The following is a 983862-nucleotide window of genomic DNA, read 5'->3' as shown; positions in this document are numbered from 1 at the left end:
GCAATATGTATTCTGAAGAACATGAAGTTTGAAATTCAAATGCCGGTCAATTCTACTGCGGGACAGAACAAAACAATTTTCAGCAGAGACGAGGGATTAATACTGCAGACACGCTGTGTAAAATGGCAGGGCATCAGAGCAAATCCACACAAACACAGGCAGGAGATGCAGACTCCACACAGAAGCCACCCCAACCAAGAATCAAACCAGAAAACCTATAGCTGTGAGGCAACAATACTACCACTGCACCATCAAATCTGCAAGGAATTAAACATTCAGAAACCTGAAGGCTGAAATTCAAATGCCTGTCAATTTTACTTCGGACAGAACAAAACCAATGTTCAGCAGAGATTCAGGGATTAATACTGCAGACACGCCTTTGTAAAATGGCAGGGCACCAGAGCAAATCCACACAAATACAGGGAGGAGATGCAGACAGAAGCCACCCCAACCAAGAATCAAACCAGAAAACCTATAGTTGTGAGGTAACAATACTATCACTGCACCATCAAATCTGCAAGGAATTAAACATTCAGAAACCTGAAGTCTGAAATTCAAATGCCTGTCAATTTTACTGCGGACAGAACAAAAACAATTTTCAGCAGGGATTAAAACTGCAGACACGTCTTTGTAAAATGGCAGGGCACCAGAGCAAATCCACACAAACACATGGAGGAGATGCAGACTCCACACAGAAGCCACCCCAACCAAGAATCAAACCAGAAAAACCTATAGCTGTGAGGCAACAATACTACCACTGCACCATCAAATCTGCAAGGAATTAAACATTCAGAAACCTGAAGGCTGAAATTCAAATGCCTGTCAATTTTACTGCGGACAGAACAAAAACAATTTTCAGCAGAGATGCAGGGATTAATACTGCAGACACGTCTTTGTAAAATGGCAGGGCACCAGAGCAAATCCACACAAATACAGGGAGGAGATGCAGACAGAAGCCACCCCAACCAAGAATCAAACCAGAAAACCTATAGTTGTGAGGTAACAATACTATCACTGCACCATCAAATCTGCAAGGAATTAAACATTCAGAAACCTGAAGTCTGAAATTCAAATGCCTGTCAATTTTACTGCGGACAGAACAAAACAATTTTCAGCAGGGATTAAAACTGCAGACACGTCTTTGTAAAATGGCAGGGCACCAGAGCAAATCCACACAAACACATGGAGGAGATGCAGACTCCACACAGAAGCCACCCCAACCAAGAATCAAACCAGAAAACCTATAGCTGTGAGGCAACAATACTACCACTGCACCATCAAATCTGCAAGGAATTAAACATTCAGAAACCTGAAGGCTGAAATTCAAATGCCTGTCAATTTTACTGCGGACAGAACAAAACAATTTTCAGCAGAGATGCAGGGATTAATACTGCAGACACGTCTTTGTAAAATGGCAGGGCACCAGAGCAAATCCACACAAATACAGGGAGGAGATGCAGACAGAAGCCACCCCAACCAAGAATCAAACCAGAAAACCTATAGTTGTGAGGTAACAATACTATCACTGCACCATCAATTATACAAGGAGTTAAACATTCAGAAACCTGAAGTCTGAAATTCAAATGCCTGTCAATTTTACTGCGGACAGAACAAAAACAATTTTCAGCAGAGGCAGGGATTAAAACTGCAGACACATCTTTGTAAAATGGCAGGGCACCAGAGCAAATCCACACAAACACAGGCAGGAGATGCAGACTCCAAACAGAAGCCACCCCAACCAAGAATCAAACCAGAAAACCTATAGCTGTGAGGCAACAATACTACCACCGCACCATCAATTATGCAAGGAATTAAACATTCAGAAACCTGAAGTCTGAAATTCAAATGCCTGCCAATTTTACTGCGGACAGAACAAAACCAATTTTCAGCAGGGATTACAACTGCAGACACGTCTTTGTAAAATGGCAGGGCACCAGAGCAAATCCACACAAACACATGGAGGAGATGCAGACTCCACACAGAAGCCACCCCAACCAAGAATCAAACCAGAAAACCTATAGCTGTGAGGCAACAATACGACCACTGCACCATCAAATACGCAAGGAATTAAACATTCAGAAACCCTTAAGTCTGAAATTCAAATGCCTATCAATTTTATTTAACATTTTTAATCAGGACAGTCTGACTTGGAACAAATAAACAAATTTTCAGCAGAGGCCCAGGAAGAAATAATGCAGACATGTCTTTGTAACATGGGAGGGCACAAAGCAAACCCACACAAACACAGGGAGAAGATACAGACCCCACAAAGAAGGAACCCCAGCCAAGAATCAAACCCAAGAACCTGCAGCTGTGAGGCAACAATGCTACTACTACACCATCAAATATCAAGCATTGCAACATTTACAAACCACAGATATTATGAGGAACAGATCAGATCGAATATGAGGTAAAAATCTGAAATTTTTACAAATGGTGGTGGGTAGGAACTCAAGTCTTTAACACCTGCATACAGGGTACAGGGTTCAAGCCTGAGGCATTCCCTACCACACCACCATAAGCACCTGGGCCATTTTCACACACACACACACACACACACACACACCTCCCCAGTAAAGCACAAACTCCAGTAAAGCACAAGCACCATACACAAACTCCAGTAAAGCACAAGCACCATACACAAACTCCAGTAAAGCACAAGCACCATACACATACACAAACTCCAGTAAAGCACAAGCACCATACACAAACTCAAGAAAAATAAACATTGTAAATTAAAAGGCACCTTACCTGAATGAATACATCCAGAGTTAACGTCCGTACATACATCCTTCCCGCGCAATACTGAAGACCCGCGAGATCCACATGCTCCTTCCCGACGAGATCCCTGAGGCTCTGTCCCGAGTCCCTGCTGCTCCTCTTGCAGTCCGGACGCGTCCCATAATCCTGGCGGGTCTGTGCACTGTAAAAGTGCACAGACGCTCCTTGTGTCCCCCTATGGGGACGGCCGGGCTGCCTTGAGCATGCGCATAGACCGATAAGCCGGGACTCGGTCTATGCGCATGCGCGAAGTCCGCGAATTTTAAAAAAATGTTTTTTTTTATTTTTCATTTTGTTTTCTTTCTTTTTCTTTCTTTTTTTATGTTTGAGGGGGCTGCAGTCCGGCAGCCCTATGCCACGAGCCGCCCCTGCTTAGTGCTAAAGATGATCTTCACTGGCCTCTGCTCTAAACTGCTTCAGCCCATTTGGGCAGCCTAGTCAAAATTATGAATAATTAAGTACATGCATATGTAAATTAAATGAATCTGCTGAGAAACAAAAGTAAAATCTTTTATACTCATAAATTAAATGAATCTGCTGAGAAACAAAAGTAAAATCTTTTATACTCGTAAATTAAATGAATCTGCTGAGAAACAAAAGTAAAATCTTTTATACTCGTAAATTAAATGAATCTGCTGAGAAACAAAAGTAAAATCTTTTATACTCTGCCAACAAGTATAATTTCAGCTTTGCACTAAACAAGCCTCTTAGCAGATTACTGTAATGTTTTTGCAGGTAACAGTTGCAGATCATAGGGGCAGATAATATAGAAGCTTGTTTGTCACTAGGCAAAGATTTTATTACAGGTAACTCCATCAGGAATGAATCCAGTGATCTTGTTTCATATGAAAGGATATAACTAGATCTGTTCCCCACAAGATACCAGCAGTGCTCCTTGTGGATTTTTGCATTTGCAGACAATGTCTTTTGTATTGATGACTGTGCCATTTCAGAACATAAAAGCAGTGCCATGTGGAGCACTGCTCGGTGGTACACCCAAGTACCGTCTGTCTGGTCGTCTCATTTCCATACTCACAGACAATGTCTACAGAAGGAAGGTGGGTTCTGCTCCACCATGCATTAATGACATAATAGAGTACCTATGATAACCTGCACTCTTGTCTCATACATGGCTGCTTATGATTGTATGCAGTAAGCCATACTTTTTACTTTTGTACATTTTCCTTGTGGGCTTAACATATGATAGTAGTTCATTTGCTGTTTAAGAAGGAAGCAAAGTATTAAAATGAAAGAGTACTTCAAAGTGTTCCTTTGAAGGAGTGTATATCCTCATGTGCAGTCCTTTTGTTTCCAGAATATTATACCATTTTAGTTTTAGATATGTTACATCAGCTTATTCTTTATTAACCACATCTCAGACTTGGTGAAACAAATTAAAAAAACCCTCTTGTCTTTTAGCAAATGACTGTACAAAACATAGCACAGCTTATGTAGTGGTGAATAAATATGGTAGTACCATGGTTTTCCACATGCTGTTTATAAAATGAATACATAAAAGTTGGATTAATTTGTATCCAGTACTCCCATTCAATATAGATCCCTCAAATAAGTTCAGTAACAAAGTGAGGACACAGCTACCAGAACATTGCTTAGAAAGCCTGAAGAATAAAAGGGACATATTCCCAGTGTTAAATGGCTTTCATATCTCCATATAGAACTTGTTAGGTCTTCTGAGTGACTACAGGGAATAAGCAAAACTGGTGACAAATGTTACGGTTATGGAGATGGAGGTTAAGGGTCATCTTGAAAGGTGGAAGAAGGAAACAGAGAATAGAAAGAATAAAACTAATAAAACATACTTATCAGTAACAAGAAAAGGAGATGTAATCAAAGGGTAGTTAATTTCTCACCATAAGCATCACATATATAACCCGTGGTAGTGGTGCTGCGGTAGCATTGTCGCCTCGCAGCAAGTCCCATTCGATTCTCAGCTAGAGCGTCTTCTGTGTGGAGGCATGCGTGAATGGCCGTACCTTCGTTGAAGGTTGTGCGTCAGGGCTGGTAACTCAGCATGTAAAAATCCACTACCAAACATTAGTGGACCGGAGTTCCACTGTGGCGACCCCTAACCGGGATAAGCCGAAAGACACAACAAAAAAGCATCACATATAGGAGCAATGACTCATGAAGAAGTATTAAAAAGTTAGTAACTTTGTAAAAATTTGCAAGAGAGTGCCAGAGATGTTCTTCATTAGCTTCCCAATTAGGAGGTTAAGGGACAACTTTGAAAGTGGTGTGCTGTTACAATTTCCTTGCCGACAATTTCAGAAAGTGTGAGTTCACTACTTGGTCCCTAGAGCACCTTCTGTAACAAATTCTAACCCTGCTTTAGATAATACCACTTATCAATTACATTAACCTGAAAAAAGGTTGGACTCCTACATAGTCAGTCAGACCTTGTGTGATCCATTGTTGGATGTGACTTTTGAACCTATATATTTTGAATTGGATATATTTGTAACAGAGAAGTATACATATGTTGGTGGCAAAGGAGATAATTGTTGAATTACAACAGCAGTAAGTATAGGGTCCATCATTTGACAGCTTAACAAATGAAAGATTATGTCAAAGTTGAGTGAGAAAATACAGGAATATAAAATGTATTTTGGAGGTCACAATTTTTAGAATATATAATGGTAATAAAAATGATCATGTCTAGGAAAGTACATAATGTGGAAGTAAGAGTAAATAAAGTGGAAGAGTTTGCATTTGGCTGATTGAAAATGAAGATGCATGGTTTATGTAAGTTGGTGGTGGCTAGGTGATTCCGCCATGTGAAAAGTATGCCTAAAAAGATACCTGTAAAACCTACTGGTGTGCTGCAGAACAACAAGCTGTAATGTCTGTTGGAGTTGAGTGGAAAGTCAAGTAGAAGTTATACGGGAAATTAACAACTGATACTGTAAGAATGTCTAGCATCTATTCCACCTCTTAGACTATTTGTATTTAATAAAGTTATGAAGAACAAAACAAAATGGCACACAAACTTTTGCAATCTCAATGTTTTACAATTGGTTTACCTTCATGTATAAAGAAATCCTTCTGTGCTTGCTTGAAATGATGTGCATTTTTGAACTTTGTGGCATCATCATCATTAGATCTGGGAAAAAGGACATAAATTGTAATTACAAAATAAGTGGTCAAATCACAAAAATGACACACCATTAAAGATCTAGAGAAAGTGATTACAGACAATTTAAACATTTACCAGTGTGTCAGTCATGCCAGTCAGATAATAATATATTGCAGCTCATATAATTCTAAAAAAGTATATCTATTCCCTGCATGAAGATCATTGTACCACTTTATTTCTCACTGATTTGACCAATTAGGAGGTTTAGGAATAACTGTGATAATAAAAGATAGTAAGCATTTTAATTGCTGTATTATTTTGATTTACTTTCTGTTGCATTTTTTATTTTTATTTTTTGCTGAATGCAAGCTAATTTAAAATAGTCCTACAACAAAATCATTTGTCTAAATACATTTAAGTATTCATCACGTGACCCCCAAAAGCAAAATAAACAAAAAAAACAAATATACTTATTTTCTATGCACTGGCTTTTTAAATGAACTTTGCTCTTTAAATGAATTTGTTTTTTTAGTCATGCAATGAATATTTATACCTATAGTTTTATTGAGAGTTTATTCTGATAAAGTCCTGCGTTTATTTCGGATGAAAGCACTAAATACAAAATTTAGACTTCATTGCTGCTTGTATGTGGTATTTATATATATTTTTATTTTGTGGTCATTTGGTTTATACTTAGCCTGGGATACAATTTGCTATTAGTTAATTTGGAATAGTGCTGATAAAAAGGGGGGAAAACTTTCATTTCTTTTTCTTCTGTATTTTCAGGAATTTCTGGATGGTTTCCACCATTTGTGCAACGCCAGAAAACTAATTTAGAGAGCAAGTCAAAATGGTCATCTGGTTCCCATTTCCCTACATCTCACCATGCTGATGCAACTGCAAGAGTCAGGACAGGAGGTGGTGGTGGAGGAAGTGGCAGATCCAGTTTTATGGGACAAGTCATTCCGATATATGGTTTTGGAATTTTTCTTTACATCCTCTACATTCTGTTTAAGGTAGGTTTCACAGTTTTTTTTTTTATTTTTTTAGTTACTTCAAAGAAAATATGGCATTTTTGATCCAGTTAAAAATTAAGGCCACAGTGGCCTTGGAATTCCATCATAATAAATGGTAGATACATGAAGAAGAGCTGAATAATTCAGTTCTTTTAAACAGACGTCCCTCTTGTTTTTCATCTTTAAGGTAACTGCCATACAATACATTACACTGGAATTTTCAGAAATAACACAATTTAGCTTCTTAGGTACAGCCATGGGCTCCTTTGACAGAATCACAGGCATGCATCTTGTATTAGGAAAGTTAAATTACAAATTTTCACTTTATAATGTACTTATTCAGAAGTAGATTAAAGAAAACCTCTACCATACTAGAAATAAATTTTAGATGGTTTGAGTAACTCATATTAATTACATAAGTAATACTGCTAATTCACTTCCTTTTTCGTTATTTATCTCAAATAGTATGTGATTCCTATTACTTATCAGTGCAGTAGTGAATTTCTTTATAAATACTACTGCAGTGTCTCAGTTTTAGCCACATATCTATTTGCACAAAGAATATAACTAAAATGCTTAGCTATTCTTGAGGATGCTGTTCCAAAGACACCCATACTTTCATTGCCAGCGATTAATGGCTTAAGTGACAGAGAGAGTTAATCTGTAAGGCCAAAAACACTGCATCGATGATCCCTAATAACATCCTGGATGCTTACTAAGTAGCATGAAACATGACCTCTCTGGTCCACTTGGATCACTTTTCAACTGGAGCCTATAGTCAGGTATTGTGCCCAAGGTGAAGAAGGTGGCTACACTCATTCACCTCCACAAAGGAGGCCCAACCACCTATCCAGTTAACTACAGACCCATAAGTCTGACCAGCCTCACATGTAAGACCATGGAAAGAATCATCATGGACATGATAAATGAGTACATAGGAATTGGGAGTGGAGTGAAACATGTAATAGCTGCCTTACCAGTGACAGCCAATCAGTCTGAACATGTATAGAATCAGTGCTTGAAAAAACTCAAGCTTGCTACAAAGGAATCCTCTGAGCTGTGTTGGTCATTCTTCCTGGGTGCCCTTTCGTTAGTTTTTACATAGGCAACCTGCAAACACTGGACCCATCACAGTTTGGATTTGTTAAAGGAAGGTCATGCATATTAAATCTGGTTGATGACTTTGAGAGGGTCACAGAAGCAATGGATGAGGGCGAGAATGTGCACACAGCTTACCTTGACCTGGCTAAGGGTTTTGATACAATGCCTCACTCAGGCAATATAGCCAAGCTAGTAAACAAAAAGGCACTAAGGTAATATAACAGGTAACCTCACAAAACCTTTATTAATCCACAATTTGATGAATGAAGAAATAAAAAAAAAAAAACAGCAACTTGAACTGACTAAGTGCTTTCACCCTCATGGGCATCTTCAGAGTCAGTTAACTTCAGTAAAAACAACCTTTAAATACAGCTATTAATTAGTGCTTGATTAATCAATGATGAAAAAGCAGGAGGGTAGTTAAATTAAACAATTATCCCCTAAAGTTCATGTTCACCAAATCTTAAAGTCCTGCTCAACAATACCTTGTTTGCTAGAATCTCAAGTAAGTAATAGCTACCCAGAATAAATAAATAAACCAAAATAAAACATCATAAAAAGCAGTGTGTGCAGTAATAAACATTCCATATAAAACAAAAAACATATCTGTTAAAATATTTAAATTTACATAGTTTTATATTATATACAAGCTGCCTTGTATCTTAAAATACATGCTAGGGATAGTGCATCATTGATACCAGGAGCATTGCTGGCATCAAGTCTCAGTTGCCAAAGACATTCCCTTATTTCCAACATGGTTTTAAAGTCCCCCCCAAAATCCTTTGTATATAGCCTGTCAATAACAAAAAAAAATAAACTTTTTAAAGTTTGAACAATGATTTGTGTGTACATACAATGAATTAGTGGTTTTCTTGTTTTTTATGTCCCTGTAATGTTCTAATATTCTTTGTCTCAACTTCCTGGTAGTCATACCTATATAGAACGCTGGGCAAGATAAACAAGTGGCAGCATAAATGACCATACTTGTGTTACAGTTGCAGTAACCAGGGCTCTTCAAAGTTCTCTTAAAATTACCTAGACAAACATAGGGACCATCATTAATAAATTTACAGGCCTTGCAATTGCCACATTTGGCCATAGTAGCTGGTCTTTGTCCAAAGGATCTAGGGGTCTTCTCTAGTAGGTCTTTTAAATTTGAACCTCTACTATTAATAAACGTGGGACATTTACCAAGTATGTTGTGAAAGTCTGCAGGGATGAGGCTTTCCCAAGCACCGTAAATAACATCTTTAACTTCAGGTGCTAACCTATTGTGTTGTAATACCATTCCTGTTGGCGTGTTGTTTCTATCAAGCACATCTTTATGGTTGGTGACTTTGTCACATAACCTGTGTGTGTCATAGGTTCATAGGTTCATAGGTTCATACTTACAAGCCTAGCCCATCGCTTTGTGGCTACGCCACCCCTTTAGTATGGGTGGTCATGCAAAATTGGAACAAAGTCAGTAGAACACCTTCTAAATATTTCGTGTTGAAGCGAAAAAAGTATATCAATGGGATAACCTCTTTGGACAAATAAGTCCTTCAATATGTCCAGTTCAATTTTAAAGACATCATCCTCACTAATAATACTTGACAACCTGATCATTTGGCCCTTAACAACATTTATCTTAACATAGGCAGGGTGACAACTACTATAATGTAGAAATGAATTGCTGTAAGTTTTCTTTCTGTATAATCTTGATTCTATTTTACCATTTTTAGTATATAATTGTAAGTCCAGATAATCAATACTCATCTTGCCAACCTTGTGTGTAAATTTTAAGAATGTTGTCGTGTTGTTCAAATATAAAATAAATTCTTCCAGTTTGTCAAGTGTGCCCTTCCAAAAAAGCAAAATATCATCCAAAAATCTAAAATAGATAGGCATCTTAGCCTTATAATCAGATGTCAACACAAACTGGTCTTCCCATTCTGCTAAAACAAGGTTGGCATAAATGGGTGCACATTTAGCACCCATAGCCACCCCTGTGGACTGTCTGTAATACTCATCCTCAAAACCTACAAAATTGTTCTCCAGTACCATTTGCAACAGATCCACCAATAGGTCCTTCTTGGTTCGGTGCAAGTTGGTATGTTTGTCCAAGCTCTTCCTAAACCAGTCGAGCCCACAATCATGGGGGATCACTGAAAATAAATTGATAACATCAATAGTGACCAACAAAAAATCCCCCAGATCATCATGAGACAAAGTTCTGAGGCAGTCCAAACAGTGCCACAAATCTTTTAAGATATATGGCAACCTTTCCAGGATGTCCTTGGTCATAATGTCTATGTAGGAATCTAGAGGTTCAGTTTTTGATCGTCTGGCTGCAACTATGGGTCTAAAAGGTGGGTTAACTAAATATGCCAAAAATGGTGGGCATGACCGGGTGTTCTACCATTAAATATTTATATTCCTCAGCATCTATTATACCTTCACATAGCAACTCATAAAGCATCCAGTCTATTTTGGTGTACGCCTTCTGGACATCAAATTTAGAAGCCAACTCATATGTGTCGGAGTCGTTTAGAATGTTCTGCATCTGCGTTAAATAATCAGTGTAGGTCATAACAAATCACCTTTGTCCGGTTTCATAACCCTATAGTCCTTGTTAACAGAAAGTTCCTTTAAGCAAAATAATTCTGCAGATGTTATGTTGTTGTCACATGTTATCTGTCTATTGTCAAGAAGTCGCCTAATTTGTGTTGTACATAAACGTTCAAAAGCCAACACAGCAGGATGGTGTGGGGGTATAAATGTGCTACTTCTTCTAATTGTAAATAATTGAGTTTCACTGTCAACCCTGTGTTTAGTACTAAAAAATACTTTTAAATTCAGTTTTCTTGTAAAGAGCTTTAAATTAATAAGAATCTTACTGATGTCATATTTGAAATCAGGGACAAAAGAAAAACTTTTTTTCAATAAGCTAAGATGACTGTCTAAAATCTTCAAACTAGAAAAATTGTAAACAAAAAAGGAGTTGTCACCTAAAATAGTAGGACCCTCCTTAGTAATGTTAGCCAAAGGAGAATTTAACATACTGGTGGGAGAATGCTGACATAAATCAGTAGATGAATCAAAACAAGATACAGGAGAATCAGTAGGTAAGAAACTACTGGGAGTGTTATCAGTGTTGTCGTTCATCTGTTGCGCCAGTTGTTGGTGTTGTGGAAGGTGGGGTTCAAGTTCGAGTTGTTCCTCCTCTGTCGCCCATCCCTCCAATTGTTCCCTGTGTACCATCCTGGTCCCTGAGGTGGTCTCTGAACCTCCTGATCTCGTGGGTTGTCTCGGTTCCTCAATCTGTCTGACCATCTTAACGGAGGTTGATTTTCTAAAAAAAACTCCTCTTCCTCCTCTATCCCAAAATGTATCTCATTATAGCCAAGCTCACTAAATTAGGTATAAACCCTTTTATCAACCATTGAGTAGCCAGCTGACTCACTGATAGGGCCCAGGAGGTCAAAATAGGTGAGGCCAGCTCCAACAAGAGGCCACTCACTAGCGGAGTCCCTCCTTTCGGTATGTACATGACCAGACATATGAAGCAACCAGAATGACTTCAGAGGTTCCTTACAAAAAGAATGCAAGGCATAACAAACCTGCCTTATGCAGAGCACCTTAAAGCCCTTACTCTCTTCTCAGTCTTTTATAGATTGCTGATGGATGATCTATACATGACTTACAAGGCATCCACAAGCCCCACACTTATGAGAATCTCCTCCATATTTGAAAGTCAAATAATACCAGAAATACAAAGTTTAAGGACCTGAATTTTGTCTATGACTTAAACAGAACATGCTGGAGATACAGTATGTGTCCTAGAGACTGTCCCTCCTATGGAAAGGGGTTCCCATACATATAAAGCTGAGTTCTTCTCTTACTCAGTTTAGGTGCAACCTAGATCAGTGGATGGGGAATGGGAAATTTACACCAGACCTGGCATCTGTATCTCTTATGGACAGAGGTAGCTTATAAATATCTGGCTCTCAATGTCTGGTTTGGATAGAGGACAAAAAAAGCCCACCTGGGTTGTTAGCCTATTATTAATCTATGAATAAATGTAGGATACATTGTAGGGAGAGATTTGGTACACCTGTACCAAATACTGAGATTACTGCAAGGGGGAGGAGGGTATGCAAATGGGCCTTGTGAGGCAGGCTATTGAAATGATAACATATATCCTTTGGATGTGCAAATAAACATAACTGGTTTGTATTACAAAAACTGAGATGAAAAAACTTAGCGCTATTATTAAATACATGCGTGTAAGGCAAGCAGGAATACAATTTGGCACAAGACTGTATTTACTTTTTCATGGTATAGGGTTGAACATAGAAAATAAGAAATCTGAGGACACTACTCCATATTAATCAAATGCCTGATTTATATTATACTGTTGTATCTGTGTGTCTGTCACCTGAAACAATACATTTTCTCAGTCCTTGGATTCCTCTCACCCAGCATGTAATGAGATGTACTAAAATTTAACTTAAAGATAATTAACATATATATATATATATATATATATATATATATATATATATATATATATATATATATATATATATATATATATTCGAATAATGTAATATCGAACCAGGAAGTTCGAAACCCAAAAAGTACGAAAACACAGAACAGCGATTTTTTTCCCAGGGAAAAAATTGGTGTTCCGTGGCTTCGCTATTTTTGCATTTTGAACATATGGGTTCGATATTACAACGTTCGGACTCCCGTGAGTTCGATGTTGTAATATAAACTCTCTATATATATATATATATATATATATATATATATATATATATATATATATATATATATATATATATATATATATATATATATATATATATATATATTTTTTTTTTAGTTATAAATTCTGTTAAATGCCTCCTCTTTTCAGAATGTCTGTCGTGGAAGCTAGAAGCCTTAATTTTGGATTTGGGTGGTAGGAGATGGGGTAGATATAGTGAAAGGGTACTTGTTGCTAGAGGATATCACATGTACCATTGTGGAATTGGATTATTCAGGAAGGAATAGGAATTAGCTTCTCATGCTAGTGCCTTTGTCAGTATTTCAAAAGGTAGCACACTTACTTTTAATGCTAGAAGATCAGAAGGCTGCATGTTCTGTTCCCACAACAGGCACTTTTTTCTCCAATACTGACACTGCAGTGTAGCATAAAGGGAATGCTACACACCTGAATGTGCCATCCTTCGGATGGGATGTTAAACTTAGGTCCCATCCAACTAACTTGTTGGTAGTTCAGGTGAATGTCTTATGACACTTATTCAAAAAGAGTAGGGCAAGTTATCTTGTGACCTGGCCAAATTTCCCCCAGTCAGAATGAATACCACTTTGGATCTCCTATGAAAAGAAGCAGCTAGCCTATAGAGGCTGATAGTAACCTGACATAAAGAATGGAACCAGAAAGGCAAAGGCCCCCTCATGGTAAGGAAATAGTAAACCAGTGGCTGTTCTGATTTTGGTAACAAAAGGACTAAACATACTTGACAATGGAATATCATTTCCAGAAGGCTTGAGTTGCTTACTTTACTATGGAGAGGGATAGGCAAATAATAGTTTGCCAATATCTTCATGGATGAAGACTGTCTGCATTCTCATTAGAAACATATCTTGATATTCTTCAGGATTATTGTGTATTTCTGAGTATCCTCTGATGCACAGCATTCCATCTCACTAAATTGTGTGGCCTCACCCTCAGCTTCTCTTGAAAATGCAAATCTAGTTGGGCTTAGGCAAACATGACAATAGTTTTGCATGGGTAAATAAGTGGACCAGGGTAGTTAAGGTTCAACAGATATTCAGCCAAAGGGTTTGATAAAGCACATATCTAATATACTGTGTAGATATTTTACTCGTTTACACTTTTGAAGCATTATCAAAGATTTGTGTTCTCTTGGTGAATCATTACATGTTTATATACATTCTTAGTGCACTATCAAAGCTAATAAAGTTAACCTAAACCTGTGATATTTAAGACACTCATGTACACACACAAAAAAGAAAGAAAACAGAGTAAAAGTTCTTACCCTACACATCCAAAACATAGACATGCATGGGACGTCATGCGGACATAAGTAGTTTCGGCGAACGCGAAAAGAGTGAGTGCTGTTTATCAAAACTGTTTTCGCCAACCATGGAGTTTGCAACTTCAGAGTTGATATATATACAACTCCAGGGGGTGTGGGGAGAGCCCTCCCACATGGGGACTGCAGGAGACTTGCCCCACTGCAAAAAAAAATAAAACAATGTCATGTTAACCAAATGTAGTTTCAGCGAATGATTTTCAGTTTGTTTCCATTCACCGAAATTTCCTTTGGTGACTTGACATGAATCCACATACACACCAAAAATCATCTTACCTCACCTAAAACTACTTACAAAATCCAAAATTCTATACTTATAGTAAAAAATAAATAAGTACATAAAACATAGTTTGTATTTTTCATTCACATGAATTTAAAAGATGTTTGTCTTTCGGCTTTTCCCGGTTGGGGGTCGCCACAGCGGAACTCTGGTCCGCTAATAATTGGCAGTTGTTTTTTTTTATGGTGTTGAGTTGCCAGCCCGAAGCCCAACCTTCAACGAAGGCACGCCCATTCAACACATGTCTTTCGAACGCCCAATTTAAAAGATGTACTTTTCTGTATTTCACACAATATATATGATTCTGCTATGAAATGCCAAACAACAAAACCCCACACAACAGAAATACTAAAAAGATAATGCCCAAAACCCAAAAGGGCAAACAAGTATAAGTATTATTTGCATGGTGGAGCAAGACTGCTGCACTGTGCAGTTATAGCTGACTTGGTTGCCACACAATTGTATGATACAAGTGAATAGCCATAAGAAGTAAGCAAAAGACTGCTGGTTAGAATGATAACTGAGCATTCCAGTTGGTCAACAAAGATAAGCGGTGAGGCAAGGAGCTTGTTTGAGATTGTGTGTTTTAGGGGTAGGGTAGTAAAGGTAACTGGATAGGTTTAGTGTGAGTGTGTGTGTTTTAGGGTTAGGGTAAGAGTTAGGTAATGTGATAGAGTGCTAGGGGTTAGATGTAGTGTAATTGTGTGTGTGGTAAGTGTCCAAGTTGTCTTGTGTAGTGATAGTATTATGGAAAGGGCTTTTTTAAGGTAAACTGCACATCAGGGTTAGGGTTAGCACATATTACTAATACTTCACCCCCCCAACCCACCTTAGTAATAGGTGCTAACGTTAACCTTCCCATGTCCTTAACCCTGATGTGCATCTTACCTTATAAATAGCCCTTTCCATAACACTATTACTATTCAAACAAATTTGAGCTGAATTTGTGGTAGGGTTATGAGTGGTGTATTGGAAAATTTTTTTCTTCCTTTTTCTATGTACAGTGTGTCGTTCTGGTGTGTTTTTGCTATAATGAATGACCAATGTGTTTTGATCGATGTTTTTCTGTCAGTCATGAAACAGTTTGACCATTCATTATATAATCATATATATGTGTGTGTGTGTGTGTGTGTGTGTGTGTTATATAAAATATATATATATATATATATATATATATATATATATATATACATGTGTGTGTGTGTGTATGTGTGTGTGTGCACAATTATATATAAACCCCATTCTAAGTAACTAAACTAACTAAAATTAAACTGTTTTGAACACAAGTAAACTTTAAAATGAACAAATCAAACCACACCTCTCACTAAACTGCTCCATCAAAATGTGAACTGACACTCCAAAAAAGGTTAACATTTGTATTAAGAGCCAGACTAACAAACAACCATGGAACACTCTGTTCAGCAAAACTTAGACGGACTACTTAGATCCAAGTTTAGACAATTAATGCTGGCCACTATACATCTAGGGACTGAGTTCTGTGATGAGCAGCAAAGCCATGAGTCGAGAAAGTTCTCTAGTATTAGGTACAAGATATTTTAAGTATCGTGTATCATGTTCAAATAAATATTAGTAGAAAAAGAAATAATACTCAATTAGAAATCAAAACTGAAGTGCTTGATTACAAATTAAGGAAGAAATAGGGCAGAACTTTGATGGCAAATCAAGTTAAAATGTGTCATTACCCATAACTCTTTATTCTTACTTTGAAGCCAAAATATGAATTATGCTTAATTGGGTTAAAAATCATCATGTGTCATCTCTAATAGTGTTAAGTTATCAAAACTTAACAGACATATTTAATCTCACACAGAAAAACAATCAGTTAAATAAACACAAAAAGAAAAATCAAGCAAAGCTAGACTTTCCACTGTATAGTACCTTAAACCTGCATATGTCCCATGTCGCTTCTAATTCAAGAGGTTTAGAGTATCACACAGTGGAAAGTCTAGCTTTGCTAGATTTTTCTTTTTGTGTTTTTTAACCAATTGGTTTTTCTGTGTGAACTTTTTACTCGTTGTTTTAGTTTGTTAATTGGGATATTTTGCAGACACCCTAATGTTCATGGATATCAATTGGGTACAACAACCCTGTGTTTCCAAATGTTAGCCAAACATTCCACTTATGCTATGTTGATGATGCCATAAGAAGGCAGAGACATGCATGTCCACAGTTAGTGGAGTTTGGCTTTATTGGCCTGAAATTGTTTATAAATAGACTTAAAAGAAAAAGTCATGGACATTCAGAATTGCATTTTAGCTGAAACACCTAATATCCTTAACAGGTCTCCTTCTTATTCTTCTTCTTTTGGCTTTTCCCGGTTAGGTTTCGCCACAGCGGATCACCTGTCTGCTCATGATTGGCAGTGGAGTTTTACAGTGTTGAGTTACCAGCCCGGCGCCCAACCTTCCACAGAAAGCACACACGCATACACTAACACCTAAGGCCAATTTAGAGTGTCCAATCCACCTACAGCATGTCTTTGGGATGTGGGAGGAAACCGGAGCACCCAGAGGAAACCCACATGACCACAGGGAGGATATGCAGACTCTGCACAGAAGGCACCCCATCCAAGGATCGAACCGGAGAACCTATTGCTGTGAAGCGCGATATTGCATATATCCCATGTCACCTCTAATTCAAGAGGTTTAAGGTATCACACAGTGGAAAGTCTAGCTTTGGTAAATTTTTCTTTGTGTTTTTTAGACATATTTAATATGTTAACAAAGGAGGTAAAATATTTGTTTCAATAGAGGACATTGCTGATCGGTTTGCGCAAACATGTAAAAATATCTACAGTATCCTGTGCCATGATTGAAGAACATGATATTAATTGGATAAGTGGATGAGTAACCAACATATTACACTAAGTAATGATTTCAGAAATGTATTAGGTTGGCCAGTTAGGAAAGATGAGGTGCAAAAGGCCACCAGTTATCTGAAGGCATGCAAGTCACTGGGACATGAGAAATACACTACTTCTTTCCATAAAATCCATACCAAAATTAGTATGATTCTTGCGGAAGTATTTAACTATATTATGGTTCATGGATTTACAGATTCATACATGTGTATACGTGCAGAAGGTGGCTCTTTTGCTTCCCTGTTCCTCAGTCTATGGTCTCTCTGCAGAATTATACTTCACCTTTGTGGAGGGAGCTCTGAAGAACTACCAATCATCCCATACAATAACTCCCTTATATTAGCCCTAGATCTGGCCTTCTCAATCTGCCATTTGAACTCCATCCTCCCTGTCCAGTCCCCATATGTCACATCTTTATTGTAAGAGTTTGTGGGCTCATATCACATACCTTAGTATTTGTAACTGTTCTGTCTTCTAGGCTGTACATATCTAGGGCTGACATTTGGCCTTGTTCTTCTGTTCTCCATGTCCATGATCGCTTTGCTATGATTTTTTGAAGTCTTCAGCAGACTGATGCTTGTAAAGCTCTGAAAGACGCATGTAATAAAACACTTCAAGTGATATCATCATCATTGCACAGTATAACAGAATAACATTCTTATGTTCATCATAGTCTATAGCAAGAACTTACACAGCTCAAAAGGAAACTTAATTCAGAAGCAAAACACAAATGCCAGGAAAGGCACTCACTTGATGGTTTGTAGAAATTAAAGTAATTCAATACCTTTTGTCAAAATGAATTTCACAGGCTTGTTTCTTTTTGATTCATAAAAAGCTTTTCCCAACATAAAAACATATCCAAGTAGGCTTTACACATAAATGCCCTGCTTGCATATGTCACAGGCTTGCTAAAATGAGTGCAATGATGGACTAATTGATGTGGTGACTATTCCTAGTCCTTTTCCTCCTCCAGCCTTCCCAAAACCTGAAAGAAACTAATCCAGCTTCTATCTGTACTGCCCTTTATTTTTAGAACTGAACCATAACTGCCACCTGTCTGACAATAACCTAAGCCTAGGCCAGTCCTTGTTAACCTTAGATTCTCACATGGTATAATTTCCTACACATTCATACCAACCTTGAAATGGCTTACACCATAACCAGAAGATTCCTGGTGATAGATGTAAAAGCCCTAAGCAGAGCAGTGTCTGGTGTTCTACCCTGCCGATATCTGCTGTTTACAGTATATTCATTGCATGCAACACCCTTCTTTCATTACTCTTTCTGTTCCTTGCCTTTTAGCCAGTTGTACTTTGGCTTCTGATCTATAATTAAAGCTACACAATAAAAGAGATATTCTCTGGTATGTTATTTTTGTTAATGGGTTATGTAGTTGCCCAGATACTGTGAAACATCCTTCATGGTGCCAGAAATAGGTGCAGGCACCTGTGTTCCTGTGTATGAGTTGCAGAACAATATTATATGTATTCTATAGGTTTGTAGGTTCATAAATTAGTACTAGGCTAACTACCATCGGGGCCATTTTAAGTCTAGCCAATTACTCCATGTGAGAATCAAACCCTGCACATTGTGTATGTAAAGTAAACACCCTAACCATTATGCCAACCTCCCACCCATAACATAAACTGCTCTTTAACAAATACATTACTACTGATCCTTGTATTCTTCATAACAACATTCATTCATGCATTTGTATATTGTCATTACCGGTTTAATCCATTTGTGGTGTGCAAGGACTCATAGCCCACATCAGAACACAATAAACATTTGGCAGATAATCATTTCTGGTGGGATCCTAGTTCATTACAGCTGTATTAATTTATTACATGGTTTATGTTTTCCCTGGGGTTTTGGAGTAAAAGCAGATTAAGAAAGAAAGTGCAGTATCCTTCTGGATGAAATGTTACTGATTTTATTTACTGCCATTATTTATTCTATTTTGCAGCTTTCAACAAAAGGCAAAACATGCAAACCAGACAAGCTGAATGCAAGAAATGACAATACAAAGAAGAAAATTAGTAAGTGCTGTCAGCACTTTTTTCCCCATGTTCATAATATGAAACAGCTTTTTGAATAAGTTAACTTGCTGTTCAATTTTTCATGTAAATGGTTAATCTGCTAAGACAATAAACAAAAGTGTAGTGACTCTGGCTTATACAAATAATTGTAATAAATATAATGCATACTTCTTCAGACTATGCATGTTGGGTGTATGAAGGTTGAAGATAAATCTACATCCTTTCAATTCTCTGTATAAGAAAATGACATGAAACAAAAGTGAGAACAGAAGTCACAAGGTTGTCCCATTAAAATGGCTATCATTATCATGATTAATATCATTATGGGCTGAAACAAGAGAATAATTAAGAGTGGCAATATTTCTTTAAACAATATTTTTTGGCTTTGGAACTCTGTGGTCATCTTTCCAATATTTATTTATGTATGAATACTTTAGAAAAAGATTTCTTATAAGAAGTAGCATAGACTACAATATGTGTGACTAGCCTGCCAGTTTGTATTATCCATGGAAGGGTAGCAAAACTACAAAATGACCAAAACAGAAGAGGTAAACTCCTGTTTAGCATAATCTGGGGAAAGGCTTTTTTCTAACATAGCATTCTCCCCTGCTTCATATGGACAGCTTTCCCAGTGCCCCACACCCATTACCAGGTCTATTGGTCACTTCAGTTTCACCCTCAAACTATATCCCAAATCACAACTAGGACTGATGCAGAACTTAAGGAAGTCTTGGCGGCACAGTGCTGTCTAACTTCTGCTGGTGGGTTGTCTCTTAAAGGCCTACCCTGGCATGCCCTCCTTCCCTTAAGGTGTGTGGAGATGTCATGAGATGTGGGCATGCAATGAGAATGTATGACATCTTACACTACCTCCACAGAAGCTCAGCCATGTTCCCACCCTATTCTCTCTTGTATACTACACCCTTCCTTGCACTGTCCCCAGCCTCCACCGTTTGTCATGGGACGTGCCTATGCACCTGCCCACCCTCCCTGGGATGAGCACACCTTCCATCACTCTCAGCTGCTCCAGCAGTTGCTTGAGCCACTAATCAAATTCAGGCCAGCTGGGCTGTAGTCATAGCTTAATCCTCAATGCCACTAGAGTGGCTAATCTGGTGGGTGATTTTGATGTTTCTACATTTTCTTTGGTTTCTTCCAGCAAAGATATGGAGGCGGGTCCCTATTACTTTGACGAAACTTTAGCTTGTCTAACTACAAAAGATCGATAGCTAAAGATTGAAAGAGCCAAACCATGAATGGCCAGCTAAGTGAATTTTTTTCTCAGGGAAAGAATTTGCTTGGCCGTTAAAGGGAATTTGCCCTTTCCCCGATGTGGAGTGATCTCAGAGTTACTATATTTAGTTAGGGGGGTGGGGGGGGTGGCACAGGTTGAAAGGTTTTTGTTTTGTGTAACAGCCAAGTAAATTCTTTCCATGGGGAAAAAAATTTGCTTAGCTGATCGTTCGCGGTTTGGACATTTCGATCTTTAGCTGTTGATCTTTTGTAGTTCAACAAGCTAAAGTTTCATAAAATTAATATGGATCCATGGAGGATTCTGTTAAAACTAATGGTGTAGCTGCTTCACTATTGTCATTGCTGAAGTAGTAAGCTGTAGAGCAGGTGGAACAATGCCATTTCATTCACCTTTGAGACAATGAAGCAGAACATACAAAGGTGAACAGAGAAAAAATGTAATCTGTTTCAAGTATTTTAAATCTGTCTCATTTTTAGATTCCTGCAGATATTGCATCTATTATCAAAAGGAATGACATGCTTTCCAGCATAACCTATTAATGTTTATAGCTTAGAACTTACTTATTTAAATTATTTGGAAAGCTTTATTTTAGTTTTCAGTGCAAATGACTTTTACTCTTTTTACAGGGGCTCACTCAGATTTCTCTGTAATCACAACCAATTTGTGAAATCATTAACGACTGTAGATTTTGGTGATTCAGTGTTGCATTTATCTATATAGGATGTTTTCAATGATTCACACGATCCTGTGAGGAATGATGTCTCATTTTTTTTAACAGTTAAGTGCCAACTCTTATTTTATGTCCCCCTTTATAAATTCCACAGCATTTAGTTTTGTCATAATTATAAGGTTAGAAAAAATGTGTTTGTTTCTATTAGATTTGTCTGGCAGTACATTCCTGATGTAAAGCCATACTATGTTAGGTCCAGAGGTCCATTATCCCCTGTCGCCTACATAAGCTAAAATGGTGTCCTTCAAGCAGTAACTCCATGATTATTACCTAAAACTAAAGTCATACAAATAGGTCAGTAGTTTTCATCCTGTTTTTTTTTGTTCCTTCTTTATGTTTTAGCAAGTAATTGCAATATCATGCATCAAAGGAACAACCTGATTATGAGGAAACAGTGTAAGACTAGGACATATAGACTTAAATAATTGAACTGTATATTAGTAATATGCACACTTCATAGGATCATAGAATCATACAATCATTAGGTGTTACAAGGCAATGAAGCTGCAAAGCCATTTCTGCCTTGCCAATCACCACCCTTAGGTCTTGCCTCTCTTATCAAGAAGGAGTAGGCCAGTCATATCAGAGGTAAATTTGTGAATACCTATCCAGTTCTCCAGCTCTTTTTTTAAAGGCATACAGTGTATCACACTGCATAATTTGGAGAAGAAGTTTGTTCCAAAGAAGGGGTAGGTGCTGTTTGACAAATCTATCCTTCCTAATCTTAGTTATTTGTTAGAATACATTCAGATGTATGGCCTTAATGTTAGCTGGACTCTTTGATCTATGGAGGTATAAGAGTTCTTGGACTACTGGATCCCTCATAAAGCAAGACAGAAGTTTTTCCCAAGTATCCTAAATGAAACTGAGTACAGGGACAAAACCTCCAGTCTTTCCTGGTAGCTAATGTCTTTTAAGCCCCTTACCTTTTTAGTTATAAACCTCTGGGTTCTTCAGCTGCTTGGTATGGTTAGTAAGGTACACCCCAAAGTGGGTGTAGTACTCAATGATGGGTTTAATCAGTGTGTAGTACCAGGTGGTGAGAACTTCTTTAGATCTGGAAGATACGCCTTTAGCTATTATCTGTGCAAGGTAACAGGATTTCCTAAACACTGTTGCAACATGCTGGCCAAATATTAGAGAGCTGTCCACCCATATAACCAGGACTCTTACAGCATTTTTACTTAAAACTGGTGTGTTATGTATGCTGTAAGCTTACCAAATACTAGTGTGGCACTTTTTGGCATTAAGCTTGTGTTCATTTTTAATACAGCAGTTATTGACAAGTATAAGCTCCTGCTGGAGTGCATGTATGTCAGAAGGGGACTTGACAACAATTCCCAGCTCACAATTATCCACAAACTTAGTTAACCATAGATCCTTATTTGATAATTGGCGATCAGAAGTGGAACTAGTGATCCACGTGTTACTCCACTGATCACATTCGTGTTATTAGAGGATGCCCCCCCCCCCCCACACTCTTACAATGTAAGTCCTATCTCTAAGCCAGCTGGCTATCCATCTTACTGCATACAGAACAATTTGGAATTTATTCAATCTGATAGATTTGCATGTGGTAATGGTATTGAATGCCTTGATGAGGTCAAGATACACAATGTCGACATCTTGTCCACAGTCAACCTAAGTAACTCCCTCAAAGAAGTTTACAAGATTCTTTAGACAAGCTCTACCCTTGACAAAGCTACACTACTGTGGGGGTGGGGGGTTGAATCTATACTGATATGTTCCATGGCATTGCATATAAGACTTGGTAGGCTGATGGGTCTGTAATTCCTAGGGTCTGAGACTGGGTTACCCTTGTGGACTGGCATTAAAACAGCTGTGCACCATTCTTGTGGGAAAAAACTCAAACAGAAACATTTAAGGAGTAGGACTAAGTATGCTTTCTTAGTGCTGTTAAATAGACAGTCTGCTATGTTGTCAGGCCCCATGGAGAGTACCATTAGAGTACATCCTATCTTGTGATGAATGGTGGCATGATTCCATCAGGGATAGGTGGGTTTAGAATAGTTGTCTCGGGGTGAATTTGGCAATAAATTAGCAAGTATGTTAGCAATATCCACTGGATCTGACAATTTGGCACCATTGTGAATAAGCTTGAAGCAAGGTTAAGTGTTATTTCTTATTTTTTATGGGATAACATAAGAAGGATTTATGGTTATCTTTGGTTATCTTTGGCTTCTTTAGCAAGACTGAGGTTTTGAGACGCTTTTGTTTGTCTTTTCTTATGTAGATGTTTAACATTCTCCTTAGTTTGGGGTCATTATATGCTGTACTCTTTATTCCTTTCTTAACAGCAACTTCTCTTCCAGATTCTACTAAAACCTGTACTAGTGCTGGTCTTTCATTTAGGACCCCCATATTTCTTTGTCTTTGCCTATACTCTGATGTCAATCCTTGATAGGGAGGGCATTCTGTAACCTGCAGTCCAAATAAATTCTTGGCTTCTTCCCATTCTATTACCTTTCCCTCTCTAGTTATTTGCTGCCGGCACCTTGGTTCCTTTGCCAGTTTTGTCTAGTAAATTTCAGCCCCCTCTTGCCTATTGTCTGTATCCCTAATTGCAGTCATCCCTATCGGCAGAATCTCTTTTCTCCATTCCCGTGTTGGCTTAGTTCATAGTATATTTTCTGCTACTTTATGTATATAATATTCTGCATGATTACTGTTATTCTCCTTAAAAGTCTGCATGCAAAATCCCAGTCTGTCCTTGTTTTTTGAGCTTCCCTCCTGTTTTATCATCATCTATTTTCACTTTGAATTATAGTTTTCTGCTTGTGCTATGTATAGGAGCCTTAACTGTATTACTCTGAAATGCTTCTTCAAATCTGGTAATCCCAATTTGCCCTGTTCTATTGGAAGGATAAGGTTATCTCACTTGACTCTTGCCATCTTCCCCTCCCAGATAAAATCCTTCAGCTCTTTTTTAATTGCTATCCACAGCTTCTCCTCTGGTTGATAAAAATATGCATGACGTATGTATAAGATTAAAGGGACTAGAAACATGTTAACTGCTTGTATCTTACAATCAATATCCATATAGCAGAGCTTCCATTTTCTAAGATTTTGTATTATCTTTTGTTTAGCCTCTTCTCACATATCCTTAGCTGCCACACTGGAATCATTGTTAATCCATGCTCCTAAATGCTTCATTTTATCATGTCCCTTTCAGTATAGATATTGCTGAACCAATTCATATGTGGGTACATAGTTTACAGCTATTGCCTTTGTTTTAGCTTCATTAATTTTGTATCTCAAAAAGATGTGAAACTGTCTCAGTATGTTACACAGCACTGTAATGCCCCTTTCTGGTTTTGTTAGGTATAAAATAATGTCATCTGCAAATAGAGCCAGCTTTTCTTGACTACCATACCAATTATATCCTTGAATTTCTAAGTCCCTTAATTTCTTTGCCAGTGGTTCTAAATGTAATGCAAATAACAAAGGGGAGAGATGACACCCCTGCCTGGTTCCTTTGCTCAAGCAGAGATCATCAGGCAGGACCCCACCCAAGTTGCCCACTTTAATGTTCATCTCCGATCCTTCATATGTCCTACTAATCAACCTTAAAATATTATCATGGAATGCAAATGCTTCCATTACTCTGCTCATAAAGTCCCAGCTTACTCTGTGAAATGCTTTCTCTTTATCAAGACCCAACAACAAAAATGGTATCTTCTTGTTTTCTGCTTCCCTCTGGATCATCAGTGTTCTGTTAATGTTGTCAAATGTTTGCCTCCCCTCCACAAAACCACATTGATCCATATCTATCAATTTTGGCATCACTTTTGACATTCTTTTAGCCATTATAGACATAAAAACTTTATAATCATGGTTTAGTATTGAAATGGAACTGTATGAAGCAGGATCTGATGGATCTTTATCCTCTTTAGGTATTACAGCTACCACCACTCTCTTTCAAGATGTTGGCACTTCTCCTCCTCTTACAATACTGTTTAACAAAACCTTCCAGATCTTTATCAGTTTTTAACCTTCTATCTTCTAGACTTCCACAAGAATACCATCTATTCCTGGGGACTTTCATGTAGATTGGTTACATATCACCATTTTTATCTGATTTCCTCTACCTCTAACCTTGGCATATTTCATTTCCATTTGCATGTTTTCTTGATTTCCATGTTTCTCTGCTTTATAGAGTTTCATAGAATTTCTGAAATATGTCTAATACCTCTACAGGATCTCTTGTTAGCTTCCTTGTTATAGTCTCCCCAAGCTTGGTGGCAGCCCTTTCTACTTTCTGTTGTCTGAGTTGTTGTGCTAAATGTTTTTGTGCTGTAGAGTTATTATCAAAAATCAGATGCTTAACAGGAATCTTTCTAAACTCATCCATATTATCAAGGTTATCCCTTATTTTCTGTTTAGCATTCTGCAGTTGCCCCTCTTCTTGTTCTGAGATTCACTGATTTTGCAATAATTTAACAATTGTCAGATCCCTTTAAATAATTTGTGCTACTTCTTAACCATGTCCCTTTCTTTTATTTCCACCCTATTTTAAAACTCCACTTTAATTTTATCCCACTCCCTAGCTGCATTTTCAAAATAATTTTCTATCTTTTCTAATAGATCCTGAATAATTTCCACTAGGCACTCCTTAATTCCTCTCTTTTCAACAAATAGATGGGAAAGCACCAGTGTCTCATTTTTATTTCATTACCCTGCATTTTTATTTAAGTTAATACTGGCACATGATCTGAAATTGTTATTGGCTGTATATCAAGCCCTTCATTTAAATGCCCTCTTGCCCTTAATTAGATCTTGACCTGATTTCATTCCATTGCCTGTTATCTCCAACTTTTTTTCCTTTTCTCTTAGATGCTTCTCCACCACTCATCTCTTCACTTACAGCAACTTACCTGATTGTTTCTGGCACCTTTCTCTATCCAGGCTCTCTTACAATCAGTTCATCTTAAATCCAAAAAAAGCTAAACTTTTATTATTTTTCCCCAACCCCTCACACATCATAAATCTACCTTTGTCATTACATCCCTTGACTTGGCTATCATTATAGCTGACTCCCATACTAAATTTTTAGGTACCATTATTGATGATGAAATGAAATTTAACCTGCACGTCCAACATTGTATTAAAAAAAAATTCCAAAAACTAGGACCATTATACAGAAGTAGAAAATTTCCTTACCCCTGACACGAAACTCTCACTGGTTCAAGCACTCCTTCTCCCCTCCCTTCTCTGTGCAGCCCCAATCCTTACTAATATCCAGCCCACACTTTTAAATAAATGAGAACAAACATATAACAAAATAGCTCATTTTGCTACCAACTTACCATATAACCCGCACCACTGCCTTTCTCTCAACAAGCTCCAATGGCTAGAATTTCCCCAAAAACTCCAACTAACTCAATTTAGAATGCTTCACACCATTGTGAACAAACCTACAGCCTGTCCCTGTCTGTCCTCCCTCACTACATATTACGCTGCCATTCGTTCTCTCTCTACATCCAGTCAACAATTCCTGGCCATCTATAAACCCAACAAAAACATAGGAAAACGTCTCTACAAACACGCTCTAGCCCAGGCCTAGAACAAACTCCCCTCACACATTAGAACCATCCCACATCTCACACACTTCAAAAAAGAACTAAAATAATTTCTGCTTGACTCCCGGTCCTGTCAATGTTATGACCCTACTTACTTACTAACTACCTACCACTGTCATGCCCCTATTTAATTTACTAACACTTTCTACTCAACCAACTCTACCTTCTTACATCTCACCTACTCCTATGCTGTATTTTACTGCCATCCTCTTGTCTTTTTCTCCCTATTCCACATATCAGACTACAATAATCCTCATATTTATTGTTTATACTTGCCTCACCTAACACAGTCTCCTTACCATTTGGTCTGAGGATGTCTGCTATTGTGGAGTGTGTTCAATTTGTGTTGTGGTTCCAGTGGTCGTTTTTCATTTATTTGGAGTTGTTTCTTGTGTTGGATTTCCTTACCGTACTAAACCTCTCTTTACAATCCTCCTGTTCTCATACCTTCTCCTTCATCTCTCTCCTACCTTTCATAATAAAAACAAGGATTAAACCCTACTATTGTTAGCTTATAATATTTTTCTGCCTTCATATACCATTGCAATTTCCTTTGGCTTCTTTTGTATCTTCATCTGTTTCATGTATTTTTATATGTATATTTTTACCATCATGATATTGTTTAGTATTTTTAGTATTTTCATGTTCTGTAAATAATTATGTAATTTGTACTGTCTGTAAATAATTATGTCACTATACTGGAGCTTTTCTCCTCGGGTCTCCACCGAAAATGGGCTTTTTTTATCTCACTTGGACTAGCCCGGTTAACAAATGTCAAATAAATAAATAAATAAAAATCACATGTTACTGTGAAATGTAAATTATGTCTAGCCTAGCCCAGTGTTTGTATCTTGTGGAATAATATGTAAATTCACTCCAAACTCCTAATACTGAATTCACATCTTCAGTGCCAAATATTTTGATAAATTTCTTTAAAAAGCTATCCTCCTTTGTTATAGTTTTCCTTCTGCCCCCCCTTCACATCTTTACTATTGCAAATCAAATTCCAGTCCCCACCTATAAGTAATATTCCTTGCTGAAAGCTGATTATTTCTCCCACAATTTTCTTAAACTCCATTTTAGCAGTTTTCAGTGGAATATAAATACATGCTGGTGTAATCCTCCACCCTAGCCAGTAGCCCCTTAGTAATATAAGTCTACCATTATTGTCTTTTTATCCTCTTCTATTACTATTGGTGCTCCTCTTACAATTAATATAAGTACTCCCCTCTTCCTTTGCCCAAGGTAGTCTGCTCAATAGCCATCCTGAAAACCTTTCTTTATCAAATTTACATGTTCAGTTCTTTCCAAGTGTGTCTCCTATAACATAACTATTTGCACTCCACATTTTACTGCAGTTCACTACTCCTTGTTTTTTGTGTTTTTCTGTCAGACCATTCAAGTTTAAAGACATTACAGAAAGTATCATATTCTTGGGATATTATTATTCCCACCTTTTATGTATAACAACTTTTGTGTTAACTGTCTAGTTTCAACTTTTGTGTTACATACATGTACTGTTTGGCACACTAATCTTTTATATAGATGTTTCTTGTCATCTTCATTTGAGCCTATGTCACATCTTACAGACATTTTTGTTTTATTGAAAACCCTGAAACAAAAATACACACACACACACACACACACACACACACACACACACACACACACACACACACACACACACACACACACACACACACACACACATAATACCATCATAAAACCAATTGACTTAATAATCCACAAAACTATGTACATCTACAAATATTGAAGTTTTACCCTCCTAATAGGAACAAGTGTTCCAAACTAACAGCCACACAAACAGACTACAGCTAACCTAAAAGAAAGGTTATCCATGCTAAGATGCATGGTATAGCCTGTAGTTCTATCATGTACTGTTTGGTTTTGTCTTATTTTTATAGCTCTCTGAACTGAGAAAACACACAAATGCTTTCAGAAAACATTTTCTCCAAGTCATTTCTCATTATCAGATTGTGTGTTAGAGAAATGAGAACCAGACACAAAACTGTTTATTAGAAAAATTCCTTATAGTATTCAATATTCTTTTTTCATTTACTTGCTTTTTCATAAAACTTGTTACTAGATTAAGCTAATGGCCTTAACCCAGTCATTCCCCTATGCAATAATGAGAAAAAGCACACTGATTTTCATTTGTCATGCTCTTTTAATCAGATTTTTTACACTGCAGGACTTACACTCTTAAAACTGAAGAAGGAGAAAGAGAGACAAAAGGAGAAGGAAATAAAAACTAAAAAAAACAGAAGCACCTATTTGCATTAGTATCCCAATTACACTTAAAAATAATGAAAAATATTTTCTAACATACAAATAAAATCATGCACCATTTAAATAGTACTGTTAATAAAAAAATGTTTTACTTACAGATAACTTTCACCCTCCTCCCCTCTTATGAATATTTTTCCAAACATTAATGAGTTGAAGTAGGGTAAATGCTTTAGAGTCCCCTACATGTTTAACAAAGTCCAAAAAAGTCCAATAGTTCCAGATTTTTGTGTTCTGTCATGTTTCACAAATATAATTATTGCTTTGTAATCCCATATTTGTCAGTTTCCAAGTTACTGATTTTATTCTCCAAACATTAACGACATGAAGTAGGGCATATGCTTTAGAGTCCCCTATAAGTTTAACAAAGTTCAAGAAAGTCCAAGATTTTAGATTTTCTTTTTTTATTTCTGTTCATCTCCTTCTCTCAAACATTGTCTCTGCTTCATTTTCAATGCACTCTCAATTCTTCTAGTCAACTCTTGTGTTTTTCCCCCCTCTCAAGCATTTTCCATTGAAACACTGGAAAATGTTTCACTAGGACAGTCTCTCTTTGGTCTTTATTACCAGAAGAACAAAAGCAGAATCTCCTTATGTTTAACACCTCACTTTGTTGGACAAACTTTTGTATTTCTTCCTTAGCATGTACTTCATAAAAAATGATTTGTTCCTCTAGGGAAAAATATTTTGAAGATAGCTGGGTATAGCAGTTTGAATCTCATGCCTGCTTATCGACATTTTCTCAATAATGGAATAAATTTACTCCTCCTCTGCCTGGTGTACAATGAGTAGTCATTCCCTACAAACACTCAGATGTCAACTTTTAGCATTTTCTCCTTCTGCCACAGTTTTATCAGAATCAATTCCTTCTGCTGGTAAGACTGCATCTGTACTAGTAAAGGTCTAGGTTGTTTTCTCATAGCCAGGTTTGGAGCATACACATGATGTGCCCTTTCAATTAACAATTCCTGTTGTGAAATACCAGTCCAGTTGCTTACTTGTGCTTTCATAAAATTACTACAGTCTGTTCCTTCCATCTTCTCTGGTACAGCAGAAAATCTCAGGTTTTCCCTACATGCTCTGTTCTCTAATTCTATTATTTTTTTAAACATCTCTTCTTGTGCAGTCTCATATTCTGCCAGTCTTTTCTTCCTTTTGACCTCTGAGTTTTGCAGATTTATTACCTTATCTGAATATCTGTTTAAAGCTTCTTCCAGTTTTTCCAGCCTTTCATTGTCTGAGTTGGTATAATCCACCAATGTTTTATTTATTTTAATCAGGTCTGTGTGCAGTTTCCTTATGCTTTCCTCTAGGTTACTGGAAGTCATTTCGGGAGCTTGCACTGTTTTTTACTGAACAGCTACAGTACTTTTCCCAGTCATCATTTTTTTTTTTGTTACATTTTGTAGCTGATTTTCCTTCGGGTCCTCTGTATTTCTTTTTTCCTGGCATCCAGGCAGTGCACTTACTAACCAGTTAGTGAAATGTACCCATAAATCTAGGTTCACTGGCTTCCTATGCTAAGTTTATGTTTTCACACTGTGAGAGCTACAATTAAGCTGTTACTCAATGTGCAGAGATCTTGGAAGCCTCAGGGAATAACTGTTCTTGATGACAGGAAAGAGTTAGATAAATCAAAAATTAGATGTAGGTGTCCTGCAAGTATGTAAGCCCCCCAAACGTATGTCATATGAAGTAATATTTCTGATTTCTGTTTGATTTGTGGATTGTTAAACAAAAGCTGCTGGAACAGCCATATTGTCTTTAATTGTTTTGCTTTATTTGTTCCACTAAAGAATGAATTAATTCTTTGATAGACATAGATTGTCTAAAACAATGTAAATATATTGCATTTTAGTAGCATGTTTTGCATTACATTCTTTATAGCCTGTAGCAACTGTGAAGTGGTTGGTATTTGTCAGGTCAGTATAGTATGCATTATTTGAAGAGATGTTCAGTACTGCATGAGTTTCAGTATTTAATATGCAGTCATTGTGGAATATTGGTGTTGAACAGTCTCCTGTTGTTGTTGTTTGTCTTTTCAACTTTTTCCCGGTAAGGGGTCGCCACAGCAGAACTCCGGTCCGCTAGTGATTGGCAGTAGATTTTTACGAAATGCCGAGGTGCCAGCTCAACGCCCAACCTTTAACGAAGGCACGCCCATTTACACATGCATGTCTTTCGAACACTACCCAACCGCGGGGAGGACATGCAGACTCCACACAGAAGGCACTCCCAAGCCACACCGAGAATCGAATGGGAGAACCTCTTGCTGTGAGGTAACAATGCTACCGCGTACCACCGCGGCATGTTGAACAGTCTCCTGTATGATATCAAATTGTAAAGGATTTCTGTATTTAGTTAATAGTTGGTGGTTCTGTTTTTTGGCAGCTAATCCCATGGCTAGTTGATCTAGTTCTGGAAGTGTTATGACAACATCATCAGCACCAATTTTTAATGCAACATAGGCCATTATGTTACTTTGCTAATTATTGTTGTTAAATTTTGACATAGTCATCTGAAAAGGGTACAGTCAAAAATGTGGCTATAATTGCTGGTTTTGGGGGATGTCTATGGAAAAAGATGGCTGACCATGCTGAGCTGATAAAGTTAAACAGTCATTAGTCTGTGTTTTCAAGATTAGTATATATTTGTGTAAAGCAAATATGAATACTTTACTATGGACATTTTTATCACAATAGGACATATGATGAGTACACGGACAAAAAATGTAGCCAAATATGATGAGTATGGAAAGTATGTTATAATGGCAACAGTATGAGTGATCTTTTATGATTGAAATGTCCTGAAACGGGTAATCTTGTCATTTGTGGTTACTTAATTGTTTCACTTCTTGCTAGAAAAAATGTTCAGAACTATAAATGTAAAACATGCCCTGGATTCATTAATGCCCCTACCAAGTGTACACTAGTTGTACACAGTTCTGAGCAAACAGAAAACACAAGTATAACTCACACCTTCTTCTTCCTAATTTTAGTTTTCCTACTGATTTTCTTTTAGACTTAAATATTAAGGGGGATTCATAAAGATTACAAGGTATAGACTACATGTACACTTAGTGTAATCTTTCTGAGTGACTAGAAAGCAAAAAAATGTGGTATACATGTTTTCAAATACAGATCGTTTACACTGAGTGTAGGTGTTATTGAATCTGGCCCAAACTCTAACAATGCTTTTTTATTCAACAAAAAACATAATTTAAAACACTATGATAAGTAAGTATGCATTGAAAACAATCAAGAAGGTGAATCCCAAAGAATACATGCATTTATGCATGATCTTAAAATGTGTGTGTGGGGAGCATGGTTTAAAAGCAGCCCAGGGCCCAAGGTACACTTAATCCAATGCTGTGTGGCCAGCATATAAAAACCATCCAGCACCACTCACTTAATTTTCTGTGGCACCTGTGTTTATGCTTTGCCACTCCATCCTTCTATATCAGTAGTCTTTGTGTCACCCCTCATACAGTATGTTACATGACAATGTGATATTTCCACTATATTTTTGTTTTCCCATCCCTCCAAGACCATCTGATGTTATCTCTGCTGTACAAGTGTGAGGAGCCATTTAATGTAAAGAAGTTATATTCTGAAGCTGTCAAAACTGGCCTAGTGATGTGGGAACAAGGGATACATTGGGGACAGGTAGTGGCCTAGGTACTACAAAGCTAGCTGAAGGTACAGACTCAATAAGTGACCACCTCCCTGTCTTGATACTAAGTCTACCTTTCCAGACCCCTAAAACCCATCCTATAAACAGTGCCATAACCTGTCCAAATTCTGTGCAGAAACTTTTAACTACCAGCTCTCCATGATCAACTGGTCTTACCTGTATAACCTTCCTCTAAATGATGCCGTTCTTGAATTTAACAACATTTTCCTAAACATACCAAATGCCCTACCTCCCATTAAGAAAATTATGATCAAACCAAATCCCTCCCCCTGGTTCTCCAAAGATACCCTTTCCACCATGAAACTTAGAGACAATACCTGGAAACAGTGGTTTAAGTCAAAATCTCCTTCTCTCCTCCTTAAATATAAAGAACTCAGAAACATCACTAAAAAACGTATTATTCAGGACAAAACAAAATTCTATCAAGAAGCCCAATCCACCCAGTTTTCTAATCCAAAAAAATTCTGGCACACTATGAACAGTATATTATACCCTGGTAAACCCTCTACCCCCAACCCATTCTCTGACAAAACCTATCTTGAAACTGCCACTCTTCTAAATAACTACTTTATAGAATCTATCAGAAAACTAACCTCCCCAGACTACAGTCAAAAACTACATTTAACCCCCCTCAACCACCCAGCCACAGTCAGCCTTCTCCCTGAATCCTGTCGCCACTGCCTATATTAAATACCTTCTGCTAAAACTGAAACCTTGCTCACCCTCTTTTGACAACCTACCCCCACAATTTCTTAAACTTGCTGCCGACTCTATAGCATATCCCATCTCAATTCTTATTAACCATTCTATCAAAGAATCCTCAGTCCATGAGATCTGGAAATCCTTTTATAATATTCCACTTCACAAGGGAGGTAACTCCACCGAACCTACCAATTATCGACCAATAGCCATCCTTTCCCCTCTCTCAAAAATTCTCGAGAAATGCATTCATAGGCAACTTATGTCCTATTTACTTTATGAAAACCTCCTTACTCCCTCTCAGCACAGATTTAGACCTCACCACAGCCCATCCACAGCCCTTCTATCTTTTACCTAGATGTTAGCAGAAGCAAGGGACAACAATAAACTCATGTCATGTGTGTTCTCACCTCTCTAAAGCTTTCAACACCATCTCCCACCATAAACTCCTCTCTAAACTATATGAACTTAACCTTTCCACCTCCACTATCCTCTGGTTCTCCAGCTATCTCAACAACTGATGTCAGTCTGTTAAATGGCAGACTTCCTACTCACCCTTCTTACCTATCCAAACTGGTGCCGCCCAAGGATCCATCCTTTTCTCCCTTCTCTTTAATATTTTCACTAACAGTCTTTGCTCTGTACCTCATCTTCACTAATCCAATGCACTGATGATTCTACCCTTATCACCCTCTCTGACAACCCCACTGACCTACACACTCTCACACAGATTTCCTTTAATAGCATCAAACACTGGCTAACTGACAACCAACTAATCCTTAACCCAAAGAAAACAAAACTCCTTCTTTTCCTCCCAAAGTCTTTATCCCATCTTAAAACATCTTTCAGTCTCTCTTCTCTTGACAACACCAATATCTATGCAGACTCCAATACAAAACTTAATGGCTGTTCCATCTGTCAATATGTAGTAAGCTCTTTTCCCTATATTAATGGCATCAAGTTTACAGCTAGGCATGAATACATTTGTAACACAGAGGGGTTAGTGTATGTGCTGAGATGTGGATGTAAGAAGTTTTACATAGGGGAAACTTATAGGAGTTTTAGGGTCCAGTTGCAGGAACATATCAGGGGCATAAAAAATAAAAAATTAGAGAGTCCCCTTGGGAGTCATTTTTTGATAGCACACAACTCTAACCCTGATTCTCTTAGGGGTTGTGTCTTGGAAAAATTGCAAGTTGTCATAGGTGAATGTGTGTCTTTAAAAAATAAACTCAAAAAAAGAAACCCTGCTGATTTTAAAGTATGGTACTTTGGAGCCTCAGGGACTCAACATAGAATGTAATTGGAAGTATGTGATTTGAATTGCATGATTAATTGATTGTTTTGTGCAATATGCTGTATATAAGCAAACATTATTTTGTAGTGTTTTTACTCTTGGAAGGCTGTGTAAGCCGAGGCACTAAGTGTTTCATTAAATTCGCTTACTTCTTGGATTGGTGGTCTTGGTGGTATTTTATCATTTTATTTTTTTGTTTTTTTAAGTTGTATTTCCAATACAAAACTTCTAGGAATCACTATTGACGACAAACTGAAATTTGAGCATCACATCCTACAGTTCATCAAAAAGACCAATCAAAAACTAGGTTTGCTGTATAGACACAAAAAATTCTTAACTAACACTGCTAGGACCTCACTTGCACAAGCCTATATTATCCCTTGCCTACTCTACGCTTCCCCTATATTCACACACACATCCAAGCAAATTTCCTAACCAAACTAGAACAAACTTACAACCAGATAGTCAGATTTGCCTGTAATCTCCCCTACAAATCCCATCACTGCCTCACACTTAAAGATTTCAGTGGCTTGAATTCCCACAACTACTTCAACTTTCACAGCTACAAATTGCACATTCTCTTTTCTACAAACCTGAAAACTGTCCCTCCCTGTCCACCCTCTTATCCCTGTACAAACCTGCAAGATCTCTCCATAGCACTGACCAAGCACTATTGAACACCTACAAGTCCAACAAAACTATTGGCAGGTTACTTTATAAATGTTCCATATCTCAAACCTGGAACAAACTTCCATCTAAAATATGACATATCCAATCTTCGCTCCTGTTCAAAAAAGTACTGAAAGAAATACCTAGCCAACTCTCCCTACTGCAACTGCCACCACCCCACCTAATCTGCCACTAAAATACCAGAACTATTCCCTTCATACATTATATATACTTACAATCCTGTGAATCCATAGCTATACCACTGAGCACTCTTAAAAACTAAACTCGCCCCCCCTATTTTACTTCTTATATCCCTGGCCACGCCAACTATTTCTTCGTCATTTCCTTCTCTCCACTCTACCCAGTATAACTGACACAACTGCCACTCTGCTATTTTCTGTCTCTTCAATTATTCTTCACTCTTCACTCCACTCCACTTACTATTCCTCTATTTTGTTCTTTCCTTCTCATGTCCTTCTCTCCACTCTGTCTTTACCATCTCTCCTTCCACTCCACCCACTATAACTGACACAACTGCCATTCTTTGCTGTTTTCTGTCTCTTCAATTATTTTTCATTCTTCTCCACACTCCACTTACTATTCTTCTATTTTTTTCCACCAACTCTACCTCTATCATTATGTTGTTGTATATGCACAAAATGCATACTTTTAATGATTTCTACAAGGCATTAATGTTGTTACGCACATGTCTCTTTATCGTGCCCTTTTTAATGTTCCTAAACTTGCAATGTAACTTGGTATGGTTATGAAATATGTGTATTATTTTTGGCATCATCTTTTTTATCATGTGTTTGTGGAACTTGGTCGATACTTTTAATGATTATCTACAAGGCATTAATATTGTTACTTGCATGTCTTTTTAACTTGCCCTTTTTTATGTTTTTAAACCTGCAATGTAACTTGGTTTTGTTATGATATATGTATATTATTGTTTGGCATCATCATTTTTATCTTGTATTTGTGGAGCTTTTCTCCTTGGGCCTCCACTGAAAATGGGCCCCAGCCCAGTGGACTAACCCAGTTAACAAAGGACAAATAAAATAAAAAAAATAAATAATAAATGGTTGTAGAAGATTTTCTTTTCCAGGTAGAGGGATAGGAGGTTGATAAATTGCAATCACAGTGGCCACTACAGAAGCCTGAAGGTTCTAAAGATAAATGCTATACTTAAGAAGTGCCTCCAAGTCAGTGTATCATCACAGAGGAATGGAAACATATACATCTATGAATTAGTGGTAAAGTGTGAGCACACGTGGGAGAGAATGGGTGGGCAAGGCAAAGAAAAATACCCCCCACCTACAGTTCAGTGATGCTGATTATTTCCTAGAAAGACAAGCAGGTGCCTAAGATCAGACTGAGGAGGATACTCTTTTTTAAGTGTAAAGTGAATGTTCTAATTGGTCAACATACATGCTTTTCTAAATATCAAGAACCACATATTTACAATACCTCACATAAGACTGTAGTAACAACTAAAACATAATCACTTCAACAAGATATATGTACTAGTAAAGCCTCATTAGATTCCCTGTATCCTGTTGAAGTATTACTGGAGATAAGAGACTCCTGAACTATAGCATATTACTTGCTGCTTTCTAGTATCTACATATGAAGCCTTGTGTGTGTCTGAGACCACCCAGTAGATTCAAACATTAAAGAAATTGGATGGGGCACCAGTGACACATGTACCCAACATAATTCTGGATGCAGTGCATTGTACTAAAAGTAACATCACACAGCCATCCTGCATTACAGGCGCAAATTCTTGTTGTCCTGGCACTTCAGACCCCCCTGGGAACCAGTATGTGCACCTGAGTTATTATTCTTTGCACAAAATGAGAAAAAGAATAGCTTCCGTAAACCACTGAGGTTAACAGCTCCTGAGGCCTTCCTGTTAATGAATTATCTTTTGTAAGTTTGTCTGCAAAGGAATACTGAGCTCCATTTGAGATGGTGCACCCAGAATGTAACATTGCAGAAAAAGGCCATGTTATAGCAACATGTGATATATATTTCTGTTCTTTTACAGGTGATTATGAACTCAGTCAACTTGAAGCAAAGTTAAAGGACACTGAAGAAGCTTTGGAAAAGATTGTTTGTAGAGAGGCATCTGGTCCTGGAAAGTAAGGCATAATTTGTGCTATTTCACATATTCTATACCAGAAAGCAAACAGGTTTTCAAGGCCAGGTAGGATTCAGATTGTAAACTACTGCTTTATGCTACAGAAAGGCAACATCTGTGGTCAACTGTCATGGCTACCAAATGTTCATAAAGCTTTTAGATGTTCTAAAAAAGAGGAATTTAAGGAATGGGTAGTGGAAATTATCTGGAGGTTATTAGGGAAGATAGAAAGTACTGCAGAAGTTATAGCTATTGAGTGGGATAAAATGAAAGTGGAGTTTAAAATTGGGTAGAAATAAAAGAAAAAAGATCTACTTAAGAAGTAATAAGAATTATTTAGAGGGGCTGACAAAGGTTAAAATATTACAAATAAGGTGAATCTCACAGAACAAGGAGAGATGCAGTTGCAGAGTACTAAAGATAAAATAAGGGAGTACCTACATAATATGCCTGAGTTTAGAAAGATTGCTGTTAAGCAACTGTTTTTCGATAATAACTCCAGAGCACCAAAAGTTTTGGCACAGTGACTTAGGTAACAGAAAGTAGAAAAGGTTGTTGCTAAACTTAGGGAGCCTATAACAAGGACAATAACCAGACATCTTGCAGAGGTGTTAGAGATATTTCATAAATTTTATGAAAATTTGTATAAAGCAGAGAAATGGGAAAAATCAAGAAAAAGCACAAATGGACATATTTATGAAGACAAATATGCCAAGGTTAAAGGCAGATGAGGCTCAACAACTAAAGATAGGAGGATAGGAGATAAAAATGGTGATATATAACTAAGCTACAGTTATAAAGATCTGGAAGGTTTTGTTATCAATATTTTGAAACATTCACCAAAGGCACCAACATCCTGGAAAAAGCTGTGGTGGCTGTAATACCTAAAGATGCCAAAGACCCATCTGATCCAGGCCCATTTCAATTGTAAACCATGATTATTAAGTGTTTATGTCTATCATGGCTAAAAGAATGGCAAAAACAATTCAAAAATTGATAGATATGGACCAATGTGTTTTGTGGAGGTGAGGCAAACATTTAACAACATTAACGGCCTCAAACAGTTGCCCTATGCAGCACGATTGAAAAAGCTAAGACTGTTCTCTGTTGCATACCGCTTTCTCAGAGGCAATCTCTGTCTAACGTACAGAGCCATGTCCAACCCAGAATTGTTGAACATGCTCCATCTTAGCAAAACCAAATCTACTCGAGCTACATGCTCTAGGGATATAAACCTCAACACAACAATGAATAGAACATGCTGGAGGGATAGATTCCCTTTGCAGAGACTTCCCTTACTATGGAACAGGGCCCCAATCTACATAAGACAGAGCCCCTCACTATCACTCTTCAAGAGGAACCTTGATGAGTGGATGGGTAACAGAAAGTTCACACCGGGGATCACACCAACAGCACTACTAGATAGGGGCCAAGGGTACTAGCTGCTAGTACAAGGGTCTAGGAAACTACTAAAGGGGCGGTGAATACAGCACAACGTGGCTGGGCTAATATATGCCTTCGGGCAGATAGCCCAGTACCAACCTATGAACCTATAATAGAATAATGATGATCCATAGGGAAGCAGGATGTAAGAAAATATCACTGTTATTGGTGGGTCTTGATGCAGAGAAAGCATTCGACAGAGTAAGCTTTGATTTTGAGTATAACAATGGAAACATTTGCATTTCCAGATTTATTTATTTTTTATTTATTTACATTTGTTTACCGGGAATTTTTGACTGGACGCAGGTCCTTTTTCAGCAGATGCCCGGGGAGAAAAGCTCCACATCATGTAGAGATACAAAGTTGCAGAAATAGTAAACAACATTAGAGGTTGTTGGCTTTAATACAATAACAAGATATTGATTATCAACAGTATATACAGTAAATGTTGCAAGTTAAGATAGTTTCTTGTCATTTATAATATTAGTAACAAAGTTGTCAGACAAGATGTTAAAGTATGTAAAGACAACTAGCTATTTTTGACTGTGGTTAGTACTGGCAGTAGTATAGTTGGGCTAAGAGTCTAGGTGGGGGGGGGTAAGGTTGAGGGTGTTAGTCTGGATTAGAACAAGGACAAAGCCAGTGCAAATTTAAGTGGAATTTGAGCACAGTCTTGATACAATATTAAGGTTAATTAGAGGGATAAATGAGGGATTGGAGGCAAAAATCAAAGTGGGAGGGTTCCTCTCTGATAAGTTGTGTCTCTTTAAATGCAATCTGAATGACTGGATGAGTAACCGTAAATTCACCCTGGGGATTCCACCTGTGTCTCTCTTGGACAGGGGTGATAGGTGCTGATTGTGGAAATAAGGGTAAAACTTGACTAGGTTTGTATGGGTCCTAGGGTCATTAGCCTAGTAACCTCCTATGATCCGGTGAACAGAGGAACTAGGCAGGGGTGTCCTCTTTCCCTTTTGTTATTTGCATTATATTTAAAACCACTGGCAAAGACAGTAAGGGACTCAGAAAATCAAGGTATGGTGTTCAAAAAAAGTTGGCTTTACTTGAAGATGATATTATTTTGTACCTGATGGAACCAGAAAGGACATCTCAGTGTAGTAGAATATTCTGTGATAGTTCTGTTTTTTTCAGAATGTAAAATTAATGAAGATAAAGGCTCCATCTTTGGGCCCCTACTATTCTCTCTCTTTACCAACCATCTCCACACCTTCATACTTCAATTCTCAGTGGTACAATATGTAGATGACTCCACTCTAATATTTACTGCCCCCTCCCTACAACATCTCCAAACCATAACACAGGATTCCTTTCTATCCATGGAAAGATGGCTCACTGACTCCCAACTCATTCTAAATCCCAACAAGAGAAAGCTCATCTTCTACCAAATGCATGCCCCCTAGAATGCCCTGCTTTTTAATGTCCTATCCAGAAATAAAACTATTACCCCAACAACTCACACTAAACTGCTAGGAGTAGAAATCAACAATAACTTAAAGTTCAATTTCCACATAGCTCAAATCATTAAGAAACTCCACAAGAAACTAGGTGTTCTATATAGAAACAAAGAATTCCTAACAACAAATACAAAAGCCACCATTGCTCGCACACACCTATTGTCCACCCTCCTATATGCCTCCCTATTCTAACCAACCTCCGTAAAACTTATCTAAATAAAATGGAAACTTGTTACGATAAAATTGCCAAGTTTGCCACTGATGCCTCATACAGGACACATCATTGTACATCTTTAGACAGCTAAACCGGCTTGAACTTCCTCAGTTACTACACTTTAACCGATTAATCTTTGCCCACGAAATACTACACCAATCTGATAAAAATTCCTGCTCTCCATAAACTTATATAACCATACATCTCTTCTAGATCCCTCCGTTCCAACAACAAACTCCTCTTAGACATTTCCAAAGCTAACAACTCAGCAGGGGAATCACTTTTCTCATACTCTATTCCTAAAATATGGAATAAACTACCAACCCCAATAACCTCTAACTGCTCCATAATACAGTTTAAAAGGTTCCTTAAATCACACCTAATAAACACTTGGCTGTGTTTTTGCAACTGTCCAGGATAGGCCTGGCCTCATTCTCTTTCACCACAAAATGTTCAGTATGGGTTGTCTTACAGCAAGAATGTACCTCAGCTGTATGGAAATTAGAATCTTTCTCCTAATGAAAATGTTTGTACTCAAGTACGATCCATGATGTAAACATTTGAATACTATGTTTTATTTCTGTCATATTGTAAATATTCTTGTAGGATGTGTGATGCATTGTTACCTCTATAAAATTGTATTGTTTATCATCATGTTGTATGCATAATGTACTGTTACTTCTGTGGAATTGCATTGTTCATCATTATATAACCACTGCTTGTGAATTTAATTCACAATTATAATTCATGTAATTGGCTAGGCTTAAAAAATGGCCCATAGGGGCAGTTAGCCTAGTACTAATCTATGACTCTGTATCGCAATACTTTCTCATATTTTGTATTTCTTCTATAAATGTATTCTTATAACGGGAGCTTTTCTTCCCGGGCCTCTGCTGAAAAAGGACCTGTGCCCATTCGGACTTTCCTGGTAAATGAATGTAAAATAAATAAATAAAACAAAGGCTATAGCTATAAACAATGTGCCCACACATGAAATGGTCCAGCAATACCCATTTTTATGGGGACATGACAAAATGAAGTATCTAGGAATATGGATTAAATAGGATTTGGTTATAGCGGCTAAGGATATGTGGGAATAGGCTAAACAAAATATAATACAAAAGCTGAGAAACTGGAAGCTCTTGCCTATGGCTATGGATAACAAGATACAAGCAGTACAAATGTTTTTAGTCCTTTTAGTTTTGTACACAAGTCAGGCATATTTTTATCAATTAGAGGTGAAGTTGTGGACAGTAACTAATAAAGAGTTGAAGGATTTTATTTGGGAGGGGAAGAGGGCAAGAATCAAGTGAGATAAGTTAATCCTCCCAACAGAACCAGGAGGTTTAGGATTACCTGATTTGAAGGGATATTTTAAAGCTGCACAATTAATACTCTTATACATAACACAAGCAGAAAGCTACAAGGGATGATGATGTAGGGTTGGAGAGGTAATTCAAGAAATAAGGAAAGAATGGTATTTTGGATGCAAAATCCTTAAGTAAAATAATAACAGTCATACAGAATACTATACTCATAAAGTAGCAGAAAGTATACTAAGAACTAAGTTAACATGAGAATGAAGAAAGGAGATTCTGCCAATAGGGATGACTGCAAATGGGGGAAAAGAGAACAGAAAAGAGGGGGATAGAATTTACTGGAGGAAGCTCGCAAAGGAACAAAGGTGCTGGGAACAATTAATTACAGAAGGAAATGTAATAGTATTGGAAGAGGCCAAGAAGACATTTGGACTGTTGGCTAGTGATCGCCTTACCTATCTAGGATTCATATAGGAGTATAGACAGAGAAAGAGATAAGGGAATCCTAAATGAAAGACCCAAACTTGTTGAATTTTTAACTGAAACTAGAACAGAAGCTGATATTAAAAATGGATAATAAGTAGGGTATATAAAATATTACATGATAACTATGGGAATCAATCAGAAGAGTTCAGAAAAAGATTGGGAAGTGAGATTAGATATGTATTTCACAAAGAAGCAGTAGCAGGGGATACGTCCCCACATATGTAACAAAGTCTAGAAGATTTAGGAGTTTTGCCTAGAAGTGTTTGCATAAATACTTTTATACCTCAAGTAGACTCCAAAGAACATATGTTTTGGGATTGTAATGAATTGGAAGACTTTAAAAACTCCCCTGCAGAATACTGTCAGGAATACTGAGTGAGCATATGAGTGTAACTAAGGAAATTATTTTTCTGAGCTGGGATATAGGATCTGAATTGCCTAGACATAGTAAGGTCTTGCTGAGTTTAATTCTGGTGGCTGCCAAAAAAGCAATTACTAGAAAATGGAAATCAGAATTTAAACCAATATGCTTGAAGTAATGAATATTGTAACAGAGATAAAAGAACAGGAAGTGGGATCTTTAGAAAAGAGGAGGAAATTGCATAAAAAAATTAAACTGCGATAAGAGTATATGCAGAAAAATGTTTTGGAGTAGGAATGAGGTTTAAGAGAAGACAGGACATGAATAATTTATGTAATGTTCTATAGAATATGATATATATAAATGTATGTAATATTCAAAGTTTGTAAATGGGACCTTTTTAATATGGTTTGATTCTTTTATATAAATATGTTTGCATATGTCACAAGTGATAATTCAATACAGGTGTTTAAAAAGAAGTTTTTAGAATATCTTTAAGATATACAAAGCTGCAGCTAAACATGATGTAAAGGCTAGATCTCACTTTTGTACTGGAAATCCAGGTTTAGCAGCTTGTCTTTGGGTGCACATATTCATGGGAATTCATAGGTTTGTTCTGCTACATGTGCAATACACAAGACAGATTCCATCTGGCACATGATACTCGTGTGCATGTGATTCATAAGCAGAACTATGTATATTACAGTATGTGCCTGTACACGTCAGCTGAGTGTATAATTTAGTGAACATCCTTACTACACTATACAGTCCTACAATGTACAGAGTGCTATCAGATGTAATATGCAGGTGACATGAGAAAGGCACACAACATGGCAGCCACTGTGCCCAGTATACTATGTGGGGGATGTCTGAAAAATAAGCATTCATGAGGGCTAGAAACTAGGCATCAATGGGGTGGAGTAGAAACATAAGCATCCAGAACTGTTTGATAACTATGAAAGGGGTGTCTGAAAAATAAAATCATCATGAGCCAAAATACACATAAACATGCACACTTTTTGTGAGTGAGTGAATGAGAGTGAGTGAATGAGAGTGTGTGTGTGTGTGTGTGTGTGTGTGTGTGTGTGTGTGTGTGTGTGTGTGTGTGTGTGTGTGTGTGTGTGTGTCTGTGTGTGTGTGTGTGTGTGTGTGTGTGTGTGTATGGAATGGCAAGAACAATATTTTGGGGAATGAACAAATATTGCTGCTGTACACAGTATAGCAAACAAAAGAAACAGAAATCTGAACCACCTTTAAGAAACAAACAAATTATGGTGGAAATATAGATTTGTCACATAGCAAATACCCATTCTCTGGAATAAACTTTATTTCCACATCAAGCAATGTGACACACTATCTTTCTTTACGAATAAATTAGATAATAGGAAGGGTATGCATAAATTTACCCTACATATCACCAGCCTAGCACTCAAGGGCCTAACACTCCTCGAAAAAGGAGGTAAAGTCCTAAGGGGTGGGTAGCAGCAAAGCTTAAATTGCCTCATGGTCCAGTTACCTTGTGCAGTCTATGATACTATGATTCTATACTCACCTGTATTACTGCAGAAGAATTACAGAATGAAATATATTACCATGGTAACTTATGCTTCCAGGCACCCTTAAGCAGTACCTTCAAAAGAGGATGTTTGGGGGAAACATAAATACATTCATTGTAGGAAACCATGCACACAGGCAAGCATGCATACAGAAGTGTGTGTGTGTGTGTGTGTGTGTGTGTGTGTGTGTGTGTGTGTGTGTGTGTGTGTGTGTGTGTGTGTGTGTGTCTGTGTGTGCTAATATATGGAATACGTATACAGGATCTATAATTGATCAATTCCCTTAAACCTCACTACTCCTCCAAAACATTATCCTGCATATATTGTTGCCATAATTTCAATAGATTTCAATATTGTTCTATGTAATTTGCTTTTACACTTTTCTAAAGATCCCACTTCCTTCTTTTATTTGTGTTACAATATTCCATACTTCTAATACAGTTGGTTTAGACTTAGATTTCCATTTTCTAGTAATTGATTTTTTGGCAGTCACCAGAATTAAACTTAACAAGATCTTAGTATGTGTAGGCAATTCATAAACTGTATCCCAGCTCAAAAAATAGTAATAATAATAATAATTTCCTTAGTTACACTTATCTGCTCTCCCAATATTTTTTTTAAGAAATGTTTATTAATTTAACATATTTATAATATATACACACAATGGAAGAAATTCAACTTCACATATTGTTATACAATGAAAGGAATACATTGAATCAAGGTAATTTATTTATTTCAAAAAAACACCAAGATAAGAAAATAGAAAAAACACAATTTCACCAGCACTTAACCAGCACTACTTTATTCAAGCGATCTGGAACCTCGGCAATTCGCCTTCATGGATCACAGTGCGTTCTATTTTCAAACAGATATATATACATACATCCATCACATCATACAGCTGTCAATAATTCAATCAGCTAATTAATTATCTATTAAACATTTAAAGTAACAACATTAATATGATTAAATAACAGTAATAAATAAATATAATGAATAAATACACTAGTGAATACTAAATGCAAACATAAATAATAAATGTAAAATATTAAATAATGAAATATTAAATACCCAATTCCTGATTCAAACCAAAGGGCTTTAAAGTCTTAAACTTTAAAATCATCTTAGTTTCTAACTCTTGCAGTTTAGCCACAGAATCATCTCCTCTAGACAAAAAAGGCCTACCAAGCACACAAAATTTCAAACTACTAGGGGAATCACCATGTTTATCATGGAAATGTTTTGCAACAGGGCTCACTTCATTATTATTCCTAATATCTTTAAGATGTTCTAGGACCCGAATCCTAACCATACACTTGGTTTGTCCTATGTACCAAACATCAGTACAAGAACAGTCCAGGATATATACCACCCCTGTCGATCTGCAGTTGAAAAAGAACCTAGGAACAAATGTCTTGCCATTAATAGTATTTAAATTCATAGCTCTATCACAGATGCTGCAATGACCACATGGAAAAGTGCCAAAAGGCTTCTGTGGCTTAACTGCTAGAGTTACTTTAAATGTTTAATAGATAATTAATTAGTGCGGGTGAAATTGTGTTTTTTCACTTTATTTATTTATTTACTTATTTAACATTTGTTTACTGGGAAAGTCTGACTTGGAACTAAGACAATTTTCAGCGGAGGCCCAGAGCAAATTGCTCCAGATGCATGTCTTTGTAATGTGGGAGGAAACCAGAGTACCGGAAGGAAACCCACATGAATGCAGGAAGGACATGCAGACTCCATGCAGAAGGCATCCCAGCCAAGAATTGAACCGGAGAACATCTTGCTGTGAGGCTGCACCACAGCACCGTAAAATATTGTACAATTAACACATTAAGAATCTTGGCATTTTAATAGGAATATGTCAAGGTTATCCCAACCTCTAAATGTCTTAGTATGATTAATAGATCGTATTCTGATCACTTCTTTTTCACTTTTACATAGTATTGCTGTTAAATTTTTAAAATCTTTGAATGCAGGACCTGAGTTTGATTTCCAAGTTTTTGTAATAATTTTTCTAGCAACTGCTAAGAGAGCCCAAAACAATTTTTTGCTCTTTGGCTTTTACAGATACAGGAAGTAGAACATTCATTAGAAAACTAATCTAGTTAAAGAACAATTATCAGGCCATAAACCCTTAAAAACATTCTTATCTCATCAATATATATTTAAATTTTCACAATTCATACATATATGTACACAATCAGCTTTTGGCTATTTATTACATCTCCAACAAACTGAAGCCCATTATCATTCACATTGCTGTCATATGCAGGTATGTGTAATAGATATCTTTCTTAAAAGCACTTTGTTATTTAAATATATTTTTTGGTCTTATTTTCCCACTAGTATTCTACTTTATTTTATATATCTTGTATTTCTAAAATCTCCCATCAAAGAGCTATTTAAACATCAGCTCTCTATTAAAGATTAAAGTATGTGTATGTATTTCTTAATTTTCTGATGCTGCTCTTTTATTAATCTTACATAGTAGATATTGTATTCCTTGTGCATATCCGTATTATTCATAAGATGTTTAGTCTTATTAATTCTAGCATTATAAGCAGTCTTGACAGGGGCTTTGGGTGCTGATTTGTCTAAACATGGACTAAACTCTTGGCTAGGTTTATAAGGGCCTTGGGGCCAATAGCCTAGTAACTTCCTATGAGCCTGTATATAAAAGAATTCCTGATATTTTAATTTGAATGTATGTTTTTAGCCATTGTGAATTGCTGTTCTGATCTAAGCTTTACATGCTGACATCAGAACTTGACTACAGCATGTAAAAATAACTCACAGCACATAGCAGCTGCTAGTTTCCTCTGTAAGTTTCTCATTCTTAGTTCTTTTAAGCTGTTCTAATTAATCACTCACAAACATCTAAATTTACTTCTTTCAATTAATATGTACAGTTAATATGTATAGTTAGAGTCAATAACACTACAACATAAGCTATTAACATGTAAAATAAAAGCAAATTATATGCTACGAGTCAATAACACTACAACATAAGCTATTAACATGTAAAATAAAAGCAAATTATATGCTACAACATCTCAGTATTAAACATTACTATAGGTTTTATCTTACCAATTCTTTACTTCTAAATAAAAGAAAAGCATTGTTATTTTGAGTAGATTTCTCACATATATACTTGAGAAAAAAATAAAAAGTTATTTTCTTCTTTCACAGACATCAGTGATCAACTCTGACTTAGATTTTTTCTGGACAGCTCAAGGCTGGAAGAACCCAACATTCTGAAGAAATGGAACATTCTTTTGTTCTCAAGCTTTCTCTCTCAGAATCAGATGTTTCATAAATGACCCATGAAAGGAATGTGTTACACAGGAACATAGAAAAAATCTCCAGCACTTTAACACTTCTAATTATTATATTACTTAGACCTGACATTCAGTTAACCCAGCAATGCACATACTAAGCAAAGTTGAACAAATAAAATAAAATTCTTAACGTATATAGCTTTAAAGTTAGTAATTATATTGCTTATAATATAATTAAATTCTCTTACAGGAAGTATTTGTTTAATGTTTAGAAACATACTTATATGTTTAGTTAAATGAAATACAGTACGTCTTTCACTGTAAATATAGTAAAACAGTAAAACTAACCCTTTATATTCCTCATTACTGCAATGTTTGGCTTAAAATATAAGTACATGCTTAATATATGTTTTGAAGCTTAAAGTCCAGTACAAACCTTTTATTTAAAGGGCAAATCTGTTGTTTCAGAAAATAATAGTCATGTAATCAGAGAATGTGATTAACTTTTTTAGGCTTTTTAGTTTTAGAAGCAGTTTTCCAAAAATTCAGCTAACTCTCTCTCTTTAGGGATATACTGTTTCACTCCATTTCTTCAGTATTATTAAGGATTTTATTGCTGTTAAGAAAGGTGGATGCCTCCTCCAATGTGTTAAATATTCTTCAGAAAGGAATAATTTGATCTTTTCAGGAAACAACAATGTGGCTTTAATATTGTTCTTTTTAAGTTCCTTGATCAGTGCTAAACAGGATTTTCTTTTACTCATTACTTCAGTGGAATAATCATTGTCAAATATGACAACATATTCACATATTTTAATAGGTGGGCTGGACCATGCTCCTTTTAATATTTGATATTTTTCTAATGTAGGCATGAACTTAACCTTAACTGACCATGGTGGTGATTTTTCCTTCTTAGAAGGTGCTGTCAGGGATCTGTGTACTCTTTCAATTCCAAAAGATAAAGTTTCAGGTGGATTTAATGTTTTATGTATCCAGTTAGTTAAGAAGTTTATTATTATGTCTCCCTCATACTTTTCAGGTATACCATAAATTTTGATGTTATTTCAACTCAGTCTCTTTTCTAAATCATCAAGTTTTTCTGTGAGCCAATTATTTTGTTTTAAAGGAAATTCAGTTTGAGACTCATCTTCAGTTATTTTCTTCTGTCATGATCATTCAAAGTCTCTTCCATACTTCTGATTTGTGCACCTTGTTGTTTCATAAGAATTTCAAAATGTTCATTCTTCTTTCTGGTCTTTTTTGAAACTTTCTAGTTTGGTATCCAGTTTGTCTATTTTAAGTAGTGCATCCTACATACTAGATAGGATTGACTTGATGTATTTTTTTAACACAAGAATCCCGAGTACCGTTTCTTGATTGACTTATGTTGAAGTCTCCTCTCTCCTAACCATGCAGTTGAAAATCTGATAGAAAAGTTACAACTTTTGAAGAACTTGACACTACAAATCTTTTCTCTGACTGTTAGTGAATAAAATTAACTAACAAGTGTCTCTAAATTTTAATTTTTTAATTGTATTTTCTGTCAGAGAAATGTTTTCAGTCACAGATCTTTCACCAGTTGCTGCTCTCAGTTACCTATCTTGACCACATCTTCATGGAATATTTCATCACTTGCTCACTGAATATTTCTGATATAGTACATTGTAGGAATTTTTTAATTATGCCAACTCATTATACTCCCAAATCCTATGTTCCCAGTTATCACTTTCTTTCCCATCATACCACCGTTTGCCATCTACCTGAGGACAAATTCTTTGGAGTCTACTTAGAGTATAAAAATACCTGTGCAAACACTTCCAAGCAAAAATCCTAAATCTTCTAGACTTTGTTGCATATTTGGGAGCCATACATATTTCCTCCCACTGTTTTCTTGTCAATTGTTTATTATTCTCAATCATTTATAACCTCCTCTGATTGACTCCTATGGTTTTCATGCTGCATTTTATATGCCATACTAATTATCCCTTTTAACAGCAGCTTCTGTTCTAGATTCAGTTAAAAATTCTACCACAGTAGGTCTTTCATTTAGGATTCCCCTATCCCTTTCTTTTTGCCTGTACTCAGATATCAGTTTCTGATAGGGAAGGCCGTCTCCAGCCTGCAGCCCAGATAACTTTTTGACTTCTTCCCATCCTATTACCTTCCCTCTCTAGAAATTAGTTCCCAATACCTTAGTTCACTTTCTAGTTTTTGCCACTAAAATCCAGCCCCCTCTTGCCTGGTCTCTGTAGCCCTAATTGTAATCATCCTTATCAGCAAAATCTTGTTTCCCTATTCTCGTGTTGGCTTCATTGTTAGAATACTCTCTGCTACTTTATAAATATAATATTATGTATCACTGTTGTTATTTTACTTAAAGATCTGCATCCAAAATCCCACTCTCTCTGTATTTCTTGAATTTCCCCCATGCTTCATCTTCATTCCTTTCCACTTTGAACTATATCCTTAAATTTCTAAACCCCCTATTTTCTTTGTCAGTGGCTCTAAATATAAAGCAAATAACAAAGAGGAAAGAGGATAATCCTGTCTGGTTCTTCTGTTCAGACAGGAACCTTACCACTTTAATGTTTGCCTCCACTCCCTCATAAATCCTCCTAATTAACTTTATTATTGTATCAGTGAATGCAAATGCTTCCATTGCTCTACTTATAAAATCCAAACTTACTCTGTTGAATGCTTTATCTGCCTCAAAAGCCACCAACAACAGTGTTATTTTCTAAAACTCTGCCTTCCTCTGGTCAGCATTCTTCTGTTAATGTTGTCAAATGTTTGCCTCCCCTCCACAAAAATGCATTGATCCATATCTATCAGTTTTGACAACACCTTTGCCATTCATTCAGATATTATAGATATAAACACTTTGTAATCATGGTTTAAGCCGAAATAGGACTAAATGAACCTGGTCTTAGGGGTCTTTACTGTCTTTAGGTATTACAGCCACCACAGCTTCCTTCAATGATACTGGCCCTTTAACTCCTTTTAAAATACTGTTAAATAAAACTTTCCAGTTCTTTAGTACTTTCTTCCCTCCCAACTTCCAAACTTCCACAGGAATACCATCTATTCCTGGAGACTTTCTTGCAGATTGATTGTACGCCATGATTTTATCTCATCTCCTCCTATCTTAACTGTTAATTGTTGAGCCTCATCTACCTCTAACCTTGACATACTTCTATCTTCCATAAATAATTTCATTTATGCTTTTTCTTGATTTCCATATTTCTCTGCTTTATATAAATGTTCAAAAAACTTCCAAAATATCTCTAATATCTCTACAGCATCTCTGGTTATTTTTCTTATTATACACTTCCTAAGTTAGGCAACAACCTTTTCCACTTTCTGTTGCCTAACTCATTGTGTTAAATGCTTTTGTGCTTTTGAGTTATTATCAAAGAAAAAGGTGCTTAGCGATCTTCCTAAATTCATGCATATTATCAAGGTACTCCCTTATTTCCTCTTTAGCACTTTGCAGTGCCTCTTCTTGTTCTGTGACATTCTCCTCATTCTGCAATACTTTAACTTTTGTCAGACCCGCTAAATAATTTCAGTTGCTTCTTTACCATATCTTTTTTCTTTCATTTCTACTGTATTCTTAAAGTTCACGTTCATTTTATCCCACTCATTAGCTATAATATCTGAAGAAATCTTTTGTAATAACTCTCAAATAATTTCCACTATTCATTCCTTAAATTATTTTCTTTGTAACAAGTAGGTGGGGAAGCATCAGTGTCTCATTTTTACTTCATTACCCTGCATTTTTATCTTAGTTATTGGTACGTGATCTGAAATAGTTTTGGATGTGTACTGAAGCTTTCAATAAAATGCACATCTTCCTGTGAAATATAAATTTTCTCTAGTATAGCCCAGTTATTGTGCCTTTGGGAATAATATGTAAATTCTGAGTTCCTACCACTGAATTCACTTCTTCCATACCAAATATTTTCATAATTCCTTTGGAAATCTACCCTTGTTTGTTGTGTGTTCCCTTCTAGGTCCCCCAGATATATCTTCACTGTTGGAAATCAAATTCTAGTCCTCACCTATAAATAATATTCCCTGCTGAAACTGATTATTTCTCCCAAAATTTTCTTAAGCTCCGTAATAAGTTTTAGATGGAATATAAATACATGCCAGCATAATCATCCTGTCTTTCTAGTAACCCCTTTCTACCAGAAGTCTACCATCATTATCTTTTGCCTCCTACTATCACTGCTGGAGCTCCTTTAGCAATTAGTATAAGTGCTCTCCTTTTCCTTTGTCCTTGACACTCTGCTGAATATCCCTCCTGAAATTCTTTCTTTATCAAATTAACATGCTCATTTATTTCCAAGTGTGTCTGCTGTAGCATTGCTGTTAACAGTCTACATTTCTTAATATAATTCAGCACTCTTTCCTTTCTGCCTTTACCTGTGAGGCCATTCACTTTCCGAAATAATAAGTTTAGTGTAGCCATAATGATAAGAAGTTATTATTCCCACCTATTATATATAACAACTTTTTAAAATGTCTATTTCCAGCTTTTGTATTACATGCACACACTAATGTTTGTCAGGTTGAGCTTTTATACAGTTGTTTCTTGTCATCTTCATTTGTACTTGTGTCATGTTTTACTTTTTGTTTTAATGAAAACTCTCAAACAACAAACAAACACACACACACCCAGAACACCCCCGTAACCTATTAACTTAAAACAAACACACAGCTATGTACATCTAAAAACAGTGAAGCTTACCTTCCTGATTGGAACAGTTGTCCCAAATTGGCACCTGCACATCCATGCTAAGAAGAATACTACAGTCTGTGCTCCTACTTACACTAATTGCTGTCTTATCTTTATTCTCCTCATGGATGTGAAAAACAGCTTGTTTATTATCTGAAAACATTATTTTTTTATCCTTAAAAAGTGCTCTGTTTTCATTGCATACCAGTCAGGTCGTCTCCTTGGAAACCTAAGAATAAAATGTATATCTTCCCTCGGCTACAGACTTCTCAAGCTAAACATTTATTTGCTTAAGGAAAAATAATTCATTACATTCAGTGTTCTGTTATTTACTGTGGACACAAAACACTTGCTATTAGATTATTAGATATTACAAGGCTTATATCAACAAAGTTAAGTACAATACCATTTTCAAAGCTACTAAAAACACAGTAATATAGAAGACAGAATAATATTTGAGCAAGGTGTTGTAACAAAGTATTGAATTAAATTAAAACAAGTATTTTGGAGTACATAAGTATAATGTGGAGTGCAGGCACTTATGCACTCAAAGTTTCACGAGGTGAGAGGGACGAAGAATTAGAGCAAGAGAGTAGGACAGAGAAAGGTGTATAGGATGAGCTATGAGAAAGGAAAAAAGGGAGAGGGAGTAGAAATGAAATGAAGGGGGGTCACTAGGTTGAGTTATGAGAAAGGAAAAAAGGGAGAGGGAGTGGAAATGAAATGAAGGGAGTCACTAGGGTGAGTTCTGAGAAAGGAAAAAAGGGAGAGGGAGTGGAAATGAAATGAAGGAAAAAAGGGAGGAGGGAGTGGAAATGAAATGAAGGAAAAAGGGGAGAGGGAGTGGAAATGAAATGAAGGAAAAAAGGGAGAGGGAGTGGAAATGAAAAAAGGGAAAGGGAGTAGAAATGAAATGAAGGAAAAAAGGGAGAGTGAGTAGAAATGAAATGAAGGAAAAAAGGGAGAGGGAGTGGAAAAGAAATGAAGGAAAAAAGGGAGACGGTGTGGAAATGAAGGAAAAAAGGAAAGGGAGTGGAAATGAAATGAAGGAAAAAAGGGAGAGGGAGTGGAAATGAAATGAAGGAAAAAAGGGAGAGGGAGTGGAAATGAAATGAAGGAAAAAAGGGAGAGGGAGTGGAATTGAAATGAAGGAATAAAGGTAGAGTTAGTGGAAATGAAATGAAGGTGGTCACTAGGTTGAGTTTTGAGAAAGGAGAAAAAATTATATAGAGGGAGTCAGGTGGGGTGAGAGCATTAGCATTCCCAGTGAGAACAGAGATGGGAATGGAGCATGGTCTTGAAGGTGGAGTGGTTTTGGGTAATTCAAATGTGGGGGGGAAGTGAATTCCATAGGCAGGCAAGGGACAAAGACAGGAGAAATTGCCCAGGGGCACGTAAGGGTTTGTATACTTTGAGGATGTTCTGGTTACTGGACCTGAGTAGTCTGTCAGGATGATGCAAGCTGAGTATGGAGGAGAGAGAAGGGCAGTTAGAGGGTTTGAAAATGAGTTTGTGAGCAGTTAGCAGTTGAATGTAAGAGAGATAGTTGGGGAGTTCCAGCCAGTTCAAGGAATGGAGTGCATCCAATGCCAAGTCCCACAGGTGTCCCACAGGGCTCAGTACTATTATTATTCTTTTCATATATTATATTAATGATCTTCCTTGGGAAATGCCCACCTTAAATATCCTTTATGCAGATGAACGTTGTCATAAGATTCTTCTTCACAGACTGAGCTAAATGATTTGTTGCAAATTTATTTTTCATTAATCTGGAACTGGATGCAGATTAATAAACTAACTTTAAATACTAAAAACTATGAAAAGATGCTTTATAAAATTAAAAGAAAGTTGACATCATATTCCCCAATTCATATTTTTAACCCATCACAGCAAATAATTCTTTTCATGACACAGCAGTAATATTTATGCCTTTCTGTAGGTCAGACTCTGCCATTTATAATGTAGAACTCCAACCACAAAGAGTGCTCACTCAACTTAAAGTGACCTACATAAGATTACACCTCCTAACTCTAGAAGCCAGAAGAGCCATTACAGTAAGTATCCTAATGCCTCAAATGGACTGCTCACTTCCTTTTGTAGACTTACTTTCAGGTGCAAATGTGCATGTCTTCCAATAAAATTCTAAATCTGAAGTTGTCAATCTTCATTTTATCTTTCACCAATGGGTTTGGTTCCATCGGAACTGTCTCTGCCATTTCTACAGCTTGTGCAGGCCAAAAACTCTCAAGCTTCAACCCTACCCACTATGCATCTATCCCAGTTACCTCAGATCTCATTTGCCACTTTCCTGGGCATACATGTCCGTCTTCTCTCTCAAGCTAAGTCAATTTATTTACTGTTAGTTACTTATTTTTTCAACTAAGTCTAGTTTACTTCATCTGTTTTTCTCCTACCCTTTTTACTTGTGTAAATTGTTATCACCATTGTTGGTATTTTCTCTTCCTGTCTGTACACTTTGTGTATTTCTTTCTACCATTGTTGGCAGATTTCTTCCCCTTACATACATTTTGGTGTACTCTCCCCACTTTCTCTATACCTTAAAAAATATATCTTGTGTTAGTTTGCCTTTGAATCTTTGTGAGTGACTGGCCGTGCTCTAACCTTTTGTTGTGAGTGTATGTGGAGAGAGTGCTTTTTCTTGTTAGCATGGCTGACAAACCTAAGGGCCCCTCTGGTTTTAAAAAATGTCAACAGTGTGGCCACAAAATTCCTTCATCAGACACACACACACTTTGTGTGTCTACTGTTTGGGACCACATTACCTGCAGGAAGATTGCAATATTTGTCATGGCTTCAGCCACCAAGCCTTAGCTGAGAGAAAGAATAAGCTTATATTAAAAGGTTTAATTCCTACTGCCTTTGATGTGGCCAAATCTGTAGAAAAAATATTTTGTCATCTTACTCCTCTACTCCTTCCTCTGGGAAGGTCAAGAAAAGAAGTGTGCCTATGCTATCTTCTCCAGTGGCAACTGTTAAAAAAGTGGAATCGTCGGTGCAGAAAACGGCATCAGCTCCAATTAATATTGATACTGCAGTGTCTGCTCCAACACTTTCCTTAGCATCTAATCTTCAACAATGAGCATTTCGGAGCAGATACAAACTGATGGCTCGGTTCCACAGACCCAGGCTCTGAGCACTTTTTCACTGCCGAGTGGTTCGACACCTAGTATATCTACTTGGCAGACACCTAGGTGTCAATATTCCCCATCTATTGATGCCTTTGCTGGTGAATTACCGGAGGTCTTTTTACATAGACCTAAGTCTTCTTCTGTGTCCTCCATCCATTCCACCAAAAGCCTCACAGAGACTGACGTGGAGAGACTGGTAGACAAAATTTTATGGGTGAGAGGAATTTCAGGTGCTCCCTCAGCTGCGATCTCTTTGACTTCTGAACACTCTTTCACCCCGTTGACTACTCCTCCTCTAACTTCCTCTGAGGCCTTGGAGATTTCAGCTTCGAGATGTCCTGTGTCAGCTGCATTGGTATAGAAAGTCCCTGTTACTTTGGCACCAATTCAAGCTCTGAGTTCTTCAGCTCTGTCGGATACGGAGACCTCCCTGGGCCATAGCAGTCTTGTCGGCCCTGAGGGGCAGGAGTCAACTCCTCTTTTTTCAGAGACATCCCTGCATCTTGGCACTTTGGCTGGGGTTAGCTCTGCACTGACCTGTCTCAGGGGCTACCTCATTGAGGCGGGAAATGACCATGATTCAGGGGCAGTCAATCTCGGGTCTGGGCTCCTTTCCATCTTCAGCGGGGTCAGCCTTCGAGACTATGGAGAGGGCCTTGGCTGCCTCAGCCACTCAGTTGACCTCTTCTTCTTTGAAGCATGTTCCTTCCTCTAGTCTAGTTCTCCAGTCACCTCCTCCACTGGGACAGCTAGTGCTAAAACCTCAGGACCCTCAGATTCGGATTCTGTCTTCTTCAGATACATCTCCACACAATCCTCCTGAGGTGGTCCCTCAGAAGAAAAAGTGTAAGAGGAAGCACTTAGATTTCCCACAGGAATCCATCATGGAAGATACTGATTTTGATGATGAGGATGGGACCCCCAGATCACCTCCTGATGATGTGTACTGTGGAGATATCCTGACAATTTTGAAATAGAGGTGATTAGAACTCCCAAAACCCTACCCCTGATGAATCTGTATACCTGCAGGCTTTTCGCACTCTGCCCATCTACCTCTTGGGTGACTCCACCCACTGATGAACCCTATCCAGTTGATTCCTCAATGGGCGTGGAAGGCATGTGACTCCATTGAGCCTATTCCCAGGAGGCCAGATAAAATTGTATCTCCTCCAGAAGATAAACAATTTTGGGCAAAGGATCTAGCAGTAGATGCCATGGTCATAGTAGTGGCCATGAAAAAGGAACTAGCTGAGGAAAGTTCCTCTGTCCATCCACCCAACAGAATGTTCCAGATGATGGATAGGTTTGGCAAGCAGATTTATGCTTCATTGACCTTTGCATTATGGTCTTTGTATTTTTTGGCACATTTCACTACACTTCAAAGGGATCTGATCAAGGAGCTCTCAGATACATAGGCAGGAGCTGTTTCTGATGAGGTACAAGACAAAGTTGCCTCTCAGTTAGCTACCATGGGGTCTGTGTCTAATTTGTCCATGAGGCTCAATGCACATGCAGCTGAAGGGACTACCAGTGCAGCAAGTTCAAGCATAGCCATAAGGAGACACACTTGGATGCAACTTTGTGACTTTGCAGAGCCATTTAAGTCTTCATTCATCAATGCACCCTTTGACGGATCGTCCTTATTTGGCCCAAAGGTTAGAGAAACATTATCTAGGTGTGAGAAAAATGGAAAGACCCTTTCTGCTGTGGGCATATGTTCTTCCGCTCCTCAAAGACCTTTTTCCAGGAATCAAGAGAGTGGATGGAAAAATGTGGTTCGAAAAATCCAGAGGGCTTTTTCAAGACATACATGGTAAAAGTACCCCCAGGGGCAGATGACTCCCACGTGGCAGAGGTGGCCTGCAAAACCAGGGTTTCAGAGATTCCTTTTCTGGAAACCCTATCAGTGTTCCTGAATGGAGGCATGATTGCCTTCCTCTGGATTCAGTCAGCAGACACTTAACTATGCACCTGAACACCTGGCTAGAAATCACATCAGATACCTGGGTGTAGAGGATTGTATCCAGAGGTTATGTCATACCTTTTTTCTTTCGCCTCCCTTTATCAGAAGACTCCCTGATGTTCCACCCAGTCAGAGGGAGCCAGAAGTACTAGCAATCCAAAGACTGCTAGAAAAAAAGAATCATCCAAGAAGTCCCACCAGAACAGTTAGAGTCAGGAACTTACTCAAGATTCTTTTTAATGCCAAAGAAGACAGGAGACTGGAGACCAATTTTAGATGTCAATTTATTGAACAAGTCCATTCAACAAATAAAATTCTGGATGGTCATGGTACAGTCCATTCTTCCCTTTCTGAAAAAGGATGACTGGATGTGCTCAATAGACCTTCAGGATGCATATTATCACATAAAATTGGGCAAACACTCCAGGAGGTTCCTCCACTTCAGGCTGGGAGCCAGTCACTATCAGTTTAGTGTTCTGCCCTTTGGTCTCACCTCAGCTCCCAGTATGGTCACCAAATGCATGGCAGTAGTAGCAGCTCACTCAAGACTGCAAGGATATGGATGTTTCCATACTTAGACAATTGGCTCATTACTGCTCCAACCTGGCATCTGTCAATTATAGTGAGAGACTATGTCCTACAGACTTGTTTTAATCTAGGAATCACAGTGAATTATGAAAAAAATCTCAGTTGACTCCAACTCAGAGCTTAGAGTTCATAGCAGCAAAACTAAATACAAAAAAGTTCATAGCCTCCCTTCCGCCAGTGAGACAACAAAAAATCAGGCAACAAGTTCAAAAGATACAGCACAACAAGGAGGTACCAGCCCATCTAATTTTACATGCCATAGATTCTATGGGAGCAACAATAACTGTAGTTCCCTTGGCAAGATTTCATACACAAATTATTCAATGGCTGCTTGCAACTCAGTGGTCTATACTCCACCAGCCTATGTCGGATCAGATTTTAGTTACCAGTCTTTGCAAAAAAGCTTTATCCTGGTGGATGCACTCGGAGGACACGGAGGACATTCTTCTAGGTCACCCTTTTATTTCACAACAGCCCAAAGCCATAGTAATCAAAGACACCTCCCAGATGGGCTGGGGGTGGCATTATCTGGGCAGGACTATTCAGGGTACTTGGTTTCCACTGAGGCCAGTTTGCATATCAACATTTTAGAAATGAGAGCAGTGCTTTTAGCATTGCAAGCCTTTCAAACTGTTCTCCTTAGTAGGGACTATTGTGATCCTAACAGACAACATGTCTGTAGTTCGGTACATCAACAAACAAGGGGGAACCAAATCTTATCCTCATGTCGAGATGCACTCAAAGTGTGGCAGTGGGTGATTTCTTCCAACCAGCTTCTAATAGCAATGCATATTCTGGGGAGATCCAATGTGATAGTAGAAAAACCGAGCAGGTCTATTCTTCTACCTCATGAGTGGTCCCTCAATCCAAAAGTGGCGGAAATGATTTTCCACCAATGGGGCCAGCCTTGCTGTGACCGCTTTGCCTCACCCATGAACAACATGTGCAGCAACTACTTTGCCGTAATTCCTCACTGGTGGAGTCATCCAGGGACACTCTTTTACACACTTGGCTTCCCGGATTTCTTTATGCATTTTCCTCACTTCCCTAAATTGCGAAGTTCCTTCAGAAATCCCTAAGGTTGAAAAGCAGAGTAATCCTAATTTCCCCTTATTGGCCACGACAAATATGGTTTCCCTTTCTCTGACCTTACCTGATAAAACACCTTGGACTCTGGATCCAACTCTGGGCCTCCTGTCTCATCCTGAAAATCTCATTCACCCAAACCTTCAGAACCTCAAGCTAACAGCATGGTTCTTCAGTTGCATTAATTGCCAGGCAAGTTAACCATCCCTCTCCAGTACACAGAATTTTACTGGCCTCTCATAAACCATCCACCCATAAACTCTGTTTGAGTAAATGGAAGAGATTTATCTTTTGGTCCAGTGAAAGGAATATTGACCCCCCCCCCCTTTCAGCTTCCATCGAAAAGATTTTAGAATTCTTATCCTCTCTTTTTGATGCAGGAGCCTCTCCTTCTACTATTAAAATTCAGCTGGCAGCAATTTCAAACTTTTATAATAGTCATAGGGATAATTCCCTAGCTTCTCATAAGTTGCAACTTGGCTCGGAAAGGATGGGCTGCACCTCTCACTCCACAGCTTCTGTGTACTGACTAAAGCCTATGTTGCTACCATAGTAGCTTTTTTTTAGGCAGAGTCCAACTGCTGGACATCCAAACATAACAGAGAGAAATACATCTAAGCTGAACTTCAAATCTGACTATATCAGGGTAGCTCTTGTCAATGCCATGAGTTTTAATAACAACTTGCTAGATCTTGAGGCTCTTCTGCAACTTGAATGCATCCATATATGTGCTGTAAATTAAACTTGATTTCACTGTTAAAGTAGCACTCCATCCACACTTGGGTTTTGCATGTACCACACACTCAGGCCTGATGGAAGCTGCAGTAATGTTTCTATATTTGTTATAGATCACATCACCTGTAGGAACATACCCAGAGACTAAAAAACTGAATGTATTGAGCTCCAGCTTGCACCAAACAAAGAATTTTTAATTTGCAGCCTATTATATGACACCCTCTATGTCCCCAAAAGTCCATGGAAGATTCCTTAATCTACTTACTAAACAACTCAATGAAAAATGCCTTAATGTTTGCAAGTTTCAACTATCCTTTAGTAAGCTAGTGCACCTGCACCTCTAAAAGCAGATTTGCCCAGAGATTCCTAGACCTGATAAAACAAATAGTAAATCAGCCAGCTATCATGAAAAAAACATTCTAGACCTGGTTCTAACCAACATCCCCAAAACGCACCACTCCTTTAGTAATCACATCCTTGGTTAAATTTGAAAACAAACTTGTCAAGTTTTAGCCACCCCTTGAAATCAACACATCTAAATTTAAGGATCTCAAATGTACAGACCTATTCAAATATGATGAACTCACTAGTGTATTTGTAATATCACCAGTCCTGGTGCAATCCCAGCTGATACTTATGCAACAGAGTTTAATTCTCACCTAACTAAATGTTTTGATTTTGCTGTCCCTACTAGAACCAAATATAATCAGAAATTTATGAACAAACCACCCTAGTGGTCCAACAGTATAAGTAAGCTCTATAAAACAAGAGGAAACATCTTCTAAAGTGCTGTAACAAATCCAAATCATCCCATATCAAAAACTGTATTAGAATGATTAGTGAGGAACTAAATGGTATCATCAGGAAGATTAAAGCCAAACACGAATTAAAACTAACATTGGAAACAAAAGACGACTACTAATCCTTTAGTTACATCAGGAAATTAAGAAATGTCCAGCAGTGTATTGAACTCTTCCAAAATGGCCCCACCCACTCTGACTCAAAAGACATCGCAAATATACTAGCAGACAGACTCGGTATCAACTTCACCGTGGTAACAGATTGAAAGTACAAATCTCTGAATACCCCCCCCCCCAAAAAAAAAATCATAAAGGCCCATATCCTAACTGTACATTTTAAAACCAACCATACTACTTTCACAGGTCTAGATAATTTACCCAGATGTCTAATAACTAGCAGCAATCTATGTTTACTCTCATGGTATACCCCAGAAGCATCCCCATGCTAATATAAATAAGCTAAGAGCCCTAAATGCTGACCCTTATGTTGTAAGGTGGATAGCAAAGTGGGTGAAAGACAAAAAACATATTGTTAAGGAGGCAGGCAGAAAGTAAAAGCTTAACTAGTGGTGTACATCAGGTCTCTGTGCTGGGACCTTACTTTTTGGTATATACCTCTCCAGTATCCATACTGTAGAACCAAACCTATGGTTAACTAAGTCTGCTGATGACTGTGAGCTGGGTGCTAAACAACCCTCTGATATCAATTCATTACAGCTAGAGCTGACCCACAATATCCACTGATGTACAGAAATGGTTTAAAATTAAACACATGCTTTGCTAAACAGTGCAGTGTTGTCACATTTAAAAAACAGAATTCTCCCACAATGTATGGTATAGCCAGTATCCCACTCTAAACTGACAAGGTAATCCAGGATCTTGGTACCTGGGTCGATAATGCTCTCTCCTTCGACTACCATATAGCATCAGTAGTCAGAAAAATCCTTCCAGCCCAAAAGAAGCTATAATCCTCTTTACATATTTCTGATTAGGCCAGTTATAGCGTACAATGCCATTTTTTATTTTTTTATTGATTTAACCTATATACAATGCCATTTTTGACACGTATCAATCCAAACACATTAGGCAACTTGAAACGCCATCTATTTCATTAGGGTAGTTTCCTACTTGAGTGAAGAAATAAATGATCTTATAGGAAACCTTCCTTGTTAGTCCAGTGGCAGTGACAATTGCATGAAATGCAGGGGAACCAGTGTTCAATACCTAGACAAGGGTTAATGTTTTCCTTTCTCTTTGAGTTGTATGTTATAAAAGGAAAAACATTTGTCCCAAGAAGTAAACTAAATGCCTCACAGTCCAGCAGTGACTTTAAAAAGTTAAACAAAGAACCTAGGGACAAAATTAAATCTGAAATCTTGCACGGATAAGTATGAAGTGAAAATTGTCACCACTGTGTAGACCAGGCATAGAGCCTTTTTAACCTCAAGAACAATGTCCAACACTGTATCAATCTGATGCATAATGAGACCCACTCAGATCCTGAGGACACAGCAAAAACACTAAAAGATAAATTTAGCACAGTCTTTAACTCCAGCACCCCAAGACTTCCCTCTACATTCCACCATATCTACAACCACCTCCACAGATAACCTCAGGTCAGATCCTAAGGGCACTGTCCAAAACCAAGAACACTAATTCTGTGGATCTGGACAATGTACTTTGCTGCCTTCCTGTCAGTATTAAGCACACAATTACTAACTCAGTACTAAATCTGTTCGACCTCAGCTTTGAAATCATCTTTGTGCTAGAAATGTGGAGAACAGCTGTGGTCATCCTACTCTACTAGGGTGGACTCACCACTGATCCCAACAACTGCTGACAAGTAAGCCTTATTTGTAAACTAACGGAGTGCATCATTATGGAACTCATAAAAAAAGATATTGGCAGTTTAGAACCCCTGGACCCAAACCAGTTTGGCCTTGTAAAAGGATACTCATGCATGTTAAACTTAGAAGACTTCTTTGAAAAAGTCACTGAAATATTGAATGGTACAAATCAGCACAAACAGCTTAATGGGAGACAGAAAGTTTACCTCGGGGATCACTTCAGTGGCTCTGCTGGACAGAGGCACAGGGAACTGATCTAAGGGGGTGGCAAAAGCCAACACATTCTGGCTAGGCTTATAAATGCCTTCGGGCAGATAGCCTAGTACCCACCTATGAACCTTGATTTGACAAAAGCCTTTGATACCACTTCACATTCTGGCATTATTGACAAATTAATAAAACTAAATGCAAACCTTTATGTAACCCTGTGGGAATCAGACTGCCTCAATTAAAGAACACAGTCAATCAGGACCATGGGAACACTGTCCTCTAAAAGGTTCATTACTATTGGGGTCGCCAGGGATCAGTGCTGGGACTGCTTTGATTTGGCATTTACTTCTCTGGGGTTAAAGCTGATGTTATGGGTCTGCTGACCAAATCTGCAGATGATTCCAAACTTGGAGCTATCATCAGCTCTCCACAGGACTCTCAGATCCTCCAAGAGGGCCTAACATATGCAAACATATAGTTCCATGATTATGACCTAAAGCTAAATGCTAAAAAAGTTTAGTACTTTATCCTTTAGGAAACATGAGCAACCATACACATACTTCATAAATGGCACCACCCAAAACTGGCATGTCACTTAGGAACTTCAGTGTACCACCGTCAAGTAATGGGATAGTGGAGCACTTTAATAAAACTCTGAAGTTTATGCTAAAGAAGATCCTAGAAGAAAATTATAAGAAATGGGATTAGTAGCCTTCCCACCTCCTGTAAGGGAGGTACCCCAACCTTCAGGACGATTTACCTCACTTGAGTTACTATTTGGTAGACATCCCTTGGGTTTGCTGCACATAATAAAGGAGACCACAAAAGAACAGAAAACCCCAATTAAAAGTATAATAACATACTTTACAGACATGCAAGTTAGGTTAAAGATTCTTAGTGAAGGAACACATGCAAAGGACGCAAGAAATGCAATGGAAGGTGTATAACATGAATACCAGACTTGACCAGCAAGAAGGCTGCAAATTGAATAACAACTTAATTCTAGTTCTCCCAGTGTGAAAACAGAAACTCAGCAGAGAAAGCCAATGGACCTGGATTTCTGGATAAATTTCAATAACTGGCTAGTAAGTGTACTGCCTGGATGCCAGGAAAAAAGAAATAATGAGGACCTGAAGGAAAGTCAGCTATAAAAGGCGACAACACTGACTGAGAAGAATACTGCAGCTGTTCAGTAAAAAGCAGTGCAAGCTCCAAACATGACTTCCAGTAACCTAGAAGAAAGTATAAAACAAATGCATACAGACCTGATTAAAATAAATGAAACTCTGATGGAGTATATAAACTCAAACAATAAAAGGCTGGAAAAATGGAAGAAGCTTTAAACAGATATTCAAACAAGGTGATAAAACTGCAAAACTCAGAAGCCATAATGAAGAAAAGGCTGGCTCAATATGAGACTGCACAAGACATGTTTCAAAAAGTAATACAATTAGAGGACAGCGCACGTAGGGAAGACTTGAGAATTTCTGCTGTACCCGAGACGCTGGAAGGAACAGACTGTATTAATTTTATGAAAGTACAAATAAGCAACTGGACTAGTATTCCACAACAGAAATTGTTAATTGAAAGGGCATATTGTGTGTATGCTCCAAACCTGGCTATGAGAAAACAACCTAGACCTTTAATAGTATGCAATCTTACCAGCAGAAGAAGTTGATTCTGACAAAACTGTGGCAGAAGGCCAAAATACTAAAAGCGGGAGACAGCAGAGTGTTTGCGGAGAATGACTACTCATGGTACACCAGGCAGAAGAGGAGTACATTTATTCTACTACTCAGGGAATGTCAAGGACAAGGCATGAGATTAAAACTGCTGTACCCAGCTATCTTCAAAATATATTTCCCTGGATGAACAAAATAATTTTTTGATGAAGTACATGCTAAGGAAGAAATACAAATGTTTCTCCACCATAAAGCAAGTTGTGATACAAGAGATTCTGCTTCTTGTTCTTCTGGTAATAAAGAACACAGAGAGACTATACCAGTGAAACCTTTTCCAGTGTGTCAATGGAAAATGCTTGATAGAGGGAACAGAGCACAAGAGTTGACTAGAAGAATCAAGAGTACGTTGGAAATGAAGCAGAGACAGAGTTTGGGAGATGGAGATGAATAGGAACAGAACAAGAGAATCTGGAACTGTTGGACTTTCTTGCACTTTGTTAAACATATAGGGGACTCTAAAGCTTATGCCCTACTTCATGTCAAATATGTTTGGAGAATACAGTCAGTAGCTTGGAAATTGACAAATGTGGGATTACAAAGTTATAATTATATTTGTGAAACATGACAGAACAAGCAAATCTGGAAATATTGGACTTTTTTGGACTTTGGTAAACTTGTAGGAGACTCTAAAGCATATGCTATACTTCATGTCATTAATGTTCAGAAAAATAGTCAGGAGAGGGGAAAAGGAAGGTGAAAGCTGACTGTAAGTAAAACAATTATTTTCTTAATAGTAATATTTTGATGCTGCATGGTTTTCTTTGCATGTTATAAAGTTTTTTTCAGTTATTTTTTATGTGTAATGGGGATACAAGTGGTAAATAGGGACTCTTGCTTTTTCTTTCTCCCTTCTTCTCTCTTTTGCCTTGTTCAGTTTTAAGAAATCCAGACAGCACTAAATAAAACAGAACTACAGGCTGTACGATGCGTCTTAGCATGGATGACTTTTCTATTAGGTTATCTCGAGGCTGTATGTGTGGCTGTCAGTTTGGAACATTTTTATTCCTTGTATGATAGTTTTGTGTGTTATTATTACGTTAATAGGTTTTAGGGGGTATTGGGGGTGTGTTTGTATTTTTGTTTGAGGATTTTCATTAAAACAAATGTTCTGTAAGGTGTGACATAGGCTCACATGGAGATAAAAACAACTATATAAAAGATAAACCTGCCAAACAGTATATGCATATAACACAAAAGCTGGAATTAGACATTTAACAAAAAACTATTATAAATAAAAGGCGGGACTAATAATTTTTCAAGAATATGATGCTTTCTGTAATGTCTATAAACATGAATGATCTCACAGATAAATACAAAAAGATAGATTAGTGAACAATATCAAAAAATGTAGAGTGCAAATAGCTATGCTACAGGAAACACACTTGGAAAGCCCTGAACATGTGAATTTGATAAAGAAAGGTTTTCAGGATTGTTATTCAGCGGAACACCCTGGGAAAAGGAAGACAAGATTACTTATATTAATTGCAAGAGGAACTCTAATAGTGATAGAAGAGGATAAAAAAGACAATAATGATAGATTTGTAGTATTAATGAGCTACTGGCAAGGGAAGAGGATTACACCAGCATGTATTTATATTCCACTGAAAACTAATGGAGCTTAAGGAAATTCTGGGAGAAATAATCAGTTTAAGCAGGGAATATTACTTATAGGCGGGGACTGGAATTTGATTTGCAACAGTGAGGGTGTGCGGAGGGGCAGAAGGGAAAATATAACAAAGGAGGGTAGATTTCTAAAGAAATGTATAAAAATAGTTGGCATGGAAGATGTACCAGGAGTTTGGACTGAATTTATTTTGATATGCACCCAATAACTACTTCAGATCATGCACACCAATAATAACTAAAATAAAAACACATATAGTGAAATAAAAATGAGACAATGGCGCTTAACTACCTATCTGTTGAAAAGAGAGGAATTTAAGGAATGGGTAGTGGAGATTATTCAGGAGCTATTCTAGAGGATCAAAACTACTTCTGGAAATATAGCTATGGAGTGGGATAAAATTAAGGTAGAGTTTAAAAATGGTGTGGAAATAAAAGAAAGGGAAATATGATTAAGAAGTAACAAGAATAATTTAGAGGTACTGACAAATGCTAAAGTATTGCAGAATAGGAGGAATTTCACAGAAGAAGAAGAGCAACTACAGAACACTAAAACAAAAATAAAGGATTACCTCGATAATATGCCTGAGTTTAGAAAGATTGCTGTTAAGCAACTGCTTTTTGATAATAACTCTAGAGCACAAAAACTTTTAGCTCAATACTCAGGCAACATAAAGTTGAAAGGGCTGTTACCAAGCTTAGGGAGTCTATAACATGGAAGATAACAAGTGATCCTGTAGAAGTATTAGAAACATTTCAGAAATTCTATGAATGTCTGTATAAAGCAGAGAAATATGGAAGTCAAGAAAAAGTACAAATGGAAATGCTTATGGAGGAATTAAATATGCCAAGGTTGGTGGTAGAGAAGGCTCAATTACTAACAGTTAGGATAGGAGATGAGATAAAATTGTGATGTATAACCAATCTACAGGAACATCCACAGGAATAGATGATGTTGCTGTGAAAACTAGGAGGGAAACTGATAAAGATCTTGGAAGGATTTGTTTAACAGTATTTTAAGAGGAGGCGAAGTACCAATATCCTGGAAGAAAGTGGTAGCGATAACACCTAAAGAGGGTAAAGATCCATCAGATCCTGCTTCATACAGGCCCATTTCAATACTAAATCATGACTGTAAAGTGTTTGCCTACAATGGCTAAAAGAAAGGCAAAACTGATGCCAATATTGACAGATATGGATCAGTGTGGTTTTGTGGAGGGGAGGCAAACATTGACAACGTAAAATGAACAGTGATGATCCAGAGGGAAGCAGAAAGTAAGAAAATACCACTGCTGCTGGTGGGTCTTGATGAGAAAACATTTGATAAAGTAAGCTGGGATTTTATGAGAAGAGCAATGGAAGCATTTGCATTCCCTGATAAAATTATTATGTTGATTGGGAGGATATATGAGGGATTGGATGTGAAAATTAAAGTGGGTGGGCTCCTCTATGATAATTTCTTCTTGAGCAGAGGAACCAGGCAGGGGTGTCCTCTCTCCCCTTTATTATTTGCATTATATTTAGAACCATTTGCAAAGAAAATAAGGGACTCAGAAATTCCAGGATATAATTGGTATGGTAGTCAAAAAAGCTGTCTCTATTTGCAGATGATATTATTTTATACCTGACAAAACCAGAAAGCTACATAACAGTGTTGTGAAACATTTTGGGACAGTTTCAGATCTTTTCAGGATACAACATTAATGAAGCTAAAACAAGGGCAATAGTGGTAAATTATTTACCCACACATGAATTGGTTCAGCAATATCCATATTTATTGAGACATGATAAAATTAAGTAATGTTATGTAGTCCTATCTCGCTGTAATTCTTGCTAGATGGGTTCGGAGCCGATCCTTGGCTCCGACTCGGCTGATAGTAAAGCTCTAGAGCTTTTACTGGCTCGAGGCTATCCCCTATCCCATGGTGCCTCACAGCAATTCCCCAGATCTCGTTTGCCGCGAAAGCTTCGAGGTTGTCTCCTTACTGGCTCATTGGCTAAGTAGAATTGTTTGATAATTTTCAATATTTTTGACTGTATTTCTTCACTTTTTTCTATTTAAATAGTTTTCACCTATTATCTGAGTGATTGTAGTGAGTGCTTGCTCCTCTGTCCCCCTTTCTTAAGGATTGTACAGCCCATTTTAGTTAAAGGGCTATAGTTGCCCTTTTAAATTATAGGGTCTTTCCTCTCTGAGTGCTAGTCCTTCAATTTCTCTTTCTTAAAAAAAAAAAAAGTATATATACATATGTTTCTCCTTATAGTTCTTCTGTTGCCTTTTGTTGTTGTATTGTTATTTCTGCCCAATAGACATATGTCTAAAGATAAAGACAGAGACCAAAAAGAGCACCACCCTTCTGGCTTTAATAAATGCGACAAACGCTCTCAAAAAAATGTCATTGACTGACAGTCACACCAGCTGTGTGTACTGTCTTGGAGAGGCTCATTTACAAGAACCCTGTACTTTCTGTCATGCTTTCAGTACTAGGGTTCTTAATGAAAGGAAAAGGAAACTAATAGATAGGGGTCTTATGGCTAGTTCCTTCCAAGAACAGCTGGAACAAGGTTAGACAGTCCCCAAGACTCATAAAAGGAAATCTCCATCAGTTCTGGCTTCAGAACCATCTAAGAAATCTAAAGCAACGGCGCCAATTCTGCTTCTTCAGTCTCGGTGCCATCTGTTTCTTCGGTGCCGAGACAACTTTCTATGTCGACACATTCACCTGTTTTGGAACTGGTTTCACCAACTTCAAGATCTCCTATTTTGGAAAGGAGGAGATCTCCATCTATCTCCATCCATTCCTCCAGAACACTTTCTGATGAGGATGTCGAGTGGGTGGTGAAGAGGCTGCTCTATGACCCAGCGCTGGCAAAAATTTTAGCTTCTCCGGACCCAAAGGCTTTGGAGCCATCTCATCTTCAGGCTACTGCTCCTCCTCCGACTCCTTCACTCTTGGAGTCTAATGCTTTGGGTCCTTTAGTGCTGGAACCTTTGGTTCTGAGAATTCTTCCTGCTTCCTTGGAACTGATAACTCTATCCTCATCAGCTCAGTCTGGAGCCGAGGGGTCTGGGGGCCAATGCTCTCGGGTCAACTCTGAGAGGGATAGTCACCCCGTTTTTTTCTTTGGAACCGACCCTCCCTCCCTCTTGATACATCGGCTCGTGTGAGCTCGGCTCCCACGTCCACTTCAGAACCTCTCCCTCCTGCTAGGAGTCGACCTTCCATTTCCTCAGAGCGAAGGTCTTCTTCGTAGTGGGGTGGTAAGGCTTTTGAAACCGTAGAGAAAGCTTTGTCTAGTGCCAAAGCCCTGCCTTTGGACCCGATCTCCCTCCAGCATCCGGTAGCAACCTCTTCTCCCCCACCTGCCCCTAAGCTTAGGGAACTAGAGCCCCAAGGAGCCCCCATTGGAGGTGTCCCCTCTTCCAAGACCTCCCCAGATTATCCCACTGGAGAGGTCCCTTGGAAGAGACTTTGTAAGAGGAAGCACATTGACTCACCTGAGTCTGTCACTTCAGACACTGATTTGGATGAATCAGATGGGTCCTCAAGATCCTCCTCTGAGGATGTCTCCTTTGCTGACATCCTCGAAATCCTTAGACAGAGAGGTGATTGGAAGACCTCTAACCCTACTGAGGCTGAATCAGTGTACCTTGAGACTTTTGGTTCCCAACCTTCCACCTCTTGGGTGACACTGCCATATGACCAACTTTTAGGGGTCATATCCCAGAAAACTTGGACCTCCCTGGACACAGTGGAGCCTGTCCTGAGGAGGCCAAACAAATTTATGACTGCCCCGTAAGACAAATCTTTTCTGTCTTAGGGAGTTCCTGTGGATGCTATAGTAGTAGCAGCGGCCACGAAGAAGGAGTTGTCAGAGACATCCTCAAATATCCATCCTCCTAATAAAGAGTCCAGGATGATGGATAGGTATGGAAAGCATACCTTTTCTTCAGCGGCATTTACCTCACGATCACTGAATTATCTGTCCCATTTTACTATACTTCAAAGGGATCTCCTGAAGGAGTTGGGAGATGCCCTTCAGGGTTCAGTAGCTTCAGGATCCACTGACACGGTATCTGCGCAGCTCTCCACCCTTACCTCTATTGCTAACTCCTCCATGAGGCTGATTTCCTATGCAGCTGATGGAGCGAGCAGGGCAGCCACAGCAGGGATCTCTCTTAGGAGCCATTCCTGGATGCGTCTATGCAATTTTATGGAATCCTTTATGTCTTCCTTTACCAACGTCCCCTTTGATGGTTCAACTCTTTTTGGACCTCAGGTAAAAGAGACTTTGACCAGGTGTGAGCAGGAAGTGAAAACCTTATCTGCTGTCGTAGTCCGTTTCTCCCTCCCTTCTAGACCCTATCCCAAGGGTCAAACAGGAGGGAAAATGTGGTTCCATAAATCCCAAAAAGGTTTCCCTCAGGCACAAGGTCAGCCCTGCCCTAGAGGCAGAGGGGGAGGATATAATGGAAGACGCCATGCTTGTGGCAGAGGGGATCTGCAACACCAGGATGATAGAGATGCTTTCTCTGATCGTCCCTTTCATCCCCCCTGAGGGGTTGCCCGACTGTCCATCTCTAGAGGCAGTCGGGGGTTGTCTCTCACTGTACCCAAGCATCTGGCTACAAATTTCCCAAGCTCGATGGGTACAAAATACAATTTCCAGAGGTTACCTCATTCCCTTTGTTTCCGATCCCCCTGTAAATCAGTCTTTACCAGATGTGCCACCCATTCAGTTAGACCATGCAACATCAGAGGTCATCTCGTTACTTCAAAAAAGAGTCATCCAAGAAGTCCTCGCAGAGCAAATAGGATCCGGAATTTACTCACGATTCTTTTTAGTTCCAAAAAAGACTGGGGACTGGAGATCAATTCTAAATCTCAGCAAGCTAAACAAGTCTGTAAAAAAATCAAAGTTCTGTATGATCACTCTGCAGTCAATTTTTCCGTTTATCGAAAAAGACAATTGGATGTGCTCCATAGATCTTCAGGAAGTGTACCACCATATCAAAATGGACAGGTGCTCCAGAAGATATCTACATTTTTGGCTGGGAGCCAGTCATTTTCAATTTTGAACACTGCCCTTTGGCCTCACTACAGCTCCCAGAGTATTCACCAAATGTATGGCAGTGGTCACGGCTCACCGGAAATATCAGGAATTCCAGGTATTTCCGTACTTAGATGACTGGCTCCTCACTGCTACCACAAAGCACCAACTAGTCTGAGCCAGGGGTGAGACTCTATCCTTGTGCGCCAGATTAGGGATTACAATAAATCTAAAAAAATCCACCTTATCTCCATCGCAGTGCATCATCTTCTTAGGCTCAGACATAGACTCAGCCACCATGACAGCAAAACTGACACCAGAAAGGACAGAATCGTTGCACAACCAAGTCAGATTTTTGCTGAAAAAAGACAAAGTACAGGCCAGAATAGTTTTTCAACTTCTAGGAACTATGGCATCCACCATTCTTTTAGTTCTCCTAGCCCATCTACACATGAGAGTACTTCACTGGCTACTATTTGCCCAGTGGTCAATGCAGGATCTATCCTTGTCCCACCAAATACTCATGACAAACTCCTGCAAGAGGCATCTAACATGGTGGTTACATACAGATCAGCTTCATCTAGGTCATCCCGTTGCTCTCCCTCAACAAAATGCAGTCTTGACCATGGAGGGTGGGGGGGGGGGGGCATTATCTGGGAATGACGGCCCAAGGTATCTGGCAGGATCACGAGAACCACTTGCATATAAATGTTCTGGAGAGGAGAGGAGAGCAGTGCTATATGCCTTGCAAGCACTTCACAGTTCTCTTCCCACCGGGACAATTGCAATTCGATCAGACAACATGTCTGTAGTGTGGTACATAAACAAGCAAGGGGGAACCAAGTCTTACCCACTTTGTCGAGAGGCACTAAAAGTATGAAATGGGCGATGGACACTCAATGCTTTCTTGTAGCAACGCACATTCCGGGGAAGTCCAATGTGATAGCAGACAAACTGAGCTGAGCAATTCTGATGCCTCATTAGTGGTCCCTGAACACAGAAGTTGCAGAAGAGATTTTCCGCAAATGGGGCCAACCTTGCTGCGACCTATTCGCTACATACATGAACATCAAATGCAGCAACTACTTTGCCCTCATTCCCCATCTGGGGATGTCACCCAGGGATTCTCTGGTCCACAATTGGCCTCCGAGACTTCTTTATACTTTTCCACCCTTTCCTCTCATACCAAAATTGATTCAGAAAGCAAAACTGTTGGAGAGTACCCTGATCCTCTTTGCTTCTTACTGGCCTCACCAAGTCTGGTTCCCCTTCCTGTGACCCTATCTCTTGGAGGAACCATGAATTCTGATACCATCTCCAGACCTTCTGATTCATCAGTCAGGACAGTTCCATCCTACCATCCAAACCCTGAAATTGACAGCATCACTGTTCATAGGTTCATTGGTAGGTACTAGGCTATCGGCCCAAGGGCCTACGTAAGCCTAGCCAATAAGGTTCTCTGACTTACGCCACCCAAGAAAGTTATTTTCCTATGCCACTGTCGAGCAGAGACACAGAAGTGATCCCCTGGGTGTATTTCCTATTTCCCATCCACTCATCAAGATTTTTCCTGAAGAGTGCTAATGAAGAACTTTGCTTGACATAGATGGGTAGCCTGTTCCAGAGTATGGGTCCAAGAATAGCCAGGTGTATTTCCTTTTCTCCTACCATTAAACACATTCTCATTTCCTCGCAAAAACCTTCCACTAGGAAATTATAGAAAAGGTTTTCCATTTGGGCAGCTAAGCAAGGCATAGATCCATACATAGCTCCCATAGGGTCTATCCTGTCCTTCTTTGCATCTGTTTTTCAAGAAGGAGCTGCAGCTGCTACCATTAGAGTCCAATTAGCTGCCATCTCTAATTATCATTTTGGGAACATGGGAAATCCAATTATGTCCCACTCTTTATGCAAAACCTTTTTGAAAGGAGTTCTCCTCCTCAGACCTCCATTCAGGCAACCTCTGGAGCCCTGGGACTTGAATTTAGTTCTGACCTCATTTATTTCTCCACCTTTTGAACCATCTTCTTCATCTGACTTGAAATTGTTGTCTTGGAAGACATTGTTCTTAGTTGCTATAACATCAGCTAGGAGGGTTTCAGAATTGCAAGCCCTGACCATTCGTCCTCCTGATATTATATTCCACAAGGATAGAGTCTCCCTAAGAACTAATCCTTTCTTTCTCCCTAAGGTATGTTCGGAACATAATCTAAACACAACTATTAAATTACCAGTATTCTTCCCAAATTACAGTAATAAATCAGAATACAGACTACACCAGTTAGATGTCCACAGAATTATCCGATTTTACCTGCACAGGACTAAAGATTTTCAGAAAATGGATCAATTGTTTGTTTCCTTCTCAGACAAAAACAAAGGCTTGCCTATCTCCAAGGTCACTCTGTCTAAAAGGCTTTCAGTCTGCATCTCATTTGCTTACAAAAATGCTGGGAAACAACTACCTGCCAAAGTAAAAGACTATAGCAGTATCAGCTTCATATGCCTTCAGATCAAAACTCCCAGTTGATACCATTTGTGCAGCAGCTACTTGGGCAAGACCTCATAACTTTGTCACTCATTACAAATTGGATTTGGCCTCCCGGGACAGGTCATCCTTTGGGTCCACTGTGCTGAAGAGTCTCTTTGCTTGAGCCACCTGAGATAAAGGTGCTGGGGACGCTGTCCCATCCAGCAAGAATTACGGCAAGATAGGACTACATAACATAAAGAAGTTATGTACTTACAATAACGTTCCATGTTTGTAGTCCATCTCGTTTATATTCTTGCGTCCCACCCTCCTTCCCCCCTTCCTGTATCCTGGAGGAACTGGTGGACTATCCATTATGCTGTCTGATCTTGTTGTAGTGGTCTATCCACATGGCATAGATAGTATATCAAAGTTCCTTTGTTTGTATGTACATAGTTATTGATAGTATAATTACTATTATGTATGTAGTTACTTTCTTGCAAACAAGATCTGGGGAATTGCCATGAAGCACCATGGGATAAGGGATAGCCACAAGCCAGTAAAAGCTCTCAAGCTTTAGTATCGGCCGAGTCGGAGCCGAGGATTTGCTCTGAACCCATCCAGTAAGAATGTAGGCGAGATGGACTACAAACATGGAATGTTATGGTACGTACATAACTTTTAGGAGTATGGTTTAAAAATTATTCTGGCATGGCAGCTAAGGATATGTGGGAAGAGGCTAAACCAAAAATAATACAAAAACTAAGAAAATGGAAGCTCTGTTATATGGATATGGATAGTAAGATACAGGCAGTTAAAATGTTTTTTTGTCCCTTTAGTCTTATACACAGGTCAGGCATACTTTTATCAACCAGAGGAGATGTGGATAGTAATTAATAAAAAGCTGAAGGAATATATCTGGGAGGGGAAGATGGTAAGAGTCAAGTGGAATAAGCTTATTCTTCCACTAGAACAAGGTTGACTGGGATTACCCAATTTGAATAGGTATTTCAGACCAACACAGTTAAGGCTGTTATACATAGCAGAAAACTATCATTCAAAGTGGAAAGAGATGATGAAACGGGGAAGCTCAAGAAACAGAGAGAGACTGGGATTTTGGATGCAGACTTTTAAGGAGAATAACAGTAATCATACAGAATATTATATTCATAAAGTAGCAGAAAGTATTGCAAGAATTAAGCCAGCACGGGAATGGAGAAAGAAGATTCTGCTGTTAGGGATGACTGCAATTAGGGATGCAGACAATAGGCAAGATGAGGCTGGAATTTATTGGAGAAAACTGGCAAAGGATCCAAGGTATTGGGAGCAAATAATTAGAGAGGGAAAGGTAATAGAATGGAAAGATGCCAAGAATTTGTTTGGACTGCAGGTTAGCAATTGCCTTCCCTATTGAGAATTGATGTCAGTGTATAGGAAAAGAGAAAGAAATAGGGGTGTCCTAAACAAAAGACCAGCACTGGTAGAGTTTTTAGTGGCCTCTAGAACAGAAGCTGCCATTAAAAACAGAATAATTAGTAGCCCATATAAAATACTGCATGACAATTGTAAGAATCAATCAGAGGAGGTTAGAAAGGATTTGGAAGAGAGAGTGGATAGGCAATTCACAAAGAAACAATGTGGGGATATATGTATGTCTTCCAAGTATGCAACAAAGTCTAGAAGATTTAGGATCTTTGCTTGAAAGTATTTACATCTGTATTTTTATACCCCAAGTAGACTCCAAAGAATCTTTCCGCAGGTAGACAGCAAATGTTGAAGGTGTGATGGAGAAGAAACAGGAAGCTGGAAACATATTTTCTGGGAGTCTATTGATTTGGCAGACTTTAAAGATTCACTGCAGACTGCTTGGTTGGAGATACTGGTTGAGAAAATTGGTGTAACTAAGGAAATTATTTTTTTGAGCTGTGATACAGAATTGGAATTGCCTAGACATAGTAAGACCTTGAGTCTAATTATGGTGGCTACCAAAAAAGCAATTACTAGAAAGTGGAAATCAAAGTCTAAGCCAATTTTACTAGAAGTAGCGAACATAGTAACAGAGATAAAACAACTGGAATCGGGATCTTTAGAAAAGGGTAGGAGCAAATCACATAGGAAAAAATAGGAATTGTGGGATCAATACATGCAGAGGAGGAACAAGGTTTAAAAGAAGGCAGGATCTGAATAAGTTATTTAATGTTTGACTGACAGTGACTGGATATATTATAAGTGATGTATAATGTTTTCAGCTACAGTTGTGTGGCATGGTTTGCAATGTGTAATGTTTGCAACTTCGGTTGTATCGGTATGGTTTATTTTCATTTATATAAATGTAAGATTGCACATGTCATACCTGATAATTTAATAAAGATGTTTCTTGTTCAAAAAACATGAATGCCAGACTTAGGCAGTTTAAAAGAGGACAAGTGCTGAGAATAAATTCCTAACAAGGTGGCAAGGGATTTTTTGAGGTGACAGAGAAAATAAAGTGAACTAAAAATAAGAGAAACTAGAAGAAGATTAGAACAGCTATATCATGTAAATGTGTTAAAATCATGGAGGGAAACTGAAGCTTCTATAGTCAGCCTAGAAGTTGAGACAGATATCAATAGTATGGTACCAGAAAATTATATTTGTTTTTGAACTAAATAAAACTTTAAAACACAGAAACATGAAAAGAGAGAGAGAATTATTACTAAGAAAGGATTTCTTTTACTGAGCTACTTGATATCACAAATTTAATTCAGCATTATATTGAAGCTGCACTATGAGAGGAGGTAGACCTAAAACCATATAGGTCACCAGTGTTCAAAGACAACCAGTAAGTGAAGAACTCATAAAGCCACTTTAACTGGGAGATAGTGAGGAGTCTTAAAGTGAATATAATCATCCCATTGTGTTGGTCTCCAAAGCTAGGTGGCTTTGTAAGACTTTGTAATAATTTGCAGAAAATAACTGAAGTATCCACATTTAACACTTGTTCAGTGTGCAGGGTATATGCACGCTCATAGACAAACTAGACAAAGCAATGTTTCCTGACCTTTCTAGACTTGACCAAGAGCTAGTTGGAACATGTAACATGAATACCACTGTGGATGTCTTATCCAGGTCCCTTGAACCATTCTAAACAAAGTAAAACTGGGAGTTTAGTGCAGGGACATGAAGGTCATTATGGCATAATGAAAATGTTATTTTATTGTAAAAGTGCTATATTACTGTCAGAGTACCAGTTTTCTTTAATTTAATTTGAGCTGCTATGTATACAGCAGATAAAGTGTGCAACAGTAGAGAACATGCAGCAGTCTGAACTGATTTGAGACACAAGTAAAACATCAGTGAAAAGAAAGGCCTCCAGCACAACACAGAAAAGATGTTTGCTTCTTAGAGGTGAATGAGTAACTTTTACTAAGTATAGGAACTCTTGGTGGTTGCCATCCAGAGAGTACTTTAGATGTTTGCCTCTCATGGGAGAGGGAGAATTTCATCAAGAATAAAAACTCGCAGACGTTGCCAGCTGTAAGATTTACTGAAAACAATGTAACATGGTCAGGAAAGATATCTGAGGATTTAAGTGGGGGAGGACTTAATTTTTGCCAGAGGCTCTCTGAAATATTTGCTGAATGTAGGAACCTGAACTGTAAGATTTTGTGTTTGTTTTTATTTTATCTTTTGCCATGGCAAATAATGTGCATTGAGATAAACGCTGGGATTCAGAAAGGGCTATCTCTAGTGGTAAGCCCTAACATGGGTGGGCAGCCACTGCAGGACACCCTTTCTGATTCAGGGACAGGCCTACTGCAGTGATTCTACATAGTTGGCAGAATCACTGCAGTGGGTTATTTCCACAGCCATGCTAAATGCTAATGAGGCATCCTGGAGGAGTAGCTTATGCTAATTAGCCATGTGCTGACCCCAGGAAATGCCTATGGGAAGGGAGTTATACAGCCAAACAATTCAGAGAATGGCTCAGCTGCATATATTAGTATGGCAAGCCAAAAATGCAATTCCCCCAATTATAGTTGTGTCCATAGGGGTATGAGTGGCCCTGGATGATTGTACGTGAGTATGTTTGTGTGTGTGTGTGTGTGTGTGTGTGTGTGTGTGTGTGTGTGTGTGTGTGTGTGTGTGTCTGTGTGTGTGTGTGTGTGTGTGTGTATTTGAATGTCTGCATATGGGTGGGAAAGTGAATGAAGAGGGTACCTGCGTCAACATGATAACACCAGTAGTAATTATGTGCTGTTTAGCACTGGCAGTAATTACACCCAATTCAGAGACATGCAAATTAACTGATAATAAGGCCTTCCTTGTTGTGGCAAATCTTGTATCTGAATCGCATTTTACATGATTGCATAAACTGCAGCTTTTGACTACTGCAGTTTATGTGAACACATATATTCTTTTCTGAATCCCAGCAAAAAAATTCTGTCTCTAGTGTGTTTTGAATGTGCATTGTTTTTCACTACCTGTAAACTCTCAGTATACAATTTTTTGTAGTATGTGACAATTTATGACTTTCCTTCATAATTTACCATCATAACTATTACCTTGAAAAAGACTGCACACTACCTGAAAATGTACTATAAATCAAAATGGCACTATAAAATAAATAATTCTGAATGTCTTTTTTATAGACTTTGACTTCTAGAGTCCTTTTATGTGCTATTTTTTCTCACAGCCAGCATCTAGTCCACCATCTTCATTGGTATAATGTTTATCCTCGCCTATTGTACAGTGTTTTGTCCTTTTTTCAGCTTAATTTTGCTATTTTCATAAACAGAGATGGCTACTGCATACAAGAGATAGCACTGTCACTATTTCTTATGCATTTTTGCTTAGACAACACAGTTGCATAAATATTAGTTGCTAATATGTTCCAGATATGTGCTTCAGTGGGATATAGTCTATTTTATCAGGAGCTGACTCGTAAAAGTACTGATTTTTCAAGTTTGCTACCATAAAGTGGTATTTCCAGGAGTTTTGTAGAGGAGTGTTGCCCCCTTCCACCAGTTTGAGGCAATGCTCCCCCATATTTAAATAACATACCACTTCTATGAATGAGAGCAAACTCATCAAAATGGTGTTTTGGCAAGTTGCTCCCACCACCTAAAAACAAAAAACAAAAAAACAGCATAATCCTAGGTTTGTGCTGCTTTGCCTGCTAGTTAGTTCATAGATTGCTGCACCCAGTCTGTACATGTATCAATCTTTTTCATGCACATAACAGTTTGGTAGGTAGCAGCAATCCTGGAGTTGAGATAAGCGAATCTTGGTCTTATACAAGGTTATTCTAACTTTAAGATAAAACACATAACTCAGAATAACTTTGCAGTCCATTATTTGTAAACAATCAGCAACTCTCATTTTTGGTGACCTAGGCTACTGTTTGCTGCTAAAACTGTTTTTATTTATGCTTTGTATTATTTCTGTATCAAATGTTTTACATTTTTGTTTCTCTCTTTTTGAAACACAGAGTTACAAGTGTTACCTCAGACCAGGAGGAGAAGTTACTCAGTCAGCTGAAAGAAATAACCCGAGTTATGAAAGAGGGGAACTTGATTGATGATGTATCACCTGAGATAGAAGCAGAGGAAGCCTCTTACCTGGAGGACTGGGAAGGTAAATGTTTTCATCTCACTTACAATCATGCTACAGGACCACCTCCATGAGTGAGAACACCCACTCTGCTACTTGAATCTATCAAGATACATCCTAACACTCTGGTTTTGGATGACTTTAACTACCCATCCATTGACTGGGTAAATTACTTGTGCTCAAACTCACTTGCCCAAAGGTTCCTCAACTTCATTAACTCCAATGCCCTGGACCAGCTGGTTGACACCCCCCACAAGGGGTGCTAACATCCTGGATCTGGTGCTTACCAATATGTGGGACTACTGTAGTACCCTCCACTATGAGGTCTTCCCTAGTGAGATCTGACCAGAAATCAGTCTCATTCGAAGTAACTGTCACACCTGCCCCCCAAGCACCAACTAAACTAAAAAACGTCTCCAAACCAGATTATATAGCTTTACTACACCTTCCCCCTCAGATGGAACTGGCAACTATGCTGAGTTCTACACCAGTGCTTTATACAAACACCTGTATAACTGCATTGACTTGGCCGTACCTGATAGGACCAAAACAAGCTCCTCGAGGAAGAGCAAACCTGCCTGGTGGGCAACTGCCATTGACAGGCTTTAAAATAAGAGGAAGAAATTAGTGTCTAAGAGTAACGGAGCGAACTCTAAATTGGAAAGACTCCCTTCTCAGTTTAAATAAGCAAATAAAGACTTATTGTGAAGGCCTCCAAAGCAAACTACAAATCCAAATTAAATTCCTCAGTTAAGGACAACCATAAGGCATTGTTTAGTTACATCGGTAACCTAAAAGGAAAGGCCCAGATTCGTGCCGAACTGGTAGTTGATGATACAATATTTACTGAGCATGTGGACATGGCTAAAATGTTAGCTGACAGGTTCTGTGAAAACTTCACTTCCCTGTCCCCACCACACATACCCCATGATATCCCTACCACCTGTCCTCTACCTTGTAACTCTAAAGATGTCATAAATGCCCTCTCTAAGGCCAAAAATACAGCATCAATGGGACCTGATAACATCCCAGGTTGTGTCCTACATGGGCTCAAACAAGAATTAGCAACACCACTGGGTACTCTTTTCAGTTATAGTCTAAGCTCCAATTTCATCCCAGCTGAATAGAAAATGGCCACCATTATCCCTTTGCACAAAGGTGGTGCTTCCACTGACCCCGGGAGCTATAGACCTATTACTCTGATTAGCCTTATCTACAAGGCCATGGAGCAAATCATCAAACAAAGATATAGGTAATCTCCAAACACTTGACCCTGTTCAGTTTGGATTTGTCAAAGGGTGATCATGCCTGTTAAACCTGGTGGACTTCTTTGAGACAGTCACAAAGGCACTGGATGAGGCAAAATCTGTGCATACTACCTAGCTAGAATTAGCCAAGGCTTTTAACACTATCCCCCACTCAGTCATCATTGACAAACTCGCCCATTTAGGTATCAACCCTTATATTGTTAGATGGGTCACTAACTGGCTCACTGATATAACCCATATAGTCAAAATAGGGGAATCCACCTCCAACAGCAGACCTGTAACCAGTGGTGTTCCACAGGGATCGGTCCTGGGACCTCTACTGTTTGGAAACTGTTTCTCCGAAGTACAAGCTAAAACTTAAGGTCTGTGGCTGACAAATTTTGCTGATAGTTGCAAACTGGGAGCAGTCATAGAATCTCCAAACAATGTCAACATCCTACAAGAGGGTCTTAAACAAACAAATGATTGGTGCCAAAGTCATGGCCTTAAACCCAATGCAAAAAAAATGTCTTATCATCCCTTTTGGTAAGAGTGATGTTCCTGCTAACTATCACATCAATAATAACACCCTAAGTACATACTCAGTGGTGAGAGACCTGGACGCACCGGTTGACAGTAACCTTACCTTTGATCACCATGTCTCCACAGTGGTAAGAAGGGCATTCTATATTGCTCATCTCATAATTAAGGGCATTGCATCCAATAAAAAAATAAGTTATAACCTCTCTGTACTCTTCCCTCATCAGGCCAATAATTGAGTACAATACCCCTTTTGGTATGTACTTTTCCAAACACCTGCAGCAATTGAAGAGACCACAGAGGTTCCTCACAAGCAAAATTCAAGGTCTTCAGCATATGTCCTATGTAGATCATCTGAAATCACTCTCACTTTATTCTGTTTCATACAGACTACTCAGAGTTGATCTATCCCTTGCATATAAGACAGTCTTTTACTTTATTGGAAATGCTGCATATCCGCAAATCAAATGGTATATGCGTTATTCACTCTAAAGATGTTTAACCTGGCATGTGACACTAATAGAACCTGCTGGAGGGACAGAGTTGTCTCCCAGAGGTTACCACACCTTTGGAATGGACTCCCACTTCATGTCAAACAGAGCACCTCATTGGCCCTCTTCAAACACAGTCTGGACGATTGGATAGCTAACCGTAAGTTCATCCTTGGGGTTCCACCTGTGTCCCTTTTGGACAGGGACAATTGGTGTTGATCATGGAAATAAGGGTAGAAGTTGGCTAGGCATGTGTAAAGGCCCTATAGCCATTAGCCTAGTAACTTCCTATGATCCTCTGCATGATATGCTAAATATCTACAGCCAGCTGCAGTTTCAGAAGAATTAGAGATCCTGATTAAATGATGGAAGAGGAAGGACTGGTCATGAACATGCCTCATTTGGGGAAAATGAAAAGGGGGCTCAAGGTTGAAAATGGTGTTACAAATGAAGGTTTCTTCCCATTTCAACCTTCACCTTCCTCAGACATCCTGCCTTAAGTTTTCTGATACCAGTTCTTGTAGCAGCCATAGAAATTACAATTAATTTAATGTTATTATTTCCCTTAAAATTTAAATAAAGACAATTATACAACTGTTTTAAAATACAGTGTTCTAAGCTTTCTGATCTTGCATATGGTAACATGAGATAATAGCAGTACATTCTCTCTCTCTCTGCAAAATCATTACTGTTTCTCTTTTTTAAACAAGAAATATCTTTTTTTAAATTATCATTTCTTTTATTTAAAGAAAAAACGTCTTTATTAAATTATCACGTATGACATAGTCAATCATACATTTATATAAATGAAAGCAAACCACATTGACGAATCTTAGTTGCAAGCATTATACATCAGAAACCATATTGACATAATTTTAATTGAAAACATTATACATCACTTGTAATCTATCCAGTCATTGTCAATCAGGCATTACATATCTCATTCAAATCCTGCCTTCTTTTAAAACTCATTCCTTTCCTCTATGTATTGTTCCCACAGTTCCCATTTTTTTTCTAAGTAATTTGCTCCTACCCTTTTCAAAAGATCCTAATTCCAGTGCTATGTACAGGAGCCTTAACTGTGCAATTCTGAAATATCCCTTCAAATCAGGTAAAACCAATCTGCCTTCTTCTGTTGGAAAAATAAGCTTATTACACTTGACTCTTACCATCTTCCCCCCCAGATAAAATCCTTCAGCTCTTTATTAATTGCTATACACAACTTCTCCTCTGGTTGATAAAAATATACCTGACCTGTGTGTATAAGACTAAAGGGACTAAAAGCATTTAAATGCTTGTATCTTACTATCCATATAACAGAGCTCCAGTTTCTTATTTTTGGTATTATTATTGTTGGCATTATCTTTTGTTTAGTCTCTTACCACATATCTTTAGCTGCCACACCAGAATAATTTTTAGTCTGTACTCCTAACTTCTTCATTTTATCATATCCCATAAATATGGATACTGCTGAACCATTTCAAGTAAGGGTAAATTATTTACAGCTATTGCCTTTGTTTTCATTTCATTAATTTTGTATCCCAAAAAGATATGAAACTATCTCAAAATGTTCCACAACACTGAACTGTCCTTTTCTGGTTTTGTCATGTATAAAATAATATCAGCTGTAAATAAAGCCAGCTTTTCTGAACTACCATACCAATTACAGCCCTGAATTTCTGAGTCTCTTATTTTCTGTGCCAGTATTTCTCAATATAATGTAAATAACAAAGGGTAAATAGGGCACCCTTGCCTGGCTCCTCTGCTCAAGCAGAAATTATCAGAAAGGAACCCGTCCACTTTAATTTTCACTTCCAATCCCTCATATATCCTCCCAATCAACATTAACTATTAGCTTCATATTCTGATTCTGAGGCAGTTCTTCTTCAAAAGAGGTCTCCTTCTATCTTTAATGAGGAGTGGAAAAAAGGGTGAAGAAAATTGTGGGGACTGTAAAGCCAATAGGGTTTTAAAATGCCCTTGGGAGAAATTAAACTACTCCTGCTCTGGGTCCCTAGGAGCAGTTGTAGTTGAAAGAGAAACACGCTTGGTCTTCTGTTTCCTTTTCTTAGGGACATCTAAGGAAACAGTATGAGGAGGAGCAGACCCTAATGTACCTCCATCAGCAGTTCTCTGATATCCTCTCAATCACAAATTTGAAAAATGTCCTCAGTATGCTCAGAAAGGATCAGTCCTGGCTCTCCTTTCATGGTGAAGTTGATCATCCAGTCATTTGGTACAGACATGCTGCATGATTGCACCATGTTGGCCTCCTGAGGGGTCCTGATAGTGGAAACAGGTACTGTAGTTGGACAGCCCTAAGGTTGAGCAAGTGCCTCAGTGGAGTTGTCCTACTGTGACTGACTAAAAGAAGGAGATTTCACAGATTTTGTATTTTCTTTCAGATTTTTAGTTTTCTTCCTAGGCTGATGGGAGCTATCCAAGGTAGATGACTCATAAGACATCCTAGCACATGCCAAGGCTTTAAGACATTTGTTTTCAATGTAAGGTCTGAGGGAAGTGAAATGACTGCAGTTTGTCTTAGGAACAAAATAGACTGATAGGTGGAACATTCTTTGTAGTTATGTTAAGAGCTTAGACAAAAAAGACACTTTGAATGCTTAGCATTATAAGGGATCTTTTGACTGCAGTCACATTTCCCCTTCTTAGATAACATGAAAAGTACAATTTTCTGTAGAGAAATATAAGGAAAAGAAGAAGGTTCTCCAGCGGGGTACTTAGAAAGCATCAGTGACTGTAGTCAGAACAGGCCATATGACTGACAGACGGCTACACAGATAAACTCTTCCTTCATGGACTGGTGGCAAGAAAGTTCTGAGGATTTTTATGCCTGTATGTCCCTTAAGTACCAGCATGTAGCTTCATGCATAGGTCATAGATTAGACGTAGGGTGCAACAGGAAGGTGCAAAGTTTTTGTAGACTGGCTGGACTTACAGTGCCCTTAGCAGGATATTTCCCATAAGTCAGCAACAATGCAACAGTGATTTAATGATAACATCTGAGCAAATTACCAATGCATGTTATTTTCTTTTGTGTAACTCTTCCTGGCAGGGGCATTGCATAGGTTTGTGCTTTTTTGCCTACTTCTTTTGTATTATGGTACAAACACCAGTGGTTGGTACACTGTCTACTTAAGAGATTTCTTATTTTATATTTTTGTACATCAACATAATTTATCACATATTAAAATCTTATGAAGTGTGTTATCAGCAAAAGATTTTTTTAGAAAAACTTTCAGGAAGCAAACCTTTTCCTGGCTTAGAAGACATCAGGAACAAAGGTATTAAATAGCTTTCTGCTGCTCAGGACTGAAGTAGTTAATTAACATTACTACCAGATTCCACAAAACACTAGCAGACAGTCCATACTGACCTAAATTCTAACAAATAAACCCGATAAGATAGTATCTTCTAAATGCTTGCCAAAATATCAGTGACCACCTCTACCTATGCAATAAAACACATGGTATCTCCCCCAAATAAGTAGTTTAAAATCATGTATGCAGCCTAACCAGATTTGATAAGGACATCTTCATTTCAACCCAATCCTCTACAAATATAACACATTAAGAACCATACCCTTAAATGACACAGTCCATCACTTTAATCACACATTTCTGAAAATCTTAAATGAGTTAGCGACTATTTGGACAAAAAGGATAAATTCATACACAGTCCCAAGGCTGCGTAAGGGGAACAAACAACCTATGCTACAATGAGACAAAGCCTGGAAAGAATGACATAACAATAAAATGCAAAATAACTCAATAATTTAGACATCTGAGGGACCTTAACAAACTACAAATAAAAACAGATATGCAATCTCACTACAACACACTACAAATTAAAACATCAAAATAATCCAAAACAATTCTGGAAAACACTAAACAAACCACTACACCCTGGCCAAAATACAATTGCATGCTCCAACTCCAACAATAATAATGATTCAATTATCATGCAGTTCAACTCCTACTTTAGCCATTCAGTACGATCTGTGATTGATAATCATCCAACTCCCTCCTTTCATCTCCCACTGCTTTACAAAACCTCACCGTCATTGAACTTTCATACTGTCTCAGCGTCATCTATTAAGAAGTTATTAGCTTAACTTAAACCAATAAACTTGGCTACTAACAAGCCTGCAACAGAATTCCTAAAAATTGCCACCATTGCAATAGCTTTTTTAGTCTGTGTCTTGATTAAGAGATCCATAACCAAAATCTATGGTCTCTCTACCTGGAAAAAATCTATCATAATCTCTCCCATCCTCCACATGGGTGGCATGTTAACTGAATTCATTAACTATGGATATATTGCAGTATTTTCCACTCTCTGTAAAAATCTCAAGAAATGTATCCATATTTAGCAAATGTAATATGTGAATAAAATAGTCTTCTCTCAAAAGCTCACCATGGCTTCAAACTTAACCAAAGTACAACAGCAGCTCTCCTACATTTTACTAACACGGTCAAACAAAACTGGAATGAAGGCAACTTAGTATCAGCACTTTTCCTAGCTCTGTCCAAGGCCTTTAACACAGTGTCACAACATAAATGTATATCAGGACTAGCAATTTGTTCCTTCCCTCTCTTGGTTTCACAGTTGCCTGACCAATCAGCAATAGGCAGTCAAATGGCAGCAGGATCTCTCACCATTTCAACCAGTCTGTTGATGCCTAGCAAGGCTCAATACTTAAACTACTTATGTTTAACATTTTCATAAACAAACTTCATACTACTATTAAACTTGATCCTCTTATCCAATAGGTCAATGACTTAACACAGAACTGCACTGTCCAATCCATCAAAACACTGCAAGAAGTTACATAACACTCCTTTACTGCTATAGAGGCATGGGTGAAAAAATCACAAATTCTGTCTGCCTTTTTCTCAACCCCCCCCCCCCCCAAACAAAATAAAAAAGACAAATGTTCTTCACCCTTAAAAGTATATTTAACTGAAGCACTCATTTCATATCACCTCAAGTAACAATATAATAAAAGAAACAGTAACTCAGCCCAAACTACTGAGAGTTATTATTCAATTACTTCAAGTCTGAAAAGCATATGCTATTTTCTATCAAAAAACTCACCAAAAATTTTGCTCCCTCTATAGTGTCAAACAGTTTCTGACAGACACAGCAAGGTTTACCATTGCGTCAACCTACTTTCTGCCATGTCTACTGTATGCTTCCCTCATATTCACAAACATTAACACTACCTGTATAGACAAATTTGGCTTTTGCTACAATAAACTAGCAAAATTTGCTACAATAAGGTAGCAAAATTTGCTACCAACCTTCCACACAGAACACACCACTCCTTACTAAAGCAACCTGCAAAGACAAACCTGCCTATTGCTACAACAAAGTAGCAAAATTTGTTACCAACCTTCCACAGAGAACACACTACTGCTTCTTACTAAAGCAACTAATTTGGCTAGAACTTCCAAACCAGCCAACCTGCACATAACTAATCACAGCACATAAGTTACAATACTCTCCTGATGAATGAAAAGCACTACAGAACACCCTTCTGTACTAGTTTCCAGCCAGAGACCTTCGCTCCAGTAATGTCCTTACTCATCATCAGTAAATCAAATAATTCTGCTGGAATGGCTCTCTAGTCATACTGTCTCAAAACTTTGGAACAAAATGCAAAGACAAATAATAGTATTGCTTTGTATGTGTATTTGTTTTATTGTGTAACAATTATTGCTATTATTTTGGGGTTTTTTGCATTTTTGAGGGTGGGTATTTTTTTTCCTTTTTTCAAATTGTACTCCCTCTTCTTTATTTGAAGAAACTCAGAAGAAAACTGTTAAAACAACTTCAAGAATGGGCAAAGCATACATATTCACCCTGATTGGAAAACATTCTCCAACAAGGTGTTAATGTACAGCTTCTTCTTTCGGCTTTTCCCGGTTAAGGGTCACCACAGCGGATCACCTGTCCGCTCATGATTGGCAGTAGAGTTTTTACAGTGTCGAGTTGCCAGCCTGGCACCCAACCTTCCACAGAAGGCACACACACACACACACACACACACACACACACACACACACACACACACACACACACACACACACACACACACACACACCTAGGACCAATTTAGAGTGTCCAATCCACCTACAGCATGTCTTTGGGATGTGGGAGGAAACCGGAGCACCCGGAGGAAACCCACGCGACCACAGGAAGGACATGCAGACTCCGCACAGAAGGCACCCCAGCCGAGGATCGAACCGGAGAACCTCTTGCTGTGAGGTGACAATGCTAACAGCTGCACCACCGTGGCCGTAATGTAGAGCTAATGCTCATTAAAAAAAGTTTCAAAACAGCATATTAAGGTTCCAAGAACCTCAGACAAATGAACATGTTTTTTCTGTTTAGAAGTGCAAAATTAAAGAAAAGTAAATAAAGAAAAAAAGTAGTGTGTGTGTGTGTGTGTGTGTGTGTGTGTGTGTGTGTGTGTGTGTGTGTGTGTGTGTGTGTGTGTGTGTGTGTGTGTGCGTCTACCTTAGATCACTGAAATCCCATTTCACTGACTTTCATTTCACTGAGACCAAATCACCTAAATTTCACAACACTGACAATTCATTTCACTGAATCTCATTTCACTGACGGCTTACAATGCTAAATTACAAAAGACGAAATGAGAAACCATAGACAAACACACTCAGAAAACTGACTACCTCTTTCCACAACTTAAAAACTACTTACTTATCCTCTTAACACAAACCAGACAATATAAAACCAAACTAAGTGGGGGGCTATGCCCCCCACACACATCCCTAACTATATATACTAACTCCAGGATCACGCTACAGTGGGGAAAAAGGCATATACCTTTTACTTGCCTCACAGTACTCTACATGCTGCCACTACTGCTGGGAAGTCTATAGCTTACAATTCAGTGAAATGAATTTTCAGTATTTTGAAAATTAGGTGATTTGGTCTCAGTGAAATGAATTTCAATGAAATGGGATTTCAGTGATTTAAAGTAGACCCGTGTGCGTGTATATGTGCATGAGTGCCATGACTGTATATATGCTCACGTGAAAGGGAGAAAGATAAACAGAAAGACAGAGAGCATATGAGAGAGAGAGAGAGAGAGATGATGTTTATCAACTTATTTCAAATGCAACAGGCAGTCCATCCGCATGTATTGCTTACACAGTAAGAAGCATGAAACTATAATGTCTGGCATTATTGACTGGCACTAATCCTCAGTGGTTTACCAGCACATCAAACATTCTGCAAGATACAGAGCAGAACTATGCTGCAAAATCAGGGGCAGTTAAGAGGCATGGAGGTTGCAATGCCTTGCATTCTATGATTTTATTTTTCATTCATTTGATCACAATTAGAAATTTGAGTCGTACTCACTCAGCAAACTGGCTGCAACTGCTGTCTGTCTGTGTGTGTGTGTGTGTGTGTGTGTGTGTGTGTGTGTGTGTGTGTGTGTGTGTGTGTGTGTGTGTGTGTGTGTGTGTGTGTGTGTGTGTGTGTGTGTGTGTGTGTGTGTGTTAAATACTTACATAGCTTATATTTTGGATGTATTGTACTTTGTCCAACAGCAACTATATATGTTATGGCAAGTTTGAACTATTAAGTGAAGAAACTATTTCTCCCTCAAAAATATTACAAAATATATATAATAATGCAAATAAAATACAAAACAATGTTTCATAGTTTCATAGTATATTACTAGGCTATCTGCCCTGGGGCATTTGTAAGCCTAGCCATAGTGATGTGGCTTTTGCCACCCCATGAAATGGTACAACAAAATGTACAGAATAAATTCAGAATACTGTGCCTCTGTCTAGTAGTGACACAATGAAGGTCCCCTTATATAATAGAATTAGTTTACTGTGCCCCTGTCTAGCAGTGACACAGATGTGACCCCTTGGGTAAACGTATGATCTCCCATCCACTCATCAAGATTTCTCTTGAAGAGAGTCAGTGAGGGGCTCTACCTAATACGAACTGGGATCCTGTTCCAAAGCATGGGAAGCCTCTGGGTTATGAATCTATCCCTCCAGTATGTCCTATTCATACTTGTGCCTAGGTTTAAGTCCTTAGCTCTCGTGGTCCTGATGGATTTGGATTTTTTGAGGTGGAGCATGTCCATCAGATCCTGATTGGACATGGCCTTGTACATCAGGCAGAGATCACCTCTGAGCAGGCAGTATGCTACTGAATAGAGCTGAAGTTTCTTTAGTCTGGCAGAATAAGACATATGTACTGACAAAAAAACAAAACTAGTGAAAACAAAAAAAGAGAGCGGATTTATCTTGTATGTTTTTTGATGGTATGAAGAAGTTGGCTTACCTTTTGCCAACGAAAGCGTTTAGAATAAGACATATGTTGGAGACCCTTGATCCTCTTGGTGAGGTACTTTTGTGGTCTCTCCAGCTGTTGCAAATGCCGGGTGAGGTACATACCAAATGGGGCATTGTACTCAATCATGAGTCTGATGAGGGAGGAGTATAGGGGTACAATGACATCCTTGGATCTGGATGTGAATCCCTTCATGATGAGGTGTGCAAGGTAGAATGTTTTTCTGACCACTTTGGCAATGTGGGTGTCAAATGAGAGGTCGCTGTCAATTTGGGTCCCTAGGTCTCTGATTACTTTTTCCATACTCAGTGGGTTGCTGTCTATGTGATAATTTGTGGGTACTTTGTTTTTCCCAAAGGGGACGACTATACATTTTTTGCCATTTAGTTTAAGGCCGTGACTCCGGCACCAGTTGTCCGTTTCTGTGAGGCTTTTTTGTAGGATGTATGTGTCCGCTGGTGTATCGACTATGGCGCCTAGTTTGCAGTCATCTGCGAACTTTGTCAGCCACAGCCCTCCCATGTTTGCTTTAACATCTGAGAAATAAATGCCGAATAAGAGGGGTCCCAGGACAGATCCCTGTGGGACACCACTTGTGACTGGCTTTGAGTCTGACATTGCTGCAGCGATTTTAACTTTATGGGTTCTGTCCTTTAGCCAGTTTGCAACCCATCTAGTGACATAAGGGTTTACGTTTAAGCTGTTGAGCTTATCTATGATGCCTGAGTGGGGTATTGTGTCGAAGGCCTTAGCCAAGTCCAGGTAGGCTGTATGGACTGCTTTGCCCTCATCAATGGCTCTAGTGACTGTTTCGAAAAAGTCAACCAGGTTCAAAAGGCAGGATCTGCCCTTTACAAAGCCAAACTGGGTGGGGTCAAGTGTCTGTAGGTCCCCTGTGTCTCTGTTTATGAGTTCTATAATGATTCTTTCCATAGCTTTGCAGACCAGGCTGGTTAAGCTTATGGGGCGGTAGTTTCCAGGGTCTGTAGAGGCACCCCCTTTGTGGAGTGGGACCACTGTTGCTGTACGCCAGTGTTCAGGTACATATCCCGAAGTAAGGCTAAGGTTAAATAGCATTTTTATGTGTGGGTTTAGCTCCTCTTGGAGTTCACGTAACACGCAACCCGGGATACCATCAGGCCCCATTGATGCTGTGTTTCTAGCTTTGTTTAGGGTGGTTCTCACTTGGACATCTGAGATGACAGGGAGATTACATTCAGCTGGGATAAGTATTTCTTCTTTTGGGGGTGAGGGAGGGGAGAAATTTGCACTGAACCTGTCAGCCAGAATGTTGGCAATATCTGTGGGTTCAGTGTATTTTTTGTTGTTGTGAACCAACTCTGAGCATATCTGAGGGTTTCTGCCCAGGTTTCTAACATAGCTGAAGAAGGCTTTGTGGTTATCTTTAGTGTCCTTAGCGATTTTTCTCTCAAAGTTGGCCTTGGATGTTTTTATGAGAGAACGTAGTTTTCTGCTAATGTTGATCAGAGATGTCTTCCCTTCATGGGATTTTGCTCTGACGTGCAGTAGCTTCCTTCTTTTGTTATACAATTTGTTAATGGCTGAGGTCCACCAGACAGGACGCTTGCCTTTGGTGGAGAGGGACTTGGATTTATTTGGGATTGCATGATCCATGCATTCTTGGAGATGTCCATAGAAAGCATTTGTGAAGGATCCGGCATTGTGGGATGTGGTATCCACTGGCACAGTGGGCTTAAAGGATACCATCTCAGTCTTAAGAAGAGTGAAGTCTGCTTTTGAGAAGTTTTTCACTGTGGTCTTTTGTGCTGGGGGTGGAGGTGGGATATGTATATCCAGGGTGATTAGTTTCTGGTCAGATCTCACTAGTGAGGGGTATGCTTCTGGTGTGGAGCATTTTGTCCCCATGTTTGTGATGATCAGGTCTAGTATATTATCTCCCCTAGTGGGAGAGGTGACTAGTTGTTCCAGTGCATTTGAATTTATGAATTCCAGGAACCTTTGGGCTAGGGTATTAGGGATAGAATAATGTACCCAATCTATGTTTGGGTAGTTGAAGTCTCCCAGTTTGATTGTATTTTGTGATACATTCATATCCTCCAATGTCTTCAGGAAGGCTGAGTGGGGTTCTTGAGATTGGGAGGGTGGTCTGTAACATGCTACCAGTTGTATAGCAGTTTTGCCTATGGTTAGTTGCACCTGTATGGTCTCTGATGCTTCATGTGTTGCTACTAACCTGGAGGTGTGGGTGTCCTTGATGAATATGGACACTCCCCCTCGCTTTGTGGTTCGGCCCGGGTTTTGGGGCCGAAAAGCATGATACGAGGTATAGCCTGGTAGCGCTGGGGTGCTCTCAGGAGCCTTGAACCAGGTAATAGATAGCCTGCTCTCCAAGCACAATAATGCCCCCCAGGGTGTGTGTTATCAGGAAATTAATGCCCTTCCAGGGAGTGTAAGGCTGTTTGTCTGCAGTATCAGGCCTTACAACACCCCAAGGTTATGGATTAGTTCCCTAATAATGCCCAGATTGTCAGGTATTAATACTTGCTTAAATGGATAAAATACTTCTCTTAATAATACATAGCCTTTCAGTCAGATGTATACCCTCGTATTGATCCAAAGGACTTTAAAGAAGGACTATTACAAAATTGAACAAAGCCATTCCCAGGCAATCCTGTTCACTTTTTTTTGGGGGGGGGGGGTGTCAGCAGAAATTCTAAAAGGCAAATGTGCTATATTGTGTGCGTGTGTGTGTGTGTGTGTGTGTGTGTGTGTGTGTGTGTGTGTGTGTGTGTGTGTGTGTGTGTGTGTGTGTGTGTGTGTGTGTGTATGTGTGTGTTTAACCTCAAGGGCATATCCGCTGGGGAATTACGTAGGCTACTGGATTACATGGCTTCCTGTGTTTTAATGGGTCTCCTGGACAGACTACAAGTGAGGAAGCTCAAATGGTACCTAAGGAACTGGTAGTGTCAGCTTTACCACTTCCTACAAACAGACACCTGTTTATAGGACAATTGCCTACTTTGTGTTAGTGTAAAATCAGGTTTCATTTAAATGTATTCTCTTTGCACAAGTCTAGAAATGTAGCTATATTAAAGCAGGCATTCACAGTATGCATATAGTTTCAGTGAATGCACTTTCAATCAATGAAAATAACCTTCAGTCAAGAATAGTGATAACAGAATGTCCAGCACATTGAGTACAAACACATTTTGTTTGTATGGTATAAGGCTTGGGAACCAAGGTTAAAGAGGCTTGCAAAAACCTACAGGGTTTTGGTGTAATTAAAAACTACTTCAGACACAGTTAAGTTAGTTAATTTGGACTGACATTCAAAAAGTCATTGCAGTACAGACACTTGAGTATGAGTGCAGAAGTCAGGTCACATATGGAGCATTCCAGAATATTAATGATATTATTCAGGAGGATCAGAATATGAGTGCTGAAACTACAGACATAATTATTAACGCTGTTACTGGAGATGGTATATTTCTGATTACAGAATTTATGAACAGTGTAATGAGTGCAGAAGCTACAGGCATTAAAATTTGATTCAGGTATCGTTGATGTCTACTTCCACTGTACATAATAAAGCATTCTTAACCGAACTACAGTGCATGCGCAGACTTTATTCTGAAAGGTACAAGAAGATTTGGCCCATAAAAGAGAGACTGGAACCTCTTTAGCATAAGTTCAGGTAATTAACAAATTTGTTACAAATACCCATAAAACAGCCCTAAAACAATACCAAATAACAGGGCTGAAGTCAGTCTAGAGCTCTGATAGTCAAAAAGAATTTAATAGCACAAAGCATAAAATGAGTTCAATGCTTTCGTCCTTGCCAGTAAGAACTTCATCAGAACTGACCATACCATACAAATGTTAATTTAAATACAAAATAAATTAACAATACAACCAACGAACATTGAACAAATTAAAACTAGTTAAAAAAAGCATTTTTCCTTTCTTAAAAGCACATACCGTAATTAAGCATACATTGACATGGATGCAAGAAATATATAAATTACTCTTAATTCTTTCTAAAACAACATAAATAAATATTAAATATTGAAACTGTGTGAGTAATTTATTAGTGCTAAAAACAGCACTCAATAACCTTATGAGGTAGCCATTCAACTCTGGGTTACAATTTAGTTGCCCTTAAGTTTAATAAACAGGTTATAGAGGTGGCATCATTTAAACTTGTTTTTTCACTTGCATTCAAGCAAACCTGCCATAACAATTCTCTATACCCTAATATTTGTTCCCAAGGACCACATCTGGGATTTTTTACTGCATGTTCTAAAATATAAAAGAATAGCTCTTGTTTTCTTTGCATACCATGCTGTGCCTATACAAGGCATTTGTTTTTTTTTTTTCTTTTTTATGTCATTCCTATGTTCATAAATCCTTTTGTGCAGTGGGTGTTCAGTTTTACCAACATAAAATGAAAAACATGAGTCACAAAATGCTAAATATATAACTCCTATACTTTTACAGTTGAACCTCTGTCTGAATCTGAATGTGTGATTAAAACTTGGTAAAAGTATATTATCCCCCTCAAAAATACCCTCCCATTGTATATACATTCTGTGCTTGTACATACCTTTCCTTGTGTTGATTGTATTAGTCTGGGGTATTCATACCTGCTCTTTCAATTTTTTTTACGCTTTTATACCTTTTAAAGGTAAATATAGGTTGCCTTCCCACTTTCTTTATTAAATCAGCATTACTCTGTAGCACTTTCCAGTTGTTCTTAATAACACTTTGGATGGCCTTAATCTCTAGGCCATACCTAAGCACCAAGCTGTTCTCAAAGGGCACCACTTAGCACTGGCTCTGTCCTTGCCATCATTTTCCACCCTGTCTTCATTGCAGGGAATAGGGAGTCCCTTACCTAACAGGGGGTAGAATCTAGAATTTCTCCCTTGCTGGACTTCCCTATGGATAGAATCCATCAACTCCTCTAAGTACCCCCTTTCACAAAGCATGTGCCTTAGGAAAATTATTTCCTTCTCAAAATCCATGTCATCCGATATAATCTCAGCTAAACGTACCATCTGCTCTTTCACCAGGCTTTTCTTTTGTTTGAATGGATGGCAGCTGCCAAAGTGTAAGTAATTATTAGAGAAGGTGGGCTTCCTGGGTGTGTATGTATGTATATATATATATATATATATATATATATATATATATATATATATATATATCTATATATATCTATATATATAATTTAAAAATCCCCAAATCAAAATATTTACTTAGTCACATTTAAAAAATGAAAGTGTGCTACAGAAAAAACGTGTGTGAATTTCAAAAAAGTGGCGGAACTATTAATATAGTCACTAAATTGACTAAGGGAGTGTTCATCTCCCTTCCAAACCAGGAAGATATTGTCCAAAAACCTTAAATTAGTGACAGAATAAAACATTCTAAACCAAACTGCAGTGTGTGCAGACTTTAGATATTCTAAAAGGTGCAAAAAAGCTGTCCCATAATGAAAAGACTGGGACCTATTCAGCACAAGTTTGGATAATTAACATACAAACATTCATTCCAGTCATAATCCAGTTTCTTTCAGTTATTTGTAGCTCATGCAAATAGTCTACAGTCCTGTCAATTCTAACAGTTAGATTACAAACCATATCATTAAGAGTGAAAACCAAAAGGGCAGTTTGTGGGAAATCCTTGACTGATTAACGCAGCATTACTGCAGCCCAGGTTAAAGCTGCATTGTCCAAGGCCAAGAATACAGCTTCCATGGGACCCGGTAATATCCCTGGCTGTGTCCTACATGAACTTCAAAGCGAACTGGCAGCACATCTGTGTGCCCTGTTCAGTCTTAGCCTTACCTCAGGCTTTGTCTCTACCAAATGGCGCACTGCTACAGTCATCCCTCTCCATAAAGGGGAGAGACTACAGACCCTGGGAATTATCACCCAATTAGCCTGACGAGTCTAATATGTAAAGCTATGGAGCACATCATGGACCTAATTAACAAAGATATAGGAAATCCAAAACTCTGAACCCCACACAGTTTGGCTTTGTGAAAGGGAGAGCATGCCTGCTCAACCTGGTTGACTTCTTTGAGAAAGTCACCAGGGCTGTGGATGAAGGTAAAGCAGTGCATAAAGCCTACCTCGATCTGGCCAAGGCCTCTGATACCATTCCTCACTTGGGAATTATTGATAAACTGACCAAACTGGGCATCAACCCCTATATCACTAGGTGGCTTGCAAACTGGCTTACAGATAGAACACACAGTGTGAAGGTAGCAAACTCCAAGTCAGACTACTTACCAGTCGCGGGTGGAGTCCCACAGGGATTGGTCCTAGGTCCTGTCCTGTTCGGCATGTGCTTCTCAGAAGTCCAGACCAACACAAAGGGATGCTGGCTGATCAAGTCCACAGGTGACTGCAAGCTGGGACCTATTATTAACTCCCCAAGTGATGCAGACATCCTACAGAAAGGCCTCGCTGAGACCAATGACTGGTGTCGAAACCATGGCCTTAAGCTTAACACCAAAAAATGCATTGTCACCCCCTTTGGTAAAAACTCAGTTCCCACTAACTCTACCACATCGATGGGGGCCCACTGAACACTGAAGGCATTATAAGAGATCTGGGGGCGCAGGTTGACAGTAACCTCTCCTTCAACCACCACATTGCCACTGTGGTCAGAAAGTCCTTCTGTGTGGCACATCTCATTACCAAGGGTTTTCCATCCAGGAAGAAAGAGGTCATTGTCTCTCTCTACTCTTCTCTCATTAGACCAATCATCGAGTATAATGCCCCATTTGGCATGTACCTCACTAGACACCTGCAACAGCTGGAGAGGCCACAGAAGTACCTTATGAAGAGGATCCTAGGTCTTAAACACATGTCCTACATGGACAGACTCAAAAAACTCCAGCTATTCTCTGTCTCATATAGCCTACTTAGATGCGATCTCTGCTTGACTTACAAAGCCATGTCTGACCCAGCTCTGTTAGAAATGCTACATCTAAAGAAATCCCAATCCCTCCACACCACAAGCTCCAGAGACCTCAACCTCATTACCACAATCAATAGAACACGCTGGAGATAAAGGTTCATATCCCAGAGACTGCCCATGCTCTGGAATAGACTTCCCATACATGTCAAGCAGAGCACCTCGCTCTCCCTCTTCAAGAGAAATCTTGATTAGTGGATGGGTAATAGAAAGTTCATCCCATGATCACTCCAGTGGCTCCACTTGATAGAGGCACTGGGAACTAACGTCTGGTGGCACGATGCTAGGGCAGTTCTATGGGCTAGGCTTGTAAAGGCTCCAGGGCTATTAGCCTAGTACACACCTATGAACCTATGAGTACGAATACAGACTGCTTTATACCTGTTTGATATGTAGTAATGGTTTTCTTTGAATTAGACTGATGCAGCATTGAGCTGTAAAATTAATGTAAGTGATGTTATAGTAATTTAGGGATAAATGCCCTTGATGGCCATTGTATTCACAAGATGAGGGCTATATAGACATAACTGCCCTATAACTCTGAATTTCAGATTTTATATACTGCACTGCATATTGTCAGGTACAATTAACACAACACAGCTTGCTGAATTGTATTTCATAGAAAACAGATCACTGAATTCACATTGTATCATATAGTAACCTGGTTACAGTGCACAATATGTACCCCCCCCCCCAGTTATCATCTTGATGGCTGTATCACACACTACAACTGAATATCATAGTTTATCCAGCTCACAAAATAAACATTTCCCTTTCACTGAGATTTGTCAGTCCCCCTTTCAGTGAACTATAACTCAGTAACCTGCTAACAAAAATACTTTGAAAAATTGTGTTTCTTTACAATGTAACTAAGACAAGCTACTGTTCCTGCAAAACCTAATCTACCTCTTCACTGGAGAACTTTTACCAAAGAGTAAAACATGCTGCAAAATTAAGCCTTAATGATAATACCGAAGCAACTGACAGTGGTTAAATCTGATGTTACAACTGAGTCATTATCATATAAAGTTTGGCTTCAGTGCAGTACCGTCTGTTGTTATAATACCATAAATACAACACATAGATAAACCAGATCTGCTTACCAGACTGTTTAAAAGAGGAATGTACTTGGTCTTTAAACAATGTCTTGAAAACTCCAGCGTGAAGCATACACTGATCCTTGAATGCTAAATAACTGTCTATAGTTAGCTTTAGTTACCCAGACTGCTTTTTTCCTAACCTCGGTGTGCTAATTCATTGAGCACTGCTGCTTCCGGATCATTTATAAGTGTTCACATTTTTGTTCAAGATGTTTGCAATCATGGTTCTCAGACAAAATGTTACTTGGTAGAAAGGTTTGGTCTTTTGCCATCAGGTACAAGTATTTTACCAATTAACTTATTTGTATTTTTTGAAATTACCAAATATTTACTAGACGTTCAAGGCATTGATACCAAGGCCTAACTTACAAAGCACACTGAATGGCTTGTCTGCAGAGAGTATGAGCAAAGCCAATCATAACAACCCAGCAGGTTAAAAGTAGTGACAAAGTCCTTTTAATTTATGTTTCTTAGCTATCATGATTAGATACTTGGAGAGGAAAAAAATGGGATCCACTATGAATCCTCAAACTAGGATGACCCTGGTGGGAAATTGGACAAGTCAAACTCATTAAACATACACCTTTGAAAACGTCAGATGGCATATCAGTTCAGCATTTCGATAGGAGAGCAAGCCTTCCTACAACCCCCATCTGAAAGGCTTCACCACCACCACCACCAGCCCCCCAACTCCCCAATAATTATGTTTACTAACTGCCTGGTAACACAACCAAGGGAAAAGAAAAACTTGAACCCACTAAAAGTGAACAATTGCTTTCAAATGTAAAACCATTCCAGGAGTTGTGATTTTGCAGAGTTTGGAAAGAGGAGTTAGCACTTCTGGAGTTACCATTCACCGAATGGTATAGCTGTTTAATCAATTATGCCGTATCAGCAGTGATGTTCATCCCTTCATCAAAAGCATGTAGTTGATAAAGTGTATTAACTTTTGAGGTAGTAAGGAATATGTCTCAGCAAAACTTTGTTACTGTTAGACTGTACTTTGAACATTGAGCATGCATTTTTCATTAAAGTATTCGAATGTGTCTTAATAAAGTAATGACGCTATCAAATATTTAAAAGCAATTTATCTATCACATTTAAAATTTAGTTCATTGTAAAATCCATGTGCAGGATATGTTAACATTAGATAATAATGATGTATATTTTTCAGGTTATCCAGAAGAAACCTTTCCTCTCTACTGTGATTTAAATTGCCACAGACACAGGTGTGGCACTGTCTTTGTAGATCACCCTTATTTTAGTCACCTCTCTGCTGAGCAAATTGCTGAAGAGCTTGAAGAGGAATTAGAAGAAGCAGAAGATGCAATGGAGAACCAGGGCTATTTCTGTGGTAGAACATTAGAACAGGATGTAGCAAGACACAAAGAAGTCCATCCTGTGCCAGTAGGACCAACGGATGGTTTGGAGACCCAGTTAAATAAGAAGGGGAATGAGTCTCTTCTCAGAGATAAAGACCAGAAGTTTTGCAGCTATGACAATAGTGAGGAAGAGGAGGAGAACCCAGCTGTCATAGCAGAGAATATTGGGTTCACTTGTGAAAGCAGTGAAGATGAAGAGAAGCTCACGGAAGAAAATAGCACTGATATAAATGATACTGAAGATAAAATGAAATGTGATATAGCTCACAAAAGTTTAGACAAACTGTTAAGAAAACGCAATGCAATTGGACTAGAATAAACTTGAATTGCACAGGAGCTATGCTGCTTCTGTTCAGCTGTACAACTTCCTTTACAAGAATCTGTGGCCTCTTGCTAAAATAACTGTATAGGAGATAACAGTAAATTGAAATCTCACTGCTTAATCCATTAGATGCAGGTGTGCACCTTTCCAAGCATACTGATGACTTGTGTTAATGAAAACAATGTGAGCACTTAAATGAGCCCCACATGAACACTCACAGTTCTAATATAATTCTGTCTGTATTCAAAATGCTGTTTACTATGAGTAGTAATCTGCATGCAAACAGAGTAGTTAGTGTCAGATAAAAAAAAATCACATAGACTGAATTCAAAATGTAATAAATAAATTGATACATATTCATTTTTTTCTGTCCTTTCACCCATGTCTGCTGACCATGGAGAACTATCCAATCATACCTGAGCCACACTTTCATGAACTGTCCAGAAGGCTGTCATTCAGACAACCATGAGATTGTTTGTACCCCTTTCTAGGTTTGTTCCTCTTTTGGACCTGACACTGTTGCCAGGTGTCATCGGCCACTTATCCAAGGGACTCTTGCTTATCTCCCAGACCAGGACCAATAGGTTGCTACTCTTCTTCCTCGGACCCAGAACAACATAGCATCATTTACCAGAAATAGCTCACATCATGTAGATCAGAGACGATGGCAATTTTCTTAAGACACTCCTCCTCCCTCTGGTGACTGAAGTGGGAATTCACATTACAATGAGAGCTTCCTATGCCTTCCCTCCACTTGTGTGAGCTCTCACTCTTATGCAGTTGAGGGCTACCATCTATGGCTTGGGAGCACTAAGCCTATGTCCCTTGCTCTACTGGCTGTTCTTATCATGGAGGGCTCCTACATGGATGGGAGTAAAGTGACTGATCAGGACCCCCCATTCTCCCTCCATCCCAGGACGGTAAAACATACACATGCCATTGAATTAACATTTCCCCATCCCAGCTCTTCCAACACCAAGGCTGTCATCTGTGCCATAGTCATGGATTCTTTTTCCCCCTGTATTACACACAGTTGGGTTTAAAATCACATTCTGGCATATTTTGTGCACATATTTCAAAACTCTTAATTCCACATTATTCATTTCTGATCATTCAGTGTTATTCCTTACTTTTGATGTGGAAATCAACATCTATTTTACCAGAATAATGTACAGTCCTACAATTTTCTTTTGTTTTTCTTTAATGAGCTGTGATATACCAAAATAACTTAAGCTAGTAGTATGTTGCTAAGTAATGAAATGTAACCTCCAGTATTAAAGCTGTTATTTGGACTTCAGAGTAATTTTACTTCTCTGTCACTCTTCCTGTACAACCAAATTCATTGAGCTACTACTAGTTATTACTTAGTGTGGTATTCAACAGACACTGACAAAATATCCATCATTATTAATAGGAAGGCCTTGTACAGGCATTGCATTGATATTTTTGAATAAAACACCATGACCTAAAATCTTCGGTGTACATTTTGTCTTCTTCTTGTTCAGTACGGAGTCTGTTAACACCATACAAATAATTTTTTATTGCTTTGTCTCCTGTTATAGCTACCCATTTTTTTCATTTTGGTAATAAATCACCTTAATAACTTACATGCCTTTTATAATTCAGATTGACATGCACTAAGTCATTTCACCATCTCATAGACTTCATGTTTCTTGTAATATCACAATTCACTTTCATTTGAGTCTGTTATTTGTGCCTCCCTTCTAGCATGTGTGCTTTACTTAATATCGTGTTTTCTATATATATGTATGTGTACATGTATATGTATATATATGTATATATATATATATATATATATATATATATATATATATATATATATATATATATATATATTACTTAACTGTCATACAGCTCCATTAATATAAAGGGACAGAGCCCTGACTATGACCCAAGTGAACAAAGTTTGGCTAGTTCCCTAGGCACCTGCTGGAGCTGGCTGAGGAGGAAAATGAGTGAGGAGGCTGAGCTAATCCCCTGTCTGGGGACTGATTTCCCCACTGGAGACAAGAAAAACATTTATGATGTACTTGTTCAAGGAGATGGGATCATTTGTAGACTTAAGTCACTCATAGAAGTGAGTGAGAGCTCTTCTCTGTCCATTGTATAATCTTGTGGTAAGAATGCTAACTAGGCATGCATAGAAGTGTTAGAGCCATAAAGAAAAACCCTAACCCCCGCATGACTGAAAGTACCACTACTACTTCTCTTGCCCCCACCTGCAGTTCAATGATTTGACTATAACAACAAAGTTCGCAGATGACTGCAAACTGGGAGCCATTATTGAATCCCCAAATGATGTGGATACTCTACAAAACGGCCTTACAGAAACAGATGCTTGTTTCCAAAGCCATGGGCTCAAGCTCAATGCCAAAAAATGTATAGTTATCCCCTTTGGGAAAAAACATGTACCCATGAATTACCACATAGGTGGCAATACACTAAACACCGAAAGTGTGATAAGAGACGTAGGGACACAGGTGGACAGTGGTCTCACCTTCGATAACCACATTGCCACAACAGTCTGGAAATCCTTCTATGTGGAACACCTCATCACTAAGGGCTTTTCATCCAGAAAAAAGGTGGTCATTGTCCCACTGTACTCTTCCCTCATTAGACCCATTATAGAATACAACGCCCCGTTTGGTATGCACCTCTCAAGACATCTACAACAACTAGAAAGGCCGCAGAAATACCTCACTAAAAGGATCACAGGCCTAAAGCAGATGCCCTATGCTGACCACCTTAAAAAACTCCAGCTATACTCTGTCACATATCGTCTACTCAGAGGCGATCTCTGCTTAACATACAAGGCCATGTCAAACCCAGAGATGTTAGACATGCTACACCTAAAGAAATCCCAATCCCTCAGAGCCACACGCTCCAGGGATCTAAACCTTGCCATCTCAATAAACAAAACATGCTGGAGGGATACGTTCCTGACCCAGAGACTCCCCAGTCAAGCAGACCGCCTCTTTGGCCCTCTCCAAAAGGAACCTTGACGATTGGATTGGAGAAAGAAAATTCACCCCAGGGATCACGTCAGTTGCCCTGCTAGACAGGGGACCAGGGAAGTAACTAGTGTGGGAAGAAATAGCCAGGGAATTGTTATGGCTAGGCTTGTACAGGCTCTAGGACCGATATCCTAGTACTAACCTATGTACCTATAAGGCTGTCAACCAAAGGGAAATAAATGGACCAAATGGGTATTTGGAGGAAGAATCAATGGTCAGAGGGAGACCAGAGGAGAAAAATTACTTTCATGGAGCTTTTATATATGTGACCCACTCCAAGCTATTTTTTGTTTCTTTGGGTCTCAGCCTTTCCACATAAGTTGATTTTCCCAGTATTTACATATGGCTGAAACCTTCTGCAAAACCTATTATATCACAACTGTAAACTTTTAGTACATTTCTCTCCTTCTTTAATTGGTGTTATCATACTTCTCTGAGCAATATTTATTTTAGTTTTATTTATGTTGACTGGAATTGTCTCACTGGGCTGTTGGCCTCTTAGCTATCATGATTTAGATGCTTAGAGAAAAAGAAACACGGGATCCACTGGGAGTCCTCAAACCAGGACCACCCTGGCAGCAAATTGTAAAAGATAATCTCATTAAAACACACTTTCAGAAACTTCAGAAGACATATCAGTTCAACATTTCTGTAGAAGAGAAGTCTACCCATATCTTTTTCCAGTACAGAGTTCAAACTTTCTACTATATCTGCAATGCAGTCTGTCCATATAGAAGCTTGTGAATTTATATGTAATAATGGTATACCTTCATGTGGGCGTTTTGCACACAGGGGAACAGCAGATGTGCGAAAAGACATTTGCAAAGTTTGCAAACTTCGAATGCAAAAAGGTTCGAATGTGCAATGAGCGAATGCACAGTGACATTCGCTTATTGCAGATTCGACATTTTGGGGTGGATTGCACTAGAGTGGGGATCGGAAAATGGTCCCTTTCCCCACTGTAGTGCAATCTCGGAGCGAGAATATAAAAGTGGGGGGTGTGGGGGGCTCAGTCCCCCACATGGGGGGTTCAGGGGGCTTGCCCCCTGCTTCACACTTCATTACATTTTTTTCGACATTTATGTTCGAAAATCAGCGAATCTGCTTTTCAATTTGCTGATTTCTGAACATTGAAGACTGTCGCGGTTTTGTTTTTCGAAGTTACGATTCGCTCATATGAGCAATCGCATGAGTGTGTTTCGCCTTTGTAAAGGTAAGCTGTTATAATCAGTTGATTTTTTTTTTTTTTTGTGCATGTTTAGTGTTGTGCATCTCATATATAACTTATCTCTCACAAATGTCATTTGAGGTTGGGTGTTTGCTTTCAGGATTTCCACAGTGCTTCTATACCTTGTTGCTTAAGTACTGTGTACTTTTCAGCACTATTCACTGTTACATAAGTTCTTTCTTACTTAACTCAACTACAGAAAGGTTGTATTTGTTGTAGATCTCCCACCTTGGCACCAACTCATAATGACATAGCATTTTATTCACATTCCTAAGTTAAATTAATGTTATAAAATTAAATTGTTTATTCATAGATTCAGAGGTAGTTACTAGGCAATCGGCCCTACGGCCTATACAAGCCCAGCCAAAAAGGTTCCCTGGCTTTCACCACCCAAGAAAATGAGTTTCCTGTGCCCCTGTTGAGCAGAGCCACAGAGGTGATCCGCGGGGTGAATTTCCTATTTCCCATCCAAGCATCAAGATTTTTCATGAAGAGTGCTAATGAGGAGCTTTGTTTGATATAGATAGGTAGTTTGTTCCAGAGTATGGGAAGTCTCTGGGACAGGAATCTATCCCTCCAGCATGTTATGTTTTTTGTGGTGACAAGGTTTAGGTCCCTAGAGCGTGTATCTCGGAAGGATTGGGATTTCTTTAAGGGGAGCATGTCCAACAGCTCTGGGTTTGACATAGCTTTGTATGTTAGGCAGAGATTGCCTCTGAGTAGGCGATATGCGACGGATGTAAAGCCAGAGTTTTTTGAGACGGTCTGCTTAGGGCATCTGATTGAGGCTGGTAATCCTCTTTGTGAGGTATTTCTGTGGCCTTTCCAGTTGTTGTAGATGTCTTGTGAGGTACATACCAAAAGGGGAGTTTTACTCTATAATGGATCTAATGAGTGATGAGTAGAGGGGAACAATGACCTCTTTTTTTTCCTGGATGAGAAACTTTTGTGATGGTGTACCACGTAGAAGGATTTCTTGACTACTGTGGCAATGTGATTATCAAAGGAGAGACTACTGTCCACCTGTGTCCCAATGTCTCATCACACTTTTGGTGTTAAGTAGACTACCACCTATGTGGTAGCTCATGGGTACAGAGTTTTTACCAAAAAGGATGACAATGCACTTTTTGGCATTGAGCTTGAGGCCATGGCTTTGACACCAAACATCTGTCTCAGTGAGGCCCTTTTGTAGGATGTCCACATCGTTAGGAGTTTCAGTTATGACTCCTAGTTTGCAGTCATCTGCGAACTTCATTAGCCAAAGACCTTCTGTGTTAGCCTGTACTTTAGAAAAGTAGATACCAAACAGGAGTGGACCCAGGACTGAACCCTGTGGTACTCCACTTGTCACTGGTCTGAAGTCGGATTTGGAATCTGATACTTTCACAGTGTGGGTTCTGTCAGGGATTTATGCCTACTCATAATGACATAGCATTTCATTCACATTCCTAAGTGAGTTTATCTATAATTCCATTGTGGGGAGTGGTGTCAAAAGCCTTGCTGAGATCTAGATAGGCTGTGTGAACCACCTTAACCTCATCTACGGCTTTGGTGACTGCTTCAAAGAAGTCAGTCAGGTTTAGGAGACATGATCTGCCTTTTACAAACCTGAACTGGGTGGGGTCCAGAGTTTGGAGATTACCAATGTCTTTGTTTATAAGTTCAGTGATGATACATTCCATGGCCTTGCAGACCAGGCTCATTAGGCTAATGGAACAGTAGATGTTCTTCAATCCTGCTTATTGCATTTGTCCTTGGCTTTTTAGTCTTTCGTCGGTAAAGTTTCGGGCGGTTCAAAGAGTAAGGCTGCTGTTTTTCAGGGCGCATTTGACTGATATCAGTACGTCAGGGTATAACAAGCAGGCCCGCGGCATAATTTCAGTCGCTTTTGCTCGCATGCTGTAGATTAATCAGAAGCAGTAAGAGCTTGCCACATGCCTAGATTTTTCAGTTGATAGAAGTTTCAGACCGAAGTTAAAAGTTGGATAAGTACTGCTGGAGTATCTTGTTGTTTTTCTTTGCCCCAGTTTAATACCGACGTCAGCTGTCCGGCCAGCCTATTGGAAACAGATACCGAAAAACCAAGGACTATTAAACTGGGAAACCTAAACCCTCTTCTCTGTACCAGGGCTGTTGCTCCTGTGCTAGACTTGGGCAAGATAAAGAGGTATGCGGATGTTGCCAGGTTGGTCTGTGACCTTGTTGCCACTATAGGAATGCTGTCGGATGCAGGGACCTTCGCTTTTCATGCTGCTCTCCCCTCCCGGCAGTGTTTAGGTTTGGCCCTCTACCTGTACCAGACAGTTCTTAGCTGGGTGAGGCCCAAGGCCACCCACCTGGAGGTTTCTTTAAGCTCTTCAGGTACTGTGCCCAAGAAGCATATGTGGCACCATGGCAGGGAAGTCAGGCACTTTGATTAGGGTTTACTATACTCCCTCCTTCCTTGAAGGTGGTATAGGCCCTCCTTCTCTTTCCATGGCTTCAGGCAGAGCAGGTTTCCAGGGTTTGAGCAGTCTTCTCTTGTTTTCATAGGTACTTCACTCAATGAGTAGAATTTCTGCCTTAAATGATTCTGATTTTGATTATTCTCTGATTCATTCCATATGAAACTCTCTTTTTAGAGTGGGAGGATGGATGAGCCCTTGCTGGGTTTTGACTTAGTTTTAGATGTTTCCAGAGCCTCGGCTCTGCTTGGCTAGGAGTACTTTTTGCCCTGATTCTCCTGCGGGATGATTCTACCTATTGGGTAGTGGATGGATTTTTCTTTTTCTGATCTTCTAATATCTATTACACAAGGTTTATGGGAAGGGTAGACTAGGTATTCCAGAAAAAATAAAGCTCCCATTTCTGTTGTTCCGGCAGATAGGCAGGCAGAGCTCTGGGCTTGACTGGTAGTGGAAGCCTGCAGACAGCTTACTTTATCCCAGGATTCTTGAGGAGCAGCCTGTTGGCTGTGATAGGCATTACAGGGAAGCTCAGTTCATAAGTATCTTTAAGAGTCCTAGGTAGACCCAGAAGTTGTTACAGTTGTTCTCAAAGGTGCTAAGGCTCTGCTGTTAAGAACTAAAGCAACAGGTGCAATTTGTATGGTTTTCATGTAAATGAAGACTTTTTAAAATGTGGTTTTGAGGTTCTACAGGCCCCTGGCCCCGTGGGTTCAGGCCTTGTCTGGGTCAGTTCTTAGCAGGCTCTTCTGGCATGAGGATCAGAACTTGTTCAACACAAGTAAACAAGGTTTTTACATGTTAAAACGAAATCTGACGGTTTTTTGGTCCTCCTGTTTTGTTGGTTTTAAAGAAAATGGAAGAGTTAAAGCTAAGTATGAGCAGACTTAAATCTTTTTTGCAAGCAAGTCTTCTCCAAAGTTTGGAACCTCCAGCCCAAGCTAAAAGGACGTGGCCTCTTAAGTGATCCCAGTTCCTGCTCTTCCAGACGTGGTGTAAGGGCAGTAGGCACAGTCTTTCAGGCCCAGAACAGGTTCTCCCGCATGCCTCTGGGTGATGAGGCAGGGGTCAGTCCTTCCCGTAGCTGCCAATGACTAATGACCTACCTTTTCAGCTGCAAACCTGCAAGGCAGCACCTTTGGGGGATTTGCCATTGGTTTCGGTTTTCATTGGAGTTTAATTATTGGAGGACAGATGGTTTACAGATATCATAATCATTTCATACAGTTTTATTTCCATTTTTGCAGACTTTCACATAGTTGCAGACGCTCCCTCCTCAACAGCTCACAGAGGCTCACAAGCAGAGCAGGTGTTTGGGTTCTCTAGCTACAGGGCCTGGGCCCCAAGTCAAGTGGGCCTAGGTTTTAGCCTCGCCCTGTTCCTAGTACCCAAAGGGGGGACACGTGGGGAGACCATGGATGACGATTCATCCTCTTATCTTCAACACCCATCTGTTGTTCAAAATGTTGACGGCAGCTTTTTTAATCGCTGGGCAAAGATCAGCTGGATGCAACTTTGGATCTCAAGGGAGCTTATATAACATGTTTCCTAGAAGTGGCAGTTGCAGAAGCTTTCAAGCGCACTGCTTTTTCTCACTATTCTTCTCTTTTCGTATTCTCTTTGCTGCCTCTATCATGCCCAGACCGTAAATTCTGGCTCCAGTCCAGTGATTGCTTTCTTAAAAAAAAAAAGGAATACATATCTATATGGATTTGGACGACTGCCTAATGCCTAAAAAGAGGAAGAGCTCCTTCATCATTCATGAATATGTGATAGCAGTGCTAAGGTGCCTAGGTATTCTTGAAAGCGAAATAAGTCAGTCTAGTAGCCCTCTCTCAAGACATGCTTTCATGTGGTGTGAGATGAATACAGCATCAGATAGCCTTTTTAACCCGGACAGCAAGTGGCCTGTCAGACTAACACAACTACATATCAATGAAGGGAAGGGTTTTAGCAGTCCAGTTTGCATTAATTGCTTTCAAGGAATTACTCTTCTCAGGGCAGGTGTGTTGATAACAATGACAACACAACTGTCATGTGGTACATCAAAAAGCAAGGGAACGATTCTTATCCTGCAGGCAGGCAAGCATTTGATTTTGTGAGCTCTGCCAGTTTACAGCTCAATCTTCAGGCAAGTTTCTGCCAGGAGCACAAGACTCCTTAGCAGATGTGTTGAGCAGGCAATCCCCAGTTCTCTTCTTTTGGGGTCTTCTGACATCTGGGGCAAGAAAAAGACCTTTCCCTGGGTCCATGGTGGCTCCCCCTTTGTGGAGTGGGATAACCGTCACTGTGCATCATTCAGTGGGCACAAAGCCTGAGGTGAGGCTATGATTGAACATGGTACTTAAGTGGGGTGCCAGTTCATTCTGTAGTTCATGTAGAACGCAGCATGGGATGTTGTCAGGTCCTATGGATGCTGTGTTCTTGGCTTTGGGGAGTGTGGTTTTTACCTGTGCAGCCATGATTACAGGAACTTTGCATTCTTCCGGTATAGAGATGGGCCCGTTAGGGGGGGGGGGGGTAAAGTTAGCACTGAACCTATCTGCCAGGATGTTGGCAATATCAGTTGGTTCTGTATATTTAGTGCCATTGTGCTGTAACTCAGAGCAGATCTGAGTGTTGCCATTGAGATTCTTGACATAGCTATAGAATGCTTTGTGGTTGTCTTTAGAATCAGTGGCGATTTTGTTTTCATAACTAGCTTTGGAGGATTTTATAAGGGATCTCAGCTTCTTACTGAGGCTGACCAGGGAGTTCTTCCAGTCATGGGATTTTACTAATTTTTGCAACAGTTTCTTTCTTCTGTTGTAGAGTTTGTTTATGGCAGGGGACCACCAGATTGGCTTACATTTTTTGGAGGATAGCATCTTGGTTCTGTTAGGGATAGCATGATCTATGCACTCGTGTAAGTGTTTATAAAGTGCATTTGTGTGGGATTCAGCAGTCGTACCTCTATTGTCTGTCTGGATGGTTATCATAAAGTTTGCTGCTTCTGTCTTAAGAAGCGTGAAGTTGGCTTTGGAGAAATTTTTTATGATAGTTTCCCCTAATGGGGGGTGGGGCAGGATGTGGATGTCTAGGCTGATTAGCTGGTGGTCAGATCTGACCAACGAGGAATTGACCTCTGGTGTGGAACACCGATCACCCATGTTGGTAATGACCAGGTCTAGGATATTGCTGCCCCTGGTGCGGGTGTGGATAAGTTGATCCAAGGCACTGGAATTTATGAATTCCAGAAAACATTGAGCAAAAGAGTTGGTACATGAGTAGTTTTCCCAGTTAATGGTGGGGAAGTTGAAATCGCCCATTAGGGTGTTGGGTTGTACCCTAATATTTTCCAGTGTATCAAGAAATGAGGATTGGGAATCCTGGGGCATGGTGGGGGATCTGTAGCATGTTACAATTTGGATTGCGGTCTTGCCCAGAGTTAGTTGCACTTGGATAATCTCGGATGCATTATGCTGAGCAACTAGCCTGGAGGTGTTTATATCCTTAATGAATATGGACATGCTTCCACCTTTAGTGTTTCAGTCCAGGTTAGGTGGTCGAAAGGTGTGGTATGAATTATAGAGTGGTAATGAAGGGGTGCTCTCTGGAGCCTTGAACCAGGTTTCTATCACTGCACAGATGTCGATGTTCTCCATTTTAAGGAGTGCCTCGAGTGAATGCATTTTGAGGTTTAGACTTCTAGCATTGAGTAGCATTACCCTCAGATTGTGCTTGCTTGTACCTGTTGTGGTGGTGAATTTGCCATTTGAACCTTGCCTAAAAAAGGCACTATAGGGGTGGAAAAAGCCTTAGCCAGTATTCGGAATACCAAGGGCGACAGGTGCAGGCCATCTCTGGCAAAGCATTGTGGTCTGTTGATCATGTCATCCCAGGCAGACAGATACTGGATCCCCTTAGAATGACACCAGAAGCTTAGCTAATTGCTGAAGTCAATCATTTTTTGTCCTTGTAATGTGGTATCATTCTGGGTGATGGCAGGATGCTACTCAGGGCTAGGGTCATACCTGCCTGGGCTACAAGATCAGACAGCTCCTCCATGTCTGTTTTCATGTAGTCCAGGGAGGTACGTCTCAGGTCATTCACACCAATATGGACAATAACATAGTCATATTTTACTTGTTGTGGAGTGACCTGAGTGTGTGGGTTATGTGGTAGATCCTGGCACCTGACAGGCAGCTGATAGTAACTTTCTCCTTGTTTAGTCTGGTGAGTGGAACATCAGTGTGCCTGACTATAGAGTCACCTATGACTAGATTGTTGGGTACATTGTTATGCCTTATGGGCAGCGGTTGAGTGGCACTCTGAATTTGTGGGCTATGTGTCATTTAGGTTGTGTTGGGAGGTGGAGGTTGCATGCATTTCATGTGTTTCTGCTTTGGAGGTCTTTGTTGCTTGAGCAGATTTCTATTGAGAGCCTCCGCAAATGTAGGTGTGTGTTTGTGTTGCTATGTGTGTGTTTTGGTGGTGTAGGTTTTGAGGGACTATGTGATGAGTGTGGTGTGATGCAAGTGTTTACCTTCTGCACTTGACTGTCTAGTCCAATCTTGGGTGAAGAGAGCTTTGCTTCCAGTTTGGCTGTATAAGTGCATCTCTCACAGGTTGTAGTGTTGGGTGGTAGGAGGAGAGGGTTGTCTTTGTACATGAGGCAATTGCTGCATTGCTCCAAGATGCCCAGATTCATCAGGTAGACAGGAGAAAACACCGGGAGCTGACCCTTAGACATGCCTAGATAAGTGCTTATTTATTAAGTACTAAAACCTGTTTTCCTCTAGACAAGTGAGGAAAGTTGAATGCTGTAGTGATTTTTATTTTCTAATTATTATTTCTTTCTGTTTCTATTATGCTTATAGTGTCTGCAAGCTTAACAAATATTACATAACTAACTTTCATAAATATATTCAAGACAGATAATATTCCTAAGTTAAATTAATGTTATAGAATTAAATTGTTTATTATGGTTATAGTGTCTGAAAGCTTAAAAAAATGAGATAATTCTTTTTTTATTCTTGTACATGTACAAGTACAAAAATAGATCCAGCAGCAGGATGAGGTTTTATGCAAATTCAATAAAAGATCTAAATGATGTGCTGCTCAGATAAGGAAGGTAGAAAACAGTTTAAATTAGGTGGCTGAAGCAATACCACATCAGTCAGTACAGTAGATTTGCAAATATCCATTACAAGTAGACTAGCAAAGAGCAAAATGTATGGACCAAATTTTCAAAAATATGTAAACACAGAGTTGACTGATTGATAACTCAATCATCGAGTGCCAATCAATCAAAAAAGGTTTGAAACAACTTTCAGCAAATTTTGGAGAATATAATTTCAGGAATATTTTTTCAGGAGGCCAATTCCCCTGCATCCTCATGTGGGGGACACCCCTGTACCCCCAAGCTTAATGTATACCCACTTTGAGGTTGCACAACAGTTGACCAAAAAGAGAACTCCACTGTTGGTAAAAGTTGTTTTGTCAAAATATCTTTGATTGCTTGGCACTCACTGAAGGTGCTGTCACTCAACAGACACATTCCCCATACTGGGCCTGATTCTAAATGGCTTTCTGTGAGTGTAAGTGACATACTCTGTTGTAAATCTGCTTTATAGATAGGCCTTACTCCAGAGTAAGTCACTTAACACTGACAATCAGTCTTCTGGAATTGAGCCCCTTTTCTGCTCTATATAAAACACTTAAAAACATGTTCCCATATAGCTGAACAATTACCTAACTGACAGCAAGTTACTCTCCACAGGACACCATGAATTTAGGCAAGGCCATAGCACAGAAACGGCATTAATAACTCATAAATATATTTATGACAGATGATATTAAGGTGAATTGTTGCATTCCTGTTTTTAGAGCTGACCAAAGCATTTGATACAGTTTCACGTGAAATACAATTATTTAAACTCTAGGAACTTCATAAACAATATAATCAGTCTGTTTAATAGTTACCTCAGCTACTGAACACATGTAAGCTGGGCTGATAAGCTGACAGCTTTACAACAAATTACATTTGGAGTGCTACAAGGTTCAGTATTAGACCTTTAGTCTTTATTATATTTATAAATACAATTCTAGCAAATCTAATCCAACATACAAATGACTCAGCATCAATATGTGTCACCTGCTTATTCAAACAGCTCCAAGATGAACTGCTGCATTTCTTTGTAAAAACTTAAATCTGGCTAGAGCAACCTGAACTACTCCAACATCAAAATAAAAGTTAACTAATGATATTTTCACCTCCAACCCAACAATCAAACTATTGCGACATAATAATGTTATCAGTCAGTAATACTAGAAATTAGTTAGTATGAAATACAAAAGTACTGAGAATAATAGACTGATTGAGATTATTCTAAGTATGCTGGTAGCTATACTCTAGTTTACATGCTAAAAGTCCAGTAAAATGTCAGTTGGCTCCATTTTGCATCAGAAAATCTGGAAAGTACACTTATTCTGCTGCATACAGTGGCCTTACTATTTAAACTAGTTTGACATGTTTTTGCAGACATCCAAGCTAGTCTCCCAGAAGTGTGGTTGAGTAAGATTGATGAGGATTGCAACCTGAGTACTGTTATCTATTCATCCACTGACACTAAACAGCATAGCTCTCAACCTTCCATCTCCAAAATGAGGAACACTCGCCTTCATAATGTGGAACAAATGGACAATATGTGGAACACATACTAATGGCTTACTAACAAATTCAACTAGGAAGGTCATATGATGGTTAAAATATGCTGGTTTTACTTATAAAGAAGATCCTTTAATGAATTAATATGATTAATTTCTATTTACCATGGATTTCACTTAAAAAAATTCCTAACACTGAATGTGTGACAGACTCTTTCAATGTGGAACTTTGAGGAACATAAACTTTTGAAGACCCCAAATGAGGTACGTTCCTCGTAATGAGGTAAATTTGAGAGGTATGCTAAACAGCTCTAACAAGGGCTGGAATGTGCACATACCTGATGTACGATAAACAGTCTAACGTTAAATGCATAAAAACTGCAGCATAGTAGCATTTGATGAAAAAGCTGCTCCCATCTCAAATGTTATAAATGATACTCCTCTTCAGACAGAGAAGGTTGTAAAAAACTTGAGTACTTTTGTGGATAACTCACCCTCATTCAATCATGTTTCCAGGACTGTCAGGAAATTCTTCCATCTGGCCCAATTAATTACCAAGGGAACATCTTCAAGAGTTAAAGAAGTCATCCTACCCCTGTATTCATTCCTTGCCAGGCACAACATTGAATACAGTGCTCCCTTTGGTATGTATAAATTCAAGGATATCATTCGGCTGGAAAGGCCCTAACCTTGAAGGTTTTTAACCAAAATTAAATAAATAAAGGTACTAAATCCTTCAACTATCCTGAAAGATTAGCATGTCTCTTCTTATATTCAGTAGCCTCCCAGGTGCTCTGATGTTGCATATGTCTAGCTTTTTGACCCATGAAAGACCAATCCTAGGTGAATTCCTATTTCTTCACAAAATGGATAGCTCTACAAGCACCCACACTAGAGGCATAAACCTACACCAAAACATAAACAAGACTAGTTGGATGAATAGGTTTCTAACATAGTGTATTTCCAGTCTAAGTTGTCACAACAGGTCAAACAGAATATTACAATGGCTACCTTTAACTCATCAAAGCTGAAAGTGCCTTTTGTGTAGACTTCCAGTTAACACATACAGCTCCTTATGGTATCCAGACTTTTTTACGTCTGATTTATTTAACTAAGTGACTTACCAGCTGCTAAGAGGCAGTATTCGAAAGGGCAAGGAGTTATTAACAAAATAACACTAAGACTGTCTAGGATGTCCTGCAGTAGAGAAATGAATCACTGTTCAGTAGAGAAATGAATCACTGTTTGCCACTTATTATTCATATTTTCATAACTGGGAGACATGGTTGCTATTGAGGGGCATAGTGTGAAATGCCATAGTGGGGTAAAGGAAAATTTGCTGTCATTGTCCATTTATTTAGCACTATACTGGAGATATTGCTAGTTGTCTGTTAGTAATTATTTCCAAATATACCTACTTCAAAAACCATGTAACTCACAAACAATTGCATGGCGTCAGATGTAACCTTAGATGTAGTTGAAGAAAACTGTCTTTGACATTTCACTGAAAGCTGCATATCTTGAGATATATTCAGTGTTAGTTTTATTGCTAATTATACAATTAAGCAAATGTTTTCATATTTTGTAAATATTGCAATAAACATGTCATGCACTCCTATAGAATTTATTGCTACCATGAGAAAACTTATAGCAGGTTAACAAATGTGTTCTAACAATATGTGTCTAGGTTGGACAGTTTCAAAATGTAACAGTTTGTTTGTGAAAGTTTAGCAAAAATATAATTCTCGGTTTGTATGCTTTATAATGTAGTATTCATGGAAAGACAATGACTGCACTAATCATTATCACTGTAATAATTTTTATTGATTAAATTGCTATATGTACAGTTTTAATAGCTTACTGTTCACAAAATATCTAATGTTTTTTAAGTTGATTTTTCAGAAAAAACTTCTGGAATGCAAGGATGTGTGTAGGCTGCTAGAGGTATCGCATTCCAAACAAAGTAGGTGTTAATGATGCTGAATGGGCAGATATATTTTTACCCCAGGCTTCTCATGGAAGGGCCCTACTTGATTTGGGAGTTAAGCAGTATGAGGTGCTTGACAAGGGTGGCCAAGAACTTTTAATATTATCTGCTTAAAGGTGTATATGCATAGGCATATTATGGACCAGTGATCACTTGCTTCATATTCCTGTGTTCCTAGTTTCTAACCACACCAGAAGACAAAATGTTATTGGCTCAATATTTACCAATATAGTTTTTGCATGCACAGATCCCTTTGTAGCTCCCTGCTGATGAAATCAGGCCGTACACTAGTAACCTTCTCCCTCAAACTGTCTATACTCATGGAAACCATTATATCAAGAGTTCAAAGGCACACATCTCATCAAATTCTATGATGAAGTCTCAGAATTCACCTATGGCAATGTCATCCACCGCATCAGTAAAAACAGGTTTGCAGAGGAGTTTTGTGCTCACTTAGAAAATTGTGTACAACTGTCAGTCCCATATACGTCCAGATATAGTGGGACATTTAAAAGCAAACTAGCCTGGTTGCTGACTGATGTAAAGAATATATAAAATAAAAGGAAAAATATTAAAGTGTACAGCAGATCTAAAGAACTCCAAGTTACGGAAATATCAGAAAGTTAACTAAAACTTTGAAGAGGGCTATTAAGCTACTGAAGTATTCCATAAATTTAAGTTAGCACCTGATGCCAAGGAAAGCTTTAAATCCTTCTTTAGTTATGTTAGGAAACTAAAAGGCAACACCTAGCATCACACAGAACTCATATAAATTAACATAACTTACCCAGATCCTGTGGATACTGCCAATACAGTAGAAAATAAATTCAGTGTAATTTTTACTCCTTTGTTGTAGGCAATGTTGTCATGTTCTGAACAAGGAGGGACTTCTCTTAGAGAGTAGAAACAAATGGATATATAGCCCAGATTATTTCAACTGTGAGTCCACGGGTATAATATACCTAGCTGTTTGTGAAGCTTGTAATTCCTTCTATATAGGGAAGACGGAGAGAGCTCTCCAGAGAAGGATTTACGAACATATGTACGATATATTGACTGGTAAAGAAAGCAATGCACTTTACAAACACAGCAAAATATGTAGGGAATATAAATATAAATTTTTAATAATTGAACAAGTTAAAAAAGATATCAGGGGTGGTCCCTGGGAAGACAGAGTGGAATATAGAGAGCTGTGGTGGCAGTTGTCCTTGCACTCAGATAAATTTCCAGGATTAAATGATAAAATATCTATACTGCCACTTCTTAGGTTAAGAGCAGCTAAATTATAGGCAATGTTGTAATAAAGTCATTTCACCACTAGATGTCACTACATATGTTCATTTTTATATATGGTTCCTTTTATATATAATTCATTTTTTTATTTCTGTTAATATTGCAATGAGATTATGCTTCATTCATTTATTTGGTTTTTAATCAATTCATCAATGTTTTTAAAACAGAGTTTTTATAAATTAATCATGGAAAATTAATTAACATAACATTGTATTTAAGGAAAGATTTTTAACATAGACAGGTAATAGGATGAAATAAATAAATATGTACTAGGTATAAAATTTTAAAATTTAATATATATGTTTTTTTAAAGTGTTTTACATTTTATACACATTTCCTAGCTTCCTGGAACAAGTCTTAATGTATAGTTAAGAAAAGGAATTGGTGTTTAATTATTTTATTTAATTGATTAAATGAGTTAATAGATGGTATTATAAAAAGGAGAGTTGGAAGTGTACTGGTCATCTGATGAAGTCGATTAACTTGACGAAAACGCTGTGTTTAATGATTTTTGTAAAAGGCGTTAATGGTGGTTTTATTTCCCGTTCATCATCTTTGGTTTGAATAAACTTTTCACTTTGAGGAGCTGAGTCCTGCGATCTCGCTTATTGGTTTTGGTTCTGAATCTAGCCTGGTTGCTGACTGATGTAAAGAATATATAAAATAAAAGGAAAAATATTAAAGTGTACAGCAGATCTAAAGAACTCCAAGTTACGGAAATATCAGAAAGTTAACGAAAACTTTGAAGAGGGCTATTAAGCTACTGAAGTATTCCATAAATTTAAGTTAGCACCTGATGCCAAGGAAAGCTTTAAATCCTTCTTTAGTTATGTTAGGAAACTAAAAGGCAACACCTAGCATCACACAGAACTCATATAAATTAACATAACTTACCCAGGTCCTGTGGATACTGCCAATACAGTAGAAAATAAATTCAGTGTAATTTTTACTCCTGAGATGACTATGCAAAGTCTTTCTACCACAATATCTTTCAAACTCCTATTATCACAAAATCACAAAAGAACATATACTGAAAGAGCTGTCCAAGATCCAAAACACCTCCTCCTCGGGAACAGATAATATACTATGCTTATTTATAAACAGTACCAAACATGCCCAGGTGGAACCACTCCATAAACTATTTAATACTGAGTCTAACAGGCTTTGTCCCAGAAGTATGGCATATAGCACTGTTGATGCCTGTCAGTAAGGGTGGCCTCACTATGGACCCCAGGAATTATATGCTCATTAGTCCAATGAGTCTCATTTCCAAGGCCATGAAACATATTACAGCTGATCTGATTAAGCTTGGCATTAAAAATATCATGAACCTTGATATTACATATTTCATCAGACTAGACCCACAACAATTTAGCTTTGTAAAAAGTAGGCCCTGTCATGTGAATCTGGTGAACATTTTCAAAATGGTAGCACAGGATGTGAGCAGCTGTCACACTGTCCACATGGTTTACTTTGGTTTAGCCAATGTGCTTTACACCATTCCCCATACCAGCATAATTAATAAATTAAATACATTACAAATAGATCTCTGTGTGGTAAGATGGATAGCTGATTGTTTAAAATACACAACCCACATGGTTCAGATAGCAGGCGCAGCAGCAGAGAGCATGAAGGTAATCAATGATGCTCCACAGGACTCACTGATGGGACAACTTCTATTTGATACTTACTTTTTAGACCACCAGATTAAGAATGAAGACCTCTGGCTTGCTAAATTTGCTGATTATTGCAATCCCCATCTGATGCCCAAGCTTGCCAGCAAGAACTTATAAATACTTGTTGTACAGAAAATAGGCTTAATTTGAATGGTATAAAGTGCACCATTGTCTCATTTGGTTTACAACTCCTTTCACCAGGAAAAGAAAATATTAGAAACACTGTTCTTTTTTTTTTACCTCCCTCATAGTGCCTCTTTTTAGGCAATGTCAAAACAACAACATTTCTGATGTAACAAAATCCACTTGAGATAAACTAAAGGTTCTGCTGCTTAATGCTAGCAGTCTAAACATGAAATTGCACTCCCTGGTAGCACTCCTCACCTTGGAAGATGCTGACATCTGTGCAGTCAATGAAACAAGGTTCAAGGCCATGGAAAGTACCCTGGCTGTGCAAGGCTACAATGCCTTCCACGTGTTCAGGTGTAAAAATGACAGTGAAAGAACCAAAGGTGGAGGTGTATCCTTCTTCATTAAAGGCAAGTACACCTCAAGACTGGTCAAACAGTATAGCTCTCTTGAACTACATCATATAGGGAAAATACTCTACCACATCATTGCTAGCTGTAGGTCCACTACCATGAACCGAGAGAAGCACACCGCCTAGCTGGACTTACTGGAGTCACTTGCCTTACAGCCCACCACCTTAGTCATGGGAGATTTCAACTATCCTTCCATCAACTGGGTTACATACATGAGCATTAACATGCTTACACAGAATTTCCTGGACTTTGTCATGCAAATGCTTTGGAACAGATAGTGTGCACCCCCACGAGAGACTCAAATGTCCCAGACATAGTACTTATCAACATGGGGCGTTACTGCACTCTCCCCCCTGTATGATGCCCTCCCTGGTAAGGTCAGACCATAAATCAGTCTCATTTAAAGTAACAACAGCCTACTAAGTGATGTTATAAAAAGTTTTATACCCCTCACAATCACAGACAACAAATACTTCTATGCAGAGGTGTACACAAATGCTCTGTATAAACAAGCCACCCTGGTGGACATCAAGTATAAACAGATTATATAACAAAAGGAAAAAACTGATGTCTAAGAACAATAGGGAGCTGATTCAGAAGAGGAAGAATTAACTCCACAGCTTGAACAAGCAAATCAGAAATCTTGTTAAGTCCTCTAAAGCTAATTACAAAGGTAAAATAGCATTCTTAGCTAAGGATCATAAAGCAATTTTTTACTACATCCAAAATCTAAAAGGGAATGCAGCTATGTGCTGAGTTCATGGTAGTAGATGGTACCACTCATACTGTATTGGAGGAAACTGCCAACCTGCTAGCTGACAGATTTGGCACAAACTTCACTTCACCTTTCCCCACCAGCCATACTTCAAAGCATAACTGACACCAGTCCTCTGCCTAGTATATCTAGCGATCAGGTCATATCTCTGCTCACCAAGGCCAAAAACACAGCTTCAATGGGACCAGATAGCATTCCAGATTGCTTGTTAAGCAATCTAAAACAGGACTTAGTGGACCCACTTGGTGTTCTCCTTAACCATATCCTGAGAACTGGCATTGCTCCAGCAGAGTAGAGAACAGCAACAGTAATCTCCTTGCACAAAGTGGGCCATCAACTGACCCTGGGAACTATAGACTGATAAGTATAACCAGCCTCTTCTGCAAGGCCATAGAAAGAATTGTCATGGACCTTATCAACAAGGACATAGATGACCTTCAGACTCTAGACCCAAGACCCAGCCCAGCTTAGCTTTGTTAAGGGGAGATCCTGCTTATTAATAGTCACCAAAGTCATGGATGAAGGTAAGACAGTGCATACTGCCTGTCTTGACCTAGCCAAGGCTTTTGACACAATCATCCACTCAGGTATATTTGAGAAACTCTCCCAGCTGGGGATTAACCCTTACATCACTAGATGGGTATCCAATTGGCTCACCAACAGAACGCATACTGTCAAAGTAGGTGACTCCACCTGTACCAATAGACCTGTCACCACTGGTATACCACAAAGATCTGTACTCGGCCCTTTACTCTTTGGAATCTATTTCTTAGAAGTCTAGGCTTAAGTAGATGGACTTTGGTTTACTAAGTTCGCTGATGATTGCAAATTGGGTGCAATCATTGAGTCTCTCAATAATGTCAACATATTAGAGGAGGGGCTAACACAAATGACTGGTGCCAAATCCACGGTCTAAAACTAAATGTAAAAAGTGTATTATTATCCCCTTCAGCAAAGTGGAATTCCCTGATAATTACAATATTAACAGCACCCCCTTAGTTCAAACCCAGTGGTATGAGATGTGGGAACAGAGGTGGATGGCAATCTAAACTTCTCGACCACCAAGTTTCCACAGTGGTAAGGAAAGCCTTCTACATTGTGCATCTCATAAGTAAGGGCATTGCATCCAGGTCTAAGGATGCTATAACGCCACTGTACTCTTCTCTCATCAGACCATTAATAAAGTACAATGCTCCCTTCTGCATGTACCTCACCAGACACCTGCAGCAGCTTGAGAGACCACAGAGGTTTCTCACCATGAAAATACAGGGCCTCCAAACCATGACTTACATGGATAGACTAAAAGCTCTGTCATTGTACTCTGTATCATATAGGCTGCTGAGAGGTGAATTGTGCCTGGCCTTCAGGGCAGTCTCTGTCCCTGTCCTGATGAATATGCTGCTCATCCACAAGTCAAGTGGCACAAGATTCACTCACTCTAGGGAACTTAACCTAGCCTGTAACATTAACATAACATGCTGAAGAGACAGATATATCTCCCAGAGATTGCTGCTACTCTGGAATAAGCTTCCAATTCATATGAAGCAGAGCTCTTCACTGACTCTATACAAGTGCAACCTGGACAAATGGATGGGAGACCGCAAATTCACCCCAGGGGTGGCACCCATGTCCCTCATGAACAGGGGTAGTCAGTGTTTATCATACACATGCTCTGCAAATTATGTCCATCTAACCAAGGACAATTGAGGCAACTTGGGATTAACATGGCTAGGCTTGTAAGGGCTCTAGGGGCGCTATCCTAGTAACCTTCTATGAGCCTATAAATCTATGAACCTATATAGACTCCTCAAAGGAGACATATGTCTCATCTTCCATGCAGTCAGGGACCCAGTGGTCCGGGATCTCTTGTACTTTTACAAGTCAACTAGTCCCACAGTAACTAGCACTACAAATCTAAATCTGTTTCAGCAAACTAATAAAGCAAGGTGGAGAGACAGATTCATTACTCAGCATCTCTCCACCTCTGGAACTGACTACAACTGTTGATCAAGTCATGTGATACACTATCTTCCTTCAAACAGGACTTGGATAATTGAGTGGGTATTCATAAACACACCACAGATTTGACTGGCTTAACCCCCCTTGAGAGGGGAGGTAGATTCTAGGTTGTGAACTAGCAAGGCATAATGGTTGCAGGAGGACGTAGTTATCATGAACACCATATGATCCTATGATGCTATTATCAGCATGATCAACATACAGTTCAAGAAACTAATTACAAATCAGCAATTCTTTATAAACCGAAACCATTCCTAACAGAATATACATGTAAGACTATAGCTCAGACCTATCTACTTCCTAGTCTCCTGCATGCCTCATCAATTTTCACTAACCTAGAGTGTTCTCAGCTAGCTAAACTGTAGCAATCTTATAATATGATTGCAAAGCAATTAGCCATTTTAACTGAACTAAGTGGCACTTCATTATTTTAACTGGCTGTAGCTATCTAATGTAAATGATCTAATCTAATACATTTTACTTGTAATAAGACTGCCCACAATATTCTCCTTATTCCTGAAAGATGCTCTGCTATCACTAAGTTATTTTGCTGGTACATCCCTCATTGAACTGCACCAACTAAAATAACACCTAGTACTCATTCCAAAACCTAAAAATCAGAATGCTGTCTGTACTTCGTATATATTGCTAAACTGTGCAACTTAATCCTAGCAGATATCAAAATAATTCATCTTATCTACAAATTAAAATTTTATTTATTTACTGTGAAAGTCTGACTGAGACAGAGACCATTTTCAGTGGAGGTCTGGGGAGAAATGCTCCAGACGCATATCTTTGGAATGTGGGAGGAAACCGGAGCACCTGGAGGAAACGCACATAAATGCAGGGAGGACATGCAGACTCTGCACAGAAGGCACCACAGCCAAGAATCAAACTGGAGAACCCTTGCTGCATGGCAACAATGTTAACCGCTGCACCATTGAGCCATCAAAATTTCTTTGAAGATGTACCTTTCATGCAAGTGGTCCTCCACTTGTAACACCTGCATTACCAATACCTCTTCTTATTCTAAATCTTACCCTGTCTATAATTTGCACTTCTAATGAAATCATTCATATCAATATAACAAAAAGTACCCTTGTATCAACCTCATTACTTCATGCAGTCAAATCAAAAAAATATCACACAATTCTCACATTTTTACTATGGTAATCTCTTGGTTACAGGTCTCAAGTGAATGTAACTGTTTGTATAAAATATTAATATGCCTTATCAGCTACCTATGTACTAGTATTACATTGGGAGTGTGTACTGACATTGTGAAATAATGCTGAGTGCTCTAATGATGTGTGGAAGTTTTACATACTATATATACTATGATGTTCATCATGTTACCCTGCTGCAGTCATCACACTTGGGTTGTCCTGTCGTCAGGCGGTCCCGCAGTCAGACGGAATTCCAAAGTCTTGGTCCGGCGTCGGTTGCTGTCGCCTCTTCCCTGATGTCAGTGCGCCAGGGGTATATATAATGCAACCGACGCCATTTTCTTCAGTCTTTCTTGCTGCGCGGTGCCCGAAGCAGAAGCAGTTCGCAAGTGCAGGTTGGCCAACTCCTGAGATTTTCGAATTCGTATTTCAGACCGAAGTCTTCTATAAAGCTAAGTACCCCATTGGGGAAACTTTTCTTGCCTCAGACCGATGTCAGGAAAAGTTAACAATTGTATTTCTTGTGGGAAGCAAATACCTCATAAGGATTTTCATTCTTATTGCATACCTTGCCTAGGCCCAGACCATGACGTCACTACTTGTCGGTTTTGTGTTAGGTTTAATAAGCGTACTATTAAAAGATGCTTTGATTTCGCACGACACTGTGTCTGAGATTAACGTGTTGTAAAAACAATATAGTATATTGATCATGGTGATAACCTGTTAAGTTATCTAATCTTTAATGTTATAGCATATTTCTACTGTTAGTTCATTCAAATGTATGTAATGTGGAGCTTTTCTCCTGGGGCCTCTGCAGAAAAGGGGCTTTACCCAGTCAGACATTCCCAGTAAGCAAAGGCAAATAAACATTAAATAGTAAATAAAGCAGTTTTAGACACTATCCATGCACTTAAGTCATCCTCCAAGCTCTGATGAAAGGAGGCTTTCTTCAGTCAGACTTTCCCAGAAAACAAAAATAAATAATAAAAAAGCAGTGTTAGACACTGTCCATCTACTTACAGTAAGTCATCCACCATTCAGTTTCCCTTTCCCGAGGCCATAAGTACAGTGCACTGAATCTTTTCAGTAAGTGATGCTTGTTACTGATAACTTGATTGACTAACTTTTACAGGTAAGAAGGAATGTGAAACAAAAATATCCATTAATAATACAATTTATAGATGTAGAACATAAGTAAATGTATCATTGACTATTTATTTCTCCTGAGTAATTAATAATTCCAGATAGATAGTAAAGACAGGTAAATTAAGGCATCATTCTAATTCATAGGTAATCTATTATTGAAATCATGGCATTACTTAATGATCCCATTAATGCTTAGTGCATTTATAATTGATACCTGTTTAAAACCCTCCAATTCAAAATGAACACTACAAAAAATACGTACTACATGACACAAATTGCTGTAGCTACTTTATTAACATTAAAACCGCATACCTAAATAGTAAATCCTCACTCTTTTAATTATAAAACATCTATTTTTATATCTATGAAGCAGCATGCATTACATTAATTATTTAAATTAAACTTTATTCTAAGCATATTGTGAGCTTCTTGTATCAAAACCAACTTGTGTGCATATTCATAACGTTTTAATAAAGCAAAAAAGTCAGTCTTTATTATCATTTTTAAGTTCTGTCGATTTCTTTATTTGTATTCTTTATCTATAGTATTGCAGAGGGCTGTTTATATTGGACATCTGAGTGCCTATATGTGATAGTTCCTGCTGCACTACAGCTTTATTTTGATATCCAGCTTCAGTAGTCTCTCCAGCTGTTGACTATCAAAGTTCTCACAATTTCTATTTTCTTGTGAAAGGACTGGTTGTGACAGTTTTTCTAACTCATGTTCCTGAAACTTCAGCTTTGACGTCTTTGTCCTGTATAATTTGGATTTTCTCCTATGCATCTTTCTAACTTTTCTTCATACAGCAAAAGTTCTCAGTTCAGTTCCTTTACCAACAACTTCACGCTCAGACTGTAGACTTCCCCGTGGCTTTTCTATTATTTCTTTGTCTCAAATATGTAACTCTGTTAGACCCCTCAGTTTCTATCATATCATATTAGTATTTTTGTCTCTACTGACTCTTAGGGGTGTGCTGTCAATAAGATAGTTACCAGATGATACTGTTATGCATTTTTTAGTATTTACTTTTAGTCCACAGCTCTGACACAAATTATTTGTGCCTGGCAACCTTTTTCTGGAGAACATTAGTGTCAGTGGGGGATTCTATGACTGCTCTTAACTTGCAATCATTTAAGAATTTGGTCAGCCAGAGGCCCTTGTCATTGGCCTTGAATTCAGAGAAGTAAATGCCAAAACGAAGTGGTCTCCAGACCAATCTCTAAGGGATTCCACTTGTGACTGGCCACTTTGTAGAGTTGGCCTCCCCAGTACTAATTTCTTGAATCCTGTCTGTGAGCCAGCTGGCTAAATGCTGGGTGACAAAAAAAGTTTCCACCTAACCTTTTGAGTTTGGCAACAATGCCTGAGTAAGATATTGTGTCAAATGCCTTGGCCAGATCAAGGTAGGCAGTGTGAACCACTTTGCCCTTTTCCAATGTTTGGTGACCTTCTCAAAGAAATCCACCAGGCTGAGTAGGCATGGCCTACCCCTGACAAAACCAAACTGGGTTGGGTTCAGTGTCTGGAAGGTTCCTATGTCATTATTAATAATTTCCATGATAATTCTTTCCATCATTTTACATATTAGACTAGTGAGACTTAAGGGTCTGTAGTTTCTAGGATATGAAGATGGCCTACCTTTGTGCAGAGGAATGACTGATGCTGTTTTCCAGTCAACAGGCATGAAGCCTGTTTGGAGGTTACAGTTAAATAGTGATTCCAGGTGTCCTAATAGGTCATGCTCCATGCTGTTTAGAAGGCAGCATGAGATATTGTCTGGGCCCACTGATGTAGTGTTCTTGGCCTTAGAGAGAGCATTGAGGACCCATTCCATAGTGATAATAAGGTGAGTTGTATGTGATGGTATTTCCTGGGGAAAGGCTGAGGGGGAGAGACGGGTAAAGTTAGAGCTGAATTTGTCTGCAAGTAGGTTTGCTATACCTTCTGTCTCAGTCTAGGTGGTTCCATTAACAATGACCTCTGCACACAATTGTGTATTGCCTTTGAGGTTGTGGATATTGCTAAAGAATGCCTTTTGGTTGTCTTTGGCCTGGGAGGCCAAATTAACCTCAAATCTGGCTTTAGTAGACGTTATTTGTCCTTTGAATTGTTTGCTTATTTTGATGAGAGTGCTTTTATCCTGCTGAGTGCTACGTCTCCTAATTTTTGCCATGAGTTTCTTCCTTCCATTATATAGAATGTTGATTTTGTGATGTCTTCAGGGTGGCTTGTTTTTTTTGAGTTTGTTCAGTACGTATTCCTAGTAGGTACAGCTGCCTTTGTGCAGCTATTAGCATGCTTGTATAGCGTTTCAGTGAACAGTTCCATGTACACAGCAGTGCTCTTAGGATTTAGTAGAGCCCGAAATTATGCCAAGTTATCACAATAGTAGGAACTTAGCCTTAGGGTAGTTCCTGAACATTCCAATGTTGGCTAGCTGCAGTTCTGGGTTTTATTTTTACTTCAAAGGTGATCATTTTGTGGTCTGATTTTACTAGACAAGACATTATACTGGGGGTGGGGAGCAGTGCTCTTTCACATTAGTGAGGACCAGAACCAGTATGTTTGCGACCCTGGTTGGTGTATCAACAATCGGGTTCACTATAGAATCCCGAAATACTGAAATCCCAAATTTCAGTATTTCAAAATTCTATAGCCGAAAGCTTGAAATCCTGAAACACCAGAAGCACGAAATTCAAAATACCAAAGTTCAGAGCTTCTGGTGTTGCAATGTGTGAATGGATAGGTGCACGTTCAGGTAAGTGCTTATGAGTGTATTGGTTAGGGGCTTTAGTGTATGTTAGTGTGCATTTTGGCTGTGATGTGTGTGTGCAAGGGGCTGTGAAATGTGTGTGTGTGATTGTGCGATCTTGGAGTTAGTATATATAAGTAGTGTGTGTGTGTGTGCGTGATTGTGCGATCTTGGAGTTAGTATATATAAGTAGTGTGTGTGTGTGGGGGGGGGGGTGCAGCCAATCACATGGGGGTGCAGGGGGACTTGCCCCCCTGCTCATCTGTAGTGTAGGCTTGTATGTTTGATTGTGGGGGGAGATTGTGTGTATGTGTGTGGTGTATTTGTAGTGTAGGTTCGCGATTTTAAATTTCGCGGTTATGGGGTTTCGGGATTTCAGGCTTTCGGCTATAGAATTTCGAAATACTGAAATTCGGGATTTCAATATTTTGGGATTCTATAGTAAACCCAACAATCTGGTATTGGGATTTTGTGTTTACTAAATCCAGGAATCTCTGTGCCTGCACTTTTGGTGTCATATATGATTCCCAGTTAATTGTGGAGTAATTAAATTCACCCATGAATACGGAATTGTTTTGGATGGTGAGTGCTTCCAGTAAGCTTAAATACATGTTATGGTTACTGAGGTGGTTTGAAGTCCCAGAAACATTGTAGAATTAGTGCAGGCTATGTACAAGGACCCATTGACTCAAGTACTAACAGTGTTCGGCCTCACAGAGGGGTTCCCAGTGGGTGTGGGTGTACATCAGGGTTCAGCTCTGAGCCCAGTGCTGTTCATACTGGTGATGGACTACATTAGCAAACAGGTTGGAGGTGATGGATCAACAAAGTTGCTGTATGCAGATGATGTGGCAGTACAGGGAGACTCTGAGCTAGAACTTCAGCAAAGGATAGGAGAATGGAATGCAAATCTGAAGGTGCATGGTATGAAACTAAGCACAGATAAGACAGTGGTAATGGCAGCAAATTGGGAAATCAGAAGAAGCTGAGAATAGAGATAGAAGAGGAGATAGCGTAACAGGTAAACAGCTTCATGTATCTGGGAGGAGTAGTTGAGGAGAAGGGTAGTCTGAATGAAGAGGTCAAAGCTAGAATCAGAGGGGCTGCAGCTAACTGGCATAGAGTATCAGGTGTAGTCTATGACAGAAGAATGTCAAAGAAGCAGAAAAGTAAGGTATACAAGGCAGTGGTGTGACCAGTATTACTGTATGGTACAGAAACCTGTGCAGTAAAGACAGAACAGTTGAATAATCTAGAGGTGATGGAAATGAAGTGCCTGAGAAAGGTGATGGGATGTACACTGTGGGACAGATGAAGAAATGAGGACATAAGAGCAGAAGCCAAAGTAGCTCCAATTGCAGAAAAGATCAAAGAGAATAGATTACAGTGGTTTGGGCACATGTGTAGAAAAGCAGAAGACAATCTGGTGAGGAAGACTTGGGACAGACAGGAAGAAGGTAAGAGGAAGCGAGGATGTCCAGCAAAGAGGTGGATGGATTGTGTGAAAGAAGATCTGCGACAGTCAGGCATGAGTGTGGCACTGAATCGAGAGACTTGGCAGCAGTTAACACGATACCCCGACCCCATGTAGAAAAATGGGAAAAGGGTGGCTGATGATGATGATGATGGTTCCTGGATTATACAGAGGGTCCTATAGCTTGCAAGGAAGTGGTATGATTATTCTGCCACTAATAAAGAAGAATGCCTAGTGTGAAGTAGCTCTTAAGCCACCATTCACAACCATAATCCTTTTGGCTACAATTAAATATCTACATCCCCTGTCCAGACATTTTTTCTGCCCCATAAAATCTTCCCAGGTCTCCCCCAAAAGTACACATGTAGAACTGTAGCATTTGCAACTTTATAATAATAGAATCATATCAGTTCCCCTATAGTTCCTATCCCCAAATGATATACATGGTCACAATATATATCCATCTAGAAATTTCACACATCCCACCATGTACCTTAAAATGTACCACTTATCAGTTGTTATCCAATAATACTTCTACCTTCAATGTCTCAATAGGATAAACAGTATTTAACATTCAGAATTTTCAGCAGTCTCATAGGCTAAGCAGACATCTTCCAGTATCCCTGATCTGCCTCCTTACCCATGGACTTTAATGTTCACTGGCAGCAGAAAGGTAAAAGTAACATACCTTTGTGCCAGGATGTTTAGCAAAGCTGTTCCACCTGTGATAGCATCTGTTGTTTCACATAAACATGCCTTTCCACCATTTTCACACAGCACAGTGCAGATCAGTGAGCAGCAGTAATGGAAACTCCCTCCATTATAGGCACATACCTTTTCCTACCCTACCTTCATAGACATCTGTTTGGTCTACTCCATCTGCGAAAACAGTGAAGGGCTATGTAACAAATAATCCAAGAACGAATGGCCACTGAACTATATCCATTTATTAACTGAAACCAAACCAACGTATTGTGAGCACTTTCATATAATCAAATGTTGTACTTCATCAGACAAAGTTACAAACACAATCTATTCAATTTAAACTAAAAACAGTTAGTGTCATGATGATGTCATTTCCTTTCTTAATTAATATATTTCAAATCAAGCAGTACTTAGTGCATTCACAGTGTTCCCTAACCTCTATATACATATCTATGCCCTCTACAGCCTATCTATCATAAACATTCTTCTATGCTTATAATATTCTTAAAATACATTTATAAAGTACATATAATGATAAATTAAATATAATAATATAATACCAATTAAATAGTTATAAATAAATACCAAATCTCTATATGACTATACATATCTAAAAATCTAAAATAAGCATTTTACAAATATGCTTTCGTATATAATCTTACACCTTCATGTTAATACAATACCTATAAGAAATGTGTTAAATAAATAGCACATCTATGATTTATAAACATTTATTATATATCCAATTCATTAGCAGATTTTATTTCTTTTAAGCGCCTTTAATTTTAACACTATAGAGCTACGCTCGTTAATGCCTGGCCAAGTATCTGCTTGCAGTCTTATTTGCCATTCTAGTATCTTTAGCTCTAAAAATACATTCCATGCTGTTTTATCATCTATTATAACTTGGTCTATAATGATGTAAGTAAATGAGTGGTCTGGATGACTGTTAACATGTTTGGCTAGAGCATTATTCATGTTTGACTTCTTTATTGCGTATTCATGCTCATATATACGCTGAGACAATTTTCTTTCCGTTTTCCCTATATAGTAGGCTAAGCACAGTTTACATTTGCTTAAATAAACCACAGCTTTTGAATCACAGTTATATTTACCTTGTATTTGGTATGTTTTATCCCTTGCTACGAAATCTGTACCCACTTCTATTTTGTGGCACCATCTACAAAAACCACATTTTTTCATACCTAGTACTTTGTTGATGTTATGTTCCTCTTTATATTTTAATAACTCTTTCAAGTTTCTCCCTTTTCTGTACACAATGAGTGGCTTGTCTACTATAATAATATTCAATTCTTCATCTTGATTCAATACACACCAATTCTTCTCAAAAATCCATTTTACAATGTTAGCTTCTTTACTATATGTGATTACTAATGCTTCTGAGAATTTGTTACTCTTATTTTGATTTTGGTTATTGTTTTCAGTTATTTGAGATGCAACACTATGTCCTTCTACATTCTCATTTACAATATCCATACTAGAGTTTTTATTATCTAGGATAGGTTTAAAAAAACTCTCTTTCTTTTGTTTATAACTTCTTCAATGATGTCACTTAAAAAAGTAATGGGATATGATCTAGCGGAAAACATAGATTTTAAATTGGAACATTCTTCCAAAAAATGGTCTTCTCTAGTAATCATATGCGCAGCTCTAACTACTTGCCCTTTGACAACAGATTTTTTATGATGTTGAGGATGTGAGCTGCTATAATGCAAAAAAAATGCAATTGGTCTACTCCATCTCTCATGTCAAGTCACATCTGGTCCAGCTCAGGACTTCCGCTAGTTCTCATTCTTCAGTCTATGCTTTTTTACTACCTGGCTGTGGCACCCTCATTTTCATGTTGAAGCCACCATTTTGTATCATAGTTCCAGCATTCATCTGCAAAGCAATTCAAGGAATGTAAGTCCGACCACATTTTTCCTTTGAGTACTGTGTGTCACAATAAAATTGTTCCTAATAACTTCTCTCTCTCCTTGCTACTTTCAGTAATCTTAGGGTTGCATCACCAATCTGTAATTCCTCTTTTGACCCAAGCTGTCCCTTCTTTTGGTACCCATTTCCACTACTCCACAGCATACTCAGCCTAACCATGGCCTAATATGCTGTTTCTGCCTCCATGCTGCCCACCTTTGTTGGCATCTTTCCTTCACTCTTCAGCTCTCACTCAGAAAGAATTAGACTCTCTGCATGTCTTAACTGATTAACTCTTACCTCTTCAAGTTGCCACCAAGATGCCTGGGTAAATTAAATGGTTGCTGCTTTTTCCCTTCATCCTCCACATTATGGAGTTGTACTGCTGTTGTCTGTACAGGTAATATAAGCAATCATTCACACATTTTAATATTTTCCCTAACCATAAACCCCATCAACTCAGGCATTTACACATTAGCTAGTGCTTGATAACATGGCTATGCATTTGAAAAAGTAAGTGCCTGTGCTGGCCTAGATCCTGGATCATCTATCCTAATTTATATGCTCAATCAGCCTGCAGATCTGCATGGACCAGCCTTCCCAGTATTATTCTGAAATGGCTTTCAAAAAACTTTCACCCATTCCTGTTTTCTCTTTCCCCTGGAAGGCCTACTAAAATCATATTTTCACACACAGACCAGTTCTTCTTCCATTTAATTTTGTCCTCAACGTCCTCATCTCTTTCTGTAGCTTCATTATTAATGTACCTTATTCCACTGTTTATACTGCCTGTGCCCTTACCTAGTCATTAGTTTCATGGGCTACAGCCTCAAGGGCCTCCACATCTTGCTTTCTTATTCTCAACCCCCCAGGAATGCAAGCCAAGCTGCTGCTAATTTCTGATAACAGAAATGCATTCATCTTGTTGTAATTTTTATCATTCATTTTGTTCACTGCCATACTTTACAGAACAATCAGGCACTTATTCCTCACACAGACTTCAGTGATCACCTCCACCTGTGGTTGTTTCTTCTTTATCTTAGGTCATAGGTAGAACAGTCTGGCAGATTAAGCTATCATCTTTCAAGGTCCAGCCTGCTTTCATAACTTAATAATCATTTCCTTTGAGGACACACCATCTCCCAATGAAAGAGGCACTTCAGAGAATAATGTAAGAACAGCAGTTGTCATAACCTTTAGTTCCATTCCAGGCACCAATACGTACCTCCTTACTTGCACCAGTGTTCCATGCAGTGTTGTTGATGAGTAGCACATCTACCAGTGGAAGAAATATGCTTGTACAAAGCAGTGCACGCTCACACATTCAGTGACTGGCTACGAAAGTGAGCAAGTATCCATGTCAGCTGTCAACTTGAATTTCAAGTTCTTTTCCACACATGCCGCATTCTAGATACGGGAGTCAGTTTGATATATTTGGTTTTAAACAAACGCATTTAGATTTGTTTTATATCAGTTCATTTTAATGATAATGACATAAAGGTACACAAATATGTTTGCCTGTTTCCAAACAGGGAAGCTGAAAACAAAATACAAGATAAGAAAAGGAATTAAGAAAAAACATTGAGTACAACTTCCTGGAAGATGGAGATCATCTTACCTACTCACTGTGTCAATTTTTTTCTGCAAATATTATTTCATTTTGTTTTTTGATCTTCAAATTTGTCACTCATTTACTAATACATAATTAACTGATTAATCCTCAACTTATTTTCTGTTTTCCCTTCCTCCTTTTCTGCCATCTGCCAACTCCCAGTCCTCAGTCACTGAAACAAAGATGGGGGGGGGGGGTTGTAGAAAGGGCAACCTAATATAGAGTCATCTTGATCAATAGAGAGGTTTTTCACTGACTTACCCCCACACGGCACATACCCACATGCACATACACCCTCACACACATACTGAGCAACAAGGATAATGCATTTGTGCAAGTATGCTTCCATGGATGCACCATATACTACAAATAATAATAATAATAATGCATGCAGCATATACTGCAAATAATAATGCATGCAGCATATACTGCAAATAGTAATAATAATAACATTTGTTAACCAGATTGGCCCACTGAACATGTAATCCCTTTTCAGGGGCAACCCGGGAACAATATCTGGTTAAGTGACTTGCTCAATTTCATAGTAGGTGAGTGAGGGTGGAGGGACTCAAACCCTGTGTGATAGAACTATAGTTTACAGACTTAACCCTCTGTGCCAACTGTCAGACTGTTTAAAACAATAAATTTAAAACATGGTCTAACAAGTGTGCTGGATTATACAAGGAATATAATTTAATATAATTAGGAAAGGTGAATCAAAGAACATATGTATGTTTGCATGGTCCTTAAAATGTGTGCAAGGGGCCTATGATTTGAAAACAGCCCAAAGGTCAACTTTATCCGCCATTGGCCAGATGCATTTTCTTTGAATATGGGTCTCTATGCTGTTTCAATGAATGTGAGTTTCAAGGGCAGAGAACTTTTAATGCTAAGTCTATTTTCATTGTGAGACTATATTGCTTTGTTTAGCAGTTTTCTATCAGTGTTTGTGCTATAAATTTTAAAATAAAAGTTTTAAATTAAATCTAATTAATTATTGTAGAAGTAAAGCATAAAACAGTATGCCCATTACAGTGTTTATGATAAATGGGGAAAAATAGCCAAATAATGGACACTGGAATGGCTGGGGGGGGGGGCACTGTGTATGGGATGGCCCTATTTGATCATGATTTTGTGAGAGGTGGGGCAGCAAATTCAAAGATATCCGTGGGCTGCACAAACTCTAGCTACACCACTGGTAAGATCTAAAATATAAATAGCTATGTGTATGAAAAAATACATGTATGAAGAACGGTTTACTATCAAAAACAGTGACATTCACAGTGGAAAGTGTTTGCATTACCGACTCACAATGCCAAAGTGCTGCATAATACTTAGGTGAAAATAACGAAAACAAATGTCCGACAATATCAAATTCTGTATTTTCAGTATCATCATTACTTTTACCTGCTACCACTTACACCTACCTGCTTTCCAACAGTACGAATACCTGACATACACATTTATGCAGAGGAGGGGTGCACCCCCCCACACCCCCTGCAACTTATATATTCCAACTCTGAGATCACACTACAGTGACGAAAAGGGTAAATTTCCCCATCTACATTGTACTGAGATCTCTAGTCTTAATGGCAACCACATGTGCATTCGCTGCACAGAACACTCATAGAATTGTAGTTCGGCAATACAGGAATCGATCAATGCACGTTTGATATTCCCGTATTCGCCGAATCTCAATTCTACAGTTTGATGGTAAACCATGGAGAACTCTCATATGTGACTCTGGTAAGCTGAGTTTGACTACTGAGTTTGGATGTACCTGGTTGTTGGAGGACTGGCAAGGTATGGAAAACTCTCCTTTCCTCAGAAGGTACAGATTTCTTTCTCCTGGTTAATAAACCCTGTTGGCAACCATGACTATCACAGGCATACATCTCTGTAATGCAGAATTATTCGGATGTTTTGAATTGTGCAGTTTTAGCAGAATACTGATACAATTTGCTAAACAAAAGTTGCACGTTGTAAACAGACTTGGCATAATCAGCACTAAACTTCTCTTCCCCATGAAACTCTCAGCTCCTTGTAAAATGCACTTGACACTCAACTATATCTCTTAACTTTGCAGCACAAGAAATCTGGAAAAAGCCAAACTTTATGGGGGGGCAGCAAAGGCCCAAAACCAGGGACACATTTTAAACATTGCTTGTATAATCTTAGAAAGTTGCTGAATAAAATATTTTGTGTTACCCATGCATTTCCAGAAAGATAGGATGAATAAAACTTAAATGGCTGTCATTATTTAGTGAATTCAGTCCTCACTGATATGCCAAAAAAACACAATTTTTAAGAGGAAAAGACCAAAAGTATAAGCCAAACAATCCAGACATTCTGTGAAAATCTGGACAGTTGAGAGCTGGCTTAACTCCTTGAATCACAAGTGGTGGTATGGGTAGAGAATTCAGGCTCTTGCTTCTTGTACCTAAGGTACAGGGTTTGAGCCTGAGTAACAATAACCACCAGGTATCCCTAACTGGGGCATTACACACACACACACACACACACACACACACACACACACACACACACACACACCACTCTTACTTGTTCAGCAGCTTGATCGATGCAAAATTCTGTGAATAGAACATTTGTTGGCAGCAAACTGCATTTAAAATTGCATGTGGATGGAAAGTAAGATCAGGATGTACGTCTGTGCGACAACGCATATACAGATGTGATGCAACATGACTGGACTGTTCTTTAAGAAGAACGCCCTTAAAAAGTGCCTGAGGTGGACTGCCCCTCTCGCCCCCCCAGCTACGCCACTGGATCTTACTATTGCTGCATTTCCCAACAATTTGTTCATATATTTTCCTCACAATTAATGTTAGTCCTGTGTGCCTTTAATGATAAAACTCCATATGAAATAAACTGCCACAGCAGTCTACTGCTGTTGTCAAACAATATTCGTATGATAAGACCAATCCGACCTATATGTCTTTTACCGTCTCTATTCTGTATGTTAACTCCATACAATCTGACTTTCATGTTATTTTATCTTATAAGGTAAGATTAATTGATTCCACTATATTTTATTTAGCCAAAGTGGGCTGAAGCATCAACCAATTAAAATAAATCAGTTAAAGTTTCAACCCAGTGCAAAAAGCACATAAGCGGTAGTCTACTTAACACCGAAAGTGTGATAAGAGAACTTGGGACACAGGTGGACAGTAGTCTTTCCTTTGATAATCACATCACCACAGTAGTCAGGAAATCCTTCTATGTGGCACACCTCATCACAAAAGGTTTCTCATCCAGGAAAAAAGAGGTCATTGTTCCCCTCTACTCATCACTCATTAGACCCATTATAGAGTACAATGCCCCTTTTGGTATGTACCTCCCAAGACATCTACAACAACTGGGAAGGCCACAGAAATACCTCACAAAGAGGATTACCGGCCTCAAAGAGATGCCCTACGCAGACCGTCTAAAAAAACTCCAGCTTTACTCTGTCGCATATCGCCTACTCAGAGGCAATCTCTGCCTAACATACAAAGCTATGTCAAACCCAGAGCTGTTGGACATGCTCCACATAAAGAAATCCAAATCCCTCCGAGCTACATGCTCTAGGGACCTAAACCTTGTCACCATAATAAACAGAACATGCTGGAGGGATAGATTCCTATCTCAGAGACTTCTCATACTCTGGAACAAACTACCTATCTATATCAAACAAAGCTCCTCATTAGCACTCTTCAAGAAAAATCCTGATGATTGGATGGGAGATAGGAAATTCACCCCGGGGATCACTTCTGTGTCTCTGCTTGACAGGGGCACAGGAAAATAATTTTCTTGGGTGGCAAAAGCCAGGGTACTGTTTGGCTAGGCTTATATAGGCCCTAGGGCCAATAGCCTAATACCTACCTATGAACCTATTTATTGCATGTGGACAAGCCCCCATAGACTTTGCTCCCATACCCCCCAACTTGAATATACATACTCTGTTGTTGCACAGCTGTGGGGAAGTGATCAAAGCCCACATTCAGCGAAACATTGCTGGTGAGCAAATAAAAAATACTCCATTAGTGATTTTCTCTGTAAAACAGTGATGGAAAAGTTTAGTATCTGTGAATTGAAATTAACAAGTCAAAACCTTGTCCACTGGAAAGTAAAAAAAATAAAGTTGTGCAAGTTCATGTACCATAGCAGAAGATGTTTGATTAGATCACTGTCACAATAGCCAGAAGTATATGGGACATATCCTGCCAAGGATACCGGACATGCGGCCAGTCTATAAAGCTTCAGGCTCTTTCCTTATGCAATGTACATCTTCCCTTAGCACAGGAATATGCGATGGTATAAGAGGGCCATACAGCCATACCAAAGTCAGAACTTTCTTGCCCCAAATTGGGAGACTGAACTTAAAGTACTGAAGAAGTTGTCATGTCAGGAGAGCAAAAGGAAAACAAGATATCCCATCCTGGCTGATGAAGGTGCGGGCAAAAGGATGAAGGATGGAGGGCACTAATACTGCAACAGTGATCTATTCAAACATCTACTGTTAAGATAAGTTAACTTACACAACTGTATTATGTTCTTCATTAGATCACTGTTGCATGATGATTGCCAAAATTCAGGCAGAAAGGGTGTAAGGAATAAGGCCAAAAGTCTAGAATTCCCTGGAGAATAGCTCTAGTAAAACCTTCTCTCACTCTGAAACTAAGTGATGCTTCTAATGTTTATACAAAATGTGCACTAAGGACCAAATAGCAGCTTCTAGAATAGGTCCAGACCCCACCCTTTTCCAAAAAGCCACAAATGTGGCCACAACTCTGGCAGAATGAGCTTTGGCATTCTGAATAGGACTTTTGTCATGGTTTGAGTAACAAAACTGAATAGCCTGTGACAGCCAACTAGAAATTGTTTAGATATTGGCTGTCCCTTTATTGTCATCACAGGAAACAAAAAGTTGTCTAAATTTTCTAAAATCTGTAGTTTTGTTCAAGTAAAATTTTAGCTGTCTGTGGACATCCAAAGTATGGAAAGTTCTTTCTCCACTGGTTCATGATAAAACACAGGAAGCTGAATAGCCTGATTTAGTATAAATTCAGAAATAACCCTGGGCACAAAGAAAGCATTGTTCCTAAGACTCACTCTGTCCTTATGGAAGATCAAAAAAGGTTGAATAGACATAAGAGCCTGTATGTCAGATACCCATCTAGTAGAAATCATAGCAATGAGCAAAGCAGTTTTCAAAGTTAGATATTTATTATTTATTTATTTCACATTTGTTAACCAGGTTAGTCCAACTGAGTTTGCAAACAAACCCATTTTCAGTGGAGACCTCAGGGGAAAAGCCCTAGCAAACATAAGTAAAGATAAAGTGACAATATACAAATATTAAATAATAATCACAATACAAACAAAATTGTAAAAATGTAAAGGTTATTAACTATTTGCATTGCATTGATAGTAAGCAACCCATTTTCAGTGGAGACCCAAGGACCCAGCAAATATAAGCAAAGATAAACATACAGGACAAAAAATATTAAAAATAACAATGCAAATATGAAATTAATTATAAAGAGAAAAACAAAAGAAAAATTATGAACGTTAAGGGTTGCACTGATAGCAGTGGTCTAAATATACTACATATAAGAGTAAAAACAAAACGATAATCGTTCACAAGAAGGAAAATGTACAGACATTGATAGGAAGTGGGGAGAAAAGATAAATAGTGTGGAGAATGGGAGGGGGGAGAGAAAGGAGGGGGGCTATAGTAGTAGAGCTGAGGGTTTAGGGGGTTAATTTAAGTAGAAGTCACTAACAGAGAAAGAAAGTTAGGAGATGCAAACAGGTTATACAGTAGGACAGACTAAGACTACATGTGGTCAAGGAAATGGCATAATTTCAAGCTTAGTAGGTGGGATTTAAGCTCCTTTTTAGAACAGGGAAAGGAAAGGTTGGATCTAATATGGAGAGGGAGCTTGTTCCAGTTTAGTGAGACAGAGTGTTTGTAAAGTAGTTTGCCAATACTCCTTTGGGGTTTAAGAACTGAGAGAAGATGCTGATCAGCACTCCAGAGAGGCCGGGGGGTGGGGAGTAGGGAGTAACATAGAAGGTGAGAGCAGGGCAGGCAGAGGGGTTGTTGAGTATGGAAAAGGTAGTGTGGAGTTGCGATTGTAGGAGAAAGTGAGGAAATTCCAGCCACTGAAGTTTGATTAGTGAGAGGCAGTGATGTGGTGAGAGTGGTTGATTTAGAATAAATCTGGCAATTTTGTTGTATGTTTGTTCCAGTTTCTGCATTGAGGTAGTTTGGATATTGGTAAGGATGTGGGAAGCATATAGAAGACTAGGTAAGAGAAATGCCTGAACAAGAATGCATTTAGTGGCAGTAGTGAGGATTTTTTGCTCCTATAAAGTAGTCCCAAGTTTTGGTGGGTTTTTTTGATGGCCTGTTGTATGTGCAAGTCAAATTTTAGTCAGTCATCAATTATTACCCCATGGAGTTTGGTGTGTGAGACAGGGGAGATAGTGTTGCCATCTAGGAAGGAAAGAGAAAAGTTGGATTTAAGGTTAGAGAGTGTCTGAGGTAGGAAGATAAGGAGTTGAGTTTTCTTTGGGTTAAGGATTAGTTGATTATTTCTGAGCCATTTTTCAACAGAAATAAAGGAATTCTGTGTTAGTGTGAGTAGTTCAGAGATAGTATTGGAGATAGATAAGAGAGTAGAGTCGTCTGCTTATTGTATTACAGATGAGAGACTGCAGGATGAATGTAGGTTGTTGGTAAAAATGTTGAAAAGGAGCAGTCCAAGTACGAAGCCTTGGGGTACTCCTGCTTGAACAGCAAGGAAGGGTGAGAAAGCCTGCTGCCATCTAACAGCTTGTTTTCTGCCAGTAAGGTAGGATTGGAACCAGCCAAGAGTAGAAGGAGAGAGGTTTAGGTCTGAGAGTTTGTTGAGATGGATGGGATGAGACACAATGTTGAAGGCTTTAGAGAGATCAAGGAATAGACAGGAGACGAGGAGGTTGTTGTCCCTAGCTTCTGCAACTTTTTGAATAAAGGATAGTAAGGCAATCGAGGTACTGTGTTTAGGGCAGAAACCATGTTGCAAGGGGGTGAGGAGATTTTCGTGAATGATATAGGACAGTAATTGAGATGTATACATTTTTCAAGGATCTTAGAGAGCAGTGAGAGAATAGCAATTGGTCTATAGTTAGAGGGTTCAACAGAGTTGCCACCTTTGTGCAGAGGAGTGGTATAGAAGGATTTCCATATTTCTGGTACAGTAGATTGCTGAATGGAGCGGTTGATTAAGATAGATAGAGGATATGTAGTAGAATCAACTGTGATTTTCAGAAACTGGGGGAGTTTATCAGTGGATGGAGAGCATGGTTTTAGTTTAAGAAGCAGGGATTTGATGTATTTAGTAGAAACAGGTTGTAAAATAAAAGGCTGAGAGACAGAGGAGCATAGAGGTTTGGGGGGGGGGGTGACACAGAAGAGTTGGGATGAGCAGAGTTACCAGAGGGTAGGAGTTTGGATGCTGTCTATGATGTGTTTCTTGAGTAAGTCTGCAGTTTCAGAGGGAGAGTGATAGGGGAAAGGGTTGATAGGAGAAACAGTGTGGACCAGGGAGTTGGTATTACTCCAGAATTTTTGGGGGCATTTAAGTGAGAGCTTTGAAATTTAGTGAAATATTGGTGTTTATCCAAAATAATACATTTTTTACATGATTTCTGAGTTTCTTATAACCTTGGAGAAGGTGGGAGTTTTAGTGGTTTGCCATTTTTTCATTAGAGCATCTCTTTCATGCATCAAAGTATGAGTAGCTTTGGAGAACCAGGGTGCAAAATTAGATTTGATTCTGATTTTGCAAGTTGAGTCAAGAGAGTTTAGGACATCAAGGGAAATGTTGTTGAATTTAGTAACAGCATCAGTGAGTGGGAGAGTTTTTAGGAAAGACCAGTTGATGGCAGACAGTCTATAGTTAAAGGTTTTAGGGAAAATATAGTCAGTTTCCTACAATCTCTGTAGAGATGGGGCTTAGAGAGATGAATAGAGTGCCTTAAGACAGAGATGGGAGAATGGTCACTAATAGAGTCAGGGAAGGTAGAAGGGTTACAGTAGTTGTTAGGAGAGTTGGTTAAGATCCAGTCAATTGTGGAACCAGTAGCGTTTTTAATGTAGTGGGTAGGGGTAGTGATCAGTTGTGAGAATTCATACAGGTTTATGAAATGTTGGGGTGAGTCACCAATAAGTGAGTTCCAGTCTATATTAACATCTCCAAGAATGGTGGTTTCATAGGGGATGGAGGTTTTTATCCAGGAGAGTATATGTTCAAGGATAGGGATGTTTTTACCTGGGGGATATAGATAGAGGCAATAGCAAACTTCCTATAGTTATTGATGTGGCAGTCTAGCAGCAGTAGTTGAGCAGGGGAGAAACTAGGCAGGGTAATGTCTCTATTTACTCAGGGTTAATTTCTCCAGAACAAAAATGAGATCCCAGAAAGGTGCCCCTTGTTTTCTAGATGGCCTAATATGAGCTACTTCTTTCAAGAATTGTTTGATTGAGAATAAAGAAGGGGAGCTCCATCGGCAGACAAGCAGAAGTAGCCAAATGGTGTACCTTTATAGAAGTGTACACTAGGCCTAAATTCATCAAGTCACATCTGCTAAAGCAGAGTGCACAAACGAGAATTGTCTTCCAGGAGAATGACATTGCATTTGTTTTTAAGGCCTTTTTGTAAGATGTTCAACAACAGAACTGGTTTAGTTGTCTGCTGTGACAGGAAGGAAACAGCTCTACTTGGGGAGATCCCTACAGGTGTGGTCTATCCTGAATCTACTCAGAGAGTCTGCTACTATGTTCTGCTATCATGGCTTGTATATTTCTTGTAGAATGCACTGAATTGCCAGACTCCAGGCAATTCTGGCTATTCTGCAAAGGGGATATGATCTGCCCAATTATTTACATACTACATCATCACGGTGTTATGTCTTATTGCTAACAGTGGTCCTAGTGTCCACAATTTATTTGGAGTTTTGAGAGCTTTTATTATAACCATAATCTCCTTGAGATTTATGTGATTGTGTCTGAAATGAGGCTCCCAAATGCCCTGGAACTTGAACTGAGATACTGCCCTTCCCCCAATGCCAAGTAAGAGGTGCCTGTGGTGACTAACTAAGAGGGATTAGGAGGAGAAATGGAAAGAGGAAGACATGGGTTTACAAGGACTTGACTGGCCAACTCATGGAGTTCTTTCTTTATGAAACTGAGAACAAAAATTGGAAGGGTTAGGGGATGCAGATGTTAAACCCATATGGACTGGAGGAGCCACAGAATTGTTTCCATGTGGAGAAAAGAGGTAAACACCTGGAATTCATCACTTACCCGTTCATTTGACTTCCTTTTCTTTTTGGGCTGACAGAAGAAGTCCATTGATGGGTAATCAGACAACATGGTCACCTGCACCAAATCTCTGAGGCATTTGTTCTCACCAGAGGTTTTAGGAGAGTTGAAACTACTACTCCCAGTTGTTGGTATAGAATACCGACAGTTTGACATAACTTGATACTGTGTACTGTTCTTATAAGTAATTCCCTACCACAATAACATTTGCCTATCCTGACAGACATATAAAAATGTACAAAGATTTCTATAAGGAAAAAGGAAGGTTCCCCAACATGAGTAGTTATCTGCCCCAAACTGTAGCTGAAGCCAGCCATTGGTGCTAATACCACTAAGCTTGCATAGACATATACTGCCACAACATCTTCAGATGTTTCATTTTCATTATGCTTAAGAAGTACAATAATATATTCAAAGGAATCTTGGCATGCAGGTATGAACCAAAAACCTTTTGTAAAACATCGCATACTGTTCTAATGTCTTGGCTAAAGCCTTTTAGCGGAATCTTAATGTCATTACACCACATATCTGTCATTCTGCCAGTTAGTAGTCAGATATTCCTGTGATAAAATTTCTTATTACCACTGGGGAAATAGAACCCTGTCATTTAAAATGTGGATTCATTCAAATGTCAAAAAGGTTTCACTCCTTGCATCTGTGGCATACAGGGATGAAGCCCTGACTACAACTCAGATTATCCAATTTTGACTAGTGTCTTGGGTGCTGAAAGCTGTGCAGAAGTGAGTGTGAATGAGGGGCTAATGCCTACTTACCCATCCTAGGGGAGAGACAAGGTGATTCCCACAGGCCAAACTGCACCCATGCTTGTGAAGGCTTGCATGAGAACAATGGCCATAGGACCAGGTGACACAGGCATGACATTCCAACTGGTGTAGAGAACCATCTAAACATATGTTTTGGGATCAGTCATATTCTGGGAACAGGCATAGAATACCCTGTAGTGATGCAGGTGCTCATGCCAGTCATGAGGAGTGGGATTAGGGACCTAAACACAAAAGCCTTGATGGCTCCTGAGGTTGGAGGCTGATATTTGGCAGACAATGGGGAAATTAAAATATGTATATATCTCCTTCAGATACAAGTTGAAGAAAGAAAGAAAAAAAAAAAAAGCTGACCTTGCAGTATATAAGAATTGTTTAGGCAATGTGATTTGGGGATTTAATAAATCCACATAAACGTTTATTACGAAAACAAAAGTTATATACCTACCATAATGATAGATCTAAATTGGTATTGTCAGGACTAAGACTCGCAGGACATAGTCCAGTTGTGAGAATTTTCCCAGACTATTGAAGCCCATCCCTTAACCCATGATTCTCTAGCATTATGTACCCCTTGTGTAGATCTCAGAGCTCACAAAGTTAAGAGCTCTAGTTAACAGCAAGCAACAAACACTAAAAAACACTAAAACAGGAAAAGTCCATCAGGTCCACACAGGTGGATGGTGATAGTGGAATGGTGATGATGCTGGAGGTACCAATCCAAATCTATTTTAAGATAAGTATGTAACTTTTGTATCTGGAATTGTAAGTTCTATCATCATCACCTTGAAGTCCTTCAAGTCCCAAGCTATCTATCCTCTTGAAAAATACAGTGAGTTATAGTGGCTTAAGAGGATGAACTGGATCTACATGTTCAACTTATGGTAACTTAAGTACTCAGTGATGATGGCCACATTACCACACAAATATCATCAAAGGATTCATTCCTAAAGAAAGTGCAATGGCCCTGACAAGCTATACTCAGCAAACCTCTTACATACTTGTTAAATCTGATTCTCACCACTAAAACCTTACCTTTCCTTTTTAAATGTGCACTATTCTTACCTCTAACCAAAGTGTCTACTCCTGCTACAGCAAATGACCTTTGACCTATTGCTAACCTTTGTCCTCTTACAAAAATTCTTGACAAGATAATTTTTTTAGCAAATACCAGAAATACATTAATAAATACAATATTCTCACCAATAGACAGCATGCTTTCCACTCCAGCTGAAGTACTAACTGCACTGTTATGGAACACATTAACTCTAGCACAAAACAAAGCTTACTCCAGTATGGAACAAAGTAAGCTAACTGGTGTATTATTTCTTGATTAAAAAATTGATACTGTAAACCAATCCTTCCAACTTTTTCTCTGTTTAATTTCTCCAAGTCTTTTGGTTTCTAATACCACAATGGAAATGGGCCCCATTCCTAAGTCAGGGTATAATTAAAGTTCATGAAATTAGTATTGATTCAATCTCTGATGTTAGCCAAAAGAGCTATTTGCAACACCCGCAACTTTCCCAAAAATAATTCCTCCTGCAAGTCATATGTAGTTACATGTTGTTATTTGTCTTTCGGCTTTTCCCGGTTAGGGGTCGCCACAGCGGAACTCTGGTCCGCTAATGATTGGCAGTAGATTTTCACGAATGCCATGGTGCCAGCTCGACTTTCAACCTTCAATGAAGGCACGCCCATTTAAGCATGTCTTTCGAACCCCACCCAACCGCAGGGAGGACATGCAGAATCCACACAGAAGGCACTTCCTGCACTCCAGCCAAGAATCGAATGGGAGAACCTCTTGCTGTGAGGCAACAACATTACCGCTGCACCACCACAGATGTCATATGGAGTTACATGTATTGGTAGCATATGTAAATATGACTGTAGATTCTTTTTAATTAGACCCATTGTTCATACTGCTATTGGAACTGTCTGTATATCTTTCTTTCACATTATTCTCCTTTCTGCCTGCAAAGCCTGATATCTTATGACTTTGTGTCTCTCTGTATGTGTGACACACATTATTACATGTAGCAATTTCAAAGATTAATGCTACTTTTGTCTTTTATTTCATGGACTTCTGTATCTGTGTTTCTCACATTTTTTGCATTGTGGGGGATCCCATGTGATGTACACTTCATCATTCTCTATAATGCTTTGTGGTTCATATTTCCAATGCTTCAGCTACTTCTATATTGCAATGTTTGCACAATCCCCAGTGTAAAATGCTTTCCACATTATTGTGCCTTTTAGTGCACAGGCCCTCTTCCATGAGTGTATCACAGCCAGTGACAATGTGTGCGACTGTTTCCAATTCTTTTTTACATAACCCACATTTGTCTGTTTCTCCCGCTTGTTCAATGGACGTTGTAAACCATCATGAACATAGTCCACTATCCTGGGTGGCCATTATCAGCCTTTCATCCTTTGGTTTCATCTCACCTCTCCTTAACCATTCTTGCATCAAATCCTGATCTACATGAGGTTGTTCCAGGAGATCTCTATACTTGCCACTATATTTATGGCTTTTCAACAGTTCTTTCCTTCTTATACGATCCTTCTCCTTGTAGTCTTTCTTTTGTTTTTTGGTACATTCAGTTGTTGACTAATGTTTGTCTACTTCTGGTTTGATTTCCATTCTCACTTACCTAAGCAGCGAGGTCATCTTAGACTTCATCTCCTCATGTTGTAAATCTTTCATTATCTTTGGATCTGATGAGGTCAGCAGATATGTATGCAGTCCCATGACTACATATTTATATATATATATATATATATATATATATATATATATATATATATATATATATATTCAATGTCAAGAAGGCCCATACCTCCTTCAGAGGGTGGTATATATAATATATATATATATATATATATATATATATATATATATATATATATATATATATATATATATATATATATCAGGATATATATCCCAGAGCAGGCTAAACCAAATGCAAGTGTTTTTGCAGGGGCAAGCCTACTTACTCCCTTTACACCCGCTGCTAATTAAATATACTAATTCTGAGATTCCACATTCCCCAAGGAAAGAGAATATTACCCTATCCTGGGCAATGTCGATCTCACACACCTGTTGACCATCTAAGTCATTTGACTTTTCTATTCATTTGCTTTTACTGTATTTGTGTTTCCTCCTACTTTATTTTGCTTTTCTTAAAAGTACTCAATTTTATTTATTCTGCTGCATTTATTACTGTTTAGTCATAGCCTGATTAAATTGTAACTGTTATTCTAAGTCTTTTGGTTTAAGCACTTGGGCTTCATACAGGCTGTTTTACATTAAGAAGGTTTGTGGTCTGCACTGTTGTGGCAGGACAGGTAGCTTACATCTTTCTAAGCTGGGAATTGCTGATTGAAGGCCCAGTGTCTGCTATTCTAAAAGTGTATTAGTTCTGACTTAAGCACTTGGGCTTCAGGACAGTTATTCTACATTAAGAAGGTTTGTGATCTGCACTCTTGTGGGAGGAGAGGCTGGATTCTGCCCTTCTGAGTTGGGAATTTCTGGTCACAGGCTTATTGTGACTGCTTATTTGAACTGTTTCTTTCTAAAATTGGTGCGCTTTGTTGCTGTATGCTGTGGCATAGACCAGATTCAGGCCTGCTGAATCTAGCTTTGTTTGTATAACTTGAGCACTGATCCAGGCCATCTTTTTTTGGAGAAGGTTCCCCTGCACCCTAGTAAGCAGGGGTGTGCAGTTAAAACTTGTCTGACTGAAGACTGCTGGAACAGGGCTGAGTTTTGAGCTTTTTTCTGGTTAATTGGGTAACTTGTTTAAGTCAGTTTGTACGTTTTCTATTGTTTTTATATATATATATATATATATATATATATATATGTATGTATATATATATATATATATATATATATATATATATATATATAAAAAAATTGCGCTTTATTCATCTGCTTTTACTGTATTTATTTTTCTTCCTACTTTATTACTGGGGACATTGACTACAACTCTGATCTGCGATATATAACAATAAGTATCCTTTTCTGTGCTTTTAAACTTTTTTTTTATGAGTATATCTGCTTTATTTTCTGGAAAAAAAAAAAATATATATATATATATATATATATATATATATATATATATATATATATATATATATATATATATATATATGTATATATATATATATATATATATATATATATATATATGTATATATGTATATATATATATATATATATATATATATATATGTATATATATATATATATATATATAAATATATAAATATATATATATATATATATATATATATATATATATATATATATGTATATATATATATACTTGCTTCCCACCTTTCTAAGCTAGTATAGTCCAGTTTTCAGGTTAGTGCTGAATTCAGGGCTGTGTTACAAATCTCTGTGTTTGCCCATACCTTACTTGGATATAAGGAAGTTTCTCTGTTCACCTGTGAGAGAGGGGAGCTTTGAGCAGCCTATCTGTCCCTGGAGAAGTGGTTTCAGCCCAGAAATTAGTAGTTTATTGGCCATTTTGGGCAAAATTCGATCTCTTTCATCTCCCTGCTATAAATACCATATTTTCCCGGTTTTGCGCACCGGGCAGCGCCGGTTAGCTAGGGTAAAACTATTTCCGGCTCCACAAAGTTTCCTCTTCAATTTTTCCCTTGGAACTAGACAAACTTTCAACTTAAGCACTCAAGCCATTCATTTCTCAGCCCGGCACTTGCTCAAAACTTATAGCAAGCACTTATAAACCCTAGAACTAGACCCTCCTGTACTGTACAGAAGGACAAGGCTCTCTATTTGACCTTACCAGCCATCCAGTAAAACAGTTCACTGTACCTGTCCAGGCATGTCCAAAGGGCAGTTTCAGGTGTACTCTCCAGTCCAACTGGTGAATCTGGGCATTTTGAGGCAATGTTACAACTGCCTGATGTACACAGACAACCCCATCCTCCTACCACCAAACACTAATACATGCGAGAGATGCAGTTATACAGCCAAACTAGAGGCTAAGCTCTCTCTCAACCCAAGACTGGATCAGACAGTCAAGAGGAGAAGGGAAATATTTGCATCACACCACCAGTCTCACATAGACCCATTAAACCAGCACCGGCAAAAAACACACATAAATACATGAAAACATACTCGGAGGCTCTAAATAAAAATCTGCAAAACCAACAGAGACCTCCAAAGCAAACATCCAAGCAACCTCCATCCTCCCAACACAAACCATGAAACACATACTTCACAAAACCAGTGTGCCATGCAATCACAGCCCTTAAGTCAAAATAACATATCCAGCATACTAGTAATAAGTGACTCTATAATCAGGCACACTGACGTCCCACTCACTAGGCTGAATAAGGAGAAGGTTACTGTTAGCTGCCTGTTGGGTGCCAGGATCCGCCACATAACACAAGCACTCAGGTCACTCCAGAACAAGTACAAATATGACACTGTCATTGTCCATGTTGGTGTGAATGACCTGAGCCGTACCTCTCTGGACTACATGAAGAGACACATGGAAGAGCTCTCTGATCACGTAGCCCTGGCCGGTATGACCCTGACCCTGAGTAGCATCCTGCCCTCACCAAGAATGATACCACAGTATAAAGAAAACATTCTCGATTTCGACAATTGGCTAAGTTTCTGGTGTCATTCAAAGGGGATCCAATGTCTGTCTGCCTGGGATGACATGCTCGACAAGCCACGGTGCTTCGCTAGAGATGACTTGCACCTATCACCCTTAGGCTTTTGAATACTGGCCAAGGCTCTTGCCACCCCCATAGTGCCTTTTTTAGGCAAGGCTCAAAAGACAAACCCACCATGATAAATAGCACAAGTAACAAAAAACTGAGGGTAATGCTACTCAATGCCAGAAGTCTAAGCCTCAAAATGCACGCACTCAAGGTACTCCTCAGTATGGTGAAAATCGATATATGTGCAGTAACAGAAACCTGATTTAAGGCTTCGGAGAGCACCCCAGCACTACCAGATTATAACTCATACCATACATTTTGGCCACAGAACCCAAACCGAAATACAAAAGGCGGGAGCGTATCTATATTCATCAAGGATACCCACACCTCCAGGTTAGAGGAACAGCACGATGCTTCATAGAGCATCCACGTGCAACTAACAATGGGCAAAACTGCAATTCAAATTGTAGCTTGCTACAGATCACCCACCATGTCCCAGGACCCCCATTCCACATTTCTGGAAACACTGGGAAACATAAAGGTCCTACCAAACACCCTAATATTGGGTGATTTAAATTACCCAAACATTAACTGGGAGAACTACTCAAGTACTAACTCCCTTATCCAACTTTTCCTAGAATTTATAAACTCAAATGCCCTGGTTCAACTGGTCAGCATTCCCACCAGAGGTGACAACATATTGGACCTGGTCATCACCAACATGGGCAACCGGTATTCCACACCAGAGGTCAACCACTCACTGGTTAGATCTGATCATAAACAAATCACTTTGGATATCCATATTCCGCCCCCACCCCCGGACAAGAAAACCACCGTGAAAAACTTTTCAAAAGCAAACTTCACGTTAATTAAGACCGAGGTGGAAAGTTTCAAAGCCCCCATGCTGAAGGATAACACTGTCCAAGCTGCAAAATCCTTTACTAATGCATTCTATGGGCAGCTACAAGAATGCATAGATCGTGCCATCCCAAGCAAAACCAAGATTCACTCCTCCAATTAAAGGAAACCAGTCTGGTGGACTCCTGCCATAAACAAGCTATACAATAGAAGGAGGAAATTAGTACAGAAAAGAGTAAAATCCCAAGAAGCAAGACATCCCTGATCAGTATCAGCAAGAAACTATGATTCCTCATAAAATCATCTAAGGCGAGCTTTGAAAGAAAAATTGCCAAGGACTCCAAAGATAACAACAAGGCATTATTTAGCTATGTCAAGAATCTAAGTGGCAATGCTCAGATCTGCTCGGAGTTAGTGCAGAATGGCACAAAATACACTGAACCGACCAATATCACCAACATCCTGGCAGACAGGTTCAGCACAAACTTCACCCCCCTCTAACCCCCAAAAGGGCCCATAACCATACCAGAAGAATGTAGAGTCCCTAAAATCACAGACACTCAGGTTAAAACAGCCCTCTCCAAAGCCAAAAACACAGCATCAATGGGACCGGACATTGTCCCAGACTGCGTCCTACATAAGCTCAAAGATGAACTAACCCCTCACCTAAACACACTGTTCAAACTTAGCCTCTCCACAGGCTACATACTCATAGAGTGGCACACAGCAACGGTTATTCTGCTCTACAAAGGTGGAGCCACAACAGACCCCAGGAACTATCGCCCTATAAGCCTGACTAGCTTGGTCTGCAAGGCTATGGAGTGCATCATCATGGAACTCATTAACAGAGACATTGGGAACCTCCACACACTGGACCCTACCCAGTTTGGCTTTGTTAAGGGCAGATCATGTCTCCTAAACCTGGTGGACTTCTTTGAGACAGTTACCAAGGCTATAGATGAGGGAAAGGTGGTAGACACAGCCTACCTAGACCTCTCTAAGGCCTTCAACACCATTCCCCATTCTGGTATTATAGACAAGCTCACCAGCCTGAACATAAACCCCTACCTCACAAGATGGGTTGCCAACTGGCTCATGGACAGAACCCACATGGTGAGAGTTGTGGGAACTAGGTCCAACTCTAAACCGGTTACAAGTGGCGTTCCCCAGGGCTCAGTCCTAGGACCCCTCCTGCTCAGCATATACTTCTCAGAGGTACAGGCAAGCACAAGAGGACTATGGCTGACCATGTTCACAGACGACTGCAAACTAGGGGCTATAATTGACTCTCCAGCTGACACAGACATCCTCCAAAAGGGTCTCACTGAGACGGATACCTGGTGTCAGAATCATGGCCTCAAGCTAAATGCCAAAAAGTGCATAGTCATCCCCTTTCGAAAAAACAAAGTACCCACAAACTACCACATAGGTGGTAGTCCCCTAAATACGGAAGACGTGATAAGGGATCTGGGGATCCAAGTAGATAGTAATCTCACCTTTGATAATCACATTGCCAAAGTGGTTAGAAAATCCTTCTATGTGGCCCACCTAATCACAAAAGGGTTCACATCCAGATCAAAAGAGGTCATTGTGCCCCTCTACTCATCACTCATCAGACCCATCATAGAGTACAATGCCCCATTTGGGATGTACCTTACAAGACACCTGCAATAGCTGGAAAGACCACAAAAGTACACTCAGCAAGAGGATCATTGGTCTCAAACAGATGGCCTATGCAGCTCGACTGAAGAAACTCCAGTTGTACTCGGTTGCATACCGCCTACTCAGAGGTGATCTCTGCTTGACATACAAGGCCATGTCCAACCCAGAATTGATGGACATGCTCTACTTAAAAAAAACCTTATCCCCTCGAGCAACACGGTCTAGGGATCTAAACCTCACCACAACAATAAATAGGACATGCTGGAGGGATAGATTCTTGTCCCCAAAGACTTCCCATGCTTTGGAACAAGATCCCAATCTACATTAGGCAGAGCTCCTCGCTAACACTCTTCAAAAGAAACCTTGACGAGTGGATGGGAAACAGAAAGTTTACCTCGGGGATCACTTCAGTGGCTCTGCTGGACAGAGGCACAGGGAACTAATTTAAGGGGGCGGCGAAAGCCAACACATTCTGGCTAGGCTTATAAATGCCTTCGGGCAGATAGCCTATTACCAACCTTATGAACCTATGAACTAAATGGTGTAGAACACATAGACTTAGACATAGCTGATCATTTGAGCAGCTGCCCTAAACATATAGAGAATAGCGAAAACCGACAACCCACTTCATAGACAGACTGAATGAACAAAATCCTTCCAGGCTAAGTTACCTGTTGGCCGTGAAGATGAACTTTACCCTTTCCCTAACTGTAATGCAATCTCAGAGTTGGTATATTTAATAGGGGGTGGAGGGGGCATAGCCTCCCACCTGGCTGGGTTTTGAGTGTACCGGTGTTGGTTTTGTGTGTGTTTGGGTGACTTAATATTTACCCTGAGAATGATTTTGTTTATCTGGCCTGTCAATGAAGTGGGTTTTCATGGATGTCATCTCGATGAATCCGTCTTCAACTATGTCAGCTTTCAATGTTATCAGGTAGACCCATATATATATATATATATATATATATATATATATATATATATATATATATATATATATATATAGAGATAGATATAAAATATATATGGATAGATAACTATAGATAAATATGTAGATATATTTATCTATCATTTATCTATCTATAGCTATATTTATGTCTGCATATAGATATAGATATCTACCCCCCCTTTGCACACACATACATATATATATATATATATATATATATATATATATATATGTGTGTGTGTGTGTGTGTGTGTGTGTGTGTGTGTATGTATATGTATATGTATTCTAATGAAGTTTGAAAGTCATTTAAAGAAAGTTAGCTTTGATGCTTTGGATTCCAAATTATTGGCTGAATATGACTTAGGCTGCTGAGAGTCTTTTCTAATAATCTCTGGTCCAGACATACAAAATCTGAGCTGCCTATGAACAACCATACAGTGTAATATATTATCTCCCTTGTTAATATAAATTTGGAAAGGATACTGACAGACTAATTGTCTGATTCAGTTTTTATTTTCTCCAATGCAACTTTTGGTTCAAAGGATGGAGTGTCCCCATAGACACTCTGCTTTTATGTAAGACAAGATATGGGGGATATGCCAACACATTTATAGTTTAGAAATTTTTGTGGTAGAAGTGACAGCTACCAGGAAGACAGTCCCCCAGTGCTTTGACTTTAGCAGTTGGCTCAAATGGAGGTTGAGTCAGATTTTTATAACACAAAATATAACTCCCGCTAAGGAATAGGATCCTTAACTGGTAGCCAGAGAAGAAAGGCACATATGGAAAAGTTTTACAGACCATTAGAGGTACCAGAGACAAAGAGGTACATCCTTGATGGATATTGGAAACAGATGAGAGATAGACTTTGACTGAAATGTAGCTCAATCTATAATCAAAAATTTGGGATAAGTAATCTAAAACTGAAAGAACCAAAGTTGTTAAAGTATGTAAACACTAGGCCAAAGCATAAATGGAAAACTCAGTACATATATTCTTTTGTTTTCCTTGTGTTTGGTCACTGAGTAGAAGTGAACATCTGGACCACCGCATCCAGATATTAAAGGTCCCTGACCATCTCTGTAATTAGAATAACCACGGATTTTGGTGAAGGGAGTAAAGTTCCAGATGGGACTTGCTGGCTAGCCTCAAAAGGAAATGCCTATCCTGAAGGTGAGGCTACAGTAGGGTTAAACATACATGCTAAAACCAAAATGGAGCTATAGGAATGACCTTGGCCTTGTGCATCATGGCCTTCTCCAGAAACATTGGACTAGGAGGAAAAGGAAAAAAGCATAAAGCAGACCTTTGGAACACTTTTTTTCTAATGCATATCTAAGATGTCATCCCAAGGGAGGTATAAGGGAAAATAATTCAGTGCATTTGGTACTGGTTGGGAATGCAGGCAGATCAAATGAAGGCTTTCTCCAGTGCTGAAACAGAAGTCTGGCTACAAATGCCTGAGAGTCCAATCAGGAGACATTAACAAGCAACAACTGAGCATGTTTGCTCATCGGTTGGCTTGTCCTATGATGTGGAAAGTAACTGTATGCAAAGCCCTATTCCCAACCTTTCATGACATTCCCCCACAAAGGGGCAGAAATGAGTATCCCCTAGCTTGCTCAAGTACCAAACATCAACCATGTTATTGGAGTGGATGGCAACAGCATCTGAATAGACACACTCTTGGAATGCCTGCATTTCTAGAATAGGGATGTGCAGGGTAGCTTCTGTTTCCATCTATGCTCCTTGGATCCTAGGATCATAGGGTCATAGCAGGTTAATAGGCTAATAATCCTAGGGACCTTACAAGGCTAGCCAACTTTTACCCTTATTTCCACGATCAGCACCTATCACCCCTGTCCAAGAAGGACATCACGTTTGAAGAGGGCCAATGAGGTGCTCTGCTTGACATGAAGCGGTAGTCTGTTCCAAAGGTGTGGTAACCTCTGGTAGACAAATCTGTCCCAACAGCAGGTTCTATTAATGTGGTAACCCAAAGAAACGCTTGCTCCAAAACACCAAAAAAAATCACAAAACTGTCGTACAGAGCTCCAATAAAGGCTGTCCCTCCGCAACAAACAACTGCATGATGGTTTCAGCAAAAAGACCTAATTCACATGAAATAAACATTGAAGTTTAATTCCTCCAGCATGTAGACACCAAAGTAAGGCAAACAAAATTAAAACATACGAACAGTTCTAGTATTAAAACAATAGATTAAGTGCTTTCATCTTCTTACAGAAGACTTCAGCAGAATTCATGTTTTTACTTCATGTGAATTGGGTCTTTTTGCTGAAACCATCGTCCAGTTGTTTGTTGAGGATGGACAGCCTTTATTGGAGCTTTGTGTGACTGTTTTGTGATTTTTAGGTTCTATTTATGTCACATACCAGGTTAAGGCCATTAGAGCAAGTAACCCATGTACCATTTGACTTAGGGATATGTAGCATTTTCAATAAAGCAGGGTCAAAGATTGCCTTATATGCAAGGCGTAGATCACCTCTGAGTAGTTTTTATGAAACAGAATGAAGTGACAGTGATTTCAGATGATCCTCATAGGACAGATGCTGAAGAACTTGAATTTTCTTTGTGAGGAACCTTTGTGGTCTCTCAAATTGCTGAAGATGCTTGGAAAGTCACATACCAAAAGGGACATTGTAATCAATTATTGGCCTGATGAGAGAAGAGTACAGGGAGGTAATAACTTCTTTTTTTTCTGGAGGCAATGCCCTTACTTATGAGATAAGCAATATAGAGTGCCCTTCTTACAACTGTGTAGACATGGTGGTCGAATGTAAGGTTGCTGTCAACCTGTGTGCCCAGGTCTCTAATCACTGACTGTGCACTTAGGGTGTTGTTATTGATGTGGTAGTTAGCAGGAACATCACTCTTACTGAAAGAGATGATAATACATTATTTTGCATTGAGTTTAAGGCCATGACATTGGCACCAATCATTTGTTTGTGTAAGACCCTCTTATAGGATGTTGACATGTTTGGAGATTCTATGACCAATCCCAGTTTGCAGTCATTAGCAAACTTTGTCAGCCACAGAGCTTTAGTTTTAGCTTACACTTCTTAGAAATGGTTTCCAAACAGCAGAGGTCCCAGGACTGATGCATGTGGAGCACCACTGGTTGCAGGCCTGCTGCTTGAGGTGGATTCCCCTATTTTGACTATTTGGGTTCTATCACTGAGCCAATTAGCGACCCATCTAATGATATATGGGTTCATACCTAACTGGATGAGTTTGTCAATTATGCCTGAGTAGGGGATAGTGTCAAAGGCCTTGGAAAAGTCTAGGTAGGCTGTATGCACAGATTTCCCTCATCAAGGGCCTTGGTAACGGTCTTGAAGAAGTCCATCAGGTTTAACAGGCATGATCTCTCTTTGACAAATCCAAATTGAGTAAGGTCAAGTGTTTGGAGGTTACCAATATCTTTGCTGATAAGGTCCATGATGATTGTCTCCATGACCTTACAGATAAGGCTAGTCAGGCTAATAGGTCTATAGTTACAGGGGTCATTGGAAGCACCACCTTTGTGCAAGGGGATAATGGTGGCCTTTTTCCATTCACCTGGGTTGAAGCCGGTGCTTAGACTATGCTTGAAAAGAGTACCCAATGACATTGCTAAGTCTTGATTGAGCCCATGTAGGACCCATCCTGAAATGTTATCAGGTCCCATGGATGCTGTGTTTTTTACCTTAGAGAGGGTGTTCACGACCTGCTCTTTAGAGATACAAGGTAGAGGAGAGGTGGTAGGGATGTCTTGGGGTAAGTGTGGCCGGGACAGGGCAGTGAAGTTTTGAAAGAACCTGTTGACTAACAGGTTAGCATTTCCCACAGGCTCAGTATATGTGGTATCATTAATCACCAGTTTGGTACAAATCTGGGCCTTTCCATTTAGTTATGAATGTAACTAAAGAACACCTTATAGTTGTCCTTAGTTGAGGAAGCTAATTTGGATTTGTAGTTAGCTTTGGAGGACTTCACAAGAAGTCTTATTTGCTTGTTTAAGCTGAGAAAGAAGTGTTTCCAGTTTAGGAATTGCACCCTCTTACTCTTTGACAGCAATTACTTCCCCTTACTGTAAAGCTTGTTAATGACAATTGTCCACCAGACAGGTTTGATCTTCCTTGATGAGCTTGTTTTGGTCCTATCAGGTACGGCCAAGTCAATGCAGTTGTTCAGGTGTTTGTATAAAGAATTTATGTAGAACTCTGCATAAGTTGCCAGTTCCATTTGAGGGGGGGAGGTGCTGTGAAGCTATTTATTCCATCCTGTAAGAGGTTATAATCTGCTTTGGAGAAGTATTTTAGTTTAGTTGATGCTAGGGGTGGTTCAGGTGTGATAGTAACTTCGAACAAGAAAGTCTGCTGTTGGCAATGCCTCTCACCCTAAAGCAGAAGAATTCCTGGTGACTGTCACACCTGAGGTAGGGGGCCAGAAGTCCCTGCCCAGGGATTGGTTGAATTTGTAAATCCACCACATAAGGTAATTCTTGCCCTTCTTGAATATCTTTACAGGGAAGTTTAGCAGATCCAAAAAAACGATTCCACTGTATCCTAACTGTCCACTCTAATACTGTCATGTGAAGGTCCCACTAGCTACCTGAAGGTCAATCCTGGAGTTGGGAGGGCTCAACCCCCAGATATAATGACTACAGACTCTGACATTAAGGATCTCAAGGCAGGAAAGCTCAGTGCTGATGGCAGTGTTGACAGCTACATTGTTGAGTTCAAGGGACAGTAGTCCCAAACTTCATACCTCTGTTGACCTCATACTATCCATTGACATTCACCAAGACACTAAGAGGTCAACCATCAGTTGAATCAGAGCAGAGATCTAGCGAGACCTGGTGAGGAAATAGAAGGGGCAGGGTGGCAAATCTGTCAATAAAGAAACTCAGTTTACTCCATTGTTTATACGGACACCTGTGGCTACATGTACTTTCTTTTCTACATTGAAATGAAACATTGTCAAATCTTAAAGTAATCCAGCTCACTTCAATGAGAATGCCTGGACCCGACAAACCTTGTCCAGTGTGGTCAAGGAGTTCTGAGTTCAGATTCAGAAGAAGCTGAGGCTATACAGCTAGGTACTGACCCGGGAAAATAGCTTTTCTTAGATAAAATAAGTAGTGGGGGGGGGGGTAGAGATCCCTGGGTAAGTTGTCTTGGATGAACAAGCTGGGATGAGTGAACAAGAGCTGGCATTTGGTGGAGTCAAATGCAGCAAAACAACAAGGGAAGTGGAATCCTTGAATGGCTGAGGGGAAAGATTTGACATCACCTTCTTTAATTTCAGATGGTTCCTCCTATCTTTAAGAGTCAGTGGCTTAAAGGAGACACACACAGAGGACTGCTCAGAAAAATTAGCTTCTTTCGGACACTTAAAGAACTTACAATGGTGATCATTTAAGGAAATTTTCATCCCACACTTGAATTCCTTGGATTCTCTAGAGTGTTTTTTTGTCCAAGTAAACCAAATGCAATGACACTTGCAATACAAAACAGAAACCACTGGCAAGCAAAAATGAAATAACAAGAAGGCAACGAGCATAGCTGTTAAAACTGTCACTATTACTCTATAAGTGCAAAATGGCTAAAGAGCAAATAGCAAAGGACACTGTACAAGGAATAGCCATAGGAATTAGAGCAAATGGTAAAAATGGTGCCTAGATGGCAATGGGGGAGGGGGACTGCAGCTAACAGTACAAACTCTTCTCTATGAAGCAAGAAAAGGAATGAAATTATCTCATCCACTATACGCAGACACACACACACACACACACACACACACACACACACACACACACACACACACACACACACACACACACACACACACACACACGTATGGGCAATTTGAAGAAAATCTATTTACTTTCTGCTTTTCTTTGGGAGGTGGGAGGAAACTGAGCACCCAAAAAAACCCCACATGGACAGTTTTAGGACATAAAGACTGCACAGAATGTAAACCGGCCAAGAAATGAATGGTTCTTATTGCTGTGAAGTTGCCGTGTTGCATTCTGCACCACCTATGATATGATACCTGTTACTGGAATTAAAGAAATAACTAAAATATGTTTATGCCACCAAAGTACAAGGCATGATTTAACAAATGTCTAAAAAGTAACTTCCATATAATAAAGCAAACTTTACTGTTTATTACACTTATTTCTGATGATATACTGATATATCATAAGGAATGACAGGAAGCAAAGTGGCTACCAGGATGAAACATTAATAAGTGTTGTAGCCCCCTATTGAAATGTTGGCACTCGAAATGCCAAAAAACAAACAAAAGAAAACACAAAAAACCTGGAGAAGAGCGAATCTCAAAAATCATTATTTTCCTTAAAACTTATTTTTGTGGGGGTGTTGGGGTTTAAGTCCTCCCTGCACCCCATGTAGGGGGCAAGCCCCCCCACCCCATAACTTATAAACACCAACTCCAAGATCACCATAACTCAGAGTAAATGGAATAGTCCAAGAAATGGCATCTTGGACTTGGTATATACAAGTCCAATCTTTCAGTCATTCAGTCTCTGTGTTTTGGAACTCACTCTAGCAGGTCCAGACATTTCAAATGGTTACCTAATGTGCTATGCCTTTATGGAGGTACTGGATGGTGAGGTGGTGGGGAGAAGGTTATTGAATATTCTCATATAAACTTAAAATGTTGATAGCACAGAAGTGATCCAGTTTGCTGTATAAAATATCACACATTTCAGTGAAGATCTTTATTTGTCTGCTCCTGGCATAGTTTTCAAATTAAAGATCTTAAGACCACAAATATTGTAAGGGACAGACCAAAAATGTTGTTTCTTTCGGCTTATCCCGGTTAGGGGTTGCCACAGTGGAACTCCGGTCCGCTAATGTTTGGTAGTGGATTTTTACATGCCGAGTTACCAGCCCTGATGCACAACCTTCACGGAAGGTACGCCCATTCATGCATGCCTCCACACAGAAGACGCTCTAGCTGAGAATCGAACGCGACAACGTCTTGCTGTGAGGTGACAATGCTACCACAACACCACTACCAAGAAACAGACCAAAAATATGATGTAAAAATCTGGACATTCTGCGAAAATCTGGACAGTTGAGAGGTATGCCTTTGGCTGATACAAGAAGAATGACTAAGACTAAGTTCATTTGGCAATAAAAAAATATATATAAATATATACATATACATTTTGCATGTAAAAATCTGTTTCTATTTTCATAACCTATTGTTAATGAAGATTGCTTTCGTCCTTCTAGACTTCTTCAGGTCTGTGTACAAGAACCCTAAAAACAATCTATAAAATATATATAGTTGTATAATTAGTTAGTATTATTACACATCATTTTGAATAAAGTGGAAAAAAGAAGAACCAAAAAAAAAAATAAGAAAACATGTATGTATGATGAAGATCATCATACATACATGTTTTCTTATTTTTATTTATTTATTTATTTATTTATTTATTTTGGTTCTTCTTTTTTCCACTTTATTCAAAATGATGTGTAATAACAATACTAACTAATTATACAATTATATATATTTTTTACAGATTGTTTTTAGGGTTCTTGTACACAGACCTGAAGAAGTCTAGATGGACGAAAGCGATCTTAGTTAACAATAGGTTATAAAAATAGAAAATGATTTTTACATGCAAAATGTATATGTATATATTTATATATATTTTTTGATTGCCAAATGAACTAAGGTTGATATATTTCCAGCCATGTAGTATATTGTCTTGGATAAAATCACAGACTTAATAATCTACTTAATAATTTTGTTACATAAGAGGTACCACATCATTATATAATTTTATTTAAAGTACATAAGGGTTATATATTATTATGACAGCTACTAAGTAGGGCAGGACCAGCTCGAATGTCACACTGATGGGGAAGGGATGTGAATTTAACATGTGTACCAACAACACTTTGTTTTACAGCACAATAAACCACTCCCATGCCTGATAAAAAGTATATATATATTTAGAAAGCTTGTGAGGAAATTATTACTCTATTTTTGTTTTACTTGGATCACTTGTCTGTGTACTTAATAAAGGATTTTCGACTGGAAACAGACTGCCTGCCTTACTTGGATTACTTTTAAATACTTAGTAATGCTGTACAATTATATATTTTCTATTATTATTTTTTGTTTTGTTTTGACTTAAGACGAGTTTAAGTTTGCTACTTCTACTACTGTTGTCTGATCTGATTAATATACAGTGATTAACTAGAAATATATGGACTGAAAATCTTCCACACAGAGAAGTTTCTTACACTGTTTTGTTTTTGGACCCACTACACTTGTTTAGTAGGTTGTTTTGAGACTTCGGGGATACCACCAAGATTACTTGTTTAGAGTTTATTTATTGCAGATGTCCACTAGACAGGTTTACTCTTCCTTGAGGAGGAGGATTTTGTTCTGTGTGGTATTCCTTTATTCCATGCAGCTATGTAAATGCTCGTATAGTACTTTGTTGTAGGTTTGGACATATGTGCCAGCTCCTATGGAGGGGAAGGGGCTGTGAAGCTGTTTATACCTTCCCTCAGGAGACTGTAATCAGCTTTGGAGAAGTGTTTTTGTTTGACCATTTCAGCGGGGGTCGGGGGAGATAGTGACTTCGAAAGTGACCACTTTGTGGCCAGATCTTACCAGGGAGGATGACACTGTAGGGATGCTGCAGTGGTTACTCATGTTGGTTAATACCAAGATATCACCTCTTGTGGGAGTGTCGACCAGCTGGTCCAAAGCATTTGCATTGACGAAATCAAGGAATCTCTGGGCATTTGTGTTTTAGGATGAGTAGTTCTTCCAGTATATGGTTGGGTAGTTAAAGTTGCCCAGGATCAGGATAGAGTGTTGAATTTTGATAGATTTGAAGAGGTCCAGATAGGTGGAGTGGGCATCTTGAGTCAAAGTTGGGGGCCTCTAGCTAGCTATGATTTGAAAAGGGTTCTTGTCAACCGTTAACTGCACCTGGAGTGTCTCCTGTGCATTGTACTGTTTGACCAGCCTGGAGGTGTGTATGTCTTTAATATATATTGCAACCCCACCTCATTTTGCTTTGTTGCCCACTGTTTGGGGTCTGAATGTATGATAGGATGAGTAACCTGGTATGGCTGGGATGCTATCTGCAGCTTTGAACCAGGTTTCTGTGACTGCACAAATGTCCTAGTGTTTAGCAGCATGACCTTTAATTGTCCCATTACATGTACAAAAAAATAAAGACTGAAAATCATGTACCTCTATTTCTGATAGCTTCTAAATTCTAAATACACCTTGTGTGGTGATCAACTTAGCTGTGGACAGAAGAGCATGATAAGTACAATATTTAAAGATGCAAATGTTTAAATGCCTTAAAGAATGAGGTGAGATTGATTTTTCTCAGGAATTATGAAGATAACTTCTCATGCATGACTAAGACAGGATGCATACATTCCATTCAGTCAATGGGAAATCCTGGCACATTCACAATGGTGCCAGTCTCATTTTAATACTGAGTGAAACTGATCCTACATCAAGTGAAAGACATCTATTTGTTCATCAAGTGCTCTTCTCACATCTGTAGTACTTACATCACAAGTCAATGAAACTTGCAGATTTACATTTGCTAACAAGTCAAGCCCAATGCATCCTCAGAATAACATAAGGACTTCTGACTGTTATTTAATTCACTGATCCTACTGTTTCCCCAAGATAATACAATTGCTACCTAAACTACCATTCTCAGATTGTGGTCTCTAGAGTAAACATTACAAAAACTACAATACTTGAATACTATAATAATATTAACATAATCATATCTGTACCTTATACCCGTCTCTTCCCAGAGTGCAAGGGACATCCTGATGTCATCCCCACCGGCAGTGCAGCAATTTCCACCTTCGATATTACTTTTGGCTGCCAATGCCAGATGCCATAAAATGAGTAGTATTGTAGTATCTTAGCAGATAACAACCCTAAAGGGCCTTTCTAAGCCTAGCCATGCTACCCAATAATATTAGATAGGTTTTGTGAGGGGTATTTATGATTTAGGCGGTCAAGCATTTACAAGCTTCCTCTCACTCTAACACATAGCTATCAGACCAGGGGTATATTTACTGTTCCCCATCCACTGATGTAAGTGTTCCTTAATAAGTGCAGGGAAGAACTCTGCTTCATGTGGATATAAAGCCTGTCTCAGAGAAGGGGCAGCCTCTGAGACATAAATCTGTCCCTCCAGCACATCTTATTTATGTTGCAGATAAGGTTTAGGTCCTGGGATGGAGTGTTTCTTTGATGCTTTGTAGGCCAGGCATAGTTCGCCTCACAGCTGTTGGAAAGATACTGTGCATAATGGTAAGGCTTTGAGGTAGTCCACATAGAACTTGTTTTCCGCATCATGTATTCTTTTTCTGAAGAACCTCTGTGGATGCTCCACATGTTGCATATGTCTGGTTAGGCACTTACTGAAGGGGGCACTGCACTCAGTGATTGGTTTTATGAGGGCAAAGTAATGGAACGATGACATCTTTGGCCCTAGATGACATATCATTACTTAAAGGTTGCACAACATAGAATGATTTCCTCACTACAGTAGACACATAATTGTCAAAGGCCAAGTTGATGTCTATATGCATTCCCAAATCTCTTACTGGGTCTACTGTTAGGAGTGTTTTACCAGTGTAGTAATTTGCAGGGGTGGGCATCTTTCAGAAAGCTGCCATTACTTACTTCTTGGCATTGAGTTTTAGACCGTGAATTTGGCACCAGTTATATCTGTGAGCCAGCTGGCTATCCAGCGGGTGATTTATTGGTTTATACCTAATCTAGTGAGCTTGTCTGCAATGTCTTTATAGGGTATTGTATTAAAACCATTGGCCAGGTTGAAGAAGGTAGTATGCACCTTTTTGCAATTGTCTACTGCTTTGGTTACGTTCTTAATGTCCATCAGGTTCAGTAGGCATGATCTGCTCTCGACAAACTGGAACTGAGTTGGATACAAAGTCTGAAGGTTTCATACATCTTCATTTAATATATCCATGATTATTCTTTCCATAGCTTTACATATTAGTCTAACAAGGCTTATGGGTTAATAGTTCCCTGGGTCCATGGATGGCCCATTCTTGTGCAGCATGATAACCCATGAAGCTTGTTTGGAGGCTGTGGTTAAATAGTTATTCTAGTGGGCCCAATAGTTTATGTTTCATGCTATTAAAGAGGCAGTCTGGGATATTACTGGGGCCAACTTATGCAGTGATCTTCGTCTTGGAGAGTGCCTTGAAGACCTGTTCCCTAGTGATTGTTGGGGGAGTTATGGTTTTGGACATTTCTTGAGGGGTATCTTGGAGGAGAGGGGCAAAATTAGAGCTTGTACTGTGCACGTGCTGTGTAATGACTATGCATAACACAACACAGGACTATGTTCTTGGTTCCCCTATGATTGGATCCAAACTGACAAATGTAAAGCACTCATCATAAATTAATCAAAACCTGCCTCCCTTAACCACCAAACCACAAACAAATACCCATATTTTGCAGGCTTCACCCTCAAACACCTTAAAGTAAATATACAATCTTCTAAGATCCACCACTATGGAAAAAGGAGAAACATCCTGCAAGTATTAACACACTCATAGGAACTGTGATCTCACACACTGATATCATACACAGGGAAAGGTAACACTGACAAAACTGGATTGGAAGGTTAGATCTCAATAGAAAAAGCATCAGTTACATGTAGAAGAAAAGTTTTGTTTGTTTTTTAGCACACTGAGCTCCATCCTGTCTGGGGTTATCTGGTATGTGAATTAATGTGTGCAGGTGAATGCAAAAAGGGATTCTGGACAGGCAGCCAAATAAAGTAAATGCTTTTGCCACTTGCCAACAAGTTAACTACTAAGCACAGCTGGGGTCTGTAAAATACTTCCCTTAACACCTTTTTAGACTGCACACTGTTGGCCTTAGACTGTCGAATATGGGATGTAGAAGGATGCCCTTGAGCTGGGACAGAAGTATGCAGTGAGTGGGAAGGAGGAAGGGCTCATCTTTTTTTTTTCAGATGCAGCAATGGAGAAACATGAAAGGTGGTGTAAGAACTAAAGCTGCCAGTTCTTTCCTGGCTTTCTCTTGGACCTTAGAAATCAGTTTGATGGAGGAAAGCATACAGAAGTCTCTTCCCAAAGGTACTGATCATCCACACGTGCTTGAAAAGAAATGTCAAACAGCACCTCCTGACTTGTTAGTTTTGAGAAGAGGCAATGTAGTCCAAGAAAAGAAACCTAGCACTGCTAAGTAAGGGATATTAAAGCCCCTGAATTCAGTGTCTATTCATGGGGCTCACAGAGGAAGTTCTTCACTCATGTGCTAGAATATTCTGCTTTGAGGGAATAATGACCACCCAAAGGAGGAGATTCTGTAGAAAATCTGTATCCAAGGCTAGCACTGCCAGTTTGTATTACTGATTGGAGTGGGTGCCTTTTTTTTTTTGTTAATCTGCTACATAACTATGGTGTTGTCCATCACTACAGTGAGAATACCAGCACCACTGAGATGTTGAAATGTTAGTTTTGGGTACTGGAATCATAGTTCCTCTTAACTTTGAATCACCCAGTGTGGATCTCCCAAGCTAGAATTAATGCAGTCATGGTCACAGCCTGTTTGCTCTGAACAGAAGTAAAAGGCATTCTCAGGTTTTTGGCTCAGCTGCAGGACCCAAAAGTGAAATTATCTGCAATGATTCCAAAGAACTTCCTGTGACTGGTATATGGACATAACATCCTTCATGTCCGAGTTTACCATCAAGGCTTGAGACATCAGCAAGGGTACCAGCACTTGGAGAGCCAGAATTTTCAACATTTTGACCCTTAAAATTTGTTTAGAGCAATTCCAAAATGCACATGTAATGGCCACCCTTTTTGGTACTAAAATAAGTAGGAATAAATGACTGTTCTCTCTCTCTTCCTGGGGGAAATCTTTTTAAGCTTGCACAGGCTAGCAGCTGCTATATAACTGGTTCTGTATGGTGCATATGGTCTTGATGTATTTGAGGAATACCCAACAAAAGAGAAGATTTCTGATTTTTTTTTTTTTTGCATCCATAACTTGTCAATGAAAAAAATATGTCTTCTGCTTATTAGGTATGGTACAGGGAGGTAAATACAATTGAAGGGGAAAGGACAGTCAGTAAAACAGACAAAATTGCTACTGGTGGTCCACTGCCTTTACTTCAAACCTGCCCTGGTCCCTTCTTCCTCTGCAGTTCCCCTTTTTGGAAAGCTTTACTCTGTATGAAATGTTGAATTCTAGCTTCCACTAAAAAAAAACTATGGCTTTATCTATAGATAACAAAGTGATACATTTGTTCCTTTGTCTGAATAGTATATTCAAGTGTTTTAAAATCTTTTGGAGATGAGGACCTGAAATGCCAGTATTTATCTGGGGACATTAAGGATCTGGCCTCTAATATCCACAAGCAGGGGATGAATCCTAGGCCACACATGCTTCTAAATACAGATCCTGAAGCTTCAGCCCTGGCGGATGTATCAGTCTCATCATATCCATGTTTAAGAACATACTACCCATTTTGTGTGAGATGTGGATGAGACTGATGTTAACTATGGGGTATATGTGCTACATGTAATTAAATGTTAGTGAGCTAACTTCAGTATGAGCATGTCACATTGTACATAGAAGTTTCACAGAATTTGTTTTTCAGCATAAATCTCACATAGAGTTTAGATAAGCCTCGTAGAGTTAAGGCATCTTCTCTCTTCGTGATGTTTAATACGTCTGTTGAGAAACATCCATAAGAACTATAGAAATATATTTGCTGTCAAACGACTGTGTTTGGAGATATAGATATATAATTCATAATGGAAACATGACTTGTACTTAAAGAAAGAAATCTGGATGAAAACTGAAAAAATTCTGGATTTAGAAATGAGATGCATTCTTTAGTGCAAGAGGATAGCTGATGAGGTGTAATATGCTACATCGTTGCATGTTGTTGGAGAAGAAGCAATAAATGTAGTATATATTTTCAGTTTTCTTGATGAGGAGAAAAGCAGAATAGCAATACTTAGAGAAAAATTTGATAACTAGCATCAGCCCCAGAAGAATCTGCCTTTTATTGAACATTTGTTGCCTATAAGATCATAAGACAATTACTGACCTGAAAATGCAGTGATGATTTGCATAATTCTTTAAGGTGAGAATGATTTGTGGCAAGGAAGTACTTAACCAAGGGTCAGGCTTTTAAAAAAAAGCAGCTCTATCAGAAGTGTAGATATGTGCAGAGTATGTGAAATTACTGGTGTAAAGAAAACAGAAATAAATAGAAACGGAATGCGTGCAAGACAAAGTGCGAGTCAGGCAAGAAGATAAAATGACCAATAAGAACCCATCTCCTCCTAATCCATCCCCTAACAACTCTCCACTCGAAATTGCCACTCTTCTGAACTCTTTCTTCTTAGACTCCATACAAAAAATAATTAAACCAGACAAGGATACCTGCATTGACACCCCTCTTCCCCCTCCCACAAAACTCCTTTCTCAGTCAAGCCTGTACCCGCATACAGCATCAGATCTCTACTCTATAAACTAAAACCCTGCTCTCCTTCTGCTGACAACCTGCCTCCTCTATACCTTAAACTCGCAGCCCCCTCTATTGCCTATCCAGTTTCCATACTTACAAATAGGTCAATGCAGGAAAAGTTTGTCCCTAACATCTCAAAAAAGTCCTATATTATACCCTTACATTAAGGAGGTAACTTCACTGACCCCTCCAATTTCAGGCCTATTGCTATTCCATCCCCTCTTTCTAAAATTCTGGGAAAATGTGTACACAAGCAACTCATCTTATATCTCATTCAGGAAAATCTCTTCATGCCAACACAACACAGCTTCTGACCACATAATAGCACTACTACAGTCTACTATCCTTCACTCACGCTATCACTACAACTCTTAACAATAACAAACTAGTGTCATACCTCTTCCTTGACCTCGCTAACGCTTTTGACACCGTGTCCCACAACCTCCTTCTCTCCAAACTTTCTTCTTTAATCTCTCTGCTGCTACTCTCTCCTGGTTCTCTTCATACCTATCAAATAGAGCTCAATCAGTCAAATGGCTCTCTGCAACGTCACCTTTCCTCCCCATTCAAAGTGGTGTGCCCCAAGGCTCCATCCTGGGCCCACTACTATTTAACATCTTTACTAATAATCTCTACCAATCCTGCCACCACTCCACACTCATACAATATGCTGACAACTCCACCATCATCACGACCTCTGACAGTCTACCCCATCTAATCTCCCTCACTCAAGACACCGTCCACTCAGTTGAAAGATGGCTCACAGCTAACCAACTCATACTTAACCCCAATAAAACAAAACTACTTCTCTTCCTTCCCAAATCCCTCCAACACCTTAAAGCCTCCTTCTTGGTTTCTTCTCTAAACAACACTACTATTAAAGATGAATCTCACACTAAACTTCTCAGGGTCTTTATAGATGATAAACTTAAATTTGACATCCACATCAATAACTGCATCAAGAAGACACACCAAAAACTAGGATTGCTATACAAAAATAAAAAATTCTTAACACAAGAATCTAAACTGCCCCTAGCCCAAGCCTACCTACTACCTACCCTACTATACGCCGCCCTAATCTTCACTTACCTTCAAAAAAAATCTGTCAACCAAACCCAAACTTACATACAACAAAATTGCTAGATTTGCCACTAATCTCCCCTATCGCTCACATCACTGCCTCTCCTTAAAACTCCACTGGTTAGAACTCCATAATCAGCTTCTTCTGCCTCAGTTCCTTCTCACACATATCCTTCATCGACCTGCAACCTGTCCATCACTAGCAACCATCATCTCACCTTATGTCCCCAACTAGGAACTTCGTAGCTCCGACCAACACTTCCTCCAAATCACTAAACTGAATAAATCTATAGGTAAAATGCTATATAGCTACTCAGTCATTTCCTCATGGAACCACCTTCCTCTTCATATTAGAACATATTAGAACTATCCAAAACTCTGGCAACTTCAAACTTACTATTAAGGAATATCTACTTAACTCCAGAACCTGCCCCAGTAATGATCCTACTTGAACTCTGCCTCCTCTGCCCCATTCCCCCCATCTATCCCTATTTCTTACACACAGGTATTTCTACTTGTATTTTATATTCCCTTCTCTTTAACTTTGCCCTCCTACTTTACTCCTCTTGTCATTATATACTTCAACCTCCGATCTCTCCCTCCTTTTACATTCTATACCCCTCCTTTTTATTTTTCCTTGTGCCAGCATATTCCATTCTGGCACTGCATCCCTCACTACTCTTATACTTAGGTTAGCAATTTCACATTCAAATAATGATTATGATGAATCTGTGATTGTATGACACATAGCTTATATTTATGTTCATTTTTTCTTTCTTTTCAAACATTGCATAAAATTAATCTATTTTTGTTGAATGTATCTCCTCATGATTGTATGCTTAATTACTTAATTATTTGTAAAATATTTTGCTGCTGTCATGGAGCTTTTCTCCTCAGGTCCCTGCTGAAAAAGGACATCTGCCCAGCCAGACCAACCCGGTTAACAAATGGCAAATAACTAAATAAATAAATAAGTTAAGAAGTGCTGTTAAAAATGCATATGATATGAAAGAGAAAGCCACAAGGAAGGTACTGCAACAAAGAAGACTTCCAAAAACAAACATGTATTGTTGAAATCCAGGTTTGCAACAAGTGTGGCTATAATCAAAACAGAAAACCTTGTCCAACTCTTAGTTGAGAATGTAGAACCTTTGCCAGAAAAGGACATTTTCCAAAGAGACACAAAACAGAAAAAAAAATGTTTCAAAAGAATTTGCATGTAGCTGAACAGAAACATGAAAACAAACTTTTTGTGGGTACTGTGAAAATCAAAAGACTCGATACAGTGAAATTTAAAAATGTTTCCAAAGAAGGACATAGGAATACAAAGCTGACTGTTGGAAAGTAATGCTAGTAATTAATTGTCAAGATGTGGAATTTAAAATGAACACTGGTGCAGAAAGCAATAGTAAAACCCGGGGTCTGTGGTACTCAAAAGAAAATTGTGTGTATACTGTTAATCTACTGTGGGCAATCTGCAGCACATTAGGTCAGAAACTGCTGACATGTCTGAACACTAAACGTTCACTCTTTTTCAAGTAATTGAGTTGTGTGGTTTGTGGGAAGCTAGGAATCATAAAATTAATTCACAGTTTGAAAGCAAGTCCCACCTGTCTTTGAAATTATTCCCACTGTCACAAAGAAAGAATAGTTGTGTAAAAGTATTCATAACCTGAGGAATCTCCCACCAGAAAATGACCTGAAGTTGGCCAGTATACAAAAGTCTTATACTACTCAAAGATGCACATAGGTGAGAGTCAGATATAGGCCATAAAAGAGACATGAACATATATGGTTTTCCGAATTGAATGCCCTAGGAGCAATGCCAGACTAAGGATTTGTATGGTCAGTACATCCAAGCAAAACAACAGACCAGGGGGGAAGGAGGGAGGGATAGAATACTATAGCAATGAACAGAAAGGCATCTTTGGTTATCGTAAGATTTTTCACAACTATTCTATGTCCTTCTATTCACTTGCTGCAGTATTCATAACCTGAGGGAGAGTGCCAAAGCTCAAGAAAGAAGGGAGGAGGCAGGAGCAGAGGAGCTCTCAATGAAGCCACATAAAATGGCTTTAGCAAATCTGGCTCTCTGTATCTGGAGATGCCATCCAGTTTGTAGTATTTAGCAAAGATATGAATAGAAGACCAGGTGGCTGCTTCAGGGATGGAATTGTTATCTAAGCCCTTGAAGAATGCCTTAGAGGAAGCCACAGCTCTGGTAGAACAGGCCTTCAGAGATGAAGGGACGCTCTTTCCAATGACCGTGCAACAAAGGGAAATAGTCTTAGAATTCCAAGAAGAAATAGTCTGCTTGGAAATGGGTTAACCCAGAGCCCTGGGATGAAAGTTCACAAATAGCTGATCAGAATTCCTGATAGCTTTAGTCTTGTCCAGATAAAACATAAGTTATATATGTAAATCTAAGGAGTGCAGTACCTTCTCACTGTGGTGTTGGGAAGAAGTAAAGAAGGTGGGTAATTAAATGGACTGGCTAAGGGATAACTCATAAACCACTTTTGGCATAAAAGAAGGATTTGTTCTCAAGGATACCCTGTCCTTATTAACGACCAAGAAGGGGGTGAAGTCATAAGAGCTTACAGCTCTAACACCCTTCTAGCTGAAGTCAAGGCCACTAATAAAACACTTTTCCAAGAACAATGTTTTAGGGAGGCCAAAGATGAGGACTCAAAAGGTGCCAGGGTGAATTTTTCTAAAACAAAATTAAGGTCCCAAGGTGGGGGATAGGTTTCCTGGGAGGCCTAATGTGAAGGACCGCCTTAAAAAATTGTTTCACCTCAAATCTGGATGCTAGAAGGGGAGAAAGAGGCAGATAAGAAGAAATAGATGACATCTGTACTTTGGCAGAAGAATAAGCCAAGCCAGCAGAGAGCAATTCACACAAATAAGACAGAACCACTGGAATTCCCACTGTTGTAGGGTCTTGGTTCTGTTAAGGCTAGTAAATAAATAACATTAAGAATTTACCCTAGTTGCCTTCAGTAAAGAATAACACTTCAGGATGTGCAAACAGAAATTTTATTTACAGCGCAGGGAGACTATCTTCATATAAATTGGTAAACCAGTCTCAATGAACAAAGGAAATCACATCTTTTATACATTTGCTTATCGTTCAACCATGCAAGATTTTGATGTTACAGTACTTCTGGCAAATCAATGACTTTAGAAATGTTCTCATTCTTTGTGATTTTTGCCTTGGATTTCAATTGAACACCTTCTTTTATCTGACCCACCTGCTCCAATTATCTTGTTTTCTGACCTTGGACATTTTGCTTATCAGCAAACTTACCCTGGCAACAACTCACTCCCAGCCTGGAGGAATCAGGCTAACAAATTCCTTTTACACTAGCAACATGCCTCTTTCCTTCAACACTTACTTTTTCCCTGTTAAACATTAAAATAATGCAGTTGAAACACAATAGTAACTTTAGCTTATGAATCTGTATTTTTCCACAGTCCTGCATATAATTTATATTTGCTTTTAACAATAATATTACAGAATCATTAATGAAACTGGAAATTAATATACATTTTTAATAAGACTGATCTTGTCCCATAACAGTTCTTAGAGAGTGAAAATCTTTTCCATTTGGAAATGTAAGACTTTCTAGTAGTGGGTTTTCTGGCCTCCTGCAAAACTCTGAGCACGTACTCAGAGAATAGGTGTCTGAAAGGAATTAGAATCCTATCACCCACAGTGTCAGCTATAGCACTAACAGGTGTGGATGTATCAGGAATCCTTTGTTTTGTGCGAGAAGGTTCAGTCTGTGGGGTAACTTATAGTGATGGCCCTTGGCTAATTGCAGAAGAAGAGAGAACCAGTGCTGTCTTGGCCAAAGGGAGTCACTAGCAAGATTTCTGGTTGTTTCTGTCAAATCCTGAACAGGACCTTTGTGATTAGAGGAAGGGGAGGGAATGCATACAGAAACAACCCCTTCCAAGAAAAGTAGAGGGTGTATACTTTCCAAACCAGAGGACTTGGGAGTTGTCTGTTCTGGGGGAGGCAAATAAATCTATTTGAGGAATACCCCATTGGTGGGCTATGTTCAGGAACACATCCTTGTGAAGCATCCATTCATGGGACTGAGTCAAGGACCAGCTCAGGGAGTCTGCCACGAGATTCTAGTTGGAGGGAATGTACACTGCTTGAATAGTGATGTGGTATTGGGCAAGAAATTCCCATACCAGAAGAAGCAACCTGCAAAGGTGATCTGATCCTCTCCTGTTTGTTCACATACTAGAGGACTGTCATGTTGTTTGTGAGCAGTTTGAGAGGGCCTGGGCAAAGAAGAAGGTGAAATGCTTGTAGAGCTAGGAACAATGCTCGCATTTCTGTGATGCTGATGTGTTCTGTTTTCTGGGAAGGAGACCAAACTCCCTGAACTGTAAATCTGCCCAAGGCCGCTCCCAGCTCACATCTAATGCATCTGTGTAGAGTTCTAGGACTGGGGGGAAAGGGTGCAGAGGTAGTTCTGGATTTAGGGCTATCTGTTGGATCCACCAGAGCAGTTCCCTCTTTAGACAAGGAATGAGGGGGACTTTGTACTCTAGTGGGTGAGACTGCTGGTTCCACACAGATATGAGGAACTACTGGAATTTCCTCATGTAGAGTCTTGCCATTGGCACCATGGGAATGGTTGATACTGTGAATCCAAGCACCCTGAGTCACTCCCTGGATGTGATGTGAATCATGGGGAGAAAGGAGTGAAAGAAGGACTGAAGGTCCTGCACCTTCTGAGATGGAAGTGACACTCTCATTATGTCTGTCTGGATTTGACAACCCAGGAAAATGTGGTCCTGTGAACTGGTGAGGACTGACTTCCTGAAGTTGATAGTGAATCCCAGTTTTCCAAGGCCAGAAATGGCAGTCTTCAGATTTTGGAATATAGTGTGAAGAGTTGGAGCCAGTAAGAGCAGGTTGCCAGGTATGGAAAAATTTGGATACCCAAAAGCCTGCAATGTGCAATCATTGGAGCCAGATATTTTGTGAACACCCTCACAACTGTAGAAAGACCAAAGGGCAAGGCAGAGAATTGAAAATGCCAGGAACCCACAGAAAAACCTAAGAATTTTCTGAACATGGGGTGAATGGGGTTGTGAAGGTAAGCATCATTTATATCTAGAGATGCTATGTATACCTCTGGAAGAATAAGAGGAAATAGAGTTTGGAGTGTCAACATTTTGAAGGAAGGAACATTTAAGAAAGTGTTGAAGTGGGATAAATCCAGGACTGGTCTCCAGGGGTCATCCTTTCTGGGCACTAAGAAAATTTTTGAATAAAAGCTTTTCCCTCTTGTGGTTTGAGGAACCCTTTGAATATAGATCTGTTGCCAAAACTCCCAAAGGAGCCTTGGAAAGTGGAGCAGCTGCTTCGGGGGGGGGGGGGTTCAGGGATGCCCATGGGGGGGGGGTGTAGTGCCAAACCATGAAGTATCCTTTTTTGATTATGGAAAGTACCCATGTGTTTTGGATGATGCTTTTCCAGACCCTATGAGCATTTGAAAGTCAAAAGAAAGAGGGGAAATAGAGACATCTGCAGGTTAGTCACAGACTCCTTGCTTTGTCAGGAAAGGACTGTCTTTGTTGTCAGGGTGCCTGAGAACCCCTAAGCTTCTGTTGTCTCTTCCCCCCTCTGAAAGTCTCACTGGAGGAATGCTGAGTGTGGCTGTGGATGAAGACAGGTTTAGATGGGAAATTCCTATGAAATCTGGGCACAGGAGAAATCAAGATGTGTTTCAACTCATTGAGTCCCTTAGTTTTTAACTGTAGGGACTTAAAGAGAGAAGCTACTGCCATATCAAGTAAGGCTGAATTATCTAATGGTGCATCCATTAGTTTAGATTTGAAGTCATCCTGGAGGGGCTGTAACCTAAGCCAGGAAAATCTTCTGAGAACTGAACCAATAGCAGCTGCCCTGGCACAAGCCTCCGCAGCATCAACGCTGCATTCAGTGGAGTGCCTTGTCACCTGGGAGGAGGTTCCCAAGATAGAGAAGGCCAAGGCTTTTCCTTCTGAAACTGGAAGATCTGAAATGGCGCTTGATGCCTGAGACAACGGCACTAAGGAGTACTTGGTCATATGTGTCTGATAATTGATGGCCCTGAAAGCCAAAGTGGCTGAAGTACAGGCCTTTTTTCCCAGTGTCTCAGGGGTGCTACTCTCAAAAATGACTGCTGGGTCAGCAGCAGGACATAAAAAGAGGAACTTACAATCCTCAAGGACCTGGGACCTGGGAGTCAGAGATTTGGGAAGCATTAAGAAAGGCATCCAGAAATGCAGGATGCACTGGTGGAACTGCAGAGGGGCTAGGGAGATCATCTTATAGAAGTTGATAGTATCTTTTTTGGACATCAGAAATTTGGGAGGTGACACACTTAAAGTAGTCTACTATTTTCAGAAGAGTTTCACCAAATTAAATCTCTTCCATTGGGGAATCAGCACCAACTGAATCCTCCTCGAGGAAACATATTCCTGAGGAAAGGGAATTTGTGTTGAGTAATCCAAGGATTTTTCTTCATCAGAGGAAAAAGCATCAGAGGAATCATTATCCCTAATCCTTTCCTGAGAAGGAAGGGGAGCAGGAGTAGGACCAGGCAGAGAAGAAGGCAGCTTGAGTGCCATGAAAGCCTGAAACAAGCTTTGGGAAAAGGCCTTGCCAATCTGTTTGGACCTCTTTAGCAGGGGACAAATGCTTGTTTTATTCTTGGCAGGGTAAACAATTTTATGCAACATCAGAGGACCAGACGAAGTTCTGTCTTCAAAAGTGCCTGACTCAATTTCTTCTCTTGCTAGAATTTATGGTACCCCCCTAGGGCCCTCTGTAATAGTGAGCCTAAGTTCCCCCGTGACATCCTGAATAGACATCTGTTCTACCTCTAAAGATGTGCTTGCGGCAGAAGTCAAGGCGGGTTCAGAACTGGGCTCAGTCTGTGAATCAGTGCCTGAAACTGGATGTGCCTTTGGGTTAACTAAAACCTTGGGAGATATGTCTGATGGTTGAGGTGCAGCGGAAGCAGCAGGCCTAGGTTTCTTGGCCTTGTGCTTCACCGTCTTGGGGTCAGACCCCGAGGTACCTTCCATATCCTTAGCTAACAAGTTAACCATTGGTTCTCTAAATAGATAGCCAAGAAAAGAGAACTTACTTCTAAGGGTTTTGGGTACAAAGGACTGGCAAATGTTACAGGACTTATGGCCGTGGCTAGACTCTAAGCAAAAGAGACACTGTACATGACTGTCCTTATGTGGAGTTTGTCTTTCACACTGGGACTTGCCCTTCTTGGATGACATAACCAAAACAGTAGTAAAAAGAAAATTTTCCCCAAAGCGGCACTTATCTGAAAAAAGCTGAAGTTGCAATCATTGAAATGATCATACCAATGGTCAGAATGGCATTCTGACTGGTGGCAGAAAAGGTCTGTGGATGGTATGTGCATATGTAATTTTTATGGCCTACGTCTGACTGCAGTCTACATGCGATGAGCCACTTACCCTTGAGCAGTATAAGACTTTGGTATACTGGCCGACATTTGGTTGCCTTCTGACTGGAGATCCCTCAAGCTATGAATACTGCACCAAGTAAATAGAAGGACATATCAGATACTGTGCAAAGTTGTAACAGAGAAGTCTTGCATGACTATGCTAATTTTTGTACAGGCTTATGAAGCTTGGCAGGACAATATCATGTGCAAATATGACTTAATGATTTGCCAGAGCTACATGCTTCTAGAAAAATATATAATACTCAAGTAAAGATGAAAAGGAACTGAAGAGTACAGTATGATTAAAATGCAATTAAAACCCACAAAGTGGGTTAATGAAATGGTCACTGTAGTAAAGAAATATATGTCTCTCAGTTCTATTGATTTACAATATATGAACCTGCTTAATTCAGAGCTTTACCCATTTCTTACAGATGAAGTGGTCTCAAGAATACAAAATGCTAATTTTTTTATCAATACCAAATGCAAATCATGGTTTCTGTCAGATAAAGCTGTGTTTGATCCTGATACTACACATGATCTTGGCCAAAAGGCAAGCTAGATAAAGAAAACTTAAAACTGTGTGCATTTAATACAGCTGGGAAAAGTAAATTCCCATTTGATGCTTCATTGGTACAGGAGATGCATCAGAGACCTGTTAAGCAGGTAATTGATAGCTTGGAAGATGTTGCATATTAACGTTAAGTGATGATCTGTTATAGTAGGCTTAGACACAAGAGCAGTGTGACAACAGTCTGATGTAACTGCTAAACACATTAAGGTAACATAATTTCAAGCTAAATAAGAGCAAATGTAAAAATCAAACCAAGTCTGAAATACAAGTCACATTCCAGAGTTGAAGGGTGTCAAAGGAAAAGTATACTTTAAAAATGATCAAAACATGGTAGGTTCAGGTTAAGGCACTTTAATCTTGCAGCAAGTAGACAAAAACGTGCTATTACAGAGTTTGTCTAACTAGAAACAGGAAATACTTTCATTTTTATACATTCTCTAACTAGACATGGCCTACCAAGCTGACGTAACAGATTACCACCTTTTTCATCATCATCTGTAGACCATCATTCCCATGAATTTCTGCTGATTTATCAATTTTTGTGAGAAACTTCCTGAGGAAAACAACATAGCCTTGATTACTACCAGTTACATACATGTTATGTTACCATTCAAGGTACTAGAGCTAATTCAAGCACAATGGTAACAGTTCATTTCTCTAATAATCCTTTGTCTACTTTATCTCTAAGCTACTGCAGCTGCACATGTTCTCATGCTTTGAACAGAGCTGATTGTCTAAAATCATTACATTTACAGAATATAGTATTGTTCATTCATTCATTCCTGACCTAGCAGATAAGCACCTGCTTTCTCAAGTACATTTCCAAAAGGCATAAACATGAATATTGCTGTGCTAGCAGTTACTAGGTCAGAGGGCATCTTGCAAGTTTCAGAAAGCATACTGCAGTTTTCAAAAAGCATCTTTTTCAGTCTCATATGAAAATTCAATTTATATATAACACAGTGCATGTAAAATAGAATGAAAAGCGTATTAATTCTTTTGATTATTAATTGGCATTAAGTATACACACATTAACACATATTTTTCTAACATTTCCCTCCTGTTAATACTTTTTAATTCTATTTTCAAAAAAGAATAAAACAGTTTGCTTCTTTTCCTAACCTCTTCCAATAAGGATTTGCAGTTAAGAAGGTCATTCAGTTTAAACTTTTATGAAAGTGTTTCGCATTCTAGCAGCTCTTCAAATTCAGTACTTTGATACATAGTCTCAAATACTGATATATCTATGAATTCTTTGATTAATTTCTTCATGCAGGGGATTCCACAACAAACACAAACTCCTATTAGGTGTAATCCTACCCCAATGGCAATCAATATGTTCATTAGGATGGAACCCCACCCCCCAAATACATTCTGGAAAAAGTCTGTCAGAGGGTTTGGGCCTGGTTTGGTCATGGCCGACACTTGCTGAATCACCTCAAGATGATCGTTAATCTCATGCTGATGATCAGGAATAAACGCACAGCATTCTTCTTTGATTACAGCGCATGTCCCCCCCCTCGCCGCTAGGGTGAAGTCAAGAGCCATTTGGTTTTGGAGCACTACAGTTCTCATGGCATTCAGTTCATCAGTTATCAGTTTGAGAGCAGAGAAAGTTGCATTACTCATTACTTCGAGAAGTTTAGACAGTTTTCGCAGCTCCCAAATCAATTTAACTGCACCATATGCAGGTAATATACCTGCCCATGATATGACAGCATCACTCAAGTCCATGTGCGCAAGTTTGGTTCCCACATTACGATGTTCTTTCAGCCTGCTTCGATCTGTCCCACAGGATTCTCAGGTTTCTTAACAGTCTTTTTGGTTACATCTCGGGTATTTTGAATACTTCCCTGAGGCAAAACTGCAGTGTGTCGTATGGCCGGGACCAGGTATCCCAAAAAACAACTGCCAGACCAATTCTCAGGTAACCATTTATATGCTTTTTTACCACACACAAAATAACAGTCCTCTACCTTAGTTGTTACTTTGTTACGAAATGACTGCCCTGCATGAAACATTTTCCTGTCTGTTACAGATAACTGTTTAAAAAGTACAGGATTACGTTGTACCTGATCAAGAGTCTTATGCATAGATTTAAGAAATGAGTTATAATCTGTACTACAAGATCCACCTAAATCATTTGCTTTTGTTTAACATTTATATTGTACCGTGACATTACACTTGCTCCATCCCACTTGGATGGTATCATTTTTGGAAAAACATACAATTCCTTTTTGTGTTACAGGCAAAGACAGTGCTACCTTATCATGTGCTTTAATAGCAACTGTGTCAAAAAACAGATTTTCCCAGGTCTCGTTGACCCCTAGTGGGATAGCTGCCATCAATAAACTCCCGTATGCTGTTGGTATGGCCGTGCAAACCCTGCAGTTCGAAACATTAAAAGTCTCAGCATACACACGTGTAATTGCCTGATAAGTGTTAAAGTTCAGATGCCAGTCTATGTTTGGCTCATTACGTTTAATCAGTTCAACTTTTGTGGCAGGAAAAAGGAGTGGCCACAACAAAAAGAACAATGTGATTAGCATAGCTATCAAAATGATCATGCAAAGTTTCTGAGGTTGCTCAATGTCTCTATTCACTCTGTACCTGGCCATTATGTTCTCGTTGTACAACAGTAACAAAGTTTTTGTCCAATTCAAAGTTTTTAACCAGTTTACAGTGCGTCAAATGAATCCAGGAAGCTCGCTCCGCAGTGGGTGTCGACAGTAGCACCTGGTACGGTCCTTCCCACTTCAGAGAACTCCAGTTCTTTCTCTTCACAATCTTCACCCAGACCCAGGTGCCTGGGGCTACTGGTGCTTACGATTTTGGTTGCTCTTTATCTGAAACAGAATTTAACTGCAAAAGTTTGTTATTCAAAAATCGTCTCATATACCCTGTAAGTGAATTGTCAGCCTCTTGCTCTGCAGACATGAGAGGTTTCCACTGAGGTGTATAATATGCCCTCCCAAACAAAGTTTCAAAAGGAGTTAATCCCTTTGCATTTGGAACAGTTCTCATGCTCAACAGTGCTAGAGGCAAACAGTGCACCCAGTTCTTTTGTGTCTCACTCATCAACTTCCTAAGCTTATTCTTCAACACCCCATTATGCCTCTCAACTAATCCTGCAGATTGGGGGTGGTAGGCGCAGTGATTTTTTAATGATATTCCGAAATAATGACTAAGTTGTTGCACTGTTTGATTCACGAAATGTGTACCATTATCACTATAAATCTTTTCCGGTATGCCAAATCTGGGTATAATTTCTTTAACAAGGACCTTTGCAACAGTAGCTGCATCTGGATTTTTAGTTGGAAAAGCTTCCACCCATTTGGAAAACATATCTATAATGATAAGGCAATACTTTTTATTCTCACATTTATTCAGTTCTATGAAATCCATACAAATAGTATGAAACGGATACGGTGGTGTAGGGAAACTCCCTTGCTTAGGCTTCAATGCCCCTTGTGCATGATGCTTGTTACAAACATGGCATGCTGCACAAAAATTTTTTGTGTAGTTTGTAAATCCATACGTTGTAAACACTCGATTCACTAACTGTACCATCCCCCCTGTTGAGACTTGGCTCTGCCCATGGCTCAACAAAGCTGCATATCTAAACAAGTTAGATGGCAGAATTGGTTTCTTTTCTTTGGAGATGTACAGTCCCTTTTCAAGGATTGCTCCTCATTTTATCCACTTCTGTTTTTCTACATTTGTAGTAAGTGCATTGTTTTCAACATTTCTAAATCTAAAATCTCAGAGGGTTGTAATTCCTCACTCAAAAGAAAAGCTTCTGAGGCTGAAGCTGCCTGTTTCGCAGCTGTATCAGCCCATGCATTACCTTTTGAAATTCTATCCTGTTGCTTGGTATGAACTACGCATTTGCAACTAGCTACTTTTTGAGGTATCTAAATAGAGTCTAATAAATCTAAAATGAATTGCGGATGATTGATTGGTTTACCAGTAGATGTTATCATTCCTCTATTTTTCCACTGCTGCGCAAAAACATGTACAGTAGAAAAAGCATACTGGCTGTCAGTATAAATATTCACTTTCTTACCTTTTGCTAAGGTACATGCCCTTGTCAAGGCAATCAACTCTGCTGCTTGTGCAGATAAAATGTGTGGTAAAGATTTTGCTTCTAAAGTTTCAGTATCAAAAACAACTGCATACCCCACTAGGATCTGTCCTGTAGGACCCCCCCCTGCATGAGCCGTCCACATAGTATATCACCACGGCATCATCCAAGGGAACATCTGTAAGGTCTTGTCTTGGTAATGTCTTTTGCTCAATCTCCTGCAGGCAGCAGTGCGGTTTGCCATCTGCAGGGGTTGGGAGCAAGGTTGACGGATTCAAAGTTGTGCATCGTTCAATTGTCATATGAGGTTGACTCAACAGTATAGTCATACAGGGAAGATGTCTAGCAGGAGAGAGATATGCTATTTTTTCTTGCAATAGAATAATTGCGACTGCATGTGGCACTCTCAATGTGAGAGGGTGGAATAACACTACTGAGGCCGAAGCCTGCACTGCCATTGCAGCTGCAACTACCACTTGTACACAGTGGGGCAGGGATTGCGCCACTGGGTCTAACTGTGATGAATAGTATGCTATGGGGCATTGCTTGTCCCCATGTTGCTGTGTCAATACTGATGTCATATAACCTTGCTTACAATCTACGGTCTGAAAAAAATGCTTATGATAGTTCGGTAATCCTAAAACTAAGGATGATGCTATCAGTTGTTTCAGCTTGCAGAAAGCTGCTTCTGCTTCTGGTGTCCATTGTAATAAATCCTGTGCTGCCATCAGCCTTTTGAATATTAAATTAGTCAATGGAGCAGATTCCAAAGCATAATTTGGTATCCAACTCCGACAAAAGTTAGTAGTTCCCAGGAAGGACATCATTTCCTTCTTGGTAGTTGGTCTAGGTGCTTGTAATATTGCTGTTTTTCTATCTTCATCTAATATTCTACCTTCTTTGGATATTACATATCCCAAGTACTTAACTTGTTTTCTTCAAAGTTGTAGTTTTTTTTTTTTACTTTGTGTCCTTGAGTAGCTAAAAACTGTAATAATGCTATGGTGTCCTCTCTACATTCTTGCTGGGTGGGGGCTGCCAGCGGAATGTCGTCTACATAAAGTAAAATCTGACTACCTCTCAGTGGGATAAATCCCGCCAGGTTGCTTGCCATTTCTTGTGCAAATATTGTTGGACTTTCACAATATCCCTGTGGTAATCTCGTATATGTATACCGTTTCCCCTGAAATGTAAATGCAAACCAATGTTGGCTGTCGGGGTGTATCAGTATTGAGAAAAATGCATTACTAATATCTACCACAGAAAAATACTTTTGCTGAGGTTTTAAATCATTCAGTAAGGTGTGCGGATCTGGCACCGTTGGTGCCCTGGGTATAACTGCATTATTTACAGCTTGTAAATCTTGGATCATACGCCATTCCCCATTCGCTTTCCTGACAGGAAATAAGGGTGTATTACATGGTGAATCGGGAGATTCTATTAAGACTCCTTCCTTAAGTAAGGTTGCTATTATAGGTTTGATCCCTATCTCTGCATCCTTTCTCAAGGGATACTGTCTTTTCTGAGGTCTAAATGCTGACTTTGGCGTAATAGTTACTGGTCCTGCTGTTCGTATAAGTCCTACATCTGATTTCCCTGTTGACCAGAGAGTCTCTGGTATGTTTCGCAAGGCTTTTTCCTCTTCTTCCAATAAGAGTAATACTCAGCTATTCTCACTAGCCTGTGAGTGCACAGCTGAGTGTGTCTGTGTTATCCAATTCAATTTCTGTTTCTGTACTCCTTGTTCGGAGAGTTCTAATTCTGTCTGTTTCTCCCACCTTGTGACCTTTTCTCCCAAGTCTGCCCATTTCAAATTTCTATTCTTAGTTAAGCTAACATGTGGTAATCGATTAGATTTGTAAAGTGCTAAAAATTCCTGGGGCAATGAACAGCTTACTACACTGTTTCCTTCTGTGTCCCAGTACAAGTTTCGTAACACTAGTCTGTTTGCGTGGTTCTGAAACAATTCCTGCTCATATTCTTTATCAGGTCCTGGTCTATTACAGTAAGATAGTGTACAATGCAGCAAATGCTGTTTGTCAATGTCGATTGAGGGGGATTTACTGATGGCTACATTCATCAGTTCTTCGGTTACTGCCCCTGGACCAGTCGTAACCAAGTCCTGGCTGTACCAATAATATGTCTCACCCTCCGGTCGCACTACAAAAGTATCCATTTGTCGCTGTGCTTCCATACCCTGCATGGTTGGAACTACGGCTATGCCAAATATCTGCATTAAGTCTCTACCCAAAAGGTTTACTGGGCATTTTTCAGAAACTACAATTTTACTTTTCTGGGTCATTCCTGAAACGGGGTCTGTTATTGCTATGTCATGGGAGAGTGGCTCCAGATACAGCTGTCCATTAGCTGCTTTTACTAGTATATAATCTGGTGATTCTGAATCTTCCGGTAATTTGGAAGGATGTATCAGGGTCCGTGAAGCCCCTGAGTCACACAAAAATTTGACTTCCCTCCCCTCTACCAGAAGCGTCACTTCCGGTTTTGTGTCTGCCAAGTAAAGCTCTAGGCTCAGTAAGGCTAGGTCCAAAATTTCATTTTCCTCAACGTCTACAAATTCATGTACATCCTCTACCCTTGCTATCACATTTGCACTTGTCTTTTCCTGTTTATTTTCATTCAGTGATTCCTGACTATCATATAGTCATTCCTCATCCTCCTTATTTTCTGTAGTCACCTTTTTATTTAGCCTGCAATCCCTTGCTAAGTGTCCTTTTTTCCCGCATTTAAAACATTCACCTCTTTTCTTCCTTTCTTCAAAATCTTCTGATCGCTTGTCAGATTGTTTATTTCCCTGGGTATTTTTCTTACCCTTTCTCCCAGTTTGTACTACAAATACTTCTGACCCATCTTCTGCTGAAAATACTTGAGTTTTCTTTTTCTTTTTACTATTAAAATGTCTTTCTGCATGTCTTGCATATTCAAGTAATGGCTGCAATCTACTCGTACGATGATCTACCATGTGCTTCGTAATAAAGCTGCTAATGGGAGTTATACTACCTTTCAAGAATGCATTCTTTAGCTGTTGTTCATATGAGGAATCTTGTGTCTGGTTTTCTGGTATCTGCATTCCGCAGTGGTTATTAAAACACTCTAATGATCTAGCATAATATCTATCAACTGTTTCACCTTCTTGTTGAATGCACTGATTAATGCAAGTCCAATCAGCCCTAGGCTTCCACTTTTCAGAGATTCGGTCTGTCAGACCTTTCACTCTGCCATCCAATTCTGCATTAGTATGTGGGAGTGGTCTAAGCTGTGCATCACAAGGATTCCAGTTGCCACAGATCATGTGCCAATCTGGACCTACAATTTGTCTAACTACTTTTTCTACTTCTTCTCCATTTAAATGGTAACTTAATCTCATACCCTGCAAGTCTTCTAAAAATTTTCGAAAATTCACATTCGGATGGGGAACTCCCTCCGTGGCTTTCCGGATATCTTCCTGTGTCCACGGTCTATAAACTAAAAGAGTCAGATCCTGTCCTGCCTGAGGATTTGGTACTTCTATGAGTGGACATATTTCTTCCTCACTCATAGCTTGTGATTTTCTATTTATTTCACATAGTTCAATCTCCCTTCTCAAGTCGCGTGTTCGAGACCTTGTCTTGATAGGATCCCTGACAAATAGTTTTGATGCTGTAGAAACAGCTGGGTATAGCGGAGGTGGATCAACTTGTCCACTCGCTTCATATTCTGGTAAGGGAAGTGGAGGGGGTGAAGGAGGGGCAGTTGCTATTACCAAGTTATTATCTTCTTTGTCTAAGAACATTGTTTTTGAATTTTTAATTTTTTGTTCCCTGCGATTTGCTTCCTCTAGCCACCTATGCGCCTGAGGGACTCCTAATTGTCGTTGCTTTTTTAATTGACCTTTTGCGTCTGTTTTAAGTTGCCTGACAAGTTTAATAAGTGCAAGTTTATCTAAATTACCATCGAATTTATACTTATCAACCCACTTTGTATAATACTTAATATTGTCGGCACGCTGTAATTGCATATATTTCGCGTCTTCAGTTAGGAGCGGGTCTCGGGAACTTTTCGTGCACTGATTTCCCATTGTTGCCTTAGCTAAGCTGTAAATTGTTACGTAACCCTTCTTATCATGTGGTACCACGGTTCTACACCTTTTCACAGTTTATCTAGAATAACTGCCTACCTATTCTGTTTCCCTGATCTATGACAAAACAGTAACCCTTTTTTGTCCCTGATCTGCACATGCAAATCTTCCTGACAAAAACAGTTCTGCAACTAGTCCCTGATCTTAATACAGAAATAAGGTAATTCCTCCTTACCTGACCCTCCATGAGTTGATCCACCGGATCGTTGACTCGTCCTCCAATCCCAGATCAGAAACAGTGGCTGGCCTCTTTCGAAGGACAATTCAGTTGGAGGTCTTTCAAAACAGAAGAGCCGATTTGGCCTCTTCTCCGTATGGATGCATGCCACCGGGCCCAATTCTGACCTAGGCCTAGAGAGAGAGGTACTTTCCGGCTCGAAGGACCAAACTGTCAAAGGAAAAGTATACTTTAAAAATGATCAAAACACGGTAGGTTCAGGTTAAGGCACTTTAATATTGCAGCAAGGAGACAAAAACGTGCTATTACAGAGTTTGTCTAACTAGAAACAGGAAATACTTTCATTTTTATACATTCTCTAACTAGACATGGCCTACCAAGCTGACGTAACAGATTACCACCTTTTTCATCATCATCTGTTGACCATCATTCCCATGAATTTCTGCTGATTTATCAATTTTTGTGAGAAACTTCCTGAGGAAAACAACATAGCCTTGATTACTACCAGTTACATACATGTTATGTTACCATTCAAGGTACTATAGCTAATTCAAGCACAATGCTAACAGTTCATTTCTCTAATAATCCTTTGTCTACTTTATCTCTAAGCTACTGCAGCTGCACATGTTCTCATGCTTCTAACAGAGATGATTGCCTAAAATCATTACATTTACAGAATATAGTATTGTTCATTCATTCGTTCCTGACCTAGCAGATAAGCACCTGCTTTCTCAAGTACATTTCCAAAAGGCATAAACATGAATATTGCTGTGCTAGCAGTTACTAGGTCAGAGGGCATCTTGCAAGTTTCAGAAAGCATACTGCAGTTTTCAAAAAGCATCTTTTTCAGTCTCATATGAAAATTCAATTTATATATATCACAGTGCATGTAAAATAGAATGAAAAGCATATTAATTCTTTTGATTATTAATTGGCATTAAGCATACACACATTAACACATATTTTTCTAACAAAGGGCATGAAACCTGATCTAGAAGAAGATTAAACAACTGTACAAATTCCAAGCCCAGAAGATAAAAATGCATTATACAACTTTCAAGGAATGGAGCAGTATTTCATCGCAACCCAGCTCGCTCACTTCTTAGCTCTGACCAGAACCTTCTAGACATCTACAAAGAAAACAAAAATATTGGCAAACTCCTTTACAGAAATTCTGTGTCCCAAGCTTGGAATAGGCTGTCTTCTAACATTCGTAACATTAAAAGTACCATCACCACTTCATCTTCTTCCTCCTCACTTCTACTTTTCAGAACTTGCTGTTTCAGTCTGTCAAAAATCTAATATTTAGTATTATGCTTCCATGTAAAGAATATGCTCATATTGTTTCTGTTTTCTCACATTATACATTTTACTTTTATGTCTTTGAAAATGTTATTTGTATGAGTTGTAAACTTTGCTTGCATTTCCTTCATCTTGCATTTTCTACTTTGGCTTTCAGCCACTCATTTCTTTACTGGATGTATATCTTATGTTTGTTATCTCGATTTTTTTTTTTTTTTTTTTACATTGCATTGTTAATTTCTTATGTTTTCTAGTATTGTAATACTTATGTTAATTCTGTATCCTGGAGCTTTTCTTCTCGGGTCTCCACTGAAAACAGGCTACATGGCTCAGTTTGACTAACCCAGTTAACAAATGGCAAATAAATAAACACACAATTTCACAAAGTATTTACATAATATGTCCAAGATAACTACGCTTTCATGAAATCTACTTAAGCAGGTGGTAGCCTGGGAAAGGAGCTATAAACAAGCTAAGAGCTTTTGAGATACTCAAGGAACTAGTAACAGATACTCCAATATTAAAATACTACTATATGAGTAAGCTAGAAGTGCTGCAAGTAGATGCTATATATAAAGACAGTACTGTCAATAACATCTGAAAATTTGCAAAAGAGATATGTCAAGGAAATGAACTGTTAGCAATGTTGTTTAAATGAAAAAAATATGATGACCATGTCTGTTGTAATATTCAGTCGGAAGCAGATCAAAAACCCTTGCAAAACATATTCAAAAAGTTCTTGTACAAGGCATCTTCAACACTGCAAATAACAGTACCTAATCTACAGAAGTATTATTTGAAATTGATATCATATGAAAAAAACAGAATCTTGAAATAATATATCAGACACATCTGGGAACAGCAAAGTGCAAAGAAGGACCAAGAGATATAATGTTTTGGCCTGGAATGTCAACTCAGACAGAACAAGTACTGCACAATGCTGCAATATGCACTGCATACAATAACAATTCAAATGAAGGGACCCTGTCATATCCAATTCCAGACCATCAATGCAGTTAAGTGTATACAGATTAATTCCAGTTCAAAGAAGACCTGTGTCTTATGTGTGGATTATTATTCGAAGTTCCTTAAAATAATTAAGCTGACAGACACAATACGTACATGTGTGATAGTGCATTAAAGTCCATATTCTTGACAAAGAAGAAAATTATGTAATTACCACAGGGTTACATCTGGGTGAGTATGTCCATTCTCACCAACTGACAGAACTAAGGGGTGTCAAGGCTTAGGCAGACTAGGTTCTACAAACCTTTCCCAGGCTACTGGCGTCTCCCACCTACTCATCGTGTTCTATGAACAAGGTCCATCCCTGGAGCTTTGGTAGACTGTTCTAAGGTGGAGCATGAAACAATTATACAGGACAAGGCATAATATTACAAAGTAGTCTTCCATGTTTTGCCTAGAATAAGGCAGGGGAAGGACCGTGGGTTTGTAGAAAAGCCTGGACCTGCTCACCCAGTGCCATTATTACAGTAAGATTTGTAACTTTCACATCCGAGATGGAGATCCATTCTCAACTAACAGGACAGAGTCTTAGACTAAGCCTGCTCAGTGGCATTTATGAGAACACACTCCTAATAAATGTGGCCCTGAAGGAAGATCTAGATATGCAGATCACATCCGGATTACAGTGTCTTGTAAAAGTAGGCGATGAAGTCCAAATAACTGCTGCATGAATATCATCTAAAGATGCATTCTTTAAAAATGCCTGAGAAGTATCTGCTGCCATACCTAAGTTAACTCTTGACTCAGAAGACAAAGGATTATTAAACTCTGAGAAATAAAACATATAATCAAACAACCACCTTGACAAAGTGTATTTAGGCACTTTGAAGCCCTCTAACAGAGCTGACCCAGATTTGATTAGCCACTTGGGCATCTGTTGAAGCTGGCTTGGGGTGGATGTGCAGGCCTAATCTGAGGGAAGGGAAGGCCCAGGGATTGTCAATACCACAATCCCTTGGTGGAGAGCTGGCCATACAAGGAACAATCCTGGAGTTGGCATTTGGCTACCAAGCTTCATATATATTAGCCTACAAAGCAGCTGCATATCAGAGTGCCCTTACATGGTGAAAACAATGTGGTCCCTGTAGTGGCACATGTTGCTTATACCCTGCCCGAGACAGAGGCTATGCTTTTAGCCTTCACCTTCATAATTTCATAAATAATAGCCCCTCCTGATGGCTGTTACCTCCATGCTAGGGATACTCAGTACAGTGGAACAAATGGGCTCAGTTCTGATTGGGAGAGGCTTGATGGTTGAGAGGCATGGGGGAAAAATATATTTTTTGAAAACAAAACAAATAACAGAGATTTTTTTCTGAAGATTATTAAAGTCCAAGTAAAATTTGAGTAAACATCCATACAGTACAGCAAGTATTCTCCACTGTTGAAATAATTCAGGAGGAAACAGGGAGCTTTACGGAATGGCTTAGGTGAGGTTCAGTATCCACTCTGGGCAAAAAAGGTGGATTAGATTGCAAGGACACTCCATCCTTATAAAAGAAAGTATTTAGTTCAGATATCCTTCTGATAAAAATAATAGCTATCAGACAAAGAGTCTCCCAAGATACATACTTTAAATCTCCTATACCAGTTGGCTCAAGCACAGGAACAGACATTTTTTCCAGTGCAAAATATAATTTCCAGGAAGGGAAGAATCCTTAATTAGAGGGTATATAAAAAGTACCTCTAAAGAGGGACTTGTAAACCTTCAAGTACTTTCAGGATGAAGACTCAGCTCTTTAATGAAAATCTAAATTAATTGCCAATGGATCTTAAATGGAAGAATGTCTCAAAAATATAATCAAAAATCTGTGACAAATTATCCAAAATAGCTGGTGCAGGAGCATTTAAGGGGTTTAATCCTTTAGCAATAGAGCATGCAGAAAAACTGTCACCATTTACTTTTATATGTTTTTCTGGTAGTCAGTAACTGGGCAGAGGCTTTTAAGAATCTGGACCTACCTTGTCAGGGTAAGAAATATTCCTGGACATCACTGGATGTGGAATAACTATGCAACTAGATGAAGGAAGTGAAGGTCCAGGTGAGGCCTGCCATAATGATGAATCAATAGGGTTCTAAAAGGCCACATGCCCAGAGGCTTCTCCAGAGGCTGAGGCCACAGTGCAGGGCTCCACATTTATTAAGGTCACTACAAGTCTACTAGAGTGATTTTGGACTTGCTCAGCATGGCCTCATGAATAAGCTTGGGATTCAGGTTAAACTGATGAGTGTAAAGAAGCCTTGGGCCATTTCTGCATGAGTACATCTCTGGGACATCTTCCTAAGGGAGGAATAAGGTAACAGAAATGTCTTCATTTGCCAAATGTTGGAAATGCATAGAAGCTGCAGCAAGGCCTCCTCAGTGACAGGCAATCCTTTGAGCTACAGACTGCTAGACAGACCACTCAAGAGGCAATGGCTGAGCCTGTCTACTAAAGAAATGGCTTCTCCTGGGATATGGTTGGCTATCAGAAAGTGACTTGTGGACACAGAACATTCCCAAACTCTCACAGCAAAGGAGGAAAGGACTGAGTCATTCACGCTTTTTGACATACCATACCACAGCCATGTTGTCAATGTGGAAGCAATTACACCCTAATGGAAGGAATCCTGAAATGGTTGCAGTGTGAGAAGGACCATAATCATCTCTAGAACACTGATGTGTAGACTGGCTTCTATCTGTGACCAAATGCCTTGGAATGTCTGCCCATGATAATGTCTCCCCACCCTAGGCCTGAGGGATTCATGATGACAGCTACAGTTAGGTTGGAAGATAGAAAAGATCAAATGAATCCTACAAGATTTGGTAAATGCACGAGATCCATCAGCTAACAACATTATATTTTCAGAGTCCACTATAACACTATCATATGATATCTGGCACTGAAAGTCACAAAACCAATCACCAGCAGGAGTCAAAACTTCTTGAGGCAGAGAAACAGGATCTGTTTGTATTTGTAAGGATTGATTCGTCACATCTGAACAGGAAAGATCTAGTTTAAAGGAAGAAAAACCCTGATGAATACACTATTCAGTATGCATCTGATGAATGTGAGCTTTAATGTAGAATTTGTTAGGGAATTTGTGGTTTATTACTATACACAAGGACTGGAACAGACTCTTGCTCAGATTAGACTATTCTTTGTTGAAACAGCAGGGAGCTAGTCAGCTACATAAGGGAAATCTTTGAAATCTTGCAACCTGTAGTTAACTGCAATGATGGACATTCACTTGGTGAATACCATGGGACCTGAGGTAAGATTAAATTTGAGCATCTGGAAACAGTAATGGCTGGCTCCCATCCAGAATAAAACACCCTTCCTGGATTCCTTGGTGAGTTTGATGTGGAGGTGGGGGTCCTGGAGATCCAACAAACATTCAGTCTCCTTCTGACAGACAGGTAGGAATGAACTGCACCCTGATCATAAGAAATAATTATTTTGGTATGAAAAATTTTAGACTGCTCAGACTGTGCATGTGCCTAAGGTCCTACATCTTTTGGGGAACTAAAAAGAAACCAAGAGTTCTGCATCCTTTCTGATCTGGTGAAACATCTTGAATGGCTCTTTTTGAGAGAGGTATAATATCTCACTTCTTGTTGCACTTTTCTAATGGTGGATGTCTGGCAAAGGAAGACAGTGGGGCTGAGGAGGGGTGTGGAAGGGAATCATGTAGTCACTGGACAATATTGCCCTGATCAACTTGAACTACATCATGGACAGTTATGTGTACAAGTGGAAATGAAAACAACTCCTGACTGTCGCCAGAGTTAGGTAGTCAGGCAAGGCCTCAGAGTTTAGTTAGCTGGGCCTTGACAGGGGTCACAATATCCCGCCCGTTGCTGAGAGTCATCACTGCCTTCGAGCTGACAACCATTCTAGTTGTTATGGCTTTGTTAACACCTCCCAGAATCTCAACTATTTTCTTGCCACTGTCTATGCTGATTCCTAAACTAGTGCAGGCTTTGCTACATTCTAGAGAACAAGCATGGGGGGTTTGCAATTGATACCAACAGCAGGGCAGTTTTATTTTCCTGTTCCATCTTCTCCAGCTCAGCTTTGACTACATGTTCAAAGAAAACATTATCACTGTAAACAGGCATTTATAAGAGTTGCCTTGGCATCAGTGTTGAAATCAGTAAGATGCAGCCAGATATGATGGCACATTGCTAAGCTGCCACTTGCTGTTCTAGCCACACCATCTGTTTGTTCAATTTCTCCAAGTGTTCAGGTTTTTAATATCCTGACAGAAGTGGACCCTGTCCCTATATCTGGGCAAAATTAACGTTCCCAAAATCAGTTTTGCTTCAATCTTTGATGCTTGCCAAGAGAGCTTGTCTCAGTATCTCAGAATTATATTTAGATGTATAGTAAGGTTAATGATCAGAGGCATGGTTGACAACTGGGACTGCAATTTAAATTTCAAGTCCTAATCTGGCAAACCTTCCAGTATACTGACTCATTCTACCTTCCAGAAAGTTCTGAAAATGTAGCATATTAGGTAGTTTACAGCCCTCAATGAGAAGGTGGAAAATGAATAAACCTGCTTCACAAGTCTGGCTGTCACATTAATGTCTCTTTTTGGTGGACAGACAGATGGGCTCTGGGGTGTAAGAGCATTTTTGAGGATAACTGTTGTAACAGTGGTATCTGCATGATGTTACTGAACCCAGCATATCAATCCTTTGGAGGCTGGGGGTTTTCTTGGTCTTTGCAACATTCAGCAGAAAATCAGGGTTTTCCCATGCTGTTCCAGTCGCTAGTCATATCATCCTAACTGGGGAAACCACTGTGGAGGAATTTCTGGCAGCAGAGAAATGAAGGCTTCTGCAAGATGCACTAAGGTTAGAAAGCAGGGTTACTGAACCATCCCTCCCTTTGCCACCTCAACATTTCCAAAATTTCCCCAAATTTGTAATCTTTATCACGGAGATGGTGAATATCTATATCTAGAGTGAGGAAATCCTGTAGAGAGTCTATGTGCTTTCTCTTGCACATGTGCTTCACATTCTTTCCTGGAGATAATGGGTCCAAGAAGACATAAGAGGGACCATGTCTGGAGACAGTCAGGGTATCCCAATGTAACAATGTCAATCACTCTGGTCTGTCCAGATAGATGGTGCCAAATAGAGACATGTCTTGTTAAGCTCAATGTGAGAATAGGCATTGAGGAAGGCTGAAACCCACTAAGGTTAACATATGGATTGAGAAGACTGGCTTCAAGCCTAACTCCAGGAGACCAACCCCTCCAGTGAGGTTGACTCTGAGGTCAGCACTGAGGGCCTCAGCACCAATAGCTAGAAGACCATCTCCAGAGATAGTAGCAAATCTGAAACTGCACTCACTGGAAGCATTCCTCACCTTGCGAAATGCTGATCTTGGTACAATCACAGTAGTCTGGTTCAAGGCCATGGAGAGCACACCAGTCATACCACAAAATGAATGTTTAAAAACTAAAGGAGGAGGAATATCAATATTTATCAAGGACATATACACCTCTAGATTAGTTAAACAGAATGACTCCCTAGAGTTTCTCCAAGTGCAAATAACTGTAAGAACCCCCCCCCCCCCATTATCGTCAGCTATAGGTCACCCTCCATGAACCATGAGAGCCGCGCTGCCTACTTGGATATTCTTGAGTCATTCAAAATGAAACCAAACACTCTGGTTATGGATGACTTTAACTACATGTCCATAGACTGGGTAAATTGTATGTGTACTAACACACTTGTCCTAAGGTTCTTGGCATCCAACAAGGGACCCCAAACATTTTTGATCTGGTGCTCACCAACATGGGTGATCGTTGCACCACCACAAGTGTACGGCCCTCCCTGGTGAAGTCTGATCATAAATTAGTTTCATTAACAGTAATGATAACATCAGACACCCCTCAGGACAAACTGGGCTAAAAAAATTCTCCAAAACCAACTACAGCCTCTTATGAGATGGCATTAATAGCTTCAAAGCACTTGCTCCCACTGACAACAAGGACACCTATATTGAGATATACACCAATGTGTCATATAAACATCTATACAATTGTATTGACTCAGCCATACCTGATAGGACCAAAGCAAGACCCTCAAGAAAGAATAAGCCTGCCTGCTGGACATCCGCCATCAACAAGTTATACAATAAGAGGAAGAAATTGCTGTCTAAAAGGAAGAAGGAATGGTCTCAGATATGGAAGCAGACCCTTCTCAGCTTGAACTAGCAAGTAAGACATCTTGACAAGTCCTCTGAAGCTATGTTCAAATCTAAATTAGCATCCCTAGCTAAGGATAACCATAAGGCATTCTTTAGCTACAGCAATAACCTGAAAGGAAAAGCCTAGGTGTGTGCTGAACTTGTAGTGAATGGTGCCACATATACTGAACCTGTAGATATAGCCAACCTGTTAGTGGACAGGTTCAGTGAAAACTTCTCCTCCTGACCCCACCACATATACCCTAAACCATTCCTACCACCTGTTCTCTACCTAGTATCTGTTAAGAGCAGGTCTTAATCGCACCCTCCAAGGCCAAAAACACAGCCTTTATGGGACTTGATAACATCACAGGCTGCATTCTAAATGGTTTAAAACAGGAGTTAGCTACACCATTGGGTACTCTTTTCAACCACACCTTAAGCACTGGTTTTGTCCCTGCTGAATGGAAAACAACTACCGTCATCTCCTTGCACAAAGGAGGTGCATCCACCAACCCAAGTAACTATAGGCCCATTAGCCTAACCAGCCTTATCTGCAAGGCCATGGAGAGAATCAGTATGGACCTTATCAACAAATATATAGGAGACTGTCAAACACTTGACCAGACCCAGTTTGGTTTTGTTAAGCAGAGATTGTGTCTGTTAAACTTGGTGAACTTCTTTGAGACTGTCGACAAGGCCTTGGACGAAGGCAGATTTGAGCATATGGCCTACCTGGACTTAACCAAAGCCTTTAACACAATTCCCCACTCAGGCATCATTGAAAAACTCACCCAACTGGGGATCAACCCACTTATTGTTAGGTGGGTTGCTAATTGGCTCACTGACAGAACACACACACAGTGAAAATAGGGGATCCCATCTTCACCAGCAGACCTGTTACCAGTGGTTCCACAAGGATCAGTGTTGGGGCCCTTACTGTTTGGAATCTACTTCTCAGAAGTACAGGCAAAAACAAAAGGTCTGTGGCTGACAAATTTCATAGGATCATAGGATGTTACTAGGCTATCCTGGAGGGACCGGAGGTCATTTCAAGCCTAGTCATTTCATCCCAATGTAATACCACAGATACTCTAGTCAATACTCAGGACTATATTTAGTAATGACTACCCATGTCCAGGAGGTTTGTGGGTGTTATCCCTGGTAAGAATTTACTATGGCACATCCACTCGTCCAGGTTCCTTTTGAAAAGTATCATACAGTTGCTCTGCTTTACATGAATTGGCAGCCTAGCCCAAAGATGTGACAGTCACTGGGAGACAAATCTCTTCCTCCAGCATGTCCCATTCAAGTCGCAGGCCATATTTAGGTCCCTGGAATGGGTTGCTCTAGTCCTGTTTGATTTACAGATGCACAGCAAATTCATTAGGTTTGGGTTGGAGATTGCTCTGTAAGCCAGGCGTAAATCACTCCTAAGAAGTCTATACAATACCAAGTGTAGTGACAGGGACTTTAGTTGGTCTGTGTAAGGCATGTGATGGAGTCCCTTGATCTTCTTAGTTAGAAACCTCTGAGGTATCTCCAGTTGCTGCAGGTCCTTTGTAAGGTACATGCTGAAAGGGGGGGCTTATACTCAATTATGTGCCTGATTAGTGATGAGTATAAAGGGGTTATAACCTCCTTCGCTCTTGAGGTGATTCCTTTACTAATCAAGTGTGCTAAATAGAAAGCATTTCTTACTACAGTAGACACATGGTGGTCAAAGTTAAGGTCGCAGTCTGCTTGTGATCCCAGATCTCATCACTTTGTAGGTAAATAGGATATTGTTGTTAATTTCATAGTGTGAAGGAACATTGTTTTTACTGAAGGGACTGATAATGCATTTCATTGCATTCAGTTTGAGACCATGACTAAAACACCAGTTGTTGGTCTGCATAAGACCCTCCTGAAGTATATTGACATAATTTGCGGATTCAATAACTGCACCTAGTTTTCAGTCATCTGCAAACTTGGTCAGCCACAGCCCCTTAGTTTTGGCCTGAACGTCTGAAAGTATATACCAAACAGTAGGGGGCTCAGCACTGACCCTTGTGGCACCCTGCTGGTTACAGTTCTGGTGGTTGATGTGTGACTTTGGTAGTGTGTGACCGGTTTGTGCGCCAGTTGACAACCCATCTTGCAACAAAGGGGTTTACATTCAGTTTGCTAAGTTTAGTGGCAATGCTTGAGTGTGGGATTGTGTCAAAAGCCTTTACCAAGTCAAGGTATGCTGTGTGTACAGATTCCCCTCATCAATGGCCCTGGTCACATTTTCAAAGGAATCCACCAGTTTTAACAGGCAGGATCTGCCCTTGACAAAGCTGAATTGGGTCAGATCCAGGGTTTGGAGGTCAACTATGTCTTTATTTATGAGGTCCATGATGACATGTTCCATGGCTTTACATATGAGGCTGGTCAGACTTATGGATCTATAATTCCCCAGGTCTGTTGCTAAGCCACCTTTGTGGAGGGGAATAACTGTTGCTGTTCTCCATTCTGCAGGAACAAAGCCAGTGGTTAAGCTGTGATTGAATAGGATACTTAATGGTGATGCTAGTTCATGTTATAGTTTGTTTAGAAGACAGCCTAGGATGTCGGCTGTGTTTTTTGCCTTAGACAAGGCTTTATCAACCTGCTCTTCGGATATGTAGGATGGGGGGGGGGGTTGAGGGCAAGGTTTGTGATAAGTTTGGAGGGGATAAGGGAGTGATATTTTCACCAAATCATGTTTGCTATCTCTGCAGTATCAGTGTGTGTGATACCGTTAGTCACTAGTTTGGCACATGCTTGGTTACTACTTTTAGGCTATGTACGTAGCTGTAAAAGGCCTTATGATTATCCTTGGCTGTGACTGCTAAGTTTTTCTTAAAGTTACCCTTAGAGGATTTGACATGTTGTCTTATTTGCCTGTTGTGGCTGAGGAAGGTGCTTTTCCATTGTTGGGGCTCAACTTAGTTTTCTTAGACAGCAACTTTTTGCATTTGTTTTAAAGTTTGTTGATACTGGATGTCTACCAGGCTGCTGTTTTTTACTGGAGGGTCTGGCTCTGATTTATTCTCGAGCAGCTGAGTCTATACACTTATACAAGTGATTGTACAGGGCTTTAGTGTAAGCTTTGGTGTTGTTACTACTTCCAGCTGGAGGTGGGGCTTGGAATGCTTTTGTACATTTTCCTTGGAGGGTATAGTTTGCTTTGGTGAAGTTTTTTAGTCTGACTATGCCCTTTCTGAGTTCTGGTGTTACTGCCACTTCTAGGGTGACTGATTTGTGGTCATATTTAACTGAGGATCCGACGTTAGTGATGACCAGATCTAGTATGTTTGTCCCTCTTGTTGGGTTTGAGCAATTTGTTACAGGGCATTTGAGTCAACAAAATCAAGGAACTTTTGCACTAGTAAGTTAGGGCTAGAGTAGGTTTCCTATTTGATGGTGGAATAATTGAAATCCCCCATGACCAGAGTGTTTGGCAAAAGTTGGATTGACACCAGTTTGGTCAAGTAGGCCTCATGTGCATCATGATCCATGAAAGGGGGTCTATAACTACCTATGACTTGAATGGGGGTCTTACCCACAGTAATCTGTACTTGGAGTAACTCCATGGAGTTCTCTAGGCTAACTAGTTGTGAGATGAATTTATCTGTAATATAGACAGAAATACTGCCTCCTTTGGTTCTCACACATTTGTTTTGTGGTCTGAAGGTGTGGAAGGCATTGTAGCCTTTCAAGGCCGGGATACTCTCTGATGTCTTGAACAAGATTTCTGTGACTGAACAGACATCTACATCCTCCAGTGATAGAAGTGCTTCAAGGGTGTACAGTTTTTAGTTTAAGTTCCTAGCGTTTTGCAGCATAGCCCTTATTTTGTTATGGCTGGCAATTTTCACATCAGCAATTTTGTTTTTGAGACTTTGCCTAAAAAAAGACACTATGGGGGAGGCAAGAGCCTTTGCCAGCAGTCAAAAGCTTTGTGGTGACAGGTGCAAACCGTCTCTGGCAAAGCAGCGAGGTTTGTCAACCATGTCACCCCAGGCTGACAGAAACTGGATCCCCTTTGAATGACACCAAAAACTAAGCCAATTATTGAAATTGATTATTTTTTGTTTATACTGTTGGATCATTCTAGATGAGGGTAATATGCTGCTCAAGGCTAGGGTCATACCTGCTTGGGGACACATACTTGGACAGCTTAATCATGTCTCTCTCTCTTCATAAAGTCCAGTAAGGTAGATCTCAGGTCATTCACTCCAACATGAACTATGATAGAGTCATAATGGTACTTGCGACCTAGAGACCTGAGTGCATGCATGATCTGATGAATCCTGACACCGGACAGGCAGCTGACTATGACTTTCTCCTTATCTAACCTGATGAGTGGGACATCCGGGTGTATCACTATGGAGTCTCCAGTGACAAGAAAACTTGTTTTATGCCTTAAGGGCGCACCGTATTGCCTCCATTGTATGGAAAGCTTTCTACATGGCCCACCTCATTAGTAAGGGTAACCCATCCAGGGACAAGGTGGTCATAACATCCCTGTATTCTTCCCTTGTAAGAACCATTATTGAGTACAATTCCCCTTTTGGCATGTACCTCACAACACACATGCAGCAGCTGGTGAGACCCCAGAGGTTCCTCACCAGGAGAATCCAGGGCCTCAAACATCTACCCTATACAGATAGTCTAAAGGCCCTGTCCCTCTACTCAGTCTCATACTGACTCCCCGCCTTGATGGGACTGCTGCATATCCGCAAGTCAAGCTCCACTCAAGTAACCCACACGTGCAACGTCAACCTGGACTGTGACATCAATAGGACTTGTTGGTGGGACAGATTTGTGTCCCAGAGACTCTCCATTATGTGGAACAGATTCCCTCTCCATGTCAAGCAGAGTACCTCATTATAACTAATGGATGGGGAACAGAAAATACACCTCTGGGATTCCACCTTTGTCCCTGCTGGGCAGGGGCATTGGGTGTTGACTTGTTGGAACATGGGCTAAATTCTTGACTAGGTTTGTAAGGGCCTCAGGGCCAATAGCATAGTAACTTTCTATGATCCTATGATCCTAAGGGCTTGGTAGGTGAGACACTGGTGTTGCTATGTGTTTTGGGTGCTGTGGGAACTGTGTTAGTTGTAGCAGTCTTTTGTTTTGCAGGTCTCTGGTGGTTCTCTATGTTTTTTGAGAGAGAACGTCTGTGTGGTTCTGTATGTTTTTTGAGAAAGAATGTCTGTGTATGTTGATTTATGTGTTGGATGCATACTGTGTGTATGAGTAGTGGTACTATGTGCATGAACAGTGGTGGGTGAGTTGACAACCTCTTCAGTGTTACTCTTTTGAGTGCGAGAGAGCAGGGATTAAAGATTCTTGGTGTAGATACATCTGTCACACTTTGTACTAGAGTGAGTTATTAGTAGAGGGCTGTCAGTGTACATGAAGCAGTTGCTACACTGTCTCAGGAGACCCAAGTCAACAAGGCTGGCAGCAGAAACAAGGGTAGTCCAACTGTCCATAATGCTAGGGTTGTAAAACTGTTATCACTAAGGGGATGCCTTCAGGACTGATCTAGGAGGTGCTCTGTAGATGGGTATTTCTGATGGGGGTTTTTGGCTGGTGGTTTAATAGGTCACAGCTCACTAGCAATACTTCTTAGACTGGAGATGTACTATACCTGTATCTAAGGGAAAAATTGTCAAAATTATCTGTCCAGCCATGGAGCACAATTGCACAGCAGTGAGCGGTGCTGCGTGATGCACAAACAAGCAGAAACCTGCTCAAACGCGGGGCTTAAATACCAGAAGCTAAAAACTTAAAAACTTTTAAAAAACTCAAAAGAACCAATAAGGGTGCTTACTCCAAGCCCTAGACCAATAACCCTTCACCAAAAAGATTCCAATCAGCATTCTTCTCTCATAAACATTTGACTTATTTTTTTCTTTTAGATTACTGGAAGCCATGTCTTGCACCAAAGCTGGAGCTTGAACTGCTTTCTGCTGAACAGCTGCAGTATTCTTCCAAGTCGATGTTTTCTCCTCACATTTTCTACTTGATTTTCTTTCAGGCTCACTTAGTTTCTTCTTTGCAGGCATCCAGGCAGTATATTTACTGGCCAGTAACTGAATTTTACTCAAGCCGACAATATCACTATCTATTGTCTCTCAGTTTCTGTTTTCACGGTGGGAGAGCTAAAGTTAAGCTGCTGACCAGTATGTAGCAATCTTGGAAGTCCCATTAAGGCTAATCTTGATGACTGGATGGGTAGGTAGACACAAATTTACATGAGGATTATCCTGTATGGCCCTACTCGATTTTGGACATGAGGACTATTAAGTGGTTCAAAGGGTGACAAGATCTTTTAAGTTTGTCTGCTTAAATGTGTATATGTTTAGGCATCTTATGGTTCCCATTATTGTTTGCCTAGTATGTTCTTATGATGTTCTTTCTTAATAACTGTTGCAGTATTCCTTACAATAGGAATATCCTGCCGAGGATCACCATACATTTGGTCAGCGTAGCAAAGCCTTCATTCCTTCCAGGTGCTTTATGTCAGGCATATGTCCTATATCTGCGGCATAATGTACAAAAGTGACATACAAGGACCAAATCCTCAGAACTTCTTTGTTGCCAGTCCAAACACTGTGTTTTGAATTTGTCCTGAAAATTGTTCCGCACACACTAGCTTTTGAGCTTAGTCCAGATAAGTACCCCACTGAGGACTCTTCCTTTTTCTCACTGTTGGGTTTATTGAAGGTACATGTAGGAAATGTGAATGTGATAGGCAGATTCCTCATATTGATAAACAGGAGAAGCACCTTTTTTGTTTGGGTGCAAACCACGACCATTAACAGTGTAATATTAGCAGGACTTTTGTTGCTAAGACCCTGCACAGCCATCTGTCTATTAAGAACGTCAGCCCTCAAAGTTATTCACTCAGGGGACCATGGCTTCTGAATTCTTCTGCCCAGACATCTAGCCACCTTCAGAAAAGAATTCAGAAAAGCTATGATTGGAGACCTCTGCTGTCCAACCTCTACCAGAACTTTTCTAAGGTCAGATAAATAGCCTGACACCTACTCCCCTCTGTTGTGACAATGTTGGAGGCCAACATGGGACATGTCATTCAGATGCCCTTTGAGGCTGAACCAATGTCTATTTTGGACAAGATGGAGGAACTGTGGCTGGTCATTTCTAAATGGCCTAGCTGAGCTTACAAAAGTACTTATAAGGGAGGAAATACCTGGCTCCCTTATAGAGGTAGGACAAGGTTCAGAACCTCCTAAGTTTGATAGGACTGAGGTTCCTGTTAAAAAGAAAAAAAACATAGGCATGTGGCTCCTGTTTGCGGACGACTGCAAACCGGGTGCAGTCATTGAGTCCACAAATGATGTTAGCATTCTACAAGAAGGACTTACACTAACCAATGATTGCTGCCAAGTTGTGGACTTAAGCTCAATGCAAAAAATGCATGGTCATCGCCTTCAGCAAGGGCAATATCCCTGCAGATTACCATATTAATAACAGCACCCTAAGTTCCAAATCAGTGATGAGAGATCTGGGTACACAGGTCAACAGCAACTTTACATTTAATCACCATGTCTCCACAGTGGTAAGGAAAGCCTTCTATGTTGCTCATCTCATAAGTAAGGGCATAGCTTCCAAATCAAAAGAGGTTATAACCCCCCTGTACTCTTCCCTCATCAGGCCAATAATAGAGTCCAATGCATCCTTTGGTATGTATCTTTCTAGGCGCTTGCAACAACTGGAGAGACCCCAAAGGTTTCTCAGAAAGAAAATTCAGGGTCTTCAGCATGTCTTATGTGGACAGACTGAAATCTCTGTCAGTATACTCTACATCATATACACTACTCAGAGGTGACCTGTGCCTTGCATAAAGAACAAAATACAGTTGTGTACACTTACCATAAATGTAGATGTTCGAGTGCATTCACTGTTGCAGTCATCAGCTGTGAGGTTATCCCTGGTGTGGTAGCCTTCATTCGGCCCGAATACCAGAGTCAATGTTTTTGTGTGCCGGCTGCCATCACCTGTAGTCTGACGTCAGGTCATCAGTGCTATAAAGCAAGGCAGCCAATGTTATTACATCAGTTTTTCTTGCCCTAACCCATCAGAAGCACAAGGGAAAAGACAGCGAAGTGGTCCTGGTGGCTAATGGCCACCTTGGAAAGCTTGTGTCCCCCCTAGGGGAAGATGTTAAGTGGGGGATGGAGGGAGGGAAACAAAGACTGTAACAGTGAATACACTCGAACATCTACATTTATGGTAAGTGTACACAACTGTACTATGTTCTTCGTGTTTCACTGTTGCAGTGATCACCTGTGGGAGGATTCCCAAAGCCGAGGAAAAGGGTGGAAGGATAGGTAGAGTACTAGGTATGGCACAGGAGGCCCTGCAGAATTGTAGAGGCAAACCCTGCCCTAGACTTAGAAAAGAGGGTTAGGTGGTAATGCTTTGTAAAGGTATGGACAAAGGTTCAGGTGGCCGCTTCCAATATGTCCCTGGTAGCTACTCCTCTGTGGAAGGCAGTGGCAAGTACAGTTGTGTACACTTACCATATTTGTAGATGTTCGAGTGTATTCACTGTTGCAGTCCTCACATATGGGTTATCCAGCTCCCGGCTAGCCCTCAGTTGGCCCAAATACCAGAGTCCTTGGTATATGACGTCGTCTGCCGTCAGTTGTAAAACTGATGTCAGAACGTCAGGTATAAAGGGAGGCAGCCAACGCCATTTCCTCAGTTTTTCTTGCCTTACCTGTCAGGAGCCCCCAAAATAAGGCTAAGCTAGGAAGGAAACACCCTGGACACATGTCATACAAAAAATAAAACTAAGTAGTTTGTGCCTTAGGAAAACAGGGAGAATGGAGAGTGGGAAACCAGGACTGCAACAGTGAATACACTCAAACATCTATATTTATGGTAAGTGTACATAACTGTACTATGTTCTTCATGTTTCACTGTTGCAGTCCTCACATATGGGTTGATTCCCAAAGCCCAGGAAAAAGACAAAGAGGGGAGGCAGGATCATAGATTAAGGGTTGGTTAAGAAGGTCCTGCAAAACTGCAGAGGCAAAACCAGCACTGGATTTAGAAAACAAAGGTAGATTGTAATGCTTTGTGAAAGTATGGACAGAAGACCAAGTAGCTGCTTCTAGAATGTCCTTAGTAGGCACACCTCTCAGAAAAGCTGTGGAGGTAGAGGCTGCCATAGTAGAATGGATCCTAATACCCTGAGGGGGAACCTTCCCATGCTGCAGGTAACAAAAGTGAATACAATGAGCAATCCATTTGGAGATGGTTTGTTTTGAAATAGCTTTACCCTGAGCCCCAGGAGCAAAACTAACCAACAACTGTTCAAATTTTCAAAAGGATTTAGTCCTATCTAAGTAAAATCTCAGCTGTCTATGCACATCAAGAGAGTGCAGAATCCTTTCCTCTTTATTCTGAGGATTGTTGAAAAAAGTAGGCAGGTGAATAGACTGGTTAAGGGTTAAACTGGAAAATACCTTAGACATAAAAGAGGGATTAGATCTCAGAGAAACTCAATATGAATTAAAAATAATGAAAGGTTCTACTGTCATTAAGGCTTGCAGCTCCGATACCCATCTGGCTGAAGTAATAGCCAGAAGAAAAGCAGTCTTACAGGACAGAAACTTCAAATCTGCAGAGGCAGCTGGTTCAAAGGGAGGCAGAGTACATTTTCAAGGACAAAATTAAGATCCCAAGCAGGAGTAGGAGGTCTTCTGGGAAGTCTAAGATAACTAGCTCCCCTCATGAACTGTTTCATCAAGGGGTGAGAAAAAATTAGTTGCTCAAAAGAACAATGAGCAGAAATTGCTGAAGCATGAATTTTGATTGAAGAAAAAGAAAGTCCACCATAAAGCAATCCTGATAGGTAGTCAAGAATGAGGGAAAGAGAAGGATGAGAAGAGTCTTCTACTTTAGCCAGCATCCAAGAGCAAAATCTCCTCCATTTATCCGCATAGGAATTTCTGGTGCTAGGCCTCATGGAGAACTTCAACCACCTGTTGGGAACGACTTAAAGTATTAGCCAGGCAGTTAAATGCAGAGTTTGAAGATGAGAATGAAGGAACATTCCCCCTTCCTGAACCAACAGATCTGGTACCAGGGGAAGATGCCAAGGTTGAGCCTGGGAAAGACTGCAAAGAAGGGGATACCAATGCTGCCTGGGCCAAACTGGAGCTATCAGAATAGCTTTTGGTTTTTCATCCCTTATCTTTAGCAGCACTCTAGGAAGAAGAGGCAGTGAAGGGAATGCATAACCTGAGACATGTGTCCGTGGGAAGGACAAAGCATCCATCCTCCAAGCTTTGTTGTGAAACTCCCTGGTGCAGAAGGTTGGAAGGAGATGACTGGTGTGAGAAGAGAAAAGATCTATTGTGGGGTGCCTCAATGCTGAGTGATGCAATGGAAAATGAACTTGTTCAGTTGCCACTCGTAAGGATCCAGAACGTCTACTCAAATGATCCGCCAAGGAGTTTAGCCTCCCTGGAAGATACTGGGCTATTAGATGTATGCCCATGGATGCTGCTATGGACCATAGTTTCATGCTTTGTCTGCACAAGGGGCAAGAGTGAGTCCCCCCTGCTTGTTGATGTACCACATGACTGTGGTATTGTCTGTCCTGATCAGCAGAGTCCCAGGGTAGAGAAGGTCCTTGAAAGCCAGCAGGACCTGCTGCACTGCCATCAATTCTTTTAAGTTTATGTGCAGATGAATCTGCTGAGAACTCCAAGTTCCCTGTATGCCTCTGCCTTCCAGATGAGCCCCCCATGCAACATCTGAGGCATCTGTGGTGAGAGTCTGGCTGGCAGGTGGTGGGCAGAAAGGCAGACCCTTATTCTGAGTACAGGCTGTCACCCACCAGAGGAACTCCATTTGTAGACAGGGAATTAGGGGAAGAATCAAGTCTAAGTTTTGTGTGTGTTGACACCAAAGATTCTTGAGGTACCATTGAAGTTTTCTCATATGTAGCCTTGCATATGGGATCATCAGAATACTTGAAGCCATGAACCCCAGTGCTTGCAGGAATTGCCTTGCAGAGAGCTGGGTCATGCTTGCCAAGTTCATGAACTAAGCCGAAAGATCTTCTTGCTTCTGTTGAGGGAGGAATACCATCTGGGTGGCTGTATTCAGACTCACTCCCAGGAAAACAATCTCCCTTGTAGGAACCAACTTTGACTTATTTTCGTTGAGAGTTTAACCAAAAGAGGTGAGAATATTCTTCATGTAGTCCAAATCCTTTTCTAGTTGTTCTGAGGAGTTTGCTTGAATGAGACAGTCATCCAGGTTAGGATAAATGTGAATGTTTCTCTGCCTGCAAAAAGCAATGGCTGGAGCCAGGCACTTTGTAAAAACTCTGGGAGCAGTAGATAAGCCAAAGGGCAATGCAGAGAATTGAAAGTGCTGCTCCCCAGCCCTGAAGCGAAGGAACTGCCTGCAACTTTCCCTTATAGGGATGTGCAGATAAGCCTCCTTGAGATCCAAAGTTACCAGCCAAGAATCCTTGCCCAGCATTGGTAGTAATTGTTGAAGGGTGAGCATCCTAAATTTGGGAATCACCAGAAAAGTGTTTAGAATAGATAGATCCAGAATAGGGCACCAGGTACCCCCTTTTTTGGGTACCAGAAAAAGTCTTGAATAAAAACCTAGGCCTGCCTGATTTGCAGGAACTGCCTCTATAGCTCCCATAGTCAGTAGAGAAGAAATTTGAATTTCTACCTCTGCCCTGAGAGTTCTGGGTATGTCTGGGTACCCTTGCAGAACAGGGAAGATGTTAAAATAAAACTTGTAACCTTGGTTTACTATATTGAGCACCCATTTGTCATCTGCGATGGTAGATCATACCTCTGCGAACCTGGCTAACCTTCCCCCCAAAGGAAACCCAGGGCCCACAGAGGTAGGCACAAGAAGGCCAGAGTCATTGAGAATGTTTGCTTTGGGAAGCTGGCTTAGAACTTCCCAATTTAGCAGAATAAGAATGCCATTGTTTAGCCCTTTGAGGGACAGAAGCCTGTCCTCTGGAAGATCTGAAACCCCTAGGCCTAGAGCGACCCTGCTTGCCAGGATCAGGGAAAGACCAATTCTTGGAAGGATAATGCCTACTAAACCGAGGAGGGTGAACCTGAAGGAAATCTTTTACAGCTTGCATAGATTTTGCCTTATCCTCCAACTTCTTGAGTACATCCTCAGCCTTATTACCAAAAAGATTGTCTTTGGGCAAAGGAACATCCAGCAATTTAGATTTAACAGGTTCAGAAAGAGGCTGCTCCCTGAGCCAAGCATGCCTTCTAATAACAGAACCAGTGGCTGCTGCTCTGCAGGAAGCCTCCAAAGTGTCAAAACCACAATGAAGAGAATGCTTATTAATCAAAGTGGCAGAATTCAGTAAGTCTTGCAAATCTTTGTTCTCTGACATGGAAGGAATATCCCCAAGTTTAGCCTTAATAGCCTCCAAAGTATGCTGCTGATACTTAAGCATGTGGAAAAGACAATTCACGGATCTAATGGCAAGAGTTGCAGAAGTATAGACTTTTTTACTCCACCTGTCCAGGGCCCTAGACTCCTTATCAGAAGGCACAAGGTTTTTAGCAATAGTAGCCTTAACACCCTTGAGGCCTTGAGAAATAATCTCAGGATCAGCAGCAGTAGGGTTTTTTGAAAAGGAATTGATGAGAATCAGGAACCTTATAATAACTATCAGGTTTTCTGGGGGCAGGAGGAACAGAATTAAGAGTTAAAGAATCTTCCATAAAGACATCATCCACAACTTCCAAAACTGGAGGTATAGCCAGAGGCTCATGCTGTGGCAAATCCAAGAATTCCCTGATTCTTTTCTTAGACTGTGGAAAATCCTGACATTCCCATTTAAAGTGCTCCCTAAGAGTATTCAAAGTATCCCCAAAGGAAAAATCTTCTGGAGGGGAGGCAGAAGGGATAGAGTCCTCAGCATCAGAATCCTCAAAGCCAGAAAAAAGTTGAGAATTTCCTTCCTCACCAGCAGACATACTGGAAATCTCAGAATCTGAGACAGACAAAACATCATGGGGTAATTGACTAGGCCTAAAATGGCCCACAAGGGCAATTAGCCTAGTACTAACCTATGAACCTATGAACATCAGGCGATAAATCCCTAGCCCTCTTGGAAGATGGGGGGTGAGAGCCCCTAATCAGGGAAAGAAGATCACCAGTCATGTTTACCAACTGGGACTGAGGCACAGGAGGGGAGGCCAATGCCTGCTTGTGAGTACGTTTGTGGCTGGAAGGCTTACTAACAATCCGGAAGGACTCAGGAGGCCTAACAACTGCAGAAGTCTGAGCTAAGGTAGTCGGTCTGGTTCTGGTCTTATGTCAAAAGGAAGAAGCGTCAGAAGCTGGTGCCTGCATAGTGGCTCTGGACCCATCTGAGGCGGTGACAGGCGGAGGGTCTGAAGACGAAATAGCAGCCTGCATCATGGAGGAATCTGTAAAGGTCTCGGCAGAGACCTGCAACTGAAAATCTGTGGACTACAGGGGGTGCAAAAGTGCCTCACTGACTACTGCTGTGCTGACGACCAATTTCATTGGTGCATCATCAGCGGATTTAACCCTAGGCCTGTCGCGGTCCTTGTCTTTGCATTTCCTAGGTATATCCGAAGTCAGGAGACCAGAAGACACCATACCAATGAAATTAGGCCATACTCCTAAATGCTTATACAAAATCTTAGCTCTACGGCATATGGTACGCGGGTTAAAGGAAGCACAGAGATCGCAGTTAGGGATGTCGTGCTCAATGCCCAAACAAATCATACAATAGGAATGGAAATCATGGTGCGGAATCTGTTTTCCACAAGCAAGACAGTTATTAACTTTATCTGACATTCGTTAAAGCAAGAAAAGAGGATCCCCAATGGGGTACTTATCTGAAGGTGTTTTCAACTTGGTAGTCGGAAACCAAAAAGAAGGTAAACAGCTGGCTGGCACTAGTGCGAATTGCATCTGCTTCAGGCTCCATGGCAAGAAAGACTGAGGAAATGGCGTCAGCTGCCTCCCTTTATACCTGACGTTCTGACATCAGTTTTACAACCGACAGCAGCCAACGCCATATACCAAGGACTCTGGTATTTCGGCCAACTGAGGGTTACCCGAGAGCCAGATAACCCATATGTGAGGACTGCAACAGTGAAACACGAAGAACATGTGGAGTTTGCCCTAGTGGAGTGGGTACATATAGACTTAGGAATGGGTTTCCCATGTAGTCTGTAGCAAAATTGGATACAGTGTGAAATCCATTTGGAAATGGTTTGTTTAGAGATGGGCTTCCCCTCTGCCCCTGGGGCAAAGCTTACAAGAAGCTGGTCTGTTTTTCTGAGTGGCTTAGTACGGTCCATATAGCATCTGAATTGTCTGTGCACGTCTAGTGAGTGTAGAATTCTTTCCCCCTTGTTTTGAGGGTTGGGAAAGAAGGTGGGAAGGTGTATGGCCTGGTTAAGGGTCACATCAGATACCACCTTGGGTATAAAGGAGGGGTTAGCCCTCAGGGAGACTCTGCATGGAAAATTATGAAAGGCTCGACAGCCATAAGAGCTTGAAGTTTCGAAACCCTTCTGGCTGAGGAAATAGCTAGTAGGAAGACAGTCTTCCAAGAGAGGTATTTCAATTCTCCTGAAGTGGCAGGTTCAAAAGGAGGCAAGATTAGTTTTTCTAACACATAATTCAGGTCCCAGCATGGTGTCAGAGGCCTTCTGGGAGGCCTGATATGAGAAGCCCCTCTGAGGAATTGCTTAATCAAAGGATGAGAGAAGAGGAGTGGGTCTGAATCATAATGGGCAGAGATGGCCGAGGCATGGATTTTAATAAAGGAGAAAGAGAGGCCACTATTGAGCAACTCTGGTAGGTAATCCAGAATGAGAGGGATGGAAAGTTGGGAGGCACTGCCCTCTTTTGATTGTTTCCAGGAACAGAATCTTTTCCATTTTCCTGCATAGGATTTTCTTGTGCTGGGCCTTCTGGCCTCTGTGATGATGTCCAGGACCTGTTTGCTTAACAGGGACTCCTTGTTAGTTTTTATTGTATAAGCCATGCTGAGAGTTTGAGAGTCTGTAGGTCTGGGTGCAGTACCTTCCCCCTCTCCTGGGTCAAGAGGTCTGACATCAGGGGAAGCAGCTTTGGGGGCTGTAAGGTCAGACTGCATAATAAGGGATACCAATGCCGTCTGGGCCAATCTGGAGAAATGAGGATGGCCTTTGGTCTTTCCTATCTTATTTTGATCAGAACCTTGGGAATAAGGGGCAGAGGAGGGAATGCATACACAAACAGGGAGCTCCAGGGGAAGGTAAAGGCATCCACCTTGGAGTGAAACTCCCTGGTACAGAACTTGTGCAGCTGGTGGTTGAGGTATGTGGCAAAGAGGTCCACTTCTGGGATCCCTCACTCCTGGGTGATTTGCAGAAAGTCTTCTCTGTGGAGCTGTCATTCATGGGGATCCAGTAAGTTTCTGCTTAGGTGGTCCGCCAGTGTGTTGTTGATCCCTGGTAAGTATTGGGCAATTAGGTGTAGCCCCATGGAGGTGGCTGTAAGCCAGAGACTAATGGCTAACCTGCACAGGGGCTAAGATTGGGTGCCCCCTGCTTGTTGATGTACCACATAACTGTGGTGTTGTCTGTTTTTATAAGAAGGACCCCTGGCCTGAGATGGGGTTAGAAGAAGGTCAGTGCCTTTTGCACTGCCATCATTTCTTTCTGGTTGATGTGCAAGTGAAGCTGCTGGGCATTCTAAAGGCCTTGGGTACACCTGCCTGTTAGGTGAGCACCCCAAGCAATGTCTGAGGCATCGGTGGTGATGGTCTGGCCGAAAGGATGAAGGGAAGACCCTTGTTCATGCACAAGCCCCTGCCCACCAGAGAAATTCAGCCCTTATACAAGGGATCAGAGGGAGAGTGGTCTCTAGGGACTGACAGTGCTGACACCAAAGGTTCTTTAAGTACCACTGAAGTTTTCTCATGTGAAGCCTGGCGAGACAGATGAGAAGGATGCAAGATGCCATGTATCCCAGGGCTTGCAGGAACTTCCTCGCAGTGAGGTGGCTTCTGGAAGCCAGCTGGTTGCAGTACAGAGGCAGGAAGCTCTGCTTTTCTGGGGATAGGAAGGCCATTTGGGTTGCTGTGTCTAGCACAACTCCCAGGGAAACAATTTTTCTGGTGGAGTTTTGCTTTGAGTTTTTTCTCATTGATGGTGAACCCTAGGGAAGTTAGGAGTGATTTCAAAAAGAGAAGTTCCTGGAGCAACATTTCTTTGCACTCTGCCTGAATGAGGCAGTCATCCAGATAAGGGTAAATCTGTATATTTCTTTGTCTGTAGAATGCTATAGCCAGGTCTAAGCATTTGGTGAATACTCTGGGAGTAGTAGATAAGCCAAAGGGCAGTGCAGAGAACTGAAAGTGTTGATAGCCTGCTCTGAAGCACACTAATTTTCTGCATGATTCCATGATGGGGATGTGGAGGTAGGCATCTTTTAGGTCTAGTGTCACAAGCCAGGCATTTTGTGTGAACATAGGCAGGAGCTGCTGCAAGGTTAGCATTTTGAATCTGGGGACCAGAAAGGAGGTGTTCAGTTTGGATAGATCCAAGATAGGGCACCAAGTGCCCCCTTTTCTTGGAACAAGGAATAGTCTGGACTAAAAACCTTTTCCTGTTTGATCTGGAGGGACAGGTTCCACTGCCCCCTGAAATATTAGAGTTTGGACCTGATTCAATGCCTCTGCCCACTGGTTTGGTGGAAGATCTGGGTACCCTCTTAGAATAGGGAGTTCACTAAAGGAGAATCTGTATCCCTGAGAAATGATTTTTAAGACCCATTGGTCCTTGGTTACAGAGACCCAATTGTCCTTGAAGAGGGTGAGCCTTTCTCCTAGTTTTTGATGAGTGAAAGGAGGGCAGAGGGGGAGGGAGAGTTATTGTGAGTGCTTGCCATAAAAGGTTGGCTTAGAACTCCCAGACTTAGAGACGGAAGTGGTCCATTGTTTGCTTCCTTGCTGGCCCTGGGATAGGGGCCGGGATGGCCTGTCCCTGCAGGGCTTTCCTTGGCCTTGTCTGCTACATACAAGGAAGGCCTAGTGCTTAGAGGGAAAGTTCCTGCTGAATCTGGGAGGTTGAACTTGAAAGAAATCTTTTACTGTTTGCATAGATTTTGCTTTGTCTTCCATCTTTTTAAGTACCACTTCTGCTTTTTCCCCAAACAGACATTCCTTATATAGGGGTACATCAATAAGTTTAGACTTGACATGATCAGGGAGAGGTTGTTCCTTCAGCCATGCATGTCTTCTAATAACAGATCCTGTCACTGCTGCCCTGCTAGAGGCTTCTAGGGCATCATATACATATTATAATGAGTGCCTGGCCACTTGACAAGCAGAGTGTAGTAATTCTACCAGCTCTTTTGAGTTGACACCATCAGGAGAGGTAGCAATCTTATGTTTTGATTGTTCCAAAATGTGTTGTTGATATTTTAACATACAGAACTGACAATTGAGTGCTCTGATAGCTAAGGTTCCAGAGGTGTATACTTTCTTACCCCATCTGTCCAGAGCTCTGGAGTCTTTGTCCGAAGGAAGAGGATTCTTGGCAGAACAAGTCTTAGCTCCTTTGTGTCCCTGTGTAATGACCTTAGGGTCTGCAGCAGGATTCCTGTACAGGTATTTGTGAGAATCTGGTACTCTGTAGTACCTGTCAGGTTTAGTTGGGGCAGGAGGCAGGGCATCAGGGGGTAAGTTGAATTTATGTAAAACATCATCCACCACTTCCAGATTAGGTGGGATGGCCAGGGATCTGTGCTGGGGCAGGTCCAGAAACTCTCTAAGTCATTTATTTGACTGTGTGAAGTCCTGAGATTCCCATTGAAAATGTTCCCTGAGAGAGTGAAAGGCTTCCCCAAAGGAGAGGTCCTCTGGAGGGGAGGCAGAAGGGATGGATTCCTCTGCATCTGAATCCTCATAAACAGTTAAAGGATGTTGTTCCTCTTCAAAAGCAGAATAATCAGATTCCTCAGATTCTTGGTCTGTCATAATTTCTGGAGAAGGATGCCTTTTCCTTTTAGGAGTGGGGGCCTGAGAACCTTGGATAAGGGAGATGAGATCCTCCTCCATTTTAAGCATTTGAGCTTGGGGTGGGGAAGCAGTAGCAAAATGGTGGCTAGAAGCAGATTTCCTAGGAGTGGCCTGGCTTCTAGGCCTGAGAGAATCCATTGGTCACTGAGAAGTGGTAGTTGGATGAGAAGACATCAGTTTTTGTCTGGAATCAGTAGGGTGAAAGGCCTCCTCGGAAGCCGGTGCTGGCGGTGCAGCTCCGGACAAAACTGAGGCAGAGACAGCCAAAGGCTTGGAAGACAACGAGGATTTCTGAGGCACACCAGACTCTGAAAGGGTCTTGACAGAGGCCTGCGTAGAAAGTGAGTTGGGCATCAGGGGCTGCGAAAGCACCTCACTGAATTCCGGAGAACTAATGACTTGCTTAGCGGAAGCATCATCAGAAGGCGTAGCCTTGTGTGGCCTGTCTCTATCTTTATCTCTACGTTTTTTTGGAATGTCAACAGATTGTTGGCTGATGGATGCCATATCGGAATTTGAAGACGGAAGACAAAAATAATTGTCTACAAAAAGAGTTCTGCGGTGAATGGTTCTCACATTAAAGACGGCACAGAACCGGCAACTAGGGACATCGTGGTCTGGGCCTAAACAAGTGATCCAGTAAGAATTGAAGTTTCAGTGTGGGATCTGCTTTCCACAGGTGAGACAATTGTTAACTTTTTCAGACATCGGTTAGAGCAAGAAAAAAGGGTCCCCAACAAGGTACTTAGCTTTAGACGTTTTCAGCTGAAATTCAACTTCTGATAGCGACTGACCAGCACTCGTATGAACTGCTTCAGCTATGGGCTCCACTGCAAGAAAGACTGATGTAATGACATCAGCTGCCTTGCTCTATAGCACTGATGACCTGACATCAGACTATAGACGACGGCAGCCGGCGCAAAAAAACAGTGACTCTGGTATTCGGGCTGATGGAGGGCTACCACAGCAGGGATAATCCCACAGGTGATGACTGCAACAGTGAAACACAAAGAACATCCTCTGTATCCTGCCTTAATGGAAATGCTGCACATTTGTAAGTCAAATGTTACACAATTCACATGCTCTATGGACTTTAACCTAGCATGTGACATCAGCAGGACTTGCTAGAGAGACAGACAGGTTACCACTCCTCTGGAACAAACTTCCAATTCAAGTTAAACAGAGCCCCTCAATGACCCTATTTAAGTGTAACTTGGAGGACTGGATGGAAACCACAAATTCACCCCAGGGGTATCACCTGTGTACTTCTTGGATAGGAGCAGTTGGTGCTAATTTAGATCAGCTTTTAACATAGACCATATGTACAGGCTTGTTAGGGAACAAGAGTTGAACTTGGCTTGGCTTGTCAGCGCCCTAGGGCCATTAGCCTAGTAACCTCTTATAATCCTATGATAAATGCCTCTGAAAGAGCCAGGACCATCAATGGTTTCAAAGAATCGAGCCTGAGCCCAGGAATTGAAGGGTCCCCCAATACTGATGGCATTGGTTTCAGGAACAACACTACCAATGGCAAGGCTATGAGTGGAATCGTCAATATCAAGGTCTGCTACCTGAGGTCGGGACCATAGCTGACATTGAAACTCCCATCAACATCCACACTGACACTGGCAGACTAACAGTAACCTCACATGGACCAGTGTCTGTAAAAGACCTGTTGGGGCGTGCTGAGACGGTGATACAGAAATTTGGCAAAAATGATGGCTTTCTGACTTCCTGCTAATGGGGAGAAAGGCTTGAAACACTTATTGCTGGATCTCAAAAATGCTTGCTCCACCTTTCGGACTCAAGCTCAACAGAAATACTGTTGTGAGACATGCAGGACCTAGCAGAAAAAGGCCCAGAACACATGCATTTTTTATGACTTCTAGATCAGGCAGTCATGATACAGTAATATGTCTGGTATAGCTGACCGAAGAACTCACCAAAACCACAATGACAATATAACATATGGAACACTATCACAAAATAAGAAGCTGGTGGACCATCCTCTGACCCAGGCTTCTTCAAAACAACAGAGTAAAGCTTAGATCGATTTTGTGCTTTTTGTTTTCCTTTATCCACACCTTGGTTTGTCAGCTACAGGCCGAAGCCTTAGACCCAAAGGGATCAACCTTGATAAGGAGATACAAATTAAAACCTATTCAGGGATGGGTGCAGAGACAAATTTAGGTTTTAGTACCCAATTTATTTATTTTTTCTTTCCCTAAAGACAGAAGAAGGATTTACAAATTTCACAATCCTCTTTAAAACAAGTATTACCCAAATGACAGACACATACAACATAAGTTCATAGGTTCACAGAATGTTACTAGGCTAATGGCCATAGAGCCCTTATAAGACTAGCCATATTTATCCCGAGTTGCACCAGTTGTAAGTGGTTAGATGAGTGAAGTTCACAGAAGTAAGGGTCTATGGTACTAAATACTGACTTCCTCCAAGAGGATGACACAGCAGGCAGAGGGCCTCTACACCCCTGGAAGGGCATTAATTACACATTAACACACACCCTTCTTCTTTCGGCTTTTCCCGGTTAGGGGTCACCACAGTGGATCACCTTGTCCACTCATGATTGGCAGTGGAGTTTTACGGTGTCGAGTTGCCAGCCCAGAGCCCAACCTTCCACAGAAGGCACACACATGCACACACTCACACCTAGGACCAATTTAAAGTGTCCAATCCACCTGCAGCATGTCTTTGGGATGTGGGAGGAAACCAGAGCACCCAGAGGAAACCCATGCAACCACAAGGAGGACATGCAGACTCCACACAGAAGGCACCCCAGCCGAGGATTGAACCGGAGAACCTCTTGTTGTGAGGCGGCAATGCTAACCACTGCACCACCGTGGCCGTCCTACATTAACACACATCCTGGAGGGCATTATTTCACTTAGACAATGAGCTCTCTGGAAAAATTGCAGTGTTTTACTTACTTATGTATTTTTTATGTGCTATTTTATTTTTTTAATATATTTTTGATGTAAAATAGTTCCTCTGCCTAATGTTTCATACTTGTAGTATATGTTAATGGTGTTGGAAGAAGAATTTTACATCAAACATATATAAAAATAATAATAGTGCTTAAAAAAATAATAAGCACGTGTAACACAACAATTTTACATACAGCCCAATCTCTTTCCCATACACACACACACACACACACACACACACACACACACACACACACACACACACACACACACACACACACACACACACACACACACACACACACACACACACACAGTCTCTTCTTTCATACACACATTCACTCACACAAGATCGGTCTCACTCTATCTCATCTCTCTCACACACAGTCTCCTTTGCTTACATACATGCATTCAGTCACACATCACTCTTGCTTTCTCTCTCAATCTCTGGATCACACGCATACACACACACACACACACACACACACACACACACACACACACACACACACACACACACACCTGTCCAGATTTTCGCAGAACGTCCAGATTTTTGCCTTAAAATTTTGGTCTGTACTCACTTAATAAAGGATTTTCGACTGGAAACAGACTGCCTGCCTTGCTTGGATTACTTTCGAATACTTAGTAATACTGTAGAATTATATATTTTCTATTATTACTTTTTGACTTGACGAGTTTACGTTCGCTACTTCTACTACTATTGTCTGATCTGATTAATATACAGTGATTAACTAGAAATATATGGACTGAAAATCTTCCACACAGAGAAGTTTCTTACATTGTTTTCTATATAGAAAATAAAGATAGAAATTCAACCATTTATTGTATGGTTAGGGAAAATATCTAGAGACACATATACTAAGAGAAGGGGGAAGATGCAAGAAAACTGGTTATACTACATTTCATTTCTTATTAAAAGGTTAGCTTTCCATGTCAATTTGTGGGTGAATTTTATTTGTCAAGAATTATATCTAGTAAGTAACCCCAATATTTTTGGTAATAGCATTTGTTTTTTGTTTTTGAATAAACTAATTTGTGAGATGAGATATATTTGATAGCAAGATTGCTAAAATATTCCCATGTAATTGGTGACATGAACTTCCAGTTCTTTGTAATAAAGGATTTAATAAGGGCACACATCGTAATAAAGACATGTTTAATATTTTTGGAAGTTGATTGATGTTAATGTGCAATATAGCTGTCTCCCATGTAAGGGCTGATTTTTCAAATCCCATCTTCTCTAATCTTACTGTCAAGGAACACCATAAGTTGTATATCTTAGTACAGTTCCACATGACACGCAAAATATCAGACAATGGGGACATACAGGCGAAAAGTTAGGATTGAATTTATTTAATTTAGATAAGGTATAATATAGATTGTTATTTACCATCATTTGTGTATATAACAGCTTCTTGAAAGTAATGAATTTGATTGTATTTTCAATGGCTAGTTTCTTATTTTCTTCAGTCAGTGATTGATTTTTCGTTTGCCAATAGTTTGAAAATAATAAAGAATTCTGATGTTTTGCGCTCATTACAATTTTATAAGTCCTAGAAATTGTTTTCCCTTTAATCACAAGATTTTCAAGTATTAATTTAACTAAATTTATGTTCTGTAAGTCAGTGTGTATTTGTGAGAATTTAGCATTTATAAGATGGTGAAGTTGGTTAAGGATAATACTATATTTCTTAGGAAGTTTGAGATCAAGTCTCATTTGCCCCGTGTTAGAGTCTTTCCATTGGTATATATCCCATATTGTGTAGTCTTTTATCAAGGGGTAGTTTGTTAGATTTACGGGTTTATTATTTATTAGTAGATTAGGATTTAAGTGTAATGGTTGTATAAGGGCAAAAGCATCAGCTAATTGCAATTATTTAAATAGTTTCCGTGTTGTAAGAATCATGTTTTTAATTAGTGGGTGTAGACTCTTCATGTATATGCTAGTCTGGTTTAAATTCAAGAATGGTAGGGATTTGATATTATAGCCAAGGGATTTCAACTGTTCATACCAGATTTTGGTCCACTGGAGTGACCAAGTATTTATATATGAGTCATAGTTTATTATTTGTATTAGTCTGTAGACAGTAATTATACTATAGTAAAGCTTAAAATCAGGCAACCCCAATCCCACCTTATCTTTGGCGAGTACATGTTTTCCATATTTAAATCTGGTAGATTTGGGATACCATAAGAATTTTGATATAGCTTTTTCCATGGCAAGCAAGAAGTTTTGGGGAATATTTGAAAAAGTAGCATTTAATTGAAAGAGTATTCTTGGTAGAAAATTCATCTTGACAACACTAGCTTTTGACAGTAGAGAAATATTGATGCTCTTCCATCTATCAATATCGTTTTGAATACTAGTCCATGTACTTAGTAGGTTATTGTTTATAATATCTTTGAAGTCCGAAGTAAATAGTATTCCTAAATATTTTATCTGATAGTTTATTTTGATCTCACTCATGGGAAAGTACAATTCTTTATGACCTATAGGATTGAGGGGAAATATGTGTGACTTGTTTAAATTTAAGTTATAGTTTAAAACTAGTGAGAATTCATCAATAGCTTTAAGTATTTTTGTGAGGTCAATAGTGGGGAGTTGGAAGTATATATTTAAGTCATCGGCAAAGGCCGAGTATATAAATAAGATTTGTATTGTGGATTCTGGGAATATGATGAAACTTTTTTTGTGAAATAAACAGAAGGAGGGGTTCTAGATAAAGATTAAATAGGTATGGCAAAAGAGGACATCCTTGCCTTGTACCATTGGATAAGAGTATAAGGTTAGTTATATGTTTGTTTACCTGTATAGTTGTAGAAGTTTTCTGATACAGAACCTGGATCATTTTAATGAATTCTTGAGGAAAACCATATAAATACAGTATATTAAAGAGAAAGTGTAAGTTTACTCTATCAAAAGCTTTGGTTGCATCTACTGTAAGGGCATGTCTGGGGCATTTATCACTATTAAGTAGTCTTACAATGGTATCTAAGAGGAGGGTGTTGTCACTTGTTTGTCTGTTTGTCATAAAGCCCATTTGTTGTTGGGAAATAATAGAGGGGAGTATATTCTTAAGTCTATTTGCTATAACATGGGCTAATATCTTAAGATCAATGTTTATGAGGGCTATTGGTCTATAATTTGCTGGATCTGTTGGGTCAGAATGCAGTTTAGGAATCAACATAGTCTTGGAGTTATTTAAGTATTTGTCTGTTACACCATATTTTATTACATAGTTGAAAACTTTTAATAAAACTTTGGAGTTAGGTTCCAGGAATAGCTTATAAAAATCAGATGTGTATCCATCAGACCCAGGGGATTTACCTAGTTTTAGTTTGTTTATTGCAGCTTTTATCTCTTTTAACTGTAACAGTGATTTTAAGAGTTTACTTTGATCTTGTGTAATTTGTGGAAAGTGTATATTATGTATAAAATCCTCAAATCTGTCTGTAGATGGTGATTAGGGTATATTGTATAATTTCTTATAAATATCTTCAAAATCGTCCACTATATCTTGGTCTTTATATTTCACCTGTCCTTCATATTTTATTTCTTTGATCCTAGGAGGTCCACATTTTATGTTAATTAGTCTACCTAGGACTTTTAATGGTGTTTGAGCCCATTCTGAGTATTGATATATTGACCTTAATTCTAAGAAGGAGATGTTTTCTTGATAGTCTTTGTGTACTTGTTTTTGACAATCAATTATTTTCTCCTCAAGTTCTTTAGAATATTTTTCCTGAAGTTCTAATTCAGCAGTGTTTATTTGATACTCTAGTTCATTCTTAAGATTGTTATATTTTTTTTAAGCCATGCAGATTTTTGAATAATAATACCCCTGATGACCACCTTGGTAGCCGCCCATTGTATGTCATATGGAATTTGAGTGGCTATAAAATCATTTTGGAGTTGGGCTAGGGCATTCTGAATTTCTTGTGTTGTTTCTTGGTTTTGTATAATTTTAGGATTTAACATCCAGGTATTGAGATAGGAAATATTTTCTTTATGGTCTTGAAAGTTTATTAAAAGTATAATTTTGGAATGATCTGAAAGTGTTCTAGGTGATACAGCATAATTTAATTTGTTAGAAAGGAAAGCAAGGGAAATTAATAAAACATCTATCCTGGACCAAGTTTTATGAGTGGCTGAAAAGAAAGCGAGTCTTGATATTGTTTTATCATATTGAAATTTAACATAAGGGTCAACTAGTTTAAATGTATTTTGTAATTCTTCAAGTGCTGTAGTGGTAGACTGTGACTGTCTGTTTTTATTATGCGATCTATCCTTATCTATATTTAATAAAACATTCCAGTCTCCACCTACAATAAACAGATAATTTGGGTATTTGGCTTATATATTAAAGATTTCATAAATGAAGAGCTGTTGATTTGGGCAGGGGCTATATATATTAAGAAAGAGTAATGGTTTGTTCAAAGTATGATATTCAGTAGTAAATAATACCCATCTTCCCTTTGAGTCAGCTTCATAGGAAGTAATCTCTCCTTGGAAGGATTTATTTACTATAATGGCCAGTCCCCTGGACAAAGAACTATAATTTGCAGCAACTATTGTTTTAACCCATTTTCTTTTCCTTTCCCTAACCCAAAGTTGGTCATCTAAGTGAGTTTCTTGCAAGAAAGTTATATCAGCCTTAGTTTGGTATGTGAGGTGCATGATTAAATTTCTTTTCTTTTTATCTACCATCCCTTTAACATTCCAAGAGTCTATAGTTATCATTTTTTATTAATATTGTTGAAGTTTCTCATTAGTTGATACTCAAAAATACAGTTATAAACTTTGTCTGTTAGTGTATTTATCTTAAGAATAAATGTTGTGACTTCTATACTCCTAAACTCTAAATAGGTGCCTAACCATCCATCCCTCTGCATTAGTAAATGTGCATGAGTTAAGAAACTAAAATAAACTATTATTTTTAGCAACAAGGAGTAAATATTTATCAGAGGGCTGTCAATAATACCCATACTGTTTCAAATGCGAACAGTCATCAGTTAACAGACTGTGCCCATCCCACTCCTTTTGTTATTTATGTACTGCATATTCACTTTCAGACTTCTTAAAATAGTATGTTAATTGTACCCTTAGATATATAGAGAGAAGAGAAAAGTAGCTTTTATAAAAAGTTTTGTAGTAACAGCAACATATTATAATTCTTAACATTTCAAGAGTTATTAAAGAGCTTACAAAACAATATTTTCAAAAAACAAGTACAATATATGAACATTTAAATAAGGCAGCACTTTAAAATTCAACATTTGCATTATTCTTGCTAACAGCAACTAACTGTGTTTCTTTAAAATGTATTGGAAACTTTGTTTAACACTGCACACACAAGCCATACAAGCAGATCATTGTGACCTCACAAATTATTAATTAACCAGTGCCATCTACTGGACAAACGGGAAAAAAAGAGAAAAATGTTTTTGTACCTTGCTCATAGACACATTTAAAAGTAACTCAATGGTTATGCCAGTAGAATAATGATTATTCATTTTAAACATTTAAAGAATGCAGCACTTTAAAATTTAACAACATTTGCCTTATTCTTGCTAACAGCAACTAACTGTGGTTCTTTAAAATGTATTGAAAACTTCATTTAACCCTGCACTGGCAAAAGCCATATAAGCACATCCTTGCGAACTCATATATTAATAATTAACCAGTGCCATCTACTGAACAAACAGAGAGAAAATAAAGAGAAATGTTTTTGTACCTTGCTCATAGACACATTTAAAAGTAACTCAATGGTTATGCCAGAAGAATAATGATTATACATTTTAAACATTTAAAGAAGGCAGCACTTTAAAGTTCAACAACATTTGCATTATTTTTGATAACAACAACTAACTGTGATTCTTTAAAATGTATTGGAAACTTAATTTAACACTGCACTAGCAAAAGCCATACCAGCGCATCATTGTGAACTCATATTATTAATTAATCAGTGCCATCTACTGAACAGAGAGAGTAAAAAAAGGAGAAATGTTTTTGTACCTTGCTCATAGACACACTTAAAAGCAACTCAATGATTATGCCAGTAGAATAATGATTATACATTTTAAGTGAAACTACTAATGTCTAGTACTTACACTACTTAAACTATAATATCAAAGGTTATATCCCATTTTTTAAATGTAGTTTAACACTCCTTTTTTTGTAAGCTGTAAATGCACTTTAAAGTCATTTCTCTTTGCAGTCAGTGTTAGGTAGCTTTCCAGCCTTTAAATGCAGAAGGCAGTTATTAAAAGACAGTACCTTAAGTATTACAGTGTAGCAAAAACGTTTTCTTTACAGGCAGGTAAGCAGAGTTATTTAAAACACATTCCACATCCTTTTGCTTGAAGTTTCCCATAAGAGTGGTATATTCTTCTGTCCTGTAGTTCTTTGGAGCTGTAGCACTTGTTTAGCCTTCCAAATGTTTTTGGATCAAAAGATATGAAAAGAGTTGTTTCAGGCAGGATTTACTTTGAAGAGATGCAGAAAGGTGGATTTTGCCTGGTCAGGTGTTTCCAGGGATATTTTTTCTTCTTTGTAATAAAATGTTAAAGTTGCAGGATATTTCATTTGGAAACTAATCTTATTTTCAATGATGTAAGTGCAGTATTTACGAAGTTTATGTCGATTTTGTTTAATTTCTAAAGAAAGATCTTACATAACCGTAATTTTATGTGCTCTCCATGTAACATTCTTTTTAACTTTATAAGCTGACAGTATCTGTTGAACGTGTGTTGAATTAAGCAGTCTGATGTAGATTTGTCTTGGAAGATCACTTGTTTGTGTATGCTTTATAGCTTTGTGGGCTCTTTCAATCACTATCTCATCCAGGAGATCTTTATTAGTCAGAAGAGAGTTAAGTATTTCTTTTATTATTGGAATAAGTTGTGGATTATCAAAGCTCTCTGGAATACCTCTTATGATAAAATTATTTTTCTGACTTCTAGCTTCCAAGTCTAGCATTTTTTGCTGTAATTCTTTAATTATGGTGTCATTGGTTTGTGCTTTTTGTTGCAGTTCATTTATTTTTAGCTCATTGTCCATAACTTTAGCTTCATTCTGTTCTAGCCTAAGCACAATTTGGTCCAGAGTAGAGCCAAATGTAGTTAGCTTATGAGAGAAACCTTGCACTTCAGTTAGTAAAGGTTTTAAAGCAGTTTTCAAATCCTCCAGTGTTAAAGGTTGTTCCTGTTTTAATCTTTGACACATTTTACCAGCTTCTTGTTGTTGCTTGTTAATTTTTTGCCTTTTAGCAGTGGTTTCTTTCTCAGGAGTAGTAATTGCAGACAGTTTATTTTTTGTGATTACAGTTTCCATCCGATCTGGCTGATTCTCCATTAATCTTGTATAAAAGTGTAACAAAGGATTAGGGCGAAACACAGCTCTAAAAGGTAATAAAATAAAATATCACTTATAAATCTCATCAACCTCCAGTCAGCACAGCTAGTCCAAAAAAGAGATTCGTCCAAGTTAAAAATCCGTTTCTTTTATTACAGCGGGTACCAGGTTAAGCGCTCACCATGCGGTTTCATCAGACTCACTACAATTTTAAAATCAATGAGTCTTGATACTAAAAAGGCGGGAAAAAACAATCAATTAAACTTGTTAACCTTAAGTTCATTCCTTAGCAACCAACTCAATCAATAAAATCTACTACATACATATTTGCATAAATATTTACTTTAATAGGTTAAAAACATACTAAATCAAACTTCATATTTATATAATTCTAACTAATATCATAAAAACACCCAAGTATAAACTTTATTTAGCTTTCAATCTCCTCATCATAAAGGTCTGAAGACCTTAGCATTTAACCAGGGACGTGTCTGACCTCAGCTTCAAAATCAGAAAGCATTCTCTCTACTCTCAGTAATGGCCCAGATATCCCACCACCTCTATAGTAACATTTATCTTTTCTACAATCCTAAAACTAGATGTATATGTGTGCAATGGGGTGTCCATAACATGTAGCTAATGCATTGGTGCAATTCTTAATCCTAATATTGTACTGATGTTCCATTTCCGATCTCTCAAACATCTATTATTCGCCCCACCAAGTATGCTTGACGAGCAAATAAGGCAGACAACTAAATAGAGCAAGGTCTCTGGACATGCAATCACCTCTAACCTTAAAAAGTGTATGGGTGTCGTGCTTGGATGTATGAACACTGAATCCTCACAAATAAACTCACAAAAATTGCATTTACCACACTTCATAGTACCATAAGTATGGTTTCAGGACTATTGGTCACTATCACATAGCAGCCTTTTGATATTTTTTTCTTGTTCTTATACCTAAAGCAGGGGACTATCACCAACTATATCTCTGATGTGTGGGTCCACCATTAATATGTCCCAATGCTTCCTTACCACATCCTTGATACCGCCCACATCTTTGGTATAAAACAAAGAAAAAGCAGTGGAACAACCTTTAGTAATGTCGTTAGTATGTACCATTATCCATACCGCGGCCCATTTCAGAAAATAAGGGGCGGCTGCTCCGGGCCTCAACTCAAGTATATTATCATGTCCTTTCATATATTCATCTTATAACCCGAGATACCAACCTCCTATCAGATCTAGTAAATCCTGATGAAACCCTTGCTCTATAGGGTTATATCTAGAATCCTCCTTTGTCCCCTAACAATATTGTGGAAGATATGGCGGGATGCATACTGTGTCTGTGTAAAATAGAATTCTTATGACATGGCTTCCTATACCCCAGTGTTGATAATACCATTAGGAAGGCGCTCTACAAAAACTTATCCAAAAAGGAGCTAGTATAAGAAAACTCATAGCTAAATTTAAGATACTCCAGTACAGAAACATTTAGATCGATGATATAAGATTCAATTGTTCAACTGACCTTCCATAACAGGAAGAGGTCGTCACAACGCCTATAGAAGCACTGGGCTAAAAGCTGGGATGTGAGTCATAATTCTACCTCCCATTCAGCCATGAACAGGTTAAGCGTAGCTATTGGCACCTGAAGTGCCCATAGCCTACGCCATCCAACTGTGAAGAACTCCTGCTCAAAGCCAAACACATTGGTATGTAAACAACATCCAGAAAAGTTAACAAAATACCAATCTTATCAACACTGTATTCTGAGTGGCTACTAGATGTCGCTAATGTAATCCAACCTATTAGGTTAGGAATAACAGTAAATAAAGGAATTCACATCAAGGTAACAAACAAATAGTCCTGATAATCTGAATCATTCCTCAGATGTTCATATAGATCAACTAGAAACACAACGGTATCCCTCAAAATGAGCAGGTGAGCATCAACAACAGATCTCAGAAACTTCTCTAAATACAGGGAAAAACTAGGTCAACCACCCACCTCCTAGCACAATGGGTCGAAGTGGTGGATGACCGAACTTTTATTAGGCAACCCCTTAATAAAGGGGACCAGGGGATAACACCTCCAAAAAGAGTATAAGGGTCATCTATCAGACCCTTATTCAACAAATCCTCAAGACACAATAGATCTTCATGCTGTAGTTAGCTAAGAATCATAGGAAACACGTTCATAAAACTACGGTCATCCAACATAATCCTAACAGCATCTAAATATTTTACATGTGTCCATCACCACAATTCCTCCTCCCTTGTCAACTGGCCTCAATGTAATAGAGTAGTCATTCATTAATGTTCTAAATTGCTGCCTTTCAGCATGTGTTAAATTGTCCTTCCTCACTTTGTTCCACATTACATCCTGTAAAAATCATCTCGACCATTTGCTGAATGCTCCCAACAATGGATGCATAGGGGGATAAAGATACTAGGTTCTTAAAACCACTATGAGTATGTCACAATCATTATTACTATTGAACATCAACTTCAATGATAAATTCTAACAAATAATTTAAAGTCACGTAAGGACTCTTCAATAGTACTATAAGTGGTAGGGATGAAGGATAACCTTTAGCTAAAACAGATTCCTCAGCACCGGAAAAGAACCTAGAATGTTAAACACTAAGAGTCCCCTCACTTACCACATTTTCTTCAAATTCATGTTCATTGGGGCTTGACCAGGCAGCAACTTCCTCTTTGCCTCCCCTGCTCTGAGACCTCACCCTTCCTTCCTCTGATCTATTCTTATGGGAAAAGGTGGGACTTATCAAAGCGAAAGATGGCTCCAATACCACAAGAAGTGGCAATGGCAGGGGCCTCAGATACAACACCGGTCTCCTCATCTTACTCCAGCACCACTGGGTCTACAGTGGATGTGACACCTGACAGTAACTGGTGCCACCGATGGATGCATTAAGTAACATTGCCTTCATTCCTTTAGAAACAGTCTATCAACACTATCAATATGATTCGCAATACTCAGGTCTAACACAATTATTAACAACATTTGGGTTCAAGTCATCAATAACAATATACTTCTATCAGTCCCAATGTTAATATCAGGAACAACCATCATGGGTTCCCTTGTCACTCGTCAGTTCGCATGTTTGATTGTACATTATTAGAGCTGTACGATCAATAGTAGCATTAATCCTTGTCCCTGGTTAAACGAGGCCAAGTGAAGATGTTTTCCATACGTCTCGAAAATCGACAATGTCTCTATGTAGTTTCTGCCTTTTCTGTTCTTGCTTGGCTAATGCATTGGTGCAATTCTTAATCCTAATATTGTGCAGTGTTTCCGATACCGATCTCTCAAACATCTATATGCGTGCTTGGATGTATGAACACTGAATCCTCACAAATAAACTCACAAAAATTGCATTTACCACACTTCATATGATGATGACGCTGGGTCGATAGACCATGAGGGACTTCGCGTCAGCTTGGAAGCGTTGGAATCGGATTTTATTAAGTTAAAAAAGATGCAGATGCAGAGGCTGCATTTTGATGTATACGCCTGTGGCGCGTATACCAAGGGCTGCGAGTCCTGAAGATGCGACTACTGGAGCCAGCCACCCCGGAGTTGTTGGCCCCGGTGGCAACAACTAAATATTGAGGTAAGCCTCAATTACATCGTCTTTAAATGACTATTATGCTCCGTTAGAGGATGAACTTAGGCGCAGCATTCAAACTAAACATGAGCAGCTAGTGTCAAGTTTTTCTTTACCAGTCATTGACTGTTATTTGTGTCAAATGTTAGATTCTGTTGGTCAGTTTGAGCGGAGACTTTTGGAACAGAAAAGGCAGAAACTACATAGAGACATTTTCGACGTGGCAACATCTTCACTTGGCCTCGGTTTAACCAGGAACAAGTGATTAATGCTACTATTGATCGTGATACATACCAATGTGTTTGGCTTTGAGCAGGAGTTCTTTCTACAGTTGGATGGCATAGCTATGGGCACTTCATGTGCCAATAGCTACGCTAACCTGTTCATGTGGCTGTGGGAAGGCCATTATGACCTCACATCTAACTTTACAACCCATCATCCTTATGGCGCTGGTGGACGACCTCTTCCTGTTGTGGAAGAGTCAGTGAGCTGGTGAATCTTATCGCTCGATCTAAACGTATCTGGCCATATCTTCCACAATATTGTTGGGGACAAAGTAGCAGGGGACTTCTAGATATAACCCTACAGGCAAAGGGTTTCATCAGGATTTACTGGTCTGGATGAGGAGGTTTGGCGTCTGCCAGGAGAGACCAAGTGGGCGATATGAGGACATGATGTTGAGACCAGGAATAAACAGCTACCAGAAATGAGTCGTGTGTGGACCTGAGGCCCTCGCGACATTACTAAAGGTTCCACTGCTTTTCTTTTGTTTTATACCAGACAGTATCAGGGCAATGAGGCGTGGGTTTGCTGTGGACCCCATCAGAGATACTCGGATATGAATCCCCGTTTTCAAATGTAAGAGCTGAAAAATATCAAAAACTTTATGAATAGGAATAACCAGGCAGTCTGAAGACTCATGCTGGGTGGTTTATGAGGTGTTGGTGGTCTGATTTTGATGATTTATTGTGATTCGTTCGTCAGGCAATCCCAGCTGGGACCAGAGGTGCATCCGGGACGGTCTGTTTAATTGTGCTGTTTGGGTGGTTATTGGATGAATGGACGTTGAGATGTGCCGGGTGTCGGTGCAATGGTCAGGACAGAATTGCGCAATGCGTGTGAGCGTGTGGACGCAGATGCACATTCGATTTTGGGGTGTGAAAAGATATAGTGCACTGTGGAGGTGAGGCCAGTCTGGGGCGTGCTGGTGGAGAATCGCGTTTGAAACTGAGGTGGAGTTAATGGGTCTCTCAGACGCTGGGATGAGGAAGATTGGCAAATAGGATTTATGTAATGTTTATGATATTGAGAATTATATCAAATGTGGTTTGTTCTGGTATGTTTTGTGTGTAATGTTATGCAAATATGTGTGGTGGTGCAGTGATTGATTGCTGAGAATGAACTGCTGTGGCAGTGCTGTGTTGGAACTCATTGATTTGTGCTGTGGTGGAGTCTGTGAGGCCGCGGGTGGCGTAACGTGCCTGCTGTAAAAACAGATTTTGGCGGGCGTCATCCGCAGACTGGCTGTGCTGACGGAAGGATGATAGACCTGCGTGATATTTTGTTGTACGCACAGGCTGTTTCGCCCTAATCACTGTTACTGATATGTTGTGCTGCTTGGACTGGGCATTTACCTTGTTCCATATCTTCTTCTATCATTAATCTTGTATAGTTAGATTCCTAGTAGAAGTGCAGAATTTTAAATGATAAGTCTTGTTATGAAAGTTGTTTTTCCTCTTACTTTCCTCTTATTAGGCCTGTTGGTCTTGAAGAATCCATACCATGCGGTTCAGGGCTCTGTTTCCAACAAGTAATTATTTTTGCTTCAGAATGAGAGAATTTTTGAAAAATAAAGATGAAACAAGTAAGTACACATATTTCTGCTTTAATCCATTGATGTTTGGTATAGTTTTCCCAAGCGATGCGCTGGTTTGAAGTCAGATTATAGAATAGGAATGCAGGAGCTGCACTGTCAGTGTGCTTACAGGCTGTCCACCATTTTGGAATGATGTTGTTTTATCAACTTTCTAAGTCTATAAGAACAATATTTAAAAAGTGCCCCATTATTTGTGACTTTGTCCAGATTTTTTGTTCGAAGAGGTTAAGAGTTATGCTCACACACACACAAACACACACACACACACACACACACACACACACACACACACACACACACACACACACACAGTCTCTCTGCTTTCATATACACATTCAGTCACACAAGATTGGTCATCATTCTCTCTTGTTCTCTCTCTCACACAGTCTCCTCTGTTTACATACATGCATTTAGTCACACATCACTCTCGCTTTCTCTCTCTCACTCTCTGTCTCACACACACACACACACACACACACACACACACACACACACACACACACACACACACACACACACACACACACACACACACACAGAGTCTCTCTGCTTTCATGCCCACATTCAGGCACACATGCAGACAAACATAAACATGCTTTATTTTATTTATTTTTTTATTTAACACTCACTAAACAGCAAACGCACTGCTTAGCGAGTGTAAAATAACGTCTCGCTCACTCTCACTTTCACTGACATGCACACATATACACAAACACAGACATAAACACACACACACACACACACACACACACACACACACACACACACACACACACACACACACACACACACACACACACACACCTACCTTTTTTAGTTATCTTCTTTTTTTATATTTTACACTCACTAAGCATAGCTTAGTGAGCATAAAATAATGGCGGCGATTCCGTTTTCTCAGTCCAATCTCCATGGTGGCTTGATATGCTGCCGTGAAGTGGCAGACTCGTTCTTCTCTGCAGGCATTACATGTACATTAATACCCTGCTAAAGAATGCTCATTCTCCAATTAGGGTACTGATGTATGGTTTGCCCATTGTCTAAAAGGAAGTAGTACAGGCCAGTAGCCTGGGAATATTTTAGATACTGGGCTGCATAAGCCCTGCCAATCTTAATTTTGTATTTTGACAAGAATGGAGGCTGTCAACCAAGATCTGAGTTCTCATATCTGACAAAGTCTGCAATACACATGTGAGGAATTCAGAAGATTTGTGTGTTAAGGGGAATTCAAGTATATAACATCTAGGACTAGACGTGTTCCGATGAACAAGAGTAGTGAACTATCTAAGCAGTGAAGAATTACACAAGACAGCTACTGCAAATGATGCAAAGGATGAGGTTTGTTACCTTACGTTTCTAGAACACATGAATACTTGATTCTTCTCATCAGCTCAGTTTGTGTTCCAGCATTCGTCTTGGAATCCTGAAGCAGAATTTTGCCAGCTGATTGTTCAGAGAGGAGACAAAAAGGTGTGCTTGTGGAACTCCCCACAGATGGATCAAATCCTGGAGGATACCCCCTAGTCTAGTTTCTATTCATGATGGTCTGCCTTTGTCCTGCTCAGCTTGTTTGCCACAGTTTTGCTCTGATGGAATGTAAGAAGGCTGTAGAGTGAGATTATGCTGTAAAGTTATATTCCATGCAAACATGGCTAGTCTGCACAGGAGGTGAGACCTGGATCTCCCTTGCTTGTTCATGTACCACACCACTGTGGTAGTTTCAGTAATAACATAGTCTTGGGGACCAAAGGTGATTTACAGACTTGAGTGGTTTGATAAGGGGAAGCATCTCTTTTATATTTATGTGCTTGTATCTGTCTTTGTTGTCCCAGATACCTTGTACTTTTATCCTCATTGACTCTGCTCTCCAAGCAAAGTCTGAGGAGTCTGTGGTGACTGACTGCTTTGAAGCAGGACAGGAGAAGGGGAGACCTGGACTCAGGGATAGTTGATGTCACCACCAAGTGATTTCTCTTCTCACAATTCACAGAACTGGAATCTAAAAAGATAATGAGTGTAGCTGCTGGGATCAAAGAAACCTCGGATAACACTATCTTTCTCATGTAGAGTCTTGCCAGAGGTACCATGAGAATCATAGATGCCATGTGACCAAGAGTCCTTTGATATTCCCTCACAGTGACTGAAGTCTACATGAAAAACACCTGGAAAAGATCTAAATATATATATCTATTTTTCCCTGTGGAAGAAAAGTTCTTAGTACTAAAGTGTCTAGCAAACATCCCAGGAACACAATCCTGTGCGATGGAGTCAAAAAAATTTTACAATGTTCTCTCGGAATTTCAGACTATATAGGAGACATCTCACCCAAGTGTGAGATTCCTGACATTTTGAAAAAGACTGTAAAGATGAACGAGTCTAACTATGGAAAACGTGGATACCCTGGAACCTGCAATGGGCTATAACTGGAGCAAAACAAGTTGTGAACAGTCTTGGAGCAGTGAATAGCCTAAAAGGTAAGGCAAATAACTGATAATGTGATCCAGACAGACAAAACCTTAAGAAATGTCTGAAGTCTGGATGAATAGGACAGTGATTATAAGCATCATTTATATCTAAGGTTACCAAAAAAAAACTCAAATGAGGAAGGAGGAGCAAGAGGTTGTGTAGTGAACACATTCTGAACTTAGGCACCATCACAAACTGTTTTAGGAAAGAAATATCCAGAAATGGTCTTCAGACATTGTCTTTCTTTGGGAACAGAAACACTGTTGAATAAAAAACATTTCCCAACTGGGAAGGAGGAACTGTTTTTTTACCCCAGAGAAAGAATGTGCTGTAGTATAGGAGGGAACAGAGGGGTTTGGTCAGGTGGGTGTGAACAAATTCCCTAGAAAGGAAGTATTTCTTCCCACTGCCATCTGTAACCCTGTTGAATCACTCTCAGAAGCCACGTGTCTGAAACAAGCTTGCCATAGAGAAAACTGGAGTTTCAGACTTTCTGGACTAGATAAGGAACTGCCACAGTAGGAGTGGAGTTCTAGGTCTCTTGCATAATTATTATTTATATACAATATTTTATTTTAAATAGTTATTCTAGTTGTAATATAAATTTATATATATATATATATATATATATATATATATATATATACAAACTATTTTATATATTATATTTATACTAATATTTACAACATTTCCTTTTTCCCAAATTTTGGGGGCGGGTGGGCTTTCCCAGACAAAAAAAGGTTTTCCTAAAAGAAACCTTCTTTTTAAACAGGGAAAAGAAACAGGTCCAACCCGCCACCTCCTGACACAATGGGTCAAAGTGGTGGTCCAGGCCCAGAGGCATGAATCTTAGAGCAGCCCCTTAAGGGACCGGGGATATTGACACCTCAAAAGAGTATAAAAGAGTCATCCTATCAGACCCTTCATTACACGAGCTTGGCAATCCTCAGACACAATGGAATCCTTCATGCTGTAGTTAGCTAAAGAGAATCACCGGGGAAACACACGTTCATAAACTTACGGTCATCAACATAATCCTAACAGCATCTAAATATTTACATGTGTCCATCCTGCCTGATTTTACTCCTCCTTGTCAGCTGGCCTCAATGTAATAGAGTAGTCATTCATTGTGTTCTAAGTTGCTGCCCTTTCAGCGTATGTTAAAATTGTCCTTCCTCCTTTTGTTTCACATTACACATCCTGTAAAATCATCCGACCATTTGCTGAATGCTCCAACAATGGATGCATAGGGGGATAAAGATACACCGGTTTCTTAAAATACTATGAGTATGTCCACAATCATTACATACTATTTGAACATCAACTTCAATGATAAATTCTAACCAAAATAATTTAAGTCAAAAAATGGAACTCTTCAATGATACTATAAGTGGTAGGGATTGAAGGATAGTATTGGCCCTTTAGCTAAAACAGATTCCTCAGCACGGAAAGAACCCTAGGAAATGTTAAACACTAAAGTCCCCTCCCTTGCCACATTTCTTCAAATTCATGTTCATTGCCCCAAGGCCGACGGGCAACTTCCTCTTTTGCCTCCCCACTGCTCTGGAAGACCTCGCCCCTTCCTTCCCTCCCCGATCTATTCTTATGGGAAAGATTGGGACTTATCAAAAAGCGAAAAGATGGCTCAATACCACAAGGAAGTGGCAATGGCAGGGGCCTCCAGATACAACACCCCGGTCTCCCTCATCTTACTCACCACTGGGTCTACAGTGGCGGATTCAGCGACACCTGCAGTAACTGAGTTGCTACCGATGGATGCATTAGTAACATTGCCTTCATTCACTTTAGAAACAGTCCTATCAACACTATCAATATAGTTACTTTACAATACTTTTTCAAGGTCTAGCCTGTTAATTATTAACAACATTTGGAGTTCAAGTGCATCAATAACAGTAGCCACTTCTATCAGTCCCAATGTTAATATCAGAACAACCACATCACCATGGAGTTCCCCGCATTACATACGTCCAGGAAGTTCGCATGTTTGATTGTACATTATTAAGGCTATCCGCAGTCAACCGTAGCATTAATCCCTTGTCCCTAGTTAGAAGCGAGGCCAAAGTGAAGATATTTACCAAATTCGAAAATGAACAATGTCTCTATGTAGTTCTGCCTTTTTCTGTTCTTGCTTAGCTTCTAATGCATTGGTGCAGATTCTTAAATCTAATATTGTACTGATGTTCCCATTACGGTCTATAAACATCTATATCGTGCTTGGATGTATGAACACTGAATCCTCACAAATAAACTCAAAATTGCATTTACCACACTGCTTCACATGATGAGGGAAGTGGCGCTGGGTGATAGACCACATGAGGGACTTAACGTCGAAAGCTTGGGCGTTGGAATGGATTTTAATGAGATTTAAGGGAATGCAGATGTCACAGAGCTGCATTTTGATGTATGCATACAGCGGTATACCAAGGGCTTCGCGAGGTCCTAAAAAGTACCGACTACTGGAACCGCCCACCGGAGTTGTTATTTGGTGGCAACAACTAAATAATGAGGTAAGCCTCAATTACATGCGTCTTTTTAAACTGACTGTATACTCCGTTAGAGGATGAACTTGGTGCATAGCATTCAAACTAAACATGAGCAACTAGTGTCAAGTTTTTCTTTTACACCAGTCGTGAAGCTGTGTACATCAAATGTTAGATTCTGTTGGTCGGGAGTTTTGGCGAGGAACTTTTGGAACGAAAAGGCAAACTACACAGAGACATTTTTAGAGCGGTGGCTTTAACATCTTCGCCTTTCGGTTTAACCAGGAACAAGTGGGGTGCAGCTACTACAATGATGGGTGAAGTTCACATACCAATGTGTTTGGCTTTTGAACAGGAGTTCTTTCTACAGTTGGATGGCATAGCTATAGGCACTTCATGTACCAATAGCTAAACTAACATATTCATGTAGCTGAATGGGAGGTAGAATTTATGACCTCACATCCAGCTTTTTATTATATTTCCTTCTATAGGCTTTGTGGATGACCTCTTCCTGTGCATGGAAGGGTCAGGTTATTCAATGGAATATTATATCATCGATCTAAATGTTTGTATACATCCTGGCCATATCTTCCCTGTATTGTTGGGGACAAAGTATAGGACTTCTAGATATAACCCTACAGAGCAAGGAGGTTTCATCAGGATTTACTAGATCTGGATAGGAGGTTTGGCATCTAAAATTTATAAGATGGGCGATGTCTCGAGGACATGATAATATACTTGGAAGGAGTTGAGGTCACTGGAGCGGCACCCTTATTTTTTCTGAAATGGGTCATGGTATGGATACAGTACATACTAACGACTTATTTACTAAAGGTTCCTACTTTTTCTTTGTTTATACAAAGATGGCAAAAGGCGGTGTTATCAGGATAGTAGTAAGGGAAACATTGGGACATATTAATGGTGGACCCACATCAGAATATAGGTTGGTGATAGTCCCGGGTTTTAGGTACTTGCAGAACAAGAAAATATCAAAGGCTACTATGTGATAGGGTGACCAACAGTCCTGAAACCATACTTCATTATGGTACTATGAAGTGTGGTAAATGCAATTTTTGTGAGTTTATTTGTGAGGATTCAGTGTTTCATACATCCAAACACTTTGCTTTATCCCATACACTTTTAAGGTTAGAGGTGATTGCATGTCAGAGACCTTGTCTATTTAGCTGTCTGTACTTGTTTGCTTTCGTCGTTTATTGGTAAAAAGATGAATAGATGTTTGAGAGATGGGTAATGCGGGAACATCAGTACAATATTAGGATTAAGAAATTACCAATGCAGAGTAGCCAAGCATGTTATGGACACCGCCGATTGCACTTTTGCCATTCAGTTTTGGGATTGTAGAAAAGGGTAAATGTTACTAGTAGAGGTGGTGATATCACAGATTGCATTACTGAAATTAGAGAATACTTGGATTTGAAGCTGGGGTCAGACCGCGGTCCCTGGGTTAAATCACGAAGGATCTCTCTCTCAGACCTTTTTAAGGATGAGGAGATTGAAGTAAATAAAGGATTTATGCCAATGTTTTTATGATATTAGTTAAATTAACTCTCAAATATGTAGTTTGATTTTAGTATGTTTTTTAACCTATTGTGCCATGCAAATATTTAATACAAATATGTATGTAGTAGATTTTATTGATTGAGTTGTGGTTGCTAAGGGAATATGAACTTGCTGTTAGCTTGAAACGAACTGATTGTTTTTTCCCTTGCTTTTTGGTATTTAAGACTCATTGATTTTGCGTACTGTAATTGAGTCTAATGAAACCGCGAATTGAAAGCAGCTCTAACTCACAATTTTATACTGTAATAAAAGAGCAGATTTTAACTTACGGGCGTAAAAATCTATTTTTGAGGACTGGCTGTGCTGACTGGAGGTTGATGAAGTTATAAGTGATATTTTTATTTTTACGTACACCTTTAGAGCTGTGTTTACCTAATCCTTTGTTACACTTTTATTATATTTATTGCTGCTTGGACTGGGCATTTACCTTGTTCCATATCTTCTTCTATCATTAATCTTGTATAGTTAGATTCACAAGTAGAGTAAGAATTTTAAATGATAAGTCTTGTTATGAAAGTTGTTTTCCTGCCACCCTCTTAAATGAGCCTATTTGGTCTTGAAGAATCCACCATGCGGTTCAGGAGCTCTGTTTCCAACAAGTAGTATTTTTGCTTCAGAATGAAGGTACTTTGAAAATAAAAGATGAAACAAGTAAGTACACATATTTCTGCTTTGAAATCCATTGATGTTTGGTATAGTTTTCCCAAAGCGATAAGCTGGTCTGAAGTCAGATTATAGTATAGGAATGCAGGGCACTGCACACTGTCAGTGTCTAACACAAGGCTGTCCACCGACTTTTTTTGGAATGATATTGTTGTTTTTATCAACTTTCTAAGTCTAAATTAATATTTAAAAATTTCTTACATTATTTGTGACTTTGTCCAGATTTTTTGTTGAAGAGGTTGAGATATGCTCCCGCACACACACACACACACACACACACACACACACACACACACACACACACACACACACACAGTCTCTCTGCTTTCATATACATTCACACTGACACAAGATTGAGGGTCATCATTCTCTCTTGTTCTCTCTCTCACACAGTCTCCTCTGTTTACATACATGCATTTAGTCACACATCACTCTACGCGCTCTCACCCTGTCTCTCACCACACACACACACACACACACACACACACTTACACACACACCACACACACACACACACACACACACACACACACACACACACACACACACACACACAGAGGTCTCTCTGCTTTCATACTTATTCAGAGCACACATACGAACAAACATAAACATACTTTATTTATTTTTGTGCTTACTTTAAACAGCTCCAGGCGCACTGCTTAGCGAGTGTAAAATAGCATCTAGCTCCTCTCACTTTCGCAACTTGTACACACACTTACACAAACACGGAGCATAAACCGCACACACTTTTTTACACACACACACACACACACACACACACACACACACACTTTTACACACACACACACACACACACACACACACACACCTTTTTAGTTATCTTCGCACCTGTACACACTCACTAAGCAACGCAACAGCGAGCATAGGCATAAGCGGCCATTCGTTTTCTCAGTCCAATCTCCATGGTAGCTTGATATACTGCCGTGAAGTGGCTCGTTCTCTGCAGGCATTACATGTACATTAATACCCTACTGAAGAATGCACTCCATTCTCCAATCTGGGGTACTGATGTAGCCAGTTGCGCCACTGTCTACAAAGAGTAGTACAGGCCAGTAGCCTACCAGAATATTTTAGATACTAGGCTGCATAAGCCTGCCAATCTAATTTGTACGGCAAGAATGGAGGCTGTCAGCAAGATCTGAGTTCTCATATCTGACTAAAGTCTGCAATACACGTAAGGGAATTCAGAAGATTTGTGTGTTAAAGGAATTCAAGTATATAACATCTAGGACTAGTGTTTCAGCATACAGATGAACAAGAGTAGTGAACTATCTAAGCAGTGAAGGTACGCAAGACAGCCTGCTACTGGAAATGATGCAAAAGGATGAGGTTTGTTACCTTCACGTTTCTAGAACACATGAATACTTGAAGTTCTTCTCCTGCTTGTCAGTTTGTGTTCCAGCATTAGGTCTTGCTTAGGGAATCCTGAGCAAGAGAATTTTTATGTGATTGTTCAGAGACAAAAGGCGCTTGTGGAACTCCCCACACACACAGATGGATCAAATCCTGGAGGATACCTAGTCTAGTTTCTATTCATGTGATTCTTGCCTTTGTCCCTGCTCAACATTTTACCCACAGTTTTGCTCTGATGGAATGCTTGAGAAGGCTGTAGAGTGAGATTATGCTGTAAAGTTATATTCCACAGGGGAAACATGGCTACAGTCTGCCTGGGGAGGGTGAGACCTGGATCTCCTGCTTGTTCATGTACCACACCACTGTGGTAGTTTCAATATGTACTTAGTCTTAGGACCAAGGTGATTTACAGACTTGGTGGTTTGATAGGGAAGCATCTCTTTTATATTTATGTGCTTTGTACATCTGTCTTTTGTTGTCCCAGATACCTTGTACTTTATCCTCGTGCACAGGCTGCCACTCTCCAAGCAAAGTCTAGGGAATCTAATGGTATTGCTTTGAAACAGGACGGGAGAAGGGAGACCTGGACTCAGGGGATAGTTGATGTCACCACCAAGTGTTCTCTTCTCTGGGCTGCAGAACTGGAATCTAAAAGATAATGAGTGCTTTAAAAGCTGCTGGGATCAAAGAGAAGGAAAACCTGGGGGTTGACACACTATCTTTCTCAATGGCAGAGTCTTGGAGGTACCATGAGAATCATAGATACCATGTGACCAAGAGTCTGATATTCCCCTCACAGTACGACTGAAGTCTACATGAAAAACACCTGGAAAGATCTGAGCTATACTTATATCTATTTTTCCCTGTGGAGAAAAGTTCTTAGTACTAAAGTGTCTATAAACATCCACAGGAACACAATCCTGCAATGTGATGGAGTCAAAAAAATTTTACAATGTTCTACCGAATTTCAGACTATATGAGACATCTCACCCAAGTGTGAGATTCCTGACATTGTTATTGAAAAAGACTGTAAAGATGAGAGCAGTCTAACTATGGAAAGCATTGGATACCACCTGGAACCTGCAATGCTAAGATTGACTGGCAGTTATATGAGTTACTGATGGACAGTGACATTTTACAATCTGAGTATGAATATATGTTAGTTGATTTTCCTGTTACACCAAGCATATTTGGAATACCTAAAATACACAAGAGTGTCACTAACCCTCCCTTTAGACCGATTGTTGCAGCAAAACGTTCCAAATTAGAAGCTATTGCACATTACATTGACATAACTTGTAATAAGGTGACAAATAATATTGAACACATTCTTAAAGATTCATGGCACTGTTTGGCAATTCTTAAAGAGTATAATACAGTTAATCTAAATGAGGTTTACTTAATAACTATTGATGTTGTCAATTTATTTTCGATTATTCCCTTAAAAGAAGGACTTGAATTGTTTGAAAGGAGTTTGGTTTATTATGGGGGGATGAACACGTCCAAGGTTAAGACCTTAGCCAAGTTAATGGAAATGGTGCTGGAAAATAATTTTTTTAAACATGGTGGTGAGCATTATAAACAATGCTCTGGAGTAGCTATGGGGGCAAGATGTGCCCCCATATATGCTAACTTAGTTTTAGCAATGCGGGAAAAAGAGCACGTTTTCATAAGCAAATATTGGTCAAGCATTGATCTATATTTAAGGTTCTTGGACGACATCCTGCTTTTTTGGAAAGGTAGTATTAATGAATTTAATGAATTTATGGGATATTTGAACAGTACAACATCCTTTCTTAAATTCACTTTTCAAATTAATACAGATTCATGTGAATATTTGGATATAAAATTATATAAGCAAGATGACCGATTGGAGTCAAATATTTACAGAAAATCGACATTTTCAAACTCATACTTGCATTACAAAAGTTGTCATCCTTCTTTCCAAAAAAGAAATCTAGTTAAGGGACAAATGGTTAGACTCTTGAGAATGATAAATGATGATGAGAAGTTTAACAAGGAAATAGATAATTTGCACAACATGTTTGTTGACAGAGATTATCCTAATGAATTGTTGTTGAACATCAGAAAAGAGATAACCATTAAGAGGTATTTGGATTACAAGCCTATTTTAAAATATGGCTTAGGTAATCAAAGCATTAAAGGTAGTGACAACACTAACACATCAAAAGCAATGATATTGCCATACAGTAATTATACACCTATTTTTGCAAGTAGTATTAGATATGTATGGGATAAGGTGTTTGTGAATCAAACCGAGATTTTACAGGATTTAGGTTGTTCTCCTACCATAGTTTTTAGTAGAGGTAAAAACTTAAAAAATTATTTCGAAAGTGAAGTCTCGTTTAGAGAGTCAAAAATGAAAAAGTGCGGATTCTGTAGATGGTGTAGGTATATTATGGATGGTACATATGTAGCAATAAAAGGATACAAAAGAACTATTAGATGCCCAGGACATGTAAATTGTAACACCAAGTTAGTTATTTATGTGGCAACCTGTTTATCCTGTCAAGCTTTTTATATTGGAAAGACCATAAGAAAATTAAAGGAAAGGATAGGTGAGCACATCAGAGATATTAGAAACAAGAAAGAAACTAACTCTCTGTATATGCATAGTATAGATTGTCAGGATTTAAAAAAAATTTTGTTCTTTGTCATAGACAGGATTCCTCAAAACATGGATAAAGAAGGTGATGTTAATGCCTTACTTGAGTATAAAGAGTGTCTATGGCAACTTAGATTAAATGCGTGTAGTAAGCCAGGTATTAACGAAAATATTTTGATAGCAAGTTATTTAAAAATGAATTCATACAGCATTTAATAAGAAATTAGTTAAAAAGAAATCATACATTATTTATATACAATATTTTATTTTAAATAGTTATTCTAGTTGTAATATAAATTTATATATATATATACAAACTATTTTATATATTATATTTATACTAATATTTACAACAAATATACTATTTGAATTCATTATAATTGATTACAAAAACTATTTTTAGGTATCTTTAATAAGAATTTTTAATAATATGAACTGCATAATAGTTACTTTTAGTGTGTATATAGGTAGTTATATATAGTATTGTATTGTTTATTATTTTTGTGTTATATGTTTTTTATAATTGTCTTTGGTATTACTATTGACTTTTTGTATAATTAGATTAATTGGAGTTTTAAATTAATTGGCTGCTTTGATTTGAATTGAATGTAATTTAATTGACAAGAGTATAAAAATCAGCTGTTTTTTTAATTGACTAAACTGATGAAACCCGTATTTGGACAGGTGAAAGCGCTAAGTCTGTGGATGTCCATTAAACCTTTTTGGTGTATTTGTGGCGAGTCGTTATTTATTATTTTTTACCAGTTTTCAGTTTTTCATTTTGCTGAGACTGCTTGTTTTGTTTCTTGCCAAAATTGGATGAGGGAGCAAAAAAAAAAACTCTTGGAAAATTTAAAGGATTGTTGAAAAAATCTGACAGATTCCCTGGATCAGTTTATCCCTCTCATTACATTTTTGATCACCTCCACAACACAGGGTCCAAAATCTAAATCTCTATCCAAAGGTGAATTTAAAATCTCATTATTATATCCTTTAGGATGTTCTGAGAATGCAGCCAGGAAAACTTCTTCAATACAGTATCAGTAGCAACAGTCTTGGAGGTAGTACCTGCAGAGTCACAAGCAAACTTTAAACAATGAGTAGCAACCTGAGAAAAAGAAGAAACTAAACCACAAATAGCAGATTTTTCATCAGAGGAAGGAACTGCAAATAAAACATTCATTATATTTTCACAATTAGTCATAATAAACTTTAACATGAGCTTGACAATTAAAAAATCTAAAAATTAAAATTGCAGAAGCAAGCACCTTTCCCCACAAAGTTATCGATTGTTTTACAATTCTTAGAATTGATGCTCCAGAGAAGGCGTCAGCAGACAGTATCCAAAAGGCTCGGACAGCAGCAGTATTAAATAATCCACCGTTTTATTATTAAAATCACAAACATCAAGTTGTAGCAACACTAGGTTAAGCGCTTTCGTCTGACCTACGTCAGACTTCCTCAGAACCATGATTTAAAATCTTACTAGTATATTTAAATACATTTTGGCACCAACAACCTACAAGACAGTTACATCTTAAAAGGGCAACGCTTCTTTAGTGTTACATATTGTTGAACTTCCTTTACGTGTTTGAATATATATGTGGTGTGTAATGTATAATGACATATAATAGTACACCTAATTCTGAAGAATATGTATAATACAACTATTTGCACATCCATAACAATGCTCTTAGACCCTATACTTATAACAAAAACTAGTCTAATCCCTCCAATACCACTAAAAAGTTCATCTAAAACTAATGATGTATAAAAACAATTATTGGTATAAATAGTAACATATACTAAAACAGTTAATAGTGTACATGATACAAAAATAGACTGAATGTTATATAATGATTGTGATATAATGAAACAGTACAAACAAGTGTTGCAAAAAAGTGATGCAAAAAACTTACTGAGACAAGGTGATCAACTAAAAAATAGGAAATCTATAAAGGGTACTGCTCAAATTACTGATGTTGTAATACTAAATACCTAAATGATTATATCTACATAGTAAGGAAATCCTCGTACAAGGGGGGTGCTTCTAACTGTTTATAAAAATTTTTTGTGTGAATGTACTAAAATCGTTCCCACAAATACTTTCAAAAATATTCCCAAAAAATACTATCTCTGGAGCATCAATTCTTGGTATTTTGTGCATTTTCAGTTTCTGTGTTTTACAATTCTTGTCAGAAAGGGAAGGATTAGAATTAACAAAATGCTTGGCAGCAGTTGGATTGACTAAAGCTATAGCTGGTAGGTCAGGTCTGGGATGAGTGTACAGTACTTTGAAAAAATCCACTCTCAACAGGGATTCCTATACAGCAGCAAACATACAGGCACAGAGATTCCTGGATTTTGTAAACACAAACTCCCTGGACAAGACTGTCAATACACCAACCAGGGGTGCATCCATACCGGATCTGGTCCTCACTAATATGGGAGAGTGCTGCACACCCCTATGCAAAATGGTCTCCTTTGAACTAAAAATAAAACCTGGACCCCAGCTAACCCTGGAATATTCAGGAACTAGTCTTAAGGCTAACTACCTGCTATTAAGTGACAACTTGGCAAAATTTGAAGCCCCCATAAACCATAAGAACACTGCTGCCTATACAAGCATATTAATAGCTGCATAGTGGCAGCTGTACCCACCAGAAAGAAGTACATAACTAACTTAAAAACAAGCCACCCTAGTGGAATCACAAAATCAATATTTATTTATTTTATTTTATTTTACATTTGTTAACCGGGGGTATCTGACTGAGCCGAAAAGGCCCTTTTTCAGCAGAGGCCCGGGGAGAAAAGCTCCACATAGAAAAATTACAGATGCATTTAGTTATTTAGACATGATCAGTATACACACGAATTACAAAAGACATGTTTTTACAGTGGTATGCAGCACATCAACAGTTACAGTGGAGAGAATAAACAAAAAAATATTAATTTAAAAACAAAGGTAATTAATAAATTTGCGGTGTACAGCTGAAATTTGGAACATAGGTAGAATACATACATAGTACACAGGTACAGTACATACATTGTAGATTAGCCAGTGTTTGTAAGACTGAAAACTATTATCAAGTACTCTAGGTTTAGTATGTGTACCTTATCCACTTTCAATAGGCTGTATAACAGAGGGAAAAAAATCTGACAAAAATTAGGAGGTGCAGCACCCAGCAGGATAAAAGCACTCTCATCAAACTAAACAAACTCAGAGGACAAATAAAGATAAAGTCTACTAAAGCCAAATTTGAGATAAAATTTGGCCTCCCAGTCCAAAGAAGACAACAAGGTATTCTTTAGTTATGTCTGCAACCTCAAAGACAATACACAAATGTGTGCAGAGCTTATTGTAATTGGAGCCACCTATACTGAGCCAGAAGATATAGCAAACCTACTGGCTAACAAATTCAGCTACAACTTTACCCCCCTCTTTCTCCCTCAACCTTCCCACAGGAAATACCATAAAATATAGCTCCCTCTGCTATCACTAGGGAGCAGGTCCTTAATGCTCTCTCTAAAGCCAAATCACTGCATCAATGGGCCCAGAAAATATCCCAGGATGTCTTCTAAATAGCATGAAACATGACCAATCAGACCATTTGGAATTGCTACTTAACTGTAGCCTCCAAACAGGCTTCGTGCCTCACGAATGGAGAGCAGCAACAGTCATCCCTCACAAAGGTGGGCCATCTACAGACCCTGGAAACTACAGACCCATAAGTCTCACTAGTCTTATAAGCAAAGCCATGGAAAGAATTATCATGGAAATGACCAATAATGATATAGTAAACCTTCAGACACTGGACCTGACCCAGTTTGGTTTCGTCAAGGGCAGGTCATGCCTAGTCAACCTGGTGGACTTCTTTGAGAAGGTCACCAAAGCAATGAATGAGGGCAAAATGGTTCACACTGCCTACCTTGACCTAGCCAAGGGATTTGACACAATATTCCACTCAGGCATTGTTGATATACTCAGAAGGTTAGGTACAAACCCGTATGTCACCCAGTGGATAGCCAACGGGCTCACAGACAGGACCCAGGAAGTTAAAATTTAGGGAGTCCACCTCTACAAAGTCAGTCAGTCACAAGTGGAGTCCCTCAGGGATTAGTCCTTGGACTACTCTTTTTTGGCATTTACTTCTCTGAAGTTAAGACCAATGTCAATAGTCTCTGGCTGACTACATTTGCAGATAATTATCTAGCCTTTGACCATCACATGTCTACAGTAGTGAGGAAATCATTCTACATTGCGTAACTTGTAAACAAAGGTATGGCATCTACATCCAAGGAAGTCATTGTTCCACTGTATTTGGCATTCATCAGACCTATTACTGAGTACAATGCCCCATTTGGCATGTACTTAACTAGGCATATCCAACAAATGGAATGTTCACAGAGGTTCTTCACTAAAAGAATACAGGGTGTAAGTAAAATGTCCTATGCAGACCGCCTCAAGGCCTTATCCCTGTATTCTGTCTCCAACAGGCTGTTGAGGGGAGATCTATGCCTGACATACAAAGCATTGTCAGAACCCATTCTGATGGGCCTCCTGATATCAGCAAAACAAACAGCACTAGAATTACCCATTCTAAAGACTTAAACCTTGCCTGTGATATAAATAGGATCTGTCGGCGAGACCAGTATGTATCCCAGAGACTACCCCATCTATGGAACAGGCTCCCCATCCATATGAAGCAGAGTTCCTCCCTAACCCAACTCAAGTGCAACTTGGACAACTGGATGGGAAACCGGAAATTCATCCCTAGTTTGGCACCTATGTCTCTAATGGACACAGGTAACCTATAAGTGGTTCATCTCCCAGGCCCATGCTTAGACTTATCAAGGGTATCAGAACTTGTCAGAGATTTGGGATGCATTGCTAGGCTTAAAAAGGTCCTTGTGGTCGTTAGCCTAGTAAACATCTATGAACTTTGAACATTCTATCGGCTTTCTTAGGAGCAGGCTGGCTGTCAAGGAAACCCCACAAGCTGTGACAAACACACTCCAAAGCTGGTTCTGGGGATTTCAGTTGTAACATATCACAGTATTCAGTATTCTTCCACTGAAAACACTGACATTAGTCTGAGAGAAAGAATCCTTGACAGGGAGATTCCAATAGCATGTTATCCTCTGAGCCTGAATCAGAATTCTGAGGAGAAACATATGCATCTGTCCTATCACATTCCTCTCCAGATTCAGTTTCTTGAAACTCTTCAGGAAAACACAAATCTTTTTTTTCTCATGCAAGAAACCACCTGATAAGAAGGGTCAATAGCCAGTACAAGACCCTGAGCCAGACATAACGAACTGTCCAGTGAAACTGGAGCAGGAGAATATATATATTCAGTTTCTATTTCTTTTTAATATGAAATTTAGGATAAACAGCATTTTTAATGACAGCAACAACTTCCCCTCAAGGATGGGCATAACATTCTGGCTATGCAAAGGTATGAGGATATGTATTGGCTTAGCTTAGACGTAAAAATCTTTATACTAATACTAAACATAATGTAGGTATGCCAGCATTGTTACAATGTCTGGGAGATAGTCTCATTTTTTGATAGATCTTGTACTGTTCTGTCTTAAGAATATTTTTTTTTACATTTAATGGGGAGGTTTTTCATCAACTTCAAGTTACTGCCATGGGGGCTGCTTTTGCCCCCATGTATGCCAATCTGGTTATGGCTAGGTTTGAGGAAAATTTCATTTACCCCACTACTTTTTTTCGAACTAAAGTAGTATTTTACTGTAGATACATAGATGACTTGATTTTTTTTGTGTAGGGTAGTGAAATTGATGCACAAACATTTGTGAATGAAAGACAATCCAAAAACATGGGCTTATAATTTGATGGTGTCCAGTTAGAAACAGCGGTGAACTTTTTAGATATTCTTCTTTATGGCTTGGGTACAATGATACATAGGAAGTTTGACCAAAGAAATTTATTTTTGTATGGCAGTAGTTGCCATCCACAACATTTGATGTCAGTGTTACCCTACAATGAATTCTTGAGGATTAATAAATTATGCAGTACAGACTCTGTCTTTAACAGAGAAGTGGTGGAAACATAAAATATGTTTATTAAGAGAAGTTATAATATGGACAATGTTATGGAGGCTAAATTGAGTTTTACAAATGAGATATGGTAGGCAGTATGTTGGTCATAAGGGTAATAAAAGATATAATAGTAATTTAGGTATATCAGATGAAAGTGAAAGAAGAAAAAAATTATTTGTCACTACTTATAATGTAATGACTCAAGATTTGGTAAAAAAAAAAAAAAGTTCGCAAATTTTGGCCTATGTTATTTAAAGATAAGGGGCTACAGCATATTTTACCTAACCAGATTGACATTTCTTACAAAAGAGCCAGGAATTTGGCAGATATGGTAGTACACAATTATTTTTCCCCACCAGATGTAACTATTGGGAATTATGTTATTAAATCAGAGGTGGGTACTAGACCATGTTCTAAATGTTCTGTTTGTAAATATGTGGCTAGGTAATTTTCATTTATAAATAATTGTAGATTCATACCGAACAGTAAATTTACATGTCACACTGAGGGTATTTGTATATGCATTAAGATGTAGTTGCAACTTGTTTCACATAGGGGAGACATTGATAAGTTTTAAGGTGCGTATGTAAGAACATATTAGAGATATTACAAATAAAAAGTTAGACAATCCGCTTGGGGAATATTTTCTGCTATGTCACAATTCTAATCCAGCTGAATTGCAGGGTTGCATTTTCGAATATATTGAAGTGGGTTTAGGTAAGTGTGTAAGTTTAAAATATAAACTTTTAAGAAAAGAAACTGTTTTTATTTTGAAATATGGTACTTTGGAGCCCCATAGACTCAACAAAGAATGCAATTGGAAGTACGTGATTTGTTAATAATTTTTATTGAATAATTGTTTAATTGACTAATCAACTTTAGTGAATTTATTGTATTTAAGGTTGTTGACGAGTGTGTGTTTTTTACTCTTGGAAGGCTTACGGGCCGAGGCGCTAAGGATTCCTTGAAGCCTTTGGATCTGTGCTTTTTGTGTTTTTTTTTTATTTTGAAGATATATATTTCGTTTCTGTTTCTTTTTAACAGGAAATTTAGGATAACATCATTTTTAATGACAGCAACAACTTCCTCAAGGATAGGCACAACATTCTGGCTATGCAAAAGTACCCCCCTTCACCTCCTCCCAACACCAAAAAAATTGTTCCTCCCTTACCCACTGAGAGGACCCTAGCAGCCACAGAGAATATGACAACCCCCTGGTCCATAGTGGCTGTATGACCAACACCAAAAGGATACAGAGAAAAAGTTGAGTGGTCTGAGGAACCAGCTTTGGTCACAGGAGAGTAAACCACCTGCAGCTGAGGCAAATTGCTAGCCTGCTGTGTTGGCAAAGGCTGTGTAATTAACTTTTTCTTTTTTTTTTTTGTGAGAAGAAGGATTGATCATGGGACTGTTATTTTTCTCCATGGTTAAAATGAAAATGGTGCCTCTTTCCCATTAAGCAAGATGAATTTCTGAATATATCTTATGACAAGTGAAAGACTAGAGGGATGGCAGTAGGTACAGGTCTAGGCTTATCTAAGCCTTGCAGCTGTAAGTAACTCTTTTTGAATCCCACTTAAAAGGTTCCTGTAGCAGGTTCAAGGTCTGTACAAATGAGGCATCCTCTGGCAAGGACCCAGGTGACAGTGGTTCTTTGTATCCAGTGCTGTACCCCAAGGGGCAATACTTGTTAACCATAGGCCAGCTCCTGATCCTCATCCTCACTGATGTCTCAATCAGATGACACCATGTAAGAAAAATCACTTCCTAGTAGCTAGGACAGAGGTATCCAAGTAACTGGGCTCTAATACTGCAAGTGGAGATACTTCAGCTCTCCGCCTCTCTGCCATATGGCAACATACTCTTTGGATAATTTTTTATTGTTAAATAAGAATAGACAGATGCATGAGGAACTTTCACTGCAGTGCCAAATGATCAATCTCAGTGTCTGAGGAGGCACAGAGTCAGTTAATAACAGAAGACAGGCAACTGTCCTGTCATCTGGTCTAGAAAAATATCAGGCCTTTCCCATAGGCCTGCGCCATGTGCTAGCCAACAGCAGAAGCCTGGTGATTTTTAAAACTGGCTGTGATGCAGCTACATTAAGACCTGATCACTAAGAGAAAGCTAGAGGACTACTTTGCTGTCGGCATCCAACAGTGGCAGATGTGTGCAAAAGACACTGGGGTCAGAAGAGGTATACCAAATGGCAACTCCACAAGACCTCTGGTCTATATGGATCTGAAAGGGGTTCTCTGCACTTTGATATCTTGCCTATCCTGCCTGATTCCCTATGTACATTTTCTTTGGCTTTTCCTTTCTTGGTGGTGCTTATCCTTTTATGTTCTAGGCCCTATTAAGAAGGAAGTTTCTGCAGATGAATTTGAGGGGACATCAGTACTGTGGTTTAAGAACAGGAACTTCTGGTGATCACTAACATTGCTCTATTTTTCAATACTCCTTTTAAAAGTAAAAGTATTCCTTACAGATTTCTTTTGGGTGATCCTCTTCAAAACCCACGCCAAATTATGTGCAAATTAAAAATAAAGAAAACAAAAAGGGCAGTGAATGTGAAAATCATTCAGCGGACTCCTACTACCACAGAAACACTTGCTGGTAACATTTCTTAAGGACATCAGCCTTAGAAATCATGACAAAAATACACTCTAAACATCTTTATAAGAAATAAATCTAGCAGCAAGCTCAATAATAAATTAAATTAAAAAGACAAGAAATATGATGAAAGGGATACTTACTGCTCTGAAAGTTGCCTTGATGAGACTGACAGAAGAGACTAATGAACATCTTGATCGGTGCAAAAAGAACTGAAGATGGCACAGACTACTTCTTTTTTACCAAAGAACAGCCTGGCATGGGGAGGAGATACATTCATGAAGGAAACATAGAAATCTCTGGAAGTCGGGCACGACAGATGAATTTCTATCTGTGGCAGAACTGTCCTTCTTGATGAATGTTACTACAGCAGTGATCTTTACGATGATTTTGCATTGTACGTGTAAAGAAAAATGTTGCCACGGTATGTAAATTACAGAAAAACAAAGCAATAAAACACTGACCATGCATTGTGTTTGGATATAAATATAACATCTGCATGTATGCATAAAGGAAAGTATTTTTTACCCTTAGCATAGCCATAAACACAAAGGAATACTCCATGCCTACATGGCAGCAATATGTGAATGATATCACCTTAGCTGTTACCTCCTTCCGGGTATGAGCAGAAAATGTATCATACCACATGCATTACACAGTCAGCATTTGTTCTGTAAAGTCATGCAACAGTAGTTGAAAGGATGAACTTTAAAAATTATAAGTTAGTATTTGTGCTATCAGTTGTGTTTTAGTGCTATAAATCTGTACAAAGGGAACATACACAAATGCAACTGGTAGCAAATAAAATAAAACACTCAGCTTAGAAAAGCCAAACTTCATAGAAAAGACAGCTGCTCTAGCTCAGAGAGTTAAGGCTATGAGTTGTTAATGACCTTCATCTTATAGTCCTATGATTAAGTCCCTCAGTTTCCCCTCGCAAATTGTGTGATACTAAGTCATGCATCCAAACAGTGGTCCCAGGTCATCTCTGAAAAGGAATCCTTGTACCCAGTAGTCTTATGTGGTTAACAAATAAATAAACGCCCCTTTGCCTTAAAATTTTCCTTCCCTTGATTTCTCAATGAGTGCTGTTATTACCTGAGACAGTCATTCTTTCCTCCATATTTTCTGTGTTAGTACTTACAGTTCTACATTAGAAGTAAAACATTTAATTATTGCCTAGTTTAGAGCCACATTAGTGTCAGCATGAATTACCAAAGCACGTTCGCTATTTGTAACATTCGACTTTATAGCTTCGAGATACTGAAATTCGACATTTCAGTATTTCGATGTTATAAAGTGAACCCATATATATATATATATATATATATGTATATATATATATATATATATATATATATATATATATATATATGTATATACATATATATATATATATATATATATATATGTATGTGTGTGTATATATATATATATATATATATATATATATATATATAGATAGGTATAGATATACACACACACACACACACACACACATATATATATATATATATATATATATATATATATATATATATATATATATATATATATATAAATACCTATCATGATGTGTAACCATCACTGGGGTAGGAATCATAAAATGACTAAGTAACCATCACTGGGGTAGGAATCATAAAATGACTAAGTGGACTTAAGTTTTTATAGCACTGTACCTCTAAAAAGCTATGAGTCACAACAAATGTATTAATGAACTGAAGACACTAGGTCAAAACGTAGTAAATGCATAATTTTCCTAAGCGCCACTGGGATGTTTAACCTTATATTAAAGTTATCCATGAGCAGTTTTACTTTATTTCCAGAGACCAGCCCAATCCATATTCCACTTTTAGGCCACTGTAAGCAATTCTGATCATCTCAGTGATGAAATATTTCTAACCGTACAGTTTGAGTCCTTGATGAGAGGAGGGCCATAACATTCTTTCTTTCTTTAATTCATGCCTGTATCCTGAATACACTGCACAGCAGCTGTGTCAGCAAATATGCAATAATTTGTCCTGAAGTTGTTCCATACTCCCAGCTAGTGGTAATGTTGCTAATGATATTGTATCCATAAACAATTGGGTGTTTTCAGTGTTGCATTGTTTTTGCTAACAAGACCTGATACATTCAATTTCAAACAACATCATGATGAAGGGGAGAAAAGTATTACTTTAATTCACTGTTCCCCTCTAGTTTGTAGAACTTATCTTGGCCTTTTCCCCTATTTTATTTTTTTCTATTTTTACCTTGCTGCAATAATAGATATGCACTTATGATTTAATTTGTAGTTACCCAATAGCATCACAGTCTAGTAGATTGTTTATGCCTTACTTATTTGCTAGGCCTGTTTTCCTCTAGCACTTTATAGAATCACTTCCTAATCCTTTTTTATTACTCGAGTATTTGCATTCCAAAGGAGAGTGAGTTTGCATCTGTGACAGAAAAATTCACGTGACTGCTGCCTGCAAAGAAAAATTCCAACAGTCTTTCAGGGGAGTAAATGTTGAGCTTTTTACCAAATATCAGATACTTATTTTTTGAGTTTTTTAATTTCTCATTGTTTTGCACTGTAGCTTGTAGATCAATACTTCACAAGCTTAAGGAAAGATAAGTCACATTGGGTAAAATACTTTTATTGCTGTCTGCTGTGCAGCAGTAGGTCGCCAGTTGTGTTTGGTTTGTATATGATCATTTATTTCTGATGCTCCATTTCTAGTAGTCATTTACAGCATCTCCACAACATTGGACAGGCTTATGTATTCTAACAGTGTTTCATATGAAGGGCATCAGTAATTGCAAAACTAAGAAACTGAGTAGAAAATGATTATTGCACTCTGCTGACAATATGGAAATGAATTGGGAAAGACAGACTTTTGGGAACACTTTTTTCTGTGAATTATAAGTTGCTGAAACATATTTTACATGAACTGCATTTAACAGCCATGTTTTTACTTCAGGAAATAGGATAGAATTTAAAAATAACAACTGCAAACAGAAAAATGTTGTTTTTCTTTCAGCTTTTCCCGGTTAGGGGTTGCCACAGAGGAACTCCGGTCCGCTAATGATTGGCAGTAGATTTTTACGGTGCCAAGGTGCCAGCTCGACACCCAACCTTCAATGAAGGCACGGCCATTCACGCATGTCTTTCGAACGCTACTCGACCACGGGGAGGGCATGCAGACTCCATAGAGAAGGCGCTCCAGCCGAGAATCGAACGGGAGAACCTCTTGCTACGAGGCAACAATGCTACCGCTGCACAACCGTGGCTAATAATTCAAATTTGAAACCGAATCCTGTCACCCTACTACGTGTGCAAGTGTGTGTCTATCTGTCTATAAAAATTACAAAACGAAATGGCCTTAGAAATCCAGGAGGAGATGGTTTGCTTAGAAACCACCAAACCCAAAGTCTTGGTATGAAAAGAAATGAAAAGATGCTCAGATGTTCACATAGCTTTTGTCTTATCCAAATAATACCTCTGCTGTCTATGAAAATCCAAGGTGTGAAGAACCTTCTCTCTAGCAGATTGCACAAAAGGAAAAAAGAAAGGAAGCTGGACAGACTGATCAAGAGACAACTCATTGACCACCTTGGGCATAAGGATTAGTAGGTAGAGACACCCTATCCCTATGAAAAAGTATGAAGGGAAAAATTGTCAACAGAGCCTGAAGTTGAGACTCTCTTGGCTGAAGTAAGAGCAACCAGCAAAACAGTCCTGCATGCACAGTGTTGCAAACAGGAAGAAGAAGGCTCAAAAGGTGCCCGAGTCATTTTTTTCAAGGACAAAATTAAGGTCCAAATAGAGAGAGGAATCGTTTTTCTTGGAGTCCTGAAATGAAAGATGCCTTTAATAATTGATCTCAAAATGAGAGGCCAATGATGGGTTCAAGGACAGACAAGCAGTGATAGCTGAAAAGTGAGCTTTAACAGAATGCAATAGGCCAGCATGGAGCGATTCACACAAGTAAGAAAGGACCGAAGGGACCCCCACAGAGAAGGGATCCTGGTGATGCTCAAGACACCAAACTGAAAATCTTTTTAATTTTACCACATAGGACTTTCTGGTACTGGGTTTCTTGGCCTCCTGTAGAACACTAAGCATATCTCAGAAAAGTGGTGTCTAAAAGGGTTCAAATCCCTATCACCCAAAGTGTCACTTAAAGAGTGGACAAGTGAGGGTGAATAACATACCCCTTGTCTTGTGCAAGAAGATCCATCCAGCGGGGTAACTTGTGATGACTTCCCCTGTCCAGGTGAAAGAAAAGGGGGAACCAGCACTGTCTGGACCAAAAAGGAGTCACTAGCAAGATTCTGGCGCAGTCCTTCATGATCTTGTGCAGGACCACGGAAAGTAGAGGAAAAGGAGGGTAAGCATATAGGAACATTCTCTTCCAAAGAAATGACATAGCATCCACCTTCCAAGGAACAGCACTTGGGACTCCGGAACAGAAGTGAGGACATTACCTGTTCAGAGGAGAGGCAAAAAGATCCAGTTGACAAATACACCACCAATGTACTATGTCCTGAAACACCTCACTGTGAAGCATCCATTCTTGAGATTGTGTCCTGGACCTGCCCAAGAAGTCTGTCACAATGTTGTTTTCTGAAGGAATGCAAACCATCCTGAAGGGTTAACCGATGGTGGATAGCCAATTCCTAGGTCTGAGGGGCTAGTGTGCAAAGAAGATGTGCCCCCTTGTTTGTTTATGTACCTCAACAGTGGTGTTGTCTGTAAAGACCTTTAAAGGGCCTGTAAACCAAATAGAGTAGAAGGCCTGAAGAGCAAGAATGACAGCCCTCACCTCTACTATGTTGATGTAGTCTGACCTTTGATAAGGGGGCCATCGACCCTGAACCTTCAGATTGTTGAAAGAAGCTCCCTGTTCCAGATTTGAAGCATCTATGAAGATCTCTTGAGTAGGGGTAAGAGTCTGAAAAGGCAGGCCTGGATTGAGGGAAATCTGCTGAATCCACCAGTAAAACTCAAGTTTTAGGCAAGGTAGTAAGGGAACCTAAAACTCTAGTTGGTGACACTGCCTATCTGGACTTGGCCAAAGCATTTGACACAATACCCCAGTCAGGCATTTTTGACAAACTCAAAAGGTTAGCTATAAACCCTTAAGTCACCCAGTGGATAGCCAGCAGGCTCACAGACAGGGCACAGGAAGTTAGAATTAAGGAGTCCACCTCTACAAAGAGGCCAGACACAAGTGTAGTAATTCAAGGATTTGTCCTGGAACCACTCCTTTTAGGCATTTACTTCTCTGAAGTCAAGGCCAATGTTAATGACCTCTGGCTGACTAAATTTGTAGATGATTGCAAATTAGGAGCAGTTGTAGAATCTCCCACTGGCACAAATGTTCTCCAGGAAGGGCTGACAAAGACAAATAACTGATGTCAGAGCTATGGACTAAAACTAAATGCCAAGAAATGCATAATAGTATCCTTTGGTAAGCCATCCACCCTGGTAACTACCATACTGACAATACACCCCTAAGAGCTGACCCAGTAGTCATGGACTTGGAGACACACATAGACAGTAATTGAGCCTTTGACCATCACATGTCTACTGCAGTGAAGAAATCATTCCATGTTGTGCAACTTATAAATAAAGGTTTGGCAACTGGGTCCAAGGAAGTAATTGTTCCACTGTATTCAGCATTCAACAGAACTTTCATTGAGTGCAAATCCCCCTTAGGTATGTACCTAATCAGGCCAAACAACTGGAGCATTCACAGAGGTTCCTCACTAAAAGAATACAGGGCATAAGTTACATGTCCTACACAGACTGCCTCAAGGCTCCATCCCTATATTATGTCTCCTACAGGCTATTAAGGGGAGATCTATGCCTGGCATACAAGGCATTGTCATATCCGCAAAACAAATAACACAAGAATTACCCATTCTAAAGACATAAACCTCATTGGAAACCAGCTCAGCAAAAGTCCTTCAAACTGATGTTTAACTGTGGCATTTGGACTGGTGGCAAATAAGTTCTGAGTATGAAATCTGCATACATCAAGTTAATGTCCTACAACTCCAAGGGGATAACACACCTGATGTGCAACACTGGAGAGATGTAAAAGCTTTGGTATACTGCCCACACATTGGGCTATCCTTGGCAGGAGCGCCAACATGTGTTGAATATTCCAACAGTGATAAGGAAGGACATTTCAGTTTTTTGTTAGATCATGGTCATTTACACAATAAGTGCTGGATTTCATTTATAGACCAATAATGAATGTAATCTTGGATAGCACTAAATCTGTCATGCTGACTGATGTGGTGCTGCTTTAGCTAGCAACTTGTAAATGCCAACTCATCAGAGCATTCCTATTTGCAATTCTGCAGCACCAAAGTGTTCTGCTTGTGCAAAAATGGAAGAATTGTCTGGTATATTTATTTTTATCTTTTAACAATAAAAGCATGACTGGTTGTAGCCTATTTTTATCAGAGACCTGAGGAAAAAGCTACAAGTTCAAACTTATACAGACATGATTGATAAAATATAATATATGTAGTAAATGACTGGGGCCTGGCATAATGGTTAAAGTGTTGGACTCACTGACACAAGGTACAGTGTTTAAGTCTCACTTTGGGGAAGGAAATTGGCTAGACTTAGAAAGCTGGCCTAGTAATTAGCTATGAACTTATCTGTACTGTATCTGTGCTTCTTCCTACTTTATTTTGCTTTTTGCTGCTTGCTCTTAAACTGCTCAGTCGCATTTGTTCTGCTGCATTTACTACTGCTTGTTAGTAGTCTGATTACATTGTAACTGTTATTCTAAGCCTCTTAGTTTTGATTTGAAACACTTGGGCTTCAAACTAGTTATCTCCCGTAAGGAGGTTTTGTAGTCTGCACTCTTGTGGCAGGAGAGGTAGCGTACATTCTTCTATGTTGGGAATTGCTGGTTGAAGGTTCATTGTGTTTGTTATTCTAAAAGTGTCTTATTTCTGGTATACGTGCTTGGGCTTCAGGCCAGTTATTTTACATTAGGAAGGTTTGTGGTTTACTCAGTTTACTGGAGCTGCTCAGAATTTGGTGTTCTTAGCCAGAGGTCTGGCTTGCATCTGAACAGAAATCCAAGGCCCTTTGTATTGCACTTTAGAACATTATTTTATTGAACTGCTGCTTCATTTTTACTGTTTTTTATTGCAGTGACTGCTTCACTCAGCACTTTGTATCATTGCTACTTCTGCCTTAAATATCATAGGCTAGATTCAGACTGAATCTTGATTGTTTGGTATCATTTGAGGACTAAAACCAGCCATCTTACATTAAGAAGGCCTCCCTGCACCCTTGTGGCAGAAGTGTGTGGCTCAGGACCCATGTGAGCTGGGGATTGCTGGAATAAGGCTCTGTGTGGGGCTTTCCTATTGGTAGTTTATGTTAAAACAGTTTAAATTCACTTGTATTTATGTTTCACGTAGCTGTGCAATGAGCGACTAAGGATAGAAGTACCCTGTATAGACACAAACTCCTAGACACAACTTTTCCCTGAAGAACAGTGAAACCCTCCAAGGCTTCCCTTCTCTACTGCGGGCAACTCAGCTGCACACTGCTGCACCGCGGGCAACTCAGCTGAGCACTGCCACACTTTATAATCCCTAATACTAAACAGAATAAGTCCCATTGCCTACCCTACAACAAAAGCTGATCTAACTTGCCCACCCCCTAAAAGTACTTACAGTTTAACCTGCTACAATGGACAGTCAGTTTCCCAAAATTTCTCCAACCAACCTGATTGACATGGGCATCCTGAGGCAATGTATCAATTGCCTCATGTATACTGACAACTATTTGCTCCTACAGCAAACAAATACAGCATGTGAGAGATGTTACTATGCTATGAAACTTGAATCAATCCTCTCATGTAACAAACTAGACATCAGACAGGTTGTCAGCACACACACCTCTCCTCTCACACAAGATAAAGTCATGACACATAAACCCACATATGCAGAGGTGCTCACTAAGAGCCTACCAAAGGTCAGAGACCCCCCCTCTTAACAACTCACACATACTACAGTATGACCAAAATGTACCACACATAACAACGCACATATCAGTGTCACAGCAAATAAGCCCCTAAAGCAGAACACCTCAAAACCAAATGTTCTTGTCATAGGAGATTCCATAGTGAGACACACAGATGCCCCCCTCACCAAGCTGGACATGGAGAAGGTCACTGTGAGCTGCCTGTCAGATGCCAGGATCTGTCAAATCACACACGCACACACTCAAGTCACTCAACAACAATTACCATTATGACTCTGTCATAGTACATGTTGGGGGTGAATTACTTGAGGTATACCTCCCTGGACTACATGAAGAGAGACACGACTAAACTCTCAGATTATGTGTCTCAGGCAGGTATGTCCCTAGCCCTAAACAGCATTCTACCTTCACCCAGGATGATGTCATAATATAAACAAAAAATGATTGACTTGAACAATTGGCTTAGCTTCTGGTGTCAATCCAGGGGGATCTAGTGTCTATCAGCCTGGGAAGACATGGCCGAGAGACTATGCTGCTTTACCAGAGATGGTCTTCCACTGCCTCCTCTAGGCTTTCAAATACTGGCAAAGATGCTTGCCTCCCCCATAGTGCCTTTTTAGGCAATACCAAAACAAAACTTCTAACATAACAATATCCACTACAGACAAGCTCAAAGTTATGCTGCTTAATACTAGGAGTCTAAACAGTAAACTGCACTCCCTGGAAGCTCTCCTCACCTTGGAAGATGCTGATGTCTGTACAGTCAGTGACTTGGTTCAAGGCTGAAGACAGCACCCCAGCTGTACAAGGCTACAATGCCTTCCACATGTCCAGATCTCAAAATGAGCATGAAAGAACCAAAGGCAGAGGTGTATTCACCTTCATTAAATCCAGATACAAACAGACAAACAGTACGACTCTCTTGAGGTACTCCAGGTCCAAATAAATACAGGTAAAGCACCCTACCACATCATTGCTAGCTACAGCTTCCCCACCATGACCCATAAGAAGCATACTGCCTACCTGGACTTGCCTGAGTCACTCACTATACAGCCAAACACCTTGGTCATGGGAGATTTCAACTATCCTTCTATCGATGTACATGAGCACAAGTTCAATTGCCCTGAGGTTCCTGGACTTTGGTAAATCCTCTGGAACAGTTAGTCTGCACACCCACAAGGTGCTCAAATATTCTGGACTCAGTACTCACCAATATGGGGGGGGTCACTGCACTATCCCCTCCCTAGTAAGGTCAGACTATAAATCTGTCTCGTTCGAAGTAACAATCAGACCTGACACAATAAAAATGAGTAACTTCTCCAAAACAAATTATAGCCTACTAAGCAATGATTTAAAAAGTTTCAACCCCCCTGCTAACCTAGCCAACAATGAATCCTATGCAGAGGAGTACAAAAACATGCTGTATAACCACTTAAACAACTGTATTTACTCTGCTGTACCTGACAAGATTAAAGCCATGTCCTCCCGTAAAAACAAGCCACCAAGGTGGACCTCGAGTATAAATAGGTTATATAACAAAAGGAAGAAACTGATATCTAAGAACAAGGAACTTAGGCAGCAGAGAAAGAATACCCTCTACAGCTTGAACAAGCAAATCAGACATCTAGTAAAATCCCCTTAACCTAGTTATGAGGCTGAATTAGCTTCCCTAGATAAAAACAATTGTAAGGCATTCTTTAGCTATGTCCAAAATCTAAAAGGAAATACCCATCTATGTGCTGAACTCACAGTGGACAGTACCACTCAGACTAACCCTGAGGAAATTGCCAACCTGTTAGTTGATAGACTTGGCACAGACTTTACCCACCTTGTCCCCATCAGCCATACCCCAAACCATACCTGACACCTGTCCTCTCCCCAGTATCTCCAATGAGTAGGTCATATCCACGCTCTCCAAGGCCAAAAACACAGCCTCTATAGGACCATTTAACATCCCAGGATGCTTACTAAACAACCTAAAACATGACCTAGGGGATCCAGTTTGCACTCTCTATAACCATAGCCTCAGCACCGGGATTGTTCCAGCTGAGTAGAGAACAGCAACTGTAATCCCCATGCACAAAGGGAGTCCACCAACAAACTATGGGAACTATAGACTCATAAGCCTAACCAGCCTTATCTGCAAGGCTATGGAAAGAATCATCATGAGCCTTATCAACAAGGACACAGGCAACCTTCACACTCTTGACCTGACTCAGTTTAGCTTTCTTAAGGGTACATCATGCTTACTAAACCTGGTGGACTTCTTTGAGAATGTCACCAAAGCCCCCGATGAAGACAAAGCAGTTCATACCACCTAACATGACTTAGCAAAGGCTTTCAACAAAATACCCCACTTGGGTATTATTGAGGAACTGTCCCAGCTGGGGATCAATCCATATGTTGCTAGATGGGTAGCCAACTGGCTCACTGAGAGAACTCATACTGTCAAAGTTGGGAATTCCACCTCCACCAGTAAAACAGTTACCAGTGGGGTACCACAAGGTTCTGCGCTGGGCTCTCTACTGTTTGGAATCTATTTCTTGGAGGTCCAGGCAAAAGTAGACAGCCTATGGCTTACTAAGTCCGCAGACGACTGCAAACTAGGAGCAATCATTGAGTCCCCTAAAGACATTAGCATATTACAGGAGGGGTTAAGAGAGACAAACAACTGGTGCCAAAGTCACAGTCTGAAACATGCAAAAAAACTGCATCATTGTCCCCTTTGTCAAAGAGGTAGCCCCTGCAAATTATAATATAAGCAGCACTCCCCTAAGTTCAAACCCAGTGGTGCTAACTTGGGAACACAAGTTGACAGCAGTCTAAACTTTGATCACCATGTATCCACAGTAATAAGGAAAACCCTTTTATGTTGCACACCTCATAAGTAAGGGCATCGCAGCTCCTCTATACTCCACCCTCATCAGACCACTAATAGAGTAAAATACTCCCTTTTGGATGTACCTAACCAGACACCTGCAACAGCTGGAGAGACCACAGAGGTTCCTGACCAACAGAATTCATGGACTCCAAAACATGACCTACATGGAAAGACTGAAAGCCCTGGCACTGTACTCTGTGTCCTACAGGCTGCTAAGAGGTGACCTGTACTTGGCCTACAGAGCAGTCTCTGACCCTGCCTGAATGGAAATGCTGCACATATGCAAATCAAATGGTACAATAGTCACTCACTCCAGAGATCTCATCCTAGCCTGTGACTTAAACAAAACATGCTGGAGACACAGATATGTCTCCCAGAGACTGCTGTTACTCTGGAATAAACTCCCAATTCACTGTAAGCAGAGCTCTTCAGTGACCCTATTTAACCACAACCTGAACAACTGGATGGGAGACCATAAATTCACCCCTGGGGTAGCACCTATGTCCTTCATGGGCAGGGGCAGCAAGTATTGATCATAGATTCACTCTGCAAACAATCAAACCACCTAACAATGCTCAATTAGAGAACACGGGTATTACATGGCTAGACTTGTAAAGGCTCTAGGGTCATTAGCCTGGTAACCTCCTATGAACCTATAAACTGATGAAAATAAACAAAAGTAGGCATCAGGTAACAGCCGAATAACCACTTCAATTAGTAGTTTGCACTATACAAACATTAAGTACACATATCTGTTTTTTTCTATGGTCTTGGTATAGTATAATCACCAATGAAAGCACCATGAGCAAAATCATTTTAAACATGGAAGGGAACTTCAGTATATAAAAATATGTAATTTATACAATTCAGGGAAGCAATGGTAACAGCAGTGGGTAAACATTTTGTTGTATTGAAGCAGAAGAGAAGAATCATACCGACAGCTGTTAAGTACACAACGGATATTTTGGCACAATTCAGCAAACAAGCTGTTATGAGCTCACAATGAAGTTATCCTTCAATGAGATAATCTGAAAGACATAACAAGGGGAAACAGGAGTAAGTGAGACAACGTATATTGACAAAAGGTTGAGTAAAGTGAAGAAAATACAAAAAGAGGATAAGGGTAGTAGTGTGCACTGATAAAGAAATACTTATAGTAAAAATTAGATGTGACATTAGAAGTTTAGATTCACATCAGAATTCAGCCAAACCGACCTGATATTTGCAGTGAGACAAATGATTGAGAAGAAGCCAAAGATGAGGAAATAGTCCAACTGAACATTCTTATACTTGGAGAAAGTATATATGACAAGGTCCCAAGAAAGATGATTTGGGTAGTCCATTGATGTTTTGAAGTCCAAGAAACATTGATAAAATTAGTGCAAGGACCCATTTACACAAGTATGAACAGCGTCCAACTCACAAGTGGGTTTCCAATGAGACTGAGTACTGTGAGCCCACTGCTGTTCATACTGGTAGACTATATTAGCAAACAGGTTAGAGGGGACAGACCAACAAAGTTGCTGCATACAGACAATGGGGCATTACAAGCAGAGTGAACAGTAACTTCAGCAAATGATAGAGGAATGGAATGCAAAGCTGAAGGCAAATGGGATAAAACTGAGTACAGGCAAGATAATTGTCATGGTAGCAAATAGGGGAAAGTCAGAAGAAGCTGAAAGTTGAGATAAAGGGGAAAACAGTGGAGGTGAATAGCTTTAAATATTGGGGGTGGTTGAGGAGAACAGATCTCTGAATAAGGAGGTAAAAGCTAGAATCACAGGCCTCAGACAACTGTCACAGAAGCTTAGGAGTAATGTATGATGGAAAAATGCCAAAGAGGATGACATATAGGGTGTACAAAACATTAGTGTGACCAGTACCACTGTATGATGTAGAAATCTAGGAAGTGAAGGCACAGCAGTTGAGGAAGAGCATGGAGATGAAGTCTCTGAGACGTGGTAGAATACATACTGTGGGACATGTGTAGAAAACAGGACATCAGAGTAGAAGCCAAAGTAGCTCCAATTGTAGAGGCGGTCAAACAGAACAGATTACAGGGCACATGTGCAGGAAAGCAGATTTAGATTTAGTGAAAAAGATTTGGAGAAAACAGGAAGAAGGCACAAAGAAAAAAAGTGTCTCAGAAAGAGAGAGATGGACTATGAGAAGACCTGAAACAGTAAGGCATGTGGTCCTCAACAAAAACATAGCCAAACAAAGGAGATCTCTGAGGCAAAAACACACGCAATCTCCACAGCCCTCCACAACACATACCACACATAGTTCACACACCTGTGTCTCAAAACCACTAAGGTTTAACCATAAACCCAACATATTAGTCATAAGCGACTCCATTGCGAGACACACAGATGTGCATCTGACCAGGCTGGATAAGGAGAAAGTCACGGTTAGTTGTCTGTCAGTGGCCAGAATCCGCCATATCACATACGCACTCAAGTCTCTCAACAACAGGTAATTTTATGATTCTGTCATAGTCCATGTTGGTGTGAATGACTTGAGACGTATCTCCATGGACTATATGAAGAGAAACATGATTGAACTCGTTGAATATGTATCCCAGACAGGTATGTCCCTAGCCTTAAGCAGCATTCTACCATCACCCAGAATGATGCTTGAATACAAACAGAAAATGATTGACTTTAACATTGACTTAGTTTCTGATGTCATTCCAGGGGGATCCAGTACCTGACAGCCTGGGAAGATATGATTGACAAAATACGATGCTTTGCCAGAGATGGCCTGCATCTGTCTCACCTGAGCTTCAGGATTCTGGCAAAGGCTCTTGCATCCCCTGTAGTGCCTTTCTTAGGAAAAGTGATGAGGTTAAAACTACCAACATACAAATTTCAACAAAACACAAATTAAAGGTCATGCTGCTAAACGCTAGGAGTCTAAACATGAAACTGCACTCATTGCAAGTATTCCTAATCCTGGAAAATGCTGACATCTGTGCAGTCACAGAAACCTGGTTCAAAGCTGCGGAGAGCACCCCAGCCTTACCTGGTTACTTATCCTATCATACATTCAGACGCCAAACTGTGGGTAGTAAAGCCAAAGGAGGTGGAGTTTCTATATATATTAAAGACATACACACCTCCAGGCTGGTCAAACAGTATGACGCACAGGAGACACTCCAGGTGCAGTTAACTATTGACAAGACCCATACTCAAATCATAGCTAGCTAGCTACTGGCCCCCAAATCTGACCCAAGATGCCCAAACTGCCTATCTAGACCTCTTCAAATCTATCAAGATTCAACTCTTTACCCTGATCCTGGGTGACTTTAACTACTCAAACATAGATTGGAAGAACTACTCTTGCCAGAACACAAATGCCCAGAGATTTCTAGATTTTGTCAATGCAAATGCTTTGGAACAGCAAGTTGATAATATTTTGGACTTGGTATTAACCAACATGAGTAACCACTGCAGCATCCCTGCAGTATCATCCTCCCTTGTAAGATCTGACCATAAAGTGGTCACGTTCGAAGTCACCATCTCCACCGACCCCCCCTCTAGCTAGAGTCAATCAAACAAACTCTCCAAAGCTGATTACAGCCTCCTGAGGGATGGTATAAACAGTTTCACAGCCCCCTCCCCCTCTCTAGGAACTGGCACCAGTATCCAAAACTATACCAAATTACTATACGAACATTTATACAGATGCATGGAATCAGGAATACCCGACAGGACTAAATCATCCTCCGCAAGGTAGAGTAAACCTGTCTAGTGGACATCTGCAATAAATAAACTCTATAACAAAAGAAAAAAATTGCTGTTCAGGAACAAAAAGGAGCAGGCGCCCAATTGGAACAATCTCTCCTTAGCCTAAACAACCAAATAAGAGCACTAGTGAAATACTCCAAAGCAAACTTCGAGTCCAAATTGTCCATATCTACTAGAGACAATCATAAGGCCTTCTTCACCTATGTCCATAATCTCAACGGTAGCCCCAGATCTGTTCAGAACTGGTGGTCAAGGACACCACATATACAAATGCAGTAGATATAGCAAACTTGCTGGCTGACAGATTCAGTGAAAATTTCACCCCTCTGTCCCCGTCCCCCCTATCAATAAATCAGGACATTCCCAGTACCTGTCCCCTTCCCCTTATATCTAGGGATTAGGTCATCACTGCTCTCTCAAAGGCAAAAAATACAGCCTCCATGGGACCTGATAACATCCCAGGCTGCATCCTACATGAACTCAGGCAGGAACTTGCAGCACCATTAGGTTCCCTATTCAGCCAAAGCCTGAGTACCAGTTTTGTCCCAGCTGAGTGGATGACAGCCACTGTCATCCCTTTACATAAAGGTGGAGCATCCACTGATCCAAGAAATTATAGACCCATCAGCCTAACTAGCCTGATCTGCAAGGCCATGGAATGGATTATCACGGGCCTCATTAACAAGGACATTGGCAACCTCCAAACACTCAATACCACACAGTTTGGCTTCATCAGGGGGAGGTCAAGTGTGTTAAATTTGATCGACTTTTTTGAGACAGTCACCAAAGGCATGGATGAGGGGAAGACAGTGAATACCGCCTACCTTGACCTGGCCAAAGCCTTCGACAATATTCCCCACTCGGGCATAATAGATAAACTCTCTCAACTAGGCATCAATCCATATGTTACCAGATGGGTAGCCAACTGGCTCACTGATAGAACCCACCTAGCCAAAATAGGTGAAGCTACCTCAAGCAGTAGACCCATATCGAGTGGTGTACCCCAGGGTTCGGTCTTGGGGCCTCTGTTATTTGGGATATACTTTTCTGAGGTACAGGCCAAAACCAGTGGGCTATGGCTGACCAAGTTTGCAGATGACTGCAAGTTGGGAGCTGTCATCAATTCTCCTAGTGACATGGACATCCTCCAAGAGGGTCTCACCCAAATAAATGACTAGTGCTAGAAACATGGCCTCAAGCTGAATAAAAAAATGCATCATCATCCCCTTTGGGGAGAGAGATGTCCCCACAAATTATCACATTAATAACATTCTAAGCATGCGGTCAGTTGTGAGGGATTTGGGCACCCAGATTGATAGCAGCCTATCTTTTGACCACCATGTTGCTTCCATTGTACAGAAAGCTTTCTACATGGCCCACCTAATAAGTAAAGGTATCTCATCCATGGAAAGGAGGTCATAACATCCCCGTATTCTTCTTTTATAAGGCCCATTATTGAGTACAACGTCCCATTCAGCATGTACCTCGCAAAGCACATGCAGCAGCTAGACAAACCACAGGGGTTCCTCACCAGGAGAATCCAGGGCTTCAAAAATCTACCATACACAGATAGGCTAAAAGCCCTAGCCCTCTATTCTGTTTCATACAGACTCCTCAGCGGTGACCTCTGTCTGGCATACAAGGCGATCTTGGACCCCACCTTGATGGGACTGCTGCATATCCGCAAGTGAAGCTCCACTCAAGTAACCTGCACATGCAGCCTCAACCTGGTCTGTGACATCAATAGGACTTGCTGGCAGGACAGATATGTGTTCCAGAGACTCCCCCATCTATGGAATAGACTCCCTGTCCACACCAAGTGGAGTACCTCTTTACCCCTTTCTAAGCGCAATTTGGATAACTGCATAGAAAATATAAAATACATCCCTACGTTTCCACCTGTGTCCCTGCTGGACAGGAACATTGGGTGTTGATTTGTCTATGCATGGGCTAAACTCTTGGCTAGGCTTATAAGGGCCTCAGGGCCAATAGCCTAGTAACTTCCTATGATCCTATGAGCCTATGACTGTCAAAAAAATGTAGGAAAGTGGCACAGAATCAAGGAAGGCCAAGGGTTGATTTGACACCCCAACCCATGTAGAAAAATGGGAAAAAGGGTTGACAATAGCAGAGGCATATCCAGCACTGAGCGACCTAGGCAGTCGCCTAGGGCCCATTAGCTGGGAAGGGGCCCCCGCTGGCTGGGGTGGATGCCACAACATTTAATTGTTAATTAAAATAACAAATTTCTTTTTAAGGGCATTCATTCTTCTTTAAGAGAACAAAAACATTTGGCTTTTGCATCTGTGCATCCCTGCAGGTGTTGAAAGACACACATCTTTTCTGTGTCTGTGTGCACAAAATTTAAACATAACGAATGTTCCTGCCTACTAGTACAAACAACTGAATCTCTCCTTTCCACATCTGTGCATGCAAAATTTAAACATAACAAAAGTTTCTGCCTGCTAGTATGAACGACTAAATCTCTCTGTCTACCACTTAAGGTATGTACAACTGACTAACTGAATCTCTGCCTGTCACTTACTTAAGGTACAATCAACTGACTGAATCTCTCAGTGTGCCAGTGTGTGTGTGTGTGTGTGTGTGTGTGAAATGTCCTAGTTAGGGATGGCAGGTTAGTTAATTTTCTCAGGCTCAAAACTTGAACCTTCATTACAGGGGACAAGAGCCTGAATCCTCTACACCACCTATAAGAGCATTCAAAGTGCATTTTCAAGGAATTGTGAGCTTTAAGAGAAGAGAAGTTTCTGTCTCTCATTCTAAGTCTGTTTTCAATGTGCAGTTGTTTTGTTTAGCTTATGGTCACTACTGTTTGCACTACAGAATTTGAAAACTGTTAGTAGCAGAAGTAGCATACTTGTTTTGGATGCAGAAGGTTATGGATTCTACTCCCACACCATGAAGATGGATTGCTAATACTGTGTTGCACTTTATGGGAGGTGGGAGTGCTAAGTGTGTCCTCTTCTGGAGGAAATACCTAGTAAGTTTGAACCTGTTGTTGGTTTTCTATTCAACCCCTATTGCAGTATTATCAGCTTACCATTTTTTAATGTAAGCTAGACAATTTATTCTTCAAGGGCAAAAGGCACTGAATTTGTAGATGAAACACTGAAATATTAAGTTGTTTGCTATCAGCAACCTCTTCATTAGTTGCAGATTTCTTTAATGTGGAATTATTCAGGTGACTTTTACTTCTTCAGAGATTGTGCATATTGACCGATATTGAGTGGTCTATTATGGTTGAAATGTTCTGAAATGGGCGGTTTTGTCATTATTGATTCATATATTTTGGTTTATTACTCACCTAAAAATGTTAAAAAAATACAGTTGTGTACACTTACCATAAATGTAGATGTTCGAGTGTATTCACTGTTGCAGTCATTACATTTGGGTAATCTGCTGGCAGGTTGCCCTCAGTCGGCCTGATTAACAAAGTCTTGGGTCCTGCGTCAGTTGCTGTCCCTTCTTCCATGACATCAGGTCATCAGGGGTATAAAACTTGCAGCCGATGCCATTACATCAGTTTCTCTTGCCCCAGATGTCAGGTGCCCCCCTAATGGGGAGCAAATAAACATAAAAAAACACAAAGGTATACCTCCAACAAAAAGCAAATACACCAAAAAGGCTTTTAAGCATAGTAAAAGAAGGTAGAGGTATAGCCAGAAAAGGTTAGGGGGGTGGAGGGAGAGTAACCAGGACTGCAACAGTGAATACACTCGAATATCTACATTTATGGTAAGTGTACACAACTGTACTATGTTCTTCGTGTTTCACTGTTGCAGTCATTACATTTGGGTAGATTCCCAAAGCTATGGTTGGGAGGAGGAGTTTATACAGCATTAGGGCCAGCTATAAGGCCCTGCAGGACAGCAGTGGCAAAGCCAGCTCTGGATTTAGAGAAAACTGGTAAATGATAATGCTTGGTGAAAGTATGTACAGAGCTCCAGGTAGCAGCTTCTAGGATGTCCCTGGTACGAACACCTCTGAGAAAGGCTGCAGAAGTAGAGGCAGCCCTGGTGGAGTGAGATCTGATCCCCTGGGGGATAGGTTTTCCATGGTGCTTATAGCAGAAATTAATGCAATGGCTTATCCATTTAGAAATGGTTTGTTTTGAAACAGCCTTCCGCTCTGCCCCTGCAGCAAATGCTACCAGCAGTTGTTCAGATTTTCTTCGAGGTTTAGTCCTGTCCAAGTAGAATTTAAGTTGTCTGTGCACATCCAAGGAATGCAGAATCCATTCCCCTTTGTTCTGTGGATTGGGAAAGAAGGTTGGCAAATGAATGGACTGATTAAGAGCCACACTGGAAACCACCTTGGGCATGAAGGATGGATTGGTCCTGAGAGATACCCTGTCCGCATGAAAGATGATGAAAGGCTCCACTGCCATAAGGGCCTGTAATTCAGAAATCCTTCTAGCTGAAGTGATTGCTAAAAGGAAAGCTGTTTTCCAAGAAAGAAATTTTAAGTCTGCAGTAGCAGCTGGCTCAAAAGGAGGTAGAGTGAGTTTCTCCAAAACAAAGTTAAGGTCCCAGGCAGGGGTTGGAGCTCTCCTGGGTGGTCTCAAGTTTTTTGCCCCACTGAGATACTGCTTGAGAAGAGGATGAGAGAAGAGGGGAGGTTCTGTGTTATAATGGGCTGAAATAGCTGAGGCGTGGATTTTAATGGAGGAAAAAGACAGGCTCTTGTGAAGCATCTCAGTTAAGTATTTCAAAATCTGAGGTAAATTGGGCCCTGCTGTGCTCATCCCTAAAGATTGGTTCCAGGCACAGAATCTTTTCCATTTGTCAGCATAAGATTTTCTAGTACTAGGTCTCCTTGCCTCCAAGATGACATCCATCACAGGTTTGCTGAAGGATGATAAGGGTGAATTTAAGTGATTAGCCAGGTTGCAAGATTCAATGTTGGAAACTGACGGGCAGAATTTGGTTCTCCTGCTGAGACAGCAGGGAAGGGGTCTGAGGCAGGTGCCATGGAGATAACTGCGACACTCTGCGCAGGAGGGGGTACCAGTGTTGGAGTGGCCAGTCTGGAGCAATCAAGATCATCCTTGGTTTGTCCTGTTTGACATTTAGTAGAACTTTGGAGAGTAGAGGCAGTGGGGGAAAGGTGTAGACTGATAGGTTTTTCTAGCTGAAGGACAGAGCATCCACTTTCCAGGCTTGTTTGTGGAGAGTCCTTGTGCAAAACCTGTCCAACTGGTAGTTCTGGGGGGAGGCAAATAGATCTATGTCTGGGCTCCCCCATTTGCTTGTCAACATGTTGAAAATCCTTGGTTCCAGTTTCCACTCGTGTGGGTCCATGAGGTTTCTGCTTAGCCCATCTGCCAGTGTATTCAATTTTCCTGGCAGGAATTGAGCTTGTAGGTGCACTTGGTAGCTCAAGGCTGTGTTCCACAATGCCATGGCTAGTCTGCATAGGGGGTAGGAATGTGTAGCCCCCTGCTTATGTGCCACATAACCGTGGTGTTGTCCATCTTTATCAGTAGTTGTCTTGGAAGAATGTAATCCTTGAAGGCTGTCAGAGCATTCTGTACAGCTAACATTTCTTTTTGATTGATATGTAGGTGCATTTGGTTTGGGTTCCATTTGCCCTGAATGCACTTCCCTGCCAGGTGAGCCCCCCCATGCATAGTCTGATGCATCTGTAGTCAGGGTTTGGGCGGCAGTGGGTAGTGTGAATGGTAGTCCCTTGTTTTGGTGGCAGGCCTCTGCCCACCATAGGTACTCCGGGCATAGGCAAGGTATGATAGGAATCATTGTTTCCAGGCTGTGAGAATGTTGACTCCACAAACTTTTTAGATACCACTGTAGTTTCCTCATATGCAGTCTTGCATATGGAATTAGAAGAATGCAGGAAGCCATGAACCCCAAGCTTGCAGTATTTGTCTTGCAGATAGCAAGGTTTTTGTGGCCACTTGTTTGAAGTAAGTTGCCAAATGAATTTGCTTTTCTGGCGTGAGGAAAGCCATCTGGGCAGTTGTATTCAAGCTTGCACCCAGGAATGTAATTTGTTGACAGGGTACCAGTTGTGATTTCTTTTCATTTATGGTGTACCCCAGACAAGTTAGAATCCTTTTTTACAAATACCAGATGATTAAAAAGTATGCCCTGGTTTTCTGCCTGAATTAGGCAATCGTCCAGGTATGGATATATTTGAATATTTCTTTGTCTGCAAAATGCAATAACTGGAGCAAGGCACTTTGTGAATACCCTGGGCGCAGTAGACAAGCCAAAGGGCTGTGCAGAGAATTGATAATGCAAGTAGTCTGCTTTGAAGCTTAGGTATCTTCTGCAAGATTCCCTGATTGGGATGTGCAGGTATGCTTCTTTTAAATCTAGAGTTGCAAACCATGCGTCTTTGCCTAGTATAGGAAGTAAATGGTGAAGAGTCAGCATTTTGAATTTTGGAATCTCCAGAAAGGTGTTTAGAGTAGACAGGTCCAGGATTGGATGCCATGACTTATCTTTTCTGGGTACCAGAAAAAGCCTGGAGTATAATCCTTGTCCCTTTTCCTCTTCTGGTACCAGTTGAATAGCCCCATGCTTAAAAGGGAAAGTACTTGTTTTTGAGCCTCTGCCCACTGATTTGGGGGCAGGTCTGGTCACCCATTTGGTGTTGGCAATGTGTGGAAATGAAATCTGTATCCCTGGGACACTATATTTAAAACCCATTTGTCCTGGGTTATGAGTTCCCAGTTCTTTGCATGAAGAGCAATCTTTTCCCCCCAAAGGGGCGGTCAAAAGATAAGTGCTTGGTAATTTTAAAAGGAAGTCATTGAGACTGTTTACCATAGGGGGGTGTCTTGTTATTTCCAGATTTGGAAGTGAAGGCCCCCCCACTGCTTAGTTCTGAGTGCCCTGGGACTGAAACCTGGGGTTTTTGCTGTATTTGGGTTTGGCTTGAGAGGACCTGGAAGGGACTGGAAAGGACCAATTCTTCGTAGGCCAGTGGCTACTGAACCTTGGAGGTTGCACTTGTAAAAAAGCTTTAACAGTTTGCATAGATTTAGCTTTATCTTCCATCTTTTTAAGAACTTCTTCAGCCTTGTTGCCAAACAGGCGTCCCTGATTTAAAGGAGCATCCAACAATTTAGCTTTAACATGATCAGGCAAAGATTGCCCCTTAAGCCAAGCATGCCTTCTAAGCACTGACCCAATAACAGCAGCCCTGCAAGAGGCCTCTAAAGAATCAAAACCACATTGCAAAGTATGTTTTCCAACTTGTTCAGCAGAATGCATTAAATCCTGTAAATCTTTATTTTCCACACAGTCAGGAATCAACATAATTTTCTGTTTAAGCAGTCCAATAATATGCTGTTGATATTTTAACATACGAAATAGGCAGTTTAAAGCTCTGATTGCCAAGATTGCAGAAGTATAAACCTTTTTTACCCCATCTATCCAGCGCCCTGGAGTCTCTATCAGAAGGGGTAGGATTTTTTACAGTAGAAGCCTTAATGCCCTTGGGCCCCTGAGAAATAGTCTCGGGAACTCCAACATGATTTTTGAAAAGAAACTTGTGGGACTCAGGAACCCTGTAGTATCTGTCAGGTTTACTAGAAGCCGGAGGCAGGGAATCAGGGGCCAAACTGGATTCCGAGAACACATCATCAACAATGTCTAATACAGGAGGTATAGCCAAAGGCCTATGCTGAGGTAGAAGAAGGAAATCCCTAAGCCTCTTTTCTAAATCAGAAAATTCCTGGCTTTCCCATTGGAAATGCTCCCTTAAAGTATGTAAGTTTCCCCAAAAGAAAAATCCTCAAGTGGGGAAGCAGAAGGAATGGAATCCTCTGCATCACAATCCTCATAAGTAGGCATGGACAAATCCAGGTCATCAGAAGAGTCAGAAGAAACAGAATCCTGATCAGAAGATTCATAATCAAGCTCAGCCCTAGACATCTTAGAGGAGGAGGGGGTTTGACTACCCCTGATTAGAGTAATTAGATTTTCAGCCATTTTTATCATTTGTTTTATGGGCATAGGGGCCTGAGCATGTGGCCTGGGCGTCATTTTTTTTAGACACGGATTGAGATTTAGGCCTTAGTAATGAAGGCAGTGTCAATTTAATAGGCAAGTCGGTAGGCCTGAATACACCCTCAGAAGCCAGTGCCTGCACAGCAGCTCCGGACCCATCCAGGTTAGAGACATCCATGGGTTCCATAGTTGAAGTATCTCGCGGCATACTGGACTCCGAATGGGTCTCAGTAGAGGCCTGCGAATCAGAAGTAGCGGGTATCGGGCTGTGAAAGCGCCTCACTGAGTACCGGTGAACTGGCGACTGGCTTAGGAGAAGCGTCGTCGGCAGTTTTGGACCTCGGCGACCTCTGTCTGTTTTTATCTTTGCATTTTTTTGGAATCCCGGTAGTCGGATGGCTAACTGATGACATTTCTGGATAATTAAACTGAGAACCGAAAAATTTAGAGGCAAAAATATACTGACGGATAGTGCGCTGATTAAATAAAGCACAAAACCAACAGCAAGGTACGTCGTGGTCAGGGCCTAGGCAAGGAATACAGTGCGAATGAAAATCTTTATGAGGTATTTGCTTTCCACAAGTAATGAAATTATTAACTTTTACTGACATTGGTAAGGAGCAAGAAAAAGTTTCCCCAATGGGGTACTTAGCTTTAAGTCGAAGACTTTGGTTCTGAAATTCAAAAACAAAAATTTCAGGAGTTGTCCGACTGGCACTTGTGAACTGCTTTGGCTTTGAGCACCGCACGGCATGAAAGACTGATGTAATGGCGTCGGCTGCATGTTTTATACCCCCTGATGACCTGACGTCATGGAAGAAGGGACAGCAATCGATGCAGGACCCAAGACTTTGTTAATCAGGCCGACTGAGGGTAACCTGCCAGCAGATTATCCGAATGTAATGACTGCAACAATGAAACATGAAGAACATCTACAAATTTAAAACATGCTCTAACAAGTGGTGCTGTATTACACAAGAAATATAATTGAATGCAATCAGGAATGTGAATCAAAGAACACATGCATGTCTGCATGGTCATAAAAATGTGTGCAAGGGGCCTATGGTTTGAAAACATCTCAAAAGTAAACTTTATCTTCGACTGGCCAGATGCATTTTCTTTGAATGTGGGTTTCAATGACTTTGAGTTTCGAGGGCAGAGAAGTTTACTGTTAATGCCAAGTCTGTTTTCATTGCGAGACTGTATTGTTTTGTTTAGCAAATGTCTATGAGTGTTTCTGCTATAAAATTTGAAATAAAAGTTTTAAATTAAATTTAAATATCTGTAATTATTGGAGCCGTAAAGAAGAAAATAGTATGTGCACTGACGGGTTTGAAGCCGGGGGGGGGGGGGTGATCCATTACCCTGCCTAGGTCCCCATTTAACAAAGATCTGGCTCTGGATGATGGGTTAGTAGTAAGATGAGGTAATGCCACAGAAGAGGTACATTTCCAGTCATTACTTAGGTAGTTTTGGTTATTTTCTTAAAAGCAGAACTCATTGGGACATGGTGATCAACAAATGGAAGGCTACTCCATAAATAAGATTTTATTTTATTTTTATTTATTTTACATTTGTTGACCGGGCTAGTCCAACTGGATTTATGTCCATTTTCAGTGGAGGCCCGGGGAGAAAAACTCCAGAGGTAAAAACAATTTTACAAATACAAATAATACATAGTACAAGTGTGTTATGCAATGGGAAGAATAAAATGTAATCACATATATTATAGATATTAACAAACTAAAAAAAGCTAACTTAGAAAATGAGGCCTGCGGAGAAAAGCTCCAGAGGTAAAAACAATTTTACAATTACAAATATTGCATAGTACTAATGTGTTATGCAATGGGAAAAATAATATGTAATCACCTATATTATAGATCTTAACTAACTAGAAAAAGCTAAATTAGAAAGAGATTAAGTTAGAGGTTAACTATTAGCAATACAAAAAGGAAGGTAGGAAATATTAAAGTGAATAAAGTAATATTTACAAAGAAAAGGGATATTTTGTCAATTGAAGAGTTGAGGTAGATGGGAGGGTCCAAGTGGTTAAGGAAGGTTTATGATAGAGTAAGGTGCAAACAGGTTAGTCTGGGTTGGTACAAGAGCAAAGCCAGAATTTATTAAGATGTCTTAATAGTTGTTTCTTAAAGAGTGGACAAAGAGGAGATGTCAGATGAAAGATTATTCCATATTTTACCTACTGAGTTAGAGAAAAGGCAGTTGCCTGCAGAATTAATAGTTTTGGTAATATTAACAAGTAGTTTATCAGAGGAAAGTAGTTGTTTCAGGTTAATATAGGGAGTCAAGAGGTTATTAAGAGCTGGTGTTTTAGAAGGTTGGTATAGAATTTTGTGTGCTGTTAAAAGTTGTTGAAAAATGAGCTTGTTAGAGAGTTCCAGCCAGTGTAGTTGTTTTAGGTTTAGACAGTGGTGGGTTCTAAATTGGGATGAGGTGGCAAATCTGGCAATATTATGGTAAGATGTAGTAAGTTTCTTAAGGTTACTTTTAGATAGATTAGTGTAAATAGGGGAGGCATACAGAAGGGTAGAGATAAGGTGTGTTTGGGCTAAGGTTGTCCTAGCTTCAGGTGTGAGGAAGGGCTTTATCTTGTACAGGGATCCTATTTTCTTATTAACTGCTTTTATTGTATTGTTGATTTGACAATCATAGTTAAGATTGTTATCGATAATAACACTGAGAAGTTTAGTTGTGGAATCAGGAGAAATAATGGTGTTGTCAGTTGCTGTAATACAGAAGTTTAACAAAGTCGATTTACGCGTAGGTGAAAAGAGTAATAATTTAGTTTTCTTAGGGTTAAGGAGTAGACAGCGATTGGAGAACCACTGTTCAACAGTTGAGAAGGCTGATTGAGTTTGAGTCTGGAGTTCGGTTTGAGAAGAAGCAGTGCAAATAATGGTGGAATCATCTGCATATTGTATGCAGGTAGTGTTAGGGATAGATGATTGGAGGTCGTTGATAAAGATGGAAAATAGAAGTGGGCCTAGGATAGACCCTTGAGGTACTCCTAAAGAAATAGGGAGGAGAGCAGATAGTGAGTTTTTCCAGAGTACGGCTTGCTGACGGTTTTCTAGATAGGAAGAAAACCAGGTTATGGAAGAGGGATCCAGGGCCAGAGATTTTAGTGTATGCAGAAGTGTATGATTCACCATATCAAAGGCTTGTGACAGGTCTAAGAAAAGAGAAGATGTAAGTTTGTTGTTGTTATGTTGAAGTTTATGGTATTGGTAAAGGAGAGTAAAGCTGTGGTGGTACTGTGAGCAGGTCTGAAACCATGTTGAGTGTCAGCTAGAAGGTTGTTATGGAGGAGATGGTTGAGTAGTTGTTTATGTATACATTTCTCCATGATTTTAGCTAAGGGGGATAGAGGTGCTATGGGATGATAATTGGAGAAATCATAAGATTTGCCTCCTTTATGTAGGGGTATTATATGTGATATCTTCCAGACTGTTGGAAAAATACCTTCTTTTATTGATCTGTTTATTAGGATAGAGACAGGGTAAGCAATGGCTTTTGCTGCTAGTTGCAGGAATTCAGCAGGAAGCTTGTCTGTGGAAGGGGTGGTAGGTTTTAGTTTATGGAGAAGAGATTGTATATAGGAGGTAGATACAGGTTGTAGGTGAAGGGGAGGGATAGTGTTTATTAAGGTATATGGAGGTAGTTGAGAAGTATCTGGAGATAGTTGGTTGGCTAGAGTTTGTATAGAATTGGTGAAGAAGGAATTAAAGTTATTGGCTGTTAGTGTGGGGTTATCAGGGTCAGAATCCTGAGGGTTGGGTGTAATTATTTTGCCTGGAGTCAGCAGATTATTAATACTTGACCAGAATGTTTTTGGTTCATTTTTGGTAGTTTTTTGAAGTTGAACGTAATAGTTCTTTTTGTCTGATAGAATGGCTTTTTAGTACTGTTTCTAAGTTCTCTAAAGTTTTGGTGGTCAGTCGGACTTTTGGTGGTACGCATTTATGCCAAGATTTGTTTCTTAGGGCTATTTTATGCTTAGTATTTGTGGTTAGCCAGGGAGCAGTTTTAGTTTTGGTTCTAATGGTGCGACTTGGGGCGTGCTGATTAAGTATAGCTAGGAATGTAGAATTGAAGTGTTCTACTGCTTTGTTGAGTGGGAGATATTTTAGTGGGGCCCAATGACATTGTGAAAGTTCAGCTTGAAAGTGATCAGGGTTAAATTGCTTTTTTGAGTGTAGAGTTCGGAAAGTGGTGGGTAGGGTTAGGTTGGTTTTGCATCTAATGATATAGGTTAGTGCGTGGTCACTAAGGTCATCTGGAAGGATATGTGTTTGGTAGGTTTGCAAGGGGGTATTAGTAAGAATCCAGTCTAGGGTGGTACCCTTATTGTTTGTTTTATTAATTCTAGTGGGACTATCGATAAGTTGTTTGAAGCCATAGAGGTTGATGTGGGAAGTAGGGTTAGCATTGTTACAGGAATTCCAATCTATGTTGAAGTCCCCTAGGACTAGTGTTTCTTGTGGGAGTTTGATAGAAAGTTGGTAGAGTATATCTTCAAGGGTATTGATGTTATTTCCAGGGGGGAGATAAGCAAAAATGATGTTTATTGCTTTAGTGTTATTGATTTGTACTTTGGAGCTAATTACTTCTGCATTTGTGTTTTGGGTAAGAGTCAGATCTAGAGGATTAAGTTTAAGTTTTGCTTTGTACAGAATGGCTACCCCACCTCCTTTCTTGGTAGTGCGATCAAGTCTAATAATGTTATAACCAGGTGGGGTAATTTCGATGTCTCTAATGGAAGGTTTTAACCAAGTTTCTGATAGGCATAAAATGTCAAACTGTTGAGTTTCAAGGAGGGCATGGAGTTGACTAATTTTGTTGCAGATACTACATATATTAAGATGGGCAATGGAAAGGGAATTTGAAGGTTTAGAGTATAAGAGAGATAATGGTTTAGTTTGGTTTTGTTCTATGTTGGTTGTAATAAGATGTGGGCCAGGATTGGGGTGAATATCACCATCTTGTAGTAAGTGGAGAAGAGTAAGATATATTTGTTGTTTAAGATTATAGTGAGAAAGATATGTCTTTTTGGTTAGAGTTTTTATAAACTTGCAATGTACTAGTCTGTGATATTTGGCTAGAAGGTATATAGACTGAGAGGGTGAGAGTATATAGGATGCAGATAAAGGTATTGCATGTGTAGAGGTGCTTTTAGAGGGCAGTGAAGGAGAGATATTCTTGGAGAATTCGTAAGAAGTTATGATGTAAGTAGTTATAAGAGATGATAATAATAGTATAGAGATAAGTAATCTCAGTAAAGCATGGATGGATAATATGGGCATTGTGAACTAAGTGGAGGTTTGCAGTGATGTAGGATATAGTGTGATGAAGTAATGTTAGATGATAGTAATTAGATAGGGTGGGGCAGGAGGTAGGGATGTAATGAGATAGGTATAGTGTTTCAGAAAGGGGAGGGTGTGTATGTGTGATAGTGGTAACTGTGATGGATTTAGGGAGTAGTGTAGGGCTGTGATTGGAGAGGAGGTAAACAGGGGTGTGTCCCTATTTGAGATAAATGTAGGACCCCTGGGGGTGGGTGGGAATTGGGGGTAGGGAGGGGAGCGGAGTGAGCCCGCAGGGCGAACGGAGCGGGAAGAGCCAAAGGAGAAGAGGTCCAGGAGAAAAACTATCAGTGAAGTACTCAGAATGAAGGTAAGTAAGGCAATGGGATATAAGTATAGTAAGGCAAAGGGATATAAGTATATTTGTTGTCAAGAGGTAGGAGAGAGTAGAAGCTCAAAGCAACAGAGAAGGGTAGAGAGAGGTAGTGGAGCAGAAAGGGGCTAACAGTAAGATAGGGTAAGATAAAGAGAGTTTGTTAGGTATGAGCAGTTTACAAAGGAAAAAAGAAAAGAAAACCTCTAGTAGATGGGGGCCACCTAATAGCCACAGCAGGTACTTCTATCAATGCTGTATACAGGGCCTGAGGGTTCAAGCGTGAGGCAAGCTGCTAGGGATATTACGGGGAATATGTGATCAGTTGGTTGAGAGGAGGAGGGCTGCTGACTGAGCTGACTTTGGAGTTTACAATTTCACTGGGAAAGAAGCAAACAAATAAGTATTTAAAACCAGCATGCAGAGGCAGTCAAGATGTAGCTTTGACAACAATTGTGAAAAATGGATTTTGTGGCGTGGCCAAATTAGCTGATTTGAGATTATGAATGGCATCATACTATTCTATGAGGGGCTTTAAGGGAGATGTTTGTCGGGGGGGTAGTAAAATACCATGCCATTTTCAAGTATGCCATACCTAAGTGTCAGTCAGTCTCTAACCAGTGACTTCACTGATACAATGATTGATATACACACACACACACACACACACAATTCTGGCAGAAAATGATATGATTTTGATATACAGCATCATAAAAAATACAAGGCGAGTGAGTCTTATGGCTATTTGGCCGTTGCCAGTACTCACCCTTAGACAGTACCTCCTTTTTAAGGAGGGTAGGACTAGTCAAGTTGGGATGAATTTATGAATACCCATCCAATCAATCAGTTCTCATTTGAAAGAAGATAATGTATTACAGTGCTTGATTTGCAGTGGGAGCCAACGCCAGAGGTGTGGAGTGCTCTGTGTAACAAAATATATGTCTTCACTATATTTTATTTATTTACTGATGAGGAGAAGTACCAACATCATAGAAGTAAGCAGTGGTAGCTGTAATACTTAAAGAGGGTAAAGACCCATCAGATTCAGATTCATACAGGCCCATTTCAATACTAAACCATGATTATAAAGTGTTTATGTCTATAATGGCTAAAAGAATGGCAAAAGTGATGCTAAAATTGACAGATATGGATCAATGTGGTTTTGTGGAGGGGAGGCAAATATTTGACAACATTAACAGAATACTGATGATCGAGAGGGAAGCAGGATGTAAGAAAATACCACTGTTGTTTGTGGGTCTTGATGCAGAGAAAGCATTTGATAGAGTAAGCTGGGACTTTATGAGCAGGGCAATTGGAAGCATTTGCATTCCCTGATAGGTTCATAGGTTGGTACTAGGCTATCGGCCTACAAGCCTAGCCATAATAATTCCCTGGATATTTCTTCCCACAACATTTACTTCCCTGGACCCCTGTCTAGCAGGGCAACTGACATGATCCCCAGGGTAAATTTCCTATCTCCATCCAATTGTCAAGGTTCCTTTTGAAGAGGGCCAAGGAGGTGCTCTGCTTGACATGTATGGGCAGTCTATTCCAGAGTATGGGGAGTCTCTGGGTCAGGAACCTATCCCTCCAGCATGTTTTGTTCATTGTGATGACAAGGTTTAGATCCCTGAAGCGTGTGGCTCTGAGGGATTAACAAAATTATAAGATTGATTAGGAGGATATATTAGGGATTGGTGGTTTAAATTAAAGTGGGTGGGTTCCTCTCTGATAATTTCTGCTTGAGCAGAGGAACCAGGCGGAGTGTCCTCTCTCCCCTTTGTTATTTGCATTATATTTAGAACCACTGGCAAAGAAAATAAGGGACTCAGAAATTAAAGAACTGGTTCAGCAATATCCATATTTATGGGAACATGATAAAATGAAGTACTTAGACGTACGGATTAAAAATGATTCCAGTGTTGTTTCAAAGGATATGTGGGAAGAGACTAAACAAAAGATAATACAAAAATTGAGAAACTGGAAGCTCCGTTATATGGATATGAATAGTAAGATACAATCAGTTAAAATGTTTTTGGTCCCTTTAGTCTTATACACAAGTCAAGCATATTTTTATCATCCAGAGGAGAAGTTGTGGATAGCAATTAATAAACAGCTGAAGGATTTTATCAGGGGGGGATGGCAAGAGTCAAGTAGGATAAGCTGATTCTTCCAATAGAACAAGGCAGATTGGGATTGCCTGATTTGAAGGGGCATTTCAGAGCTACACAATTAAGGCTCATATACATTGCACAAGCAAAAACCTATCATTCAATATGGAAAGGGATGATGATGAAACAGGAATGAAGCTCAAGAAACAAGGAGCGACTGGGATTTTGGATGCAGATCTTTAAGGGGAATAACAATAATCATACATAATATTATATTCATAAAGTAGCAGAAAGTATTCTAAGAACTAAGCAAACATGGGACTGGAGAAAGGAGATTCTGCCAATAGGGATGACTGCAGTTAGGGATACAAACAATAAGCAAGGGGGGGCTGGAATTTATTGGAGAAAACTGGCAAAGGAACCAAGGTATTGTGAGCAAATAACTACAGACTGAAAGGTAATAGAATGGGAAGACGCCAAGAATTTATTTGGACTACAGGTTAGAGACTGCCCTATCAAGGATTGATATTAGAGTATAGGCAAAGAAATAGAGCATCCTAAATGAAAGACCAGCACTGACAGGGTTTTTAGTAGAATCTAGAACAGAAGTTGCTGTTAAGAACAGAATAACTAGTAGAGCATATAAAATATTGCATGATAATTATAAGAATCAATTAGAGGTTAGAAACGATTGGGAATAGAGATTGGATAAGGAATTCACAAAGAAACAATGGAGGCATATGTCTGCCTCCAAAATATGCAACAGAATCTAGAAGATTTAGAATTTTTGCTTGGAAATATTTACATAGTTATTTTTATACCCAAAGTACACTCCAGAGAATTTTTCCAAAGATAGACAGCAAGCATTGGAGGTATGATGGGGTGGAAATAGATAATTGGGAGTGTAATGAGTTGGCAGACTTTAAAAATCCCCTGCAGAATACTCTCTCAGAGATACTGGGTAAGCAAATCGTTGTATCTAGGGAAATTATTTTTCTGAGCTATGATACAGAATCGGAATTGCTTAGACATAGTAAGGCCTTGCTGACTCTAATTATGGTGACTGCCAAAAAAGTAATTACTTGAAAATGGAAATCAAAGTGTAAACCACCTGTACTAAAAGTAGACAGGGATAAAACAACTGGAAGTGGGATCTTTCGAAAAGGGTAGGAACAAATTACAAAGAAAAATGGGAATTATGGGAATAATACATACAGGGGAGGAAGGATATGAATGAGCTGTGTAATGTTTGACTGACAATGATTGGGTAGATTATAAGTGATGTATAATGTTTACAACAAAAATTATGTCAATATGGTTTGTGATGTATAATGCTTACAACTAAGATCATGTCAACATGGTTTGCTTTCATTTATATAAATGTATGACTGCCTATGTCATAAGTGATAATTTAATACAGATGCTTCTTTAAAAAGGTTAGATCCCAGTTTCTGGTGTTTGTGGGATTATTTGTTTTGTGGATAAACAAGAGCTCCAGAACCCCTATGTCCTTGATGGCATGGAAAGCAAGAGACACACCTCCCCTCAGAGGTCTATAAGGTACTGAATAAAGAGAGACTGTTTCCACTTTTTTTCTGGTAGCCTATGGATTTTTAAGCCAGTGATCTTCTTAATCAGGAATCTCTAGAGTCTCTCTAGTTCTTTGACAGGTCTAGTGAGGCACTTCCCAAAGGGAACACTGTATGCAATAATTGGAGTAATCAATGTTGAATATTAGGGGACAATGACCTCTTTAGATCTGGATGATATTCCTTTGGCAGTTAACTGCACTAAGCAGAAGGACGTTCTGAGTACTGGTATTAAATGATTATAAACGTAGAGGGTATTCTTAACCCAAAGTCCAAGATCTTTAGTAACATTCTCATTTTGGAGTTGGGTTTTGTTTATGTTGTAATCTGGGAGGATGGGTTGTTTACCAAATGTTATAATATTACACATTTTAACATTTAATCTGGGCCTGGGTTAGTACACCAGGTACTTACTAGAGCCAGTTTTTGGTGAAGAACTTTGGCACTAGGGGACTTGATAATGACTCCCAGTTTACAGTCATCTGCAAACTTGGTTAGCCAGAAGTCCTGTTTCATGGTCTAGAGAAAAGTAAATGTCACACAAAAAAGATCCAAACACTGAGCCCTATGGGCCACCACTGGTCACCTGCATACTCTCTGATGAGGCACCTGCTAACTGTACCACAGGGATTTTGTCTTTGAACCAATTTGCTATCAATCTTACTGCTTAGGGATATATTTGTAATGCATTAAACTTACTAATTATGCTAGCATGAGGAATGGCATTAAATGCCTTGTTTATCTCAAGGTCTGCTGTGTACTCAGTTTGACCACTGCCAGTAGCCATTGTTACCCTTTTGAAAAATGTAACCAGATTCACTATACAGGATTTACCCTTAAAAAAGCAAAACTATTGTGGGTCTAGCCTGACGAGATTTTAATATCATAGTCTATCAGTTCAGATATAATACGTTGTTCCATGGCTTTCCAAATAAGACTTGTCAAGGTGATAGGCCTACAATTCCTGGGGTCAGTGGTAGGGCCACCCATTGTGGAATGACACTGCTACTGCTGTGCGCCAAACCTCACGGACAGAGTCAGAGGTTAAACTCAGCCTAAATAAGGCTTGTTTAGTACAATTTACTACACAGCAAGGTATACAGCCAGGTCCCATGGAGGAAGCATTTTTAATCTGGGAGAGCACCTTCTGTACATGCTCTTTAGTGATGATGGAGGGTTTGAGAGATTCAGGGCAAGTAGGCTTTGGATAGTCATCTCCACTGTAAAATTTGCACTGAATTTGTTTGCTGCTTGATTGGAGAACTATTGGTTATTAATTCTTAGTTTCCTAATGTAGCTAAAGACGGATATGTAATTGTCTTTAGCTTCAGATGCTAACCTAAGTTTATGGGCTGCTTCAGAAAACTTAATAACATTTTGATCTGCTGTATACTTTAAGGATTTTTTTTAATTGTAAACTTTATTTATGTTGGTGGACTACCAGTGTTGCTTGTTTTTAAACTTCCCATTATATTTATTTCTGGCTGGGACTACCAGTTCTATGTATTTGTTTAAGTGGGCAAAGAATTATTTTGTGAGGCTATCTGCTTTGGCAACATCTGGGCTGATGTCGCTATATGTGAATTTGGAAATTTCATCATAGAATCAGTACATTTGAATCTTTGAATTCTGGGTTATAGGTTTCAGAAGGTTTAGCAATTTGGAAGGTGAAGGTAGTTAGTTTATGATCTGACGTAACTGGGGAGAGAGATATCAGGGGAGTAGTACATGAAGAAGCTATATTTATAAGGTCTAGGTAATGAATATTGTGTCCTCTCATGGATTTTGGCTCAGGGAGTTTTTGTTTATTAAATTTACGAACTTCTGGGCATATCTTACACTGTATGCTTGTTGTAATTTGATGGCATCGCTTGAACTGAAATTGGTTAGGATAGCTACGGTGTGCAAGAGAAGAGGAAGAAGGTAAGCACTGGCAGTAACATGCAAGCAAAGTCCTGAATAGCTTTCCACAATACGAACATGGTATACTGAGTTTCTGATGGATGCAGAGGAAGATGGACTTGACATGATAGTCAAGCTTCAGTCCACAGTCTACCATGACCCCCAAATGTTTTATGAAATTAACTAACTCAATAAGCATCTATTATGAGAGAAAATTTCTGTCTTAGATAGTTCCAGAACAAACAAAGCAGTGCAGACCAAACTGTAATAGACAGAGTTTGACAATGGAGATGTTTTGGAGTCAGAGCATAATGTTTCCTTGGAGCACCTCTCCTCAAGCCACCATTGAAAAAGTGCACCTGTGCCTAACTGGACTTTCCCATTAAACAAATGTCACTACATAAATAAACAGATGTTACAAAGTCTAGTGGAAGAGAAGATTACTGCTGAGTCCTTGGCATTTTGGAAGGGCTTAGAAGGAATATAGATCATACTACCAACAAAGACAGTGAAGAGGAGGCCCGAAGACAGAGCCTTGGGAAACATCTGATGGAACTTTAAGAGACAGCAAGAAGTCCCCTCAATGTCTGGACTGAGTTCTGCCTTCTAGAAAACCAAAGACCCTATTTTCTAGTAGATGAAAGAGACCATATACATTGAGGTGTTGAAGAAGAAGAGTCTGGCTGACTGTACTGATGACTTTGGAAAGTTCAAGAAAATCAGCACTGGCAGGGTAACTTAGGTTGAGATGTATTCTCAGGTATTAAGTGAAATCTAAGACAGTGGTTCAGACCTGTGGCCCAGACTGAAGTAACGTTGAAAGTTCTACAGGATGTTATATTCATTCAGATATTGTAGACCTGGGTATGAATATTTTCCAATATTACAGACAGTGGGGATGGTGCAGCGGTAGCACTGTTGCCTCACAGCAAGAGGTTCTCCCGTTCGATTCTTGGCTGGAGTGCGAGGAGTGCCTTCTGTGTGGAGTCTGCATGTCCTTCCAGCGGTCAAGTGGCGTTCCGAAAGACATGCGTGAATGGGCGTGCCTTCGTTGAAGGTTGGGCATCGAGCTGGCAACTCGGCACCGTAAAAATCTACTGCCAATCATTAGCGGACCGGAGTTCCACTGTGGCGACCCCTAACTGGGAAAAGCCGAAAGACAAACAACAACAACAACAGACAGCGGGGATAAGATCTTTAAATGCCAGAAACTGATCTCAATTTGGACAAAACCTATGGAACTTACTATGTGTACTGTTTCTGTAAATTACATTTCATCTGTAGTATTAACACTGATATTCCTTTACTGTAGTAATGATGACACAAATGCAGAACAAAATTAATAATGTATAATACTTTGTTATAGCGGGGAAGTTGTCAGAGAAGGAAAAGGTTTCATGGGTTCTCATTCATCAAGCAAAATCCATACAGCTAAAACAGCAAACAGATAATGCTGTGGTTCATTGCCAATATTACTAGTTGGTAGATTTAATTACACAGTACTTGTGGCCTTCCTGCATCGCTGGTCCACATGATTTTATATGAAGAATACCGTATGCTTGTCTCTTCTGGGAAAAGCCCATAAACATTCTGTTGCTAATGGGCCTCTGATCAATCTTCCTTTGGGACTTTTGGGTGCCAATATAATCTTCTAGAATAATTTTCACTTGAACGGATTTCCGAACTGCATGTTATTACAACTCAGTAGTATGTTATAACAATCATTAAGGTGCCTGCTTTGTAGAATGAGTATGGTGCAGCAGAAATAACTGATGCTAATGAGTAAATACATTAAGAAGTAAATAATGCATGCAGAATTCTTCCAAAACATTCAGAGCTTTATAATTTTGAGCTCCTCATAGACAGGAGTTGTAACTTAAACTAGCAGCCAAAGTTTCACTGGCAATTACATTTGTGAGTATGAAACATGAACTGGAGACTTAGAAATGAAATGCTGTTTTTTGGTGTGTGTGTGTGTGTGTGTGTGCGTGGTACGCGAGCGCATGCATGCATGGCAACTATTACAAACTGTTTTATCTTATATCCACCAATGATTCTGCAAGCTGATTGTTATGTCATACAGTAATTTATTTTACACACACGTGTGTACGTATATGCATATGGCTATGAATATTCTGAAAGTGAATGAAAAAAAAACAGTATTTATTTTTCCAGAGGCATGTTCCATGAAATGCATCCATTGTGTAGAGAAATCTTTAAATGGTTGCATAAATCGAGAACCTCAGAACAACTTGTCCCAGCCCAAAGCTGAGTGCAAATAAGTGGAAAAGCTATTTGGAAAAAAGTAAAATTCAATTCCTCTTTACAGAAGTGGAAGACTATAGCAGGTTGCAACTCCAGTACACTATATTTAACAGTGGGGATGATGCTGAAATTAAAACTGCAGGAAAATCTGTATACTGTTCTGAATCTACCGACATACAGGACAAAAGGCAATGCAGTCATGTGAGCAGACCATTTGGAAAAGCACAACAAATATTTTCATTTGGGCAAATGGAAAATACTAGCAGGAGAAAATGATACCCCTTTCAGGGGACTTTAATAATACTACAGGCAGAAATGTAAACAAAGTTGGTGCTTAGAAATCAAGCTGAAACTGCTAAAACTAGGTAAGAACTAAGCCCTTTGAAGCATATCAGAGGATGGTGACAAAACACATTCTAAGACACTGAAGGCCACTATGGTACCAACAGATTCAAATGTGGGACTGACCCATAAATTAAAGCAAGTCACAACTGCATACTGATGAGGGAAACAGAAAAAATTCAATTCAGTTTGACCCTTTATTTATTTTTGCCTTTCAGTAACATGTTACAGGTCAAAAAAGTCAATGGGAGGTGGTGTATAAATATCTGTAGTCAAAAGGATGTCTGTCCTCTGAGCTTTATGCAATATTTCTTGTAATGCAGCATTAGCCACAGCCATCTTTTCCTGATTAATAGAACCTTCTAAGAGATTAGTTGATGAAGGTGGCCATGGAAGATTTTCTTCGTAGCAGTCAACAGGTAATGGATATATAATCAGCTTTAAATCCAGAAGAGTTACAAGGTTCTGAAGCAGCACTTTCAGACCTGCTGTAGACAGAGGATTACAGAAAAATCCAAGATATCGAAGATGCAAGCACTGCCGCAGACCAGGAAGAAGAGACTGAATGTGACTGTCTGTTAACCTGCACTCCATTATGTCCAGGTGGACCAGTGATCTGGAAATTTCAAACAGGAGTTTCTGGAATGGTGAGAAAAGGTGTTCTGACAAGTTGTTCCCACTAAGGTCCAACTTCTTTAAAGATGATGCATGTGGACTTTGAGTCAAATAGCAGACATCGGTTGGAAGGAGGTAGCAGTAGGACAGCTCCAGGCTTTCTAAAGAACTTTGCAAACCACTGTAAAAATAAAACAAACAGAGTGAGAAAAATTTGATTTAACACCACCTTCTAAATTCAGATAAAAAATCACCCCAGCAACTACTACAGTACTGCATTATGTGGCTCACGTGTTCTTCTACCTAGAACTGCTGCTAACCTAATACTCTGTGTTACCCCCTCCTCCAGTTACTGCTTAAGTTTTCAATCATTTGGTCTCACTTCTCTTTTCTGTATTTTCGGTTTCAAATGCCTCATGCTAAGTTTTAGTGATTTTCTGAAATATGTACGACTGAAGGATGATGACTTTAAGTACAGTTAACTTACTTTCTCTGAAGCCCTCCTACTAATATTGCATTTTAATTATTAAACCAGAAAAATGAAACATTGTAAACAGTATATCAAAACCATTAATCAGCCCTTGAAACAACTGGTCACAGTTAAAGACAAAGACTACTGAACAGTCAGTGATGATGTAAACTGAGAATTACATGACTGAACACAAGTTCCATAGAAATCACAGAGTGTAAAATGTTGTGTAAAGTCAAAAATGTGTTACCTTTAACATGTCTAGTATATTTTTATAAGAGGGAAGGGACTCTTTGGATCTCTTCTAGGGTGCATTTTAGGTGACCATACCTATGAAATTAATCATGACAGCGATCACTGCTCTCAGACTACACTGTAGGCCATTCACAGCACAAAATGAATTAGAAACACTTGCCCAGAATTTATTTTTTAAAATATATTTTATTTAACTTTTTTATCTAAAAACGAACATATACAAGTTATGAAAATATAGAAACAGCAAGTAACAGTATAGAAATCTTGGACAATACTGTTGTACAAGGAGGTAGTACATTTGTAACTATTACAAGAGATAATCTGATTAAATATCTTAGGTAGTAGCACATGCAACAAAAAAAGCATGAAAACCTAACTATATACAGCATGAATAAACAAAAAGTAAAAGTTCTGATACATACATGTAAAAAAAAAAATCATAACCTAATAGACTATTAAGCACATTATGTGGTAGTAAGATTTTAAGTAGTTTCAATTAAAAGGAAAAAGAAAAAAGCTCATTATATAAATTTGTAACAGGCATTTCTATAAACTGATTGTCTTCACATCACAAAGGCAAAATTCAGGACAATGGATGTCAAGAGGATAATATACAGTATTGTTCCCAAAGTTTCATTATTTTGATGCTTGGATAATTTTGTTTCTGTTCTATTTTAAGTGATCTAATATAATTCCTTGCTAGTTCTATGAAGTTCTTCCAAAATGTTTTGGACATGTCCATCCAGTTTTGTGTTAGGCAGTGCTTCATCAGCCTAAAGTTATCAAGGATGATCAGGGGCGGCTCGTGGCATCGGGCTGCCGGACTGCAGCCCCCTCAAAATAAAAAAATAGAAAGAAAAATAAAAAAAAAATTATTTTTTGAAATTTCGCGGACTTCGCACATGCGCAGTAGTCCCGACTACTGTCGGTCTATGCGCATGCTCAAGGCAGTCTGGCAGTCCCCATAGGGGGACACAAGGAGACGTCTGTGTACTTTTAAAGTGCACAGACTCGCTGGGATTATGGGTCGCATCCGGACTGCAAGAGCAGCAGTCAGGACAGTCTCGTCATCGGGAAGGAGCATTGGGATCTCGTATGGCTTTCCTTGGGATCTCGCGGGTCTTTGGAGTATTGCGCGGGAAGGATGTACGTTAGCTGGATATATTCAGGTAAGTGTATGGTGCTTTTTACCTTTATTTTACAATGTTTATACTGGATTGTGTGTGTATGGTGCTTATGCTTTACTGGAGTGAGTTTGTGTATGGTGCTTATGCTTTACTGGAGTGTGTGTGTGTGTGTGTGTGTGTGTGAAAATGCCCCAGGTGCTTATGGTGGTGTGGTAGGGAATACCTCAGGCTTGAACCCTGTACCCTGTATACAGGTGTTAAAGACTTGAGTTCCTTACCCACCACCATTTGTAAAAAAATTGCAGATTTTTGCCTCATATTTGATCTGATCTGTTCCTCATAATATCTGTGGTTTGTAAATGTTGCAATGCTTGATATTTGATGGTGTAGTAGTAGCATTGTTGCCTCACAGCTTTGGTTTGATTCTTGGCTGGGGTTCCTTCTTTGTGGGGTCTGTATCTTCTCCCTGTGTTTGTGGGGGTTTGCTTTTGTGTCCTCCCATGTTACAAAGACATGTCTGCATTATTTCTTCCTGGGCCTCTGCTGAAAATTGTTTATTTGTTCCAAGTCAGACTGTCCTGATTAAAAAATGTTAAATAAAATTGACAGGCATTTGAATTTCAGACTTAAGGGTTTCTGAATGTTTAATTCCTTGCATATTTGATGGTGCAGTGGTAGTACTGTTGTCTCACAGCTATAGGTTTTCTGGTTTGATTCTTGGTTGGGGTGGCTTCTGTGTGGAGTCTGCATCTCCTCCATGTGTTTGTGTGGATTTGCTCTGGTGCCCTGCCATTTTACAAAGACGTGTCTGCAGTTTTAATCCCTGCGTCTCTGCTGAAAATTGTTTTTGTTCTGTCCGCAGTAAAATTGACAGGCATTTGAATTTCAGACTTCAGGTTTCTGAATGTTTAATTCCTTGCATAATTGATGGTGCAGTGGTAGTATTGTTGCCTCACAGCTATAGGTTTTCTGGTTTGATTCTTGGTTGGGGTGGCTTCTGTGTGGAGTCTGCATCTCCTCCCTGTGTTTGTGTGGATTTGCTCTGGTGCCCTGCCATTTTACAAAGACGTGTCTGCAGTTTTAATCCCGTCTCTGCTGAAAATTGTTTTGTTCTGTCAGTAAAATTGACAGGCATTTGAATTTCAGACTTCAGGTTTCTGAATGTTTAATTCCTCGCATAATTGATGGTGCAGTGGTAGTATTGTTGCCTCACGGCTATAGGTTTTCTGGTTTGATTCTTGGTTGGGGTGGCTTCTGTGTGGAGTCTGCATCTCCTGCCTGTGTTTGTGTGGATTTGCTCTGGTGCCCTGCCATTTTACAAAGATGTGTCTGCAGTTTTAATCCCTGCGTCTCTGCTGAAAATTGTTTTTGTTCTGTCCGCAGTAAAATTGACAGGCATTTGAATTTCAGACTTCAGGTTTCTGAATGTTTAATTCCTTGCATAATTGATGGTGCAGTGGTAGTATTGTTGCCTCACAGCTATAGGTTTTCTGGTTTGATTTTTGGTTGGGGTGGCTTCTGTCTGCATCTCCTCCCTGTATTTGTGTGGATTTGCCCTGGTGCCCTGCCATTTTACAAAGACGTGTCTGCAGTATTAATCCCTTCGTCTCTGCTGAAAATTGTTTTTGTTCTGTCTGCAGTAAAATTGACCGGCATTTGAATTTCCAACTTCATGTTCTTCAGAATACATAGTAGCACAACCTTTTTTTTTAGCAATTTTCTAAGTTTATAAGATGAATATTTTAAATTTGTCCCTATTTTTGGGACTGTATTCCCCCATCATTGGCTTTGTCCAGGTTTTTGTGCTAAGGTTGACAGCTATGGCAAGAACTGAATTCACTGAATATGTTTGAGGGCTGTATTCCCTCATTACTGGGTTTGTCCAGGTGTTTTGTACTAAGAGGTTGACAGCTATGGTGAGTACTGAATTCACTAAATGATAGCCATTTAAGTTTCAGTCTTCCTCTCTTTTACAAAGCAGCTGATGTGGCGTAGTGGTATGTTACTCTGACTGCTTTTTGCTCAGGGACCTTGGCAGTAAAATATATGGTGGCAACACAACATTTTATTCTAGCAACTTTCCAAGATTATACAAGCAATGTTTAATGTGTCCCTGTTTTGGGCTTTTGACCCCCAATACATTTTGGCTTTTTCCAGTTTTCTTGAGCTGCGAAGCTGAGATGCAGTTGAGTATTGAGTAGATTTTACAAGGAACTGAGAGCTGCAGGGGAATAGAAGTTTAGTGCTTTGCCAAGTTAATACTATAGCACAACAGGTTGTGTACTTGCTTTTGATGCAGAAGGCAGTGGGTTCTACTCCCACAAGGGGTGGATGCTGCCGTACTGAGAATGTTCTCCTTGGTGAAGATACTAACTATGAGTTCGTTATCAGTTTGCCATCCATTTCCTCTTGCAATATTATTACTAGCTTATCATTTGTTTAATGTAATATAGGCAATTTATTCCTGAGGGGCAACAGACACTTTATTTTTCGATGAAACCATGAAATATAAAGGTGATTGCTAGCAGCAACCGCTTCATTAGTTGCAGATTTCTTTAATGTGGAATTATTTAGATGACTGACTTCAGAGATTGTGCATATTTACTGATAATGGACTGTAGAATTGTGCATATTTACTGATAAAGGTGGACTGTAGAATTGTGCATATTTACTGATAATGGTGGACTATAGAATTGTGCATATTTACTAATAATGGTGGACTGTGGAATTGTGCATATTTACTAATAATGGTGGACTGTAGAATTGTGTATATTTACTAATAATGGTGGACTGTGGAAGTCTGAGTAGACTTTTTATGATAAATGTTCTCAACTGGGCAGTTTTGCCATTATGGGTGCATATGGTTTGTTTCATTGCTTACTGGAAAAAATGTTCAAAACAAATTTAAAACACCCTCTAACAAGTGTACTGTATTGTACAAGGAATATAATTTTAGTACAATGAGGAAGGTGTATCAAAGAGCACATGTATGTTTCATATGCAAGGAGCCTATGATTCCAAAACAGCCCAAAATTAATCTTTATCTGCCACTGGCAAAATGTATTTTCTTTGAATGTGGGTTTCAATGCTGTTTCAATGAATGTGAGTTTCAAGGGCAGAGAAGTTTTAATGCTAAGTTTTCATTGTGAGACTGCATTGCTTTGTTTAACAGATGACTTAGTGTTTGTGCTGTAAAATACAAAATAAAACTTTCAAATGAAGTCCAACTCATCATAGAAATAAAGCAGTATGCACATTAGTGTTTATGGTAAATGGAGTGAAATAGCCAAGTGTAATGGTTCATTGGAATGGCTGCAGAGGCTCCATTCAACCGTTATTTTGTCAGGGGGGGAAGGGCAGCAAACTCAGACAGGCCCAGCTGAACTATACCTCCCAACTGTCCAGATTTTCAAAGAATGAATAGATTTTTGCTTCTTATTTTTGGTTTGTTGTTCATAAAATTTGTAGTTTTAATTCCTAAATGATTTGCCAGAAGTCACTCAATAATAAGTTTCAGACTTCATAACCTTCAGAAAAATGCATGTTAAAGTAAGAGCTGTTCTATCAACTGTCTCAATTTATACAAGAGCAATTTTAGTACTGTTTATATGTGCCCCAATATATTTGGCCTTGTTCAGATTTACTGCATTAACAGGTTGAGAGGTACATGCAAATAAATTGCTTTATAGAATTAGGCATAGCCAACCTCTCAACTGTCCCCAATTTTTGGCTCAAAATGTTGCTCTTCCCCCTTATAATCCTTCCGCAAAATAGCAATTTTGGAAGAAAACATGGAGGGTTTACAATTAAGAAATAACTGTAATAATCAAAGTTATAGATTACTTGAAATGCATGTAGATTCTTTTATATTTTGTCAGCTGTTCAAGGTAGCAGTACTAATATTAAAGTGTCCATTCTTTGACAGGTAGCAGCTGTATTGTGTGTCTATTTTATATTTTTGCATCACGTTTTTGGTCCATTTTTCATAAAATTGTGTTTTTTGGCAAATTAGTGACAAATCACTAAAGACTGAAGTTAGAAAATGACAGACATTTGAGTTTCAGATTTTATACCCTTCAGAAAATTCATACTAATGCAAGACCTATTCTATTATCTTTCTAAGTTTATTAGAGCAATATTTAAAAATTGTCCTTATTGTTGGGCCTTTGTCCCACTTCTGTGTATGGCTTTGTCCAGATTTCTTGCTCTTGAGGTTGAGAGGTATGACAAATGTGTCAGGGCCATCACAGTCAGCCAGAGAGCTTTCAAATTGTGACATGCTTGTTGCACCCCACTCCCCCATGTAGTGACTCTGGATGTGTCCAAGCAAGGCAAGGAGTAGTTGTATCTACCTTGGATGGGGAGGACACACTGCATAAGTACTACAGTGGCTTTTCATCTGTCCTTGATTTTGTAGAATGGTCTGGTTTCTGTCATATTTTTGTACTGTTGATTTATGCTTATTACTCAGATTTATGCTTATTACTCAAAGTGCCTGTTGCTCTGTGTTTTTAAGTAGCAATGCTTTAATGATTATAAGGTAAGCTTGTCTGAGATCGTAAGATGCAAGTAAGCTTTAATAAGCATACTGTTAAAGAATTGCCAACATTGAAAGCCTTTCTGTTGTTGCCATGCAGAGAATACTTGACTAGATAATGTATAAGCCTTGGGTATTAAAGGACAGGATTCCATTATTTTAAAAAGCTCATTACACTTGTTGGAGACTTCCAGTCATCTCTACAGACTTTACCCGTAAACTAAACAGAATGCCAATCATGTGTGGTCCATAACCTGTACAGTAATCCTTTAAGCAATGTATCTTGAGCTTGTTTCTTGTTTGCTTTTCATTTTTTACTTTTATCATGTTTTCCCCATGAAACAATTTGTCAGGCAGCAGGTCTTTTTTGGATAAGAAACATTTTTACAAGTGGGGGCATCACATAGATTTCTACTTTCAGCATGTTACTTAGTACTTTAATAAAGCTGAATATATTATAATTAGGACTGCAGTGCAAGGAGAAGTGGTTTGAGTTGAGTGCTTCTGGTTTTTCTTATACTTGATTTTGACTGGCATTCCAGTAATGTATTTAAAAAGTAATTTATTTTTTCATGCCTCACAACCTTTTGTTTCCATCTAGATATTAAGTAAGCTGTCATGCAGCCAATGCATTGAAATATTTTTATTCTTCTACACTTATTTTTGTCTTGATTGGACTTTCATAACGATGGTTTGCCACCCAGGGCTGCGTATTTAATTAAAGTTAGTTGTTTGTGGTTTTGTGCATAGCTCCTCCCCTTTCTGGTTGACCACACCCCCACCCCTTGACCCCACCCATTCAGCTGTCTCCTGCAGCCCCCCTGTGATTTGAAGTCACCAGCCGCCACTGAAGATGATTTTAAAACCTGTGTTGATTAACTCATGTTGAAACAGATCCCACATTTCTGGGGTATATGAGCATAACCGAAGAACATGCTGTAAGTCTGCATTGTTATCAAAAAAGGAGTTTTAGTTTGCTATTTTACAGGGGTTAAGTATGCATTATAACTAATCATTAATTGTGTATAAAATAATTTTTTTAATGGTATAAATTTAATGGGTCTATATCATATTATCGAATGGTCAGTTCCACAAAGAAAACGAGTCTAAACCTTTGGATGATTCCCAAATATAAAATATTCTCCATTTGCTGCAGCACACCTTGGTGGTGGCATGTTTCTGAGAAGCTGATATGAGCTGAACAATGAACAAGGAAACTCTAGAAAGGAAGCATCCACTGTCATGACTGGTCATCCATTTGTCAAGAAAGGAGATGTTATCTACAAACATTTGTGCCATCTGCAGATATGAGTTAGTTATTTTGGGGTGGAGTGGATGGACTCTTTGAGACCACAGTACTACTAAAGTTCATTGGAGAACCCTCACATAATGTCTGGCAAGCAGGGTCATGAGGATTTTGGATACCATATGACCCAATAAGTGAAGGATTAACCTTGTTGGAGGACAGAGGTAGTGAAGAACTTGTGTGGCAGTGACATGAAGACAAACAACAGTGGACATTGTGTGGCAGTGACATGAAAAGAAACAACAGTGTGAAACAACAGTGGCCATTGGAAGACAGAAAATCTGTCAAGCTGTGTCCAGATGGCATCCAATAAATTCTATCTGTTGAAAAGGTGTAAGTTGGCTATTGGAAATGTTGCAGAGATCTCTAACTCCTGCAGCAGTTGGAGCAATAGGTCATGGTGACGCAATAAGAGACTGTTGATTGTAGCAGTGAGGAGCCAATCATTGAGGTACGGGAAAATGTAGATCGCAAGTAGGTGTAAGTGCACTGCCATGACTTTTGCTAATACCCAGGGGGCTGTGATCAGTCCAAAAGGCATAGCTCTAAAGTAATAATAACTGGCTCCCAGAAGAAAATGCAGAAACCTCCTAGAATGCTTCTTTAGCTTCACATGATAATATGCCTGCTTGAGGTCTACTGAGCACATCCAATCATCCTGTTTCAGTAGAGGCAAAATGGACTGCAGTGCGACCATTTGGAATTTTGTCTGCTTGACATACTGATTCAAATTACTCAGGTCAAGAATGGGCCCAAGGTCCCCTGTTTTCTTGGATACTAAAAGGAACCATGAGTAGACTCTTGGGACTGGTTGGATGACTCTTTTTTTAGCAGCTTGGGAATCTCTGCTGCCACAAGTTCACATTGATTGGATGGGACGTCAGGAGATCCTTTTCATTCATTTTCAAAAGGGTAACAATCCTTTTCATTTGACAGGTGAAAGGAACATGGTATACAATAACCTCTGGAGATTAACACCCATGAATCTGTAATTATGCTTTCTCATGCTTGTAAGTGCAAAGATAAACATCTACCTACTGCGTCCAAAGTGCAGCAGTTGGGCAACCCTTCGGGGAAACTGAAAAGGCTTTTAAGGGAATGGTGCATAAAAGCCCTGATTCTGCAGTCCACCCCTGCACCTGGGGCAAACTTCATTATTGCCTCCTCCTCTGCCATGAGGGGGGTCTATCTTCAGCAATCTCCTGATACGGGCTTTGTGATTTCCTGAACATCCTCTTTTCAGCTTGCTGATTCCTAGAATAGGATATAAGGGGTATATAGAAGACACTGCCTAGTGCAGAGTGAGTCTTACCATCCTGCGGACTTCTGGTGAGGATTCCTTTAACTTTAGGTACAAACAGAGTGGACCTATCAAAGGGAATCATAGGAAGTGGCTAGGCTATTGGCCCTGAGGCCCTTACAACCCTAGCCAAGAATTTAGCCCATGTTCCGACAAGTCAGCACCAAATGTCCTTGTCCAGCAGGGACACAGGTGGAATACCAAGGGTGTATTTTCTGTTCCCCATCCAGTTATCCAGGCTGCACTTAAAAAGGGTTAATGAGGTATTCTGCTTGACATGGAGAAGGAGTCTATTCCACAGAGGGGGGAGCCTCTGGGACACAAATCTGTCCCACCAAGTCCTATTGATGTCACAGACCAGGTTAAGGTTTTGCATGCAAGTTATTCAAATGGAGCTAGACTTATGGATATGCAGCAGTCCCATCAAGGCAGAGTCTGAGATTGCTTTCTATGTCAAACAGAGGTCGCCTCTGAAGAATCTGTATGAGACTGGGTAGAATGACAGGGCCTTTAGCCTACCTGTGTAGGGTAGATGTTTGAGGCCCTGGATTCTCCTGGTGAGGAACCTCTGTGGTCTCTCTATCTGCTGCATTTGCTTTGTGAGATACATGCCGAAAGGGGCACAGTACTCAATAATGGGTCTTATAAGGGAAGAATATAGGGGTGTTATGACCTCCTTGTCCCTGGATAAGATACCCTTACTAAAGAAGTAGGCCATGTAGAAAACTCTCCATATTATGTAGGCAATATGGTGCTCAAAAGTCAGTTTGCTATCAACCTGGGTGCCCAGGTCCCTCACAACTGATTGCATGTTTAGGACCTTGTTATTAATGTTATAATTTATGGGGACTGCACTCTCCCCAAAGGGGAAGATGATGCATTTTTTGGCATTCAGTTTGAGGCCATGTTTCTGGTACCAGTCATTTGTTTGAGTGAGACCCTCTTGGAGGATGGCCATATCAGGAACTGATGACAGCACCTACCTTGCAGTCATCGGCAAACTTAGTCAGCCATAGCCCACTGGTTTTGACCTGCACCTCAGAAAAGTGTATCCCAAACAACAGATGTCCCAAGACCGATCCCTGGGGTACACTGCTTGTTACAGGTCTACTGCTTGAGGTGGCTTCCCCTATTTTAAGTAGGTGGGTTCTAACAGTGAGCCAGTTTGCTACCCATCTGGTAACATATGAATTGATGCCTAGTTGAGAGAGTTTATCTATTATACCCGAGTGGGGAATAGTACCGAAGGCTTTGGCAAGGTCAAAGTAGGCAGTGTGCACCATCTTCCCCTCGTCCATGGCTTTTGTGACTGTCTCAAGAAAGTCAACCAAATTTAACAGGCATGACTTCCCCTTGACGAAACCAAACTCTGTGGGATCAAATGTTTGGAGCTTGCCAATATCTTTGTCAATGAGGTCCATGATAATCCGTTCCATGGCCTTGCAGATCAGGCTAGTTAGGCTGATGGGTCTATAATTTCCTGGATTTGTGGGCACTCCACCTTTGTGCAAAGGGATGACAGTGGCTATCCTCCACTCAGCTGGGATGAAGCTGATACTCAGGCTTTGGTTGAACAGGGTGCCTAATGGTGCTGCAATTTCCTGCCTGAGTTCATGTAGGATGCAGCATGAGTTCATGTAGAATGCAGCCTGGGATGCTATCAGGTCCCATGGAGGCTGTACTTTTCGCCTTTGAAAGAGCACTGAAGACAAAAACTGTTCGGAACCACCACGAATAAAATACAAATCTTGTTTTATTTAGTAATTCATCAGGTTACTTTGAAAGAGCAGTGATGACTTGCTCAATAGAGATAAGGGCAGGTGGCAGGTTGTTGGGGATGTCCTGATTTATTTATGGGGGGACACAGGGATGAAGTTTTCATTGAACCTGTCTGCCAGCAGATTGGCTATATCTACAGAGTTTGTGTAAATGGTGTCCTTGACTATCAGTTCTGAGCAGATCTGAGTGCTTCCTTTGAGACTGTGGACATATGTGAAGGCCTTATGATTGCCTTTAGTAGATATGGTCAGTTTGGACTCAAAGTTTGCTTTGGAGGATTTCACTAGTGCTCTTATTTCTTTGTTCAGGCTAAGGAGAGATTGCTTCCATTTAGGCACCTGCTCATTTTTGGTCCTGGACAGCAATTTTTTCCTTTTATTATAGAGTTTACTTATTGCAGATGTCCACCAGACAGGTTTACTCTTCCTTGAGTAGGATAATTTTGTTCTGTCTGGAATTCATGATTCCATGCAGCTATATAAATGCTCATATAGCACTTTGGTGTAGGTTTGGACATATGTGCCAATTCTTATGGAGGGGGAGGGGGCTGTGAAGCTATTTATACCTTCCCTCGGGAGGTTGTAATCAGACTTGGAGAACTTTTTTTGTTTGACCCTAGCTTCGAGGGTGGCGACTTCAAAAAAGTGACCGCTTTGTGGTCAGATCGTACCAAGGAGGATGAAACTGTAGGGATGATGCAGTGGTCGCTCATGTTGGTCAATACCAAGTCCAAGATAGTATCACCTCTTGTGGGGGTGTTGACCAGCTGGTCCAAGGCATCTGCATTGACAAAATCAAGGAATTTCTGGGCATTTGTTTTTTGGGATAAGTTGTTCTTCCAATCTATGGTTGGATAGTTAAAGTCACCCAGGATCAGGGTAAAGGGTTGAATCTTGACAGATTTAAAGAGGTCCAGATAGGTGGAGTGGGCATCTTGAGTCAGAGTTGGGGGCCTGTAGCTACCTATGATTTGAAATGGGGTCTTGTCAATGATTAACTGCACCTGGACTGTCTCCTGTGCATCATACTGTTTACCAGTCTGGTGGTGTGTAAGTCTCTAATACATATTGCAACTCCACCTCCTTTTGCTTTGCTACCCACGGTTTGGGGTCTGAATATATGATAGGATGAGTAACCTGGTATGAATGGGGTGCTCTCTACAGCTTTGAAACAGGTTTCTGTGACTGCACAAATGTCAGCATCTTACAGGGTTAAGAATGCTTGCAATGAGTGCAGTTTCATGTTTAGACTCCTAACATTTAGCAGCATAACCTTTAATTTGCGTTTTGATGAAATTTTCATGTTGGTAGTTTTGACCTCAAGGCATTGCCTAAAAAATGCACTATGGGGGAGGCAAGTGCCTTTTCCAGAATCCTGAAGCCCAAGTGAGACAGAATCTCTTGCAAAGCATTATGCTCTGTCGATCATGTCTTCCCAGGCTGTAGGTACTGGATCCCCCTGGATGACATTAGAAACTAAGACAATTGTTAAAGTCAATCATTTTCTGGTTGTAGTGAGGCATTATTCTGGGTGACGGTAAAATGCTGCTTAAGGCTAGGAACATACCTACCTGGGACACACATTCACCAAGTTTGATCAGGTCTCCATATAGTCCAGGAGTTATGTCTCAAGTCATTCATGCCAACATGGACTAAGACAAAATCATAACAGTACCTGTTGTTGAGAGACTTGAGCGCATGGGTGATATGGCAGATTCTGGCACCTAACAACTAACCGTGACTTTCTCCTTATCCATCTGTGTGTCTCACAATGGAGTCTCCTAAGACTAATATGTTAGGTTTATGTTTAGGCCTTAGTGGCTGTGATACATAGGTGTGTGGACTGATGGGCAGTGGAGTTCGCATGTGTTTTTGCAAAGGTGTCTTTTGTTTGAGTATGTTTTTGTTGAGGACCTCTGCATATGTGGGTGTATGTTGTGTAGGTGTGGCTCATGTTTGAGGTGTGGTGTTTGTATTGACAGCCTTCTCAGTGTCATATATACTGACTTGTGAGGGAGACAGCATAGACTTTAGGTTCTTAATGTAATTGCATCTCTCACAAATTGTGTTCCTAGGTGGTAGCAGTAGAGGGTTGTCCATGTACATGAGGCAGTTGCTACACTGTCTCAAGGTGCCCATATCAACTGGACTGGCAGGAGAAACCATAGGAAACTGTCCATCCATATTTGTCAGAATCTGAGGGAGAGAGGCCAGAGAGAAAGTACAGTTTTGTACCTACCATAAATGTAGATGTTCGAGTGCTCATACAGCTGCAGTCATTACAGATGGGTTATCCTGCCGTCAGGCGGGTCCTCGGTCGGCCGAATTCCAAAGTCTAGGTCTGGCGTCGGTTGTCGTCGCTTCTTCCCTGACATCAGTGCGGCAGTGGTATAAAAGAGGCAGCCGACGCCATTTTCTTCAGTTTTTCTTGCCCCAGATGTCAGGTGCCCCCAGAAGGAAGGCAAAACATAATGTTATGCAAACATGCAATATAGATAAATCAAAAACAGTAGTTGCAAGCAAATACACCATAAAAGAATACCCCAAATAGGTTGTATGATAAAGGTGTTTGTCATAAGGCCTGTCCTAAGAGGGGACGGAGGGGGGGGTAACCTGGACTGCAGCTGTATGAGCACTCGAACATCTACATTTATGGTAGGTACAAAACTGTACTATGTTCATCATGCATACAGCTGCAGTCATTACAGATGGGTAGAATCCCAAAGCTAAGTAAGGGTGTTAGGCACTAAGTGGAACTAGGAGGAGCGAGGATGCCCTGCAGGACTGCTGTGGCAAAGCCCGCTTTAGATTTTGAGTATACTGGAAGGTGGTAGTGCTTGGAGAAAGTGTGCACTGAACTCCAAGTAGCTGCTTCCAAAATGTCCTTGGTAGGGACCCCCCTGAGGAAAGCTGCAGAGGTAGCTGTGGCCCTGGTGGAGTGGGATCTGATGTATGCAGGCACAGATTTTCCATGAAATGAATAACAAAAGCATATGCAGTGGGCTATCCATTTTGAAATTGTCTGTTTGGAAATAGCCTTTCCTTGAGCACCTGTGGCATAGGACACAAAGAGCTGCTCAGATTTCCTGAATGACTTTGTTCTGTCCAAGTAATAACGAAGTTGTCTGTGAATGTCCAAGGAATGTAGTAGTCTCTCCCCTTTGTTCTGTGGATTTGGATAAAAGGTAGGTAAGTGGATAGTCTGATTCAAAGCTACACTGGAAACTACCTTTGGCATGAAGGTAGGGTTGGTTCGTAAGGAAACTCTGTCCTGATGGAAAATGATGAATGGTTGCACAGCCATGAGGGCCTGTAGTTCCGAAACCCTGCATGCTGAGGTGATAGCCAGAAGGAAGGCTGTTTTCCATGACAAGTATTGTAGCTCTGTTGAAGAAGCTGGCTCAAAGGGAGGCAGGGTCAGCTTTTCCAATCTAAGTTGAGGTCCCAAGCTGGAACTGGTGGTTTCCTTGGGGTTTTATATTTTTTGCCCCTCTGAGGAACTGCCTTAATAGAGGATGTGAGAATAAAGGAGGGTCTGTGTTGTATTGTGCAGAAATGGCTGAAGCGTGGATCTTGATGTAGGAGAAGGAAAGGCCACTGTTTAACATCTCAGCTAGGTACTGTAAAATTTAAGGTATATTTATTACCCAAGAATTCTGGCCCTTTTCTTGATTCCAGGAACAAAATCGTTTCCATTTGGCGGAGTAGGCTTTTCTAGTAGAAGGTCTTCTGGCCTCCAAGATGACATCCTGCACCTCCTTGGAGAGGAGAGTCTGTTGGGAAATTAAGGTATTCTCCATGCAGCTAGATTTAGGGTTTTGAGCTGGCTGTGAAGGGTTTTGTAGTTGTGCTGGGACAACAGAAGAGGGACTAGAGGTAGGATCCATGGTGGGGAGTGTGTCAGGCTCTTTAGGAGCGGATACCAGTGTTGTTGTGGCCAGTCTGGAGAATGAGAATCATTTGTGGCCTCTCTGCTCTGGCTTTTAATAGAACTTTGGTCAGTAGAGGAAGAGGCGGGAAGGCATAGACTGTCAATGTTGTCCAATTGAAGGAGAGTGCGTCCACTTTCCAGGCCTGTGGATGATAAGTCCTTGAACAAAATTTTTTCAACTGGTAATTTCTGTGGGTAGCAAATAGATCTATGTCTGGCTGTCCCCATGCCTGAGTTATCTTTGAGAAAACTTGAGGATGCAACTTCCATTCGTGTGGATCTGTCATATTTCTGCTTAGGTTGTCTACCAGTGTGTTTTCCTTCCCTGGCAGGAATTGTGCCTGTAGTTGAATTTGCAATTCCAGTGCTGTGTTCCATAGGGTCATGGCTTGCCTGCCCAGGGGGTATGAATGAGTTCCCCCCTGTTTGTTTATGTACCACATGACTGTGGTGTTGTCTGTCCTTATCAATAACTGGCCTGGATGCAGTAGGTCTTTGAAGGTCATAAGAGCATTTTGCACGGCTAGCATCTCCTTTTGGTTGATGTGTAGGTGCTTCTCTTTTTGGGACCATTTTCCTTGAATGCACTGATCTGCCATGTGTGCTTCCCAGGCGTAGTCTGAGGCGTCCATTGTGATGATTTGAGTTGCTTGAGGTACACAGAAAGGGAGACCTGTGTTTCTTTGGCATGCTTGAGCCCACCACAAAAATTCCTTTTGAAGGCATGGAATGAGTGGTATAATTGTTTCCAAGCTGTGGCTGTGTTGAGACCATAAGTTTTTTAGGTACCATTGTAGTTTCCTCATATGCAGCTTTGCACATGGGATTAGTAGGATGCAAGATGCCATGAATCCCAGAGCCTGCAGGACTTTCCTTGCAGTTAGTCTGGTGAAAGTTGCCATTTTGTTGAAGTATTGAGACAGTTGCCCTTGTTTGTCTGGCGTGAGGTAGGCCATCTGGGTGGTTGTATTTAAGCTGGCACCCAGGAAAATTATCTGTTGAGAAGGTATTAGTTTTGATTTCTTTTTGTTCACTGTGTATCCAAGGAAGTTTAACAGTTTTATTACAAACGCCAGATGCTGCAATAGAATGTCCTTGCTGTCCGCTTGGATCAGGCAGTCGTCCAGATATGAGTAGATTTGTATTCCTTGTTGTCTGCAGAAGGCAATCACTGATGCCAGGCATTTCGTAAACACTCTGGGCGCAGTAGATAAGCCAAAGGGCAATGCAGAGAATTGGTAATGGGTTGAACCTGCAAGAAATCTGAGGTATCTTCTGCAATCTTGTCTGACAGGGACATGCAGGTATGCCTCCTTGAGGTCCAATGTTACCAGCCAAGACTCCTTGCCCAGCATGGGAAGAAGCTGCTGTAATGTGAGCATCTTGAATTTTGGCACCTGTAGATATGTGTTGAGGATGGATAGGTCTAAGATAGGTCTCCAATCTTTGTCTTTCCTTGGTACCAGGAATAGTCTGGAATAAAAACCTTGGCCTTGTTCTTTTGCAGGTACCTCTTGAATCACTTTCATATCCATGAGAGCGGAAATTTGTCTTTGTGCCTCTGCCCTTTGATTTTGTGGCAGGTTTGGCATGCCTCTCATTTTTGGAAGGGTGTGAAAGTGGAACCTGTAGCCTCTGTCTATAATGTCCAGAATCCATTTGTCTTTTGTAACAATATGCCAGTTTTTTGAAAATAATGCCAGTTTTCCACCCAAAGGTGCTGCCATTAAAGCTTTGCTTGGCAGGCATAGGGGGAAGTCATTGTGTCTGTTTTCTAAATGACTGTGATCTATCTTCTCCACCTCTTGGGGTTGGTGCTTGCCACTGTCTTGCTCTGTAAGATCCTTGAGGTTGTCCTCTACCCCTTGGGCATCTGTATCTGCCCCTTTGAGGTCTATCCGTGGCTGGAAAGGACCAATTTTTTGAAGGCCAGTTTCTGCTGAAGCGTGGAGGTTGTACCTGCAGGAAATCTTTCACTGTTTGCATAGATTTCGCTTTTTCCTCCATTTTCTTTAGTACCTCCTCAGCTTTAACACCAAACAATACATCTTTTTGAAGTGGTGCATCTAATAACTTTGCTTTGACATGATCTGGTAAGGTTTGCTCTTTGAGCCAAGCATGTCTCACGTATAACAGACCCCGTGACAGCAGCTCTACATGAGGCCTCTAAAGCATCAAAACCACACTGCAAGGTATGTTTACCCACTTGCTCTGCTCCATGCAACAAATCCTGCAACTCTTTCAAATCTGGTTGTTCTGTTTGTGTCATTTTGCTTTTCAACTGAGATAACAAAAACTGTTGGTACTTTAACATATGAAATTAACAGTTTAGTGCCCTCATGGTTAAAGTGGCAGATGTATACACCTTTTCCCCCACCTTTCTAATGCTCTGGAATCTCTCTCTGAAGGTAAAGGGTTTTTAGCAGTAGAGGCCTTTATTCCCTTGGGACCCTGTGAAATAGTTTCTGGGTCAGCAGTATGGCTTTTATAAAGGAACTGGTGAGAATCAGGAACCCGGTAATACCTGTCTGGTTTAACAGGGGCTGGAGGTAAAGAATCTGGATTAAGGCTGGCTTCTGCATACACATCATCCAAAATATCTAAAACAGGAGGGATAGCCAGGGGCCTATGCTGGGGGAGCAGTAGAAATTCCCTGAGCCTTTTCTTGGAATCTGAGTAATCTTGGCCTTCCCAGTGAAAGTGTTCCCTCAATGTATGCAGGGTTTCCCCAAAAGTGTAGTCCTCGGGGGGGGGGGGACCGAGGGAATAGATTCCTCAGCATCAGAGTCTTCGAAAGGGGAATAGGCATAATCCTGGTCCTCAGAATGGTCTGAGGTAATAGAAGCCTGGTCTGAGGAAGGGTAGTCTTCCTCCAATCTGGGTCTTTTGTCAGAGGGGGGTTGAGAACCCCTGATGAGAGTTATCAAATTCTCAGCCATTTTAAGCATCTGCTTTTTAGGCATGGGGCCTTGAGATGAGGTCTGAGGACCTTGTTTTTTAGTTTTCATGGCAGCTTTAGATTTAGTGAAGGATTTAATAGAGAAGGTGGAAGGCCTAAAGACGCCTTCAGAAATGGCAGGCCTGACTAAATTTTGAGTTTCCCCTCCAAGAGTGGCGTCGGTATCTGCAGTAGGAATGGAGACCGAGGAGCCTGCGACCTCGGGTACTGAAGTCACTGGTAAAATAGTTTCATCGGTATTCAGGGGCTGCGTAGGTGCCTCGCTGAGAACCGGTAGTTGGCCTAAGCATGGTCTCAGTACTCGGTGCAGACCTCGGATGTCGGTCCTTATCTTTGCGTCTTTTGCTTAAAACTGGTGTTGATGTATCCGACGACATGATATAATTAAATTTTTTGCCAAAATAATGAAGGGAGAACTCCGCCCGGCGCTTAATAGTGCGTTTGTTGAACCTAGCACAAAAACGGCAGGCTGAGACGTCGTGGTCTGGGCCTAAGAAAGGTATACAGAAAGAGTGGAAATCTTTATGCGGTATTTGCTTTCCACAAGAAATGCAATTATTAACTTTGTCTGACATCGGTCTGAGGCAAGAAAAGTTTCCCCAACGGGGTACTTAGCTTTAAAGAAGACTTCGGCTGAAATACTTTCGTAAATCTCAGGAGCTGGCCGACTGACACTTGCGAACTGCTTCTGCTTCGGGCACCGCGCTGCAAGAAAGACTGAAGAAAATGGTGTCGGCTGCCTCTTTTATACCCCTGCCGCACTGACGTCAGGGAAGAAGCGACGACAACCGACGCCGGACCTATAGTTTGGAATTCGGCCGACTGAGGACCCGCCTGACGGCAGGATAACCCATCTGTAATGACTGCAGCTGTATGCATGATGAACATCTAAGGGGGTAAAGGGTGGAAGGTCTAAGAGGAATACTACTAGGTGATCACACAAGTGCTACGAAGGAACTGAACAGTCTAAAAAGGAGCTTTCTCAGTGTTAATATAACAACCAGAACCAAAAACAAAACGCTGAACCCCTGTGTCTTGAAACGCTCAACAAACAAGGCAAGGAAGCGAAATATAAAACTTTTATTCCAGTGTAATCCAAAGTTAAGCGCTTTCACTCGCTCAATGCGAGCTTCATCAGAACTTTGTTTGCTAAGTTCGTACACCGATCACTGATGACGATTTATGCAGATAGTGCCTGCGTGAAGTAATTCACAAAGAAGAGGCAGTGTGTGTTACGCATATTGAATGGAAGTATATATAGCATATATGTTGAGGAAGCTATATGTACTTCTATATGTACCTGACATTTAAGCCACACACCCAAATTCACCACTGTGAGATTTGAATCTCCTACCTATCTAGTTACACAATCTACAGAAAGTACAGTGTGTAAAGTCTTACCATAACGGTAGATGTCCTTATGTTCATTGCTGCAGTATTCATAACATTAAGGGACACCCTGCCAAGGCTGGCCTGATGTCAGGTCAGTATACCAAAGCTTTTAGGTTGCTTTAAGGTGACACAAGTATGCTCCTTGTGTGGCGAGGGCATACAGGGTAACGCCCAGATGTACCATCCCCAGAACTGAGCCCAGTAGGAATTGTTACACTGTTGCAGTATTCATAACATTAAGTGCCAAAGAAACTTGGAAGGAAAAACAGCTCTAGCTCTGGAATTTCATTCAACTTGTAGTGCTTAGGAAATGGATGCAGCTGTGGTAGCTGCCTCAATAATACAGTTAGTATCTAAACTGAAAAAAAGCAACAGAAGAAAAACCAGCCCTAGTAGAATGAGCCTTAACAGAATAAAGAAGGTTCTTACCAAGTAACATTAAAGAAAATAGCTTTGAGATCCAAGAATCCTATTAGTCTCAGTCTTTATCCAAATAAAATCTGAGTTGTCTATGCACATCCAATGTGTGCAGCACCTTCTCAGTGGAAGATTGCGGAGATGAACTGTCCTTATGAAACACGAGGACAAGTCAAGAAGTAGGCTAACAAAAGTATAGTCTTCCAACAGCAGACAAACAGATAATGCAGCAAACCTTGTATCCAGACTATGCTACTCAATTTAGGGGTAAGAACACAGTAAAACTCACAAAAAATGGATGTTAATGAAGGACATCCTGAAGCTTTCCGCAAAGTCACAGAGGTGGCACCTAGGCATACTGGTGAATGCTGGTGCCTGCAGCCCTAGCTGTACCATCAGTTGCATTTGAGAGCAGTCACATGGCTACATTGGATGAAGACTGGAGGTTGGATTGCTGGCAATCCACTTCTTCTGGACATCTGCTGGTAGTACCACTGAGACACACTTGGAAATTTATTTTGTAAAGTGTAATACAAATATAGCTAAATTGGCTTTTGACTATGTGTAGGCTAATTTTCTATTGACTATGTGTAGGCCTGATCACTGACACTCAGCTATTAAAGGGTTAATATTCAGCTTAACATTTTAGTTTTCTACTCTTTTCTATGTGTTTAGGGAGGAGGCCAGGCTAAGCTTGGCAATACAAGTTGTTATGATGACTTAACTTGATATCTTGCCTTCACACCTTTTGCTAGTTTGATAGAACATTCTGTTGTTTACATATTTTAGAGTTCTTTATATCTTTGCTAGTTTGACAGAATATTCTGTTGTTGACATATTTTAGAGTTGTTTACATATTTTAGGGAGTATGATCACTGGAACTTGGCAGGCTTACTGAAGCATCTCTGGGTGACTGGCCACCACCCCTGTTTGCTGTCACGTAGTCTGTACTTTTCCTGTGAGAAGGGGACATTCTAGTTATAGGACATGTTTGACTTTTGAGTAAACAAGCAGCCTATATAAGCTGGGGTCTCACAGGGGCCTGGTTTGGAGTTCTCCCTGGAATGGATGCATTGCCCAGGCCTGTTCCCGGTTGGAATCTCCAGCCAGATACCAGACTGTTTTGGGCTACCCGGTCGACGAGGCAGCTGCAATGAAGTGCCAACCAGTGATGTATTAACTTTTTTCCCCTTTATTGCATTGCTTTGCTTTGAAGAATTGTTGAATTGCATGGCTAAAGTTCTGTCTTAAACTATTAATTCAACTTAGTTATTGCTTTATGCCACTAGGTTTGTTAGCTGAAATACACTATTAAAGTAGACTTTCTGTTTAAAAGTAGAAAGTAGAAATAAAGTTTGTTAATAAATAATTTCAGTAGTGTGCAGTGAAATATTTTGAATCCTGCTCCTTAGGCAAGACATCAAGTCTCCATGAAATCTGGTGCCATGAGCTAGATAATTCAGAGTTCTGACAGCAATGATCGCCGAACTGTAAGTCCATTTCCCAAAGTGGTCCATCACCCTAGACTCTCTATTAGGGGGATGGACTGAGGAACTCTCTTTGGACAGTTGCTTCTTTGTTGCCACTGCTACAACCATCACATCTACTGGAGGACACTTGCTCCAGAGTTTCCTGTCTATGGGACAGACAGAATTTTGTCTGGATTTTTGGGGATAGGCTCCATCACATCAGGGCCCTTCCATGCCTGTTGAGCCATCAAATCAATGAGTGGGTCAATGGGAGGTACCACCCAGGAGGAAGATGAGCTGGACCCAAAGGCTTCCAGGACCACAGACTTGTCAGGAGAAGGGTTAACTGTGGACCACCCCCCCTCTCTGTTTCATCAACTGCAGAATATCACCAAATGTGACATCCTCAGAGAGAGATCTTGGGGAGCCTTCACCCTCATCCAAGTCCATGTCGTCAGTGAGAGACTCAGGTGAAGAGTCTAAGTACTTCTATTTATACATCTGCTTCCTATGAACCATCTGTTGGGGAATATCACAGGGTTCAGAATCAGACTGGGAGCTAATACAGCATGAAACCTGGGAAGCCTGTGGTACCAACTGTCCCAGTCTGAAAGAAGGATCAGAAACAGAAGCTGATCTAAGCTGGGGTTGAAACAGCACTGACCTTGAAGACAGCACCTTTTCTCTCGACATCAACAGTACCCAGTGGAAAGCCTCAAAGGCTGAAGAAACCACCGACTTCATAATACAATGGAAACTTCAGAACAGATGGGTCTCAACCTTGAGACTGATCTCAGCACTGAGCTATCTAGGGGAAGAGATGGCTCCAACAGTTCTGGAGTTGAACCCTCCCACGAGCCTTGACACCAAAGCTTTGGCTCTAAGACTCTTCCAGATCTGAACACATCAGATCCGAAAGAAGAACGGAACCAGCCAGAATCAAAGTTACTTGAACTACTGGCTTTGACAAAGGTGCTCCAGGGCAGATCTGGCCCAAAGCTACTAGTGCCGAAGGGTGAACCAGTACTGGAAAAGAGAACAAAGGACGGCTAGATGGACCATCACTCAGTACATTCCCAGAGGAAAGTACCAAGAGAACCAAAGCTGTATCTGCATCCTAATAATTTTTCTTATCACTCTGTTAACTTCCTCTTTAGTCAAACACCTCGAAGACCGGGATTACGATGCCACAGATGGTGGTCTGGAGTATCGCTTCTCCTGAAGTATCAGAAATTGAAGTCTGGGGCTGACTGGTTCCAGTGAGAACCAGGCTGAGTTGGAGATATATGGTGTCGAGAGACTGTCAGCTCTGATAGCCTTGGTACTTTTGGATCCAATTCTGAATACAGGGAAGGATCCAGACACCTATTATGGAAATTTGCGGCGTATCTTTTTTCCTTAGACTTCCTTATCTTTGTCCGCATCCACTTTCTCCCTAGATATCTTTTTCAATAAACATCATTATTAAATTAGACAATATTACATTTATATTACATTTATATAAATGAAAAACAAAACATTGGCACCATTTTAATTGCAAACATTATAAATCACAGACACCATTGAAACAACTGTAGTTGCAAACATTATACATCACTTATAATCTGTCCAATCATTGTCAGGTAAGCATTATATGGCTCATTCAAATCCTGCTTCTTAAACCTTGTCCTTCCCTACATAGCTCCCTAGATTTCTTGTCCTTAGCTTTGGGAGAAGAAATGGATGAAGAAAATGTGGGGGTGGTAGACCCTGTCTGGGGAGGAAGGAGGCCTTTGGCAATAAGTTTTTTTGTGCCTGGTTTGTAATACTCTAGCACTAAAAGAAGCACAGGCTTGACAAGAAGTATTTAAATGTATGACCCCTAACCAATATACGCAAAGGGAGTGACCATCTTGGGGGGGCACCATATGCCCACACTCCATGCACACTTTAAAAGCTTGACTATCAGCCATGGTAGATACAGTAAAACACATGCAGACGCACACAGAATAATACTGACTGACTGAAATATCCTAACTTGCCTACATACTAACTATAACAATTTAAAGGCAAAATACTTAACAATTCTATGAACTACTTAGAAAAATTCTGACTACTACTACTACTACACTAGCAATCTTAAATTCCTATGCTAAACACCTACAGAAACTACACAAGCCATATCTAAACTAAGTATTTTTTAAAACAAAGATATATGTATTAAAGTAGAGACAGTACAACTCTCTCAGTAAGGGAGGAATTAACAAATTTACAGCAAAGGATACAAATTATTGGAGCCTTCATAAGTGAAACAAGATCTGAGTCAGTAAGGTGGAGGTCAGGGACTTGTGGGCAGAGGAGGAGTCAGAGCCCTGGAACTACAAAGCTTTAAGATCAGTGACAAGGTCGGATCTGACAACCCAAAGATGAATCACATGAAAACTGACAAATATTGCATCACAGTATTAACTGCATGCATCACAGGAGGAGTTTGTCTTTTACAGTAAGAGAGTGCACTTATGAAAGGAAGACCTCATCAGTGTATTGCTGAAAAGATGCTTGCAATAAAAGTGAGCTAAGGTAATGGGGGAGTTCTCACCCAGTTTAAATACTTCTGAATGGAAGTATATATAGCATATATGTTGAGGAAGCTATATGTACTTCTATATGTACCTGACATTTAAGCCACACACACACAAATTCACCACTGTGAGATTTGAATCTCCTACCTATCTAGTTACACAATCTACAGAAAGTACAGTGTGTAAAATCTTACCATAACGGTAGATGTCCTTCTGTTCATTGCTGCAGTATTCATAACATTAGGGACCCCCTGCCAAGGCTGGCCTGATGTCAGGTCAGTATACCAAAGCCTTTAGGTTGCTTTAAGGTACGACGTACGTCACAAGTATGCTCCTTGTGTAGCGTAAGACATACAGGTAACGTCCAGATGTACCATCCCCAGAACTGACAGCCCCAGTAGGAATGCCAGTCCAAGGAAAAGAAAAAGGTAACCAGTATATCCAGAAGGCAAATGGACCACGAGGAATAGGGAGGGAGAGAATACTGCAACAGTGAAGAGAAGAACATCTACCATTATTGTAAGATGTTACACAACTGTACTATGTCTTTCCATTTCACTGTTGCAGTATTCATAACATTAGGGAGAGTGCCAAAGCTCCGGAAGAAACTTGGAAGGAGGAAGGACAAGCAGATCCCTCTAGGAAGCCATAAAGTATGGCCCTAGCAAAAACAGCTCTAGCTCTGGAGATTTCATTCAACTTGTAGTGCTTAGGAAATGGATGCAGAGAAGTCCAGGTAGCTGCCTCAAGAATACAGTTAGTATCCAAACCCTTGAAAAAAGCAACAGAAGAAAAAACAGCCCTAGTAGAATGAGCCTTAACAGAATAAAGAAGGCTCTTACCAAGAAAAGAATTTAAAAAAAAAAATAGCTTTTGAGATCCAAGAATAAATATATTGCTTGGATACAGCTAATCCTAAGGACCTAGGATGAAAGGAAACAAAGAGATGATAAGATTTCCTATTAGTCTCAGTCTTTATCCAAATAAAATCTGAGTTGTCTATGCACATCCAATGTGTGCAGCACCTTCTCAGTGGAAGATTGCGGAGATGAAAAAAGTGGGCAAATGAATACACTGATTAAGAGACAAGTCATTCACCAACTTGGGCATAAAAGAAGGATTAGTACGCAAGGACAACCTGTCCTTATGAAACACCAAAAAAGGAGGACAAGTCATAAGAGCTTGAAGCTCAGACACCCGTCTGGCAGAAGTAGGGGCTAACAAAAGTATAGTCTTCCAACAGCAATGTTGCAAGGAAGCTGAAGTTGCAAGCTCAAAAGGAGTTTGAGTCAATTTTTCCAAAACAAAATTAAGATCCCAGGGAGGAAGAACAGGCTTCCTGGAAGGCTGAATATGAAGGATGTCTTTTAGGAATTGTTTAGCCTTAAACTTAGAAGCTTAAGGAGGAGATAAAGGCAGACAAGCAGATAAAGCTGACAAGTGGGCCTTAGCAGAAGAATAAGCCAACTCAGCATTGAGCAATTCACACAGATAAGACAGAACCAAAGGAACAGCCACAGAAAGTGGATCCAGGTTACAAGAAAGTCACCAAACAGAAAACCTCTTCCATTTGGATAAGTAAAATTTCCTAGTATTGGGTTTCCTGGCCTCCTGCAGGACCTTAAGTATGTCCTCAAAAAAACGTTATGTATGTGGAATTAAAATCTTATCACAGTGTCAGCTGAACAGTGGACAGGTGGGGATGGATGAGAGATTCCTTGTCCTGTGTGAGTAGGTCCACCCTGTGAGTAACTTGTGATGACTGTCCTTGGCTAAATGCAGAAGAAGAAGGACTGAACTAATGCTGTCTCGGTGAAAAGGGAGTAATCAACAAGATTATGGGAGCATCGTGTTGAATTTTAAATAAAACTTTTGGCATGAGGGGAGGGGGAGGAAAAGCATAAAGAAACACCCCCTTCCAAGAAAAAGACAGGACATCCACCTTCCAAACCAGAGGACCTGGGACTCTGGCACAAAAAAGAGGAAGTTTTCTTTCCAGACGGGAAACAAATAGATCCCTGTGAAGTATCCATTTGTGGGATTGAGTTAAGGACCTGCCCAGAGTGTCTGGCACAATGTTTTAACCTGAGGGAATGTAAACTGCCTAAAGAGTCACTTGATACTAGACAGCAAGATCCCAAACTAGGAGTGCCAACTGGCAAAGAAGATAAGATCATGCCCCCCCCCCCGTTTGTTTACATACCACATCACTGTGGTTTTGTTTTTTCTTTCGGCTTTTCCCAGTTAGGGGTCGCCACAGCGGAACTCCAGTCCGCTAATGATTGGCAGTAGATTTTTATGGTGCCAAGGTGCCAGCCCGACGCCCAACCTTCAACGAAGGCACGCCCATTCACACATGTCTTTTGAACACCACTGGTCCGTGGGGAGAACATGCAGACTCCACACAGAAGGCACTCCAGCCAAGAAGTGAACGGGAGAACCTATTGCTGTGATATTATCTGTAAATACCTTGAGAGGTCCTGGGGAGAAAAGGAGGATGAAAAGCCTGAAATGCCAGCGAAGAGCTATCATCTCTTTGATATCCATGTGCTCTTTCTGTTGAAGAGGTGACCACACCCTCTGAACTTTTAGGGAGTGAAAAGCTGCTCCCCATCCCATGTCTGAAGCATCTATGAACAGCTCCTGAGAAGAAAGAGGGGGATAAAAAGGGAGCCCTTTATTTAGAGACAACTGCTGGATCCACCAGTGAAATTCTTTCTTGAGACAAGGCAGAAGAGGAACTACAAAGACTAGGGGATGCACATGTCGAAGCCAAACTGACTTCAGAAACCACTGAAACTTTCTCATGTGGAGTTTGGCCAGAGGGAGCATAGGGATGGTGGATGCCATTAATCCCAGAGTTAGCAGAAACACCCTAGCTGTAATAGATGCCATAGGAAGAAGGGTTTGAAAGTAGGAAATGAGTATCAAGGCCTTGGGAGGAGGTAGGGATGCCAGCACAGGCAATGTCTGGATCCTGCACCCTAGAAAAACATGGTCTTGAGAAGGAGCTAAAAAAGACTTTTTGAAGTTTATTCTGAACCACAAGCTTTGCAGAAAGGAAATGGTAAAATGAAGATTTTGCAACAGGATCTCTGGAGAGGATGCCTGAAAAAGGAGGTTGTCAAGTAAGGAAATACATGACTCCTCTATATCGTGCAAAAAGCAATCACATGTACTAGGCATTTGCTGAATACCCTTGGGGCAGTAGAAAGGCCAGAGAGCAAAGCACAGAACTAAAAATGCCAGGAAGCAACAGAGAAATGTAAAAACTTCCTGAAAAGGAGATGGATCGGGATATGGAGATAAGCATCCTTGAGATCCAGAACACCATATAAGCCTGAGGAAGCAAGAGAGGGAATAAAGTCTGAAGGGACATCATTCGAAAGGCACCTTCAGAAAAGTGTTTAGATGTGACAGGTCTAGAACTGGTCTCCAAGTACTCTCTTTTCTGGGTACTAGAAACATCCTGGAGTAAAACCCCCTCCCCCTTTGGGACACAGGCACCTCCCGAAAAGTACCCTGAGTCAAAAGGTCCCAAAGTTCCTCTGAAAAGAAAGAGAGTTGTTCTTGGGAGGCTGAGGAACACCCATAAAAGGTGGAAGGGATTTCCAAACCATGAAATACCCCTGGCAAATAATGGAAAGGACCCAGGAATCCCGAGTAATCTGTAGCCAAACAGGAAGAGAGAGAGAGAGAGGTGAAGAGAAAGAGGAAAGTGGCTGGGAAGAATAGGATAATCAGATAGCACCTGGTTTACATGGAAAAGGAGACTTCTGAGGTACTGAAGTCTGAATAGCCTTAGCAGGAGGAGCCTGCTTGCCATCCTTTTTACTCTTAGGAAGAGGGGGGATTACCTGCGAACAAAGGTTGGCTTATTAGGGTAGTTTCTCTGAAATTTAGGCAGAGGAGAAACAAACACATGTTTAAGCTCCTATAAAGCCTTGCCCTTATCCTGAAAGGATTTAAACATAGCATCAGCAGCTTCACCAAACAAGTGTTTATTATCAAGAGAGCATCCATTAATATCAGGCAAAGGTTGAAGCCAAAGCCAAGAATACCTCCTCATCACTGACCCAAAAGCAGCAGCCCTAGAGGAAGCATCTGCCGAATCATAACTACACTTGATGGAATGATGGGCCTCCTGGGAGGAAGTCCCTAACAGGAAAGGAGCAGAAGTTTTACCCTCAGAAATAACCTGACAAACTTGGGATAGGAGAGCCAACCAATACCTGGATATATGGGTCTGATAATTAACAGCCCTAAAAGCTATAGTAGTATAGGTGAAAACCTTCTTGCCTAGCCTTTCCATGGTCCTGCTATCTTTATCAGAGGGCAGTAACTTTGGAGAAGGAAGCAATTGATAGGGCTTGTCAGAAGTTACAGACACCACAGACGAGTTAGCAGAAGGACATTTGTACAAAATTTTGCAGTCCTCAGGCACCCTACGGAATCTCTAGCAAAATGTAAAAAGAACGGTCCAGGCTCCTCCAGGTTCACACTCTTTTATTATAAAACTGAAAATTAAGTGCTTTCGTCTCTTTACAGCAGAGACTTCATCAGTATCAGGATTCTGAAGAAGTCTCTGCTGTTAAGGGAAGAAAGCGCTTAATTTTCAGTTTTATAATAAAAAGAGTGTGAACCTGGAGGAGCCCAGACTGTTCTTTCTACATTTTGCTGGTGATTTTTTGGTGTTGTATTTTGGATTTACTCTATGTAATCTATCAGGTTTCTTGGGAGGAGGGGCCTGAGAGTCTGGAGCCTTAGAAGCATTAGAAAATGCATCCAATAAGGCAGCTAAAACAGGAGGAACAGGAGAGGGTTTAGGAGAATTAATCTGCAGCACCTCATAGTATATTTTGTGTACCTCAGAAACCTGAGCACATTCCAATTTAAAGAACTCCATCATCCTGGAGGTTGTGTCCCCAAAAGAAATCTCTTCAAAGAAGTATCAGGACTGGTAGATTCCTCTTCTCCTGATCCACAGTTCAAAGAAGAGGGAATCTGAGAAGAGTAAGCATGGGATTCCTTATCCAAATCCAGCTCCTCCACAGAGAAATCCTGATCTCTGGCTCTTTTTAGAGGAGTAGAGGACCAAGGTAGGGGCTGTAACAGAAACTCCCTGAGGAGGTTTCAATGCCATCAAAGCACTAAACAAACCCTCAGTGAAGGACTTTCATTCATTTTGCAGATCCTTAGAAGCAGGAGTGATATGTTTACTCTTTTGCTTTTTCTTAAATGGGACGTCAACCTTATAAAATTTGGAAGGCTCTGACCCAGGCCGGTATTCAATGATGATAGTAGGAACTTCTTCTCTGACTAAAAGTTGAGGAACACCCCTAGGCCCCTCAGAGATAATCAGCCGTGGTTCCCCCTGAATGTCCGAAATGGACTTCTGCAATGCCTCCTTGGACATGCTTAAAGATTAATCCCCACTGACCTTTAACCTGGTCGCAGCAGAGGAATCCAACAATAAAGCCGATTGAACCTATGGGCATTCACTCACCCCGGGAGAGATGTCTGGTGGAGGCTGAACAGCAGAAGATTCCAGCCTAGGTTTCTTGGCCTTCTTCTTCACTGAAATTTGTCCCTCGGAGCGGGAAGTTCCCTCCATCGTATCTTTTGCAAGAAGCTTAAGATGCTGGTTTGCAAGAAAGAGCACCAACGAAAAGAGTCTACTATGAAGGGTTTTAGGTACAAAGGCCTGACAGATGGAACAGGATGTATGGCTGTGCGATGCACCAAGGCAAAACAGCCAGTGGTCATGGAGTCCATTATGGGAAATCTGTCTCCCACACTGGCATTTACACTTCATGGATGACATGAAACCCCACAAAAAACAATAAAAAAGATAAGCGCCTTATTGGGGTTCTTTTGTACTTATCTGCAACAACTTGGAGAACCAGTAACGGAACTGGCATTCAAACCAACGTTCAAATGATGGCATTTGAACTGGCAACAAAGAAGTTCTGGGGATAATACATCCGGATGTCACCTTTATTCCCTACGCTATGCAAGGAGCATACGTGTGATGTACGATGCACCTTAAACAACCTAAAGGCTTTGGTATACTGGCCGGATGTTGGGCGCCCTTGTCAGGGGATCCCTAATGTTACGAATAATGCAACAGTGAAATGAAAGTATATCAAAGTATTAACCACAAGTGCCACAGGAGAAGTCTGAGTTTTTAATGGGAAAATGTGCAGTTTTGAAAGGATGACCTCATTAGTGTGTTCCAGAGGTGATGTTTGTTTCAGACACGGGATAAAGTGCAGATCGAGCTGTTTCCAAAGTTAAAAGCTTTCCCCTGAATGGAAGTAGACACAGCACATCTGTTTTGGAAGCTTTACTTACCTGACATTGGAACGACACACACAAGTTCACCACTGTCAGATTCGAACCACCTAGCTAACTAGTTAAACAATCTAGAGTACACAGTATAAAATGAAAGCACCACAAGAGGAGTCTAACTCTTAAGGGGAGAGAATGCACTTTTGAAAGAATGACCTCATCAGTGTGTTACAGAGAAGATGTTTGTGTTAAAAGTGGAAGGAAGTGCAAAGGGAGCTGTGTCCAAAGTTAAAGTTTTTCCTGAGTAGAAGTGGACACATTACATCAGTTGATGAAGATTTACCTACCTGACACTAGAACCACACATACAAACACAAGTTCACCACTGTCAGATTTGAACCACCAACCTAACTATTTTGAAAACAATGTATGAATTGCAAGTGCCACAGGAGAAGTCTGACTTTAAAGATGTGAAAATGCATATCTGTAAGTATTAAAACTTCACTGTTTTGAAGATCAGCTACTGTGCATCACAGGTTTTGGGACAAATACAATGTGATTGAACAGGTCAATGTAACAGCAATATGCTTGCCCTATGTAATAGATTCATAGATTGTTACTAGATTAATGACCTGTGGGGACCTTTCTAAGCCTAACCAGGTTTTCCTGAAAGCATAATGATGTCCCGTATCCAACCAGGACATTGAGGGTCGGGCATTTAAAAGCTATCTCTGTCCAAATGGTTGCCAAGCATGGTGTAAATTTCTTATTCCCCAACTACTGGTCTAGGTTGTGCTTAAACTGGGTAACAGACAAACTGAGATTCACATGGATGGGAAGCCTGTACTATAGGAGGGGCAGTTTCTGGGACACATATCTGTCTCTCCAGCATGTTCTGTCTAAGTCACAGACAAAATTCAGGTCCCTAGACCTTGTATTTCTGGTACTCTTTGACTTACGAATATGTAGGAGATTCATGAGTGTGGAGTTTGAGGATGATTTGTAAGCCAAGCATAGACCACCCCTCAACAATCTGTAGGAGACTGAATAGAGGGAATGGGCTTTAAGGCACTCTGCATAAGGTAGGTTTGTTACACCTTGTATTCTTTCTGTAAGGAACATCTGAGGTTGTTCTAGTTGTTGCATATGCCTGGTCAGGTACACATCACACATCAAAGGGTGCGTTTTACTCTTTGACTGGTCTGATAAGGGCAGAATACAGTGGGATAATGACCTCTTTGGACCTAGATGCCATGCCCTTACTTATAACTTATACAGCATAAAAGGATTTCCTCATCACTGTGGCCACATGCTGGTCAAAGGTAAGGCTACAGTCTGTGTGTGTACCCAGTTATCCCTGACAACTGTGTTGATTCTTTGGGGCATATTACCAACATGGTTGTTAGCTGGGATGGTTGACATCCCAAAGGGTAAAATTATGCATTTCTTAGCACTGAGTTTAAGACCAAGGCTTTGACGCCATTTGATAGTCAGAGATAGACCCTCTTGAAGAATGCTAGTGTCTGCAGGGGAGTCTATGATAACCCCAGCTGTCAATCATCTGCAAACTTAGTTAGCCATAAACCTTCAGCATTTGCTTCCATTTCAGAAAAATAGATGCCAAAAAGAAGCTAGTCCAGTACCAAACCTTGGGAGACTCCAATAGTGACTAGTTTCTTGATGGAGGTGGCCTCACCTATTTTGACCTCCTGGGTCCTATCAGTGAACCAAATGGCTATCTAGCAGGTGATAAAAGGGTGACAATGACATACTTCTCTGATAACACCTACATACTATCATGTATGTACATTGCATTACTGTGAGTGATACCTACCTACCTGTTTCACAGATTAGGGTGTCAGTGAAAATCACACTGTAAAACAGTGCATTGTCAAGCAGGCATTCTTGACAGTTCATAATGGGATGATTGCATGCAAACAGTAACCATTTATTGTGTAACTACCAGAAGAATTGGGTCATGCTTGCACAATGTGCACTGGCAATAAAAACAGACACTTCCTAAATATGATGGTGTACTTCTAAATAACACTAATGGATTATGTGAGAAAAGGTTACACATCATTGTAGCAAAGTTGCAGGTGTAACCTTTGAAGAACAGACATACATTAATAGACTGAATTAACTGAGGCAATATCACCGTGAAATCCAGATACCTTGGTTTCAAAATTCCATTAACACATAGAGAAGTTGTACATCCTATTCATATAATTCTTTGTTGAAATTTTTTTAACTCTTTCCCTGAAGCGAATTGCTATCAAACTCATTTGTGCAGTTGATGGCAAAGATTAGCACATGCATAATCATATCTTGAGGTGTGGAAGTTAGAATGGGAATCAGCAGCACTCTATGGTGCTCTGTGCCAGCATTCGTGCAAATAAACAGTATGCACATAACCATGTCTGAATATAATGAAATACAGAACAGATATATGTTATGGTCATATATCATGTGTCATGATTTACACATTTGTCACAACAACTGCAATTCTTCACCGCTACATTTATTTGACATTTGTTAACCGGGATAGTCCAAATGAACTAGTGCCCTTTTTCAGTGGAGGCCTGGGGAGAAAAGCTCCACAAAAAGTAAGACAATATAAATACATAAAGAAATATATACTACAAGCTATACATACAAAAAGAACAGGACTTGCAAAATTACAATATAGAACAAATAAGAGAAATGAGGATAGAAACAAAATAACAGGTAGAAAAAGGAAAAAAAAGAATAAAAGGGATTATAAAAAGTTGTTGTTGTCTTTCGGCTTTTCCCGGATAGGGGTCGCCACAGCGGAACTCTGGTCCGCTAATGATTGGCAGTAGATTTTCAAGAACGCCGAGGTGGCAGCTCAACATTCAACCTTCAACTAAGGCACGCCCATTTACGCATGTCTTTCGAATGCCCACCCAACCGCGGGGAGGACATGCAGACTCCACACAGAAGGCACTCCCCGCACTCCAGCCGAGAATTGAACGGGAGAACCTCTTGCTGTGAGGCAACAACGCTACCGCTGCACCACCGGAAGGGATTATAAAATAAAATAAAATGAAAGGGATATATGAATTATACAATTTAATTATGAAACACATGAGGGAACAAGCATGTTATTGCTGGTGGAAACATGGCTTATGAAAACAGTAATAAATTAAGAAGGTTTAGACTGCGGTGGTGGTGCTGCTGTAGCGTTGTCGTCTCACAGTAAGACTTTGTCCTGTTCGATTCTCAGCTAAAGTGTCTTCTGTGTGGAGGTATGCGTCAGTGGGCGTGCCTTCGTTGAAGGTTGTACGTCAGGGCTGGCAACTCGGTACATAAATATCTACTGCCAAACATTAGCGGACCGGAGTTCCGCTGTGGTGACCCCTAACCAGGAAAAGCCGAAAGATACAACAACAATGAATTAAGAAGGTTTATTTGATGACACAGGAGGGTTGGGAAGGGGGGTATTTGGAGACAGGGATATCCATACAGACAAACTAACAGATTAGTTTATGATTCATTTCTGCACATATTTGTGTTTTGCTACTCTTCGGTTTGTCATCATAATTATTTGGTCATGATATGTAAGACAGTGTTCCCAACAGGAAGTATGCAGAGTAACACAGCAGCAGAACAATAATGGTATTTTAAGACAATGTGTAGCAAACACTTACACACAAAGGAATCATACAAAACACTGAAAAACATTCTGGCATCTATCTGGTACAGATATTATGGGATATAATTTTTTTTTTTGTAGGGCAGGTGCTCATTTTTTTGAGAGAGAGAAGTGTTGGTGAAGGTGCTTAGGGTGACATGGTCAGGTAGGAAAAGTAGGTTAGGTAGTAGGAGCAGGCATATAGGGGCACACAGTACAGACAGGGCTGGTGATGGACAAAAACATTGGTGGGCACTAGGATAGGTAGGGGACACTGCAGGCATACCCAAGTACAGTTTGAGAAGAGTGAGAATCTAGTTCTCGCCCTCAAAACTGTCATCACTGTCTCCTGTGTCACTTGACTGGGTCAGTGCCAGAAGTGGCATCGATTTGGCAATACAACACAGAATCTTTTCAACCCTGCCAATTCAGGCACAGAGGTCCCTCTCCATTAAATCACCACTTCCACTAATACTGCTCTGAGAGGGTACTACTGCACCAGTAGCTGGGGCAAGAGCTACCTGATGCAGATGGAGCAGGTAAGGCAGAGGTTGTGGAGGCAACACTGACAAGTTGTGACCCAGATGTGCTGGGTGTCTGTGCTGGCTTTGATGGTGTCATTGAGGATGATTTGTAAGCCAAGCATAGACCACCCCTCAACAATCAATAGGAGACTGAATAGAGGGAATGGGCTTTAAGGCACTCTGCATAAGGTAGGTTTGTTACACCGTGTATTCTTTTTGTAAGGAACTTCTGAGGTTGCTCTAGTTGTTGCATATGCCTGGTCAGGCACACATCACACAACAAAGGGTGCGTTGTACTTTTTGACTGGTCTGATAAGGGCAGAATACAGTGGGATAATGACCTCTTTGGACCTAGATGCCATGCCCTTACTTATAAGTTATACAACATAAAATGATTTCCTCATCACTGTGGCCACATGCTGGTCAAAGGTAAGGCTACAGTCTGTGTGTGTACCCAGTTATCCCTGACAACTGTGTTGATTCTTTGGGGCATATTACCAACATGGTTGTTAGCTGGGATGGTTGACGTCCCAAAGGGTAAAATTATGCATTTCTTAGCACTGAGTTTAAGACCAAGGCTTTGACGCCATTTGATAGTCAGAGATAGACCCTCTTGAAGAATGCTAGTGTCTGCAGGGGAGTCGATGATAACCACAGCTGTCAATCATCTGCAGACGTAGTTAGCCATAAACATTCAGCATTTGCTTCCATTTTGGAAAAATAGATGCCAAAAAGGAGCTGGTCCAGTACCAAACCTTGGGAGACTCCACTAGTGACTAGTTTCTTGATGGAGGTGGCCTCACCTATTTTGACCTCCTGAGTCCTATCAGTGAACCAAATGGCTATCTACCACGTGATAAAAGCGTGACAATGACATACTTCTCTGATAACATACATACTATCATGTATGTACATTGCATTACTGTGAGTGACACCTACCTGCCTGTTTCACAGTATAGGGTGTCAGTGAACATCACAACTGTAAAACAGTGCATTGTCAAGCAGGCATTCTTGACAGTTCATAATGGGATGAATGCATGCAAACAGTAGGAGTTGTGGAGGCAACACTGAGAAGTTGTGATCCAGATGTGCTGGGTGTCTGTGCTGGCATCGATGGTGTCACCTCAGCCACCTATGAAGCTATAATGGGCCAAAATGCAATGGTCAGTCTACCTCCCTGTGCTGCAGGTCACTTTTTTCAATAGCAATATATTACAAAAAAATTAACATATATTAAAAAAACAGAAAACAAATGGATAAGGTGGGGGCAAGATTAAATTAGATCAATGGCATGTCACATCATTTTATTATTGCAACTTAATAACAAATAAGATAAATAAATATGTACACCTTTGCCTCATCCAGATACAATGAGAAGACAGCAGCATCATAAAATCAATCACAATGGTATGATATGACAAATAGAGGCATTTATTTGACAATGCCTCATCAGATATATGTTTTCAAAGTTAATAACTGCACTTGCAAAAATTTATTGTTAATATTATGCAGTATTGCAGTTAATATTTTATGACTTATGCTCTTTAAAAAAAATCTAATGTCTGTTTCTAGGTATTAAATCCACACACAATTACGTGGGTGTACTCACTGTCTAATGCAATCAATAAGAGTGACTTGAGCAGGCATGTATGCCCAATACAAAAGTTTAGGTATGCCTACTCAAGACGATACACAGTGATGGACTAAAAATACTTTTCTGCTTTGAATTCAGACCTGATGAACAATTACTCAGTGCCTCTCTGAGGAGAGTTAGTCCCCTCCTGATGCACCTCACAGTTTTCTTTTGCAACTGTACAGCAAAAAAAAGAGAAAAAGATAAGAAAGCATAATGACTAACTGTCTTGGCTAGCTAAACAATGCTGTACCATAGGCTGTTGATGGGTCACTACACTTACACAACTGAGGGGCATTTGCAGACTTAAATTCATCCTCCCATCAGCTCAGGAAGACTTGCTTTCACCTCTTCATGTCAGTGTAATGGTGACGGCATTGCTCCCTAATGCGTGGAATGTTGCACTGGAGACAGACTTAGCAAGCTATTCCAAGACTCAGCCTTATACTGAAACTCAGAATAACCCCCTCCCCCCTGCAACAACCTCCATCTGAAATGCTTGATGAGAAATGCCACAAAACTCCTGGACAACTCAACACCCCACCTTTAAGCTCTAAATGGAACATGATCCCTACTTTTGCCAGCTATGTCTGCACAAGTCGAGCTACAAATATGTGTTTGAACTGACGCCCAATTCAAATGTGTAACAGCTTGTGCACAAAGACGCACGGTCTTGTTAGCTGCATTTCTGCAATTCAAAGCACAGCAATTGCTTGGCATACACATTTGCAGTGATTACATCAAAAAGCAAGGAAGGTGTGAAATATGGCAGTGAGATTTGGCCATGTGTGATTCTCAACCCACTGACACGCTTTATGGTGTCTGTTATAATCATTGTTGGTTGGAGGAAAAATGGTATGACTTCTGACATATCAGGCTGTTGACTTACACACTAGTAAGATTGAGTACTACCACCTGGGAATCGAGTTCATGAGAAAAAAAAAGAATAAAATGTTAAATGTTGCTTATTAACTGTCAGTGCCACTGGAGAACTTACTTTTTAACATGGAAATTAGAGGTACACTAATTTAAAAATGATCCGCGGTGGTGCAGCGGTAGCATTATTGCCTCACAGCAAGAGGTTCTCCCGTTCGATTCTCAGCTGGAGTGCAGGGAGTGCCTTCTGTGTGGAGTCTGCATGTCCTCAACGCGGTTGGGTGGGTGTTCAAAAAACATGCGTAAATGCCTTAGTTGAAGGTTGAACGTCGAGCTGGCACCTCGGCGTTTGTGAAAATCTACTGCCAATCATTAGTGGACCGGAGTTCTGCTGTGGCGACCCCTAACCGTGAAAAGCCGAAAGACAAACAACAACAACAACAACTAATTTAAAAATGAATGGAGATATAAATAAGAGATGCCTGTATGTGTGTGACTTTATTCATGGAACTGCACTTCTATGTAAAAGGCAGTATTTCGTGTTGTAAATAGATCTCAGCTGCATGGAGTTGCATGACTTGAGTACTACATGTTGCATAGATACTTCACAAGACACACTGTCCTAAACACATACTTATCAGATATGATGAGTCATAACAATTTTAACAAAATTACTGTGCACATCATACCTAAGCAAGTGCATTTTAAATTAGATATCATCCTTGTCATGTTTAACATACTTTACACACATTATAATGGGCTTATACAGCAAGCATTAATTATATATTTGTTGCAATAAACATAGTTATGATACCCAATACTCATTTGTATTTAGTGTTAAATTATTGATTAAAATGTTGTGACAAATGACATTCTGAACCCCTCCGTCAAAGTATCTGTGAAACTGATTTGATCTCTACATTACCTGTCCTCTTTCTCTAAGCTCACCGCACTTACACCTTGTGTCACAGAATCAGGGACCTAACAGCAGCATTTTCCTTCAATCAATACTATGCAGAGTGCTGACAGCCGTATCAGTGCCAGGCTAGTTTGCACTACAAAAGTTAGGTCAAATTAAATTTTTCACTCTTTTCCTTTGGCAGTGAACCATGTTTGTGCACCGCCAAGTGGAGCGCAAATTCAAAAGGCATTATAAACAAACAAAAACAAATGAAAGAAAAAGGAAAAGTAAAACAATCAAAGGGTATATGTGACACATTCATCCTTCTCCCATCTCCTCGCCACATCAGAACTTTACATTCTGGCACACATCATCAGGACTTTAAGTAATGTCAAGTAATGTGAAAAGGCACAGACAAAAGCTTGCATGTTGTTAGGAATACTGAGACTAGTTGACCTTTCAACAACAATACATTCAGAAACCAAAATGTGCATCTATATTTATTCAGACCCCCCTGGTAAACTGGATTTGAACCCTGCATTACCTGTCTTCTTTCTCTAAATTCACTGCACTTGCACCTTGTACCACAGGGAAAGTTAGCTGAAAGGTGCATTTTCTTCACTCAGTACTATCCAGAGAACTGAAAGCCACGGCAGTTGAAATTAAGTTTTTTAATGTTTTTCTATCAGCCATGAACAGTGTTTGTGAGCTGCTGAGCAGCACACAAATGGAAAAGGCATTACAGAAAATGACCTTGTATGGTAGAGTAACACATTTAATGGATACATCCTGCAAGGGACACAGCAGTTACATCATTAACATGACACACTCATCATTTTCACATGTGCTTGCCACATCACAAGTAACATTTATGTTACAGATCATTAGATAATTGTTCTGAAAGGGGACACACAGAATGACAGGAGGTTATTTTTGCCACAGTACATACAATTACTCATGACATATAAGTTTACAATATAACGTATTGACTGTCATGATGAACAGTTGTGAGATATGGATAAGTTTCCAGCATATATGACACATATGTCCACATTATTCATGTTACTGCTTTTGTATTATCACACTTTACAACATGCCATATGTTGCAACATCTATATGAGAAGAGGTGAGTTTATACCACCATCACCTTTTTAACATCAATTCACACGGAGTACATGTAAGAGTTTTAGCATTTATCACAGACTTTAGCTTTTTCATTTCATATACATCGTGTGTCAATAATTATTCTAAATCCAGTCATACAAAATATCTGTAAACTGGATTTGAATCTTGCATTATGTGGCCTCTTTCTCTAAGCACACTCCACTTACACCCTTTGCCACAGAGATAGTTAGCTGACAGGTTGAATTTCTTCACTCAGTACTGTCCAGAGTGCTTACAAAAGTGCATCGGTGCAAGTCTCAGTTGTGCTACTGATAGCATTCCAAACTTAAATTTGTCATTTTTTACCTTAAGTGAATATTTGTTCACTGCAGTGCTAGGGACCACTGCCAGTCAAGAATGTGCAATGCTAAATGCAGCGCAAACGATGAAGAGAGAAAAAAATGAACTAAAAGAAGAAAATTATGAAACAAGTAGCTAAAATGTACATTTGTAATGTTTCCTCAACTTTTTTGTCTTACAACATGAATACATGCTTCTTAAACATCACTATGTTCACAGAACCATCACCCTTTCTAGATTTGAACCATCACACCAGGGTATTAACAACACAACACAAACATGAGATTATTATCACTATTTGCCACAGGCAGAGACATATACTAGGAAGAAGAAAAAGTAGATGTGACTGAATCAATTCACATTAAAGTTCAAAAGAAGCAAGTTTTGAAAGTTGTCCTTCGTAATTTGCCATTACATGTGTGGATGAATGGGATATTGGCAACAATTAAGCTAATCTTTCCTCACACATTGTAAAATAAATATTTGCAACACTGCAGCTCATTTTTTCCTCTTTATTTTATGAGCATCATTCTCTTATCTATGTTTCTAACAACACAACACTGCAATGTTTTTTGCATTGCTTTTGGTATCAATGTCAATGAGTTGTTGTCTTTCGGCTTTTCCCGGTTAGGGGCCGCCACAGCGGAACGCCGGTCCGCTAATGATTGGCAGTAGATTTTCACGGTGCCAAGTTGCCAGCTCAACGCCCAACCTTCAACGAAGGCACGCCCATTCACGCATGTCTTTCAGAACGCCACTTGACCCACGGGGAGGACATGCAGACTCCACACAGAAGGCACTCCCCACACACTAGCTGAGAATCGAACGGGAGAACCTCTTGCTGTGAGGCAACAATGCTACCGCTGCACCACCACGGATTTGTTTTCAATGTCAATGAGTAATGTACTATATACGTCCTTAGAACTGCAAACAAATTTTTCTCAGCGGCATAAAGTATAATCATAGACAATTCACACAAATGTTAGGAATGTTGTTGCCCTGAGTCAGTGAATGCGCTCACAGACTTTCTTGTAGGCCTCTTCTCCCTGATCCTCAGTAAGTGTACATCAATGAGGACTGACTGTGAAACACTGTTTGTTCTTGCAGTCAGATTAATCACTCACACTTGTAAGCCTTTAGCATGTAATACTTCTCACTGCTAATCCTTGCAGTGCTAAGGCATATGCATGCAATCATATAGCTTCATATGCCATGGTTACCTGCCCTGCACTTAGTGCAGATTGTGGAATTCATGAGTGCTGAGTTCACACCTAATTTGCATAATCACAATGCTCAGAGGCTGAATTTGCACTATATAAAGATAATTGTGTAGGTAAGGAACTTGTACCGTAGTAGGGTAGACTGCTTGGATCCAGAAAGCTTGATACTAGTATTTGCTTTCAAAACTTGTCTGCAGTTTAACAACTGAATTGTTGGAAAGGTATGTTGCTGTTTTTGTTTTGTTTTTTTACAAATTGCTTTATTGCTTTATTTTAACCTTACTAATGCAGATCACAATACATCCATTCATTTACTGTCAGCATTGTATCCCTTGCTGTTGAAATAGCCATATATAAGTTATTTCTTGTCCATTAAAAATGTCTGCAAAGAATGCTACCTAACATTATTAAAACTTTTACCTGGAATGATGACCAGTTATTTCAGAAGGATGTTGTATAACTTATTAGCAAGGTGGGGGGGGGGGGTTGCATTATTAGCCCATAAAATGACTCCTACCCAAGAAGACTGAATGCTGCAATTAATTCAAAAGGTGCTTCAACAAAGTATTAGTTTAAGGGTATGCACAATTATGCAACGAGCTTATTGTACGTTTTTTATTTTTTTATATTTTTTCCACTAACAGATTTGTTTGTTTTTCAACTGAATTCTACAGGTTATAAGTCACATTAAAGGTGGGAAAAGTTTTGAAATGATTTATTGTGGTCTCATTTTTTATATCACAAAAAGCTGGCATTTTAACAGGGGTGTGTACACTTTTTATATCCACTGTATTTGGGAAACATAGATAAGTCCTCCTATTGTTTCTTTGTGAACAGCTATCTAATCTCTCTTCCCAATCTTTTTTGAACTCTTCTGATTGATTCCTATTGTAATTGTGCAATATTTTATATTCCCTACTAATTATCCCTTTTTCAAAAGCAGCTTCTGTTCTAGATTCAAATATAAACTCAATCAGTGCAGGTCTTTCATTTAGGATACCCCAATCTCTTTACCTTGTCTATACTCGGATATCAATCCCTGAAAAGGGAGGCAATCTTTAGCCTGCAATCCAAATGTTTTCTTGGTTTCTTCCCATTATATTAACCTTTCCCTTTCTTAATATTTGTTCCTAATACACTGGTTCCTTTTGCCAACTTCCTCCAGTAAATTCCACCTCCCTCCTGCCTATTCTCTGTACCCTTGATTGTAGTCATCCCTACTGACAGAATCTTCTTTGTTCAGTTCCACGTTGGCTTAGCTCTTAATATACCTTCAGCAATTTTATGAATATAATATTCTGCATGACTGTTGCTATTATCCTTAAGTATCTGCTTCCAAAATCCCATTCTTTTATTATTTCTTGAATTACCTCCCCACCCTACTATCACTTCATCATCATCATCCATTTCAACTTTGAACCACAGCTTTTTTGCTTTTGTTATATAAAATAGCATTAACTGTGTAACTCTAAAATATCCTTTCAAATCAGGTAATCCTCTTTGTTCTACTGGATGGATCAACTTATCACACTTCATTCTTGCCCTCTTCCCCTCCCAAATAAAATATTTCATTGCTTTATTAATTACTATCGTGGTGGTGGTGCTCCGGTAGCATTGTCGCCTCACAGTAAGATGCTGTCCGGTTCAATTCTCAGCTAGAGCGTCTTCTATGTGGAGACATGCGTGAATGGGAGTACCTTTGTTGAAGGTTGTGCGTCAGGGCTGGTAACTCAGCATGTAAAAATCAACTACCAATCATTAGCGGACCAGAGTTCCGCTGTGGCGACCCCTAACCGGGAAAAGCCGAATGACACAAACAATTAATTACTATCCACAGTTTCTCCTCTGGTTGATAAAATATGCCTGACCAGTGTTTAAAGCTAAAGGGACTAAAAACTTTTTATTGCTTGTATTTTGTTATTCATATCCATAGGCAAGAGCTTCCAGTTTCTCAGTTTTAGTATTATATTTTATTTAGTCTCTTCCCATACATTCTTAGCTGCCATACCAGAATCCTTTTTAATCCATACTCCTAAATACTTCATTTTACCATGTCCCCATAAATATGGGTATTACTGAACCAGTTCATGTGTGGGTACATAGTTTATAGCTATAGCCTTTGTTTTGTCTTCATTAATTTTATATCCAAATAAAAAAAAACAGAACTGTCTCAGAATGTTCTGTAACAATGAACTATTTCTGGTTCCATCAGGTACAAAACATTATCATCTGCAAATAAAACTAAGTTTTCTTGAACACCATACCAAGTAAATCCTTGAATTTCTGACTCCCTTATTTTCTTTGCCAATGGTTCTAAATATAGCACAAATAATAAAAGGGTAAGAGGAGACCCCTACCTGGTTCTTTGTTCAGACACAACCTAGAGAGGAATCCTTCCACTTTGATTTTTGCCTCCAATCCCTCAGATATCCTTCTAATTAACCTTATTACTGTATCAGAAAATGCAAATGCTTCCATTGCTCTACTCACAAAATCACAGCATACTCTTTTGAATGCTTTCTCTGCATCAAGACCCACCAATAACAGCAGTATTTTCTTATATTCTGCTTCCCTCTGATTTATGATTGTTCTATTAATGTTGTCAAATGCCCCCAACACACACACACACATAAAACAACACTGATCTATATTTATCAATTTTGGAATCACCTTTGCCATTCTTTTAGCCATTTTAAACTCTTTATGATCATGGTTTAAAATTATATGAAGCTGGATTAGATGGGTTTTTACCATCTTTAGATATTAAAGCCACCACAGCTTTTATCCAGGGTGTTGGTGCCTCCCCTCCTTTTAAAATAATGTTAAATTAAACCTCCCAAGCCTTTATCACTTTCTTCCCTTCTAGTTTCCAAACTTCCACTGGAATACCATCTGTTCCCAGAGACTTTCCTGTAGATTGGTTGTACATCACCATTTTTATTTCAACTCCTCCTATCTTAACTGTTAGTTGTTGAGCTTCATCTACCACTAACCTCGGCATATGTAAGTCTTCATTAAATATTTACATTTGTGCTTTTTCCTGATTTCTCTACTTCTCTGCTTTATACAAAATTTAATTCTTCTTCTTTTGGCTTTTCCTGGTTAGGGGTCGCCACAGCGGATCATCTGTCCGCTCATGACTGGCAATGGAGTTTTACGGGGTCGAGTTGCCAGCCCGGCGCCCAACCTTCTACAGAAGGCACACACTCACACCTAGGGCCAATTTAGAGTGTCCAGTTCACCTACTGCATGTCTTTAGGGTGTGGGATAAATTTCAAAAATATCTCTAACAGATCTACAGGATCTCTAGTTATTTTTTCTTGTTATATGCTCTCTAAGTTTGGCAAGAACTCTTTCTACTTTCTGCTGCCTAAGTCATTCTGCCAAAAGTTTTTGTGCTCTGGAGTTATTATCAAAAACAGTTAATTAACAGCAATCTTTCTAAACTCATGCATACTATCCAGGTACTCCTTATTTTCTCTTTAGCACTCTGCAATTGTAACTCTTCTTGTTATGTATGATTCCCCTTATTTTGTAATACTTTTACCTTTGTCAGCTCCTCTAAGTGACTCATTACTTCTAAACCAGATCTTTTTCTTTTAGTTCTACTCTATTTTTAAACTCCACTTTTATTTCATCCACTTACTAGCTATAACTTCTGGAGTTCTTTCTATCTTCACTAATAACTCCCAGATAATTTCTACCACCCAATTCTTAAATTCTTCTCTTTTTAACAAGTCAGTGAGGAAGTGCCAGTGTCTCATCTTTACTTCACTACCCTGCATTTTAACCAAATAATTATTGGCACATGATCTGAAACAGTGATTGGATGTGTGTCAAAGTTCTAAATTAAATGCACACATTCCAGTGAAATGTAATTTTGTCTAGTCATCTTGGTGAATAATATGTCAGTTTCTCAGAGTCCCTACAATTCATGTCTTTCATACCAAATATTTCACAAATATCTTCAGAAAATCTACCATTTTTGTTACATTCCACTTACCATCCCCCAGATACAACCTCATTGATGCAAATCAAATTCTAGCCCATACATACCCATAACTAAACTCTGTTAAAAACTGATTTATTACTCCCCAAATTGTTTTAGGCTTGATAATCCTAGTTTTAGGTGGAATATAAATACATGCCAGTATAATCCCCATCCCTTGCCAGTAGCCCATAATTACCACAAATCTGCCATTATTATCTTTTCATTCTTATTGACTCTTGGTCGATTTAAAAGAGTATGCTCATCCATAGCAGTCCCTAATCTTAACAGGCAAAGGTGACAGAACATAATCTGATTTTTTGATACCTTTAATCCTTAAGATGTATGACCAAAGTTGTCTGCTGAGACCTGTGAAATGCAAAATTTTCTCCCTTGAATTCTAAGGATGCATACAAAATAAAATACAGCACCCCTAATTCATTACAGCTCTAGAAAACTATGTTGCTGGCTGCCAAACTGTTTTACTCTAATCTAGTCAGGTGCTTATGGTGAGCAAGAGCTACTCACATTCAAGTGAAGTTTCATTACAGCTTTTAAAACAACAGAGAAGTTAAATTGTGAGCTGTGGCAGCACTGTTACTTCCATCTGTCACACCTCCCCACACCATACCTCTCAACCTCGAAGTGCAAGAAATCTTGATAAAGCGAAAAATAATGGGAGGGCAAAGATCCAAAATTAAGAACGCATTTTAAATATTACTCTCATAAATTTGAAAACTTGCCAGAATAACAGGATTTATGTTAGCATGCATTTTCTTAAAGATAAGAAGTCTGAAACTTAAATGTATGTCATTATTTGGTGACTTCAATACTCAATGATTGGCCTGAAGAAAACACATTTTATGAGGAACAGACAAAAAAAATACGAGGCAAAGGTCTGGACAGTTGAGAGGTATGACGCATACACACAAGGATTTTGCCTATGCCCCCAACACATGCTTTACAATGTGATAGAACAGTATATACAGAGTTGTGGGCAAAGGGATTAACTAGCTAGAGCTACAGAACTGGTAAAAGAGCTTGACAAAAGGACACAGATGTTAACAGTAAATGGAGTCCACTCAGAAGAAAACATGGTTACCAGTTTAGCAACCTTGGTGACTGGATCCAGTCCTTTTCAATGCAAGCAAATGACACTTCTGGCTGTCAATTAACCCATATGATTAAGGTTGTGAACTGTTAATAAGCAGTTTCCTGCAGTCTATTGCTTTATTCCTTCAGTCTCCATTTGTCTGCTATGTGTGTCTGGCAAGCCACTTAACCACCCAATGCTTACAGAATGAGTCTGAAAAAGGTTAATGTGGGTTAGTGTTCTATAACGGTTAACAATTGCAAATAAATAATGCATGCTTAACAAGTGGGTGTTACTGGCACTAGCACTCTGACGTGTGGCATTCTCAGGCTCAACTTCAGAGATGAAGGGCATCACTGCTTCTGGAATGTCTGGTACTGTCCAGTACTACCCATCCTGAAACTTATTATTAGCCTAAGAAAATGGTCTACCTTTATTTATATATGTTTTAATTCTGATGTAGTTCCTCGGCCACATATTTTGGTAGGCTGTGGAATATCTGTGGCATGTTTCTCCAAATCAATGTGTGGTGTATCTCTGAACAAGTTTAACATTAGAGCAGAGAAAGATCTTACATAATCCACAGAAAACACTCTATGATATCGTTTATTCACTCAACTACAATACATGATCCCCTCCCTCACAAACTAGAAGTGAAGTGGAAAATGTGCTGGCTAATAGTTCGAAGGTGAAAATTTAAGCCAGTTGGCACCTATAGTAGTTTCTTCTCCAAAGATTTCAATTGCTTTCTCTCTTTGATGGATATGGTCTTGAAAGAAATTGCTTGGTGTGAGCATGAATGCTATGTACTTACCATAATGATAGATTTGGTTTGGCAGTTTTATTTCTGTCACCAACAGGGCTATGATTGGCATGGTTTAATCAATCTGGTAGTTAAAACTTTCTCAGGCTACCTTAGTCTCTCTCCTCTACCCATAATGCTCAGGGTCTAAAGACTCTTTTCCAGATCTTTGACAGCCTATGAAAGACAGGCTGCAAAAGCAGAAAATAATTCTTTCTCATCATCTTCCAACAATACAGATGCCATTAGGAGTAGGTGAGGAAAGGAAGGCAGAGATATCAAAAAAGAGGAAATTACCAATGTATATCTATCATAATGGTAAGTATGTAATTTTCATATCTGTCATTGAAAGCATCATCTCCATCTACAACAGGACATTATTCTATACTAGACCTCTGGGTGGTTCTCATGAAAGAACGCATCAAATAATGGTGGCCCCGAAGGAAAACCCAGACCTGGAAATCACATCCACTTTGTAGTACCTTCTGCAGTGATGCCTGTGTGGCAGTTGCACTAACGTTATCCATGGAAGCATCCCTGACGAAGGTCTGTTTACTGCTCTAGCCGAATGTGGATGTGTAGAGTCAGGTGAAAGTTTGCCATATTTTTGATAATAAAACTTTATACAATGTGAAAGCCAGAGAGAAAGAACTGATATGGAAACTTTGGAACCCAATTTCTTGGTGGAAAATGAATTGAAAAGCTGCGAGTCCTTCCTTTTATATATTGTTCTATCCAAATAAAATTCAAGTTGTCTTTGCACATCCATGCAATGAAGCAGGTATTGTCTACAGTTAGCATAGTTAAGAAAAAAGAGTGGAAAGTTAATTTGTTGAGTTAACTCATCCACTGCAGTACACCTCTTTTGAGTATGTACCTTTAATTCCCAGTAGGTGTGGCTTGAGCCTTTAGAAAAATAAAGTTGCCATCTTACAGTTCTAAGAAATACTCATTGACAGAGGTCAAATATCAATACAATTGTGTTTGTGATCATGTATGCTTCAAAATAAACTATTCTGATATCTTGTATGTAGCATGGTTTTGGAATTATTAATGCAAATATGCACAAATAATATTTGATGCCTAGAGGCATAGTAGGAGGTAATTGCAGAAATGCCTGGAGGTGCACACAGCTGTAATGAGTAGCTTCTATGGCCACTTTTGGCATAAAGAAAGTATCAGATCTCATGAATATGCTAGATTTGTTGAAAATGAGATACACAGGACTGGCACACATGGCTTGAACTGCTCATAAATCCTTCTAGATAAGGAACAGAGTTTTCCACTGAATATATTTCAAGTCCACACAGAAAGCAGCTTCAAAAGCAGACAGAGTAAGCCTCTCAAGAAAAAGTACACATCCCAAGGAGGAGCTAAAAGTTTGAATGGGGGCTTAAAAAGGGAGGGGCTCCTCATTGCACACATTAAATGAAGCTACTTAGACAGAGTTGGCAACTTGATGGTAATAAGATATACTTATCAAGTGAACATTAATAGAAGAAAAACGAAGTCCAAAATCGAAATTCGACAACATGCACTCCAGGATGTTAGGAATAGGAGTTGTAAACAGACCCAATCACCTGGCAGTGTACCACTAAGAACAATGAGCATACTTGCTACAGCAAATTTTCCTTATGCAAGGCCTCAGTGTAGATGAAAGAATATGGAGCACCTTCTTAGGGTACAAAGGGTCTTGATCATGGAAACTGGAAAAACTGAGTGGTTAACTAATGGTTAATCTGAGGAAGTGGTGTGTGAGGAGGAACCACACCTTCAGGGGCCAAAGGGGGGCTTTAGCATCACTTTGCAAGACTTCACCTTCACTAGAAACTTGGAAATAAAAGTAAATTGGGGAAATGCATAAAGAAGTCCGGGGGCCACTTCTGGATGACTGCATCAATGAGGAATCATCCTGAGGAAGAAATAAGTGAAATAATTTGCTGTATTTGTAGCTGGTTGAGAAGAGGTCACATCAATACTTCCCCAGTGAAGGAACACTGTTTGCACTACTGAATAATTGAGAGACCATTCATGTGGTTTCTGCAGATAGTGGCTATGCCAGTGCACTTAGGAGCTTGCTTGTCCTGGGACAGGACAGACAAAAAGATAGTGATTGAAAGGAAAAGCCCATTCCCATACTAACATGGCACCACAATACAAAGGAAAGGAATTGATTCCCATGGCAACTGCACCAGAGGGAAAGGTGTCCTGGTACCCCTGCAAGGTGAGAAGGGTGGCTTTCATTTCCAAAATGTTGATGTGTAGATTGGCCTCATGTCCAACCATGTGCCCTGGACTGTATGTTACAAATTATACCCTACCACTCCAGAGCAAAGGCATCTGTGGTCAAAGTTGCCAGAGGAATGAGGGCTTGGGAGGGTCTGCTTAAAGAAAGATTGGATTCCTGAATCCACCATACAAAAATGCGTTTTGCACTTAAGCATCCAGTGGAACTGAAAGCTGGATTTTGAAACTTTCACATAAAGGATATGAGATGACAGATCTAACACAGATCTCCAAGTGTGTTGCTTCTTTGGAATCAAAAATATCCTGGAATAAAAACCTTTACCCATGTGATTTGCATGCACTGGTTCTGTGACCTCTGCTTCTAACATACACTGTAGCATTGGCTGAAACAGGTGTGTCTAGTCTGGTAGAAGTGAGGGAATTCTCCTAAAAGGAGGAAGAAAGTCCACCCACTGCTAAGTGAGTAATTCCTAAATCACCTTCAACATCCATCTGCCTAAAACCATATCCATCCAAACAGCTTTTTCCCATTTTTGCACAAGGGGTCAGGGTGTTATTCAAACAATGACCCCAAACTAGCAGGATGAGGGTGAGTTGGTGTGACAAGAGGTACGGAAACTGGAAAAGGAAGGGTGGGTAAGGTGGTCAGATTCCTAGCATAGTCATTCATTAGCTGGGAACTGACTGCTTTTGGGAAAGCTACTTCTTTTATTTGGTTTGTTAGAGTTATCCTCCAGCCATTTTCTTACGGGGGCCTGCTTGTTATTAGGCTGTTTTTTCTGCTTGTTCTGCCCTCCAAATGATTGAGAAGTAGCCTTGTTAGGGTAGTACCTGGATACCAGAAAAATCATAGATGCTCTATGCATTAATTTAACTCATTAATCCCATTGTTTTAGAATCTGTGTAGCTGCAGGCCTAAATACCAGATCTGGGCTAAGTGGAGAATTAAGAATTTCAGACTTCAATTTATCATCAGAAAATAAATCTGATTCTGCAGCCAAACAAATCTTCTCAACACCACAGAAGCTCTAGACAGTGCCAGCACAATCACACACACACACACACTTCCTAGAGCGTGTTTGAAAACCCGAGTGAAGTTAGAAACAATCTGATTAAAATTTGATCTGCCTTCTGGAGATAATGAAGCAACAGATTCTACCAAACTGTGATCACATTTTAACAAAAACTTTCACATATAGCCTTGATAATTCAAGATCCTAAAGGCTAACATAGTGGAAACAAGTATTCTCTTACTTTGCTTGTCTGACCATTGCTGTCCTTATCAGAGGGTACTAGGTCAGAGGAAGCCAAATATTTCTTGCTAGCTGTTGCTGCTAGAATTACTTCAGCAGGGTCAGCTGACAGTTGAGAATAAAGACATTTATAATCTGAAGAGAACCTGTACTGCTTATCAGCTTTTCTTTGTAACTGCAGCCAGTGAGTCAGGAGTCTTGCAGGCAGTTTAAAAGTATCTTCAAGAGCTGGCAAAATGGGAGGAATAGGTGCAGACCTAGGACCCTCATTCTCTAGCAGATCATAACAGCTGCCCAGTTCTGAGGGAGCCTCTGTTTGCTCTAAAGCAAAAACATTCCTGAGTCTAGCAACAGTCTCAACAAATTAAAACTCTTACAGGAAAATAAACCACTCGCTCGCAGGTTCCTGTGTCCATAAAAATACTGTAACAAGATATCCAAAAACAAAAAGTGGGTACAGGCTAGGCTCCAGGTTAAAAAAAAAACTAGTGCTATATTAATTCTTTTTTAACCTGAAGCCTAGCCTGTGCCCACTTTTTGTTTTTAAATGAAAACACTTGTCTGATTAACTTCAGGTTCACTCTCTGAAGTGTCAGTGTTCTAGGTGAAGGATTCTTGAGGAGAATCACCCCTGTCTCTGTCAGAATCCTCATCCTCTGAAAATGCATACTGTTCTCTGGTAATACCTACAGTAGAACTGTGGAAAGGCAAACATCCCCAGAAATGACCGACTGCAAAACACTCTTAACCAAAGAAATAACATCTGACATATACAAGAACAACCAGATTATCTGCTCTGTAACTAAGTTTTTGTTTCTTTTTTCTAGGGATATCCCTACTTGAAAAATGGTCAGGGGACAGCCTACTGTCCCAGGCAGGAGGTCTCTTTCCCCGAACTACTCATATACCTAAAGTGTTTGGTTCTCCTATACCTGTAGCAGGTACTGGAACAGCTCCTGAAACAGTGAAAGGCCCATGAATCACTGCATTTAGTACTTTATGTATAAAACGCAATAACAATCCACATTTGAAAAGTAATAACATTTTCAGTGAATTATAACAGGACACACAAGTATATAAAGTGCATTTAAGACTGTAACTGTATTTTCAAGGATTTAAATGCAAGTCAAAAGTGAATAAGACCCTATTTTCTTAGCTTATCAGACCATGGATTTTGAGCAATGACATGTAACAAATTAAAATAAAAAATCTTTCTTTTTTGGAGAAATATACATGAAATTTTACTTCTGATTTAATGGAAACAAAATAAATATACATGTTATGCATGGTTGCATTCCACCACTCGGAGAAGTCATGTATTCATACTCTCTCTCTCTCTCTCTCTCTATATATATATATATATATATATATACCGTATTTCCCCGAAAATAAGACCAAGTGTTATATTCTTTCTCCCAGCTAAATGCACATTAGGGTTTATTATCAGGGGATGCCTTATTTACCCATACCATATAACAATCTACCTTTATTCAGTTATTTTTGTTCAAAAATTGACAATTAATGAACACAAATCAACATTTCTTTATGTACAAAAATCGACATTTATTCATGTACACAAATTTACATTTATTTTGTACTTTCCTATTACTGGACAAGTTCAACAGTTCTAATAATGGGTTGACAGTTGTGTGAGAATTCTACATAAACAGTGCAACAAACATTTCAACTCCAGAATATCTGCACCTTGGCTTTCACAGTTATTCAAATACAGTCATGTCATCTTCTTCTGGGACATTGTCATAAGTATCTAACCCCTGAATTTCGGCATGAATTTCTTGTGACTCCATTTCCTGAGCACCACTGGCTCCAGTCTGTCATGCCTAGCAATTGAGCTCTCCTTAAATGAGCACTGTTTGTCCAAGTAGCCTGCTTGTAGTGCATTGGCAGCACAGCTGTCAGTGATTTTATCCTATGAATTTTTCACCCAAGTCATGACCTCTTGCAGGCTAGGCTTCACAAAGTTTCCATGCTGATGTCTCTCCACTCTATTTTCAATGTAGTCATTGAGTTCCATGCGCAAATGGTCCTTGAATGGCTTGCTTACTGCAATATCAAGAGTCTGGAGATAGGTAGTCATTCCTGCGGGAATCATTATTTGATCTATTCTCCTCTGTGCTAGGAATTTCTTCGTTTCTTTAGCGTGGTGAGTGTTGGCTGAATCCCAGACTAGCAGACCTCTTTCGCCACCTCGCAAAACAAGTGGCAGCATTACATCGACCCACTTCCTTATAACTGCTTGTGTGCACCAGGCTTTTTCGGTTCCAAGAATGTAAATGCCTGAAACACATTCAATCTTATCTTTCTTGCCCATACTAATGATTAGAGGTGGGGTTTTCTTTCCATCTAGACAAATTACCAAAATACAGGTAACATGTGCACTCTCGTAACCAGTGGAGGGAATGTAGATTGATGAGGCTCCCCTCTGATCAACTGTTGTTTGAGATCCTTGGCCCATAAACACTGCAGTTTCATCCATAGCAATCATGTTTGAGAGCTGGTATTTAGAAAATTCAATGCCATTAACAAAGGACTTGAACACAAGTGCATGTTTAATAACTTCAGTATCTTCCAGCTTGAACAGTGTTGTTGATCTTCTTAGAGACAGTTCATATCGCTGAAGGAAGCCATCCAGCCAATATTGTGATGCTTTGAAATTTTCTGTGGATATTTCTAACTGTGGTGCTATTGCAAGGGCAAATGCTTGAATATTAGCCCTGCGCACAACCAAAGCCTTTGCTCTCCTGTTAGCAATCCACTCACAGATGATGTCTTCAAGCTCAGGAAATAATGGTTGCTGACCTAATCCACACTTACACCTCTTAGCATTTCCCTCATCGCCTGTTGACTGAGGTTAATGCACGCTGCTTGCCATTTTCGGACCATTTGGAGATCTAACTTCTCTTTACAGGAAGCCGTCAGGTTCTTTCCACGGGAGTCCTCCATGATTCCTTTCTTGTACTTCATGGAATAGCTCTTTCTTTTTGCACTCATTTTGTCTGGGGGGGGGTTAATTGAAGACTTACACAACCGGAGTGGCAACACAAAATGGCGCCGGTTATGAAGAGAAGACACTACCACAGCTGCTCGTTACCATAAGCATGCGCTTCCTACGCGTTGTCTGTACTTTGACCGATCAAAGTACACCTGTGTGGGTTTATGGGTCAAGGATCTCAAACGTCAAGTGTGAGTGATGATTAGGTTATAGTAAGAATTGGAACTGGGATTTATTTTTGGTGTAGGGCTTATATCATGAACACTCTGGAAAAACCATGCTAGGTCTTACTCTCTGGTTAGGTCTTATTTAGAAAGAAATATGGTATATATTTACAAACACACACATTTTATGCATACCTGTATCACATATTATGCCTGTGGTACTATCATATGATTGAAGACCACAACATTAGCTTCCACTATCCAGAAATAAATGCACTAAAATTCTACAATACAGATATCTACAGGGACAAAAAAACAGAATATCCCAACTCTCTACTACTGCTGCAGATCCAGAACGAGTGTTAACATGGTTTCTGCAACAGGAGGGAAGTCCAGGAGAGTCATATTATGGGTTCTGACACTTTAGACTGTCAGTATGTTGGTCTTGAGATTATGGGAGTTGAAATGGAGGTCCTTTATAATTAACATATGGCTCTTTTGAAGTTAATTGAAAGTTCAGAAGATTGACAACCTAAATGTCAATAAAAAAGTTACTTAACAGCACGCTCTGGGACATAATATCACAGCATGCATAACGCAAACAATGGTTTTGCATAGGGCAAGTCCATCTGCATCCCATATGGGACAGCTGCACCCCCACACCCCCTGCAACTTATATATATCAACTCGGAGATTGCAAACTACAGGGAAAGGATATATTCCCCAAACTCAGTATTACAGCAATCTCACACCAATGTCAACAGCTTTTCTGTCAAACAAATACAACAGGCAAGAAAGCTGTTGACATTAGCACCAGTCATCCAATTTTTCTGGACCCGTTTATCAATTTGTAAGGGTGCCACAGGTTAGTTGCTGCACGCAGTTATCATGTGCCACTGCTTTGGATAGCTTTTGTCAAATTATAACAGTAACAGTTCAGTTATAACAAACCCCGAAGGACATCTACTTTCTCTGTACACCTACAAAAGCTGATTGTGATGAATATGAAAAAATAATGGCCATAATAATATTCATAGGTTGGTACTAGGCTATCAGCCCTAGGGTCTATACAAGCCTAGCCATAACAATTCCCTGGATATTTCTTCCCACAATATTTACTTCCCTGGACCCCTGTCTAGCAGGGCAACTGACATGATCCCCGGGGTGAATTTCCTGTCTCCCATCCAATCATCAAGGTTTCTTTTGAAGAGGGCCAAGGAGGCGCTCTGCTTGACATGTACGGGCAGTCTATTCCAGAGTATGGGGAGTATCTTGGTCAGGAACCTAGCCCTCCAGCATGTTTTGTTCATTGTGATGACAAGGTTTAGATCTCTGGAATGTGTGGCTCTGAAGGATTGGGATTTCTTTAAGTGGAGCATGTCCAACAGCTCGGGGTTTGACATGGCTTTGTATGTTAAGCAGAGATCGCCACTGAGTAGATGATATGCCACAGAGTATAGCTGGAGTTTTTTTAGACGGTCAGCATATGGCATCTGCTTTAGGCCTGTGATTCTTTTAGTGAGGTATTTCTGCGGCCTTTCCAGCTGTTGCAGATGTCTTGTGAGGTACATACCAAACGGGGTGTTATACTCTATAATGGGTCTAATGAGGGATGAGTACAGTGGGACAACTACCTCCTTTTTTCTGGATGAAAAGCCCTTAGTGATGAAGTGTGCCACATAGAAGGATTTCCTGACTGTTGTGGAGATGTGGTTATCGAAGGTGAGACCACTGTCCACCTGTGTCCCTAAGTCTCTCATCACACTTTTGGTGTTTAGTGCACTGCCACCTATGTGGTAATTTATGGGTACATGTTTTTTACCCAAAGGGGATAACTATACATTTCTTGGCATTAAGCTTGAGTCCATGGCTCTGGCACCAAGCATCTGTTTCTGTAAGTCCCTTTTGTAGAATATCCACATCATTTGGGGATTGAATAATGGCTCCCAGTTTGCAGTCATCTGCGAACTTTGTTAGCCAGAGTCCCTTAGTGTTGGCCTGTACTTCAGAGAAGTAGATGCCAAACAAGAGCAGTCCCAAGACTGAACCCTGAGGTACTCCACTTGTCACTTGTCTGGAGCTGGATTTGGAGTCAGCTACTTTTACAGTCTGGGTTCTGTTAGTATGCCAGCTGGCAACCCATCGAGTGACGTAGGGATTTATGCCCAGCTTAGTAAGTTTATCTATGATTCCAGAGTGGGGGAAGGTGTTGAAGGCCTTGGCTAGGTCCAGATAGGTTGTGTGGACCGCCTTACCCTCGTCCAGAGCTCTGGAGACGGATTCGAAGAAGTCAATCAGGTTCAGGAGACAAGATCGGTCCTTCACGAACCCAAACTGGGTGGGGTCAAGTGTTTGAGGGTTGCCAATGCCTTTGTTTATAAGTTCCACGATAATGTGTTCCATGCCCTTGCAGATCAGGCTCATCAGGCTGATGGGACGGTAGTTCCTGGGATCCAAGGTGGATCCCCCCTTGTGGAGTGGGATAACTGTAGCTGTGTGCCACTCAGTGGGCACGAAGCCTGAGGTGAGGCTATGATTAAACATGACACTTAGGTGAGGTGCCAGTTCATTTTGTAGTTCAAGTAGTACACAGCCCGGGATGTCATCTGGTCCCATGGATCCTGTATTCTTAGCTTTGGAGAGTGCGGGTTCTACCTGTGTGGCCGTGATTACTGGAATTTGGCAATCTATTAGTATTGAGATGGGGTCCTTTAGGGAGTGAGAGGGGGGTGAAGCTGGCACTAAATCAATCTGCCAGGATATTGGCAATATCCTTGTGATCAGTATATTTATTGCCATTCTGTTGTAGCTCAGAGAAGATCTGAGCATTGCCATTTAGATTCTTGACATAACTATAGAATGCCTTGTGGTTGTCTTTGGAATCTTTGGCAATTTTATTTTCGAAACTAGCTTTTGAGGATTTTATGAGGGATCTCAGCTTCTTACTGAGGCTGGTAAGGGAGTTTTTTGCATCCTGGGATTTTCCTCTTTTCTGCAACAGTTTTTCCTTCTGTTGTATACTTTGTTTATGGCAGGGGACCGCCAGATTGGCTTCCTATTTTTGGAGGAGAGCATCTTGGTTCTATTTGGTTCTGTTAGACACACATAATGTTGTCCCTCAACAAGATATAAGCATTGCCTGCCTCCCAAGAAGATAGGCCTTTTCTTTGTACACCTCTCATATCAGATTGTGAAGAAAGTGACAGACATAATGTTCACAGTAATGCATTTCAAGATGATGCACTCGTACATTTCCCCCCGCCATTAGTCATTTCAATGGCTGTTAATGATTTATCTTGACTTACTCAACATCATCTTCCACAGTCCTGAGACAATTACACAGAAACTCTAAAATTCAGAGGCCCATAGGGATGAAAAAAACAGATTATCCAACCTCCCTACCACTGGTGACTCAGAAATTAATGTTATCATGGGTCCTGCAGCAGGAGGCATGTCCAAGAGATCAATATTGTGGGTCCTGGAATTTTAGACTGTGGGTACAAATGTCTTGAGATTATGGGAGTGGATACTATGGTCCTTTATAATATGACAGTAAATACATGCATTTGTGCGTGTGTACATACACACACACACACACATACATATATATATATATATATATATATATATACATATATATATATATATATATATATATATATATATATATATACACACACACACACACACACACACACACACACACACATAAACATACATATATACATATATAAAGACATAGGGGTCTACTTCTGTAGACCGAATTTACACTTTGCCGAAACTGAAATCAACAACTCCACTCTGCCAAAACTACACTTACATGAAACTACAACCTGCTGAACCACAGAAAACCGAACAAGGATGTATGCTAACATTTCCGGATCCTACCTCTTCCACACTGTAGTGCAATCTCAGAGTTGGTATATAAAATCTGCAGGGGTGTGTGGGGGGGAGGGGTGCTTGCCCCCTGCAAAGACGTCAATAAAAAAGAAGTTATGTACTTACCATAACATTCCATGTGAGTTGTTTATCTCTCCTTTTATTCTCACTGATGGGTTCAGAGACGATCTGCGAGTATATATACCCTTTTATTTATTTCTACAAGGAAGCACTTCCCGAAGGGGAAGAAGAAGTATTGAATAACCAGGATGGTACTAGCCTCTAAGTCAACTGTCAGCCAGGAGGGGGAAGGAGGGAGGGGCATGAGAATAAAAGGTGAGATAAACAACTCACATGGAACGGTATGGTAAGTACATAACTTCTTTATGTGAAGTTGTTAAATCTCGCCGTTTATTCTCACTGATGGGTAGCGTCCCTAGCACCCTCACTCTTGGGTGGCTCATGGAAGTACATTTTTCAGTACCGTGGAACCAAAGGAAGACCTGTCCCTGGAAGCCTTATCTACTTTGTAATGTGTGATAAAGGTATGGGGCTTAGACCAAGTGGCTGCAGCACAAATATTGTCAAGGGGCAATTTAGCTTGAAAGGCAGAAGACGTAGAAATGGCTCTGGTAGAATGAGCCTTAAGTTTGTGTGTCAATGGCATGCTATCATTCGCATAAACAAAGGATATACAATCTGATAACCATTTAGATAAAGTAGTTTTAGCCACTGGATTACTTTTTCTGGCTTCCGAAAAGGATACAAAAAGTTGATCTGATTTTCTAATATCCTTAGTTCTGTCTAGATAAAATCTGAGCTGTCTGTGTACATCAAGTTTGTGCAGCATGTATTCCAATTGGTTAGAGTGGTTGGGATAAAAGACTGGCAGCTCAATGACCTGATTGATATTGGATTCAGAACAGACTTTAGATCAAAAGGAGGGGTTTGTTCTGAGAGATACTCTATCAGCATGGAAAATCATGTAAGGAGGCCTAACAGATAATGCTTGAAGTTCTGACACTCTGCGGGCAGAAGTAATGGCTACCAGAAATATAGTCTTCCAGGACAAACATTCGAGATCACAAGAAGATGCTGGTTTGAAAGGGGGGAGAGTAATTTGAGACAGCACAAAATTAAAATTCCAGGGAGAATAAGGAATTTTGACAGGAGGTCTCATGTGAAAGGCACCTTTAAGAAAAGCCTTAGATAACATTCAACCCATCGAATCCAAGGTGGAAATTTGATATGGCGGCTAACTGGACTCGAACTGTGGCAGCTGCTGCTCCTTCTTTAAAAATCTTTGTCAAAAATTCTAAAATGGAAGATAGAGGAGCTTGGAAAGGGTCGATTTTCTGTATATTGGCCCAAATTAAGAACCTGTTCCACTTACTGCGGTACAGTTTCATGGTGGATGGCTTTTGAGAAGACAAAAGGATTTGTCTTATATCATCTGAGAGCGAATGAAGCCTGGCAATTAAGGGAAGTGGATTAGCCAAGCAGTTAGTTTTAGGGACTGCAGTGAAGGATGAAGGTCCCCTGATGGGTGTGTCAGAAGGTCCGAAACTGGGTCCAGGATCCATGGATCCTCCAGTAGATGATGGTGAAGGAAGGGGAACCAAATCTGTTGGGGCCAGTAGGGAGCTATGAGGATTATTGTCCTTCCCAGCGACTTTGCTTTCTGTAAAACCTTGGGTATTAATAGAATAGGTGGGAATGCATATAGGAGACCCTGAGGCCAATCATGTACGAGTGCGTCTCTCGGGGAATGTCCGGGAGGTGGTATTAGGGCAAAGTAGCTTCTGCATTTGGTACTGATTTGACTGGCAAAGAGGTCGCAGCAAGGCTGGCCTCATTTGTGGAAAATCAGATCTGCAACTCATTGGTTGAGAGACCACTCATGAGGCAACAGTATTGCCCTGCTTAGCTTGTCCGCTATCACACTGAATTTCCCCGGGATGTGCGTTGCTATCAGAAAATGGTGGGACAACACATCCCATTGCCATACCCTGAGTGCTTCTCGACAAAGGGGGTAAGACTTGGTTCCGCCTTGTTTGTTCAAGTACCAGACCACTGACATGTTGTCCATCTGAATTGCAATTGTCCCTAGAGGAAGAGAGTCCTGAAAGTACTGCAACGCCAGAAGTACCGCTCTCAACTCCAGAACATTGATATGCAGATGTGACTCTTGATCTGTCCATGTGCCTTGCCTTAGGTAGTCTTTCCCTGAAACAAGTAGTCCCCCCCCCATCAGGGAAGCATCCGTGGTCACAGTGGCTACTGGGGGGGGGGGCAAAGGGTCTTCTGATTGTAACATGAAGAGACGTCAAACACCACCGAAGGTCTCTCTTGCAAGAATCTGTGATGAGAAGCATGTAGTGCATTGGTAGCTTTTGGTAGGACCACTGAGCGAAGAGGAGCCATTGAAGGATTCGCATATGCATCCTTGTGAGTGGTACAGCCAGGATTACTGCCGCCATCAACCCTAGTACCTTCAAGACCTCTGCTGCTGTAGCTTTGTTCTTTGACACCAGTGAGATGAAGTGCTGGTGAAGAAGTGAGACTCTTTCGAGTAGAAGACGTAGAATGGTGGTTGAGGTATCTAACTCTGCTCCTATAAAATTGGTATGCTGCGATGGCAATAAGGCAGACTTTTTGAAGTTGATTGTAATGCCTAATTGATGGCAGAGTGTCAGAGTATATTGTGTTGCCTGAGTCAATTGATGCCTGGTGGTAGCAGTGAGGAGCCAATTGTCTAGGTATGGAAACACCTGGAATCCTAGATGCCTCAGGTGAGCCGTGACCACTGCCATGCATTTGGTGAACACCCTGGGGGCTGTAGTGAGACCAAAGGGCAAGGCTCAAAACTGGCAATGATTGGCTCCCAGCCAGAAACGCAGGTGACCCCTGGAGCATCTGCTCATCTTTATGTGATAGTATGCGTCCTTGAGATCTATGGAGCACATCCAATCGCCTTGGGAAGGGAAGAATGGACTGAAGCGTGACCATTCGGAACTTCTCTTTCTTTACAAATTGGTTGAGTCTGCTGAGGTCCAAGATAGGTCTCCAGTCCCCTGTTTTCTTTGGTACCAAAAAGAATCTTGAGTAAGTTCCGAATCCAACTTGGTCTGCTGGGACTGGTTGGATGATTATTTTTTATAGCAATTTTTGGACCTCTATGATTGCTTGTTCCCTGAGATTGGGTGGAACATCTGGGATTCTGCTTACAGGAGTAGGTGGGGAAGAGAACGGTATGAAATATCCTCTGGAAATGATGCTTTGTACCCATGTATCTGATGTTATGTTTAGCCAGGCTTCTTGGTACAAAGACAAGTGACCCCCGACTGCCTCCAGAGCCGAACAGCCAGGCCCCCTTTCAGGAGCACTGGTAGGGCTGACCAGAGAACTGGCCCCTGTCACCCTGTTGCTGTGGACTCCCTCTGCCGTGCGGGTGGCGTCTTCTGTTATAACCCCCTCCTCTGCCTCTAGAGGGGGTTTCTCCACGTGTGTCCTGAAAGGCTCCCTGTGCTTTTTGGAACCACATTTTCCCTCCCCTAGGGCCCTTGGGGTAGGGGTAGAAAAACGGACTCCAATGGCAGATAGGGTCTTGCCTTCCTGCTCACACCTGGTTAAAGTTTCCTTTACTTTAGGCCCAAACAGTGATGAGTCATCAAATGGGGTGTTGATAAAGGAAGACTTAAAGGGTTCCACAAAGGAACAGAGAGGCATCCAGGCTTGTCTCCGCACAGCAATGTCTGAACTAGCAGCTCTACTCGTACTATCAGCTGCATAAGATATGAGACGCATGGACTTGTTTACAACCGTGTTTAGGGTAGCGAGCTGTGTGTTGACTTTGTTGGCAACCCCTGCAGCTACCGTACCCTGGAGAGTATCTCCTAGCTCTTTCAGGAAATCTCTTTGCAGTCTCATAAAATGGGTTAAATAGTTCAGCGATCGCAGAGAAAAAGTCGCTGAAATAAACATGCGTTTCCCATATCTATCCATGATCCTAGAATCTGTTAGGAGGATGGATAGATGCGGATGTTTCAGACACTTCCTTTTTGGTGGCTGCAGCTACCACCATGGCATCAACAGGCACTCCTTTGGTCAAAAAGGCTTTGTCCACCAGGGCAGAGATGAACTTAATCGACTTCCGAGGGACAGGTTCCATGGCCTCCGGTGACTCCCACGCCTTATGAGAGATCAGCTTCATGAGCTCACCATAAGGCGGAGATACCAAAGAAGTGGAAGGTTGAGACCCAAAAGCCTTCAAGGTCACTGACTTAGTCCTCAGTAGGGGGTTTTGGACTGCCAATTGCCCCTCTGACTAAGGATCTCTAATATCTCCGCAAAGGAGATATCCTCAGAGGGGGATCAAGGGGACCCTTCTGACTCATCCAAGTCTGTGTCGGATGTCAAAGACTCCTGTGGGGAGTCTAAGTGCCTCCTCTTGCACAGTCTCTTCCTGGGTATCTCCTCAGTGGGGAGATCTGGGGAGGTCTCGGAAGAGCAGGGGATGCCCTGTGGGGCCACTTGAGGCTCGGGGTCTCTACGCTTAGGGGGACCGGTAGACGTAGAAGCGGACACAGGAGCTTGAGGGGAGAAGGAAGCCCGAACTGGTGCCGATGATGTCTTAGGAGACAGGACTCTCCTCATGGCATTGAAAGCACCATGGCTCTGACAAGAAGGGCTAGACAGATCCGGAGGGACCGTCCAACCCTCCCGCACCAAAACCATGGGCTCCGAGCCCGAGGTAGGAGCCGAGCTCATGTGAGCCGAAGCCCCGAGAGGAAGAGTCAGCACTGACATATCGGTCCAACTATCCTCCCCGGACCCGACAGGAGAGTGTCGGCCCCTAGCGTCCTTGGTCAGTGCTGAGGACGTCCGAGTAGATGGAACCGATAACACCGGTGCGGGTCTCGGTTCCAAAGGTTCGACAAGCATCAGTTCGGGCTCCTTCAGCTCCGAGAGTCCAGTACGGCTCGGAGGAGGAGGAGTCAAATCCGGCTCCATGGTCTTTGGCTCCGACGAAGTGGTTGGGGCCGACAACAATTTAGCAAGTCCTGGTGCCCTTAGAAGCTTCTGCACTAGCCGATCCATGTCCATATCAGAGGCTGACCGAAGACTTCGAGGAATGCACCAAAGGTGCTGACTGGAGCAGAGGAGATGAGGAAACATCAGAGACCAGCTCCAAGACTTGGAGCTGGCTCCAAACCAAAGGGACACTCGGTTCTGAGGACTGTGGAACCAATGACCCTGTACACTCTGATGTCTTTGCATTCTTGGATTGTTTAGAATCAGAAGATTTTGAAGATTTAGAAGAAGTGCTGGCACTTTCCTGGCTACCCAATGCCTCAGAAAAAGTATGCTGCAGCAACCCCCTATCTATGAGTTTTCTCCTTCTCTCTAAGAGAACCCTAGATGAAAAAGAGTGGCAAATACTGCAAGAGTCTTGGAGGTGTTTATAGCCCCCAGACAGTAAACACATTGGACATGTCCGTCCATGACAGACATTTTCTGTCTACAATCTGGACATTTCTTAAACCCCGATTTGGGGTAAGACTTTTCTCTCTCATCCGACATTTTATAAGAGACACACCACAAAATTAACCTGTCAAGGTTAAATACAGGGCTAACTAAGCCCACACTAAACAGTAGTAAGAACAAGTACAAATTGTTAAACTAAATAGGGCTAAGAAAGGGTTACAAGTAACACACACACACACACACACACACACACACACGCACACGCACACACACACACACACACACACACACACACACACACACACACACACACACACACACACACACACACACACACACACTAAATATGAATAATAAAATGTTTGAAGATAGGTTCAATTTGACTGAATAAAGTATGGAACACCAAGCTTAGCGCTTTCATTCACCTTATTTGATGTGAAGTTCACGTCAAATAAAGTGAATGAAAGCGCTAAGCTTGGTGTTCTATACTTTATTCAGTCAAATTGAACCTATCTTCAAACATTTTGTTTATTAGTTTCATTGGTGGAGTTATTTCGTTTTCGTAAATATGAATAATCTCTCAAAAAGAGAAGAAAAAAGTTTTTTTTTTAAAACTTGTGATTTATCAAAATGGTCCGAGCTAACTGGATCACCGAGATCTCTCTTGCCCCGGCAAACTAGATCTGGGGTAATTCCAGCAGTGCATTGGGGGATAAGGGGCTTGGTCTTGAGCTACTGGCAAATCTTGAGCTTTGCTATCGGCTGCATTGCAGCCGAGTATCGGCTCCAAACCCATCAGTGAGAATAAAAGGAGAGATTTAACAACTTCACATGATAAGTTTTTTAGTTTAAATGTTAAAATATGTAGAGTTTTCGTAGGATGTGTAATATTTGCCGTTTGGTTTTCCATGGTTCGGCATCTGAAGTTTCGTGTAAGTGCAGTTTTGGAGTCGTTGATTTCAGTTTCGGCAAAGTGTAAATTCGGTCTACAGAAGTAGACCCTGATATATATATATATATATATATATATATATATATATATATATATATATATATATATATATATATATATATATATATATATATACAGATAGCGATATAGATATATCTATAGAGATATATATATATGGATCTATGTTATTTTCATGAATGTGCACCAGACTGAAACTGTACCTAGATGATTCAATAAGCTGAGAATTCAGAATGTTGAAAAGTCAGCAACAGAAAATTCATATGATCAACCACCCTATGCTAAACGTAGCTCTCACTTTGTTACATAAATGTGAAAGTACAATGTGTGGTAAGTGTATCACAATCCAGGCCAATGTCATGAGACAAATGATATTTAAATCTGCTTGTAGGTGTTACCAACATCTTTTGCATGGTAGCTATACTACTGTATATGGTATCCAATGTGAACACATATCTCTCACCAAAAGTAATGGGGGATGAACTGCTGAATCATAAAAGGGCAAACCAATGTTAAGTATTGATGGGCATTTGTACATACAAAAAAAGGCTTGCAAATGAAAAGAACTACGGGCTTGTAGGTAAAAGTGCTCAAAGAAAAACTCTTCCAGTTGAATATCAACCCTTATGTTGTCAGGTGGGCTGCTAACTGATTCACCAACAGATCACACTCAGTCAAAGTTGGGGGCTTTATCTCAACCAGCAGACTTGTCACCAATGGGGTTCCACAAGGGTCAGTGCTGGGCCCCCTACTGTTTGGAATACACTTCTCAGAAGTTCAGGCCAAAACAGAGGGGCTGTGGCTGATTATGTTTGCTGACGACTGCAAATTAGGTGCGATCACTGAATCCCCAAACAATGTCAATATATTCAAGAGGAACTTACACAAACCAATGACTAAAAAGTAACCCCCATCATCATCATTTACTGGATAAAATGTATGTGGAGATATACAAGAAATCCACTAATTTAAGAGTCACATCTGCCTTGTCCAGGGAATCCTCATGTATTGTAGGGGATGGCATCACGGTAGCCACACCTGCGGATGCCACAGCAGCCTTCCCTATCATGAAAGGCAATGGTACAGCACATCAATATGATTAGAAGAAATGTTTTAATATAGAAAGATCAGGAAACACTGACACTGGAAAATATGACAGCGTCTGAATGAAACGTGAGTGTCTGGAATTTATTTTTAAGAAATTTAGTGATGCCGCATCTGGATTGTTACTGTATTCAGTATGGAGAAGAATCTCAGGGATCTATAATCTGGTACAGTACGGTTAATGTTTCTGTGTAAAGGAAACATATGCAGACAATTATACTGCATTCAAGGATTTTTAACATCTAGTGAACTAAGCCACAATGTCCCTCTTGTCTTTGCACTAGTGAGTAATAAGTCCTACACAGGCTATAATCACTTTTGGAAATGTCTTTTCAACTTGATGCACTCTCTACATTTATAATCAGTTTGCAATGTGTGATTTTGTCCCTACTACATTAAAAAGTCTATCATTCAACACTGTCAGAGCTGTGAATAATGGATTTTTTTTTCACTTTTCTAAAAATATATGGCATAAGGTGCAATCTCTAGTTTTATCCAGTTTGTATAGCTCCTTTACTCAGTTTTAGCTTTTTCTGAAAAAGGTTTTAGCATTAGCATTCCTTCCAGTGTATGAAGTGCTGGCAGTCTCTAATGATCTAAAGTCTGAGTGCCCTATGGAAGCTTTAGCCTTTGTATAATACTTCCAGGAGGTTTAGTTCAGTGGTAAACCATGGAAATGTATTACTAGGAGTCTGTGCCTAGTTGTTTTTCTCCTATATTTCCCATATCAGTGTGGAATATTTTCACTTTGAATCACTTGTACCTTTCTCAATAAATAAATAAATTCAGTAGAGGCATGACACAGCAGCATCTGATGTTTACTCTGGAGAAGACTGGCTGATTTACATGCCATTATGGACATGCTCTTTAGAGAGCAGGGCAGAAAAAACAAGATACACACAAAGCTTTTGGCAGGACTACTGTCCTCATCAAGGAAATCTAAGCTACAGCATCAGAGGATCAATTTCTCTACATGTTTGATGATAGGCTGATGTACACAAGGATGGATTTCTTGAATCTTAAAAATGTAAAACTACTTTACAACTGATCCCCTTATCTGACATCTAAAAGTTCATAAGTTCATACTAGGCTATCTGCCCTAGGGCATTTATAAGCCTAGCCAGAGTGTGTTTGGCTTTCGCCACCCATTTTAAATTAATTTTGCTATGCCCTTTTTCGAGGTTAGTATACTGTGCCTCTGTCTAACAGTGACAAAGAAGTGATACCCGAGGTAAACCTACGATCTCCCATCCACTCATCAAGATTCCTCTTGAAGAGAGTCAATGAGGGACTCTGCCTAACCTGGACTGGGATTTTATTCCGGAGTGAAGGGAGCCTCTGGGTTATGAATCTGTCCCTCCAGCATGTTCTATTTATTTCAGTGCTGAGGTTCAAGTCTCTCGAGCGCGTAGCTCGATGGGATTGAATTTTCTGAGGTGCAGCTTGTCCATTAATTCCGGGCTGGACATGGCTTTATACGTCAGGCACAGATCGCCTCTGAGCAGGTGGTGTGACACTGAGTAGAGCTGGAGTTTCTTTAACCGGGCAGCATATGGCATCTGTTTGAGCCCTTTGATCCTCTTGGTGAGGTACTTTTGGGGTCTTTCCAGTTGCTGCAGGTGTCTGGTAAGGTACATCCCAAAAGGGGCATTGTACTCAATTATGGGCCTGATGAGGGATGAGTAAAGAGGCACGATGACCTCCCCTGATCTAGATGTGAATCCCTTCATGATTAGGTGGGCTATATAAAATGTTTTTCTAACCACTTTGGCCACATGGTTGTCAAATGAGAGATTGCTATCAACTTGGGTCCCCATGTCCCTAATTACTTCTTCTGTACTTAATGGATTACCACCTATGTGGTAATTTGTGGGCACTTTGTTTTTGCCAAAGGGGATGACTATACACTTTTTGGCATTTAGCTTGAGGCCATGGCTCTGGCACCAGTTGTCTGTTTCTATGAGGCCCTTTTGGAGGATGCTTGTGTCGGCTGCAGAGTCGATTATGGCGCCCAGTTTGCAGTCATCTGTGAACTTGGTCAGCCACAGTCCTTCTGTGTTGGCCTGTACCTCCGAGAAATATATACCAAAGAAGAGAGGTCCCAGGACTGAGCCTTGTGGGATGCCACTTGCAACTGGTTTGGAGTCTGACATGGCTCCAGCAATTCTAATCATGTGGGTTCTGTCCTTGAGCCAGTTTGCAATCCATCTAGTGACATAGGGGTTTATATTTAAGCTGGTGAGCTTATCTATAATGCCTGAGTGGGGTACTGTATCGAAGGCTTTTGCGAGGTCCAGGTAGGCTGTGTGGACCACCTTCCCCTCGTCAATGGCCTTGGTAACTGTTTCAAAGAAATTAACCAGGTTTAAGAGGCAGGATCTGCCCTTAACAAAGCCAAACTGGGTAGGATCCAGTGTCTGTAGGTCCCCAATATCTTTATTTATGAGGTCCATGATGATCCTTTCCATAGCTTTGCAGACCAAGCTAGTCAGGCTTATGGGGGGATAGTTTCCAGGATCCGTTGAGGCAACACCTTTGTGGAGAGGGACCACTGTTGCTGTACGCCACTCTTTGGGTACATATCCTGTAGTAAGGCTGAGACTGAACAGTAGTTCTATGTTTGGGTTTAGCTCTTCTTGGAGTTCATGTAGGACGCAGCCCGGGACACCGCCTGGTCCCATTGATGCTGTGTTTTTTGCTTTGGAGAGGGCAGCTCTTACCTGAGCATCTGAGATGTCAGGGGGGCAGCACTCTGCTGGGATAGATATTTGCCCTTTTTGTGGGGGGGGAGGGGGTTGCGCTGAACCTGTCAGCTAGGATGTTGGCAATGTCTGTGGGTTCGGTGTATTTTTTGTCATTTTGGACTAATTCTGAGCATATCTGGGAATTCCCACCCAGGTTCCTAACATAACTAAAGAAAGCCTTGTGATTATCCTTAGTGTCCTGTGCAATTTTTCTCTCAAAGCTGGCCTTAGACGATTTTATGAGTGCCCGTAGTTTTTGCTAATACTGATCAGAGATGCCTTCCCTTTTGGGATTTTGCTCTGTCATGTAGTAGCTTCCTCCTTCTATTGTATAGTTTGTTTATGGCTGGGGTCCACCAGACAGGACGCCTGCCTTTGGAGGATTGGGTCTTGGTTTTATTTGGGATTGCATGATCCATGCATTCCTGAAGGTGTTCATAGAATGCATTTATAAAGGATTCTGCGGTCTGGGCCGTATTTTCCACAGGCCCGGGGGCTTTGAAGGATTCCACCTTGGTTTTGAGGAGTGTGAAATTTGCTTTAGAGAAGTTTTTCACTGTGGTTTTCAGGGCAGGGGTTGGAGTCGGGATGTGAATATCCAGTGAGATTAGTTTATGGTCTGATCTTTCCAGTGAGGGATACCTTTCTGGTCTGGAGCATAGAGTCCCCATGTTGGTGATGATCAGGGTCCAGTATGTTTCCCCTCTTGTGGGAGTGGTAACAAGTTGTTCCATAGCATTTGAGTTTATAAATTCTAGGAACCTTTGGGCTAGGGTGTTGGAGCTAGAGTAATGCTCCCAGTCTATGTTTGGGTAGTTGAAGTCACCCAATATAATGGTGTTTGGAGAGACCTTCATATTTTCCAGTGTTCTCAGGAAGGCCAAGTGGGGTTCCTGGGTTTGAGAGGGTGGTCTGTAGCAGGCTATAAACTGGAAGGCAGGTTTACCCACTGTTAGTTGCACATGGATAGTCTCTGATGCTTCGTGCTGTGCCACCAACCTGGAAGTGTGGGTATCTTTGACGAATATTGATACTCCCCCTCCTTTTGTGGTTTGGTCCAAGTTTTGGGGCCGAAAAGCATGGTATGAGGTATAACCTGGTAGTGCTGGGGTGCTCTCGGGAGCCTTGAACCAGGTTTCTGTTACTGCACAGATATCGATATTCTCCATGCTAAGGAGAGTTTCGAAAAGTGCATCTTGAGGTTTAGACTTCTGGCATTGAGTAGCATTACTCTTAGTTTCTTATCCCTTGTGATACCTATGGAGGTGGGTTTGTCTTTTGAGCCTTGCCTAAAAAAGGCACTATGGGGTAGCAAGAGTCTTTGCCAATATCCGAAAGCCCAGGGGTGACAGGTGCAAGCCGTCCCTAGCAAAGCATCGTGGCTTGTCGAGCATGTCATCCCAGGCTGACAGGCTTTGGATCCCCTTTGAATGACACCAATACTTAAGCCAATTGTTGAAATTGATCATCTTGTCTTCATATTGTGGCATCATTCTTGGTGAGGATAAGATGGTACTCAAGGTCAGGGTCATACTGGCCTGGGCTACATGCTCAGAGAGCTCCTCTATGTCTCTTTTCATGTAGTCCAGGGAGATACATCTCAGGTCATTCACACCAGCATGGACAATGACTGAGTCATATTTGTACTTGCCTTGGAGTGACCTGAGTGCTTGTGTTATGTGGCGGATCCTAGCGCCCGACAGGCAGCTCACCGTGACCTTCTCCTTGTTCAGCCTGGTGAGCAGGACGTCAGTGTGCCTGACGATAAAGTCACCTATTACAAGTGTATCAGGTGTGTTGTTTAGCCTTAAGGGCTGTGACTGTTCGGCACACTGGCTTTGTGAGCTATGTGTTGCACGTGTTTTGTTTTGGGGTAGCGGTTGCTTGGGTGTCTGCTTTGGAGGTCTCTGCTGCTTAGGCAGATTTTTATTTAGAGCCTCTGAGTATGTTTTTGTGTGTTTATGTGTTTGGTTTGCTGTCGTGGTAGGTCTATGTGAGACTGGAATTGTAGTGAGTGTGGTTTCCTTCTCCTCCTGACTGGTTTCGCCAGTACTGAGTTGAGAGAGCTTAGCCTCCAGTATGGCTAAATGGTTGCATCTCTCACATGTGTTGGAATTTGTTGGGAGGAGGAGAGGGTTGTCTGTGTACATGAGGCAGTTGTAACATTGCCTCAAGATTCCCAGATTCACCAGCTGGACTGGAGAGGAGATTGACAACTGACCATTGGACATGCTAGAATAGTATTGGGAATTCCTTTATAATTGAAAAAAGGGCCAATGGGGAACAAGGTACTCAAGGGGAGTTTGTGAGGGTGTAGTGCTTTTAATTTTTTAGTGCTGACTTATATAATTGCTTTAGTGAGCAAGTGCCAGGTAACTTAAATGCAATGTGTTACAGGTAACTTAAATGCAAAAACGACAAACAGTAACTTTCTTGCAAGTGAAACAAGGAAATAAGTACAGTAAGCAATGCAGATATCACTAGGGATCCACAGAAGCACTGAAAAGCCGTGTTTTAGGTGGAATTAGCGTTTCAGGGAAATAACAAGCAAACAAGCATACAAACAAAGCTAGATTCAGCAGGCCTGGATCTAGTCTATGTTACAGCAAACAAGGTGTACCAATTTCAGTAAGAAACAGTTCAAATATGCAGGCACTTTAAGCCTTTAACCAGAAATTCCCAGCTCAGAAGGGCAGAGTCCAGCCTCTCCTCCCACAAGAGTGCAGACCACGAACCCTTTTAATGTAAAATAACTGGCCTGAAGCCCAAGTGCTTAAACCAGAATTAATACACTTTTAGAATAACAGACACTGAGCCCTCAATCAGCAGTTCCCAACTTAGAAGGATGTAAGCTACCTGTCCTGCCACCACAGTGCAGGCCACAAACCTTCCTAATGTAAAACAACTGGTCTGAAGCCCAAGTGCTTAATCCAAAAGACTTAGAATGATAGCTACACTTTAATCAAGTTACTACCAAGCAGTAATAAATACAATTTAATACTTTAAAGAATGCCTGGATTAGTGCTCAAGTTATACAAACAAAGCTAGATTCAGCAGGCCTGGATCTAGTCTATGCTACAGCAAACAAGGTGTACCAATTTCAGTAAGAAGCAGTTCAAATATGCAGGCACTATAAGCCTTTAACCAGAAATTCCCAGCTCAGAAGGGCAGAGTCCAGCCTCTCCTCCCACAAGAGTGCAGACCACGAACCCTTTTAATGTAAAATAACTGGCCTGAAGCCCAAGTGCTTAAACCAGAATTAATACACTTTTAGAATAACAGACACTGAGCCCTCAATCAGCAGTTCCCAACTTAGAAGGAGGTAAGCTACCTGTTCTGCCACTACAGTGCAGACCACAAACCTTCTTAATGTAAAACAACTGGCCTGAAGCCCAAGTGCTTAAACTAAAAGGCTTAGAATGAGTTACACCAAGCAGTAATAAATACAACTGAGTACTTTTAAGATGACGCAAAAGCAAAATAAATTAGGAAGAAACACAAATACAGTAAAAGCAGATAATTTTTTTTTTTTTTTTTTTTTGAGTGAGCAAATGAGATGGGCCCAGGAGTTACAGGACAGAAACAAGTGCAAATGCAGGCCTTCAAATCAGAAAGTTGAGAGAGATGGAAGACCGCCCAAACGGCCAATAACTACAAATTCTGGGCCAGAACCACTACTTATGTGGTAGACAGGTTACCTAGTGCTTACCACTCCCACTGATAAGCTAGAAGGCTTCCCTCCAACACAGAAAGGCTTGGGCTCAGAAGCTTACAAATAGTCCTGGATACAGCAAATCTGTATCTGGAACACTAATTACAGGAAAGGTAGGAAACAGGCTTACCATTTTTGTTTTCAGAAAAGTAGCAAAAACAGTAGTAAAAACAATTCACATGCAGTGCAAGCTGGCACACTTGAGTATGTAGCAATATTAGTCCACACACAGTTTGAAAAAATGTAATTAAATTAAAAAAGGACTAAAAGCAAGTGCAGAAAGGGTTTATTAGGGAGAATGCGGTAAAGAGATGGGACTGCGGGAGTGTCCTAGATCAAATCTACAGTGGGGCGGGCACTGCAAAAGCCACCAAATTTAAACTACAGCCAAGAACAGGGAGGGAGGGAGGGAGGGGGGGGGTTTCAACAGAGATGTGAGGAATCAGAGTGCAAATTATAAAACCAAAAAATATATACTGATCTCTGTATATTTGCAGAACAGTAAGACAAGAGATATCTAAGCAACAATTTAGCTCTATAATACAGAAAAATATACTCAGCTCTATATATTTGCAGATAGTCTTGTAAGGCCGTCTCTCAACACACAGGTTCCACTTTAAATGCAGGCTGCTGCTATTAAGTCAAATTAAGGGAACCTTGAGTTAACAACACACAAGCTATAGAAACCAAAATGAGGGTGGTGGGGAAGACAGTTTCAACAGAGATGTGAGGAATCAGAGTGCAAATTATAAAACCAAAAAAATATATACTGATCTCTGTATATTTGCAGAAAAGTAAGACAACAGATATCTAAGCAACAATTTAGCTCTATAATACAGAATAATACAGAAAAATATACTCAGCTCTATATATTTGCAGATAGTCTTGTAAGGCTGTCTCTCAACACACAGGTTCCACTTTAAATGTTGTTTAGCATTGCGGCTGTCATGCACAATTATACATTTATTTTTCATGATTTATGTGTTTTCATTACATATTTGTACTCATAGATATGTTTGCTGGAAGTGTCTTGCTGTATGGTCACTGCAGGTTAGATTGGCATGCACCTGCGGAGGATAATTTATGTTACTTGATATATGCATTCTGGACATTGTATGGAATAATGTTTTGGGACACTGAACAGTTATAATTGTGGATAGGTTCACAGGAGTATACTAAGTCACTGACCACTAGATCCCTTATAAGCCTAGCCGTGCAACCCAAATGTGAACCACAAATTTGATTTATACAGATGGTGACTTACTGACTGCCACTGTCTATCAAAGACATAAGAGTCAGACCAGGGTGAATTTTTGATTACCCATTCATTGGTCCAAATTACACTTAAAAAGGGATAGAGAAGAACTCTGCTTCAAATTCATGGGCAGTCTACTCCAGAGAATGCAAATTCTCTGAGAAACATATCTGTCTCTCCAGCATGTCCTGCTTATGTCGCAAGCAAAATTCAGGTCTTTAAATTTAATAGTTCTGATGCGGTTTGTTTTGCAAATGTGTAAAATGTTCATCAAAACAGGGTCCAGGGATGTCCTGTATACCAGGCAAAGATCAACTCTCAGAAGTCTGTATGATCCCGACTAATGAGACAGGGCTTTGAGGTGATCAATATAGGACATTATGTTTACTCCCTGTATTACTTTTATGCTCTATCAATTGTCTGATGAGGGCCAAGTACAGTGGTATGATGACCTCTCTGGACCTAGATGTCATGCCCTTGCTTATAGGTTTAGCAACATAGAAGAATTTTCTTACTACCTTGGACACATGTTGGTTGATGACTAGGTTACTATCCAAATGTGTTCCCAGATCCCAGACTACTGAATCAACTTTTAAGGGTGTTTTATTGATGACTTAATTACCTGGGGTGGTAGACTTTCCTAAAGGTACTATAAAGCATTTTTTGGTATTGAGTTTTAAGACATGGCTTTAGCACCAACCTTTTGTCTATATTAGACCTTCCTGGAGGGTGTTCTCATCTTGGTGAAATTCAATGACTGCTTCCAGTTTGCAATCATCTCCGAACTTGGTCAGCCAAAGGCCTCTGACATTGGCTTTCACATTTGAGAAGTAGATGCCCAAGCGGATTGTGCCCAGCACAGAGCCCTGGGGGACTCCACTGATGACTGGCCTCTTTGTGGAGGTGGCCTCACTGATTCTAACATCTTGGGTCCTATCAGTGAGCCAGCTAGCTATCCAGCGTGTTATAAAGGGGTTTATACCTAGTTCCATAAATCTGTTGAAAACGCTCAAGGAGGGTATTGTATTAAATGCTTTAACAAGATCTAGGTAAGCAGTATGCACTGCTTTCCCCTCATCCATTGCCTTAGTGACCTTGTCAAAGAAGTCCACCTGATTAAGTAAGCATGACCTTCCTCTGACATACCCAAACTGGGATGGATCCAATAACTAGATCTCCTGTGTCCGTGTTGATAATTTTCATGACATTTGCAAATGGAAATGGAAAGAATTAAGACTAGTCAGACTAATGCATCTGTAATTTCCATAATCTGTTGAAAGCTTTCCCTTATGAAGGGGTTGACCATTGCAGCCCTCCATTCATGTGGCACAAAGCCTATTTTAAAACTATAGTTAAATACTGACTCCAGGGTCATGATAAGTCATATTTTAGACTATTCAGGAGGCATCCTGAAATGTTATTTGGCTCCACTGAGGTCAGGTTCTTGGGTTTAGTGAGTGCAGCTAGTGTCTGCTCCCAAGTTACACTTAAAGGGGTTATGTTTGCGGGTATTTTTGAGGGAATGGTTGGGGATGAGAAGGGAGTAAAGTTGTAACTGAATTTGCCTGCTAACAGGTTTGTTGTATCACCACGCTCAGTTAATGTGGCACCATTAACCACCAGTTCAGCACATTGCTTTGTGCTGCCATTGAGGTTTCTGACATAGCTGTAGAAGACTTTATGGTTATCGTTCACCTAGGAGGCTATCTTAACCTCAAAGCTGACTTTGCTTGACCTAATCAGCCTTCTTAGTTGCCTATTTACTTGGATAAGACAGTTTCTATTTTTATGGGGATTACCCTCCCTGATTTTTGCCATATTTTTTCCTTTTCTTCTGTATTCTGTTTAATTTGGGATGCCAGCACGAAGTTTTGTTTCTAGGGCTAGCCCTGAGCTTACTTCTGGTAGGTACGGCAACCTCTATGCAGCCATTGACATGACTGTACAGAGTTTCTGAGAGCAATTCAGCATAGGCTGCTGTGTTCTCTGCATTTGGTTGGACACTGAATTTTGACAATCCATAACTTAATAAAAAGTAATTTGCCTTGGAATAGTTTCTAACTGCTACTGGTTTTAACAGGATTATAGAGATTATTTTGTTTTCAAAGGAGACATCTTTATGGTTGGACTTTACTAGGTAGAATGAGACATTGTGGGGGGGGGGGGGGGTGCAGCATTCTCCCTTATTTGTAAGCATGACATCCAGGATGTTGAAGCCTCTAGTGGGTTTATTCACTATTTGTTCAAGGGTGTTTGTATTTACAAAGTCGAGGAATCTCTGTGTCTGTAGATTTGAGGATGTATAGGATTCCCAGTCTATAGTAGGATAATTAATGTCTCCCATGAGTAGAGTGTTAGGTTGTATTGTAATGGGATTATGTCTATGGTGGTCTGCATATGGAGGAACTTCAGCTCATCTTGTTTGACCACCCTAGAGGTATGCTTGTTACTGATGTATATTGAGACATCTGCTCCTTTAGCCCTCTTCTGTGTCTAAAAATTTGGAAGGCACTGAAATCTTGCACTGCCAGGGTACTCTCTACCACTTTAAACCATGTCTTGATAACTGCAAAGATGTGTATACTCCCAAGTGTGAGGAGGGCTTGGAGGGACTGTAGTTTTTTGTTTAGACTCCTGGCATTGAGCAGTAACAACTTTAGGCTCAGGTGAGCTGATTCTGCTACGTCATTATGTTTGTCAATTTGGTATTGCCTAAAAAAGGCACTATGGGGTGGATAAAGTTTTAGCCAGTATTCAAAAGCCTAGAGGGAGAGGGGCAGACCATCACAAGTGCACATTTGCTTTCTTGTGGTACGTGGTGTATACATACATAGTTACTACACATTACTCTGTATTTGATCATGTGAAGTTTGAGTTATAGAATATTCGATTATCTCAGAATTCGAAAAGTCAGTTTTGACATTCCCAGAATCACACAAATGCACATTCCTGCAGGTAACATTGGTCTATATATAGTATGCACATCTGTGTGACTTTATGGATTACTTATTTATTCCCTGTGAGAAAAAGTGTAAATGTGCAAATTTGGTGAAATGGAATATAAATATGTTTACATTAGGAGGATGTGAAGTAATAAAGATAAATTAAGTTAAAACTTGAAAAAGAAAACATAGCTTGTGTCTTCATTCCGTTTCTGAAGTAAAAAAATGCTAAGTTATGATCCATTCATACACACACACATACAATATCACAGTAGAATGCACTCCCACTGATATTTACATTTTGAGTGTAAAGAATCCACGTGAACTGACCTTAAAGAAAGGATGTGGCCATTTTTTTCTTTTCACAAACTGATATGATGTACCACATACTTCTCCTGACAAATCAGATCAATTACTCTAACTCTGATCAAGTGACAGTAGTGGTCAGTCACTTTCTCACATGATTAGAATATACATCCCTAAAGGACAACCACATTCTCTATACACCACTCATAACATATTGTGATGGAAGTGAAAAAATAATGGCTGCAGTAACATTTCATCTTTTTCTCTCACACACATCTACTCTTGTCCTTTGACAAGGCATATAAATAATCACTTAACAATGACCACACAACTGTCCTTACTTTCAAACACAGTTTTCCTCCTAAAACGGATATTTTCTGTGTACATCTCTAACATCTGATTGTGAAGAAAATTATAACCATAATGCCCATAATAATGCATTTTGGGTTGCTGCACGCATGCACTGCCCCAATGAGCCATTTAAATGATTAATGATTTGACTTGCTCAACATTGTCTTCCACAGTCCTGAGACAACTGCACCAAAAGTTTAAAATGCAGAGCCCAACAGGAACAAAAAACACAAAATACTGAAAATACCAACTACTGTGACTTAGAAATGAACATTAACATGGATACTGTGGGGGGTAGTGGTCAATATTGTGGGTCATGGACTACTATTTCTTAAATGTGCCAGCTCAAGGTGTTAGTGGTTTGCTATTGCTCAACAAGGATTTAGTCTCAAAATGTCCGTTATTACATTGGGTCAGATTCAGAAAAGATTTGCTCAAATTGTAAGTGATTTACTCCTGTGTAAAGCCTATATATAAAGCAAGCTTAGAGCAGGGATCAGATTCTAAAACATTTGCATTTCATTTAAGTGGCTTATTCCGAAGTAAGTGACTTACACTGAAAGAAAGTCTTTTGGAATTGGGCCCGTTATATCAAAGGCTGAAGGGTATAGGAGAAAGTGATAATTTTTTTTTCATTTTTATGAATGAGCTTTTTTTTCCTCTCTGAAGTTACCTCAAACTGAGAATATGTAAGTAAGGGGTATGTATGGTACAAGAGAATTTTTCTCCAGTGAAAAAAAGTATTTATTTAAAATTTTTGCTACTTGCACAGATGCCAGTTTTCCTCAAATATATATGTTTAGAGCTTATATTTATTCAGGTTGATGGCTGTGTTTAAAAATATATGGGCCATCATGTTTATAGCTTATGCATTTTGATTGAACACAGTAGTCCCTTTCTTAATAGTAATAATGCAACTGCTCTTTGCTTTCAGACATATACTAACATAAAATAAGAGATAGCCACATTCTGTGTACACATCTGATGTCTGATTGCGAAGAAAATGAAAGACGCAGTGGCTATTGTAACCCATTTTAACTTGCTACTTTCAAACCCATATACTGCCCCACCCATCAACATATACAATGGTAACTCCTTTGCTTGCTCACACAGCCTGCTTTCTCCCACAAGAGGTTCAACTTCAGTGTACACCTATGATGTTTACATATGATGAAAGTGAAGGAAATAATGGCGTCAGCAGGGAAAGTCAGTACCAAACACCAGTGCTGAAGAGTGACAATTCAGCAGATTTGCTTGCCATTCTGTTGGAGGGTAGCAGAAGCGACTATTTTGTTCACTGACATTGCATACATTTTTTTTACTTTTCTTAAAGAATGTCTTACAAGTTGGAACACATCTACCAAAAGTAATTCAAGATTAACCCAGAAAATAGTCTTTCTAAACAATGCATCCAGAACAGATGAAATGAGAAAAAACAGTGGTCTGATGAAGAGTGCATATGCCTGAATAGAAAAAAAAAAACAGACATAAGCAAGAAAATCTTAAATTAATTTGTGAAATAACTCACAAACCTTTCATGCCCCCATCCTGAATTAACCATATTTACTAGGTTACTTTAAGTTTTTTTTTTGTTTGTTTTTGCAGCTGGGGAAAGTTTTGAGAATTTCATTAAAGTGAACACCTGGGGAGTCTTGAGAATTTCACTAAAATGAATGAAAGAAGAAAAATAGGTAACCTGATAAAAAGGAAGCCTCAAATAGAGTGGAAGCAAACAGACATGATGGAACAATATTTGCTTGATAATAACAAAACGGACATGCAAAAAGGCACAAGTAGATTCAAAGCTGAGATGTCTGTAACAGAATTGTTTTTGGCATTACTGGTGAGGTTTTTGTGATTGGCTCGGTTGCACTGTCGATTTATATGGTTATTGGTTATTTTTTCTAAATCAGTAAGAAACTGATTTTAAGTATAAAAAAAAAGAAATTTCATCATTGTGACACTTACAGGCTAATATGTTAATTATTTCACCTGTACATTAACTGTATTAGTGAAGCAATAACCCTGCAGTTTTCCATTAAAAAATTTGAAAAACTGGATACAGAAAAAAAAAGGAAATGTCACACTGTTCTTCAGCAATTCTTTCTTCCACTTTTTCAACGCAGTAAAAGAATACAGTTATCTAATCCATGTCCTGTCATAAAACAAGCTAAGCATTTGACATTAGTTGTTTAGGACAACCAATCTCAAAGATTACAAGCTGCTATCTTGTCATTTGGGAGAAGCAGATGCTCCAGTCTTACAGGATTTTTTTTCTTTTGCAAGCACATTTTTCTTACAGTTACTGTCAGGAAATCAGATATATACATGGGTAGGATAAGAGTACATGCTACCTATTTATTTAGTTATTTGCTTACTAATTTACTATGATGATTCAGGTGGGTAGCTATGAATGACAAGTAAACAATACATTAATGTGATCATTATGTCTTTGACTTTCTCAGTGATCACATAGCTTAGAAGTGGCTATCTCTTTGGGGGGGTCATTCTGTGTATAAAAGCAAATGGGAGTTCCATAAACACAGTGAATTTATCACTGAACTAGCTTCTTGGGTTTGTTAAGAGGAACCTGAAGTAAATTTATGCGGCCATTTATTTCAAGTTCATCACAACTGAACATTACAGGAAAACACAAAAGATGGACATATTTTGCAGGGGGTAAGGAGTCAATTATATAATAAATGTTGAATGATCACTAATGTGTCTTCTTGAAGGGGCAATTTAAGTGTCTAAGCACAGTAAGATGAAGCAAATTATTGAGACCATTACATCTTTTGCCTTTCTTCTAATCAGACATCAGAAATGTACTCAAAAATAACTCTCTCTCTTTTCTGGAGTTTAGGCTGTGATGGAAAACAATTAAATAAGAGCCTAATATGTTTGACCAAAATGCTCAAGCTCTAAACATGAGAGCTTAAAACATTTCTGTACACAGCCCAGCATCTTTAATGCATAAAAGCTCTAAACATATGCGCTCAACAGGTGTGCATTTGTGAACATAAGCCAACATTTAAATGTGAAATCAACAGAAGGTCATCACATGTGTCTATGAGAAGCAAGTTGAAATACATTACTGAGTCCAGTATATCTTTTATACTCTCACAATTCAACATCAGAAGTGTGTACTGAAAGGGTCTGTCTATGCATGAATGGAAAAGGTAACCCCATGTTCACTGTGAAACAATTACTGGTATAGCTTGCTGGGGGGGTTCAGTGTATATGTGTCTAACAGAACAGGCTGAAATACATTAATAATTTCTTTTATGTTCATCACAACCAGACATCAGAGGTATACACAGAAAATAGTTACATTTTGAGGGTACAGGTGAGGAAGCACAGGGCAATTACATTATTCCTGATCACTGATTTTGCTGGAACAGTGTATATGGAAGGGCTGCTCACTTAACTCATTAAGGCCTAGTCATAGCTCCAGATGTTTCTGCAGTTACATCTAGGAGTCAAATACTGCTTGCAAATATTTGCATTAATAATTCCAAAATCAAGCTACGTATAAAGAAAGAAAATTTCATCTTAGGGCTTACACAAATTCAGATACAAATGTATTGATATTTAACCTCTGTCTAGTGCAGATCAAGAGATACTGAATATTACTTGTACCCTATTTATATGTATTGTAATAATTTTTACATTTCTCTGAATATATCAAGAATCAAGTCACAGAGACAGAACTGTTTAGCCTCATATGAAAGCTCACAGCTCTATGAAGAAATTTCTACTAGCAATGTGTGTGTTGCTTGAAGGGTTACTTAATATCATATGCAACTTATACAACATTAATTAATATTTACTGTTGTGACTGTGGCTTATATAAATCCAGTTTAAGGCCTAGAAGTAAATGAAAACAACCAGTGTAAAGGTTACTTTGTGCTGAATAGTTTGCCATTTACATTTTTCTACTAAGGTTCTAGAGATATGAATGTTCGTTTGAACTGTGAGGCAATAACTTAATTTTTTAAAGGCCTGTGCTATGCCTTCTGGTAGTGAGAGTACAAACTCTAAAGAACTCCATCAGAGGGAATGTGTTAAAAGTGTAAAAACAGTAACTACAATCCATAAAACAGTGAAAACTTTATTCTGAGACAGCAATAACTCAGAGTATTCTCTTCCAAAGTACAATAATGTCAGAGTCAGAATAAGTAAGTAGCAGAGGTGTGTAGGTGCAGCACAACACTCACAAGTGTAACAGTAAGTTTTGGAATTTACTGTTTTTTATGAGGCATATACTTTAAATTTCAAAGTGATGGGACTCACAATACTGCGTCTTGCACTTCTAATAGAAGTCTTCTGAACAAGCTGAAATACATTACTGTGGCAAATATGCCTTTCATTTTCCTCTTAATAAGACGTCAGGCGTGTATACAGAAACTTTCTATATTTTTCTGAATGGCACATTATATGTGAAAGAAAAGGACAGTTACTACACTACTGGCATGGCTTCTGGGAAGCAGTGTATGTCTCTTATACAAGATGAAATGCATTACTATGAGCATAAGATTTAAATGAATTCTTCATAGTGAAGATGTACTCTCTTAGATGGGACACAATCCATTGGGACAATATGTTTGCTAAAGAAAATGAAGCAGCGTTTGCTCTGTTTTAAAAACACAATAAAGACACAACCCATGTTTTGTTTTTAAGCTCTTACTATGCTACTGCAGTGTTACAGCCTCCCTGGTACAAATGGCCTTAGATTCAGTTCACAGCAAATATGCACAGTTTCTTCTTTCACAGGAAGCAAATATGTAATTCATAAAATTATAAATATGTTTAGGTTTACAAAATAAAAATTGAAAAAACACTACTTAATTATCACTGAAAGTGACATGTTCAAACATTTGCAATGTTATTACAAAAAACAAGAAAGAATTACATCTAACCATGAAGTGGCATTCAGAAATGCGATGTGCAACTATACCTCACACTTCAAAGCATGGTTCAGCTACAGTTCATAACTGAACTTGCATATTTGTTTCAGTTTTTTACTACAAAATGTTTACATGTGAAATGCAGCCCTGTACTGATAGTCTCAATCAACAGGCTCACTACAACTTGTCATGCTGCCAATTGGCATTACAGTCAGAGTGTACAGCATCTGCTTACAGTGATGGAATGCAACCCATATCCAGAATATGTCTTCACTGTGTTGTCAGCACAACAAAAGTAAAAGAAAATATTTGCCAGACAATACAATGTTTTTATTACTGTCATACAGTGTGAGGCTTACATGTTATGTACTGACAAAGGCAATGTGCTGCTGAGCAAGTTAAGATTGAGATGATGTAAAATCCTTGGGGGTAGAACTGCAGTCCTGAGTAAGTTTTGTACTTGGACATCCTATTATTGTTCTCTAACCTTTTTATTGTGAACTTTTCCTGAGTGAACTGACATAAGGCCTCATGCACAAGTACCAAATGCAGTATTTAAGAGGACTTTTGGTGTTACAGTATATATCTGGTTTCCATGGGGGTTCTCAGCTGAAAAAAGCAAAGTCCAATTATTGTCCAGAATATATGTGCAAAAATATTTCACCAGATAAAGCAATATTTTCATTAGTGCATATAGGATGCAGCCTAAACTCAATGTACCGACAGAGGCAATGTACTTCTGTGTACATCAGGGCTGAGATGCATTCAAATCCTTGACTGGAGAGACAGTATTCAGTGCACTTTGTACTAGGGCATTCTATTACAATTACATCATTTGATTACAATGAACAGTACAGGGGAAGAGATATATGGTCTCATAAACAGGTACCACGTTCGGTGTTTCAGTGGCTTTTTCGTGCCTCCACTAAGGAGGCAGGCTGAAACTAAAATCGAGTTCATGTTAACTAAGTTATCATTACATATGGAGTAATTATTTGTGTGTGTGGACAGATGCAGATATACTTCAAACACAGGTATGCATCACAAAGAATACCCTCTTCTATGGAACCGTTGTCCATTCCACATAAAGTAAGTATCTATATAAGCAGCTAAAGTGGTGAGAACAAATTAAGTATTGAACTGCAATGAAGTAAGCAAAAGCCTTAAGATACATTCTATAACTGAATACACTGTTCTTACTACATGAAAGTTTCAGAATGAAATTTCAGAGGGCAACTGATGTACACAAGTACCAACCTCAGGGGATCAGGCACCTTTATTGTCATAGTCTGATATTTTGCATTGTACTTGCCTTCAACTGAAGTTGTTATTTAACTTCATCTCAGAATGCAGAAAACTGCAGTGGTCTAGAATATGTCTTTACTGAGCTATCACTACATTAGAAGTAAAAAAAATGTACCTAATTTTACAGAAAAAAACTTTTTTTTAGTGGTAATATATCATGGCTGAAATGTCATGCTCTGAAATGGATAAAGTGGTGAAACCCATAAGAATACAAAAGAATACTATCTAAAAGAATGCTCTGTAATGTTTAAATGTTTCATAATTTAATACAGAAATGAGATACAGACTTCAATATACAGGTACCAAAATCCAGGGGTTCTGAGGCCTTCACTTCTACTGTCTGACATTTTGCATCACACTCAGTACCTACTGAGGTCATGTACATGACTTCTCTTTGGAACACATTATATAGTAAAGAGCTAGAACATATTTTTGCGAAGTTGTCATTTTATCACAATTAAAAGAAATGAAAACAAAATGCATTTCTTTACAATTTTTTTTAAAAACCAGAGCGGCAAAAAAACAAAACAAAAAAAAAAACATACAAGAAAATAAAACGACCAGGTAACATTTGAAACAGAAGTTTAATCCAAGTCCAAAAACTCATACACAGTTAAGCGCTTTCATCAGATAAGACATCATCAAAACATAAATACATAATGCTGCTGTGAATTCAGGCTCTGGCATACATATTTGTGTAAAAAATAATCTCTTCTGTTCTTTTTACATGGTGAGGCATAACAATTTACAGAAACCTTGACTTTTTATTGGAATTCAAGCTGCAGCGCCTCCTTTGACTTTGATGGTAAGAGGTCAGTCTAAGAGTGTTTTATATATAATTATGTCAGTAAAGTACAGTTATGTACACTTACCATAAATGTAGATGTTCAAGTGTATTCATTGTTGCAGTCATTACATTTGGGTAATCTGCTGGCAGGTTGCCCTCAGTCGGCCTGAATAACAAAGTCTTGGGTCCTGCGTCGGTTGCTGTCCCTTCTTCCATGATGTCAAGTCGTCAGGGGTATAAAACATGCAGCCAATGCCATTTTCATCAGTTTTTCTTGCCCCAGATGTCAGGTGCCCCTCAAATGGGGAGCAAAATATATATATATATATATATATATATATATATATATATATATATATATATATACACATGTAAATTTAGAACACAAAAAATATATCTCCAAATAAAAGCAAATACAACAAAAAGGCTTTTGAGCATAGTAACAGAAAAAATAGGTATAAAAAGAGAAAAGTAGGGGGCTGGCGGGTGGGTAACCAGGACTACAACAGTGAATACACTCGAACATCTACATTTATGGTAAGTGTACACAACTGTACTATGTTCTTCGTGTTTCACTGTTGCAGTCATTACATTTGGGTAGAATCCCAAAGCTATGGTTGGGAGGATGGAATTATACAGCATTAGGAGCAGCTATAAGGCCCTGCAGGACAATAGTAGCAAAGCCTGCTCTGGATTTAGAGAAGAGAGGTAAATGGTAATGTTTGGTGAACGTATGAACTGAGCTCCAGGTAGCAGCTTCTAGAACATCTCTGGTAGGAACCCCTCTGAGAAAGGCTGCAGAAGTAGATGCAGCCCTGGTGGAATCGGATCTGATCCCCTTTGGGACAGGTTTACCATGATGCATGTAGCAGAAACAAATACAATGGCTTATCCATTTTGAAATTGTCTGCTTTGAGATAGCCTTTCCCTCTGCCCCTGCAGCAAATGTCACCAGTAGTTGCTCAGATTTTTTTAGAGATTTTCTCCTGTTCAAGTAGAATCTTAGTTTTCTGTGTGCATCCAATGAATGTAGAATCCGCTCCCCGTTGTTCTCTGTATTTGGGAAAAAAGTTGGCAGATGAATGGACTGATTAAGAGCCACACTGGATACCACCTTAGGCATAAAGGATGGGTTGGTCCTGAAGGCCACCCTGTCCGGATAATAAATAATGAAAGGCTCCACTGCCATGAGAGCCTGTAGTTCTGAAATCCTTCTAGCTGAAGTGACTGCTAAAAGAAAAGCTGTATTCCAAGAGAGAAATTTTATGTCTGCAGTAGCAGCTGGTTCAAAAGGAGGTAGTGTGAGTTTTTCCAGCAAAATTGAGGTCCCATGCAGGAGTTGGTGCTCTCCTGGGAGGTCTCAAATTTTTGGCCCTTCTGAGGTACGGCTTTAGCAAGGGATGAAAAAAAAGAGGAGGCTCTGTGTTGTAATGAGCCGAAATGGCAGAGGCATGGATTTTTATAGAAGAAAAAGATAGGCCCTTATGAAGCATCTCAGTTAAATATTGCAGAATCTGAGGAATATTGGGCATTGCTGTGTGTATTCCTTGTGCTTGGTTCCAGGCACAGAATCTTTTCCATTTATCAGCATAAGATTTTCTAGTACTAGGCCTTCTAGCCTCCAAAATTACATCCATCACAGGTTTACTGAGAGATGTAACTGGTGAAATTAATTGATTAGCCATGCTGAAGATTCAGAGTTTGGAGCTGGGTGCGCAGAATTTGATAGTTCTGCTGAGACAGTAGATAAGGTGTCTGAGTCAGGTACCATGGAGGAAGGTGTGACATATTGTGTAGGAGCGGGTACCAGTGTTGGCGAGGCCAGTCTGGAGCAATCAGAATCATTTTTGGTTTTTCCTGTCTGACTTATAGTAAAACCTTGGAGAGCAGAGGCAGAGGGGGAAAGGCATAGACTGATAGGTTTTTCCAGCTGAAGGATAGAGCATCCACTTTCCAAGCTTTCTTGTGATGAATTCTTGTGCAGAATTTGTCCAACTGATAGTTTTGGGGAGAGGCAAAAAGATCTATGTCTGGGCTCCTCCATTTTCGTGTCAACATGCTGAAGATTTGTGGATCCAGTTTCCATTCGTGTGGGTCCATAACATTTCTGCTTAGTTTGTCTGCCAGAGTATTTTGCTTTCCTGGCAGGAATTGAGCTTGTAGATGTATTTGGTAAGTCCAGGCTGTGTCCCACAAAGCCATGGCTAGTCTGCAAAGGGGGTAGGAATGGGTACCCCCCCTGCTTGTTTATGTACCACATAACTGTGGTGTTGTCTGTCTGCATCAGTAGTTGTCCTGGATGAAGAAATTCCTTGAAGGCTGTCAGAGCATTCTGTACAGCAAGCATTTCTTTCTGGTTGATATGAAGGTGCATTTGATTTTGGCTCCATTCGCCCCGAATGCATCTCCCTGCCAGATGGGCCCCCCAAGCATAATCTGATGTGTCTGTAGTCAAGATTTGGGTGGCAGGGGGTGGAATGAATGACAGTCCCTTGTTTTGGTGATAGGCCTCTGCCCACCACAGGAACTCCTGTTGCAGGCAAGGAATGATAGGAATCATTGTTTCCAGGCTGTGACAATGTTGACTCCATAAGTTTTTTAGGTACCATTGAAGTTTCCTCATATGCAGTCTTGCATATGGAATTAGTAGAATGCAGGAAGCTATGAACCCCAAGGCCTGCAGAACTTGTCTTGCAGATAGCTGGGTTTTTGTGGCCACTTGTTTGAAGTATGTCATCAATTGAATTTGTTTGACTGGCGTGAGGTAAGCCATCTGGGCAGTTGTATTCAAGCTTGCACCCAGGAATGTAATTATTTGAGAGGGCACCAGTTGTGATTTCTTTTCGTTTATGTGGGTGTTTTAAGGAAATAACAGGCCTTCCAGGGGTGGTGAGCCTAGGCAAGTTAGAAGCGTTTTTACAAACGCCAGATGCTGTAGAAGAGTGTCCTTGTTTTCTGCCTGAATTAGACAATTGTCCAGATAAGGATAAATTTGAATGCTTCTTTGTCTGCAGAATGTAATTACTGGTGCCAGGCACTTTGTAAAGACCCTGGGCGCAGTAGATAAGCCAAAGGGCAGTGCAGAGAACTGGTAATGCAAAAAGCCTGCTTAGAAACGGGGGTATCTTCTGCAAGATTCCCTGATAGGGATATGCAGGTAAGCCTCTTTTAAGTCTAGAGTTACCAACCAGGCATCCTTGCCTAGCATAGGTAGTAACTGTTGTAGAGTCAGCATCTTGAATTTTAGAATGTCCAGGAAAGTATTTAGAATGGATAAGTCCAGAATTGGACACCATGATTTATCTTTTCTGAGTAACAGGAAAAGTCTTGAATAAAAACCTTGTCCTTTTTCCTTCTCTGGTACTGGTTGAATAGCCCCTATATCCATGAGGGACATAACTTGTTTTTGGGCCTCTGCCCACTGATTTGGAGGCAGATCTGGCCATCCTTTTGGAATTGGCAACATGTGGAAATTAAATCTGTATCCCTGGGATACTATACTTAAAACCCACTTGTCCTGGGTAATTAGATGCCAATTTTGTACAGGAAGTGCTAGTTTTCCCCCAAAGGGGCTGCCAAAAGATAAGTGCTTGGAAATGGCAGAGGAAAGCCATTGAGACTGTTTACCGTAGGGGCGTGCCTTGCTATTTCCAGATTTGGAGGGGGAGGCACCCCATTGTTTTGTTCAGTAAGTTCCGTGTGACTGAAACCTGGAGCCTTTGGAGTGTCTGGGTTTGACCTGAGTGGCTCTGGCGGGTACTGGAAAGGACCATTTCTTAGTAGGCCAGTGCTTACTGAACCTGGGTGGCTGCACTTGTAGGAAATCTTTTACAGTTTGCATAGATTTAGCTTTGTCTTCCATCTTTTTCAAAACCTTTTCTGCCTTATTACCAAATACACTGTCCTGTTGTAAAGGAGCATCCAACAATTTTTCTTTAACATGATCAGGCAGATTTTGCTCCTTGAGCCAAGCATGCCTTCTTATCAGAGATCCAGTTACAGCGGCCCTGCAATAGGCCTTCAAGGAATCAAAACCACATTGCAAAGTATGCTTTCCAACTTGTTCAGCTGAATGCAATAAATCCTGTAACTCTTTATTTTCCACACAGTCAGAAATCAACATCATTTTCTGTTTAAGTAAGCCCATGACATGCTGCTGATATTTAAGCATATGAAATTGAAAGCTTAAAGCCCTGATTGCCAGGGATGCAGATGTGTAAACCTTCTTACCCCATCTATCCAGCGCCCTGGAGTCTCTATCAGAAGGGGTAGGATTTTTAGCAGTAGAAGCCTTAACACCCTTGGGACCCTGAGAAATTGTTTCAGGGTCAGCAGTAGGGTTTTTAAAAAGAAATTTGTGGGAGTCAGGAACCCTGTAATATCTGTCTTGCTTACTAGGAGCCGGAGGCAGGGAATCAGGAGCCATGCTGTATTCCGAGAAAACATCATCAACAATGTCTAGAACTGGAGGTATAGCCAAAGGCCTATGCTGACGAAGAAGAAGGAAATCCCTAAGCCTCTTTTTGGATTCTGAAAAATCCTGACTCTCCCAATGAAAATGTTCCCTTAAGGTATGCAAAGTTTCTGCAAAAGAAAAATCCTCAGGAGGAGAAGCAGAAGGGATGGATTCTTCTGCATCAGAGTCCTCATAACGTGCAATAGATAATTCCTGATCAGAAGAGGAATCAGAAGAAATGGAAACCTGATCTGAAGATTCATAGTTAGTGTCTTACCTAGGCCTCTTATCAGGAGGAGGTTGGTACCCCCTGATCAAGGTAATTAAATCCTCAGCCATTTTGATCATTTGTTTTTCAGGCATAGGGGCCTGAGCACGTGGCCCATGCATCGTTTTTTTAGGCATAGAAGTTGGTTTTGGTCTTGTTTTTGAGGATGGCGTCGGTTTAATATACAAATCTTTATGCCTGAAAACACCCTCAGAAGCTGGTGCCTGCTCAGCGGCTCTGGACCCGTCTAAGGGAGAGACATCCACGGGTTAAATACTTGAAGTGTCTCAAGGCATACCGGACTCCGAATGTGTCTCAGTAGAGGCCTGCGAATCAAACGTAGCGGATATCAGGGGCTGCAAAAGCACCTCACTGAGAACCGGCAAACCGGCGATTGGCTTAATAGAAGCTTTGTCATCGGTTTTGGACCTCGACGGTCTGTCTCTGTCTTTTTCTTTGTATTTTTTTGTGAATTCCAGTAGTCGGATTGCTAACCAACGACATTTCTGGATAGTTAAATCTTGAGCCAAAATATTTTGATGCAAAAATATACCAATGCTTAATAGTGCGTTGGTTAAATTTAGCAGAAAACCGACAGCAAGGCACGTTGTGGTCACGGCCTAGGCAAGGAATACACTACAAATGAAAATCCTTATGAGGTATTTGCTTCCCACAAGTAATACAATTATTAACTTTTACTGACATCGGTAAGGAGCAAGAAAAAGTTTCCCCAACGGGGCACTTAGCTTTAGGTTGAAGACTTCGGTGTCGGCTGACCGGCACTTGCAAACTACTTCTGCTTCAGGTACCACGTGGCAAGAAAGATTGATGAAAATGGCGTCGGCTGCATGTTTTATACCCCTGACAACCTGACGTCATGGAAGAAGGGACAGCAACTGACTCAGGACCCAAGACTTTGTTATTCAGGCAGACTGAGGGCAACTTGCCAGCAGATTACCCAAATGTAATGACTGCAACAGTGAAACATGAAGAATATCATTACCTTGACATTTCAGGAAAAAAAAGTTGTCATTTAGTAGATACAGGTATGTATACAGTAGCAGGAGAAATAGTCAAAACTGTAATCTGTTTGGGGACAGTTTTCTGGTAAATGGCTTACTGTAAATAGGTGAAGTCCGGCAGAGTAGAGTGGTGATAATGATAAGGAAGAGAATGCTGACAGTGTAAAGGATTTCATAGTTAAAAATGGACTTGAAAATGGTACTACTCAAAATTATGGTAAATCCTTGGAGATCCAAAAGAACCATCACCTTGCACCTTTTCCTTAAAAATACATTTTGATCACTTTTGTAATGTTAAGGCGTTAAAAATTACTGTTATCAAAACATTTCCCTCAAATCACTTTCTGACAGACCAAGAATGAAGAGATATCCACAAGATTTATGACTGTTACTCCAATTTTTTTTTTTTATTGTCGAACCACACCTGATAACAAAAACATCCGTAGCTGGTGAGAAAGGCGGTCCATACATCATCCTTAATTCTGTGTGTGGACAGCACATGCCTACTAATTGCATGATGTCTCAGTCCATGCAGTAGCAGTCAACGATGTACTGGTGAGGTGATAGTATGTAGGTCATTGTTAGACCCACCAGCTATATGGAGGGCTAAGGAGTGCAACATCAAAGCACTGGTTATGGCAATGGCCATTAAAATGTTCTGTTAAGCTGAAGTTGATGTTACTGCTTGCAAACATAGCATCAGTGAAGTTCCTGCACATGGAGAAATCCTGGTGGTCAAAAGCACTGTGGCTCTTAGTGCTGAATTTGTATATTTATGAATCACTCCCCCATGTGTGATTTCATCATTTGTATACAAGATGAGTTTCAAAAGCAGTGAAGTATTCATTTGCATTCCCTTATGTAACTTTTTTTTACATGCCAATTACTGTTGTTAAAGTAAAGATGTGGTGAGAAAGCTACACCAAAGTACAGATTTAATTAATGCTTCTATGTGCTTGCATTGTTTGCAGTTCACCTTTTATTAGTCTTTGTGTGTGGACATTGGGACTATAAATTGCCTCTAGGTAAGAATGTGTGTGTGTGTGTGTGATACAGAAGAAAGACCTGGCAACCTACTTCTGTTCCCTTTCTTTGTCTTGTAAACTCCACAGATAGCAATGGTTGTCTGCAGGGTCACTCTAGTTGTTATCAGTAACTCCTAAGACAGCGATCAAGCAATGTTTGTACTTGCATGTATATTGGTCAGCATTTGAAGTAAATGGCCAAAAAAAACTCACAACCTGCATTCACAAATCAAACAGTGACCTCTTTTTCAAAGAAAAACAACAGATGTAAATATCCTGCAAAAATTAATAAAAAATAAATACTAAAAAAGTCAAGAAAACACAATTATAAGGCCTTTTTCCATGTGGGTGTTTTAAGGAAATAACAGGCCTTCCAGGGGTGGTGAGCCTCTCCACCTACAGCATAGGCTTCACAACACCCCTGGATAATCTATTATTTCTCTATAGTGCCTGTCAGATGTTATACATTAAATACACTGACTAAGTAAGTAGTGTGTGTGTGTGTGTGTATATATATATATATATATATATATATATATATATATATATATATATATATATATATAGATATTTGCACTACTCCTCACCCCCAAAAGTCTGCTAATCTGCAACTCTGAACGTTGGCTCAAGGATAATGCTTTCATGGGAAGCAGTGTGAACCCTGAACAACTGACATCCAGTTTAAATTAACAGGAAGTTTTGCACTTTCTCCGCTGCTGTGCAACTGTGAAGTTGGTATATATAACTTGATGGGGTGGGGCATCTCCCTCCACATAGAGGCGCAGGGGGATCATACCCCCTTGCAGAAAAACTTGAAACCATATTCTTTGAAAGTGATTTTTCAGCTAATCATGTCTGTGCATTTGTCCGTCAAAGAATAATCCTTCAGTGGATACTCATGAATCCATCAACCCATCAAACTGTCACTTAAACAGAGTAGAAATCATGTTTGAGCCTCTGTTCAAAAAAGGTTGCCAATCCAGCTCCTTTAATACCACATGCTTTCAAAATAAAACAACAGTTCTGACATACAGCACGTCCAAACTTTGCTGTTGCACTTTTGAGACATTTCAACTATCTACAAAGGAAATTCACCCACTGCACCCTCACCCCTGCTACATGTATACCTAGCTTTGAGATTACTGTGTCTATCAGAGTAAGAAATACTGAACATAGCTCTCAAACATTTACCTCTGGAATTAGGAACAAAGCACACAAAAAAAAAGTTTGGGATACTTACAGTCACTGGTGCTATTAATTTAGAATTGAGGAACAGAACAGAATTTTGATCCAAAAGAAGGGCCATCCCTACAAATTAGCAACAGTTGAAAGGTATTTTTTCCTCTGTTTATTTTAAAATTCTCACTGTTCTAAGAATTTGCAACTGTGGTCCTCAGATATTCAATGGGCATTAGAGTCCTGAGAGTTTCACTGAGCATCCTGCCTACACTTGGACCACAGCAATGTACTTCAGTGTGCTGCTCTTACAATATATATATATATATATATATATATATATATATATATTGATGATTAATATTTATATATACACAGATTATCCCCCAAAAGACAAGCAATTTCTGCACACACCTATCTGGTTGTCAAGGAAAAGAAAGACTAATGGACATTTCTCCGTAGAATAAGATGTAAATGCAGTGAGTTTGGAAAAAGATCAGAGGTAATGGGTTTAAATCCAGACTAGTGATACTTTTCACAAGGTACAGGATTTGATTTTCACCTCTGAGGGAAACTGGCTAGGCTTAAAATGATCCACAAGGGCAGCTAGCCTAGTATGAACCTATAGGGATGTATTTCATGTTAATACTTTCATTCACAGCACTCCCAAATCCAACCACCATAACATAGATAAATACATAATTTAATGCTGCCATATGCAGTATGCACTGTTACTACTGCCCAAAGATACAGCTGGTGTCCTGACAATGTTTATAATAATTACTATAACTTGCACAAGAAGACTTTATCTGAAGATAAAAGATTCTGCTCTAAATGATACTCATAATAAAATGACTAGAGACTGCCAGCTAAAAACTGACAATAGTTGCTCTGAGCAAGTGCTTAACTCGCATAGCAGCAGGATATAGACTGTAGTAGCTACCATGTTCTGTTACTATGAGGGGGGAGTGGAAATGTATGCTAATGAAAAGCATGATGTCTCACTTCTTTGTTCTAGTTCACATTAGTTTTAATGAGAAGTTGTGTGGTAATTATTTAATTAGTACAATTAATGTAGTAATGAAACAATTACACTGACAGTCCATCCATCCATCCACAACCTATTTTCCCTTTTTTCTATATGAGAGTGGGGTGTCACTTCAACAGTGACAAAGATCTAGAGCTTAGGTCCGCATCACTGGGTGGCTAGCCCTGCTGCACCTACAGTATTCATTTTTAATTTATTCTTTGTTGACCAAGGTAATCCAGCTATGTTAGTGGCCTCTTTTCAGGGGAAACACAAGGTAGTATTTATGCCACAAGGGTTAATTTGGTCAGGGCACCAGTGAACATCCCCTACTCTTTTCAGTAAGTGTCATGGGATTGTCTACATTCACCTACAATACCACCAACTTAAACAAATCGGACATCAGCATAATGTCTTAGCTAAAGGACATTCTTGAGGGTGATGAAAGTAATTTTTTAAAATGTTCATACTAATTTAAAAAATATGCAAAACCTCAGTTATCTTAGTACCCACTGTCCAGGACACTGCCTACAGTTTTGAGAAAAAGCATAACCCACAGTTAGGGATCAATATCCTGTACAAAAGGAAGAATGTCTGATGTTGTTAGATGTGATGTTGTCAGTCTTGCCTTTATTTTCACATATGGGTCAAATCCGATCCCTCGGATCCGTCTCGACCTAATACAAAAGCTTGTGGCCTTCAATTAAGCTTTCAGGCACCCTTCACTTCCCAGAATGCACATCTCCATTTCCTCAGATCTTGTTTGCTGCTTGGCTGCTTCGCAAAAGACGTGAGCTCCAGGCTAGTTTGAATTTTGTACATTTCTTTCTTATATATTACCTTTATTATTGTTTTTTTTTTTTTATAGATCTTTTTGTGTTTATTATCATACTTATTTTCTGGCTCTCTCTGCTGAATTTTTATTAGTAAGCAGACAGAACTCTGTCCCCTTCCTCCTGTTAGTCTGTGATTTTAAATAAGACCTTCTTTCATTCTTCTTTAACAACAAAAAAAAAAAGAGAGAGTTTATAGAATCAATATATTTCTGGTTATATTTGCTAGCTTTCTAAGTGTTGTTTCTGTTAACTTCTGGTGTTTTTTTTTTTTTGCTTATTTTGTATTGTTTGTGTAGCTATTAAAAATGTCTCAGGAACCTGACAAACCCTTGGGGTTTAAAAAGTGTGAAGAGTGTGGTAAGAAAATGCCCCTGAGTGAGACACTCTTTGTGTCTATTGCTTGGGCCCTTTACACCTGCAAGAGCCTTGCAGTATTTGCCATGGCTTTAACCAGCGTACTTTGCTAGAGAGGAAAAATAAGTTGATGCTGAAAGGATTAATGAAAAGCCCTTTTTCTGAAGCTTTTTCAGGTCATGACTCTGCTAAATCTCCATCAGCTTCATCAACTTTGATAAACCAAGTAAGATTCCTCCATTGTCTCAGAAGGTTTCATTAAAGCCGGCTCAGAAAAAGCCTAAACTCTCTGCTCCACTAAGTACTTTGCAGCAGAAGAGTAATGGATTCTAAGGTTCATCGGAGTATTTATTAGCCTCTGCTCTGACACTGACTCGGATCCGGGAACAGTCTCCTTCCACTGAAAAAGTTTCTTCCAGATTGCCTTCTGCCATTTTTGCCAGATCCAGGTCTCCAACCCTATCTTCCCATTCTACTAGCAGCTTATTGGATGATGATGTGGATAGGGTAATACAGAGGTTACTCAAGACTCCGGCGCTGGCCAAGTTGTTGTTGAATCTAAGCCCTACAGCTTTGGATCCATCTAAACCCACCCTGGTAGCTTCTCTTCCTCCTCTGACTTAAACGTTGAGTTTGGAGCCGTAAGATTCTGATGTCTGGATTGTGTCTGTGTCAGATCAGAGACCTCCACTGCCATCTGCTCCGACTTCTGCTCTGAGTTCCTCCACTTTGTCAGAGCAGGAGGACTCTAGGAGCTGTAGTTCTCTGGTCAGCCCCGAGGATAAGGATCTGGCCACTTTTTCTTTGGATTCGACCCTTCTGCTCACAGCATCGGCTCAGATGAGCTCAGATCCTACTTCAACCTTGGACTTCTTGTCTTTGGGTCCAGAGGGACCTCCGGCTATGATTACTATTTTGTCAGTGCCAGAGAGCCCCTCAGATCAGGGGAAGTGAGCCTTTGAGGTCATAAGGACAGCTCTGACTGCCTCTCAGTCTCAGACTCAATCCTCTCAGGATCTTCCTCCCCCTTCTCTGCTGGTACCTTTGTCTTCTATTTTACCCCATCCACACTGACAGTGGGGCCCCAAGCCTCAGAACATTCTGCAGGGAACTCCCCCCTCTTCCGAAACTTCTCCAGATTATCCCACTGAGGAAGTCCCTCGGAAGAGGAAACATTTAGACTCCACGGAGAAGTCAGTCACCTCCTGAAGATGTCTCCTTTTGAGACATCTTGGAAATGCTTAAATAGAGAGGTGATTGGCAGTTCAGTTCCCCTTCAGTGGAAGAACTGGTATACCTGAAGGCTTTTGAGTCCCACCCTTCCACCTCCTGGGTGACCCCACCTTCCGATGAGCTTACTGATTTAATCTCTCGTAAGGCTTGGGAGATCACAGATACCATAGATCCTGTTCCTAGGAGGGCAAATAAATATATCACATTGCCATCGGACAAGAATTTTCTTTCCAAAGGAGCTGCTGTGGATGCCATGGTCATGGTGACTGCCACCAAAAAGGAACTTTCCGACACCAGTTCCATGATCCACCCTCCTAATAAAGATTCTAGGATAGTGGATAGATATGGGAAGCTTGTCTTCTCTTCAGCGGGTTTTACTATTCACTTGCTGAATTACCTTACCCCTTTTACGAGACTTCAGAGGGATCTGCTAAAGGAATTTCTGACTAACATCCCTTGCAGGGGAGGTAACTTTTTCATTAGTCTAGGGAATGTAGGACTGTTCATGAAGCCTGGAGGAAAGACTGATGACCACCTGATCAGTTTGATGTTAAATCCTGTTCATCTGGGGAATGGCGTAACTTGTAAGCAAAGTATCTAGCTAATCCAAGAGCTCCATTAAAGGTTGGACAGAATTCAGTTAAAAGGCCCAACAGAAATTTCCATGGAAAAGAGAAATTAAGTGGATAGCGACAACCAGAAAATAGCAGACTTATGAAAAAAATAGAAGGCATGGGGGAAAATATTGGTAAAATAATCCACATGCTATCCAGGACTGTATTAGACCTAAAACTTCTGAAGTCAGCAATGACAGGACAATGTACTAGGTTTGCAAAGCTGCATGAGGAAAGTAGTCAGTCAGTGAAGAATCAGGTAAGCAGAGTTTCCCCTTGAACAATGCATGGACAAATGAGTTAAATGGATGCCAAGATCACCAAAGGCTATCAAGATGAACAAGAAAACCAATCCAGAACACAAAAGATAAGGATGAGTGAGTTTTATGAAAATGAAATCATTAAAGAGTGTCTCGAATATTACTTTAAAATACAGTGTGGTTATATATAGACTTTATAGTGGATAAGATCCACCAAGTCAGAACAGAAGCCATGACTAGTGGAACACCCAGGCGCATACTTTGCAAACTCCATTTCTACAGAGCCAAAGACATGACATTTATGGCAGCAAAAAGACATAGATATTGCAATGAGGAATTCCAATCAAGGTGGTGGTACAGGATTCCAGTCAAGGTAGTTGTACACTACTTGGTGACTTTACATCATAAAAAGTATATACTTGGGCCAGGGACGATCTACACAGCTTGCAATATAACACATCATTAAAATACACCAACCATCCATTTTTAATAGAGTATGGGAAGAGAATGACATTACAGTACCTAAAAGAAGTATGAGTTCATAGAGAGGGACAGACAGCTACACAGAATGGGGCAGCTGTATACAAGAAGCCCACAAATAAGACAAATGGATATGGACTGACACAATAATAGGCATGAAGTTACAAAAGCTTCAACAATATGCTTCCTAAAATGGATACAACAAAGAAAGACACCACCACATAAAGGAGTCAAAGGAATTAAGGAATCCTGGAATACAAGGAAACAACAAAAGGGGAAGGAAGATAATGAGATTACTGGTGCAGTTTCACAAAGGTAGAGAACTACTATTCATTAAGGAAAGTAGACTGCATAGATCCACAGGAGGCAAAGAAATGGAGTCTTTGAGAAGCAAAAAAATGTCTGAGAGAGCTCTGGAGTGGAATGGGGTGAAGGAAACAAAGTGGCAGGAGCAGACAACAGAAGAAAGACAGTGGATTGAAACAGTTGGTCAGGCTAGTTTGGAAAACAGCAGGAAAGCATACTGGTCAAGCTGATCTGCAGAACAGACAGAATACAGTGCACAAGTAGGACCATGATAGTAACATGAAAGAGAATAGGTTCACAACTCAAGTGAAAGGAAACAAATGGGAAGACAAACTCACTGGGAGCACTGGGTATACAAGTTACAGCAAAGCAGATGGTGAGTAAACCCGCAAATTCTTCTTTTTTCAATTGCTTAGTTTACCTAGTAATATAACCAAAGCAGATACTATTCAAAGGAAAACAGACGTAAATAACACTATGTGGAAGTACTGTGTCTAACAGTATAAAGTGTAAGCAGTGACTGCAGGATGGGAGAGGAGTGATTCAAGCTCTGCTAAATCTCATTCTTCCTTCAAAACATTTTTCTGTATGTATTGTTCCCGTAATTTCCATTTTTTCTATGTAATTTACTCCTAACCTTTTCTAAAGATCTCACTTCCTATTCTTTTATCTCTGTTATAATTTTTCACTACCTCAGGTATCGTTGGTTTAGACTTTCATTTCCATTTTCTAGTAAATGTATTTTTGGCAGCCACCAGAATTAAACTTAACAAGGCCTTACTATGTCTGGGCAACTCAGATTCTATATCTCAGGTTAAAAAAATAATATTTTTCTTAGTTACACCCATTTGCTCACCCAGTATTTCTAACAGAGTACTATACAGAATTTTTAAAGTCTGCCAACTGATTACACTCCAAAAACATATGCTCAAAGGTACTATTTCTCCCCATTACACCTCCAATATTTGCCACCCACCTGAGGAAAACATTTTTGGAGTCTGCCTGGGTCATAAAAGTGCCTATGCAAACACTTCCAAGCAAAAATCCTAACTCTTCTAGACTTTGTTGCATATTTGGGACCCATACAAATGTCCCACTGTTTCTTAGTGAACTGCTTATCTAATCTCTCTTCCCAATTTTTTCCTGACCTCCTCTGATTGATTCCTATATTTACTGTGCAATATTTCATATTTCTACTAATCATCCCTTTTTTAAGAGCAGTTTCAGCTTCTATTTTAGACTCAACTAAAAACTCAACCAGTGCAGGTCGTTCACTTAGTGACCCCCCCCCCATCTTTTTCTCTTTCCTGTACTCTGCTATTAATTCCCAATATGAAGGCAATCTCTAGCCTGCAGTCCAAATTACTTCTTGTCTTCTTCCCATTCTATAACATTTTCCTCTCTCTTTTTTTTTGTTCCCAATACCTTGGTAGCTTTGCCAGCTTCCTACAGTAAATTCCAGCCCACTCTTGCCTATTCAATGTACTCTTAAATGCAGTAATCCATATTGGCAGGATCTCCTTTCTCCATTCCCGTGTTTTGCTACTTTATGAATATAATATTATGTAAGACTATTGTTATTCTCCTACAGGGTCTGCATCCAAAATCCCATTATTTCCTTACTTCCTGAATTGTAGCTTTCTGCTTGTTTTTTTTTCTCAAAATTAATTTTTATTGTTTTTAATATTCTGTATTTACAATAGAACAATGCAAAAGAAGTAATATACAGATTACTACAAACAAAAAAACAAGAGCCCTCCATACAGAAAACATTTAAAAAGAAATTCACAATCTTATTATGTTAAGGTGGGGTAATACCCCTAATTAAGAAAATAAATATACTTCCGAAAACAGATTATTGTACAGCATCCGTTTTGTATATGAATTGGTATGGAAAACAAAATTGTTGAGTGTCGAGAAGGGTTGGTGAGACTTGTGAACTATGTACAATTTACATTATCTACAGTGTTGGATGCCATAGAGTAGGTGCGAACTGTAACTACTCATAATGACTTAACCGAGTTATTTATGTGATTAGATTGTAAAGGTTAATATGGTCTAATGATATTTGATTTTTATCTAGGGGTTTTGTTTATTTGCTAGAACTGTGTCCAGTAGGGAGTTCCAATATACTTGAAAATAAGTTATTTTTTAAATCCTTTTAGTAGCTATTTTGTGAGAGTTAATATACTTGACTGCCAAGTTTTCCCATGAGATTGTGGTGTTGTTTACCCAATTTTCAATTATGTAGAATTTCAGTAGGGCACATATTGTAATTAAAATATGTTTACAGATTCCTTTGATTGACCTTGGGATTATGTATAAAACAGTAGTCTCCCAGGAAAAGGTGTTTTTTTCGTACCTTATTTTTTCAAGTTGTGCTCTTAAAGAGCACCAAAGCTTAAAAATATTTTTGTAACTCCAAAAGATATAGAAAATGTTAACATTTGCTTGGGAGCACAAAGGACAGAGTGATTCCTTTTTATAGACAAATTCTTTCAGGACAGCTGCAGTGTAATAGGCATTATTGTTAATCATAATTTGAGAGTATATTAGATTTTTAAAAGGGGTTAGTTTTAAAGTATTGATTATGGGTTCTTATTTTTGTTCTGTTGAGATATTTTTATTTATGTCTTCCCAATATTTTGAGTGTAATAATGTAGACTGGTGTTTAATTCCACTTATTAATTTGTAAGATTGTGAGATAATTTTCTATATTGCAGATAATGGTTTGATTATACTTTGGGTTGTTTCTATTTTTTGCATAGCTATTTTATAGTTGGGATATTTCATTTTAATTAAGGATATAATCTGTCTACGTATAAGGTCGTAACTACATGGCACTTTTAGTTGGGATCTTAAGTTTGCAAACAAAAATTCATTATATTGTAAGATATGCCATACAGATATATCTTTGATTAGTGGGAATAATTTAAGGTCAATCATTTTATTATTGAGTTTTATATTCAGGTTTATATGGATGGGTTGCAGCAAAGTTAGTGTATTTTGTAGATTGAGGGATGCAAATAAAGATTGGAAAGCTATTATTCTGTTTTTAATAACTGGGTGTTTTTTGCTGAATAGTTTGTGACTGGAATTGAGAAAGGGAATAGCTTTGGGGTTTATGTTCAAAGAATATAATTGGTTGTACTATATTTTAACCCAGGTTTAACCCATATGTTTTTGGCACCATCATATTCTGATATCTGAAATAGCCGGTTTGCTTTTATTATGTGATAATGCAAATTGAAATCTGGAAGACTCAAACCTCCTTTTTCTTTTGGAAGTGTGAGTTTTTGGTAACACATTCTTGTTGTTTTTGGGAACCATATCAATTTAGAGAGGGCGTTTTCCATTGATGTGAAGAATTATTTTTGAATTTTTAAAATGATAGAGTTTAGTTGGAATATAATTTTAGAAAGGATGTTTTGATGATGGCCGATTTGGACAGGATAGATAGGTTTATGTTTTCCCATCTTGAAAGGTTCATAGGTTGGTACTAGGCTATCAGCCCTAGGGCCTATACAAGCCTAGCCATAACAATTCCCTGGCTATTTCTTCCCACACTATTTACTTCCCTGGACCCCTGTCCAGCAGGGCGACTGATGTGATCCCCGGGGTGAATTTCCTTTCTCCCATCCAATCGTCAAGGTTCCTTCTGAAGAGGACCAAAGAGGCACACTGCTTGACATGTATGGGCAATCTATTCCAGAGCCTGGGGAGTCTCTGGGACAGGAACCTATCCCTCCAGCATGTTTTGTTTATTGTGATGACAAGGTTTAGATCCCTGGAGCGTGTGGCTCTGAGGGATTGGGATTTCTTTAAGTGTAGCATGTCCAACAGCTCTGGTTTTGTTTGATTTTTTTCCCGTGTTTTTTGAAGGTTTGTTTTGAGCAGTTCCTCGTAAGTATGGGAAAAATTTATGCTGATATATTTTAATGTATAATTGAAAGGTATGCCAGCTGAGGGGTAATAGGGTGCTTTGTGGTTACATGGGTTTAGAGGAAAAATAGAGGATTTTTGGGGGTTCATTTTGTAATTTGCTGTTTTAGAGAAGTGTTCAGTTGAGGTTATTTTATGCAGATCCGTGTTAGGGAGCTAAGATAAGTAGATATTCAGATCATCGGCGAAAGCCACATATTTCACAATTGCATTAAAGATAATGGGGGTGTGGTGATAAGTTTTTTGGGTAATATGAAGCAATAGTGGCTCTAAGTATAAGTTAAACAAGAATGGTGAGAGGGAACAACCTTGTTGGTTTCCATTTGTTATCTTAATGGTTTGGGAGTGTGTTCTATTCATGAAAAGTGTGGTAGTGGCATTGTTCTACAGCATTTTTATGATCTTTATAAAAGATTGAGGAAAATTAAAATGTGACACAGTTAGGAATAGAAAGTCTAGGTCTACATTTTCGAAAGCCATAGAGGCATCAATTGTAAGGGCATATCTTGGGTGCTTGTCTTTTGCTAAGAGAGTTATTATGGTATCTAAAATAAGAGCATTATCACATAGTTGTCTTTGTTTCATAAATCCTAATTGTTCTGGGGAGATGATTTTATCAAGGGTTCTTTGTAGTCTATTTGCCAATATTAAAGTCAAAATTTTGATATTGAGGTTAATGAGGGCTATAGGTCTGTGGTTGAGAGGGTTGAGTTTGTCAGAGTTAGGTTTTAGTATCAAAATTGTCTGAGTTATTTAAGTATTTGTCAGACATACCATGTTTTATGATGTAATTATATAATCTTAATAAGACTGGTGCTAGTATGTGGCTGAACCTTTTGTAGAACACTGCAGTAAACCCATCCGGGCCTGGAAATTTATTTCTCTTTAGATTTTTATTGCTATTTTAATTTCGTTAGCTGATAGGGGACTTGCCAATAAGTTATAAGTTATTTAAGACATTTTCTTGTTTGTTAGATACATGGTGTTGTTTTGCGGGGTTGTATATGTTATTGTAGATATCCCAGAAGAAGTTGATTATATCTGAGTTATTGTAGATAATTTTCTCCTTGTAATGTATTCCCGGTATATTTTGAAGGTTATTTTTTTTTATATTTATCATGTTGGCTAGAGCTTTGGAAGGGGTTTGGGCCCATTCAGAGTATTTATAAAGGAGTTTTAATTCACTTAGTGATTGTTTCTGTAGTTGTAATGAATAAAGTTTTTTTTTATTTCGTACAGATACCCCTCTAGTTCTTGTGAGTGTTGGGATTGGAGGAGTTGTTTGATGTTTTTGTATTGAGTTTCAAGTGAGCAAGTTTGTTTTTGTTCTTGTTTTTTGTACAGGGATGCTTTCTAGATTAAGATACCTCTTATTACAGTCTTAGTGGCTGCTCATTGTATATCTAATGGGATTTGGGCCTGAAATATGTCTCGTTCTAGTTTGGTTATTATTTTCCCAATCTCCTCCACTACCTCCTTTTGGTTTAGAAGATTATTATTAAGGTACCAATTATTAGAACCACAATACGGAGAAATTTGGTAAGTTGGGTTAATTGTTAGTGTGATTCTAGAATGGTCTGAAATTACTCTTGTGTTAAGCTCATAATTTAGGATTTGTTTGGAGAAAAGTGGAGGAAACTAGGAAAAAGTCTATTCTAGACCAGACTTTGTGTGGTGCTGAGAAGAAAGTGTATTTGTTAACTGATCTGTCATGGTCAACAGTTAAGTAGGGGTCAATAAGATTAAAGTTTTGTGAAAGGTCATTTAAGGCTGAGGTGATTTGAGACAGTTGTCTTTTGTTTTTGTTAGAGCTATCTCTTAGCGGGTCAGTTAGACAATTCCAATCATCCCCAATAATAATAGAATAATTGGAAAAATTTATGAGTAAGTTGTATATTTCAGAGATACAAAGTTGATGGTTGGAGCAGGGACAATAAACATTCAAAAAGAGAATATTATTTTTTTGTTGTGGGTGTGAGCTACTGAAAAGGCACCATCTAGGTCTATATTATGCGACTGAAGATACAGAGATACAAAGTTGATGGTTGGAGCAGGGACAATAAACATTCAAAAAGAGAATATTATTTTTTTGTTGTGGGTGTGAGCTACTGAAAAGGCACCATCTAGGTCTATATTATGCGACTGAAGATACTTTTCTTTGAATGCGTAATATTCGAACCCAAAACTTCAAAAGCACTAAACCTCGAATGGCCACGTTTGCGAATTTCTTCCTAGGGAAAAAATTCACGAGGCCACAAACAATACAAACTTCACAATCCTAATCAAATGGGGGGGGGGCTTCGCTCCCCACACCCCCTAACTAAATATACCAACTCCGAGATCACTCAACATTGGGGAAAAGGGCAAACCATGAGTACGGCCAACTGAATTTTTTCCCTAGGAAAAAATTCACAGACATGGCCATTCGTGGTTTTAGTGTTTTCAATGTTTTGGGTTTGAGTATTATGCATTTGAAGAAAAGTGTCTTTGATCATGTTATAGGGAACCCACCATCTACCATTTATGTCATACTTACTGTTGGTTATAGCTCAGAGGAAGGATTTTTTTTAACTATAATGACTGTGCCTTTTGAGGTGGAACTGTCCCCTACTGAAATAATCTGGTAATCCAGTTTCTTGATCTTACTTTCCTGTAAGAATATAACATTAGATTTGCTTTGGTACAGTAAATGTAAGACTAAGTTAAGCTTTGCTTTTTCACGTAGACCATTCACATTCCATGAATCAATTATAAACATAGTTTCCTTGTGTTGGGTGTAATTTATGTATGTGTAACATTAACTTACAATTATATTTATGTGTAGTTATAAAACAGTAAAAGTTAAAGTGAGAGTTTGTTAGTAAGGTAAATTTGTTTAAGGTGGCATCCAACGCTTTGTCTCCTACCATAGTGCCTAATCACTTATCTCCCTTTCTTGGTGTGTTTGTATATTGTGTACTGAGTTTGTGGCATCTACATGAAATGAAATAATTCAGATGTAGGGAGATAACTAATAAATCAGTCATACCATTACAAGTATCGCATTCCTCGCTCCCATGTTAAGTTATTCCCTCTGGAGCGTGTAGCTGGATAATGCTTAGTTGTTTAGCAATAAGTGTGAGCATTGTTTAGAGTTGTATTGTGTTGTGGACTAAAATAGGGTTTCTTGGATTTTGTTCCTTTAAGATAGTATGTTTACTAGCAATTAAAGCGGTTTATTATCATTTGTTGTAGCAGTTTGACGTTTTTCAGCCTTCTGGTCAAGAACAAAAGCAGTTTATACCTATGAAAAGGTGCATGTTTGTTTTAAAGTAGCTTAACATTTTCTTTTTTGTAATCAAGTCAAGTTAATTTTACTTCTTTAAAGTTTTTGTACTTCTGCAATATAACACAGTTCTGGAACCTATGTTATTACTTATAACCAACATGTTGACTATTCTTTTCTCTTACACGTGTTAAATAGAGCCCATATAGAACAACAGTCTATGATTGTTGCTTGTAGATAGATATTTTCTTTAGGTGGACTTCGTACACGTCAAGCTTGGTAGAAGTTTCTTTTAACTGATAAAGAACAATCTGTAGGTACAGTCTGATTAAATTACTTCTATCCTAACTTTAAATAGTTAGGTTGATTTCAGAGTCTAACAGTACATTTTTTGTCATTTTCACAATATATTGTTGTGCCTTACTTGTTAGCGTATGAGTATTTGATTATTTATTTCTTTTCTCAATGATCTTTTACTATTTTCAGTGCAGGTTTCCTGGATCCGAACTTGGTATATTGTCTTTTATTGAATGAATTGCCTTCGCAATGTCCCAGTAATGATTTGCGGGTCGAGAGCTGTGGAAGACTTCTCTTTGACCTTCAACCTCTGATGAGGTTACGTGAGACGATGCTTCCTGGCTTCCGAATGTCGAGACGATGGTTAGCCCATGTATAAAAAGTTTTAGATATATTTGTCGATCTAACCTCTCTTTAGGGTAAAAATTGATGTAGTATTCTTGCAGAGTCATTTTTGTTTTATTATCTGATTTTAGTTTTCTTTATAGATCCTTATATTCTGCGAGTGTATTTTCAAGTGCTTCAGAATTTTTTTTTAATTGGGTGCGTTGCTTCAGAGTTGTTTTAGGGGTTCTGCTTTAGGGAAGAGGTTTCTTTATAAAGGGCTTGGTTGTATTAGGCATTAAAATATATACAGTTCTTTGAAGGATCGTCTTGAAGAATTTTCATGTTTTTGTGCTGAGATGTTTGTCGTCCATTCATGCAGTGTTAGACGTATTAGAAGTATTGTGTGGGAACCATTGGAGCTTTTGGTTAATGTAATTGCTCGTTAACAAGAGCTTTATTTATTAAAGATTGTTTTTTATATTAGAGATTGTTTTTGTAGCATTACATTTCTAATTATGCCTTGTTTATCTCACTTCAGGCAGTTTACTAAACACTTTTATATAGTTTTTGCTTCAGCAATGCTCTATCTGACATTTCTGGTCCTTGTAGCTGAAGAGATGTTTTGCAGGGTAACGCATTTTGAAGCGTATTTTCTTGTTTATTAGATATGAGCAAAAAGGAGATAGAGCGTAATGTTCTTGTTTTATGGGAAGAGGGAGATCTTGTGAGATATGTATTTTATGGCCCCTCCAAGTTATGTTTCTTTTCTGTTTAGCAGACATTAGGATTGCGGAGGTGTGTGCAGCATTCAGTAGTTTTGCATATATTTGTCTGGGTTACAGTTTCATCTTGGGCTTTTCGGAGTGATCTATGTGCACGTTCAATAATATTTTCATTGGCTATACTTTTATTGTTCACTATTGTTTCCATGATCTGTTTTATTATTAAATTAAGTTGGGTTTGGTCAAAAGTTTAGGTACTCCTCTAATGATTATGTTGTTTCTGCAGCTCCGTGCTTCGAGATCAGTTATTTTTAGCTGTAGTTCATTTATTGTTCATTCATTCTCCTTTATTTTTGTTTTTAAAGCATTAATTTCTGTTGAGTTTTCTTCCGTTTTGGCTTTGTTGATGCTTAATCTCACCGCAATTTGTTCAATGTTTGATCCGACAGTATTTAGTTTTTCTGAAAAAGCTCAGATGTAATTTTGTAATGGTTGCAGGGCAGTTTTGATGTCAATGACTGAGTTTGTAGTTTTATTTTTAGATCTTAAAGATAATTTAGTAGGTTCTTGCTGGACCTTGGCAGTTTTTTTGCTCTTGCTAACAGTATCTTTTTCTGGAGCTGCGATTGTAGATAGTTTCATTTTAACAGTTTGTGTCTCCATTTGTTCTTTACCTTGATCTTGTGTATTAGACATTTTGGTTTATTGTAGTTCTTTTCAGGCCACGGTTATTTTGAGAGGGGCCCAGCCATTCGGTTACTGTCTCAGGTCTCAGTGCTGATGTAGAAGGTAAGTTGAGAATTCTTTATTTTTCAGCTTTGGAATAAAAATATAGACTTTTCCTTTATTTATTAGATGAGGCAGATTCGGGGATGTCCAGATTCACCATTTTTAACGTTTGATAATGTGATGGGGATGCAGATTTCTTTTGTAGATTATCGGCGCATCAGTTAGTGCATGTCTAGTTATCAGCGACCATCTTGGAAATGTAGCTTTCTGCTTGTGTTATGTATAACAGCCTTAACTGTGTAGCTCTAAAATATCCCTTCAAATCAGGTAACCCAAAACCTCCTTGTTCTACTGGAAGAATCAGCTTATCCCACTTGTCTCTTGCCCTCTTCCCCTCCCAGATAAAATCCTTCAACTCTTTTTGAATTGCTATCCACAGCTTCTCCTCTGGTTGATAAAAATATGGCTGGTATACGCATAAAACTAAAGGGACTAAAAACATTTTACTGCTTGTATCTTGCCATCCATATCCATAGGCAAGAGCTTCCTGTTTCTCAGTTTTTGTATTATCTTTTGTTTGGTCTCTTCCCACATATTTTTACAGTTTGTATCTTGCTATCCATATCCATAGGCAAAATCTTCCTGTTTCTCAGTTTTTGTATTAACTTTTGCTTGGTTTCTTCCCACATATCTTTTAACAGTGTCCTTTTAACCCATACTCCCAAATACTTCATTTATCATGTCCCCATAAATACGGGCATTGCAACACCAATTCATGTGTGGGTACATAGTTTATGGCTAAAGCCTTTGTTTTACCTTCTTTAATTTTTTATCCTGAAAAAAAAAAAAAGAAATGGAACAGTCTCAGAATGTTCCACAATGGTTTAGTCACTTGCCTGAACATTACTTAACTAAAAAGTCAAATGTTTGAAAGAATTTGACTGAAATCCCACTTGTCTGTAAACCTACCATCCCACAGAACACCAAAGGCAGATGGCAGGAGTACTTCCAGCAGCTTCTGAATGAAGAAAACCCCAGAGAAAATGTACTGTCCTACACACAGCCTACAATGAAAGAAGAGAAAAAAAGGAGCCCATCACTGGCGTAAGAACAGTACTAAGGAAAATGAAGTAAGGGAAAGCAGCAGGCTAAGATGAGGTCACAGCAGATATGGTAAAAATACTGGGTGAGATGGGGGAGAAATAACTCCTGAGGGTACTCAACCGTATGGAGAGAAAGGTGTATCCCAAATGACTAGAGAATACGCAAACTACTATCGGTGTTCAAGTACAAAGAGGACATCCACAACTGTGAGAAGTACAGAGGTATGAAACTCCTGTCACATTACATGAAAGTTTTGAAGTGACTGACAAACTTACACAGAGAGTAGTAGAAAGTAACATGGGGGGTGAGCAGTTTGGATTCAGATCAGGATTCAGCACACCTGACCCAATGTTTACAGTGGGACAGATACTTGAGAAGAAGCAAAAATGAGGAAAAAGTCCAACTGGGCATTTATAGACTTGGAGACAGCATATGATAAGGTCCCAAGAAAGCTGATCTGGTCAGTCCTGCAGTGGTTCAAAGTCTCAGAAACACTGGTAGAATTAGGGCAAACTTTGTACAAGGACACAATGACTCAAGTAGGCACAGTGCTCAGTCTCACAGAGGGGTTCCCAGTTAGAGTGGGTGTGCATCAGGGTTCAGCTCCATGTCCACTGCTGTTTATACTGGTGATGGACTACATTAGCAAATAAGTAGCTTCCCCTTGATGAATGAAGGGGTACTGTGCATAGGTTTCACATTTTTTCATTTTTCTTGATTGCTGCTTGTGCCTATAAGATACACTGTCAAAGTAATTCTTGAAAATGTTTCCCCTTTTCTACACTATTTTTGGATGTGCACCTAATATTTTGTAGGTGTCTTTGTTATTTCTGATAAGCTGCCAGTTTTTAGCCCAGATGCTGACAATTTGTCAACTATCAGCATTGAAGGTAGTTACAAAGGGGTGTGCAGATTCATTGCTTGATTGCTCATCCGTCCTGGTATTATTAGTAACTGGTGTTGCCCTTGGACTATCTATTTGAGATTGACTGATAGTAGTCGGTGGTGCTACAACTCCTTGTACTAAGAAGAGGAATATAAATACTAGATTTTCATTTATTTATGACTTCTTGTTTGATAGATTCTACTAATTTGCCTGGGTATCCGCTGTTCTTGAACATTTCACTCAGTAAGTTGCAAACTGTATGATACTCCTGTCACATTACATGAAAGTTTTGAAGAGGATGACTGATAAATGTACACAAAGAGTAGTAGAAAGTAACACGGGGGATGAGCAGTTTGGATTCAGATCAGGATTCAGTACAACTGACCCAATGTTTACAGTGGGGCAGATACTTGAGAAGAAGCAAGAAATGAGGAGACAGTCAACTGTGCATTTCTAGACTCGGAGAAAGCATAAGACAAGGTCCCAAGAAAGCGGATTTGGTCAGTCCTGCAGTGGTTCAAAGTCTCAGAAACACTGGTAGAAATAGGGCACACTTTGTACAAGGACACAATGACTCAAGTAGGCACAGTGATCAGTCTCACACAGGGGTTCCCAGTTAGAGTGGGTGCGCATCAGGGTTCACCTCCAAGTCCACTGCTGTTTATACTGGTGATGGACTACATTAGCAAATAAGTCAGGGGGACAGAACAACAAAGTTGCTGTATGTAGACGGTGTAGTATTACTGGTAGACTCTGACCAAGAACTTCATCAAAGAATAGAGGCAAGGAATGCAAAACTAGAGGCATACGGGATGAAACTAAGTACAAATAAGTCATTGTAATGGCAGCAAATGGGGGAGTCAGAAGAAGCTGAGAAATGAGATAGAAGGGAAAATGGTAGAACAGGTTAGTAGCTTCAAGTAATTGGTTGCGGTGGCTGAGGGGGAAAGAAGTTTGAATGAAGAGGTCAATCAGATAAGCTGCAGCCAACTGGCAAAGAATGTCAGGTGTAGTGTATGACAGAAAAATGCCAAAGAAACTGAAAAGTAAGGTGCACAAAATTATTAGTCGTGCTTACCATAACATGGTATCTGTGTCGTCTTCTTTCCTTCCTACTCACGAATGGCTTATGGATCCATGCTCAGATCCAACACGGCCACGTTTTTTCAGTGTAGGATCCAAGTATTGAGCTCCTCCCGCTACCCGCAATGTCCTGCACTAACCAACCTCTTCAGATGGAGTTTGCTGCCCATAGAAAATAGAGAGAGAAGGATAGACAGATTTTAAAATATACAGTTATATATGTATAAATATATGTGCCTCCATAACCAGAGGCTCAAAAACCAGGAACAACAGTGCCCAAAGATGGTTCTCTCTAGGTCTTCTAGAGTATGAGGAATGTGGATTTTGGGTGGGAATGTGAGGAGGAATAAAAGAAGACAACACAGATACCAAGTTATGGTAAGTACATAACTAATAAATCTGATGTTCTCTCTTTCATTCCTCCTCAAGAATGGGTAGAGTCCCCAGCTATACAACTCCTGGGTGGCCTCAAGGAAGGATATGCTGGAGCACAGCCAAACTGAATGAAACCCTGCTCTGGGAAACAAGTTCAAATTATAATGTGATACAAACATATGAGTCTTAGACCAAGTGGCTGCAGCACACATATCATCTAACGAGACCCTGGAAGAGAAGGCAGATGAGGTGGACATATACCTGGTGGAATGGGCCTTAGGAGGATGAGGTAGTTGCAAACCATTTTTGTCATAAATAAAGGAGATACAGTCTGTACTCCACTTGGCGGTAAGAACTTTTGTAACTGCCTGACCTAGACGGCTAGCAGAGAAGGAAACAAATAACTGATCTGATTTTTGAAAGGGCTTGGTCCTGTGCAAGTAAAAATGTAACTGTCTGTGAACATGCTTAATGTTCTGCTATGTTCAGAGGAATGTATCTCTTTCTCACCCTGATTAAACATCTGTATTAACTGTTTTTTTTTCTAAGTATATTTATTAACTGTAGCAGCATTTTAAAGATAAATTTTGTGTAGCATTGCATTTGTACTACTATGCTAGAGTGAATGCAGATGTGGTAGTCTTAACAGTTTGTGTTTACATTGTTTGAGTTTCTCTTTCTGTCCTCTCTAAAATACCTCCATCTATCTTTTGTGTGCTAAACCCCATATTTGGTAACAATTTTTATTATTTTTTCTCTCCTCAGCTATCAGTCAAGTTTGCCTTTTTCATCTCCATACTGACAGCGTACTGTTAAAAGTCCTGCATGCTGCATTAAACGGTTGCAACGAAACTCGCTCATCACACAGCTCTGTTCTCTTACCTTGCAGTATCTCCTTATCTGCAAAGTATGTTGGCTTAGTTTTTACATTTTACAATAAACGTATTTAAGGCATTATCTACTGTACTCTATAGCAAGTTGGTATGCTGTGGAGTAGCTTGGCAGCAAGAAATCCCCCCCCATTTCTTAATGGCCTGCCTGTTAGTTACATGCAGGACTCTAGCCTGTGTTAAGATATTTCCCTGTATCCATACATACCAAAGCTTAGGAAATACTTGGAGTCAGTGTTAGCCCTGCTCCACTCGCCCTTGCTACACTCGGGCTCACTCCGTTCCCCTCCCTGTTTCCAATTCCCACCTACCTCCACTACTGCTAAATTTAAACTAAACTGACCACTCCCCTCTAGCTAAGAACCAATCAGAGCCTTGTACATCTCTGAACAGCCCTCCCCCCTTGACCCATTTCCTCTATCCCATACTTCCACACTCTGTAAGGCAATCAACTATCAAAATTATCCCATCCCCCTAACATAATGCAGACAAGAAAAAAATACTAATTACCCTACTGCCTTTATTATTTCTATTTTACCATCTTACTGCTTACGAACAAGAACTTGAACATAGTATTCACTATCCAAATGGTCAAACAACACCTTCACACATAAAACCAATCACTTTACCATCCCCAACACACCAAATCTACCACCATCAACAAAATATCACCCCTGTAGAGCCACAAAACTTAAACCTAAAGACAAAGACTATATAAAACTTAGAAATAAACTCCTAAAGCTAAGAGTATCCTGTCACTGTAATCTTATAAGCATTTATATCACGTTATCGAAAGATGAAAATAGCGAACGCTATTTTATTGGCCCCAAAACATCTAAACATGAAAATATCAAACATTCAGAACAGCAAATTTTTTCCCATGGAAAAAATTTGCTGCTCCGAAACATATACACAACACAAGCACATCAAACAAACAGCAACCACACACATACACCTAAATTCCTACATCTAATGCTACACTAAACTAAACATACACCACTATCTACCCACTTACCTTAACCCAAACCCTAACCCTAAGGTCCGTCACTATCGCACACTCACCTAGCCCGCGCCCTAACCCTAACTCACTTAAACCGCCCCTAACCCTAATGTCTGTCACTATTGCACACACGCCTAACCCGTGCCCTAACTCACTTAACCCACCCTTAACCCTAACGTACAAACAATCGCACACTTAACTGAACCCAACCCGTAACTTTCCACCACAGCACTAAGAATAGTGAAGCTACAGAAATGGCCAATCAAATTCTTTCCCAAGGAAAGAATTCACTGTTCTGCAGCTTCGCTATTCTTAGCGTTCGCTGAATAGTGTTCGATTTTAGAACATTTGAAGTTTTAATACTTCGATGTTCTGATATAGACCCTCTTATATTACATGGAGAAATTCATCCCAACCCCGGCCCATCCATCCTGGCCCATCCTGGCCCATCCACACCCAATAACCCTCACTCCCCTACCACAACCCCACAGTCATGCTACCACTTTCTACTTCCATTAGTTCCCTCCTAGCATTTCACCTGAATATTAGAAGTATTAACAATAAGATTCACAACCTACATGCCCTCCTAGCAACACACTCCCCAGACATTATGTGTCTTACGGAAACCTGGCTAAAACCTAATACTACTGACAATGAGATATTACCTCCTGGATACAATTTTCACTGGTTAGACCGCACTACAAAGAAAGGAGGTGGGATAGCAGTCCTATACAAAAATACTCTAACTGTTAATAGAGAAACTATTCAACCACCCCAATTCAATAATACAGAACTCCTCATAACCAAACTACAGATCAATCATAACAAAATGCTTGAAAATCGTCTGTGCATATATTCCGCCAGGCAACAACTTAAATACTATGGAGGATATCCTTCACTTGTTATCCACTACTTATCCCCAAGAAACAATAGTTCTTGGTGACTTCAACACTGACTGGTACCCCTGCTCCTCCAACCCCCCCACACCCCAATAAATGTATCTGGGTTTAAACAGACTATAACCTCTCTCACAAGGATAAACAAACCAACCAACAGGGAAAGCATCCTAGACTGGATCCTAGTTAATAACCAACCCCAACAATACACAGCTGGCACTCTCTCTGATGACCTTAGTGACCATCTACTAACCTACATCATAAAACATAAGGCAGGAAACCCCACCAGACCAAATATAAAACACTTAGAAATAGGAAAAATGTTAATGCTCCTATTTTCCGAAATGAACTAAAAGCAGTTGACTGGTCAAAACTAAAAAATCTACCACTAGAAGAGGCTATAGCTTACTTCAACACTAAATTCCTAAGCATCCTTGATTCCCATGCTCCAGCACGTATGATAAAATCTAGTATCAAATATAGCCCCATGGCTCACAAAAGATACTAAATCTAAAATCAAAATTAGGAACAAAGCCTGGGCCAACTGGAGATCAACTAAAGACCCACTTGACCATTTAAAATATCGTCAACTCAGGAACGATACTAAAAAATCTGTTTTACTAGACAAAAAAAGCTTTTACCAAATTCTCTTATAAAAACACCAAAACCACCCTCAAAAGTTCTGGGCAGGCCTAAATCAACTTCTACATCCAGGTCATTCTGCCACCCTAACCCCAGCTAACCATACCCATAGCTCCCCTGAGACCACAGCCACTGCTTATAATAACTTTTTCACTGAAACAATACAATCCCTAGCAAATCAATTAACCCCCACAAAACTAAACCACTCCCCTTACCAACTAACCAATCACCCCCAATTTAGCTTCCAACCAGTATCCACTAGTTTTATCAAAACACTTATAAAAAAACTAAAACCTACCACCCTTGCTGCTGACCTCCTCCCTGCAGAATACCTACAAATAGCGGCAGATGCCACTGTATATCCCATATCTATCCTAGTCAACAGAAACTTATCCGAAAGTGCTATTCCCACCCTCTGGAAAATATCCCACGTCATCCCACTCCACAAAGGTAGAAGTTCTACAGACATATCCAACTATAGACCCATTGCCATTCTTTCCCCACTAGACAAAATAATGGAGAAATGTGTACACAGGCAACTAATGCAATACCTTACACAGAATAACTTACTAACTCCCAGCATGGCTTCAGGCCAAACCATAGCACAACCTCAGCCCTCCTTTCCTTTACTAACACCATAAACCAAAATAGGAATAACAATAGGCTATCCTCCGCCCTCTTTCTTGACCTATCAAAAGCTTTCGACATGGTCAACCATGCACGCAATCCAGTGGTTCCAGTCCTACCTGACTGGTAGACAACAGGCAGTATTATGACAGGGCAAACTCTCCAGCCAGCTACCTCTCACACTTGGTGTCCCTCAAGGCTCCATACTGGGTCCACTACTCTTCTCTATTTTTATCAACAACCTCCATACTGCAATCCCTAAAGCTACCTGCATTCAATATGCAGATGATTCCACTCTGATCTGCTCAGCTACCTCCATTTCTGAACTGCAATCCCTAACCCAAAATACATTCAACACTATTGAGAACTGGCTCACCAACCAACGCCTACTGCTGAACTCCAATAAAACTAAACTTCTACTCTTTACCCCCACCAGCAAATCTGCCACACTTTCTTTCTCTATCACGTCAAACAATGGTACCACTATCTCCCCAGATCAACGCAGTAAACTTCTAGGGTTTATCATAGACAATAATCTTAAATTTGACCTACAGGTCAACAAAACCATACAGACCATCAATAAAAACTTGGGTCACTGTATAGAAACAAAACATTTTTAACCCCACTGGCTAGGAGTGCAATCGCCCGGTCACACCTACTATCTACTCTACTATATGCCTTGCTGGTACTCTCAAACCTCAACAAATCGGAATTAGGTAAGCTCTCCCATAGCTACAACCATATTGCCAGATTCGCCACTGGCTCCACTTATAGACCCCACCACTGCCAGAACCTGAAACAACTAGAGTGGCTAAAACTGCCCAGTCTAATTCAATTCAATCAACTCCAAATAGCACACAAAATTTTGTACCACCCTGAGGATACCCCCTCAATCATAAATATCATTAAGCTCTACAGCAACTTGAGATCCCTGCGATCAGCCAACAAACTACTCGTCCAAACCCACAAAGCTGACAATGCTGCTGGTGAATCCCTATTTGCCAACTTTGTTGGCAAAACCTGGAATTCGTTGCCAAACCATATAATCCTACAATCCTCCATAGGTCTATTCAAAAATAACCTCAAACGGTATCTCAAAATGAACTGGCTCTGCCCGTGTACCAATCCTGATTAAGTTAAATACTGAAAGGAGAATCTCTAAATATCAAACAGGTAACTATTTCACCAGGCTCTGTATGCCATCTAATGTCTCCTGCCTTTAACTGTGTCTGACCATGTGAATTATGTATCCCTATTAGGGAACTCCACGAACCATTGTACATACTCTGTTTTTTACTCTTTGTTGTAAATGTTGTTTTTATACTTTTTTATATTTTATACTTTATATTTTTTAAATGTTATCTTTGTAATTTGTCTAATTGGAGCTTTTCTCCCTGGGCCTCCGCTGAAAATGGACATATATCCAGTTGGACTATCCCAGTAAACAAATGTAAAATAAATATATAAATAAACATCCAATGAATGTAACAATTGTTCTCCATCATTGGAGAAATTAGGGAAAAAGACTGGTAGTTGGATAGTCTGGTTAAGATTGGTTTCTGTAGCTACCTTGGGCATAACAGAAGATTATGTATGAAGGGAGACTCTATTCTTGCGGAAAATTATGTAAGGCGGCTTACAGGATAAGGCCTGAATTTCCAATATTCTCTTAGCTGAGGCGATGGCAATGAGGAGAACTGTTTTCCATGAAAGAAACTTTAAGTCACAGTCACCCACTGATTCAAAGGGTTTCTGAATTAAGCTCTGCAAAATCACAGTGAGATCCCATGGTGGAGAAGGATCCTTTACGGGAGGCCTGAGGAGAAAGATCCCTTTCAAAAAGGTCTTGAATAGTTTGGAAGCTGAAGGGCAGTTGAGAATGTTACCAGAATGAAAATTAGAGATAGTCGCTAACTGAAGTTTGATGGTGGAAGAAACTAGCTCTGTCTTTGAAAAGAGATGCAAGAAAACACAGAACATCAGAAATACGAACCAAAAAATATCAATGTTTTCTTTGGAAGCCCATAATACAAACCTCTTCCATTTCTTACCATAAATTTTCTTAGCTGTTTTTTGAGGAGTCAAAATAATGTCTCGGATTGGGGAAGCAAGTCTGGTCCTTCAAATAATCACTGGGAGTAGAGAAACCAGGTGGTTAATTTGAGGGACATCAGACTAGAGTAATAACCCTCTATGGGGTGAGAAAGGCAATCCTGTTTGGGTTCCAGAATCCATGGAGGATACTTCAGGTGAGACCAGAGGAAGGGGAACCAATTCTGACGAGGCCAGAAGCGGGCAATGAGGACTACTGAGGACTTCAGATGCTATGGTTCTGGAGAAACTTTGAAATCAGAGGCAGTGGGGGATAAGCATAGAGGAGACCTGGGGGCCAATTGTGAACTGGAGCATCCCTCGAGGACTCACCCGGAGGGGGGATCAGAGAGAAATAATTGCTGCATTTGTTGTTCTGGGGGGATGCAAATAGGCCGCAGCAAGGTTGGCTCCAGTGGCTGAAGATCAAGTCCACTACTGACTGATTGAGGGACCACTCGTAAGGGGTCAGAATGGATCTGCTGAGCTTATCTGCCAAGACGTTGGATTTCCCCAGAATATGTGATGCAAGCAGAAAATGGTCCAAAGACATTGCTCATTCCCAAACACTCATGGCCTCTCAGCACAGTGGGCAAGAGCGGGTTCCTCCTTGTTTGTTGATGTACCACATGACTGGCATGTTGTCTGTGTGGATCGCAATTGTTCCTAGAGGGAGAACATCCTCAATGGCCTGCATCAAGAGGAGGACAGCTCTCATCTCCAGAACAATGATATGCAATCTGGTCTCTGTGGGTGTCCATGTGCCTTGGACCATCTTCCCCTTGTAATGCCCCCCACCCCAACTGGGAAGCATCCGTGGTCACTGTGGCGGAAGGGGGTGGGAGAAGGAAAGGTCTGCCTAATGTCAGGTCGTCCGACAGAAGCCACCAATGAAGATGCTTTCTGCAAACAGAAGTCAGCTTGATAGGAACAGGCAGAGTCGAGTAGAGTACAGACCACTGAGCAGCCAGAGTCCACTGAAGGACTCGCATAAAATATCTTGCAAGAGGAACTGGTGGAATGGCAGCCACCACAGAACCTACAGCTTGGAGAATTAGCCTTGCCAGGGGAGAATTTAGACTCAATACTGTTTGTATCTGATCTCTCAAGGTTAGTACGCGATGAGGGGTTAAGAGTGGCAATCTGACTGACTGTGTCCAAGGTAGCTCCAATGAACTCTAAAGTCTGCACAGGGGAAAGATGGACTTTGCCAGATTTATAGTAATCCCTCATATAGTTGGCAAGGTTGAAAAAGTAATCTCTGGCCTGTATTAGCTGATGCTTGGTTGGGGCAGTAAAGAGCCAGTCGTCCTGGTAAAGGAACAACCGGAATCCCTGCAGTCTGAGGTGAGCTACAACTATTGTCATACATTTGGTAAACACCCTGGAGAATGTGGTGAGTCCAAAGGCCAGAGCCCTGAAATGAAAATGACTGGCTCCCAGCTTGAAGCACAGATGACTCCTGAAATGCCTGTCTACTGTGATGTGATAGTATGCATCCTTTAAGTCCAGAGAGCACATCCAATTGTCCTTCTGCCACAGTGGAAGAATGGATTGAATTGTTACCATCCGGAACTTTGCTTTCTTTATGAGCAAGTTTAACTTGCTTAGATCCAGTATGGATTGCAGGTCTCCAGTTTTCTATGGCACTAAAAAGAAGCAACTGTAAGTTACAAATCTTCTTTGTGTAAGTGGGACCTCTTGGATGACTCTTTTTTTGCAGTAGACTTAGAATTTCTGCTACTGCATGGGTGGAACACTTGGGAGTCTCTTTGACATCTCCGGAGGAGGACTTTGGAAAGGAAGAGTGTGGCCTCTGGATATAATCTCTAACACCCACTTGTTTTGAGTTACATCAGTCCAGGCAGTAGGGTGTAGACAGAACTGACCCTCGACTGCTTCCAGTGATGAGCAGTTGGGCAGTGCTTCAGGTTCCATGAAGGCCTGATTCTGCAGACCCCCTCAGCCTCTGGGGCGGCATCTCCCATTGAAACTTCCTCTTCTGCCCCCTTGAGGAAGAATCCCCACACTGATCTTGGGAAGACCTTTGGGATTTATGGAACCAGGTTTTCCTTCCACTGCACTAATTTCTAGAAAAGTACACTGCTGAGTGGAAAACTTGACCCCAATAGCAGACAAAGTCTTCCCCTCTTCTTTGCTGTGGGTTAGGGTCTCTTTGACCAAAGACTGAGGATCCATCAAAGGTGGCGTTAACAAAGGATGCCTTAAAGGGCTCCATGAAATCACAAAGCCCCATCCAGGCATGCCTCTGAATAGCAATGCCTGAGCCGGCTGCCCAAGAGGCGCCCCCCGTGGAATGGGAAATTAGCCTCATGGATGAGTTGGACAAGGACGAAAGAGTAGCCAGCCAGGTGGAGACTTTCTTGAAGTCTTCCAGCAACATGATCTCTGCCACAGAGTCTGAAAGCTCTTTCACCAGGTTCCTCTGTAAGTGGGTAAAATATTCCAGATAGTTCAATGCCCTCAGCAAGAAGGTGGCAGAGGTGTAAACATGCTTCGCAAACCTGTCCATTGCTTGAACTCCCTGTTCTGCAGATAGACAGTGGAGCTGTGCTCTGCTATCTCCATTTTGGTGGCTGCTGCTATAACCATGGCATGCACTGGAATACCTTTACTCCAATAAGGCCTGTCTTTGGGGGAGGGCAAAAATTTGTTGGGTTGCTTGGGGATCATTTCAACCGAGTCCGGCTCCTTCCAGGACCAGCTGGACACCAAATCCACTAACTAGTCTAGCAGGGGAACCACCCAGGATGTAGATGGGCTTGTCCTGGAGGCCTCCAAAAATATGGACTCCTCAGAGGAGGGAGGTTGGGCTGACCAACCACCTCTCTGTTGCAAAATCTCTAAACTATCTCCGAAGGAGATGGCCTTCGGTGGTGATCTGGGAGATCCCTCCCTTTCAAAGTTTGTATCAATGTGCCTCCGTTTGCACATCATCTTACGAGGGATCTCCTCTGTAGGGTGTTCAGGGGTGGTTTTGGAAGAGGAGGGGGCTCCCTCTGGGGAAATTGTTTGGAGAAAAGTCTGGACAGGCTGACTTGGGACAGGAATGACAGGCTCAAGTTTCTGATCCAAAGGAAGTTGGCAGGACAGATCATGGCTCAAAGGGACCAGATCCTTGTGGGTAGAGAAAGCCTTTTCTACCACTAGGAATGCCGAAGGACCCAAAGACTCCATCCCCAACTCCAACGGAGTCGAGGCTACAGAAGAAGAAAGGGCCAGAATCCCTATGCCCTGGGTCCCAGGCAGAAATCAGACCCAAACTGTCCAGTGCCAAAGCACCGAGTGGAAGAGATGGCTCTGACAATGTAGGAGCCTGTCCCCCCCAAGATCCAACAGGGACCTCTCAGATCTGAGACTTGCTATGATCCGACCATAATGGAACCAAGGAAGTCAAGGCAACGGGTGGAGTGGAGGAATCCCTCGATCAGCCATTACCCTGTGACTCCTAAGCCAAAGGACAGATCAGAGAAGGAGACTGGACTTGCAAGGACAAACTTGCAGAATCCATGGGGATGGAGCCGAGAAGACCTCCAGCTGGATCTGAGTCTTGAGGATCTTCTTGATCATCGTGTCTATGTCAGCCTTTGAAAGACTCCTGGAAGACCTGGAGGAAGCCACTGAAGGAGGTCTGGAGTGCCTGGAGGGAGTCTGCTGCAGACCAAGGAGCGGAGCTGACTCAAACCCCAGCACCAGTGTATGGCCCCTCACTGTAGAATTTGAAGTCTTAGGATCCAAAGAGGAGGCGGCAGCAGTATCAGGTGAGCTGGTGATCACCACGGCTCTAGATGGATCTTAAGAGAGCTTCAGATCTGCTGCAGCTGAAGTAGGCCTATGATCCGAGGAAGTCGGATACGAGAAACTCCCAACTTTAGTAGGCAACTCCGAAGTTGCCTTGAAGACTTGTGAGGGAGCTTATTGGAGTCAGAGGCTCCTGCATGGCTCTTGAAGGTGATTTGAACCCCTGGAGAGGAAGCAGTCAAAAGGTCCTTCAAGATCAACTTGTTTCTGTGGTTGGCTATAGCTGTAGGGTTAAAGCTTTCACGAACAGAGTAGGCCAACTGCATATGCTCTGCACCCATGCAGTAAACACACAACGAGTCTGCATCACAATGCGGAAACGTACGTTCACATTCTGAGCACCACTTAAATCCTGATGGTTTGTTAGCCATCATACAAGAAACAAATTTTACATACTCACACAAAACAGGGAAATCCCCAGAAGAAACCCAATAGAAAAACATTAAAAGGAAGGAGATTTTCTTTTTGTGTGCAGAGATAGAGAAAGAGAAATTGACAAAGGGAGCCTTACAGAAGAAATGGCTGCCCAGGACGTGGGAAAAACACTTCAGATAAAAGAAGGATGATAGAGAAAAACCCACGCACAATCTAAAAGGACAGGGGAGGAAGTTAACAAGCAAGTAAAGAAATAACATGTATCTGAAAAGAAGATACCTAAAACTGCCAAGAATGCTCGAGACTCAGGTGACCACATCCGATTCTCCTGGCAGCAAACGAGATCTGAGGGAGTTAGCTAGAGTGTAGGGCATTGTGGGTAGTGGGTGGAGCTCGAGACTTGGATCCTAGTCTGAAAAAATGTGGTTGAATTGGATCCAAGCACAGATCTGTAACCCATTTGTGAGGAGGAATGAAAGAGACAACATCAGATCAGTGGTTCAACCAGTACTACTGTATGGTACAGAAACCTGAGTAGTAAAGGCAGAGCAGTTGAGGAAGCTAGAGGTGATGGAGATGAAGTGCCTGAGATAGATGGTAGGATGCACACTATGAGACAGATGCAGAAATGAGGACATAATAGCAGAAGCCAAAGTAGCTCCAAATGCAGAAAAGGTCAAAGCAAATAGATTACGGTGGTTTGGGCACTTGTGCAAAAAAGATAGTCTGGTGAAGATGATTTGGGACATGTAGGAAGAAGGCAAGAGGAAACAAGGGCATCCAGCAAAGAAGCGGATGGACTATGTGAGAAAAGACCTGTGACAGTCAGGCATGAATGTTGAAGAAGGTAGGAGAGTGGCACTGAATTGAGAGAAATGGAGACAGTTGACATGGCACCCTGATCTTACATACAAAATGGGAAAAAGGGGGTTGATGATGTGCACAGTAACATGGACTACAGGGACACAGAGCTGATGTTCCTGCTGAGGTCACTGGTGACAAATATGGCTTCCATGGGTGCTTCGATGAGACACATGGCAGCTTTCCTCTGGGTTTGATACTGCAAAGCCATGCATTGCACAACAGTAGGGAGGTCAAGATGCTAGGTATGTGCCACCCCACACCAAACATTAATGACACCACTTTAGACCACTTTCCTGTTAGCTATGGTGATGCAGCCTGCCACACCTGGCTACCAAAGGTATCAGGATTACGGATGGTGACATTTCTTAAGGCCAACATCAGGGATCGCTCACCAGCATGTTTGTAAAAGTTCCTGTAGTTTTATAACTTATCACCCATGGATACACAGAGTGTCACATTAGCACACAGGTGTTATCTGGATCGCAGATAACATAGGTCTGTAGGCTTCTGACATGAGGCCCCACATAAGGGTGCACTCACTTGATCACAAAGTTGTACACCTTCCATGCTGTAAAAAACATGAAGCCCTGACATTACAGGCCACCTGAGTGTTCATCACAAGTGGCCATGACACAGGAGCTCAAACTCACTGCTGCAGGATGTAATTCCTGACACCCCACAACTTGCTAGCAGAATAAGTGGCTAGTGAATTCACATCTCATGACCCTACCCCATATTGAAGTGTTGGGGGTCAGCTGTCAATGTGTCTCCAACCAAATATGTAAGAGGTGATGACTGTGTCCTACCCACTTCCTAACCTTTGTGGGTATGGTTATGTCTAATGCACAATGTGACCAGTCTATGCACTGGCTTGCACAACCCGGACAAGATAAATGCATACGCCATTTTATTCTGTGCTGTCTTTGTCATCACCCATAGTTGTGGACCAGATGCCACTTCTAAGACAGTGTCATGATGTACTGCACTCGCCTCCACATTGCATTTGGTGCCACTGTTGTCTCTTCTTCCTCAGACTCTAAAACCTGTTCTTCCACTCTTGGTCCTGTTAGCATGTTGGGTTGTGGTGTGATGTTTTGCTACTGCTGTAGCTGTTTACGCAGTGCCATATTATGTAACATGGCCCAACTTACAAAGGTTTTGCTGTAGATGTCTGGCATATACTGCAGTACTCCAAGTGATGTGTCAAGGCAACTGATCCTTCATCAGCCCAAACACAAGCTCAATGATATTATACATGTCTGCATAGGTGGTGTATGACATCTTTGCCTTGATTTGGGGCCTGCTGATAAGGTTATCATCCATGGCTCCAAAGAATATCTGGCAAAGCCTGTAACACACCAGTGACAGTATTACACGTGGTCTACTCCCACATGCATAGCAAATATGAATAGTGATTTGTGCAACCCATCTATCTATGTGTGCACCTAATGACTACATGAGCCTGTGAACCTGTGGTATAGGTTGGACATGTGCTATATTTGTGAATCAATGGAACTGCCAGGGCAGAACATAGACACATTGTGTCTTGGGCACTGTGCATCACCTGGAAACTGAAGAAGTAGAAGCTCTTCATATTAATGTATCTCAGTCCATACAGACCACAAGGAAGTTTGATGGCAATGTGTACGCACGTTATGGTTCCAAGTCCTCAGGGAAATGGGCTATGCTTCAACATTCCCAGATTGTGGTGGCTTCCACTATTGCAGTCCTTGGAAACCAGGCATGTTCCTTAACATGTTGTGGCATGACATTGAATAACTGATGTAGGATACACGAGGGTAACACCTGAGATGCATCTAATATTTTCCCTGTAGGTCATGGAAAGGTCCCTGGAGTCAATATTATTAACACTACACAAACCTTTGGTGGTTCTGGTAGGAAAAAAATGAAAAAGGATGTACAGAGTCAAAGTCCACAAAATCACAAATCCAAATGTCAAAAAAAAGAGAGTCAAAGGGTGAGCAAGAATTTCCGAGTAGCAATGTCAAAAAAAGGAAGACTATGTAACTTTACTGAACTTCTTTATTAGATAAAACATTCGGATAAAAATCTTTCCTTAGTATCATTGAACAAAGTGCAACAAGCTACATTAAATAGTATGTACACAGCCCGTCCAATCAAAGTGCACCTTTTGAATGATTTTATATGGTGATATTAATTAATTATTTTCAAAGAAGAGTTTTTAGGGACTTGTACTTTTTTTTTTATACAAATGTTTTTTATGCATATGTTTTAAAGCAATTTTTCTTTAAGTTTCAACTGATTTCAATTAATAATGCACTTTGATTGGTGTACTTCATACTATTTAAGCATCTACATTGAATAATTGAACTTTCCAAAGTTTGACCGTCATATGGTCGACAACATATGATCGAATTTTTGAAAGTTTGAACATTTTAATGGAGATCTTCATACAGTGCGGAATGGGAAGATTTACCTTTTATGCACTGTAGTGCGATCTTGGAGTTGGTACATTTAAAGAGCGGGGGGGGTGCAGGGGGGCTTGCCCCACTGATTAAAATGTTCAGGTAGGTTATTTGTATAGTTTATTTTTTTTTATTAGATTTTCGAACTTTTAAAAGTTCGATCATATGGTGTTGACCATAAGACATTCGAACTTTTTAAAGTTCGATTATCTAATATAGACCCACTATTTAATGTAGCTTGTTGCGCTTTGTTCAATAACACTGAGGAAATATTTTTTTATCCAAAAGCTTTATCTAATAAAGGTGTTCGGTTAAGTTACAGTCTTGCTTTTTTTTTTTGACATTTGGATTTGTGCCACTGGCACAGGCATCTCCCTCCATTCCATTTGAATAGGAATCAGTTCAACTAACTCTCGGATGGTCTCCCCATCTACCTAATATCAGTCTACTGTCTGATGGTCTGGGAGGTGACGGAATGTAAAATGCTGATGGTACCTTCTGTGATGGGGCACTAATGGTGGCTACTAACACATGTTCTTTGGCAAAAGGTGCTTTTACTTCTAGCCAAATGACATAGCCCTGCAAATGAAAAATCCCAATGTTCAGAACAGGTTTGACTGCATCACAGGGTAACTGTTTTATATATTTCTGAATCACACCACCATGTTTGATGTCAACATTTGCATAATTTGTGTGCCTCCTCTGAAAGGGATTCCACATTTCCATATCATTATGCAGTGATTTGCATGAGCTGCATACCACTAACTTTTTTCACGCTGCATGGTTGTGTATTTGAATCACCCACATCCTGCATGCACTAATTTGTACAGCAGATTTTGATACACATCTGCATCCTGCCTAACATTCCAGTCAAGGGAAAGAGGCTGGAGAGGGGAAAAAGGGGAGCACAGTCAGATTCATTGTCCTGGAGAATGAGACAGGTTTAATCAAAGCATGATGTAAAAGCTAGCTGACAGAAACACTAGGTACACCAACAGAGCTCATCATACAAGTAATTCTCACGCTACATGAAGCTCACTTACGATGATGATTACATTATAGACTGCATCTGTTAGCAAGAAGTAGAACATTTGTTGGAATGCATGTGAACATTAATATGTGATCAAAACTCAGGAAAATACATATGAAATGAAAATAATACATTTTAAAATAAATAAATGTCAGTTAGCTACAAACTAACTAATGACCCTTATGAACAACACCTGGTACCAGTTGAGACTTAGTTGATTGTGAATCAAGGTTTAAATTGTCAAATTAAACACAGCTCCATGACAAATACAACACACATTATGTTTGCTTGATGACAGAAGGAAGTGGACTTTTAAGTAAATTTTAAATTCTACCTCCCTTTCTTCTCTCCCAAATTAGTGAATGGCAGCTACATGGTAGACAAAACAAAACAGTTTCATTTAGCTTTCAATAAATAAACACAATTTTTTTCCTTCTATGAATGTCATACTTCTCAACTGCCCAGCTTTTCACAGAATGTCCAGATTTTTGTCTCACATTTTTGGTCTGCTTCTCATAACTGTGTGGTTTTCTGGCAAATCTTTGTGATGACCTGAGGAATGAAAGCCCTAAATAATGACATACATTTGAGTTTCAGACTTCACATCATTCAGAAAACGCATGTTAACACAATACCTTTTATTGTAACAACTTTCTAAGTTTATAAGAGCAATATTTAAAATGTGTCCCTATTTTTGGGTCTTTGTCCCATTATGTCAGGCTTTGCCCAGATTTCTTGCACAAAGAGGCCGAAAGGTATGACTCAGGCAGCTTCATCTCCTGTACCATCAGAACTAACAAAGACCCTGGGACAAGGACAAAGTACTCAGTATAGCAACATGAACACACAATTGTGCAATTCAACTAAGTGTGCATTACTTCACACCTGGACATAACATGGCCACCCAGGGATCTACTTTGAAATGTTTAAAGGCCAGATAACTAAACTGCATTTTCGTGAGACGAAAATCGTGAAACATTACATACCCAAGCAATGATTTTTTGCCAGGGCAAGTAAACAGTTGCCCAAACAATGAAACGCATACTGGAGTAAATAAAACCCACATCACCAACTCTATATGCCAACTCTGGGATCGCACTACAGTGGAGAAAAGGGCATTTTGGGCAAATGTAAACTTGCCCTGGGAAAAATTCCCTGTTCGGGTATGTAATGTTTCTCAATTTTTGTTTTGCAAAAATGCAGTTCAGTTATTTGGGCTTTTGACATTTCAAAGGGGATCCACACCCAAAACCAGGGAAATAACTTTGTCCCTTGATATGATATTGACGAACAGTGATGTTACATGCTTTTATTTACTTGTATTTGCTGACTAGGATAGTCTCTCTCTGGTCATAACTCTTTTTCTGAAGAGGCCTGTAGAGAAGGGTCTCCATAACAAAAAGGTATAATCAGATATGGATACATGTTCTAATTATTACCAAAACATGATATAACTAAGTGATGAAATGACTTATACAGTGGTAGCTAAATATCTGGTGTATATATGTACATAGAATTCATATTTTTATATATGATTTGTTAATGACAAGGTTGATTGATTCTGATCTATATAATTACTTTATTGTTGAAAATCCAGTGATTCCTGTGATTTATGGACTCCCCAAAATTCATAAAGATCCTGTTATACCTCCAATGATACCCACAGTGTCCAGTAAGGGATGGGCTATGGAACCTCTCTCCATCTATGTGGAGAAACACTCAAACCCATTCTCGATAGTACAAATGCACTTGTAAAAGATAGTAAAGATTTTCTGGAACAATTATGTAGATGGGTAGAACATTTTGATAGTACTAAGGACTTTATGCTTGTCACAATAGATGTGACGTCTTTATTTACTGTAATCCCCAATTAATTGAGTATAGAGAGTATCAGGGGTTTCCTTAGCAGTAGAGCAGGTTTTAAAGCCAATAAAGCTGAACTGATTTGTACTCTTTTAGAACTAATCTTGGAAAAAAAGAAGTTATGTACTCACCATAACGTTCTATCTCAGTAGTTGGACTTCATTGTCATCAACCTGTGGGATGTCGGATCCGAGACGGCAGGTTCACCAGCATCTGATCAGAGCTGCAAGCTCCTCCCCTTACCATTAATACCCCTCCATCTCCTTCCTTCCCCCAGATCGAGTTTGGTATACCCCTCACAGGAACACGATCAAAAAAACCTTCACTAACAAAGATAAACAAGAGAGCTGTAAGGTGCTCTCTCCTGCCTGCCAATGCAGAAAACATCATAAGAAGGTCAGGAGGAAGGAGGGGGGGGGGAAGGTTGATGACAAATGAAGTCCAACTACTCAGATGAAACGTTATGGTGAGTACATAACTACTTTATCTGAAGTAGTTGACTTCATCTGATCATCAACCTGTGGGACAGAGTCCCCAGCTACCAAAACCTTGGGTGGCCCTCATGGAAGGATATTTCGGAGCACTGCAGAGCAAAGGATGCTGTCCCCCTGGAAATCATGTCCAATTTATAATGAGAAATGAAGGTTTGCCCAGAAAAGGTGTAGCAAAGGATACAAACAACTGATCAGACTTGTGAAAGGCTTTAGTCCTGTGTAAGGAGAAATGTAGTTGTCTATGCATGTCTAACAAATGTAATTTATATTCACCCTTGTTCTGAAAATTTGGAAAGAAAACAGGTAAATTGATTGATTGGCTGATATTTGTTTCAGATGCCATTTTAGGCAGAAAATAGGGATTAGTACGAAGTGAAACCCTATCTTTATGAAAAATCATACATGGAGGTCTGACAGAAAATATGTCTTCCAAGATAAAAATTTCAAATCCACAGAAGCAGCAGGCTCAAAGGGTGGAGCAAACAAAGCTTATAAAACTAGGGTAAGGTTCCAAGGAGGGGTAGGATCTTTAACTGGGGGGGTCTTAAAAGAAAGGTACCTTTAATAAAGGTTTTGCAAAGTCTGGAGGAAGCTAAAGAAGCACTGTTCTCACCTACATGGAAATTAGAAATGGCACCCAGTTGAACTTTTACTGTAGATGAGCTGGCACCCTGCTGGAAATTTTTTTCCCAAGAACTCAAGAACCGCTGGAACAGGAGCTGTGAAAGGGTCCAAATCCCTCTGAGAAGCCCAGATATAAAAACACTTCCATTTGCTACGGTATATTTTCCTTGTAAACAATTTATGAGCTGTCACCAGAATAGTCTTACCCGGGAAGACAGAGTGGGAGTCCTAGCAATCAAGGGAACTGGAGCAGCCAAGCAGAGAGCTTCAGACTGCCCAGGTCTGGATGAGGGACCCTCGAGGGGTGCGAAATGTGATCCTGTATCGGATCCAAGATCCAAGGAGGAACTATCAGATGAGACCAAAGAAAGGGAAACCAGACTTGGTGAGGTCAGAATGGGGCAATGAGGATGACTCTGCTCCCCACCCGGCGAGCCTTCTGGAGAAATTTTGTCATGAGATGTAAAGGGGGATAAGCATAAAGAAGACCGGGAGGCCAAGCATGGACCACAATGTCCCTGGGGAACTCCTCCTGTGGTTGGATCAGAGTGAAGAACTCGCTACACTTCATGCTGGAAGGAGATGTAAAGCGACTGCAGCTAGGCCACCCCACTCAAAGAAGATCTGCTCCACTACAAAAGGATTCAGAGACCACTCGTAAGGCATCAGGATAGTTCTGCTCAGTGCATCTGCCAGTATGTTGGATCGACTCGGAATGTGCATTGCTACCAGAAAATGGATGGTGGAAATCACCCATTCCGACACTCTCATGGCCTCACGACAAAGGGGTAAAGATCTGGTTCCTCCCTGCTTGTTGATGTACCAGACCACTGACATATTGTCTATCTGAATTGCAATTGTTCCCAAAGGATGAAAGGCATGAAGGGCCTGCAACGTTAAAAAGACCACCCTCATCTCTAGAACGCTGATATGCAACTTGGTCTCAGTCAGGGACCACGTTCCTTGGACTGTCCAGCCCGAGCAATGTCCCCCCATCCGTGGTCACCGTGGCTTGGGGAGGGGCTAACATAAAAATTTGTCCCTCGATTAGATCCGAGAGGTGTATCCACCAGAGGAGGGACTGCCTGCAAGCTTTGCTTATATGAATCGGATGCATCAACAGTAGAGCTAGTTGTGACCACTGAACCGTTAGTGTCCACTGTAGTACCCGCACATGCAGATGAGCACAGGGGAGAAGAGTAATGGTGGCTGCCATGGAACCTAGGGCTCGTAAAAATGCCTTGGCTGGAGAAAAATGAGACTGAAGGATCACTGACACATGAAGTCGTAAGTTTCGAGCTCTCTCTGGAGTTAGAAAGACCTTGGTTTGCAACATACCTATTCTAGCTCCTATGTAGTCTAAGACCTGAACAGGGTCTAGAGAAGACTTGGATATGTTGATTGTAATGTCCAGCAAGTCTGACAATTTCAGGAAATAGTCTCTGGCCTTACAAAGTAGACGCCTGGTGGGAGCGGCAAGGAGCCAATCATCCAGGTACGGGTAGACCTGTATCCCCTGAAGCCTCAGGTGAGCCACTACTACTGCCATGACCTTGGTGAACACCCTGAGGGCTGTGGTGAGACCAAAGGGTAGGGCTCAGAATTGAGAGTGATTGGCCCCTAGCCGAAAGGGGAGGAAATTCCTGGAGCGCCTGTGCTTTTTTATATGGTAGCACGCGTCCTGGAGATCTATTAAGCACATAAGGTCGTTCTCCTGCAGGTAAGGCAGGATGGATTGTAGAGTGACCATCCGGAACTTCTCTTTGGCAACTGACAGGTTCAGGGTGGAAAGGTCCAGAATAGGCCTTAGGTCCCCCATCAATTTTGGCACTATAAAGAACCTGGAATAGATGCCTGATCCAGGCTGATCTTGGGGGAAGGGCTGGATGACTTTGTATGTGAAATTATTAATAAGCACTGGCCTGTACATTGAGCAGATTCTCCAGTTTAAAAAAGTAGTGGACAATACACCTAGGTTTAGTTTTAAGAATAGCTTGTCTTTAAAAAGACAGTTATGCTATAAAAGTATGTATGAATCTCATTACATGTGCTCTGATTGGAAAGGTTCTTTCAGATGTAATTCCTGTTCTGCATGTAATTATATTTTATACGCACTTCTTACATTCATAAATGTACTGGGACTGTAACAGTCTTGGATTTTTTTTGCCTATTGTAGAATGAAAATATAGTGTATTATGCTGGGTGCACGATGTGTGAAGCATTCTATATTGGCAAGACTAATCATCCCTTTAAAGACAGGACACTTGAACATCATAGCAATATCCTGAAAACAAAAGACAGTAGCGCTTTATCTAGGCATGTACATGACCAGGGTACACAACATACTTTTAAATTTTTTGTATTAGAGTGTATAAATCAGATAATCAGGCAGGGAGATATCAAAAAAGCACAGTTGTGTACCTACCATAAATGTAGATGTTCGAGTGTATTCACTGTTGCAGTCATTACACTTGGGTTATCCTGCTGGCAGGCTACCCGCAGTCGGCCTGAATTCCAAAGTCCTAGTCCGGAATTGGTTGCTGTCGCCTCTTCCCTGACGTCAGTGCACCAGGGGTATAAATGATGCAGCTGACGCCATTTTCTTCAGTTTTTCTTGCCCCAGATGTCAGGTGCCCCCAAAAAGGAAGGCTAAAATTTCTGCTTATAAAAAAGCATGCAATAACATAATCATTACCTTCATCTACAAGCAAATACACCACATAGGTTGTATAGAATACAGAAGTATAGATAAGTCCCAGCAAAGAAAAGGGGGATGGAGGGAGGGTAACCTGGACTGCAACAGTGAATACACTCGAACATCTACATTTATGGTAGGTACACAACTGTACTATGTTCATCATGTTTCACTGTTGCAGTCATTACACTTGGGTTGAATCCCAAAGCTGAGGTTGGGAGGCTGAACCTAAATAGAATTAGGAGTGGCTATGAGGCCCTGCAGAACTGCAGTGGCAAAGCCTGCTCTGGATTTAGAGTAAAGAGGTAAGTGGTAGTGCTTTGTAAAAGTGTGCACTGAAGTCCAAGTTGCAGCCTCCAAAATATCCTTGGTTGGTACTCCTCTGAGGAAGGCTGCTGAAGCAGCTGCTGCTCTGGTTGAATGTGGCCTAATGCCCTTAGGCACTGATTTACCATGTTGTGAATAGCAGAAACGAATGCAGTGGCCTATCCATTTTGAAATAGTCTGCTTTGAAATAGCCTTTCCTTGTGATCCTGCAGCATATGCCACTAAAAGTTGCTCAGTCTTTCTGAAAGCTTTAGTTTTGTCCATGTAGAAGCGTAATTGTCTGTGTTTGTCCAAAGAATGCAGAAATCTCTCCCCTTTGTTCTGTGGGTTTGGATAAAAGGTAGGCAAATGAATGGTTTGGTTAAGAGCCACACTGGACACTACCTTAGGCATAAATGTTCGGTTTGTCCTTAGAGAAACCCTGTCCAGATGGAAAATAATAAAAGGTTCCACAGACATTAATGCCTGTAACTCTGAGACTCGTCTTGCTGAAGTTATTGCTACGAGTAGAGCTGTTTTCCATGATAAGAATTTTATCTCAGCTGTATTGGCTGGCTCAAACGGAGGCAGTGTGAGCTTTTCCAAGACAAAATTGAGGTCCCATGCAGGTATTGGTGCTCTCCTTGGAGGTCTTATGTTTTTGGCCCCTCTGAGGTACTGCCTTAGCAATGGATGTGAAAAAATAGGTGGGTCCATATTGTAATGAGTTGAAATGGCAGAGGCATGGATCTTAACTGATGAGAAGGATAGGCCTTTGTCCAGCATCTCAGTTAGGTATTGTAAAATCTGAGGAATATTTGGTACAAGAGTGTCAATTCCTTGTGCCTGGTTCCAAGCACAGAATATTTTCCATTTTTCTGCATAAGATTTTCTGGTGCTGGGCCTCCTGGCCTCCCAAATAACATTCATAAACGCTTTAGAGAGAGGTGTGTTCTGAATTGTTACCTTATCCGCCATGCAGCCAAATTTAGGGTTCTGAGTTGGCTGTGCAGGATCTGATTGTTTTGTTGGGTCAGTAAGTGAGGAATTTGAGGTAATGTCCAGGCTGGGCCTTGAGACAAGCTCTTTAGGATTGGGTACCAGTGCTGGTGTGGCCAATCCGGGGCAATCAGTATAATTTTTGGCTTCTCTTGTCTGACCTTTAGGAGTAGCTTGGGGAGTAGAGGCAGTGGAGGAAAGGCATATACTGTAAGGGTTTTCCAGCTGAATGACAGCGCATCCACTTTTCATGCTTGTTTGTGATATGTCCTTGTGCAGAATCTCTGTAGCTGGCAGTTGTGAGGGGAAGCAAATAAATATATGTCTGGGCATCCCCATTTCCCTGTTATCATGCTGACGATTTGTGGATCTAGTTTCCACTCGTGAGGATCCATGAGGTTTCTGCTTAGTTCGTCTGCCGGAGCATTTGTCTTTCCTGGCAGGAATTGTGCTTGTAGGTGTACTTGATAAGTCAAAGCTGTGCTCCACAAAATCATGGCTTGTCTGCAGAGGGGGTAAGAATGTGTGCCTCCCTGCTTGTTTATGTACCACATGGCTGTAGTATTGTCTGTCTTTATCAGCAGTTGTCCCGGATGAAGTAGATCCTTGAAGGCTGTCAGGGCATTCTGTACAGCTAGCATCTCTTTTTGATTGATATGAAGGTGCCTTTGGCTTGCGGGCCATGTGCCCTGAATACATTTTCCTGCCATGTGGGCCCCCCAGGCATAATCTGATGCATCTGTTGTTAGTGTCTGCCTGGCTGTGGGTAAAGTGAATGGTTGTCCCTTGTTGTGGTGACAGGCCTGTGCCCACCATCGAAACTCCTGTTGCAGGCAGAGAATGAGAGTAATTAATGTTTCCAGGCTGTGGCAATGTTGAGTCCAAACACTTTTTAGATACTATTGTAGCTTCCTCATATGCAGTCTTGCATATGGAATTAGCAGAATGCCGGATGCCATGAAGCCCAAAGCCTGCAGAATTTTTCTTGCAGATAACTGGGTCTTTGTTGCCATGCTTTCAAAGTAAGAAGTCAGTTGCCTTTGTTTGTCTGGCGTGAGATAAGCCATCTGGGCAGTTGTATTTAAGCTTGCACCCAAGAATATTATCTCTTGAGAGAGTACTAGTTTTGATTTATTTTTGTTTACTGTGTACCCTAAGCAAATTAGTAATCTTTTTACAAACGCCATATGCTTTAGTAGAATGTCTTTGTTCTCTGCTTGAATAAGGCAGTCATCCAAGTAGGGATATATTTGAATTCCTCTTTGCCTGCAAAATGCAATTACTGGTGCCAGGCATTTTGTGAAGACCCTGGGTGCAGTAGATAAGCCAAAGGGCAGTGCAGAGAATTGGTAGTGCATTGAACCAGCTATGAATCTGAGGTATATTCTGCAAGATTGTCTGACTGGGACATGCAGGTATGCCTCTTTGAGGTCCAACGTTACAAGCCACGCCTTCTTGCCCAGCATGGGCAGAAGCTGCTGCAGAGTCAACATTTTGAATTTTGTAACGTCCAGAAAAGTGTTTAGAATAGACAGGTCCAGAATTGGTCTCCAGGCTTTGTCCTTTCTGGGTACTAAGAAAAGTCTTGAGTAAAATCCTTGTCCCTGCTCTTGCTGTGGTACTGGCTGAATAGCCCTCATGTCCCTGAGAGATGAAACCTGTTTTTGTGCCTCTGCCCATTGATTGTGTGGCAGGTCTGGCATACCTTTTGCCTTTGGAAGGGTGTAAAAGTGGAACCTGCAGCCCTGAAAGACTATATTTAAGACCCATTTGTTCTGGGTGATCATGTGCCAATTTTGTGAAAAAAAGTGCTAGCTTTCCCCTTAAGGGTGCTGCCAAAAGATAAGTGCTTGGCATTGGCAGAGGAAAGTATTTGGGACTGTTTCCTATATGGCTGTGATTTGTCTTCTCCGCTTTTGGAGGTAGTAGCACCCCATTGTTTGGGCCTCTATGAGCCCTGGGGTCGTTGTCTGCCTCTAGGGCATCTGTATCTGCCTCTTTGTGGCCTGTCTGACACTGGAAAGGACCAATTCTTAGAAGGCCAGTTCCTGCTAAATCTGGGAGGTTGTACTTGTAAGAAATCCTTTACTGCCTGCATAGATTTTGCTTTATCCTCCATTTTCTTCAACACCTCTTCTGCCTTAACACCAAACAAAGCGTCATGCTGTAATGGAGCATCCAATAATTTTGCTTTACCGTGATCAGGCAGATTCTGTTCCTTTAACCAAGCAAGTCCTCTAATAACAGAACCTGTAACAGCGGCCCTACAAGAGGCCTCCAGTGAATCAAAACCACATTGCAAAGTATACTTTCCCACTTGTTCAGCTGCATGCAATAAATCCTGCATTTCCTTGTTTTCATCAGAATTTGTCAACATTTTCTGTTTTAGCAGTGACATTAAGTATTGCTGATATTTAAGCATATGAAACTGACAATTTAAAGCCCTTACAGCCAAGGTAGTAGAAGTGTAAACTTTTTTCCCCCATCTGTCCAGTGCCCTAGAATCCCAATCCAAGGGAACAGGGATTTTAGCAGTAGAGGCCTTGAAACCTTTGGGACCCTGAGATATTGTTTCTGGGTCAGCAGCAGGGTTTTTATAAAGAAATTTATGAGAGTCTGGAACCCTGTAGTATCTGTCTGGCTTAACAGGTGCAGGAGGCAAAGAGTCAGAAGACAGGCCGGACTCTGAAAATACATCATCTACAATGTCTAGAACAGGTGGAATAGCAAGAGATCTATGCTGGGGTAGTAGGAGAAAGTCTCTGAGCCTTTTCTTTGATTCTGAGTAATCTTGGCTCTCCCAGTGGAAATGCTCCCTCATGGTATGCAGGGTTTCCCCAAAAGAATAATCCTCAGGAGGAGAAGCTGAAGGAATAGATTCTTCAGCATCAGAATCCTCATAGGGAGGCAAAGAGTACCCCTGTTCTGAAGAGGAGTCAGAGGAAATGGAAACCTGGTCAGAGGAATCATATTCTGTGTCTTGCTTAGGCCTCTTATCAGGAGGGGGATGGGAACCCCTGATCAAAGTAATTAGGTCTTCGGCCATTTTAAACATCTGTTTTAGTCTTTGCCTTGGAAGCTGAGGTTGGCTTAACATATAACTGTGTAGGTCTGAAAACACCCTCAGAAGCCGATGCCTGCTCAGTGGCTCCGGACCCATCTGAGGGAATAGTTTCCGAGTGTACAATACCTTGAGTATCCAGAAGCCTAGCTGTCTCCACGTGGGAGTCGGTAGCGGCCTGTGGCTCTGAGGTAGTGGGCGTCAGGGGCTGTGAAAGCTCCTCACTGAGAACCGGCGACTGGCCTAGCAGAGGCCTCGTCATCGGTTTTGGACCTCGGATGCCTGTCCTTTTCCTTGCGCTTTTTATAAACTCCGGTCATCGGCTGTTCCAACGGCATTATATAATTAAACCTTCGGCCAAAGTAATGAAAAGCAAAATCGTATGGACGCTTAATAGTGCATTGGTTAAATCTAGCACAAAACCGACAGCTAGCAACGTCGTGGTCAGGGCCTAGGCAAGGAATACAGTAAGAATGAAAATCCTTATGAGGTATTTGCTTCCCACAAGAAATGCAATTGTTAACTTTTTCTGACATCGGTCTGGAGCAAGAAAAAAGTTTCCCCAATGGGGTACTTAGCTTTATTGAAGACTTCGGATCTGAAATTCGATTTCGAAAATCTTAGGGGTCGGCCGACCGGCACTTGCGAACTGCTTTTGCTTCCGGCACCGAGTGGCAAGAAAGACTGAAGAAAATGGTGTCGGCTGCATCTTTTATACCCTTGGTGCACTGACGTCAGGGAAGAGGCGACAGCAACTGATGCCGGACCAGGACTTTGGAATTCAGGCCGACTGCGGGTAGCCTGTCAGCAGGATAACCCAAGTGTAATGACTGCAACAGTGAAACACGATGAACATCAAGACTGAAAGTGATGGAGAGAAGTGGATTTTACTTCTGAAACCAATTTTAGTACCAGGTTTGAATGAAAGTGTCTCTCAGACCTGTTCTGAAATCACGCCCACTGAAACACTAGTAGGGGCTTAGTATATGGAAATAATTTGATTGGCAGGATCAAGAAACCTTTTTGTAATGTCCATTATGACATCAAGTTAGGGGCTTGGATTTTTTGACTGATTTGATTGGTTTGGTTTGATTGGCTCATTGGAATTGATGTCATTCCTTTTGGGGGCTTAAATAGTGCGGAATTTAAATATTTAGTATCTGATGAAGTTCCTGGTTAAATAGATTTGGGATGAAAGCACATCACTTTTGGAATAAAGCTGTGGATTCTACCTTTTGACGTGCTTTTCTTTTGGATGAGTCTATTCAGCTTTATTTGGTTTGTGGTTTTATCTACGTGAATGGAGGTAGAGCAGCACAGTACAACACTACTGAATTCTACACAGTCAAATGCAAACAGACATCATAATGATTTTTTGGGCAATTTAACTGTGTTATTACAACAGTTAATGCAGCGTATGGAGCGACTTGAACAAGTCTCCTTATCACAATTCGCTTTACATCCTACACCTGGTGTGTCAACTCAGAATTCGAATGCGGAACTGTGTACTGATGCTAATGCCAGACATTGGACTTATCTGGCAGAACATTTGGCTTCCAGATCAGTGGTTAGAACTAACAAGGAAATTTCTAGTGGTGCTGGATTAAATGAGCAAACTGTGAGTAATCATAATACACCCGAAATAACTAATTGGTTAAGAAATGAATTTGGTTTCTTACAAAGACCAGGAACTAATAACAATTCGAATGATAGATTAAGTGAACTTGACTGCTTCCTACTGAAAATTAAAAAACTGCTGATGGACAATTCATATTTTACTGAGTGTTTGAAACAAAAAATTGTACCAAAGGGGCTACGTATGTGATGACACCCAACAGGGCTTGTTGCAGGCTCAATGTTTCATAAAGAACTTCTACAATTCTTTGATAAAGTTGGGTTTGATTATATGCATATGGTAATTCGCCATAATGAGAAACAAATAGAGGACCTCAATAAAGAGATATTGGCTTTGGAGAGACTCATTACTCAAGAACTTGCATTTAATAATAACAGATTTGACTATTGTTGTATCTTTAGAACAACTGATGAGCAAATGCAGGAAATAAAAAATAGAAAAATAAAAAAAACTTTTGAGAGATGAAAAAGAATATAATAATAATATAGCATAACCTACTCCACCATCTTCTCAGGAATGGCATCCTAATAGACTTAGAACTGAGCATAACACTGATTTAAATAATGGTTATGACAATGACAACATTAATTATGAATTATTGGATGACCATTTTTTAGAAGAGGAGTATCGACCCCTCAGATGCTCCGAGCAGATAATGAACCAGCGTGGGAGAAGACACTCCAATCAAATCAATGGGGGATGGGTTGTATCAGCAGAGGGAACAACAGGAATACCTGGAGGGGAAACCGACGGAGATAATAGTTCCTGGTTTTGAGACAACAGAGACTGGTTCTAGTGAACAGATTTTCCTTTTTGCCCCAACTGAATATTGAAATGAACACTTCAAGGGACTTTAAAGTCTATAATTACTCTGATTCAACTATAAATGTCAATACTCGTGATCTTCTTGATAAAGGTTTTTACTTTTGTACCTAGTCAGCCTATTAATATGGTGCATACTATACTGGATTTAAAACAGTATGTGAGGAAATTAAACTTAATGTTTCATAAAGTAGAACAAGTTAGTGACCCCTTTAAGATTTCAAGCACTTATAATACCCCCATTCACCCCACTTGAGCAACATTTGAGAAAGCCTGTGAATTAGATCTCCAGGCACTTACTCACAATAAAAGTTTTTTCAATGGTAATAGTAATAATTTGAACTGCATTGAGAAGTTTGAATTAGAACTTTTGAGACAAAATAAAAGTATTAGAATAATGAAACCTGATAAGTGGGGTGGGGTTATTATAATCAATAAAACAGACTACATTGATAAAATGACAGATCTTGGAAACAGATACCTACAGTAAGAGTTCTTTGAATGAATTAAATAGCACATACAGAAGAATCAAAGGATTTATACAAGACATGCTCATTGATGGGTTAATTTCTATCAATGAACTACACTACCTTTCAGTGGATTTTCCAACAATCCTTATGATTTTTGGAGTGCCAAAAATTCACAAGAATTTAAACCAACCCCCAATGAGGCCAATTGTGGATGCCAGTGGATCAATAACTTATCTCTTGGCAAACTTCTTGGATAAGGAATTGAATAAATATATACAACAGGAGCATTTTGTCTGCACTGATTCATGGGACTTTCTCAAGAAGATTAATTCCACAGTGTTTAACAATAATTTTGTATTTATTACAGTGGATGTAGTTAATTTGTGTAGTGTGATTCCACATGATTTGGACATTCTATGGTTTTGTGACTACTTACATTCTAAGCACATTCCCCAAGATAGAATAAACATGTATGAAAAAGAAGTTATGTCTTATCATAACGTTCCATCTGTATTGCTGATCCTCGTTCAGTTATTACGCCTGGGTTATCGGTTTCGACCTCGGAATCGAGCCGGCCATCTTCCAAGCTCGCAACAGCCACAAACTCTCGAGCTAAACTCTTACCCACAATTCCCCTCTCCCTGTTACCTCAGATTGAGTTTGCAAGTCAAAGGAAGTAGAGGTTACCTCTGGTCAAAGGACCTAATGGAACCGGATGATGAGATCCACTATAAGCCTCTGGAGGGGGAAGGAGGGAGGGTCGTAATGACTGAACGAGGATCAACAATACAGATGGAACGTTATGGTAAGACATAACTTCTTTATCTGATATTGTTAATCCTCGTTCATTCCTTACGCCTGGGACAGTCTCCAGCTACCTTTATTCCTGGGAGGCTCTCATGGAAGGACATTCCTGAGCACCATTGAACCAAAGGACGCTCTTCCTCTGGAGGCCAAATCCAATTTGTAATGGCTGATGAAGGTATGAGGTCTAGCCCAAGTTGCAGCTGCACAAATGTCAGGTAAAGAAGCTCTAGCATGGAAGGCAGCAGAAGTTGCGACCGACCTAGTGAAATGAGCCCTAATGGCTGTAGTCAGAGGGATATCGTGAGTTTTGTAAATAAATGTTACACAGTCTTTTAACCATTTAGCCAATGTGACCTTAGAAACAGCACATCCAAGTCTAGGACCAGAATAGGCCAGGAATAGCTGATATGATTTGCGAGAAGCCTTAGTTCTGTCCAGATAGAAACAAATTTGCCTGTGAATGTCAAGGGTATGTAGACAATACTCTCCTCTGTTAGAATGATTGGGAAAGAAAACTGGCAATTCAATGGATTGGTTAATGGACATTTCAGAGATCACTTTTGGCAGGAAGAAAGGATTAGTTCTCAATGACACTCTATCTTTATGAAAGATTAAGTAAGGCCGTTTGATGCATTGAGCTTGAAGTTCAGAGATACATCTGGCAGAAGTAATGGCGACCAAGAACAAAGTTTTCCAAGAAAGAAACTTGAGGTCGCATGAAAAAGCTGGTTCAAAAGGAGACATAGTCAAAGCTTGCAAGACTAAAGACAGATCCCATGGCTGGCTAGGTTCTCTAAAAGGGGGTTTCAAATGATTTACGCCTTTGTGAAAGGTCTTATATAATTTGTGTGACATAACAGAAGAGTCATGGACACCATTGTGAAAATTAGATATTGTGGCCAAATGAACTCGAATGGTAGAAGCAGATAGGCCATATTGGAATAAACTGGACAGGTACTCCAGTACTACTGGCAGTGGTGCTGAAAAAGGGTCTATCCATTTTTCCTTCAGCCAAATGGTAAACCTTTTCCACTTGCTGAGATAAGTAATTCTAGTGGAAGACTTATGAGATGCAATAAGAATGTCACGTACTGGGGAAGAAAGAGCAGTCTGCCTGGCAAACACTGGACATGGAGGAGTCAAGCTTTGAGCTTCAGGCTGTTCAGGTTGGGGTGAATTTGGTTCTGCGGATGGGAGATCAAATCCGGAGTTGGATAGAAAATCCATGGTTGATCTAGCAGGTGAGGCCATAAGAAGGGGAACCAAATTTGCCAAGGCCAATACGGAGCTATGAGGATTATCTTGCTCTTCAACAGGCGGACTTTCTTCAGGAACTGGGGAATGAGAGGGAGAGGGGGGAAAAGGCATAAAGCAGACCAGAGGGCCAATCCTGGACTAGAGCGTCCCTGAGTGACTGTCCCCGAGGGGGAATCAGGGCGAAGTAATTGCTGCATTTGTAGTTGGTTGGGGATGCAAAAAGGTCGCAGCAAGGGAGACCCCAGCGGTTGAAAATCTCTGCCAATATAAGAGGATTCAGAGACCACTCGTGTGGTTGTAGAATGCACCTGTTCAATCTGTCTGCTATCACGTTGGAACTCCCGGGAATGTGCGTTGCTAAAAGAAAGCAGTTGGTAGCCATCACCCATTGATATATCCTCATGGCCTGTCGACAAAGTGGGTAGGATTTGGTTCCGCCTTGTTTGTTGATGTATCAGACTACAGCCATGTTGTCCGATTGTATAGCAATAGTCCCTGATGGAAGGAGGGGATGAAATGCTTGCAATGCTAGAAGCACCACCCTCAGTTCTAGGACATTTATATGCAGATGAGCCTCTAGGTCCGACCACGTGCCTTGGACTGTCTTCCCCTGAAAAAGCCCCCCCCCATCAGGGAGGCGTCCGTGGTCACTGTGGCTTTGGGCTGTTGGGGTGTGAAGGGGTGAGACCATTGTGACGGATTCTGCGACATCCACCAAATCAAGTCTTGTTTGCATCTCTGAGTCACCCGAATCTGGGATGAGAGAGGAAAGTGAAAAGGGTACCACTGGGTGAGTAGTAACCATTGTAAAAACCTCATGTGGAACCTCGTGAGGGGGACAATGGTGATAGAAGCTGCCATGGAACCAAACAGCTGAAGAACAGAATGTGCAGTCGATCTTTCCCTTGAGAGGATGGGTATGAGTTGTTTTTTCCTTAAGATTCTGTGCTCTGAAATCGATGCCATACAGTTCTTTGTATCCAACAGGACCCCAATGAATTCTATGGATTGGGATGGGGATAGGTTGGATTTTTGCCAGTTTATAGTTATACCAAGCCTTTCTGTGGTGTGAAGAGAGTATGCCAAAGCTTTTTCCAATAGATGTGTGGTGGAAGTGGTGATGAGCCAGTCGTCTAGGTAAGGAAATACCCGGAATCCTTGCAGTTGCAGGTGAGCTGGGACAACTGCCATGCACTTGGTGAACACTCTGGGGGCTATAGAGAGTCCGAAGGGCAGTACTCAGAACTGGTAATGACTAGCTCCTGCATGGAAGCGAAGGAATCTTCTTGATGGTCTGTCCACCTTTATGTGGTAGTACACATCTTGAAGATCTATACAGCACATCCAATCGCCTGCCTCCAAGAGTGGGAGGATAGACTGTATTGTGACCATCTGGAATTTCTGTACTTCTACGAATTTGTTTAGCACACTGAGATCCAAAATCGGTCTCCAGTACCTGTTCTTTTTTGGCACTAAAAATAATCTTGAGTAGAATCCAGATCCTATTTGGTCTGGCGGGACTATTTGAATGACTCTTTTTCTTAGCAGCTTTGAAATCTCTAATGCTGCTTCTACCCTTTGAATGGGTGGGACGTCGGGTAAGCTCCTTAGAAGGGTGGGACAAAGATCAAAGGGAATATGATAACCTCTGGTTATTATCTCTAGCACCCAGGAATCGGTGGTAATGGTTAGCCAGGCAGAAGGGTACAAAGAGAAATGACCCCCAACCCCTTCCAGAAGAAAGCAGTTGGGCCGCTCTTCAGGAGCACTGGTAGGACTGGCCAGAGAAAGAATCTCTGGAACCCTGGTTACACGGACCTCCTCTGCCCCGAAAGGGGTGTGTTCCATATGAGTTTCGCCCTCTGCCTATAGGGGAAAACTTGGCTCATGTGTCATGGAAAGAACCCTGAGACTTTTTGTGCCACATCTTCCCACTCTTCTGGTTTCTGGAGAAAGCCCGTTGACGGGAAGAATAGCGGACACCCACAGCAGAAGGGGTCTTACCATCCTGTTCACACCTAGCCAGTGTGTCTTTAACCTTGGGTCCAAATAATGAACAGGCTTCAATGGGAGCGTTCAGAAAGGAAGCCTTGAAAGGTTCCAAGAAATCACACAAGCGCATCCAGGCATGCGGTCTCATGACTATGCCTGCACCCGCTGCTCTAGCTGCTCCTTCTGATGCGTGAGAAACCAGGCGCATGGAGGAGTTAGAAATTGATTCAAGGGTGGCTAACTGTGAAGCCACTTTGTCCCGGGCCTCATCAGACACAGCTCCGGCCAAAGTTTCAGAGAGCTCAGAAAGTCTCTTTGAAGCCTGGTAAAATGCGCCATATAATTCAGGGACCTGACTGCAAAGGTACGCTTCCCTAATCTGTCCAGCGCCTGGGACTCTTTGTTGGGCGGGCGGACAGTCTGGCTTTCTTCCACCAGATCCTTATTTGTTGCAGCCGCCACCACCAAGGCATCTAGAGGAAGACCTTTGGACCAGTGAGGCTCACTACCTGGAGGGGACAAGATTTTATCTGGTCTGTGGGGAATGGCATCAACGGCATCAGGAGCCTTCCTTGCATGCTGCAGGACGAGCCGGACAAGGTCGTCAGCAGGTGGAGTAACCCAAGAGGTAGGGGGCTGGGCACAAAAGGCCTGCAGGAACACAGACTTTTCAGAGGTCGAGTTAGAAGGCTGCCAATCACTTCTCTGCTTAAGTATTTCAAGGATATCTCCAAAGGATACCTCAGAGGGTGACCGAGGGGATCCTTCCCCATCATCAAAGTCTGTGTCTTCCATGAGGGACTCTTCTGGGGAGTCCACGTGCTTCCTCTTACACAAACTCTTGCAATGAAATTCCTCAGGGGGAGAATCTGGGGAAGACAGCACAAAAGGGGCCTCCAGTGGGAGTGTGTCCTAAGGCCCTTATACCCGGTGTCTGCCAGGGATGTCCTGTGTAAATTGTGGTCCAGAGGAGGATGGGGGCACTGACAGCACAGGATTGCCAACCGATGCAAGAGCCTTCTCCATGAGTTGGAAGGCTGGTCCACCCGAGGAAGTCACACCTCGCTCAAGCAAATCAGCCCGCCGACTCGGAGTCCTTGGATGGCTGTGAAAAACAGGAGTACGTATGTCACAGCTAGCATCCAGAGCAGTGACTGGAGTGACAAGTATTTCCTGCCACAAAGGCAACTGCGACTCCTTAGTGAGGTCCATGAAAGGAGCCGAAGTAAGGGAAGTCTGTGCTACAGCAGGGGGCTTCAAAGGCAATGAAGGAGGAGAATAAGTAGGAGTCTTTGGAGAAGGGTGTTCACCTCTAAAGGAAGAGTAGTTCCTGGAGGGTTGGATACCTCTGGCCAAAAGCAAATGATCCACAAGACACACCACATCATGCTCCGAGAGGCTTCTAGTGGATCTCATAGACATAGCTGAAGGGGAGTCAAGTCTATCCAAGGATGCAGGAAACTCAGTGCCCACAAAGGGGTCTTTGGACGGTGCTAAGATAGGCCTCTGCACTGAAAACAATGGAGCCGTTAAGGCTTGTACTACTGGTGTCTGGACTGAAGAGATCATCGGTGCCGAAGGTAAGGTCTGCACCGATGAGGTTGGTGCCGAAGTGGTAGTTGGCACTATGGTAGGTGCCGAAAGAGTCTGCATGGAAAACAAGTGGGTCGGTACAGAGAGAATAGTCGGTGCCATGAAAATTGTCGGAGTCGAAGCAGGAGCGGGCTTCGGAACAGTCATCGACGCCGGAATGGTTTGCATTGAAGAAAACGTCGGTGCCGGTAAGGAAATCTGAAATGAGGGGCCCCTTGGTTCTGATAAGGTGTAGGGCACAAATCTCGGTGCCAAAGTAATGGATGGTGCTGAAGGCTTCGGTGCCGAAGATCTAGGCACCGAAAGCCTTGGGGCTGCGGAAGTCAAATCCGAACTAGAAAGTTTGGCCTTCTTAGGTCTTGGTTCCTGGTTGTCCCCAGCAGGAAACGACGGGACAGACTTGGCATTCACGTGTTCATCTCTTTTCTTATGGGAACTAGGAGGGGTTGAAGCCTCCAACACAGAAATAGCCTCTGAAAAGGAAGATTTAAGTAGTCTCTTTAAAATCAGTTTATTTTTCCTTTCCACCAAAGTCAACAGTCAAGTGAGGCACACCCAAACAGTAAACACATAACGCATGTGCATCTGAAATAGGCAATTTATGCCCACAATCCACACATCTTTTAAATCCCGGACCACCTTTTTTCTCTGCCATGATAAGAGGAAGAAGGAAAGGAAGGAAGAAGGAACCAACAATGGTACAAGAAATACCCGAAGGTAAAGCAGGAAAGATTTTACCAATGATGGTAAAGGAGTTATCTCACGGTAAGAAGAAAGAAGAGCTAGGAAAAAAAAAACAAATTAGAGCTGCTAGAGGTGATAGGGTAAGAGATAACCATTTAACAAAATTAGAACTGAGAATAACTGCAATCCGATAATGTATTATCAAAGTTTTACTCAGCTCAAGAGAAGTGGCTTGACACGACTGAATGGTGGTGCGGCAAACAAAATCTGGGGTAACAGGGAGAGGGGAATTGTGGATAAGAGTTTAGCTTGAGAGTTTGTGCCTGTCGCAAGCTTGGAAGATGGCTGGCTCGGTTCTGAGGTTGGAACCGATAACCCAGGCGTAAGGAATGAACGAGGATTAAAAATATCACATCAAGTATTAGAGATATTACTGAGAAAAAATTTTATCCTATTTGAAAGGGAGTATTATTTGCAAAACCAAGGGGTGGCGATGGGCTCCTGTTGTGGGGGCCTTTATGCCAACATTGTGATGATGGAATAGGAAAAACATTTTTTAAGAACATCACCTTTTTTTCTGTCATTGTAATACTAACATTTGTTATTCGGATACTATATTTATTTTATGGGATGGACGTAGAGAATAGCCCCATTCTTAGAATATATAATAACAGGCTCACTTCTTGAAATTTACCCATACAACTAGAAATAATGACATTTCATACTTACATGTGTTACTGAAGAAGAACAAACGGAATGGGAGATTCCTATCTGAAATCTTCTGTACAGGAAGATATTCTAATAGTTTCCTACATTTCAGTAGTTGTCACCCTTTCACACAGAAGTGAGCTGTCCTAAAAGGGCAATTCGTACAAGCAGCACAAATGGTTTCTCTATGGGACAGCTTCATTAGGGAATGTCAAATTTTGAAGGACATGTTCCTGAAGAGAGGGTATCCAGTAACTTTCATTGATAAAATTATGGAAGAGGTGAAATTAAAAAGGATTGGACACTTTAAACCTATTTTGGATTCAATATCATCTAACATATTTGTAAATGGTATCTCTAGGATAGGTAAGGGGGGTGATGTGGATGTAAATCTTTCTCCTGATCTAACTCAGAATATTGTGTTAAATAATAACCCTTACCTACCTAACAGAGAAATGACCCTTTATAAATCTAGTTTTTAACCGCATTTTCTAGGGATGTGTCCCTAGTTAAAAATATTCTAATAAAAAAATTGGAACTTTTTAAGTGGTGAGAAAGAAGTAAGAGAAGTAGTGGGGGAAAAAAAACATTTGTGTTTTTAAGAAGGGGTTGAATTTAAAAAATTAGTTTGAACAAAAAGGCACAAGTATACTAATGGGTATATGTATAAATGTGGGACATGTAAGTTTTGCCCCAATATATTAGAAACAAGAAAAGTAGAAATAAATGGGGCACATACTACCATAAAATGCAAATACTGCTGTAGTAGTGAATGGGTAGTTAATTGCGCAATATGTGTGGACTGCCCTTGGTTTTACATCGGCAACACCGAATGTAAATTAAAACATAGAATTAGTGAACATCTAAGGAATATTAGAGATGGTAGTGAATGTAATGTATTAGCAAAACATATTTTATCATATCCTACACATCACTTTAAGTTTATTATCCTGGACTCATTGGTTATACCTGAAAGGGGTGGTGCCTGGCCTTATTTGAGAAATTGGAACTTACTTGGCAATTACACCTTAATTCTATAAACTGGCCAGGGTTGAATGAAAGTATGTCTATCAGCAGTTTATGAAAATTAAAAGCTCTTATGAGACGAAGGTAATCTCATAGGATAAAGTTAATTGAGACTAATACATACAATGATATGAACAACTTGTTTGAAAGTAAGCAGTGTTAGTGTTGTTAATAATTCATTAGTATTACCAGTATTAATATTTTTTAACTTATTTGCTCATTTTAAGTGTCTTCATTTAGAGATATATGGAATAATTATATAGATATTCTTACACGAGTGGATAGGGTTGATGTTTGTGGTTTTCTATATTTTATCACCTTAACACCGTTTCACATTTTAAATATATAGTAATGCATGATGTAGTGTTAACAAATATGTAATATAAATTTATTGTTATAGGTGTAGATGTATTACTGCTTTTATATAAGTAGAAATGTTTATCGATGGTAGTATTTTTATTTTTAATTTGGGATATTTAAATGTAAAGGAAATTATGTCATTCCTTTTTGGGGCTTAAATATCATGGGATTTAAATATTTAGTATCTGATGAAGTTCCTGGTTAAACAGATTTGGAACGAAAGCGCATATCACTTTTGGAATAAAGCTGTGGATTCTACCTTTTGACGTGCTTTCTTTTTGGATTTGTGTCTATTCAGCTTCGTTTGGTTTATATTGCAAAACACCCAGACTGTGGTGGCTTCCTCTACTGCAGTCACTGGAAACCAGGCATGCTCCTTACCATGTTGTGGCATGATATTGAATAACTGATGTAAGATACATGAGGGTGACACCTGAGATGCATCTAATATTTCCCTGTAGGTCACAGAAAGGTCCCTGGAGTCAAGATTGTTAACACTACACAAATCTTTGGTGGCTCTGGTAGAAAAAAAATGGAAAAGGATGTACAGAATCACAGTCCACAAAATCACAAATCAAAATGTCAAAAAAAAAAAAAGAGAGTCAAAGGGTGAGCGAGAATTTTCAAGTAGCAATGTTAAAAAAAGGAAGACTGTGTAACTTTATCAAACTTCTTTATTAGATAAAACATTCAGATAAAAATCCTTCCTCAGTATCATTGAACAAAGTGCAACAAGCTACATTAAATAGTATGAAGTACACAGCCTGACCAATCAAAGTGCACTTTTTGAATGATTTTATATGGTGATATTAATTATTTTTGAAGAAGTGTTTTTAGGGATTTGTATATTTTTTATGCATATGTTTTAAAGCAATTTTTCTTTAAGTATTAATTGATTTCAATTAATAATGCACTTTGATTGGTGTACTTCACACTATCTAAGCGTCTATATTGAATGACTGAACTTTCAAAAGTTCGGCTGTCATTTGGTCGACATCATATGATCGAATTTTTGAAAGTTTGAACATTTTAACGGAGATCTCCGTACAGCACGGAATGGGAAGATTTCCCTTTTCTGCACTGCAGTGGAATCTCGGAGTTGGTATATTTAAAGAGTGGGGTGTGTTCAGGTAGGTTATTTGTGTAGTTTTTTTTTATTATTAGATTTTCGAACTTTTAAAAGTTCGATCATATAGTACTGACCATATGACACTCGAACTTTTGAAAGTTTGATTATCTAATATAGACCCACTATTTAATGTAGCTTGTTGCACTTTGTTCAATAACACTGAGGAAGGATTTTTATCCAAAAGCTTTATCTAATAAAGGAGTTTGGTAAAGTTACTGTCTTCCTTTTTTTTGACATTTGGATTTGTGCCACTGGTACAGGCATCTCCCTCCATTCCATTTGTATAGGAATCAGTTCAACTAGCTCTCGGATAGTCTCCCTATCTACCAAGTATCAGTCAACTGTCTGATGGTCTGGGAGGTGATGGAATGTAAGATGCTGATGATACCCTCTGTGATAGGGCACCAATTTTGGCCACTAACATATGTTCTTTGGCTAAAGGTGTTTGTACTTCTAGCCAAATGACATAGACCTGTACATGAAAAATCCCAGTGTTCAGAACAGGTTTGACTGCATCACAGGGTAACTGTTTTATATGTTTCTGAATCACACCACTATGTTTGATGTCATCATTTGCATATTTTGTGTGCCTCTTCTGAAGGGGATTCCACATTTCCATATCATTATGAGGTCATTTGCATGAGCTGCATACCACTAACTTTTTTCACGCTGCATGGTTGTGTATTTGAATCTCCCACATCCTGCATGCTGCTGTTGCTGCATGCACTAATTTGTACAGCAGATTTTGATGCACATCTGCATCCTGCCTAACATTCCAGTCAAGGGAAAGAGGCTGAAGAGGGGAGCACAGTCAGATTCATTGTCATGGAGAATGTGACAGATTTAATCAAAGCATGATGTAAAAGCTAGCTGACAGAAACACTAGGTATACCAACAGAGCTCACCAAACAAGTAATTCTCAAGCTACTTGAAGCTCACTTACGATGACTATATTATAGACTGCATCTGTTAGCAAGAAGAACATTTGTTGGAATGTATGTGAACATTAATATGTGATCAAAACTCAGGAAAATACATATGAAATGAAAATAATACATTTTAAAATAAATAAATGTCAGTCAGCTACAAACTAATGACCCTTATGAACAACAACTGGTACCAGTTGAGACTTAGTAGATTTTGAATTAAGGTATAAATTGTCAAATTAAACACCGCTCCATGACAAATACAACACACATTATGTTTGCTTGATGATAGAAAGAAGAGGCCTTTTAAGTAAATTTAAAATTCTACCTCCCTTTCTTCTCTCCCAAATTAGTGAATAGCAGCTACGTTAGACAAAACAAAACAGTTTCATCTAGCTTTCAATAAATGAACACAATTTTTTTCCTTCTATGAATGTCATACTTCTCAACTATCCAGATTTTCACAGAATTCCCAGATTTTTGCCTCATATTTTTGGTCTGCTTCTCAAAAAATTTGGTTTTCTGGCAAATCTTTGTGATGATCCGAGGAATGAAGGCCCTAAATAATGACATACATTTGAGTTACAGACTTCACATAATTCAGAAAACGCATGTTAACACAATACCTTTTATTCTAACAACTTTCTAAGTTTATAAGAGCAATATTTAAAATCTGTCACTATTTTTGGGACTTTGTCCCCCATTATGTCAGGCTTTGTCCAGATTTCTTGCACAAAGAGGCTAAAAGGTATGACGCAGGCAGCTTCATCTCCTGTACCATCAGAACTAACAAAGACCTTTTGACAAAGTGCTCAGTATAGCAACATGAACAGACAATTCTGCAATTCAACTAAGTGTGCATTACTTCACACCTGAATATAACATGGCCACCCAGGGATCTACTTTGAAATGTTGAAAGGCCAGATAAATGAACTGCATTTTTGTGAGATGAAAATCGTGAAACATTACATACCGGAATGATGATTTTTTTTTCCCTGGGCAAGTAAACATTTGTCCAAACTTCAACGAAACAAACAATGGAGTAAACAAAACCCACCCAGGTGGGGGAGCTACGGCCCCACACCTCCAACTCTATATACCAACTCTGGGATCGCATTACAGTGGAGGAAAGGGCATTTTGGACAAATGTTCACTTGCCCTGGGAAAAATTCTCTGTTAGGGTATGTAATGTTTCGCAATTTTTGTCTCGCGAAAATGCAGTTCAGTTATCTGGGCTTTCGACATTTCAAAGGGGATCCCCACCCAGAACCAGGGAAAGAACTTTGTCTCTTGATATGATATTGACGAACATGATGTTACATGCTTGTATTTATGTGTATTTGCTGACTAGGACAGTCTCTCTCTCTGGTCATAACTCTTTTTCTGAAGAGGCCTGTAGAGAAGGGTCTCCATAACAAAAAAGTATAATCAGATATGGGTACATGCTCTAATTATTATCAAAACATGATACAACTAAGTGATAAAATGACTTATACAGTTGTAGATAAATATCTGATATATATATATATATATATATATATATATATATATATATATATATATACATATGTATGTACATAGAATTCATATTTTTATATATGTTTTGTTAATGACAGAGTTGATTGATTCTGATCTATATAATTATTTTATTGTTGAAAATTCAGTGATTCCTGTGATTTATAGACTCCCAAAATTCATAAAAATTCTGTTACACCTCCAATGATACCCACAGTGTCCAATAAGGGATGGGCTATAGTACCTCTTCATCTATGTGGAGAAACACTCGAACCCATCCTCAACAGTAGAAATACAGTTGTAAAAGATACTAAAGATTTTCTGGAACAATTATACAGATGGTAGAACATTTTGATAGTACTAAGGACTTTATGTTTGTCACACTAGATGTGACGTCTTTATTTACTGTAATCCCCAATTAATTGGGTATACAGTATCAGGGGTTTCCTTAACAGTAGAGCAGGTTTTAAAGCCAATAAGACTGAATTGATCTGTACTCTTTTAGAACTAATCTTGGAAAGTAATCTGTTTATCTTTGATGGCAAGTATTATATACAGAAAATGGGTGTAGTTATGGGCACAGCATTTGCCAATAGCTATGCCAGTCTTGTAATGGCTCTAGGGGAGATTGAAAATGTGTTGAGGAAGAATGTGTATCAACGATTAATTTATTTTATTATAAGGGCTTTGTTGTTGATATGTTTTTAGTTTGGGGAACTACTGAAGAACAGTTAATTGATTTTATTAATAAATTACAAATGCAATCACTAGTTATATGAGGTTTACTTATAAAGCATTCTGTGATACAACAGATTTCCTAGATTTCAAAATACATAGGAGAGATTCAGGTCTGCTAGGTACAAAGATCCATAGGAAGAAATTTAAGAAAAATACCATTTTGTATAATTCCAGTATGCATCATGGACATGTTAGGTAAGAGAAGGGTCTCCATAACAAAAAAAAGAACAATCAGATATGGATACATGTTCTAATTATTACCAAAATGTGATACAACTAAAAATCCAGCAGAGTATGCTAGGTGTTTTCTATATTCTAACAACGTAGTAGCTAGGTATGTCCCAGCTGTAAAACATATAGTATAAATAACAATTAGACTGTCAACATAAGCAAATGATACTCACAGGTTTTAAAATCAGGAATTTCAGTGCAGAAGTACAAGCAATCAGTAACTCTGCAAGAAGACAGGGCAGTGCATTGTTAACCAATAGTGAAGAAATTCTAAGTTTCTGAACTGTAAGAACAGCACAAACTGATTGGACATTAAGGAGGAAAGTCTGTGACAGATGGATCATCAATATCATCCTGTGTATGATAATTATAGATTTTTTAAGGCAAATGAGTTCTGAAAATCATTCGTCAGAATTGCAGATGGAAGTAAGAGGAAATTCTTTCTTTCCCTGGGATTATTCCTCATCCTGCAGATCAGACTGTTTTGTTTCCACCTGTTTTTCATCACATGCTGTCCAAAGGCGTGATAGAACCAGTTCCTCTTTCCAAGATGGGGTAGGGGTTTTATTCAGGGATGTTCCTAGTCCCAAAGAAAGAAAATGCTTGGAGAACAGTTTTGGATCTTTCTTTCCTAAACCTGTCTGTGACTGTGCCCAAATGCAGAATGATGCCACTCCACAACCTGTTACCTCTTCTTCCTCTTTCAAGTTTCCTGGTAACACTAGACTTAAAAGATGCTTATCATCACATTCCTAGTCATCTACACTTCAGTTGTACATTAAGATTGTGTGTGTCTGGATCACATTATTAGTTCTCTGCCTTATCCTTTGGACTATCCACTACACCAAGAGTATTCACAAAGTGTCTAATACCAGTTATAGCTCACTACAGGCTACAGGGTATCCACATTTTCCATATTCAGAGAACTTGCTTATCTTAGTAGAGTCTTTTTCAAAATTTCAGGAATCTCTCACTTGGGATCTCTTGCACAAGCTGGGATTCCAAATAAACATTCAGAAGTCTTTCTTGATTCCCTTACACAGGATTGTGTTCCTGGGATGTCACGTAGACACCTCGGTTCATAAAGCTTTTCTTATACAAGATTTTCCACTCAGACTTCGGTCACTATGAGGGAGTACCTCAGAATTTTAGGTCTCATGGCATCAATGATTCTCATGATACCCATGGCAAGACTCCACATGAGAAAGACACAGTGGTATCTGAAATCTCTTGGTTCCCAGCATCAACACCCTTTATCATTTCAGATCCCAGTAGTGGGATTTGTCAGAAGATAACTCATTTGGTGGAGAAACAGATATCCGTAAATCAAGGTCTCCCCTTCTCCCACTCTGCTCCAAAGCAGTCAGTCACCATAAATACTTCAGACTTTGTTTGAGGAACAGCTTCAGGAGAGATAAAAGTGCAAGGGGTGTGGAACACCAATAATAGATGCAAGCACAAAAATATCAAGAAGATGCTTGCCCTGATTAAGATACTCAATTTTCTGAATCATTTTAGGCCCTCGGGACCCCTTCAAATGGTTACAGATGATACCACAGTGACATGGTGCATGAACAAGCAAGGGGGAATCAGGTCATACCCCCTTTACAGACTTGCCATGTTAGCTTGGGATATAGCTTCATAGCACACAGTCACTCTGCAGGTACCCTACACTCTATCAGAGCAAAACCGTGGGGTAGACATGCTGAGCAGAACCAGAGCAGATCCTGACAAATGCAAACTAGATCTGGGGGCTTTCCAAGATTTGATCCATCTGTGGGGAGTTCCTCAAGTAGAGCTCTTTGCCTCCTTTCTGAACAATCAACTGGCAAAATTCTGTTCCAGCAGTCCATCAAAGAAAGCCTAGAAGACAGATTAATTTTCATTTCTTTGGACAGGAATGTTCCTGTATGCCTTTCCATCCTTTGCACTGCTATCCAGGGTACTTCTCAAGATTCAGAAGGAATCCTCCAAGATCATTGTGGAGACTCCCTGCTGGACCAGGCAACCATGGTTCTCCCTTCTTTTGGAAGTGGCCAGAGGCAATTACCACAAGCTTCCTCAAAGAATGGATTGACTCACACAAGAAAAGTGGTGTATGATACACCCCAACATCAATCATCTTCAATTGACTGCCTGGATGATAGGGATTAAATTTCTTTTATGCACCTTTTTTCTGAGGACATGCAGTAGATGCTAATGGAGGCAAGAAAGGCTGCTACTAGAAAATCATATATTAGTAAACGGAAAAGATTTTCTAGTTTGTGCCAATAACATAACCAGCACCCATTCAGGGCTAGTTGTTCTCTGGTTTTAAAATATTTGTGTGCATTACTAAACCGATGGCCTTTCTTATTCCTCTATTAAGGTTCATTTACTGTCCATTTCAGCATGTCTGTCCATGGATCCTCCTCTTTCAAGGCAGTCATATGTCATAATTTATTATTTATTTACTGACATTTGTTTACCGGGAAAGTACACTGGGCTAAAATGAGCCCATTTTCAGTGGAAGCCTGGGGAGAAAAGCTCCAATGCATAATAACAACAAGGAAGTTACAATGTTTACAAAAAATCAATATGATACTAAACAAAAATAGTCAATACAGAAAATGACAAAATAAGCAGATTCAAACAATAATAAAAATATCAGGAAAATTAGGTTGAAATAAGCAGGGTTGACAAGTTAGAAAATGGTACAGTTGAGGGTTCTGTAACAAATATTGAGTAGAGAGGAAATATAAGAAGGGGAGAAGAAAAAAATACAAATATACAGAAGTGTCATAAGGTTAAAATTACTAGGTTGTATGCTTAAAGTAAAGTATAAATGATCTGGTGAAGATTGACATAATGTAAGGGATAATTCTGGTGGAAGTATGTGGAGTTATGAAGGTTAGATAGTTGAGAAAAGGCAATACTAGGTTTGGGGAAAGGGAGATAAGTGATAATCTGGGTACAGCAGTTGCAGATCCAACTGGGGAGCAGGTGCCTGTGTAGGGCAGTTTTAAAGTTGACGGGATGTTGTTCAGAATGGACATGTGAGGAGAGACTGTTCCAGGATCAGGAGATGATTCAGGAGTATAAGAGTTTACCTGCAGATAGGTTAGGTTTGTGAATTTGTAGTAGGTTTTGATTTTCTGAACGTAATGGCCTAATTGGGGAGTAAGGGGAAAATAAGGAGCTGAGTGCAGGTCAATCTTGTGGTTTAGAAATCAGTTTGTGAGAGGTAGTAAGTTGTAGGAGTAGTAGGTAATGTGGGAATTTGAGCCATTGGAGATTTCTTAAGGCTATATAGTGATGGGTTGAATAACGGCAGTTTGAAGTAAATTTGGCAATCTTGTTGTAGCAAGACTCTAGTTTTTGTTTCACAGAGGACTGCAGGTTAATTAATAAGGGTGTACCGTAGGTTAAGGAGGGAAGTAGATAATAAAGGGCTAAGATTTGTTTTGTTGGTGGGTAGGGAAATTTATTGTGCCTATAAATAAGCCCTAGTTTTTTTGTGGGTTTTTGAGATGTTGGATTGGATGCGTAAATCAAATTTTAGACTGTTGTGTATTTGACTCCTAAAAGTTTGGTACTATTTTTATTGAATTCGGTGAGAGAATGTTAAAGTTGTGTCTATTGATAGTAGTGTTATTCTTAGGGGGTAAACAGCATACGTTTAGTTATTCTGGTGTTTAAGGAGAGATGATTATTGTGGAGCCAGGATTCAACAGTATAGAAAGCTGTTTTGGTCATTTGTAGGATACTGGGATTAGGTGCACAGCAGATTATAGTTGAGTCATCTGCGTACTGGACTAGGGAGGTATGACGTATGGCTTGTTGTAGGTTGTTTATGAATATGTTGAATAGAAGGGGACCTAGGATTGAACCTTGCGGGATGCCTGTAAGGTTATGGAGGAGGAAGAGATAGTGTTGCAATTTGATGGCATGTTGTCTACCTGAGAGACAGCTTCTAAACTAGTTAAGAGACTGAGAAGAAAGACCTATGGAAGAGAGTTGAGAGAGGAGGATAGTGTGAGATATGGTGTCAAATGCTTTAGATAGATCTAGAAAGGGAGCAGATGCTATAGATCCAGAGTCACATTTTATTACTGGTGTCTAAGAAGGATATTAGTGCAGTAGAAGTACTGTGCTTGGGACGGAATCCATGTTGGGTTGGGGAGAGGATGTAGTTTTGCAGGTAGTAGACTAGTTGTTTTTGGACACATTTTTCCAGAATTTTAGATGAGGGGATAGAAGAGCAATGGGTCGGAAGTTTGAGGTATTAGGGGAAGGGCCACCTTTATGGAGAAGTAGGATAATGTTTTTTTCCAAAGAGAAGGGACATATGATTCTTGGACAGATCTATTGATTAGGATGCTGATAGGATAGGCTACAGCATCAGCAGCGATCTTAAGGAATTTGGTAGGCATATTGTCTGCTGAATTTGAGGAGGGTTTTAAGTGTAGCAAGAGTTTTTTTTTTTTTATAGAGGAAGTGGGGATAAGGAAGAGATTAAATGCAAGTTGGGGGAGTTTGCTACAGTTTTGCAAGGATGTTTCTAGAATCGAGAAATTGTTAGGTGGATGAGAAGATGGGGAGGACATTGGGTGATGATTACTTGATAGAGGGGAGGAGAAGGTGGCTGTAAGATTAGCTATAGTGTCAATAAAATATGAATTAAATCTGGAGGCAATAAGGTCAGGTGGCATATTAAAGTAAGGACAGGGATTAGATTTTGTGCTTGGGTTAAGGAGATTGTTGATGGAAGACCAGAAGAGTTTAGGGTTACTCTTCCTATTTAGTTGTCGGTTCCAGTACTGTTCTTTGTCTTTGCGAATAAGTTTTTTAGCAAGGTTGCAAAATTTTTTGTATTGGGTAAGGATGGAAGGATTGTCAGAGCTGAGCCAATGCTTCCAGGCTTTGTCTCTAGCTTTCATGGTTTCTTTGGTAGATTTAGATAGTCAAGGAGCATGGTTGAATTTAATTCTAATGGATCTAGTAGGTGCCATGCTATGGAGAATGTTTAGAAAGGTGTTACTGAAGTAAAGGAGGGCATCAACTAGTGGCAGGGTTTTAAGACAGTTCCAGTTGTAATTACTTAGGATAGTATTGAATTTATGAGGGCAGAATTTCTATAAGTTTTGTGTAACTCTAATATTATGGGCTTTTCAAAGAGATGTGCAGTTGCGAATGGTATAGACTGGGAGATGATCACTAAAGGAATTAGCTAAGGTGCTGGCAGCTGGATATCTGGAGGGATCTGAGACCAGGATCCAGTCTAGAATTGAGCCTTTGTTGGTTTTGAAGTTATAGATAGTAGTAGAATTATTTAGTTGAGTGGAAAAGATTTATGCTAATGGAAGAGTGGATGGAGGAAACAGCCACCCAGTCAATAGTCATATCACCTAATATGACAGTTTCGTTTTTTATGGTGTAGGTAATTCAGGAAAGAATGTCTTCTAAAACTGGAATGTTATTCCCCGGTGGAATATAACTAACTATAATACAGAGTTATTTCAAATTGCTAATGTTGAGGAATGAGATTCAAATCTCGGCAGTGTGGAATGGAATTAGGAAAGCAGGATATGATAAGGGTGTTTGGATAAATAAGGCAAAACTATCTCCTTTTTTGTGTTGTCTGTCTGACCTGATAATACTGTAGTTAGGGGGGAGGAATTCAGAGTCTTGGATGTGTGGTTTCAGCCAAATCTTTATAGCAGCTATGATTTGAGTTCTAGTTTGGGTTAGCCAGGCATGAAATTCAGAGGTTTTGTTACAGATGCTTTGAAAAAAGAGGATGGACCTGGGTTGGGGTGGATGTCACCTGAATGTATAAGGGAGGAGAAAAACAGAATAAATTTGTGGAAGGTGTTTTTTAGCTCGGAGAAAAAGAATGGAGGATAAGGGGTTTGCTGCAAAGATGAGGAGATAAGGAAAGGCTGGGAGTGACGTAAGAGTAGGAGTGTTCATTGGAAAGATTATGGGGGCGTTAGTTTGAGAATAAAAGTTAAGGAGTATGGGCTTAGTGCTGTGAGATTACTAAAGAATAGCAGAGCTGTGGTACAAGGGAGTAGGTATTTCAGGGATGAGGTGAAGGAAGACATTGTGGGGTGAAAAACCAAGTAGGGATGGGAATATGAATATATTTGAGAGAGAAGGAAAAAGTAAACTAGAAGATAAGTGGTTGTGAAAGTGGGTACTAGTGGTCAATGACTAATTAGGTGGGTAAGGGAGGAAGTGGGAGTGGCAAGGAGAGTATAAATGTAATGAAAGAGGGGTGTGTGGGAATGGGGTAGGGTAGGAGAGTGGAGTGAGCACAGAACAAAGAGGAGGGTGAACGGAGTGGGTTTACCTCTGATTCCAAGCTCTCAGGCAAAAGAAAGACAATGTGTGGGAAGCTCGGGTAAAATCTATGTCTCTAAGTTACCACTAAATGACAGGATTCAGACAGTATATGGCTAACCTAACTATATGGGAAAGAGTAAGGATAAAAATAAGTAAGGAGCTATAAGGAAATTACTTCTATGGGGATGGGTAGCTCAGAATTTAGATAATGTATTGCATATAGATGAACAAACTGGACGGGGAATGAACAGGCAGCCCCGGTGATGCACGGCTCAAGAATTACAGGGAATGGATGGATAGATAAAACTTTTAGAGGCACTAGCATTTAGAAGCTAAACCACATACATTTGTGTCCGTAATGAGAACCGGCAGATCGGTCTTGCTTTGTTTGCTCAGCAGAAGCACCACAGGATTAAGGAGACAAGCCAAGCGTGCTGGTGTTAAGAGTATACAAAAATCCAGGGAGAAGGCAGGGGTTTAGAACCTAAAACAAAGAAAGAGTTAAAAAAAAGTCAGTAAGGTCTGTAAACAGACAATGTAATAGCTACAGGCACACTAAGGGTTTAAAAAGCAATCAGGTATAGCCACAAATCAAAGGGTTTTTGCATAAAAGGCCTCCAAGTAAACTGGTGGCCCCTCCTTGGGATCTTAATTTTGCATTACAGTGACTAACAATTGCTCCATTTGAAGCAGCTAATCTGGCTGACTTAAGTTTCTTAACATGAAGAATAGTTTTATTGATTGCTCAGACCTCTGCAAGAAGAGTATCTGAGTTGCATGCTCTTATGGGGAGTCGACCTCACCACATCCACAAGGACAGGGTTTCTTTGAGAACAAATTCTTCTTTTATGCCTAAAGTGGTATCCAAGTTTACCTTAAGCCAAACTAGCCATCTCCCTGTTTTCTTTTCTGAACCTAACAATGAAGAAAAAGGATACTCCATACCTTCGAAGTCTACAGAGAACTCAGATACTATTTTGACAAAACTGTATCTTTCAGATCATCAGATGAAGTGTTCATTTCTTGTGAAGGTAAGAAGAAGAGGCAGCAGGTGTCAAAACAGACTATTTCCAAATGGTTGCCTAAGGCTATTACCTTTTGTTATACTTACCATGACAAATCTATTCCAGACAAGGTCAAGGCCCACTCTACAGGGACATTGCCTCTTGTATGACTTTTTAAAAAGGGTTGGACTCGAAGTATTCCAGAAATTGCAACTTGATTTTCTGTACTTACTTTTCCAAAGCACTATACGCTTGATTCCTTTTCTACGACCAGATCAGATTTTGCTAGGACCATTCTCTTTCTTACCCCCAAAATTAGTTAGCTATGGTAATCTACCCATATAGCTAATGTTTCTGCAGCAGTGATCAATAGGAAGAACATAGGAGAGTTGTGTAAGTAAAGTTATCATAGCAGTACATGTTCAAATGATCACTGCTGCAGTAGCTGCTCCCTCTTTCCATTCCCCTTGTTTTTGGTGCATTTTTTTATGCCAGGTTGTGGACATTTATTTTTTGTTATTCTTAGCCTTGTTCCTTTGGGGCTCAGCCTCCTGTCTCTGCTGGCAGGAAAGCTCTGATGTGTTTTGCACCCAAACTTGTCTTTTAGTGAACGCAGCTTGAGCTGCTTGACAGTTTGGACATGTAGAAGATGCCCTGAAACTTTGAATTCTGCCTGGCTGCTCTATCCTTGGCTTACAGGCTGTAACATAATCTGCTTAATTAGTTTGGACTATCAACAGAGCTGCATATCCAGTCTGTACAGTAGTTGAGTTTTTAAACCTTTATTTTAACCAAAATGTGAGAGAAATGTCTCTAATACCCAAGAAAGTATTTTCTATAGTTCAAATATGTCATATGAAATATACAGAATGAAGACCCAAGGGGCATATGTTGAACTCACTTCAACAACTTTACTGAAGGACCTGAAAGAATTACAGTCTTGTTGCATGCTTTTCCTTACAATCACACACATTACTGAGATGTAACAATACCCATCATCAAATTTCTTAAAAAGGTACATTAAAAATATTATTTTGCAATTTAAAATATTACACAATCCATTTCAACATCTACACTTTGGTTATTCTAGCATGCCATATACTCAATATGCACAAAAAATGCAAAACAAAAAACTTCCAATGTGACAGAAGAAATTATTTAATGCTTCAGCTGAAACATTCTCCATCCTTTATTTTTTTAATAGTTTCCTTTTTACATTATCTAAAAGTCTAAACATCTCTGAAACTTCTTGATAAGTCTTCACAACTCTGAGTATTGCTGATGTTCACCATTACAATTAAGAGGATTCTCTGGGTCTGAATCTTTCTGACAAAATAATTGTGCTAACAGTGTTCATTCTTTTGAGTTGGAACATTAATGTCTGTATCTTTCTGACTCTTCCTGTTCATAAGTATATGTGTATAACTTAAGTTAAAGGCATCTCAGTAAAACTATTAAATGTCAGAAATAAAAGCTTGACTATTCATTTTCTGAAAAGGCAATACAACCTGAACTTGCTTGAAACTTTCTATTTCCTTTTGAAATATATTAAACAAAACTTGCTGGAGGGATAGGTTCCTAACTCCTCCAAAGACTGTAAATATGTTGAAGTTACCACTAAAGTTACACAAAGCATTACTTTGGGTACCTTTAAGGCTAGTACTGATGACTGGATGGATACACACACATTTACACCACTGTTATCATGGACGGCCATAACAGAGGTCACCTCCCAATTTGTGTAAGTGTTTAAACATGGTGGCAATAAATTTTAAGAATGCCTACTTAAAGACGTATATAGCTAAACATCTTATTTTTGTGTGATCACTTACCTAGTATTGTTTCTATGTAGGGTAACTTCCTTACGGTTTTCACTTTTTATATTGTAAAGATGAAAGTAATTCCTTTTACATACTTAGGAATATGAATCCTTAAAACAGTCTCACGTACACTGCTTTACCAAACACTGCTTCTCATACCTAACCATTCTACAAAGTTTCAGAACCTGAGTCCTTACCCTGTCACCTTCCCACAAAGTAGAAATAATCTTTGTACATGTATCATAACAGAATTTCTGTCCTCTCTGACTTTTGCTCCCTGGAGAGGTGCATGCAGAGACTCTAAAACTGTTATGCAGTAACTTAGAGGTATAATGTCACAGTGTTTAATCAGATTTTTAATTGCCTGCATAAATCTTTTCCACCTGTCCTCTACCCCAAAATGTAATGAAGGTTAGATAAGGAATGCTTAAATTCCCACTTCTTTGAAAAACAAGTCTGCATTCCTAATAGGTATACTGATGTCCACAGTCTGAAGCAACGTCCTCGTGTATGCTATACCTTGAACATATGCTCCTGAGAACATTTATCACAATGGCGCAATTTATCTTTCAACTATGCAACCTCTATGACCTTGAAATCCTATAATAAACACTCTTTAGATAATGATTTGTAGTACTGAAACAAATGTCCTCATCCTTTTTTCCAGGGAAGGCCAAGTTTTAATCATAACAAGTTTACTCAGATAACATTTAATGGTCTTATTTTTTTAACAATAACTCAAGAGATTATGACCAGGTTTCTGATCATAACCAGTTTGTTATACATTCAAGAAATGGATAGCAATAAATTCAACTTGAGATCGAAGCTCAAGAGGTGAATTTTGAAATCAATGTTGAGAATATCTAACAATCTGGGTGATGATCAGAGAAACCTGACCATAATTCTTTGTAGTACATGGAGCGTAACGATCTAATTTACTACAAAAGCTGAAATGATTTTAAAAAAAGGTATAGTATCACTAGTGTTTTACAGCTCTGAAAACTGTAACTCACTTACTGCTTATATACAAACATAGGCCACCAAAGAAATGTCAGGAAGCCATTAAGCACTTTGGACACTTCAAAAGAAAAAAAAGATGAATGAAGTCTTTAACAGCTTCCTGCTGCTCTTCTGTGGTGGCTACTAGCCACTATTAAGTTTTAGTCTCATACAACAGCATTAACAATAGAGAGGGGTGCTTAACAAAAGCTTGTTAAGCAACTTTTAGATATAGAAAGTTGCATAATAGCCTATCTTTTCACCAGTTTCTGAATATAACTATGGCGCTCCATTCAAAGCAAGTTTTTTCAGATAAAATTTAATGGTGATAAACATTACAATATATTTCACAAACATGACAGTTTGCAGATCATGCCTTTGAACTTAAACAGTCACCAAGGCCATTGATGAGGAAAGGCAGTCCATACAGCCTACCTTGACGACAAAGTTTGCAAAACAGATAGCTGGTGCCAGAGCATCACAGAAGAGGTTATCAGGGACCTGGGGACCCAGGTTGACAGTGGCCTTTAAAGTGGTTAGAAAGACCTTCTGCATTACCCACCTGATCATGAAGGATTCACATCCAGATCTAGTGAGGTCATTGTTCTGTACTCTTCACTTATCAGACCAATGATCAAGTAATGCCCCCCATTCGATGATGTATCTCCCCGACATCTGCAGCATTTGAGAGACCCCAAAAGTTCCTCACCAAAAGGATAACCATGTGCTCAGAGGTGACATGTATGTGAGGCAGAGCACTCTGTTCAAGAGAAATCTTGACCTGTGGATGGAATCATCTCTGTGTCACTGCTGGACAGAGGCACAACAAACTAATGGGCACAGTATTTTTCCTTTGGGCTAGGCTTATAAATGCCTTAGGGCAGATAGCCTAGTATAAACCTATGAACCTATGGAAATGAACAAGAAAAGAACATTTATAAATTAAGCAGTAACGTACAATAACTATGTTAAAATTATTTAAGAGTTTCACTGAGAAGCCTTATCATACATTATATAAATTCCATAGTTTTAGTAAGAAGCCTTTAACATAGGTTATACACATATTTATGAACAATTTACAAGTTTTTACACTTAAATAGTTTAGTAGTATGTAATAATTATGCTTTATCAGTACATCATCTACATTTGATCTGAAAATTCTTTGTCATAGTTACAATAAATTTGTTTTGAACTATTTTGCAATTGTGAGAATTTAGACCAAATAGATGGCAAGCCCTGTTCACGCATTGACCATTTCAAACATATGTTAATCATGGATGCTTCAGCTTACCAACATAGAGGAGGTGTGGTTTATTCCAATATTTCTCCATTGAGTGCTTCAAGACAAATTGTATCACAAGCAATACCTTTTTTGAAAGTAGTGAAATCTCAGTCCTAATAACCAGAATTCCGAATTTGTTTGCACGGGACACACAAAAATAGCTCAATTAAACAGTGCCTGCTACAGGTTGTGAATCTGAAGGTGCATCTAAATCTTATTAAAGAAGGGTACAGTCAGTATCTAATTCATTGAAAGAACATTACTTAAAGAAGCTAATCATCTCCTCCTTAGTTTTACTGATGTCTAGTAGGCATTGTATAAAAATGTGACACACAAATAATGACAAGGAACAGATACAATATATTTATACAAGGGTATATTCTTGTAAATGTACCTAAGTCAACACTATTCCAAACTTTACCCACAGCCACTCCTTATTCGAGTACTTCATAAATATGTAATGCTTTAATATCATCCACATAAGAATTCTTAAAATGTTTAACACTCTTGATTACATTCAAAAAAACAGTTACAAGTGACCTTTAAATGAGTAGTTCACCATTATAATACCATCTTGTGGATTATATTCAACACAAGAGAAACACTAAGGTTTAAAAGAAGGCATAATCAATTATAAATAGCATTTCTCATCCAAAGACATTTCAAAGCATCTTCTTGTAGAATGTCACATAATGTTTGTAAATCAGTAGAAGAAGAAACAATCTTCTAATTCTGCACTTCCCTAAAGGTATTTATTCCTTCTATCAAGTTGGGAAGAGTATTTTTACTTTTTTATTAATATAGCTCAATTACAACATATAAAAGTGCCAGGCCCTAGTGGGAAAGCATTATGTAAAAACTTTGCAGCAGTTACTCAAGAAGAATAAGACAACATTATACTTGACAACCTCTACCTGTGAGTTATGCATTTTTCTATTATTGTCTCCCTCACCTGAAGTTGCCACTTTATCCAATTTAAACATCAAGCCTTACATGGCAAAAAAAAAAAATTCAATCTTCTGTGAGTAATATGCCTGAATGCATGTGCACTACTGGCTTCTGCTCAGGCCAAACAGTTAATCTAACTTCTTTTAATAACTTAATTTTTTTCTACTACTGATTTGGGACTTGGGCTTTCCTTCTGGTGTTAAGAGTGAGAAAAGGTGGCCAAACTCTAGACTCCCAGTTTGTCTGACAGCCAATTCCCATACTGATTACATCATCCAACCCCACCCATGGCACCCCCCCCCCATGAGATTGGTTAACTGCCCTCCCACCTGGTCTCTCCGAGTTTCCAGCTTTTTATCTGGACAAGCACAGAGCTTTCTAGCCCTCTTTTACACTAACTTTACCACCTGGAACCTGAAGAGAGGAAGAATCCAAACTGAAGAGCACTGACTTCACCACCTTGAACCTGGAGAGAGGAAAAATCTCAACAGATGAGCCCTCAGTAACTCCTAGACTCAGGAAGAAGCTCAACGACTAATACCCCAAACTGGAGTATCATAAAATCATGCTCTGGGACCAAGAACATTCCACCTCTCACTGCAGATACCCCACAGCAAAAAGGTGCAGACACTGTAGTCATCGGGCCTGTATTTAACAAAATTTCTATAATCTGCAGCACAATGAAAATTGCTGTTCCAGGGCATCACTCCACACTGCTATATTCTGTACATCATAGGCACAATTTGTCTATGCTCAAAGATTAGAGATTCTTATGTTTATTAAAAGTTGTTGTAAACTCTGCAGTTCACCACTTGGTGGTTTTTTATTCCATGGTCACAGAAAGCCTACACAAAAGGTTTTGAGATCTCAAACTTTACTTTTTTTGTCCTACTTGTGCACATCCATGAGCTCTGTTAAAAATTACCAATGTGACTTGTTTTCCACTGTATGCTATTTCTCTGGATACATGTATTGTTCAAAAATGTGAACCACCTAGTGTAGCTTTAAGTGACTACCTCCCCTTTATATAAAAATGTCTGTCTTCATCAATAGGAAGAAAAAAGTGGACTGGCCACATTAATCATGTATATGAGCCCTTATAAACAGGCACTGTTAAACATTTTTGTTATACAGAGAATATTAGCTTTTCATATTATATGTCAGGGTTAATTAGCCCCATAAAAGTGGGCACAGACTCACATATTAGATGTGATAGACTGGAAAAAGTTCTGTAATAAAGCTTTCATACTTGGCTCCAAGGAATATGAGCCCCACTGATACACACGGAGCCTCTCCTTTTACTGTGTTGCAAAACAGACTAATAAAGTCTGGTGATAGCCTCGTAAAAGCAGGCATTTTCAATGATCAAGGTGCAAACCACTCTATTACATGGACTTGATGAAGCTCAGGCAAAACTGTTTTCCTAAATATAGTTCTACAGTTGTACCTCAAAGTGTGTTGTCATATTTTATTTATTAGAAGTTAAAAATAAAAATAGAACCTTTTAACTAAGAAAGAAGTTCCAGAGGCTGCTGAGATGGTTAACCATCATGTTTTTTTTCAGGAATATTCAAATAAGGGACTAACCTCTAAGCTTTAGCATTGGGTCCTTGTTTTCCATCTTCCAGATTTTCCTCCAATCGGCTCCCATGGACCCTCCCACCATTGTCCATAACAGCCTTTAAATAACTGACCTTTTGAATATAATGCATTAGAACAAGAACAATCATCCATCTGACCTGCTTAACTGAATAAACTACTCAAAACTTCAACAAAGTATCTTTGTTCCTTTCACAGGGAGGGTATCAGAGAAAGTGACTCTCCTAGCTCTGCTAGCCAGAATAATTTTATCTGGACTAATCCTTTATACTTTAGATATTGGAGGTATGGGGCAATAGAATTGTACATTCTAGTCTTGCCCAATGATACAGGCTTTTTGGTAAGATACAGAAAAGGTACTTCAGGGAATCATGGGGAATTACTTCCACTTGCTACAGTTGATTATTCCAGAAAGAGTTAATATACTAGCTGTGGCATCAAGCTACAAGAGAGTCAGGCTGAATTGTTTGATTCAAAGCAGCAGTCAAATGCCCATTTGTGGATGCCTTCTTGTTCTTTGCAGGGGACTCAGTAGAGGGATAATTTGAAAGCTGTAAGTCAAGGGAAGCAGCAAATTGCTACACTGAGGTTGACAGTACATCATGCTCAGAGTTTGGTACAATGTCAAATTGACTGTAGATTCTATGACTGCTGATTGTGCTATGTGGAAGGGGTGCAGAGTTAGAGCTTTGAAGGTGTGTCTTGTCGTCCCTGTCTGGGTGGCAGATATTTTCATTGTTGTCAATGTAGTTGTCATTAGTTCGATATTGTTTAGTTTTGTACAGAGAGAGATCCAGCAGGCTTCCTTATTTTTCTGTCTGGATTATGCTACTGTGTTTTTGATTCCATACTTGGGCATTGTAGGCAGTTTGGTGGGTTGTTTGTTGCTCTTTTTTTTTTGTGTTCTTTATATTCTACTGTCTTCTGCATTTTACTGAGGTGTCAGTTTGTATTTGTGATTAGGAAGCTTTCTCCTAGTAAAGATAGTTCTTCATTTGATGCATTTTATGTAAGAAGCAAGTAGGGAGCCATTGCCTGTTATTTTACTGCTTGTCTTACTTACTGGATTGGCGTTATTTTGGCATCTTGGGAGTTTTTGTTTCAATCTGGATGCAATGCTTTTGACATCTAACATAACAGTGCTTCATCCCTGCACAAAAGTCAACAACGGACTGACCGCGAGAAAATCCAAGCAGCAGCCAATCATTATAAATAAACATATTAAAAAGGGCAGCACTCATAACAGGTAGTGAGTGGAGGGAAGACAGTGGACATGCATGTGATGCAGCACACTCCTGGATGTGAGCTGGCATGCTGATTTGACACTTTGTCAAAGAACTGAGAAAGTCAGGACGCATGTGCAACACAGAAGAAGCTTTCAGAGACATCTATTTGTTGTTAAAGCTGTGTATGGAGATTAATACTAACATTATATATATATATATATATATATATATATATATTTTTTTTTTTAATCAGTTGCCATACAGCACTATAAGGTGGATGTAAATTGAATAATGAAGCCTTCTGGGGGAAAAAAAATGAATCCTTGGTTAAGACAAATATAGTGAATAGCACTGACAGTTAATACTTCTGTGACTGAACAAACAAACACCTTAACAATTGAAGTCATGCCATTAAAGTAACTGATGTTGGGGTTGGTAGAGATGTGCAATGTTTGTTATCACAAGTGCAAATGCAAATATCTAAAAGTAAACGTGTTAACAGGTTTATGGATATTAAGAGATGTTGCAACCTCTTATAATATTCCTGTCAATCAAAACAATTACCTTGATATGAATTTGTTTGCTAAGAAATTACATTTTATCTGCAGCAAGTTAGACAGCTTATAGGTAGCTGTTAATAATACACACTTAATGCAAGAAGAAATTGAAGAAAAATAAAGCACACAAACAGCTCATCTAATGACATTGAAAACAAGACTGTGTCTTCAGATTTTGAAAATGATACATTGAAAAGCAAAACTGATTTGACAGAGAAGGGGCAATCCTCTCTACAGAATAAATTACCTGATTTAGAAACTAGAAGTTGAAAGAAAAACGTGGACATTTTTTGTTGTACCAGATAGTGGAATCAACATCAGGAGTTAGATAAAACCCTATAAACTACATTTCATGCTGTTAGATGATGAAACTGTAACTGGGATGTTGCATGATAAATGTCACAAGAACTGCCCTCTATCATATTCAGAAAAACACTCCACTCCTTGCCCTATCATAGTGAAGTTCATGAAAATGTTGCTGACGAACGAATGCTCTCTGCTTCTATTAGAAAGACTATTGCAACAGAAGGTGCCACTGTTACTATCTTTACTGATTTACATTTTGAGATCACTAAATCACACACAGCCTTTGCTGACACAAGGCAGAAGACATAGCAGAAGCAGATTAAGTCCATGTTCATCTATTCTGTTAAATTAAAACTAATTTGTAAATCTGTTCGCCTAATTTTTACATCAGAAGCTGGAGGGAAACACAAGCTTTCAGTATTGAGTATACTATAGCTCTCTTTTTCAGACTAATCCACTGACTTTACTTGTTCCAGCGGATCGCTTATGGACTTGGACATTTTGTCTTCCCATTTTCCTTTCACACTTCTTCTAGTCATTTCTTTCTTCACAACTGTACTGATGAGTTTTAGTTATTTTCTTTCTTGAGTGCTTGAAGGTAAAGGTATGGAAAAATTGATTCCTTCTTTAATATAAAATGCAAGATAGAATATTATCAATTAACGTTAAGGGGGCACTGGAATGTCATCCTGGACCCTGTTTCGGATCATTCTTACCCCCCCCCGGAGAAATTTGTATCAAATAAGTAATGAAAATGTGTTGCAATCTTTTTGGGTTCAGAAAAAGCTTTTTGACAGCTGGAAAAAAAACTAGGTAACAGAATTTGCCCATAATTATCATGCTGCTAAATTAAGTTCCCAGATGCACTTTTTTATATCATCTGATATTATTTCCATTTGTAATTTTAACAATTATGTTATTTTCCTTTTTTCAGACCAGTTAGCTGTTAATTTAGATATTTCAGTGCCACAAAAAGTATATTTACAAAAGGAGGATGTTTGCTGATTGGTTCAAATCTTTCGAGTTCTGTACATTTATTAGAGGTAAAATTATTACTGGCTACTTGTTTTAGTAATATATAGGATGCTTTTAGAGCTATTTACAGTGTTAGTAATAAAAAGGATGCTTTTAGAGCTATTCACAGTGACACTATGACACGGCAAATTAATACAAATGTTGTTAAAAGATATTAGTCAGATGATCATCTGCTAATTTTAAAGAAACAGATGGCTGTAAATTTAAGTGAAGAAAGGGAAGAAAAAATATTAAGGAAAAATCAGAAAATGAAAAGGACTTTGGGCATTAGTGAACACTTTAACAAAGTTATTTATCAAATTATAAGATAGGCAAGAACTTGTCAGCTTAATAACATTTTTATAAGAATAATTTTTACAGTAACAAAAACATAGACTGGTGATTACTACTCAAGAAGATACAGAAATACTACCTTAATATTTCATAAAGTTATACAATCCCTCATGTCTTATTAATAAACAAATAGATGACTGGATTTTTGAGACTTTAGACATTAAAATCCTTTCAAGAACTTGAAATGACATTGGATCATAGTGTAGAAACTAATTTATCATTAAAAAGCGATAAAGGACCTGGTTTATTCAGGTTTTGTTGCTGAATTGTATCTGGTATTTAGAGACATCTTAGTGCTTTACTTGTTTCAACAAATTAATTATCTAACCATTTCTGATTGGTTAACTTCTGCACAGCAAGACGTTGATTATACTAATAAGAAAAGATGGTTCCTACCTGAAAACTATAGTCCTATTTCTATTCCGAATATTGATTAAGGCTCTAACAATAATATGCTAAAAAACAAAACACTTCTCAACTTAATGCCATAAGGATACATTTGAGTTTGGATTTTGTTCCGATACAGCAATATGGCAGGGTAATCATGTTTGTTAAAATGCACCTGTTAGAGCCAATAAATTTAAAAGTGAATATCTAATACGGGTAATCATGTTTGTTAAAATGCACCTGTTAGAGCCAATAAATTTAAAAGTGAATATCTAATAAAGTTAGATGTGACAATCTGAACAGCACATATATTTGGCAAGTATAAAAATAGTAGAATCTGCCTGATAACATTGATATGATCATTAAAAATGTATACAACAAAACCTTTATAATAATAAAAAAAGAAAAAAATATATATATATATATATATATATATATATATATATATGAAACAAATTTACAATACTCTAAAAATATGAATTAACAAAATTAGTGAGGCAGAGATACCTCTTTTTCAACATAATTATTTGTATTGGCTAGTAATACTTTATTATTTAAAATTCATACCTTGATACATGGATTTACCATTCATGAAATTTCTCTTATCTATATGGCTTATGTGGGTGATGCAGTAATCATTAGTAAACATTATGAGGAAGACATTCATGAGATTAAAAATTTATTTCAACAGCTAAGGCTATTGTAGGTTACAGAATTAACTATGAAAAATCTGAAAGATTAATGTTATATAATAAAACACCTTTACAAATTTTAAATACAGTTGATCTGGTACACAGTGTACAAAAGTATATGAGTTACTGTTAATAAAATACATAATGATTATTATTATTCTTAAAATGGCAATTTTTCCGAATTTTTCTTTGCTCCAGAATTTTAGTAACACCTAATATATTATAGCACAACAAGATAAAAAGAACCTTTACCAAATTCCTATAGTGAGGTGGATCTCGTTGAATACCTTGGTGTGTATTTTGTGCTCCAATAGACCGAGGTGGTCTAGACATACTTCATATATAATGTGCATTTATTCATTTAATTTCCTTTATTCTGGTAAAGTACAGCCATGTAAGAACTTATAATAGTAGATTCATACTGATTATTAATGCAGTATTTCAAACAGATGGGTTTTCACTGCAGATGTCCATCTGGGTTACCAAAGCTTAATCTTCCTTCAACTGTACATCATACGTACAACCTCAGCTAGTTGGACATATGAGCATAAATCCACAGACTACCTCCAAGCCAGCAGACCACTGAGAAAAACTGGTCAGCTAGGAGGGCTAAACAAAGAGTGAGAGGGGCCTCCTTGGTTCTAGAGTTCTGCAGATAAGCCAATAAGGGAGGTATAGATGGTATCCAAATCCCCTTTGTAGAAGTCCCCTAAAGGATACCACTGACCTGATACAGTGAGCTCGAGGGTAGGTGGGCAAGGATTTGCCATGGTGTGAGTAACAAAAGGAAATGGACTTGGAGATCCAGCTTGCAATGGTTTGTTTAGAAACTGGCTGGCCCAGTATGGAGTCCGCGAATGAGATAAACAGTTAGTCTGACTTACAAATATATTTAATTTTAGCCAAATAGAATCTCAGCTGTCTATTTACATCTAGGTAGTGCAGACTCTCTTACAGAAGTGAAAGCCAAAAGCAAGATCGTTTTCCTGGTGCAAAATTTGAGATTTACTGAAACAGCTGGTTCAGATGGTGGCAGAATGAGCTTTTCAGGTTGATATGCTTCTTCTTAGTTTGGGCTGCCACCTGCCTGGACTCAGTGGATACCTGTCCAGGCCTCCCAAACCTTGTCTGAAGCATTTGTGTGCATCTCTTGGGCAGGAGTTTGTGTTTTGAAGGGAAGCCCTTAACTGAGATTCACCTGGGCCACCCACCATGAGATCTCCTTTTTGAGTCAAAGTATGAGGAGGGCCTTTGTGTCTAGAAGGTGAGAGGGTTGGGACCATACTCTTTTCAGGTACCACTGAATTTTTCTCATATGCAACCTGGCTAAAGGAAGCAATGGAATGGCTGCTGCCATGAAACCCAGGGCTATTAGAAGCTCCCTTGCTGAGTATGTGCTGAGGGAGGACATGGAGTAGAAGTAAGCTATAAGGCTTTGCACCTTCTCCTGAAGACCTGCATGTTCTTGGTGCCCAATCTGCAGCCTAGGAACACTAGGTCCTTTGTGAGTTGAAGGGAGGGTTTTTTGTAGCTCACGGTGAACCCCCAGTATGGTCTGTGATGAGGTAGCTTGGATCAGTAGATCATCTGCGTAATGGAAAATCTAAATTTCCCTGGGTTTGGCAAAAGCCTATCACTGGTGCTAGACATTTTCTGAATACACTTGCAGCTGTGGAAAGCCGAAAAGTCAAACCAATAAACTGAACATGAGATAAGCCAGTACAGAACCTGAGGGATTTTCTGCAGGAGGGACAGATCGGAATGTTTAGACAGGCATCCTTTAGACCCAGTGAGACTAGGTAAGCCTGAGGAAGAATAAAACGCAAAACAGTCTGTAGTGAGAGCATTCTAAAAGTTGGCACTTTCAAGAAAGTGTTTAGTAAAGAAAGCTTGCCCTCCTTTTCTAGGAAGAAGAAACAGTCTGGAGTAAAACCCCCTTCCTTCAAATCTGTTCCTGGAAGATAGATGGAAGTAGCTGCAGTTAGTTGTGGGGAGAAGGGGATACTATTCAAGGGCAGGAGTTCCTTCCAAGACATGGTACAATTCTTTTTTATGACAGAAAGTACCCACTAGTCCAAGGTAATCTTTTCCCAGTTTTAAATGGACTGAGTTAGTCTTTTGGAAAGGGGCAGAATAGGATGGGGGTGTTGAACCTGGAGATAGTAAAGTCACTGTGAGTGACTGAGAAGGGAAGTCTCCCAGACATGGGGTCACTCTGATGTTTCTCTAGAAATCTCTTCCTGGGCATCTTCCTGTGTTTCTGGGGTGGTCTGGATTCCCTTCTACAAAAGAAAAAATGCTTGACTGGGTAGCTCTTCTGGTATCTAAGTACAGAGATAAACAGAACTTATCTGCAGTACGTCACAGTTTTGTCTTGTTCTTGTAAGGTTTTAAAATAAGATGGCTGCCTATGGGCCAAACAAAAAATTATTGTCCAAGGATGAATCAAGAGCTTGGCTATGAAATCCTCTGGCATTGGTTGACTGCACAAGCACACATACCTACAGATGACAGTACCAATAGCAGCTGCTCTAGAAGAGGCCTCCACAGCATCATAACTACATTTTATACTGTGTCTGTCCACCTGAGTGGCCTGAGTAACCACAGACAAAACTTGTTTGGAATCAGATCCCTGCAAATCCACCACTATCCTGTTCAAACTATCAACAGGAAGTCAATAGCCCTCAAGGCCAAAGTAGACAAAGTGTAAACCTTCTTTCTCCAACTACCCATGGTTCTATTGTTTTTATTTTTTTAATAAACATGAATCACCTTTATTAAATTATCACTTATGACACATGTAATCACAAATTTATATAAATGAAAGCAAACCCTATTGACATAATCTTAGTTGCAAGCATTATACATCAAACACAATATTGACATAATTTTATTTGCAAACATTATACATCACTTATAATCTACCCAGTCATTGTCAGTCAAACATTACTTTTAAATCCTACCGTCCTTTAAACCTCATTCCTCCCCTGCACATATTTTCCCACAATTCCCACCATAATTTTTACTATTTAATTTCCTCCTACCCTTTGTTAAAGTTCCCGATTCCAGTTATTTTATCTCTGTTATTATATTCACTACTTATAGTATAGCTGGTTTAAACTTTGATCGACATTTTCTAGTAATTGCTTTTTTGGCAGCCACCATTATTAGAGCCAGCAAGGCCTTACTATGTCTAAGCAATTCCAATTCTGTATCACAGCTCAGAAAAATAATTTCCCTAGATACACCAATTTGCTCACCCAGTATCTCTGACAGAGTAGTCTTCAGAGAATCCTTAAAGTCTGCCAACTCATTTTACTCCCATAAAATATATTCCCAATTACCTCTTTCTTCCCCATCACACCAAAAACATTTGCAGTCTACCTGAGGAAAAATTCTCTGGAGTCTACTTGGAGTACAAAAATACCTATGTAAACATTTCCAAGCAAAACTCCTAAATTTTCTGGATTTTGTTGCATATTTGGGAGACATACATATGTCCCCAATGTTTCTTTGTGAATTGCTTATCCAACCACTCTTCCCAATCCTTTCTAACCTCCTCTGATTGATTCTTATTGTTACCATGCATATTTTGTATGCTCTACTAACTATTCCTTTTTTAACAGCAGCTTCTGTTTTAGGTTCTACTAAAAACTCTACCAGTGCTGGTCTTTCATTTAGAACCCCCTATTTCTTTCTCTTTGCCTATACTCTGATATCAATCCTTGATAGGGAAGGTAACTCTAACTTGCAGTCCAAATAAATTCTTGGTGTCTTCACATTCTATTACCTTTCACTCTCTAGTTATTTATTCCCAATAGCTTGGCTCCTTTGTCAGTTTTCTGCAATAAATTCCAGCCCCCCTCTTGCCTTTTGTCTGTATCCCTAATTGCAGTTATCCCTATCAGCAGAATCTCTTTTCCCCATGTTAGCTTAGTTCTTAGAATACTTTCTGCTACTTTATGAATATATTATGCATGATTATTGTTATTCTCCTTAAATATTTACATCCAAAATTCCAGTGTCTCCTTGTTTCTTGAACTCCCCCCATTTCATCATCATCCCTTTACACTTTGAATTTTAGGCTTCATAACAGCCTTAACTGTGCAGCTCTGAAATGCCCCTTCAAATAGAGTAATTTCAATTTGCCTTGTTCTATTGGAAGAATCAGCTTATCCCACTGGACTCTTGCCGTCATCTTCCTGTCCCATATAAATGACTTCACCTCTTTATATTAATTGCTATCCATAAATTCTCCTCTTGTTAATAAAAGTATGCCTGACCTGTGTATAAGACTAAGGGGACTAAAAACATTTTAACAGCTTATATCTTACTATCCATATAGCAGAGCTTCCAATTTCTCAGTGTTTGTATTATCTTTTGTTTAGTCTCTTCCCACATATCCTTAGCTGCCGCATCAGAATAATTTTTTAATCCATACTCCTAAATACTTAACTTTACCATGTCCCCATAAATATGGATATTGCTGAACCAATTGTGTGTGGGCACATAATTTACCACTATTGCCTTTGTTTTATCTTCACTAATTTTGTATCCCAAAAAGATATGAAACAGTCTCAAAATGTTTCACAACACTGAAATGTATTTTTCTGTTTTTAAAAAGTATAAAATTACATAATCTGCAAGCAGAATCAACGTTTCATGACTACCATTCCAATTATATCCTTGCATTTCTGAGTCCTTTATTTTCTTTGCCAATAGTTCTAAACATAATGCAAATAACAAAGGGGAAAGAGGACACCCCTGCCTAATTCCTCTGCTCAAGTAGAAATTACCAGAGAGAAACCCACCCACTTTAATTTTCACCTCCAATATCTCATACAACCTCCTTATCAACCTTATCATTTTATCAGGGAATGCAAATGTTTCCATTGTTTGGCTCATAAAGTCCCAGCTTACTCTGTCAAATGCTTCCAATGCATCAAGACCCACCAACAATGGTATTTTCTTACATTCTGCTTCCCTGTGGATCATCAGTGTTGTGTGATTGTTGACAACTATTTGCCTCTCTTTCACAAAACCACACTGATGCGATCTATCAATTTTAGCATCAGTTTTGCCATTATTTTAGCCATTACAGACATAAACACTTTATAATCATGGTTTAGGATTGAAATGGGCCTGTAGGATGCTGGATCTGAAAGTTATTTACCCTCTTCAGGTACTACAGCTACCACCATTTTTTTCCAAGATGTTGGCACTTCTCTTAAAATAATGTTAAACAAAACCTTCCAGATCTTTATCAGATTTTTCCCTCCTAGCTTCCAAACTTCCACAAAAATACAATCTATTCATGGGGCTTTCCTGTGGATTGGTTAACCATTACCATTTTTATCTCATCTTCTCTTATCCTTATTGTTAATAATTAAGCCACATCTACCTCTAACATATTTAATTCTTCCATAAACATTTACATTTGTACATTTTTCTTATTTTCATATTTCTTTGCTTTATACAGATGTTCATAGAATTTCTGAAATATTTCTAGTACCTCTACAGGATCTCTTTTTATCTTCTTTGTTACAGGCTTCCTAAGCTTGGTGATGGCCCCTTCTACTTTCTGTTGTCTGAGTTGTCGTGCTAAAAGTTTTTGTGCTCTGGAATTACTATCAAAAAACAGTTGCTCAACAGCATCTTTCTAAACTCATGCAAATTATTGAGGCAATCCCTTACTTTCTGTTTAGCATTCTGCAGTTGCTCTTCTTCTTGTTCTGTGAAATTCCCCCATTCTCTAATATTTTAACACTTGTCAGTCCCTCTAAATAATTACTATTATTCTTAACCACATATCTATTTCTTTTATTTCCACTCTCTTTTTAAACTCCACTGCAATTTTATCCCACTCCCTAGCTATATTTTCAGATGAAGTTTCTATCTTCTCTAATAGCACCTAAATAATTTACGCTACCCATTCCTTAAATTCCTCTGTTTTCAACAAATAGGTGGGAAAGGCCAAGTGCCTCATTTTTATTTCATTACCCTGTGTTTTTTAATTTAGTTATTACAGGAGCATGATCTGAAGTAGTTATTGGGTGCTTATCAAGACTTTCATTAAAATACACGTTCCAGAGAAATGTAAAGTCTGTCTACCCTAGCCCTGTTTTTGTATCTTGGGGAATACACTTTTGGAAACTCCTGGGTTCTGGCTGATGTGATTCTCAAACAATCTGGAAATATATCACTGATTGAAGTATATTTCTTGGAATTTTAACTTTTCAGAGTTCTGCATTGTCATAATTTTGCCCGACTGAATTATTTTATATATTTTTATGTTTCTCATCTGTCCTGAAACAGTTTTTCCCTCTCCCTCCCACCCTATTCTTGTAGAGTCATTATAGTTGGTGGCTTTGCAGTTGTCCGCCCCTACTGTAAATCTGATCTGGGACACCCCTCCCAGCCTGGTGTTCACTCTACTTAATACAGAGAGAACATTTGAAAAGGTCAACCCACTTAGATTCTTAACCTCTGCTCATCATTCCTCTCTCCTTGCACTTTACAAAAAAAAAAATTGCACTTTATTTTGCTTTTGCCTCTTCTTAAAAATACTCAATTGTATTTATTCTGCTGCATTTATTACTGCTTGGTAGCAGCCTGATTAAACTGTAACTGTTATTCTATGCCTTTTGGATTAAGCACTTGGGCTTCAGACCAGTTGTTTTACATTAAGAAGGTTTGTGGTCTGCACTGTTGTGGCAGGACAGGTAGCTTACATCCTTCTAAATTGTGAATTGCTGATTGAAGGCTCAGTGTCTGTTATTCTAAAGGTGTATTAGCTCTGGTTTAAGCACTTGGACTTCAGGCTAGTTATTTTATATTAAGAAGGTTTGTGGTCTGCACTCTTGTGGGAGGAGAAGTTAGATTCTGCCCTTCTGAGCTGGGAATTTCTGGTTAAAGGATTAATGTGCCTGCTTATCTGAACTGTTTCTTTCTGAAATTGGTGTGCCTTGTTTGCTATAGCATAGACCAGATTCAGGCATGCTGAATTTAGCTTTGTTTGTATAACTTGAGCACTAATCCAGGCCATCTTTTTTGGAGAAGGTTCCCCTGCACCCTAGTGGCAGGATTGTGCAGTTAGAACTTGTCTGATTGAAGACTGTTGGAACAGGGCTCAATTTTGAGCTTTTTTACTGGTTAATTGGGTAATTTGTTTAAATCAGTTTGCTCGTTTTCTATTGTTATATAAAAAAAGTGCACTTTATTCATCTGCTTTTACTGCATTTGTTTTTCTTTCTACTTTATTGCATTTATTACTGCTTGTTAGTAGCCTGATTAAATTGTAACTGTTTTTCTAAGTCTTTGGTTGAAGCACTTGGGCTGCAGACCAGTTGTTTTACATTAAGAAAGTTTGTGGTCTGCACTGTTGTGGCAGGACAGGTAGCTTACATCCTTCTAAGTTGGGAGTTGCTGACTGAAGGCTTAGTGTCTGTTATTCTAAGAGTGCATTAGTTCTGGTTTAAGCACTTGGGCTTTGGGCCAGCTATTTTACATTAAGAATGTGTGGTCTGCACTCTTGTGGGAGGAGAGGGTAGATTCTGTCCTTCTGAGCTGGGAGTTTCTGTTAAAGGCTTATTGTGCCTGCTTATCTGAACTGTTTCTTTCTGAAACTGGTACGCCTTGTTTGCTGTAGCATAAACTAAATTCAGACCTGCTGAATCTAGCTTTGTTTGTATAACTTGAGCACTAATCTAGACCATCTTTTTTTGGAGAAAGTTCCCTTGCACCCTAGTGGCAGGAGTGTGCAGTTAGAACTTGTCTGATCGAAGACTGCTGGAACGGGGCTCAGTTCTTAACTTTTTATTGGTTAATTTGTATAAATCAGTTTACTCATTTGCTACTGTTATATTAAAAAAAAATACACTTTATGCATCACCGCTTAGCTAGGGTTAAACTGTTCCTGGCGCCATAAAGTCTGTTCTTCAAATTTTCCCTTAGAACTAGCCAATTTTTTAGTTTTAGTACTCAAATCTGTTTCTTTGAGCTCAGCACTTGTCAGAACTCATTGTAAGCACTAAATAAGCTACAAATTACTACAGCACTCAACTTTCCTCACTTGTCTGGGGAGGGGTGGCATAATAGTTAAGGTGTTTACCTTATAAGGACAAGGTGCAGGGTTTGATTCTCACACGGGGGAAATAGCTAGCCTTCAAATGGCTCACAATGGCAGTTAGCCTAGTACTAATCTATGAACCTATGAAAACACTTTTTAGTACTTAATAAATAAGCACCTATCCAGGCATGTCTAAGGGTCAGCTCCTGGTGTTTTCTCCTGTCTACCTGATGAATCTGGGCATCTTGGGTAAATGCAGCAACTGCCTCATGTACAACCCTCTCCTCCTACCACCCACCACTACTACCTGTGAGAGATGCAAATATATAGCCAAACTGGAAGCACAGCTCTCTTCACTCAAGACTGAACTAGACAGTCAAGAGGAGAAGGTAAACACTTGCACCACACCACACTCATCACATAGTCCCTCAAAATCTACACTACCAAAACACACACATAGCAACATAAAACACACACCTATATTCGCGGAGACTCTCCATAAAAAATCTGCTCAAGCAACAGAGACTGCCAAATAAGAAATGCATGCAAACTCCATCCCCAACACAACCCAAATGGCACACAGCCCACAAACTCAGTGTGCCACTCAACCACAGCCCATAAGGCATAACAACGTACCCAACACTCTAGTCATAGGTGACTCTATAGTCAGGCACACTAATGTTCCACTCACCAGGCTAAACAAGGAGAAAGTACTGTCAGCTGCCTGTCGGGTACCAGGATCCACTACATAACACATGAACTCAGGTCACTCCACAGCAAGTACAAATATGACTCTGTCATTGTCCATGTTGGAGTGAATGACCTGAGATGTACCTCCCTAGACTACATGAAGAGTGACATGGGGGAGCTCTTCGATCTTGCAGCCAAGGCAGGAATGACCCTAGCCCTGAGTAGCATCATGCCATCACCCATAATGATACCACAGTATAAGGACAAAATGAATGACTTCAACAATTGGCTAAGCTTCTGGTGTCATTCTAAAGGGATCCAGTATCTGTCAGCCTGGGATGACATGACCGACAGACCACGATGCTTTGCCAGAGATGGCATGCACCTGTTGCCCTTGGGATTTGGATACTGGCTAAGGTTCTTGCCACCCCTATAGTGCCTTTTTTTAGACAAGGTTCAAATGACATAATCACCACCATAACAGGTACAAGCAAGCAAAATCTGAGGGTAATGCTACTCAATGCTAGAAGGCTAAACCTCAAAATGCATTCACTCAAGGCACTCTTTAAAATGGAAAACATCGACATCTGTGCAGTGACAGAGACCTGGTTCAAGGCTCCAGAGAGCACCCCTGCATTACCAGGGTAAAATTCATACCACACCTTTTGGCCACATAACCTGGCCCGATACCCTAAAGGTGGAGGTGTGTCCATACTCAGTAAGGATATCCACACCTCCAGGCTAGTTGCTCAGCATAATGCATCTGCGATTATCCAAATGCAACTAATTCTGGGCAAGACTACATTCCAAACTGTAACTTGCTACAGATTCCCCACCATGCCCCAGGATTTTCACTCCTCATTTCTTGATACACTGGAAAATATTAGGGTACAACCCAACACCCTAATAATGGGTGATTTCAACTACCCCACCATTAACTGGGAAAACTACTCATGTACCAACTCTTTTGCGCAACGTTTTCCGGAATTCATAAATTCCAATGCCTTGGATCAACTTAACCACACCCCCACCAGGGGCAGCAATATCCTAGACCTGGTCATTACCAACATGGGCGACCGGTGTTCCACACCAGAGGTCAATTCCTCATTGGTCAGATCCGACCACAAGCTGATCAGCCTAGACATCCACATCCCACCCCAACTATCCATTAAGGAAACCACCATAAAAAATTTCTTCAAAGCCAACTTCACTCTTTTTAAGGCAGAAGTGGCAAACTTATTTATTTTATTTTACATTTGTTGACCGGGCTAGTCCAACTGGATAATTTCCATTTTCAGTGGAGGCCCGGGGAGAAAAGCTCCAAGATTAAAACAAGGTTATATTACCTGTGTTACAGACATTGAGCAACAATGCTTACATCTTAGTCTAGGTCAAGTAATAAATATCCACATATTGAGAGAGACAGTAATTCTTTACAGTACAATTCTGTGAGGATGGGATATTACATATTTTAAAATGTATATACATAGTTGTAAAGGACATTTGTTGTTTTTTTTTTTTTTTTTTAGCAGTACAGTCATTGGGTCCTTTGATAAAGAAAGATTGCAGTTTAGAATTCTGGGAATGTGATAGTGGAAAAAAAAAGTGTTCAGATGTAAAAAAGTTGTTTTTGAAAAGATGAAAGGAGGCTAGAGATTATTATCGGATCAGGAGGTTATTAAGAGCAGGTGTCTTTAATGGTTGATATAGAATGCTATGTGTTATTAAGAGTTGTTGATATATAAGCTTGTTAGGAAGTTCTAACCAGTGTAAGTGTTTTAAGTTAAGACAGTGGTGAGTTCTATACTGGGATGCTGTGGCAAAGATATTGTGGTAGGATGTAGTCAGTTTCTTTAGGTTGCTTTTAGAGAGATTAGTAAATAGAAGAAGCATACAGTAGTATAAGATGTGATTGTGCTAAGGTGGTCCGTGGTGTAAGGAAGGGTTTAATTCTGTACAGTGAACCAATCTTTTTATTAACTGCTTTTATGGTGTTATTGATGTGGTAATCATAGTTAAGATTATTATCAATAGTAACACCTAGCAGATTGGTAGTAGAATCGGGGGAGATGACGGAGTTGTCACTTGCAGTAACAGTGAAGTTAAGTTGAGAAGATTTGTGGGTAGGTGTGAATAGTAACAGTTTTGTTTTCTTGGGGTTGAGGAGAAGACATCTTTTTGAGAACCACTGTTCGACTGTTGAAAAGGTAGATTGTGTCAGTGACTGGAGTTCGGATTGAGTGGAAGCTGTGCATATAATGGTAGAATCATCTGCATATTGTATGCAGGTTGTGTTTTGGATAGATGACTGGAGATCATTAATAAAAATAGAGAATAGGAGTGGGCCTAGTATAGATCCTTGAGGTACTCCTAAAGAGATAGGCAGTAGAGTAGATAGAGAATTTTTCCAGAGTACTGCTTGTTGTCGGTTTTCAAGATAGGATGAGAACCAGGATAAGGAAGAGGAAACCAAGGCAAGAGATTTTAATATGTGTAGAAGAAGTGTATGGTTGACCATGTCGAAGGCTTTTGACAGGTCTAGGAAAAGAGCAGAGGTTAGTTTGTTGTTGTTTACAGTTGATGGTGTTGGTAAATGAAAGTAGTGCAGTGGTAGTACTATGTGAAGGTCTAAATCCATGCTGAGTGTTAGCTAGTAGGTTGTTATGAAGGAGATGGTTAAGTAGTTGTTTGTGTATACATTTTTCCATGATTTTAGCTAGAGGAGATAATAGTGCTATAGGGCGATAGTTAGAGAGGTCAGTGGATTTACCTCCTTTGTGTAAGGGTATAATGTGTGATATCTTCCAGATTGCTGGAAAAGTACTTTCATTTATAGATCGGTTTATTAGGATAGAAACAGGGTAGGCAATAGCTTTAGCTGCTACTTGAAGGAATTCAGCAGGGAGCTTGTCTGCTGAGGGGGTAGTTGGTTTAAGTTTTGTAAGAGAGATTGTATGTAGGAGGTGGGTATGGGTTGAAATTGAAGCTGAAGAAGGGAGTTGTTGATGTTACTTAAGAGGAGTTGGGATGTATCAGGAGATAAGTGGTTAGCTAGACTTTGTATGGAGGTAGTAAAGAAGGTATTGAAGTTATTGGCAATTAAAGAGGGATTATCAGGGTCTAAATTCTGTGGGTGTGGTGTAACTACTTTGCCTGGGGTGAGTAGATTATTGATGGTAGACCAGAACTTTTTTGGTTCTTTTTTGGTGGTTTGCTGAAGTTCAAAGTAGTAATTTTCCTTATCTGAAAGGATGGCTTTTTTGGTATTGTTTCTGAGCTCTCTAAAGGTTTGATGATCTGTTGGGTTTCTAGAGGAGTGCCATCTTTTCCAAGCTTTATTTCTGAGTTTAATTTTTTGTTTAGTATTAGAGGTTAGCCAAGGTGCTGTTTTGGTCTTTGTTCTAATGGTACGACTTGGGGCATGTTGATTTAAGATTGCAAGGAATGCTGAGTTGAAATGTTCAACAGCATTGTTCAGTGAGAGGTGTTTAAGAGGGGTCCAGTTATATAGTGACAGTTCAGTTTGAAACTGTTCAGGATTAAATTGTTTTTTTGAATATAGTGTTCTGTGAGAGGTAGGTAAGTTTACATTAGTTTTAGATCTAATGACATAGGTGAGTGAGTGATCGCTGAGGTCATCAGGAAGGATGCCAGTTTGGTAGGTTTGTAGGGGCGAGTTTGTAAGAATCCAGTCTACGGTGGTTTCTTTTTTACTCTTATTGTTTATTCTAGTGGGACTATCAATTAGTTGTTTGAAACCATAAAGGTTTATATGGGAAGTAGGGTTAACATTGTTACAAGATTTCCAATCAATGTTAAAGTCCCCAAGGAACAGTGTTTCTTGAGGGAGGTTATTGGAGAGTTGTTCAAGAAGTTGCTCTAAAGTGGGGATGTTTTTTCCAGGGGGGAGATATGCACAGATTATATTTATAGCTTTAGTAGTGTTAAGTTGAATTTTGGAGCAGATTATTTCAGCATTATTGTTTTGAGTGAAGGTAAGGTCAAGAAGAGTAAGCTTCAGGTTTGTTTTATATAGAATAGCTACTCCACCTCCCTTCCTGGAGGTACGATCAAACTTCACGACACCCATGCAGACGGACAATAGAGGTACAACTGCTGAATCCTACACAAATGCACTTTATAAGCACTTACACAAGTGCATGGATCGTGCAATCCCTAAAAGAACCAAGATGCTATCCTCCAAAAAAAGAAGCCAATCTGGTGGTCCCCTGCCATAAAACAAACTCTACAACAGAAGAAAGAAACTGTTGCAAAAAAAGAGTAAAATCCCATGACTGGAAGAACTCCCTGGTCGGCCTCAGTAAGAAGCTGAGATCCCTCATAAAATCCTCCAAAGCTAGTTATGAAAACAAAATCACCACTGATTCTAAAGACAACCACAAAGCATTCTATAGCTATGTCAAGAATCTCAATGGCAACACTCAGATCTGCTCTGAGTTACAGCACAATGGCACTAAATATACAGAACCAACTGATATTGCCAACATCCTGGCAGACAGGTTCAGTGCTAACTTTACCCCCCTCACCCCCTAAAGGGCTCATCTCTATACCAGAAGAATGCAAAGTTCCTGTAATCACGGCTGCACAGGTAAAAAACACACTCTCTAAAGCCAAGAACACAGCATCCATGGGACCTGACAACATCCCAGACTACGTTCTACATGAACTACAGAATGAACTGGCACCCCACCCAAGCACCATGTTCAATCACAGCCTCACCTCAGGCTTTGTGCCCACTGAATGGGGCACAGCAACGGTTATCCCACTCCACAAAGGGGGAGCCACCACGGACCCTGGAAACTACCGCACCATTAGCCTAATGAGCCTGGTCTGCAAGGCCATGGAATGTATCATCATGGAACTTATAAACAAAGACAATGGTAATCTCCAAACTCTGGACCCCACCTAGTTTGGGTTTGTAAAAGGCAGATCATGTCTCCTAAACCCGAATGACTTCTTTGAAGCAGTCACCAAAGCCATAGACGACAGTAAGGTGGTTCACACAGCCTATCTAGATCTCGCCAAGGCTTTGACACCATCCCCCACTCTGGAATTATAGATAAACTCACTAAACTAGGTTTAATCCCTGTGTCACAAGATTTGCCAACTGGCTCACTGACAGAACCCACACTGTGAAAGTAGCAGACTACAAATCCAACTTCAGACCAGTGACAAGTGGAGTACCGCAGGGTTCAGTAATGGGTCCTCTCCTGTTTGGTATCTACTTTTCAGAAGTACAGGGTAACATAGAAGGTCTTTGGATAACGAAGTTCGCAGATGACTGCAAACTAAGAGCCATAACTGACACTCCTAACGATGTGGACATCCTACAAAAGGGCCTCACTGGGACAGATGCCTGGTGTCAAAGCCATGGCCTCAAGCTCAATGCCAAAAAGTGCACTGCCATCCTCTTTGGTAAAAACTCTGTACCCATGAGCTACCACACAGGTGGTAGTCTACCTAACACCAAAAGTGTGATGAGAGACCTTAGGACACAGGTGGGCAGTACTCTCTCCTTTGATAATCACATCGCCACAGTAGTCAGGAAATCCTTCTACGTGGCACACCTCATCACAAAAGGTTTCTCATCCAGGAAAAAATAGGTCATTGTTCCCCTCTTCTCGTCACTCATTAGACCCATTATAGAGTACAACGCCCCTTTTGGTATGTACCTCACAAGACATCTACAACAACTGGAAAGGCCACAGAAATACCTCACAAAGAGGATTACTGGCCTCAAACAGATGCCCTACGCAGACCACTTCAAAAAACTCCAGCTTTACTCCGTCACGTATTGCCTACTCAGAAGTGATCTCTGCCTAACATACAAAGCTATGTCAAACCCAGAGCTGTTGGACATGCTCCAGTTAAAGAAATCCCAATCCCTCCATGCTACACACTCTAGGGACCTAAACCTTGTCACCACAATAAACAGAACATGCTGGAGGGATAGATTCCTGTCCCACAGACTTCCCATACTCTGGAAGAAACTACCTATCTATATCAAACAAAGCTCCTCATTAGCACTCTTCAAGAAAAATCTTGATGGTTGGATAGGAAATACGAAATTGACCCCGGGGATCACCTCTATGGCTCTGCTCGACAGGGTCACAGGAAAATAATTTTCTTGGGTGGCAAAAGCCAGGGGACCTTTTTGGCTAGGCTTGTATAGGCCCTAGGGATGATAGCCTAGTACCTACCTATGAACCTATAATATGCAAATTCACACCAAACTCCTAATACTGAATTCACATTGTCCATGCCTAATATTTTCATAAATGTCTTCAAACGTCTACCCTTCTTTGTTATATTTTCCCTTTTGGGTTTTGGGTCCCTCAGCCACATCTTCATTGCTGAAAATCAAATTCCATTCCCCACCTATAAGTAATATTCCTTGCTGAAAGCTGATTACTTCTTCCAGAATTTTCTTCAGCTTCATTACAGCAATTTTAGGTGGAATATAAATACATGCCAGTGTAATTCTCCTCCCTTGCCAGTAACCACTTAGTACTACAAATCTACTATTATCTTTCTCTTAAAACTCAAGCTAAAGGCCTTAATCCAGTGATTTACCTATGCAAGAATGAGAAAAAGTACAACAATGACCAGATGTTTCTTCTTTTTATACACTGCGCTGCCTACATTTCTTTAAACTGAATAAGGAGAAAAAGAGAAAAGTGAAAAAAAATAACAAGAGCACCTGTTTACATTAGTATGCCCATTACACTTAAAAAACACTGAAAAAATTTACTTATAGCATGCAAAGAAAATCATGCATTATAAACATATTACTATTAAGACAAAATATGTTTCACTTACAATTAACTTTCTCACTCCTCTTCCCCTCTCCTAAGTGTTTTGATAAACATTAATGACATGAAGTAGTGCATGTGCTAAGTCAAAAAAGTCCAATATTTCCAGATTTTCTTGTTCGGTCATGTTTCACAAATATATAATTGCTTTGCAATCCCACATATATCAATTTCAAAGTTACTGATTTTATTCCTGTTCATCTCCATCTCCCAAATCCTGTCTCTGCTTCATTTCCAACATAGTCTTGATTCTTCTAGTCAACTCTTGTGCTTTTTTCCTTCTCGCAAGCATTTTCCATTGAAACATTTGAAAAGGTGTCACTGGCACAGTCTCTATGTGCTCTTGATTATGAGAAGAAAAAGAAGAAGAAACTCCTTGTGTTTTACAGATCACTTTTTGGTGGACAGACTTTTGTAATTCCTCCTTAGCATGTACGGCAAAGAAAAAAAAAATTATTTTGTCCCATCAAGAAAGAATATTTTGAAGATAGCTGGGTACAGCAGTTTAAACCTCATGCCCGTTTCTTGACATTCCCTGAATAGTGGAATAAATTTACTCCTCTTCTGTCTGATGTACAGTGAGTAATCATTCTCCACAAATACTCTGCTGTCTCCCACTTTTAGTACTTTGCCCTTCTGCCACAGTTTTGTCAGAATCAACTACTCCTGCTGGTAGGATTGCTTTTTTACTATTAAAGGTCTAGGTTGCTTTCTCACAGCCAGGTTTGGAGCAAGCACACAATATGCCCTTTCGATTAACAACTGCTGCTGTGGAATACCAGTCCAGTTGTTTATACGTGCTTTCATAAAAGTGATACAGTCTGTTTCTTCCAGGTTCTGTGGTACAGCAGAAAATCTAATTTTTTCCTATGTGCTCTAATTCTATTTTTAAAACATCTCTTTTTGAGCAGTCTCATATTCAGTCAGCCTTTTCTTCACTTCGACCTCTGATTTTTGCAGTTTTATCACCTCATCTGAATATCCGTTTAAAGCTTTTTCCATTTTTTCCAGCCTTTTGTTATTTCAGTTGATATACTCAATCAGTGTTTTGTTTAGATTAATCAGGTCTGTGTGTGGTTGTTTTATATTTCTAGGTTACTGGAAGTCATGTCTGGATCTTGCACTGCTTTTTGCTGAACAGCTGCAGTACTCTTCCCAGTCAGTGTTTTTTCTTCACCTTTTGTAGCGGATTTTCTTTCAGGTCGTCTGTATTTATTTTTTCCTTTCATCCAGGCAGTGCACTTACTAGCCAGTTACTGAAATTTACCCAGAAATAGAAGTCCACTGGTTTTCTCTGCTGAGTTTTTGTTTTCACATTGAGAGAACAAGAATTAAGCTGTAACTCAATGTGCAGCCATCTTGAAAGTCCACGGACCTATTGTCCTTATCTGAAGGGAGGGCATTGGTGTTGGGGAGTAACTTAGAAGGCTTGTTAGAACAGAGAGACACTGCAGATGTGTTTGCCACAGGATTCTTATATAGGAATCCAAGTTCAACTGGAATTTTGTAGACCCTGCCTAGCCTTTTGGGAGCAGAGGGCTGTGAATCACGAGCTGTTGAGGTACGACTGGAAAGCATCCTAACTGAGTGGTGCACAGCTACAGTTATCCCACTCCACAAGGGGGGATCCACCTTGGATCCCAGGAACTTCTGCCCCATCAGTCTGATGAGCCTGTTCTGCAAGGCCATGGAATGTATTATCATGGAACTTATAAACAAAGACATTGGCAACCTTCAAACACTGGACTCCACACAGTTTGGGTTCGTGAAAGGCTGATATTGTCTCCGGAACCTGACTGACTTCTTCTAAATCAGTCTCCAGAGCCGTCACCAAGGGTAAGGTGGTCCTCACAGCCTATCTAGACATCGCCAAGGCCTTCAACACTATCCCCCATTCTGGAATCATAGATAAACTTACTAAGCTGGGCATTAATCCCTATGTCACTCGATGGGTTGCCAACTGGCTTACTGACAGAACCCACACTATAAAAGTAGCTGACTCCAAATCCAGCTCCAGACATGTGACAAGTAGAGTACCTCAAGGTTCAGTCCTAGGACCGCTCTTGTTTGGCATCTACTTCTCTGAAGTACAGGCCAACACTAAGGGACTCTGGCTAACAAAGTTCGCAGATGACTGCAAACTGGGAGCCATTATCAAATCCGCAAATGCTGTGGATATTCTACAAAAAAGCCTTAAAGAAACAGATGCTTGGTGCCAGAGCCATGGGCTCAAGCTCAATACCAAGAAATGTATAGTTATCCCCTTTGGGAAAAAACATGTACCCGTGAATTACCACATAGGTGGCAGCACATTAAACACCAAAAGTGTGATAAGAAACTTAAGAATACAGGTGGACAGTGGTCTCACCTTTGATAACCACATCCCCACAACAGTCAGGAAATCCTTCTATGTGGTACACTTCATCACTAAGGACTTTACATCCAGAAAAAAGGAGGTCATTGCCCCACCCTCATTAGACCCATTATAGAATAAAATGCCCCATTTGGTATGTACCGCTCAAGACATCTGCAACAACTGGAAAGGCCACAGAAATACCTCACTAAAAGAATCACAGGCCTAAAGCAGATGCCCCATGCTGACCATCTAAAAACAACTCCACCTATACTCCTGATTTTCTTCTTGGTTTGGGTGTGTTCGTATTTATACTTGGATCTATTTGTGTCAAAGCTCTGGTGGTGGTTATTTGGATTCTGACTGACCTAATTTTTTACCTTGTTCTATGGAAGCAACAGAGATGAGCATGTCAGGGGCTCAAGGAGTAGACTTAGACTCACGACTGCGAGGTGCTCTGTTGGAAGCACCAAATCCATTGTTACACACTGATCTTGTGAGACTTCAACATGATGAAACTGCCAACATTAATGATGATATACAGGTACATGCTTTAAAAAGAGACTTGGAAAATTACTTCTTTACATTTAAATGCTTACAATGTCAAAGATACCATCCAGAAGCTTGCCTAAAGCTTAATGTAATACAGAGAGGACTAAGAGTAATGACTATGCCTGCTTATGGCAATTCTTACCCTGAACTCCTAGCTAAATGGCAACAAATTAATTTAAATGCATGCAAAGCTTATATGCAATTGATAACTGATTTTTTCATGCCGACAGAAACTACACTTTCTACAAGCATAATGCAACATCAACATGATCTTTCAGCTGTTTATGGCATGATTTAACTGAATTGTTCGTAAATGAGGTCATAGATAAAGTCTCAAGATATGAGGTTAAGTTGTTGGATCAAAGAAAGAAGAAATTATCTAGAGACTTGTTTGATTTTGAACACCAACTGGTCTTTGCTTGGCCGAAACCTTCTTATAATAATAATAATAATAATAATAATAGTAATAGTGCATCTAATGTACGCACCAACTATCATCACAAACACTGTGCAGAATCAAGAACCGTCAAGGGATGTTTCACAACCTGGTTTTATTAGACAAAAAGAGAGGTCCTTGCACCCAAGAGGTTTATCCTCTCCCCATGCTGCATTAACTGAATTGGGAGAGATGGACATTTTGCCTAATGAAAGTGCCCTGTTATTGGATCAGCAAGTAGACAAGGAAATGCCTTCACCTGCGAATATGAAGTCCGTCTACTCCACACCTTTGGAAGTTCCCAATGGTGATGCCTCTAATCTAGTGACACTTGAAGGATCCTCGACGGACTGCTCAGTACGATGCAGGATCTACAATGAAGTTAAAGAAAATAATTCTATGCAGGGTTTTCCCGTTTTACCACTTCCGATCCATTTAGAATGGAAGGGCTTGATAGAAAAAGAGACTTACAGGGGGCAGAAGCGAAAAGAAGTGCCGAATCAACAGCAACACACACAAACTTTGAAGAAGATGTGGGGCAAGGAGATTTAATAAGGAATATCTCCCAGTATCAGCTCTCTGCTCATGAGGCATCTTTATTAAATAAAGGTTTAACCTTTATACATACGTCTTTCATTGACGTTAGTGAAGCGGTAATTGCTATTCATATGTTTGCTAGGAGTTTAACTTTAAAAACTATATATAATGATGCAGTGAGGAATGAGGCTGGTGAAATTAATACTTTCAAAAAGAAAAGTTTATATGTTCCGCCTATGCCTTATAATATTGAGGCTTTCTTACAAGCATGTGAAAACAATATTTATAATGATAATAGAGTTTTTCAATTTAATGACTATGTGCACAATCTTACTAAACATGAAAAAATTGCACTTCACAAGCTTAGGGATAACCATGAAATTGTTATTAGACCGTCAGATAAAGGGGGTCCTATTGTTGTCATGGATGCTAAGTACTATTTTACTACTATTGTAAATATGTTACAAAAGGACAGCACTTATCAAGAAATCTCAACAGATATAGTATATGATATGCAACACAGAATTTTTTGTACACTGGAAGAATGTTTACATATAGGTTCATAGGTAGGTACTAGGCTATTGGCCCTAGGGCCTATATAAGCCTAGCCAAAGGTACCCTGGCTTTCGCCATCCAAGAAAATTATTTTCCTGTGCCACTGTCGAGCAGAGCCACAGAAGTGATCCCCGGGGTGAATTTCCTATCTCCCATCCAATCATCAAGATTTTTCTTGAACAGTGCTAATGAGGAGCTTTGTTTGATATAGATAGGTAGTTTGTTCCAGAGTATGGGAAGTCTCTGGGACAGGAATCTATCCCTCCAGCATGTTCTGTTTATTGTGGTGACGAGGTTTAGGTCCCTAGAGCGTGTAGCTCATAGGGATTGGGATTTCTTTAAGTGGAGCATATCTAAAAGCTCTGGGTTTGACATAGCTTTGTGTGTTAGGCAGAGATCGCCTCTGAGTAGGTGATATGCAATGGAGTAAAGCTGCAGTTTTTTGAGACGGTCTGCATAGGGCATCTCTTTGAGGCCGGTAATCCTCTTTGTGAGGTATTTCTGTGGCCTTTCCAGTTGTTGTAGATGTCTTGTGAGGTACATACCAAAAGGGGCATTGTACTCTATAATGGGTCTAATGAGTGATGAGTAGAGGGGAACAATGACCTCTTTTTTCCTGGATGAGAAACCTTTTGTGATGAGGTGTGCCACATAGAAGGATTTCCTGACTACTGTGGCGATGTGATTATCAAAGGAGAGACTACTGTCCACCTGTGTCCCAAGGTCTCTTATCACACTTTTGGTGTTGAGTAGACTACCACCTATGTGGTAGTTCATGGGTACTGAGTTTTTACCAAAAGGAATGACGATGCACTTTTTGGCATTGAGCTTGTCCACATCTTTTGGAGTTTTGATTATGGCTCCTAGTTTGCAGTCATCTGCGAACTTTGTTAGCCAAAGACCTTCTGTGTTGGCCTCTACTTCAGAGAAGTAGATATCAAACAGGAGGGGACTCAGGACTGAACCCTGTGGTACTCCACTTGTCACTGGTCTGAAGGTGGATTTGGAGTCTGCTACTTTCACAGTGTGGGTTCCGTCAGTGAGCCAGTTGGCAACCCATCTTGTGACATAGGGATTTATACCTAGTTTAGTGAGTTTATCTATAATTACAGAGTGGGGGATGGTGTCAAAAGCCTTGGCGAGATCTAGATAGGCTGTGTGAACCACCTTACCCTCATCTATGGCTTTGGTGACTGCTTCAAAGAAGTTTATCAGGTTTAGGAGACATGATCTGCCTTTTACAAACCCGAACTGGGTGGGGTCCTGAGTTTGGAGATTACCAGTGTCATTGTTTAAAAGTTCCATGATGATATGCTCCATAGCCTTGCAGACCAGGCTCATTAGGCTAATGGGGCAGTAGTTTCCGGGGTCTGTGGTGGCTCCCCCTTTGTGGAGTGGGATAACTGTCGCTGTGCGCCATTCAGTGGGCACATAGCCTGAGGTGAGGCTATGATTGAACATGGTACTTAGGTGGGGTGCCAGTTCATTCTGTAGTTCATGTAGAACACAGCCTGGGATGTTGTCAGGTCCCATGGATGCTGTGTTCTTGGCTTTGGATAGTGTGTTTTTTACCTGTGCAGCTGTGATTACAGGAACTTTGCATTCTTCTGGTATAGAGATGGGCCCTTTAGGGGATGACAGAGGGGTAAAGTTAGCACTGAACCTGTCTGCCAGGATGTTGGCAATATCTGTTGGTTCTGTATATTTAGTGCCATTGTGCTGTAACTCAGAGCAGATCTGAGTGTTGCCACTGAGATTCTTGACATAGCTATAGAATGCTTTGTGGCTGTCTTTAGAGTCAGTGGCGATTTTGTTTTCATAACTAGCTTTGGAGGATTTTATGAGGGATCTCAGCTTCTTACTGAAGCTGACCAGGGAGTTTCTCCAGTCATGGGATTTTACTCTTTTTTTGCAACAGTTTCTTTCTTCTGTTGTAGAGTTTGTTTATGGCAGGAGACCACCAGATTGGCTTCCTTTTTTTGGAGGATAGAATCTTGGTTCTGTTAGGGATTGCACGATCCATGCACTCATGTAAGTGCTTATAAAGTGCATTTGTCTAGGATTCAGCAGTCATACCTCTATTGTCTGTCAGCATGGGTGTCGTGAAGTTTGCCACTTCTGTCTTAAGAAGCGTGAAGTTGGCTTTGGAGAAATTTTTTACTGTGGTTTCCCTAATGGGGGGTGGGGGAGGGATGTGGATGTCTAGGGTGATTAGCTTATGGTAGGATCTGACCAACGAGGAACTGACCTCTAGTGTGGAGCACCGGTTGCCCATGTTGGTAATAACCAGGTCTAGGATATTGCTGCCCCTGGTGTGGGTGTGGATAAGTTGATCCATGGCATTGGAATTTATGAATTCCAGAAAACGTTGAGCACAAGAGTTGGTACATGAGTAGTTTTCCCAGTTAATGGTAGGGTAGTTGAAATTGCCCATTATTAGGGTGTTAGGTTGTACCCTAATATCTTCCAGTGTATTAAGAAATGAGGAGTGGGAATCCTGGGGCATGGTGGGGATCTCTAGCAAGCTACAATTTGGATTGTGGTCTTGCCCAGAGTTAGTTGCACTTGGATAATCTCGGATGCATTATGCTGAGCAACTAGCCTGGAGGTGTGGATATCCTTAAAGAATATGGACACGCCTCCGCCTTTAGTGTTTCGGTCCAGGTTAGGTGGCCAAAAGGTGTGGTATGAATTATAGCCTGGTAATGCAGGGGTAATCTCTGGAGCCTTGAATCAGGTCTCTGTCACTGCACAGATGTCGGTGTTCTCCATTTTAAGGAGTGCCTCGAGAGAGTGCATTTTGAGGTTTAGACTTCTAGCATTGAGTAGCAATACCCTCAGATTCTTCTTGCCTGTACCTGTTAGGGTGGTGAATTTGTCATTTGAACCTTGCCTAAAAAAGGCACTATAGGGGTGGCTAGAGACTTAGCCAGTATCCGGAATCCCAGGGGTGACAGGTTCAGGCCATCTCTGGCAAAGCATCGTGGCTTGTCGATCATGTCATCACAGGCAGACGGATACTGGATCCCCTTAGAATGACACCAGAAGCTTAGCCAATTGTTGAAGTCAATTATTTTGTCCTTGTACTGTGGTATCATTCTGGGTGATGGCAGGATGCTACTCAGAGCTAGGGTCATACCTGCCTGGGCTACAAGATCGGACAGCTCCTCCATGTCCCTTTTCATGTAGTCCAAGGAGGTACATCTCAGGTCATTCACACCAACATGGACAATGACAGAGTCATATTTGTACTTGTTGTGGAGTGACCTGAGTGCATGCGTTATGTGGCAGATCCTGGCACCCGACAGGCAGCTGACAGTAACTTTCTCCTTGTTTAGCCTGGTGAGTGGAACATCAGTGTGCCTGACTATAGAGTCACCTATGACTAGAGTGTTGGGTACATTGTTATACCTTATGGGTTGTGGTTGAGTGGCACACTGAGTTTGTGGGCTATGTTTGGGTTGTGTTGGGGGGTGGAGGTTGCTTGTGTTTCTGCTTTGGAGGTCCCTGTTGCTTGGGCAGGTTTTTACTGAGAGCCTCCGCGAATGTGGGTGCGTGTTTTGTGTTTCTATGTGTGTGTTTTGGTGGTGTAGATTTTGTGGGACTATGTGCTGAGTGTGGTTTGGTGCAAGTGTTTACCTTCTCCTCTTGACTGTCTAGTCCAGTCTTGGGTGAAGAGAGCTTTGCTTCCAGTTTGGCTATATAAGTGCATCTCTCACAGGTTGTAGTGTTGGGTGGTAGGAGGAGAGGGTTGTCTTGTGTACATGAGGCAATTACTGCATTGCCCCAAGATGCCCAGATTCATCAGGTAGACAGGAGAAAACACCGGGGACTGACCCTTAGACATGCCTGGATAGGTGCTTATTTGTTAAGTACTAGAAACTGTTTTCCTCTAGACAGTGAGGAAAGTTGAGTGATATAGTAATTTGTAGCTTATTTAGTTCTTACAATAAGTTCTGAACAAATGCTGAAACAAAAAACTGGCTAGTTCTAAGAAACAAAATTAAGCTAGAAGGCTTCCCTCCAGCACAGAAAGGCTTGGGCCCCTAGAAGCCTACAAATAGTCCTGGACACAGCAAATCTACATCCAGGCTAGACTACCCACAGGAAAGGCAGCAAACAAGCTTAGAAAAAGGTTTTTTTTTTTAGTGGAAAGAGAGAAAGGAGTAGCAGAAACTAAGCTGATTGGCCTTCTCAAATGTTCTCCCTGTATTGGGAAGAATTAGGGAATGACACTAGACTGGGAGGAGGGTCCCAGATCAAATTTACACTAGGGGCGGGCAACTGCAAAGCCACCAACTATAAAAACACTATACCAACAGGGAGGAAGGGTGGGAAACAAACTGCAGAAATGTTTCTCACAGCTGAAAAGCAGCAGTGAGCCTTTAAATGAAAGTTGTAAACAGCTAAAGGAGCCTCTAGAAAAAAGAGTTTAACTGCAACAAGTTATCAGAAACAAACAACCCAACAGATGCTTAATAAAAGTGGACAATTTCCAGTTAATACCTCACACACAGTGAAGCTAGCTAGAAAAATACACAGTACACAAAGTGGGCTTAATAACTAAGGAATTTTTTAATTATTGCATTGTTGAATGTCCACTTATACCTAAGTTGCAAGGGCTTCCAAAAATTCATAGAAATGCCCTAATTCCACCATTTAGACCCATAGTTGCTGGATCTAACTGGCTAACTGAGCCTATATCGATTTATTTAGACGTAGAGCTAAAGAAAGTGCTATCTAATTTTGATTATGTATTAAGAGATACTGAACAGCTTTTAACTAGCCTCTATGACATCACAATTGGGATAGATAATTTTAGTAATATTATTTTGGTTACCTTTGATGTGGTTGCTTTATTTACGTCCATTCCAAATAATAAGGGATTAGAGATGGTTAAAACTTTAATGATAGAACAAAAATTGGTGAATAAAAATAAAGCAGATTTGTTATGCATGCTGTTAGAAATAGTTCTTGATAATATTTTTCTATTTCAAAATATTTGCTACAAACAGACAACAGGCATAGTAATGGGTACTAGCTGCACCAATACTTATGCTAATTTGGTAATGGTAGCCTGGGAGTTAGAACACCTGTTATCAACACCTCAAATAATATAAAAGGTTTGTGGATGACCTTTTTATTCTTTGGCAAGGTGATGAAATGTCTTTATTTCGATTTTATGAGAGAATCAATAATAGTATTGATTTTTTAAAATTCACCATGAAACACTCCCGGGAAAGTATAGATTACCGGGATGTTACTGTCCATGTTAAACAAGGGATTTGTAGCGCTACAGTATACAGAAAACCCTGTTATAAACCATCTTATTTACACAGGGACAGCATGCATAATCCTAGAGTTTTCCACAATATTGTGAAAGGGCAAGCGATGCGTACTTCGAGACTATGCTGCAACCAGGATATATATAATAATGAACTAACTAAAATGAAAACAAATTTTGTTAAAAGAGGTTATGATGAACTTGAAATCAACAAAATTTATAAGCAAGTGGACTTGCAAAGAGGAGGTCAAGCGAAACCCTATTTTTCACATAGACCAAGAGATCCTCAGAACATAAGTTCCAAAACAGCACCTACTAAATTACCCATTATCTTACCTTATGCTACAAATGTGAATAGACTAGAACAGATCATAGCTCAAAATTGGCACATTTTGTTAATAGATGATCTTACTGCAAGCATAGTGGGTGGACAACCGACTTATGTATATAAGAATAAAAAATGTCTAAAACATCAATTATGTTACCCCACCACTTTGACTGAGAATAGAGAGGTGATGTGGCTAGGCACAAGAAGATGTGGTAAATGTGCACAATGCCAATTACATTGATGAATCGCGATTTTTTAGGCACTCTGACACTGGTTATTTGAAATTCTAGTACTTGCATATCTAAAAATCTAGTGTATATAGCTACCTTCATGGAATGTTATTCATTCTATGTACGTAAAACTAATCGCTCCCTTCGTGAACGAATTAGGGACCATATGTACTGCACATCTAAGGGGTTTATATATAGTGCTCTAGCCAAACATACTTTACAACTAGGAGAGAAGCATCAGTTTTGGTTCCAAGTATTACAGCTACAAGAAATAAGTGTAAGAATGGGTGATCTAGTTAATAATACAGAAACTTTAGAGAGTAAATGGATTTTAAGGCTAGGTGCACATAGGGGGCATGGTCTTAATGACACAGTCCCTTTAAAACCCATACTACAAAATAGAAGGGTAAAATGAAATGCATTATTATTTTAGATGTTTATACTCATATTTACATTAATATTTACTTATCCATATATATATATATATATATATATATATATATATATATATATATATATATATTTCTGCTGTTAAGGCATTTCACTATTCAACATTTATTGTATTCTGTCCTCACTGTTACGTTTTAATAGCATTTGTATTTCATTGCATTGCATGCATTTTACTGAGCACTTGGTGCTTAAAGTTTAGCTTAGCTGTTGAAAATTCCTTTCCAGTGAACTAATTGTTTTGTTTAATTGATTGATTGCTTCAGTTTAGCTATAGGTTACTTTTTAATTGTTCTAGTGTTTTAGCTATTTAAATCAAAGAATAATGGATTTTTGAATATACGTCTGATGAAGAAGATTCTTATTGCCGTGAAAGCGCTTACGTTTCCTTTGGCCTAATAAATACTTGGATTTTTACATCAATTTTACCCTGTTGCCTTCCTGATTTTCTTCTTGGTTTGGGTGTGTTCGTATTTCCACCTATACTCTGTCGCATATCATCTACTCAGAGGCAATCTCTGCTTAACATATAAGGCCATGTCAAACCCAGAGCTGTTGGACATGCTGCACTTAAAGAAATCCCAATCCCTCAGAGAGAGATGCTCCAGGGATCTAAACCTTGTCATCACAATGAACAAAAAGTACAGTTTTGTACCTACCATAAATGTAGATGTTCGAGTGTATACACTGCTGCAGTCATTACACTTGGGTTATCCTGCCGTCAGGCGGTTCCCCAGACGGCCTGAGTTCCAAAGTCTTGGTCCGGCGTTGGTTGCTGTCGCCTCCTCCCTGACGTCAGTGCGACAGGGGTATATAAGATGCAGCCAACGCCATTTTCTTCCGTTTTTCTTGCCCCAGATGTCAGGTGCCTCTAAATAGGTAGGCAATTCCAATTGCCAATAAAACATACATAAGAAAAGCAAAAAACACCTTACAGCTACCAGCAAATACTCCCCATAGATAGTAAGGGTAGAAGACATAGGTACGTACCAGCCAGTAAGAGGGGAAGGAGGGAGGGTAATCTGGACTGCAGCAGTGTATACACTCAAACATCTACATTTATGGTAGGTACAAAACTGTACTATGTTCATCATGTTACACTGCTGCAGTCATTACACTTGGGTAGAATCCCAAAGCTGAGGTAGGGTGGCTGGTTCTATAAGGCATTAGGGGTGGCTATAAGGCCCTGCAGCACTGCAGTGGCGAAGCCAGCTCTGGATTTAGAGTATAGCGGCAGATGGTAATGCTTGGTGAAGGTATGTACAGAACTCCCAAGTTGCTGCTTCCAAAATATCCTTGTTAGGTACTCCCCTGAGGCAGGCAGTTAAAGTGGCTGTTGCCCTGGTGGAGTGAGATCGAATGCTGCTAGGTACAGGTTTTCCATGGTATGTGTAGCAGAAACGTTTACAATGTCCTATCCATTTTGAAATAGTCTGTTTTGAAATGGCTTTTCCCTGTGCTCCTGCCGCATATGCTACCAATAATTACTCAGATTTTCTGAAAGCTTTGGTTTTGTCCAAGTAGAAGCGTAACTGCCTGTGAATGTCCAAAGAGTGCAGTAGTCTATCCCCTTTATTCTGTGGTTTAGGATAAAAAGTCGGTAGGTGAATAGTTTGGTTTAGAGCCACACTGGATACCACCTTTGGCATAAACGTAGGGTTAGTTCTTAAAGACACCCTGTCCTGGTGGAAAATGAGGAAAGGTTCCACTGCCATTAGTACCTGTAATTCTGAAACTCTTCGTGCTGATGTTATTGCCAGGAGCAGAGCAGTTTTCCAAGAGATATATTTTAATTCTGCTGTGTTAGCTGGCTCAAAAGGAGGTAAAGTTAGTTTTTCCAAAACAAAGTTGAGGTCCCAAGTTGGAGTAGGTGCTCTACGGGGCAGTCTTATGTTTTTAGCCCCACCGAGGTACTGCTTTAACAGAGGATTAGAGAAAATTGGTGGATCCGTGTTGTAATGAGCAGAGATGGCAGAGGCGTGGATCTTGATGGATGAGAAGGACAAGCCTTTGTCCAGCATCTCAGTTAAGTATTGTAGTATCTGAGGAATGTTTGGGACAAGAGGGTCGAGGCTGTGAGCTTGGCTCCAGGCACAGAATCTCTTCCATTTATCCGAATAGGCTTTCCTGGTACTAGGCCTTCTGGCCTCCAGAATGACATCCATAACAGCTTTGGAGAGAGGCATTGCTTGCTTGACTAAGGAATCTTCCATGCAGCTAGGTTTAAGGTCTTTAGCTGGCTGTGTAGTATTTGATTGTTGTGCTGAGTCAGTAGATGTGGGATTTGAGGCAAAATCTAGGGTGGTTCGTGTGCTAAGCTCCTTAAGATTAGGTACCAGTGCTGGCATGGCCAGTCTGGTGCAATCAGGATCATCTTTGGCTCTTCTTGCCTGGCTTAACATTGGCAGAGTGTGAAAGTAGAAGCTGTAACCTTGAAATACAATGTTGAGAACCCATTTGTCTTTGGTGATCATTTGCCAATTGTGGTAGAAGAGTGCCAGTTTTCCTCCCAAGGGGGTTGCCAAGAGGGATTTGTTTGGCAGCTGTAGTGGGAAGTCATTATATACGGTTGGGGCCTGTCTTCCCCTTCTTTCTGGCCTGAGGACCTTGTGTTTGACCTCTACCTCTTGGGACGTCTGTATCTTCCCCTTTGAGGTCTGTCTGTAATTGGAAAGGACCAATTCTTAGTTGGCCAGTTTCTGCTAAATCTAGGAGGCTGAACCTGCAAGAAATCCTTCACCATTTGCATAGATTTTGCCTTATCCTCCATCTTCTTTAATACCTCTTCTGCCTTAACTCCAAATAACACATCCTGCTGCAAAGGTGCATCCAATAATTTTGCTTTAACATGATCTGGTAAAGTATGTTCTTTTAACCAAGCATGTCTTGTAATGACAGACCCTGTAACTGCTGCTCTGCAGGAGGCCTCTAGAGAATCAAAACCACATTGCAAAGTATGCTTTCCCACTTGTTCAGCTGCATGCAATAAATCCTGCATTTCTTTAAAATTAGGAGGATCTGATTCTGGAAGCATTTTTTGTTTTAACTGAGACAGTAAAAATTGCTGATATTTTAGCATGTGAAACTGGCAATTTAAGGCTCTCATTGCTGAAGTTGCAGACGTATATACTTTCTTTCCCCATCTGTCTAATGCTCTGGAATCTCTGTCAGAGGGGACTGGATTCTTGGCTGATGAGGCGTTAACTCCTTTGGGTCCCTGAGAAATAGTTTCAGGGTCAGCTACAGGGCTTTTATACAGAAATTTATGTGAGTCAGGGACTCTGTAGTATCTGTCAGGTTTAACAGGGGCTGGAGGTAAGGAATCAGGATTTAAGCTGGATTCAGTATACACATCATCCACAATATCTAACACTGGTGGAATAGCAAGGGGTCTGTGTTGAGGTAATAAAAGGAAGTTTTCTTGGATTCTGAGTAATCCTGGCCTTCCCAGTGGAAATGCTCCCTCACGGTATGTAGGGTTTCCCCAAAGGAGTAGTCCTCAGGTGGTGAGGCTGATGGAATTGATTCCTCAGCATCAGAATCCTCATAAGGGGGTAAAGAGTATCCTAGGTCTGAGGATGAATCAGAAGAGATGGACACCTGGTCGGATGAGTCATAGTCTGCATCCTGTCTAGGCCTTTTATCGGGACGGGGATGCGACCCCCTGATCAGAGTGATTAGGTCTTCGGCCATTTTGAGCATTTGTTTCTTAGGCATGGAGGCCTGTCCTGGAGAATGCTGTATTTGTTTCTTTGATTTTAAAGGAAGCTTGGACTTAGCTGAGGGCTTAATGCTTAACTGAGTAGGTCTGAAGACACCCTCTGAAGCTGTGGGTTGCTCAGCTACTCTGGATCCCTCTGAAAGGTTAGTCTCGGTAGGCTGAATAACTTGTGCGACCGAAGGCCCAGCTATCTCAACGTGGGAGTCAGTGGCAGCCTGTGGTTCTACAGGAGCGGTCGTCAGGGGCTGCGAAGGTGCCTCGCTGAAAACCGGAGAACTGGCGACTGGCCTAGAAAAGGCTTCGTCAGTTTTTGGCCTCGGATGCCTATCTTTGTCTTTGCTCTTTTTGTGTATTCCGGTCGTCGGAAGTTCCGACGGCATGGTATAATTGAATTTTCTACCAAAATAATGTCGGGCAAAATCAAACCGACGTTTAATAGTGCGCTTGTTAAACCTAACACAAAACTGACAACCAGTGATGTCGTGGTCTGGGCCTAGGCATGGAATACAATAGGAATGGAAATCCTTATGAGGTATTTGCTTCCCACAAGAAATACAGTTATTAACTTTTACTGACATCGGTCTGAGGCAAGAAAAAGTTCCCCCAACAGGGTATTTAGCTTTGTAGAAGACTTCGGTTCTGGATTCGGAATGAAAATCTCAGGAGACGGCCGACCGGCACTTGCAAACTGCTTTTGCTTTGGGCACCGCGTGGCAAGAAAGACTGAAGAAAATGGCATCGGCTGCATCTTATATACCCCTGTCGCACTGATGTCAGGTAGGAGGTGACAGCAACCGACACCGGACCAAGATTTTGGAACTCAGGCCGACTGGGGAACCGCCTGATGGCAGGATAACCCAAGTGTAATGACTGCAGCAGTGTAACATGATGAACATCAAGCTGGAGGGATAGGTCCCTGACCCAGAGACTCCCCAGACTATGGAATAGACTGCCCATGCATGTCAAGCAGAGCGTCTCTTTGGCCCTCTTCAAAAGGAACCTTGATGATTGGATGGGAGATAGGAAATTCACCCCGGGGATCACGTCAGTCGCCCTGTTAGACAGTGGTCCAGGGAAGCAAATAGTGTGGGAAGAAATAGCCAGGAATTGTTACAGCTAGGCTTGTATAGGCCCTAGGGCTGATAGCCTAGTACCAACCTAGGAACCTAAAAATAGGAGAAGGGGCAAGTTTCTACTTTAAATACATTTTGATACCTGTGCTGGACCTCTGAAAGTTGTCTAGACTCCCACTCAAAATGATTAATCATGCATAAAATAAAGCTTATCAAAAAAAAAAAAGCCTCTTTCCACAGGGGAGTCAGGAGAAATGCAGTCTTCATCATCTAAAGTGACTTGATTACAGGAGTGAATTGGCAAGGAGTATGCCAAATAATGGTCAGAGTCAAAGGCATCCCTCTCTTCAGAGGAAGACGAATCAACAGTAATTTCCAAACAGATAGGAGGGGCTGTGGGGGCAGACAAAGAAGATGGTTTCAGGGTCATAACAGCATTGAGCAGACCTTGAGAAAAGTCCATCTGCTACTCCTCTCAAGACAGAGGAAGATAAGGAACATGCTTAGTCTTTTGTCGCTTTTTCTTTGGCACAACGTCTGATTAACCTAAGTGTACCTCAGTTAACTAAATCTCTTCCCTAACTAAAATCTGCAGGACACCTCCTGGTCCCTTTGAAATTATGAGTCTTGGCTCCCCCTTCTCAGCAGAAGTTGTTTCCTCACTTGTATAACTCTTCTTTGCCATACCCGCCTCTGTCAGGGTCACTGTAGGTAGAGTCAGACATAGAGCACGTTCTATAACCTCAGTGGGTGCACGGGCATCAGACTGGGCAGACAAAGTGTCATATCTAGCCCTCCTGAGATTTTTCTTGAGCTGAAGGTACATCCAAAAGCACAAAACTTGAGGTATTCACCGCAGCGTTTTAATGGTCAAATAAAATACAGCAAGGCTTTTGAGTAGAACTCTTTCTCAATGCATAAAATCATCAGCATAAATTGCTTCTTTAAAAAAACAGTTCAACCAATCCGCTCAGATAATCAATCTACTTAACTAAAGTGCCCTATCTCTTAGACATATAACACATACAGTATTCATGGATAAATACATATATAAACATAACTATAAAAATAGTACTATAAGAATAATATACACAATAGCTAAAAAGCTCAGATTAATTCATCTCTCTGTTTTAAAACAGGTTTGATACTGATAGCAGAAGTTAAACCTGGAAGGTGGTCTGCTCGGAAAAAATGAATCCATTTATATTCAATTAACTCAGTTTTATTCACTAGGTCATCACTCTTAGGATTCTGATGAATTGCTTGCAAAATTCTGAATTTAAATCTGTGTGTAGATTCATTATGTACATGTTTGGCAAGGGCATTTGTTGCAATATTCCTCCATATATCTGAAAGATCTGAGCTAATTCTGTCCTTTAATTTTTGATTGGTCTTACCTATATAAAAACAACTGCATTGTATGCAGTTTGCAAAATAGACAACATTAGCTGTATTACATGTCCCTTTTGCTCTAAACTCAAATGATTTATTACCACTTAAAGGATGTATAAAAAATTGTTCTGTATTAATATCATTACAATGTACACAATTCAGACAAGGCACAGTCCCTAGTCTTCCTGTTGGTGTCTTAGCACCACTTTTCGTACTAACATCTTTATAACATAATAATTGCTTAAGATTGTTCTCTCTCTTGTATGTAAAGCTTGGGCTAGTGCCTATCAATTCATACACTTCCTGATTAGATGTTAAAATAGTCCAATTTTTCCTTATAATTCTCTGTATGGTGTCTGTATGTCTATTGTATTTCATTACATAATTAATTTTGTTATAGTTCATTTTGCAAGTAGTAAAGTCATAATTCTATCTTAAATATATATGGTTTAGCCACAGTTCCCCTCATAGATGTAACTTCTTTCTTAGTTTGTTCAATAACATTTAAATGATAGCCTCCACTAGCAAAATCTTTTCCCATCTCATACATTTCCTTAGTAAACATATCATCCTTTTCACTAAGCCTGCTGGCTCTCATAAACTGACTTTTCACTACCCCTTTAAATGTATGCCTAGGATGCATGCTTGCAGAATGAACATATTTAGGTACCTGTACATTTTTCCTATATATAGCTGTAACCAGTGTATTGTTATCTTTTAATATAGTAATGTCAAGAAAACATATAGATTCAGATGAATACTTCAATTCAAATGAAAGAAAATCAGTAGTGGATTCTAGGTGGTCTTTATAAGCAATAAGATGGTCATCACTATTATTCCATAAAAGGAAAATATCATCCACAAAACGTTTATACAACACTAAATTAGTGTTCCTAAAATTCACTGAAGTATCTAGATAAATGTTTTTCTTCCCATCTGGTTAATACCATATTCGCATATGTATTAGCAACAGGAGTCCCCATCGCAACCCCTTGTTTTTGATGGTAGTAATTATCTCCAAAACTGAATATATTGTTTTCTAACACACACACTAACATATGGCACATTAATTGGATCTTAGATAAAGAAAACCCACTATGTGTACTAAGAAATTCTCTAACTGCTTCAATACCATAAGAATTTGGGATCACAGTAAAAAGTGATCTCACATCCATAGTTGCAAGGCAAACATTACTAGCTTTATTATTCATACACCATTCCCTTAAATAGAGCAAAAAGTCACCTGTGTCTTTAATAAAACTGTGACTAAACTGAAGAAGGGGAGCTAACTGTTTATCTAAATATTTAGAGATGGCTACAGTAATCCATTTACTGCCAGAAACTATAGGTCTCATAGGCGGTGTAATTATGGACTTGTGGATTTGCAGTTGTTTTTATATAGGTAAGACCAATCAAAAATTAAAGGACAGAATTAGCTCACATCTTTCAGATATACGGAGGAATATTGCAACAAATGCCCTTGCCAAACATGTACATAATAATGACTCTACACATAGATTTTAACTCAGAATTTTGTAAGCAATTCATTAGAATCCTAAGGGTGGTGACCTAGTGAATAAAACTGAGTTAATTGAACATAACTGGATTAATTTTTTCCGAGCAGACCACCTTCCAGGTTTAAATTCTGCTGTCAGTATCAAACCCATTCTAAAACAGAGACATGAATTAATCTGAGCTTTTTAGCTATTGTGTATATTATTCTTATAGTACTATTTTTATAGTTATATTTATTTACTTATATATATATATATATATATGTATTTATTCATGAATACTATATCTATTATATGTCTAAGCCACTTTAATTTAGTTAAGTAGAGTAACTGATTATGTGAGTGGATTGAACTGTTTTTTTTAAAAAAGCAATTTATGCTGCTGATTTTATGCATTGAGAGAGTTCTACTCGAAAGCTTTGCTGTATTTTATCTGACGCTGTGGTGAATACCTCATTTTTTGTGCTTTTGTTTTACGTTTCTACTTGGGATTCTTTGGCCTTAAGGTGCATTTGTGTTTTTATTGCTGAAGGCACATCCAGACAGGGTCTATATTAGAAAATCAAAGTTTCAAAACTTCGAATATTCTAATATCGACCCCCTATTCAGCGAAAGCTGAAAACATCGAACATACAGAACAATTAATTTTTTCCTAGGGAAAAAAATTGCTGTTCCACAACACACACACAACACAAGCACACCAAACAAACAGCAATCACACACACACCTAAAATCTTACACCTAACCCTACATTAAACTATACACACACCACTAACTATCCACTTACCTTAACCCAAACCCTAAAGTCCGTCACTATCGCACACTCACCTCACCCGACCCCTAACCCTAACTCACCTACCCCGCCCTAACCCTCACGTCCACACAATCGCACACATACCTAACCCGTGCCCTAACCCTAACTCACCTAACCCTCACGTCCACACAATCACACACATACCTAACCCGTGCCCTAACTCACCTAACCTGCCCTAACCCTCACGTTCACAGACACTCACCTAACCTGCCCTAACCCTCACGTTCACACACACACATACCTAACCCGCACCCCAACTAACCTAACCCATACTCAATCGCACACTTACCTGAACCAGACCTGTAACTTTCCACCACAGTATTGAAAATACCGAAGCAACAGAAACGGACAACCAAATTCTTTCCCTAGGAAACAAAATCAGTTTTCTGTTGCTTCGATATTTTCAGCTTTCGCTGAATAGGGGGTCGATATAGAACATTCAAAGTTTTGAAACTTCGATGTTCTAATATAGACCCTCCAGACACATGGAATCCATCATCTTGGAGTGGGCCAAATGCTTCAGACAAGGAGTCTTTAAAAATGTGCTGAGCAAAGATAAATGAGACTGCAAAATCTTGGGCGCAAAAGATTGGCAAATAGAGCAGGCCTTGTAGTCGTTTTCCATTAAAAGGTGGAAGATACACTGGGTATGGAGGTCTTTTAGGGATCTGCCTACCGCACTCAAACTTACCCCTCCTAGCTGACATCTAACATAGATAAGCAAACCAATTTATATAAGTAAAGGAAGGTTTGCCATTGGTGCACTTATCTGTCTTTTAGTAGCTCTGGTACAAACGACAATGTGAAGATCAGTCAGATGGGTACAAGACTTGCATTTGGGCTGACAGTTTGAGGATTTATACTAATACGTCTGCCTATACACCTCTACACTTGCAAGACAAGGTCATATGTCAGACGTACAATCCAGGGAAGGTTAAGCTTTGGTACCCCAGCCAGATGTCAGTGGTTGAAACTCATCTGTTTGGAGTACTGCAAAAATGATCTCAGTCAGGACATTTACTGTATTATTAACAGTTTCAACAGATTAGATATTTACTATGATTATGTAATGATTTTGTACTGGATTTTATTACATTTTGAACCATACAAGCTAAATATTACTTATGGTACAAAAATTTAATTTTCCATGGAAGAAGAAGAAAATTATTGACTTTATCCATATACTGGCTTTTTTATTAATAACATTAGTTTTATTACCCAGTGTGATTACGTCAACAGGATGAGAAATGTCTGCAGTAATTTGTACATTGTATAAAAAGATTTATTTTGTTTTTAATAAAAAGATGAAAATTGTGATGTTTTGTGAAAAAGAAAACTTTCTTTTGTGAGTAACATCATTATGAATGATAAGCACAATAATGTTTTTCCATAGAAATTAAAGTGAGAACAAGCCACCCAAAGTATTACAATTTCACGCGGCTGGAAAAGTAATATAGAAAAGATAATGAACCATCATGTTTCAGATGTAAATGTTTCAATTAGATAATCTATGGTATTCACTATGTACCAAATTGTTTATGAAATTTATCAGTGCATTCATATTTTTAGTATTGCAAAAATCTGTTGAAAATGACGATGCATTTCTGGCGACTGTCTACCAAAACTACAATGTTTGGATTACAACACAAAAATGGACTGAATTATTAACTGAAGTTAAGGTTCTGTTTAAAAAAAATGTATTATGTTGGACAGATTTTCAAGAGATCAACAGATTAAGATTATTCTGGATACTATGGTTACTAAACTGCAGATTTTAGAACATTGGAAATCTGCATCATTTTTTTGAATTGTTATTGAATGAATGATTTTCTTTGTATAAAGCTATATCACCATTCAGGGACTGATGTTAACTTAAACATGTTTATCCTTTTGGGACTTTGTGGGTTCTACTTCCTTTTTTTTCTTCTCTATCAATTTTTTCTTTGTCTTTGAATTTTTAGGTTGCTTGTAATTAAGTTATTATTTTATTGCACTAGATTCTTATCTACTGATTGGATTTAAGTTGTTGGAAAGATGTTCAGATTTTCTTTGAGTATGGATTTTCTATGCATAGATTATAAGGGCAACAGTCATACTAAAACAGTCACCCGTGAGTAGTATTCCTGGTGTCTTCCTTAAACCTGCACTGTCACCAGATTAAAAAAAAAAACAAAAAAACATATATGTATATATATATATATATATATATATATATATATATATATATATATATATATATATATATCTTTACACACACAAATAGGCTTCCATATATGGGACCTCTATCCCCATGCCTGTTACACTACGAAGAGAGAAAAGATCTAGACAATTAATGATAAAAATGAAAACTATGACATTGTTTAAATTAACCCATAAAGTGCTGCCCAAGCAATATCAGTCACAAAGCAGCTGTACCCCACCAATGTCTCCTCAATTCAGTACTTCAAAAAGTGAGGCTCTGAGGTGCAAGAGATAAGAAAAGACTGACTGCCCACCAGTCTGAGAAATACTTACACTACTGTGGTCCACCAAGCTCCCTGAAAAGCATTTTTGCCAACTGGTACCTAGTAGGATGATCAGGAAACCAGGTGCTCTCCAGAGTACTCTAGCCTCAAATGATCCAAGTATAAAGTTACAGCATCCCCAGTTCGACAACCTTGAGGCAAGTCCCATCAACATTCATAAAATCACATCTGCCATTCACTGTACACAGCCAGAGAATGTTAGGATAGTAGAAAACACTTAATCCCTGCATCTTTCAAAGAGTGCAATGAGCAAAAACTCAATTATTTCACTAGGAGGGAATAGTCATTTTATTTATTTTTTTATATTATATATTTTTTTCAAACATCTTTATTGAATTATCACTTGTGACATAGGCAAATAGATTTACATTCATATAAAAGTAATCAAACTATATTAACATAAACATTATACTCCACATATATTGCTATACATCATATAACCTAAACAATATTACATAAATTATTCAAGTCCTGCTTTTTTTCAGAGAAGAAACATCTTCATTAAACCATCACTTACTACACAAGCAGTCATACATTTATATAAATGAAAACAAACCACACCAACACAATCCTAGTCGTAAGCATTTTATATACTTATTCCTTGTTGACCAGGTTAGTCCAACTAGGCTAGAAGCCTCTTTTCAGCAGAGAACCGAGGTGGTATTTATCCTATTAGGGAAAATTTGACAAGGGCACTGGGGCACTTCCCCTACTCTTTTCAATGGGATCTTTTACATCCACATGAGCTACCATCAATTCAAGCAGAAGTGGCCTCAATGAAACATCTTATCCAAAGCAAGACACTCTCAAGAATGCTGCACTACAGTGCCAGCAATCAATCTACCTGTTGTGGGAATAGAACCCACAGTCTTTTGTACTAAAGTTGAGTGTGTTACCTGTTGAGACACTGGCATTACTGCTAGTGTACAAGAAACACGTTGCACACCATTAACAAAAGAAGTTGTATATACATCCACCAAAACTGGTGTCTTAACCAGGCCATTCTTAAAATTTCCTATTTGAGAATGCATAACAAAAAGACAAATAATAACAAGCCATAGGCAAGATGAAAGCAACTGTTGTTTTTGCACCAAAAAATAAGTATTTTTTAGTGCGAAAGCAACTGTTGTTTTTGCACCAAAAAATAAGTCTATTTTTTAGTGGAACAAAATCCCCAAGCAAGAGATTAGGAAGCAAGCCACGTAGCAATTTGTTAAGGTCATGACACTAGAGTAATTCAAGTACCTTAAAAAAGTGAATATTGCTGCTCCAGGTCCTACTTGTTGAGGTCATCTAGCTTAGCAACTAGGCCTTCATTTTGTTTCAATATCAACATTCAGATGTAGTTCTGCAAGGATTCGTACTACTTTCTATGCTTTGTACTTCACTCGGGTTAAGGCATTTCTACTGCATTGTTTTTCCATCTTTAGACAGTAATATACAACATATCTTTGCAAAATCATTCTTGCCATCACAAAGTTTAGAAATTTGATTAAATTTGCATCTTTTATTCTCATTTATACACATACGGCAGACCACCAAAAGAGCTGCCCTGATTCTGAAAGACTTGCTCTCAATAAGTGGCTTACTTCGGTGTAAGGCCTATCTACAAGGAGGCTTACACTGGGGGACAGATTCCAAAAGACCTGTTCTCAGTATAAGTGGTCACTTATACTGACAGCAGGTCTTTTGGAATTGGTATCCACAGAATACATTTTACTTCTAACTGCATAACTGCTTACTGGTGCCATCTTGGATGACTCATAGCTTTCTATTTAATACTTTTTTGGTCTTTTGTCTGTACTTCATTTACACACTTCCAGTTCCTCAATTCCTTTTAAATACATACCTACAATTTCATATATTCTACACACATCCAGTGCTTTCTGTAATGTCAGTTATTATTCTAGCAACCGTCTTCCTTTTAATTATTCTTTTTGTAATGCCACAAACAGCTCTATTCTTGCAAGCAAATCATTTAGTTCATCAAACTCACAGTCTTGTGCTCTTTTTTAAACACGGTTACATAAGCACATGCAGTTTCCTAAACCACTTTACTCCTTGTAAAGAACAAATGGCTTACAATGAAAAACTTCTGTTAGGCTCACCATGTGCTTGAATTTTTTTTCTTAGTACTAACCTGTCATTCTCCTCAATAAGGCTAAAAGTGCTAAATGCCTTTATAGCTCCCTCATCTATAATACAAACAAATGCTGACCACTGCACTTTTGCTGTCTTTTCTTCAGTTCCACTCACATTATGATACAGTTCAAATTTCTAGATCCAAACATCTAATTTTCAACAGGTTACTATACAGCGATGGAGACTGCAGTGAAACAAATATTAGAAAAATATGAGTGGCAGACATGGAAAACCTGACAGATTTGGATGCTTCAGTGTTTTCTCATGAATGGCTTTTTAAAGTGCGATCACTGTCTGAAAGCATTACAGCGTGACACTTTAATTCTAAAGGCAGAAGTCACATTAGCTTTTATACTGTCAAAAAACAAGGCAGTCTAGATTTACTTTATTCAGATATGTTGAACACAATGGTTTCTGAGCATCTTCTTTTGGCCACTACTCAATTAACATATCCCACAATGGAAATCTTACTATTCTGTTCTCTTCACCTGTAAAAGTCACAGAGTGGATGTTCAGCAGGAACTTAATTCCTAGTAACTGTTAAATAATTTCTTGAAGGACATAAGAGGTATGAGTTGCACTCACTTCAACATCTTTACTGAAAGAGCCTGTAGGACTATCAATCTTGATTCACATACCCTTATGGCAAAATACCCATTCTTAAGGACAGCAGCACATCATCCTATAGGTGCAATATGAAGAAACACAAACTTGAGGCAGCAAGCTAGTGCATTCCATTAAATGTGTCATGCAATCAGGTATACCAGCAAGCATATTCTATGCATGCTGTAGTGTACATATGTTCATTGGGGGGGGGGGAGGGGGGGCATAACCATATAAGGCAATTTAGAAACCACATTGTAAATAGAGAAAAAAAATGTTGCTGTATTTTTAAATCCTCTCTCCATCCCAACACTGGAATGCTGACCACTGGTTGAGTTGCTCAAAAGTTACTTGCAGCCTTGATTGCAAATAACATTTATTTTCAAAATTCTTTTGTCGAATTAAAAAAAAACTCTGCTCATCTGCATGCCAGTTAATATGGAAGAGTGCAAAGTTGCTGGCCTATCTTTGCTGTAAGGTGGGGTAGGGAAGTAGCAACAGGTAAAGCGTACTGAGGAACTGGAACTGCCAGGAGGCTAGGGAAAATGACTATGTGATGGGGGGTATGACTGAATGTTGAAGCAATTAATTATTGGCTGCAACATATTGGAAGGATATTTAATCCCCCATAAATACAGCTGCAGCCAATACATCAGTCCCTTTGCTTTTCTGGTTAAGCATGATCTTGCTGTTGTTGGAATTTGCTGTGGCAGACTGTTTCAACTACAGATGCATCGCTGTTCTTCTGGGAAATGCTGGTGGTTGTCTCATTTCTGTCACTATGGACTCTGTCTAATTGTGTTTTTGCAAAACAAAGTGTCTGTATTTGCTTGAAACTCCTGGTTTTGCTGCTACACCTACAGCTGCTTGGGTTGCATCCTGATTTCTTTTCCTTTGCAAGGAGAAACATACAAGGATAGTTACTTCTGAGGTACTGAACTGCTTCCACATTACAAATCCATGATTTATAACAGCCCAGTACACTTCTTTTTACCACAATACAGCAGCATGCATGTTTAAGGCATGCAATTTAAGTTGTGTGTGACATGTGCTGCAGTTTATTGACTTCAGTCGATACTTTATTATTTATTTTATTATTTTACATTTGTTGACCGGGAGAGTCCAACTGGATTACAAGTCCATTTTCAATGGAGGCCCGGGGAGAAAAGCTCCAAGAGAACATTTTTACAAAACAGTTTTAAGGACATATTATTAACATACAATTTTCACAGAAGAGATTTTAACATACACATTAACTAGCAGACAGGATACATTCATTCTCTAACAAATTGATTTACTAAATGTTTTCTCCTGGTTTTAGTTGAGAAGGATGACAAATTGATTTACAGTATGTCTTCTCCTGGTTTTAGTTGCTTATGGACAGCAGAACAGTGCTGGGGTAGTTTTCCCTAACTCCTTGAGAGATGGGATGAGCAGTAGATTAACAGTCCTAAGTTGATGCAGTAATATGAGTGGTTATCTTAGCAGGGTTACTTAGGTTTGGTGAGGTGTTATAATGAGACATTAGCCGGGGGGGGGGGGGGGGGTACTTGACTTATTTTGATGTAATAAGCTTGTTGTATGGGATAACAGGACAACATGAAGCACTGTGTAGCAAGTTTTTAGCATCATGAAATCAGCTTTGAAAGCAAAACTGATTACTTTGGAAGGCGGGTTCGTAATGCCAATTTATTTATTATGTGAGTGCCTATGTCTCTATCATGTGTTCTGGCGCATTTACATAATCATAAAATTCTGGTTACTTGACTAATCAGAAAAGCATTCAAAAGCTGGATTTCCACAGGTGGGTTATTTAACCTTTGAGCAAAAGGTGTGATAACAAATGTATAGAATATGTGTGCCAAGTTCTTGTTCTGTTATAGTAAAACCCCTAGGTACTTTATGACAAAAATATGTTTTCACTTGTAATATGCTGTACCTACAATGCCAACCTTTCAAGCTGCTAAAGCTATGGTGTTATATTCAGAGGTATACTGCACTGGAAGTTCTGAACTTAGAATTGCAGTTCTAGGTGCATTTTGTAGCAGAATACACTGTTGCTATTGCACGAAAGTCTTGCAATTAACTTTCAAAGTAACACAGATATACAGCATTTTAAAGACTGACCCCAGTATATTTAATTCATGTACCTTCACTGCCATAGTCTGACATTCAGCGTTACAGCTGGTCTACATTTTAAGTACTGCTGAAAGGTTCCGTTCAGAATGCTGTGCCCAGTAATGGAGGAAAATATTCCACTTTTGAGTTGTCAGTACAAACAGAAATGAAAAACCTCTTTACTTCACCACACACAAACAATTGCTCATTTGGAACATGCAGTGGCAACAACAGATGGTATGCTTTTGTAGTAGTGAAATGCAGAGGTTTGCTGCAGTGGAAGCTTTGAAGATAGAATTGCATAGGCTTGTTTTGTAGTTGATTACCCTGTTTACATGAAAGCTTTGTAATGACATACCAAAGGGATATACATTTTACCGTTCAGAATGACTCCAGCAGCTTTAGTCCATGCCCAGTACTACTCGCTGAAAATAATTATTGAGCTGTGAATACATCAGAAGAGGAATCCTCTACATTTAACCACAAAAAAAGTATTTTTCAGCAGTTACATGTTATGGTTTAAAGTGACAAACTGCGGTGGCAAATTCAGAAGGGTGCTGCAATTGAAGCTGCTAGGATAAAGTTGCAGTCTTAGGTTTGCTTAGTATCATTCTGTTACCTAAAAGAATTATAACAACATGCCACAGGGAAACAGAAATAAAGCCTTTTGAAAACCCGACTCCAGTGGCTTTACTTCATGTGTGTCTACTGCTGGCATTCTGCATTATACTTTGCCTTTATTTTGAGTGCTGTGGTGAAGTGCTGCTCAGCATGCTGCATGCAATACTAGCCAAAAATAATTCTTCACTGAGTTATTCATCAGAAGAAAAACATTCTTCCATACATTTTTTTTTTCAGTTATAACTCGCGGTGGCTACATTACCATGCTTTAAAGTTGTGGCACAAAATTCAGACGTGCAGGGGAAGAGCTGAGGATAGAATAACAGCATTAGATTTGTTTTGTAGCGGTATTCCCTGTTGTTGTTACTTGAAAGTCTTTTTGTAATGACATTCCAAAGGGAAAGGAAAGGCAGAGTGGTGCATTGGACAGTGTTGTTGCCATACAGCACAAGGTTCTCTGGTTCACTTCTCAGCTGTGGTACCTTCTGTGCAAAGTCTACATGTCCTCCCTATGTTAGTGTGTGTTTCCTCTGGGTGCTACAGTTTCCCCCCTATTCAAAAGACATATTGTATACGGACTGGACACTATAAACTGGCCAGAGATGTGAGTGTGCATGCTAGTGTGTGGTATGGAAGAACAAACACAGTAGAGCTAGCCATCTGGCACTGTGAAACTTGGCTCTAAATGAATGTCACTGCTGAAATGACATCCTAACCCAAGTGAAAAAATGGGAAAAGGGGTGGTGGACAGATGGATGGATCCCAAAGGGAAACTGTTTTTCATAGACTGTCCACAGTGGCATTAGTTAATGTGAGTTTACTGGCACAGTGACAGTTTCAGTAATAACTGGTCTTTACTTTTGGGTAATGAACTATAAGCTGACTGCAGAGTTTTCTACTGCATAACAAGCTTAGGTGTAACAGGAAAAAATGTCTGCTGCTGAGGTTTTAAAGGCTGTGATGGAGAAAGGATCTATGACTGGTGGGCTCCACTAGCCTTCTCCAGGTGTGGAATAATTCATGTACTAGTAGCCGGGAGTCTGGTCATCCTTCTTTGCTCCTGGTTAATAAATAAATAAATAAATATTTAAAAAAAAAAAAAAAACACCCTTTCAAAATGCAGTACTCAAGTTACTGCATTTTAATGTTATGATACATATTAAGCATTCCAGTGAGCTATTTTAGCAAGAAACATTCTTGTTTCTTACTTTCACTGCTTAGTTAGGATAACATTCAGTCTGAAACAGGCATCAAATTGTGATTTCTATGCCTCCATTTTCACCACTGCATGACTATGAAGTGCACATAATGGTTGAAGGTATGTACTGAAATGAAGCTGTGGCAAGAAATGACCACTGAGAGTCAGTTACACACTGGTAAAATGCTGGATGAAAAAATTTAAGTTTTCATTTTATTACACTGACATTTTTCTAGACGGCAAAAATATGCACTTACTAATTGTGCGAATCTGCATCTTACAGGGATGCAGTATGCAGTCAACATTAAAATGTAAATGGATATCAGGTACACTGCAGAGAAAAGCAAAGCATGCTCAGCCGTCAGTGGCAGTGAGTTGTCAGTAAATTTGGCCACTTTCCTGATTCAGTATGCTCAAATAATTCTTCTTGCATAATAACCACTAAAGAGTACATCAAAGTGACAAAATACAGTTCTTCGAAGTAAGATTGTTAAGCACTTTAATCTGTGACCTAGCTTTGGCAGGTAACACTAGGTACTTACAGCAACATCACACTTAGTACGTAATGACCTATCTTCACGCAGGAAAAGTTAAATGGAGTATAATGCACGTACAAGAGATTATGTGTAAAGATTTTTGAAACCACTTATGACCAGCTATGCAATAAAGTTCCAATTTCTTGTATGCCCTTTGTTATTGCCCTTGTTTTCTGTTTACAAGCACTGGCTTTCTTGGGAGAAAACAGTGCACTGATGCTCACATTCTGAGTGAGTATGACAACATCAAGCTAGCAACATATGCATACTTATCTTGCTAATAGTAAACACGTGATTTGCTTTTTCAGGATACACAACAAATATAGCGTTTCATTCTAGTAGGTACTCTAAGAAGTCTCTGAGCCTCGTTTCCCCACTCATAATTAGAGAAGAACCACCTGGTACTTAGTAAGTCATTTTTTTAAATCATGAAACAAGGATGCAGCAGAAGTCCTTTTATATTAAGTGCTGTACTGCAAAGTAATATTTTCATTGTTATTGAACCACCAGTGCCCATGGCAGCAGCACAGCTGGGTGAAGGACACTTGCAAGAAGGTAAGATATTCTACTGAGAATGATAGGTAATGCAGTAACATGCACATTAGAAAATACCAAATGCATAATTAAGTCCTTTCTGCAATGGTGAACTTCCATTTACAGCATCTGTATATACAACAAGAATGTAAATGTTTAATAAAAGGGCTTTGAGTAAAGTAACAAAACTGATAGGGCAATGGCTGCTCCCTTTTCTTTTCAGGCATGATGATACAGTGGAATTACCAATGAGTGGAGATGGACAAGCAGGTCTTCTTGGAGAAGCAGCTTCAAGTCTTCAAAGTACGACCAAATTCTTTCCAGCTGAACATGGTTCCAAGTGGAAGTTCTGCTGAATGTGAGAAATCCAGTATTTCATAAAGCAGCATATTACAACACTGACCTGATGAAGGTGGATTCCATGATGGGATTCAGAAAAGGATGCATGATATCCTCCAGGAAAGTGACGGCTTTTAATCAAGTACATTGACAGACATGGACCACAGCAGTACACAGAGAACTTTGTAAACATTCTACTATGCATGCAGCATGAATAATGTCATATGAAAAGATGATGGTGACATTGTCCTGTACAAACACAGCAACCCTACAAAAGTGAAAAAAAGAATATCTTGGCCTGACACTGGCAACCACCTAAAGGTTTTGAGTTCCCTAACCACTCATACGATATGGTCAAAGCCAACAAAACAGAAAATTCAGTCCATCTTCTGCATTAATTCAAGTTTGTATACTATTCACATACTTTGGATAGAGTCTTCTATGGTTCATGCCTTGTGTTCAACATAGCAAGAGCATCTGCTGGTCTCTATGCCAACAACAGATTGATCTAATACAAAGAAAATTCTAGCATGACACAGCAAGTCGAAGAACCATGGAAATGGGTTTGCAAAGTCAAGAGACATTTCTTGAAATATACACTGGTTAACTGCAAACAGCTTTGCAGGGTATTGTATAAAAGAAAACAAGTTACATGAGTGCATATTACATGCCTTGAGATATATTGTGCGGGTAATTCTTATCTGGAAGACAGTGACACTGAGGCCTATAAAGCATTCCTGAAATGCAGCTACAGATGAAGTGGACATATTAAACCAAGCACTAACTCTACTGTCACCAAAGCTACAATTAAATTAAACTTGATGATAGAGTGCAGATATCTTTTGGCATCTTTACCATACTTCACATTGTCATCTGAAGAAGTGGTTAGGATGACTTTTATTTTTCCTTGACACTTGGCAATCAGCCTGGCTCATCCATAGGGTGTTAACTCAGTATTCACCAATCATTTATAGTAAGCTCTGCGAAACGCACTCTAAACTCAAGTGAAAATTCAGAATGTAATCGTTAACAGCACTGGTTTCCAGACTCAGAGGAAAATTATAAACAGAGTTAACTCATTCAAGCCTACAGCTCCTTTTTTATATACTTACAGTTCACACCTTGTGGTATCCAGAACCTTTTAGGGTCTGCTTCATTTACTAAGTGACTTACCAGCTAATAACAGGCAATATTACAAAGTGCAAGGACTTATTAAAAAATGTCACTAAGACTGTTAATCTAGGATACATTGCAGTAGATAAATTAATCACTGTTCATCACTTGTTATTCATATTTTCATATTTAGGTTCATATTTTAGTAACTTAAAGCCCTATGTCATTGAGAGTTATGGTGTGATATGCCATGCTAGGAGACAGAAAACAACATTGTCAATGTCCTTTTATATCACACTATACCTAATATATTGCTACTTGTTTGTCAGTAATTATGAAAATAAACAATATTACCATATGTACTTAATATTTCATAAAAAACAAGTGACTTACAAACTACTGCATGACATCAGGTGAAACCTTAGATGTCGAAGAAAACTCTCTTTCAAATTTGCAATGTTAAGTTGCACATCTTGAGAAATATAAAGTTATCTACTCTGTTAATTATACAATCTGTAAATATCTCAATAAACATTCACTCACAGTATTACTTCACGATGGCTGCACACTGAGTAACAAATTAATTTCAGCTCTCCTAGTGAGAAAACAGAAACTCAGAAAAGACAGCCAGCAAATTTGTCTTTTTGGGTAAATTTAAATTACTGGTTAATAACTGCACTGGCTGGATGCCAGCAAAGTAGTAGTTCAGACAACCTGAAAGCCAATCAACTACAGAAGGAGAGGAGAAAATACTAGTTTGGAATACTCTTACAGCAAAAAGCAGTTCAAGCTCCAGCTTTGGTGCAAGACATGACTTTCAGTAATCTAGAGGAAAATATAAATCAAATGTGTTCACAGATGATTAAAACAAATGAAACACTAAAAGAGTATATCAATTCAAATAAAAGGCTGGGAAAAATGGAAGGAGCTTTAAATAGATCTTCACATGAGCTGATAAAGCTGCAAAAATCAGAGGTCAAAATAAAGAAAAGGCTGGCTGAGTATGCGACTGCTCAAGAAGAGGCATTTTAAGAAATCATAGAATTACGACAGAGCTTGTAGGGAAAACCTCAGACATTATGCTGTACAAGAGAAACTGGAAGGAACAGACTAACTTTATGAAAGCAAAAATAAGCAACTGGACTGGTATTGCAAAGCAGTATTTGTTAATTGAAAGGGCACATTGTGTGTATGCTAAACCTGACTATAAGAAAGCAGAGACCACCTCTAATAGTTAAAGATGCAATCCTACCAGTAGAAAGAGTTGATTCTGACAAAACTGTGGCAGAAGGACAAAGTACTAAAAGTTGGAGAAAGTACACTGTTTGTGGAAATGATTACTCACTGTACACCAGGTAAAACAGGAGTAAATGTATTCCAGCAATCAGGGAATGTTGAGAGGCACATGTGAGTGTCAAGCTGCTGTATCCAGCTATTTTTAGAATATTTTTTTCCTGGAGGATCAAAGTCATTTTTTGAGGCAGAACATGCCAAGAAGGAAATAAAAGTTTGTCCAAAAAAAAGTGAACTATAAACAGAATGTGACCGTTGCTTCATATTCTTCTGATAATAAAGCTCATACAGAGACTATGCCACTGAAACTTTTACCAATGTTCAAAACCAAAATGCTTGAGAGGCAGAGAAAAGCACAACAGTTGATTAGAAGAACCACAAGTATGTTGGAAACAAACCAGAGACATGACATGGAAGATGTAGATCAATGGGAACAGAACCTGTAACTTGGAAATTAAGTAATAAATTTGGGATTACAAAGCATCAGTCATATTTGTGAAATACGGAGGAACAAGAAAAATAAAAGTTATATACTCACCATTACTATGTATTTATGTTGCACATTTTCATTTTTCCTAAAAGACTGGATTTGGATCTGACCCTCAGATCTGACTTGGCCACTTTCGTTAGGCTCTAGGATCCGACTCTCGATCTCCTCCCTTACCCATAATGCCCTGACTACTGTGTTACCTCAGATTGAGTTTGCTGCTATTATACACTATTAATATTAAGGTGTTATAAGCTAAACATGACAGAAAGGTGATAGCAGAAAGATCAGGAGCTCAAACAGGAGCTACGGTTCCCATCAATGATTCTGTTAGGCCACTCCCAAAGACATGGATAGGGAGAAGGTGGGAGGGAATTTAAAGAAAAATGACAATGGACAACAAAGATGCATGGCTATGGTGAGCACATTACTATTATATCTGATGTTGTCATTTTCATTTATCCCTCAATGAATGGGACAGAGTCCCCAGCTATGTTAACCTTGGGTGGTCCGGAGAACCGCAGAACCAAATGCAGCTCTGTTTCTGCAAACGTATTCCAATTTGCAATAAAATAAATCAAAGCATGAGCATTAGACCATGTAGCAGATACACAAATACAATCAATGGAGGCTCTAGCCCCAAAAGCAGCAGATGTAGTCATTGGGTTGCCTTGACAAGGTTAAACCTCTCAAGGAATACACATCTGGAAAAATACAATCTTTATTCATTTGGCTAGAGTAGTTTTTGAAACTGGTCTTCCCATCTTAGCACTAGAAAAGGAGACAAAACTAGATCAATTTTCCTAAATTCCTTAGTCCTGTGAAGGTAAAAGTGAAGTTGCTTATGTACACATAAAAGATGAAGGGTATACTCTCCATTTTTGTCAAATTTGGGAAAGAAAACTAGTAAATTGATCACTTGACTGATGTTTGTTTCACAGACAATTTTTGGTAGAAAGGAAGGATTAGTGCACAGAGTAACTCTTTGTGGAAAATCAAATGTGGTGGTTTCAAAGAGAGTCTTGCTGAAGCTATGGCCACCAAAAAGACTGTTTTCCAAGACAGAAACTTAAGGTCTACTTTAGCTGGGGGTTCAAAAGGTTAATGCACCAAAGTCCGTAATATCAAAGCCAGGTCCCAAGTTGGAGTGGGTTATCTAACTGGAAGTAAAAAGGTACCTTTAAGAAAGGCCTTACATAACTTAGATTAAGCCAAAGGACTAGCATTATCACCAATGTGGTAATTGGAGATGGTTGCTAACTAAACTTTGATGGTGGAAAAACCTGCCCTGGTTTGAAAAATGGAGGCAAGGAAATCTAAAACAGCAGGGAGCAGAGCAGTGAAAGGATCCAACTCTCTCTACTGAGCCCAAAAGGAAAACCTCTTCAATTTACTGTTATAAATCTTCCTAGTTGAATGTTTGTGAGATGAAAAAAAGAGTTGGCAAACTGGACAGGAAAGCCTAGAATGTCTAGCCATTAATGGAATTGGAGAAACCATGTGGTCAACTTGAGGCCTGCAATGTCCGGAAATCATCCTGGATGGATGTACCAGGAGGTGTGGACTGGGATCCAGTGTCCATGGAGGGCATATTAGTTGAGACAATAGGAAGGGAAACCACACTTGCCAAGGCCAGAAGGGGGCGATGAGGTTTACTCTACTCCTCAACCAGACTGCTTTCTGAAGAAACTTGGAGATTAGAGGCAGGGGAGGGTAAACACAAAAAAGACCAGAGAGCCAAACATGAACTACAGCATTGCTTGGTGACTGTCTCTGAGGAGGGAGTAGGGCAAAGAACCTGTTGCATTTGTTGTTGAGGGGAGAAGTGAATAGACTGAAGCACAGTTGACCCCATTTGTGGAAGATCATATCTGCCACTGACTGATTGGGAGACCACTCATGAGGCATCAAAATGGTCTTGCTGAGCTTATCCACTAAGATGCTGGATTTCCCTGGTATGTGCATCGCTACAAGAAAGTGGTAGGAGGTGATCGCCCAATGCCAAACCACCACTGCTTCTTGGCACAGGGGACAGGACCTGGTTTCCCCCTGTTTGTTGATGTATCAGACTACTGACATGTTGTCCATCTGAATAGCAATATTCCTAGTGGAAGAAAGCTTTGAAGGGCCTACAACGTTACAAGCACCACTCTCATCTCCAAGATATTTATATGCAAATTGGTCTCTTCTGGGGACCATGTGCCTTGAACAGTCCATCCCAAGTAATGCCCCCACCCTCGAAGTGGGATGCATTCATGGCAATGTGGTGTTCGGGGGAAGAAGAATAATGGATGCCCTTGACAAATATTTTTGCAGTGTATCCACCACAGCAGGGATTTTCTGCAAACCTGAGATAATTTTATCAGATGTCATAAGGGATGTCAAAGAAAAGACCATTGCACTAATAGAGTCCATTGAAGAATTCCTATATGAAGATGAGCAGTGGTATTAAAGTTACTGCAGCAATCATCGATCCTAGGGCTTTAAATATCATTTTTGATGGGGGACAGGGGTGAGAAAGAACCTGTAAGACATGCGATTTCAAAGTAAGAACTCTGTTTTAAGGCATAAGAGCGAGACAACTGACCATTTTCAGACAGTTCCCATAATCTCCAAGACCCAAACTGGTTGAAGTTGTGACTTGGCCAGATTGATCATAATTCCCAGAGTGGGATAACTGGAGTAAGTAATCCCTGTCTCTTTCCAGAAGATGCGTGGTCAGTGTGGTAAGGAGCCAGTCATCTAAGTAAGGAAACACACTGAATCTGAGCAGTCTTAGATGAGCTGCTACCACTGCCATGCACTGAACACCCTGGGGGCTGTGGTAAGACCGAAGGGCTGGGATCTGAACTGATAATGACTGGCTCCCAGATAGAAGTGTGGGTATCTAAGTACACTTGTTCATTTTGATGTGATAGTACATATCTTGAAGATTGATACAGCACATCCCATCCAGTCATCTTTCTGCAACAGAGGCAGAATGGACTGAACTGTGACCATCTGGAATTTGGAATTCTATACAAACTGGTTCAGGTAACTAAGATCCAAAATAAGTCTCAGGTCTCCTGTTTTCTTCGGCACTAAAATGAACCTTGAGTAAATTCTGGATCCTCTTTGGTCTGGGGGACCTCCTGGATGACTCTCTTGTTCAGCAGCTTTTGAATTTCTAGAACTGATAACTCTCTCTGACTGGGTGGAACATCGGGAAGACATTTTCTTTTCTTTTGGGGAAGCTGGAAAAAGAGAATGAAGTATCCTCTGGATAGGATCCTTTGCAGCCAATAATCTTCTGTGACGGTTATCCAGGTGTTCAGGTGCAAGGACAAGAATCCATCCGGCTGCCTCCAGACAGGGATAGTTGGGTAACCTTTAAGGAGTGCTGAAAGGATCTTTTCAAGAAGGAATCTTGAGAACCTTGATTCTGCGGACTCCCCTCTGCCCTGTGGGCATCATCATCTTTTGTAGTTAATCCCCCTCTGCCTCTGGGGGAAACGTCTCTGCATGACTATTGGAAAGCCCTTGAGATTTATGAAACCATAACTTTTTACCAACACACTGATTCCTAGAAAAGGGTCTCTGTGCGGTAGATAAGTAGATTCCCATGGCAGACAAAGTCTTTCCAGTCTTCTCATTGTGGGAGTGTCTCTCTAACTACTAGGTCCAAACAAAGAAGACCCATGAAAAGGAGTGTTGATGAATGATGCCTGGAAGGGCTCCAGAAAATCACACAACCACATCGAAGAATATCTCCTAATGGCTATGCCTTAATCAGCCACTATCGAGGAACCTTCAGTTGCATGTGAGATTAACCTCATGGATGTATTAGTAATGGATGGCAGGGTGGCCAGTCATATGGAAAAGCACTTCTGTTCCTCTGTGGACATGGACCCAGGGGTAGAGCTAGAGAGTTCCTTGACCAGGCCCCTCTTTAACCTACTGAAATGTGACAGATAACTCAGTGACCATAAGGCAAAGGTCACTGACGCATACACTTGCCTACCAAACCTAACTCCCTAGACTCCCTATTAGGGGGATGGACAGTGGAGCTATGCTCAGCCAGCTCCTTTTTAGTGACTGCCACAACAACCATGGCATCTACAGGGACTCCCTTGGTCCAGTGTTGTCTGTCAGAGGGGGCACTCAAAATCTTGTTCGGGCATTTGGGGACTGACTCCATGGAGTCTGGTTGCTTCCCTGCCCTGCTGGAGACATATTCCATAAGCTCATCTGCAAGTGAGGTAGATGGTCCAGATCGACGGCTTCCAAGAACACAGATTCCTCCTGGCAAGGGTTTTTGGGAAGACCAACCACCTTTCTGGTAAAGGATCTCTTAAGATGTCTCCAAATGAGGCATCCTCAGGTGGAGATCTAGGGGACCCCTCCCCTTCACCAAAATCGATGTCCTCTGTGAGGGATTCCTGCAGGGAATTCAAGTGCCTCCTCTTGCACAAACTCTTCCAAGGAAACTCTTCAATGAGGTGCTCTGGAGAGGTGCTGGAGGAAGCAGGGAGTTCCCTGGTGGGAACTGCATGGAAGCTCTTTAGGGCAGCTGTTTCTGAGGTGTAGGATGAGTAGACTCACACACTGGATCCGAAGAGGGAACAGGGAATGGATCCAAAGCTGCAAGAGTTACAACTGCTCTGGGGTGAGAGAAAACCCACAGTACAGTTTGACCACAGCCGAAACTCTTGGAACATATGATCCAAGGCCATCCCTGTCTCTCCTCTCTGATGGAGGAGTTGGAGCCAAGATGTCCAACGCTAAAGCCCTGAGGGGAAATGATGGCTCTGAAAACTTCGGAGTCAAACCCTCTGATCTGACTCTGATGCTTCGGCTCCGAGAACCTTCATGCTCCAAGGGAGTAGGAGCAGATCGGATTAGGGAATTTGCCAGAGTACAAGAAAGAAGACCCCCATTCTGGATCTGTGTTCTGAGAAATTTTCTCATCATCTTATCCACCTTCGACTCAGAAAGACTTCGGAAGAAGAAGTGGATGATGGCCTGGAAGATAAAATGGTGGCCTCGAGGACATTTTATTTACCTCCTGAAGAAAAGGAGACCTCAACCTCAGGGATACTGGCTCTGGGGAAAACCTTGGAGTAAGGAGCTGAGGAGACTTTGCAACAGTAGACATCAGATCTGAAGACTTTGGTTCCGAACTTTTCTTAGGAGGTTCAAATATAGGTGCTGACTGAGAAGACTGTGCGGGGAGAGTGTTTTCGGCACTCCCTGGACACCTCTGATTTTTGAGAGGGAGTTTGAGCCCCTGATGAAGAAATACCAGCAGAAGCTGGAAGGAGGTCTTTTAATGTATGCTTGTTTCTCCTGTAGCCAATGTCCCTGGCATTAAATGACACACAAACAGAGCAGAAGGTGCCCAAGTGTGCTGGGCCCAAACAATAAATGCACTCCCTGTGGTCATCAGAGTTGCGGATCTTATGCCCACAGGAAGTGTACTTTTTGAACCCAGTAGGCTTATCATCCATACTATAAAGTCGCAAATTAAGTGTTTTTTTTTTTAGCTTTAACAGTTATGAGGTAGAAAGAAGAAAAGGAAAGTTGTAATACCAACTATGATATGAAAATAGACTACCTCAAAGTGAGGGAACAGAAGGAGAAAGGTTACCACCAATGGTAGCAAAGACTGCCAACAAAAAGAACCTTAATTCTTGATAGTAGAAAAGTTTATTAAGGAAGTAAGGGAGATATTATTAATGCTAATAAGGATGTAAAAGTTAAGAAGAAGAAATACACATTTATGCACTCACTAAACACACTAAAACCTTGAGAAATCACAATCCCATCCAATCTTGAAGAGTGGCAAACAAGATCTGAGGTAACACAGTAGTCAGGGGCATTATGAGGAGGGAGGAGCTCGAGAGTCAGATCCTAGCATCTATAGAAATTGGCCAAGTTGGATAAAAAGGTTGGAACCAAGCCCATTCATTGAAGAATGAATGAAAATTACATCAGACCCTGGAAATATTGGACTTTAACATTGTTACACTTGAAGGGGCTTCCAAAGCATATGCCCTACTTCATGTTATCAATGTTTGGAAGAACATTTAGGAAAGGAGAACAGGAAGGAAAGAGGTAAGTGTAAGTAAAACAATGTTTGTTCTTAACAGTATTTTTTTTATAAAACACGACATACATTGGATGTTATACAGTAAAGCATTTTCAGTTTTTTTGTATGTGCATTATAGGGATACTGAAGTAAACAGGAGTCCTTTTTTCCTTTGTTCTCATTTAGTTTTAAGACATGTAGGCTCTGCAATGTAAAAAGATAACAAAGCCTGCACAAAAGCAGGTTTAAGATAATAGGCTATAATCTTAGGTTGTTAAGGGCACGGACATGCTGTAAAAGTATGCAGAGCATGATATAAGTAAAACTGGTATGCATTTTCTTAATGTTGCATAGGAGAATGACTGGATTAAGGCCCTTGGCTTGATCTAATAAGTTTTAAGAGAAAGCAAGTAAATTAAAGAACACTGAATGCAATGAAAAGTTTTACTTTAGCAAATAAATGTTCACAGTGTAATAATAAGCTTGTATAGCTAAAGGCAAATGTGTATCTGGCTTTTATGTTTCCATGCAGACATGCTGATAAGCGGAAATAAAAACAGACTATTTTTCAATGGCTAAAAGATAATGTTTTCTGAAAGCACTGAAGTTGTTTTCTACATCTAGGAGAAATAAAGATAAGACAAAACAGACAGCACTTAGTGTAAATAGAAGCACAGGTTGTGCCATGCATCTTAGCATGGATAACCTTTCATTATAGGGTTATTAAAGCTTGTGAGTGTAGCTGTTAATCTGAGACAATTGTCACGATTAGGAAGGTCAAACTTCATTAATTTAAGATGTGCATAGTTTTGTTTGCTTGTATTAAGTTAATAGGATATGGGGGTGTGTTTGTTTTCTTGTTTGAGGGTTTTCATTAAAACAAAATGTCTTCTAAGAGGTGACACACGTTCAAATGGATATGAAAGAAACAAATGTATAAAAGATCAACCTGGCAAACATTAGTGTATGCATATAACACAAACACGGATACTAGACATTTAAAAAAGCTGTTATATGTAACAGGCGGAAATAACAAAGTACAGTTGTGTACACTTACCATAAATGTAGATGTTAGAGTGTATTCACTGTTGCAGTCATCACACTTGGGTTATCTACCTGCAGGTAGCCCTCAGTTGGACCAAATACCAGAGACGTAGTATTTCTCCATTGGATGCTGTTGCTCCAGGACTGACGTCAGGTCATCAGGGGTATAAAAACAGGCAGCCGATGCCATTACATCAGTTTTTCTTGCCCCAAATAGGGAGCTAAGTTATGGAGGGGGAAAACACCACCAGTAAAAAGTAAATACCAATACCAATACCCCTGAAAGGGTTGAGTAACAGCCATAGAGAGGAGAAAGAGAGAGAAAAACCAGGGGTCTGGAGGGAGGGAAACCAGGACTGCAACAGTGAATACACTTGAACATCTGCATTTATGGTAAGTGTACACAACTGTACTATGTTCTTCGTGTTTCAATGTTGCAGTCACCACACTTGGGTGGATCCCCAAAGCTGAAGAAGGGTGGAAGCAGTCAAGAAGAGTTCAGGCTGGCTAGCATGCCTTACAGGACTGCTGTTGCAAAACCTGCCCTGGATTTGGAAAAGATAGGCAGGTGGTAATGCTTGCTGAATGTGTGTACTGAATTCAAGGTAGCAGCTTCCAGGGTGTCCCTGGTAGGGAGTCCCCTGAGAAATGCTGTAGAGGTAGATGTTGCCCTAGTGGAATTTGTTCTGACCCCCTGAGGGGTTGGTTTTCCATGGTGCTTGTAGCAGAAATGGATGCATTCTGTTATCCATTTGGAAATTGTTTGTTTTGAAATGGCCTTGCCCTCTGCCCCTGTTGCAAAGCTGACTAGTAACTGGTCGATTTTCTGAAGGGCTTAGTCTTATCAAGGTAGAATCTGAGCTGTCTGTGCACTTCCAAGGAGTGCAAGATCCTTTCCCCTTTATTTTGAGGATTAGGGAAGAAAGTGGGCAAATGGATGGATTGGTTGAGAGCTACACTGGACACCACTTGAGGCATAAAGGAAGGGGTTAGTCCTCAGGGAAACCCTGTCAGCATGGAAAATAATGAAGGGTTCCACAGCCATAACTGCTTGTAGCTCAGACACTCTTCTAGCTGAAGTGATGGCCAGAAGCAAGGCTGTTTTCCAAGAAAGGAATTTTAACTCTGCTGACGCAGCAGGTTCAAAGGGGGGGGGGGCGTGAGCTTTTCCAGTACAAAGTTAAGGTCCCAAGCAGGGGTGGGTGCTCTCCTTGGTGGCCTTAAGTTGTTTGCCCATCTCAGGAATTGTTTGATAAGAAGGTGCGAGAAGAGATGTGTCTCAGTGTTGTAATGAGCCAAAATGGCTGAGGCATGTATCTTAATGGAGGAGAAGACAGGCCTTTGTGGAGCAGATCTGCTAAGTAATCCAGGATAAGAGGCAGGGAGGGCAGAGTAGTGTCCTCCCCTTTAGACAGAATCCAGGAGCAGAACCTTTTCTACTTAACAGCATACGATTTTCTTGTACTGGGTCTTCTGGCTTCAAGAGTGACGTCCAGCACCTGCTTGCTTAGGGTTGCTGGGGGAGAATTCAAGGAATAAACCAGGCTGCAAGATTTAGGGTTTGCAGTTGTGGATGCAAAATCTGTCCCTCCTGCTGAGAGACCAGGGTTGGGTTTTGGTGTAGGTGCCAGGGTGGCACCAGTGACAGTCTGCACAGGAGTGGGTACCAGTGCTGGCATGGTCAGTCTGGGGCAGTCAGAATTGTCCTTGGTCTGTCCTGTCTTATCTTGAGTAATACTCTTGAGAGAAAGGGCAGAGGGGGGAAAGGCATAGATTGAGAGATTTACCCACTCTAAAGATAGGGCATCCACTTTCCAGGCCCTGCTGTGAGGATTCCTGGTGCAGAATTTGCTGAGCTGGTTGTTGTAGGGGGAGGCAAAGAGATCCACCTCTGGGATCCCCCATTTCTGAATCAGATGGTTGAAGGTGCTGGACTACAATTGCCACTCGTTTGGATCTAGGAGATTTCTGCTTAAGTCGTCTGCCAGTGAGTTTTGTTTGCCTGGCAGGAACTAAGCTTGCAGATGGACTTGCATGTCCAAGGCCGTGTGCCACAGGGCCATGGCTAACCTGCAGAGTGGGTAGGAGTGTGTTCCCCCCTGCTTGTTGATGTACCACATAACTGTGGTGTTGTCTGTTTTTATTAGCAGCTGTTCTGGAAAGAGTAGGGATCTAAAAGCTGTCAGGGAGTTCTGCACAGCTAGCATCTCTTTTTGGTTGATGTGCAGATGAATTTGACTTGGACTCCCATTGGCCCTGAATGCATCTGCCGTCCATGTGTGCTCCCCAGGCATAGTCTGATGCATCTGTGGTTAGGGTCTGGGCAGCGTGGGGTGAGAAAAAAACAGTCCCTTGTTGTGGTAGCATGCTTCTGCCCACCAAAGGAACTCCATCCTTACATAGGGTATGATAGGAATGACTGTTTCCAGGTCCTGAGAATGTTGGTACCAAAGACTTTTTAAGTACCACTGAAGTTTCCTCATATGCAGTCTTGCATATGGAATTAGCAGTACACATGAGGCCATGAACCCTAGGGCCTGTAATATTTTTCTTGCGGATAGTTGGGTTCTGGTGGCCATTTGTTTGAAGTAGGCTGTCAGACAGACTTGTTTTTCTGAAGTGAGGAATGCCATCTGGGATGGTGTGTCCAAACTTGCTCCCAGGAATACAATCTTTTGACTGGGTACCAGTTTTGACTTATTTTCGTTGACGGTGTACCCCAAGGAAGTGAGAAGGTGTTTCACAAATGTCAGGTGCTGCAACAGCAATTCCTGACTGTCCGCCTGAATCAGGCAGTTGTCCAAGTACGGGAAAATTTGGATATTTCTCTGCCTGCAGTATGCAATGGCTGGAGCCAAGCATTTTGTGAAAACTCTGGGAGCAGTACATAAGCCAAAGGAAAGTGCAAAGAACTGATAATGCATAGATCCTGCCCTGAAACGTAGATACTTCATGCATGACTCCCTTATGGGGATGTGCAGATAAGCTTCTTTTAAGTCTAGGGTGACTAACCAGGCATACATGGCTAGCATAGGATGAAGCTGTTGCATGGTAAGCATTCTGAATTTTGGTACCGCCAGGAAGGTGTTGAGAATTGAAAGATCCAGGATTGGGTGCCAAGAGCCCTCTTTCCTGGGTACCAGGAAGAGTCTGGAGTAGAATCCTTGACCCCTCTGTTCTACTGGAACCGGCTGAATAGCTCTGATATTGAGCAGGGAAGCTACTTGGCTTTGAGCCTCTGCCCACTGGTTTGGGGGAGGGTCTGGAAACCCACTTGGGGTTGGCAGTGAACGGAAATAAAATTTGTACCCCCTGGGATACAATGTTGAGGACTCACTGGTCCTGTGTGATGGATATCCAATTTTCTGCATGAAGGGCAAGTTTTCCTCCTAGGGGCACAAGCAATTGGGCACAGCTAGGGAGTGGAGTAAAGAAATCATTGTGAGTTTTTTCTGTAAGGAGGTGGCTTACCACTCCCTGCTTTAGGGGTGGGGGCACTCCATTGCTTAGATCTCTGCATAGCCTGAGACTGTAGTCTGGGTGATGTGTTTCCCCTGGGTCTGGTTTGAGAAGGCTTTGAGGGGGCTGGAAAGGACCAGTGTTTGGAAGGGCAATGCCTACTGAATCCAGGGGGTTGCACTTGTCAGAATTCTTTAACAGTCTGCATAGACCTAGCTTTTTTCTTCCATCTTTTTAAGAACCTCTTCTGCTTTGGTGCCAAACAAACTGTTCTTGTTCAAAGGAGGGTCTAGTAACTTTGATTTGACATGGTCTGGCAAGGTCTGCTCCTTGAGCCAAGCATGTCTTCTCAGAACAGATCCAGTGACTGCTACCTGGCAAGATGCTTCTAGGGCGTCAAAGCCACACTGCAAATTATGCTTGCTGACTTGGCTTGCAGAGTGCATAAGCTCCTGCAATTCTTTATTTTCTGCACAGTCTGTAAAGGTTGCCACTTTTTGTTTAATAAGTTCCATAATATGCTTCTGGTACTTCAGCATGTGAAACTAAAAATTCCATGCCCTAATAGCAAGAGTTGCAAAGGTACATACCTTCTTACCCCATCTGTCCAAAGCTCTGGAATCTCTGTCCGAAGGTGTGGGATTCTTGGCTGTAGTACCCTTGATACCTTTAGGCCCCCTGGGAAATTATCTCTGCGTCAGCAGTAGGATTCTTGAAAATAAATTTGTGTCAGGTACTCTGTAGTACCTGTCTGGTTTCCTATGGGCAAGAGGTGAAGTTTCAGGAGTAAAACTGGATTCCATAAAAACAATCAACAACATCCGGGACAGGGGGTATTGCTAAAGGCCTGTGCTGAGGCAACTCTAGGAATTCTCTGAGTCTCTTTATGGAGTGAGGATAGTCTTGGCATTCCCAGTGGAAATGCTCTCTTAAGGTATGCAAGGTTTCACCAAAAGAAAAATCTTCTGGAGGGGAGGCAGAGGGAATGGATTTCTCTGCATCTGAATCCTCATAAGCAGATAAGGGCATGTCTTCATAACCAGAAATCTCAGAGTCTTCGGACTCCTGGTCTGTAGAAGCTGTAGGGGACTGGTCTCTTTTTCTCTTAGCAGGAGAAGGCTGACTTCCCCTAATCAGTGTAATAAGGTCTTCTGCCATTCTAAGCATTTGTTTTTGTGGCATGGGAGCAGGTGCATGCACTTTGGTCGTCGGTTTCCTAGGCGTAGTGCGTACTCTGTGCCTAAGAAACTCGGTAGTTCTGGTTAAAAAAGAAGTCGTCGGTTTGATTCGAACACCAGTTGAGCAAAGAACTGCCTCAGAAGCTGGTGCCTGCACAGCGGCTCCGGACCCATCCAAGGTAGAGACATCTGTTGGTTCCATAGTCAAAGAAGAGTCTCTTGGCATTCTGGACTCCAAATGGGTCTCGGTAGAGGCCTGTGAATCCATTGAAGCAGGCATCAGGGGCTGTGAAAGCACATCACTGAGTACCAGCAGACTGGCGACTAGCTTAACAGAAGCGTCGTCGGCAGCTTTGGACCTATGCGGTCTGTCTCTGTCTTTATCCTTATATTTTTCAGAATATCGTTAGTCAGATGGCATACTGAAGCCATTTTAGAATACGGAGATCGAGAGTGGAAGAATTTAGTGACAGAGAGAGCCCGACGATGAATGGTTCAGGTGTTAAACAAGGCACAAAACCGACAGTGAGGTACGTTGTGGTCTGGGCCTAAACAGGTGACGCAGTAAGAATGAAAATCTCTGCAAAGTATTTGCTTTCCACAGACAAGACAATTGTTAACTTTTTCTGACATCGATTAGAGCAAGAAAAAAGTATCCCAACGGGGTACTTAGCTTTAGGAGACTTCAGGATTATTCAATTCATAAACGAAAATTCAGGTAGCGGCCGACCAGCATTTGCGAACTGCTTCTGCTTCGGGCTCCCCGGCAAGAAAGAATGATGTAATGGCGTTGGCTGCTGTTTTTATACCCCTGACAACCTGACGTCAGTCCTCGAGCGACAGTATCCGATGCAGAAATACTAAGTCTCTGGTATTCGGGCCGACTGAGGGCTACCGGCAGGCAGATAATCCAAATGTGATGACTGCAACAGTGAAAAACGAAGAACATCTTCTTAACACAATGTTAACACTTTCCATGTTATCTCTGAGTATGAACGGTCTCCCAGGTATATACAAAAAAGAAAGAGAAATAAACTATATTATCAAATGTACAGTACAAATAGCTGTACTACAGGAGACACATTTGGAAAGAACTGAGCATGTGAATTTGATAAAGAAAGGATTTCAGGAAGGTTATTCTGGAAAATATAGTAAAAAATGGTAGGTTCTGAAGAAATTTATAAAAATATTTGGTATGAAAGACATGAATTCAGCAGTAAGTGCTATTAAAGAATTTATATATTATCCCCCAAGGTACAAAAACTGGGCTAGGCTAGATAGAAATTAAATTTCACAGGAAAATATGCATTTAATTGAAAGTTTGAAATGAATCCAATAACTATTTCACACTGCGTAATAATAACTAAAATAAAATGAAGGGTAATGAAATAAAAATGAGACACTGGTGCTTCCCCAGATACCTGTTACACAGAGAGGAATTTAAAGAATTGGTAGTGGAAATTATTCAGGAGTTATTAGGGAAGGTAGAAATTTCTTCAGAAAATACACCTAGGAAGTGGGATAAAATAAAAGTGGAGTTTAAAAATAGAGTAGAAATAAAAGAAAGAGAGATATGGTTAAGTAACAAGAATTATTTAGATGGACTGACAAAGGTTCAAGTATTGCAGAATGAAGGGAGCTACTGCAAAGTGCTAAAGAGAAAAAAAGGGTCTACCTGGATAATATACCTGAGTTTAAAAATATTGCTGTTAAGGAACTGTTTTTTTTTTTTTTTTTTGATATGTCTAGAGCACAAAAGCTTTTAGAACATCATCCCAGGCAACAGAAAGTAGAATAAGTTGTTGCCAAGCTTAGGAAGCCTAAAAGGAAAATAACCACAGATCATGTAGAGCTGTTAGAAATATTTTGGAAATTTTGTGAAAATGTATATAAAGTAGAAATGTGGAAATGAAGAAAAAGTAAAAATGGAAATGTTGATGGAAGAATTAAATATGCCAAGGTTAGATGTAGAATGGGCTCAATTAAAAGTTAAGAAAGCAGGAGATGAGCTAAAACTGGTGATGTATAGGCAATTTACAGGAAAGTCTCCAGGAATAGATGGTACTTTTGTGGAAGTTTGGAAGGTATGATAGATGAAAGTGATAAAGATCTGGAAGGTTTTCTTTAATAGTATTTTAAAAGGAGAAGCACCACCACCATCTTGGAAGAAAGCTGTGGTGGCTGTAATATCTAAATATGGTAAAGTACTCATCAGATTCAGCTTCATAAAGGCCCACTTCAATTCTAAACCACAATTATAAAGTGATTATGTCTATAATGGCTAAAAGACTAGAAAAGATACTGCCAAAATTAATAGATATGGATCAATGTAGTTTTGTGGAGAGGAGGCAAACGTTTGACAATACTAACAGAACAACAATGATCCTCAGGAAAGCAGAAAGTATGAAAATACCACTGTTGCTGGTGGGTCTTGTTGCAGAGAAAGAATTTGACAGAATAAGATGTTTTTTACGAGTAGGGCAACTGAAGCACTTGCATTCCCTTACACAATAACAAGATTAATTAGGAGGCTATAAGACGGATCAAAGGTAAAAATTAAAGTGGGGGTTTCCTCTCTGATAACTTATTTTGAACAGAGGAATCAGGCAGGGATGCCCTCTTTCCCCTTTGTTACTTGTGTTATATTTAGAGCCATTAACAAAGAAAACAAGAAACTCAGAAATTCAAGGATATAGTTGGTATGTTCATCAGGAAAAGTTGCCTTTATTTGTAGATGATACTCTGTACCTGACAAAACCAGAAAAGGACATTTCAGTGTTGTAGAACATTCTAAGAAAGTTTCAAACATTTTTCTGGATACTAATGCAGATAAAACAAAGGCAATAGCTGTAAACTAGGTACCCACGCACAAATTGTTTCAGCAGTACCCATATTTATGGGGAAATGACAAAGTAAACTACTTAGGAGTACAGGTTAAAAGGGATTCTGTTATGGCAGCTAAGGATATGTGGGAAGAAACTGAACAAAAGATAATACAAAAACTGAAAAACTGAGAAACTGGAAGCTGTGTTTTATGGATATGGACAGCAAGATACAAGCAGTGAAAATGTTTTCAGCCCCTTTAGTTTTATACACAGGCCAGCCATATTTTTATCAACCAGACGAGAATTTGTGGATAGCAATTAATAAAGAGTTGAAGGATTTTACCTGGGAGGGCAAGAGTCAAATGGAAAAAGTTGGTCCTCCTAACAGAACAAGGTGTTTTGAGATTACATGATTTGAAGGGATATTTCAGAGCTACGCAGTTAAAGCTTCCATACATAGCACAAGCAGAAAGCTATAATTCAAAGTGAAAAGGGATGATGATGAAACACTGGGGAAGCTCAAAAAACAAGGACAGACTGGGATTTTGGGTGCAAATTAAGGAAAATAACTGCCATACAGAACACTATATTCATAAAATTGCAGAAAATATTCTAAGAACTAAGCCAACATGGGAATGGAGAAAGGAGATTCTGATGATAAGGATGGCTACAATTAGGGGTACAGAAAATAGGCAAGAGGAGGCTGGAATTTGCTGGAGAAAACGGGCAAAGGAACAAAGGTGCTGGGAGTAAATAATCATAGAGGGAAAGGTAATAGAATGGGAAAAGGCCAAGAATACATATGGACTGCAGGCTAGAGAGATTGCCTTCCCTATCAGGGACTGATATCAAAGTATAGGTAAAGAGAAAGGAATAGAAGATCCTAAATTAAAGACTAGCATTGGTAGAGTTTTTAGCAGAATCTAGAAAAGAAGCTGCTGTTAAAAAGGGATAATTAATGGAACATATAAAATATTGCATGATAACTAAAGGACACAATCAGAGGTGGTTAGAAAGGATTGAAAAGAGAGACTGGATAAACAATTCACAAAGAAACAATGGCAGGATATATGCACAGATCCAAAATATGCAACAAATACTAGAAGATTTAGGATTTTTGCCCAGAAGTGCTTGCACAGGTATTTTATACTCCAATCAGATTTCAAAGAATTTTTCCTCAGGTAGACTGCAAATGTTGGAGGTGTAATGGGAAACAAAAAGGCAATTGGGAACATATTTTTTGGGAGTGTAATGAGTTGGTTGACTTCAAAAATTCCCTACAACCTACTCTGTCAGAAATACCAGGTGAGCAAATTGGTGTAACTAAGGAAATTATTTTTTGAGCTAGGAAATGCCTAAACATAGTAAGGTCTTGCTGGGTTTAATTCTGGTGGCTGCCAAAAAAGCAGCTACAAGGAAATGGAAATCAAAGTGTAAACCGACCATACCAGAAATAATGAATATAACAGAGATAAAAAAAAATGGAAGTGGGATCTTCAGAAAAGTGTAGGCACAAATTACATAGAAAAAATGGGAATTGTGGGAACAATACATGCAGAATAATGTTTTGGAAGAGTAATGTGGTTGAAGTGAAGGGATGTAGTTTCTGTATAGAGGCTGATATACAATATATAATGCTCGCAACTGAAAATATATCGATATGGATTGTTTTCATTTATATAAATGTATGATTGCCTATGTCATCAGTGATGATTCATTAGATGTTTCTCATTTAAAAACAGAGTAATTTATTGTCATGTGGAAGCTTATGTCTGGTTAAAAACAAAAGTTCCAACAATGTAAGTCTAGGTTATACAATTTCCAAGTTATGATAAAACTGTTTGTGAAAGTTTAGCAAAAAATATAATTTTGGGTTTGTGTGCTTTATAATATATTAGTATTTATGGAATGTCCATGAATGCACGGATTATCACTGCAAAGAATACATCTTAACAATAACATTGCAATTTGTACAGTTTCGATAGTTTTTACTGTTCACAAAATATTTACTTTTGTTTATCTTACCCTTTTTAAATGTATTCTTCAGAAAATGATCGGGAAGGCACTATTATTCTTTTTTGTCTTTCTTTTCTTAAATCAGCACACACACAAGTAAATGCTCAGGATGAAGGTCCGTAAAAAGGCAACGACTTCAGAAGGAAGACCCACACAAAATCAGATCACAATTTAGCGCTGAAAAAGAACCACCACACTAATGCCACATGCCAACTCTAATCTTCCACACATAAATTTCCCAACATCCTATCACACGAAAACCTAAATCAGAGAAAACCTGCCATAAACTCACAAGGAAAACATTACACCACAGTGAAACACTACAGGAGAGAATCTGTTCAACATTAGGCTGACAACCACAAAGCACTGGAAGCTACCCATGAAGGCAACCAGGTTGGACAGAAAACAACACCCGCTGAACAAGGAACAAGGACCGGACAACCAGACAAACTCTGAGGAAGCAAGAGAGCAATGGTGACGTCCTCTTAAAGGGACAAATATATAAAAAACTGCCAGTATCACAAAAGAAAGAATAACATAAGACTACAGCTCTAAAGAAGCTACCAAAAACAAAACACGGTTCACAGGAAAAGAAAAGAATGTATAGAGTGGAAAAATGGCGCCAACAGCCCCTGAAGTAATGAAAGAAGAAGAAGAACAGCTCTAACCTGCAAAGAAGTTTACTTACAAGAGGGAGGTTAAGTTAAGCAGACAGTAAAGAAACAATCATTAAAACATCAGAGGATGTAAGAAAGGGCTGAATAAACTGCTGCAGCTCGAGAACTAGGAAGTCTGCATCTGGACCCTGAAGCGGCAAATGAAATCTGAGAAGTCAGAGGGAGGTTGTTGCATTGTGGGAAGAGGGAGAAACTCGAGTTTAGGATCTGAAGTCTGGAAAATGCGGACGAGTCAGATCCGAGGATCAAATCCATAACTCATCAGTGAGGAAGAATGTGAAGGACATTATATTGAAGAGTTGCCTGTTGTTCTCAAAGCCCACAATACATTTTCAGTTGTTAGAGATAGTTAAGTTTTTCTCATAGTCCACAAGACAGCTTAGCACTTCTTGAAAAGCAGCTTCTAAGTTGCACTAACACAGTGTTTTGCGAGTCCTTTAAAAATTATACTGTTTCTTTTGCTCCTACATTCCAAACTGAGTGATTTCTCTTGAACAAAAACTAGCATTTTTGTAAGCATCTTTCAGTGTACTCATTTATTCTGAAACATTTATTGTCTTGTCAGTATCTAATGTTAGAGCTTAATTTGTGAAAACTCTGTGAGCAATTCTGTTAGATACCGCAAAAAGGAGCTAGTACTTTAATCACTAGTATCAAAGCATTTTTATGACTTGTATCAAATCCATTTTGTATGATTCTATTCTTTCTTTACTGTTTTGATAGCCAGCTTGCGCTGATTTAGTTTTTTGCTTTGGAATCGCTGGGAGAGAGGTTTGAATTTTTGCAATCTGTAAGTCAATTTCTTATGCATTCCTCCGGCAGGAAAAAGAAGTTATGTCTTACTATAATGCTCCATATGCGTTGTTGATCTTCATTTATTCTAGACTAATAGGTTACTGTTCCAATCCTCGGAACTGATCTGGCCGTTATATAGCTCACGCCAGCCAAAAAACTCTTGAGCTAATAGTCTGTCCATAATGCGCCTCTCTACATTACCTCAGATTGAGTTTGCAAAATTATAGAACAGTGGAAGGAAACTAATTCCAAATGAGGAAGCCATGTCCAAGGAGTGTCCTAGCACAAGGCCCAGGACAACAGTTCGCCCCACCAGGAATCCACAGGAAGGGGAAGGAGGTTGAGTCTCCATCTACTTTAGATCCCGGGTGGCCCTATGGAAGGATATTCCTGAGAACCATAGAACCAAAGGCGGCTCTTCCCCTGGAGACCAGATCCAATTTGTAATGAGTAATAAAGGTATGCAGAGTAGCCCATGGTGCTGCTGTGCATAATTCAGTCATGGAAGTTTTAGAATGGAAGGCAGCTGAGGTGATCTGGTGGAATTTGCCTTCACCGACATTGGAGGCTTTAGGTTCTTTTAGTTATAAATGAAAAAAAAATACAATCTCTTAACCATTTTGACAAGGTAACCTTAGAGACAGACTTCTCTAAGGTTTATTCAGAGGAGACAAATAATTGTTCTGATCTCCTAAATTCTTTAGTTCTACTGAGAGAGAAATGTAATTGTCTGTGAACATCAGGTGTAAACAATATTCGCCTTTATTAGAAAAATTCTGAAAGGAGACAGGCAAGTATATAGTTTGATTACTGATGGACTCTGAAACCACCTTCGGAAGAAAGGATGGATTTGTCCTGAGTGTAACTCTATCCTTATTTGAACATAAGGCTTGTAATTCAGAAACTCATCTTGCGGAGGTGACAGCTACAAGTAAAAGCATTTTCCAAGAGAGGAACTTCAAGTCACAAGTAGCTGCTTGTTCAAAGGGGGGGGGGCTACTAGTGACTGTAAAACAATAGTTAGGTCCCATGGTGGTAGAGGATCTTTAAATGGATAGTTCCCTTGAGGAAGACCTTAGAAAGTCTGTGAGAAATTAAGGGTAGGTCTCCAAAGCAATTATGAAAGATAGAGATGGCTGCTAGAATGAGTAACAGCAGAAGTGGAAGCACCCCTACCAAAAAGAATGGCCAAAAACTCAAACTTTTTCCACTGGGGCTGAAAAGGTATCAAGGCCACTGTCGCAAGCCCAGATTGAAAATCTCTTCCATTTACTGAGGTAGAAATTCGTGGTGGATGGTTTATGGGATGCCAGCAAAATTTTTCGTACTGGGGATGGAATATCATTATGCCTGGTGATTAATGGAAGTGGAGGGACCAAACAGTTAGCTTGAGACTCTGAAGACTGGGATGCACCAATCCCTAAGGATGAGACAGAAGGTCCAGAACTGGGTCCAAGAGTCCATAGACGGTGAAACAGTTGAGGCCATAGGAAGGGAAACCAAATTTGTCTAGGCCAGAAGGGTGCAATGAGGATTACTTTGCTTCTCAACCTGACTGCTTTCTTGAGGAAAAGAGGAATCAGAGGGAATGGGGAAAGACATATAGGAGACCAATCGAGGAGAAGAGCGTCTCTCAGGGACTCCCCCTGAGTGGGGATTAGGGGAAAATTGTGTCTGCACTTGTTGTTTTGGGTGAAGCAAAAAGGTCACAGAAAGGCTGGCCCCAGCGATGAAAAATCTTCTTTGCTACCTCGGGATTGAGAGACCACTTGGGTGTGGCATCAGAATGCATCTTCTCAGTTTGTCCCCTATCATGTTTGAACTCCCCAGGATGTGCATTGCTACCAGAAAGCGGTTGAAGGCAATCGCCCATTGCCGCATTCGGAGGGCTTCTTGACACAGTGGATAGGATTTGGTTACCTCTTGTTTTTGCTGTACCAGACTATGGACAAGTCTGATTGAATTGCAATCATTACTTGAGGTAGGGCAGAGTGAAATGGTTGCAATGCTAGTAGCACCACCCTCAGCTCCAGAACGCTGATATGAAGATTGGCCTCTATCAGGGACCAAGTGCCTTGGACTGTGTTTTCCAGATAATGCCCCCCCCCACCTGATCTGGGAGGCATCCGTGGTCACTATGGCTTTGCGTTAAGGGACAAAGGGGCAACCCAAAAGAATTTGTTCGGATTCCATCCACCAGGATAGGTCCTTTTTGCAGCAACTTGTGATGAATACGGGGTGGTTCATTGGGTGGGTTAGAATGGAACATTGAATCGCAAGAAGGCATTGCAGTACATGTGAAATCTTGCTAATGGGGAACAGATCGCCGCTTCCATGAACCCTAATGCTTGAAGCACTAGCAGGGCTGGTACTTATGAACTTGAGATCTTATTTTCTGTAGCCTGTGGGAAGGTAGAGGCCACACAAGAGAGAGTGTCGAGATGAGTTCTGATAAATTCCATATCCTAACAGGGGGTTAAGCTGAGACTTTATAAAGTTGATTGTGATGCCTAGCTGCAGGAACAACTGCAGGGTGAATTCTGTCCCCTGAAGCAGTAGATGCCTGGTGGAAGCGGTGATGAGTCAGTCGTCTTGATATGGAAACACCTGGAATCCATGCAGTCTCAAGTCAGTTGATATGGTGCCATACATTTGGTGAACACCCTGGGGGCTGTGGAGAGACCAAAGGGCAGCACCCTGAAATGACAGTGACTGACTCCTAGCCAGAAGCAGAGGAACCTTCTTGAGCATTTGTCCATTTTTATGTGGTAATACATGTCTTGAAGGTCTACAGAGCACTTCAATCATTTTCCTCTAGAAAGGAAAGTATTGACTGAACCGTGACCATCCAGAATTTGGACTGTTGAACAAATTTGCTTAGAATACTGAGATCCAGAATCGGTCTCCAGTCTCCTGTCTTTTTTGGCACTAAAAAGAACCTTGAGTAAAATCCGGATCCCATTTGGTTTGGTGAGACTTCTTAGATGACTCTCTTTTTCTAGCAACATTTGTACTTCTAAGGCTGCTTCGTCCCTCTGACTGGGTGGAACATCAGCAAGTCTTGTTTGAGATCTTGGATAAAGTAACCTCTGGAAATAATTCTTAGCACCCAGACATCTGTGGTTACTTGTCACCAGGCTGTTGGCTGCAAAGAAAATCTTCCCTCGACAGCCTCCACAGGCATGCAATCAGGCCTCCTTTCAGGAGCGCTGATAGGGTTGGCCAGAGAAGGATTCCCTAGAACCTTGGCTCTGCGGGTCACCTCTGCCTCTAGGATGGCGTCTTCCATTGGAACTCCCCCCTCTGCCCCCAGGGGAGTCTGTACCATGTGTGTGTCCTGGAAAGGCCTCTGGGACTTTTTGAACCAAATCTTCCCACTCCTCTTCTTGGAATAGGCTAATTGGGGAGCAGAAAAACATGGCCACTGCAGACATGGTCTTTTCATCTTTCTCACACCTGGATAGAGTTTCCTTAACTTTGGGGGCCAAACAAGGAGGATCCATCAAAGGAAGCATTGATGGAGGAAGACTTGAATGGCTCCACAAACTCACACAGGTGCATCGAAGCATGTCGCTGAATTGCAATGCCTGAACTTGCTGACCTAGTCACCCCTTCAGCTGCATGTGCAATTTGCCTCATGGACAAATTAGAGACAGACTCCAGGGTAGCTAACTGGGAGGCCACTTTTCCTTGGATGCCCTCAGCTCCTGCTCCTGCTAGGGTATCCGGAAGCTCCTTGACCAGATCCCTCTGGAGCCTAGTAAAATGTGCCAAAAAGTTCAAGGACCTAATGGTAAAGGTCAATGATGCGTAAACCCGCTTCCCAAATCTGTTCATCACCCTCGATTCCCAGTTAGGGTGATGAGCAGTGGAACATTCCTCAGCCAATTCCTTTTTGGTGGCAGCCACTACCACCATGGCATCTACTGCTAATCCTTTCACCCAGTACTGATGATCCTCAGCAACAAAGTATTTTATGTGGTCTCCGGGGAATCAGTTCTATCGAGTCAGGGGCCCTTCCAAGCCTGCTGAGCGATCAATTTAATGAGATCGTCAGAAGGAAGGGTCACCCAGGAAGCAGATGGGTGAGCTCCAAAGGCCTGCAAGTACACAGATTCATCAGAAGTAGGGTCTTTGGGCTTCTAGTCACGATCTCCAGAATGTCTCCGCAGATGACATCTTCTGGGGTGACATGGGGGAACCCTCTCCCCCTCGTCGAAATCGGTGTCCTCGGTGAGACTCTTCAAGGGAGTCTAGGTGTTTCCTCTTACACAATTTCTTCCCAGGGGTCTCTTCAGTGGGCATATCTGAAGAGGACTTGAAGGGGGGCGGTGTTCCTTGATCAGCAAGCCTTACATCCTTGGAGCTCACCGTCCAGATACGGAGGTTGGTGGTAGCTCTGGGTAAGCAGGGGTCAAGGGGTGAGACTCCGGTAACATGGGAGCCACCTGGGAAGAAGCGGTGGCCAAAGCCCTCTCCATAGATTGAAAGGCAGGCCTCCTGAGGAGGGATGGGAGCCAGGAACTGAGATAGACAAACTCGGAACCGGGGTCACACCCCACCCTGAGACACCCACCTACAAAGCTGAGTCCCAGGAAGGGCCCACAGCTGGCATAGTCCGAAGCAGTAAGGTTGGCTCCTAATAAAAAACAGGAGTCGACTCAAACCCTCTGGACCTGACAGTGGAGGCCTAATCCCAGGGACCTGTCTGTTCTGAGGACACAGAGAGTCACAGCCATGCCTGAAACCGAAGACAAGGAAGTTATTGGTGCCGAGGCCATAGGAGTCTGTGTGGATGGAGTCAACAGCTCTAAAGCCTGTGAAGAGGTTAATGAAGGAGTACATGTGGGGGTACTGGGAGAGAATTCACCTGCACCAAAACGGAGAGGGGGCTGACAAGATGGGGGAAGACCCCTAGCTGTCAGAAGCTGGTCTGCCAACCTCACTATATCAATTTCATAAATACTCCTAGTGGAGTGAACGGACAACCCCGAGGGAGATTCAAGTCTCTCTATAGAGGGGGTAGGAAGCTGACCCATAAAGGGGTCAATCACTGAAGGAATATGTAGTCCTGGGTGTAAGGAAAGATTTGGTCTTTGGCACAGAAAAAGAAGGTAAGAGCTGCAGTAGATGACAGTACCAATGTGGTGACTAAAATATTCAGTGCCGACATAGGAGTCATTACTGGAGTCGGTGCTGTGGTTGTGTCGATGGCACCGAGGTAGAGGATGGTGCTGAGGACTCAGTGCATTCTGAAATTTTTGGAACCTTAGATTTCGGTTCCAAAGAGGAACCAGCTGAAGGGTGTTTATGTTTTTTAGATGTCGGTGCCGATTGGGACGTCAGCACTGAATGAGCAGATTTTACGCCAGAGGCCTGAGGAGACTGGTTGGCCTTGGACAACGCTTCCTTAAAAGGGGTCTTAAGAAGCCCTTTATGGATTAATTTATTTCTACATTCTACCAAGGCTCTATTACTGAACCCCTGGCAGACAGAGCACTCTAGGTCAAGATGAGACACAACCAAACAATATACACACTTATAATGACCATCCGAATTTTGCATTTTTCTGCCGCAGTCTTGGCACTGCTTAAAACTAGTGGTCAAATTTGATTTATCTGACATTATAGCAAAAAAAGGATAAAAGATCAAGATGACAAGTTTGGAAAACATGATCACTCAATCAAAAAAACAGGGAAGAATCCTACCAACGATGATAGGAAACATTACCCAATGGTAAGGGAAGGAGAAGAGAGGGGAAGCTACCAACTATGGTAGGTAAGAAGTATCCAAGGGTACAGGTTAAAGAAAATGCACACTCTCATGAAGAGAACAGGGTAGACAAGGTTCAGATATTACTGAACAGATTAAGGAAGACAAAAAGCTAGAAAAATTGAAATAAAACTGTAAAATGTACTTAGCTGCGGGAGAGAGCTGGCTGACGCATCCTTTCTATAAGAGAGGCAAATGAGATCTGAAGTAATGTAGAGAGGGGGATTGTGGGTAGACTATTGGCTCCAGAGTTTTTTGGCTGGCAGGAGCGAGCTACACAATAGCCAGATCAGTTCCAAGGATCAGAACTGTAGCCCATTAGTCAAGAACTGATGAAGACTGACAACAGCAGATCAATGGTTCTATTAATAGCCAAAAGACCACAATTTAAATAAGGCTCTGTCAAAGCAAATTCAGGAACAAAAAAAAGTCTTATTTGAAACCGACACAAACAGATTAGCTTCAGCTGTTTCATTTTAATTTATTTTTTTCAGAGTTTTAAAGCAAAAATAAGGTATGGAGGCAAGCACTAAAACATTTTCCTAGAACTTGGCAACCATCTTGAAAAAATGACTTCAGGGTCTACAATTCTCACTTGTGAGCACAGCAATTCAGTTTCTGTAGGAACAATATTCAACTTCACTTTCCTCAACCCCAAGAAGATAAGCAAGTGTAAGCAGTGGTTTAAGCAGAGTATCCTGGTTCAAACTGCAGACTAGAAAGTAACAATTTTTAACAACTAATTATGATGCTGTGGTAGGAATGGCCCCATTCCAAAAGCAATCTACCCAGAACTGCCTTTTTCTGCAGTTCTTATGGAGTTATTTGTAATAGTGACATGCTTAAGTAGGTTTGAAAATTTGCTTTATCAGTCCACTTACATTGACTACTACTGAACTCTCTGGATATCCTTGCTCTGTGTTCATAGGTAGATACTTGATAGTCTACAGATAATTACAAGCCTAGTCAATAAACCATATTCAAAAGTTTACTCCAGCCTCAAGGAGCGTAACATAAAATAGACCTGAGGAGAATCTGAGGTGACCCATCCAATTACCTAGGTTTACCTGGATAATGGCAATGGTGGTACTACTCTGCTTGACACACAGTGGAAGTTTTTTTTCCAAAGGTGAGAGACACATTAGGATATGAATAAATCATGCTATGCCTTATTTATCTGTTGAAGGAAGGTTTAGTTTCCTTAACTGGGTATTTGTGGAACCATTTGTTCAAGACCATCATTTAAGTTATAAATCTATGAGGTCTCTCATGTTGAGTGATATGCTTAGAAAAAATACATACCAAAAGGCGCTTCATATCCAATAATGGGTTTAATGAAACATAAGTAAAGGGGAATTAAGACACGTTTGATCTTGAAGAAATGTCTTCTGAAATTAAATGAGCCAGTTAAAATGCTCTATGGAGCATTGCAGAGTCATGCTGGTCCAAAGATATGAAATTATCAACAACAGTTCCTAGATCCCTTACAGCAGTGTCTGATGGGAGAAGTGTGTCATCTAGGTAGTATGTTGTTGAAATGTTTTGATTGTCAAAATGAAATATACTAGAGTTTGTCATATTTAATTTCAGATCTTTGTCCTTGTACCAACTGTTAACATGGTCTAACCCACAAAAGAACAGTTGTGAGTTAGAAGACAGACCACCATCACTCAATTTGTTGTCATCTGCAAACTTGGATAACCACAGGTTTGGAGTGTTGGTCTAAAAGTCTGAGAAACAGATGCTACATATGTGGGCGTCCAATAGTGAGCCCATGTGGTACATCACTAGTTCATAGCTTAGTACTAGGTTAGCTGCCCTTGCAGGCCATTTTAAGTGTAGTCAAGTTCCCTCAAAGGTGAGAATCAACCCTGTACTTTGGGTTTGTGAGGTAAACACCTTAACCATTATGCCAATCCCCAACCCCCCAAAGTAATTCTTCTACTTTCAAAAGTGGCACCTGGTACTATAAACACATGAATTCTGTCAGTCGGCTATCTACCACTCATTATAAAGAAAGGCCTTAGCCAGGTCTAGATGTGCTGTGGGCAATGAGTAACCACTATTCACTGCTTCAGTGACTTTTTCAAAGAAATTACTAAGAATAAAAAGACTGGATTTGCCTTTAACAATGATAAATTTATGAGGGTCCAGGGTTAAGAGATTTTCAATGTCCAGATTAATGAGGTCTGAGATAATATATTCTGTAGCTTTGCATACAAGGCTAGTGAGACTAACGGATCTACAGATACCAGGCTCCATGGCTGGACCACCTTTCTGCTAACAGCATTACAATGTATGTTTCCCAAGTTTCAGGAATTTAACCAATGCAAAGGCTAAGATTAAAAAGGTTAAGTAGAGGTTCAGACAACTCATACTTGATACTGATAATCAGCCATCAAGACACATGGATGAAGTGCTGTTAGTTTTTGAGAGGACTTGTTCTACAGTAATTAAAGAGGGTGGCTAGAACTGCAGAATCCGTCTAATAGCTGTAATTGAAAATGGAGCAAAACATGCACTAAATTTGTCAGTTCTGTTAGCTATTTTGTTTGTCTAAGGCTGGGCAGTATTACTGTAGACTGGTTCTAAACATTGTTGGATGTTAATTCTTAACTTTGACAGTGTTATTTTTTGTTTCAGTGGCTATTTTATGTTCATATTCCATTTTGAGCTTCCTAATGGTTCCCTTAAGTTTTACTAGTTAGCTTAAGTGAGCTCTTAAGTTAGGTAAAATAAGACCCATTATAAGCATTAAGGAATGTCTTCCCATGAATCCTTAATTCCCCTTAGGGAAGCCTCCAGGACTGTGTCACAGCAATGTGCATGAACTCCTTAGGAGTCTAGCTCTAGTTTGAATGGGAGGCTAGGTTGTGATTCACCTTTTGCATCCGCTTGAGAGCTCTTTCTTCATATAGTCTTCATATAGACAGGGGGAATACAGCATTGCAGGGAGGCATGGTTTAAAGCTCTGGAGAGTACACCGATGATGCAAGGTTATTTTGCCTTCCACACATTTAGACCAGCTACTACACAGACAGAAGGACTAAAGATAAAGGTTTCTCGATTTACATAAAAAATAAATATACTTCAAGGTTGGTCACACAAGACAATTGACTTGAGCTTCTCCACATTCAAATCACCCTAGGCAAAATCTAGTACCACTTCCTTGCAAGGTCCATCTCTATGATTCAGGAGCTCTTCAGCAATTACATTCTGCTAACTGTTTGATACACATTGGATCCTTTGAACCAAGTTTCTTCACCCGTGGAGTTTCATTTTGCTCTGGATTTTGTATTAGTGTGGACTTTTGTTTATGATCCAGGAAACCCATACCATGTATTTAAACTCACTGGGAACACTCACCATCCAACCCAACAACATATTGATGGGCATCTTTAATTAACCCACTATTAACTGAAAATCATATATGACACCAAACTTACAGGCATAGAGATTCCTGGATTTTGTAAACACAAACTCTCTGGACCAGACTGACAATACACCAGCAAGGGGTGCAACCATACTGGATCTGGTCCTTACTGATATGGCAGAGTGCTGTACACCACCTAGTGTAATGTCTTCTCTGGCAAGGTCAGACCACAAAATGGTCTCCTTTGTAGTAAAAATAAAACCTGGAACCCCAGTTAGCTCTGGAATAATCAGGAAATACTCTATGGCTAACTTCCTATTATTAAGTGATAACCTGGCAAAATGTCAAGCCCCCATAAACCCCGAGAACACTGCTGCCTACACAGAACTGTTCACAGAAACTCTATACAAGCATGTTAATAGATGCAGAGAGACAGCTGTACCCATCAGGAAGTAGTACAGAACTAACGCAAAACACAAGCTACCTTGGTGGAATCACAACATCAATAGGCTGTATAACAGAAGGAAGAAAATAATGGCATAAATTAAAAGGTGCAGCATCCACCAGGATAAAAGCATTCTCATCAAAATAAACAAACTCAGAGGACAAATAAAGTCTACCACAGCCAACTTTGAGGTAAAGTTCACCTTCCAGGCCAAGGACAACCACAAGGCATTCTTTAGCTATGTCCACAACCTCAAATGCAATACACAATTGTGTCCAGTGCTCATTATAATTGGAGCCACCTACACTAAGCCAGAAGATATACCAAAACCCTCTCTCCCCATCAACCTTCCTTCAGGAAATACCATCAAATATAACTCCCCCTGCTCTCACTAGGGAACAATTCCTGAATGCTCTCTCTAAGGCCAAGAACACTGCATTAATGGGCTCAGTCAATATTCCAGGATGCCTTCCAAGTAGTATGAAACATTATCTATCAGGCCCTCTGAAGATTGCTATTTAACTGTAGTCTACAAAAAGGCTTTGTTCCTCATGAATCGAGAACAGCAACAGTCATCCCTCTGCACAAAGGTGGGCCATCTACAGAGCCATAAGTCTCTCTAATTTCATATGCAAAGTCAAGGAAAGGAATTATCATGGAAATGATCAATAATGACATAAAAAACCTCCAGACACTGGACCCAATCCAATTTGGTTTCATCAAGGGCAGGTCATGGCTACTTAACCTGGTGGATTTCTTTGAGAAAGTCACCAAAGCAATGGAGGAGGGAAAAATGGTTCACACTGCCTATCTTAACCTGGACAAGGGATGTGACATAACCCTCCACTCGGGCACTGTTGACAAACCTAAGAGATTAGGTACAAACCCTTGTGTCAACTGGCGGATAGCTAGCTGGTTCACAGGACCCAGGAAGTTAGAATTGTGGAGTCTACATTTATAAAGAGGCTAGTCACAAGTGTAGTCCCTCAGGCATCGGTCTCGGGACTGCTCCTTTTTGGCATTTACTCTGGATGACCAAGACTGCAGATTAGGAGCGGTCAGTGAATCATCCACTGAGACAAATTTTCTCCAGGAAGGGTTGACACAGACAAACAACTGGTGCCACAGCCATGGACTAAAACTAAATGCCAAGAAATGCATAATAGTATTAGTCAGGAAGTCATCCACTCTTGGTAATTATCATATTGACAACACATCCCTAACAGCTGACCCAGCAGTCAGGGCCTTAGAGACACACACAGACAGTAATCTAGCCTTTGACCATCCCGTAGTGAGGAAATCATTCTATGCTGCACAACTTGAAAACAAAGGTATGGCCATCTAGTTCGAAGGAAGTCATTGATTCACTGTATTTGGCATTCATCAGACCTATCACTGAGTACAATGTCCCCTTTGGTATGTACCTAACCAGTCATATCCAACAACTGAAATGTCCACAGAAGTTCCTCACTAAAAGAATAGACAGAGTAACATGCCCTAGGCAGACCACCTCAAGGCCCTATCCCTGTACTCTCTCTCTCCAACAGGCTGTTGAAGAGAGATCAATGACCCACTCTGATGGGCCCCCTGCATATCCACAAAGCAACCACCACCAGAATTACCCATTCTAAACACTTAAACCTGGTCTGTGATATAAACAGGACCTGCTGGAGAGACAGGTATGTATCCCAGACACTACCTATTTTCTGGAAAAGGCTCCCTTATCCATGTGAAGCAGAGTTCCTCCCTAACCCAATTTAAATGTAACTTGGACAACTGGATGGGGAACAGGAAATTCATTCCTGGTTTGGCACCTATGTCTCTAATGGACACAGGCAGTCTGTAAATAGTGTATCTCCCAGGCTCCTGATTGTAAATGTTTCACCTCCCAAGCCCCTGCTTACACTTACTAAGGGTACAAAAACTTGTCAGAGACTTGGGGTGCATGGCTACATTTAAAAAGGCCCTTGTGGTTGTTGGCCTAGTAAACACCTATGAATCTATCAGTGTGCTCACTGGCATCATTTGTTTTAAGGTTCCACAGGAGTTTCCTCATGTGAAACCTTGTAACGGAGACCATAAGGACTGAGGAAGCCATGTAATTTAGTGTCTTCAGATACTAGCCCGATTTTGTTGTGTGCTATGGAACTGAAACATTAGGTGACAAGCAGCACCTTCTTCAAGGACAGAAATGCCCTGTGGTTCACAGTACCTAGTAGGACTTCCAGGAACAAGGACTATATTATGGTTAGTAGCTAGGTTTTTGGTAGGTTTAGAATATGTCCCAGATTTTGGAAGCAGGTAATGTTAAACTGTACAACCATCTGTGTCTCCTCTAGGGTTGGAACCTAAATCAGGCAGTCATCTACACAGGCATAGATGTGAACAGTTCTGCAGATGGCAATCACAGAGCTAGACGCCTTGTGAACACCCTAAGTGCAGCAGATAATTCAAAGGTCAGTTAAATCAATAGAGTGAATCTGAGTTACTGTCTATTTGTTCTGGGTATAGGTATGTGGAGGTAGACAAGTTTCAGATCAAATGTAATTGTGAAGACTTAAGCAAAGAAGTGAGGCAAAAGGATTTGCAATGTTAAGACACTGTTTTTTTAAACACCTTTATTAAATTATCACTTAAGAAAATGCACACATAAGAAAACAAACCATATTTTTTTCATTTAAATGCATTAAAGAACATTGCATATATGTAATCAACTGTCATTCAGTCCATTGCATAAATTTCTCATTTCCGGTCTTCCCTTAAAACTCACTCCTCCTCAGTGTCTTGTTCTCACAAATTCCATTTATTTCTAAGTAATTTGCTCCTTAACTTTTCTAAAAATTGCACTTCCAGTTCTTTTATCTTGTTGACAATATCCAATACTTTAAAATACAGCAGATTTAGATTTCCATTTTTTTGTAGCCAACAGAATTAAACTTATCTATAGATAAGATACTATATCGAGGCAGTTCAGATTCTGTGCCTCAGCCCACTCTGTTACTGCTCCATCTCTAGTTATTTGTTTCTAATATCTTGGCTCCTTTTCCAGTTTTCTTCAATAAATTCCAGTGCCCTTTTGCCTTTATTTCTCTACCCCTACTTGCAGTCTTCCCTACTGGCAAAATCTCCTTTTACCATATGTGTGTTGGCTTAGTTCTCCGAATACTTTCTGCAATTTTATGAATATAAAATTCTATATGGTTATTATTCCCATTAAGTATCTACATCCAACTTATTTCTTGAACTCCTCCCTGCTTCATCATTATCCCTTTCCACTTTGAATTATAACCTTCTGTCTGTGTTATGTAAATGAGCCTTAATTGTGAATCTCTAAACTATCCTTTCAAATCAGCCTAAACTATCTTGTTCAATTGGAAGGATTAAATTATCACACTTAGAATTTATCTAAAAGGGGAAGAGGGTAAAAGTCATTAGCTTTTTATTATTGTCCACGAATTCTCATCTTTTTGCTAAAGATATGCCTGACCTGTTTATAAAAACTAAAGGGACAAAAAAAAACATGTTTATTGCTTGTATCTTACTATCCATAACCATAAGCAAGTGCTTCCAGTTTCTCAGTTTTTGCATTATGTCTGTTCCTACATACCCTTAGCTGCCATAACACAAGCATTGCTGAACCAGTTAGTGCATGGATACATAATTTATAACTTTAGCCTTTGTTTTGCCTTCACTCATTTTATATCTGAAAAGATATGAAGCTGTCTCAAAATGTTCCACAACACTGATAGGCCCTTTTCTGGATTTATTAAGTATAAAATGATATCATTTGCAAATAAAGCCAACTTTCATAATTACCATACCAATTATATCCTCGAATTTCTGAGTCCCTTATTTTCTTTGCTAATAGCTCTAAATATAAAGCAAACAGCAAAGTAAAATGAGGACACCCTTGCCTGGTTCCTCTGTTCAAAAATAACTTTTCAGAGAGGAACCTTCACACACTAACTTTTGCCTCTGATCTCTCATATATTCTCCTAATTAACCTTATCATTGCATCTGGGAATGCAAATGTGTCCACTGTCTGTACCTCTCAACCTCTTAGAGCAAGAAATCTGGACAAAGCTGCAAATAATGGGGGGACAAAGGCTTTTTAAATATTTCTGTTATAAACTCAGAAAGTTGATAGACAAACAGGTTTTGCATTAGGATGAATTTTTGAAGGATATGAAGTCTGAAACTCAAATGTCTGTCATTATTTTATGATTTAAGTCCCCAATTATTTGCCAGTGATTTACCAGAAAACCACAATTTTATAAGAAAGACGCCAAAAATATGAGGCAAAAATCTGAACATTCCGTGAAAATCAGGACAGTTGAGAGGTATGCCATTGTACTCATAAAATCCAAGCTTACACTGTCAAATGTTTTCTCTGCATTAAGACCCACTAACAACAGCTGTACTTTTTTTTACACTCCCCTCTGGATCTTCTCTGTTATATCTAAAATAAAAATAAAAAAAAATGGAGGTGCCCTGTGTGGCAGCAACTCCTTTGTATCCCTACAGAAAAATGCGCTATTTGTCTTGTTTTTCGTCAAAAACAACAGAAAAAAAACAGATTTAAGTGGCTCTACTTGATAGAGTTACTGGGAACTAATGTCAGGCGGCATGATGCCAGGACACTTCTATGGGCTAGGATTGTAAAGGCTCCAGGGCCATTAGCCTAGTACACACCTATGAACCTAAGAAATGAAGGCATGATCAACTACAATGCTGAGTATCTTCTGGAAATCTGATCTCATATCTTCGCTATGCTGCAAGCTTGATGAACTGCTAGCAGAGGCCTGTAAACTCAAACACACTCCAGGAATTCCTGCAGCTTGGAATCTTACTGGAACATGGTAACAACTGCAAAAACCTGTCAAACCCGTCTAACCAGTTGACAATTGGACATGGGAAGGATATTAAAAGGAAAAGATTTGAAAGACCAAGAAAGAGGGGCTCTAGAGCAGGAATTAAGACCACACTGAAAAGAAATCCACACAGGCCTGCACTTCATTCCATGCTGCTGGCAAATGTACACTCACTGGAGAGCAAGATGGACTATTTAAGGATGGATCTTTCCACACAATCTAAGGTGAGAAATAGTTGTTTACTTGTGTTCACTGAAACTTGGCTGAACTCAGTATAAATGATAGTACAATATATGTGGAGGGGATGTCGTCATTTTGTACTAACAGAAATTTGTCTCTCTGTGGCAAATCTTATGGAGGGGGTGTTTGCGTGTTAACAACAACTGGTGTACAAACTGTGAAATAATCACCTCTCTCTGCTTGGAGAACAATGAGTTCATGTCTCTAAAACGCAGTCGGTTCTACTTGTCTAGAGAATTCAGTGGCGTGAGCGTTAACAGCTGTTTATATCCCCCTATTGCTAATACCAACGCTGCACTTAACATTTTGCATCTGTCAATAAATTACCTCCAGAATAAGAACCCTGAGTTTGCATATATAATTGCAGGTGATTTCAATCAAGCTGACTTGGAATCCATTACTAACTCATTACCATCAACATGTGAACTTTGCAACAAGAGGGGAGAACACTCTGGATAAGGTGTACACAAATGTAAAACTGGCCTACAAAGCAGTACCTTATCCACATCTGGGCAACTCAGACCATCTGGCCATCATGCTGCTTCCTGCATACTCACCACTGTTGAAAAGTGGCAAACCTACAACCAAACAAGTAAGGATATGGCCGGACAGAGCAGTCTTGGCACTACAGGACTGCTTCGATTGTACAAACTGGTCAGTGTTTAGAGATGCAGCTGTAAAGAACCACCATACTGACCTGGAGGAGTATACGGAATCTGTAATGGCCTATATTTCAAAATGTGTTGATGATGTAACAGTCATCAAATGTATCACCATGTGCACTAATCAGAAACCCTGGCTATCTGGTGAAGTACATGAGCTCCTAAAGGTATGAAATGCTGCAATTAAATCAAAAGACAAGGATGTGCTATGAGAAGCCAGAGCAAATCTAAGTAGAGGTATAAAGGAAGTTAAGAGGACCTACAGACGTAAAATTCAGGGACTACAGATGTTTCTGGCAAGGCATTCAAGCCACAATGGACTACATGCCTACATCCTTCCCACGTGACAACAATACAGAATTTCGATACAAACTAAACACCTACTTCAGCAGATCTGATATGTGCCAAATAAGCTCCCAGTCAAACAGGGTGAGGAAGTGCCATGTCTAAGAACATCTGGTGTTCTGAAGACCCTGAGCCGAGTAAAGCCAAGGAAAGCAGCTGGTCCTGATAATATAACGGGAAGGGTTCTAAGAGAATGTGCTACCCAACTGTCCATTGTACTAACAGATATATTCAACACATCCCTGCAACTAGCCATTGTACCCAGTTGCTTCAAAAATACATCAATCATTCCCTTACCCAAAAAGTCCCAACCAACAAGCCTAAATGATTACCGGCCAGTTGCTCTTACATAAACAGTAATGAAGTGTTTTGAGCAGTTGATCAAGAACCATATCTCTTCAAGCCTACACTGGCTACATTACAATTTGCTTATAGATCTAACCGCTGCATGGCTGATGCAATAACTACAGCACTTCATGAATCCTTGGCACATCTAGAGAACAAGAATTGCTATGTCAAAATGCTGTTCATCGATTTTAGTTCTGCCTTTAACACTGTCACCCCCCAGAATCTGATATCGAAGCTGATCCAAGCTGGGCATCAACACCCCTCTGTGTAACTGGATACTGGACTTTCTCATCAACAGACTCCAAAAAGTATGTGTTGGAAATAACAGTTCAATCAGTACTACATTGAGCATGGCTGCGTCCTGAGTCCTCTGCTGTTCACCTTGCTGATGCATGACTGCATGGCCAAGCATGAATCCAACAAAATCATCAAATCTGCAGATGATACCACTGTCATAGGTCTCATCAGAAATTATGAGGAAACAGGATCATCTGATAGGCTGCTGCAACAGCAATAATCTGACCTTAAATGTAAGCAAGACCAAAGAATTAATAGTGGACTTCAGGAGGACTCAGGAGATAGGAGATGCAGCAACCTCAGGAAATTAAAGAGGTGGCAGTGGAAAGAGTCAAAAACACCAAGTTCCTGGGGGTGCACATCTCAGATGACCTATGCTGATCGACTCACATCAGCCACACAGTGAAGAAGGCACAATATCTGCACTTCCTACAGAAACTGAGGAAGGCAAATCTGTCTTGGTCCATCCTCAAAGCCTTCTACTGGGGGGCCATTGAGAGCATCCTCTCAAATAACATCATAGTTTGGTATGGTAACTGCAAAGCATCTGGCCGCAAAGCTCTCCTGAGGGTAGTGAGGCCAATGGAAAAAGTCACTGGTTCCTCGCTCCAATCCATGGATGATCTGCACGAGACTCAGTGTGTAGGAAGGGCTAGGAAGATAATCAGCGATCCCACTCATCCGGCCCATGGCATGTACTTGTGCCTTTCCTCAGGCAGGTGGTATAGCAGCTTACACTGTAAAACATCTAGATTGAAACAGGAGCTTCTTCCCTCTATCCATAAGGCTGCTGAACTTGAATTTCAGGCATGACAGCGAATAATTAAATCAATATACCACTTGCTATGAAGTATCAGCTATAGTAATCACTCTGACAAATTGCTTCAATAACTGGTACAGTTAGCCTGACCTCTTATGTTATTACTTCCTGAATGTGAAATATTCAATTCTGAGTCATCACTCCATACATGTGCAATATGAACATCAGAATATATCATACTACAACTGATGAAGTGCAATATTCTAAGCAATCACAATGTGAAGTCATAATCTTGCAATACCTACTAGTATAATATTATCTAATGTCTTCCTGCCCAATTGTGGAAATTTATTGTGTTAATGTTAATTGCTACTGTATGTGCATTAGTCTTCCTGTCATTCAAACTATCTGGTCATTGCTATGTCTTGCACAGGGACCAAAGCAACATAATTTCATTCAGCTTGCACTCCTGTGTATATCTGGTCAACAAAGTTTACTTTGACTACATTAATGTTGTCAAATGTTTGCCACCCCTCCACAAAAAAATCACATTTATCTATATCTATCAATTTTTGCAGTACTTTTGCCATTATTTTTACTGTTATAGACAAACACTTTATAATCATGGTTTAAAACTGAAATGGGCCTATATGAAGCTGGGTCCGATGGGGCTTCATCATCTTTAGTTATTACAGCCACCACAACTTAGGATACTGGTGCGTCCACTAATTTTAGAATACTGTTAAATAAAATCTTCCAGATCTTTATCAGTTTCTTCCCTTCTAGCTTCCAAACATCCACACCGATACCATCTATTCCTGGTCCTGTAGATTGCTTGCACACCACCATTTTTATCTCATCTCTTCCTATCTTAACTATTAAGTACTGAGCTTTATCTGCCTATAACATTGGCATACCTAAGCCATTTGTGCTCTTTACTTCCACATTATTCTGCTTTACACAAATTTTCATAACATTTCCAAAATTATTTTGCTTGTTACAAGCTCCCTAAGTTTGGCAACAACTCTTTCTACTTTATGTTGCCTTAGTCGTCATGCTAATTTTTTTTGTGCCCTGGAGTTATTAAAAACAGTCGTTTAACACTCCTGCCTGGTTCCTCTGTTGAAACACAACTTATAAGAGAGAAATCCCGCACTTTAGTTCTCCCCTCTGACAATAAGGTTACTTAGGAGGATATACACTATCAGGCAATGCAAATGCTTCCATTTCCCTACTCATAAATTCCCAAGTTACTCTGTTGAATGACCAATTTCTCAAGACCCACCAATGGTATTATTTTCTTCTATTCTGCTTCCCCTATGGATCAGCATTGTTCTAATAATGTTGTCAACTATTTACCTATTCTCCACAAAACCACACTGACCCATATCTATCATCTATGGCAACGCTTTCAGCTAGCATGGAAATATACACTTCATAACCATGGTTTAAAACTGAGATAGATCCTACATGAAGCTAGGTCTGTCAGGTCTTCACACTCTGAGCAATAGCCTCCACAGTTTTCTTCAAAGACAGTAGTGCTTCCCCTCTTTTTAGGAGACTATAAAACAAAATCATCCAGATCTGTTATCACTCTTCCCATTTAACATCCAAACGTTCACAGGAATACAATCTGTTCCTGGAGACTTCCCTGCAGACTGATTGTACATCATTGTCTGTATTAAGACTCTGAATTTCAGAAAACTTTCACAAACTTGCTTATCCTTTAAAATTCTACGGCTGGCCTCATAGGACCACTTTTTCTTGGAATTAGAAATAGTCTTGAGTAAAAATCCAGTACCCTCTTTCTATTTTATATTCTATTGCTTTCTTCTACAGGCGATCATGGATCAAGTGTTAGCCAGAGTCCCTTTGTTCTCTGTCTACCAGTGTAAAGGTTGAGAAGCTTTGCATTTTGAAAACTGGGGTGTGTATCCTTGTGCCAATACTCTAAGGTCCTAACTGTCCTGATTGACTTTTTCAGATTCTTTTACAAATAAGCCTAGGCAACCCCCTATATTTGGATGGACATGGGTTGTGGAGATGGGTTTGTGAAAAACTGCCAACTCATAGCTGTTCCTTTTGTGGGCTCTTGGCCTTGATGGCCTACAGGCTTCCTCTTGGGTTTGCCTGTCATTTTCTCTTGAACTTGCTATTTCCCCTTCTGGCTGTTTAGCTCTGTCTTGCTTTCACTGGAGGGCTAAGTCTTGGTAGGATAATTTCAAATGTATTTTGGAAAGGGAGTGAAACAGCTGTTTCATAGACAGCATGGCCTTCCCATTTTCTTTCAACTTCTTTTAATACCTGTTCTACTGAGATTCAAAAAAACAGCATTTGGGAATTGTACTTTTACATGATAACACTGGCTGGGCCCTCATCCAGGCATGCTTCCTAATTACTGATTTGTTGCTGCCACCATACATGATGTATCCACCACATCATAGCCACACTTTCTAGAAAGCAGGCCAACCTGGGAGATGAGGTTGCATGACTAACATTATATCTCAGGGCCCTGACCCTGTCCTCCATCTCCTCTGCCTTTCCTTCAGTTGGGACATGAGTGCCACCTGCCACTTTTACATATGAAATTAACAATTAAGGGCATGAAAAAGCCAGCGGCAGTAGACTTGGGGGACATTCTGTCCAACGTGGTCAAGTATCTTACTTTTTTCACTATTATGAAGTGGGTTCTTGGCTGCATCCCTAGTAAACCTGTTTAATGACATTCATGAACACCACAACTGGCTCGGCAGCAGGGTTCCCCCTTTCCCTTTTATGAGTAGGGACCCCTGGCACTGATGCTTGATCTGAGGATTGGAGGATGACTGCATGTTCTCAAGGAACAACACACTGCCATGAACTAGTCTCATCAGGTCTTGACGGGAGTGGTAGGAGGAGGACTCACCATCATGCGGAGAAAAAAATGGCAGAAGTATGAAACTTACACATCTTAGTCTTGCTTCTGGAGGTAGTGATCACCTTGGAGATTTCTGGTCATAATCAGGCCCCGAAGACTTTCACTTCAGGCCTGCAGACACCCTCAAAAACAAGGATTGTGGGAATAAGTTCATACATAGGTACTAGACAAGTTGCCATTGTAGACCATTTTAAGCCAGGCAGTTTCCATTACTGAGAATGAAACCCTGTACCTCTTGTCTGTGAGGTAAACGTCTTACCAATTACTTCAACCCTCAGATGTGAAAAAGTGGGAATCAGATCCAGAGGCCAGTGAAAGGTATCCAAATTACCAATGGTTAAAGGGCTTTAGCTCAGAAGGACATGTTATCATCCAAGTGCATGGCAACCTTTTGAGGGTCGTTGCTGGAGGCCCTGGTCTAAGTAGGCATCATATTCAGAAGCCAAAAAAAAGCCTCACAGGACAAGACAACCTCATGTCTAAAGTGGTGCTCAGAATCTTGATGTATGTTCATCAGCATCAAGGGATTTTTTTCTCTTAGGAGTGCTTCTTACATTTTTGAGCAGGGCATCTAAATATGGCCTGCATCAAATGATGGTAATCCTCGGCAAGGAGTGTAGCCTATTCTGGTTCCAATAGTCAAGGAGAGACTTGGATATCTGCTTCAGGGTCTTTTGATTGCACCTAGCACAATGGGGAAAGGCAGTGGCACTGCACTTCATCGCAAGCAAAAGACACACTCATTATGGAAATCTCTGCAGGGAATCTGCTTCCTGCATGCAATACAATTACTGACTTGATATTCTGACATCTACAGTCTTAGACCCTCCTCAACTATTTAAATATTTAAGAAATGCAGACAAGATTTTCCCCCAACAGGGTAATTATCTGTCTTATGCAAGCCAGGCCAAATTGATAGACTGACAATGCTATAGTAACTTGTATCAATTTCTCATGTACTATGCCATAATTATTCTTGCCACAACACAAAATATTAATGCAGAAATTTAAGTCAAGGATATACTGTCATAATTTGTATGTTGCAGATCTTTCCAAAATCATTTGAGAAAATTAAGGACAGACTTGCCGTTAGTTTACAAAAGACATTTAAAAAATGAATGGAACTCAGGAATACTGGAAGCGAGATCCCCTCAATGAACCATGGGAACAAGATTACATTACACACCAACATAGAAAAACTAACCTAATTTGGAAAAAGAAAAGATGCCCTTTCCTCCACACCAAACCAATTCTAGAAAGAATTAATACAACTAAAAGGACAAATCACGAATTCCTCTTACTCAAATTTAATTAATTTATTTATTTTACATTTGTTGACTGGGATAGTCCAGCTGGATGTATGTCCATTTTCAGCGGAGGCCCGGGAAGAAAAGCTCCACATTAAGACAATTTACAAGACAGAAATCTTGACCATATACAACACAGATAATGTCAGACAGGTAAAACATTTCAAATACAGGAACATTTATATAGTACTGTTACAGTAACACACCTGACTAAATAAGTTAAAAATTTTGAGTAAAAGGATTAATAAAACATTTTCTGACAGAAAGTGTCACTCAGGATTTGTGTATGGGCAAAGCCATTGGGCTTTAAGGAAGATTCTTAATTGCTTCTTGAAAAGTGGGGTAGAAGAAAGGGCTGTTAGTTCAGTTGGAAGAGTGTTCCAAGAGTTACCAATAGAGTTTGAGAACAAGCAATCTCCAGATTTGTTGTTGGACTTTAGGGTAGCTACTAGTACCTTATTAGCTGATCGAAAGGTTGTTAGATTTTTATATGGGCAGATAAGGGTGGAGAGTACGGGTGTATCTGTGGGATGGTATAAGATCTTGTGTATAGTAGTAAGTTGCTGGAAAAGAATCTGGCTTTGCAATTCCAGCCATCCTAGCAATTTATGATTTTGGCAGTGGTGGGTTCGAAAAGGGGCACCAGTGGCAATTCTAACTATGCTATTATAGGATGTTTCCAACTTATGAAGATTATTTTTGGATAAGTTGGTATAGATTGGGGATGCATAGAGAAGGGTGAAGATTAAGTGAGTTTGGGCAACAGCAGTCCTAGCTAGAGGTGTGAGAGAGGGTTTAAGTCTGTAGAGGAAACCAAGTTTTTTATTAACTGATTTAATGGTTAGGTTGATATGTGTGTCGAAGTTTAGATTATGATCAATTATTACACCTAAAAGTTTGGTGGTTGTGTCCAGAGTTATTACAGTACCATTATTAGATGTAACTGTGAAGTTGATAGCAGGAGACTTCTGAGTGGGAGAGAATAGTACCAATTTAGTTTTTTTGGGGGTTAAGGAAGAGACAGGGTTGATGGAACCAGTTTTCAACTAAGATAAATACTGCTTGGGTACTCGAATGAAGTCCAGCAGGCGACGAGGCTGAACATATTAATGTTGAGTCGTCGGCATATTAGGACTGCTTGTTGTCTATTTCCTAGATAGGACTTGAACCAATTAATTGTCTGGGTATCCAGTGAAAGTGATTTGAGCGAGTTTAACAGTAATTGATGATTAACCATATCAAATGCTTTTGAGAGGTCAATAATGAGGACTGAGAACAGTAAGCTGCTGCTACTATTTTTATTAATGCAGTCAGGAAAGGATAGTAGAGCAGTTGTAGTACTATGGAAAGGCCTAAAACCATGCTGGCAGTCAACTAGCAGGTGGTTTTGGAGGAGATGATCAAGTAGCTGATGGTGAATACATCTCTCCATAACTTTTGCTAAGGGGAAAAGTAGGGCTATGGGGCGGACGTTTGAGAGTTCATTTGAGTTCCCACCCTTATGCAGTGGGATAATATATGAGACTTTCCATCTTAATTAACAGAACCATTACAGAAAGTTCCATCCCATCCCTCTGGAAACAGGGTAGGCAAGAACTCCAGCTGCCATTTGAAGGCATTCAGCTGGGAGGAGGTCAGCTGATGGAGTGCATGGTTTAAGCTTAAGAAGTAGGGAGTGTATGGGAGATGTTGGGACAGGCTGCAGTTGTAATACTTGGGGTAGGGTGGTTGGCAAGGATGAGTCAGTGGTGGTAACAGGTGGCAAGGTATTTGCTAAAGATTGAACAGTTTCTGAAAACAATTTGTTAAAAATAACAGCAATTTGGTTGGGAGAATTATGAGTCAAGTGAGGAGGGGGTAGGTGTTTTGGCTTGTCTAGGATGGAGTAATTTATTTAATCCTGACCAGAATTTTTGTGGGTTTAGATATTGGGTTTGTTGGAATTTAAGGTAATAGTTTTTTTATCAAGGAATATTGATTTTTTAGTGGCATTCCTGAGCTGTCTAAAGTTTAAATGATCAATAGGGTCTTTGGTACTTCTCCATATATTCCAAATTTTATTTCTCAGTCTCAGTTTTTGCCTTGTCTCATTTGAGAGCCAGGGAGCAGGTTTGTTCCTAATTTTAATAGTACGAGGGGGGGCATGGTGCTAAAGGATTGTCCGCAGTAGTGGTGCTGCGGTAGCATTGTCCCGTTCGATTCTCAGCTAGAGCGTCTTCTGTGTGGAGGCATGCGTGAATGGGCATGCCTTCGTTGTTGTGCATCAGGGCTGGTAACTCGGCACGTAAAAATCCACTACCAAACATTAGCGGACCGGAGTTCCGCTGTGGCGACCCCTAACCGGGATAAGCCGAAAGACACAACAACAAAGTGTTAAAAAAAAGAGACTGCTTCATTGAGAGGTAGATATTTTAGGGGTGACCAATTGCAGGCTTTTAGCTCTGCTTGAAAGTTACCTAGGTTCAGGTTCTTTTTGTTCTGGGTGGTTCTAAAGTTTAGTTGAGTGGGAATGATGATCTTTTGTCTAGTTATAAAGGTAAGAGTGTGGTCACTAATATCATCAGGAAGTATGCCTATTTTGTTAGATTGGGGGTTATTGTTGACTAGTATCCAGTCTAAGGTAGTTTGTTTGTTGCTGGGTTTATGGGTTCTGGTAGGGTCGGTGATAGTTTGATAGAAGCCATAGAGATTAATGTGAGATGTAGGCTTGTCAGAAGTACAACAGTTCCAGTCAATATTAAAGTCTCCAAGGAGAATGGTTTCTTGTGGGAATGATGTGGAAAGCCAGTTAAGGATATTTTCAAGAGTACTTATGTTGTTGTCTGGGGGGATGTAAGAGCAAATGATGTATATAGATTTATTAGCATTAACTTGAGGCTTAGATATTAAGATTTCAGCATTGCTAGGTGAGTGAGGTTGAGTGTTTAGTGAGGTTACCTGTAGTTCAGATTTAAACAATATCGCTACCCCCCCCCACACCCTTTTTGTTAGGACGGTCAATTCTAAGGATGTTACAACCTGGAGGGATGATATCATTGTCTTTAGTAACTGGTTTGAGCCAGGTTTCTGTGAGACATAGGATGTCAAAGGAATGTAAGTCTAGTAGGGCATGAAGTTGGGTAATTTTGTTATTTAAACTACGAATATTGAGGTGGGCAATGAGAAGAGAGTTCGAGAAAGAAGAGGGGGGTATGGGAATAGAGGTGAAGGAAGAATGGTAGTCAGGGAAGGTATTACCAGGCCCTGGGTTTAGGTGAATGTCACCGTGTTGTAGTAGGTACTGAGGATTGTGTGGAAGTTTTGCTAGTTTACATAAAATAGGGTCTATTTTTTCTGGTTTGGAAATACTTAATATGGTTTAATCTAGGAAACTGTGGGAGAAGGTAGGCTGATGAGGATGCAATGTTACTGTGGTTTTGTGAGGCTGATAGATAGAAAGGGGAAGTTTGTTTAAAGGAGTGTTGAAATTGAAAGGAGCCTAGGAATTCATAGCCTGTGAGGCTATGAGATAGAAGTAGAGTGGAAAGAATTATGAGCAAGAGGAGGAAATTAGAGAGTTTTAGTAAGCCGGGGGTTGACATAATGAGGGAATGTATGTAATGAGAAAATGGGGTTATAGAAGGGCAAATATGAGGTGGGTTTGCTTAATGAGGAAAGTATAGATAGTGGAAGGTGTGAGTAAATTAGTAATAGATGGTTGAATATGAAACGTGATATGTCGAGCTATTGGTTGATGTGGGGTGGGGGGTGGCTTCTAGCAGTATAAGGATAGGTGCCCTGGGGGTGGGAAATGGGGGTAGGCTAGGGGAGTGTAGTGAGCCCTCAGGGCGAACGGAGCAGGCAAAAGCAGTAAGGTAAGTTCAGCCAAAAGACAATCAGCTATCTTTCGTGTTTGGCATAATACAGACGTAACTAAAGTGAAAACTGGGGAGCAGAGTATAAAAGCTTATCAGATATGTGTAGATGACTTAGTAAAGCGAGAGTGAGGTTCTCATGTGCAGAGAGGGGGATTAGAATTGTACTGAAATGCCAAAGAATGGGTGTAGGACCTGAGGGATAGTTAGTTTTAATGCTAGAATATAGTGTAGGTAAAGACTGCCACCTAGTGGTCAGGGGAGTAATAGCAGCTGGGGGAGGTAGGCAAGAAGCTATTCCAAAGGGTTAAGATATAGGATGAGGGGAACAAAAGGGTGGAGGGAGGAAGTGGCTTTGGGTCTGCGGTAGGTTACTAAATCTCACACTGGACGGCAGTTACAGGCACTACAGAAAGGTAGTAAAAAGGTATTTTGCAACATACAAGTACAAAAACTTTAGGAGTACAAGCTTTATGAAGCCAGGCAAGCAGTCAGCTTCAGGGGCGTCTTCAGGTTAGCAGGAGGTTATGTGTACATTTTTCCAGTTAACTAACGCATACTCACCATTGTGATCTGTCAAAGGTTTAATCTGGCTACCTGTACCTAGCAGGGATACCCTACTACTAACCACAATGTTAAAATAATCAAAAATGGGCACTGCCTGTCCCTAAAAAAAACTACCTACAGGAAAAGAAGAAGCATATTCACTTAGAAATAAGTTAAAATGAAGTAATGTTTCATGACATCAACACATGAAGGACGGCTGTCTAAGATGGGGCAGCAACATGGAATCACCTTCCAAGAGAAGTAAAGGTGCAACAAACACTGATGACTTCAAAGTTAAACTGAAAAAAGGTTCTTCATAAAGATGGTATCTGCATATGTTTTCACAATACTGGTACTCAATTTACATATTACTACATCTATAGGTACACAGCAGCCTGTGTGCTTCTTTATGTTTCTTCCTGAGGAGTTATATTTTGAATCTGTATACTTCTTTTGTATTATGACTTTGTATAATTTGTTTTTCATTGTTCCTTGAAGACCAGGTCGTGGAAGAAAAGGATCATCTGACTAGACAACTTACCATTTACCAAATAGCAACTCAATCAATCAATAAACAACAACAGAAAAAAAAATGGCTCAGGCAGATGTCCCTCTTATACCACAGACTTGTTGCCATCCAGGAATGAGGGCATCTGCCTGACCGTGTAAGGCTAGCTACAAACCTCTGGAGGTCAGGTAAGATCAGGCCTTCTGCAGAAGACGTTTTAAGCATTATCACTATTCCAAAAGATAAAATTATGATGAACACCCTACAATTATCTGCATCTCCCACTTTATCTAAAAATCCTGTGAGCCAAAGCATTGAGAGTTACCACCTTAGAATGATATTATTAGTGCACATCTCTCATTAGCCATTTATGTATTAAATCTTGATTAACATGTGGTCATTAGAGGAATTCTTTGCACTTACCATTATAACTGGTGTCTTTGCAGTTTTTCTTTCTTCCTGTCATGATCTTTAAATTTTTCCTTTCATTTTAGCACTTTCTGTTGCAATCTACTTTTGGCTGTAAACTACTTTGTTCTCCAATGCTTCTGTCAATCTGAGCAAGGATGTTACCTTAAACTTTCTTTTTAACACATTGTTTTCAACTTGGACTATATTTGGGTCTGATGATACCAACAATTATGTATGTGGTTTCCTAGCTGCAGATCCACTTGGAATATCTCAGGGTTCTTTTCTCCACTCCTAACAACCACTAACACGTATGCAGTAAAGATGCATGATTTATATGGATGCATCTGAACAGTTTACTGACATGGCAAAGAACTGCTTTAAGATGGAAGATCATGTAACATACTGCATACATTAGCAGAATGACATTTAACTCTTTCAAGCTTATAGTGCTGTTTTTGTATATTTCCAGTTAACTCCCATAGCTCCATAAGGCATCTAGAAACTTAATACCTAATAGTATGCATTATACAATGACTGGCCATTAACATTCAAAAACGAGCATGCTGATTGGTCAGCCCAACCAGCATGCCCACTGTAAATCGAACAAATACCAATGGAAAAAGTCCGGTCACCCGGACTTTTTTCCATTACTATATGCTATAACTCTTTTAAGTTTTCTTCACCATAAGAAAAAATAAATAAAATTAGAAATCCAGACAGTCCAGAGGTAAGAGAGGGACAGCACAGAGAAAATACTAGGATAATCAGGTATGTTATTAAAAACTAAAGAAACATATTTGATTTTCTTTGTATTTTCTCCATCCTGTCTCTCTCATACCTCTAAAGTGCCCAAATTTCTACCTTATTTAAATAAATAAATAAAGGAGGAACGGAGATCTTCCTTTCCAAAGCACTGATGTACTACGTAAGCCTGGGAACATAAGTCCCATATGTAATACATCAAAAAAAGCAGCAGAATATACACTGAAAGAGGAAAAATACCACGGAGCCTTCATAAAAAGTCATTATTTAAGAAAAGTTAAGCAATTTTTTTCGCAAATTATGTCACTGAATAATAACCAACTCCGTGGTGTGGTATATGAAAGACTTACCCATGGTTGGCTTTAATTACTCAGGCTTCGTCCTCATGACCCTCACGATTAAACCACACCAACCGTGGGTAAAGCTTCAATATACCACACCTATGTCATTTGGTTTTTGCTATAACATTAAAATGGCAAGGACTTACTAACAAAATGACACCAAGATTGTTAATCTACGATGCCCTGCAATAGAGAAATTAATCACTGTTTGACACTTATTTATATTTTCATATTTTTGCTCATATTTGTATAAATGAGACAAATTCTGTTGAGGGGTATGGTGTGAAATGCCATGGTGAGAGAGAGGAAAATTCATTATCAATGTCAAATTTTATAACCCTATACTGGAGACTTTGCAAGTTGGTTGTTTGTAATGATAAAAATAAATATTACAATATGGACTTGCTATTTCAAACAAAGTGACTTAGAAACTATTTCATGGCATCAGGTGAAACCTTGCATATTGTCAAATAAATCTGTCATTGATATTTTCACTGCAATTTGCACATCTTAAGAGATATTTAGTTATTTTATTGTGGTAATTATACAATTAAGCATATGTTTTCATATTTCTATAAATACCTGAATAAAAAGCACTCAAAAAGGAATTTCTTTATTGCTATGCCTGATTAATACAAGTGTTCTAACAATATGTGTCTTAAATTATATAGTTTCAAGCTATGATAAATTAACATTCAAAAAAATATATAATTCTGGGTTTTGTGCATACTATATTACAGTACTTATGCAGACTATGAATAATCTGAGTAGTATCACTAAAGAATACGTCTTACTCATAACATTGCTATCTGCACAGTTTTAATATATTTTATTGTTCATAAAAATATTTACATGTTTTTCTTGTGAAAGTTAATTTTTCAGAAAATGTTCTGGAATACAAGGATGTATGTAGGCTGCAAGAGATCTGACATTCCACACCTAACAGGTATTAATGAAAATACTACCTATAATCACATCCCTCTTTTATATTTAATGTTACAATTTTACTAGATTATGCAAGTCACAGACAGGCACTATAACTGCAACCCAAAGTATTACGAAATAAGCAACAGCATTATACTATTTAAACAGATACAATACCAGGTAAGTGATCACAAGAAGCAAAAGGTGTATAATGGCTAGGCATCTTTAAGTAGACATTTAAAAGTTTGTCTATTTTCAAGCATTTAATAGTGTTCACCTCCATGCATTAGCTGTACTAATCAGTCTTTGCTACCATGAGGATTGTCATAGCATGTCTTAAAATCACACCACCTTTCTGGAGTCCTTTACTAGTCTCTCACATCTTATTACTCTAGTATCATTCCTTGTTGATAAAAACATAAGTCGAATTGCAATAGCACATAATGCAATCTGCAGGTTTGGAAAGAAACTATCCAGCAAGGTGCCACACTCCTTATCTGACACTTGCTTGTGTCATCTCCTAGAATTGTTCTATCACATTTGGTAATCTAAACTAGCACTGCTCTGGAATGAAGTCAGTCATATTTTGTGACATTCAGTGGTTCCAGTCCTACTTGACTGGTAGACAGCAGGCAGTACTATGGCAGGGCAAATGCTCCAGCCAGTTACCTCTCACACCTGGTGTCCCTCAAGGTCCACTACTCTTCTCTATTTTTATCAACAACCTCCACACTGCTATCCCTAAAGTCACCTGCATTCAATACGCAGATGATTTCACTCTCATCTGCTCAGCCACCTCCCCATCCGACTTGCAAATCTTAACCCAAAACACATTTAACACTATCGAGAATTGGCTCACCAACCAACGCCTACTTCTGAACCCCAATAAAACTAAACTTCTACTCTTCTCTCCCACTAGTAGATCCACCACACTTTCATTCTCTGTCAAATCTAACAATGGTACCACTATTTCCCCAGATAATCACACCAAACTGCTAGGGGTTATCATAGACAATAATCTCAAATTTGACCTACAGGTCAACAAAACCATAAAGACCATCAATAAGAAGCTTGGATCACTGTATAGAAACAAGACATTTTACCCTAGTGGCTAGGACAGCAATCGCCCGATCACACCTACTCTCTACTCCTTTATATGCCTCGCCTGTACTCTCAAACCTCAACAAATCCAAACAGGGTAAGCTGTCCCATAGCTACAATCATATTGCCAGATTCGCCACTGGCTCCACCTACAGAACCCACCACTGCCAGAACCTACAACAACTAGAGTGGCTAGAACTGCCCAGCTTAATTCAATTCAATCAACTCTTATTAGCGCACAAAATTTTGTACCACCCTGAGGATACCCCCCCTCACTTAAAAATATTATTAAGCCATATAGTAACCTAAGATCCCTACGGTCAGCCGATAAACTACTGGTCCAAACCCACAAATCTAATAACTCTGCTGGTGAATCCCTGTTTGCCAACTTCATTGGCAAAACCTGGAATTCGTTGCCAAACTATATAACCCTACAATCCATCAAAAGTCTTTAAAAAAAAACCTCAAACAGTATCTCAAAGTGAATTGGCTATGCCCATGTACCAACCCTGACTAAGTTATAAACTAAAAGCATATTCTGCAATTATCATAACTTGTAACTACATCACCAAGCTCTGCTTCCAGTCTGATGTCTCTTACTTTTGTCTGTCCATGAGAACTGAGAGTCCCTACTAGGGAACACTACTAACCCATTGTATATAATCACTTTGCTTTTATAATTGTTTGCTAACTTCTGTGTAATCTATGTAAGTTTGTCTATATGGAGCTTTTCTCCCCGGGCCGCCGCTGAAAATGGACATGTATCTAGTCAGACTATCCCGGTAAACAAATGTAAAATAAAATAAATAAATAATAAATAAATATTTTGCATAAACGGCTTCTGTTTATTCTAAGTAGATGACCCTTTGTTTTTGACAATGTAGTATCTAAGAGTATCAGACATGTTCACTTTTACTGCTTCTTGTCACACTGAATACTTATCAACTGGATTTTGCAGTGTCACTATCCTTCCGGGATGTAAAGCAGATAACACTTTCACTATTTTGATACAGCAGATCTGTTTTTGTTGAGCTTCTAGCCAAACTTGCTTCACACCTGGTACAGCCTCAGAATGAAACACTGATGCCACTTCGAGTTTTGTCTTTATAGTTTTTCACCCATCAATAACTGTACTGCAGATAGCCCAACAGGTTTCATCAGTTTGAATATTCCAGTAAAGCAAGATAAAGGCCTTAATTTGCACTAGCAGTATACTACCTCACAATGATTTAAAAGACTGGATTGCTTTCTTCGACTTCACCACTTAACTCGGATGTTGCTAGGTCAGTTAGAACCCTTGGGCCCCCATCTGTTGCTTGCACCTCAACCAATTAAAAAAATGTCCTCCAGAGTTGAGGAGCAATCATCACGGTGCAAGTCTGCAAGCAGTACTCCAGATCTGCAAGTCAAGAACAGATTAGCAACTTAAACTGTTTCATCCTGAGGCTATACCGGGATCTCTATCATGGGTGCTTAAATGATAGTATGCCGTGTTTGCAGAGTCTGACTGTTACCACCTAACTGCAGGCATCCTGGGCAGCTGACCCCTTCAGACAACTCTTACTACTACACATCTCAGTCTGGTATATGTCCAAACCTCATTATTGTGCAAATTTGTGATCTGCCTGACTTTGCAAACTCCACTGTGCAAGATAAGGACATCTGAAATCCAACATCTACAGAACACTGCCATGAGTATTATATCAGAATAGATAAGATTCCTTTCATTTTTAACAAACTGGATACTCTGAATAGTAATCCACACAAATCGCGTAATGACAGTCTTGAAATTAAGTCAGTCAATGGCAAATATGCTTCATGGTTCTTCTGGAATTGCATGTGAAATGATTTCTTTTTTTGCATTACTTCTGTACTTCCATTTGATCTGATGAGACATATTTGAGAAAATCATAATTCAGACTTTTACTTTACAATTTACAGTTTCAAGATGTGCTTCATGTATTCTTGTTAACATTTTGTCTCTGAGATGAAGCATTATTCTATTACATTTTAACAAAAGATTTAGCACAAAACTGATGTCATAATATCTATAATACATTAATACAGAAATTGGGATTTACAGTTTTGTTCCCAACTTACCATAACTGTAGATGCTTGAGTGTGGCCATTCTTGCAACCGTCACATTATGGATCTCTGATGACAGCCAAGGTCTGATGCTTGGCCAGACCTTAAGGGCTGAGCATCCTTCCCCCTTGGTGGGGCTGATGTCACTTTCTCATCGGATGTCCTCATTTATTCAGTATAAAGATGTCTGCCCATATCATTTTAGTTCTTTCTTGCTTCCTTCTGACAATGAGGCAGAAAGCTTGCAATTTACCTGTGAGGCAAAGTCTCCTGCTACTTAAATTGAGAGGGCCTGGCTGTGGCCCAAGTATCCTACTTTTCCTCAGGAACCTTAGCAACAAAAGAATAACTGGGAAGTCAAGGATGTGGTTTGGAACTGGGTTCAGTAAACACAGGGAAAGATAATGGGTACCCTTCCTTAGCTCCTAGTTGCCCAGAAAGTAGAGAGGTAGAGGCAGATACTTCAAGATTGCAATAGTGACCACATTCTAGCAACTGCAATTATGGCAAGTTGGTATCACAACTGTACCATGTTCTTGGAGTGGGTCACTGTTGCCATCATCAGACTGGAGAAGATTCTCAAAGCTGACCCAAAACAACTGGGAAGTGGCTAGAGAGCGCAGAGGAGGGTAGGATATATTTAAGAATGGCTGAAGCAAACCCTGCTCACCCTAAGGAAATACAGTCTAACTTGCAATGTTCAGAAAATGTAAGGAGAGGACTAGGTGGTTGCATCCAATATATCCTGAACATTAACCTCTTTTAGAAAAGCTGAAGTAGTAACTGTGGTCTGGATGGTGTGCACCCTCACTCTATTTTGTATTGGTTTACCACTTTTTATTTCCTGTGGCAGAAAATAATGCAATCAGCTATCCACATGGATTTAGTTTGTTCTATGAAAAACAACTTATTTTCAGCAAATAAGAAATAATTACTTAAAAACAATTTTTAAGACAATTCACACCTCTGAAAATTGATTCCATAGTCGAGGTTCTGGGAACCAATGTCAACAACAAACTGACTTCAATCACTAAGTATCTCATATTGAAAGGTAGTACTTTTTCATTGCACACCTTTTATCTAAACATATGGTATACAGGTCCAGGGATGTAATCATTTCACTGTGCTCATTTGACCAGTCATTGAGTATAATTTCCCTTTCGGTACATACTTGACCAAACACTTGTCACAACTGAAACCACCACAACTTTTGCTAAGAAAACCAAGCGCTTAAATCATAAAAACTATGTGGACTGTCTCACAGCCTTGTTCTCTTTTCAGTACCACACAGTTTACTACAAGGCAGCCTCTCCATTGCATATACAGCCTCAACAGACTCTACACTCTCAGACCTATTAAACACTCATTAAGTCCTATAGTGAAATAAACATCTGGTCAAGGGATCTCAATCTCTTCTGCAACATAAACAGAACATGTTGGAGTGATCAGTAATCATCACAGAATCCCACTTCTATGGAACTGTCTTTCACTTTACAAAAAGCAAAGTACTTCTCCTATCCTATTCAAACGGAATTTGGGTGAATGGATGAGTAACTGCAAGTTTACAAGCAGTTTAGCACCCTTGTCTGTCATGGATAGGGGCAATATGTAAACCACACAACATATCCTTTCTCTACCTATCTCTGTGTTATCTGTGCTCCAGATGTATATGGACTGGAAGGCTAGGCTTCTCAAGATCCTCACAAAACAAAGTACCTGTGAACCTATAAAAGCCAAAAACAGCTGATTTGATTTTCTAAAGTCCATAGTCCTCTCCAAGTAATACCAAAGTCATGTGATTATAAATGGAAAGCAAGATCTGTTCTTCTTTACTCTGAGGATATGGAAAAAGGATATGTAGTTGGTGAAATAAGTTCAGGGCCTTTATGACTTTGGGTGTGAAAGAATGGGTTAGTGCACATGATTACTCCACCCTTACTGAAAAGGTAAGGAAATGATGTTTGCACACTGAGGCCTGGAGTTTAGATACTCTCCTGGCTGAAATGACTGAAAAAAATAAACGTTTTATCAAGACACAAAATTTAAGGATTTTATCAGTGCTGGCTCAAAAGGTGGTAGGGTGATTTTTCCAACATGAAGATGAAAGTTCAGGCTGGTACCACTACCTCCCCTAAGGGGGTATAGGATGCTCATCAGAAACTGCGTGATTGGCGGAATGGGGAAGGCTGGAATACCACAACAGCTATACCCTGTTGGGATGGAGATCCAAGAGAACCTCTCTGCCTCCTTCTGTCAATCCTCCTCCAACCTTCGCTTTTGACAGGCCTCTTACCTTTGGCTTATTTACTCGTCTGCCTCTGGAAAAATGGCCCTTGCTTACATGTGTAATACCAAGGGTATTTGACATTGAACATCTACCTGGCAGTTTCCAAAACCCTTCCTTTATCCTTCAGTTTATTTTGAACACACTGCATGCTTTGGGTCCAGAACAGCAGCTCTCCTATAATGGAGCCTTAAGGAGTTGTACATGTACATCCTCAGACAGGACCAAGTCCTCAGTCAGGAGTGCCTATTTAAGACTGACCCTTTTAGCTGCAGCCACAATATTATATCAACATTTCAGGCATGCTATGACAGCTGGATGGTGAATTTTGAAGACTTAGGCCATCTTACTAGCTTCATCCTTCACTCTCCCACAACCCTCCAACAGTTAACTGAGGACATACCCCTTAAATTTTAAAAATGTGGGTCTAGCACTTCTGTGCCGTACATGCCAGCACTGCAGTCATGTAAGATCTTACCATAACAGTAGACTACCTTCTTCCCAAATCTGTTTAGTAATTTACACTGCCTATCAATAGGGACAGTGCTGCACCTTACTGCCTTTCTAATAAATATATCAGGGAGACTCACAGTGACACTGTACCTGGGGCTGTGTGTGTGTGTGGGGGGGGGGGTGTATGAATCAATTTAAGAGTTCTGTAGCCTTGCAAAACTGATTAGACCTCTTAGGAGTGGGGGTTGAGAACCTGTCCCCATGGAGGAATCAAACACATCCAGGAGACCCTCCTGGACTGAAGGAACACCTCCCTGCCTAAGAGGCTTCAGTACCAGAAGTCATGTTGCCTTTTTAGGGGAATCAAAGGCCTCCTGGTTTTATGATTTTAAATGTTCTCTCATAGATAAATGAGTATTTCTAAATGACAGGTCTGCTAGTGATGAAGGAGAAACCACAGTGTCTTCACTGCCTATGTCATAGGATAAAAGTCAGGACATCCAAGATCTACGGCTCATGTCTCCCCTCCTCCCTCTGAGAAGTCTCTCACAAGTCTTTTTAGATTTCAGACTCCAGACACAGAAGGCCGTGCTGGGACAGGTTGAAAACTGTAAGAAAGTACACTTGTGTAAGACTTTACTGTAACAGCAGATGTCCTACTTCTCACTGCTGAAAATATTCTTTACTCTTGGAATACCAGCATACCAAGGCCTTTAGACCTTTCAGGCATGGCATCATACATCAGATGATTGCCCTAGTTGCAAGGCATAAGGTACATATGTGGCATACAGACACATATTCCTTAGAACCGGAGCAATCCCAGAGAAAGCAATAACATGCATATCTAGAAAGGGAATAAAAAAGGAGACAAAGCTGAAAGATAGAACCCTTGGCCAGAAGTAGGGCAACAGAAAATAACAGGGGGCAGGAGGGAGGGACAGAATACTGCAACATTGAGACATAGGAAATCTACTTTTATGGTAAGATCTTGTGAGTCTGATAACTAATGGCCCTAAAAGCAAAAGAAACAGAAGAATACACTTTTTTTCCCATACCTCTCCACAACATGACTTTCCTTATCATGAGTTTAAAGCCTGTTAGAGGAAAGCAGTTTGGATGGCTTACCTGTGGACAATGAAACAACAGCAGAATCAGTTGAAGGACTTTTTATAAAAGTATTCATGATCCTCAGGAACTTTATAAAATCTGTCTGGCTTCTTAGGGGCTGCAGGTTGAGAGTCAGGAGCCTGTGAAGCTGCTGAAAATGTATCAAAAAGGGCAGCTAAACAGAAGGGACTGAAGATGGTATGGGTGAGTCCATTTACAAGACTTCATAATATCTCTTTTGAATCTCAGAAACCTGGGAACAGTCCCAGTTAAAGTGTGCCATCATACGGACCACTGTATCCCCAAAGGAGAATTCTTCAAAAGGAGAGTCAAGGGACAAAGAATCTTATTCATTAGACCTCTGGGCCAAAGAAGAGTGGAACTGGGAGGAGTAAGTCAGATTCTTCACCAGAATGCAACTCTTCATCAGAAGAATCAGAATCCCTAGGTCTTCCACCATGTAGCAGAGGCAGGGATGGGCAAACCTTGTGGGGGGTTCAGGACCATAAGGGCATTAAACAACCCCTGAGTAAAGTTCTGCCACTTTTTGTTAGGATCCTTAGCCACAGAAGCCACATATTGTTTTTTTTAAAGGAACATCTGCTTTAAAATATCCAGGAATTTCAGACCACTGCCTATATTCGATGAGCGTATTAGGCACCTTTTCCCCTAACTAAAATTTGGGTAATCCTTCTAGCACCATCAGATATAATCAGTTGCAGTTCCCCCTCTTCATCTGTACCTGACGAATACACAACTTTGGTGGATGCAAGAGTGGACAGCTCTATGTTGGCCTCCAAATGGGTCATGGCAGAGGGAACTGGCATCAGCACGGAAAAGTCCTTTGGTTCTTCATCCAACCTAAGGGAGGTATCCAGTGGAGGCTGAACAGCAGCAGGTTTAGTACATGCTTTAAGCTTTTTTCTTAAGTGGCAGATGAACTGTGATGCGAGTGGATTTGGCCATGGTACCCAGAGTCAAAAGCTTCAAATGCTGGTTTTCCAAATAAAATGAAACGGACAACAGATGGCTGAAGAGTGTCTCAGGGACAAACGCCTGACAAATATCACACTGAGTCTAGTCGTGGACAACTCCCAAACAAAAAAATACTTTTGACATCAATCTTTATGGGGAATCTGTCTCCGCACTCACATTTTCCCTTCCTGGGTGACATAGAAACAAATCATAAGGAGGAGGAAAAAATATAGGAAGAAAACACAATGTGGCACTTGTATGTAGAAGGCTTAGTAGATGAACCAGCTTGGTGAATGGCATACAGGCCAAACTCAGAGACTGTGTTCCGACTGGTGGCAAAGAAGTTCTGAGGATTAGGCATCTATATGTCATATATGTAACTTACATCCGGCCCATAGGACCCATGTCTGATGTATGAAGCCTGGAAGGTGTAAAGGCTTTGGAATACAGGCCAGACATTAAACTACCGTCAGCAAGATATACCAAGAGCAAAGATCACTGCAACAGTGATAAGGATGGACATCTGCAGATGTTCAAATAATGACTGCTACAGTAGCCTTAGCTGTATGGATTATATCCAGCCAAGTATATAACAGCTGGTCAGTTTCCAAAGCTTTAGGGGACCTTGCATGTGCCCAGTCTGGCAGCTTGAGCTGAGCGGACTAAAAGATAAGTTTGGATGCCAAGCCCTTCATAGCTTTCCTGCCAACAGAAAGAGGGAGGCTGAAACTTAAAATGATGATGCTAAGAACAAACCACCACCATATCCTGGCATAACCAACCCACCAAAAGACAAGGTGGATGGAGGAAGGGAGTGGCTACTGCAGCAGGGATCATTTGAACATCTACTCTTATGGCAAGTTTACATACACAACTGTACTAATTTCATCATATTAGTCACTGCTGTAGTAGCCTTAGCTATATGGATAGATTAACATAGCTTACTACCTTTGGGAGGTGGAAGGAGAAGAGTCCAAGGAGCCCCTGGTGAATGACCCCTGCAAAGTCTGATCTAGACCTAGAGACTGAATCAAGTTTACAGCACTCTGTAAATTTATGCAGAGATGACCAAGATGCAGCTTTTAGAATAGTTCTAGAATCCAAAGCTTCCCAAAAAGCTATAGATGAAGCCAATGCCCTGGTAGAAAAAAGGCCTTGGCCTTGCCTGAAAAATCTTGTGGTGAGTACCACAAAAGCTAACAGCCTTAGACAACCATCTGGAAATAGTCTGTTTCGAGACAGGTTGTCCCTTCTTTTTGCCTTCACATGAAATGAACAACTGATCTGAAGCTCTGAAAGATTTAGTTCTGTCAAGACAGTACCAGAGTTGTCTGTGGACATCGAAGGTATGGAGTATCTTTTCTCCTTCATTTCCAGATTCAGGAAAGAAAATCGGTACATGAATAGTAAGTAAATTCAGATACTATTTTATGTATAAAAGAAGGATTAGTTGTCAAAGAAACCCTGTACTTGTGGAAAATGAGACAGGGCTAACTCACCATAAGATCTTGCAACTCAAGAGACCCCTCTTGCAAAGATCAGAGCAATCAATAAAACAGTTTCCCATGTTAAGAACCTCAAGTCAACCAGGTTAGCTGGTTTAAAGGGAGCAAGTGTTAGCTTCTCGGACACAAAATTAAGATTCCAAGGAGATTTCACTGGTTTTATTGGAAGTCTCTTATGAAAAAACCCGTTCAAAAACATTTTGACATGACAATGCATTGAAAGAGGAGGATCCATGGGAGACCTACTGAAATGGCTAATAAATGTACCTTGACAGAGGAGTAAGAAAAGCCATAGGATAGCAACTTACACAAATATTGTAAAATCAGAGAAAAACTAGCCCTGAATTGGAGCTGGTTATGTTGGCACCAATGAAAAAACCTTTTCCATTTGCTAATACATGATTTTCTAGTAGCAGGCTTTCCTGCCTCCATTAGTATCTGCTGCATGTCCTCAGTAAACAGGTATCTAAAGGTAACCAAGATCCTATCATCCAAGCAGTGAAATAAAGTTGCTAGGTGTCAGGATGTATCAAGCACCCATGTTCTCGGGTGAGTAGATCTAGTCTATAGGGAAGGTTCTGATAATTGCCTCTGGTCATTTGCAAAAGATGGGAGAGCCACAGTTGTCTGGGCCAGAAGGTAGTCACCACAATGATCCTGGTGGATTCCTTCTGAAGTATCCTAGATACTAGTGGAAATGGTGAAAAAAGCATACAGAACCATTCCTGTTGGAAGAAAATGAAAAGGCATCCAAGCATTCCTGCATGGAGTCCTGAAACAGAATCTTGCTAGCTGATTGTTCAAAGAGGATGCAAAGAGGTCTATCTGAGGAACTCTCCACAGATGTGTCAAATCGTGGAAGACCCTTGTCCTGTTCTGCTAGTCTGCCACACAGTTTTGCTCTGGCAGAATGTAGGATGCCTGTAAAGTGATATTGTGCTGCAAAGCTATAGCCCAAGCTAACATGGTTAGTCTGCAAAGGCTGTATGACTTGGCTCCCACTTGTTTCTTGATATATCACATGACTATGGCATTGTCCATAGTAACTGGAAGAGGTCCCAGGGACCAAAGATGACTCTGGGTTGAGTGCCTTGATCAGGACAAGCATCTCCTTTATATTTATGTGCTTGTGTCTGTCCTTGGTGTCCCACACACACACCTTGCATTTTTGTCCTTTCTGAAACTGTTCCCCAAGCAAAGTCTGAGGTGTCTGTGGTGACTGATTGCTTTGGAACAGGGATGAATAAATGGAGAGTTGGAGTTAGTGATATGTATGGTTTCCACCAAGTGAGTTGCATTCCATTCTGACAAACCATAGCACTGGAATCTGAAAAGATAAGGGGTGTTGGTGCTGGGACCCAAGTAACTTCAGATACCACTGAATTTTTTTAATGTAGAGTCTTGCCAATGGTATCATGAGAATCATAAAAGTCATAAGACCCAAAATTCTGAGATACCCTTTGCAGTGACCAAAGTCTAAGTGGAAAATCCCAGAAACAGATCTAGATATAGATGTATTTTTTCCTTGGGAGAAAAGCTCTTTGAACTGTGGTGGTTAGTTGACACTCAAGAAACACAATCCTGTGAGGAGGAGTCAAGAAATACTTTAGAATTTTCTCTTGGAATTCCAGCTTGTGTAAGAGATCGCTTCTCATCAAAGACAGAGATTCCTGACACTGAGAAAGACTTTACAAAGATATCCAAGTCATCTAAATATGAAAACGTTTGGATACACTGTAGTCTGCAATCAGCTACAACTGGAGCTCAACACTTTGTACTATCCACTACACCAAATGTTTTCGCAAAGGTTAAGGCAGACAACCGATAATGTGATCCAGATACACAAAACTTTAAAAACTGCCAGAAGTCTGGATAAAAAGAAATGTGATAAGCAAATTTTAAATATAACTTTACAAAGAAATTTGAATCAGGAAGAAGAGGTAAACAGGTTGGGAATGGACATTTCAAATTTGTGCACCATCACAAACAGGTTTAGGAAAGAAAAATCCAGAACTGGTCTCCAAACATTGTCTTTCTTGGGCACTAAAACATTCTCGATTAAAACCACTTTCTTACCTGGGAAGGGAACAGGTTCTGTCACTCCTTGAGACAGCATGTGATGAAGGACAGGAGGAAACAAGTCTGATCTGGAGGATGAGGACTTACACCCTAGAAAAGAGGAGTCATCTCCAACTGCCATCTGTAATCTTCATGATCTTCAGAACCCATTTATCTGAAACTAGCTGTTGTCAAAGAGAAAAAAAAGAAGTTATGTCCTTACCATAACATTCCATGTGAGTTGTTCATCTCGCCTTTTTGTTCTTACACGTGGGTTCGGAGCCGATCCCTCGGCTCCGAGTCGGCCGCTTTTCAAGCTCAAACTCTCAGAGAAGAGACCTAGTGTATATCCCATGATGCTCTACTGTAAACCCCCAGATCTAGTACGCTGCACCCAAATACAGCCTAAAGGAAGAAAAAAGAACTACAGTACCTACCTATCTAGGTAGCTATAGGTTTGCAGAAGGAAAAACAGTCTGTCCAAAGAAGACAGGCTGACAAAAACTGACCAATCCACCAAGGCAACCATCTTTCTCAACAGGAGGGGGAAGGTGGGAGGGAATGTAAGAACAAAAAGGCGAGATGAACAACTCACATGGAACATTATGGTAAGGATATAACTTCTTTATGTGAAGTTGTTCTATCTCGCCGTTTTGTTCTTACACATGGGTAGCGTCCCAAGCACCCTAATCCTGGGTGGCTCAAGGGAGAACATTCCTGAGCACAGTGGAACCAAAGGAAGCCCTGTCCCTGGAGGTCCTATCCACTTTGTAATGAGTGATAAACGTGTGAGGTTTTGACCACGTGGCAGCTGCACAGATGGTATCCAAGGGCAAACGAGCTGCATGAGCTAATGACGTAGAAACAGCCCGGGTAGAATGGGCTTTGACATTAGTCGGTAAAGGCTGGTTAGTGGAGGAATAAATGAATTTAATGCAGTCAGAAAGCCACTTAGATAATGTGATTTTTGATACCGCAGAACCTTTCTTATTCTCTGCGTAAGAGACAGAGTTTATCCGATTGTCTGAAGTCTTTCGTTCTGTCCAAGTAGAATCTCAATTGTCTGTGAACATCAAGCTTGTGTAACATATATTCCAGTCTGTTGGTATGGTGTCTAAAGAAGGTTGGGAGCTCAATGGACTGATTTAAGTTAGTTTCTGAACAGACCTTGGGAAGAAAGGTATGGTTTGTCCTGAGAGACACCCCCTATCAGGGTGGAATATCAAATATGGTGGCTTGGAGGATAAGGCTTGAAGTTCGGAGACCCTACGTGCAGATGTAATGGCTACCAGAAATATAGTTTTCCAAGACAGAAACTTCAAGTGACAGGATGACGCGGGTTCGAAGGGGTGAGCATCAGTTGGGATAAAACAAGATTCAAATTCCAGGGAGAGACAGGGTGTCTGATAGGTTGTCTGAGATGGTGGGTCTTTTTCAAAAGGGCCTTACATAGTCTGTGGGACATGATGTTAGACCCGTTAAACCCTACATGAAAACTGGAAATAGCAGCCAATTGAACTCTTATGGTGGCAGCAGCTGCGCCATCATGGAACAAAGAAGACAAGAACTCTAAGATGGTATGAAGAGGTGCCACATGAGGGTCAATGTCATGATGAGAAGCCCAGTGAACAAATAGTTTCCATTTGCTGTTATATAGCTTCCTGGTAGACAGGTTATGAGAGGAAACTATAATATGTTGGACCACGGGAGAGAAATCTTGAGACCTGGCTAATATGGGAATTGGAGCAGCCAAGCTGTCAGTTTTAGGGAGATGAGGGAGGGATGAAGAACTCCCGACGAATGAGTCAGAAGATCTGGCACTGGGTCCAGAATCCATGGTCCTTCCACTCGATACTTCTGTAGGAAGGGGAACCAAATCTGATGAGGCCAAGACGGGGCTATCAAAATCACAGTCCTTCCCAGACTTTTGGCTTCTGTATAAATTTGGGAATTGGCGGTAAGGCATATAGGAGGCCTGAGGGCCAATCTTGTACGAGCGCGTCCCTCGGGTTGCTCCCCGGTTGGGGATAAAGGGCAAAGTAGCTGCTGCATTTGGCATTCATCGGAGATGCAAATAGATCGCAGCAAGGCTGGCCCCATCTGCAGAAAATCTTGTCTGCCACCTGTTGTTTGAGGGACCACTCGTGAGGCAACAGGATGGCCCTGCTCAGTTTTGTCCGCTATCACGTTGGATGACCCCGGGATGTGCATTGCTATTAGAAAGTGTCTGGTGGATACAGCCCATTGCCAAATTCTTAGGGCCTCTCGGCATAAGGGATATGATCTGGTTCCCCCTTGCTTGTTGATGTACCAGACTACTGACATGTTGTCCGTCTGAATTGCAATTGTCCCTGGATGAAGACAGTCGTGAAAGTGTTGCAACACCAGGAACACCGCTCTCAGCTCCAGGACATTTATATGTAAATGTGATTCCATGCTTGACCAAGTACCTTGGACAGTCTTTCCCTGAAATAGCCCCCCCCCCACCCTATCAGGGAAGCATCCGTGGTCACTGCGGCTGTGGGTTGGGGAAGAACAATGGGACGTCCGACTACTAATTGGTCGCTGTTCAGCCACCAATTGAGATCCTTCTTGCAAAGATTTGTTAATAGAATCTCGTGTGACATGGGCAGTTGTTGGTAAGACCATTGTGCGAAGAGTAGCCACTGGAGTATCCGCATGTGCATGCGCCCTAATGGGACTGTTATCAGTGTGGCTGCCATTGTGCCTAATAGCTTCAGTATCTGGGACACAGGAGCTTTGTTCTGGGTCAACAGACTGGACAATTTACTTTTTAGATATACTATTCTTGCTTGAGGCAACCTGATCCTTGAATTGACGGTGTCTAGCTCTGATCTTATAAAGGTGACACTGAGAAAGACTTTACAAAGATATAAGTCATGCCTAAATATGAAAAAGTTTGATAGTGTAGTCTCTTGCTCAACTGGATCATTTGATGCCTACCAAAAGGGTGAGAAAAATCCAGAACTGGTCTCCAAACGTCTTCGTGACCACTAAAACATTCCACTCTGGGCTGTGAGACGCATGTGATGAAGGACAGGAGCAAGAGTCTGAATTGGAATGACTGGCTCACAGCCAGAAACGAGGAGTGATCTCTGGATGAACTGGCCATTTTGGTGGTAATCATCCTGATCTTCAGAACCCATTTATCTGAAACTAGCTGTTTCTAAGAAAAGAAGTTATACCATAACATTCCATGTGAGTTGTTCATCTCGCCTTTTTGTTCTTACGTGGGTTGAGCCGATCCCTGAGGTCCAGAGTCGGCCGCCAAGCTCAAACTCTCAAAGAAGGGCCTAGTCCGAACTAAAAAGAACCTTGAGTAAGTTCCGGATCCTATCTGGTCTGCAGGGACTGGCTGGATGACTCTTTTGTCTAGCAGGTTTTGAATTTCTATGGCTGCTAGCTTTCTCAGACTTGGTGGGATGTCTGGAATGCTTGTACATGTGGGGGGGAGTTTTGTAAAGGGAATGTAGTAACCTCTGGCAATGATGCTTTTTAACCAAGAATCCATTGTAATGTTTAGCCAGGCATTTGGGTATAAAGCCAAGTGACCCCCAACTGCCGCCAGAGAAGGACAGCTGGGCTTCCTTTCAGGAACGCTGATGGGACTTACCAGAGAACTGCTCCCTGTTGCCCTGGTTTTGTGGACCCCCTCTGCTGTTTGGATGGCGTCTTCTGTTTTTACCCCCTCCTCTGCCCCTAGAGGGGGTATTCGTAGGTGTGTTTTGGAAAGCTCCTTGGGGTTTTCGGAACCACATTTTCCCACTTCGTTGCCCTTTGGGGTACTGTCTAGTTGGAGTGGAAAAACAGACTCCTACAGCAGACAGTCTTTCCTTCTTGTTCACACCTAGTAAGCGTCTCCTTAACTTTAGGCCCAAACAAGGCGGAACCATCGAATAGGGTATTGATGAAGGAAGATTTGAAGGCTTCCGCAAAGGAGCAAAGGCACATCCAGGACTGTCTTCGAAGAGCTATCGCTGAGCCTGCCGCCCTACTCGATCCATCGGCAGCATAAGAAATGTCGCATGGATGAGTTGACTATAGAATTGAGGGTGTTGAGTTGTGCAGTCACCTTCTCAGAAAGTGCATCAGCTGTGTTACCCTGTACAGTATCTCCCAGTTCTTTAAGGAGATCTCGTTGAAGGCGGGTAAAATGGGTCAGGTATTTGAGCGATCTCTTGGAAAATGCCACAGAACTAAATATGTGTTTCCCATACCTGTCCATCGTCCTAGTATCCCTATTAGGAGGATGGACAGAAGAAGAGGTTTCCGACATGTCTTTCTTGGCGGCTGCCACCACCATGGCATCAACCGGGACTCCCTTGGTAAGAAAGGCCTTGTCAGCAGGGGAAGTAATGAACTTGTTGGGCCTCCGAGGGACCAGTTCCACTGAATCAGGGGACTCCCACGCCCTTCGAGCAACCAGATCCATCAGTTCATCAAAGGGCGGGGTAACCCAGGAGGTGGATGGTTGAGACCCAAAGGCCTTCAGGAGTACCGACTCGTCCTCAGTAGGGGCAAGGGACTGCCAATCACCCCTCTGTCTTAAGATCTCCAATATGTCTGCAAATGAGACATCCTCTGAGGGGGATCGTGGGGACCCTTCTGATTCCTCCAAGTCGGTATCCAATGTCAGGGATTCCTGTGGGGAATCCAAGTGCCTCCTCTTGCACAGTCTCTTCCTAGGTACTTCATCGGTGGGAGCATCCGGTGAAGTCCCTGTAGAGGAGGGGCCACCCAATGGGGATACCTGAAGCCCTGGGTCTCGATGCTTGGTAGGGACCTGTGGGGAAGAGGCAGAACGAGGCCCTTTAGGGGGAGGGGAAGAAAGATCCAAGGAGGTAATGGTCTTAGCAGACATGACCTTCCTCATGGCATCAAAAGCACCAGAATCCCGGTCCGAGAAGTCTGTCAGCTCCGAAGAGGCCGGCAGCCCTCCCCGAGCCGAGACCCCCCGCTCCAATCCAGAGGACGGAGCTGAAGCCAACTGTGCCGAAGCCCCGAGGGGAAGGGTCGGAACCGAAGTAGCAGTCCGACTCTCCACCCCGGAGCCAGCGAGGGACTGTCGGCCCCGAGACTCCCCGGTCGGAACAGAGGAGATCAAGGTCGATGGAGCCGAGGGAAGTGGATCAAACCTCGGCTCTGAGGGCTCTACCAACATCGGCTCTGTCTGCCCCGGCTCCGAGAGTTCGATTGGCTTCGGAGGAGGAGAAGAAAGTAGGGCTGGAATTTCAGGCTTTGAAGCCGAGTGGCTCGAAGCGGAAAGCATTTTGGCCAGGGCCGGGTTCTCTAGCAACCTCTTAACCACTCGGTCCAGGTCCACATCAGATAGCCTCGAAGAATGGGTCGAGGGATGGGTTGAAGGAGCCGAAGACGGTACCGACTGAAGAATTGGAGACTGAGGAGTCTCCAATACTGGATCCACAACTGGGCTCCGAGGTAAAGGATTGATACACGGCTCCAAGGGCTGTGGAGCCGATGAACGAACCATACCAGAGGAGCTCGGAGCCGATAACTTGAGCTCCGAGGACCCCTTGGATGACTTCAACCCCTTCGAAGCCTTGGAAGAAAGATCGGTCTTGTCCAACTTAGCCTGAAATTCAAGCTTCAGGAGTCCCCTAGCCACCAGCTTCCTGTGCCTTTCCAAAAGAACCCTGGCACTAAAGGAGTGGCAGATAGAGCACACGTCCTGCAAAAGAACAGAACCCAAACAGTACACGCAGGTGGAGTGGTTGTCTGTAACAGACATTTTTTGACCACACTCGCACCTTTTAAATCCAGACTTTTGCTTTTCTGACATATTGTACAATATAAATTCAGATCCCTGAATCTCAATATTAAGCCAAAAATATAACTACACACTAAGTTATCTAAGTATCTTAACTATTAATTATAGGCTGTTAACTATTAACTATGCACTCTACAGGATATATATTTCTAAGTTATTTTAAAGTGACACAAGAAAGAAGCGCACACACACACAAGAGCTGACAGAGCCCTATCACACCCAAACAGGTAAGAAAGGACTACAAAACCTTTAAGAGAAAAACACTTCAAATATTTACTAAATCTACACGAACTAACTAAACACTAATTCTATAGTAAATCCACATCTATTTTAACAATATAAAGATAGAAAGTTTCCTAAATATTCTCTACAAATATAGAGAATTTAGTCACTGGCCCAAGCTTCCTCCGACGAGCTGTAGATCCGTTGCAGCGGCAAACTAGATCTGGGGGTTTACAGTAGAGCATCATGGGATATACACTAGGTCTCCAGCTTCTCTGAGAGAGCTTGAAAAGTGGCCGAATCAGAGCCGAGGGATCGGCTCCGAACCCACGTGTAAGAACAAAACAGCGAGATAGAACAACTTCACATCCAAAGAATCAGAAAAAAGGGTCTGCCAGGGTGGGAAGGGGGAACAAAGTTTCTTAAATAGTCATTCTGACCTACTGGACTGTCCTTGGTTTTGGGAGTTTCCAGAATTCTTCTTGGAACTCACTTGCCATTTCTTCTTAAATATCTGTTTACCTGCATTTTGTTGACACTATTTATTTTGTTTTATTACCAAAATTGTATGAGAAGTGACAGAATCCCTTGGAAAAATTGGAAAAGGAGGGCTGAAAAATCTCAGCGTCCCTCTATCCCTTTCATCACACATTTTGATCACCTCTGCAGCAGAGGGGGCAAAAACTAAATCTCTATCCAAAGGAGAATTTTAAAATCTAATTTTTAACATCATCTGGGAGGTTCTGATAACACAGTAAAGCAAACTTCCTCAAAACCCTATTGGTGGCCATAGCCATTGAAGAAGTATCAACAGAGTCATCCAAACTGTAAACAAAGTAGTGACTTGAACAGAATAAATTAAATTAAAGCAGATTTTTCATCACAAGAAAAAACTGCAGATCAAGCATTCTATACACTTTCATTGACAGATCAAACCTTAGCATATGCGCTTAACAATTCAAAATTCTGAAAATGTAAGTTGCAGAAGCATACACTTTTTGCCCATTCTTAGCAATACTCTTCCCATCCTTACCAGCAAGAGTAGGATTGGAATTAACTAAATGTTTAGCAGCAAAATGATTAACTAAAGCTATGGCTGCTGGGGGGGGCAAAATTAAGATGAAGAACAGAGAAATGTAATATTACCTAAAGACCCCATGCTATCCAAACTTTGTAGTCAATATATTATTAGAATTTATTTCTCATATTTATCATTTGTATTTTACATTATTCATGATCTTATGTTTATGTATTGGTTTATAGGAACATATCATGGTTCCTATTGGTGGTGGTTGTATTTAAATAGTGATGCTTCACAGGCTTTTGTATGTTTATTTTTTCCCACACTGAAGGCGGCACTGGTGTGCCGAAACCGGTCTGTGTACATTAAAGTTTCTTTTTACACTCGGTATGGGTGTCTTTTACTCCTTTTTTTAATATTCTGAGTCATTTCACTGCTGGCCAACTGTGTTTAATATGTGAGTTCTCCCGGCCGTGCAGAACCCACGTGCATAGCAGTTTTGTTTGACTTCGTTCACTAAGCTATGCTGTAGGACTTGATTCGGAACTGCTGTCGTCAGAGGAAGGCGAATCCTCTCCTGATGTGATTCATCAATTTTTTCGCTTGGTTTTCATTTCTTGGTTGAATGGACATACTTTTTCTGACTGGGATTGCATCAAGATTTTGGGTTATTTATTTTCCAACAGAGTGTATGCCAAAGGCGAACATAGCGTTTTTCTAAACGTCCCGCTGGATTTGGGCCTATTTACTCTATGCAACCGATGCAGGCTTCGCGCTTTGTGGGACACTAAATGTCAGGCTTTTGTAATACCTGTATTTAGTAAGAACAGTGGCTAATATCTATCGTTCCATTAGGTGGACGCTTTTTTGGACATTTTACTTTGGTCGTTTGCCATTTGGACCTTGGTTGGCATAATTCAATATAGTAAATCCATTTGGTGTTTCTTCAGGGACATTGAAGATTTCATTGGAATTCTATCTATAACGGATTATGCCTTTAACATCATCATTACAGATGGTGTGGTTATAATCAATCCAGGGTTGGTGGTGAAGGCCAAAGCAGCGTTTCCAGTGGGTTTATTCACTTTATGGAACTGTTGCAGACATCGCGTATTGTGGGACATTTATTGTAGTTTTTTGCATTAGAACAGTGACTATTATTTATCGTTCTAACAGGTGGATGTTTTGATGGACATTTTATACCTTTTTGTTTGCCATTTGGAACTTGGTTGGCATAAATTAGTATAATAAATTTTGTCTGGTTATTTTGTGGGATATTCGCCATTTTGTTGGAACCAAACGTAACATCATAACGCATCATGCTTGCGATTTTATATATAGTGTGGTTGTAATTGGTCCAAGTTGTACATACATATGTATTGTTTACTATAACAAACAGTTGCTATATACAGAGACATTTAGTTTTGTTGTTTCCTTTCTCTGGGACATTATTTATGCTTTGTTTTTACATGCATACATAGTGTTGTTTTGCAACTTTATTATTGTATAACCGAAATGAACAATTCTTGCAGTACCAGCTTTCAGTTGGGGGTTTCACGTGAATTATCATAAGCCTATACATATTGTGGGGCAACTAGGCCACGGAGCTTATATATATTATTTCAAAAGCATTGGTGGTATTCTAATCATTAGGATACTAGGTGCCTAATTTCTTTTGTGAGACATAATGTTTTGTCCTTCTGAGGTCAACCCATCATTAGATAGATGGCTCTAGGTTAAACAATATGTACATTACTGACAGTTGATAGGTTATAGATTTTTGTTATGTACACTAATGGACCTATACTTATTTGATTTCACCTTGGCCATATAGTGATCCCATTTTTACATATATCTTTATCAAGCATATAATTTGGTCACTGTTCTAGTTATTTTACAATTTATGGGTCCACAGTATATGATCCATCTGAGTTTGTAATATGTGTTTTTCAACACATACCCATGAGTGTTTAGCTTTACTATTTTGTTATATTGTGGACAATTGTGTTTTACAGGCCCTAGGGTTTTTTTTTCTGTTGGGGTTATATAACTTAGACATTTGCATATAACCATTTACACATTCTTAGGTTGTATGCATGGTTGGACGTTCCTTGCATCAGTCTATCATTGTTTCTTATTATTTTTGTCCTAGGTTATGACATTTTTGATTTACAATAGGTGGTTATTTTACAAGTCAATGCGGTATTGAACATACTCTCTCTTTTTTAAGTGTGGATTATTATTTGATGAGGATTTTTGAAATCCCTGGCATTCATTCATTTGTTTTGCTGGATATTTCTGTTGGTTATTAGCTATCTGCTTAACTAAATATAGGTCACAATACATTTCAAAGCATGCATCTGCATTGGACTCGCTAATCTGAATATTGCCCTAGCATTGCCCAGGATTCTGCGGCAAAAACACAGGCTTTCATTATTGAATGGAAGGAAGCCTTACAGACAGGATCCATTATATTTGAATGCATGTTAATACAACATTATGAGAGAATTGGTAGACCACCAATATACAGGAGGTTAAAACATTATGTTTAGACTGTAAGAAATTTGAGTCACATCCCAAATTTCAGGACCACGTAAAAAAAGAAAAGAGAGAGGTCAAATAAGACTGCGCCAGGAAGGATTCCTCTTACTGAGAATGAAAGAGAACTGACTGATCAGCAGGGATAGACAGAAAGAAAAAAAATAAGAATATCCCCTTAGAATGGTCCCAGGCGCCGTGGTGGACGGCATAGGAAATAGACACAAAAGACACAATTCTGGAGAGGATTAATACAGGGAAACTCAAAGATCTAATGAATTTCGATTTTACAAATCGGATTTTCAGCCCCCATGAATAAACATGTTTCGATATTTATGCAATCAGTACTTAGAGATTCACATTTTCAACATACAGATTATATTATGTTGGGGCATAACCTTTCTTCACAAGAAACTATGGCCCTAGAACAATTACGTAACAATCATGATATTACGATTTTACCCGCTGATAAGGGTGGAGCTGTGCTAGTTTTGAACATGACTCAATATCTTAATGAAGGTCAGTCTCAGTTGTCAGACACCAAATGTTACATGTACATGGCCATTGATCCCACTCCACACTTTTAAGAAGGAAATTGATTCTTTTTTGCATCTAGCTTCGGAGGAAGGGATTATTACTATGAACTGTGTTTTACAACTTACAGTTAAGGACCCTCGTAAACAAATCTTATATTTGTTGCCAAAAATCCACAAATCTCTACATAACCCTCCTGGCAGGCCAACAGTATCTGGAATAGGTTCGTTAACGGAACCTTTATCTGCATTTTTGACTCAATACTTCAAACCACTTCTGACATTTGTCAGGGCAAGACTACAAGACACCACACAATTCCTCAATATTATTCAAGACACTCAACTGGAGCCTGGCTGGTTTATGTGTTCCCCTGGATGTCAAAGCATTGTATACTAGCATCCCGCATTGGGCGGGATTACAAGCACTACAGTATTGGCTTGATAGAGCAGATTTATATTTGCCAGGATTCAATACGTTGCTTATTTGTATGACGGAGCATGTTTTGACAAAGAATGTTTTTTATTTCCGGGGACAATGTTACTGGCAGCTGCAGGGTATGGCCATGGGTGCATCCTTTGCTCCCATTTATGCCAATTTATTCATGGCATATTTTGAGGAATATATGACTTATGACCAGTCACATAACATTTACTTAACTGAGATTGACGTATGGTGCAGATACTTAGATGATTGTTGGATGGTGTGGCGTGCAGATGCTGGATACCTACAGGAGTTTGTAGATTATCTTAATCATAACATTTGGGGTATTCAGTTTACAGTAACTTTTGATTTAGAATCTATTAATTTTTTGGATGTTACTGTTTTGAGAAACAGGGATCACACCCTAAGTACCAGGGTCTTTCGCAAATATCCCCAATACAATACTTTACTACACGCTTCCAGTATGCATCCAAGCCACACCATCAAAAATATTCCTAAGTCCCAATTCATGCGTATCAAACGCCTCAGTTCTACCCAACCGGATTATGACAGGGCTGGTTCAGATTTATTTCAGAGATTTGTACAGAGAGGTTACATACAGCAGGATACTTCAAGGGCATGGAACTGGTCCAACAACATGGACAGGAATTACTTTATTACAATATAGGACACGAGTTGGGGATGGTTCTGCGCAAGTGATTAGAGTGATTAGGTTTGTCACCTCTTACGGGAGGAACTTTAATGCCATTAGGGGTATCATAAATAGACATTGGAACATCCTCTTGGCCAATGATTATTTAAGAACCATCTTGGGTCCAGCCTGTCAGTTCTCCTATCATAGAGGTAAAACCCTTGGGTCATTGTTCTCTCATTTCAAACATATTGAAAGTGGGGGAGCAATCTATAAACAGTTAACTATTTCATGGGATGAATTATTGGGTACGTTTCCCTGTGGCCATTGTGGTTCATGTAAACAGATTAACAAATCGAAACAATTTTCCAGTCGTAACACTAGTAAAGTATTTGACTGTAAAATCTTTGGCAATTGTAGCAGTAACTGGGTGGTTTATTTGGCTAGTTGTCATTGTTCAGCTTTTTATGTAGGCCAAACTTCGAGACCACTCAGAACTCGGATTAATGAACATCGAAGTGACATTAAAAATAGAAAAGAAACTAATGCTCTTTATCGTCATGTACTCAAACATCAGCAGGCAGTGTTTTCATTTATGGTCATTGACAGGATAATTGGAGATAGAAGCCATTCCCAAGGATGGCATACCATATTAAATCATAAGGAGAAGTATTGGATCATTACGTTGGGTGCGTTATTCCCACCGGGTCTGAATGACCATTTATGAATATAAATGCACCTTTTGTAAAATGGGCATGTTATGATGCTCCCAAAGGTCTATTTCTGCCTTATGACTTTTGAATTTGATTCCTAATTGTGTTTTTGTATGTATAAATAACTATTCACTATAACATATATGAGAATACTATTTTTATATATTCAGTTTTCTGGGACCTATGGGGTTAATTCAATCTTTTGGGTTTTATTTCTATAATTTGTCCATATCAAAGTTTGGATAGCATAGGGTCTTTAGGTAATATTACATTTCTCTGTTCTTCATCTTAATTTGTAGTCAATATATTATTAGAATTTACTTCTCATATTTATCATTTGTATTTTACATTATTCATGATCTTATGTTTATGTATTGGTTTATAGGAACATATCATGGTTCCTATTGGTGGTGGTTGTTAAATAGTGATGCTTCACAGGCTTTTGTATGTTTATTTTTCTCCCACACTGAAGAAGGCACTGGTGTGCCGAAACCAGTCTGTGTACATTAAAGTTTCTTTTTACACTCGGTATGGGTGTCTTTTACTCCTTTTTTTAATATTCGGAGTCATTTCACTGCTGGCCAACTGTGTTTAATATGTATCCCGTCCCGGCCGAACAGAACACGTGCAGTAGTTTTTTTTTGACTTCGTTCACTAAGCTATGCTGTAGGACTTGATTCGGAACTGCTGTCGTCATTCTATTAATAGTCTCAAAGAAACAGAACCCCATAGGGAAAGATAGTAAGAAACTGAGCTCTCCTCAAAGTCCGAATGAAAAATTTTAGCAGAAAAGCCTGCGTCTGTCCCTTTATTCTCCAGTCCATATTCAAAATCTTGAGTTTCTTCAGGAAAGGAGGTATCCCTCTTTCTTTGGGTCTATACTACGATATTGCACACTCAGAAGAGCGAACGACACATAATCAACCCCATGTAAGTGAAAGCTTACAACGCTGAAACCTCAGAATAGTGATTTTTTTTCCAAGGGAAAAAAATCGTTGTTCTGAGGAAAAAAAAAAACTATAAAACATTACATAATGTGGGAGTCTTCGTGCCCCACACTCCTCCTACTTAAATATACCAACTCTGAGATCGCACTACAGTGCCGAAAAGACAAAGTAGCGAAAGCGGCCAGGGAAAGAATTTGCTGAAAAACCGCTTTGCTATTTTGCCTTTTCCCGCTTTTCAGTTTGACAAAGATGCATTCGACAACCTGCTTCTGCAACAGCATAATACGGAGCCCTTTCTTTTACTAGAAAAGTACAGTTTTGTACCTACCATAAATGTAGATGTTCGAGTGCTAATACAGCTGCAGTCATAACAGATGGGTTCTCCTGCCGTCAGGCGGGTCCTCGGTCGGCCGAATTCCAAAGTCTAGGTCCGGCGTCGGTTGTCGTCGCTTTCTTTCCTGACGTCAGTGCAACAGGGGTATATAAGAGACAGCCGACGCCATTTTCTTCAGTCTTTCTTGCCCCAGATGTCAGGTGCCCCCAGAAGGAAGGCAATATATATAAAAATATATATATATATATATATAATATATAATCATGCATTGCAATATAATTAAAAAACAGTAGTTGCAAGCAAATACATCATAGAAGGATAACCCAATCAAGTTGTAAGATGAGGAGTTAGCCACTAGGTCTGTACCCAGAGGGGAAGGAGGGAGGGAAACCTGGACTGCAGCTGTATTAGCACTCAAACATCTACATTTATGGTAGGTACAAAACTGTACTTATGTTCATCGTGCATACAGCTGCAGTCATATCAGATGGGTAGAATCCCAAAGCTACACACAGGGTGGTAGGCACTAGGTGGAACTGGGAGGAGCCAGAATGCCCTGCAACATAGCAGTGGCAAAGCCTGCTCTAGTTTTGGAGTATAAAGGTAGGTGGTAGTGTTTAGTGAAGGTATGCACAGAACTCCAAGTGGCTGCCTCCAAAATATCTTTGGTAGGGACTCCTCTGAGGAAGGCTGCAGAGGTAGCTGTGGCCCTTGTGGAGTGGGATCTGATGCCTGCAGGTACAGATTTACCATGAAAGGAGTAACAAAACCGTATGCAGTGGCCTATCCATTTTGAAATTGTTTGGGAATTGGCTTCCCTTGAGCTCCTACAGCATAGGACACAAAGAGTTGTTCTGATTTCCTGAAAGGCTTTGTTCTGTCCAAATAGTAACATAGCTGTCTATGGATGTCTAAGGAATGTAGCAGCCTTTCCCCTTTGTTTTGAGGATTGGGGTAAAAGGTAGGTAAGTGTATGGCCTGATTTAAAGCTACCCTGGATACTACCTTAGGCACTGAGGCAGAGGATAAAAACAAAGTTCCTCATAAAAGGGTAAAAAAATCAAAAATATGCTGCCCTATGCAGTCTCATACCGCTTTCAGCTCTATTCAGTCTCATACCGCTGCTCAGGAGGCCATTGGAAATATAAGGCCATGTCATGCTCTTCACAGATGAAATGCACTTCACCTCAAAAATCTAGATCCCTTGAACCACAAGGGCGGGAGACTTAGAATTTGACACGGTTATAAATAGAACGTTTAGAGAGGGATTCAATCATCAGCAGAGACTCATTTTATGTGAAAAAAGGCCGGCATGTGAGGCAGAGTTAGGAATCTTGACCAATGGATCTGAATCTTGACCAAATGCCCCAGAGACGAGAGATAACCAGGGATTACTTCAGTGTCACTGCTTGACAGAGGCACAGCAAAATGATAGGCATAGTTTTGCGTGAGCTAAAGGGGTAACTATGGGGGCCTAACTGCTAGGCTTATATCTGCTGGCAGACAGCCTAGTATGAACCTATGAACCTAAGGCATAAATGACGGGTTGGTTCATAGGGAAACCCTGTCCTGATGGAAGATGAGAAAGGGCTGCACAGCCATGAGGGCTTGTAGTTCCGAAACCCTACGAGCTGAGGTAATGGCCAGAAGGAAAGCTGTTTTCCAGGACAAATATTGCAAATTTGTTGAGGCAGCTGGTTCAAAGGGAGGCAATGTTAATTTTTCTAGAATGTAATTAAGATCCCAGGCTGGTATTGGTTGTTGCCTTGGAGGTCTTATATTCTTAGCCCCTCTGAGGAACTGTCTTAAGAGTGGATGAGAGAATAAGGGTGGATCAGTGTTGTATTCTGCAGAAATGGCGGCGGTATGGATTTTGATGGAGGAAAATGAAAGTCCACTGTTCAACAGCTCAGCTAGATACTGTAATATCTGAGGCAAACTCAGTTTTCTAGGATCCTGGCCTTTTATCATTCCAAGCGCAAAACCGTTTCCATTTTGCGGAGTAAGCCTTTCTAGTAGATGGCCTTCTGGCCTCCAAAATGACATCCTGCACCTCCTTGGAGAGTAGGGTCTGTTGTGGTGTTAAGGAATTTTCCATGCAGCCAGACTGAGTGTTTTCAGCTGACTGTGAAGAGTTTTGTAGCTGTGCTGAGTCAGTAGAAGAGGCATTAGAGGTGGGGTCCAGGGAGGAGAATGTGTTAGGCTCCTCAGGAGTGGGTACCAGTGTTGTCTTGGCCAGTCTGGAGCAATCAGTATCATCTTCGGTCTGTCTGCTCTTGCTTTCAAGAGCACCTTGGGCAGAAGAGGCAAAGGTGGGAAGGCGTAAACTGTCCGTGCTGCCCAACTGAAAGAAAGGGCGTCCACTCTCCAGGCCTTTGGATGGAATGTCCTTGAGCAGAATTTTGTCAATTGATGATTCCTGTGGGAGGCAAAGAGATCTATGTCTGGTCTTCCCCATGCTTGGATTATATTTGTAAACACTTGAGGATGCACCTTCCATTCATGCGGGTCTGTCATATTTCTGCTTAGATTGTCTGCCAGCGACTTTTCCAAACCTGGCAGGTACTGTGCTTGAAGTTCGATTTGCCTTTCCAGAGCCAAGTTCCAAAGTGACATGGCAAGTCTGCACAGCGGGTATGAATGTGTTCCTCCTTGTTTGTTTATGTACCACATTACTGTGGTGTTGTCTGTTCTTATCAATAATTGCCCTGGATGCAGGAGGTCCTTGAAAGCTGTAATTGCATTTATCACTGCTAGCATTTCCTTTTGATTGATGTGAAGGTGCTTTTCCTTTTGGGACCATTTGCCCTGAATGCACCTGTCTGTCATGTGTGCCCCCCAGGCGTAGTCTGAGGCGTCTGTTGTGATGACTTGATTTGCTTGAGGCTTGCAGAATGGTATACCTGTGTTTGTTTGGCATGCTTGGGCCCACCATAGAAATTCCTTTTGCAAACATGGGATTAGTGGTATTATTGTTTCCAAACTGTGGCTGTGTTGAGACCATAGGTTGTTTAGGTACCATTGAAGTTTCCTCATATGCAACTTTGCACATGGGATTAGAAGAATGCAAGATGCCATGAAGCCCAGAGCCTGCAGGATTTTCCTTGCAGTTAGCCTGGTACAATTTGCTAGTATTTTGAAGTACTGAGTTAGTTGCCCCTGTTTTTCTGGCGTAAGATAGGCCATCTGGGTGTTTGTGTCCAAGTTGGCACCCAGGAAAACTATTTTCTGAGATGGTGTTAGCCTGGATTTCTCTTTGTTGACTGTGTATCCCAGAGAATTCAATAACCGTGTTACATAAGCCAGATGTTCCAGAAGTATGTGTTTGCTGTCCACTTGGATCAGGCAGTCATCCAAATAAGGGTAAATTTGTATCCCTTGAAGTCTGCAGTAGGCAATTACTGATGCCAGGCATTTCGTGAATACTCTGGGCGCAGTAGATAAGCCAAAGGGCAATGCAGAGAATTGATAGTGGATTGAACCTGCAAGAAATCTGAGGTATCTTCTCCAGCTTTATCTGATTGGGACATGCAGGTATGCCTCCTTGAGGTCCAATGTTACCAGCCAAGACTCCTTGCCCAGCATGGGAAGAAGCTGCTGTAAGGTGAGCATCTTGAATTTTGGTACGAGTAGAAATGTGTTTAGGATGGATAAGTCCAAAATGGGTCTCCAATCGGTTCCCTTCCTTGGTACCAGGAATAGTCTGGAATAAAAACCTTGACCTTGTTCGTGAGTAGGTACCTCTTGAATAGCTTTCATGTCCATGAGCTTTGAAATTTGTATTTGAGCCTCTGCCCTTTGATTGTGTGGCAGGTTCGGCATGCCTCTCATTTTTGGGAGAGTGTGAAAATGAAATCTGTAGCCTCTGTTTATAATGTCCAGGATCCATTTGTCTGTTGTGATAATATGCCAATTTTTTGAAAATAATGCCAGCTTTCCTCCCAAGGGTGCTGCCAGCTGAGACTTGCTTGGCATGCAAAGGGGAAAGTCATTGGATTTGTTTCCTGTATTGTTGTGCACCGTCTTCGCCACCTCTTGGTGCTGGAGTTTGCCATTGTCTGCCTCTATATGATCCTTGAGATTGTCCTCTGCCCCTTGTGCCTGTATCTACCTCTTTGGGGCTTGTCCGTGGCTGGAAAGGACCAGTTTTTTGAAGGCCAATTTCTGCTAAAACGTGGTGGTTGTACCTGTAGAAAAGCTTTGACAGTTTGCATAGATTTAGCTTTTTCTTCCATTTTCCGTAGTATCTCCTCAGCATTAGTACCAGATAATACATCCTTTTGTAAAGGAGCATCTAGTAGTTTAGCTTTAACATGATCAGGCAAGGTTTGTTCCCTAAGCCAGGCATGTCTACGAATGACTGATCCTGTAACAGCAGCTCTACTTGAGGCCTCTAGAGCATCACAGCCACATTGTAAGGTGTGTTTACCCACTTGTTCTGCACTATGCATCATACCCTGCAACTCCTTCAAATCTGGTTGTTCAGGTTGTGACATTTTATTCCTTAATTGTGAGAACAGAAACTGCTGATATTTAAGCATATGGAACTGACAATTTAAGGCCCTCATGGCTAGGGTAGCCGAGGTATATACCTGTTTCCCCCCACCTTTCTAAGGATCTAGACTCTCTTTCGGAAGGTAATGGATTCTTAGCAGTAGAGGCCTTCATTCCCTTGGGGCCTTGAGAAATGGTTTCAGGGTCAGCATTATGGCTTTTGTAAAGAAATTGGTGTGAGTTAGGAACTCTGTAGTACCTATCAGGCTTGACTGGGGCAGGAGGCAGGGAATCTGGATTAAGGCAAGCCTCCGAGTAAACATCATCAAGTATGTCCAAGACAGGAGGAATCGCCAGAGGTCTGTGCTGAGGTAGCAAAAGAAATTCCCTAAGTCTTTTCTTGGAATCTGAAAAATCTTGGCCTTCCCAATGGAAGTGTTTCCTCAAGGTATGCAAGGTTTCCCCGAAAGAAAAATCCTCTGGGGGAGATACAGAAGGAATGGACTGCTCTGCATCAGAATCTTCAAAAGGGGAGTACGAAAGTGTTCCTCTTCATCAGAATGTTCTGAAATAATGGAGCCCTGGTCAGAAGAGGGAGAATCTTCCTCCACTCTGGGTCTCTTGTCCGGAGGGGGTTGGGAACCCCTGATAAGAGTAATTAAATCCTCAGCCATTTTGAGCATCTGCTTTTTAGGCATGGGACCTGGAGATGGGCCCTGTGCAACAGGCCTCTTGGGATGCATGGCTGGTTTGGACTTAGTAAAGGCCTTTATGGAAAAGGAAGATGAGGGTCTGAAGACACCATGGGTGGAAGTGGACCTGTCCACATTAAGAGGCTCAACACTCACAGTGGCTTCGGTAGCTGTAGTCAGGGTATGGGCAGAGGCACCTGCGGTCTCGGTTACAGAAGACACCGCCAGAGAAGTGTCGTCGGTAGTCAGGGGCTGCGTAGGCGCCTCGCTGAGAACCGGACCACGTGTAGTCGGTGGAGACCGCGGACCTCGCGTGTCGGTCTTTGTCCTTGCGTTTTTTGGACAAAACGGTAGTCGGAGTTTCCGACGGCATTTTATAATCAAAAGCTTTACCAAAAAAGTGCTGGGTGAACACCGCCAGACGCTTAATAGTACATTTATTGAAAGTAGCACAAAAGCGACAGCCCGAGACGTCGTGGTCTGGACCTAAACAAGGTATACAGAGGGAATGGAAATCCTTATGTGGTATTTGCTTCCCACAAGAAATACAATTGTTAACTTTGTCTGACATCGGTCTGAGGCAAGAAAAGTTTCCCCAACGGGGTACTTAGCTTTAAAGAAGACTTCGGTTTCCAAATTTTCATAATTTCAGGAGCTGGCTGACCGGCACTTGCGAACTGCTTCTGCTTCGTGCACCGCGCGGCAAAAAAGACTGAAGAAAATGGCGTCGGCTGTGTCTTATATACCCCTGTCGCACTGACGTCAGGAAAGAAAGCGACGACAACCGACACCGGACCTAGACTTTGGAATTCGGCCGACCGAGGACCCGCCTGACGGCAGGAGAACCCATCTGTTATGACTGCAGCTGTATGCACGATGAACATCTACTTTACATGAAGGATCAGTAGCCTGAATTAAACCATGAGCCAGATACAGTAAACTACTCCTGTCTAAGGAAATTTGAAGAGGAGTAGATACATGCTTAGATTTCCGTTTCTTTTTGACAGGAAAAATGGGACAAACAGTGTTATTGATGGCAGCAGCAGCAGGTTCCCCAGGGATGAACACAACATTCTCAGAAAACAGGGAAGCCTTCCAGGACCAACAAGGGGGGCTCTCCCTTGTGTACTGAGGGGGACCCTACAGCCTCAGAGAACGTGGCTGATCCTGGGTTCATAATGGCTTTAAGTGTTACACCAGAGGGATCACTGGCAAAAGAGGAGTGGTCTGAGGTACAACTTATGGCCACAGCAGAGTAACCCAGCTGCTGCCAAGGCAAACTGCTAGCCTGCCATGATGGCAATGGCTATTTACTCAACTTTCTCTTTTTGTGGTTGGAAGAAGGACCAACAGATTGTTCCACTGTCAAGCTGAAAACGGTGCCTTTTTCTCAGGAAAAACAAGCAGCAAATGCCAGTAATAACCAAGTCTTTAAAAGTCACTTGTTTCACAGAAAAATGCACTTTAAAACACTTTGCCGGCCCCACAAAGTAAAATAAACACAATTTTTACATAGAAAAAATGGTTTTCAGTTACTTTAAACAACTTATAAACTGATAGGAAAAAAAGAGCACTCCTGTTTAAAAAGTACTGTTCAGTCTCATGACAGTTCATTAAAACAAGGTAGGGAGGTAGCCCACCCAGTGACCATGTGGGCCTGGGAGAGGCCTGGACTCAAGAATGTGCCCCGGGATTAGCAGTATACACAGGGGCCTATCCCTGAGCTTAATAATTTTAGCATAGTGAACATCCTCCTTAAATAACAATCATGGGAATTAATAACCCAGTGGCAGGTAGAAAGTACAGTTGTCTACACTTACCATAAATATAGATGTTCGAGTGCATTCACTGTTGCAGTCATTACATTTGTGTAATCTGCTTGCAGATTGCCCTCAGTCAGCCTGATTAACAAAGTCTTGGGTACTGCATTGGTTGCGGTCCCTTCTTCCATGACGTCAGGTCGTCAGGGGTATAAAACATGCAGCCGATGTCATTACATCAGTTTTTCTTGCCCCAGATGTCAGGTGCCCCCCCCCCCCCAATGGGGAGCAAATAAACATAAAAATACAAAGGTATACCTCCAACAAAAAGCAAATACACCACAAAGGCTTTTAAGCATAGTAATGGAAAGTAGAGGTATAGCCAGAAGTAGTTAGGGGGCTGGAGGGAGGGTAACCAGGACTGCAACAGTGAATACACTCGAACATCTACATTTATGGTAAGTGTACATAACTGTAAATGTTCTTCATGTTTCACTGTTGCAGTCATTACATTTGGGTAGATTCCCAAAGCTATGGTTGGGAGGAGGAGTTTATATAGCATTAGGGCCAGGAATAAGGCCCTGCAAGACAACAATGGCAAAGCCAGCTCTGGATTTAGAGAAAATTAGCAAATTATAATGCTTGGTGAAAGTATGTACAGAACTCCAAGTAGCAGCTTCTAGGATGCCCCTGGTAGGAACACCTCTGAGAAAGGCTGCAGAAGTAGATGTAGCCCTGGTGGAGTGCGATCTGATCCCCTGAGGGATAGGTTTTCCATGGTGCTTATAGCAATAATTAATGCAATGGCTTATCCATTTAGAAATGGTTTGTTTTGATATAGCTCTCTGCCTCTGCAGCAAATGCTACCAGCAGTTGTTCAGATTTCCTTAGAGGTTTAGTCCTGTCCAAGTAGAATCTAAGTAGTCTGTGCACGTCCATGGAATGCAGAATCCGTTCCCCTTTGTTCCGTGGAATGGGAAAGAAGGTTGGCAAATGAATGGACTGATTAAGAGCCACACTGGATACCACCTTGGGCATGAAGGATGGATTGGTCCTGAGTGACACCCTGTCCGCATGAAAGATGATGAAAGGCTCCACTGCTATAAGAGCCTGTAATTCAAATATCCTTCTAGCTGAAGTGGTTGCTAAAAGGAAAGCTGTTTTCCAAGAAAGAAATTTTAAGTCTGCAGTAGCAGCTGGCTCGAAAAGAGGTAAAGTGAGTTTGTCCAATACAAAGTTAAGGTCCCAGGCAGGGGTTGGAGCTCTCCTGGGTGGTCTCATTTTTTTGGCCCCTCTGAAGTACTGCTTGAGCACAGGATGAGAGAAGAGGGGACGTTCTGTGTTATAATGAGCTGAAATGGCTGAGGAGAGGATTTTAATAGAAGAAAAGGACAGGCCCTTGTGAAGCATCTCAGTTAAGTATTGCAAAATCTGAGGTAAATTGGGCGCTGCTGTGCTCATCCCTTGAGATTGGTACCAGGCACAGAATTTTTTCCATTTTTCAGCATAAGATTTTCTAGTACTAGGTCTCCTTGCTTCTAAGATGACATCCATCACAGGTTTGCTGAGGGATAATCAGGGTGAATGTAAGTGATTAGCCAGGCTGCAAGGTTCAAAGTTGCAAGCTGAGGGTGCAGAATTTGGTTATCCTGCTGAGACAGCAGGGAAGGGGTCTGAGACAGGTGCCATGGAGATAACTGCGACACACTGAGCAGGAGTACACCAGTGTTGGTGCAGCCAGTCTGGAACAATCAAGATCATCCTTGGTTTGTCCTGTTTGACTTTTAGTAGAACTTTGGAGAGCAGAGGCAGCGGGGGGAAGGCATAGACGGATACGTTTTTCCAGTTGAAGGACAGAGCATCCACTTTCTAGGCTTGTTTGTGGGGAGTCCTTGTGTAAAACTTGTCCAACTGGTAGTTCTGGGGGGAGGCAAATAGATCTATGTCTAGGCTCCCCCATTCGCTTGTCAACATGTTGAAAATCCTTGGTTCCAGTTTCCACTCGTGTGGGTCCAGGAGGTTTCTGCTTAGTCCATCTGCCAGTGTATTAAATTTTCCTGGCAGTAATTGAGCTTGTAGGTGCACTTGGCAGCTCAAGGCTGTGTTCCACAATGCCATGGCTAGTCTGCAGAGGGGGTAGGAATGTGTACCCCCTGCTTGTTTACGTACCACATAACTGTGGTGTTGTCCGTCTTTACCATTTGTTGTCCTGGAAGAATGTAGTCCTTGAAGGCTGTCAGAGCATTCTGTACAGCTAACATTTCTTTTCGATTGATATGTAGGTGCATTTGACTTGGGTTCCATTTGCCCTGAATGCACTTCCCTGCCAGGTGAGCCCTCCATGCATAGTCTGATGCAACTGTAATTAGGGTTTGGGTGGCAGGGGGGTAGTGTGAATGGTAGCCCCTTGTTTTGGTGGCAGGCCTCTGCCTACCAGAGGAACTCCAGGTGTAGGAAAACACAACACCTCCACTCCTTCAAAGCACCAAAATCACTAGATATACAAAACAGGAACACCTCCACTGTAGTTTGAAATTTCTTTTAATTCTGGTACCTCGACGCCTTTCTCCTAAATACATTTTACTACATCAAACACCACCCTTTTTATGTCATACTTAATTGAATTATTAATGCACATTAATCCATCAATTCTAATTAGCTTGCCTTCATTATTGCTGCAACAGTATAACCTGCATCTTGGAACAATTTCTTTTGAAATAAAACCAAACAGTTTGAAATTTCATATAAATACATTTGTAGAATATCTTTACATACATTAATCTATTTTAAGTAAACATGTATACAAAAACACTTTTATATATCATCCATTTTATAAATATTTAAACTTTATAAATTTATTTTTAATTCATTTTTGAATCAACATCTATGCTCTGAGAAATATGTGGAAACGATGTGTTTAAATTTCCATATTTAACCCATGAGGAAACAAAGTTTTGTAATTGAGAATAAACCTAGTTTCCATTTGCAATAATTTTAGTATATTGGTCTACAGGTCACACAAATAAAAACCTCTGGAACCCCCCCCATACCTCACAAAATGTTTCCCTACTGGGCTTTCCAACCTTTGTGTTTTATGTCACCTAAATGCTCAAGTATCCTGAGCTTCACCTTCCTGGTTGTTTGTCCTATGTACCATTTCTGTTGCAAACATCCACATCCTATGATATACACCACCCCTGTGGAATTGCAGTCGTAAAATTCAAAAGCCCTATATGTGACATCATTGATTTTAATGCCATCCAAATTTTGTCTTACATTTTCCACATCTGAATGTTCCCTTTCTAGTATCTCTTCTGGATGTGCTTTTCTCCAGGTGTAGGCAAGGTATGATAGGAATCATTGTTTCCAGGCTGTCAGAATGTTGACTCTATAGACTTTTTAGATACCACTGTAGTTTCCTCATATGCAGTCTTGCATATAGAATTAGAAGAATGCAGGAGGCCATGAACCCCAAGGCTTGCAGTATTTGTTTTACAGATAGGGTTTTTGTGGCCACTTGTTTGAAATAGGTTACCAAATGAATTTGCTTTTCTGGTGTGAGGTAAGCCATCTGGGCAGTTGTATTCAAGCTTGCTCCCAGGAATGTAATTTGTTGACAGGGTACCAGTTGTGATTTATTTTCATTTATGGTGTACCCCAGACAATTTAGAACCATTTTTACAAATGCCAGATGATTCAAAAGTATGCCCTGGCTTTCTGCCTGAATTAGATAATCGTCCAGGTATGGGAATATTTGAATACTTCTTTGCCTGCAAAATGCAATAACTGGAGCCAGGCATTTTGTGAATACCCTGGGCGCAGTAGACAAGCCAAAGGGCAGTGCAGAGAACTGATCATGCGTGTAGCCTGCTCTGAAGCATAGGTATCTTCTGCAAGATTCCCTAATTGGGATGTGCAGGTATGCTTCTTTAAGTGTTGCCAACCAGGCGTCTTTGCCTAGCACAGGAAGTAATTGGTGAAGAGTCAGCATCTTGAATTTTGGAATCTCCAGAAAGGTGTTTAGAGTAGACAGGTCCATAATTGGACGCCATGATTTGTCTTTTCTGGGTACCAGAAAAAGTCTGGAGTAGAAACCTTGTCCCTTTTCCTCTTCTGGTACCAGTTGAATAGCCCCCATGCTTAAGAGGGAAAGTACTTGTTTTTGAGCCTCTGGCCACCCATTTGGTGTTGGCAACGTGTGAAAATGAAATCTGTATCCCTGGGACACTATATTTAAAAAACATTTGTCCTGGGTTATGAGTTCCCAGTTCTTTGCATGAAGAGCAATCTTTCCCCCCAAAGGGGCGGTCAAAAGATAAGTGCTTGGGAATTTTAAAAGGAAGTCATTGAGACTGTTTACCATAGTGGGTGTCTTGTTATTTCCAGATTTGGAAGTGGAGGCCTCCCACTGCTTAGTTCTGAGAGTCCCCTGGGACTGAAACATGGGGTTTTTGCTTTGTCTGGGTTTGGCCTGAGAGGACCTGGAAGGGACTGGAAGGGACTGGAAAGGACCAATTCTTAGTAGGCCAGTGCCCACTAAATCTCGGAGGTTGCACTTGTAAAAAATCTTTAACAGTTTGCATAGATTTAGCTTCATCTTCCATCTTTTTAAGAACTTCTTCAGCCTTGTTGCCAAACAAGCGGTCCTGATTTAAAGGAGCATCCAACACTTTAGCTTTAACATGATCAGGCAAAGACTGCTCCTTAAGCCAAGCATGCCTTCTAAGCTCAGACCCAGTAACAGCAGCCCTGCAAGAGGCATCTAAAGAATCAAAACCACATTGCAAAGTATGTTTTCCAACTTGTTCAGCAGAATGCATTAAGTCCTGTAAATCTTTATTTTCCACACAGTCAGGAATCAACATCATTTCTGTTTAAGCAGTCTAATAATATGTTGCTGATATTTTAACATATGAAATTGGCAGTTTAAAGCTCTGATTGCCAAGTCTGCAGAAGTATAAACCTTTTTACCCCATCTATCCAGCACCCTGGAGTCTCTATCAGAAGGGGTAGGATTTTTAGCAGCAGATGCCTTAATGCCCTTGGGCCCCTGAGAAATGGTCTCTGGATCTGCAACAGGATTTTTGAAAAGGAACTTGTGGGACTCAGGAACCCTGTAGAATCTGTCAGGTTTACTAGGAGCAGGAGGCAGGGAATCAGGGGCCAAACTGGATTCCAAGAACACATCATCAACAATGTCTAGTACAGGAGGTATAGCCAAGGGCCTATGCTGAGGTAGAAGAAGAAAATCCCTAAGCCTCTTTTCTGAATCAGAAAATTCCTGGCTTTCCCAGTGGAAATGCTCCCTTAAAGTATGTAAAGCTTCCCTAAAAGAAAAATCCTCAGGAGAGGAAGCAGAGGGAATAGAATCCTCTGCATCAGAATCCTCATAAGTAGGTATGGACAAATCCAGGTCATCAGAAGAGTCAGAAGAAACAGAATCCTGATCAGAAGATTCATAATCAAGCTCAGCCCTAGGCCTCTTAGAGGGTGGGGAATGACTACCCCTGATTAGAGTTATTAGATCTTCAGCCATTTTCATCATTTGTTTTTTAGGCATAGGGGCCTGAGCATGTGGCCTGGGCATCGTTTTTTTTAAACATGGATTGAGATTTAGGCCTTAGTAATGAAGGAGATGTCGATTTAATATGCAAGTCTGTAGGCTTGAATACACCCTCAGAAGCCGGTGCCTGCACAGCGGCTCCAGACCCATCCAAGGTAGAGACATCTGCGGGTTCCATAGTTGAAGTATCTCGCGGCATACCGGACTCCGAATGGGTCTCAGTAGAGGCCTGCAAATCAGAAGTAGCGGGTATCAGGGGCTTTGAAAGCACCTCACTGAGTACCGGCGGAAATGGTGACTGGCTTACGAGAAGCGTTGTCAGCAGTTTTGGACCTCAGCGGCCTCTCTCTGTCTTTATCTTTGCGTTTTTTCAGAATCCCGGTAGTTGGGTGGCTAACCGACGACATTTCTGGATAATTAAACCGAGAAACAAAATATTTAGAGGCAAAAATATACAGACGACAGATAGTGTGCTGATTAAATAAAGAACAAAACTGACAGCATGGTACGCCGTGGTCAGGGCCTAGGCAAGGAATACAGTACAAATTAAAATCTTTTTGAGGTATTTGCTTTCCACAAGTAATGAAATTATTAACTTTTACTGACATCGGTAAGTATCAAGAAAAAGTTTCCCCAATGGGGTACTTAGCTTTAAGTTGAAGACTTCAGTTCTGAAACTCAAAAACGAAAATTTCAGGAGTCGGCCGACCGGCACTTGCAAACTGCTTCTGCTTCGGGTACCGCATGGCAAGAAAGACTGATGTAATGACGTCGGCTACATGTTTTATACCCCTGATGATCTGATGTCATGGAAGAAGGGACAGCAACCGACGCAGGACCCAAAACTTTGTTAATCAGACTGACTGAGGGCAACCTGCAAGCAGATTACCCAAATGTAATGACTGCAACAGTGAAACACTAAGAACATCAAGGATATGTAGGGACGTTTACTTGTTGCCCTTATCCATAAGTGACCTTGGTGTGAAAGCAGGAATTAATTTGTGGTTTCCCATCCATTCATCCAAATTATGTCGGAATAGACTAAGAGAAGTACCTCACTTTAAAACATATAAGCAACACCTTGAGCTTGAACTACCAACCCTTCTATTAACAGATGAATGTGCTAACCAGCTGAGTCCATAGAAATGTTTAACAATACAGTGAATCTCCTGAACAGATGTCTAATCACCATCCATTGCAGTCACTGTCTTGAGGTCTCCTTGACTTACGGAACACATTGAGAATCAAAGGGTACGCTGTCAGAAGTCTCAAACATAACAGATGTCTTGACATGTGGCTGGTCGAGTGCCTCTAAACGACTGATGTATGTGGACTGTGGGTACCTACTTGAGTTGTCGTCTGACTTGGAGGGATCCTTGTACTTCCCTGGCAATAAGGATGGCAACAACAAAAAGTTCACTTGACATCAATCTGTTCTCAAACTCCCATGGCTTCCCAGGAAAATGGTAGGACAGAGACCCCGCTTGATTACTGATAAATCATCTGGCAGTCAAGCTATCATCTACATGGCTAGAACTCCCACCTCAAGGGAGGCACTGAATATCAATGGGAATGCTCTCAAGCTTCATTATGTTGATGTGAAGGCAAAGATTTGAAGATGTCCAGACACCCTGAACTGTCTACCCACACTGACTGCTGCCATGGAAGAGGGAGGCGGAAGGGACTGCTGAGAGGCTGCGTCCAGCCACAGTGACATGATTACTTGCAGGTGGGACTTACTACTCCACAATATCTACATTCTAAGATCACCACACCCAAACAGTCCACTAGGAAACTGTCATAGAGAACCCTGCATAAGGAAATACAGGTATTGCTCCTGCAATGAGACTCAGTACCTCACAAAACAAGAAAAAAGTACAGTTGTGTACCTACCATAAATGTAGATGTTCGAAGTAAATGTTTATTTTACTGCATGCATAATTATTGGCATAATATTTTTAGCCTATTTTGTGGGCACCTGACATCTAGGGCAAGAAAAACTGAAGAAAATGGCGTCAGCTGCTTCTTTTATACCCCTGGCACACTGACATCAGGGAAGAGACGACAGCAACTGACACCGGACCTTGACTTTGGAATTCTGGCCGACCGCGGGTCGCCTGCCAGCAGCATAACCCTACAGTAATGACTGCAACAGTGAAACATGATGAACATCAATGGTTGTGCAAGTCTTTAAAAGAACAAAAGCCTTTTATGAAGGCTGGAGCTCTGTCCATTCTAAAGAATCTTGTTTTATACAGATGGGTACCCAGACTACAGCCTAAGAATGTTAGTGGCTGATTGGATTGCAAATGAGATTTCACTGGGTTTAGGGCTATTCCCAGGGACTGGAAAAAGCCAGAGAATCTCTCAATGACGTTAAGAGAGTTAATGGATGGGGCAGTTAGAAGCTGGTCATACACATACAGTAACACTTTGGCATCACAGTAGAAATAAGTGCAGAGCAATTATAGGCATCCATTTGGTGAATAGCCTGAGAGCAGAAGTAAGGCCAAATGAAAGAGTCCGGAACTGAAAGCAACTGCTTCCAACTAGAAAGTGCAGAAACCTCTTGGATTCTTTGTCAATTTGTATGTGACAATATGCATCTTGGAGGTCCAAAGATCAAACCAGACCTCCTTCTGCAAGAATTTCCTAGACATATTAACTCCTAAGTTTAATGTTTTTGTCTGTCAAAAAAAAAAATACTACAAATGGAAACCAAACCTAAACCAATAACTGAAGTGCATAATATTGTAAAAGAGAGAAAAGAACTGGAGGTGTGACATTTAGAAAAAAAGGAGTAGCAAATTACACAGAAATAAGTGGAAGTTGTGGAAACAATACACTCAGAATAATGGTTAGGAGGAGTGATGTTTAAGGACAAGCAGGAATTGGGCAAGTTATGCAATGTTGAGTGAAAAATAATTGTTAAAAGCAAAACATTTATGTAAACTGCATGAAAAATGTTACAATGATTTATTTTGTACTAATGTGTGTGTGCACCTATTCCACTGTTTAAACTGGGATTTAATAAAGATGTTTAAAAAAAATCAAAATCAGATGAGTCACAAGGTTTGAATAAAGGAAGAGACAACTTCTCAGGCATAAGTAACATGCTCCAGGGAGGAACTGGATCTATGATGCAAGAAGGTTGAAGGTTCCTCAAAGAAAACACCTTGCATAACTTCAAAGATGTTACACTGAGGGAATCTTATCCTAAAATGCAAGATAGAAATGGTCACCAAGTGACTTTGGCAGTAGAATACCTCAGCCTATAAACAAAAAGTTTTGGGAGCTACCTGAGATGTTTGGAGGAGAAACAGTAAATGGGCCAAGATTGTTTTGGCTGCCCATATGGGGGAAAACAAAATAAGAGTCCATTTCTCCTGGTAGGCCTTTTGAGTAGAAGGTAAATGGTCTAAGGTGAAGTCAGAGACCACACTATCTGAAAAAAAGGCCCTTGGCTATCACTGCAACTGAACTGGCCAAGCTGTCATGTCTCTAGGCATGAAAACTAGGTAAAGTCTTGTCTAACTGGTCAGACAATATTGTCTTGAAAGGATGAAGCTTCAAAGAGAAACTAAGGTTGATGAAGAGGGAACCATGTGCGTCTGGATCACAAGGGGATATTTTGTGCTACATAACCAGTCTTTCTAGAAAAAGAAAAGAAGGCAACATAAAGAAAGCCATTTAGCCAAGGCTGAGATAAAGCATCCTTTTCTCAACCTTCGAGAAGGAGACCAGTGAAAAGAAATTGTGGCACACAAAATTTGAATACAGAGACAAAGATGTCATGTACAAGGGTTCCACGACGGTGAATATTATTTGTGGCAGAAACATAACTGAGAAACCATCTATGGCGTATTAATAGTTGTCTGCTACAGAGTTTTCTTCACCTGGAATGTCCATTACCAGCAGAAAACAATGGGAATGGATGACCCACTGTCCCATCCTCATATCCTGTCAGCACAATGGCTAGGGTAAAGCACACTTGTGCGAGTATACTCACCATAAAAAGAAGTTATGTACTCACCATAACGTTCCATCTGAGTAGTTATACTTCATTTTTCTGCAACCTGTGGGTATACGGATCTGTATCGGATCCGAGCCGGCAACTTTTTTTTTAGCATCTGCTCCAAGCTCCTCCCCTTACCCATAATGCCTTGCCATCTCCTATCTTCCCTCAGATCGAGTTTGCTGCAACTAAAAACATAAGCAACTCAGCCCAATGAACCAAACCTGAAAAGACAGTGCAAGGTCCAGGGGACGGAGGGAGGGAATGTTGCAGAAAAATGAAGTATAACTACTCAGATGGAACATTATATGGTGAGTACTGAAGTAGTTAACTTCATTTTATCTGCAACCTGTGGGACAGAGTCCCCAGCTACTCCAATCCTAGGAGGCCCTTATGGAAGGATATTCCTGAGCACCGCAGAGCCAAAGGATGTTCTACCCCTAGAAATCAGATCTAATTTGTAATGGGAAATGAAGGTAAGTGAATTGGCCCAGGTCGCTGCTGCACAAATGTCGTCTAAAGGCACCCTAGACCAAAAGGCAGCAGAAGTCGCCATGGACCTGGTAGAGTGAGCCTTAATAACAGGAGGAGATAAACCTTTTGCTTTGTAGGCATGTGAAATACAATCAGTGATCCATCTGGCCAAAGAAACCTTAGAAATAGCTTTTCCCATAAATGCTTTGGAAAAGGAAACAAATGGTCAGTCTTGCGGAAAGACTTCATTCTATGAAGATAAAAACAAAGCTGTCTATGAACATCTAACAAATGAAGTTTGTATTCACCTTTATTTTGGAAGTTAGGGAAAAAAAAACGAGCAGATTAATGGACTGGTTTATGTTTGCTTCAGATGCCACTTTGGGTAAGAAGGAAGGATTAGTACGGAGAGGGACCCTATCCTTGTGGAAGACCAAATACGTAGGCACGGCAGAGAGAGCTTGAAGTTCAGAAACTCTCCTAGCAGATGTAATGGCGACTAGAAAAGCGGTCTTCCAAGGCAGAAATTTCAAATCCACCGAAGCTGCAGGTTCGAAAGGAGGAGCCACCAATGCCTGTAAAACAAAGGTAAGGTCCCAAGGAGGAACTGAATCCATGACAGGTGGACGTAACAGAAAAGTACCTTTAAGAAAGGCCTTACACAGGGGATGAAAGACCGGGAGTTCTGGCAATCAACGGAACTGGAGCAACCAGGCTGTCAGCTTGAGGCTGCCCAGATCCGGCGGACGGGCCCCTGACAGATGGGAGATTAGATCCGGGCAGAGATCCAGAACCCACGGGGGGGCTAAGAGATGAGATCAAAGGAATGGGAACCAAACTGGACGAGGCCAGAACGGGACAATGAGGATCACTTTGCACTGCAGTTGGCAAAATTTCTGAAGAAACTTCGGAATGAGTAACTAAGCATACAGAAGCCCGGGGGGCCAAGCATGGGCTAGAGCGTCTCTGGGGACTTCCCCTGGAGAGGGAATCAGAGCGAAGAACTCGCTGCACTTCGCATTGGAAGGAGATGCGAAGAGATCGCAGCAAGGCTGACCCCATGCAAGGACTGACTGTTTCAGAGACCACTCGTACAGCATCAGAATAGCCCGACTCAATCTGTCCTCTAAAATGTTGGAGCACCCTGGGATGTGCGTTGCTATCAGAAACCGACCGGTGGAGAGCACCCATTCCCACACTCTCATGACCTTGCGACATAGGGGGTAGGATCTGGTTCCCCCCTGCTTGTTGATATACCAGACAACCAACATGTTGTCTGACTGAACTGCAATCAATCCGAGAGGAAGGACAGTGTGAAAGACTTCCAATGCTAAAAGCACTGCCCTCATTTCTAGAACATTTATGTGCAACTTGGTCTCTGACTGGGACCACATGCCTTGGACTGTCCTTCCCAAATAGTGTCTCCCCCACCCCAGCTGGGAGGAGTCCGTGGTCACTGTGGCTTGGACTGGAGATGGCACGAAGGGACGTCCTTTTGATATCTCCAGTGAACTTAACCAGCAAAGAAGAGACTTCCTGCAGACGTGACTGATCTTGATCGGAAATTCCATGGGCAGGTCTAGCCAAGACCACTGAACAGCCAGAGTCCATTGAAGAACCCGCATGTGAAGGCGCGCACAAGGGAGAATCAATATGGTGGCAGCCATGGAGCCCAGAGCCCGGAGAGCCTCGCTCGCCTTTGGAGACTTGGAGTTCACTATCTGAGCTATGTCGCACCTGAGGTGTAAGATCCTGTCTGGAGTTAAGAATACCTTCATCTGCAAAGTGTCTAGCCATGCCCCAATGAAGTCTAGAACTTGTACTGGTTGTAAATGGGATTTCTGAACACTGACTGTAATTCTCAGTAGATCTCACAACTGAATGACGTAATCTTGGGCCAGACACAGGTGATGCTTTTTGGGTGCAGCGAAGAGCCAGTTGTCCAGGTATGGAAACACCTGAATACCCTGAAACCTCAGGTGAGCCGTTACAACTGCCATTACCTTGGTGAACACACTGGGGGCTGTGGTGAGACCAAAGGGTAGGGCTCTAAACTGAAAATGACTGTATCACAGCCGGAAGCGCAGAAACCTCCTGGAGCTTCTGTGTAATTTGATGTGGTAGTAAGCATCCTGGAGGTCTAATAAGCACATCCAGTCGCACTCTCGGAGATAAGGTAGAATGAATTGTAGGGTGACCATCCGGAATTTCTGTTTGGCTACAGACAGGTTTAACGTTGACAGGTCTAGAATGCGCCTGAGGTCTCCTGTCTTTTTTGGCAACAAAAAGAGCCTTGAGTAGATGCCTGATTCGGACTGATTGGGGGAGGGACTGTTCAATGGCTCATTTGAGAAGCAGCTTTGAAACCTCTAGAGTTGCGGCCTCCCTGTGAGCAGGTGGAACATCTGGGAGGTGTTTTGGAATATTTGTAGGGGCAACAAATGGGATAGTGTAACCTTTGGATATTATCTGTAACACCCAGCTATCTGGCGTAATGGACTCCCATGCCGCTGGGTGTAAGGATACTCTTCCCCCGACTGCCTCCAGAGTAGGACAGTCGGGCAACCCCTCAGGGCTGCTAACCAGGTCTATCAGAAAAGGGTTCCCTGGACCCAAAATTCCTGGGACCCCCTCTACCTCTGGGTTGGCATCGATCCTGTCCCCCTCTGCCTCTGGGGGAATAGTTGTCCTGAGAATCCCGGGAAAACTGTGATTTTCAGAACCACATCTTCTTCTGCCCTCTTTGATTCCTAGAGAAGGACCGCTGAGGGTTAGAGAAGCGGATCTCGATGGCAGACAAAGTCTTCCCATCCTTTTCGCTCTGGACAAGTGTGTCATGTACTGTCTTCCCAAAAAGGGAAGAACTGTTGTAGGGAGCATTGATAAATGATGCATTGAAAGCGTCCAGGAATTGACACAATCTGAGCTAGACATGATGCCTCATGGCTATGCCTGTCCCAGCCGTCCTAGCTGCTCCTTCCATGGCATGGGAAAGGAGTCGCATCGATGTGTTTGAGACTGACTTCAGAGTAGACATTTTCGCAGAGAACAACTGTCTGCCCTGCAGTGATAAAGACTCTGGGGGTGACTCAGCGAATTCTGAAGCAAGGTCTCGCTGAAACCGGATCACATGTGCCAAGTTATTCAGCGCATGGATTGAAAAGGTGTCTGAGGAATAGACGAGCTTCCCAAACCTATCCACCGACCTGGACTCCTTGTCTGGAGGGTGGACTGAGGAACTCTCCTGTGCTAGTTCCTTCTTTGTGGCTGCTGCAACCAACATAGTGTCAACTGGGGCTCTTTTTGACCAAGGTCATCTGTTGGAAGGTGGAGATAAAATTTTGTCAGGGTATTTGGGGATGGGCTCTACGGTGTCAGGCTCCTTCCATGCCTGCGTGGTGATAAGGTCCACAAAGGGGTCCGCCGGCGGGGATACCCAGGAAGTAGATTGGCCCATGCCAAAGGCCTCCAAGAACACTGACTCATCCTCAGAAGGTTTTGGGGCTGACCAACCTCCCCACTGGCGGAGGATCTCCATGATTTCTCCAAAGGAGACGTCTTCGGGAGGTGACCTGGGGGAACCTTCTCCTTTAAGTCAGTGTCCATACTGAGAGACTCAGGGGAGTCCAAGTGCCACCTTTTGCACTTGCTCTTACTGTGACCCTCCTCAGTGGGACTCTAAGAAGGGGATTCGTGAGCTGCAGGGGTTTCCTCGGGGAAATTAACCTGGGGATCCACTGGCATGGGCTGTCCCTGAGACAGGATGAAGGGTGTCGTCGCCAAATCCAGGGGGACCTGGGTGGTATCCGAGGGGATGGGCTGGGGTCTCAATCCCTGGGAGAGAACCCTCTCCACCACTTCGAAGGCCGAGGGAGAGCGGACCTCCTTAGCACCCAGTAAGGAAGACGCCCTCCCCGGATCCAAAGAGGGGACCGGAGCCGAAGCCAGGGTAGCCTGAGGTCCGAGGGAACGGGTCGGATCCGAAAAGGTCAGAGCCGAAGAATCCATTCCCTCGGGTTCGACTCCCTGTCGGCAGCTCCGAGAGCTGCTTGGATCCCAACAAGTCAGATCCGAGGAACTCAAGGTAACAGCCGGAGTCGAGGTTAGAGGAACCGTCGGCGCCGAGCTACCAGCTCCAAAAATCCTCAGATCCAAGAGCCCCGAAGCCAAAGCACGGCTCGGGGAAGGAGAGATGGAGCAGATAAAAGGCATGGAGGTCCCCCCTCCAGAGGGAGAGGGGCCTGGCAAGACTCCCATCTGTATTTGAGTCTGAATGAATCTCCGCATCATCCTGTCCATATCCATGTCCGATAAACTCAGAGTCAACCTCGAAGAGTCCACTGACTCAGATCTGGCTGGTCTGCGCAATGGGGAGGAAGGCCTCAGGTCCGAATATTCCAATGGCTCCGGTGAGAAACGAGGAGATCGGAGCCATGGAGAAACAGGCCTCATGGCCTTAGAAGGGGGACTAAGAAAGAGCTTCCTGTCCGGGGATCTCTTGCGATGTCTGTCCTTTCTCTTCTCCCTATCCTCTCTGCTCCTTTCTTTGTCGTTTTCTTTTTCCTTGTCAGCCACGCTGACTGTAGAGTTGTCTTTATTAGACCCATCACCAGAAAAAGAAGAGGGAGGTTGAGTCCCTGTCTGGGTGGGAGGTTGAACACTAGAAACTGAGACCATGGCAGATTCCAGCATGGCAGCGGGGAGAAGGCCTTTAGCTAACTCTTCCTTCCGATCCCTAAGGGCCCTCGGATTGAACCTGGTGCAGACAGCACATTGAGTGGACAAATGTGCCACTCCCAAGCAAATCACACACAGAGTGTGACCATCAGTCAGGGAGAGCTTATGGCCACACTCTGTACATTTCTTGAAAACAGATTTTGGTCCTGCACCCAAAAGGAAAAATATTAGCTACCAGAAAAAAAAACACACACAAACACAGGTAGGGGAAAGGCAGGCCTAACAACTACTCTACCAAGTTAGCAAAACTTTTTTTTTTTTTTAAACTGACGAACAAGCGATACACTAAATAAGGGGAGGAAGGGAAAAAAATCACCCAGACACACACTAGATTTAAGTAAAAATACCACTTACTATCCCTGAGCTCAGAGCAAAGGAGACCACGATGCACACTACTGGCGAGGCAAATGAGATCCGAGAAAAGACAGGAGATGGCAGGGCATTATGGGTAAGGGGAGGAGCTCAGAGCAGACTCTAGAAAAAAAGTTGCCGGCTCGGATCCGATACGGATCCGTTTACCCACAGGTTGCAGATAAAATGAAGTTAACTACTTCAGATCAGTAGATGTCCCAGTAACACCACGGTTACAGAAATATTAACTACAATTGGGAATTAGCAGCAAACAGACATATGAGCAATCTAGTAGCGCACATATTTCTATCCAGCCAGCCTGACTCCCACAGCTCTACAGACATCTCAATGTAGGCTGGCTCCTCCCTGACACAGTGAGACATACATATGTCCTGGACAAACAGGCACGCAACTCGTGCATCTTCAATTCTTTTTGGGTAGTAAATATCAACTGACGAGATAAGCCCCCACCATCTTTGTTCAATTTCTTAATGAGATGGCAAAAGTAGCTGTAATAAAACCATGCACAGAACAATTCCAACTTTAGGTGCTGTAACGTTCATAACCTGGGTTTTGTGATGGATGGAGTATGCCTTGGCACTGGACAGTTTTCAATCCATCTGCCTAACACACTTTTTATTTGAGACTGTACATAAACACATTCTTCTGTATTCACCTCCATGACATTTTTAAATCTGCACTAATATGCTTGATTTGATTGTTTTAAATTTCTTTTTTCTTCAGTTCGCATTTCAGCAAATCAGTCATTTCTCAGAATCCTCACATCACTTCAGAGAATTTTCATCATACCCTCCTTCAATTGACTTTCATTAGTTCCTGCATTAGTTCTAAAAATGTGTCCTTAAGTTATTTTCTTGTTCTCTTCCATAAGCTCCCCGATGTGTACTTTCATTACTACAGCTCTCCAGTGTAATGTGTCTTTCCTGAGCAGTGATGGCCTACTCTTATACAGTCCTCTTACAATACTGGGTTGGCCTAATGGTTAAGGTGTTTGCCTTACAAACACAAGGTGCAGGGTTTGAGTCTCACAAGGGATGATTGACTAGGCTTAAAATGGTTCGTAAGGGCAGTTAGCTTAGTACTAATCTATGAAACTATGAGCTATTATATTATTTGGGTATTTACTGCATTCGAGACATGAACACAAACATTCACAATTTTAGTTTTTTGTTTTTTATACTAGTACCTCTCTCTGTCTGTATGTATCACTATAACGTTCCATCTGAGTAGTTGCACTTCATTTGTCTTCAACCTGTAGGTTACAGATCCATATCGGAACCGACACAGCCACATATCCAGCATCTGATCTGAGCTCCAAGCTCCTCCCCTTACCCATAATGCTCCCTGTCTCCTTCCTCTATTCAAATCGAGTTTTCCTGTCCAACACATAACACACACCCAACCTAACAAGACCTTACCACTACTGGCAACCCAAAATTCCTGAGCTAAGCATGGCACAGGACATTCCTGAGACGTTCATCTTCCATATATATAGCCAGGACAACAGTGACAAGGTCGGGGAAGGAGAGGGGGATGGCTGAAGACAAATAAAGTGCAACTACTCAGATGGAACATTATGGTGAGTACATAACTTCTTTATCTGAAGTAGTTGACTTCATTTGATCTTCAACCTGTGGGACAGAGTCCCTAGCTACTATACAGCTGGGAGGCCCTCATGGAAGGATATTCCGGAGCACGGCAGTGCCAAAAGATGTCCTGTTCCTGGATACAATGTCCAATTTATAATGAGAAATGAAGGTATGAGATGAGGACCAAGTAGCTGCAGAACAGATATCATCCAGTGACACCCTGGACCAAAAAGCTGCTGAAGTAGCCATAGATCTGGTAGAATGTGCTTTTATCCGACCTGGTGGGGAAATTCCCCTGTCCGAGCTACACGCTATAGGGACCTAAACCTTGTCACCACAATAAACAGGACATGCTGGATAGATTCCTGTCCCAGAGACTTCCCATACTCTGGAACAGGCTACTCATCTATGTCAAGCAAAGTTCTTCATTAGCACTCTTCAAGAAAAATCTTGATGAGTGGATGGGAAATAGGAAATACACCCCGGGGATCACTTCTGTGTCTCTGCTCGACAGTAGCACAGGAAAATAACTTTGTTGGGTGGCGTAAGCCAGGGAACCTTGATGGCTAGGCTTACATAGGCCCTTGGGCAGATAGCCTAGCACCTACCTATGAACCTATGAGTACGCCAGAATAATGCATTGGGAAATCCAATGTGCAATTGTAACCTTAGAGATTGGTTTCCCTAAAAAGGGTTCTGAGTAAGAAACGAACAGCTAGTCAGATTTATGAAAAGCTTTTGTCCTGTGCAAGTAGAACTGTAATTATCTATGCACATCGAGCAAATGTAATTTATATTCTCCCTTATTTTGAAAATTTGGAAAAAAGACTTGAAGACTGATTGTTTGATTAATACTGGTTTCTGATGCTACCTTGGAAAGAATGGACGGGTTAGTATGCAAAGACACTCTATCCTTATGAAAAATCATAAAAGGAACCTTGATCGATAGTGCCTGAAGTTATGACACTCTCCTAGCAGAAGTAATGGCAAGTAAAAAGGCAGTTTTCCAAGAGAGAGACTGCAAATCTACCAAAGCTGCAGGTTCAAAAGGGGGTGAGACTAAAGACAGAAGCACTAATGTAAGGTTCCACGGGGGCGTAGGATCCTTCACTGAGGTTCTCAGAAGAAAGGTGCCCTTAAGGAAGGTCTTGCAAAGTTTAGAAGAGACCAATGAAATCATGTTTTCCCCCACATGAAAATTGGAAACTGTGGCTAGTTGGACTTTTGACAGTGGAGGAACTGGCACCTTGATGGAAAATCCCCATCAAGAATTCCAATACCGCAGACACAGGAGCAGTAGAGGGATCCAATGCATGTTGCGAGGCCCATATGGTAAAACATTTCCACTTGCTATGGTATACCTTTCTAGTGGAAGACTTGTGAGCCGCCACCAAAATGTTTTTAATGGGAGAAGATGAAGCAGGAGTCCTAATAACTATGGGAACTGGAGCTGCCAAGCTGTGAGCTTCAGACTGTCCAGTTCTGGGTGAGGAATCCCTGAGGGATGAGAAATGAGATCCTGAACTGGATCCAACGTCCATGGTGGAACTACTAGATGAGATCATTGAGAGGGAAACAAACTTGGTGAGGCCAGAATGGAGCAATGAGGATTACAAAGCTCCCCAGTCTGCGAGCTTCTGAAAAAACTTTGATATGAAGGGCAGAGGAGGATAGGCATAAAGAAGACTGGGAGGCCAAGCATTAATCAGAGCGTCTCTGGGGGCTTCCCCCTGAGGAGGGTTCAGAGCAGACAGCTATTTGCATCTCCTTCCAACGTGAAATGCAACGAGATCGCAGCAAGGACGACCTAACTTTAGAAAGATCTGCTCCACCACTGAAGGATTCAGAGACCACTCGTAAGGCATCAGGATAGATCTGCTGAGCTTGTCCCTAGAATGCTGGACCATTCTGGAATGTGCATTGCCACCAGAAAATAGCCGGTGGAGATCGCTGATTCCCACACACTCATTGTTTCACAACAAAGGGGGTAAGATCTGGTTCCCCCCTGTTTGTTGATGTACCAGATCACCAACATATTGTCGGTCTGGATAGCAACCATCCCTAGAGGAAGATGGGCATGAAGAGCCTGCAACGCAAGAAGCACCACCCTCATCTCCAGGGCGCTGAAATACAAACTGGTCTCAGAAGGGGACCATGTGCCTTGAGCTGTCCTTCCTGAGCAGTGCCTTTCCACCCTAGCTGGGAGGTGTCCGTGGTCACCGTGGTCTTGGAAAACGATGGGAGAAAGGGGCATCCCCTGACTAGATCCAGGGAATAAATCCACCGCTGAAGAGAGTCCCTGCACACTCGGGAGATTTGAACATGATGAGACAATGGCAGATCTAATAAGGACCACTGAATGGCACGGGTCTACTGAAGAATCTGCACGTGAAGGTGCGCTAAGGGTAGCAGGTTAATCATGGCCACCAAAGACCCCAATGCCCCCAGTACCGCTTCTGCTGTCAGAGAGTGGGCTTGAAGGATGTAAAGAATGTGTTTCTTTAGGCTGTGAATCCTGTCTGGGGTAAGGAAAACCTTTGTCTAGATAGTGTCTAACGAAGCACCAATGAAGTCTAAGATCTGAACAGGGGCCAGTGATGACTTGTTGAGATTGATGGTGATGCCCAGCCTCTGTGCTAGTGAGAGGAAATAATCCCTGGCTTGACAAAGCTGATGCTTGGAAGGGGCAGCGAGGAGCCAATCGTTCAGGTAAGGGAAGACCTGAATACCCTGAAGCATCAGGTGAGCTGCTACTACAGCCATCACCTTGGTGATCACCCTGGGGGCTGTGGTGAGACAAAAGGAGAGGGTTCTTAAAATGCCTGTCCATCTTGATATTGTAGTACGCGTCCTGAAGGTCGATTGAGCACATCCAGTCATTTTCTGCATGTAGGGAAGGATGGACTGAAGTGTGACCATCTGGAATTTCACCTTAGCCATTGACAGGTTCAAGGTGGATAGATCCAAAATGGGTCTTAGGTCCCCCATTTTCTTTGACACTAAAAAGAACCTGGAATGAATGCCTGATTCGGATTGGTTGCGAGAGACAGGTTGGATGACTCATTTTACTAGCAGCTTTTCTATTTCTAATGCTGCTTCCTCCCTTTGCGAGGGTGGGATGTCCGGGAGGTGTTTGGGTGGATGGGGTGGTTCGAAGTACAGGACTGAATAGCCTCTGGATAAGATCTGCAACACCCAGCAATCTGTTGTTATGGACTCCCATTCCACTGGGTGTAGAGATAACTGGCCCCCGACTACCTCCAGAGAAGAGCAGCTGGCCAGCCTTTCAGGGCTGCTGTGCAGGTCTGTCCAAGAACAGTTCTCGAGACCTCTAATTTCTTGGACCCCCTCTGCCTCTGGAGCGGCGTCTATCAAAACCCCCTCTGCCTCTGGGGGATGGTGAGTCCGGAGTGTCTCAGGAAAACGCATGAGACATCCTGAACCTGAACCACATCTTCTTGGCCCCTCGCTGATTCCTAGAAAAGAATCTTTGAGGGGAGAAGTGGATCCTGACGGCAGACAGTGTCTTCCAATCATCCTCACTCTGAAAGTCTCGTGTAATGACCTCACAAACAGGGAGGAACCTTCATAAGGGGCATTGGAAAACGATGCCTTGAAGGGGTCCGAGAACAGACATAGCTGGAGCCAGGTATGTCACCTGATGGCAACGCCTGTACAGGGAGCCCTAGTGGCTCCCTCAGTAGCATGGAAGAGGAGATGCATAGAGGTGTTAGGGACTGATTTCAGAGAGGCCATACGAGCAGAAAACATCTGGTCTCCCACTAACATGGACTCAGGGATCGACTCAGCAATCTCCTTCACTAGGTCTCACTGCAGATGAATCACGTGCCATGTAATTCAGCAATCTTACTGAGGTGGCAGAAACGTAGACCCACTTCCCAAAATGATCTAACTCCCTTGACTCTCGGTCAGGAGGATGGACCGAAGAGCTCTCCTGAGCGTACTCTTAGTGGCAGCTGACATCACCATAGCATCAACCAGGGACCCTTTGTTCTAACATGTCCTGTCTGAAGGGGGGCTAAGGACTTTATCAGGACGCTTAGGGATAGGCTCCACCGTGTCCAGTTCCTTCCACACCCGAAATGTTATTAGGTCCACTAAGGGATCAGCGGGATGGTACAAACAGGAAGTAGATGGGCCCATGCCGAATGCCTGTAGGAACACTGCTTCATCTGAGGTTGGTTTTTGGGCAGATCCCCCTCCCCCAGCGTAGCAGTTCATGATGTCTTCAAAGCAGACATCCTTGCGGGGTGATCGAGGGGACCCCTTCCTCCAAATCAGTGTCTTCGTTGGGGACTCCAGTGGTGAGTCCAAGTGCCTCCTCTTACACATCTGTTTGCGAGGCATCTCCGCAGTGGGAATCTCTGGGGAGGTCTTGCCAACATCCTGCTGCTCCCCCACGGCAGCTTCCTGAGGCAAAATAGGTACAGGCTGTTCCTGAGATAAGATGGTCGGGACCGTACCCAAAAAAGAGGTAGTCGGGGTGGTGGCTGAGGAAGGACAAGATGGTCAAAGGTCTCAATGACACCGAGAGAACCCTCTCCACCACATCACAGGCTGAAGGAGGATGGATATCCTGAGAAGTGCCAGCTGGGGCAGTTTCCTCTGACCTGACAGGGGAGTCAGAGCCGAGACTCCAGGAGCTGAGATACTGAGGGGAATACTGCCCTCCGCCACACTCTGAGCCAACAGCACCCCCTCCGATCCGACCCCAAGGCTACAGCTCCAAGAGCTCGATTCTGAAGAAATCAGATCCAACACGCTCCAGGCAATGGCTGGCATCGAGGTACAAGGTACCATTGGTGCCGACCCCGAGGGTCCTCGGATCTAAGGGCTCCAAAACCGACAGCCAGATCGGAGGAGTGATTGGAGTCAAGAAAGGCTGCGAGCTCCTCCCTCCAGGGGGAGAGGGGGCAGGCAAGACCCCCATCTGAATTTGGGTGAGGATAAACCTCTGCATCATCTTATCCATCTCCACTTCACTGAAGCTCTGGGTGGAGCGAGAGGATGAAGCCACTGACACCAGTCTGGAGTGCCGGTGAGGGGAAGCCCATATGGGTGACTGGGTCCAGGATTCCTCCGGCTCTGAGGAGAACCTGGGAGAATGGAGCTGGGGAGATCCAGGTCTGGTTTCTGGCCTAACCTTTGGTGGTGGGCCAGCTGGAGTCAAGCAGTTGGGAGACCGCTTCCTTGGCCTGTCATTCTTAGACTTCTCCCCTTCCCCCGGATCTCATGGCTGGAGTTTAAGTCCCCACAGACTGGGGAAGAGGTAGAAATTTATGCTGCACCTGAAGTGGGGGCATAGGGGCTACAGTCCCCGAAGAGGGCAGTAGTCCCTTGAGGATGAGTTTATCCCTACTGTCCTTCAGTGCCCAAGGATTAAACCCTGCACAGATAGGACAGGAGGTTTGTAGGTGGGCCGCCCCCAGACACACCATGCACAGTGTGTGGCCATCGGCTGAAGAGAGCTTATGGCCACACTTTGTGCACTTTCTGAAACCTAGTTTAGGGGGTTTCAGCCATGTCCCTAAACAGGCCCAGAACACACACACACACACTCACACTACAGAAAAGAGTACATGGAAAGAGAGAAAGTTTTTTTTTTTTTTTTTTTATTTCAGATGACTGCACGGGGAGGGTAGACAAGAAAGTTAAAAGTGGAAGCAAAAGCACAAAAATACACTCTCAAAACCCAAATGACTAGTCAAGAACTCAGACCATGACGGTCGCTTTTCCAGCGGCAAACGAGATCTGAAGGGAGGAAGGAGACAGGGGGCATTGTGCGTAAGGGGAGGAGCTTGGAGCTCAGATCAGATGCTGGATATGCAGCAGTGTCAGATCCTATATGGATCCGTAACCCACAGGTTGAAGATCAAATGAAGTCAACTACTTCAGATCTGATATTATAATACAAGTTTAACTTGTTTATACCCATGGTTAATTTACATATAATTTCACACTTTCATCTCCGTAAATCTGTACTGCCCTGTACTGAACATTCTTCACCCTTTTCACTACAGGCAGCATTCTTTATAGTTTACAGTTACATATCACCTAGAACACAGAGTCTAAGTTAATGGAGTATTGCCTGGCAGTTCTTAATATAATGCACTCTTGCTTCAGACAGAAAAGTCACTGTTGTACATATTTTTCTGTTTTGTGTTAATACGGGTTCTACCACCTTGTTATTGAAGTTCTTCTATATTAGAATGACAAAAATGTATAATGAATTTTATCTGCCGGCATTTTTTCTTCCTCTTTACAGCCCTTATTAAATAATCATAAAACTATTGCTACTCTTTTGACCATCACTACTACTAACTCATTTTTCCCTCACTGTAAAAGACCGTCGTTCTTCGTTTGTTATTGTTTCTGTTCCACAATGTGGCACTGTAATACTAACATGATTATGCATTCCATTTCTCAATTTTCTAGTTTTCTCCAATTAGTTACTTTTTTCTTCATGTTTTCTTTTTAAGACTCCCCTCCTACTATTTTTCTTAAGGGTTTTCATCTTCCTTTCTGACTTTCACATCTTCTTGAATTTCTTTTACTCCAATTATAGATTCATAGGCAAGTACTAGGCAAAGCTGCCCTTGCAAGCCATTTTAAGCCTAGCCAAGTTCCCTCCTTGTGGTCGAAATAACCTATCCCATTTGGTTACAGACTGGCCTTACCCATCCCATGGTTGATAATCATACATTACACCTTAACAATAACAATGACTGGATAGGAAACAGAAAATATACCCCTGGGATCCCACCTAGGTCCCAGCTGGACAGGAGAAACAGGTGCTGGCTTTGAGGGAGGGAACATGGGCAAATTCTTGGCTAGGCTTATAAGGGCCTCCGGGCACAGTATCATCCTATGAACCTATGAACAAGAATAACTGGGATTATACCATAGATAATTTGAGGGGATTCCAAGCATCGAAAAAGCATTTAGGAGCTGCATCTAACCATTAGTAGTACAGAGGGCAGTCCCAAGGGAATTTTTCCATTTCACATTCATAGATCTAAGTAGCACTTGGAAATGGACAGGGATGAACTTTACTTTATGGGGATGGGGAGTATGTTCCATAGCAGCAGTATCGTCTGCAAAATACACCATTCTGTGATGTTGCATTAGAGATTTAGATACCTAGGCAGAGTATTTTTGATGCCATTTGATTTGCTGATGTGCAGTAAATCCATCAGTAATAGATCAGAGGTGACTTTTATGCCAGACACCTCTTGGCAGTCTGCAGAATAGAGTATAGTGATAGGACTTTGAGTTGGTCCATGTAGGGCATATTACTTGGGCGTTGTATCCTTTTAGTAAGGTATCTCTGTGAGCATTCCAGTTGCTGCATGTGTCTTGACAAATGCATGCCAAAGGGGGCATTATATTCAATGATTGGCCTAATGAGGGCTAGACACAATCCCTTTAACAACAATTCTTTAATTTTTAAAATGTCTCCTCTTCATTCCTGTCTTTCATTTCTTTACTTAGTCTCTCATTCGATATAAAAGTGTTTATTTTTCCTAACAATTCATTCATGTAGTTAAGTTTATCCCTACCTCTCCTTACTTTAACAAGACTACTCCCTGGTTCCAAGTTAAGTTTTTCCCTATTACTTAAATTATGCTGCATTGTTTTCACACTGCTGCTTACTTCACCTCTAACTTCTCTAAGTCAAACCCTTATGATTTGAGTTTCATTACAAATTACATTATTAGAAATACTGTCTACTACTGTTCTCAGCAATTTGTATTTTGCTCCTCCCTATTCATTCTCATGTACATCAATTTTATCTTCCACTTTTTCTGCACCCTTTCCTATAACTCTCAATTTTCCAAGCAGTACATTAAATATTTCCTTTTCTCCTGCCTTTTAATCATCACACTATTAAGTTCTTCAGAAGCAAACTACTTTGAATTTGCTAGACACCTGTCAACATCTCTCTCTCAACCTCCTTCTCAAGGTACTTGTTACATCACCAGTCCTTCCATATAATCTTTATTAAAAGTACAAAGTCTAAAATTTCTTCTCAGTTTCCATTGTTTTTTTAGTCAGTAAAAGAAAGATTGTGTAGGTCTCCCATAAGCTCTAATGCATTCAAATTTATCAGTTTTATTACCCCTTTGTACTTTGAAACATAGTTAATCTTACTTGCTAAGCTCCATAGCTCCTATTGTCTATTTTGTTTACTAGTAAACAATGATTCTGAAACTGAAATGTTACAAAGACATTTGTCTGGAGCATTTCTCCCCAGGCCTCCACTGAAAATTGGCTTTGTTCCAAGTCTGACTTTCCCGGTAAACAAATGATAAATAAATAAACTATATAAAGACAACAAACTGGAGTGAAATGACCTCAGTAAAATGACGTTTCCAAAGGCACACAAAAGAGTTATTCAACTCAATAAAAATAGCATTCCAAAGGCACTAAAAGGTTATTCAACCCAGTAGAAACAAAAGTTCACACTTTTCCAGTCCAGTAACCACATATAATCCAAACGAAATATTTATTTGAGCTAGCAAACAGTAAGCGCTTTCACCATTGGGCTTTTTCAAACTTCAACAGTAGCATTTCAGATTAGGCAGCTTATATACATAAGGGAAGAAGTTCATTAGTACAGTCAAGTCAAGTTAATTGATTAATTAGTTAAAATCCATCTCATTTGAATCATTTAAAGGCAAACCAAACCTATTCTTATAAAGCATGTGTTGAAACTTGAATAGGGTAACATTTATACATACACAGAATTCTTGTAATACTATTTAATTCAGTAGCCCCTATAACTTTATAACTTCAATTCATTTCAAATCATAAATATCTTTAATGATAATACAATAAATAAAGAGAGTCTAAAATATATATAGTATAATGTCTAAAATACATATAAAAAATACATATGTAGAACACAGTTAAAAGCACAATACTGAGATATGAATGATCATACCAATAGAAAATAAACACATAAAAGGACATATGATGAAAATGTATTCCTAGCTCATATTTAAAAACTAAGCAGATAATAAAAAGTGCATATAAAAGTTTATGCATAATGAATAAGCTGGAAGTGTGTGCATGAATATATAATGTGAGCATTGGAGCATAGACAATAAACTACAACTAAAGGTCTAGGGTCTGATGATATAAAGCTAGTGATAGAGGGCTATAAGGCAGAATAATTCATGATTTAGGCCTAGCCAACCTTTTCCTACGTAGTAAAGGTTTCACTTGTACTTTATCATTTATGCCTGGAAACTTGTCAGCTCTTAGGCGGACAATCCATCTTTGAAAAAGCCCTATGGTGAAAGCGCTTACTGTTTGCTAGCTCAAATAAATATTTCGTTTGGATTATATGTGGTTACTGGACTGGAAAAGTGTGAACTTTTGTTTCTACTGGGTTGAATAACCTTTTAGTGCCTTTGGAACGCTATTTTTATTGAGTTGAATAACTCTTTTGTGTGCCTTTGGAAACGTCATTTTACTGAGGTCATTTCGCTCCAGTTTGTTGTCTTTATATATTAACACTTGTTTTGAAACCAGGAGCGTTCATCTCTTAACAGGAGTTTTTTACGTTGTTTTTACCAAATAAATAAACTATGTTTACTGCCCCCAGTGAAGACTACACTATTCCTAATTAATTTCCTTTGACTTACATACTCAAGTTAAGTATATGAAACCTTATCATCACCAACAATCTATACGATAATGGTGTCAGACGGACCTTTATATTTCAGCCTACCTGTTTAATTGCCATTAACTACCTCTCAATATTGCCTTCTCCAGAGCACCCCCAGTTTACAATAGAGCATTTTGATCCACACAAGAAGCACTTGTACCACCACATTCCATTATCTTTCTAGATGAATATTTCCTGCAAACAGTGTCCCTCATTCGGGGCCATTATCCTTCATTATTTTTGGGCTTTGCCTACAATTTTTGAGTGAAGAGATTGCAAATCTAACACTAGCATATGTGTGTCAGTCTAGCTACCAATACTGTAAGGTCTGACCTGACAGCAACTGTAAAATACTGACAAAAGTTTTATTTTACACTGGCACAGAAATTCGAGTTAACTATGATGTAAACTTATTATATACACATACCTAACCCTGGGCTGCTGTACTGTCTCTAAACTAAGTTGAGCAAAATTCAAACCGTATCGCTCAATATCTTTGCTCAAGAATTCTGGACAAAGCCAAAATTAATGGTGGAGTCAAAAGTCAAAATCAGGGACAATTTTTAAGTATTACTCAAATTAACTTAAAAAACAGAGCAGGGTTTACAATGACATACATTTTCTGAACAATAAATGTGAAACTTTGAACTAGTAATAATAAAAAAAAAAGAGTGTGCTAGTGCGAGATGCAACAAAACTAAGAACTCAACAAGGTCCACGTAGTCCACAGCACCCTAGATAATCCATCCACAGGAACAAAAATAATACAATAAACGTAGATAATAGAATTAATTTATCTGAACAAGTGTGAGTTTTCTTCTTACAGAACCAGGGGGTGGCAGCTGCTGTAGAGTAAGTAGGAGTTGGAAAACGTATCTTTCCTATAAATGCTAGAAACAAAAGCATTAATCTTTATAACCAACTTTACATCTAAATATTGTATATTATTTGTGTTATACTGGTAGGTGAACTTCCAAAACGTACTGGTATTTGCAGTATACCGCAAACATTTTTCTTTGTCCTCCTCAGTCCCCTTCCAGATTAAAAAATATCATCCAAAAATCTGCCACAAAATGACTGTATTTGCAGTATACTGCAAAAACGTTTCTTTGTCCTCCTCAGTCCCCCTTCAGTTTAAAAAATATTGTCCAAAAATCTGCCATAAAAGGACTATAACTGGGTAAAAGTGGTGTTAAAAATATAATGCTTCTCCCAGATGAGCAAAACTAAATTAGCAAATGTGAGGATACTGCCCATACTGAAACACAATTCACTTGTCTATAAAACTCAACTTTGAGGTACAGGAAGTTATAACTAAGGATCAGGTGCAATAAAAATCTTATATCTCGGTTCCAAAAATCTATCAGGGCTTCCTCAAAATATTCCAGGTAAAAAGATCTATTACATCCATGGTTAAGAAACTGCATCCATCTGTCCATAAATTCGGAGTTAGTTTAACCAGAAAATCCCATGAATCACACAGAATATGGAGGTAACCTTTAAGTCTCACTTTTTTTAATTTCTCCAAATCTTTTTGGGTTTCTAATATTATGACGGGAATGAACTCCATTCCTAAGTCAAAGTATGATTAAAGATCATGAAATTAGCATTGTTTCATTCTTTGATGTCAGCCAAAAGTGCTCTTCGCAGCACCCGCAATACACCCAGTAATGACTCCTCCTGCAATTCGTATGGGGTTACATGGACTGGAAACATATTTAAATATGATCGTAGATTCTTTTTTATAAGATCCGTTGCTCCTACTACAACTGGAACTGAGTATCTTTCTTCCACATTACTCTTATTTCTGCCGCAGACCCTGATATTTTATGACCGTCTCCCTCTGTACGCAGGACACTGTAGTTACTGGGTGTGGTGATTTCAATGATCAGTGTTACTTTTGTCTTTTCTTAGACCACTACATCTGGTTTTCTAGCATCTATCTTTTGAATTGTTGGTAATGGGTGATCCCATGTGATATCAACTTCATCTTTTTCTATGATGCTTTATGGCTCCTGTTTCCAGTGTTTTTCAGCCACTTCAATACCATAATGTCTACACAATCCCCAGTGCAACAGTCCTGCCACATTACTATACCTTTCAGTATACAGTCCTTCTGCTATTAGTGTGTCACAACCAGCAATGAGATGTGCGACTGTTTCCAATTCGGTTTTACAAAAACCTACATTTGTCTGTTTCTACCACATGTTCAATGGACTTTGTAAACCAGCATGTACGTAGCCCACTATCTTGGGCCACCAATATTAACCTTTCATCTCCTGGTTTGAATTCACCTCTACTTAACCAACCCTGCGTTTGTTCTTTATCAACATGAGGTTCTTCCAAAAGTTTTCTGTACTTGCAACTATATTTATGGATTTTCCACATTTATTGCCTTCTCATCTGGTCCTATACCTTATATTCTTTGTATTGTTTTTTGGCACATTCAGTTGCTGTCTGATTTTTATCTACTTCTGTTCTGATTTCCATTCCTGCTTGGCGCCAATATGCTTCTACTAGATTAAGCAGAGAAGTCATCTTAGATTTACTCTCCTCATGTTTCAAAACTTTCACTACGTTTGGGTCTTGTGAAGTAAGCAGATATGTGTGGAGTCCCACAATTGCAGATCTATACATGTAATCAATTTCAAGGAGGCCCATCCCTCCTTCAGAATGGGGACTATATAATCTTGGTATACACTGATTTTTATAAATCATTTGGTGAGCATGAAGCATCCTTCTTGTTTTAATATCTAATCTATCATGTTTTGGGGGGAGTCAATCACTCCAAAACTGTAAGTTAGGACAGGAAGAGCAAATTGATTTATAGCTTGGATTTTGTTCTTAGATGTCAACGCTGTTCTCAGGATTAATTTAAGTCTTCTAAAGTATTCCTAAGTTTTATTTGCATTTGTTCATGTTTTACTGTTGATCCTTCATCAATTCCCAAATATTTATACACTCCCTCTTGCTCAAGTTCTTTTATATCACATTCTTGTCCCAAACTGATGTTTTCCTGATGCTGTACTTTTCTTGCTTTAAAGGTTGCTTTTGCACATTTATCAAAACCAACTGACATTCTTATATCATCTGAAAAAGTTTTGACAACCTGCAGCTGTGCTTTCAGTTCCTCATCTGATAAGCTATATAGTTTTAAATCATTGACAAAGAAAAGATGAGAAGTCTTTAGGCTTTGTTTTTTAATAGCCAAATTATAGCCATGGCCTAAGTTGTTAAGTAAACAGCTTAATGGGTTAAGGGCAAGGCAGAATAGCAACGGTGATAGAGTCACCCTGGAATATCCCCCTTTGAATTTTTATCCCCGGGACAATAATTTGTCCTTTGTCATGTGCAAAGTGGTCTGCCACTGTTTCATGGTTACTGTAATGTAGTCAATCAGTGTGGGGTGTACCTTATACATTTTTAAGCCTTCTTTCATCCATAAATGTGGGATACTATCAAATGATTTTTTGTAGTCAATTCATGCCATACTTAAGATTCTTCCCCTTTTTACAGTTTTCCACTATAACTTTATTTAACAACAAATGATCCTTTGTTCCATATGACTTTCTTCTATTGCCCATTTGTTCTGCTATAATTGAGTTTTCTTCTAAATGACTATAAACTCTGTCAGCGTCAATTCCAGTGTATAGTTTATACATCGTCGGAAGGCAAATTATTAGTCTATAATTTTAGGGTAGTTTGCAGGTTCACTCTTAAGTAGGAGCATTGTTCTTCCTTTTGTCAGCCAGGTTGGTGCCTGTTCAGGGTACACATATAAACAGTTCTTACTCATAGCTAAGTCTTCATGCAAAGATGTGAATACTTTTAACCAAAAGTTAGGTGGTGCATCTGGGCCTGTGCTTTTCCAATTACTTTTCTTAACTTTGTTTCAATCTCTCTGGCTGTTATTTCATCCCATTTCATAGCCTGTACCTTTAAACTTCCTATTCTTTATTTTACTTTTTATCCATTTAGGATCTTTGTTATGTTCCACAGTATCTTCATAGATACTTTTATCCATTTAGGATCTTTGTTATGTTCCACAGCATCTTTATAGATACTTATCCAAAATGTATCTATTTCTTCTTTTTTGGCGGTTTTTCTATTCCTTTTACCTTGTTTTCCAACTGCCTATAAAACTTTTTTTGGTCATCAATAAATTGCTTATTTTGTACTTTTCCTTTATATTTATCCATTTATCTTCTAAGTTATTCTGCCCGTGTTGAAATTTTTAGTTTATTTACAATAGTGCATGATAGATCCTGGTCTGTTCTAATACTGTGCATTGCTTTTATCATGTCTACCTTTCTTAGTATGTTCGCTGATCTAGTCCTTGTTCTATAGTCTTCTAACAGTGACACTTCTCGTCTTAATTGCTTTATAGTTTTCTATTCGATACTTCCATGATGGTATACAATTTCTCCTCTTCCTTTCCCTCACTACCCTGTGTTCTTGAGGTAGAACTTTATCAGTTATTAATTTAGGTGCACAGTAATATATCCTGTTTATGTCTGTTATATCACATGGATCTCTATGGACAGTCCTAATTACTATGTTCATTTGTTTTATCAGACTTCTAACATTTGGGGGTTTATTGACCTTCCACAGTATTTCTTTCATTGATCTAAGTATATCTATCCATGTTTATTAAATCAAGCAACTCTTCTCTTAGCTCATTTTCTTCTAAACTGACAGCACATTCCATGTTTTCCATTTCCTGTGGGCATTCTATAGAAGGTTCTACAACATCTTCCTGTGGAACCTTCTCTTCAATTTCATCCTGTGACATCCATTGCTCTGTCATATGGGAACTCACTGGCCTATCACTCCTCAACATTGACTGCATCAGTTTCCTTCCCTTGCTGTCTAGCTTCAAGTGAACGTTTAAACTGGTTTCCTGTGGAAGTCTCCAAATTATCTTGATATGGCAGACGACCAATGACTTCCTGTTCCACTGGTTTCCCCTTAATTTGGATATCCATTGTTCATTCTGTTGTGGTGCTTTCTGCATTAGATTTTCTACACTGAATTCTTAACTTTGCAGGTGCTCCATAACCTCAATTTCTATTTATTTAACTTCCATTACTAATCCCCTTTTCTACTTTTCCTCTGTCTTATTTTTTTGTACTGTAAAGTTTTCTATATCTGGATTTTTTTGCCTGTATTTCTCTTCAAATATCTTTGGTGCAGCTCTTTTTGTACTGGTTAGTTTTGCTTTCTCCTTTGCATAAATACGACACCATATTATTATTTTAAGTTTAGGGGGAATAGAACATATACTGACACATATTAGAGGAGGTGACATTAACAATGTGTTAGAAAATAAGGAATATGGTTGGATAACAGCACTGTTGGTATTAAACCTGTTTTGGTTAAAAAACTACAACTGCAATGATACATTTGTTATTGAATGAATGAATATGAAGGGTTACATTATTTGTGAATGTCAGATGATTTTATTAATTAGCATATTATACTAATTAGTGTTTTTATAGGCTGACTCTCACCTTGTGACTTTTGAAATTATTTTATATGTAAACAACTGTTTTATATTGGAATAGCACTGAGGAAGGGTTATACCCAAAAGCTTTGCTTGTAAAAAAAAATATTTTTATGTGGTTTTGAGGGGTTAGATTTTCTTGTTTTACTGTGTTTACCTAACTTCTTGTTAGTCACTGCATTAACTTTGTACTGAAATCTTTTTCTTTTCCATGTCCATATTTCTTCTTCAGACGTCTCCTGATCTTCCTGCTTCTCCTTTCTTGGGGGACTCGTTCCATCATGCTGTGATGTAGTCTGTGTTAGACCTTCTACAGCACATCCTTTACTTCGCAGGCACTCCATAACTTCAACTTCTATTTTTTTAACTACTTTACTAATCTTCTTTTCTATGTTCCATCTTTGTGGTGATATTTCTTTATTGTGAAATTTTCCATATCTAGATGCCTTTGCCTGTATTTCTCTTTGAATATTTTTGGGGCTGCCTTCTTTATATTGATTAATTTGGCTTTCTCCTTTGCATAAATATTGAACCATATCAAATCTCTCTTTCTTGCCCATGTCCATATTTCTTTTTTATACTTTTCAAAAACATCTAGATTTTGTTATTTACATTTTTGAATTTCCTCAGATGCTTCTTTTTCCAAGAAGATCAAAGTTTCTTGATCTATACTTCAAATATCTGTTGTATTAATGAACGCAAATTTTTATTTTAAGGTTCTGACAGTTTTTCCAGTGGAAGTATTTTTCTTTTCTCTAATTAATCTCAATCTTTTTGTATGTCTTGTGTCTGGAAATTCTGGGCTTTTTGCATAACAGTAACAAAACATAATTTCTTTCTTATCCTCAATAATCCACTCTATCGTCTTTATGTCTCAGTTTTTGTGATTTTTGTGGACTGCTACTTCCTTCTACAATGGGGGGGGGGGTCATCCTCCCCCTGGGCCTGGCCTAACCCCATTGTAGGAATGTTTCCATATTTTGAGGATTCTACACCATCATTTTTTCCAGTCCTGGCACAAGTGCTCCTACTAGGTTGGGCACTTTTTTATCCTGGGTCTTGTGCACCCAGTTATCTTTTGTTTTTGACCTACGTCTGTCCATGTTCGTGATATATGCTACATAAATACAGTCTATATATCAGTGTCACCTTGGTGAGATTTTGTGAAAAACAGGGTCCACCTCATGAAGGTACTCACCAAGACTTGAGGATGAATTCACTTTCAGCACTACTACTCTCCTTTGCTTGCTGACTTTTCATCTCTCCATTCAGACCCTAAAGACAGACTGCTAGTGGATAAGTTTTAGATCCCTGGGCTGCTACAATAAGCCTGTAAGGTGGATATAATTGTTTTTGTGCATCTTGGGGATACCACACATTGTCAGGATAAGGGAGTGTTCATTAAAATCAAAAAACTGTGGCACTCACTTGAAATCAAACCTTCGATACTGGCCTCTTCTAAAAATAAATCAATGTTCTTATAGGCCATGTTGATTTTGGCCCTTGAAACTGGAGTGTATCTTGCTTCATTCTGCAACACATTAAAAAAGCTTGCCTACATAATCAATTGGATTGATCATTACCCCCCCCCCGGTCGGGTTTCATAATTCTAATCCCATTGTCTTTCATCAATTTGACCAACAAGGTCCATTCAGCATACGTCAGATTCAAGATACATTTTCTTTTCTCTGAAAATAATGAATAAAAGTCTCTTTCTCATGCCTTTTCAAATAGATGAATAGTTTGATTCAAGGGGGGACTTTAAACACATTTTTGTCAAGTCTATCAGTATATCAGTGATCTAATAAACATCAGTGATAAACAAACTGCAAATAAATAAATAAATCTCTGCCTTTATTAATACAAGACATATTTAACTTTCTAGTGGAAAGCTTTTCCAGATACTATTTATTCGTCGCCTCATAGCAAGAGGGTCTCCGGTTCTATTCTGGCTGGAGTGCCTACTGTGTGGAGTCTGCATGTCCTCCCTGCAATCGACTGAAATAAGGCATGCAGGTAGGTGCGTGCATGTGTGGGTGTGCCTTCTCTGAAAACTGGGTGCCAGGCTGGCAACTCGACACCATAAAAATCACTGCCAATCACAAGTGGACCGGAGATCCACTGTGACGACCCCTAACTGGGAAAAGCCGAAAGACTTATTCTACAAATTGCCACCACTGGTTCTGTAAGATGAAAATTCACACTTGTTCACATAAATTATATTATCTATGTTTATTCTATTTTTTTTTTTATTATTATTTACCTCTCCATTATGCAACAAAGAGCCTTCTGTACTACTGTACAATGGATTTCCCCAATTCTCTCAGGCTCAACAGAAAAGTATTTCTGGTTAGGGTCACCGCTACAATAATCAACCTGTAAGGGTGTGAGAGATCCTGTTGGACTGGTTTACTGACAAGAAATAAAATTAGTTGTTAGGCAGAAAAACATCTTGTCCACCCCACCTTCTTGACATCTTTTTTTAAGTTTTATACAATATGTACCTTTTTCACAATTGTGTGTGAGATAATGGTGCAATTTTAGATTCTCCGATATCCTTAAACTAGAGAAGTGATTAACAGGTTCTTTGTTGTAGCTAGTGAGCCTACAGAGAAAATTTTGAACAGCTGAGGGAATCGGGGAGATGTGTTACTCTATGAGGATATAAAATGATACCAAAGGCACCACTGTGATTCTGAAATAAAGTATGTATAGCTAGTATAAGTAGACTGTTGAGAAAGTTGGTGAAGAGGATGCTTTTCCCCGGGAAGCAGTTCTATTTCTAGAAAGCTGGTGAAGAGGATGCTTTTTCCCTGGGAAGCAGCTCTACTTCTATACTGCAGACCTACTGTCTAATTCAGTTTAACAGAAGTGTTGGTCCAGGATCATCAAGTATGAGTGTAACAAAACTGCCACTGAACCATTTGCTACCTACATAAACAGTAACATGGAGAGGTGTACAACATATGTGTAGAAGAGCTTTCCGAGTTAACAAACACTTGCACACAGACACTGTACATCTAAATCTTACTGTATTTTTGTGGATGGCCATGGATTCTCCTGAAGTCATGAACAGTGGGCAACTAACCCAAATTCCCCTATTAGAATTAGCCACTGTGTAAAGTTATCTAGAAATGAAGGACTAGAAGAAAGGAAGGTGATGACTTCCATTTCCCAGACCTCAGAAACCAAGGAGAAAACACACAAAAGAATGTGCGGGGGAAGGGCAGGATGTAGTGATCCTACTCAAACATGTTCTATAACTGGGAACATATTCACACATTTCTATATTCATTGCATGGATTACTGTTTTCACAGTATTCACTACATAAGGGAAGATTACCAAAGCAATACATGCAGACTGATGATGATACTAGTTCTGGGGACAAACTGGTCCCCTTTTAGCCAATCTATGCCAAGGGTTTTGGAGCTTATAGAAGGCTCTGTAGGACAGACATGCTAAAACTTGCAATATTACTGAACTGGATATTCAGATTATAACCTTTAGGTGGTGCAAATACAAGGCCCATGTCACTGTCTTAGAAATGCTCTGAGTAGAAACATTCTTGAAAATGGCTGCTGAAGTGGCAGTTTCTCTTATGGAATGATGCCCTAGAAAGGGCCTTTCTATTCCTTTTAGTACAGCAAAACATACAAAATCAGCAATCTACAGACTGCTTTGTGACCAGTCTGTCTTGTTTTTCTGAGTCAATGGACATGAACTGTCTGATGTACCCAAGTCTTTGGTTTTGTTCTGGTAGTATCTTTGTTGTCTGTGGATATCGAGCAGTTGTAAGACTTTCCCACTAGAGAGCTGAAAAAAAATCACATGACTAAATACAGTCAATAAAATCATCTATTAAAATTCAAATGTAATAAAAGCAACATTATAAACTGCATTCAAAGCTGCAATATGTTTGATATTAAAATCACATGCATGACACAAGGCATGTTTGCCTGTTCCTTGGTTTTATATGACAGAGCAAATACAAATCCCATTAATACCTGGTAACACTAGAATTCAGTTGAGCTTCTGCAATAATTCTTGATTTCGCTCTCTCTCTCTTTTTTTAACCAGACTTACTAACTACTTATGCCATACAAAATATTTTCACCTTTCTAAGCCCACCTTGCTACAACTTCTTAGAATGCAAGACCAAAGAATGTAAATCATCACAGAAACAATTTTATTCGTGACTGTTTTTTGGTGCCCCCCCCCTTTCCAAAAAAGAGAGTTCTATTTGGAAACACATCTTAGACTTGTCCCTTTTAAAAAACACATGCAACTGTGAAGGAGTTCAGAGTCATAGACTTTCCAAAGCCACTGAGTCTCATGGCCATTCTCGCCTTGGCAGTAACTTCCCATGGACCACACATCCTTTCTCTAGCAGGGACATTCCATTTAATCCAGGAGTAAATCTGTGAAAGCCCATTAGGCCGCCTAGCTTATGTTTAAAGAAAGACAGTCACACTGCTTAACATGTAGGGTCAATTTATTCAAGAGGTTTAGGAAGTGCTGGGTTATGCACCTGTCGCACCACTATCTGTTGAAGATTTACATCCTTGGTTCTAGTACTGCTGGAGATACTGGACTTGAAGAGAAACATGAGCTTCAGTACAAATGGATCTCTAATGGCATGGTAAGTGAGACAAAACTCTTCCCTCCAAAATCTATAATACACTGAATAAAGAGACAGATCCTCCAACATCTCTTGGTAGCTCAGGGGCTTCAGGCTTGTGATATTTTTGCTTTGAAAATTTTGCATTATTTCTGTTTGACAAATCTAGTGATATACATCCCCAAGGCATTGTTGTACTCAATATCTGGCCTTATCAATGCTGAGTATAATGGAGTGATTACCTCTTTTGACTTTGATGATATTCCTTTGGCAATTTCTTGGGCTAAGTAAAAGGATTTCCTGACAATAGCTGTCAGATAATAGCCAGAAGACAGGGAGCTATAAACCCAGGTACCAAACTCCCTAACATCATTTTTGTTTTGTGTTGTCTAGACAATATAAGGGGCGGGACTTTTTACCAAAAGTGATGATGCTACACTTTTTAGCATTTAGTTTGAGCCCATTTTTAGTACACCAAGAGTTTACTAGGAAGAGTTTGTTCTGGAGGGTTTAGGGGACTTCATCACCACCACCCAGTTTGCAATCATCTGCAAACTGTGTTAGCCACAGGTCTTAGCTCTCTGCTTGGGAATCTGCAAAGTAAATATCACAAAGCAGAGGTCCCAGCATTGAGCCCTAAGGAACACAATGGTCACTTTCATACTTTCTGATAAAGCTTCTATGACTCACACTGTCTGGGTTCTTTCTGCCAGTTTGCTATCATTCTTACAACATAATGACTGACTGCTAAAGCAATTAGCTTTTGCATGATGCCAGCAAGAAGAATAGTGTCAAAGGCCTTTATCAGGTCAGGATATAACGTGTATTGCATAGCCACCATCTACAGCCTCTGTAACCCTTTTGAAAAAATTTATTAGATCAAAAAGACAGGATCTACCTTTTACAAAGCCAAACTGTTGGTGGTCCAGTTTAACAGTTCTACAGTTTCCCCACTGGGATGATGCATATCTCGACCTACTTATCTACAAAGTTGTCAGACAGTACTCTATAATTCACTGTATAGAGCTCCCATTATCAGTTCATTTCCTTTCCCTTTGGCCTTTCCGCCAGCCTCATAATCCTAAACGCTTAGCATTAATCACAGCTCATCTAAAGAGGAAGGCCTCCATTTCTGTGTACACCTGAATGAATGCCTTACTCATGGCTGTTGTCTGAAGTGGCTAAAGAAACCATCCATCATACTTTCTATCCCCTTGTAAAGCTGGACACCTTTTGTACTCTTCAGAAGTCATGCTTAATCCAGTCTGTCACCAAGACCTTTCCAGGGGCAGCTGTATACACCAAGACCTACAGCATTGTCTCTTCCACAGCACAAGATGCTGCACAGAACCACCAATCTGCAGGTATTACAGAAGGGGGCATATATTTGCCAGAGTGTTTTGGAAGATCCTGTAACTAGCAGTACACTACAGTGGAAGAAACAAAGAAGTTATGTACTCACCATAATGTTTCATCTGAGTAGTTATACTTCATTTTTCTGAAACCTGTGGGTATTCGGATCCGAGCTGTCAACTTTACAAGCATCTGCTTCGAGTTCCAAGCTCCTCTCCCTTACCCATAACACATCACCATCTCCTACCTTCCCTCAGATCGAGTTTGCCACAACTCAAACCAATCAGCAACTCAACTTAGCATAAACCATACATGAAAATCTCATGAGACAGTTCAGGTGAAGGAGGGTGGGAAGGCTGCAGAAACATGAAGTATAACTACTCACATGGAACGTTATGGTGAGTACATAACTTCTTTATCTGAAGTAGTTAACTTCATTTTATCTGTAACCTGTGGGACAGAGTCCCCAGCTACTCAAACTCCTGGGAGGCCCTCATGGAAGGATATTCCTGAGCACCGCAGAGCCGAAGCATGCTCTCCCCACTGGAGATCAAATCCAACTTATAATGAGAAATGAAGGTATGTGACTTTGCCCAAGTTGCTGCCGCACAAATGTCATCCAATGAGACCCTACACCAAAAGGCAGCAGAAGTCACCATAGATCTGGTAGAATGAGCTTTAACAGGACCGGGTGGGGACAAACCTTTACCTTTGTAAATTTGCAAAATACATAGTGTAATCCATCTAGCTAAGGAAACCTTGGAGATGGCTTTACTCACAAAGGGCTTAGAAAAAGACACAAATAACTGGTCAGACTTACGGAAGGGCTTTATGTGTAAATAAAAATAAAGCTGTCTGAACATCTAGCAAATGCAGTTTATATTCATCCTTGTTCTGAAAATTTGGAAAGAAAAAAGGCAGGTTAATTGTTTGATTAATGTTTGATTCAGAAGCCACTTTAGGTAAGAAAGAAGGGTTTGTACGGAGAGAAACCCTGTCCTTATGGAAGATCAAGTAAGAAGGCACAGCAGACAAAGCCTGAAGCTCAGAAACCCTTCCAGCCGACGTAATGGCTACTAGGAAGGCTGTCTTCTGGGTAAGAACTTCAAATCTACTGATGCTGCAGGTTCAAAGGGGGGAGCAACTAAAGCCTGGAGAACAAAGGTAAGGTTCCCAAGGAGAAACAGAGTCCTTAACTGGAGGACGCAAAAGAAAGGTGCCTTTAAGAAAAGCCTTTCAAAGTGTAGAAGAGGCCAGGGTATTCATACTTTCGCCAACGTGGTAATTCAAAATAGCTGGCAGTTGTACCTTCACAGTGGAGGAACTAGCCCCTTGCTGAAAAATACTTGGCTAAGAAATCCAACACTGCAGAGACAGGGGCTGTAAAATGATCCAGGTTTCTCTGAGAAGCCCAAATAGAGAATCATTTCCATTTACTGCGGTAAATCTTCCTAGTAGAAGCCTTATGAGACACCACCAGAATAGTTTTCACTGAAGACGAAAGACCGGGTGTTCTGGCAATGAAGGGAACTGGAGCAACCAAGCTGTCAGCTTGAGGCTGTCCAGGTTGGGTGGACAGGTGCCAGAGGGATGAGAAATTAGATCCGGGCAGGGCTCCAGAATCCAAGGAGGAGCTTGAACATGAGACCAGAGGAAGGGGAACAACATTTGATGAGGCCAGAATGGGGCAAAGAGGATCACTTTGCACCTCAGTCGACAAGCTTTCCGAAGAAACTTCGGAATGAGTTCATAGGTTGGTACTAGGCTACTTTGCACCTCAGTCGACAAGCTTTCCGAAGAAACTTCGGAATGAGTTCATAGGTTGGTACTAGGCTATCAGCCATAGGGCTTATACAAGCCTAGCCATAACAATTCCCTGGACCCCTGTCCAGCAGGTCGACTGACGTGATCCCTGCGGTGAATTTCCTTTCTCCCATCCAATCGTCAAGGTTCCTTTTGAAGAGGGCCAAAGAGGCACTCTGCTTGACATGTATGGGCAATCTATCCCAGAGTCTGGGGAGTCTCTGGGTCAGGAACCTATCCCTCCAGCATGTTTTATTAATTGTGATGACAAGGTTTAGATACCGAGAGCATTTGGCTCTGAGGGATTGGGATTTCTTTAAGTGTAGCATGTCCAACAGCTCTGGGTTTGACATGGCCTTGTATGTTAAGCAGAGATTGCCTCTGAGTAGACGATATGCGACACAGTATAAGCTGGAGTTTTTAAGGCGGTCAGCGTAGGGCATCTGCTTTAGGCCTGTGATTCTTTTAGTGAGGTATTTCTGTGGCCTTTCCAGTTGTTGTAGATGTCTTGAGAGGTACATAACAAATAGGGCATTGTATTCTATAATGGGTCTAATGAGGGATGAGTACAGTGGGACAATGACCTCCTTTTTTCTGGATGAAAAGCCCTTAGTGATGAGGTGTGCCACATAGGATTTCCTGACTGTTGTAGCGATGTGTTTATCGAATGTGAGGCCACTGTCCACCTGTGTCCCTAAGTCTCATCACACTTTCGGTCTTTAGTGTACTGCCACCTATATGGTAATTCATGGGTACATGTTTTTTTCCCAAAGGCATTGAGCTTGAGCCCATAGCTCTGGCACCAAGCATCTGTTTCTGTAAGGCCCTTTTGTAGAGTATCCACATCATTTGGGGATTCAATAATGGCTCCCAGTTTGCAGTCATCTGCAAACTTTGTTAGCCAGAGTCCCTTAGTGTTGGCCTGTACTTCACAGAAGTAGATGCCAAACAAGAGCGGTCCTAGGACTGAACCCTGAGCTACTCCAATTGTCACTTGTCTGGAGCTGGATTTGGAGTCGGCTACTTTTACAGTGTGGGTTCTAGCAGTAAGCCAGTTAGCAACCCATTGGGTGACGTAGGGATTAATGCCCAGCTTAGTAAGTTTATCTATGATTCCAGAGTGGGGGATGGTGTCAAAGGCCTTGGCAAGGTCTAGATAGGCTGTGTGAACCACCTTACCCTTGTCCATGGCTCTGGAGACTGATTTGAAGAAGTCAATCAGGTTCTGGAGACAAGATCAGTCCTTCACGAACCCAAACTGGGTGGGGTCCAGTGTTTGAAGGTTGCCAATGTCTTTGTTTAGAAGTTCCATGATAATACGCTCCATAGCCTTGCAGATAAGGCTTGTCAGACTGACTGGACGGTAGTTTCCGGGATCCAAGGTGGATCCCCCCTTGTGGAGTGGAATAACTGTAGCTCTGCGCCACTCGGTAGGCAAGAAACCTGAGGTGAGGCTATGATTAAACATGACACTTAGGTGAGGTGCCAGTTCATATTGTAGTTCATGTAGTATACAGCCCGGAATGTCATCTGGTCCCATGGATGCTGTATTCTTAGCTTTGGAGAGTGCGTTTTTTACCTGTGTGGCTGTTATTACCAGAATTTGGCAATATTCCGGCACTGAGATGGGCCATTTAGGGGGTGAGGGGGGGGTGAAGTTGGCACTGAATCGATCTGCCAGGATATTGGCAATATCCTTGGGATCAGTATATTTAATGCCATTCTGTTTTAGCTCAGAGCAGATCTGAGCATTGACATTTAGATTCTTGGCATAGTTATAGAATGCCTTGTGGTTGTCTTTGGAATCTTTGGCAATTTTATTTTCGTAACTAGCTTTGGAGGATTTTATGAGGGATCTCAGTTTCTTACTGAGGCTGGTAAAGGAGTTTTTTGCATTCTGGGATGTTCCTCTTTTCTGCAACAGTTTCTTCCTTTTGTTGTAAAGTTTGTTTATGGCAGGGGACCACCAGATTGGCTTCATTTTTTTGGATGAGAGCATCTTGGTTCTATTTGGGATGGCACGATTCATGCATGAGTGGATGTGCTCATACAGTGCCTTAGTGTAGGATTCAGCAGTTGAACTTTCAGTTCCCGTCTGCATGGTTGTCATGAAGTTTGTCACTTCTTACTTGAGAAGCATGAAGTTGGCTTTGGAGAAGTTTTTATGGAGGTTTCCTTACTGGGGGGTGGGGGTGGGATGTGGATGGTAAGGGTGATTAGCTTATGGTCAGACCTGACTAACAAGGAGGTGACCACAGGTGTGGAGCATCGAATTCCCATGTTGCTAATGACCAGGTCTAGGATATTGGAGCCCCTAGTGGGACTATGGATTAGTTGATCCAGGGCATTGGAATTTATGAATTCCAAGAACTGTTGGGCAAAGGTGTTGGTACACAAGTAGTTTTCCCAGTTAATGGCAGGGTAGTTAAAATCACCCAGTATTAGGGTGTTTGGTTCTATCTTAATATTTTCCAGTATGTTTAGAAAGGTGTAGTGAGAATCTTGGGGCATGGTGGGGGATCTGTAGCAAGCTACAATTTGGATTGCAGTCTTACCTAGTGTTAGTTGCACCTGGAGAATTTCAGACGCATTGTGTTGGGCAACTAGCCTGGTGGTGTGAATATCCTTGGTGAATATTGACACTCCTCCACCTTTAGTGTTTTGGTCCTGGTTTGGTGGCCGAAAAGTGTGGTAAGAGTTGTAGCCTGGTATTGCAGGGGTGCTCTCTGGAGCCTTGAACCAGGTCTCATTTACTGCACAGACATCGAAGTTCTCCATTTTTAGGAGTGCCTCAAGAGAGTGCATTTTGAGGTTTAGACTTCTGGCATTGAGTAGCATTACCTTCAGATTTTGCAAGCTTGTATCTGTTACGGTGGTGGTTTTGTCCTTTGAACGTTGGCTAAAAAAGGCACTATAGGGGTGGCAAGAGCCTTAGCCAGTAACCTGAGTAGTAATGGGGGATAAGTGTACAGTAACCTGGGAGACCAAGCATGGACTAGAGCATCTCTGGGAGGATCCCCTGGTGAGGGAATCAGAGCGAAGAACTCAGTGCACTTCGCGTTGGAAGGAGATGCGAAGAGATCGCAGCAAGGCTGTCCCCACGCAAGGAATATCTCCCCCACTATTGACTGTTTCAGAGACCACTCGTATGGCATTAGAATAGCCTAACTCATCTGTCCGCTAAAACGTTGGAGCGTCCCGGGATGTGCGTTGCAATCAGAAACTGACTGGTGGAGTTCACCCACTCCCACACTCTCATGGTCTTGCGACACAGAGGGTAAGATCTGGTTCCTCCCTGTTTGTTGATGTACCAGACAACTGACAAGTTGTCTGACTGAATTGCAATAGTCCCCGGAGGAAGAACAGTGTGGAAAGCTTGGAAAGCTAAAAGCATTGCTCTCATCTCCAGAACACTGATGTGCAATCTGGTCTCGATCTGGGACCACGTGCCTTGGACCACCCACCCGAGCTGGGAGGCATCTGTGGTCACTGTGGCTTGGGCTCTAGGTGAAATGAATGGGCGTCCCACTGCAATCTCCGGGGATTGAAGCCACCAGAGGAGTGACGCCCTGCAGGCTTTGCTGATTTGAATTGGATATTCCATGGGGAGGGCTAGCCAAGACCACTGTACGGCTAGAGTCCATTGAAGAACCCGCATGTGAAGATGAGCACAGGGGAGGACAGAGATTGCTGCAGCCATAGAGCCCAGGGCTCTGAGAATGTCGCCCACCTTCGGTAACCTGGGGCCAAGAGTTATCAACACATGAGCCTGTTGACTCTGGACCCTGTCTGGAGTTAGAAAGACTTTCAGTCGAAGGGTGTCCAGCAGTGCCCCGATAAAGTCCAAGATCTGTACTGGGTCCAAGAGGGACTTGGAAACATTGACAGTAATCCCTAGCAGGTCTGCAAGATGAAGGAAGGAGTCTCTGGCTTGGCAAAGATGATGCTTGGTGGAAGCAGCAAGGAGCCAATCGTCTAGGTAAGGGAATACCTGAAACCTCTGAAGCCTCAGGTGAGCTGCTACGACTGCCATTACCTTGGTAAACACCCTGGGGGCTGTGGTGAGACCGAAGGGTTGGGCACTGAGCTGGAAATGACTGGCTCCCAGCCGGAAGTGAAGGAATCTCCTGGAGCTTCTGTGGATCTTGATATGGTAGTAAGCGTCCTGGAGGTCTAACAAGCACATCCAGTCGCATTCTCGAAGATAAGGTAGAATGGACTACAGGGTGGCCATCCGGAATTTCTGTTTGGCGACAGCCAGGTTTAAGGTTGACAGGTCCAAAATGGGTCTGAGGTCCCCCGTCTTTTTTGGCACTAAAAAAAACCTGGAGTAAGTGCCTGACCCAGACTGATCAGGGGAGACTGGTTCGATGGCTCATTTTTGAAGCAACTTGGAAATCTCTAGCGCTGCTGTCTCACTTTGAGCGGGTGGGACATCTGGGAGGCGCTTTGATTGGATAGGAGGGGCAACAAATGGGATGGTGTAGCCTCTGGATATTATATGAAGCACCCAACGATCTGCAGATATGGAGTCCCACGCCGTTGGGTGCAATGATAACCTTCCCCCGACTGCCTCCAGAGTAGGACAGTTGGGCAACCTCTCAGGGCTGCTGTGCGGGCCTGTCTGAGAAGGGTTCCCTAGATTCAAAATTCCTCTGACCCCCTCTGCCTCTGTGACGGCGTCGGTCATGTCCCCCTCTGCCTTTAGGGGACGAGCTGTCCTGAGAGTCCCGGAAAAACTGTGATTTCTGGAACCACATCTTCTTTTGCCCTCTCTGATTCCTGGAAAAGGATCTTTAAGGACTACAGAAGTGGATTCGATGGCAGAAAAGGTCTTCCCGTCTTTTTCACTCTGGATAAGAGTGTCATGTACAGTCCTCCCAAAAAGAAAGGAGCCATCAAAGGGAGCATTCGTGAAAGATGCCTTGAAGGGATCCGCAAATTGACACAGTCTGAGCCAAGCGTGTCGCCTCATAGCTACGCCGGTCCCAGCCACCCTAGCAGCTCCTTCCGTAGTGTGGGAAAGGAGGTGCATGGACATGTTTGATACTGACTTCAGAGTCGACATTTTCGCAGAGAACAGATGCTTGTCCTCCTGTGACAAAGACTCTTGGGGCGACTCAGCTAACTCCGTGACTAGGTCTCGCTGCAGTCATTTAACGCGTGCCAAATAGTTCAGCGCTCAGATGGAAAATGTCACTGAGGAATATACTCGCTTCCCAAACTGATCCACCGTCCTGGACTCCTTGTCCTGAGGGTGGACCGAGGACGTTTCCTGAGCCAGTTCCCTCTTGGTGGCTGCTGCAGCCACCATAACATCCATGAGGGATCCCTTATACCAGGCCTGTCTGTCCGAGGGTGGAGAAAGGATCTTGTCTGGGCATTTAGGTATCGGCTCTATGGTGTCAGGCTCCTTCCATGCCCAGGTGGTGATAAGATCCACCAAGGGAACCGCTGGCGGGGAGTCCCAGGACGTAGATGGGCCCATGCCAAAAGCCTCCAGGAACACTGACTCAACCACAGAAGGTGTTGGGGCTGACCAACCTCACCTCTGGCAGAGGATTCTCCATGATGTCTCCGAAGGAGACTTCCTTGGGAGGTGACCTGGGGGAACCTTCTCCATCTAAATCAGTGTCTTCTGTCAAGGACTCAGGGGAGTCCAGGTGCCTCCTTCTGCACATGTGCTTACGAGGACCCTCTTCGGTGGGACTCTCTGAAGAGGGCTAGTGAGCCGCGGGGGGTTCCTCCAGGGGAACCGTCTATGGCTCCTCTAGCATGGGCTGTCCCTGAGAGAAGGTGAAGGAAGTCGTAACCGAATACGAGGGAGTCTGGGTGGAATCCAAGGAAATAGGCTGGGGTCTCGATCCTTGGGAGAGAACTCTCTGCAGCACATCGAATGCCGATGGAGAGCGCACCTCCTTAGCACCCAACAAGGAGGAAGCTCTCCCCAGGTTCGCCGTGAGGATCGGGGCCGAGGCCAGGGTAGCCGGAGATCTGAAGGAATGGCTCGGATCCAACAAAGTCGGAGCCGAAGACACCTCCATAGCGGTCCGACTCCCTGTCCTTGCCCTGAGAGCTCATTGGATCCAAACTGGTTGGAGGAACCATCGGTGCCAAATCCCCAGCGCCGAAGATCCTCAGATCCATAAACCCCGAAACCGCAGGCCAGATTGGGGAAGGAGAAATTGGATGAAAGAAGAACATGGAGGTCCCCCCTCCAGAGGGAGAAGGGCCTGGTAAGACTCCCATCTGGATTTGGGTTTGAATAAATCTCATCATCCTGTCCATATCCATTTCAGAGAGACTCAGAGTCGAGCGCGAGGAAGCGACTGACTCGGATCTGGCTGTTCACTGAGAAGATCTGGATGAAGGCCTCAGCTCTGAAGGCTCAGTTGACTCCAGGGAGAATCTGAGGGAGTGGAGCTGAGGAGAGACAGGTCTCAATACCTTGGAAGGCGGGCTAGGGAAGGACTCCCGATCTGGAGACCGTTTACAGGCCTATCCCCGCACTTTGCTCCGTCTCTCCTGTCTATGTCTTTTTTCTTGTCTCTCCCTTTGGCATCCCCTTCAGCAAGTCTAGTGGGAGGGTGAGTCCCAGCCTGAGGGGGGGGGGTTGGGCGGGAGTTGCCGAGGCTGGAGAGTCCAGCGTGGAAGCAGGGAGCAGGCCTTTAGCCACCAGTTTGGCCTTCCTATCCTTCAGGGACCTCGGATTAAATCCAGCACACACACACTGCACTGGACGGATAAATGGGGAATGCCCAGGCAAACAACACACAGAGTGCGACCATCCGCCGGTGAAAGCTTATGGCCACACTTGAACGTAGGTTTAGGCTGATCATACATTTTACACACACAGCCACACCTACCAAACCCCAACACACCATCACCACGCACACCTATAGGGAAGGGAAGGGCCTACACTAGAACTACTTCACAAAACAAAAAAACTTTTTTTCTTTTTTAAATGACGGACAAGCATTTAGGGGGAGGAAAGGAACTAACTGAGAAAACTCTCCTACACACAAAAATATACCAAAAGGCACTTACAACAACCCTAAGGCTCAGAGCTACGGAGACCATGATGCTGATGCACAAAGCGGCAAATGCGATCCGAGGGAAGGTAGGAGATGGTGATGGGTTATGGGTAAAGGGGAGGAGATTGGAGCTCGGAGCAGATGCTTGTAAAGTTGCCGGCTCGGATCGGATATGGATCCGAAAACCCACAGGTTGCAAATGAAATGAAGTTAACTACTTCAGATCCCATGTTCTACACAGAATTATGACTAGGTCTCTCCAATCATATCTCACATCACTGTTCTCTACATGAATGTCAAGCTCCGACTCTTAAGCTTTGCAGTGCTCTTAAGGTAAATTTCTTTACATCCATGTTTCGAGCACACAAAAAGTTGATTATGATTGAAGACATGATCGTAATTCTGTGTTCAAGGAAATGATTTCAAGAAATTGACCTGCAGAACAAAGATCAAGTGTTAAAACCTGGAATCCATTTTTGTGAACACAAAACAAAATAAAATGGGAGTTATTAGTAATCACCATTTATATTTTTTCTCTGCAACACATGGGGAGTTTCAGCTGTCCCAAAGAACTAAAAAATGTACTCACTAGAAGCATTTTAAAGCTTTGAAAGTTCTAAAAGATTTAGTGCTTTAAATTAAAATTTAATTTAAAGATTAAGCAAATGAGTTCCAGGAAGAGAGAAAAGGAAGAATAACCAAATACTTTGCTCTGACCTATATGGATCAAAAGCTTGCTACAAATGTTTTTCCTGTCAGGATTAATGTATATCACTTAAAATATACAATAAAATGCAATTCAACTATCATTGTTTTCATTAAATGGCATTAAAAATCTAAGTCAAAGTGCATTTTTCTTATCAAGTAAAAGTCTTACATAACTTGAAGAAACAACAACTAAACATCTTTTGAGGGGGAGGCTGGACTCATCTCTGACTGTAAACTGACTTACATGGAGTAGAGCTGGGTACTTCCTGTGCTTTTTGACTCTCCTGGAGGTAGTTTCCAGTAAGCAATGTTCAGACCTGTTTAACTCGGTCGTGGGGGCTCTCTGTGTCCTTCCCGAGCCTTGTCTTGCACTCCAAGCCTTTACCCGGGCATCCAGAGTAGTTTCAAAGTTCCATTACCCAAAATTCAACAGGAACGTCGGCGGATGACGTCACGAGGTCGGGAGGTCGCCGTAAATGAAGCAGTGCATCACTGGGATTGCTATAGTCGCTGTTACAGTCGGAAATAGGCTGTACTGTATTAAAATATCTGCTCTTTGTAGCTGCCTGGCATCCTGTGCCCTCCAGTAGCTGCAGGACAATGGTTTCAAAAGTACTGTACTATGTTTTTCTCTTATAATGCTCAAGTACTACTTTTACATTTATACATAACATTTCTGTGTGTGCCCCCACACACACTCTTTACTAATTTACTGCTAATGATGTGTACCAAGGCTTTAAGTTGGGTGGTGGGGAACACACAACAAAAAAAATGAGAGAGAGAGAAGGAAGAAAAAAAGGAAAAAAAAAGTTTAAATGTTACAATGAACTGCCACTTTAGAATTCTGCTAGAATATACTGCACAAAGTTTTTTTTCTCTTTCCCCACCCACACTCGTATCTCATCATTTACATCTCAGAAAATACACTAGCAAATATTTTTTCACATATGGGTTAATTAACATTTCCGAAATTTTATGAAAGGGAAATGAGCACCTATTATGTATGTAAATAGAAATCTTACCCACATGTATTCTTACACCCATGCTAGATCTCATTATTTACTGCATAGGAATGTCTTGATGGCTGCTTTCTTTTTAATTTATGTTGCATTTGATAGAACTGATTGCACTAGATTGCCTAAATTCTTTAATATTTATGCATAGTTCTTGTTTTAGCATGGGTGTTGTAATGCAGATTGATGCAAATGTTTTTTTACGCTCCTTTTCTGTTGTTCCTTCTTCCTTGGACTTACCTTGTTACAACTACAAACTAGGGACGCTAGCCACACTTATAGCTAAAATTTTACTTTGTCAGAGGGAGGACAGTCTATACTGGATATATATATTATTGACGGATAGTCTAATAGATTTGATTGGACGCTATTTTGCTGGTCATGATCATAGGCAAAGGATGCATACTCTATAACCTAAGTAGATTATTTGCTTCCTGATCCTTGTATCCATGCTTTTGCTGAAGGGCAATTACAGTAGTTGGTCATACCTAAGTCAGGTTCTAGTGGTTTTCAACTACATTAACTTTGCCATTGACTTAATGATAACAGCCTGACTAGTGCATGCTTTTTATGGCATCTAAGTTAAATCTTCAAGGTATTTTATCCAGAGACATGATGCCTTTGGTACTACTCTTTTTTTCAGTTTTAGTTTATAATTCTTATATGAAGTGACAGGGGGTGAGCAGTCCAATGGTTGCCGGCACTTGGACCATCAAGATTAGTATGCTTTTCTCCCTGCTACTTTCTAATGCTATTCTATACATGCAACAATGTCCTGTAACATGTAATATGCATTTTTTTGCTATATTAGATAATTTCAGGGAGTTTTGTGGTTAGGCGCTAGGTTTGAGGTAGGGTACTTGGTTGCCACTCTATTCAAACTACCTTTTTTAGTCAACAGGACATCATCTAACACTAGGCTTAATATAGTGACAAAGTTCATAGAAATCACTTTCTTTAAAAATACTTGTACAGTTTTTCTTCTTTTTACACTTAAATCTTAAAACATTATGATTAAAGTCAACACTTGGAATATAAATGGTCTTTAAGATAATAAAAAAATAAATTGATTATGCACCTAATTTACCAGGATAAAGCTAATATTTTTTTTATTTACAAGAGACACACCTGACAAATGACCAATGGGATAATGATAGGAAAAGGAACTGGATCAGTCATATAATATAAGTTGGAAATAGTATTTCCTCGAAAGGTACAGCCATCTTAATAAAAAAAAAACCTTCCCTGGGGAAATTTTAACCACTAAATCAAACCCTAATGGTCGGTGGTGTCTATTTTCCTGTTTTTACCCTCAATTTAACTGCCTTATACTTTTTCTTAACATATATAGCCCATGTTCCAACAGCATCTATTTGTTTATGAAATTTACAATCTATTATTACAGTTTACTAATCATATCTATATTGTAGGGGTGACTGGAATGCGCTTATTGATCCCTTGAACGACAGCTCAAAGAAAAACAGGAAGCAGCCCCTCCAACTGACTGCATCTATTCAAGACCTGTTAAATAACTTCAACTTAATTGACCCATTTCAAATTTTTGATCATGATAGAACAGCAAATAAATATACCTACTTCTCGGCATCTCATAAAGTTTGGTCTACAATTGACTTTTTCTTAATTTCTGATGTCTTCTCAAATAAAATCAATAATTTTTTCCTTGAAGCAAGATCCATCTCAGATCATTCCAAAGTGTCTCTGAGCATCAACCCAACACAACACATCAATGGTCGCGGTAGCAATCCCACCTGGACATTAATTAGTAATAGCCTTAAAAAAGATGATTACAAACGAAATTAACCAATATCTGAAACAGACTGCTCTTGAATCCCATGTGTGCTCCATTGCTTTTGATGTTCAATGGGCTGCTGCCAAAGCTGTTATCAGAGGGATACTTATACAAAAAGCATCCTTTTATATAAAAATAAAAGGAGCAAAGGCATATCAGTGACCTTACTGATGAGTACAAGAAAATTGATTTACAACTTCAAAATTCCAGACTTAGAAAATAAATTACACGAGACTCAAAAAAAAATATACTCCTATTATCAACAAAACCAAACCTTAGCCGAATTAAGGCTCCTGTATAGATACTTGGAATGGGCTCAAACCCCCACTAGAACACTGGCCAAACTAATAAACATCAAAGATGGCCCAAACTATACAGCTGAATTAAAATATAAAGGGAAAACTCTATACAGAAATTATGACATTGCTAATTCTTTCACAGAAATCTTTACTGATATTTACAACCCCAAAAATAAAACTCATAAGGATACCTACAAAGAACTCCTGGGTAAACTATCCTTTCCCAAACTAAGTCATTCGCAACATAATCTATTAATTAGCCCTATAACTCTAAATGAAATACAGTTAGCTATCAAAAAGCTTCAACTCAACAAGGTGCCAGGACCCGATGGTTTTACAGGTGAATTTTTCCAAATTTTCAATGCTCAACTTATTAAAATTCTTCTTAACCTCTACAACTATATCATCTTAAAGGGGATTACTGATAAATATTTGAACAACTCTAAAACAATCCTTATCTTGAAACCTAACTCTGACAAGCATAACCCTCTTAGCTACAGACCCACTGCTCTCATTAATATAGATATAAAAATTTTGATGTCTATCCTAACGAGTAGACTGCAGAAGGTTCTGGCTTCAATTATTTCCTCTGAGTAAATAGGTTTCATGAAACGACAGCTATGCGATAATACTCTCACTTTAGACACAATAATGTTCTTTCTTAAAAATGATAACCATCTGAGATACACCCTTACGCTTGATGCCACTAAAGCTTTTGACAATGTGGATCTAAATTTCTTATATCTAACCATGCAATACTTCACCTTCCCTGATTTTATGATTAACACTATAAGAATGCTTTACAACAACGCTTCTACCTTTCTATAAATCAATAAAACAATGTCTCAACCTATTAAAATTACTAATGGAACCAGACAGGGCTGCCCCTTTCATCATATCTTCTTGACCCTCTTCTACTCATTAGCCAAAAAACATATCATATACCAAGAGTTTTTAACATTGAGATAAAATATTCAGCATTTGCAGATGATTTAAATATTTATAGGTTCATAGGTACGTACTAGGCTATCGCCCAAGGGCCTAAGTAAGCCTGGCCAACAAGGTTCCCTGGCTTACATCACCCAAGAAATTTATTTTCCTGCGCCCCTGTCAAGCAGACCCACAGAAGTGATCCCCGGGGTGTATTTCCTATTTCCCATCCACTCATCAGGATTTTTCTTGAAGAGTGCTAATGAGGAACTTTGCTTGACATAGATGGGTAGCTTGTTACAGAGTATGGGAAATCTCTGGGACAGGAATCTATCCCTCCAGCATGTCCTATTTATTGTGGTGACAAGGTTTAGGGCCCTAAAGCGTGTAGCTCGGAGGGATTGGGATTTCTTTAGGTGTAGCATGTCCAAAAGCTCTGGGTTTGACATAGGTTTATATGTTAGGCAGAGATCACCTCGGAGTAGGCGATATGCTATGTAGTAAAGCTGGAGTTTTTTGAGACAGTCAGTATAGGGCATCTGTTTGAGGCCAGTAATCCTCTCTGTGAGGTACTTCTGTGACCTTTCCAGCTGCTGCAGATGTCTTGTGAAGTACATTCCAAAAGGGGTGTTGTACTCTATAATGTGTCTAATAAGTGTCAAGTAGAAGGGAACAATGACCTCTTTTTCCTGGATGAGAATTTTGTGATCAGGTGTGCCATGTAGAAGGAATTCCTGACTACTGTGGCGATGTGATTATCAAAGGAGAGACTACTGTCCACTTGGGTCCCAAGGTCTCTCATCACACAGTTGGTGTTCAGTAGATTGCCGCCTATGTGGTAATTCATGGGTACAGAGTTTTTACCAAAGGGGATGCACTTTTTGGCAATGAGCTTGATGCCATGGCTCTGACACCAGGCATCTGTCTCAGTGAGGCCCTTCTATAGGATGTCCACATCATTTGGGGACTCGGCTATGTTCCCTTTTTTGCTACTTTCTAATGCTATTCTATACATGCAACAATGTCTTGTAACATGTAATATGCATTTTTTTGCTATATTAGATAATTTCAGGGAGTTTTGTGGTTAGGCGCTAGGTTTGAGGTAGGGTACTTGGTTGCCACTCTATTCAAACTACCTTTTTTTAGTCAACAGGACATCATCTAACACTAGGCTTAATATAGTGACAAAGTTCATAGAAATCACTTTCTTTAAAAATACTTGTACAGTTTTTCTTCTTTTTACACTTACATCTTAAAACATTATGATTAAAGTCAACACTTGGAATATAAATGGTCTTTTAAGATAATAAAAAATAAATTGATTATGCACCTAATTTACCAGGATAAAGCTAATATTTTTTATTTACAAGAGACACACCTGACAAATGACCAATGGGATAATGATAGGAAAAGGAACTGGATCAGTCATATAATATCAGCTGGAAATAGTATTTCCTCGAAAGGTACAGCCATCTTAATAAAAAAAAACCTTCCCTGGGGAAATTTTAACCACTAAATCAGACCCTAATGGTAGGTGGTGCCTATTTTCCTGTTTTTACCCTCAATTTAACTGCCTTATACTTTTTCTTAACATATATAGCCCATGTTCCAACAGCATCTATTTGTTTATGAAATTTACAATCTATTATTACAGTTTACTAATCATATCTATATTGTAGGGGTGACTGGAATGTGCTTATTGACCCCTTGAACGACAGCTCAAAGAAAAACAGGAAGCAGCCCCTCCAACTGACTGCATCTATTCAAGACCTGTTAAATAACTTCAACTTAATTGACCCATTTCAAATTTTTGATCATGATAGAACAGCAAATAAATATACCTACTTCTCGGCATCTCATAAAGTTTGGTCTACAATTGACTTTTTCTTAATTTCTGATGTCTTCTCAAATAAAATCAATAATTTTGTCCTTGAAGCAAGATCCATCTCAGATCATTCCAAAGTGTCTCTGAACATCAACCCAACACAACACATTAATGGTCGCGGTAGCAATCCCACCTGGACATTAAATAGTAATATCCTTAAATTAGATGATTACAAACGAAATTAACCAATATCTGAAACAGACTGCGCTTGAATCCCATGTGTGCTCCATCGCTTTTGATGTTTAATGGGCTGCTGCCAAAGCTGTTATCAGAGGGATACTTATACAAAAAGCATCCTTTTATATAAAAATAAAAGGAGCAAAGGCATATCAGTGACCTTACTGATGAGTACAAGAAAATTGATTTACAACTTCAAAATTCCAGACTTAGAAAATAAATTACATGAGACTCAAAAAAAAAATATACTCCTATTATCAACAAAACCAATCCTTAGCCGAATTAAGGCTCCTGTATAGATACTTGGAATGGGCTCAAACCCCCACTAGAACACTGGCCAAACTAATAAACATCAACGATGGCCCAAACTATATATCTGAATTAAAATATAAAGGGAAAACTCTATACAGAAATTATGACATTGCTAATTCTTTCACAGAAATCTTTACTGATATTTACAACCCCAAAAATAAAACTCATAAGGATACTTACAAAGAACTCCTGGGTAAACTATCCTTTCCCAAACTAAGTCATTCACAACATAATCTATTAATTAGCCCTATAACTCTAAATGAAATAAAGTTAGCTATCAAAAAGCTTAAACTCAACAAGGTGCCAGGACCCGATGGTTTTACAGGTGAATTTTTCCAAATTTTCAATGCTCAACTTATTAAAATTCTTCTTAACCTCTACAACTATATTATCTTAAAGGGGATTACTGATAAATACTTGAACAACTCTAAAACAATCCTTATCTTGAAACCTAACTCTGACAAGCATAACCCTCTTAGCTACAGACCCACTGCTCTCATTAATATAGATATAAAAATTTTGATGTCTATCCTACTTGAGTAGACTGCAGAAGGTTCTGGCTTCAATTATTTCCTCTGAGTAAATAGGTTTCATGAAACGACAGCTATGCGATAATACTCTCACTTTAGACACAATAATGTTCTTTCTTAAAAATGATAACCATCTGAGATACACCCTTACGCTTGATGCCACTAAAGCTTTTGACAATGTGGATCTAAATTTCTTATATCTAACCATGCAATACTTCACCTTCCCTGATTTTATGATTAACACTATAAGAATGCTTTACAACAACGCTTCTACCTTTCTATACATCAATAAACCAATGTCTCAACCTATTAAAATTACTAATGGAACCAGACAGGGCTGCCCCTTTCATCATATCTTCTTGACCCACTCCTACTCATTAGCCAAAAAACATATCATATACCAAGAGTTTTTAACATTGAGATAAAATATTCAGCATTTGCAGATGATTTAAATATTTATAGGTTCATAGGTACGTACTAGGTTATCGCCCAAGGGCCTAAGTAAGCCTGGCCAACAAGGTTCCCTGGCTTACATCACCCAAGAAATTTATTTTCCTGTGCCCCTGTCAAGCAGACCCACAGAAGTGATCCCCGGGGTGTATTTCCTATTTCCCATCCACTCATCAGGATTTTTCTTGAAGAGTGCTAATGAGGAACTTTGCTTGACATAGATGGGTAGCTTGTTACAGAGTATGGGAAATCTCTGGGACAGGAATCTATCCCTCCAGCATGTCCTATTTATTGTGGTGACAAGGTTTAGGGCCCTAAAGCGTGTAGCTCGGAGGGATTGGGATTTCTTTAGGTGTAGCATGTCCAAAAGCTCTGGGTTTGACATAGCTTTATATGGTAGGCAGAGATCACCTCGGAGTAGGCGATATGCTATGGAGTAAAGCTGGAGTTTTTTGAGACAGTCAGTGTAGGGCATCTGTTTGAGGCCAGTAATCCTCTCTGTGAGGTACTTCTGTGACCTTTCCAGCTGCTGCAGATGTCTTGTGAAGTACATTCCAAAAGGGGTGTTGTACTCTATAATGTGTCTAATAAGTGTCAAGTAGAAGGGAACAATGACCTCTTTTTCCTGGATGAGAATTTTGTGATCAGGTGTGCCATGTAGAAGGATTTCCTGACTACTGTGGCAATGTGATTATCAAAGGAGAGACTACTGTCCACTTGGGTCCCAAGGTCTCTCATCACACATTTGGTGTTCAGTAGATTGCCGCCTATGTGGTAATTCATGGGTACAGAGTTTTTACCAAAGGGGATACACTTTTTGGCATTGAGCTTGATGCCATGGCTCTGACACCAGGCATCTGTCACAGTGAGGCCCTTCTATAGGATGTCCACATCATTTGGGGACTCGGCTATGGCTCCTAGTTTGCAGTCATCTGCGAACATAGTTAGCCAAAGGCCTTCTGTGTTTGCCTGTACTTCAGAGAAGTAGATACCAAACAGGAGAGGTCCCAGGACTGAACCCTGGGATACTCCACTTGTCACTGGTTTGAAGTCAGATTTGGAGTCTGCAACTTTCACAGTGTGGGATCTGTCAGTGAGCCAGCTGGCAACCCATCTTGTGATGTAGGGATTTATACCTAGTTTTGTGAGTTTAGCTATAATTCCAGAATGGGGGATGGTGTTGAAAGCTTTGGCGAGGTCAAGACAGGCTGTGTGAACCACCACACCTTTGTCTACGGCTCTGGTGACTGCCTCAAAAAAGTCGATCAGCATCAGGAGGCATATCTGCCTTTCAGAAACCCAAACTGGGTGGGGTCCAGAGTTTGTCTTTGTTTATGACTTCCATGATGCTATGTTCCATGGCCTTGCAGACCAGGCTCATCAGGCTAATAAGGCGACAGTTCCTGGGATCAGTGGTGGCTCCCACTTTGTGGCGTGGGATAACTGTTGCTGTGCACCATTCAGTGGGCACAAAGCCTGACATGACGCTATGACTGAACATGGTGCTTAGGTGGGAAGCCAGTTCATTCTGAAGTTCGTGTAAAATGCAGCCTGGGATGTTGTCCGGTCCCATGGATGCTGTGTTTTTGGCTTTAGAGTGTGCAGCTTTTACCTGTGTAGTTGTGATTACAGGGACTCTGCATTCTTCCTGTATAGATATGGGCCCTTTAGGGGGTGAGAGGGGGATAAAGTTAGCACTGAACCTATCTGCCAGGATGTTGGCAATATCAGTTGGTTCTGCAATTTTTGTGCCATTGTGCTGTAACTCACAGCAGATCTGGGTGTTGCCATTGAGATTCTTGACATAGCTATAGAATGCTTTGTGGTTGTCCTTAGAATCCGTGGCAATTTTGTTTTAGTAATTAGCTTTGGAGGATCTTATAAGGGATCTTAACTTTTTACTGAGGCTGACCAGGGAGCTCCTCCACTTATGGGATTTTACTCTCTTTTGCAACAGTTTCTTCCTTTTGTTGTAGAGTATGTTTATGGCAGGGAACCACCAGATTGGCTTCCTTTATTTGGAGGATAGTGTCTTGGTTCTGTTTGGGATAGCACGATCCATGCACTTGTGTAAGTGCTTATACAGTGCATTTGTGTAGGATTCTGCAGTCGTAGCTATATTGTCCATCTGCATGGGTGTCATGAAGTTTGCCACTTCTGTCATAAGAAGCATGAAGTTGGCTTTGGAGAAATTTTTTACTGTGGTTTCATTAAATGGGATGGGGTCGGAATGTGGATATCTAGGGTGATTAGCTTATGATTGGATCTGACCGAGGAGTTGACCAGGTGTGGAACACCGGTCACTCATGTTGGTAATGACTAGGTCTAGGATATTGTTGCCCCTGGTGGGGGTGTGGATAAGTTGATCCAGGGCATTGGAATTTATGAATTCCAAAAAGCGTTGAGTGAAGGAGTTGGTACATGAGTAGTTTTCCCAGTTAATAGTGGGGTAGTTGAAATCGCCCATTATTAGGGTGTTTGGTTGAACCGTATTATTTTCCAGTATATCAAGAAAACAGGAGTAGGAATCCTGGGGAATGGTGGGGGATCTATACCAAGTTACAATTTGGATTGCAGTTTTGCCCAGAATTAGTTGCACTTGGATAACCTTGGATGCATTATGTTGAGCAACTAGCCTGGAGGTGTGGAGATCCTTAATGAATATGGACACACCTCCGCCTTTGGTGTTCCGATCCAGGTTAGGTGGCCGAAAAGTGTGGTATGAGTTATAGCCTGGTAATGCAGGGGTGCTCTCTGAAGCCTACAGTCGCTGCACAGATATTGATGTTCTCCATTTTAAGGAGTGCCTCGAGGGAGTGCATTTTGAGATTTAGACTTCTAGAATTGAGTACCATTACCCTCTGTTTTTGCTTGCCTGTTCCTGTTGTGGTGGTGAATTTGTCATTTGAACCTTGCCTAAAAAGGCACTATAGGGGCGGCAAGAGCCTTAGCCAGTATCCGGAATCCGAGGGGAGACAGGTGCAGGTCAACTCTGGCAAAGCATCATGTTCTGTCGAGCATGTCATCCCAGTTAGACAGATACTGGATCCCCTTAGAATGATACCAAAGCTTAGCCAATTGTTGAAGTCAATCATTTTGTCCTTGTACTGCGGTATCATTCTGGGCAATGGCAGAATGCTACTCAGGGCTAGGGTCATACTTGCCTGGGCTACAAGATCGGAGAGCTCTTCCATGTCTCTTTTCATGTAGTCCAGGGAGTTACGTCTCAGGTCATTCACACCAACATGGACAATGACAGAGTCATATTTGCACTTGTTGTGGAGTGACCTGAGTGCGTGGGTTATGTGGCTGATCTTGGCACCCGACAGGTAGCTGACAGTAACCTTCTTCTTGTTTGGCCTGGTGAGTGGGACATTGGTTTGCCTGACTATAGAGTCACCTATGACTAGTGTGCTGGGTACGTTGTTTTGTCTTGTGGGCTGTGGTTGAGTGGCACACTGAGTCTGTGGGTGTGTGTCATTTGGGTTGTGTTGGGGGTGGAGGTTGCTTGCGTTTCTGCTTTGGAGGTCTCTGCTACTTGAACAGATTATTATTGTGAGCCTCCGCGAATGTTTTTGTGCTTCTATGTGTGGATTTGATGGTGTAGGTTTAGTGGGACTATGTGATGAGTGTGGTGTGGTGCAAGTGTTTACCTTCTCCTCTTGACTGTCGAATTCAGTCTTGGTTGGAGAGAGCTTTACCTCCAGTTTGGCTAGATAAGTGCATCTCTCACAGGTTGTAGTGTTGGGTGGTAGGAGGAGAGGGTTGTCTGTGTACATGAGGCAATTGCTACGTTGCCCCAAGATGCCCAGATTCATCAGACAGACAGGGCAGAACATTGGGAGCTGACCCTTGGACATGCCTGAATAAAAAACTATTTTCCTCTCGACAAGTGAGGAAAGTAAGCAAGTGAGGAAAGTAGGAAGGTTGAGTGCTGTAGTAATTTGTAGCTTATTTAGTACTTTAAACATGTTCTGAACAGGTGCTGAGGACGAATAAGCAAATTCAAGTGCTAAAACTAAGAATCTGTATCTGGACTAGACTAGTTAAAGGAAAGAAACAAATCAGAAAGCTGAGAGAGATGGAAAAACTGCCCAAGCAGCCAATAACTAAAATTTCTGGGCCAGAAACTACTCCTTATGTGGTAGATAGTTTACCTATTGCTTACCACTCCCACTGACACACTAGCAGGCTTCCCTCCAACACAGACAGGCTTGGGGGGCTCAGAAGCTTACAAACAGTCCTGGATATAGCAAATCTATATCTGGGCTAGACTAGTTACAGGAAAGGCAGGAAACAAGCTTAATTGTTTGTTGTTGCAGTTAAGCAGAACACAGGGAGATTCTAGTAAAGTTTTTTTTATGTAAAGGAAAGGGAGAAGATAATTTAAGGTTAGGAAACTAAGTGGGTTGGCCTTCTCAAATGTTCTCTCCGTTTTAGGTAGAATGAGCTAATGACACTAGACTGGGGGGGAGTGTCCCAGCTCAAATTTACAGTAAGGGCGGGCCAAGTATAACAGCAAGACACTACCCTGGAGGGAGGGCGGGGAACAATACTACAGCTACTAGCCTACACTCTAAGTCAGTAAACACTACAGAAATGTTTATCACAACAGACCAACAGCAGTGAGCCAAAAAATGAAAGTTTTTAAATAGATAAAGGAGCAAGGAGACTCTACAGAATACTTTTAACTGCAAATAAATCAGTTGCATGATACACTCCTTGGCAGGAAATGAGAACAAACAAACAGGTGCTTAACAAGAACTCCCCAATAGTGATCTCCATAAAATTCGTAAATCAATACGTCTCTTTTCCACTGCTGCTAACTAATAAACTAAACACTGCAAAATCTTCTATTTTCCCATTAAATCCTCATAAACACATGGAATCCTACTTCCCCGTCTGATATACCTGTTAGATATTCAATCATATATCTAAGAATAAACTTTATACAATCACATCAGGATTTAATGAAAGCTATCTTGAGTAGAGTCTGGGAACAAATCAACAATGACCTATCCAGATGGAAAAATATCAATTTATCCTTAGTGTCAAAAACTGCTATTGTTAAAATGAACATTCTCCCAAAAATATTATTTCACATACATTCCATAAACTAAAATATACCCAAAAATATTTTCAATAAAATGGAAACCACTATCTCAAAATTCCTCTGGTTCCCTAAATCAACCAGAATCTCTTATTAAAAAAAATTAATAATTCCCCAAAAGAAAAAGGTGGATTGATTGAGCCTCCCCAATTTTTGTCTTTACTGTATTATAATAAATGCAAGCTGTTTAATCCAAATTGTGAACTATGAACCATTGGTCGATACATGGACCCCAATTTGGGTCAAATTCTGGTGCATGTATACACAGTCACTAATTAAACTCTCACTCTATCCCATATTTAATGGTTGACAGTGAATACAAATCTAAAAATTCTACCTACATTAAAAAATAAAATTAATATCTTTCAAGCATTGCACGTTCTGTTAATCTACAAGATACTCTTCTTGTTCTCCAACCTATTCACCTAAACCCAAACATAAAAATTAATAATAAAATGATAGACCTATCTAGCCTTCCTATAAATAAAAATGCCACGGGTATGGCATTTTTACCATTCCAAGAAATTTGCTGCTGTTAAAGAACTTTTTGGGGACCCAAGCAGATATGACCGCATGTTAAGACAACTTAATTTATTAATCATCTTCTTCTTTCGGCTGTTCCCATTAGGGGTCACCACAGCGGATCATCTGTTTCCATTTATTCCTGTCCTCTGCATCTTGCTCTGTCACACCAACCACCTGCATGTCCTCTCTCACCACATCCATAAACCTTATCCTAGGCCTTCCTCTTTTCCTGTTACCTGGTAGCTTCATCCTTAGCATCTTTTTCCCAATATACTCAGCATTCTTCCTTAGCAAATGTCTAAATCAACGTAACCTTGCCCCTCTGGCTTTGTCTCCAAATCTTTAAACCTGGGCTGATCCTCTAATATGCTTATTCCTAATCTTGTCCACCCTCGTCACATCCAGCGCAAATCTTAACATCTTTAACTCTGCCACATCCAGCTCAAACTCCTGCCTTTTTGTTAATGCCACTGTCTCCAACCCATATAACATAGCTGGTCTCACTACCCTCTTGTAGACCTTCCCTTTCACTCTTACTGGTACTCGTCTGTCACAAATCACTCCTGATACTCTTCTCCACCCACTCCATCCTGCCTGTACTCTCTTCTTCACCTCTCTTCCACACTCACCATTACTCTGAACTATTGATCCCAAGTATTTAAACTCATCCACCTTCGCCACCTCTACTCCTTGCATCCTCACCATTCCTCTATCATCCCTCTCATTCACACACATATATTCTGTCTTAGCCCTGCTGACCTTCATTCCTCTTCTCTTTAGAGCATATCTCCATCTCTCCAGGGTCTCCTACACCTGTTTCCTACTCACTACAGATCACAATGTCATCTGCAAACATCATAGTCCACGGGGACTCCTGTCCGATCTAGTCTGTCAACCTGTCCATTACCACTGCAAATAAGAAAGGGCTCAGAGCTGATCCTTGATGTAATCCCACCTCCACCATAAATGCATCCGCCACTCCCACCGCAGACCTCACCGCTGTCACACTACCCTCGTACATATCCTGTACCACTTATACATACTTCTCTGACACTCCCGACTTCCTCATACAATACCACAACTCCTCTCTAGGCACCCTGTCATATGCTTTCTCTAAGTCTACAAAAACACAATGCAACTCCTTCTGACCTTCTCTGTACTTCTCCATCAACACTCTCAGAGCAAACACTGCATCTGTAGTGCTCTTTACCAGCATGAAACCATACTGCTGATCACTAATCATCACGTCCCTTTTTAACCTAGCTTCCACTACTGTTTCCCATAACTTCATGCTGTGACTGATCAATTTAATCCCTCTGTAGTTACTACAGCTCTGCACATCACCCTTATTCTTAAAAATTGGTACCAAAACACTTTTTCTCCATTTCTCAGGCATCCTCTCACTTTCCATAATTTCATTAAACAATCTAATTAAAAACTCCACTGCCATTTCACCTAAACACCTCCATGCTTCCACAGGTATGTCATCTGGACCAACAGCCTTTCCATTCTTCATCCTCTTCATAGCTATCCTTACTTCCTCTTTGCTAATCCATTGTACTTCATGATTCACTATCCCCACATCATCCAACCTTCTCTCCCTCTCATTCCCTTCATTCATCAACCCCTCAAAGTTCATTCATCAACCCCTCAAAGTACTCTTTCCATCTGCTCAACACACTCTCCTCACTTGTAAGTATGTTTCCCTCATTATCCTTTATCACCTTTACCTGCTGCACATCTTTACTAGCTCAGTCCCTCTGTCTAGCCAATCGGTACAGGTCCTTTTCAACCTCCTTAGTGTCCAACCTTTCATACAACTCTTCATATGCCTTATCCTTTGCCTTCGGCACCGCTCTCTTTGCCATGCCCCTCATCTCCTTATACTCGTCTACTTTCTTCATCTCTCTGACAATCCCACTTCCAGTGGTGGTTGGTGACTTCAAATCAAAGGGGGGCTGCAGGAGACAGCTGAATGGGTGGGGTCAATGGGAAGGGGTGCGGCCAACTAAAAAGGGGTGGAGCTATGCTCAAAACCACAAAAACTGTAACTTTAATTAAATACGCTGCCCTAGGTGCCAAACCGTCATTATGAGAGTCCAATCAGGACAAAATAAAGTGTAGAAGAAAAAAAAATTTCAATGCATTGGCTGCATGACAGCTTACTTAATACCTAGATGGAAACAAAAAGGTTGTGAGGCATGAAAAAATAAATTACTTTTTAAATACATTACTAGAATTCCAGTCAAAATCAAGTATAAGCAAAACAAGCAGCACTCAACTCAAACCACTTCTCCTTGCACTGCAGTTTTTATTATAACTTATATTCAAGCTTTGTTAAAGTACCAAGTAACATGCTGAAAGTAGCAATCTCTGTGATACCCCCACTTGTAAAAATGTTTCTTATCCAAAAAAGACCTGCTGCCTGACAACAGCAAACTACTTGTTTCATGGGGAAAACATGATCGAAGTAAAAAATGAAAAGCAAACAAGAAACAAGCTCAAGATACATTGTTTAAAGGATTACTGCACAGGTTATGGACCGCACGTGATAGACTGGCATTCTGTTTGGTTTACAGGAAAAGCCTGCAAAGATGACTGCAGGTCTTCAACAAATGTAATGAGCTTCTTAAAATAATGTAATATTGTCCTTTATTACAAATACTGTCATATGCATTTCAATACACAAGGGTTATACGTGATCTAGTTATGTAAGTATTCTCTGCACGACAACAACAGAAAGGCTTTCAATGTTGGCAATTCTTTTAACAGTTGCTTATTAAAGCTTACTTGCATCTTACAATCTCAGACAACTTACCTGATGGTCATTATAGCATTGCTACTTAAACACAGAGCAATAGGCACTTTCTGAATAATAATAAGCATAAATCGACAGTATAAAATATGACAGAAACCAGAACATTTTGCAAAAATCAAGGACAGAGGAAAAGCCACTGCAGTACTTGTGTCTACCTTGCATGGGGGGATACTCTGCACATTTACACTGCAAAACTGCTCCTTGCCTTGCTTGGACACATTCAGAGTCACTACATGGGGTAGTGGGATGCAACAAGTATGTCACAATTTGAAATATCTCTGGCTGACTGTGATGGCCCTGCCACATTTTTCATACCTCTAAACCTCAGAGAAAGACATCTGGACAAAGCCATACACAGAAGTGGGGCAAAGGCCCAAAAATAAGGAAAGTTTTTAAATATTGTTCTTATAAACTTAGAAAGATAGAAAAATAGTAGGTCTTGCATTAGTATGAATTTTGTGAAGGGTATGAAATCTGAAACTCAAATGTCCGTCATTATTTTCTAACTTCAGTCTTTAATGATTTGCCACTAATTTTCCAAAAAAACACAATTTTATGAAACATGGACCAAAAACGTGATGCAAAAATCTAAAATTGCCACACAATTCAACCGTGAACCTGTCAAAGAAGGGACACTTTTTTAATATTAGTACTGGTAACTTGAGCAGCTGACAAAATAAAATAATCCACATGCATTTCTGAAATAAAAGTAATCTATAACTTAAGTGTAAACCCTCCACGTTTTCTTCCAAAATTGCCATTTTGTGGAGGGATTACTAGGGGAAGAGCAACATTTTGAGCCAAAATCGGGGACAGTTGAGAGGTCTGGATATGCCTAATTCTATAAAGCAATTTATTTGCATGTACCTCTCAACCTGTTAATGCAGGAAATCTGGACAAGGCCAAATATATTGGGGAAACATATAAACAGTGCTAAAAATTGCTCTTGTATAAACTGAGACAGTTGATGGAATATAACAGGTCTTGCTTTAGGATACATTTTTCTGAAGGTTATGAAGTCTGAAACTCAGCGTCTGTCATTATTTAGTGACTTAATTCCTAAATGGTTTGCCAGAAAACCACATATTTTATGAGGAACAAACCAAAAATTGGAAGCAAAAATCTATTCATTCTGTGAAAATCTGGACCGTTGAGAGGTATAGTTCAGCCGGGGCTGCCTGAGTTTGCTGTCCTTCCCTCTCACAAAATCATGGTCGAATGGAGCCTCCCCCTGCAGCCATTCCAATGAACCATTACTTGGCTATTTCACCCCATTTACCAAAAACACTAATGTGCATACTGCTTTACTTCTACGATGATTTGGACTTCATTTGAAAGTTTTATTTTGCATTTTACAGCACAAACACTAAGACAAATGCTAAACCAAGCAATGCAGTCTCACAATGAAAACACACTTAGCATTACAACTTCCCTGCCCTTGAAACTCATATTCATTGAAACCCACATTCAAAGAAAATACATTTTGCCAGTGGCAGATAAAGATTAACTTTGAGCTGTTTTCAAATCATAGGCCCCTTGCACACAAAACATACACGTGCTCTTTGATACGCCTTCCTGGTTGTATTAAGTTATATTCCTTGTACAATACAGCACAGTTGTTAGAGGGCATTTTAAATTTATTGTTTGAACATTTTTCCAGTAAACAATGAAACAAAATGCATGCACCAATAATGACAAAACTGCATTTTCCAGTAAACAATGAAAGAAAATGCATGCACCAATAATGACAAAACTGCCTAATTCAGAACATTTCCATCAGAAAAGTCTACTCAAACTTCTACAGTCCACCACTATCAGTAAATATGCACAATGTCTGAAGAAGTAAAAGTCATCTAAATAATTCCACATTAAAGAAATCTGTAACTAATGATGAGGTTGCTGCTAGCAAACAACTTTATATTTCATTTTTATCTACAAATAAAGTGCCTGTTGCCCTTGAGGAATAAACTGCCTATGTTGCATTAAAAAAATGATAAGCTAGTAATATTGCAATAGGGAATGGATAGCAAACTAATAAGTTCATAGTTACTAGGTATCTTCGCCAAAAAGGACTGCAGCATCGACCCCCTTTACAACAATGGACAGTATCAGCAATGCATCTACCTACTGTGGGAGTAGAACCCACAGCCTTCTGCATCAAAAGCAAGTACATTACCTGTTGTGCTAGTAACAATACAAGGAGATTCAGCATAAGCAGCACTAAACTTTTGTTCCCCTGCAGCTCTCAGCTTATTGTAAAATCTACTTGACACTCAGCTGTATTTCTGAACTTTGCAGCACAAGAAATCTGGAAAAAGCCAAATGTATTGGGGGGGACAAAAGCCCAAAAAACAGGGACACATTTCAAACATTGCTTGAATAATGTTAGAAAGTTGCTAGAATAAAATGCTACCACCATACATTTCACTACCAAGTATTGAACCCAGAGCTCTGTGCAAAACAGGCAGAGCAACATCCACTATGCCAAATCATCTGTTGGTGAATGAGAGGAAGACTGAAACTTAAATGGCTACCATTTAGTGAATACAGTTCTCACCATAGCTGTCAACCTCTTAGCACAAAACACCTGAACAAAGCCAATAATGGGGGAATACAGTCCAAAAACATATTCAGTGAATTCAGTTCTCACCATAGCTCTCAACCTTAGCACAAAAAACCTGGAAAAAGCTAATAATGGGGGAATACAGTCCCAAAAATAGGGACAAATTTCAAATACCCATGTTATAAACTTAGAAAATTGCTAGAATAAAAGGTTTTGTGTTACCATGTACTTTCTGAAGAATATGAAGTCTAAAATTCAAATGCCTGTTATTTTTATTTAACATTTGTTAACCAGGAAAGTCTGACTTGGAACAAAAGCCAATGCACCCCAGCCAAGAATCAAATCAGAGAACCTGTAGTTGCCAGACAACAATGCTACCAGTACACCACTGCACTACTAACTGTGTAAGGTAACAAAAATACAGAAACCACAGATTTTGAGGAACAGAACAGAACAAATATGAGGCAAAAAGCTGCAATTTTTTATAAATGGTGGTGGGTGGGGAATTCAGGCCCTTGTCACTTGCAACCAAGGTACAGGGTTCAAGTCTGAGGTATTCTCTACCCACCACATGTTCTTTCTAGCCACCAGTATACAGCAACTGTGGCATTTCACACACACACCATTGCAATAATACACTTACCCAAGTCCAGGACCTTCTTTTGTGCTGTATAGCTCCATATTTCCACTTGCTAAGGTCCTGTGGATGTCACCAATCCCATGGTGATGTCCTTCCTTCCTTCCTGTGAGAGCAGGCCATCCTGTGGATGTTGCAGTCTGATCCCTTTCCAGTCTATGCAGTTGTAACTAACTGCATAGACTTCTGGGATGCTCTTGACTGCTGTGCTTCTAATCTGGACTGCTGCTGAATCAGTCCGGAGCTCTGCGCTTGTTCTGGACTGGTTCAGCAGCAGTCTGGATGCCGGAAATGCCATGAGTGCACATGTGCGAAGGTCTGCGATTTTTGTCCTTTTCTTTAGGTTATTTCTTCTTTCTTCTACAGCTGGGGCCTTTCTTCTTTGTTTTAGAGCTGGCGGGGCTGCAGTCCAATAGCATGGGCCTACCCTGCCCACTTCTTTGCCAACCTCTTTCTCTGTATACTGTCCTGTACTTCCTCATTCCACCACCATGTCTCCTTGTCGTCCTTCCTCTGTCCAGATGTCATACCAAGCACCTTTCTAGCAGTCTCCCTTACTAGCTCTACAGTAGTTACCCAGCTATTTGGTAACTCTTCACTGCCACCCAGTGCCTGTCTTAACTTTTCCCTGAACTCCACCTCACAATTACCCTTTTTCAATTTCCACCATTTGATCCCTGGTGCTGTTCTCACACTCCTCCTCCTCTTCTTGATCACCGACGTCATCTTACAAACCATCATCCTATGCTGCCTAACTTAATTTATTAATAAAACAAAAATTCGCAAACACCAAAGTGAGTGAACAAGACGTAACTCCAGCACAATCAATTATCAAAACCCTTTCCCTTAGCAACAAAATAATATCTCATGCCTACAAGCTCTTGATAAACATCAAATATCAACAATCGCTCTTATACTCCAATTTTGGGATGACATTCAAGGTGAAATTTATATGGAATCCAAATATGAAGCTATTTGGAATACCCTTAATCTAACCCCTTTCAAGAATTTTATTTATACCCAACTTATGATCAATAATAACTCCTACTATACTCCTGCGGTTCTATTAAAATTTGGGTACAACAAAAATCTAACATGTCCTTTTTGTTCCCTCCAGCATGTAGATTTACTCCACATCTTATGGAGTTGCAAAAATAAATATAAATTATGGTGCTCTTTTATTGCTCAACTGGAAATAAATGGGGTGAGAGAAGAACATCTTTTCCTGGCAAACCACAATCCTGATTATTATTCCTAAACCTATAACAGGTGATCAGAGGCACATCTTAATAACTGTGTGTGCTCTTCTCAAATATTTTATAGCTAAGAACTGGGTAAATCCCTCAGTAAACTCTTGGGAGAATTTTAAAACTATGGCAATTAAGTAGATATCTACACATAAATTTTGCTCTATCAGTAAAAGGAAAAAAGACTATTTCCAGAAATACTGGTGCAGTCCCTTTGACTTAATTCAATCAAAATAATTGTCATACAACAATCACTACTATTAACAGAATCTGTGAAGACCTTTGTGTTCGTACTTTTCAGTCCTATAACAAATTAATGCTGATGATAATCTATTGTCAGTCACACAAGTATGATGTCCCTTTGCACATTTAAGGCATCCAAGTTGTAAATAGTTGTAAATATTGTGAGTAGTGTTCTCTCACAACATACCCACTTTTTCTTCTTTATTCTACTCATTAATCAAATTTGCATTCTTTCCTCTAACCATCGCTAATTCTCCTGTTAAATATGGACAAATTATATATTTTCTTGTATCACATTAGTTTCTTATAAGGGGGGTCTCTTCACTACTTTCTATCCCTAAGGTTCATGTTTTTGATACAGCTACCCTGGGTGTTTAGGATAGAAGTATTTCCTTTATCATCTTTTATTGTTATTTTATTTTTTTCTTTTCTTTTTTTTTGCCTTGCTATGATGGAATATGTCTGCGTGTTACATGGTTGCAATCCTTTTGTATAGCTAGACTGATAATTGTATACAATGTATCATGTTGTGTCTTGATATGTTTCAGTTTTTCTTCTGTTATAAATCTTGCAAAACTAATAAAAATTATATTTGAAAAAAAAAAAAAGATTTAGCATTGCCATAATGGCAGTGACCAAAAGCAAAGTACTACTCTCAACAATCAACAGCTTTAACAGTTGACAGGACACTTCATTCCGCCACATATTTTTGTAAGTGGAAGCAGGAAGCATGTTACAGCCTTTGAAGCTGTCAGAGAGGTTTGTTTCCTTGATGCAGTCCTGCAATACTGCCATCATTCAGCAGTATCAGACTAGATGATAACCTTGAGATGTGCATAACAATGTAATCAGCAGTATTCAAAGGTCACAAAAATGCATAACTCACCAGATCTTACTCTGTCCGCACGGCCACACTGGATCCATCTACATAATATTTCTGGTGTGATGGGTTCGGAGCCATCCCACAACCCGACTGTTTCTCTGGACTGCCAACCCAGTCTCTGCAAGGCTGAGCTATTAGGGACCCTAGGGTGAGATGGATAAGATCCCCAGATGTTTCATCCACGCACATCAAAACACACACATAGATCCTTTGTAAAATATTTCTGTTTCTTGAGGACAGCGCTGAACTCAAACCGTTCCGGGTGGCTGATCACTCAATTTCCCTGGAGATTGTACAAAACCAAATATGGGTCTGATGGAATGCACTTGATCGCCTGTAATGTAAGTACAGGTGTAGAGGATATAAAAATCCTATCTATCTAAACCATGAAGTACCCTGATGGGCAGGCGTCCCAAGCTTAATGGAAATGGGTAGCTCTGTTCTATCCTGAGAACTAGGTGACATGTCACCCCTTAGCAAAAATCGGTAAAGAACAATGAGAGCTGAAGCTGATGAGAAGAGACCCAGTGAGCACAGCACAAATGTCACTAATGTGCCTTTGTAACTGAAAAGGACATAAAACAACAAAGCCAATTTGGACGTTTGGTTCATCCTGCCTATAAGCTCTTTTAAAAGAGATGAAATTGTCCAAGGTGATACGATCTGATGGTGTTTGCTATGTTTGGGAAGTTTGAGAAGGAAGTTCAGAAAAAAAAGGATGACAACAGCTGACAAAACCTAGAACAACAAAGGAATTTAGGGTCAAGGGATACTCTAGTCTGTGAAAATCAAGGTGTGAAGTGCAGAAACAGATCTGTTTGAGTACTGAGCTTGGAAGTTGAATTCTGAGCAACTATGTAAAATAAATTCACCAAACCTAAAATTTTAAAGGATGGGTTGAAGTCTGAGCTTGGCTATCCAGGGCGAAAAAACCAGAAAATGGTACTTTGACACATAGGGCTTGAAGTTCGCGGGGTCAGAGCAGCTCAGCACCTTAACTAAACTTTATACAACACCTTGTTGCTCATTTTAGGTCACAAGTTGCTCTCTAAAAAAAGGGAAATAGCAAACACCTAAATCTTGATTAAAAGAACCTTTGGTGAAACAGATGAGATACTCATGAAAAACTGAAGAAGCACCTTAGCTGACAGAGATGGGGGGTCTAATCCATCAGGTGGCCAAATGCTAAACTCTCTTTGGAAAACTCTGCCTTTCTTAGTAGAATGGTGGGGCGAAGAAGGACATATATGACTTGGGGCGGTCCAGAGCATTCTTCCCTCTGCTGGAACTGTTGGGCCTAGCTCCGAGTTAAGGCTAAAAGGGGGGACTGATGAAGGTCCCCACTGATGGGTCAAGAGAGAATTACTTGGAGGAGGAATCCACCATGGACCCTTCGGGTCCGAAGCATAGTTCCTGAACCAGACTTGAAGAGGGGCAAGAGGGGTCAATAACTAGCAGGAATGTTTGAGATGATCGCGCAGATTGGATCCTTGGAAGAAGGGGAACGGTGAAAGGCGAGTAGCAGTTTGGTGGGCCAAGCTTTCGAAGAAGGAAATCACCTCCGGCCAGGCCAGAGGGGGGAGACTAGAATCAGTTGGCTCTCAAGCAAATGCCTTCCCTGGCAAAAGGTTCTAAAGGTCTGTTCCCTCTGAGCGATATATGAAGACCCGGTGGAGCCACATTTGGAGGGAGAGAATGGGGAAAGTCTGTGAACTGTTCAAGCTCAAAGAACACAAATGGTTGCTGCCACCTGGTTGCAAGAGGTGGTGTCAACAAGGAGTTCCCCTCATTGTGAAAATCTGGGTTGCTCTGCTGTCGTTCAGAGACCACTACCTCCCTGCTAGTTCTGCCTCACTGAACCACTGACATGACTCTGGGAGAATGCTCTGTGCAGTGCACTGAGCGTTTAAAGCACATTGTACCAGTCCCACTGTTTCTGTGATCGGACTGCAAAGGTTGAGGATCATGGAGGAGGACTGACCTGCCAGTAGCCTTGCCCTGCCCTGCGTCGGTACCGTCCCTTGGCCATGTGCCTGGGAGGTAGCTGGAAGGTGTGGCCCCTGAGGGTGTTGAGGAAGGGTCGCCTGCCTGGAATGTTGGCACCCCCTCCCTGGTGCCCGTCTGTGATTGACGCCTGAGAGATCTGGATAAGCATCCTGTGGAGGCGATCCGTGATCAGGAGAATTCCTGGGTGATTTGGTCAGAAGGGTCGCCCTGTGACGACCTGGTTAAAAACAGGAGAAGGGGAGCTCACATGCATCTGTGATCAGGGCTAACCAAACAAGCTGGAGGAGATCCTGGCCAGTGTTTGGACTGACACAGGGAAGACTGACCCAAGATTTGCCTTCCTTGCCAAGACTGACCCGCATGGGCTTTTGGAGCCTCAAGGCCCGGACGCCCGACGCGCTGGGGCTTGTGATCTGAATTGAGTCGGAGCCTGAACTTGAAGACTGGTAAATTCCTAGAGATATGGTGGAGGCTAGGGTTTTGCTGAGTAGCAAGTCTGGGTAGGTCCTGCGGCTGGGAGCTTCACAGGACTTATGTGATTGATGGTGATTCTAGACTTCTTGTGAGAGACCTCTGTAGTGTTTCCAAAATGAGGAGGGGCAGGCTCCCAGACTGAAGTCCAATGAAACACACCGGAACTGGAACTTCTCCAAGGTGAGCTCTCTGGGCCAGTGAAATTCTACCCACCAGGAATCATGGAGTCCTGCCAGCGGAAAAGTATCTGCAAAGCATAATGACTGTCCTTTCTCCATGGGCGCATGAGAAAGACTCTCACAGGCCTGACTTGGAGGATTGCTGATGACCGATTTAGCTTCCAAAGATTGTCTGGACACCTCAAGTCCCTGGTCTTGGATTGCCAAAAAGAATCTTGAGTACTTCTAATCAGGTTCTGATCGATTTAAGGTTGGATCCCTCCTTTTTGGAGCATCCCTGAGGATTTTTTTGTGAAAAAGAAATCTGAAAGGGTCCTGGGGGGTCTGGCCTCGAGACCCAGTTGGACTGGAGTGTTTGGTCTGGGTTGCCTTTGACTGCTTTGAGTCCGTTAAACTGGGTGCTGGGGGATTTTTGTGGTGTCCCGGTTGGACCTTGGATGGCTCCGGGGCCAGCACAGAGCACCTGGTCCATCGGTCTGATGCTGAAGGTGGAGGATGGGGGTGGCAAACCCGCGGTTTGGCTGTTGCTCCAGCCACGGGCGGATCGCCTCAGGGATGAAGGAAGGTTGCCTCTGCTTCCCAGAGGGGGATCTGCTCATCCTCGAGGGGCCTCCGCCCTGTGAAAGGAGAAATATTTCCTCTTCTAGCCTTTGGGTTCTTTCCTCTGAAGGGGATGAAACTGCTGTCTGAAGAGTGTCAAAGTCTTTGCAGACAGCCATGGCCCTCCTTGCCATAGGCCTGAAGGCAGTCAAAAACCAGCTTTCTGACACAAGCAGAGGCTTGTCAAAGGAAGGCGGATCAGGTGTCCAACACACATGTCAGGCGACACCAAAACCACCACCGCAAGAGCTTGTCGGCAAAGGAAGACTGCTCATGACCCAGCGCTCACAATAGTAGGCACATAGCAGAGCAACCTCCTGGCCTTCGCTACCAGAGAGGTATCTGACTACATATGACAGAAGAGCTCATTGTCTTACCGCGCGCCAGTGATAGTTCGACCAGCTGGATCCTCTGTTCTGGGCCAAGGTGCTAGGTAAGTTACAGACCTGAAAGTGAAAGTTTCAAGTCCTCTGAGGTGCGCTCCCCCTGGATCCATGCTAACTTTTATTCAAGGACCTTAAAGTACTGACGCTGAAAGTCAGACCCTGCTTCCTTGTCGATCCTTGCCACTGAGGACTATTGGGAGCTGGGCCTAAGGGCATCGTCTCGTAGCAGCTGAAAGGGGAATCGCCTTCTTTAGGGGGCATTCCCAGCCTCACACGGCGACAAAAGACGGGGAGGCTGAAGGCGATTTGGATCCCGGCGCTGGCACGGTTCCACAGCGGAGGGGGAAGGGAGGCCGAGCTCAAATCGAGGCTCGCCGGGGAGGAATGACAGGAGCGAAGGGTTGAGCCCCCGAGGCCAGGGGACCCGCCTCCTCAGCGAGGTCCGTTTGCACCTTGATTTGCGGGATTTGCTTCAAGTTTGTCCGCCGAGAACCGAGGTCGGGTGGGCGTTGGGGACTCTGGTTTCTCGGGGTCTCAGTCCTCTTTCTGAGAGGGGTGCCCAAGGTCTTGACCTTGACCCCTCAGGACCTCTCAGGGGGACTGGTTCCTCCTGAGGCCTCCGGAGGGACCCCCAGGAAGGTGAGACAGTGGGGTCAGGCCAAGAAAAGGAACTCGTTCCGTACAAGGGAGGGCCAAGGAGCGTGGGGTGGAAGTGGCTGGGAGGGGCGGGTGCCGGTGATCCTGATGGGGTCCCAGGCGAAGGATTGGCCAAGACTGAAGGTCTTGGCGAGGCGAAACTCCCCCCCAGGAGCACAAGGAAGGAGCCGGACGGCCACAACAGGGTTCGGCACTCCCGCCGGGCGGCCTTGAGAAGGTCGGGGGAACTTATCAACGCCCCACGAACTCCGGAAGCCAGAGCTCCATTGTGTACCCGAACTCGACAGAAGTGGGGGTTGGAAATGAGGCACCAACCCAAGAGCCACTGGACGGCCAGCAAGGACTCCGGGCGGAGAGACGGCTGTTGGAGGAGGAACTTAGACAGCTGGGTGACAGCGGAAAGCCGATTTTGAAGACTGAGAACTGAAACTTTCGAACGAAGACACCCTGAAGAAACAACCTTCGAGTATTACTTGGGATATGGTTGCGAACGACATTCTGAAGGCCGAGGAGCCCGAGGACGACCCAGTGCTCGAGGACACTCCAGGACTGAGAAAAAACTCAGAAAAAGTCTGACTCGACGAGACTTGCCGAGGAGACTCTCTCACCGGGACAGCTCCCTCGTGAGCAAGAATGGACTTGGCGTAGAGCCCCAGTCTGAACAGGCAACTGGCCGACTCCAGACAGTGGAGCCGATGAAAGGTGACAGTAGCAACGGCCCGGGTCGAGGAGTGAGAGGCTTGCGGGCCGAGAGAAGCAGAAGCCGTCGCCGACGTCTGAAATCAGAGCTTAGGGCTGCAGTTTATTTGAGCCCGATTCCGGCGGGCTGGTGGGCTTCTTCAAAGAGGTGAAGGTGAAAGTGAAAAGGAAGAAGATGGCCTCAAAGGAAGGTAATGATAAGCAATTTAATTTTTCCAATCCTCTTTTGAGGAACCTTGGGAGACAAACAGGATGAAAAAATGACAAATGCTCATGAAGATGCTTAAAACAAAGTAATAAAGAGAATCGCTAAGAGTATTTTCGTTCCATAATGCATTTAGAGCATTTCTGATTTCAGATGGTCTGAATCCCAGATGATTCATACTCTCCAACTACCAATAAGAAAAAACACAAAAAATTTTGCTTAAAGAAAATTAACTGAAGAAAACAACTGCCTCTAACCTCAAGCAGGATTACTTGACCCGAAACTAGACTACAATACCAAGACTCACAAAAGCAAGTTTCAACCACATCAGCCCAACAGGCCCTCTAATGTAAAAGGATCCAAACTGATGATATGATAATTTCACAAAAATAACAAAAACAGTCACAAACAAACACAAGCGGTAAAAACAACTTTTTAGTTTTGGTAAATTAATAAAATTCCTGACAAAAAGAGAAATTTTTTAAGAAATAAAGCACTAGGCTCACCCAGTCTTTGCTGTAGAAGCGCAACGTGTAAAGCAGGGAAGCTAGTGGTGCAACATGGTGCATGGGATACTGTAGGGCTCAGCCAATAAGAGACTACGTAGTTCTATATAGCGTGTGCGATAGGACGAGATCTGCTCCAAACCATGTTCTGCAGATGTATAGATATAGGATCACATTACATCAATGTTATCTTTTTCCCCAATTTCTGAGTGTAGTCAACACACTCCTAGTATTACGTATCTGTTATACTAGCTTTTATACATTGTGTCTGTCTGTAAGGTGAACATCTTAACCATTATACCAACTTCCCACCCCAAAAAACTGCACTTGTATCACGATTATACCACTCCAGATGGGAACTGAACCCACAATCCCTGGCTTACGAATCCAATAGTACTAAGCTAACTGCCCTTCTGGGCCATTTTTTTAAGCCTAGCCAATTACTCCATGTGAAGATCAAACTCTGCACCTTGTGTCTATAAGGTAAACCCCTTAATCATTATGCCAGTCTATGACCTCTGTGCCAACCGAGCCAACCAGGAGTCGAACCTACAGTCTTCTGATCCATATTCAGACATGCTACTCATTGCGGCACTGGCCCCGGTGGTGCCAGTTTAAAAGCAGGATTACATGAATGGTCCGTTACAAATACACGGTGTCAGTAACAGTACAAAAATAAAAGAATGTGGGTAGCATGCACATACATCTGGAGAAATGCTTGCTTGTGACAGCAGTTATGAATATAAATAGTATTGCCATATATGTGAATATCATAAAAACAATATGAGCACCAACATGAGAAATAAATATGCAACTGATAGCTGGCATTTACCATACCCAGTTGCTTAGACTGATGCAGCCATCTGGAAATACTACTAAAATGCAGAAACATTTACATATTTTTGCAAACAAAGCTACAGTATGCAAAGATGCTTTGCAAGACGTCATTAAGTTAAATGTTGTCTCCCTCCATTCTCTCAACAACACCAACCTCTCAAGTTTTTTTTTTTCCAAAAGGCAACTTCTGTGCTCTGAACAATCACCTTGTACAAATCAGCTGGAACTGCATAGCAGTCTGCACAGTCTGCACAGTCTACTGGTGGTTCATTCTGTGTATCTGCATTGATAAAAGCATCTCTCTATGAGGCATACATACAGTGGAAAAACCCATATTAAACCAAAACAGTGGATTTACAAAGATGAAATTATTAAACCAATAGAAAACAGCAAACAAACTTTCAAAGCTGAATTTATCCCAAGACAACAAAGCCGAGTTCAACTCCAGCCAAAAAATAACTCACTAAAACAATCAAAAGATGCAATGGTTTAGTTGAGGTAAAACTTGCCATAAAGCTGGGTTTCAATAATAGTCTTCTACAACCACATCCTAAGAACGATGGTGAAAATGTAGTATGCTAAAAGAAAGTGATATCACCATAGCAGTGCCAAAATATGTAGCACACTAACAGACATTTGGAAAAAAATTGAGGTCACAAAGGAAAAAGTTATCCATTCTTCCACACTGCAGCAAAATGCCACCCCAAAATTACATCCAAAATCTCACCTCAGCCCATTTCTATTGGATCGGATGACATCCTGAGAAGCCTAACTTGAACAAGCAAAAAATAGCCTTCTATACCTGATTACTCCTAATAGTGGAATGAAGCTGACTATGCCCACTGAAGTCTGTAAGCAAACTATATAAGTGCCAATACGCAACGCAGGCCTTTTCACAGACACTAGAAATTACAGGCCGATTTGCCAAATGAGCATATTACGCATGGCAACAGACAGAATTATCACGGAACCTATTCAAACAAAGGAAACTTCATGACCCAACCCAACATGCTTTTTTAAACACGTTTATTAAATTATCACCCAAGACATTGGCAAACACACTAACAGAAAAGAAAAATAAACCATATTAAAATTGTTTCCATTTACATATGTGATGCCCCTGCACTGGCCCAGTAATCACGGAGCCTCAATCCTCACCACTAGCACCAGTGAGGGACGTGCACACTGGGAGGATAACACATACAGTAAAGTACAATTTCCCTTAAGAGCACACAGAGATCACAGTCAGTCTGGGTCTGGTTTCTCCCTCTTTCTCCAGATCCCCAATAAGACTCCCCACTGGCACAGCTATAAGGTCAAGATATCAGCAGAGTGCTCAGGCCAAAACCTACAGCAACCTCTCTGTCCAACCAGTGCTTCGTGCCCCTGCCCAAGCAGCTGACACACACACACTTTGAGATATGATTTATATACAAACACACAGACACTCCTGGAGAAGGCTGACACAGCTTTACTAGTTATGCCCCCTTCTGCCCACACTAAAAGGTTGTTATCACTGCCACCAACCAGCTCTTTATCAGCTACTATAAGGCCCTAACAAAGGGTGACCAATTCTACTGTATAATGTTACTATTATCCAAATGGTGTGACCCGCAGCAAGGCTATTAAGAGTGGTCTATACAGTGTCTCCAAATACATATGGAGTACTCTAAGAACTTAAACATCTCTAAACAAACCAGCCACAATTAAAAGGTTTAAATATATTTAATAATAAATAATAAAAGCACACGATAATACTCAATACAGTGACAACAGAGTTCAGAATAACAGGAAATGCTTTAAAACAAAGTTGCAGGACAGTCCACATACGTACAGAAAACATCTGAACTAATCTTACTAAGTTCCTATCTATCACTAAGAGAAATCACTGTAATCTAAGTTTTACTTACAGAGTCAGACAAGTGCTGATGAGAGGATGTTGTTAGATCCAAAGACAAATACAAAATGCACAGACTCACTCTCGGAGATGGTTCTTAAGTTACTATCAAACATTTTTGCTGGGTTATCTCACATTACATCATTCTTTGTCACCTCTGTGTCAAAAATACTTATTTTTGAGAAGTTTAACAGTTTTACCTTTGAAACCTGTAATTATTTCTGTTTCCAGACAATAGAAAGAATTTCTAGCTGCAGACATTTTGTTTCCTAGCTGAGATAAACACCACTGTAAACAATTCACTTATTTTCTTAGAGTTTACAAGTTAACTCTGTTCTTTTCCAGTAGGGTGCACTGTGGTTACATTCTTGAAGCTCAGTACAGAACATACAGTTCAACACACACTTCTGAACCAGTAGTTTAATATACACATAACATATAGTTTTCTTACATTTGTAAGACAAGTATACAAATTTTATTCCTATTCACAAATGCCAGAGAATTATTTACAAAATTCCAGCTAGCTGAGCTGGCAGCCTTCACAACATACAATATACATCACATATCTTTTTCTTCTTTGTAACTATTATCAGTCCAACATTACATACATTGCTGAATTCCTGCTTTTTCTTAAACCTCACCCTTTTTCCTGATTATTCTGTGTGTATTTTCCCATAATTCCCATTTATTTCTATGTAATTTACTCATTCCTTTTCCTAAAGATCCTTTTTCCAGTTCTTTTACAACATTCAATACTTCAAAAACAGATGGTTTATACTACGATTTTCATTGTCTAATAATTGCTTCATTTGGCATCCAACAGAATTAAACTTAATAAGGCCTTACTATAACTAGGCAATTCAGATCATGTGTCCTAGCTAAAAAGAATCCTTTCCTTAATTACAGCTATTTTCTCACCCAACATTTTTGCCAGAGTACACTGTAGGAAATTTTTAAAATTTACTAACTCATTATACTCCCTAAACATGTTCCCATTTATCTCTTTCTTCCTCAACATACATTTGCTGTCTACCTGAGAAAAAAATATTTGAAGTCTGCTTGGGATATAAAAAACCTATGCAAACACTTCCAAGCAAAAAATACTAAACTTTTTGGACTCTGTTGCATACCTGGGGGCCATATGCACATACGTCCATTGTTCTGTAAAACTGCTTTGCTAGTCTTCCCTCACAATCTTTTCTAGCCTCCCATAGGTTTCATAGGTAGGAACTAGGTTATCGCCCAAGGGTCTAAGTAAGCCGAGCCAACAAGGTTCCCTGGCTTATGCCACCCAAGAAAGTTATTTTCCTGTGCCCCTGTCGAGCAGAGCCACAGAAGTGATCCCTGGGGCGTATTTCCTATTTCCCATCCACTCAAGATTTTTCTTGAACAGTGCTAATGAGGAACTTTCCTTGACACAGATGGGTAGCTTGTTCCAGAGTATGGGAAGTCTCTGGGACAGGAATCTATCCCTCCAGCATGTCCTGTTTATTGTGGTGACAACGTTTAGGTCCCTAGAGAGTGTAGCTTGGAGGGATTGGGATTTCTTTAGGTGTAGCATGTCCAACAGCTCTGGGTTTGACATAACTTTATATATTAGGCAGAGAAAACCTTGGAGTAGGCGATATGCTACAGAATAATGCTGGAGTTTTTTGAGACGGTCAGTGTAAGGCATCTGTTTTGTGGCCAGTAATCCTCTTTGTGAGGTACTTTTGTGGCCTTTCCAGCTGCTGCAGATGTCTTGTGAGGTACATTCCAAAAGGGGCGTTGTACTCTAATGGGTTTAATGTGTGTCGAGTAGAGGGGAACAATGACCTCTTTTTCCTGGATGAGAACCCTTTTGTGATGAGGTGTGCCACGTAGAAGGATTTCCTGACTACTGTGGCGATGTGATTATCAAAGGAGAGACTACTGTGTCCACCTGGGTCCCAACGTCTCTCATCACACATTCGGCGTTAAGTAGACTAGTGCATATGTGGTAGTTCATGGGTACAGATTTTTTACCAAAGGGGATGACAATGCACTTTTTGGCATTGAGCTTGCGGTCATGGCTCTGACACCAGGCATCTGTCTCAGTGAGGCCCTTCTGTAGGATGTCCACATCATTTGGGGACTCAACTATGGCTCCTAGTTTGCTGTCATCTGCAAACTTAGTTAGCCAAAGGCCTTCTGTTTTAGCCTGTATTTCAGAGAAGTAAATACCAAACAGGAGGGGTCCCAGGACTGAACCCTGTGGTACTCCACTTGTCACTGGTTTGAAGTCAGATTTGGAGTCTGCAACTTTTACAATGTGGGTTCTGTCAGTGAGGCAGTTGGCAACCCATCTTGTGAAGTAGGGATTAATACCTAGTTTAGTGAGTTTAGCTATAATTCCAGAATGGGGAATGGTGTTGAAAGCCTTGGCAAGGTCAAGATAGGCTGTGTGAACCACCTTACCCTCATCTGCGGCTTTGGCGACTGCCTCAAAGAAGTTGATCAGGTTCAGGAGGCATGCTTTGCCTTTCACAAACCTGAATTGGGTGGGGTCCAGAGTCTGGAGTTTACCAATTTCTTTGTTTATGAAATCCATAATACGTTCCATGGCCTTACAGACCAGGCTCATCAGGCTAATAGGGCGATAGTTCCCGGGATCAGTGCTGGCTCCCCCTTTATGGAATGGGATAACTGTTGCTGTGCATCATTCAGTGGGCACAAAGCCTGACGTGAGGCTATGATTGAACATGGTGCTTAGGTAGGGAGCCAGTTCGTTCTGAAGTTCATGTAAAACGCAGCCTGGGATGTTGTCTGGTCCCATGGATGCTGTGTTTTTGGCTTTAGAGAGTGCAGCTTTTACCTGCATAGTTGTGATTAGAGGGACTCTGCAATCTTCCTGTATAGATATGGGCCCTTTAGGGGGTGAGAGGGGGGTAAAGTTAGCACTGAACCTATCTGCCAGGATGTTGGCAATATCAGTCAGTTCTGTAATATTCGTGCCGTTGTGCTGTAACTCGAAGCAGATCTGGGTGTAGCCATTGAGATTCTTGACATAGCTATAGAATGCTTTGTGGCTGTCCCTATAATGAGTGGCGATTTTGTTTTCGTAGCTAGCTTTGGAGGATCTTATAAGGGATCTCAGCTTCTTACCGAGGCTGACTAGGGTGAGTCTCCACTCATGGGATTTTACTCTCTTTTGCAGCAGTTTCTTCCTTCTGTTGTAGAGTGTGTTTATGGCAGGGGGACCACCAGACTGGCTTCCTTTTTTTGGAGGATAGTGTCTTGGTTCTGTTTGGGATAGCACGATTCATGCACTCGTGTAAGTGCTTACAGAGTGCATGTGTGTAGGATTCAGCAGTCGTAACTGTATTGTCCATCTGCATGGGTGTCATGACGTTCACCACTTCTTTCTTAAGAAGCATGAAGTTGGCTTTGGAGAAACTTTTTACTGTGGTTTCCTTATTGGGGGCGGGATGTGGATATCTAGGGTGATTAGCTTACGGTTGGATCTAACCAACGAGGAGTTGACGTCATGTGTGCAACACCGGTCACTCATGTTGGTAATGACTAGGTCTAGGATATTGTGCCCCTGGTGGAGGTGTGGATAAACTGATCCAGGGCATTGGAATTTATGAATTCCAGAAAGCGTTGAGTGAAGGAGTTGGTAAATGAGTAGTTTTCCCAGTTAATGGTGGTGTAGTTGAAATTGCCCATTATTAGGGTGTTTGGTTGAACCCTAATATTTTCCAGTATATCAAGAAAAGAGGATTGGGAATCCTGCGGCATGGTAGGGGATCTGTAGCAAGCTACAATATGGATTGCAGTTTTGCCCAGAGTTAGTTGCACTTGGAAAATTTTGGATGCACTATGCTGAGCAACTAGCCTGGAGGTGTGGATATCTTTAATGAATATGGACACACCTCCATCTTTGGTGTTCTTCCAGGTTAGGTGACTGAAAAGTGTAGTATGAGTTATATCCTAGTAATGCAGGGGTGCTCTCTAGAGCCTTGAACCAGGTCTCAATCACTGCACAGATATCGATGTTCTCCATTTTAAGGAGTGCCTCGAGGGAGTGCATTTTGAGATTTAGACTTCTAGCATTGAGTAGCATTGCCCTCAGTTTTTGCTTGCCTGTTCCTGTTATGGTGGTGAATTTGTCATTTGAACCTTGCCTACAAAAAGGCACTATAGGGGTGGCAAGAGTCTTAGCCAGTATCTGGAATCCCAGGGGTGACAGGTGCAGGCCATCTCCAGAAAAGCATTGTGGTCTGTTGACCATGTCATCCCAGGCAGACAGATACTGGATCCCCTTAGAAATTGTTGAAGTCAATCATTTTGTCCTGGTACTGTGGCATCATTCTGGACGATGGCAGGATACTTCTCAGGGCTAGGGTCATACCTGCCTGGGCTAAAAGATCAGAGATATCTTCCATGTAGTCCACAGAGGTACGTCTCAGGTCATTCACATCAACATGGACAATGACAGAGTCATATTTGTACTTGATGTGGAGTGACCTGAGTGTGTGGGTTATGTGATGGATCCTGGCACCCAACAGGCAGCTGACAGTAACCTTCTCCTTGTTTAGCCTGGTGAGTGGGACATCAGTGTGCCTGACTATAGAGTCACCTATGACTAGTGTGTTGGGTACGTTGTTTTGCCTTATGGGCTGTGGTTGAGTGGCACACTGAGTCTGTGGGCTATGTGTCATTTGGGTTGTGTTGGGGGGTGGAGGTTGCTTGCATTTCTGCTCTGGAAGTCTCTGCTGCTTGAGAAGATTATTATTGAGTGCCTCCGCAAATGTTTTTGTTTTTCTATGTGTGGATTTGGTGGAGTAGGTTTAGTGGGGCTATGTAATGAGTGCGGTTGGTGCAAGTGTTTACTTTCTCCTCTTGACTGTCGAGTTCAGTCTTGGTTGGAGAGAGCTTTACTTCCAGTTTGGCTAGATAAGTGCATCTCTCACAGGTTGCAATGTTGGGTAGTAGGAGGAGAGGGCTGTCTGTGTACATGAGACAATTGCTACATTGCCCCAAGATGCCCAGGATTCATCAGATAGACAGGAGAGAACACTGGGAGCTGACCCTTGGACATGCCTGAATAAAAAACTATTTTCCTCTAGATAAGTGATTGATTCTTAGTTATCCTGCAATGCTTTTGCCGTTAATTACCCCTTTTTAACAGATGCTTCTGTTTTAGATTCAACTAAAAGCTCTATCACAGCACGTCTTTCACTTTAGATTTCCCTATACCTTTCTCTTTGCCTACACTCTGATATCAGTCCATGGTAGGCAGTCTTAACCCTATAGTCCAAACATCATCTTGGCCTCCTCCCACTCTATTACCTTTCCCTCTATTTGCACCCAAATACCTATTGTTCCCCAAAATTCTCATTTTGTCCTATGTAGTTTGCTACTACCCTTTTCTAAAGATCTCAATTCCAGTTGTTTTACCTGTTACTATATTCACTACTTCTAATATATTTGGTTTAGAATTTGATTTCCATTTTCTAGTAATCGCTTTTTTGGCAGCCATCATAATTAGACACAGAAAGGCCTTACTATGTCTAGGCAATTCCGATTCTGTATTACAGCTCAGAAAAATCATCTCCCTCATCACACCAATCCTTCCACCCAGCATCTCCAACAGTGCATCCCGCAGGGAATCCTCAAAGTCCACCAACCAACTACACACTCACAAAATATGTTCCCAAGTACCACTTTCTTCCCCGTCACACCTCCAACATCTGCTGTCTACTTGGGGTATAAAAATATCTGTGTAAACATTTCCAAGCAAAAATCCTAACTCTTCTAGATTTTGTTGCATATTTGGGAGACATACAATACATCCTCCCATTGTTTCTTTCTGAACTGCTTATCCAATCTCTTTTTCCAATCCTTTTTAACCTCCTCTGACTGATTCTTATAGTGATCAATATTTTATATGCTCTACTAATTATTCCTTTTTATTGGCAGCTTACGTTCTAGATTCTACTAAAAACTCTATCAGTGCTGGTCTTTCGTTAAGGACTCCCATTTCTTTCACTTTGCCAATACTCTGATATCAATCTTTGATAGGGAAGGTAAACTCTAACCTGCAGTCCAAATAAATTATTGGCCTCTTCCCATTCTATTACCTTTCCGTCTCTAGTTATTTGCTCCCATTACCTTGTTCCTTTGCTAGTTTTCTCCAATAAATTCCAGCCTCCTCTTGTCTATTGTCTGCATCCCTAATTGCAGTCATCCTTATTGGCAGAATCTCCTTTCTCCATTCCTGTGTTGGCTTAGTTCTTAGAATACTTCATACTCCAAAATACTTCATCTTTTTGTGTCCTCATAATTTATGGCTTTTACCTTCATTAATTGTATATCCCAAAAAGATATCCACTGCACTATTTTGCATTTATCAAGTACAAAATATAATTTGCAAATAAAGCCAACTTTTCTTCAATACCTTACCAATTATAGCCTTGCATTTCTGAGTCCCTTATTTTCTTTATTTGCTTTATAATTAGAGCTAATGACAAAGGGGGAAAAGGGCACCCCTGTCTGGTTCCTCTGCTCAAACACAACTTATCACAGAGAAATCCATTTTCAGAACACCCTCTCACCTATTAACTTAGAATAAATACATCAAAATATGTACATCTTAAAAATTAAGTTTAACCCTCCATACAGGAACAATTACCTCAAATTGACAGTTGCACCCACATGCATTTTCTAGCCTAAAATTAAGGTTATCCATGTTAAAACACATGCTACACTTTATGTTCCCACTTACACTGATTGTGGATTGTTTTTTTCTTTCTCTCTTCCCCTGCCAGATGTGAAAAACAACTTATATGCTTTCAGAAAACATTAACTTTTAGCCCTAAGAAAAAGTGCACTGGCTAGCTTTAAATAAAAGTAAATGGCACCCTGTTCTAATAAATGTATTAACAGTATTAAGACTGCTAGACAGGCTCTTACTCACTTCTGAAAATTTTGAACTTTTACACTGAACTGCTTGCCATTGTACCTTTAAATTTTGCCTTTCCATCAGTGAAGTATGCTCCCTCCCTCCTACCTCCTCTGTTTTAAATCTTGTCTTGTCTTGTAGTTTTCTTGTCCTCTAGCCATGGGGTTGTTTGACTTCTTCCTTTTCTTCTTCTGCATGCACATGTTCTCCTCATCCCTAAGGGCATTCTGTTCTTCCTGAGTCTTTTTCATTTCTGTGTGGGTGCATCTACATGCTCTTTTTCATTTCTGAGTGGGTGCATCTACATGCCAACTTTATACACTATGCCTTGCGTGGGGTGCATACATGTGATGACTGACACCTGTAAGCACTAAAGGCTTTGGTATACTAACCGGACATCAGGCTAATCTTGGCAGAAGTCCCTTAAGTTAAGAATACTGCAACAGGGATATGGAAGGCCAGCTTGCTTTTGCTTAGCCTTTCTTCTTTTGTTATATTATAAAGCCTATATTTCTTAAAAATGAAAAAGTATATTTGCTTTAATGATTTAATACATACAAAGTCACCAAAAAGACTCTTCCCACATTTAAAATATTCCTGACTACAAACTGCTTTGCTATATATAACATGCAGTTTATATCACAACATGTTTAACACAAATACAAACACTTTGATTTATCTACTGTCAATTGATACAAGATACATATCATGGCAGGTCCATATGTCTTATGAATGTATATTAATATATTGGCCATAGATATATAGACTAATAAATATATAGATGAATCATAAATATATGAATAAATAAATAGGTAACTACATATATCAACATAACTATTATTACATAAAGTGCTGAGTGCTCCATATCATTTCCTACATTTATCACTAAATATGCCATTACACCATTATTTATGGATCCAGTAACTAAGCTATTGGATCATATCTTATAGCACATCTAGTGTATGAATATATAAATATGATAATATAAACTAATCATGAAAATATATGATATATATATGTATATATGTATATAAATACCTATATATATAAGTCCATAGGAGAATATATATATATAACATCAACCCATAAATCATCACACATAATCTACACTGACCAAAATATGCAAACCAACCTATCTAACCTTTCTTATCTTAACATAGGTCTCAAACCAGGTGGATAGTGTGATCCTTAGAATCCAGTGTAGTTCCCTTTGTTCAAGGATATTCACTGTTTCTCCTCCATTTCTATCTTTTCAATTATTTGTAATATCCTGAACCTAAAGCTGTGTGATGCTCTCTTTGTGAGTCCTATATAGAATGCTGTGCAGCTTTCACATGTTGCTAAATAGATGCATCCTTTGAAATTTGAAGCATTCTTCCAGCAACTTTATTGATTTCAGTGCTTAGTCCCATATGATTATGCTACAAATCTAGAATATAAGACAATGTTCTTAAACATAGACATATTAGTATATTCTTATTTCTACTAATTTCAGGATAGAATTAATGCTTTGTATGTTCTACACCAAGATTATCCAACGCCCATCCTTCAATCTACTATGGGCCTGAGATAATTCTATTTAATATTCGTATCCTGATCACCCTCCCCTTTATCAGCTGGTTAATTCTTGCAGTGACAATCTTTCATCTCTGTTCATATTAAAGTCATACTTTTGTTTACTTCATTATTAACTCCTTCATTGTACAACTTTGGGAGGGCACAAAAGATAAGCCTCAAGGCTAATATCAGAACAAACATAGCTAGACAAGTTAAAAAATCTTGATTCTCTTTATCTGCCTCTTGGTTAGTAGAGGCAGAAACATACAAAGGCACTATCTGAAGTTCTGTCAACATGTTTATCAGTGCCCTTACTATTGAATGTGGGCTCTCTTTCATTCTGCTTGACTGTATCTTTTGCAGTCTATTGCTGAGTTTACCCATGCTGATTTATCTTATGAAGTGTTCTATCAATAACTGCATATATTGCCTTGTATTTAAATTGATCTCGAACCCTATGCCTTATGATATTAAAGTGTAATTGAATAATTCCATATTGCAGTTACCTCCCAAAATCCAGACTCAATAAAGGGTTCGAACCACTGTTGACAATGTTAGACCACCGCACCAGCCCTCGACTCCGGATTATAGATGGAACACCAGAAAAGAACACAAGTGAACCAGAACACTTCAGTCACTATTTTCACAGAATGAAAATCAGTCCAGGATAAAGCAAAACTTCTAATACAATTACCTTGCTAATTAAAACCTCTATCAAACAGTATAACTAGCTCTTAAAGTCACAATGGATCTATACTTAATCCAATAGCATATGTATAAACAGAAGCCTCATTAACTGATATATCAATTTGTCTGTCAATTGATATGGACAAATAAATAATATATTATTATAATAATTGTTCCTTACTAGGATACATATCATGGCAGGTCCAAATTGCCTCCTGTCACTTCAACTTCTTACTTTATGTCTTATGAATGTATATTAGTACCTGACATGGCCCATATACAAACCAATAGATATATAGACTAATAAATATATAGATGAATCAATAAACAAATAAATAGATAAATATATGAATAAATATATGAATAAATAAATAGGTAACTACATATATCAACATAACTATTATTACATAAAGTGCTGAGTGCTCCATATCATTTCCTACATTTATCACTAAATATGCCATTAGACCATTATGCATAGAAGTAGATCTTTTTTATGGATCCAGTAAACTGCTTCTAAGCTATTGGATCATATCTTATAGCACATCTAGTGTATGAAATAACATAATATATAAATATGATAATATAAACTAATTAATTGCCAATAGCCCTGTAAACATGTATACATTCAATATAAAATATTAACAAGATATCTTATATGGATATATATATTTTTTTTTGTTTTTTGTTTAACACAAATACTAATATGAAGAATTATTTTGCTTACAATTACTTTTTTCCCTTTCAGTGTCCTCCTAAACATTAATGATATATAGTGGGAAACTTTAACAAAGTCAACAAAAGTCCATGCTTTCTCAGCCACTTTTTCTCGCAAAGCCATATTTCACAAATGTAACTGATACTTTACAGTCTCCAATTTATTCAGTAATTTCAGTTTTGCTGGTCTTCTTCGTGTTTATCTCCATCTCCCAACAGTAGGCTCTAGATCAGGTCCAATGTACTCCTGATTCTTGTAGTCAACTCCTGTGTTTTTGTTCTCTCTCTCAAGCGTTTCCTTTGGACAAGGTTTCACTGGCAAACTCTGTCTATGAGCCTTATTGTCAGAAGAATGACAAGTAGACCCCCCCCCCTGTTTGCTGGCTCATGTTTTGCTGAATAAACATTTTTTATTTCCTCCTTAGCTTGTTCTGCTCTGTTCTGCATAAAAAATATTTTTAATGCTCCAGAAAAAAAAATATTAAGACAGCTGGATATAATAGCTTGAATCTCTTACCCGGTTCTCAACATTCTCTGATTGCTGGGATAAATCTACTTCTCTTCTGGCTGGTGTACAGTGAATAATCATCTAGCCACAGTTGTGTCAGGATCAAACTTTTCTGTGGGCCTGATTGCAACTTTACTAATACAGGTCTTGGCTGCTTTCTCATGGCCAGGTTTGCAGCATACTTTCAATTTGCAAACCCTGCTGTGGAATGCCAGTCCAGTTGCTTATTTGTGCTTTCATAAAACTAATAAAGTATGTTCCTTCCAGTTTCTCTGGTGCAGCAGAAAATCCCAGGTTTTCTCTGTGCACTGTCTTCTAACTCTACCATTTTTTATAACAGTGCTTCTCGAGTAGTGTCATACTCAGCCAGTCTTTTCATTTCAGCCTTTCATTTTTTGCAGTTTTATCAGTGCAACTGAACAGCTAGTGAAAATGTCTTCTATTTTTCTAGCCTTTTGTTAATTGAATTGAGATACTCTATTTCAATGTTTCATTTATTTTAATCACCTCAGAGTAAATTTGATTGATTTTCCCTCTAAATTACTGGAAACCATATCTTATACCAAAGCTGAAGCCTGAACTGCTTTCTGCTGAACAACTCCAGGACTCTTCCCGGCCAGTGTTTTCTCTTCTTTTCTGGTTTATTTGTTTAGGTTCTCTAAATTTCTTTTTTTGCTGGTATTCAGACAGTGTACTTACAGGCCAGTAACTGAATTTTACTCAAGCTGATAATATCACTGTCTCTTACTACTCATTTTCTTTTTTCTCCGTGGGAAAGCTGTAATTAAGGTGTTGATGAGAACAAAGCCATCCTGGAAGGCCTAACCCAGCATCGTTTTGTCAACGGCAGATTTTGTACAACTGCTTGAATATGACCACTGCCCTGGATGAAGACTTGTGTCCATGCAGCTCACCTTGATGTGATTAAAGTATTCAACACTATATCTCATGAGAGAATCGTACATAAACTTAGGGATTTGAAGGCAAATGAAGCTATTAATGTGGGTCCACAACTAGCTACAGTTGCATATAAAAGGTAAAAATAGGAAGACTCCTGTACTCACCGTCTCCTGTCACCAGTGGAGTTCAAGGCTCAAATGCAGTATTACTACTTTTTGACTTCTTTTATGTTAAAACTAACTGTAGTGTGTGGTTCATGAAATATGTAAATGGATGCAATCTTGGGAACACTGTACTTAGCCCTGTTGATGCCACCTTCCTTCAAACAGTGCATCAGTGGTGCACAGAAGTGCCTGCAATGTTACAAATGCAGTATTCTGGCACCAAGCAGTCACATCACCAACTTTATGCACTACTGGTAAGGTCAAAAGCTAAAAGTCTACTAACCAGAAGACCTTAGAGTCCTTGTAAATAATGAACAATGATTTATTACCTATTTAGCCAATTCTACCCAAAATGCATACAAAATCAACCACCTGATCCTCCATGGAGTTAAAAGCCATGTCACAGAAATAAATGCCCCTTGTCTATGCAGCTCTTATCAAACCAATTATAGAACACTGTTCCCTGTTATGTAAACTGTTTTCACATTATCTAGAGCAACTGGAAAAGATGCACAGATATGTTGCAAATAGAATCAAACAACATCAATGCATGTCTTACGGTGAAAGACTAGAGCAATTCTTTCTCTTCTCTGTATCTTATCACCTTCGTGCCTAACAAAGATCCCTTACTTATTTGAAACCCCTTGCTTAGAATATCCTCATAGTGACATGAAAACTCAAGAGAACTCAGCGTCTAAATTCTCCCTTTTAGTTAAACTCAGATCAGCAATTCATGCCTTAAAGAAGGAACAGGATGGTTACAGGCACCCACAACTTCCAGCATGGGATCCAGGACATCAAGCTCCTTGATGGCCAACAGTTCTTGAACTTGTACACAAAACCTGTTCATCTGGAAAGCCATCAAGAACAAGCACAACTCTACTGCTGATAGAAGAGGTCAGCTATACAAAAACACACAGACAACATGTGTGTGACAGCAAAATAACTCATTTTCTGCATTAAAATGAATGATAAAATCAGTAGTACCACTTAATCCTAAAGCTTTTTAGACTACAATCTAACAGCTGATAACCCCCCTCACACCAACACAACCTATATCTACTTCATCTAACCATACTGTCAACATAGCCAGTGAATTCAATACCCACTTAATCCAAACACTAACCTTTCTTATTAAACTCTCTGCACAGGTAGACACAGATTCCACTCCTCCCGGAACATGAACTCAAACCAGTCTCAATTTCTACAATCAAAAAACTTATTACTAACCTTAAAATCTACAATCCTTGCCTCTGATAACATACCGTATCAGTACTTAAAAACTGCTGTTGATTGCCAAGCTTTTCCTATCTATAGCCTAATCAACAGCTACAGCACTGAAAGCTATGTCCCAACCATACAGAAAAGTTGCTACATTCTTCCTCTCCAAAAACGTGGAAACTCAAATGAGCTCTCAAACTCCAGGCCTATAGTCATACTGTCCTCACTCTCAAAAATTCTGGAGAAGGGTGCGCAGTCTCAACTCCTCAACTTTCTCAAGGACAACTGCCTCCTTTCCCCATACACTGCATGTTTTCTGTCCTTTTCATTGTACATGTACAGCTCTTGAAAGTTTTATAATATCTGCTAACTGATAAAACTCTGGGTACTAGGTGTCGGTACTTTTTCCAGATTTATCCAAAGCTTTCAATGTGGTATCCCATCAGAAACTGCTGCAAAAACTGTCATATAGGCAACAGACGGTAAAATGGCAAAATGAGATCTCTTTCCTTCCAATTACAGTGGGTACCCCCCCAAGAATCCATTTTAGGTCCCCAGTTGTACAAAATATTCATTAATGATCTCCACCTACTTTCTAAACAAGCCACTATCATACAGTATTAAGAAAATTCAACAATCATCTATTCTGCTAAAAACATAGACAAATTAAAACAACTTACCCAAGAGTCTTTCTCCACCACAGAGTTCTGGCTGTCTGAAACACAGTTGTTCCTTAACCATAAACAACAAAACTGATCCTATTTACCCCCAAAGGATTCAACTAGACTACAAATATAATTTCAAAATTCCTTCCTCTAATACCACCAACATACAACTAGCAAGTCAAACTAAGCTTCTAGGAATTACTACTGATGAAAGCTTAATTTGATCATCATATAAAAAGGCAGCAAAAATCACATACCAAAAGCTAGGTGAATTCTGTAGAGTTAAGTAATATCCCAGAGGTAATGCCAGAAAAAGTATTACTCAGTTCCTTCTCGCCCCTACACTACTTTATGTTGCACCCTTCTTGATTACCCTACAATCCACTCAACTCTCACTCTTGGAACAGTACTATAATAAGGTGGCAAAATTTGCTGCCAACCATCATTAGAGGACACATCACTGTCTGGCCTTAAAAAAATGTCAGTGGTTAGAGCCAAGGCGTTACCTTACACTTTGCCAACTAGTCACTTCCCATAAACTCATCTATTACCTAAACAAATGCCCTAGTTTGAAAAATATTCTCCAACTTTATAACACAAGCAGACAACTGAAATCGCTGACAAAATATTAACTGTAGCTGTTCTATGGCAGACACGGTTAAAATCCTGACTACAGCCCATCCGACAGAGGTTCAATTATTGGCTCAGGTGACTGACGGAGTAGCACAGAAGGGATAAACATGCCCATCCAAGGTGGGAGGATACTCACTGATATGCTTACCAAAGGGAGGCATAGTAGAAAAAGGAGAGTTGCCTTCCGACATAATCAATGAGCATGGTGTGGCAGGGAAAGGGAGTAGGTAAATTATAAAAAAAATCCCCCTTCCCAGATGAAAGCACAGATGAGCCAAGCCCCCAGGACACCCACAGGACCCATGACCATCCCCAGCAAAAACGGAGCAAGTCCAAGGGGTTGGAAAGCAGCAGATAGACCAGGTGTGGACTCTGGGTACTGAGGACCAGGCCAATAAACTCGTGATCCAAGGAGACCAAAAAATAAATGTTATTAACTGTTACAAAAGTAAACAGTGTAGCCGGTGACTCTTAGTCCTCCACTTTCCTGTCGAGGGGTGAGTAACAGAGAAAGAGAGAAAAGGGAGCTGGAGGGTGGGAAACCAGGACTGCAACAGTGAATACACTCAGACCTCTACATTTATGGTAAGTGTACACAACTGTACTATGTTTTTCATGTTTCACTGTTGCAGTCATCACACTTGGATTGATCCCCAACGCTGAAGAAAGGGAGGAGGCAGTCAAGAAGAGTTGGTGCAGGCTAGTATGCCCTGCAGGGCTGCTGTTGCAAAACCCGCCCTGGATTTGGAAAAGATAGGTAGGTGGTAATGCTTGGTGAAGGTGTGTACAGAACTCCAGGTGGCAGCTTCCAGAATGTCCCTGGTAGGTACTTCCCTGAGGAATGCTGTAGAGGTAGAAGTTGCCCTAGTGGAATGCGTTCGGACTCCCTGAGGGGTTGGCTTCCCATGGTGTTTGTAGCAGAAATGGATACAGTGTGCTATCCATTTGGAAATTGTTTGTTTTGAAATGGCCTTGCCCTCTACCCCTGGTGCAAAACTGACTAGTAACTGGTCAGATTTCCGGAAGGCTTTAGTCCTATCCAGGTAGACTCTGAGCTGCCTGTGCATGTCCAAGGAGTGTAGGATCCTTTCCCCTTTATTCTGAGGATTAGGGAAGAAGGTTTGAAAATGGATATATTGGTTGAGAGCCACATTGGACACCACTTTTGGCATAAAGGAAGGGTTATTCCTGAGGGAGACCCTGTCAGCATGAAAAATAATGACGGGTTCCACAACCATAAGTGCTTGTAGCTCAGACACTCTTCTAGCTGAAGTGATGGTCAGAAGCAAGGCTGTTTTCCAAGAGAGGAATTTTAACTCTGCTGACGCTGCAGGCTCAAAGGGGGGTAAGTGTGAGCTTTTCCAGTACAAAGTTAAGGTCCCAAGCAGGGGTGGGTGCTCTCCTTGGTGGCCTTAGGTTGTTTGCCCCTCTCAGGAACTGCTTGATGAGAGGGTGAGAGAAGAGAGGTGGCTCAGTGTTGCAATGAGCCGAGATGGCAGAGGCATGGACCTTAACGGAGGAGAAGGATAGGCCTCTATGGAGTAGATCTGCTAGGCAATCTAGGATTAGAGGTAAGGATGGCAGTGCTGTGTCCTCTACTTTAGACTGAATCCAGGAACAATACCTTTTCCACTTATCAGCATAGGATTTCCTTGTACTGGGTCTTCTGGCTTCAAGAATGATGTCCAGCACCTGCTTGCTTAGGCTGGTCACTGGGGGAGAATTCAAGGAATACGATAGGCTGCAAGATTCAGGGTTTGCAGTTGCGGATGCAGGATCTGTCCCTCCTGCTGGCTGAGGAGGGTTGGAATCTGGTGTAGGTGCCAGGGTGGCACCGGTGACAGGCTGCGCAGTAGTGGGTACCAGTGCTGGTGTGGCCAGTCTGGGGCAATCAGGATTGCCCTTGGTTTGTCCCGTCTTATCTTGAGTAATATTCTTGTGAGAAGAGGCAGAGGGGGAAATGCATAGATTGACATGTTTACCCAATGGAAGGATAGGGCATCCACTTTCCAGGCCCTGCTGTGAGGTGTCCTGGTGCAGAATTTGCAGAGCTGGTGATTGCAGGGGGAGACAAAAAGGTCCAGCTCTGGGGTCCCCCATTTCAGTGTTAGAAGGCTGAAGGTGCTGGGGTCTAATTGCCACTTGTGTAGGTCTAGTAGATTTCTGCTTGTCATCTTCCAGAGAGTTTTGTTTGCCTGGCAGGAAATGAGCTTGCAGATGAATCTGCATGTCCAAGGCCGTGTTCCACAGGGCTATGGCTAGCCTGCAGGGTGGGTAACAGTGGGTTCCACCCTGCTTGTTGATGTACCACATAACTGCGGTGCTGTCCGTTTTTATTAGGAGGGGTCCTGGTGAGAGTAGGGACTTGAAAGCTGTCAGAGCATGCTGAATAGCTAGCATCTCTTTTTGGTTAATGTGCAGATGAAATTGACTTGGGCTCCCATGGCCTTACATGCAGTTGTCCAGATGTGCCCCCCAGGCATAGTCCGATGCATCTGTGGTTAGGGTCTTGGTGGCGTGGGGTTGAGTAAAGGGAAGTCCCTTGTTGTGGTTGCATGCTGCTGCCCACCAAAGAAACTCTGTCCTTAGACAAGGTATGATAGGTATGATGGTTTTAAGATCCTAAGAATGTTGGCACTAAAGACTTTTTAAGTACCACTGAAGTTTCCTCATATGCAGTCAAGCATATGGAATTAGTAGAATGCAAGGGGCCATGAACCCTAGGGCCTGCAGGATTTTCCTTGCGGATAGCTGGGTTCTGGTGGCCATTTGAGTGAAGTAGCCTGTCAGATAGGCTTGTTTTTTCTGGAGTAAGGAATGCCATCTGGGATGCTGTGTTTAAACTTTCTCCCAGGAATACAATCTTTTGACTGGGGACTAGTTTTTATTTCTTTTCGTTGATAGTGTACCCCAGGGAGGTTAGAAGGTTCTTTACGAATGTCAGGTGCTGCAACAGCATTTCTTGACTGTCTGCCTGAATCAGGCAATCGTCCAAGTACGGGTAAATTTGAATCTTTCTCTATCTGCAATAGGCAATGGCTGGAGCCAGTCATTTTGTGAAGACTCTGGGAGTAGTGGATAAGCCAAAGGGAAGTGCAGAGAACTGCAAATGCATAGATCCTGCCCTGAAACGTAGGTATTTTCTGCATGAGTTCCTGATAGGGATGTGCAGATAGGCTTCTTTTAGGTCTAGGGTGGCTGACCAGGCATCACTGGACAGCATGGGAAGAAGCTGCTGAAGGGTGAGCATTTTGAATTTTGGTACCACCAGGAAGGTGTTTAGAATGGAAAGATCTAGGATTGGGTGCCAAGTGCCTTCTTTTCTGGGTACCAGAAAAAGTCTGGAATAAAACCCTTGACCTATTTGTTCTGCAGGAACAGGCTGAATTGCCCTTATGGAAAGCAGGGATTGAACTTGGTTTTGTGCCTCTGACCACTGGTTTGGTGGAAGGTCTGGGAACCCTTCTGGGGTTGGTAGTGAGTGGAAGTAAAATCTGTACCCCTGGGATACAATGTTGAGGACCCATCGATCTTTAGTGATGGAGGTACAGTTTTTTGCATGATGGGCAACTTTTCCTCCTAGGGGCATGAGCAATTGGGCAGAGGTGAGGAGTGAAGTTGAGAAGTCATTGTGAATTCTTTCTGTAAGGGGGTGGCTTAGCACTCCTGGTTTTAGAAGTGGAGGCATTCCATTGCTTAGATCTCTGCATACCCTGAGACTGTAATCTGGGAGGTCTCTTTCCCCTGGGTCTAGTTTGAGATGGCCTTGAGGGGGCTGGAAAGGCCCAATGTTTTGAGGAGCAATGCGTACTGAATCTTGGAGGCTGCACTTGCAAAAATTATTTGACTGTCTGGATAGACTTAGCTTTTTCTTCCATCTTTTTTAGAACCTCTTCTGCTTTGGTGCCAAACAGATTGTCCTTGTTCAAAGGAGTGTCTAGTAATTTTGATTTGACATGGTCTGTTCCTTAAGCCAAGCATGTCTTCTCAGTACAGAACCAGTGACTGCTGCCCTGCAAGAAGCTTCTAGGGCATCAAAGCCACATTGCAAGGTATGCTTGCTGACTTGGGTTGCAGAATGCATACACTCTTGCAATTATTTATTTTCTGCCCAGTCTGTAAAGGTAGATAATTTCTGCTTAATAAGTTCCATAATATGCTGCTTGTATTTCAGCATGTGAAACTAGCAATTCAATGCCCTAATGGAGAGTTGCAGATGTGTACACTTTTTTACCCCATCTGTCCAAAGCTCGGGAATCCCTGTCTGAAGGTGTGGGATTCTTAGCTGTAGTTGCTTTTACACCTTTAGGCCCCTGGGAAATGACCTCTGGGTCAGCAGTAGGATTTTTGAAAAAAAAAATTGTGAGAGTCAGTAGTACCTGTCTGGTTTCCTTGGAGCAGGGGGTAAAGTATCAGGAGTTAGACTGGATTCCATAAAGACATCATCCACAACATCCAGAACAGGAGGGACTGCTAAAGGTCTATGTTGAGGTAAATCTAAAAATTCTCTGAGTCTCTTTTTGGACTGAGGATAATCCTGGCATTCCCAGTGGAAATGCTCTCTTAAAGTATGAAGGGTTTCACCAAAACAAAAATCCTCTGGAGGGGAACCAGAGGGAATGTATTCCTCTGCATCTGAATCCTCATAAGCAGATAAAGGCATGTCTTCACAATCAGAAAAGTACAGTTGTGTACACTTAACATAAATGTAGATGTTCCAGTGTATTCACTGTTGCAGTCATTACATTTGGGTAATCTACTGGCAGGTTGTCCTCAGTCGGCCTGAATAACAAAGGCATGGGTCCTGCGTCAGTTGCTGTCTCTTCTTCCATGACGTCAGGTCGTCAGGGGTATATAACATGCAGCCGGTGCCATTTTATTCAGGTTTTTCTTGCCCCAGATTGTCAGGTGCCCCCCAAATGGGGAGCAAAAAAAAAAAACAATATATATATATATATATATATATATATATATAAATAAACAGTAAATATATATAAATGCACTTTTAGAAACATAAACTTTACCTTCATCTAAAAGTAAATACACTACAAAGGCTTTGGTGTATAGTGAAGGAAAGGAAAGGTGTAGAAAGGGGGATGGCAGGTGGGTAACCCGGACTGCAACAGTGAATACACCCGAACATCTACATTTATGGTAAGTGTACACAACTGTACTATGTTCTTCGTGTTTCACTGTTGCAGTCATTACATTTGGGTAGAATCCCAAAACTATGGATAGGAGGATGGAGCTAAACAGCATTAGGAGCGGCTATAAGGCCCTGCAGAACTGCAGTGGCAAAGCCTGCCCTGGATTTGGAGAAGAGAGGCAAATGATAATGCTTTGTGAAGGTATGAACAGAGCACCAAGTAGCAGCTTCTAGAATGTCTTTTGTTGGAACCCCTCTGAGAAAAGCTGCTGAAGTAGAGGCAGCCCTGGTGGAATGTGATCTGATCCCCTTGGGCACAGGTTTATCATGGTGCAAGCAGCAGAAACGAATGCAGTGGCTTATCCACTTAGAAATAGTCTGCTTTGACATAGCCTTCTCCTCTGACCCTGCAGCAAATGCTACCAGTAGTTGCTCAAACTTTCTTAGAGATTTGGTCCTGTTTAAGTAGAATCTTAGTTGTCTGTGTACATCCAATGAATGCAGAATCCTCTCCCCCTTGTTTTGTGGATTTGGGTAAAATGTTGGCAGGTGAATGGTCTGGTTAAGAGCCACACTGGATACCACCTTAGGCATAAAAGAAGGATTGGTCCCGAGGGACACCCTGCCCGGTTAAAATATAATAAAAGGCTCCACTGCCATGAGAGCCTGTAGTTCTGAAACCCTACTTGCTGAAGTGACTGCCAAGAGAAAGGCTGTTTTCCAAGATAGAAATTAAATATCCGCAGTAGCTGCTGGTTCAAAAGGAGGCAGGGTGAGTTTTTCCAGCACAAAATTGAGGTCCCATGCAGCAGATGGTGATCTTCTGGGAGGCCTTAAAATTTTGGCCCCTCTAAGATACTGTTTAAGCAGAGGATGAGAAAAGAAGGGAGGTTCTGTGCTGTAATGAGCCGAGATGGCAGAGGCATGGATTTTTATTGAAGAAAAAGATAGGCCCTTGTCAAGCATCTCAGTCAAATATTGTAAAAGCTGAGGAATATTGGGCTTTGCTGTGTCTGTTCCTTGTGCTTGGTTCCAAGCACAGAATCTCTTCCATTTATCAGCATAATATTTTCTAGTACTAGGCCTTCTGGCTTCCAAAATGACATCCATCACAGATTTACTGAGAGGTGTTGTTTGAATAATTAGTTGATCAGCCATGCTGCAAGATTCAGAGTTTGGAGCTAAGTGTGCAGAATTTGATAGTTCTGCTGAGACAATAGATGAGGTATTTAAGGCAAGTACCATAGAGAAAGCTGAGACATATTCCTTAGTAGTGGGTACCAGTGCTGGCGAGGCCAGTCTGGAGAAACTACGATCATTTTTGTTTTTTCCTGTCTGACTTTTAGTAAGACCTTGGCAAGTAGAGGCAGGGGGGAAAGGCATAGACTGATATATTTTTCCAGCTGAAGGATAGGGATCCACTTTCCATGCTTATTTGTGATGAGTTCTTGTGCAGAACTTGTCCAACTGATAGTTTTGGGGAGAGGAAAATAGATATATGCCTGCGCTCCCCCATTTCTGTGTTAACATGCTGAAGATTTGTGGATACAGTTTCTATTCGTGTGGGTCCATAAGATTTCTGCTTAGGTCATCTGCCAGAGTATTTTGCTTTCCTGGCAGGAACTGAGCTTGAAGATGTATTTGGTAAGTCAAGGCTGTGTTCCACAAGGCCATGGCTAGTCTGCAAAGGGGGTAGGAATGTGTACCCCCCTGCTTGTTTATGTACCACATAACTGTGCTGTTGTCCGTCTTTATCTGTAGGTGTCCTGGATGAAGTAAGTCCTTGAAGGCTGTCAGAGCATTCTGAACAGCTAGCATCTCTTTCTGGTTGATATGCAGATGCATTTGGTTTGGGCTCCATTTGCCCTGAATGCATCTCCCTGCCAGGTGGGTCCCCCAAGCATAGTCTGATGCGTCTGTAGTTAGGGTTTGGGTGGCAGGGGGTAGAGTGAATGTTTTGGTGACATCTCTGCCCACCAAAGGAACTCCTGTTGTAGGCAGGGAATGAGAAATCATTGTTTCCAGACTGTGACAATGTTGACTCCATAAACCTTTTAGGTACCATTGAAGTTTCCTCATATGCAGTCTCGCGTATGGAATTAGTAGAATACAGGATGCCATGAACCCCAAAGCTTGCAGAATTTGTCTTGCAGATAACTGGGTTTTTATTGCCATTTGTTTGAAGTATGTTGTCAGTTGCCTTTGTCTGACATGAGGTAAGTCATCTGGGCAGTTGTATTCAAGCTTGCACCCAGGAAAGTAATTATTTGAGAGGGTACCAGTTGTGATTTCTTTTCTTTTATGGTGTACCCTAGGCATGCTAGAAGCCTTTTTACAAATGCCAGATGTTGAAGAAGAGTGTCCTTGTCCTTTGCTTGAATGAGACAGTCGTCCAGATAAGGATAAATTTGAATGCTTGTCTGCAGAATGTAATTACTGGTGCCAGGCACTTTGTAAAGACTATGGGCACAGTAGATAAGCAAAAGGGCAGTGCAGAGAATTGGTAATGCAAAACACCTGCTTTTCAGCTGAGGTATATTCTGCATGATTCCCTTATTGGGATATGCAGGTATGCCTCTTTTGAGTCTAGAGTTACTAACCAAGCATTCCTGCTAGCATAGGCAGTAGCTGTTGTAAAATCAGCATCTTGAATCTTGGAATGTCCAGGAACGTGTTCAAAATCGATAAGTCCAGTACTGGACGCCATGAACTGTTTTTTCTGGGTACCAGGAAAAGTCTTGAATAAAAACCTTAACTAGAATAGGAAGCCAGCCAGTCAGTCAACCTCGATGAATACACCAAATAAATGCTCCAAATCCGGACACAGTGGTACTAGTGAGCTGACAGAATAAAATTTATTTTAAGCTCAACAACACAAGTAAGCTTTTTGTCAGTGTTCCACACCAACTTCATCAGAAAAACAACAAACCATTTCTACATGCACATCATTAAATAGCTAATTAAAACACCTGACTACTTAGCAATTAAGCCGATACATTCCAAAGCAAGCTCACAGCACTTCACTAGAGACTCAACTTACTAAACTACCCATAGGTTCATAGGTTGGTACTAGGCTATCAGCCCTAGGGCCTATACAAGCCTAGCCATAACAATTCCCTGGCTATTTCTTCCCACACTATTTACTTCCCTGGACCCCTGTCTATCAGGGCGACTGACATGATCCCCGGGGTGAATTTCCTTTCTCCCATCCAATTGTCAAGGTTCCTTTTGAAGAGGACCAAAGAGGCACTCTGCTTGACATGTATGGGCAATCTATTCCAGAGTCTGAGGAGTCTCTGGGTCAGGAACCTATCCCTCCAGCATGTTTTGTTTATTGTGATGACAAGGTTTAGATCCCTGGAGTGTGTGGCTCTGAGGGATTGGGATTTCTTTAAGTGTAGCATGTCCAACAGCTCTGGGTTTGACATGGCCTTGTATGTTAAGCAAAGATCGCCTCTGAGTAGACGATATGCGACAGAGTATAGCTGGAGTTTTTAAGGCGGTCAGCATAGGGCATCTGCTTTAGGCCTGTGATTCTTTTAGTGAGGTATTTCTGTGGCCTTTCCAGTTGTTGCAGATGTCTTGAGAGGTACATACCAAATGGGGCATTGTATTCTATAATGGGTCTAATGAGGGATGAGTACAGTGGGACAATGACCTCCTTTTTCTGGATGAAAAGCCCTTAGTGATGAGGTGTGCCACATAGGATTTCCTGACTGTTGTGGCAATGTGGTTATCGAAGGTGAGACCACTGTCCACCTGTGTCCCTAAGTCTCTTATCTAACTTTCGGTGTTTAGTGTACTGCCACCTATATGGTAATTCACGGATACATGTTTTTTCCCAAAGGGGATAACTATACATTTCTTGGCATTGAGCTTGAGCCCATGGCTCTGGCACCAAGCATCTGTTTCTGTAAGGCCCTTTTGTAGAGTATCCACATAATTTGGGGATTCAATAATGGCTCCCAGTTTGCAGTCATCTGCAAACTTTGTTATCCAGAGTCCCTTAGTGTTGGCCTGTACTTCAGAGAAGTAGATGCCAAACAAGAGCGGTCCCAGGACTGAACCCTGAGGTACTCCACTTGTCACTTGTCTGGATCTGGATTTGGAGTCGGCTACTTTTACAGTGTGGGTTCTATCAGTAAGCCAGTTAGCAACCCATTGGGTGACGTAGGGATTAATGCCCAGCTTAGTAAGTTTATCTATGATTCCAGAGTGGGGGATGGTGTCAAAGGCCTTGGCAAGGTATAGGTAGGCTGTGTGGACCACCTTACCCTTGTCCATGGCTCTGGAGACTAATTCGAAGAAGTCAATCAAGTTCAGGAGACAAGATCATCCCTTCAAGAACCCAAACTGGGTGGGGTCCAATGTTTGAAGGTTGCCAATGTCTTTGTTTATAAGTTCCATGATAATACGCTCCATGGCCTTGCAGATAAGGCTTGTCAGACTGATGGGACGGTAGTTTCCGGGATCCAAGGTGGATTTAAAAATAAAAAATATCATATTTATATAAATCCTACTAAATAAAATAAAATCAAGTCATAGCAACTATATTAAAGTAAATAAATCTGTTAAAATAAAATACAATTAGTCACCTATCCAGACACCTTAATTTTAAAATGCAAGAAATGGATAACATTCCATTTAAGCCTGGATAATGATACGCTTCCAGTTTTAACTGCCAGATTAATTCCTTTTGTTCTAGCAAGAACGTGTCAGGACCCCCCCCCCCCCATTGGAAGGAACTACCTGATCAATAACCGAAAAGGTAAATTCATGAATTCATGACCAGGATTACTCTTTGACATGCCTAGCAAGCGCATTCTCCATCTTCTCTTTTTTGATGGCATATAGGTGTTCATAGAGCCGTTCATATAACTTCCTGTCAGTTTTTCCTACGTAGAACACCGGGTATGAAGAGCATCTAGCCAAATATACCACATGAGGGCTGGCACAATTAAATCTGCCCCTGATGGGGTATTTGATTTCCCCCAATACTGAAAAAGGTCCCTGCCTTAATAAACCTACAGTATTTACACATATTACATTTGTACATCCCCTTGACTGGGGTTTGATTCGATTTCATCTGTAAGATACCCTTCAGGTTCAACCCCCTCCTGAACACCACCTTAGGCATGTTCTCAAACTGTGGGTTACCTTGCATTTCTAAACATAAAAGATTCCAATTTTTCCTAATAATGGAGGAAATATCCCATGCATCAACATTGAACTGCAAAGGTAATTCACATGAGTTTGCACTTGAGGTGGCTCGGGGTTCTGGAGTGCTGCACTATTACCCAAACTTGGTGTGTAGAACCCATTCTCCCTCTTGCCGCTAACTTCCCTGACCACTTCTGAAATCAGATGTTCCGGGTATCCCCTATTCAGGAAGAGGCCTTGAATAAACTCACATTCTTCAAGGAAGAATCCTCGCCACCCTAACCAACTGCCCTTTTACTATAGACCTTTTCTGGTGGAAGGGGTGGCTGCTCTCGAAATGTAAATAACTGTTTGAAAAAGTTGCTTTACGATGGATTTTGGCAAAAAAACAACCCGAAGAGGTGTCCTTCAATAACTCCACATCTAAGTAAGAGATCCTCTCTTTAGAAAAATTAAATGTAAATTTCAAAAAATTTCTGGAGGCATTAAAACCATCCAATAATGTCTCAGCCACTTCCCTCTCCCCTTGTAGGATGATAAAAATATCATCCAGAAATCTTGTGTAAAGAAGGGTTTTTTCCTGGATAATAGGATTGGTAAAAACAAACTCCCTCTCCCAGTATGTCATCACCAAATTGGCAATGCTGGCCCCACAGGGAGACCCCATCAGGACCCCTATTAATTGGTGGAACCAACAGTGGTTGAAGGAGAAAAAATTACAGGTCAAAATGATGTCTAATAACTCTCTCACCATCAAAATGTCCCCGGTAGGTGCCTGTTTGGTGGTCATGACGGCTTCGATCCATTCTAACGCTGTGGAATAAGAAATGGAAGAGTATAAATCTATGACATCAATTGTCAAGAAGTTACTCTCCCTTGTGAAGGGGATACGATTGACCCTCTCGAGAAATGACCAGGAATCTTTGGAAATGTGAGACTCGCTGGACACATACTTTTTCAAAATCGTGTCAACCACCTTCGCCCCAGCATAAGTCACACTGCCCCTAGCACTCACAAGTTGGCGCATGGGGGGGGGTCATGCACACTCTTGTGGATCTTCGGATTACCAAACAGGACAGGTATCCTGGGATTAGGTGTGCAGATATAATTAAACACTTCCATATTAATAACTCCGTTGACAATCATGTCATTGAAGTAAGAACAGAACCTGGTCACACTCTGATTCAACTCACTTTTCGAAACCTCCTTATAGGTTTCAGATGTCAAACTATTTTCCATTCTCCTAGTGTAATCAACCTCTTCAATGACCACCAATCCTCCCCACTTATCGGGCTGCATAACCCTCACAGATGAGTTGGTTAACAATTCTAACAGGCGTTTCTCATCTTTATTGATGTTGGAATTCACAGTACGTTTACATTTCAATAAGTGACATAGGTCCAAGTCACACAAACGATCAAAAAGACAAAGAGTGGTATAAAGGAGGATTGAATGTACTGGACACCTGAAAATCATTCGGTATCATGGCCTGTTCGCCAAAAATAAGCTGAAAATTAAGCTAACAAAAAGCTTAAAATCGATCAAAGTATTGGCCACATCTGCCCTCCTACTGGGTACAAATGTCAAACCCTTTGCCAGAAGATCTACTAAGGGTGAGGTAAAAACAAAATCTGAATAGTTGTAAATCTTAAAGTTCTTCCCAGTGTTGGTGACAATCTGGCATGGGCCTGTAGCTGGAAATACTGTAGAAAAAGTAAGTAAACCTAATTTCTCCTCTTGGTCCTGTATCTCTGCCTCCTCCCCGGAGAGTTGAGGGCATTGTCCTGAAAATTTTGGTCATCGACTTCTAGTGCTGGTTCAATGGGTTGATTCCTAGAAGACAATTGGTCACTATGCTGAGTCTGATTCTGTTGTATTGAACCACCAGGGGCATCCACCTCATTCTCAAATGTCGACCTATTGGTCCTAGCGGCATCAATGCCTGACAAAGGACCAAAGGACCCAACAGTTGAGGCTAAAAAATTGCCTTGGGATCTCGGAGGTTTGGGGTAGGCCACCCCCTCCCTGTAGGCCTTCAAGTCCCTCTGGAGTTTCCTGATTTTATGTAATTGCTGGTCGATACTGGTGAAAATGCGTAATCGAATCTATATCTGGTAAAATTAAAATCATGTCTTACAGCTTCATCAAGAATAGTGAGCTCCCCAGACAATGAACTGATGGCCTCTTTGTAATGCTTGCAAATCAAATTCAGTAGTTCAAACCCATGCATATCAAACAACGAAAGTAAATATTTATGGAATGCAGAGCCTTCCTCTAAGCCTGTTGGATACTGCCAGGATCGGAGTCCCTTAGGAACCACTTTTAATCCTGGTCATGAATTTACCTTTTTTGGTTATTGATCAGGTAGTTCCTTCCAACAGGGGGGGGGTCCTGACACGTTATTGCTAGAACAAAACAAATTAATCTGGCAGTTAAAACTGGAAGCGTATCATTATCCAGGCTTAAATGGAATGTTATCCATTTCTTGCATTTTAAAATTAAGGAGTCTGGATAGGTGACTAATTGCATTTCATTTTATTTTAACAGATTTATTTACTTTAATATAGTTGCTATGACTTGATTTTATGTTATTTAGTAGGGTTTATATAAATATGATATTTTTTAATGGGTAGTTTAGTAAGTTGAGTCTCTAGTGAAGTGCTGTGAGCTTGTTTTGGAATGTATCGGCTTAATTGCTAAGTAAGGTGTTTTAATTAGCTATTTAATGATGTGCATGTAGAAATGCTTTGTTGTTTTTCTGATGAAGTTGGTGTGGAACACTGACGAAAAGCTTACTTGTGTTGTTGAGCTTAAAATAAATTTTATTCTGACAGCTTACTAGTACCACTGTGTCCGGATTTGGAGCATTTATTTGGTGTATTCATAGAGGTTGACTGTCTGGCTGGCTTCCTATTCTAGTTTTGGTTTGGTTTTTTTTGTTTATCCAGTTTCCTTGAATAAAAACCTTGACCTTTTTCCTTTTCTGGTACTGGTTGAATAGCCCCCATATCCATGAGGGACATGATTTGTTTATGGGCCTCTGCCCACTGGTTGTGTGGCAGATCCGGCCTTCCGTTTGGAATTGGCAAAGTATGGAAATTAAATCTGTAACCCTGGGAGACTATGTTTAATACCCACTTGTCCTGGTAATTAACTGCCAATTTTGAGCATGAGGTGCTAGTTTTCCCCTCAAGGGGGCTGCCAAAAGATAAGTGCTTGGTGATGATAGAGGAAAGTCATTGAGACTGCTTACTGTAGGGTTGTGCTTTGTTTCCTCCAGATTTGGAGGTGGAGGAACCCCATTGCTTTGACCTGTAAGAACCCTGCGACTGGTACCTGGAGCCTTTTGAGCAGCTGGATTTGCCTTGAGTGTCTCTGTTGAACACAGGAAAGGACTAATTTTTAGTAGGCCAGTGTCTACTGAACCTGGGTGGCTGCACTTGCAAGAAATCTTTTACAGTTTTCATAGATTTAGCTTTGTCTTCCATTTTCTTTAAAACCTCTTCTGCCTTATTACCAAACACAGTATCATGCTACAAAGGGGCATCCAACAATTTAGCTTTAACATGATCTGGCAGATTTTGCTCCTTGAGCCAGGCATGCCTTCTAATCACAGATCCAGTAACGGCGGCACTACAAGAGGCCTGCAAGGAATCAAAACCACATTACAAAGTATGCTTTGCAACCTGTTCTGCTGAATGCAATAATTCCTGTAACTCTCTATTTTCCACACAATCAGAAATCAACATAATTTTCTGTTTCAGTAAGCCCATAACATGCTGTTGATATTTAAGCATATTAAACTGGCAGTTTAAGGCCCTGATTGCCAAGGTTGCAGATGTATAAAACCTTTCCCCATCTATCCAGCGCCCTGTAATCTCTATCAGTGGGGGTAGGATTTTTGGCTGTAGAGGCCTTTACACCCTTGGGACCACGAGAAATAGTCTCAGGATCAGCAGCAGGATTTTTGAATAGAAATTTGTGGGAGTCAGGAACCCTGTAATATCTGTCTGGCTTACTAGGAGGCGGAGGCAGGGAATCAGGAGCCATGCTTGATTCTGAAAACACATCATCAACAATGTCTAATACAGGAGGTATTGCCAAAGGCCTCTGCTGAGGAAGAAGGAAATCCCTAAGCCTCTTTTTTCATTCAGAGAAATCCTGACTCTCCCAGTGAAAATGTTCCCTTAACGTATGCAATGTCTCTCCAAAAGAGTAATCCTCAGGAGGAGATGCATATGGGATGGATTCCTCTGCATCAGAATCCTCATAGGGTGGAACAGAAAATTCCTGATCAGAAGAAATGGAAACCTGATCTGAAGATTCATAATCAGTGCCTTGCCTAGGCCTCTTAGCTGGGGGGGGAACGACGACCCCTGATCAAGGTAATTAAATCCTCAGCCATTTTTATCATCTGTTTTTTAAGCATAGGGGTCTGAGCACGTGGCTCATGCGTCAGTTTTGTAGACACAGAAGTTTTTGACCTTGTTTTTGTTGCTGGCATCGGTTCAATATAAAAATGTTGAGGCCTGAAAACACCCTCAAAAGCCGGTGCCTGCTCAGTGGCTCCGAACCCATCCAAGGGAGAGACATACACGGGTTCAATACTCTGAGAATCGTGCGGCATACCGGACTCCGAATGGGTCTCGGTAGAGGCCTGCGACTCAAAAATAGCGGGTATAAGGGGCTGCGATAGTGCCTCACTGAGTACCGGCGAACCGGCGGCTGGCTTAGGAGAAACTTCGTCGGTGGTTTTGGACCTCGACGGTCTGTCTCTGTCTTTTTCTTTGTGTTTTTTGTGAACTCCGGTAGTCAGATTGCTAACAGACGACATTTCAGGAAATTAAATCTTGTACCAAAATATTTAGAAGCAAAGATATACTGATGCTTAATATTGCATTGGTTAAATCTAGCACAAACCAACAGCAAGGCACGTTGTGATCTGGGCCTAGGCAAGGAATACAGTACAAATGAAAATCCTTATGAGGTATTTGCTTCCCACAAGTAATGCAATTATTAATTTTTACTGACATCGGTAAGGAGCAAGAAAAAGTTTCCCCAACGGGGTACTTGGCTTTAGTTTGAAGACTTCGGTTCTGAAACTCAAATACAAAAATTTCAGGAGTTGGCCGACCGGCACTTGCGAAATGCTTCTGCTTCGGATACCGCATGGCAAGAAACACTGAATAAAATGACGTTGGCTGCATGTTTTACAGCCCTGATGACCTGATGTCATGGAAGAAGAGACAGCAACCGACGCAGGACCCAAGACTTTGTTATTCAGGCTGACTGAGGGCAACCTGCCAGCAGATTACCCAAATGTAATGACTGCAACAGTGAAACACGAAGAACATACTCAGAGTCGTCGGACTCTTGGTCATTTAAAGCTGCTGGGGACAGGTCTCTTTCTTTTAGCAGGGAAAGGCTGGCTTCCCCTAATCAGCATAATCAGGTCATCTGACATATTAAGCATTTGATTTTGTGGCAAGGAAGCAGGTGCTTAAGTTTGGGTCATTGGTTTTTAGGCGTAGCTCGTACTCTTGGTCTTAGAAACTTGGTAGTTTTAATCAGAACTGAAGACGCGAAAGAAGTCATCGGTTTGTGTTGAATATTGGTAATGCAAAGAACTTCCTCAGAAGCCAGTGCCTGCACAGTGGCTCCGGACCCATCCAAGGTAGAGACATCCGCAGGTTCCATAGTCAAAGAAGCATCTTCCGGCATACTGGACTCGAACAGGTGTCGGTAGCGGCCTGCGAATCCACAGAAGCGGGCATCAGGGGCTGCGAAAACACCTCATTGAGTACCAGCTAACTGTCAACCAAGCTTAACAGAAGTGTCGGCAGTTTTGAGCCTGTGAGGTCTGTCTTTATCCTTATGTTTTTTCAGAAGATCGGTAGTCAGATGGCTTACCAAAGCCATTTTAGAATACGGAGATCGTGAGCAAAATATTTAGCGACAATAAGGGCCTGACGACAAATAGTTCGGGCATTGAACTAGGCACAAAATCGACAGCGAGATATGTCATGGTCTGGGCCTAAACAGGTGACGCAGTACAAACGGAAATCTCAGTGTGGTACTTGCTTTCCACAGGCGAGACAATTGTTAACTTTTTCTGACATCGGTTAGAGCAAGAAAAAAGGATCCCCAACGGGGTACTTAGCTTTAGAAGACTTTAAGATGATTCAATTTGGAAACGAAAACTCAGGTAGCGGCCAACCAGCACTTGTGCAAACTGTTTCTGCTTCAGGCTCCGCAAGAAAGACTGATGTAATGGCGTCAGCTGCCTGTTTTTATACCCCTGACAACCTGACATCAGTACTGAATCGACAGCAACCGAAATACTAAGTCTCTGGTATTCGGGCTGCCTGAGGACTACTTGCAGGGAGATAACCCAAGTGTGATGACTGCAACAGTGAAACACGAAGAACATCTCCTGGATAACAAATGCCCTTACCCTTCTACCTCTTACTTTTTCCAAGCACTATATTCTCAATTATTGGCCCAATATCCCCTCCTTGTCCTCTATATCTCCCTTCGTCCTTCTACCTATCCTAAAACAATCTCTATCGCCTCTTAATACTAATCCTCCATTGCTCCTTTTTATCCTACCAAGTTCTTTTCCAAATATGTTTTATTGCTCTTTAGATGATGCGGCTATTAACTAATGGCATTATGTTTAAATGTTGTATCTTTACTTGTTGATTACTTGTACACCTCTGATTTTCTTTATGTAATGTTAGCATGTTGCTGGAGCTTTTCTTCTCGGGACTTTGCTGAAAAGGGGTAGCTTTCCACCCAGTCCAACTATTCCGGTAAACTAATGTGATAAATATATAAATCAAAGGAGGTTTAAAACTTAAGCAAGTATGCTGTTTTAACCTCCCCAGGAATAGAACTGTTATATATATATATATATATATATATATATATATTTTTTTTTTTGCAGCAGTTATGGTTTCCGATTTAAGCATTTATATAAGTCATGACTTCTAAGCATGATTTATGAAAAAGCATTTAGGGAGCTAGCACGCATTTCCTCTTTAAAGCCTTCAAGCATCAAAGACTATCTACTGCTGCTTAGGGCTGAAGAGTTGATATCCTCCATCGTGAAATTCCTTGTCTCCCCAAAAAAAGGGATCCTCTGGATGATAACCTGTAAAAACAATACCATTTTCATTAGTATCATACCCCATAGGACAGTAAACCTGTTCAGAATAAAGCAAGTCCTCCTCTTCCAAGTCTGAATCCAATAACTCTTCCAGGAGGGAACAATTCTCTGTAACTGAGCAGCAATTCCTAATGTGGAATGAATTGTGTAAGTTAATTTACCATAGTAGCAGATGTTCTAACAGATTACAGGTGCAGTAGACTAAATTTGGGTCCTGTTCAAGTGACTGGCCTGCTTTCAAAGCTTAATGGCACCTTACAAGTACTCTAAATGTCAAGAGCTTGAAGGGGAAACTCCATTACAAAAACAGAGCATCAATTTACTCAGAAATTTTATGCAAAGAAAAAGGGGGATAAGAGCTCTGAAAGGATAATGTTGGGAAATAAACCCGGTCAAACTATATGCACAAGTGTCTATTCAACCACACAACAGCAATACAAAAGGAAAACAACCAAATTAAGGGGCCTGGAGGGAGGAGAGGCTCACAAGGGTCTATTCAACCACACACCAGCAATCCAAAGAGAAAATAACCAAATTAAGGGGCCTGGAGGGAGGGAGGGGAGGCTATTAGAGCATCTACTGTAAGGGTAGGTTTACTTATACAGTGGTACTCTGTTTAAGATTTAGATAATTGCTGTAGTACCTTAAGCTACTTGGGATGATTACCACAGAACCTAATAAGGAAGGAGGAAAAGTAAATAAAGACACTAGAAACTCCTGGAGAATGGCCCTAGCAAAGCCTGTTCTGGACCAGAAAAGGAACTCAGTCTGTAGTGATTAGTAAAGTATGCACAGAGGACAAAGTTGCTGCCTCTAGAAAACTTCCAGAGTCCTCCCCTTTCCATAAAGCCACCAAAGATGACAAAGCCTTTATAACTTTGTCTGGAAGTGGCTCATTATGGTGAGTAACTAAAGGCAATAGCATGAAACAACCATTTGGAAATTCCCTGCTTTGATACTGGTTGTCCTTTCCTCTTACTTTCATAGGGGACAAACAGTTGATCAGCTTTCCTGAAAGACTGAAATTTGTCTAGGTAGTGGCTAGTTTTTGTCTCAGTTACCTGTGAACATCTATAGTGGGAATAATATGTTCTCCCTTTTTCTTTGGTTCAGGGAAGAAAACAATGAGATTAATAGCCTGGCTTAAAGTAAACACTGATACCACTTCAAGTATTAAAGGAGGATTAGTTCTCAAAACAAACCTTGTCCTTGTGGAAATGAGTATGGTTGACTCACTATAAGAGTCTGTATCTCAGATATTCTCCTAGCAGAAGTCAGAGCAATAGGTAAAACAGTCTGGCATATTAATAACCTTAATTTAGCCTAATAAGCTGGTTCAAATGAAAAAACAGTACGCTTTTTCAAGCACAAAGTTAAGATTCCAAGGAGGAGCCACTTAGTTTCACATAGAACACCCTTTCAAAAACTATTTAAACTTGAGAATTGTTAGAAAAGGGGGATCCAAGGGCAGACAAGTAGAAATGGCCTATAAGTGAACCCTGATACAGGAATAAGAGAGGTCGGGACAGTAATTCACAAATAATGAAGAACCATACGTGAAGGGCCTGAAGAATGTCACGGTTGGACTGGCAACAACTAGAACATCTTTTCCACTTTGACATATATGACTTTCTAGTAACACTTTTTTGTCTCCTTTAGTACCTGCTGCACATTCTCAGAGAAAAGGTGCCTAAAAGGTATCAACATTCTATCATCCAGGTGGTTAGCTGAAGAGTTTTCAGGCTGAGATGTATCAAAACAACCCTAGTCTTGTGTGAGCAAATCCAGTCTGTGGGGAAGCCTGTAGTAATTGTGCTGGCCAGATTGAAAAGAAAACCACTATTGCCTGGGCCAATAGGGAGTCAACATGATTATTTTTGGGAAGTCTTTCTGGATCTTCAGAAGAACTCTGGGTATCAGTGGAAAGTGTGGAAAAACATAGACGAGCATTCCCATCCATGGGAATGGAAAGGCATTCATCTTCCAGGCCTGTGTGCAAGGAGTCATTGAGCAGAATGCCTTTAGTTGTCCGTTTTGAGAGGATCCAAAAAGATCTATTTGAGCTGTTTCTCCACAGTTGGAGCAATTCTTGGAAGTCCCCAGAATGAAGTTTCCATTTGTGATGGTTTGTCCTAGTATTGCTTAGTTTTGTCTACATCCAAAACTTGCTCTGACAGAATTTATGAATGCTGCAGAGTCAAAATGAGCTGTGTTGCTATCACAGCAAGTCTGCAAACAGGGTACAATCTGGTACTCACTTGTTTATGTACCACATCACATTATTGTTTTCTGTGTACACTTGCAGTGGTCCAGAAGACCAGAGATGATTTAAGGCTTTCAAAGCATTTATCACTGCCAACATCTCATTGACATTTATGTGCTTCTGTTTGTTGTGAGGGTTCCACAGTGCTTGCACTTTCACCCCTTTGGAAATCACTCTCCAGACCAAGTCTGATGCATCTGTAGTGACAACTGGGGAGAGGACAGAAGGGAGAATGGGAGACCTGGGCTGAAAGACATCTGATCTTCTCACCAGAAAATGTTTATTTTCACAAATCCCAGAACAAGCACCTGAAAAGACAAAGGGTGAAGACTCTGAGCTACTTGAGGTACCACTGGAGTATGCCTAGGGGAAGCATGATGATCGTCAATGCCATGAATTCCCATATCTTGAGAAATTCCCTTGCAGATGCCTGACTTTGCTTGGAAGAACTCAAAACATCTCTACCTTGACTGGATGAAGAAAGGTTCTTCCCTGGGAAGAACCTAACAGACAACCTAGAAATACAAACCTGTGGGGGGGATGAGAGAATGTTTTTGAAAATTAATTTGAAAATCCTGACAGAGTAGAGGATTCTGAACAGTTGCTAAAGACTATTGACAACTGGAAAAAGAGTCTGCAAAGATAATATGGTCATACTAATAGGAAAAATGCAAATGCTTTTGAGTCTACAATAAGTGATTAGTCAAGCTAGACACTTGTGAATACCCTTGGAGCAGTGGATAATCCAAGAAGTAAGACAGAGAAATGATAATGTAAGCCAGACACAGAAAATCACAAAGTCTGAATTGCTTGCAAATGGGAATGCAATGATAAGCATCCCTTGAGTCTAGCTTTACAATGAAAGCTAGAGAAAGAGGTAAAGGTGACTGAAGGGAATGCATTTTGAACATTAGAATCTTGACAAAAAGGCTTAGAAAGAAAAGGTCCAGCACAGGCCTCTGGTACCCTTGCCTCTTTGCTACTAGACAAATGCCTGAAAAAAAGCTTTTCTTTGTCTGAGGCAGAATTTAAAATGTCAATTTTAACATCTTCAGGAATGTTTAGAGAAAGAAATAATATTCCCACTATTGTCCCAGAAGCAGCATCTTTGGAGGAAGGAACTGGTTCTATTACTCCCTGTGCAAGTATTTGCTGCAAAATGGGAGAAAATAAGGAGACTTGGTTCACTGGGCAAGGAAGAATCCTCCTGAAAGGGAGGGAGAGATTCCCATTATCAAGTCTATCCCGGCTAAATTGCATTTAAAACCCCTTTGTCTGCCACAATCTGGGGCCACAAGGGAAAATGAAGCCTGAGAGAGTCCTTGATTTTTGGAGCCTCCTTCCCATTGCTTTTTAAACTCTTGTTTGATGGCTCCTTGCTGCTTAACTTCCTTACTGAAAAAGGGAGCTGAAGACGAAGGAAAATTAACTGTTTCTAAAAAGGAAGGGTTGAAAAGTAGGATACACATTAACTCAGGCAGCAGTTTCGATGAATGCAAATAAATTAAAGGCTGTTTACTAAAACTACTTCCATCAGTCCTCAGACACATACTTCTTTTGAAAGGGGCAATCCCCCCATACACTCATGTGGGGCATTCTTATACTCCTGAATGTAGATTTACCAACTTTGAGGTCATACAACAACGGAGAAAGATGAAAATTCCAATGCAGATGAAAGCCATTTTGGCAAAAGGTTCTCAAGTTATTTGCCTTTGCTGACATTATAACCCTTGACAGGAACCCTTAAAATATCAGTTACTTATTTAAGCAACTTTCCCACTTCATCACACTGCTTAAGTACTTAAGCTGCAGAAGGACTTAATTGAGGTAGAATTTAAAATGTCAATTTTAACATCTTTAGGAATGCTCTGAGAATGAAGCCAAGGCAATCTTCTCATTACTGACCCAGTAGCAGCAGCCCTGGAGGAAGAATCAACAGCATACAACCACACTTAAAGCATGGCTAATAACATACATCAAACAGATGTTAGACAGTCATTCAAAGAATTCTGAACCAAAGACAAAGGCAGGCTAAATATTAACATTTGCATGTTCTCAAATAACTACAAACTTTAAGTTAGTAGCTTGACAGCTTAAAATCATGAAAGTTAACATAGCAGAACACAATTTCTTACATAACATGTTAAAAGCTTTCCCAACCTCATCAAAGAGAATGTGGATAGTAGCAGTAATCTCTTTAATACAAGCAATTTTAGATAAGAAAACTACTGCCGATCTGCTTTAAGATTGGAAACCAAATATTTATGAGACTAAGAATCTGTGTATAATTCCAGACATCCCGAGGGCAGGAAGCTGACAGCCAGCCAAACTAGCAGCAATGACAAAAACCTACTCTAAAACAGGAGAAACTGCTACAGATTTAGGCATATAAAAATGTAACAAATAATAATTCATTTTCTGAACAATAGGAATTTCATTCTGATCCCTCTGAAAAACCTCTTTCATCTTAGATAAAGTCTCAGAAAAGGAAAAATCTTTCAGAGAGAAAAATCTGAAAATATACCTTCCTCAGAATAAGAATGTTTAGTCAGAGAAGAAATACCACTATCACCCTGTAATGCCTTCTTTTCTGAATGACAACTTAAGTCAAAGACAGGAACTCTTTTCTTACCTGAAGCAGTAGCAGGCAAAGAAAAGGCAGACAGGAGTTCCTTAGCAAATTCCAGCAAATCTTCCAATGCCCACAGAAACTAACAAGGGGAGGGAAGATGTTCTTACTGTGTTCATCTTTCCAGGGAAACTCTTCATAAAATGACCATTCTATGGTAGGCAAACTCACTCCACATTCAGAGTCCCTATCCCAGTTGAATGAAGGATCTTTACCTGCCCCTTTCTCTGAGACTAATTAGAGTATTTTTCCCTTGCCCATCAAGGGTATCCAAACAGCTGCAGAAGACATGGCTATCCTCTGTTACTTGGTGGCTGTAGGTGCAGCACCAGAATCAAACACCAGTGGCTAAGGCACAACAGGAGCCAACCTAACTACCTACAGACTCCCTAACAACTTTCTTCTTCTTGCAGATAGGAAGATAAAACTATGGAAACTGGTAGCTGCTCTGTAGGTAAAAGCAGAGAATGAGAGGTCTATATCACTTCAAGTGACACTTTAACAAATGGTATTTCATCGGAAATCCCATTCATCAATTTCTGCTCTTGTCCCCCTCCCCCCCACATCCCCAGCTAATTATATATACTAATTTGGAGATCGCACTACAGTGGGGAAAGGGCAAATTTCCCACTTCTTGATGTACTACCTTGAAGGCAGACAGTGGATCCTGGAGAGATCGGCAAAAGTAAAATGGAGAAAAAGTGGTACTGATGCAAGTAAACCACAGACAGTGCTTCACATGCAGAATATCCTGCCCCCAAAACATGAACCTATAGAATCTGCAGATTTTTTTTTACATAAAACCTTCACATAAGCATTTATATACAAACTCCCATAGAAATTCAATCACAGTGTGTAAAAACATTGTTTCCTAGCAACAACAGTTTAGACAGAAAAAAAAGAAGTTATGCACTCACCATAATGTTCCATCTCTGTTGTCCATTTTCATTCTTTCTCAACTAATGGGTTTGGATCCGATTCCTTGGGTCCCACTCAACTGTTGCTTAAACTTGAGGCAACCAAAAAAACTGTACGGCTTCTCCCTTACCCATAATGCTCCAACCCCAAGTACCTAAGATCTTGTTTGATGATTTACTAGAAAGAAAGTACTTGTAGACAAACAGGAAGAAGACTAAATCTGAAGCTCAATATAAAGGACAGTAATGTTCGTAAACCACTTATTCTTCTATGAGTTTAGAAAGGATGGGGGTTGGTGGGGGGATTTGAGGAAGAATGAAAATGAACAACACAGATGGAACATTATGGCGAGCACATAACTTCTTTATCTGATGTTGTCAATTTTAATTCTATCCTCAATTGATGTGACAGAGTTCCCAGCTACCTAAGATCCCTGGTGGACTCAAGGAAGGATATTCCTGAGCACAGCTGAATCAAGTGATGTTTTACCTCTGGAGAGCAAATCCAATTTGTAATGAGTAAGAAAGGTATAGGGAGTGACTCAAGTTGCTGCTACGCAAATATCATTCATGGACATTCGAGACTAAAAAAACAAGAAAGTTGCCATTGAACTAGTTGAATGGGCATGTAACAGTTTTGGTAAGGTAATGGCCAATTTATTACAAATAAATGATATACAATCAGTCAAGCCATCTGGCTAAAGTTACTTTGACAAGTGGCTTTCCCAATTTTACTTCTGCAAATGAGACAAGCAACTGGTCAGATTTTCTGATGTCTCTTGTTCTATTTAGGCAAAAACATAATTGCTTGTGAACGTCCAATAAATGTAACGTATTCACCCTTGTTAGCAAATTTAGGAAAGAATACTGGCAAATTAATGGACTGATTAATAATAGATTCTGACACCAGCTTAGGAAAAAAAGGATGCATTACTTCGCAAAGTAACTCAATCTTGTAAAAATTCAAGTATGGAGGTTTTGAGGACAATGCTTGAATCTCAGAAATTTGTCTGGTAGAAGTAATGGCTACCAGAAAAACTGTTTTCCAAGAATGGTACTTAAGGTCACACTTAGCTGCTGGTTTGAATGGGGAATGAGTAAGAGCTTGCAGTACCAGATTCAGGTTCCATGGGGAGTAGGGTCTTTAAAAGGAGGTCTTAGAAGAAGAGTGCCTTGCAAAAATGATTTGCAGAGCTTAGGAGAAGCAACTGAGAAACCCTCAAATCCAATGTGAAAATGCGACATAGCTGCTAACTGAACCTTAACTGTTGAAGAACTAGTTCCTTCTTTAAAAAGTATAGACAAAAATTCCAGGATGTTATGTATGGGAGCTGAAAAAGGATCAACATTATTTTGGTGATCCCAGTAAACAAACCTTTTCCATTTATTGGTGTAGAGTTTTTGTGTAGAGGGCTTATGGGAATATAAAAGTACATGTCGGACAGGTGAAGAGAGCATAGGTTGTCTGGCTATTAACGGAATTGGGGAAGCCAGGCTGTAAGCTTGAGGTTTGAAATGTCTGGGTGAATCACGCCTGTCAGGTGAGATAGTAGGTCTAGAATCAGATCCAGAATCCAAGGCTGGTGAAGTAAATGAGGTCAAAGGAAGAGGAACCATATCTGTCGAGGCCAGTAAGGTGCAATGAGGATGACTTTGTTCTTCAACATGGCAGCTTCCTGTAGGAATTTCAGAATTAGTGTCATTGGAGGATAAGTATAAAGTAGACCAGGTGGCCAATCGTGAAGGAGATAATCCCCTTGGTGATTTCCTCTGTGGGGGGATTAGGGCAAAGTAGCTGCTGCATTTGTTGTTTAAGGGATAAGCAAAGTTTGCAGCAAGACTGGCCTCACTGTCGGAAAATAATTTCTGCTACATTCTTGTTGAGAGACCATTTGTGAGGTAGAAGAATGCACCTGCTCAGCTTGTCTGCTATCAAGTTGGACCTCCCCAGAATGTACGTTGCTATGAGAAAGTGATTTGATAAGATCACCCATTGCCACACTCTGAGTGCTTCTCGACACAAGGGATAAGATCTGGTTTCTCCTTGTTTGTTGATGTACCAAACTACTGATATGTTGTCTAAATTGCAATCATCCCCAAAGGGAGACCATTCTGAAAGGCCTGCAATGCTAAAACATTTGCTCTCATCTCTTCTTTGGGGGATAAAGTGCCTTGGACTGTTTTCCCCAGAAAATGCCCTCCTCCACCCCCAATTGGGAAATGTCCGTGGTCACTATGGCATTGCGCTGAGGGGGAATGAACAGACGGCCTTGCAGAACCTGGTCCGATTGAATCCACCATTCGAGATCCCTCTTGCATATGTGGATGATTCGTATTGGGGTTGACTTGGGTTGGTACAGTATCGACAGTTGTGTTGTAGAATACAATGAAGGATCCTCATATAAAATCTGGCTAAAGGTACTAGTGGTACAGCCGCTGACACTGATCCTAGAAATTGAAGGACCAAGCGGACTGAAATCCTGGTACTGCAGATTACTCTTCCGACCTGTGACCTTACAGTCTGAAGCCTTGAAAAAGGTATTGAAGCTATCATTGACTTTGTGTTGAACAGTTCTCCTACAAACTCCAAATTCTGGGTTTGTTCTATTTGAGACTTCTCATACTTTATGGTTATCCCCATATCAGAACATGTCTGGAGAACCTGATCTCTTGCTCTTATTAATTGATGCCTGGTTGGAGCGGTAATGAGCTAGTCATCCAGATATGGAAACACCCAGAATCCTTACAGTCTGAAGTGAGCTGTTACTAATGCCATACATTTAGTAAACACCCTGGGGGCTGTGGTGAGACCAAAGGGCAGAACTCTGAACTGGTAACAAATGGCTGACCATCATAAACTTTGTGTCTCGAACAGACTTGTTCAAGTTACTGAGATCCAAAATTGGTCTCCAGGCCCCTGTTTTCTTTGGCACTAAAAAGAATCTTGAATAAGTTCCAGATTCTATATGGTCTGGCGGGACCTCCTGGATGACTCTTTTTCTAGCAGCTTTTGTATTTGTATTGCTGCTTCTTTCATCTGACTGGGTGGAACGTTGGGAATTTTTCATACAGTTGTGGGTGGAAGGACGTGTGACGAACAACCCTTTGAGTTATACTCTCTAATCAGTTGTGCTGCAGAATACTTTTCCATATTCTTCAGAGCTTATTTTGCTTGTTCCTGAACTTTGTCAAAACATGAAATAACTGTTGTACAATGCATACTTCTGTATAGATACATTGTGGCTGTAAGGGTTCATAGGGTTTTTGGTGACAACAATGTTTTGCACACTACAGATGCACAATGTAGAGAATCCAAACTACTGCCACCAATCCATATGTGAGGGAGAGCCCTACAAGCAGTAACATGGACAACAATATATGCACAAGGTGCAAGACCAAAAGATCACACAGGTTCACAGGTGTATACTAGGCTATCGACCACAAGGACCTTTATAAGCCTAGTTTAACCCAAATGTGTTCCACAAATTATATGTTTTAGACATTTATATAGGGCTAATTGCTGGTTATGACATACTTTACTAAATGCCTTTGGCCATCAGAGATGTAGGCACCAAACCAGGGGTGACTTTTGATTTCCTAACCAATGGTCCAAGTTATGCTTAAACAGTGTTACGGAGGAACTTTGTTTCACATGGATAGGGAGCCTATTCCAGGGAATGAGAATTTGCCGAGATACAGATCTGTCTCTCAGACCTGTCCTATTTATGCTGGAAGGAAAATTTAGGTTTTTAGATCTAGTAGGTCTGATGCTGTTTGTTTTGCATAGCTCATCAGATCGGGTTCAAGAATGCCTTATATGCCAGGCATAGACTGCCTCTCAGTAGTCTGTAGGAGACAGAGTATACAGACAGGGTTTTGAGGTGATCTGAATATGACATTGTGTTTATGCCCTGTATTCCTTTAGTAAAGGAACCTTTGTAGATATTCCAGTTGCTGCATGTGTCTGGTCAGGTACATTCTGAAGGGGGCACTATACTCAATGAAGGGTCTGATGAGGGCCAAGTATAGTGGTACAATGGCATCCCTGGATTTCCTTACTACCATAGACACATGTTGGTCAAAGGTCAGGTCACTCCCTACATGTGTTTCCAGATTCCTGACTAGTGGGTCTACACAGGGTTGCTTTACTGATGATAGTTTCCTGGGCTGGCTGACTTCCCAAAAGGTATTATAATACATTTCTTGGCACAGAGTTTTAAGCCGTAGTTTTGGCACCAGTCATTTGTCTATGTTAGACCCTCTTGGAAGATGTTTGAGTTTTGGGGGATTCTATGACTACTCACAGTTTGCAATCATCTGCAAACTTGGTCAGCCAGAGGTCTTTGAAACTGGCCATGAATTCTGATAAGTACATATCAAACAGGAGTGGGCCCAGCAAGGAGCCCTGAGGGACTCCACTGGTGACCTGCCTCTTTGTGGAGGTGGTCTCACTAATCCTAACTTACTGGGTCCTGGTCCTATCTGTGAACCAGTTAGCGATCTAGTGAATTATACAGGGGGTTTAAGCCTAATTCCATAAGCTTGTTAACAATGCCTGAGTTGGGTATTGTATCAAATGCCTCAGCTGGGTCAAAATAGGCAGTATGCACTGTTTTACCCTCATCCACTGCCTTAGTAGGCACGATCTTGTTTTGAAAAAGTTAAACTGGGATAGATCCAGTGTCCAAAGGTCTCCTATGTCTTTGCTGATCGTTTCCATGTTAATTCATTCCACGGCTTTGCATACAAGACTAGGCAGATTAACGGGCCTGTAGTTTGTGAGATCTGTTGATGGTCTGTCCTTATGAATATGAAAGACCACTGCAATCCTCCATTCTCATTGCATGAAGCCTGTTTTGAGACTGTAGTTAAATAGTAACTCCAATGGGCCAGATAAGTCATAGGTTCATAGGTTCATACTAGGCTATCTGCCCAAGGGCATTTATAAGCCTAGCCCATAGTTATTTGGCTTTCGCCACCCCTTTAGTTTGAATAAAACTATGCCTATTATTTTGCTGTGCCTCTGTCAAGCAGTGACACTGAAGTAATCCCTGGGGTATATCTGCGATCCCCCATCCATTGGTCAAGATTCCTCTTGAACAAGGCCAGCGAGGTGCTCTGCCTCACATGTACCGGGATTTTGTTCCGCAGCATAGGGAGTCTCTGGGTGATGAATCTGTCCCTCCAGCACGTTCTATTAATAACCGTGTCAAGGTTTAAGTCTCCGCCCTTGTGGTTCTGAGGGATCTAGATTTTTGAGGTGAAGCATATTCATCAAATCAGGGTTTGACATGGCCTTATATGTCAAGCACAGGTCACCTCTGAGCAAGCGGTATGAGACTGAATAGAGCTGGAGTTCTTTCAGTCGGGCAGCATAAGACATATTTTTGAGACCCTTTATCCTTTTGGTGAGGAACTTTGGGGCCTTTCCAGCTGCTGCAGGTGTCGGGTCAGATACATTCGAATGGGGCATTGTACTCAATCATAGGTCTAATGAGTGATGAGTACAGGGGACGATGACCTCCCTTGATCTAGATGTGAATCCCTTCATGATCAGGTGGGCAATGTAGAAGGTTTTCCTAACTACTTTAGCAACATGAGTGTCAAACGAAAGGCTACTGTCAACCTGGGTCCCCAGATCCCTGATGACTTCTTCTGTGCTCAGTGGATTGCCACCTATACGGTAGCTAGGGGTAACCTTGTTTTTCCCGAAGGGTATGACTATGCATTTCTTGGCATTTAACTTTAGGCCATGGCTCTGGCACCAGTTATCCGCTTCTGTGAGGCCCTTCTGAAGGATATCTGTGCCAGATGTGTTTTCGACTATGGCTTCAGTTTGCAGTCATCTGCAAACTTTGTCAGCCATAACACTCCTGTGTTTGCTTGTACTTCAGAAAAGTAGATGCCGAACAAGAGTGGACCCAGGACTGAGCCCTGTGGGACACCACTTGTGACAGGCTTTGAGTCTGACATGGCTCCAGCAACTCTGACCCTGTGGGTTCTGTCACTTAGCCAGTTTGCAACCCATCTTGTGATGTATGGGTTTACATTCAAGCTGATGAGTTTTTCGATTCTACCTGAGTGGGGTATTGTGTCAAGGCCTTTGCCAGGTCAAGGTAGGCTGTATGGACTGCCTTTCCTCATCAATGGCCTTGGTGACTGTCTCAAAAAGTCAACCAAGTTTAAAAGGCATGATCTGCCTTTGACAAAGCCAAACTGGGTTGGATCCAAAGTCTGCAAGTTCCCTATGTCTTTATTTATGAGTTCCATTATGATCCTCTCCATGGCTTTGCAGATAAGGCTTGTCAAGCTAATGGGACGGTAATTTCCAGGGTCGGTGGAGGCACCGCCCTTGTGAAGTGGGACCACAGTCGCCGCGCCATTCTTTGGGTACGTATCCTGAGGTGAGGCTAAGATTAAACAGCTGTCCTAACTGCGGGTTTAATTCCTCATTGAATTCGTGGAGCACACAGCCGGGGACACCATCCGGTCCCATGTATGCTGTGTTTTTTGCTTTGGAGAGAGCAGTTCTCACCTGGGCGTTGGAGATGTTTGGGGGGCTCCAATCCTCTGGTATAGATATCTCTCCTTTGGGGGGGGGGAGAAGTTTGCACTGAACCTGTCAGCCAGTATGTTGGCAATGTGTGTAGGTTCAGTAATCTTCACATCATTTTGAACTAATTCTGAGCATATCTGGGAGATTCCTCCTAGGTTTCTAACATAGCTAAAGAAGGCCTTATGATTGTCTTTTGAGTCCTTGGCGATTTTTCTCTCAAAATTTGCCTTGGATGATTTTATGAGAGCTCTTAGTTTTTTACTTATAATGATCAAAGGTGTCTTACCTTTCAAGTATTTTGCTCTATCTTGTAGTAGCTTCCTCCTTTTGTTGTAGAGCTTGTTTATGGCTGGGGTCCACCAGACTGGACGCTTGCCTTTGGTACAAAGAGTCTTAGTTTTGTTTGGGATTGCCTGATCCATGCAGTCCTGTAGGTGCTGGTAGAAGGCATTTGTAAGTGATTCAGCGGTTTGAGTAATGTTTACCACTGGCTCAGGGGCCTTAAAGGAGACCACACTAGTTTTTAGAAGTGTGAAGTCGGCTTTTGAGAAGTTTTTCACTGTGGTCTTTTTATTTCAGGTGGGGGGATGAGGACCTCCAGCGAGATTAGTTTATGATCTGATCTCACCAGTGAGGGATATACTTCGTCTGTTGAACATTGTGATCCCATGTTCGTGATGATGAGATCAAGTATGTTTTCTCCTCTTGTGGGGATGGTGACTAGTTGTTCCATGGCATTTGAGTTTATGAACTCCAGGAACCTTTGGGCTAGAGTGTTTGGGCTTGAGTAGTGTTCCCAGTCTATATTAGGGTAGTTGAAGTCACCTAGTATGATGGTGTTTGGAGATACATTTATCCCTCCATTGTTTTCAGGAAGGCCATGTGAGGTTCCTGAGTTTGAGAGGGTGGCCTGTAACATGCTACAAATTGCAGAGCAGTCTTGCCTATGGTTAATTGCACCTGGATGGTCTCCGATGCATCGCGGCGTTGCCACCAACCTTGAGGTGTGGGTGTCCTTTATGAATATGGACACCCTCCTTTCTTGGTGTTGTCCGGATTTTGGGGCCGAACGCATGATATGAGGTGAAACCTGCTAGTGCTGGGGTGCTCTCAGGAGCCTTGAACCAGGTTTCTGTCACAGCACAGACATCAATGTTCTCCATACTGAGAAGGGCCTCGAGTGCGTGCATCTTGAGATTGAGACTTCTGGCATTGAGCAGCATTACCCTTAGTTTTTTACTTTTTGTGTTCTAGGGTGGTAGGTTTAGAATTTGAGCCTTGCCTAAAAAGGCACTATGGGGTGGCAAGAGCCTTTGCCAATATCTGGAAGCCTAGGGTGACAGGTGCAAGCCGCCCCTTAAGCAGCGTGGCTTGTCCAGCATGTCATCCCAGGCAGACAGACATTGATCCCCTTTGAATGACACCAGAATTTAAGCCAATTATTAAAGCTGATCATCTTATCACTGTATTGTGGCATCATTCTAGGTGAAGGTAGGATACTGCTCAAGGTCAGGGTCATACCTGCCTGGGCTACATAATCAGAGAGCTCCTCAATGTCTCTTTCATGTAGTCCAAGGAGGTACGCCTCAGGTCGCTGACACCAGCGTGGACAATGACTGAGTCATACTTGTACCTGCTGTTGAGAGACCTGAGTGCTTGTGTTATGTGGCGGATTCTAGCCCGACAGGCAGCTTACTGTGACCTTCTCCTTACTCAGTCTGGTGAGCTGGACGCCAGTGTGTCTGACTATGGAGTCACCTATGACAAGTATGTTTGGTGCTGTATTTGGCCTTAAGGGCAGTGACTGCTTTGCACACTGATTTTGTTGTTTATGTGTTGTTTGTGTGGTGTATTGAGTTTGCAGTTGCTTGGGTGTCTGCTTTGGAGGCCTCTGCTGTTTAGGTAAATTTTTACTCAGAGCCTCCGAGTATGTCTTAGTGTGTTTATGTGTTTGATTCAGTGGTGTGGTTGAGTTATGTGAGACTGGTATTGTGTTGTGTGTAGTTGCCTTCTCCTCCTGCCTGGTCTTGTCAGTCCTGAGTTGAGAGAGCTCAGCCTCCAGTCTGGCTAAATAGCTGCATCTCTCACAAGTGTTAGTGTTATGTGGGAGGAGGAGAGGGTTGTCCGTGTACATGAGGCAATTGTAACATTGTCTCAGAATTCCCAGATTCACCAACTGGGCAGGAGAGGACGCCAGCATCTGACCCTTCGACATGCTAGAAAGAATTATGAGTTGGTATGAGACAGAAAAGTAGTGGGCTTAGCAGGGAATTGGGGGGTTTTGCTAGTGAGAGATTTGTATAATATAGGAGTGCTTGACCTGCAAAGAGAATGCTTATAAGACAAGGGATATGCTTATAAGACAAGTGCTGAGCTTTTGAGAAGAAAAAGCTATTTGGAACAAGTGCTGCACTTTTAGTGTAGGTGTAAACTGTTTAGGTTCCTAACAGAGCAGTTCTAAGGGAAAAATTGAAGAACAGACTTTCTGGAGCCAGAAAGAGTTTAACCTTGTTTAACCGGCGCTGCCCGATGCTGCTCTAGTGGCAACTCCGCTAAAGCACGTTAAAGCGTGCTTGATAGCAGGGGCTGGAAAGAAGCAGGAATAGACCCAAAAGGGAAAATAAAACTACAGTTTCAAGTCAGTAACCACCTCTACGGGGGGCAGGGAAGCTGCTCAATATTAGTCACTGCCACTGATCAACAGAGAGACCCTCCTTCAGCCCAAGCAAAAATGGCCTCACAGAAACTTTCAAACAGTTCAGGAACAGCAAGCCTGTAACTGAACTTTTTAACTCTCAGAAAAGTGGGAAAAAAGCAAGATTTTTTTTGTTTGTTTTTTACAGAGATAGCAGAGGTTCACAAGTAATATATAGTTATAACAGTGCAGTAAATGACCCCACACAAGAGTGCTAGGTCAAGGACAGAAAATATGCAAGTTTTAAGAAAAAAACGATTTAAAATTAAGTGCAAACAGGAAATTCAGCAAACAGCTTTTGGTTGTGCTCTAAATACAGCTACTAATACAGAAATCAAGTTAAACAAGCCAGAAAATGCTCAAGCTAGGCAGCTATGCAGAAAAACTTAGCAAATAAACAGAGAAAAAATACTTAAAATCTCAAAAGTGGCTCCCTTCTTCTCTCAGCGTTTTTTCCTCTTGGAGGGTGCTTCACCAACAGCCAACAAGCCTGAAAAGACGCTCAAACCACGAGGCAACTAGGTTTTAAGAGAGGAAGATGAAGGAGTTATGGAAATGACCCCTAGTGGCCAATAAAACTACAGTTTCAAGTCAGTAACCACCTCTACGGGGGGCAGGGAAGCTGCTCAATGTTAGTCACTGCCACTGATCAACAGAGAGACCCTCCTCCAGCCCAAGCAAAAATGGCCTCACAGAAACTTTCAAACAGTTCAGGAACAGCAAGCCTGTAACTGAACTTTTTTAACTCTCAGAAAAGTGGGAAAAAAGCAAGATTTTTTTTTTGTTTTTGTTTTTTACAGAGATAGCAGAGGTTCACAAGTAATATCAAGTTTTAGACTATTCAAGAGGCATCCCATGATATTCTTGGGACACACTGAGGTTGCGTTCTTGACTTTAGCAAGGACAAGCTCTCTATTTATAGTTGGAGGGGTTATATTTGAAGGTATTTCTTGTGGAGGTGAATGGGGAGTAAAGTTGGAAGTGAATTTGTCAGCCAGCAGATTCACTATATCATCCATCTCGGTGAACATGGCACCATTAACCACCAGTTCAACACACTACTTTGTGCTGCCTTTGAGGTTTCTGACATAGCGAAGATCATCTTATAGCTTTCTTTTGCTGGGGAGGTTACCTTGACCTCAAAATTAGATTTACTGGACTTCATTAGCCCTCTTAGTAGCCTGTTTAATTTGATGAGAGAGTTCTTATCTTTATGGGAGTTGCACGTCATGATTTTGGCCATGATTTTTTTTTTTTTACTTTTGTTATATAGCCTATTTAATTTGGGATGCCAACAGGTTGGCTTGTTTTAGGAGTTAGTTTTGAGCTTACTCCTGGTAGTTACAGAATCCTCTATGCAGCCACTGACAAGGCTGTACAGAGCTTCTGTGAACACTTCTGTTTAATTTGCTGTTTTTTCTGGTTTTGGAGGGGCACTAAATTTTGACATACTATCACTTAACAAAAGCCTTGGAATTGTTCTTCCTCCTAGAGATCACTAAACAGGCACTGGACTCAGATGCCCACAGGCAACTGTTTGAGTTAATCAGGGAGATGTGCTAGAGTCAAAATGGTACGATGGCCTCCAAAGGGGGCACTGCCAAAACAAAACAAGGTAAGCACTAGGGCTGGGAATGCATAAGCATCCTACCAAGATGGTACCCTTAAGCACAGGGAAATGCCCTTCCATTCCTAAGTTTCCCATGTTCCCTAACCTCCTCCACCAACTTCTTTTTAGCTGGGGACATCTGAAACTAAGAGCTGCTGGACACACATGCCATTGTGGCCTGGGACAAGTCCACAAGCGTATTCTTATTCTTCTTATCTAGTTATCTATGTAGCATTACCTTCTTTCACCCAAGGCTCTTATGAAACCCAGTACAGAAAACACTAAAGGTGGCATCATGGTATGGGCCCAATGCTCAGTCCCAAACAGAAAAAAAAAATGCATATGTAAGTTTTCATTTTTTTTCTCTGTCACGTGCACTTTGTAAATTTATCAGAAACAGACGTACCTAATGTCCACCACCATCCAGTATAATGTTAATCATCACAATTGCACCAATTCTGCTGGACAGAAGTTATGAAAGCAAATTATCTTAAGCTGACAGCTGTGAAGAAATGCAAACAGATTCATGTCTAGAATACAAAGCTGCTTTATATTCTCAAGAAAGACTTCTTGTCCCATTTCTATTTCTCTTGGTCTCAAAGGGTTCTGCTTAGGTGGCCTGCAGCTATGTTTGGGATGCACAAGATGCATGTTGGTTGTAGTTCCTTTCAGAAGAATGGAAACCCACTGTGGGAATTTTTACGGTTTGAAAAATAACCTGCAAGTCTGTAACAAAACAGTTAACTCAAAACAAATTGCAGTTATACCTTTAAAGAATTTTTTTGCAGGGAGGCTTCACCCTTTCACACTTCTTACCCTGACACCCCTGATACTTATATACACCAACTCCAAGAATGCTGTATCTTGCAGTAGGAGGTATAAGCAAACTCAAACAAATATATATTACCCATCATGTTTGCTTTCATTTACTCTATTTCCATCATCCCAATTACAAGGTCCTCAAAATTTCAAAAGGCACCCACTGCTTGCAGATGCATGTCCATGTTGACAGCCAGGCTCTAAAGCTGCACAGCCTGCTTACAGGGAGGATAAGACTGTATACTCACCTGCTTGCTTATGTACCACATCACAGCTGCACTGTCTACTGCTACTTCAAAAGTCTCTAGTTTGAATAGTGGCCTGAAGCTTGGAGGACAAATGATTGCAGTCACCTCTTTCATACTGACAGGCTTGCTCTTCACATTCTTGGGTTACATGCCCTGTTTTTTGAATGACTATGCGAGTCTCAGAGGTAATTCAAAGGCAGTGTCTTTCTTGTCTCTATAGAACTGCAGGGACAGACAGGGCTGGTGCTGTCCTCTGTAGCTCATCAACACAGTTCCATTCAGATGGATGTGATCACAGGAATTCCTCTAGATGCTGGTCGTGTTGGTCACAGGGGCTCTACAGGTATTGCTTGATCCTCCTCTTAAGCAATCTTACTTGCAGAAGCAATAGGACGGATGCAGTCATGTTTTAGTGCCTTTGGGAACATTCTGGCTGTCAAATGTGTCTCTTCTGAAGCTTGTGTAAAGAAATGATGAATTAATACTTATCAGTGGGTAGAAATGCAACACGGGCCTTGCTCTATTGTCTGAATCTTCTCTTTACTGTACAGCAAAAAATCATCACACTAAATATGTCCAGCCCTGGCTGTGGGCCAAAATAAGGGTACAGACACTTTCTACATATCTTTGGACAGTCCTGTCTTAGTATGTAAGTGAAACAGTTCTCTGCAGCAATGCCCAGCTGAATCAAGAACGAGCCTTGTTTATCTTTCACAGGAGCACAGGAAAATAATTTTCTTGGGTGGCGAAAGCCAGGGCACCTTTTTGGCTAGGCTTATATAGGCCCTAGGACCAATAGCCTAGTACCTACCTATGAATCAGTATATGCCCATGTCATGATGTCAATCTGTAGATTAGACTACTGAATATAAATGTACACATTTTTCTAACATCAGTCTCATCAAGAAATAGCAAGCAGCAGAATGGACAATTACTCCATTAATGTAGCTGTTTTAATCTGTACAAGTAACTTACAAAGTACTATTAATCTGCGCCCAACGGCATGCAGAATGAGCTATTTGGCAGAAGTCTACATTACTATCTTCAGACTTGGTAGAAGTGTACATGGGCATTTTAGATAAAAAGTAGAGGCACTTAATTTTAAAAGTACTGCCCCTGCATAAGCACTCTAATACTGCAGTTCACTGTAATCCTTGGAATGGAATGTATATGGAGTGTTGGTAAACTTAGCTAAGGTTTCTTTGTTAAGAAAGATGTGCATGAACATGACCGTAATTAATTATAAATGCTGGCAAGTTTCTAGTCCTGTTACTTACACATATGCAAGGTATATGCTATGGCCTCCTGCCGACTCCTCATAGTATGTATGCTAGTATTATGTAATGAACCAATATTACAGGCATTCACAGATTGCCCTGATAGTTAAATATACTCATTCCAATGGTAACGCTTACTAGCAGAAAAGCTTAACAAGGAGAAAAAGTGAAAGTTGTATACTCGGGATAACAACAGATCTTGATGAGGATCAGTAATAGCATGACTAATTTTGTCAGACATTAGGCAGTTTGCTGTTTAAGAATTTCTCACGGTACTAAACATACTCCCTCAACCCATTGTTTTGTGACCAGACAGCCCTCTTTGGATCACTGGTAGCAACCAGACCTCCCTCTTCTGATATCTGGTATGCCATGCAAAGTGGACAGCATAAAAACAGACTGCTAGATCAAGACCAAGACCAAAAAAATGGGGGGGGGGGGGGGTGTCCAGGTATGCTACTGAATACGGGCCTATGGAACCAGACAGTAGAGTAGCATAAGCTGCACCTACCATAACAGAGATGTTCAATTAAATCTTTGCTACAGTAGCCTTTAGCAATATGTGTTATACCTTGCCAAGGATATAATGGCCAGCCGGTCTCCCAAAGTCTTCAGTTACAACTCACACGTTATGCATTTGCTGTTGTAGCTTGAGCTACATAATGAGAAAGCAGCAACCTGGATGCCAAAATACATCACGACTTATTTGCCCCCCAAAAAGGAGAGAGGCCACTATTCTGATAAAATAGAATTAGGAACATAATAGCTTACATAACTCTATCCAAAAGAAGAAAAAGTGAGATGGAGGCAGGGTGAGGCTACTGCAGCAGCAGTTGTAATTTCATCGAACATCTACTGTTATAGCAAGTGCAACTTACACAACTGGACTGTGTTTATCACACATCACTGCTGCAGTAGTCTTTAGCTATATGGGTAGATTACCACAGCTTATCCAGTGTGGGACTAGGAAGGGTTAGGATTCAACAACCCCTGGATAATGGCCCTAACAAAGACTCTCTTGGAGTGAGAAAAGGAAGCCAGTTTGTACTACCTTGTAAAGGTACGCACAAAGAAGCAAGTAGCTGCCTCTAGAATGCTTCCACAGGCCACCCATCAAAGAAATATGTCTCTAGTAGTGTGTGCCTTGACATTGCCTAGAAGTGATTTACCATGCTGGGAAAAACAAAAAGCAATAAGCAAGGAACAACCATCTGGAAATAATCTATTTTGACATGGGAGGCTCTTTCTTTATTCCATCAAAAGAGATAAAAACAGCTGCTCAATTTTTCTAAAGGACTTAGTTCTGTCAGGATACTACTTTAGTTGTCTGTGCACATCCAGAGTATGAAGAATCTTTTCCTACCTGTTTTTCTGTTTCAGGAAAGAAAACAGGGATATTGATGGCTTGTTTCAAAGTAAGCCCTAAAGCATTATTTGGCATGAATGAGGAATGTGTTAAGTAACATACACAAGGGAAAACCAAACAGGGTTAAAACCCACCATGACGGCTTGCAATTCCGATATCAGAGCAATAAGCAACACAGTCTTTCCATGTCATGAACCATAAATCAGCTTGATTAACTGTTTCAAAAGGAGACAGAATTAACTTTTCCAGCACAAAGTTAAGATTCTAAGTGCAACTTGTTTCTTAAGGGGTCTAACATGCAAAACTGTTTCATTTTCACAAAATGCTTGACCAAAGACAGAGAAGAAAGGAGGTGATAACACGGGCAGACATGTTGAAATGGCTGACAAATTAACACAGATAGAGGAATAATAAAGAGCCGAGAAGAGTAACATACACAAATACTGAAGTTCCAGTTGTACAGAATTTCTGCATGGGCACTGTTTATTAGTACGGTGCCAATTAGTAACTATTTTCCATTAACAGTGTAAGATTATATAGTAGCAGGCTTTCTGGTTACCTTTAATAACTGCTAAGTGACCAGAAACTAGGTGGCTAAAAGATATTAAAACAATCACCCAGGCAGTTAACTGAAGATGTCTGAGAATGGGATGTATCAAACTCCCTCTTGTTTTGTGTGAGCAGGTCCAGCTTTTGAGGACACTTGTGGTAACTGCCCTTGGAGAAATTCCATAAGAAGGGAGAACCAGTGCTGCATGGGCCATAATGAGTCACCACAATTATTTTGGAGAGTCCTCCAGAATCTTCAGAAATAACTTGGATATCAGTGGAAAGGCATACAGGAACATTACCATCCACAGCAATGAAAAGGCATCCGTGTTCTAGTCCTGGAGCAGAATTTGTTTGTCTATTTTGAAAAAAAGAACAGATCTGAGATGTTCCACATTACTGGATCAAATCCTGTGGGACCCCCTTGTTCAATTTCCATTCATGAGGGCCTGTCCTAGTCTTGCTCAACTTGTCTGACACTACATTTTTCTCTGACAAAATGTAAGAATTTTGTAGAGTAAGACTGTGTTAAATTACAATCTCTCAAGCTACCACAACCAGTCTGCGCAGAGGGTAAGACCTGGTGCCTCCCAGCTTAAGTACCACATCACTGTGGTGCTGCCTGTAATCACAAGCAAAGCCCTGGGGATTACAGCTGATGAAGAGATTCTACAGCATCACAAGTTTTACACTTATGTGCTTTGGCATGTCTGTCTTATTCCAAAGATCCTACATTTTTACCCCTATTGATACAGCTCCCCATGCAACACCTGATGCATCTACTGTTACAGACTGAGCAAGGATAGGGACAGAGAATTAAGACCTAGATTCAGAGAAATCTGATCTCTCCACTCAAAAAGGTCACTTCACAAAACCCAATACTGGTATCTGAAAATCCAGTGGGTGGAATGTTGGGTCCCTACAGTCTTTAAAAAACCTTGGATTTTTTTCTCATGTGCAACCTGGCAACATGAATCATGAGAATCATAGATGCCATCACCATGAATCATAGACTCCTGAGTTATTCTCTGTCTGAGTCTGAGAATGAAAGGAGAGATTCAGAAATATTTCCAAATACAAATTCTCTTTTCTCTTGGAATGCCTTTTACTGGGAAGAATCTGGAAGGCATTCTAGAAAAACTGTCCTGTGAAAAGGAATGAAGGAGGATTTTTGAGTGCTGATCTGAAAACCCAGGTTGAGATTTGTAACCCATGCATGGGACTCCTGACGCCTGGAAACAGAGTGCAAATCTGAATAAGGAAATATCTGAATGCCATGCAGTCTTCAATGAGCTATCATCAGAGCTAGACACTGTGAACACCCATGGAGGTGTAGATTACCAGTATTGTACATTATTTTTTGGGTTATGTGACCCAGACTCAGGAAATCCAAGGTCAACACTGTATTTTATAGCAATGGGAATGCGATAAGTTTTCAAGTCTAGAGGTACCAAAAAACTCAAAAAGACGAATGAGATGTAGCAGGCTTTATAAAACCAAATACTTGAACTTTGGCACTTTCACAAACAAGTTGAGATAGTCACAGGTCAAGAACTGTTCTCCAGGAGGCATCCCTCTTTGGCACATGAAACATTCTTGAATAAAATCCTTTCACCATCTTATTTAGGGGCACTGGTTCTATGACCCAAGAAAAAGCATACAGTTTAGAACCAAAAGAAGCAGTTCAGTTTGGTTTGGCGGATGAGGACAAATACCGGCATATTTTCTTAAGGTAATCTGAAGTAAGAGAACTATTTTGCCTGAAATAACCTGCTGCCATGGGGAAGGTTAAAAAACAAACTCTAGGACAGATATGAAGTAGCAGCAGTCAAGGGGGGGAGGGGTGATGCTGATACAGTCATTCTGAGGCTTGTCCCTTTTTCTGAAAGGATCTCTCCGGCAACTTTTTCTTAGAGCCCTGCTAGCTAGAAGCCTGTTGAGAGAGTTTGCCTGCTTTGTTTTTTTTTTTTTTTGTTTGTTTTTTTTAATAAAGAACCAAAGGTTTTATTAGACTTGAGGAAAGATATCTAAAAAATCTTACTAACCTCTTGAATCAATCTGTCTCTTTCATCAAACCATTTGAGTACCCGAGTCACAGAAGGACTGAACAAAACCTCCTTATCCCAACAGAGAATTAAAAATCTCAGACTTAGCCTCTTATAGAAACTTCTGATAACACATACAGGCAAAATGTCTCAACACAGTAGCAGCAGCTGCAGTCACAGATAACAGAGTCAGCCCAATCATGCACACTCTCTGAAGAATGTGAAGACACCTGAGACAGAATAGCCATAACAAGATTCAGAAAAGACCTACCTTCCGAATGCAAAGTGACACAAAAGTTTGGCAAACTGTCAACACAAGCCAGCATGTACTTCAGCATCTGAGCCTGGCAGTTAAAAATTCTGAAAGCAGGAATAGAAGGAAAATTATTTTCCCAAATCTGTCAAAACCTTTGCCATTTTTGTCAGAAGGGAATACTTAGTATTGACCAAAAACGTGTTAACAGCTGGAGAAAAAACAAAGAGCTGCTGGATGAGACCTGAGGTAAGAATACAAATACTTATTAGACTGAGGAACTTTATAAAGTCTGTCTGCCTTTTTAGGATTATTGCAGGCTGAGTCAAAAAACATTCTCCAAGTCTAGCATAATAGTAGGAGTAGGAATAGTGTGTTGCATATTCATTGCAACACGTCATATCTCCTAAACTTGTTCCGGCCTAGAGACACATCAAAGCACTTCTGTAGTTACATCCTTCTAATGTCCCTAGGCATCAAATATTGTTTGTTCGTATTTGCATTAATAATTCCAAAACCATGGTTCATACAAGGTATTTGAACATTTCATTGTAAAGATTATGTGATGGCAAAAACAAATGCATTGATATTTGACCTTTGTCTAGTGCAGCTAAAGAGATATTATTTGTATGCGATTTGTATTGTAATAATGTACATATCTCAATAATCAAGTGATACAGAACTGTTTAGTCTCATATGAAAAGTTCACCGCTTTATGAAGAAAATGCTCCTGGCAATGTGTGTGTTGCTTGAATGGTTACTGAGATATCATAAGCTGTTTATATAACATTACAAAAATATTTATTGTGTTTATTGTGGCTTGTAAGACCCACTTTAAGACCTAGAATCAGATGAATGCAGTCACTGTAAAGATTACTTTGTGCTGAGTAGTTCGCCAATTATATTTTCCAGTAACGCTTATGGTTCTAGATATATGAGCATATATTTGAACTGTGAGGAGATAACTTCAGTTTTTGAAGTACTGGACCACACCAGTTGGAAGTAAGAGTACAATCTCAAAAAAGATCAGTTGTTGGAAATGAGTTAGAGGAAACGTCCACCTGTTCCCACTAAAATAATTCTTCATTCTGGACACAATATGAGCAAATGAAAATTCCTCAACAGGAGAAACCGAGGAATCAATCTCCTCAGAATAAGAATCAGGGACATGTGAAGAAAATACAGAAGAAGCCCTGTCCCTATTTCTGAAAAAGGATCATCAGGTATTGTGCCACTGTGTTTTATATTTACATTTCCCTGTTCCACTGGATGCAAAGCGTGCAGTAAAGCCTTTATCCAAAGAAATTAATTCATTTCTACCTGCAGAATAACGATTTTCAGAGGTGTTATGTCTATTTTTTGGTTTGTTTCTTTTTCTTACAGACATCCCTAGATGGAGTCTGACTTAAGGATGGCACTTCAGATCTCTTACCTCAAACACCCTAGGAAGAACCTCCCTGTGAAACTCCCATGTCCAAAAAAAGTGAGTCTCTCATACCTGGAATGGACACTGGAACAGCAACAACTGATGTGGTTAAACCCCAGTCCATGGTGATGGAAGGGACTACACTAGATGGTCCAGGGAACCCAGTGAGCAGCCTGTGGAACAAGTCATGGCCACTACAAAATCACCCACTAGTGGCCGAGGTACTGACTGATGTTACTGTGTAGGCAAGGGCTCCTCAGTATCTTTCTTCTTTTTAGTGTAACAGGTGAAGGAATTAGGATTAGGGAATCCATGTTCCAGCTTTGAGAAAAATCTGTTCACCTGTATAAACACAGCTGGAATGTGTCAATCAGAAGGTAAGGTATCACTAAAGTGTCCACAAGCACTATACACACTTACACTTCCCCACACCGGTCCTAATAAATCACCTAAGTAAATTCTCTAACACTACACTTTTGTCCCCAAATATCTAAGAATAATTATTCCCTACTAAGTGTAGCTAAAAGAAGAAGGTCTGAAGGTAAGTTGTTGTGAAGTGGACACAAACACTAAAACTCTCTTTCTTTCCCTTGCAAACACCTAAATCTTGCAACTAAAACATAAAAAGTACAAAAGCAGCACATTTTTACTGCATAAATTGCCCTAAACAGAAATAAGTAGTCCCAGCTAAAAAATCTTGACTAATGAGATGTTTTGGGTAACTATAAAACAATCAAATGCCAGTCTTCTTAAATGGGTCTCATACCATTTTAAGTCAAAAATAAGATAAAATTCAAAAAGGTGTGTGGAAGAGTTCCCACGATGGGGACCTGTCTGCCAGCAATAGGAGATCAGAGCCAACCACTGATGTTTTGACGTGCAGAAAGAGTGCTCTCGACGGCAGCAAGAAAAGTACTACAGAAATTTAGCACCCAGGCTGCTGTTTTTTCCCTTTGGAATTTATGCCATAGAACGTGTGGGCAGGGGAGCAAAGACTTTGGAAGACTGCCCGTCTGCTATATCCTGGGCATGATATAACCCATATAAGCTAAAGGCTATTGCAGCAATAACACTGATAAACTTCACAGTTACTGAGATATGTATGTTCTAGTAAATATTTAAAAACAGACAGGTGATAGTGCCTTACTGGCATTCAATATAGTACATTTGTGTAAAATCTTACTGTAACCAAAGCTCAGAGTCCCACCCACTGTTTGTCTGTTGGTGTGATGGATAATCACCTAGCAGTACAGGGACTGCCTTACAAACACACAGACAGGACATTTCAGTTTTCTAGGGTCTAGCAGAAAGAGAACATGGAAACATATGCTTTGCGAACACCTACTGATCTAAACCAAAAGCCACAATCACACATGCGCCAGTACATTAAGTATTCATCACGTTGAATATCCTGCCAAGGAGAGTTCAAAGTCTGGCCGGAATACCAAAGCCATTACATCCTCCTAGCATGACACATGCTGCTTGCATAGGCATAGGGCATAAATGTTATGTACTTATGCTCCACACTCAGAACTGAGGTGTCACAGGAGAGGGTTCAGGCACCTAGACAGCGAGACATTTCCCTGTGGTACATTTGGTTGGGGACACACAGCTGAAGTGACATTCAGCTACAGAAAATATGGCTGTTGATAATTCACTCTGGGCAAGGAGAAGCAAACACTGCCATGCCCCACAGCTTTAGTAATGAGTGTTGTGCTCAGTGTACTTATGTGACGACAGCATGTAGAAGTGTGCTACAACATGGAGGAAATCTTGCATACTACTGTAGTTAAACGTATGCTCCAATATGCATTTAGGTAATATTCCCTAGAAACTGTGAAGGGAGCAGTTGTCCACATACACCAATTACAAAGGCACTGCCCATTCTGCACTGCATTTTTACTGCCACTGACATGCCCACTGGGCTGCCTGCTCCTGATGCCAGACATACTGCCTGCTGTCTCATATTGCCTCGAGGGCCATGGACATTATTTTTTCCCTGTGTATTTGGTAACTGAAGTTGTGGGGAATTCACAATAGCTATATTTTTTTGCAGCTGAATGCCACTTTAGCCACGTGTCCCCAGCCAAATGTACCACAGGGAAATGTCTTACTTCCAAGGTGCTTGAACCTCCCAGAAGAACTAGAATATCCTCCAGTAGAAAGGAAAACAGTCACTTTCAGAGGGAAAAAGAAACAGGAGAGACAGTCAGTGAATCCTCGGTCAGCAAAAAGCTCCCAACAGGAAAGAAAGAAAACAGAGGTGGTAGAAGGGAGGGACTGAGTACCACAACAGTGAAAAGAAGGACATCTATGGTTACAGTAAGATTTTACACAAATGTACTATATCCCTTCTTCCTCATCACTGATGCAGTACTCATATGTGGCAGATTACCAAAGTTACTGTAAAGAACGGGAGGACGACGGCACAGAGGGCCGCCTCTACAAAACTATGCAGGATAGCCCAGGCAAATGCTGTCCTGGCTCTGGAAATGACATCCAACTTGTAACGGTTAGTAAATGTGTGGACAGATGACCAACCCTTTAAAAAAACTCTAGAAGAGGCCACTATCCTCTTAGAATGAGCTTGAAAAGAAGAAAGCTATTTTCTATGAAAATAACAACAAAAAGAAATAGCTTTAAAAATTCAGGAGGAGGTGGTTTGTTTAAAAACTTCCAAACCCAATGTTCTGGTATGAAAAAAACAAAAAGCTGCTCAGATGTGCGGATAGTCTGTCTTATCCAAACAACACTTGAGCTGCCTATATAAATTTGACTTATGAAGAAGGAAAAAAGGAAGGAAGCTGGACAGATTGCTTTAAGAGGTAACTTGCTGACCACCTTGGGCATAAATGATGGATTTGTTTGCAGAGACACCATGTCATTATAAAACATAAAAAGGGAGGAAACATCATCAGAGCCTGAAGTTCAGAAACTCCTTAGCTGAAGTAAGGATAACCAACAAAACAGTCTTCCAGCTGGAGTGTTGCAAAGAAGAGGTGGGCTCAAAAGGAGACTGAGTTAAATTTTCAAGGACAAAATTAAGGTCCCAAGAGGGAAGAAGACATTTTCTTGGAGGTCTGATTTGAAGGACTCCTTTAAGGAATTGCTTGACCTCAAAATTAGAGGCCAGTGCTGGCTTCAACAGCAGACAAGCAGACATTGTGGACAAGTGAACTTTAACAGAAGACTGTGTTAAGCCAGAATGGATCAATTCACACAAGAAAAAAAGGACCACACAGATCCCCAGTGAGAAGGGATACTGCTGATGCTTGAGATACAAAACAGAAAATCTTTTCCATTTAGCCATACAGGATTTTCTAGTAGTGGGTTTCCTGGTCTTCTGCAGAACCTTAACCATGTCCTCTGAAAACTGGTATCTACATGGGATCAAATTCTTATCACCCAAAGTGTCAGCTGAAGAGTGGACAAGTGAGGGTAAAATCAGCTGTGAAAAGATCCATCTGGTGAGGTAATGTGTGATGACTGCCCCAGGCCAAGTGAAAGAGAAGGGGGAAACAGTTCTGTCTGGGCCAAAATGGAGTCACCGACAAGGTTCTTGCAGAGTCCTTTCTGATCTTGTGCAGGACCCTGGATGGCGCAGTGGTGCAGCGGTAGCATTGTCGCCTCACAGCAACAGGTTCTCTGGTTCGATTCTTGGCTGGGGTGCCTTCTGAGTGGAGTCTGCATGTCTTCCCTGCGTTTGTGTGGGTTTCCTCCAGGTGCACTGCTTTCCTCCACATTACAAAGACATCCACCTGGAGCATTTCTTCCTGGGCCTATGCTGAAAATTGGCTTAGTTCCAAGTCAGACTTTCCCAGTAAACAAATGTTAAATAAATAAAAAGTAGAGGAAGAGGAGGGTAAGCATATAGGAACATCCCATTCCAAGAAAATGGCATGGTGTTCACCTTTCAAGTCAGAGGATTTGGGACTCTGGAAGAGAAGTGAGGAAGTTGCCTGTTCAGATGGGAGGCAAAAAGATCCACTTGAGGAATACCACGCTGATGTAGTATGTCCAGAAACACCTTTCTGTGAAGCATCCATTTGTGAAGTTGTGCCCTGGATCTGCTCGGGGAGTCTGCCACAAAGTTACATTCTAAAGGATGTAGATCACCTGAAGGGTTACCTGATGGCAGATGGCCAAATCCCTGCCCTAAAAGGCTAGTCTACAAAGAAGATAACACCTTCTGCCTCCTATTTGTTGAAGACTTTAAGTTGTCTGTAAAGGACACGGAGACCAAAGAGAATGGAAGGTCTGAAGAGGATGAATGAATGCCCTCATTTCTTTTATGTTGATGTGGTCTGATCTCTGATGAAGAGGCCATAGTACCTGAACTCTCACTGCTGGAACAGGCTCCCCACCCTAGATCAAAAGCATCTGTGAAAAGCTCTTGAGTAGGGGTAGGAGTCTGAAAAGGCAGCCCCGGACTGAGGGGAAATCTGCCATCAATGAAACTTGAGTTTGAGAAAAGGACATAAAGTAACTGGAAACTCCAGAGGATGGCAATGCTGGAGTCAAACTGCATTTAGGTACCACTGATGTTTCTTCATGTGAAGCTTGGCAAAAGGAAGCATGGGAATAGCAAATGTCATGAACCTCAGGATTCTGAGAAATTCCCTTGGAGAAATGACAGAAACAGGAAGCACAGACTAGAAGTAAGTTGTCAGACTAGAAGTAAGTTGTCAGAGACAGAACTCTGGAGGAAAGAAGAAAAGCCAACAACTGATTTGTTTGGATACTGCAACTCAGAACAACGTGGTCTTGAGGAGGACTTAGACTGGACTTCTTGAGATTGATGGTGAATCCCACACTGTGCAGAAGAATGCAGAAGAAGCATGGTGAAGTTCAGATCTTGCAAAAGACTGGATTGAGAGGGATCCTGAAGAATGAGGTCATCCAGATACGGGAATATCTGGATTCCCTGAAGCCTGCAAAAGGCTATCATGGGCCAAACAACTTGGTGAACACCCTTGGGACTGTAGAAAGACCAAAGGACAAAGCAGAGAACTGAAAATGAGAGGAAGAAACAGAAATGTAAAACCTTCCTGAATAGAAGGTGAATGGAAATATGAAGACAGGCATGCATTAGGTCTACGGAGACAAGTAGTAGAAATAGTGTTACATACCAAACTGCTCGGTGTCATAATTGATGAAAATCTACAATTTGACAACCATATCCAAACTAATATCAAAAAAACTCACCAAAAACTAGGTCTCTTGTATAAACACAATCATTACATTACTCCCTCCACCAGACACACCCTTACCTCTACTTACCTTCTTCCCTCTCATATGTACGGCGCCCCCCTATTCACTAATCTTCAGCTAGGCTTACAGGCCAAGTTGGAAGCCTGTTACAATAAAATCTCCAAATTTGCCACCAACTCCAGAAACTCATCACATCACTCTCTCTCCACTCCCTGAAATGGCTTGAACTTCCTAACTACCTCAAACTCCTTAGACTTAACTACTGCTCACAAACTCGTATTCAAACCTTCTAGTTGTCCTTCTCTGTCCATCTGTTTAACCCCCTACATTCCCAACCATGCTCTAAGATCAGAAAACCACAATCTTCTAAACATATATAAGCCTCATCGACCCTCTGGCCACCTACTATTATCCTTCTCTGGAATTCTCTTCCTAACACTCAAACTTCAAAACTCTTCTCCAATCTCATCGCCTTTCAAAGTGGGAATGTTCCTGTACCCCTACCACAAAAACTCTTTAACACCATCTCCCATGCACTATATACCTCAACCTTCTATCACTGTGCTCTCTTACCCTTTGCCTCTACTTCCTCTCCTACCCTATACCTCAAACTTCCCCCAACCCACTCTCTTTCTCCACTACATACCACCTTCTCTCTGTCTTCTCCTCATATTTCTAACTTCCAAAAAAAAAAAAAAAAAAAAAACTTTTTTTTACCTGTATGTAAATGTTTCACTTACATGTTTTTTTCATCTGAAATGCCTGTACTTTTAATATGTTTAGACTACACGAATCTCACTTTTGTAAATCATTACCTAGGATTAGAAATGTTATGTCTTTTTTTAACAAATTGTATATTATCTCTGTATTTTTCACTGTTCTACTACTTTATTTACTGTCGTACAACTATTGTAAAATTGTCTATATCCTGTGGAGCTTTTCTCCCCAGGCCTCCACTGAAAACGGGCTCTTCCAGGCCCAGTGAACTATCCCGGTCATCAATCTGTAATAAAATAAAGAAAAACTGTGGAAATAAGACTGGAAAGAGAGTCTGGCCTGAAAGCATCTAAAAGGAAAGAATCTTTAGAAAGGAAAGGTCTTAAGGTCGGTATCCAAGATAACTCTTTGCCAAGAAACAGAACCATTCTGGAGCGGAACCCTGTTCATCTTTTGAATACTGAAATGGGTTAAATGATGCCCTGATACAGTAAATCCTGCAGAACTCCTGAAAAATGAGGAAGTTTATCTGAAGGAGGTTGAGGAAGACCTGGGGGGGGGGGTCCATACCATAAAATAACTATGAAGGGCAATGGACAGACCTCAGAAGTCTGAAGTTATCTATTGCCACATAGGGAAAGACTGACAGACAGGGGACCCTGGATGAGCAGAAGAGGAGAAAATATGCTAGATGAAGGCAGATTTGCACTGAATAGGGGGCTTTTGAGTTTCAGAAGTTTGAGTGGGTTTTTCAGTGAAAATATGCTTAGGAACCCTATTGCCTTTAGAAGGGTGATGAAGTTGCCTACACACAAAGGCAGACTTCGAAGGATAGTTTCTCTGAAATTTGGACATGGAAGAAACAAAGATTTATTTAAGATCCTGCATCACTTTACCTTTGTCATTTAAAATCTTAAACAGGTCAGCACCATCAGCTGTAACAAAGAGATTCAGACTGTCCAGGAGCTTGGCCTTAGTATCATCAGGTAAAGCTTGGAGGAAAAGCCAAGAGTACCTCCTCATAACTGAACCAAAAGCAGCGGCTCTAGAGGAAGCATCAGCAACATTATAACTACATTTGATGGAGTGAAAGGGAACCTGAGAAGTGGAACTCAAGGAGAGGGCAGCAGTCTTCCCTTCGGAGTCAGGAAGGTCAGACCCCCCCCCCACCCAGAAGCTGTGACAAAAGGGCCAAACATACCTGGTCATTAAGTTTGATAATTAACAGCCTTGAAGACCAGAGTGGCAGAAGTGTACACTTTTTTTCCCAGCCTCTCCACAGCTCGACTGTCTTTATAAAAAGGGAGTAGTTTGGAAGAGGGCAAAAGCTTGGGATGGTTTGTTAGCAGAAACGGAGACCACAGCAGGGTTTGAAGGATATTTGTAGAGGTACTTAAGACACCTTACAAAAACGTTCAGGCTTCATAGGGTCTGGAGACTGGGAATTAGGAGTCAAAGAAGCAGCTGCAAAAGTATCCAACAAGGCATCAAACACAGCAGGGACAACAGAAGGTTTAGGAGATTCCATATGGAAAAGCTCATGACACCATCAGAGACTTGTGAGCAGTCACACTTAAAATATTCCATTATGTGAACTACTGTGTCCTCAAAGGACAACTCCTCAAAAGGTGAGTTAGGACTCAATGAATGCTCTTCCTCAGAATCATAGTCTAAAGAAGAGGTAATCTGTAAGGAGTAGGCCAATGACTCCTCATCTGAATTCACCTCTTCATCTGAAGAATCAGACCCCCTGGTCCTTTTAACATTTTTTAGAGGACCAAGGAGAAGTAGGAACAAACACCCCTTGTGGTGGTCTTAAGACCATCAGGGCATTGAACAAGCATGTGGTAAAATCCTATTTCCTCTGAGAATCCTTAGCAATGACAGAAATATGCTTAGTTTTCTGCTTATTCTTCAGTGGGATGTCAGCTTTGACCAATCGAGGAGGCTTGGAGCCATGCATAGACTCAATAAGGGTACCAGGGACCTCTTCTCTCACCAGAATCTGGGGAATTCCCCTAGGCCGTTTGGAAATTATCAGCCATGATTCCCCCTCAGTGTCTGATGTGGATGTCTGCAAGGCCTCGGAGGACATAAAAGAAGCCTGTTCCATGCCAGCTTCTGATGGGGCTGCGGGCAGAGAAAACTGATGTCGACACAGGACAGTCTTCGAGGTCTACACTCATCTTGAGAGAGAAGTCTGGCAGAGACTGGACAGCAGCAGTCTCAGACCAGGACTTCTTGGTCTTCTTTTTAAGAGATGGCTATACCCCAGAGTGGGTGGATTCAGTCATGATACCCTGGGTCTAAAGTTTGAGACTTTGGTTCTCAAGATAAACAGATAAAGCGGGCAAACAGCTGCAAAGCATTATGAGAACAAAAAGCCTGACAAATGGTATGCTGGGTACGATTGTGTGAAGCAAGGCAGAATAAACACTTCTCATGATGGTCTTTATATAGAATCTGCCTGCCAAACCAACATTTTCCCTTTCTGGATGACATGAACCATACGTACACACACAAAGAAAGAAAAAGAAGGAATTCCAACAAGGTACTTATCTGTAGATGGCTCAGTAGAAACCAGGTCAGTAAAGGCATTCAGACAGACATTCAATTGTGGAGATTAGACTGGCTGTAAAGTAGTTATGTGCATGGAACATACATAAATCACCTTTACGCCCTATATCTATGAGAAGAGTATGTGTCTGACGTACGATGCTAGGTGGATGCAAAGGCTTTTATATGTTGGTTGGATGTTGGGTTATCCTTGGCAGCAGATCCCACATGTTATGACTACTGCAAAAGTGACAAGGAAGGACAAATACTACTACTGGTAAATGGGATTTACATAACTGTACTATATTCAACACATACACTACCTTCCTGGCATTTTGGTATTCCCAAAACTTACCCAACCTAGGAGGAAGAATAAGGGATTAGGAGCCTCTGGAAAACAGTCACAGTGAAGACTGCTCTGGATCTAGAACAGACATCCAGTTTGTAGTGTCTCATAAAGGAATGGACAGAGGACCAAGTTGCTGACACAAATACTTTTGGAGTCCACTCCTTTCCAATATGCCACTGAAGAAATTCCTGATGGATATGTGCCTTTACCTTGTCTGGATTACCTTGCCATAGTTGGCTTAAAAAAAGCAATACCAGAGGATAACCAATATGAAATGGTTTGCTTAGACACAGGTTGACTCTTCCTTGCCCCTGTGTAGGAAATAAAAAGCCTTTCAGCCTTCCTGAAAGGTTTTGTTTCATCAAGGTAGTGCCTGTGCTGCCAATGCACATCCAAGGTATGAAAAATCCTCTCCATTTTTCTTAGGGTCTGGGAAGAAAGTACAGTTGTTTAAGTTAAACTCATGATGACAACAGATGTTTGAATGATCACTACTGCAATAGCCTTAGCCATATAGGTAGATTACCTTAGCTGACCACATTTGGGAAGTGGGAATTGGTGTAAAGGTTGGAAAAGCATACCAAAACATTCCTGTCCAATGAAAAGAAAAGGCAACGGTCTTCCAGGCCTTCCTACATGCAGTCCTGGAACAGAAGCTTGCCAGTTGATTCTTCAGAGAGGAGGAAAGGAAGTCTATTTGAGGAACTCTCCACAGATGGATCAAATCTTGAAAGATCACCTGATCTAATTTTCATTTGTGAGGCACTGCCCTGAAACTTCTCAGCTTGTCTGCCAAATAATTTTGCTCTGACAGACTGTAACATGACTGTAGACAGAGTGTGCTGTGAAGCTATATTCTGAGCTAACAAGGCTAGCCTGTAAAGGGAGTTAGACCTGGACCCCCTTGCTTGTTGACGTACCACATGATTGTGGTATTGTCTGAAAACCCTCAAAGAGGTCTACACTTTTATCCTTCTTGAAACTGCTCCCCAAGCAAAGACCGAAGTGTCTGTGGTGAATGGCTGCTTTGGAGCAGGGAGAGAGATGGAGAGACCTGGACTTAAGGATATCTGTTGTCTCCACCAAAAGATTTCTCTTCTGACAGACCAAGCACTGGGATTTAAGAAGATAAATGGTGATGATACTGGGAACAAAGAGATTTTGATATCAATGTAGCTTTCTCATGTGGAGTCTTGCCAGGGGTATCATGAGAATATTACATGCCAAGAGGCTCAAACTCCTGAGGTATTCCCTTGCAGTGACCAAAGTGAGTGAAAAAGCACAGAAATAAAATCTAAATAAAGATCACTGCTTTTCACTTGTGAAAGGAAAGCTCTTTGAAATAAGGTGTCTTGCTGACATCCCAGGAACACAATCCTGTGTGACAGTCAAGAAAGACTTTTGACTGTTTTCTTGGAATCAAGCTTGTGTAAATGATCTCTCACCCAAGAGAGGGATTCCTGACACTTTGTAAATGACTCTGCAAAGACAAGCAAGTCATCTAAATATGGAAAAATGTTGATACCCTCTAGCCTGCAGTGAGCTGTAATTGGAGCTAGACACTTTGTGAATACTCCTGGTGTAGTGAATAGTCCAGAGGATAAAAGAACTGATGACCTTAAAAAATATCTAAAGTTTAGATGGATAGGGATATGATGATAAACCTCTTAAGTCTAGTGTTACCATGAATCTTGAAAGAGAAAGAGGAGGTACCAGGTTGTGAAGGGGCATAAGTTTGAATATGGACACTATCACAATCAACTTTAGGAAAGAAAGATCTAGAACTGGTCTCCAAGTATTTTCTTTCTTTGCATTAGGAACAGCCTTGAAAAAAATCTCCTTATGTGAAGGAGAAACTGGTTCTATCACTCATGAGGATTCATGTGATGAAGATCAGAATGAAACAAAACAGTATGATCTGGAGGATGAGGCATGGCCACCTGGAAAGGAGGAATTTCCTCCCAATGCCATCTGTAACCTTGACAAATGATTGTATCTGCTGCCAAAGAGAACAATGCTGGTTCAGACTTTCTGGAAGAGAACTTGGGACAGGGTAAGAGAGGTTCACAAGGTCTTCTGAATAGCCATTCAGACTTGTTGGACTGTCCTTGGTTTTGGGAGGTCTGTAATTTGCTTTTTGGAACCTCCTTGCCATTTCTTCTGAAATGTCTGTTTACCTGAATTTTGTTGAGACTGTTTATTCTGTTTTAAAAAAAAAACTGGATGAGGAAATGGAAAACCAGCTGGACAATTTGGAAGAAGAGGGCTGAAAAACCTTACTTATTCCATGGATCAGCTTGCTCCTTACATCACACTTTTCAATCACCTCTGTAGCATAGGGGCCAAACACTAAATATCTGATCAAGGGAGAATGTAAAAGCTTGTTTTATCATTAACTGGGAGGTTCCGAGAATACTGTCTTGCAAACCTCTTAAAAACAGTACCAGTGGTGATAACTTGGAAGAAGTATCGACAGAGTCATACAATTTCCAAGATTGTACACTGAATAACAGCTTAATTCTAGATCTCCCAGTGTGGAAACAGAAACATGGCAGAGAAAGCCAGTGGACCTAGATTTTTGGGTAAATTTCAGTACCTTGCTAGTAAGTGTATTGCCTGGATGCCAGGAAAAAAGAAATACAGAGGACAAGAAAGAAAATCAGCTACAAAATCAACAAAAAAAGACTGACTGACAGCAGAAAGCACTGCAAGCTCCAGACATGACTTCCAGTAACCTTGAGGAAAGTATAAGACAACTGCACACAGACCTGACTAAAATCTACCTTTACTATTACTTCCTCTAATAATACTGTTATCTAACCTGAAGCTCACACTAAACTCCTAGGAGTCATAATAGATGATGAACTCAAATTCAACTTGCACATCCTTCAAAGCATAATAAAAGACTCACCAGAAACTTGGTTTAATGTATCGCAACAAAAAAATTCTAACTACAAATGCCAGACTCTCCCTTGCACAAGCTCTTCGCCTCCCCTCCCTTCTATATGTTGCCCCAGTACTCACCAACATCCAAACTACTACTTTAAACAAACTCCAACAAACTTACCACAAGATAGCTAGATTTATCACAAACTCTCCATACAATAACACATCACTGCCTTGTCCTAAATACTCTCCACTGGTTAGAATTCCCCCATCTTCTACTGCTGTCACAACTTCAAATATTACACTTCATTCTTTACACACCTTCATCCTGCCTTGCTCTCTCTTCCTTCATCTCTATCTACACTCCTCCACGGACATTCTGTACCTCTAATCAGCAACTACTACAAATATACCAACCCCAAAAATAGCTGGCAAACAACTCACCCAGGCCTGGAACAAACTCCCAAGACACATTTATTCCATCATTCACCTGTCCCACTTTAAAGAAAAACTCAAACTTTATCCACTCAATTCCAAAATATGTCCTTGTCAAGTGCCCACTTAAGCTCCCCATAACTCTACTATACACCTTTTCAGTACCTCCACATACAGCTAAGTTCTCCACTATTGTGGATACCTATTAAGCTCTACAATCAATACTGTTGGACTTAACTCTTTTTGTAAATATGTAAATATATTTTTTGTCTGTAAAAATAGCAATATGTATATATCATGTTTTACATTTCTTCGTCTCTCTAATGTTCTTGTATAACTGATTTTGACCATATTTTTGACTCAAATGTTTGATTCTCTGTAAACTGTGTTTTTTTTTTTGGAGTTTTTCTTCTCGGGTCACCACTGAAAATGGGCCACAAGCATACCTCTCAACCTGGAAACATAAAAAATCTGGACAAGGCCAACGAAAAATGGGTACAAATCTGTATGGTGATTAACATCTAATTTGCATATATAATTATGTAACCCCAGCCACTCAAATGGAATTGTGGGACACCAACTTTCAAATGCAAACTGAAGAACAGACAACCAAAATATGGCAACAGAGTCCCCCTGCAGCCATTTCAATATCCCATTACCTGGCTATTTCGCCCCATTTACCATAAACACTAATGTGTGCATACTGCTTTACTTCTACAATGATTATTTGGATTTTATTTTTACAGCACAACAATGCACAAACACTAATAGACATCTCGTAAATAAAGCAATACTGTCTCACAATGAAAATAGACTTGGCATTAAAACTTCTTAGCCCTTTAAACTCACATTCATTGAAACAGCATTTGAAACCCACACCACATCCAAAGAAAATGCATCTGGCCAGTGATGGATAAAGATTACCTTTGGCTGTTTTCAAATCATTGGCCCCTTGCACACAAAAGAAGAAACATACATGTGTTCTTTTCTTTGATATACCTTCATGACTTTATTAAATTATATTCCTTGTATAACACAACACACTTGTTGGACACAGCACATTTTAAATTTGTTTGAACATTTTTCCAGTAGGCAATGAAACAAAATGCATGAACCAATAATGACAAAACTGCCCAATTCAGAACATTTCCATCACAAAAGTCTACTTCCACACCCACACTATAAACAGAATGACAGTAGTGTAAGCCATAGACATCTTGCACAGCTTCTTGCACTTATTTTCAATTTCATTTTTTGGGGGGGGGTCGACAAAAGGTTCAAAACCAGGGACACACTTTAAACATTGCTTGTATAATTTTGCAAAGTTGCTAGAATAAAATGTTGCATTACCACCATGCATTTCACTGGCAAGTCTTGAACCCACAACAGTCAGAGCAACATACCACTATGCCAAATCAGCAGCTTCCTGAAAAACAGGAAGACTGAAACTTAATGGCTATCATTTAGAGAACTAATCTCTCACCATAGCTGTCAACCTCTTAGCACAAAAAACCTGGACAAAGCCAATAATGGGGGGGAATACAAATTCAGTTCTCACTTCTCACCATAGCTCTCAACCTCTTAGCACAAAACACCTGGGCAAACAAAGCCAATAATGGGGGAATACAAATTCAGTTTTCACTTCTCACCATAGCTCTCAACTCTTAGCACAAAAAACCTGGACAAAGCTCACAACTGGTGGTGGCTAGGGACTTAACAGGGAAACATTTTAAACATTGCTGGTATAACTGTGTAAAGTTGCTAGAATAAAATTTTGTGCTACCACCATGCATTTCACTAGCAAGTCTTGAACCCAGGACCCTATGCACTACAGTCAGAGCAACATACTACTACACAAAATTGTCAGCTTCCTGAAAAATAGGAAGACTGAAACCTTAATGGCTATCATCTAGTGAATTCATTTCTCACTTCTGACCACAGCTCTCAACCTCTTAGCACAAAAAACCTGGGCAAAGCTCACAAGTGGTGGTGGCTGGGGACTAGGTTCTTTTGACCCTGTACCCAAGGTATAGGGTTTGAGCCTGAGTACCTCTAGCCACCAGGTGTATTAAATGGGGGCATTTTCACACACACACACAAACACACACACACACACACACACACACACACACACACACACACACACACACACACACACACACACACAAACACACACAATTTCCTTACTTCAGTTAGTCTTCTATGCTGTGCTGTAAGTCCGCTGCAGAGACATTGCAGTTAGTTTCCTTGATAATGCTGTCATCGCTCGCAAATGATCCAAAGTGTAGCAGTTTCCTTGATAATGCTGTCATCTCTCGCATCTTCATTCCCCTGTAATAATGACCCAAAGTGTAACTGTCAGCAACCATTTGTTGCCGTTCCTGCAGCCAGGCCAGCCGGAAATGCGTGAGCTCCTTGAGCTCAAGTCCGATAGGCTGGTAGCTCTGATGGAAACATCGTGCACGTGATGACGTCAGCTCTAACAGTGCTGAAATTTTTAAAAAATTAAAAAACAAAAGAACAAAATCAGAAATGAAGGGGTGCCACTCGGGAATCGTGGCATCCCTTCATTTACACCCCAAAACTTGGTAAAAATTAGTAATTCGGCACGGTTGGGAGGTATGGCTACAAGCCCAACTGGACCAACCCGGTTAACAAATGTCAATAAATAAAATAAAATAAATGAAACACTGATGGAGTATATCAACTCAAGCAATAAATGGCTGGAAAAAAATGGAAGAAGCTTTAAACATGTTCAGAAAAGGTGATAAAACCACAAAACTCAAGAGGTCGAAATGAGGAAAAGGCTGGCTCACAAAATAATAGAATTAGAGGACAGGGCACATTGGGAAAACCTTAGATTTTCTACTGTACACGAGAAGCTTAAAGAACAGACTGTATTAATATTATGAAAGCACAAATAAGCAATTGGACTGGTATTCCACAAGAGGAATTAATTGAAAGAGCACATTAAGTGTATGCTCCAAACCTGGACATGAGAAAACAATCTAGACCTTTAATAGTACAGATAAAATATTACCAACAGAAGGAGTCTATTCTGACAAAACTGTGGCAGAAGGACAAAATACTAAAGGTGGGAGACAGCAAAGTGTTTGTGGAGAATGACTTTTCAATGTACATGGCAGAAGAGGAGTAAATTTATTCCATTATTCAAGGAATGTCAAGAAGCAGGCGTGAGATTCAAACTGCTGTACCCAGCTATCTTCAATATATTTTTTCCCAGGAGGAACAAGATCATTTTTGATGACGTACATACTAAGGAAGAAATGCAAAAGTTTTTTCAACAAAAAGTGACCTGGGAAACAGAAGAAGATTCTACTTCTTGTTTTTGTGGTAATAAAGACCACAGAGAGACTGTGCCAGTGAAACATTTTTGAGCACTTCAATGGAAAATGCTTGAAAGATGGAAAAAAGCACAAGAATTGACTAGCAGAATCGAGAGTACATTGGAAATGAAGCAGAGACAGAGTTTGGGAGATGAACAGGAATAGAAGAAAATTTGGAAATATTGGACTTTGTTAAACTTGCAGGAGATTCTAAAGCATATGCCCTACTTCATGGCATTAATGTTTGGAGAATAAAACCAGTAACTTGGAAAATGACAAATTAAAACTGCATCTGTGTTGTCCATTTTCATTCTTCCTTAACATATGGGTTCAGATCTGATCCTCAGATCTGACTCGGCCTCATATACCAGACTTCGGATCTAGCTCTCGACTCATAATGGCCTACTCCAACCCCATTGCCTCAGATCAAGTTTGCTGCCATATATCCTTATAATTAAAGAGTGAGCGGTATAGGTTGATAGAAAAAGGCAGGGCTCAAACTTGGAACTTGCAGGTTCCAAATACAGTCCAATAGGTCTCTCCAGAAACAAAAATGATGCAGGATGGATGGGAGGGAAGCTGAGGAAGAATGAAAATGGACAACACAGATGCCTAGTTATGGTGAGTACATAGCTTTTAAATCTGATGTTGTCCTTTTCATTCTTCCTCAACATATGTGATGAGTCCCCAGCTGCCTTGATCTTGGGTGGCCCTCATGGAAGGATTATTCCATAGTACTGCCGAACTAAAGGCAGCTCTGGTTCTGGAAATGATATCCAATTTCTAATGGCAGACACAGGTATGAGTCTTGGACCATGTAGCTGCAGCACAAATATTAATTGAAGTTCTTGACCAAAAGGCAGATGAAGTAGCCATGGATCTGGTTGAATGAGCTTGGGAAGGTTTAGATAATGTCATACCTTTCTGAGAGTAAATTCATGAAATACAGTCCGTAATCCATTTAGCTAGGGTAATTTTAGAAACTGAATGGCCTAGGAGAGTAGGTTAAAAAGACATAAAAAGTTGATATAATTTTCTAAATTGTTTTGTCCTGTGAAGTTATAAGTGTCTGTGCACATCAAGGAGGTGTAGCATGCACTCTAATCTACTTTACTTTTACATATTATTCTACTTTATTGGAAAAAATTGGAGAGAAAACTGGTAAGTGGATGGACTGGTTGATGTTATTTTCAGAAGCCACTGTGGGCAAAAAAAGAGTTTCTCCGTAAGGAAACTCCATCTTTATGAAAAATATTGTAAGAAATTTTACACAAAAAAAGGGCCTGGGGTTCAAATATTCTTTTTGCTGAAGTTATTGCAACCAAGAAAACAGTCTTCCATGATAGCAATTTTGGATCAGATTTGTTTGAAAGCTTGAAGCTTCCAAAGCTGTTACATCCCATAGAGGTGACGGGTCCTTAATCTGAGGTCTTAGAAGAAAAATGCCTCCTAAATCGGAGCTCTTAGAAGAAAAATGCCTTTCATAAAGCCTTACACAATTTAGAGGAAGCCAAGGAAAAAGATTTGTTCCCTGTGTGAAAATTAGAAATTGCTGCTAACTGAAGCTCAACTGCAGAGAAACTCGCTCCTTCTTTAAAAAGGTTTGCCAAAAATGAAGAATAGCAGAAATTAGAGCAAAAAATAAGGGTCAATTCCCTTATCTCACGCCCAAATGGAGAACCTCTTCCACTTACTCTTGCAATCTTTTTTGTTAGAAACTTTTTGAGAAACCAGAACGTACAGGTAAAGGTAAAGTCTGGGCTGTCTATTATTGGAAGTGGAGAAACCATGCAGTTAGCTTGAAGGCCTGAATATTGGGGTGTTGAATCCCTGACACGTGAGAGAGCAGATCCTGAGTAGGCTCCAATATCCATGGAGGATAATAAAGGTGAGACCACAGAAAGGAGAACCAGACTTGCCAAGGCCAAAATGGGGCAATGAGGTTTACTGAGCTCTTCTGCGAATTAAGGGTATAGGAGAATAAGTATAAAGGACTCCCGAGGGCCAGGCATCCATCAGAGTGTCTCTTGGTGACTCCCCCTAAGGGGGAATAAGAGCGAAGTACTTGCTGAACTTGTTGTTGAGGGGAGTGGCAAACAGGTTGCAGCAAGGCTGATCCCAACTTTGGAAGATCATCTCTGCTACTGACTGATTGAGAGACCACTCATGAGGCATCAGAATGGTTTTGTTAGTTTGTCTGCAAGCATGTTGGTCTTCCCCGGAATGAGTGTCACTATTAGAAAGCAGTCTGATGAGATTGCCCATTCCCAAACCCTCATGGCCTCTCTGCAAAGGTGATAAGATTAAATTCCTCCTTGCCTGCTGATGTATCAGACTACTGACATGCTGTCAGGCTGAAATGCAATAGTCCCCAAGGGAAGAGTATTTTGAAATGTCTGCAATGCTAATAGAACTGCTCTCATTTCTAGGACACTGATATGCAACACGGACTCTAGAGGGGACAAGTGCCTTGGACTGTTCTTCTCAAGAAATGCCCCCTCCCCAACTGAGAAGCATTCGTGGTCACTGTGGATACTGGATTCGATAGGGCAAAGGGTCTGCCCAGAGAAAGATGGTCAGACTGTACCAACCAGCGAATGTGTGGTTGCAAATTGTTGTGCGCTTAAGTTAATGAGAGGGCTGATATAGAATGGACCACTGTACAGCTACAGTCTGTTGTAGAACCAGCATAACGAAGCGTGTTACAGGAAAAAAAGCTGCTGCCACTGACCCTTGTGCTCTAATTATCAACCTTGCCAGTGGGGATGGGTGGGCAAGAATAGCCTGAACCTGGTTTCTGATAGATGTAACAGAGAAGAGGCAAAGATTCCACCTGTCTTGTCATATCCAAAAAGTACAGTTTTGTACCTACCATAAATGTAGATGGTCGAGTGTAAACACTGCTGCAGTCATTACACTTGGGTTATTCTGCCGTCAGGCAGTCCTGCAGTCAGCCAGAGTTCCAACGTCCTGGTCCGGCGTCGGTTGCTGTCGCCTCCTCCCTGACGTCAGTGCGACAGGGGTATATAAGATGCAGCCGACAACATTTTCTTCAGTTTTTCTTGCCCCAGATGTCAGGTGCCCCCAAATAGGTAGGCAATACAAACTGCTAGTAAAAAATACAAAAGAAAAGCAAACAACCATTTTTAGTTACCAGCAAATACTCCCCATAAGTAATAAAGGGTATATGCCCTAGGTAAATACCAGAAAGTAAGAGGGGAAGGAGGGATGGTAACCTGGACTGCAGCAGTGTTTACACTCGAACATCTACATTTATAGTAGGTACAAAACTGTACTATGTTCATCGTGTTACACTGCTGCAGTCATTACACTTGGGTGGAATCCCAAAGCTGAGGTAGGGAGGCTGGATCTATAAGGCATTAGGGGTGGCTATAAGGCCTTGCAGTACAGCAGTGGCAAAGCCAGCTCTGGATTTGGAGTATAAAGGCAAATGGTAATGTTTGGTGAATGTATGCACAGAACTCCATTTTGCTGCTTCCAAAACATCCTTGGTAGGTACTCCTCTGAGGTAGGCAGCTGAAGTGGCTGTTGCCCTGGTGGAGTGAAATCTAATGTTGCTAGGTCCAGGTTTCCCATGGTGGGTATAGCAGAAACATATACAGTGTCCTATCCATTTTAAAATAATCTGCTTTGAAATGGCTTTTCCCTGTGCTCCTGTAGCGTATGCTACCAATAATTGCACAGATTATCTGAAAGCTTTGGTTTTGTCCAAGTAGAAGCGTAACTGTCTGTGAATGTCCAAAGAATGTAGTAGTCTCTCCCCTTTGTTCTGTGGTTTTGGATAAAAAGTTGGCAAGTGAATAGTTTGGTTTAGAGCCACACTTGATACCACCTTTGGCATAAACGTAGGGTTGGTTCTTAAAGACACCCTGGCCTGGTGGAAGATGTTCCACTGCCATTAGTGCCTGTAATTCTGAAACTCTTCATGCTGATATTATTGCCAGGAGCAGAGCAGTTTTCCAAGAGATGTATTTTAATTCTGATGTGTTAGCTGGCTCAAAAGGAGGTAAAGTTAATTTTTCCAAAACAAAACTCAGGTCCCAAGTAGGTGTTGGTACTCTACGGGGCGGTTTTATGTTTTTAGCCCCTCTGAGGTATTGTTTGAGCAAAGGATTAGAAAAAATTGGTGGATCCATGTTGTAATGAGCAGAGATAGCTGAGGCGTGGATCTTGATGGATGAAAAAGAGAGGCCCTTGTCCAGCATCTCAGTTAAGTATTGCAGTATCTGAGGAATGTTTGGGACTAGAGGGTCAAGGCTGTGCGCTTGGTTCCAGGCACAGAATCTCTTCCATTTGTCCAAGTATGCTTTCCTGGTGCTAGGCCTTCTGGCCTCCAGAATGACATCCATAACAGCTTTGGAGAGAGGCATTGCTTGCTTGACTAAGGAATTTTCCATGCAGCTAGATTTAAGGTCTTTAGCTGGCTGTGAAGTATCTGATTGTTGTGCTGAGTCAGCAACTGTGGAATTTGTGGTAACATCCAGGGTGGTTCTTGTGTCAAGTTCTTTAAGATTGGGTACCAATGCTGGTGTGGCCAGTCTGGTGCAATCAATATCATTTTTGGCTCTTCCTGCCTGGCTTTTATGAGTACCTATGGAAGGAGAGGTAAAGAGGGAAAGCATACTTGTAGTTTTTTCCAACTGAATGAGGGCATCCACTTTCCATGCTTGTGGATGGTAGCTCCTTGTGCAGAATTTCTGTAATTGGCAGTTCTTTGGGGTAGCAAACAGATCTATGTCCAGGCTCCACCATTTTTGTTATCATTCTGAATATTTGTGGGTTCAGTTCCCATTTGTGAGAGTCCATAATGTTTCTGCTTAGGTCGTCTGCCAGTGTGTTTTTCTCTCCTGGCAGGAATTGTGCTTGCAGATGAACTTGGTAGTTTAGAGCTGTGTTCCACAAGGTCATGGCTTGTCTGCATAGGGGGTAGGAGCGTGTTCCCCCTTGCTTGTTTATGTACCACATAACTGTGGTGTTGTCTGTCTTTAATAGTAATTGTCCTGGATGCAGTAGGTCCTTGGAAGCTGTAATAGCATTTTGTACAGCTAGCATCTCTTTTTGATTGATGTGGAGATGTCTTTGCTCTGTGAGCCACTCGCCCTGGATACATTTTCCTGCCATGTGTGCTCTCCAGGCGTAATCCGATACATCTGTTGTCAGTGTATGCCTGGCTGTGGGTTGAGTGAAAGGCTGTCCCTTGTTGAGGTGACAAGCTTGTGCCCACCATTGAAACTCCTGTTGTAGGCAAGGAATTAGTGGTATAACTGTTTCCAAACTTTGACAAGTGTTGAGACCATACACTCTTTAGGTACCATTGTAGTTTCCTCATATGCAGTCTGGCATATGGAATTAGTAGTATGCAAGATGCCATGTAGCCCAAGGCCTGCAGAATTTTTCTTGCAGGGAGCTGGGTCTTTGTTGCCATTAATTGAAAATATTGAGTCAGTTGTCCTTGCTTGTCTGGCGTGAGATAAGCCATCTGGGCCATTGTGTTCAAGCTGGCACCCAGGAATATTATCTGTTGTGAGGGCACTAGTTTTGATTTCTTTTCGTTTACTGTATACCCCAGGCAACTTAATAACTTTTTTACGTATGCCAGATGCTTTAGTAGAATGTCCTTGCTCTCTGCTTGAATCAGGCAGTCGTCCAGGTATGGATAAATTTGAATTCCTTTTTGCCTGCAAAATGCAATTACTGGTGCCAGGCACTTTGTGAAGACCCTGGGCGCAGTACATAAGCCAAAGGGCAGTGCAGAGAATTGATAGTGCATTGAACCAGCTAGAAATGTGAGGTATCTTCTGCAATTTTGTCTGATAGGGACATGCAGGTATGCCTCTTTGAGGTCCAAAGTCACAAGCCAAGCTTTCCTGCCCAGCATGGGAAGAAGCTGCTGTAGTGTCAACATCTTGAATTTCGGAACATCCAGGTAAGTGTTTAGTGTAGAAAGGTCCAGAATGGGTCTCCAGGCTTTGTCCTTTCTGGGAACCAGAAAGAGTCTTGAGTAAAATCCTTGTCCTTGTTCCTGTGGTGGTACCTTTTGAATAGCTCTCATGTCCACGAGTGCTGTAATTTGTTTTTAAGCCTCTGCCCATTGATTTGGTGGCAGATTTGGCATTCCTTTTAGCCTTGGAAAGGTGTGGAAATGGAACCTGTAACCTTGAGATTCAATGTTGAGAACCCATTTGTCTTTGGTGATGCAATGCCAGTTGTGATAGAAAAGTGCCAGTTTTCCTCCTAAGGGGGCTGCCAAGAGAGAGCTGTTTGGCAGCTGTAGTGGAAAGTCATTGAGGTTGTTTTTTATAAGGTTGAGGCCTGTCTTCCCCTTCTTTTTGTCCTGGTGTGCCCCATTGTCGAGGCCTGTAAGGGCCTTGCCTTGCGTCTGACCTCTACCTCTTGGACGTCTGTATCTGCCCCTTTGAGGTCTATCTGTGACTGGAAAGGACCAATTCTTTGTTGGCCAATTTCTGCTAAAACGAGGAGGCTGAACCTGTAAGAAATCTTTTACCATTTGCATAGATTTTGCCTTATCCTCCATCTTCTTTAATACCTCCTCTGCCTTAACTCCAAACAGCACATCCCGCTGCAAAGGTGCATCCAATAGTTTGACCTTAACATGATCTGGTAATGTATGCTCTATTAACCAAGCATGCCTTCTAATGACAGAGTCTGTAACTGCTGCTCTACAGGAGGTCTCTAAGGAATCAAAACCACATTGCAAAGTACGTTTTCCTACTTGTTCAGCTGCATGCAATAAATTCTGCATTTCTTTTAAGTTAGGAGGATCTGAATCTGGAAGCATCTTTTGTTTCAACTGAGACATCAAAAATTGCTAATATTTTAGCATGTGAAACTGGCAATTCAAGGCTCTCATTGCTAAAGTGGCAGACGTATATACCTTCTTTCCCAATCTGTCTAATGCTCTGGAATCTCTGTCAGAGGGAACTGGGTTTTTTGCTGATGAGGCCTTAATCCCTTTGGGTCCCTAAGAAATAGCTTCAGGGTCAGCAACAGGGCTTTTGCACAGAAATTTGTGAGAGTCAGGGACTCTGTAATATCTATCAGGTTTAACTGGGGCTTGGGTAAGGAGTCAGGGTTCAAACTGGATTCAGTGTACACATCATCCACAATGTCTAAAACTGGTGGGATAGCAAAGGGTCTGTGCTGGGGCAATAAAAGGAAGTCTCGGAATCTTTTCTTGGATTCTGAGTAATCCTGGCCTTCCCAATGGAAATGCTCTCTCATGGTATGTAAGGTCTCCCCAAAGGAGTAATCCTCAGGCGGAGAGGCTGATGGGATTGATTCCTCAGCATCAGAATCCTCATAAGGGGGTAAAGAATATCCTAGGTCCGAGGAAGAGTCAGAGGAACTGGACACCTGGTCAGAAGTTTCATAGTCTGCATCCTGCCTGGGCCTTTTATCAGGAGGGGGATGGGACCCCCTGATCAGGGTGATTAGGTCCTCAGCCATATTTAGCATTTGTTTCTTAGGCATGGAAGCCTGTCTTGGAGAGAGTTGTGTCCGTTTCTTAGCCTTTAAGGGGGGCTTAGACTTAACAGAGGGTTCAACAGTTAACTGGGTAGGTCTGAAAACACCCTCTGTAGCTGTGGATTGCTCAGCTACTTTGGTTTCCTCTGTAGGTTTAGGAACGGTAAACTGAAGGCCTAGTGCGTCCGAAGGCCCAGTCAGCTCTACGTGGCAGTCGGAGGTGGTCTGTGGTTCTGTGGAAGCGGTCGTCCGTAGGCACCTTGCTGAAAACCGGAGAAACGGCGACTGGCCTAGAAGAGGCCTCGTCGTCCATTTTGTGCCTCGGTTGCCTGTCCTTGTTTTTTTTATCCATTGCAGTCGTCGGAATTTCCAACGGCATGGTGTAATTGAATTTTCTATCAAAATAATGTTGAGCAAAATCAAACCGATGTTTAATAGTGCGCTTGTTAAACCTAGCACAAAACCGACAACCAGTGATGTCGTGGTCAGGGCCTAGGCATGGAATACAATAGGAGTGGAAATCCTTATGAGGTATTTGCTTCCCACAAGAAATACAGTTATTAACTTTTACTGACATCGGTCTGAGGCAAGAAAAAGTTTCCCCAACGGGGTACTTAGCTTTTTTAGAAGATGTTGGTTCTGGATTCGGAATGAAAATCTCAGGAGTCGGCCGACTGGCACTTGTGAACTGCTTCTGGTTCGGGCACTGTGCGTCAAGAAAGACAGAGAAAATGGTGTCGGCTGCATCTTATATACCCCTGTCGCACTGATGTCTGGGAGGAGGCGACAGCAACCGACGCCGGACCAAGACTTTGGAACTCTGGCCGACTGCGGGACCGCCTGACGGCAGGATAACCCAAGTGTAATGACTCCAGCAGTGTAACACGATGAACATCTGAACCAATGAACTCCAGGCTATGAACTGGTGTAAATTTTGACTTGGCAAGATTTATCGTAATTCCCAAAGTTTTGCAAATCAGGAGCAAATAGTCACTGGCCTGCTGTAGCAGATGCTTGGAAAGGGTGGTGAGGAGCCAGTCGTCCAGCTGTTTAAACACCTGGAATTCCTTCAGCCTCAAGTGAGCTGCCATGTATTTGGTAAACACTGTGGAGGTTGTGGTGACTCCAAAGGACAGAGCTCTGTATTAGTATCAGCTGAAAGCAAAGATGTCTTTTGGACCATCTGTGTATTCTGATGCGATAGTATGCATCCTGAAGATCTATACAGCACATCCAATCATCCTTATGCAGAAAACGCAGGATTGGACTGAACATACTGGTTCAAGTTGTTTAGATCTAAAATGAGACTGAGGTCCCCTGTCTTCTTTGGCGCTAAAAAGAAGTATGACTAAGTTTCAAATTCTACCTGGTCTGGTAGGACCTTATGGATGACTCTCTTGTTCTAGCAGCTTTTGAATTTCTTGTGCTGCGGCCTTACTCTGAGTGGAATGTCAGAAGTTTCTTCCTTTGGTGATGTCGAAGAGGAGAAAATGGTATATAATAGCCTCTGGATATTTTTCTTAGCACCAATAAATTTTGTGTTTTACTTGCCCAAGCATCTAGGTGCAAAGAAAAATGATCCCCAACTGCCTCCAGAGTTGAAAGTTGGGCAGCACTTCATGAGTGCTGAAAGGGCCTGTCTGAAAAGGAATCTCTAAAGCCCTGTTTCCTTAGGCCTCCTCTGCCTCTAGGGTGATGTCTGCCATTAAAATTCCTTCCTCTGCCTCTGGAGGAGTTTTCCCCTTGTGAATTCTGAAAAGATCCCAGAGATTTATGGAACCACATTTTTTTGACACCTCTGTTTCTTAAAGAAAGTTCACTGAGAGGTAGAAAACTTCATCCTTACTGCAGACAGAGTCTTTCTGTCTTTTTAGCTGCGGGTTAAGCGTATCCTTTACTGATGACTCAAACAAGGAAGTGCCATCAAATGGGGTGTTAATAAAGGACATCTTAAAAGGCTCCACAAAGTCACACAGCTGCATCCAGGCATGTTTCCTTATTGCAATTCCTGAACTGGCTGCTTGTGACATACCTTCAGCTGTGTGAGATCAACCTCATCGAAACATTTTATACAGATACAAGAGTGGTTAGTTGAGAGGATGATCTTTTGAAATCCTCAACAGGCATGGACTCAAAGAGTATTTGAAAGTTCCTTTGTCAAGTCTCTGAAGTCTAGTAAAATGCACCAGGTAGTTTACTGACCTCAGGGGAAGGTAGCTGAGGCAAACACTTGCTGTCCAAATTTGTCCAATGCTCTAGACTCTTTGCTAGGTGGTTGGACAGAAAAGCTCTGTTCTGCTAGCTCTTTCTTAGTGGCTGCTGCCACCAGCATAGCACCAAATGGGACTCCTTTACTCCAGTAGGGTCTGTCTGTAGGTGGGGCTAAAAACTTGTCAGGACATTTGGAGAAGGGCTCAACTGTATCTGGCTCCTGCCATGTCTGGCAGAAAACTAGGTCAAGACATAGATATGCTAGAACCAAAAGTCTCCAAGAACACAGACTCTTCCGGTGAGAGATTTTGGGATAAAAAACACCTTTCTGTTTCAGAATTTCTAAAATATCTCCAAAGGAGATGTCATCTATTGGGGACCTGGGGGATTCCTCTCCTTCATCAAAGTCAGTATCTTCTGTGAGGGACTCTATGTGCCTCCTTTTGCACATTCTCTTACACTGCTTTTTGTCAGTGTGTTCTGGACAGGTGTTGGATGACAGTAGAAGTTCCTCCACTGGGACTGGGAGAGACATGTTGGAACTAGCTTTGGAATAGGTCTGATGACTCAGAGCTCGGAACTGATGGGAGGAAAAGGTGTGGGATCCAAAACATGAAAAAATAGTTTATTTGGATAGAAAAAAAACTTTTCCACCACCTTGAAAGCCGAAGGACCAGGAGAAGCCTAGACCCACCCCCTCAGAGCCAAAAAGGTAGATCCAGGTCACTCCTGGATCCAAGCCTTGGGGATGGAATCGGATCCAAACTGTCCAGGGCCAAGGCTCAAAGGGGAAGGGAACGATCTGACAATCAGAGCTGAACCTATCCCTGCAGATTCAAAGTCGACACTTCAGCTCCAAGACCCCTTCTGATCTAAGCATATCAGAGCAGAAGCAGTCAGAGTGGAGGAAGCAACTTCCTTGGATACAATACTGAACCTCTTGAGGATCTTGGATCCTGGAACTCTGAAATCACAGGATGGTTCAGAGAAGGAGATAAGATGATCTTTGACATAACAGGCATACTCACAGATCCAATAATGGAGGGAGTTTGTAAGAACCGCATCTGGATCTGAGCTTCAAGGAACTTTCGCATCATCCTATCAACATTTCCTTCCAACAAGCTTCTGAAGGACCTACAGAAAGTGATGGATTGGGGCTTGAAATGCTTCTCTGGATTTTGAAGAAGCTGAGCAAGTAAGGTGGGCAAAATTTGCTTCAAGACATATTCTGGAGTTGAGCTTCTAAAAGATCTGATGACTTGGGATATGGGGGGGGGGACTGTTGGACTTGTGGTAATGATGGCAGGAGTAGAAGCCTGATCTGAAGGCTTTGGATCCAAGTGCTGGGTCTTTGGATCTGACAAGGTTGGATCTGAGACTTTCCTGGATTTTGAAGGTGGCTCCAAGGAAGACCTGGGGACTTTGACAGAGTGCATATGTGGTGCTCCAAAGCAGCAGATTTACTAGTTTTTGAGGGGGGCTGAGTCCCTGATGAAGAAGCAGAGGGAAGAAGACCCCTTAAAATTAGTTTATTCCTTCTATCTTCCAGGGCTCTAGGATTGAATGTAGAAGAAATTGTACAAGGCATATCTAGGTTCTTGGCTCCAAGGCAATAAACGCACTCCATGTGGGCATCTAAGCTTGGGATCTTATGCCCACAAGAAGTGCACGTTTTAAAACTTGTTGGTTTGTCCGATATGGTTACAGAAAAAGGATGGCAACACTATAATAACAATAGCAAAAAAAGAAAACTCTTGTATTTTTTTTTACATGAAAAGGACAGTTAAAAGAAAAAAAAATTAACAGCAATGGTAATAATTAGAATTATCCTAAAAGGAAAGGGTAAGGAGAAATTACCAGCAATTGTAATACGAATTACTGTAAAAATAGTATTGAAAAGGGAAATAAGACTTTCCTAATGACCAGCAAAAACTAGGAGGAGATCAAAAGACTAGAAAAAGGAAATATATATTGGAAAAACTTGAATAACTCATAATAAAACACTATAAAGGCTCGAGAATGGAACCAGAGTCTGTTCATGATGGCAACAAACGAGTTCTGAAGTAATCGGGATGGAGTAGGGCATTACAGGTAGAGGGAGAAGCTCAAGAGCTAGATCCAAAGACTGGCATATGTGGCAGTCAGATCTGAGGATCGGATCCAAACCCATATGTTAAAAGAGAATGAGAAGGAGATCATTAGATTGTGGGATTACAAAGCAATAACTATATCAATGAAACATGACAGAAGAAGAAAATCTGGAAATATTGGACATTTTCGAACTACGTTAAACTTGCATACGCCCTACTTCATGTCACTAATAAGCAGAAAAATACTCAGGAAAGGGGAAGAGAAGGGAAAAAGTTAACTGTAAAAAGTTTTTTTCTTAACAGTGCACAAGTTTCTTTGTACGTTATAAACTAATTTTTTTCACTTATTTTTAAGTGTAATGAAGATACTAATGTAAACAGGTGCTCCTGTTTTTTTTTTCTCTCTTCTCATTTTCTCCTTGTTCAGTTTTAAGAAATGCAGGCACTGCAATGTAAAAAAATCTGGCTAAAAAAGCATAACAGAAAATTAGTGTGCTTTTTCTCTTTCTTGCATAGGGGAATGACTGGGTTAAGGCCATTATCTTAATTTAGCAAAAGGTTTTAAGAGAAAGCAAGTAAATGAAAAAGAATACTGAATATGATTGGGCTTTTTTCTAGTTCTCAATCTGATATCTGATAAAGAAATTGAGAAAAGAAACTTTGAAAAGAAAATCTGATGGCATTTTTGTGGTGAGAGAGAGAGAATAAAAAAATAAAACAATACCAGGGTTGAGGGAGGGGTGGCTTAATGGTTAAAGTTACAAATACAAGGTACAGGGTTCAGTTCAGTCAGGGAGGGATAATTGGCTAGGCTTAAGAATGGCTCGCAAGGGCAGTTAGCCTAGTACTAACCTATGAAACCTAATACTGAATATGATTGGGCTTGTGTCTGGTTCTTATGTCTCTAGCAGACAATCTGATAAAGAGAAATGGCTTTGAGAAAATGTTTCTGAAAGCATTCAGGTGTTTTCCCAGCTGAGAGAGCTATAAAAATAAGACAATACCAGACAGCACTTAATAGAACCACAGGCTATACCATGCATCTTAGCAGGGATAACCTTTCTTTTAGGCTAGCTGGAATCTGTGTGTGGCTCTCATTTTGGAACATGTGTTCCTATTAGGAGGGTAAAACTTCAATATTTGAAGATGTACATAGTTTTGTGTGTTACTATTAAATTAATAGGTTTTGGAAGGTTATTGGGTGTGTGTACGTATTTTTTGTTTGAGGGTTTTCAATAAAGCAATGAGTTCTGTAAGATGTGACATAGGCTCAAGTGGAGATGACAAGAAACCGTATAAAAGATTAACCTGCCAAACAGTACATGCATACAACACAAAAGCTGAAAGAGACATTTAACAAAAAAAAAAACTGTTACACAAAACTGTGGGAATAATAATTTCTCAAGAATATGCTTTCTTTAATGTCTTCAAATATTAATGGTCTCACAGACAAAGAAAGAGTAGTGAACTATATTAAAAATGTAGAGTCCAAACAGCTATGCTACAGGAGAGACACTCAAAGAACTGAACATGTGAATTTGATAAAGAAAGGTTTGCATGATGGTTATTCAGAGGAATACCTAGGGCAAAGGAAGAGAGGAGTACTTATATTAATTGCAAGAGGAACTTCAATAGTAATAGAATAGGATAAAAAAGATAATAATGGTAGATTCGTACTACTAAGGAGACACTGGCAAGGGAGGAGAGTTACACTGGCATGTACTTATATTGCACCAAAAACTGCTATAATGGAGCTTAAGAAAATCCTCAGAAAATGGTCATCTTTCAGCAACGCATATTACTTATAAATGGGGACTGGAATTTGATTTGCAATAGTGGAGATATGTCTGGGGGGCCCAGAAGGGAAAATATAACAAAGAAGGGTAGATTTTTAAAGAAATTTATGAAAATATTTGGCATGGAAGATGTGAATTCAGTACTAGGAGTTCTGAGTGAATTTATATACTAGTCCCCAAGATACAAAAACTGGGCTAGGCTAGACAGAAAAATATGTTATGTTCTTGCCATAACATCCCATCTGTGTTGTTGATCTTCATTTATTACCGATGGGTATTGGTTCTGTCCTTGTAACCGAGTTGGCCATTATAACAAGCTTGCACCAGCCAAAAAACTCTCGAGCTAAGCCTACCCATAGTGCCCCTCTCTCTATCACCTCAGATCAAGTTTTCCCGTAAGAAAGATTATCTGAGCAACTTCCTCATCACGGTGCTTGGACCAAATCCAAACTTCCAGGAGTCTTTTGGAGGGGGTAGGAGGGTGGGATGTAATGCATTAATGAAAATCAACAATATAGATGAAACGTTATGGTAAGAACATAACTTCTTTATCTGATGTTGTTAATCTTCATTCATTTATTACTGATGGGACAAAGTCCCTAGCTACATTACATCCTGGCAGGCCCTAAAGAAGGATATTCCTGAGCACCACTGAACCAAAGGATGCTCTCCCCCTGGAGACCAAGTCCAATTTGTAATGGGTGATAAAGGTATGAGGAGTAGCCCACGTTGCTGCTGCACAAATGTCATCCATGGAACTCTTGAATGAAAGGCAAAAGATGTTGTCACTGATCTGGCTGTATGCGCCTTGACATTAGTTGGTAGAAGAACTTTGTTCTGTTGGTAGATAAAGGAAACACAATCTCTCAGCCATTTAGCTAAAGTTGCTTTAGAAACAGATTTTCCCAATTTTGTCCCTAAGAAGGATATGAACAATCGGTCGGTTTTCCGCAGAGATTTTGCCCTGTCCAAGTATAAATGTAACTGTCTATGAACATCAAGCAAATGCAGGCAATATTCTCCTTTATTAGAAAAATTGGGAAAGAAGACAGGCAGGTCAATTGTGTGATTAATAGTCAAATCTGAAATAACTTTGGGTAAGGCGGAGGGATTAATCTGGAGTGATACTCTTATCTTTATGGAATACCATGTAAGGACATTTTATGTACAAAGCTTGTAGTTCAGATATTTGCCTTGCTGAGATAATAGCTATCAAGAATAAAGTTTTCCAGGATGAAAATTTCATATCGCAAGTGGCAGCAGGCTCGAAGGAAGGATGAGTCAAGGATTGTAGCACCAAAGTCAGATTCCAAGGTTCAACTGGCTCTTTCATGGGTTGTCTAATGTGCATGACACCTTTAGAAAGGTTTTACAGAGACGGTGAGATATCAAGGACGAGCCTGGAAGCCACTGTGGACATTTGAGATAGCCGCCAGGTGTACTCGAATAGTGCAAGCTGCCACCCCCGAATGGAGGAAGCTTGATAAACAATCCAGTACAGAACTCACTGGGGCTGAGAAGAGGACAAGTCTTTTCTCTCGAGACCAGATTATGAATCTTCTCCATTTGCTAAAATAAAGTTTCCTGGTGGATGGTTTGTGGGAAGTCAGAAGAATGTTTTGTACAGTGGAGGATAAGTTATTCTGCCTGGCAATTACTGGAAGTGAAGGAACCAAGCTGTCAGCTTGAGGTTTGGTATGTTCGGGTAAATTAACCCTTGTAGGTGCGATAGCAATTCCAGAGTTGGATCCAGAATCCATGGTTAGTGGAGCAGGTGAGGCCAAAGAAAGGGGAAACCAAACTTGTCGGGGGCAATAAGGATTACTCTGCTTCTCAACCGAAGAGCTTTCTTTAGGAATTGTGGGATCAGAGGAAGAGAGGGGAAAGGCATAAAGGAGTCCTGTGGGCCAGTCATGTATTAGGCCATCCCTCCGGGACTCCCCCTGAGGGGGGATCAGGGCAAAGTAGCTGCTGCATTTGTGGTTTGCGGGGGATGCAAATAGATCACAGCAAAGCTGGCCCCAGCAACTGAAGAGCCTCGTCGCTATGACAGGGTTGAGGGATCACTCATGAGGCAGGAGAATTCATCTGCTCAGCTTGTCTTCAATTACATTGGAATCCCCAGGAATGTGGGATGCTATCAGAAAGTGGTTGGAAGATATCACCCACTGTCAAATTCTCATGGCTTCCCGACACAACGGGTAGGATTTGGTCCCCCCCTTGTTTGTTGATATGCCAGATTACAGACATGCTGTCTGACTGGATAGCAATTGTCCCTGAAAGGAGGGCAGATTGGCATGCTTGCAACACAAGAAGCACTGCGCTCAGTTCTAGAATGCTGACATGCAGGTTGGACTCTACGGGGGAACCAAGTGCCTTGGACTGTCTTTCCCTGGAAATGCTCCCCTACCCCATCAGGGAAGCATCTTCTCTGTTCCCTCTCCCAGGACAGCCAAGAGTGGCTCTCCCTTGTGCACTGAGGTAACCCCAACAGCTACACAGGATGTGGCTAACCTCCATCCATAGTGGCTGTAGGTGCTACACCAGAGAGATCTGGGGTAAAAGATGAGTGGTCTGATGTACACCAAATGGTCACAGCAAAGTCACCCACCTGCACCTGAGGCAGATTGCTGGCCTGCTGTGGTGTCAAAGGCAGTTTGCTTAATTTTTTTCTTTTTATGGTTGGAAGAGGGACCAAGTGTGGGACCAGTAGTCTGTTCTGTGATCAAGCCAAAAATGGTGTAGCTTTCCGGGTGAAAACAAGCAACAATTGCTGGTAAACACAATCCACTAAAGTTACTTTTTTGACAGAAAACAACAGTAAAAAGCACTAAAAACATTACACAAGCATGCAAAAAAATAAAACCACAATCTCTCCACAGAAAAAAAATGTTTTAGTCACTTTACATTACTTTAAACTGACAGAAAAAACGAGTGCTCAGTTTAACTTTTCTCATGACAAAAGTAATAAAAAGTATAAAATTCAACAAAATTAAGAAAATGGAAGTTATCTGCCCAGCAAAGAAAAGCACAAGCTGACTGTCGGTCCTCAAAAGCCTCAGAAGAGCATCTTCTTCAGTGGCAGCAAACCTCTGAAGGGCTTTGTGCCCAAACTTGTCTGTTAGCTCAGCTCAAGTTGCTCAACAGTTTGGATGTGTGGAAGGTACCCTGAAGCCTTGTAAGATGGACGGCTGTTATATTCTTGGCAGGATTTAACCCATGTAACTAAGGCTACTGCAGCAGTGATCAGTATAATGAACTTCACAGGGAGGTTAACAGGCTCATTTCAGAATAAGCAAAACATGAAACCAGGTGGAATGGAGAAAAGGTCCATAAAACGAAAATGAGAAAATATTACACAAAAAGGTATTTAGGAAGGATTGTTACAGGAATTTGTATCGCCAGAGCATGTATCCACCACACAATTTTAAGAATGCAATGAAGGGTCAGGGCATGCGGGCGTCCAGATTAAATGCCAGTGAAAAAGAAGTTGTGTCTTACCATAATGTTCCATCTGTATTGTTGATCCTTGTTCAGTCATTACGCATGGGGTATTGGTTCCAACCTCGGAACCGAGCCGGCCATTTTCCAAGCTCGCATCAGCTTCAAACTCTCGAGCTAAACTCTTACCCATAATCCCCCTCTCCCTGTTACCTCAGATTGAGTTTGCAAGTTAAAGGTAGAGGCTACCTCTGGTCAAATAACCTAAGAGAACCGGATGGTGAAATCCACTAGAAGCCGAAGGAGGAAGGGTCGTAATGACTGAATGAGGATCAACAATACAGATGGAACGTTATGGTAAGACATAACATCTTTATCTGATATTGTTAATCCTCATTCATTCCTTACGCATGGGACAGAGTCCCCAGCTACCTCTATTCCTGGGAGGCTCTCATGGAAGGACATTCCTGAGCACCATAGAACCAAAAGATACTCTTCCCCTGGAGGCCAAATCTAATTTGTAATGATTGATGAAGGCATGAGGCGTAGCCCAAGTTGCAGCTGCACAGATGTCATGTAAAGAAGCTTTGACATGGAAGGCAGCAGAAGTTGCCACCGACCTTGTTGAATGAGCTTTCATGGTAGTAGGCAACGAGATATTACATTGTGTATAAATGAAGGTCACACAGTCCTTCAACCATCTAACTAATGTGACCTTAGCAACAGCAGATCCTAATCTAGGTCCAGAAAAGGCCAAAAATAACTGGTCAGATTTACGAAAGGGTTTAGTCCTGTTTAAGTAAAAATGGATTTGCCTGTGGATATCTAGGGTATGTAGGCAATACTCTCCTCTGTTTGAATGATTTGGAAAGAAAACTGGCAATTCAATGGCTTGATTAATGGACATTTCAGAGATCACTTTAGGCAGAAAGGATGGATTCGTTCTCAGAGACTCTCTTATCTCTATGAAAAATCAAGTATGGACTCTTGATACATAAAGCCTGAAGCTCAGAAATGCATCTGGCAGAAGTAATGGCGACCAAAAACAAGGTTTTCCATGACAAATACTTGAGGTCGCAAGAAGAGGCTGATTCGAAAGGTGACATTGTCAGAGCTTGTAGAACTAATGATAAATCCCATGGTTGAATAGGTTCTCTAAAGGGTGGCTTCAGATGATTCACACCTTTTATGAAGGTCTTGCACAATTTATGGGACATGAGAGAGGAATCTTGGACACCCTCATGAAAATTAGAAATTGCAGCCAAATGAACTCTAATGGTAGAGGCCGATAGACCCCGATTGAAAAAGGTCGGCCAGATAGTCTAGTATTATCAACACTGGTGCTGAGAAGGGATCTACTTGTTTCTCTTTCAGCCAACAGGTAAATCTTTTCCACTTGCTCAGATAAGTAATTCTAGTGGAAGACTTATGAGAAGCAATAAGAATATCACGTACTGGTAAAGAACGATAATTCTGCCTGGCAATCAAGGGAATTGGAGTAGCCATGCCGTGAGATTCAGGCTGTTCAAGTTGGGATGAATCAGGTTCTGTGGATGTGAGATCAACTCTGGTGTTGGATGGAGAATCCATGGTAGATCTAGTAGGTGAGGCCAAAGGAAGGGGAACCAAATCTGTTGAGGACAATATGGTGCCATGAGGATCACCTTGCTCTTCAACCGTCAGGCTTTCTTCAGAAACTGGGGAGTGAGGGGAAAGGGTGGAAATGCGTAAAGAAGACCCGAGGGCCAATCGTGGACAAGAGCGTTCCTGGGTGACTGTCCCGGAGGGGGAATCAGGCGAAGTAGTTGCTGCATCTGTAGTTGCTCAGGGATGCAAACTGGTCGCAGCAAGGACGGCCACAGCGGTGGAAGATCTCCGCCTCTATCAAGGGATTCAGCGACCACTCGTGAGGTTGAAGAATGCACCTGCTGAGTCTGTTTGCTATCATGTTGGAACTCCCGGGAATGTGCGTTGCTAGAAGAAAATGGTTGGTAGCCATCGCCCATTGCCATATCCTCATGGCCTCTCTACAAAGGGGGTAAGATTTGGCTCCACCTTGCTTGTTGATGTACCAGACCACCACCATGTTGTCTGATTGAATTGCAATTGTCCCAGATGGCAGCAGGGGATGGAATGCTTGCAACGCCAGAAGCACAGCCCTCAGCTCTAGAACATTTATATGCAGATGGGCCTCCAGTTCGGACCAAGTGTCTTGGACTGTCTGTCCCTGACATAGCCCCCCCACCCCATCAGAGAGGCGTCCATGGTCACTGTGGCCTTGGGTTGCTGGGGGGAGATGAGGCGAGACCCATTGTGACGGATTGTGTGTCATCCACCAATTTAAATCCTGTTTGCACCTGTGGGTTACTCGAATCATGGCTGAAAGAGGATGCTGAAAAGGATACCATTGGGTGAGCAGTAGCCACTGTAGAAGCCTCATGTGAAACTGGCCAGGGGAACAATGGCGATGGAGGCTGCCATGAAGCCCAACAGCTGTAAAACCGAGTGAGCCATGGATGTTTTTCTTGAAAGGATTGGAATTAGTTTTTGCTTTATCCTTAGAATTCTGTGCTCTGGAATAGCAGCTCTGCAGTTTTTTGTGTCCAAGATAACCTCTATGAATTCTGTCGACTGAGATGGGGTGAGAATGGATTTTTGCCAATTTATAGTTATGCCTAGCCTTTGGGCAGCGAGGAGGGAGTATGCCAGGGATTTTTCCAGTAGATGTCTGGTGGCGGCAGAAATGAGCCAGTCGTCTAGGTATGGAAACACCTGGAATCCTTGAAGTCGCAAGTGAGCTGTGACAACTGCCATGAACTCTGTGAACACTTTGGGGGCTGCAGAGAGTCCGGAGGGCAGTACTCTGAACTGGTAGTGACTGGCTCCTGCACAGAAGTGCAGAAATCTTCTTGATGGCCTGTCCACTTTTATGTGGTAGCACACATCTTGAAGATGTATCGAGCACATCCAATCATCTTTTCCCAAAAGCGGGAGGATAGACTGTATTGTGATCATCCGGAATTTTTGTACTCTCACAAACTTGTTCAATACATTGAGATCCAAAATTGGTCCCCAGTCCCCAGTTTTCTTTGGCACGAGAAATAGTCTTGAGTAGAATCCGGATCCTAACTGGTCTGGAGGGACTATTTGGATGACTCTATTTCTTAGCAGCTTTTCTATCTCTAGTGCTGCTTCTTCCCTTTGACTGGGTGGAACGTCGGGAAGGTTTTTTGAAGGGGCAGGACAAAGATCGAAGGGGATATGATAACCTCTGGTTATAATCCTTTGTACCCAAGAATTGGTGGTAATGGTTATCCAGGCAGAAGGGTACAAGGAGAAACGTCCCCCAACCACCTCCAGAGGAAAGGAGTTGGGCCACTCTTCAGGAGCTCTGGTAGGATTGACCAGGGAAAGAATCCCTAGAACCCTGGTTACGTAGAACCCCTCTACCCCGAAAGGAGCGTCTTCCCTGTGAGTTTCCCCCTCTACCTCTGGGAGAGAACTCGGCCTGTGTGTCACGGAAAGGACCCTGAGATTTCTTGAACCATATCTTCCCACTCTTTTGGTTTTGGGAGAAAGCACGCTGAGGGGAAGAATAACGGACACCTACGGCAGAAAGGGTCTTACCATCCTGTTCACATCTATCCAGTGTGCTTTTAACTTTGGGCCCAAACAACGAGGAGGCTTCAATGGAAGCGTTAAGAAAGGAAGCCTTAAAGGGTTCCGCAAAATTGCACAAGCGCATCCAGGCGTGACTTCTCAAGACTGCAGCTGAACCCGCTGCTCTAGCTGCTCCTTCTGATGCGCGAGATATCAGTCGCATAGAGGAGTTAGATATAGATTCAATGGTGGCCAGCTGAGAGGCCACTTTGTCATGGACCTCATCAGACACGGCACCAGCCAAAGTTTCAGAGAGCTCAGAAATCAGATCCCTTTGAAGCCTGGTAAAATGTGCCATATAATTCAGGGACCTGATAGTAAAGGTTGCGGAAGCAAAGGTGTGCTTCCCTATCCTGTCCACGGCCCGGGACTCTTTGTTAGGTGGATGGACAGTCTGGCTTTCTTCTTCTGCCAGATTCTTTTTTGTTGCGGCAGCCACCACCAAAGCATCCATAGGAAGACCTTTGGACCAATGGGGATCTGAAGCAGGAGGGGACAAAATCGTATCTGGCCTCTGGGGAATAGCTTCGACGGTATCAGGAGCCTTCCAAGCACGCTGCACGATGAGCCGGACAAGTTCATCAGCAGGTGGAGTAACCCAGGAGGTAGGGGAATGGGCAGGAAAGGCCTGCAGCAACACAGATTCCTCAGAGATCGGATTAGAGGACTGCCAGTCACCTCTCTGTTTTGGGATTTCGAGGATATCACCAAAGGATACCTCAGAGAGTAACTGAGGGGATCCTTCCCCCTCATTGAAATCTGTGTCTTCAGTGAGGGACTCCTCTGTGGAGTCCATGTGCTTACTCTTACACAAATTTTTCCGGTGGACCTCCTCAGCGGGAGAAGCTGGAGAAGACAGCAGAAAAGGGGATTACTGTGGGACTATGTCCTGAGGCCCTTGCACCCAGTGTTCGCTAGGTGCGATTTGTGAAACCAGTGAACCAGAAGAGGGCGGAGGTATAGACAGTCCAGTATCACCAGCAGCAGCGAAGGCCTTCTCCATCAGTTAGAAGGCTGGTCCACCCGAAGAGGAGTGCATGTCTAGGACAGGGGTCACCCCTCCCCTAAGTGGCTCAGCCTGCCGACCCGGAGTCCCTGGATGGCTGTGCAGCAGCAAACTATGAGCATCACAACTGACATCCTGGGTCGTAGCAAAACTTTTCTGCCACAAAAGCAACTGCGGTTCCTTAGTGAGATCCATAAAGGGGACCGCAGAAGGGGAAGACTGTGCTACATATCTATGGACTTCAAAGGCAATGAAGGAGGAGAATAAGAAGGGGTCTTTGGAGACAGGTGATCACTTCTCAAAGAAGGATAGTTCCTGAGGGGTGGGATACCTCTGACCAAGAGCCCCTGATCCACAAGACCCAACACATGTTCAGAAAGACTTCCAGTGGACCTCACGGAGACTGAGGGAGAAACAGGCCTGTCCAAAGAAGAGGCAAACTTGGTGCCCATCTCATCTGTCTGCTCCGAGGACAACAGTGCCGAGATAGACTGAACTACGGTTGTCTGCACCGAAGAAGTGCCGAGGTCATAGTCTGCACAGACACAGGGATCGGTGCTGAAGTGGTTGTTGGTGCCGAAGCTGGAACCGACAAAACTGGAGTCAACAATAAAGGCGTCGGTTCTGAGGAAGACCTCTGAGCCGACGCGGTCAAGGTCTGCGCCGACTGAACGGTCAGTGCCGATACAGTGGTAATAGTCTGAACCGAGGAGCCCCTTGGTGCCGATATAGTGAAGGCTGCAGGAGAAGACGGAGCAGAGATCACTAATGGAGCCGAAGGTCTAGGCACCGAAAGCACTGGGGCTGACAGTGAGCTACGGAGCCAAAACTTTAGCCTTTTTAGGTTTTGGTTTGCTGGAGTCCCCAGCCAGGGATGAAGACAAAGATTTAGCCTTAAGTAGGAACATCCAAGATTTTCGTATGGGCTCTAGGACGGGTTGAGGCCTCTGACCCAGAAATAGCCTCTGAAAAGGGAGATTTAAGAAGTCCCTTCAGTAACAGCTTGTTTTTCCTTTCCAACAAGGTTCTATTTGAAAAGTTCTCACAAATAGTACAGGGTGGGTCAACAGACAAATGGGAAGCTCCCAAACAATAAACACACAAACAGTGTGCATCAGAAGTAGGAAGTTTGTGGCCACAATCAGAACACCGCTTAAACCTCGGACTACCTTTATCTGTCACGACAGCAAATTAATTGAAAAGGTACCAGCAATGGTACAAGAGAGTACCCGAAGGTATGAGAAAAAGGGGGAAAGGATTACCAACGATGGTAAAGAGAGACACCTCGCGGTAAAAAAGGGAAAGAAAAGATTAGAAAAACCTGAAGAAATTAGGTACGCTAAATGCGATAGGGTAAGAGACAATGAAATACAAACTTTTCTGACAGAAAAGTAACCTGAAAAACTATCAAACAACAAATAACTGTACTTAGCTCAAGAGAAGTAGCTTGACACGACCGAATGGCAATGCGGCAAACAAAATCTGAGGTAACAGGGAGAGGGGGATTATGGGTAAGAGTTTAGCTCGAGAGTTTGAAGCTGACGCGAGCTTGGAAAATTGCCGGCTCAGTTCCAGGGTCGGAACCGATACCCCATGTGTAAGGAATGAATGAGGATTAACAATATCAGATTTGGGGTTTTGAGAACAGTTAGCCTCTTTGAGAGGAAGGTTAGTGGGCAGAAGATACGATGAAGTCAATAGAGCCTTGCAATCTATTCCGAGCATGCGCACGACTAGGGCTAGACCGTATTTTTCAGAGGATGCTTATTCCCAGAATGATGCATCAGTGAGAAGATTCAATCACCAGCCGGTTGTTAGGTTATCTACTCAAGCAATGTCAGACAGACCACAGACATTTTACAGAAACACTGGCAGGTTTTGCTGGTGGACCCTGAGGTGAGGTCCATCGTAGGTGACGAGCCTAGTTTCTTGTATAAAAGTAAGAAATCTTTGAAGCAGTTGTTGTGCGATCCAAGAGTGGATGGTGACCTGGTCACCACTGGTTCTCCCAACGGGACATTCCCTTGTACTAAATGTAGGTATTGTTCCTACATTGACTCCAGTAGTAGTTTTACCTACCCGGATATGGGTAAGGAATGGACATTTAATGCCCATGCAGATTGTAACACCTGTCATCTATTTTATTTAGCTTATTGCAATGTGTGCCAGTCCCACTATGTGGGCAAGACTGAAAGGAGATTAACAGACCGGGTTAGAGAGCACTTATATGGTATTAGTATTCGATCTGGCACAAATGCCCTAGCTAAACATGTAAGAACCACCAATGAGAAACATACTTTTAGTTTTATGGTAATAGAGACCATTAGACTTGGCAGATGAGGGGGTGATCTTAAGTACCTGACAGAATCCTCAGAGATGAGATGGATAATCAGGTTAAGAGCATCTAAAGGGAAGGGGCTAAATGACCGTGTATTGATCAAACCAGCCCTTAAAGCTAAGAAACTATGTTTATAGGTTTTGTATTAGGACTGTTTTTTATATGCACAGTTTTGTGGTCTTATTTTTAGTTTTTATACATTAATGTGAGTATGTTTTATATGAGTGCATGTTTTTAAGCAGTTTTACAGGGAGTTTATTAGCTAATTGGTTGAGTAGTCCTATTGGTTTGTAATACATAAACTCCCTGCTTGTGCAATATGTTGTATTTTGTTGAACTGCGAAAGCTCTTACGAATTAAATGATTTCTGTCTTTTCACTGGACTGTGTGCTTTTATCATATTCACAGTTATTCTTTCGTCCGCCATGTTTCTGTGTAAGAATATAATTTCAGATTAAATTATGAGACCACTTTTGGGATGAAAAAGGGGATAATGCATTACACAACCCTATCCTTGCGGAAAATAAGGTAAAGTTATCGCACCATGAGAGCTTGGAGTTCAGACATTCGCCTTGCTAATGTCAGAACAGTAAGTAAAATAATTTTCCATGTTAAGAGCTTTAAATCAGCTTGAGCGGCAGGTTTGAAAGGTGGTAAGGTAAATTTTTCCAGAACACAGCTAAGATCCTACGAAGGAGGAATTTGCATGTGAGGGAGTCTTGGATGCAATACTCCATTCATGAATTATTACGGAAAAGAAAGAGGATGATTCAAAGGCAGGCAATCACAGATGACAGCTATATATACTTTATTGAACGTATACGACAAGCCATCCTGATATAGCTTATGCAAATACTTCAAGAATAGAAGGATGTTGACCTCAAAGGACCCTCTGTACCTGTTTAGGCACCACTTTGAAAACCTCATACATTTGTAAATTAAAGTCATGTGCTTTGTAAATTAAAGTTATGTGCTTACCATAACTTGGCATCTATGTTGTCCAATTTCATTCTTCCTCACTCTTGGGTCTTTGGATCTGATCTCTGAACTGATTACGCGCTTATCAAGACTTACAATCCGGACCTTGAGCTCCTCCCTCTCCCATTATGCCTCACTTCTCTAACTCTTCAGATCGAGTTTGCTGCCCTATCTACAGAAATCTAAAATAATTATCAACAGAAAAAAATACATATATGACCATAATCTGGAGCTTAAACCAGAAACCTATGGGTTTCTTCAGCCTCTAGATTGTTCTCAACTGTTTAAGTTGGAGGATGGATGGGTGGGATGTGAGGAAGAATGAAACTGGACATCACAGATGCCAAGTTATGGTAAGTACATAACTTCTAAATCGGATGTTGTCCATTTCATTCTTCCTCACTCTTGGGTCAGAGTCCCCAGCTACGTAAATCCTGGGTGGCTCTCATGGAAGTATATGCCTGAGCACTGCAGAGTCCAAGGATGCTCTGTTCTTAGACACAACATCCAATTTGTAATGAGAAACGAATGTATGGGTCTTGGACTAAGTTGGTGCTGCAAAACTTTCATCAATAGGGGTGCTGGCTGAAAGGCAGAAGACAAGGTGGACATCGACCTGGTAGAATGAGCTTTTTGGAGGACAGGGAAGCTGCAAGCCATTCAAGGAACAGACAGTAGAAATACAATCAGTAATCCACTTTGCTAGAGTGATTTTGGACACTGCCTGGCCTAGTAGACTAGGTGAAAATAAATGAATAGCTGCTCAGATTTGATATTGTGCTTCATCCTTTAGAAATGCAACTGTCTATGCATGTCCAATAAATACAGCATATATTCATCCCTGTTTGAGTGATTGGGGAAAAAAGACTGGCAAGTGCATGGCTTGGTTAACATTGGTCTCTGTAGCAACTTTTGGCATAAAAGTAGGAGTCGTTCTTAAGGTAACTCTCTTAGAAAAATGTAATGTAAGGCAGTTTGGATGATAAAGCTTGTAGTTAAGACACTCTTTTTGCTGAAGTGACGACCGCTAGGAAAATAGTTTTCCAAGATAGAAATTTCATGTCGCAGGACTTCGCAGGCTCGAATGGTTTCTGAATAAGGCCTTGAAATGCAATGGTGAGATCTCTAGGAGGAGATTGATCTTTTATTGGAGACTAAGCAGAAAACCCCCTTTCATAAAGGCTCTACATAACCTGGATGTTGAAAGGGAAGACGAAAGTAGTGCCTTTCCCTACATGAAAATTTGCAATTGCTGCCAGTTGCAACTTTATGGTGGAAAAACTAGCACCATCTTGTTAAAGTGAACTTAGGAGCAGGAGTACATCTGAAATAGAAGCTGAAAAAGTATCAATATTCTTCTTCGATGCCCAAATTGCAAATCTTCCATTTCTTACTATAAACCTTTTTTTGCGGAAAGCTTTTGGGAAGCAAGTGCAATTTCTCGAACCAGGAAAGCTAGCCTGGACTTTTGTAGAATCACTGGAAGCGGAGAAACCAAGCGGTTAACCTTAGGGATCTGAGGTTGGGAGTTTGATGCTCTGATGGATGGGAAATTAGATCCTGCCTGGGATCCAGTATCCATGGGGGATACTTGCTGTAAAACCACAGGAAGGGAAACCATACTTGACGAAATCAGAAGGGGGCAATGAGGATCAGAGTACTCCAACCCGCTGGCTTTCTGTAGGACTTTGGGGATAAGAGGTATTGGAAAATAAGCATACAGGAGACGCGGGGGGTGAATCATGGACTACAGCGTCCCTGGGTAACTCCCAATTGGGGGAATAAGAGTTAAGTACTTGCTGCACTTGTTGTTCAGGGGAGAGGCAATGAGATCATAGCAGGGATGGCCCCATCGGCTGATTATCTGGTTCTCTACTGATTGATTCAGGGACCACTCCTGTGGACTCAAGATAGATCTGCTCAGTCTGTCTGCCAGTACATTGGTCTCAACAGGAAAGCAGTTTGAAGAGTTTGCCCATTCCCACACCCTCATGGTCTCCCTCCACAAAGGATATGACTGGGTTTCCCCTGCTTGTTAATATGCCAGACCACTGACATGTTGTCTGTCTGAACTGCAATCACTCCCAGAGGAAGCCAGTTGTGAAAGGCTTGCAACATCAAAAAGGGCTGCTCTCATCTCCAGGACCTTTATTTGCAATTTGGTCTCTGATGTAGACCAGTAATTTCAACCAATTTTCTTTGACGCTACCCCCCCAACAGGGAAGTGTCCATGGTCACTGGGGGGGGGGGGGGTTGCCAAGATAGAGGTCACTTGAAAGCATCCACCACTGGAGGTGATGCTTGCAGAGCAGAGTTAGTCTGATGGGACAGATAACAGATTGTACAGAATGGACTACTGGACCGCTAGAGTCCATTGCACCACTCACACGAACAACCTGGCCAGTGGTACTAGGAAAATGGCAGCTGACATGGATCCTAGGGCCCTCAAAACTAGGCGGAGAGGTGAATTTGGAGTATCCAGTAACACTTGGACTTGTCTCAAGGATATTACCCTCTGTGTGGACAAGGCAGCTATTTGCGTGACTGTGTTTAATTTGTGTTCCTCTAACCTCTATGTCCTGCACTAGGGACATCTTTGACTTTGCTAATAATTCCCAGATAACTACAAATTTGTTTCAATTATTGCGTGGATTGAAGAAGTCGATTCCTTGTGGATGCAATAAGCAGCCAATCGTCTAAATATGGAAACACCTGGAATGCTTGCAGTCGCAGGTAAACTGCTATCACTGCCATGCATTTGTTGAACACCAGGAGGGCAGTGGTGAGTCAGGAGGGCAGTGGTCTGAATTGGTAATGACTGGCTTCTAGCCGGAAGAGCAAGTATTTCCTGGAGCATCTGTCTTTTTTAATACGATAGTACGCGTCCTGGAGACCTAGAGAGCACATCCAATTGTCCTTATATAGTAGTGGCAGTAAGGACCGAACCATAACCATGGGAATTTCAACTTCTTGATGAATAAGTTCAGATTGCTTAGATTTAGATTGTCTGTTTTGGCACCAAAAAGAAGCACAAGTAGGTTCTGCATCTTTGTTGTTCAGCTGGAACCCTCTGGATGACTCTTTTTCTAGAAGTTTCTGAAACTCTAGAATAGCATTCTCCCTGTGAGTAGGAGAAACATCGTGAAGATTCCTCCCAGAGCATGGAGGTGGAAGGAAAAAGGAAATATAATAACCTCTGGAAATAATGTTTAGCACCCAGGTGTTATTTGTTAAATTTGTCCAGGCATCTGGGTGCAAGGACAATCTGCCCCCAACTGCCACCAGAGTAGCAGAGTCGGGCAATGCTTCAGGAACTCTGGTAGGGCCTGTCAGAGAAGGTTCTCTGAAGCTCTAGTTCTGTGGACCCCCTCTGCCTCTAGGGTGCCACCTGCCAATAAATCCTCTTCCTCTAGAAGAGGTCTCTTCCTTAGACTCTGGGAAAGCACCCTGGGACTTTCAGAACCACATCTTCGTCCCACTTCCTTGGCTCCTCGAAAAGGTCCATGGATGGGGGGGGGGATTTGATCCCTACAGCAGATGAGGTCTTTTCCAACTGCTCTCTGTGGGTAAGCATTTCCTGATGGTCCAAACAAACAATAACCATCAAAGGGGGCATTGAAGAAAGGCACTTTAAAGCGTTCTGCAAACCTGCAAAGCTTCCACCAGGCATGTCTCCTAAGGGCTATGCCTCTGCCAGCTGCTCGAGAGGTTCCTCCGGCAGTATGAGATATTAGCCTCATCAAGGAATTACAAATAGATGAAATTGGGGAGATACCTTCTTGAAGTCCTCCTCTGACAAGGACTCTGCCAGAGAGTTGGTAAGCTACTTAACCAGACCCCTCTGGAGATGTGTGAAATGTGCCAAATTTAAGGCTCTCAATGAAAAAATAGCTGAAGCATACACAAGCTTCCTATGCCTTTCCAAAGCCACAGACTCCTTGTTCAAGGGATGGACAGTGGAGCTCAGCTCTGCTAGCTCCTTCTTGGTGGCTGCCGACACCACAATGGCATCAATGGGAACACCTTTGCTCCAGTACAGGTGATCACTACGTGGAATGAGGTACATGTCTGCACGCTTGGGTATGGGCGTTGTTGTGTCTACCTCCTTCCATGCCCAACAGGCAACTAAATCAATAAGCTCATCCACCTGCAAGTTCGCGCAGGAAGCAGAGGGGCCCCATCCTAAAGGTCACCAATGCCTCCTCAGAAGAAGGGGGTTGAGAAGACCATCCACACTTTTGCTTCAGGATTACCAAACCTCTCCAAAGGAGATCTTGCTGGGCGGAGATCGGGGGAGGGCCCTTTTCCTTGATCGAAGTCAGTGTCTTCTGCTATAGACTCCAAAGGGGAGTCCAAGTGCTTCCTCTTGCAATGTTTTTTCCAATGAACCTCCGCTGAAGGATGCTTAGGGGAGAAACCAGAGGAACGGGGGACCCCCTGAGGGGGATAGGTCTGCAGGCTCTTCTAAAGGGGCTGACTACAGACGGGATGAATGGGCACAAAGCTCAGCTCAGTGGGTAATTGAGCAGAATTCCAGGGGAAGAAAAGCTGCATCTCGCTTTCTGAAGAAAGCCCTCTGCTACCCGAAAGGCAGACGTACCTGGGGAAGCCCTCCTCCTCTTCATACCCAAAGCCACTAGGGGAATGAAGACAAAAGCCATCCCAGATCCGATGTCTCCAGATACCACTGGCTCTGAAATGTCGAGGGCCAAAGCCCCTAGGGGAAGAGATGGATCCAACAAGGTCGAAGCTGAGACCAACCCAGTGGAGTCAGTGCCAACATCTCAGGTACAGAGCTGCCTCTGTTATGTGGGCATTGGAGCGAAGCTAGTCTGGGACACTGCTGGAGGCAAAGAAAGAGAATTTCTTGGCTCCAATGATGGCTCTCTCAAAAAAGTCAAATCCTGAAGTTCTGAAGCTGGAAGTCAGATTGGAAGAGGAGACTCAGATACCAGAGACAGAGCTCAGATGGATCCAGTATGGGCTGCAGACAGCAAAATCTCCAACTAAATCTGAGCTCTGATGAAACTCTGCATCATCCTGTCCATATCTGAATGCGACAGCTGAGAGGATCTTGAGGAGGCTGATGGAGTGGACTTGACAGGGGAAAGGCTGGTCAGAGCTGGAGAGGAAGACTTGCTCTGAAGTGGAGTATGGCTCCAGGGCCTCTGATCCAAAAGATTCCGATCCAAGGAGAATATGCCCGGAAACAGAGTACTCTGGATCCGGATGACGTTCGTAGGGACACTAGGACCCTTAGTTTTAGGATCCCATAGTACTCGGATCTTCAAAGGTGCTGATTCTGTCTGATCCACGGAACTTTCTGGATCAATGAGGCATGTATATTGATTGGATCTGATAACCTTTGTCTTTTCTCTTGTACAAAAGTCATGGCCCCTAGATATGCTGAGGGGGTATGCTTCTTACGCTCCTTGAAGTAGAAGGCTTTATAGGAGTTTGAGCTCCAGATGCCGGTAACAGACCCCTCAAGATCAGCTTGTTTCTGCAGTCTGCAAGGGCTCAGGAATTAAAGGCTGTGAAAATCTCACAATCAGCCTCTAAATGCCCTGGCCTGAGACAATACATGCACCTCTTGTGTGCATTAAATTTGGACAGATTAATCTGGACAGACTGTACTGGAACTGTTGGGAAAAGGAGAAGTCCTGGGTCGATACTCAACTGTATTCTCCACCACTGTAACTCTCATCTTATAACGTCCAGCATAGGTAATTGAGTTTCCGGGGAATAAAGGTGTCAGGTTCAACAATTTCATACAAACCTCTGAATTTTACTCCTGTGGAAATGGTCCAGTGATATCATGAGAATCATAGATGCAGTAAGACACAGAATTTTTAGGCATTCTCTTGCCAAGGTGATGTTCCTCCTCAAGAATTCCCGAAATATTGAGTGGTAAGACAGAACCTAAGAAAGGACATTTTTTTGTCGATGTCGATTAAGCAGCCCAAGAAGATGAGTCTTTGCGAAGGTGTCTGGCATGACTTCCAAAGGTTCAACTTGAACCCTAGCCGGAAAAGTAAGACCAAGACCTTTTCTAACAATTGCAAATACCTGAATACATTCACTCTGACAGATCGCCATTCAAGTAAGAAAAGATGTGAAAGCCAAAAGTCAGGCAGTGTGCCACTACTTCATAAATATTTGAGTTGGGGTGAACAGTCCAAAGAGTAATGCAAAGAACTTAAAGCGCAAACCAGACACAACAAATCTCCAATATCTCCTAAGGGAATGGGGATATGATGATATGCATACTTCAAGTCCAGTGTCACCATGAAGCAGCAGTCCAGCAAAACAGTAAGCACTTTCTCTGTGGGGTAAGCAACTTGAACTTGAGGACCTTGATAAAAGTATTCAGAAAGGATAGGTCCAACACCAGTCTCCATGACAGCTCTTTTTTGGAGACCAGGAAAAATATGAAGTAGAAACCTTTCATTCTCTCCAAAGGACAGACCAGTTCTATGACTCCTGAGTCCAGCTTGTACCAGACATTAGGAGGGAATAACAAAGACTGGTCTGCCAGGACAGAAGGAACTCCTTTTGAACAAAGGCAAATGTTCCTTCCACTACCACCAGTAACCTCTGCCTAAGATGCTGAGCATTTCAGAAACCACTCATGGCCAGGCCATCTTGTTGAGAGCTAACTGGGTACCCAGAGGGGAACCTGGGACAGACAGGTGCCAGGCCTCAAAATACTTGGAGGTTGAGGTGTGGCCAATATGGTGAGCAGTTAACAGCAATGTTTTTAGTTCTGCTTCATTTTAACTTCTCTGACAGGATTTTTACTAGAAAGTGTACAGAGGAATGATAATATTCCAGGGTAAAGTGCCTCCAAAAAGGAAACCACGAAAATAAAAAGAATAACTCTAGAGGCAACACCACGACAATCGGAGCCAACATTTATTTAAAAAACAAAAACTGACAAAATCAGGCCAGTAAGCGCTTTCACGTTGTCATCAACGCTTCATCAGACTTCTAAGCACAAAAAACTACTCTCAATTTAAATACACAAGTTGGAAAACCAACCAGAGAAGGCAATCAATTAAACAATGAAATGACTAAATACATTCTTATTCAGTAGATGTAAAACACTAAAATGCATTCCAACTAACTATTCACTAAATCTTATACTTGCAAATGTGCAGTATATTATGGTGCATTAAAAGCTTAATATCCATAATAAAAACAATAAATAAACATATAAATATGCATATAAAAATGCACATAAAATTTGGTATAGAAAATATATACATATAAAAATTATATATATGTATGTATATAAATGTATAAAAATATATTTAAAAAAATCAAGAAGCTATTAACTCTACTAACGTCTATTAGGCATGTCAAAATATTTGTTGTGAAAAATACTGTAATATCTGAATGCATATGTATACATTATATAAATATATATATATATATATATATATATATATATATATATATATATATATATATATATATAGATAATGCACTAGCCAAACATATTTTGTATACAGACACCACACACAGATTTTGTTTCACAGTCAGAGTTAATTAATAAGACCACAAGGTTGGGTGACATTAGGAAAGTACAGTTGTGTACACGTACCATAAATGTAGATGGTCGAGTGTATTCACTGTTGCACCGTCGGCTTGAATTCCAAAGTCCTGGGTCCTGCATCGGCTGTCGTCGCCCCTTCCCTGATGTCAGGTTGTCAGGGGTATAAAAGAAGCAGCCAAAGCCATTTTATTTAGTTTTTCTTGCCCCAGATGTCAGGTGTCCCCTAATAGGGTAGCCAAAATTTATATCTACATATAAAATCACATGCAGCATTATAAACTTTACCTTCATCCACAAGCAAATACACCACACAGGTTGTATAAATCAGAGAAGGAAATATAGGTTCCATCACAAGGAAAGGGGGAATGGCGGGTGGGTAACCTGGACTGCAACAGTAAACACACTCGAACATCTACATTTATGGTAAGCGTACACAACTGTACTATGTTCTTCATGTTTCACTGTTGCAGTCATTACATTTGGCTTGATTCCCAAAGCTATGGTTGGGAGGCTGGAGCTAAACAGCATTAGGAGCGGCTATGAGACCCTGCAGAACTGCAGTGGCAAAGCCTGCCCTGGATTTAGAGTAGAGTGGCAGATGATAGTGCTTTGTAAAGGTGTGCACTGAACTCCAAGTAGCTGCTTCTAAAATGCCCTTGGTTGGTACTCCCCTGAGAAAGGCTGCTGATGTGGCTGCAGCTCTGGTGGAATGTGGCCTAATGCCCTTAAGCACTGGCTTGCCATGGTATAAGTAGCAGAAACTAATGCAGTGGCCTATCCACTTTGAAATAGTCTGCTTTGACATGGCCTTTCCTTGTGATCCTGCAGCATATGCCACTAGTAATTGCTGTGTCTTTCTGAAAACTTTGGTTCTGTCCAAGTAGAATCTAAGCTGTCTGTGTACGTCCAAAGAATGTAGAATTCTTTCCCCCTTGGTCTGTAGATTTGGATAGAAAGTTGGCAGAAGAATGGTTTGATTAAGAGCCACACTGGACACCACTTTAGGCATAAATGTTGGGTTTGTCCTAAGAGACCCTGTCCGGATAAAAAATGATAAAAGGTTCCACAGCCATGAGTGCCTGTAGCTCTGAAACTCATCTTGCAGAAGTTATTGCTAGGAGCAGAGCTGTTTTCCAAGATAAAAACTTTATATCCGCAGTAGCAGCTGGCTCAAAAGGAGGCAGGGTGAGTTTTTCCAAGACGTAATTGAGGTCCCATGCAGGCAATGGTGATCTCCTTGGAGGCCTTAAACTTTTGGCTCCTCTGAGGTACTGTTTTAATAAGGGATGAGAAAAGATTGGTGGCTCTGCATTGTATTGGGCTGAAATGGCAGAGGCATGAATTTTAACAGATGAGAAAGATAGGCCTTTGTCCAGCATCTCAGTTAAGTATTGTAAAATCTGAGGAATATTTGGTACAATTGTATCTGTTCCTTGTGCCTGGTTCCAAGCACAGAATCTCTTCCATTTTCCAGCATAAGATTTTCTAGTACTAGGCCTTCTGGCTTCCAAAATGACATCCATCACAGCTTTGCTGAGAGGTGTGTTTTGTATGACTACAGTATTCGCCATGCTGCCAGGTTTAGAGTTCTGAGCTGGCTGTGCAGTATCTGATTGTTTTGCTGGGATAGGAGATGCGGTATTTGAGGTAAGGTCCAAGCTGGGCATTGACACATGCTCCTTAATATTGGGTACCAGTGCTGGCGGGGCCAGTCTGGTGCAATCAGAATCATCTTTGGCTTCTCCTATCTGACCTTTAAGAGTACCTTGGGGAGGAGAGGCAGAGGGGGAAAGGCATATACTGATAGGTTTTTCCAGCTGAAGGATAGGGCGTCCACTTTCTATGCTTGTCTGTGATAAATCCTTGTGCAGAATCTCTTTAGTTGGTAGTTGTGAGGGGAGGCAAATAGATCTATGCCCGGGCATGCCCATTTCCTTGTTATCATGTTGAAGACTTGTGGATCCAGCTGCCACTCGTGGGGATCCATGAGGTTTCTGCTTAGTTCGTCTGCCATAGTATTTTTCCTTCCTGGCAGGAATTGTGCCTGCAGATGTACTTGGTAAGTCAATGCTGTGTCCCACAAAGTTATAGCTAGTCTGCAAAGGGGGTAAGAATGAGTGCCCCCCTGCTTGTTTATATACCACATGACCGTGGTGTCTGTCTTTATCAGTAGTTGTCCCGGATAAGTAGGTCCTTGAAGGCTGTCAGGGCATTTTGAACAGCTAGCATCTCTTTTTGATTGATATGTAGATGCATTTGGTTTGAGGTCCATGTTCCCTGAATGCATCTTCCTGCCATGTGGACCCCCCTAGGCATAATCTGATGCATCCGTTGTTAGTGTCTGCCTGGCTGGGGGTAATGTGAATGGCTGTCCCTTGTTTTGGTGACAAGCCTTTGCCCACCATCAAAACTCCTGTTGCAGACAGAGAATGAGAGTAATTATGGTTTCCAGGCTGTGGCAATGTTGAGTCCAAACACTTTTTAGGTACCATTGAAATTTCCTCATATGCAGTCTTGCATATGGAATTAATAGGATGCAGGATGCCATGAAGCCCAAAGCCTGCAGAAGTTTTCTTGCAGATAACTGGGCCTTTGTTGCTAACATGTTGAAATAGGTAGTCAGTTGCCTTTGTTTGTCTGGTGTGAGATAAGCCATCTGGACAGTTGTACTTAAGCTTGCACCCAGGAATACTATCTCTTCAGAGGGTACTAGTTTTGATGTATTTTCGTTGACTGTGTACCCTAGGCATGTTAGAAGTTTTTTCACAAACGCCAGATGCTGTAAAAGGATGTCCTTGTTCTCTGCTTGAATTAGACAGTCGTCCAAGTAAGGGTATATTTGTATTCCTCTTTGTCTACAGAATGCAATTGCTGGTGCCAAGCACTTTGTAAAGACCCTGGGTGCAGTAGATAAGCCAAAGGGCAATGCAGAGAATTGGTAATGCATTGAGCCAGCCTTGAATCTGAGGTATCTTCTGCATATTTGTCTGATTGGGACATGCAGGTATGCCTCTTTTAGGTCTAAAGTTACAAGCCAAGCATTCTTGCCCAGCATGGGCAGAAGCTGCTGCAAAGTCAACATTTTGAATTTTGGTATATCCGGGTACGTGTTCAGAATTGATAGGTCCAGTATTGGCCTCCAGGCCTAGTCCTTTCTGGGCACTAAGAACAGTCTGGAGTAAAATCCTTGCCCCCGCTCTTGTTCTGGCACTTCATGAATGACAATCATGTCCATGAGGGATGAGGACTTGTTTTTGTCCCTCTGCTCATTGATTTTTTGGCAGCCGTTTGCCTTTGGCAGGGTATGGAAATGGAACTTGTAGTCTTGTGATACGATATTTAGAACCCACTTGTCCTGGGTTATAATGTGCCAATTTTGAGAAAAAAGTGCTAATTTTCCCCCTAAGGGTGCAGCCAGATAATAAGTGCTTGGTGCAGGCAGGGGGGAGTCATTAGGGTTGTTTTCTGTAGGGTTGTGGCTTGTCTTCTCCACTTTTGGAGGTAGAAGCACCCTATTGCTTTGACCTGCATGAACCTTGCGCCTGGGATCTGCCTCTAGGGCATCTGGGTCTGCCCCTTTGAGGTCATTCTGACACAGGAAAGGACCAATTCTTTGTTGGCCAGTGTCTACTAAACCTAGGTGGCTGTACTTGTAAGAAATCTTTGACCATTTGCATAGATTTAGCCTTGATCTCCATTTTCTTTAACACCTCTTCTGCCTTAACACCAAACAAAGTATCATGCTGTAAAGGTGCATCTTATAATTTAACATGATCAGGCAGGATTTTGTTCCTTTAACCAAGCATGCCTTCTAATTACAGAATCTGTTACTGCGGCCCTGCAGGAGGCCTCTAAAGAATAAAACCACATTGCAAAGTATGCTTTCCAGCTTGTTCAGCTGCATGCAATATGTCCTGCATTTCCTTGTTTTCTGCACATTCAGAGTTTAACAACATTTTCTGTTTAAGCAAAGACATGACATGTTGCTGATATTTGAGCATATGAAAAGTACAGTTTTGTACCTACCATAAATGTAGATGTCCGATAGGTATGCATCTGCAGTCATCACATATGGGTTGTCCTGCCTCAGGCAGCCCTTCGGTCAGCCGGATTCCAAAGTCTGGGTCCGGCGTCGGCTGATGTCGCCCCTTCCCCGATGTCACAACGCCTGGGGTATAAAAGCGTCAGCCGACACCATGTTCCTCAGTTTTTCTTGCCCCAGATGCCAGGTGCCCTCTAGGAAGGCTAAATTTGGAAAAATGCAGTAAAAAATCCAAACATTTGCAAATATATATATATATATATATATATATGTATGTATAAACAAATACACCATAATAGATCCCCCAGCTAGCTAATAGAGAGGTAACCACCCTAGGAGTACCACAGAGGGGAAGGAGGGAGGGTAAACCTGACTGCAGATGCATACCTATCGGACATCTACATTTATGGTAGGTACAAAACTGTACTATGTCCTTCAAGGATGCATCTGCAGTCATCACATATGGGTAGAATACCATAGCCAATCTGGGGGTGGAGGTACTAGGAAAAGGATGGTGTAGATAAGATACCCTGCAGGACAGCCGAAGCAAAGCCTGCTCTGGATCTGGAATATAAAGGTAAATTGTAATGCTTGGCAAATGTATGCACGGAGCTCCATGTGGCAGCTTCTAAAATGTCTTTTGTAGCCACCTCTCTTAAGAAGGCTGTGGAGGTGGCTGTGGCTCTCACAGAATGAGGTCTAATGTTAGCTGGTACAGTCTTTCCATGAAATGAGTAACAAAAGCGGATGCAATTTCCTATCCATTTTGAAATTGTCTGTTTGGAAATTGCTTTTCCTTGAGTACCAGCAGCATATGCTACCAGCAGCTGGTCAGTTTTTCTGAAACCTTTAGTTCTGTCCAAGTAGTAGCGCAACTGTCTGTGAATGTCCAAGGTGTGCAGCAGTTTCTCCCCTTTGTTTTGTGGATTTGGGAAGAAGGTAGGCAAGTGAATAGCTTGATTCAATGAAACCCTGGATACCACCTTTGGCATAAAAGTAGGATTAGTTCTTAATTAAACTCTATCCTGATGGAAAATAATAAATGGCTGAACTGCCATCAGGGCCTGCAATTCCGAAACTCTTCTTGCTGAGGTTATTGCCAGAAGGAAAGCAGTCTTCCATGAGAGGTACTGTAGATCTGCAGATGCTGCTGGCTCAAATGGAGGCAGTGTTAGTTTTTCCAACACGTAGTTAAGGTCCCAAGCAGGTAGAGGAGGTTTCCTAGGAGGTTTGATGTTTTTGATTCCCCTTAGAAACTGTCTTAGGAGAGGATGAGAAAAGACAGGAGGATCAGTATTGTACTCTGCTGAAATTGCTGAAGCATGAATCTTAATAAAGAGTAAGACAGTCCATTGTGGAACATTTCTTCCAAATATTCCAGGATATGTGCCATGCTCATCATTGTCGCATCTAGGCCCTTTGTGGTGTTCCAGATGAGAAATCTTTTCCATTTTGCTGAATATGCCTTCCTTGTGGAAGGGCGGCGAGCTTCCAGAATAATATTCTTTACTCTCTGGGATAGCTTATCCTGAAGAGGAGTCAAGGTATTCTCCAGGCTGTTAGTTGCAATGTTTTCAGGTTGGAATGTAGAGTTTTGTAGCTGTGCTGTGTCAGTAGAAGTGGCCATAGAGGTAGGGGCCATGGCTTCGTACGTGACAAGCTCCTTAGCAGTGGGTACCAGTGCTGTCTTGGCCAGTCCGGAGCTATCAGGATCACTTTTGGCTGCTCTGCCCTGATCTTCAGTAACACCTTGGTCATTAATGGAATAGGAGGGAATGCATACACTGTCAGATTTCTCCAGCTGAAAGAGAGAGCGTCCACTTTCCACGCTTGTGGGTGGTATGTCCTTGAGCAGAATTTCTTTAGTTGATGATTGTGGGGGGATGCAAATAGATCTATGCCCGGGCTCCCCCAAAATTGTGTTATCTGTTGGAAAATGTCTGGGTACAGCATCCATTCGTGTGCATCCATGATATTTCTGCTTAAGCTGTCCGCCAGTATATTGTCCTTCCCTGGCACAAACTGAGCTTGTAGCTGTATATTGAGTTTCAAGGAAAGATCCCATAGATTCATTGCCAGCCTGCACAGAGGGTAAGAATGGGTACCTCCTTGCTTGTTTATGTACCACATAACTGTGGTGTTGTCTGTCCTTATTAGTAGATGGCCTTGATGCAGAAAGAGTTTGAAGGCCTCGATGGATACCTGTGCCCTCCATGTGTGCTCCCCAACCTAGGTCTGAAGCGTCTGTTGTAATAGTTTGGGAGGTTTTTGACTTTGTGACGGGCAGCCCTCTGTTGGACTGGCTGGCCTGAGCCCACCACAGAAATTCCTTGTGAAGGCATGGGATGAGTGGGATTAAAGTTTCCAAACTGTGACTGTGCTGAGTCCATAAACTCCTTAGGTACCACTGTAGCTTTCTCATATGTAGCCTTGCTTGTGGAATCAAAAGAATACAGGATGCCATGTAACCCAGGGCCTGCAGGATTTTCCTTGCAGTCAGCTGAGTTTGTCTTGTCAGATTCTTGAAGTAATCCGGTAGTTGACTTTGTTTTTCTTCTGTGAGATAAGCCATTTGGGTGGTTGTATCTAGATCCGCACCCAAAAAGGTTATTCTTTGGGATGGAACAAGTCTTGATTTGTGCATGTTGACTGTATATCCCAAGGCCTGTAGAAGATTGATGGCATAATTTAAGTCCTTTATCAGAGTTTGTTGGTTGTCCGCTTGTATAAGGCAGTCGTCCAGATATGGGTAGATTTGAATCCGCTGGTGTCAGCAGTGTGCTATTACTGATGCCAGGCATTTCGTGAATACTTTGGGCGCAGTAGATAAGCCAAAGGGCAATGCTGAGAATTGATAATGCTCGGACCCTGCAAGAAATCTGAGGTATCTTCTGCAACTTTGTCTGATAGGGACATGCAGGTATGCCTCCTTGAGGTCTAGAGTAACCAGCCAAGACCCCTTGCCCAGCATGGGAAGGAGTTGCTGTAAAGTCAGCATTTTGAATTTTGGCACAATGAGATAAGTATTCAGTACGGACAAGTCGAGAATAGGTCTCCATTGATGCTCTTTTCTTGGAACAAGGAATAGTCTGGAGTAAAATCCTTGGCCTTGTTCTGAAATAGGAACTCTTTCTATGGCTTTCATTTGAAGTAAGTTTGAGATTTGTTTCAAAGCCTCTGTCCTTTGTTTTGGTGGCAGACCTGGTATGCCTTTTCTTTTTGGCAATGTGTGAAAATGGAACCTGTATCCATTGTCTATTATTTGGAGTGTCCATTTGTCTCTTGTAATGTTGTGCCAATTTCTTGAGAATAAAGAAAGCTTTCCGCCCAAAGGTGCTTCTAATTGAGCCCTGGTTGGCGGAGTCAAAGCAGAGTCATTGAGTTTGTCCTTGTGCAGCAGTTGCAGATCCTGAACTGCCTGTCTGGATTGGAGGTTGCCATTGATGGCCTCTGTAGGAGCCCCTAGCTTGGCCTCTACCTCTGGCACACCTGTTTCTGCCCCTTTGAAATCTTTCTGTGTCCGGAAAGGACCAATTCTTGGAAGGCCAGTTTCTGCTGAATCTAGGTGGTTGGACTTGAAGAAAATCATTAACTGTTTGTACAGATTTTGCCTTTTCCTCAAATTTCTTTAGGACGTTTTGAGCAGTGGAACCAAATAACTTTTGCTTTTCCAGTGGAGCATCCAAAAGCTTAGCTTTAACATGTTCTGGCAGAGATTGTTCCTTCAGCCAAGCATGCCTGCGTATGACAACACCTGTCATTGCTGACCTACATGAAGCTTCCAATGCATCATAACCACACTGCAAGAAATGGTTGCTAACCTGCTGGGAATTACGTACCAGATCCTGAAGGGATTTACGGTCAAGGGGTTCAGAAGAAGACAATTTCTTATGCATTTCTTCTAACAAATACTCTTGATGCTGTATCATGTGAAATTGACAATTTAATGCCCTCATAGCAAGAGTGGCAGAAGTATACACTTTTTTACCGCATCTCTCTAATGCCCTGGACTCCTTTGCAGAGGGGAGTGGGTTCTTAGTAGTAACAGCTGCAACCCCTTTAGGGCCCTGTGAAATAGTTTCAGGGTCAGCAGAGTGGGCCTTATAAAGAAAATTGTGTGTCCGGGACCCTGTAATACCTATCAGGCTTAACAGGGGCCGGAGGCAGAGTGTCAGGGGTCATACTAGAGTCAGAATATACATCAATCACATTTAAAACAGGAGGAATAGCCAAAGGTCTATGCTGAGGTAAATGAAGAAGAGTTCTTAGTCTTTTCCTGGTATCAGAATATTCCTGGCCCTGCCATTTGAAATGCTCTCTCATAGTGTGAAGGGTCTCCCCAAAGGAAAGCTCTTCAGGAGGGGAGGCTGAGGGAATAGATTCCTCTGCATCCGAATCCTCGTAGGCCTCCTCCTGGTAGTCTGAGTGATCCGAGCCAACAGAGGCCTCCTCTGAGGAAAGGAGATCAGGGGGATCCATCCTGGGCCTTTTGTCTAGAGGGGGTTGGGAGCCCCTGTCCGGATGAGGCTGAGAGCCCCTAATTAAGGAGATCAGGTCCTCTGCTAAAGTTAAAATCTGTGAACTAGAAGAAGGTCCCTGAGGAATAACTCTGGGAGGCATGGTTTTAGTGTGCTTTGCAGCTTTAGCCCTGGTGAAGGCCTTAATAGACATGGATGCAGGAGGCCTGGCTGCACCACGTGCTGGTGTAGCTTTATCTAAAGGTATGGTGTCGGACGATTCCAATACCCCAGTTTCGGAAGGCAATTCTGTAACCGACTCGGTAGGAGCCTCTGGGACAGAGGCTGTCGGTTGTATTATTTCAGGGTTCGGAAGATCCAAGGACTCGGTATCAGCCGAGACCAAGACACTCGCGGTAGGCCTAGCCGCGGTTTCAGCTGAAACCGTGGGCCGCGTGTGTCGGTCCTTGTCTTTCCGTTTCTTAATTAAATGCGATGTCGGGGTTTCCGACGGCATTTTGTAAGCAAAACTATCCCCAAAAAACTCTTCTGCGAACTCCGACCGACGTCTAAGAGTGCGTCGGTTGAAAGAAGCACAGGCAGAGCAGGCCGAGACGTCGTGGTCTGGGCCTAAGCAAGGAAGACAATAAGAGTGGAAATCCTTAGGAGGTATTTGTTTCCCACAAGTTAAACAATTATTAACTTTTTCTGACATCGGCTGAGGCAAGAAAGAGTCCCCAACGGGGTACTTAGCTTTTGAAGTCTTCGGATAGCGAAATTACAGGAGCTGGCCGACTGGCACTTGCGAACTGCTTCTGCTTCGGGCACCACGCGGCAAGAAAGACTGAGGAACATGGCGTCGGCTGACGCTTTTATACCCCAGGCATTGTGACGTCGGGGAAGGGGCGACATCAGCCAATGCCGGACCCAGACTTTGGAATCCAGCCGACCGAAGGGCTGCCTGAGGCAGGACAACCCATATGTGATGACTGCAGATGCATCCTTGAAGGACATTTGACAGTTTAAGGCCCTTATAGCCAAGGTAGCAGATGTGTAAGCATTTTTCCCCATCTGTCCAGTGCCCTAGAATCCCTATCAGAAGGGGTAGGGTTTTTGTCAGAGGAAGCCTCAATTCCCATGGGACCCTGAGAAATAGTTTCTGGGTCAGCAGCAGGGTTTTTAAAAAGGAATCTATGTGAGTCAGGAACCCTGTAATATCTGTCAGGCTTAACAGGAGCTGGAGGTAAGGAGTCAGGGGTAAGGCTAGACTCCGAAAACACATCATCTACAATGTCTAACACAGGGGGAATGGCAAGTGGCTTGTGCTGAGGTAGTAACAGGAAATCCCTGAGCCTCTTTTTAGATTCTGAAAAATCTTGGCTCTCCCAGTGGAAATGCTCCCTCATGGTATGTAAGGTTTCCCCAAAGGAATAGTCCTCAGGAGGAGAAGCTGACGGTATGGATTCTTGAGCATCAGAATCCTCATAGGGGGGAAAAGAATATTCCTGATCAGAAGAGCAATCAGAGGAAATGGAAACCTGATCTGAAGATTCATAGTCAGTCTCTTGCCTAGGCCTCTTATCAGGAGGGGGATGGTAACCCCTGATCAAGGTAATCAAGTCTTCGGCCATTTTGAGCATCTGTTTTTTGGGCATGGAGGCCTGTCCACGTGGCTCTTGAGTTTGCTTCTTTGTCTTTGAAGGAGCTTTAGTCTTTGCCTTTGAAGTGGGTTTAATGTATAGATGTTTGGGTCTGAATACACCCTCAGAAGCCGGTGCCTGCTCAGCGGCTCCGGACCCATCTGAAGGATTAGCGTCCGAGGCTTCAATACCTTCAGTTTCCAGTGGCATGGCCGACTCCACGTGGGAGTCGGTAGCGGCCTGCGACTCTAAAGTAGCAGTCAGGGGCTGCGAATGCGCCTCACTGAGAACCGGCGACTGGCTTAGGAGAAGCTTCGTCGTCGGTTTTGGGCCTCAGGTGTCTTTCTTTTTCTTTGTGGTTTTTGTGAACTCCGGTAGTCGGATGGCTTTCCGACGACATTTCTGGATAATTAAACCTGCGTCCAAAGTAGTTCAAAGCAAAATCATACCGATGCTTAATAGTGCGTTGGTTAAATCTAGCACAAAACCGACAACCCAGAAAGTTATGATCGGGGCCTAGGCAAGGAATACAGTAAGAATGAAAGTCCTTATGAGGTATTTGCTTCCCACAAGAAATACAATTATTAACTTTTTCTGACATCGGTTCTGGAGCAAGAAAAAAGTTTCCCCAACAGGGTACTTAGCTTTATAGAAGACTTCGGATCTGAAATTCAAACTCGAAAATCTCAGGAGTCGGCCGACCGGCACTTGCGAACTGCTTCTGCTTCGGGCACCGCGTGGCAAGAAAGACTAAGGAAAATGGCATTGGCTGCTTCTTTTATACCCCTGACGACAGCTGACGCAGGACCCAGGACTTTGGAATTCAGGCCAACTGAAGGCAACCTGCCAGCAGGAGTACCCAAATGCAATAACTGCAACAGTGAAACACGAAGAACATTTACACTGAGAAGCAAGAGTCAAGATGAATATTGTGGCTACAAGCTGACAGAACACATGGCTTGAATGACAGGGTTTCTTTGAAACCCTTTCTAAAGGATAGACCTTTAAATAAGTAAATATGTCTAGTTTTAACATCACAATATATGGTTAAATATGATGCATATATATTATGTATACATACGCATTCAGATATTACAATATTTTTCACAACAAATATTTTGACATGCATAACAGATGTTAGAGTTAATAGCTTCTTGATTTTTTTAAATATATTTTTATACATTTATATACATACATATATATAATCTTTATATGTATATATTTTCTATACAGTATTTTTATGTGCATTTTTATATGTATATTTATATATATATATTTATTGTTTTTATTATGGACATTAAGCTTTTAATGCACCGTAATATACTGCACTTTTGCAAGTATAAGATTTAGTGAATAGTTATAGTTGGAATGCATTTTACGACCAAGTTTCTATCTTTCACTGGTAAATAGTCACTGGATACCATAGAGTTTTTAGATGTGTTGATACACAAAGAAGGCATGACGATACATACGGAGTTATTCAGGAAAGCTTGTACGAAAAATACTTTGCTACATCGGACGAGCATGCATCCACCACGTCTATCGCAATATAGTTAAGGGTCAAGCCTTAGGGGTCTCTAGACTTACCAGCAGAGATGAGACCTTTCAACAGACTGTTGTGAATTTAGAACATGAGTTTAATGACAGAGGATATCGTGATACTGAGGTAAGCTTACTACATGATGAAACTCGATGATAACAATAAGAGAATGGGTCCAACAATGAGGAAAAATAGTCTAGTGTTACCATACACTAATAACAATAACAGGATTAGAGACATTATCTATAGGAATTGGCATATGTTGACCCTTGATGATGATGATGTTGTGAAAGTAGTAGGCAATGCCCTAGTTTTACATATAAGAACACCAATTCACTGAAATGGTTGTTGCGTTATGAAAAACCTGTCAGGAGACGTATAGAGTCGGACTGGAAAGGGACCTTCCCGTACAGGACAAGTAATCAATGTACTTTTATATGTCTAGCTCTAATGTTTTTATTCACCCTGATACAGGTCAGACTTTTTTTCTTGCTATATATGCAGATTGTAAAACAAGAGATGTCATATATTTAGCTTCATGTCAGAAGTGTAGTTAATTCTATGTCTGTAAGACTAAGAGAACGAGTGAGGGAGCATATCTACGCCATTAGCAAGGAAGATTAAGGTGATGCACTAGCCAAACATATTTTGCATACAGACACCACACACAGATTTTGCTTCACAGTCTTAGCGTTAATAAGACCACAAGGTTGGGTGACATTAGGAACTACACTGAGAAGCAAGATGGATATTGAGGCTACAAGCTGACAGAATACATGGCTTGAACGACAGGGTTTCTTTGAAACCCCTTCTAAAGGATAGACCTTTAAATAAGTAAATATGTCTAGTTTTAACATCACAATATATGGTTAAATATGATGCATATATATTATGTATACATATGCATTCAGAAATTACAATATTTTTCAAAACAAATATTATGACATGCATAATAGACGTTAGAGTTAATAGCTTCTTGATTTTTTAAATATATTTTTATACATTTATATACATATAATCTTTACATGCATATATTTCCTGTACAGTATTTTTATGTGCATTTTTATATGTATATTTATATGTATATTTATTGTTTTTATTATGGATATTCAGCTTTTAATGCACCATAATATACTGCACATTTGCAAGTATAAGATTTAGTGAATAGTTAGTTGGAATGCATTTTAGTGTTTTACATAATGTTGTTGCCCAACAGCAAGAGGTTCTCCCATTCGATTCTCGGCTGGAGTGCCTTCTGTGTGGAGTCTGCATGTCCTCCCCGCGGTCGAGTGGCCTCCGAAAGACATGCGTGAATTGGCATGCCTTCGTTGAAGGTTGGGCATTGGGCTGGCAACTCGGCACCATAAAAATCGACTGCCAATCATTAGCAGACCGGACTTCCGCTGTGGCGACCCCCAACCGGGAAAAGCCGAAAAGACAAACAAACATCTACTGAATAAGAATGTATTTAGTCATTTAATTGTTTGAGTGCCTTCTCTGGTTGGTTTTCCAACAGATACTTGTGTATTTAAATTGAGAGTAGTTTTTTTTGTGCTTAGAAGTCTGATGAAGCGTTGATGACAACGTGAAAGCGCTTACTGGCCTGATTTTACTGTCAGTTTTTGTTCTTTAAATAAAGGTTGGCTCTGAAAATCGTGGTATTGCCTCTGGAGTTATTCCTTTTTTTTTTTTTATTTTTACTACAAACCTCAAAATAGAACATTTCGAAACTTGATGGGTGTAGTGGAACAGCTGAAAGATTTACTGCATAAAATAAGTTTAAAACTCTTAATTGCTTTTTTTCTGTCAAGAAAACTAGAAAGAACTAATTGTCTCAGAATGAGCCACTCTAAGCCCAGTATACAAGATAGTACAATGAAAAAAGACATACAGGCTACACTAAGTAACATCAATGAGTTATCTGTAAAGACAGATAAATTAGAAAACAAAATGGACAATTTTACGGAGGACTCTCTTAAACAACAATCATCATAAATCTCGAGTACATATCAGGTAATGTCTGATTTTGAAGGAAAATTACTTGAAAATGAGAATAACACTGAATTTCTTCTGAAACAAAACAACTTATTCCAGGAAAAAATAAAAGACTTGGAGAACAGCTCTAGAAGGAACAAAATCAGGATTTACGGGACTCCTGAAAAAGGATGAGACAGTATGATTCAAGTCCTTAATAACCGACTGCTTAAAACTTTGAATTTGCCTGAAAGCTTTTTCCTTTGGCATCAAAATGGCACATAGACTTTCCAACTCATCATTAAAAAAAAAATAATAAGTCTTCATCAAGGTCAGTGATCATAAGATTTTTCTCAAGTCAAGGATTTAGGCTTAAAAACTGCATGGACTAATTATCCAGTGAAAATTAAAGAAAATACAATAAGATTTGACAATGACTATTCAACATTAGTGATGTCAAAGAGAAAAGCAAGTGTGCGACTTATTAAAAGCTTAAAGAAAAAAGTACAAATTTTGTTTCCAGCAAAAATAAGGATTCACCATCCAGAAGGAAAGAAGATTTTTGACACCTTGGAAGAGGCAATGGACTTTATACAGAAAAATAAAATCCTAGAAAAAAACAGAAGAAATGGACTGGAATCTATCAACTTCTTTGGAGAGAAATGCAACAAGAGATGGTTGGTTAATAAAAGACAAAAACATTAAAAAATGAAGGGCAAATGAAAATCAATGTATTTCATGGTTAGGAATTTGTATTACTTTAAAGAAGTGCTTGAATACTTATGAACAGGTGTTGAATATTAATTTTTACAAGGTAAATCATTTATTTCTTTCCCCAATTCAAATGGTTACTAGTTCCTTTTTTACATGTTAGCTTGATTCTTTTAGCCACTTATTTTCATTTAGAGTTTAAAAGGTTAAACTATTCATTTTATTAAAAGTTAATAATTATTATGATGAAACTTAGGTGGCACACTTTCTGATATCTTGGCATAGTTGAGTAATGCACTATTAAATATAATATAAGATGCAGAAAATGACACTAAAAGGCATGCTAAGTTACATTCTGGGTTCTTAAAATGGTTAAAATGGTCTAGTAGTGTGCAACTGACAGTATATTTGACATGCAATAGCACCCAGGAAAGACATGCTATGTTATAAAGAAAGCATAAAAACTATAGCTTCGTACACATATGAAAATTATTATTAGAATAATATCAAATTATTAGAGTAAAATTTAAAGTTTTAGAAGTTAAACCTGGATCATACAACTGTCATTCTTTTAATGCACAGTTATGTTGTATCTCCTTTAAAAAATGACAGTCTGTTTTATATTAAACATCTCATACATATAGTGCTTACTGAATCATTAAATGTTATTTATTTTAATGCAATAGCTTTTTAGTTGTTAAAATACTTTGAAATGAGTTTTGTTGGTTGTTTAGTGGTTTGGAGGGGTTTGATAGATTGACGTGTAATGCAGAGATGGCTTGGATTCACTGCGAGCATTTTTATGTGAAGTAACTCGTGGACTGTAAAGTTTTACGAAAACTAGCTTGAAACAGTTTACATTCATGAGCAGTTTTGTGATGCTGCGGGAGTTCTGAACTGTCCAGGTTACTTCTTTCAGTCTAAAAGTAAATAATCATAATATTTTGAGTCATATGATAAGATGTCAAAGAATACAAGTTAGGTAATAAGCAAAAGACAGTGAATTGTGTTGTAAACCACTGTCAGTTACTAAATACTTCTGAATGCTTGCAGTATACCAAAAGGATAGTTTATATACTAGCATACAGAAAGACACTTCTGATAAAATTAGGATTGTGTTTCTCTGTTATCTCCTTTTAATGACAACAAAACTTAATATCTCAGAACAATTTATATGGAAAGTTTGAATCTTAAAAGGGAAGATTTTTCAGATATTTGTTCAGATACTGTTAGATTTAACATTTAAGAAAAAAAATAGGACTGTTTTTAACAATGGTACTAGATTAAAGAGTATCACATATATCAGGGTAAATATAAATGTTCTATTACATGATATCGTACAATAGGATTATAGCTAAAATATAAAACCTAGGAATACAGTAATAGTAAAAGAAATAGTACAAAAACAAAAATAGAGATCAGAATAAGTAAATATGCATATAGTTAAAAAATATAAATATGTCTATAAGGATGGGAGGTTGGCATACTGGTCAAGTTGTTCACCTTATAGACAGGCACAAGGTGGAGGGTTTGATTCTCCCGTGGGATAACTGGCTGCGCTTGGAATGGACCACAAGGGCAGTTAGTCTAGCACTAAATTTATGAACTTATGATCCTATGAACAACTTTACACACAGTAAATAAAACAGAAAAACTATAAATCATCTGACCTATCAATTAATAAATATGAAAATAACTGACTTCCTCCCTATTGTACACTACGGAGATAATGTGTACTACAGGGTAAGATGATTGTAGAGATACTCAGTTTGGTCAACTTATAATAAAGATTCTAACACCGGTTTAACTTTTCTTATTCATAACAACTCACTGATGGGCTTTTTTAAGATGAGGCATACAAAAAATATGAGACATTACTATGAATCAGAAGCACGAGCTAAGCGTTGTTAATCTAATGGAGAGTTTGAAAGGTAGTTTGTCTTTTTCAACAAACTAGGAGTATGTTATTCCATGGTAGAATGTTTTAGGGTTATATCATTACGTAATTTTTTTATTTGTTTTAAAAGGTTTTAGGTGAAGATTTATTATTGTTATAAAGTACATAAGTTCTGAACACATATGATTTGATTATACCTGCATTTTTTCTCTTATATAAATGACTGATTTTAAATGCATGTCTATTAATATTAATGGGCTAAATAATCCAGAAAGTAGTGGAGTCTGTTCAAATGCTTGCAATTACATAAAGCTCAAATGGTATTTCTACAGGAAACATGTTTACTTAATAAAGATGTAAACTCACTTTCATTAAAGCAATATTTGGTTTTAGCAGGTTCTGGCTTTCGAGCTAAAAGAAGAGGCACCCTCATTTTATGGAAGACCTCACCAATAAGATACCTATGCTGGTAAAAATGATATGTTAAGCATTGTTATAACTGAGCGGAACAGAAAACTATATACATTGGTGAACTCTTATTGGATTCCAGGGGTTGGAGCTAAAGATGTAAAAAATTACATAGACACTACAGCCTATTACATGAAAGGTGAAGCCATAATGGCATGTGATTTTAGTTGTATTTTATCAGACAAAGTGTCTATTGCAGATAGAGAGCTGAGAATCGCATCTTCAGCAAAACACTTACATTTTGCAAATCTAATGAATTTAAAAGATATATATATATATATGACCTAAGGAAAACAAACTCACTTTAATTTACCCATTATTCATATAGATATGGAACACAAATATTGATAAAGTTTTGTCTCAAGCAATCTATCACAGAAGTTTCAATAGTTACATGTACATTATCAGATAATACTATAATCTTTAACATTGTTTTAAAAACGTACAATGTAATGCATCACATGAGATTACCAGCTTACATTATTAAAATAAAAGGATTCAAGGATTGGTATGTTAAAGAGATCAAAAATTTCCTAGAAATAAACATGAATGGTGAAGTATCTGACAATGGCCTGTGGGATTCACTAAAGGCTTACTTAAATGGAAGAGCTACAAGCTGGTACATTAGTAAAACAAGAGAATGGAACAAAGAATTGAATACACTACAGGCCAAAATAGACACACTAAAGTTAAATCTAAAACCAAATGATATTATCAGTATGAACTAAAACTTAAATACAAAATATGCTGAAATTCTAAATCATAAAGTTTCAATAAACCTGGAAAAACTTAAACTTCAGGCATATTCAGTAAACCCTTTATGATTGCATAAACTTGCTCTTATATCAATGAAAATGAATAAACTAAATCACATCATAGAAATTATAACACATACAAATAATAAAAAGAAAGAACAACAGATATTAAAGGTATTCTTGAGGGCTTTAAAATATTTTATGAAAATATAAATAATAATACAAATAACCTAGATAATGATGATACAGTTGAAACATTTCTAATGGAAAAATGTAAATAATAAAAAAGTGAACAAATATAAAAAATGACAAACCATTCACTTTAACTGAAATAAAAGATCAAATAAAAAAGTAAAAAAAAAAGGTGCCAGGCTTAGCTGACCTTATAGCAGAACTATATAAAATACTACCGGACGATTGCAGTTAAAATAAGTGATAAGGTCTATAGAGAAATAAAACAACTGCTGAAGTCCCCCATTCATGGAAATATTCATTTATATCACCCATATTAAAACAAGATAAGGATCCTACAAAGTGCTCGTCACACAGACCCATTTCACTTTTAAATGTGGACTACAAGATGTTCATGTCTATTTTAGGTAACACAATTAATCTGCTTATATTTAAGCTAATTAACAATGATCAAACTGGGTTTATTTTAAATAGACAAATACATAATATAATAATATAATAATACACGCATTAATATACTATGCAAATAAAAATATAAAAGAACTTTCTATCATTAACCTCGATTTAGATAAGGCTTTTGACTCAGTTAATTGGTTGTACTTGTTTAAAACACAAAGTGCATAATTTCTCACCTGAGCTAATTGCATTAATTTCTAAGTTATACAACAACTCTTGTGTTTATGTTAAAATATGTTTTCTTTCTAATTCCTTTAAATTACAAAAAGGCACAGAACAAGGCTGCCCATTACCACCTTTACTTTTTGCATTAGCTATAGAACTCTTTGCAAATAGTATTAGATCCAATAAGAACATTAATGGTATCAAAATAATAGAAGATTTTGCACTAAAGATTCAGCTCGTTGTTGATATTTTACTAATATGAAATATAGAGAATTCATTAGAACAAATAATTAGTTCTAGGAGTCAGTCTGAAGAAATCTCAAATTTAAGATTTAATCCCAATAATACAAGTACATTATTAATTAATAAAAAAAAAAAATAATTTATACAAACGTATTCTAACTTCGACTGGAACAGTAATCAAAGGAAATACCTTGGTATAACCATTATGTCTAATAGTAAAGAAATGATACAAAAACTTTCAACAGGTTGTTGATACAATTTTAAGTTTAGTCATAAACTGGAAAAAAATCTTTTTTACCATGTAAGAAAGATTAACGCTTATTAAGATGGTAATTCTCCCTAAAATACTGTTTGTCTTACAATGTTTAGTACTATCTCCACTAAAAAAATTGAAGATAAATGCTCTACTGAGTTTCCTTTGACTGGCAAAAAGGATGGGACAATGGAGGAACAGGATTCCCTGATATTCAATTGTATGCTAGTTCAACAATTGTAAAATGGGAACAAATACATCAAGAAATATTATTAGTAAATAATAAATATATCATAAACAGTCACATACAAATAGTCCCCAATAGTTTTATCTGGTTATTAAAAGATTTTTGCATAAATGGAATTCCATCCTCTTCTCAAATTCCCTATTTAAATAACATAATTTCCTCTTTCAAAAGTTCACATAACCTAACCATGGTATTAGAAACTTAATATTTTATGTTTCCAACTGCATATACAAATTACTGCTTAGAAACTTCAACAAAATGCTAGTATACTGCAACAAAAGTAACTTAACTTATTGGTATCAATTCTTAAATGGTACTGATGTTTATACGGTTGAAAATTTAATCAAGAGCCTGAGAAATGGTTAATCTTACAAATATTTGGAGACTTTGTGAACACAGAGATTAATAAGACATTTAACCTAGATAAGAAATTATTCCCCAAATAATTGGAATTCTTAATACATATCAATAATGCAACAAAAAATAAATCATAATTGTCACAAATTTATAAAATTCTTAAGTTAGATTTCACATATTTAGAAAATTCCTATTGGAACTACTCCTCAAAAATTAATAATGAAGACTTCTCAAGTATACAAGAAAACAGTATAAAAGTCTTCAGATAAAACAATCTTCATTATAACGGAAATTTTTACACAGAGCTTTTGTCACTCCTAACAAAATTTCAATTATGTACAAATCAAAAACCCAGCCACTGGGGATGCCCAAGCCAGTGCATTTCTTTGTGTCGGTCCCAAGCCCGGATAAATGGGGAGGGTTGTGTCAGGAAGGACATCCAGCATAAAATTTTGTCAAATCATACATGCAGACAACAGTACAGATATAAATACCGGATTGGTTGAGGCCCGGGTTAACAACGACCGCCACCAGTACTGCTTGCCAACAGGGTGCTGGCGGAAATTGGGCTACTGTTGGCCGAAGGAGAAGAAGAGGGGGAAGGCATGCCTGAAGGCAGGTAAAGGCTAGGACTGTGATAGTGAGGGTCGGAACTTTGAATGTTGGCAGTATGACTGGTACAGGGAGAGAGCTAGCTGATATGATGGACCGAAGGAAGGCTGGTATATTGTGTGTGCAAGAGACCAGATGGAAGGGGAGCAAGGCTAGGTGTATCGGAGGCGGTTTCAAATTGTTTTATCATGGTGTGGTGTGGTGTGGTGTGGTGTGGATGGGAGGAGAAATGGCATAGGCATTATCCTGAAGGAACAGTATGCTAAGTGTGTTTTGGAGGTGAAAAGAGTGTCGGATAGAGTGAGGTTTATGAAGCTGGAAATTGATGGTGTAATGATGAATGTTGTTAGTGCACATGCTCCACAAGTTGGGTGTGCGATGGATGAGAAAGAAAAAGTTTGGAGTGAGTTGGATGAAGTGGTGATGACTGTACCCAAGGGTGAGAGACTGGTGATTGGAGCAGATTTCAATGGGCATGTTGGTGAAGAGAACAGAGGGGATGAGGAAGTGATGGGTAGGTATGGTGTTAAGCAAAGGAATGCAGAAGGTCAGATGGTAGTGGATTTTGCGAAAAGGATGGACATGGCTGTGATGAATACATATTTTAACAAGGAGGGAGCAAAGGGTGACATACAAGAGTGGAGGAAGATGCACACAGGTGGATTATATCTTATGTAGAAGGGCCAGTCTGAAGGAGATTGGAGACTATAAAGTGGTAGTGTAGTTAGGCAGCATAGGATGGTGGTTTGTAGGATGACATTGGTGATCAAGAAGAGGAGGATGAGTGTGAGGGCAGCACCAAGGATCAAATGGTGGAAATTGAAAAAGGGTAATTGTGAGGTGATGATCAGGGAAGAGTTAAGACAGGCACTGGGTGGCAGTGAAGAGTTACCGAATAGCTGGTTAACTACAGCAGAGTTAGTAAGAGAAATAGCTAGAAAGGTGCTTGGTGTGACATCTGGAAAGAGGAAGGAGGACAAGGAGACTTGATGGTGGAATGAAGACGTACAGGAGAGTATACAGAGAAAGAGACTGGTGAAGAAGTGGGATTATCAGACAGATGAAGAAAGTAGACAAGAGTATAAGAGATGAGGTGCATGGCAAAAGGAGAGGTGGCGAAGGCTAAGAATAAGGCGTATGAAGAGTTGTATAAAAGGATGGACACTAAGGAGGGAGAAAAGGACCTGTACTGATTGGCTAGATAGAGGGACCGAGCTAGTAAAGATGTGAAGCAGGTAAGGGTGACAAAGGATAATGAGGGAAACATACTCACAAGTTAGGAGGAATGTGTTGAGCAGATGGAAAGAGTACTTTGAGGGGCTGAGTGAAGGGAATGAGAGGGAGAGAAGGTTGGATGATGTGCGGATAGTGAATCATGAAGTACAGTGGATTAGCAAGGAGGAAGTAAGGATAGCTATGAAGAGGATGAAGAACGGAAAGGCTGTTGGTCCAGATGACATATCTGTGGAAGCATGGAGGTGTTTAGGTGAAATGGCAGTGGAGTTTTTAACTAGATTGTTTAATGAAATCTTGGAAAGTGAGAGGAAGCCTGAGGGATTGAGAAAAAGTGTTTTGGTACCACTTTTAAGAATAAGGGTGATGTGCAGAGCTGTAGTAACTACAGAGGGATTAAAATTATCAGTCACAGCATGAAGTTATGAGAGTAGTGGAAGCTAGGTTAAGAAGGGATGTGATGATTGGTGATCAGCAGTATGGTTTCATGCCAGGAAAGAGCACAACAGATGCAATGTTTGCTCTGAGAGTGTTGATGGAGAAGTACAGAGAAGGTCAGAAGGAGTTGCATTGTGTCTTTGTGGATTTAGAGAAAGCATATGACAGGGTGCCTAGAGAGGAGTTCTGGTATTGTATGAGGAAGTCGGGAGTGTCAGAGAAGTATGTAAGAGTAAATATTTGTAGAACCAAACCAAGAAACAAACGAAGGAAGAATAAGACTTTCAGTAAAGTATGTAAGAGTGGTACAAGATATGTACGAGGGTAGTGTGACAGATGTGAGGTCTGCGGTGGGAGTGACGGATGCGTTTAAGGTGGAGCTGGTATTACATCAAGGATCAGCTCTAAGCCCTTTCTTATTTGCAATGGTGATGGACGGGTTGCCAGACGAGATCAGACAGGAGTCCCCATGGACTATGATGGTTGCAGATGACATTGTGATCTGTACTGAGAGTAGAGAACAGGCGGAGACAACCCTGGAGAGGTGGAGATATGCTCTAGAGAGAAGAGGAATGAAGGTCAGCTAGACTAAGTCAGAATATATGTGTTTAAATGAGAGGGAGGAAAGAGGAATGGTGAGGATGCAGGGAGTAGAGGTGGCAAAGGTGGATGAGTTTAAATACTTGGGATCAACAGTTCAGAGTAATGGTAAGTGTGGAAGAGAGGTGAAGAAGAGAGTACAGGCAGGGTGGAGTGGGTGGAGAAGAGTGTCAGGAATGATTTGTGACAGATGAGTACCAGTAAGAGTGAAAGGGAAGGTCTACAAGAGGGTACTGAGACCAGCTATGTTATATGGGTTGGAGACAGTGGCATTGACAAAAAAGCAGGGGTCAGAACTTGACATGGCAGAGTTGAAGATATTAAGATTTGCACTGGGTGTGATGAGGATGGACAAGATTAGGAATAAGTATATTAGAAGGTCAGCCCAAGTTGGAAGGTTTGGAGACAAAGCCAGAGAGGCAAAATTACATTGGTTTGGACATGTGCTGAGGAGGGATGCAGAGTATATTGGGAAAAAGATGCTAAGGATGAAGTTGCCAGGTAACAGGAAAAGAGGAAGGCCTAAGATAAGGTTTATGGATGTGGTGAGAGAGGACATGCAGGTGGTTGGTGTGACAGTGCAAGATGTAGAGGATAGGAAGAAATGGAAACATTTGATCTGCTGTGGCGACCCCTAATGAGAGCAGCCGAAAGAAGAAGAAGATGTACAAATCAAACAGAATTAAATATTGAAAATGTGATTCTGAAATAATGGCTGACTGGATGCATATGGTATATGAATATGAAGTCATCTCCTCTTTTTGGAAAGAAATTAATAAATTCATTCAAGCTCTATGGTCCTACAGATGTAATATTTCTAAATCTTTAGTTTTATTTAATCCTCCAATTCTTGAAAAGTCCAAAAACCAAAGTGCCTCTTCTTTTGTCTATTCTTGCTCTAGCCAGAAAAGTAATTACTATAAATTGGAAAAGTAAAGTTACCCCCCTCTAGTGTTGAATTTATTAGTATGGCAAAAATTGTTTACAGTAGTGAACTGTATACTATAAGGTTGAGAACACCTAATATTACACATTCATATAAATATTGGCTTAAACTTAAAGACTTGTTTGAAAAATATTAATTGTTGCTGATATGTATAATTTTGGTGCACTGATCAGCCATGAACCTATGTAAATATTTGTTTGTTTTATAATTGATTTATGTATTGTTAAAAAAAAAGACACGAACACTCGGAGGTTGGAAGAGGGAGCTATCCTTTTCGAGAAAGAAACTCATCTCATTAGGTATGGTGGAGTTCTTGTCCTGCCATTTCTTTTTGGTGTCTTCATTTTTGCTCAGCTGGGACTTCTATTTGCCCAGACTACCAAAAATTATCCTGCTTAATGGGGGGAACTTGAGGTTATGGAACATTTTATATGCCCCTTGTATTATTTTACCTCTGTCACTCCAGTGTTTTAGTATAGGATTAGTTGCTGCACCAAATACAATCAGTCTCAAATGGACTATTTACATTTTCATTTTTTAACACGATGCAGCAAACTCGTCTAAACTATATATACACCTCAACACAAACTTCCACATAAAACACTGGTAGTTAAACACTTTAAAAGGTACCATTGCTGGACTGTGTTAGCTTCTTTCTCCGAGATTCTAGTCACTTTCTTAGTTTATCTTGAGGGATTAAGTTTGATGAAAACAGTCTTTTTTATTGGCAAAGGTCATTAGGGAGACAGAAGCAGGGTCCACAGACAACGGGAATTGGGAAGTTGGCATAATGGTTAAAGTGTTTACCTTAAAGACACAAGATTTGATTCTCACACAGAATAACTGGCTAGGCTTAAAATGGCCAACAAGGGCAGTTAGCCTAGTACTACTCTATGCACCTATGAAGTTATGGAGGCCAGGCATGGCTGAGTACACCTGGAATTTCTTACATACTTTTTAGGCAGAGGTTCATTCACCAGCAGAAGATTGCAAGCTTTCCTAAAAACATTCTCCAACACTGGGATCAATGGAGAAAAGGCTGCCACGTCCGTGTCCTCATCCTCCAAGATAAAATATACTCTGCCAGACTCAGGGCAGAAGATAACTGTTCCCAACTCAATATATCCCTAAATCTAGTCCACCTTTGGGAAAAAGAAAAGATCTGTTTGGGTTTATGAACTTTTTCTTCCTCAGAGGAAACACCAGATTCCAGATCCCCTTCAAAATCATGATCCTTGTATGGTTGCACTGTCATTATGCATAACCTGGGTTTGCACTCTTTAATCAATGGTCTGAAAAGTGTATCTAGTTATAGCCACCAGATCAACTGTAAACACGGTCAGAGATTGTCACCATGTAACATGGTGGGTCTTCTGTCGCTTTTTTGCATGCACTACACTTGTGGGAGAATCCTTGGGGATAGATTTATCAAGACAACCAACACATTCTGTACCCCTGATTTCACCTGCACCTAAACAGTTTAGTTCTCCTGTGCCTGAACCAGGCACTGGTACAGACCCAAGAGGACATGTCTGACCTTCTTGTCAAAAACAGTTGTGGTACTACCGCCACACTAGGGGAACTGGAGGTAAAAGAAGGTGAGTGGTCGAATAGCCTGCACAAGGCTACTGCAGAGTTACAAGCCATAAGCTGAGGCATATTTCTTGATTTACTTTGATATATTTTAGGTGTATAAGGGGTAAATGATGGTGGTGGAGCCATATCAGAGTCCATCAAGTCAGGGAACAAAACCTAGACAGCAATACCAAATAATGGCCGCATAATCAAGTAAAAATGAACAAATTCCACCATTCTCCCTCTTAACAGCAAACCAAAGTCTATTTCTGCAGTGGGACTACAGTGAACACTGTAGTGAATGAAATGACAACAGTTTCAGAAACACATTTCAAAGCACAAATACATGCAAAATGTCCCAGTTTTAGTAAAAAAAATAAAATAAAGGACTAGTTTCAGCCATGAAGGAATAGAAACAGCATAAAATAGTATTATACAAAAACATTAAGCATTAACATATGAAAAAAATTTTGTCAGAAATGTTTAACCCACAAAATGGTACCAAAATTGCTATATAAATGGAACAAGTCATTAAAAATACTGTACTCCTGCTCAATCACCTCAAATAATCCAAACTCCAAAGGATAAAATGCAATATCAGCAAGTTTTCCTATCAAAGCTTCAAATGAATCTTTATATCAACAGAAAAAAAAAATAGAAAAAACAGGAGCAATTAATTTGTGACTCTCGAAGCAGGAGACAATGAGAGGAACTTAAGTAAAACAGTCTTAGTACTGAAGCTCAGCTAAACATTCATAAATGGCGATAAAACAAGCAACTTAAAATACATAGTATAAGGCTTGTACTGTGCAGTCAAGTAAAAAAGCAAGCATATACCAAACCTCTAATCAGAGAAAGTATAGCAATACTATACTCTATCCAAGCACGGAAAGAAAATGGCACTAGAAAACTGAAATGGTCCTGTCAGTGTGTTTGTAAGGCATTCCCTGTACTGCCAGGTGATTGGTCCATCACACCAACAGACTGGCAGTGGGAGCGATTCTGAGCTTTGGTAGACTGTCAGAGGAGGGTAGCAGGGTTGTTGTTGTTGTCTTTCGGTTTTTCCCGGTTAGGGGTCGCCACAGCGGAATTCCAGCCCACTAATGATTGGTAGTTGATTTTTACGTGCCAAGTTACCAGCCCTGACGCACAACCTTCAATGAAGGTACGCCCATTCACGCATGTCTCCACGCAGAAGACGCTCTAGCTGAGAATCTAACCGGACAGCATCCTACTATGAGGCAACGCTACCACAGCACCACCGTAGCAGGGTACTACATCTAAAATGCTAGTAAAGCAGTGTGTTTGTGGAAAATCTACCATGGGACTGTAAGGCTAGGCTAAGATCTACAAACATCAACAGTCTAAAGTCAAAGTAAACTTTGTCATTCAGACTTCACACAACAGTGCAAACTGAACGAAATTCCATTTCTCTGGACTCAATGTGCAAAACATGACAGGAAGCATTTCAGCAGACATTACTACATCACAGCAACATCACAGCAAACCATTAAAGACAACACCCAAAACATTTCATGAGTCTAAACAATACATTATTGCACAGAATTCCACCAGTTATCAGTATTGCACAAGAAGGATAGTTCTGCATTGATTGGTTTATTGCACCAAAATAGGAGTTGAGACTAGCATTTGAGTTATTGCACAAAAATATGAGTTCTCATCAACACAGACATTTGCTACACCTGATGGCTATCATTATGCGTGTTATTAGTAGAGCTGAGTAGTCTGATGGCCTGTGGAAAGAAGCTCTTGTTGAATCTGGAGGTTTTGCACCACGTAATGCGCTAGCGCTTGCCAGATGACAGGAAGGAAAACAGTCCATGGGCGGGGTGAATGAAGTCCGTGACTATTTTAGTGGCTCTGCTGAGACATCGAGACAAGTACAGGTCCTGAATAGATGGAACAGTGCTCTGCAAAAATTTTCTTGGCTGCTTTCACCACTCTTTGGAGAGACTTCCAACCCAAAGCAGAGCAGTTTCCATACCATACCAAAAGACTGTTTGGCAAAATGCTTCCTACAGTGCGCTCCTGTAGAAGGTTGTGAAAACAGGAGGTAGGTTTGCTCTCCTCATTCTTTGCAGAATATGGAGACACTGCGGTGCCCGCTTGACAATGGAATTTGTGTTTATAGACCATGAGAAGTCCACTGTGATATGTACACATAAGAACTTGGTGCTTTTTACCATCTCCACTATTTCTCTATGGATTGTGAGTGGAGGGTACACTCCATGGTTCCATTTGAAGCCAGTTATTATCTCCTTGGTCTTGTTATTGTTGTTGCACCACACAATTAGTTGGTTAACCTACTCTCGGGTAGGCTGCTTCATCATCGTTGCTGAGACCCATAACTGTTGTCATCTGCAAACTTAATTATGTGATTCAAACTGTACCTGGTGATGCAGTCATGGGTCAGCAAAGTGGACAGCAAAAGGCTCAAGACACAACCCTGCGGTACCCCAGTGTTTATAACGACATTCTCCTAGGTGTTCTTGCAAATGTATTCTGTCTGGTGAGGAAGTCTAATATCCAGTTGCATAGTGGGGTGGTGATACCCAGTTTGTATATCAACATGTGTACATACCTTTAAGAAGCTATCTAAGGGCTTGGACAAGGGTATAAATACTGAGCACGTGCGAGCCTGACTGCCATTCTGTAGTTTGCTGTTGAGATGTAAGCATGTATGTATGTATGTATGTAAGGTCTGTCTGTTAACCAGTTTGTTTATATTTTATGATGCTGCTATCCATCCTGAAGTGTTTCTGTGTGTTAAAGCATCTAAACAAAATACCCCGCTTGCTTGTCATCTGTGTTAGAGAAGGAAAAGTGACATGGTGTTAGAAATGGCATGTCTAAAGGACATGGTGTTAGAAGCAGCATGGCTTAAACAACTTAAGGCACTTGCTTGGAAGTGGTGGAATATACAGCAGTGAATCTTCCCTACAATTGTGCATACTTTGCAAAACAGGTCAGAAACAAATTTCAGATTTAAAACTTGCTCAGCACTATTTCTTATTCGCAAAATATGAAACGAGGCATACAGAACATTTTAAATTACTACTGAAAATGTTTGAAATAAAGCCCGAATTGCATAAAATGAATAAAATAAGGGGGAACTGCATTTTTCAATACGTGCTTAGTGAATCAGTATTTAATCAAGGATATCAGTTATCAGAAGTGTATAAAGTGTTTGCATGTTTGTGTAGTATTACAGTAAAGCTATTTCGCAAGGTACAGCCATTACAGTGCCTATTTTGCAGAATACAGCCATTTCAGAGCATATTTCGAAGAGTTTATTGTGCATTTGAATGTTATTACAAGCACAGAGAACTGTTTGTTTATACATAATTACAAGGGCCATATTTTCAGTGTATGTGCAAACACATGCTTTCTGGGCATGGCAGATGGATTTCGAAAATCCAGTGTACTTGTGTTTGACTGTAATATTGCTGAAAACTGGAAAGTGTTTGCGCAACAGTACATTTTCATAAAGGCTGTATTTTCTGATAAAGGTGACCATACAAAGGCATTTATTCTGCTTAATTTAGCTGGGTTAGAAGCCACTGAAAGGGGATGTTCACTTGTGTATACACCTATCTATGCAAGAGAGGGGGGAACTGTCATATTGTTGTACCGGCTGAGTCAAGGGAGGAACCTGAGTGCTTATAAGGTGAATTTCGAGAAATGTGTAACCCCCCAGACAAATGTTACAATGGAAAGGTGCTCATTTTCAAAACGGATCAAAAGTCTGGTGAAACTTTTGCAGCATATATAACTGACCTGAGAAATAAAGCTAAAACATGCAGATTTGGTGATTTAAGGGATGATTTGATAAAACACAGACTTCTGTGTGGTATTTATGATGACACTGTGACAAAGATTTTACTTTGTGACAGTAATTTAACTTTGACTAAGGCCATTGAGATTTGTCAGACATACAAGCTCACAGAAAACAACACAAATATGCTTAAAAATGGGAACAGCTCTAGGCACAGTGATAAAGCTCCTGTCGATAGTATGCAGCAGTTAGTTAAAAGAAACGGGCCCAAGCACATGGCAGCAACTGTAGCCTCCTACAGCACTCACTGGTATACCCCAGAGCTTTCCAGCAAATTCCAGAGTTTGCACAGTCTCAGTGAAGCATAATAGTCAGAAAACTCAAATCATGAATCTAAAAGGGAAAAATGTTTAGCTTTTGGTCAGCAATGGCACAAATACAATAAGTGTAATCATTTCAAACAATTTTGTAAATCAAAGTCCCACATTCTTTTATTAAAAGGCAACATTATAAGAAACAAGTTGCTCAGTTAGAAAGCTGCAACCCTACTCTAATGTTGATGTGTCAGTGCTTCATGAAACGGTCAATGCAGTAGATTTAATGGCAAAAAATGAAGTATTTTGTACTGTTCGAATAAATGGCAAACTCATAGAGCTCAGTTGATACATGTTCCAAGTGCAATGTTATATCAGCAGAAACATTTGCTACATTGTGTCATGGTGAAAGGCATGATATGGCAAGGTGTGCAAAGCTTGTTGCCTATGGAGGTGAAGAAATTCAAACTGAAGGCTTAGTAGTGCTTTTATGTTGCTGGAAGATGCCACAACTTGTTATTCTGTGTGGTCAACAGGCACATCCAGTCATTATTAGGGTTCAGAGACAGTTTGAAAACGGGAATGTTTTCATTTAATAAGGAAGTCCACCAAGTCAGCTTAAAAGACCACTACTCTAATTTTGCCAAATACATTTTTTCTACCTATGCTGATCTTTTCGAAGATAAACTAGGCAAACTTCCAGTTGTCAGTCTAGTTATTAGGCCAGCACAAAAAGTTCCAATAGCCATGCAGGACAGAGTCAAAGCCAAGCTAGATACAATGGTATGACAAGGTGTGATTTATCTAGTTGCAACTCCAACTGTATGGGTATCTTCCATGGTGGTAGCTCATAAGAAAAGCTCAGATGACATCAGAATATGTACTGATCCATGAGATTTGAACAAAGCACTAAAAACTTATCATCCAACATGCACAGTTGAAGAAGTCACAGCTTTGATGCCAAATGCCACTTTTTTTGCGTCTTAGATGCTGAGAGTTCATTTTGGCAAATTCAGCTTGACAAAAAAAAAAAAAAAAAAATCCGCCTTGCTCACTACGTTCATATACCGTTTGGCAGGTACAGATTTTTGAGAATGCCATTTGGAATAAATTCTGCAAGTGAAGTCTTTCAGCGTGCAATGGAGCAAATTATTTCTGGGTATCCTTGAGCTATTATAGTAGATAAACTAGTAGGAGTTCATAGTGAAGCTGAACAAGACAAAAACCTCAGAAAAGCTCTAGAAAGGGCATGTCAAGTGAATCTTAAGCTCAATCCACAGAAATACAAATTCAGGCTACAAGAAGTTACTTATGTTGGTCATTTATTTACCAGTATAGGCCTACGACCAGACCCTTCACAGCAGTTATTCTCGAGATGCCAGCTCCAGACAATGTTCCAGTCCTGCAACATTTTCTTGGCATGGTTATCGATTTAGGCAAGTTCATTCCAGACTTGAGCCAACTTTCAGCAATGCTTAGAGAGCTGACACGTAAAGATGTATCCTGGTCTTAGAGCAACACCAAAGAGTATTTGATGTCCTGAAACAGAGATCTGCTAGTCCAACTACTCTCAGATACTATGATGTTCACAAACCAGTTGCACTTTCCTGTGATGCTTCGAAATTGGTCTTGGTGCAGTCATTCTACAAGAGGATCAACCTGTTGCCTATGCATCGAGAACTCTTACCCAAACTGAGATGCAGTATGCCCAGATCGAGAAAGAGCTTTGACAATTGTGTAATTGTGTATGCATGTTCAAAGTTCTATGAATAAGTTTATGGTAGACCTATCCAGATCTAAACAGGCCACCAAACTCTAGCCACTATCTTGAGAAAACCTATGCATTCAGCTCCAGCCAGACTGCAAAGCATGATGCTGAGATTGCAAAGTATAATTTCAATCTTGTCTACAAGAAAGGCAAACTTCTTTATCTTGCCGATACAGTATCCAGATCACCCAGAAACACCACAGAGCAGCATGAAAATGAGAACCTTGATTTTTGAAGTAATGGAAGTTAGAAGTTTTTTTTCCACACATCTTGATGCGCTGACAGATCACACAGCTACACATCCAATTTTACAGAGGCTCAACCACTTTATCAATCAATGATGGCTGACAAAGCAATCTAGTTTACCTCAAGAAGTGCAACCTTATTCCCATACAGAGATGAGCTTTTGTCTGACAACGGTATCATTATGAAAGGTCTGAAAGCAACTGTTCCAAAATCCTTGCAACCAGAGTCAGTTACTAAACTTGCAACGTGGTCACCCAGGAGCAGATTCTAGCAAAAGAAGGGTGAGAGAGCTAGTATATTGGCCTTCTACGTCACCTGACATTGAGAGAGCACTTTCGTCTTGTTCTGTGCGTAATAGTACAAAGCCACACCAACAGAAAGAACCACTTCAGCTGAACCAAATTCCCGTACTAGCATATACTAGTCCACACAAAGTTATTTCTGACAATAGCAAACAGTTTACAAGCCAACACTTCAAATGATTTGCTGAGAAATGGGACTTTACTCATGTCACAAGTAGCCCTTTGTACCTGAAGTCAAATGGTTTGGCAAAACATGCAGTTAAAAGTGCAAAACAGATACTAGAGAAGTCAAAATGACAATCGTGATGGTTTCCTGAATATCTTGAATCTCAGAAATGTTCCTCGTGATAAACATATTGGTTCACCTGCTTAAAGACTCCTGTCAAGACAAAGCAGAACCACAATACCAATCAGTAGTCAACTGCTGGTTCCTTGTATCAAGAACAATGAGTCAGTGAAAACCAATCTGTTGAAGAAGCATTTAACCCAGCAGTCCTACTAAGATAAGACTAGCAAACCGCTCAATCCATTACAAGGAGGAGAACTGTTAAGGATGCAAACATCCAAAGGTTATGATCGGATTGGTGTAGTGAAGAGTATTTGCCCAGAAAATAGATTATACATTGTGGAATCATAAGGAGCAGACTTGAGGTGGAATCAGAAGCATTTAATACTGGTGTCCGAGCCTATACCACAGCACATAGCCTGTGAAAAAGATTCTTTATCTCAGAGTGAATTGTCTGGTGTTTCAATTCCAAAGGAAGTTCCAGAGGACATTCCCGTTCCTGTGATGAATCCAGAAGTTCCTGATACAAGCTGTTCACAGAAGATTGCCCATTGGTAAATTTGGTCCAGACTATTATGTTACGAGATATGGTCAAATCTCTAAACCCTGTAACAGATACAAAGCTACTTGGACAGGAACACTGTGTTTTGTTTCTAATGTCTATAGTAATGCATGTCTAACTCTGATAAAAAGATTGCCCTTTGTAAAAGCATTAAGAGGGAGGATGCAAGACCAATTTCTGTGTATGTACCTTTAAGAAACTATCCAAGGGAATGCACAAGTGTATAAATACTGAGCATGTGTGAGCCTGACTGCCATTTTGTAGTTAGCTGTTAAGATGTAAGCATGTACAGTAAAGTCTCACTTAACCGGCACCTATAGGGATTGGTAGAGGCCAGTTAAGTGCATGTCCCAGTTGCTTGAGCTATGCTTTGTGATTTTTGATTAGCTGGTATACCGGCATACAAGCCAATCAAAAATCGCAAAGCAGAGTCTCTTCTATTCAATGCGGAACAGCAGGCTGTTCTGCACTGAACAGAAGACGCTCCGTTTTGCCATTTTTGATTGGCTCATATGCCAGTATAGGAGCGACCAGTATACGAGCGAATCAAAAATGGCAAAACTGAGCCTCTTCTGTTCAATGCGGAACAGTGGACTGATCCGCATTGAACAGAAGAAGCTCCCCTTTGGCTCGTATGCTGGCATATGAGCCAATCAAAAATCTCAAAGTGGAGCCTCTTCTGACTGGCTCATATACCGGCATACAAACCAATCAAAAATTGCAAAGCGGAGACACTTCTACTCAATGCGGAACTGCGGGCTACTCTGCATTGAGTAGAGGTGGCTCTGCTTTAAAATATTTGATTGGCTGGTATGCCAGGACACGAGACAATCAAATGCCGGTTGCTTAAGACTGCCAGTTGCTTGAGTCCCAGGTAATGTGGATTTTACTGTATGTATGTTAGGTCTGACTGTTAACCAGTGCATTTATATTTTATGATGCTGCTATACATCCTGATGTGTTTCTGTGTATTAAAGCATCTAAATGATATACCCCACTTGCTTGTCATCTATTTTTAGGGAAGGACGGATGACACAGTTGAACCAGTTTATTTGTTAGATGCTGAGGGATGACTGTGTTGAAGGCAGAGCCGAAAACTATGAATAGCATACACACACAGCAGTTTTTGCTTTCCAGGTGGGCCAGAGATAAGTGAAGTGTCAATGAAATAGCATCTACTGTGGAGCGATTAGACTGGTATGCAAATTGGAATGGATCAAAAGTTGCAGGAAGTCTTGATGTTATGTAGTCCCTGACCAGCCTTTCAATGCACTTTGTTACAGTGGAGGTGACAGCTATGGGGCGGTAGCAATTGAGGCTTGATGGTGGAGACTTCTTGGGCAATGGTATGATGGTTGTGTTTTTAAAACATTTGGGTACAATGGCCTGACTCAAAAAGGTGTTAAAGATATCAGTAAAGACATCTGTCAATTGATCAGCACAGTCCCTGAGTACCAGCCCCAGAATGTTGACAGGTACAGCCACTTTTCTTGGGTTTACCCTGTGTAAGGTTCTCCGAATATCAGATGGGTTGAGATACAGTACTTCATTGTCCTGGCTGGTAAAGAGTTTTGTTGCTGTAGTGTTGTCCTTTTCTTCAAACAAGCTCAAAAATATGTTGAGCTTGTTGAGAAAATAAGTGCTGTCATTGGACTGAGAAGATGAGGGCCTGTAGTCTGTTATGGATCAAATTCCTTGCCACAGACACCTGGAGTCTTTTAGGTCTGTGAAGTGAATCTGACTTTTCTCTCCATAGGCATGTTTGGCATCTCTCAAACCCCTATTCATATTCACTCTGGCTAACCTAAAGGCATCCTTATCCCGACTTAAAGGCAGAAGCTAGTACACCCAGTAAGCACCTATAAATTTATGAATATTTTATAGTACTTAAGAGATAGTAAGTATGGTACCGTATTGTTTGAAACAAGGTGCAATACAGCATAATGACTTTCTAAGAGTAACTATAAATGACAAAAGGTACAATCAATGACTAAAACAGTGAAAGGTTAATCAAAAGGTAGCAAACCCCTCCACATACACATTGTAGCAGAAATGGAAATGAAGTACTTCTCATAATGCTAGATCTTCATTATCTCACTCCATCAACAAGGAAGTGTTTTGGGCTCCTTTATGAAGGGTGGTCAATGGCATTCAGTACTGCTCTGTCCTTTGGATCGAGATGTGGACTCAAAGACTTGTGTCAATGTATTATACCAAAATTGAGGATGCATATCCTGCCTGCATCAAGCAATGATCCTTTCAAATTGGAAAGGTGACAGTGAGTTCAATGGCCCCGAGGAAACTCCTGTTGGCACAGACTAGAAGAAAAGGAAGCAGACAGCTATAAAATGAAAGCTCCTGATGCCAAAAGACTGGTCAACTCCAGTACTGAGACCAATGCCTCAAACGCCGAGGGCTCCAACACTGAGAATAGCATCAAGCATGGTGGGACTGAGGATAAACCAAGGGCCTGGTGCTGAGACCCACTTAGCACCAAGGGGACTGACATAGAGCAAGTCTGATGCAATATCATGACTTAAGGATCAATTCCAATCGGTAGAAAGAGGATGTCTCAGAGCACTTGTTGGCACCCAGGCAAATGCACCAAGAAATATGTCAGGGGAGGAACATAAACAGGACTATTTTGATCAACCATATCTATCCTAGATGGGATGGCACTCATGTCTATCTTAGCCTTCAGGAAGGCCTTGACCATTTGATCCCAAATATGTCTGAAGCTCTCCTGACAGACTTGGTAGAACTGAGAGAGTAGGCTGAGTGAGGGAAGATGCCATGGAACTTTGAGAGCTCCCTCTTGGAAGATCAGCTGCTTGTAGACTCTCTCCTGGGAGGCCTGTCTATAACAATGATAGGTGTGAAGTGAAAGGGTGACAGAACTGACTTTGGAGATCTGGATAACTCAGAAGGGATCAGACATGAAGCCTCTTGAGAGGAAAGAGATCTTGGAACTTTTGGGGAAGGCACTGGAAAGGTCTTAACCAGTCTTTTTTTCTTCTCTCCTTCTCTCTGTTTTTCTTATCCATTTCTTTTGCCATCTTTCTTCAAAGAAGAAAGCCACAATATAAAATTGTTTTTATGTTTTAGATGTGAATGAGGCTCAAAGGTCTTGCGAATAACACAGGAAGCCTGAAGATGTTCCAGTCCCAGGCAAGATCAGGGAGGCCCTGGAGTGTAATCTTATGCCTGCACTGTGGCATGTTTTACATGAAGGCTTCCCTGTCTTAATGCTCATCACTAAAGCAGAAAACACTTGTGAAAGTACCACACAACTAAGAAAACATGCTGACTCTATACATATCTCTCTCTCTCTCTCTCTATATATATATATATATATATATATATATATATATATATATATATATATACACACACACACACACACACACACACACACACACACACACACACACACACACGGGTCTACTTCAAAACATCTACAACCCATAACATCTAATTTCATAGACCAGAACATCTAAAACCCAAAACATCTAAAACTAATAACATCGAATTTCTTAACATCTAACACTACAAATCGCAAGAAAATAACATCCCCTCCACATACACAAACTACCAAACACGCTTTTTACTATGTTTCTGCAGGGGGGGGGGCAAGCCTCTGCCCCCCCCCCCCCCGACATCCCCCCCCCGTAAATTAAATATACCAACTCCAAGTTCACGCTACAGTGGGAAAAAGTTAATTTCCTAACACAACTGTATCAAGCCCCCCTGCAGAAACGTAGTGAAAAGTGTGTTTGGTAGTTTGGTGTCATTATATGTGGAGGGGATGTTATTTTCATGTGATTTGTAGTGTTAGATGCTATGAAATTCGATGTTATGGGTTTTAGATGTTTTGAAGGGGACCCATACACATACACACACTCCCACACGTGTGTGTGTGTGTGCAAATGTGTGTGTGTGTATATATATATATATATATATATATATATATATATATATATATATATATATACACATACACACATATATATATATATATATATATATATATATACACACACACATACACACACACACATATATATATATATATATAGTTACACTTCAAAAATATATAAAACTCATCACATCTAAATTCAAAACATCGAGACCACATCTAAAACCCATAACACTGAAACTTTGCATCACAACATTGAACACTACAAATCACATAAAAATAATATCCCCACCAAACTAACAAACACACTTTTTACTATGTTTCTGCAGGGGGCAAGCCCCCCTGCACCCCCCCACACCCCCCATAATTTAAATATACCAATTCCGAGACTGCAATACAGTGGGAAAAAGTTAATTTCCTAACCCTACTGTATCACGATCACCATAAAGAATGTACACAATGTCTATATCACTTAGCTGTATAGCCTACCAACCACATACAGAGAGGCAAAATAAACACTATATAAATAGTATAATTCCTACACTATATATATAATAACTATATAAATAAAAACTACAAGATCTCATACTGATACCACAAGAATAACCGATTAAACTATAACATTTACATGTTTCATGATGCACTATTCCATATTATACATTTTCAATGTTATGGGTTTTAGATGTTGTGGTCTCGATGTTTTGAAATGTAACTATATATATATATATATATATATATATATATATATATATATATATATATATATCTATATATCTAATGTACGTATAAGTGTGTGTATATGAGCCTGTGTCAAACTAACTGCCAAAAGCACAAACCTTAATACATTGAGACCACAGCTTCAAAATATTAAAATCATAAATGTTTAAGACACTGAACCAGAAAATAATGAATTCCAGAACATCAAAATTAAACAATGCAGAATATACCAACATGAGACACACAGACAGAACCCCCAGCCAAAGTAGACCAATTCACGATCCTCTTGTACATCACCATGTAAAATTCACCAATGAAACTAAAGTAATGCTGAAAAATCAGTTCATTTAGGAAATCTAACAGTGCAATAACTTAGCCAAAGCATATAACCAGACCAGAAAGTAATCATAAGAGAATATACAAATGAATAGTGACCAACACCATGTTGGATCAGCAATACACAACGTAGACTCAAATCCTTAGTAACATAGCAAAAACTGTGACAAATTCATAAGCTGAATGTTGCTCCCTCTTTCCTAAAATGTCAGCAAAGCACTCATGTCGACTCGAGCTTGTAGCTTACGTTTCTTAAGGGAAGCAGGACAAACCTGTGCTCAATTGTAACCATAGCTCCTCTATCCTACTTTGTTCCTAAGCAACTGGGAAGTTTGTATGAGTTTCCTAAGCAACCGGGAATATTAGAGGCCATACTGTCCATCCTAACCTTCAGCATATTCCACAAATCATAGTAGTGCTGCATCACCTTCCTTAAATACTACTACTTTCGATGCTCTCAGATTCATTACTTTCTGGTTCAGTCTTTTAAACTTTCATGATTTTAACAATTTGAGGTTGCGCTCTCGATGTTTTAAGGTTCCTGCTCTCGGCATTTTGTTATTTTTATATAGACCAGTGTGTGTGTATTTGCGTGTATGTGTACATGCATATAAGTACATGTATATAAAGACACATATATTATATATATATATATATATATATATATATATATATATATATATATCTATATAGAGAGAGATGAAAGATATTGGAAGAGAGATGCATATCTCTATACACAAATCAACAAAAAGTAAAAACTAGTTGTAGAGGAATGACTGCGCTTGATAATGGCATACAAATTACTAAAACGGGCAGTTGTCACAACGTATGTAATATCCATGTCAAAGGTTATTTTGCATTCTTATTAAAAATAAGCCGCGGTGGTACAGCGGTAGCGTTGTTGCCTCACAGCAAGAGGTTCTCCTGTTCTATTCTCGGCGGGAGTGCCTTCTGTGTGGAGTCTGCATGTCCTCCTCGTGGTCGAGTGGCCCCCAAAAGACATGCGTGAATGGGTGTGCCTTCGCTGAAGGTTGGGTGTTGGGCTGGCAACTCGGCACCATAAAAATCTACTGCCAATCATTAGCAGACTGGAGTTCCGCTGTGGTGACCCCTAAAAAAGCTGAAAAGGCAAACAACATTAAAAATAAGAAAATAATGATTCAATCTGGAATTGCTTGTTTAAATCATGGTTTATTAAGTTAAAACAAGAAATGAGTGTTTTCACCCTTGTCAGAGCTTCATCAGATGTATTTATGTGTGTGTGTGTATCTGCCAATCATTAGTAGACTGGAGTTCCGCTGTAGCGACCCCTAACCGGGGAAAGCCAAAAAGGCAAACAATATTAAAAATAAGAAAATAATGATTCAATCTGGAATTGCTTGTTTAAATCATGGTTTATTAAGTTAAAACAAGAAATGAGCGTTTTCACCCTTGTCAGAGCTTCATCAGATGTATTTATTTGTGTGTGTATGTGTTATATATATATATATATATATATATATATATATATATATATATATATATATATATATATATATATATTCGTATAGATAGATACACACACAAATGCACATCCATCCAATAGTGAGGATTTGGCAGTCATCTACTTGAGGAAGAGACAGTAACAGTTTATTTTAAAATATGCGAACAACAACAAGAACAGGGAATATAAAACAGACTACAAAGACTGAAATGTCTGAAAGCCAGTGGAAAATGCAAAAAAGGAGATCCAATTTGCCAAGAACAGCTCTGGAGATCATGTTGTAGCTGTTAGGTGACAAACAAGATCCAAAGTCTGAGAGGGCCAAAGTGCACTGTAGGAAAATGGATGAGCTCAAGCCCTGGAGTAAGCTGTTGTAGCTGCTGGGCAGAGTGTTTAATGACAAGGTGTATATTAAATTAAAAAATTGCTACTTTCTAAACTTTTTTAAGGAAAAAAAATGAGTCAACAAATACAAGTATTATATGAGTAAGCCACAGCAGAATAATGAAACAGCAGCAATTGTTAAAAATCAAGAAAATGTTCTGATTTTGCCTTTTTATTGGACTGTAACAAAAGAAAATGGCTTTTTCAAGTACATCAAAGCTATGATGTTGACAAAATAGATATTTTTTTTTGCAGCTGTGTGTTATATGTCTGCTAGACAGCAGCAGGAATACGTATGTATTTCCATTGTGCTGAATTTATCAAACAGAAAAGAATAACAATAATTAGTCTACACCAGTGTTGTAGAAGTATAAAGCCCTGGCTTCATCCCAAGTAACTTCAGTTCGAATCGTGGCTCAGGTGTTTGACAGTACAGGCAAGTAGGATAGGCACAGTGCTCCTGGCTCTTGATAATGTTCTGCTGACAAAACCACAGGTGGAAGTTGTTGACTGATCTGGATGCAGGGCAGACAGTGCAGAAAGTAATAGGCATGACTGCCCAAGGCTTTTGCTCATGCAGACTAGCACGCATGGATGAACAGAAGGGCAGAAGCAGTCATTCTGGAGATGCAAGTGCTTATGTCACCACCAGGCGAGGTAGTCAGGCCCATAAAAATGCCCTCAATTTCAAGGATGCCAAACAGGCACAAGCAACCATCATGGCTGCCAGTGTGTTGGCTTCTCTAAGTGGCTCTCGTCACCATACAATATTCGGTATGTCCTTCATACGGGGGAGTAACTGCACTTGGCATGACAGAAGTCACAAGACAGAAAAAATAACTGACGTATGGGCTAAATATTTGTAATAGACTCGAGATTTCAAAAGACTAATTAGAAAAACAAAAAACAAAGACTGACAACTTAATAACATGTAATCAGTTCCATTAATTTTGCAAATTAGGGTAAATAAAGTATTGACAATTACTATAAATAAGTTCATTCTGGGTAACATAGTAACAGACACAGTGGTTAAATAATCAACCATAAATAGCGGTAAGAAAACATATTCAAGTGATATTTTAAGCCCATTTGTAGCTATGACAAAGTAAACTCTCCAGAAAAACAAGGTTTCTTCACATGACAGAATACAAGTTAAAAAAGTGAATATTTCTAATACCTTTATTAGATATACACAGACAAATAAACTGATGTAATGCTAGGACATTAACAAAATGCAGAGCTGTTTATGAGACTGTGACAATGGCCAACTAAAAGATTAAGTTCAACTGCACTAAATTAGCTCATACAGAATTAAACATTTTCTACCACATAATGAAATTCAGGCTGCTGCAGCTTAAAGTTTAAGGACAGCTACACACTAAACAGGATATTTCCTTTCCCCAGAGTGCATCTTGCTCCCTGAAGAATGAAGCCATGCTCGCACAAGTGATTCAGTAGTTTCTTCCCTTCTGTGGTGTACGTGATCTTAGTCACCGTCCCCAGTGCTTACGATGTGGAGGGTGAATGATACCTCATAATACTTTCCCTCTCTTGTTCCTCCATCATTTCACCAATCACATTTGAAAGCATGCCAGTGAAAACAAACACAGCAGGTTACTTGCAGCTCTTTACTGTTATTCACATCCACCGAGACCTTAAAGCTATTCAGGCTCAAACTTCACAGCTATTTCACTGTATAATGTAAAATACAAGGTGTAGTTTTTTGCCTGCAAGGGCCATAAACTTATTCAGCTTTTTATAGTCTGGAGGTGCAGAAACCTAATAACCACTGCCAGCTACATCAACTAGTTGACCTTTGCAAGTAAGTAAATACAATAATGAGGCAAGGAAGGAAGGGAGACGACAGGACCTGTCACAAAAAGGTTACATTATCTTAGCTATTTCTCTACCACTCTGCAAGAACTTCTTACACATGGTATAACACATATGAAAGAAAAAAACAATGTTAAGAGTTAATGAAAAACAGTCACTGTCATTTTTACTGAGGAATCTCAAGCATTTCAATATTCTTGCTACTACGTTTCCAAGTAAATGTGATTGGGAAATACTAAGGCAAAGTAATCTCTTCAGCTGTGACCTCATAGTGCATTACGGGCAAAAGTATTTTTTTTCCAAAGTTGTCCAAAAAAGCAAGATTTAGTTATTTTATTTACTTATTTCCAGTTTGATGACCGGGGAGGTCCACTGGGCTCAGGGAGCCCCTTTTCAGTAGAGGCCCGGGGAGAAAAGCTCCGCATTACATAGTAAAAATAAGCAAAGTATAATAGAAAAGTTGCAAAACATACATTACATTTCAAATTAGAGACAAGTTGTACATTAGTTACATAGGTAGGTACTAGGCTACTGGCCTATATAAGCCTAGCCAAATGGTACCCTAGCTTTTGCCACCTAAGAAAATTATTTTCCTATGCCCCTGTCAAGCAGAGCCACAGAAGTGATCCCCAGGGTGAATTTCCTATCTCCCATCCAATCATCCAAATTTTTCTTGAAGTGTGCTAATGAGGAGCTTTGTTTGATATAGATAGGTAGTTTGTTCCAGAGTATGAGAAGTCTCTGAGACAGGAATCTATCCCTCCAGCATGTTCTGTTTATTGTGGTGACATGGTTTAGGTCCCCAGAGAGTGCATCTCGAAGGGATTGGGATTTCTTTACGTGGAGCATGTCCAACAGCTCTGGGTTTGACATAGCTTTGTATGTTATGCAGAGATCGCCTCTGAGTATGCGATATGCGACAGAGTAAAGCTGGAGTTTTTTTAGACGATCTGCATAGGACATCTGTTTGAGGCTGGTAATCCTCTTTGTGAGGTATTTCTGTGGCCTTTCCAGTTGTTGTAGATTTCTTGTGAGGTACATACCAAAAGGGGCATTGTACTCTATAATGGGTCTAATGAGTGATGAGTAGAGGGGAACCATGACCTCTTTTTTCCTGGATGAGAAACCTTTTGTGATGAGGTGTGCCACGTAGAAGGATTTCCTGACTATTGTGGCGATGTGATTATCAAAGGAGAGACTACTGTCCACCTGTGTCCCAAGGTCCCATCACACTTTCGGTGTTTAGTAGACTACCGCCTATGTGGTAGGTCAAGGGTACAGAGTTTTTACCAAAAGGGATGACAATGCACTTTTTGGCATTGAGCTTGAGGCCATGGCTTTGACACCAGGCATCTGTCTCAGTGATGTCATTTTGTAGGATGTCCACATCGTTAGGAGGTTTGATTATGGCGCCTAGTTTGCAGTCATCTGCGAACTTTGTTAGCCAAAGACCTTCTGTGTTAGCCTGTACTTCAGAGAAGTAGATACCAAACAGGAGAGGACCTAGGACTGAACCCTGCGGTACTCCACTGGTCTGAAGTTGGATTTAGAGTCGGCTACTTTCACAGTGTGGGTTCGGTCAGTGAGCCAGTTGGCAACCCATCTTGTGACATAGGGATTTATACTGAGTTTGTCTATAATTCCAGAGTGGGGGATAGTGTCGAAAGCCTTGATGAAATCTAGATAGGCTGTGTGTACCACCTTACCCTCATCTACAGCTTTGGTGACCGCTTCAAAGAAGTCTATCTGGTTTAGGAGACATGATCTGCCTTTTACAAACCCAAACTGGGTAGGGTCCAGAGTTTGGAGATTACCAATGTCATTGTTTATAAGTTTCATGATGATACGCTCCATAGCCCTGCAGACCAGGCTCGTCAGACTAAAGGACGGTAGTTCCCGGGGTTTGTAGTGGCTCCTCCTTTGTGGAGTGGGATAACCGTTGCTGTGCGCCATTCAGTGGGCACAAAGCCTGAGGTGAGGCTATGACTGAACATGGTACTTAGGTGGTGTGCCAGTTCGTTCTGTAGTTCATGTAGAACGCAGCCTGGGATGTTGTCAGGTCCCATGGATGCTGTTGTTCTTGGCTTTGGAGAGTGTGTTTTTTACCTGTGCAGCCGTGATTACAGGTACTTTGCATTCTTCCGGTACAGAGATGGGCCCTTTAGGGGATGAGAGAGGGGTAAAGTTAGCACTGAACCTATCTGCCAGGATGTTGGCAATATCAGTTGGTTCTGTATATTTAGTGCCACTGTGCTGTAACTCAGAGCAGATCTATACTAATCTATGATCTATGAGTGTTGCCATTGAGATTCTTGACATAGCTATAGAATGCTTTGTGGTTGTCTTTAGAATCAGTGGCGATTTTGTTTTCATAACTAGCTTTGGAGGATTTTATGAGGGACCTCAGCTTCTTACTGAGGCTGACCACGGAGTTCCTCCAATCATGGGAGTTTACTATTTTGTAACAGTTTCTTTCTTCTGTTGTAGAGTTTTGTTTATAGCAGGGGACCACCAGATTGGCTTCCTTTTTTTGGAGATAGCATCTTGGTTCTGTTAGGGATTGCACAATCCAGACTGCACAATCCATGCAATCGTGTAAGTGTTTATAAAGTGCAATTGTATAGGATTCAGCAGTCGTATCTATTGTCCGTCAGCATGGGTGTCGTGAAGTTTGCCACTTCTGTCTTAAGCGTGAAGTTGGCTTTGGAGAAATTTTTTATGGTGGTTTCCCTAATGGGAGGTGGGGCTGGGATGTGGATGTCTAGGGTGATTTGCTTGTGGTCGGATATGACCAACAAGGAATTGACCTCTGGTGTGGAACACCGGCTGCCCATGTTGGTAATGACCAGGTCTAGGATATTGCTGCCCCTGGTGGGGGTGTAGATAAGTTGATCTAAGGCATTGGAACTTATGAATTCCAGAAAACGTTGAGCACAAGAGTTGGTATATGAATAGTTTTCCCAGTTAATGGTGGGGTAGTTGAAATCGCCCATTATTAGGGTATTGGGTTGTACCCTAATATTTTCCAGTGTATCAAGAAATGAGGAGTGGGAATCCTGGGGCATGGTGGGGGATCTGTAGCAAGCTACAATTTGCATTGCGGTCTTGCCCAGAGTTAGTTGCACTTAGATAATCTCAGATGCATTATGCTGAGCAACCAGCCTGGAGGTGTGGATATCCTTAATGAATATGGACACACCTCCGCCTTTAGTACTTCGGCCCAAGTTAGGTGGCCGAAAGGTGTGGTATGAATTATAGCCTGGTAATGCAGGGGTGCTCTCTGGAGCCTTGAACCAAGTCTCTGTCACCGCACAGATGTCGATGTTGTCCATTTTAAGGAGTGCCTCGAGTGAGTGCATTTTGAGGTTTAGACTTCTAGCACTGAGTAGCATTACCCTCAGATTTTGCTTGCTTGTACCTGTTAAGGTGGTGAATTTGTCATTTGAATCTTGCCTAAAAAAGGCACTATAGGGGTGGCAAGCGCCTTAGCCAGTATCCAGAATCCCAAGGGCGACAGGTGCAGGCCATCTCTGGCAAAGCATCGTGGTTTGTCGATCATGTCATCCCAGGCAGACAGACACTGGATCCCCTTAGAATGACACCAGAAGCTTAGCCAATTGTTGAAGTCAATCATTTTGTGCTTGTACTGTGGTATCATTCTGGGTGATGGCAGGATGCTACTCAGGGCTAGGGTCATACCTGCCTGGGCTACAAGATCAGAAAGCTCCTCCATGTCTCTTTTCATGTAGTCCAGGAAGGTACGTCTCAGGTCATTCACACCAACATGGACAATGACAGAGTCATATTTGTACTTGTTGTGGAGTGACCTGAGTGCATGCGTTATGTGGCAGATCCTAGCACCTGACAGACAGCTAACAGTGACTTTCTTCTTGTTACAGCATCTAAAATTGTATGATGGCAGTAAAGAGAATTGTTCTCAGAAAGGGGAGAATAAAAGGTGGAAAGTAAACTATTTACAATGCATACATTCATGATATTGACATTAGATTACTTTACATTCAGAGTGAGGCAGTTGTATAATAGAAAAAGTTGCAAAACATACATTACATTTCAAATTAGAGACAAGTTTTTGTTCTTTGGTTACATAGCATCTAAAATTGTATGAGGGCAGTAACGAGAAAGTACAGTTGTGTACACTTACCATAAATGTAGATGTTCGAGTGTATTCACTGTTGCAGTCTTACATTTGGGTAATCTACTGGCAGGTTGCCCTCAGTCGGCCTGAATTCCAAAGTCTTGGGTCCTGCGTCGGTTATCTTCTCTTCCATGATGTCAGGTAGTCAGGGGTATAAAACATGCAGCCGACACAATTTTCTTTAGTTTTTCTTGCCCCCGATGTCAGGTGCCCCCTAAAAGGTAGCAAAATTATACATATATATATATATATATATATATATATATATATATATATATATATATATATACATACATGCATCAATATAAACTTTACCTTCATTTACAAGCAAATACACTACATGGGTTGTAGAAGATAGAGAAGGAAAGATAAACATCAGAATGACAGGGGGATGGCGCGTGGGTAACCTGGACTGCAACAGTGAATACACTCGAACATCTACATTTATGGTAAGTGCACACAACTGTACTATGTTCTTCGTGTTTCACTGTTGCAGTCATTACATTTGGGTAGAATCCCAAAGCTATGGTTGGGAGGCTGGAGCTAAACAGCATTAGGTGCGGCTATAAGGCCCTGTAGCACTGCAGTGGCAAAGCCTGCCTTGGACTTAAGAGTAGAAAGGCAAATGGCAATGCTTTGTAAAGGTGTGAACCGAACTCCAAGTAGCAGCCTCTAGAATGCCTTTGGTTGATACTCCTCTGAGAAAGGCTGCTGAAGTAGCTGCAACTCTGGTGGAATGAGACCTAATGCTCTTGGGCACAGGTTTACCATGGTGTAAGTAGCAGAAACGGATGCAATGGCTTATCTACTTTGAAATTGTCTGCGCTGATACAGCCTTTCCTTCTGAACCTGCAGCATATGACACTAGTAATTGCTCAGATTTTTCTTGGAGCTTTAGTCCTGCTCAGGTAGAATCTTAGCTGTCTGTGTACGTCCAAGGAATGCAGAATTCTCTCCCCCTTGTTCTGCAGATTTGGGTAAAAAGTTGGCAGATGAATTGTTTGGTTATGAGCCACACTGGAAACCACCTTAGGCATAAAAGTAGGATTTGTCCTCAGAGACACCCTGTCTGGGTAAAATATGAGAAAAGGCTCTATAGCCATGAGGGCTTGTAGCTCTGAAACACTTCTTGCTGAAGTAATTGCTAGTAGCAGAGCTGTTTTCCATGATAAGAACTTTAGATCAGGGGTAGCAGCTGGTTCAAATGGAGGCAAGGTGAGCTTTTCCAACACATAACTGAGGTCCCATGCAGGTAATGGTGATCTTCTATGAGGCCTTAAATTTTTGGCTCCTCTAAGATACTGCTTTAGTAAAGGATGAGAAAAGATTGGTGGCTCTGTATTGTAATGAGCCAAAATGGCAGAGGCATGTATTTTGATTGATGAGAAAGATAGGCCTTTGTCAAACATCTCAGTGAAGTATTGTAATAATTGTGGAATATTTGGTTCTGTTGTATCAGTTCCTTGTGTTTGATTCCATGCACAGAATCTCTTCCATTTGTCAGCATAAGATTTTCTAGTACTAGGCCTTCTGGCTTCCAAAATGACATCCATCACAGCTTTACTGAGAGGTGTTGTTTGTATGACTACATGATTAGTCATGCTGCCAGGTTCAGAATCTGTAGTTGATTGTGCAGGATCTGATTGTTTTGCTGGGACAGTAGTTGTGGTCTTTGAGGCAAGGTCCAAGCTGGGTATTGAGACAAGTTCCTTAGGATTGGGTACCCGTATTGGCGGGGCCAGTCCGGGGCAATTAATATCATCTTTGGCTTCTCTTGTCTGACTTTTAAGAGGACCTTGGGTAGAAGAGGCAGAGGAGGAAAGGCGTAAACTGATAGGTTTTTCCAACTGAAGGATAGGGCATCCACTTTCCATGCTTGTCTGTGATAAGTCCTTGTGCAGAATCTTTTCAACTGATAATTTTGAAGAGAGGCAAATAGATCTATGTCTGGGCTCCCCCATTTCTCTGTTATCATGCTGAAGACTTGTGGATTTAGTTTCCACTCGTGAGGATCCATAAGGTTTCTGCTTAAATCGTCTGCCAGAGTATTTTGTTTTCCCGGCAGGAATTAAGCTTGAAGATGTATTTGGTAGGTCAAAGCTGTGTCCCACAGTGCCATGGCTAATCTGCAAAGGGGGTATGAGTGTGTGCACCCTTGCTTGTTTATATACCACATGACTGTGGTGTTGTCAGTCTTTATCAGTAGTTGTCTTGGATGAAGTAAGTCCTTGAAGGCTGTTAGGGCATTTTGAACAGCTAGCATCTCTTTCTGGTTGATATGTAGATGTATTTGTTTTGGTGTCCATAAGCCCTGAATGCATCTTCCTGCCATGTGGGCCCCCAGGCATAATGTGATGCGTCTGTTGTTAGGGTTTGGTTGGCAGGGGGTAGAGTGAAGGGCCATCCCATGTTTTGGTGACATGCCTTTGCCCACCACAGAAACTCCTGTTGCAGGCAGGGAATGAGAGGAATCATTGTTTCCAGACTGTGTGAATGTTGACTCCATAAACTTTTTAGGTACCATTGAAGTTTCCTCATATGCAGTCTTGCATATAGAATCAGTAGGATGCAGGATGCCATGAAGCCCAGAGCCTGCAGAATTTGTCTTGCAGAAGACTGGGTTTTTGTTGTCATCAGTTTGAAGTAAGTAGTCAGTTGCCTTTGCTTGTCTGGCATGAGGTAAGCCATCTGCGCAGTTGTATCCAAGCTTGCACCCGGGAATTTTATCTTTTGAGAGGGTACCAGTTGTGATTTCTTTTCGTTTATTGTGTACCCTAGGCATATTAGAAGCCTTTTCACAAACGCCAGGTGTCGATGAAGAATGTCCTTGTTCTCTGCTTGAATGAGACAGTTGTCCAAGTAAGGATATATTTGTATACTTCTTCGTCTGCAAAATGCAAGTACTGGTGCCAGGCACTTCGTAAAGACCCTGGGCGTAGTAGATAAGCCAAAGGGCAGTGCAGAGAATTGGTAATGCATTAAGCCAGCCTTGAATCTGAGGCATCTTCTGCACGATTGTCTTATTGGAAATGCAGGTGCAGGCAGAGGGAAGTCATTGGGATTGCTTTCTGTAGGTTTGCGCTTTATCTCCTCCAGATTTGGAGCTGGAAGTGCCCCATTGCTTTGACCTGTATGAATCTTGCGCCTGCTATGTGGAACCCTTAGGGCATCTGGATTTGCCCCTTTGAGCTCTGACACCGGAAGGACCAATTTTTTTGTAGGCCAGTGTCTACTGAATCTTGGTGACTGCACTTGTAAGAAGTCTAACAGTTTGCCTAGACTTAGCTTTGTCTTCCATTTTCTTTAAAACCTCTTCTGCCTTAATTCCAAACAGAGAATCATGCTGTAAAGGTGCATCTAGCAATTTAGCTTTAACATGATCAGGCAAATTTTGTTCCTTTAACCAGGCATGCCTCCTAATCACAGATCAAGTAACTGTGGCCCTGCAGGAGGCCTCTAAGGAATCAAAACCACATTGCAAAGTATGCTTTCCAACTTGTTCAGTTGCATGCAATAATTCCTGCAATTCTTTATTTTCTGCACATTCTGAAATCAACATCATTTTCTGTTTCAGCAATCCCATAACATGTTGTTGGTACTTTAGCATATGAAACTGACAGTTTAAGGCCCTGATTGTCAAGGTCGCAGATGTATAAACCTTTTTTTCCCCATCTGTCTAGTGCACTTGAATCTCTGTCAGAGGGGGTAGGATTTTTTTGCTGTTAAGGCCTTAACTCCCTCTGGACCCTGTGAAATAGTTTCAGGATCAGCAGCAGGGTTTCTAAATAAAAATGTATGCGAGTCAGGGACCCTGTAATATCTGTCAGGCTTACTGGGAGCCGGAGGTAAGGAGTCAGGGGTCAAGCTTGACTCCGAAAAAACATCATCCACAATGTCTAAAACAGGGGGAATGGCTAAAGGCTTGTGCTGAGGGGGAAGGAGGAAATCCCTGAGCCTCTTTTTTGATTCTGAGAAGTCTTGACTCTCCCAGTGAAAATGCTCCCTCAAAGTATGCAAGGTTTCTCCAAATGAATAATCCTCAGGAGGAAATGCAGATGGAATAGACTTCTCAGCATCAGAATCCTCATAGGGAGGTATAGATAATTCCTGATCAGAAGAGGAATCAGAAGAAATAGAAACCTGATCGGAAGATTCATAATCAGTGTCTTGCCTAGGCCTCTTATCTGGAGGGGGATGGGTACTCCTGATCAAGGTAATAAGGTCTTCAGCCATTTTGATCATCTGCTTTTTAGGCATAGAGGCCTGTGCACATGGCTCATGCGTCGGTTTTTTAGTTTTAGAAGTTGCTTTTGTCTTTGGTTTTGCAGCTGTCGTCGGTTTGGTATAGAAATGTTGAGGTGTGAATACACCCTCAGAAGCCGGAGCTGCTCAGCGGCTCCGGACCCATCCGAGGGAGATACATCCATCACTCCAATACCTTGAGTATCTTGTGGCATGCCGGACTCCACATGGGTGTCGGTAGAGGCCTGCGACTCGAAGGTAGCGGGTATCAGGGGCTGCGAAAGCACCTCACTGAGTACCGGCGACTGGCTTAGGAAAAGCTTCGTCATCGGTTTTGGATCTCTACTGTCTTTCTCTGTCCTTTTCTTTGCGTTTTTTATGTACTCCGGTAGTCGGATTGCTATCTGACAACATTTCTGGGTAGTCAAATCTGCTTCCAAAATACTTTGATGCAAAAATATACCGACGCTTAATAGTGCATTGGTTAAATCCAGCACAAAACTGACAGCCAGACACGTGATCAGGGCCTAGGCAAGGAATACAGTATAAATGGAATTCCTTATAAGGTATTTGCTTTCCACAAGTAATACAATTATTAACTTTTTCTGACATCGGTAAAAAGCAAGAAAAAAGTTTCCCCAACGGGGTACTTAGCTTTAGTGAAGACTTCGGATCTGAAACTCAAACTCGAATATTTCAGCAGTCGGCTGACCGGCACTTGCGAAATGCTTCTGCTTCGGGCATCGCGTGGCAAGAAAGACTGAAGAAAATGGCGTCGGCTGCATGTTTTATACCCCTGACGTCATGGAAGAGAAGACAGCAACCGACGCCGGACCCAAGACTTTGGAATTCAGGCTGACTGAGGGCAACCTGACAGCAGATTACCCAAATGTAATGACTGCAACAGTGAAACACGAAGAACATTCATTCCCAGAAAGGGGAGAATAAAAGGCGGAAAGTAAACTATTTACAATATATACATTCATGATATTGATGTTAGATTACATTATATTCAGAATGAGGCAGTTGTATATTCAGAATGAGGCAGTTGTTCAGGAATTCAGTATGGAGTAGAGTTGCTAGTAAATTATGTATGGAGAATGCAATTGCATTTCCAATTAGAGGAGAGGTAAGGATGGAGCTGAGTTTTAAAGTGTTCAAAGTTTTCAGAAGTTCTTAGAGAAGGAAGGAGAGAATTCCATTTTTTGGCTAAGGAAAAGGATAGGAGAAGCTGACCAGCGGGACGGTTCGTTTTGTGGACAGTGATTAGATTTTGGTGGGCAGATCTTAAGAGTTCTGTGCGTGGTGTATGACTAAGATGTTAGTTAGTGCCGGGCATTTAGTTGGTTTAAATATTAGCTTGTGGGCTGTAATAAGTTGGATGTAGTCAAGTTAGTTGGGGAGTTCTAGCCAATTTAGCAGACGGAGGGCAGTACAGTGGTGGGAGGTGGATTTGGAGGCAAATTTTGAAATTTTGTTATAACAGATCATATGAGGATGTATGGTCCACAAGGGGTTTTGGTGTTAGAATAAAAATAATAAGGTTGTAAGTTTAGATTGTTTATTTTGTCACAAAGTTATAAACAATGTGTTCTTACATTTCTGCCTGAAGTGGTCCTTTAATGTGTCAGGAAACTACAAACAACTCTCTTTCTAGAATGGTCTAAAGGAAAAGAAAACTTTTTTTACAAGGATTCCAGCAATAGGGAGGTTATGGAAAACCTTATAAAAACTATCCCCTTATAAGGTAACTCATACGAATAGAGCATAATACTTTCTCAATTGGTTAAAAGAACTGGTACCTATAAACAACATAGTTTAATAACCATGCTGCTTTGCAGATGCGCTTTTTCATAGGGAGATTATCCACAAAGTTACAAAGGACTACAAATGATTATATTTTGTGAGACAATTTGTACTAAAGGTATTTTTATGTTATTGTCAATTCCCATTGGAGGAATGAAAAAAGAAAGGAAACTAAATGAGAAAGAATATAAAAAATGGAAGAAGTGAGTACACTTCAGTAAAAATAAAATGAGTAGATTATTAAACAAACTGATGCATACCTTTCAACTGTTATGACTTAGACACAGATTCAGTCTTGCTCTTACTAGACTTGCATACTTTTTCATAAAGTTAGACCTGTTTAATAGAAAATACATTGTTAAGTTACCTTAAGAAAGTTTAGTTATGTTAAGAACTTACCATAATTGTAGATGTTTAAGTACATCCGTCACTGCAGTAGTAATAACTTGTTAGGACGTCTACTGTAGAAATGTCAGTTTCATCTTCCAAAGTTCTGCACTGTTCCCAACCAGGCTGGGCAGATGCCATCTTTCTTGGATGCCAGCATGTCATTAATATAACAAGGATGTCCGCCTACACAATTTTTGTTTTTCTCTTCCCTTGATTATGACTTCTAGTGAGGTCTGACACCAGAGCATGGAAAAGTCCCCATATAAAGCTGACCCCTGACAAGGAAACTCAGGTAGAAGGGACTTACAAATCAACCTCTCTAGACATTAGATTAATCTGGGGAGGAATGGCACCTTATAGGAGCGACACAGGGAAGGACAGGACTAAGAGTGTAAACTAATCCCACCAATTAAGACCCTGGTAAAGGAAACGAAACATGAGTGGAGGGAGGGAAGTATTACTGCAACAGTGAACATACTCAGACACTACAATTATGGTAAATTCCTAAAACAAATGTACTATGTTCAGTGTATTTTACATTACTGGAGTAGTGGCAACTTCCTGGAAAGTTTCCCAAAGGTTACAATCTTTGAGGTAGCTGGACTGGAGGAGTGGGTTGCAAAAGGTCCTGTAAGACTGTAATGTTTTGAAAAAGTATAAAAATATGACAATGTAGCTGCTTCCAAAATATACTAATTGCTGGTCCCTCTTAAAAAGATAGCAGTGGCTGCATTTGCTCTAGCAGAATGTGACTTCACTTGCTATGGAATGAGCAGCAGAAAGAGATGCATTTATTTATTTATTGGTATTCTGAGACTCCTGAGAGCCCCAAAACAGTGAGACTGAATGAGTACAAATGCTAACGTGCATGCACAGAATCTGAGACTGCTCTTCCCAGAGTATTTCCTTTTCTATGAGGTATGAAGACCTCGGAGTTGGTATACAAACAGTTGGGGGAGGTACAGTGGCACCTGCTTCCCTCAAAAAAAAAAAAAAAAAAAAAAATTTTAAATGGTGAACACTGATGTTGTCTTTCGGCTTTTCCCAGTTAGGGGTCGCCACAGTGGAACTCCGGTCCGCTAATGATTGGCAGTAGATTTTTTTCACAAATGCCAAGGTGCCAGCTCGACGGTCAACCTTCAACGAAGGCATGCCCATTTACGCATGTCTTTCGAACGCCCACCCAACCGCGAGGAGGACATGCAGACTCCACACAGAAGGCACTCCCCGCACTCCAGCCGAGAATCGAACGGGAGAACCTCTTGCTGTGAGGCAATGACGTTACCGCTGCACCACCGCAAGGTAATGGAGAACACTGATGTTCGGCATTAACTGGTCCCTGGCATTGTTCTGCTTTTTACATAATTACAGGACTTGCAGTTACAAGTCCTGGAATTATAATAATGTGATAATGTACAATGTGTTACCCACTTAGAGATCACTTGCTTAAAAACAGGTTTACCCTCTGTACCTTCTGCAAAAGACAAACACTGGCCTGTTGTCCTTTTTTTCTCCAAATAACATTACAGCTGCCCATGTATACCTATGGAGTGCATGATCCTTTCTCCCTTTGTTTTGGTGGGTTGGATAAAAAATAGGGAGGTGAACCTGATTCAGGAATTCCCTAGTCATTAATTTAGGCATTCAAGACAGATAAGTGAAGGTGGATTCTGCCCTTGTAGAAGATGAGAAAAGTCTTTTTGCATATAGCTCAAAAATTCTGGCAAAAGTAATAGCCACTAAAAACAGTTTTCTAGACAAAGGAGATACAGATTCAAAAGGAGGCAGTGTTAGTTCCTCTAGACATTACTGAGACTCCATTGGGAAGTTTCAGGTACAAGACCCCTTGAAGAACTGTTTTACAGTAATCTAGAAAAGAGAGAAGGTTCCCAAGACAGACAATCTGAAATGGCAGAAACACAAGCCTTCAATAAGGTATTAGGCAATCCTGATCTGAAAATATCTGACAAGCAATTGAGGGCCACAGATATCCAGAAATAGGATGGATCCTAACCCCTCCACTGCCAACAAAGGTAATTTTTTATGTCATTTTGTTGTGTTTGGCTTTCTTGCATTAGTTTTCCTAGCCTATGTTAAAATAGAAAGTACATCCCTGGAAAACATGTGCCTGAAGGGAATGGCAGCTACAGCATCTTTGCTTGTCAGCTTTACGGTCTTCAGGTTAGAGTGCATGAGAGACCCCTTGTTTTAATTCAAGAGGTTTACATACTGAGGCAGCATTACAAGCTCCTACATTAATTTTCCTCATCCAAAAGGGAGCTATCAGTAGGCATTTTGGCTTTTTCTCTCTCATTGTTTTTTATTACCCTAAGGGTAAGATGGAATATATGAAAGGTATACAGAAAAGGCCTTTCCAGCAAATGGAGAAGACATCGGCTGAACGGGTCTACTTTATGTCCTTGAAAAGCAAGTTGGCCGAATAGGAAACGCCTGACAACGCCCAAACGCTGACTAACCTGAAACATGTATGTCCCGAAACCTGAAATATCGATTCAGGTAACTTGTTCACGATCCCTAACACCACTGTTCTAATTTCTCACAGTATGAACATTTTTGTAAGGTTATGTAAACTTTGTATATTATATATAAACTTTACCTAACCTTAAAAAAATGTTTGTATAGTGAGAAAACTGAACTACATTGATGTTTTCCGGTGAAGGGAAAGAGTCCTCTGCTTGATTCAGTGTAGTGGTGTAAGGGATTGTGGACAAAATAGGTGATTCGCTCTTTCCATATGTGTTTCGGGTTAGTTAGTGTTCGGGCGTTATGTGTCAGGCGTTTCGTATTCAGCCAACTTGTTTTCGAGGACATAAAGTAGACCCCTGTTGAACATGTTCCTACTAGTCATGTATTTATGAAAAGTGTTAGTATTTGCCTGTTTTCTGAGAAGCAAAATGCCTACTTCTGGTATAACCCACTCATGGACAAGGTCCTGAAAACATCTATTTCTAACATGCATAAGTGAAAACCTGATTCTGCTCTGCTGCAATAAAATGTCAGCATGTTATTCTGAAAAGGGATAAGGGATGTCCTGCGGGTCACGCCTATGTCCTGATCCAGAAACCATGCCTCCACAGCTAGCCTGCATGCAGGCTAAGAATGTGTTCTCCTACTTGTTAATGTACATCAACATTGTAGCGTTGTCTGGAAAAAATTTGCAAAATTCCAGGTTTCTAAATTCTGCTTCAAACCATTGAAAGCTAAATTCTGCTTCAAACCATTGAAAGCTAGAATGAATGCCATTATTTCCTTCATGCAGATATGTCTTTTCTTTTACAACCTGTCCCAAGTCCATTGAACTGTCAGCCTCTCTAAGTAAGCCCCCTAGGACGTGGGAGTTCCAGGTTTATGCACACTTGTGTCCACCATGAGTTCTTTTTTGATACAGGGTAGATGGATGATGGAGACTCCAGAAGATGTATGTGCAGGCACTGTCCATTTCTTTGGCATCACTAAAGCTTCCTAATGTGTATTTTTGTTTAATGTACCATCAGGATGGAGGAAGCCACACATCCCAATGTCAAAAGAAACTCTCTTGCTATGAAGTGGTGAAGCTATGCTATGAAGTTGGAGTACTGTCTCAGAAAGGTCATTTCTCCTGGATCAAAAAGGATTCCTAACTCACATTCCCAAGCCATGCTCACAACAACAAGGTTTAGAAGTTTCAAAAAGAATCTCAGAATTTTGAATCAGGAAAAGGTGAACAGCAGTGCTGAGTCTCCTCTGGAATTGTTGCCTGTAATAGAAAAGGCATCCAGATATGGATATTGGACAGTTTTGACAAATCTGAGACTGGGCTCCAAGGGCCATCTTTTTGTGGGAAGAGGAATAGTCTAGAGTAAAAACCCTTTACCTTTCAGGTTGTAGTACTCTCTGTGGCCCCTTGCCACAAAACATTCTGTTACAATAGTAGTATTGGGTATGCTTGTCCTCTGAATACAAGAATTCCTGCATTACATATGATGTAACTCATAATTCCATACATTACACAACATCTATTTCCTGCAATGTGTGTATTGCTGTTTTTCCACATGCACAGTATTGTATGCCTGGCTCAGGTTGCACACAGCTCAACAGTGCTTAGCACCTTTTATTGTAAATACTTAAAAGGCAGAGGATGCAAGACATATTTCCTTAGTGCATCTTGATTACTGTTAATATGTTTATTCTGTACATTATTACTTTAGACTGTATTTTGAGAGTGAGGATGAGATGAGCTTTTTGTTGCGTCAAAGCTTTTGCTCTTGTGGGCTTGGCCCTGAGGACCTCCAGGTTTCCCTTGATGGTCTTGAAATAGACAAATACTGCTGCCAAGGATTTTGTAAATACCATGGACGCAGCACATAAACTGAAGAGCAAGGAGGTGAAAGTACAGTTTTGTACCTACCATAAATGTAGATGTTCGAGTGTACACCCTGCTGCAGTCATCACACTTGGGTTATCTTGTCGTCAGGCGGTCCCGCAGTCGGCCGGAATTCCAAAGTCTTGGTCCGGCATCGGTTGCTGTCACTTCTTCCCTGACGTCAGTGCTCCAGGGGTATATATAATGCATCCAAAGCCATTTTCTTCAGTTTTTCTTGCCCCAGATGTCAGGTGCCCCCAAAAAGGTGGTCAGTAATTAGTACCAATTTAAGAAACTTTAGCACAAACACAAAAATCCCTCCAGCTATAAGCAAATACATCAGGAAGGAATGGAGAGATTTAGCCAGTTAGATCAGAGGGGATGGAGGGAGGGTAACCTGGACTGCAGCAGGGTGTACACTCGAACATCTACATTTATGGTAGGTACAAAACTGTACTATGTTCATCGTGTTACCCTGCTGCAGTCATCACAGTTGGGTAGAATCCCAAAGCTAAGGATGGGTGGAGGAGTCATAGAGGGTTGGAGGAGGCTAGAAGGCCCTGCAGAACTGCAGTGGCGAAGCCAGCTCTAGTCTTGGAGTAAAGTGGTAAGTGATAGTGTTTGGTAAAGGTGTGTACTAAACTCCAAGTTGCAGCTTCCAAAATCTCCTTGGTTGGAACCCCCCTGAGGAAGGCTGTAGATGTAGCTGTTACCCTGGTAGAGTGGGGCCTAATGGTAGCAGGAACTGGTTTTCCATGATGGGTATAGCAAAAACGAATGCAATGTCCTATCCATTTGGAAATGGTTTGTTTTGATATAGCCTTCCCTTGTGAAGCTGTAGCATAGGATACAAAGAGCTGGTCAGATTTTCTGAAAACCTTAGTTTTATCCAAGTAGTAATGAAGTTGTCTGTGAATGTCCAAGGAATGCAGGAGTCTTTTTCCTTTGTTCTGTCGATTTGGGAAGAAGGTGGTTAAGTGGATAGTTTGATTTAAAGCCACACTGGAAACCACCTTAGGCATGAAGGAAGGATTAGTTCATAGAGAAACTCTGTCTTGATGGAAAATGAGGAAAGGTTCCACTGCCATTAGTGCCTGCAGCTCTGAGAATCTTCTAGATGAAGTTATTGCTAGCAGCAGGGCAGTCTTCCATGACAGAAACTGTAGATCTGCAGAGAAAGCTGGTTCAAAGGGAGGTAGCGTTAGTTTTTCCAGAACAAAATTGAGGTCACATGTTGGTATAGGTGCTCTCCTGGGGGGTCTAATGTTTTTTGCCCCTCTGAGGGACTGCCTTAGAAGTGGATGTGAAAAAAAGGGTGGATCCGTGTTGTAGTGGTCTGAAATAGCTGATGCATGGATTTTAATGGAAGAAAAAGAAAGTCCTTTGTGCAACATCTCAGTTAAATACTGTACAATCTGAGGCATGAGAGGATGAAGTGTGTTTTGGCCTTTAGCTTAGTTCCAGGCACAAAATCTTTTCCATTTGTCCGAGTACGCCTTCCTGGTGCTGGGCCTCCTAGCTTCCAGAATAACATCCATAACTGATTGGGAAAGAGGAGCTGGCTGGATGCTTAGTTGATTTGCCATGCAGCCAGATTTAAGGTTTTGAGCTGGCTGTGTAGAATCTAATTGTTTTGCTGTGTGAGCAAATGGGCAATTTGTGGCAAAATCCAAGCTGGGCCCTGGGCCACATTCCTTAATAGTGGGTACCAGTGCTGGCGTGGCCAGTCTGGGGCTATGAGTATCAGTCGTGGTCTCTCCTTTCTGACTTTCAGAAGCACCTTTGTGAGGAGAGGCAATAGAGGGAAGGCATATACTGTCAGGTTTTTCCAACTGAATGAGAGTGCGTCCTTTCCAAGCTTGATGGTGAAGTGTCCTTGTACAAAATTTTGTTAGCTGATTATTTTGGAGGCTGGCAAACACGTCTATGTCTGGAAGGCCCCATTTTTGAGTTATCATTGCAAATACTTGTGGATCCAGTTTCCACTCGTGGGGATCCATGATGTTTCTGCTGAGGTCGTCTGCCAATGTGGTCTTTTTTTCCTGGCAGGAATTGAGCTTGTAAATGAACTTGGTAAGCCAGTGCTGTGTTCCACAAGGTCATTGCTTGCCTGCATAGAGGGTAGGAGTGTGTACCCCCTTGTTTATGTACCACATTACTGTGGTGTTGTCCTTCCTTATTGTAAGTTGTCCTGGATGTAATAGGTTCTTGAAGGCTGTCAGAGCATTCTGTACAGCTAGCATCTCTTTTTGATTGATGTGCAGATTTCTTTGATCTGCAGTCCATACGCCTTGAACGCACTGTCCTGCCATGTGTGCCCCCCAGGCATAGTCCGATGCATCTGTTGTCATAGTTTGCCTGGCTGGGGGCAAGGTGAAAGGCTGACCCTTGTTGAGGTGACATGCCTGTGACCACCATAGAAACTCCTGTTGTAGGCAAGGAATGAGAGATATCACTGTGTCCAAGCTGTGGCTGTGTTGAGACCATATGCTTTTTAGGTACCACTGTAATTTCCTCATATATAGCTTTGCAAATGGTATTAGTAGTATGCAAGATGCCATTAAGCCCAAGGCCTGCAGAATTTTTCTTGCAGGGAGATGGGTCTTTGTTGCCACTGTTTTGAAATAGAGTCAGTTGTAGTTGTTTGTCTGGCGTCAGATAAACCTTCTGGGCCGTTGTATTCAAGCTGGCACCCAGGAATGTCATACTTTGTGAGGGTACTAGTTTTGATTTCTTTTTGTTTACTGTGTACCCCAGGCAACTTAGAAGATGTTTTACAAAAGCCAGATGTTGTTAGAGGATGTCCTTGCTTTCTGCTTGAATGAGGCAGTCATCCAGGTATGGGTATATTTCAATTCCTCTTTGTCTGCAGTATGCAATTACTGGTGCCAGGCATTTTGTGAAGACCCTGGGCGCAGTAGATAAGCCAAAGGGCAGTGCAGAGAATTGGTAATGGGTTGAACCTGCAATGAAACGGAGGTATCTTCTGCAACTTTGTCTGAAAGGGACATGCAGGTATGCCTCCTTGAGGTCCAACGTTACTAGCCATGCTTTCTTGCCCAACATGGGAAGAAGCTGCTGTAGTGTTAGCATCTTGAATTTGGGTACTTGTAAGAAGGTGTTTTGAATTGAAAGGTCCAGAATTGGTCTCCAGGCATTGTCCTTTCTGGGGACTAGAAAGAGTCTTGAGTAAAATCCTTGGCCTTGCTCTTGTGTAGGTACCAGTTGAATGGCTCTCATGTCCATGAGAGCTGTAATTTGTTTTTGTGCCTCTGCCCATTGATTTTCTGGCAGGTTTGGCATTCCTCTTTTCATTGGCAAGGTGTGGAAACGGAATCTGTATCCTCGTGAAATTATGTCTAGGACCCATTTGTCCTTTGTGACAATGTGCCAGTTGTCTGTAAAAAGTGCGTGTTTTCCTCCCAAGGGAGCTGCCAAGAGAGTGTTGTTTGGCAAGATGAGGTGCAAGTCATTGAGTTTGCCTTCTGGTAGTTTGGGACCTGTCTTCTCCTCCTTTCTGTGTTGCAGTTCCCCATTGTCGAGGTTTGTATTGAGCTTGTGGTTGTCCTCTGCCTCTTGGACGTCTGTATTTATCCCTCTGTGGTCTGTCAGTAGCTGGAAAGGACCAATTTTTTGTTGGCCAATTTCTGCTGAAGCGAGGGGCTGTACCTGTAGAAAATCTTTGACTGTCTGCATAGATTTTGCCTTATCCTCCATTTTCTTTAAGACTTCTTTTGCCTTAACTCCAAATAGAACATCCTGCTGTAAGGGAGCATCTAGACGCTTTGCTTTAACATGATCAGGCAAAGTTTGTTCCTTTAACCAAGCATGTCTACGTATAACAGACCCAGTGATGGCTGCTCTGCAGGAAGCCTCCAAAGAATCAAACCGACATTGTAAAGTATGTTTGCCCACCTGTTCAGTTGCATGCAACAGATCCTGCATTTCTTTCAATTCAGACTGTTGAGGGAGTGCGCTCATTTTTTGTTATAACTGAGACATTAGAAATTGCTGATATTTTAGCACGTGAAATTGGCAATTTAGTGCTCTCATAGCTAGAGTGGCTGAGGTGTAAATCTTTTTCCCACACCTGTCTAGTGCTCTGGAGTCCCTTTCAGAGGGTACAGGATTTTTTGCCATAGAAGCCTTAGCCCCTTTGGGACCCTGGGAGATGGTCTCTGGATCAGCAACAGGGCTTTTATAAAGGAATTTGTGGGAATCAGGCACTCTATAGTATCTGTCTGGTTTGGCTGGAGCAGGAGGCAGAGAATCTGGGTTCAAACTAGATTGTAAGTAAACATCATCCACAATGTCTAAAACTGGGGGGATGGCAAGTGGCCTGCGCTGGGGGAGTAAAAGAAACTCTCTGAGCCTTTTCTTTGAGTCAGAGTAGTCCTGACCTTCCCAGTGAAAATGTTCCCTCATAGTGTGTAAAGTTTCCCCAAAGGAGTAGTCTTCAGGAGGAGAAGCTGAGGGAATAGAATCCTCAGCATCAGAATCTTCATAAGGGGAGAAGGAGTAATCTTGGTCCTCAGAGGAGCCTGAGGAAATAGACACTTGATCAGAAGAGGCATAATGTTCCTCTTGTCTAGGCCTTTTGTCGGGTGGGGGTTGGGAACCCCTGATTAAAGAGATCAAATCTTCAGCCATTTTAAGCATCTGTTTCTTAGGCATGGGGTCTTGAACTGGAGACTGAAGTGCAGTCTTTTTAGGTTTAATAGGAGTCTTAAGTTTAGGGTACGTTTTTATGGTGAGCGTCGGTCTGAAGACGCTTTCAGAAACTGAAGGTGTTTCTGCAGCACCAACATCTCTTTCTGCAGTGTGGTCGGTAGGGGCTAAACAAAATGGCTGCGTCAGCCTAGCACTCTCCACCAAAGGCTCCGAAGCGGTCTCGGGTTCCAAATCTTCAGTAGTCAGGGGCTGCTTCGGAGCCTCACTGAAGAACGGTGAAGCCGAGGCCTCGGAGTCTGGCTTGGGTCTAGGCTGCCTGTCCTTATCCTTGCGTTTTTTGTGCACGCCGGTAGTCGGTTGCTCCGACGGCATTGTGTAGTTAAATTTTCTACCAAAGTAGTGTCGTGCGAAATCAAAGCGTCTTTTTATAGTACGCTTATTAAACCTAGCACAAAAATGACAACCAGTGACGTCGTGGTCTGGGCCTAGGCAAGGTATGCAGTAAGAATGAAAATCCTTATGAGGTATTTGCTTCCCACAAGAAATACAATTGTTAACTTTTTCTGACATCGGTCTGAGGCAAGAAAAGTTTCCCCAACGGGGTACTTAGCTTTATTGAAGACTTCGGATCTGAAATTCGACTTCGAAAATCTCAGGAGTCGGCCGACCAGCACTTGCGAACTGCTTCTGCTTCGGGCACTGTGCAGCAAGAAAGACTGAAGAAAATGGCGTCGGAAGCATTATATATACCCCTGGCGCACTGACATCAGGGAAGAAGTGACAGCAACCGACGCCGGACCAAGACTTTGGAATTCCAGCCGACTGTGGGACCGCCTGACAACAGGATAACCCAAGTGTGATGACTGCAGCAGGGTAACACGATGAACATCTGGATATGGCATCCCCCTGTTTCAAACCTGAGGTAATGCCAATGTTTCCATGACAACATGAGGAAGAAAGGAAGACGGCAGAAGAGCTTGCAAGGTCACTATTTGGAACTTTAGAACTTTTAGAACTTACTAAACTTTAACAAATCTGAAACTCACCTCAGAGGGACATCTTTCTGTGGAGCCAAGAATGGTCTTGAGTATGCCCTCTTCTGGTTGTGATATTCCCCTTTGTGGCTCCTTGCCAAAAGAGATTGTGCAATAAAGGTGGCATTAAGAATTCCTGCATTAAGTATTACATCATTGCTTTATAGTTTTACACATAATGCAGCATTTATTTCCTACAGTGTTTATCACTGCTTTTCCATATGAACAGTTTTGCATGCTTGCTTGCTTCATGTGACCAAGTCAAACAGTGCTAAGCATTTTCTATTGCAAAATAGATAACAGACAAGTGATGCAAGATATCCGTCCTTCGTGCACCTTACATAGGTTTATTATGGATGTTATTACTTTACACATTATTTCCATTAGTTTGAACTTAAATGACATCAAATTTAAGCCGTACAGTTAAGCTAGGTCTTTCATTTCCTATCCTACATTGCACATTTCCAATAACTTTTTCTTCCTTCAGTTTTTTCTCAAGTCACACAGCTTTGCAAAGTTTTATATGCTGTCCTACAATGTATGCTGTCATTAAATGGGTTTTATTTATAGATTTATTTGTTTTGAAGATGCAATCTGTGTGCCCTATAAATCTTTGAATATGCAATCTTTGTCCACTGCTATTATTTTTGTACTCATTTTAATTGAACGTTTACATGGATATCTTTGTCCATGTGGCCTAGGTCATAAATGAAGTAAGTCCCTGGACCAGTGCATTTAACCCATTAATACAATATGCACAAATAAGTTGATAAATAGATTTATTTTTAATGAAATGTAGTCTGAGCCCTCGGGTTCCAGTTTTCACTTACCAAGGTGTTTTTTGTGATTTTCTTTCTCACTGTTTCACAAACTGGTTCAGGTGGCCTTTCACTTTTTTGGTTGGTTGATGTGTTTTGGAGGAGGTAGATGATTTAAAGAGATGGTGAACAGAGTTGGGATTTCAGAAGTGAGGAAGAGCTGAGCTCCTCCTGTGATCTTGGCCCTGAGGTCCTCCAGGCTTCCCCTGTTGCTCTTGCCATTTTTTCTTGTTGTGGGTTCTTTTCCCTTAAGCTGTTTTTCTTTGTACTACCTCCAGGCAGAAGGCCAGGTTTTTGGTGAACACTACTAGACATAGGGATATGATGGTGAAACAACCATTTCATCGACAGCACAGCCTTGCTTTTTGGACTTTCTGCAGAACAGGCATTTTAGAAAGGGGAGAAAGGCATCTCCTTTTCAAGTAAGGCATTGAAGAGTTAACCTTATCATCATCTCTCATGGGGTCAGTTATCATTGGCCCCAAAGCTGCTGCACTACAGGATGCATCAACAGCACCAATGCTGCACTTGATAGAGTGCTTTGTTAACTGAGTAAACGGGTTGCAAAAGACTTGCAATGAACCTCGCAGGGTTTTGCCTACTATCGCCTCAGTCATGCCCTTTAACAAAGATAGCAGTGTCCCCCCTGATATTTTAACATGTCGGTTTGGCAATTAGTCCTAAGGCCAGGATAACAGAGATGAAGACCTTCTTCTCAAAGCCATTTTGTATTTTACTTTTCCTGTCACTGTGAGATGGAGACCCAGCAATCCCTTTGCTGACATTCATGGGCACCATGGCTGGATCAACAATATGATTTTACAGATGGAGATATTTGCAGGATTCCACAACCCTGTAAAAATGGCCAACTTTCCAGGGGCAGGTTTTGGAAGTTTGACTACAACGATGCACTACTAAAATATCCAACAAGGCATTTATCACTGTAGGCAATAATGAGGTTTTTGGATAAAGCAAGCCCAGGCTGTCTATGTACATCATCTGTGCATCTCAGAGCTTTTACACTCCCAGGGAGCAAAGCTGGTTGTTGATCCTTCTACCGCAGTCATCACATGGAAGTTACTACTGCTGCAGCAGTGAACAATATGAAGTCGCCTAAAAATGGGAGGATGTTCCTTTTTATGATTCGCTGATAACTTTTTTAAAACCAGAGCTATGACTTTTAATGCTCAGATATTACAGGGTATAGCACTGGGACTAGTTAACAATGAATTGTACATGATTTTCCATGTGCTTTTTCTCCCACTGTACTAGCCAGCCATAAAGCATCTCCTATGAGCCAAGCCCATTCTTTCCCCATGTCCTGGGTATTCCTCACTGAGGATGAGGCCTCGCTAGTACAGCCCATCACACAGGCTCCATCAGTGGTGGCTCTATTTTCACTTACATTCCTGCAATGAGGGCAAATAACTCCTCCTCGGGGTGAAACAAGGGACCAGCATCACAGCAGGAACCACTAAGCTCACTCAGTGTAAGCACACTTTTGTACACCTACAATGAGGACACCTTGTTCATGGCTTAGTGGCCAAGCACCCACCCCGGACCATATTTTACATCATCTTCCCCTCCACCAAAGGATTATGTCATCAGACAGTATTTGCTCTGTCCTCCACCTCCTGAGGAGAGGCATACCCATCTTCCCCCCATGCACGCTCCAAGAGATACTCAAGCTGTACATCCAGCAGGGGCCATCTGGGCCATTTGCAGTGCTTTATCCATCTACATCAAAGGAACTAGAGATAATGAATTATTCATTAGATAAAGAAATTTAGCACATATTCAAGAAAAACATGACATTTGACAAGTACATTTTCTCATGTGCAAATACAAGCTTTAACATCTAACAGTTAAAATGGAATTTAATATTTTGACTTTGTAAAACAAGAAATAAAACAATTTACAAAATTATTTAGAATGAGGACAAAGAAAAACATATTTGTAAAATTATGTTAGCATTCTATTCAGTATAACAAAGAAAGTACAGTTGTGTACCTACCATAAATGTAGATATTCGAGTGTATTCACTGTTGCAGTCATTACTCTTGGGTTATTCTGCTGGCAGGCTACCCTCAGTCGGCCAGAATTCCAAAGTCTAGGTCCGGCGTCGGTTGCTGTCACCTCTTCCCTGACGTCAGTGGGCCAGGGGTATAAAAGATGCAGCCGACGCCATTTTCTTCAGTTTTACTTGCCCCAGATGTCAGGTGCCCCCCAAATTGGTAGGCTGAAAAAATATGCCAATAAAAATGCATGCACAAAAATAACATTTCCTTCATCTACATGCAAATACACCAAATAGGTTGTATAGGATAGAGAAGATCAGATAAGTCCCAGCAAAGAGAAGGGGGATGGTGGGTGGGTAACCTGGACTGCAACAGTGAATACACTTGAACATCTACATTTATGGTAGGTACACACAGCTGTACTATGTTCATCGTGTTTCACTGTTGCAGTCATTACACTTGGGTGAATCCCAAAGCTGAGGATGGGTGGCTGGGCTAAATAGGATTAGGAGAGGCTATGAGGCCCTGCAGGACTGCAGTGGCAAAGCCTGCTCTGGACTTAGAGTAAAGAGGTAAGTGGTAGTGCTTTGTGAAGGTGTGCACTGAACTCCAGGTTGCAGCCTCTAAGATATCTTTGATTGGTACTCCTCTGAGGAAGGCTGCTGAAGTGGCTGCTGCTCTGGTGGAATGAGGCCTAATGCCCTTAGGCACTGATTTTCCATGTTGAGAATAACAGAAACGGATGGAATGGCCTATCCATTTAGAAATAGTCTGCTTTGAGATGGCCTTTCCTTGTGATCCTGCAGTATATGAAACTAAAAGTTGCTCAGTCTTTCTGAAAGCTTTAGTTCTGTCCAGGTAGAAGGGTAGCTGCCTGTGTATGTCCAAAGAATGCAGAATTTTCTCACCCATGTTCTGTGGATTTGGATAAAATGTAGGCAAGTGAATGGTTTGGTTGAGGGCCACACTGGACACCACCTTAGGCATAAATGTAGGGTTTGTCCTCAGAGAAACCCTGTCTGGATGAAAAATGAGGAAAGGTTCCACAGCCATGAGTGCTTGTAACTCCGAGACTCGCCTTGCAGAGGTTATTGCTAGGAGCAGAGCTGTTTTCCAGGATAAGAATTTTATATCTGCTGTTGATGCTGGCTCAAAAGGAGGCAGTGTGAGTTTTTCCAAAACATAATTGAGGTCCCAGGCCGGAATTGGTGCTCTCCTTGGAGACCTAATGTTTTTGGCCCCTCTGAGGTACTGCCTTATTAAAGGATGAGAAAAGATAGGTGGTTCCGCATTGTAATGGGCTGAAATGGCAGAGGCATGAATCTTAATTGATGAGAAAGAAAGGCCTTTGTTCAGCATCTCAGTTAGGTATTGTAAAATTTGAGGGATGTTTGGTACACACGTGTCAATGCCTTGTTCCTGGTTCCAAGCACAGAATCTCTTCCATTTCTCTGCATAAGATTTTCTGGTACTGGGCCTCCTGGCCTCCAAGACAACATCCAAAACAGCTTTTGAAAGAGGAGTGCTCTGAATAGCTACATTATCTGCCATACTGCCAGATTTAGGGTCCTGAGTTGGCTGTGCAGGATCTGATTGTTTTGTTGGGTCAGCAAGTGAGAAGTTTGAGGCAATATCCATGCTGGACCTTGAGACAAGCTCTTTAGGATTGGGTACCAGTGCTGGCGTGGCCAGTCTGGTGCAATCAGTATCATTTTTGGCTTCTCTTGTCTGACCTTTAGGAGAACCCTGGGAAGGAGAGGCAGTGGAGGAAAGGCATATACAGTTAGATTTTTCCAGCTGAAGGATAGGGCGTCCACTTTCCATGCTTGCTTGTGGTAAATCCTTGTGCAAAATCTCTGCAACTGGCAGCTGTGAGGGGAGGCAATAGATCTATGTCTGGGCATCCCCATTTCCTTATTATCATACTGAAGACTTGTGGGATCCAGTTTCCATTCATGGGGATCCATGAGATTTCTGCTTAGTTCGTCTGCCAGAGTATTTGTTTTTCCTGGCAGGAATTGTGCTTGCAGGTGAACTTGAAAAGCCAATGCTGTGTCCCATAAGGTCATTGCTTGTCTGCAGAGGGGGTAGGAATGTGTACCTCCCTGCTTGTTTATGTACCACATGACCGTAGTATTGTCTGTCTTTATCAGTAACTGTCCTGGATGAAGCAGGTCCTTGAAAGCTGTCAGGGCATTTTGAACAGCTAGCATCTCTTTTTGATTGATGTGAAGATGCATCTGGTTTGCAGGCCATGTGCCCTGTATACATTTTCCTGCCATATAGGCCCCCCAGGCATAATCTGATGCATCTGTTGTCCGTGTCTGTCTGGCTGTGGGTAGACTGAATGGCAGACCCTTGTTGTGGTGGCAGGCTTCTGCCCACCATCGGAACTCCTGTTTCAGGCAGGGAATGAGTGCAATTACTGTCTCCAGGTTGTGGCAATGCTGAGTCCAAACACTTTTTAGATACCATTGTAGTTTCCTCATATGCAGTCTGGCATATGGAATTAGTAGAATACAGGATACCAGGAAACCCAAGGCCTGCAGGATTTTCCTTGCAGATAAGTGAGTTTTTGTTGCCAATTTCTTGAAGTAAGTAGTCAGATGCTTTTGTTTGTCTGGTGTGAGATAAGCCATCTGGGCAGTTGAATTTAAGCTTGCACCCAGGAATATTATCTCTTGAGAGGGCACTAGTTTTGATTTCTTTTCGTTTACTGTGTACCCTAGGCCAATTAGTAATCTTTTTACAAATGCCAGATGCTGTAGAAGAATATCATTGTTCTCTGCTTGAATTAGGCAGTCGTCCAAGTAGGGGTATATTTGAATTCCTTTTTGTCTGCAAAACGTAATTACTGGTGCCAGACATTTTGTGAAGACCCTGGGTGCAGTAGATAAGCCAAAGGGCAGTGCAGAGAATTGGTAATGCATTGAGCCAGCTATGAATCTGAGGTATCTTCTGCAAGATTGTCCGATTGGGACATGCAGGTATACCTCCTTTAGGTCCAAAGTTATGAGCCAAATCATTTTGCCCAGCATGGGCAGTAGCTGCTGTAGAGTCAACATCTTGAATTTTGGAACTTCCAGAAACGTATTTAGTATAGACAAGTCCAGTATTGGTCTCCAGGTTTTGTCCTTTCTGGGTACTAGGAAAAGTCTGGAGTAAAATCCTTGCCCCTGCTCTTGTTGTGGTACTTGCTGAATGGCCCTCATGTCCATGAGGGCTGTAATTTGTTTTTGTGCCTCTGCCCATTGATTGTGTGGCAGGTCTGGCATACCTTTTGACCTTGGTAGAGTGTGAAAGTGGAACCTGTAGCCTTGGGACACTATGTTCAGGACCCATTTGTCTTGGGTAACCATTTGCCAATTTGATGAAAAAAGTGCTAGTTTTCCCCCTAAGGGGGCTGCCAAAAGAAAAGTGCTTGGATCTGGTAGAGGAAAGTCTTTGGGACTGTTTCCTGTAAGGCTGTGATCTGTCTTCTCCTCTTTTGGAGGTAGGAGCACTTAGGCCTGTATGAGCCTTGGGGCTGAGATCTGCCTCTGGGACGCCTGTATCTGCCTCTTTGTGGCCTGTCTGACACTGGAAAGGACCAATTTTTAGAAGGCCAGTTTCTGCTAAACCTGGGTGTCTGTACCTGTAAGAAATCCTTGACTGTCTGCATGGATTTTGCTTTATCCTCCATTTTTTCAACACCTCTTCTGCTTTAGTACCAAACAAAGTATCATGCTGTAATGGTGTATCTAGTAATTTTGCTTTAACATGATCAGGCAGATTCTGTTCCTTTAACCAAGCATGCCTTCTAATAACAGAACCTGTAACAGTGGCCCTGCAAGAGGCCTTCAATGAATCATAACCACATTGCAAAGTATGCTTTCCCACTTGTTCAGCTGCATGCAATGAATCCTGCAATTCCTTGTTCTCTGAACATTCAGTATTTGTCAGCAATTTCTGTTTAAGCAGTGACATTAAATATTGCTGATATTTAAGCATATGAAACTGACAATTTAAAGCCCTTACAGCCAGGGTAGTAGAAGTGTACACTTTTTTTCCCCCAACTGTCTAGAGCCCTAGAATCCCTATCAGAGGGGACAGGGTTTTTTGCAGTGGAAGCTTTGACCCCTTTGGAACCCTGAGATATAGTTTCTGGGTCAGCAGCGGGGTTTTTATATAGAAATTTATGAGAATCTGGGACCCTGTAGTATCTGTCTGGTTTAGCAGGTGCAGGGGGTAAAGAGTTAGGGGACAGGCCGGACTCTGAAAATACATCATCTACAATATCTAGAACAGGTGGAATAGCAAGGGGTCTGTGCTGAGGAAGTAGCAGAAAGTCCCTGAGCCTTTTCTTAGATTCAGAATAATCTTGGCTCTCCCAGTGGAAATGCTCCCTCATGGTATGCAGGGTTTCCCCAAAAGAATAATCCTCAGGAGGAGAGGCTGAAGGAATGGATTCTTCAGCATCAGAATCCTCATAGGGAAGCATGGAGTAATCCTGTTCAGAAGAGGAATCAGAGGAAATAGAAACCTGATCAGAAGAATCATACTCTGTCTCTTGCCTAGGCCTCTTATCAGGAGGGGGATGGGAGCCCCTGATCAAAGTAATTAGGTCTTCGGCCATTTTGAGCATCTGTTTTTTAGGCATGGAAGTCTGAGCAGGAGAATGCTGTACTTGTTTCTTTGTCTTTAGAGCTGCTTTAGTCTTTGAAGCTGAAGATGGCTTAATATATAGTTGTGCAGGTCTGAAGATACCCTCAGAAGCTGATGCCTGCTCAGCAGCTCCAGACCCATCTGAGGGAATGATTTCCGAGTGTCCAATACCTTGAGTATCCAGAGGCCCAGTCGGCTCCACTTGGGAGTCGGAAGCGGCCTGTGGCTCTGAGGTAGCAGGCGCCAGGGGCTGTGAAAGCACCTCACTGGCCTAGCAGAGGCCTCGTTGTCGGTTTTGGACCTCGGATGCCTATCCTTTTCCTTGTCCTTGCATTTTTTGTAAACTCCGGTTGTTGGCTGGTCCGACGGCATTATATAATTAAATCTTCGGCCAAAGTAATGAAATGCAAAATCGAACTAACGCTTAGTGTGTTGGTTAAATCTAGCACAAAACCGACAGCTAGCAACATTGTGATCAGGGCCTAGGCAAGGAATACAGTAAGAGTGAAAATCCTTATGAGGTATTTGCTTCCCACAAGAAATACAATTGTTAACTTTTTCTGACATCGGTCTGGAGCAAGGAAAAATGTTTCCCCAACGGGGTACTTAGCTTTATGAAAATTTCGGTATTGAAATTCGGATTTGAATATCTCAGGAGTCGGCCGACCGGCACCTGCGAACTGCTTTTGCTTCAGGCACTGCGCGGCAAGAAAGACGGAAGAAAATGGCGTCGGCTGCATATTTTATACCCCTGGCGTACTGACGTCAGGGAAGAGGCGACAGCAACCGACGCCGGACCTAAACATTAGAATTCTGGCCGACTGAGGGTAGCCTGCCAGCAGGATAACCCAAGAGTAATGACTACAACAGTGAAACACGATGAACATCAAAACAGAACCACAAAAAAAGAAAGAATATCCCCTTACTTAAATATGTGGATTTGTTTTAATACGTAAACAAACTGAGGGGGCAAATGTTAAACAATTAATTTGGCATTCCTTTCTATGAACATTTAATGGTGACGGTCTCTTAGCATGGATTTGTATTTTGTATTGCCACCTTAAGGAATATGGTGCAGTTTAGAGACAAGATGATACTGTACTTTAACAACATTGGTAAATATACTCCACAAAACAATTTACCATAAAGAAAATAGATGACAGCAGAGTTTACAGATATCATAAAAAGAAAGGTAGTTTGTGCCAACAGTGTGAGTTCGTGTTGTACTGATCGGATAGAGAGAGAGAAAGAAAGAGAAGTCACAGGTTTTGTGATGTACAAGATCAATAGTAGGTTGGATCTTAATTACTGTATAAATTCCTTTACCTTCCTACATGTAACTGGTGTGTCTCTTACAGTTTTCATGCCTCCATTACCCATTGTACAAGTTTATTTAGCCAATGTTTAATGTTAGCTAACTCCTGCTTCTACCTTGTCAGTCAGTAAAACAGCTCATGGTGTCTCAGTGGGGTTGCTGATCTCAGCAGGAAGACTAAGAGAAGTGCATACTCGCCAGTTTCAAAAGGGGTAACCTACAAGGGTCCAAAACACTCTCTTCCCTGAGCAGAAAGAAGGTAAGTGGTATAAAAGCAAACAAAGACAGGCCTCGAGTGGAAGCCTAAATCCAGACAGGTACAGAGGGAGGTATATGCAACTTAGGTGGCAACATCTGCACCAAGGTTAATACTGAAGCTATTCCACAAACTGTAGGGACTATACCTGAGGCACTGAGACCAAAGCTTAACAGAGCTTCCACCATGAACAAAAAGACTGACCCTTTAATTCTGCTTTAGCAGTAGGATTAAAAGGAGGAAAGGTTAACTTTTTCTAACATAAAAAACAAATTCAAGGTAGAGACAGGATCAGTGAAAGGTGGTTGTATCTGGAAACTACCATGCAAGAAGGCCTCACTAATCTTTAGAGAGATCAAAGGTAAATAACTGCTGCTTTAGTACAATTCAGATGCGGTTACTAGTTGAACTTTAACAGATGAGTAGCCTAACCCCATATCAAAATTCTGTGAACGGCAACCGAAAACTGCAGATAGAAAAACTGCATTGTGATCACTTGCTGTTACTGAAACTGGAGTAATGGCAAGACTTGCCAAAAAGAGTGAAATGATGAGTCAAGTCCTGCTGGACAGATGAGTCAACAGGAGTTCTGACAGGTCTGAGATGTACAGTCTTCAGAAAATGAGGTCACAGAAGAGGAAATACTTACTGACGAACAAATGAGGCCATGAAAATGACTGTGGACTTGTTTTGCTTAGCTTTTTGAAGGAACTTCAGAATAAGAAGTGGAAAAAGCAAAAACAAGTCCTGGGGAACAATTCAGGATGACATGTCTGAGACATCCTCACGAATAAGAGTTGAGGGAGAAAATGTTGCTGAACTTGGAAATGGTTGGATATGCAAAGAGGTTGCATCACGGCGTCTAGTGACAGAACAGCTTCTGTATCACAGCTGTAATGAAAAAACAACCTTGAGGCATCAGTAAGCAGTGAGTGGGCATGTCTACTAAAGATCTGCCATCCACAGGAATATGATTGGTTATCAGAATGGGATCTGCTGACAGCCAATTCCCATACCTTCATCTCTTCTTAAAGGGGATAGGAGCGATTCTTTACCCACTTGTTTAAGCACCAAACCACTGCCAATGTTGTTGGTGTGAATGGAAACAGTACCTTGGGGAACACAGTCTAGGAGTGTCTGCAGAAAAAAACCACCCTCATCTACAAAACAGTGACATGTGGACAGGCTTCCATCTGTGATTTTACATAGTGGACTTTCTTATTTTGATTATATCCTGCCCCACCCTGGTGTAGATGTGTCCATGGTCACAGCCACTACAAAGGTGGGAATTTGATATGGACTGCCTAGAATAAAACTTCAGAGTATGAAGTCATCTACATGAATTAATCTTGCACTCCTAAGTAATTTTAAGTAATGAGATGTGATATCTGTAAAGTCAGACCACTGTACTTTGAGAGACCACTGTAAACAGTCATGCAGAAGAACTAAGACAACAACAGCTACTATGAAGTCTAGTGCTGTAAAACAGACAGAGCGAAGAATATGGGACACACCATAGTCTGGACCAAAAAATCTTACCTGAAGAAAGATGTGCTTTGTAAGACCAAGTATCTGAAGTATATAATATGGAAGTCTTGGTACCTGAGAGGACTCCACAGTGATTTTGTAATGTTCACTGTTAAGCTTATGGACTGGAAGAATCTCAGCAGAGACTCCTAAATTACTACTTGCAAGTCTAAGGCTGGTGTGGGTAGAATTCAGTCAGCTAGCTACACAAACAGCTTTACTCCTCTCCAGCTTCTGGAATGCATTAACTACAGATGTGCATGTGGTGAACATCCTGAAATCTCAAGTGAAACGTAATGAAGAGAACATAAACATTCACTAGCTCTTACCTGGAAGCACAGAAACCTCCCAAACTCCCTGGTAATCCTGAAGTGTACACAGACACCCTGGAGGTATAAACAGTAGATCCAGTCCCCTTCTTGTTACCATGGAATGACAGAATGCATTGTAACCATCCAGAAATAATTTAGACCACATCAGCCTAATAGTCATGTGAATTACTTGCATTTTTTTTTTGGTACTTAAAAGAACCTAGTATAATAACTGTATGCTTTCTGGTTGGTCGGACCTGTTGGACAGCACTTTTGCTAATGACACTTAGGACCTCTTCTGACAAGCTGGAACAACTGACAATGGAAGAGAGAGAGAGGCATGGAGAAATGCAGAAGATAACCGTGTAGACTATGGATATCACAATCTAAACCCACTGGTTATGTGTGATGGTTAGTCGTGCATTCAAGTGGCTGGGCAGATGACCCCCAACTACCTTCAAAGTTGCACAGCAAGGAAAGTCTTGGATATTAGAATGCTGTCCCTCAAAGGAGGACCATGGAATTTGCTGTTCCTGCCCTGGGCCAGCTGTCACAGCCTCCTTGGTTCTTCTCGTATTTTTGATTCCCTTGTTGCTGTTAGCAGCAGTAGTGTCACAGCTGATGTGGACTCTTTTATATCCTCAAAAAGGGATGATAAGGAGTTTGAAACCTTACATCAACAGTTCTTCCTTTACTTCTCCACTTTTCCTTAACTGTTGATATGTAAAGGGTAGTCTCATTGATGGTTGTATCAAGGAAGGATGCTATAGAATCCTCAACAAAATCTGTTAGGGGCAGCCAGATGTGATGTGATGTCAAAGAGCAATTCTTGTGCCTGCAGCCCAATCTGCTCCACCCACTGAGTCGCGTGCAAGTCACATAGTGACATTTAACAGAAGAAACAGTTGTAATTTATGACTGCAACTTAGTCTTTAGCAGACTGTCAGGCATCTATTCCAGTGACTTTGATACTTCATCAGCCAGTTCCAAATGAAAGTAAAATGTGTGAAACTGTTTCCAAACCTTGATGTGAACATTGAAGATATCAGAATTCCCAAACTTGTTCATCACTTGGGATTCTATAGACTGCAGCAGTCATCACACTGGTCATATTTCATCACACTTGGTCTAAGTCAGTCATCCCCAGAGTTCCAAAGTCTTGGTCCAGTCTTGGTTGCCCGGTTGCTGTTGCTTCCTTCCATCAGTCAGGGTATAGTATATAAGATGCATCATCCATTTTTTTTTTTTTTTTTTCTTCCCCCCCAGACAGGTGCCCCCTTGGGATTCTATATCAGAAGGACAGATAGCAAGACTCTGCAGGGTAGGAGCCATTTAATGGGCAGACATAGCATCAATTAGAGTTGACATTGGGAGTCCCAACCCAGCAAGTCCAGTCCTTGGGAGGCCAGGGGATCTTGTCTAAATGTCTCAGAAAAGGCACCATAACTTCAAGCTCTTTGCATATGGCCTACTCTGAAGATTCTTTTTTAAACATCTTTATTAAATCATCACTTAAGATATAGGCACACATACATTAACAGAAATGAAATCACAGCATGTTAACATTTTTCCATTTACACAGACTATACATTATACATACTTTCTTTATAACGGTCACCAATAAAGCATTATATTGCTTATTTCCTGCCTTCTATTAAACCTCACTCATCCTGAACATTATTGTGCATGTATTGTTCCCACAAATTGCATTTATTGCTATGTAATGTGCTCCTTCCCTTTTCTAAAGATCCCTCCAGTTCTTTGATCTTTTTTACAATATTCAACACTTCAAATAGTTAGACTATGATTGCAGTTCTAATACTTTTATGACAGCTAGCATAATTAAACTTAACAATGCCTTACTATGTCTAGACAATTCAGATCCTGTGTCCTAGCTCCTTAGTTACAGCCACTTGCTCTCCCAACTTTTCTGACATAGTCTGTAGGGAATTTTTAAAATCTGGCAACTCATTACACTCATAAAACATGTTCCCAGTTACCTCTTTCTTCCCCATCACACCAATATTTGCTATTTACCTGAGGAAAAAGTCTTTGAAATCTGCTTGGGATATAAAAATACCTATGCAAATGCAAGACGCATCTTTATGTCCACAGGGTGGACCACCCAAGAGGGTGGCTGAGAGGAATCCAAAAGGTTTTATATGCAGGATCCTGTCAGGAGATGACAGCGACCCTATGGGCTCTCTCACCCTTCACTTCATTATTTCTAGTACTACTCTGAACTTAGGGTCATCTAGGGTGAGGGGAGGGAAAAATCTTCCCTCTCATCCATATTTGGAGTAGGGAGGGACTCCAGTGGGAAGTCAAGGTGCCTCCTCTTTTACCTATAGAACACAGGAATTCAAGTATGAGGAAGATGCCTGAATTGATCCTGACACATGCTTGTTGACCCTAAGACAGCCCTTTTGGTCCTGATGAATAAAGGAGCAGACAGAAAAATGTTTCTGATCAAGCACAATATCAATACAGGTACAGATACCAAGGATAATAAATTCAATACTGTCTGCACCAAAACTGAAGGCAACACACCAAACTCAGGACCAAGGACACTGACTCTGAATACTTGAAGCAAAAGCTCATCAAGGTTGAAGCTGATGCTAAAAAGAATGACATCAAACTCGACCACAATGGCCCAGTCATGAGCAATGGGCATAATATGAGCCCGTGGAACAAAATCTAGACAAAGCCATCCTTCAGGTCATGGGCTCAAAGGCCAATGTAGCCAAGACCAGTACCAATCCTAACAACAACTGAGCAGAGATAAACTCCTGAGGTCACAGAAACTCTAAATTCCAACAGCATCTATGTGAAAACGACTGCCATTAAAAGCATATTTGGCAATGAAGGTGCTGATTCCCAACAGTTATTATTCCAAAACAGAAATTAAAACTGAAGTTGACACATTTATCAGTGCCAAAACCTGCAGATTTGTCATTGGCCTCATTGGATCTGTGTTGAAATGGGGTCTAGTGAAGAAAGCAGGGAAGCAAAGGTGGAAAAGGAAGGTAATGATGGGGAACCTATATCCACCATGTTACCACAGAGGGTACAGACAGGAAACATTTCCTGTTAAACCTTCAAAAAGACTATCACTATCCATTCAGAGTCCATTTCCACAATGGATGAGTGCTTCTGAAGGGCTTCACAGACCTGGCAGACAACTGGCTGAAGGGCAGACTCCTTCTGACTTCAGCAACAGAAATGGAAGATACCATGGATAGCCACAAGGCATTATTTAGCTATATCTGCAACCTCAAAGGCAATACACAACTGTATGCACAGCTCATTGCTAATGGAGCCACCTACACTGAGCCAGAAGACATAGTAAGCCTACTGGCAGCCAAACTCAGCTCTGACTTTACCCACCTCAACCTCCCCTCAGGATACCATCAAATACAGCTTTCCTTACTATCACTAGGGATCAGGTCCCTCAATGCTCTCTCTAAGGCCAAGAACACCGCATCAATGAGACCGGACAACAACCAAGGATGCTTTATAAATACCGTGTAACATGACCTATCAGAACCTCTGAAATTGCTATTTAACCACATCCACCAAACAGACTCTATGCCGCATGAATGGAAAACAGTAGTCATCCTTATGCATAAAAGTGGTGCATCTACAGATCCTGGAAATTATAGACCCATAAGTCTCAACAATCTGATCTGCAAAGTCATGGAAACAATCATCATGGAACTGAATAATAATGACATAGGAAAAAGTACAGTTTTGTACCTACCATAAATGTAGATGTTCGAGTGTTCACACTGCTGCAGTCATCACACTTGGGTTATCCTGCCGTCAGGTGGTCCCGCAGTTGGCCAGAGTTCCAAAGTCTTGGTCCGGCGTCGGATGCTGTTGCTTCTTCCCTGACATCAGTGCGCCAGGGGTATATAAGATGCATCCGACGCCATTTTCTTCAGTTTTTCTTGCCCCAGATGTCAGGTGCCCCCAAGTGGGTAGGCAATACATATTGCTAATCAAAAATATACATATAAAATAAAAACAATACCTTCAGTTACCAGCAAATACACCCCAAAGGTTGTATAGGATAGAAGGGTACAGATAAGTCCAGCTAGTTCAGAGGGGATGGAGGGAGGGTAACCTGGACTGCAGCAGTGTGAACACTCAAACATCTACATTTATGGTAGGTACAAAAAGTACAGTTTTGTACCTACCATAAATGTAGATGTCATGCATCTGCAGTCATCACATATGGGTTGTCCTGCCTCAGGCAGCCCTTCGGTCGGCCGGATTCCAAAGTCTGGGTCTGGCCTCGGCTGATGTCGCACTTCACCCGACGTCATAGCTGCTGTTTATTGGGTATAAAGGCATCAGCCGACGCCATTTTCCTCAGTGTTTCTTGCCCCAGATGCCAGGTGCCCTCTGGTAAGGCTAAATTTGGATAAATGCAAATAATTCCAAACAACAGAGAGCAAACAATATAAGAATATATATATATATATATATATATATATATATATATATATATATATATATATATATATATATATATATATATATATATACATATATACAAACAAATACACCATAATAGATTCCCCCAGCTAGCTAAAAGAGGGGTAAATATCCTAGGAATACCACAGAGGGGAAGGAGGGTGGGAAATCCTGACTGCAGATGCATACCTATCGGACATCTACATTTATGGTAGGTACAAAACTGTACTATGTCCTTCAAGGATGCATCTGCAGTCCTAACATATGGGTAGAATACCATAGCCAAACTGGGGGAGGAGGCACTAAGATAAAGATGGTGTAGTTAAGATCCCTTGCAAAACAGCAGTTGCAAAACCTGCTCGGGATCTAGAATATAAGGGAAGATTATAATGCTTGGCAAATGTATGCACGGAGCTCCAAGTAGCAGCTTCTAAAATTTCTTTGGTAGCCACTCCTAGTAGGAAAGCTGTAGTGGTGGCTGTAGCTCTTGTGGAATGAGGTCTGATATTTTCAGGAGTTGTCTTTCCATGAAAAGAGTAGCAAAATCGAATGCAATTTCCTATCCATTTTGAGATTGTCTGTTTTGAAATTGCTTTTCCTTGCATTCCTGTTGCATATGCTACCAGAAGCTGGTCAGTTTTTCTGCTGGTCTTAGTTCTGTCCAGATAGTAGCGTAATTGTCTGTGCACATCCAAGGTATGTAGTAGTCTTTCCCCCCTGTTCTGTGGGTTGGGGAAGAATGTAGGTAAATGAATCGCTTGGTTCAATGATACTCTAGAGACCACTTTTGGCATAAAGGTAGGGTTAGTTCTCAGAGAGACTCTGTCCTGATGGAAGACAAGGAAGGGTTGTACTGCCATTAATGCCTGTAACTCAGATACCCTTCTTGCTGAAGTGACTGCTAGCAGGAAAGCAGTTTTCCAAGACAAGAACTGTAATTCTGCTGTTGCTGCTGGTTCAAAAGGAGGAAGTGTTAACTTTTCCAGCACAAAGTTGAGATCCCATGTAGGTAAAGGTGGTTTCCTTGGAGGTTTTACATTTTTGATTCCTCTCAAGAACTGCCTGAGTAGAGGATGAGAGAAGACAGGAGGATCCATGTTGTATTCTGCTGAAATTGCTGATGCATGAATCTTAATGGAGGAGTAAGACAGGCCATTGTGGAACAGTTCTGCTAAATATTCCAGGATGTGTGCTATGTTTGCCAATGAGACATTTTCTCCCTTTGCTGCACTCCAAATGAGGTATCTTTTCCACTTGGCTGAATAAGTCTTCCTTGTGGAAGGTCTGCGTGCCTCCAGAATAATGTCCTTAACCCTCTGGGATAAACCTGGGTTATTTTGTTTTATGCAATATTCCAAGCAGCTAGCTGCAGTGTTTTCAAGTTTGGATGTAGGATCTTGTAGTTGTCCTGTTATAAGTAAGGGACATAGAGGTAGAGGCCATGCGTGTGTCCGAGACATGCTTCTCAGTAGCGGGTACCAATGTTGCCTCGGCCAGTCTGGAGCTATCAGGATTACCCTTGGCTGATCCTCTCTGATCTTCAGTAGAACTTTGTACATCAAGGGAAGAGGTGGAAAATGCATATGCTGTCAGGTTTTTCCAGCTGAAGGAAAGGGAGTCCACCCTCCAAGCAAGTGGGTGGTATGCTCTTGTGCAGAATTTCTTCAATTGGTGGTTGTGTGGGGAGGCGAACAGGTCTATGTCTGGTAGTCCCCATTTCTTTGTTATGGTTTTGAAGATATCTGGATGCAGCATCCATTCGTGAGCATCCGTGGTAGTTCTGCTTAAGGTGTCTGCTAGAAAATTTTCTTTTCCTGGTAGAAATCTGGCCTGAAGTTGAATGTTGAGATTCAGGGCCACATTCCACAGGTCCATTGCCATCCGGCATAGAGGATATGAATGTGTACCTCCCTGTTTGTTGATGTACCACATGACTGTGGTATTGTCGGTCCTTATCAGCAGATGACCCGTTGAAGGAGTGGTCTGAATGCCTGGATCGCATTTTTCACTGCCAGCATCTCCTTTAGATTTATGTGTAGATTCAGCTGGTCTTGAGTCCATAGGCCTTGAATACACTTGTCCACCATGTGTGCCCCCATCCTAGGTCTGAGGCGTCCGTGGTGATGGTCTGGCTTGGATGAGGTTTGTGGAAAGGCAAGCCTCTGTTCCACTGACAGGCCTGAACCCACCACAGGAATTCTTGCTTCAGGCATGGAATTATTGGAATCTGGGCTTCTAGACTGTGCTTGTGTTGAGACCATACATTCCTTAGATACCATTGTAGCTTTCTCATATGTAGCCTGGCATGTGGAACCAATATTATGCATGATGCCATGTAGCCCAGGGCTTGCAGGACTTTCCTTGCAGTAAGCGAGTTTGTGTTGTTAATGTCATGAAGTAGGCTGGTAGTTGCTTTTGTTTTCTTCTGTGAGAAAAGCCATCTGAGTTGATGTATCCAGTTCTGCACCCAAGAATGTTATCCTTTGGGATGGTACTAGTCTTGACTTTTGCATGTTGACTGTGTATCCCAAGGCTTGCAACAGTTGTATGACATTTTCCAAATCTTTTGTTAATTTTGCCTTATTGTCCGCTTGTATTAGGCAGTCGTCCAGGTATGGGTAAATCTGAATTCCTGAAGCCTGCAATGAGCAATTACTGATGCCAGGCATTTTGTGAATACTCTGGGCAGTAGATAAGCCAAAAGGCAATGCTGAGAATTGATAATGCTCTGATCCTGCAAGAAATCTGAGGTGTCTTCTGCAATCTGGTCGTATAGGGGCGTGCAGGTATGCCTCCTTGAGATCTAGAGTCACCAGCCAAGACTCCTTGCCCAGCATGGGAAGAAGCTGCTGGAGGGTCAGCATTTTGAATTTTGGAACAATGAGGTATGTGTTCAGTGCGGACAAGTCTAGAATAGGTCTCCATTGATTTTCTTTTCTTGGTACAAGGAAAAGCCTGGAGTAAAATCCTTGGCCTTGTTCCATAGGTGGTACCTGTTCTATAGCTCTCATCCTTAGTAAGTTGTTGACTTGTCTTAGAGCGTCTGTTTTTTGGCTTGGTGGTAGGTTTGGCATTCCTCTCTTTTTTGGTAGAGTGTGGAAGTGAAACCTGTAGCCCTTATCTATTGTTTGTAAAGTCCATTTGTCTCCTGTAATGTAATGCCAGTTGTCGGAGAATAAGGCTAGCTTTCCGCCCAAGGGTGCTTCCAGTTGTTCCCTGGTAGGCGGAACTAGAGCCAAGTCATTGTGTCTGCCCTGTGGAAGTGGTTGTAGTTGAATCTGTGGTAGTATTTCTCTGGTTGGTAGGTTGCCACTGGCGTCCCTGTAGGCACCCCTAGATTGACCTCTGCCTCTGGGGTGTCTATTTCTGCCTCTCTGGGCTCTGGAGTTGTCTGGAAAGGACCAATTCTTCGAAGGCCAATTTCGCTAAACCTCGGAGGTTGGACCTGTAAGAAATCCTTGACTGTTTGGACAGATTTTGCTTTTTCTTCCACCTTCTTTAGAACCTCCTGTGCAGGGGAGCCAAACAAACTTTGTTTCTCCATGGGAGCATCTAGAAGTTTTGACTTAACATGGTCTGGTAAGGATTGTTCTTTTAACCAGGCATGCCTTCGAATCACTGTTCCAGTCATAGCTGATCTAAAAGAAGCCTCCAGTGCATCATAGCCACATTTTAAGGAATGGTTACTGACCTGCTGAGAGTTATGTACCAAATCCTGAAGGGACTTGCGATCTAAAGGTTCAGGAGAAGACAGTTTTTTGTTTATCTGGTCTAACAAAAATTCCTGGTACTGAATCATGTGAAATTGACAGTTCAAGGCCCTGGCCGAAAGAGTAGCAGAAGTATAAACTTTTTTACCCCATCTCTTTAATGCTCTAGATTCCCTTTCAGAGGGAAGGGGGTTTTTGGCAAGAGGCAGCTGCCACACCTTTAGGGCCCTGTGAAATGGTTTCAGGGTCTGCAACAGGAGCCTTATACAAATGGTAATGTGTGTCCGGGACCCTGTAATATCTGTCTGGTTTGGCAGGGGCTGGAGGAAGAGAATCAGGGGCAGTACAGACATCATTATATGCATCATCAACAACTGCTAGTACTGGCGGAATGGCTAAAGGTCTACGCTGTGGTAAGTGTAAAAAGGTCCTAAGCCTTTTCCTTGAATCTGAAAAATCCTGGCCCTGCCATTGGAAGTGTTCCCTCATAGCATGCAAAGTTTCCCCAAAGGAAAATTCTTCAGGAGGAGAAGCACAAGGAATGGAGTCTTCTGCATCAGAATCCTCATGAGGAGAATATGGGCCTTCGTGAGGGTCTGAAATGTCGGAGTCATCTGAGGAGTAATCTGTAGAGACAGGTTCTGGGGGTTCAGTCCTAGGCCTCTTGTCTGGAGGGGGCTGAGAGGCCCTGTCTGGGTGAGGTTGGGATCCCCTGATCAAAGAAATGAGATCCTCCGCCAGGCTGAGCATTTGGGAACTAGAGGTAGGCCTATGTGAAGGACTTTTAGCAGGTAAGGCCTTAGAAGATTTAGCTGCTTTAGCCCTGGCAAAAGCCTTGATAGACATAGAAGTAGGGGGTCTAGCAGCCCCACGTGCAGGGGTAGAAATGTCTAAAGGAATAGTGTCTGACAAATCCTGGGTGCCTGCTTCTGTAGCAGTAAATTCAGTAGCAGAATCAGCCATGCTCTGTGAGGCCTCGGCTATCGGAGGCATGCTTTCGAAGGAAGAACCGGGGATCGGTTTCAGCAGAAACCGAGACACTGAGTTGGCCTAACCGTGGTTTCAGCTGTCGGTCCTTTTGGCGTTTTTAGCTAATTGAGTAGTCGGAGTCTCCGACGGCATTTTGTATGCAAAAGCGGGACCAAAAACTCCTCTGCAAACTCCGACCGGCGCCTAAGTGTCCGTCGGTTGAATGAAGCACAGGCTAGACAAGCTGATACGCCGTGGTCTGGGCCTAAGCAAGGAAGGCAGTAAGAGTGGAAATCCTTATGAGGTATTTGTTTCCCACAATTTAAACAATTATTTACTTTGTCTGACATCGGCTGAGGCAAGAAAGAGTCCCCAACGGGTACTTAGCTTTTTAGAAGTCTTCGGTAGTAGAAATCTCTGGATCTGACAGACCGGCACTTGCGAACAGCTTCTGCTTCGGGCACCACGCGGCAAGAAAGACTGAGGAAAATGGCGTCGGCTGATGCCTTTATACCCAATAAACAGCAGCTATGATGTCGGGTGAAGTGCGACATCAGCCGAGGCCAGACCCAGACTTTGGAATCCGGCCGACCGAAGGGCTGCCTGAGGCAGGACAACCCATATGTTAGGACTGCAGATGCATCCTTGAAGAACATCTGTACTATGTTCATCGTGTTACACTGCTGCAGTCATCATACTTGGGTTGAATCCCAAAGCTAAGTTTGGGTGGCTGGTATATAAAGAGTTAGGATTAGCTAAGAGGCCCTGCAGAACTGCAGTGGCAAATCCTGCTCTGGATTTAGAATAAAGAGGCAGGTGGTAATGCTTGGTGAAGGTGTGCACTGAACTCCAAGTTGCAGCCTCCAAAATTTCCTTGGTAGGTACTCCTCTGAGAAAGGCTGCTGAAGTGGCTGTTGCCCTGGTGGAATGAGGCCTAATGTTATTAGGGACTGATTTTCCATGCTGTGTGTAGCAGTACCGAATACAGTGTCCTATCCATTTGGATAGAGTCTGCTTTGAGACAGCCTTGCCTTGTGATCCTGCAGCATATGCTACAAATAGTTAATCAGTTTTCCTGAAAGCTTTTGTTTTGTCCAAGTAGAAGCGTAGCTGCCTGTGTATGTCCAAAGAATGCAGAAGTTTCTCCCCTTTATTTTGGGGGTTTGGATAAAAAGTAGGCAAATGGATGGTTTGGTTAAGAGCCACACTAGATACCACCTTTGGCATGAAGGTAGGGTTTGTCTGTAAAGATACCCTATCCTGATGAAAAATTATAAAAGGTTCCACTGCCATTAATGCCTGTAGTTCTGAGACTCTTCGTGCTGAAGTTACTGCCAAGAGCAGAGCTGTTTTCCATGACAAAAATTTTAGATCAGCTGTATTGGCTGGCTGAAAAGGTGGTAGGGTCAGTTTTTCCAAAACGAAATTGAGGTCCCAAGTTGGTGTTGGTGCTCTCCGGGGCGGTCTTATGTTTTTAGCCCCTCTGAGGTACTGCTTTAGCAAGGGATGAGAGAATAAAGGAGGACCCGTGTTGTAATGGGCAGAAATGGCAGAGGCATGAATCTTAATTGATAAAAAGGATAGGCCTCTGTCCAGCCTCTCAGTTAAGTATTGTAAAATCTGAGGAATGTTTGGAACAAGAGGGTCAAGGCTGTGAGCCTGGTTCCAGGCACAGAATCTCTTCCATTTTTCTGAGTAAGCTTTCCTGGTGCTAGGCCTTCTGGCCTCCAAAATGACATCCATAACAGCTTTAGAGAGAGGTGTTGCCTGTTTGACTAAAGTATCTTCCATGCAGCCAGGTTTAGGGTTTTGAGCTGACCGTGCAGGATCTGATTATTTTGTTGAGTCAGAAGGTGTGGAATTTGGGCAAAATCCATGGTGGGCCCTGAGCCAAGTTCCTTAAGATAGGGTACTAGTGCTGGCGTGGCCAGTCTGGAGCAATCCGGATCATCTGTGTTTTTTCTTGTCTGGCTTTTAGGAGTACCTATGAATGGAGAGGCAGTGGTGGGAAGGCATAGACGTTTAGGTTTTTCCAGCTGAACAGAAGAGCATCCACTTTCCATGCTTGTTTGTGATAAGTCCTTGTGCAGAACTTTTGTAGTTGGAAATTCAGAGGGGAGGCGAAAAGATCTATGTCTGGGCATCCCCATTTTTGTGTTATCATGCTGAAGATTTGTGGGTTCAATTTCCGTTCGTGATGGTCCATGATATTTCTGCTTAGGTCATCTGCCAGAGTATTTTTCTTTCCTGGCAGGAATTGTGCTTGCAGGTGAACTTGGTACGTTAGAGCTGTGTTCCACAAGGTCATGTCTTGCCTGCATAGGGGATAAGAGTGAGTGCCCCCTTGTATGTTTATGTACCACATTACTGTGGTGTTGTCAGTCTTTAGTAATAGTTGTCCTGGGTGTAGAAGGTCCTTGAAAGCTGCTAGGGCATTTTGAACAGTCAACATCTCTTTTTGATTGATGTGAAGATGCATCTGGTCTGTGGTCCACTTGCCCTGAATGCATGTTCCTGCCATGTGTGCTCCCCAGGCATAATCCGAAGCATCTGTTGTTAGAGTTTGCCTGGCTGTGGGTTGGGTAAAAGGCTGATCCTTGTTTAGGTGACATGCCTGTGCCCACCATCGAAACTCCTGTTGTAGGCAGGGAATTATTGGAATTACTGCTTCTAGACTGTGAGAATGTTGAGTCCAAACACTTTTTAGGGACCATTGTAACTTCCTCATATGCAGTCTGGCATATGGTATTAGTAGTATACCGGATGCCATGAATCCTAGAGCCTGCAGAATTTTTCTTGCAGGGAGATGGGACGTTTTTGTCAGTAGTTGAAAATATTGAGTTAGTTGCACTTGTTTGTCTGGCATGAGGTAAGCCATCTGGGCCATTGTATTTAAGCTGGCACCCAGGAATGTAATCTGTTGTGAGGGCACTAGTTTTGACTTCTTTTCGTTTACTGTGTACCCTAGAGAAATTAGCAACCTTTTCACAAACGCCAGATGCTGTAGAAGAATGTCCTTTGTCTCTGCTTGAATGAGGCAGTCATCCAGGTATGGATATATTTGAATTCTTTTTTGTATGCAAAATGCAACTACTGGTGCCAGGCACTTTGTGAAGACCCTGGGTGCACTAGATAAGCCAAAGGGCAATGCAGAGAATTGGTAGTGCATTGTACCAGCTTTGAATCGGAGGTATCTTCTGTAATTTTGTCTGATAGGGACATGCAGGTATGCCTCTTTGAGATCCAGAGTAACAAGCCAAGCCTTGCTCAGCATGGGTAGAAGCTGCTGTAATGTCAACATTTTGAATTTCGGAATGTCCAGGTAAGTATTCAGAATAGAAAGGTCCAGTATAGGCCTCCAGGCTTTGTCCTTTCTGGGAACCAGGAAGAGTCTTGAGTAAAATCCTTGTCCTTGTTCCTGTTGTGGTACTTTTTGTATAGCTCTCATATCCATGAGGGCTGAAATTTGTTTTTGTGCCTCTGCCCATTGATTTTGTGGCAGGTCTGGCATTCCTTTTAGCTTTGGTAAAGTATGGAAGTGGAATCTGTAAACTTGAGACACAATATTCAGGACCCATTTGTCTTGGATGATTGTTTGCCAGTTTTGAGAAAAAAGTGCTAGGTTTCCCCATAAGGGGGCTTCCAGAAGGGACGTGCTTGGCGTACGCAAGGGAAAGTCATTGTGACCGTTTCCTGTAAGGTTGAGACTTGTCCCTCACCTCCTTTTGGGGTTGAGGTGCCCTACTGTCATTGTCTGTTTGAGTCTTGGGGTTGAGATCTGCCTCTTGGGCGTCTGTATCTTCCTCTCTGTGGCCTGTCTGACACTAGAAAGGACCAATTTTTTGTTGGCCAATTTCTGCTAAACCGAGGTAGCTGTACCTGTAAGAAATCCTTGACTGTTTGCATAGATTTAGCTTTATCCACCATTTTCTTTAACACCTCTTCTGCCTTAACACCAAACAAGGTATCATGTTGTAAAGGAGCATCCAATAACTTTGCCTTAACATGTTCAGGTAAACTCTGTTCTTTTAACCAAGCATATCTTTGAATAACAGAACCTATAACTGCGGCTCTACAAGAGGCCTCTAAAAAATCAAAACCACATTGCAGAGTATGTTTTCCCACCTGTTCAACTGCATGCAATAAATCCTGCATTCCTTTACAATCATGAGCTTCTGAGCTAGCAAGCATTTTGTGTTTTAACTGAGCCATTAAATATTGTTGGTACTTAAGCATGTGAAACTGGCAATTTAAAGCTCTTACTGCTAAAGTTGCAGATGTGTATACTTTCTTCCCCTATCTATCCAAAGCTCCGGAATCTCTGTCAGAGGGTACTGGATTTTTTGCAATGGAAGCCTTAATCCCTTTTGGACCCTGGGAAATAGTTTCTGGATCAGCAGAAGGGTTTTTGTAAAGAAACTTGTGAGAGTCAGGGACTCTATAATACCTATCTGGCTTGGCTGGAGCAGGGGGCAAAGAGTCAGGAGATAAGCTGGATTCAGAGAACATATCATCCACAATGTCTAGTACAGGCGGAGTAGCCAGGGGCCTGTGCTGAGGCAATAAGAGGAAATCCCTGAGCCTTTTCTTGGATTCTGAGTATTCCTGACTTTCCCAATGGAAATGTTCCCTCATGGTATGTAAAGTTTCCCCAAAAGAGTAATCTTCAGGAGGAGTGGCTGAAGGGATAGATTCCTCAGCATCAGAGTCCTCATAGGGGGGTAAAAAGTATCCCTGGTCTGAAGAGGAAACAGAGGAAATGGAAACCTGATCAGAGGAGTCATAGTCTGTATCCTGCCTAGGCCTTTTCTCAGGAGGGGGATGGGAACCCCTGATTAGAGTAATAAGGTCTTCGGACATTTTAAGCATCTGTTTCTTAGGCATGGAGGACTGTCCAGGAGAATGCTGTACTTGTTTCTTTGTCTTTAATGGTACCTTTGTCTTGGCTGTTGATTTAATGGTAAGTTGTGAAGGTCTGAAAACACCCTCAGAAGCCGGTGCCTGCTCAACGGCTCCGGACCCTTCTGAGGGATTAGTTTCCATATGCCCAATACCTTGAGTTTCCAGAGGCCTAGTTGTCTACACGTGGGAGTCGGAGGTGGCCTGTGGCTCTGAGGTAGGGGGTTGTCAGGGGCTGCGAAAGCGCCTCACTGAGAACCGGCGACTGGCCTAGAAGAGGTTTCGTCGTCGGTTTTGGATCGCGGATGCCTGTCTTTATCCTTGTCTTTGCGTTTTTTCGGAATTGCGGTCGTTGGTTGATCCGACGGCATAGTATAATTGAACCTTCGGCCAAAGTAGTGCAAAGAAAAATCAAAACGTCTTTTTATAGTGCGTTTGTAAAATCTAGCACAAAACCAACAACTAGTGACGTCGTGATCAGGGCCTAGGCATGGAATACAGTAAGAGTGGAAGTCCTTATGAGGTATTTGCTTCCCACAAGAAATACAATTATTAACTTTTTCTGACATCGGTCTGAGGCAAGAAAAAAGTTTCCCCAATGGGGTACTTAGCTTTACTGAAGACTTTGGATCTGAAATTCAACTTCGAAAATCTCAGGAGTCGGCCGACCGGCACTTGTGAACTGCTTCTGCTTCGGGCACCGCGCGGCAAGAAAGACTGAAGAAAATGGTGTCGGATGCATCTTATATCCTGACAGGCAATCAAATGTAGGGAAGAAATTGCTTTTCAGTGTGAGTGCTTTGATGCAGGGGCTGGTGAGCAACTGCATATTTTGCAAAAAGTGATGAAATACATTACTGTGAGCTATCATTTTTTATTATAGTCAGACATCTGAGATGTACACAGACAAAGTAACTATAATTGTTGGGTACAAGGACTGTCTGTAGATGGAAATGTTTTTTGTCATTTGATCAATGTTTCTGACTTTGAAGGACTAATGTTACTAATGTAAAGCAAGTTGGAATACTTTAATGTGCCTCCTGTGTGAAAAAAATCAAAATAAAATTACTGTGGCCATTTTTTTCACAATCACAAGTCTGATGTGAATATAGTCAGAAAAGTGGTTATAACTTCTGGAGGTGGTGATGTCTGGATGAAAGAACTTTATAGTCTTGTCAGTTACTCACATTGGACAGTTTGAACTGTTTGTTGCTAATAAGCAGGTTTTGGAGGACTGGTGTGAATTTGTGTGAAGTAAGTTGGAATACTTTACTGCTACTGTTCTGTATTTGTGTGATACAAACTTAACATATGTCACTGTGGCAATTACCATCATTATTATAATTTATTATTAGCAGTAGTAGCAGTTTTACCACAGACACAAAGTACACACAGTCAACAATTAGGCTATAATTACTGGATATGAGCCTGTCTGTGAATTAAAACAATTTACCCAGTTGTCATGATTAAGTTAAAAAGTTATTATCTGGCTTGGCAGGACTAATATGCACTTATGTAAAGCAAGATGAAATACTTTATAGTGGTCACTTTGTATCACAATCAGATGTGTAACATATACACAGTCAAAAAAGTTGCTATAAATAATCAGTTTGAGTCGTCTTTTATGGTTGAAATATTTTGAAATGGCTTATTTTATCACTATTTAGTACATTTTATTTCACTTCTTAACGGAAACTTGCTCAAGACTACTCAAATTTGAAAATGTTGCTCTATTTTTTAGCAAATAAATATACATTTACAGCAAATACTAAGGTGAATCCAAAAGTAAACAGCAGCAGCTATACAGTGGTCCTCTACACACACACAGCATTGGAGGCTTACATATGAAGTCATAAAAAATGCCAGATATATGGATAGAGAATGTGGCTTAAGACATAGCCCATATGTGAACAGCAGTCTGAGTGCTGCAGGAGCTGGTAAGTCCATCCTACAGGGAAGGGTGGGGTGTCTTGAGCATACATGTCATGTTGCATGATTCACCAGTGAAGACTGCAGAACCTACTAGGAAGGTATCAGCTTCCTAGGATGACAGGACATACATGAAACGCATTTTGCATGAAAAAGTGATGTCTAAAACCTGCACCTACTTAACACTGAACAAACCAGCAGCTGTGAAGATGGAAACAGGGGAGTTAGGTGTAGGCAACAAGAAAGTTAAGAAGCTCAGGGTGATGGCCAATCAATGCTTGACTTCTACACCCTATGGCAATGGCTATAACCAACTAGGAAAAGAAAAAGAGAGCAAATGTAACAGTTGAGCAGTGAGAGAGACTGGGCAGTTGTCAGCAGAGGACCTAAGCATTTACTTAAAAAGTTAGTCTTCTGCAAAAGTTAGAAAAAATAAATTTTTAATAAAATACTAGGATGTTTGCCAGAGTTCAAGTTCCACTTACTTTGCTGGACATAACTACCCAAATCAGGGCTGCCTTGCAAAATCTGTGACATGCTTTAACTCTAGCTGAATGTATTTGTTTCCCCTCCTAAAAGCTACTGTAGCCACAGTAAGCTCTGCTCTGCTTTAATAGATCTTCTGACAAGCTTAGGTACCATTTGAGAGCAGTGCAGGAGTATAAAGGGCATCAGCTCAGCAGTCAGACCCATCAACGTTAGTGGGGCAGAACAAAGAATATGACTGAGATGCAAAGTCCAACAACATTTTGGCATAACATTGTGTTCAAAATGCAACTCCTGATAACTGGGCTAATTTCATTATATACAACAGTGGAATCTTAGAACATTGCACAGTAAAGCGGCTTATTCAAAACCAAACAGTAGGATGCAGGCATCAAATCCACAACTGTTGATCAACTCATTTACAACTCACAATCATTCACTTTTCCTCCAAACTTACCTCAGTAGTTGTCCTAGTCTTCCTGACAGTCTTGAGGATGCAAGGTTCAGCTCCTTAAGTTTTGAAAGCTGACTGAGACGAGCAGCAAAACTCTGGATGGTAGCTTCCATGTTTGTAGTTAACCTTCTCACGTCAATGTTGCTATAAGGTAGCTTAAGGCTCACAAGGGTTGTAAATCTTACCATGTGCAGAAGTAGACTGGTAAGCCCAATAAGCCCTAAGTTGTTATACCGCAAATCAATTTTCCGAAGGAATAATGGGTCAAGAAGTTCTAGAAGGCGGACTGTTCCTTTGATAGACAGTTCTTCTGCTCTGAAATCTCGACACTTCAGCCTTATAGAACATCCACTGCTGGCTTCCAGGGCATCTCTTAGAATGTCACTAGAACTACTATTCACAAAAAGGTCTGCATGTACATCCACAGCTATCTCATCCAAGGTAGAGGCTGCAGTTCTCTCCATATTAAGCATTTCTCTTCTCCGTTTTAGTGAGCTCTTTGCTTCATTTCCAATTTGTCTATATACATCAGTACAGGCTCTTGACAGCATTACTGTCCGAGACCAAGGGCCCATAGCTTCAGTGTCTTGAGTTGGTCCATCATCTCGGAAACCAGTAAGATCAACTACTTTCAGCCAGTGTCTCCTGGAAGAAAAGATAAATAAATCAACTATTAGACTTTTTTTCTTACAAAATGCTATAAAATTTAATTCCACTTTAGATCACTAACAGGGTGCCTGTACAAACATCAAAGCTACTCTATCACAAAATGGACAAACCACAAACAGTGGTCACTAGATATAGTTATCACAGTCAACAGAGCTCCATTTTCATAAGTCATCAAGGCTGCATGAGGCAAATTCAAATCTTGAAGTAATTACTTGTGAAAGCATCTCTATGTGGGTAGGTTATTAAATTACTGAAACTTTTCAAAGGTATATCTATGTATCACTGCTACCTATCAACATTTTTTTAAAAGTATTTACCTGTCTTGTATTAATTTTTCCATTTTCTTGCAAAGATTTTACTTGAGTTTTTCTTTTGCTCCAATTATGTTATGCTGCATTTTCATGTTGCTGTCCCTTTCTTGTGCACACCTACAAACTGGTTCTAACTCAGGATCTTGCTTGGTTACAGACTTTTCAAATGCAAGTATATGTATATAGTGCCGATAAGCAAGCAACTTAAGATGTCATGAAATCAGACAAGGTACTGGTGCCAACCAACTTCTACAAAGGAAAGACTTTTTACTACACTGATTATGATCTGGATTGATTGATGGAACCAGAACACAAAAGAGCTAGTCAAGAAGGGGAAGATCATACATCAAGGGGACAGCAAAGATCTGACTGTGGTAATGATTCACCATCTCCATGTAGATGGGGAGTACAGTCAAAAATGCCAAACTGCAGACCACATTAGATGAGTGTGCATTATGTATGCACAGGTTTTCCCCCAGAGAAATACTGAAATATCCCCTAAAGTTAACTAGATAATAGCGGCCCAATCTACTGCTACATGTTCCTTACAAGTGGAATCAGTAATTCATATTTGATGTGAAATTTCATTGGTAGATAGTAAATATATTAAAAAACAAAAGTTATGCACTTACCATAATGATACACCTGTGTAGTCTTCTTCCATATGGCTCAGGATGTTTGTTATCAAATCTGCCTAGGATCAGACACCAGCCATCTCAGAGTCTTCAGCCTAAGAGCTCCACTTCCTCTACCCACAATATCCTGCTCTCCTATTCTCTCTTCAGATTGAGCGCCACTGACAACCATTCCCCCACTATAAAATCATAAAATCTAAGCATGCTAATAATACAGGAATCGGACAGAATGCGACAGACAAGGATCTTATGTGCCAGCTAACAGACCAGGTTGCAAGGCCAGTCAGAAGCATTTCATTAACAAGCGTGACAATTTGGAAATTTGAGGGGTATGGATCTATCATTATTGTAAGTACATAACTTCTGTATCCAATGTTATCTTTTCGGTTCAGCTTTAATCTGTGGGACAGTGTCTTCAGCCAGAGAAAACCCCACAAAGGCCCTAACAAAGATCATTCCGCAAAATGATGGAACCAAACAAAGCTCCTGACCTACACTGAACACTCAGTTTCTAATGGGAGACAGAGGTATGAGTGCTACACCAGGCAGCTGCAGCACAGATATCCTCAATAGAGGCCTGCAAGGAAAAATTATTTCTGTGGCAGCAGGTGTAAATGTAGGGCTACAATACAATACACATAACGAAGAACAAAGACCAGGATCCCAATAAATCAAATGCATTCCTCTCTGACATCTCGACATACACTGCCTTCTTGGAGTACACAATTACTTCACATCAAATCACATCCAGATTTTAATGACCTAAGGAGATCTTATATGGATCATCAAGTAGTAGAGGGACATTATGATGGGGCATAAGTAAGGCATGCAAATTTATTGTGCCTTATTTTGGACTCTTAAATGGTCGAAAATTTGAAGTACGTGGGAATTACAGATGTGACACGGAGGGCACTATTTATGCCCTCAGATGTCCTTGTAACAAGTTTTATGTGGGGGTGTCTAAAAGGGCTTTTAAAATAAGGTTATTAGAGCATGTTCGTGACATATTAAATAAAAAAGAAGAGGTCAGTGGCACAACATTTTACAGAAGCTCATGGTAGCTCTATTTGTGGTTTACAAGCTACTATTTTGGAAAAACTAGACTGTGTTTTTTTGGGTGAGGGCATTAGTAAGAATAAACTTCTTTATAAAGAAGCAGTGTATATATTAAACTTTGACACACTGTCTCCTAAGGGTATGAATGCTGATTTTAATTGGCACGTATTGCTTTAAAGGAAGTGCCTTTTAAGTATTTTCTGGTATTAATTGATGGCTTTATTGTTTAATTGCTTATTTAGTAATGTATATAAAGCAAGTGTTTGATGTGAAGTAATTGTGTACACTCCAAGAAGGCAGTGTATACAGAGATGTCAGAGAGGAATACATTTTATAAATTGGGATCCTGGTCTTTGTTCTTCATTGTATTTGCTGCTATTTATTGTTTTGCTGTTGTTTTTACTGCTGTGGGATTATGGCCAGTGATCCCAATGTGGATTTATCTAGAGTTTTCAGGAATTCTACTATGGATACCTCTCAACGTTTGTTGGATAATTATGTTGCTCACCCTTTAGGACCTAACCGTGAACAACTTCAATCTAAACTTGCTGTTAACAGTAACAATAGACAAACTGAAAACCAGTCCACTGTGTGGGATAAATGGGAAGCTGAGAGGAACCACAGGTTATTTAACCCGTTTTCAACCATTGGCAGAAGGTATGACAATGCTCTGAATCCAGAATTTAAAAACATGTGTGATAAACTTGAGCAACTAACGAAAAAGAAACTGCTGTTTTTTTTAATATTCAGAACCTGACTAAATATTTAGAACTTGACATAACTCCTAGAGGTCTTAGAGCCTATAAAGACCCAGCTACACCATTTGATTTAAACAATGAAAATGACAAATTATTTTATAAGTGCTGGGTCGCAGCAGCACATAAATGTACTATAGAGTGAATCGCTATCCTTGCTGCGAGGGATAGGGTGACACAAACAGAGTTGAGAAACGAAATCAGCGGTATGTGCAGTAAATTAATCTCTACTTCTGGCTCAATCTGTAGACAAGTTGCTTATAGACATCAATATGAAATTAAAAACACTTCAGGAAGAAATCTTGCAGAGGAAAAAGAAAAAACTTGTTAGAGATACCCGGGACTACGACGATGGTACTATCTTTGAGTGAAGAACCAATCGGAAATCAAAGAGAAGTCATGTCAGGTTTCACGGAAGTGAACAAGGTGAGGAACAGGGTTCGTTCTCTTCTTTGGGTACTACTTACAACACATCAACAGGTGAGGATGAACATCATGAAGGATGAATATCCTGAATTACCAAGGGTGCAAAAACCCTAAGAATTGTGTCAGACCTTTTGGAATGGGCCGAATGACTGAATTGAAGAACCACCTAACAGAAAATGGCAAAGAGAGAACTAGTTTTCAAACCAATGGAACCCTAATCCCCCCCAGAACAATTATAAATGAACCAAGTGGTGAGAACAATGGCTATGTCTTCAATTTGTCCGGGTATGTATTTTCAAGTAGTGAACCTTCTGTATTGAATTGTGGCTTGAAGTTTGTTCCCACTGTTATCCCAAAGTTATATGAAGTGAAAAAAGACATTTTTGGACTGGTTAATAAACTACAACTGAAATTTATGTTTAATACTAAAAATTATAGCAAAGTGAATATGCTAATGTTACTGATTCCAGTACTGAAGAGAATTATTTCTCTTGTGCTTCTGATGATGAGTATAATGCATACAGTTTATTTGATACCAGATTTGTTAAAACGGGAACGTATCACTTCACCTAAAACTCATTTCACCAAGGCCATATCACCTAAAGTTAATTTCGCCTAAAACTTATTTCACTGACAAGTAGTACAATAAGGCAACTCAAAGGTATATGTCCTTTTCTCCAATGTAGTGCGATCCTGGTGTTAGTACATATAGTATGGGGGGGGGTTGGGGGCGCAGCCCCCTACCTAGTTGGCTTTTACTAAATAATGTAAAACAAAACCAGACAACATAAAACCAAAAGAAGTGTGAGGCTACGCCACCCACACACACCCTAACTATATATACTAACACCAGCATCGCACTACAGTGGGGAAAAGGACATATACCTTTGATTTGCTTTATTGTACTACTTTATCAGTGAAATGAGTTTTAGCTGAAATGAACTTTAGGTAATTTGGTTTAGGTGAATTGAGTTTAGGTGAAAGGAGTTTTAGTTGAAGTGATACGTACCCATTAAAACACATAGTAGATATGTTCCAAGTTTTTTTGATGCTGATATTATTTTCATAAAACTTTTGATTTGTTTGCTGAAATTGAACTAAATATGTTTTTGAATGGAAAGGAGAATATTGTTTATAATTTAACAAGAGAGGAGTGGTCAAGCATTAACAAATATGTCTAAAAATTAACAGCTGGTTTTCAAATCTTCTAATAAGGGAAATAAACTGGTTGTTTTGAATATATCACAGTATTTGAAGATGTGCCATGAGTATTTGGATGTTAATTTGGTTTACTCTAAGACAGATACAACTAATTATCTGGAAGCATTAGATGAATTTAAATCTCTACTCAATAAAGGTGTCAGGTTAGGTTATTTAACTAGTGATGATGTTCAGAAGAAACTAATCTTGAATAGTTATAGCACTGCCACATTCTACTGTTTACCTAAAATTGTTAAAAATATACAGGCCCGCCAAATCCTATAGTTTCCGGTAGCAATTATTTTACCTATAATCTGGGACAATTGTTGCACTTCCTGTTGTTACCTAAAGTGGTTTCATTACCCGCTTATGTTAAAGATGTTTTTGATTTTTTAAAGTAAGCTAAGGACAGTACAATGGATAAACAATATGTACTGGGTAACCCTAGATGGGAAAAGTTTATATACTAACATTAAACATTGTCACAGCCTTGAGGCTATTAGATATTTCATGGGGGAGTCACCCATCACAGATTTTTCATGGGGGAGTCACCCACCACAGAATATATTGTGGATTTAGTAAATTTTTGTTTGAATAATAATTATTTGAGTTTGATCATGAAATTTATCATCGGAAATGTGGAATGACTATGGGGCAGCATTTCCCCCTCATATGCTAATCTAACTATGAGTTTGTTTGAAGTAGAATATATTTATTGAAAAAAATTTTTTTTGTCAATATAAGTGTTATTTTAGATTTATTGATGATTTAATTTTTTTATGTGAAGGTGGTGGATAGGAAGTGCAGAATTTTTTGAATGAGCTACAGGTGAATAGATTTAATTTTACATTTGACAGTATCCAGATAGGGAAGGTGGTGTCCTTTCTGGATGCAGACTTGATACTTAATCAAGATGGCACATTAATTACGAAAGTATATAGGAAATTCCAAGGGGATATTCACTATTTGAAAGCAACAAGTTGTCATCCTGGGCATATGACTGACGCCTTACCTTATGGTGAATGCATACGTCTTTTACAGACTATGCAATGATGAACAAGATTTTCTGACAGAAATAGGTTGTACTTTTGGGATGTTTGAAAAGCGAGGTTATGGTGAAGACCTAATTGTTAAGGCACGGTCTAGATTTAATAAAGAGTATAGAGGGAACAGTAACAGAAAATGGAAGGCTGCTCCCAGAATAATTAACAATATTGAATCTGAATGCAATTTGTATTTTATCACCACATACAGTGGATTCGACGGCAGACAGTCTTCCGTCCTCGCTCTGGACCAGTGCCCGGCGGGTCGGGTCGCCCCTTAGAGCCTACTCCTGCAGCTCTAGTGGATACCTCTGTAGCATGGGAAAGTAACATAGAGGTATTGGTCACTGGAACGAAGAGTGGCCATAAGGGTGGAGTGCAAAGTTTGTCCTCCTCCGACATGGACTCTGGGGATGCAGCGTATTCTTTGATAAGATCGCTGCATCCTAATGACATGTGCCAGATAGTTGAGCGCCTCACTGAGAAGGTCGCTGAACTAAACATTCGCTTCCTGCCGGGTCCATCATCCGAGACTCCTTGCTCGGAGGATGAACTGAGGGACTCTCTTGAGCAAGTTCCCTCTTAGTGGCTGCTGCCATCAACATGGCATCTACCGGGGTCCCTTTGCTCCAGTGGGCACGGTCAGCAGGGGCTAAGAATCCTGTCCGGCCTCTTGGGATTGGCTCCACGGTGTCGGTTCTTTCCACGCCCTGGTGGTAATGAGGTCCACCAGGGGTCGGCAGGAGGACACCCAAGAGGTAGACGGGCCCGCTTCAAATGCCTCCAAGAACACGGACTCGTCGAGGAAGACTTTGGGCAGACCACCCACCTCTTATATGAAGCATTTCCATGATGTCTCCAAAGGAGACATCCTCGGGGGGGGTGATCTTGGGGAGCCTTCCACTTCTTCCAAGTCCGTGTCTTCAGTTAAAGACTCGGGAGTCTATGTGCCTCCTCTTACGCGTGTGCTTGCTGGGTGCTTCCTCGGGGCTGTCCGAGGAGCCCTGCATAGCGGTGTCCAGTTCCAAAGGAACTGCTTGGGAGCAGTGAAGCAGGCTGTCCCAGTGGCCGGGTGGCGGAAGCCTGACCCAGAGCAGATGGAGTGCGGGACGGAGCGAAGCAAGGGCCGGGGTCGGATGCCCTCAACAGAGCCCTCTCCAAACATCAAAAGCCAAGGGAGCCGGCCTCGACCAAAGGATCCGACAGTCGGCTCCCCTTGGATCCGAGTGGATCAGAGCGGCACGAGCCCCTCGGATCCGAGGGACCAGTGCGCTCCGACATGGGCGCCAAGGCACACTGAATCCCTCGGATCCGGCTCGGCCAAGGCTCTGAGAGGTCGGATCCGACACACTCGAGGGCAGGGTCGGATCCGAAGTACCCAGTACTATCGGCGCCGACCCACCCGGCTCGAGCTGCCCGGCTCCGGCGCCGGGCGGGTAGCGGGTCGGAGAAGGAGCTATGGGCTTGAAAAATGGGGTCGAGCTCCCCCCCATGGGGGGGGGCAGGAGCACTCCCATCTGCATCTGGGCCTGGATGAACCTTCGCATCATCCGGTCCAGATCAGTGTCAGAGAGGCTATAGGTAGACCTCAATGAGGCTACCGAGGTAGGCCTTGAGTACCGCCTCGATAGCCTCGAAGGAGATTGGGTCTCCTCCTCCTCAGGTCCTGGTGAAAAGGCTGGGGACCGGAGCCGAGGAGGAGGAGAGCCAGCAGCCAGAGGCCGGAGGAGAAGCCAGCTTAGCTGGCGGGGCCGAGGAGGTCTCGGCCCGCCATGTGGTGCTTCTCTCCGGCCCTTCTTCTTCCCTCTCCTCCGAACCCGTAGGGAGTTTGAATCCCGGGAGGAGGAGGGGAGCAGATAAGGCAGGAACCGCCCGAGGCGGTAACTACCAAGGGCAGAGGCGAGCCGAGTCCGGGGTAGAGTCCAGCCAAGACCAGCTTCGACCTCCGCTCCTTCAATGCCCTGGGGTTGAACCCTGCACAGATTGAACACCCAGAGGTGAGGTGTTCAACCCCAAGGCATCGAATGCACCGAGTGTGGCCATCAGCAGGGGATAGCTTATGGCCACACTCGGAGCATTTTGAAAATATTGCCTTTGGGGCCTCGGACATTTTCTACTTTTTTTTTTTTTTTTTAAACAAAAAAGAAGTTAACAAGAAAGTTAACAAACCACTCACACAGAAGGCCCCAAAGAATCCACACGCACACAAGCTACGTACCAGCGAGGGGAGGGTACTACAAAATTAAGCAATTTAACAAAAATTAGCTTAAAAGATGAAAAAACCTAAAACATTCACACAAAAAAAGAATTTTCTGACAGAAATTCCCTAGAAAACACCAAAAATAGCACTTAGCTGACAGGAGCTCAAAATCCAGCTGTCACCATGAACGCGGCAAACTAGATCTGAGGTCATGTAGGGAGAGCAGGGCATTACGGGTGAGGGGAGGAGCTAGGACCTCGGATCCATAGCTGGATAAGCCATGCCGGTTTGGATCCGATATCGGATCCATACCCACAGGTTGCTGACAAATGAATTCTCCTACTTCAGATCAAAAGTTATGCACTTACCATAATGATACACCTGTGTAGTCTTCTTCCATATGGGTCAGGATGTTTGTTATCAAATCTGCCTAGGATCAGACACCAGCCATCTCAGAGTCTTCAGCCTAAGAGCTCCACTTCCTCTACCCACAATATCCTGTTCTCCTATTCTCTCTTCAGATTGAGTGCCACTGACAACCATTCCCCCACTATAAAATCTAAACATGCTAATAATACAGGAATCGGACAGAATGCGACAGACAAGGATCTTATGTGCCAGCTAACAGACCAGGTTGCAAGGCCAGTCAGAAGCATTTCATTAACAAGCGTGACAATTTGGAAATTTGAGGGGTATGGATCTATCATTATGGTAAGTACATAACTTCTGTATCCAATGTTATCTTTTCTGTTCAGCTTTAATCTGTGGGACAGTGTCTTCAGCCAGAGAAAACCCCACAAAGGCCCTAACAAAGATCATTCCGCAAAATGATGGAACCAAACAAAGCTCCTGACCTACACTGAACACTCAGTTTCTAATGGGAGACAGAGGTATGAGTGCTACAGCAGGCAGCTGCAGCACATATATCCTCAATAGAGGCCTGCAAGGAAAAATTATTTCTGTGGCAGCAGGTGTAAATGTAGGGCTACAAAACAATACACATAACGAAGAACAAAGACCAGGATCCCAATAAATCAAATGCATTCCTCTCTGACGTCTCGACATACACTGCCTTCTTGGAGTACACAATTACTTCACATCAAATCACATCCAGATTTTAATGACCTAAGGAGATCTTATATGGATCATCAAGTAGTAGAGGGACATTAGGATGGGGCATATGTAAGTCATGCAAATTTATTGTGCCTTATTTTGGACTCTTAAATGGTCGAAAAACTGAAGTACGTGGGAATTACAGATGTGACACAGAGGGCACTATTTTTGCCCTCAGATGTCCTTGTAACAAGTTTTATGTGGGGGTGTCGAAAAGGACTTTTAAAATAAGGTTATTAGAGCATGTTCGTGACACATTAAATAAAAAAGAAGAGGTCAGTGGCACAACATTTTTCAGAAGCTCATGGTAGCTCTATTTGTGGTTTACAAGCTACTATTTTGGAAAAACTAGACTGTTTTTTTTGGGTGAGGGCATTAGTAAGAATAAACTTCTTTATAAAGAAGCAGTGTATATATTAAACTTTGACACACTGTCTCCTAAGGGTATGAATGCTGATTTTAATTGGCTTTAAAGGAAGTGCCTTTTAAGTATTTTCTGGTATTAATTGATGGCTTTATTGTTTAATTGCTTATTTAGTAATGTATATAAAGCAAGTGTTTGATGTGAAGTAATTGTGTACTCCAAGAAGGCAGTGTATACAGAGACGTCAGAGAGGAATACATTTACTTTATTGGGATCCTGGTCTTTGTTCTTCATTGTATTTGCTTCTATTTTTTTTGTTTTGCTGTTGTTTTTACTGCTGCGGGATTATGGCCAGTGATCCCAATGTGGATTTATCTAGAGTTTTCAGGAATTCTACTATGGATACCTCTCAACGTTTGTTGGATAATTATGTTACTCACCCTTTAGGACCTAACCGTGAACAACTTCAATCTAAACTTGCTGTTAACAGTAACAATAGACAAACTGAAAACCAGTCCACTGTTTGGGATAAATGGGAAGCTGAGAGGAACCACAGGTTATTTAACCCGTTTTCAACCATTGGCAGAAGGTATGACAATGCTCTGAATCCAGAATTTAAAAACATGTGTGATAAACTTGAGCAACTAACGAAAAAGAAACTGCTGTTTTTTTAATATTCAGAGCCTGGCTAAATATTTAGAACTTGACATAACTCCTAGAGGTATTAGAGCCTATAAAGACCCAGCTACACCATTTGATTTAAACAATGAAAATGACAAATTATTTTATAAGTGCTGGGTCGCAGCAGCACATAAATGTACTATAGAGTGAATCGCTATCCTTGCTCCGAGGGATAGGGTGAAACAAACAGAGTTGAGAAACGAAATCAGCGGTATGTGCAGTAAATTAATCTCTACTTCTGGCTCAATCTGTAGACAAGTTGCTTATAGACATCAATATGAAATTAAAAACACTTCAGGAAGAAATCTTGCAGAGGAAAAAGAAAAAACTTGTTAGAGATACCCGGGACTACGACGATGGTACTATCTTTGGGGGAAGAACCAATCGGAAATCAAAGAGAAGTCATGTCAGGTTTCACGGAAGTGAACAAGGTGAGGAACAGGGTTCGTTCTCTTCTTTGGGTACTACTTACAACACATCAACAGGTGAGGATGAACATCATGAAGGGGATGAATATCCTGAATTACCAAGGGTGCAAAAACCCTAAGAATTTCGTCAGACCTTTTGGAATGGGCCGAATGACTGAATTGAAGAACCACCTAACAGAAAATGGCAAAGAGAGAACTAGTTTTCAAACCAATGGAACCCTAATCCCCCCCAGAACAATTATAAATGAACCAAGTCGTGAGAACGATGGCTATGTCTTCAATTTGTCCGGGTATGTATTTTCAAGTAGTGAACCTTCTGTATTGAACTGTGGCTTGAAGTTTGTTCCCACTGTTATCCCAAAGTTATATGAAGTGAAAAAAGACATTTTTGGACTGGTTAATAAACTACAATTGAAATGTATGTTTAATACTAAAAATTATAGCAAAGTGAATATGCTAATGTTACTGATTCCAGTATTGAAGAGAATAATCTCTCTTGTGCTTCTGATGATGAGTATAATGCATACAGTTTATTTGATACCAGATTTGTTAAAACGGGAATGTATCACTTCACCTAAAACTCATTTCACCAAGACCATATCACCTAAAGTTAATTTCGCCTAAAACTTATTTCACTGACAAGTAGTACAATAAGGCAACTCAAAGGTATATGTCCTTTTCTCCAATGTAGTGCGATCCTGGTGTTAGCACATATAGTATGGGGGGGGGGGTTGGGGGCGCAGCCCCCTATCTAGTTGTCTTTTACTAAATAATGTAAAACAAAACCAGACAACATAAAACCAAAATAAGTGGGAGGCTACACCACCCACACACCCCCTAACTATATATACTAACACCAGGATCGCACTACAGTGGGGAAAAGGACATATACCTTTGATTTGCTTTATTGTACTACTTTGTCAGTGAAATGAGTTTTAGCTGAAATGAACTTTAGGTGATTTGGTTTAGGTGAATTGAGTTTAGGTGAAAGGAGTTTTAGTTGAAGTGATACGTACCCTTTAAAACACATAGTAGATATGTTCCAAGTTTTTTTGATGCTGATATTATTTTCATAAAACTTTTGATTTGTTTGCTGAAATTGAACTAAATATGTTTTTGAGTGGAAAGGAGAATATTGTTTATAATTTAACAAGAGAGGAGTGGTCAAGCATTAACAAATATGTCTAAAAATTAACAGCTGTTTTTCAAATCTTCTAATAAGGGAAATAAACTGGTTGTTTTGAATATATCACAGTATTTGAAGATGTGCCATGAGCATTTGGATGTTAATTTGGTTTACTCTAAGACAGATACAACTAATTATCTGGAAGCATTAGATGAATTTAAATCTCTACTCAATAAAGGTGTCAGGTTAGGTTATTTAACTAGTGATGATGTTCAGAAGAAACTAATCTTGAATAGTTATAGCACTGCCACATTCTACTGTTTACCTAAAATTCGCAAAAATATACAGGCCCCGCCAGGGCATCCTATAGTTTCCGGTAGCAATTTTACCTATAATCTGGGACAATTGTTGCACTTCCTGTTGTTACCTAAAGTGGTTTCATTACCCGCTTATGTTAAAGATGTTTTTGATTTTTTAAAGTAAGCTAAGGACAGTACAATGGATAAACAATATGTACTGGGTAACCCTAGATGGGAAAAGTTTATATACTAACATTAAACATTGTCACAGCCTTGAGGCTATTAGATATTTCATGGGGGAGTCACCCACCACAGATTTTTCATGGGGGAAGTCACCCACCACAGAATATATTGTGGATTTAGTACATTTTTGTTTGAATAATAATTATTTGAGTTTGATCATGAAATTTATCATCAGAAATGTGGAACGACTATGGGGCAGCATTTCCCCCTCATATGCTAATCTAACTATGGGTTTGTTTGAAGTAGAATATATTTATAGAAAAAATTTTTTTTTGTCAATATAAGTGTTATTTTAGATTTATCGATGGTTTAATTTTTTTATGTGAAGGTGGTGAACAGGAAGTGCAGAATTTTTTGGATGAGCTACAGGTGAATAGATTTAATTTTACATTTGACAGTATCCAGATAGGGAAGGTGGTGTCCTTTCTGGATGCAGACTTGATACTTAATCAAGATGGCACATTAACTACGAAAGTATATAGGAAATTCCAAGGGGATACTCACTATTTGAAAGCAACAAGTTGTCATCCTGGGCATATGATTGACGCCTTACCTTATGGTGAATGCATACGTCTTTTACAGACTATGCAGTGATGAACAAGATTTTCTGACAGAAATAGGTTGTACTTTTGGGATGTTTGAAAAGCGAGGTTATGGTGAAGACCTAATTGTTAAGGCATGGTCTAGATTTAATAAAGAGTATAGAGGGAACAGTAACAGAAAATGGAAGGCTGCTCCCAGAATAATTAACAATATTGAATCTGAATGCAATTTGTATTTTGTCACCACATACAGTGGATTTAGTAACAGGTTTTATGATGTAGTACAAGCACAATGGCAGTTGTTATCAAATTTAAAAGTTAGGTGTTCATGGATATGGATGCCCAGGAAACTTGTTGCTTCTTATAGAGTGAGTCGTAATATTGAGTTTTCTGGTAAAATCCAGATTTTACATACCTAAGGAGATCTTATATGGACGATCAAGTAGTAGAGGGACATTAGGATGTGGCAAATGTAAGGCATGCAAATTTATTGTGCCTTTTTTGGACTCCTAAATGGTCGAAAATTTGAAGTATGTGGGAATTACAGATGTGACACTGAGGGCATTATTTATGCCCTCAGATGTCCTTGTAATAAGTTTTATGTGGGTGAATCTAAAGGGGCTTTTAAAATAAGGTTATTAGAGCATGTTTGTGACATATTAAATAAAAAAGAACAGAGTTCAGTGGCACAACATTTTTCATAAGCTCATGGTAGCTCTATTTGTGGTTTACAAGCTACTATTTTGGAAAAAATAGACTTTTTTGGGTGAGGGCATTAGCAAGAATAAACTTCTTTATAAAGAAGCAGTGTCTATATTAACGTTTGACACACTGTCAACTAAGTGTATGAATGCTGATTTTAATTGGCACGTATTGCTTTAAAGAAAGTGCCTTTTAAGTATTTTATGGTATTAATTGATGGCTTTATTGTTTAATTGCTTATGTTGTAATGTATATAAAGCAACTGTTTGATGTGAAGTAATTGTATACTCCAAGAAGGCAGTGTATGCAGAGACGTCAGAGAGGAATACATTTTATTTTACTGGGATCCTGGTCTTTGTTCTTCATTGTATTTGCTGCTATTTTTTTTGTTTTGGTAGAATACACATAAGCCTGGGTTATAATACAGCAAATTCCACATATCTGCTCCCTTTATTAGGGACCTAACCAGGCGTATCCGACAATGAACGCTGACAGACGATCCTCACTAAAAGAATACAGGCCTTAAGTAAAATGTCCTATGCAGACCACCTCAAGACCCTATCCCTGTATTCTGACCCTTACAGGCTTTTGAGGGGAGATCTATGCCTGGCATACATGGCATTGTCAAATCTCACTCTGATGGACCTCCTGCATATCCACACAACAAACAGCACCAGAATTACCCATTCTAAAGACTTAAACCTTGCCTGTGATATAAATAGCACCTGCTGGAGAGATAGGTATGTATCCCAGAGACTACCGCTTCTATGAAATAGGTTTCCCATCCATGTGAAGCAGAGTTCCTCCCTAACCCAATTCAAGTGCAACTTGGACAACTGGATGGGAAACCAGAAATTCATACCAGGTTTGGCACCTATATCTCTAATGGGCACAGGTAACCTGTAAATGGTTATCTCCCATGCTTACACTTATCAAGGGCATCAGAACTTGTCAGAGATTTGGGATACATGGCTAGGCTTAAAAAGGCCCTTGTGGTCATTAGCCTAGTAAACATTCATGAACTTAAAATTCAGCAGAAATGGCCACTGCTCTATATGAATGACCTCTAGGCTTTTCCTGATAAAGACATTCCTTCAAAGAATGCACAAAAGAGACACAGTTGGAGAACCATTTGGATAGAGTCACTCTTGTAGCAGGCTTTCTCAGCCATGACTTAGAAACGAAAAAAAAAAAAAAAAACAGTTGGTCAGATTTTCTAAAACTTTTTGTGAAGTCCAAACAGAACCTGAGTCATCTATGCCCATCTAAACAATGAAGCAAACATTCTACCTTGTTACTGAAATTTTGAATGAAGACTGGTAAGTGAATGCGCTGGTTTAAAGTAGATTGCCAAGTAACCTTGAGCTAAAAAGAAAGATTTGTCCTAAAGATAATGCTCTCCTTAGAAAAATCAAGAAGGTATGGAGGACAGTGCTTGAAGCTAAGATACCCATCTGGCAGAATTAATGTCCACAAGAAAAATGGACTTCTATGACAACTTCAAGAATACCATGACTGAAGGTTCAAAGGGAGGTTTAACAAGCACTTGTGGCATCAGAAAATCATCCCACAGAGGTACCAGATCTCAAATAGGTGCCTGCAACAAAATAAGTGCCCTTCAGAAAGGTTTGAGATAACTTCAGAGCCGATAAAGGCATATTATCTCTGGCAATATGAAAATTGGAAATGGTGGCCAGTTGTAGCTTTATGTTGGAGTAACTAAAACCAGAATGATAAAGACCATCCAAGAACTCCAGGATGGCATGTAAAGGAGCCAAAAAAGGATCCAAGCCTTTAAAAGAAACCCAAACAGAAAAATGTTTCCACTTGTAAGCATAAGTCTTCCTTGTGGAAGGTTTCTGGGATGATATACAGACTCTGGACATGACCCTCAACTCCCATGCTTCTTGAGGTGATAGTCTCTCAAGCTTTTGAGTGGACAGCCAAACAAACCCCAACAGTCTCCAGAGCACAGCAGTTGTCAACCTTTCAGGAGCACTGAAAAGACTTCCCAGAGCAGGCATCACAGAAGCCTTTGTTCTGTGGAGAACCTCTCCCTTGTTGGCAGTGTCCAATAAGGTTACCCCTCCGCAGGAGAGGAACCTTCCCATGGAATGTCCTGGAAAGGGTGCTGCCCTTTACAAAAGGAGAGAGACTTTGCCCACTTTCTGATTTGAGAAGAATAAACCTTAAGGGTTTCCGACGGCAGTGTCTTTCCATCCTGTTCACTCCTAGCTAATGTCTCCTTGCCCTCTGAGCCAAAAAAATGGAAGAATCACCAAATGCAGCAATGATGGAAAACACTTTAAAGCAGTTAGCAAAGCTGCACAAATACATCCAGGCATGGGGCACATGGTGATGCTGGTGCTTACTGTGTGAGGTGTTAGTGATAGAGTGCATTGTTGTCAGCTGAGCCTCCAGAGTCTCCTGTGTCTCTAGGGAATGTTGAGTCTTTAATGTTTAACACTTCGGTAATTACATCTCACTGAAGCCTTGTCAAATGAACAAAGTAGTCAAAAACATGCAAAGTGAAAGTTGAAGCATACATGTGCCTTCCCAAGTCACCAAGAACCCGAGACTCCCTGTTGACAGAGGGACCAACAAACTCTCCTTAGAGATATTCTTTTCATGGCAGCCACAACATGATGGCATCAAATGTTGGACCTTTACTCCAATGTAGTCTGACCTTAGAAGAGGTCACAAAATCCTACCTGGTTGCCTAGGCATTAGTTCCATCACAATGGCTCCCCTCCAAGCACACCATTACATCAGGTTTATAAGAGCATCCAGAGGGGGGATCACCAGGACATGGACAGGGCCACACCAAAGGCTGGCAGAAACACAGACTCCTCTTAAGGTGCCTCTGTGGTCCATACCCCACTCTGTTTCAATAATTCAATAAATGGCTGAAAGAGACATCACTGTGAAGGAATTTGGGGGAGACCTCCACTTCATTAAAGTCACGGTCTTTGCAGAAGGATTCATCAGGGGAATCCAAGTGTTTCCTTTGACTCTTTGGGAAGTCACCCATCCCTGGTAATTATCATATTGACAACACACCCCTTAGAGTTGTCCTAGTAGTCAGGGACTTAGGGACACACACAGATAATAATCTAGCCTTTGACCATAGCGTGCCTACAGTGGTGAGGAACTCATTCTATGTTGTGCAACTTATAAACAAAGGTATGGCATCTAAGTCCAAGGAAGTCATTGTTCCACTGTATTCGGCATTCATCAGACCTATCATTGAGTACAATGCCCCCTTTGGTATGTACCTAACCAGGCATATCCAACAACTGGAACGTCCACAGAGGTTCCTCACTAAAAGAATACAGGACATAAGTAATATGTCCTATGCAGGCCGCCTCAAGGCCCTATCCCTGTATTCTGTCTCCTACAGGCTTTTGAGGGGAGAGATCTATGCCTGGCATACAGGGCATTGTCAGACCCCACTCCAATGGACCTCCTGTATATCCACAAAAACAGTACCAGAATTACCCATTCTAAAGATTTAAACATTGCCTGTGATATAAATAGGACCTGCTGGAGAGATAGGTATGTATCCCAGAGACTACCGAGTCTATGGAACAGGCTCCTCCATCCATGTGAAGCAGAGTTCCTCCCTAATTCAATTCAAGTGCAACTTGGACAATTGGATGGGAAACCAGAAATTCATCCCTGGTTTGACACCTATGTCTCTGATGCAAACAGGTAACACCTGAAATGGTTCACCTTCCAGGCCCGTATTTACACTTATCAAGGGTATCAGAACTCTTCAGAAATTTGGGATGCATGGCTAGGCTTAAAAAGGCCCTTGTGGTTGTTAGTCTAGTAAACACCTATGAACCTATTCATTTTATATCCCCAACAAGATGTCAAACCATCTCAGAATGTTCTTTTTAGGATATGTCACATACAAAACATTATCTGAAAATAAAGCCAACTTCTTAACTACCATACCTGATTAATCTATGAAATTGTGAGTCCTTTATTTTCTTCACCAATGGCTCTAAATATAAAGCAAAATAAAGGGGAAAGAAGACACCCTGCCTAGTTAATCTGTTCAAACACATTGTCAGAAAGCAACCCTCCTACCTTATCAGTTCCACTCCTTCACATAGTCTCCTAAACAACTCTTACTATTCTATCATGGCATACAAATGCTTCTACTCCCCTACTCAAAATCCCGACTGACTCTACAGAATGCTTTCTCTGCATTAAGACCTACCAACAGCAGTGGTATTTTCTTATATCCTGTTCTGCTCTGGATTCATCATTGTTCTATTGATGGTGTCAAATGTTTGCTTCCCCCGCCTCAAAACCACACTGATCCGTAGCTATCAGTTTTGGCAACACTTTTGCCCTTCTCTTAGCTAGTACAGACATATACATTTTATAAGCATGGTTTAAAACTAAAATGGATCAACATGAATCTGGGCCTGAAGGGTTTTCACCCTTTTTGGGTAATACAGTATCACAGGTTTCTTTCAAGATGCTGCTGCTTTCCCTCCTTTTAAAATAATGTTAAAGCCTTCCAGATCTTTATCGTTTTATTTGTTCCTAGCATCCAAACTTTCATATGTCATCTATTCCTGGAGATTTCCCTAATGATTGATTTATACATCACCATTTTTATCTTAACTCTTCCTATTAGTTGTTGAGCCTCATCTCCCTCTAATCTGATTAAATCTTCCATAAACATTTCATTTGTGCCTTTTCTTGATGTTTCATATTCCTCGGATTTATAACATTTTCATAAAATTTCTAAAATATCTTCACTTGTACAGGATTTCTTGTCATTTTTTTGTGACACAGGCTTCCTAAGTTTGGCAACAACCCCTTTTACTTTCTGTTGCCTAAATCACTGTACAAAAAGTTTTTGTGTTCTGGAGTTAACAAAAATAGCTGCTTAAAAGAAACATTTTCAAAGTCATGCATATTATCTAAATATTCCCTTATTTTTCCCTTTTGCAATCTGCAGTTGCTCCATTTCTTATTCTATAAGATTCCTCACTTTGCAATACTTTAACCTTTGCCAGCCCCATTAAATCATTCCAATTACTTCACCCCATGTATTTTTTATTTCTATCCTATTTTAAAAACTCCATTTAATTTTATCCCCCTCACTAGCTATACCTAATAAAAAAAAATTTCTTTCCTAACACGAATAATTTCCACTGCCCATTCTTCCTCTCTTTTTAACAGGTAATTAGAAAAGCACCAGTGTCTTTTACTTCATTACCCTGCATCTATACTGTAGTTTTTATCAGTGCACGAGCTGAAATGGTTACTGGATGTGTGTCACAGCTTTCATTTAATGTTATATACTCATGTTCATAGGTGGGTACTAGGCTATTGGCCCTAGGGCCTATATAAGCCAAGCCAAGCCAAATGGTACGCTGGCTTTCGCCACCCAAGAAAATAATTTTCCTGTGCCCCTGTCGAACAGAGCCACAGAAGTGATCCCTGGGGTGAATTTCCTAACTCCCATCCAATCATAAAGATTATTCTTGAAGAGTGCTAATGAGGAGCTTTGTTTGACATAGATAGGTAGTTTGCTCCAGAGTATGGGAAGTCTCTTGGACATGAATCTATCCCTCCAGCATGTTCTGTTTATTGTGGTGACAAGGTTTAGGTCCCTACAGCGTGTAGCTCGGGGGGATTGGGACTTCTTTAGGTGGAGCATGTCCAACAGCTCTGGGTTTGACACAGCTTTGCATGTCAGGCAGAGATCGCCTCTAAGTAAGCGATATGCGATGGAGTAAAGCTGGAGTATTTTGAGACGGTCTGCGTACGGCATTTGTTTGAGGCCGGTAATCCTCTTTGTGACGCATTTCTGCGATCTTTCCAGTTATTGTAGATGTCTTGTGAGGTACATACCAAAAGGGGCGTTGTACTCTATAATGGGTCTAATGAGTGATGAGTAGAGGGAAGCAATGACCTCTTTTTTCCTGGATGAAAAACCTTTTGTGATGAGGTGTGCCACATAGAAGGATTTCCTGACTACTGTGGCGATGTGATTATCAAAGGAGAGACTACTGTCCACCTGTGCCCCAAGGTCTCTTATCACGTTTCGGTGTTAAGTAGACTACCTCCTATGTGGTAGTTCATGGGTACAGAGTTTTTACCAAAAGGGATGACAATGCACTTTATGGCATTGAGCTTGAGGACATTGCTTTGACATCAGGCATCTGTCTCAGTGAGGCCCTTTTTGTAGGATGTCCACATCGTTTGGAGTTTTGATTATGGCTCCTAGTTTGCAGTCATCTGCAAACTTTGTTAGCCAAAGACCTTCTGTGTTAGCCTGTACTTCAGAGAAGTAGATACCAAACAGGAGAAGACCCAGGACTGAACCCTGTGGTACTCCACTTGTCACTGGTCTGAAGTTGGAGTTAGAGTCTGCTACTTTCACCGTGTGGATTCTGTCAGTGAGCCAGTTGGCAACCCATCTTGTGACATAGGGGTTTAGTGAGTTTATCTATAATTTCAGAGTGGGGGATGGTGTCGAACGCCTTGGCGAGATCTAGATAGACTGTGTGAACCACCTTAACCTCATCTACGGCTTTGGTGACTGCTTCAAAGAAGTCTATCAGGTTTAGCAGACATGATCTGCCTTTTACAAACCCGAACTGGGTAGGGTCCAGAGTTTGGAGATTACCAATGTCGTTTACAAGTTCCATGATCTGGAGTGGGATAACCGTTGCTGTGTGCCATTCAGTGGGCACAAAGCCTGAGGTGAGGCTATGACTGAACAGGGCGTGCGTTTTGTAGTTCGTGTAGAACGCAGCCTGGGATGATGTCAGGTCCCATGAATGCTGTGTTCTTGGCTTTGGAGAGTGTTTTTTACCTGTGCAGCCGTGATTACAGGAACTCTGCATTCTTCCGGTATAGTGATGGGCCCTTTAGTGGTTGAGATAGGGGGGGTAAAGTTAGCACTGAACCAATCTGCCAAGATGTTGGCAATATCAATTGGTTCTGTATATTTAGTGCCATTGTGCTGTAACTCAGAGCAGACCTGAGTGTTGCCACTGAGAATCTTGACATAGCTATAGAATGCATTGTGGTTGTCTTTAGAATCAGATTTTGTTTTCGTAACTAGCTTTGGAGGATTTTATGAGGGATCTCAGCTTCTTACTGAGGCTGACCAGGGAGTTCCTCAATCATGGGATTTTACTCTTTTTTGCAACAGTATGGCAGGGGGACCACCAGATTGGCTTCCTTTTTTTGGAGGATAGCATCTTGGTTCAGTTAGGGATTGCACGATCCATGCACTTGTGTAAGTGCTTATAAAGTGCATTTGTATAGGACTCAGCAGTCATACTTCTATTGTCCGTCAACATGGATGTCGTGAAATTTGTTACTTCTGTCTTAAGAAGTGTGAAGTTGGCTTTGGAGAAATTTTTTATGGTGGTTTCCCTAAATGGGGGGGTGGGATGTGGATGTCTAGGGTGATTAGCTTGTGGTCAGATCTGACCAACGAGAAATTGACCTCTGGTGTGGAACACCGGTTGCCCATGTTGGTAATGATCAGGTCTAGGATATTGCTGCCCCTGGTGGGGGTGTGGATACGTTGATCCAAGGCGTTGGAATTTATGAATTCCAGAAAACGTTGAGCACAAGAGTTGGTACATGAGTAGTTTTCCCAGTTAATGGTGGGGTAGTTGAAATCGCCCATTATTAGGGTGTTAGGTTGTACCCTAACATTTTCCAGTATATCAAGAAATGAGGAGTGGGAATACTGGGGTATGGTGGGGGATCTGTAGCAAGCTATAGTTTGGATTGCGGTCTTGCCCAGAGTTAGTTGCACTTGGATAACCTCAGATGTATTATGCTGAGCAACTAGCCTGGAGGTGTGGATATCCTTAATGAATATGGACACGCCTCTGCCTTTAGTGTTTCGGTCCAGGTTAGGTGGCCGAAAAGTGTGGTATGAATTATAGCCTGGTAATGCAAAGGTGCTCTTTGGAGCCTTGAGCCAGGTCTCTGTCACTGCACAGATGTCGATGTGCTCCATTTTAAGGAGTGCCTCGAGTGAGTGCATTTTGAAGTTTAGACTTCTAGCATTGAGTAGCATCACCCTCAGATTTTGCCTGCTTGTACCTGTTACGGTGGTGAATTTGTCATTTGAACCTTGCCTGAAAAAGGCACTATAGGGATGGCAGGAGCCTTAGCCAGTATCCAGAATCCCTAGGGCGACAGGTGCAGGCCATCTCTGGCAAAGCATCGTGGTTTGTTGATCATATCATCCCAGGCAGACAGATACTGGATCCCCTTAGAATGACACTAGAAGCTTAGCCAATTGCTGAAGTCAATCATTTTGTCCTTGTACTGTGGTATCATTCTGGGTGATGGCAGGAAGCTACTCAGGGCTAGGGTCATACCTGCCTGGGCTACAAGATTGGACAGCTCATCCATGTCTCTTTTCATGTAGTCCAGGGAGGTACGTCTCAGGTCATTCACACCAAGATGGACAATGACAGAGTCATATTTGTACTTGTTGTTGAGTGACCTGAGTGCGTGCTTCATCTGGAGGATCCTGGCACCCGACAGGCAGCTGACAGTAACTTTCTCCTTGTTTAGCCTGGTGAGTGGAACATCAGTGTGCCTGACTACAGTCTCACCTATGACTAGAGTGTTGGCTACGTTGTTATGCCTCATGGGCTGTGGTTGAGTGGCACACTGAGTTTGTGGGCTGTGTGTCATTTGGGTTGTGTTGGGGGATGGAGGTTGCTTGCGTTTCTGCTTTGGAGGTCCCTGTTGCTTGGGTAGATTTTTATTGAGAGCCTCCACGAATGTAGGTGTGTGGTTTGTGTTTCCGTGTTTGTGTTTTGGTGGTGTAGGTCTTGAGGGACTATGTGATGAGTGTGGTGTGGTGCAAGTGTTTAGCTTCTCCTCCCAATTGTCTAGTCGAGTCTTGGGTGAAGAGAGCTTTGCTTCCAGTTTGGCTATATAAATGCATCTCTCACAGGTTGTAGTGTTGGGTGGTAGGAGGAGAGAGTTGTCTATGTACACGAGGCAATTGCTGCATTGTCCCAAGATGTCCAGATTCATCAGGTAGACAGGAGAAAATACCGGGAGTTGACCCCTTAGACATGCCTGGATAGGTGCTTATTTTATTAGGTACTAACATCTGTTTTCCTCTAGACAAGTGAGGAAAGTTGAGTGCTGTAGTAATTTGTAGCTTATTTAGTGATTACAATGAGTTCTGAACAAGTGATGAGCTCAAAGAAAAAGATTTGAGTGATGAAACTAAAAAAAAAACTGGCTAGTTCTAAGAAACAAATCTGAAATATAATTTCTATCCAGTCTAATCCAGTTAGTGTACCTTGGTGAATAATATGTAAATTATGTCACAGTTCCTACTACTGAACTCATATCTTTCACACAAAATATTCTCATATATTTCTCCAGGAATCTACCCTATCTTGTCATGTCATATCTTCTAGGTATCCCAGATATATCCTCACTATTTTAAATCAAGTTCCACTCCCAACCATACTAAATTTCCTTACTGAAAACTGATTATTTCTCCCAAAATGTTCTTAAGCACAGTAACTTCAGTTTTGATGGACTATAAATACATTATAACAGAATGCTCCTCCAATGCAAACACCACCTTACTTCCACAGATCTACCATTACTGTCTCCCCCCTCCTCTATCACTATTGGATCCCCTCTTGCAATTAGGATTATTGTTCTTCTCTTCCTTTCCACCGGATATTCTGATGAATATCCATCTTATAATCTTTATCAAATTCACACACTAATTTCTACTCAAATATGTCTTCTGCAGCATTGCTATTTGTACCCTGCATTTCTTAATATAACTCAATACTCTCTGATTTTGTACATGACTGTAAGGCCATTTACATTCCATGACAATATGGACAGAATAGCCATTATGACAAAAAGCTATTACTCTCACCTTTTATATATGACAGTTGATTTGAATAAGTGTTTCTGATTTTTGGCTTATTTGCACACACTGTTTGGCAGACTGATATTTTATACAGTTGCTTCTCATCTCCAGCTGACATTTTCAAGACTTTTTGCTTCAACAAAATCACACTCGAACTTGAAACTAAATACATTGTCAAAAGAAACATAAAAAGCTACATACATTTTCAACAAATTAAGTTTTGCTTTCCAGATAGGAACAGCTGCCCCAAATCAAGAGCTGCACCCACAGGCATTAACTAGTGTGAAATTAAGTTTACCCATTACATCGATTACGACCTGTTCTCTCCTTAGTCCCCTCCCAGATCTCAAAAATAGTTTATACGTCATCAGACTGTTAACATTAAATTTTAGCCTTAAGGAAAAGGGCACTGCATACCTTTAAATAAACTAAATTGTGCACTTCTCTTTTAAATGCGTTAAGACTGAAGGGGTAGCTACTACTACTTATTAATTTCCCACAGTTTCAAACTTTGCTTTCACTTAACTGTTTGCCAAAATACCTTTAAATTTTACATTTTTATCTCAGCAAAGAGTGCTTAGAACTCTCAATAACAACTGATTGCACCTGTGACGCCCGTGCCCTGGCCCAGCAATCAAGGAGCCTCAATCCTCACCACTAACACTAGAGAGGGTGTCTCATATATGAGGAAAGGATAACAAATACACACAGTAAAGTGCAATTTCCCTTATGAGCACACAGAGATCACAGTCAGTCTGGGGCTGGTCGCTCCCTTGCTCTCCAGACCCCCAATAAGACTCCCCACTGGCACAGCTATAGGGTCCAGATCTCAGCTTAGCTGGGCAAGCTAAAATCTCCAGCACCCTCTCTGTCCAACCAATGCTTCGTGTCCCTGCCCAAGTAGCTGACACACACACTTTGAGATAACTTTATACAACCACACAGACACTCCTGGAGAAGGCTGGCACAGGTTCTCCAGCTGTGTTCCCTTTTCCAGACTATACGGTAGTACCCTGCCACCACCCAGCTAATAATTATCAGCTACACAAAGGCCCTTACAAGGGTGTCCAATTATTACCGTGCAATATTATTATCCAATTGGTAGATGTGACTAAACAGTCAAGACTTATTAGAGTGACTTGGTACAGTAATCACTATAAATATGCAATGTACTCTAGTGTTTAACTTATCTCTACACAAACCAGCCACAGTTAAAAGGTTTTAAAATATTTAATAATAAATAATTAAAACCACAAGACAATACTTTCTACTACACAGTCAGTGGTAGTCAAGAGTTCAGAGATCACACAGAAATACTTAAAATAATTCAGTAGTACAGTTCTGACATCACAGAAAAACACTTAGTTTAATCTTACTAGCTTTAGCTATTCCTAAAAGAAAACACAAGTCTAAGATAACTTACATGAGAAAGCAGGCAGAGTGCTGTGAGTTGGATGATCAAGGCAAAAATGCTCAATGCCTTCTGATTCTCTCTGTTTAAATTGCTACTGCAGTTCTGATAAACATTACATCATCTTTTTACACTTTCATGGAGTTCCCAGGCTACACATTAACTGCATTTACATTCTTAACATCTCCCTTTTGTTATCTTGCAGTTAGTCAGGAACAGAGCAATAAAAATACATTTGCATGTTTAAATCCAGAAATTTAACTCTTGGTTAAAACAATAGAAAGAATTTCTTCATCTAGACTTTTCAGCACCACTGTCTACTTCAAAGGGTCACCACATGCTTTACTTTGGTCAGTAGAGTGCACCGTTGTCACATTTATTTCCAGTTCCACATGTAACAGTATTTCTTTACATTTAGGACAACAAACCTGTAGTTTCCATTCATATTTACAAATGACAGAATTATCTGAAAAATTATATCTGGCTAGGCTGGCAGCCTACACCCTTCTCTACCAGTCTTCACAGCACCTATAGACAACTGTCACCAAAATAAAAGCATTTAGCAATGACAGAATAAAAATGGCTAACACGTTTGCAGATGCATGAAAGAATCCTTTTGAAGTTCACTCAGATCACAATGTACAAACTTCCAATGGCCAACTGCCTGTACCTCAGACTTCCTCTCTCCCACTGGTAGCATTTGCTATTAGAAAAAAGCTAGTAACTTTGCATATGCAATACACTTACCATTTTTGATTGCCTTTCATCATTTTGTCTTATTTTACAAGCTTATTCACTTAAAAAATATTGTCTACGGCTTAAATTGCAGACATTAATCGGGACATCCATCCCTGTAAAAACAAGGGAATCATTACCTTAATTTTAAATACAATATGATCAATAACTTTTAACCCAACCCAAAATCATGTCATATTAATTTTAATTTACTTCTTTTTAGCCTTTATCGTTACAGTATAAGCCTGTATAAGCTTACAACTAAATAAAAGCACTTGATTGCTTTAATATATTTAACACATTCAACAGTCACTGATAAGACACCCCCATCCTAACATTTAATATACCCAACTGTATAATATACAAAATTGCTTTACAATATTACATGGAATTAACAGACTAGAATTTTTATGCAAATATTAATTAAAAATGTTTAGTTACAAATTACTTCATTCCTTTCAGTAACCTTCTAAACATTAATGGCATAAACTGAAATATATGCTTTACAGTTCCAACCACAAGTTTAAAAAAGTCAACACAATTCCAGTCTTTCTCAACCACCTTTTCTTCTAAAGCTATACTGCACACATCAGAACCATGTTTTATAGTCTCCCATTTATTCACTAATCTCAGTGTTGTTGGTCTACTTCCTGATCATCTCCATTGCTTAGCACCAGTCTCTGGTTCAAGTCCAAGGTACTCCTGCTATTCTCCCAGTCAGTTCCTTTGCTTTTTTTTCCGTCTTGCAAGCATTTACCTTCGGATCAATGGAAAAAGTCTCACTGGTAAAGTCTCTCTGTGGGATTTGTTGTCAGAAGAATGAAAAGTAGACTCCCCTCTACAAACTCTTTTTTTTTATTTCCTCATTAGCTTGTTCTACATCAAAAATATCTTTGATCCTTAAGGAAAAAATACCCTGAATATAGCTGTATTCTGCAGCTTCAATCTCACACCTGCTCCTCAATATTCCTTAAAGGCTGGAACACATTTGCTTCTCTTCTGCGTGTTGAAAAATGAGAGACATTCACAATGCTTTCAGTTTCTAACACATTTTCATTCTGTCAGTTTTGTCAAGAGGAGCTCTTTCTGCTGGTGTGGTTGCATCTTTCCTAATGGAGATTTTGATTGCTTTCTCAAGGCCAGGTTTGGAGCACACACACTATATGTTCTTTTAATTAACAAATCCTGCTGTGGAACACCAGTCCAGCTACTTACTTGTACTTTCATAAAATTAATACAATCTGTTCCTCCCAGTGTCTCATGTACATCAGAAAATCTTGTTTTTTATGAAACAGCTCTTCTTGAGAAGCCTCATACTCAGCCAATCATTTCTTCATTTCAGTTTCTGACTTTTGCAATTTTATCAGTTCCTCTGAACAGCTAGTTAAAGCTTCTAGTTTCCCAACTTTTTATCAGAGTTGGTACGAAAAGAGACCAATTGCCATAATGGTTAAGGTCTTCATCTACCATGCACAAGGTTCAATCCTGAGCTTTGGCCAATGCCTGTTTGGAATCTGCATGTTTTCCCTGTGTCTCTGCGGGATTATTCCCATCATCGAAAAACATGCTCAATATTTCCATCTCAAACTCACAAAAAATGGAGCTGTGGGCAGCAGCAGCAGAGAGTCTATATGGCACCCTATTGGGTGAAGAGTTGTACAGACTAACCACTCTGGGAATCTGCTAAGGTAAGCAGTATCCTCAAGATAGGGGAAGATGGATCAGAGACTGCATGCCATATCAGGGCTTGCCAGTCAAGTGTGTAAAACAAGGCTTTAGGGGACTAGGTCATGTTGACTGTCAAATGGGCATTTGCCAATAAGTGGGTTGAGGACCAGGTCAACTCCAAACCTATGCCAGGGGACCATGTTAATGGTGGGAGGGTTGTATGTCTCCCTATTGCCCAGTGTGCACCCACATAAAGCTCAGCAAGCATTGGGCGAATAAGCTATTGACTGACTGGTGACCACTTCTCCAGGCTGGGTTACATGGGATAACTCTGTTGACAGAAAACTTGACAAAAACCCAACCAACCTGCCAAACATGAAGTATGAACTGCTACAATCAATATAAGTTCACTAACAGGATGGGAGGTTGGAAGTATATTACATCATGGTAAGGAGGAGGCTGGACATTCTATGTATCCAGAATCCAAAAGGGAAGGGCAGTGCAACTACAGTCTTCCTAGTAAGGAAAGGGCACTGGGGTAGAATCAGTGATTGCAAAGTCATTCACAGTGAAAAAGTCAGTCATCAGCATAAACCGCTTCTTGACACAATCAGCTACAAGCAGTGGTCAGAGAAAGCTCTAAAGTCAACAGAGACCAGGCTAAAGACCTGGAAGTTGGCTGGAAAGAAAGCACAACAGTTCAATGAGATACTCAGAGCTCTAACACCTCAAGAAGAAGAGGAAATAAGTGGAGATGATGAAGAATGGCAGCACCTCAAATTATCAAGTGTGAGGACTATAGAACAGTTATTTGGCCAAGCCAAGTACAAAAATAAGGTACATAAGGAAAGCTGGTGGTGGAATGCAGAAGTTCAGGAAGTCATCAAAAGAAAGTAGTAGTGCATGAAAAAGTGGAAGACAGAAAAGACAAATCAGGCTAGGAAGTCTGGTTGACTAACAAAGAAGCTAAGAAAGGAGCTGCAATAGCAAAGAACAAGGCATTAGAGGCAGTCTATCAACTTCTGGAAAGTGAGTCAGTAGATGGCACAAAAACTATACCATGTTGCAAGGCAAAGACAGAAAGATAAAGTCAATGGTCAGACACCCTTCATAAGCGATGTCAGCAACAACCTGCTCACCAGTCCACTGGGCAGAAGGAAGGAGTACTTCCAGCAGCTTCTGAATAAAGAATACCCCACAGAAACTGTAGTGCCTCAGGCACAGCCTACAATAAGAGAACAGGAGGAGCCCATTACACAAGAAGTAAGAACAGCACGAAGGAAAAAGTAGTCAGGGAAAGCAGCAGGCTCAGATGAGGTCACAGCAGACATGATAAAGATGCTAGGTGAAATACTGCAGAAATGGTTCATGAGGGTACTCAGCAGTGTGGAGAGAAAGGCATATGCCAGATGACAGTAGAATAAGCATACCAGTGTCAGCATTCAAGAACAAAGGGTACATTCACAACTGTGGGCAGTACAGAGGTATCAAACTCCTGTCACATTGCATGAAAGTGATTGATATGTGAATCTTACAGCAGTTGAAAGTAATACTGGAGATTAGCCGTAAAGATTCAGATCAGGATGCAGCACAAATTACACAATATTTGCAGAAAGACAGATAGCTGAGAAGAATCTATAAATGAGGAAAGAGTCCAACTGGGAATTCCTAGACTTACAGAAAGCACATGATAAGGTAAAAAGAAAGCTGATTTGGACAGGCCTGTGGTGGTTCTAAGTCCTAGACACATTGGCAGAATAAATAAAAGCTATGTACAAGGACCCAGTTACTCAAGTATGAATAGTGTTCAGTTTCACAGTGGGATTCCCACTGGGACTGGGTGTGCATAAGAGTTCAAGTTCTGAGCCCACTGCAGCTCATACTAGTGATGGACTACATTAACAAATAGGTTAGAGGGGACACATCAGCAAAGTTGCTGTATGTAGATGTTGTGGCATTACAGGCAGAATCTAAGCAGGAACTTCAGCAAAGGATAGGGAAATGGAATGCAAAACTGAAGGTACATGGGATGAAACTGAGTACTGATAAGTCAGCTGCAATGGAAGCAAATGGGGAAAATCAGAAAAAGCTGAGAAATGAGATAGAAGGGGAAATTTATTTACTTATTTAACATTTGTTTACTGGGAAAGTCTGAGTTGGAATGAAGCCAATTTTCAGCAGAGGCCCTGGGAGAAATGCTCCAGATGCAGGTCTTTGTAACATAGGAGGAAACTGGAGCACCCGGAGGAAAGCCACACGAATGCAGGGAGGACATGCAGACTCTGCACAGAAGGCACCCCAGCCGAGAATTGAACCAGAGAACCCCTTGAAGTAAGGCGACAATGCAACCGCTGCACCACTGTGCTGTCCATAAAATAGCGGAACATGTTAACACCATCTAGGAGGGGTGGTTGACGAGAAGGAAAGTCTGAATGAGGTGGTCAAAGCTATAATCAGAGTGTATGTAGCCATCTGGCACACAGTGCTACTAGTATATGACAGAAGAATGCCAAAGAAAGTGAAACGTAAGGTGTACAAAACAGTGGTGGAACCAGTAGTACTGTATGGTGCAGAAACTTGGGCAGTATAGGTAGTGCAGTTGAGGAAGCAAAAGGTGATGGAGATGAAGTACCTGAGAAGGGTGGTAGGATGCACACTGTGGAATAGATGAAGAAATGAGGACATAAGAGCAGAAGCCAAAGTAGCTCCAACTGCAGAAAAGGTCAAAAGAATAGATTACGGTGGCTCTGACTCATGTGCAGAAAAGTAGAAGACAATTTAATGATGATTTGGGATAGACAGGATGAAGGCAAAAGGAAATGAGGGCATCGAGTTAAGAAGTGGATGGATTTTGTGAGAAAAGATTTGTCTCAATTAGGCATAAGTGTCAAAGAAGGGATAAGTGTGGCACTAAACAGAGAGAGATTGTGACAGTTGACACAACACCTCCACCCCATGCAGAAAATGGGAAAAAGGGGGATAATGACTATGGTTTATTGGAGTTGATAAGTTCCATCAGTCTTTCATTTATTTTAAATGCCTCTGACTGCATTCTATTTATTTGATCATCTGGAAGCCATCTGTTGTACCAAAGCTGAAACTTGAACAACTGCAGAATTCTTCCCAGCCAGAGTATTCCCTTCTTTTCTGGTTGCTTTTCTCTCAAAACCAGATTTCATCTTTGCTGGCATCTAGGGAATGTAATTACTAGCAGTGACTGAATCTTACCCCAACTAACAGTTTTACTGGGCTTTTTTCTAGTTCTTTGTCATCACACTGGGAAAGGTCAAATCAACTTGTTGATCAGTGTGCAGTCATCTTGGAAGTCTGTAACCAGATGGTCCTTGACTGTTGAATGGCTAACATCAGAATCAAAGATCTCATAACTAGAGATGAAGGAGCATGAAAGGTGCTCTGATTTCTCTTAGATACTCTATAAACAATTACATCTGTAACACATCTTTTCAATAGAGGTATATTGTGTGACAATTAAAAAAGGTGTCCCTTTCTACAGAATGTTCCATGACATAAAAGGAAATTGAAGGAACCATGGAAAGATGGTCCTTTTGACAAAGCGTGTTCAATGACAGCAAAAGAAATTGAAGGAATCATACTAGTAGCCTGAGTCTAGGTGAAAAAGCAGCAACTCCAAGTTTGCCATACCTCAGAGAAAAGGTAATATTCCATGAAATGGCCATCTCAGACTTGGTAAGTCCACTTTTCAGCCAGTCAATGTTTCAGGACTCCATGTTTTACTACTCCTGTTCTGTCTCTCTTACATCCTGGTAAAAAGTCTGTTGTGGCATCTCACAATGGATACCCACAGACATGAGAACTGTGTCATCAACTTTTTAAATTTCTCCTTGAGCTTTGGTCCAAAAAGGCCACCTCACTGAAGAAAGTCTTAATGAAGGATGCTTTTAAATTCATTAGAAGTAGCAATAGTTTCTACTGTATTCAGAGTGTCATCCATAACTTTACATGCTAGACATATTGTCAGATTTGAAAAGTACAGTTGTGTACCTACCATAAATGTAGATGTTCGAGTGTATTCACTATTGCAGTCATTACTCTTGGGTTATCCTGCTGGCAGGCTACCTGCAGTCGGCCTGAATTCCCAAGCCCTGGTCCGGCGTCGGTTGCTGTCGCCTCTTCCCTGACGTCAATGCACCAGGGGTATAAAAGATGCAGCAGACGACATTTTCTTCAGTTTTTCTTGCCCCAGATGTCAGGTGCCCCCAAAGGGGTAGGCTAAATATATTATGCCAATAAACATACATGCAGTAAAGAAACATTTCCTTCATCTACAAGCAAATACACCACATAGGTTGTATAGAATAGAGAAGTACAGATAAACCCCAGCAAAAGAAAGGGGGATGGTGGGAGGGTAACCTGGACTGCAACAGTGAATACACTCGAACATCTACATTTATGGTAGGTACACAACTGTACTATGTTCATCGTGTTTCACTGTTGCAGTCATTACGCTTGGGTTGAATCCCAAAGCTGAGGATGGGTGGCTGGGCTAAATAGGATTAGGAGAGGCTATGAGGCCCTGCAGAACTGCAGTGGCAAAGCCTGCTCTGGATTTAGAGTAAAGAGGTAAGTGGTATTGCTTTGTAAAAGTGTGCACTGAATTCCAAGATGCAGCCTCTAAGATGTCTTTGGTTGGTACTCCTCTGAGGAAGGCTGCTGCTCTGGTAGAATGAGGTCTAATGCCCTTAGGCACTGATTTGCCATGCTGAGAATAGCAGAAGCGGATGCAATGGCCTATCCATTTAGAAATAGTCTGTTTTGAGATAGCCTTTCCTTGTGATCCTGCAGCATATGACACTAAAAGTTGCTCAGTCTTTCTGAAAGCTTTAGTTCTGTCCAAGTAGAAGCGTAGCTGCCTGTGTATGTCCAAAGAATGCAGACTTTTTTCACCCTTGTTCTGTGGGTTTGGATAAAAGGTAGGCAGGTGAATAGTTTGGTTGAGGGCCACACTGGACACCACCTAAGGCATAAATGATGGTTTTGTCCTCAGAGAAACCCTGTCTGGATGAAAAATAATAAAAGGTTCCACAGTCATGAGTGCTGTAACTCTGAGACTCGTCTTGCAGAGGTTATTGCTAGGAGCTGAACTGTTTTCCAGGATAAGAATTTTATATCCGCTGATGAGGCTGGCTCAAAAGGAGGCAGTGTGAATTTTTCCAAGACATAATTGAGGTCCCATGCTGGAATTGGTGCTCTCCTTGGAGGCCTGATGTTTTTGGCCTCTCTGAGGTACTGCCTTATTAAAGGATGAGAAAAGTAGGTGGTTCCGTATTGTAATGGGCTGAAATGGCAGAGGCATGAATCTTAATTGATGAAAAGGAAAGGCCTTTGTCCAGCATCTCAGTTAGGTATTGTAAAATCTGAGGGATATTTGGTACATACGTGTCAATGCCTTGTTCCTCGTTCCAAGCACAGAATCTCTTACATTTTTCTGCATAAGGCTTTCTGGTACTGGGCCTGCTGGCCTCCAAGATAACATCCATAACAGCTTTTGAAAGAGGAGTGTTCTGAATGGCTACATTATCCACCATGCTGCCAGATTTAAGGTCCTGAGTTGGCTGTGCAGGATCGGATTGTTTTATTGGGTCAGCAAGTGAGAAGTTTGAGGCAATATCCATGCTGGACCTTGAGACAAGCTCTTTAGGATTGGGTACCAGTGCTGGCATGGCCAGTCTGGTGCAATCAGTATCATTTTTGGCTTCTCTTGTCTGACCTTTAGGAGTACCCTGGGAAGGAGAGGCAGTGGAGGAAAGGCATATACTGTTAGATTTTTCCAGCTGAAGGATAGGGCGTCCACTCTCCATGCTTGTTTGTGATAAATCCTTGTGCAAAATCTCTGTAATTGGCAGTTGTGAGGGGAGGCAAATAGATCTATGTCTGGGCATCCCCATTTCCTTGTTGTCATGCTGAAGACCTGTGGATCCAGTTTCCACTCGTGGGGATCCACGAGGTTTCTGCTTAGTTCGTCTGCCACAGTATTTGTTTTTCCTGGCAGGAATTGTGCTTGCAGGTGAACTTGATAAGTCAATGCTGTGTCCCATAAGGTCATTGCTTGTCTGCAGAGGGGGTAGGAATGTGTACCTCCCCGCTTGTTTATGTACCACATGACCGTAGTATTGTCTGCCTTTATCAGTAGCTGTCCTGGATGAAGTAGATCCTTGAAAGCTGTCAGGGCATTCTGAACAGCTAGCATCTCTTTTTGATTGATGTGAAGATGCTAGAATGCAGGATGCCATGAAACCCAAGGCCTGCAGGATTTTCCTTGCAGATAACTGGGTCTTTGTTGCCAACTTTTTTGACATAAGTCAGTTGCTTTTGTTTGTCTGGCGTGAGATAAGCCATCTGGGCAGTTGTATTTAAGCTTGCACCCAGGAATATTATCTCTTGAGAGGGTACTAGTTTTGATTTCTTTTTGTTTACTGTGTACCCTAGGCAAATTAGTAATCTTTTTATAAATGCCAGATGCTTTAGAAGAATGTCTTTGTTCTCTGCTTGAATAAGGCAGTCATCCAAGTAGGGATATATTTGAATTCCTCTGTCTGCAAAATTCAATTACTGGTGCCAGGCATTTTGTGATGACCCTCGGCGCAGTAGATAAGCCAAAGGGCAGTGCAGAGAATTGGTAGTGCTTTGAGCCAGCTATGAATCTCAGGTATCTTCTGCAAGATTGTCTGAGTGGGACATGCAGGTATGCCTCTTTTAGGTCCAAAGTTACGAGCCAAGCCTTCTTGTCCAGCATGGGCAGTAGCTGCTGTAGAGTCAACATCTTAAATTTTGGAACCTCCAGAAACGTGTTTAGTATAGACAGGTCCAGTATTGGTCTCCAGGTTTTGTCCTTTCTGGGCACTAAGAAAAGTCTGGAGTACAATCCTTGCCCCTGCTCTTGTTGTGGTACTTGTTGAATGACCCTCATGTCCATGAGGGCTGTAATTTGCTTTTGTGCCTGTGCCCACTGATTGTGTGGCAGGTCTGGCATACCTTTTGCCCTTGGTAGGGTGTGAAAATGGAACCTGTAGCCTTGGGACACTATGTTCGAGACCCATTTGTCTTGGGTAACCATTTGCCAATTTGATGAAAAAAGTGCTAGTTTTTCCCCTAAGGGGGCTGCCAAAAGAAAAGTGCTTGGATCTGGCAGTGGAAAGTCATTCGGACTGTTTCCTGTAAGGTTGTGATTTGCCTTCTCCGCTTTTGGAGGTAGGAGCACCCCATTGTTTAGGCCTGTATGAGCCTTGGGGCTGAGATCTGCTTCTGGGACGTCTGTATCTGCCTCTTTGTGGTCTGTCTGACACTGGAAAGGACCAATTTTTAGAAGGCCAGTTCCTGCTAAATCTGGGTGGCTTTACCTGTAAGAAATCCTTAACTGTCTGCATGGATTTCGCTTTAGCCTCCATTTTCTTCAACACCTCTTCTGCTTTAGTACCAGACAAAATATATCATGCTGTAATGGGGCATCTAATAATTTTGCTTTAACATGATCAGGCAGATTCTGTTCCTTTAACCAAGCATGCCTTCTAATAACAGAACCTGTAACAGTGGCCCTCAAGAAGCCTCCGGGGGGGCGTGGCCAAGGATGAGCACAGGATAGCAGCAGATTTCTTCAGCTCCACCAACATAACTACACTGACAGGAAATAATTACTTTAAAATTCAACTAATGTAATAATTTTCTTTTTAAATACGTTTGGAATATCAGTATCTTGAATAATATCTAAAAAAGAAAGAAAATTTAAATAATTTTCCTGTCAGAAATCTTCTTGGAAATTTCTCTTTCATCACCTCAGTTCAGAATGAGTTCCAGTAAGGCTAACAGTCAGGATTCCTGCATCAAGAAAGAGCTTCAGTCTTTACTATCAACTATTCAGCAACTAACAACTAAAATGGACAGACTGGATGTTAAAATTGATAACTTTATAGAAAAAACCACAAAACAAATGGATTTGTTACATCAAGACTTACAACATCAGAAAGCTCAGATTACAGGTATAGAAGAGACTCTTAATGATATGGACAACAGAATTCAGGAAGAAGAAATTAACATTGAATTTTTACTGAAACAGAACACACACCTTCAATCCAAATTATATGACCTGGAAAACAGATCCAGACGCAATAATATAAGGATTTTTGGACTGCCAGAAAATATAGAAGGTAACAACATTACTTCCTTTTTAAATACTTGGCTTCCCAAAACTTTAGATCTGTCAGAAGCATTTTCTTTTGGTATTGAAAGAGCCCATAGGTCTTTATCTAATTCTAATACGAATAAAAAATATCCTAGATCAGTTATTGTAAGATTTTTATCATCTTATGACAAGGAGATGGTATTAAAAGCTGCATGGGCTAAAGCACCTATAAAAATTAATGAAGCAACTGTGCGTTTTGACAATGACTATTCTTCCTTGGTAATAACTAAAAGAAAAGTTTTTTTGCCATTAATAAGAGAGCTTAAGAAAGCACAGTTCAAAACTCATCTTTTATTTCCCTCCAAACTAAAAATCTTTTTACCAGATGGCCCTAGAATTTTTGAAGACTTGGACTCTGCTTTGCTGTATATTAAAAAAATAAAATATTAGATAAAATAGAAGATATGGAATGGGCAAGTCCTTCGCTAAAGAGGATGGAAACAGGAACTTCTTGGAAGACTTCAGAGAAGCAAAAAAGACTAAAAAACAAATGACATGTTCTATATTTCTTTGAACTCTTTAATTACAGTTACTACATTTTCAAGAAAGCCACAAATATCTTAAGATTTATTCAAAGTTACTTTTTTGTGTGCAAAGAACTGTTTTTGTTTTATAAATAATTAAACTTTCTGAGGAACAAATAACCTGCTATGAATCAACTTGTTTCTCTTTGTGATAAAGAGACCTAAGGTTAGTAATTTGATACATTTCCTTTCTCTTCTTGTTTTAAATAATGGCATTCTCTCTAAACTATACATTTAGTGAGGGGTGGGGAGGGCAGGAGAGAGGTTTGATGAAAAATATGGAATAAGGGGAAAAATAACTTATTAGTTCTTTACAATTATTTATGCTGTTTAAATACTGTTGCTAAATATTATACCATGACTTAATTACTTATACATGATTTCAAATAAGATGTCATGATATAATTGCAATTAATTATAACTAAAGTAGTTGTAAGTAATATGTCTCATGTTCTACTTTATTAAAACAAACAGCAAGTAATATATCTTTGTGGATACTCTTTGTAGGTCCCTTTTCTTTTTTTTTTTTTTTTTTTTTCTTCTTCTCTTTCTCTCTCTCTCATATATACAGTTATATGCTTCTGATAATACTGATATATGTATGTTATAAGATCTGTATGAAAAAATGAAATGGGGCATATAAAAATAAGTTGTATTTATGTTAAACAACTGCAGGCTTGGTTTCACTGTCATAGAGACTGTAATGACTTGTAAAATACTTCGAGAAGGTTTTGCACTGTTTAGATTAATTTGTATTACAAAATGAATGTTAGTCACTTGCTTTTACTAAAATTCCCGCCAGAATGTTATGGGAGACAATCTGGGATGTGGGTTTCCTCGTGAATAGTGTCCTCGGGTCGTTTTAAAAGCTTCAACACTCAGAATACACGCAGAGAAGCTGAAAGCAGCCATTTTGAACTTTAACCCCTGATTTCACATTGACACATCGCAGATTCAAGAAGTAAACTGTTTCAGGAAGTAGAACTGCTGTAAATGCGACTTTGTGATGAAAAACGAACTTTATGACACCTAAATGTGAGTTTTTCTTTATAATAACTTACTTATTTAAGATGTAACTTATAAAATATAAAAGTTATAATGATTTTAAATAACTTAGTATGCCATAGTAAACAAGTGAGATATTTTAGAAGGCATAGAAGGTAAAACACATGTACACTTGTTTTTGAAAGCTTATATGACTGCAGCACTTTAATGTATATAAATGCTTATGATTTAAACATATGTAATGTTATAAATCATTTGCCTTAACTAACAGACAAGCACATGTATCATTATGATTATATTTAAGAAGAAATTGTCATGTGACATTTTAAAGCTGCAGTTCAGATATATAAAATACAGATGGCTTTCATCACAATGATTTATGTATAACTAGGAATCAACATTGCTGTGCAGTATGATCTTTTAACTTATGCATGAGAATAAATATTTTATTTAATTGGCAGTAATAAATATGAGAAGGAAGCTTTTGGTGCAAGTAATTTAAAGTTTTAAAGCTTTTAACTGCATTACTATGGCAGAAAGTGGGAATACCCTATTATAAGTAATGTCTGAACCATAATAGCCTAAGACAATATATGTTATTGAATTCAAATGAACATAAACATATAATAAGAACTTATTCTTACAAACTTTTAATAAACTACCATATGGATATTCCCTTTTTTTTTTTTTCTCTCTCTCTTCTTTGCTCCCATTATCAAGATTATTAGAATGCTATTTTGATTATGAGTGTATTATACAGAATAGATGTACATAGTAATATGAGTTGTTTCTAAATGTTTTTATATGTTTATATGAAGCTGTTATATACATTGTTTAGCTTTGTTATAATAGATAATCAAATTAAATGAGGTTAACTTTAGTTAATAATAGTTAGTTTCGAATTAATTTGGTGGCAGCTGAGGTACTGCTGCTTAGGATAGGGGGATAACTTGAGTGGTATTTGCTACTCGAAGTTGGAGTTTTCAACTCCAGGCTGGGTGCAGTGTTTAATCCAAACATTATTTTCACCTGATTTTTGTTGTATGTATATAGTTCTGACATCCACATCACATTTTATAAACTCATTGTCACTACAAATAAAAGTGAAACTTACACAAAATTCCATAAGATTTTCATTAAATACAACTACAATTAATGGAACACCTAAAGGAGGAGACATAATAACACTTATTTTGTTAATTGTTATTCTGATTATATGTTTTATATGTTTATAAAAGCTAAATGGTATCTCTAAAAGGAATTTCTTTAAACATTAATGGATTGAATAACCCATGTAAAAGGGCAAGTTTAATGAGATATATTAATTTGCATAGAGACAACTTAATATTCCTTCAAAAAACACATCTCCTGGAAAAGGATATAGATAAATTAGCCACTAATAAATATACAGTCTTGGTTAGCTCAGAACACACACAGAAAAAAAGAGGAGCGGCTATAAAATATGCCCATACCTAAAACTATTAAGTCTTATAAAGATGATAAAGGAATGTTTTGTATGGTTACAATACAGATTAATGGGAAAGTATATACATTAATCAATGTATATTGGATACCAGGAATTGGCATTAATACAGTGAAACACCATCTCAATAAGATTATATCATTTTCTATAGGAGATATTATTTTAGCAGGTGACTTTAATTGTATCCTACATGAAAAAGATACTACTACTATAGGAAAAAGGAAAATTACATCTAATGCAAAACATTTAAAGGATTTTATTAATTTATATCATTTGAATGATATTAATAATCAGATAGATTCTAAATCATTACCATACACTTTTTTTCTAACAGATATAAAACTTATTCAAGAATAGATAGAGTCTTTATTTCTAACCAAATGGTAACAGACTTAATTCCAAAATCATTTTGTGTCCTATATCAGATCATAATTCAATTGTCTTTGAATTTATGGTAAAGAGTACTTATAATGCCCAGATCAAAAGAATACCAGCATACTTAACTCAACTAAAAGACTATAAAGATTATATACTTACAAAGGTGCAACATTTCTTAGACTTAAACACTACACCTGATGTCTCCATTGTTTACATTTGGGATGCTTTAAAATCATATTTATATGGATAAAGTATTAGATGGTATAATAATAAAAGGAAATCTTGGGACAAGGAATTACTAGATATTCAAAGCAAATTAGACTCATACAAACATAATAATAAAGAAAATATTATGGACAAAAAAGTCATTGAGGAAATAAATAAATTAAACGAGAAATACAAAGAAATTATAACTCATAAAGTCAAAATAACATTAGAGAAATATAAGTTTTTGTCTTACTCAATAAGTCCCAAATACTTACATAGACTTAAAAATAAAACAAAAAGGCTGAATAAACAAAATCATATCAAATACATTTTCTCTCCAGGGAAAAAGAAGAATGTTTCTAGTTTACCAGAAATATTAGATGAATTTAGAAATCACTTTCATAAAATTAATCACAATAACATTAACATGGATCCTAAAGATAAAATAAAGAAATTTATAACTACAAACATGAACAAAAAACTTAATAAACAACAGACTAAACTAATAGATAAAAATATTTCATATACAGAGGTTATTACACAAATAAACAAACTTAAATCAAACAAAGCACCAGGTAATGATGGTATTATACCAGAGATTTATAAAATTCTTCCTAAAAGTACTTACTCATTAATACATAGGGTTTTCATTTTAGCTCAAAATGAGTTAACAACTCCCCCATCCTGGCAATACACATTTATTTCACCAATTTTAAAACCCAATAAAGACCCAACCAGATGCACTTCATATAGACCTATTTCATTACTTAATGTTGACTATAAAATGTTTATGAGTATTTTTGCTGATAGATTAAAGACAATCATTCCAGGTATAATAGATATAGATCAGACAGGCTTTATTATAAATAGAAATACTTTTGATAATATAAGGAGAACTTTAACGTTAATTGATTATGCAAACAAGAAAAAGAAAGATTTAACACTTATCAGTCTTGATATTAGTTCAGCATTTGATTCAGTAAGTTGGGACTACTTGTTTATCTTACTGAAGTGCACAAATTTCTCTGATGCATTTGTAAATCTAATTGAGCATCTATATAAAGGAGCATTGGCTTACATTAAGATAGGAACATATGTCTCACAAAAAATACCCATATTAAAAGGTACAAAACAAGGGTGTCCACTCTCTCCACTATTATTTACTTTAATAATGGAGCCTTGGGCTAATTTGATTAGAAACAGTACTGATATAGAAGGATTTGATATAGATGAAAATACAATATCTAAAATTCAACTTTTTGCAGATGATGTTCTAATTACGTCAGCAGGAACTAACTCTTCTATGCAGTCCTTATTTGATAAAATGATGGATTTTAGAAATATCTCTGGTTTGATATTTAATGAAGAAAAAACTAAAATATTACCAATATACACACGAAAAAATGTCCTCATTAATGATTTTCACAAATATATACCCAACTCAGGTCAGATAACTTACTTAGGTATAATATTAACTAAAGATATAAAATCTATTATACATAATAATTATAGTAACTGTCTTCATAATATACAAAATCTTTTCAATAGCTGGAACAATATGTTTTTTACCATGGAAGAGAGACTCACAATTATTAAAATGATAATATTCCCTAAGATATTATACTTAATACAATCAATAATACTCCCACCTACAAAATAATTATTAAGAAATTGAATTCACTAATGTTAAATTTCTTATGGGCACCTAATAGACCTAGGATTGCATTAAAGAAACATATTAATAGCTGGTCTCAAGAGGGCATTTCATTTCCAGACTTTAATTTATATACTATCTCTTCTATTATAAAAGTTATTACTTTGTTAATAGATCAGTCATATGTTGCAAAATGGAAAGATTATTGGGAACTAATTAGCATTCACTTCATGAAAATCTCTTTAATACATAAAAATACTATTGTAAATAACCCCATGTTATGGTTACTAAAAGAATTTTGTACCTCATTTATTACACCAAAATATATAGCTAGTTACCCATTAAACATTATTATTAGTTATCGTAATTTTATATTTATGCATCCTAAGTATAAGGAATGGAATTTTATCCTATTCCCTATAATGTATACGCAAGGTATTCTTTTATCAACCACCTCTGAAAGAACTCTTTTAGTCACAGAGAATGATTTAAAGTATTGGTATCAGTTGCTGTCTGACAATAAAGTAAAAAATTTAGATTTCTTAAAGCAAGAATTTGATTTGAGAGAAACATGTTGGTTAGAGATTCAGACTTTTAGACAACATCTTATTAATAAACTTGATTTAATGTCTTTAACAGTTAAAGAATCTGTCCCAATTCTGATTGATTACTTGATATTAAATTTACAACATAGGGTTTCTGATAAAGGTAAGCTCTCACACATACATAAAATTATTAGAGAAGAAACTCATTACAGTTCAAATACCTATTGGAATTATTTCATTTCCATTAATGGTGAATCACCAAAACAACAAGATAAACAATATATATTGGAATCTGCTTATAAAACTACTTCTTCCATTAATTGGAGACGTTTTACTTGGAAATTTTTACATAGATCTTTCTATACACCTTTAATGATGAATAAAATAAATAATAAAGACAACTTATGTAAAAGATGTAATGTAGAAATAAATGCTGATTGGGCACATATGTTTTATGACTGTATAAAATTGAAGGAATATTGGATGTTAATCAATGATTTTTTGCAGGCTCTTTTCACAGATAATTTCATTGTCTCTAAATCACTTATATTATTTAACACTCCTGTTCCTAAAAGTGTTAAAAAAGTTAAACTTCCCTTATTATGGTCTATTCTAGCAGTGGCTAGAAAAATAATAACCAGAAATTGGATTTCAGATACTCCTCCTTCATTCAATGAATTTAAAAATGTTATGACTGAAGTGTGTCATATGGAATTGATGACAATAAAGTCAAGAACTACTAGAAAAACGTCTTACTATATTATATGGGATACTTTACAAAATCTGTTAAAAAAATCTTAGTTTCATTAGTAAGACATTACAGTTTAATCAATTGATTTGATTTGTAGTGGATGTCTCTGTAAATACTTTGGTTACTTTATTAATGTTATAATTATTTACATTTTAATTGCTTGTATAAGATTGTTATGATATTTATTTTGTATGTTAAAAACAATAAACTTGTTTAAAAAAAAAAAAAAGAAGCCTTCAGTGAATCATAACCACATTGCAAAGTATGCTTTCCCACTTGTTCAGCTGCATGTAATAAATCCTGCATTTCTTTGTTGTCTGAACATTCAGAATTGGTCAACATTTTCTGTTTAAGCAGTGACATTAAGTATTGCTGATATTTAAGCATATGAAACTGACAATTTAAAGCCCTTACAGCCAAGGTAGCAGAAGTGTAAACTTTTTCCCCATCTGTCCAGTGCCTAGAATCCCTATCAGAGGGACAGGGTTTTTTGCATTGGAAGCTTTGACCCCTTTGGGACCCTGAGATATAGTTTCTGGGTCAGCAGCGGGGTTTTTATATAGGAATTTATGAGAATCCGGGACCCTGTAGTATCTGTCTGGCTTGGCAGGTGCAGGGGGGTAGAGTCAGGTGACAGGCCGGACTCTGAAAATACATCATCTACAATTTCTAGAACAGGTGGAATAGCAAGGGGTCTGTGCTGAGGAAGTAGCAGAAAGTCTCTGAGCTTTTTCTTAGATTCAGAGTAATCTTGGCTCTCCCAGTGGAAATGCTCCCTCATGGTATGCAGGGTTTCCCCAAAAGAATAATCCTCAGGAGGAGAGGCTGAAGGAATGGATTCTTCAGCATCAGAGTCCTCATAGGGAGGAACAGAATAGTCCTGTTCAGAAGAGGAATCAGAGGAAATAGAAACCTGATCAGAAGAATCATATTCTGTCTCTTGCCTAGTCCTCTTATCAGGAGGGGATGGGAACCCCTGATCAAAGTAATTAGGTCTTCGGCCATTTTAAGCATCTGTTTTTAGGCATGGAAGTCTGAGTAAGAGGATGCTGTACTTGTTTCTTTGTCTTTAGAGCTGCTTTAGTCTTTGTCTTTGAAGCTGAAGATGGTTTAACATATAACTGTGTAGGTCTGAAGACACCCTCAGAAGCCGATGCCTGCTCAGTGGCTCCGGACCCATCTGAGGAAATGATTTCCGAGTGTCCAATACCTTGAGTATCCAGAAGCCCAGTTGGCTCCACGTGGGAGTCGGAAGCGGCCTGTGGCTCTGAGGTAGCAGGCGCCAGGGGCTGCGAAAGCGCCTCACTGAGAACCGGCGACTGGCCTAACGGAGGCCTCGTCGTCGGTTTTGGACCTCGGATACCTATCCTTTTCTTTGTCCTTGCGTTTTTTGTAAACTCCGGTCGTTGGCTGTTCTGATGACATTATATAATTAAATCTTCGGCCAAAGTAATGAAATGCAAAATCGAACCGAGGCTTAAAAGTGCGTTGGTTAAATCTAGCACAAAACCGACAGCTAGCAACGTTGTGGTCAGGGCCTAGGCAAGGAATACAGTAAGAGTGAAAATCCTTATGAGGTATTTGCTTCCCACAAGAAATACAATTGCTAACTTTTTCTGACATCGGTATGGAGCAAGAAAAAAGTTTCCCCAACGGGGTACTTAGCTTTAATGAAGACTTCGGTTCTGAAATTCGGATTTGAAAATCTCAGGAGTCGGCCGACCGGCACTTGCGAACTGCTTCTGCTTCGGGCACCGCGCGGCAAGAAAGACTAAAGAAAATGGCGTCGGCTGCATGTTTTATACCCCTGATTACCTGACGTCATGGAAGAGGAGACAGCAACCGATGCAGGACCCAAAACTTTGGAATTCAGGCCGACTGAGGGCAACCTGCCAGCAGATTACCGAAATGTAATGACTGCAACAGTGAAACACGAAGAACATCATACAGAATATTATATTTACAAAGTAGCAGAATGAGCACAAAGCCAACAAGGGAATAGAGAAAGGAGAGTATATCAATAGGGATGCCTGCAAGCAGGGGTATAGAAAACAGGCAAGAAGGAAAATTTACTGATGAAAATTAAAGGATCCAAGTTATCGGGTGCAAAATAACTAAAGGGGGAAAGTCAGAGTGGGATGAAGTCAAGCAGAAGATTGTGTATGTTGGAGACTGTCTTGCCTACTGTAAATTAATAAAATATAGGCAAAGAAAAAGGGAAAGTAGTGTGTTAAATGAAAAAAAAAACGTTCTGGTTGAGTTTACAGATGAGTCTAGAACAGAGGTTGCATCACCAAACTTACTACTACCTTCTCACGCATGGCTCAGACCCATTAGGAACACCATCAGCACATAACCCTTCAAATCCTCTACCCATCTTCCCACTATCACCCATTCCCACATCCACCATCCAAAAACTTCTTCATAAACTAAAACCATGCACCAATGCCACAGATAATTTACCTACAGAATACCTACAACTAGAAGCCCCCTCCCTTGCATATCCTATCAGCATACTCCTTACCAGGTCCATTCACAAATCCTGTATACTAGATAACTAGAAGAAAGCATTTGTCATCCCTCTTTATAAAGGCGGCAACAACTCCGACATCTCAAACTTCCATCCTATCGCCATTCTTTCACCCATATCTAAAATATTACAGAAGTGTATTCATACACAGCTCATAAGTCATCTAGTAAAACACCAAATGCTTTCCCTCACTCAACATAGTTTTAGGCCCGGACACAGCACCAACACTGGCCTCATTTCCTTCTTAGACACAGTAAATAGAGCTAGTGATGATGGGTCCTTAGTCTCTGCAATCTTTCTTGATTTATCAAAGGCATTTGACACCATTTCCCACTCCCTACTGCTAACTAAGCTCTCTAACCTCGGCCTATCTCCCCCCACCCTACAATGGTTTACTAACTATCTCAGCAATAAGCAACAATCTACCATATGGCAACATTCTTCCACCCCTTTCATTACAGCTGTTCCCCAAGGTTCAATTCTGGGTCCCTCCTTCTCAGTATATTTGTCAATAACTTTCATAATACTCTTACCCACAGTAATGTCATCCAATATGCAGATGACTCAACCATCATCTGCTCCTCGAACTCTTGTCACTGAATTACAGCATCTTACCCAAGAAGCATTTACCTCTACTGAGCACTGGATGTCTCTGAACCACCTCGCCCTTAACTCCAATAAAACAAAACTCTATTATTTATCCCCACAAAATCTAGCCCTATTGACAAGTCTCTATTTACTGTTTGTACCCACAACACTGTCACTGAATTTGTTCCTAGTATCAAATTGCTAGGTGTCACCATTGATGACAAATTAACTTTTGGCCTTCACATCCACAACAACATAAAAAAAAATATATATATATATACATCAAAAGCTGGGGGTCCAATACAAGCACAACTACTTCCTCAGTCTCTCTGCTAAAAAGGCCTTGGCCTTATCCTTCCTAATTCCAACTTTTCTACACAGTGCCCCCATCCTCACCAACCTACAATCCTCCTTAAAAAATAAACTTGACTCTTGCTACAACAAAGTCGCTAAATTTGCTACAAACGCAAACATTTCTACCCACCACTTCTCCTCTCTGCATCAACTAAATTGGCTAGATTCCCCCCACCATCTTACTTCTAAAGTTAACTACAGCCCACAAGATAATCTTCTAACCTGAAAGTTGCCCTTCCCTCTCATCAATTCTGATCATGTAACACCTCAATCGCCACCTCAGGTCTGAAAACAAAATGTTATTGTCTGTCGAGAAACCCAAACTCTCAGCTGGTCAAATGCTGCACTATCTTCATGCTGTATCCAAGTTATGGAATAATCTTCCTCCTTCACTTAGGACAATCAGTAATCCTGCTTCCTTTAAAAAATACCTCAAATTACAGTTTTCCTCTCACTGGCTATGCCCCTGTACCTCACCGAATAACCCCAACACCTGACTTTCCACTCTGGAACCTCAACCCTTACCAATCATTTTAAAAATATTTCCCTCTTCTTCTCTGTACCATTCTGACTCTTCCTCCTCCAGCCTTTCTGTCATCTGCTTTCTACCCTGAAGTCAACTTTCCTCATCTAAGAACTCTACAAATACATTTATACTCATGTGTTATCTCCAATACATAGCATCACTACTTTCATATTTATAGCTGTCTGTAAAACATTATTGCTGTTTCTATTACTTTCTTCTCATGTAATAATACTGTTCATAATACTTCATTATCTATATTAAGGACCAGGTCTGAATGGGTCTGTCCAGGCTTAGGAAGGAGGGAAGGTCATGAAGGAAAGAGAGAAGAAAACTAACATGGGAATACTCGGTAGCATTTATGCTTCTTAATGTTAAGTTTAATGTCTAGTTGTCATTCTTGCTTGATGGGACGTCCTTGATGACTCTCTATCCTGACCTGCCTCCTGCCTGGCTCTCGAGGGACTGCTCTTGAGGAGGCTGGCTCTATCGCTGGCCAAACCAAGTCCAATTTGTAATGGGAAACAAAAGTGTGAGAGTGGCCCAAGAGTGGGAGTGGCACAAATAGTGTCCAAAGGAAGTCTAGCCAAAAAGAAGCTGCTGCTAAGTAGCTAAACTCCTAGTTGGTTGAATGAATACTTTGAGCACAGCTGTTTTTCCCCTAGTATAAATTTCAGTGATGAGAAAAAAGCCATGGACAAAGTCACTTTTAGAAACACAGGAAGGCCTTTTTTATATCATAGAAAGAAAAAAAAGTTGATCAGATTTTCTAACTTTTTTGTTCCAAATAAGTAATAAGTTGGCGGTCAAGACGCCAAGATAATGTAGCTTTTGTTCAGCTATCTGAATAGTTGGAAAAAAAATAGAGATCAATAATGGATTGATTTACTGTCTTTAGAAGCGTTTTTAGGTAAAGGACTGGATTAGTTCTCAAAGATACTCTGTCTTCGAACCGAAAGAAATGGAAGTTGAGACACCCTCTGGCAGATCAGATAGCCACTAGGAATAAAGTTTTTCAAGAAAAGATTTTTCAAAAGACCACCAAAGACACATCAAGAAACAAGGGGAAGAATCGAAGAAGAAGGATGTCAAATTTAAGATCCCACTGAGGGAGGAGGGAGGAGGAGGGAGGCTTGGGAGGGAAAATAGGAAAATTCAAATTCCTGAAGGCCTGCCCCTATGGGACACAATATTATTATGATGATCCCACCGACATGAAAATTAGAAATAGCAGCGAGAGTCCCAATCCTGGGTCCAATCCTGTCTCAGAGCGTCTCTGGGGGATGGGATGGATGAGAAAGGCTAGCAAGTCTGGTCTGGGGCTTTGCTGTTTGAAATTAGCAAAAGATCATAACATGGACATTTACATTCAGATCTCTTCGCTCGCTAGATTGCTTGAGACCACTTCGTGAGGCATGAGGATAGCTGCTGCTCAAATCGCTCGCTATAATGTTGGTTTTCCCAGGGATATGGGTTGCTACCAGAAACCCGATGAGAGATGCATGCCAAAGTCTGAAAGTCTCTCGACACAAGGGTAGGACTTGGTTCCGCCCTGTTTGTTGATATACCAAACTTGCCTGTGTGTGTCCCGTAAAAGCACTGCTTATGTGCAGATGGGTACTTTATGTGCAGATACCCGCGTCCCATGAACCATGCCCTGATAATGGCCCCACCCGGACAGGGAGGCACCCGTGAGACCCTGCTGGCGTGGCTCGAGGGGCCTGTACAAAGCCGGTACAAAGCACCTGCCCTGATGAACCTGTGATCCACCAGCACAGATGTGAAGATGCCTGTTGTGTCACCGTGTCACCAGAATCTTGTGGCAAGTTGCGTATTGCTGAGTGGTGGTGGGAGCATAGGTAATGGAAGGCATGTACCAAGGAATCCCGTCGCCAGGGGAATGGCGGTGTGATGGCAGCTACATGAGACCTAATACCCAGAGAACCATTCTGGCCTGTTTGCTGCTGGCATTCCAGATCCCTGACATGAGTCAACATGTCACAGAAACTCTCTGTTGAGGGTGTAGGGAGTGTGAACAGATGTTTATGTTTTAAGCCTATGATTGTAATAGACTGGCAGAGGAGATAGGGATGAATGACTTTTAGAATTGAGTTGCCCAGAATGAACAAAGCCTGTGGTGTAATCCTGGCTTGTACTGGCTGATGCCTGGTGGCCTGGTGGTGGCAGTGGGTCGAGAATCTGAGGAAAATCCTGATGCCCTTGGCGTCTCAGGTGAGCCGTAACCATTGCCATGCATTTGGTGAACACTCAACTGGTGCTTACTCTGTAGTGGGCAGGAAGAGAGAACTGACAGGAGCTGGAGTGGTGAATTTTGAGAAATCGGAGAAGGATCCTCTCTGGGCAGTGGATGATGCATCCTGAAGATCTGTGGCATGCCAGGTCTGACTGTAAGAAGGCAGAATTGATCTTTGAGTGGGAATTAGGAATCTTGTCTTCAACGACATCTTTGTTGAGTCCTGCACTTGAGTCAATATTGGTCTCATAATCCCGTCTTTTGAGCTCACGTCTTTTTGGGACCAAAAGAACCTTGAAATAGATTCGGACTCTGAATGGTCTGTGCCAGCTTTTTTGCAGTAGTTGTTTTGCAGTAGTTTCTGCATTCTAACTCTGCAATGTTGGTACATCTGGAAGGAATTTGAGGAAAGGACTTTCCTCGAACTTCCTATGAAACCCTTGGACTATCTGATATGTATGAGGTACTCTTCTGTCTCTGAATGCCAATGCCTCTTTACAGTGAACAGTGATGTCTTCCCCTCAAGGATCAGGAGCAGACAAGGATGCAGGGATGCTGAAGGGCTTGTCAGGGCTTTGAACCTGTTCCCTGGTTCTTGCCTCCCCCTCTGCCTCTAGGCGTCTGTTGTGTACCCCCTCTGCCTCTAGTGTAAACTGACCCACGTGAATCGGCGTGACTCCTTGGGATTTCACAGACCACATCTTCCGCCCTTCTGTCCTTTGGGATAAGGCCTAGAAGGGTGGAAAAAGCGGACTCCAACAGCAGAAAGAGGCTAGCACCTGGTCAGGGAGTCAAGGTTCAAGGGAGTCCCAAACAAGCCTGACCCATCAAAGGGAGGAAAATGTGAAGGGCCTTGTAAAAGGATCCATAAATAAAATTAGCTGCATCCAGGCAGGCGGCTAAGAGCCTGTGCCGCTGGCTCTCGCATCTATCATGGCATAAGATCCATGCAGCATGGAGGGAGTTGGAGGTTATTGAGGTAGTGAGGCTACAAATGCGAATCTTATCTTGAGCTCCTGCAATTGCTTAGGATCCTGAACCCAGCTTCCCAGCTTGATCTTCAGGATATTTGGAGTCTGGTGAAGTGAGTCAGCTAGGTAATTCAAGACATAGCAAAAAGGTAGCTGGAAAATATCGCTGCCATTACCCCCTATCCATGGTCCTAGTCCTTATTAGGAGGATGGGCCAGAAGACGAAGGAGGATCAAGTTCCTTTTGGTGGGGCGCAGCCACCACACCCATGGCATCAGCCCGCCTTGGTATTGGTAAAGGAATTGTTTGTCACCAGGGGCAGTGATAAATTTAGAAGGGGATGGGCTCTACAGCTCTACAGAGTCGGGAGCTGCCTTGCGCCTTTAGGTGCAATAACAATAACCTGCATAGAGGCGGAGGAGTGGAGAGGGTGGAGGAGCAGATTAGCCTCTAGCTATACTGACTCATCAGAGGAGAGTTGTTGGTGGGCCAGTTTCCCCTCTGTTTCAGAAGTTCCTGGATGTCTGAGAAACATCACTCAAGGAGGATCTCTGGGATCCCCTCTGACTCATCAAAGTATCCAGTACAACAGACTTCGAGGAGTCTACATGCTCTACACAGTCCTCCTCTTAGGAGGAGGATCTCCCGAAGCATCAGGAGAATCGGGAGAAGAAATCCCAATGGAAACCACAGGGTGAGAGGATCTCTCTGTCCTGTAGCAAGAGAAGTGGCAGAGATGTCACAGGGTACTATAGAGGAGGAGCTACAGGAACAGACTCTTCATCACCTCGAATGCAGGCCTCGAAGACGGGTCGAGAGAACCCGCTCCGAGAGCTAGGAACTCCAGGGACCACTGAAAGGGGAGTCTCGGGGCAGATGCAAGGGCGAGCTCCAGGGCAGAGGCTCAAGGGGGCCACCAGGGGTTGGGACAAGGGTCGTGCACCCTCTACCCCTGAGGAGAACCAGGGAAGCCCGACCACGAATCCCTCTAAGGAAGGTCTAGAGAAGATAAGAGTAGAGGCTGAAGGAACAGAGGGCATCAGAAGAAGGTATCCGTCCTCGGCATGCTTATTACTCCACCCGAGGAGCTCCACCTAGAGGCTCTGGGATAACTGTAGGAGAGGTGTGGACCCACAGTGCGTCTGCTGACCTGGACTGTGGGAGCCATTGAGCCAGTACCTGTGACTTGAGTAATCCTGACCTACGACTCCCTCTCATCGGTCATGATCTGCAACCTGGAACTCTTGAAGATGTGGCTCCGTTCCGATAGAAGAGGTGAAAGAGGCGAAGTATCGGCTCAAGGAAGGGGCCACCGGAAGGGAGACACCGGCTCCATGAACCCGATACAATAGATCCTGTGAACCCGACTTCGGAGCCGACGGGAAGCCGACCCTTCAGCTCCCAGCGAGCCGATACAGCCACAGCGATACGGTGTGAGGAGCCGACCGGGCCGACACCGATACTATGCCACATGATGCACAATCGGAACCCGGTCGCTTTACATCGGTGGACACATCCAATACAGACCGGGCAATATAGCCGCCGGTGCAAGCTTCAAGCGGTGCGAAAGCTATCAAGAGAGATCGGCTACAGCTTCAATGCAGTGGGCCGAGGAGCCGCGAGCTTAGATACAGAAGCCTGGGCCTGCAGGTGTTTTGTTGATTTTGGTGGAGTTTGGTTGGCGGAGCTTAGCCCGGCTTAAAACTAAGCCCCTAAGGAAATCAACATGCGTCTTCTCCTGCGGACTCTCTGGCTGAAGAGTGACAAATAGCACAGGAGTCCCGTGGCGGAATCTGGTACTTTATGCCTTGCGGGATGGGATATGGGGCTGCCTGAGCTGGTAAAGGGAGTTCTCGAGCTAGCAAGTGTGGAGGTCGGGCGAGGATCGGCTCCGAACCCATCAAGCAAGAATGAAGGCGAGATTGACAACTTAACATCATATTTTACTCTTGCATGTAGTTAAGGATCTTTGTATGTAATTAATGAAATGACAGTACTGCTTAAAACGTCCTATATAGTAACATTTTTTACTTTAGTATGCAATTAATGTGAAGCTTTTCTCCCCGGGCCTCCACTGAAAATGGGCTCTTCATAGGCCCGGTGGACTTTCCCAGTCAAAAAATGCAATAAATAAATAAATTAGTACGCCATACAAAATAAAGCATAACAACTAAGAATCTATCAGAAGAGATTAGAAAATTCTGAGAAATGGAAAGGCAATACAAAAAGGAACAATAGGAGGATATTTGTATGGATCTCAAATATGCAACAAAATTTAGAAGGTATAGGATTTTTGCATAAAAGTGTTTGCATAGGTATTTTTAAACCCGAGTAGACTTTGGATATTTTTTTCCATTGGTAGACAGCAACTGTTGTATGTGTGGTAGGAAAGAAGGGGTGGGAGATGCATGGGATATATATATATATTTTTTTTGGTGGGGGAGATGCAATGAGTAGGTAGATTATAAAATTCTATACAGAGTACTTTGTCAGAAATGTTGGGGGAGTGACTAAGGAAATGATTCTTTGGAGATGGAGTATAGAAACTGAATTGCCTACACATAGCAAGGCCCTACAAAGTTTAAGCTGTTAGCTACAAAAAAAATGCTAGACAAAGAAAATCAAAATCTAAACTTGTCAAAAACAGAGTTAAAGTAGATAAAAAGAGAACTAGATGTGGGATCTTTAGAAAAGGAAAACTACAAGTTTGAAGATGTCAGGACTTGGAAGCCAGCCTGCCAGGAGAGGAGTCAGGGAGCTGAAGGGACTTTAAGAACCTTGCTTTGGTGGATCAACATCAAGATTGGTCTCAGAAGTCTGAGGTTTTATTTTGCTGCCTGCTGGACAACCAGGATCATCATAGTTTTTTTTGTGGATTATTTGTGCTACTGCAGTGGAGTCTTCCGATTGTATTGAGCTGCTGGTGCTGTTTACATAGGCAGAGGTAAGTGTTTTAGCTGCAGTGGTTATCTCTGCAAGTACTTCCCTATCCTTGAGAACTCCTATGCTAGCACAGATCCTTTTATTGTAGCAACTTTCTAAGTTTATAAGAGCAATATTTTCTGTCTCTATGTTTGTGCTACTTGTCCCCCCCTAGTACGTCTCTGAAAGTAATTGCCATTGTTTTGGAGAAACTGTATGCCATGGCAGGTCCTGTTATTCTAGCAGTATTTCTAAGTTTATAAGAGCAATATTTCTAATTTTATAAGAGCAATATTTAAAGTGTCTCTATGTTTGTGCTGCTTTTCCCCAGTACGTCTCTGAAAGTAAGTGCCATTTTTTTGGAGAAACTGTATGCCAACACAGGTCCTATTATTCTAGCAACTTTCTAAGTTTATAAGAACAATATTTAAAGTGTCTCTGTGCTGCTCGTCTCCCTACTACATCTCTAAAAGTAATTGCCATTTTTTTGGAGAAACTGTATACCAAGACAGATCGGTATTCTAGCAACTTTCTAAGTTTATAAGAACAATATTTCTAAGTTTATAAGAGCAATATTTAGTGTCTCTATTTTTGTGCTGCTTGTCCCCCTATTACATTGGGCTTTGTCATAGGGTGGTACTAGGCTATCGGCCCTAGGGCCTATACAAGCCTAGCCATAATAATTCCCTGGCTATTTCTTCCCACACTATTTACTTCCCTGGACCCCTGTCTAGCAGGGTGACTGACGTGATCCCCAGGGTGAATTTCTTTTCTCCCACTCAATCGTCAAGGTTCCTTTTGAAGAGTGCCAACGAGGCACTCTGCTTGACATGTATGGGCAGTCTATTCCAGAGTCTGAAGAGTCTCTAGGTCAGGAACCTATCCCTCCAGCATGTTTTGTTTACTGTGATGACAAGGTTTAGATCCCTGGAGCATGTGGCTCTGAGGGATTGAGATTTCTTTAATTGTAGAATGTCCAACAGCTCTGGGTTTGACATGGCCTTGTGTGTTAAGCAGAGATCGCCTCTGAGTGGATAATATGTGACAGAGTATATCTAGAGTTTTTTTGAAAGGCGGTAAACGTAGGGCATCTGCTTCAGGCCTGGGATTCTTTTAGTGAGGTATTTCTGCAACCTTTCCAGTTGTTGCAGATGTCTTGAGAGGTACATACCAAATGAGGCATTGTATTCTATAATGGGTCTAATGAGGGATGAGTACAGTGGGACAATGACCTCCTTTTTTCTGGATGAAAAGCCCTTAGTGATGAGGTGTGCCACATAGAAAGTTTTCCTGACTGTTGTGGCAATGTGGTTATCGAAGGTGAGACCACTGTCCACCTGTGTCCCTAAGTCTCTTATCACACTTTCGGTGTTTAGTGTACTGCCACCTATGTGGTAATTCATGGGTACATGTTTTTTCCCAAAGGGGATAACTACACATTTCTTGACATTGAGCTTGAGCCCATGGCTCTGGCAACAAGCATCTGTTTCTGTAAGCCCCTTTTGTAGAGCATCCACATAATTTGGGGATTCAATAACAGCTCCCAGTTTGCAGTAATCTGCGAACTTTGTTAGCCAGAGTCCCTTAGTGTTGGCCTGTACTTCAGAGACATGGATGCCAAACAAGTGCAGTTCCAGGACTGAACCCTGAGGTACTCCACTTGTCATTTGTCTGGAGCTGGATTTGAAGTCTGCTACTTTTGCAGTGTGGGTTCCATCAGTAAACCAGTTGGCAACCCATCGAGTGACGTAGGGATTAATGCCCAGCTTAGTAAGTCTATCTATGATTCCAGAGTGGGGGATGGTGTCAAAGGCCTTGGCGAGGTCCAGATAGGCTGTGTGGACTGCCTTACCCTCGTCCACGGCTCTGGAGACTGATTCGAATAAGTCAATTAGGTTCAGGAGACAAGATCGGCCCTTCACGAACCCAAACTGGGTGGGGTCCAGTGTTTGAAGGTTGCCAGTGTCTTTGTTTATAAGTTCCATGATAATACGTTCCATGGCCTTGCAGATCAGGCTCGTCAGACTGATGGGGCGGTAGTTCCCCAGGATCCAAGGTGGATCCCCCCCTTGTGGAGTGGGATAACTGTAGCTGTTCGCCACTCAGTGGGCACGAAGCCTGAGCTGAGGCTATGATTAAACATGACACTTAGTGAGGTGCCAGTTCATTTTACAGTTCATGTAGTACACAGCCCAGGATCTTACCTGGTCCCATGGATGCTGTATTCTTAGCTTTAGAGAGTGCATTTTTTACCTGTGTGGCCATTATTACCAGAATTTGGCAATCTTCCAGAATTGCGATGGGCCATTTAAGGGGTGAGAGGGGGGTGAAGTTGGCACTGAATTGATCTGCCAAGATATTGGCAATATACTTGGGATCAGTGTATTTAATGCCATTCTCTTGCAGCTCAGAGCAGATCTGAGCATTGCCATTTAGATTCTTGACATAGTTATAGAATGCCTTGTGGTTGTCTTTGGAATCTTTGGCAATTTTATTTCCATAACTAGCTTTGGAGGATTTTATGAGGGATCTCAGCTTCTTACTGAGGCTGGTAAGGGAGTTTTTTGCATCCTGGGTTTTTCCTCTTTTCTGCAACAGTATCTTCCTTTTGTAGTAAAGTTTGTTTATGGCAGGGGACCACCAGATTGGCTTCCTGTTTTTGGAGGAAAGCATCTTGGATCTATATGGGATGGCATGATTCATGCATGAGTGGATGTGCTCATACAGTGCCTTAGTGTAGGATTCAGCAGTCGAACTTTCAGTTCCTGTCTGCATGGGTGTCATGAAGTTTGTCACTTCTGACTTGAGTAGCATGAATTTGGCTTTGGAGAAGTTTTTATGGAGGTTTCCTTACTGGGTGTGGGGGAGGGAAGTGGATTAGCTTATGGTCAGACCTGACCGATGAGGGGGTGACCACAGGTATGGAGCATCGATTTCCCATGTTGGTAATGACCAGGTCTAGGATATTGGTGCCCCTGGTGGGACTATGGATTAGTTGATCCAGGGCATTGGAATTTATAAATTCCAAGAACTGCTGGGCGAAGGTGTTGGTACACTAGTAGTTTTCCCAGTTAATGGCAGGGTAGCTGAAGTCACCCAGTATTAGGGTGTTTGGTTGTATCTCAATATTTTCCAGTATGTTTAGAAAGGTGTAGTGAGAATCTTGGTGCATGGTGGGGATCTGTAGCAAGCTATAATTTGAATTGCAGTCTTACCTAGTGTTAGTTGCACCTGGAGAATTTCAGGCGTATTATTTTGGGCAACTAGCCTGGTGGTGTGAATATCCTTGGTGAATATAGACACTCTCCACCTTTAGTGTTTTGGTCCTGGTTTGGTGGCCGAAAAGTGTGGTAAGAGTTGTAGCCTGGTACTGCAGAGGTGCTCTCTGGAGCCTTGAACCGGGTTCTCAGTTACTGCACAGATATTGATGTTTTCCATTTTTAGGAGTGCCTCGAGAGAGTGCATTTTGAGGTTTAGACTTCTAGCACTGAGTAGCATTACCTTCAAAATTTGCATGCTTGTACCTGTTACGGTGGTGGTTTTGTCCTTTGAACTTTGCCTACAAAAGGCACTAAAGGGGTGGCAAGAGCATTAGCCAGTAACCTGAATCCCAGGGGTGACAGGTGCAGACCATCTCTGGCAAAGCATCGTGGTCTGTCGATCATGTCATTCCCAGGCAGACATATACTGCATCCCCTTTGAATGACACCACAAGCTTAGCCAATTGTGGAAGTCAATCATTTTGTCCTTATATTATGGTATCATTTTGGGCGAAGGAAGGATGCTGCTCAGGGTTAGGGTCATACCTGCCTGGGCCACATGATCCGAGAGTTCTTTCATGTCTCTTTTCATGTAGTCCAGGGAGGTACATCTCAAGTCATTCACTCCAACATGGACAATGACAGAGTCATATCTGTACTTGTTGTGGAGTGACTTGACTGCATGCGTTATGTGGCGGATCCTGGCACCCGACAGGCAGCTGACTGTAATTTTCTCCTTGTTCTGCCTGGTGAGTGGGACATCAGTGTGCCTGACTATAGAGTCACCTATGAGGTTGAGAGGTATGTCAGGATGGATGTCAAAAGTGAGTTATTTATAGTAATGAGATGCTTTAAAGTATCCAGTTTTGTTTTCTGGTAGAACTTTAGAGTGTAACTTGATCTTGCATTCTTTGGTCTTAACTGTTCCAAGGCATGATGTCTTAAATGGCACATTCTTGTAAAAGTACAGAGGGCCCTGGTTTTAAATACCTTTTTTAGGCACCTTTGTCAGGCCCAGACCTGACTGTATGACAGGGGTACAACACATCTAAAGTGGTGAATGTAAAATGCAAGTAGTATTGTCATGATGTGTGTGTGTTGCAAGTGCATTTGTTAAGCTGGATGTGTTTATCCTTGGCATGAATTTTGATATATAATCAAGGGTGCTTTGAGAGTACTAAATGTCATGAAAATCACTCTTCCCTTCTGCAACACTGGTTAGGTGTGTAAGTGAGCACCAGAGGATTGAAAGTGTCGTCGTCGAAGCAAGGAAGTGAATAATCTGATCATGCAGCCCTTTATAGTAAACAAAAGGAGAAGAGATTTGCAAGAGAAAAGGTTGCAAAGTCACGAAACATCCAGTGATATGGATAGGTTAAGGCCCTACTGTCTCATATATTTGCTTTTGAGGAGATTTTCTAGTTTTCTTTTCTGCACTATAGCCTCATTTGTTTGTCATTGTTTAATACCACTGTTTTACAAACCTGCTAGGTACTGACTGCCCAGACTGCAATGATGACAGGGATGTAGATACAGATCGCACCCCAAAAAAGAGAACATACACAATTTTTCAGCCAAGTTGGGCAAGTGCCTTTGACTGGCTTTCTATTAGTATGCTCGGAGTGAAATATGCCTTCTGCAAGACTTGTAACACAAATTTCACAATCCATCACGGGGGCCAACATGATCTACAACAACATGCCAACAGTGAGAAATACTGGCAGAATTGCAAGCATGCAGCTGGAAGATCTACGGCGGATTTCTTTGGACCTCAGAATTTAACAAGTACAAAGGTGGTTGAGGCTGAGGTTGGTTTTGTGTCTCTCCTTGCTAAACACAACTTATCATTTGCGGCAGAGCAACACATCCTGAAATTTATGAAGTGGTGTGGAGAAGATCAAGATGTTTTCCGGAAAATTACATGTGGAGCAGCGAAGGCAGCATGCATTGCACAGTATGTTCTGGGGCTTCATTACCAGAATGCTGCTGCAGCAGCCTGCCAGAAATCACCATTCTGTGTGTATATGGACCAAATCACAGACATGGGAAATGAAATTGTTCGTGATCCTTGTTGGTTACCTTGATGAAAAGGCAACTAAAAATGTGATAAGGTTCTTTCATATGCCAGAATGTGCGTCAGGAACTGGACAAGCAATGTTTGATGCTTTAATGTCCACTCTGACAAAATTTAACATTCCAGTTTCCAACATTGTGGGCTTTTCTTTAGACAATGCTGCCTCAGTGATTGGAAAACACAATTCTGTGCTGTCTCGTTTAAAGTAGGTGAAGCCCACAATTATAAACATGGGGTGTCTCTGCCACTTGGCAGATCTCTGCAGTAAGGCTGCTGTAAAAGGACTACATTCACCAGCTGAAGAACTTATATCAGATGTGTATTGCCATTTCAGTTCCAGTGCACAAAGACAACAAAAACTGCAAGAATTTGCTTTGTTCACAGATACCGCCCCCTCAAGAATATTAGACATGCACCTACTAGATGGCTCAGTCTTGGTAAGGTAAGTAACGGAACCCTGGATATGTGGCCAGCTCTAAATTCGTATTTTCTGTCTGCAGAGCCAAGGTCTGCTAAGATTGACTTAATTTCTAAAAACATGCAGAGTCATGAAGTGCATATGATTTTTATGTTTCTTAAGTATGCACTGGAACCCTTATTGGTGTTCAACATCCAGCTTCAGAGCCGAGAAAGTTAGCTACTAGCACTGTATGCCACTCTGCATAAACTCCTGCAGCAGTATGCTGGCAGACTCCTCAGACCTGCAGCTGCTGTCAGACTAATCAAACACAGTGATGTGTCGGTGCTGACTGACATTAGCTGTGTTCTACCAAACAGCGAACTGCGTACTAGCTATGAAGTCAAGCAGTACATGAACAGCCATGAGGAGGATATTGCTCACACAGTCATTGAATTTAACTTTTATAAAAAAAGTTACAGTTTTTATGCTGCAGTGCTGCAGAAAATGCTGAAAAAGTTTCCCATGCAGGATCACTTACTGAAAGATGCTGCATTAGTTATTAATCCAGCCAAAAAATTGGACATTTCTTTGGGACTTGTCAGGGATGTTCGGATATTGGGCTTTTGGATATTGGCAAAAGCTCTTGCTACCCCCATAGTGCCTTTTTTAGGCAAGGCTCAAAAGACAAACCCACCTCCATAGGTATCACAAGGGATAAGAAACTAAGAGTAATGCTACTCAACGCCAGAAGTCTAAACCTCAAGATGCACGCACTCAAAACTCTCCTTAGCATGGAGAACATTGACATCTGTGCAGTAACAGAAACCTGGTTCAAGGCTCCTGAGAGCACCCCAGCACTACCAGGTTATACCTCATACCATGCTTTTCGGCCCCAAAACTTGGACCGAACCACAAAAGGAGGGGGAGTATCAATATTCGTCAAAGATACTCACACCTCCAGGTTGGTGGCACAGCACGAAGCATCAGAGACTATCCATGTGCAACTAACAGTGGGTAAAACTGCCTTCCAGTTTATAGCCTGCTACAGACCACCCTCCCAAACCCAGGAACCCCACTCGGCCTTCCTGAGAACACTGGAAAATATGAAGGTCTCTCCAAACACCATTATATTGGGCGACTTCAACTACCCAGACATAGAGTGGGAGCATTACTCTAGCTCCAACACCCTAGCCCAAAGGTTCCTAGAATTTATAAACTCAAATGCTATGGAACAACTTGTTACCACTCCCACAAGAGGGGAAAACATACTGGACCTGATCATCACCAACATGGGGACTCTATGCTCCAGACCAGAAGTGTATCCCTCATTGGTAAGATCAGACCATAAACTAATCTCACTGGATATTCACATCCCGACTCCATCCCCTGCCCTGAAAACCACAGTGAAAAACTTCTCTAATGCATAATTCACACTCCTCAAAACCGAGGTGGAATCCTTCAAAGCCCCCGGGCCTGTGGAAAATACGGCCCAGACCGCAGAATCCTTTATAAACGCATTCTATGAACACCTTCAGGAATGCATGGATCATGCAATCCCAAATAAAACCAAGTCCCAATCCTCCAAAGGCAGATGTCCTGTCTGGTGGACCCCAGCCATAAACAAACTATATAATAGAAGGAGGAAGCTGCTACATGATAGAGCAAAATTCCAAAAAGGGAAGGCATCTCTGATCAGTATTCGCAAAAAACTACGGGCACTCATAAAATCGTCTAAGGCCAGCTTCGAGAGAAAAATTGCACAGGACACTAAGGATAATCACAAGGCTTTCTTTAGTTATGTTAGGAACCTGGGTGGGAATTCCCAGATATGCTCAGAATTAGTCCAAAATGACAAAAAATACACCGAACCCACAGACATTGCCAACATCCTAGCTGACAGGTTCAGCGCAAACTTCTCCCTCCCCACCAAAAGGGCAAATATCTATCCCAGCAGAGTGCTGCCCCCTGACATCTCAGATGCTCAGGTAAGAAAACCAAATAACGAAACCACAAAGTAAACAAAACAGTACAAAAAGTCCCTGGTCGAGGAATAGGAAAAAAATGCTGCTGTTTAATAAAAACAAAATAACCGCTTTTGTCAGAAGACTTCATCAGAATGACAATTCAAAAAATCACTATAAATAACGTTTCTAATTAACAATTAACTAATTAAGTCAAACATTACTTTCTTAAAAAAATAGACATCAACTAAACAACTTCAAATCATTAGTCTTGTCAATACATAATCTACGTTTTTTTAAAAAACATTTAATATTAATAGCCTCATTTAAGCCTGGAAATTTATCAGATTTTAACCTTATTTGCCACAAAGTTTCTCTTTGTTCTAAGTAGTTTTTAAAATCACCCCCTCTCAAGTCTGATTTACAAATTTCAACTACTGAAAATAGAAACGTTTTAAAATTGTGGCAAACTAACGAATGTTTAAATAAGGCATTAGTCTCATCCTTGTGATTGATACTGTAAATATGTTCACGAATACGTGTTTTCAAACATCTTGTAGTCATCCCAACATAAAAAGCTGGACACCCACTACAGATGATGATGTAAATGACACCCTTGGTGCAACAATTAACGTACCCTGGTACTACCAAAGATCTATTTAAAGTATCTATCGTAATATATGGCCCTTCTGAAATATACCTACACACGTTACATTGATGGCAAGGATGCATACCTCTCTTGTGAGTACCACCTTGCTCAAAACTATTTTTATTCATCTCCGAGGCTTTTTTAATATTAAAATTGTTTCTAAAAACAAAGTTAGGTTTGGTCCCTAAAACTTTAAAAATGTCCGGATTTCTGTATGTATAAACTCCACCCTCTCAAGCAAACACTTTATCTTTGTACTATCAATGCTCATATCTAAAGAACAAACTAAATTTTCATTGACCCTTGTGTTTGTTGATCAACTTTTCAACAACATTATGATATATAAGGGTGGCCTAGCAACGCTGGATAGTGTGTGTGTCGCTTATTCTGAATTTCTTCAACTGTTTCTTTTAACATTTGCTTGTCATATCCTCTATCAATAAACATTGAGCTGATAAACTCAATATCCCTGTCTAGATCTTGTTCTTTTGATGTCATGCGGCAAGCTCTGATGAGCTGTCCCCTAGGTATGTTTTTAACAATATGTCTGGGATGTCCACTTTGATAGTGTAAGTAACTATTGGTAAAAGTTTTTTTACGGTAAATTCGACTGTGAAACCTATACTCAATGTTATCCCACCAAAATAGCACGTCCAAAAAGCTAACAGATGAACCAACATCCCCCACAATGAATTTCAGAAAACTTACTAAGGAATTGGCTTCAGAAATAAACCTGCTAACAGTGTCTTCGTTTCCTTCAATGATAAAAACCAAGTCATCCACAAACCTACAGTAAAAGGAAATGTGGAATTTACTCTTTAAATGGTGAAGATGTTCTTGTTCCCACCAAGTCATGACTAGATTTGCATAAGAGGGCTGACTGATGAACCCATCGCTACCCCTCTCTTTTGTTTGTAATAAGTCCGATCGAATAAAAAATAATTATTGTGTAATATAATGTCTAAAAGTCTACAAATGATGGAAACCCCACCAGCACTGTTTAAAAAAACGTAGATTATGTATTGACAAGACTAATGATTTGAAGTTGTTTAGTTGATGTCTGTTTTTTTAAGAAAGTAATGTTTGACTTAATTAGTTAATTGTTATTTATAGTGATTTTTTGAATTGTGTCATTCTGATGAAGTCTTCTGACGAAAGCGGTTATTAAACAGTAGTATGCTATTTTTGTTTTCAGCAGCATTTTTTTCCTATTCCTCGACCAGGGACTTTTTGTAATGCTCAGGTAAGAGCTGCCCTCTCCAAAGCAAAAAACACAGCATCAATGGGACCAGACAGTGTCCCGGGCTGCGTCCTACATGAACTCCAAGAACAGCTAAACCCAAACATAAAACTACTGTTCAATCTCAGCCTTACTACAGGATATGTGCCCAAAGAGGGGCTTACAGCAACAGTGGTCCCTCTCCAAAAAGCTGCTGCCTCAACGGATCCTGGAAACTATCGCCCCATAAGCCTGACTAGCTTGGTCTGCAAAGCTATGGAAAGGATAATCATGGACCTCATAAATAAAGATATTAGGGACCTACAGACACTGGATCCTACCCAGTTTGGCTTTGTTAAGGGCAGATCCTGCCTCTTAAACCTGGTTGATTTCTTTGAAACAGTCACCAAGGCCATTGATGAGGGGAAGGTGGTCCACACAGCCTACCTGGACCTCGCAAAAGCCTTCGATACAATACCCCACTCGGGCATTATAGATAAGCTCACCAGCTTAAATATAAACCCCTATGTCACTAGATGGGTTGCAAACTGGCTCAAGGACAAAACCCACATGGTTAGAATTGCTGGAGCCATGTCAGACTCCAAACCAGTTACAAGTGGCGTCCCACAAGGCTCAGTCCTGGGATCTCTCTTGTTCGGTATATACTTCTCGAAGGTACAGGCCAACACAGAAGGACTGTGGCTGACCAAGTATGCAAATGACTGCAAACTGGGCGCCATAATCGACACTCCAGCCGACACAAGCATCCTCCAAAAGGGCCTCATAGAAACAGACAACTGGTGCCAGAGCCATGGCCTCAAGCTAAACGCCAAAACGTGTATAGTCATCACCTTTGGCAAAAACAAAGTGCCCACAAATTACCACATAGGTGGCAATTGACAACCACGTGGCCAAAGTGGTTAGAAAAACATTTTATATAGCCCACCTAATCATGAAGGGATTCACATCTAGAACAGGGGAGGTCATCGAGCCTCTTTATTCATCCCTCATCAGGCCCATAATTGAGTACAATGCCCCTTTTGGGATGTACCTTACCAGACACCTGCAGCAACTGGAAAGACCCCAAAAGTACCTCACCAAGAGGATCAAAGGGCTCAAACAGATGCCATATGCTGCCCGGTTAAAGAAACTCCAGCTCTACTCAGTGGCATACTGCCTGCTCAGAGGCGATCTGTGCCTGACGTATAAAGCCATGTCCAACCCGGAATTAATGGACATGCTGCACCTCGGAAAATCCAAATCCCATCGAGCTACGCGCTCGAGAGACTTGAACCTCAGCACTGAAATAAATAGGACATGCTGGAGGGACAGATTCATAACCCACAGGCTCCCTTCACTCTGGAATAAAATCCCAGTCCAGGTTAGGCAGAGTCCCTCATTGACTCTCTTCAAGAGGAATCTTGATGAGTGCATGGGAGATCTTAGGTTTACCCCGGGTATCACTTCTGTGTCACTGTTAGACAGAGGCACAGTATACTAACTTCGAAAAAGGGCATAGCAAAATTAATTTAAAATGGGTGGCGAAAGCCAAATACACTCTGGCTAGGCTTATAAATGCCCTAGGGCAGATAGCCTAGTATGAACCTATGAACCTATGTTGGTTTCCGTCTGTGTGTGTGTGAAAATGATGCTGAGGCTAAACAATTAATCGATGAGTTTACCCAATATCAGATCGAGGACACAGGGAATCTGACAGGTCCAGTAGATGGGCCCCACTCATGTATGTCAAAGTACTGGGCACATCTTCTGAGGGACCTTTGCATCAAAGTGAAACTGCCACTCTTTAAAGCAGCTGATGATGAGTCTACTTTGCTTGCCACACTCAAATGCACAACCTGAAAGAGCATTTAGCATGGTACGGAAAGTAAAGACTGAACTGCGTCAGTCTCTGAGTGTAAAAACATTGAACTCTTTGTTGGCAATTAAAATGAACAAAAAACTGGAATGCTGTGATCTTAAGCTCCCAAAACAGGTTTTAGAGGCTTCACAGAAAGACAGCAGCATACAATAAGTGTACATCTGACATATGACAGGATGCTGTTTAACTTGGTCTAACTAAAATCATTTGTGTGACTTGTAATATGTCTGTTTAGAAAATGTAGTAAATGTGATTTTTATTTTTGTAAAGTGCTGTTTCATTTACTTATGGTGTGGTTATGGTATTGCAGATTATAACAAAAGAAGTTATGTGCTCACCATAACGTTCCATGTGAGTTGTTCATCTCGCCTTCATTCATTACTGATGGGTTCGGAGCCGATCCTCGGCTTCGACTCAACCAACTGCAAAAGCTCAAGGTTTTCAACCAGCTCAAAGCCAACTCCCTATCCCACGATGCAACCTGATCTTCCCTCAGATCTTGTTTGCTGCCTGACTACCTAGTAGCATAAATATGCCACTCAGAGAGCTGGACAAGAGACGATGCACCATATAAGAAAAGTGACGGACCTCAAGTAGACTGGATGGGGGTGGGACATAAGAATGAAGGCGAGATGAACAACTCACATGGAACGTTATGGAGAGTACATACCTTCTTTATGTGAAGTTGTTCTATCTCGCCATTCATTCTTTACTGATGGGTAGCGTCCCAAGCACCATCTTTCTCATGTGGCTCAAGGGAGAATATTCCTCAGAACTGTGGAACCAAAGGAGGTCCTGTCGCTGGAGGCCTTGTCTACGTTGTAATGAGTGATAAAGGTATGAGGTTTTGACCAGGTAGCTGCTGCACAAATAGAATCTAATGGTAACTTTGCAGAAAAGGATAATGAGGTTGAAACAGCTCTAGCAGAGTAGGCCTTCATTTTTTGTTGCAAGGGAGCATTCTCTGAATTACAAATGAAAGAAATGCAATCTGACAGACATCTTGACAAGGTTACTTTTGTCACTGGGGCACCCTTTTTTGACTCAAAAGGAAACAAAGAGCTGATCCATTGATTTGAATAGTTTCATTCTATCTAGATAAAATCGGAGTTGTCTATGAACATCAAGTTTGCGCAGAATGTGTTCCATCCTATTTGTGTACTGACGAAAGAAAACTGGCAACTCAATGGATTGGTTAAAATTTGTCTCTGAACAAACCTTTGGTAAAAAGGATGGATTAGTTCTGAGCGAAACTCTGTCATTATGAAAAATCAGATGAGGCAGTTTTGATGGTCAATGCGTGCAACTCAGAAGTCCTCCGAGCAGAAGTAATGGCTATCAGAAAAAGTCTTCCATGAAAGGAATTTCAAAGGACAGGTAGAGGCTGGTTCGAAAGGCAGTAATATGATTCTAAAGAGAACACAATTTTGATTCCATGGCATGAGTGGAGTCCTGATTGGTGGCCTCAAATAAATAGCACCTTTAAGAAAAGCTTTAGCGAGTTGATGCGACATGACACTGGAGCCCTGGAAGCCAAGATGAAAGTCTGAGATTTCTGCTAACTGAACTCTGATGGTAGCTGCAAGCAGCTCCTTCATTGAAAAGTTTAGTTAGAAATTCCAGTATAGATGGGATCGGAGCTAGATAAGGATCAACATCATTCTGAGATGTCCATGAGGAAAATCTCGTCCACTTGCTAAGATATAACTTTCTGGTGGATGATTTATGAGAGAATGTTATAACATGTTGGGCCTCAGCTGAGAGCTTGTAAATCCTGGCTATTGTGGGAATTGGAGAAGCCAAGTTGCCAGTTTGAGGGAATGAAGAGAAGGATGAAAAGCCCCCGAAGAATAGGTCAACAGATCTGGAACTGGGTCCAGGATCCAGGGTTCTTTGAAGAGATGAGGTTGGAGGAAGGGGAACCAGACTTGCCAAGGCCAGTAAAGGGCTATTAGGATCATGGTCCTTCCCAGAATTTTTGCTTTCTGTAATACTTTGGGAATCAGAGGGAAGGGAGGGAATGCATAAAGGAGACCCAGGGGCCAATTGTGCACCAGTACATCCTTTGGGGCATCCCCCGCAGGGGAATCAGGTCAAAGTAGCTGCTGCATTTCATGTTTGTTGGGGTTGCAAAGAGATTGCAGAAATTCTGGCCCCACCTGTGGAATATCCTTTCCGCTACTTGTTGCTTTAGGGACCCCTCATGAGGCAGTAAGATTGCCCTGCTTAGCTTGTCTGCTATCATATTGGATTTCCCAGGGATGTGCGTTGCTATCAGAAAGCACTGGTAGGAGATTGCCCACTGCCATACTCTCATGGCCTCTTGACACAGAGGGTTAGACTTGGTTCCTCCTTGTTTGTTGATGTACCAGATCACTGACATGTTGTCCATCTGAACTGCAATTGTTCCCAGAGCTAGAGTCTTGAAAGGACGCTATAAGTACCGCTCTCATCTTCAGAACATTTATACGCTGATGAGCCTTGTGTTTCTTCCATGTGCCTTGCCTGTTCTTCCCTGATAACCCCCCCCCACCCAATCAAGGAAGCGTCCGTGGTCACCGTGGCTATGGGACTGGGTAGAACTAATGGACGTCCCCGAGATGCATGTTGAGACGTCAGCCACCAATGAAGGGTCCTTCTTGCACGTATTTGTTATGATAATTTGGTGTGACATTGGAAGTTCCTGAAAGGACCACTGAGAGAATAGGAGCCATTGTAGAACTCGCATGTGGATTCAAGCGAGGGGGGTGGCAATGATTGCTGCTGCCATCGATCCTAGCAATTCGAGTACCATTGAGACTTGGGCTTTTTTTCTTGGAAGCAGGTCTAATATTTGATTTTGTAACAGACAAATTCTCTCTGGAGGCAGAATTAATGTCATTGAAACTGTGTTTAGTTCTGCTCCTATAAAGATGGTCTGCTGCAATGGCGATAAGGCAGATTTTTCTGAGTTGATGGTAATCTCCAATTGATTGCAGAGATTTTAAGGTTGCGTCCCTCGCATGAATAAGTTGATGCTTGGTGGTGGCAGTGAAGAGCCAGTCATCTAGATATGGAAACACCTGGAATCCCAACCATCTCAGGTGAGCGGTGACTACTGCCATACATTTGGTGAACACTCTGGGGGCTGTAGTGAGACCAAAGGGCAGGGAGCGAAACTGATAATGGCCGACTCCCAGCTGGAAGTGTAGATGATCCCTGGATGGTCTTGTCCATCTTTATGTGGTAGTACAGATCCTGAAGATCTATAGAGCACATCCAATTGTCTTTCCCCAGAAAGGGAAGTATTGACTGAAGTGTGACCATCAAGAACTTCGTCTTTTTTACTGACTTGTTTAGTCTGCCTAGGTGCAGAATAGGTCTCCAGTCCCCGGTCTTCTTTGGAACTAAAAAGAACCTTGAGTAAGTTCCAGATCCTCTCTGGTCTGCTGCGACTGGCTGGATGACTCTATTGTCCAGCAACCTTTGGACCTCTAAGGCTGCTTTGTCCCTGTGACTGGGTGGAAAGTCTGGGATTTTCTTTACTAGAGGGGGTGGAGTGGTAAAGGGAATTGAGTATCCTCTGGATATTATGCTTTGTAACCAGCTGTCTTTTGCTATTTTTAGCCAGGCGTCTAGGTACATAGATAGGAGTCCCCCGACTGCCTCCAGCGATGAGCAGTCGGGCCTCCTCTCAGGCGTGCTGAAAGGGCTTGCCAAAGAACTGATCTCTGTCGCCCTGGTTCTGCGGATCCCCTCTGCCATGTAGGTGACATTACTACCCCCTCCTCTGCCTCTAGAGGGGGTTTCACCATGAGTGTCCTGGAAAGATCCTTGAGATTTACTGAACCATATCTTTCCACCTCCCCTCCCTTTGGGGTAGGATTTATTCAGGGTAAAAAAATGTACTCCGACGGCAGAAAAGGTCTTTCCATCTTTTTCACTCCTGGTAAGAGTTTCCTTTACCTTAGGTCTGAAAAGGGACGAACCGTCAAAGGGGGTGTTAATGAAGGAAGACTTAAAGGGTTCCGCAAAGGAACATAAGTGCATCCAGGAATGTCTTCTGAGAGCGATTCCTGTACCCGCTGCTCTGCTCGTACCATCAGCTGCAAATGACAACAGACGCATGGAAGAGTTCACTAATGAATTAAAAGTGGAGAGCTGGGAAGTTAACTTGTCTGAAACTCCCGCAGCTACTAAACCCTGTAGGGTATCTCGTAGCTCCTTGAGGAGATCCCTTTGTAACCTAGTAAAATGTGTAAGCTAGTTCAACGATCGAAGGATGAAGGCCGCTGAACTAAACATACGCTTACCATATCTATCCATAATCCTAGATTCTCTATTAGGAGGATGAACAGATGAAGACGTCTGCGATAATTCCTTCTTGGTGGCTGCTGCCACCACCATAGCATTAACAAGTACTCCTTTAGTGAGGTAAGGTCTGTCTTGGGGGCTAGTTATAAATTTGTTAGGCCTCCTAGGGACAGGCTTCGTGGTGTCTGGGGAATCCAATGCCCTTCGAGTGAGTAATTCAAGCAACTCATTGAAGGGTGGAGACACCTAAGAGGTGGAGGGTTGAGACCCAAAAGCCTTCAGGAGGACTGACTCATCATCAGAAGGGTTAAGGGATTTCCCATCCACCCCTCTAAGAATCTCTCTCAGATATCTGCAAAAGAGATCTCTTCTGAGGGGGACTGTGGGGACCCTTCTGACTCATCCAAGTCAGTGTCCAAAGTGACTGACCCCTGTGGGGAGTCCAGATGCTTCCTCTTGCAGAGTCTCTTCCTAGGCACTTCTTCAGTGGGGGCTTCTGGAGAGGTCTCAGAAGAAGAAGGCTCACCCAATGGAGTTTCCTGAGGCTCAGGATCTCTATGCTTCAATGGAGCGTGTGATGAAGAGGCAGACACTGGTGCTTTCAGGGAGGTAGCTGCTTGAACTGATGGGGTGGTTGTCGGGGCGGACAAAGCCCTCCTCATAGCCTTGAAGACCCCTCGGTCATGAAGAGAGGAATCCCTCGGATCCGAAGATTCGATGGAAACCATCTGCATCGGCACAGAGGGCTCCAAACCAGAGGTCGGGGCCAAACTCACTTGAGCCGAAGCCCAGCAAGGTAGAGTTGGCACAGATAAGTAGGTCCTACAATCCTCCCCGGACCTGACGGTGAGTGTCGGCCCAGAGATCCCTCGGTCGGTGCCGAAGACATCAGGGCAGTCGGGGTCGAAAAACCTACAGTAGGTGTCGGACCCGAGGGTTCCACGATCATCAGTTCCACACTCTCCAGCACTGAAACTTCCATGCAGATTGGAGGAGGAACAGAAGAGGTAGGAGGAACTAAGGTCGGCTCCAAAGCCCTCGGGTCGGTGCTGATAAACTTTTTGCCAGCACCAGTATCTGTAGAAGCTTCTTCACCACACAGTCCACATTCAAATCAGACAGTATACTTGAGGCCTGTGAAGAATGTGATGAAGCCACTGATTGCAATATAGGAATAAGGTAGGAGATACAGGCTCCAAGGTCGGGGACCGGCTCCTAACCATAACGACAGTCGGTTCCAAAGGCTGTGGAACCGATGTCAAAGCTTTACTAGAAGCTGATTTCGATGTAGATGGACTTTTTGTCAGTTCCATCTTTTTAGAGTGCTTGTCTGACTTGTCTAGTGACTCTTGAAAGGAGGATTTTAGCAGACCCTAATCCATTAGCTTTCTCTTTTTCTCATGCAACACTCTTGAGCTGAAGGAATGGCATATAGCACAGCTTTCCTGCAGGTGTACCTCACCCTTTAGTAGACACATTCAGTATGCCCATCAGTTATGGACAGCTTTTGCCCACATCTTGGGCATTTTTTGAAGCCAGACTTGGCTTCTTCTTTCCCTTGCTGGGACATACTTCCAAAGACAAATGCTAAATATAGTCAGGCACAGCAACAACGCCCTATGAAAAAGGAGGGCTCTAACAATAACAGCACACACAAGAAATAGTAAGCCTTAAGAAACAAAAGGCTACAATAAATGCAGCTAATAATCCAAGTATTTATCACCCCTGTATAAAAAAGAAGGGCTGTAATTACCAACAAACACACACTACACACAAGTAATACTATAGAAAGTCTTACAGGCCATAAAAAAGGCCACTAACATCTAATTATAATATGAGAACAACAAACTAGGTGCCCTGAGAAGAAAAGTGCTATAATCTAATATAAACACACTAAACGCCCTGTAAAAAAGAAGGGCTGTACTCTGAGATACACTCTATGTAATATGAAAAAAAAGGGACCTAAAACACGGCCATTAATTTCTCAATAATTTAATCTAAATGAGAAAGGGAGAAAGGAAGGCCTAAACAAAACAGCCCTAACAACCAACTATATTATCTAAGGTAATATTAGAAAAGACTAACACTCTAAGCACTATTTAAAGGCTAAATAATTTACTTTAACAGCTATAAAACTGAGAATATCAAGAGAAATATAAAGTTTTTCACTGGTCAGAGCTGGTGAACGTCCGATCAAGTTGCAGCGGCAAACGAGATCTGGAGGAAGATCAGGGTGCTTCATGGGATAGGGAGTTGGCCTCGAGCTGGTTGAAGACATTGAGCTTTTGGAGTTGGCAGAGTTGGAACCAAGGATCGGCTCCGAACCCATCAGTAATGAATGAACGGCGAGATAGAACAACTTCACATTAAAGGTTTTGGATTTGAGAAGTGTCTTTTATTGAATTTTACAGATGCTCTACCATGCTCCATGGCAATGGCACTTTAAACGCAGTGCGAAAATCGGGTGTTCCACATTTTGACCATTTGTCACATATTGTTAGGGTCTGTGTTCCACATTAGCCTCTTAAGAGTTGAGACCTATGTTGAGTTGTGTGTTATAAAGCCATCTTTCAGCTGCTGTTAAAGCTTCCTGAGTACATTTTTTGAGGTGTGCCACTTTGTCAGATGTGCATACCTCTCAATTGTACAGATTTTTGCCTCATATTTTTGGTCTGTTTTTCATAAAATTGTGGTTGTCTGGCAAATTAGTGGCAAATCATTGCAAACTGAACTTAGAAAATAATGACAGACATTTGAGTTTCAGACTTCATACCCTTCAAAAAAATCATGCTAATGCAAAACCTGTTATTCCATCAACTAAGTTTGTAAGAGCAGTATTTACAAATTGTCATTGTCCCACGTTTATTAATGGCTTTGTCCAGATTTCTTGCTCTAAGAGGTTGAGAGGTATGCAAATGAGTGTGGAGTCACTTGTGTACAGTATTAGGGAGGCCTGCTGTATGGATGGTTTTGGTGAGAATGTTAAAGTGGAGGGAACAAAGGACAGAGCCTTGTGTTACACCGGTGGTGTCTAGGAGGTATGGAGAGAGGACAGAGTACAATTTTAATGACCACTAACTAATGGATAGGTAGCTTTTGAACCACAGAAGGGTGGGCTAAGAGAGACCTAATTACGACATTTGAAATAGAAGTTTCCTGTGTCAAAGGCTATAGACAGATCTATAAATAAGGAGATGACTAGTTTGTCATTAACTCTAGCTTTATTGAGAGTATCTATACAGGTTAGAAGTGCAGTGTTAGTACTACGGGACGGACTGAAGCCATGCAGTGTGGGAGAGATGAGTTTTTCCTTCAGGAGACAGTTTAAAAATTGTTTTTGAATAAAGTTTTCATGTATTTTGGAGGGGGATAAGACTGGTATAGGTCTAAAATTAGTAATGTCTGCTGAATTTCCTCCTTTGTGCAGATGGATAATGTGTGACTTTTTCCCAAGGGAGGGAATGTGGGATTCCTGCATTGGCCTATTCATAAAGATTGAGGCAGGGTATGCAATGTAATCAGATGCTATTTTAAGGTATTCACTTGCAAGGGTCATCAGTTGAAGTAGGGCATGGTTTGAGTTTGTTTGAAAGTAGTTTTATATAGGATGTGGGAACAGATTTGAAGGTGAAAATAGATGTGGTGATATGTGGCTGCTAGGCAAGGTTAGAATTAGATGTTGGATTAGATGTTTCATCGGGGTCTACTTATTAGTTTCCTCCCAATTGTTTGGCAGTGCCCTGTATAGACGTAGATACCCCAAGAGGACATTTTACACTTTTTTTTCTTACTTGTACTCTGCTTTTAATTGCATATTTAAACTAGGAAAGAGACCACAGCTGTCTCTCTTAGGAGTCACACAGAAATTACATTTTCCCCTACTTTCTCACCATGGTGAGCTGTGTTTTTTTAACTCAACTGTCTTTCTAGTTGCCTGCCCCTTATGTTAATTTGACCACATAATTCCTTCCCTCTCTTTCATTGGCTGTAAGAACAAAATTATCATTATGTGAGACCACTCCCCTTCAGCTATTTAAATTTCTTGGTCATCCCACTGTATCCCAACAAGCCAGAATACAAAGTGCCCACCCCCTTCCAATCCATCTTGCTCTTTTAAAATTAGTGGCTCTCCACTTAGCTAAAACTTAAGGTACCTTCTCTTTCATATAGAACTGCTTAGTGCATACTCCAACTTTTAGGATATTAAAAAGAAGTTATGTTCTTACCTTAACATTCCATCTGTGTTGTCAATCTTCATTCATTCTTGGCAAATGGTACGCTGTCCCGACCCCTCGGAACTGGCTCGGCTATTATACAGCTCACGCCAGCCGAACAACTCTCAAGCTAAGTCTCTATCCATAATGCCCCTCTCTCCATTACCTCAGATCGGGTTTGCAGCTAAGTATAGAAGGATAAAAGAAGCCCTGTCTAAGTTGAAACCTAACAACCTCCCAAAACAAAGGTCCAAACCTCCACAAGTCTTTAGGAGGGGGCTGGATGGTGGGATGCCAAGAATGAAGGAAGATCAACAACACAGATGGAATGTTATGGCAAGAACATAACATCTTTATCTGATGTTGTCAATCTTCATTCATTCTTGACAAATGGGACAGAGCCCCCAGCTACTTTAGGTCCTGGGTGACCCTAAGGAAGGATATTCCTGAGCACCATACAGCCAAAAGATGCTCTTCCCTGGTGGCCATATCCAATTTGTGATAAGTGATAAAGGTATGGGAAGTGGCCCAAGCTGCGGCTGCACAAACGTCTTCCATGGAAGCCTTGGAGTGGAAAACAGCTGACAAGGATACAGATCTAGTAGAATGCACTTTAACCGGCACAGGCAACCTGAGGTTATTATGATTGTAAATAAAAGTAGCACAATCCCCAAGCCATTTTTAGACTGGTTTTACCCAAAGTTGAACATGAAAAGGATACAAACAATTGATCTGATTTTCTAGATGATTTGGTTCTGTCCAGATAGAAATGTAACTGAATATCTAACAAATGCAAGCAATATTCACCTTTATTTCAGAAATTTGGAAAGAAGACTGGCAAATCTATAGTCTGGTTGATATTAGATCCTGAAACCACTTTAGGTAGAAAAGAAGGATTAGTTCTTAATGACATTATCCTTATGAAATATCATATTAGGATATTTCACACATAAGGCCTGCAATTCAGAGACTCTCATGGCAAAAGTAACGGTTACCAGAAAAAGAGTTTTCCATGACAGGAACTTAAGATTGCAAGTAGCTGCTGGCTCAAATGGCTGAAGAACTAAGGATTGTAATACTAAGGTCAAATACCATGGAGCTGTAGGATCCTTGAATGGGGGCTTTAGATGTAAAGCACCTTTAAGAAAGGTTTTACATAATCGATGGGAAATTAGGGGATGATCATCAAAGCAATTGCTAAAATTGGAAATGGCTGCTAATTGGACTTTGATAATGGAAGCAGAAGCTCCTAGTTCAAAAAGGGAAGCCAGAAATTTCAACACCTTGTCAACTGTGGCTGAAAAGGGATCTAAATTATTTGTACAAACCCAGATTGAAAATCTTTTCCATCTGCTAAGACACAGCTTCCTGGTAGATGGTTTACGAGAAGCCAGAAGGATTTTTTTGTACTGGGGAAGGTAATTTGCTCTGCCTGGCAATTAATGGAATTGGAGATACGAAGCTGTCAGCTTGAGATTGTGAAGGCTGGGAATGCACCAGTCCCTGCAGGTGAGACAGCAGGTCCGGACGTGGGTCCAGAATCCAAGGACAGCAAATCAGTTGAGGCCAAAGGAAGAGGAACCAGACTTGACAGGGCCAATAGGGTGCAATGAGGATCACTTTGCTTCTCAATCTTTGGGCTTTCTTCAAGAATAATGGAATGAGAGGGAATGGGGGAAAAGACATAAAGTAGTCCCGGGGGGCCAATCATGGAGAAGTGCATCTCTCGGGAACTCCCCTTATAGGGGAATTAGGGCAAAGTAGCTGCTGCATTTGTTGTTTATTGAGAGGCAAAAAGACTGCAGAAAGGCTGGCCCCGTGACACAAAGTTTTTACCGCCACCTTTAGATTTAGAGACCACTTGTGAGGCTGAAAAATGCATCTGCTCAGTTTGTCTATCATGTTGGAACTCCAGGATATGCGTTGCTATTAGAAAGTGGCTAGAAGTGATAGCCCTTTGCCACTTCCTGACATAAGTGGTAGGCTCTAGTTCCACCTTGCTTGTTGATGTACCAGACTACTGACATGTTGTCTGACTGGATTGCAGCTGTCCCTGAAGGAAGGACAGACTGAAATGCTTACAATGCTAGAAGCATCGCCCTCAAGTCTATGACACTGATGTGCAAATTGGCCTCTTGCAGGGGCCAAATGCCTTGAACTGTTCTTCACAGATCATGACCCCCCCCCCCCACCTGATCTAGGAAGCGTCTATGATCACTATGGCAGTGGGCAGTGAAGGAGTAAAGATGCGGCCCCAAAGATTTTCCTCTGATCTCATCCACCAGGATAATCCTTCTTGCAGCGATTTATTAATATCTGATAAGACATTGTCTGTGTCAGTATCAACCACTGCACCGCTAAGAGCCACTGAAGCAGCCTCATGTAATCCTAATGGAGAGATGAAAGTCAACAAGCAAAGGAGAGTAGTAGTGCTGAAATTGAATTCATCCTCAAGTTTTGGCGAGTACCTTTGCGAGGTGGACCCTGTTTTTCACAAAATCTCACCAAGGCAACACTGACATATAGAGTGTATTTATATAGCATATATCATGGACAGAAGCAAGTCAAAAACAAAAAAAAGAAAGCTGGGTGCAAAAGACAGAGGATACAAAAAGTGCCCAATCCTGGTAGGCGTACTGGTGCCAGGACTGGAAAAGATGACAGTGTTCAATCCTCACAATACGGAAACATTCCTACAACAGGGCGAGGCCAGGTCCAGGGGGAGGATGGCCCCCCTGTTGTAGAATTAAGCAGTCCACTCTATCATCTTTATGGCTCTTCTTTGGCCAATCAATTTTTGTGATTTTTATGGACTATTGAGATTAAGAAAGAAATTATGTATTGTTACTATTATGTAAAAATTCCAGAATTTCAGACACAAGATTTACAAAACGATTAAGAGAAAAATTAAAGGAAAGAAAAAGTACAGTTGTGTACACTTACCATAAATGTGGATGTTCGAGTGTATTCACTGTTACAGTCATTACATTTGTGTTATCTGCTTGCAGGTAGCCCTCAGTCAGCCTGATGAACAAAGTCTTGGGTCCTGCGATGGTTTTTGGCCCTTCCTTCCATGACATCAGGTTGTCAGGAGTATAAAACATCCAGCCGATGCCATTACATCAGTTTTTCTTGCCCCAGATGTCACGTGCCCCCCTAATAGGAAGCAATTAAATATAAAAGTACAAAGGTATACCTCCAACAAAAAAGTAAATACACCAAAAAGGCTTTTAAGCATAGTAAAGGAAAGTAGAGGTATAGCCAAAAGAAGTCAGGGGGCTGGAGGGAGGGTAACCAGGACTGCAGCAGTGAATACACTCGAACATCTACATTTATGGTAAGTGTACACAACTGTACTATGTTCTTCATGTTTTACTATTGCGGTCATTACATTTGGGTAGATTCCCAAAGCTATAGCTGGGAGGAGGAATATAGATAGCATTAGGGCCAGCTATAAGGCCCTGCAAGACTGCAGTGGCAAAGCCAGCTCTGGATATAGAGAAAATTGTCAAATTATAATGTTTGGTGAGAATATGTACAGAACTCCAGGTAGCAGCTTCTAGGATGTCCCTGGTAGGGATGCCTCTGAGAAAGGCTGTAGAGGTAGATGCAGCCTTGGTGGAGTGAGGTCTGATCCCCTGGGGGATAGGTTTTCCATGGTGCTTATAGCAGAAATGAATGCAATGGCTTATCCATTTAGAAATGGTTCTGGAATCCCTATCTGAGGGGACAAGATTTTTGGCAGTGGAAGCCTTAACCCCTTTAGGACCCTGGGAAATTGTTTCTGGGTCTGCAGCGGGGTTTTTGTAAAGAAATTTATGAGAGTCAGGGACCCTGTAGTACCCATCTGGCTTAACTAGTGCAGGGGGTAAAGAATCAGGAGACAGACTGGATTCAGAAAAAAACATAATCTACAATATCAAGCAAAGGGGGGATAGCCAGTGGCCTGTGCTGAGGCAATAAAAGGAAATCTCTGAGCCTTTTCTTGGATTCTGAATAATCCTGGCACTCCCAATGGAAATGCTCCCTCATGGTGTGCAGGGTTTCCCCAAAAGAATAATCCTCAGGTGGTGAGGCTGAAGGTATGGACTCTTCTGCATCAGAATCCTCAAAGGGAGGGAGAGAATATCCCTGATCAGAAGAGGAATCAGAGGAAATGGAAACCTGATCAGAGGAATCATAATCAGTGACTTGCCTAGGCCTTTTGTCAGGAGGGGAATGGGAAGCCCTGATTAAAGTAATAAGGTATTCGGCCATTTTAAGCATCTGTTTCTTTGGCATGGATGACTGTTCTGGAGAATACTGTACTTGTTTCCTTGTCTTTAATGGTCTTTTTGATTTTGCCTTTGCTGCTGTAGTAGCCTTAATTGTAAGCTGTGAAGGTCTGAAAACACCGTCAGAAGCCGATGCCTGCTCAGCGGCTCCGGACCCATTTGAGGGAATAGTTTCCGTAGGCCCAATACCTTGAGCTTCCATAGGCCTCGGTGTCTCCACATGGCTGTTGGTTACGGCCTGTGGCTTTGAGGTAGCGGGTGTCAGGGGCTGCGAACGCACCTCACTGAGAACCGGCGACTGGCCTAGAAGAGGCTTCGTCATCAGTTTTGGACCTTGGATGCCTGTCCTTTTCTTTGTCTTTGCGTTTTTTGTAAATTCCGGTCGTCGGTTGTTCCGACGGCATTATGTAATTAAACCTTGGGCCAAAATAATGTAAAGCAAAATCAAACCGACGTTTAATAGTGCGTTTATTGAATCTAGCACATAACCGACAACTAGTAATGTCTTGGTCAGGGCCTAGGCAAGGAATACAGTAAGAATGAAAGTCCTTATGAGGTATTTGCTTCCCACAAGAAATACAATTATTAACTTTTACTGACATTGGTCTGGAGCAATAAAAAGTTTCCCCAACGGGGTACTTAGCTTTATTGAAGACTTCGGTTCTGAAACTCAATTTTGAAAATTTCAGGAGTCGGCCGACAGGCACTTGCGAACTGCTTTTGCTTCAGGCACCGCGCGGCAAGAAAGACTGAAGAAAATGGTATCGGTTGCAACTTTTATACCACTGGCGCACTGACGTCAGGGAAGAGGCGACAGCAACCGATGCCGGACCAAGACTTTGGAACTCGGGCCGACTGCAGGTCGCCTGCCAACAGGATAACCCAAATGTAATGACTGCAACAGTGAAACACGATGAACATCCAGTGGGCTGGAGGGAGGGAAACCAGGACTGCAACAGTGAATACACTCGAACTTGTACATTTATGGTAAGTGTACACAACTGTACTATGTTCTTAGTGTTTCACTGTTGCAGTCTTCACACTTGGGTGGATTCCCAAAGCTGAAGAAAGGTGGTGGCAGTCAAGAAGAGTTAGGGCTGGCTAGTATGCCTTGCAGGACTGCTGATGCAAAACCTGTCCTGGATTTGGAAAAGACAGGCAGGTGGCAATGCCTGGTGAAGGTGTGTACAGAACGCCAGGTAGCAGCTTGCAGGATGTCCCTGGTAGGGACTCCTCTCAGAAATGCTGTAAAGGTAGAAGTTGCCCTAGTGGAATGTGTTCTGACCCCTTGAGGGGTTGGTTTCCCATGGTGCCTGTAGCAGAATTGGATGCAGTGTGCTATCCATTTGGAAACTGTTTTGAAATGGTCTTGCCCTCTGCCCCTGTTGAAAAGCTGACTGGTAATTGATCAGATTTTCTGAAGGGCTTAGTCCTATCAAGGTAGAATCAGAGCTGTCTGTGCACGTCCAAGGAGTGCAGGATCCTTTCCCCTTTATTCTGAGGATTAGGGAAGAAAGTTGGCAAATGGATGGATTGGTTTAGAGCCACGCTAGACACCACTTAAAGGCATAAAGGAAGGGTTAAGTCCTGAGGGAAACCCTGTCAGCATGGAAAATAATGAAGGGTTCCACAGCCATAAGTGCTTGTAGCTCAGACACTCTTCTAGCTGAAGTGATGGCCAGAAGCAAGGCTGTTTTCCAAGAGAGGAATTTTAACTCAGCTGACACTGGTGAGTTCAAAGGGGGGAAGCGTGAGCTTTTTCAGTAAAAAAGTTAAGGTCCCAAGCAGGGGTGGGTGCTCTCCTAGGCAGCCTTAAGTTGTTTGCCCCTCTCAGGAACTGTTGATAAGAGGGTGCGAAAAGAGAGGTGGGCTCTGTGTTGTAATGAGCCGAAATGGCTGAGGCATGTATCTTAATGGAGAAGGACAGGCCTCTGTGGAGTAGATCTGCTAAGTAATCCGGGATTAGAGGCAGGGAGGGCAGAGTTGTGGCATCTCCTTTAGATTGAATCCAGCAGCAGTACCTTTTCCACTTATCAGCATAGAATTTTCTTGTACTGAGTCTTCTGGCTTCAAGAATGACGTCCAGCACCTGGATGCTTAGGGCTGCTGGGGGAGAATTCAAGGAATAAAATAGGCTGCAAGATTTAGGGTTTGCAGTTGCGGATACAAAATCTGTCCCTCCTGCTGAGAGAGCAGGGATGGATTCTGTTGTAGGTGCCAGGGTGGCACCGGTGACAGGCTGCGCAGGAGTGGGTACCAGTGCTGGCGTGGGCCAGTCCTGAGTAATCAGAATTGTCCTTGGTCTGTCCTGTCTTATCTCGAGTAATACTCAAGAGAAGGGGCAAAGGGGGAAAGGCATAGATTAGGTTCATACTAGGCTATCTGCCCTAGGGCATTTATAAGCCTAGCCAGAGTGTGTGTGGCTTTTGCCACCCATTTTAAATGAATTTTGCTATGCCCTTTTTCAAGGTTAGTATACTGTGTCTTTGTCTAACAGTGACACAGAAGTGATACCCAAACCTACGATCTCCCATCCACTCATCAAGATTCCTTTTGAAGAGAGTCAATGAGGGACTCTGCCTAACCTGGACTGGGATTTTATTCCAGAGTGAAGGGAGCCTCTGGGTTATGAATCAGTCCCTCCAGCATGTCCTATTTATTTCAGTGCTGAGGTTCAAGTCTCTTGAGCGCGTAGCTCGATGGGATTTGGATTTTCTGAGGTGCAGCATGTCCATTAATTCCGGGTTGGACATGGCTTTATATGTCAGGCACAGATCGCCTCTGAGCAGGCGGTATGCCACTGAGTAGAGCTGGAGTTCCTTTAACCGGGCAGCATATGGCATCTGTTTGAGCCCTTTGATCCTCTTGGTGAGGTACTTTTGGGGTCTTTCCAGTTGCTGCAGGTGTCTGGTAAGGTACATCCCAAAAGGGGCACTGTACTCAATTATGGGCCTGATGAGGGATGAGTAAAGAGGCACGATGACCTCACCTGATCTAGATGTGAATCCCTTCATGATTAGGTGGGCTATATAAAATGTTTTTCTAACCACTTTGGCCACGTGGTTTTCAAATGAGAGATTGCTATCAACTTGGGTCCCCAGGTCCCTAATTACTTCTTCCGTACTTAATGGATTACCACCTATGTGGTAATTTGTGGGCACTTTGTTTTTGCCAAAGGGGATGAAGATACACTTTTTGGTGTTTAGCTTGAGGCAGGGCTCTGGCACCAGTTGTCTGTTTCTATGAGGCCCTTTTGTAGGATGCTTGTCGGCGTCGATTATGGCGCCTCGTTTGCAGTCATCTGCGAACTTGGTCAGCCACAGTCCTTCCGTGTTGGCCTGTACCTCCGAGAAATATATACCGAACAAGAGAGGTCCCAGGACTGAGCCTTGTGGGATGCCACTTGTAACTGGTTTGGAGTCTGACATGGCTCCAGCAATTCTAACCATGTGTGTTCTGTCCTTGAGCCAGTTTGCAACCCATCTAGTGACATAAGGGTTTATATTTAAGCTGGTGAGCTTATCTATAATGCCCGAGTGGGGTATTGTATCGAAGGCTTTTGCGAGGTCCAGGTAGGCTGTGTGGACCACCTTCCCCTCGTCAATGGCCTTGGTGACTGTTTCAAAGAAATCGACCAGGTTTAAGAGGCAGGATCTGCCCTTAACAAAGCCGAACTGGGTAGGATCCAGTGTCTGTAGGTCCCCAATATCTTTATTTATGAGGTCCATGATGATCCTTTCCATAGCTTTGCAGACCAAGCTAGTCAGGCTTATGGGGCAATAGTTTCCAGGGTCTGTTGAGGCACCATCGTTGTGGAGAGGGACCACTGTTGCTGTACGCCACTCTTTGGGTACATATCCTGTAGTAAGGCTGAGATTGAACAGTAGTTTTATGTTTGGGTTTAGCTCTTCTTGGCGTTCATGTAGGACGCAGCCCGGGACACCGTCTAGTCCCACTGATGCTGTGTTTTTTGCTTTGGAGAGGGCGGCTCTTACCTGAGCATCTGAGATGTCAGGGGGGCAGCACTCTGCTGGGATAGATATTTGCCCTTTTGGTGGAGAGGGGGGGAGAAGTTTATGCTGAACCTGTCAGCCAGGATGTTAGCAATGTCTGTGTGTTCGGTGTATTTTTTGTCATTTTGGACTAATTCTGAGCATATCTGGGAATTCCCACGCAGGTTCCTAACATAACTAAAGAAAGCCTTGTGATTATTCTTAGTGTCCTGTGCAATTTTTCTCTCGAAGCCGGCCTTAGATGATTTTATGAATGCCCGTAGTTTTTTGCCAATACTGATCAGAGATGCCTTCCCTTTTTGGGATTTTGCTCTATCATGTAGTAGCTTCCTCCTTCTATTGTATAGTTTGTTTACGGCTGGGGTCCACCAGACAGGACACCTGCCTTTGGAGGGTTGGGTCTTGGTTTTATTTGGGATTGCATGATCCATGCATTCCTGAAGGTGTTCATATAATGCGTTTATAAAGGATTCTGCGGTCTGGGCCGTATTTTCCACAGGCCCGGGGACTTTGAAGGATTCTACCTTGGCTTTGAGGAGTTTGAAATTTGCTTTAGAGAAGTTTTTCACTGTGGTTTTCTGGGCAGGGGGTGGGGTCGGATGTGAATATCCAGTGAGATTAGTTTATGGTCTGATCTTACCAGTGAGGGATACACTTCTGGTCTGGAGCATAGAGCCCCCATGTTGGTGATGATCAGATCCAGTATGTTTTCCCCTCTTGTGGGAGTGGTAACAAGTTGTTCCATAGCATTTGAGTTTATAAATTCTAGGAACCTTTGGGCTAGGGTGTTGGAGCTAGAGTAATGCTCCCAGTCTATGTTTGGGTAGTTGAAGGTTCCCAATATAATGGTGTTTGGAGAGACCTTCATATTTTCCAGTGCTCTCATGAAGGTCGAGTGGGGTTCCTGGGTTTGGGGGGGTGGTCTGTAGCAGGCTATAAACTGGAAGACAGTTTTACCCACTGTTAATTGCACATGGATAGTCTCTGATGCTTTGCGCTGTGCCACCAACCTGGAGGTGTGGGTATCTTTAACGAATATTCCTTTTGTGGTTCGGTCCAAGTTTTGGGGCCGAAAAGCATGGTATGAGGTATAACCTGGTAGTGCTGGGGTGCTCTCGGGAGCCCTGAAGCAGGTTTCTGTTACTGCACAGATATCGATGTTCTCCATGCTAAGGAGAGTTTCGAGTGCGTGCATCTTGAAGTTTAGACTTCTGGCGTTGCGTAGCATTACTCTTAGTTTCTTATCCCTTGTGATACCTATGGAGGTGGGTTTGTCTTTTGAGCCTTGCCTACAAAAGGCACTATGGGGGTGGCAAGAGCCTTTGCCAATATCCGAAAGCCCAGGGGTGACAGGTGCAAGCCATCCCTAGCAAAGCATTGTGGCTTATCGAGCATGTCATCCCAGGCTGACAGGCATTGGATCCCCTTTGAATGACACCAATACTTAAGCCAATTGTTGAAATTGATCAGCTTGTCTTCATATTGTGGCATCATTCTTGGTGAGGGTAAGATGCTACTCAAGGTCAGGGTCATACCGGCCTGGGCTACATGCTCAGAGAGCTCCTCTATGTCTCTTTTCATGTAGTCCAGGGAGGTACGTCTCAGGTCATTCACACACCAGCATAGACAATGACTGAGTCATATTTGTACTTGCCTTGGAGTGACCTGAGTGCTTGTGTTATGTGGCGGATCCTAGCGCACGACAGGCAGCTCACCGTGACCTTCTCCTTGTTCAGCCTGGTGAGCGGGACGTCAGTGTGCCTGACGATAGAGTCACCTATTACAAGTGTATCAGGAGTGTTGTTTAGCCTTAAGGGCTGTGACTGTTCGGCACACTGGTTTGTGAGCTATGTGTTGCACGTGTTTTGTTTTGGGGTAGCGGTTGCTTGGGTGTCTGCTTTGGAGGTCTCTGCTGCTTAGGCAGATTTTTATTTAGAGCCTCCGAGCATGTTTTTGTGTGTTTATGTGTTTGGTTTGCTGTCGTGGTAGGTCTATGTGAGACTGGAATTGTAGTGAGTGTGGTTTCCTTCTCCTCCTGACTGGTTATGCCAGTACTGAGTTGAGAGAGCTTAGCCACCAGTTTGGCTATATGGTTGCATCTCTCACATGTGTTGGAATTTGTTGGGAGGAGGAGAGGGTTGTCTGTGTACATGAGGCAGTTGTAACATTGCCTCAAGATTCCCAGATTCACCAGCTGGACCGGAGAGGAGATTGACAACTGACCTTTGGACATGCTAGAATAGTATTGGGAATTCCTTTATAATTGAAAAACAGGGCCAATGGGGAACAAGGTACTCAAGGGGAGTTTGTGAGGGTGTAGTGCTTTTAATTTTTTAGTGCTGACTTATATAATTGCTTTAGTGAGCAAGGCTTTAGAGTAGGAATAGGGTGTTTATTATGAGTACTAGATCAGTTCTAAGGGAAAAAGTGAAGAGCAGACTTTGTGGAGCCGAGAATGGTTTAAACCCAATTAAGCGGAGCTGCCCGATGCTGCACTATGCAAAAATCGCAAAAAGCTGCTCCAAAGCGGGTTTTATACAGGGGGACTTGAAAGAGCTAGAAATTGGCCCAAAACGGCCAATAGACTACCAGATTCTTGTGCTGGGAACACTCCTCCAGGGATAGATAGGCTGGTCTAAGCTCCCCACTGCCACTGGTGAACAAAGAAGCCTCCCTTTATCCAAGAAAGGAAATGGGCAACACAGGAACTTTCCAAAAGTCCAGAATACAGCAAAGCCTGTATTTGGACTACTCTAGGTCAGGAAAGATGGGAAACAAGGATAATTTTTTTTTTCTTCTTTTTTGCAACAAACAGCAGGAAAATGCAATAAATATGTAACACAGGCTAGCGCACATGAGCGTGTAGCCTCAACAGGTAAATGCAACAAACAGGACAAACTTTAAAAGTGCAGGTGCAAAAACAACTTTAAACAGTTTAAAACAGTTCAAGAAGCAGAAATACTTGCAGTTTAGCTAGATCGGACAGTCGCCCAGGTAGTAGCAGGAAAAAAAAAAAAACACTTTTATCAGGTTAGCAGTCTCTCTTTTAGCCTCTCTGCTGCTAGCACCACTCTGCAGGACCACGAGGACCCTGGCTGAGTAGTAACAAGCGCAAAAACCGCACCAAAGTGGGTTTTATACAGGGGGACTTGAAAGAGATAGAAATTGGCCCAAAACGGCCAATAGACTACCAGATTTTTGTGCTGGGAACACTCCTCCAGGGAGAGATAGGCTGCTCTAAGCTCCCCACTGCCACTGGTGAACAAAGAAGCCTCCTTTTATCCAAGTTCCTGTTACTGAATCTTTACCTAATTTGGAACAGAGGAGGTTCCCTTGCTTACCAGTGGGAGTGGGAAGCATTGAGCTGCCTGTTGGTCCAGTTTTGTGAGGTTTCAGCCAGTAACTTGTAGTTTATTGGTCGTTTTGGGCCAGTTCCTAGCTTCTTTCAGCCCCCTGATATAAGAAAACGCCAGCTTTTTGGCCATTTAGCCGACTGAATTTTAAACTTAGCGAGTTTCTTGGAGTTGCTACCATTGCACACTAGGGCAGCCGGTTAAGCAGATTTAAACTGTTAGGGCTACCTAAATTACACTCTTCAAATTTTCCCTTAAAACTACCTTCCTCGAACTATACTACTGATCTAATCAGCGTATCCTATAACTAAAAGATCATCTCTACTTGACTCCAAGTAGACTATTCTCTATCTGTTAAACCTAGCACTTGCTCCTACAGTACTTATTACCTTGATACGCACTCTTGTCATAGATAGTACCCCAAAAGGCAACCCCATTTCTCGGTCACCCACATCCCGGAATCTTTTTAAAGTTTTTTGTCTATCCTTCTAGCATGTCGAGGGATCAGTTGCTAGTGTCCTCTCCTGCTCAGCTGGTGAACCTGGGAATATTGAGGCAATGTTAGAATTGCCTCATGTACTGAACACAACCTCTCCTCCTCCCACAAAACACAAATACATGAGAGATGCAACTATACGGCCAAACTAGAGGCTGAGCTCTCTCAACATAGGACTGGCAAGACCAGTCAGGAGGAGAAGGTTACCACACACACTATAGACCCAGTCTCACATAGTACCATTACAACCTCAAATCATACACATAAACACACAAAGACATACTCGGAGGCTCTGATCAAAATCTACCAAAACAGCAGAGGCCACCAAAGCAGACACCCAAACAACCACCACCTCAGAACACAACACCTGCAACACATAGACCTCACAGTCAGAGTGTCAAACAGTCACAGCCCTTAAGGCCAAACACAATGCCAGACACACTAGTCATTGGTGACTCCATAGTCAGACACACTGGCGTCCCGCTCACCAGACTGAGTAAGGAGAAGGTCACAGTAAGCTGTCTGTCGGGCTAGAATCCGCCACATAACGCAAGCACTCAGGTCTCTCAACAGCAGGTACAAATATGACTCAGTCATTGTCCACGCTGGTGTAAACGACCTGAGGCACCTCCTTGGACTACATGAAAAGAGACATTGAGGAGCTCTCTGATTATGTAGCCCAGGCAGGTATGACCCTGACCTTGAGCAGTATCCTACCTTCACCAAGAATGATGCCACAATACAGAGATAAGATGATCAGCTTTAACAATTGGCTTAAACACTGGTGTCATTCAAAGGGGATCCAGTATCTGTCTGCCTGGGATGACATGCTGGACAAGCCACGCTGCTTCAAGGGCGGCTTGCACCTGTCACCCTGGGATTCGGATATTGGCAAAGGCTCTTGCCACCCCATAGTGCCTTTTTAGGCAAGGCTCAAATTCTAAACCTACCACCCTAGAACACAAAAAGGAAAAACTAAGGGTAATGCTGCTCAATGCCAGAAGTCTAAATCTCAAAATGCACGAGGCCCTTCTCAGTATGGAGAACATCGATGTCTGTGCTGTGACAGAAACCTGGTTCAAGGCTCCTGAGAGCACCCCAGCTATCAGGTTTTACCTCATATCATGCCCGCCCCAAAATCCGGACAATACCAAGAAAGGAGGGGTATCCATATTCGTCAAGGACACCCACACCTCAAGACTGGTGGCAACGCATGATGCATCGGAGACCATCCAGGTGCAATTAAGCGTAGGCAAGACTGCTCTGCAAATTGTAGCATGTTACAGGCCACCTCACAAACTCAGGAACCTCACATGGCCTTCCTGAAAACACTAGAGGGATAAATGTATCACCAAACACCATCATACTAGGTGACTTCAATTACCCTAATATAGACTGGGAACACTACTCAAGCCCAAACACCCTAGCCCAAAAGTTCCTGGAATTCATAAACTCAAATGCCATGGAACAACTAGTCACCATCCCCACAAGAGGAGATAACATACTTGCTCTCATCATCACGAACATGGGAGCACAATGTTCAACACCGGAAGTATACCCCTCACTGGTGAGATCAGATCACAAACTAATCTCGCTGGAGGTCCTCATCCCACCCCACCTGAAATAAAAAGACGACAGTAAAGAACTTCTCAAAAGCCGACTTCACACTTCTAAAGACTAGTGTGGTCTCCTTTAAGGCCCCTGAACCGGCGGAAAACAGTACTCAAGCAGCTGAATCACTTACAAATGCCTTCTACCAGCACCTGCAGGACTGCATGGATAAGGCAATCCCAAGCAAAACAAGGACTCTTTGTACCAAAGGCAAGCCCAGTCTGGTGGACCCCAGCCATAAACAAACTCTACAACAAAAGGAGGAAGCTACTACAAGATAGAGCAAAATCCTTAAAAGGTAAGACACCCTTGATCACTATAAGTAAAAACTAAGAGCTCTCATAAAATCATCCAAAGCAAATTTAGAGAAAAATAGCTAAAGACTCAAAAGACAATCATAAGGCCTTCTTTAGCTATGTTAGAAACCTAGGAGGAAACTCCCAGATATGCTCAGAACTAGTTCAAAATGATGTGAAGATTACTGATCCTACAGACATTGCCAACATACTGGCTGACAGGTTCAGTGCAAACTTCTCCCCTCCCAAAAGGAGAGATATCTATACCAAACAATTGCAGCCCCCAAACATCTCCAGCCCAAGTGAGAACTGCTCTCTCCAAAGCAAAAACACAGCATCCATGGGACCTGATGGTGTCCCCGGCTGTGTGCTCCACGAACTCAATGAGGAATTAAACCCACAGCTAGGACAGCTGTTTAATCAAAGTCTTACCTCTGGATATTACCCAGGAGTGGCGCACTGCAACTGTGGTCCCACTTCACAAAGGCGGTGCCTCCACCGACCCTGGAAATTACCGGCCCATTAGTTTGACAAGCCTTATCTGCAAAGCCATGGAGAGGATCATAATGGACCTCATAAATAAAGACATAGGGAATTTGCAGACTTTGGATCCATCCCAGTTTGGCTTTGTCAAAGGCAGATCATGCCTTTTAAACTTGGTTGACTTTTGAAACAGTCACCAAAGCCATTGATGAGGAAAGGCAGTCCATACAGCCTACCTCGATCTGGCTAAGGCCTTGATACAATACCCCACTCGGGTATCATTGAAAAACTCATCAGCTTAAATGTTAACCCATACATCACAAGATGGGTTGCAAACTGGCTGAGTGACAGAACCCACAGGGTCAGAGTTGCTGGCGCCATGTCAGACTCAAAGCCTGTCACAAGTGGTGTCCCACAGGGCTCAGTCCTGGGCCCACTCTTGTTTGGCATCTACTTTTCCAGTACAAGCAAACACAGGAGGGTTATGGCTGACAAAGTTTGCAGATGACTGCAAACTGGGCCATAGTAGAAAACACATCTGACACAGATATCCTTCAGAAGGGTCTCACAGAAGCGGATAACTGGTGCCAGAGCCACGGCCTAAAGTTAAATGCCAAAAATGCATAGTCATACCCTTCGGGAAAAACAAGGTTACTAGCTACCAAATAGGTGGCAATCCACTGAGCACAGAAGAAGTTATCAGGGACCTGGGGACCCAGGTTGATAGTAGTCTGTCATTCGACACCCATGTAGCTAAAGTAGTCAGGAAGACCTTCTACATTGCCCACCTTATCATGAAGGGATTCTCATCTAGATCAAGGGAGGTCATAGTCTCCCTTTACTCATCACTCATCAGACCAATGATTGAGTACAATGCCCCATTCGAATGTATCTGACCCGACACTTGCAGCAGCTGGAGAGGCCACAAAGTTCCTCACCAAAAGGATAAAGGGTCTCAAAAATCTGTCCTATGCTGCCCGACTGAAAGAACTCCAGCTCTATTCAGTCGCTTGCTCAGAGGTGACCTTTGCCTAACATACAAGGCCATGTCAAACCCAGATTTGATGAATATGCTTCACCTCAAAAATCTAGATCCATCAGAGCCACAAGGCGGGAGACTTAAACCTCAACACGGCTATTAATAGGGCGTGCTGGAGGGATAGATTCATCACCCAAAGACTCCCTATGCTGTGGAACAAAATCCCGGTACATGTGAGGCAGAGCACCTCGCTGGCCTTGTTCAAGAGAAATCTTGACCAATGGATGGGAGATCGCAGATATACCCCAGGGATTACCTCAGTGTCACTGCTCGACAGAGGCACAGCAAAATAATGGGTATAGTTCCCCATACTAAAGGGGTGGCGTAAGCCACAAAACGATGGGCTAGGCTTGTAAATGCCCTCGGGCAGATAGCCTAGTATGAACCTATGAACCTATGAACCTATGAACCTAAGAAAGGAAATGGGCAACACAGGAACTTTCCAAAAGTCCAGAATACAGCAAAGCCTGTATTTGGACTACTCTAGGTCAGCAAAGACAGGAAACAAGGATAATTTTGTTGCAAAAAAGAAAAAAAAAAAAAACAGCAGGAAAATGCAATAAATATGTAACACAGGCTAGCGCACTTGAGTGTGTAGCCTCAACAGGTAAATGCAACAAACAGGACAAACTTTAAACTGAGAGATTTACTCACTGAAAAGAAAGGGCATTCCCTTTCCAGGCCCTGCTGTGCGGGTTCCTAGTGCAGAATTTGCTGAGCTGGTGGTTGTAGGGGGAGGCAAAGAGATCCACCTCTGGGGTCCTCCATTTCTGAATCAGAAGGTTGAAGGTGCTGGGCTCCAATTGCCACTCATGTGGGTCTAGGAGATTTCTGCTCAAGTCGTCTGCCAGTGAGTTTTGTTTGCCTGGCAGGAACTCAGCTTGCAGATGGACTTGCATGTCCAAGGCCGTGTTCCACAGGGCCATGGCTAACCTGCAGAGTGGGTAAGAGTGGGTTCCCCCCTGCTTGTTGATGTACCACATAACTGTGGTGTCTGTTTTTATTAGAAGTTGTCCCGGAAAGAGTAGGGATCTGAAAGCTGTTAGGGCATTCTGCACAGCTAGCATCTCTTTTTGGCTGATGTGCAGATGAATTTGACTTGGGCTCCAGTGGCCCTGAATGCATTTGCCGTCCATGTGTGCTCCCCAGGCATAATCTGATGCTTCTGTGGTTAGGGTCTGGGCGGTGTTGGGTTGAGTAAAGGGCAGTCTCTTGTTGTGGTTGCATGCTTCTGCCCACCAAATGAACTCTGTCCTTAGGGTATGATAGGAATGACTGTTTCCAGGTCCTGAGAATGTTGGCACCAAAGACTTTTTAAGTACCACTGAAGTTCCCTCATATGCAGTCTTGCATATGGAATTAGCAGTATACATGAGGCCATGAACCCTAGGGCTTGCAGTATTTTTCTTGTGGATAGCTGGCTTCTGGTGGCCATTTGTTTGAAGTAGGCCGTCAGACAGACTTGTTTTTTGAAGTGAGGAATGCCATCTGGGATGTTGTGTCCAAACTTGCTCCCAGGAATACAATCTTTTGACTGGGTACCAGTTCTGATTTCTTTTCGTTGATGGTGTACCCCAAGTAAGCGAGAAGGTCTTTCACAAATGTCAGGAGCTGCAACAGCAATTCCTGACTGTCTGCCTGAATCAGGCAGTCATCCAAGTACGGGTAAATTTGGATATTTCTTTGCCTGCAGTAAGCAATGGCTGGAGCCAGGCATTTTGTGAATACTTTGGCCACAGTGGATAAGCCAAAGGGAAGTGCAGAGAACTGATAATGCATAGATCTGGCCCTGAAACGTAGATACTTCCTGCGTGACTCCCTTATAAGGATGTGCAGATAGGCTTCTTTTAAGCCTAGGGTGACTAACCAGGCATCCTTGGCTAGCATAGGTAGAAGCTGTTGCAGGGTAAGCATTTTGAATTTTGGTACCACCATGAAGGTGTTGAGAATTGAAAGATCCAGGATTGGGTGCCAAGAGCCCTCTTTTCTGGGTATCAGGAAGAGTCTGGAATAGAATCCTTGACCTATCTGTTCTACTGGAACCGGCTGAATAGCTCTGATGGAGAGCAGGGAAAGAACTTGGCTTTGAGCCTTTGCCCACTGGTCTGGAGGAAGGTCTGGGAACCCTCTTGGGGTTGTCAGTGAGTGGAAGAAAAATTTGTACCCCTGGGATACAATGTTGAGGACCCATCTGTCTTGTGTGATGGACATGCAGTTTTTTGCATGAAGGGCAACTTTTCCACCTAGGGGCACCAGCAATTGGGCAGGGATGGGCAGTAGAGTAGAGAAGTCATTGTGAGTTTTCTTCCATAAGGAGGTGGCTTATCACTCCCTGCTTTGGGGGTGGGAGCTCTCCATAGCTTAGATCTCTGCATACCCTGAGACTATAGAGTGGTCTGCTCCCCTGGGTCTGGCTTGAGATGGCCTGGAGGTGGCTGGAAAGGACCAGTGTTTTGAAGGGCAATGCCTACTGAATCTAGGGGGTTGCACTTGTAAGAATTCTTTAGCAGTCTGCATAGCCTTAGCTTTTTCTTCCATTTTTTTAAGAACTTCTTCTGCTTTGGTGCCAAACAAACTGTCCTTGTTCAAAGGAGTGTCCAGTAACTTTGATTTGACATGGTCTGCGCCTTGAGCCAAGCATGTCTTCTCAGTACAGAACCAGTGACTGCTGACCGGCAAGATGCTTCTAGGGTGTGAAAGCCACACTACAAAGGATGCTTGCTGACTAGGCTTGCAGAGTGCATAAGCTCCTGCAATTCTTTATTTTCTGCACAGTCTGTAAAGGTAGCCGCTTTTTGTTTAATAAATTCCATAATATGTTGATGGTACTTCAGCATGTGAAACTGACAATTCAATGCCCTAATAGCAAGAGTTGCAGAGATATATACCTTCTTACCCCATCTGTCCAAATCTCTGGAATCCCTGTGCGAAGGGGTGGGATTCTTGGCTGTAGTTGTCTTGATACGTTTAGGCCCCTGGGAAATGATCTCTGGGTCAGCAGTAAGATTCTTGAAAAGAAATTTGTGAGTGTCAGGTACTCTGTAGTACCTGTCTGGTTTCCTAGAGGTAGGAGGTAAAGTATCAGGAGTAAAGCTGGATTCTATAAAAACATCAAAAAACACATTAAAGAACATCTGAAAACTCAGTGGCTCTGTCCTTGTGCTAACCGACTGAAACTTTTACTTCCTTCCAGCTCATACCCTTCCCCTCTCCCCCATCTTTTGCAGAGGCCCGGGGAGAAAAGCTCCCAAGAAAACAATTTTTTTTACAAAACATAGTTTTAAGGACAAACTTTTGACATACAATTTCCATAGAAGAGACTTTGACATACATATTAACTAACAGATAGGATACATTCGTTCTCTACAATATCATATTAAATTTTAGAAGATATTCCTAAGTTTAGGATTCCTGTGATTAGATTTACTATCAGAGTAAAAGCAGAGAGACATAGAATAAGGCTCCGAGAGAGCAGATGATGCTCGCTATAGTTGAGAAGGATAACAAATTGATTTACTATATGTATTCGCCTGGTTTTAGTTGAGAAGGATAACAAATTGATTTACAATATGTCTTCGCCTGGTTTTAGTTGCTTATGGAAAGCACAACATTGTTGGAATAGTTTTCCTCAACTCCAGGAGAGATGGGATGAGCAGCAGATTAACAATCCTAAGTGGGTACAGTACTAAGATTGGTTGGCTTAGCAGAGTTACTTAAGTTAGGTGAAGTGTTAATAAGGTCTTCTGCCATTCTAAGCATTTGTCGTTGTGACATGGGAGTATAGTTGTTTCACCCTTCTTTTCTAAGGCAACTAGAATACCACCTTCTGAGTGACTGGATAAGAATTCCTGACTTATGAAACATTATGAAGGCTTGCTCTAACACTGTTACAGTAAGAATCTATTCTACACCAGGACAATGTCAAGGTAACAACTAACACAAGAACCACAGAAGCATCTACAGCATTAAATGCACATTTTGACATATGAACTCCAATTCTGCCTACTGTAGCAAATAAAGCCTAACTAAAGTGGACAAGTGTCAGTTGCTCAACAGGTAGCAAACTCTCTTTTGATGGTGGAAGACCAGAAGGCCCTGTCCCTCTACTCAGTCTTGTACAGACTGCTCAGAGGTTACCTGTGTCGGGTATATAAGGCAGTCTCAGACTCAGCCCTGATGGAGTTGCTGCATATCCGTAAGTCAAACTCCAGTCGCGCAACCCGCACGCAAAGTCTCAACCTGGTCTGTGACATTAATGGAACTTGTTGGTGGGATAGATTTGTGTCCCAGTAACTCCCCCACCTGTGGAACAGGCTTCCTCTCTACCTCACTAGCCACTTTAAGAGGAACCCGGATGACTGGATGGAAAACAGAAAACATACCCCTGGTATCCCACCTGCGTCACTGCTGGACAAGGGAAAGAGCTGCTGATATTGTGGGAACATGGGTGAAATCCTTGGCTTATAATATCCTCCGGGCCAACAGACTAGTATTGCCCATAAACCAATATCATGTTTTCCTGGAATACAGGAATTATCCATAAGTCAACTAAAAAATGTTCCCATAAAGAAAATATTCTTTGATGGAGAAAGTCAAAGCTTAGAGGAAGCAATCCACTACTGGTATCTTAAGACGCATCATGCAGAAATCCTTTTTTGTATCCAAGTAATCTATGAAATGATTATCTTTTCTTTTCTTCTTACCCGCTTATAATCAAAGAAGGTTACAATAAGACACTTCAAGGAACTTCAGAGAGGCTAACCTGGGAAAACAGTCCAGAAGTGTTAGGGCATCCCTTAATGGCAAGGAAAATTTCAGAACTTTAGAAAATGACCCCATATCCCAGATTTTTATTTGAGGTGGTCTTTTACAGTTTCTTTTGACCATTCAACTTTCCCTCCTTACTCATTCTTTCCTGTTTATTAACCTACTCCTCTAGAATCCATTTCATTAACCACAAAAGTAAAAAACAGAATAAGGCAAAAACAGCTACATGCGATAAAACACATGGTCAAAACTCTAGATAAAGCCACAAAGAAATGGTTTATAAACATTTTCTTGAAGATAGTAAAAAGTGTGAGGCATTAAACATATAAAATTACTCCAGTGCTAAAGCAGGATGTTAAACACTGAAAACTATCAGATTAACTGAGGAACGTTAGCAATGGTGGACTGACTGCCTCACACATCATCCAATCTCCCACAGAGTACTGGTGCAACACCAGGACTGTTATTTAAAGGGATTTAGGTACTGCTGCCAGAAACTTCTGGCTTCTCAAGACAATAAGGTGAATAAACCCAAATATTTCAATTTATTGTTAGTGACTTCTGACTCTCCCCAGAGAAGCTCTAACTGTGCGAGGAGCTGGGAAGCAGTTTTATTATTAAAGGTAAAGAAAGTAGGTCAAGACTTTCTTGAGAGGGGGCTGTCAGAAAAGACTGCAGTGGAAGTATTTATTTTCCTCTTTTCACTCAATTATGTCCTTTCTGTTTTCTAAAGTCAAGTGGCTCTTGAGATGTCTGCCCCCTATATAAATTTAATTTCATAAGCCCCTCTCACTATTACCTCATTGGCTCCCAATAATGACCATTACATCATCACACTGTTAGGACCCATAAGTCACTAACACCTTTTAGTGCAGTTCCACTTCACACCGATATTTCCTTATGGTTTCATAACACTGTGTAGTACTGGCTAACTTAATCAAGGGACCTGAGTAATGAAAAGCGACTGTGAAAGTGTAGACTGTGAAGAACAAAATGACACTAAGACTGCTTGTCTAAATTTTTATTAATGTATGTGTGCCTGTGCCTTAAGTGATAATATAATAAACGTGTTTTAAAAAAGATTGCTCGTCTAAAGTGCATTGTGGTGGCGATTAACACTTATTACGCAAATCTTTAAATTTTCGTGAATATGTTCATAAAGAGCACAAAGTGATGAGAGACAACCTGTGAACTGTCATGGTGGAAGAAAAATGCATCTTAGCAATAATAAAATTGTGTAATATTTTCATCAGCATCGTCACATCCATGCAACTCAGAATCTAAAGCTTAAAAATCCTACTGCTTTGCTGACAGCATCAGTGACTACATACCAACTTATGCTACCAGAAACCATCCCAATATATGCAAACAGGCAGCCTACCAATAGATGTGAAATATAAAATACTTTAATTCGACTGACTACACCTCCACAATCAAGCTCTACAACTAGAATATCCTAAAGACCACGCCACTAGATGATGCTGTAACCCACTTCAATAATACCTTTCTAAACATCCTCAATAGTCATGCACCACTCAGACCTGACAGAGTCAGGTCAAAACCTGCAGCCTAGTTAAAATACACCAGGCAAATTCTTCTTCAAAGAGGCAAAACATGAAAATATGGTACAAAAACAAAACCCAATCAATCTACCAACACATTAGATGCTTAAAAAATCTTACAAAAAAAGTTAAACAACAACAAAAAATCCTACTGCACCAACCTGCAGTCAGTGCATCAAAACAATTGCAAGCTATTTTGGTCCTCCATAAACAAACTACTGCATCCTGGCCAAACAACTACTTCCACACCAACAACCAGTGACAACCCAGACAATATAGCCACCCAGTTCAACTCCCACTTTATAAATTCAGTACTCTCTCTTATTAAAGAAAGCTCTCCCACCACCCTCACTACTGCAACCTATTCTAATAACAATACTATGTCCTTCATTTTTAAACCAGTCCCAACTAGCACCCTAAAAATACCTACAAAAGCTCAAACCAGCAACCTTAGCAGCATGCAACCTACTAGGAAATCTTTCATAATTCCACAAAATTGGAAATTCAGCTGACCTATCCAAGTACAGACCCAAAGCTATACAACCACCATTATCAAAATCATTTAATGTAGCCACTCCCAGCTCCTCAAACATCTTACCCAAAATAACCTTCTCTCCATGACCCTACACAGCATCCACCCCAATCATAGTACAATTACTGCTCTTATTAGCTTTGCCAATGCTATTAACCACAATAGAAATAATGACAACCTAGTGTCAGCAATTTTCTTGGACCAGTCAAAGGCCATTGACACAGTCCCCCATCAAAAACTTCAGTCAACTCTGCTCCCTAGGTCTGAATAGATCCTCTCTCACCTGGTTTCTCAGCTAGTTCACAGACAGACAACAATCAGTAAAATGGACACAATAATTTTTTTTATTTATGTGCAAACAAACTCCATATTGCCCCAAATAAAGCAAATCTAGTTCAGTATACAGATGATGCAGCCCTCAAATGCTCTGCCCCAACACTACAAATCCTCCAGAAATCATGCAAGACCTACACACACACAAACTAAACTAATGCTCTTTTTATCAAAATAGTTTAATACTCAAACACAATTTCCATATTGTCTTGTCTGCCAATACAAAAACTGAAACCAAGACAGAAGCCAAATTACTTGGAGTACTCCTAGATGACATAGTCAAGTATGACAAACGTTCTCCAAACTACAAAAATACACACAAAAAACTAAGCTCCCTATATAGAGCTAATCAATACCTTACAGTATCCACAAAGTAAATCCATAACAGCAAGCTATCTACTCTCATGTCTACTGTATGCATCACCTATCTTCATTAATCTATACTCTAAGACCAAACTTGATGCATGCTATATATAATAAAATAGCAAGATTAACCACTTATTCATCTTATAAAACCCACCACTGCACAGCCCCAAAGGACCTACATTGGCTATAACTCCCAATTCAGCTAACCTATTCTCAACTCACCACTGCCCACAAACTTATCAACAAACCTGATAGCTGACCCCCTCCAAAAAGCATATTAATACTGTATAGCAACAACAGAACAGTAAATTCCAAACATAAAACTCTCTTAGCATAACTAACTTAAACTCTGCTGGAAACTCACTTTATTCTCATTGTCTCAAAACTATGGAACTCCAACTCACTAGAATTAAATCTTACAGAAAATGACAAATGTTTTAAAAGTCTGCTAAAACAGCATCTGCAAGGCACTTGGTTCTGCTCTTGCTCTACACACCAGGATAACTTCCGATCCTGAAGAAAACAAAAGCTGCAATACCGTTGACAAAAATATAACTCCATACTAAATTCCCATATGGTGATTATTACACTTTCACCTACTATCTACTACTGTAAACATTTAACTCATTTCTTAACTACCTACTTCTACTTAATTCTCATTCTGCTCATCATAGCACTAATTAGTAATTTCAACCTAAATGTCAATATTTGTCTCCCCTCATTTTTCTTTGTACTTCTGTCTGCTGCACCTTATACAAAAACACACACTATCTCTTATTTTTTCTCCTCTTCCTATAGTTACAAATTGTATGACACAAGGTTAGCATTAATCATCTATTACACCTAATTATGTATGCAAAAATGTATATGTAGCCATTATGAAAACATTATATACAATGTGGAAAATGAATATATACTGTATATTGCATACTGGTGCTTTTCTTCCCAGGCCTTCACTGAAAATACCATCTATCCTAGTCGGACTTTGCTGGTTAACAAAAATAAAATAAATAAATAAAATCATTAACAACGTATTCCAACACCGACAGTTTCTCAAAGATATAACCACTACCAGTATACCTTGTCCCAATGGAAACTCCACCAGCCATAAATGACCTTGGACCTAACCCTATTAACCAGACCGAAAAACAACTGAACCCTACAACACTAGCCCGAGATATTGTACCTTTCCATCTCAATATCTCAGTAAAGCAACCAGTTCTATAGCCAAATATTTTGCCATCCTCATCAACAGATCCATCAGACAGCAGTATATCTCTACATTATGGAAACAAATCATACATTATTCCTGACCACTGAGACCAGATGGCTTAGTGGTTAATGTCTTCGCCTCCCATGCACAAGGTTCAATCCTGACCTCTGACCAATGCCTGTTTGGAGTTTGCATGTTCTCCCTGTGTCTCCATGGGGTTTCTCCCATGTCCAAAAAACATGCTGAGTGTTTCCATCTCAAACTCACCAATGAATGGAGCTGTGGTCAGCAGCACAGACTCTACATGGTGCCCTATAGGAGGAAGAGTTGTACAGAGCAACCGCTTTGGGCATTTACTGTGGTGCGCAGTATCCTCAAGATAGGGGAACACAGATCACAGACTGCATGGTGTGGCAGGGCTAGCCACTCGGTATAAAATATGGCTCTAGGTGATTTGGTCATGTTGACTAATGTCGCCAAAAAAGAGCATGGGTAGTTACCGGTGATAAGGGGTTGAAGACCCGGTCTACTCTCACCCATGCCAGGGACCCTTGCTAATGGTGGAAGGGGTATATGTGCCCCTATTGGCCAGTGTGTGCCCACCACAAAGCCCCGCAGTCCTGGGCCAATAAGCTACTGGCTGGCCGGTGTCTGGTTGCCAGGCCTGGGTTACCTGGGATAGCTCTGTTGAGCGAAAACTGGACGTAAAACCAACCAACCTGCCAAACATGAACTGAGAATTGCTACGCTTAATGTAGGTTCACTGACAGGATGCAGCTTGGAAGTGGATGACATGACGATAAGGAGGAGGCTGGACATCCTATGTATCCAAGAGACGAAACAGTAAAGCCACTTGGCTTGGGATCCAGACTCTACTACTCAGGTGGGGGACATGCTAGAAATGGTGTAGGAATTGTGGTGAGAGAGAGAGAGGCTTCAGAAGGCAGTCAGGGATATCATCAGAATTAATGACAGACTCATGGTAATCTGACTCCAGTGTAATGATAGGGCAGTATTCGTAATCTCAGCATATGGTCTACAGCAGGGTTGTGATGGTGAGGAAAAGAATACATTCAGACAGCAGTTGCAGGACTTACTAAATAAAGCAGGACAACATGAATTGGTGTTGATAATGGGTGAGTTGAATGCACATATCGCGACAGACAGAACAGAATATAAGGACTGCCTGGGTCCACGTGGGTGGGGTAACAGGAATAAAGAAGGAGAAGTCATTCTGGACTTCTCTCTAATGGCTTGATAGTAGCCAACACGTGGTTCAGAAAGAGAGAGTGTCACAAGATCACATACAAGAGTAGCCAACATGCAACTCAGGTAGACTTCCTCCTAGTAAGGAAAAAAGGACTGGAGTAGAATCCAGGATTGCAAAGTCATCCCCAGTGAAAAGTTGGCCCACAGCATAAACCATTAGTTGCCACAATCAGTTGCAAGGTGTGGTCAGAGAAGGCTATAAGGTCAACAGAGACCAGGCTGAAGACCTGGAAGTTGAATGGAGAGGAAGTACTGCAGTTCAAGGAATTACTCAGGGCTCTAGCACCCCAAGAAGAGGAGGACATAGGTAGAGTTGAAGAGGAGTGGCAGCACTTAAAAACAGCATGTGTTAGGACCACAAAAAAGATATGTGGCCAAGCCAGGTATGGAAATAAGGTACATAAGGAAAGCTGGTGGTGGAATGCAGAAATCCAGGTAGTTATCAAAAGAAAGGAGTGCAGGAAGAAATGGGAGATACAAAAGACTGACCCAGACTAAACGAAGAAGCTAAGAAAGAAGTTACAACAGCAAAGAATAGGGCATCAGAGGCACTCTACCAACTTCTTGAAAGTGACTCAGTAAGGGGCACAAAAACTATATCAGGTTGCAAGGCAAAGACAGAAAGATAAAGAAGTTAGTCAGACACCCTTCATAAAGGATGCCAGCAACAACCTGCTTACCAGTCCACAGAACATCAAAGGCAGATGGAAGGAGTATTTCCAGCAGCTTCTGAATGAAGAAAACCCCACAGAAGCTGTACTGCCCCAGAAACAGACTACAATTAGAGAAGAAGAGGAGCCCACCCTAGAAGAAGTAAGAACAGCACTAAGGAAGATGAAGTCAGGGAAAGCAGCAGGCTCAGATGAGGTGACAGCAGATATCATAAAGATGCTGGGTGAGCTAGGGGAGAAATGGCTCCTGAGGGTACTACTAGGAGTGTGGAGAGAAAGGGGTATCCCAGATAACTGGAAAATAAGCATACTTGTGCCAGTCTACAAGAACAAAGGGGACATCCACAACTGTGGGCAGTACAGAGGGATCAAACTTCTATCAAACTGCATGAAAGTTCTGGACAGAGTGACTGATAAACGGATACGTAGAGTAGTAGAATGTAAGATGGGAAATGAACAGTTTGGATTCAGATAAGGATGCAGCACAATTGACCCAATGTTTGCATTGGGACAGATACTTGAGAAGAAGCTACAAATGAGGACAGAGTCCAACTGGGAATTCCTAGACTTGGAGAAAGCATATGACAAGGTCCCAAGAAAACTAATCTGGGTAGTACTGCAGTGGTGTGAAGCCCCGGAAACATTGGTAGAATTAGTGCAAGCTATGTACAAGGACCCAGTGACTCAAGTACAAACAGTGTTTGGCCTCACAGAGGGGTTCCCAGTGGGAGTGGGTGTACATCAGGGTTCAGCTCTGAGCCCACTGCTGCTCATACTGGTGCTGGACTACATTAGCAAATAGGTTGGAGGGGACAGATCAACAAAGCTGCTGTATGCAGATGATGTAGCAGTACAGGCAGACTCTGAGCTAGAACTTCAGCAAAGGATAGGAGAATGGAATGCAAATCTAAAGGCACATGGGATGAAACTAAGCACAAATAAGATGGTGGTAATGGCAGCAAATTGGGGAAATCAGAAGAAGCTGAGAATACAGATAGAAGGGAAGATAGTGGAACAGGTAAACAGCTTCAAGTATCTGGGAGGGGTGGTTGAGGAGAAGGGTAGTCTAAATGAAGAGATCAAAGCTAGAATCAGAGGGGCTGCAGCCAACTGGCATAGAGTATCAGGTGTAGTCTATGACAGAAGAATGCCAAAGAAGCTGAAAAGCAAGGTGTACAAGACAGTGGTGCGACCAGTACTATGGTATGGTACAGAAACCTGGGCAGTAAACGCAGAACAGTTGAAGAAGCTAGAGGTGACGGAAATGAAGTGCTTGAGAAAGGTGGTGGGATGCACACTGTCGGACAGACGAAGAAATGAGGACATAAGGGCAGAAGCCAAAGTAGCTCCAATTGCAGAAAAGATCAAAGAGAACAAATTATGGTGGTTTGGGCACATGTGTAGAAAATCAGAAGACAATCTGGTGAGGAAGATTTGGGACAGACAGGAAGAAGGTAAGAGGAAGCAAGGACCTCCAGCAAAGATGTGATGGATTGTGTGAAAGAAGATCTGCGACAATCAGGCATGAATGTTGAAGAAGGCAGGAGTGTGGCACAGAATCGAGACTGTTGACGACAGTTAACATGATACCCCGACCCCATGTAGGAAAAAAAAATGGGAAAAAGGGGGCTGATGATGATGATGATTCTTGACCACAAAGGTGGGCAAGACAAGACTATATCTAACCATAAACCAATTACAATTCTATCCCTTATATCTAAAAATACCAGGAAAATAACATCCACAGACAACTCCTACATCATGTAATTAGCAACAACCTCCTGTCTCCTACAAAGCATGGTTTTGCACCAGGTCATTGCACTGATACAGCTCTTCTACCACTTTTAATACTACATATTCTTGTCTAAATCAAAATTTGCTGACTGCCACCATATTGTTTGACCTCATGAAAGCTTTCAATATGGCTTCCCACAAATTACTATAATTCTTTAAACCTTCCACACTTGGACTGTACACATTAATCCTTAACTGGTTCACTAGTTGCCTTTCTGCAGATCACAAGCTGTTTTCTACAAAGAGACTCCACTCAGTCCTTAACTGGTTCACTAGTCACCTTTCCAACAGATCACAAACTGTTTTCTAGAAAGCCTCCTACTCTACCTAGAGCCAATAAGGTAGCGGTTTCCCAGGGTTCAATTGTTGGTCCCCTTTTTATTTAAAATTTTAATACATGATCTGCATGAAGTTGTTGATACTGTAATGCAAAATGCAGATGACTCCACCATGATAACCCACACAAAAAAACACAAATTCAAACTCAAACCGCTTAAAAATACTGGATTGGCTCATAATATCTAGATTAATACTGACCACAAAGAATACCAAACTTGTGATGCAGTAAGTGATGGCGATGAGTAAAACTACTTTTACACCATGGCTATCATTTCTAACAATAACATCTCTATACAAGATTAAATCAAATAAAACTCTTAAGATTAATTACTGATTAATGCCCAAAATTTGAAAACACTATGTCCAAACCAATAAAAAACAGGGATACCATATACAGTTAAACAATTTCAAACCGCCCAGTCTGTCTTACTTTGTAGCCTACTGTACTCAGCCCCAACTTTAACAACCCTCAGTAAGTCATCTATTCACAAACATGAAAAACTATAACAAAATTTCTAAATCTGCCACTAATCTTCCAAACAGGACACATCACTGCGTATCACTCTAGAAACTACAATGGCTAGAACTAAGTCATACCCAGAATGATGTCCAATTAAAAAATATATTCAGCGTCATGAACTACCAAATAATGTCCTGCCATTAACAATATAATAACTCTATACTTCCAAAAAAGATAACTCATATCTCTGGTACTAAAACATCCTGCAGTCTCCAAAATCTAACAACCATTTGGCAACTCCCTTTATGTAGTCCATTATGTAAAACTCCTGAAGTTCCCAACCGAAATTAGCTTCAAAAGTTTGCAGACTACCCTAAAAAATATCTAACCTCTACATTGAGCTGCCACTGTCTTAAAATATGACTACCTATTACATAAACCTTTCTCTTGCCTTTCATTCTCACTCACGTACGTTATCTACAGTTTAAATACTACTCTCTTAGCTATCACTAGACTTTCCTCCCATCCTTTAATCCCTCTACTTACACGGTTTTCTTCCCCCCCTAACCAGCTCTACACCTTTAACTTCCTACCAGTCTCTTGCAAATTTAGTTTAGTGCCTATCTTTATTGTAAAATCTTTACCTTAACTGATTCCTCTGCTTCCACCACCTTTCCACAGACCTGAAAGTTTATAAATACCTTGGTGTGTACTTTTTCTGATTATAACTAAAACATTTGTACTCAGTAGGTTTTATATTGATTGTATATATCTTTTGTATTTGTTTTTCATCATCTGGTTTTGATTATCTGATTTTTTTTTTGAAATTACATTAACTGTATAGCTTTTTTTCTTCCTAGGATTCTGCAAAAAAAGAAAAAAAAAAAAGAAACAGCAGCCCAGATAGACTATCCTGGTTAACAAAAAGAATGAATGAATGAATTTAATTAATTAATGGACTACAATAAAATCTAGATAAATATAGATCTGCGGTGGTGCAATGGTTAGTGTTGTTGTCTCACAGCAAGAGGTTCTCCCGTTCGATTCTCGGCTGGAGCGCCTTCTGTGTGGAGTCTGCATGTCCTCCCCACGGTCGAGTGGCGTTTAAAGACATGTAGGTAGGTGTGTGCGTGAATGGGTGTGCCTTCGGTTGGGCATTGGGCTGACAACTCGGCACCGAAAAAATCCACTGCCAATCATTAGCAGACCGGAGTTCCACTGTGGTGACCCCTAACCGGGAAAAGCCGAAATACATTACAATAAAATCTAGATAAATGCATACATGGATAGTTTTTCTATTTTTTTAACATTATAATAAATAACTACATTGATCTAAATATTATGGATATACTGACTTTTATCGTTGTAAAGAACAGTGTTACTCAACAAACTGCTGTTTGGACTTCATTATTGCTTGCTATTCACAAGATATTTATATTTGCTTTACTTTTGTTTTAAACTTGATTTTCAAAAAAAAAATGTCCAGCAATGTGAGGATATAAGTAGGTTGCTAAAGCTGTGACATTCCACAGTAGCCAAATGTGGGTGTGCTGTCCTAACTTTCATATCTTCTCATCCACTAGCTATGCAATGTAATACACTCAACTTTAACCACATTTTCCACCTTGCGTTTAAAATCTCTGTAAAATAATACTAGGTACTGGAACTCATTAAAGTAGATGTGAACAGGCAGAACACACATCTGTTTAAAAATCACTACTTAATTAACCACTTTATCAATCCTCTGTCAGAGATAAAATTAGGTTTTGACTTGCAATACATATTTATCTTATTATACCTTTATGCAGGAAGGATCTTACTATATTTTAAATATAGAAATACTCTGCAAGTTAATTCCCAAAAACTTTGACATGGAACAATTAAGTCAGAAAATGCAAGAACTGCCTCATACTGACAAAAAATATACTTGTTTTTGGCAAGACCTTAAACAGCAGTGACTTAAGTATATTCAGAATAATGCAGTGAAACTCCAAAAAGCAGCTCTACCCTGGGAGCATATACACACACAAGTACTACTACATGTGCAGAGGTTAAGACTACACCCACAAAAGCATCATCTGTGCATGCCATAAGCTCAACATAACCAAAACCTCATATGTTTAACATATTACGCAGACCCCCCCCCCGATGACCTCAGAAATCAAACCTATACAGTTAGCATATTATGGCAGCAAACAGAATTCATCGCAACAAAACATCTAAAGTTCAAAAGTGAACCAAAACAGACATAAAAAGCCATAAACAAGTCACTGTGACATGGTAACCCCAAAATGTCCCTGTAATGTAACTAGTACCTTCTACTATGCATAAAAACAGATGCATACCTCACAGGCCTTCATAAGGAGTTTGTGACTTAGCATGCCTGCTTGTGGCAAAAGATTTATGGTATTTCAGCTAGACAAAAAACATCAAGGCTAATTAGGACATGGACACTACTCACACAATGGAGTGAACAATGTCCAGAAGGTTCCCCCTCTTAAATAATCAAAATATGATCATGAGAGGAAAAAAAAAAAAAAAAACGTACTTACTGATACCCCCACATCACCTTTTTGTTGACTGGGAAAGTCTGACTGAGCAGAAAAGTCCATTTTCAGCAAAGGCCCAGGGAGAAAAGCTCCACAGAAGCAATGTCTTCAAATAAATTCGTAGTACAAAATACAGAAATGTTTCACATAGAATACGTACAAAAACTGCAGCTTAGAAACGAGCGCTGTTTAATATGTTAACACGTACGATGCATTTACATGACAGTACACCAAACATCCTTGTATGACACTGTAGCACAGATTTTAGAACCGATTCACATAATATTAATTCAGTTTCTGTAGCTGAACTGGAGTAACACATGCAGATATGGTAACCGGTATGTATAAATATTTATACACACATGGTCAGAGTGGAAAAGCAATATATATACTTGGGAATTAAAAGTATTTATCAAAACAGAAATAGTTAAAGAATAAGAATGAGTAGACTGTAGTACACTGGAAGAGTAATCCCCATGGAGGTTAGTTAGTCAAATTGAAAAGGTTAATAGGAGTGTGTAGGGATGAGAAAGAAAGACTTGGATGGTGAAGAAGGGGTATATAAAGTAAATGGTAAGAAGGGAGGAGAGGGAAGTGATAGAAATATTCTCTGCATAATGAGTCTTTCATAAATGTTCAGAGAGAAGAATCCATACAGTTGTGATTATCTAGCTTAGGTTATCTGAATGTGCAGGTGTTGTTTAGGTACTGTTTAAGCTGAGCTTTGAAATATATTTACTTGTCTGTCAGTCTAAGTGTGAGAGGGACATAATTCTCTAATATAAGACACAGTTGGAGTATAAGAAGTCTCCTGCCTTGATGATGAACTTAGTGGTAAGCAGGAAGGAATGGTAGTAACAGTGCAGGTCTCTGGTAAAAGAGCAGTAATGCAGTATGTTTGGAGTGAAGGGCATTTTCTGGCATATAAAATGTGTGTGCCATGACTAACTGGGAACCACGATAAGTAATTGGGTAATTCTAGGCAGTTTAGTTCTCTTAAAAGTGGTGCAATGGGGGAGGGGGGCTTTATATGGGGAGTTTGCAGCAAATTTAGCTACTTTTTTACAGCATGTTTCTAATTTCATTTTTTCAGTTTTATTAAGATTACAAGGAATAGGAAATGTGTACAGAAAAGATGGGAGTAGGTATGAGCTGCCAGTGATTTTTCAGACATGATCTGTGAGATGCTGCTTAGCTCTTACAGAGGAACCCAACTCTTATTTGTGCCTTTTTTATGGTGCTGCTGGTTGAACTTTAGTTAATTGATTAAGACTCCCAATAATTTAGTTTGATGAACCATATCAATTTTAGTCTTCTGGGTTAGAATATATGAAATGTGTGTTTTAGGTCATTGTACCTATTACAAGCAAAGATAATTAACTTTGTTTTATTTGTGCTTAGGGGTAAGTGGAAATTACCTAACCAAGATTCTATAGCAGTGAAGAATAGCCAGGTGCTTTCTTGAAGTTTTGGAAGGGTTCAGGCAAAGCAGACAGGTGCAGAATCGTCTGTGTATTGTACAAGGGTGGCAAGTTTGCCCGCAATATGAAAACAGTTACTGAAAATATCACACAGGAGTGGGGGCTCCATGTGTGACAGGGAGAGACTGTGAAAGCTCTTCATGCCATCTGATAGCTTGCTGTCTATTGGACAGATAGCTGTAACACCAGGGCAAGGAAGACTGACTCAGTCCAAGTGATGCAAGTTCGAGAAAAAAAATAGTTTTTTGGTGGGAAACAGTACTAAAGGCTTTTGAGAGATCAATGAAGAGATGAAATTAGTTTACCTTTGTTTCCATTTTGATTTATGGTATTAGTGAGGCTAATGAAATCAGTAGTTATGCTATGGCTGTGATGAAGCCGTGTTGTGTTGGATAGATTTTTGTTACTGAGGTGGCTGATGAGTTGAGTCTGGACACATCTTTCCAAGACTTTTGATAGTGGTGATAAGAATGCAGTGGGTCTATAATTTGACAAATCAGAGGTGCCACCTTTGTGCAATGGAATAATGTACAACTTCCAGATGGCTAGCCCACGTTTTCTATTACTAAATGATTTATTAATATGGATATGGGACATGCCAGAGCATCTGCTGCAAGATACTCAGCTGGCATGTTAGCAGCAGCTAAGGCTGCTAATTTAAGTTTATGTAACATTTTTCTAATAGTGGGAGCTTGTAATGATTGAAAAGTGAAGCTCTCTGTTATTTAATACGGTTGGTGTGTAGAGGGGGTGTGGGTATTTTCTTTGATTAGAGAAAGAATACTATTTGTAAAGTACTAATTAAACTGGGTTGGGATGTCATCCTCAAGGCAGGTTCGAGTGGCAGTCTGACAGGGATGGAGAAGTTTTTTGATAGTTAACCAAAATAATTTGCAGTTGTTTTTTGCATTTCTGTTGGAGCATTATGCATAACCTTTTGTTATTTTTAACCTGATTGATATAGGTTTCTAAGCTGTCTGAAAGTTTGGAAAGTATCTTGTGTTTTGCTTGCATACCAAAGTTTCTAGGCTTTGCCTTTCTATCCAAGTAGCTGCTTAGTTTCCTTGGTCAGCCAAGACACTGCAGTTGATATGACTCTCGTTGATCTAATTGGTGCCATAATCACCTAAGGGCATTGCATTTAGTGGATTCCAGTTACAAAGGTAAAGGGAGGAGATGAAAGTGTCTTTGTTAAAGTTAGTCACACTGTGTATTTGGATTTATATCACTATCTTAAGTTTTGTAGCTGTGTCGGTACTCAAGTTGAGAGATGGTTGCTAACATTGTCAGCTAAGCATCCATAAGAGTTTATATTATTAGTTTTGTTGGTAAAAATCCAGTCCAGCACAGACTACCTATTTGTTTTAGGTCATGTCAAAAATGCATTTCATCAACATCATAAAATGTAGACATTCAGTCAGCAACTAAGGACAAGGTATCACAGGCATGGGATTCACTGCCTTTTCATCTGGACTGAGATGCATGGCCACCCCGAATGTCAAAGGAATTCACCTCTCTACCAGGGAAGCAGAGTAATGAGTAGAACATGTTATACATTCACATTGTCTTTTGCAGGACTCTCCACATTCTAAGATAAGGAAAGCATACCAAAAAAAAGTTATGACTCAGCATAATGTTACATCTGTGTTGCCCATTTTCATTCTTTCTCAACTGATGGGTCTCGGATCTGACTCAGCTGCTTCTGCCAGATGCTCGGATCCAAAACTCTTGAGCTCATACCAAAAAAAGTTATTACTCAGCATAATGTTACATCTGTGTTGCTCATTTTCATTCTTTCTCAACTGATGGGTCTCAGATCTGACTCGGCTGCTTCTACCAGATCCTCGGATCCAAAACTCTTGAGCTCCTCCCTTTATGCATAATGCCCTGCCCACCTAACATACCTCAGATCAAGTTTTCTGCTCCTAGAATACAGTGGATAATACCTTAAGAGAACTCAGAGATACAGAATTAGAAAAAGGACTGGAACTCAAAACAAGGAACAGCAGTTATAAAGTGGCACTCAAGTCTCACCAAGAGCACAGGGAAGGGGGGGGGGGGAGTTGAGGAAGAATTAAAATGGATAACACAGATGTAACATTATAGTGAGCACATAATTTTATTTGATGTTGCCAATTTCATTCATTCCTCAACTGATGGAACAAAGTCCCCAGCTACATGAACCATGGATGGACCCCCCCATGGAAGGATATTCCAGAGTACTGCAGAGACAAATGCAGCTCTGTTTCTAGAAATCAAATCTAATTTGTCATGAGCAATAAAAGTATGGACAATGCACCAAGTAGCAGATGCACCAAAAAGCTGAGGAGACTGCCACAGACCTCGTGGAATGAGCTCTGGGAGGATTTGGTAAAGCTAATCCTTTGCAATTACAGACAAAAGGGGTACAACTGGTTAACCATTTGGCCAGTGTGACTTTGCAAACTGACTTGCCTAATTTGTTGGGTGAGAATGATATAAATAACTGGTCAGTCATCCAGAAATCTTGGTTCTATGAAGATAAAAACAAAGTTGTCTGTGTGCATCCAAAAGATGGATCATGTACTCTCCTTTATTTATGAAAATTGGAAAGAAAACAGGGAGATTAATGACCTGCTTAATGTTGGACGCAGAAGCTACCTTAGGCAAAAAAAGACAGGTTAGTCCGCAAAGGCACCCTGCCTTTGCGAAAAAAAAAGTAAGGAGGCTTGGAGGACAAAGCCAAGAGTATGGCTACTCATTTAGCAGATGTGATAGCAACTAGAAAAATGGTTTTCCAGGACAAAAATTTTAGATCTGACCAGACTGAGGGTTCAAAGGGAGTTTGGGTCAGAGCTTGAAGCATAATGGTTAAATCCTTAGGAGCAGTAGAATTGTGTAGTAGAGGTCTAAGTAAAAAGGCTCCTTTGAGAAAGGCTTTACATAATTTAGAAGCTAATGTAGAATGATTTTCACCTAGGTGTAAATCTGAAATGGCAGCCAACTGAACCTTAACAGTAGGAAAGCTAGCCCCTTCATTGTAGCTGATGCTAAAAAATCAAATACAGCTGGTACAGGGGCTGGAAAGGGGGTCCAGATCCCTGTTAAGGGCTCAAAATATAAATCTTTTCCATTTGCTTTTGTAAATCTTTCCAGTAGAAGCTTTTTGAGAAGATAAAATATGATGGACCGGGGAGGACAGCCTGGACTGTCTAGCAATTAGCGGAACTGGAAAAAGCATGCAGTCATCTTGAGACCTGCAATGTCTGAATGAGTCATACTTGTCGGGTGAGACAGGAGGTCTGGACTGGGATCCAGTATCCATGGTGGCTGTTGAAGGTGAGGTCACAGGAAGGTAAACCAAATCTGATGAGGTCAAAAGGGTGCAATGACAAAAACTGTGCTCTTAAAGCAGTATGTTTTCTGTAGAAATTTTGGAATAAGACCTAGCGGTGGGTAAGCACAAAGAAGACTGGAGGGCCAACTATGGACCAGAGTATCCCCTGATTACTTGCCTGTTGTAGGGATCAAGGCAAAGAACCTGCTGCACTTGTTGTTTAGGGGAGAAGCAAATAGGTCACAACATGGCTGGTTCCATAGATGGAAAATTCTCTCTACTGCTTTGAAATTGACAGAACCACTTGTGAAGCATCAGAATGGACCTGCTGAGTTTATCCGCAATCACGTTGGTTTTCCCTGGTATGTGTGTTGCTATTAGAAAGTGGTTGGAAGAGATCGCCCATTGCCAGACTCTCATCACTTCTTGACATAGTGGATAAGATTTTGTTCCTCCCTGCTTGTTGATGTACTAGATTACTGACAAGTTGCCCATTTGAATCAGAATCATCCCAGAAGGGAGAACTTCTTGAAAGGCCTGCAATGCTAGGAGGACTGTTCTCATTTCCAGGACATTAATACTGTATGCATCTTGGCCTCTTCTGGAAACCACATACCTTACTGTCCTTCTCATGTAGTGCCCCCACCCCCCCAAGTTGGGAGGCATCCATGGTCATCTTGGCCATGGGCAGAGGAAGAACAAAGGGATGGTCTTTGCAAACTTTGAATTAAGTCAGCAAAGAAGACATCTTTTGCAAGCCTGTGTGATCTTGACTGGGGCAGTTAAATGCTGCTGTAGTATGGACCACTAACTGTCAGGGTCCATTGCAGAATTCTTATTTGAAACCTGGCTAAAGAGACTACGGTGATAGCTGCTGCCATGGATCCCAAAGCTTGTAGGATTTGTTGAGCTGGAAGAGACGAATGCATGACTACTTTCTTGACTGGGATTTGAGCATTTGTATTAGAGTTGGAGGAGCTTGTAGGATTTGTTGAGCTGGAAGAGACAAATGCATGACTACTTTCTTGACTGGGATTTGAGCATTTGTATTAGAGTTGGAGGAAGAGAGGCTAACTGACCGTATCTAGATGAGCACCTATGAAGTCCAGACCCTGTGTAGGTATGAGTTATGATTACTCCCCACCCATGTTTATACCCTCTGTAATTAACACAGATCATGCCATCATCTTTAATCCAACTTTACCAGTGGATATAATAAAATACATACTTAGGAAAGGAGACAGCAATATTACACTCAGTGGCCCAATTAGTTTTTCCAGGACACATTTGATATTATTAACTTTCGCATTTAAAAACGTAAACTTGTACGATACAAACATACAGATCAATTCAACTAAAGGCCCCTTAAATCACAAAATGAATATGATAAAAAAAATGGCACCACTAAGCTTTCAAAAATGATCCTAGTTATAACAGCAAGTCCAGATCAGTTAATCACTTAATTTACCTGTGTTTTATTACATTTATTGCGCTTACCTCTGTGGAGCTTTCCTCCCTGGGCCTCCACTGAAAATGGGCGTCTTTCCCAGTCAGACTCTTCTGGTAAACAAATATAAAATGAATAAATAAAAAGTCTAGATCAGATAAAGTACAAAAATATTTACTTTTCTTGTCAAATCTCCCACATCCAACTGCAAACTCAGCATGGTTTCAGAGGTTGAAATTCATAAGCTATTACGAACTTAATTAATTAATTACTGTATTTATTTCAGAACCTTGAAAAGAAAAAAACTTGCGAATGCAGCATGTTGCAAACAATGAAGTGACCACCCAGCCATACAGCATAGTTAATGTGCTTGAGTAGAATTCTGTGTAGATTGCTCAATAGGCAAAGAAAAGATCAGAATATCACATGGAAGAGAGGAGCCACCCCTATATAAAATTACAAATAGGGTAACTACTGCCACAGGCAAAATTAAAAACAGGCTATAATGGTAGTAATTCATCAAGGAAGGGAGGGGTTGCATCAAACCCAAACAATTTAGAGTCATACACCTAACTGGTACTTAACATAACATCATCAGAGAGAGTCATAATAGAGCCTACCCAAAATGATGCAGAGGACCTTATTGCTGTTAGACATGTAACCATGTGGATTTGTTAGCCTTCTTAATCGTATGGTGCTCAATAAGGAGCAGCAGCTGCATTTTATGAAGGGTTGACATGTGTATACTGCTTATCCTGAAACTAAGCATTTGACACTATCCCACTTAATGGAATAACTGACCATTTAAAAACATAAACATGACAACCCATACACAATTCAACAAGCAAAAGAATGGTTACTCAAGACACAAGAAAAGGGCTATGGATTGTCAAATATGCTGAAGTCTGCATTTAATGGTAGACTGCAATATTACTTAGGTTATTTCATAAATGCTGGCTAGCTGTTTCACAGCCATCTTTGGCAGAAGCTCTTCACATTTTCTACCACACAAATTCTACAAGCATACACATTATACCAGTGTACAGTGATTTTTATATTGTTCAAATGTACTACTCAATTTTTCTTTCAGATGTGAAAAAAATGGTTTACCTTTTCAAGTAAATTCATACTACATCTTTTTATTACGATGTACATTCCATGTTAAGTATGCTGTTAGTCCAGTAGGGCAGAATTTAGTCACCTAATTTGCATCTGGATAAAATTTCTATACTATTTTTCTGCTGTGCACTCTGTATACTGTCCCTGCTTTCCTTGGGTTCATGGGTTTATTTGTTCATTTGTTTGATGACTGCTTCTGTTAACAGCTGTCTTGCTCACTGTTGTATTAATACCTGATATTTTGTTGCTTGCATTTACCACAGAAAACCAACACTCTGTTCTGTTTTTCTATTTGGAAACGGAGCTATAAACCACATGCTATACTTACGTAGATAGCATCATGTTGATAAAGATATTTTGGTCAGAAGGTCCTGAAGATTGAGCTGCTGGGCTGATTTGATGCTGCTGTGCTTCTGAGTTACAACTACTTTTGTGGGCTATTACAAAGTTGCAAAACCCTTGGTGCTCATCTGTGTGTAGGTCTTTACTTCTTTAGCAGATTAATGTCACTTTCAGCTTGTGTTTGTTTAATTACTGTATGTATTTGGGATTTCACTGAATTAAAAGCAGATACACTGAAGGCCAAGGCAGTGTCCATCAATGAATGCACCAGAAAGTACAGTTGTGTACACCTACCATAAATGTAGATGTTCGAGTGTCTTCACTGTTGCAGTCATGACTGTAGGGTTCACCCCTGCCGGCAGGCAGCCCTCGGTCGGACAGAATCCCAAAGTCTGGGTCCGGCGTCGGCTGTTCAACCATGCTCCCTGATGTCAGAGCGCCAGGAGTACAAATCTGACAGCCGACGTCATCTTCTCCAGTTTTTCTTGCCCCAGATGTCAGGAGTCCCAAAATGAAAAAGGTCCCATAACCTTTGCAAATACACCTCAGAAGAATGGTGAGAAAAGGAAATACATAAAAGTAAAAATAAGAGGGGAAAGGAGGGAGGGAAACCCAGACTGCAACAGTGAAGACACTCGAACATCTACATTTATGGTAGGTGTACACAACTATACTATGTTCATCGTGTTTCACTGTTGCAGTCATGACTGTAGGGTAGAATCCCAAAGCTGAGAGAAAGGGAGGTGGTCATAAAGAAGAAGGGGTGGCTAAAAGGCCCTGCAAGACTGCAGAGGCAAAGCCTGCCCTAGACTTAGAGTAGAGAGGTAGATTGTAGTGCTTAGAAAAAGTATGCACAGAACTCCAAGTTGCAGCTTCCAAAATGTCTTTGGTAGGAACTCCCCTGAGGAAGGCCGCAGAAGTGGCAGCAGCTCTGGTGGAATGAGTCCATATACTCCTTGGGATTTGCTTTCCATGGTGTGAATAACAAAATCTGATTCCATGAGCAATCCATTTAGAAATGGTCTGTTTTGAAATGGCTTTACCTTGGGAACTTGAAGCATAAGAAACAAACAATTGTTCTGATTTTCTGATGTCCTTGGTTCTGTTCAGGTAAAAACGTAGTTGTCTGTGTACATCCAAGGAATGTAAGATCCTTTCCCCTTTATTTTTGAGGAGTGGGGAAAAAGGTTGGCAAGTGGATAGTTTGATTTAAAGCCACTTTGGAAACCACCTTAGGCATGAAGGTAGGATTAGTTCTCAAAGATACCCTGTCTTGATGAAAAATAATATAAGGTTCCACAGCCATAAGAGCTTGTAACTCTGAAACTCTCCTGGTAGAGGTTAGGGCTAACAGGATAGCTGTCTTCCAAGATAAAAACTTGATGTCAGAAGAGGCAGCAGGCTCAAAAGGAGGCAAGGTTAGTTTTTCCAAAACATAGTTGAGATCCCAAGCAGGAATGGGAGGAGATCTAGGAGGTCTTAAGTTCTTAGCTCCTCTGAGAAACTGTCTCATGAGCTGGTGGGAAAAGATGGGAGGGTCTGTATTATAATGAGCAGAAATAGCAGAGGCATGTATCTCAATGGAAGAGAAAGAGAGACCCTTATGTAAGAGATCTGTCAAGTAAAGTAAAATTAAAGTAATGTTAGGAAGAAGAGGATCAGAATCCTGAGCCTGCATCCAGGAACAAAATCTTTTCCATTTTCCTGCATAAGATTTTCTAGTGCTAGGATGTCTGGCTTATAAAATGACATCCATAACCTGCTTGGGTAGGAAAGAAGAAATCAAAGGCCCTGGATTAACCAGGCCGCCAGGCTGAGAGTTCTGACATGAGAGTGTAGAACCTGACCCTGATGTTGAGACAGAAGGTTCGGAGACTGAGGTAAAACCCAAGGGGGCTCCAGGCATAGGTTTCTTAGATTTGGATACCAAAACTGCCGAGGCCAATTTGGAGCCAGCAAGATTATCATCTTGGGCTTGTCCTGTTTTATCTTCAATAAAACCCGTGGAAGAAGAGAAAGAGGCAGAAAGGCATATCCCGAGAGGTTCCTCCAACTGAATGACAGGGCAGCCACTTTCCAAGCTTCTCTGTGGAAAGTCCTGGTGCAAAAATTCTGTAGTTGATGATTGAGATGGGATGCAAAGAGGTCTATGTGAGGACATCCCCAGACTGCTGTTATCATCCTGAATATTCTGGTGTCCAGCATCCACTCGTGTGGATCCGAAAAGTTTCTGCTCAGACTGTCTGCCAGGAAGTTTTGTTTCTCTGGTAGAAACTGAACTTGAAGATCCAGATTGCAAGCTAGAGCTGTGTTCCATAGATCCATGGCTAGTCTGCAAAGGGGGTAGGAATGAGATCCCCCTTGCTTGTTTATGTACCACATAACTGTGGTGTTGTCTGTCCGTATTAGTAGTAGTCCTGGTTGTAAAAGATTCCTGAAGGCCAATAGAGCTTTCTGAACGGCTAACATTTCCTTTAAGTTGATATGCAGGTGTTTCTGCTCCTTTGTCCAAAGGCCCTGCAGACAATTGCCCTGAAAATGGGGTCCCCAAGCATAATCTGAGGCGTCCGTGGTTAGAATCTGAGTGGCAGGAGGCAGATGGAAGGGTTTCCCTTTGTTTAGAGCACATGCCCTGGACCACCAAAGAAATTCCTTTTGAAGGCAAGGAAGGATGGAGATCAGTATGTCTAAACTGTGGCAATGCTGAGACCATACACTTTTTAGGTACCACTGTATTTTCCTCATGTGTAGTCTTGCATATGGTACAAGAAGGATGCAGGAGGCCATGTAACCCAAAGCCTGCAGGAATTTCCTTGCAGATAGTTGAGTTAAAGTTGCCAAGGTTCTGAAAGTTGAAGCCAGCTGTAATTGTTTTTCGGATGTCAGAAATGCCATCTGGGTTGTGGTGTTTAGAAGTGCACCCAGAAAAGTTATCTGTTGTGATGGTGTCAAATTTGACTTTTTTATGTTTACAGAGAATCCCAGGAACTTGAGGAGGTTCTGTACAAATTTTAGATGCTGGAGTAAGACATCCTTGCTGTCTGCCTGAATTAGACAATCATCCAGATAAGGGTAAATTTGAATTCCCTTGAGTCTGCAGTAAGCTACTACTGGAGCCAGGCATTTGGTGAAGACCCTGGGCGCAGTAGACAATCCAAAGGGCAGCAGAGAATTGAAAGTGCCTCGATCCGCCTTGAACCTGAGGTATTTTCTGCGATCCTGCCTGATGGGAATGTTTAAATATGCCTCCTTTAAATCCAAAGTTACCATCCATGCATCTTTGGACAGCATTGGAAGTAGCTGCTGTAGAGTAAGCATCTTGAATTTTGGAATCTCTAGAAAGGTGTTCAAGACCGACAGATCCAGAATGGGTCTCCATGAGTTTTGCTTCCTTGGGACTAGAAAGAGCCTTGAGTAAAAACCTTTTCCCATCTCTGAAAGTGGAACCAGTTCTATGGCATTCATAGCCAAAAGAGCTTCCACCTGGTTTAAGGCCTTCGTCCATTGATGTTTTGGAAGGTCTGGCAATCCGCTTGGCCTTGGCAAGGAATGAAAATGGAATTTGTAACCTCTTAAAACCACATCCAAAACCCACTTGTCTTGGGTTATTTGAGTCCAATTTTGATAAAAAAGAGAGAGTTTTCCTCCGAGAGGGGCTTCCAGGCAAGAAGTTCCTGTAGCCCAACAGAGGGAGTCATTGAGTTTGTTTCCTTTGAGTTTGTGACCTGTCCTCTCCTCCCCTAGGGGTGGAAGCAGTCCACTGTCTTGATCTATACGAAGCTTGTGTTTGAGGCCTTCCTCTGGAGCGCCTATATCTACCCCTCTGAGGCCTGTCTGAAGTGGGAAAGGACCAATTTTTGAAGGCCAATTCCTGCTAAATCTAGGTGGCTGTACTTGTAAGAAATCTTTAAATGTTTGTATGGATTTCGCCTTATCCTCCATCTTTTTAATCACCTCTTCAGCTTTTGATCCAAACAAAACATTATGCTGAACAGGAGCATCCAATAATTTAGCCTTCACTTGTTCAGGCAAATTTTGTTCCTTTAGCCATGCATGCCTTCTTATGACTGTGCCAGAGGCCGCAGCCCTACAAGAAGCCTCCAAGGCATCAAATCCACAGTGTAAACCATGCTTCCCAACTTGTTCAGTGGCATGCAATAAGTCATGTAATTCCTTATCATTTGCACAGGCAGAAATGAAAGTAAGCTTTTGTTTTAAAACAGACAAGAGAAATTGTTGGTATTTTAGCATATGAAACTGACAGTTTAAAGCCCTAATGGACAAAGTAGCAGAAGTGTACACCTTTTTGCCCCATCTTTCTAAGGATCGAGAATCCTTTTCAGTAGGAATGGGATTTTTGGCAGAAGCGGCCTTAACTCCCTTAGGACCCTGAGAAATGGTTTCAGGGTCAGCAGAAGGGTTCTTGTATAAAAACTGATGGGAATCAGGAACCCTGTAATATCTATCAGGCTTAACAGGAGCAGGAGGAAAAGAGTCGGGGGTTAAGTTAGCCTCCGAAAAGGCATCATCCACAATATCCAAAAACAGCCAGTGGTCTATGTTGGGGAAGAAGAAGAAAATCCCTCAGTCTTTTCTTAGATTCTGAATACTCCTGTCCTTCCCAGTGGAAATGTTCCCTCATTTCATGCAAAGTTTCCCAAAAAGAGAAATCCTCAGGGGGAGAAGCTGAAGGAATGGATTCTTCAGCATCAGAATCCTCATAAGGAGGGAAAGAATATTCCTGATCAGAAGAAGAAACTGAGGAAACAGAAGCCTGATCAGAGGAATCATAATAAACATCCTGCCTTGGCCTTTTATCTGGAGGGGGATGTGAACCCCTAATCATAGTAAGTAAATCCTCCGCCATCTTGAATAACTGTTTCTGTGACTTGGGAGCCGGTTCAGAAGAGGCCTGTGTTGTAGTCTTTGATTTAGAAGGAGTCTTTGCCTTTGTCTTTGGCTTTGCCTTTATTAGAAGCTGAGTAGGCCTGAAAACCCCTTCAGGAAGCCAGTACCTGCACAGCCGCTCCGGACCCATCGGAAGGAGCATTGTCCGAAGGTCCTGCAACAGAAATATTTAAAGGCCTGGTTGGCTCCTCATGAGAGTCCATTTCGGCCATCGGTTCTAAAATGGCCGACGACAGGGGCTGCAAAAGCGCCTCACTGACGACGGCTGAAGCTGGCTCCGTTTGTGCGCTATCATCAGATTTTGACCTCGGAGGCCTGTCTTTATCCTTGCGATATTTGTGAACTCCGGTAGCCGGAACCGTATCCGACGACATTTTGTAGTTAAAGTGCCTACCGAAGTAATGAAAAGCAAAATTGTACCTTCGCTTAATTGTACGTTGATTGAATCTAGCACAAAACCGACAACTAGCTACGTTGTGGTTGGGGCCTAAGCAAGGAATACAGTAAGAATGAAAATCCTTATGAGGTATTTGCTTCCCACATGAAATACAATTATTAACTTTTTCTGACATCGGAGAGGAGCAAGAAAAAAGTTTCCCCAAAGGGGTACTTAGCTTTTAGTGGAGAAGAAAATCTTCGGACTGAAGTATATCAGGAAAAATCGTCAGAAGTCAGCCGACCGGCACTTGCGAACTGCTATCACTGCACGGCAAGAAAGACTGGAGAAGATGGCGTCGGCTGTCAGCTTTGTACTCCTGGCTCTCTGACGTCAGGAAGCATGGTTGAACAGCCGACGCCGGACCCAGACTTTGGGATTCTGGCCGACCGAGGGCTGCCTGCCGGCAGGGGAGAACCCTACAGTCATGACTGCAACAGTGAAACATCAGACATACATACCTACACTGTTGGCAGAATGTCACCATACATTTGGACTGTTTGTTCCTATAAACTGTGAAGATTGTGGCAATTTGTATGAGGCTATCCTCCCAGTGACAGTTTGGATGATGATGTTTTCTGAATCTATGTTTAACTGCATTCATTCTTGTGTTTAGTATCTTACAAAATTTTACTTACTTTTAATCAGAGTTGCTTATATGTCAAATAATGCTTCATATTTGGCAATATACTGTATGCTCACACTGGGTCTATGTTCACTCATCGAAAGACATTCTTATTGAACATCTAGTCCACTAAAAGTAACTCTCAAACGTCCCTTTTATCGAACAGGCAACTTATCATAAAGAAAAAGTGTAACAGCTGGCCAACAACAAGTACGTACCTCACTGCATAATGTAAGCTAAACAAACCCTTTTATAAATTTGCCCTTTTCCCCACTGTACTGGGATCTCGGAGTTGGTATATATTAGTTGAGGGGGGGGGTGCAGCCTCCCACCTTGGTGGATTACAGGGCTGTAAGTAATTTATCCCATGCAAACCACCTCAAGGCCCTATTCCTGTACTGTGCCTACTACAGGCTGTTGAGGGGAAATCTATGCCTGGCATATAAGGCATTGTCAGACACCACTTTGATGGACCTCCTGCATACCCACAAAACAAACCACCAGAATTACCCATTCTAAATACTTAAACCTTGCCTGTGATATAAACAGGACCTACTGGAGAGACAGGTATGTATTCCAGAGACTACCCTGTCACTGGAATGGGCTCCCCATCCATGTGAAGCAGACTTCCTCCCTAACCCAATTCAAGTGTAACTTGGACAATTGGAAGGGGAACAGGAAATTCATCCCTGGTTTGACACCCGTGTCTCTAATGGAAACAGGCAGCCTGTAAACAGTTCATCTCTTAGGCCCCTGCTTGTAAATGATTCATCTCCCAAGCCCCTACTTACACTTATCAAGGCTACCAGAACTTAGAGATTTGGGATGCAAGGCTAGGCTTAAAAAGGCCCTTGTGGTTGTTAGCCTAGCAAACACCTATGAACCAAATTAATTTTGAGTATTTAATATTGTAAGAGAGAGAACTGAGCTGGAAAAGGAACCTTTAGAAAAAGAAGGCGCAAATTACACAGAAGGAAATGGAATTTGTGAGAACATTACATGCCAAATAATGTTCTGGAGGAGAAGTGAGGTTTAAAGGAAGGCAGAAATTGAGAGAGATATGTAATGCTGGACAGAAAAAAACAGTTGTATAAAGAAAGAAAATGTAATGAATAATATGTGTAAATGGAAAAATGTGAATATTTTTTTCTATTAATGTATATGTGCCTACGTCTTAAGTGTCAGTTTAATAACAGTGTGACAAAATACTTAGGCAAGATGGAGAGCACACTTACTGATCACTCTAATGCCACCATACAGAAGCAGAAAGAGGTATACACTGTTAACATCTATGTAGTAAAAGTACATTTGCTACATGCAAGGTTGATGGAGTTTACCAGACCAGGCACACTGAAAATTATTAGGAGTGCTGCAGCAAGCTGAAGCAAGGGACCCAACAGCTACTCAGTTGCTTGGATTGAACTAGAAGACATGGAGTTAACAAGGTGAGAGAGGTTAACAGGATACTTCTGTCAGGACTGATAACTAAACATTTTAGCTGGAGAAGCTCAGGAATGTTGGCCACCAACTTCTCCCATGGGAGCAATACTGTATCCAGAGCTAATTTTCAGAGAACCCATTTCTAATAACTAATGCAACACCTACTATCTATTAAGTTCCTTTGCCACCCACAGCATGGATTTCAACCAGGCTATAGTACCACCATGGCACTGCTCAAATTTACCAATACTGTCAACCAACTAAAAAAAACAATGCCAAATGGTTGCCTCAATATTTCTCAACATGTCAAAGTCATTTGACACAGTGTCCCATGAACAACTCCTACATGAGCTTGCATCACTTGACATATCTAGAAACACTCTCATTTGGTTCCAAAATGACCTGACCACTATCAATCAAATGGCATGATGACCTCTCTTCCCCACTTCCCATTACAGCAGGTGTTCCACAAGGCTCAATTATAGGGCCTCTGCTTTTCACAGTCCTGACCAATAACCTACACAAAGCTACTAACCTTGCTTCCATCATACAATGTGCAGATGACTCCACTGTCATCTGCATCGCACCTACCCTAAAACAACTACAAGACAATACTCAAAAATGTTGTACTGCCATCGAGTCTTTTTTAGGAAAAATACCAGATCATCCTTAATCCCAACAAAACCAAACTAATGCTATTCCCTAACCAATGCCACAAAACAAACTCCCCCAACCATGACTTTACAATCACCTCATCCAATCACACTCTAATTAAACCCACCTCAGAAACCAAGCTACTAGGTATCATTCTAGATAAGTTAAAATCTGACAAACATATATCTCATGCCATCAATAAGGCCTATGTTAAATTAGGTTCCCTTTACGGAATTAAACCTTTAACAAACTCTTCCAGACAAGCTATTGCCAGGATCCATCTACTATCCACTTTACTGTATACCTCCCCTATATTTACTAACCTCAAAAAATCAGACTTAAGCAAACTTGAATCATGCTACCATAAGACAGGCAGATTTGCTGCTAACCTGCCCCAACAGCACCCATTTTTGTCTTGCTCTGAAACAACTCAAATGGCTAGCGCTGCCCAACCTGCTAACCCTAAACCAACTTACCATAGCCTACCTACCTGACAAATGTCCATCCCTACAGGAACTAGTACAAACCCACCTCAATAGCAGGACTCTATGATCCTCACAAAAATTACTAGTCAAAGTTAAAAAAATCCACCAACAGTTTTGGAGACTCACTACATTCTAACTATGTAACTAAATCATGGAACTCCACCCCCAGAACATACTAAACACAGCAAACTTAACACACTTCAGAAAACTGCTAAAGTCCCACCTAAATGACAAATGGTTATGCTCCTGCTCCTCACCAGGCTGATCCCATTTCTCCCCTCCTCACCCTCTCTCTTCCTATTCTCCACTTTCACTACATCTCTATGCTTACTGAATACCTTATTTACTTCACATCCTCACTCTCTCCCTACTCTCCACTTTCAATATATCTCTGTTTGCTTTCTGATCCCATGTGACTGTAAATATAACACCATTAAGCATAATTTACAGTACCAATCAGGTACATCTGAGACACTACTCCATTGTATATTAAGCTGTTGTATCTCTGAGACACTACTCCACTGAATGATTTCTTGTTACTAAATGATTTCTTGTTACTAAGTGTAACTGTTAAAATATATGTTACTAATTGATCCTGTTAGCCGTATTACTAACTTGAACTGTAATATGTTATTCTGTGATTTATTACTATAATTTCTCTGACTGTTTCAGTATTTGTTTAAAATACTAACTGCTGTGTTATGTGGAGCTTTTCTCCCCGGGCCTCTGCTGAAAATGTGCAATTTTGCCCAGTTGGGCTTCCCCGGTAAACAAATGTTAAATAAATAAATAAATTAATACTATATTGAAAACAAATGTTTATAACTCTTGAACTCTAATGGCTACACCAAAATATAAATATAAAAGCTATTCAGCAGACACAGATTTTCACATTAGTATATGGTAATGAACGCAGATGTTAAACATATTTTATACATATTTGGTAAAGGAAGTTGCAATATCTCAGTGACCACATTATGAAACCACATACTATCTGTAACCAATTTGTTTTTCTGGATGTCTGCTTCAAAATGATACCTGCACCAGTACTGTGTCTTGTTTGTTTACTAGGATATTAAGAAGCATATGAGAAATATATTTCTCATAATCTGACATCTACACAAAACATAACTCAGTGCAAACAGACAAAGTTCATACATTCAAGGACAATTTGTGTGGACCAGTATGAACTTTGAAAGGATTCATCTGTGCTGTCCTGATGTTCCCTTCCAAAGATATGGGCATAATACCTAAAAATGTAAATTTTCATAATGTGGCAAATAACCAAAGTTTTATAGCATCCCAAGTATCCATAGCCTCCCTACCTCATGCTAAACTACCCTAGTGACACTCACAATTTACCTCATTATATACTTCTGCCCTTTACTGCCTAACTTTACTCTTTCTTGCTTCTAAACCTACTGATAATTTTTTCTAAACATGGAATTACAAATATGTTCATTTTACATGTTCTATGTTGAACGCACTACCACAACAGTATATAATGTGCAGTTTTTTTTAATTTTTAAATGTCTTAATGTTCTGTATTCTTAAATGTATTACTGTGGAGCTTTTCTTCCCGGGCCTCCACTGAAAATGGGTCAAGGGTCCAGTGGACTTTCCCATCCACAAATGTCAATAAATAAATAATTATATTTCTGCAAATGTCATACATAAACACTAGTGTTTTTGAAGAAACTGGTAAATGTTTGTGCCAGCTTCACCATTTGCTCACTTCCTTGCAGAGATGGGCAAGGACGGTGCAGTGGTAGCATTGTCGCATCACAGCAAGTTGTTCTCTGGTTTGATTCTCGTCTGGAGTGCCTGATGGAGATTAAATATTCTTTTCCCAAAGTAATTAAATGTATGCTGCAAAGCAAAAGAAATATTAATACAAGGTTTTGACTTGTGAAGCAAGGGTTAACTTGCTACAAAGTTTTGAAATAAATGCTTGTTTGTAAAAGCAGAAACTGCAAGGCTGACAACTTGCTTAAGAAAGCATGAAAGCAGTTAAGAATAGATAACGGCTATGTGTCTGACACCTGCGAAAATAAAACATGCTTAATTAGTTTTACTGTAAATATGTTTGTCCAGTTAGATTGTTTTTGTGGGCTAGACATGACATCCTGTTATACTTGAAACATACAAAGAAGGAAATTGTACAAAAAAGAAAAAACAGGGACTTTCTGTGAGCTTTCAGATGCAGAAATAAATTAAATAAAACACAGACACTTCAAGTGATGCAAAGATGATGTGGAGGGACTTCTTGTAAAGTCTTCAGATACAGCAAGGAAGAAAATAACCAAAGAAGGATATGGAACAGAAATCAATCATGCAAACTGCAAGGACATTGAAAAACAACGTTTGCTTTGAAAAGACATACAAACTGGACATTGTTTTCTCTTCTTCGGAGACATCTTAATCAGGGCTGCAATTGAGACAGTTCATGAGAAGCAAAAGACTATGTTATAACAGAATTGAAATGATCTCAGACAGTGTAACTGTTTGGACAGATTAAACTATAACAGAAACAGCAGTACGGTGGGAGTCTGGTGATTCTGATATTTTTCACCACAATTTAACAGTGCCTTCTGTGCAAAGTTTGCATGTCCTCCCTGCGTTCGTGTGGGTTTCCTCTGGGTGCTCCGGTTTCCTCCCACATTACAAAGGCATGCGTCTGGAGCATTTCTCCCTGGGCCTTCTCTGAAAATTGGTTTTGTTCCAAGTTGGACTTTACCGGCAAACAAATGTTAAATAAATAAATAAATATTTGAAAACATATGACAAAGATATCCATTTGCATGTTATAATGGGAACTACCACCCCATTGGCCTGACGAGTCTGATATGTAAGACTATGGAGCACATCATCATGGACCTTATAAATAAGGACATAGGGAACCTCCAAACTCTGGACCCCATGCAGTATCGGTTTGTGAAAGGTAGATCATGCCTGCTCAACCCGATAGACTTCTTAGAGTCTGCAACAAGAGCTGTGGATGAGGGCAAGGTAGTTCACACAGCCTACCTAGATCTTGCTAAGGCCTTCGACACCATCCCTCACTCAGGAATCATAGATAGACTCACTAAACTAGGCATAAACCCTTATGTAATAAGATGGGTTGCTAACTGGCTCACTGACAGAACCCACACTGTGAAAGTAGCGGACTCCAAATCTGATTACCGACCAGTTACAAGTGGTGTCCCCACAGGGATCGGTCCTAGGTCCTCTCCTGTTTGACAACTACTTCTCTGATGTTCAAGCCAACACAAAGGGACTCTGGCTGACCAAGTTCGCAGATGACTGCAAACTGGGAGCTATTACTGAGTCTCCAACTGATGTAGACATTCTACAAAAAGGCCTCATTGACACTAATGACTGGTGCCAGAACCATGGCCTTAAGCTCAATGCCAAAACGTTAATTGTCATTCCCTTTGGGAAAAATTCAGTGCCCATGAACTATCAAATAGGTGGTAGTCCACTAAACACCGAAGGTGTGATAAGAGACCTGGGGACACAGTTGACAGCAACCTCTCCTTTGATAACCACATTGCCACTGTAGTCAGAAAGTCCTTCTATGTGGCACATCTCATTGCAAAATGTTTCTCATCCAGGAAAAAAAAGAGGTTATAATCCCTCTACGTCCCTCATTAGACCTATTAAAGAATACAATGCCCCATTTGGTATGTACCTCACTAGACACCTACAACAACTGGAAAGGCCACAGAGGATCTTAGGCCTTAGACACATGCCCTACATGGACAGACTCAAAAAACTCCAGCTATACTCTGTCTCTTATCGCCTACCAGAGGGAATCTCTGCTTGACCTACAAAGCCACGTCTGACCCACAGCTGCTAGATATGCTACACCTAAAGAAATCCAATCCTTTCGTGCTACACGCTCCAGGGACATTAACCTCATTACCACAAAAAACAGAACATGCTGGAGGGACAGGTTCCTAACCCAGAGACTTCCCATTCTCAGGAACAAACTTCCCATTCACATCAAGCACAGCACTTCAATGGCCCTCTTTAAGAGAAATCTTGATGAGTGGGAGGGCAATAGGAAGTTCACCCCAGGGATCACTTCAGTGGCCTTGCTTGACAGGGGCACTGGGAACTAACTTTGGGCAGCATGATGCCAGGGAATCTTCTTGGGCTAGGCTTATAAGGGCTCCAGAGCTGCTAGCCTAGTACACACTTATGAACCTATTAAAAAAAAAAAAAATTGACATCTGGCCACGTATACTACCTACACTGTTCATGTCACTACCTTAAGTTGCACATTTTGATGGCAGCTTCAAAACAAGACCTTAATCACCATTTTGACATATTCCGTAACAGAATAAGTTACCACAATATAACTTTTGTAAAGTAAGCAATAAACAAACTGATATCTGTCCATGTATACAACATACATTTCCTGCTTTGCCGTTATAAGTACTGATGACAGCTTCAATAAGAGACATTACTCATCATTTTTACCTTCTCCCTAATGAAGATATTCACAAAAATATGAAATTATAATTTTCATAACCAAAGTAATAAACAAATTAAAATGTGTGTACAATATACAGTCCCTGCCCTGTCATTACGGCATAAGTATTGATAGCTTCAAAATGAGACCTTACTCATCATCTTTATATGATCCTTAACAGAATTATTCACAAAAATATGAAAAATATTGTAATTTTCATAATCAGTGTAATAACAAACTTTTATATCTTTGTACCTCTGTACATACACTTCATTTTATGTCATAAGTACTGCTAGCACCTTACTTCATCACCCTGCATGTTCCCTTGCAGAATTCTTCAAAAAAAAAAAAATTAAAACTGTAATACCATGGTATATGCATACAGTCTCTGAAAATGTTTGTAGTAATGAGGGCCTGCAAATAATCTCCCCCCCTCCCATGTGTGCTACCTACAGTTCATATAGCAAGACCAAGTTGTAGTAATTCTATAGTGATAAAAATGTTTTTCTTATCACAGTGGTCACACTTGAAGATGACATCCAGATATCCAAATGTTTTGCATCAGGTGCAATTTGCCAGTATGTCCTGCATTGCTGCATAGGTTCATAGGTAGGTACTAGGCTATCGAACCTGGGGCCTATACAAGCCCAGCCAAAAAGGTACCCTGGCTTTTACCACCCAAGAAAATTATTTTCCTGTGCCACTGTCGAGCAGAGCCACAGAAGTGATCCCCGGGGCGAATTTCCTATTTCCCATCCAATCTTCAAGATTTTTCTTGAAGAGTGCTAATGAGGAGCTTTGTTTGATACAGACAGGTAGTTTATTCCAGAGTATGGGAAGTCTCTGGGACAGGAATCTATCCCTCTGGCATGTTCTGTTTACTGTGATGACAAGGTTTAGGTCCCTATAGCATGTAGCTCGAAGGGATTGGGATTTCTTTAAGTGGAGCATGTCCAACAGCTCTGGGTCTGACATGGCTTTGTATGTTAGGCACAGATCACCTCTGAGTAGGCGATATGCTACCGAGTAAAGCTAGAGGTTTTTGAGATGGTCTGCGTAGGGCATCTGTTTGAGGCCAGTAATCCTCTTTGTGAGATATTTCTGCGATCTTTCCAGTTTTGTAGATGTCTTGTGAGGTACATACCAAAAGGGGAGTTGTACTCTATAATGGGTCTAATGAGTGATGAGTAGAGGGGAACAATGTCCTCTCTTTTTCTGGATGAGAAACCTTTTGTGATGGTGTGTGCCACATAGAAGGATTTCCTGACTACTGTGGTGATGTGATTATCAAAGGAGACACTACTGTCCACCTGTGTCCCAAGGTCTCCTATCACACTTTCGGTGTTAAGTATGCTACCGCCTATGTTGTAGTTCATGGGTACAGAGTTTTTACCAAAGGGGATGACAATGCACTTTTTGGCACTGAGCTTGAGGCCATGGCTTTGACACCAGGCATCTGTCTCAGTGAGGCCCTTTTGTAGGATGTCAACATCGTTAGGTGTTTCGATTATGGCTCCAACTTCGTTAGCCAAAGACCTTCTGTGTTAGCCTGTACTTCAACGAAGTAGATATCAAAAAGGAGAGGACCCAGGACTGAACCCTGTGGTACTCCACTTGTCACTGGTCTGAGGTCGGATTTGGAGTCTACTACTTTCCCAGTGTGGGTTCTGTCAGTGAGCCAGTTGGCAAACCATCTTGTGACATAGGGATTTATACCTAGTTTAGAGAGTTTATCTATAATTCCAGAGTGGGGGATGGTGTTGAAAGCCTTGGCAAGATCTAGATAAGCTGTGTGAACCACCTTACCCCCGTCTTCGGCTTTGGTGACTGCTTCAAGAAGTCTATCATGTTTAGGGGACATGATCTGCCTTTTACAAACCCGAACTTGGTGGGGTCCAAAGTTTGGAGATTACCAATGACTTTGTTTATAAGTTCCATGATGATACATTCCATGGCCTTGTAGACCAGGCTCGTCAGGCTAATGGGGCAGTAGTTCCCGGGGTCTGTGTTGGCTCCCCCCTTGTGGAGTGGGATATTCGTCACTGTGTGCCATTCAACAGGCACAAAGCCTGAGGTGAGGCTATGACTGAACATGGTACTTAGGTGGGGTGCCAGTTCGTTCTGTAGTTCGTGTAGAACACAGCCTGGGATGTTGTCTGGTCCCATGGATGCTGTGTTCTTGGCTTTGGAGACTGTGTTTTTTAACTGTGCAGCCGTGATTACAGGAACTTTGCATTCTTCCGGTATAGAGATGGGCTCTTTAGGAGGTGAGAGGGGGGTAAAGTTAGCAATGAACCTATCTGCCAGGATGTTGGCAATATCAGTTGGGTCTGTATACTTAGTGCCATTGTGCTGTAACTCAGAGCAGATCTGAGTGCTGCCACTGAGATTCTTGACATAGCTATAGAATGCTTTGTGGTTGTCTTTAGAATCAGTGGCGATTTTGTTTTCATAATTAGCTTTGGAGGATTTTATCAGGGATTGCAGCTTCTTACGGAGGCTGACCAGGGAGCTCCTCCACTCATGGGATTTTACTCTCTTTTGCAACAGTTTCTTCCTTCTGTTGTACAGTTTGTTTATGGCAGGGGACCACCAGATTGGATTCCTTTTTTTGGAGGATAGCGTCTTGGTTCTGTTTGGGATAGCACGATCCATGCACTCATGTAAGTGCTTCTAAAGTGCAATTGTGTAGGATTCAGTAGTCGTGGTGGGTGTCATGAAGTTTACACTTCTGTCTTAAGAAGCATGAAGCTGGCTTTGGAAATTTTTTTTACCATGGGTTTCTTAATGGGGGGGGGGGGCAGGATGTGGGCTATCTAGGATAATTAGCTTATGGTTGGATTGGACCAATGAGGCGTTGACTTCAGATGTGGAACACCGGTCACTCATGTTGGTAATGACTAGATCTAGGATATTGTTGCCCCTGGTGGGGGTGTGGATAGGTTAATTCAGGGCATTGGAGTTTATGAATTTCAGAAAGCGTTGAGCAAAGGAGTTGGTACATGAGTAGTTTTCCCAGTTAATGGTGGGGTAGTTGAAATCGCCTATTATTAGGGTGTTTGGTTGAACCCTAATATTTTCCAGTACATCAAGAAAAGAGGAGTGGGAATCCTGGGGCATGGTGGGGGATCTGTAGCAAGCTACAACTTGGATTGCAGTTTTGCCCAGAGTTAGTTGCACTTGGATAACCTCGGCTGCATTATGCTGAGCAAGTAGCCTGGAGGTGTGGATATCCTTAATAAATATGGACACATCTCCGCCTTTGGTGTTCTGGTCCAGGTTACATGGCCAAAAAGTGTGATATGAGTTATAGCCTGGTAGTGCAGGGGTGCTCTCTAGAGCCTTGAACCAGGTCTCACTCACTGCACAGATATCGATGTTCTCCATTTTAAGGAGTGCCTCGAGTGAGTGCATTTTGAGATTTAGACTTCTAGCATTGAGTAGCATCACTCTCAGTTTTTGCTTGCCTGTTCCTGTTACGGTGGTGAATTTGTCATTTGAACCTTGCCTAAAAAAGGCACTATAGGGGCGGCAAGAACCTTAGCAAGTATCCGGAATCCCAGAGGTGACAGGTGCAGGCCATCTCTGGCAAAACATTGTGGTCTGTCGACCATGTCATCCCAGGCAGACAGATACTGGATCCCTTTAGAATGACACCAGAAGCTTAGCCAATTGTTGAAGTCAATCATTTTGTCCTCGTACTGCGGCATCATTATGGGTGATGGTAGAATGCTACTCAAGGCTAGGGTCATACCTGCCTGGGCTACAAGATCAGAGAGCTCTTCCATGTTTCTTTTCATGTAGTCCAGGGAAGTACGTCTCAGGTCGTTCACACGGACAATGACAGGGTCATATTTGTACTTGTTGTGGAGTGACCTGAGTGCGTGGGCTATGTGGTGGATCCTGGCACCCAACAGGCAGCTGACAGTAACCTTCTCCTTGTTTAGCCTGGTGAGTGGGACATCAGTGTGCCTGACTATAGAGTCACCTATGACTAGTGTGATGGGTATGTTGTTTTGCCTTATTGGCTGTGGTTGAGTGGCACACTGAGTCTGCGGGCTATGTCTCATTTGGGTTGTGTTTGGGGGGGGTGGAGGTTGCTTGCATTTCTGCTTTGGAGGTCTCTGTTGCTTGAGCAGATTATTACTGAGAGCCTCCGCAAATGTTTTTGTGTTTCTATTTGTTGATTTTGGTGGTGTAGATTTAGTGAGACTATGTGATGAGTGTGGTGTGGTGCAAGTGTTTACCTTCTCCTCTTGACTGTCAAGTTCAGTCTTGGTTGGAGAGAGCTTTACATCCAGTTTGGCTAGATAAGTGCATCTCTCACAGGTTGTAGTGTTGGGTGGTAGGAGGACAGGGTTGCCTGTGTACATGAGGCAATTTCTACATTGCCCCAAGATGCCCAGATTCATCAGATAGACAGGAAAGAACACTGGGAGCTGACCCTTGGACATGCCTGAATAAAAAAATATTTTCCTATAGATAAGTGAGGAAAGTGAGTACAAGAGCTGTTTTTCTCTAAGCAAGTGAGGAAATTAAATACCAAAACTGTTTTCCTCTGGGTAATGAGGAAGGTTGAGTGTTGTAGTAATTAGGTTATTTAGTGCTTACAACAAGTTCCGAACAAGTGCTGATCAGGAATAAGCAAATTCAAGTGCTAAAACAAAGAATCTGTATCTGGACTAAAGTAGTTCAAGGAAAGGGGGAAACAAGTGCAAATGTGGGCTTTTAAATCAGAAAGTTGAGAGAGATGGAAAAACTGCCCAAACGGCCAATAACTACAATTTCTGGGCCAGAACCACTCCTTATGTGGTAGATAGGTTACCTAGTGCTTACCACTCCCACTTGGAAGCTAGAAGGCTTCCCTCCAACACAGAAAGCTTGGGGGGCTCAGAAGCTTACATACAGTCCTGAATACAGCAAATCTGATACAGTCCTGGATACAGCAAATCTGAATCTGGACTACACTAGTTACAGGAAAGGTAGGAGAAAGACTTAGATTTTTTTTATATACATAAAAGTAGCTAAAACAGCAGTAAAAACAATTCAAATGCAGTGCAAGCTAGCACACTTGAGTATGTAGCAATGTTAGACCAAAAAGTTAAAAAAATGCAATTAAATTAAAAATGACTAAAAACAAGTGCAGGAGGAGTCTATTAGGTAGAATGAGGTAAAGAGATGGGACTGGGGGGAGTGTCCCAGATCAAGTCTACAGTGGGGGCGGGAAACTGCAAAAGCCTCTAAATTTAATCAACAAGACAGGAATAGGGAGGGTGCGTAGGGGAAAAGCAACACCATCAGCAGAGATCTGAAAAACTATACAGTGAAGCAAAAATAACAGTGCACAACTCTGAAGTCAGCCAGCAATGATATAAAATTATTCAAACAATTAACAGTACACGACTCTGAAGTGCCAGAAAAATAGACTTAGCTCTGTATATCTCCAGATAGTTTGAAGAGCACTCTGTCAAGACACAGAAAGGCTCCAGCAATGATGCCATTATGGATATTAGTCAAGAACAGCAGAATTCTACCTTCACAGAGGTGAACTCCATCACTTGCAAAAAGGTGCAGATCTTCTGCAGTGATGTAATCATGCAAGGTTTAACACATTTACACTTCAAGGCATGGTTTGTGTATCTGGATTTCCAGCATTCACAGAAAAGTGGGATGCCAGGCTCAGTAACTGCAGTACAACCCTTCTTTCTGTCCTGACAAAAAGGTGTAGTTTTAGCATACTGTAAAATGGCTGTAGGAATAATGTGTCCATTACATGAAAGTAGCAAGTGGTTGATACTTTCACAGAACCAGAATTAAAGTATTCACTAGTGTCAGATCCCACAAGTACATGTACTGCCACCATTTGCAGACTTTGTCTAGTCGGGGCACTGTGTCCTGAGCTGATAAGCTCTGTCCTCCACATTCACATAACTATTGCACACGTTCACAACTGGTGTAAATGACACAATGCCCTTGTTTTATCACATTTTCTTATACATATGCCGGAGGCTGACAAAGTGGGGTTACTCTCAGCTGATAGCAAAAACATCATGTTACCATCCTTCCATTCAGCAGCCCACAACATACCATTCTGCAACTGACTGCAGCACCCAAGAGGTGTTTTACCAATGTTTTTTTCTGTTAAATGTTACAGGCCACTCTGACCTAATGGCGTGCATGTTCCACTGCAGGATAGGCCATCTTGCAGGAGGTGCTGTCCCACAGGGATGGCGGTAAAGAAGTTACCAAAGTAAATGTGATACTGCCTGCCAATGAATTCCCTGGTAAAGACTGTGACAACCCAGTGTGCCAGCTTAACCTCAGTCTGCTGCTCAGCTTTTTCAGCATACACCTGAAATTCACCTACATACAGCAGTGCGAGTCTGTCAGCACCCAGTCCTTTATAGGTTCATAGGTTCATACTAGGCTATCTGCCCTAGGGCATTTATAAGCCTAGCCAGAATGTGTTTGGCTTTCGCCACCCATTTTAAATTTATTTTGCTATGCCCTTTTTCGAGGTTAGTATACTGTGCCTCTGTCTAACAGTGACACAGAAGTGATACCCGGGGTAAACCTACGATCTCCCATCCACTCATCAAGATTCCTCTTGAAGAGAGTCAATGAGGGACTCTGCCTAACCTGGACTGGGATTTTATTCCAGAGTGAAGGGAGCCTCTGGGTTATGAATCTGTCCCTCCAGCATGTCCTATTTATTTCAGTGCTGAGGTTCAAGTCTCTAGCACGAGCTCGATGGGATTTGGATTTTCTGAGGTGCAGCATGTCCATTAATTCCGGGTTGGACATGGATTTATGCGTCAGGCACAGATTGCCTCTGAACAGGCGGTATGCCACTGAGTAGAGCTGGAGTTTCTTTAACCGGGCAGCATATGGCATCTGTTTGAGCCCTTTGATCCTCTTGGTGAGGTACTTTTGGGGTCTTTCCAGTTGCTGCAGGTGTCTGGTAAGGTACATCCCAAAAGGGGCATTGTACTCAATTATGGGCCTGATGAGGGATGAGTAAAGAGGCACGATGACCTCCCCTGATCTAGATGTGAATCCCTTCATGATTAGGTGGGCTATATAAAATGTTTTCTAACCACTTTGGCCACGTGGTTGTCAAATGAGAGATTGCTATCAACTTGGGTCCCCAGGTCCCTAATTACTTCTTCTGTACTTAATGGATTACCACCTGTGTGGTAATTTGTGGGCACTTTGTTTTTGCCAAAGGGGATGACTATACACTTTTTGGCATTTAGCTTGAGGCCATGGCTCTGGCAGCAGTTGTCTGTTTCTATGAGGCCCTTTTGGAGAATGCTTGTGTCGGCCGGAGAGTGATTATGGCGCAGTTTGCAGTCATCTGTGAACTTGGTCAGCCACAGTCCTTCCGTGTTGGCCTGTACCTCCGAGAAATATATACCGAACAAGAGAGGTCCCAGGACTGAGCCTTGTGGGACACCACTTGTAACTGGTTTGGAGTCTGACATGACTCCAGCAATTCTAACCATGTGGGTTCTGTCCTTGAGCCAGTTTGCAATCCATCTAGTGACATAGGGGTTTATATTTAAGCTGGTGAGCTTATCTATAATGGCCTAGTGGGGTATTGTATCGAAGGCTTTTGCGAGGTCCAGGTAGGTTGTGTGGACCACCTTCCCCTCGTCAATCGCCTTGGTGACTGTTTCAAAGAAATCAACCAGGTTTAAGAGGCAAGATCTGCCCTTAAAGCCGAACTGGGTAGGATCCAGTGTCTGTAGGTCCCCAATATCTTTATTTATGAGGTCCATGATGATCCTTTCCATAGCTTTGCAGACCAAGCTAGTCAGGCTTATGGGGCGATAGTTTCCAGGATCCGTTGAGGCACCACCTTTATGGAGAGGGACCACTGTTGCTGTACGCCACTCTTTGGGCACATATCCTGTAGTAAGGCTAAGATTGAACAGTAGTTTTATGTTTGGGTTTAGCTCTTCTTGGAGTTCATGTAGGACGCAGGCCGGGACACCATCTGGTCCCACTGATGCTGTGTTTTTGCTTTGGAGGGCAGCTTTTACCTGAGCATCTGAGGTGGCAGGGGGCAGCACTCTGCTGGGATAGATATTTGCCCTTTTGGGGGGGGGGGAGTTTGCGCTGAACCTGTCAGCTAGGATGTTGGCAATGTCTGTGGGTTCAGTGTAGTTTTTGTCATTTTGGACTAATTCTGAGCATATCTGGGAATTACCACCCAGGTTCCTAACATAACTAAAGAAAGCCTTGTGATTATCCTTAGTGCCCTGTGCAATTTTTCTCTCAAAGCTGGCCTTAGACAATTTTATGAGTGCCCGTAGTTTTTTGCTAATACTGATCAGTGATGCCTTCCCTTTTTGGGATTTTGCTCTATCATTTAAATAGCTTCCTCCTTCTATTGTATAGTTTGTTTATCTGGGGTCCACCAGACAGGACCGTCTGCCTTTGGAGGATTGGGTCTTGGTTTTATTTGGGATCGCATGATCCATGCATTCCTGAAGGTGTTCATAGAATGCGTTTATAAAGGATTCTGCGGTCTGGGCCATATTTTCCACAGGCCCGGGGGCTTTGAAGGCTTCCACCTCGGTTTTGAGGAGTGTGAAATTTGCTTTAGAGAAGTTTTTCACTGAAAGCTACCTGTCCTGCCACCACAGTGCATGCCACAAACCTTCCTAATGTAAAACAACTGGTCTGAAGCCCAAGTGCTTAATCCAAAGGACTTAGAATGATAGCTATACTTTAATCAAGTTACTACCAAGCAGTAATAAATACAATTGAATACTTTAGAGAATGCCTGGATTAGTGCTCAAGTTACACAAACAAAGCTAGATCCAGCAGGCCCGAATCCAGTCTATGCCACAGCAAACAAGGCGCACCAACTTCAGTAAGAAGCAGTTCAGATATGCATGCACTATAAGCCTTTAACCAGAAATTCCCAGCTCAGAAGGGCAGAGTCCAGCCTCTCCTCCCACAAGAGTGCAGACCACGAACCCTCTTAATGTAAAATAACTGTCCTGAAAGCCCAAGTGCTTCAACCAGAATTAATACACTTTTGGAATAACAGACACTGAGCCCTCAATCAGCAGCTCCCAACCTAGAAGGATGTAAGCTACCTGTTCTGCCACTACAGTGCAGACCACAAACCCTCTCAGTGCAAAACAACTGGTCCGAAGCCTAAGTGTTTAAACCAAAAGGCTTAGAATGAGTTACACCAAGCAGTAATAAATACAATTGAGTACTTTTAAGATGATGCAAAAGTAAAATAAAGTAGGTAGAAACACAAGTACAGTAAAAGCAGATGAAATTTTCTTTTTTTTTTTCTGAACAAGTGCTGAGATCAAAGAAACAGATTTGAGTGCTGAAACTAGAAAACTGGCTAGTTATAAGAAAAAAAAAACTAAGCCTCTCTGGCCTACCAGGCATAAAATGCCTAAATGCCACATGGCCACGGCATCCAACCATTGCTTCATCTATTGCTACCAAACAATGCAGCTTGTAATGTATCCTGCATGTATGAAGGCCATCATCCGATAAGGGGTGTGCTATTTGTCATGGATTGTGAAGTGAACAGGTGGGTTCAAGTAGTTACCACTGCAGTGAAGATACTACAGAATGTTCTTTAAACTGCCTTTGAATCATGTACTCAAGCTATAAGGAAGCACCCATATACATGGTGAGTTTCCTGTACTGCTTGTATGCTGGAAGGCATAGAATACAAGTAAATACTCTTAGAACACCATCAATAACCAAATGTCTGTGCTGCAGTCTGCCTTTAGTGCAGCACAGCAGTTTATTTCACAGGCAATAATGGAATAGAGTTTCTCTGGGAACATCAAATTCATGAAGTTCAGCTCTGTCTTATCAGGACCCAGGTTGCTTACGGGGCCTACTAGACCCATAAAGTCATTAATGTATATTGTTAGGCGTTTCACCCACGATGTTCTTACATGATGGGTTGTGCTGGATATGCTGTATTGGCCAGCCTGGCACTCTTTGCAATGGGACATCCTGCATGGTCTATAGATGGGGGTTTGTGAGCACTGCTAATGTTTATATTGTCCCTGTCTGTCCCACACACAGTGAAGAACTGCCGGGATTTCCTTGTGGAGGCATTGTCATAGCCCTGTTTGACAAATTGCTGTAATGACTCTGATCCAATGGCTTATCTCCAGCTTACTGCAAAGACTCTGGGCTATGCAAAACAATGAGAAGCCTATCCTGATCTCACTCAAAGTTGAAATTCCAACAAATATAGATGACATGAGTTCAGTTGTCTGTTAGTTCTACCATGCCCATTTTTCAAAAAAGAGGCTGTTCATCCACTGTGTCAAAGTTAGATTGCATGTGCTTCCCATTGATGTGTGCACCAGCATTCTGTGGCAATGCTAGTTGTACCTCATCCTCAGTATTGTAGTCACTTACACCACTGCTTGTCCAGTCTAAAGACATTCCTGCTTGTCCAGTCTAAACACATTCCTGACAGAAGAATGAATACTGGCACTGAATGAGTATCAGCAATGTGATGACAGTCCATCAAACAGACTTCTGCTAAATATCAGTTCCACTACTTGCAGTGGTTTTGCCAGAACCAAGAGCACTGGGGCATCGTCACTATCATCAATGGTATATGTTAGGTCACTGGCCTTCTCACGAAGAAGCATCAGTGAACGGTCATCTGCACTGCAGTCCTCATCTACACTCAGGTTTTGGTTATGTCATGGTAGGAGATAGACATTCATGTCATACTCATTGGCACTATCATTGTAGTCCTAGTCCACGTCTGTTTCCAACATGTAGATCATGCTTGACTTCTCAAAAACAGCTGACATTGCAGTGGATTGATCACAAGAGCAGATGTGTTACACTTCAAATCTCAGCTGCAAAACATTACAGGATAGAAAGACAAAACACCATTACTTACCTGCACAGACGTTTGAAAACAGCTAACAGTATATGAAGAATTTATCAGTTAGAAACATACTTGCAACATTATCTAAGAACTAAGGAAACTATTATATCTTAGCATGCTCTCAGAGTTTTTAAAAAATATGACACTTACCATAATCTAAGCAGTAATCACAATGAAATATCTGTCAATGTGTGCGACACATAGTTGCTGCCCTGTCATCACTATGACAAACTTACCCATCATCTTGTCTTGATCCATAAAGAGTTATTTTCAAAAATGTGAAACTCATACTTTACATAACCTAGCTAATAAACTGACATGCAAAATTCA

At 40.8% G+C, this 983862-nt stretch overlaps 2 protein-coding genes across 2 annotated transcripts in view; one reads left to right on the top strand and one right to left on the bottom strand.

Annotated features, from left to right (window-relative positions):
• Positions 1-101317, top strand: part of RIC3 (RIC3 acetylcholine receptor chaperone) — a 193704-nt gene extending 92387 nt beyond the window's left edge. The window contains exons 3-7 of the mRNA XM_044067384.1: positions 6662-6891; positions 19230-19302; positions 37603-37696; positions 79310-79455; positions 99317-101317. Coding sequence (XP_043923319.1) covers positions 6662-6891; positions 19230-19302; positions 37603-37696; positions 79310-79455; positions 99317-99843 — 1070 coding nt within the window. The 3' untranslated portion in view covers positions 99844-101317. The remainder of the gene's footprint in view (positions 1-6661; positions 6892-19229; positions 19303-37602; positions 37697-79309; positions 79456-99316) is intronic.
• Positions 101318-282832: 181515 nt separating this feature from the next.
• Positions 282833-848935, bottom strand: LRRC14 (leucine rich repeat containing 14). The gene is made up of 3 exons (XM_044066292.1): positions 848881-848935; positions 848098-848791; positions 282833-283445 (listed from the first exon to the last, which is right to left on the bottom strand). The coding sequence occupies exons 1-3, from the start codon at positions 848933-848935 to the stop codon at positions 282875-282877; spliced, it is 1320 nt and encodes a 439-aa protein (XP_043922227.1). The 3' UTR covers positions 282833-282874.
• Positions 848936-983862: the final 134927 nt, after the last annotated feature.

Source organism: Protopterus annectens, chromosome 3.part1, assembly GCF_019279795.1.
Source record: "Protopterus annectens isolate FY-2018-M chromosome 3.part1, PAN1.0, whole genome shotgun sequence".
In the NCBI taxonomy this organism is placed as follows: Eukaryota; Metazoa; Chordata; order Ceratodontiformes; family Protopteridae; genus Protopterus; species Protopterus annectens.
This window is presented reverse-complemented; position numbering and strand designations above follow the sequence as displayed.

Excerpts from the sequence above, each read along its gene's own strand:
- LRRC14 (XM_044066292.1), bottom strand. The coding sequence starts at position 848,935 with ATGACTTATGAAAATGGAGCTCTGTTGACTGTGATAACTATATCTAGT. Across the intron at positions 848,792-848,880 it reads AACTATATCTAGTGACCACT|CATTTTGTAAGAAAAAAAGT; the intron begins GTTTGTGGTTTG and ends TAAATTTTATAG. Across the intron at positions 283,446-848,097 it reads AGACTAGGACAACTACTGAG|TGGTTTGCAAAGTTCTTTAG; the intron begins GTAAGTTTGGAG and ends TTATTTTTACAG.